Genomic DNA, 978504 nt, shown 5'->3' with positions numbered 1-978504 from the left:
ATCCCACGGACCGAGGAGCCTGGCAGGCTACCGTCCGTGGAGTCACAAAGAGTTGGACACGACTGAGTGACAGAAGAGTACAGAAATCATGTCACGTGATGAATCTTCATAAACGGAACAGAACCATGTAACCAACTTCCAGGTCAAGAATAAGAGTACGGCCAGCATCCCACGAACCTTCTCTTGTGCCCTTCCTGCTTACAAACCCTCCAAAGGTTAACCATCAACCTGATTTCTAACCCCACAGATGAAATCCATGTGTTTCTGAGCCTTGTGTAAATGGAATCACACAGTGTATTCTCTTGTGTTCATCTGCTTTCACCTAACGCTGTGGGAGATTCATCTGTGTTGTGGCGAATAGGAGTAATTCTTTCTCAACAGCTTTTATCCTAAAATCTATTGCTTGATATATTCACCTGAATACTGTATAGATGAGCCACCAAGAAGGAAGACGACCTTCTGTGCAAACTGGTTCTCAGAATTGAAACAAGTCATTCGAGGACTTTGTTAGAATTGTGGACAGAGTTCTCCTGCTAAAATATTTTTTCCAAACATTTTCTCATTTACTGTCTTATTTTATCTTCTCATATACTATATCAGGTAGTTAAGAGATACGTTATTTTTGCCAGTTAGATTCAGAAATGGAGAGTACATGCAGTTATACAGTGGCATGCTACCACTGAGCAGCTGTAACAAAATGGTTATAAAATAAGAGATTTTACTTATGTCTTGATTTCCAGTCTAATGTTCTTTCTACCAGAACACGTATCCTGTTGCTCCCTTCTAGGTCAAGGCTCTAGTTAAAGGTAAAATAAACCAGCCTCGATGTTTTACTGTGACTACGTCATATTGCTGTGCCTTTCATGTTTGCCTCCTCAGCATCCATTTTTCTTCCTTGTTTGGGAGTCCAACCCTCCCCCTTTCTCAGTCCACAAGATTGAGGTGGGCTCCACACCTAGTGGGGAAGAGTACCTGACTCCTCCCTTAGGGAGAGGAATGTGGAGTCTAGGGTCTCACCTGAAACTTTGAGGCTGCTCAAGAATGGATTACCAGGAAGGGAGCAAAACCAAGAAAAGGACATTAAGAAGTCATTTGAGCCCCTGCAACAAGCCACTCCTGAAACTCACTACGTGTGAACTGCTCACTGCATGAAGCCATGTATGTGTATGTGCAGGCATATATTTATATTTTTGCTCAAGTTGTCTTGTGTTACGTTTTTGTTCTTCAAAGACTTTTGAAGGAATTCTTTGGTGGGGGGATGGGTACTTGCAAAAGAATAAAACAATCCAACAGTTAAACTTATTCAAATAAGCACTCATGTTTCACTTCTCAAACAGTCGTAACACTCTTATCCAGTGAGTTATGCAGACATGGAGGTTCTGTCTTGAATTTATGCGAAGTTTCTTTTCTGAGTCCTTTCTAAGTGAAGCCATAGTGCTGGCATAGTCAGCATCTGTTTTTAACCTACAGAAATGCTGGCTTTGCCCTGCACCAGGGAAATGATCTGCTCCGCCCACAAGACTCACTCCTGCCATAGATGCTGAAGTAGCTCAACAGGGGAAGGCAAGGCTAGAGGTGACAAAGGCATCTCTAATAGAAGAGAAAACTGACTGGTCAAAAAAACAGACCAAATCAGTGGACTGGCGATTTAGACAATTTTGATCCAAAAGACTTGAAGAGTAATTTTCTCCTCTAGCCAGTGTGTTCTCTACACTTCCAACAGAAAGTTCTCTCTGAGAGATTCGATCCTTTATCTCTGCACTGCAACAATCTATCATAAAGTGGGAGAAAGGAGTAACTACAGTGGAGCAGCCTGAGAAACACTACCTCAGCCAGGTGATCAGTCAAGGTCAACAGCAAACAGCCAAAAACCATGTTGATACTATGTATCCTTGATATGTAATGAAAGTGTCATTTTACCTCTGAAGGCGTTATGGTCTTCTGCCCATAACCCATATGCCCTGTCTAACCATGAGAAGAAGATCACACACATCCCAGGAGAGGGGCAACCTACAATACACTGACCCATACTCTTCAAAACTGTCAAGATCACCAAAAACAAAGAGTATAACTCATGGGGATGTGACACTAAATGCAGTGTAGACTCTGGAGGAGTTCCTGGAACAGAGAAAGGACCTTAGATTAAAACTAAAGAAGTCTATGTGAAGAATAGGCTTCCGTTAATAACTGTATTTGGGTCTGTTTCATTGGTGACAGTATACCACGTGAATGTAAGACAACATGTAAGATAACAGAGGAAACTGTATCCATGTGGGAATGAAGTTTATATGGGAACTCACTGGACTATCTGCTTAATTTGTCTGTAAATCTAAAAAGGTTCTAAAAATAAAGCCTATTAAAAATAAAGTTTACCTAAAAACTCATCTCTGCATTTTTGTTGCTGCAGGAGGGTTTCCTAAAATTCGGAGATCAAAGTGGTCCCTTGAAATGATGACAGGGTGGTCCACAGGCACAGTCTGAAACACCCTTCAGCCACAGAGTTACATATTTCTTCCCCGACCATCTTCAGCCCTTCCCATTCAGTAACAGAGAAACACTCTCTGTTCAGCCCTGCAAACCCATCTCTAACCTTTGCCAGTTTCCCTTTTTACCAAAGAAAGGGAAAGCTTCAGCCTCAGAACTTTGTCTTCATTCTTTTTATTTTTTTGCCCTTACAGTTGGTGATGGCTATGTATGGAAAATTACCCTACTTTCTCATTTATGACGGAGGCATTTTTTTCCTTAGAGTAAATTTATGTAAATAAAACAGTAAGCCTTTTTCATTGTATAACGTACTTAACTCAAGCTACATATTGTCTTCCGACATCATAAGAATCGGGCAAGCAGGAGGTCAGTTACTGGAGCTGAGAACCAGTGGCCACCATAATTAGATCCACATCCTTTATCCTGGCGCTGAGGTCCTCGCCCACCTGGGGACACCTGTCCAGTGGCCTGTCACAGGATGCTCCCCCTTGTACACCCAAGGAGGTCAGATGCTGATGCCCGGACACTGAGGGCTTAGGACACACAGGAGAGGCCCAGGACTAGGTTAAAATCCAAGGTGCTAAGCTCATCCCCACTCTCTTCTCACACGTGGCTTGACTTCCCTCGGGCCCCACTGCCATCCTCTTCTCACGAGGACCAGCGGTGGCACTGATGAAGCAACCAATTCCCTCAGGCCTCTGTGAGCTGGAGACCAAGCTTGCGAAACGGAAGCCCTGCTGGGTGGGTACCAGTAGGATCTGAACCCCAGTCCCATACACCCCTCACTCACCTGACCTGAAGCCGAGAGCTTCCTGAGCACTGGGTGCAAAGCCTGTCTCCACGATCCATGTACCATCCAGGAGATGCTGGGTGAGGTGTGGAAGGTCTCTGGGCCTCCTTCTCCTTGTCTGTATGGTGAGGAGAGTAATAATACCGGAATATATGAGGATAATACCTACCTTAAGGGATTACTCTCAGGATAAATGAGTTCATGTAAGCACAGCATTTAGCACAGCACTGGTACCAAGTAAGTGCTCTATAAATAGGCACTGTTTCTGGTCATCTCTGTGGGTCCCCTCTCTGGTCCCATCTCTCTGGTCCCCTCACTGTGAAACATGAGTCGTGACAGCACTGATCTCATGGAACTGTTGTCAGGAATAAAGGAGTGGATGCACATGAGTCCTTGGTGCCATGGCCTGGCTCCTAGCAGACACACAATAATGCTCAATTATTTTTATCTGTTTACTTATTAGTGTGATTATTGTTACGGATTAGCAACCCCAAGACTTAGAAAGTCTCTCCAATCTTTTTGAAACAGCAGTTCACAGATACAAGGCAGTCAAGGTGGATTTTTAAGATAGAAAAAAAAAAACCTTTTGCTTATCTACATGCTTCGATGGAACTGAAGGATAGGTGGACCCGCAGAGTCTGAGCTGGTACTTTTCCTCCAAACAGACCAGTTTGTGTGTAAAGGAGCAGCGATTATGTCTGATGGCCAGCTGGCCTCATATAATCAGGCCTGAAAGCAAGCCGGCTGCTTCAGGGCATTCTATGAGGTAAGAAATTCTTGCCTAACAAAAGTTCTTTTTCCATAAAAAGGCAACATAAAGAAAAGGACACGTAACTTTGCAGGTTGCCCTCAAATGTCCCTGACTGTGAGAAAATTTCATATCTGGTAGCTTTGAGTCCATGAAGTACAGAAAAAAAACCGCTATTTTCCCTGTGTCTTCTAGGGCCAATGGGGAGGAGGCTCTGTCTCATCCTCTTCTCTGCAGAAGGTCTTCAGGGACACATACTCCTGTCCCAGAAGCTCCAGGGACAGTCTGGGATTGCAGTGAACTTACCACGTATGCCTAGATCAGCTGCTTCTGACTGGGCCTCAGTTTCTCCATCTGTAAAATGAAGGTATTTGGTCACATGACATAGACTGTCTAGCGCTAATAATCAATTACCATTTAATTGCAATAATGGCAAGAGTTGATCATTTGTTTCCTGGAACTCAAATTTAAAAAGAAACCAGGAGCTGGTCCTCCACTGTGATCCACAGGTGAGCTACAAAGGCTGGGGAGCCCTTGTATGGACAGTTCTATTTTTTTTGATGATTCTGTGTGTGTACCCAAGTGATGGCAGGGCTACCGTTTTCACCTGCTCAGCTTTGTTGTCTCTCTTCTAGACTAGAGCTCTATTTTTTTCCTTTGAAAACTACATCTCCCACATCCAGTGAGGCTGGATGTATGATCCCAAGAGGACTAGTAAGAGTCCCTCTAGAGGCCTGATGTGGCTGCTGGAGAGAGGGCTGTCTCTTCTCAAAAACCCAAGAACACTCAAAGCTGTCAGGAATCACCTTTACCACCAAGTGCAGAGAACCTGGCAGGACTGATGTCAACCTCATGAAAAGTGCAGAAGAGACAAGGCAGAAAAGAGGAAAGAGGGGAAAAAGGGAAGCGAGAGAAGGCAGGAAGGAGGAAGAGAGGGAGGGATAAAAAGATGGAGAAAAAGGGAGGAACTGAGAGACAGAGAAAGACCAAAAGGGAAGGGAAGGAGGAAGGGAGATGCCACCAATAACTTGAGTTCTTAACACACTATAAGCCCGGAGCTCCAGCTATGCACAGAGGGAAATTTACATCTTGGCTCTTCTGGTAAAGTGAGTCCATAGCCTCCCTTTATCTTTCTTTTGTCTTCGCAGCCATAGCTTCTTCAGATGGGGATCCATGACCCAAACAAGACTAGAAACCATCACAGTTGGAGCATTTATTCGAGATGGAATGAACCCGCTTCAGAAAGAAACAAAGTTTATTTGATGAATATAAATAAGGCGATCAGCACAAAGTACTTCTCATACACATGATAACAAATTTATGAACTGTACATACCTTGTACGTTGTACTTCTACTAGACACGAGGTTACAATGACTGGCTACTACATGCCCACTGATAGTTTCTGAGGGTTCCTTAGTTTTATTTATTAATTTTTTTTCATATTGAAGTCCATAATCACATGGTCAATATCACAACCCACATGCCACTCACTTGGAGAAATATTACAAGAAGCACTATCAAACGAGGGTCTCTGGGAATTAGATACACTGACCCCTGGCAGCATTCAAACGCCACTCAACACAAAAACATCTCAGATAGAGCTTATGTCAACACATTTGAGGTCTCGTCATGAACACTGTTTAAAAAGTAAATGGAAACCCACTTTTAAATGAAAGTTGACACGCTGTTAACGTGCATACTGGATACACAAAAATCATTAAATACAAAATCGAGACTGTACATTGAAATCAAACGGGGTATAAAGTACAAGCTTGCTTTTACACAAAGCAAGAAGACCAACTTCTCCTAAATTCAGCCTCAACTTTCTCAACTTGATTATGATCAAGGGGGAAACCTGCTAAAGTCTGTGCAAAGGAAATGTCTTCCCAACAGCACAGTTGTTTGCTGTAAACACAAACTATTTTTATATGTGAAAAGGGAATTTTTTGGTAGCCCCTCAACATCAGAGAATATTACATGATACATAGTGGAAAGATGCTATGTTAGACATAATTTAATTTTTAAGGGACTAAATGACAATTGTCCCATAAAAGGAACATCAGTAATACTTTAGGCAAACAAAAGTGGGGCAAAAATGAGCCCTCAAAACAACAGCTGGGACAGAATTGGCACATACTGGGAAATCGCTAACTATTCATGGTCAGTTGCTTTCTCTGCTTCTAGGACGCTCACTGCCTGGTGGCTTTCCTACTTCAAGTATTCAGTGGCAGAGTTCAGATCAGGATCTGGCTGTAGGAGGCAGTGAGGCTGCCTATTTAAGGACGCTCAAACTGTTCATAGCCATGAGTTGGAGAAGGCCTGGGTTTTCAGGGCGACACTATGTCAAAATGTACGAAATAACTTTTGCAAAGAACTCTGTCCGTTTCTCCAGTCAAGACCTAGATTGCTTTGATAGTTAAAGGACAAACTTATTAAACACGAATGTATTTGGATTGCTTGTGCAACATGAAAGCTTTACACAATTCGCAATACTTAGGACAAGAACAAAGCCAGAAGCGAGAAACCTGCTCAAATATACTACTCTTAATGCACCAAGGATGAACAGCGCAACCCAGACACAGTTTCATCTTCTCAGATAGATAAATAAGGTGTCTGACTTTTAAATATCTCTATGGCTCACGAGAGAGGTCCAGAGTTAATTGCACCAACATTTTAAGAAGTAATAATAACAACTAAATGCAATGCAAGACTTCAGGAACATCTGCTTAGAATCCTTTCCACAGCAGCAAAGAAAGACGACTATATTTATTAAGGCCACTCATGCTTAAATTCACTGTTTGTCCTTTAGAAATGCAGATTTTCATCTCCCACCTGCATACACGTGGAAGGGTTTCTTTCATTGACAAGGAAATGGATCAATACAAGAGTTGCACATGTTTTCCAGACTCGGTCACGAGTTTTATGAAGTTACAACAACTTTATTTCTTTTTTTTTTTAATCCCAGAGGAAGCAGGAGGAGTTTAATTCTCCTCAGGACCATGTCATTGTATGTAAAAGACCTGAAAATGTGGTCTCTCTCCCTGGCATGTGCTTTAAATAATGACTCTGTACCACAAACATGTTGTGTAGAGCTATATACAGATACACAGCTTTTGTGATTATTCCTCACTCATCAATGTTTTCATGTTTTATGCTGAAAATGTTTTGGAATCCATGTTGGATACTTATTTTCAAAAAAAAAATTGAGAAATGACCTTTCATTTACAGAAGATCTAAGCGTACACTCGCTGTTTGGACAGCGTTTGGATTTTGAGTATGAATGAGTCCCAGCTTCTTTGTGGAGACCTGCATGTACAGGAATGGCGAGAGTCTGAGGCTCGGCTGTGGCCCCATTGTGGGGGACGTGTGCCACACAGGGGAGAGGAATATGCAGGTGCCTCAGGCTCCAGCCAATCCCTAGTACAAACACAGGGTCAATAGAATTATGAATGATTAATTTAGATGTGCCATGCATTGTCAGAGACACACACCATGTTCTCATAAGGCGATTTCTTGGCAAGTATTAGTGGTTTAAAAAATTGATTTCATTTCCAACCTGGCCCAGAGGTAACGACTGGTTCCACCATCAAAATGTGGTTCTTCCAACCGCAGATTAAAGAAATAGAGGAGGGTAAAGGCTCACCATTTTTGGTGCTTTGGTTTCTCTGTCAAACACTCCATGCATCTCGGTATACAAACACTGCCAGCGCCACTCACTCACTCACAGAATTCACACTTTTTGATAATCTAATGCATTAGAGATGACCACTTAGACTGAACCAGCAGAGAGACGGGAGATGAAGCTAGTTGTCCAACAGAAGCTGAATCCACAGTTACGATCCCATGGAGTTCAGATTCATCCAGTGATGTTTAAGTAACAGAAGTAAAATGTTATCAAATAATGACATTCAGAAGAGATGAACACATTTTAAATGCCCGAATCCCGACCAAAATATGGAGGACCTGCTATTGTCTCCTCCTCCTCCACATTCTCCTCTCCAACGTGTCTGAATCCATGGGAAAGGACATGAGATGATGAAGGAAACACTGAGTCGAACAGACCGTGCTCAGTAATGAACGTGAAAGCTCCTCTTCAGTCTCCATGAGCGTTCCAGGTGGTGGTGAACAGTGATGTGAGCTGCACTGCAATAGATCATCAGAATATTGCTGCAGAGCTGCACCTGCCCTTTAGTCAGCCCTTCTGATAGCTGCAACAAGAAAGCACAGAGTTTAGCAGGGAGAGGAACTGGCAGTGAGACTGGAGTACTACGGGCAAACACTCCCCACCCCTGTGCCCAACCGCCCCCCGCTCTTTGATCAGGGCTAATGGGGATCAGGGAGGGTGGTGATGCAGAGGAAGAATAGAGTGAGGAGGTGAACAGGAAGTTAAATTATGTCCTGCAAACACATCTGAAGAAGATGCCTTTTTTAAAATAGTTCACCTAGAGATAGAGATGTCTCTCGATAAGCAAGAAGAAAGGGAACGGAAATAAGCCCAAATGTTACAGAGATTATTTCTATGTGACCAGATCATGTGTCAACATTTTTTCCTCTCCATGGTTTTCTACCATGAGTATGGTTTTTAAATTATTTTTAAACTTGACTTTTTAGATATTAGAGAATTAAAAATGGCCGAGACACCAGAAAACTTAACATTCACTTACAGATCTTCTAAGAGAAACTATTTAAAAGAACACAGAAAATCCCATTCCAAGGTATATACCTGGAAGAATGAAAAACAGGGACTTACACAGACTGCTTGCACACAAATGCTCACAGAAGCCTTACTGACAATAACCAAAAGGTAGTTGGAGAAGGCAATGGCACCCCACTCCAGTACTCTTGCCTGGAAAATTCCATGGACGGAGGAGCCTGGTAGGCTGCAGCCCAAGGGGTCACGAAGAGTCGGACACGACTGAGCAACTTCACTTTCACTTTTCACTTTCATGCATTGGAGAAGGAAATAGCAACCCACTCCAGTGTTCTTGCCTGAAGAATCTCACAGACGGTGGAGCCTGGTGGGCTGCCATCTATGGGGTCGCACAGAGTCGGACACGACTGAAGTGACTTAGCAGCAGCAGCAGCAGTATATATGCACCACAGAGTGTAACTCAACCCTCAAAACAAATGAAGTTCTGATTCATGCTACCACATGGATGAACCCTGAAGACATCACGATAAGTGAAATAAACCATTCACTAAAGGACAAATATTGTATGATTCCACTTACATGGAATATCTAGAATAGACAAATTCAAAGATACACAAAATAAATAAGAGGTTACAGGGGCTGAGGGGAGAGGGGAATGGAGAGTTATCTTTGAATGGGCACAGAATTTCAGTTTGTGGTAATAAATTCTGGAAATGGATAGTGGTGTTGATTGAATTATGCCATGGATGCATTAAATGCCACTGAACCGTACACTTAAACTGGTTACAGTGGTAATTTTTAGTGTATATCTTACCACAATAAAAGCATAACTTAAAAAAGAATATAAGCATATTGGTATCTCCTTAAACAGAGCAGAGTGAAATAAAGTTGGCTATTCTCCCCACCATCCTGTGGCTTGTGTGTATATGTTTAGCCCTAAACATAAGTGCAACAGTCAGCCGTGTGCATATTTCAAGCCCTGGGGAAGAGGTATCCGGAAGCACCTCAAGTTTTCTCACGGTCCCCGTTAAGGGTCCCAGGGTGTGGCATACAACTGCCGCCTGCGAAGAAATAGTAGAATGGGTAAGAAGAGAGGACCAGCCCACATCGAACCCTCAGGTGATGACTTTCCTCCCTACTGATGCTGGACGTTGTGTGCCTGCATGGTTATCATTCACTTATGGCCTTGGAATACTCTAGGAGTTTCTGGGCACATGGCAATAGTGCAGCTATCTGGGGAATAAGGTGGGGAGGGGAAAGATCAAACACAGACACACACACACACACAACTCACACATGTGTGAGCCAGTTTTTATATACAGCCTGAGCTGTCTGATTTGGTGGCTGATACACAGCATTTCTCAAGTCACACTGACTAATGAGCCAACCAAAGATCCCAGCGTCTGCACAGGTAGGCAGTTATTTTGAATCCTCGTTAAGCAGTGCAAATGAAATATGTGGCTTGGATGAACTCGGCTAATTCATACTCTGAGGAGTTTGGTGTAACCCTTCTGGTTAAGAAACTTGAATCAGGGCAAAAAATGACTTTTGCAGAGCCAGAGAGCTAGGGAGTTCCTAGAGCGGATCATATTACTCATTCTGGCACATAAAATCTCGGCGAACCTCGTATGAAAATTCTAAGTCAGAGCACGCTTTCTGCTTCATGAGCTGTGCATAGCTCTAATTCTTTTGTGCATTAAGCATTTCTTAATCGTCCTTTTAAAGGGCTGACCAATATATTAAAAGGCCACATGATTAAAAGGTAAAGAGAAACCCAAAGTAGTACTAAAATGTGCCGGTCATATTTTACAGATCAGGGAAATGAGTGAAAAACAATTACAGCGAATGTCCCATGTCCTTGATGTTTTTCCAAGATAAAGTAGCAAAGAACAATCATTTATTCAGTCGAGACAAAGATTTCCAGCTGGGTAACAGGTCACAAGGCAGAATACAGTGCCTCACGACTGCAACGCACTGCTTCAGGGTAAGGTTTATGCTACGGGAAAGGGAACTCTCAAAAAGTGTCGCCGCTCCTTCCATCAGACAATCCATTTGCCAGGAGGCCTAAATGGATTTGAGGAAAAAAAGAAATCTCAGATGACACTGCCAGCAGTTGCAAAGGCAAATGAACCCTCATTGAGGAGCAAAGAAGCATATACTTTAAAAAATTTTTTAAAAACGAATCCTGGCTTCTACCAAGGAGGCAATCTGGGCAGCCACCCACAGTGAGATCATCTTTGGCCTGACCTCCCTGCCCTGGATGGTCGCAGCGGCCCCAACCCCCCACACTCAAAGCCAGTGTCCTCTCCTTCAGCACCCACTCTGCATTCTCACCAGCACAGGCAACAGTGCTATTTCAACAACAACATCTACTTCATCTTGCACTCCCTGTTACTGCCTTCATTTACAATCCCATTGCTGTCAGGGTGGAGGGTGGACTCCTGGCTTGCTGGCCTCTCTCTCTGGCTCCACGCTTCAAGTTCCCCCTAAGCTGAACTGGCTTCTGCAGTCCTAAAGCTTTCTTTCCTCCTCATTGCACAGACTTGTCTTTCTGACGAGCATTCACATGAACCCTTGACCTGACTGATTCCTACTTATTCTTCAGTCTCAGTTTAGATTTCACTTCTTCCCTGGAGGTCTTTCCTGACCCTCCTGAGTGCAGGAGGGTGCACAGGAACTCACACACACTGCACTGCCCCCCTTCTGTGACATCCCTAGACTTCACTGTCCAATATGGCAGCCACTGAACACGTGTGTCTACTCAGCACTTGAAGTGGGGCTACTCCAACTTGAGATGTAGAGTAAGTGTAAAGTGTGCACCGGTGATACTTTGGATATATTGGATAAAATTAAATATATTTTTAGAGTTAATTTCATCTGTATCTTATTACTCTTTTCAATGTGGCTACTGGAAAACTCAAAACTACAGATGTGGCTTGCGATATATTTCTACTGAACAACATTGGTGGAGGCTGCAAGCTCTGTGAGAGCAGGGTCAGGCCAGTCTTGTTCACTTGGCATCCTCTATGCCATGTGCATTCAATGAACAAGTTGATTCACTCACTCTTTTCCACAGGTATTAGAGGGCACCTGGAACAAGCAGAATCCTAAAGTTCCCCCAACCCCCAAAGATTTCCTGCTGCAATCCCTGGCACTGGGACTATGAATATCTCACAACATGATTACAACTTTATAGATATAATTAAGGTTACTAATCACTTGACTTGAGAAAATGAGTGGGCCTAATTTAATCATCAGTTCAGTTCAGTCGCTCAGTCATGTCTGACTCTTTGCGACCCCATGAATTGCAGCATGCCAGGCCTCCCTGTCCATCACCAACTCCCGGAGTCTACCCAAACCCATGCCCATCGAGTCAGTGATGCCATCCAGCCATCTCGTCCTCCGTTGTCCCCTTCTCCTCCTGCCCCCAATCCTTCCCAGCATTAGGGTCTTTTCCAATGAGTCAACTCTTGGGAGCCCTTTAATAGCAGAGACTTTCCTCTTGCTGGTAGGAGAAGAAACTCAGGGAAATTTGGAACATAAGAGGGAACTGCTGTCTGAGAAGGAGGGGGCCACAGGGCAAGGACCTGGTAGTGCCCTGCCAGATCCAAGAGAAGCCAGCAGCTAATAGCAAACAAGGAAATAAGAACCTCAGTCCTACAACCACAAGGAACTAATTTTTGCCACAACCTAAATGAGCTCAGATGTGGGTACTTCCCCAGACTCTCCAGGTTAAATCTAGGCAAGTTAAACCTAGCCAAAATCTTGACTTTGGCCTTATAAATCTAAGAATAGAATTCAGTGGAGCATGAATGGTCATCTGACTTATAGAACTTTGAGATAATAAATGGGTATTGTTTTAAGCCGCTAACTTTGTGGTGATTTGTTATGCAGCATAGAAAACTAATATACCTCCTTTCTGTGCCAGACAGTGTGCTTGCTGCCAAGGATACAATAGTAAAAATAACAGACAATATTTGTGCCCTCACAGAGCCAGTATTTTCAAGAGTAAGACAAAAAACAAATAGATACATAAATAAGAGAATGATCAAATAATAAACTAGAAATTATCCATTTCTTATTATAAATAAATAAGAGAATTTTGTGCCTGAAAGGAATTTAACAGGGAGCTGTGACAGTCATGCTTAAGATTTATTGACTACATGACAATTTTATTCTAATTTTTTTAATGTGGAAAGATGTCCATATTTTTTCAATGAAAAAAGCAGATTACAGGGGACATCCCTGGTGGCCCAGTGACTAAGAATCTGCCTTCCAGTGCAGGGGACAAGCATTCAATCCCTGTTGGGGGAACTAAGATCCCACATGCTGTGAGGCAACTAAGTCCATGTGCTCCAACTACTGAGCCCATGCGCCACAACTAGAGAAGTTCACGCTCTGCAACAAAGACCCAACACAGCCAAAATAAATTAAAAAAAAATTATAATTCCATACATATAGTCCAATCTCATTTTTTCCATCACCATACCCATACTCACAAATGCGTATGCCAGAATATTGCTAATAATTATCTTCTCTGGGTGGTGCTTTAAAATTTTCTTCTTTTGATTTTTTTTGAGGGGTTATACTTTTTGGAATTTTTTTTTTTTTTCTTTTTTTTTTACTTTTTGGAATTTTTAAACCAGAGAACGTGTAATGAGTATCAGAGCAGAATAGAAAGCTATTTCTGTTATGAAAAAGTCAGTACTGAATGGGATCAGTGCTCTTGACTTGGTTTTTTCTAAGGGAATCCTGCAGTTGGTGTGCAGGGGTGGGGTGTTGAGGAGGGGGAATGCCGGTGAGCTGAGCACAGCAGTTGATTCCGCCCCAGGACAAGCGCCCCCAGGAGAGCAGGCTATAAACGTGTGGTGTCTCACAAATATTCCTTCAGACTGTTTTTCTTTGGAATAAAGACACCTGCCAGATTATGGCTTTCTTCTCCTGCCCTTTCAGTAGTGATTTGCAGAAACAGGCTGGGAGAAAGGGGTCTTTGGTAAACATGGAGGGGTTAAAGGGGAAACTGTTTAATAACAGTAGTAAAACGCAGGCTATTTTTGACATCTGGGTTAATGTCCATTACGCTCCATGTGCTTTCCAAATGTGTGCAGAGTGCCCCCAGGTACAAAAACAGACACCCATTCACAGCAGCTTTGGATGCCCCCGACATCGCACATGGTGCCCACATAAAAGCCAGTGCCTGATAGGCTAATGAACAGTCTGAAGAGAAGAACTAACTGTTCATTCTTGGGGTAGTGGGTATCCCAAAGGACAACTCCACCCAGCGACTCTATTCCCAGGAAAACCCAATAGAGTTGTTTCTGCTCAGAAAAAAAAAAGAAAAAAATCTATAACTACATCTGTGTTATTACTTAACATCTTTTAAAACGGGGGTGGAATGGGTTTCTCGTTTTCCTCATGAAGATTTATTTATTATTGTTGTGATCAAAGTGGCAACAAATTATGTTAAATCATTTAATTTTCTTGATAGGAGCAACCACCTTGAAGCCATAATTCAAAAATATGAGTGGAGAGCAACATGTAACCTTATGAGTGGCCTCCTAAGGCTCCACAGGGCAATAAAATGTAACACTTGGGAGCCCAAAGAGCTGGGGCTGGGGGTGGGCCCAGCAAGACCTTAGCTCAGAATTGATAACGCTGTTGGGATGGTAGAGCCTGCTGGGTGGGATGGGAGCCCTGAGAGTCCCCAGATTTCATCTTCGCCTTCCATTTCTGTGCTGTGGGGTGCAACTCATCCCCAAGGCTTTAAGTGAAGGGATTTGGATGAATTCAGATGTGTACGACAAAATGGCAGAGTAGACTGCTGTGCCTCCTAAGACTTTATTTTTGCCATTATTATTGTGGTCAGAATTATTCACAGCTAACGCTGTGTGCACACTGTCTGCCAGGAAGGGTGCTCTGTGCTTTTGAGAGAACTATCTCTAACAAACTGGACAGATCTATGATACTGACCTGGTTGATACTCCCTTAGCAGGAAACAGAAGCTTAAGGGAAATGTGTGTGTGTGTGTGTGCTAGTTGCTCAGTCGTATCAGACTCTTTTCGATCCCATGGACTGTAGCCCACCAGGCTCCCCTGTCCAGGGAATTCTCCAGGCAAGAATATTAGAGTGGGTAGCCATTCCCTTTTCCAGGGGACATTCTCGACCCAGGGATCAAACCTGAGTCTCCCACACTACAGGCAGATTCTTTTACTATCTGAGCTACCAAAGAAGCAATATGTACTTTGGTTAGATTCCCATCTTCTGGGGCTTGATTTGAAACCACATTACCTTGACTCCAGAGCACAGTCTCTTCACCCTAAGGCCAGGATTTCCTCAAGCTCTGTCTTTTATGCTCTACTGTCCTGGTTTTCGTGGCCTTTCTATAATGCCTGCCACCATAAACTAATATTTTTCTTCAAAAACCTTTTCTAAAAACAAATTTCCTTCTAAGGAAAGATTTGCTGTAATACCCCAGTGGAGTCACAATTTGTCTAATATATCTTATGACAATTTCATAGCTATTAAAATGAAACTACTTACCTGTGAAACACCTAAAACTATCTTCTCGTGGGTATAGAACCCCCTGCCTGCCCCAGGTGTGTCCTGGAGACCATTCCCACTGCCCTGGGTGGCCTTCGGCACAGCAGCTCCCAGCCTGCGTTGGCCAGCTTGAGTAGGTGCCACATTCGGGCCACCAACCACTCCCAGCACCGACGCTTTAGGCCCAGCTACCATGGGCCCACTTTGCTTCTCAATGGTCAGATGGCAGCAGAAGTACAAGTCAGAAATCCGCCACACATCAGCGTTAGTTACTCTACGTAATTTTTACAAAAAAAAAAAAAAACATTGGTTGAGTTTGCCTTAGTTGTAATTTTTTTTTCTTAAAATAATACCTTCCTGAACCTGAGAGACTGCCTACCAGCTAAATGCCTTTGTCATTCTACTCCACAATTTCTCGGTCTTGGCACTGTGGACATTTACCAGAGGACATTTACTATGGGCCGGGTAACTGTTGTGAGGACTGTCTGGTGCATTATGGGGTGCTTATTAGCAGCATCCTGAGCCATTGCCTATTAGAAGCCAGTAGCATCACTCCTTCTCTCAGTCTTGACAACAAAAAATGTCTCCAAATGTTGCCAAATTCCCCTGGGGTGGGGGTAGGCAAAATGACCCCCATTTGAGAACCACAGGTATAATCAATTGCTTTTATATTTAATTGCTTGACAGTATAAGATAAACATTGTAAAATTTGTAAGATAATCGCATACTATAAGATATTTTGGTAAGAAATGTATATACATACATGCATCCACCAACCCTTAAAAGATATAAATTTTGCAGAAGTAAAGATCTATTTCAAAGCTGCCATCATATTATTTCAGACACGGCTGCATAGATTTAAGTCCTGTGGAAATAGGTACAAGCTAAGTCGTAAAAGTAATGAAAATGTACTACTTATCTGACATAAAGTAGAAATGCCACAATCCTGAGATAGTAAGACACCTAAGACACTTGCTGAGCTAAGTGAAAAGGTAAAATCTAGTTTAAATTTATAGCATTCCTTCAGTGTCCCTCTAGGAGTTTGGCATTTTGCCAGGGTTCCTTGTTAAAAATTTGTTAAACGTGTTTGGCATTAATGCAAACACAAAGTGGTCATTTGTTACAAATTCTATTGGAATGCATTCATTTAAGGCAATGAAGTAGTTACTAGAAAAGAAAAAAAAAAGTTCATTAAGTACATTTTAAAAATACAATGATGTATGCAGTGTGTAGCTGTGGCGCCCTGGTGGCTGTATAAATCGCTGACAGAATAACCACACATTGTGTTTAGTTTGAAATTGGAATCTTTTAAACATTACTGATAGAACAAAAACTGGTTTTGTTTGTTGTCAAAACCCATGTTAGTCTTTCTTCTCTGAACTAGTTAAAATAACCAAAAGTTTGGCATACAATTTCTAACATTTCAAATCAGGGAAACGTATAGGTTCAAATCATGCTCTGGGAATCTTTTTGGAGTGCTGGCCTTTTTGGAGATGATCCGACAAAGACAATGCCCCCCCTCTCTGCCCCCGGAGAGGGAGGAAAATGGCCCTGTCATTTTGGGAACCCCACATCTTGGGAATACAGCACCTCTTTGTCCTCACGGTTGTCTGAGGTTATTGGGTTACCTGCAGAAGGAAAACCATCAGCGCCATCATGGAGACAATGGAATCCTATGAGCAAATATCCTAAGCCTTGTGTATAGAACTTGCACCTTCCTGTCCCACCCTGCACTGTTCACACAAAGGAGATATTGCTGAGTAAGGGTGACTCCTTATCTCCCTCATGAAACAGTTCTGAAGCTCAGCTTTTGAGGAAACAGGCTCTTTGACATTTCATGACATTTGGTCCTGCCCATAGCTTGCTATGAACCTATGTGTGGCACATGTCATCTCAGGATCCCGAGATGCTTGATAAAAGCCAATCCTAAAGGTGAATAGAAAACTCATGTACTGGGACTTCCCTGGTGGCCGAGTGGTTAAGAATCTGCCTTGCAATGCAGGAGATACAGGTGTAAACCTGGTTGGGGAACTAAGATTCCCATGCCATGGAGAAACTAAGCCCACATGCCACAACCACTGAGACCCCAGGCCAGAACTAAGACCGGAGGCAGCCAAATAAACAAAATAAAATTTAAAAAAGAAAACTCAAGTTTCACAAGGACATTCAGAAAGTATTCACTGCCATCCTCCTCTCTCTCTCTCTTTCTCTGTCATATGGGAACCACAGCCCCAAATTCCTGTGGCCCCCAAACCTCTCTCTAGGTTGGCCTCTTTCACCCTCTGAGTTTGGTGTTATCCGGGCTGCCCCTGAAGGAGATGGATCCAGGGTCTTGAAACCATCCCCAAGTTCAAGAGTAAATTCAGACAAAACCTGGCATCCTTCATGGGGCCTGAAGAAGTTGCCCTTCACAGATGCCAAACAGGACCAAGAAGCAAAAAGTCTAAGAACGGGGAAAACATACTTATCTCCAGGAGCAACCAGAGTGCATGAGATAAAAGAGACACACTGAGTATTGCAGAGCACACCTTGGTTTTAGACGTTTGGTGGGCTCTCTTTGAGAAAAAGATTGACTGATAGTTGACTGGTTCAAACTTGACAAAATGACATGGTCACAAGAACACACCATTAGTTAAGGCCTCTCCTGGGACCTGGGGAGAGATCTGTGTACTTGAGGGGCCAGAAGCTTATGCCCTGTTAGATTTGTGAAAAATCTCTTCTGCTTGCAATTAAAGTTTATTTTTGAGAATATGTTTTCACATTCAGATGAGAATAAAGGAAAACATGTTTTCAAATCCCTTCTTGACAAGGATTTAGCTTTAGGAAAATCTTAGAAAATCTCATCAGAGCAAGAGGTAGGGGCGGGAATGAGATGGCCCACCTAGAGAAAGGAACTGAAGAGGCATCTGAGGGAGTCTGAAGCATGAAGGAACAGTTTGCTATCTCAGGTCTGCAGACCAGAAGTGGCTCGGATGACAAGTGTTTACAGCAGGATCTTCACAGAGCCAATAATGGCAATTAGTCCCCTGGATTGGAAGGCGCCCTTCCCGCATCGCCAGGCTGAGGTGGAATGTCATTTACTCTTGGGGCTGGCAACTAATTAGGGGTCTCTTTTGAAGATCAAGGTTTTGCGATCCCTGTTTCTTAATAACATGGTTGGCCTGCCGGCCACCTGGGTCCAGGCGAGACCTCCCTCTCCCCCTCCCCACACAGCAGGCACTGCCTGAGGCCAGGAGCAAGTGTGGGCAGGAAAACACAGATCCTGCCACCGGGTGAGCGACTTAACCTCTTCACCGCCAAGGTTCTGCAACCCAGGGCTCCATTCAGCAGCCTGGAGACAGAGACAATTGGTCTCATTTCTCAGGAAGGGCTGAAGGCCTCAGTGTGTTATGCAAACGCTACTTAGCAAGGTTTCATATACGAAGAGGGGCAGGGGGACTCCACTTGTCCCGAGAAGTGGTGAGTCAAGCAGTTCTTAGCATCTGCTGCAGCTTGGGCCACTTCCAGATGGAATTTTAGAAGTAACCAGCGACTTCTGGCAGCAGCAGAGCAGGGAGGACACTGGAACGCACCTTCTGGAGTCCTAATCTGATAGGTCATCAGACCTGAAAGCAGGGTGCCTGCGCCCGCTGACCTCTACCAGGGCCCCCATGGTTGTGCTGGATGAGGAGGCGCAGCCTGCTATGCTCTTTAAGACACGGTGGAGGAGAGAGAAGCCAGAACAGCAGGAAGAGCAAGCTGCAAAGAATTAAACTTGTAACAAGTTGGGCAAAGCACAAACATCGGGAGAGGCTGATCCTTTGGCTGTTGACAGGCTCTGGCCCGGGTTGGTCATGGTCACTAAGCCCATCAGCGTTCCGATGTGGCAATGGCTAATGCGGCAAGTTCAATGTGATTTTAATTTTGGAATGCTGCTTACACGCCGCCCACAGTGGCCACCGAAGACCAGCAACCCCACTGCCATAAACACAGTCGGCACTGTCAGGGATTCTGAAAATCATTTTAAAAATGGTTTCTTTTTGGCAGATAGGGGCTGAGTGGAATTTGCATTTGATTAATTGTACTTTAACTTCAACGTGCTTCAAACTTTTTTGTGTGTTCTAAGCAACACTAAAGCAGAGTTTCCAGCAACAAAAGGAACCAGGCTTCTTGGGGCAGTAGCAGACTCTTTGGTAAGTGGAGAGGGGAACATGTCAACACAAGCCAGCAACCAGCTGAGTGGAGTCAGTCAGGCCTTTTAGAGATAGTCAGGGTCTCTGAGCTTAGTAAGCCCTGATCCATGCTCCTTGCAAATCAAGGAATAGGTTAAAAAAAAAAAAAAATGTACCAAGTTTTTGGTCGGTAGAGTCGATAGTGAAGTGGATTGTTAAGTGAGACACAAAGGCAAATTTAGTTTGGATTTTATATTGTTTTTAAGCATGTTTGTGAAAAGCACGAGAATCCTTCCTTCCTTCTTTCCCTCTCTCTCTCACAATTGTGAAAGCGTCTACTAAGAACCATGCAAAGTCCTGGGACCTAGGACGGAAAAAGACATACACTAGCTCTGACTTCATGGAATGCACACTGAGTGAGCCTGTCAGACACTGTGTTCAGTACATAATTAAACTGAACATGTGATTATTAATTGAAATTGTAGTAAGTGCCAAGGAGGCAGAATGGCCGGCAACATTCACTGAGGACAGCACTTTTGCTTTACGGTGTCCAGTCCCTAACACTCTGAACAAGTTGCTACGATTAACTCATTATACTGCTTCAGAAAGAGGCACCGAGAGGTAAGGACACGCACTCAAAGTCACACAGCTAGCAGGTGGTGAGGCCGTGGGGTGAATACACACAATAGGACCTCAACTCCCAATTTACAGGAACAAATCAGAGCCTGGACCTGTTCTGCCAAGAGAGTTGGAAAGACTTTCCAAGAAAGTAAGGTCTATGTTGCTGTACATACGCCTATTGGAAGAGAAGGGCTTCCTCCAAGACAACAACTTCTTCCTGTTCTTCCTCTTCTCTACTCCCCCACTGCTCCTCCCCCTTCCCCTTCTTTTGCTCTGTGCTAGTTGAAAAGTAAATCTGTGGATTTCTATGTATTCTGAGGGTTTTGCCCAGACTCTGTCCTTTCAAATGAAGTTTTAGTCAGTGCTTTTTGTCTGTCAACATGAGCTCACCTACAGCCTCCTTCAAAAGCTTCCGCTTCGGAGTATCAAGCCATGGGCATCTTCCTTCCCCTCCAAGAGTTTGCATTACGGCCTTCCAGCTTCATGGTATTTGGGATGATTAATCACTTTTAAATATGAAAAAAATTAACATGTCTGAAGCAGGCTTCTCCACTGTCAAATGTTTTGCTTTAACATAGATTCAAAATGTCTCCCTTCCCTAGCAATTCCACAGCAATACATTTTCTGTTGGAAATTCAACGGTAGGAATCCCATGCAGAAGCCCCAAGCAATATATCTTAACATCTTAATTTCATTTAGGAGGAATGCAATGATTGATCATTTATCATTCTGAGATTGAATGAACTATCTGGAGGATTCCAATCTATTGCCTCTATGCAACTGATGGGATATTCACATGTCTTCTGGCTGCATGAGGGCTTTGGGGTCCAAGTGTCTTTGAAGAAGTGGGATGCTAAAAAGATTACCGAGGGAGAGTCTGCCTTTACCGGCAAAGTATGACTCCAAGGCTTGACGTGCTCCAAATTAGAGCCTCCCCCAGTGATAGCCAGGATGTCTGCTGTTGAGTCACTCCCACTCCTCTGTCCCCACACATGGGATCTTGCCTTTCTGCCCTTGTCCTTTCACAGGTAACCTTTAGAGGCCTGGGGAGACCCTGACATGAAATCCACTGACATTGGTGGACATGACTTCTCATCCATGAGATTTCTAGTTAACCTAACGCTGCTGTGTCAAAAAGGAATTTTTACTGCAATATAAACAAAATGGCACCTTCCTAGGACAACGAGGCCAGGCTACTGGCCCCACAGCTGCCATTTTGGTTTTTATGCAAGACTTCATTATAATCTCTTTATGTTGGTATTATTGCTTGGTCAGCAGGAGAACTGGTCAAAATGCTAGAAACAAGATTTTGGAGTGTCTAGAACTAACACAACAAAAACACAGTCCTCAAGTCCAAGGACATGTTCTATAATGATGGATTCAAACGGAATACCTACTATGTGCTTTACACAGTGTAGGCTTTAAGACATTCTCACAGAAAAAGATGCCTCCAAAAATCACAATCCATCTCTGCAAACACATGTGTGTAGTTTTCTCAGGAAACTCACTGCCCAGTGGACCATCTTACAAAGAAACAATGACTTGGAAAGCCTAGGCCAACCCCACCCCCCCGCAAACGATAGGAAGTGTGAGACAAGCAGAGGTTATTCTGGAGGGAATCTAAGGCCAGTGTTTAGTGCTAAAAAGCAGACATGCTCTCTAGTTTGAATTTACATTTCAATTCCATGTCAGAGTCAAGTCGGCCCTTGGAGGTCGGCACAGAGCATAGGCCAGTGGCTGCAGGCCTAGGTCTTGCTTGCACCCCCAGCTCCTGCTCAGGAATGTAAGAGAACTCTGCAATCAGCACTGGGACTGATGGGGGGTGGTGGTGGTGGGGGCTCCCAGCATAATTTAAAGACAGTTAACAATGGGCCCCTCAGAGCGGACCCATTCTCCCATCTGCTATGAGGCTTCCGGCTATCACAAATATTTCCCCTTAGATGCAGAGGTGCTCTGAGAGGGAATTCCTGTGCTGCTTTTGTCGCCGGTCACTTTGAAGATTAAAGAGGGGAAAATGCACTTTCATAACACATGAACTCACTGGAAGTTTTCCTATTACATCCCAAGGTCCTGGTAGGCAGGGGCTGGGTTTAACTCTTCCAAGACAGACAAGGCATGTAGGATGGAGGGCTAGGAAGTGCCTTGGGGAAGAAGTGAGCCAGAGATCAAGGAGCTGGGACAGGACAGAGTGGATACCTGAGGCATGACACCAATTGGTTCTGGGTCTCTGGGAGTCACTTCCAAAGCCCAGTATGGCAGAACTCCAAAGTCCTCCAGCAGTCCCCAGGGGACCTGACAGTACCCCAGAGACCTTGGCTTTGCTACAGAGAACTTCCTTTAAATGGAGACATGTGCAATGTCGCAAACCCCCTGCAAGAACACGGGGAATTCCTGATTGGCAGTGCCCATCTATGAATGCAGACTCGTACACAGAAGGAGGCACACAGCTGGGTCCCTGTTCGGGGCTTTTTCGGGGCAGTTTCTTCTGCCGGAAGCTCTTTCCCCATTGTCCTTTTCCTGGTTGCCTTCTGCTTATCCTGAGCTGTCAGCTTCAATGCCACATCTTCAGGGAGCCTCCCCTGTCTTGTTCCTGGTTAAATCTCCCTGCTCAGCCCTCCCTTTTCTCCCTCAACACGCTCCAGCTTCACAACAATTTGGAGTCATGATTTTGTGTATTTGATTAATGTCTGACTGTAGCCTCAGCTGCCTTCAGGAGGACAGACCGTGTATGCCTCTCTCATCGCAGTATTTCACATATACCTACCACAGAGTGGGTCCCCAATAAATATTTCAGGGGATTAAAGGGAGAAGTGAATCTACTGATGATAACAAATGTTTATTGAATGCTTACTATATGCCAGGAAAAGTTCTAAATGCTTTATGGCAGTGATCTTCAACTTGGCACTACTGACATTTTGGATCGGCTAATTCTTTGTCAAGGGGGCTGACTTGGGCTTTGTACAATGTTTAGCAGCATCTCTGTCCTGTATACACTAAATGCCAATAGCTCTCCTTCCCTTTCCAAGTCATGACAATCAAAAACGTCTCCGGGACTTCCCTGGTGGTCCTCTGGCTAAGAATCCATGCTCCCCATGCAGGGGCCTGGGTTCAATCCCTGGTCAGGGAACTAGATCTCACATACCACAGCTAAGAAATCCGCACACCGCAATTAAAGGTTCTGCATGCCGCAACTAAGACCCAGCACAGCCAAATAATTAAGTATTAAAAAAGAAAAAAAATGTCTCTAGACATCTCCACAGCCTTCTGGGAGGGTAAACCCACCCTCTACTCGCTGTTGAGATCCACACATCAACCCAGTTAGTCTCTACAATCACCCCGTGAACTGGGGACTATTAGTCTCCTCCTGTTAGCATTAAGAATACAGAGGCTCAGAGAGGTTAAGTAACTTTCCAAAGTCACAACACCAGCAGGAAGCGGAACTGAGACGTGGGAAATTAAGTTGCTCAATTTGAAGAGGTGTTAGAATGAGAAAGGACTGGCCCCAGGTCGCACAGGTAGGAGATGGCCACCTGGGGACTGGAACCTGGCCTTTCCTACCTTCACTCAGTGAGTTTCCTGGGCTGCCTTTACTGATTGTGTCAAAAAAGGACCCTATACTGAGGCTTGGCTTCTTTTTTTTTAATTATTTTTTAATTGAAGGGTAATTGCTTTGCAGAATTTTGTTGTTTTCTGTCAAACATCAACTTGAATCTGGGGCTGAGCTTCTATAAGGGAGTCCTCATAGATTGGAAGTAGCTACATATCTTCTGTTCACTGTCTGCTTCTCCTTCCTGAGTCTGTAGCCAGTGATGTCCAGACCCTCTGGGAGCAAGGCTGTCAGGAACCATCAAGGTGAGGTCAAGGGCCCCTCACCCCCGGGCATGTGGAATGTGATAGGGAAACAGGGTCACAGCTACCCAGATCTGCCGGCATCTCAGCATGGTGGGGAGCAAGCCCTAGCCGGTGGTTCAGCCAGGCTGGGTAGCCGTCCACACTCGGGCACTGTTTAGCTTTCTGCACCTGCTCAAGTGACCCCATTCCTGGACCCTCGGCCTCTCCTCTAAGGGTGGGTGGGAGAGGTGAGACTCCGCCACCAAGGGTTACCTTGAGACAGGGCCTAAGGGAAGTGCTGCACACATGAACTGTCACTTTTCCTCTCTCTAGTCTGAGTGATCTCTGATAAATCACTTAACCTCTCTGAGCCTCAGGGTTTTGTTTTTTTTCTCTCTTACCTACAAAGCAAAGATCATAATTCTAACCTCTCCAGGTAGTTGAGACAATAAAATAAAATGAGCTTACTGCTAAAGTCCCTATATCAGTGCCTGCCAGGTAATAGGTGATAATTTCCAGTAGCTCCTGTCACCTTCTCCTCTACACTAGCTCATGACAATAAAGAGACATGGGCATCAGGACCAGCTTGATCCGAGGGTGGCAAGTACCAGCCTGGGGCGTCCACGCCTAGGTTATTCATGGGCTGGATCAGCGCCTGCTCATCTCATGAAAGGACATGTGCAGAGCAAAGAGGGAACACATCAGAGCGACCCAGAAGGAAGAGTGGCAGAAGGAACCCAAAGCTTCCCCCAACTGCAAATTCCATGTCTCCGACCTGGCACCTCTGCCATCTTGGCAGTCTCTCTCCCTTTCTCTCTTCCTGTTGGCATAGCCAACCTGCTTTATAAAGCTTCAGTCGAGTTTTCTTTTTTCATGGCCCCAGCTTTTAGATAAACTTTCAAGGATATTTCTGTGGCAGGTACAAACCTGGACAGCAAGCCTCAGAAAGAAATCCTAAATTAATTATATGTCAACATTTAAGCCACAAGAAGGAGCAGTTGTCATAAATTTTGGGGAGGTTAGAATCCAATTTTAGTGGTAAATGTGAGCAAGCTCACTGACTCACTTGTGAGATGGTGCCAACAAAATGATATATTTTACATTCTTTCACAGCTTGTTTTGGCTAAACACAATGAAAAAAAAAAAGGAGGGGGGATTACAGTTTTTTTTAATTCTTCAGCAGGCTGATGTGTTCAATCATGCAAAAGAGCTATACCATCATGTGTCAGAGCAGAAGAAATCAATTCGATTTAGCCACCTTTTCTGTTGTTTTCCACCTTTGATGAGAAATGAAATGGGGCTGAAAAGTCAAAAGAAGGCCATGAGCACTACAGTCACTCTTAGCGTGGCCCGCCCCCCGACATTCCAAACAACATGTCAAGACTGCCCTAGGAACGGCCCTCCTGGTTTATCTTAAGTTCTGACCCATTGCTGGCATAATAATGTTCTCTGAAACATCAGTTCTTTGAGCACTTGTCACTGGCTAAATTTGGTGTCAGGTTGTTGCTGGCAGAAAGATGAAAAAGTCTTCTTTGATTTTCACATTAGTAATGTGGTCGGGGTACTATTATTATTTTTGCTTTCTGCTTTCTTTCTTATTCACTCCTGCAATTGGTTATTCAATTCAGGAAGCATTCATTTTTGCTGGCCATGAACTAGGACTGGGGATTCAATGGAGAGGAAGACACAGATCCTGAGCTTCAAGTCTGGCAGCTAATTTGGAGGCACAGGCAGGTAAAGAGACAACTGCAATGCAGTGTGATGTGTGAGCCAATGGGGATGGGCGGAGAGGGAGCCCGGGAGGCACCTGACACGGTATCAGGGAGTGTCAGAGAAGACTCCAGAGAGGAGATGACTTCCAGGTTGAGGCATGAGGAATAAGCAGCGGGAGTTACCAGAGGAAGAGGGCAGGCCTTTCTGACAAGCGGGACAGTGTGTGTGAGGGCCTTAAACAGAGCTGGACCAAGGCTTGCTTCCCTGGTGCTTCGGTCAGTAAAGAACCCACCTGACAATGGATTTGTGGGTTTGATCCCTGGGTCAGGAAGATCCCTCTGGAGGAGGAAAGAGCAATCCACTCCAGTATTCTTGCCTTGGAAATTCCATGGACAGAGGAGCCTGGTAGACTAGAGTCCACAGGGTCACAAAAGAGTCAGACATGACTTAGCAACTAAACAACCACCACAACCACAAGGCCTGTTCAGAGGACTGTAAGCACAGAGGATAGTCAGACACAAAATGTAGAGGGGGAGACAGTGGTTACAGGTGGAGGAAAGCCAGAGCAGGAGATGAGATGCTTCCCTGTGGGTAGTGGACCACCATGGAAGGGGAGTGATCTAACCAGATGTGTGATTTAGGTAGGTCCCTTCAGGTAACGTGGAGGCAGCTGGGAAGGCTGTGAGGAGGTACACATCCTTCCTTAAGTGAAAAACACCCCCTGAGTGGTGGTGTGGGCTGAACTGTGTCCCCTAAAAGGAGCGGTTTAAGTCCTGATTCCTGGTACCCATGAATGTGACTTTAGTTGGAAACAGGGTCTTTGTTGTTGTTGTTTAGTCACTAAGTCATATTAGACTCTTTGCAACCCCATGGACTGTAGCCCTCCTCTGTCCTTGGGATTTCCCAGGCAAGAATACTGGAGTGGGTTGCCACTTCCTTCTCCAAGGGATCTTCCTGACCAAAGGATCGAACCTGTGTCTCCTGCAGTGGCAGGTGGGTTCTTTATTACTGAGCCATTGGGGAAGCCCTAGGGTTTTTGTAGATGTAATCACATTAAGAAGAGGTTATTCTAGATAAGGGTTGGCCTTAATCCAATGACTGGTGTCCCTGGAAGAAGAAGGACATTTGGACACAGAGAGCACACATAAGAACAGCATGTGATGATGGAGGCAGAGACTGGAGTGATGTATCTGTAAGTCAAAGAGCACCAATGATTACCAGGAACCACCAGAAACTAGGAAGAGCCTTCAGAGAGTGCGAGGCCCAACCGACACCTTGATTTTGGACTTCTAGACTCCAGAACCTTGAGAGACTGAATCTCCTGTTTTAAACTACCAAGCTGTACAGCAGCACTAGCAAACTATCACAAGAGTCACAGTGGAGTCTTGCTGTTCTGCTCCCAGCAGCAGCAAAACTGCAAGCTGCTTGTGTGCCAAGACCACTGGGATCCATCTGGGAGAGGGTCCTCTGAGATCCAAGATGCATCTGCCCTTGACTCTGGCTTCCTCTGACCTGCTCAGGGGCCTGCGATGGGCCTCTCCCAAGGGTGGCCATCCATGAGAGAGTTAGCATCAAAAGTCAATATTTGTTCACAGGCCACAGTTGTGTTTGCACTACGAAAGCCCTACAGGTTTTTAAAGAGATTTCAATCCGTGTGGTCTTCAGGCCATGAAGTAACCTCGTCCTGAAGAAACCCCTGGAGATGAGCCAGGAAGGGTGAAAGTCCCAAACAGTACGCTCTGGCAGGCAGTGGCTCAGGAAGCCTGAGGGGACCGGCCCAAGGACCACGGTCTTCAGAGGGCCTTGGCAGACAATCACTGTGCTTGTGCTGCCAGCAGCCGGCACTTCCTCCTCTGAGCCTCCTGGGCCCTCCCTTTGTGCAGATCAGCTGTTCCCAGCTGGAAGCACTAATGTCATCCGCTTCCCGGGGACGCCAGCTGACACAGCTGATGGGACTGCTGGCCATCAGGAGGACACATGTCCCCATACCTCGTGCGGGAGAGATGAGTTGCCAGCCTAGTTTTGGCTGAGGGGGTGGGGGAAGGTTCAGGAAGCATCTGCAGGGCCTCCCAGTGCCAGTGGTGGGGCCTGGCGCTGGTGGGGGTAGGGTTCTTAAAAAATGCATAAGTAAGTGAATGAAGACCATGGGCTTTTTAATCCAATAGAACTTAAATTCAATCCTGGCCTGGCCTGTGGTTAGCTGTGCAACCCTGGGCTTCAACTGCCTCATCTGTGAGATGGAGATACTCAAAATTTTAAAGTATTTAGAGGATTAAGTGAGATCATAAGTGTTTAGTGGAGAAGCTGACAATGAAAAGGGCTCAATAAATATTAGCCACCGCGATTATCATTACTTTTCTTCATGAAGTCACATGCCAGTGTAACGGAAGTGTTAATATTGGCCAGTTCTAGACATGGAGTGGGGAGTGGAGGGAGGGAAGAGAGAGTAGAGAAACCCTCATAAAAATGCAGTTTGCGAACACCTTCTATTGCCTTGATCAGTACTGGCTGTCATGACAACTCTGTGACACAGGTCAAGGGTTGTCATCTCTACTTCTGATAAGAGAGTCTGAAGTTCACAGCAGTTAAGGAATTTAGGCAAATGCTTTCTACTGATAAGTGGCAGAACAAAACCCAAACCCAGCTTTATTTTCACATCAGGACACAGCACAAAGGCACTGCCTCTGGGCACTGAGGAGTAATGAATAAATGAATGAATAAATGAATGCATGAGAGATCCAGTTGCAAAACAATCTTCAGGAGTGGTTGGGGGAAATAAGAGCTGACAAAGATAAGATGGGAGCATTAGTAGACCTGCCTGGATATTACTTCCTATGTGTGTTTGGGCAAGTCAGCACCCCTTCTATGACCTCTGTCCCTAAATCTCTTGCAGTTCTCACATCTAAGGAGAGAAGTAATAAGGAGGAACCAGAAGCTACTGATTAGCTATCATTTAGTTTCCCCAGTCACAGTTTCTCCATCTGTTCAATGGAGATGATGACACCCCTACAGTCTTGCTCTGAGGCTTAGGGGGGTGTGTGTGTGCGTATGTGTGTGAATGTGAATGAAAGGGCTCTGCAAGCAGCACTGATATTAAAAAGGATGAAGCAAAATAGAATGGCAGGTTGGAAAAAAGAACAGGAAGGAAATGGCCCAAGATAAAAATGCATTAATATTAACCAACAGGTTCCTTCAGAACAACAAAGCAAAGAAACAATAATTTTAGAGAAACAAAACCCAGCCTAGGAAAAGTCTGCCAGAGGGAGCGGAAATGAAGGCACAACCAAGTGGCCCTTGGCTTACCTATCTGCAAAACACAAGATGAAAAAGATTCTTTGTAAACCAATATTTGTAAAAGCCCCACTGGGCTTTTTGCCTGCACAGACTGCCTATTATCTTGGCAAAGGATGAAAACAAGTGAATTCTTATTTAAAATGAGTATGAAGCAAATTCAGGTAAACGTTATGAGCATCATCGTGAGCTACCATTAGCTGAAAGCCTACTATGTGCTGGGCATAATGCCAAGACACCATATTTTTAGCACTTTTAGTGCTAAAAATGTTTAGTAAACATTTTAGCACTTTTATAAGTATAATATTCAATCATTCATATATCCATCTATTTTCATATGTTTATTTGTTCAACAAATATTTCTTATGTGTCCACTACAAGCAATAAATGCTGGAGAGGGTGTGGAGTAAACAGAACCTTCCTACAACATTGTGCTGTGTGTTCTGCTAAGTCGTGTCCAGCTCTTTGTGACCCCCTGAACTGTAGCCCGCCAGGCTCATATACCCACAGGATTCTGCAAGCAAGAATACTGCAGTGGGTTGCCATGCCCTTCTCCAGGGGATCTTCCCGACCCAGGGATCGAAGCTGCATCTCTTGGGTCGCAGGCAGTTTCTTTACCAACTGAGTTACTTTGGAAGTAGGGGGAATATAAATTGGTACAACCACTATGCAGAACAGTAACGAGGCTCCTTAAAAGACTAAAAAATAGGGACTTCCAGTGGCTAAGACTCTGCGCTCCCAATACACTGGGCCCGAGTTTGATCCCTGGTCAGGGAACTAGATACCACATGCCACAGCAAAAAAAAAATCCTGCATGCCTCAAAGATCTTATGTGCCACAACTAAGAACTGGTACAGCCATATAAATAGATAAATTAAAACAACAACAACAACAAAAAAAACTAATAATAGAACTACCATATGACCCACCAATCCCACTCCTGGGCATATATCCAGAAAAAAACACATAATTCAAAAAGACACATGCACCTCTGTGTTCACTGCAGCGCTGTTCACAGAAGTGAAGATGAGAAGAGATCTAAATGCCCACTGGCCGAGGAACAGGTAAGGAAGACGTGGTGCCTACATACAATGGAATATTTCTCAGCCACAAAAAAGGAATGAAACAATGCCATCTGCAGCGACACCAATGGACCTAGAGATTACACCAAGTGAAGTCAGTCAAACACAAATATCATACGATATCACTCATATATGGAATCTAATTTTTAAAAAAGATACAAACGAACGTATTTATGAAACAGACTCACAGAAATCGAAAACAAACTTATGATTGCCAAAGGGGAAACATGGAGGGGAGGGATAAATCAAGAGATTGGAATTAGCATACATACACTACTATATATAAAATAGGTATTCAACAAGGACCTGTTGTATAGCACAGAGAACGTTACTCAACATTCTATAAGAATGTATCTGTTAAAAAAAAACTGAAAAAGGATGAATATATATATATATATATATACACACACATATAACTAGAACACTTTGTTGTGCACCTGAAACTAATCCAACATTGTGAGTCAACTATACTCCAATAAAATTTTTAACAAAGAAGCAGATAACTAACAATAAAGTGACCATTATGTGCAAGACATGGTATTTATTCTGGTACAGATACATGTTGAGCAAGGTCGAGACTCTTTCTGTAAGTCAAGGTTTCTCAGTGTCAGCACTTTTGACTTTTCAGGCCAGTGTTTTTTTGGTATGATAATTTTTTGCTGGGAAAGCGGTTTGAGGGAGCACTATCCTATGAATTACGAGGTGTTTAACAACATCCCTGGCATCTACTTACACAGATGCCTTAAAACCCTAGTTTGACAATCAAAAATGTCCCTGGACCCTGCCTAGTGTCCCGGTGGAGAACCACTATCTTAAGCAAAAAGATGAGGAAAGGAAATCTGAGAGAAGCAAAGTCCAAGGCTGCTCGGCTGGTCAGAGAGTAGATGAAGCAGGAGCTAGAGCCGATCTTTGATGTTGACGTGACTTTGTTTCTATGTGTTGAGATCCCAGGGGTGGAAAATCCCAGGCCAGAGCCACCGTGATCTTGTCTTGTTTGCCATCAATACCAGTCACCCTTCAACTCTATTTTCTGATTCTTTGGGTTTTTCTCCTCCTATCAGCCAAATCACATCAGTCACAAACATTTAATTCTTGAAATGTGGAGAAAACTCTAGGTGACCCATGTTCTGACCCCGAGACATCCTCACCTACTGATATGAATGTAAGTCAATTCTCCAATGAGCCCCTGGATGGCTCTTTGGAGTCCAATTCATGTTTTCACTCCTTCAACAGTATCTCGGTGAGGGGTTGTACAGCAAGTCGGAGAGGACAGATAATTGGGATTATTATATTCACCAAATATTTTGGAATTTTTAAACTTCAAAGTTGTACTTCAGTTCCAACAGTGGTCTAACCTTTTCAAAGGTTATTCTGTAAATGTATGCAAGATAAAGAATTCCCTGGGACAATGTCTGCAAGGATCCTAAGCCTACCTTCATATCTAATTTATAATCACCCTGGGGAAAAAAAAAGCGGGTTCCTTTTACAAGGAGCTCACGTTACCCCTGGTCTGGCATTGTGCAGAGGAGTGACAACTGCAATTTATGTGAATAATCACTGCAATCGGTCGCACTTAAGGAACCAGGGACAGGCTCTTCAGAGGTAGAAACTGCTGAGTCACACAGTTGACTTTTCCTCCCCAAAATGGTGCCAAGGGCACTGGTTGCTATTGACCAGATTCAGAGGACAGGGCAGAATTAACTCAGCCATCTGCTGAGATCTAAGTTCCCTGGCTTGGAAGACCTAGATTCTGGTTCCAACTGTGCTATTAACTCGTCATGAGATCTGTAACCTGATGCGAAAACCTGACTCATTGGAAAAGACCCTGATGCTGCAAAAGATTGAAGGCTGGAGGAGAAGGGGATGACAGAAGGGGACAGAGGTTGGACGGCATCACCGATTCAATGAACATGAGTTTGAACAAGCTCTGGGAGTTGGTGTTGGACGGGGAAGCCTGGCGTGCTGCAGACCATGGGGTCACAAAGAGTTGGACACAACTGAGCAACTGAACTGAACTGAGATCTGTAACAAGATTTTTCCTTTCGCTGAATCTCAGTTTCTTCAATTCTAAAATTAGATCAATGGAGTAGATGAGAGCAAAGGGCTTATCTTGTTTGAACAGATAATGATTTTTCAGAAGTGTCCTTTTCTCCACAGTAGTTGGGGCCGATAAGCCTGGGAGTTCCCCAGGGGAAGGACCTATGAAGATGATGACATTGATGATAACATCTCAGGGCAAGCAAGCCTTGAATGGATGACTCAAGGGACAAGCGTGGGTGTGGCTATCTTGCACTTGGAGCCCAGAACTGCCTCTGCCATATCTGCCACTGTTTAGTTGCATTGGACTCTTGAGACCAGACCCCATGGACCATAGACCACCAGGCTCCTCTGTCCATGGGATTTCCCAGACAAGAATACTGGAGTGGGTTGCCATTTCCTTCTCTGGGGATCTTCCCGACCCAGGGATGGAACCTGGGTCTCCGGCTTGACAGAAGGATTCTTTACTGCTGAGCCACCAGGGAAGCCCATCTCACCTGATCCCAAACCAAGGATAATTTGCTCTGGAACATAAGGGATTTATAGGTTTGTGCGAACCAATGTGTGAATGTGGGATTGGAGAGATAGTAAAGGGTCAGAGAGTAAAAACTTAAGACTTTGCAGATCTTAGGGTCTCTGTCACAGCTGCTCAATTCTGCAGTTGTGGCATGAAGGCAGCCATAGATAATAAGTAAATGAACGGACGTGGCCAGGATCCAATAAAACAAGAGTAGGTGGAGGACTGGGTTTGGCCCTGGGCTGTAGTCGACAGTCCTGGGTGGGGCTAAAGTATCTATGTGTCCTCTCTATCTTAATCAGTCCCTGGTGTCTGGGCCTGGAGAACAGCATGGCCACTTCCTAAAATGTCTACAATAATAACAGCCCCATCTCTCCCTGGGCTCATCTTCCTGTAGTCTTTGGAGCCTAAGAACCTCACTTTCCAAGAGCCCCGTTTTCAGCTGAGGAGCAAAGGTCTCCAAGATTACTGGCATCAAAAGCCACACTGTCTCCCTGCATTAAGCTCGGGCTGCAAGAGCAGGGAAATCAGACGGAAGGGACGGATGAAAACGCAGCACCCATGCACAGGAACTTGGCTTGTCTTCCCTGGAAAATCAAATCCAAGTGTTAAGAGTTATGATGCCCAATTACTGCAGGCGGCAGCTGGAGGTGGGGGCAGGGGTGGGCTTTGCTCCCACCAGAACACCTTTCCGGCTCACACATGAGCACAATTTGGATCCTAACAGGGCTACGAAGGAATAGTTTGATCGTGAGGTCATCGCATGGGGCTCCAGAGCCCAACTGACCTTTTGAAGTCTGCTCAGGGAACCTCATTATGTTGCATTTCTGTGACGATCCCTCCTCTAATTTTTTCAAGTCCCTTTGCTCCTGCATTCCTTTGATTAGATTTTTGCCTTGATAGAGAGGCACAGCCTGAGGGGAAGGGAGTCTTGGAGGGAATCAGGAGGAAAGACCTGATTATTAAGTGAATAATCCCCCCCGGGGACCTTGGCTTGCTACTCCTCAGGCTGGGCTTGCTCGAGGGGATGTCTTTAAGGAGGAGTAATTCTCCAGGAGGCAAGACTCCCATTGCTGACCAACACTACTTGGAATGAATCGATGCAACCCTCGGGTTGCAAGCAGGAGCCCCTGCCAAAGCAAGCACAAAGTCTCCCATCTTGTAAAGCAGTCACTGGGAGCAGCTCCTTGAGAAAGGAAGCTGATCCTTCCTCATGACAAGCCACTCCTCCCTTGCCCCTTGAACATAAATGTGTTTGCTCAGCCCACTGTCTGCCCTTGGTGTGCATCTGCATCCTTGCGGCCATTTTTCATTGTAATGGCTCTCGACTTCCTGCTCGCAGAATATCAGAGCACAGAGAGGTCCCCAGAGATTCTTGGTTGCCTTTAAGAAGATGATAAAGGGTGGCCTGGTGCATAACAGCCTGCACAAATCACCGATATGCACGATCTAGTCAGGAGAGGAGGTAACTCTCCCCCTGATTTCAACCTGCTGACGGGAACTCTCAGTCAGGCTCAGGCTTCCAGCTCAGTGATAGACACTTCCCCACTCCCCGCCCCCCTCCCTGTGCCTTTCTTAGAAAGCCTGGCTTTCCCTGGACCACTGCTGCTAATGATGGGGACGCCTCCTCTCTCTTTCCAGCTTCAACATATTGGAAGAGTTTAAAGGCACAAAGCAATCCTGGGGAGCTCCTCTCACTTGTTTGAATGAGAGGCTTGTAAATTTCAGAGTCATTAATCATGGTTGTAAAAAGACTGGCAAATAAAACCCAGGGAGACTGTCCTCCAGGTTGCAGCCTCTCCATGCTGATATTCCGTACCCAAGGCTGCTTGACCCTAAGACTCCAGGACCATACGGGATCTCTGCTGGAGCCACATCATCCCCTCCATAGGTGTTCCAGATCTCTCTTGTGGTGTAAACATAGCAAGGGTCACTGAAAGTGTGATTGTGACATGGAGAAGCCCCCACAATGAATGGAAAGACCACAGGGCTAACTTCTGTCCTGCCTGGACCTGCGTCCTGGTCCCAGCTTCAACTTTAACACGGAGGGTGACCTGGGTTAAATTGCTCAAGATTTCAATGCTTTGATCACAGCGCCTCCGGCTGCAAAGGTCTCTCCCTCTGACTCAAGGGCCGACACAGTATGATAACTTTTTCTTTATCATTGCAAATAGAGCCAGCAATAGGGACTCCTATTGTGTGCTAGGCGAGCTAGCGTGTGCTCAATTGATCAGTAGGGTCCAACTCTTTTATGACCCCATAGACTGTAGCCCACCAGGCTCCTCTGTCCATGGAATTCTCCAGGCAAGAGTACTGGAATGGGTTGCCATTTCCTTCTCCAGGGAATCTTCCCGACCCAGGGATCAAACCCGCATCTCTTATGTCTCCTGCATTGGCAAGCGGATTCTTTACCACTGTGCCTGCCACCTGGGAGCCCTCATGAGCTAGTACCAGGGCACAAAACTCAGTAAGACACAAACCTGCCCTCAAACAATAAACAAACCTCTCTAATATCTCAAGTGTGTAATAATGATGACAATACTTAGCACAAACCAGGTGTCGAGTACAGTTTCCAAGGCTGTTTCTATTTACTAAGTCATCAAGTCCCCCTGAGTCCCTTTTAAGTACATACTCTTTTCATTGTAGTTTGAGGGAGGCAAACAACAAGGATCTAACAGGTCAAAACCATCGCTTGGGGTGACACGGGGATTAAATGATGAAGCTGGAATCAGACACGGCCCGACCACAGGGCCGTCTCTAGCTGCACTCTCACCTCGAGTGGAGCAACAGTGGGGTAAGGCCCCTTCCTCACTGTGCGCTGCTCTTACCTAATCAACTCACCTGTCCTTCATTCTGAATCACTTTAATGAACTCCTTGTAGGAACCTGACCCAATACTTGCTTCTAGGGCAGCAGCCAGGGAAGATGGGGTCCCTGTTCTCATGGGGCTCATAATGGAGCAGGAAAGACCCCTTCCCCACTAAAATCACCTTAAATCTTGCTTCACTGGTAAACTTCCTCTGTCCCTAGAAACCTGGGGCATGAGTTAGAAAATGTCTTCTGAGGGGACAGCAAGACAGGCTAAACTGCAAAGACCGAGTCACAGCCGGGGCAGCTCAAGGTTAGACCCGAAGTATTACCCTTTCTCCCTTAACAGGGTCATTTCCTGGGTCAGCAAAAGAGGCATCCATCAGGGGACACAGGGAGGTCTGGAAGGGGTGTCCTGGGCAGGAGTGGCCAGGGGAGGCCTCCTGGGCACAAGGGCTGTGGCCAAGAAGGGTTCTTGGTGCTTCTGTGCCCCTGGAGGTAGGTGATGGGGCAGAGGGAGCCAATCAGGACTAGAGATTCTAACCAGGGCTCCTGACTCTTCAAGTGTTCCTGTGCCTCCAAGTCCCCTCTGTGTCCTTAGAATGACATTAAAATGCATCACAGCGGGATCCACCAGCTGCTGAGTGCCCTGTACTGGGCACTGGGCTGAGCGCGTGGCATGTATGTGGGCATTTAACCCTCGCCACCATCCTGCATGGTGAGTGTTAATACTTCCATCCCCATCCCACTCTCTGAATGAGTGCTACCTCAGACAAGAGGAAGCAAGGAAACCAGAGAGCAGAAGACTGCCAAGAAAGGAGGAGACAATGGGAGGTGGGAGGACAGGGAGCCGGGCGGCGAGGGGAGCAGATAGGAGACGCGGAGGCAGTTTCCTCCATTTGGGCTGGGGTGTGAGGTCAGGGTCACAGCTGAAGTGTCTGCCCCTCGTGGAGGGAGGTGACTCGGTGAGTGTTTCAGGGCCTCTCCTGCTTACCCCGAGCCTCACATACCCACCCTCCATCCAGGAAAACTGCATTTTCTCGCTTCTACATTTGGAGGTTCCTTAAGCGATTTCCTGTGAACTAAAGGTTCCATCTCATTCTGATGCGGTAGAGACAGTAAAGCCCAGAGAGGGAAGGGTCACCCAGGGAGTGAGTGATGGCACAACGAGGCGGTTAAGAATGTGGCCTTTACAATCAGAGGTGTTGGGTCTGAACCCCAGTTCTGCAGCTTATAGGTCAGGGGTCATGGGCAAGCCATATTATCTCCTCAAGCCTAGTTACTTCTGTTGTAAAAGGACAAGCAAAACTCCCCACTGGCTGGATGGAAGGATTTGCTGAGAACATGGGCTGATGAACCTACCACAGAGACGGGCACAAAGTAATAGCTCAATAAACAATAGGAGGCATTATGTTCGGTCTCATTCAAATTCTGACTCTTATTCTTGAAGTCAGGGCAGAACCTGAATTTAGCACCAAGAGTGACACAAGGTTCTCCAGTCATTTCAGAACTAGGACTCGCCAGAACAGTGGGGTCCCCATGGCTTTGAAGAGAGAGCAGTCAAGCATCACAGTCAGTAGAAGACACCAAGGTGGAGAGGTGAAGGGTCCCCACAGCATCCAGTGACCAGAGTTTTGCATCTGAAACAGCCTGGGGCACATGTGGCCGTAACTCACCCCCTGTGCATCCAGAATGCGCTATTTCACCATGTGTGACTTCCCTGGATTATTTCAGTGGCTCAGAGCTTCATTTCCTACCGGAGTTTCCGAGTGGGGGGTGATGCACGTTCCCCTCATGCCTGACTTGTTATTTCACCAGGCCCCTCTTCTAAATGACAGGGGAAATATCCCCTGGAATATTGGAAAGCAGGAAACTACTTTTAAAAAATAAATGGGTACCTTAAGCCAGCCTTCCGGAATTCTACTACACAACTGCCTTCCAAATTCAACGATGGCCAAAAGCGTGTGTGAGCGTGTGCAGGCCTGGGGATATTATTTTTAGAAAGAAAGACTGGGAGCAGGGGGAGGAGAAGGAGGAAGTCTACATAAGCCAAGGTTGAGGGGTGGTGCTAGAGCAAATGACTAACACAGGGGACACAAGCATTTGGGGAAACTGAGTGTCTAGGGACAGGGTGAGCTGCCTGCAGCAGATGACAGTGGGAGAAAGTGAAAGTGTCAGTTGCTCTGTTGTGTCCAACTCTTCAAGACCCCATGGACCGAAGCCTGCCAGGCTTCTCTGTCCTTGGAATTCTCCAGGCAAGTATACCGGAGTGGGTAGCCATTCCCTTCTCCAGGGGATGTTCCCGACCCAGGTCCAGGTGGCGTTAATGGTACAGAACCCAGTTGCCAATGCAGGAGACATAAAAGACACAGGTTCGATCCCTGGGTCGAGAAGATCCCCTGGAGGAGGGCATGGCTACCCATTCCAGTATTTTTGCCTAGAGAATCCCATGGATAGAGGAGCCTGGTAGGCTACAGTCTATAAGGTTGCGAAGAGTCAGACACGACTGAAGTGATGGCACTGCAGACAGATTCTTTACTGTCTGAGCCACCAGGGAAGCCCCGACAGTGGAAGAGGGGGGCTCAAATAGATTTGAGGCTCAGGCACATGAAAGGGGCCATCTAGCCCTCTCTCGGCCCTGTGATCTGGTGGGACCACCTCCCCCAGCCCACAGAGACCCAATTTCTTACTATTAAACAAAATAAAACAATAGCGTTAAGTCCCAAATTCCAAAACTTTGTCCCAGTGCAGCCAGAGTGAATTTACTAAAACAGAAAGAGATTAAGCTCCTCCTTTGCTTACTCTCAGGAGAAAGACCAGTCCACCTCCTCTAGCTTCTTTCATCTCCCAGCTCCCTCTCTCTGATCTAGCGCTCTCCTTTCCTTGTCACATGGCAAATTCAAATCCACTCTTCCATCTCAGGCTAGACAGCAGCTCCTTAAGAAATCTTCCCTGAGCCCCAGGTCTAAGTCAGATGACCCTTGCCCTGGCTCCCAAGGTCCCCCCGACCCAGCCACCCTCTGCTGGCACTTTCCACATGTATCAGCCTCGTCTTCCCAGTTACACCACACGTGCATGGGGAGAGGGACCCTGTTTGGAGTCCACTACTGTGTACTAGCACTGTGCCCAAAGCATGGCATGTGCCCAATAAGTATTTGTTGATCCACTGAGCTGACCCAATACTGTGCCTGAAGTAAGGTCTTACAGAATGCAAATTAATCAGTCTCTAAGGAGCTGAAGTCATAAAATGACAAGACTGCAAAATATAAAAATTGAAACTGAAGGATTCTAGTAGCAGTGAATCCAAACTTCCCACCTCCCACGGAAATAAACACAAGGGTGTGGGCAATGGCCAGAGGGGTGGAGCCCCCTACCACCTGCCTCTGATATCAAGAGACTTCTAGCAGTCGCAGAGGCAGGTCTCGAGTTGCTCTCAGGTAGCACACTGATAGGCTTCCAGCTCCCTCTGTCCAGTGTCTCAACCCTGCCCAACAGGAAGGGACTGTGAAACCTCAAGCTTTTTGCCTTGAGATTAGAGACATCTAAACCTGTAGCTTCAGAACTTTTGCCACATGTAATTATTGGCCTGAGACATCAGTCACCTTCAGAACTTCTGCGCTGACAGAGGGCAAAAGAAAAGCGTCTAGAATATCAAAAGGTGAAGGGTCCAGATTACAGAGACGCAAGGAGGGCTTTTCCCAAGTCGCAGCCTTTAATTGACTCCAGTCTCTGCTGAGCACCTTGGCCTCCTTTGTCAGCATGCTGCGAGGCAGGCTGGGCTCCACAGACACGGGTAACTCGCTGCAGACCCGGGCAGCTAGCGACACATCTCCCTGAGAAGTCTCCCCTCGCCGCCATGCTGGGTTCCGTGAACCAGCATCTAGGAAGGACAAGACTGCTGAAGGAACAGTCTGAGAAGCTGGGATGGGTCTGGAGGGCAGAGGCAGAGGATGGTCCTGTCCTCCTTCCCAGCCCTTCAAGTGACAGACTCCAGAAAAACCACAAGAATATCAAAGGGTGAGAGGCCAGGCCCCACACTTGACAAACTTTGCACCGAAGGGAAGCTGACTGGCTGGCGTTTTTAATTCAAAGGTCAGTTGAACAAATTTCACAGTCAGCTCATTCCTTTGGGTCCTCGTTTACCAATCTGTGAAGTGGTTCTAGAAAATTAGCTGTGTCTCTGCCCCCTCGTTCCCACTTTAGAGTGCAGGCATCTTTTTAAATAAAACAAGGCCCCCTCTTAGAAAGACGGCATACGTAGTTTGCGTCAGCCTCCAGTTCAGTGCAAATGCAGCTTTTCTCTGCACTCATTCAGATATAAAGAAATCACAGTCTGCTTTGGAAGGAAATTAAAAAGACAAGCCAGAGTGATTCCTGCAGAAAGCCTTAGAAACCAAAGTCCTATTTATTCTGCATGGAGAACACAGGCAATGAGGACACATATTTCAAAATCTTTTTTTTTTTTAATGTTACATTAACATTGTACTTGCCTGCAAAGAAGTCCAAAAATGAACCGAAGGGCTTTAGAATCACAAATGAAGGTGCGGCCAGTTAGTCTATCAGAACACTGCAAACTGCCCCCCACGCTCAAATTGTGGATAAGCCCATCACCTCTGATTTATCTCTCTGCTTGGCATTTGGGAGGCAGCACAGAGGAGATGCTCTGTATGATCTGACTGTCAAATCCTTTGAGTTTATTTAGGATTAAAAACTGGTATCAAAAGGAATGTCAAGCAGAGGAATCTAAATAATTAAAATCTGTTTAGTGGCTATAGACCTCATCCCTTTCTCTTTGCATTTCTGTCCCCAGCTTTTTCTTTTTCTCTGAATTCCCCACAGACCCGTGGGACTTTGCTGGGCAAAACCCAGCTCTCCTCTGGTTGCTGGGCTGTGCTTATTAAATGTGGATGAATGTCAATGTCACCCAGCTCATTAATAATTGATTTCCAACCCTGTCTCTATTTGCAGAGCAGAAGCCACTTACAGAGTCTATTATTCCAACTCTGTGTGTGGGTCACGGGGCCAAAGAGGTTCCACTAGGGGTAACCTTTGTTGAGAGCCATCACCATGGCAACTCCACACATCTCCAGCCTCCACTCAGATGCCCACCAAGAGTCGAGTCCTGTCCTGCACTAGGGACGGGCCTGGAGTTTGCCGAGCTACATGGCTATACAAGCAACACTGCTGGCAAAATGGGATTTTTCCGTTTTAATTTTGGTCTTTGTCAAATAGCATTGCATTCTTTAACGAACACATTTGGAAACAGTCATGGAAAAGAGCATTTCAGATTTTAAAAAACAAAACCCAGTGTTTCTTTCTGTCTCCTCAGGCAAAATATAAAGACAAAGTAAATCTCCCTCTGGCTGCTTTTAGGTCATTTTAAGTCAATGAAACCTATATAATCCCGGAAAACCCGATTGTTTCTTTTCCACACGACCAAAGGCGGCGAGCTTAGACGGGAAGAATTACTGTTTTGCTTTTAACCAACCTATTAATATTTGGTCCTACCAGCCACGCTTCCTCTATCCCTCTACCCCTTCTTTGAAGATTCCCCCCCACTAAATTAATGTTTAACAATTAAATGAAGCCAACGGAGAGTTTTGAAAGATCCACACAATTACGGATTGGGTGGGCATGCAGAGCCTTTAATTTAAGTGGGAAATGTTTCCCAAATTACGGCCTGAGACCTCACAGCTAATTACATAATTTTCAGCATCTGAAAAAACATTAGCTGAGAAAACGCAAACAGAATCACACTGATAATGAGAGAGGGAAACCTGGAAGTGGGTCCACCTATTATTTTAGAAAATAAAGCTACTAGATATATCAAGGAAGAGAGCATAGCAGAAGCACCATGCTAGAACTCCACATGGTTTGAAAGATCATCTGTCCCATATTTGTCAAGTTGAGGCAGGGCTCCTGATTAAATAAGACCACACGTTTGTGAAATAGTGTGTATTTCACCCCTGCCTGCCAATTTTCTAAGGCATGTTTTTCATACTGAAGCCTCTGCTAGGTCTTGCAATGAAACAACGTATTTAATTTTATTTAGTCCAAAATTGGCCAAATTTCTCTGATTGTATAAAAAGAATACTTATTTAAGTAATGTTTATTAGAACAAATCCAAGATATTTTGAAGTACTTATTATAAAAAATAATACCAATTTACTACATCCTGGGGAGAAGATCATGGTATCCGGTCCCATCACTTCATGGCAAATAGATGAGGAAACAATGGAACAGTGAGAGACTTTGTTTTCTTGGCCTCCAAAGTCACTGCAGATGGTGACTGCAGCCATGAAATTAAAAGACGCTCCTTGGAAGAAAAGCTATGACCAACGTAGGCAGCATACTAAAAAGCAGAGACTTTACTTGGCCAGCAAAGGTCCGTCTAGTCAAAGCTATGGTTTTTATGGTAGTCATGTATGGATGTGAGAGTTGGACTCTAAAGAAAGCTGAGTGCCAAAGAATTGATGATTTTGAACTGTGGTGTTGGAGAAGACTCTTGAGAGTCCCTTGGACTGCAAGGAGATCCAACCAGTCAATCCTAAAGGAAATCAGTCCTGAATATTCACTGGAAGGACTGATGCTGAAGCTGAAATTCCAATACTTTTGGCTACCTGATGCGAAGAACTGACTCACTGGAATAGACTCTGATTCTGGAAAAGATTGAGGGCAGGAGGCGAAGGGGACAACAGAAGATGAGATGGTTGGATGGCATCACCGACTTGATGGACATGAGTTTGAACAAGCTCTGGGAGTTGGTGATAGACAGGGAAGCCTGGCATGCTGCAGTCCATGGGGTTGCAAAGAGTCAGACATGACTGAGCAACTAAACTGACTGGGAGAATTTTCTCTTTTAAGTAAACTTTTATGCCCCTGTGCAACCTGAATTTCTCTGAATACCCTTTAGGGAAAGCCAGATGAATTCTGTGCCTTATGAACAAAGACTGAGTCCCAGGAAGAGTATCTTCAAGGGGTTCTTGAAGGAAGAGAATAGTGGATCACAACATTTCCAGGCCAATGCCCTTTGGGTCCGACCTCATTGATGCCCTACCTGAGAGATGAGACTACACCACTGAGACCTAGACTGGATGGTCTTTGAGGCCATGATTGTCATGAATAAGTCAATGTGTCTTTCTACGCCATCCTCAAAAGGACATGTTTTTTAAGTGAAACGACAGAAGATACTTGGGGAATTGAGGTGACATGCACTTGGGAGACTGGGGGTCCAGTTCATCAGAAGAGGTGCCTCCTCCTCGCATAGGAGTCATTTCACACTGCGCTCTTCCACTCTGGCTAAGGACAACTGAGAGCTAGGAGATTAGGCTGGTGCTACTGCAGCCTGATCTTTGCTACAAAGTATGGATGTTGAGGTGGCTGGGGGCGGGGCTAGGGGTAAGAGGTAGCCTATCCTCACTTGGGTGAAGAAGGAAATGGCAACCCGCTTCAGGATTCTTGGCTGGAGAATACCAAGGACAGAGGAGCCTTGAGGCTACAATCCATGGGGTCACAGAGTCAGACACAACTGATTGTGCATACACACACACATCCTCACTTGGGAGAAGAAAATATGATTTAATGAAAGCTCCACCACTGACTTGTTTTCGCCTAGGATGTGCCTTTTAATCTGAGGTCTTAGATTCTCCATCTGTAAAATGAGGGGGAAGGACCCCAGTATCTTGAAGGCCCCTCCCAGCTTTACCATTCTTTATCCTACTCTCCTGGGAGTGATACTCAAAGCCACATTCACACAATAACTATACCATGAATAGCTGCTTTTAAAGTCAAATCCTCTTCTCTGAGAAAGAATTGTCTTTGTTCCTTTAAAGAGCAAGGTCAGTTCAGACCAGCACCCCACAGACCAAATGCTTATGCAAAGCTTGTGCCTTTTCTGGGAGGCACCTGGGGCAGTCTTGTAAGGGCTGGCTGTTCCCTACTTTGCAGAGACACTCAGATAACAGCTTCTCTTGTTATAGTCTGGCTCCCACTCCCTATGAAGAAAGCAAGAGGTGCAGATGTGCAGAAGCCAACAAATACATATATGTATAAAGTTTTCTTTGGAAGAAAATTTCAGAAACTCTGAAAAGTTAGGCTCCAAGTCTGGGTTCAGCTCAGGTCTGCCTCCTGATCAAAACTCTCCATTCCTGAAATGCTATCTGAGAGAAAACAACTTCGTTCAGGACATCAAGCCGTGAAGTCACCAAGTTTTGAAGAAGATCAGCCCCCCAGACTGCCATCTGTTATGCAAGCTGCATGCAATGTACAAGGTCGCTAATTTTTTTTGGCAAGAACTGCAAATTCCATGCTTTTACAAATTAAGATGACAAACAACTTACTTTTACAAACACTTTGAGCTAGCTGAAAACAGTCCGACTCCCACCTAGGTCCCAGCAAAACCACAGCTTTGATGAGAGGTCTGAGACTGTCTAGTCACACCATTGGAGCCTGCTGGGGTTTGAACCCTGCATCCAGGCCAACCAGAGTGCTGGTGGTGGGGGATCCTACAGGAGGTGTCACTGACTTTCCATTTTAAACAAAAGCTAGGAGTGACCATTCCCAGTTTTGGTTCTTATCTAGTTGCGGATCTGATCATCTCTGGTAAGGACAGTTCATGGGACAGTCTGATGACTCATCAGGAGCAACTTTCATAGTCTTTCACAGCCTTCTCCAACATAAAAATTGGTCATTTTCCAGCACCTACCATCCACAGAATTCAAAAACTGTACAGCTAAGTGTCTAGACAAAGTGGGTTGTTTAGAAAGTCAGACAAGGACTATCGTTTGATTCCAGATAATAATACAAGCAGGGATGGTTTTGCCCTGATTAACTTCATAGACTTCGAAATAGACAAGTCAATGTGCTAGACACCAAGTTTGAATCAATTCACCCCCAAACACACTTGAATGGGTAGACTTAATTGCTAAGTTGTGTCCGACTCTGAGACCCCATGGACTGTAGCTCACTGGGCTCCTTTGTTCATGGGATTCTCCAGGCAAGAATACTTGAGTGGGTTGCCATTTCCTTCTCCAGGGGATCTTCCCTACCCAGGGATTGAACCTGCGTCTCTTGCATTGCAGGTATTCTCCTGCATTGCAGGCAGATTCTCTACCACTGAGCCACCAAGGAAGCCCAATTTTCCCATACCAAGCTACCCTTTACTGAGCATCTATTATTTTCTAGGCACTATAAAAAGCAGTAACATGCATCATCTTTTAATTTCTCACATCAGTCCTGCATAGTCCATATTTTAAAACTCACTTTATAGTTGGGGAAATTGAGACCCAAAAAGCCTAAAAAATTATCCAAGAACACAGGACTTGTTATTTGAAGCCAGAATTTGAATCCAAGTCTGCAGAGCTGGGTTCTCTCCCCAATATTCTGCAGGACATGCCAGTTCTAGTTTCTTTCAGTACTGCTGCAGCATGCTCGCCAGTCCCTTTGCACTTTAATACCAAAAATCTAAGACCATGGAACACTGCACCAAAAAGAGAACGTGGGCCAAGATGGTCAATATGGCTCAGTAGAGTGCTAACGGCTGCCTGCAGAGCTGTAATCACTATGGCTCAGTGAACAGAGAGCCAGCTAGTTTTGCTGATACCAGCCATGAGAGAGGAGAGTATTGGCATCTGTACCATTTATTTTCTGACTCTGAACTGCAGGACACTACCAGGACCTAAATTAGTCCCATTTCCTCAACTGTGCTTTTGCTCTTCCTCTCATGCCTTGAGAAAGCAACAATCAGTGATACCATGACATATTTCACCAAACTTTACTTCCCCCAGGGAATTATTCTAGCAGTCAAATAGGCAAGAACAGAAAAAGAGAAAAGAAGAGGAAGATGGTACAGATCTCCTTTCATAGAAAAATGAGGAGCCCTGAGTGTCTCCCAAATCATTTCCCCTTTCGCCCCTTCTTATTGACAGCTGCTCTGGGTCACCCTTCTTATCCAAATTTTTGTCTACGTCAAGGTGACTCACAGCCTGCTTACCAGGAGACCAGATCTTGCTTGCCTGACAGCAGAAGGAATGTTGAAAGACTTCGCTGAGTCTTCTAATGAATTTCACTGTGGCCCATACTTGCCTTCCTTTTGCATCCATGCTCATGCAGAGAGGCATCTAGTCTTTCGATATAATCATACATAGTCACTCTGGGCTTCTGTCCCTTGGTGGGGGGGGGCACCCTCTTTAGAGATCCCTCCAGGGTGCTGGCTACTGGGGTGCTCTCCTGGTCCCCATAGCTGCTCAGAGCTCTGAATTGATAGTATTCCTCTGCAAGCCCAAGACGATCCCTTCTCCTGGCCTGCCTTCTTGACCTCCCATGCCCTTTGTGTTTGATCTGTCCTTCCATCTGTCCCTGAACTCCATCAGACCTCATCTCTGGTGGAAACGGAGGAGCAAGGCTGAGAAAACAACAGGGGCTGCTGGGGAGTCACTGGGGAGGACAGCAGCAGCAGAGGGCTGTCCACGCGTAAGCAGTCAAACATCTGAACTTGGAGGGGGAACTTCGGGGAGACAGGGTTTATATCAGCCAGGAATATCAAGGGCCAGAGCTTAGACTAATAGGAAGAAATAAAAAAATGGGAATGTTTCGGCTGGACATCAAGAAAAACATCCTGATGAAAAGGGAAGGCTCCCACGTGGGGGATGTTCTCATAAAGATGAGTGAGTGGCCAGGTCAGTGCTGCACTCCCCCCAGCTCAGCTCCGGCGGGTTATAAACAAGGCCACGCTGCCTCGGGCGGGATGGAGCCTGGACTCCCTCCAGCTTCCCTTCCCTGGGAGAAGACCATGAAGGTGGGGCATGTGGATCGTGGAGTGTGTGGTCTACCTCGGTTATAAGGATCAGAAGGCAGTTAAGCTAAATCAAGAAAATGGGAGTCCAGGGAAGCTTTCTGCTGGTCTTGGTGAGAATGTCCCATGTCATACTTGGGACTAAAGGAGGATCTGACAAATATCAGGAACTGGGGCAGCACAAAACCCCTCTCTTATGTGTGCTGTGCTATCTCTGTGTGCCATTTGGTCCTCTCTGTGGACCCTCTCTTCCCAGTTCCTCATGCTTTCTGCATTCACGTCATCTTAGCCTGCATGTGGTGGCTGCTCCAGCCTCTCCTGCCTGGTCAGCCTTGCAGTTGGGCCCTCACAGCTAATCATCTCGGCTTCTTATTTATTCAGAGTCCCAAGAACAAGACCTGAAAAGTTCATTTCATTGATTCCTGGAAAGGCAGCTTACAGGTCATCAACCAGGCGCCCACCCCTCCCTCCAGGTAGTGGTGGCTGGGGTGGGGATGGGAAGGGGACTCTATACATGGTTGCCTAGGTGGTAGGAGCTACAGATAGGGAACAGGGGGTGGAGGAAGATTTAGAAAGTGATGTGGGCCTCCAAAACCAAGCAGACCTGTCTGGGACTCCCTCTCCCCCATTCCAAGCACATAACTCAGTCCTCCAAGCCCCATGTTTCCATCTCCCTGTTAGAGCTCGGCCCCCTCCAGAGCTCCAAGGCCCTCCTGCTTGGGCTGGGCGACTGCTTAGCAGATGGAAGAAAGGCAACCTTCCCACTAACACATATGGTGCAGTGACTGGCTACTGGGTTTATTGGGTCTCAACAACAGCCTTTTATCAGTGACGGATGTGCCATTTGTTCCCCCTCTTCCCACAATTCTACCACATCTACACTTTGCTTCTGGCTGTGAAGAGGCCAACCTTCCCCACCTATGATGCCCCCTACCTCTCCCCTCCCCATATCAATGGAGGGGGTCGTGAGGGGCCTCCTTCTGTGAATGGTATCCTAGGGGCTGGTTTCCTCTCACTTATCAGAGTCATTTAGGATGAGTCTGAATTTCAAAATGTTTGCCAAATAGTGGCTCCTGGCTTAATACTCCTTGAATTTATTACAGAATTCAGCTTAAAGTCAAGGAACCACCTCTGAGACCCTGACTAGGGTGGAGAAGCAGGGGGACAACAATCACCACTCTTCCCCACAACACACAGATTATCACAGTCTCCCAGACACTGTGCTGTGGTTGTCACCTCATCCAATCCTCCAACAGCCCCATGAGAAAGATTCATTACTATCTCCATTAAACTGATGAAGAAATCCATCTCAGAAAGTGTAACTACTTTGTCCAAAGTCTTGTGATTAGTGCCAGACGTGAGATTTGACGTCCATTTCAGTGTTTACTAAAGGCATTCCACTTTTGTAGGTCAAGATTTTTTTTTCTAGCATAGCATGGTTTATTGTGTTATTGTAGACTTAATAAAAGGTCAAAAAACACACACATAGCCCCCACTAACATTAGGGAGGGAGGTTCATGTCTTTCTTAATGTAGATCTGGCCAACTTTTGTGCTTGTCATTGCTGCAGGACTGCTACATAGTATACAAGAGCTCCTGCTTTTCTCCACTATAGCACTGCATTTTCATTCATACTGTTATCAGTTTTAAGGCAGTAAGAGCACTCTCTCCAAAGGACTTCTCCTCTCCCATCTAATCAGTTGCCAAGTCCTGCGGCTTTTGTCTTCACACTGTCTCTAGGATGTGGTCCCTATTTCCCATCCTTACCACCACAGCTGTCATGTCTCTCTCCTAGACTCCCACCTAGCTTCTAACAAGGCTCCCTGCCTCTACTCTCAGCACCCTCCCCAGCCACACTGCAAACTCCAAAGGGCAACCGGAGGGCTCCTTGTAAGAGGCAGACCTGATGACAAGACTCCAGAGGGATGGATGGAAGGATGGAGTGGTGAGGAGCAGAGAGCCCCAGAAGGACGGGGGCCGGGTGGAGGGGAACAGGCCTAAGCGCCCAAGGAGTTGTCCGCCTCTCAGTGGGACTGCCAGAGACCATCTGCTCCCGTGGGCCACGTTATCCCCGAAGGAGCGCTCAAGTACCAGCAAATCTCTGACCTCCAGGAAAGAGTTTCTGTATGTTCACACAGAGCAAAAGCAATACAAACAACGGGGTGGAGAGAAAGCAGCCAAAGGTAGAAGCAAGCAGAAGATGGCAAGCTATGCTAAAACATGCTGTGTCAAAAGTATGGCCCACTGGGCCAGGGGCCTCCTGCCAGGGTTAGAAGCATAAACCCAGAGTTCTGGGGGTGAGGTTCAGAGTATGGTGGCATGGCTAGGAGTTTCCCCGTTCCTAGAAGAATCCAAGGGCAGGAGAGCTAGAGAAGCCCATTAGGGGACCCTGAGTCCCCTCATCCTGTTCTCGCTGCCCTCTGTAGGGTCTCTAAGTGTTTCCTGACTCAGTACACACAGGGGCCTCAGGAACCATTTCAGAAGTGAATAGGTGGCGGGAGGGCCCAGAAGGAAATGAGGACTGGTGGCCCAGAGCCAGGCAGCATCAGCAACTCTGCAGGTAAGGGGCAGCCTAGGGAAAGCTTCAGTAGGGTATGGGGGGTCCAGACACCTGACTATTATTGATGAAAACAAGAATAACAAAGACAGCGGCTACCTAGGGGGCAGGTGCTGTGCAAGGTGCTTTACTGCCGTCTCATTCTAGACACCTGGGCCTCGTGGCTGTTCCTTCATAACCTAGGTTGGCTGCCAGAGTTTGCCAGCAGCCTTTGTCCTCCCTGTGCCCTCAGTCAGGAGCACTCTCCTGCACCTCTGTCAAGTCTTTAAATCACATTCCAGTGAGACCCTCCTCGATCACCCCATTAATTCTGTTCCTCACCCCCACCCTTCCACCCCTTCTTCTAGGCTGCATTTTTCTCCAAGGCACTTACATCATCCTCTGACACACGGCCTCATTTCCTTATTTATCATATTTATTGTCTGTTTCATCCCTTCCACCAGAATCCAGGCCCCACGAGGACTGGAGTTTTAGTTTACTTTGTTCACTGCTGTATCTCTAGGGCCAAGCACAGCGCCTGCCACATAGAATTTGCTCTAACACTAGCTGAATGAACCTTACTTAACCATCACAATGCCACTAAAAAAACAAGGTGTTGAAGCTCTCTCCATTTCACAGATGAGAAAATCGAGGCTCAGTGAAGGCAGGGAACTAGCTAAGCAAAAACAGCCAGTAAGTGGAAGATGTGTGTGCGCCTAGGTCTGTCCGATACTCAAGAGCAGTCTTCTCCCCACCCCCAACTCTGTCACTTCCAATTGACACGGAAAGAGAGGAGTTTGGCCTTGGTGATTTCTGAGACTCTCTCTCCTGGGGTCTGAAAGTCAGTTTAAGTCTATAATCATTTCCTCATAGGAGGTGGGGTCACAGTGGCTTGGGGAATGAGAGTCTGAGTCCTGTTTTTCCTACTCAGCCCTGGGACCTTGGGACCGTTCTCAGCATCCAAGAGCCTCTGTTTCTCTGCTGCAGACTGGGGATGACGACAGCGCATCTCTACAGGGGAGTCAGTGAAAACCCAGGATGTACATAAAGGCTCTCACAGCGCCCTGTACAAAGTCAATGTCACGGATACCCAGGACCCCTCCCCAGTCACCCCCGCCCTCTTCTTTCTGTCCAGTTCCCCCACCTCTGAACCCCCTGGGGTGGAGAAGTGCCCCTGGCTCCAGTTATCCTGTGAAGCAGCCAGGTCCTAATGGTTCAGCCTCCGAGAGGCGGGGTAGGGCCCAGTGGGCCGAGTCTGCAGCCCGGCAAATGCTCCTGGAGCCTTGTTTTTTGTTCTGTTGCTGGGCCATTTGTTTTTATAGCTTATCGTTTCTGCAGGGGGGCTTTGAAAGGCTGCCATTGCTCCAGTGGATGTTTCCGGTTGGCCTCCATCAAGCCACATTTAATGAAAACCAGTTTAAGGTCTTCTTTCTCATAAAATGTCTCAGGGTTGCTCCGGCAGCTCCTCTTTGGAAATAATGAAGATGAGCACTCCCCACCTTGGGGCAGCAAACCCTTACCCGCAGGACGATGCTCTGTCCTCAGGAAGTCTCAAAGACTGGAGGAGAAAAAAACAACCCACTGCAGCCTCTAATGGGGGGAGGAGAGGTGAAGCCTGGGGACAGTGAAGGCTGCAGAGCAAGCTGTGGAGCTGGGTTCCTCGTCCTCCCTCAAGGAATTGTCAAACCAAAGAATTTCTGCTCAGGGAAGGGGTTGTTTCTGAGCCCCTCAATAAACACTTGCAGTCCAAGGGAGTGAAGACCTAAGATCACACAGCAGAGCTGTGTTATGTGGAACAGAGCTAAGAACAGCAGCCAGTGCTCCTGGGTCTGCATCTAGAACTTTCTGGAGTGGAGGACGCCATGAGCCAGGGCCAGGGCACCTCCTTCAGACTGTGAGGCCTGCCTGTGGTCAGGGATGCCTGATGGGGATCTGAGAGGCCTGCAACGGGGGCCAGAAGTAGCTCCAGTCCAATTTCACAGGCAGCAGGAGGCTGCCTCTGAATATGAAGCAGAAGGATTTAGGATGTATATGCCTGAATGCACGGCGGCCCAGGCACTGGTGGTCATCAGCTGATGTGAATGCTCCTGGGAGAGATGTGGTTCTCCCTAAATGTGCCGTGTGAGGAAGGACCTGCAGAGCACACCAACGCTCTTCTGGCACTTCAGCTATTTTGCGCCTTTCCGATTACCTTGGTGGTAATAAATCATTTCGGAAATACTCCACCAATTGATTGCTTTGTCAATTGTTTCAGGAGATAAAAGGGTTAAATATAGTTGATTGATTTGGGTTCTTTGCAAAAATGACAGTGGACTTTTCTCCCCTAAATGTGTCTCGACGCTGACTCCTAATTTGCCCCTTACTCTTCTGCCACACTCGCTCTCACGTGAGCCCTCTCTTCTGGGAAGGAAAAATAAGAGCAGAAAAGAAATGGCCATGCTGCAGCCTCTCCTGTGGGCCCAACAGATGTGTGTCAGCAAGGCTGCTGGTGTGCTGTGGGGGCTGAGCTGGGAGTGGAGGCGGCCACATTCTGTCTCTGCTCCCACCTCAGCATCCCAAAGCTGTGTCCTTTGACAGATCCCTCAGTCTCTCTGGAACACAGTTTTCCCATTTCTAAAAGAGGAGGGTGGTTTAGAATAGGTGTCACAAATGTACGGTGTTTGCCTGGGCAGCAGGTGGGTAACAGTCCCCTGGAGGGGGAGCGTGGAAGGGACCACAGCAAACTGGGAGCTGTTCCTGCACCAGCTCCCCAAGTGGGAGAGGGGAGAGGGAGTGGTCAGCTCTCCATTCCAGCCTGTGTTGTTTTTCAGACACGGAGATTCTTAGCGGTCAGAATGCACATTTTTGAAGAGAAACTAAGAATCTAGATTTTTATGGGGAACACCAAATTCTTAAACCTTGGCAATAAAATCAGATGTTTCAGATACCATGCACGCAGGTAAAAAAAAAAAAGAGAGAGAGAGAGAAATCCAACCGTTGATCTCTGAAGTAACCCTGGGTTTAAAACTCTATAATCCATACTTATTTATTACAGAAAAGCAGAGGGGATGTACAACCGGGAGCTGGTTTGGCTGCATGAGACAGGAGCTGGAGTCACCGCTTACTCAGAGCCCCCATCACCTCTAGTATTTAAACTCTTCGTCTATGAAACGGAATAAGGCTGCCTGTCCTTTGTTCCTGTAGCATTGCGTGAGGAGTACACAGGGTCTCCTGCGCAGGAGGACTTTGTGAAGGGTAGGGTGCTGTGCCCTGGCTATTCTCATTAAACATTCTTCCCACCACTGGGGACCCTGAGGCCTAAACCTGGAACTAAGCAGTCGTCTCCGAGGCGAGGCTGCTCTCCCAAAGCAAAATGCCTGAGACAATATGGAAACCAGATGCGGAGCAAACACTGCCTTACCTTTTTTTTTTTCTTCTCCCTCTAGTGCTTTTGTAACTTTTCAAAGTCGTTCCACATTCATGAGCTCTGATATCACAAAACTCACAGCTGCTCTGCAAGGCTGTTAGATCAGGTATTACTCCTTTCCAGATGGGGAAACTGAGGCTCAGAGAGGAGACTGGCGGGGCCAAGGTCTGAGAGGAAATAAGTGACACAAGATGGAGACCCTGTGACCTAGACTGCTTCTGGCTGGCAATCCTTTCTGGGCAGCTGGCTGCTTGTGAAAGACATACCTTTCCAAACACAGGCTTTATGGACATGGTCCTGCCCTCTGCAGGTGCTAAGGCAACTGAAGCATCTTGGTGAATTTCATTTTCAGTGGCAGGAGTGACAATGGTCAAAGTGCAGCTGCTTCCACCACTATCACTCTTGCAGCTTGCAGCCTGGAGAACTGCAGCCACCCACGGATAGCCTCTGCAGCTTTACCAACCCAATAAATCTTAGTCCATCTTTACTAAAGGCAAGATGTCCCTTCCTCCCTCCTTCCCTCTCTCTCTCTCTCTTTCGTGCATATGCACACACTATGTTGCTAGAAAACCTCTTCATGACTCCTTACTGGCCATCATGGTCTGAACCCTACTCTTTGTATTCTCTTCAACACCGCTTCTAGCCTGGCCCAGCCTGGTGCCTATGTACCTCTGGCCTCTGAGATCTTCTCTCATCTCATGTTCCCTCTCTCCCTCAGGCCTTCCTGCAGTAATACTGCTCCTTCCTTCTCTCTTCAGGGCCTTTGCACCACCTGTTCCCCCTCAGCTCGAGCATCCCTGCCTCCAGCACCCTCTCCCTGAAACCTCTATTATTGGACATATGCCTTTGTGCAGATCTCTCACAGAATCATGGTCCTTTACTTTAAAACCTTTGCCCCAGTTTGTGATTGTACATTCAGCAGTGTGATGATCTCACTTAGTTCCACCTCCTCCATTGAAATCTAAGCTGCTAGAGGGCAGTGGTCTCATATCTTTGCATTCATAATCATAACTCCAACACCAGGGATGGTATACAGCAAATATTTGTTGAATCAATTTATAAATAAATATGTGAATTAGGCTACATTCACTATCTCATGTAATGCTCTCCAAATTCTATGAAGTATCAATAGATTCTAGGAATTGTTCTCCTTGTAGTAGGTGGGGAGACAGTCTAGGAAGATTAGTGATTTGCCCAAGTCACACAGCTAGTAAGAGATACAGGTGGGATTCAGTCATAGGTCTGCCTGATATCCAAATTTTCAAACATACACTGTTTAAGAAAATAATACAGTAAACTCCATTTTAGTCAGAGTTCTTTAGAGGAACAGAACAGGACATGGGGTGTGTGTGAGAGAGGAAGAGTTAGAGAGAGAAATTGACTTTAAGGAATCAGCTCATGCAATTGTGGAGGACTGGTGAGTTTAAAGCAACTTAGGAGAGGCCAGCAGGCTAGAGATTCAGGGGAAAGTTGAAGATGGGTCCAAAGGCCATCTTGCTTAGTGTAGGTCAGTCTGTGTTCTGCTAAGGCCTTCAACTGATTCGGTGAAACCTATCCACATTATGGAGGGTACTCTGCTTTACTCAAACTCTACTAATTTAAATGTTAATCCTACCCTCCCCCCCCAAATATCCTCACAGAAACATCTAGAATAATGTTGAAAATACCTGTCCACTGTGGCTCACGCAAGTTGACATGTAAAATCACAGCCTCCATTCACCCATCATTCAGATTCAACAATGATCAAAAAGTTGCTATGTTTGCTTCAGGTAGCCTTCTTTCTCCTCCTTTCCTTTTCTTTCTCTCTTTTCTTTTTTTATCTGTTGGTGAGGTCACTATCTTTATACCCGAACCTACTTGGTAACTCAAGCCTACCCAATGACAGGACATGCCCACAGTCCCTTGTAGCTCCAAGAGGTTCCCGTAATCGACTCCCAGCAACCTGGCCTCTCAAAAGACAGAGAGGAGGCTTCCGAGGGCTCAGGGCCCAGTCTCCATCGGCTGGAAGGTGAGGTCTGATTTGTGGGACAATTTCCATGGTCTTAGTGAGAAGTTTCCTCTCTGCTCCAGCAAGTCTGCACGTAAATTGACCTTGGCAGGCGTGGGGGTGGGGGTGGGGGCAGGGAGCAAGGCTTGCACCTTCTACTCCGGAAAATCACTCTCCATTTTTCCACAGCCGTACATTATTTTCATTTTCATGTTGCGCCCGCCCGCTCCCTATCCGTTTATTGCTCTCTCCTTCCTCCTCCTCCCTCTCCTCCTCCCCCTTCCTCTCCTCCTCTGGCTTTGAGAGGTCTGGGCTTTTGCACACTAGAGAAAGGGACCCATTTAATCTGCTATATTTACAAGCTTCATAAACAAGGTACAGTGAGTAAATCATGGAAAAAATGTACTTTATGTGAAAAAGTTCATTATATGCCTTTGTTCTATTAAAACATTAAAACTGCCTGGTGTAACTTACCCTACCCTGCAAATCTGAAAAAAAAAAAAAAAAAAAAATAGAGAAAACAAAGGAATCCCTGGAAATGTCCCTTTGGTACCCGTGTCCTACAATTCCATACCAACATTCATATCATTTCTGTGGGTTTAAAAACACATGAATGGAGTATTTCTCCAGGTAGGGGATACAGGGACTCATTTTATGTTGCTTTCTAATAATCGCTTCCTTAAAAACATTTTAAAAAAAATTGTTCAAATAGATTTAGGAACTAGGGTTAAAAAACCAACAACTGCACAAATTCTTTTCTTGAGTGTTTGAATAATTTGTAATCATTCTTCTACTTTAGCATCATTTTGTTTGGCTTTTGTAACTGAATAATTTTCTATTGTTATGATTGTGGGCCTTCCAGAATCTTCTATTTTTCTTATGACGGTAACAACCAGTTATTAAAATGCACTGAGTACTGTGCTGAATGCCCTACATTAATAATTTTGTTTCATCCTCATAACAGCCCCATGAGGACATGGGGGCTATGTGGGGTTAAGTAACCGGCCCCAGGTCATAGCTAGAAAATGACAGTGCTGAGACTCAAACCTTAGAGTCAAATCTCTGCATCATTTAAAGTCTAATCTTCTACGTTACAGAAAGAGGGTTGGAGATCAAGACATACTAATGGGGATGGAATTGCCTGAAGGAGGTTGGAATATGGGGTGACTTTCAATTTCTTCTTTAAACTTTACTAAACTTTTTAGAGTTTCTCTACAATGAATCATGGAAGAGTACTTTTATATAAATGTTTTGTGGGGGAAATAATGTAATCCTGCCTAGGCTTGTAAAGGGAAGACTGAATGTCTTCCATAAAGTGTCTCGATGCATCTGAGAGGAAATAAGACAAAAGATGCCTGATTCTTGGTACACTGAGACACAATGCAGTTCTGGGACACACATGACCCAGACTGCCGGCAGCCCAGCTCCTCACCGTGATTATATGCTTGAGCTCCCTCCCCTCCCTGAGCCTCAGTTGTTTCATGTGTAAAATGGGAGTGAGAGGTTGACATGCTTTCAAGGGCCCTTCTGGCTGTAAACCTCTATGACCTCTTATTGCTCATATAAATGACAACCTAGACTGCCTCTCTGTCATCAAATATTCAAAGGCAATGCTTGGGACTTCCTTGGTGGTCCAGCGGTTAAGAATCCACCTTCCAACATGGGGGACTCAGGTTCGATCCCTGGTTGGGCAACTAAGAACCCACATGCTGGGCCCACAGACCACAACTACTGAACCTGCGCCACAACTAGAGAGAAGCCCACACGCTGCAAGGAAGACCCAAAGCAGACAAAAAATATAAATATAAAGAAATAAATATTAACAAAAACAAAGACAATGCTTTATGGAAGCTCATGATATTCTTAGGCAGAAGGGACTTTCAGGTATTTTCCATCCTTCTATTAAGATTTTCAAGAAAGAGATGCGGAGAGGGCCCCAAGGATTAACAGCCAGGCTGTAGCCGGCTGCTTGGGGACTGTGACAGGAGAGAAAAGCCTGTTCTCAGGAGATGCTAAATGGACGACATCCTGGCCCAGGGTATGAAGGGCTTCAGGCTGTTGTGTTGGGCTCTTTCTCTTCCTGTGGGGATAGCCTTGGACTCAAAACAAAGCCACTTGCATATTGCATGGCTGTGAGTTTTCCCCACTGCTTCCCAGGAAGCTGAGTTTCCATCCCTGCGCCCCATGCTGCTGGTGGCCCTCCTTTTAAATGGAGAGTGAGGACTCAGACAGGGGCATGGCTAGCCTCACTTAGAGCACCTGGGTTCTCAAGACTGGCAAACCTCTTTCTGCCCAAGCCCACAGAGAGGCTGCAGTGGCTCTGTTCGCTAAGCCTTCAGCTCACCCACCCTGGAGCGGAAGGCAGGGAGCCTTGAGTTGCCTGTGAGGTGGGGCCTGAAATCTGCCCAGAGCCCTAACTCCCAGACAGAGACTTCAGCAGTGATCGTGCAGCCCCATTTCCTACCCCCACACCTAGCCGCCTTGGAGAAATCGGCCCTGGGCGCCTTGGAAAAAAAAAAAAAAATACAGGCACAAATAATAGTAATAATCCTAATAATCTGAGAACTGCCGTCCTTGCTAACAGGACCATAAAGGGCATTTGTTTCTAATTAAACACCAAAACCCTAAACCTTTCAACTCTGCATCCACAACTACTGTAAATGTTTATGAAAAACGGGAAATTCTCGTTTAATTCAAACCATGCCAGAAATGCATTTTCATTGTCTCGACTGGTGGAGAAACCCTAACAGCCCCAGCTTGAACACATCTGAGCTTTAAATGAAGAAGGGCAACAGGCCTGCGAGCCAAGCTGAGTCCCAGGCAGGACCTGTGTGGGGAATCAGCCCTGTGCCAAAGCCAGAGTGTCTTCCAGAGAGAGAAAAATGGGTACCAGAAGGGCTACCATTTGAGGGGAGGATCACAGACACCTCAGAAACAGATTAGACTGCCCGGCAAAGCGGTTACAAACACAGGTTCTAAAATCAGGTAATTGGGGTCAACTTGCTATCATCTGGGTGATCCGAGGCAAAATTGTTAAACTTGGCGAGTCTCGAGTTCTTCAAAGATCATTATGATCATGAAGTGAGATCAAGCCCCAGACATTGACAGTGCACAAAGCTGGCATAGTCCCAGCCCTCAGGAAGCTGGTGGGCCAGGCAGACAAGTGGCTTTTGTCTGCAGCTCTGGGGAGTCTCCAGGCAGCCCTTCTGAGCCCTCATCAGTAGAGACCCCTAGAGTTGCTAAAGTCACCTCCATTCCCTGTGGACACAGGTCAGAAAGGTTTCAGCAGCGGGGAGCAGCCTTTTCAACAATTCCGTGACTGTGCCCTGGGACCTGCAGAACCTCGACTGGCTTCCCCCCGAAATCCCACTCCAAAATTCACAGCACCCAGAATTCATCAGCACACTAATGACCACACCCGACTGTGGAAATTCCTAGGACAGGAGGAAATTCTGCCTTCTAAATCAGAGGATGGGAGTCCTCCCTTAGAGACAGACATTCCATTTTGGCTGAGAAAGAGCAAGGGAGAAGCCTTAGGGATGCGCTTAACTGCATTTCCTCACTCTTCATCCAGGCTTAAAAATTGGGGGATTTCCTTTCCAAGTCTCTGGGGAGAAGTGTTAGGACCTCAAATCAGGGGCTGAATCATCCTTCCCCTCACTCTCAGCATATCTCTACTCTCACAGTGCCAGCACTGGCCTTGCAAAAGCAGGGAGGTCCAGCCCCCCCACCTGCCCAAATGGGGTCCCATCACTGCCCTCAAGGAGGAGTAGAAGGGGCATGGGCTTTTGCCTTCTGACATTCAGTTACCTGACCTCCAGGAAAGTGGCCCCAATTCCCACCTCCTCCAACTCTGCCCACATGCTCCACCCCAGCTCCAGCCCAGAGTCTAGGACTCAGCTCAACCAGTCCCTTGCACACTCGCTGGCCTACAGTGACTCAATCAGACCCAATGAGGTGAACGGAGAGTTTTACTGGACTACTGCCTTCCCTTTGCCAACACACACGAACCCGGTGGCCATCTTGCTCCCTGGTGGAGCCTGAGGAGGTAAGCAACCACCAACAGGAAAGCAGAGGCACAGGGCAAAGAGACAGTGTCCTGACCACATCATCTGAGCCCCTGGTTCCCTCCATGCCTGAGGGGAGGATCGCAATCTTCCAGTTTCACAGGCCAACACATTCTCTTATTTGCTTATGGAATTATAAACTGGTTTTTCTTTCATTCACAATGGAGAGAGTTGAAGAAGACTTAAATATGTGATGGACAAGAAGCAAACCCTATTAACAACACCCAACAAATACTTACTGAAAGTCTACTCTGTGCCTAGTACTGTGCAAGGTACACCATGTGAGGTACAATATGTGACACCAAGACCACCCCTTAAACAGAGATCTAGAGTTTACAGTCTTTTAGGAGAGATGAGATATGAGCTTGAGTGACAGAAATATAAGAAAAAAATGTGACACACGCTGCAAAGAAAGTTTAATCACTCAGTCATGTCCGACTCTTTGAGACCCCTGTGGACTGTAGCCTACCAGGCTCCTCTGTCCATGGGATTTTCCAGGTAAGAGTACTGGAGTGGGTTGCCATTTCCTTCTCCAGAGGAACTTTCCAACCCAGGGATCGAACCCAGGTCTCCCACATTGTAGATAGATGCTCAAAGGGGTGGATAAAAAATTCGTCTGACACGTAAGGAATGAGAGCCTTCCCAGCTGCCATTTCAGCATCACTTTGAAGAGAGGTAGAACTCCACAAGCAGAACTTGGAGTGGGAAGTGCCAGATGGTATCCCTGGTGGAGGGAACAGTGTGAGCAAAGCTGAGGGACACATGTTCTAGAATGGCAGATGCCACTGTCCCCACAGAAAGGCCAGTACCAGGGAGAATGAGGGGCAGATGATGAGAATCCTGTGGGGGCCTGGCCAGGGCCCGCCCCCTCTCTCAGCCCACCTCTGGTGTCTTTGTATCCCTCACGCAGCCATCCTTCTGGGTGAAGTTCTGCCATCTTGGGCAGCTGGAGGCAAAGGTTTCTTAAAACACTTCTCAGCCTGCAAAGGACTCTAGGTTGTGCTATCCTGGCCACCTCTGGAGGGACTTCTTTCTGTGTAGAGTAGTTGCCACGTGAGCTTTGCTCTCTCTAACAGTTTAAACAGTTGACTTGGTGCTCTCCAAAGGCTGCTTCTAACATAACGCCATGCAACATGGGCAGGAAGCCCACTTGGAAGAAGACTGAGAGGAGCACAGCAACCAATGCTTTGCGTGGTTTGGACCTACTAACCTCTTCTCACTCCATCCACCTCTTGGCTTTCTGCATTCTGATACAGCCCCCAGCCACGGGGCCTTTGCACAAACCATTCCCTCTGCCGAGAACCCCATCTCTTTACCTACTGACTGCAAATTACCCTGCAGATCGTGACTCAATTGCCACTTCATCACAAAAGCCCTCCTAGGCCTCCAGAACCTCCTGGCACACGAGTTACAGGCCAGGATTCCAGAGTCAGAATGCCTGGGTCTGAATTCCAGCTCTAGTCATACTGTGTACATGACCTTTCTGTGCCTCTGTTTTCTCATCTCTAATATAGGCAAAATAATGGAGAGGCTCAGTAACAGCAACAGTGTTAGCACATAAAGGCATGAAAAAACGGGAGCCAATCTCATGTGACTCCAGAGCACCACACCCTTCTGCCTCTTTGCCTCTTCACAGATGTAATTTAACGTATTCCTGGCATCCTTTGATTGACATCTGTCTTTTCCAACTGACTGACAGCCCATGACATAGGAGTAACATCTGCTTTTGCTCACTGCTATATCACTACCACTTAGTACACTGCTTGGCATATAGTACGCACTTGCTAAATATCTCAGGAGTACATCTCTGAATAAAGGAGTCCAGGTAGGAAAAAAGAGAGATTCCAAATATTCTTATCATTTGTGGAAACCCTGCTCTCAACATGTCCCTCCAAGTACCTAAAGACCAAGATCTTGAAGTTGCAAACATCTGTTGTTTAAAAACATGAAGGAAACAGTTTCCTGAAGATGCTCCAGCCACTGATTTCCCCTTTAGCAATTCATTTCCTTCTGAAAAATGGATCCAAGTCTCAGAGTAAACGGAGCCAGTCCACGAGATGCAACAGGCCGAATTCAGCAGAAGTCTGTATGATGTGCATCAAACGATTATATTTCTTCCTCTAGAAGAATCCCGATCAGTTGCCGAGAAATTTCAGTGTTTGTGACCATTGGCTCAGATTTTAAATAATAATACACGCTCTGCTCTGTAATGCTACTGTCTGAGAGTTTACATGTTTAGCACAAACTTTTAATATCATAAAATATTAAAATATCATATATATCATATGCCTCATATCATATAATCAGCCAAATTCTCCTCTGAGAGCCACACTGGATCTCCAAAGTATGGTTCAGTTCAGTTCAGTTGCTCAGTCATGTCTGACTTTTTGTAACCCCACGGACTGCAGCATGCCAGGCTTCCCTGTCTATCACCAACTCCCGGAACTTACTCAAACTCATGTCCATCGAGTCGGTGATACTATCCAACCATCTCATCCTCTGTCATCCCCTTCTCCTCCCACTTTCAATCCTTGGAAGCTGCTATAAATTTATGGGTAAATAGCTGCTTCCACACCCAACTTTTGATCCATCTTGTTCTGTGTTTCTCTAGAAAGGGTGGATCAGATAGGAATGACCAAAAGTGAGCAAGGTTTGCAGTGGGGACATTACCATTTCCTCCTACAAAACTCATCAATTTAGTTCTACAGCAAGGTCTGGAGAGATGGATGTCAAGTGTGCCCAGAAACAGAGCTCCAGAGATGGGGCCAAGCACTTCTCCTCCTGATGGACTGTGACGTGCAGCCCGCCTGGGCCCCGCTTCCCTGGGGCAGGGCTCCTTACTCTGCTTGCCCTTGTCTTGAGTGCTGAGCCAGCCCAGCAACGCTCACTTCATCCCTCTCTCTGTAGGCCTGAACCACAGAGATGATGTTTTCCCTCCTGGGTTGTTCAGCCTTCTGAAACATTTTTCCACAACTTCCTTCCTTCCAAAAAAATGGCTCTATCTCTGAGGTTCTGACTCATGCAGCATCCACGATGTGCAGTTCTGAGCTCCAACCCTCCCCTTGCAATGGCATATACCCAATGCCCACATACACCTGAGCCAGTGTCCCATCCTCTGACCTCCTACAAACTCACATGTCAGTAAAGTGGAAGTGATAATAATACTGCCCTGGGACCGAAGTCACAGCCCCTCAGATCTTACCAATCTGAACTCCCACCTCCTTGGGGGTCCTACCTCATTACTTTGGTTTTAGTCTCAATATCTACTTGTTTAGCAACTAAATTATTACAAATCACTGCTAGAAATCAGATTAGCTGTATCAGGCAACACATGTGTCTCTGGGAGACCTGGCTGATCGGGGCTCAATGAATGGGGCCCGAGCACCGAGGTGGGCTAGGTTTTCGGGGGCAAACCTAGATCCAGGCAAAGCTCTTCCCAGAGGGGCCTTGGAGGACAATGCCTTTCATCGATCCATCAATGTCCTCCTTGCCTTTGACCTCTCTCCATTGGAGATGGCGAACAAAAAGAGAACAAGAGAGATTAATTTCTTTTTAATCCTTCCCTTCGAGCAAGGGCCTGACCCCTTGGTTTGGCCTGTTTCGGCTCTGTCCAGGGAAGGCCATATTTCACGCTGAATCATCAGTTTCTAGGGGAACAAGGTACTACCTCTTGGGGGGGGGGGGTGGTACAGATGGCTGTCCTATCTCACAGGAGCCCATGGGAGCCACCCAGACATGACATCATCTATGCCCACCCTCCTGAGCAAGGTGGGGGTAATGTGCTTTATCTTGGCTGTGATGGGAAGGAGTTTTGGCCCAGAAAGAAGTGCCTCTCTCAAATCATGCAGTACTAAGAGAGATGCCCAGACCAGCCCTCCTTAGCTCCTCAGCAGCCCAGCTCCTTTTCCTGGTCCAGGCAGCATGGTGGTAACAAACTCATATGTAAATGAGAGGGCATGGCTGTGTTCCAATAAAACTTTACTTACAAAAACAGGCAGTGTTTGGCTCACAGGACATAGTTGGTTAACCCTGTCTTAGTATAAGGCCTGCCAGAGACAGAGTTCCTGCTCAAAAAGTTGTCAGACTGAAGCAGGGTTTCTCAGCCTCAGGGCTACTGACATCTGGGGCCCAGTCACTGTGGTGAGGGCTGCTCTGTGCACAGTTTAACAGCATCCCTGGCCTCGGCCAGAGATGCTGATAGCACTTCCCCCTGAGTTGTGACAATCAACAATGGCTGCAGATATTGCAAAGTATTCACTGGGGAGCAAAACTGCCAAAAGTTGAGAACCACTGGGTTGCTGAGAGCTTAGAGAGACCTTGTGATGCTGGAGTCCTTTCAACTGTTGTCCCAGCCCAGGAGAGTCCAGCCTCAGCTGGTGGATCTGCAGGCAGAGGGATGCTGGCCACTCTCACTTAGAACGAAAGGTCTACCTGGAACCAGGTGACTTAAAGGGTGCCACAGCTCCTACTTACTGAGAACCTCCTACAACCCAGGCTCTGTGCGGCGTGCTTTGTATGTATCATCACAGCAACCCTACGAAGTGGGTACTGCTGGGTCCTACGTTACAGCAGAGCTGGGTAGACCCCAGATGACACAGCCAACGAGTGCAGAGGCTGGGATTCAAACCCCCAGCCCATCTGTCCTCAGTCCCCCCAGTCTTTCCAATGCTAACATCAGCTTCCTCATCTGCCTTACTCTCCCAGACTTTTCCTAACACTGACTGGGACTGGGGCCAGTCGGTTGCATCTGAAGTCCTGCCCATCTGCTCAGCCTGCTCTCTGACTGTGTAGGACTGGAGAAAGATGAGAATTAGACTCCTCCAGGTCCACACTTAGCTGTCTGACCCTGAGCCAGTGCCCCATCCTCCTACCTCCTACAGCCTCACATGTCAGTGAAGTGGGAATGATAATAATACTGCCCTTGAAGGGCTGCTAGAAGACCAAGAAGATAATGTAGGTTAAAGGCTGGCTTGGCAAACCTTGCCGTTCTACAGACATATCAGATTCATTACTGTTCATTACTGTGGCCAACAGTGTCTTTCTAAAAAGTGGCTGCTATTTCTGGACTGGCTCCATCTCTAGCTTCCTTCTAGTCTGCATTTTTCATTTTGCGTTCTGGAATCCCTAAGTCCTTCACAGACAGTTTTTTGGGACTCTTTGAAGGGTGGCAATTAGCCAGATTCCAGGTCCCCTTGTGCCGCGTCTTTTACCCAGAGCACCTCTGCTTTTTTTGTACTCATTGAAACTCAAGCGCGATACCTTTTGTAAAACAGGCCCAGCTGATAAACAGAGCTGAATACCATGCCTCCAGGGCTGTGCTCTCTAAGTGTGGCCCTCGAACTGGCACATCAGCATCAAGCCTCCCCTGGGAGATGGTCAGATTTGAAGAAGGTCAGTCCTTCTGCATTTTCATGAGATTCCAAGAGAAGCATATGCCATGAAGTCTGAGTATCTCTGTTCTAGGGATCCTCTGATGCAGGCACATTATTGTACACTCCTGGGAGCTTCTGCATGGGCAAGGGGACACTGCTTTGACTATGTCAATCCAAACCTACAGTTGAGAGATCCTTCCTTTGACTCCACAGAAATTTCTGTAGACTGCAACAGTGTTTGTTCTAAGGGGACTGGATCTATAATATATTACTTTGTAAATTAAAGATGGCCATAAAAAGCAGAGTCTGTTTTTCTATCCATTGAATCTGCTCTGGCCTGTGACTGTTTTGACCCATGAAGTATGGTGGAAGTAATGCTGTGTCCCAGCTTCCACAAGAACCACAAGCTTCTGCAACATCACTAATTATTAAAGAATTGCAAATTAAAACTACAATGAAGTACCACCTCACACCCATCAGAATGGCCATCACTAACAAGTCTACAAATAACAAATGCTAGTGGGATTACAGAGGAAAGGGAATCCTCTTACACTGTTGGTGGAAACGTAAATTGGTGCAGTCACTTATGGAAAATGGTACGGAGTTTCCTCAAAAATTTAAAATAGAGTTGCCATATGATCTATCAATCTGAATACTGGACATATACCCAGGCAAAACTGTAATTTGAAAAGATACATGTACTTCTATGTTCATAGCAGCACTATTTACAACAGCCAAGACATAGAAACAGCCTTAATATCCATTAACAGATGAATGGAAAAAGATATGGTATATATGTGTGTGTACACACACACAAACACACCCACACACACCCACACACACACAATGGAATATTACTCAGCCATAAAAAAGAATGACATAATACCACTTGCAGCAACATGAATGGACCTAGAGATTATCATACTAACCGAAGCAAGATAGAAAGAGAAAGATGGATACCATATGATATTGCTTATATATGAATCTAACATATGATATAAATCAACATATCTAAGAAACAAAAATAGACTCACAGATACAGAGACTTGTGGTTGCCAAGAGGGAGGGGGTAGTAGGGAAGGGGAGGAATGGGAGTTTGGGATTAGTAGAGGCAAGCTATTATATATAGGATGGATAAACAACAAGGTCATACTGTATAGCACAGAGAACTAATATATTTAACACTCTGTGACAAACCACAATGGAAAAACAATATGCAAAAGAATGCATATATGTATAATTGTGTCACTTTGCTGTACAGAAGAATTCAACACAACACTGTAAATCAAGTATATTCAATAAAAGATTTTTTTTTAAAAAAAGGAAAAGAACTAGTAGCTTCTGCACTGGTCTCACAGAGACTAAACTGCCATGTCAGGAATGACTACCCAGATGCAGAGTCCACAGGGAAGGCTCCAAAAAGTACACAGAGAAGAGGACCCAGCTGAGCCTGGTCCGCAGCCGTGCCCACCAAGGCACCAGGCATGTGACTGAAGCCTTCTGAGACTCTCCAGCTCAGCCTGGCCACTAAGTGAATATCACTGAGTGTGACCTCAGTCCACAGAGCTGAACTGCCCAGTGAAGCCCTGATAGAACTCCTGATCCACAAAATTGTGAGATATAAGAAATCTATCACTTGGTCAAAAGTCTTATGAACTCAGGTTAGAAATCTGATCAAGGAGGAACCAAATGATCAGAACCCCACTGTCATGGCAGGCTATTGGCCTGTTAAAACTCTCACACCCCTTTTCTGAGTACACTGAACCTTGTCTCCCAGCAAGACCTGGGGCACCAAGTGAGGAAGGGCACTCCAGAATTTACCCCTGTCATGACTGGGGGTGCAAAGTCTTATCACTGGATCAATGGCTAGAGGCAAATAGGATTTCATCAGTTCAGTCAGGTTTAGATGATGTTGGCGTGCTTCCACCAAGCTATTGCTTTTTCTTAAAACAAACAAACAAAAAAAAAAGAAAAACTTGGCTAGAAACCAGACATTCTGGGGATTTAGAATCAGTTCTGTCACCTTGGAAAAATTTTGTGACATCCCTGGTTTTTCATTTTTCAATATGTTCACTATGGGTGTGTATAAGCTCACAGGTTTTCATATATACTCTTTAGGAGTGCATTGAAGACCCTCAGAGACTGGGTGTGTTTATGTGGGTTAGAAGCAGGTATGAGGGAGAACTCAGCAAATAGAATTCTGGGTTCTCCAGCTTCATCTCAACCAAAGGAATTTACTGGCATTAGGTGGAATATTTAATTCAAAAATGAAGTTAAAAATATTTCTGAACATCACTGGTCTTCATGATTTGTAAGAATCCTTCTAGAATCCTCATCTCTAAATTCTCAGCTCTTAATTTTGAGGAGGAGTAGGTGTGTATCTATTTCACCCTCTGTACTTTTCAGAAAAGTAAGCATTGTGGGACACTTTTTTTTTTTTTCCTGCACAGTATCTGCCCTCTTCTGCCCAAATTTCCTTTGGAAAACCCCCTCTCCTCCACTCTCACTCTAAGTAGGGTGTGACCATACATGGTCTATCACAACGCAGCATCCTCTTGGCCATGGTATATTTTTCAGCAATAAAAGGGCACAGTCCAGTAAGAGTCTGCCCTGAACTTTTCTGAATCTGTTAGAAAAGTGATTGTTCTCTTCATGGGGATTTAGGATGTCAACCTGGGGCTGACAACAGCCATCTTATCTCCTGAATGTGAAAGCCAGTCTAAGAATCCAAACAAGAGGAGACAAGAGCCAAGAGATGGAGAGAGACAGTATCTTGATGGCATCATATGAGCTTCTGGATCCAGCTATAAGTAAAGTTGATAGATCTTTGGACCTTCTAGTTACTTAAACTGAAAAAATCCTCCCTCTTCCCCTTCTTTTCAATTAACCAATTTTACACTGGGTATGTGTCACTTGAAACCAAGAGTCTCAATAACAAAGTAACTATGTATAGCTTAACTGAATCTAGGGATATCTTTTATGAGAAAAGTCCAAGTGTTTTGCACATCTTGCCTGCAGAGAAAGCAGTCTCCCAGGTTGGTGACCTGAGAATTTGTGCAACACCAGAGAACACCAAGCTCGCCCAGTCCAGTTGCCCTCACATCCTTTTTTCCCCATTTCTTTCCAGCTGCACCTTCTTTTATGGAGTTCATCTTTCCCCAGCCAAGACATTCAAAATGACATGCTATTGGATGACATTTCTGTCTATGCTAATACCTGCGTTTAAATTTTTTTGTTGTGTTTTAAAAAATGATCGTGATGTGATAGCAAATGAATGTTGGCAAATTACCAACTGACAGGCGTAAAATTTTATGAACATGCACATTCCAAAGGAATGTGGAAATAAGCCATCCATTGCAGTCCAGTTTGGCAGAAATATTACAAAAATATAAGTTTGGCATATATTGTAATTCATTTAAAGATGCTTAAAAACCCATCCATCAACCTTGCACGGAAGGTCAAAGAAACATACAAATCCCAAATAAACAGTAACTGATGTACAAGGAAAAGGCCTGAATGTCAGTCCCAGATACCAGCGAGAATGCACACATGTGAAGAAGATGGTGATGAGGTTTGTTTGGAAGGCTGAGCTTCTAAAACCTTCACCAGCATCCAAAAAGAAATAATAACCACCTTCACCAGTGTCCAGAAAAGAAATAATAACCACTTCTTAGCACTAAGTGGGGTGGACCCTTGCTTGCTGAATGGCCATCTGAATTCTGCTTCTCAAAGAGAATTTTGCTAATGGACTGATGAGTTTCCATCCTTAGAGTTGACATTTTTTTTTACTTCGAGGGCCATGTCTGTAAAAGGGGCAAAAAAGAGTCCAACAGATCGCTTATGCGTATCTGGCTTCCAGACCCTCTCCTCCTCAGTGTGAATGGCAGGGGCTGACTCCTGCAATCCCAAAAGTGCTCCTGACTGGGACCTGACCAATCAGACTATTCAAACCCCAGTCACAGTGATTGGTTCAAGGGTGGCATGTGCTCCATCTGAGTCTTTGATATAATCTTGTGAGTATCAAAGGTGAGCAGAGAGGGAGAACCACCCTTTTCTTCTGGGATCTTTAGCAAAAAAGAAACCATGGGCCATGGAGACATTGCCACCTTTCCCTAAGCCTTTTGTAGAGAAAGGAAATGAGATCAACGTGATGAGAAAAGAGAGGTAAATGCAACAGCAGTGGGAGAGAGAGAGAGAGATGGAGATAAAGACACACACAGAAAGAGAAAGAGAGAGAGAGAAAGAGACAGAGGCAGGGAGATCTGAGATCCAGCTGTGCCTGCAAACAGAACCACCCCTGCCTGGACTTCTTACGAACGTTAGCCAATAATTATTCTTTTCAGCTTCAGCCAGTTTGAGCTGGGTTTCTGCCATTTGGAACTGAACTAATTTTGACTGATACAGTTACCCACAATATTTGCAGCATGATCAAGACCATAAAAGAAATTGGACAAAGGAGGAGGATGACACGGTTCTTACTTCAAAGAAACTCACAATCTAATTGTGCTGTTTGGAAATGGTTTGCTAGGCATCCATTCTGTTCCAAGGCCTGTGTGAGGTGCTGGGTGAGCCTAAGATGAAGATGACACAGGTCTCATCCTACAGGATCTCCCTCTCCAGCTAAAAGGTAGCTTTCCTCTTGGTGTTCTGAAGGAGGGAAGATCTGTGATTATTTGGAACCAGGAAAGCACCACTCTGCACTGGAGGAGGGTTTCCCCCGTGGCTCAGTTGGTAAAGAATCTGTCTGCAATGCAGGAGCCCTGGGTTCGATCCCTGGGTTGGGGAAGATTCCCTGGAGAAAGGTGAGCAGAGTCTAGGGGAAGAAGGAGAGCAGGGGGGATGTGGACTCAGATGTTCAGTGATAGTGTTCTAGTACAGCGGCAAATTATTAAAGGAAAGATCAACACATTATTAGAGAGAGATGCTTCCTTGACATCTCCTAGCCACTTAATTCTAAGTAGCACTGTTCCTTTTTTCACATTTAATCATTTGTGAAACGGGTGTGCCTTCTAAAGTTGCTGAAGTGCTTGAGATTCTGCTTCCCCAACTGTAATAAAGAATAATAATATGCATGTTGCAGAATTCTTGGGATAGCAACACTGCTAGTTGTCTCCCCTACTTTTTGTGTATCATTCTTCTTAGTTATAGGATCTCTAACTTTCAGATAGACACATGTCTACTAGAATAATGACTGTATTTTCCAGCCTCTCCTGCAGCTACGTGTGATCATGTGTTTAAATTCTGACTGATCCAATGCAGGTAGAAGATTATATGCAATGTCTAGGACATGTACCTAGAGGGAGAAGGAGGCTATATTCCTGTTGCTTAGAATACAGCCATGATGACTGAAGCTTGAGCAGTCATTCTGCATCAGAAGGCAGAAACAGAGACCAACAAATGTATTCCTTTTAGAGTCAGATAATAAGTACTTTTGGCTTTGTGGGCAATATATTCTCTGTGGCAGCTACTCAACTCTGTTGTTGTGCAAAAGCAGACCAAGATAATATGTAAATCAATATGCAAATGAATGAGCATGGCTGTGTTCCAATAAAACTTTATGTACAAGAACAGGTAGTGGGCTGTGGGCCACAGTTTGCTAAGATGGAAGAGCAGCAAGTTAAAGGGATTGGGGTCCCTAATGACATCATGACACCCTTTACCTGGCCAGTCATGAACTGCCTTCTCCTAGACTTACGCAAGAAAAAAGACAATTGTGAAATGATTATTTTAGAGTTTCTGTCATTATAAGCCAAACCTAATTCTAACTAAATAGTTGTTTAAGAAATGAGTAAATGATACATGTAAAATAGCCCACATAACATTAAAGACAAATGAATATTGAATAAAGTAAGTATTTCATAATAATAAGCAGGTAGCTGTATTTTAAAAAAACTTTAACCTCTCTCCAAACTGAGGACCTAGTGGCCAGCAGATATCAAGTCCGCCTGGAAGAGAGGGAAAGAGTCTGGGCCACAGACAGAGTGTACGGATTAACCCTCTGCCCTCTGCATGCACCTCTTATTCTGCACGGGGTCAGGGAATCCGCTCTCCTCTGTTTTATCAGGCTGGTATTCCTTCCCAGCCTGCTGAGATGCTGCCACCAGGATGACAATAAACCACTCAGAGAAGAAAAAGTACAAGACTTTATTAAACGTCATAAAAAAGATGTGACTGCTGAGGTCCATGTAAGCTCACTCGGGTTTGAGCGCCCAGGCTTGGCCGTAAGTCACCCTTTGGCAACCGAAACCACATGAAGCATGGTGTTGAAAACTTGCTAAATCATTTGTCACTCAAAGGCTTTTAAAATAAAATACTTTCAAAAATAATCATTTGATTTCAGACTCTAAACTGCGGGCTGCACTGAGCGGGAGTAAATACTTGGTTCACAGGCACGTTCAATAGCAGCTGAAATCAGGGCGGGTCAAAAGACTTTGGCTGTCAAGCTACACTTCTCTCAAATTCCAAGCTTCTTCCTCTTTATGCGCCTCAAATGAAATTGTTACATCTGGGTGGAGGCGGAGGCAGAGATCTCTAAAACCTGGGGGAAAATTTCCTGGCTACTGAGTTTTCTGACTCTGGATTAAAGTAGACTCAACATTTATTCTATGTTATTCCTTTTCTGAACTTCCTAATGTTTGTCAAGAGCATCTGCTCTATTCTGACCGTGTGGATTCAAATCCTGGCTTCACCACTTACCAAATGTGGGGCTTCGGGCAAACATGTAATCTCTCATCTGCAAAATGGGTTACATGAAGAATTCATTCATTGATACAGCATGAAAAAAACGTTTCTGAGCACCTACTGGGCACCAGGTATTGTTCAGTGTGCAGGGAATAAAGTAGGCAGATACCATGCATGTATCATACCCGGTGCAAAATAATTACTCAAAGATTGTTGATATTATGCTTTTCATACACACACACACACACACACACACACACACACACACACACACACACACATATACACATATATAAGACCACATTATAGATGCTGGAAATCCAGAGGAAAACGAAATAAGGCATTCTTCCCATAGCACTTGCATATGAGTGGAGAAGGCACGCAAAAAATATATAAATAAATAAGATCCTTTCATACAGCTATAAATGCCATGAAAACAACTAGCTGGAGTTATATGATAAAGCATAATCAGTGATAATAAGGGTCAGGGTGGTCAGGGGAACATTGCCTGAACTCCATGGGCAGATCTGGGAGAGAGCACTCCAGGCAGTGGGATGGACCGGTGCAAAGGCCCTGAGGCGAGAAAGTCCTTCATGTGTTTGAGGAACAGACAGAAGATCTGTGAAGCAAAGGGAAGAGTGGCATAAAGTATGGTTGGAGAGGTGGGCAAGTAAGTCCCTCATTATATAGAACTTAGAAGCTCTGGTAAGTCTTTCGGATGTTATCCAAACGAAATGAGATCTCACTGGAAGGTTTTAAGGCTTTTCAGTAAAGCCCGATCCTGATGAATGTATAGACACTAGGGTGGAAGCAGGATGAGCAGCTAGGAGGCTGCTGTGGTCCAGCTGGGAGATGATGGACTGAGTGTTCAGAAATGGACAGTGAGAGGGCAAACATATTAGGTGGAGGAGGTGAGAAAGAAGGAAGAGGTAATGATGATTTCAAGGCCCTTCAGGAGAAGGACCAGATCTGGAAAGACAGTGATAAGACACTGGGAAGATGATTTCCCAGTGGGGATAGAAACAGGGGTCTGAAACCCTGCTTCGGGCTTTAGAGTCATCAACCGTGGATGGAAGATAAAGCCAGGGGATGGATGAGGTCACTCTGGTGATTAGGGGAGCAAGAGACAGAGCCTGGAAACTTTCCTTCCTGCCTTTTCCCTCACAACTGTTTTATCGCTATCTGGTGAGTTTCACTCCTGGTGATGGTTTCCCTCTTTGGACCCTTCTAATCTGTTTCCTTTTAGAAGGTGGCCGTTTTCAGTGGTTTTTCATTTCTTTCTCCGGACTAATTTTATTGCTCATAGCCTTCTCTTCAGCTGCCTTGGCAGGAAGATGCTATATATTAAAATGGTTATTATTTTATTTTATAGCTCAGGCGAATCTATATTCAGCTCATTACAAGTGTACGGGCCCCGCTAGCCAAGTACATTTCATAACAGAGAGCTCTTATTGACAGAGAAAGCTCATGTTCTCTTGGTATCTCCCAGAACGCTACCCCTGAATTGTGATGGATCACCCGTGGGCACAAGAGGCCCATAATTTGGGTCAGCACTAGGTAAACCATTGTCCTGGTTTCACTTGGCAATTCATATTAAGCTGGGAAATATGAGGTCTAAGCACAGAGTGGCAAAGAAATGAGAAGAGAATCACCCAGCAACCCACGGTTAGTAGGTGTCTCAAAATGAACATCTCCCAAACCGAGCTCCTGATCATTATTAATCCATTCCCTTCTCTAACTGTCCCTATTCCACATGGGGCTGACTCTGCTCCTCCAGCTGTGCAAGCCAAAACCTTGGAGCCTTCTTTGACTTCTCTCTTTCACACGCCACATCCAATGCTTCAGCAAATACTGCCATTTCTGCCTTCAAAACCCATCCCAAAGCCAACCACTTCCTGTCATCCCCACTGTTACCACCTTGGCTCAAATCCTCAGCATCTCTTTTTTTGATTTTTTTAAACAGCCTGCCTGCAATTGTCCACATTCTGTCTGTTCTCAAGTTGGCCAGAGAAGTCCCATGAAAATGAAGATAGATTATGACAAACACCTGCCCAAAACCTTCCAGTGACTTTCCTTCTCACTCACAGAAGTCAACATCCTTACTGTGGCTTATGAGGCCCTACAATGGTCTGGCCTTGTTTCCTCTGTGACATTGCCCAATGCTTACCATACTCATGTCGAATGTTGTGAGCACACGAGACACATTCCTACCTCAGGGCCTTTGCATGTACTTTTCCTACTACCAGAAATGTTCTTCCCCCCAGTATAAGCAAGGCTCATTCTGTCACCTCCTCCAGGTCTCAAATATGACATTCTCACTCAGCCCTTCCAAGCATCCCCGTTTAAAAGTGAAACTGTCCCATGTCTTCCATCACCTCTTCTTTTCTGACTCTGTTCTTCTTAACAATAGGAACTAGATGCACTTATCATCATCAAGTATTTCACATATTTGTCTTTCATATCATCTGTCTCCCTGACCTGAGGGCAAAGGATTTCTGCTTTGTTCATTGCTGGACCCATAGTGCTTCATCCAGTACCTGGCACAGAGCAGGTGCTCAATAAACATTTGTTGAATGACTGAGTGAATAAAAAGGCACTCCTTTAAAATTCAACTTTTTAACTGTTTTAACCTTACCACTGTGAAGGGCTTGGTCACAAGGAAGTCAGGATATGCCAAGTTGTGTTGCAGTAACAAACTGAAATTTCAGTGGTGTTTACATAGCACAATTTATACTGGGTTCATGCTCCGTGTCTACAGGCTCAGCAGGGGGTTCTACTTGTCTGCCTGTTACTTGGGATCCATCGCAGCAAAAGCTCCATGATCAGACTGGCAAGGAGAAAGCAAGGTGAACTACATATGGTGCTAAATGCTTTTGCACAGAAGTGACACATATAACCTCTATTCAGAATTCATTAGCCAGAGCAAGACAGCAGCTCAAGTCTGACTTCAGGAGGAAGGGAAGTGAAATCCCACCTTGTGACCAGAATGATGTTGATCAAAGGCCCAAATCACTAACCCAGTCCAGCAGAGCACAGTAAGATTCTCTTCATCTGTATCCTGCAGCTTCCCCAGCTCTTCTCATCCCTTGTCCCCCAAAGCGCCTCCAACATAATTCTTCTTTCCTCAAGGTGTGCCCCTCTCCAGCTCTAACTATTCCCCTGGACACACACACGTGTCATTCCCCAGATTCTGCATCAGAGAAGCCAAAGACCTGCTTTTGTAGGAATGGCCTTGGCAGGGGTGAGGGTGGGGGAGGTAACTCAGCTGGAATAGCCAGAACCTTTTCAGCAGGCTGGCTGAAGGGAAAGACTGGTAAAGCTCACAAGTTACCAAGCTTTGTCCAGTAGCCTGGGCACATGGCATCCAGCACACTTGCCAGAGCATAGTGCTGGCTGACTTCCACATCCCTGACACCGAGATCTCAAAATGATCAGGGCAAGATCAAGCCCTTCGGCATCCCTTGTGCCCTCAAAAGTACCTATGTAGATTATCTTCTAAATGCATGCAATCTGTATGTCTAACCAGACTATTAGGATGGCAGAATTATGCCATTCCCTCGCTATTCCTTTTAATAGAGATGTTACTATGTCAACAATCTTGTGATACTTAAATCTCCATCATTTCAACAACTTTTTTATTGAGTATATACTATGTGTCAGGTACACAGTGAACAAGATGAAGCTCCTCGCCCTCCAGGAGATTAAATTCTACTGAAGTGAACAGATAAAATGTTATCACGTTGGAAGATGTGATATAGTAAAAGTAGACGTGGAGCAGAGGAAGGGGGCTTCAGAATGTGTCTGGAGGTTGGTCCAGGCCATGGCGAATACAATCACTGTGGAGGCAGGTGATGTAGATTACAGGAAGCCATCGTGTCACCTGTGGCCCAGGTAAGCCAAACAGAAAGCTAGTGTCCCAGGGGTGCAGTGGGTGGGCTCTCATCACCCCCTCAGCCAAGGACCACAGCTTCTTTTTATCTTCTTCCTTTTAGATGATGAAAATGGAATGCGTTCTCCATTCTGCTCACCTTTCATTCATCTCTCACTGGGACCATTCCAGGAAGTTCGGGGTAATATGATTGAAGGAGAGGAGCTAAAAGTTGCCTCTGGACCCACTTCAAGGAAATGCCACTGAAACTCCAGAATTCATCACACTTCAGTGAGCAGGTACCCTTGTCTCCAAGGAGCCGAGCAGACAGCAACTTTTCAACCTATCTGATTAAACAAATACATGAGAGGACCACAGTTGGCAGCAACAAAGGATTAAAAATCCCTCCATGATTATCTTGGGCCAAATCTGAAGAAAGAATCTGCACTCATTCCGATAACATGTTAAAGTTCAGTGGCTGAAAAATTTGCAGAAAGAGTTGGTGTGGAAGGGGCAAGGAAGGAGCATGCGCTCATTCTGCCAATGGGGAGGGGAAAAAATTTTAACGAGGGCAAGATAAGAGCCAGACGTGTGGAAATATTTCTCTTTGAGGATATTCTTTGTACCAATTACTCTTCAAACATATCATGTTAGCGTTTTGGGCACAACTTGACAATTAAATTAGACGAATGGTTTTCAATGTTTTTGCATCTGATGTGCTTGAAACTCTTTTGGTGCTAACGTTTTCAGCCTGTCACATACATTTTTAAAACTTTGGCAAGTCATATAAACACTGATTTCAATTAAGTCAAAAATTTCACTATTCATTCACTATTCACTATTTATTTCACTATTCATCTTTTTTAATGACATGACAAGTAATTAATTGGGCTTGATTATCACTTTGTGGTGCCCAAAGTCTGAGGATAGAAGGAAACACAGTCGATACATTTCTGCTTCTAGATGATGCCTTCCAAGATGGCTTCATTCCTTTGCATTCATTGACTCTCCTCTCCTCCCAAGAATTAATGCTGCCCTAAATCACCCCCCTTTCAATGCCATGTTCTGAAATGGTTCTCATCCAGTGCTATTGGTACCAACTCCATCACAGAAATGAGGAGATTTCAGTGCTGGCCATTGGAAAGGAGCATAATAACCACTTGTTTAGCATAGGGACCTCAGCCGGAGGAGAAGCTAATCTCGGATCTTATCTCTAGGGTCATAGCTGACCACTTGCTGATGTGACAATGTAACTTGACAAGATAATGATTTCCAGGTTGGTTCCAAATGGTCTGGGATTGGAAGGTGAGTGCAGTTGGAAGGCCAGGGGGAGCTGCAGGGGCCAGATGACGCACAGATTGGAAGAGGTGGCTATTCCGCAGGATGTCTCTCCCAGGAGTTCAAAGAGTTCTGACAATATTCGATAACATGCTGCCAACAGTGATGGAACAGATGGTCTATCTTCAGATAAGCCATAAAGACTGGGATGTGATAAGGAAGTTCAAGGAAAACTCCAAACCTTGGAGCCTCACTTTTCTTCTCTGCCCTTCCCTCACTTCCTGCCTTTGCCCTGCACAAGTCTTTTTGTTTTCTTCTTACTTCCAACACGTGCTAGTCATCAGGTTGGACAATTCTGACCAACATCAATAATGAGAAGTGATGCATCTTTCCCTATACCTGGTCTCTGTGCAGAGGGTTCTTTCAGGTCATCGGTGATATTTACTTACGAAAAATCCCACAGAAGCCTTCTCTTTCCCTATTTCATCTCTCAATGGATTTTATGATGATTGGTAATCTGACGTCTTCTTCCTTGCTGAATGGCTGGAAAACTCCATGGGGACAAGGATCAGGTCTTCTTTGTGCACCATGCACTCCTCAGAGCCTCGCTGCATTAAACATCCTTTACTGTATTCCGATGTTTTGACATCTGGGGCCTTACTGACCCTAGGAAGACTGCTCATCCCTGGATTAGCTGATTTTGAGAGACAAGAAATAACTTGCCTTTGAGTGTACCTTTCATAAGTAAGTATGTAAGTAAGTAAGTAAGTACCCCCAACCACCTCCTTCATTGGGCACTCACAGAGCTCATGTGCTTACTCTGGGATAATACTGCCCTCCCCTCATTGAGCCAGGGACCAGACAACTCAGGATACCCTGTACCGGCCAGAGATCAATGAAGTTACTCAAAGTAACAAATCCTAAGCCCGTTTACGCTGCCTTTCCTTTCCTTTACTATGGAAATCACAATGAAGGTTCTTGACCACTTTTTCCCCCTTGCTCTCTCTGCCTCCTGACTGACTTTGGTGCTTTCCCCCCCGGTCCTGCATGACACATTTCCTACCTTTGGCAAATGAGGGTAATGGAACTAACTTCTCAATGGCAACTGTCTCCTTATCTGTTGGCCTCACTATCCCTGAATAATAATAAAATCTACACGGTGCTGGCATAGGCATAGAGTTGTTGTTCAGTCACTCAGTCGTGTTTGACTCTTTGCAACCTCATGGACTGCAGCACACCAGGCTTTCTGTCCTTCACTATCTCCCAGCAGTTTGCTCAAAACTCACATCCACTGAGTCAGTAATGCCATCCAACCATCTTATCCTCTATCGCGCCCTTCTCCTTCTGCCCTCAATCTTTCCCAGCATCAGGGTCTCTTCCAATGAGGTAGTCCAGTGGTTAGGCCTCTGTGCTTCCTCTTCAGGGGATGTGGGTTCGATCCCCAGTCAGGAAACTAATATTCCACGTGCCACTCAGCACAGCCAAAAACAGAAAGCTTACTTAGAAACACTGGGCACAGAGCAGCTGCTCAATAACCAGCTATGTGTGTGACTCTTCAGTTTCCCTGCCTATTGCTTCTTTGAGTTCCTTTGTTCCTTATAAGATAATGTCAACTGCAGGACACCCACCACGGGCCCAAATCCAGGTGGTACCTCTCAGCCTGGGGAGTGTTGTTCCTCCACCCTTGGCAAGGCTTGTGTGGCCCAAGAAGGCAAGCCTGATGGTGTTGCTGAAAGGGGATGGTGCTGGGACACTACAGGGGCTTTTCCTGGCCGCCTGTCACTGTGAGACATTCCAGTCAGCAATGAGAACAAAGACGGCAGCCGGGGAACCAAGCCTTGTACGGGTCTGTCCTGGCAGCACTTCAGGAATAGCCCAGAATGGAGATGGGGGGGCCAGGCAGGCTTTGTCACCCACTCATGTGCTCCCAGGCCGCTGGGTCTCCAGCCAGAGAAACACTCACCACCACGAGGGGTACTGGGATCTAAAAGTGAGACTGCTATTGCTGAAGGGGACACCAGCCCGGGAAATCTGCTTCCTTAACACCTGTCCCCAGTCATTTCCCATAAACACCTGTGTGGGCATCAGAAAGAAAGGACTGAAGTAAGTCCATACTTATATAACAACAATGACTTTTTCTTTTTTTTTTTTTTTGACCCCTGGGGGATATTTGCAATCTTCTACAAAATGATATTGCGCAGTTCCCACATGCTGGCACCATTCTGAGCACTTTGTATGTGTGACAGCCGAGACTTAGCAATAACCCTGCCAAGAGGCATCATCATCCCCATTTTCATATAGGAATGTGCAGTGTGGATAAAAGACTTGCCCAAGGTCACCAAGTTGGCAAGGGCAGCTTAAACTCTCAATATCTAGCTTCAGAGTCTTTCTACTACCCCACATGAGTTCCTTCAAACAGCCAAATTCTAAGCCTTACCTGGGGCGGTGGTGGGGGGCCTCTACAGACCTCAGTTTCCCCCTCTTTAGTTTGAAGCAGCTAACCCAGATGATGCCACTAGGGGGCTTTTTATGCTCTATTATTTTGACTCAACAAGCGACATTTCCAAGCATCACAGATCTTTCTCTGGTTGCAGAGGAAACTGAGAGGTGTTTGAAGTCCCTTCATAGCCTGTGACCTGGCACAAATAGCTTAACTTCTCTGAGACACAAGAAAGGAAAGAGACAGTCCCCAGGAAGGCTTGATCCCCAAACATCAAGCTCTTTCTGAGCATTCTCTACCTCTACCACATTCTTCCTTGCCAGTATTCCTTTGTTAAGGCAAATATTTCTGGAATGTTATGGAATTACAGGATATGCCGCATAGAGGAGCGGGACAGGGATAGGCTTTAATGTTGGACAGCCCGATTCTGATCTCTGCTATTCACTAGGACATATTTTGCTTTCTCTGTGCCTCAATTCTCTCATACGTAAAATCAGCAGTGACAGTAGTCACTGTACCAGAGAGTTATGTGAGAATTGCCTGAGACGATGCATTCTGCATGAGGCTGGGTGATAGCAAGTACTCGATAAACGCCAGTCATTAATATGATCGTTGAACTTTATGATTTAGTTTATTCTCTGCATGTCTCCTACATCTGGAATGATGATGTGAAGAGCAACAGATATGAGGGCAGTCAGGATGGTGGGGACCACAGTGGTCGTCTGGTGGTGAGCAGAAATCCAGCACTAAGAGGCCAGGTCACAGCTGGTTGGAGCCAGGCTGCTGATGGGGACACCGGGCTAGCTGGATGACCCACCAGGCTACCCTTGGGTGGTCCTCATCATTGGGAGTACTCATCTGCACAGCCAAGGTCTGTGTGCCCCTCATCCTCTGCTTGCTCCAGCCAACCACCTGGACCCTCCTGAAGCCATGTGGCCCTGCCTTGTCTGCACCCCCCACACACAGTCCAGGTACCCATGAAGCCTGCCATAGGCCAGCAGCCTAGAAAGGAATGATTCTGTCTATAGACTTCTTTGGAGGGAGACAGAACCATGAATTTCCATGGTCTTAAAAGCCTTATTTTCCACCTTTAAGCTTTTCTGAAATGAGAATAGAGTTTACATTTAATGAGTGCACTTGAAGCAGTGTTTCTCCTCCTCACCAAAGAGCTGTAAACAAATGGGAGGGGCGTGTTAGAAGTGAGAGCATACACTCACTTGTCCCTGCATTTTGTACAGAAATCAAATACAGTCCAGCTAGGTTGATAGTAGTAATCACCACCACCATCATCATATCATTATTACTGCTATTACTAGCAGCCACTCTGAATTGAGTTCTAAAAAAGTGCCCAAGACTTTGCATGTGATATTTTTAATCCCTATATACAGAGCTAAGTTCTGTTAATCTTGTTCGACCAATGAGGAAACTGTGGTTCACAGAGGTGAAGTGCTTCACCCCAAGTTGCATAGCTGTATAGCCAAAGGGCTTGGATTTGAACCTAGGTCCACTTGGCTCTCAAATTCCACCATTTCATCTACCAACTGGTAGTTACTGTTTCTCTCTCAAATCCCTGATGAAATCTTTGATAGGACCTTTCTTTGCCAAAGCCCCTTGAGGAAATGCTGCAGTAAAACAAACTTTTATCTCTGAAGTCATCTGGCCGATGCGTGAACCTAAATAAAAGGATGCAGAGAATAGACCACCCCATGAGTGATGAGCTCTCTGACACTAGATATTCTGAGAAGAGGAATACGCCCCGTGACAGGCGCACCAAGGAAGAGTCCTGTGGCCTTGGGTTTGTCATCTTCCAGTTGTGCGACCTGGGGTGAATCACTGCACCTCCCTGATCCTACATGGGCTCAGCACTCTGAATGTGTGCAGTGAGGACAAGAAATCTAATAAAGTCATTTAGGGATTCAAGGTGTTCACACTATCCCTCGTAGGAGAAATGATGGTGGCTCTACTGCTATGAGTGTGAAGGCCTGAGTTGATCACCAAGGCTGTCCCCTCAAGCTCCAAAATCTCTCCAGAGAGGGACAGCCTAGATCAACTCTCACCTAGACACAGTCAGAATGGGCCCTCTCTGTTTCTAAGGCCAGTACTGAGGTGTTAGCTGCTCCCCACTGCCACATGCCACTTGTTCATGACAGAGAACCACACACCAAAGGAGTGGTGGCTTTGGGTCCCCCTTTTGAACAGCTGGCTCACAGGAGGTCTATTTCCCTACCCTTTTCCTGGTCTGGCCAACCCAGGGTTCTTCCGGCTGACAGAGCACAGCGGACACATTACGGTTCTGTCGTCAGGCTGCTAGGGTTCAAATCTCTGCTGTCTCAATCTGACTAGCCTACCTAACTTCTTAAAAATCATGTAACCTCTCAGTTATCTGCAGAAAGTGGAATGATGGAAAGAAAACCACTCAGCAGAGCTGATATAAAGATTCTTTGGACTCTTTGATTATTCTTCTGAATTTGCCGAACAGGCTGCCTGGCTGATTCCTGGCCCCCGCGGTCTTGCCCACCAGCTGGCTACGAGTCCCCCAGGCTGCTTCGGCTCTACAGCTTCTTTTGCCCCACTAGAGGCTCAGTACAAGGCAAGGAGGAGGAGCATGGGCACCATTAGGACGTTAGCAGGCTAAATTCTACCTTCCAAAGGCCTTCTGGTTGAAAAGAGTTTGCTTCAGAGGAAAATCAGAATAGTGAGAATAGCCAAAAGCTACTGGAACTGTATGCTAAGCCCTGGGCTGCACCCAAGACATATCTGATTGCACTGATTTCTACCCATAAATGATCACATAGGTACTTTCACTGTGCCCATTTGACAGAACAAGTAGAGATGCAGAAAATATGCAATAGGACCTGCTTAATGTCACACAGCTAGTTACCAGTTAAGGTCGAATCCCCATGCAGGTCTATGGGAATCTAAAGGCCAGTATTCTTCACCTCTATAGTTCTTACTCCAAAATAAAAATATCCATGAAGTTCCTATTGCGCACCAGGAACTCCCATGGTATATTAGGATATTTAATGTCCCAAATGAGTACACTTGACGTAGTGTTTCTCCTCCTCACCAAAGAGTTGTTAATAAGTGAAAGGGGGCATTTTAGATTTGAGGGAATTCACTCTTATTCCTCAAAAATTAGTATACTCAAAACCCTTTAAGGAATACACACATACACACATACCACACACACATGAAATTCAGATGAGTAAACTGAGGACTCAGAGAGTTGTGCCCAAGGACAAAGATGCAGCAGGACCTGAACCTGGTCGGCTGGTCTCAGGCACTAGCCCCTAGGCATCTTCTGTGTCATCACCCTGTAGCTTCTCTCCACTTCCAGAGCAGAAGCAGGTGCTGGGCATGCCCTCTCCAACTCTGTGCCAAAACAAGAGGCAGAGAACCAGCCTCCAGGTAAGCCTACAACCCTGCGGACCTTTCCACTGGCGAAGAGCCCTTGGTCTCCAGGGCGTTGGCAGATGGGCCCCTCCTGGTTCTCAACCCTCCGCTCTGACTCACAGCGCCATGTTGGAAAACTGCCCCTCCAACATGGTGACAAACGCTAGTCACACAGCATTATGAGAGCCTCACAGGACAATCTTTGGGGGGGGGGTGTCCCCCTCATAGCCTTTTCTGAACTTGTTCTAAGTCCTTGGGCCACAGCTCTGGTGTCTCTGTTCAGAGGAGGGACTTGCCACACTTGGTCCTGGACAGGTTAGGTGATAACAGATCAAAAGGCAGGCCGAGGCTCCTGGCTTCCCTACAGGCTATAGTCCGCCCTGTCCCTGGAGCTGATTTCCAGGCCTCGGAGGCCTGCGAGCAGCCTGTCTCTACCCGGCCACCTTCTCTTTCACAACTGATTTAAAAAAAAAAAAAAATCTCCTCCTGCTCTTAATTGCATGCTGTGTGTTCAGATTTCCTAAAGTTCATGAACTGCTGTGAAATTTAAGACAAGTCTGCATTCCCGCTGCATTGCTACTTTTTAATTCTAAATTCCACCCACCCTTTCTAGGGAAAAAAAAAAAAAAAAGCCGAGCTGAGTCAAAGAAAATTTATGCCAGTTGAAAGGAGAAGGCCAGTCCCAAATAATTCTACTAATAAAAGGCCAGTGAGAGACAGGGTAAAAATAATAAGGTTATATCCTCATAAAGTTCCTTTATTTGTGATTCCTAAGGCGCTTAGGGAAACTTAGCTCATCAGGGCAGGATCCCAAAGGCAGCATCGGCTCCCAATGGTTGCCTCCATCACTCCGGGTGCTCCATAAACACTGGATTCTAGCAGTCTAGGGCCTTCAACATGAGTTGGGGGGAAGCGCGAACCAGAGAGATTTTATAGCAGAAGAAAGAGGCGCCAAAAAGCCTAAAGACTTCCACGTGGTCACCTGATGAGTCAGTCTGAACCCCAAACAGGGCCCAGGCACGCACTCCAGGCTTTGGAGAGGAACCCACTGGGCGGTGGCCACAGGCCATTAAGAGATACTTTGTAATAACAAAAGACCACAGCCTGGAGAGGTTCTCAGGGCCTCCACAGTTCTGTGAAAGAGGAGGGCACCCCTCCCAAGCTACTCGGGTGAAAGGAAAGGGAAGAGACTGGATATGACTTCACTGCACCAGTTAGGGATCAAAAATTCAGAGAGGAGCTTTCCTAAGGCAAGTCTTTACTAAGGCCGTACTGTGTGCACGGCACCAGTGGTGGGGAGACAAAGGCGACATGCGTGTCCTCCCCTTCGGGGAGCTCACCAGCAGCTGGTGGCAGCACTGCTGGGTCAACAGAAAGCTCTGAACAAGGAAGAATGGGGTGTGCTATGTCAGGCTCAGAGGAGATCTGCTCCCCGAGGGCCATCCTCGTCTGGGTCGCCATCACCCCTCACCTGGCCTCTGCGGCGGTCTATCAGCTGCTCTCCTGCAGCCACCATGTGACAGTCAGAGAGCGAAAAAGTTCAACGCGACTCCCCTGTGTCAGGGTCTTCCATGGCTTCTCCCAGCATGGGTACCAAAACCCAGACTCCTCGCTGCAGCCTACAGGGCTCCACAGTTCTCCCAGACCTCTTCTCCCATTATTCCCCTTCTATTTTGCTGTGCCCCCAACCCAGTCTTGGGACTTTCACACATGCTTCTCTTTGATCTGGGAAAACTCCTGCCTCAACCCTTCCCACAGTCAGCATCCTCTGATCACTCAGATTTTGGCTTACCTGTCTCCTCCTCAGAAAGGCCTTTGCTCAGCTTCTGATATAAGGTAGCCTGTGCAAGTCTCTCTCCAACATGTGCCCCTGTCTTATTTCCTTCACGGCACTTGTCCTTGTCTGAACTGCTTACTCTCCCTGATATATCTATTCTCATACATATTGCCAGTATTCCTGTATTAGTTAGCCACTGCTGTATAACAAACCACCCCGAAACTCAGTGGCTTAAAAGAGCAATGACTGATTGTTATTCATGAGTCTACAGGTCAAATGGATGATTTACTGGGTCTTGGCTGGGCTCACTTGTGTGTCTACAGGGATCAGTCAAGAGGCTCTGCTGATCTATGCAGGGTACTTTCACACGTTTGGGGGTTGACTGGCTGTGATCTGGTCTAGGATGGTCTTGTTAGAACTGGGGTCTCCTGTACACAGCCTCTTATGTATCAGTGGGCTTGTTTCAAGGTGATGAGATGAACTGTGTGTATGTTCACGGGCACGTGAAAGAGAAAGAGACAGGAGTTCACAAGGACTCAAGGTTTAGACTCCAAATTGGTAGACTGTCATTTCCACCACATTTTGGTGGCCAAAGAAAGTCTCACGACCAGATCAGATTCAAGAGGAGGTGAGAAAGGATTCTGTTTTTTATGAGAGAAGCACTTGCCACACACCATACATGTAACATACATAATTCATGATCTGTGTTTGGTGTGTTTGCCAATTTTTAAAAAATGGCCCAAACCCCTCTGTAACACTGGATTCTCAGGACAAGGTTGTGATCTGGGCTAGACAAGTTCCAACAGGCATATGCCGTATGGAGTTGTTCTATGCTGGGAGACATATTTGCCCCCTGGGATATCAAAATCCACGTAATAAAAGGTCATGTTATAATGAGGTTTTGCTGCACATGCTTGCTCTCAATTTAGACAGCAGGCCCTGCCAGGTCTTCCTCCAGCTGCTGGCTTCAGACCTCTCTTTCCAGAAGGATAAGAACTACCTGTCAAAACGCAAAGCTCTAACAATGAAATATACAGCGCATGCTGTGGGAAAGCCCTCGGTTTACTTCCACGGGCCGCAGCTGGTGTGCACGGCTGAAATGATTCATTCCTCCACCCAGCAAAACAAGTCCGTTTACAGGGTCTCCTAAACAGAACACATCCTCAACCTTTCACATGCTCTGTGTTCGGCTCGTGATTTAACCTCCTCTGAATTGAGGAGCGGCAGGCTTGGAGCTGGAAAAGGCGGCTCCTTCCTGCCTCGCTCTCTGCTCCAAGGCAATATTCTGTTACATTTCTAGGAAATCAGAATGTCTTTTAAATCCTGCTTCAAGTGTCTCCACATTCCACGCTAAGCTGCAGTGCTTAATTTAATATCTCCACAGCAGTGGTCAGAGTTTTGATCAATAGAGCCCGCAGCCTCGGGCACACAGGAGAAGAACTCCAAAGATGAAAGAATAGTTTGGGGATGACTGCACATTTGGGATGAGGCAAAAAAGACCAAAGAGCAAGCAGAGTTTCGGCGACCATTGTCAAAAGTGAATGTAAATGCCACGTGATAGCAACACCAAGGACATCTTTTCTCTTGGAAACGTGAAATTTACATGGTACCATTTGGAAAGGGAGCTTGAGGCTAAGGACTAAAGGTGATCTCTTGGCTGAAAAACCAGAGGGCAAGAAACTTATTTCAGTTACCAAAACAGCCATGGCTTTTCAATGTCAGGGAAATCGGAAAGAGAAAGACTGAGAATAGAAAGCAAGAGAAGCTGAATTCATTTCCTCTAGAAATTACTGTTGGGGATCAGGGATCCTCAGATTGTTTCTACTTCCATGAAGTGAAGTGAAGTTGCTCAGTCGTGTCCAACTCTTTGCGACCCCATAGACTGTAGCCTACCAGACTCCTCTGTCCATGGGAATTTCCAGGCAAGAATACTGGAGTGGGTTGCCATTTCCTTCTCCAGGAGATATTCTCTACCCAGGGACTGAACCCAGGTCTCCCACATTGTAGGCAGACACTTTACCATCTGAGCCACCAGGGAAGTCCTAGATAATGACAAGTGGTACACAAATCAGGGAAGGGGGTGGGGTTTATTTTTAAATAGGGTGAGGCCTCATGGAGTAGGTGACATTTGAACAAGGGTTTGAATGAGGTGAGTGAGGGAGCCCTGTGGTTTTTTTTTGGGGGGGGAGAGCATTATAGGCAGAGTGAACAGAAAGTGTAAAGCACCCAGGGGCAGTAGGCACTAGGTTGTTTAAGGAGTCTCCAGGAGGCTGGTGGTGGAGAGTGATGGGAGTGGGGTGAGGAAGACACACTCTGTTAGGATCTGTGTGATACTGATAGTAAGGATGTGTTCCTCTCACTAAGGCAGTGCTTAGTGAGTGCTTGGTGACTTCTATCCACCCTCAAAGGAATAACAAGGGTAACAACGGTACAGCCAATCTTTTCCTTTTCAAATACTTAAGCCCTGGGTCTCCTACTGCCACTTCCTTTAAAAAGGAAATTTAGTGAGGAAGAAAACAGCATGTCTAAAAATAGACCTGCAATAATATTATTTAGTCCTGCCATGGGGAGGAAAGGTGAGATGTCCAGGGTCATCCATCAAGGTGAGTTTATAGACTATAACTTCTTTAAAACAGTAATTACACTGATGGCTGATTAACCCAGGGAACTTACCCAGAGGTAGGAACTCTAGATATGTAAGAAGTCTTTAGATGTGCAGGCAAGTACGGCCAGTACAATTTCTAAGTGGGAGTCAGGTGACAGTGAAGACAATAGGGTTCCTGACCAGTGGTCCTTTCAACCCCACTTCAGGGGTAGGCTTCAGAAGGTACCTGTGAACCTCCTAAAAAGATATATAAGTCTTGTAGGTGTTTTGTGCTTTTTCCTGAGAAAAGGGTCCACAGCCTCTCAGAAATTTTCATGACCTCCTCCAAAACAGAGAATCATTGACTTCCTAAAATCTAACTGGTCTGAGCACTGTCAAGTCCTCCAATTAGACACAGGCTCTCATTCACTCATGCCATTCCTTCTGTTTAGAATCCTCTCCCCTGCTTTTCACATAGCTACCTCTTACAGAGCATTCAGGTCTCAGTAAAATGATATCTCTTACAGGAGGCAACTCCTGGTGGACAGACTAGGCTATGAACACCTGTAGTATCCTAAATGTTTCCTATCTTGTCTCAGAACTGACGGAGAGTTAGAGTTCTAGCTTCACAGAAGCTTCCCCTGCTAGAATGGAAGCCCTGCGAGGGCAGGAAGAGGGGCCTGCTCCCTTGCCACAGGACCCTGGATCTGGCAGGTATCCAACAGGTACTTCTAGATGAATGGACAGACAGGTGTACTGATCAATTACTCTTAGCAGAGAGGTATGTTCTTCTGGACACCAACCCTGCTCTACTTCCCACCAGTGGCCAGGATCCATGAAGTGGTCTATTACGACCTCACTTTCCTGTTCTCATGGATTGAGTAGTTATACCCAGAAGTTGGCTATCAATCTTTTCAGGGAGAATCTTTTTTTTTTTAATTTTTTGTCCTACCTCAAGGACTGAATTTTTGCACAGTGGATTGATTACCTCTTCGAATGAGTCAATGGACATGAGTTTGAGCAAGTTCCGGGAGATGGCAAAGGACAGGGAAGCTGGTGTGCTGCAGTCCTTGGGGTTGCAAAGAGACACGACTGAGCAACTGAACAACAAAACTACCTTCTGCCTCTGTCTCACATGACACTTCATAGACCTCTTTAGGGCTTCATGCTGAGACTTCCCCTGCCTGAAGCAGCCTTCCCCACTGCCCTAGCAATGTTGAGCCTGATCTTGAGAGTCTGTTAAAATTGACAGAATGACATAGGTTGTCTGAGTTCAAATTTAGACTGTATTACAAACCAGCTAGGCTTCCCTGGTAGCTCAGTGGTAAAGAAACCACTTGATGAGAAGGAGATGCAGGTTCTAACCCAAGGTCAGGAAGATCTCCTAGAGAAGGAAATGGCAACCCACTCCAGTATTCTTGCCTAGGAAATCCCATGGACAGAGGAGAGCCTGGCAGGCTACAGTCCGTGGGGTTGCATAGAGTCGTCCACAACTAGTGACTAAACAACAACAAAAACAACAACAAACCACCCAAGGGACCTTGGCAAGCCATCTAATGTCTCCGAGCCTCAGTTTCTTGCACCTGATCAACTCATGGTAATTAAGAGTGTGGAACATCAAAGGCAAAACCCTGAGTTTGAATGATGACTCAACATTTGCCAAATTACTTTGTGGGCTTCAGTTTTCTCATTTGGCAAAATGAGACTAAAAAAGGTTTACTGCAAAAATATCAACTGCTTAAGACAAAGACTGCACTTAGTAAGTACTAATTATTGTGCTGTGCTGGGCTTAGTCGCTCAGTTGTGTCCGACCCTTTGTGACCACATGGACGGTAGCCTGCCAGGCTCCTCTGTCCATGGGGATTTTCCAGGCAAGAATACTGGAATGGGTTGCCATGCCCTCCTCCAGGGGATCTTCCCAACCCAGGGATCGAATCCAGGTCTCCCACATTGCAGGCAGAGTCTTTACCATCTAGTGTTATTATATTATTCTCATAGTTGTTGATATGCTCTGTATGCCAGATGTAATGAGACAGCCATTCCTACAGCTAAGTCAAAGAGAGAGGACTTGGGTGGTTTACTCAACATTAGCCAGAGTCTCCAGAGTCAGAGCAAACCGTCATGTTTTTACCCCTCAAAAGATGTCCTTAGTCCCTTTGCATTAGCAAATAAGAATCTAGAAAAAATACATGTGAAGTCAGCAATCTGTCAGCTACTGGCTAGTTTCCAATGCAAAAGCGCTCATTCCATTCATTCATCCAGGAAAGAAGGCAAGGATGTGCTGGGCAATATCAGCTTCCCTAGTAACATACAAAGTACAATTCTATGTCAGGAGCTATGCTCAGATCGACAGTGGTGTCAGACACTATGGGCTAGTGGAAGCTGGGGGACCCACTCAGCACAGGTGATGGACCAGCCAAGTGTGCGATGGGAAAGTCTCAGCTCTCCTAGGTATCCAGGGGTTCTCTAAGTTGCTCCTGTCATTGTGCCCTTCAACGGGCAGCAGAGGGTCTAGAAGAGTCTTTCCAGCAAGTCCAACTACACCCCAACACAGGCATGGGGGTTAACAGTCCAAACTCTTAAGACATCCTGGGCTAAAATTTTGATTCCTATCCATATTGCCTATATGACTGAATAAGTCATTCAACCTCCCAAGTCTTAGTTTCCTTACATATAAAAGAACAGTAAGCAACATCTCAGAGTGATTGCAAGGATCAAAGGAGATAATGAAGGCCAAGTGCTTCTTTAATAGTGCTTGCCACAGAGAAATTGCTCAGAAGACAGCCATTGTTATTACTATTATTAGTAGTAGTAGTAGTAGTGTACTACTCTATTGTATTCTCAGAGACCCTACAGGTAGCCTACTGGTTATGAGCTCACTCTGGAGCCAGAAGACCTGGATTTGAAGATTGGGCCTGCTACTTCCTAGTTGTACATCACCTGGGATAAGGTACTTAATCTCTTACACACTCTGCTTCCCCATCTGCAAAATGGGATCAGGAATAGCATCCACTTCCTGGAGCTTTGATGAGTACTTAATGAATCAATGGGCATAAAGTCCTCAGAGTTATGCCTGCTTTCTATCAATGTGCACTAAACATACCTACTGTTACTGTTCATTCATGCCAGGTGTTCTGGGCTCAGTACCTGGCTCTGCCCCTGTCTTGCTGAGACTCACAGCAAAGACTCAATTCCCTTCAGTTACATGAGGTTTTAAAACCACACATTCTCTTACCATCTCACTCACTCCATATAATGCTGAGACCCCAAGGCATAGGGTGGACTTTGTAGAGGGCCCAGATTCTCTCACTTGGCTTGTCCTTTGAACGGGCTATTTACAGTTTCTCTTCACAGCAGTGCCATCCTGTTCCACTGAGTGGAAGCAGCCATGGTTTACATCTTCCTGCTAAGGCCGCCTTTTTCATGAGACCCCTAAAGTAGGGTGGGGAAGGATGTGTGTGGGAAGGATAAGTAAGACAGAGAGCAGCAGTTCCTCACTGAGTTGGGAAGATTGACAGGGGAGCCCCACCAGCAAATTGGAATCACGCATGAGCGCTCGGGCATTTCTGTCCAAAGAGGGAGGTGTCCAAATGAATGGCTTGTCTCAAGCTGAGCAGAGGCTCTGATTTTATCGCGGAGTCAATGTACAACGAGAACCAGACTTGCCTGCAAATGTCCGGGGAGTTGCAAATCCAAATACGGTCTTGTCTTTGCTGTTTCAGGAGCCTGATGTGTGTCAGTCCATTTGGTGGGGAGGAGCTCAGGCAGGAACCGGGTTCTTCCGAGCTGGCTTCTGTTGCCTCTGTGGTCCCTGAGATTTGGTTCTTTGAGTTTCTCTGTTTACCGTAAAACTCAAGTGGTACCATCTATTCGGTTCGGATTTCCTAGCTTGTTCTAAGATAAACAGCCCCCAGAATGGTCTCCATAGCTGACTGTGCTGTCACTTGGGCAGCACTTAGCAGGATAGGGTAACAGCCTCAAGACTAAATTTCTAAAAGGAGCCTTCTTCCTGTTTCTCATTTCTCCTGTGTCAGGGCTCAGGGCTTTTGCACCAATAACTGTCCTTGAGCATCAGGTAGCCATCTAAACAGCTAAGCTGGGGCTCCACTCAGCTAAGATGTTTCTTCAAGTAGCAGCTTGATAATTGTGACTTCAGGTGGCTGACAAGCCCATAATAATCCAACAAAAAGCCCAGTTATTAAGATATAAAGAAAATTCCCTACGTTCCCCCTTCCTCTCTGCAACTGCTGTGGTTCTAGGCTTTTAAAAATATGATCTTAGAAAATAAAAATATGATCTTTGTCACAGGGTACTGCTGAAAAATAATAAGCAAGATTTCTACTTGAATTCTCTTGTCAGAGAGCTCTCTGGGGGACTTTAGTCTGGAAGATAATAAAACTCGAGACTGTATCAGTATGTTTAATTGTTACTCCCAGTCATCCAGGTCAAAGGTAGGGCTACTGAGGGACGTCTGTGGATTTGAGGTTTTTTGACCCCAGTCCTTCCTTTGTGGCCATGTAAATCACCTTCTTGATTATTAAGAACACAGAGTAGCCTAGCACAGTCCGCAGGTTTCATGGAAATGAAAGACCCACAAACAAACACAGCTGGTTACAGCTTTGATGCCGATAAGCTAAGCGAGGCAGAGCAGAACCGCAGAAGGAAAATCAAAAACCAGACTGAAAACAAGAAAAAGAAAACCTTTTTCCTCTCAGCCTGAGGATGTACGAGGGAGGCTAGCAGGAGTTTTGGAAAGGGCAGTGTTTGTGAGCAGGGCTTTCAGGAAGCGAGTCTGGAAGAGAGTGGGTTGGGTGGATGGGATCATACTCCAAAAGAGAACAACCTGCTCGCGGAGGGGAAAGCAGACCCCACGAGCCCTCTTCAGATGGAAGAGGAGGATGCTGGCACTTGAATGCAAGAGGACCTGGGAGGACATGTGGAGTAGCCCTTGACTGTGGGTCTTTTTTTTTTTTTCCATTTTCAATGCTAACTCCAAACCTTCCTTGGCCAGCACAAATGTGGATTCTGGTCATGATGCTTAGAGATATGCTATTCATAGATCCTGTGTTACTCTGGGGAAAGAGTTTTTGATGGAAGTGTAACTTTACAGCACCGCATTTGGCCATCATAGCAAAAAAATGCAGTTATTACTAAAAGCATCTTACTGGGAGATTTCTCCATTCAGCATTCACAGACAGACACAGAAACACAGTCGGAGTTGGCGTCCTAGCTGGGGACCCATTTAGCCATAATCAACTTAAGGAAAAGCGCATTTAAAACAACTGTAGTTTCTAATTGTCCTTAAAAAAACAAGACTTTATATTTTTTAGCCAAATTTTTAATTCTTTTTAAATCTCTTACTGCTCTAACCTTTTCCACATTTGTGATATAACTCAAAATTCCTTAACCTTCCAGCCTTGTACCATAGAAAAAAATGATACTAACTCTTTGAAAAGAGTATTTTTATCCTTTTATGCCTTTCTTCTGCAGGCAATTTAATTTTATTTATTAAAAATTATATTATGAAATATTTCAAACATGCCAAATACAATTGAAAATTATATTTTAAGCACTTATATACCCACCATCTGGTGGAATAAATAAATGTTAACATTTTGCCATATTCTTTTCAAATCTTTTTTTTTTTTTGAGGAACAAAAAGCACAGATATAATTTAAGTCCCCCATCCTAGATTTTCTTCCCTTCCCTATTTCCAAAGTAAACACTAAACTGAAGTTGGTGAGTATTATTTCCATGCATGTTTGCTATGTATTTAATACTGTTGTGCTCTATGATTCATTCATTAACAAATGTACAAATCTTCAAGTTGAAAATTTTTAAGCAAATGTTTTCATATGCATTTATCACTATTAAACTGGCTTCTTTCATTTAAAATGATGTTTTTGTGATTTACCTATTTTAATATAGTTGGCTTGGGAGCATTTCAATGCTGTGATGTAGCCTACTGCATAAATACCCCCAATCTTCTATTGCTAAATATTTGTATTGCATCTAATTTTTTTGCTATTAGAAAGTTTCAGTGATGTTAGTTACACATGTCTTCATGTACACTGATTCAAGTATTTCCCTAGGGGTATAATTCCTATATCAAATCTTTACTGACTGTCTAACTTAAACTTGACTGGATGTTGCTGAGTTGCAGTCCACAGTGGTTACAAAAATCCATACCAGCAGAGTCAGGGCAATCCACTTTTGCTGTAAAGTACTATTTACCTTGTCTGCTGGGCTGGCGATAATATTATTCAGTGGTTTCTATGTTCCAGGCCTTGGACTAAGCTATTCAAACATATTATCCCACTAATCATCCTGTGTAATCCTAACAATGACCTTGTAAAATAGATTTTATCAATCACCTTTCACAGACAGCAATCAGAGGCCTGGACAAGTCACTGACACATGGCCAAGCTAAGAGTGAGTAGTGGGCTGGTCAGAGCAACCAGTTGTGTCTGGCTCCAGAGCCCTTAAAAAGTTAAGTATCACTGCCTTCAAAACTGCAAAAAGACCCCTTTTCATTGACTAGACCCATGATTTGAAGCCACAGTGACAAGAAAGCTACCCAAGCGACTGAAAAACTGCTGTGCATCCCTAATCTGAACCCAGTGCTCCTAACCCCTCACTCCCAATTTGAGGCTGGTGCAAATGTCAAGGTTGTTTCCTTAATGGTTTTCCCCAAAGGACCACGGAAGGCTCCGAGCTGGGTGGCATCAAGAGCAAGCATCTCAGCTCCCCGAGCCCAGCTATAACAGTGCTCACAGACCCCAACCCTTCCTTCCAGGAACAGTGCTCCAGTCAGGGCCTCCCCACCATCAATCAGGGCACCGTGGAGTGCATCAGTCACGCAAACCATTTGGAGCATTTTTCCAGGAAAAGGAACAACATCATAAAGTCTCAGCAATTGAATCAGGACAAATGGATCTTAAAGACAACTTTCAACTTAGGCCCCAGTAAGCTGACGGAATGTTAAAAAGACACATGAACCTCAGAAGTGAAAGCAGAGAGCGAGAGGGAAATCCCCTTGGCCTGATGAATCAATTCCAGAAAAACCCTTTCACCCGGTCCCCATCTATCAGCACCAGAGTCAGAAGATGGGAAATGTTGGCTCTCACTCTTAGCACCTCTGCATTAATGTTACCCACACTCTGAGTGTGGTCAAAGAAAACTGACTCTGGGACAGAGACCAGGAACTTCTGACTTGGGAGCTGTGCACATCAGAAAAGTGGCTCCTCCTTCCCAAGTGGGAACTGGGGATGCTGATCTCCTAATGAGATCGCTGTGGGGCAGGCACTGTGCTCTAAGGCTTTCGTTGTTCAGAGAAAGCTGCTGTGGGATCATGAAGGTCCCTCGGGTAGTTTCAAGTTCACCCCGGCTGCAGGTGTACTGCTCACTGGCCACACAGCCCTTCCACAGTGGTGGACAGGCCGACTGAACCCAGGGCTTGTACCACAGCCGTGGTTTGGGGTACTGCAGAGTCCTCGAGATAACCAGAGCCCCATACAGAGGAAAAACAGAGCACGAGTTAAGCATAGGCTTTGGGGTCAGCTAGATCTGAGTCTGAATTCACTTATTATTAATAGCCATGTGACTTGAGCATGCAACTTAACCTCTCTGTGACTCAGTTTCCTCAGCTTTACAGAGGGAAATAATACCACCAACTTCAACAATCTACTGGGACAATGAATAAAATGATGCATTCAGAGCCCGCGGCATAGTGTCTGGGACATGGTTAACTCTGCTGCTCTCAATTACAGTGCTTCTTTCTGAATCAGAAAAAAAGGCCTCCTCTTCAAGATACTTGATGGCCATCTGGCAGAAATAATCCTACAAATCTACAATGACTATGCAATGAATGGTGCCCCCTGGAGTTGTGCCATGGACAACTTGTCCAGCCATAAGCGCTGGCCTTGCAAATGGTATGTGCTCAGTAAATAGCAACTGCTATTTTATTAGTAAGAGGAAAAATTGCCATCACCTAAGAGATCTATGAGGAGTCTTTCAAATGGCACTGAATTCTTGACAGAAGTTGTAAATGAGTTCCCAGGACTCCAAGAAACATACAGAACTCCTGGTTGAGGGATTTGGGAGGAATGGCATGGGGAGGGCAACAGAAGGTTGTCAGACAGCGGTCCCAGCAGGAGATGGGCAAGCAGAGGATTCGGAATCCTCAGGTCAAGCCCAAGAGGCAAGCCTCATCAGTCACGGGCAAGTTGAAGGTCTGACAACCAGGAGGTCATCCGGAGCTCAGCCCACCTCCCAGGACTGCACTGAGGAGCATATGGGAGCAATGATACATGTGAGAGAAAATGCCGTGAGCTGCATGACTTGCTGAAGGATTGCTTGCCCACCTCCGGTCCGTGAAATCCTTGTCCTCCCAACAGCTTTGGGAAGTCATGCATTTTCCTAGGACCTTTTTTTTTTTTTTTTAAATCACTTTATCAGGTTTTGAGTGTGACTAATTATAAAAATTGGATACTATTTTTTTAAAAAACACAATTTCACTCAAAAAATGGGCCACAGATACAAATGGGTAATTCTTAGGATAAAATTGGCCAAAGGACAAATGAAGATAAGTTAAATGTAAGGGAGATAAAAATTAAAACAGTGACATGATTTTCCACTCATCAGCTACAAAATTCTACCCCTTAAAGTTACATGGAGATAAAACAGGAAGTCAGCGTCTTGCACCCTCTTCTTCTGGCAGTTGGATCATACCCCTAGATGCTATCTGACAGTTTGGTGTTTGTCCTTCCCATTTTTTTCCTCCTGAGTTTATACCACAGATCCCTATTTGCATGTGTGTATACAAAAAAAAATGGGGTACAAAACTCAACAGATACTGTCCAAAGCTATTAAGATTATGGGGAAATTGGCACCCTCCCATCCTTACGCACCCTATGGTGCTTTCAAACATTGTGGAGACCAATTTGGAAGTCTTATTAAAATGTAAAGAGAGATCACAATATTGTAAAGTAATAATCCCACAAGTAAAAATAAAATAAAAATGGAAAAACATAAAATCTTCTGACTGAGAAGTCATACTTTTAGGAGTTGACTCCACAGAAATAAAAGCACCAGAATACAGAGCCAAACAGAAAGGTGTGTTTGGTGTAGCCTTCTTAGTGCCGTCAAAAAAACAAAACAAAACAAAACAAAAAACTGGAAACAATCTATTACCCATCAAAAGGGTATAACTGAATAAGTATGTTTTTTCTGCGGTCTGGAACAATATGCTGCGTTAAACTTAGGAGGTAAATCTATACACAAAGATCTGAAGGAATGAACTTGACATGGTACCAAGTGAACCACAATAATCCAGAAATGCAAGCTGCAGGCCATGATTCTGTAGAAATTACATATATATGTATCACACATGCAAATAGGGATATGTGGTAAAAACTCAGAGGGAAAAATGGGAAGGACAAACACCAAACTGTCAACTGAGGTAGCCAAAAGAAGGGGGTGCAAGACACTGACTTCCTGTTTTATCTCTGTGTAATTTTAAGGGGTAGAATTGTAGCTGATTCTCACTTGTGATTTTAGCATTTTTTTTTTTTTTCAAACAAGATTTTAAAAACACATGCTCTGTTTAACTGAGCAGGTAGGAAATACTGAGAAGAGTCTTTTTGTTTTTGTTTCCCTCTCTTCTCTTTCTTAGGGTTACACTATGCAGTGTACGACCTCACAGTTCCATCTCCAGGAGATCCAGCACTGTCACAGGGAGGGGAGGTCTCTGTGCAGAAAGCCCAGTGGAGAGTTCTCAGATCTGAACCTCCAAGCAGGTTCACAGGAATCAAAACCAAGCTGGCACCCTTTGTTTTCCAGATGCAGACACGGGCCTGGAACATGCTGTTACTCGTGCAGGCCAGGAGCGATTTACAAAGAGAATGAGAACTCAAAACATAAGCATGTGTGGTTCTGATGGAAGGAGCAGCTGACTGAGGCCCAAACCAAACATCCACAACAAGGATAAACAAGTGCAAGTTTTGAGTGGGTCCTGAAGGGCTCCCCTGCCAGGTTCACTGCCTTCCTTCTCTTTGCCAGACCCTCTGTCAAGCACCTCATCTCTGTTACCCTCGTCATGCCCTCTGAGGTAGGTTGGATGATGTACTCCATTTATTAAGGAGGAAACTGAGGCTCAGACAAGTAGCCTGGTTGTATACGGTCACACAGTATATAAAGGGCTGAGGCAGATTTTCAATCCAGTTATGTCTGTTTAATACCCAGACACATAGCTTCTAAAGAAAATTTGACTTCCCTGTCTCAAAGCTTTCTTGGAAGAAACCACTGTGAAAAAGAACAGTGCCCAAAAAAATGCCAGCCAAAAGCGGGTTTTGTGAGGGACAGTTCTCCAGTCACACCAGGCTGTCTGCCAAGGAATGGTTGGTGAGGCTTCCTTGGGCTGTTTCAACATGTGAGCAAGGCAGGAAGTCAGGATTCTAAGTGCCCCGGCAAAATGGGAAGGGTGGCCAGGCCAGACACAGGCTTCCTGGAGCTTATGGGTAGCCCGCTGATGAGCCCTGCTTACTCAAAGGCTGCAGTCAGAGCCAGGAGAACAAAAGCTGTTCCTGCTGACTCAGTGGCTCGGGCCACTGTGGGCATGTCTCTAAGCCCAGGCACAAGCTTTTGCTCAATCCATTTTCCTCATCTGTTAAAAAACACCTGATCTGTAAGCTTTTGTTTTGAAAATAAACACCCTCTTGGATTCCACACTCTGAAGGCCGATCCTTTCAGCCTTTATTGATGCTCCTATCTCTCCCCTCTGCCCTCTCCTTCTGAAGAGATATTTTTCTTTTATTCTTTTGGGATTTGGCTGACAATCCATTTCTCCATGCTGGTGGAGTCATGGGAAAAGGTAGAGAAAGATCTATTTTAGGAGGGGTGCGGGGAGGGACAGAAAGAGTGGGAAGGGGGATCTGCTTCTTTATTTCGAACCCATTTCCATCTTTCTTTGCCTTGCTGGGACCTCTGCTTCTTGTCTATAATGACAAAGTGCATATGGAAAGGGCAGCTCACTCCAGTATTCCTGACTGGAGAACCCCATGGACAGAAGAGCCTGATGGGCAGTCCATGGCGTCACAAAGGGTCAGGCACGACTGAACACACACGCACACATATATATACACACACATATACATTATGCGGAGAAGAAAATGGCATCCCCCTCCAGTATTCTTGCCCGGAGAATCCCAGGGACGGAGGAGCCTCGTGGGCTGCCGTCTATGGGATCGCACAGAGTTGGATACGACTGAAGCGACTTAGCAGCAGCAGCATACATTATGTATGTTTAATAGCGAGAATGAAAAATGACTAAACCACCTTTGGTCAGATCATTGAAGAGATAGGAGCTAATTTATCAATAAGCCAAGCCAATAGATGTAGACATCTACATAGTTAAATGTGAGCAGTTCTGATGAAAGCATTTCCTTTCACCTGCTCACCAGTGGTAACTGAGATTCTACTATTAGAGAGTCATTCTTTGGGTTGATATTGTGCTTGTTAAAATGCACATCAGAATAACAGTGCCTCACATTTGCAAAGGAAGAGGTGTTTGAAGATTTCTCATCTCGCATTAACCTAGTCCAATATGTTCTATGAGCACCTGCTGTATGCTAGGTACCTGGTAACACTCTGGTATTGGAATGGCAAGTAAGAAAGGCATGACACCCTGTGCTACAAGAGGACATAGTAACAGGCTAATCACCTAGACCTGGGACCACACTCCATGCCCTTGACTCCTAATCCTGTGTGCCTTCCATTTGACTACCTGTCACACTAACGCCTGGATATAACTAAACATCATACCTTGTTCCTCACCTTGGTGCAAAGCAGTCCACTGGTTCATTTCTATATAACAGCCATCTAAGAGCAAGGCTGGGCGTGGGGAGATGGAAAGGAAGCCCACTGTGGGGGGAGGGGGAGGGCCATCCATAGGACTGCAGGGTGATTATGGTGCACAGCATATCCCACAGCTAGAAACAAGAATGAGTGTAGTATGGGAAGATCCAGAAACACACACCGCCTACCCCTCAAGGAGCCTAATGCTCCTTGGTAAGTCTTTTGATCACTGGCTAACTTCCTCTCCCACTTCAGACAGTGGTTCTTGTCAGACTTTCTCATGACTACAAACTTCTCTCATTCTCATCAGAGATCTCCCTTTCTATTTAGAGAAAGTCAAGGTCATTCAACATGAGCTTCACAGATTAGAGTTTCCTTTGCCTGGTGATATTCTCTGACTGCTCAGTGGCTATGTGACAGGTGAATTCATCCTTCTACCTCTCCTGTTTCCTCCAGGACCAAATATCTGAATCCTCTTGCTTTTGTATCTTCCTACTCAGCTTCCTCTGGCTCCCTCCTCTTGGTCTACAAATTGGTATGATTCTCTCCTGTCTAAAAAAAGTCTTTCCACCCTCCAACCTCCTCTCCCCCTCCAATGTCTGTGGCCCCCATCTCCTCATCTCGACATTCCTCAGTTCTTTTTCTTTCACCATCCCAGTTATTTTGTGTCAGATGCCGACATGAACTTTCAGTGCCAACAATAATGGTCTTACTCAGCCTTCCTTACCCACATCATTTACCTTATAATAAGAAACACTATCTTTCCTCATCTACCTGGAAGAATTGTCCCTCTTTTCTGCTTCTGTGATATCACACTCAGATTCTGTCCCAGCCTTGCTGATGGTCCTTTTTCTTTTTCTCCTGCATTGTCTTCCCTGAGTTCCACACTCATGGACCCAAATGACCACAGAAAGGAAAGGTGGCAGAGAGATGATGGAAAGTGCTCAAGGAGACAGAAGAACTCCAAAATGTTCAGAGTCACAGAAGCTGAGAAATCAGCAAGTTTTAGGAAGGAAATGGATACTGACAAAATCAAATGACTCAGAGTACCACTTCTAGCTTTTTTCTAAGACAAATCCAGGACTGAAAAAAACAATGACACCAATGAACTAGGCTTTTATGGCTTGACTTCTATAATAGAATTTTGTTAAGAAATGCCCTCCTAGTGACTTTCAGTGTCCAATTAGAAACTGGAGGACTCTAGGTCAGGTAGTGATAGACAATTTTATCTTTTCTCATGATTTTTGATTATATGATATCCTTTCTCAGACTTTAAAGAACTCCTGACATCTGGTTATCACCACCACCAATATCACCTTCATCACCATTATTACCACGAACAGCAGTATCCTCACCACCACCGCCATCGCATTTATTACTGTCATCTCTACCACAACCACTGTCATTAGCATCACCATCATCAAGTTGCATTAGATAATCTCCTAGTACATAACAGGCTTTGTGCTGAGCATTTCCTGTATATTATCACACTTAATGTTCATATCTGCTCTAAAAAGTCAGTTTATTATTTCAATGTTATAGATAATAAAATCAAACTCAGAAAGGTTCATGAACTCACCTATGATTACACAGTGAGTATGTTCTAGAAGCAGAAATCAAGTGTCGGTTTGCCTGAGAGATTTTCCTTCCCTATGGCAGGGTGCCTCTCTTGAAATGTGAAAGCACAGACTTGCCAATGACACACACTCAACAAGCTAATACAGAAGAGGAAGTTCTATATAAAATAAGCAAGACATCTCTCCATAAATTGCAAACATGTTGATTCCAGAAAAGTTAACATTCCTAGTCCTGGTCATATTAAGACAAGACTGTTTTTCGGCACACACATTTCCCAGCTTGTTAAACTGGGATGACTCTACATTTGTTCATGAGGAGTTTGGCATTTTCTGCTAAAAATCTAATGCAATGATCAGAAGATAAAAGTCTTCTCTCTTCTTATTTGCTTAGAAAGACCCAGCAGTTTAAAATGTTTTCTCTAAGAATATACACAAAAGAGTTTATTAATCCAAAATCAAGATATCTGTTTAAACGTAGACCAAAAGATTGAGGTCAAAAAGACATAGATATGACTTGCTTATCTTTAACAGGATACACTGAAACTAAATAGCAGTTTAATAGTATCATTCCAACATCTTGTCTCCTAATGGACTTCACAGGATTATTTTATGTTGAAAATTTTCCTGTCTGATACTAAAATTCTTCAAAGACTTTATCCCCATCCCTTACCCTTTTGGGAAATGGAAGCAAGGGAGACAGGAGGAGGTGAAAAAGCCCTCTTGCAAATCCTTTTCCAAAAATCTTTGGCTGAACAAAGTCTTTCCCATTTAAGAGCAGGTGACAGTAAGATCTCTCCCATAGGCAGCACATTAAGACTCTCTGCAGAAGTAAACAAATCCGTTATGATGAAAGCCGGACATTCCTCAGGGCCAGGATCTAATGAAAATGTCAGTGTTTTATGCATTTTAGAAACTGACAATTCAACAGCTTTACAGGAGCTATTTAACGTTTATCATCACTTACAAGAGCTCAAATGCAGACAAGGAGAAGGGCAACAGAAGAAACCAAGTGACTCCCTGCTTAGAAGCTGCTACGTTACCCATAACCCACGATAATTTTACAGTTTGTCAATTACCAGACCCCTCAGGCAACAGGGCATAGGTCTTGGCAAAGGCAAGTTGGAAGTCTGTACTCCAAGATATAACTATCACAGTGACAATGCTCTATACTTATATTTACACCTCACCCCTTTAAAGATCCAACTACTTGGGAGTCAGGATACTAGAGAAAGCTGTTAAACCTACTGAAGGCAATGCATTAAAGGCCTCTGAGCGTTTGCCAAATTCTGCTTTAGATATTATCCAAACCACTATGAGAAGAGAAATAGAGTATGTAACTTCCAAATCAGTAGAGGGGAAACTTAAAAAGAAATAAAGGAAGCACAGTCAATTCAAACAAAGTAGTAAAGTAAAGGAAGAAAAAAGTACCCATGGACCATGCAAAATAAGAAGACAAAGTTAAGTGCAAATAGATCACTTATAATAAATAGCTTAAATTCACCCATCAAAAGACAGAGACACTCAATTAAAAAAACCTCCAGTTTTATCTTGCTTATAAAAAATGGACCAGTAATACCCAAAGGCTGAAAATGAAATAATGGAAGAAACGAACACATACATTAACCAGAAGGATGTTGTTACAGCAATATTATCAGAGAAAATAGTATTTATAGGTAAAAGTACTAGTAGGGATAATGCTCATGTTCACTTGCTAAGTTGCATCTGTTTCTTTGCGACCCCATGGACTGCAGCACGCCAGGCTCCTCTGTCCATCAGATTTCCCAGGCAAGAATACTGGAGTGGATTGCCATTTCCTTTTCCAGGGAATCTTCCCAACCCAAGGATCGAACCCATGTCTCCTGCTTGGCAAGGGAGAAAATAATTAATAACAAGAATAACCCTCCAGGAGCTGGACATACATAAAACAAAAATGGATAGAATTACTAAGAGAAATGAGCAAATCATAATCACCACAAGTATGTGAATGTTCATCTCTAAGCAGCTGTGAAGCTAAACAGCTAAAACATTAATAGAGCTATAGAAGGCTTTAGTTATATAATTTATAAGCTGTATCTAAAAAAACCAAAGAATAGTCCCTTAAAGAGAGAATACACATGCTCTTCAAGTACACATGGAATGTTTACAAAAAATTAAACATGTGCTTGACCTTAAAAAAAAAAAAAAAAATCAACAAATCCCAAGAAGTGATATCACATGGCTGACATCTCAACTTCTCTGTTGAAGGATAATGAAACTGGGCTTCCCTGGTGGTCTAGTGGTTGAGAATCCACCTGCCAATGCAGGTCATGGGTTCGACCCCTGGTCCAGGAAGTTCCCACATGGTGAGAAGCAACTAAGCCCATGTGCTGCAACTATTGAGCCAGTGCTCTAGAGCCCATGAGCCACAATTACTGAGCCTCCCCTCTGCAACTACTGAAGCCAACATGCCTACAGACTGTTCTGCAACAAGAGGAACCACTGCAATGAGAAGCCTGAGCACCCCAACGAAGACCCAGCACAACCAAAAATAAATAAATAAATCTTAGGAAAAAAAGAATAATGAAATTGTAGAACTTAATACGTCAAGGCTATTCCACCCAATTCTTTGTCTAGAAAGCAGTTCTCATTTTCCAAGCCTTTTCTTCGTATCTTCTCCTCAGAGATGCCTTTCTGATCACTTTAGGTAGAGTAGGTACTTCCAAGCTCAGTCACTATTATTATACATTGCTCTACTGTATTTTATTCATGCATTTAACTGGTTTCTGAAATCACCTTATCTGTTTACTGGTCTACTGTCTCTCTCCACGGCCTGCAACCCCAAGTACATCGGAATGCATTGCTCCTAGAATGGAACCTTTCCATGGTAGGCACTCAATGAACATTTGCTGATGTCAGCCTGACTTGGCAGCCTGAAGTGCTCTAGCCTCTCAGGGAGGTACAGAGCGGTCCCCTAGAATAGATCCCATTACATCAGGCTATTTGTGTGATGGTTGTAGTAAGAGAGAGTGAGCCTGTCATCATATCTGCATGTGTGACAGATGCCAAACAAATGTTGCTGAATTAACTACAATTACCTCATGTACCAGAAGAAGTCTGAAACCTGCTCAAAGCCACATTTTGGTAAGGAAAGCACCTGATTCCTCACTGTGAGCATCACTCTGACCGCCTCCATGCAACCTCCGAATCACATCCTATCATGTGTGGAGGCTGCAAATGAGGACAGAGAAGACAACTTGGAAATATCTTTTTCACCAAACTCAGGGTTTCTGTAACTATTATATAGGCACCACCCTTTGTCAAATCTATTAAAATTGACTCAAATGATCATTTCTTATACTAACTGTATGTGTATCTAAATAAGAATTGCATTTTCCAAATAAAGAAATAAGGAAGGGATAAAACTTAAAATAATAGTTTGTGATTTAAAATCAGCAATGTGGCCATATTATCAGTTCAATAGTGAAAGTAGGAGGGATCACTACTAGATGACCTTGGGCAAGTCCCCTAGTAGGCCTAAGCCTCAGTTTCCCTGTCTATGAAATGGTCATAATATTAGTGGTTACTTCATGGGTTGCTATGAAGACTCATTAGATTAATCCATCAAAATACCAAATACAGTACGTGTCCCAGTGAACCTGGTAAATGCCCCTAAGAATCAGATCCTGGCACAGTCAATTTGATTACTTTGGCATCAGTTGTTTTCAAGTTTTGCTCAAGAAACTGGTGTTTGATAATCTGCCTTCTGGAGCTCTTCCAGAGAGGTAATACTGTTATAGAATGAGTCTTAAGGTTTCCTTAAATCTGATTAAATCCATTCCCTGTTGTTAGAGCTGGGCTAGAAAAATCCTTGCCAATGCTAGATGTATTTGTTGAATGGCCTTCTTACTGAAGATTTCAGGAAGATGAGGCTGCTCAAGGGGAAGCCAAGATGACAGCATTGATTAACAAAGGGGCACATTGTCTGGCACATTCTTCTCTGACCTAACTCACCTCCTGCTTCAGAAGGAACTGTTCTAGAATGGAAAGTTTCCACCATAAACATCTGCTTGCCAGATCCATCCCCACACTGCAGCCTCTGGTGAGAGCCATAAGGCATTCAGAATTTTCCCTTGGGTCAGGAGCTGCTTGAAGAAGGGTACAACCAAACTTCAGAGTTACATGCAAGTCAGGAGCAGCACACTTTTCATAGGGACTCCTTCTAAAGATAAAAAAAGTTTGCTTACCCCTCCTCTTAAGTAATTTTATTTCTCATCTTTTGATTCAGAAAAACACCTGACAATGAAAAGCTGCTGCAAATTCAGTAATGGTTTTAAGTGAAACCTCACAACTCCAAGTGACTATCCTTATTAATTCATGAATTTTTTAAAAAATCACGAAGACTTCCCTGACGTGTAACCACACCCTGTCATTTTGTATTTACCCAGGCTTTGTGCAGACAAACCAGCGAGCGGTCCTTTGGCACCCTGACTGAAACGTCAGAGCTCACGCCACAAGCTCCCATCTATGGCCAGGCTCTGCTCTCTGAAGAGAAGCTGATGCCCTGAGAGCCGGGGACCCTGGACTGTCACTCCTAAATGACAGGGTAAGGGTGAGTAGCTCAGGCTTCCGTAGAACTCAGTGAGGTAAGAGTGCAAAGGGATTCAGGAGCCAGAGTTAGTTTTGCATTTCCTCTATAATAACCAGCATCGATTATAAACATACCACGTGCCAGGCATTGTTTATCAGCAACACAGTTAAACAGGAACTCAACAACTGCTTTCGGATGAGTGGATGGATAAATAAATGAATCCATCCAGAGAGTAATTTTACTCCACACTCTTGAAGTCGAGCCTCAGCACTGCAAGGGCATTTGGATTTGCACAATCTCTTCTTTCATTTGTCAAATATTTCTGAGTGAAAGATCTGTGCAAAGTTAGCCTGTCAGGCACTAGACAAAACCAGACAGAGAACCTGCCCCCCAGGTGTGTCCTGGCTCGAACAGATGGGACGTGTAGTAAAGACTCCAGTCAAGAAAGCAATGGGTGAAGACAGTTCCTTACTCCTAGGAGTTGTTGGCCACATCCAGTAAGATTCTCTGAAGATGCTTAAAATGCCTTCTTAAAAGTAAGAATCTTTGAGGGTATGGTCAGGATCCCCCACAGGCAGCTTTCCTCTCAAACATGAAGGAACTCAGAGAGACGCAGAGAAAGAGTTGGAGGAAGGAACAAAAGGAGGAGAAACAAATACCAAGGTGCTGACCTCACACTGGGGCACAGTGATCCTGGTGCTGTTAGCAGACACTAGGAAATCTGGGTCTCTCCTAGGGGAGAGGCCCTCCCCTGGGATTCTCTCTGCAGTCAGTCTTGGGGTGTTTTCACCCATGTGGCTGCTCAGAACATTCTCTGCTATGGTTGACTCTATAGGCAGAGTTCCAGCCAATGTGGGAAGTGGTGCCAGCTCTCCAGAGTCACTCCTCCTCACCCCCCACCAAACCACCACCCTCAACACACAACCGAATAAAAAAAACAAAACAAAACTGGCCATCCTTCAACTCCCAACTTCAACTCTGTGTCCAAAAAGAATTGGGAGCCTGCTTCTCTGTTCTCTGCTCCTATAGCTCTCTCATCCTTCAGCCTGACTTTCAAAGTGTGAAAATGCACCTTTTTTTCACATCAATATTTGCTCCCGGCCTCTGGACTGTGGGCTCCCTGAGGGCAGGGGCAGGACGTTCACTGTGCATTCCCAGCCTCGTGGAGCAGAGTAGCTTTGCCTTCTGACAGGAAGGGTTTCGTGGCCAGTCAGGGAGCTTACTCACATGGCGAGGAGAGACTTGGCTCGGTTCCCTGGAGCCTTTAAACTTTACAAGGCAAAGTGAAGCTGAAAGGCCCCCAGGACTAAGCACACCTCCACTGACCACTCTCTTTGATAGCTCCTCCAGCACACCTTTCACTTTCCTAGCCCACCTTTCGCTCCTCCACTGAAGATCTCAAATCAGACACTTCCCCAAGAGTAAATAATGTCTGAAACCAGAGATGCTACTCTTAGAAAACGAGAAAGTCTGTTACCATGAAAGAGCTGTGAAGAGCGAAAACAAAATCAAGACAAAAAACCAAACCAAAAAACTACTGCCCATCCTAAAATCTTTAAGAATCCCTTTGCCTCATATTTAAGCTTGAGTTGTTTCTTTCTCCCCCATGACAAATTTATATTTAAGATATGTGTTTACCCTTTCTCGTTAAGGGGAGAATCCTGAGACACTATTTTTCCACTTTCAGTAAAAATCCTCCAAACAGTTAGTTTGTTCCCTAATCACACGGTGCATTTAATATCCCAAACATCATAACTGTCATTCCCAGATAATTTTTTACTAAGACAAAAACCTGATGAACACAGTCATTATCTTTCCTGAAATGAAGCAAAGACAGTAAGGTGCATGCATCGGCTCCACCATGTTCTGAGGTCACACAGGTGGTTTCACCCTCGGCATCTGGACTCTCCAGCCATATTCACTCGGTTCCCATGTGTGATGTGTAGCTGAGCACTGTGTTTGCCCTGCCAACTCTCAGAAAAAGAAACTGTCACCAACATGTGACATGAAAACTCAAACTAAACCACGCTGAGTATTTCCATGATGATTCAGAGTCCTCTCAGACTTTGCTCCTCTGTAAGATGGGGTCACTAATATGATCACATTCACATATTATTGAATCAATAGATTTAAGAATCAATATATTAATATATTAACCAATGGGGATAAAGGTTTAGAAATATTCTACCAAAATTTAGAAATATTGTACCAAATTGAAAAATACTTGGGACCAAGCCTATTCTTTAACGTTGGCAATTCCCTCTCTTTCTTCCCCTTCCTCTATTTCCCTGCTGACATCACACTCAGTGGGCATGTTTGAGGACCAGCAGGAAGGCCAGTGTGACGTGGCAGAGCACTGTGGACGGCAGGGGAAGAGCACCAGATGAGCTGGGCAGGTAGGCAGGGGAGGGAGCATGCGAGGCACTGAAGGCCTGAGCGAAGCATTTATATTTATTTGGAGGACAAAAGGAACTGCCTGGAGGGACTTAGGAAGTGAGTGTATGATGTACTTTACATTTTATACAGATCATGCTGCCTAACTGTCTGAAGTTAATGCTTTGTGTCCATGAATGGACAAGTGCTAGAGGTAAAACCCTGTAAATGCCCTCACCTCTTGCACTCACAGGAGTTTTAAGCCATACTTTTTAAACTTTTCTGTGCAGCAGAATCGCCAAGAAGCTCATTCAGATCCAGTGGCTGGACCCCACCTGCAGAGTTGCTACAGTTCAGTAGGTTTGGGTGGGGTCTGAAACTCGGGATTTCTAACAAGTTCCCAGGCCACATGCTGGGAAGGAGGTTACTGGTCTCGGCAGAGCACTTAGCCGGTATTTAAATCTGGTTGCTGAGTGCATCAGTCAACAAAAGGACACAAAGATGTTTTTTAAAGAATACGAATAGAAACAATCGGTGGTTTGAATTTGACTGAAAATGGCAATTATTTATTCTAGTTTTCCTCTTTCCTGTCTTAAATTGTTCCCTTCCCCATAGTATGTGATGACAACAAGAGGACTAACTCCTACACGCAGAAGTACTCCGAAAGGAAATAGATCATTGTGATTAGACAAGATGAGACACTTCAGAGATTGCATCGCCAAGTTTAATTATAAATCAAATGTCATTCAAAAGGTTTTTTTTTTTTGCCAAAGTATGTGATTTATTTGTGTAGGCAGTAATTACCCGCCTCAATCCAGAAAGGATGTGAGGTGGTGAGGCATCTGTTGGTGCTATTCCAAAACTGAAAATTAAACTAAACTTTCCTTGGATTCAGGAATAAAGCTCACCATGGCCCATTCCTGTTTAGTTCAAAGCACATAGCACTGGTGAACACACATACTATAAGAAGAGGTTGTGTAAACTCTCTCTCTTGAAGGAACTCCCAAAGTTTCCAATTTAAGTGCTTATTATGCCAAAGCAGATAGGCGACTAAAGAACGTAAATACAGACTCAGAAGGGACAGAGAGAGCAAATATTTGCAAACGATGCAACCTACAAGGGATTACTTTCCAAAATACACAAACGACTTATGGAACTCAATATCAAATAAGCAAACAACCCAATTAAAAAATGAGGGGACAATCTAAATATGCATTTCTTCAAAGAAGACATACAGATGGCCAAAACAGCATGTGAAAAGATGCTCAACATCACTAATTATTGTTGTTGTTTAGTCACTAAGTCGTGGCAGACTCTTTTGCAACCCCATGGACTGTAACCCACCAGGCTCCTCTGTCCATGGGATTTCCCAGGCAAGAAAACTGGAGTGAGTTGTCATTTCCTTCTCCCGGGGATCTTCCTGACCCAGGGATCAAACCTGCATCTCCTGAATTGACAGGCAGATTCTTTACCACTGAACAACCTGGGAAGCCCTCACTAATTATCAGAGAAATGCAAAGCAAAACTACAATGAGGTATCACCTCATACCAGTCAGAATGACCATCATCAAAAAAGCTACAAACAATAAATGCTGGAGAGGGTATGGAGAAAAGGGAACTCTCCTGCACTGTTGGTGGGAATGTAAATTGGTCCAACTATTACAGAGAACAGTATATAGATTCCTTAAAAAACTAAATATAGAACTACCATGTCATCAAGCAATCCCACCCCTGGGCATATATCAGGGGAAAACCATACATCGAACCTATCTGCACCCAGTGTTCACTGCAACACTGTTTACCAAGCCAGGGAAGCAAGCTACATGCCCAGAGACAGAGGGACGAGTAAAGAAGATGTGGTACATACACACGGAATATCACTCAAGACATAAAAAGAACAAAACAGTGCCATCTGCAGCAACATGGATAGACCCAGAGATTGTCATACTGAGTGAAGTAAGTCAAATACAAATATCATATGATATCACTTATATGCGGAAACTAAAAATATGGTACAAATGAACTTGTTTATAAAACAGAAATAGAATTACAAATGTAGGAAACAAACTTATGGTCACCAGGGTGGTAAGGTGGGGGGAGGGATAAATTGGGAGATTGGGATTGACATATACACACTACTATATATAAAACAGATAACAACTAAGGACCTACTGTATGGCACAGGGAATTCTACTCAGTACTCTGTAATGACCTATATGGTATAAATGATTCACTTTTCTGTATACTTGAAACTAACACAACACTGTAAATCAACTGTATTCCAATACAATTTTAAAAAAAGAAGCAACAGAGAGTGAATATACTTCAGACAAAGGAGAACTGGTACAGACTGCTATGTAGGAAGCACCCAGGGTCTCTAAGAGCCTACCCTGACCCTCCACACGTTGAGGCTGCAGTTTCCACGTGCACCTGTCCATTCACACAGAAATTGTTATCACAGCCCAACCAACAACAGGCAGTCCAAACTCAGGGATGGCTGGGGGGCTGGGGGTTTAAGAGGAATCTCTTTTGCCCGAGGCCTACAAGGTCACAGATTCACGTTCTGCTTAGGGAAAAAGCTGGTTAGAGATACCCCAGGATTGTACAGGGAAAGATTTAAACACAGAGGGAAGGTCCTAAATGAAATTTCATCTATTCAGTAGTTATCCAGGATCTCATGGTCTAAGAGACCAACCAAGAAGGGACAAATTCAAAACATCAAAAGCTTGAGCTTCAAATCAAGAAAGCCTGTTGAAAATCATAGGCAAATGATAAAAGCAAATGATAGTCATGAAATGAGAACCAATGAATCAACCATAATCTATCCACACAGCAAAATACAAACAACTGGAGGCCAATGGACAATTAAAATTTACATCATGTGGATGATGAACCCGGATTCTTGTTCTATGCTTCTGGGAATTCACAGAATAGTTTGGCTATAATTTAAACAGAAAAATAACAACCCCTACACTCCAGCATGAAGTACACATGAGCACCACCCCCCCAATCAATATGCAGAGCCCTGAAACCCAGCTACCCATGGCATTTGCAGTTACCCACCTCCAAAAGGGTAAAAGTAAACATTGGACCTGCTCTGGTGTTAAACTGCCACCGGATCCTCCCTGCTGTCTCCCTCCTCCTCTTCTTCTTTACAGACAGGTAAAGTTGGATCTCTTGAAGGAACTGGGGGCTCCCACTCTAGGCAAAGGTTGGACAGGTGATCAATGTACAGCATGAGATTTGACTGTGCCTCCGTGCCTCCGACAGAGCTGGATCATCTGGGGCAATGAAAATTATAAGCAACAAGAAAGTGGTATTAACAGCAAGGGTACGGAAGCCCAGGCAGCACACACCGCAATTCCCTTGGACACCCAGCAACCATTCCTTTCCTTATTCAGTCATTCCAGACACATCCATCAAGCACTGTGCTGGGCTCTGGGGAGATAGTCCTGACAAATATAAACACAAGACCTACCCTCATGGGGTGTATGGGCTATTTTGTACAGTGAGACAAGCATTTAAAGGACAATGGGTAAAAGAACCTAGAGGGTATAGTGGAGCACAGAGCAAAGGCAGCCAACCAGACTGGAGGCGGGCGATCAGGGAAGGCTTCCCAGAAGAAGTGACATTTCACGCTGACCCTAGAGGACCCGTGGTATTAGCCAAACAAGACTGGGATGCGTGAGCACGTGTCAGTTTCTGAGATAAGAAAGCTCAGATGGTCTGAGGGGCTTAATGTCCTCTGTTCACAGCCATTCTCCAGCCCATAATCTTACACCCAACAAGGGCACCACATCTGGGGTCCGCAGCTCTCATCACGAGGGGCTCTTCCAATCCCCACAATCCAGCTGTGTTTCAAACTCTTCCTGTAGAATCTCAGGAAAGGAAAGAACACAGACAATAGTGTGCTTTACAAGAAGACTGGGAAAAAGTGAAGCAATAATGTGGCGTTGAACTGCTAAAGGATAAACCAAATTGTAGCAATCTGTTTTCTGCACATCAGCATTACAGGTCAAGTGAGACGGCAAGCTCACTCAGGACAGTCAAAACCACAAGACACTGGACTGTATCTCATCATCCTCAAAGCGGGAGCCCCAAGACTTCTTCCCTTTGGCTCTCTCACCCTGCCCTTCCTGTTTCTCCAAGTTCCCAGAAAAGCACAGAGGGAGCTCTTTGCTTTGCTGCTCTTATCCTCAGTGTTTCTGATGTTTAAAAGGCAACCACAGATACAATATCTCCCACTTGCCTTATGCAGCGAAAGAAAACCAGATAGTTTAGGAAGCCAATCTTGCAAAGGAAAACAAAACAAAATAAACAAATTTAAAAAAACGAAACTGTGAAAGTCTGAGTAGCTTGACTATTGTATAAGGTTCTAGCTGCCCTTGCATTATGAAAGAGACCATTGTATAGGATGGTTTAACACACGGCTATAAGCACGTGGTCATTTTACCAAAACACATAGCCCAGAGCAGCTTTCCTTTACATGTTCATACTATCATATAATTCAAGGCCTACAGACAATATTCTTGATTGAAGACAGAAGGAAACAAAACCCCTCACTTCTGAAAAGCAAGACAGGCAGCTATTTTAGAGACAAAGAAAGGATGTCTTTTTAACCTATGACAACACAAATTTGTTTAGGTTTTCCCTGCACTAAGTAAGTAAGCAATTAGGTTTTGTCCAATAAAAATATCCCTGTGCATGTGCAAACACCAGAGGCAATCATGTAATTACCCTGCCCAATCAGATTCAATTGCTGACAGTTGAGCTCTCACTGCTCATTAACTTCAGATCACAATGAGGTCTTTACGGAAGCCCTTTCCTGTCCCTTTACAAAGGTTCCTATGATGCATGAGCAGCCCAAGTGCTACCTCATTCAAGATAATCATCCAAAATGGCCAGGGCCAAGGCCAGCCTACTCTGACTTCCCTGTGAACAAATAAAAACAGAAATCTGAAGAAACACTGGTTACACGTCCCTGCTTCATTTGGGGATCTCACTTCTAAATATAATAGTAACCTTTCACCCCCACACTTTAAGTACCATAATTATATAATTAAAACCAATTATGTCATTAAACAGAGAATTTTTCAAGATTCACAGCTATTTAATTACCTCAACCATTGACCTCAGAAGATTTCAAACTGACCTGCAACAATGAGGATTGGGGTAAATTTAGACACTGGCTTCCAAAGGCCTGCATGGACAGCTGGGTGGATTGTAGCTGCTCTAGATTCTTCTAGATTCTAGAGGTTGAACTAGATTCACTAACTAAATGCATCTAACAATGCCACCACCATTTGTTTGCACAACCTTTCCAATATCCCAAGATAATTGCTTAATTTTTCATAACCACCCTAATAGTGTTATCACTTCCATGAGGAGAAAAACGAGGCTGGAAGATTTATGATGTTATCTCAAAATTATGAAGCTAGTTAATGGCCAAGTCAGAGCAAGAACCCAAGTCTTCCACCACAGACTACAACGCCTTTTAATGGCAAGTAGCGCACACGCGTGTGTGTGTGCGTGCATGTGTGTGCGCATGCACACAAACATGTTTAACCTCCTGGGCATCCATTTCTCCTATTTTGGTCATCTTATCCCTATTTCCCTTTGAGGTAACACATCTGCCTCATTTTAACTCATGAGCATGACATGCGGCTCCATTCCAGCTCAGGGGTGTTCAGTATCCTAGGTTTCAGCCAATCAGCTCCTAGCATTCCCCTAGCCACAGCATTGGTTCAAGATTGAGCACATGACCCAACCAAAGCCAATGAGACATGCAGAGAACCTTGGGAAAGAGACTCACTCTTCCTAACTGGGCTTTCATGTGAGAGGAAGTACAATCTGGCGCCTAGGCAGCCATCTTGCTACCACCAAAGGAGTGAGAGATAATGGAGCCAAGAGATGCAGAGAGAGAAACTGGTTCTAGGAAACACCCTGAATCCCTTTGTGTTGACAGTAAGAGTGTTTAGAACATGGCGTAATTCAAGAGCACACTGGAGAACATATGAAGAGCGCTCTCACCTACAGCTTGGACAGGCTTGATTATAAGGCTGGAAGCAACTGACCATGGGTCTGAACAGCAGCCCTGCCTCCTGCTCACAATACAGTTAAATGCCTTCTATTTTTGAGTTATTTAAAAAGCATACCATTTTATGGGCAGAAGGAAGTACTTTAATCTACAAAACGATTTTATCACAAACTAAACATCCTTATAAGTTTTTGGTCCTCTGCTTTGGTCAAAGTTGTCTCCCCTTGGAGTTGAGACAGCTGTTGGAGCCGAGAAGACCTGCCTTGACCTTGCACTTTGCCCTGCTCAGTGGTACCCTTGTGCTCTCCAATTCTTGGATCCATGTGGGATGTAAGAACTGAAGACATGCACACTCATCAGAAAGGGATCATTTTCCTTCTTTTTTTATTCTTTCACCCTAGTTGAGGGAAAAAGAAAAAAGAGCAAGAATTCTTCTAACACAAGATTTTCAGCTTTGGCATTCTTCAAGATTGGGGCCAAATGATTCTTTGTTGTTGGAACTACTGTGTACTCCAGGAGGTGTGGCAGAGTCCTCTGGCCTCCATCTACTACATGTCAGCTTCATTCCCCCTGCATACTGGACACCCAGAAATGTCTCTAGGGGTTGGGACTAACATTGGTTCTGATTGAGAATCACTGCTTTAACAGATGAGCTGAAGTATTTATTGGATTTTTCTTGCAGCATCTTTGAGTATTATGATGCCTTCTTAAAGTGTGAGGAGTGAAGGAACCATCAGCCTCCTTAGAACCTGGTTAAACAAAAAGAACTAGGATCTCAATATTGCCTTCTATCAGGGTCAGGAAGCCACATAAAGCTAGCTGACCCATTAAGGACCAAACTGGGGAAAAAAATATATCTAATAGAAATAATTTTACCTGAAGACCAGAGAGAGGAAACAGATGTGGAGGAGAAGGCTAAAAGTGAAGAACAAGTATCTATACAGTGAGTTCCAAAGTGGGTCTCTGGCTTCTCGTTTCCACAGGAAAGAAAACGAAACTCAAGATTGTTGCTGGGTTTCCTGAATCCAGGTTCAGCCAAAAAGGTGGAATAGAGGTGGAACAGAAATGAGCCCTCCAGCAAAAGTTGAAAACTCACCCTACAGAGAAAAGGCCAAAAATTATACTCTCACTTATTTCGACACATGTAGGCAAAGAAACTTAAAATAGGCAAGACTGATGGATTTATAGAATCTTTTTTAAAGGAAAGGTATTTACTTTCTTCCCCGTGCCAGCAGTAACTAACAGTGGGCTGGCAGATGTCCTTCCTTCAGGATTGCTTGAATGAGAAGATAGAACCCACTGTACTAACATATGCATTGTGAAGCCTTGAAGAAAAGGTTTGGCTCGCCTTCTCAATGAGTTAATTAGTCACAGTTCCTCAGTATTCTGAGGAACTGATTTCAGAACCCCTAGCAGTTATTAGAATCCATGGAAGACCAAGTCCCTTAACAAAAATGGCATAGAATTTGCATGTAACCTATGCACATCCTCCAGTATACTTTAAATCATCTCTATACCTAATACCATGCAAATGCTCTCTAAATAGTTGCTGGAGCATGGTAGATTCAAGGTTTACTTTTTGAAACTTTCCGGACTTTTTTTCCAAATATATTTGATTTGCAGTTGGTTCATCTGCAGATGCGGATATGGAGGGCAAACTATATATCTTCACACTGGCAGCTGGCTGAGACCAGCCCAGGAATTCCACAGTAGTGGGGATTTCAATGAGGCTTTAAGGCACAAAATTCTGGACACCTCAAAGTACTGCATGTGTGTCTGTGCTCAGCCGCTAAGTCGTGTCTGACTCTTTGCGATCCCATGGATCCTAGCCCTCTAGGCTCCTCTGTGCATGGGATTCTCCAGGCAAGAATACTGGAGTGGGTTGCCATTTCTTCCTCCAGGGGATCTTCCCAACCCAAGGACTGAACCTGTGTCTCCTGCACTGGCAGGCAGATTCTTTATCACTGAGCCACCTGGGAAGCCCCTTCTCAAAGTACTGACTTTTGATCAAGTCTGCCAGAAGAACCAGGTTGATGTGTTAAAATCTAGCCTTTGCTGGGGCTTCCTTGGATGAAAATGTTTGGAGTCTAGTACTTTCTTTCACTAGAGGTTGTAATGCCTCAGCCCACAGAGAGGTGCATTAGGAGACGTCAGATGCCCAGAGCTGGGACCCTCTGCTTCCCCAGTTCCCAGGAAACCTTCCTCTCCAGGCATCACCATGATCTAGCTGCTCCTCCTTCTTGCCCCTCACTCTCCACTGTCTTCACTTCTCTTCTGCAACCAGTGAGATCTGACTGCTAGGGTGTGCTCGCATCTCAAATGGAGAAGGAGTAAGAATATAGGCATCTCTGAGGGGCCGTGGCCCTCCTCTCATCGTTCTATTAGGTTTATTATTGTTTGTTTTGGTAGAGGTAACAGAACAGACAGTAATGGAAAACTAGAAGTACTTGTCTGGAGGGTCTAGCAGAGGTCCACAGGGACTTTAATGAACCTTATAAAGAACTGTCCTTTGTAGAATTTAGTAGTTAAATCTAGAGGAGCAGGTCTTTAACTTTTGATACATATACACACAGCTGATTCACTTCATTGTACAACAGAAACTAACACAACATTGTAAAGCACCTCTAGCGCAATCAAAAAAAAAAAAAAAAGAATGAATGTCTCAGGGCACATTCTTCCTGTGGACAAGCATCCCTACCCTTCCCCTCTCCACAGCAATCATTCATCCTGGCCTACCCATGTATCGCTATATCAAAAGAGATAAAAGAGAAGAGTAGCCCACTGCCCGGTTCCAATTGGCATTATAATCACACAATGGATTCTCTGTGCTTTGACAGAGGTGCCTCCTGACTGAGTCCACACCCTGGCTCGTGAACATTTTGTTTGCACCAAAGATGTTACTCGAGGTGAGAACATGAGTCTGCTTGAGCAGGTATGTGCCACTGTTTCCTAAAAGAACAAAACCCAAGGCTCTACATACACCCAGAGCCAAATACTGCCCTCCCCAGGTTTTGCTCAGCATGAAGAAGGGACAGGCAGCCTTACTAGGGTGTCAGGTGTCACAGATCACCCTCACAATCAACGACTGAACAAAACTTCTAAGAGCAGTAACTCTTTGCTTTTGCCAGGGAGAAGAAGCCTTACTTTCACAGTGTGTGGAATCCGGGTTAAGGCAGGAATTGGCATCAGGAGATGCGCTTTGGTAGATGCAGAAATTTTACACAAAATTTGGTGTAAGCATTTTCATGCTTCATTCTGAAGAGTGGGTTTGTCTTCTCAAATAGGTAAGAAATTCAGAATAAAAAAATTAAACAGTTTTTATAAAGCTATCCCATAATTTTTTTTCAACAGATAAATACATGCCATCAAATTCATTCATCTTCAGTGTAAAGTTCAATGATTTTGAGTACATTTACTTATGGTGCAGACATCACTACAAACCAGTTTTAGAACATTTCCACCACCTCAAAGAGATTCTCTGCTTGTTTATAACAAATGTGCTTTAATTTCCGCAACAAAAGTTCTACAGTTGAAAGAAGGCTTTTTGCATAACACACAGCTGATCCATTTTTCTTCCCCTTCTCCAGATCTCTGCTTAAAATATCGTTTATTGTTTACCTTGAATTCAGAGATAACTAGGTATACTGTATTTTTATTTGTAAAATATGACAACCCTAATCCAAGGTCAAAGCAGAACTGAGCAAATAAATCCATGTCTAGAAATACATGTACTTTTCTAGAGCAATGAAGGAAAAAACAAAACAAAACATGCATTACATTTGAACCATCCAGGTTCAAAGATGGTTAGAATCTAGTTCCATCTAGGATTCAGGCTGAAAACCAAAGCTACAGAAACAACCTAAAAAACTTAGGACTCAACTGCTCTTTTATAAGCAAGTCTGACACTCCATGAGTTGCATGCTACGTTTTCACTGAAAGGTTAAAAAATCTGATGTAATTGTTAATCTTGCAACTCACAATCAGAATTAGAATTTTTATTTTTACAGGCACAAATTATAAGAAAATCATTCTTAACCTTTTTGAGGTCATAAACCCCTTTGAGAGACTCTGATAAAAGTTCTGGATCTTCTTCATAGAAAAACGCGTGGATACATATTCACATATTTTGCATAGAATTTCTGAATGGAAGGGAGGTTCATTGTTTCTATAATAATGATTACGGATCTTTTGAGGGCCCAAGGAGGCTGGAAGACCCTGGATAAGGTGACAAAAGCCATCCTGAAGTCTTATGCTTTGCTTTTCCTCCTGTTGATATGGGAAGAGAAGTCAGGGTAACAGCACAGGAGCTGGGAAAGGCAAGACGAGGCCAGGCGGTTCTCAGCCAGCAGTGGTGAGAACTGGAGCAAGTCATCTGAACCCCATGGACTTGAGGGTCATTGTCTGCAAAATGTACAGATTGATCCAACACTGTTTTCACAGCTTACGTCCCAGCTCATGTCCCAGGTAACTGAGAACAGTCATTTTAGGTCCTAGAACACTGCACGAGATTTAGTATTTAAAAGAAATATAAAAGTTTAAAACCACTGGACCAAAGTCAAGGTTTGAAGTCACCTGGTTATCTGCTCCTGACTCTACAGAGTTCAGGGGACAGTGGGGAAGATCTGGACATTCTAGGGGGAAAGGCAATGGCAGGGAGAGGAGAGAAAGACATCCCAGCCCCCACCACTCTACTGTTCTGCAACATGTCTTTCCTCCTCTGCGTTGCTCTCCCGTTCTTCATATGGAAAATTTAAACACTGCCCAGTTTTCCTTTGGTAAATACTTCTCCAAGTACATGAACTTAATCAAATTTCCTTTGGGTAACAAGGATACCCAATGATCTGTGACATTATTGTGTATGCTCAGTCACAACATTATTGTGTCGTTCAGTCATGTCCTACTCTTTGTGACCCCATAGACATAAGCCCACGAGGATCCTCTGTCCATGGAATTTTCTAAGCAAGAATAGTGGAGTGGGTTGCCATTTCCTCCTCCAGGGTATCTTCCCAACCTAGGGACTGAACCTGTGTCTCTTGCGTCTCCTGCATTGGCAGGCAGATTCTTTACCACTGTGCCACCTGGGAAGCCCAGGTTGCATTATTAGACAATTTTATACTAATTATAACAGTAGCCCAAGTAGATAAAGGATGTGTGTGCCCAGCTCTGTGCCTCAGAGATAGTATCTCTTTTATGCCTTAAAGCCTCCTCCAAGTGAAAGTGAAAGTCACTCAGTCGTGTCCAACTCTTTGCGATCCCATGGGCTGTAAAGTCCATGGAATTCTCCAGGCCAGAATACTGGAGTGGGTAGCCTTTCCCTTCTCCAGGCGATCTTCCCAACCCAGGGATCGAACCCAGGTCTCCCGCATTGCAGGAGGATTCTTTACCAGCTGAGCCACAAGGGAAGCCCAAGCCTCCTCCAAAGGAGTTCTCAATATTATCAGTTTTATTTTTTGGAAAGGAAAAAACATTAAGTGACTTACATAAAATTCACCCAGTTAGCCAATGACAAAAAGGGGTCTCAGGTTCCAGTACTTATATCCAGAACCTCTCTACACTGAAGAGATTAACTGTACAATTTATGAATCAAAACAAAATACAGGTTTCACTCATTTATCTTCTTTCAAAAACAAAGAATCTATCACTTTAAGGAAGTTTCTTATCATGTTCAATGATAAGAACCATAAAACTATTTTTGAACGTTATTTAACACCTATCAACATCTACTAAGCAGATCTACCATATGTGTATATATCATCTCAAAGGAAAATAAACGATTTAGTTTTGGGCTTTAGTTTATCCATTTTCAGTCCCTGAAACAGCACAAGAAATGCGTACATTCTGTTATTACTTGTTGTCACAAGATACTAGTGGCGTGCTGGGGAAAGCACGTTGGGAAGTAATCTACCACACTTTGTGCTAAGACTTCTCTTTTTTTTAAACAGAGCTTGTGTAAATTACAGACAAAGTTGACAAATTTCACGGCTTAGTCATGGCTAACGTGTCAGGTTTCATGGTTTGACAGAGATTAACAAGAAAATCACATTAGAGTTACAACTATTAGTAGATTCTTAGATATTTGGTAAAGAAACCCCAAGCTCTTCAAACTCCATTGCTCACTGTGCACCACCTTTGTCCTTCTCCCATGAAAGCAGACCTTCCCTGAATCTGGGGAGAGCAAATGGGATCCTCCAGAGTTCCCTAAGAGTCATCCCTTGGCGATCACAGGGGTGAGCTTGTGCCTAACGGGTCTAGGGAAAGGACTAGCATCATCGTGGAACAAAGCAAGCTTGAGCATTTAAGACCTAATCCAAAGTGTGGAGAGGAAAAAAAAAAAAACCCTAGGTTTGTACATAACACAGGCATTTCACTCTAACATCACATGCACTAAAGGGAAGAATGCATTATTATAGGTGTTGAAACGCAGATATTTTAGGTGAAAATTAAGTTTTCATATCTCAGATATTTTAGGTAAAATTTAAGAGTTCACATGTTTATGAGGAGGCAATTCAGCAGAGGTCCTGTTAAAAGCAGTGGCATGCAAGTAGAGACTTCAAAAAGCCTGCTGACTGCCTGCCGAGCCATTTGGCCTGAGGGCTCTGCATATCCTTTCTGTAAGAGCCCAGGGTTGCTTGTCAGTTTTGCATAAAAGACAGCCAATTTGTCAGCCATTTGCTTTCATTCTCTTTCTGAGTCTTCCTCACGATAGACTTCATCTACCTTCTGGTCTTCAATATCATATATCTGACTAGAGAATGGAAATTCACTGGCATCCAAGACCAGTTTCCTTACCAGGCGATCCTCCTGGGTCTTGTAGGATGTCCTTAATCAGAACCACATTACTCAGCAAGAGGAAGTCCTTGCACAGATGCTGGCAAGACACTAGGGCAAATTAGTTTCAGAACATGGAAGTTCAGATTGGGAATAAAAGCTACAGTTATCTATTGTGTTTTCTTTAGCTGAGAAAATTAAGGCAAAGTGCCTAACTCTTAGGAAACCACAATGTGGATAAGGAGCAGCCACTTAGGAAAGAAGTTCCCTTGACTGCTGAGGACAATAGTCAGTTGTGGAAACTGATGTCTTCACATTCCAGGTATTTAGACATGAAGAAGGATTTTCATTTCATCCAGATAGGTGTTTATATTTCAGTAGCACCCTAGTTGGTAAAATAAAAGTAGCTAAGGTTTTATAGGTTTGGTCCAAAAATATATTTATCATTTAATTCAGTGTGTGTGTATAATACATACATCTCTTGATATATATTACACATATTTGTGTTAAACAAAGTATATTTTAATAGTAATAATAGCTACTATTTATTGTGCTCTTATGTGACAGGCACTATACTAAGCACTTTTCATGTGTTATTCTGTGAACTAGCATGGTAGAGATTCTCTTTGTTCTTCTTTTACAGATGAAAAAGACTAAGATTAAAGGGTATTTGAGCCATAAAATTAGTCATAGAGCAATAATGTAAAACTCAGGAGTGCCTGACTCCTGAATCTGTGTGTTTAAGCACTGTGGTACACTGAGCCCTGGACATTTGCATCGGTTCCATTGAGATGAGTGCCCACTCTGACTCAAAAAAATACAAATTTCCTGAGGGTGGGGTTGAGGAACCATATTACTTTGCTAACACAGGAGTGTCAAAGACTTTGGGCAGATGGAGGGGATGGTGTGAGAGAAGGGAGAAATTGTTGCAGAAACCTAAGACCTACCTCCTTCACAATTTTGCCCAGGATTAGCCAGTCTGGGGAGGCTCGGAGAACCAAAAGGAGCAGAGGTCTTAGTGGGAACCTGTCCCTCATCCAACTTCAAACTGATAGCCTTCCCTTCTTATGAATGGGCTGGCCCTAGAGGTTTGGAGCAAGAAACATTTCCAGTGTGCCTCTACCTTAACTAACACCATGGGGTCAGCTAACAATTACAAAAGGAATGAACTTTTTCATCAAACGCCCGTCCATAAAACCATTTCCCAGGAAATGTAACACAGCATGGAGCTAGCTGACTGCAATTTTCCACCAACAATGAGCATCGTGGGGCACAGGTACTATATTTAAACGATTTTCCTCCAGCTTTTTGGCAATGCTCTCTCTCACTCTCAAGGAGACTTAGAGTTGGGCTGAGGTCTCATTCCCCTCCGGCCAGCAGGATCGGAATGTTTAATATGGCCCTGTCTCTTCAACACCCATGTGTAAAACGCCAATAAACAAGCCAGCAAAGACCTGCAGGCCTAATTGCCTTTTAACTCCACCAAGATGATAAACTCCCTGAGTAAGGAAGGAAAGACTCCCAGGGATTTAACAAGTTTATCTGCCTGCCACTTGAACATTTTCTGTCTGCCTACACTTCAGTGAATTCACCAATAAAAGGATAAAAGGCCCCGAACTTCAGACCCCTCAATGGTCAAGAAGCCACAGATTCAAAACGTATGCCCAGCAAAAATCAACCCGTTAACTGAACTTTGTTTCACGTGATTGTAAGCTTTAGCAAGGAAAGTGGGGCCACTTGCCTGTCTCCAGCACCACGAGACATTTCCCTTTTATCGACTAAAGCCAACAAATCTTAACCTACAATAAAGAAAACTGTTCTCACAAGGAAAGGGGAAAGGCCACTCATCCAGAAATCTCTAAAATTTAAAGCTGGGGACTGTACTGACAGGAGAGAAGTCCCATGGACCTTGGTGGTAGGGGAACGGAGTATGCTCATCGCCAGCTCTGCAAGGACATTTTTCATCTCTCCCTTCCTGAACTGACTTTGGAGCTTAGCATTTTAGTTGTTTTCCTACCACCCAGAAAGAAAATTGGAGAACTCAGTACGAATTGGAACTAAATTGGAAAAGGAAAGTAAAACAAAACCAAAAGATTTGAAGAGAGGTGGTGCCATTCAAGACAGAAAAGAAAGGGTGTTGTTCTGGTGCTCAGTCGCGTGCGACTCTTTGCGACCCCACACACAGAGGCACGCCAGGCTTCCCTGTGCTTCACAATCTCCTTGAGTTTGTTCAAACTCATGTCCACTGAGTCAGTGATGCCATCCAATCATCTCATCCTCTGTTGCCCTCTTCTCCTCCTGCCTTCAATCTTTCCCAGCATCAGGGTCTTTTCCAATGAGTCAGGTCATTGCATCAGGTGGCCAAAGTATTGGAGCTTGAGCTTCAGCATCAGCCCTTCTACTGAATATTCAGGGTTGATTTCCTTTAGGATTGCCTGGTTTGATCTCCTGGCTGTCCAAGGGACTCTCCAGAGTCTTCTCCAGCACCACACTTTGAAGGCAACAATTCTTTGGCGCTCAGTCGTCTTTATGATCCAACTCTTACATCTGTACGTGACTACTGGAAAAACCATGGCATAATCCCTCTAGGAGGCCACTTAACAATATTTATCAATATAAACAGGTAACTTTCCTTTCAGGAATTTAGTTTAGAATAAATTTTAAAAGAACTACATTCTCATCATTAAGAACTGGTTAAATAATGCAAAAATTCTATACTCTGCAGTTATAAAAAGGATGCTATATATATGCATATGTACACACACACACATATATATATATATCTGTTACTGTGAAGAGGTGTCTAATCTACAGTATTAAGTTCAAAACGCAAGTTATAAAAACATTTATAATGTGATTGCATTCTTTTCTGCCCCAGAGGCTAGACACAGAAAAAGAAGTAGAAAGACACATAGTTCACCAAAATGCTAGTATTTCTGGATGGTGGAATTATTTTGCAAAGACTTTTGAATTATTTGAAATTTTTAATAATGAAAATACATTGCCTTTAAAGTTGGTTAAAGCACTAAAACTAAAAAATAAAACATTCTGATAGCAGCACCACTCTTCTCCTGATCAACAGGAAGAGAATCCTATCTGAAAGAACCTTATGGAAGGATCTGCCTTTCATTTCTCAAGGAGACACAAGTAAAGAATATTCAATGATTTGGTCTTGATTTATCAGCACATATAGTTGTTTTGCCAGTGTATTTTCCAATGAGATGAGAATGAACAGTGAAAACACAAGGGAGCTCAGAGTCCCAGGGCGGGTGTATTTCCCAGGTGGCCCATGCATCTCTCTTTCCTTAAATCACAGTACAAACGCTAAAAGCTCCTCTATTAAGCTGACCTGCTCCATTTAATAAAACAAGAGCAGACCTACAGTAGGGTGCTTGCCAAATGAAAAATTTGAAACACTATTTTTCTATTAAAATCTCATCCGTGTTTTTCCTATTGGAACCTGGAAACCAGACAAATTCTGAAGGAATCTAAAGGAATTTCTTTAGAAAAGAATTTTGTTAACACCAAAAGCTTCCCAAGCACTACACAAAGCAAATGCTAGAATGTATTATGCTGAAATGTAAAAGCAGGAGTTCAAACCCACAACGATGTGTCCTTTGCACCAGGCTTTGTGTTTATCCAGGCTTATTCATTTGTACACTTATCCCTATACATTTCATCTCCCTGCTTCATAATTTCATAATCAGTTCCAGACTTCCCATTTCTTTCACATTGTAAGGCATGGAATCCTGGATTGGGGATATGCAAGACTTTGGGATATGCAAGACTTAGCAATATGGAAGAATGGAAAGTATGATAAAAATAAAATAAAAATTAAAGTTCTGTTTTATACCCACTGAGCACGCCTTAGTACCCATCTGCCTCTCAGAAACTGTTAGAACATGGACACGTGTATAAGAATTCTGTGTAAAAGATCTTTTGGTTGGGAAATCTCCTTACCGGTGGATGGAAATATGGGAAGCTAAAAGGGCTCCTACATCGATGATGGATACGTTTGCGAAAGCGCTATCATGCTGCTCTCAGAATTCAGAACCCTGTCCCTAAATTATAAAACAGTGAACAGAAATATCAGGTTAACTGAGGATACACTTCATCTCTAGAGTTCAAAGACAACTACCCTCTCAATGGGTTTTAGTTGGAGGTTGCTTGGAAAGAATGTTCTCAAATGCATTAACGAAATTTCACTGACTTTGGCATTTAAATACATAACCTGAGCTCTTCATTGCCCTGCAAAATGACTGTTCACCTTTGAAGCTCTGCAAAACGGGATTAAGTTGGCTGTTTGCCTTTTACCAGGAAGATGACTCCCCTGCACTGATCACTGAACCCTGGGGCAATCACCTGGGTGATCAACGATATCAAATTTATCTCTATAATGTGTCTCTTTTATTTATTTTTAAAATTAATTTATTTACTTTAATTGGAGGCTAATTATAATATTGTAGTGGTTTTTGCCATACATTGACATGAATCAGCCATGGGTGTACATCACATCTTTTCATGGGTTGGCTTTGGTTAGAGTTTTTCCTTTAGATGTAGTAGTACTGCTTGATATTAATGCCTTCCCTCAAATGAAAAAAAAAAAAAAAAGAAAAACCCTTTAGGATGTACATCATGTTTTAAAATCCCAAGTTTAACTTTTCAACTGTCTTGAAAGATAGGTGGTATTTTCAGATGCATAAACTCATTTTAAAATTCTGTCTTGAATTTTACCTACTAAAGCGCTGAAAGGCTGAGGCATCTAACCAGAGGCTGCTGTGCCCTTTCGAGCAACATTTACTTGCTTTTCACAATGACTCTGCACATTCCAAAGAGAGTGCGGCATAAACACATAGACCAGCTTCAGCTTTCACCCTCTATCCCCACCGTCTGCTTCCTGTGCATCCCGTAATCTAAAACATCTTCTCTTCACAGGTATATGGTCTTGGATTTGTCACAGTGAACGCGAGACTTTACAAGGCCAATAAAATGACAGCTGCACAGAGGGGATGGGGTGGCTTTTACCGGCTCTGAAACACCACTGCCTTTAACTCCCAGGGATCAGGAACTTGAAAGCACTCTGATTCACTTAGCTGAGTGTTTGTCATAAAGTTAAGGCTAATCAGATTTCCCCCAACTTGCAGCCCTATCTTAAATCCCCAAGCTTCTCCTATGCAAACTTAACTGATGGAAGATGTGATTATGCCTTCTCAGGTCATAAATTCTAGATATTTATAACATAACTGTTGTCATTTAGGTCAATTAAGATGCTTTTACTGGCTCAGAACAACTACCTATGGGGCTTGTCCAATACTCTGGCAGTGGTTTATGACCCTGAGGGTGATTTTATCTTATAGAGGATATGAAAGATGACTGCATGCGAAAATGGTCGGGAGGCTCCTGAAGCATTTTCCCTGCATTATGATTATCCACACCCATTTCCACTCTGTCTCTGGAAGATCAGACTGCTTCTTGACCCATAAAAACCATGTTTGACTCTATAATTTCCCATAGAGTTGGTTTCTTTAATCACCTTTTCTCCTCCGAAGACCTGAGACAGGAGATAACACCTAAGACACTCTGATAAAACTCCCAAGCAGTGGGCTGGCCTAACATCCAGCTGGGACATGCCAGACTTTTTCACAAGTATAACACGTACCTGAAGACAAGTGGGTTTTACTTTTCACGTGGGGCAAACTGCTCCCTCATGAAAGGCAGAACAGGGTGACAACAAATAGAGAATGGAATATATTGGGGGATTTCAAACAGACAGGTTACAGCTTCTCTTTTTCCTTTGTGAGGTATCATTTATCTACCACCATCTCCCTCCTGCTGTTTTCCCTTTCAACAAGAGCCCTAAGCACCCACTATATTCCAGGCACTCTGCTGGAGGCCGGGGGTAGGGGTAAGGATACAGAGATCCAGGAACTCCTAGTTTGGCTGGAGACACAGGCACATTAATAATTACAATACAAAGTGTTAATAGGCAGCAAGAGACTCCTGCGCTGCAAATTCTAGAAGCGCTGAGAAGTGGCATTTCTACTTTTGAAGGGGACGGAATTCAGTAGGGAGGGCTCCTTGGGTGACTCAGATGGTAAAGAATCTACCTGCAATGCAGGAGACCCAGGTTCTCTCCCTGGGTCGGGAAGATCACTTGGAGAAGGGAATGGCAACCCACCCCAATGTTCTTTTTTTTTTTTTTTTAATAAATTTATTTATTTTAGTTGGGGGCTAATTACTTTACAATATTGTAATAGTTTTTGCCATACATTGACATGAATCAGCCATGAGTTTACATGTATTCCCCTTCCTGGACCCCCCACCCACCTCCCTCCCCATCCCATCCCTCTGGGTCATCCCATTGCCCCGGCCCTGAGCCTTTGTCTCATGCATCGAACATGGAATGGTGTTCTGTTTCACATATGATAATATACATGTTTCAATGCTATTCTCTCAGAACGTCCCACCCTCACCTTCTCCCTCAGAGTCCATAAAATTGTTCTATGCATCTGTGTCTCTTATTCTGTCTCGCATATAGGGTTATCGTTACCATCTTTCAAATTCCATATATATGCATTAGTATACTGTATTGTTGTTTTTCTTTCTGGCTTACTTCACTCTGTATAATGGGCTCCAGTTTCATCCATCTCAGTAGAACCGATTCAAATGTATTTTTTTAATGGCTGAGTAATATTCCATTGTGTATATGTACCACAGCTTCCTTATCCATTCGTCTGCTGATGGACATCTAGGTTGCTTCCATGTCCTGGCTATTGTAAACAGTGCTGCGATGAACAGTGGGGTACACGCGTCTCTTTCAATTCTGGTTTCTTCGGTGTGTATGCCCAGCAGTGGGATTGCTGGATCATATGGCAGTTCTATTCCCAGTTTTTTAAGGAATCTCCACACTGTTCTCCATAGTGGCTGTACTAGTTTGCATTCCCACCAACAGTGTAAGAGGGTTCCCTTTTCTCCACACCCTCTCCAGCATTTATTGCTTGTAGACTTTTGGATAGCAGCCATTCTGACTGGTGTGAAATGATACCTCATTGTGGTTTTGATTTGCATTTCTCTAATAATGAGCGATGTTGAGCATCTTTTCATGTGTTTGTTAGCCATCTGTATGTCTTCTTTGGAGAAATGTCTGTTTAGTTCTTTGGCCCATTTTTTGATTGGGTCGTTTATTTTTCGGGAATTCAGCTGCAGAAGTTGCTTGTATATTTTTGAGATTAATTGTTTGTCTGTTGCTTCGTTTGCTATTATTTTCTCCCATTCTGAAGGCTGTCTTTTCACCTTGCTTATAGTTTCCTTTGTTGTACAAAAGCTTTTAATTTTAATTAGGTCCCATTTGTTTATTTTTGCTTTTATTTCCAATATTCTGGGAGGTGGGTCATGGAGGATCCTGCTGTGATTTATGTCGGAGAGTGTTTTGCCTATGTTTTCCTCTAGGAGTTTTATAGTTTCTGGTCTTACGTTTAGATCTTTAATCCATTTTGAGTTTATTTTTGTGTATGGTGTTAGGAAGTGTTGTAGTTTCATTCTTTTACAAGTGGTTGACCAGTTTTCCCAGCACCACTTATTAAAGAGATTGTCTTTTCTCCATTGTATATTCTTGCCTCCTTTGTCGAAGATAAGGTGTCCATAGGTGCGTGGGTTTATCTCTGGGCTTTCTATTTTGTTCCATTGATCTATATTTCTATCTTTGTGCCAGTACCATACTGTGAAGGATCCCATGGATAGAGGAGCCTGGTGGGCTATATAGTCAATGGGGTCGCAAAGAGTCGGCCACAACTGAGCATCTAACACACACACAGTCTGAGGCTTTTAGGAGATGCAAGGAGAGAGCTAGGCTGTCTCAGGGAGAAGAACACTGCCAGTAGGGAGAAGATGATCGATTAGGGAATGCAAAGCTGGGTGGTGTCTTGAAGCATCATGCACGTGACGGGCAAGGGTGAGAGCTGACTGGAAAGGAAAGCCAGGACAAGATCCTGAAGGGCTTTGTGTTCATGTGACACACACTATAACCTTCTTGTTCAAAGGAGACATGGTGTAATGGCACCCTTTACAGAAAACCACCTGGATGGAGTTGAGTAAGAACTTTTTTTTTTTTTCTATCCCAAATCTATTTTGCTTCATGCTTCATTCAATCAACAGCTGGCATTGTAGAATCCCCCAGACTAACATGACAAACATAACCATTTGGAACTCTGGTCACACCTCCCTTGTAGATAACATTTTGCTTTTGATTAGCAAACCAACAGTATTTGCATAAGCCACATAAAACCTCCAAAATTCTACCTGGTAAACATGTACCAAGCACTGACCACATATGAGGCACTGTCAGAAATGTGGTGCATGAGGTGTGACCTCAACATGAAGTTAGGTATGCACTGACACAGTGACACACCCCGGCTATTAGAATTTAAAGGTCTTTTATCATTTGATTCTTCCTTACAATTCGGACAATATTTTGGTTGGTCAAAAATCAAAATCAAAAATCCAACAAACATCTACTATGTGAAAGGAGGGCACTACTGTGGAAAATATGCTACAGCAGCAGCATCTGAAAGTGTGCAGATTGGGAAAATGCAAGCTACTAGCAATTTCCCTCAAATTAGCTGCTTAAACGTGCTACAGAGATCCAAGTTCTGAAAGTGACACTGTTGATCCAGGCAGTCACGAGTTTCTCAAAATGATCAGATTGTAGTTCAAGAGTCTTATGGAAGTTTTTGCTGCTATTAAAATTTTAAAATACTTGACTCTGTTTGTTTATAGCCTACCTTGTTCCAAAAAGGATTAAAGTAACTAAGACCAACTAGAAGAGGCTCATGTTACTGGAGAAGGGAGGAGTAGGGGCTTGAGTTACATCTCTCATGCAAAGGTCAAGCTGGTTCCAAGTGGGACTTGGGCAGTGCTGATGAAACACAAAACTTTTCTAAAACAGACTATTCCGATTGAATACACAATTCTCCAGCTGCTAGGTGACAGGCAAGAGCTACGAACCCATTTCTAGAGGAAAGTCTGGGAACCATGAGCTTCATCAGCTGCGTGGAAATCCCAGACAAAGAATTCATATTCTCTCACTGGTCTCTACAACCAAATGTGTTTTCACACACATTTGACCCCTAGGACAGTGCAAGGTGGCACAGAGCAGTGTGCAGACACTGGCTCCACTGCATGGTTTGCATTTCAACTTTCACCACTTGAGCAAGTAAGTCACCTATCCTTTCAATCCTTCAGTTTCTTCATCTGAACATGTGGCTAATAGCAGTCTTCATCTTAGAGGGTTATTTTGAAGATCACAAGAATTAATACATGTAAACAGTGCCTGGCATTTATTAAGTGCTTAATAAATGTTAGCTTTGATTATTATGTTCTAGTCCTCTGTTAAGCACAGAGAAAACAGCAGAAATAGACCACTACTTTGTCATAAAGGTTTTATCAAGCTGGAGATGCGATTGCCATAGGGGAAACCATGGTGATGAGAAAAAGGGAATTCTGGAGAAAACAGAGTTAAACTCAAGAGTCTGAGGAGTTCAGGAGAGAGGGAGACAATGACATTTTCAAAGTTTTAGAGGAGGCTTCCTAAAGGAGCATACTAGGCCAAATCCATTAGGTAGGATTTAGACAGAAAATGGGGGCATTTCATATAAAGGCAAATAATATGAAGACATGGAAAGAAGAATGAACGCTATATATTTTTAGAAGAGGAAAAAATATCTCATTATCTTGGAGCGGTGGAAAATTTATAGAAACTGCCCGGGGGACCCATTTGGGAGGAATATGAGGATTAGGCGGAGGTAATTGAACCTAATGTGGTTGGAAACAGGAGGAACTGGCAATCTGTCAACAGGGGAGGGGCGCAGAGAAAGCGTGTTTCGGGAAGGTGAGCCCAGCTGAGGCACGCAGGCTGGATGGGCTGAGGAAGCTCTGAGTCAAGGAAACCACCAAGATGCTGCTGGAGGGGGGCAGTGATGAGGTTCACACTCTGCCGAGAAGACAGTTTGGGAAGTGGTGGACGGGAGAGGCGTTCTGTGGGAAGAACTGGCTGGCCCTGGTTAGTGACATTAGATACAAGGCCAGAATGCACAGAATCTAGGACCCCACATGGCTGCTCTGCCACTCAGCAGTCCTGGGGCCCGGGGCACTGACTCCATGTAAGCTCAGTTTCTTCCTTGGCAAAATGGAAGCAAGAGTGCCTACCTTATACTGACAAAAAGGATTTAGCACACCACCACCTGGCTCACCCCAAAGAGGTCAAAAAAGGTTAATCATTTATTTGGTGTTGGTATGAGAAGGAAGAAAAAAAGTGAGGGGCAAGAAAATAGAGGTTCTATACCTGGTCCCTAAGTCACTGAGAGAGAGACAGTCCTGGCTACTCCCAGGTTCCCTCCTCAGGTGACCTCATTAACATTTAATACCAGTCATTTTTAACATCTCATAGACATATAGAGGTGTCAATATGAATGGAGACTCACCTATTGTATCCTCTTTATTATATATCTCATTCACTTCTATCTCACCACGGAAACCAAGTCTTTCCAAAAATATGACCAGAGGAAAATGGTGATAACTTTGCTTCATTTAAAAGAAATAGCTAAAGATAAAAAGAGGTAAGTACTTTGCATTTTATTTCATAAGAAGAGGGAGGAAAAAAGATGACACACTGTACCAGTGATTACCTGCCCATTTTAAGCCCTGTCAGCAACACAAAGACTTAAACTGAAGCTAAATCCAGGGTGCATTATCCCTTTAAGCCCCTCTGTTAACTTAAGGGGACTAAAAGACATGTCTGCATGTCTACTGGAGGTTCGTGGTAGGTTCAGAGAACTTTGAAAGAAGTGCCTTATTATCTCAGGTAGGTGTGTTCCAAAGAATCTAAACTGAATGTACTTTTGTTTTAGTTCCTGAAAGTGTTTCTCATCTACCTGTTTCCCAAAGTCCATCTTGTACAACGCAAATTACAGGGGCAGGTCCTGCTGACCTAGTAAGTCTGGAATGAAAAGCTAAGGAAGTGGGAACACTCGGAAACTCTTCATCAGCACTCCTTTTTGACCCTCCTAAGCGTGTGAACCTTTGCCTCACTGTTAAGCTGCAAGGTATTGGAAATAAAGCTTTGAGAAAAGCCACAGAATTGAAGGAAATCAGCAAAGTGACCTGCTGCTGATCAGTGCCGATAATCAGCTCTAGGGGTCACCGAAGTTAGGACTTCCAACTCTTCAAGAAACTAATAGGAGAGAAATGAGGGAGTGACTTCCCCATGTCTCCTAATATCCTAATACATATTTGTTGAGGATTGGCTCCTCCAGTCCACAGGCCATCCTCAACCATGGATAAGCAAGAATTGTTTTTCTTTTGTTTTCCCCAACCTTTACACTAATTGGTTAATATTATGCCATTAATGATTTTACTACCAGACCTGCTTCCTTACTAAATATAACCTAAGCCAGTGATTCTTTCATTACAGAAGGAAATAAATGCCTTCTCAAGGTCCTTAAGAAAAGGTGGCTTTGGGAAAGTAACCTTTTACAGATGCATGGCACAGACAAATTGCTCCTGCTTGCCAAGATGAAAACCTATAGAGAAATGCCTTTAGTTACCACAGAAGCTCCGCAAGTACTTTGAACTTGTTATCGGTGCCTAAGAACACAGGTTGGAGGTTCTCTCAGGCATAGAGTACTGTTTAGAATGTAAGAGCCATATAATCTTGGCCAAGCAACAGTATCTCTGAGTACCAGTTCCTAGCCTTTAAAATGGAGCCAGTATCTACCTATCACACAGGACATCATAGAAGTCAAATGGACTAATACATATGAAGCATAATCTAATATAAATTCGATTATGTCTGACATCTGAGAATCATTTTATAAATATTAGCTATTTCTACTAATGTAAAATCAAGAAAAGTACCACTTCTATTCCACTGCACAGTATTGTTATTCAGGGCTATGAGTAAATACCATTCGGTGGAGAAATCCTTCCTGAACCAGAAAGAAACATCCTGAAATTTGGCTTCAGTGTCATAATACTGTTGGGTCAACTGTTTCTCTAGAAATTTCCCTCTTCTCTGGGTCTATTTTAACAATCATCCTTAGCATAACAAATCAGATTAGCCATGTGGGTGATCCAGTATTGTCACTGTAATACTTGGAAGCTATCAATGTGTAGACAAGATTAGTGGGAAGACAAGAGACTTAGAGTCATGGAACCACGGGGCCATGGAGTTGTCTAGGGCCTTAAGAACTTTTTAGTTTAACTGCTTCATAGTACAGACACAGTTTTGCCTCAGGCCACAAGTTGAGGAAGGGACAGAAGAAGAACTAAAATCCCCAGTCTAGGACTTTTTGGCCACTGCCACTTTTAATTCAGGAGATTAGCTGTTCTTTGGCATTTCAGTACAAACTTGACTGTAAAATCATCTTGACTTGGCACCACTTTTTGATGGGGAGGAAGGGAGTGGGTCATATTTTAGCTACTGATTCAGTTCTTCCAATGGTTAATGATATAGTTAGGCTTACTTTCTATTTTATTTTGAGTTAGTTTGCAAAATGCTTTTTTCAGGAAATTGTTCATTGTATCTCGTTTTTAAAAAATATTTTGGCACAAAGCTAGTCATAACAGCTTTTTTAATAAAAACAAGTCCCTACTGTATCTGTGCTTACGTCCCTATCTTCTTCCTAATGAAGCATTTTGTAGTTTCTTTACTTTCTCTCTCTAGTCTGGCCTGGACAAAGGTTAGACTATAGAAGAGATGGCCAACAGAAATTTCTGCTACCAGAGAAGCCTTCCTTTATTTGCTTGTATGATATAGACAGACCTGGACTGTCCAACACTGCAGCAGGAGCCACTAGCTCAAGGTGATTATTGAGCACTTGAAATATGACTGAGGAACTGAATTAAAGGTTTTATTTAAGTAGTTACATGTGACGAGTGATGACCATATTGAACAGCAAGCACAGGCAAATATAAAATCTTTTGTAAGATTTAGCTTTTCCTAGGTCATTCCTTGTTATCACTGATGCTATCTTATTTATTTGTGTCTTTGACTTACCAAAAATTTTCCTTCGTTTTACTTCTTTAGGTTTACTCTGACTGTTTGTACAAAGACTAGTCATCAGCCAGGAAACAGAGCCATACAGCATTCTATTAAGGCCTGAATTCCTTCTTCCTTGGATTTAGTCTCAAAGGCTCAGTAGGAAAAGTCTGTGAAAAAGGTGACCGAAGAGAGAAGATGAAAAGCTAAAGGCCTCTCAGATGAAAGCTAAGCCAGAAAGCTGGCTGTTAAGAATATTTTCTCTCCTCCAAAAAATGAATTAGTTGAATCCAATGTGACACTGAAAGGAAAATCAAAATGCTTGAAGTGCAGGTTGTGGACGTGAACGCCCGTGTAACTGGATTCCTCCTTGGGACTGAGGATTCTGACACACAATACTTTGTAGAGAGGGTCCTGCTAGCCTTGCTGAAATCTGGACCCCATGGGCCTGTTTTATATGGGGAATTTTTAATATAAACAGGGTTGAGAACCAGGAGCTTAGCTATTCAGGGATTTCTGCCATTTGGGGCTAAGTAAGGATGGATGGAAGCAACAGGAAAAAGGCAGATGGATCACCATAAAGGGATGAAAAGAAATCTCCATCAGACCAGACGAAATCAGCCTCCAGGTTCGAAGATGAGGGTCACCCTCCATAAGATAAGAATCCATAATGCTTCCACTCCAACGTCCTACAGGCCTTGCTGCACATTGAGCCATCACACAATATACATCGTGAAGCTTGATATCAGAAGGGAAGCCAGGGTAGGGTGAAGGGGAGGCCAAAACTCCCAGAGACAATCAGAAGTCACTGAGCAATGGACTTTGGAGGCTTAGGTTTTTCTGCTCTGATGGCTGGGGTTGAGGGGAAGAGCCAAGGCTTACTCTCAAAGGGACTTTTAAAACACTAGAAATAAAGAGAAAAAACCTAACACATCCAAACTTATGGTGATTTGGAAAGAACTTCAGGTAAAGTTAGCCTACTAGAGTAATTCAAGCTGTCTTATAATAATCCTTATCTTTCACTACTTTTAGATTGTACTCTAAATGGCCAGAGAATCTAAACACTTATATTATGTAATTATACCCAGGAAGGTACAGACTCAATTATTAGCTAGCTGTTCCCTGATCACTTATCTCACTCAATAAGGAATTATAGTGCCAAGCTCACAATGGTAAACCATATAGATAAAGGCACTCCTCATGGATGGTATCATACTGAACACAGGCAGACATGTTCTCAAATAAACAACGTAACATGATGACAGGTGCTATCAAGTGCTATCAACAAAACAGGCGAATGTGCTAAGGAGGGCCTGGAGGACAGAGGATGTATTTTGGATGGTATGGTTAGGGAGGGCAAGGGAAGCCAGTGAAGAACCCACCTGCAATGCAGGAGACCTGGGTTTGATTCCTGGGTCGGGAAGATCCCCTGGAGAAGAAAATGGCAACATACTCTAGTATTCTTGCCTAGAAAATCCCATGGACAGCGGAGCCTGGGGGGCTACAGTCCATGGTGTCGCAAGAGTTGGACATGACTGAAGTGACTTCCACTTGGACTTGCACTTGCCCTGGACTGAGCGACTAAACCACCACCACCACCTCGGTGGTAACAGGCTAAGCTGAGAACTACACGGTGAGAAGTCTTGCAAAGATAGATGGGGATGGGTTCCAGGCTCAGGAGACAGGAAGCTCAAAACCTCTGAGGCAGGAAGAAGCTGGGCATGGGGCGGGCAGAAGACAGCCAGGGCTCCGAGACTGCAGTGAACTACAGGACAGTGGTAGGAGAGGAGGTGGATGAAGAACACAGGGGCCTTCGGACGGGATTTTGTGAGTGAGAGTAAGGGCTTAGGATTATAGGTTCATGAAGTATTTGAGGCCTCATTCCTAAAGTCTAGCGTCAGCTAAGACAGGTATTATACTTCTGCGTGTGTGTGTGTGTTAGTCGCTCAGTTATGTTCAACTCTTTGCGACCCCATGAACTGTAGCCCACCAGGCTCTTCTGTCCATGGAATTCTCCAGGCAAGAATACTGGAGTGGGGAGCCATTCCCTTCTCCAGGGTAGCTTCCTGACCCAGGGCTTGAACCCAGGTCTCCTGTATTGCAGGCAGATTCTTGACCATTTGAGCCACCACGGAAGCCCTTATACTTCCTTGCATGCTGTCGCTTCAGTCGTGTCTGGCTCTTTGCAACCCTATGGGCTGTAGTCTGCCAGGCTCCACTGCCCATGGGATTTTCCAGGCAAGAATACTGGAGTGGGTGGCCATGCCCTTCTCCAGGGGATCTTCCCAACACAGGGATCGAACCTGCATCTCCTGTGTATCCCATATTGGCAGGCAGGTTCTTTACCACTAGCGCCACCTGGGAAGTTGGCTCTCAAAGCATAGCAGACCCTGATCTGAGTGAGTTCTCCTCAAAGAAAAGGCAGATTACGTTGGTGCTTTCTGCTCAATGTGCTGGGCAGAAACCCAAGTTCTTTCAAGAACTCCCCATGTGTCTCTGACCATCAAAGACACTACTGTAGGGGCTTCACAGGGCTCAGGGGAGTCCCTTGTGGGTGCACAGTCAACTTGGGTAGGCCCAAACGCCTTGGCAATCATCCCTGCTTCCACCTCTGGGTTTTACACAAAGATTTTTTTTTTCCCTCTGCCACTGGAAATGTACATAAAAATAGGTGTGCCACTTGAAAATCAAACACAGTAAAGATCCAGGGCAGCTGGGCTATGATCTAGATAACACCAGAGAATCTAAGAGTGGGAAGTCATGTAATATAAAAATAAGAAAGAAAGAAAGAATCATGGCGGTAATGATTGGTTTGGAAAAAAAAAAATAGATGGAAAGAATTTGGAAGGTAACAACTTCCAGATGGTCTTGGTGGTGAAGATAGCTATATATAGAGAAAAGGGGCTAATTAGTTCCTGGGCCAAGGCCCCAGTTTCTGTTAAGTGAGTGATTGTCTCATGGTGGTTTAGCTCAATACTAAGGGACACACACCACATCGCGAGTAAATGAAGTATTTGGTGTTTTTTTTTTTTCCATGCAATGGGAATTGCCCAACCTTAATACAATTAATTAAGGCTCGATGAATGTTTAATTTAGTTCTGGTGCTTGTACCAGGGACACAATGGGTTCTTTGTTTTGGCCAAGGCTCCTAAATATTAGGGAAACGGAGACAGACTGAAAGAGAGCAAGGGTTAGTCAATAGCTTTCCCCCAAATGCTCAGATGCACAAGGTGGTTTCCAAACGTAACAGCCAATTCAGTGAAACTCAAGAGATTGACCTAGGAGGAGGCTGTGGACCTTCCAAGAGGAAAGGAAAATTATTGCCTCACGCCTCTGAGTTGGCACTGAAAGTTACAAGCTAGTCTTTCAAACACCCTCTCCAAACTCTAGCTTGGCCAACTAAATGGACCATCTTTACAATGCATGCTCAACTAAATTCTCATTGATCTCTTCCTAATTTTGAGTCAGAAACTCTCAGCAGTGACAAGAAGGCTTGAGAAAATTTAGGCGGTAGGAGGAGTGGCTGAAATGCTCTTTCCAGAATACTGTGACCAAATGGACTGCTTTTGGCTGGCCACCAACCATCACCTGACAGGCACTGGACAAATGTGGGGGTTTTTATCACTACAGAATCCACACTATTGGCTCCTGAAGGAATCCCACAAAGAAGAACAATAAAAATGCTTCCGTTTACTGTGTATCTACTGTGTGTGGTTTCTTTAAGATTATCTCATTCAACTTTCAGAACAACATTGAATGGTCAGAGCTCATATCATCCCCTGTCAAACACATGTGGAAGCTGAGGCTTTGAAGCTTTAAGTCCTTTGCTCAAGATCTCAGAGTTAGTAAATGCAGGAGTTGGGATTGCAACTGAGGATACTTGACCCTGGAGCCTGCACTAACTCTTTCTCCCCCCTGATACTGTGCTGAGTTACTCTCTAGGTGAACTCCCATTGGGTAGATGAGCTAGAGGGGTTGCCAAACAGCTGGCTCTTTCTATGCATGCCAGCAGAGAAAGGCTCACCATTTTAGCCACAGAGCAAATGTGTCCTGTGTGCCTATCTACATACTAACTTGCAGAGCTGGCAAATGGTGAGAACTTCAGGTAGATCCATAAACAATGGCTTCTCATCTGGGTCAAGTTGGACCAGAGAACTAATTGGTTGGAGAAGAGAAGCATGGATGCCCAGGGCATGAATGATTGTGAGATTCAAGCCGTTTCTTTTTCTGGATCTGGTCCTGCTCACTCTTAATCCACTGCTGGAAGGCTGTCAAGCTCTGGGAGACAGGGTGAGATGGAGGTAAAGAGGCAAGGATTATGGACTCAGATTCCCATCTCTCCATTCTCTTGTTTGGTTTCAGTGGAAGCCCAAGGGGGCCCAAAGACATCTGGCTTGACCATGGGTTAATTATCCCCTCAGCTCAGTCATGTCCAACTCTTTGCAACCCCACGGACTGCAGCATGCCAGCCTTCCCTGTCCATCACCAATTCCTGGAGCTTGCTCAAACTCATGTCCATCAAGTAGGTGATGCCATCCAACCATCTCATCCTCTGTTGTCCCCTTCTTCTGCCTTCAGTCTTTCCCAGCATCAGCATCCAATGAGTCAGTTCTTTGCATCAGGTGGTCAAAGTATTGGAGTTTCAGCTTCAGCATCAGTCCTTCCAGTGAATATTCAGGACTGATTTCCTTTAGGATTGACTGGTTGGATCTCCTTGCTGTCCACGGGACTCTCAAGAGTCTTCTCCAACACCACAGTTCAAAAGCATCAGTTCTTTGGCGCTCAGCTTTCTTTATAGTAGAACTCTCACATCCATACATGACTACTGGAAAAACCATAGCTTTGAGTAGACGGACTTTCGTTGGCAGAGTAATGTCTCTGCTTTTTAATATGCTGTCTAGGTTGGTCATAGCTTTTCTTTCAAGGAGCAAGTGTCTCTTAATTTCATGGCTGCAGTTACCATCTGCAGTGATTTTGGAGCCCCAAAATATAAAGTCTCTCACTGTTTCTATTGTTTCCCCATCTATTTGCCATGAATTGATGGGACCAGATGCCATGATCTTAGTTTTCTGAATGTTGAGTTTTAAGCCAACTTTTTCACTATCCTCTTTCACTTTCATCAAGAGGTTCTTCAGTTCTTTTGTGCTTTCTGCCATAAGCGTGGTGTCATCTGCATATCTGAGGTTATTGATATTTCTTCCGGCAATCTTGATTCCAGCTTGTGCTTCATGCAGCCCGGCATTTTGCATGATGTACCCTGCATAGAAGTTAAATAAGCACGGTGACAATACACAGCCTTGATGTACTCCTTTCCCAAATGGAACCAGTCTGTTGTTCCATGTCCAGTTCTAACTGTTGCTTCTTGACCTGCATACAGATTTCTCAGGAGGCAGGTCAGATGGTCTGGTATTCCCATCTCTTGAAGAAATTTCCACAATTTGTTGTGAATCACACAGTCAAAGGCTTTGGCATAGTCAATAAAGCAGAAGTAGATGTTTTTCTGGAACTCTCTTGCTTTTTCAGTGATCCAATGGATGTTGGCAATTTGATCTCTGGTTCCTCTGCCTTTTCTAAATCTAGCTTGAACATCTGGAAGTTCATGGTTCATGTACTGTTGAAGCCTGGCTTGGAGAATTTTGAGCATTACTTTCCTAGCGTGTGCTGCTGCTGCTAAGTTGCTTTAGTCATGTCCAACTCTGTGTGACCCCATAGACGGCAGCCCACCAGGCTCCCCCATCCCTGGGATTCTCCAGGCAAGAACACCAGAGTGGGTTGCCATTTCCTTCTCCAATGCATGAAAGTGAAAAGTGAAAGTGAAGTCACTCAGTCGTGTCCGAGATGAGTGCAACTGCATGGTAGTTTCAGCTTTCTTTGGCATGGCCTTTCTTTGGGGTAAGAATGAAAACTGACCTTTTCCAGTCCCGTGGCCACTGCTGAGTTTTCCAAATTTGCTGGCATATTGAGTGCAGCACTTTCACAGCATCATCTTTTAGGATTTGAAATAGCTCAACTGGAATTTCATCACCTCCACTAGCTTTGTTCGTGGTGATGCTTCCTAAGGCCCACTTGACTTGGCATTTCAGGATGTCTGACTCTAGGTGAGTGATCATACCTTCATGGTTATCTGGGTCATGAAGATCTTTTTTGTATAGTTCTTCTGTGTATTCTTGCCATCTCTTCTTAATATCTTCCGCTTCTGTTAGGTCCATACCATTTCTGTCCTTTATTGTGCTCATCTATGCATGAAATGTGCCCTTGGTATCTCTAATTTTCTTGAACAGCTCTCTAATCTTTCCCATTCTATTGTTTTCCTCTATTTCTTTGCATTGATCCCTGAGGAAGGCTTTCTTATCTCTCCTTGCTATTCTTTGGGACTCTGCATTCAAATGGGTATATCTTTCCTTTTCTTCTTTGTCTTTCACTTCTCTTCTTTTCTCAGGTATTTGTAAGGCCTCCTCAGACAACCATTTTGCCTTTCAGCCTTAACCAACAGGACCTTTAGCAGCCTGAGGCTATTTCAGTCCTAATCTACAATTTTAAGACTACTCAGAAGATGTAACTCATCTAAACTATTTTATTTTGTAAAGTTTAGAGCAGGGAAAAAAGGAAGTTGGTTAGCTAGCTAAGTTTCTAAGAGATTAAATGACTTATAAGAGGTCCCCAGCTTAGTTATCATCCGTCACTATTTTTTCCTGAGTATCCACTGGTTGTCCAGTTGTCCATCTGTGCATTCAATCAAGAGACTCCTTATTGCCTACTATTTGCCAGATACTGAAAAGTACAAATATGAGTAACCCTATTCTTATGTGGGCTCTTGTGGGTTTTAAGGTACGTAACTGATGACTAGTACTGTGCTTGGTCAACAGAAGCACTCAGTAAAAGTTTGCTAGATACGCATGAAACACCCAGAGAACATGACTCAGGTCAGACTAACAAGTGCTAATAGGAAGACTAATAGAAATACCCCTGGGTTTCAACACAACTTGAAGAGTGCATGGTATAGAGAAGGCACTTGAAACTACTGAATGAATGAAGGAATAAGGGGATGAACAAACAGAAGTAAGCCTAGCATAATCTGCATTGCTGGGCTTTAAGAACACGAGGCAATGGAGTCTGTGGAGGAATTCTTCATAGACCTTTCCGAGGGGATCTTGTATTGGTTCAGGAGCTAAGATCTCAGGATTCTGGAATCAGAAAGACTTACACTGGAATCCTGCTCTGTCACCTACCCACTGTATGTCCTTGATAAGTCACTACTTTGTCCGGATTCTTGCCCAGTAAGAGGGCAAAATAATAGAACTTCCCTTATTAGGGTGCTGGGAAAATTAGAACTTGGCAAAAGAAAATGATCAAAAAATATGAGCAATTCCTATGGGAATTCCTTCAGACTTAACTAAAAGTTTCTCTATTTTATCCATCCATCCATCCATCCATTTACTTACCTATTTGTACTTCCTATTCACCAGGCATTATCTTAGCATTCTAGAAGTACCAACATACTCAATCCTCATAACAACCCAACGCATTAGGTACTATAATCTTCCATTTTATAAACAACGGTAACAAGAGCAAAGAGGTTAAGTGACTTTCCAAAGGCTCACACAGTAGCTGGACAATGACCAAGGCAGGATTCTCATGCAGGCAGCTTTGCCCCGGCATCTCTGCACTTGCTTGCTGGGCTATGCTGCTTGCCAGCAGTGAAAATAGGGTCACTTCCTATCTTCTGAAAACATATGTTGTCTTTTCATCACTATTTCCATGTAGTTCAAAACTTGGGGAGACTAATTTTCACAAGACTAATACCTAATATTTTTTTAATGTAATCATTGAACTGGTCATGTCAGCTTGGCAAGGCACAGCTATAGCTCTGAACCCACTTGTTAGAGGAGTGACATGGTTCACTGATGCAAACAGCGCCAGGACGCTGGTGACTGGACGCTCACCACCCACAGCCCCTACAGCACCATCAGACTGACAGAATGGTTTCTCCACCCATGGCACAGCTGGGTCTGGAACCTCAGTTTGGTGCCAGGGAAAGCACAAGCTAACCAGACAACTCTGGTGGTGTTTCCTGCCTTGGAAGATTCAGCCACTGCTTCAGGTGTCATTCTCTGAACTCTGCCCTGTATCTCTAATTCTCCATCGTCATAATCATATTTATAACAATAATAAAAATAATATTTCTAAACATTTAGCACTATAGGCCAGAAATTTTATATATTTTATCTCAAATGTCTGGTAATAATCACAAGAGTTAGCTGTTACTGTCCACATTTTAAAACTGAAGTGGCAGAGTTTCCTGCATTTCTTTATCTATTTCTCTGTCAGCCCTGTGCCCATGGTTAACCAGTTAATCTTGCTAGGAGTGGGTGCACACCTAGCTCACTCTTTCCACTACTTCATTCTGCCCACTCTTTGTATGGTGAAAGCTCCAAGACCCAATCATGATGATTATTTTACTATCTGTGAATAAAAATTCCACAATGACAAAAACACATCTGGGATATACTAACCCTTTAAAATTATTTTGTATTTTATCAACCACCCCAAATATGTGTGTATTTGACAAACACTCAACTATACTATACTATCTATCAACCCAGTGGCCAGACTGGCACATTTGGGCATTCTGTAAAATGACTCTACATCCGTTGATCACCAAGTTTCTGAAGATGCAGGAACCATTGGCAAGCATACGTGTCTCCCTCTGCTGGGCTATGAGTTCCTTAGGGACTGCTCCTTACTCCAGTGCTTAGCATATAATAGGTGTTTAATTCAACATATGTTGACAGAGAAGATACATGCATGAACACTCAATGGCTTCTCATTCATTCAAGAAACATTTATTGAGTACCTACTATGTACCTGGCACTCATCAAAACCTGGAGCTGTAGCAGTGAAAAAAAGGAAATAGATGAACTCACACACAGTAAATTGTAAGTATTTGGATTAACATATGTAACCTAACTGGGAGGAAGATATGCATTATTCTCATTTAAAAGGAAATGAGTGACTTGCCTCTTGTGCCCAGCAAACCAGGGGCAACAAGTCAGGAGATGAGCTCTTATCAATTTGTCACTGAAATACATTATTTTTATTATGATGCATAGGCTTCCAGGTGATTAGTATCCTCAGACTGTACAATTAGATTATCAACCTCTTATTGCCAATGTGAGTAAATATAATAATCTCTAACATTCAGATACCACCTTTTCTATCTAATCTTTCATGCTACCATTATTTCATTTTAAAGATAAGAAGCGGAGGCCTAAAGCATATTTAAATTTACAAAGTTAGTAATTTTGGATACTTATTAACTATATTTTCTTTTAAATATGGATTTTGTTTTGTAAAATATATATTTGATCACTTAATCTTTTACTTCTAGGTTATCTATATAACTTATTTATTTAACAAACATAACTAGAGACCTAATAAACTCAAGGTACTATGCAAGATTCTGAGGATACTTCAAGGAATAATTCATAGTCCATTTCCTGTAGAATTTGTATATTGAACAAGTATATTCAACAGTATACAGAATAAGTTTTGATTTTTATAAAACATTTTCAAGGAGTTTTCTTCACACTTGTATCCTGGTTAGTCACCATGCATCTTTCCACTTGCATTTTGTGTTCTGCAAGATACTGGTAGATCCTGATACACTGGCCATTAGTTGGGTGGTGAAATCTCTGGAAGAACCAAGATTTATTAACCACACATGAAGAGGGCTAGTGGTCTTCAGGGTACAGGGATTGAAATGAGAATTTCCAGAGGTTCAGTGAAATGGGGAGGCTCTAAATTTGAATCCTAAAGCTTAAGCCTAGCGAGGTGAACATAGTAAGGAAGAATACAAAGGTGGAATTTCCCAAGGCAGGAAAGTGAGGAGAAATATGTTGTTGGGACCAAATTCAGCAGGGACAGAGTCCATAAATAATATATTCGGGAGAAGAAGGTGAGGCACGGTTAAGACAGGGTCAGAAGCAAAGGCCGTAGAGAATCTCAAAAGGACATCTGTGGTATAGATGATGGGCTGACTGGCAGAAATGGATAACTAAAGGCTCCCTTGAGAGTCTTCTCTGGGACTATCTATTCTAGTCTGAGTACTAGAGTACCCCTTTATATTTTCAATTAAAATCTGTACTGCTCCTTAACGCTTCTGTGAAGTATACTTGACTTTGGAGCACATGACCAAGTACTGAGTCCTTATTAAAGTTGGTAGAGGAAAAACTAGAGGTTATTCATATGGGGAATCATATAGAGATTATTATTTTAATAATAATAATAATATCATTATTATTAGCACTACTATGCCTTAATGTTTTCCTCACATCATCTCATCGAATTTAATTTTTACCCCAATGATATGCTTTAGTGTATAGTTACGGTGTTAATTACCTTGGCCTTGAACTGACACATATTACTACTTCTCACTTTCCACTGGCAAAACTTAGTTCCATGCTGTCAATAGTTAGAAAGGAAGCTGGAAAATGCATTCTCTTCCCAGAAATAATTCTGTACTTTGAAAGAGAGAGCACACACTTGATAGACAGCCAGTCACTGGCAATATCAGCCAGGTAAACAGTATCCCCATTACACAGAAGAGAGTACTGAGCCTCAGAGCAATGAACTTACCCAGCATCACACACATAGAAGTGCAAAAGCCTCTTCCTTGCCAGATACTTCTCTAGATGCTTAACGCAGATGATTTAAGTTTAAGGCAAAGATTCTTTAAGTGAAATTAGTCAGATGAAATAAAGTTAAGCAGACAGCCCCAGTGAACAGAATTAAAAGACAGCATAAGCCAATAAATAGAATAAACAACTTCTTTTATGTACTGAAAAGGAATGAACTCTAATACATGTTAAATGAAAAAGAGCAAACCAGATTGATACAATTTATCTTAAAATCATCTTTATACACACCCGTGTGTCCTCATGCATACACAGACTGTCTCTGGAAGGAAGATACATAAACGGCCAGAACAGTAATTTCTTCTGGGGAAAGGAACTGAAGACTTGGAGAGGTACTGACCTGTTAGTATAAACCCATTTATACCTTGTGAGTATTCTATTTTCATGTGTAAAATGTACTTCTGAAATTTTTAAGTTTTAAATAAAAGTACAAAAAGTGATCAGAAGATACTGTAAGTCTTTTACCTCCAGGCTGGAGAGAACTCTCTTGAGCTGACCGTCTGCCTACACTCTTGACTGCTACACAGTCTGCAAGAACACCATCCCTGACTCCCTTTGACTTGACACCGCAGTGACTCCTGGCAACCTTAGGGGACATTCCCCATGGCGCCATCGCCAACAAACAATTATTAGATGTGGTTCTGCACCCCAATTTCCTGTTTCCTGGCAACTGAATGATCCAGGTCAACTAATCACCAATCCAGCCTCCCTCAAGTGATTTTGAGAAGAAAGGATAATGAAGTTTCTACTGTGAATGTTTATGATTAAGGATTAAAAACAGGTATTGCTTTTTTCCACTCATGTTTATCAGAGCAAATCATTAGTGATTTTTATTCCAGCTATCTCACTAGGTCAAGTTTTACTTCAGCCAGAACTGATTTTCACAGCTGTGAAAGTAGGTACAAACAACTTAAAAAAACAAAAAAAAAAAAAAAGAGAGAGAGAAGAGAGAGTGAAGTATGTTAGTATGGCTGCCCTTATGGAGTTTACATTCTACAGAGTCTGGGAAGGACTAATAACATTTCTTCTTTGACCCTTCATGCAAAACCAAATTTAAATCTTAAAGGATTTTGTCCTTCTCTTGAATTAATACAAAGATGATTCAAACACGCACCTTTCCAGGCCCCTTTCCTTCCTGGCTATGGGCCTTGTCACAAAATATACCATGCCAGGGAATCAAGGATCTCCAATGGAAAGGCCCCTTGCTCTACCTACCTCCTACATGGCCTGCTAGTGGCTCCATTTGTGTTCCAAGAGCAGGGAACCTGCCACTTCAAAGGGGCCCCTTCAGATGTGGTGAGTTTGTCACACTTATCAAATACTGCAGAGCCCTCTGCATTAGGCCAGCTTAGTACAAATGAGTCTGGTTCCCTTCTCTTCTCAAGTCTGTGGTTTTTATAGGGGATCTGAAGGGATGCTTAGGAATTCAGGTCACGGAATGCCCCAGACATGAAGGCCATTTATAAGAATCTGCTCATGCCATGAGTAACAGACAAAAGTTGAAGTAATTTATTTCCTTTGAATATTACATTTTATGCATTCATGCATCCTTTCAGGATAGCCAATCCACAGACTGCCTTGGAGTCACTTGGGCTGTATGTACACCATATCCATGCTCCTACTATTTATTGGGACCAGCTTGCTTCACTTCTATCATCCTGCCTGATTCTACCTATTAAATATTATCTTGGCTGTAACATAATCCTGGCTGAGATTCACATGCAAGATGTAATCTTGACAAGCCATTTGGAATCTCTTCTAAAAAAAAAAATGTAAAAGCCAGCTTTCTTCCAGAGGAATGAATCAGTCTGATAAAAATGTCTACAGGGGAAGCCTAATCAGTTCATATGAGAACTTGTCAGTAGAACCTCTATGTGGACCGTAAGATTAACCCATCTTCATAAATTGTCATTAGAAAGAGGCATGGTCCACTCAGCTCTTCTCCTATTTCTAGTCAGAAACTCTGGTTTGCATTTCTTGAATGGAGACATTGGCAAAAGCCATGTTAAGAATGAGCATCAATAGGATAATGATATCTCACTTTTGTTCACTAACAGTGGTTCATTTTTAACCTGTTAAAGCAGGATGGTAGCTCTTCCCTTTCCCACAGCAATTTGGAGAGTTCTGAAAGGGAAAGTCTTCCTCATGCCATGATTTCTTTTTTTCTAAACGTCCTTTTTTTTTTGACCTCTTATCCAGATAATCATCCACTGATCATTTTAAAGGTATGCTAATATTTAGACAAATCCTCCAAGATCTCTCTCAGGCTGGAACAGGAAATGCTTTATGCCATTTTAATGTTTATCAACATTAGTGGTGAAATCATATCATTATGAGGGAAAACATTTTCAGATGACTTTTTGATATTGTCTAAAGCAATCTGTGTGTGAGTTCAGGACAATGCCCAATGAAGAACCATCTCAAACAGAGACTTTGCCAAATAAGCAGCAACTTTGCTCACCCACCACTCTTTAAATAGCAAGAGTTTCTACCAGAGAGTTTTTTAAAAAATGTATTCTCAACCTTTTTATCTTTTTTCCTTTCTCACAGTAATCCACACTAACAGGGGGAGATTAAGGACAAACGTGAGCCACATTGTCAGACAGTAAAGTTGACGGCACAGGATTTGGAGACTAACAGCCCTGGTTCTGTGACTTTATGGCTCAATGACTTTGGGAAAGTTATTCAACCTCCTTCAGCCTCCACTGAACCATCTGCAAAATGGCGTGATTGCATCATTGACTCACACAGTTATTACAAAGATGGAACACAGTGCCTGGGACACTCTGTGGGCCTAGCAGAGTGTACAGAGCATCTTGATGATGGGTGATTATTTGTTCCACGATGAATGAAAGGATCAATGAATGAATCTATTCCCTCCAAAACTGTAATGTTCTAAATCAGGGGTAAGTTGGCAACCTTTTCCTACAAGGGGCCAGAGAATAAATATGTTAGGTTTTGTAGGCCATATGGTCCCTGTTACAACTTCAACTCTGCTTTGTAGCAGAAAGCAGCAACAGACAATAAAAGAATGGGAGTGACTGCGCTCTAATAAAACTTTATTTGCAAAGACAGGCAAGGGACTGGATTTGGCCTGCAGGCCATAGTTGGCAGATCCATGTTCTAATGATAAACCAGACTGACTCTGAAAATAAGTGCTCAGTCTTGACTTAGAAGCCCAGTGTCAGATCAAAGCATTCAGAGGGAAACTTGGAGGTGATAAGAGGTCGGTCCCTCCCAGCTACACCCCAACCACCACCTGCACCCAGTCACACTCTCCCTCACCATTTTCAGGGCCTGTCATGGTCTCACAGTTAGTCTGGGGTCCTCCTGTCTCCTACAAACCAGCCCGTATTCAACTGTTCCTTGGGACCAGTTTTGCGGTGAGGCTCTGGCAGGCCACAGCCCTCCTGGAATACATCCTTTTTTCTTTTTTTTCTACTCACACCACTGACAACCCTCTCTTGCCCCAAATCCTCAGAGATGGAGATGAGAACCTTCTTGTCCACATCCAGGTGAAGATATGAAAATGTTATTCCTTCTCATACTCAGGGAGATGGAAGTATTGCTGAAGACAGCAAGGCATGGGCCAGAACTGCTAAAAGAATGGGCTGGGGCTTTGTTGAGGTTAAATCTCTATGTGTGGAGAGTCTATCACAAGGCCCTCATACAGAGGGAGAAGTAGAGTTCAGAGGACTTGCCCAGTGACACAGTCTGAGAATAAGGACTGGCACCAAAGCTGCCCTGATCCAGGTCTAACCAATTTGAAAGCCAAGTTATGAAAACCTATTCTCTACCCCTGGGCTCACGTGGCAGCTCTAACCCATGGGGCAATCACTGGAGTCAGGCTTTCAAATTCAGTACAACCTGCAAGCATTTTTCTTACCAACATGTTTATTTGTTTGTTTGTTTTTCTCCGTCTTCCCCACTATACTACTAAACTCAAATAGATTGGTCTGTATATCCAACATAGTCCCTGGCACAGTGTAGGTATTTATGACATATTTGTAGAATTAGTTAAGAAAGAATAATAATGAGGATAATAGATAGTAGTACTATTTATGGGCCATGCACCAGGCTGAGATTTTGACATATATTAGCTCAACGATGCCTCCAACTCCACAAGTTAGTTACTGGTATTTCCCCCATTTTATTGATGATAAAACTAAGGTTCTGAAAGGTTAACCCTCTAGCTGAAGGTCAGAAAGCTAACAAACGGCAGAAGTGATAACTGAACCCAATTCCGTTGGTCTCTTAACCCAGATTCTTCTATCCCATTCAGTTCCTAGCACACAATGATTGCCCTTGTCCCAACCCAGACAGCAAGCCTCTGGGCCTAGGGCCCTATTCCTTTAACAACAAAAAGTCATCTTTTCTCTTTCTCCTTGACCATGTTTGTTCCCAGTGTCTGGAAATTGCCTTCACCTATAAAATCAGGATAATTTTCCATTGTAAACACACATCCCAACCTTCTCCAAGGGGTTTTTGTGAGCATTGACTTCATTTGCAGTCATTAATTAAGTTGTTAAAAGTACAAGTAGTTTTTTCTCCATTTTTACTGACTTCCCAAATGGTTAATGCTGATTTCTTTCTTGGTGCAAACACAAGGAGCTCATAACTTTTCAATGGATTATGAAAGTTATTCCCCCAGGGGCTCAGCAGCCATCACTGGGCATAACTTTGACATGATGTCAGTGAATTCAGTCCTTCCCACCCTAATAGTGGTTCTTAATAATATTATTGGAATTATTATTACCTTCAATTAAAACATTGGCCATAAATGACTTACTACTTCAGAGAGATTCCCCAACGAATCTTGTTAGAGTTTGCCGTCTTTTCGCCAAAGGGCACCGTAAGAACAGGAACCAGAGTCCTTGCCCATCCACCAAGTAAATATATTAATTAATAAACACACAGCATTCAAATACTTTATGCTTTTGGCTGGTTACCAGGTTTTAAATTGACTTCCTTAAAGGTGGATAGGGCTGGCTAATCACTACCAACTTTGTTTTAAAAATGAAAAGGAAATCAGGAAAACTGAAATTTTTTTCTCCATTTTTACTCACCCAACTACAGTAGAATAGTATTAACAGTGCAGCTGCAGCTGCACAAAATGGTCCACCACTTATCTTACTGAAGACTAGGCAACACAGGGGTGGGTTTCCAAGACAATATGATGAATGGTCCCTGGCAAAAGCACTACCTGTTACATCTCCCTTGACCACACTAAGGGTTAAGAACACTGTGGAGAAATGTCTTCAAAGCCAGGCAAATGGCTCATTGGATTCAAGGTCTGTGAGCTATCTAAGTCTGCAAATGAGGCTAGAACTGGAGGTAGTTCTCCACAGAAAAATAAGAACATGTACGTTGAGTCAAAAGAGGGCTTGGACTGTGCCCAGCATTTGGACATCAAGGAAATATGTCACCTGGGGAGACTGAGGCCAAGTGCTAGGACTGGAATACTGCCTGCATCTTCAGAAGTTGTCTCAGAATAGTCCCAGACCTAATGGACAGAGAATGATCCTGGGAATGAATCTTGGGGGCCCAGCTGCAGAGCCTCAGGGGAGGGTTTTTTAGGCTGGGACAGAGGGTGAATTCATACCCAGGAGATCAGGGGACTTGGGGTGCCCACAGAAGAGAGAGAGAAGCACAAGCTGGGGCCAAGGAGGAAGAAGATCCTAGAACACAGTATCTGGTCCACAATGGACACACTCATACTTGTTAGATGAATGAACGAATGGATGGATGATTGGGAGAGACCTAATATCCTACTTGGCCTGAAAGCTCCGTCAACTGAAGCCTGCATCAGCTAAGAAAGATGATCTGTGTTCTACAACTAGGCTTATTTTGACACATATTCCAGAAAACTCTCCCCTGCTTTTAACCCAACCAAACTCAAGCCTCTCTACTTGCATGGATTTATGCTACTTTTGTTCCTGTGGAGTATGTGTGTGTTTAATCTTTGTTTCTTAAAAAAAAAAAAAATTACTTACTTAACCCCCTGGGCTGCTTATGAGTTTATCAGGGGCAGGAAGCAGATGTTTTCATGCTTGGACCCAGGCTGAGAGACACGAGGCACCGCGTTGCTGTGATGGGGAGGTAGGCCCGCGCAGGGCTGGAGCCCCAAAGAGTGCCACATCAAACCAGGAGGAAATAACTTTAGGTGCATGGCCTGGGAAATCCTACACTGCCTGATATTAAAGAATGCCACAATTCACAGGTCCTGTGGCTGCCTTTTACCTCCCCATGAGAAGAAGTCTGTGGCTGTGTTGGAGCCTTGGCTTTGATTTTTTGGTCTGCCTCTTTGGTGGCCTTCCTGCCTCCTTGACACCCCATTCTCTGTTCATCCATCTTTGTCAAGGAATGACATTCCAGGTCTTTCAGCAAAGTTCCCATTCCAGGAATAGCCTTGCAGACTGCTTCTGCCCAAGTTTCTATCTGTTCTTCACACATACTACTGCTTTTCCTGTCTTATCTTTCTAGAGATCCTACATGATCCATAGGCCTGCAAGGAGAAACCCACAAACAGCTTGATCTGCCCTAACTTGCTAGAGTTGACTGTACCAAGAGAAGATTCACGCTTCAGGCAAAGACATCTGTTAAGTCTGGCCAGTGACCTGTAGCTTGTGGCCTGGTTATGAGATTAACAAATGAGTTCCCCCCCCTAGAGATTGAGAAAGAGGGATTTCAAGAGACTGAGTCAGCCCATGGAAAGGTTGTGGGGACATGAAGCCTGTGGCGAGAGTATAATGAGGGTAGAGGAAGCTGGATGAAAGGGGACAGAAGAACAGATGAGAAAATGAAGACAAAGGTCTTGATTTTCCACTCTCCAGATCCAGTCCTGTACAGCTCGGCTACGATCCCTACCCGTCATCTCTGAGATAGTCCCCGGCAGACTTTCAACAAATCCCTAGCAGCAGATGCTCTTTCTGCCTGCACATCATTAAGAATAGTTTCTTTTTGTAGCAGAGCTTTGGTTTTTCTTTTGGGGAATCACAGTTCCCCCATTGTCAGACCCTAGGGAGGGAATATGACACAGGCCTAACTAATCAAAATATCCTATTTCTTAGCTACACAGTGATTGGTTCATGGATGGGAATGTGATAAAAGTTGGTGTGATGAGATTCCGGATGGGGATTTTTGCTCGGACAATTGGAAGAGCAAAGAGGTCCATGTTTCTCAGGTATTTATACTGTTATATAACCATCTGGGGATGACAGCAGCTGCTTTTCTATCTTATGGTAAATCTTCTGGTGGAATTCTGCTAAGGAATGAGATCTCTTTGGGGGAAAGCAAAGCCAAGAAATGGGGTAAATTTTTTTTTTTACCCCTGTATCCAGCCATACTGGAAGGTATGACATCTGGGTTTTTAAGACATAAGAGCCAACCTATTCCTTTACCTTTTTTAAGAAATAGTTGGAACTAATGCAAAAGTCCTGACTACTTACCTCTTTTGAACTCAGATAGCCTGGATAGGTCATTATACTGTGCAGCACAGACACCTTCCCTCCCCATCCTGTACCCCACTTTCCCTCCACCACTTACTTTGTGATAAACAAGATGTTAAAAGAAGAGCAGAAATTTTGATCTTGGCTATCTAAGTTCCCCTGTAAACTGCATATTCACCATCTGGTCATCTTTTCCACCCATCCTGCTACCCCACTAGGTTTCTCAGTTTGATTCAAGTAGACTTAAATGTATTCTGAGAGCAGAAGAGGGTCATGAGGGATATTTTAAGGTGAAGAACAGAAGTGTTGCCCATAACTTCCACTCAAACCCCATTAGCCATTCATTCAAGCCCTAGGACCTCCATTTTACTCTCTATGAAATGAGAATAGTAATAACACTACTTCTTTCTTCAACTGAAAATGAAAAAGAATGGAGAGTGCTTCAAAAGTAAAGAGTTGCAGTGTATAACTCTTCTACAACAAGCATGCACTTCTTCCATAATAAGGAAGACTTTTAAAAATTACTTATTAAGAAAAAAAGTCAGTGTAATATGTGAACACACAGAGTTGACCTAACACTATAGAAAAAGAGAAGGTTCAGGCCTTAGAAAAACCGCAGTGTTAGAAACAGAATACCAGACACTTCCTATGACCTTAAATGAATTACCTAACTTTTCTCAAGGTTTTTCCATATGTTCAAATTAGGACAATATCCCATATCCCATAGGATCACTGTGATCAATAACAAAGATAAACATACACAAAGTGCTTTGGCATGTGTGATATAAATAAATAATGTATGATGGGAAGCCAGGGGTATATTAATAGGTCAAAGTTACTTAGATCTATGATTAAGTACCTATGATCCACACATAGACATCAAGAAGGTAGACAAACTCCTTGAAATTTACTTTGGGTGTGTGTATTTTACAGAAGGAGCCTCCCCAATTATCATGTTCTTCATTCAAAGGATTCAGGACCTTGAACAGATTAAGCATCATCAGTGTAAACAAAGATATACAGACTGATGGATACTTTGTCCCCATATTGCCCACCATCCCTGATTCAGAGTGCAGAAACTGTAGTCTCAAGAGCAAGAACCTCCCCAATGCAAACACACCAGGTTCTCCTTCTGGGAAGAAAACTGGGACGTGAATGAGAACACCCCTTTAATGGGGACCAAACTTTCACAGTAAATGCTGGAGAAGAGAGTTGGGACTATAAAAACAAGACTAAAATTTTTGGAAATTAATACATACATATCTTATTTTTAATAAAATTTATATTACAATTTCAACAACTCAGTAGTTCCTATAAAGAACAAAGAATAGGAACTTCCCTAATGGTCCAGTGGCTAAGACTCTCCCAGTGCAGGGGGCCCAGGTTCAATCCCTGGTCAGGGACCTAGATCCCACATGCCACAACTACAAGTTCACATGACTCAACTAAAGATCCTGTGTGCTACAACTAAAGAGTCCACATGCCACATCAAGGATTGAAGACTTGGTGCAGTCAAATAATACATAAATAAATACTTTTTAAAAAAGAACAAAGAATAAAATGTGTTGATTTTTTTGACCCATTTTTTTGTTTCCTAACCCGGCTGCCTAAGTGCATGATTTGTCATCCTTTGCTTCCATTAGTACAGGTATGAATAGGGTGACATTTGCAAAAATATACTTTTACCACTCCTCCTAAGATATGTCACAGCACTTAATATCCAGTCACTCACTTTGAAGTCCCTGTTGTGTCATCAAACTTACTGACTTTTCGTTTTTCACTGATATCAAGTTATCTTCATTTGTTACTGAATTTGCATGTAATACAAACTTGTTTTTCAACATCACTTTCATCAACTTGATAAAAGCTTGCATCTTTTGAAAAATCTGCTACTTCATCTTACAAGTGATGTGTGATCTATTTTTCAATGTTATTTCTGGATGTTGGATAATCCCACAAAGATAGATGCACAAAGAGCTGACTCTTAACCTAGTGGGAGGCCCAACATGAAATGGGGAAGATGTCTAAGTGAAGCTAATTTGATAAGTGGTCAATTAATTCATGACTGTTTTAATGTTATGACAGTGCTGGCTTTCCTGCAACCTTTGAACCACCAGCCTCAGACAGTGAATTTTCGGATAAGGGGACCCCTGTTTAGTCAGTGCAAACCAGTACCAGGTTGGTACAGGGACCAGAGAGCTGTTGGGGCATCCTCTCTTGAAAGCCATGTTGTGCACAGTGGCTGGTGAGGGGTATACAATACACTTCAGACAAGTGCATATTAAGTAAGCCCTTGAGAATCAGTCCATGAACTCCAGACTAGTGGAAAATGAGGCTCACATTTGAAAACAAAGTCACAAACCCCCTTTAAATAACAGCTCAACTTTACATACAGGTTTGCCTATTCTCTAATCCTGTAACAGTGAATTTTTGCTGATTGTGCTTCTGGATAACAAGCTGTGCCTGTGTTTCTTTCTTGCTTGCATATCAGTTTGCAGAAAGTAATTGCCCTGCAATTCTTAATCCAACCCCTTCATGCATTCCTTTCTGCATTGTTCCCGTTTGTCATGTCTGAGCTGTCACCTGAGAGCTGATCTTCCTTCGCTCAAGTCCATTCAAGAAGCATCTTTATCCTTCAAGATGTCTGGTGCACAGATGGACTGTTTTGATTGAACTAGCAAAACATATACAGAGCATCTTTTCCCAAAGTACACATGGGTCACTTCCCAAAGAAGAATAAGTTTATAAAATAAAATAGTGGAATTTAGATTCATGACTGCTTTTCTTGTGGGAGGTGTTACTTTGTAAATGCAATCTAAAGAAAAATAGTATTAATATTTGGTCCTTTTTACCAAAATCTTATTATATGCCAGATACTGGGCTAGCCATTTTATGTGCACAATCTATTTTGATCCTTATAATAACCTTCCTTGAAAGTTTCTTTTTTCTCCAGTAGAATGGAAGTCCCAGAAGGGCAGGGATTTTTGTCCTTTTGTTTATTGCTGCATCCTTAGTGTCTAGGACAGCACCTGGAATAGAGTATTCAAGAAATACTCATTGAATAATGAATACATCCCTATTTGCATAGAGAGGAACTGATGCACAGAGATGTCAATTAGAACTAACTAGCCTGAGGTCACAGAAGGAATAAGCGATAAATGATAGTTCAAACAAAAATCTAATACCCAAACCTACTGTCTTAGAAGATATGCCCTCTCTCCAATCCAATACACACACACCCTACACATATACTTTCACATACACCAACACACACTGGCATTCCACCCTCCGCCCTCCACACACACACATATGAAGAGGCCACCCAGTTTATCTTCTTCCTCAGCTCACCACTGGCGAACTGCTGAAGGACAAAAACCCAATTCTCACTTGCCTAACCTGCCCTCCTTCAACAAAAGTCCTCCCTGGCCTCTTCCTCTGCAGTCTGCACTAGTATGTGGTGACCTCCCGGCCCAGTTCTCATTCCCTGTACCATAACCTCCACCCCCTGAAGACTTGTTAATTATAACCACCATACAGTCGACACCCATCCAGGAGACAGGCTGTTTGGCAGCAGCTGCGAAAGCTGAACTAAGTTATTTGGGGATTAATCCACTGCTGAATGTAGTCTTACAAGTATGGCTTTAGGGGAAAAAAAAGATAAAAGGAGCTAATACCATTCGTATAAATGTGAACTTATATACAACACAGACACAGGCACACCCACAAGTACGTTGACTAAAAGTTAAAATATGATTATAAAAGGATAAGAGGGACTTACAACTGTAATGTAAAACATTAAGAAATACGTCCTGGCTTTTCTGTGTTCTACAGGGATACAACTGTGCTCTGAGCCAAGGAGACCCGAGAGGGGCGGAAAGAGAGACAGCAAATTGAAATATCTTTAGGCAGACTTAACTATAGCTTCAGAGATTATAATTCAGATGAAGGCTAGAGCTCCATGTCAACATTCCGTACCTGCTGCTAATATAACAAAGGCCTGCAAATTGGGAGGTGAGTCTGCTTGGGAAAGGATGCTTATCTGATCTCAGCCCATCTTTCTTCACGTTTCAATCCCAGAACAGCTGCCCTCCTCCTGGTGAAAAACCAGGCAGTGGCAGCATAGGCTGAAATCCAGCTGAGGCTGCCTCGCCCTGGGTGTGTGCACCCACTAATGGGTGGCACAGATGTGGGCTGCTGGTGGGACAGTAAGGTGGTGCCCACTGGTACCCTGGTGGGAAGGGGTGACAAGACAGAGATGACGTGGCCTTCAGAGGGTGCTGGCTCAGAAGGGGCGTGGCTGCTTCCTCTCTGTGGTCAGGCAGCTTTCCTAAAGCTGGGGGTGAGATGGTGGAGAGGATCCTTCCCTCACATGCTCATTCATTCACTCATCCATTCACTCACCTTCCACTCATCCAAACATTAACAGAGCAATGCAGTACGACAATCCAGTACAAAGCCTTGGGGGGCAGATTTCGTTGAGATTCCAGCCTCCACACGCATTGGCTGTGAGACTTTTGAGGAATGACTCGACCAAGCTTCAGTGTCCTCATAGTTCAGTAGAATAAAAACAGTGCCCGTATCTCATAAGGCTGTGACCGGAGACTATGAGTTCAGTGCAGATGAAGCTCTTTAAACAGTGCCTGGGGCATAGTAAGTGCTCAAAAAACAGCAGATGTGAGGATGAGGGTAATTGTCAGGTGGGAGCTGTGAGAGACACATCCAGGCAGCTGGCTCCTGAGGCACCTTGTGTGGTTGCCAGTGAGCAGAAAAGGCTGATACATAAGCAATAAGAAAAAATGTAAAAACTGACTGCAAGAGCCCCTAGGGAACATTTGAGAGAAAACTCCAAGGAGAGAGAGACCCCTGGACATAAGTGTTTGTCTCGCAAAGCAGGCTATCACTTTGCTGCTGTCCAGGGTGAGAGATGTGGACACTGTGGGCATCAGGCGGAGGAAGTACCTTCTTAGAGGCTGGAGCTCACAAACACTCCCAGTGGGCCCCCAAGGAGAGCTGCTGCTTCTGTAGCCATGCTCCTGCACAAGACTGCCTTTGTGGGCCACCGGAGGGGAGCAGTGTGGGGGGTGGTGGTGAAAGTGCAGTGGGGGAGGGGCACACTCCACCTAGACACACGACAGCCTGTTGCTCTGCGCCGCTGCTGAACAAGGCCGGGTAAGAGCATGACTGGGGGCTTCCTTTCATCTTCCTTGTCTCATCTCACAGACCAGTTCCCTGAGAGTATCCTCAGGAGCACAAGTTCTGTGAGGTGTCCTTTTCCAAAGCAATCCAGGCCCAAGTGCACAGATACACCTGTGACATGCACCAGACTCCTCTACTTCCCTCTTGGAAGTTTGACAGTGCTTATTAGTATGTTAAAGGCTCTGCTAAGTCCTGCAACAAACAACCTGTTTAATTCAAAATTACTCAAAATGTTTTTTTTTTTTTAATATATAATGCCTATGTTCCAATCCTCTAATTTCATACATTAAAAAGTGCAGGTTCACAGTGAAGAAGGGACTTTCTCAAGGCCACACGGTCAGTCAGGGCAGAGCCAAACCTAAATTCTAGCTCTGGTGAACAGGCTCTTTGGCTGCCTCCTCATCTCCCCCCAGAGCCAGAACACCCTCGACATGTGCCGCTGCTCTGGGGGGAGCACGTGGTGACGGTGCTGACACTCCTGTCAAGCAGAAGTCATTCAAGGTGGCTGCCTTTTAACACAACACTAACAATAAACCATAAAAGGCCTCTTTGAAATGTCTGATGGGGAACAGATTCTAAATTTCAGTCCCTGGAAGGCAAATAGGTGGGTGAGGAGGCAGAGAGGCAGGCAGCGGAGAAGCACAGAATTTGACATTCCAAGTCGCAGGTCTGGGCCCAGGCCTTCCTCTGCCCAGATTGGTCGCATGTGTTAACTCTCCTCACCTCAGTGCCCTCACTGTGAAGCATCACGATTGTGTTGCTTATAATTCTGCCTGTTTATGATCCTAAAGGAAGAGCAACTCAGTAGAACACAGCTTGACTACCCATCCTGAGTCTACCACTGCCATTCCCATTGCTCACTGGATGATTTTTATGCTCCTCTGCCTCCTCACCCATACAGCCACCACAGCCCCCTGCTCAGAATCCTCTCAAAGCTCCATAGTTCTCCTAGAAGAACCTTCGCTCTGCTTTTTCCAGCTGGGTATTGTGGAAACTGGCTACCACCCACTGCTCCCACTTCACCCCTACTGCCTTCCCTATCTCACTTGGTCACCACCGCCCTCGCCTTCTCTGTGCCACCTTCTCCTCAGTCCAGGTGTCACAGGACCTCATGAGCCTTTCAGACAATTTTATCTGAGGCATATCTTCACCCTTGGGCTTTCCCACCATGTTACCTCATTTCCTTCTTTGTACTTGTAACCATCTAAAATCATCTTTATTCTTTCATTTACATGCTTTATTTCTGACTCTCCCCAAGAGAATGCAAAAATCCCTAAGAACAGAGGACTATTTACTGCTCTGTATTTACTGCTTGTTTACCTGGCAAAAATGTAGGTGCTCACTAAATTTCAATTAAATGAATGAATGAATGTTCTGCCAAGAAAGAGTCTGCTAACCCCTTCAAGACCCAGGTCAAGTATAGCTGTCGTTGAATCATCTAAGCAGAATGAAATAACCACCCTCTTTGTGTTCCCACAGCCCTTTCTGCTTGCCTCTCAGAGGACACTGAATGCTGCTCTGGCCTCCCTGCACCGAGGACACAACTACATAGAGGGCAGGGACCTGTGTGTGCCACACTGAAGTCCTAGGCCTTGGCTGAAGGCTGGCCCTCTGCAGGTCCTCCACGGTACTTAAGAGAAGTAATAAATGGCTATTCCAGAACCCAACCATTTCTATATTCACACAGAGATTTGCTTCCTCTTCAGAAAAGATCAGCCACCGGTGTTTTAAAGCTTACATGTAAGCTGTTTACATCTTCATGTCTCTGTGCATCCCCCAAGAGAAAGCCCGTCTAGAAGTTACATGGTCTAGTGCAAAGAGCATTCAGTGCGAGCCTTGTATCTGGGATTCTAGTCTCAGGCCTCACTGGGGATCTTGAGCCAGTCCTTTCAATTCCCTGGGCCCCCATCATCTTTTTATTATATGGAAGAAGTTGAAAAGCTGGAATTCGAAATACCCTCCCAGGCCTGACTTATTTTGACTTTGTGGTTCAGTGCTCTGTGCTCTCCCTCTCACAGCCCATGCACACAGTTTGGTAAAGGGGTTATGTCTGATAAGGATAGCCAAACAAGTTTTTTGCCAAGAAAATCTTATCCTCAGAGAAACAGGAGATCATCCATTGCACTCTAATTGGTGTTTTAACTCACACTCAATTTGCCATGCACAAGCCTGTACCAAATGAGAGGATTTTCATATCTGTTAAAGGGTCAGAACTTTTCACCAATTGCCAAAAAGTCAAAATCAGAGCAGCTCCCAAAGCTATTGCATTTCACTTCATGCTGCCTTGCAGATAAACCTCAGAAGCCTGCTTGGTCAGCAAACATTTTTACTAGCCTGGAAAAGCTCTTCAGTTTTCCCCAGCCATTCCTACCAGGACTGGGGCACCACGGCTAGCAGGAGCAAGGTAAGCCATTTTCCATTCCTGTGAACATTTCGGGGCCTGAAGCCTGCCTTCTTTCAGACTCTGTGGGCCTTTGCTAATTTGTATGACAGCTTCAATGTAAATAGGACACATCTGCATAGGTTAAAAAAATAGCCACTCATCGCAAAGGGCAACATACAATGTTTATTTATCATCAACAACTGGAAATCAGGTTCTGTTTCTGGTCTAGAACAGCTGATGGTTTGCGACAACCTCCAAGGCATTTTGAAGTAGTTTTAGTTGACTATTGACTTTAAAAACCATTTTACACTCATTTTATTTTCCATAATTATTTCTTAACTACCCAGGGCGGAGATGACAATGAGTACCTAACAAGTTGGATATTCATAGTGTGTGTATGGCATCAACATCTCATCAGGCATACAGACCTGATAGACATCTGCTGGAGACTACACTCTATTACTAATAACGCCTATTTGCGGGGCAGGCACTTAGAGCCAGGGAAGAGCTTCACAGGCCTTCTCCCCCTTTGTCCTCTCAACCACCCTAGGAAGAGCATATCCGCACTGTGCTTTGAGAAATGAAGAAACCGGGGCACAGAGAGTTAAGCACACTAAGACTGTACGCTGAAGAGCATCAAAATTGGTATCTGAACCCACGGCCTAAGTGTTTAATAGTCAGTAGTATCCAGCAGTAGACTCACATTTTGCTCCTAAGCTGGGCTGCCAGTCAAAGAATATATATAAGCCTATAATGAATTCTTGGTGGGTTGGTAAAGGAATTCATTCAAGAAAAGTAACTCAGGTACAGAAATAACATCTTTAGTTTTATTCAATTATCTCTCTTGAATTTTATTATACTTTATACACACACACACACTTTACATGTGTATATATGTGTCCCAAATTGCTATTTCTAGAGTAATTTTTCTTGTGAATTTCTCCATTCTCCACTTCAATTCTATCAAATTTCAGATAAGATAAAAATTTACTCCTAGTGGCAATAATATGATAACATCAGCTGCTAACATTTCTGGTTGTTTACCACAGGCAGGCAATTTGGGAAGCAATTTGAGAATTCATTTTGAAAAATTGTAAGAAATTATTACAATCTGTCAAAAGAGCACCGTGAAGTAATGGCAAAGATTATATGATATGGAAAGACGATTAAAGTAAATGAAGTGTACAAGAAGGAGTTATAGAATAGTTTACATAATACAGTCTCATTTCTTATAAAAACATGTGTGTGTATGTGTGTGTGTGTGTGTGTGTCTGCACAAGTCTAGAAGAATCTCTGGAAGAATGCAGAGGGGGTGGAACTGGATGTTAAAGAGGCAATGTTCACTCTTCTCTTGATGTAACTCTAGTTTAACTTTTTATGAGCATGTAATTTTAAATAGCAATAAGGATGACATTTAAGGGCATGCCCTGCCAGTGGAGACAGGTAGCCCAAGTCACCCCTGGTGAGCTCCATGTGGTGACTCCTACCGCCAAGGCCATATCTGCTCTCCTGGGTCATGTTCCCACCCAGCCGTGCCTGTGTCTTGGAATGCTCACTCTGCTGCAGGGTCTCAGGACTGGCTCAATCAGCTAAAGTGCACTGAACACCTTTCTGTGTGATTTCCTGCCATCCAGATCTCCCTCACCTTCCCCGCTTCCTGGCAACGTATCCCCATGGCCTCACCCTCGGCATGCAGCAAAGACAGAGTAGTTGAGAACTGTCTGCAGCTCAGACAAGGGTCCTGAACATCACCCTCTGATGAGGAAGGCTTGCTTCAACCCAGCTGGTCAAGAGGAGATCAAAAGGAAGACACAGGTCTTGGCTGCTCCAGCTAAGCAACCCTTCAAGCTCCGGTCTCCCTTCACCCCTGATCTGTCCAGCTGGGCCACCCATGCTAAGCTGGAAAACTGGTATGAAACGCTCACACACTCACATTTTCAGAAGGCGCACGGCCTGCCTATCTGCAGGACACACCTTGGGTGCTGGGTGGCAGCACCTGCCAATCAGACAGCTTTTCCGTGTGAACCTACTTCCCCGGAGCTTGGAGAATGTGGTTTCCCAATCTGACTTTCACGTTTCAGGGCTGAAGTTTCAAGGACGCATCTGGACAAAATATGCTTTCCATATAGGCCAACGATTTATTTATTTATTGCTTATGACATTGTACTTGGCAGCTAAGGAGATATAAAACAATTTGAACCACTCTGCAGAAAACGGTTGCAGAGTTGCCACTGGAGACCCCTGTGGAAGATAATAGAGGCAAACGGAATCTCACAGATCTTTCTGTAACTGACAGGCAGAGCCTCAAGAGGCAAGCGCGGCAAGTGGGCATTCCTGTTAGGAGCTCATTTCTTTTTCCAGCCTTGACTTCTGCTTTGGCACAAGCAGGAGACCAGAGGCACGTACTGGAAGCTTCATCTGACAGGACAAATGCAGCCAGTGTGAGGGACTTCGCCACCCACCCCTAGTTGCTGGACTCGACAGAATGTTTGGAAGTCTCTCTTGAACACTTGCTAGTGCAGTGGCTGATACTGACTGCTTCCTCCTGCCCCTCCCCCCACGGACACTGTGGGTGTTCCACCCACATCCAACTGCTGATCCTGGCCTGCCTCTACCTGGGGGCTCTTTTGGTCCCCAAGACTCCACCATGAGCAAGCTTATGGCCAGGGAGGTATGTGAAGACATTGATGCCCCCAGGGAGCAGCCCTCTGCCCATGACTGGTAGGAGGGAGGGTATATATACCCCAGCTCTCTTGCCCCTCAGGTGGGCCACACTGAGGCATGAGTCCAACTCTGGCTTCAGAGGCCCCCAAATGATTAAGCAGCAGTGACGCGTCACTCATAGTGATGACTTGATAACAGCTCCTCTACTGGATGCTTTCCCAGCTCTGTCCTACTCCCCCTCACTGCCCTACTGATGTTTCCTGGGATCCCATCCCAAGTAAGCTACTTGGAGTGGCTCTTTGTTGTAGCATCTGCTCCTGGGGGAACTCAAATTCAGACTCCCTCTACCCAAACCCTGCCCAGACTTTAAGGTAAAGATTAAAAATTGAAATCCCAAGAAAGTTTCTGTCGCATGGGATGATTGCGTGGCCTACAGAGTCTTCAGAAGAATTCAAATTAGTTGCTGTAAATATAGGATCCCCTGGAGGAGAGCATGGCAACCCACTCAAGTATTCTTGCCTGGAGAATCCCAATGGACAGAGGAACCTGGTGGGCTACAGTCCATGGGGTCGCAAAGAGTCGGACACAACTGAGCGACTAAGCATGGCACAAATACAGGATATTTCACAAAGAAATCTAAGTTCTTGGCTTGTCTTTAAAATATGCACAGATGTGATCATACTGGGGCTTCCCTGGTGGCTCAGACAGTAAAAAATCAGTCTACAATATGGGAGACCCAGGTTTGATCTCTGGGTCGGGAAGATCCCCCGAAGAAGGGAATGTAACCCACTCCATTATTCTTGCTAGGAGAATCCCATAGATAGAGAAGCCTCTGGGCTACAATCCATGGGGTTGCAAAGAGTCAGACATGACTGAGGGGCTAACACTTTCACATTCACGATCATATTGGGTCTGTGTTCCCTTATGGCATGTGGGGCTGAAGCTGCCATGTGATATATCCTTCTGCAGGCCTAACTATCCATCCAACCCATTATTCACCCAGTCTAGTTTCCTTGTTGACATTTTCAGTCTGGACTCTTTGCAGAGCTGGGTTAGCCAGCCTACCTGAAAGGCCACGTGTGCTCTTTCCCCTAGTCTTTCTGACTTCTTGAGGGCCTGTACTGTCACTGTACTCCTCATTCAGGCCTGGACCACACTAAGAAAAGTATGAGAGCAGAGGGGAGTATTCTGCCAAAGGATACAGTGATGTAGGTGCCCAGTCAGCAACTAACAGCTAATGAGCACAACTGTATCAAATGCCTGCTAAATCTGCACCACTTTTTCCTTTTTCATTTTAGTTCTTATAGTCACTCTATGAAGTAGATCCTGTTATTATCCTTATGTTTTACAGGAGGAAACTGAGCCTTTGGGACTTGGAAAACTTGTCCACATAGCTAATAACACTGAAGCTGGGATACAAACTCAAGTTCACTTAACTCCAACATGCAACCTGTTTTTTCTGTCCAACTCCCAGCCCCCCGCCCTTGTCCAGGATGTAGGTGTGTGCATAGCACAACTCGCTGTAAATAATAGTTCCTATTCCATCATACAGGGCTGTTCTACTGTGTCAGTCCAAGGAAGAAATCCACCTCCAAAAGGGAAGTTTCCAAAATTGCCAGCTCCAGGATGCCTTGTGATTGTTCTACATAGAGAGCTCTAACAGGCACACGGCCCTCAAAGCTTGCCAGCTTCCGACCAACGCAGTCTCCCATAGGCAGACTCATGGGGAGGCCAAATTAGACTTTGAGGGCCAATTTGTTCATTTACAGTAACATTAAGCTATCACTGCAGAACTTGGAATGTTTAGCAAGCATAGTCCTCTCGCTATAGATACACCCTTCAAGGAAGTAGTGGTTTAAAAATGGTTTAGGGGACTTCCCTGGTGGTCCAGTGGTTAAGGCTCCATGTTCCAGTATAGAGGTCTGGGTTTGATCCCTGGTCAGGGAACTAGATCCCACATACCACAATTAAGTGTTCACATGCTAAGAGTTCACAGGCCACAACTAAAGATCCTGCATGCTGAAACACAGATCAAAGATTCTACATGCTGCAACTAAGACCCAGTACAGCCAAATAATTTTTTTTTTTTTAAATAAAGGTTTAAAATGAGAATAGGAAGGGTCATGATGAACAGGAGGATGGTGTTTCCAATTTTAGGAAGCTGTGGCTGAAGCAGGCGTTTATTAGTGTGATGTCAAGGGGCCCAGTGCACTAATCCACAATGGAGACAGTAGCTTTCATGGGAAGAGTGACTGCTGGATTCTGTGACCAGTCTCCTCACTCATCTCCTCAGAGGGACACACCAGCTCCTAGGAAGCCCCATGGGTATAGCTCCCACCACTTGGATAGTGATAGGATGGGTGTCCCCAAGATTTTCCTCACTAACTGCACTGTTTTTTGCTTCCATGGTAGGGTGACCCATCTCTCGACACACTCATTCCTTCTTTGCTGTCAATACATTTAGGCAGCAAGACCCAACCTGGTTGGCCAGGAGCCATTTTGGCTCCTGGGGTAAACGTGCAAGTCTCTGCTCTGATCCATCCCATGTTGCTTTCATAAGTGTGCCATCCATTTTATTTTCAAGTTCTTAGGGTGGGAGGAAATAACCTGACCCCCCCTGCAGTACACAGGGTATTTCCTTTATGTCTCCCTGACCAGAGTGTGAATAAACAAGAGCAGGAGGCAAGAAAGCAGGGTGGCAAAAACACAGGCTTTGGAGTCATAGTAGATTGCAACTCATATCTTATCTCTTTACTGACTAGCTATTATTTTTTTTTTACTATTGTTTCTTTAATTTTTATATTGGATATATTTCATAGCCTCTCTGGATCCAAGTTGCCTCCTTTGTTAAATTCAATAAGTACTTCTAATTCAAAGATTTACTCAAAGGATCAAATAAATAATGTGTGTAAAGTGCAAAGAAATGTCTGGTGACAGGAGAAATAGCCAGTAAATAGAACAGCCATAATGAGAATAACGACAGCTGTTACTATACCATGCTTCATGAGTTCCCTACAGCTCTGAGGTACAGCTCCCACTGTAGATCTCAACAAATAACTTGCTAAATTGACTTGAATCAAGACTAAATAATGGACACATCAGGACTCAAAACTGGCTTACTGAAAAAGATGCTCATTAGCTCCTGTAACTAAAGCTTATTCAGGACTAGGCTGCCTTTGGGCATGGCTGAATACAAGGACTCCAACAATATCCCTAGGGATCTGTCCCTGCCCCCACGTCCTCTCTCCATCACTCATGTCTGCTTTCCTCTTCTTTTTTCACTACCTTCTCAGGCAGGCTGTGTCCCCCAGGACCCCAAATGTCACCATCCCAGCTTACAATTCTACAAAACAAACCCTTCTTTTTCCAAACAGTCCAAAACTCAGACTGAGACTCATTGGTCTAGCTGGGTCCTGGGCTCCCCACCGAACGGATCACTGAGGCCCAAAGAACAGCTCCATCTAAGTGATCAGGTCTGGGGGTAGAGGATTCTGACTGGCTGGCTTGCGTCAAGTGCCCATACCTGACATAGTGCTGCGCAAAGGGTAACCGCCCCAGAACTGCAGAAACAGAAAGGAATTGACCAAAGAAAATCTGGCTGCTAGTGTCAGAAAAGACAAGGAGGCAGATTAAGGGCAGATCAAAGCAGTGGATAGCAGCTGTATACCACTACTAGGCATTGAATATATTTCACACACTTGTTCATGAAAAATCTCCTTCCCCTGATGCAAAGTTACAGTAATAAGAAGACTGAGGGCCCACCATCAGCAGGTGGATCTGAGTAGCCCTGAGCTGTCAGTCTGTGACAGGGCTTAGCCACGGGTCATAGCAGCCACAGGTGTTTTACCAGGCAAACGCTACCAAGTCTCAGGCCTACAGGCTCTTCCCAGGGTCCAGTCCCAATTGGCTGGCTGCCCTGATGTGACATGTCAAAACCAAGAGTTGGGATAACTCTCAAGAAAGACATCACAGCACCTCAAGACACATGGAGTGGGCAGGTTATAGGTGCAATGACCCTTCCCCAAACCCACAGTGCAACCTGCAGCCACCACATTAAACAGCAAAGGCATTCTTCTCTGCAGAAAGCAAGAGCACAGAAAATAAAGCCAACGTTTGAAACTGTTTATTATTTCCTCTTTCAATGAGGAGTTGGGGTATTGTTTTCCTGCAAGCTTTTATTCTTGTCAGTATATTCAAAACAACCAAAAGGAGTCATTTGCTCTGAAAAGCCCAAGACGCCTTTCACAGAGGAGCTCTTGGCTGCTCCACGCGGCAGAAGGAAGATGTGCTTTCTGGCTGATCCCCTACTCCTCAGGCCTTCTGCAAAGTACAAATTACAACCCCAACTCACCTCTGTGGACCACAACTTGGGCCCATCAGCCTTGGAGGATATTTGGAATGAGACTTAGCCAAGTCAGGCCTGGCTGTCATCCTGGACTCCCTTTTCTCCCTCCAGCCCACAACCGAATTCCATCAACTCTCCTGCCCAGAGAGCTCTGGAATCCAGCCCCCTTTCTCTATCCCTAATCCCAGCCTTTCTCTACACACACCACACTGCTCCAGCTTCCCAGCGGTCTCCTTGCATCCACTCATTCTCCTTCTTCCATTCCTGACAGGTCCACCACAGGGATCCTCCTAAAGCACCCACATCTGGTCACGTCCCTGCTCAGCTCACTCTTTAAATGGTTTCCAAGTTCCCTTATAATAAAGTTCAAACTCCCTAAAATAGTAGAAAGCCTTTCTGACCTCGTCTTTACCGATATCTTCAGCCTCATCCTTTGTTATTCTGCTTCTTTGCCTTCCATACTGTAGATATATTTAGGGACTTGGGTATGTTTCCACACCAGACCTCCATAAAGACATCTGTTTCGTCTGAAACATTCTCCCCTAACCCACATTTGCCTGGTTAACTCCCATTTTTCCTTTAGGTCCCAGTTGAGGGACCCCGTCTTTTAGCGTCGGAAGCTGGGTTTGGTATCTCTTCCACATGTTCTCATGGCATCTAGTACCTCCTCCACCACAGCTTGACTACACCAGCCTACAACTGCCTGCTTCTCCATTCTTTCTTCTCTAGCCTGGAAGATGTATGGACATGGAACTTCTGTTATTCACCACGGTACCCTCAACTTCCTGAGAAAACTCTGGCACATGAGAGAAGCTTACTTCCTATTTGTTAGATGCTTGAATACGTGAATGAATACATGCAAGGAGTTTATGTTCAGACTTTCCATTGGCTGGATTTGAGGTCATACTTTTTGCGCAGACAACTGAGATCAAATCAGCACACTGGCCCTTCCTAGATAAAACGTCAGTTATGCATCACGCTTCTTTCACTTGATACTCCTTTTGGCTCCTGATATTTATGTTCAAGGTATGAAAATGTCTCCATCACAGCTTTCACCTCCAGAAGTGAATGCCTGGTGTGGGGAAGAGTGTACAATCTTTGACACAATCTAGAGCAAGTGGGACCTCTAAGGATTTGAAGAGAAATATAAGAGTGTGCACTGTGCTTTGGCGGGAAGAGCCTGGGGTGGGGAAAGCAGGAGTCTTATTTCATTGACCATACAACTTTGATTTTATTTCCTCCTAGCCCAGCATCTAATGGTGTAGTATTCCAAGGGTATTAAAACAAGGTCAGTGGGCTTCATGTGACAAAAGGCACTGTGAGATATGTGTTGAGCTAGTGATGTTGCATATAGAAACATAGTAGCCTCATATTTAACTGCAGTTGTGGTTTTGAGCAGTGTGAAATATAGTGTTCATGCACACAGGCTTGGGTGTGATGTCCCATAGACATGGGTTTGAGTCCCGGCCGTGCTCTTTATAAGCCAAGCCATTCCTGCCCATGTGCCTAACCTCTTTGAGGCTGAGTTCTCTTGTTTATAAAATGGAGATAACAAAAACACCAACTCTTGTACAGCTACTGGAAAGAGTACGGTAGGGAATGCACACAAGAGCACCTAACGCAGCCCTTGTCATGTGGTAAGCATTTAGAAAAGGTGGTCTACTCTTCTTCATGCTGTAACACTGGTTTTGATAACCTGCTTTCGATGCAAGGAAGTAAAGACAGCAGCATGCTATCCATTTCTGCCATGTCCAACACACAGATGTTGGACCAACCCCTGTTTTAGTTCTCTATTGTTGTCCTGACAAATTACCACATATTTAGCATATTAAAACATTCACTTATTATCTCTCTGCTCTGGGTCTCCCAAGACCAAAGTCAAGGTATTGGCAGAGCTCCTGTCTTTTCTGGGGCGCTGAGTCACTCAAGTCATCAGCAACATTCAGTTCCATGGACTTTCCTTTGTAGCTGTCACCTAGGAGCTTCTAGAGGCCTCCTGCATTCTCTGGTTCATGGCCCCCTTTCTCCATCTGCAAAGCCTCTCCTCATAAGCTCTCTGAACTCTCCTTCTGCCTCTGCTCTCATTCTTCTTTCTCTTCCGCTGCATCTGCCTGTCTCTTCTGCTTTCCTCTTCTACTATGAAGGGCCCATGTCGTTATACTTAGTCCACCTGCATAATCCAGGATACTCTCCCTATTTCAAAATCAGCTGATTAATAATCTTAATTCCACCTGCAAAGTCCCTTCATCCATTGCCTGAATATGTGCTTAAATAACCAGAGACAAGAGTCTTGTGGAGACACCTTTGGAATTCTACCTACTATACCCTGTTACTTTTACTTTAAAATCTGCAATAAAATCCAACCAAGCACACTCATTAGGTGTTTAGTTTTGGCTATTCTGTGGAGTTGGCTTAGCTTGGAAAACATGACAAAGTTATTTTCTAAAAGAATGGCCCACCTCCTTTCCTGAGAGACTAATGCTCTTTCCAATACAGAGTTTTTCATCCATTTATCAAGGAAACTCCCTTTATTCATCTTCTTTTCCACGTTCTTCTCAGTAAAACCCATACTATTTTAAGGAATTTAAGAGTGTAGCTCTAAGGTTTTTTTTTTTTTTTTTAATCTCTGAAGCTTAAATTCAACTTTCACAATGTTAGCCAGCAGTGTCCAAACATGGAAGACTCTTGGGTAATCCTGAATTAATTCACATAGAACAGTGTGGGTTGAGAAACTTGAGATTAAGATTGAAATGTATTTGCAAGTTGGAAACCAATCCTGTTCTCATCAGCTTGTCAGATTCATCTGATCTAGAAACTGAAAATTCTGGGACTCTCTTAGAGAAATACTCGCCTATATGCCCAAAGACGGATATACAAAATTGTTTACTGCAATCTTGTTTGTCATAACAACAAATGGCAAACAATCTAAATACTCATCAACTCTGAAGGGCTAAATAAAATGTGACAGAGGAATTCCATGAAATATTCCTATAGTTATTAGAAAAGAATAAGGCAGATCCACACGTATAAAAATGGAAGGCTTACCAAGCCATACAGTTCAGTGCAAAATGCAAATCACAGAAGAATCTGAATATATGATTCAATTTGTGTTATAAATGAAATGTGTAAATGTATATATACTTTGTAAATGCACATGATGGGCATATGTTGTATGATTAACTGGCATATGCTTCTTCAGGGGAGAAGTATGAAGCTGGGGAGCAGAGAAGGAGGGGCATCTGGGTTTCAAGCTGTTTATTTCTGTATAGCTTAAATCTTTTACAGTGAGAATTGATTGGAGAGGAATTAACTGCAGACAGAAAAAAAAATAGGTGAAATAAATCAGCTTGGACATACTATTGAGGGGCAGGAGGCATTTATTATTTTCGCAAACGGGGCTTGGAAAATAATCTTATTTTAAAAGGTTTTTTTCCAGCAATTAAACCCTGACAAAGTGGTAAAACGAATTATCTCTTTAGCATTTCGGCCCCAAATCCCATGCTTTTTAATTGCTGCAGAAAAGCCAAATGTACAACAGGCTGGATGAGAAAGGGCTATTTGTCTTTAGTTTCTGGACAGCTGTGACCTTCCATAGATTTAGTACATAGTAGGTGCTCAATTCATTCTTCAATAATTAACCAAAACAATTTGATCTGGGAAGTATGGTGGCTGCCTCTGATTAATTAAATCAAGTACATTAAATTTGCGGTGCACAGATATACAAGATTCAACCCAATCTCAAGGATGAACGGACAGAAGGGAAATGATCCCATTATGAAATACAGTCAAGGACCATCTGGAACATAGGCAACCCTGGGTATAGTACTTCAAAACAGAACAAAACAACAAAGAAACCCTTTAAAAAAAAGTAGATCCTAAAAACCAGATTCTAACTGTGTGTAGAATACACGTCTTAACAGGCTGCATGTCAGACCGGTCAGCAAAGCAGAAAGGGGTTGTGAGGAGGAGGACATTCTTGCAAGTTCTACCCTTCCATCTGTGGAAGTCAGGGATTGGAATAAATGATGGCTAAGCTCCCTCTCAGTGCCAACATCCAGCAATCTGTAAGGGACTGCTCCAGTGGGCCCAGTAGCCTCAAAGGAGCTAGCGTCAGTTCTCTCAGCTTCAAAGGAATGGAGTGTTGGGCCTGAATGTCAAATGCCAGAGTAAACCTAAGCCCGGCCCCCATCTGCTCCATAGATCACCTATCAGGGCTGAGTCAAGGTGGCCCCTTCATTTCAAAGGGGAGCTTGGGAAGGCAGGCAGGATAGGGGTGAAATGCCACCTGAAAGCCCTCAACATAAAACTTCACATAATTTTTAGTTCTTAAAAAGTCTTTTTCAGTCTTACTCTTTTTATTCTGTAAACAGCACTACCTTTCCTTTGACTTCACCAACACTAACTAAGTGACTGAGACAACAGGTACATAAAGCAAACATGAGTCCCACATGGGCCCCTGGATTCTAAGTGGGTAAATGTAGGAAATCCATTTCTAGAGAGGTACACATGTTCTTTGCTGCTGTTGGTTTGTTTCTGCCCATAACTAAGCAATGCTTTCTAGTTCCACTAACCTGTGAGCCATAAGCTTGTTTCTAAATTGTACCAGATGCTCTTCCACTAACTCAGCCTCGTGTTTTCATCAAAGTTTTATGTTTTGATGATGTACACCCTTGCTACTCAGAGTGTGTTCCACATACCAGCAGCATTAACAACGCCTAAGGGTAAGGCTGGCAGATAAAATAGAGGAAATTCAAATTTAACTGGGCATCCAGACTTTCTTACCCTCTAAGTTTGGCAACCCCACCTGGTAGTCTGTTAGAAATGCAGACTCTGAGGCTCCATCCAGACCTGCGAAATCAGAATTCGCATTTAATAAAATTCTGGGTGGTTGTAAAACCCAAGAGGCATCGGTCTACTTCGTTCCTGAGAGTTACATCTTTTACTCTTAGGTCCAGTTGGCAGATTCTGACCTCTTAACTGCACCAAACCCAGACAAAAACAGTAATCCGTTAACAAGGTTGGCATGTATGTCTCCTTCACTGGAGAGTTTTGCAGTCTATTTTATTTGCAAATAGTTTTTCATAGTCTATTCTATTTGCAAACACGGCATTTTTCAACCTGGCCATACAGGGCTCTCTACTTTTAATCACTGATCAGTCAGAGCTGGTCCTGCAGGCTGAATCCCCAGCACTTGGGAGCAGACTCCAGGCTGTGTTAATTGCTTGCTGGTTGGTGGGGAGGAGGGGCGGGGTTACCATCTCGCCTTTGATCAGGAGGGAGAAGTAATGGTTTTACTTACATCCTGCTTTGTCTCTGCACAGGCCAAGGGCCTAAGGATCCATTTCAGGCTCTCTCTTTCTTCCTAGTATTCTGTTACTGCCTACATACCGCCGCCCCGGGCTTGGGAGCTGGGGGGAAAAACCAATCCTCTTTGTGGTACACCCACATGACAGGCTTCAAAATGGAAACAATATTTAAGTTAAACCTGGAAGATCAAGTCTGCACAAATCTCGCAACACAGAGAGCTTTTGAAAACTCTGGCAGCAGGTCTGGGTTTGTGATGGGGAGAAGCGAGCTGGGACAGAGGAGTGAGACCCTGTTAAGGGACGCCAAATCCCCACATGGGAGCCACATTCCCTTTATCCCTCATAAACAATGAAGGTAATGACAATGCACCCAGATAGAACCTTGAGAGTTTCGAGGTGTCTTTAGAGACACACTCTTTTTCAGTCCACAGAATAATTTTGGTGGGGGTGAAGTGTGGAAGGTGATTATCATTAGTCTCATATGACAGAGCTGGCACAACCAAGTAAACATATTTTAAAAGTCAAATAAATCAAGACACTTTCCTCACGTGTCACACTTCCTGACTCCTAAGACAATATTCATTTCCTCTCTCACAGAGGTTCATTTCTCTGGTTGCCCTAACTGTTCAGACCTCAACAATTCCTCATGGGACTGGAAGAAACTTTAAAAAGATTAATAAAATCTTACTATTGAGTGAATTGAGCCCTCCCTGCAAATTCTGGGTGAAGTTCCAACACCCAGTCTCCCAGAATTTGACCTTATTTAAAAACAGGGTCACTGCAGAGATGATTAGTTAAGATGAGGTCACACTGGAATCTTAATCCAACATGACTGGCATCCTTATAAAGAGGAGAATTTAGACACAGACACACCCACTCCAGGAGAAAGTCATGTGAAGATGAAGACAGAGATCAGGGTGATGTATCCGTAAGTCAGGGACTACTGCAGACTTCCAGCAAACCAACAGAAACGGGGGAAAGGCAAGGAACAGATTGTGTGTCACAGCCCTCAGAAGGGACTAACCCTGCCGATTTCAACACCTTGGCTTCTAGCCTCCAGAATGGTGGGACAATCAATTTCTGTGGTTGAAGCCACCCAGCTTGTGGCACTGTGGAAGTACTCAAGACAGTCATGCTTATGACTTCTGAAGCTGGATCTTAGGTGCCTGACTGTGGGGCTCCAGCAGTTGCTGCTCAGTTGTACTACTCTGCAATTTTCGCTGAGGTGGGCAGTCTCAGATTTATGGATGCCCAATGAAGGCGCCTGCCACTGCACAAACCCTAAGTTGCAATATAGATGGAAACTCTGTTTCAAAGTAAAATCTGGCAAGAGAAATGCTGTAGGCCATCCTCTCTAAAACCTTTAGAGGTATTCAGAAATTTCCTCTGGAATCTTTCCAGGATCTCCATGTATCTATGCGACTAACATTTCCATCAGTTTTACAACATGCCCAGATACTACGTGGTTCAACAGACTTAATCCTCAAAAGAACCTCAAGAGATGGGCACTGCCTTCTCTTGTTATTTCTAAACAAAACCACTTCTCCTGAAATATTGGGACTCAAGATTAATCAATGCCTTATTAAGTTTTCATTCAGTATTATTGTTTTTCCTATTACATTATGACTATTATCTTCCTGTAGGTTCCTCAACTCTCTCCATAAGCATAGGGACTGTTTCAACAGGATATCAGCTTTTTTATGGAATAACCTGGGCACCTAACAAGCTGTTTAACATACAACATATATTAAATAACAATAGCGAGTATATATAACATATAATAAATTATATACATACATGTGTGATAGACAGGTAATTTTGTTGCATTGTTGTTCACGAGCTAAATTGTTGGACTCTTTGCAACTCCACAGACTACAACACGCCAAGTTCTCCCCTATCTCCTAGAATTTGCTCAAATTCATGTCCATTGAGTCAGTGATGCCACTTAATAGATTTATAGTCTTGGAACTCAACCCACTTGGGGACAGACTTCAGTATGTAGCTTAAGGAGTTGGGTATGAAGAACCCCTTGCTACCCACTGGCTAGTGGTAGCCACACACTACGGAAGAAAGAGCATGAGATGTGGTAGTGAATGACAGACCTGGGTTCCAGCCTGGTCTCTTCAACTTCTAACTATTGACTTTGGCAGTATGATTTAACCTCTTCAGTGTAAAACATGACAACCTAAGACCTACAAGTTAGGGTAGAAGATGAAGTAGTTTCATGTGGACAAAGGAAATGTTTGATAATGGCTGCTTTCCGTCTCTGAACAAGTTCTGCTTGTCATCATGACTTGGATTCATGGCTATGAGGCTTATGAGACTCTGCCGGGGTCAGTTAACTTACTACAACTCAATGTTTCAATGATGTTGTGTCACTTTGCTAACTTCCCTTTAGTTACTATGCGTTATCTCTCTCTGCCTCCAGCTCTGGTCTTCAGGTCACATCCAACAGCCTTCTAGGCCAGACAACTATATTGCACATGCTAATCCACCTCTATGCAGAATCAGTCGCAATTTAGATCACACAAGTTAAGTTGTTCAGTGCTAAATGGCAGAGACCTTGAGTTCTTATAATCTTACACCGAGAGATAATTAAGAATATACCTTACTTGGGTAAAAGGACTCAAGGAGATCACGGGCCTTATTTGTGTAGTTTCTGTTGAATTGCACGTAGTAGGTACTTGATAAATATTTGCTAAACCAACTGCTAAACAGGTGAGCATTAGTTAAGTCCTACATAATGTGGTCTGTGGCATTTTTTCCCAGTGTCTTCTTTCATTTCTTTTCAAATAATCTGAATAATTTGTAGGCAGGAGCACAAGAGCTTAGTTTTTAATCTCATCAACAAAGAACCTTCCAAAGAGGAGACATTCTTTTGGCCTTCGTTGTTGGCATTTCAGATGTAATTACATTTTTCACCCTAAAATTTCCCAACAGGATTAAGGGTCACACACAAAGTCTCCTTAACTCTCTGCTCAAAAGTCTGCACAAGGAGATCTGCCCACTTTTCACGGGATTTCAGAAAGATACCAGCTACTGGCAACCATAAAATGTGAAACACAAAGGACTCATAATCTCCTGGAACAGACCCTTTTTGCACAATTCCTTAGGAGTCTCTCTAAGAATACACCAGGGTCTGTAAGCATACACTTGCTTTCTGCAGACAAGGAAGATGCAATATTGCTTTTCTTGACAAGTTGTATCCAATATTTCCTTTATCTATTCTGGATCAGCCAAGATTAGAGAGTACAAACATCTAGGGGAAAAGGTAGCTTTAGCATTTTCTTTACAATTTCACTTGCTTTCTGACCTCTGAGTTTCTCCTGACTGTACATTATGGTGATACTTCTTGTAATGACTGGAAAGTTTCAAGTTTTTTTGTGCACCAAATTCCAATTGGCTATTGACTATGCTAGTTTATTGGAATTGTATATTAAAAACTTTTAAATCTGCAAGCATACATGTTTTTCTTGCTGAGATCACTTGCTTGACCCTAAGAAAGTTATGCCTAACTTATTTCAGGCAGAGCGCAAGCAAGAAGACCCCTAGGGAGAGTGATTCCATATGTTTCTTTGGCTATATGTGTGGATGACAACTAGTTTCAATGGTCAGACTGGATCTCAGTGCCCGATCTGATTCAGGAGATATTCATTAAGAAAGTTTTTAGGTCTTTATACACATAGAAGATACTTGATAGATAATTAGAGAAATATTGATGCTGCAATTTGTAAGTGGTGACCAATGAAGAAGTTTTCAGAGGAGGTGATAATGGGGAAGAAAGAAAGACAACAAGGGCTAGTATTTATTGAGTGCTTACTATGCACTAGCCCTGGGCTAGCATTTTACATCATTATCTCACTTGATCTTCCTAAGAACTCAGTAACACTATTTTGCCCATTTTCTAGATGAAGACACCAAGGCTAGAGCAAATAATGTGTCCGAGGTCACACAGCTATTTTAAAGGACAAACCTGGAATACAGAGCTCTCACTTCCATCTCATGGACTCCTACATGAAGGCTGGACATTTTATTCACGAAAAAGGAAAGAATAAGGGGATGAAGATGAGGTGAAATAGAGTATGAGGAGAAGGAAAGGGAGAAGAGATCAATAGAGGAAAGTCCTGAGGTGGAGAGGAGGAAAATGATGAAGTCCTGTTTGGCTCTCATCATGGTACTCAGAAAAACAGGCAAAAGTGGCCTTTCCCTTTAGAGGGAGGCTGGGCAGGTAGCTTGAAGGCTACAGTGGAGATGTGAAAGGGTCACCTTGGGGAACGCAATGTGAGTCAAGGCAGACAATCAGGAACCCTAGTGAGCATCTCTCAAGTAAGACACACCCAGGTTCTCATCCCAGCTCTGACATTCCTGCTCTGTGTGACTTTGGGCAAGGAGGTTTCCCACTCTGCACCTAAGTTTCCTCATCCGGAAAACAGGCTAACAGTAGTACCTACCATGTAGGGAGAGGGGAGTACTGAACAGGACAACCAGTGTGAAAGCACTTAGGATGGCGGACTGCAAAGTATGGCCCACTGAGTCACAGGGAGCTTGCCACTGGTTTCTGTATGCCTGCAAGCTAAAACTGGCGTTTACCTTTTTACACAGTTGGCTAAATATCAAAAGAAAGATATTCTATGGTATATAAAAATTATATTAAATTTAAACTTTACTGTCCATAAATATGGTTTCTATTGGAATATGACCACACTCATTCCTTGCCTTGATATCTGTCACAGCTTTTGCAATAGCAATTGAGTAGCTGCCACTGAGATACTATGCAGGGGTCTCATGGTTCTGCATTGCTGCTCAGCCCACTACAAATAGTAATGAGAACATGACAAGCTTTCTGAGTGACATGTGGAGCATCTATCTGTGTGAGTAGACATTTTCATAGATGAAATGCATAAAACACCATTATAGAACATTGTTTACAAATGAACATCTGCAATAGATTCTGATGACAGGCAACACTAATGCTGAATACCAATTAAATGAAATGTAATTTCCCTCCAAAGAATCCAATTCTTCTCATTAGTAGACATGTATTACCAAAATTACACTCATTATATTTTGAATTTCATTAATGAAAAATTTGGGGCAATTTGCCTGCTTTCTTGTTACATAAATACTTACATAATATTCTTGATTTTGCCTTTTGGCTCACAAAATCTAAAATATTTACTATCTGGCCATTACAGAAATCGTCTGCTCAGCCTGGACTGAGGAAAAGTGGCCGGTGTATGGCAAACAGCACAGGAGAAGACCTGCTGGCTCTCATGTCTGCTCACATCATAGCCCTGCACCATTTGTATCATGAAGGCAACTGGCTAAAGGCTCTACATTCTCCTTTATAGGTCTTATTCAACACTGGGTATATACACCCATCAAGTTTCAGACAAATACTGGATAAGACATAGCTGTCCAACCATAGTAAGGAAAATACAAACGTAATGGCAGGGCTAGGCTACATGTCTTCTTTTCAGGCCCATGCATTTGTCCTTTTTGGGACCGGATTCTACCAGCTAATCATTAATGATCTCAAACAATGGTGGTAGCTCCACGTGCCAGGGCAAATAGCCCATCCTGAACCCAAAGAGATGGCATATTGCAGCAAAGCTCTCTCTAAATATATCCTTCCAATATGATTTCCCCAAATATATTTAATTCTAGATGAGAATCTGGGAAGGAAAAGGTCCATGAGCAATATGCACACAAACTCACGGCAACCCTCTCTTTCTCTGAAAATGTGACAACTGGCCTGAGGACACTAGAGCACCAAAGGCTCTCAGAAGGCCTGCAGTGAAGAACCCTACTTGATTCTGCTTAATCCAGTTTTACCCAAACTTATTTAAACATGGAATGATTTTATTATATTTTTAAAAATAGTATTTCCTTAGTATCCAATTCCATCAGTACTGTGATGAATATCCTTAGGGAATTACTGTTACAGGGGAAGGAGCAACTGACCAACAGTCAATTTTCTTATTTTGCAAAAGGGGCATGCTGCTACCTGCCAGCTACCCTCATAGAGCTGATGGGAGACTAGATGAATATCAGAGACAGACGTGGTATATTTTCTCTAAACTGGTGAGGGAGCTGTGTGAGACAGAAGTTAGAAAAGTGGCAATGCCAGCCCTCAGGACTTTGGCGACGTTTCTGATGCTGAATGGACTAGCACTGTGCAGTCAGGCTGAAAGCCTCCTTCCAGCTTCCCCAGCCCTCAGGGTTTTTTGGGAAGACAGTGATCATCCTGAGGGCGATGGGGAGAGCCCATCCTTCCCTGTTCCAGCACTGCCCCACCCAAGGTGACAAGCATGGTAAAAGCAGACATGAAGCTCCTGGAAGGCTTCCACGGATGCGAGTCTTGAGCCTTAAACTTTTCACAAAGTATGGAAACAGCTTCACGGTCTGGCCTCTGAAAACACGTTAGTGCCTTCATAATTTAAAAAAATGTATAATAACATGGAGAAAACTCATCTGGAGTGTCTCAGCTTGCACTCTCACATGCAGTCCCTGCCTTATCTGACATATCAGATTTTTCCGAGTCCCAAGCCTGTTGTATAAGGAGGGACAAAGATTGCTCTTTGGTTCTTAGCACTTCCTCATTCTTCCTCTCTTGTCTCCACATTCTGTGTGAGGGAAGGACAGTGCTTTTCTGCTGACAATGGTACTGAACAACCTCTGAGGCTGAATTGAGTTTCTGATCGGCTGGTGGGAGATGCTACCAGGTGGGCAAGCCATTCCTTTCTCAGAAGAAAACAGCTGTTCTTTCATCTCCTGACTGTCACCGCCTTCACAAAGAGGAGCACAGGTTTCCCTTAACATAGTTTCATTGTGCTGCCAAGCTAAGTGCCATGGTGCCAAGAGATACAATAAAAAGTAAATAAAACCATAAAAGTAACCAATCAGAGCAGCAAAAAGCCCTCCAAGCAGAACCTAACCATAACTCAGTGTCACAGGACAATGGGGAGACTCCCTATTTAATCAGGAGGGCTTTCTGTTTTGGAGCTTTTTGGTAGAGGGATTTGTACAGAGATGCCTTTCAAATAATGCCGTCATACCAGAGATCAAGGTGCATTGAAAGAAGAATGGATGCTGGGGGCTAAGCAGGGCTGCTAATTCCACCACATGCTGACTCACGGTGGCCACAGGCATCCGGGCTCCTGGGCTGACATCTGAGTGCGGAACAAAGAAGCCTCATTCCACTGCCAAGAACCACTACGCTGGGAATGTAACTCCCACCCCCCCTCCCCAGAGGGCTGTAGTGTGCCCACCCCAGCCCGTAGAGGTTCTCCCCACTGCCTGATGCAGAGCCGGACTCAAAATGATAAACAGATCTCAACTCGTCAATGTGGAAAATCAATCCTGTGGCTATGAATAAATAACAACAACCATAACAGCCTTCGCTACCATTAAAGGCTTAAACCGGCACTTAAGAGTGGTGGTGGAGCCAGTGTTTGGACTGGGTCTCTGTGACTCTAGAACCCAGGTGCTACCAACTACTTAGCACCAGAGACTACGCAAAGTCCAATTTGCCCCCCGCCCCCATCAATCATATATGTATATGACCATATCTGATAGGCAATATGTGCTTAAAAAAGGTATTAATACTTCCCCTGAATGAGGACTTTAAGAACTTTTCCCTCCTGATTCCTCATTAAATTTTCTCTTTTCTGCAACGAATATAAAAGCAGTAAATGGGGTAAATACAGCAGTGGTTGCAAGGAGCTCAGGGTTTTCCAGAGAAAGTGATCTTTGTAGTTTTTCAGAGCCTCATCCTATGTTTTCCTCTGAAGCAGGGAGGTAAAATATATGTCAGATGGGTCTTTGGCCACATATGGATACTTGTCTTTTTATTCTCAGTCTAACAGGTTTCATGGAGGAATGATCTTTCCTCAAAAAGATGATGACAAACTCTTCTGTACCCTTCCAGGAACTCTGTTTTCAGCGCTCTGCACATACACACAGAGGCAGAGGCAATAAGGACACGCTTGGGGACAGGCCGAATCCTCAGCTGCCTGTGCCCTGGGACCACTGACACAGACGTCACAGAAGGAGCCAGACTTATTAGGACACGCAGTGGGGTCGCAAATGAGTCAGGCTGATCTCCAGCCTGTGGAAGGTGCCCCAAAGCTGAAAGAAACAGCAGGCCTCCTCTTTATGCAGATTCAGCATCTCTATGATTCTGTTACCATGGGAACAGGTCTGTGACAGGGAAGGCAAGTGTGGCCTAGTGTTCCTGAGGACAGGATCTGCATGGGAGAGACGGGGGCAGCTTAGACCAGGGCCTGGCAGGAGAGAAATTCTGGGTTACTATATGCTGTTGCTCCTGGCTTTTGCATTATATCCACTGGAAAATAAAGCTAGAGGGAATGCACACTACCATGCCAGCGTCTGTGATAGAACATGTTCATGGGGAAGTGACTGTGTGGCTACCCAGGCAACATGGAACCACTGTATCTGTTATATGAGATCAGCTGAGAGCCCAGTGGGCCAGCACTCTTCCTTCAGGGCTCATGCACCTCTGAGAAGGCATGAAGATGGAGTCAAGGCCCACTTGGGTGTGGTCAATGGCCTCTAGTCAACTGACGCCTCAAATGGGAGAAAGAAAATGGCCATTCTGGTTGGCACACCCAATGGCGACCATAAATATATATTCTTGTTTTGGATGTTACCTGGCTTTTTCATTTTATTAAGAGCTGTGGAGACGACTAGAAAGAGATGGGACCAGGGTTCCTCTCCCTGAATCACTAAGAAAGTTCTGGTCCAGCTTATTAACATTGCCCAACAATTGGGCAGCTCCCCAAAGTGCTGTCTCCACTTGGTTTACAAGTCTAGGAACAAGACCTATGGGTGATCTTCTTGAAGAGAAGGTGTGTAACATTTTGATGTCCCCAGTGTAAGACAGTTTTGGGGCAGAATTGTCACAAATGGTGATGTATGTCTCTCTAGCACCTGCTAACTTCCAGACATTGCTCAATGCCATTGGCTGTTCTCTTCGTGTCCTCACCCATGGCTGGATTTCCCAATGTCCACTCAGCTTATTATTTTGCTTTTAGTGTTCGGTTTCCATACCCCTCCCACCCACTAATATCTGTGTCTCAGATTAATTTTCACCAGATGTGAGTATCTGGACTTCTCCAAGATTTGTCACTTTCCCTTCATGATCTTAACCTTCTTTGGGCCATTTGTGTAATTTGTCTGACCTCCCTAGTGTTTCCAACACATCCCAAATCAGCGTCATCTGTGACTTTCCTCCACATGCTCTTTTCTCCCCTTTACAGATCATTAATAAAAAGGTTAAACAAGACCAGACCAGCACCACCCTCCAGAGCAAATGACAAAGGGGTGGGAGAGGCTGAAGAGCTCCCAGTGCACCAGCCCTGGCACAGGAAGGATGTAAAGTAATGTGGCAACACTCTGCTAAGACGCCTCCTGCCTCGGGTCCACGGTCATTTATCACCACCATTTGTTTATGATTTCTCAGCCAGATTTCAGGTCCTGAGAGTGTGGTCATATCCAAGCCAACATGCAGTGCTTTGCCAGGTAACCCTTACAAGCTCAAGAAAAATCCACAAGAACCTATTTACTGCACTCAATTCTGCTTAAAATCTTCTACCCCTGCCCCCAAGTCCATCACAACTTGAGAGCAGAAAAGGGTGGACTGCTCCTTTTCTCTCTTTCAATTCATCAGCTCACAATTGTTCATCAAATATTTGTTGGCTTTTCATGTTATACACTCGACTTTTCTTTGAGCTGAAAGAAATGTTCTGCTAGAGACGTGGATTAATCCAGAGTCTCCCGCAATGAGATCTTCCTTTGCTAGACCTAGATGTCATTAAGATCAAAAGTAACTAAAGAGGGTGCACTTTTTTTAGGGTAAAAATGCTCTAAGATCAGCTAGAAAATGTGTAGCTGGCTTGTATAGCTTTGGTCATAAAAACAGATTTCCCCTTTTGATTTTCCTTTCTTCTGTCTTTTCTCTTACAACCCACCCCCACACCAGTTCAGTTCAGTTCAGTTCAGTTGCTCAGTCGTGTCCGACTCTTTGCAACCCCATGAATCGCAGCACGCCAGGCCTCCCTGTCCATCACCAACTCCCGGAGTCTGTCCAAACCCATGGCCATCGAGTCGATGATGCCATCCAGCCATCGCATCCTCTGTCGTCCCCTTCTCCTCCTGCCCCCAATCCTCCCCAGCATTAGGGTCTTTTCCAATGAGTCAACTCTTCGCCTGAGGTGGCCAAAGTATTGGAGTGTCAGCTTCAGCATCAGTCCTTCCAATGAACACTCAGGACTGATCTCCTTTAGGATGGACTGGTTGGATCTTCTTGCAGTCCAAGGGACTCTCAAGAGTCACCCCCACACCAAGTTCACCCAATCCACAATATCAACCACTTTCTTCCACTGGCATATGGAGCCCACTCCTTTGGACACCGGAGAAACAATAACAGTGATCTTCTCATGAGGACTGGCCTCTCTGCGCGCCAGCCACAGCCAGGCATCTCATTTCCCTCAACTCATCTAATCCTCACCATGGCCCTGGAAGGTGTGTACAGCCTTCTCTGTATGAGGAAATGTCAGAGCAGAGAGGGAAGAACACTTGCCCCGGGTTACCTAGCCAAATAGTGCTGGAGCCAGGATGCAAACCCAGCCTGGTCTGAATCCAGAGAGCACACTGTGAGCCACACTGTCACCCAGTTTCTCATGGGTCAGTGGCTCTTCAGTGGCTTTTCTGTGTCACTGGCCCTTTGGAGTATGTGCTGAGGATCAAGATACTCTCTGTCCTTGGAGGATGCACATACCACACAACCCCACATCTGAAGTCTGTTAACCATGTCCAGGGGTTGGCAGACCCTTGGAGATTCATGAACATCAGCTTAAGGACCTAGGTATTACTCTAAATTCCTCCAAGGCAGGAACTGTACTTTCTTCACTGCCTCAACTCCAGTGCTGAGAAGAAGAAATTGTTTTTGAATGAATTACAGACTGAAAGGACTTGCAGTAGGACATTCAAGCTGTGGCTCTGAAGAATAGCCTTACAAGCTTGAATATAAGATATCTTCCAGAGGAACAGAGAAGCCAAAAAAGAAGGTAATTGGGGAAGAAGGAAAGCAGAAAAGAAAGCATCTCACTTTGCCCAGGAATTAATTCTGCCATTGAAAGTAGGCAGAGCCCTTGTCCACAGTGGCTCTGAAACACATAGTAGCTACTTCTATTTGCTTCTCATCTTAGCTCCTAAAAACTGACTACTGACAGCTTCTTCTTCCCAAATCTCATGAGATATGCCTTAACTGACAGAATTCCTCAAGAAAAACTACAAGAACCATCCTTTTCTATCTTATACAACGTCAGGAGCTTGGTTTTTCTGTAGACTACTGTGCCCAACTGTCTCCCTATTCTATGACAGATTTTTCTTTGCAGTCTTTCATATTCAATTTTCTCCTTTTCCTTGAGAGTCAGAAGAGACACACACTCCAGAAGTTGGACCCCAGCTATGCTTTAAACTTGACAGCCTGTCCATTACTACAACGAGAGGCAGAAGATTTCTCTGCTGACATACAGGCAAACAGAAAATAGGGGATCAAAAGTCTGTCTCTCCTTGGCCAGTGCGACTCACACTTGGAGAAAACAGAAGACTCCCACTCAGCCCTTATGCTCAAACAGCGGTGTGCTCAAGCTTTGACACTCAAGGCAGAAATCTGGAGGTATAACCACTTTAGTCTTTTCTCTTAATTCTTCATCAAAGTCCTGTGACTTCATATGCTAGTCTCATCTCCAATTTATCCACATGTCTGCATATCCCCCGGAGAAGGCAATGGCACCCAACTCCAGTACTCTTGCCTGGAAAATCCCATGGATGGAGGAGCCTGGTAGGCTACAGTCCATGGGGTCGCTAAGAGTCAGACATGACTGAGCAACTTCACTTTTACTTTTCCCTTTCATGCGCTGGAGAAGGAAATGGCAACCCACTCCAGTGTTCTTGCCTGGAGAATCCCAGGGACGGCGGAGCCTGGTGGGCTGCCGTCTATAGGGTCGCAAAGAGTCGGACACGACTGAAGCGACTTAGCAGCTTAGCAGCTGCATATCCCCCACTGCTCCCCTGGGTCAGCACCATTTGTGTTAGTTGCTCAGTCACATCCGACTCTTTGTGACTCCATGGAATATATCCTGCCAGGCTCCTCTGTCCATGGCATTTTCTAGGCAAGAATACTGGAGTGGGTTGCCATTCCCTTCACAAATGATGGAACAGCCCTACTTCTACTCTTCCTGCCATGATATGTCATCCTCCACACAGCAGCCTGGGTTATTCTACAATATGAAGTGAATTACGTCATGCCCCTGTTTAAGATCCTCTAATTTTTTCTTTTTTATTTTGTACTTTCCTTAGGCTTAAAACTCAAACTCCCTACCTTAGCCTAAAAGGCCCTACATGATCTGGCCCCTTCCCACTTCTTTATCTTCATCTTACTGTCTTATTTTTTACCCAGAGTCATGGTTTTAAACTCCTTCAGCCCATAAAGTTCTTTCCTACCTTTGGCCTTTGCTCAAGTAGGTTCTTCTTGTTAGTCTTAGTATCTTCCCAATTTCCATCAAAGCAATGATCAAAGTGTATGTTTTCCATTCATACATTTAAATTGTTATGGACAGTTTCCCTAAACCATATTTTAAGACCAACAATGTAGCAATCATTTCTATCTTATGCATCGCTGTTTTCTCAGCACCTAGCCAAGATTTTAACCATTTGATGAAAGAAAAAATGAAGAGGTGAAAAATGATTGAATGATTGGATAAATGAAGGAAGGAAGGAAAAGTCTTAGAAGTTGATCGCACAAGATGATGAATCTATCAGATCCTCAGTCATAAAGAGATGGGTTGAATTAAAAACACTAGTCGGTACCCTTGTCCAGCTGATATAAAAGGAAACCTCCACTTTGCAGAGAAACTAAGACTTCAGTTGAGGAGGCCGAGCATAGGACAGGCAGAAGGAGCACAGGCTTTGTGCCCAGACCTTTTCTGCTAAGAGAAGGCACAGAATATATTAACATAAACTTTCTAGGCACAATAAAATATCTCCTTCCGCATTCTTCCTGACAGGCGTCATGCCATGGAGTTCTACCAGCTTTCAAGCACTGCTTCTATGTGTGCAAACTCCCTCCCTCAAGTCTACGTACTCTGTGATTCATAAGCACACTCACCGAAACACTGTCCATGTGCTGGTGGCATAGAGATACAATGTTTCGTTTTGACAGGATTCATCTACTAGCATCAGGGTCCCATGCCAAAACTTGTTAATGCCCACATCTGTATTTTTACGAATCGGGTCCTAAACATTTGCATATGTTTTCAATCTAAAAAGACTTATTCTTTTCTAGTGGTTTAAGAAATAAGAATGATTTTGTACTCTATGTCTGCTCAATTACAATAGTTCACAGTAAAAGCTGAAACATTCAAATGTCAAGGCAGATGTGGCCCTAGATCTTGCAAAGGACTCCACTGTCTCACCTCATTGAATATTCACAAACCAAAGAGTCTCCTGGGGGTGCAAGGAAGGCACCTCCATTCAATGGAAATGAAGGCTTATTTTTTGACACAGATCACTGCCACATCAAGTGGATTTTCCCGAAGGAAAGTAATGGAGAAATTAAGCAGCTGCTTTTCCTGCATTTTTCAAAGCAAGATAGAAAATGCAGAAGGGTGCCAAGAGCACATTTTCACAATCCAATTGGGGGGTGGCACAAAGGGGCCATGGTTGAATACACATTTCGGTAATGCCCATAAGGGCAAAAAATTGCTGGAAATGTGATCCCATCGGGTTTCTGCAAGAAAACCAGAAAAATAAGGCAGGCGGAAGGTAAATTCCAGCCATAAGAAAACAGGAGTGGGGATGAGCCAACTGGGAGGGGGACTGGAGAGGAGCTAAGGCAGCATATAGGAACACACAGTGGGTCTAACCAGCCCAGATACATAATTTGGGGGGCCCGGAGCAAAATGAACTACCGCGTGCCTCATTCAGAAATTATTAACAGTTTCAAGACAGTGACAGCAGAGCGTGAAACCAAGCTCAGGGTTCTGTGGACTACACAGGTCACATGCTGATAATGCCGGGCTAGGGTGTGACGTTTATGGGGGAAACAACTAGCTCTAGGGGCTGTCAAAACTCTTTAGAAAAGCAAACTTTCCCCAGTCCACTTTGCTCTCAGAAAACACCACCCTTGAATGATCACAGTGAGACAAATCAATCATGTCTAGGCTAGTATCTAGAAGTGCCAAAAAAGGGAGGAGCTGTCAGGGTTGTTATGCTAATTCCAATTTGTTGTAATTTTTGGAGCAACTTTTCCTAAATTATGATTCATTTCAGCACTGAAACACCAGATTCAAGTCAGAGGCTTATGATGCTATTATAAGCATATTACTGATGCCTAGTAAAATAACTTCTTGTAATGTTTCTTTTATAAGGGCCATAAATCAAAATATTCAAAACAGTTAATTTTTAATGTGCCACTATTATCCATCTTTAGTTATAAATTTAATATCTCCTTAGGCCCCACAGATTGTAATGCGACTCAAAACATGCAACGGCTGTTCAGAAATAGAAAGTTCTCCCAGTATCTTATTATTTAAATCCTTAAGATATGGTTTTAAAGGCCTGAGAATATCTGAGCAAACTTGTTTAAAGGAGTCATAAAGAAAGATAAGTAGTTTTCCTCAGAAGCCTATAAAATTTATTACAACATATTAAAGCAGGATTATATATTGACTAATTTTCAGAAGGTATTTGTTTTCTGGGATACATGGTGTTTGGGAAATTTCATAAAGGAATAAGGAGGATGGGGATTTAATACCATTATCTCTGCTTTCCTTGAGCAAAGCAAGGCTGTCTATGCGCCTTGGCACCAGTTTCATCCTGAGAATGACAAGGTTTGTATGTCAGTGGATGATGGAAGGCAGGCAGGGTGTTGGGGTGTCAAAACCCTTGTGAAAGAGCAATAAGAGTCTTTATTTTCCAGGAGGAGGGTCTTTCCTGGTGGCTCAGATGGTAAAGAATCCTCCTGCAACGCAGGAGACCTGGGTTCGATCCCTGGGTTGGGAAGATGCCCTGGAGGAGGGCATGGCAACCTGCCCTTAGAATCTCCATGGACAGGAGAGTGTGGCAGGCTACGGTCCATGGGGTCGCAAAGAGTTGGACATGACTGAGTGACTAAGCACAGCACACATCCAGGAGGAGATACAAATGCAGCCCAGTCCTGACACTATAACACGATGGCAGAAGCAGGTCCACAAAAGAACCCCAAGAAGGACTTACACTTCTCTAGGCAACTCCCAAATTCACAGAACCTTCCTTTGCCTACTTGTTACATGCATGCTGTGGGCAGGTTTCATATGTTCACTCTTTAACATTATAAAATATTTACTTCTTACTTAGAGCTGTTTTAGGTCAATTTGCATCTTTATTAGCTATTCCGTATGAGTAAAGGCCATGTTTCTCTTAAACTTTTCCCTAGATAGGGAGTCTCTCAGACAAATTTTAGCATTTCTCTGGTTTCCCTACCTCCCTATATCAACAAGCTTCCCTTTGGAACCACCTTGCATCTGGAAGAGTTAATTTTGTGCTGTTTTCCTCTTTACCAAGGAAAGGGAGAAGAGAGGAGAAAAGGGGAGATGGCCTACTGTGACCTGGAAGCAGGTTCTCCTGGCAGTCAATGGATCCAGAAGTGTTACATCTGTACTATGTGGAAAGATGCTGTCAATGAAAGTCAAACCTCTGCGTGTTCCCTGAAGGACCAGAGAGAGCAGTCTGACTCACTGATGGGACCTTCGACGGGTTCAACTGAGCAGTGAAAAATGCCAGTGAAAACTGTCACCCACGGGCGAAACACACCAGTTACTGTTTTCAAATTCATCTGAAGAACCACTGTTTACGTAATATGAGCGCAAGACTTGAGGAAGGGCACACCTGTTTACTTATCCCAAAGAATCACCTTTCCAATCACAGACCTGGGACTTTTCACATTTGTCCCAGAAAAAGAACCGCATGGTAAGTACTTTTGACTATGGCACACAATCTACCACATTTCTTGTTCTGAGTATATACATATATGCTCATATACAATGTCACCAACTTCAACAGAATAGTCTGTGTCACCATAGGTAGATATATTCAGCTCCAGAGCATTTGTGACTTGGTGTTAAACAGCCTGCAGTATCCTGGAGAGGTGTGATTCCCAACAGCAAAAGTCAACAGAGTTCAATGTTCCATTTTATATTAATAACACAGAGCATTACATGCGCCACTATTCAACTATAATGCAGATAGCCAAGAAATAAACAGTGGGTTCACAATAGATAAAAATCAACCTTTAAAAGAGCAAAATCCTCTGAAAAAACACAATGCATGAAAATAATGCAAAACTCTATAGACACGCAATTGTCAAAAAGCAACAAATATAATACCACTCATGAGTCTGTTAATATTAACATTTCTGTTCTAGTTCATTTAAAGAGATACAGTTACCCATTCACCACTACTATGCCTTGCTCCTTGTGTTTTCTTCAGAACTGCCATAGAAGAGAGTACAATTCATTAAATGGGCTTCTTACACATGACAGTTTCAGCTCCATGAAGATAAACAGCTTTGTTTTCCTTATTCCTTACCAAGCATTTGACACAACCAGAAGGACACACTGGCATATCTGGTAAGAGCAAGCAGTCAGCTGAAAACCATGACTGGAGAACTGTGACAATTTCTGAGTCCACAATCATGCCTTTAAAAGTGTGGATAAATCCTAATGAGGACAGAGTTTACATCTTAAACAACATAGAAACATTTGAATGGTGCTCAACCCAGCCCCAACAAGGCAGAACAATAATGTGGTTGCAGGGAGGCGGGGTATGAAGGAGGGCGCTCTTGGGGGTGGTCACGGCACACAGAAGCAAACACAGGACATAGTCACAAACAGCAGTGAGCACAACGGAGCACGCACACAACACAACACTGGAATACAATTTTTAAAAGAAAAATGATATAAAAGATGGTTTTCTCACCCCTCAAAACAAAACTGGAACTTTGGTTTACAGGCCCGGCTATGCCCATATGCCCTCCTCGTCATCCTGCGGCCGGCCAGGGGTAAGAAGGTGCACGGAGAGGAGGGGAGCACCGGAATGAAAGAAGAGAAGGTTAGTTACACTGGGATGCACTGCAAAGGCACACTGATCTTCACTTTGTTTTTTAATCTTAAAGAGCGAGGAAAAAAAAAAAATCCATAGTAACTTAAGTTCCACATCACTGACTTGTCAAATACATAACTGAGTTTTGTATCTATGGCAACCCCCACACAAAAACATTCCACCCACCAGGCTCTGACTCCGTGTCAAGATTGGATTAGAAGATTAAAATTAGTCTACATTAGCAGATGATTATTTTTTTGGAAAGCATGCAATCTGAATTGCATATGCCTAAAGAGTAGATTAAACCTTTTAAGTAAGCAGAGAAGTAATTATAGTAACTAAATACCCTTAATTTCTCTTAAGCTTGAAGTATCAATAAAGGCTGAAGAAGAATTAAAAAAAAAAAAAACTCCACCAACTTGGGTGGAACAAACTTCTGTAGCATGCGATTATTCACATTGGTTATTTCCCAAAGGCTCACACATGCTGTGATCTTCTGGATTTGTCAGGTTCTATTTTACTCTCAGCATAAAAGAGGATGTGCCCGCCATGGAATGATTATACATTTGCATGGAATGATTATACATTTGCAATCAAATAAGTTTCAAAGCAAAGAGAGTAAACTCTCAATTCAGTAAAATACTTGTAGAAAGGAAGTTTTGTTTAACTTAAAATTGTGCTCAACTGTGGATAAATGGGAACTTATTTGGTCTGAATTCTTGTTGAAAACATTTCCAGAATGGTTCGGGCCATTTTCCTCACTTAGTGAAGAGGTGGATGGGCAGGGCAATTGAATCTATGCAGAGAGAAGTATATCCGCCATCACAAGGTTGTGTTTTGAACAAGAATTCTCACTGCTCACTGCAAGGATAGAAACAAAGTGTAGAAAACTGAGTGGTTCATATCCTGGTCTCACACGTAATTTGGGAGCTGTGTCTTTTAACAAATCCCCGACAAAACCACGTTTTCCCATGATTGGCTTCGGTGTTTTGAAAACCAGGAACAGGAAAAACAATAACTTGAAGCATTTTCTCACAGTATGTATCCATATTGCTTAAGTTGTTGTAATATCAGGTTGAATTATATGGAAATGCCCACCGTTGGCCATTTTTGGTCTAGAAAAACAGCAACTTCATACAGTTTGACCTAATCTTGCCAACAAGGCTAAGGTGATTTTATCTGCTTAAGAATTTGAATCTATGGTCTTTGAAATGAGTTTTCATATGATTTCTTTTGTGTTTTTGTGCATTTTATTTTGTATATTTAAAAATATTATTCTGACAAAGGGAATTCACCAGACTGCAGCCCAAAGAATTAACAATGTCCCACTGATTTGAGTCAATCAAGTGATTTGCACACAGTCTGAATTGGACAACTCAGTATGAATTTGCAGTGACAGTTTGGCTAGTAATATTCTGGCCCCAAATAAATTCAACTGATCATCTTACCTGGGTCTCCTCCTCACGTAAAATTTACCTGTGTCTATTTACCACTACACAGTCTAGTAATTGCTCCTGGCAATGAATCTCCCTTTTCCCTACCTAATTTGAGAGACATGGATTTTTACATTCATTCAACTTTCTCTCAGTTCCTGGAGAAAGGCAAAGTTTATGTCCTTTTTTATGTTAGTAAAGAAGGAAAGTATAGCGGGCATCCACAAATGGGTCTCAAAGGGCCCAGCAATTCCTTGCAGTTCAATGCAGAATGGTGTGGGTGTGTGTGTAAGTGTATTTCTCTGGATGGAGGGCCTAGCTTTCATTATAAGGTTCCTGACTCCCAAAGTCACTACTGCAGGAAAACTCAGAGAGATGCTATGATTTGCCAAAGTCACACACAAAAAATAGGCTGTTTTCCTCAAAATGCAGCCTACAGTCCCTGCTGACTGCTTCTGAACGGCTGTAAAATCTTTCCCTTTGCTAAGCAGTTTATTTCATTTTGCATTTAAAACCAATAGCATGTAGACATCTAGCTTGTTTCAAATCCAAAGATGTTTTGAATTTTGAAAAAGAAGAAGGAAGGAGGAAAGAAAGCCACTGCCACCAAAATCTACAACTATTTTCCTAACGGTGAAGTGTGGTCTAATGCAAATTACTTTTAGCAAATTAAATATATTAAAAAGTGGTAATTAATTATGATTGAAGCAGACAGGAATTGTAGCTCAAAAACACACACTGCCAATATCACTACTGTGCCTCGTCCACCATAGGAATAAAAAGGAGCTCCCAGACGTCGAGGGTTATTAAAAGCCAGATGTTGAGATCGACATCTTGTATGCTGGCGAATAAAGTAAAGAAATATGACAGTCCAATATAAACTTTGCTAACGTTTAACATGGCAGAAATGTGGATAAATTCCTTCAGTGCGCTCAGAATATTATGCATATCTTTCAAGTTCCTAGTTTCTGAAGTTTAAAGTATTTAAAAGAAAATAGAAAGGGAAGTGGTGGCCATTTCTGCTCTCTCTAATCTTCAAAGCTTAAACATGAATTGACCCTAATCACCAAGTGATCTGGGTCAGAGTGAGTGTCTGCTTGGGGAATAAAAAAACAAAAATGCGGGAGCTAATCAGAGACGGAGCCCCAAGTATTTCCAAACGTTCGCAGCTGTCTGACTCCTGCACCGCCTGCATCTTTGTATGCAAATATTAATTTGTCCGGCAACCTTACTGCCCAGAAATGTAAATCTGGGGACCAAAACAATAAAAACCAGATAAATGTCACTTGATCCCTAACTTCATGCCAAGTTATTTAGAAATTCTTCAACTTTTAAAATGCATCTTTCAGGCCTGGGGGAGTAAGTTTCCTTCCCTTGTTTTTCTGTTTTCAAACTGACTTTGCAGCGGGCTTTCTGGAGGCTGCCTGGTGTTTGCTCCCTTGTGTGTCCCCTGTGAGTGATTGCTATGCCAGGAGTTGCCAAAATATCTGGATGAGAAAAAAGCCTCTAGTCCATCTGTCATCCGTCTGCTTTTGTCCACAGCATCTGGGGATGGAACATCCAAGGTGGGCTGAAGCCCAAAGCAGTGAGCACAAAGCCCATTTTAAAGAGGGGGGAGGCTTAACTATCAAATAAACTCAGGATGTATCTATTGCTCCAGAGATGATATGAAGACTTGACGGAAATCCTGCAGTTCCAGATGCTGGGCTCTAATGGGGTTCTCTAAATACTGAGATAAAACAAAATCCCTCACCGGATGGGCTGCTCAAGGGGCTATGTTGATGACAACATCTAAGAGCAAAGTGACTGAGTCATCACTGACAAGGTGGGAGACTTGTTGTGGGGACATTTATTAGCCCAGCCATGGAGGTCTGGGAAGGAACTCTGTGATATGACCTGATAAACAGACCAGTGTAAATCTTTAACTGGCCTCTATTTTGTGGTATTTGGTATAGCCAGCAGGCTAGCCTCAGCCCATCACAGGGCGGGTTTTTTTTTTTTTTTTTAAACCTGCAATTTTCTTTAAGTTGATAGTTGGCTTTTATCTTGAAATCAAAGGACTAGGTTCCTAATGAGGACCTTACTGTCACACTCATCCTAAGATGAGAATGAAATTACGGAAGCATCACTTTCAAATCAGCCTACTGCCTCTGAAAGAACTCAGCCACTTGTCTCTGCCAAGAAGTTCAACATGGCCTCCTGGTGGGACAAGCAGGGTGACCGTTCTGGTTACTGACAGGGTGTGGCATGGGCAGTCACCAGACCCACCCCTACTCCTCCGAGAAGTTCATGGCTTCTCTGATACTTTCTGCAAACTTCAAGCACCAGCATTCTGCAAACTTTAGCCACTCAAGTCACAAAAGCAAGACCACAGTGTGGGGTATATGATGTGCCCTGTGCCTGGGTTTGAGCAAAGCAGCAACTCTCAGCATTTCCAAACTGCAGGCTTGACCAGAACTGGGGAAATAGAGTGTATACAAAGGAAAGCAAGGGGTGTGAACCTGGAGATAAGGGCATCAAGCCTTATCAGGGTACTAACGTGTTTTCTTTCTGGGTCAAGTCCAAACCTTTCCTCTGGAAACCTCACATTCATGTCTGTCACCTCTCTTGCCTCCTAGAATGCATAGCCCATAAGTTGATGTCTCTGTTTATGTGATGAGGTCAGGAATGGCTGCAAACTCTTAGATAATCTGATCTGTCACAGCCTGTAGTACCCATTTGCAGACAAGTTCTCCCAAAGAATAGCCAAGTCCTTACTAGATTCAGATACCCACTCTGTGCTCTGTTTATAAATGCTAATTAATTTCTGACCTGGGCTAGAAGTGAGCCAGCAGGAATTAGCACCAGCTCCAGGTTAGAGAGAATGGGACGGCTTGCAGTGTTTCTTCACTAAGAATCACTAGGGCACAGGACTGGGGAGGGTCTTTGTGCAGACAGGGGAAGGCAAGCTCAGGGACAAAAGTGAGGTAGGTCACCGAAGTACACCTGGCCAGGAGCTGTGGAGCGGGGGTCAAATTCCAGTCCATCTGACCACAAAGATTCACCCTCCTGACATGTGAACTTTGAAGCCACAGAAAGAAGCCCTCATTTTGGCCCCCGGAGTGTCCTGCTCAGCTCAGCTCTGAAGTCCTTAGGACTCTGTGTTGCCCCTTTCCAAGCTGTTGAAGGTCCTGGATGGTACAACTTAGGTGGGGTTTCTCTGGCTCTTGGAAGAAAGACAACCTCTCTCTCCTTTGGGAGAACAGCAGATGTCCCTTATACAGCTTACCAGCAGCACCCAGCCAAGTTTCAAGGTCCCTGAGGGAAAAGGCAGCGCCCCCATACCCCTCATGCTCTGTCACAGCACATGTGGGAATTTAACATGCATTTTCAAACCAGAAAGCCTATAAGGACTGGCCCCTGCTTTTCTGAATGACTTGACTCCTCTAAGAGAGAAGGCAGCCTGGATTTCAGAGTTCCTTAGGGGCTGCCAAGATTGTGTTTACTTGTTTCTCCCCAGAATGGTTCCATCCCCCTTCTCATGGCACTAGCTGCACTTTCGATTTATTCTTCTAACCTGACTTGGTGAAAGCCGAACAGTCCTGGCTAAGGGGAAACATGATGGGCGATGTCCATGTTTTAAAAGATACACGGGAGTGTTTCTCAAGAGAGAGGCAGAGACTACAAGCAAGCCTGTGCAGCCTGGTTGGTTCTCAGCAAGTCTACCACACCAGGACCTCTGAGGCAGGGGGCCATCTAAATCCTCTTTGGTAAGCCATGGAGAACATCAGAGAAGCTTGTGGGGTATCCTCCTTCACTTCTAATGCAGCATCTTTAGGCACTTTCTCATTTTTTTCCAATTATCATTATAGGGTGACATGAAGAAACTAGCTTTCTATTTCCTTGGAGCAAAAGTTAATTCTGACAAACCAACCGTTAGTGCATGGTGCCAGCTCTCTCAGCTGAAAGATACAAGATACCCAGCTACCCAGCTGAAGATAGAAATGCTGGAAGGTTGTACACTGGCCAAGAATATATTTTCGGAGCCCAAAGTCAACATCTGCTAACAGCTGAGCCATTGCCAGATAGCCATAAAAAAGGGGTGGGGTGGAGACAGGCTTTATTTTCACTCCCTCATCCATCAGTCATTAACGCTTGGCTTTGTTAAACAGAGTGAAAATTGTGCTTTTCTGACTCTGCTGTTTCCTGGCTAGTGGGCAATCAAATCCCCTAGCCCCTCGACTCTTCATGTCCTCAAGTGCCTCAAAAATAAAAAAGAATCAGAAGGCCCTGATACTTCACAGGGCTGCTGTGTGAATTAAACTGGAGAAAGTAAATTAACCTGACTTGTAGACCTTAAAAACGTATACAAATACAACTGGGCACATCACCTTTGTTGGTGGCATTTCATAGGTTGTCACTATTACAACAAATTATTTGATATTGTGCTAAGACCAAAGGCAAAAGGGTGTATGTAAAAAAGGATCAGACAGTGTGTTAAACCATCCTTAGTTATTTTAACATCTCTGGGCTGTTTAAAGCTATGGTTTACACCTGTCATTAAAATACAGATGCTGAAACAATTTTTCAAATGCTACTGTTCCACAAATACAGTAGTTTGCAGAATCTGGCTAGTGGGCAACCAAATCCCCTCGCCCCTGGACACTGTGTGTGTATGTTCCTTTAAAGAATGTTTTCAGTTCTCTCTTCTGTGGTTCCTTATCTCCTGAGTGCTGCAAGTAAGTGCCTGGGGCATGGAAGTCTGACATGACCCTTATTACATCAGTTCAAGAAAAAAAAGAAAGGCAATGGTGTTTAGCAAGAGAAAATGGATTTTCCTGCTTCCAGACCTTTGAAAGTTGGCCACCCCCTTTCAATGGGGGAGCTAAAGAGCTGCCTCTTAAACAAATGTGACCGGATTAAAGCAGCAAGTTGAAAAGGAATCAACCCTTCCACAATACCAAGATGAGTTTCATCTACAAGCTGGGGAGGGTAGACTGTGTCTGAAAACCGCTGTTGACTCAAAGGATGCTGCAACAAATCTCTTAATGAAACCCTAATACTGCACACAAGGTTTAAAACTAAGAGGAATCAGTGAAAGGGGAGAAAAACAACTTTATTCAAAATAGAGTAAGACTGAAATCTTCAATAGCCTTTAAGGAAAAATCCTTTTCTAAGAGGAGGATCCTGATGCATTAAGCAGCTCTGTCTTTTTCCCCAGACATGAAGACCCTACCTGGCAGGGTTTATCAAATTGTGCCCTTGCGTGCTTACATGTAAGGAGTTAACATCACACCCAGATTAAAGAGCTTTGGCAATAACTTGCTCATCCGCACAGCCAGCTTTCCTAAGGGCTGTGTACCCCGCCTCCCTTCCTCTCCTGTGACTGAAATGGTTGGGTGAGCACCTAACAGCTAGTAGAGGAAGGAGAAGTTAAATACCTCCCATAACAGTACAGACATTTGTCCTCATTTCTTTCCTACCTGTGGCCTCACAGAGAGCCAAGACAGGGTCATTCCAGAGCTTCTGCTCTTAAAAGCAAGCAAACAAATAAACTACCACCTTTATTTCCCAATGGTGAGAAATCACATACTCTTTCTGGCTTGTGTTTTAGTAGCTTTGGGGATTTGAGGTATTCTTTGAGGGATTAAAAAAAATGACATCTAGCTATCTTTCTACTTCATTTACTTGAAAAAAAAAAATCTTGAGTTTTAAACAGCATCTTCCAATCCACTTGCGATAACAGGAGCATTTGAAAAGGGGCAAGTAAGCACAAGAAAAAAAAATTTGTAACAATGTGTGGTGAAGGATGTTAACTAAACTCATTCTGGTAATCATTTTACAATATATCCATATACCAAACCATATGTTGTATATCTAAAATTAATACAATGGTAAAGGTCAATTATATTTTGACTTGTGAAAATTAACTGTTTACAAAAAGAAAAGAGGCTAGTGTATCATAAGATATTAGTTCAAAATGCATTCCAGGATTTCTCTGACTCTGACGTGGAGAGGACTGGCCCAAGAGTAGGAACAGTTAAAATCTTTGGACCATTCTCCCATTCAATAAACATCAGCCCAACAAGACGTTTCTTCATGGGTTTTGAATTTGAAGGTTTCATCCCTACTCGAAGCCAAAACCCAAAGCCTTCTTCCAAGAAGTGGGCCATGAAATTAGATTTGCAATGCAAAGAAGCTCTATCGTCCCTTGTTTAGTCAAGCTTCAGACATACTAACTTGGATGGGAAACTGATATTAAAGGCCTATGATATGTAACTTTTCTTATTAGGTTACCATCATGGGGAACAAATTTCTTTTTGGTTGTCCTGAAACTATACTTTAGCAAATTTTGATATATGGAAGTTAATTTTTCTTCTATGTAGGAAACATGAAAATGTATTTACACACACACGCACATATATGTATATATAATGAACATTCAAACACGCACACAGGGGAAGTTAGGGATAGAAATTTCTAGTTAAACATGATCTTGAGAAATTCTTCCATATGTGGAAAAGTCCTCAGTTCGTCTGACATATAGCTATACATACATATATACACACAGGACACTATGTATACATTTATCCCACATTCATTTAACCTCAAAACATAAAATAAATTCTTTTTTTTTTCCCTCCCTAAGCAAAAGCTAGGAATAACAACTCTATACACAGAATCCATCTTCTGGGGGCAATGGAGCAAGTTAAACCCCTCGTCTGTTTGTTAGAATTCAAAGGGCTGCACTTTGGCTAATCTGTTGGTGAAAGTGCAAGGAAAGCAGGGCATCAATCACAGAAGCCCGTCCGGCATTTCACAGAGAGGGCGAGTGGGGAATCCAGAGGCCTGGAGTCGGGTCTCTGAGAAGTAACAGGGCCCGGGGAGGGGCTGCTGTGACTGCTTCCTTCTCTGGGTGGACAGTGAGACTCTACGAAGCCCTGTTACCCAAACATAAAATCCAAGCCCTCGGGAGGTGGAAGAAGAGGAGAAAAGCAGCGGGATGGGGATGGTTACAAGACAGATCTGGGACCAAGAAACTCATGAGGCTTGGAAATGTTGTTACCTTTCTCCAGCCACATCTCAGTAAGGACCTGCTGGCCGGGATTTCCCCTCCTATGGGAATGCTCTGCAGGACACAGACTAATTTAATCTGGAACTCGGGTGTGTGCAGTTCGGACAGAGGTGGGAGGGCGAGAGAGTAAGAAGCTTGTTTTTGTGTTTGGATCTAACTCTACCTTATGGCTCTTTTGCCTGTAAGAAGAGGGTAGAGGGGACATGTTTCGAGACCAGAAATGTCAAAACCAAAGTAGCGAGTGCTGCAGACTCTCTGAAGCAGAGCATAGGTGCAGTCGGCATGGGTGGGATCACTGGGATAATTTTGTTGTATCTTGAAATATAATCTGTATACTGGCCCCATGACCACTAATTTGATAAGAAAGCCAAATCTATGTCTGGGTTCTCTAGTGAACAAGGTATTTAGCAGCTTATAGGAAAATAACACGTGTCTCAAGCATAATCAATGGGAATTTTCAGCAGAAAATGGAAGTGGACATTCAGTGCTCTGAAATATGTCCAGTGGTACAAACTCATGTTTCAGCTGAGAGCCAACACATGCTGGGACCACAGAGTAAATAGGAGTGGCAGAGAAGGGACCCAAAGCCACTATTTACATCTACAGGTAGATTCTGGAAATTGCCAAGTGGTGTCAGTAACATTTAGGATTAGGGTGATCAATTTTCTAGGAATAGATTAGGAGAGTGGACACCCTGAAGTGGAGGATGTACAACAGCTAACCCAGCTTCTGCCACAATGAGGTCACTATCTGAAAGCCCTCCAAGACCCCTGGCTGGTCCGATGGCAGCCTTGAGCCAAGGGAAGCACCCTCTACTCTGCTCTGGGGGCCTGACTGGTCCCGGGCCTTGTGTGTACACAGGCTCACGGGTGAGTGAGCAAAGGAATGTGGATCCTGGTGATCCACCGCCCAGGGTCTGCTGTAACCCAGAGCAATTTCCCTCCCTCTCAGTGCCAGGCTCTCTACTCCTTGAGAGCCTCACTCTGGTGCCTTGAGGGCAGTGGGAGAGCTGTAAGAAGCCACATTTTCACTGGCACAGTGACAGCAGGTATGGAAAAAGTAAAGGGTAGGGGGGATGGGGGAAAATGAAGTGAATATCATAAACAGAAGAACGGAAATAATGTTGATGAAAGCTGGGGCAAATGGAAAAAGAACCGATGGGATGAGATTCTAATGCAAATTTGAAAACTAAACCAAAATGATAAAGTTTACTACAACTGGACAGGAAACTGAAAATACACATTTGCATTCAGAGGAAGTTGATACTGTAATTAAACCATAGTTAATACACATGGTTGCATAAATAGATCCATACTGACATCCAAGGAGGCTTGCCCCCCCGCCCCAGGTACATCATTCAAAGATACAGACCCTTCTCTGGGGCCTCTTGATTTGTAGGTGTGTGATTCTGAATAGATATCAGCCTCTCTGAGCTCCAGTGTCCTTATCTGTGTAATGGGGATAGTCCCATCTGCCCTTCTTATTTCCCAAAGGTACTACAGGAAGAACTCATTCAACGGACATTTATTGAGTGCCTACTATGAGCCAGACAGGTATAACTATGCTTTGGAATATGTAACAGAGAGTATGAATATGACATAAAATTCAATCAAAAATTCCCATAATAAATTTAATAAGTATATGCCTCCATGCTCCTGGACTCTGTAGCCATCCTTTACAAGTAAGATTTCTATAAGCAGCATGTGAAATTTAAACTCTAATTGGGATCTGAAAGTCTTCAAGGTAGTCAAAATTCCTCGACCTTTCCAACTCCTGTGAGTGAGTGAGCATTTATATTCAAAGAAAGAGCCAGAGAGAGGAGAGACAAGTTCTGGGCTTTCAAAGTGACCACATATTCTGGGGTTCCAATACAAAAAAAATGTTTAGGTTTTTGCCAGTTAGGTCCCCACAAATTAGAATCAGAATGCCAGATGCTTTAACAACTGGAAGTGCATTTTGCACCAAAAAGAAGTAAGATCCAGGTCTTTAAAGACCCAACATCCAACCCAAGCACAGTAGTGGGAGTTCCAGAAGCCAAAAGGCAACTTGAACGAGTTTGGTGTTTTGAGTCACCTGAAGTGTGGTGCTCACTCTGATGCCATGCTTTTCTTATCCGTGGGGTTGGTCCATACCTGGGAGCCACTGGAAGGAGATTCATGAACTATAACTATAAAAGTTACACAATGCCTGGGAAAATAAGTAAAAAATCTTGGCATCCTGGATAAGCCAAGGAAAGATGCTACTTAAAAATAATAGATAGTGATGATGGCAGGTACAGAGGGCATTTGGGAAAAGTTGAGTTTCTACTTAGCTTTTCTAAAATTGGTCTTGGTAACTTTACTAAAAATAAAATCACTAATGTGTCTCCAGCAGGTACTACTTAGTCTTTGGTCTTAATTATTTCTCAGAGCTCACCAGCAGCCTGTATCATGAGAAATATTTCTTGTCAGCTTGTGTGCCCATTTCTTGGTTTGAAAGGTTTCCTAACGCATTACTGGGACTTCTCTGAATGTTGTACTTGAACATATTCAATGACTATGGTCATTCTGGGGGGTCATAGGTCATGAACTATTAACTGCTCCTTTCTTGGGTGGGAGTCTAGTTTGTTGGACTGACACACCCCACCGAATTCTCTTACATATTCTCCATATTTCCTTCTCCTTATCACATGCATTTTCAATCCCTGACGAGATGTGCATGTATGATTATTTTCACTTTCTTGGGTCCTCATTTTTATGATGGTTCCCTTAACTGTAATCGACTGAATTTTTGGTGGTATAACTCATTCTCAGATGCCATTGTCTTGAAATAAAAAAGCATCCTAAGAAGTGAACATTCTCATTTTCTGCTATGTAACCATAAGGAAAATTTGCCTCAAAAGTCTACCTTTTGATGTATAACACTGATGGGCACTGGATCAGCCATGTTTTAAGCTGGGTAGTCTTTTTCTACACCTGATACTCTGAGGACAGTATTCCTCAGAGCACAGATGCTACTTGAAGAAGAAAAACGATTCCATGATCAAGTAAGTCTGGAAAATGCTGGGTTAAATAAAACTAGAGAACTTGCTTTCTTATATGACTTTATGGATCCTTTGATCTCTTAATTGCACCAAGACTCTCCAAGATTATGTTATAATATGCAGCACTTTCCCCAAATTCTTTGCCCACTGATTGTTTGTTTCAGACCTTTCTCATGGGACTAATGTTCCAAAAGTTACTTTGGGAAAGGCTAGTCTAGACTTATAACCCTTGGATTCAGTTTCTCCCAAGGAGAAAGAAAAATCATAGTAAAAGAGAGAGGGCCAGGGAAGAAGTGGAAAAAGAATCTAACTCTGCAAGTACCTGGCAATACTTAAATTGAGTTTCCTAAGGAAAAATGAGTTTCTCTGGGAAAGTAACAAAGTGGCTGATGTTTTTTTTTCCTTCATTTTCATGTGCTCTGACCTCTTAATAAAGCTCAAGAGTTAATGTCAACACTTTGGAGCTCCTCTTCTACAGGGTATAGGTGGTCAGTGCTCATGGCCACAGGAAAGTTAGGGCTAAAAGATCCATGGGAAGGGAATCAGGAATCCCTCAAAGAGACCTTTCCCCTTTCAGTCAGTTCATTTAACAAGGGTACATCATGAACACTTAGTTCAAATCTCATCCAAATCAATCCATTATTCAGCCTCTAATGTTGCCACGTACTGATATAAAGCTGTCACTATCTCCTAAAAAGTAGCTCCACTCCATACATGTTAGTATATATGCTTACACAATTATGTGTCACTTTTGTAATCAACTGGGAAAGACTTCCCAGCCTTTCAATGACTGTCACCGACTGGGATGTAGATTTATAACGATGCACAAATTGATACATGAGTTGGTGAATATCAATCTCCATATCCCATACAGGGGGAAGCATCATTGTCCAAGAGCAGGAATACGTGGTCAGAAAGGTTAACCAGCCCAGGGAGGTCTTGCCAGCTCCATCTCTGGAGTCAATCTCCTCCTATGAGGGCTCCCAACTTGAGTCTCCTCCCCTGACTGAAAAAATACACCAAGGGAGTTATTACGGCCTTGCTGACTCCAATTTAAAGTCACAAAGCTATCTTTCACAGTGAACCCCACTGCATTCCTAAGTCATGGGCCCCCTAATCAAGTTAAAACTACCTGTTATCTGTCTTGTTCTGACATTATCCTGAACAGAAATGAATGAGACATCAGATTTTTGCTCTAAAACAGACAGCAAACTCCTTGAATATAAGGTTCTTATCCATTATTCCCTTACCCAAGCCCAGTAAAGTGGCCATCGTGGGATAGGTGCTCCAAGCCTCGGCTGAATGAGCAAAGGACCCCCAGCTCTTAAGGGCCTCCTCCTCTCAGTGGATTTTTCCTCTGAGGAAGAGGATGACGCTCTCTACCTCTAAGTTAATGGTTGCTTACAGTACTTACTGAGATGGAGAATGTGAAAGTAGAAGGTCAAGGTCATCACCACCTTCCTAATAATTGGCAACGTACAAGAGGTCCTGATCACATATGTTAGCCAGACACTTCTCGAGGAATGCTAACTCTTCTGTGGAGGGCACCACACCTGAGCAATGATCTCTGTCTTATAACAACCACTAGTGTCTGTCGACAAACAGAAGTCAACCAAACAGGCAAGTACTCTAGTTTAATGATTAAAGATCTCTAGAAAAGTAGCTGGAGGCTATCTTTTATACAAAATAAAAATAGAGCATTCACAGGCAGATAAATTTGAACTGGTGCTGTGTTTCTGGCACGACACATTAGCGTATGTGTCTCAGTGATGAAACAAGACTGTTATCTCAGTGGGTGCTGGTGTGACTCACCACCCCAGGTTGGGTCCAAATCCTTTTTTCTGTCGCTATAGTGTTCTCTGTTCCTGTTGCTCTGGGGGAAAGTCCAGGGTGGTCTCTAGTACCCATAAAACCTTACACTCATTTCCCAAGGCAGAAGGTCAAGGAGCAAAGGGCAGGGATCAAGAATGAGAATGAATTAGCAGGATGGCAGGTACACTAGGGTAGGTGAATGTGGAAAAGTGGTGATGGTTGTGAGGGATGATGACTGACTAAATAAAACCAAATCAAACCAAAACCAGACATTCAAGATAATGACATTTCAGGTTGATTTTCAACCTCACTTTCCACTTTGCTGATCTCCAAACTGAGAACCCTTTTTGAGAGTTAATGACATAAATAGGTGCCTTTCTGCACTTAGCTTCAGAAACTAAGATGTCCTGTGTGAACATCCTTTCCAGGGTTGAGGTCTCTGAAGGCAAATGTTTCCCAGAACAAGGACAGGGACAAGCTGGGGGTGAGGATCGCTCTGATTGGAGCTACCTTACTGCACAGCTCCAGGGGATATGTCTTATGTTTTGAACTATATAAACAGCGCCCTCTGGAATTGTACCACATACTAGTAAAATTCTTGGAGACTTGGAATCTTAACTTCTCCTACAGGATGCTAGCAACATGAGGTAAAAAGGAAACAGAGTTATCTGAAAAAATTTTAGGAGTTCAATAAGCACCCCTTTCTCTAATAAATAGTGAAACCCCTCTTCACACAGGTAATTCAAATAATCTCGCTCCTCACTATTTAGAAACATATAACAAAGACATTCAGATCATTCCATTCCATTACCTATGACCCCACCTCTCTTGAAATTTATTGTATAAGTTACACTACTTTTTAAAAAGGTCACAGTATGATAAAAGAGGAAACACTATTGACTATGATACCCTGCTAATCTGCATTTAATTTCATAATTTCCATAAAATTTACCTTCAAGAATTTTAATGCTAAACATGTAAACAGTTTTTGCATTTGGTGGGTGAAGGTGAATATCACTGAAAACTGCAGGAGAATTGTGTTTTTGTCAATCCATCTCTTCACTTCTTTACTTAGGTAAGTGAGAAAATAGAGTCCAAATCAAATAAACCAGATGCCCTGACTTCACTGGCTAAAATGCAAGCAAAACTGATCTCTTTTCATGTAGTTTTACCCCACTTTTAATTTGAATCACCAAGGGACTTTCTAGGACAGTGCTCAGCAAACTCACGGCTTCTCTGATTGCCAAGCTCATGGAAACAAAGTGCTTTCTCTTAAAACTCGGAAAACAACATTCCAAAGTAACCCACCATTAGATACTATGCCAGCAATAGACTACATATCTATGAAAAAGAAAGGAGAGGAGGAAAGAAAATGCATAACATAAACAAGAACAGACAAAACCTTAAAGAGGAAGGAGAAAGGAAAACATTTAGATTCCTTGAGTGATGGAAATAAATACCAAAGCTATTAGTTTCAGTTCAAAGAACGTATCACTTTATGCTGTTTATTATTTCTTGAGGATTATTTATTTTATATTAAAATATCCAAAGGGTAAAAGGGGTCTTAGAGGTAAGCAGCAATGAAACTGACCTGGTCAGGAGAGGGCCTGTGATTGGAATGCTGCGACCTCCCAGGAGCTCGGTGGTGGTGGTGATGGTGGTGGTGGTGGTAGTGGTGGTCCTCATCATAGTTGTCCGCCATCAGCTTCATTCTGTTTTGGGTCTGCACGGAACACAAACCAGGGAAGATTCCATCAGGAGATGGAAGACCAGCCAAAGAGGGTCAGGGCATAATTACAACACCTGTAGGGCTCCCATTAGTCTTTTTTTAGGAACAGAGATTTTCACTTTTAGTTCAATGGACACAATAAAGAATGCCCCATTCCATTAGCTTTGGTGACAGAGGTTCTGTCACATCACTGAATCCACTATGTTGTTGGATAGACATTCATAGACACAAGTGTACTTCCCCCACGTGATTTAAAAGGCAATAAATGCACACATGCTAAAGTGCTTTGTTTTGTGTTATCAAGCAATCACACAGATCCATAGTAAGTATGCAATAACATATTGCCAACCATCACATCCTACGCTCTAGAGCAAGCAAGAGAAGGAAGCCCGGGATGAAAAGATGGGAAAGACCTGGAGGCAGACAGAGAGCTACAGACAAACAGTCGTCCTGCAAGACGAGGCAGAGAGATCCACCAAAAGGCTGCCAAACGCAAAAATACTGAGGGAGCTGGTTTGTTGTGAGGATGACTTCTAGGGCAATGGCTCTCCATGGACATTTTAACTAATACCATTCTTTAGGGAAACGAAGGCAAAGAAAGCAAAGTTGATGGAGAAGCGTTAACCACTCTAATTTTACTCCTTGCTATGTTTGTCACATGAGGCGACTAAGTGTCAGAGTTAAACTCCAAGGGCTACAGAACTATATGGTTTTATTAAACTCCCAGGACTACAGAACTATATGGTCTCAAGAAAGAGACCAATGATCAACTGAGCTAACAAGGGTCACAGAATCCACAAAACTGCCTGAAGTCCATGGAGAAAGGCAGATAAAAATATCCAGCTCAGAAAGCCGGGAAATGCAGAGACTCCAAGTGTGAGCTTGGAGATAAGGCCATCTGGGTTCAACCACCTCTTCACTGGCTACATGGTCTTTTGAGAGTTAACTATTTCTATGCCCCAATTTCCTCAACTTTCAAATGGGAGTAATAAGAACCCCTTCCCTGGGGTTGTTGTGAGGAGAAAGTATTGTGAAGAGAGTGGATTTCAAGTCAGTCCAGGATCTGGTACATAATGGGCTTGAATAAAAGTCATGCTACTATTACTATTGTCGTTGTTGTTGTTTACTGGAAGACACTTCTCTTTAATACATGTTGTTTCCTCTGTCTGTGACAGCTGCCTCAGCCACCTTTCCCTGCCTCTAGTTTCTGTGTCAGGCTAATGCACAGCCTTTTCCTGACCCCACCCTTGAGACCAGGTGACATGCACCTCCTGCTTACCACACCTCTCTAACCATGGATTCTTCCATCCATTTGTCAGTAAACTTGAGACTGCTTCTTTCATCAGACTCTCTCCAGTGTCTAACACAGGGCCAAGTAGATACAGGTAACATTATATATGCTGCTGTAACAAGTGACTCAAAGAAAGAAGAGGCCATAATTTTGAGGGCCACTGTCATTCTAGAGGTGAGCAACCCAATTGTCTTCAGCCAGGGAAGGTCACACTAAGAATTGAGGACATCTCATGAATTGCCATAACAACCCCACTGGTGGCTCATGACAATGAGCCATCAACACTTTAAGAGAGCTGAAAGTCAGAGGCTGCCAGAGCATCCAGACAGTTGGAATTTTAGTATGTAACATAAACAATACTTGGATAACAATTCTGGACCTAGCAGTCTATTCTTGTAGTATTCTTCATGTATGATCTAATTTATCCTCAAAACTTTCCTGGGGGGAAGTGTTACTATCCTCATTTATAGCTGGAAAATAAAGGCATAGATTTTCAGTGTCTTTCTTGACATAGAACCTGGAGATATTCTGGACCTTCCAATTCTCAATCTTGAGGCCTTTCTCTTCGCCATGTTGCTAGCAAAAAAAGGCAAACAGCTGAACAGGTAGAAATAGCTTTCTCATAAATGCTTTGGTTGTGTTAAGTTTTGGAAACTGACTTAACATTCCAGTTCTGTAGGACAGAGGATGTCTCATGATTTACTCACTCCAGTTTTTTAAATGTGTACAATATTTGAAAGGCCCCAGAGTGGACCTTTTTTAAAAAATGCAAGTATATGGATAAAGACAATAAAAATAGAGGGAAAGAGCCACCCAAAAAAAAAAAAAAAAAAAAATCTCAGGCAACCTCTGGCGGCTGATAACATTTCCAGCCTTCACGTGTCCACTTAAAGTGTCAGAAGACCCAACGGACATGTTATATGTTGTGAGAAAGAGCAGCTCAGTGGAGCTGTTGCCGACCAAATGCTGAGACTCCCCTACCCAGCCTGTACTCGTGCATGAGACTGTGAAATGTTGTATTCACACCTAAAATTCCAGTATCGTCAGGAGCCTGCAGTTTTGAACTCACGATCTAATAAATCTGGAATTGTTTCTTCTAAAAGAATTCCGAAAGTCTGAAGGGAGTTGTAAGATCTGCTATGGTCAAGAAGAAAGAGACTCACCCAAGAATGAGTGATGAAGCCTAAATGAACAAATAATAACCCTTCTATTATAAACATCATAATGTCCTTATCCTTTGGGGAAGCTCCTGTGATTTTATGAGATTATTTTCTTACCAGTGACAAGCTTAAAGTTCCCTACCTTTGAACTGTATCCCATAAAAGAATGTACAAGCTAAACAAGATGCTATATGTGGTCCTAAATGTGTCTGCTAAAATGAGGTGTTGGAGACTAGGCATGTCATGGGATAAAGACTGTAAATGAATGATGTCATCTTTCCAATTTGGTGCTGAAATATAAATAAACCACGTTGTTCATGTGAATACCAGATCTGGGGGAAATGTACACACAGCAATTGCGAGCGGAAGAGGCTTCTTTTGATTAGTCTGGGCTGGAAGAGAAGAGTGTTAAATGGAGATGAAAAATGAGAGTTTAGCCTGATACTTTAGACCATTTTTATTTATCTAGCTTGTAGCATATCCCCTAAACTGTGACCGATTGCTTACAGGCTGGTTTCTAGTTTTCCCTTCCATAAAAACGTTTGACTGATCCTGCTCACTTAATTATCAAATTGGAAATGGAGCTCTTAATTTTTTTTCAACCTACACTACCTATCCGTATCTCCACCCAATTATATTGGTTTCCTAACATGCCAAGCATGGTCTATAAGGATAGGAAGCTATGAATAACACTCCCTAAAGGTGGATGGAAGAAAAATTGCAGAAAAATTTTAAGGATTGGAACAAGGATAGTACTTGCTCAAATAATTTCAAACATGTTCATCAGGTGATTCCATGTGTAATGGTTCATATCCCTGTAGCCATCAGATACACAAGGTGCCCACCACAAAGCCTTAGACAGCACATCTTCTGGACAATCAAAAGTGAAACCCCAGGAAAGCTAATACAGAGTGGGAGCAAGATAGCTTTCCATGGCACTGCTCTTGGGAAGTAATGGCCTCATTTAGTAATTCACGAAAACCTGTTTTTATTTCCTTTTCAGAGTTTACCAAACTGCTGACCTGACACGTTCAACTTTGGCTGTGTTCGTTTTGGCTTATGTTTGTTTTATTATATTATGTCATGACTGCTGAGACAAATCTAATCAGATTTCATTTTCTACTTCCTCTTTCTTCCAGACGCCACCTTATTTCTCTGGGGCAATAGGTTCCTAACAGCTCTCCTGCTGCACTCTTGCCTCTGGTCGAACAAGATCTGTAGTCAGAGAGACATCGGACCTCTGTTACTACCTGGCTTCAGATTCCCAGAGACTCCACAATGTCCCCAGGAAAGAGCCCCATCTCCTGCACAGCTTATGAAGCTCTCGTGAGGTAACTGCTGCTCACCTCCCAGCATCCCACCTTCCCCATCTCTGCCCTGGGACATGCTGTCCTCAGCCCTGTCATGCCTTTATCCTCTTCTTCTACCTCGGTTATACCCATTAGTTCTTCTAGTCCTGGCTTCGACATTATCACCTCCAGAACCACCTTCCTTAAGTCCAACGCAGAAGGTATTAAGTGCCTTTCTACTGCCTTCCCCAGAATTCTACTTCCATCACAGCATTTATCTCTATGAATGGTAAAGAACTGCATTCTTTCTTGGCTTTCTCTGCCACTAGGTTGAAATTCTCTTGAGGGAAAGTGCTAAATACGAACTACCCTTGGATTCATCACCTAGCACAGTCTGATATATAAAAAGTAAATGTATGTTGAATAAATGTGTAAGTGCATGAAGGAATGAATGGAAAGGATACTGGCTATTTGGAAAAGATAAAAAGAAAAAAATACAGAATTAGCATCTATGATGAATCAGTTGAGTATATAACTCTCATGTGATAGTTTAACTTTCCCCATCACGCCTTTGTTTTTGGTTGTTGTTGTTCTTGGACATGAGAGAGCAGGATAAATGTACAGTTCTGGAACTGTTACAAAAGTCAAGTTGTTCTTGTTTGAGAAATATTCTGTTCTTGAATAAAATGGACCTACTGAAATATTCCATGTCTTTGGGTAGTTACATCATTAAGAATAAAGAGAGTGGGGGTGTCATGAGGTTCATTTCCTTACTATACTCTAGCTTTTGGAAGAGCAGGAATCTTTAGAATACTTTCATTAGCACCAAAAGTCAACCATGGAAAACTGAAACTGTATCTATTAACTAAAATCCTTGATGAACACCATCTGTGAAAAGGTGCCATAGACTCCACTGCTCTTGACATTTCTGAAGAGTTTATCCAAGGAGCTCTTGAAACAAAATGAAAATCCTTGATTGACTAGTAATAGACTCAATAGCTTAATAGCAATATGTAGCTATAAAAGTGTAATATTAAAACTGCCTTTGAAAATATTTTAGCAAGGTGGCAATAACGAACTATGCTTTGATCAGTCATCTGGATCAACTTAAGAATAAAACCTTCATGAATATGGTTTAAATAAGAAAAAAATACATAACAAATTTGTTTCTATGGGATATGGAGATAATACCATACTAGCAATTACACTTTCTCCCCTCAGGTTTTCTTCCCTGTCAGGGAAATCCGAAATAGTCCAGAACTCTTCTATCGGCCTTCTTTCTGTGAAATCAGAGCAAGGTCAACAGTTCCTGTCTCTGAGTTAAAGATGAAGACACCAGACAATAACTGAGCAGTGGAAGGGAAGGGGTTTCCAGAACATCCACAGGCCCACCCGGCAGTGAGTCATGAGTGAGCAGGGGCTGGGCTCCAATGCTTGGGTCACTCCTGCAGGACAGAATGAAGCAGGGGGATGACGAAGCTATTAGGGGGGGAATTCAGCATTAGGGAACCTTATGGGAGTAAGTGAGAATCACTGATGGAATGCCTTCTACTGTGGACACTGCACAGAAATTCATTCAACACTCATCAAACTCCTGCAACCACAAGACTAGAACAATTACATGTCAGGCTAAGTGTCTGAGTAGAACACATTCATTGAACCCTCTGAGACAGCTATTATGAGCCATCTTTTACAGACAAGGAAACCAAGCCCATGATTGCTTAGCTAGTGAGTATAGAAACAGCACTTAAACCCAGGTTTCTGACTCCAGAGTCCTATAGTTGTTTATTAATGGTAAGGTCCCAGGCCAGATGCATGCAACAAAGCAATGATAAATATATGAGGAATTACAGGATGGACTGGAACACAGTATAAGAAGAAAAACAAGGAGAAAGGCTTGGTTTACTTGAGTGTCTGGAGGCAGGAGAAATCCACTCCAGCTAAGGGCTGGATATCAGATAAGGCTCCATGGGTCAGATGACCTCTGAGCTAAGATGTGAGAGTTGGTGTGGACACAGCTATAAGGAAGGGTGAACTGGGGAGATTCTCACCCAGAATGATAAACTCACCCTCTAATCATCATGAGAAGAAAAACAGGCCAATGAGGGGAACTGGAATTCAAAACATGGTATGTACATCAACATGACCAATTAAAAAATAAATTAAGAAATCAAATTAAATAATAAACGTACTAAAAATAAATTTCTAAAATACCATGACATCTGTGTATGTGTTGTTTTCTTCATTCCTTTACTGGATGTGAGGAGAGTCAGAAAAATATTTGTGATGGTAATTCGCTATCTTATTTCTCAGAAGAACTTATCAGCTTGGGGTTTTGGAAGGAATTTTGGAAGAGCCATAGCCATATGCTCAAACACATCAAATCATGCTATCTTTGGGGAATTGGGCTAGGCTCTGGACATCTATGTATTTATAAATATATACACAAACTACTGCTGCAGCATCAGTCCTGCCTTGAAAACTGGTCTGATCTCCTCCTACATGTTTAGCTCATCAGTCCTGCCATCCATCCGTAGCCAAACAGGACACTGATGAGACTCTTCCTCCCAGCCTTGCTGAAGCTGCTTCCCTCAGCTCTTATTTATAGACAGAAAATTAGTAGTCACCATGGACAGTTTGGCTGCTATTTTTGTACCTAGTCATTGAGTGCCCTTATTTTATTTCATTTTTAATTGTTATAGTGACTGATAAATAACCAGCATTCTAGTCCCTTAGTGTAGGCAAGAAAGAATGCCTTTCACATGAATGAAACTCCACATGACAGATGCTAGTCTATTGTTCTTATTATTGTACTTTTTTTGGTAGTTTTTCTTTTCTTTTTTTCTTCTAAAAGCAAGGGAGGGAGATTATTCTAATCAACTGCATCTTGCTGTCACTCTAGGAACCTGAGGAATTCCCCAAAGGGTCCTGGACAGATAGTATAGCTGAGACCATCATCACCTCTGTTCTGCTACCAGCCAGTGCAGACCACGGGGCCAGAGAAAGAGTTCCATGTACTTTACTAATGATACAAAGATCCTTAATAGTAGCAAAAAGAAGACTGGCACCGTGAGACAGAGCCTCCTGTGAATACCAAGAATAATAACAGGCTTTCCTAGCCCTTGCTGTGTGCCAACCACAGCACTTTGTTGTTGCCACCTCTTCTCATCAGTCCCAGCAAAGCTCTGATGTAGGCTGGGGGTGGAGAAGGGCATATTCAAAATCCTTAATGGTGGTGAGCACAGGGGATGAAGACCCTAAAAATCAAGAGGGAATCTTCACTATCATCCCTGATAGAGGCTGTGATTATCCCTCCTTTACATATAAAGAAACTGAGGCTTTTCAGTATGATAGCTCTGTTTGCCTTCTTTGCAACAATATTGTGAGTTGAGATTGTGGGATAAGTTTGAGAAAAATGCCTTTGGAATGTATGGGTAAAAAGGGAAAGTAAAAGTAAAATACATAATGGCAGTGGTAGTGTTTAGAAAGAAAGAAAGTGAGAAAGATTAAGAAACTTACCCAAGATCATACACTGATAGATGTGGGAGTATGATTCCACAGCTTCCTAAGTACCCACTCTACCCTCCTGCTCAGATTCAGAGACTGATCCCTTCAGTATAAAAAGTAAGACTGAGCTGGAAATGGGCTCTTGACTCTCTGGACAGTGACCTCAATTAGAGCTGATGAGAGAAAGAGCTCACTTTTTATTTTAAAGCTCTCTGTGAAAAGGATGAAACTCAGACACATTATAAAAATTTTGATTGAGCCCCATGTTGCTGACCAAGTCCTAATAGAAATTCAAAAGTCATTATCCACAAGCTGCACTAACTTTTAATGCTTTAACCAACAGGATGGTTTCAAACCTAGGCTTACATGTCGGCAATTGAAGACAACCAAGAAATTTCTAACATTCTGAGCACTGCTGGAGGTGGTAGGGGTCTGGGAAAAGGGGAAGGCCCTAGAAGTTTCCACCACAAAGTTACTTAGTTAAGCTCAGGTCTGTTTAATTAAGCAGTGGACAGCACAGGCTATACTTAGCTTTTAAACACTTGTAAAGTCCTCTTCACTCATTTATCTTACTTGTCACTGACAAGCTCTTCAAGGACTGTAACAGTATGCAGAGCATGAAGAGCCTGGGTAAACAATGCATATTTTATGTGGAGTCTAAACTGTTTCAACTCAGAGAGTCAATAGAGGGTCTCTGGGAAAAAAAAAAAAAAAAAAAAAAACAACCCAGACTTCTACTAACTAAGGACATATTCTGTGTATGGCTTATTAGAGTTTCTTTGGAAAGTGAGCTTGAAAATCAAATTCCAATTTTTGTAACTAAAAATAATAGAAGAGAGGCTGGGAAAAAAGCAAGGAAGGGTGAGAGGGAGGAAAGAAGGAAGGAAAAAAAAAAAAGAAAAGAGGAAAAAAAAAACCGAGAAGGCTGTTTGTAGGCATTAGAACTCAGACTCTAAAACTGTGCTGACAAGGGAGGTCAAGGTCTTCATTCAATTCATACATTCAATAAAGATTCATTATCACTGGCCTGGGTAGAATCATCTCCTCAACTAAAGAACTTTGGAAACTAACTCGTGGTATGGCCAAACAGAACTAGTCAATAGATTGGAAACTGACAGTTCAATGACTACGCTGAGGAAAACGTGAAGGTTGAGTAACCCAGCAGCACCTCAGGAGAGGACGGAGAGCCTTACACACGAAAGGCTAAGAGGAGACATGCCCACATACCTGGAGATACGCAAGATGAAGCACGGGGAGTATGTGGGGGTTTTCATAGTTATGTGTGCTTAGCCACTCTGTCGTGTCCAACTCTTTGTGACCCCATAGACCACAGCCCTTCAGACTCCTGTGTCCATGGGGATTCTCCAGGCAAGAATACCGAAATGGGTTGCCATGCCTTCCTCCAGAGGATCTTCCCAACCCAGGGATCGAACCCTGGTCTCCTACATTGCAGGTGGATTTTTTACCGACTGAGCCACTAGGGAAGTCCAAGAATACTGAAGTGGGTAGCCTATCCTTTCTCTAGGGTATCTTTCTGACCCAGGAATTGAACCAGGGTTTCCTTGATAGGTCAGTTGTTAAAAAATCCGCCTGCAATGCAGGAGACCCTGGTTCAATTCCTGGGTTGGGAAGATCCCCTGGAGAAGGGATAGGCTACCCACTCCAGTATTCTTGGGCTTCCCTTGTGGCTCAGCTGGTAAAGAATCTGTCTGCAATGTGGGAGACCTGGGTTCGATCCTTGGGTTGGGAAGCTCCCCCGGAGAAGGGAAAGGCTACCCACTCCAGTACTCTGACCTGGAGAATTCCAACTGTATAGTTCATGGGGTCACAAAGAGTCAGACACCACTAAGTGATTTTCACTTTCACTTTCACTCTGGCATTGCAGACGGATTCATTACCAGCTGAGCTATTAGGGAAGCCCTTTTAATAGTTATAGGTTTGCTATAATATGTGTTTGAATACATTAAGTGGTGCTAGTGGTAAAGAACCTGCCTGCCAGTGCAGGAGATATAAAAGATGCAGGTTTGATCCCTGGGTCAGGAAGATCCTCTGAAGGAGGGCATGGCAACCCACTTCAGTATTCTTGCCTGGAGAATCCCATGGACAGAGGAGCCTGGCGGGCTACAGTCCAGAGGGTCATGCAGAGTCGGACACAACTGAAGTGACTGAGCATGCATGCATGGTAACAATCTCATCCAACAGGGAATTCACAGAAATTACGTCAGAGAACATGGAAAACCTTATGAAGGTGGTTTTCAAAATGAGAGAAGTTGAGACACCCTCATCAGAAGGAAACAGCAAAGCAACTGAGAACAAGTTGGGTTATAGAGGGCAGAGACCAGAAATTTGGGGCAGACCAGCGAGAGAAAATGCATCCAGAAGAACTGTGAGAGGACAGAAGGGCATTATCCTACAGGGTCTTTCGAGCTCAGTGCAGAAATGGGGGCAAATGCAATCTGGGCCGAATCCCAGTGCTGAGGCTGAGTGGAAGGGCACAAACCCAAGACCTCCTCTGCACCTCACCCCTTTCAAAACAAAACAAATGACAACAAAGTGGGGAGAGAAGGGAGGGTGTGAGCAATGCAAAACATGTGGTGGGGCTGCTGGCCGGTGCTGAACACAGAGAGAACCCCAGGGAGAGGGGTGGTGAGCAGGCGAGGAGAGGTTTGGCAGGGCGGAGGGGGTCTGGCAGCTGGAGAGTGAGAAGACGACGGAGGGAGAGACAGCTAGGGCTTTGGACAGAGAACAAACCCCTCTCCCCAGCTGGTCTCACACTTGGGTAAGACAACTGGAGAAAATGTAAACATGCTCATTAGTAGTTTTCCAATCAGTTGAAAAACAAATGGGAAGGCAGAAATGGCAGTGGAGTGTCCCAAATACCAAATCTATGAAACATTCCCTCTGGAGTTTATTTTCTCATTTGCGTTGCTTGCTGTGCTGTCTCCCTTGTGTTTGGATTTCAGTATGCTTACTAGCTTTATATAGGGTACTCTGAACCAACCCTAACTAGGACCAATTTAGTTCCACGGGGAAGGAGAGTCTGAGTCGCATCTTCCTCTCTGGATACAAGATCTCCATGGAGCCTCCCAGAGACACACGAATAACACAGGCATGTCACTGGCAGGTCCCCTCACACTCTGCTCCAGGCTGATATTCCCCCAGCAAACAAGAATGAAAACTCAACTACAACCACCACCTCTTCTGTGAAACTCTATCCCCAAAAAAGAGGCAAAATGCAACTTTTGGGTTTGGGGATCTAAAGAAAGCCAGTTTCCAGAAAGGATGAAATTACATTCCAGTTTCATCTGGAAATGTCCAGGGTGTTGACTCATGTTGTTTTTTGTTGTGTTTGTCTGTTTTCTCCATCACATCAAATTAAATTCGTCCGAAGAATATATTTTGAAAATCAATTTCTCTTAGTCATCTGTTTAAGGTGGACTCCAAAAAACCTGATCTTCTATGACCCTGGAGTTGAAACAGCCTAAGTACAAACTATCTAAAAGCATTTCAGCTTGAATCTAAACAAAAGCAGATATTAAACTACATAACTAGTGTTTCTTCAAAGCACTGAATCGATGTGGGTAACCAGAAAGTTGCAATTTCAGCAGCTATCTTGAATCTCTTTCCTACAAATGAGCATTTGCCAGAATAATCCTGATTCATGTAATGTTAGTGCTAGGCCATACCTTAAATCAGTGACTCCAAGTTCACTGTTTTACAGAAGGGGAGAAGGAGGCTCCAGGAGGTTGAACATTAGTCAGTCACAAACCCAGAGAAAGCCCCAGAATTCTTGACTGCTGGGCCAAGGCCCTTCCTCTGCCCTTGGCTGCCTTCCTATTTGATTTGCATGTGTAGACAAGTTCACCATGTCCATGACCAGTAATACCACAGGCCCATCTCGTGTCTTTCATTTTGCATTCCAAGGTACTATGGTATTAATTTCCATTCTTGCAGTCTGAACAGCATCAAACACCTAATCATTTTGGTCTCAGTGCCTACAGATAGGTTAAGGAATTTTCCATCTTCTTTGAGAGTAGAACTACTTTCTAGCAGAACCACTAATTTAGCTTTCTAATTTCTTCTTTTTTATAACATCTATAAGCTATTATAGGAATCAAACATCTAGATATGAAAAATTAGTATAAAAGAGTTTATTTTAAAAATTCTCCGTTCCCCTATCCTAATATCCTTATATCTATCCTACTATTAAGGATTTTTACCAGTCTTTTAAGAAAACTTTTATGCATAATGTAAGCAAGGAAACACATACACTCCCTTTAAAAATAAAATGCCTAAGATGTCTTGGCCATATTTTCATGTCAAAATCATGTAGAAATACCTCATTTTTAATGGTTACATATTCCATTCTATGCATGTACTTCTATTTACTAGTCCTCTATTGATATGCTAAAACAGAGGGCAGAAATCTCTATATTTATTTTGTTCAAAGATTTATCCCAAGCACCTAAAGCATTGCTAGGCACATAGTGAGCACCAGCAAATATTTGTTGAATGAGTTAACATTTGGGTCATTTCTGGCTTTTCATTATTCCAACAATGCTTCAAAGAATATTTTTGCAAAGGAACACCTTTGCCTGTCCTCATGTGCTTGTTCTCAACAAGGATGGATGCTGAAACATGTAACAGAGGTTATTATAATGTACAAAGAAAAGAGATTCAGTAGAGATCCCTAGAATAAAGTATACGCATTTTAAACTTTGAAAGATATTACCAAATCTCCCTTCAAAAATTTCGGTCAACTTCCAGTCTGTACCTCTTTGCTTATATTGTGCCAACACAAAATCTCATGAAACTCTTTAATCTTCAAAAATCTAACACGTGAAAAACTGTTATCACCTTCATATTTCCCTAATTATAATTTGAGGCTGAGCATCTTTTCACTGAGGGCTTCCCAAGTGGCACATTGGTACAAGAATCTGCACTGCCAACGCAGGAGATGCAAGAGACGTGGGTTCCATCCGTGGGCTGGGAAGTTACCCTGGAGAACGAAATGGCAAACCATGTTCAGTAATTTTGCCTGGAAAATTCCAAGGATAGAGGCATCTGGTAGGCTATGGTCTATGGGGTTGCAAAGAGTCAGAAACAACTGAGCGACTGAGCGCACACACACTCACACACACCCGAAGCTCCTCTAAGAGAATAATGCCCTGAACACAGTCTGAATCCAAGGCGTCACACGTGTCCTTGCGTGTGTGTGTGTGCGCTCAGTTGTTTAATCATGTGTCTGACTCTGCGACCCCATGGACTATAACACCCCAGGCTCCTCTGTCCATAGGATTTTCCAGGCAAGAATACTGGACTAGGTTGTCATTTCTTCCTTCAGATTTTCCCAACCCAGGGATTGAACCTATGGCTCCTGTGACTCCTGCATTGGCAGGCAGATTTTTTACCACTGAGCTACTTCAGAAGCCTATATATATGTATATACACACACATACACATATACATACATACATATATGTGTAAATAAAATACATATACTCACACACATGCATACATGAGTTTGTTGTGTTGAATGATCAGCTGAAGTCCTGCCTTTATATTAAATTTCCAAAAAAATAATGTGAGTATAGCAATACCTAATCTTAGTGAACAAATAAAAATTAGAGATTGTCAACTTTATTCCAACTTTCATAAACTACAGACTGCATAATTTGTTCTGGAATCTGCGTGTGGATCAATGTCAAATTTACAGTAGTTCATAAACACATTTTTCTTTTCAGCATTTAGTGGTAATATTCTAGAGGTGAGTAAAATTTAAAAAGCTTAAGAAGAGGGAAAGTTAATTTCCATATTCTTTAGGTACTTTCATACACTACTGGCAGGATTGTAAACTGGTATAAACTTTCCTGAGGGCAACTTGGCATTATGTATTAAAATTCAAAATATGTACACTCTGGGGTCCAAAAGTCTTTTGAAAATAAAGTTGGACAGAAATACAGGAATGAAAAGGGTAAAAGGATATTCACTGGGATGTAGATCACAGGCACAATTAATGAGAGGTAACAAAATACTTGTGTATCAGATTTTTTTAAAACAAATTACTGAATATTCATTATGCATATAATAGAATATTTATTAGCAATTCAAGAGTCACGTATGTTTATATTCATCAGAAGGAAAGAGTATCACAACATATATTTGAATGGATGGTGAAGCGGGTAGTGAAACATGTTCATATATGTGTGTGTGTATATGGATATACACATACATACACGCATGTGTGAGAAAAGTCCAAAAAGATGAGCACAAAACACTGCTAGATGCTTGGATTTCAGACAGTTGACATCCTCCTTTATTTCTTTCTATTATTATTTGAATGTTTAATAAATGACAGGAAATAATAAATAAAAGAATAAGAAAGCTTTCTGTGCTACATATACACACACAAATGCTGATATATAGGCTGTTTCTCAGATTAAGGGGGAATGGTACTGAAATAATTTTTGTACAGGCGAAGAAATTCCTGAGACTGACCTTGGAGAACTTAGACTCCTGCCGGCTTCTATTTGGGAGAACTTCAAAAAACAGTCCAGGAGTTAAGGGAGCCCTGCCTGTTGGCCACAGCTCCCCTCTGTTCAACCTGATCCTCTAAAATTCTGATCACTCTTAACCAATCTCTCGCTAGTCTAGCAAACTAGCACAGCAAACTTGGAGAGACAGTGAGCAAACCTGGCCCCTGTCAAATACTTAAGAATGAATGTCCTTCACAATTGCAGTGAATGTCCCTGTCACAGCTACATAATACAGCTGGATGGAAAAGGAAGGGCTCCCAAGTCCGCATCCGACTCAGGACCAACACAATACAGCCAAGTTCAAATCCCCCCCAAGAGCCTTAGTATCCTCAGCTGGATCAAGTCAGTGTCCATCTGAGTTTCGCATCAGGGGCCAAAGATTGGAAGGATCTCTTTGCTGTGTCTTTTCAAGTTGAGAGAGTTAATAGTTCGGCTCGGAGTTTAGGAACTATCTTGTAATAACACGGCACTGCAGTAATGTATAGGCCAAAGTCATGCAAAAAATATTTGTCTCATTCCCAAACACTGAACTTGATAATTATATAGGAGCTTGGATATTAAGGACCCAGACATAAAGGAGTGGGTTAAAAAGCATAATTATGGCTCAGAAATAGCATGTGCCAGATGACATTTCAGGCCAAGTCCTACTCAATCGACAACAACAAAAAACAGCACCCAAAATCAAACGGTAGGCTGCTTCTCTCTCTCTCCCCTCCCCACTCTCCATCCATCTATCTCCCTCTCTTCTTTTCCCTCCTATTTTGGGAAATAAACTATGAAAAGAATCATGCACCATAATGATCATTTAGGAACAAACTTGAGATGAGAACTGGTAACAAAATAAGGTCCTTAGTTCTGGAATATTAAGATTAACAGCCCAAAGATCTTCTCTCAGGTCCTGAAATTTTACAGACCCAAATTTCCATGCCTCATAGGCTGTATAATTGAAGTATGCTACTATTTTACCCTTAATATAGTAAGGGTGAGGACACATTGATGAAAGACTCAAATCATTACTGACCAATGACTCTTAAGTGTGCAGACAACAAGACCATGGCCTGGGAGGTGCCCAAGGTTCATCATAAGCAGGGCAACACCTCATTGGCAAGAGTGACCCAGCAGTCTCATCTCAGAAGCCATTTTATCATTAATAAAAAATACTGGTTTCAAACTTGCTTCATGTTGACAGTTCTCATATTTTACTCTCCCTGCAGAATACACAGCAGTTCCCTACCATCCTGTGCATCAGATAGAAACAGTTCACTTGCTGGGCAGGGCCAGCCTCTCCCTTTCCTCCTGAGCAAGTGACCAGCTTCCTCCAGAGAACTCTCCCCAAGGATGCTCTGTCTCTGATCCCATGTCCACATGGATTCATCTCTACCCTGGTGCTTCCCTTGTCAGGAGCAACTCCTCCCTATAAAACCAGATCTTCTATCCTCCATCACAGCCAGGCTCAAAAGTATCCCATTAATACAGTTTCCACAACTGGAAGTATCCTGCAGAGTAAAGAAAACTAGAAGTGGAGTTAGAAGGCTTGGGTCACATGGTCAAATTTAAGTCACTTGATCGCTGTTCAACTACCAGCAAGTTATTCAACTTCCCTGATTCTGTGCAAATGGCATCATCAGGCTAGGCTGCTAGATATCATGAAAGGTGCTCTAGGCACTTGAGTTCAGTCTGTGGCTTCTGATTTCTTTTTACAGCCCTGGAATGTCTGGAACCAGGCTCAGATTCTCTCTGTGCTCAGTAAACCCTGTTGATCAACTGTCTCGCTTATCGTTGTGTGCCCTGTGCTGACAGGCTTGTGTCCACTCCCACCCTCACTCCTGCACCAGCCCCTCGTTCCACCTCCTTTGGTCACAACTGCAGCCAAAAGCCATCCCAGACCTTATCATTCAGTTAACGCTTACAGTACCCAAATTTGTAGGGTTATCTATACATATACAGAGAGCAAGTGTTTGGTGACCCAAGGATTCCCACCTTCAGGGGGTGAGGGTTGCTGATTTCCTTTAGTAGCTCAATATGTCCCAACTGCTGATCTGTCAGTCAGACCCCATCAGCTTTTGGTGTCCCTCCTCTGGGATTCTGATGTGGAGGTCACTGGGCTGGCCCTCTGGTTGGTATTTGGTGAAGGTGAGGAAGAATCTCAAAACTTCATGTCAAAGATAGCTGGGGTTAGAAACCGCTGCTCCGATTAATATAACTATTTTAAACTTTAAGACACAAATTGCTTTTGAGAATTAAGCCTGAGACAGTCAGAAACATTACAGAGAACCAGAAATTCCTTTAATTTTCTACTCTAATTTGTGATCTTCCTTATCTATCAGACTATGGGACACAGCATTAAGACTTGTGGAAGTTACAAGTTGGGAATAACTTAGAAAAGGTCCAGTACTTTTCACTGTATGTTCTCAGTATGGTACTGCTGAAGAATAATCAGGAAAGAATCCTTTCTTCCTCTTTTCCAAGTTTTCTCACTTCTCCAGGGATGCTTCTGTGAAGGCTTGGGAAGCTCACAAGCCGTAAAGATCTTGGCAGTGTTGAGTATAAAAACCAGCATGAGCATATTCTGACTTTGTCCCTGAATAAGTGTGTGGTTTTTGTTTGGTTTCTTTGATTTTACATTTCAGCAATGTAAAAGATCTGAGAAACATCTTATCATCCTGGCAAATTATTAGAAGAATACTGCTTTCAATGGAGAATGAACCCTCTGCTTTCCCAGAACTTTTCTTTGTATTCTCTGAGTTTGGAAAGGAGATGGAATGCTTATAAAAACAAACAAATAAAGGAATGAACAAAAAGCAGTAGAAGTTAGACCCAAGACTGCTTCAGAGGGTTCAAGGTAAGGAGAATCATTGCCTACAAATCAATCAACAGATTGAGCAAAGGAGGAGAAAAGATGTTGTGCTGTTTCCTTGATTCCTATCTGAATTCCCAGAGTTCCACAGAGCATTCCAAAAGTAATTTGGCTTTTGTGCACAGTGCACAGGGACTAACATTTTTCAACAGAATTTCATAAGGAGATAGGGTAATTTTGGACCCTGCTCTCAGCAGAAGCTGAAAAATGGTTGTTGCTAGGAGGACAGAACTGGGCTTTTTAATGACCGCTCATTTGAACAACTACCCTAGAGGCCAAAAATTGCCTACTCTAACCCCACTGAGAATCATGGTGGATTTGCCCAAGAAAATTCCTGCTCATAAAACTTTGCAGAACAGATCTGTTAAAACAAACCTGTAATTATGAACAGAACAAGAATCTCACTTAAATAATCTTGCAGCTATAATATCAACTGATTTAGTAACCCCTCAAACTTGGTCAAACACAATTGACAAGATTTGAGTCCCCTGAATGTGATTACTGAGCATGCTTGAGTGACCACCAAACTATGTGAGATGCTAAAAAAAAAAAAAAAAAAGGACAGTAGATTTTAATGTAAGCAATTTAAAATATTCAACAATGATTTTCAATATGAAACTGGTAGCCAAAAGGGAGAACTTTTATCAAGTGTATTTTTTTACCAAATTCCAGAAATGGAAGTCAAGTGACAGGATGTGCCTAAGGTGACCTGGTAAAGGGACGCGAAATGTCTGCTATTTAGCCAACACCTAGCTCCTTCCGCGCTGGATAAATTAAGAACCGAGGGTGAGAAGGATGCTCTGTGAACTCTTGTGGCTGTACCTGCATCCTTACAGACTATTTCCATGCTCAGTGGAGTTATTAGACTAAAGCATCACACATCACTCTAAAATTTTCCTCAGAGAGAAACTGTAGCTTTCTACTTCCTCAGTTCTCTTGGTCTGGGTCAGAACATTAATATTTATTGGACAGCATGTTTTTAAAGTGGGAAGATATTTTAAAAATCAAATATTCTGGTTTGTTTCAAAGAATATGTTCTCAGCTAAAGTTTGATGCTTTCTTCCTGTGGGGGTGAGCCACAGTTGGCCACAATTCACCAAAGTTTCCACCAGCTAACAATAAAAAATTATGTCCCATTCTAAAGAAACAAAAGAAAAATTACACTAAAGTTGTGCATTTCCTTTCCAGTCCCCAAAGACAATCTGAACAACTGGCTCAACATGCCAAATTAAGCCATGAGAATTTATCCATATCTAATAAGGATTAGTAAACGTTACAACAATGAACATGATTTTGACATAATTTATACTTCAACTTCTAAGGCGCTGGGTTCAGCATGATAGAGGAGGATATGCAGACTAGTCCTGCAGTGTCCTCCGAGAATCCCAATCACGTTTATAACAAGCAGGAGGGTTCGTCACTTGATAAAAGAAGGTTTCTTTATATATAAATAGTATCTTTAGAACCAGAACATGGTAACTGAGCTCAAAGAATTAACTACCTAGGGAAGATTCAGGCATCTTTTTCCCTTCAAGCCCAAGATAATTGTTTTGGAAGCAGAAAACTTGGTGATGGAACCCGCCATGCCTCTTGTCAGAGCTGGGTGACCACCTGCAACTTGAAAAACTCTGGAAACATTTCTAAGTTACATATTTGGAGGGAGGAAGATTAAGACTTCTGCACTTTGGGCTAGCCAGCTCTGACTGGGTCTGCTCCATTCCATTTCTCATCCATACTTGCCAAAAGCACAAAGAGGCAACTGGGACATTTGCTCATAGTATCTGCTATTAAGATAAATCAGTAACACTGTTGTCTTTGGTTCATAAAATATAATCCCCCAGAGATGGCTCTTACCCGTCCAAAATATCAGTTTTTTGTTTCTGTGCCTCACCAAGGATTGCATCACTAGAAAGCTTAGAAACACAGAGGCTCTCCCTGGAAGCCCGACCACATCTCAAGATGCCTCAGAAGACCCTGGCCCCAGCAGACCTCCCTGGAGCCTGGACAAGCAAGACCGGGGCTGGGAGGTCTGGATACGTTTTCCTGGAAGGAAGATGTCTGAACCCACACTGAACTGGGTTCTTTCAAAGCAATGTTTGCACCTTCTGCACTATTTATTTTTCTGCAAGGATAAATCACGGTCTGGCTCCCAGAAAAGCAGAAGACAGGGGCCTATTTATGAGCATTGTCACTCAAGTTCTTTTTTCTTTGGTCAAGGGAATAAGTCATGCGGAGTGGGTTTGTGTCAATGGATTGTCACTAGAGACTGTTTGGGACCATCATTCCTCAAAGCATAGTGCTACTCTGTGGGGAAGAAAAACATAGCCCTGTCTTTGCACCTCAGAACTGAGATCAACATCCTGTACATCTGTATAGCCCTCAAGGTTTTTAAAGACCGTACCCCAGAGAAAATGCTTTGTGATAAGGCTTCTCTGTGAGTTAGACAGCAAAGTACATACCCATTTCACAGGCAAGTAAGTTGACCTCCTCACCATCATACAACTAGTAATGAAGATGACTCAGGACCACACAAGTCAAATGAGCAAAATTCAGAGCCTTCCTTCTTCTCTATCATCCTTGAAACCTTGAGTTCTTAAACATTCCCTGGTGGGAAATATGGCAACTGCATGACAGTAGAAAACAAAGGGGTTCAAAGTGTTACCCTAAAGTCAGGTTCACTCACTAATTCTGAGTTGGTTTCCCCATTTGCATAGCAAGGATCATGATGGTATTACCTCCTTGAGCTTTTGTGAGGATTGTAATGAAACAACAAAAGTATAATGCTATGCCTAGAATATAATTTCAAGAAATAATAGCTTCATTAATATCTTACTGAACAATATATTTCCTCTACTCAACTGCAAGCTCCATCAAAGTAAATACTGTGACTTGCTTGGGCATCTTCAAAGTCATTGGTGTAGATCAAGTACTCAGTGTACTCTATGGATGAATGCACTGGAATAGTTTCTGACTTTCAAAACTGCAAAGAACTAAGATGTCTCTTAGTTTAATCCCTTCACCTCACAGATGGGGAAGCTGAGCCTGTGAGAGAGAAACAAAAGGAGCTGCCTGAGGTTTCTTAGTGTGTTTGGGGTCAGAGCAGGGCTGGAACTCTGAACCTCAGGTTCATTCTCAGAAGGATCACCTTCTATCACCTGCCAGGGTTTTCTGGTAAGGTGGGTTCCCTTATTTTGTTTACAGATTAAAGATTCAACATTATATTTTCTAGATAGCTGCTGGAGTCAGACATCTTAGAGAGTATTGGGCCCCCACACCCAAGAAGACTGACAAGAGAAACTCTGCTTGCCTGCCTCGTGACCCACACGCAGCTTCACACCCTAGCAGCCAAAGAGGCTTTGGCACACCCAAGGCAGCCCAAAGTAGTAGGGTTTCTGGGTGGCTTCTGAGCTGGGTTTATAATTCCAGGAGTGCTGGGCCATGAGAGAAAGAAAACAAACCAGCTTCAAGATGATCAGTTAATCAGATGTTTCTGGGGCGTAAGAACCACTCTGGACTGAGACCCTCTGAGACATCACTGTTGACCAGTGAATCATCATTGTTTTCTGAAATGGATCACCTCTCTGTCCAACCTGAACCTGTAACTTCCTTGCACAATTTCATTCTCAAACTGTTGCAAAGATCATCTCAATAAAGATTTGCTGGCTGTGGCCAATGGGCATTTCCCAATGGCCACATCAGGGTAAAGATAACGGAATAGGATTGTGGTTGTTGTGTGCTCATTTTTAAAAAATTAATCTCATCTAAACACTGGAGTTGTGGGGTTCTGGCTCCCCCACCTTGTCAACTCAGCAACTGCACTTGGGATCTGACTTGAGAAGAACAGATTCCAACTCTCCAGGCTGCTCTTCATCCCCATTGACCACTCTCTCCCCAGCAGTGCTCCACCTTCCGGCAAGTCTTTGCCCACCTATCCCTTTCTCAAGGAGGCATCTTGAGGATGCCCTATTCAAAAGCACCCCCACACCTCAAAGAACATCAGAACATCATCTTCATTTTTCTTCATAGCATTTGTTGCCATTTAACATGCTATAGATTCAATGTCTTTATTTTGTTTCTTAGTTGTGTCCTCCACTAGAATACAAGTTTCCCCCAGGGCAGGGATTTTTGCTTTGTTCCCTGGTATCCTCAGTGCCCCAAAGAGTATCTGGCATATAGCTGATGCTCAATAAAGAGTTGTTGAATGAACTGCCCATTTTTTTTCCCTCATAACTATTCCCCTAAAGTCATAAAAGTCTTCCTCGGCTTCTTGCTCTCTAAGTTTATCTATCACTTGTACTAGAATAGTGTATTAGAATATTCTTTCCCAAATCTATAACTGGCATGTTAGAGACAAATTTAAACAGTTGACATTTATGTAAAAAATTTTAAATGTCAACTGCTTTGCTGATGAGAGCTATTGTTTAATTTTTTAAAATCTTTAGAATACCCATGACTTCAGTATTTCAACTTTGGGTCATTAATCTTAAGGAAAATAACATGAAAAAAAAAAAGATTCATGTATTGAAATGTTCACCAAGTGTGGTTTTAATAGTGAAAAACTAGAAACGATTGAGAGGCTAACAAGAGAATGATAAAATTAATTACGGCAATGATGGAAATCATAGAACCAAGATATATGTGTTTGAAGGCTTTTAAGGACATGGGAAAATGCACACAACATTAAACATTTATAAGGCTAAAAAACCTCTATTACATAGTATGTCATGTCTTTGTTCAAATATGCATGTAGACAATGGAATGAAGGAAACTATAAATCTTAATGACAGTTATTTCTGAGTGGCGGGATTACGGGTGATCTTAGTTTTTTATTTACACTTTTCTAAGTTTCTACAGTGAGCATATATTATCTTTACAATAAAACATGTATTTATGTGTTTTCAACTTTGAAAAGTATCATTTACATTATAGGGATAGTTACAAAATTAAATCCTTATGATTTCTTATTAATAATATAGTGCTACATTAAAAAAAAAAAACAGAAAATATGAGGGATTCTGGAACTTTTATCTCTGCAAGTTGCAGAGAATAAAAGAAAAGAAAGTGACATTTCCCCAAAAGAATATGCAATTAAGTGAGAGTAAAGAGAAACTACTGGAAATTTTAAATTCTGAGTTTAATAATTGTCTTTCTGTAATCAGAAGAGAGCAAAGTGAAAATCCTTTTCCTATTATTACTTGATAAAGCAAAAAAAAAAAAAATTCTGAAGTCAGGAAATGGTAAACTCAGTCCATGCAACAATGCTGATCAATGACAAAATCAGTCTAATTTAAGCACAGTTATTCAAGGGGTAGTATGAAGCAAAAAGAGGGCCAGGGGAAGGACTTTTCTTTCATTTTTGAAATTCAGCATCAGGAAGACACAAGGGCAGGAAGTCGGATCTTTTTTCAATTCATGTGAGATGATAAGGTGAAGACAACCTGAAAGGACTTTTAATTATAGGATGAGAGGAGGGAAAGAAGGGAGAGACAAAAAGGGATCAGGAGAAGCCTGTTTTTATATGTTAAATGATGAAGAAGAAACCAGAAAACTGAAGAAGAAAAAGGCTTTCAAGCAGAAATCTTGAGAATGAAACACAAAGGCTCCAAGAGGCAAATGTCAACAATTCATGTGGGAAAGCAGAAAATGCAACACACTTGATCAAGCCCGCAGCCCCCTCTCCCTTGGCAGCGGATAAGCCTGATGATGCAGGATGAGATAAGTCCCTCTCCCCAGCCTGTACATGTGACCCCAGGGTCAAGGCGGGAGCTGGCTGGGGCAGCGGGAGGTGCTGGGAGTGGTGCTCAGGGTCATAGAATAAAGCCTGTATTCTATGCTCCTTTTCAGCCCCAGGTCAGGGGGTTTATGACTGAAGAGGTATCACACCAAGTTGGGGACATCTGCTGGGAAGACCATGCAAGTCTTGGAATGAGACCCCTCACAAACTGTGGCATCTTTGCCCGGTTCCTATACCATAGTTTCCTCATCTCCAAAATGGAATTTATAACACCTGGTTTTCAGAGTTGTTGTGAGAATTAAATGAGATAATATATTTAGAATTCCTAGCCTAGTTTCACGTATACAATAAGAGCTCAAAAACTGTTAGCTCCTCCTACTCTAAAATGTGAACAACAACAAAAAACTATCACAATGAAGAAAAATGGTGCACATATTACACCCACACTCGATTCCTCTTAAAGCAACATCAGCCTAAGATACCCCCAAATCTACACAGCACAACCACTGGATCCCTCCCTCCCCAGAACACAATGGCTCCCCAGTGGCTGACATCTTGGAAAATTTCCGCATATATACTCTCTGCTTTGGTGGGAGATCTGAATGTTCTTGAAGGCAGTAATGAACAGGTTAAAGTTGAGGGGATTTCAAACATGTCTAATCCAATAAGAGGCTTGGTAAAACATGCGTTATCACTTAAAGAATAAATGTTTAAAAATAGAGCACAGATGTGAAATTTGAATAAAAAAAAAGAAAAAGCACGTGAGAGATCTTCTTGGCATTTGTATACTTCTCTGTTTTGGTCACCTTCAGCTAAGCCTGTTATTCTGATGTACTCTGCCAACAGCTAGATACTACGGGGGTGCTTCAAATTACTGAAAGAAAGCTGGCAAATCACTCTAAAACTTACAAGTCAGCCCCATCTCTCCCTTTCTGTATTTCTAAAAGTGGGGGAATGAAGGGGTAAAGTTGGTCTTTTCAAGTTTTTCTTCTTAAAAGGTATATTCCAAAAGCAAAGAATATGCTTTTCTAAGACTAGATACTTGGATACTTGATACTTGGATACTTGAAAACATAAAGTATCATTGGTAGATAGGCATTTGTCACAAAAGTTAGGCTGTGAATTGCCAATCATAAAATTCACAGGAACTCCTACTTCTGCGTGATGTCATTTCCTGTTCCCTCAAGCAAGCAAAGATTTTTAAACATTGGTAATGCTTCTGCATTAAAAAAAAAAAAAGCAATGTGCTCTGTCATCTGTTTTATGAGCTAATATCTTACTGGTGGTAGAGATGATAAAAACCCAAGGCTCAAGGACAAAGTCAGTATCAACATCTCCTTCTATAGCCCAATAGTGCTCCACACAGTACCTCCATGAATGTTTAGGGAAGAGAACTAAAACAGTTTTTAAAACATGGCTTCCTTCAAATGTGAGACTGAGAAAGTGGTCCACCAGAGTCAGCCTGATGGTTTTGGAAGGTGCATTTCTAACAAAGATTAGAGAAACATATGGAATCACAGAGAAAACACCTAGCCTCCACAGTCTTTGAGTGCTAGTTTGTGATGCAACTAGCAAACCAAGTGCATTCCCTGAGTATTGAGATTGAGGCACCAGCTGCTTAGAGTTAAAAATGTCTCCAGGCTAAGAGCAGACCAGTGCCCTGACCAATCACTGGGACACTAAGAGTAAAGTGTTTTCAGTAATATCAAGAACTTAAAGTTTTACCTCTGTGAGAATGCCCTGCCCTTGGCCTGCTGAGAAGAGAATGAGTATTTCTTTCTTTTTTTTTAAAAGGGGTTCTCCAGAACAAACTGTAAAGACACTTGGCACTGAAGTCAATGATAAATAGAGATGTGGCCAGATTCTACCAGTGGGACATGAACAGCTTAACCCAAAGTGAGTCTACAGTAAAAACCAATGCATTTGCATTTCAGCAATTTGATCTAGGGCAAGTCTGTGATGCATTACAATGTTGGGATCACATCAAGCTTTCTGGCACTTGTCCAACCACAACATGAGGCTATGGGAACCCCACTGCATGGAGTTCCTTCACCGCTGTTCAATTGTGCTCACCTCCCAAACCATAAAGCGTAATTAAAAGTCATCTGCATCCCATGTAATGGAAGTGTAAATGGGAGCACAACCACACGCGGCCCCCAGCAGAGAGAGAAAGAAATGCCTGGTGAACCACTCCACTCGGGTGATTCTTGTTTTTCTTGACAGGACGCTTCTACCTGTGGCGAGATCCAATTTTGGCTGGAATCTCATCCTTAGAACCAGCTTTCCTGAACACTTTCTGCGGCAGCATCTGCCTTCTCCCACTCTTGGAGTGGCTAATCGTCTGGCTAATTCTTGGAGACAATCCTGTGATGGTCTGGCCACTAAAGAGGAGAGGTAGGCCCTACCCAAATCAGTTATACTGTGTAGACCTGCACAGGGTCCAGAATGTTAACCTGGATATAGGACTTCTCTTCTCTGCAAGCTCTGGAGGGCAATACAGAGAATCAGTGGACTAGTCTCCTGGTCTTAATACCTTCCTGCTCCCAACTGACCAGTGTGTTTTCTGGTAACCAAAAGCAACACCCAGAGCTAGTAGGAAGGGGAAAAGAAAACCAAGCACAATTTATCTCTGATCACAAAAGTATTCTAACTGGCTCTGAGAAATAAGCTGGTTCTAATTTTAACTGAACAATAGTATCTGGCCCTCATTTTAAAAAGGGCATTTTCATCAAGGATGTGCATTTCACTACTTCAGCACACAAGGGAGCATCTGGGAATAAGGCTTAGGGGGTAAGACTTAGTTTTAAGCTTTCTTCAAAAACCCTTTAGCAGCAGGAAAATCCAATGATTTCAGAATTAATTATTTTGATGTCAATCCTTTCTTCAAGGGTGGAGGAAAAGAGTTGGGGGGATTGGATACAAGACACAAAAGAAGTAAAGATTGTAAATTTTAGTATTTTTAGAACTAGCATCCTTAGAGGAAGAACAAAAATACAAAATAAAAATAAAAAACCTTAATGAATTCCTAGTTAAATCCCTCTCCTCAAATGGCAAAAATCTGGAAGGCAGATTTTTTTTTTAAGAGAGATGGAGTAAGTGTCAGAGGTGTGTACTTGCAAAGAAATGGAATTGGGAAGAATACAAAAGTCAGATAGACTTATATGTCTACTACCAAACTATGATTAATCCCTTATATCTTTCTGTAAGCAACAAGTTACAGATAGTTAATTTGTACTGTTCTCACCTACATAAAGGTGTCCAGCCTAGAATCAACTCAAATGTCAAAACCCGAAGAGTGTCATAAAGATTCTTTCGTGGTTAAACATAGCTGGAATTTCTTAACTTGTTTCATATCACCTTCTCTGGCTCTTTTGAAAGGTGTTTAAAGGGAGTTTAGGTATTCCTGGGCAAATTAATTTATAAGAAGCTCAGACATTTTCCGGAAAGAAATGGAGGGACTCCTTTCATAACGGAAAGTCATCTCTGCCATATCTAGAAACTCAGTGACATTTAATTTAAAAAAAACAAAAAACCTCCAAAACTGGAAGACATCTGAAGGGTTCAAAATAGACAGTCTTGCAAAAATTCAAGTGTGGTAAAAAGTCATCTCTGCAAAGTGTCTTGCAACATGACAAGAAAGAACACAGCACCAGTTCTGTGGTCATCTTTCAGCAAACAAGTCTCCATGTCTTTTTACCAACTCCGATAGTGGCTTCCTGGAATATTACAGGCAGAATTAAGAGGCTCAATTTTGTCTAAAGTCATGACTGATCAAGGAAGTCTCTTCTTTTAATAAGCTGCTCTAGCAATTCACTCATCCATTCATTTATACAGTCAACAAACATTCACTGTATGCCTACCAGCAAATGTTAGCAACTGTAAGGAAAAAAGAGTCATGAGGTCACATTCACAGTCCTCATGGAGTTCATTAACTAGCAGGACAGATAGTTTCTATCCAAGTAATCACCAAAACAAATGCAAAAACTGCATCTGTTCCAGTGCAATTAAATGATGTACATGTGCTAGAAGAGTGCCAAATTGGGGATTTGACCCAATCGAGAAAGTCCCATAAGGCCTCCCTGAAAAGGTGATGTTGGACTGAGACTGAATTGAACCAGTAGGTGTTAACTAGGTGAGGAAAAGAAGAAAATGTGTTCCAGGCAGAGGGAATTGCATGTATAAGGCAGATAGCATGTTGGTTTGAATTTGTCTTTATCCCACCAGCAAGGGAAGCCAGGGAAGAATTTTCAGCAGTGAGAGCTAGAGCGTGATGAGCATATTGTAGGATGTACCTTTAAAATATTCATTGGGAGGACTGATGCTGAAGCTGAAACTCCAACACTTTGGCCGCTTGATGCGAAGAACTGACTCCTTGGAAAAGACCCTGATGCTGGGAAAGATGAAGGCAGGAGGAGAAGGGGACGAGATGGTTGGATGGCATCACCAACTCAATGGACATGAGTATGCAATGCACTGGGTAGTTGGTTGCTTATGAGGAAAAGGTGAGATAATGTTTGTAAACTATGTGTACAGAAAACACTTGGTATAGACCTGGCTTGTGGAAATCATGCAATTATTCACACAAAACAATATTTATTTGGTGCCCACTATATGCTTGGCAAAGTGCAATAGTTAGGGGATTGTTGAATGAGCTACTCATGTTCAGTCACTGAGACTGCTATGGGCAGAGTCTTGCATGGGATGAGCTCAAAAGGCAGCCTGAATAGGGTAATACCTCTCATGCGCCCACCTGCCTCAAAATCCCCAGACCCATGATCTTTCCCTCCCATTGGCCTGCGTATCTCAGGTCAATTATGTGGGTGATGACAAGCGAGATCTGGGACTCACTGTCCCTGGGATGTCCTCTCTGACTGATATCTATGAGGGATGCATACACAAACCAAACAAATTTAATAAGTGTTGTGGGCCTGTTCAGTGCAGGTTGGGAACTGGGGTCTACAACTCCTAACACATCTGTTCACGACTCCCCAAGTGCTTGGGTTTTAGGGGTATGGGGACCAGGAAGGCTTTAGTGCCAACAATTGTCTGCTCTATCTCTCATGGTTCAACAGTATGTTCTCAATGAGCTGTGACTACAATGTATGTGAAAAACAACAAAGATGAAATAAAAATCAAACTATCTCTGAGGGCTGGTAGTGATAAAATCTATTAGTAGTAGCAGTAGTAGTAATGGCAGCTCACACATATTTGGAACATTTGTCTACCAGGCATGTGCAAATCACTTTATATACATTATACCTCACTAACGACCCTCTGAATCATGTATTAGCCCAATTTACAGATGAGGAAACTGAAGCTCAAGGAGGTTCAGTATTTTGCTCATGATCACTCAGCTAACAAGTGCTGGAATCAAAATTTAACCTATGCAGTGAAACTGCAGATGCCAAATGCAAAATCCACTTAAGGCTGTCTGTGTGGCACAGACGTCTGTTCAAGCATCATGGTGTGTCCACCTACGAAGCCTGAGCAGCACATCCAGCCTCTCTGGACCTTTGGCTCCTTCTCTGTAAGAGCATTAGCTCTTCCTCTTTGGTGGGAGTTGATGAGTTAATGTATATAAAGCCCTTTGACCCACACCTGGCACATGATGGGAGTTTAAAAGTACTAGCAGTCATTATGTGATCAAACATCCTAAGCCTAAGAGCTCTAGGCAGAACTAGTCTTTATGAATGGCTGGCTGGAGACCATTCTCAAATGGGTTTCTGGCGTCTACTTTAGGTATACAAAGATAAAAGGACCTCAGAATTTCTGGAATATCCATCTGCTTGCAACTCTGAATTGCCTCCTAAACATGGCGGGGTATATGTGGACTCAGACGGGCTATATGAAACCTGAGCTCTATCACTTACAAGCTCTGTATGTTGGGCGGGTTATTCTGTACTCTGAGTCTCAGCTACAGACCCCAGAAAGAGCAGGTAATCTTGACATATCACAGGGCTGCTGTGAGGACGGTGGGACAGAGTAAGTCCCCCAGGGACACTGGATTCCCTTCCTGGCACAAAGTAAACTCTCAATAAAAATGGCATGCTTTTATAAGCCAATCACTATTATTTTCAGACTCATTATCATCTGCAACAAGGATACATAAATTGACATTCTTTCTTGCTCTGTGGCCAGTAGGGTGTGGGGAAGAATTTCAAACCTAAGTCAGGGAAAGAAGCCCATCCTCCTCCTTTGCTGCTTCTTTTTCCACAACAGTCCTTCAGACCCTGCTTTTAGCCCAGGCGGGAGGCTAACTGTGCATGGCTGGGGTTTCCCAAATGTGCCCCATGATACCCAAAACCAAGCCTGTCGTGAATAATGAAGGCTTTGTACAGTTTCCCAGGAGCAGATTGAAGGGCTGCACTCAATCCTTCCTGGAATCCAGGAGTGCATTTTCATGATGCTGAGAAAGAAAAAAAAAAAAAAAGCCTTAAAAAAATTCCTTACTGGGAAGAGTATAGGGAGATTTGGGGAGGAAAGTATCTAAGAGACAAAAAGATAAATGTAATTCAAGGAGCCTGATGGTAAGCCCTCTGCCAATCTTGTTGTTATAGCAGTGCAGCCTGTTTCAGAAGAGCTGGACCTATAAGGTGGCCATCAATACTAGAACCATTGGCAAATACATAATAAATGCAATTGCATTACAAATCAAGATGTAGTGCTCTCATCTATGGTTCTAGACTCTATGGCCAATGAATACTGGAAATCATCAGAAGAGTTGAAGGTCAAGATGTGATATAGCTCTTATGCACCCCCAACCCCAATGGCGGGGGTGAGTGTCTCCTCAGCAGCTGACTGACCTGAGATCTTTGGATCATGTACGCATCGTAGCTGGACCCATGGTACTTGGCCGTAATATCTGGGCTGTAGCTAGCATCACAAGTGCATGGTATGTTCAAGGTCAGGGGCTGTTTCCTAGGTCTATAAACCTGTGGGAGAAAGCTACAATGGTTACGTGAAGGAGGGGAGGATGCAGGGTGCACAGGGAAGGAACTAGGAGAAAGCAAAGAAGGACCCCCAACTTGACTTTCCGTGGCCAAGTGGGTGGAAAAACTAGTATAGAAGGTGCACAGCCCCAAACGAAGTGGTCAGATGTAAGTGGCCCCTAACTCCTGGGATCAGCACTAGCAAGCATGCTGCTCTGTGGAATGACCCCAACACCCACCAGTGCCTGGGACCCTCCCTCTGCAGGAAAGGGCACCCAGGCATGGTGGTGCTTGTTTACTCACTCTCTTAGTAAGGCAGCCCCATGAAAATCAGACTCTGGTTCAGGGTCAAAGGATGCCTTTTCCTGCCTGGGGAGGGAAAGTGTTGGCCCAATTGTGACAGGAGGGAGCTTATCTTTTCAGGCATTCAGAGAGCTTCAGAGCCATGGGTGGCCCCAGCTAAGCTGTGATAGCCACCTCGTGAGACCACAGACCACTGAACCATTCTCTGCTGAGTGGGTTTCATAATGAAGCTGCAATCTAACTAACTATTTGTAACCATTGATTCCAAAAGCGCTCAGGTGATATATACATGGAGGAGAAACCGTGTCTGAAGATTTCAGAGATGATTTCACAATATGCTTTAGGTATAAACATTTCCATTTAAGCCACTTCCAGGAAGCCACACAAAAGACACACAGTGGCCTAGATGAGGGAAAAATAGGATAATGTGGCAAACGAATGTTCAAAAAAGTATTTGACTAAATAATGGCTACAGGGGTCTCCAAGCACAGCCTGGCTCTCTCCAAGCTTAGGGGCTGGGAGATGGTTCTTGGCCAGAAAGTTTGGGTAGAAATCATTGAAGAATCAAAGTTGGAAGTACGGAGAAAAAGAAATCAAAAGAACTAGATAATGGGAGTCATTATTGGGCCCAGAAAGTGAGCAAGACAGAAGTTAAGAAGTTCTATGGGAAAGAAGGTGCCCAGAATTTAATTAGTACTTTCTAGGATTTAGTCAGAAGTCATACAAAGTCCACTGGAAGGCAGAGAGCTGAGAGGTATTTCTGGGGAGAAGATGTGAATACAAAAGAAAGGAAAACAGCGCTGGCTGAGAACCACACAAGCCCAGGCACATGCACAAAAACAGGAAAGCAATCAAGTGTTTCAGCACTTTGGACTATTTTCCTCCTACCTGGTTTCACCTGCTTGAGCAACAGGATGGACATGGCAAAAAAAAAAGAGTAACTAAACCCAGAGAAAGCACTCCCAACCCACAAACCAGCAAAACACACCAGTCATGCAAAAGGTCCCACCTGCTGCTTTAACTGATGCACTAGTCGATCTTTTTCCCGCTTGAGGGCCATGACTTCTTCTTGTGTCTTTTTCTTTTTGGAGGCAGACAATTCCAGCAAGGCAATGTTCGCATCTTTTTCACTGATTGCTGCAAGAAGTGCTTCCTGTCTGGTAAAATAAAGATATTGTGATGATTTTTATAAGGTGAAAAATATCAGCATTTATAGTTGAAGTGAGCCATGACATGTTGTCTCAAGGGGAGGAATTATGGACAGTGATTAAAAACAACTGCTTCCTTGATTCTCAGAAGAATGGACAAAGTAGTTTGTATCAGAATCCCTGAGACCCACACACTGTGTCCTCTGAGACACACCTTTTGATGGCTTCACAGACACAGCTGTATACAAGAAATGGAGGGAGTCAGTCTGCACATTCCTAAGACATCTACCCATTTATCCATCTAGTCATTCAACTGTCTGTTGAATCCTTCCATCCATCTATCCATCCATTTGCCAGGTAAGGTTCTAGATACCCCAAGACAAGTCAATAAAGTTGGGCAGCAAATTCAATATCAAGTATTATTTTTATCATGCAAGATTTTCTTTTGAAAACGGCATGCAGAGATATTTATTAGGTTCTCCTTTCAAATTTCAATGAAATTAGTAACGCTCCCCTGCCATCCTACCAAGAGATACTTGTTTCTCAGTCTTCCTTGCCTCAGTAATTTTAACACCAACCACTAAGTAGCCCAAGTCTCTCAATTAGAACTTATCCTTGACTCCCTTTCTTCCTTGTTCACTCAGAGCCAATCCATCAACAATTTCATTAGGTTTTACACCAAAATATATCCCCTATCTCAATTAACTTACTGTTACAAACTTATCCCACCCACCAGCAACTACTTGTGTAGCTTAACCACTTGCCACCCTGGTACAGAGACCAAAGTTATCTTTAAAACAATATAAATCCAGATTTCACCATTCTGTTGAATGAAAAGTCCATCCCATCACCCACTAAACTTCAAATTCAGATCCTTTACTGATGCCTGCAACTGGTTATACCAACTGGCCCTGAGCATCTCTCTGAGGTCATCTTGTTCTTTCTTTCCCTCCTCAGTCACTAGCCTCCTGCACATTTTGTTCCTGGTCTCTTTTCCAGTCCCTGAAAATATTACACTTGTTCTCACCTCTTAAGCTTTGCCTCCGCTATTCTCTCTGCCTGGAATGCCTTTGCCACAAACAGCACCTTCCATGTTTCAGCTCAAAAAAGCCCTCTCCAGTCATTCTCCCTAGAGGTGACTTCTCAGCTTCCACCTTGTACCCAAGCCACTGGTCTATCACATTACACTGTTTTTTGTTTTCATAGAACTGTTCACTGCTTGAAACAATCTTAAGATATTTACTATTTGTTTGTTTTCCAGACTTGACACTCCATGAATTGGAACCCCATTTGCCTTGTGCACTACCAATTCTCCAGCTTCTAGAAGAGCATAAAGCAGGTATCAAAAATGTTTGTTCAATAAATAAATAAGTGCAGTTTACACTTCTTAAAAACTTTTAAGACACCACTGGAAAACTCTTCCTCTCACTTAAAAAAATTACAGTGCTTTGACTACTGATTAATTGCTGATCATTGCTCACTTAGAGAAGTATTACAGTTGCTTCCTTCCATTTTATAGTCCAATTTTCTGTCAACATCTGTCACAAATTTTAACCTATAATTTTCTGAGACTATTACTGACTAGGAAATGGCCCTCCTGATATGTTTCATTTAGTCCTCCTTTCCTCTGAGGAGGCCTTGTCTCAACCATTTGTGTCACTTCAGCAATACTCTAGATAATTTAGAAGCCCCTATAGCCCCAGGAAAGCCTCCATATTGAGTACATTTTTCCACACAAGCCCCAGGACTGAAACCTGGTCATGGTCCTGTTTTGCCTTTCTTTAATCTCCATCACCAGACCAGGCCCTCTCTAGATGTTTGGACAAGATGGTCATTATTTGGATCTTGGATTTCTTTTCCTTTTCACTACAGGGATTTGTATGGACTTTTCTGGGCCCTGCTCATGCCAGGCAGTAGGAGCTTCTGTCTGAGGCCCAATCAGACATGTGAGCAGCAGAAATGTTGGGAAATATCTCCACTTTCCAGAAGAAAACTAGTGTAGGCTAGACTACAAATAACAGCATTAATAGTCAACTTCACAGAGCCTGTCTCTTTCTGAATAACATCTTGAGACAACAGACATGTCAGCCATTCACAGCCACTGCATATTTATACATAAGGCCAAGGTGAAGAGGCTGCATGGACTTCAAATCAGGGAGAGCTCAACTGCTATCTACTCCAATTTAGTTACAACACATCCAAGGTGATTGCAATAGTTTTTGCCACTCTGCTCCAAATAGAAATTTCCAAGTGAAACTTTTTAAATGCAAACAACTGAAAAGATCATTATTTGGAAAATTGGGAGTTGATAGTACATTACGCTATATCCCAAAGATTCACCTTTTATAGCTATATGCAGCCATTTAAAATGCTGATTAAAAAAATGTAATGATATATGAGAACACGTATGTTTGTTGAGAGACTCCACGAGCCTCATATTTCTGCATATTTTACAAGCAAAGGTGCTACCTTCCGTTATCACATGTTTCCAAGGATTGTTTAGAGTGAATAGCCTTGAGAGATACACACAGTGTCCCCCTTACAATCAAAGGCTAAATATACTGCTGCCTTGTATAATAGTGTTTCCTTGCAGAGCAAAGGACAGACATCTTACTGCCCTGTCTTATAAAAGATTCAAGTTCCCTGAAGTCAGGGCTGCTCTCCTTCAATGCAACCCATTACATATACAGCTATTCATCTGGCCCTCTTGTCTTGCCTCCAAAGAACTCGGGGAATGGAAAGGGTCTTGACATAAATATACTAATGCTTGAGCAATAAAGCCAAGGCCTCTAACTCAAAAGTCTCTTGTCCTCTGCCTGCGTCCCTGAAACAGAGGCAGGCAAGCCTGTTAGCATGTCATTAAGAAAAATTTCAGACCCTTCGCACCTCCTGACATGCAAATGTATACACAATATCCCCCAAACAAAAACCATATTCATAGAAAGAAATGAGAGGGAAAACACTAAAATGCTAAGAGGCATTATCTAATGGTGGTGAAATAGATAGGCTGGTTTTTACTTTTTCTTATGCTTTTATCTTTCTATGTTATACTTCCCTCTCACAAAATATCGTAAGAATAAACACTTAAAAATTGTAAATGAAGCACTTCAGTCACAAAATAAACTGCAGGTACATGCTTCAAATATTTGGCATACCTAAAATTTGCTTCTTTTCCCATCAAGGTACATATGTTCTTCCTGTCCTTCTCATTCCTTACGCACAGGTAGGTGTACACACACATTTTCACACACATACACATCTGGTACAATCTACATCATCTCCCATTTGGACAATTACAACAATCTCCTAAATAGTCTCCCTATGTCCACTTTCATTCCTGTATTCCATGACCCTTTTAAATTCATTTTCCTCTTCTAGGTCAAAATTCAGAATGACATAACGTTAGTAATTGTATAGAAAAAGCAAAAGAGTTCCAGAAAAACACCTACTTCTGCTTTATTGACTATACCAAAACCTTTGATGATGACGATCACAGCAAACTAGAAAATTCTTCAAAAGTTGGGAATACCAGACCACCTGACCTGCCTTCTGAAAATCTATATGCAGGTCAAGAAGCAACAGTTAGAACTAGACATGGAACAATGGAGTGGTTCTAAATCGGGAAAGGAGTACATTAAGGCTATATATTGTTAACCTGCTCATTTAACTTATATGCAGAGTACATCATATGAAATGCTGGGCTAGATGAAGCACAAGCTGGAATCAAGATTGCCAGAGAAATATCAATAACCTCAGATACACAGATGACACCACCCTTATGGCAGAAAGCAAAAGAACTAAAAAACCTCTTGATGAAAGTGAAAGAAGAGAGTGAAAGAGCTGGCTTAAAACTCAGCATTCAAAAAACTAAGATCATGGCATCTAGTCCAACAGATGGGGAAACAATGGAAACAGTGACAGACTTTATTTTCTTGGGCTCCAAAATCACTACAAATGGTCACTGCAGCCATGAAATTAAAAGATGTTTGCTCCTTGGAAGAAAAGCTATGACCAACCTAGACAGCGTATTAAAAAGCTGAGACATTAGTTTGCTGACAAAGGCGTGTCTAGTCAAAGTGAGGGTTTTTTCAGTAGTCATGTATGGATGTGAGAGCTGGACCATAAAGAAAACTGAGTGCCGAAGAATTGATGCTTTTGAACTGTGGTGTTGGAGAAGACTCTTGAGAGTCCCTTGGATTGCAAGGAGATCCAACCAGTCTATCCTAAAGGAAATCAGTCCTGAATATTCATTGGAAGGACTGGTGTTGAAACTGAAGTTCCAATACTTTGGCCATCTGATGCAAAGAACTGACTTATTGGAAAAGACCCTGATGCTGGGAAAGATTGAAGGCAGGAAGAGAAGGGGATGACAGAGGATGAGATGGTTGGATGGCATCACCAACTCAATGGACATGAGTCTGAGCAAGCTCTGGGAGTTGGTGATGGACAGGGAAGCCTGGCGTGCTGCAGTCCATGGGATTGCAAAGAGTCAGACACAACTGAGTGACTAAACTGACTGAAAAGCTATCATCAACCTAAAGAATGACCCCTCTAAACTTCTTTTCTCCTACAGTTCTATAACTTGGGCTTTTCATGTATTTAACATGTATTGCTCTTCTTATAATACATCAAAAGTCCCAGCAAATTAATTTCTAATTTCCAGTTTTCTCTTGATAAAAAACACATTAATTCCCAAATCTCTACAGGTGGTGTCACTAAATAGAGCCTCAAATCTAATAATTCTTAATTAGTAAACCTCAAAATAAATTTAAAATCATTTTTATAAAAGTGTATTTAAAACTACTCATCTATACTAATATCCATACAAAATAACAATTTTGTTCTTCATAAACTTGTCCTTATTGTATTGTTTGTTTTATTTTTGTTTGCTCTTGGCTAAGAAATCTTTTTATAAGTACTAGTATTATGCAATGATAGAACTCTGAATAAAATTAATGTAACAATGATTATACATATTCAGAAACCCTCATTTAAAGACTAGCCTTAAACTTATATTTTTTCCTAAAATATCTTGATTGATATCTATATTCAGTAATTCCTGTCTACTTAAATCAAAGAGTAATTGGCAAAGGTTTTTTTTTTTTAAATTATACAAAACTAGAAAAACATGAACATTTCATACTTAGGATATTTGGAGAGATGTTCTGAATATGTTAAGGTTATATCTAGCCATTTCCTAGATATACCCTTCCAGGGATGTCAGGCAAAGCAAATTCTTAATTCTAGGCTGTCAGAGCCATTACATTTGTTTTTATAAAGCAAAAATCTTCATGAGTTTAAAATAACTTTTTATAAATCTGATACATCTTAACTAATAGATTATACCATTATCAGTTAACTCTGCATGGTTATGGAGTTTCATTAACCATAGTTTCAAAGTCAGGGTTTTTTGCTTTTTTTGTTTTTTTGAGGGTAAGGAATACTAAATAAAAGTTTTTTCAAAGAATAACTTCATCTGCTAGCCCTATATTGAATTCTAAGTTTTGATAATTCTCATAGGCCAGTGTGCTGATATATCTAACTTAAAGCACTCAATGATAAATACTTCACTGTTTTTAGGAAATACCAGATGACATAAACTAGGAAGCTTAAATGTCCCCATTTTGGGGGGCTCAACCTTTCAAAAGCTAAGAAAACTGAAGTATTTGCAGTTTTGACATATCCTTTACATGTATTTTTTTTTTTAAGGCTCAAGTATAAAGAGTATACATGTGGCTATAAATCAGAAATACAAAGAAAAACCCTCATTAATTTCCTCATCAAGTGAGCCACCTTCTAAATTCAAAGCCAGATTTACAGTGCTTCAGAAAACATCACTGTCCCATCAACAGGAAGAAAGTTTCTCTGAGCCTGAAGTCACTTTCAGCACTCAGTCCCTCCTTTTTGCTTATTCACCGACAACATGAAAAGGAACATATATACTCGTCTTTAGACAGTTAGTGGGGTTAAGTATATGCCAAAGGCTTGCAAAATTATCTTTAGAACATTGCAATGCTTCGGTATACAATTACTAAGGTGATCTGTCTATGCCCCAAAATGTAACTTAAAATATGAAAAGGAAGCCCAAATATGCTAGAAAGGAAGATAAGATAATGCAAAGAGAAATAAATCTATAAGAGTCTGCTGAATGCCAAGCTAAGAAAGTGGACCATAGACAGCATTTTATCAAAGTGCAGCCTAAACAAACGTCAAGGGGAATAATTTCTTTAACAAATATGGGCAACAATGAAGGAAAAGAGAGGGGAATTCTGTGCCCCTACATACATTTAGTCAGGGTTAACAATGGATAAAAATATGTGCAAGAACACATTTAATAACCCTAAGCTGTCATTCAGTTTGTAGGAGGTAGTCAAGATACAGCTAATAAAACACAAAAAAATGGTTTTAGCCACCCTGAAAAAAATCCTCAATGGAATAAAACAAAAGAGGACTGAAGGGCATCTCCTGCCGAGATAAATGCCTTCTTTCCAGAGTTGCCTATGGCTAGCCTTCACAAAGAAGAGTTCTACAAACCTCGGACGGTAATACATTCCTACGTCACTTATCACAGTCAATTTAAAAGGGAGCTTTATAAACATTTCTATTTCACTCCCTGTTGCTGTCATTCTTTTAATGATGACTTGAGCTCTGAAAGAGGATTGAAAATTAATTTTAGGAGTTGTAAATGAGGCAGGCCAATTAGGAACTGTTATAAATTAGATTGTGGGGAGAAGCATTAACACAGTTTTTCCCAAGGGCTCTTGTTTTAGTTAGTTGGCCCATCTTTAGGAACACATTCAATTACAAAAGCAGATGCTTAAAAAATGCATTCCATTAAGAAATGTTTGGATAATTTCAAGGGAAAACCTATATTATGTATGGTGCTTAGCCCACAGTCATGTTCTAATCATACTGTGGGGAAAAATTCCGCTCAATCAACTTTTCCCAGTTAATTATTGTTTTCTTTCCCTTATGACCCTGAATCTTCAACCATAAGTTCAGTAGGAGGTGACTTAAGACAGACGGTGACGAAAGATCCTGTTCAAAATAGCCTTTCTCTTACCCCTGGTGTGAGAGTAAGGTTTGCCACAATCAACCCTGCAGATAGATGCTCATTTGCCTAAATTTTTAAAAGCTGTATTTTCAAACAGCATAGTGAGAAAGAAAAGGCTTTTGGTAACAATTAATATCAACACTACCCACCAGTAGAATGATGTATTGTGTATACAGAAGGCCTACGCAGAAAATGAAGCAGCTTGCATGAGGTGGGCCCACAGGGTGAGATATATTTGAACAATGTGAGTTTCACCAAGGACAAAGAACAGACCAGATTTGTAAAGGCGAAGCTTTGGCAGCCCAGACTCCTTAATGTGGTTTGCTCTCCGTCGCCCACCTAAAACTGACCTCAAGAAATCGTTTACTCCAATTACAGAGAATTTTGTCTTTGAAATTTAATAGCACATGACTGGAATTTCCTAACACAGGGGCTACGAGTCTTGTGGAAGTTCTTTGCTCCACTTTGTGCACTGGTTTCTACCCCACTACTCTCTCAGGGAACAACCCAGGGAAGCAGCTGGCTCATCCTTGAGCTCCTCCTAGTGCAACTGGCCCAGCACCCCGTGCTTCAGGACACAAAGACGCCTGTGCCTCTCAGCGTCCTGCAAAGGGATATGGGTGAGTCTGAGTCCAGCTGATTTTCCCATGTGGAAAAGGCCTGAGGCCAGACAACGATCAGTGCCAGAAGAGGTATTGTCTCCATCCTAAATCAGTTTCTCCATCCCCAGACCTTTGGAGATTGATAAAAAGACAAAAAGGAATGGGAGGGACCACTGTCCAGGTTCTGGAAAAGGACATGTGAAGCATTATTGACTATTGTGTGCCTGATCCAGAGAGAGAGAGACAGAGAGAGGGAGAGAGGAAAAAGAAAAAAAAAAAGTAAATACTTCTTTTGATTACCTTAGTCTATTGTGATTTTTGAAAACTCACCAATACAAATATAGTATTACTCAAGTTCTTTAGAAGAGAAGATACTTAGTGCCTACGATTTGGAACTGAATATACCTGGGTTTGAATCTCAGCAATATCTTTGTTTTTATGCCCATGGGCAAGTTACTTTATGACTCTGAAACTTCTATTTCCTCATAATGAACTAAGGAAAGATAATAGCAACTCTCTCAGATTGTTGTAAGAGCTAAACATGATAATGCAAGTAGAGATTCTGTCCAGTGTCTGACAGGACCACACAAATGTTAGCAATCACTTATTATTACATAAGATGGACACCACAAAATGTAATGACTCAAGAGTTTTACATTAATTTCTACCAGGTTCCTCTTCATAGGAAACATATCTAAATATGCCAGTGGGTCTCTTGTTTTCAAGACAGACTCTCAGAGAAGCCTCTGAAATTGGTTTCTGTTAAGCTGCCCATTTGACTTTCATGAGTTGATAATTATTTTGCAAACAAACTTAAAGGAGAAAATAGAGCTTAAATGTGGAGAACAATATCCCCATCACAGAAGAGTTGCATCCCAGACCAGCCTGGTCTGACTGTGCAGTATCATCCTGTCTGAACTGATAGGAAAGGCCACACAAAGTTGGGCAAGACGTGATTTCTGCAGTGTGAAAAATGGAAATGTTGTTCTGAAAAGTGACCTTTTAAAAGGCAAGGTCAAGAACAAAATCTAACCAAAGTCAAACAACTTCAAAACAAAACAAAAAATCTTCCATTAAAAAACAAATAAACAACAAAAAAAAATTGGTAAATTTGGAAGACAGTGAGGGCAAGTGAAATGAAAGGACTCTATGACCCACCAGACTACCCTGTGTCAGTGTAATGTTCTATGATGCTCATTCATTCTTGTTATTTGCATTCAGTGATGAGAAGGCTCCTCTGTAGAGCATTTAACTCTGCCAAAGTGGTTTTCTATATAAAATACACCCAACCAGACTCCCTGGGTTATTGATGATTGACAATAAGAAAACTAAATACATCTGGACTTCACTGTGAGCCAATGCTTTGCCAGCATCTACTTAAACCAAACGTATTGTCCACGGATGATCAGTTACTGTCAAAAGACTTGCCTCATCACATTAACTTTTTGGTTGACTTCGAGTCTTGGCCCCTAGGATATCCAACCATTTATTTTTTCTTATTGGTAAGATGTATATATGCATGTGTATATTATGTAAGTATATTTTAATTTTCCCTCTATCTTTAAGGCTACTAAGATTTGTAAGCCCTGAACAGAGCAGCAAACTGCACTCCTATATCTTGAAATAAATATTTCCCTTCTTAATTTGAAATTTTTGTGTTAAATCAAACCTCCTTTTGTTTATGTTTACATGGAATAGAATATCCCCAGAGGCTATATTATAATGAAAAACAAAGCAGATTTTCATGTCATTGCTCTAAGAGGGATATGAGCAGAAGGGGGCACATTCCAGAATTTCGTTAATGCAACATTTGAAGAAAATTGAATTAAGGCTCTGTGTGGCAGATCTTAGTAGAGAGAAACACAAACAACTGAGTTTGTTGGAAGCAGCTTCTTTGAGAGACTTCCCATTCATGGGAAGGAAAAAGGCAGTTGTGCTCCTGCACTGGAGGAGGAAACACAGAGTGGTGTGTTCATGGTGTGCTGTGGATGACGGTACTGACCAGGCAAAAAGCAGGTTTCTAGGAGGGTCAGGAAGATGATATATGACAAAGAGGGGGTGCTAAACAGATTCCCATCAACTTGAACCTGTTCTCCCTTGCTGCGCCTGCCACAGAACTGAACAATGATTTAGGATAATCAATAGGAGTCTTCCTTTGGAAAACTGATGATTTTTAAAGCATGCTCAAGGATGAGATTGGGCACGTAAATCTCTTTGAGAAGCCTGGGTTTAAGATCTGCCATCTCGTGGCCATTGCAATAAATTCTGCCCTTTTCCACTCTTCGTACCCCCCCCCGCCCCCAAGGTAGTTGTACCTTTGAAATCTATATTCTAAAGAGGTATCACGAAGGGTGCTTATTTAAAAAAAAAAAAAGAGCTTTAGCCACAGGAGAGCTCCACATGCAGACGGAGTTAAGGCATTTCACATTCTAATCCCCTTTCTGCTTACATTTTTCATTCCTTGATGAAAGCTTACAATCAAATTATCACTTATCAAATTATCAAATAATCATTCCATGTGGGATTAAACCCGCTGAGAAGTCAATTAAGAGGTGATAGGTATACTTTAGATGCCTATTTCGAGATGTAACTTAATTGACACATAGTTACCTACAAAGGAATGAAAGTCCCAGTTCTTCTGTTCTTGTCATAGATTTGCTAAGAGATTATATAGAATAAAATAGATGGTAAATCCAACATGGCTTTGTACCTAAAAACTAAGAGGATATGTTTTTCTGGAAATAACTTAAAATTCCAAATGACAGAAATTAAAAATACACACTTTGACATTCTGAGGAAAAGAAGTGAGACCAAATTGATCACAGGTCTACGTTGGAAAGAAATTGCTAAAATGCCACCATGAAATCACACAACCTTTCAAAAGGACACTCACTAACCACTTGTTGACTATGTCAATGGGAGAGAAAGCAAATGCACAGGGCCCTTTTCTTGACATGGCTTCACCCATGTACCATAACCTATAGATGAAAAAGAGATGCAGATTCAAGAGCAGATTCAAAGACCATAAATTCATTTCTGAGCCCAAATTAAACAAGTTTGTGTGTGTGTGTGTGTGTGTACACAAATACATACACACACACACACATCTAAAATATAACATTACTAAGCAACTGATTTAAAAGACATGCAGAACAAAGAGCTGCAAAAATAAGCTAGTGAGTACAAAAAATAATGAGAAGTCGTATGTTAGTTTCCTAAAATTTCTGCATTCATGAATACAATATGTGGGACACTACTAGAGGGCTCCTTCTCAGAAGGTGAAGGAACATGAAACCAGACAGCAGATGCAGAATGAAAGAGTCTGGTAAACTACCTGAAAGCACTCCACATCTGGAAAGAATCGCGGGGGAACCAGCCCAAGACACCATGGTATAGAAAGCAGTCTCAGATTTACAGTATGGGTGGCCCTGTGGCTCATGGAGGTGAAATTTCTACTCTGGGAGGAGCGATCACTAGAGGCAGGAACATTTCTGACGTGAAATTACAGAGTCCAACCAGAAGCAACTGAGATGAATGTGTTCTTCTGGGGTGGCTGTTTACTGCCACACTAGGAAAACTAAACCAAAAAGATGATCAGAGCTCAGTTCTTCAATCCCTTCAACACAAGTGCCCATTGCATACCAGGTACAAGAGATGGAAGGACAAACAAACACACACAATCCCTGCTTCCTTGGAGCTTACCAAATAGCAGACCCTGGAGACTCTCCATACACAGTCATGAGATGAGTTGACCCTGTAATGATGTCACAAAACATAAGGAAACACCCTTCTATTTCCATTGGGAACAAATACCAGACCATCAGCAATACCATGCAGAGAAGATATCCATGAATCCAGGCATGAAAATCCACACAGCATCACTACCCATGTATACCAGATACTGGATAACTGATTCAAAAGCTCCCTCCCATCCTGTCCTTCTCCATTCTCAGAGTCCAGTGCAATCCAGCTATGATCCAGAAGTTCAAAAACAAATGAATAAATAGAAACACAAACCTTATGTTTATAGCTGTTAGGCTGAATGATATGAAGGGCTTTTTGTAGATCAGAAACAGTCAAGTATCAGCAGTTCTACGCAATTCAACCGAACAGTTTTCTTTCATAATGAAAGCAGCTTTACTGGTTTGTTTTTCGCTTGTTTATAATAGGTACCCATTTTCATTCTTTACCACTTTCTACTCTCAAAGATTTAAAAGGTTGAGGCATTTCCCTCTCCACAATACCCAGTTCTTAATGCCACCTGGACCCAAGACTAACCACCAGAGGCAATTAATCCAGTCCACGAGAGAGAGACTGCTACACAAATCAGAGGGGGTGGGGGGAGATTCAAAGCCTAGAAAGGTGACAGAGCTCAGTTCCTTTCAGACCTGGAAAACCACTTAGTGAGAAACATCCTGGTGACTAGACCCTAATCTGACACTGATTACCACTCCCAGAGTTTCTGACCTGTTGACCGATTGCTTTGAGATCAGATCATCTATCTCCCAAGACAGCCTTGAGGCTGCCAGTCCCATTGAACAGCAACGGAGCACCTTCTTTTAGATTTGAACTTCAAGGCACAGGACATAAGGCTTAAGTTCAAAGAAGAATGGGGCTGCAGAACTCTTAATGAGGTTTCCAAAGCCTCACTGATGAGAGCGTTGATTTAAAAAAAGCACCTCTGAGGATGGCCACACACTCATGGGTAGTGGCATAAGAGAGCATCTAATGTTGTCAACCAGTGTCTTAATCCCCATCTGTATCTGAAAAGAACTCACCACAGACCAAAAAAAAAAAAAAAAAAAAAACCTATGCTAAGTGCTTGACAAGAGATAAGGCTTGCAAACTCCTCTGGTGAAGAAAGCATATAAAAACTTAAGTCACAAAAGATAAATAATTGCTGATTAATGAATGACTCCATTGTTAGGATAAAAGATCATTAATAGACAAATTAATCATTAATAAGTCACTGTGTTTGCTGTATGATATACAAGGCATAAGGAAAGCACATTATTTCATTTTGTCCTCTCAAATTATCCTTCAAGGAGAAAGTTATTAATTATTATTCCTATTTTAAAGTTAAGTAAACTGAGTCTGTATGATTTAAGTAGATTGCCCAAAGTTGTCTGGGTGACTTGGTCATTTTGCTAAAATGCTTGATAGTAGGAAGGAAGGAACATCCCTTTGGTCTGGGATGATGGAGGTAAACTCACAGAGAGGGCAAGGGTGACAGCTGGGTGTGAAGAAGAGCTCCACTGGAAGGGCTCTGGAGGGAAAGAGAGACTTCCAGATGGTGATCAGCCTTTGAGGAAATGTTAAGAGGACTTGTGTGCTACATGCTGAGTCACTTCACTCGTGTCTGACTCTGTGCGACCCTATGGAATGTAGCCTGTGAGCTCCTCTGTCCATGGGATTCTCCAGGCAAGAATACTGGAGTGGGTTGCCATTCCCTTCTCCAGGGGATCTTCCCAACCCAGGGATCGAACCCATGTCTCTTACATCTCCTGCACTGGCAGGTGGGTTCTTTACCACTAGTGCCACCTGGGAAGCCATTTAAAATTATTTCTCTCTTGCTTATTTATGCTTATTTCCAGCTGTACAACTTCCAGGAATGTTAGGGTACCATCAGTGAAAAGTGTGGCCAAACTAAATAATTCCTAAGTGCCAACCCAAAGACTGGTACTGGCTCATGCTGAAGTTTTCATACACGTATGGTTGCATGCACATACTCACACATGCACATACAAGTCCCTGCACACTCATTCACATACACACATGACGATACAAACCAATATTGTGGCAGTAATATTGTCAATGCTTTGTAAGTAATGGCGGCCTTTTCTTCTAAAATTAGGTAATGTTCTTCCTACTTTCTGATGTAAAAATGCCCTTTTATCCAATGATGATGACTGTAGTTAACATGTGAAGAGTCTCATTTAATAGTTTAATTAGGTTATCAAGCTTTATATTGTTTTCAAAAATATTTTTTCATATTATTGGTTCATAACATCCAAAGTCTAGAAAGCATTCATTTGATTGCTAAATATTATTATAATGAGGGTGTGTATGAAGAATATCTGGGGCATTACTTTGCCCCCTCCACTGTTCACATAGATGGGGGCCTGTCTTGCTTTTTAAAAAATGCCTGCCATTTCCCTAAATATTGCTGAGGTTTCCAAGCAGGTCACCTTACAAATTAATAAATGTCATGTTGAACTTAAATTGTTCTTACTAAGTGACCACCCTTTGAAAAGATGGAAGTCTGTTTCAGATATGGTATCCATAGGATATGTGGATATTAATTTTTATTTCACAAATAAGCCTTGTCAAGCATAAAGTCCATGTTTTTCTGGAGGCCCTCAATTATCATAGAAGGAAAGAGAAATTGAGTTGGTTAACATTAGTCTTTAAGAAAACCATATCCACAGGTGGCCAGAGGATCCAGTGCAAACCTGCTTCTCCTCCCATTGTCCATTTTGTTGGATTTCTAATGCAATATGTATCTGTATCGAACCAATCAATTTAGGAATAATCAAGGTATCAGAAGACTTAGGAACATGGTAGTATTCCTTCAACTATCTCCTGAAGTGACTACAGATTAGGATTGTACCAGGGTGGTCCTAAGATATGAATCAGGACCTAAGGATTGAAGTCACAAGTAGGTGAGGCTGATACCAATTCAATAACAGGATGAGTTCTAGCTAAGTCACAGATGTCACACAATAGCACAGGTTTCCTCATTCTCATCTCTGAAGGTACTGGTACAGGTACCAGAGAACCATCTTAAGCAATTTCCAGAGAAAGAATTCTAACAAAGGATGAGTGATATAACTAAACCTGTTTTAGTTGATTTCTTTGGACTATAAGCAGCAGAAACTGATTCTGGCTAACTTAGCAAAGAGAGGATGCATTAGAGGGATGCTTGGATGGAACAAAGAAGAAAAAAGAGAGTTTTAGGAAGGTCAATGAGAGAATCACTCCAGGACCCTCATAGCAAGAATCCCCAAATCTTTCTTAGGATCCTTATATAGTAACTATGCTACAATCTTTAGGCTTAATAGAAGAAAAGACAGTGAATTTCAACCTTCCCGGAAAGGAAATAGATTAGCCCAACTCAGATCAATAAGCTACAACCTGGGATCCCTAGCACTGGGAACTCACCCTAAATAACTGGGTCACATAAACAGGGATAGCTATGATTCGGGAGCAATTGCTAATTGGCAATCACTCTACTGATCTTACAGCCTGAAGGGTCTATTTCAGTGGTGTGGCTGGAACTGGCTGCTACTGGCTAGCAGGAGTCAATTATGTGCATCTCTTTCCAACTCCATGGTCAGTCTCTACCTTTGCCATGGCAGGAGTATTTATACCATGGCAATTGGCAAATATTACCAATTAGGGTATTTTCCGCACTGACGTGGCTTAGCAGCACACCACTGCCCTATTTCAAGATTATGAAACCACCTTGCCAAGCTGCTAGACACACAAAAGGACATGCCATAGATTCCACAACTGGGGATATTTTCTAATATTTGCTGATGCTCATCAGCACTCTTTTTTGTGCTGAACACTACACTATTCTAAAGCACTATACTACTATGATACCACACACTATACTATTCTAACTTCTTTATGTGTATTAACTCTTTCAATCTGCACAGTAATTTCAAGAGGTAGGTGCTATCTTTTCCCCATGTGACAGATAAGGAAATAGAGACAGATTGGGATGAATCAGTTTGCCTGAATTCACATGGCTAATAAATGGTGAAGTGCAGATTTGAACCTGGGTTTGGAGAAGACAATGGCACCCCACTCCAGTACTCTTGCCTGGAAAATCCCATGGATGGAGGAGCCTGGTGGGCTGCAGTCCATGGGGTCGCTGAGTCGGACACGACTGAGCAACTTCACTTTCACTTTTCACTTTCATGCACTGGAGAAGGAAATGGCAACCCACTCCAGTGTTCTTGCCTGGAGAATCCCAGGGATGGTGGAGCCTGGTGGGCTGCCGTCTATGGGGTCGCACAGAGTCGGACACGACTGAAGCGACTTAGCAGCAGCAGTCTATAATTTGATAAGTCCTCAAAGTTAAACAGACAGTGTGTAACTAGTGTTCAAGGTTGTGATACAGAGAAACGAGACAATGCAATTACTCTGAATCTTGTGAGGACTTGGCTGAATGTCAGTAAGGATCTTCCATTAGCCACGGTGCTATCAGCGAGGGCAACCCAGGACAGCTCCCAACGAGTGCTTGGCAGTTCATTCCTTTCATTGCCCAGTATGCCCAAGGGATCAAGGCCAAATTCAAAAGCTGCTACAAATTCACAAAGAGATTCAAAGCGTACAGTGCTAGAACTCCCCAAGGGAGTGAAAACAGTACTTTAAGACTCAGCAGTCAGAGCATATAATGTGGATGTTACTGAATGGGCCCTGATGCCACAACCCCAGTAAGAAAGGGGAGAGAAGTCTGGACTTCAACCAACCTCCACCACTAGTGCTACTGGGAGGCAGGCATGGAAAACAGAAAGCAGAGGCCTAATGGAAAGAGTCACATGATTTCAGATGTGTGTCTTGGACAGGTCACTTACCATTATGCATCTTAGCTGTGGGGCCTGAACATGAAAACGCTGTTACCTACTCCCAAGGTCACTGAGGTTCAAATGAGATAGCCAACAAGAAACCATCTGATAGACTGCAAAATCTCACAAAACTGTGAGCAATATTCCTACTCACATAGCTGTGTTCCTTAAAGCCTAAACAGCAATGATGTACATCGATTCACTTCAAGCAATATCTGTCATGGACTCACTGTGAGTTAGGCATTGCTTCTATCAATTAAGCCAAACCTGTTAAGCTGGTGTAAAGTCATCAGTCCAAATGGCTGATGGGAATTTCAACTGGGATAAAGGATAAACCTAAGTCCATGAAGGGAAAATGAATATCTGAAGCAAACAAGACCTCTTTCTTTCTCTAATAATTTATTTAGAGAAGTGACCATAACCCACTGACAGGAAAGAAAATGCTGTTTCTAAAGAGTCTTTAAAAATGATCAATTATTTAAATCTACAGATGAGTCAATGAATATTTGAGTAAATGAATGGGATTCCATAGATCTGGATTCAAACCCAAGTTCTGCACCATTATCATCTGTGGGAATTTGTGTGGAAGTTAATTCTGGGTGAATCTCAGTTTCTTCATCTATAAAATGAGAATAATAATAGTGTCACAGGGTATTATATGAATAAAATAGGTAAACCATTCAGTTCATTCACTTGGTTACAAGCAGTTATTACTATTATGAATGCAAGGTGTAGCTATTATTGCAATAATTATTAGGTTAGCTTGTTCATTTACTATTAATATTAGCTACAAGATAAATACATTCAAATCACCAATTGCCAAGGGAGTAATATGAGTATTCCCAGCTGTTAGAGCCCAGAAGAGACAACTATTTAAAAAAATAAAAAAGAGGAATGTTGAGTAACAATATCTTCAGTTTTCTATATTGGTATCTAGAGATTGAATACGTTCCTAGTGTTTATCATGGTATCACAGTTCCACTTCCACTCATTTAAGCAAATGTACAGTGGAGAGTAGAAAGGGATTTTCTGATAACTGCAAAAAGAACTGCATTATAAGAGTGAGTGTAGCCAAGACATTTCCACTCTAGACTTTGGCTTCCTTTTTTCAATCACTTAGCAGGACTCTTTTGAATATCCAAACTCAGTATTTCAATGGATCTTCAGAGCCAAGAAGCTTTCTGCAAAGGATTAAAAAAAGTAGCAAAGTGTTATTAAGAACACAAATTTAATTCATTTGAAAGAAAAAAAAAAATGTAAAACTGACAGTTGCCCGTTCTTGTGTAAAGGATTAAAAAACAAAACAAAACATAGACACACACACTACAAAATTTTAACAGGGAAAACATCAGTGGGCTGCTATGGTTAAATAAAGGAAGTCCTGTGAATTTATTCGTAGTTTCTCTTTGATTTCAAATAGACACAGGTGCTGAATGTTTTTCTTTGTCCTGTTAAAGAAGTCTGAAATTCTCAGCCTTTCCATACTAAACAATTCTAGTGAGCTGTGACAATTCTTTGCTCAAATTGAATTAACTTGTAGCTTAAAAAATAATAAAGTATCTATAACCAAGAAGTTGTAATAATATAGTACAATAATTGCATTGCATTCTTAAGTGATACCTGCATTCTTTAACTTATTTTCAGTTTAAAAAAGGGAGGATGAAGGAAACAGCAATTTTCCTGATGTGAACACGAAAATCTATCTCCATTTTAAAGCTTTTAAAAAACTAATTATGAATAAAATGTTCAGAGTTCTAGCAATTGGCTATTAATCTTTTTTTTTTTTCTCAACCGTTTCCTCGAAGATCCATCTGCACTTCATTTATTTATTTCCACCTAAAGACAGCTTATAATTCTCTTATCCCAGATTTGAAATACTGGTTTGTCTGTAAATATGGAAGCCTAGAAGAAGCCCCAGTAATTGGTGCTTTTAGCCGCCCACTTAATCTTACTTAAATTACCAGCATTCACAATGAGGAATGACTGAGAGGCTCAGGTTGAGTAACCACTAGGATGGCAAATGAAGGAGATGAGATTAATAAAGATTATTGTCAGAAAAAGAAAAAAAGAGTATGGTCAGGAATCTGAATGTTATTCCAAATTACAGTCACCAACAAGTCACAAATTAAGAATTTTGCTAACTAGAAGCTAGGTGATGGCCAACTGTGGTAGTTAAGACATTATTGCTTCTGTAAACGCTAAACCCAAGTATAAAGTAGACGTGTAATCTTCAACTCCCCGAACACCCCAATTTGGCCACTAAAGATGCTGTTTTACATTTCCAAACATTTTCCCCTGTCACTACTTTTTATACTTCAGTTCTCAGGTTGTAAGTATTTGTTACTTGCAAAGCAGCCCCCTTTGAACACTGAATCATGGGAGGCATCTGTAACTAACTGCCAATGCCGCCTGCCAAACAAAAACTCCCTGCTGGTGACATGACCACCTAGTGACCTCTAAAAATGTTGTAACAATGTGAAAAATAGCTCCCTCTTGTAGGAAACAGCAATTTTTTAAATTAAACGTACATCGAACGTTCGCTTATATACAGATAAATGGTGTTCAGAGTCACCTTCTCTGTTTCCAATTTCAATCTTTTGAAACCCAGCCCAAACCTAAATAAATAAACGTTGATACTAAGAAGAAACTAAGAGCTCAAGAGCCTTGTGATTTTGCAAACAGCTTTTTTCCATTTTCGAAAATCTAAACTCTGGGCCAGACACAGAACAGGTAATGAAAAGGAACAGGCTTGGCAGTCCCTCTGTGGTTCTAAGCTGAAAAATACGTCAGGCAGAAATAAGTGGCTATAATTTGGCAGGCTTAATGTCTTTAAAAGTTTGCAGCTTGCTAGAGAAAAAAAAAATTTTTAAACAGTTATAACATTTACAAATTGAAACACAATCGCTAACCTTAAAAGCCACCTTGACATAATTTTCATTAGCTTCATACTTTTAAACAAACTTTTATCATCTTTAAGTGTTTCTGCACCAACATAATAGTAGGCACTGGTGGTTATTAAAGCCTGTGCACCACGAGGCTTTTTGATGCTAACGTGATCTTAGGTGACTGTAACAATGGTGGATATGGTTTATGCCATTTGACATCAAAATATTCAAAGTCACTCTCACTTTAAAAGGTGCAATGGAGCTTCCCACACGTGCCCAATGGGATGCAAGAAATGGGAAATTGGACTTGACAGTAAGTATTTTTGAGGTTGTGGATCACTGTTTTTCCGGTTAGCTTATTTTCCTAAAATCTCAGAATTAAAAGTCTCAGAGCACTGGAGCTATGACATGTCAAAAGGTGTTTGACTTTAATGTGTCTATTGTTCATCCTGACAACTTCTTCTGATGAATTATTTCCAAACACTGGCCCGAGCCATGAAAAATCAAACTTGCTTGAAAACAAAGTGGCATCAGCAGCTGTTTGTTTCCAAGCCATTAAAATGCCTGGAAGATCACCCAGTTTAGAAAGAAAAGGTAGTTAGTCCCTTTGCCTCTGAATTATTCTCACTTATCACCACACTTCACCCCTCCCCCTACCAAGGTCAAGAAAACCATCTGGGTTCCCTCCCTCAAAGCAAATGTACCTACTTTTAACTCTGATTTTTTAAAAATAATAAGATACAAAGAAGAAAGAAAAAATGCACGCTCAAATTCATGTTAATAAAACATGCTTCTACCTTTTCATATTTTAGATTGAAACCCACTTTGTTAATATATGGACATACCAAATTCAGTATACTTTTGGTGAAAGTGCTGTACACTGAACTAAAAATGATTCCCCTTAAAATTAAAGTGAGTCTTGGCAATCAGAAAAAAACATCAAATGATATTAATGTTATATAGCATGGTAAATTATTGCCATTTCTAACCTAGGATGGCCTCTACTTATTTTGTGACACTTTTCCCAATTTTAACAGTTCTATAGTATAGAAATTGTTCTGGAAGACTTATGGTCTACAAAAGAGCATTCTGATGCTACTGAGCATTAAGCAAATTCAAATTTTTAAAGAAATCTGACAGGTAACAGATAACCTGCCTTCCACCCTGAAGTCTCTCTATGTCAGACTTTATGAAAAGGCAGTTCATACCAGCAATATGATTTGACCAGTGTTACATTAAAATTCATGAAATTATAATTATGCATATAAAATCAGTATAAGATGCATATAATATTATATTGCGATATCTATATGAAATTACCAGTGTCCAGGTATGCTCAGTCCACAAAAATGACAATATCATTTTCAACCTAGTAATGAAATGCCTTACTTTCTCCATCTATGAAAGGAGTCAAATAATTATCTCATAGGACTGATATGGGAAGTATATATAAAGGAGTGCCTGGCACAAGGTAGGCATTCAGTAAGTGAATGTAGTAGCAGAAAGAAAAATTATAAATTTATACATATTGTGCATTTTGAACAGTCTAACATATTTACTACTTAGGTAAACACAACCTACTTATCAAATAGCTTACAATTTAATAAATATAAGTATAGATACTTTATATACAATTTTTAAAATGTAGTCAATTTTTAGTTAATATCAAACTAAGTGTTCTCAAACAGTATGATATCTTTAAAAGTCAATTGTATTCTAGGTTCAGGTAATATTTCTCTTTAGCAAAAGACAACTATATCAAATCATGATAAATATTGTATGTACATACACACAATTATTTCTTTGGGTTCTTTTCTGTATTCAAATAGCAGTAGAGACCACTTTCTCATCAAGAGAGAATTACATTTGATCACTACACAAGTGGCTGAAATATTAACTCTTTTCTAAGTTCTTGTCTATCCAATATTTCCAAGAAATTCCCTATACTGTGCAAGGTGACCCCAGTAATCTGCTATTCTCTCCAAAACAAACATGGATTGTTCTAAGTTTATGAAGAAATACGGTTCCATACTTTGTTTCATCGTGCAAAAGGAAAAAAAACACCCATAAGTATTACACTAAATTATCTACTTGTGAAAGTTTAACAGTCAGAAATCAATGTCTGAGATAGTCTAGCACTCTGAAATGAATTAAGTCAAATCATGTGAATTTGTTCCCTCAATTCTAACCTAAGCATACCATAAACCCTCCACTTACACCCAGGAAGACCCGAGAAGCCTCCTCCTAGGATCTTCTCATCTTGTGCTTTTCCTAGAAATCTGTCATTCTCAGAACCACTTCTTTGATTGGTACCACAAAAATTGAGAGGCCAACTAATGAGGAGGAAGCCTTTCTGCTGTCCTTCAGAGACCCCCATGGCCTCTATATGCACTTCAGAAATCTTTGGACTTTAGGATTCTTGCCCCCATTATATAACTTTCTGAGTTAGATCTCCTTGTCTCCTAGTATACTGCTAGTCTGCACACTGAGGGCTAGCATTCAGACAAGGTGGTCATATCTGTAGCCAAAAGAAATCCAGCTCTTTAATGTAAGAAGTTGTAGATATGAGACCTTTCCACTCTTCTTATTGTATATTAAAAGCCAAATCAACTCCCTTGCAAAAAGTTCAAGCTATATTAACATTTTCCAAGAAGGTTACAGTGGGTTTATATCAATGAAATTGTTATCCACTCAGTCGTGTCCAACTCTTTGTGACCCCATGGACTGCAGCCCACCAGGCTCCTCTGTCCATAGCATTCTCCAGACAAGAATACTGGAGTGGGTTGCCACTTCCTTCTCCAGGGGATCTTCCCCACCCAGGGATCAAACCTAGGTCTCCCACATTGCAGGCAACCTCTTTACCAACTGAGCCATCAGGGAAGCTTGTATCAATGAAGGTGGATGGATCAAGGGTATTATTCAGTAAGGTCTCTACCAACAAGTAAGGTTTAAGCATATTAAAAAGAATCCATTTTGGAAATTCAAAACTCTTAGCTTGCTAAGATGAGGGCTAACCACCAAATTCCACCAAATAAGATGGTTTTTCCTTTTTCTTTTTAGATTATACACTCTAATTCTTTATATTTTTAGTTCTTTGCAGTGTAATTTCAATTTGCAATAAAATTTTACTCCCTAATAATTAAGCCAAACCTCAAAAGAACTCTGTTTTACAACATTTCAGTCTCCTGCAGTTTACCTATCTGTGGAATTCCTTCTTTTGTGCCAATTCAACATAGCGTAAATTAAATTGTAAGCAATATCCTAAAGGAAATAAACTATCTCTGAGTTGGTGTTGTTGTGCCATGTCTTCTTGTCATTTTGCAAATTACAATCACATTATAATCTTAAGAAACAGCTTTCTAAATTTTTCACACATACAGAGAGATGAGTACTTCCACAGTTCACTTAAACCACTTGAATCTTACTCCATCTTTCCGACATTTGCAAAGCAAGAAAGCTTCACCATTGCTTCCTCCCCCTCACTGGGAGTCTGACCAGCTGGGACATTTTAAGTCTCTTTTATTAAAAAAAAAAAAAAAAGGTTAAGGTCAAAATAAGTATGATAAACATGGTAGTTTCTATTTTCAATACTCAAGGACAAAAGACTAAACAACAAAAAAATGTAACATTAAAATTGACTAAATGTATGATGAAGATTGGTTTTTCTTCCCTTGCAACATAGTCATGGAGTTTTGGAAAATAGAAGATTTTGCCTTCAGTGAATCTAATTTTCTAAATGAATCCAATAGTTAAATCCAATAGTTAATGTGCAGTTACAGCTGCACATTCCTTAAATTTATGTTTCCAATTATCTGAATGACTGACACTTTCAAGTTTTACAGTTGATTTTGAATATCAGTGCACGTAAACTCATGAAGAATATTTTTACACAAAGGAAAAAGAGTAACGAAACTATGTTTTGCTTTAACAAGTTCATCTTTGTACTTCTGAAGTTTTAGCATTTTGGTTGAAGGTTCTTAAAAAGTTAGTAAATTCCAGCACTGTGACTTTTCATAATACAAACTTTGTTATTGGGCTTAACCTTTTTACTGACAGTGTCAGCAGCCCTCCCTGACATAAACCCCCTACCAAACAGTAGTCCAGTGTCAAGGTTATCACATGAAAACAGACTGTAGGTTTTAGTCTCTCATCCTTTTCCAATGGCTGAAAAAGGCAAATTCACAGCACTGACAGACTAACACATTGACATCAGAGAGCCTGTGATATCAGAAGTAAATTAATGTGCTCCCCACTGCCTGAAGTCAAGGAGCAGACTGAATTCTTCAGAAACACATTCTGAAGCCCTTTTATCTCCCAATCACCTTCTTCCTTAAAGGTAATAGTCTACTGTCTGTAATGTAAGCAAATATCTCAGTTAGGTCGTAAAAAATTGATTAGGGGCACATTGGAGACCCCAACCCAGTGTTTTAAATAAAAGATACATGGATCAGCTCTTTGATATTTGCTGTAGATAGGAGCAAAAATGTTTACTTTCTTTACTTTTTTTTTCTTTCTTTTTAACTTTTTTACTTTTTTAAGCATAATTTAAGTTACCAAATCTAGCTGCAATTCAATACATTGCTAAAGTTTTTTTCACAAATTTCTTGGGGAAAAAAATGAACGAACAATGATGCACAATTATGACATGGGTTCACCACCAGAGGACTGGATCAGACCTGTAGATTAACTTGGCAAGAGGGTCCTGAGGACATCCCTGCTGAATGTTTGTTCATATCAAATCTGGCTCCCCACAGAATATCTCTGTTGGTCTGCATGCAGGTGATTCAGTGCATGACAATGTGCTTTGTAAAAACAGCTCTTAGATAAAATAATCCAGAAATAACACTACAATTATTTAACACATATAATTAAGTATATGGTGTCAGTTAATCAAAGAATAAAATACAGCAGATGGTAGTGGGTCCAGGGATGCCTTGATTTGTTTCTGGAACAGGAGAGCCTGAAGGGTGTGATGCAAATCTGTGGGAAAGAATAATGATAAGCCACAAACCCTCTTCCAAAAAAAGTAGGTAGGCCCCAGGTGGGTCAGAACATGCCAAATGAGAAGACAGGTGATACAGTCTTATGTATCACCATGTGCTCACTACGGGATCCAGAGCCTCTGCCAACATTAAGGCAGATGCTTTGAGGGTTAATTGAGATAATACACTGACACTGAGAATGCAAATAAAAGAGGTCCGACACGACTGAGCGACTTCACTTTCACTTTTCCCTTTCATGCACTGGAGAAGGCAATGGCAACCCACTCCATTATTCTTGCCTGGAGAATCCCAGGGACGGCGGAGCCTGGTGGGCTGCTGTCTATGGGGTCGCACAGAGTCGGACACGACTGTAGCGACTTAGCAGCAGCAGCAGCTGCTATTATTATTAGTGTTGTTCTGAATCCTGTTATTCCTACTATCATCATCATTGCTATTATTAATATAGCTCAAGTGTCAGCAAACTTTTTCCATAAAGGACCAGACAGTGAATATTTTAGGCTTTACAGGTAGGGTTGCCAGATTCAGCAAATAAAAATACAAAGAGTCCAATTAAATTTGAATTTTACATCAACAGTGAATACTTTTATTTTTAGTATAAGTATGCCCCATGCAATATTTGGGGACATGTTACACTAAATATTTATTCATTCTTTGCCCAAGTTCTGAACTTAACTTAGGCTTCTTGTATTTTATCTGGGAACCCTGTTCATAGGCCACAGGTTCTCTGTTGCAGCTTTTTGACTCTGCTCTTGTGATGTGAAAGCAGCCATGACAATACATAATATCCTGTGGTGTTATAACAAAGTTTTACTTGCAAAAGTAGATGACAGATGATGGTAGGAGTTGGCCCATGGGAAATAGACTGCTGACCCACACTGAAGCTCAAAAGTAAGCCTACACTGGGAAAAATAATTAGATTTCATAAAAAGATGGACTAATCTAAACAGTGAGAATGGGACTTTTTTTTTTATTTGTATAAATGGTATAAAGCCTTTGCCACTGTCCATGTTCAATTCCCAGGTCTTCCCATCTGCTACATCACCCAGGAAATGTTTCTTATTAACACACTGCAATGCATGGGAGAACACAGTCACTGAAAACCAATACTTGACAAACATACATGTTCACATCAGATCAACTGCAACAGATATACCAATGAGACCCTGTTCTCGCCTTGAAGGAACTTCCTCCCAGGTCATGAGAATCCATTTGCTTGAACAATAGTACAGATACTCAATATTGTAAGTCAGGTGAGTCAAGCAATTCTTGGCCAAGGTTAGTAGAAGAAATGGACTAAGAGGCCTGAAAAGGCACTGTAGTTGGTCTTAATGACAGAGGACATGCACTTAGGTAGTTCACCTAAATGGTAAGTGAGGCAGAAAAATATAATCAAACTGGGATGTTTATTCAAAGAAAAGGCTACGAAAGAAATAGTGAAGAGTGGTTTGGTATTTAAAGGCATACTGTGTGGGGGAGAGACCCCATTTATTTCATACAGGTTCCAAGGAATCTGAATTTTTTCATGTAGCTTAAGAGAGCAGAGCTACAGTTCAGTTCAGTTCAATGGAATAAATCCATGCACCTATGGACACCTTATCTTTGACAAAGGAGCCAAGAATACACAATGGAGAAAAGACAGCCTCTTCAATAAATGGTGCTGGGAAAACTGGTCAACCACTTGTAAAAGAATGAAACTAGAACACTTTCTAACACCATACACAAAATAAACTCAAAATGGGTTAAAGATATAAATGTAAGACCAGAAACTATAAAACTCCTAGAGGAAAACAGGCAAAATACTCTCCGACAAAAATCACAGCAGGATCCTCTATGACCTACCTCTCAGAGTAATGGAAATAAAAGCAAAAATAAACAAGTGGGACCTAATTAAACTGAAAAGCTTTTGCACAATGAAGGAAACTATAAGCAAGGTGAAAAGACAGCCTTCAGAATGAGAGAAAATAATAGCAAATGAAGCAACTGACAAAGAATTAATCTCAAAAATATACAAGCAACTCCTGCAGCTCAATTCCAGAAAAATAAACAATCCAATCAAAAAATGGGCCAAAGAACTAAACAGACATTTCTCCAAAGACGACATACAGATGGCTAACAAACACATGAAAAGGTGCTCAACATCACTCATTATCAGAGAAATGCAAATCAAAACCACAATGAGGTACCATCTCACATCAGTCAGAATGGCTGCTATCCAAAAGTCTACAAGCAATAAATGCTGGAGACGGTGTGGAGAAAGGGAACCCTCTTACACTGTTGGTGGGAATGCAAACTAGTACAGCCACTATGGAGAACAGTGTGGAGATTCTTCAAAAACCTGGAAATAGAACTGCCATATGACCCAGCAATCCCACTGCTGGGCATACACACTGAGGAAACCAGAATTGCAAGAGACACGTGTACCCCAATGTTCATCGCAGCACTGTTTGTAATAGCCAGGACATGGAAGCAACCTAGATGTCCATCAGCAGACGAATGGATAAGAAAGCTGTGGTACATATATACAATGGAATATTACTCAGCCATTAAAAAGAATACATTTGAATCAGTTCTAATGAGGTGGATGAAACTGGAGCCTATTATACAGAGTGAAGTAAGCCAGAAAGGAAAACACCAATACAGTATATACTAATGCATATATATGGAATTTAGAAAGATAGTAACAATAACCCTATATGCAAGACAGCAAAAGAGACACAGATGTATAGAACAGTCTTTTGGACTCTGTGGGAGAGGGCGAGGCTGGGATGATTTGGGAGAATGGCATTGAAACATGTATATTATCATATGTGAAACAGATCGCCAGTCCAGGTTCGATGCATGAGACAGGGTGCTCAGGGCTGGTGCAGTGGGATGACCCAGAGGGATGGGATGGGGAGGGAGGTGGGAGGGGGGTTCAGGATGGGGAACACAAGTACACCTGTGGCAGAGTCATGTCAGTGTATGGCAAAACCACTACAATATTGTAAAGTAATTAGACTCCAATTAAAATAAATAAATTTATTTTAAAAAATGGAATAATTCTCTACTGAACACTTAGTAAGCAGGTCAGCAAGAACCTGGCCACAGGTAGGCTATAGTCTAGATGGGAAGATAGATATAAATGCATAGTTTAATATAGCATCAGGGAAGGGACTGTTGAGGAAACGGCATTGTCAAGGACTTCAGGAATCATCAGCATTTGGCCAGAAGAAAGACGTTGGAGGCAGTCTGTAGGCAGATGGGAAATCACTGGCAAACGTCAATAGCATAGAGACAACTTGGCATGTAAAAGGAAAAACAATGAGAAGTCCGACGTAGCTAGAGAGTGGGGAGTCAGTAGGATTAACCCTCTTCCAGGAATGCTGATGAGACTGCAAAGGGTTTAAACTCCTTAGAAGGTGGGTATTAATTTTACTGAGGTGGAATGTGGCTCAACTTAAGCATTGATGGAATGCTCTCCATTCAATGAATTCTCCAAGAAGTGGAAGAATGGCTCTCTTGACAGACTGTGGAGAGAATTCTGCTCTAGGCAGGACACTGCACTCATGATGAAGATATGTGGGGTGTGTCTGGCATTAACACACCAAGATTCAGGGATAGATTTCACCTCTTACCAACTGGGTGATCCTGGGCTTCAATTCTGCTATCTTTAAGGGAGGATCATTTACTGTCCTTATAGGCTTATTGTGAAATTTTAAAATGATGGCTGTCCAGTACCAAGCACAACTGTCTGGCATATAGAAGAATTCAGAAAATATATAGGTATACACTTCCTGACTTCAGGAAGTCTATAGACTTCAATTATGGACATTTTCCAAACATCCAGAAATGGAAAGGAGAAGAATATAATAAACACTTAGAAGCCTACCACCAAGACTAAAGAGATGTGCCACATTTTCTCATCTTTTATATCTGAAATATTTTTAAATGAGTTAGATATCAAGATACTTTACCCCTAAATACATTGATCAGTATGTGTTTCTAAAAAATAAGAGCCTGTAACACTTGATAAAATAAAGATTAATACTATAGATATTCTAAGCCTTTCTCTTTTTTTTAAAAAAATGTTGGATACAGTTCTGTGAACATTATTTTAGTGCTCTCACTAATTCACATATGCACACCTATCACTTTTAATCTTTTTTTAAAGTCCCTAGAACAAGTTGTCAAATACCAACACTCTCAGAATTACCTTCACTGTTTTCCTTATCATCTTTAGTTCAGAATAAAACAGTGCAATTCTTACTTTGAAGGCTTGTAATGGTCTCCAAAAAGTGTTTACTTCTCTGAAAAACAGACAGTTTTGACTGAAATTATGTCTTTGCAACTATCATGACACATTATTAAGCACATTTGTAATTACTAGCTCTGTTTACAGCAATTTCTTTTTTCCTTTTAAGGCTATTCAAACTTCCAGGTGAACATAGACCACTTCCTCCTTATTTCCACTACTCCCTGAAAGAGAACTGACTGCTGCATCTGCTGTGACATTTGCATTGTGTTTACTTTTTAATAACTTCTTTTCATCAGGACTTGTTCATCAGGGCCTGTGTTCTTCTATCTCAAGTACCTAGCTCAGAGTCTGGCAGATGCTAAATCCACAAGTGTTGGCTGAATGACCACATGAATGAATAAGATGCCTTACAGTACTGGTCATACTATAATTTTATTTGTCAAACTTTCCTTTCCTAGACGGGGCAAAAGCAAAGTTCTGCTTAAGTCATATAAATCTGTTAAAAGAATTAACAGATCCTCCACTAAGATTTTCTGATAGTTTCCTAGGTATCCTAAGACATTTGTCAATCACTGAATGGGAATCCTCAGTTGTACGCATCCACCTATCTTCCAAGGATTAATCTGCAGACCAAATAACACCCAATAAAATCTTGAGGTCTAAGAAAAAAGATGGGGGCCTCCCTGTCCCTGCCTCTTAAACGAGGGAAGCACTTCTCCACTGTGTGTAGCTGAATGCAACTATGAACAATGAAACACAAGTCAGCCAGCCCTGTTTACGGTGGGGCTTTTTCTTCTATTTGGCAACACAAAGGGTTAGAATACAGCTGCCAAATTCTAGAGCCCTTCAACTCTGTGCCAAACTGTCAATTTCAAGAACCACCTATTAGAACAATTTCTTAGGAGACGAGTTTTCATCCAACTCAAGATAGCTTCTTAGAAGTTGTCAATGTACTGCTGGTTCTTCCGATGGTCATAAAAGTAAGTCATAATCAAGTCTCCCCACAAGTCTACATAATCTCTTTCCCCCTCCTTTTTTTTTTTTTTTTGACACTGAATGAAGTTGAAATTCCTCAGATAGAGAATTCAGACCAGGGCACATACGTGACTGTAGTATTCTCATAAATCAAATTATGCAAAATACATGCAATTACCAGCATTACCTGCTTGAATAAAGGAGACTTTTTTTTCCTCCCGAGACATAAGAACAATCTGAAATCTACTTTTCTTGGCAGATTAAGTTGCCCATCCATCTCCAGGCATTGGTACTTGTTCAAACTGGTGTAATGGTTCTGCAAAGACTGATCCTAAAGGGCCCCCAAATTCATATTTAATCTAGAGATAAATGCAGCAATCAATCTTTCCCAGGGTTTAAGAGAGCTATTGTATTCCACTAGATGATGTAGCATGTGCAACTATTGTTATGGCTTTCTGCCCTAATGACTCAAAATGAACATTTTTAGACAATCTAAACTGGCAGAGACATCTTCAACAGAGGGAATGTGCGCTGGGGGGAGGACTATTATTTGAGATTTTTTTCCCCTGAGGTTTAGGGAGTAGCTGTCACTGGAGCTAGTACGTCATGCAGACAGTGTATTAATGCAAAACACTGCAAAGCCTGCTTTAAAAGGAGGTGGCAGACTAGACGGAAAGCCTGAGGAAACCTTGCCTGCATCCATAGAGCTGCTATTCCTTGCTGCTTAGGTGAGTTTGGTTTTAGTTCATTTTGATGAATAAAACTATTAACTGACCCCACTGTCTCTGTTTTACTTTTCATTAATATTAGGGGAAAAAACAGTTTTTAGTAGAATAAGTGTGAGAGTAGATTTGGAGGTAGTCTTTGAATGAGCTGGCTCCAGGCTAGTCTCCAAATTGGGGGAGGAATCTGCTAAGGTACTGGGAACCCCACCCAGGGTATGCTAGGCCCTGCATCCTGGAACAGCAAGGGAACTGTGAGAATCGACCTCTGAGGCCTGCTGGGAGGACAGGAAGATGTGAGTACAGACCACATGCAGCAGCACTAAATCCCAGCAGATCAACAAAATCACTGCTGTCTCTCAGGGCTGGTAACAGGAAACTGTAGATTTGGAGGAGGGGCATCTGCTCCACTGGAAGGTTATAACGTGCCCCTTGGCTCCACCAGGAAAGGGAACAAAGACCCAAACAAGATAAAAGAGAAATGGATGGAGGGATGTTTAGGTGGATGCTTTTGACAGAATCAACAGTATGAGAGCTCTCCCTGTCTAGGTCTGGAAACAAGCTAAAGAGGCTGAGCAGGGTTGGCATTTCAAGTGGATGTAGAGGGAGGGCTCATCCCAGGAACAACGAGAGGGGAGGGTCACGAGTCGAGCTTGGGAGATGGGCTGAGAACCCACAAGGGAGAGTACCTGGGAGGCCAGTGCTCACCGTCTGGCCCCACCTCTCTGCTGGCACAGACTGGGAATGGTAGATGATCCTCTCGGAGACAACAGGCAGGCTGGGAATTGGTAATGTACAAAACTCTAGAACTATGACCCAGACTCACCTTCACGGAAAACCCAGTATCTGGGGAGAAAGAACTGCCAAAAAGCACACTGCATTCCTTTTTGCCTTCCCATCTCCACTTCCTGGAACAGGAGTCATCAGGGGGGTGTCACCTGCCTGATTTCCCACATCATAGCCTCCTCTTCCTATCATAGTCTTCCTGTAACCTATGTCCCCCAGGTCATATCATCCTGGGTATTAGAAGGGCTTCATTTGTTCCCTCATTCTTTCAAGCAGCACTTATTTATTGAGCACCTACTGTGTACCAGGCCCTGTGCTGGGAGTTGGGGGTAAAATGATGAGCACAATTTTGTAAGGGTCCTGATTCATTCATGGAGTTACTATGACTTAATGGGTAGAAGGAGGAATAACAAGTGGGGAAGTGTCAATTAGTTACACAGATAAAAGGTAAACTTCGATGGTCCCGTGGCACTATTAATTAGCACACAGTACTTAGAAAATGTAAATTGCTCAGAGGGCTTTGGTTTTTTGCCAGGACTGCCAGATTCCAAGTCATTGGCGCCTTCTTCCATTGCCAACATATCTGCCAGCTCCAAAGTGGCTGGTTCCAAGAGCTGTCAAAGACTCAGGCTTCAGCAAGGAAGCCTATTCAATTTTCACTGGCTGTCCTAACTGCAGGCTCATTGCTTTCAGGTACAAGTGCGAGGGAAGTAAAACAGAAAACTCCCTGTTTGACAGAAATCCAGCTCCACTCAAAGTCACTCCTCCTCTCTCAGCCCAGCTTTCCTTATGATGCTTGAACTCCCAGGTCTCTAATGCAGAGTTCTTCATGGATCAGACCTCCAGGGAACCTCCCTAATAAGATATGTCCAGATGCATGAGGGCTCAGCCTAAAGCAGGGATGGCAAATAGACCTGCTCTGATCTATGGGTAAAGCCCTCCAAGAGTTCAGTTCAGTTCAGTTCAGTCGCTCAGTCATGTCCAATTCTTTGTGACCCCATGGACTGCAGCACACAAGGCCTCCCTGTCATCAACAACTCCCGGAATTTACTCAAACTCATGTCCATTGAGTCAGTGATGCCATCCAACCATCTCATCCTCTGTTGTCCCCTTCTCCTCTCACCTTCAATCTTTCCCAGTATCAAGGTCTTTTCAAATGAGTCAGCTCTTCACATCAGGTGGCCAAAGTATTAGAGTTTCAGCTTCAACATCAGTCCTTCCAATGAACATTCAGGACTGATTTCCTTTAGAATGGACTGGTTGGATCTCCTTGCAGTCCAAGGGACTCTCAAGAGTCTTCTCCAACACCATAGTTCAAAAGCATCAATTCTTCGGTGCTCAGCTTTCTTTATAGTCCAACTCTCACATCCATAAATGACTACTGGAAAAACCATAGCCTTGACTAGATGGACCTTTGTTGGCAGAGTAATGTCTCTGCTTTTTAATATGCTCTCTAGGTTGGTCGTAACTTTTCTTCCAAGGAGTAAGCATCTTTTAATTTCATGGCTTCAGTGACCACCTGCAGTGATTTTGGAGTCCCCAGAAATAAAGTCTGCCACTCTTTCCACTGTTTCTCCATCTATTTGCCATGAACTGATGGGACCAGATGCCATGATCTTAGTTTTCTGAATGTTGAGCTTTAAGACAACTTTTTTCACTCTCTTCTTTTACTTTCATCAAGAGGCTCTTTAGTACTTCACTTTCTGTCATAAGGGTGGTGTCATCTGCATATCTGAGGTTATTGATATTTCTCCCAGTGATCTTGATTTCATCTTGTGCTTCATCCAGCCCAGCGTTTCTCATGATGTACTCTGCATTTAAGTTCAATAAGCACGGTGACAATATACAGCCTTGACATACTCCTTTTCCTGTTTGGGACCAGTCTGTTGTTCCGTGTCCAGTTCTAACTGTTGCTTCTTGACTTGCATACAGATTTCTCAAGAGGCAGGTCAGATGGTCTGGTATTCCCATCTCTTTCAGAATTTTCCACAGTTTATTGTGATCCACACAGTCAAAGGCTTTGGCATAGTCAATAAAGCAGAAATAGATGTTTTTCTGGAACTCTCTTGCTTTTTTGATGACCCAGCAGATGTTGGCATTTTGATCTCTGGTTCCTCTGCCTTTTCTAAATCCAGCTTGAATATCTGGAACTTCATGGTTCATGTACTAGTGAAGCCTGGTTTGGAGAATTTTGAGCATTACTTTGCTCGTATGTGAGATGAGTGCAATTGTGTGGTACTTTGAGCATTCTTTGGCATTGCCTTTCTTAGTGATTAGAATGAAAACTGACCTTTTCAAGTCCTGTGGCCACTGCTGAGTTTTCCAAATTTGCTGGCATATTGAGTGCAGCACTTTCACAGTATCATCTTTTACTAAGTTTTAAAAGGGTTTTGAGATTGAACAAGAGAGTATTCCTTTGAGTAATCAGTGACAACTGCTATAGACGTGAAAATCCAGCATCCTCTATGACACTCAAGCTATGAACACCCTCAGAATTACTTCAACAAATATTTCAGTGCCTACTATATACCAGATGTAGCAGGATGTGAAGAAGGCTGATTTGTAAATCAGGACACCAGCCCTAGAACAAAGCACTATCTGGGTATTCATAGCCAGCCTCTTTACACATTCATTCCATTCATTCCCTCAACAACTAACTGGTGATTATTAATTCTATAACAGGCACTGTGCTTGGTGCTGGGGATACAGTGGTGAACACAAAGGACTATATTTTACCTTCCTGAAATTCAAAGTCTAGAGAAGAGAATAATAATAAACAAGTACACAAATACATGACCAACCTAGACAGCATATTAAAAAGCAGAGACATTACTTTGCCAATAAAGGTCCATCTAGTCACACCTATGGTTTTTCCAGTAGTCATGTATAGATGTGAGACTTGGACTATAAAGAAAGCTGAGCACAGAAGAATTACTGCTTTTGAACTATGGTGTTGGAGAAGACTCTTGAGAGTCCCTTGAACTGCAAGGAGATCCAACCAGCCCATCCTAAAGGAAATCAGTCCTGAATGTTCATTGGAAGGACTGATGTTGAAGCTGAAACTCCAATACTTTGGCCACCTCATGCGAAGAATTGACTCATTGGAAAAGACCCTAACGCTGGGAAGGATTGAAGGCGAGAGGAGAAGGGGACGACAGAGGATGAGATGGTTGGATGGCATCACCAATGCAATGGACATGAGTTTGAGTAAATTCCGGGAGTTGGTGACGGACAGGGAGGCCTTGTGTGCTGCAGTCCATGGGGTCACAAAGAGTCGGACATGACTGAGCAACCAAACTGAATTGAACTGACACAAATACATACAATTTCAGTTAAAGAAAAGTGACAGTTAGAGAGGGGAATCTTCAGTGAGGCTCACCTCTGTGAAGGAGACACCTGAACTGATTTCCAGAGGATGAAGGATATGGGGTCACCCATGGCACATTAGAGGGAAGAGCATATTCACCAGAGAGAACAAGAAGCATAAAAGCTCTGAGACAAGAATTAGCTTTAAAGACCAAGCCAGAGGGGTTGGAGCTTAGAGATGAGAGGAAGATGATAGCCGATGGATTTGGGGAGGAATACAATGGACAAAGACAGGTTGTACATCCTAGTAAGGGGCTGGGGTTTTATTGTACTTTTATGCTTTAATTTTATTTAATTACATAAATATAGTGATATGCACGTAAAGATGCAGTGCAGGAAACAGACATGATCTAACTTGTGCAGTAGGATCAGTCCTCTGCCTGCTGTGAGGATGGACTACAGAGCTGGGGTAAAAGAAGGACCACAGCTTCCTGGTCTATAAAATGGGAGTGTTGGACTACATGGGTTGGAAAGTTTCTTTGTCTTTGAAACTCTAACATCCGTTCATGACACACCAGGCTCAGCTCGGGGGCCACAGCGAGCCTGTCTGCATTGTTCACTGCTATCCTCACTGGAGCCCACCCCAGGGCCGGGCACACAGTAAGTATACACTGAATTAATATCTGCTGTCTATATACATATGATCTATCCTCCTGCCATTTAAGAAGAGCTTACCATTACTGTTGATGAGGTGGAGTCATTCAACATTTATTCAGGGACGGGTTGGGGGCTAAGAATCAGCCCAGCCTGGGCTAGGAGATCTGGGGCACACCTGGCTAGCTCCCATTTTTCAGAATTCTCAACTGTGTCTGTCTTCTACTCTTACCTAGTGTGGTAAGCCTCACAAATGGCCATTCACTCTGGAGCGGAGAAATAAGCCGTCAGCAGCCTGGGAGCAACTCAGAAAGGCTCTGAGCTTCACCTCTATGGGCTTTCCCACCCAAGAGAGGAGTTGTCCTGTATATTAGATAAAAATGCATGCCCCAAGTTCAACATGGTGCCCCCAGTACACCATCAAAAGTCAATATTCTTCGAACTGCCGTTTATTTTCATTATTGAAAAAGGCTACTTAAGGTTATTTCCCTTCCTTTATCTTTGCTCTGCATTTTCACTCATCAGAACTGAGCCCGGCATCCTGGAATGATTAAAATCTGCCAAGGAGGAGAGAGTCTCTTAACCTGTAACTAGCTCCTGCTATAGTCATTTGCATTTCACCTCAGGGCAACTCTGTTTTTCCATTCCTCTGACCAAAACATGCTCCCTACCCACCACTCTCCCATAGCCCACCATCTGACCCTTCAGCATTTCCAACTGGCTCCATCTTCAACACAGATCCACAGTGGACACCACAGCCACCATGCTGCCACCCCTTCATCTGACTCACCGCAGTCTACTGCCTGGATCTTTGTGGTAGTCTCTCTGCTGGTGCCCCTTCTTCTGCCCTGAGCCCTGCAGCCTTTGTTCAACATAGCAGCCAGGGATCCTGCTGAAATGTTACATTGCAGCAGGTCATTCCTCTGCTCAGAAATGTCTCACAGGCCTCTCATCTTACTCAGGGTCAAGCCAAAGGCATCCCAATGGAACCAGCCTTGCCTGACTTGGCTCCTGATTACTCTTCTAAAACCATTTCCACTCTCCTTCACCCACTTACTCTATTCTGCCACACAGGCCTCTTTGCTGACTCTACCTCAGGGCCTTTGCACTTGCTATTCCCTCTGCCTGGAATGTTCTTCCTCCCAGATACACATCTGGCTGACTCCCTTATTCTCTTCAACCTTTGTTCAAACCTCACCTTCTCTGTGAGGGCTTTCCTTACTTGTTTTGTTGTTCAGTCACTCAGTCATATCTGACTCTTTGCAACCCCATGGACTGCAGCAAGCCAGGCTTCCCAGTCCTTCACTATCTCCCGGAGTTTGCTCAAATTCATGTCCACTGAGTTGGTGATGTCATCCAACCATCTCACTCTTTAACTGAAAGTCCCTAACCTCAACATTTCACATACCCCGCTTTTTTGCTTTTCATTTTTTAAGTTTATTTATTTTTAATTGAAGGATAATTGCCTTACAATATTGGGTTGGTTTCTGTCATACATGTATGTCCTTTTCTCCTTTAAGTATTTTTCTCCTTAGTGCTTACCACCATCAAAATATCATATGCTAAGTTGAAAGTTATGGAATTACCAACTTTTGGACCTATGAAATTGACAATGTGATATGGGTCAACCTAATATTTATCTTACTTGTCTTGTTGATTGTTTTTCTCCCTCTAGAACATCAGCTCCATGACCGTTGGTTTTGTTCACTGCATTTCCAGTACCTATAATAGTTCTTATAGGCAGGAAGCATGTCCCGATCAATAGTCACCTGATGAACAAAGATGGTGGCTTGGTGCTTCAGTTTCAGTTAAAAAAAAAAAAAAAAAAAAATCAAATTGCTGACAGGTGTTCCTGGGATAGGCAACTTTGGTTACAGTATCCTGGGCTTACTGAAAGTGCAGTGGGAAAAGCTTTAAGTGTATTTTTCGGTTCACTAAACACCCAGAATATACTGAAAGGGAACAGAGATTACAGAGGGAAAGGAGGCTGCCTTTGTATATATATTTATCCAATTTGAGATTCTTGTCATTTTATTCTCCTCTCCCCCAAATTTGGGCTGCTACTTCTGCGTGATGCCCAAAGGATTCTAACCAGAAGTCCCATAATCATAATCTTTTTTAAAAAAAACATCCTTTTGGCTGCTCTGCATAAGTTCAAGGCAGTAATTAGCCCTACAGCCTTTGAGACATGGCGCACCCTCACTTAACACACAGTTTTAATGTGATATGTTCAGTCTTGAACCAGGCTGGATGAAACACAGTCCTTACTTTGGGGAAAGAGGAGACAATGAGACAGAACCGCAATGTTCCCAGTAGTCCAGGAACCACCTAGAGGGCTGGGACGAACGCCCAGGAGATCTCATGCAGGGAGGCACGATGTCAACATTGGTTCTTCTCTCAAGTTAAGATGAATTCCACAGCCCAAGTTCAGAATGGAGGATGTATTTAGACACTGGGGAAATTAAATTCCCTGAGCTGTGGCCTGAAGCAGGATGACAAAGCATTCAGGGATTCCCAGACTCAAAGGTCTTTTGTCAATCTAATGACGTGGAGGTACCCTCTTTCTCAGCTCTCCTCTTGGTGGGTTTGGTTCTCCCTGCCCTGCTCCAGTGGTTTCCCGCAGACTTGGTTCACACGCGGTGACACTAGTCCTCACTCTGCAGGGTTGCTTTTACAAGGCCAGGCCTTTGGAGCCACTCATCCACCCCACACCCTCTGCCTTGAGCCTTGAGCCTGGGTGGCTGCCACCAGGTAAACAGCATGGTCTGGCCCAGTCAGGGGGAACATAATATTCTCTTCCAGTCAATTTGCTTTATTTTCCATTTAAAAAGAAAGACCTTCATCGAAATATCCATTAATATTAACTAATTACTAATATTTATTTTGATGTGGTTAAGAGAATGGCATGTTTTACAAGTTTTAGACACATAAAATACAAGCCCAGTTTGGTTCCTGCCTCATTAAATTTTAAATTGTTATAGGTCACTGCTTACACCAACACTAATTCTAACTCCCTGGTCCAACTAGAGAAAAAATTTTAATTCAGTGGGCATTTTAACAGAGTCAAAGCCTTTGGTAGAGGGGGTGTGGGGGAGTGTTTACAGTTAAAGCAGGAGCCTGGCATGCTTCAGAAGTGCCCACATGTGTCATTCTGCCTTTAGTCTCATTACCCAGCTTCCAATCTACCAAACTTCAGGGGAAAGAACTTCTTTGACTTTAATTTACTATTTTCTTCCTTCCTCCTTTCTTCTCCCTGATGAATAAAGGCCTGTGTGTGTGTGTGTGAGAGAGAGAGACAGACAGACAGACAGAAGATACCATGAACATGTGCTAGGGGATAAGAAGGAGAGAAAAGATAGTAAGAGTGCTCTCCCCAAGCTTGACCAGAAAAATCTGATCAGAAAAATCGTTTCCCTTCCCAACCTTCTGATATTCACAAGTTACTAGCTTAAACCTGCTCTTCACTGCCAATCTCTGCCAATTTCCAGATAAAATGTGATTTGTTCTGTGTGATGTTTGTTCAGGAGAAGTCGGTGTGTCAATATAATCTGCATAATCCACTTTTCTTTCAATTTTAAAGCAAAGAAGGACAATGAGCCTGTGAGCCAGAAGAGAACAAAGATTAGAAAGACAGCTTGGTGGTGGTCCCCCAGTGCAGCCTCACTGAGCTAGGATTAAGACTCCTTCCATCCTGAGACTGGGCAAGAGGGTCCCCTGGCCTGGGCCCGTGCTCTGAGGCTCTGCATATCAAAACACCCACATGCAATTTTTTTTTTTTTTCTTTTCTGTTTCTTAAAAAAGTTGTTGCCATCACTGTTGTTGTCATTGAAAGTTTAGCAACTGACCGAGTAAACTGAAATAACAAAGAAGATACATGAGCTAAACTGGGCCTACATTTGTTTTCATGCTCTAAACCCTGGAAAAGTCAAATACAGGCCTGTCATGTCCCAAAGAGAGAGGATAAACATTGCAATTGGAAAGGTTCTTGTGGAGGAGACTAAGGAATAAGAACATAAATGGTGATTTAATTCTTCAGGCACAGAATGTGACTAAGGGTAGAACAGATGTAAGTGAAACAGGGATGGAATAGAGAAGTCACTGAGAGGATATGGCGGGACTACGAGGATGCGGTTCACTAGGATTCCAGAGAGTCACGAGGGACATCAATTGCCCATTTTCAAAACCAGAGGAACCTAGGAGCAGAGGGAAAATCCCCACACACAGAAATGGCAGAAGTCTCTAATGTGCACCCCAGAAGGACACAAAAAGCAGCATAAAGGGCAAGCTGTGGCTAGCCGACATGACCCTGGATACTGGCTCCAGAGCATTCTAGAGATTATAAGCTGAAGCTGGTAACCAGAGAAGCTTGACCCAGACTTCTCTAATCCTTGGGTTCCTTATAACTGGCACAGTCCCAGAGAGTTGCTGGGAGAAGAAAAGAGAAAGCAGAGTAACAGCACAATACCTGACACACAGCAAAAACATACAAATATTAGACTTTTGCACTATGGTTAGAATTACCATCAGTATTTTTAGCATTAGTATTAATAGTAGATTTTCTGTTTAATGTGAGTCCATTTGGCACCTGGTGGGTTTTGAAGAAACACTCTGGATGACTGTAACTCCTCAGCCCGATCTTCTCTGTGACTTGCTTACAAGGCCCAAAGGTCTCCCTCCTCATCGTCCTCTCATCTCAAGGACATTTGAAAACACATCAAAACAACAACAATGCACAACATCTCCAGAAGTGACATGTCATTTCTCCCTGAGGACAAATGGCTCTGCTTGCAGAAGCACTTGGCACCCCAGGCTTCACATATGGTGTCAGTGTTCCAGGGCCAGGGACACGGGGCTTCAGTATGCCATCTGAAGACCCATGCATCACCAGATTGTGGGGCAACATCCTGCTTAAAGGCAGAACTGTGCCCAGCGTGAGCAGGAAACAGCTATGGCTTTGTTACAGTAGAAATGAAATTTCACGTGGTGAGCTATAGACAGGGCTAGAGATGGGTGTTCTTTGCCCACACCCCAGGACACACCCCCAGACCACCTCTGGGTGGAAGTCTGGCAATAAAAGCAGGCACGCAGAGGCCCTAGCAGGACAGAAGACAGGGAAGTGAGGCTTTGTTCTCATCTGAACTTATTTATGGAAGGCCTCCAGCTCCACTGGAAATGTTGCTCATTATCCAGAAAACCAAATTTGTGCAAGTTAATTTACAACTTGAAGACGTAATGTTATGGAGTAATCTAGACTTTGATTTATAGTAAATTTCCTACTGGCATGAATTTTTATACACTGGGCTTTAGCTGATCCCCCTAACCGACAAATAATGCTCAGCAATTATACACTATCAGGCAAACATGCTGTAACATACACTTTTACCCTTAATCCTGTATATAAATTTTACTTTTTATACTTGTGTGGTTCTCTTCCACATGTGAATTTGAGAATACAGTGCCCATTTAGTGTACTGTTTATCATGGTGAAATGTGACATGATTGTCTATTTCCTATATGAGGCAATTATTTTAAAAATCATGTTCATGAAGTTTCTTCATGTTTCTTAACAGAAACAAAATTTTCAAGGCATAGGAAATTTCCTTGATGATGTTCCACATCTGATTAAGTAAGATTACTAGTCTTCATTGATGGTCAATGTGACCCTTTTCCAATGAATAAATCCAAACATCCATGTGAAAAAAATATATCTTGAATTTTTCAATAAAGAGATTTGTTACACTAGAACCCACATGTGTATATGCATGTGCTTATGCATAACTAAATAAATACATGTGGGCATGAATATATGTACATCAATATATGTGCAGGTGTTCCTTAAATCCTAGGAGGGCTACTGATAATGATTAACCTTGGAGAAAACCAGGTTCTCTAGAAATATGATTCGGGTATGCAAGTCAGGAAGCAACAGTTAGAACTGGACATGGAACAACAGACTGGTTCCAAATAGGAAAACGAGTACGTCAAGGCTGTATATTGTCACCCTGCTTATTTAACTTATATGCAGAGTACATCATGAGAAACGCTGGGCTGGAAGAAACACAAGCTGGAATCAAGATTGCCGGGAGAAATATCAATAACCTCAGATATGCAGATGACACCACCCTTATGGCAGAAAGTGAAGAAGAACTAAAGAGCCTCTTGATGAAAGTGAAAGAGGAGAGTGAAAAAGTTGGCTTAAAGCTCAATGTTTAGAAAACTAAGATCATGGCATCTGGTCCCATCACTTCATGGGAAATAGATGGGGAAACAGTGGAAACAGTGGCAGACTTTGTTTTTTGGGGCTCCAAAATCACTGCTGATGGTGACTGCAGCCATGAAATTAAAAGACGCTTACTCCTTGGAAGGGAGGTTATGACCAACTTAGATAGCATATTTAAAAGCAGAGACATTACTCTGCCAACAAAGGTCCATCTAGTCAAGGCTATGGTTTTTCCAGTGGTCATGTATGGATGTGAGAGTTGGATGGTGAAGAAAGCTGAGCACCGAAGAACTGATGCTTTTGAACTATGGTGTTGGAGAAGACTCTTGAGAGTCCCTTGGACTGCAAGGAGATCCAATCAGTCCATCCTAAAGGAGCTCAGTCCTGGTTGTTCATTGGAAGGATTGATGTTGAAGCTGAAACTCCAATATTTTGGCTACCTCATGCGAAGAGTTGATTCATTGGAAAAGACCCTAATGCTGGGTAGGATTGGGGGCAGGAGGAGAAGTGGACAACAGAGCATGAGATGGGTGGATGGCATCACCGACTCGATGGACATGGGTTTGGGTAAACTCCGGGAGTTGGTGATGGACAGGAAGGCCTGGCATGCTCCGGTTCATGGGGTCGCAAAGAGTCGGACACGACTGAGCGACTGAACTGACTGAACCATGGCTCTTTTTAAGATTCTACTTTTGGCATCCCTTCCCATTCAGAATGGTGTGGTGAGAAGGAGGAAAAAAAGGATGAAGAGGCTGAGGAGGAGTAGGGCACATAATAGAAGATGCAATAATAAGACAAAGATCCATTAGCCCAGCAGAAATGATATGAGAGAAGTACAAGTGACCTATCAATGAAAGGATGTTCATACACAAAAATACTAGGAAAACAAAAAGTAAAACAACAAAACCCCTCTTTCTTGGGATATCTAATCAAGAAAATAAGGATGGCAGAAGAATTCAACTAATTACAGAATGACTGAAAGCCAAGAGAATATAACAGACAAAGAAGAGATCTGAATAAGGACAACAGATCTCTATCTGGATGAAATGGAAACTACTTTAGGAAAATAAAAATAATAAAAATTGGGAGAAGGAAGATAATACCTCAATAATCATGAAATAAATGGAATATGTTGCCCCAAAATGGCCCTGGGTTTGGGCCCCTTAACAGGGTACTTTCATACTTTCAAGAATAGATCAATTTTCTCTGTCTGCTTAAAGAATTTTGGAAATACAGATGCTTCACAATTTAATTTTCAAAACCGCCATGGCTTATATACATAAAAGAATAAACTATAGGCTAATTCCACTTACGAATATGATATAAAAACTGTAAGTCATAATACTTGTAAAGAAAACCCAGTAACACATTAAAAGAATAATATAAACAGGGCCAAGTAAGATTTATTCAGGCAAAGTAGGATGGTTTAAAATTCAGAGTTCTATAATATAAATCATCACATCAGTAAGTTAAGAGACCCAAATATGTATGTGATCACCCAAGTCAAACCTTCTTAATCAGTACACATCATTAAGTACATGATGTATACTCAATGCTTGGTACACATCACCATCATGGGCCTGATTTTTAACATAGCAAATTATCCTGCAGTATATCTGGAGCAAGTCTTAATTTTTTTTTTTTAATGCTCTTTGGGAATTCCTTTGTACACTCTTGAGAGCCACTATTTAGAAAAATGCTTAGGAGGCATTTGGTAAAAATTGAAAAATTCCTGTTATAAATTAATAGGAAACTAAAAATAAAGAGTGTACCTCTTTAATAAGGATGATCTCATCTGAATGTTGAACATAATAATGGTGAACTACTGGCAGCATTCCCAGGAAAACTAGGTACAGGACAAGGATATCCACTCTAGTCACTAGTATTTAGTACTGTTCCAGATATTCCAAGTAAGTAATAAGATGAGAAGAGGATATTAAAACACAGCTATTGTAAAAGAGAAGCCAAATCATGATTATTTATGGATAATGTGAGCATCTAATCAGAAAACGTAAGAATCAACTAAAAAACTACTCAAAATCATTCTGGAAGGTGACAGGTTAAAAAAATGCACTAAGTCCTCCTATAACTTTCACTGCTAGTTCAAAAAGACAGTGGGAAAAGTTTCCATTTATAACACCCAATAAGTATATAAAACAGAATAAGCATAAATCAATTACAAGTTCCAATTTGAAAAATATCAAAATAGAAAAAAATCCGCAACTTAGAATTAAAGCCATACAATAAATGAATACAAATAACAAAATATAAAAGAATATATGAATCATAACTACTATTTACTGTATGTGCTTCCCTGATAGCTCAGTTGGTAAAGAATCTGCCTGCAATGCAGGAGACCCTGGTTTGATCCCTGGGTTGGAAAGATCCCCTGGAGAAGGGAAAGGCTACCCACTCCAGTATTCTGGCCTGGAGAATTCCATGGACTGTATAGTCCATGGGGTCGCAAAGAGTCAGACACAACTGAGTGACTTTCACTCACTGTATGTGTAATGTGCCGGTTACTATGTGAAGATGAGTGTCTTACATGCATTATTTCATTTCCTACTCACAATACTTTACTGTTAGCTTAGACATGCTACAAATATACCCATTCTACCCCAGGTCACAAATCTAGTAGGTGGTAAACCCTGAATTCAAATCCAGCCAAATTTTCCATGTTCCTGGCCACAAGTTTGATGGCCAATATCTCCCCTCACTGGGTTTGGAGCATCTTGTTCTGTAGTTCTGTGTTATGTGTCAGTAAACGATATGCCAGCAAGAGCTCATGAGAATAAAAATCTTTCCACATCACTATTTACTAAAATTTTCTAAATGGGGAATGGCAACAAAAGGGTCTAAAGGAAATCATCAGTGAATTCTAGGACCTCTGCTTGTGGTATGTCGCCCAAATATATTTGGACACTCGGGCATAGCTGTTGTTTTGGGTTCCTGCCAAAGACCTTGTACAAGAAAGCTTGCTTTTGCTGAGCTGAGTACTCCGTGAACATGCACAATAATGCTGAGGTAGACACAACAAAGCCCAGAAAGAGATGTCCAGGGCTGTGACATTTTGCAGAGGACACCCATAGTTACCACTATGGTTCAAGTTCAGACCTGCCCCTGAGACCTCTTCTAGAGTCCTTCACGTGAGACTGAACGTAACACTTGAACTCTTGGAAGGATAAGCACTGGGAAGAAAATAAGACTCTATACATCCCTAAAACCACAGCCCTTCCTGTCAGCATAGGTACTTAGAAAAAATTCCCTGACTTCTCCAAATGGGGGAAGAACCATTTAGTTATCTATGAATTTTCAAGTTCATATAATTTAATTTTTTAAAAACCTTTTTGTCAAGCCTTGTTTCCTTGGTCCCTTTTCTTCTTTCAGAAAGTCTAAGAGGAGAAATGGTTCTTATATTAAAAAAACAAGGAAGAGGCCTACAGAGGATTAAGGACCATATTGGAAAAGCAACTTGTGAGGACCTTCCCTCATTCCATGGTGCTCCCATGTAAAACAGGAATGGTCGAGCTGTCAAAAGAAGGGATCTGAGAGGACGCCGCATTTCTGACTGATCTCTCCCCTCAGTCTCCCCTGTAGATCTAACTGGACTTTCAGGGAGGGGCACCTCATATCGGTCCCACTGTGTACTCTGAGACATTCTTGTATTTTAAGGCTTTCTCACACCTCAACTGAATTCCTTTCACTCTTACCTCTCCAGGAGGGCCATTCCACCGAGGAAGGTCTGCCTGTGTCAGACATATACCCCTGCTGCTATAAAAGACCACAGGTGATTTACCTAAGGGGTAGTTCCAGCATTTTCCTGGGTGCCTTGGGTTGTTCAGGCCCATTGCTTTTTCTGCTTATCCTCAGCTCCTCTCACCCTTACCCTTTCCCTCTTCATCCTTTTGCATTTCAGAAAAAGGCGCCATCATTTGGCCATTTAATCAGACCATCAGACTAGGTGATCCCTGACTTCTCTTTCTTACCCACCAGGTTCACTCCATTTATTCATCCCAAATCAGTATTCTTCTCTCCATTTCCATTGAGATGATGTCTACCATGTCACTTCTCACAACCCCAACAAGCTCCTTACTGACTGTACCACTTTTATCTATTTATTCAATAAATACTGAGTCCCTCCTATGTTCTAGGAACTATTCTAAGTGCTGGGAACACAGCAGCATAAATAAGCAAGCAAACAAAAAGCCATGAAGGGAAATGGACTGGGGAGTGAGAGGCACTGTCACGAGTAGGGCGCATCAGGAAAGGCCTCCTGACGGCACAGAGGCTCCTCTGCTACCACCCTCTCTTTCCAAGGTCCTCTCCTCCCTGCACAAGACAGCCTGAAGCATCCTTTTCAGATACAAATCAGACCAAGTTACCTGTCTGGAAATATCCAATGATATTTTAAATAACATTCATCACCCCTATTATTTTTTGCTTCTGTAACTAAGAGACATCCAATGAGTATTTGACTGGTACACTGCCCATTATTGCCACTGGAAATACTGAAGGTATGTATAAAACATACTTTTCACCTCCTGGACCTACAATCCAATCACTGAAACAACTGCTTATTAACCACTTTTATATATATATATATATATATATATAAATGTTTATTTATCTTCTGTGCACTAGGAGCATTTAATGGCAAAATACAAGCAAGGCTCCATTTCATTGCTAAAGTCTGTCCTCCCAGATAGTCCACAAGCTCTCTTCTAGACTTCCAGTCTTTCCCCAGATATTTTTACACTGTTTTGTACACAGAGGGTACTCAATAAACATAATAAATAGAACATTCTATATGCTAATTGGGCAGTATGCTTAAGGCCACAACAGGTAAAATGTCACATATTCATGACATTATGACAACAATATCAACCACAATAAATACTACCATTTCTTGAACAATAGATTAAATAGTTTCTTCGTGTTTTCTCATTTAATTGGCACTCCACCCCATGAGGTAGGACTATCTCCATTTTACAAAATAAGTACAATGAGGTTCACCAGATAGCAAATGGCAGAGTTATAATTTACACCTTGGACTCCAAAGTCAGAAACAGCTGGTGTGGCCAGTCACAGCAGAGACCACAAAACGCAAGTCCATGTTCCTGATACACAATGAGGCCAAGCAATACCAAACCACTGGAGTTTGGAACAGAGAAATGTTTACTGAGTGCCATGCAGGGAGATGGGTGGCTCACACCTTAAAAAATCCCAAAGTCCCCGAAAACTTTCAGCAAAGCCCTTTTGTAGGAAAGGTAAGGGAGGGGCATGGTTAGTTGTTACAAACTGCTTGGTTTTATACCTTGTGTTCTTGAGGTCAGGTCAGTGGTCAGGTAACAATGTTTCTGTAAATCTCCACCAAACAAATGTCACTCGCCATTCTGACAAGAAAGGCAAGGTACCCAGGCACAACTTTCACCCTCTGAGGTCCAGGTCCTGGCTGAAAAGGCAGATCTCAAATGGCGGCTCCCTCAGGGCCAGGCCTCTAGACCTGTCCAGATGTCATTGCTGAGGGAGGCAGGCACCCAGGGCCCAACTGTCCTCAGGCTCTTCAGGACACCCAAATGGCAGGGGCCAGGTCCTCTAGACTGTGTACTACGCACACTGCTGTAGCAGTTAGGTTACAGAGGTGGGAGTGGGGGACATGATCATATGGGACGGCCTTGATGAGGGCTCTGGAGCCCTGCAGGACACAGCCTCCAGCCTGTTCCCTGGCCCGCCGGCTCCCCTGGAGGCCAAGGGAACTGGAGGGCCCCTGGGAGTAGGACAGGATCTTCCTTTTACCTTACTCTCCACCTGAGGAACTTCACTCCGCCCCTACTAACAATCACTCACTGACCAGTGGCTGCTTGTGGGCGGGGCCCACTGTGGTGCCAACCAATGACTGAGCAGGACCACTAATGGTCCCTTGGTAACTACTGCCTGGTAAGGGGTGGGGTGGGTGTAATGGTGCACAGAGATGGTCTCCTGCTAAGGACTGCACTCTGCCACAGTCTCTATTACAACACTTTTCTACAGGTGAATCACTGAGGTGTCCCACACAGAGTGGCACACTTTTCACTCTTGCCATCAAACGATTCTCACCCAATAGAACTTAGAATGATGCAGTGAATACTCACCAAAGCATGAAAAGAAGGATTCGCATACATTTTTATAAATATCTGCACTTCACATGAGGAAGTATAATCAGCAGCAAGGAGTTTGGGTTTGGAAGGCTAATTGCCTGGGCTAAAGTGCCAACTTGGAGACTCCATGGTTGAGTAATCAGTCTGAGCCTCAATTTCCCCGTGGATAAAAAGGAACAAATATCTGTACTACCAATAAATGCTTTGCATGTGTGTGTGCTAAGTTGCTTCAGTCGTATCCATCTCTTTGTGACCCCATGGATTGTAGCCCACCAGGCTCCTCTGTCCACGGATTCTGCAGGCAAGAATACTGGAACGGGTTGCTATTTCCTTCTCCAGGGAATATTCCCAAACCAGGGATTGAGCCCAGGTCTCTTACATTACAGCAAGATTCTTTACCATCTGAGTTAACAGGGAAGCCCAATAAACATCTCAGCAATGATTAATTGCTCTTTTAAAAAAATATTTTATAAACAAATGCTGATTTTCTCATACCAACAGTCCACTTATCACAATGAATACTAACCTGACTCATTCTCTTTCCCCTAGAATGACAGCCCTAAAGAAAAACTTTTCTACTGATGAAATTTAAAAATATCATGATTATCTACAAGTTAACTTCCAAGTAATACTGATGGCACTCTCTCAATGTGGCTACCACTTAGAATTACTGAGGTTGGAGAAGGCCCATCCTTGAGAACATAGGGGAATAGTCATCTGTTTTGGGTATTGACAAAGCAACACAGTTTGCCTCTACAACCAAACACACATTCCCAAGATGGGGTTCCAACACTGAAAGCCAGAGGTGGCCATTAAAAAGATAAACAGTAACTAAGAAACTAGGGTTAGCTGTAAAATATCCAAAATGATACTGGCTCCCATGACATCTCTGCCTTTCACCCCCAGTCACTACAGATTACCACACTCTGTGTCTTTAATTTTTTTTTAATTAATTACTTGAGATTAAGATATTATGTCAAACTAGGATGATTTTGTTCTAGAGGGGAAAACTATTTGTTATAGTAGATAGTATTCATTTTGCATAGGCTTGAACAGATCACGGTCTTTTAGGAGTAATTTTTTCATAGATTATGTAAAAGAGGCAAAATCCAGTGCTTCTGGGCTCATGGGTGTTTGCTGTTTCTGTTTCAATAACTCATTTGTCTCCCCCCATCTTTGTGATTTCTCTATCTCCACAGGGGAACAGAATGAAGATTGAAAGAGAACTGTGATTTGAGATCTGCCACAGAAGTTCACCGTTTTCCATCTTTTCAGAAAAAAACAAAATGTTTCAAGAGACTTTCTGTAGAGCTTGTCAAGTTTCTTCATATTGGTCAAAAACTTATCTAACTGTGTAATAAACGCTACCTGGTGAAGTCATAGGGCCCAAACAGTCATATCAACAACAAGCCTCTGTGGGACTTCGAAATACTTCCCAGGAACTCATGAACTATGCCTGGCGGTAAAAAAGCCTTCCCTGGTCTGTTCAGTGTTTCAAGTCCCTCTTCCAACATGGTGCCTTGGAGAGTCTTTTCACTTTTTACGTTTTAACATCTACTATTCTCCTTCCCTCCCATGTTTTTCTAGGTTTTGTGGGTTCTACTCAAATACAGTAAGTCTGTACAAATCACAATCACACAGGTGAATTTTTCCTTGATTTTTTTCAAATTGTGCTTCAATCACCAACCACATGAAGCCAACTGGGAAACATCCCTTAGTCTGTTGATAATGTCAGCAGTTAGCCCTTTGCATGCAGGCTTGGAGGAGGGTGCTGCCAAAGTTAGTTTCCACAAATGCCAAGAAAGAGTTGCTCATTTAGGCTTTCATCATACTTTAGTTAGCACATCACCAAAGATTTTATGTGAGAAAGCATCACAGGGGAGGGAACTATAATACAATGCTATGAGGGTTTCAGAAAGGGTAAAGGTTTCTTTCAGCTTCGGGAAAGACTTTCTGGAAGAGGTGTCATTTAAGCAAGGCCTTCTATACATAAATTAAACAGACAAACATTTGACCCAAACAGAATGAATAGAAGATGCATCTGGAAGTGAGATTTTTTTAAGATACACATAGAGAATTTTAAACTAAGCCCAGATCAGAAGATTTTCTTAATATTTCTGCTTAACCTTTGAGTGTTCAGATGACAGAAAAGGGTTTCAAAATTAACCAGCATCATCCTTTGTCATCTCACCAAATCTCATTGCAACTTATTCTAAAAAAGAGATGGTGTTAAACTTGTAAAGTTTCAAGGTTTCCTCTTCCACCTTTTCTCAGTTTCTTCTTTTAGCTAACCTCAATCCCTGTGCAATAATTTTGAGTCTATTTCTTCTTCCTGTTTCCATGGGCATAGGCTATTTGCCACAGTCTTTACATCCCTGTTTTTCTTCCCTTCCTGACCTCCTAATGCCCTGCATTCCTCAACTCTCTCCTACTCTGTGAATCTCTCATAGCATGAAGAGCACTCTGCCTTGTGGCAAAGAAGAGGTAGGGAGAGATGTCTCCTGAGATCTGTACAGTCTACAGCTTCTCATTAATGCTGCCCAGAAATGCCCCCGACTTTCAGCAATGACTCACTTGGAATGGGTTGTCTTGATTGGATCCATACAAAGCCAGCTCTCCACCACCTTCTGCTCACAAGAGTTTGTTTTTCTCCTGTTCCACTGAACTGAATCCAGTCTGATTGTTTCTGATCACTTCTTTAACATATCAAGGACACAAGGAATTCTAATTCTTTCCTCCAAGGTGCCAGCTACTTCTGAGTGGTTTGCTTTCCAACTCGGTGGTTAAAGGGACTTTGAAATCAACCATGTGTTTAAAATATTGAACAAAGACTTAGATCTTGAAATGTGCACTTATCCTTTCACTTACTTGCTTAATTCGTGAACTGACTACCATGTATGGATCCTGCCTGTACATCTGTTTCAGATGTGGGAATTTCTTTTAATTCCTTCATCATCTGAGTTAAACTCTCCATACTGTGTCACATGTAGCTTGCAAATATGCCAACATACAGTGGAATAATTTTCTTTTGCAAATCTGATAAAAAATGAGCCAAGTCTTGTCCTTTTGCAGAATGTGTGTGAATGGTGGTAGGGTAGAACATCGTAGAGTTCTTTAGTGAAAGCCGTACATGGCTTTACCATGAATGTTGGAAGGGATTTCAGAGCCCTCTACATGCTGAATCCAACGTCATGGAAATTATTCAAATGTCTTCTTGATGCCAAGGTCCATGCCCATGGAATTCATTCCAGAGGGACAAGAGAATCTGGTCTCCAGTGTTGCATCCATAGAGTCTGGCCTCACAATTAATTGCACATGTGTGACTGTGAGTGTAGGTGTGTGCATGAGGCTCTCCTGCTGTTGTTGCTGATTATAAACAACCATATCTATAATTTTGTCAGGTTTATTATGAGCCAGGCACTATGCCAAGTATTTTACAAAAATGTTAATTAGCTTTCCCAATAAGTCTGTTATGTTGAGGGTGTGTGTGTGCTAAGTTGCTACAGTCGTGTCTGACTCTGTGAGATGCTATGGTCTGTAGCCCACCAGGCTCCTCTGTCCATGGGATTCTCCAGACAAGAATACTGGAGTTGGTTGCCATGCCCTCCTCCAGTAAGTACTATCATTATTCCAATATTATGGATGAATAAACCGAGGCTTAGAAAGACAGACATCACCTGAACCAAAATCTGTTTACTCCCAAGTCTTGACCAATACCTGCTTTACTGTTCTGAATGTCTGCAGTGAAGCCAGAGTCCTAGGGAATGGTGCTCCAGGTTTGTGTTGTGGCTGAATTAGAGGGTGAGTTGAATGAGCCTTACCCAAGGACAATGGCAGCATTTCCCTCAAGATGGTAAATAATGAAAAATGCCTCTGTCCTGTATCCAAAACGGAAGATCTACTCAGCTCTTAGAAAGGTCACTCCCAGGAAAAAACAATGCTTTGAGTCCATGCTGTAGAATGCATATGGATGCAAGATGAACTCTGGGGCCAGACAGACCTCAGTTTTATACTAGCTCCCTTAATTATGATTTTGATCTTGAGCATCAATTCCCTCACTTGTACAATGGAGATAAGAATAGTACATGCCTATGAATACCTGGTCGGATATGATTTAGCAACTGAACAACAATTAATACCTAGTAGGGCTTTTATGTGGAGAAGAAAATGGCAACCTACTCAAGTATTCTTGCCTGGGAAATCCTATGGACAGAGGGGCCTAGTGGGCTACAGTCCATGGGGTAGCACAGAGTCAGACAAGACTTAGCGCGCAGGGTTATTATGAGAAATGTGTTGAATAAGGCCCAGTGCTTGATTGCTAAAAGACAATTTTTATTGTTGTTAGCCAAACTCAGCCACCTCCATTCAGAATAGGGCTTGACTTGGTATCTTATTTCTTATATGAATACTTCACTATTAACTTTGTATTTTACCTCATATAACATCTTTAACTAAATATTGGTTATTTCATTTTATTTTAAATGAGGAGTAGGAAGAAAAGAGCTAAGAAACATTCCTCTCTCCAGTAAATCTAAAAAGACCCAAGCCAAATCTTTATTAATCATAAGAGCTCACAGGAGAAGATTTACCAGTACACATCTGACAATAATACACCTGCAGGATCAAAAGTTTCAGCATCAAATATTCAAGAAGAGACCACAACTCAAGCCCAAAGAAGTCTCGTAGTGGTTTCTGAAACCCAGAGGCTTTCTAATTCCTAGGACCTTTTAGGACCTATGATAAATAGTCTATGAAAGAGATCTTTCCAAACCTGGGAGATTTTTGACATAGACCCAGCCCCCAGTCACAAATATTACTGACTATGAAGACAAGAGCATATTCATTCTTGCAATCCTTTCATTATATGAACCACACAAAAATAGCCCAGCATTTTCAGAGCCTCTATATTAAACTTCCTGGTAGAAGGGAGAAGAGAGGCTTCAACTAATCCCTCATAAAAGTGAAAGTGAAAATTTCTCAGTTGTGTCTGACTGTTTGTGATGCCATGGGCTGTACAGTCTATGTAATTCTCCAGGTCAGAATACTGGAGTGGGTAGCCATTCCCTTCCCCAGGGGATCTTCCAAACCCAGGGATTGAACCCAGGTCTCCCACATTGCAGGCAGATTCTTTATCAGCTATGCCACCAGGGAAGCCCAAGAATACTGGAGTGGGTAGCCTATCCCTTCTCCAGTGGATCTTCCCAACCCAGGAATCGAACCAGGGTCTCCTGCATTACAGGCGGATTCTTTACCAGCTGAGCTACTGGGAAGCCCTTAATCCCTCATAGATCTAGTTAAATCCATTACTTCACATATTGTTTCAGTCAAATTTTTCTGTAGTAAGACTCTTATCTAAAAGCCAAGGAGAATGTGTCAGTGGTTCGGTCAGTCACAATGGGAGGAAAAGTCATGTGTCTACCTTAAAAGATGGTCCAGAGTTTCCACTGACAATCTCCTAGTTCCTTAAACACTGGGCCATAGGGGCCACTCCTTAAAAAGTGTCTTGAGTCCAAGCCATGTGCTGGGAAGTGCCCATGAAATCTCTGTTTCTCCCCAGCATGATCATTAGCTACAATGGGAGGACAGGAGACAATTCAAAGTAAACAACAAAAAGAAACACAAAAGTATTTTGATCGTTTTGCCCTGTGGATTTTTGTCTTAGAGGTTATTTTTCTTAAGGATTCCTCAATTTTCATGTGGATATACCAAGTCTATCATGTAGCTAGGATGATACACAGACAGGAACAATGGCTAGGTCTCCTTGGACCCTAATATGGTGTCCCTTGGGCACCATATTAATTCCACATCTCAGTAGTTGGCCAAAGGCTTTGAACACACAGTACCTTTTTTCTGGGTCTTGGTTTCACAGATACAAACATATATAGGCTGGAACAAATGTTCAGGAGAGTTAGCTCTGTTCAGTTCTGAGGCCTAAAGTTTCCATTTTCAATTTTGTCTTTAAACAAATGTATTCAATAGAGAATAACATGCATACAGAAAACTTCACACATTGTAAATATACAGCTTCATGCATTTCACAAAGTAATCATACATATGTAACACATGTATGTTATTCAGTATCAATGAAACAAAATAATTTATGTGCAAGAAGAAAGTAAAAGTAACTACCTCAGGAAACAGAACACAATGAGCACCCGAAGTCTTCCTGTGCACCCTCTCAGTCACTCCCTAACCGGGGTAACCACTGTCATGAGTCCTAAAACCACAGATTGGTTTTGCTTACTTGGACTTAATGGGATCACATGTTCTTTTCTCCTTTGGCCTGGCTTCTTTCACTCAACAGGCTGGTAAGATTTATCTTTGTTGTGGAGGTTACAATAGTCCATTGTCATCGCTATAGAGTATTAGCCCTAGCCTCGGGTTTAATATTTGTGATTACTACTAAATGTCCCAAATTTTGAGCTATCAACGATCCACCATGACTGGGCTGCAAACAGAAGCAGAAAAGCAGAAGAATCCACACGAACTGTCTAAGTGAGCCTTTGTTTTCGGCATCTCGGGGCCATGGTGCTATGTTCTAAGTCCTCAGGAGCCTTAAGCTCAGAGAAGCTGAAAACAAACTGTCAACAGCACCAAAGCTATTTGAGCAGTATGTTTTGTACTTTCAACTATTCTGTGATATATATACGTATTAGACCTGAGGTCCCTTAGGAGTTTTTAAGCACAAAAGACAACACTGATGCATAGAGAAATTATAGAGACAAAGAAAATACAGCTAATATACAACCTAGTTTAAAGAAAAATCATTCACTATCAATGAAACAAAATAATTTATGTGCAAGAAGAAAGTAAAAGGCATTGTACAGGGTTACCTCAGGTAAAACTGCTATCATTTTCCAAACAGTCTGAGAAGAACTCACAAAGAACACTGGAAGAGGAAGGCACAGGGCTGTAATCTGGGGATAATAAATTGGATAGAGTTTTAAAAATTTTAGCGACGTTTTTGAAAAAGGAAATAAAAACTTTCCTATTTAAGCAAACAATCAAACACAGGGGGTCATAAGCTTACTGGTGATGCAAAGAGGCAAGAGAAGTTCCAGAGCCATCATCCCTTGACAAGGCCAAGAGACCTTTTGGCATCAATATGATTTGATTTGGCAGCCAACCTTGACACTGTTGGGACTCGTCAAACTGAAGGGAGGCTGTATTGCTGGCCAGATTTAAGGCAATGACTTAGCCTCACAAACCTGGACTATTGCAAAATACTCTTGACTGGGTTTCTAGTCTCCTACTGTGACTCCTTCCCTCCATTCTCTGAACTGAAGCCTGAAGGATCTTCTCCAAATACAAACTTAGTCATGATATGCCCCCATTTAAAAACCTTCCGTGATCATCTACTGCCTAGCAGATACAGTCCAAATTCTCCACTGTGGCTTCCAGGACTCTTGGGATTAACCTCTGTTTATAGTGTCTTACCCATTTCTCATCATATTCCAGCCATATGGAACTTCTTATAATTTCATCCACCTAGAATGCTTTCCCCACAGCCTCAGCTGGCCTAATTCTGCTTCTCTTACAGGTTTCAGGGAACTGCTGTTTTCTCTGAAAATGTTTCCTTGATGGCCCTTCAATGTCCCTGAAGCCTCCCACAACACACTAATCACAGATTGCTGTCTGGTTCCGTGCTGCAGCTGTGCTGGCCAGTGCCTCACCCCCTCAGCACTCACAACCACAGAATCTGCGTGAGTCCTACTGTGGAAGTCTGTAACTCACCTGAGGGCTTCTTAGCCTGCCCTGTACATACAGACCTGGAACACCAAAAGTCCATACTCCTGGGAACATTCCTCAGCTACTGGTGGAACAAAGATGGAGGCTGCATACCTCAGCTTTCTCCCCCTTCCGGATAAGTTGTTGGTAGTGTTGCTCAGTCACTAAGTCATATCTGACTCTTTGCAAGGCCATGGGCTGTAGCCTGCCAGGCTCCTCTGTTCATGGGATTCTTCAGGCAAGAATAATAGAGTGGGTTGCCACACCCTCCTCCAGTGGATCTTCCCAATACAGGGATTGCTCCTGCATCTCTTGTATTGGCAGGCCGGATTCTTTACCACTGAGGCACCAGGGAAGGCCCCTGATAAGTTGCTTGTTCTCAAAGCCTTGCCTGAAGGTCTGTTTCTGGGGAAATCCAACCTGAGACATTGGCCCATCTCCCAGCCAGACTATGACCTCAGTGAGGCTAAGCACTGAGGTCTCTCATTTGTCAGTGGGCATCCGCAGTGCCTGCCACATTCCTGGCACAGAGTAGATAAATGTTTTTTTGACTAAATGGAGTGCAACACTCAATGAACACTTATTTCATTGTTGGTTTCCTATTTAAAGGCAAGACTGAGACTAGCAAAGAGCATAGACTCTGGAGTCAAAAGACTTGGTTCAATCAAAAAAATGAAATCCTCCATTTGTGATAGGTGTGACTTTGGACATGGGGGCTTGGTAGGTGTAAGGAGTAAGACTTGTGAGCTCTGCTCCTCTTCTGCCCAACGGGAGTCTTCACAGGACTCAGAGCTTTGTAAAACTGTGGAGAGTTACACAAATGAAAAATGTCCTCATTTTAGGTGTTTATGTAATTCTTGGGGACAAAATAGCAGGAAAGAGATTTTTCCTTAGATACCACAAACACTTGTGGTAGACAGAGGAAGTTGATGAAAATAGGGGCTGGGTAAACAGTTAATTCCATTTGGAGCTAACATCCCTGTTTTAATTAAGATAATTTATTTTTTTTTATTTTTTATTTTTTTTAATAAATTTATTTATTTTAGTTGGGGGCTAATTACTTTACAATATTGTAATAGTTTTTGCCATACATTGACATGAATCAGCCATGGGTTTACATGTGTTCCCCTTCCTGGACCCCCCACCCACCTCCCTCCCCATCCCATCCCTCTGGGTCATCCCATTGCCCCGGCCCTGAGCCCTTGTCTCATGCATCGAACATGGAATGGTGTTCTGTTTCACATATGATAATATACTTTAAATAATCCAAATAATTAAGATAATTTAAATTCCCAAAAAACTAAGATGGAAATAACAAAGTAAAATAGGCTTTCAAAGTCTACAGATAATTGCTAAATATAAGTAAACATAAAAAGATATGCCTATATTCATCTCTCTCAGACTGGTAATGAACCATATTAAATATGAACACTCGCAGTGTGGCTTTTGCTTTTTCTCTTTTAACAGCTTCAAAATTCCTAAACACAAAGTGAGAAATGTCTGAGATTTTTTTTCAGATTAAGCTAAAATCAAGCATTACTATTTTTTAAGACATGGCAAATTCTGTATAGCCTGCCAGACCACAATTTTGAATGTAAGACTTAATAAAAGAATAAGAGTCAACAATTAGAATGTGACCTAAAACAGTGAAATTCTTAGTTGGGGTCAATACTGAACATTAACATGAAATTAGCTGAACATCTTTTGACATGTCCTATATTTAAGGACCAGCTTTAAAAAAAAAAAAATTTCAAAATAAGAGAAACGTAAACTCATTTTCCTTCCCTTCCTGTAACTGTTTTGTTTTCTGGAGAGTGGAAAAGGCAGGACTGGTTCACAGGAAAGAAAATTCTGATTCTTCATCATATTGATTAGCACTTCGTAAAAGTGAGAAGTATGTGAAAATCGTTCCCCCAGAGTTCTCAAAGTTAGTGCTTCCAGGGCTGGGCTTTCTCTCCAGACCCTCACCCACGACTGTGTATCTTATGTATCCATGCACATGGAGGACATAAAATACATGTCAAACAAAATAAAGCAAGTTATTAAGTACAACAAAACCCTAAATCTTGGTGGAAGTCAACAGATAAACAGACTATAACAGTAGAATAGTCTAAATACACAATGCATAATTCATGGCTAACCCAAGGCTGGGCTGGGCAATATTTCACCGACTCTCCTTGCAGTCTTTGAGGTTAAGACTGGGCAAATTGCACTGCCTTTGCTAACTCAGCAAAATTCTGGAAAAGCAAAAAAGAAAACCTCATCTCTTCCAATAAGGGGAGCAGGCAAGAAGGCAGAGGGTGGAGAGGGTATTGTTTAGCTCTTGAAGCTGGACATTAAAAAGTTGCTGTGTACTAGGATATCCACTCTCTTCTTAATAGATAATTTTATTGTGGACAAATGTTTGTCTTCTTTACGCTATTGTGTTGCTAAAATGAAGAGCGCTGACCAACCTCCTTCCCTACACAGAATCATCTGCCCCTGTGCTCAGTTCACAGTAGGCATCCAATAAAAATTTGTTGAAGAAACTTTTGATTTCCATTTGTTGTCCACTGTATGCAGCAGTGAAATACACCCAAGAATATACAATGCCCAATAACAACAGTAATGGAAGCCTGAATAAAACTCAACATCCTCAAGCAAACTAGGATCTCAGACCATTTCTCACATTTATCATTTCCTAAAATATAGGATGAGCTAACAAATGAGTGTGTATGATTCTTCCCAAAGCTGACAAGGCAGAACCATGCCCTTGGCAGCTCTCCAATGGCCACAAATGAAACTATGTACTGCTAAGGACCACCATGTCTCCCAGAGGCTAGAAAGCTGAATGGGTTGTGGGATACCATGTAGAGTGCAGGGTCATTTTTGGAAACTAAGAAATAAGAGAGGAAAGGCAAATGCCAAGTCATAACCAACAAAAGTTCATGTCTGATTGGTACTTGGGCAAAGCATGCTTGGCGGTGCTACGAGTCTGAGCCTTGGGCAGTAAATGGATCTGTCCACATAATTTTAAGCTAACAGATTCAACCAATCTTTAACATCTTCCTTTGAGTACATTTCAGTTGATCGCTTGCTAATTAAAAACTCAGGTGAATATTCCAGTTATAGAAGTGGCTATGTTTTAGGTCTATAGGACTGTTTTTCCCTAAGGGTGAGCAGAAAAATTACTAGCCCTGCTATGTTTTTGTTTTTCCTCAGTGCCAGGGGGAAAGTTTCCTTCACTGTTTAAAGGGGTAGTAGGAGACCCTCCCCCAAAATGTGTTTTGATTGTTATACAAGTCGTTAGTTTGACACACAGAGTATATAAATATGATAATAAAACAATACTGTTAATAAAAAATTAAAAACAATTAGAAAAGTCTAGATAAAGCAGAAATAATTTACAGTGAATCTGATGAAAGGGCTAACACTATTCTTCCTATGAATAATCATGTAATTTAGGGCCTCTGTCTGCACTTAGCCAAATTACTGAACTCTAACTATATCATTAATGAATAAGGAGAAAGGTAGACTAACAGAAACCTGGGTGCAAGCTCAGAATTTGTAGATGGTGGTGAGTGGTTGTAGAAGATGGTGGTGAGTGGAAATGTTTTAATATGTGATATGTCCAAGTAAAAACCCATGGAGAAATGCCTAGTAGTGCCAGGAATTGTGCCAGATCTCTGCAACACAGGCAAACAAATTAGAATTTCTCTCTGGACCTTAAAAATACATATTGAAAGCAAAACCATGCACCTTTCACAATATGAGGGAGAAAAGCAGTACTCTCAAAAAATGTGTCTTCTCTAAGTTGCAATTAACATTACAGTACCAACTTTTAATAGGGGTGGTTGCAGGAGACAACTCTATGAAAACCACATCTGCATGTGCGGGAAAGAGCTGTTGAGGGCATTATCCATCCTGTGGTTCAATATTCCTACAGAAAATCACACACAAGAAACTCTTTTTAATATCTGGTGCCAGGAAAATATCTATCTTCAGGAACTTGTCCATTTCTTCCTTTCTAATAACAAAAATGGTACAATTTATCTTGTTTCCCTTTTTGCCCCAGCTGCCAGGGAGTTCAGGGCCAAATTTGATGAAAAATCATAGTAATTATAATGGACTTCATGGTTAGCACAGTTACTTCCTCCAGGTTTTCAAGGTTTTGATTTTCAATTTTTATTTTTTTATGAATCATGGTGTGCGTGTGTGTGTACGCAGACATGCATGATGGATTATGTTTACTGCAAAAAAAAAGATCTAGGAAGATGTAAAGATATGCTTTTTCTTGATACAGACAGTTTTCATACACATGTATATGAGTATAAATATCTTGTCTTTCTCTTTGAGTACAGCCACTTCTATACATGTTAAGTGTTAGTCAGTGTTATACAGGCAAGTTTTATTCCATTTATGGATTATTTCTTTGGCAAAGTAATATATTCTTATTTACAGCTGATGCCTTTCAGAAAATTAACACCATAATTCTGCAAAACTTTGTTAAACTCACAGTTATCATTAAGCCCTTAAAGTTGGCTCTGATGGTTTGGCTGAACTCACAGAATCACCGTAGAGGATTCATTTATGTTACATTTACCAAATGTTTGAAATGGACCATCATGTCATTTTCACTTTGCTTCAATGTTTTCTTTTTTCTTAAGTAATACATATGAAATTAATGGTTGATTTGTTTCAAATGGTCTATTTTCCTGCCCTGAGCCTGTTCTATTAGCCAGCTTACATTTAAACATATTTTAGTCATATAGGTTTTCCACTGACTAACAAGCAAAATATAGCTTTCCAAAAATCCCAAGAAAAGTACATTAACTTTCTTTCAAACTGTTGTTTAAAAAAGTGTTCCACATTGAATTGTTGTTTAAAAAAGTGTTCCACATTGAATTCCCAAGCTTGGGACAGACCGGAAAGATCCCATGAGTTTTTAAACCATATTCATTTCCCTGAGTGTGGGGGCTCTGCCTCCTGGATGGTACAATGCATTCAGTTCTCCTGTCAGTTAGAATTTAGGAAGTCATTTCTCTTTAATGGTTGCCAGACCTCCTGGATAAGCTGGGGCACTTTGCTTTGCCCTGGATCTCCACTGAGAATGGAACCTTCCTACTTACTTTCCCTTTCACCACTGTAAGAATACTGGGATCCCGCTGGCATAAAACTGTTTTGACCCCTGAATCATAAAGCTAAACCTTAACAGTGGGATTGTTTGCAATTAAGTAACTGATCCTTTTCCTATTTAACTTGAGTCAGTTCATTTGATACTAACACCAGGCTTCTGTAAGCCCACCTCTCCATCCCCCACCTCTCACTCCCTTGACAGGTCTCCAAGAATATCTGGGTGACTTTGTTCTTCAACTCTGCACATAACAAGAAACCAAAAGGCCATTGAAGGACTGGAGATCAGCACAGGGCCTGGAATCAGACAGACCCACCTGGTCCACAGTGAGAATATATCAATACATGGATTCTGACCTTTTGAAACTGTCTTTCAGTCTAGCCAGGAGTTACATACTAAACAAACAAATGAAAAATACATAGTTACAAATTTTGATCAGTGCTCTAAACAGAATGATAGAACTCTCTGGCAAGTCTGGATGATTAGTGGGTGACAAATGGCTTTACAGAGGGAAATCAAGGAAATCCTCTTATGCAGGAAGCAGTTAGGCTATGACCTGAAGCTACAGTGGAGGAAGCAGACACAGAGCATGTGGAAGGGCATTCCAGGAAGGGAAATGGCATGTGCAAAGGCCCTAACCAGGCAAAATCTTGCTGTTTTGAGAAAGAAAGTGGACCACTGTGTCTTTGGTGGACTGTGTAAGAAGGGAGAACTTCCAAAACAATCTTGGTGAATATCAGTGAAAATTTAATATGCTAAAAACAAAACAAACAAAAACTTCACATGCTCTACAGTTTAAACTAGATCAGGTTTCAGCAGACTACAGCTGGTGAGCCCATTGCCTATTCCTGTAATCAAAGTTTCACTGGCACACAGCCACATTCATTTGTTTACGTATTTCTATGGCTGCTTTCACACTACAACAGCAGAATTGAGTAGCTGCAACAGACCTGAAAGTCTAAAATATTTACTATCTGGCCCTTTAAGAAAAGGTTGCCAATCTTGAAACAGAGTAACCCTCAATCAATGTTTAAATGAAATAACAACAGCAAAGTAAACCCACACTCTATGATTCCACTATATGATATTCTGGAAAAGGAAAAAACTATGGAGACAGTGAAAAGATCAGTGGTTGCCAGGAGTTAGGGAGATGCAAGAATGAACAGGGTGAGCACAGATGATTTGAGGACAGTGAAACTACTCTGTATGATACATTAATGGTGGATACATGTCATTAAACATTTGTCAAAACCCAAAGTGCGTACAACACCAAGAATGAACCTTATTGTAAACTATGGACTCTGGGTGATTAGGATGTGTCAATGTAAGCTCATCAACTATAACAAATGTGCCACTCTGGTGGAAGATGTTGATAATGGAAGAGGCTATGTGTGCATGAGGGCAGGGGGTATGTGGATATTTTCTGTAATTTTCACTCAATTTTGCTGTAAACCTAAAGCTGCTCTAAAATATAAAGTCTATTTTTTAAAATAATATGATCTTCAGAAACAGTACTTAATTACTATAAAAAAAGTGGCAGGGGGAGGGGATGTAATTTTCTCTGTAATTCAGGCCCCAACCTACCTTTTTCTTGGATTCCATGTAAAATAAAGCAATTCAAATAAAATCTTCTCTGAATTTCAAGATGTGAATAAATTAGTTATTTTTAGTTAAAAAAAGGTAAACCATCTTCCACATTCATGGGAATCAGTAATGGGATTTAACTTGAAAATTTTTGAGAGGTGGGTTAAACTGAAAATCCTGAAAAACCTAGAATGGAGAAATCCTGTGAAATTAAAATTGACAGACTTAAAATACTGAAAGATTTTTCAGAAATTATTTCTAATAATATTGTGTGTACACTGGGCATATGAAATAAGAAACTTCTGCTTCCAGCATCACAGCTGACTAGATGCTATGAAGGGCCCTTTCAAAACATAATTTTTATCGCATTGTTGGGCTCATGGGAAGTAAGGAAAACCTCTAAAGGACTTAAATAAACAAACAAAACTTGAAAACTCAGCTGAAACCAGAATAGTGTGCTGAAAGCCCACATAAGTAGAAGGGGTTGCTCTGAGAGCAAATAGCAAGGTCATTTGTACAATTGAGAGACTAATCCAGTGGCAAGTTGGAGGAGCTTAACCTGAAAACCCTGATTAAACCAGTATTATTAAAAGAACTAAGTGATCCTAGATTGGTAGCAGCCTCTGCTTACAGGAGAGGTAAAAATAAATCTTCTCTGGAGAAAAGAATCTCTATTTTAGTCACTCATGGTTCTCACTAATATGTGCCATTTACAAACTGACAAAAATTACCACGCATATAAGGAAATTAATTACCAGTGAGTAAAACACAGTGGAATTAACTGAAAATAAGTGCAGATTTGAATATACACATATAATGGCTTCAGATATTACAATTATGAACAGACTATAAAATAGCTGGTTACAAAATGCTTAAATAAATAAATAAAAGAACTAAATTAAAAAGGAGCATGCAAAAAAGAGACTCAGAAGATTTAAAAAATCCAAATTAAACTTTGGACTTTAGAGCACACAAAAAATAGTTAATCTAAAAAACCCAATGAATGGGTTTAGGGACAGATTAGAGAGTAGTGAAGAGAGAGTGGGTGAATTGGAAAGTATAAATAGAGAAATTATCCAGAATGAAGCTCAGAGAGACTAGAAGAGGGAAAATGAGTGTGGGATGTTAAACAATATGGAGAACAGAAAGAGGAAGTCTACCACACATTGTACATGTAACTGGAGTCCTATAAAGAGACACACAGAGTGTAGGTAATATTTGAAGAGAGAATGGCTGAGAACTGTAGCGAACTGGTAAAAGATATGAATTCATATATAAGAGAAGCAGAATAAATGAAATTCATATCTGTACATCATAGAAAGACTGAAGACAATCACAGAGAGAAGCTAGTCACTTGCAATTACCCAGATACATCTCCATAGCAACAGCAGAAGCCTGAAGTTAGTGGAATAATATATTGCTGAGAGAAAAAAAATTTCTATCTGAAATTAGTTTATTCAAGAATGCTGCTGCTGCTGCTGCTGCTAAGTTGCTTCAGTCATGTCCGACTCTGTGCGACCCCATAGACGGCAGCCCACCAAGAGGGTGAAATAAAAACATTTTCAGAGAAACAAAAATTGAAGAGTTTATCACCAACAGAGCTACACTAAAAGAACTTTATCAACAAGGAAAGTTTAAGATATAAGAAGAAATGATGAACAAAGAACATTATTTAAAAAATTATTTTATATAAAGGTTTGCTTATAATTGTCTACGTTTAAAAAATAACATCTAATCTATCAAAAAAAAAAAGCATAATTAAAGTACTGAAAAAGAACCTGTAACTAGGAGGGTGATGAACACAGTTAATATGTTTTATCTTCTTTATTTTGCTTAGAAGAGAGAATTCAATGGTCACACTGGCAGGGATAGAAGCCATGCTCAACTCAGTCACACAGTCTTCTCAACAAGGCTTATTCAACTACCACCAAACCAACTATCAAATCTGCCCACAGCAAAGGCTAATACTGAGCCCTAGGTAGACTAACAAGCCATCTAGGGAAACAATGATGACATTAGACTTCTCTGACTTTGAACAGGTCAGTGCTTTCACTTAAACAGGACAGAATTTTCTGTTTATAGTTTTAACTTCTCTTCATCACTTCTTCCAGGATCACAATTCTCAGACATATAAAATGTCTCATCTATCACAAGATATCCTGCAAAACATCACCTCCAACCATGGGACACACTTCACCATTAATGAGCCCAAAATCTAGAAATGCTGATTTAGTTCCAGATGGGGTACAACCACAAAAAGAGGTTACTGTCCTATAGGAATAAAGCATATGTCTTAAATCACAGGTGAATATATACTGCTATCTCCCCCATAGTCAGGATATACAGATCAGGAAACTGAGAAGAGGTGATGGGACTGGCCTCTCTCATTAAAACACCTAATAACTCACTAGAAGAAGATTGCTTCCATTAGAGAACATTATCATGGTGTGATTGTCTCCTGGCCATTTGAGCTTCTCATTCCATTGAACCACAGGAAGATGGCCACTATTTCTGCCATGCAATGGGTAAAAGGAAGGAGATATATAGAAGCCAGGGATTCACGGGGATGCCCTTAAATGAAAGTGTAAACTGGCAACCCAATAAAGTCCAGGTCATCAAGAACTTAGATGTTGCAGGAAAGAAGATATGGATCACCCTACCAAGTCATAAACCCTATCCAGCTGAAGGTAAGGGGATCATACAAGAGGCAAAGGAAGAAGGAAACCATAGTTACCACCCAGGCTTCATGGCCAGTTTTAGAGATGAGGACTGTAGCAGTTATGTTTGTCTCACTAAATCATTTCTTTTCTCCCTTTTACCCTCTGCTACCTTACAAGACTAGTGGTGACTCAAGTTTTAGATAGGAATATGACCTAATAGACTTTGTCCTCACAATGACACAGGAGCTGAGGTGACTGCACACATTTCCTGTGTTGGGGATGCTAACTTTCCATGTGAAGGAAGTTTGAGAGTAGAGGCCAGGAGGTGAATGGAATGAGCCATGCCAGATATTTTCCATTTGTTCCTCTGGATCCATCTCCTCTCTTCTCTCCTTGCTTTCTTCCCCACAGGTTGACATATTCAGGTCACATTAGTGTGTTCTCTGCCCTCAGGCTTCTAGTAGAATTAAGTTAACTGGATGTAGTGAGGAGAATGAGGTGGCATGGTTATCTCTGGTGCCCTCCCTGTGAGTTCGTTTCAGCATGGCTGCTTTCCTTGAGAAGGCTACTACCTCTCTCAAAGAAGCTCCCTATGACTCTCTCTTTTGCCAGGTTCTGGGAATCTCTCCTTCCCTTGTCTCTTTGGGCCTAGAAATGGTGACATTTCTGTTGCTATAGTCTTGGGTTCCTGCACAAACCCTTATGGCTCTGCTACATCATATCATACCTTTGGAATTAATTATTTTGTAAATAAATGATTCTTGAATTATCTTAATTTGAAATATCTGTTTCTATTGAGGTCCTGACTGACCCACTCACTGTGATTCCATGCTATGTAACACAATGTCTATGAACCAACCTCTATATAGAGAGATCTTCTGAAAACATCCATAAACCCAGAGACCTGGGTAATTTATCATGGAAACAAAACTGGGTAGTCATTTGGCAGTACCTGACAAGCTCAGGAAAGGTTGCTCTAAGAATACTTTCTGGGTAACCAGGAAAAAGATGGTCCAGGATGGACATGGAAAGTCAGGAACTCTCCACTTTCAGCCACTATAGGGTAGTTGCTATGGAAAGCCAGGAGAGGGCTGAAAGTTTGCTAAAACCCAGGTTAGATTACTAAATTAAGAGAAATATTAACACAGCTTAGTAGTAACTTGTCTCAGGACCAACTTGCTCAGAAAAATTTGGATAGGTTGTCATTTATAATAAAATGGGCAACTGAGCAGATACTCAGAGGGAAACTGAATATGTCTCAAAGATGGAATTTCTCAAACTCTGAGTCTACATGGGTATTCCCTGGCATCAGGACAGGGTATTTTACGGCAGGGTTCAGGGCAAAATGAAGATGTGGGCCTGTTGCTAAGAAATTATTAAGAATTCCAAGATGATGACAGCAGAACTTTAATGAAGCACAAGGCTTTAATGGAACTTTAAAGAGCACAAGGCTCTTTCAAAAGCAGAGACCTGTGTGACTGCACAAATCACATGGCTGTGAAGCCAGCCCAATTTGGAGAGTGTGTTACCACACAGATCGCTGCACCCCACTCCCGGAGCTTCTGATTCAGTAAGCCTGGGATGAAGCCCAAGAATTTGCATTCCTAACAAATTCCTGGGTGCTGCTAATCCTGCTGGCCCAGGGACCACACTCTGAGAACCACTACCCTAGAGAACATAGAAGTGGGGGAAAAAAATATCAGGAGGAAATGAAAACATAACCAATATATTTAGAGCCTTAGCTAACCTTATGAAAAGATTTTGCATTGGATATCATAGTATATATATTGAAAAATTATAAAAAAATTCAATTTTCTCATTTACAAATCAGTAGATACAAATTTACTAAGCTCTGTTTTCAACAAATGCTTATTAAATGTTTACTGTGTGCCAGGGTTGGGGCTTCCCTGGTGGCTCAGTGGTAAAGAATCCACCTGCCAATGCAGAAGACATGGGTTTGATCCCTGGTCTGGGAAGATTCCCTGGACAAGGAAATGGCAACCCACTCCAGTATTCTTGCCTGGGAAATTCCATGGACAGAGAAGCCTGGCAGGCTATAGTCCATGGGGTCACAAAAGAGTAGGACAGGGCTTAGTGACTAAACAACATGTGCCAGGGTACTGTGCTTGCTCTTGCATTATCTATGAATAGGTCATAAATAATCAAGGATATTATTTAGAATAGTGATCTCAAGTATCATGGAGAAGGATGACAGATAGCAAAACAAAATAGGGAGAAATTGTGTCATTTTTTTTAGTAAGCATATGTCTATTGTATGCTTATCAAGAAAATATAGTTTAACAAAACCATCTTGATTTTGATCAGCTGATACATGATATAGAAAATGCATCATGACTGAGTGATTTCTAAAAGGTCTCTACTTTTTAGAGGTGTCACAATGCCTTATTTCAAATAAGTATGAAATAATAGGTTTTCATGGGTGACCTACAAAAAGCTTGTGCTTGTGCTTAGTCACTTAGTCATGTCCAACTGTTTGCGACCCTTTGGACTGTAGCCCATGAGGGTCCTCTGTCCATGGGATTTCCCAGGCAAGAATATTGGGGTGGGTTGCCTTTTCTCCTCCAGGGAATCTTTCTGACCTGGGAATCAAACCCAAGTCTCTTACATCTCCTGCATTGCAGGTGGATTCTTTACCTGTTGAGCCATAAGTAAAAAGTTTATTAAAAATTAAAAACATCCATCCTATGCTGAACTACCCAGTGCATAAAAACACAGGCAAAACCTTCAGAAGTTTTCAAATATTCTACTTGGAATAACAAAATTATTAGTTGAGAAATTTGGTAACTCCAGGATTACTTGTTTATGAAGGATTAACAAAAAGTCAGACATCTTTAACAAAGATTAAACCAAGTCTCACAAAGCCACTGACAATTTATTTTCACAAATACCTTCTGCCTCACAGCCTATAAGACCCCATTCCAGCTTCAGTGTTCTGGTTTCTCCTTCTGGATATACAGTGTGGCTGGCTGTTGACTATTCATCATTATGATTTCAAAGGATGAAAGGTTTGCTCATGTGGAATGTAGGTATTCTTGACCTCTGAACTCCATTGTTCTGAAGCCAGAGAAAAATATGAGAACTCTGGCAATACTAAACAAATCTGATAAGGTCATGTCTGGCTTCAAAGAAAGATCAGCAACTGACTGAACAATAGTCTGCAATTTCTAATATATTCTTTTCTTTAGGCATCGAGTGTTGATAATTAACTGCCTACTATTGTAAGCTAAATTTATTGCCTTTCTATGGTACTTTTGGTACAATTAAATAATTTCTATTGTAAAATATTTTAATCACCTGAGAAAATAGTGATTTTTTTCTCCAGAATTTTTCTATCCCCCATTTATACCTAAGAAGATGAAAATATATGTACATTACAAGTTTACTGTGAATAATGTTACTGAAGAATGCTAGACTTCTAAAATAATATAATAAATAAGGGGAACCCTAGTTTCCAATGAAAATCTTCAAAAGTATTTTCAATGGATGAATATTTACTATGAGAATATTGTTGTTTTTGTTTTTAACAAGGGCATCACTTTTTTTCAAGCAAAGATCAAAAATATTTTGTATCTGGTCCCCTGTTGATTTATATCAGTTTAACTGCCAATATTTTTTAATTCACAATGAAACTGCACAGAGCTCAATTTATAAATATTTATCTATAAAGTTAACAACTGTGAACTGTAGTGGTGTGTCAAACTATAAACACAGTCATGGAATATTGGTTCATTTTGAGAACAGATGTTAGGCCATCTCCATGATGGGGTTGATTGCAGGAGACACAGTAATGATTTAATTTCATTCTTTCCAGCAACTTTTAAAACGCACAGGTAAATAAATCTCAGGAGACCACAACCTGCACTTGAGTCCCCATTCTCCATTTCTGCTACAGCTGCCAACATCACTAAATGATAGGATCATTTAGAACTTCTTCAGTGCTCAGACCATCCTTGACACAGGTCTCATCACAGCACTCTGGAAGTCACTAACAATTGACTGGAAGAAGTACAAGCTCAAACTATTTTCTCTGTGTTTAAGTCTTGCATCCTGCAGTGGTTCTGAAATATTTTCATGTGAAGCCCATTTTCAAATATTAGAAAGTGTTGTGGCACTCTCAAAGAGATTAAAAGTGAAAACAATTACAAATAAATTTCAACAATAATAATCGAATGTGTCATTGCCTCACAGTGTCTAGCAAAGCGGCCACCATTGTTCAGTTACTCACTTTGTATCCAGGTTACCCTTTAAGGGTAATTATTTACAGCTTTGATTTAATGGGTATTGTACTCATTGAGCATGCTGTGTTCCTAATTTAGGCCCTGCTGGTACTCTACTCAGGAGAACAGACTCTACTATCAAAACAATGGGGTAAGATGTTGTCATTTTGCCTTGAGAAGGAACACTCTGGACAATAAATGGTCATCCAATCCCAGAGACAGAGAGAATGATTTGGAGTCTGCTAGGCTTGCTAGGTGAACACAACTGCTAGGTGGACACCAGCACCTGTTTTATTTGCCTTATCTCCTTCAATCCTCTCAGTGTTCCCTAAGAAAACTGAGGCTCAGAAGGGATAGCTTCTTGCCCCATAACCCACTGTGAAGAAGTGACAGAGACACAACTCCAACAAGACACAGGACTGACTTCAAAGCCAGAGTACTCAGCCTCCCTCCATTCTGCACCCTGCCCCACCACCCCACCCCCCACCCCACCACCGATGACTAACAGAATCCGGTCCCCTTCCACAGTAGGACTGGCCCTTAAAAGCCAACAGTAACAACTGGCAAAATGTAGACACCATTACTCTCTCCGCTGCTTCAGTCAGAGTCTGTTATTTATTTATGTTTTTTGAAGACACGCAATCCACTTCATGCCTGGACCAGGTGTCTGAAAGCATCAGTCTTTCTGCTTCATTCAAGAAGTCTTCCACTTGAAATGTGATAATTTATTAGAGATGAAGTAGGTGAGAGAGCTTTACAAATGTTAGAAGCCACGGGCAACACAATGTGAATTAGTATCAGGATTACTTATAATTAGCCCCCTTACTTTTACAAAGGAGTAATATTTTTACTCCTTATTTTGAAAAAAAGAGAGATTTGACTAACCTTAATTAAGCACCAACATGTCAATGCTCATGTGACATACATGAGCCCCTTTAATCTTCCAAAAAAGCACCAGGTACATATTTTTAATATCTTCTGGCTAATTTTACTACCATGTCATCTCCTACATGTTTTATGTGTTTAATTTGTTTATTACCTGTGTTGTGCTCAGCCTCACTAGAATTTCCATTCTACAGGGTGTTCTGATTTCAGTCTGTTTCATCTACTGCTATATCCCTAATAGTGTATCAGTTCAGTTCAGTCGCTCAGTCGTGTCCGACTTTTTGCAACCCCATGAACCACAGCACGCCAGGCCTCCCTGTCCATCACCAACTCCCGGAGTTTACCCAAACCCATGTCCATTGAGTCGGTGATGCCATCCAACCATCTCATCCTCTGTCTTCCCCTTCTCCTCCTGCCCCCAATCCTTCCCAGCATTAGGGTCTTTTCCAATGAGTCAACTCTTCGCATGAGGTGGCCAAAGTATTGGAGTTTCAGCTTCAACATCAGTCCTTCCAATGAACACCCAGGACTGATCTCCTTTAGGATGGACTGGTTGGAGCTCCTTGCTGTCCAAGGGACTCTCAAGAGTCTTCTCAAACACCACAGTTCAAAAGCATCAATTCTTCACTGTTCAGCTTTCTTCACCGTCCAACTCTCACATCCATACATGACCACTGGAAAAACCATAGCCTTGACTAGATGGACCTTTGTTGGCAAAGTAATGTCCCTTGCTTTTTAATATGCTAATAGTGTATGGCACATGGTAAATACCCAATAAATATTGATTGAATAACTAAATGGACACTCAGTGGGACTCAATAACTTGCCTGAGGTCACAGAGTTGGGAACTAAGTCCTCTGTCATGTGTACCCAGTTCGACATGAACACCCCAGCTCTGGGCTCATGGCTATTTGAATGATGGAAGAGCCCCACTAGGAGGCAGAGAGCTGTGGCAGTATAAGGAAGATATCACTTGGCAGTGAATTTCACAGGAATAATGGCACCCTTTGACCATGGCTATCCTGGAAATATTGCTTCTTCACAACAACAACAAAAAGGATTAACCAAGAGACAGCAGCTATATCCTCAGATTTGTTGTTGTTCAGTTGCCCAGTCATGTCCAACTCTTTGCGACCCCATGGACTGCAGCATGCCAGGCCTCCCTCAGATTTAGGAAAACCTCTCTTCATATTTAGGAAACCATAAAACGAATGGTCCTGGTGGGATTGCATTGCAGTAGACTGTCCACAATCACTCTCCACCACTTCCCTCCTGGTCTTCAGCCCTCACCTCATTCAGATGGATACGATTCGACTCAGCAAATGCTGACTCAGGGCCATGCTGTGTCACCCACACGTGGTAACTGGGGAAGATGCAGCCCAGCACCTAAGTAACTGGCAGTCTACTACGAGGAGGAGGGCAGTGACACATCTAGATTCAATAGGAAGGATCACAGAAGTGATGAAACAACATACAGCAGGAGTACAGAGGGAGGAAAGCTTGCTTACCTGAAAGCTGCACCAGGAAAGATCTCAGAGATAAGGCGGCTCAAGAAGAGGGTCGCTACCCGAAAGAAGACAAAATCCCAAAGTCACCACAAAGCTGAAGTAAGGTAATTACGGATTCCTGGAGTTCAAAGCAAAACTGAGAGGCAGTAGCATTTAAGCCTAGTAGTTTTCATCTGGCATAACTAAGGGGTGTCTCTGCCCACCAGGGACTTTTGACAGTGTCTACTGACTGTTTGACATCTGTCACAACTAGGGGGTGCTACTGACATCTAGTGGGTAGAGGCCAGGAATGCTACTAAGCATTCCACAATGCACAACACAGTTGTGTCCCCCACCCCCTACCCCCGCCAACAAAGAATTATTCAGGCCAAAATGCCAATAGCAGCAAAGTTGAGGAAGCCTGGCTTATAGTAAAGAGCCGAAGCTCTGAAGGCAAACAGACATAGCTTGGAGTTGCAGCTGTGCTCCCCGTGCTTGTGCTCAGTCGCTTAGTCGTGTCATACTCTTTGCGACCCCCTGGACTGTAGCTCGCCAGGCTTCTCTGCCCGTGGAATTTTCCAGGCAAGAATACCGGAGCTGGTTTACCATTTCCTTCTGCAGGCAATCTTCCTGACACAGGGATTGAACCCGTATCTCTTGTGTCTCCTGCACTGGCAGGGTGGGAAGCCCAATAGCTCTTCCGCTAAGTATCCCAAATGATTACTTAGTAGTCTAGTGGAAGATGAAATATCCTCACTGAGCTTCAGTGTGTTATTTGTTAAATGGAAAATGCCAGTAGCATCTACCTCACAATGGCCACTCCTTCATTCAGTAGATATGACTAAAGGGTCTCCCAGGCACTATGCTAGATCCCAGGATACTAGAGTGGATAAAATGAATGTAATCCTCATCCTCATGAAACTAATCATGAAAATCAAGCACGGAAGTGAGTAGTAATAATGAAGAGGACAGCAAGGAGATCAAACCAGTGAATCCTAAGGGAAATCAACCCTGAATATTCATTGGAAGGACTGATGCTGAAGCTAAAGCTCCGATACTTTGGCCACCTGATGTAGAGTCGACTCACTGGAAGAGACCCTGATGCTAGAAAAGATTGAAGGCAGGAGGAGAAGCGGACAACATGGGATGAGATGGTTGGATGGTATCACTGATTCAATGGACATGAACTTGGGCAAACTCTGGGAGATGGTGAGAGACAGGCGTGCTGCAGTCCATGGAAATGCAGAGTCAGACACAACTTAGCAACTGTACAACAACAAGAGATACTACTGGAGAGATGTGTTAAGGGTGAAAGAAGTTCCAAGAAGGAAACTCTATTCTAGACAAGAGGATCAAAGAAGGCTTCTTGGGGAAAATAGCATTGAATTGGATATGTACAGGTTGGTAAGTGGTTACTCAAGCAAAGAAGAGCAGATTAAATGAGATAACAAATGTGAAACCCTTACTGTAGTACCTAGAGCAATGTAAGCATTCCATATGGGAACTATCCTTAATGTGCTAAAGAGGCCCACTATGTATACAGTAGATTCTGTTTTTCAATAGAGATCATGTTAATATGGTGGAGACTGCTAACTGTTCACAAAACTGTTTTCTCCTTCTTGGATACTTGGCTTCCTGGTTAGACATTCTATGAGATCTTACAGTTAGATATGGCCATGGACCAAGTTCTTTTCAATAAGATGTGAGAAGAAGTGCATTAATTTATGGGTGTGGGATTTAGACCAAAAGACAATATTTCTCAATGACATTTTTGTTCCTTTCTGACTGCTATTAAATAGGGATGTGGCCCAACCCAACTTCAGCCATGCTCGGGCTGGGTAGGCAGTTTTTCCCATAAGAGTTCAGACAGTAAATATGTTCAGCTTTGTGGGTCATATGATCTCTGTTGATTACTCAACTCTTCTGTTAAAGCACAAAAGTAGCTACAATATATAACAAGTGAGCATGGCTGAATTCCAATCAAACTTTCTTTATAGAAAGAACATAGATGGCTGAATTTGGCATGAAAGCCACAGTATGCTGACCCCTGTGCTAAAGGATATTGGAGCAACAAGATAGAAGCAACCTGGGTTCAAGACATAAAGCACAAAAGAGAACTGCCTTACCAACCTGGACCCCCTCACCTTGGAACTGTTATGAGAGAGAGAAAGAAATATATTTATTCTTTGAGCCTTACAGCTTAGATTTGCCTTAACTAGTACATGGGTTTCTTAGGACTCTGAGTTTATCTAGACTGTCCTGCTACTGCTGCTAAGTCGCTTCAGTCATGTCCGACTCTGCGCGACCCCATAGACGGCAGCCCACCAGGCTCCGCCGTCCCTGGGATTCTCCAGGCAAGAATACTGGAGTGGGTTGCCATTTCCTTCTCCAGTGCATGAAAGGGAAAAGTGAAAGTGAAGTCGCTCAGTCGTGTCCGACTCTTAGCGACCCCATGGACTGCAGCCTGCCAGGCTTCTCCATCCGTGGGATTTCCCAGGCAAGAGTACTGGAGTGGGGTGCCATTGCCTTCTCCGCTAGACTGTCCTAGGAACCTAGTAATAGTAGGGTCTTCTGGTGAAATGACCCCTGTACGTGAGGCATTTGGAAGTAAGACTGTTATCAGGCTGGAGGGAATCCATGCTGTAGCAGTAAGGGGTCCAGAGTTAAACTCTCAGCACTAATTCCCCATCCAGCTGATGGAAGCAAACTGGAGATATCACCATCATTTAAAAATGGAAGGCTTACAGAAAACCTACCCAATAATCTAATTCAGGTTGCTGAATGCCTGTCAGTGTTCTCCTGGAAAACCTTCTCTAGGTAAACAGCTGGTCTCCTCAATAATGGTAGAGAGCACACAAAGGAGGCAATGAAAGAGCAAATGAACCCTGGGTGCTGCCAGAGGCGGGCCATGCTGGCTGGAAGATGGCTTCAGGAATTTTATGTAAGATGAAGAGGGGGTTCTTATAAACATCTGAACCAACAAGCTCATTGGTGGTATGTATTATTTCTACTTGCTCTACAGATGTTTTTGTTGCCGAAGTTTGAGGTGAATGTGTCCTAGGAAGATCTGTTTCCAAAAAGAGTTTCAAATAAAATTATGACAATCCTTTTTACATTCATAATCCATTTATATCTGCAGCTATATTTTAGACTACTTGACCTTCATTAGAAATTAACTATGCTATGCTATGCTAAGTCGCTTCAGTCGTGTCCGACTCTGTGCGACCCCATAGACGGCAGCTCACCAGGCTCTGCCGTCCCTAGGATTCTCCAGGCAAGAATACTGGAGTGGGTTGCCATTTCTTTCTCCAGTGCATGAAAGGGAAAGGTGAAAGTGAAGTCGCTCAGTCGTGTCCGACTCTTAGCGACCCCATGGACTGTAGCTTACCAGGCTCCTCCGTCCATGGGATTTTCCAGGCAAGAGTACTGGAGTGGGGTGCCATTGCCTTCTCCGAGAAATTAACTATAGCCAATTCTAAATAATCCCCAGACCGTGACAAAATAGAGATAAATCGGCCTAAGGCATGGGGAGAACTGGGTGGGGTAGCACTGCCACGATGTCTGAGCTGAAAGGGATTTACCAAGTACCAGCTTAGTCTGATTATCCCATTTCACGAAATGGGACATGACAAAACTGAGGCCCAAAGAGGTTAACCTTTCAAGGTCTCAAAACTAAGTTAAAAACATAATGTATGGTTTGGGGTGGGAAAACTATGAATTTTGCTATTTGCTTGTTTGAAATTAGGGAGGAAAATGCATTCTACCGTTCATTTTTTCCTTTTGTTTTCTATTTTGGAAAGATCCAGAGGTAAATGTGGATACCTGACTTTTTTTAATAAGTTTTTATGACCAAATCACAAATGCTTATGAAACACGGAGCTAATAAAATCTGCAGAATTTTGACTGATTTCTTACCTTCATTCAGTTTTTGAAAGAAAGAATGGTTTAAGTAAGATATTTACATGTGTTCCTGTCAAATAATGACAGCTGTGTCTCTCAATGCAGTCTCTCTTTTTTTTTTCCTACTAAATTCTGTGGCCTTTGGAAATAAGATATGGGAAGGAGATACTGACTGCTAGTTATGTCTGAATTGAGATGCTACAGAATCTTCACAAGCACAATTCACTGTTCTGTTTTCAATTTCCCCATATCTTTGCATAGGTTCTTCTTTATCTTCCAAACCATCTCATGCCACACCCTAAACACAGAGAAAGAAATATTCCAACACAGCTCCCTGTGGCTGCCACTCATTATGGAGCTGCAAGTCTTGGAAGCAGTTATTCCCTGTCTTCCTCAGAATGGCACTGACGCTCAAGGAGTCAGGAAGACCCTGGCCCCCAGATACAATGAGCTGTCACTTCTTTGCAAAGACATGTTACTGATTTTCACTTAAGCCATGTATTTTACAATACTTCTAGCAAATATATATATATATATGTGTGTGTGTGTGTGTGTATGTGTATCCATATATATATATATATATATATATATATATATATATATATTTGTTAAATTTGACAGCCTGGTATTTGGAGAGATATGATTAGGATTACAATCTAATATCTGGGAGCTGACACCATGACCATTTGTCTATCTACACAACAAAATATAAAGTCCTACATGTTGCTTGGCATTTATGCCTCAAATCACAGAGGTTTTTTGGTAAGGCAGAATCTGAAACAATGTGCTGGCCACATTTTTGACCACCCAACCTGCAAGGGAAATGCACATACACACCTTTTCTACACATTTTCAGACACATCAACTATTTTACAATCAAGGACATTTCAGGATGAGGAGAACCTGAGCTAACTCTTGAGCTTAGTGTCAAAGGGACTAGAAAGGTTTCCACAGAAAGACCAAAGATGTTTTTCACAGTGAATAACCCACAATGACAAGGAGAAGGATAAATCCTTCTCCTCGCAAAATATGTAACTCATGGGTATGTCTGCAATTCAAGAGGCAACTACTGTACTTTCAAAAACCTATCTTGATGGTCTTTCATTCATGCCTATTTTCATATTCTGACAACTTCGGACAAGTGTAAATATTTTGCTCCTTTTTTCTCTTTTTTCCCTTCTCTTTTCTTCTTTCTCATTACACACAGTTTATGTGCTAAAAGAAAACTCAGAAGATAAAGGTAAGCAAAAAGAAAATAACAATCTGTTATCTCACCCACTAAAAAATAATTTTCAGACACTGGTAAGTATTGCTCCAAATTTTTCTGTGTCTTTCTCTCGTGCACTCTGTTTTTCCCTCCCCTTTCCTTTACATAAACAACATACAGACATACTCATCCTGAAATGAATGCATGCTACGCATATTAACTTGACTTTTCACTCACTGATAAGTGTAGAGTAACTTTTAATAAAGATAAAGGCCTATCTGTATTATCCCTTTCAATGGTTATTTATATTGTATCCACTGAATGTGTATAAACATGTATGTGTACAAACACATCATTATTTACTTAATCAGCCTCCACTGTTGGACAAATGGGATGCTTACTTTCTCAGTCTATTATAAAGGATTCTTTAAGAGGACGTGGACATCCAGGTACCTAGATCCTTACATATCTGCCCAGTTGACAGTCTAAGAGCATTGTTACACCAAAAATATAAATATGTTAAGGCTTCAGAAGCTGACAATTCCCGCGTTAGTATGGGTATTGTTCAGAGCTGTTCAATAGAACTCTGTTACATGGAAACGTTCCATAGCTGCGCTGATACAGTAGCCACTAACCCACATGTGGCTACTGAGCATTTGAAATGTGAAGATGGCGAAGTGAGGAAGTGACTTTTAATTTTCTTTAATTTTAATTAAAAAAACCATATGTAGCTATCAACTACCATACAACGTAAGAGATGCTAGATCATTACCATAGTATTAACTGTTTAGAGTGAATTTAGCATATCAACCATGTCTCTTCTTAGTGAATAACATCCATAATTGTGACATTAAAGAACACTGTTGGACTATAAAGAAAGCTGTGGAAGAAACTGAAGTTGCTCAGTTGGGTACGACTCTCTGGGATCCCATTGACTGTAGCCTACCAGGTTTCTCCGTCAATAGCATTTTCCAGGCAAAAGTACTAGCATGGGCTGCCTTTTCCTTCTCCAGGGGATCTTCCCAACCTGGGGATCAAACCCAGGTCTCCCGCATTGCAGGCAGATGTATTACCCTCTGAGCTACCAGGGAAGCCACCATTAAGAAAGCCGAGCGCCAAAGAATTGATGCTTCTGAACTGTGGTGTTGGAGAAGACTCTTGAGAGTCCCTTGGACTACAAGGAGATCTAACCAGTCCATCCTAAGGGAAATCAGTCCCGAAAGGACCGATGCTGAAGTTGAAACTCCAATACTTTGGCCACCTGATGCGAAGGACTGACTCATTTGAAAAGATCCTGACGCTGGGAAAGATTGAAGGCAGGAGAAGTGGGTGACAGAGGATAAGATGGTTGGATGGTATCACCCACTTGATGGACATGAGTTTGAGCAACCTCCAGAAGTTGGTGATGGACAAGGAAGCCTGGCGTGCTGCAGTCCATGGGGTCGCAAAGAGTTGGGACACGACTGAGCGACGAAACTGACTGAAAGAACACAGTCTTTCCTATCAGAGAGCTTTTATGTATAATCCCTTGAGTGATCTTTACATCTTCTAAGAAAGAAGGGTAATCATTATTTTTTCCCCCACTTCATGTATCAAGAAAACTGGCCTTTAGAGAGGTAAAAATGATTCACTCACTGAGTTAGAAGAGGAAAATGTGACCAGAATCCATGTCTTCTACTCTTCTTCCATTGTTCTTTGCTCACAGAATTGGTTTACATCACTGAACTTCACACAGATGTAGTACCGCCAAAGCCGCAAGATTGATTTTGTGCCTCCCAGCCTTTGCCTATGATGTTCCCATTGCCCAGGACCCTAGTCTAGTTTCTTCTCCTTTGCCCACCGGCCTTCTCTTTATTGTCCAGAAATCATCTTAGATATCACCCTACTTCCTACAGGAACGCTTCCCAGCAGGCATCTCCAAGGGCTGGGTTATGTACACCCTTCATAAGCTCCTACAACATTCTGTCCTCACTGCAGGCAAAATAGTCTTCCTTGGACATCATAGTTATTTGTTTCCTTATCTGAAACCAGAAGCTTTGCAAAGGCAGGAACCACATCATGGTTTTACAGCTCAAGGCCATCAGTAACTAGCAAAGTGCCTCCTTATATGCAGTGGGTTTCAATAAAAATGTCCTGAATCAATAAGTAATGTAACGTAAAGCAAATAAAATCAAATTACAAACAGTTTAACTATTCATACATATGTGATCGAACCTTTTCTAAAAAGCCTGGTAAGAGCAAACACAAAATCCTTGTGTTAGGAGGGGTGAAAATTCATACAGATAGGAAGTTATGTTTCATGATTGAATTGTTGGTGTAAGTAGCATGTATGTGTGCACATATATGTGTGTATGTGTCTTTCATACTGAATCGACCAATGAGAATAGTATGTCATGAATCAAATACCACAGTTAAATTAATTTTAAAACAAGAAGTCCACTAAAAAAAAAATAAATACTGGGCACTCTGTTACACATCTTCATCTTCAGTTTAGTTCAGTTGCTCAGTCATGTCCAACTCTTTGAGACCCCATGGACTGCAGCATGCCGGGCTTCCCTGTCCATCACCAACTCCTGGAATTTACTTAAACTCATGCCCATTGAGTCGGTGATATCATCCAACCAACTCATCATCTGTCATTCCCTTCTCCTCCCATCTTCAACCTTTCCTAGCATCAGGGTCTTTTCAAATGAGTCAGTTCTTCACATCAGGTGACCAAAGTATTGGAGTTTCAGCTTCAGCATCAGTCCTTCCAATGAATATTCAGGACTGATTTCCTTTAGGGTGGACTGGTTAGATCTCCTTGCAGTCCAACGGACTCTCAAGAGTCTTCTCCATCAACACAGTTCAAAAGCATCAATTCTTCGGCACTCAGCTTTCTTTGTGGTCCATCTCTCACATCCACACATGACTACTGGAAAAACCACAGCTTTGACAAGATGGTCCTTTGTTGGTAAAGTAATGTCTCTGCTTTTTAATATGTTGGCTATGTTGGTCATACCTTTTCTTCCAAGGAGCAAGCATCTTTTAATTTTCTGGCTGCAGTCACCATCTGTAGTGATTTTGGAGCCCTCAAAAATAAAGTCTGCCACTGCTTCCACTGTTGCCCCACCTATTTGCCATGAAGTGATGGGACCAGATGCCATGATCTTAGTTTTCTGAATGTTGAGCTTTAAGTCAACTTTTTCACTCTCCTCTTTCACTTTCATCAAGAGGCTCTTTAGTTCTTCTTTGCTTTCTGCCATAAGGGTGGTGTCATATGCATATCTGAGGTTATTGATGTTTCTCCTGGCAAGCTTGATTCCAGCTCATGCTTCATCCAGTCCAGCATTTCTCACAATGTACTCTCTGTATATAAGTTAAATAAGCAGGGTGACAATATACAGCCTTGACCTACAGCCTTTCATGATTTGGAACCAGTCTGTTGTTCCATGTCCAGTTCTAACTGTTGCTTTTTGACCTGTGTACAGATCTCTCAAGGGGCAGGTCAGCTGGTCTAGGTATTCCCATCTCTTGAAGAATTTTCCAGTTTGTTGTGATCCACATAGTCAAAGGCTTTGGCATACTCAATAAAGCAGAAGTATATGTTTTTCTGGAAATCTTTTGCTTTTTCGATGATCCAACGGATGTTAGCAATTTGATCTCTTGTTCCTCTGCCTTTTCTAAAACCATCTTGAATGTCTGGAAGTTCACAGTTCACGTACTGCTAAAGCCTGGCTTGGAGAATTTTAAGCATTACTTTACTAGCGTGTGAGATGAGTGCAATTGTGTGGTAGTTTGAGCATTCCTTGGCATTGCCTTTCTTTGGGATTGGAATGAAAACTGACCTTTTCTAGTCCTGTGGCCACTGCTGAGTTTTCCAAATTTACTGGCATATTGAGTGCAGCACTTTCACAGCATCATCTTTTAAGATTTGAAATAGCTCAACTGGAATTTCATCACCACCGCTAGCTTGTGTGTAGTGATGTTTCCTAAGGCCCACTTGACTTCGCACTCCAGGATGTCTGACTCTAGGTGAGTGATCATACCATTGGGATTATCTGGGTCATGAAGATCTTTTTTGTACAGTTCTTCTGTGTATTCTTGCCACCTCTTCTTAATGTCTCCTGCTTCTGTGAGGTCCATACCATTTCTGTCCATTATCGAGCCCATCTTTGCATGAATGTTCCCTTGGTATCTCTAATTTTCTTGAAGAGATCTCTAGTCTTTCCCAGTCTATTGTTTTCCTCTATTTCTTTGCACTGATCACTGAGGAAGGCTTTCTTATCTCTTCTTGCTATTCTTTGGAACTCTGCATTCAAATGGATATATCTTTCCTTTTCTCCTTTGCCTTTTGCTTGTCTTCTTTTCACAGCTATTTGTAAGGCCTCAGGCAATCATTTTGCCTTTCTGCATTTCTTTTTCTTGGGGATGGTCTTGATCCCTGCCTCCTGTACAATGTCATGAACCTCTGTCCATAGTTATTCAGGCACTCTATCAGATCTAATCACTTGAATCTATTTCTCACTGCCACTGTATAAGGGATTTGATTTTTTAGGTCATACCTGAATGGTCTAGTGGTTTTTCCTACTTTCTTCAATTTAAGTCTGAACTTGGCAATAAGGAGTTCATGATCTGAGCCACAGTCAGCTCCTGATCTTGTTTTTGCTGACTGTATAGAGCTTCTCCATCTTTGGCTGCAAAAATGCAATCAATCTGATTTCAGTGTAGACCATCTGGTGATGTCCATGTGTAGAGTCTTCTCTTGTGTCGTTGGAAGAGGGTGTTTGCTATGACCAGCACGTTCCCTTGGCAAAACTCTATTAGCCTCTGCCCTGCTTCATTCTGTACTCCAAGGCAAAATTGCCTGTTACTCCAGGTGTTTCTTGACTTCCTACTTTTGCATTCGAGTCCCCTATAATGAAAAGGACATCGTTTTGGGGTGTTCTACAAGGTCTTGTGGGTCTTCATAGAACCGTTCAACTTCAGCTTCTCCAGCATTACTGGTCAGGGCATAGACTTGGATTACTGTGATACTGAATGGCTTGTCTTAGAAACAGAGATCATTCTGTCATTTTTGAGATTGCATCCAAGTAATGCATTTTGGGCTGTTTTGTTGACTATGATGGCTACTCCATTTCTTCTAAGGGATTCTTGCCCACAGTAGTAGATATAATGGTCATCTGAGTTAAATTCACCTATTCCAGTCCATCTTAGTTCACTGATTCCCTAAATGTTGACGTTTACTCCTGGTGCCATCTCCTGTGACCACTTCTAATTTGCCTTGATTCATGGACCTAACATTCCAGGTTTCTATGCAATATTGCTCTTAACAGCATCAGACTTTACTTCCATCACCTGTCATATTCACAGCTGGGTGTTGTTTTTGCTTTGGGTCCGTCACTTCAGTCTTTCTGGAGTTAGTTCCCCTCTGATCTCCAGTAGCATATTGGGTGCCTACAGACCTGGGGAGTTCATCATTCAGCAGACTATCTTTTTTGCCTTTTCATACTGTTACACATCTTACACTTTCTCATTTAAAGTCCCACAACAGTCCAAAGAGGTAAGAACTTTCTTTATCCCCATTTTACAGACCAAGAAACTGAAGCACAGATAAAACAAGTACCCAGCCAAGGTTCTATGGCAAGAGAGTGTCAGGATTTGTATCAAGACAGTGTAACTCTAGAGTCGCAATCTTCTAAACTACTATGCATGCGGCAACTTTCTCAAGCTATTCAGTCACCCATGCTGTTTCAAATCTTACTAGCCACAAGTGGCTATATAAATTGAAATTAAGTAAAACTTAAAATTCACTTGCACAGCTGTACTAGCCACATTTCAAGAGCTCAAAAGGATACAGTGCTAGTGGTCACCATTCTGGAGACCATCAGAAAGTAACAAAATACCTTGTCAAATGCAATAGGCCACAATAAAAAATTCCCAAATCAACGAGTAATGTAATGTTGATCAATGAAACCAAATTAAAAAGTTTGACTATCCACATGTATGTGATAGGCAATTTTCTAAAAAGCCTTTGCAGAACTTGTCATCACAGAAAATTCTATCTGACAGCCCTCGCTTAGACAGCTGCAGAACCAGAAACATAGCTCAGGGTGACTCTTCCCCTGCTTCTGTCTTCTTTCCACTACTCCACAGAGCTTCCCAAACACAGACTCCTGATTTTGATGCTGCTTACAGAATCTCAACAGCTCAGGAAGGTTCTTCGATATTTGCCCTGCACTGAACTGAAAGAACACGGGGGAACCTGGGACTGTCTGACAAGGTGGCCAGCTTTTGATACTAGCCTTGTGCTCTGCACTGACCATTTTCCCTAACAAATGAGAAAGTAAAACTTACGGAACACAGAAATGTTCAGCATGTGTAAATAGTTACATAAGAGAAAATAAAAACTTGCTGTAACACCTTCAAAGAGCTGGCCTTATTATAAACACCAAATTTTTATCATTCCTTCAAAATTATTTCTCCTATTAAATGCAAGCTCCTCCATCAAAGCCATATTTGCTCGTTTAGTCAACTGCTCTCCTAGCCTTGGGCAACACACACTTTTCCATTTCTTCTCATGTAACCCTCTTGGCTACTGTGAATGCTACAAAACCCACTTCAAAGCATGTGAGTGAGAGGCGGGAACAGGATCTACAAGGCCAAGAAGAAAAGAATGTAGGGATGGGATAAGGTATGAATTTTGTAGAGGAAGATGAAAGCATTTATGGACATCTCTGCAAATGCAGCAGCATGAGAAAACTGCAGATGAAAAAGAATGAAGAACAAAAATAAAAGTGTATCTTTGCTATCACAATCAAATGCCCTTTCCAGTAACCAGATTATTCAAGTGTCCTAAAATTCAGGAAAATGTACGTTAGGAAAATGCACGTTAGGAAAATGCTACTGGTTGTTAGACATGCATAATCAAGCAAGATCACGTCATGTCCATTTTTTTTCTTTTTCATTTTTTTGACAAGCCTTCAAGGTACACAAAGCTAATAATAATGTGTTCATCTTGCAGGTGAGAAACCAAGATAACTCAAGCTTGCAAATTATTGGAGATTTAGGATCAAACTAAGATTTCATGCTGCCAAGTCTGAAAGAGTTTTTACTGTACTATACTGCACTTTTCTTTATTTTTACCTTCTGAAGCATGAATCAGATCCTCTACTCTTCCCTTTCAGTTTAATCCTACAGTGGCCAGGGTTATGTAAAGAAGGCCTTTGAAATCCATACTTAGGACATGAAATAACTAAGAAAACAGAAAAACTGGCTGATGTGGTCAATCTTGCTAAAAAGTAGTTATATAGCATCTGACAAGTCGTAAGATATATGTGGGCTGGTAAATGTGGGCTACTTATTTACAAGCCTACATGAAAGCTGGATGAATATATGGTTTTACTCACCTTTCTCCATGTCCCACATGAGAGCATTTTTTCTGGCCCTCTCCTCTCCTTCAAACACACTAACATACAGTATATCCTGAAGCTCAGTGGACCCCATGCAATGACAGCAAGTCACCTAAAATAGGCATGATGATTGCCAAGAACTGGGCCCTTCTCTTTTCCCACTTGTCCAGTTAAATACTTCTCATCCCTTAGGTCTATGTTTGGAGGTGCTACTCTATCCAGAAGGTTCCTTCAACTCCTCAGCACTCCTGATCTTTCCAAAGCAGTTGCCCATCTCATCTCACTGAGAAGACCTACTCTCTTCTAATCCCCTTTTCACTGTGCCTTTGCCACTAGACTACGAGCTCCTGGCAGGCAGATTCTACAAACACTGGAACTGGGTCTAACACAGTACTGGTCATAGCAGTGTTTGTTGAACAATTATTTGTTGAAGTCAGGTTTCTTCGTTCATGTCATGGATACACGAACAAACAAATGATCTAACACAAGTGGTTCCAGCTCCAACCAGGGTTTGAATACAGTGGAGATGTCCACTTAGATATCTACTCAGACACCTGATCTCTTAGTGGGGTGTGGTAAGAAAAACTGTGGCTTCCATAATATTTGTGCACTGATGTTACACCATGAATATTACTTGGCAAAAGGACTTTGTAGATGTAATTAAGGACACTGATGAGCTGACCATAAAATAGGCAGCTTATACTGGATTATCATAGTGGACCCAATGTTGGCCTCTGGGCTCTTAAAAACAAACAGGAAGTCAGAGAAATGTGGCAAAGTGGAAATCATTGAGATTTGAAACATCAGCACATAACTGGCCACTACTGGCTTGAAGATGGAGGAGGGGGGGTTGGCGTGTGAAAAGCATGAAGAAGTTAATTCTACCAAAACCCAGTGAGCTTGGGGGAGGAGCCTGAGTTCTTGATAAGCACTGCAGCCCTAACTGATAACCTGAATTTCAACCTAGTGAGACCCTGATTGGGAAAGTCCAGCTCTGCTGTGCCAGAATTCTAAACAATAGAAACTGTGAGATAAAAAACGTGTGATGTTTTCAGTGCTGCTCCATTTGTGGTGATTTGTTATGGCAACAATAGGAAACTGATACAGGAGCTTTCTCCAGAAGCAACAGACCTCCAGGCAGAGTCTGACTCAACAGGGGAGTGAAAGTGAAAGTGAAGTCCCTCAGCCATGTCTGATTCTTTGCGGACCCCATGGACTGTAACCTACCAGGCTCCTCTGTCCATGGGATTTTCCAGGCAAGAATACTGGAGTGGGTTGCCATTTCCTTCTCCAGAGGATCTTCCTGACCCAAGGATCGAACCCGGGTCTCCCGCATTGTAGGCAGACAATTTACCTTTTGAGCCACCAGGGAAGTCCATAGGCTTTAAACAGATGGGGAGATCGTCATCAAAAACTGGTAAAGGATTGAGGAAGTGAGCCCACAGAGAGAAGAAAGCCAGTACAAAACATACTACCTAGCAGCTCATCACTGTGGGGAGGGGGGGGGGGTCCTGTTGGGAACCTCTGGGAATCGGAGACAAAGAGCCTTGGTCATCCTCTCTGAGGGCTCTAATACTCCCGCTCTCACCTACTTGCAGGGGTGTTACCTCTCCAGCAAGTCCAGCCTTTCTCTATCTCCTTCTTCCTTGCAGTCTCTCCTCAAGGAGAAGAAAGCAGTCTGATACATGGATTCCTCAGAAAGCATCGGAGACCAAAATATGACCCTTTGGGGTTACTGTGCTCCTTGAGTATGACTTACAGAGAATGGGCATCATTTAACCTTCTCAATAGCAAACCTCAAAGGGAGGGATTTTAGGACTGTACCAATGGCAGAGGCTTTTCTAGTCTCCCTACTACATCTCCCTACAACCTCGCCTCCCTCCTCCTCCCTACTGTATCAGCTGTCAAGGCTTGCCAACTGTGAGCATTTACCAGCGGCACTTTGTGAATAAAGGCATGAGCCCGACCACAGCCATGCTCTGAGTGGCCTTTCCCCGCACCACCGTGTACATCTTTAACCACTCTGACTTCTCAAATGAAAGCCACATATAAATACAAAGCATTATACTTATACACTAGTAATGATGGCAATAAATCCAAAGAACAAGAGTGAAACCTAGTGCTTGGGGACATTCTGAGGATGTGGGAGATACACAGAGGAACTGGTTTCTCAGCAGAAGCATAACTGTACCCCTGTCAGATGCAATCTCATTCCCAGATAACCCCCATTGTTTCAAGACAATTAAAATCCTACACTTCCTGAAATGAAAGGCTGTGATTGCAAGGAACTTTCTAGGGAAAGAAGAAACCGGGTTGGTCAATGGACTGGTTCAAAATTGGGAAAGGAGTACATCAAGGCTATGTATTGTCACCCTGCTCATTCAACTTATATGCAGAGTACATTATGCAAAATGCCAGGCTGGATGAAGCTCAAACTGGAATCAAGATTGCCAGGAGAAATATCAATAACCTCAGAAGTGCAAATGACACCACCCTTATGGCAGAAAGCAAAGAGGAACTAAAGAGCCTCTTCACGAAGGTGAAAGAGGAGAGTGAAAGAGTTCGCTAAAAACTCAACATTCAAAAAACAAAGATCATGGCATCTGGTCCCATCACTTCATGGCAAATAGATGGGGAAACAATAACAGACTTTATTTCCTTGGGTTCCAAAATCACTGCTGATAGTGACTGCAGCCATGAAATTGAAAGACCCTTGCTCCCTGGAAGAAAAGCTATGACCAATCTAGACAGCATATTAAAAAGCAGAGACATTGCTTTGCCAACAAAGGTCCGTCTAGTCAAGGCTATGGTTTTTCCAGTAGTCATGTATAGATGTGAGAATTGCACCATGAAGAAAGCTCAGGGCCAAAGAATTGATGCTTTTGAACTGTGGTGTTGGAGAAGACTCTTGCAAGTTCCTTGGATAGCCAGGAGATCAAACCAGTTAATCCTATAGGAAATCAACCCTAAATATTCATTGGAAGGACTGATGCTGAAGCTGTAATACTTTGGCCACCTCATGCCAAGAGCAGACTCATTGGAAAAGATCCTGATGCTGGGAAAGATTGAGGGCAGGAGGAGAAGGGCATGACAGAGGATGAGATGGTTGGATGGCATGACCAATTCAATGGACATGAGTTTAAGCAAACTCCAGGAGATAGTGAAGAACAGGGAAGCCTGGTGTGCTGCAGCCCATGGGGTTGCAAAGAGTCAGACATGACTGAGTGACCGAACAACAACAACAAATAGAACATATTGTACCCCAAGCAAGCTGAATAGGCCTGGGGGTAATGCCTGAAGGCTGTCATGGGCCAGCAGAGGTGGCCAGGTGGAAATTCCTTATACAAACCATGAAAGGAATCTGAAACATTTTCTGGTGGCTAGTATGTGTGGCAGTACAGAGGAAGTACTAGATGAGAGACCCACCTCTCCAACTTGGCAGGATTCCTCAGAATACTTATATTGGAGCTAAAGTCACATGCATCACTTAGCACCAAAGGCTTCAACTCCCACTTCTCAAGGATACTATTTCTAGGATATGAGCGGCTTCTACCCATGCCTATAATATGTGTGTGGTTTTCTATTTTCCAGACCCTGGACATCATTTATGCACTACTCAAACCATCTTCTGCTATTAATATGATATTATCCCTATTTCACAGATGAGGAAAGTGAGGCTTTCAGAGGTTAGGTGAGTTGCCTAACTGAAGTCACAAAGAGTTCAGATAAGGAACCAGATCTGACTTGCTACCCTGGTCATTGCTTCAAACATCTCCCAGCTTTTGGTACTTCACACTCAGATGGGTGTCAAGAGCTCAGCCTCTCTGACAGTGCATGTGAACATCTCTCTGCTCCTCCGAGTCCCAGTCTATGCCACAGCATTCTCAAATGGGCCCTTCTGGGAGCCATCCAAAGAGTAGGCAGTCCTCAGCTTAGCAAGTCCAACCAAATACTTTTCATTCAAGAAAGCACTTCAGTTTGTAGATAAATGAGACCTATTGTGTCATAAGAATAACCCTGAATCTACTCTCATGCATTTAGACAAAAGTCAACCATTCCCAAACCTCAGTTGAGGCGTGATGTGCAGTGGTTAAGTCCTTGGGCTCAAAAGAACTTCTGAGTCCACCTACTTGACTCCATCAATTACTAGCCAAGAGGCTGGGGAAGCAAAGCAATAAAATTCTGAAGCTCAGTTTCCCCATCCGTCAAGTAGACCATTATACAATATCTGCTCATGGGTCTCTTGTAAGGATCAAATGAAATCATTCCCATAGAGAGCTTTGCACTATGCCTGGAACATAACAAGTCCTCAATAAACATTAGTCTCATCATCGTCACTATCATCTTATTATTTTCCAGTTTGTTATTAGTGGCAAACTTCCAGCTGATGAGGATACAGCAGCAACAGTCTCAAGAGCTGCCTTCCAGTTTCCTCTCTGGATAAAGCCCCAGACTTGGCCTCTCCTTGTTGACCTTTTGAGTCAGCCATTTGATTGCTTGTCACCGCCTCATTCATGGGGCATCACACTTCTGGGGGATCATAAGTAAGATTTAAGATCTGCATGATGGGACTGTCGAGTGGAATTCCTCTTTCTTTTTGGCAAAACTGCCAAGGCCTTCAAGAGCTGCCCTGGAAAGAGACCATACTTTGAATGTTTCAAATCATTACACTGACATTCATGAAACATACTCCATGTGCCAAGCTCCACACTCAGAGCTGGAGCCTTACAACTGAATCAGTGTGGCCCCTGCTCAGGAGGAGAGCATGGGGAAGTGACTTTCAAGTTACCAGCATAGAGCAGGACCTTGAGAGAGCAAATCCTAAAGATCAGAATGATAAAACAGTTCTACCACTTTTTATGTCTAGATGAGTGCTGTCAATTTAAAAGCTTCTTTCTGGATCCAACATCAAACTTCAATGTCATGAACACTGATAAAATTTCTACACAACACATATGACAACAGTACAATAATCTTTCTTCTTCCAAAGAAAATGACAGGAGACAGAAACTGATCTTTGGCTCAGATGGATCCAGATTTAAACTCTGGTTGGCTACTTGTTACTCATGTGACTTAGCAGGTGACCTAACCACCCAGGCCTTGTTCTTTTCATCTTCAAGATGAAATATCAAGACCATCAATTTCAGAGGGCTGCTGCATACATTAAGTGTGACAAGGCAGCTAAAGCACTTAGCACAGCACCTGGTGTTCAGAAATTATTAGATATGCCTCTTATGATTACAATGCTTCAAAATTCCCTATGTAGATTTTTTTTTTTTTTGGCAAAAATTCAGCAAAGAAACTTCTAACAGATTTAGAAAAGGAATAGTAGGTTTATATTTTCTAATAGAAAGCTTTCAATGCATACAGCTTATCTCGGCAGTTCCACAGTGTCCCTGCTTCAGCTGGAGCGCACAGGAAGGGAACAGTTTTCACAAAGACAAGCGTATACTTCAAGGCTGGCACTGGTGCCAGATCATGTGGGTCACCCCATGGAAATTCAGTTTTCTGCATTAGTTTTTAATGGTCCTCCTCTGCTGGGCATTTGGGGCTATGGTTTGAAGTAAATGCACTCAAATAAACATCCTTTGGTGCCAGAACTGCCATGGGCACATACTTTTCTTTCGATGGTCCTGGGAAGTGGTTTGTTAAACTATTGTTCTCGATTAAAAACTCATGTGTTTGTTCAGTCCAATATGGGTCGCTGCTTTGAGTGAAAGATCCCCTTGACATGGCAAAACCTCTACTTGTGACAAGCCAGTGCCAAGTATGTCTTAACCAGATGCAGACCCGGGTTTGATTAGCAGCCACTGAATTCCTTGTAAAATCAGATAATGATGGTTTTTCCTCTCTCTGCTGAGCAAATATCCTTGGCTTTTAATCAAGTCTATATATGAAAACCTCTATATAAATAACTCCACACAGTACAATGGTTTTAAACCTATGGTTCATCTCAACTTTCCTGACCTCTGACTGTTTAATCTGAGAAGGACCTGTGCAGTACCAACTAAAAATAAAGAGACTACAATATTTATTTTGGCAGATACCATATAGATATAATAGAGGGACATGTGGTGAGTGGAAATTCCCTACCACACACACACAGAAGAGAAAGGACAGGCTCTGGAGCCCATTTTTGTTTTCCCACTTGCGGGAAAGCATCTATTGGATAATGATGATATTAGGACTGCAAAGACACGTGCCGCTCTGGAACACGGCACAGAATCTGTGGCTGTGCACAGAAACTTCCTTCTCTGCCCTCTGAGATGTTAAAGGGTCCAAATGTAAACCTGGGAAACATGAGCCTTTTCAGAGGGGCTGGAGCCTGAGCTTGGGCTTCCTCTCCTTTCTTGTGGGCACAGTTTGGGCATCTGCAGTTAATTATTTGCAGGTGCATTTCTGCTGCATGCAACAGAATGCGTTCCCAATTAGGGTCTTGCAGGTGTAATTAGCAATTTCCACCTCACTTTGAGGGGGCAAGTGGACAATTGTGCCTACAACGTGGTAACAGTTTCTGCCAAGGAGAATGCTCCATTGCAGACTGCTATCTGGGTATACAGCTCCATGAGATAGAATGCTGGGCATTCAGGAATAAGCATCAGGTGTGCTACTGGGGTTTAGAAATGGAACCCCACATGGAGGGTGGGGCTAGGGGTTCTCTGATTCCTCACATCCATAAATTAGTATGGAGCTAGAACAGAACCAAGGAACAAGGGCAACAGCGGGGTTCTGAGGTGTAAGGGAGCAAAAGCGCTTGGCTGATGACACTGAGCAGTTCAAGAAAAACTAGCTCTAAGAGAGCTTTTTCTTGTCCTTTGTAGGACAAAAAAAGCAAAGCAGTGAGAATAATAAATCTCTGTTAACTTTGCAATGAACTTTACAGTTAAACTGTTTCCACATAAATCTCATGTGAGCTCACATAAAGTTACAATATTCAAAATTTTAATAACACTTACTGAGTGCTTATTGTGTTGGATATTATCCCAAGAGTGTATTTGTGTGTGTGTGTGTGTGTGTGTACTCAGATAATTCTCTTAACAGACCACTTTAAAGAATTACTATACCCATTTTAAAGGAGATAGATTGAGGCAAAGAGAGAAGTAACATGCCCCAAATGACCAGATCTCAAAGCTAGGCAGGCTAGCTCCAGGACACAAGCTAGCTTGCCACTAAAGATGGGAAAATTTTCAAACGAGATAATAGAATCAGGTAGTCAAAGATGTGCTCTGCAGGACCCAAGACCATTTATTTGTTCACTCATTTGGTCATCCGTTTATTCACCCATTCAACAACTCAAAGAACACTTGTGAGTATGTACTGCCTTTTAATCACTCTGCTAGACTCCTACTTAAAGTAGAAGGAGAGAGTCTTCCTGGCACTAGTGTCAGACACATGTTTTATAAGTTTTCCTGGCTGTTTTTTTTTAATGTGGAGAGAAAAAAGGGAGAGAGAGTAAAAAAGAAGAAAGGAAATAGAAAGTAAGCAAAGGAGAGAGGTAGGAAGGCAGTGAGAGGCAGGAGGGCGAGAGCCAGAGAGAGAGAAGAAAATGGGAAAAAGGAGTCCTTGGACATTAGTTTCTCTTCTGAAAATGAATTCCTTATAAGGGAAGAGGAGAAGTCACACCAACCAAGCTGTAGGATTATACTGAGGAATGTTGAAGAGACCCTGTCGTACCTCCAGATGCTTCTTTCTTACTTTAATGGCAAGAGCAGGTTTCAAAGTTAGTTCTCACACTGAAATCTAAACCAAAATGGACTCGGCTCCCTGTGTAGCCCTCGGTGACCAACAAAGGGGCTAATTCTGACTACCTGCCTTCTGGACGGTCTATCCAATGCATATCAATGACCTTGAAGAATCTCTGACGTGATGTGGCTCAGTGCTGATAAGGCACATTCCACTGATGGATTCCCTTACTCACTACCCAACTGTATGCTGTCATTTCTACTGAAACATGTTTCTTTTTGCCACTTTATTTTTTTAATTGAAGAATATTTGCTTTACAGAATTTTGTGGTTTTCTATCATACATCAAGAATCAGCCATAGGTGCACCCATGTCCCCTCCCTCCCGAACTTTCCTTCCATGAAGCATGTTTTAACAGCACAATTAACCTATTCCTGTGAGAGGTGTCTCAGACCGAAACAGAAGATTAGGGGGTTCAGAATGGGGAACACATGTAAACCCATGGCTGATTCATGTCAATGTATGGCAAAAACCACTACAATATTGTAAAGTAACTAGCCCCCAATTAAAATAAATAAATTTATTTAAAAAAAAAAAAAAAAAGAGTGGACAAAACTTGTGAGAGCCCCAGGACTAAAAGAAATCAACCATTGTTTCTCAATGAGCCTGATGGTCATGATAGCCAGAGTGGACCTGGTGTGCATGCTAACTTTTTCTCAGGGGCCATTATCCAAACCTCATGAGAAACCTAAGAATCTACGAACCTAATAACACCTAATACATATTGAGAGCTTCCATATGCCCCACACTGTGCAAAGCTCTTTAAGGAGAATATCTGATGATGGAGAATATCTCACAGTAATCCTTTGAAGTAGATACCGTAGACTGGGCCTTAGAGAAGCCCAGCATCTTGTCCGAGATCACACAGCTGGCAAGTGGCAGGAGACAAAATCTGTGCACTTGGATGCTTTCACACTTTGCTGCCAGTGTGCACATGGAGATGATTTGAAAATGACATTTCCTTTGATGTTTCTCAGGATCTCACTTAAAACTTCAAACATAGTTTCTTTTTCTGAGAGGACATTTCCACTGTAAAAGTCTACTTTGCTTTATTGGTTTCATCAAATAGCTGGGCATTTATTCTGCTGGCTTACCATAAAGTCATGCAAGAATACATTTTAGCTGCCCTTTCTAAAATCCCCTGAGATCTGAACTTGGCATAGTGCAGTCACTCAGGAGATGTTGAACTTGGCATAGAGATAGTCATCCAAAAATAATTTCCTTTTAAGATCCTCACTTATTCCACAAAGAATCTAAGGTCAACTAACACGTGGGTCTGTTCCTGAAATATATGCTGTTACAACATGATCTTCAAGTCACTCCATTAGAGCCAAGATGTGTTATATCCCTTGAGTTAAATTATTCTGCCTTAAAATGAATTGCACAGCAGTGAAAAAAGGGGCTAAGTGCCCCTCTTAGGGAGCCAGTTTAATTGTTTTTCTCATCCTCACCACTGGCTCTTATCACCATACGGGCTTTTCTTGACTTGCAGGAATTGTTAATGGCCATCATGCTGCCCAGAAATCTCCATGGCGAGCCCTTCCCTCCCTTGTCTCACTCACCAATCAGATGTGGCGTTGCCAGTACCATCTTGGCTAAACTGATGAGGTCAGGTACTGTGCAATTCCATTCATTTCCATCTTAAAAGATGTGAAGGAGTCACTTGGCGTCTTTGTGCTGAGTTAGCAGACCAAAACTGGGTCCATTTTAATGAGACATTTTATGCCCATTGTAATCGAGCTGGCCTCATGAGAAAGCTGGTCATGGGCAGTCACCCATCTGAGTGATCTGAAGTGACCCCAAAGAGTTCATCATGACCCAGGGCCTTAAATTCCCATCATTCAAACTGGACCACACGTGATGCTCTTTGAAAATACCAATATCCTCCCAGAGGAAGCACAGGCTGCCTTCATAGTAGGCAGCTCTGGTTTTGTTGGCCTAGTATCCCCACACTTTGGCATGTGACCTCCTTATCATGCCCTGATGTCCTCAGGAATGGGTCCTGCTCCTCCCTGCCTCTGGCTGGGCATTTTACCTGGCTGGGAATTTTATATCCACAGTGTGTGCCTCTCCTTCTCCTCACTCCTACAATGAATAATTGGTTCAGAGGTGTGTCAGAATCCAACTAGTGCCCAGTAAGAGGCAAAGAGGATTTAGGGATGTTGTTACCCACTGCATGGAGAGAACCTATCTCTGCTAGGAGAGAAGAAGGCCTCTCTATGGAGAGAAGAGGTTTGAGAGACAGCAGGAGGGACAGAGCCCTGATGGCTATTTGAGCATTTCCTTCATCCTGCTGGCTTCTCTCAGTTACAAGGACCAACTAATTACCTTCATAGCTCATGCTATTTTGCAATGAATTTCTGTCAACTGCAGTGTACTAACTAGTAGATTGTTTCATAAATGCTCTGGAATTGATTTTATTCAAAGTTTAAAAAGATCCAAGTGAAACAGACAAGTAACAGGGCAAATGTTGACAAGAGGGGAGCATATGGCAGGTCTAAATGAGGACTCCCACAGGCAAGCTTAACAATTCAGGTCCCAAGGATCAGCAATAAGCCCAGAGGCAAATAGCAGGAAGGATGGTCTCAGAGTGGAACAGAAAGGGCAGAGTAGTACATAAAATAAAAAAATAAACTCTTTTGGTACAGTTACTTTGAAAAATTGTTTTGTAGTATTTACTAAAACTGAAAACACACATACCTATGACCAAATAGTTCTACTCCCAATACTAACATGCAGGCAGGCACACACAAAAAAAACATACTGCAAATACCAGCACTATTTATAATGGCCTCAAACTGGAAGCAGCATCAAATGCCCATCAAAAAAAGAATGGATGAATGAACTAGGAGGTAGTGATCTAAGAAAATACTATACAACCAGAAAAATGAATTAACAAATACACTGGCTACATATAATATGGATGAATCTCATAAACATAATGTAGAGTCCAAGAAACAGACACAAAGCAGTACATATGGCACAATTCCATTGAGATAAAGTTCAATTGGCAAAACTAATCCATGGTGTTAGCAGTCTGATTAAGGATTAGCCTTGGGAGTGTAGCGCTTGGGAAGGTGTAATGGGCTGCTGCTGCTGGTCTTGCTCTACTTCACGACCTGGATGCGAGTTTTGCAGGTAAACTGAGTTTGTGTAAGACCCCTTAAGCTGTACACTTAGGATTTGTGTTCTTTCTGTATGTATGTTAGTGTTAAACATTGTAACCCACCCCCCTTTTTCACACCGTTGCAGCTAATGGATTTGCTGTGGAAACAATTCTTCTATTTGGGGTTTTGAGCAATGTATATGGTTACTACCCTGGGCCTTCTCAGATCTACTTGTCTTGCTTTCTTCTTTCTGCCTTTCCTCACTTCCAAAAGGCTCGTGTTGAATGCTACACACATACAAGGCTCAGAGCTGTCCCTCATTCTGCAGGAACACTTACCAATTGACTTTGCCGGTGCTCATCCACTTACCTCCCATAAAAGAAGAGCTTTGACAGAACTGGAGAAGGGAGCTGCTGATCTGGTCTACTGGAATTAAGAAGCTTTTCCAGACCCATATTTGAGTGGTCTAAATTCAAAAGACAAAGCAATAGTGGTGGCATACACTATTTAATAAACTTCTTTTACCTTCTTCCCAGCATGCAGCTAGGCTGCATCTTCCAGACCCCACTGCAATTAGGGAGCCATGTGACTGACTTCTAGTTAGTGAAGTGTGAGTGAAAATAATGTGCACCCTTTTCAGGAAAACCCTTAAGCCCCTATTTGTATTTGCTAGGGCTGCCATAACACAGACTGGGTGGCTTAGACAACAGAAATTTATTTTCTCACAGTCCTGAAGGCTAGAAGTTCCAGACCAAGATGTTGACAGGTTTGGTGTCTTCTAAGGCCTCTCTCCTTGGCACATCCTTACTGTGTCTTCACGTGGTCTTTTCACTATGCACATACATCTCTAATGTCTGTGTCCAAATTTCCTCTTCTTTTTTTTTTTTTTTCCTTACATAACCTTTTTAATTTGGACAAAGCTGGTAAGGGGTGATAGGGGATTCAGAATTCAAATAAAGATCCTTCGCACAGCAGGGGCATTATTATTCTGGCCTCCCCTAGCTGCAATGAGCAGTCCTTTCCACTCAGCATGTAGGACAATGGACATACTGACCACAACCATCATTTCTGAAGATGTCGGTTTCACCAAATTAAGTCTGAGCAGTGTGCGCTGCAGCAAGTAAGTAAGTGGCATTATACAGGTTTTGGAAGGAAGGAGGAGTGGATGGTGTTAAAGGGTGTTAAACAGGATGCTTCAAGTTTTCTTTTCTTACAAAGGCAACAATCATACTGAATTAGGTCCTACTCTATACGTTTCACCTCTCTAAAGGCCCTACCTTCAAAGACAGCCACATTCTGAGGTATGGAAGTACCTTGTATGAATTTTTGGTGGAGGGGGGGCATGATTCTGACTATACCACTATTCACGATTCTCCAGGCTCTTTCTCCATCCACCAGCTAGCCATCAACATCCAAATGATGTTCAAGGCCATAGATTGAAGATGGTCAAGCCTCCCTGGTTCTGGGTCCCAGAACAATTCCGTGGGAGCTTAGATCCAACCCCAATAATGTTGGCTTCCCTGGTGGCTCAGATGGAGAAGGATCTGCCTGCAATACAGGAGACCCAGGTTCAATCTCTGGGTAGAGAAGATCCCCTGGAGAAGACAATCGAACCCACTCCAGTACTCTTGCCTAGAGAATTTCATGGACAGAGTCTACAGTCCATGGGGTCACAAAGAGTCGGACACGACTGTGTGACTAACACTTTCATTTTCACTTAGACCCTGTTTACTTAGATTCTGCTTGAATTTACATGAGGAAAAAATAAACTCTATGAGCAAGAAACAAACTCCTGTATGTTTGAGCATTTATACTCAAACATGGGGGTCTATGTGTGAAAGCATTAGTTGGCTCAAAGTAAGATGAAGAGCAAAGCATTTTTTGACATTTTGCCAAAAATCAGCCTGGGTGGAATGATCATTTATGTTGAGAATTCTGGGGCCTCTCAAAATACTTTATCATTTCTAATACTATCACATGGTTTACATCAGTGTCTCTCAAAGAGTTGTAAAAGTATGGAATCTTGGATCTCAACCCACACCTGCTAATCAAAATCCCAGTGTATTTGGGAACACTGCATTTTTAATAAGCCTATATGTCACTCAAATGCAAACTAAAATTTCAGAAGCATTGGCTTACCCAGTGGGTTTATTTCTAATTTTAAAAATGAACACTGAGTGGGTATAGCAAAGCTGTTATTAACCAAATGTGATTAGCTACTGAGATAAGTTTTTAGAATTGCTCCATGGAATTATCAAACATGTTCATTTTTATTTCCTCTCTGTTCCAGGTAAAACAAATAATTCTTTGTTCTAGTTAATCACCACTATTTTATGATGACTTACCACTAGATTGAGGTCTCAGCTACAACTCCCATTTGTCTAATATTATGATTTTTCTCAGTAACTTTCACTGAAATTACATTTACAGTTGACAAAGATTTTTACCGAGTTTTTTTGTCCTCATTCCAGGCTATGAGCAGAGTTGCTTAGTTCTTAATATCACAATTTTAGGTCCATGCTGAGTCAGAGAAGAAATGAGTCACCTTGAAAACCACTTCTCCATTTTATATATGTGAGTCTTGAGTTGGCATTTCTCAAAGTGTGACAATGGTTCCTTAGGATTTTAATAGTTGATAACAAATAAAATGGTTCCATGGTCAAAGTTATTGGGAAATATAATGAAAAATTTACCACATTTATCTAATAACTATATTCTGAACCTCTAGGAGTTTTATATATTTTATAATTTATACAACATTTTCCCAGACTTAACTTGCCACAAAGTGTCTTTGTATATGTATGTTAACAATTTATACTATCACTGTTCTTCAGAACACAAATATTTATCTTACAAATCCATAGTAATTATTATTTAAGGTAATATGATGGGGTTTTTTTTGTTTGTTTGTTGCCAACAAAGGTCTGTATAGTCAAAGCTATGGTTTTTCCACTAGCCATGTACATATGTGAGATTTGGACCATAAAGAAGGTTGATCACTGAAGAACTGATGCTTTCAAATTGTGGTATTGGAGAAGTCTCTCTCTTTTTTTTCTTTTTTATATTTTATAATTTTTTAAAATTAATTTATTTTTTATTGAAGGATAATTGCTTTACAGAATTTTGCTGTTTTCTGTCAAGTTCAGTTCAGTCGCTCAGTCGTGTCCGACTCTTTGTGACCCCATTGACTGAAGCATGCCAGGCCTCCCTGTCCATCACCAATTCCCAGAGTCTAGCCAAACTCATGTCCATCAAGTCGGTGATGCCATCTAACCATCTCATCCTCTGTTGTCCCCTTCTCCTCCTGCTTTCAATCTTTCCCAACATCAGGGTCTTTTCCAATGAGTCAACTCTTCTCATGAGGTGGCCAAAGTATTGGAGTTTCAGCTTCAATATCAGTCCTTCCAATGAACACCCAGGATTGATCTCCTTTAGGATGGATTGATTGGATCTTGTTGCAGTCCAAGGGGACTCTCGGGAGTCTTTTCCAACACCACAGTTCAAAAGCATCAATTCTGCGGCGCTCAGCTTTCTTCATCGTCCAACTCTCACATCCATACATGACCACTGGAAAAACCATAGCCTTGACTAGATGGACTTTTGTTGGCAAAGTAATGTCTCTGCTTTTAAATATGCTATCTAGGTTGGCCATAAGCTTCCTTCCAAGGAGTAAGCGTCTTTTAATTCCATGGCTGCAATCACCATCAGCAGGGATTTTGGAGCCCCCCAAAATAAAGTCTGACACTATTTCCACTGTTTCCCCATCTACTTCCAATGAGGTGATGGGACCAGATGCCATGATCTTAGTTTTCTGAACGTTGAGCTATTTAAGCCAACTTTTTCAGTCTCCTCTTCCACTTTCATCAAGAAGCTCTTTAGTTTTTCTTCACTTTCTCCCATAAGGGTGCTGTCATCTGCATATCTGAGGTTATTGATATTTCTCCCGGCAATCTTGATTCCAGCTTGTGTTTCTTCCAGCCCAGCATTTCTTATGATGTACTCTGCATATAAGTTAAATAAGCAGGGTGACAATATACAGCCTTGACGGACTCCTTTTCCTATTTGGAACCAGTCTGTTGTTCCATGTCCAGTTCTAACTGTTGCTTCCTGACCTGCATACAGGTTTCTCAAGAGACAGGTCAGGTGGTCTGGTACTCCCATCTCTTTCAGAATTTTCCACAGTTTATTGTGATCCACACAGTCAAAGGCTTTGGCATAGTCTATAAAGCAGAAATAGATGTTTTTCTGGAACTCTCTTGTTTTTTCGATGATCCAGTGGATATTGGCAATTTGATCTCTGGTTCCTCTGCCTTTTCTAAATCCAGCTTGAACGTCTGGAAGTTCACGGTTCACGTATTGCTGAAGCCTGGCTTGGAGAATTTTGAGCATTACTTTACCAGCATGTGAGATGAGTGCAATTGTGCAGTAGTTTGAGCATTCTTTGGCATTGCCTTTCTTTGGGATTGGAACAAAAACTGACCTTTTCCAGTCCTGTGGCCACTGCTGAGTTTTCCAGATTTGCTGGCATATAGAGTGCAGCACTTCCACAGCATCATCTTTCAGGATTTGAAATAGCTCAACTGGAATTCCATCACCTCCACTAGCTTTGTTCTTAGTGATGGTTTCTAAGGCCCACTTGACTTTGCATTCCAGGATGTCTGGCTCTAGGTGAGTGATCACACTATCGTGATTATCTGGGTCGTGAAGATCTTTTTTGTACAGTTCTTCTGTGTATTCTTGCCACCTCTTCTTAATATCTTCTGCTTCTGTTAGGTCCATACCATTTCTGTCCTTTATCGAGCCTATCATTGCATGAAATGTTCCTTTGGTATCTCTATTTTTCCTGAAGAGATCTCTAGTCTTTCCCATTCTGTTGTTTTCCTCTATTTCTTTGCACTGATCGCTGAGGAAGGCTTTCTTATTTCTCCTTGCTATTCTTTGGAACTCTGCAGTCAGATAGGAATATCTTTCCTTTCCTCCTTTGCTTTTCGCTTCTATTCTCTTCCCAGCTATCTGTAAGGCCTCCTCAGACAGCCATTTTGCTTTTTTGCATTTCTTTTCCCTGGAGATGATCTTGATCCCTGTCTCCTATACAATGTCACGAACCTCTGTCCATAGTTCATCAGGCACTCTGTCTATCAGATCTAGTCCCTTAAATCTATTTGTCACTTCTACTGTATACTCATAAGGGATTTGATCTAGGTCATACCTGAATGGACTAGAGGTTTTCCCTACTTTCTTCAATTTAAGTCTGAATTTGGCAATACGCAGTTCATGATCTGAGCCACAGTCTGCTCCCAGTCTTGTTTTTGCTGACTCTATAGAACTTTTCCATCTTTGGCTGCAAAGAATGTAATCAGTCTGATTTCGGTGTTGACCATCTGGTGATGTCCACGTGTAGAGTCTTCTCTTGTGTTGTTGGAAGAGGGTGTTTGCCATCACCATTGCGTTCTCTTGGCAAAACTCTAGTAGCCTTTGCCCTGCTTCATTCTGTACTCCAAGGCCAAATTTGCCTGTTACGTCAGGTGTTTCTTGACTTCCTACTTTTGCATTCCAGTCCCCTATAATGAAAAGGACATCTTTTTTGGGTGTTAGTTCTAGAAGGTCTTGTAGGTCTTCATAGAACCGTTCAACTTCAGCTTCTTCGGCGTTACTGGTCAGGGCATAGACTTGGATTACCATGATATTGAATGGTTTGCCTTGGAAATAAACAGAGATCATTCTATCGTTTTTGAGATTGCATCCAAGTACTGCCTTTCAGACTCTTTTGTTGACCATGATGGCAACTCCATTTCTTCTAAGGGATTCTTGCCCACAGTAGTAGATATAATGGTCATCTGAATTAAATTCACCCATTCCAGTCCATCTTAGTTCACTGATTCCTAGAATGTCGACGTTCACTCTTGCCATCTCCTGTGTGACCACTTCCAATTTGCCTTGATTCATGGACCTAACACTCCAGGTTCCTATGCAATAATGCTCTTTACAGCATCAGACTTTGCTTCTATCACCAGTCCCATCCCAGCTGGGTATCGTTTTTGCTTTGGCTCCGTCTCTTCATTCTTTTTGGAGTTATTTCTCCACTAATCTCCAGTAGCATATTGGGCACTTACTGACCTGGGGAGTTCATTTTTTAGTGTCCTATCTTTTTGCCTTTTCATACTGTTCATGGGGTTTTCAAGGCAAGAATACTGAAGTGGTTTGCCATGCCCTTCTCCAGTGGACCACATTCTCTCAGACCTCTCCACCATGACCCATCCGTCTTGGGTGGCCCCACATGGCATGGCTTAGTTTCACTGAGATAGACAAGGCTGTGGTCTGTGTGATCAGATTAGCTAGTTTTCTGTAATTTTAGTTTCAGTGTTAGAATATGGTATTTATCTTTCTCTTTCTGACTCACTTCACTCTGTATAATAGGTTCTAGGTTCATCCACCTCATCAGAACTGACTCAAATGTGTTCTTTTTATGGCTGAATAATATTCCATTATATATATGCACCACAATTTCTTTATCCATTCATCTGTTGATGGACATCTAGGATGCTTCGGTGTCCTAGCTATTGTAAATAGTGCTGCAATGAACAATGGGATACATGTGCCTCTTTCAATTTTTGGTTTCCTCAGGATATATGCCTAGGAGTCGGATTGCTGGGTCATAAGGTGGTTTTATTCCTAGTTATTCCTAAGGAACCTCCATACTGTCTTCCATAATGGCTGTATCAATTTACATTCCCACCAACAGTGCAAGAGTGTTCCCTTTTCCCCACACCCTTTCCAACCTTTATTGTTTGTAGACGTTCTGATGAGGGCCATTCTGACCAGTGTGAGGTGATATCTTGTTGTAGTTTTGATTTGCATTTCTCTAATAATGTGCGATGTTGAGCAACTTTTCATGTGTTTGTTAGCCATCTGTATGTCTTCTTTGGAGAAATGTCTGTTTAGGTCTTTTCCCCACTTTTTGATTGGGTTGTTTGTTTTTCTGGTATTGAGTTGTATGAACTGCTTGTATATTTTGGAAATTAATTCTTTGTCAGTCATTTCATTTGCTATATTTTCTCCCATTCTGAGTGTTGTCTTTTCACCTTGCTTATAGTTTCTTTTGCTGTGCAAAAGCTTTTAAGTTTAATCAGGTCCCACTTGTTTACTTTTGTTTTTATTTCCGTTACTCTAGGAGGTGGGTCATAGAGAATTTTGCTTCAATTTACGTCATCGAGTATTCTGCCTGTTTTTCTCTAAGAGTTTTATAGTTTCTGGTCTTACATTTAGGTATTTAATCCATTTTGAGTTTATCTTTTGTGTACAGTGTTCGGAAGTGTTCTAATTTCATTCTTTTATGTGCATCTGTCCAGTTTTCCCAACACCATTTATTGAAGAGGCTATCTTTTCCCCATTGTATATTCTTGCCTCCTTTGTCAAAAATAAGGTACCCATAGGTGCATGGGTGTATTTCTGGGTTTTCTATCTTGTTCCGTTGGTGTATATTTCTGTTTTTGTGCCAGTACCATACTGTCTTGATGACTGTAGCTTTGCAGTATAATCTGAAGTGAGGAAGGTTGATTCCTCCAGCTCCATTCTTCTTCTCAAGACTGCTTTGGCTATTTGGGGTCTTTTGTGTTTCCATATGAATTGTGAAGTTTTTTGTTCTAGTTCTGTGAAAAATGCCATTGGTCATCTGACAGGGATCACATTGAATCTGTAGATTGCATTTGGTAGTATAGTCATTTTCACAATATTGATTCTTCCTACCCAGGAACATGGAATATCTCTCCATCTGTTTATGTCATCTTTGATTTCTTTCGTTAGTGTCTTATAATTTTCTGTGTACAGTTCTTTTGTCTCCTAGGTAAGTTTATTCCTAGATATTTCTTTTTGTTGCCATGTGAATGGGATTGATTCCTTAATTGCTCTTTCTGATTTTTCATTGTTAGTATGTAGAAATGCAAGTGATTTCTGTATCCTGAATTTTGTATTCTGAAACTTTGCTAAATTCATTGATTAGCTCTAGTAATTTTCTGATACAATCTTTAGGGTTTTCTATGTACAGTATCATGTCATCTGCAAACAGTGAGGGCTTTACTTCTTCTTTTCTAATGTGGATTCCTTGTATTTCTTTTTCTTCTCTGATTGCTGTAGCTAAGACTTCCAGAACCATGTTGAAAAATAGTGGAAAAAATGGACACCCTTGTCTTGCTCCAGATCTTAGGGGGAATGCTTTCAGTTTTTCACCATTGAGAATAATGTTTGATGTAGGCTTATCATACATGACCTTTACTATGTTGTGGCAGGTTCCTTCTATGCCCATTTTTTGAAGAGTTTTAATCATAAATGGGTTGCTGAGTTTTGTCAAAGGCTTTTTCTGCATCTATTGATATGATCATATGGTTTTTATCTTTCAATTTGTTAATATGGTGTATCACACTGATTGATTTCCATATATTGAAGAATACTTGCATCCCTGGAGTAAACCCAACTTGATTGTAGTGTATGAGCTTTTTGATGTGTTGCTGAATTCTGTTTTCTAAAATTTTGTTGAGGATTTTTGCATCTATGTTCATCAGTGATATTGGCCTTTAGTTTTTCTTTTTTTGTGTTGTCTTTGTCTGGTTTTGGTATCAGGGTGATGGTGGCCTCATAGAATGAGTTTGGAAATGTTCCCTCCTCTGCAATTTTTTGAAAGAGTTTTAGAAGGATAGACATTAGCTCTTCTCTAAATGTTTGATAGAATTCTCCTGTGAAGCCATCTGGTCCTGGGCTTTTGTTTTTGGAAGATTTTCGATCACAGCTTCAATTTCAGTGCTTGTAATTGTGTTGTTCATAATTTCTATTTCTTCCTGGTTCAGTCTTAGAAGATTGAACTTTTCTAAGAATCTGTACATTTCTTTCAGGTTATCTATTTTATTGCCATATAGTTGTTCATAATAGTCTCTTATAATCCTTTGTATTTCTGCATTGTCTGTTGTAACCTCTCCTTTTTCATTTCTAATTTTGTTGATTTTATTCTTCTCTCTTTTTTTTCTTGATGAGTCTGGCTAAGGGTTTGTCAATTTTGTTTATTGTCTCAAAGAACCAGCTTTTAGTTTTATTAAATCTTTACTACTGTTTCTTTCATTTCTTTTTCATTTATTTCTGCTCGGATCTTTAGGATTTCTTTCCTTCTACTAATTTTGTTTGTTTCTTCTTTTTCTTTTTCCAGTTGCTTTAGGTGTAAAGTTGTGTTGTCTATTTGATGTTTTTCTTGTTTCTTGAGGTAGGATTGTATTGCTATAAACTTCCCTCTTAGAACTGCTTTTGCTGCACCCCATAGGTTTTGAGTTGTCATGTTTTCATTGTCATTTGTTTCTATAAATTTTTTTATTTCCCTTTTGATTTCTTCAGTAACCTGTTGGGTATTTAGAAATGTGTTGTTGATCTCCATGTGTTTCTGTTTCTTACAGTTTTTTTTCTTGTAATTGATATCTAGTCTCATAGTATTGTGCTCAGAGAAAACGCATGAAACAATTTCAATTTTCTTAAATTTACTGAGGTTTGATTTGTGACCCACGATGTGGTCTATCCTGGAGAATGCTCCATGTGCACTTGAGAAGAAGGTGTATTCTTCTGCCTTTGGATGGAATGTCCTGAAGATATCAATGAGATCCATCTCATCTAATGTATCATTTAAGACTTGTGTTTCCTTATTAATTTTCTGTTTTGATGATCTGTCCATTGGTGTGAGTGGGGTGTTAAAGTTTCCTACTATTATTGTGTTACTGTCAATTTGTCCTTTTATGTCTGTTAGTGCTTGTCTTATGTACTGAGGTGTTCCTATGTTGGGTGCATAGATATTTACAATTGTTATGTCTTCCTCTTGACTGATCCCTTGATCGTTATGTAGTGTCCTTCCTTATCTCTTGTAATATTCTTTATTTTAAGGTCTATTTTGTCTGATATGAGGATTGCTACTCCAGCCTTCTTCTGCTTCCTATTTGCATGGAATATATTTTTCCATCCTCTCACTTTCAGTCTATGTGTGTCTTGAGGTCTGAAGTGGGTTTCTTGTAGACAGCATATATAAGGGTCTTGTTTTTGTATCCATTCAGTCAGTCTGTGTCTTTTGGTCGGAGCATTTAATCCATTTACATTTAAAGCAGTTATTGATATATGTTTCTATTGCCGTTTTCTAATTGTTTGGGGTTGATTTTGTAAATCTTTTTTCTTCTCCTGTATTTCTTGACTATGTAAGTCTGTTTAACATTTGTTGTAAAGCTAGTTTGGTGGTACTGAATTCTTTTAACTTTTGCTTGTCTGAAAAGCTTTTTATTTCTCCATCAGTTTTAAACGAGATCCTTGATGGGTACAGTAATCTTGGTTGTCAATTTTTCCCTTTCAGTACTTTAAATATATCCTGCTATTCCCTTCTGGCCTGCAGAGTTTCTGCTGAAAGATCATCTGTTAAGTATATGGGGTTTCCCTGGTATATTACTTGTTGCTTTTTCCTTGCTGCTTTTAATATTCTTTCTTTGTGTTTACTCTTTGTTAGTTTGATTAGTATGTATCTTGGCGTGTTTCTCCTCGGGTTTATCCTGTATGGGACTCTTTGTGCCTCTTAGACTTGATTGGCTATTTCCTTTTCCATGTTTGGGAAATTTTCAACTATAATCTCTTCAAAAATTTTCTCATACCCTTTCTTTTTCTCTTCTTCTTCTGGGACTCCTATAATTCAAATGTTGGTGCATTTGATATGGTCCCAGAAGTCTCTGAGACTATCCTCAGCTCTTTTTATTCTTTTTACTTTATTCTGCTCTTCAGAAGTTATTTCTACCATTTTATCTTGCAGCTCACTGATTTGTTTTTCTGCTTCAGATACTCTGCTATTGATTCCTTCTAGAGTATTTTTAATTTTAGTAACTGTGTTGCTTGTCTCTATAGGCTTATTCTTTAATTCTTCCAGGTCTTTGTTAATTGATTCTTGGATTTTCTCCATTTTGTTTTCAAGGTTTTTTTTTTTTTTTTTTTTTTTTTAATCATTTTTACTATCATTAATCTGAATTCTTTTTCAGGTAATTTTCCTATTTGCTCTTCATTTATTTGGACTTTTGTGTTTCTAGTTTGTTCTTTCGTTTGTACAGTATTTCTCTGTCTTTTCATTTTTTACTTAAAGTTATTGTGTTTGAGATCTCCTTTTTCCAGGCTTCAAGAAAAGTTGAATTGTTTCCTTGAATAAGGTTGAATTCTTTCTTTCTTTTGGTTTCTGCCCTCCTAAGGTTGGTCCAGGAGAAGGCAATGGCACCCCACTCCAGTACTCTTGCCCGGTAAATCCCATGGGTGGAGGAGCCTGGTAGCCTGCAGTCCATGGGGTCGCTAAGAGTCAGACACGACTGAGTGACTTTGCTTTCAGTTTTCACTTTCATGCATCGGAGAAGGAAATGGCAACCCACTCCAGTGTTCTTGCCTGGAGAATCCCAGGGACGGGGGAGCCTGGTGGGCTGCCGTCTATGGGGTCGCACGGAGTCGGACACGACTGACACGACTTAGCAGCAGCAGCAGCAAGGTTGGTCCAGTGGTTTGTGTGAGCTTTGTATGAGGTGAGATTAGTGCTGAGTGTTTGTTTGTTTGTTTGTTTCTCCTCTGATAGGGAAGGCTGAGTGAGGTGGTATTCCTGTCTGCTGATGACTGGGTTTGTATTTTTGTTTTGGTTGCTGTTTGGATGAGGTGTCCCACACAGGGTGCTACTGGCAGTTGGGTGATGCCGGGTCTTGTATTCAAGTGGTTTCCTTTGTGTGGGTTCTCACTACTTGATACTCCCTAGGGTTAGTTTTCTGGTAGTTTGGAGTCAGTGCTCCCACTCCAAAGGCTTCGGGTTTGATCTCTGGTCAGGAAGAAAGATTCCACAAGCGGTATGTTATGGCATCATGTTGTTTTTTCACTAATATAGTTACTTCTGAATTTTTTATGTTAGGACTGTTATGTATATACAATGGTTCTCTTAGCCCTATGATAATTTAGGACATCTCTTAAAAGATATTTTAAAGAGAAGAGAGCTCTCTTCTGGAAAACTAATACTGTACCTGTGGTGACACTACAAATTCCTAAAGTTAATGTAAATAATGTAAACTGAAAAACTGCTCCATGCGCTGGTGTTAGCAGCAGTACTGTGTCTGGTGTTTTTGCCAGAAGAGCCCTCAGTAACCACCTGATATGGATGGCAAACACTGAGCATATATGCCTTTGTTTTGTCCTCTTGTGCCACAGCAGACACCAATAATCAATTCAGCAACTACTCTAATGCACTTAGCCAGTATGGGCCTCAAAATGTTTATGAACACGGTGCTCCAGGAAAGACCTACAAAACAATCAGAATCAGAGCTCTGGTTGAACTCTACTACTGAGTAGTTATAATTTCAAGAGTTCACCAGAGTCTAGAATCAGAATGTATTACTTTGAAGCCTAAATATTCAACTTTGGCAAATCAAATAACTTCCCTAAGCCTCAATCCTATTACCTGGAAAAAGGAAATTTAATAGCATATATATTACAGCTGTTGTGAGATTATGTATATTATAGATGTTGTGAGGTTAAGTGAGATAACCCATGTAATGCACAAAGCCTAACATTTATCATTGTTTAATACTTTCATTTATTGTTTGATCTACTAGGTAGCCCCTCCCCATTATACAAAAGGCTGAAACTGAAGTCCAGAGAGTGCCTTAAACCGTTTCAAGTTAACAATTCTAAGATTCCTGATTTCCATTTTGGTTTCCTCTCTCTCCTATATTCATTCTGTAAAAAGGCTTTATTAAACTTATTTATCTATTAGCAATGAAAGTATTCTCTAACTTTATCTCTAACTACTTAGACAGTTCTAAAAAGATTTAAAATAGCTTTCAAACAGAAGGGCTGGTAACGCATATTCTGGACTGGGAAGGGTTCCAACTATTCTGCCCGATTTTCCTTGGCGCCAATGGCTATCATGGAAGAGCTGGTTGTAGTAAGAGGTTACAGGGCAAAGCACAGCCTGTTTCATTTTAACAACAGCCTCACTTTAGTTGTTACTGACAATGCCCTTCTTTACATTAGCTGTGACCCCAGATGACTGTCTTAACAAAAGGAAGTAACACGTCTAATTGTTCTGGATTCCCCTGCAACAACTCCCTCTTGGGTAAGGGGCATTCCTGGCCTTATTCCAGTACGTTTATTCATCTCCTCAGCATGTAAAAAAAAACAAAAAGAAGAAAAGAAATTATAAATAGTCACATGGTGATAATTAACTCTTTCTTGCTTCTACAAATGCTCTATCTGATTATTCATAAATGCAATGCACATGTGGGTGAAGACATTAACTGAATAATCACTACACAAATGTAAACAGTCAATTTGTCATGGAAAAATCTTGGGCATAATGCAAATCAAGATGTTGTTTTAACGTCTATTCTCATGTAATGAGCAGAAACCCTATCTGAAAACATGATCCTACCTCTCTCATAGCACGTGAATCCCTATGAGTTCTATATCTCCTCATCTCCCACATTGACAAAGCCTGAGTTTAAGCCTGTAAGAAATGTCAAGAATCAATGGGAACTGTATGAATCATGGACCAAGAATAAGAACCTTCACCAGCAGGAAGTTCCAGAATCCATGATAAATGCAGAGCTCTTCATGAAAGAATGTCATTCAAGACATTCACAAACCTGTTCCACTCAGAGGCAATGGTGGAAGCCATATAACATTGCCTGTGTTCAGTATATCCATTGCTGTAGACAAATCGATTAAAACCACCTGGAAAGTTGTCAGCCATTTTAAACACTCAGATCACAGTTGTGCTACCAACTGTGACTGTTTAGAGAAATCACTTAAGCACTAAGAGGCATAAAAGAATAAATTCTGAACTTAACTATTAAAGAACATGGGGGAAATTACATAATGGTAGGTAACATTTAACCCTTTAAACAATGTCCTGAGACTCTCATTGCTGGCCAAAAGGGAGTAGTCCTCTACAGCCTCATCTCTCTCTCTGATTACAAGTAAACACTGTATAAAAGCAACTTCCTGAGGACCCCGAATGTGAGGTGTCTGTAGCAGCCCACACGAACAGAACTCTCAGAGAAATCCCACCTTTCTAATCAGAAAACTGGGGAGGAGAGCCCTGTGAGGTGGAGAGTGTAGAGGGAATCCGGGAGAGTAAAGAGCTGAATAAGATTATCTTATAATTCTGTGTTGTTGTTCAGTCACCCAGTCATGTCCAACTGTTTGCAACCCCATGGACTGCAGCACACCAGGCCTCCCTGTCCCTCACCATCTCCCGAAGTTTGCCCAAGTTCATGTCCATTGCATTGGTGATGCCATCCAGCCATCTCATCCTCTGTGTATGAACCTGCAAAACTACTTGGCTCATCCTTAAGCTGTGCATGAATGGAATAGACCTAAAGGCTTTGAAAACTGAATCAACACTGGAACCACCACTCACAGATGAAGAAACAGAACTTGCAATGAATTTAACTACATTGCATGCTAAGCCAAACATTCTATATTCTCCAAAGGATTTTACCAGGACCCAGAGTCTGCACAATATTCAAAATGTTCAGAAAACTTGCCATACAAAAACCTGGAATACATGGCAAATTTCCAAAGAAAAAGATAATCAACAGATGCCAACCCCAACATGACACAGATTATCAGACAAAACCTTTAAAGCAAACATTCTAACTATGCTGCATGAGATGAAGATTGTGTGTGTCTTGTGTGTGTGTATGTGTTTGTGTATGTGTGTGTGATAGTCGCTCAGTTGCATCTGATTCTTTGTGACCCCATGGCTCCTCTGTCCCTGGAATTCTCCAGGCAAGAATACTGCAGTGAGTAGTCATTCCTTTTGCCAGGGGAACTTCCCAACTGAGGTATCAAACCCGGGTTTCCTGCATTGCAGGCATATTTAAAAAAAAAAACAAAAAACATTTGAGCCACCAGGGAATTAATACCCTTTAAGTGAATGGAAAAAAAGAAATTCTCATCAGAGATATAAGCTATACAAATAAAATATCTGAAATTAAAAATCACCATATGACTCAATGCCAGAATGAAAAGGACCATGGAAAGGGACATGAAACTTGAAGATAAATCAACAGAAAACATCTGATCCAAAATAAGAGAAGAAAAACCTCAATAAAATATAAACAAAGTATATAATTTGTTTATAATAAAATATAAACAAACCTGTGGAACAATATAAAAATGTGTAACATTTGTGGCATTGGAATACCACCAAAGAGAAAAAGAGACTCGTGTTTAAAAAAAAAAAAATTGTGAAAAAAATGACTGAAACTTCTGAGATTTAGTAAAAGACATATTCACAATGACAGGAAGTAGGACAAACTTTAAACAGTATAAACTCAAAGAAAACTACCCACAGCTATATCAAAATCAAACTGCTAAAAGCCAAAGATAAAAAAAAAAGTCTAGAGAAAAATGACATGCTACACAGAGGGGAATAATAAATGACATGACTATGTATCTCTCACCAGAAATCATGGAGGCCAGATGATAGCAAAAAAAAAAGTTCTTAATAGCCTTGACAGAAAAAAAAAACAAAAATGTCAATCCAGAATTCTGTTGCCAGCAAAATAATCTTCACGAATAAAGAGAAAATTCTCTGACAAAGATACATTCAGAGAATTTATTAACAGCAGATCTGCTCTAAAAAAGTGACCATAGAAATGCTGTTCAGAATTAAGGGAGATTAAACGAGAAGAAAATCCAGAAATTCAGAAAAGAAGGAAGCTCTAAAGCAATGGGAAATGACTGGAAAATATGATAGACTATATTTCCTCCTCTTCGGACCTTTAAGCTATACATGAATTAAATGTTCTTTTAAACGTAAAAATTATAATGTTTCTGGTGGGGTTTTCAATGTATGTTTGCAACATGCTTGCAACAAATACAACATATAATTGAAAAGTGAAGACAATGACGGTTGTGAGGTTTTTTTCTTTTACTTGACGTGTTAAAACATTAATTCTAAGTACACCATACAAGATTAAATATATAGAGAGACAGAAATCTCTAGAACAACCATTCAAAAATTCAATGTATATAGTAAAAAAGCCAACAGATAAAATCAAATGGAATATAAAACATAAGTCAAATAATCTGAAAGTCCTTAAGAAGAAATAGATAAAAATTAGATAAGGCAAACAGGAAAAACATGATAAAATGAGAAACCTAAATTAAATCATACCAATCATTATAATAAATAGTCTAAATATAGCAATTGAAAGACAGAAGCTATTATATTGGATTGAAAAAGCAAGACCTTCTATGTGCTAAGAAACTCACTTTAAATAAAAATATACATACATTAAAAATAATAAGCAAAAAGGATATAGCATACAAAAAGTAAAGAAAAGAAAACTGAAGCAGCTATATTAATACTGATAAAGTCAATTTCCAGGCAAAGAATATTACCAAGAATAAAAAAGTTTTTTTAGTAATAAAAAGGACATTATAAAATGATAGGTGGTTATAACAGCATTAAAAATTTGCATACTTAATAACAGAGCTTCAACATGCACAAAGCAAAAACTGATAGAACTGAAAGGAGAACTAATCACTGATTATCTTACAAGGACTTCAATACCACTTTCAAACTAATCAATAGAATAAGTACAGAAAATCAAGAGAAGTATAGAAGAATGGAACAGCACTAGCAACCAATTTGGCCTGTCATTTATAGAACACTCCACTCAACAAGAGAATACATATTCTTTTCAAGTGCAAATGAAGCATTCAACAAAATGAAATATACTTGTGCCATAGAATGAACCTTAAGAAGTTTAAAAGAAGAGAGATAATAAAAATAATTTCTTCTGAACACAACGGAGTAAAATCGGATATCTGTAACAGAAAGGTATCTGAGAACATCACCAAATATTTGGAAATTAAATAACACACTGTTATATAACCCATGGGTTCAAGAGGAAGTCACAAGGGCAATTAGAAAATATTTTTAATTTAGTGAAAATAAAAAAAAGAATAAAACTATATAAGAAGCAGATGATGGAGCCATTAGAGAAAACTTGCAGTTAGAAAACAAGGTCAAATTGATGAAACTGAAACCAGAAAAAATACAAAAAGAAAACAATGAAACATAAACTTTGTTCCTTAGAAGATCACTAAAGAAGATAAAGGCTTGCCTGGTGGCTCAATGATAAGGAATTCACTTGCCAATGCAGGAGATGCAGATTTGATCCCTGGATCATGAAGATCCCCTAGAGAAGGAAATGGCAACTCATTCCAATATTCTCACCTGGGAAATCCCAAGGATGGAGGAGCCTGGCAAGTTACAGTCCCTAGAGTCACAAAAGAGTTAGACATGACTTAGAGACTAAACAACAACAAAGAAGATAAACCTTTAGGCATACTGACCAAAAAAAAAAAAAAAAAAGAAGATAGAAATCACCTATATCAAGAAAGAAAAGAGACCACCATTAGAACCTGTAAAACGGTAATAAGGAAACACTAATTATAATTTTATGACCAGAAATCTGACAATATTGATACAAATGGACCAATTCCTTAAAAGAAACAAACTACCAATGCTCACTCAAAAAGAAATAACCTATGTGATCTACATATGCTGCCAGTCACAAGGTAGCTTAAAATAATAACAAAAAGTACAAATCCACAAATCTAAGCAGTAAAATGCACACCAATCACAAGGAACATGAAGAAAACTAAAGAAAGGCACATCATAATCAAACTACTTAAAATCAATAAAAGTAAAAAAATTTTAAAATCAGCCAGAAGAAAACAAAGACACATTCAAGAGAAACAAAAATGATAGCAGTTTTCTTGTGAGAAAGAACAAAGTTGGAAAACAGTGGAACAACATCTTTAAAGAGTTAATGGGGGAAAAATTCAGTTAACTCAGAATTCTATGTCCAGAAAAAAAATCTTCAAAAACAAAGATGAAATAAAGAATTCTCTAGATAAACAAAAAGCTTAAAGAACTCAGCAGCAGGAGACTCGCTCTACAAAAAAATAAAGAAAAAAGTAAAATCTTCAAGGACACGGAATATAATATCAGATGGATATCTCAATCTACAAAAAGGAATAAAGGCCACCAGAAATATTAACAATATGCTGCTAAGTCGCTTCAGTCATGTCCGACTCTGTGCGACCCCATAGACGGCAGCCCACCAGGCTCCTCTGTCCCTGGGATTCTCCAGGCAAGAGTACTGAAGTGGGTTGCCATTTCCTTCTCCAGTTAACAATATGAATAAATATAAAAAAAATATTTTTCTTATTTAAATTTCTCTTAAAGATAATCTATCCCTGGAACCAAGCATGGTATAATAAAAAATGTATTCTGGGGTTTATAACGAAAATGGAAGCAAAATGTATTACAGCGAAAGTAAAAATCAGGAGGAAAAAATGGAAATATAATGTTGTGATGTTGTAAAATTAATATACTATACATGAAAAGGAATAATAACATTTGAAAGTAGATGTAAGCTAAATCTATAATAAATTCTAAAGAAACCCCCAAAATAACAAAAGAAAGAGCTACAGTGAATATACTGACAAAGATGACAGAAATGAATCAATTATAATCCTCCATCAAGGCAGCAAAAAGAGACTAAAGAAAATATGAAACAAAAGGCAAGATGATACATTCCCCCCTTTCACTTTTTTTTTTTCCCTTGGCCGCACTGTGTGGCATTTGGAATCTTAGTTCTGTGACCAGGGATTGAACCTGTGCCAAGATTATTGGCATACTAGTCAGCAACAAAAAGGAATGACTTACTGATTCATGTAATATCAGTAAGTGAAAATAAGCAAGTCAGAAAGAGTACATACTGTATGATACTATTTACACAAAATTCTAGAAATAGCAAACTAATCTACAGCAACATAAAGCAGATAGGTGCTTGCCTGAGGAGTGGGGTGGAGAGACTGTGAAGAGGAAGGAAGCATGAATTACAAAGAGGCATGAGGAAATCTGGATAAGTAATGGGTATGTCCATTATCTTCACTGTTTTACCGGCATCCATATGCCAAAAGTTATACAGTTTTACACATTAAATAGTTGCAATTTACTGTAAGTCAATCATACCCAAATAGAGCTGTTATATTTCAACTAATAAATTCTTAAATTAAACAAAAAAATACTCCCTGGCAACCACCAAGACGATACTGTAGCTGCCTTTTACTGAGCATTTATTATGTTAAAGGTGTTTCGCTGAATGTTTTTCATGTGTTATATCACCTTTTGAGAAACCTAAGGCAGGGCTATTAAAGGGGATCTGAAATACAGAAGAGCTATATAATTTGTCTAAAATCACATAATTAGAAAAGGGTAGAGCTGGGATTTCTTCCAGAATCAATCACCTTGGTGACAAGACCATGAAAAAACTGAGACTCAGAGAAGGCCACACAAGAGCTAGGGATTCATCCTGTATCTGTCTTGCTTCAGGGCCCAAGCTCTTCATTATATTGCATTCCTTATTGGAAACATCATATCAGAGACATAATGGTCACCCTAAACTGACCACACTTGTGCCAATTAATTGCGTATTTCCTGGCTTCCACAACATAGATGGGACACACACCCATCCTCCCTTGATGTTCACATTACCATAACTGCTCCATGAATAAATAAGGTGAATTAACTTAAGGTTTCTAGCAAAATTTCTTCATGTTAAAAAGTAAGACACTCAAAAGGAAATTAAGAAATTCATCAAAAGCCACACAACAAATGATTAGTGGTGAAAATGGAAGTGAAACTCAGCTTGACTAACTCCTGGATGACTTTTGACTCTGAAAGAGATGCTCAAAATCTGCCTGCCAGAACATTACACCCTCTAAGACAATCACAAGTGGCTCAGAGGTGTTGAATGGCTGCAGATGAGCTGAGACAAGTTTACAAAAGAATGTGGGTGTCCTATTCCAGAGACACACAATGAATGGTCAGCTTCCTTGTCTCTGAAGACAATGCATTCCAAGCTCCCAACCCTCTTGAAGAGTGGAGGGGTTCTGCTATTCAGCTGTCTTGCACCCCTGCTATCTCAAGGTTAACTAATTGTTTTCCTTTATAATTCACTAGAGACTGATAACTATTATTTCCCTGTCTAACACATACTTACAAGTGCTCTGGTTAAATATAGGTTGCTAGGAATCAGGATGGACATTTTTTCAGCTCAACTTTACAAAGGTTTTTTGGACTCAGAATTCAGAACCATCACAACTACCTCAAAGAAATTAACAGGTAGACTAAATAAAACAAAGAAAAAGGTCTTTTCTTCCCCCCAGATTAATATCTGGGAAAGGACAAGTAGGATTGCAGGGTTTGCTCTTCTCCTATTTCCTGGCTAATAGAGAAACTCCAAGGAATCAAAAGTGTGTTGAGGTACTTTAAACGATGAGTTCTACCCAAGAAGGAAAACAAGTAAGAAAGACAAGGAGTGAGAGAATATAGGAGAGAGATCAGAGGCCATAGATAAAGATATCTGACATATTTATAAAGGCTCCAAACCCACACAAGACAGCTGGTTGTTCTCTAATATCCACTCTCTCTTTGTATAGTTATGAAATTTTAGCTGATGTGTTCCTCTTGGCTAAGGACTACATTTTTCAGTTGCCCTACAACTGGAAGTGGCCATATGGCTAAGTTTCACCTAAAGGGATAAGTACGGTTGTGATGTACACAGGATCTGTATTGTGACCTTAAAGGAAAGGAATATGTTCTTCCCTAGTCTCTCTCTCCTCTTCTGGTACTAAGCACACAGCCTGGACAGTGGGGGCTGGAACAGCCATCCTGAACCATGAGATGGAAACTGTCATGTTCTAAGGATGGCAGAACAGTGAGATGGAGTCTGGGTCTCCTTCACTGTCAAACCACCAAGACAGTCCTAGGAGAGCTACAAAGACTTTGACATGGGAAGAAATAAACTTTCATCAAACGTAAATCACTGGATTTGGAGATTTCTTTGTTATAGAAGTCTAATCTGTATCCTAACTAATATATCAGATTATATGAGATTGATAATCAGCATAATGGTATTAAGTCGTACTTATCGAAAGAAGGATCTTATTTCATTGCAACAGACTCTTCTGGAACAACCTCCTCAAACTGCCAGACAGCATAAATTCAGGAAGAGATCAAAGACGTGATTTATTGTCATAGACTTAAAATCTAGAAAATGTAATCGAGTTGTTGACCCAGCTCCATTTTTCCCTTGCAGCTTCTTTCTAAAGGCGTGGAGTATTACACTTTAAATGTGGAATGTTTAGGAAGAGGACTTTCTGATGCTGAAAAGCACAAGTTCTTCCATTTCCTTAATCCCACTGCAAAAATGTGTGGCCCCAATGCCTCATATCAGACCTGTTGGCTCCTTTTTCTGCAAAGACTCTAGTTGTTATCTTAAAATCACACTGGATCATATTAGTTCTCTCCTCCCAATTTCCTTTTCTTAAAGCCTGAAGCCTCATCATATCACAATGAAGTATTGTAAAAATACAGTGTAACAAATATTTTCCTCTGGGCTTGGTAAATTGGAATGGGGCAAGAACCATGCATTTACACCCAATTTACTTCAGACCATATTACCTGTAGAATAACTTGTGAGTTCTTAGATAAAAGCAAATAATGGAAACCATGCCAAAGTAAATGAACATTTTTCAATTCCTTTCAACTATTAAATAGTAATATATTCCCTCAGAAATATCAAAACGCACAGTAGCATAGTCTACTTTCAAGCAAAATGTCATACATATTCTCTACCACTACTTCAGAAGGACTGAACATATGCATTCTGCATATGCCTCCTACCAGCCTTTCCAATCCCAAGTATATAAGCAACAGAAATGTGTGCAAATGTTCACCAAAATAAAATTAGTAGAATGCCACAGCAGTGTTATTCATAATAATCCCCAAGTTAAAAAAGCCCAAATGACCAGGAAGAATAAGAAGAATAAAAACAAATGAGGTATTCTTGAGCAAGTGAATACTCAACTAGAATGAGAATGAATTGACTACACGAGCACACAACCATATAGGTAAATCTCACAAATAAAATGTTGTGTAAAGATCCAGGAAGAAAAGAATGCATACTTTATGATTCTATCAACCCACAGTTCAAGCCAGGTAAAATTAATCTATTGTGTTAGAAGACAGAATAGTCACCTTTGGGATAAATAATGACTAGGAGGGGTATGGATGACCTCTAGGGTACACAGGATACTCTGATTTATTTGTCTGGGTGCTGGTTACCTGGGTGTATTCACTTTGTAAACATTTAACAATCTGAGCACTTATATGCAGGTATGCTATATGTCAATTTTTTAAAAAAATTAAAGAATATATGAATCTAAAATATTAGATATGTTCTAATACCAAAAGTAAAGCAACGTGAGAAAAGATTGTTGCCACCATCTATCTGAAACATTGAATCTAAAGAATACTATGGGGATATTCTTAAAAATGGATATGTTACATCAAAGGACAAATACAAACATTATAGAGAATAGGCAAAAAAGGACAAGCAAGAAGCATTACCTTTTAGGAAAATCTGCTAACAGCCTTTGGGTCAAATGATAACAATAGAAAACTTCAACACCAATTGTTTTACTTCCAAGCAGCAATTTTCACTTTTACACATCACCATTTGACTTACTTAGAATCTACTTTTGCAATGGAGAACAAAAGAAGACCACATCTTAATTTTTGTAATCTGGATTATCCATTGAAAACCAGAATCTGCTGGGTTTATAATGACCAGCATGCTGGTTTTAAGAGGTTCTCTATGTATAGAAGGATAGAGGTAACTCAGTCTATAAGAGCCTGACTTATTTTTTTAATGCAGCAGCCATCTGCATTAAAGGTTATGCAAGCAACTGATGAAGTTCAGGCTGCCTCTTGGGTGCCAAACACAAATAAATTTGGAAGAGAAATGTCAACTAACATCAACTATCATTGTGGATAGAAAGGACTGAGCAAAGCTCTCAAGGAGAAGGACAGCTTTTGCATTGGAGATGACTTCTTGTAAGGATTTAAGTTCTCTCTCTCAGGTCATGACTGCATGACATGTTTTGTCAAGAGAAGGGATTTCAGAGAGAAGGCAGTCTTCCATCTACAAGACAGTCAAAGCTCATGCATGATGACATCCTCGCCTGCCAGGCCATGAGCAAACTCAGGAGAAAGCTTGTGCAGACTGAGAAGCAAGTGGCACAGCAACTCAGCAAGTGTCAGACCTACAAATTCAGACATCTAGCTGTTCTTGGTAGAGGTAACAGGTCTTTTAGGAGTGACCTAAAAACCAGAAGCCATAAGGAAACAACTGGCCAATAACCAACACACAGGGAAAATATTTTCAATGTTTCAACAAAAGGTATACACCTTTACTGTACAAATAGATTTATCAACTACCACATCAAACAAAAAGGGCAAAGTGAAGGAAGAGGCAATTCACAAAGGAAGAAGGATAAATGAACATCAAGCCTACAAAGCCTTTTCTCCACTGTAAATGCTAAAGTAAACAAATAAAATGAGGAATTTTCCCCTCCTTTTTTGTTGGGAGGAACAGAAGGGCTTCCAAACCAAAAAGACAAAAAAAAAAAAAAAAAAAAAAGTCTAAAGCCACTGTTGGCAAAAGTGTTTAGAAATAAAGTACCTCATATGAATGCAATTATATGCAAGGGTTCAAAAATGTGTGATCTCTACTAGCAAGACCTGAGACAAGCTCAACATTCATTTACAGGGAGTAGTTAAATAAATCACAATGTTGCTGATAAAGTAGATTTACAATGAGGTAAATCTGTACTCATCCACAAGTGCTGAGATTAATGAGATGTTTTTAGGGAACCAAGTAGACTATATAATAACAAGTAACCATTTCATTTGAAAGAGTACATGTATATACATTGTGTGTATATATATATATATATATATATATATATACATACAGATATATATAATAGAGAAGTGAGAGAATCCAAAGAAAGAGGAGGAGGAGGCTGGGTGAAGAAAGAAAGAAGAAAGGATGGAAGGAGAAGGAGAAAGGAAGAATCAGTTATTAATGTTGATTATCTGCATGGTGGTAATTTGGGTGACCACTTCTTACATTTTATGAATTATTCAATGTTATTACAATGAAAATGCTTTTATTTACCAGTAAAAAGGAAATTTTCACTTAAAAATAACGAAACTAATAGAAAACATTTCAGGCACAATTAGGGTTCACATGTATCACACCATACTTAGGAAGATCCTATACGTTAAACTGGAGAAGGCAATGGCACCCCACTCCAGTACTCTTGCCTGGAAAATCCCATGGATGGAGGAGCCTGGTAGGCTACAGTCCATGGGGTCGCTAAGAGTCGGACACGACTGAGCGACTTCACTTTCACTTTTCCCTTTCATGCACTGGAGAAGGAAATGGCAACCCACTCCAGTGTTCTTGCCTGGAGAATCCTAGGGATGGCGGAGCCTGGTGGGCTGCCGTCTATAGGGTCGCACAGAGTCGGACACGACTGAAGCGACTTAGCAGCAGCAGCAGCATACGTTAAACATATCAAGCCATCTTGTCTCCTACTCTTTCTGTCTTTTCCCCCAAGGCTGATCTGTTTCCATATCCTATTAATCTCCCTTTCACCAAACATTCAATAAGCATTTGACGAAGCTTGAGTTTTCTGTCTCCCTCCTTCCCCTCTCCCAATTTTCCTTCTCCCCTAGGTTCTGCCTCCATCAACCATCACTCGGATCATTGCTGCAGCCTCCTAACTTGCACCAATGTTTCTGACTTCTGCTCCTATTCTTCCTTCATAACACAGAGCTGTCCTTCTATTATGCTTTCAAAAGCATTCCATATTTCCCTCTGGCCCCAAATTTGTGGCATTCAAATCTATTAGCGCAAATCTGCACATCCAACCTCATCTCTCCTATATTCAACCCTCTCCATTTTGAATCCCAAGTAATTGCTTGTCCAGGGATGCCTCGTCATTCTCTACCCTCACCACGTATATTTCTGTCTCATTGGTCCATTAAAAAGTAAACGTACCTGCCCTTTCCTGCTTATTTTTCAAGATTCAGGTCAAATTGAATCCTCTCTGAGGCTCCTGCTTATCCTTCAGCAAAACAAAAACTATCCCTTTTTTTTCAATCAATATTTCATCATTCTAAGTGCCCTGATCTTCTCCACTACAATGTGGAGCTTATATTGTGTTGCTTTTATGAGCGGAGACAATTTTCTGTGTATTTCTTATTCCCTTATCTCCTCAAATTCCTAACACAGGCACTTAGAACATTTTAAAAAATGCTATGAACACCTGCTATCTGCCAGGCTCTGTGCTAGGTAAAGTCCATATTAAGCTGTTCTCACAACATGATCTGTGTGGTAGGTACAGTCACTTCCATTTTGTGTGGTCAAGACTGAGGCAAAGAGGTTAAATAACTTGCCAGAGACCAGGCAGTGATGGCAGATCTGAGGTGGCAGCCCTGGACTTCTGTGTGCCTCCAGGTCCATGCCTTGCTCCCTCTCCTGACCAGTATTCCTACACAAATGCATAAGGAGCTGGACTGGTCAGAACATGCAGAAAGTGATGACTCCTAAAACCCAGTTTCCCAACTGAGAAAGTAATCAGTGTATTCTTAGGTTATCAAAATTTCAGTTTGCTTTAGGTTTACTCAAGTAGCATCCACCCTCTGAGAATATATCCTCCCTGCACATTTGCTTCTGTCCCAAAGACCACTTTGCCTAGAATTCAACTCCCTGCCTTCTCTCAAATTCTGATGTAATAGCTGGTATCCATGTCAGGAAGATGGCTTGTTTAGTCTATCATCAATCTCTATATCTATCTCAGTGATGCTTATTACCTCTCTTCTTCATTTTGTGCATTCTGATAGTTTCAAATTAAGTCTTTCTGAGCATCAGTGGCTTAAAACAACAGAAATTTATTCTCTCACAGTTCAGGAGGTCAGAAGTCTGGAACCAACAGTCAACAGGGTTGTTTCATATGAAGACTCAGAGAATTGTTCCACTTTTCTCTCTCAGTTTCTGGTGATGGCTTGCAGTCTTTGATAATTTTAGCCTTGAAGATAAATCCTAGTCTTTCAGATAAATTATTTCAATCTCTGCCTCCATTTTTTCACATGACCTTCCTTTTTTGTTGTGTGTCTTTTCCATTTCTATCTCTTACAAGGACACCAGTCTTCAGATTCAGGGTACACTCTAGCCCAGAGTGGTCTCATCTTGAAATCTTTATCTCAATTATACCCACAAAGATTCCAAATAAAGTCACATTCTGAGGTTCTGGTGAATATGTCTTTTGGGGCCACTATTCAACCCATATGGGCTTCCCTTGTGACTCAGCTGGTAAAGAATCCACCTGCAATGTGGGAGACCTAGGTTCAATCCCTAGTTGGGAAAATCCCCTGGAGAAGGGAAAGGCCACCCACTCCAGTATTCTGGCCTGGAGAATTCCATGGACTGTATAGTCCATGGGGTTGCAAAGAGTTGGACACAACTGAGCAACTTTCACTTTCATTCAACCCATATAGCCAACATTGATTGAAAGTTTAGTATGTGTCAGGCATTATTCTAAACAATGTGTATTAATTCATTTCATCCTCACAATAACTACAAGATATAACCATGCCCCCTATTTATTGATAAGAAAGATAGACATAGAAGACCTGTTAATTTTCACAAGAGCCTTTTTCACAAAGTGGTAAAAGACAAAGCTAGTATTTCAATCTGGAGAAGGCAATGGCACCCCACTCGAGTACTCTTGCCTGGAAAATCCCATGGATGGAGGAGCCTGGTGGGCTGCAATCCATGGGGTTGCAAGGAGTCAGACACGACTGAGCAACTTCACTTTCACTTCTCACTTTCATGCATTGGAGAAAAAAACGGCAACCCACTCCAGTGTTCTTGCCTGGAGAATCCCAGGGACGGCAGAGCCTGGTGGGCTGCCGTCTATGGGGTTGCAGAGAATCGGACACGACTGAAGCAACTTAGCAGCAGTATTCCAATCCAGGTGATCTGACTCATGAGTTCATATTATTCATACAAGGGCCAACTGCAACAGAAGCATTTGCCAGAATCAAAGTGTGCTAATGAACAGCCAGGACCACTCCTAGAGAGTCACATTGTTAATCTAAGAGCCCCAAACTAGACAATGTTGGAGAATACATTATGTATGTGCCATTGCAACTTATGCTCAACCATGGCAAACATCACTAACTGATCACAGAATTCTTTTTGAGTCTGAAGCTAGTGGCAAGTGTTCCAAACACTGATTACTTAACATAATCAGTTGAAGGTGACACTCAGGATGAAACCTTTTCGCCATCCTGGTTCTAAGGATTTTCTATTTTACAAAAAATAAGTAAATTAGTAAATAAGAAAAATGGAGAGAACAGAAAGATGAGGTTTGGCTTCTCCTGTCTCCTGCTGAAAGATGAACCCCTATTCTATCTTCCAACCTGCCTCCTCCTAGGATTTGTAACTACCTTCCAACTCTGACAGAGCAAAACTGGATCATATCAAACAGCAAGGAGAGGCAGACCAAAGCCCAGGCTCAAAATCCAGATACCATCAGACTTTGAAATCCAGAGACTGCACAGGCTGCCAGCACATTCTTGGAAAAGTTCTGGTCTTATGAAGAAACTTTGCTTCAACTGCTAAGAAAAAATACTAGATAACGATTTCTTTTTTCAAAGTCAGTGATGGGAGCTGGTGGTGGGGTGGGAATTCACAGGGTGACAGGAGAGTAGGTAGGCCTGAACCACAACCTCCTCAGAACCTGGCTTCATTCTCAGTGCTCCCTGCGATCAAGCTGATCTTCACACAAATTTCTCTGCAGGTAATGGCATCTGTTGGAACTCTTTACAATCAACTCTTTTCTAGCCCTCTTTATTTAAGCATACACACATAACTATAAAGAGTGCACTGGAAAAAGACACACAACATATTCCAAGGAAATAAAATTTTCTTGGCTGTTAAAAATTAGACTCCATAACTTTGGTTTAGATATTTGTTCCTCACCTCTATTATGTTATTATATGTTTAACATATTATATGTTAAAAACGTATTAAAAATAGGTTTTATTAGCTTTTGCTTTTCCTATCTCCTTTTAAATGTTCTAGACAAACCTTCTGCTCTCAATGAAGTGGACCAAAGTAAAACAGCATTTAAAAAAAATAAATGAGTCCACTGGATCACATAGGTGTCAAATCAATGTTGGTCATGGGAATCTGTCCTAATAAAGAGAGGACATGACAGCAGAAAGAGTCCAGGATCTCATCAGGCCTTTTGCAAAGAACATAGTACCTTTACTGGCAATCAGCTTAAGGCTTAACCTACTCATTTATTACTAAGGCAATGTTCAGTTTTCACTTAAAAAAAAAAACTAAGGTAGCAGAATGTAGTGTGTGAAAGTTGCTCAGTCGTGTCCAACTCTTTGTGACCCCATAGACTATACAGTCCATGGAATTCTCTAGGCCAGAAACTGCAGTGGGTAGCCTTTCCATTCTCCAGGGGCTCTTCCCAACCCAGGGATTAAACTCAGGTCTCGCGCATTGCAGGTGGACTCTTTACCAGCTGAGCCACAAGGGAAACCCAAGAACACTGGGGTGGGTAGCCTGTCCCTTCTCCAGCAGATCTTCCTGACCCAGGAATCAAACTGGGGTCTCCTGCATTGCAGGCGGATTCTTTACCAACTGAGCTATTGGGGAAGCCTGTAGCAGAATGTATTTCATAGTAATTAAACCATAAGGAAGTCACTTTTAAAGAATTTTAAAGAATTTTCTATTATATTCATGTCAAAGATACAGATTGTCATGCAGCCACTCAGTAACAGAACAGGGGCCAGAAAAAGTTCTCCTAACTCCACCTCTGTGCTTCACCATCTCTGTGCAGCCACCCAAACTCATTACCTGCACAGAAACATAAACATTCCCAAAAGAACCCATAGCAAAATTAATGAAAGTACAAGTAGATGGATGATTCTGAATCCTCCAATTTTTATGACTGAAGTCTCTCCATGAAGATAGGAACTCAGTCTGCATTAGGTTGTATTGAACCTCCAATATTTAATGCTTTACTGAATTAGTAACAAATTGATGACATCAGAGATTTATTTAAAAACTACTCAATGAAAATGTGTCATGCAATTTTTTCTCAAGATTTTTTTTCCCCATTATTAACTGGCAAATTCATTAACCCTTGACAGGATTTCTCAAACTCGGCACTATTGACATTGTTCAGTTGCCAAGTCGTCTCTGACTCTCTGCGACCCCAGGGAATGCAGCATGCCAGGTTCCCTGTCCCTCACCATCTCTTGGGGTTTGTCCAAGCTCATGTCCATTGCATCAGTGATACCATTCAACCATCTCATCCTCTGTCACCCTCTTCTCCTATTGACATCGGGCTAGATAATTCTTTGTTGTGGAAGGTATCCTGGCCATTGTAGAATGTTTAAGAGCACCCCCGGCCTCTGCCTTCTAGAAACCAGTACCATGCCATCCTGCACCACTGCTTCTCAACTGTGATTACCAAACTTAATGTCTCCAGTTAATGTTAAGTATTTCTGGGAGCCCAGCAGCCCATGGTTGAGAATGACTGATCTATGACGACACCATGCCCCCATGCCATTCATGGGGCACAAAACGATAAATCAACTAGTTGAACATTAAAAGATACACACAGAAAGAATTCAAGCAACAAAACTGAATAAATACACTCTTAATCTTCTTGTATCAAACATCATCAACCTTAAAGACATTATACTGAGTGAAATAAGCCCATCACAACAAGCCAAATGCTGTATGATTCCACTGACATGAGGTATATAGTCAAATTCATAGAGACAGAAAGTAGCATGGTGGTGGCCAGGAAGTGCAGGGAGGAGGAAATGATGAGTTATTGTTTAATGGTTACCAAGTTTCAGCTTGAGAAGGTGAAAAGGTTCTGAAGACAGATGGTGGTTATAGTTGCATAGCAATGTGAACATATTTAATCCCACTGATATGTACACTTAAAAATGGTTAAATTTTACATCGTGTATGTTTTACTACAATTTTTCAAAATCATTAAATTTTTTTTATGTTATCACAAGGCTTAAGCTAAAGTACCTAGATACACTTTAACACTCTCATACCAAAAAAAATAAATAAAAATAACTGTTTTTTTTGGATATTGTTTTTGTTCTGTTTTGAAAATAAACTTCACAGTTAAGGAATCCAAAGAAGATCTCTCTCTTAATTCACAGGCAAGCTTTTATGGTCAGAAGCCACAGCAGCAAGCCCAACTCTAGTGCCGGCTGCAGAACAACACACATGCTGCAGAACAGCGCACACGCGTACACCAGGGACGCAGGCCCTCAGGGAGGCCCCCTGATTTAAGAGCCTTCTCTGTGTGAAACACAGCAAGTCCAGATCCCCTAAGGACCCAGCCTGTGGGCCACGTCAGCGCAGAGCCCTTCCAATTGCCAGGATGCTCTTGACAAAAGACGGTCTGGCACCGAGCGGCAAGGCCATTATTTTCATTTAAACCATACATGTCATGTCCTGTTTGTGAGAAACACGTTAAACAACTCAGAAACACATTCACAATGGGCTCCAAAGTGGGATTCACATTCCTATGGGCTGGCGTACTGTAAACTGCAGGGGGAGGCTGGTGGGGTAGTGGGATAACTCACTCACCCTTGCTTCAATGGATGGTCCCACCCCGAAGCTCAGCTGACAATGGGGTCCTTCTCTTCACTGTTTGATGTGAGTCTTATAGTTTTCTTCAAGTGCTCAAAGCATAGTAATCTATATTATCTATGGGAGCTTCCCTTACTCTCTTTTACTTATTGACTTGAATTTACTTTTAATTAGAGGATAATTGCTTTATAATGTTGTGTTGGCTCCTGTTGTACAACTACGTGAATCAGCCATAAGTATACATATGTCCCCTCCCTCTTGAACCTCCCTCCCACACCCCATCACCGATTTTTATTTCCATTAAAAAAAATAAGAATTCAGCCAAGGAAATATATGAGTGGAAGATAGCTGCCCATTTCCACCTAGACTGCAACAACAGACGATTTCTCTACCATGACTGAAAGGCATCTTGGAGACATAAACGACCCCCATAAATCTAAAATCTCTTGTCCTTAGCAGAAGCATCTTGGATGGAAATGTACTCACCTATAAGACAATAGATGAGAATTCTTCACTCAATGATAAAAGAAAAAAACAAATAATCACGGAAAAATATAATATAGTCAAATGCAATTTCAATTTACCCTGCTACTCACTTACTCACCAAACATAAACCTCTAAGAAAAGTATATTCTAATATATTAAAATTAGAACCCAAATCTAGGATTCCAGCCAAGTCAAATAATAAACAGTATGATAACTATGTCTGCTCTTGTGCCCTGACATGTCTTTCTAGGGGAAAGATTTATCATTTAAACTGTATGTATCACATCCTGTGGAAGTTTTTGAAAATTGAACCATTTCCTCCACATGTTTAAAGGCAGATTAACTACAAAGAAAAACCAATCAAACAGAATCAAAATCCTATAGAATCCATGAAGAGTATTTTAAACTACATAGTTCATGAAAACAAAGGTAGAGCTAGTAGAATTCCTAAAAGTTAAAATAATAGCTGCCAGAATTCATTGAAGATGGGCAGGCAAATGTAGAACGCCTCATTGGCTCTCCCCTGAGACTGATACCTTTCTTGCTGAAGTATACAAAAATTCTTCAGGAACTGAAGTTTTACTTTGGCTTTATATAAAAAGATGTCTTTGGACTCTTAAATGCAACTAGTGAATAAAAATATACTTGGCCCTCACCCCCAGGTGGCAGCATCCCATTCTTTCCTCTCTGGCATATCTGTCAGAGAAGAGATGGACACTGCATCTCTGAGAAAGATGAAGATCATGGTCTTCTTGGCACTACTAAAAAAGAATTTGATCTCTGCCTTCATTATAAATACAAGGCAATGTCTGTCACAGGAAGAACTGATTCTCCTGAAAGCAGTAACTGGCATCAAAAATCACGTGGGTTGGTGGTTGGTTAAGGCATCCCATTTTTGTGTCCTTAGACGTCAGCCTGGCAGTAGGCGTGGTTGACTCTACCAACACTCCTGTGACACTGAGTAATGGTTCTCTTGTTTGAGTATTCCCCCCTGCCCAACCACAACCTAAAGAATGACTTAAAAGAGATAAAGACCAAAGAACTTACTCTGAGGCTCAGAAAGAACTTTGTGGCTCATCTAATACAGAACTCCATTCTTCATTAGCTCATTCACTCAATCAGCACTGTTCTAAGCATTGGAGACTAAGATAGTCTAGGCTCTTCCAGAATTTACCTTCTAAAATGGGGATTGTGGACCCATGGACAATGAATGTGTGTGCTCACACACACACACACACACACAGTACACATATGGATATAGTGGTGGTGTTATGAAGAAAAATATCTATACCCTAGAGAAATGAAAATGTATATCCACATAAAAACTTATAGACAAATATTCACAGCAGTATTATTCATAACAACCAAAAAGTAGAAATGACTCAAATGATTATTAACCGGTTAATGGATAAAATGTGGTATATCTACTCAGTGGAATATTATTTACCAATAAAAAGAAATAAAGTAGTAATACCTATTACAACATGGATGAGACTTAAAAGCACTATGCTATGAAAGAAGCCAAACATAAAAGGCCATATACAGATTTCATTTTTGGAATACCCAGAAAAGGCAAATTCACAGAGACAGAAAGCAGATTAGTGGCTGCCAGTGGTAGGGGAAAAGAAGTAATAAAGAGTAACTGGCCAATGAGTATGAGGATGTCATGGAGTGGTAAAAATATTCTGGAATTAGGTAGTGGCGATGACGGTACAACACCTTATATATACAAAAAAAAAATCACTGAATTGTAAACTTTTATTAATTAGAAAGGTGAATTTTATATTCTGTGAATTTTATTTAAATTTTAAAAATATTTTGTTATGTGAATTTTATTTAAACTCTAAAAATACTTTAAAAATAAGATTAGAGCAAAGTTAAGAAGAGAAAGCGTAACAAGAAAGGAGCCATTTTAGCTAATGTGATCAGGAAAGCCTTCTCAGATAAGCTGACACAGAAACAGAAATCTGAGTACAATGAGGTTACAAACCAAAAGGATCCCTGGGACTTTGCTCCCTATTATTCCTTTCTCATTCTCTATCGCTCATCGTATTTTTATTGTGGAAAAAAATATATAACACAAAAATTGTCATTTTAGCCATTTCTATTTACAACATTGTGTAACCATCACCATCATCTATTTCCAAAACTTTTTCATTGCCCAGACAGAAAACTGCTACTCCTTTTTGTCAGGCCATCAATACAGAAAACAAAACAAAATTCAGAAACAATTTACAAAAGAAAAGGTAAGCATGGAGAGTAATTTTATCACTGTTTTGCTTCTCTTCTATCCAATAAAGGGTTACTGATAATAATGGTAATATTTGTGTCATAAGGGATACATAACCTCTGTGTTGAAGATAAAGTGGTGGGGGAGGGGTGGAGAGAAAGATGTCTGGTAAGATTAACCTTTTGGTAGGAAAAGCCCCTCCCTCATCACAAAACATTTGATTTATAAATATTTATTGACTTACAGAGAATGTAGACTCTTGTCTCTGAAATGCCCAGGAACCTCCCCACAACCATGTACTCCACAAAATGGATAGTCATTCAATCAAATCCAGGTAGAAAAAAATCCCAATTTCTGCTCCCCAAATAGTATATAACTTCAAAAAATTTAACAGAACTATTTTTTCCATATTTGGCATCAAATATTAATAATTGACAGAAAGAGGAGTACTTTTTTCCACTTTAACTTATATGTATGTATGTATATACACATGATAACTAAACCTCTACTTCAAGAACGAAACCTACACTCCTTAAAGACAAAGAAATGTAAAGAAGGCTAAAATTTTACCAGGTTGAACTAATAAGAGTTGGCTCCTATTAAACAGCATGTTCAACTTTATGTTCTCATAATGTCATTCTTACTCTGAGCTATAACCCGGTTTATGCATTACATGAATTTAGTACATGTAAGAAGTAATTTAAATTTATAATGCTGGCAACAGAAATGGATTTATACACTCTAAAATATAAGCTCTTTTTCGACATACTTAAACATACTTAAAACACTACTGATAGTAAGCAGCCACGAGGCAAACGTGTGATCTAAACAACTCTTTGAGCAAAAAAGCATTGCAAGGAGGCTCCAGTGCATATCATAAAAGCATATCAATACCCATGATGGAACTGAACACAGCTATCTTGGCTCTGATGGAAAGCACCCCAGCTCCAGCAGTAGGTGTATCCTATCTTAAAGCACTCTTAATTCACAAAATGAGAAGGAACTTCTTGATTTAAAGTACAAGTATCCATATTATGCAGCAAGACAAAATACTCTGCAACACAACTAGGCTGAAAATAACGGAAATGCAATTCCTGGATCTTCTCCCTTAAGCACACAGGGAAGACTCAGTACCACTCTGTACTTCAGAGGCCAGGGATGAGATCCTCTTTTCTTGGCAGGCAAGACCAACACTCTCAATTAGTCCACTTGCTGATGCCCATAACTGCCAGCCTTGCACCGCCCTTCCATTCCCACGGCCCAGCTCCAGCTGCCCTGCAACCACAGTCCTGCATCTCTGGTTCACAAAGAACTGGCCTGCCCTCCTGGCAGCCCAGGACACCTTCGGTGCCTTACCATGCTGCGCCCCACGACTCTATTAGCAGCTGGGCATGGTCGCACAGCTCTCCCAGCAAGCCCTCAAACACTGACCACTCTCCAAAAACCCCGGGCCCCTCACACACCTTCTCTTCCGACTGTCCCTACTTCAGATGGAGAGACCTGCAGCTCTTTGGGGGTACACTTCCTGGGCTGCTGGGGGAAGCTGAAGGACTTCTCAGCTCACTGTGCTCAGCTCCATGAAGTCACTTTGCCAACAAAATCATTTCTTTTTATTTTTTTATTTTTTCCCCCTCTTCTTCTTCCCTTCCACCCCATCCCCATCTCCCACCCTCTTAGAGTAACTCTAAACTGTTTTAGAACACCTTCGTTCCTGCAGAGCTTCAAACAGCAGCAGCAAAGTCTAGAAGTGTAGGGGCTGCTAAAGCTGTCTTCGCTGTTGTCCGTGCCACTGGGGCAGGGGTGTAGAATGACCTTAAGTCTCCAGGCTCCCTACCATGCCCGACCAGCCGGGCTGCTCCTAATGAATAACAAATGGACCTTCCTGACACATTCACTCAGGACAAGCTGCCATTACAAGCCGTTTTGTTTTTTTAGCGTTGTGGTAATGTATCATCTTGCTTGGCTGGATGTCATCTCTGAGAAGGTCACCAAAGGTATGTGCACCTTTCTCCTAGACTCCCTGCCAACCCGCTCACACCCCATTAACACCACTCCTTTAAAGCAAGCCATGGCAAATGTGGACAAACTACACAACACTTCTGTTTGGACCTATGGAACCAAAATACCTAGGTCCCCCGCTCATAGGTCCCACTTATGAGCTATAAAACACTCCCCATTTTGTAAGAGAAGTTCCTCAAAAGAAGGTAGATAGATCTTTAGCATGGATAGAAGACAAGTCACAGGAGTCACAAGGGACAGCATTGAGCTTTCAAAATTTGGGGTGTATGTGTATGTGTGCAGAAATGAATGCCCTGTATCCTGAGCTAAAAATCAGATCTCAATTCAGAGTAGAAAAGGATTGTTTCCAAGGCTCCTACTATTCATCTTCATTTCACAGATATTTAAAGCATGGATTATGTTGCTATGGACAATTAGCCTTTTATCCAATTTTACTTGAGAGTTTAACTCTCCCACCCGAAGGTTTTAATTATACCCTCAGCCCCATACTTAGGCCTCGGTTCCTGCAGCTGGAAATCTGCCCCAGTGATGTTATAACCTTGTTAATGTAACAAAAGAGGAGTTTACTTAAAACTGGACTGACTATGGACTTAAGCCAAATTTACTTGAAAGAGGAAAGAGTCTGTCAAAAATCCTATAGTAAACACGGCAAAGCAGTTCTTTCATAGCCTTCCCTTAATTCATAGCGACAAGCAATTTACATGTAAGTGGATTCATATGCTCTACCAAGAGGCCGCCTCTCCAAGCTGGGGCCCTGTGAGCTCTCCCCATCACCCAACCCACCTCCCCTTTTTCTTTTCTTTCCTCCCTTTTAGTTTTTTTTCCCCCCTCTTTCTTGGTATGTGAGGTAAGCTTTTTTCCTTAGTGAAACAGCATAAATCCACAATGTTTTAATCGCTCCCAAAGCATAATTAGGGCCCTCTAAACATTTACTAAGCCAGTCACTCTGAATAAAGGCAACCTAAATTTTCAAAATCCACTCTTAGATGTGACTGTTGTCCTGTCAAATACACACTTTATATTCTGCTGAAGCCCGCTTATGAAGAGTGGAAAAAGTCCCCTGCTAACAAGGCAAGAGTTGCGAGCCTTAAGTGGAAGCTGTTGATCAAATACAAGAGCCCACGTTTTCCTCTGTTGCCAAAATCCTGCAGGGCTTCTTGCCTTCTACTGTTAATTAGATTACCTTTTTTAGTCCACACACTAACAAAAAACATACATTAGACTAAACAAGATATGACAACAAGGAAGGCTTGAAGGGGGAGCCTTCTGAGAAAACATTAAAGAAAAACATCACTCTTAATATCACTGTACAAAAGGAAAAAAAAGAGACTGCAGGTAATTTCAGCCTACAAGGGGGGAAATCCTCAACATTTTAGAAGCAAAGACCAAAAAATTAACTCCCCACAAGTAGGACAGCAGGCAGGGGTTTGCTTTAGTTACATTATTTTCAACTATGCTCTTTGACAAAATCCATCCGCAGCAAACAACTGGCCAGCACTCAAGTTTCTTTCATGCACATTGAAAGTTTAATTAGTTCTAACTAGATCAAAAGTTGTTTTTCCCCTTTTGGCATGTATCTGTATCATTTCTGTGCTATTTGGAAGCTGCCAGACATCAAAGGCAGATCCATCATTCTTGGGGAACCTCCGTTCCTTGGAGGCAATTCCAGTCTACCTCTCCTTCCATGCTACCGGATCTCATGGTAGCCAGGGGCCACTCTGGCAGGGCTGGTTCCACCTCAAGACACACACACAGCTCCTTCTCACTCCTCCAGAACAGCACCCAGCACAAAATAGCCTAACTGTTCCTAAGAATGCCCTGAGAAAACCCCAGACAAACCATTACCATATGGACACGGCAAATCCCCCCACAATGGAGAACTGGTGGAAAATATTCTAAGACTGAGAAAGTCCAGAATTTGGCATCATTAAGGCCTTTAACAGCTCACAATATGGGGACCTTTTCAGTTGCACCAAAGTTAGTCTAATTTGTTCATCCTTTTTCTTTTTTCACAGTCCTTTTTGCTATTTATTCCAGTCTTTGGCTCTAGGCTTCAAATGTGATTAGCAGGTTACTTAGGTAAGGAAATCGTAAAGCCACTCCAGTATTCTTGCCTGGGAAATCCCATGGACAGAGGAGCTTGGTGGGCTAAGTCCACGGGGGTCACAAAAGAGCTAGACATGACTTAGCGATTTAACAACAGGCAAACCTACCAAGAGTCTTCTACTTTATATAAGAGCTTAAAGGTTACAAATGCCCAGGTTGAAGGCAAGGGTGAGCATCCCAGCCCTCTTCCATATCAGTATGTACCTTAGGCAAGTCTACTTAGCTTTGTTGAGCCTCAGTTTCCTTCTCTGAAACCTGGGAAGAGTGTCCCTTCATCAAGTTTTTACAGGGGGTAAGAAACGTAAAGCACTGAGCCCTGTGTTTTACAGGCCAAACATGCCGAAAGGGTACGCTTAGTTAGCGTTAGATGCTAATCAAAGTAACCACTTCTCTAGAGTATATAGTCATAGTGTGGCTTGATCTTGTCTTTAAATCATAAAGGTAAAATTAGTTTAAGATTCTTTTACTGATCATTTCCTATGTGCCAAGAATGAAACTAGGAGCTACTTATGTAGACTACATCTTCCTCTGTTAGAGTGGCAAGGTCTACAGCTACATTCTAGCTACATCTTCACCAGCTCAGAGTCCCTGGCATCTGGGAGAAGTTATGTAACTCACTTCAGGCCAGTAATATAGGCATATCCCCTTGGAAGGGGATATATGTTCCCATAGGTGACAGTGTTTAGCACATATTCTTCCTTCTGATGAAATACAGATGTGATGACTGAATCTGCAGCAACAATTTTGTAACATGAAGAGAAAAGCTAGCCATGACAGAGGATGAAATAGAACAGCAATAGTAAAACACTGCACACTTTCTGGCTACCTGCAGACTTACTGTTATGTTAAAAAAATATTATTCAACTTGAGTGTTTTCTGTTAGGGCAGGTAAGTATATCCCTAGCTGATACCTACCCTGATTTCTCTTTGGCCTAGAAGATGTGGCTACAGAGAAAAAAGGGTTTCTGGATACCCTGTGTATCTGCCTGGACCTATTTAAGGGAGGATTATTTAAGGGAGATGGCAACTTGAGATGTAGAATGTCTGCTGCCCAAACTCATCACACTTCCCTTTCCAGCGGCCCCACCCCATGCTGCAGGATCACACAACACAACTACTAAATTGTGGTATTATCACTGTCTGCAATATTTTGGCTTCCCTCGGGTTCCAAAATATTATGTTTAAAAATCTCCATACGTGCCCTTGGTTGTGTTCCAAAAAGAAAAGACATTACTGGTGAGCATGTGCCTTCCTAAGAAGCACTGATGAGAGTACATCTTGAAGTGAGCACATTAATGGGTGTCCTTTAAACCCTCCACTTCACATTTTCCCATTAGAGCCTCCTTAATTTAGCACCCCAGGATTCTACTTAAATACCTTCTTAGTCAGGATTAGGGGAGCAAAAGGAGACCACAGGGCCCTGACCCTGACAGTTCAAATTGTCAGCGCCAGGAGACTGACACACTTTTCTCCCCACTAATCCCGCACTGTGTGGCATGGTCTCAATTTCAGAGAAACCCAAATGCTTATACACTTAGCCAATCCCCAAGTGATTCAGATAAACTCAGTACTGAATAAGTGAGGCATTTATGTATCTTGAATATCTCTACTTGCTCGATGCCAGGGCCTCAATATTTTGATAAAGTGATGACAGGAAGAACACAGAGAACAAAAAGTAAAAGCAAAGAAAATACTATAAGTACATGGAAAAACTATGAGCTGCTAGAATTTATTTTGTATATTACAGAGGGAATACATGTCTACAAGGCCATTTTCAAAATGCAGATTTTAGAGGCCAGATTGGTTTTCCTTCCTCTTTTGCGGAAACTGAAGCAGATTTGGGCTCAGGATATCCAAGGGCAATTTCTAAAAGCCACTTTGAATTGTCTTCCTCTTGAATCTGCCAAAAAATTACACTGAAAAGGACTTTAAAAATCCTTTTTGTCTGTAGCAACACTGTCAAATAGAAATACAAGCCAAATTTTCAAGTAGCCACTTTAAAAATAAGTAAAAAGAAACAACTGAAATTATTATAAATCTTTTTATTTAGCCAAATTTATTCAAAATATTATTTCAGTATAAATATAAAACTAATACTGAAATAATTTATATTCTTTTTTTCATAATAAGTTTTTGAAATCAGGAGTGCATTTACATTCATACCACACCTCAATTTGGACAAGCACGTTTCAAATGCTCAGTAGTCACAGAAGGCCATGGCTAATGCACTGAAAGTACTGATCTATATACTTCTTCCATACACACATACATACATGCATACAGACATACATACACATATACATACACATAAATGTGCATGCAAACACACACACACACACACACACACACACACAGAATCAATGGCACAAATGCTATCATAATAGCAGAATAACATGTAGCAGCTTTTGATTCCTGGCTATTCCACACATTTAGTGAAGGGGGTGGGATATAAATCAGCACAAGGTAGATTATAGCCTAATCCAGATGAGATGGCTGATATTTAACTATTTTTTGACCTAAAATATGGCAATTTCAAGTAGTTCAGCCCAGTATTTTTAACTCAAAATTTTCATGGAAGGGGCATGGTGATATCCAGCACTTAGACCCATGGTAGCCTCCACAGCAGGCCAGTCACTGTCATGAGTCGTTTCTGACTGCAAAAGTACGAATCACTATATTTCAGGTCCAAGTACAGCAATTAACTAACTGCTTAAATGTTTAGCTCTTGTTTTATAGGCTGATAAACAGCTCCTACAAGTCTGGATGAAAGATGGTATTTGATCAAAAAGCAAGGCACTAGCCAATGATAGGTGTTCCTGACTCCCTGCCATGTGCCGCTCAAGACCAATGGCTGCAGATGCCTAGAAGCACATCACTTAGTGGCCTGAGAAGTTCCTCAAATTCAGTCTTTGTAAAATCATTTCCACAACCACCATTACCACTACTATCATCATGTTGTCACCATCATTATCTTCAACATTATACCATCACCACAACCATGACTACCATGATCCTCTTGTAGTCATCATCATCATCACTACTATCATCATTGTCCATCATCACTACCAACACCCCTATCACTGGCATCACTATAACTCCTATTTAATAAGTCCTTACTTAGTTCCTATTACCCACATTCCTAAGATACTTTCACTCTTTCATCCACTGGACTCCTATCAATCTTTACGACTTAGTTTAAATATCACTCCTCAAAGTCCTCCCTACCTCACAGCCTAAATGAATTGCTCTCTCACCTTTGTGGAATCACTGAAAAAGTACATGTCTAAGTTATAATGCCATGACCTAATTGTGCAATCTTCTCTGTCTGCTTTCAGCTCCTAGAACTGGCTCAGGGAGATCTCATAACACTGTGCAGAGCCCTACACTTTTAATAGCTTTATTGTGATATAATTCACATATTGCAGAATTAACCCATTTAAAGTGTACAAGTAAATGAGCTGTGGTATATTCAGTTGTGAACCCATCACTACAATCAAATTTAGAAAACAGTTAAACCTTGTACATAGCCAAACTAAACTATAAGTGCTCCCTTTACCCACAGTGACTGTACATGCACTATTCCTACCATATTCAATTTTTTTAAATAAAAATTTTTATACTAACTGGAGAATAAGAAGCACTGTCCCATGTAAAAGAAAAAACTGAGAGAAAATAGTAGCAGTAAAATTATGACTATGCAAAATGTATGCAAAGGAAAAGAGATTAGAAAAAAAATCAAAACATCAAGTCTTTTTCTCAGGTAAACACTTTCCTCCTGATGCTAGTCAATATTCTCACAATATGCACATTTAATTTCTGTTTTTTAAAAGAAGTCTTATTTGAAATAAGTGATTCTTGATTTTTCATATGAAAAGAGATGTAACATCCATGCTATTAGTCACTTGAAAACATCACACAAGAGAAAGCATTTTTATAATTACAAAGCCCTACAAAAATATTATTTACTGCTTTTAACAATAACACAATGAATCTATATCATTCAATCTATTATACTGTTAAAATATGTAGCACTCACAGAATTTCAGATCTAGTACAGATAATTTGCTGTATTCATTTGATTCTTCCATGATGATAACAGACGACCTCTTCTCTCCTGCCTTACTGACCCTGTGAACATTTTAACATATTATAGATGAATTTACTAGTTTCTTAATCTTTAAATGAAGTAGCCTGTATACTTCTGGGTCTTATCAGGAAGTGTATGTGTGTGGTCTATACACAAATACACATGTAGAGTTAAACTCTGTATCTCCAACAGGCAGGCTTTGCCCCTGCAGGTGTGGCAAGCAAGAGATTATACAACCCACATCTAAGATGCAGGAACATCTGCTGCATTCCTGTAACTGGTTTCTTGGCTGGATTTAAGAACCTTTTGAGCCTATAGTTGATCACTTCTGCTCTGGGTGCCACTGAGGCCCAAGGAAATGATGCTAAGACAGTTCATGAGACAGGGGCATAATTCACTCAGTTGGAAAAAAAAGCAATCCAGCTCTCCTTTTCTCCCAGCTGATTTTAGAGAGCCCTTGCCTTGTGGACTTTGGCATCAGAGGCTAAGGCTCTCCTGGTCCTCCACTGGCTGCTACTCAATAGAAACACCATCCTATTGTGATCATTATTATGTCTTTAGTTAATGAAGCTTAAAAAAGAAAGCATGTTTTCAGAGATGCTAAAGGGCAGAGGCCCGTCTTGATTGAAGTCAGCCTTGGCAGGATCAAATCGTTTCTTCCTAAGGTTTTATATTCTTTTGGTAGTTCTTTTTTTGTATTATTTCAAAAATTAAAATAATAAAACATTCGGCTATGCAACGGAAAGCTGTTGAAGTTTGCTGGCACGGATTTTCCTGTATACGCTGTTAGTTGCATTGAAAAGCAAACTCCAAGCTGGAGTTTTAAATCTTTTCCACACTCAATATCTCCTTGAAAAATTCCAGACCAGTTCTGGGAACCCCTTTCATTGTGTATCTTATTTTTTAAAAAATCCTTTCTTATTATAAACATATAAATTATTTCTGATACCATCATGCAAGAAAGGTAATGCTGAAAATTTCATATCCAGTTACAGCTGGCCAATGTGAATGTAAACAGTGTTACTATACATTGTGTAGATAGCATCTCCAATGGCAGCTTGCGAAAAATGACTTGGGTTAGTAGCCAACTTTGAATGACCACATGTCACGAAGAATGTGAGAATGCAAGGAAAAGGGCACTCTAACCTGCTTGGAGGGGAAACTATTTGTTTTAAGGTAAAGATAAGGTTAGGAGGCAAGGGTGCTGTGGTAGAAGGTTAGCTATTATTGCATACTTATGGTAATGACATTTTTGATCTCCTCTCCCCATGGAGGTGGACATTTTACAGCAGAATTTTCCAAAGCTGTTTGGGTTCTTAGCAGGACCCCATCTATTTAATTGTTGGCCATTTAAATACTGTATTTGACTTTAAGTCCCATATGAAATACTCCTCCTATCTCCCTTCAACCTGGCTCACATCTCTCACCCATTAGGTCTCATATCAGCCCTTTATTCCTCCTGGAAGCTTCCTTAAGCCCCCATGCTTCCTTCCAATCTGGATTCAATGTCCTAATACCACCCCCCCCCAGGGCCTTCCTTATCAGAGTTCTTACTCCATCTTCCTCATTAGCGCATGAGCTTCACTAGGTTGGAACCATGTTAACAGGGCTGGACTCAATGCCCTATCCATAGAAGGTGCCCAGTGACTAATTGTGGAATACACAGAAAAAGAATCCACAGACTATCTAACAGAGATGGGTTAGACTATTAAGTGTCCTCTAAACCTGTTAGAAGAAGACAAAGAAGAACTGGGGACTTTGGAGGTAAGAAGATTCTGTAGCATGGGGGGTAATGAGAACAGGACAAGACAGAAGAACAGTCTTAAATACTCAAGAATCATTAAGAAGGACTAAATGCTTATGTGCCCCAAAAAGCAAAATGCAAAATAATAAAAAATCAAGGGGGTGACATGACAAATAAACTTATTATAGTGCAACAAAAGACAAACATTTAAGGGACAGTTCTCTGATGAGAGAACATTGATAAATAGATTTATTATGAGTTGCTAAATATAGATCTGTGCTAAGTGTTTTATATGTATTAGCTCATTTAATCATCAGAGAAACTCCACAGGCAAGGTAATGTAATTTATACATTTGTCAGTGTCACAGTACAAGAAGAGTAAATGGCAAGGCAGAGATATAAACCCAAGTCATCTTTCGGTTCAAAGCCCAGGCTCTTGACCCTTGTGCTAATGTATTCCTCATCAACCCTGACGCTGGGCAGAGGTTAAAGGACCTCTTTCCAGAAACGCTGTTGCAATTTAGGGAGCATCATCAGGTGAGAGGACAGGCTAGGTGATATGAAACACTAAGTTTTCATGATGACACACTTAACTGTCATCATGTAGTCTTGCCTGGCTCAAGGCCAACTGTCAACCAAAATGTGATGGATATAAAGTCTGTTTTGGTGTAAGACCCTAACCTTCACATTTCCTTATCCTTTTGGGACACCTTCTCTGTCCATCTTCTATTGCAAGTGGGGCAAGACTGTTGCCCAAGTTCCTGGCCCACCTGTTATGCATTCCTGAATCATTCTCCTCTAGAGCAACCAGATTGGAATACCAAGCCCAAGACAAACAACTGGCTCAAATCAAAGATGTACCATGGTAACCTAGTTGAGGGAGAAAAGGGCAAAGAAGATGTTCAGAGATAGAAATCATTCTGCTCCTCCCTAAAATTACCCAGGCTGGATGTACAAGATCCATCCTAATAATTAAAACATCGAGACTGGAGTTAAGCTCTGGGGAAATGGGGACTATGTCTGAGCCATGAATAGATCAGCATCTAATGTATGGGAGAAGCCTACCTCTTGCTCAGTGAATTATGATTGAATTAATTAAAAAACAAACGCCCTAGAGCAGGGGTCTGCAACCTCTGGGATCTAATGTCTGATGATTTGAAGTGGAACTGATATAATAATAATTAAGTGTACAATAAATGTAATGTACTTGAATCATTCTGAAACTATCTCCTCAACTCCTGTCCATGGGAAAATTATCTTCCACGAAACTGGTGACAAGTGCCAAAAAGGTTTGGGATGGCTGCTCTGGAATAACTGAAGGAAAAAAAATTCCCAAGGAAATGGGGGCTTCTGGGAACAAGCAGAGATCATCATCAACAAAAATAGTGCAAGAAGCAAAATAGTTATGTTCAGGCCTCAGTAGAGATTTGGGAGTTTAATCTTATTATAAAGAGAGCTTAATCTCAGCTACATTCTCTGTAGAAAAGTTACCATTAATCAATAGCCAAGAACCCTTAGGCATAAAGATGTGACTCACCATTAGTCTATGGTCACCCTTCAACAAAAGTTGTTGTCTGTTTTCTTGCTTCAAAATCTTGAAGAGTTACCATTCAGTCAAGAAATTTAAAAGACACAAGACCAAGAAAGGCCTGTCCTTCCAGTCATGTGTAGAAATGTCAATAACCACCAAGAGGTAACAAAAACTCTACCATAATGTAATCATGTCAGTTCTGACAACATTGAGACATAAGCATAAGCCAGGGTGAATAGAGCCAGAAATCAACTGAAGAATGTGTCAGGTGGTATAAATTTTTTGAACTTCCCTATATAATACCACTAAATGGTCCATTTTGCAGTTTTATAGCAACATTTTAAAAAATCAGAATCTAAACCTCTCACATTTGGATTCCAGTGAGTTTCAACCTTATGGGGGAAAGCCTTCATTAGAATTCTCCTCCACCTTAAAGTGTTTGTAATTTGCTGTCACAAATGTTTATCTAAAAAAAAGAATGTTTATATTGAAATATTTATGAATGAAATGATATAATGTCTGGGATTTTCTTCAAAATAACTGAGGGATAGGAGTGGGGAAATGTGGGATAGGAAGGAAACAGTACTGCCAATGAGTTGAGTAATGGCTGAAGTTAGGTGAAGGGTATGTGGAGTTTCATTTTACTTTTGTATGCAATTGACATCTTAAAAACAAAAATAAGGTCTAACAGAAATTTACCCTAGCCCATTGGGCCATCAATTAGACAAGAGATGATTCTCACAGGAATACACCTCTCTGTTCCATGGAAGCACCCCGTCCTTTAAAGAAAGACAAAACCCAGCTTTCATCAACACTAACTTCTAGTCATATCTCATTTGGGTGTTTCTCCTCAGATGCCAGCATGGGTTTTACATTAAAAGGCAGGCTATTCAAGGTACTTTTTAAAAATATATTATTTAGTAGGGAATTTTCAAATGAACAAAATTCTTTAAAACTCTCTAAATACAGGCATTTGATAAAGTCATCATTCCAAATGACAAGCTTATATAACTTTGATACATTCTTCATTGAAAGGCCTTCTCCATGGAAAGCTTTAGTAAAAGGTGAAAGATTTATTCAGCCTGAAAAGAAACTAGAGCATAAAGGCCTTCTAAAGAAATCAAAGTCTTCACAGGAAAGTTTTGGAGCTACTGAAAGTGAAAAGTGACAGTGAAAGTCGCTCAGTTGTGTCCAACTCTTTGTGACCCCATAGACCATACAGCCCATGGGACTCTTCCAGGCCAGAACACTGGAGTGGGTAACCTTTCCCTTCTCCAGGGGATCTTCCCAACCCAGTGGTCGAACCCAGGTCTCCCACATTTCAGGCGGATTCTTTACCAGCTGAGCCACAAGGGAAGCCCTATTGAGAGCACAGTTGTTCCAGAAACATAAGATGCAGGCAATGCCCACACATGCAAGCAGATTACAGAAAATTCATCTTGAAATCAGTTCCTAGAACTAAAGAGTATATGTCCCCAAAGAAAATGGTCCTGAATTATAGCCAATGTCTAAGCTACCCCACTAAAGACAAAGATGTATGCTGCTGCTGCTGCTAAGTCGCTTCAGTCGTGTCCGACTCTGTGTGACCCCATAGACGGCAGCCCACCAGGCTCCGCCGTCCCTGGGATTCTCCACGCAAGAATACTGGAGCGGGTTGCCATTTCCTTCTCCAGTGCATGAAAGGGAAAAGTGAAAGTGAAGTTGCTCAGTCGTGTCCGACTCTTAGCGATCCCATGGACTGTAGCCTACCAGGCTCCTCCATCCATGGGATTTTCCAGGCAAGAGTACTGGAGTGGGGTGCCATTGCCTTCTCCAAAAGGTGTATGACACTGTTAAATAGTGGGAAAGGCTCCTTTCTAAACTTTCTGAATCTATCCGGTCTAGGACTGCCTGCTTCCAGAAGGCAGAAGGCCTACATGTTGGCCATGGGCCAGTTTAAAACTTCGCTAATACCACTAACACACTGGCTCAAGGCTCACAGTATTCCAGGAAGGCAGTAGGCTGCAGGTCCAAGGTGAGAAACTATAGATATATACAGGCTAGGAGTAGACTAGCACTTCTCATTCAAGGGCTATTTTGCCTTCAAAGGGGACTTCCGGAAATATCTGGGGATATTTTTGATTGTTCCAAATGGAGGTGGGGGATTGTTCCCACCATCTGCTAGGTAAAGGCCACAGATGCTATTAAACATAAGACAGCTCCCACAACAAAGAATTAACCAGCCCAGCATCAGAAGGGTTGCCATTAAGAAACTCTGGACTAGAGCAATAGTTGCCACAACAATTCCCTCACAGTCCCCCTGCATGAAGGCATGAAAGTGTTCAGGGAAACAGGACACAGAGCTGACAGGAAGAAGGGGAAGAGAGGGATGCCCATCTCTACCACTCCAATAGTCGATCTAAACCTAGTCCAATAAACTCAATTCCCTACAGGTCTCTTGAAAACTTCCATTTCTCTCCATCTCCACTGCCACCATCCTAGGATAATCTCTTCCCACCTCAAAAAATTCAGCAGCTTTCTAGTAGTATGCCCACATCCAAATCTATGCTCCACACAAAAGCCTCTGTGTGCTGTGCTGGTCAAGCAAGGTGGCAAGACTACAGGGCAATTCTGAGAGGCTCAAATCCTACCGGACTATGTGACCCTGGGCTGGTTAACTTCTTTGTGCCTCTGTTTCCTCAAAAGTGAAGATCATTTTTTGCACAGTTCTTCTGTGTTTTCTTGCTACCTCTTCTTAATATCGTCTGCTTCTGTTAGGTCCATACCATTTCTGTCCTTTATAGAGCCCATCTTTGCATGAAATGTTCTCTTGGTATCTCTAATTTTCTTGAAGAGATCTCTAGTCTTTCCCATTCTGTTGTTTTCCTCTATTTCTTTGCACTGATGTCTAAGGAAAGCTTTCTTATCTCTCCTTGCTATTCTTTGGAACTCTGCCAGACATCCTGGAATGTGAAGTCAAGTGGGCCTTAGAAAGCATCACTACGAACAAAGCTAGTGGAGGTGATGGAATTCCAGTTGAGCTATTTCAAATCCTGAAAGATGATGCTGTGAAAGTGCTGCACTTGATATGCCAGCAAACTTGAGAAACTCAGCAGTGGCCACAGGACTGGAAAAGGTCAGTTTTCGTTCCAATCCCAAAGAAAGGCAATGCAAAAGAATGCTCAAACTACGGCACAATTGCACTCATCTCACACGCTAGTAAAGTAATGCTGAAAATTCTCCAAGCCACGTTTCAGCAATACATGAACCATGAACTTCCAGATGTTCAAGCTGCTTTTAGAAAAGGCAGAGGAACCAGAGATCAAATTGCCAACATCCGCTGGATCATCAAAAAAGCAAGAGAGTTCCAGAAAAACATCTATTTCTGCTTTCTTGACTATGCCAAAGCCTTTGACTGTGTGGATCACAATGAACTGTGGAAAATTCTGAAAGAGATGGGAATACCAGACCATCTGACTTGTCTCTTGAGAAACCGGTATGCAGGTCAGGAAGCAACAGTTAGAACTGGACATGGAACAACAGACTGGTTCCAAATAGGAAAAGGAGTACATCAAGGCTGTATATTGTCACCCTGCTTATTTAACTTATATGCAGAGTACATCATAAGAAACGCTGGGCTGAAAGAAACACAAGCTGGAATCAAGATTGCCGGGAGAAATATCAATAACCTCAGATATGCAGATGACACCACCCTTATGGCAGAAAGTGAAGAAGAACTAAAGAACCTCTTGATGAAAGTGAAAGAGGAGAGTGAAAAAGTTGGCTTAAAGCTCAACGTTCAGAAAACTAAGATCATGGCATCTGGTCCCATCACTTCATGGGAAATAGATGGGGAAACAGTGGAAACAGTGTCAGACTTTATTTGGGGGGGCTCCAAAATCACTGCTGATGGTGATTGCAGCCATGAAATCAAAAAACACTTACTCTTGGAAGGAAGGTTATGACCAACCTAGATAGCATATTTAAAAGCAGAGACATTACTTTGCCAACAAAAGTCCATCTAGTCAAGGCTATGGTTTTTCCAGTGGTCATGCATTGATGTGAGAGTTGGACGGTGAAGAAAGCTGAGCACCGAAGAATTGATGCTTTTGAACTGTGCTGTTGGAGAAGACTCTTGAGAGTCCCTTGGACTGCAAGGAGATCTAATCAATCCATCCTAAAGGAGATCAGTCCTGGGTGTTCACTGGAAGGACTGATGTTGAAGCTGAAACTCCAATACTTGGCCACCTCATGTGAAGAGTTGACTCATTGGAAAAGACCCTGATGCTGGGATGGATTGGGGGCAGGAGAAGAAGGGGACGACAGAGGATGAGATGGTTGGATGGCACCACTGACTTGTTGGACATGGGTTTGGGTAAACTCCAGGAGTTGGTGATGGACAGGGAGGCCTGGTGTGCTGCAATTCATGGGATCGCAAAGAGTCGGACATGACTGAGCAACTGAACTGAACTTCATCAAAAGTAGTATGAGAATGACAACAGCATTTATCTTAGAGGAAGCTGTGATGATACTAAGTTTATATTTACAAAGGTCTTTAAAAGTTTCTGGCACATGGTAAATACACTGCAATTGCTTTTTATTATTTTCAAATCATAATCTGATCATGTCACTTCACCTGCAGTGGGTTCTTTTCTTAGGATAAGTATCAATAATCTGACCATGGCCCCCATGGGTAGTCTGGCTTCTGCCATCCCCCTAGCCTCAGTCAATCCTGCTTTCCCCCTCGGTCTCTGTGCTTCCACCACACAGGCCTCCTGTGAATGAAGTGAAAGCATGTTGCTCCCTTCTAACATAGGGCCTTTGCACAGGCAATCTCCTCCTCTTAGAATGTGCTCTCTGACCTGACTCCACTCACTTATCCTGCCTCTTCAATTTAGTGAACTCTCACTCACTCAACACTTCATGGTTTATCCTAAGGGACCCCTTCTACTACCTTTAGGATGCTCTCTTCTCTCCAAAGATCTTTCCTTTTTTGCATACTCATCCCAGCTGCAATTCTACATTCAATTTTCTAATCCCATAACTGGACATGAGATTGTTCATTCATTGTCTCAGTAAACAACTGTGACTTCCTGGATCACTTGTTTCATGAATGAGCTAAGTCAATGTCTGAACAGCGACTGAGTCAATGAGTAGGTATGCTGAGCTTGCACCCCAGTCTGAAGGGCTGCATTAGAGCAGTTGCTGATAAAAGATGCAATGCCTTCAACTTTATGGGAATCCCAAGTGCCCTGAGCCTGGCTGTAAAGATGCTACCTAGGGCCTGGAGGCAGCTGACTTATGCTGTAGCCCAGGACTTCTAGAACGCTCTCTTTCCTTCCACCTCAAGAAACTCTTCCTTGTTCAGTCAAACCAACTTCCCCAAGCCTAAGGAATATAGAAAGGGCATTTATTTCTTGTATATGGCAGGAGCAGGGGGCTGTTTTCACTAGTCCTAAGACTGAGGCTGACTCTGGGAACATCAGCTTCGCATCTTTCTGGGATCATCACAGCAGCAGTCATTCGTATTCTACTACTACTACTACTAAGTCACTTCAGTCGTGGCCGACTCTGTGTGACCCCATAGACGGCAGCCCACCAGGCTCCGCCGTCCCTGGGATTCTCCAGGCAAGAATACTGGAGTGGGTTGCCATTTCCTTCTCCAGTGCATGAAAGGGAAAAGTAAAAGTGAAGTCGCTCAGTCATGTCCGACTCTTAGCGACCCCATGGACTGTAGCCTACCAGGCTCCTCCGTCCATGGGATTTTCCAGGCAAGAGTACTGGAGTGGGGTGCCATTGCCTTCTCCGACTACTAGCCTAAGCTTATATAATTTAATGAGCCTATTTTAGGAAAAAGAATGTAAGATTACAAATCAAAGTTAGATAAAAATGTGAATATTTATTTAGAACAAGAAAAGAAATCACAACAAATTGTTGGAACCTTGATAACCAAGCCCACTTTTGGAAATGTATCAATGGTGTGTGTCTAGAAATGGTTCCTGGGAGAAACCTGGATCCTTTATCTCCACCCAGATTCCTCTATTACTCACAGCAACTTTCAGAATTCACAGATCCAATGACGTGAGGAGCCCTGCCACTTAAGCCCTGTTAGTTTCATGGTGAATCAGCCTCTGCCAGAGATACTTGTTAAAAATGGAGACCCACCACCAAAAAAAAAAAAAAAAAAAAAATGAAGATGGCCAGACCTCAAAATTACTGAATCTGAACTTGTACATGTTCTCAGAAATGTGCATGGACTCAGAAATTCCCACATTCACAGATGTAACTCTGAGAACCATCATCCTAAATCACAATAAATCATCTGATGTCAAGAACTATGTCTTATTCACCCATGTTGCTTTCTTTTTTCCCAGCTCACAGCAAGCTCTCGATAAATATATTAAATTGTAGGGTTAATTGTTGATGTGTTTTACCATCCTAAATGATCCTTGGACACAGATGTAAAGAACAGACTTTTGGACTCTGTGGGAGAAGGTAAGGGTGGGATGATTTGAGAGAATAGCATTGAAACATGTATATTATCATATGTGAAATAGATCGCCAGTCCAGGTTCAATGCATGAGACAGGGTGCTCAGGGCCGGTGCACTGGGATGACTCTGAGGGATGGGATGGGGAGGGAGGTGGGAGGGAGGTTCAGGATGGGGAACACATTCGTATTCAAGGGTCATTAAAAACCAACTATTTTTATAAAACCACAGAATGACAGTTTTGTTTTAATGTTTTGACTGTAGCATCAAGCATTCTGCTTCTTTTTCCAAAATTACTTACTGCTGCTGCTGCTGCTAAGTTGCTTCAGTCGTGTCTGACTCTGTGCGACCCCATACACAGTAGCCCACCAGGCTCCCCCGTCCCTGGGATTCTCCAGGCAAGAATACTGGAGTGGGTTGCCATTTCCTTCTCCAGTGCATGAAAGGGAAAAGTGAAAGTGAAGTCGCTCAGTCGTGTCCGACTCTAGCGACCCCATGGACTGCAGCCTACCAGGCTCCTCCATCCATGGGATTTTCCAGGCAAGAGTACTGGAATGGGGTGCCATTGTCTTCTCAAATTACTTACTATGGGAAATGAAAACATTTTTAAATGATGTTTTCTCAAATCATTGTAACAAATCTCACACCTGTGACTACAGCACCATGATCTTCCCCACTGCACTGGTCTAGATTTGGCCAAAAACAGAATTCACCACAGACAGGTCCAATGAGGAGACTTCAATGAAAGGACTTCAGAGGAGAGGTGGTCAAGGTTAATGAAACAAATGTGCCGAGGCACCCCGGAAATGGCAACGAGGGGGCTGCTATTACTGCACCTTAGGCTGAAGGGGCAATAGGAAATATGAGTTAATCCCAGTGCCAATGGGAATTATGGATGGGGCACTGCTAAGAGGAGCTACAGTCATGGGGAGAAGTCCCTACTGCCAGAGACGTGGCCCCAGTGCCAGAAGGGAACAGGGAGGGAATTCTCTACTCTTTTTCTCTTCCCACCCGCTCATCAGGCTTCCCAGGTGGGACTAGTGGTAAACAACCCATGTGCCAATGCCGGAGACGTAAGAGACATGGGTTTCATCCCTGGGTTAGGAAGATTCCCTGGAGGAGGGCATGGCGACCCTTTCCAGCATAAGATTCTGACATGAACGAAGCAACTTGTCATGCATGCGCCCTCCCATCTCCTGCAGTGCCTCCTTCAGGCCATGGACCCACCAGAAGTCAGCCAGCAAAGGAACCCCTGCAATGCATCCTACAGGGACAGCGTTCCAGGGCACAGTCTCCCCTCCCAAAGAATGGCAGGTGTAGGGCAGAGCAGAGAATAACCACTGGACCTACCATACTGCCTTAGAATAAAGCCTTAGAAATGCATTGAAGGGAATGTTTTTTAAGAAAACCTTCACAGATACAGCCAAGAAGAGAAAGAAGCACCAAGCTCAAGGCTCATAAACTGAATACCTAAACACCATTTTCAAAACAGAACAGAAAGACAATTTAACTTTTATCATAATTGCATGCTGGCACAAGCTGCAGTGTACTCTGCAAATCTCTTCAAGGAAGCGAAGGCTTGGGTGTGAGTAATAACAGATTCTCAAAGAAGCTGGCCAAAGCCTCCTGCAGGTTCAAATTAAGATCCCAGGGATATTGGCTTAACCCAAAGATCAAGTCAAACACTGCATTTCAATTTTCACAATCTGTTGGTTCCCAAATTCCGTGACTGGAAAACAAAAGAGTTTGGGTATTCTTGACTGGCGACTCGGCTTCAGGCTCTAGCTCTCAATTGCTTTGCTCCTGAGAAACTGAGCAGCCTCCCCTCAAGATCTCATTCTCCAGGCAAGATTGCCAGAGCCAGCCCCTTCTCTACCCTCAAACACGCATGTGTGTGTCACTCACACACACACACACACACACACACACACACACTCTCTCTCTCTCTTTCCCAGATCTGCCTCCTGCTCAATAGTTAAAATTAGAATCTAGCAAGGGAATCATTACGTTGACAAAATACAGAAAATATTTTGACACCTCTTACTTTGTAGGGCACCAGAATAGGGGTAGGGAAAGGAGAGGAAAGAGAGGAGAGAGGAACACAAGGGAAAGGAAAGAAGAGAGAAAGAAGAAGTAAGAGGAGATTGGGTTGAAGAGAAAGCGAGAGTGGAAAAGGTGGGAACAGGAGGAAGAGACCACTAGCAAGAGGCAGAGTATAATTTTCATCAGCATTCATTTCTTCCTTCCACAAATTTTCATTAAGTGCTTCCCAGGGACCAAGAGCAGCCAAAACCTTCCTCACCTCCACTCTCTGCTTCATCCTGGAGGTCTTCAGTGACTTGGAGCCTTTGTTATGATGCCCTCTGTCACTGACGCTGCAGATATTGATGTTTCCCTTCTACCTCCTCAGGGCTGAGGCATCGCCCAATAATGTCTACAGTTTATTTTACTTTTGCAAAGAAGATGATACAGGGAGATAGAAAACCTTCAAGCTGGGATTTCCCCCAAGTCCTGCCCTCTCTCTTCTGGCAAAGAGCTGGCATCTGGACCACAGTCTTTGTCCCATTGATGCCCCAGCTCTGGAATACATTCTCCCACTTTGGCAGTGGCCTTATTTTACTTCTATCCTTTTTGCTCTAAATAATCATTGCAAGAAGTGGTTCCTAGGAAAAGACCTAACTACCTAATGGGTTGTGATGAAAGAAGGAACAAGTGGAAAAGGGCGGACAAGGGGAAAGACAGAGTAAAAGGGGCATCAGCTTAGAGGCCTGGCTGGAGGACTGGCCAATCCCATACCCTTCGTTTGTAGTTGGACAAAGTGAGGATCAGAGAGATCCAGAAGTTACAGAATGATGGAAAACTGGAGCTGGAGAGGACTGCATGGTCCACTGAACAGTAGGCATTGAGGGATTAGGTCTTTCGTATCTTAGCCAGGATTTATGACTTACAGGGAGCACAGTCTCTTGGGAATTTAGAACTGAGACTTGTGCCAATTCCACTGGGGTCTATTAGTCCCAAGAGAGCAAGCCAGAATCAAGAGTTGCACAAAACACAAGAAGAACCCAGACCATCAAGCCCTCCGGGCCAAAACCATGATGTTGAATGGGGAAAACACATTTCTCCTTTGAAAATCAGTTCAGTTCATTTCAGTCGCTCAGTCGTGTCTGACTCTTTGCGACCCCATAAATCGCAGCACGCCAGGCCTCCCTGTCCATCACCAACTCCCGGAGCCTACCCAAACCCATGCCCATCGAGTCGGTGATGCCATCCAACCATCTCATCCTCTGTCGTCCCCTTCTCCTCCTGCCCCCAATCCTTCCCAGCATCAGGGTCTTTTCCAATGAGTCAACTCTTTGCATGAGGTGGCCAAAGTATTGGAGTTTCAGCTTCAACATCAGTCCTTCCAATAAACACCCAAGATTGATCTCCTTTAGGATGGACTGGTTGGATCTTCTTGCAGTCCAAGGGACTCTCAAGAGTCTTCTCCAACACCACAGTTCAAAAGCATCAGTTCTTCGGCGCTCAGCTTTCTTCACCATCCAACTCTAACATCCATACACGACCACTGGAAAAACCATAGCCTTGACTAGACGGACTTCTGTTGGCAAAGTAATGTCTCTGCTTTTAAACATGCTATCTAGGTTGATCATAACTTTCCTTCCAAGGAGTAAGCATCTTTTAATTTCATGGCTGCAGTCACCACTGTTTCCCCATCTATTTCCCATGAAATGATGGGACCAGATGCCATGATCTTAGTTTTCTGAACGTTGAGCTTTAAGCCAACTTTTTCACTCTCCTCTTTCACTTTCATCAAGAGGTTCTTTAGTTCTTCTTCACTTTCTGCCATAAGGGTGGTGTCATCTGCATATCTGAGGTTATTGATATTTCTCCCGGCAATCTTGATTCCAGCTTGTGTTTCTTCTAGCCCAGTGTTTCTCATGACGTACTCTGCATATAAGTTAAATAAGCAGGGTGACAATATACAGCCTTGATGTACTCCTTTTCCTATTTGGAACCAGTCTGTTGTTCCATGTCCAGTTCTAACTGTTGCTTCCTGACCTGCATACCGGTTTCTCAAGAGGCAAGTCAGATGGTCTGGTATTCCCATCTCTTTCAGAATTTTCCACAGTTTATTGTGATCCACATAGTCAAAGGCTTTGGCATAGTCAAGAAAGCAGAAATAGATGTTTTTCTGGAACTCTCTTGCTTTTTTGATGATCCAGCGGATGTTGGCAATTTGATCTCTGGTTCCTCTGCCTTTTCTAAAAGCAGCTTGAACATCTGGAAGTTCATGGTTCATGTATTGCTGAAACGTGGCTTGGAGAATTTTCAGCATTACTTTACTAGCGTGTGAGATGAGTGCAATTGTGCGGTAGTTCGAGCATTCTTTGGCAGTCAAGCTAAATCAGAGATGAGAACCTATTAAGTTTTCTCTCTTCTCTCATTTAAAAAACACCAATTTAAAAAAGGGAGGCAAGTAACGAGTTGCTCAGCCCTGGCACTCCTGGCATTTGGAGCTGGATCATTCTTTGCTGTTCAGTTCAGTCACTCAGTCGTGTCCGACTCTTTGCGACCCCATGGACTGCAGCATGCCAGGCTTCCCTGTCCATCACCAACCGAGAGCTTACTCAAACTCACGTCCATTAAGTCAGTAATGACATCCAGCCATCTCATCCCCTGTCATTCCCTTCTCCTCCTGCCTTCAATCTTTCCCAGCACCAGGGTCTTTTCCAATGCGTCAGTTCTTTACATCAGGGGGCCAAAGTATTGGAGTTTCAGCTTCAGCATCAGTCCTTCCAATCAACACTCAGGACTGATTTCCTTTAGGACTGACTGCTTTGATCTCTTTGCAGTCCAAGGGACTCTCAAGAGTCTTCTCCAACACCACAGTTCAAAATCATCAATTCTTTGGGAGCTCAGCTTTCTTTATAGTCCAACTCTCAAATCCATACATGAATACTAGAAAAAACTTAGCTTTTTGGTGGAGAGTTCTGACAAAATGCCGTCCCCTGGAGAAGGGAATGGCAAACCACTTCAGCATTCTTGTGTTGAGAACCCCATGAACGGTATGAAAAGGCAAAAATATATGACACTAAAAGATGAACTACCCAGGTGTGTAGGTGCCCAATATGCTACTGGAGATCACTGGAGAATTAACTCCAGAAAGAATGAAGAGACAGAGCTAAAGCAAAAACAATGCCCAGTTGTGGATGTGACTGGTGATGGAAATAAAGTCCGATGCTGTAAAGAGCAGTATTGCATAGGAGCCTGAAATGTTAGGTCCATGAGTCAAGGTAAATTAGAAGTGGTCGAAAAGGAGATGGCAAGAATGAACACTGACATTTTAGGAATCAGAGAACTAAAATGGACAGGAACGGGTAACTTTAACTCAGATGACCATTATATCTACTACTGTGTGCAAGAATCCCTTAGAAGAAATGGAGTAGCCCTCACAGTCAACAAGAGTCTGAAATGCAGTACTTGGATGCAATCTTAAAAACGACAGAATGATCTCTGTTTATTTACAAGGCAAACCATTCAATAACACAGTAATCCAAGTCTATGCTCCAAACTCTAATGCTGAAGAAGCTGAAGTTGAACGGTTCTATGAAGACCTACAAGACCTTCTAGAACTAATACCCAAAAAAGATGTCCTTTTCATTACAGGGGACTGGAATGCACAAGTAGGAAGTCAAGAGATACTTGGAATAACAGGCAAATTTGGCCTTGGAGTACAGAATGAAGCATGGCAAAGACTAATAGAGTTTTGCCAAGAGAACACACTGGTCATAGCATACACCCTTTTCCAACAACACAAGAGAAGACTCTACACATGGACATCACCAGATGGTCAATACCAAAATCAGATTGATTATATTCTTTGCAGCCAAAGATGGAGAAGCTCTATACAATCAGCAAAAACAAGACCGGGAGCTGACTGTGGCTCAGATCATGAGCTCCTTATTGCCAAATTCAGACTTAAATTGAAGAAAGCAGGGAAAACCACTAGACCATTCAGGTATGACCTAAATCAAATCACTTACAATTATACAGTGGAAGTGACAAATAGATTCAAGGGATTAGATCTGATAGAGTGCCTGAAGAACCATGGACAGAGGTTCATGACATTGTACAGGAGGCAGGGATCAAGACCATCCCCAAGAAAAAGAAACGCAAAAAGGCAAAATGGTTGTCTGAGGAGGCCTTACAAATAGCTGAGAAAAGAAGAGAAGCCAAAGGCAAGGAAAAAAAGGAAAGATACACTCATTTGAATGCAGAGTTTCAAAGAATAGCAAGGAAAAATAAGAAAGCCTTCCTCAATAATCAATGCAAAGAAATAGAGGAAAACAAGACAATGGGAAAGGGACTAAAGATCTCTTCAATAAAATCAGAGATACCAAGGGAACATTTCATGCAAATATGGGCATAATAAAGGGCACAAGTGGTATGGACCTAACAGAAGCAGAAAATGTTAAGAAGAGGTGGCAAGAATACACAGAAGAACTATACAAAAAAGATCTTCATGACCCAGATAATCACAATGGTGTGACTACTCACCTAGAGCCAGACATCCTGGAATACGAAGTCAAGTGGGCCTTAGGAAGCATCACTACACACAAAGGTAGTGGAGGTGATGGAATTCCAGTTGAGCTATTTCAAATCTTAAAAGATGATGCTGTGAAAGTGCTGCACTCAATACACCAGCAAATTTGGAAAACTCAGCAGTGGCCACAGGACCGGAAAAGGTCAGTTTTCATTCCAACCCCAAAGAAAGGCAATGCCAAAGCATGTTCAAACTATTGCACAATTGCACTCATCTCACATGCTAGCAAAGTAATATGCAAAATTCTCCAAGCCAGGCTTCAATAATACATGAACCATGAACTTCCAGATATTCAAGCTGGATTTAGAAAAGGGAGAGGAACCAGAGATCAAATTGCCAACATCTGCTGGATCATCGAAAAAGCAAGAGAATTCCTGAAAAAAACATCTACTTCTTTGCTGTTAGGCTATCCTGTGCATTGTAGGATGCTTAGTGGCGTCTGGTCTCTACACACTACCTGCCAGTAGCATCTCCCCTTGAGCTATGACAACAATATTATCTCCAGACCTCACCAAATGTTCCTGAGGGGGCAAAATTACTGCCAGGGTGAGAACTACTGCTTGAGAGAATCAGGAGCTATCAACCTGGTCATGTGAGTCCAGAGCCTCGTTTACGGTTGGAGGGTCAGGCTGGCCTTGGCTCACTCAGTTACACTTGGCAGATTCAGGATGTGAACTTAAGTCCTGAGAGCCCTGCTCACTGCCCCAGAGAATTATCATTTCACGACCTGATCTGTGACCCTGCTTGTAGTGCCGGCCCCTTGGCTTCTCTTTCTGGGATGCAGCTGCCCCACCCCTTGCCTCCTGGGGCCTAAGCTGCCAGTATCCCCCATATCCTTAGATCAAGCACTTAACAAAATTCCTCCAAAAGGAAGCTGCTCTTGGATTGAAAGAAGGACCACAATTGCCCCCTATGACTTGCCACACTTTAGGAGGTTGGAAGGCCTGTATGATTCTCCTTCCCTTTGTTAATGGTTGATCTTCCCAAGCCCCCGTGGAGCTACTGCTGCACAGATGGAGATAACATGAAGTGTGGTGCTTGGAATACTTTCAACTCTACAAATTCATGAGCATTTAGATTATTTAACTGCTGATTATGATTATTTAAGCTGAAAGATTATACCACTCTAGCTCTGAAAATGTTTGTATTTCCACTAAAAACCAAGGGACCCATTTGACTGACATTTTTCACTATTAAAACTATACATCTAGTGCATGTTTTTGGCCAGAAGACAGCATCTCCCCTATTTTGTTTTATGATAAGGAAGCTGAGTTCAAAGGCCTCCTCCAACTAGCTCTCTTCCTGCCCCCTGCCTCCCACCATCAACCTGGCTTGCTCTCCTGCTTTCCTAATGCAAGTGGGAAGAAGAACCTATGTGCCTGCTGCAATCCACTGTTTAATCAAAACTGGATCCCAGCATCACCAAAGAAAATTCTTATGATGACATCCTGTTCTTCACTAGGAGAAAGTGTGATACAAACTGTCAGTGGTTAAGATCATAGCCTGTAGTGTCAAACAGACTTGTGTTTCAGTTCCAGGTGTCTGAGCCTCAGTTTCTACATTTACACACTGGGGGGTCATAAGACTCCCCATCTCAAATGAGGTAGCAGTCATATGCAGGTGAAGTAAATAGCCCCTGCCTAACATGTAATAAGCACTGAAGAACTGTTCACTGGTAGTATTAATCTCATTACCCAAAGTCTGCATGAACTGAATAGTATATATGCCTGAGCTAGTTTAATCCTCTGAAAGCATTTTAATCAAAGATAGTACATTCCTTAGGGCAAGGAGAGTGAAGGGGTCTTGATTCTACCCGACACGCAATTTAACTACTGATTCTTTCTCTGGGATGATTTGTGAAACACATCTCTGCTTGGCTCATGCATTTCATATCTAAAGAGTTTTATGAAAAATAAATGTCCTATTGAGAGGACAGTGTCCTAGACCAAGCAGTCATTTTGGCTTTTGGCAAAAGTTTCTGCATGTCAAATAGAGTTCCTTAAGAGAAGAAACAAGATTCCAGCATCTCCTAAATATTCTTCATGTTCCAGATCACTCATTTAGCAGAATGACTGGTAGAATTACACACTGAAAGGAACTGTGGAGATCACCCTTCCACCCCTCCCTGGGGATGGGGATTCTCTCTATAGCACCCCTTACCCACAGGATTTGCTGACATACCTCAGAAACCACTTCAAAAGAGCATAGAGTTCTGACTGCTACAAAGCATTGTAGGAAGGCCTTCGTCTTCTTAAAGAATAACTGTGCTCAGGCACAATCATCTCAGGCAGCATAAATCAAGTCCATTTCTTTCCTCTCATGTCACCCCTTTAATAGTTGGAGGGAGAATGTGTCTCTTGGTCTTCTCTAGACTAACACCCCTCACTCATCAGCTATTCTGACCATGAACAGATTTTTCAGGTACCTCCATCTGTTCACTCACCACATGACTCTCCCATAGTTTACCAATGTTGGTAACCAGAAATGAACTCAAATACTCACTGGACACACATACACACAAGTAAATATCTGAGAGGAATGCTATCACTAAAAGTGTAGCTGCAAAGTTATTTTTAAATATTCAGTGAGATAAAATATCAGTTGATTTTTTTCCCCCCATACTTTGCTCATTTCAGCAAAGACGGCTAGTTGCCCCTCATACCTCTCCACCTCTTTCCTTCCTTGGTAGTAGACTCCCTGAGACTTAGCCGGACATACAGTCACCCAGCTGAAGTCCACATTTTCCTGCTTTCTTGTATCTAAATGTGACCGTCTGACTTAAACACTGATCAGTGTGCCCCTTCCCCACTCTGGTTCTTGCACCTACTTAGAATGGAGAGATCTTTGTCCTTTGTGTCCACTTAGAACAGTGATTAGGTGAGTGCCTCAGATTTAGAGCAGTCTTTGCAAGCAATGGATACTCAACAACTATTTATCAAATAAATTGTTAAATGACTCAGATGTCAATGGATGGTATGGGCAGCTTAAATGACAGGGAGGTTCCCTTCTCCTGTCTGATGGTAGGAATGTGGATGGAATGGTTGGAACTGAGACAAAAACCTTGCATCATGAGGTACAAAGAAAAACATATGCAGAATCTCATGTGCAGAGAATAACAAAGCATCAGGGCAGAAGGAATGCCAATCCCTGGTTACTACGCTGCTTGCATGAACCTCTGGAATGTGAGGTTTTCTGTTCCTTGCATCAAGCTAATTAGACCATTCCATTATTCTAAAGTTATTTTCATTGTAGTTCAGCTTTATTTACCGACTTTATGCATATCAAGTCTTTTCTCTTTCACTAAAGGCCCTAAACCACCAACTCCAGGGTTACAAGAGAGAAACAGAAATCTTGAGTGATAAATAACTGCTCATCATGTGACTGTCTGCAGCTCAAACCACAATCATTGCTGAATGAGCAGTTCTTCTCCCTGCCACCTGTCCTCAATTACTACAGGTAACTTAGGAAGCTGAGAAAAGCTTCACTAGTATTTTAGCTGACTCAATTTACTTTTAGAACTGAGCAGGAGACAAATAAGAACAGAGAGATTGGGATATTCTAGGACACATTAACATCAAGTGGAAGTCACTCAGTCGTCTTGGACTCTTTGTGACCCCATGGACTGGAGCCTACCAGGCTCCTCTGTCCATGGAATTTCCCAGGCAAGAATCCTGGAGTGGGTTGCCATTCCCTTCTCCAGGGGATCTTCCTGACCCAGGAATCAAACCTAGGTTTCCTGCATTGCAGGCAGATTCTTTACATCTGAGCCACCAGGGAACCCCAGGACATATTACCATAGTATTTAATATATATTTTAAATTGAACATGCCAAAGTTTTTCTAAATAACCATGGCTTACAGAGAGAATTGCACTGTAGCCCCCTCTCACCCCACACACAAAAAACTGTTCAAAGTGTGAGGCCAACTCAAATTTGAAGATGAGCTCAGGGTATGCTAATTACAGTGTTTACCTAACATATGAATATGTCACACACCATGATACATATATGGCCTTTTGTGGCTTATAAATCAGTTTCTTATAAATGCATTATTTCATTCAATCCCCATAACTTCTCTTGCAACTGAGTTTATCAATTTTAAGTAACAGTTGCCTTCAAAACTCCTCTCCCAGGCTCCATTAATCTTGTCCAAATTGCCAGGCACTTAGGATTCCTTCCTAAAGAAATGTGATTTGTCTTTTCTCATGTTGGCATGAAGGAAAGAATAAATTGATTTTATCATTTTCTGCACCCTGCCTCTCCTTTGAAGGGTACTTACCTAATGAGTGGCTCTCTCAAAAGGGATCCTAGATCAAAGAGGCCAACAGGATAATGCCTTGGAATAAGCCTCTGTCTTACCTCACTGTAAACTTCCTAAAATAACCCAGTGTATACAAAGGCTTCTGAGGCTATCTGAAGAAGATTCGAGAATGCAACAATACCCAGTAAATTAAGATGGATCTCACAATGTCATCAGACGAGTTAAAGTATAGATGTCCCTTTAAAATCTTTACATAAGAATGAGAAATCACCACAGAAAGTCTAAACTACACCCTTCACATTATGTAACTTTTAACCAGCTCTCAAACCTCTTATTCATTCAGTATTTAATACTAAATGGAACAGATCAGTTAGCCTGCCTGTCTGCCTATTAAATTACTATGCTAGTTTAAATTGTCTGAGCAAATGCACACAGATAGATTTTAAGCACAGTATCTCATGGCCTTCAATTCCTTTTAGCTACAGATATCAAATTCACCTGCCACAAATTAAATAATCGAGCTTTGGTTACTGGAATGTAAGCTCATTAACTGGCATTAATAAAACCAAACATATAGAATGATGTTCTTAATATTATTTTAATAAAATCTCTTTTAAATAGAAGCAAATGTAACAAAGACAAACCATTATGAAATGTTTTAGTAAGAGGTTTTAGATATTTTTTAAGTAAAATAATAATCTTATACACAAGGGAAGGAGAATATTACGTTCTTCTATGAAAATGTATGGTTGGGAACCATTAGTTCCTTCTAGTGTAGAAATAATGACTGGCAGTTAGAATACTAACCAATGAAGATTAAACTGGAAAAAATATTTACTTGGGGGGAAGAATCCTACTCAAGAGAGAGTCAAAGACTCTCCATTAGGCTCAGATTGGAAGGTTTCTCAGACTATAGGGAGTGACATGGCATTTCCCTCTTTACCCCCAAATAATCAGGAGGGTCCTTATCAATGGAAAGAGCTTTCTAAGTGGGATTCTAAACTTCTTTGATTCCACAAGAAGCTACTTTATTCATCTAACTATTCATTTATTTGCTTATTTATTTGTCCATTCATTTCGATCACTCATTTCACTAAAATGAAAACTTGATAAGGACACACATTTTTGCTTGTCCACCTATAGCAGTGGACATTCATTCCTCAAACAGAATTTATAAGATATGGAAGTACAATTTAATTTTCTTTTAAAAAATGAGCATTTGTAAATGTATACAGCAAAATGCCACCACTGTCTATCTCTGTATGGTAGGACCATAAGTGATTTTCTTTTTGAATTTTGAATGCCTACCATATGACAAGTTCTAGATAGCCAATATTAAAAGGGAATTTCACTGTAAACAAATTAATCAATTCATTTAAAGAGAAGTCTTTAAATCAAGCAATATTTTTCTCACTCTAAATTCAGCCTAAATTTAAACTAAGAGGACAACTTCCTCCCTGGCCAAGAGATATGGCAGGGAAAAATGAAGGCCAGTGTTGCACACGTCCCATAATGATACAACACAAAAGAAAACTCTGGTTAAAAATTAAACAGTTGGGTTAGGAGTGTAGCTTATCAAAAGGCAGTGTGAGGGAGCCTTGTAATGATGGACAGTGCTGCATCTTGACCATGGTGGTGGTTATACAAATGTATACGTGTGATAAAATTGTATGTAACTAAATACATCCACACACATGAGTACATGTAAAATTGGAGAAATCTGAATAAAGTTGGTAAGCTATATCAATATCAATTTTCTGGCATAATACTGTGCTGTAATTATGCCAGATGTTACCACTGAGGGAAACAAGAGAAGCGTACAAGAGAATTCTCTGTACTATTTCTTATAACTACATATTAATCTACAATTATTTGAAAATAAGCTAACAAATTGAAACAGCAGGATGCTTATCAACACATTCTTTATATTAGCAAAATATTGGCACCAAGATAAGCCTCCAATAAAGGGAGAAATCTGTATGATAGTATGTTGGATAATTAAAAATAGTACAATTCAATGTATGCTACACAGAGCAATGTTTCCCATTGAGCAAACAAAAGAAGAATTTACAAAATATGAAAGCACAATTTAATTTTGTTAAAAAAAATAAAGAGCATGTTTAAAGGTAGACATCAAAATGCTATTAGTATCTATCTCTGCATGGTAGGATCATATGCAATTTTGTTTCTTTTTAATTTTCCTTTTTCTTTTTTTCTCCTTTTAGAATGCACAGTATTACCTGAACAGATATAAAATAAAAAAAAATTTATGAAAAATAAAAGGCTGCCTGTCCTGTGGACAAGGTTCAGCTGAAATCTATGTAGCCTGAAACAAAAACCAAGACAAGCGGTAATGTTAATTACATGGAAAGCTGTTTCAGTTCCATGTAAGGATGAAGGAGCTGCCTCCAAGAGCCGTGGAACATGAACCGCCACCTTATGAGCCCATGGCTTCCAAGGCAAGTGGTCTTCTCCAAGGCCTGGTGAATTCCTCATTATGTGGACAGCAGTCTGGCTTATATAGGCTGGAAGGCTGCACCCAGCTGTTCTCCAATACTATAACTCTGTGTCATTTAATTTTGCAACAAATTTAACTGACACCATCTCTCATTTCAAAATCCCCTTTTATGTTTCAAAGTGCTTTTACATATGCTAGTTTATATTAATTTCAGTTCAGTATTTTATTTTGTTTTTATTTTTTTAATAAATGTATTTATTTTAGTTGGGAGATAATTACTTTACAATATTGTAATAGTTTTTGCCATACATTGACATGAATCAGCCATGGGTCTACATGTGTTCCCCTTTCTGGACCCCTCACCCACCTCCCTCCCCATCCCATCCCTCTGGGCCATCCCATTGCCCCGGCCCTGAGCCCTTGTCTCATGCATCGAACATGGAATGGTGTTCTGTTTCACATATGATAATATACATGTTTCAATGCTATTCTCCCAGAACGTCCCACCCTCACCTTCTCCCTCAGAGTCTATAAAATTGTTCTATGCATCTGTGTCTCTTATTCTGTCTCGCATATTGGGTTATCGTTACCATCTTTCAAATTCCATATATATATGCATTAGTATACTGTATTGGTGTTTTTCTTTCTGGCTTACTTCACTCTGTATAATGGGCTCCAGTTTCATCCATCTCAGTAGAACCGATTCAAATGTATTTTTTTTAATGGCTGAGTAATATTCCATTGTGTATATGTACCACAGCTTCCTTATCCATTCATCTGCTGATGGACATCTAGGTTGCTTCCATGTCCTGGCTATTGTAAACAGTGCTGCGATGAACATTGGGGTACACGCGTCTCTTTCAATTCTGGTTTCTTCGGTGTGTATGCCCAGCAGTGGGATTGCTGGGTCATATGGCAGTTCTATTCCCAGTTTTTTAAGGAATCTCCACACTGTTCTCCATAGTGGCTGTACTAGTTTGCATTCCCACCAACAGTGTAAGAGGGTTCCCTTTTCTCCACACCCTCTCCAGCATTTATTGCTTGTAGACTTTTGGATAGCAGCCATTCTGACTGGTGTGAAATGGTACCTCATTGTGGTTTTGATTTGCATTTCTCTAATAATGAGTGATGTTGAGCATCTTTTCATGTGTTTGTTAGCCATCTGTATGTCTTCTTTGGAGAAATGTCTGTTTAGTTCTTTGGCCCATTTTTTGATTGGGTCGTTTATTTTTCTGGAATTCAGCTGCAGGAGTTGCTTGTATATTTTTGAGATTAATTGTTTGTCTGTTGCTTCGCTTGCTATTATTTTCTCCCATTCTGAAGGCTGTCTTTTCACCTTGCTTATAGTTTCCTTTGTTGTGAAAAAGCTTTTAATTTTAATTAGGTCCCATTTGTTTATTTTTGCTTTTATTTCCAATATTCTGGGAGGTGGGTCATGGAGGATCCTGCTGTGATTTATGTCGGAGAGTGTTTTGCCTATGTTTTCCTCTAGGAGTTTTATAGTTTCTGGTCTTACATTTAGATCTTTAATCCATTTTGAGTTTATTTTTGTGTATGGTGTTAGGAAGTGTTGTAGTTTCATTCTTTTACAAGTGGTTGACCAGTTTTCCCAGCACCACTTGTTAAAGAGATTGTCAGTTCAGTATTTAAAAAAAAAACCTGTTACTGTAACAATTCTATGGAGTAGGTAGGGCAGGTAATATCAACCTCCACGTCACCAAAGAAAAAAACCGAGGCAACCAGAGAGTGATCTCCTTTAAGGTTATGGATGAATTATGAGACCACATATCGTTTCTCTTGATTCATGGCCCTAACCGTCTTCCTAACACCATTCGGCTTTTCCCATGTACCAGGATTGGGAACCTGGGTAGACTTGCTTAAAGTTGCTTGCACATTTGCCTGTCAGTTGAATGAAAAACAACAATGCTTGGCACACAGTGATAGTAAACGCAATGACACATCCAGCTGACTGTTCGTACTAACTAACATTGACTCAGTTAATGTCCAATAACCAACATGACAACACAACTCAATCAAGATTCACCAAACTGTTTGGTTGACTAGAACATCTGAAGAGGCTGGTAAATCTAACTGGGGTTCTCAGTCAATTTAACCGCCTTGCACCTGTGTCCCCATAGTCCTGGGAAGAACCCTGTTAGTGGGGCTTCTGGGCCAGTTAAAGAGTGAATGAGGTTCATATTGGGCTTAATGAAGCAGAGCTTTGTTACTTTTACCAAAGGAATTAACAGAGGAATTTTCTATTTATTTTGCAGTGGCAGCAGATTAAGCACTTCGGCAATAATGTGGCAATTCACCAAAAGAGGTCTTAGTTAGGTGCTATCTGAAATCATGAAATTAAGTGGGAAAACATACACATGGAAAAGGTTTATATGTTTTAGAAAAATAAACCCAAATTTTAGACAAATGATACTCTTCACAAAGTATACTAAACAAATGACATATTTTCATTGGCTGATAGCGCCATTTACACACATATTTCATTTTCCATGTGCCAAGCCCTCCTCTGAGCACTTCTCTTCACAACCACCCCACGAAAGTCATTACAGGAGGAAACCATAGGGTCAGCAATGTTAAGGTCATTTTCCCCCAAGTCACACAACCACCAAGTGGACACAACAGGATTTCAATCCAGCTCTGACAACTTCCAAACCAGCATGCTTCACCATTACTTGTTCTCTCAAAACGCTGGAAGTATATGCTCTTTTTATAAACAGGAAATAATGAAAGTTTCCTTATAATGGCATAATAAATCACTCCAGGAGGTGTAGAGTTAACTTGGGAACAGCTGCAGAACAATGAGAGAAATTAGCCTGAATCTGACACATAGCAACACACAAGGAGGCAGAAGCTGGGTAAGTGAAAGAGAACGAATAAAGGCTGATGGAATCAATGTACTGGTATTATTAATAAATTCCTGATCATATCGATAACGTCACAAATGCTTGAAGTACGTTTCTTCCTAAGTACATAAAATCCAGTCTCCAGCATTCAATCTATTCATTCCACCAATGAGCAATTACTGAGCACCAACCATATGCAGGCACTGTTCTAGGCAGTATGATTTCTGCAGTGATTCAAACAGACAAAAGTTCTGGACTTGGTGGAGTTGACATAACTGCATGAGAAAATGAGGTAGTAGAAAGGAAGTCTGAACAGATTTTGGTTTTAATCCTGGCCAGATGTCCTTAAGCAAATTACTTGAAATCTCGCTGAGTCTCAGTTCCCTCACCTCTAAACTGAGGATAATAATATCTGTTTTTATTATATCATCTTTTATTAGGAAAAATGGGAGTTTATATGTGGAAAAAAACTACTTATTCTTTGGTCTAGGAGAAACTGAGGTAGTTGACAAGGAATAAAAGTTTTGTCCTCATTATTAAATCCTTCAAAATGTTTCATTCCATATTTTCCATGATCTAAGCTTTCTGGGTTTAATACTAACCATGTGTAAGACTTGCAGGGTCAGGGTAAGGTTATTCTTCCATACCTAGCCACCAATTTCAAAGTCTATGTTACAGGCTTAAGATGCTATAATTCTGTACATTTCCCCTTAGTGTGGAAGGAGGCTGGATTTAAATCATACTTTGGTGATTATTTCATTTTAAGACTTACAGAGAGAGATGCTGCTTCTTGCCTAATTTTTCAGAACTAGATTCATAGCAATTGATTATCCCTAAAATCTTTGAGTAATTATCTTTACTATGTTCTTCCATGGTGATATTATTTCACTGTGAGAACAATATAAAAGCTAGGTGGAGGTGGGTGTGTCACAGGCCCACAGGAACAACCATCGCCCGACAAGCAGTCACACCGTATTGATTAAATCAAAGAAAGACATTTGTTCCAGTCTTCTCCCCTAGCCAACCCCCACCCCCATCCAGTCCTCACCTACCCAACGAGACAGGGGGGCAGGGGCATTTCCAAGCCTGTTTATATCAGCCCAGCAAATCAGATTCCTGCTTTCTAAACAAAGAGGTGCCAACCTTGAGACTATGAAAGCCAACACAAGCCAGGCATTGTACACAAGTGAAAAGAATATAATTAGCAAAGTTACAGTCACAATTAGGAAATACCTCCTCAGAAAAGTTTCCATTTAACCCTGAGCAGGACTTCAATTACCATTGTGCTTAACAAGGCCTCTGTCTCTTGGCCAGCTCAAACCTTTTCGACAGATCTAAGAATATTAGTGCCGTCCACAAAACACAGAGTCACAAAACCTTATGTTGGATTTTTTTTCTTTTTTGAATAACAGATGTGAAAAATGTGCACACTGGGACATGGAAACAGTAATTCAAGAAAATAAGAAGCATAGTCACAGAAACAACTAGTCAAGTGCTAGCTAAATCATTTTTTATCCAACCTCTTTCTTCCTCTTCTTTAGCAGTCTCTTTCTCATCCCTACAGAGAAGCTAGAAAAGAGACTGAGAAAGCAAAACTGGGTACTCACTTCATCTCCAGGATCTCCTCCAGCTGTTTCCTCCTCTCTATCCGGAGGTTGGCCAAGTGCGCTTCTTTTTCAGCCAGGGACTGCTGTGTGGAGGCAAGGCGAGCCTTGGTGGCATCCAGTTCCTGTCTGGTCTTCTCCAGTGCATTCATCAGTTCTTCTATCTGAAAAGCGCATGGGACGCAGTGTGTTATTTCTCCTCCATTCAAGCACAAGGCGTACCTTGCGTTCTGACAACAGACCCAAAGGAATTAAAGCCATTCTTGAGCTGGGCATTGTATCCCGGCATCCATTCTTTCTTTGTCACTACTTAAACATTTCAAACACAAGAAATGTCCAAATTTCTCCAAGGTCCTCATTCAATTGGATTATCCAATAACTTTTATGGAAACTACTTAATGTATTTATTAAAACTGGAAGGTGAGTGGCTTGACCCAATTTCAACCTATGTTTGGCAAAAATCTCAGATACTGCCTCACAGTTGGCTGAAGGCAACACTCAAATGCACTTTGCCCGGTACAATATACTTTTGTGTGTAGGCCCCAGAGCATTCTGACAGGAAGCTACTCTACGTGTTTCAAATTCATTCATGTTTTAGCCTATCAAAGCCTTGTTTGGCAAAAGTGATTTGATGGCCAAGGGGCCTCAGGGGCCCGCCTCTCACCTCACCTCCCTGTTTCACATTCAGGAAGCAAGGTTTGGCCAAAGGTAAACAGAATCCCAGCCACAAAAGGTTCAAGTTTGGTTTGTCCCTGAAGTTTGAGAGGGTTCTAAACTGAAATAAATGACATGTAACTTTTATAGGGTGCTAATACACCATAGAAATAAGCCAGACTATCAAATAGCCAGGGTTTTCAGCCAGGTCCCAAAAAATTGGACCAGGGAGCCCCAAGGCAAGGCCTTATCCTTCCCAAACCATTGGAGACTTTTAAAAGCCAACACACAACAAAGAGGGCTGGTGTTTAATGGTTCTTTTCCAGAGCCTTCCGTGGAACAAGCTGGTGAAATGCCATCCCTTGCACAGATGCAGGCTGCATCCACCCTGAGGACTTAAAACCATGGTTTCAGGAAGTTTCTAGACTCCAGAGTTGATGTTTGGGTTTCTAAGTCACCCCTTCCAGCTGAACTTGGCAGAATGGGATCATCTATCACTAAAGTCAACAGAACACCCTTCAAAACGTGTCAATGACATGTTAAGTTCCAATTCGTAAAGACTTTCTACACAATTTCTGCAATTTCACATGGAATTTATTCAGAATAAGCATGATAGTTCACATCCAAGGTAAATTATAGGCTTTTAAAATTCAGAAAACCCTCCATTATGCCCTGATAAAAAGAGGAAACTTGATGACCAGGTAATATAAATAAAAGCCAAAACCAAAAACAGTTTTAAAAGCAAGGAATATAGAGCATAACCTATGAAAGTCACAGAACTACACAGGGATAAACAGCATTATTCTTTAACACAAAAAATTTAATGTGAAAAATTTAAATATTAAAAAGCAATCAAACTTTTTAGTTTCTCATATAAGTTCATAGAATATCATAAATATAACTAGAAGCCCTTCTATAAAACAATACTTGATGAGGCTGAAGCAGAAGTGTTTTGTCTGTTTTATCCTATTTTTTATACATTCAATAGCAGTGTTGCTTTTTAAAAGATCAATATTTTGGTCATTCCAAGCATCAACTCAGATACAGTCTGCCTGATCCTCTACTTGGGATGGTCTGTGTCCTCATGACTCCCTTTCCTTTTGTAACTTTTTTTAAATTCCAAATATACTATTGATGTCAGAGAAGAGGGAGGGTCTCCAGGATTCTTATCTGCTGAATCTCTTATTAATTGAGCTGACCTGCTTGCTATCCACAGACACAGAATGCTACTTTGTGGGTTTCCAAGTTGTTAGTTCACCTGCCACATGACTGCTTATGGCAGACACTAACTAGTTTTATATTAAATCAGCTTTAACAATTACACCTTAGATCACTGTCTTTCCAAGCAGAAGCATTTAAGAACTAGCAATCAACCACAACCTTCCCTTTTCCTGGCCATAATGACTTCAGAAGCATGTTTCAGATGATGTCTCCTTCAGCCTGAGTCCCTGAGTGATCACAATAAAGCTAAAGGCCAAACCATACTACATAAGCAAGGCAGCATCTTCACTGTGTTACAACATGGGGTGAGAGGCTGTTACCTCCAGGGTGACTTAGACTGTCTTGACTGATGAACTGTCACACTCCTTATCAAGTGTCTATAACACCTGCCTCCATCTCCCTACCACCAGGTCCCTCTCATTAAGAGGACGTACTTTTTATTCTTGCTCTTCCACGGAAACTCAACACTTGCAGGCCACGGATACCCTCCTTCTTGCCATACGTCTTTTCTTAATATGTAGTTTGCACAGCTGAATGGTTCTCCAACTTCTTCTCCTCATTGGAAGTAACATTTTAGCTGGCTATGTCTATGAAACTTGTGCCTTAAAAATGATCAGATTTGAATCATGTCTCCATAACTCACTATATGACTGACACAAGTTTCTTTATCTCTTTCGGCTTTGGGTTCTTTACCTGGAAACAGGAAATTATGTTGTTTATTCCTATTAGATGTTTGTGGGTATTACATGAGATGACATAGCCTCTATATCACGGATTTTTCTTCTAATTAATATCAATAAAATAACACTTTCTCTTAAAATAAGGTATAGGCATATGGATTCCAAAAGACAGGAAAATTTTAAATGTTTTTTGTTAATAAAAGAATAATTACATTCTTTTTAGCTAAGATTACCCAAAATACCACCACATGGAGATAAACACTCTGAACATTTTGTTTTAATTTCTCCATCTCTCTCTTACTCTTTTACATATTACATGTAATTGAGATGCTATGTATAATTTTGTAAACTGTTTAAAAAAATATATATATATATATCATTAGAAAGCCCTCCTTCTTATTAGATAGCCTCTCTGAAACACAGGGTAATGGGTGAGTGGGACTGTATCCATTCCCCATTCACCTATAAGCCAACCTTTCCCTTGGGTTCTCAGAAGCTCTCCTTAGATTGAGAACTTACTTCTTCTGTTTCTTTTGCAAACTCTTCACCTTCCTGCATCCATAACTGGAACTTTCGCTTCATGACTCTGTCCCAGAGACATTTTCCTCATCCATGTGGCTTCTCAGAGGAGTACTGAGGTTTGTCTCCGTAGCTCTCACCACTATTCTGATACTTTTCCAAACTTTGTCTCCTTTTATTCACTTAACATCTTTCACATACACTGAACCACTTGGTGATTACTTCCATTTAGATGTCACAGTATCACTTGGAATTCAGGATGACCCATGCACACCTATCTAAACCAAATCCCTATCATCTACCCCAGCTCTCCACACCTGCCATTCCCTAACACATTGATGACAGTTTAGTCCAGTGTCCTGAGCTTTTCTCAGTGACTCATGTTTAAGAACCACATTTGTGTCTTCTCTTTCTTTCCCCTTTGTTTTCTCTTCATTATCAAGTCTATTTTGGAAACACTTGCTGAGACCATCATCTTTTTCTATCACTACTTTTTATGCTTCCAGCTTGAATCCCTTCCCCTCCCACATTTCTGACAAGACTAAAAATAAGTGTGTGTGTGTGCACATGTGTGTTCCCAGCCTTTGTTCCTACCCCAACCCTAAATAAGGACTTGGTTTTGCCTGATCAGCTTCTTCGCCATCAGAGTTCTCTCTCAGCCAGGACAGTGCCTGAATTTTAGGAAACAGGTAGTAGAGTGAACCAGCAAAACTGAGGGCAAAGGCACAGTACTTTGAAGGGCAGGCTATGACAATCTATATGATAAAAAGCAGGAGATAGGAGTGAGAGAGGAAAGAGGAGTGATGAGCCTGCAGACTGGGTACACAGAAGTTCTGTTTTGTTTTAAGGGCAGAATAAGATGACTGAGAAGGAAGGGGAAAAAGTTGCTAGGTGTTATTCCTGGGGTCCCTTCAACGTTTTCCAAAGACACAGATTGAAGGTTAGACTTTCCTTTTGATTTTTTTCAGCTGTTTTGACTTTGTGTCTTTGGATGTGACTTTGAACTGGGTGAGCCAAGATGTCTCGTGGGATTTATTCTTACAACTTACCTCCTTACTTCCAGGAAAATATGCCTAAACCATCAATATTTCATCAAAAGTATCACTGGTCTGGTTCCAACATCTCAGGGGGCTCCTGATTAGCCACTGTTGCGGTCTTCGAACTCTGTTCCCTAGACCACCATGAGTTCCAAAAAGGCATCTGGGGGCTGATAAACAGATCAGTGGAGTGGGAGGAGGGGTGTGAATCAGCAGAGAGCTCCATCTACCATCTCACACTCAAAGGGAGTTGTTCTACTTTGTCTTCTATACAGCATTTCGCTTAAATTTAATTTGAATTTTTTCAGTTTTAAATATTTTTAAATATTTTTGAATATTTTATATAAAATATATAAAAATAAATATTTAATATATGTAAACATATAGGTATGTATTTATATATAATGAATATATTAAAATATTTTACATATGGAGAATGGTTAAAATCATAGATTAAGAAACCAGACTGCACTAATAACACTTGCTTTACCATCTATTACAGAGCCTTGGGAAAGTGTCTGAGTTTCTTCATCTGTAACAATAGTATGTCTCCCTAGAGTTACTTCAGGTATTAAATGAAGCAATGAAAGTAAAGCTCTTAGCATGGGGACTGGCAAATATGAAAACACATAGAACAAGCTTAACAGAAGAGATAGCACAGCATAGTGGTTACAAACAGAAATGAGGAGCTAGCCTACCACTTACTATCTCTGTCCTTCTGAGTCAGTTATAAACACTTTCTGAACCCAGCTTCCTTGCGATGTGGGAACTTAGCTGAGAGGAGCTTGGTGAAGATTCAATGGGTTAATATGTACGATGCACTAAGAACAATGCCCAAGTACTTGGTGCCATAGAAGCATCAGTTCTCACTAATACAGGGCCAGTTTAAGTATTCAAGCCATTTTATGTTTGTTTATTACTGAATTCAAGATTATATGCTTGCTGTCACCTGTCTTCAGCAACAACAACAACAACACACACACACACACACACACACACACACACACACGCACACACACACCCCTGGACTACGCTATAGTTCTGTGCTGTGCTAAGTTGCTTCCATTGTGGCCGATTCTTTGCGAACCGATGGACCATAGCCTGCCAGGCTCCCCTGTCCAGGGGATTCTCCAGGCAAGAATACTGGAGTGGCTTGTTGTGCCCTCCTCCAGGGGATCTTCCCGACCCAGGGATTGAGCCCACATCTCTTAAGTCTCCTGCATTGGCAGGCAGGCTCTTTACCACTGGTGCCACCTGGGAGGCCTGGACTACCCTTTAGTGACCCCTCCAATTACTGAAATTGCCTCCCCTTTAAGGCTCTCCCACAGAGTGCTGGCCTCCTTCATAGGTTCAGTGATATAAATCTGGAGCTCTGAAAACAGGCAGACCTGGATCAAGTTTGGGTTCCATCAATACGGCCTCTGTGACCTTAGGACAACCTAAACCCAACACTTCCTAAACTCTGCTGCACATTTGAAAGCTTTAGAAATATTGTTAAAATCCTGATGCCATAGTCACACTCCTACCAATTAAATTAAAACATCTGAGGGTAGGAGTCTGGCATTAGTACTTTATTAAAAAAGCAGGTGATTCTGAAGTGATACCAAAGTGCAACCTATACTGGGAAGCCTGGACATTACTGACCTTTCTCTCAGACTGCAGGTCCTCCTCTATAAAATAGGGGGAGGAAACAGAAGTCACCACACAGGGTTGGCACAAGCATAAAGGGAGATGATACACCTCAAGCATCCAGTCCTCTCTGTTAGACATCTTGCAAGTGTCCGGGGCGTGACAGTTACCACTTTCCCAAGGCTGGGTTGTTGGTCATATTACTTTCACCCAAGTGCCTTCGATTGTTACCTTCTGCACCCAACTTTCTACCACCTCATCAAACACCATTTCACGTTTCTGCACAACCCTTTCATGTGTTTGCTTAGTTGCTACAACTGGATTGTAATCCTCAGAGGGCAAGGACCACGTCTCCGTTCTCTCTGGAAGGCCCTTCAGCCCCTGACATGGAACCAGTGTCCACACTCAATAAATACCTGAGGAATGAGAGGAAAGGGAGTGCAAAGATGTGATTCTGAAACACCCTCCTCTGACCCACTTAGTGCAATGATGGATGAAGTGTAAGTCCGAACTTGATACTTTCCTACCCCATAAATCAATGGTCCCCTTGCCATCCTCACCAAACGCCCTTCAAATTCTTGCTCTCTGTTTGCCTCAAGCACCTTCTCTTTGCTATGGAGACAAGAGGGCTCAGATACTCGGCCCCTGAATGGAGGGAACTCTATGCTCACGGCCACCTGGAAACCATCAAGAGCACCCAGGAACCCAAGAGTTTCAAGATGGCCTGATAAAAAAGCTACCCCAGGCCTTGAGCTGGGGTAGAAGCAAGTAGCTTTTAATCCCGCTCTGCATTCCACTCACTCTGCCTGGGATCTGGGAGACATGCAGTCCTTCTACCACTGCACCACCTTGTCTCACTGGGTATCTCCTGTGTGCAAGGCACTCTGCTAGACACAACACGCTCATCCTCAGAAGCTGTCTGGTTTGGCGGGCAACCCTGAATCAAACAACTATTTAATTACAATAGTGATAAAAAAAAAAAACTAATATAGAAAAGTACTGAGTGATGAGCAAGAGTTAAAAGCCAATCTTGTCCTAGGCCTCATGGCTGGTCTCCAGAAGCACGTAGGTGAGAGTGGCCTGCTGGAAAGGAGGGAGAAAATACAAGCTGGGAAGCCCAGGCCACAGGGCCCCATGGTCCTGTTCACTGGGGAACCGCTACTGGAAGAATCACAATGATTATGAGCCAATAAATGCTTTTGAAAAATCCAGCAGGAGAGCAACCTGTGTGTCTCAATTCAACACAGCATTTGCTTATTTTGGAAGCACATCTATTGGTAATTCACCAGACAATAATATTTCTTGGGTGTGGGGGGGTGGAGTTTAGAGTGGCTGCTTTATTCCTAAAAGGCCATCTTTGATGAAAAAAAGAGAATTCACAGCAACCTCAGAAATCTTCTATAAACATTTAACATGTTTCAGTTAAAAAAATTTCCTAAAAGGTCCCCACATAGGGCAAGATTGGAATTCTGATGCTCTATCTAGAAAGCTAAGATTACATTTCAAAATATACATTGCTTTGGTGTTACATATCTAGAATAATTAAAGGTTTCTTCAAATTAGATGACTTCTTGGTCTCACCAATTAAACAAAACAAAAATCCCTAAGTGTTTGTGTGTCAGTTCTGATTTTATCAGTCATTCTAGGTGGCAGATTACAAAAAGTCTCTTATAAAATGGTTAAGTTACCAGGACTATTCAGCTGTATTTGAATAATTCATAACTCTGTACACTTTAAGAATAATGAAGCTATCGAATGAATGTCTAGAGTCTAATGCTTAAAAATCCAGTTCTGGAGAAATGGTTGGAATTTTAAAGTGAATATTAGAGCTTTAAAACAATAAAATAAGAAACCTGTTTAAGACCTTAAATCATTAACATGTGTTGACTTAAACTTACACATACATTTGTGTTGTTTAACTAAATATTTGAAAACCAGCTTCTCTCTCAGTTATCTGCCAAGAGCCCAACTGCCCATTCTGTGTGTCTCTTCCTGACACGTGGCAACATTCAGTGCTTTTCAAGAGGCTCACTTGGCAGGAACTGATCTTCAAATATTTTGATAAAACAATTTTTCCCTTAAATTATATGTCAGCATTGATTTAGTGTCTATCTTGTGTTAATGATTTGGAATTTTTAAACAGCTTTTAAAACCATGTGTTAAAATTACACAGGCTCTTCTGCCTTCCCCCCTCACCATCCATCCTAGTTTTCTGTCCTCACTGCATCCTGAGTGCAAGAGGATGGTCGTTTTCAGTTTGCACCAGAACACAGAGCCAATGAAATGCCCATATCCCAAGTTACAGCAAACCTGGAATGTGAATTGGTCCTGGGGGAATAGGTGGGACTTGGCCCAGCTCTGCCCTGGGTACAGAGAAGGTCACGCTAAGATGAGGAGGTAAAGATAAACGCTGAAACCCTCTCTCTTTAACAGCAACAACTTCTGAGGCACTGATGCTGTGGGCTGAAGGATCTGTTAGAACAAGGACTACTAATCTTATTTTTCCAATTACTCTTATCTTACGTTTCTATCTCTACCTCCCTCTCACCTCCCCACTGCTGCCTTAGAGTGACACCTTTTGGAAAAGGTTGAAACTGAAAATACCCAGACTGTTTTCTGCTTGGACCTGGCTACCCTCAAGATTGCATTTGGGACTTGCTTTCTCCTTGCTGAAGTTTAAACTTCTCTCTGCCTAAATGTGTAACCTCTGATCCTTCAGCTGCAAACAAATACCCCATCAAGCGAGGCTGTTTGGGCTTCAGCTCTTTGATTTTGACAGCCCTCTAAACTCCTCCTTCCTCCCTCCTTTCTCAAAGCTTATTAACAAAATCTCACTCCATAATAAAGGATGGATGGAGAATAAATGTGTAAAATACATCCATTCTGACTGAACAGATTCTGAGTCAGAGTACGGATGAGTAACAGTTTCTCTGGAAGGCCCTTGAGCACTCCTAATTCCAGGCTGAACTTGGTTCAGGGGAACCTCCCTTAGAAAAAGGCTGTGGATCTACTTCTGTGTATGTCTGGTGGAGCTACTTTTCGAGCAGCTGGGAGACATTTTTACTTTATGTGTGCACAGTTCTGCAGCATAGGAAAGAGCCAGTCTTTTCCCTAAGAGTCTCAGGTTCTCGAGGAGCAGTATGTGCATGCTAAGTCACTTCAGTCATCTCCGAATCTTTGTGACTCCATGGACTGTAGCCCACCAGGCTCCTCTGTCCATGGAATTTTCCAGGCAAGAGTACTGGAGTGGGTTGCCATACCCTCCTCCAGGGGATCTTCCCAACCCAGGGATCGAACCCACATCACTTATGCTCCCTGCTGTGCCAGGTGACTTGTTTACGACTAGTGTCACCTGAGAAGCAATACAAAGAGCAGCTGAGTGTGTGGACTCTGAAGCTGAGGGCTTAGATCCCAGTCAGGATCCAGGTATGTACTGACCCTGGAAAAAGTACTTGAGCTCCATGTACATCAGTTTCTTTATCTGTAAACTGTGGGTGACAGTTGCACCTCCCAGAGTCCTTGTGAAGAATACCTGACTAACAATAATTACACACTTGCCACACAGAAAGCACATTATCACCAATAGTGATGTTAGTTTTAACACCAGCTCTTATTTTTCAGCCTATTAGAGCATGAGGAAGCAAGACAAAGGGTTGAATTTCCATGTTCTTGCATTTTCAGAAAGACAACATGTTTCATCTTCAATGGAACAGTGAAATTTTTTACTCTGAAATCTGTATCAAGCCAAATTAATTACCTACAAAATATACTAAACTCCAATCACAATTATGAAGGAATTCATGAAGATATCAGAGCAGCATGGCCCCATAAAACTTCCTGTGATGATGGCAAGGCCCTAATTTGCACTTTCCAATACACATACCATTAATTACATGTGGCTATGAAAGTGAAAGTTGCTCAGGCCTGTCCAACTCTTTGCGACCCCATGGACTATACAGTCCATGGAATTCTCCAGGCCAGAATACTGGAGTGGGTAGCCTTTCCCTTCTCCAGGGAATCTTTCCAACCCAGAGATCAAACCCAGGTCTCCCGCATTGTAGGCAGACTCTTTACTGCCTGAACCACCAGTGAAGCCCATATGTGGCTATAGAGCACTGGAAATATGACTGGTACAACTGAAGAACTGATTTTTTTTGTTTGTTTTTTAGTCTTAACTAATAAAAAAATTTAAATTTAAATATCCATATGTCTACTGTATTGGAAAGAGCAAGAGCATTCAGATTTTACAACTTATTGTCAAATGGTGACATGTAGGAATTATTTCAATTTTTGTGGAAAGATTTTTTTTTGGAGCATATGAGAAAAACGTTTATTTGGTCACACCACACTGCATGTGGAATTTTAGTTTTCAAACCAGGGATTGAGCCCAAATTCTCTGCATTGGAAGTGCAGTGTCTTAACTACTAGATTGCCAGGGAAGTTCCCCCCAAAACTCTTAAATTCCTTTAAATTCTGCACAGCTCAAGAATTAGCATTTGACCCAGTGACTTCACTCTAGGAATTTATTCTAAGGATATAATAAATGTGTTCATCATATTGTTGTTTATAAAACTCAGAATAAAAATTATGCATATATGAATATACATGCATATGTTCATATATATATAGAAACATATATAAACACAAGTACTTATACAATATACATACCCTCACCTTCCAAAGAAATTAAATAAATTATGATGTGTCTGTGTGTATGTATAGGTGTTACAAAGAAATCAGATAATACATTGCAAGCATCAGTTGTTGAGACATTGGTCATAGATTAAACACTAAGTAGAAACATTTAACAGAAAAGAAAGATGTTAATGAAACCTGAGAAAAGTAGCTTAGCAAATGATAAACACAATACCATCCCAACTATATGTGGGTTTCTAGATGAATATTCATAGGAAAAAAGACTAGAAGGAAGGGCATCAAAATATTCATGACGTGATTGTTCCTGAGGTTAGATTTCAGGTAATCTATAATATTCTTCTTTGTACTTTTTGATACAACTATGAATCATTAATGTAAAAACAGTGTAAGTTTTAAAAATAGCAACCATATCTATCAAACAGAAACAGTCACAGACACAGAGAATAGACTTGTGGTTGCTAAGGGGGAGACGAAGCGGGAAAGCAAAGTACTGGGAGTTTGGGATTAGCAGATGCAAACAATTATATATAGGATGGATAAACAACAAGGTCCTTCTGTATAGCACAGAAAACTATATTCAGTATCTTGTGATAAATCATAATGGAAAATAATATAAAAAAGGATATATATATATATACACACACACATACATATATGTATAACTGAATTACTGCTATACATTAGAAATTAGCATAACATTGTAAATCAACTATACTTCTTCAATAAAATTTTTTTAATTTAAATTGCATCAGAAGAAGGTCTTGGTAGAAAGTACTTCTGCTCACGTGGAAAAATTAGTTGCTGGGAGACCATCACCTCCAAAGGATAGTAATAAAGCAGGGAGGGGCCCTCTGGTGGCACTTATGGTGGCAACTACTGTCAGCCAAAAGGACCTTAAGACAGGCCACATCTCCTAGCATGGTTTCTTTGCCCTTGACAGTCACTTAGATTTATGCTGATTATAATCCAGGTTCACCAGGGAGTGCCTGAGTGTTCGTGACTCCACAGCTGTCATCAGCCATTCCTGGCACCTCTACCCTGCCCCACAATGTGCCTGAATGTTGCTCATTTCAACTTGCTCCCTCATAAAGTTCCTGTGGGTTTTGAAGCCTAGTTTGGTGGCTTGCTTGTTCAGCATTTTCTACTTTTATTATTGTTATTATTGTTTTGATTCTGAAGCACTCAAAATGAGTTGGCAGGCCCTACAAAATCGGAAGCATTTGTCCATGTCCCTTGACCACTTCTGTATTAGCAAGGTCTACCCATTTCCATTCAACAAATCAGGGCAATATTTTCAAATAGACTTCTTTCCTATGATGTGAGGATCCACTGAGGCAATTCCAAGGAGGGAAAATGAAAAAAGGAGGCATCTTTTATTCTGAGTCCTCCTACTGGCGTAGCTCTGCAGGAGATACCTGTTGATGATGGCAGATTTCAATCAGGCCAAATCAGGCCTGATCCCAAGACCTTTCCTGGTCCCCTCAGAATCCCGGCATCACAGTTCTATCTACCTTGAGCAATAGGTAGTGTCCTCCCTGTATGCCACCTTAGGCTATAAATACACAGAGTCAAATGCATCCTTGAATGGGTCCACTGGGGCAGCTTCACAAACACACAGTGATGGCCAATAGAGAATTGTGGGTGGGATGCAGACAGGAAGAAAAGAAAAGATGCTACAATGTAGAGAGGTAATCATTACCTCTGATTAAAATAATGAGGTATCCTAAACCCCATTTGATCCTCACTGTTTCCCAAAAAGCATATTACTGAACTGATGGAAAACTCCAACTCAAAAAGAGTAAGGGACTTACCCAAGAATTGCAGATGACTTACTCTTTACCCGGATTTGAGTCTGATTGTTGAATACAAATGTAATGGGATAATTGTTGGAGGGAACTACATATACTGAGAGATCTGAGAGGACACTCTGGGCTGTGAGCTCCTCAACAGCAAGGGAAGACCATGGCTCATTCTCCTCAGTATGCCCAGGCCTAAACATAACATCTAACATAAAACCAGAAGCTGCAAATTATGGATAAACACAAATTAGTGAATAAACCTTGGATCCCTCTTAATTCACTGGAGTAGAATATTCACTGTGTGCTTTGATTCCAACACTTTTTCAAATTATTTAAGATATTTTTGTATTATGTTTCTATGATGATATAACATATGACCACACACTTGGCAGCTCACAGCTCTGTAGGTTGGAAGTCCAAGCAGGAGTCATAGTGTTACAAGGTTCTCCAACCAGAGTCTCACAAGGTTCAAATCAAGATGCTGTCATGGTGACTTCTCATTTGGAGCCCAGGATCATCTTTTAAGCTCATGTGGCTAGAGTAGAATTCAGTTCCTTGCAGATGTATATAGATCTGAGGTCCCCATACCCTTAAAACTCCTAGCTTCTATAGACAACTTGATTACTTGCCACATGGCCCCCTCAAAACTTTAAAGCCACAGTCCTGGTGCTTATGAGAATCTGTCCCATAATCACATGAATGACATCACATCCTACCCACAGTCCTAGGGATTATACAGGGTATGTTCTTCAGAGAGAGGAAACTTTGAGATCATCTCACAATTCTGCCAACAATAGCTTTCTTTACATTATTGGTCCTAAAAGAAAATGGACATGAAAACAAAATACTTTCCACAATTTAGTTTCCCTTTTTTAAAGATACAAAACTGCATCTCAAAATGTGCACACCAAATATAGTGGAATTCCATTAACCTGATAAAAAGCACTTAACTGAAAAATGTATAGCCACAGCAAAAGACTGACTGCTAAGATCAGAAGCAAGGCAAGAATATCTGCTTTCCCTCCTCTTATTCAGCATAATATGTGAAATTCCAGATGCTGCAATAAGGCAAGAAATGAATAAAAAACACAAAAGTTCCATAGGAAGTATTAAAACCACCCCTATTTACAGATGACATAACTGTTTATATAGAAATCTACAAAAAACACCTAGAACTAATAAATGTGTTTAGCAAGGTTGCAAGACACAAGATCGACACATGAAGTCAACTGCATTTCTATAAACTAACAATGAACATGTGGAAACCAAAATCAAAACCTGAAGGCCATTTACAATCACTCCAAAAAAATGAAATATTCAGGTATAAACTTAAAACATGGATGTGATCTGGACATTGAAACTTCTCAAATTCTGATAAAAGTAATCAAAGATTTAAATACATGGAGAGCCATGGATGAAAAGACTGAAGATAGTAAACATGTCAGTATTTCTCAGATTGATCTATAGGTTTAAGGTAATTTCTATGTAAATCTCAGTAAGTTTTTTATAGATATAGACAAAGTTATTATAAAATTTATATGGAAAAGGACAAGTCCATTAATAGCTAAAACAATTCTGACAAGGAGAATAAAATGGAAGGAATCACTCTACCCAATATTAGGGCCCACAGTATCGTTACAATAACCAAGAGAATGTGATGTTGGCAGAGAGATAGCCACACAGATCAGTAGAACAGAACAGAGAACACAGAAATAGATATACTGTGACAATATTATATCTAAAAGATAACTGTTCAAGTGACGGTTGACAAAAGAGCAAAAACAATTCAATGGATTATAGATAGCCTTTTCAACAAACGGTGCTGAGCAGTTGGACATCCATAGATTGAAAGAAGAAAAGAACATTGACCTACATGCTATATCTTGTACAAAAACAAGTGAATCATGATCTTAAATATAATACATAAAACAAACTATAAGTCTTATAGAAAAACAATTGGAAAAAAAATGTCTTCTGAATCTAAGGCTAAGCAATGAGTTCTAAGAATTGACACCAAAATCATACGTCATAAAGGTAAAGCTTAGTAAACCAGACCTCATCAAAACTGAAAAAAAAATTTGTTCTGTGAAAGAACTTGTTCAGTGGATAACAAGATAAGCTGTCGATTGGGAGAAAATATTTGCAAGCCACATATCTGACAAACAACCAGTATGAGACTATATAAAGAACTCTCAAAAATCGACAAGTAAAATTCCTAAAACAATCAGAAAATAGACATAAAGCATGAGCTAACATTGTGGTGAAGAGGACATACACACAGCAAATAAGCACATGGAAAAACGTTCCATATCTTTAGCCATTGGTGAACCACAAACTAAAACCACAATGAAACATCACTATACACCTATCTCAATGACTATAATAATAAGTAGTGGCAATACGAAATGCTGGTGAGGATACAGAAAAACTGGATCCCTCACACAATGCTGACTCAGAATATAAAACAACTCTGGAAAACAACTTGGCAGTTTCTTGACTCAGTAACTGTACTCTTTCTATCTTTTATCTCATAGAAATGAAAACTTAGGTTCACACAAAAACCTGTATATGAATGTCCATAATAGCTTTATTCACAATAGCACCAAACTAGAAACAATCTGAATGTCCTTCAACTGGTGAATTGTTAAATAAATTGAGGGTCACCCACTCTGCAATGAAGAGGAACGAAGTACTGATATATCCAACAACTTGGAGGAACCACCAGTGAATAAAATTGAAAAATGCTAGTCCCTAAAGGTCATATCCTATATGCTTTAATTTATATAATGTTCTTAAAAGGAGAAAATTATAGAAATGGAGAACAGATTATTGGTTGCCAGGGGTAAGAAGTAGAAATGGGGGAGGAATCGAGTACAGTTATGAAGGGCAACGTGAAGGGTCCTATGGTTGCTGGGACTGTTCTGTACCTGGGCCGTATCACTGTCAAGATCCTGACTGTGATACTATCCTACAGTTTTGCAAGATGTTACCACCGGGGGAAACTGGCGAAGGATACACAAGATCTCTCTCTCTATTATTTCTTAAAATTGAAGATGAAGCTGCAATCGTCTAAAAATAAAAGGTTTAAGTCCTTAAAAAAATAATAAAGAACATGCCATGTCTGATAGGCATTCACCTCCATAGGAAATAGTCAGCCAGGGCAAATGCTGGGGGAGAAGGGAGATGCTCACATAAGGTCTATGAGGCCACTTCCATCTTCTTAAGGAAGACTCCTCTCCAAAATGTTTCAGCTAGGAGGATTTCAGCAGAGAATTTTCATGCTATAAATGACTTCCATTCCCAAGGACAACTACAAATTTAGGTAAAACCATCAGCATTTAGATCAATGGCTTGACACCTACTCACTAAGTACATAAAATCACCTTCCTTGAGTCAAGCAATAGAAATGTCATAGTCATAATCCCCATTTTATAAAACAATCACATATACATACAATAAAACATTTTTAAGTGCCATGTTTAACTATAGCTACCAGTGCAACACAAGCTAACCCATAAAGGTCACTGGCAGATACTGGTTTCCTTACAATTATAATCCAGGTAAGGAAAAAAATTTTTCAAAATCATAGTAAAGTTTCATTATCCTCAAACTAAATACATCCTCCAGATAGCTGGCTTGGTTAGCTCCTCAGTGGGAGGAAAGCAAAAACCAGACATGAAGTGCCAGAATGAAATCTTCTGCTTCAATTTCTCCTTTATTTAAAACTTTTTATGGAGGCTTTATGTTGACCCTGTGGCTTCAGGAGAAGGAAATCCTCCCAAATGCGTCCCCAGGGCACAGCATCCCCACAGCAATTTGGCTCACTCCTCTCAGAGAGATTACTGCTACACGGAGAAAAACAATTCTTAATTGGTTAACTTTGGGGATATTGCTTCATAAAAAGAAGACTCAGAACAAAGACGCCCACCCAGTCAGTTCTCCAGACATACAGAGTGACTGACGATGAGTATGAGACATGACATAAGCAAGGCTGACAGACTGAACCTCACTGCACTTTCAAGCTGAATAGAGAGTCTATCTGCTTTCCTTCCATCTCCAAACGGAATAATACCCACCCGATCACAACAACAGATCCACTCAACGCTGTCTCTGTTCCCATCTCAGCAGTCATCAGTGAGCGGTTCAACATCCTCCTCGCACTCCAGGGAATGAGACTTGACTTTCTGGCCATCCAGCTGAACTAAGGAGAATGGGGTTATGACACTGAGCTCCCTGGACCGTTTACTCTGCTTCTCACCTGGCTCTGCACCATGGGCCATCCCTGACCCGCTGCTACAGACCGTGTATTGGTCCCTAAGAGAGTCAAGCGGAGAGTTGGTGGATGACAAGGGTCAAATCCAGTCCACTCCTATAAAAACAACCAAAGTACAAATCCTGCCGAGCATAACTTTCAGACTTAAAAACAGTTTTAACTTTTGTTTTTCCTGATTACCCTGATGTGTGGCAGCATTCACTGTGGTCTGAGCAGAGATAAAACTGCTCAAATCTTAAAATATGACACTCTGTTCTTCAAAACCCCACAATTGTGATGAAAAGTTGTGTTAGATGGTACAATTTATACTCACATATTAAACATCAGACTTAACCAAATACTTGTATCATGCTTTGGAGGCAGATGTCTATGTACCCACAAAGGATATTTTCTACAACTGATGTCTTTGATCTCAGTTTTTAAAATAAGTGATTTTCTTTCCTAGTAGTTCTTCTCAGGTTAAAAAATATCACCCATTTTCAGTACCAATATTCGATTATAGTCTAGTCCTATATAAAGTGATTAAACACAAGCCTGAATCAAACACAGCCCTGTTATTAAACAGTCTCAAGACAAATGTTACTGAGAAGAACATTGGATTCCTCTCGGGAAGGCCCAATATTCACTCAAGGATCTGACTGCTTCAGCTGCAATTCTCTTCTCTTCTACAACTTCTCAAATATACAAACTACTTCGTTAAAAAATATTTCCCCTTTTTTTTCTTCAAGAATTAATACTGGTATAACTCGCTGTAAGAAAATCATGGTATCTGAACTTCGAGAGGAGGAACACTTTAAATAACTGGGTATTTAAAATAACTAGCAAGCATACATACATGGAAATGAATACCCCATTTTGATGGGTCACATTCAGTAACCTTAGAGGCGCCTCTATCTGGGCAATAGTTCCTTTTGGACGAAAAACAATTAGGCTGTGTAATGTTGTGCTGAATCCCTTCAGATAAACGTGCGCACACAGCCGGGCCACTCTCATGCTGGCTCTGAGGCCAGGGCTGTCAGGCCCACTTCTCTGGTTAATGTCAGTAGCACTATGTATAAAAGGTGACTCCAGTGTGTACAAATGTTGATCTTTAGAGAAGTCATGCCTAGACTCACACACACATCCACTCTTTCGTCCAATGGGTCAACGACAGGAACAGAGGGCGACCCCACAGGGGTCTTGCCAAGAGCAGAGTCTCACTTGTCAGGTTATGCTGCCCCCAGAGATTTCCCTGCCTGAGATTAATCCATAATCCTGTTTTGTGTTTAAAAAATTCAGGTTCTAAAAGCCTGACCTGTGAGACAGTTTCTGAGGCGACAGGGAAATGTTCTAATACATGATAACAAATTAAGTGCCTATGTGAGTAAGCACCAAAAAGAAAGAAACTGTGTGGACTGGATGGCACAAAATGTTTGTCCTTGTCCCAAATCATTTTTTTAAGGTTCCAAAATAAATACTAAAAACATATTTTAATGGTGAGTCTACCTGTAGGTTTAAGAAAAAACAAAGTTGAAGCCATCTACATACTACACAAGTTGAAGCTAACAACTTGCTGCACAAGTTAAGCAAAATAAAGATGCCCTGTGATTGAAAACACAGCCGAGGTTCTCAAGAAACATAATATTTGCTGATGTGACTTCCAATGTAAATCTCATCTGAATACCAAACAGTAAGAAAAGTCTCATCTCAGCTCTAAACAATCCCACTTTTATTACACGGGAAATGTTTCTTCCTTCACCAACCTCATTCCACCACTTTTGCTACAAAGTTAATGTCCAGAAAGCTTCCTTTTACAACTCTAGCAGACCTGACCCAAGAAAAGCAGGAACTCCCAATGTTGTAGAAACCATCACTAACATGTTCTCAACTGGATAGTTCTAAAAACTCTCACTCATTCTACAGTGAAGACTGAGAACGTATGAGGCGACACAGTTCTCAACAAGAAAGCCACGTGAACTTCTTGGCACTCATGACTATCAAGGTGTGGACAGAGACAGCTGGCCTGCTGGCAATCCTCTGTTTTGATTCAGTGAGAGACAAAAGCATGACAGCTAAAATCATACAAATTCCAGTTTCAATTTGTGACTCAGTCTGTATTTACAGTCATTCCCATTCAGATGTTACCTACAATGTTTGGCAACATGGATGAACTCTTCCAAGGCAAAGGTGAGCATGTGAAGAACATTTTCTACCCAGATGAAACCCTTATAATGTAACATAAGCAGCTCCAGTTTCCAAACATGAAAACAAAGAGACAAGCTTACTGCTCCCAGTTTGGAGTTGCACGTGTGTGCATGTGTGTGCGCGCGCACACATACAGCATCCTTCCTGCCCACTCCCACCAGAACGTCTGCAGAAAAACCAGTGGCTGAAGTGGCTGTTATGTCACCTGTATGGGTGGGAAGAAACAAACAAGGGGGCTTTGCTTGCTGGCTTTATTAATGAGCTAATAGCTTTTCTATGAGAAAAGCGGTTCAGAAATATGAGGGAGGCGGGTGGAGAAAAAGTACAGGACTCACAGTCAAGAAAGATCCAGATTCAAATTCTGGCTACTTGCTCTTGTCTTTGACTCGACCTCTGATTTTTCAACTGGATATGTGATTATATGCCCTACCACATAGGGGGTTGTGGAGATTATGTGAGGTTGCAAGGTAAATGACCAGCACAGCATCAAACATGTAGTGAGTGCTCAAGACACTGCCATGACCTGCATTATCATTATTGCTTAAATGTTCAACTGGCAAAAATGGACCTGTGCCTCTGATATCACTTTCAATATAATGGGAGAGACCATCAGTATAAAACAGGAGGAAACACAAATGCTGAGACTAGGTAGATGACTGCTCAAATTCCTTCTCTGTCACTTACCAGCTGTGTGACCTTAAGTAAGCCACTTACACTCTCTGGGCTTCTGTATTTGTAGATTGGAGATAATAAAACACTTCATACAGGGTCGTAGTGAGGCCTAGAGATTAAAATGTCCATGAAACACTCAACTCTGTGCCTTGTCCTTAGTAAGCACTTGATAAGTATCATTTACTAAAATCGATACTAAGCAGAAAAGAATCTCATCTCTGCCATGAGAAGAGACACAAGTGGAATGTTAGATGCACACACACAAGGAGGAGATGATACATTCAGAAAAGCAAGACAAGGGGAGAGGAAGCTCCTTAGAAGTGACAGCATTTAAACAAAGTCTTAAAACTGGGTCACAAACCCACACACTGGCAGGGTGAAGCAGTTATTATCAAGCAGCAATGCTGGTCAAGCAGGGGAAATGCTCCCTAGCAGCCACTAATTCTACCAAACAAAAATGCAGGTTCCATGAAGCAAGATGCTCTTATCAAAAGAAGAAAACTATCTGATGTCTGCTTATTGCATGACGTCTGCTCATTGCATACGTGCTGTGTGCCAAGTCGCTTTGGTCGCGTCTGACTCTTTTGCAACTCTATGGACTGTAGCCTGCCAGGCTCCTCTGTCTATGGGATTTTCCAGGCAAGAATACTAGAGTGAGTTTCTGTGTCCTCTTCCAGGGGATCTTCCTGACCCAGAGATCAAACCCAGTTCTCCTGCATTGGCAGACAGGTTCTTTACTACTAGCGCCACCTGGGAAGCTATTTTCTCATTATATCTGATGTTTTCAAATGATGCCTCAATTGAACAAAAAAAGAGAAAAAAACCCGAGTACACAAAATACATTTGTGGGTCACATATGGAATACTGGCTACCAGTTTTGACCTCTTATTTTTAAAGAAGGGGTAGAATTTTATCAAGCAGTGGTGGTGGGGAGAACATTCTAGCAAGGAAACAGTCAGGGGAAGGCAGGGGAGACAGGAAAGGCCAGGGAGTGTTTGGAGAGCAGAATACTGCTTTGGGTTTAGAAGGGAGAGGATGAGGGACAGAAGAGTCGGGGAACAGCAGGCAGCTGGAGAAAACTTTCAGGGAGAGACATGGGCTGGAATGACAGGGTAGGTCTGGACACGCTGGCATGGAGAAGGAAGCACTTTGAAATGCCAGAAGAACAGCAAGTCTACCAGGTTACTCTTCTCCCCTCTTTGGGCCTCATTTTCCCCTTTTTGTAAAGTGAGTTCCTGAATTAGATGAGCTCTTAGCCCCCTTCTAGGCCTTTCTGCACCACTCAGGAGCACTGCTGCCATTTCCCTTCCAAGGGACACCTCATCCTGTGCTCTAGGCTGTGGGGGATGTCAGTCTAGCTCACCGGCAGGAAGAAAAACAGTCAAGGTCTGTCCCACGGACTACCTTTACTAGCCATAGACGACAAGTTGACCTGAGCAATGCAGAGGGCACCAGGGACCTTAAGCATAGACTTTGTCCCTAGATGAAGTGCCATTCAAATAATAGCACAACCAACTTCACTAAATACCTGGTTTGGGGCCAGACTCCAGTCAATTTACTAAACAGAATTAACTCATTGAATAAGTCAGGCCCTAGTATTATTTCCATGTTACAGAGCAGGCACAGAACAGTTAAACAGGCCCACAGTCAAAGAGCTAGACATTGTAGGGCCAGCACCCAGACCAGGTAGTTAGTCTGACGCAGAACCCTCAAGCCCAGTCACTCCACAAAACTGCCTCCCTTCTAGAGTCTTTAAAATCTGTATTTTGGTTCTGTGTGCGTTTAACAATTGTGCCAAAATTATGTGGTCGGGTAACCCAGCTGGAAATGTTTCCTGGCTATAAGTGCATCGAGAAAGGCTAAGGCCTAGGGTCTCCTTCCTTGCTCTAGACGGTGGCCCAGGTTTGAGTCCTAGGGAGTTTTATACTACTCTCGACGTAAAGAGGTAAAAGGAGTTTGCTACCAAAAACTTGGATTCTTGGTACAAGAAGTCAAACTGTCAGAATGAATTTGGATGAGTGGAGAGCTGCTGGATTAAGAGACTTTGATTCTACTTCAAGCAGATAAAGGGATGGTAGATTTCATAGATGACAGGGGCCTATGTCCCACCACAAGTAGCTTCCCAGAATGAGGAGACCAAGAGCCCAGGATCAAATAATAAGGGAAAGGGTTCAGAAGGCATGGGAAGGAGTGTGTTAGCAGCTACATTTGGCATGGGCCCTGAGCATCTCAGGGGCAGCCACTTGGATCAAAGGCCAGAGGCTTTGCCTTAAGAACGATCATAAATAAACCCTGGGACAATTATGTAGATGGAAAAATATATTGAGAAGACTTCATATGTTTGAGGAATTTCAATCATCTGGTTATGGAAAGCTTTCTCTTATGTACATATACACTACGTATCCTGATAGTTTTCCTTTAAATACTACTATTTTTAAATTGAATCAATGGCTAGTCTATCAGACACTATAAAACTGTTTTATTAAAACGTTAATGTATATATTTGTTCTGCCTCCATTTGAAATGAAAGATAAACCAAATATTCTAAGGATTTTCCTAAGCTCTACATTAATACCCAATAACTAGTTAACACTAAGTATTAATGCTAATTAATAACTATATGGCATTTACCCTGGGCCAGGCACTGATCTAAGCTGCAAGTGTGTGAGTAATTGCTTATAATTCCATTTATTTCTTAGGACACTTATATTCCCATTTTAGAGATGGGAAAATTGAGGCACCCAGAGGTTAAGTAACACGCCCTTAGTAGCACAGCTGGTAAGTATAAGAACTGGGATCTGAACCCTGGATGTCGGGCTCCAGAGTCTGTGATGACCTCTACAGTACTTTGGTGGGTTGAAGGTAGAACATTTAGTATGTTTTAAGGAAAGGAAAGTCGCTCAGTCGTGTCCGACTCTTTGCGACCCCATGGACTGTAGCCTGCCAGGCTCCTCCGTCCATGGGATTCTCCAGGCAAGAATACTGGAGTGGTTTGCCATTTCCTTCTCCAGGGGATCTTCCCGACCCAGGGATCGAACCCAGGTCTCCCGCATTGGAGGCAGACGCTTTAACCTCTGAGCCACCAGGGAAGTCCAGTATGTTTTAAGCTCTCTATAAATTAATTCATTAATTCAATAAATTACATCTGGCACTATGCCAGGAATGAAGGATTCAGTCCCTGCATTCATGGTATTGATGGTTCAGCAAGGAACTTCCTTTGAATTTCCTCCCTTCCCCTCCCTCACTTTTTTAACTCTCTCTACCCCAAAGAAGTTACCATGTGAACAGACTTTATTTTATAACTTCATTCAAAAACTCACATGTACATACCCTGGTGATTAGGTGAATCCAATACACAGCTTACTGGGTCTAAGGAAAGCTAAATTTGCAAATTTAGAAAAGCAAATCACAAATATTGACCTTACATCCCAAAGACAGCAGGACAGAGTTCAATTAGAAATAAAACCAAACTGCCGAGACATGTGGCATGAAAATCTAGAAGGCTTGAGAGAGAACATCTGCCACTATTAAGAGATTTCTTTTGCGTTCATAGTTCGTGAGCTGTGTGGTTCATAAACATCCTGGGGTTGAAGGCATGTCTAAATGTAATATTCTTATAAGGGAAAGAGCACTGACTTCATCACAAGGCAGGCCCTGCTGATGGCAGACTAAGACTGGAATGTGCTGATAATTATCTTTAAGGCCAGTCAACAACTATATGTCTCCTATAATATCACCTTTAAAATCAAGCCAAGACATTCCAATCTGAATCAAGGTTTATTTATGAAAGGATTTAACACTTTTAGATCCCATATTTCTTGGAGGACCACCAATTTCCAAACCCAAATATCCAATTTCTTCAATTTCGCAGAGTATGAATGAGATTTCAGGTTCCCATATGGTGGAGGGAAAAATTTAAGGCACTAAAATTCCTTTTCTTCAACGAGGTGAATTTCTTTGCTAACGCCTCCACAAAATAAAACACCACCAGGGACTGAAGGTAGAAAATACCATGTCATAATGCTACATTCATGTAGATGTGACCAAATTTTCAGGTAATTCTAGATGAATGGTCTCCCTTGTTCCCCTGAAACTTGTCAAAGGAGCAATTTGATTGTGGGTGCTCTTTATAGACCACAGACAGGAGGAAGAATGGGCCTTCTACCAGCAAGAACACAGGATTTAAAGGGATATTCAGATATTCAAAGAAATCGACAGAGTCCAAATGGACTCCTGTATGTTGGAATGATGTGGAAGATTACATAAGGTCCTTCACTGGTGGTGTCAGGGACGGATCAGATATCCTTTTTGGAGAACTGGTGTGAACTGGTTTAAACTAGACCAGGTCTGGCATAGTGTGCGGTGGATAGTGAAAAGTTATAGTGTCTACTGGAGAGAAGAGAGAGAAGCAGTCCCAGAGGAGTTATCCTAGAGCCCTGTACTGCAGGCCTGCAAAGCTATTTGATAACTGCCCATGCTAGTAAGAAAGATAACGATGACCATCAGGGCAGCCAGCAGATAGAAAAATATTCTTTTTTTCTAATAGGAAACACAGTATTATTCATGTGATGATATGAACTAATTTTAGTCATGTGATGACTGAAAAGAAATGAAAGATATTTAAGCTGAAGCATGATCAAATGTCTTCTCTTTATTATTGCATAAGCATTATTACTTATTAATTTATAATTGTCATATTATAATTTCATATTAACAAATATCTATCAATGGCTATTAATATGTATGCATGGATGCGATACTCCCCTTCCAATAGGTCTTCAGTTGTTTCCAAGTTTTCAAATTATATACATAACTGTAGAGGAATGATCTCTGAACATTTTCCTTCACTCAAGATCCAATTATTACCTAAGGTAAGTTCCTGGAAAGGCACTTGTTGGGTCAAAGGACATGTATATTTTTAAGGTTCAGAATAAACACCAGAAAATCTGCCTCCTGAAAGATTATACAAATCCAGAATGAGGAACAAATCTTTTTTCTGTTTGTTTCCCTGTATTTTCTGATGTTTTCTGTAACTTATACTTTGCTTAAAAATTACTTGTGTGACTGCTATATTTAAAATGGATAACCAACAAGGACCTACTCTATAGCACAGGGAACTCTGCTCAATGTTATGTGGCAGCCTGGATGTGAGGGGAGTTTGGGGGGAGAATGGATACATGCATATGTATGTATGTATGGTTGAGTTCCTTTCTGTGCACCTGAAACTATCACAACATTGCTAATTGGCCATATTCCAATATAAAATAAAAAGTTAAAAAGTTGTTAGTGTAAAAGGGAAATAAGTGTATGGAAAGTAAAGAGAAAGGAAAATGGACAATTGGAAGGTGACTTTTTCCAACAGAGAAGTCTGATCTATGGGACATGTCTTGCCTAGAAAAGAGATGAGGACACACAACTCTCTCACTTGATGCTTCTCACCCAACTCACTCCACTTGCTCATGCCCATTGTGCTACCTTCCCACACACAGTCATCTACTGGACAGAATACAGTGATCAGAAGCTTGACTGTTCAGTCCTTTTAATGGTCCTGGTCATCAATCTATTAATAAAAGGCCATCCTGGGCTTTCAAAAGCAAAACAATAGCTCTCTCCTTTTTCTGGAAATATCTCCCCTTCAAGGAAGATATCCGGAAGAATCATCTTTACGTTGAGTCAAGACTTTACAATTCCCTTCCTTTATTGTGAAAGCAGTAGAACACTCTTGCCTTTTCCTGTTTGCACAAAAAGATATTTGTCTGCTTTTTAAAAGAAGACACAGGATATTGAGTTGGGTCAGTGGGAGGGAATGGAGCAAGGAGAATGGAGATTCATCTTGAACAAAGTCTCCAAAATATGTTTCAAAAAATATATTCAGTTAATGTTTTGTCATGAAGTTTGTTAACTGTACTATAAAAGATGTAGCATGAGAAGAAATCTTGAGATACATGAAGAAATTAGTCAACAATTCACCTTTATCTGGACTAGCGTCTACCAGTCAGAGAGTTAGGCTTCTGAAACCCCTCCGTTCTTATTCTCACTCCCAGTAATATTGATCCTCACTAATCTGAAGTAGAAGGGAGGCACAGACTGGGTCTTTTAGCCTTCAACATTAAATTATCCTAAACACTCTCTTCATTGGGAAAGAACAATATAGCATATCAGAAAACTCAGAAACCACAAATCTGTTTCCCTCACAGGTAACTTTGAAAATACTACCAGTTCTTTTCTTTAGAGTAGAACCCATCCTTACCAAAATGGCATGGACCTAACAGAAGCAGAAGATATTAAGAAGAGGTGGCAAGAACACACAGAAGAATTGTACAAAAAAGATCTTCATGACCGAGATAATCAAGATGGTGTGATCACTCACCTAGAGCCAGACATCCTGGAATGTGAAGTCAAGTGGGCCTTAGAAAGCATCACTACGAACAAAGCTTAGTGGAGGTGATGGAATTTCAGTTGAGCTGTTTCAAATCCTGAAAGATGATGCTGTGAAAGTGCTGCACTCGATATGCCAGCAAATCTGGAAAACTCAGCAGTGGCCACAGGACTGGAAAAGGTCAGTTTTCATTCCAATCCCAAAGAAATGCAATGCCAAAGAATGCTCAAACTACTGCACAATTGCACTTATCTCACACATTAGTAAAGTAATGCTCAAAACTCTCCAAGCCAGGCTTCAATAACACATGAACCGTGAACTTTCAGATGTTCAAGCTGGTTTTAGAAAAGGCAGAGGAACCAGAGATCAAATTGCCAATATCCGCTGGATCATCGAAAAAGCAAGAGAGTTCCAGAAAAACATCTCTTTCTGCTTTATTTACTATGCCAAAGCCTTTGACTGTATGGATCACAATAAACTATGGAAAATTCTTAAAGAAATGGGAATACCAGACCATCTGACCTGTCTCTTGAGAAACCTGTATGCAGGTCAGGAAGCAACAGTTAGAACTGGACATGGAACAACAGACTGGTTCCAAATAGGAAAAGGAGTACGTCAAGGCTGTATATTGTCACCCTGCTTATTTAACTTATATGCAGAGTACATCATGAGAAACGCTGGGCTAGAAGAAACACAAGCTGGAATCAAGATTGCCGGGAGAAATATCAATAACCTCAGATATGCAGATGACACCACCCTTATGGCAGAAAGTGAAGAAGAACTAAAGAGCCTCTTGATGAAAGTGAAAGAGGAGAGTGAAAACGCTGGCTTAAAGCTCAACGTTCAGAAAACTAAGATCATGGCATCTGGTCCCATCACTTCATGGAAAATAGATGGGGAAACAGTGGAAACAGTGTCAGACTTTGTTTTTTTGGGCTCCAAAATCACTGCAGATGGTGACTACAGTCATGAAATTAAAAGACGCTTACTCTTTGGAAGGAAGGTTATGACCAACCTAGATAGCATATTTAAAAGCAGAGACATTACTTTGCCAACAAAGGTCCGTCTAGTCAAGGCTATGGTTTTTCCAGTGGTCATGTATGGATGTGAGAGTTGGAAGGTGAAGAAAGCTGAGCGCCTCAGAATTGATGCTTTTGAACTGTGGTGTTGGAGAAGACTTTTGAGAGTCCCTTGGACTGCAAGGAGATCCAACCAGTCCATCCTAAAGGAGATCAGTCCTGGGTGTTCATTGGAAGGTCTGATGTTGAAGCTGAAACTCCAATACTTTGGCTACCTCATGCGAAGAGTTGACTCACTGGAAAAGACCCTAATGCTGGGAAGGATTGGGGGCAGGAGGAGAAGGGAACAACAGAGGCTGAGATGGTTGGATGGCATCACCGACTCGATGGACATGGGTTGTGTAAACTCCGGGAGCTGGTGATGGACAGGGAGGCCTGGAGTGCTGCGATTCATGGGGTTGCAAAGAGTCGGACACGACTGAGCGACTGGACTGAACTGAACTTACAAGTTACGTCTTTCCTGTTTTCTGATTGGCTGAGGGTCTGGAAACAAGATAACCACCCTCATTCGACATATGCGCATGCAGGAAGATAGCAGGATCTAATGAAGTTATTGCAGAGAGCTGACTACTACATCGTTTGCCCTGTCAGAGGCTTGGTATCCACTTCCTTATTCACTGCTATATTGCAGATAGTGAGAGTGTTAGATAAGTAAGTTCCTAAAAAGTTTGAAGTCGTAGATTATTTCAAAAATTATTTCACTATTACTTGATATGAAAGTATTTCATATGAACGGCATGCATATGAACAAACACAACCAAACAGAGACAGCCATATATATAGAGAACCAACAGGTAGTTGTCAGAGGGGAAGGGGTTTAGGGGGTGAATGAAATAGGTAAGGGAAATTAAGAGGTAGAAACTATCAGTTACAAAATAAATGAGTCATAGGGATGAAATGAACAGTGTGGGCAACATAGTCAATAACACTGTAATATTTTTGTATGGTGACTAATGTGGTCAAAAGATACAAACCTCCAGTTATAGGATAATAAGCATTAGCAATGTAATGTACAACATGGTAAAAATAATTAACACTGCTGCATTTATATATGAAAGTTGTTAAAGTAAATCCTAAGAGTTCTAGTCACAAGGAAAAAATATTTTTCTTTCTCTTTTATTTTTTTATCTATTAATATACAAGATGATGGCTGTTCAATAAATGTATAGTGGTAATAATTTCCTGATGTCTCTCAGTCAAATCATTATGCTGTACACTTTAAACTTACACTGTGCTATATGTCACTTATATCTCAATAAAAATGGAAAAAAGAATCTTTGACTAGTTCTAAAACTACAACATTTTTAGACTGCAGAGCAAAAAAAATACCATTAATATTCTTCCTAGTAGTTAATGCCTTCTAAATAGGACACAGACACCCACAGTATTTGTATAAGATCATCCCAACTCACACATAGCTGTGGACCCAGAGTATGAACTCCACCTTGAGGTCAAGAAGTGTTAAAACCTCCAACCACTGAAAACCCATTCAACTCACTGTGGCGACAGCACGGTGAGTATTTTGATCCCAGTGGCCTACAAGAATGAGGGTACATCACAAAGCACCCAATTTATTCCCATAAAATGCTTGGCATGCCAGTTGACTTTGGGCTCATCTTACACAAAAATTCAGGATTTTGGAAAGATTTACTCTAGGCTTTCTAAATATTTATTGCCTTGCTGACAGATTTTTAGACTGGTACTTGTAACAGGTGATTTTTCACACCACTAGGAATCCAGAATGTGATTCCAGAACACTGGGCCAATATTGTCTCTATGACTTCAGCTGATGTCAAATCAAACAGATTCTGGAATCTGTGTAAGCAAAGAAGTAAAAATATTTCTTAAATTAATAACCATATGTGAGATGTCATATATATGAATATAAATATTAATAATTATATATGATATATATAGCTATGTAATAATTGGTAGATACAAATAATACCTTTGAAGACTAAGTTGGATGATTAATTCTCATCTAGACCTAAAGTCTATAAATAAAGACACTCTCTGCTCATCCAGGGCTATACTGCTTAAGGAAATGTCAGCTGTTCTAACAGACAAACCCTGAGATCTCAATGGTTTAGTATAAGTTTATTTCTACCTCAAATAAATTTTCACAATCAACAGCAGGAATTCGGGTGGGGGAGTGATGTTCACTGTGAACTGTTGTTTGGGTTCTTTCTGTTTGGGCCATGCTTTAGTCTGGGTCCCAGAGTTCCAGTGGATATTCTGTATCTGGTCAGCAGACAAGGACAGAGGGTAGAGTAAATTATACCTTGGCAATAAATTAAAGAAATTTATATATCAACTCTGAAAATGGCAAAAATCACTTCCATTGACCAAAACTTAGTCATATGGCCATTCCTAACTACTACAGAATCTGGGAAATACATCTATTCATGTACCCAGGAGGAAGAGAAATCAAGTTTTGTTGAATGTATAGCATGGATGGGGTTTACTGCATAAAGAAAGACAGATTTTGGAGGGGTCTATGAACATTTATTTTGTGACACACACTGTTGTGTCAAAGATATTTCCTTTTAACAAATGGTTGGTACCAACTGGAGAATAAATTGATAAAAATTTATCAATTTTAGAAAGAAATCTGGTAATATCTATTAAAACTGTAGATATGTGAAATTTATGACTCAGTGAGGTAAGTTAGAATATGCTGGTCACAATATTTTGCAACCTCTCTTACCCCTTGAATCTGGGATGGCCTTGTGACTTGCTCTGACTAGAAAGATGTGATGGAAGAGATGTGGTATACATTCCAGATTCTAGCCTTAATAGGCCTTGCAGCTTCTCCCTGGACTGACGCTCAAGAATGCTGCACTATAAGGAAGTTGATCTACTCTACTGAGGATAAGGAGCCACATGGTAGAAATCTGAGGTGCCCTAGACTACAGACAGTCCTAACAGCCAGATATGTACGTGAGGCCAGCTGGATTATTCAGCCATTCTAGCCATTGTGTGATTGCACCCAGATGAGAAAAACTAGCAGAAGAACCACCATGTTTACTCACAGAATTGTGTAAATCATTATTTTAAGTCAGCAAATTTGGGATGTTTTGTGACACAGTAATAGATAACTAACACAAATGAGAATTGCACTTCTGAGTATATACTCGGATAAACTTTCACACTTTTGCCAAAAAAAAAAAAAAAAAAAAAGCTCAAGAATGCCCAGTCTATAAGAGAAAAATTATGGAAAAAACTAATATGCCAACTGTTACAGAAGATGGATATTTAACATGATTTAGATGTCAAGCAGAACACTATACAACAGTGAAAAGAAAACAGCTACAGGTATCAAGTTGAACAAGCTTCAAAAATTTACTATTAAGAAAACAAAGTGAATTACCCAGTGTTACACATTTATTCAATCATCAAATATTTATTGAACACTATGTAGATGTCAGGGATAAAACAGTTATGAAGACAGACCCCCCGAAAAAAACACCCTGTCTTCAATGCACTTGCATTTCAGTGAAGGGAGACAGACAATAAAATAGAAAATAAGTTAAATAACCCAGATAATGAAAATTACTAAAGAATAATGGAAAGGAGAAGGGAAAGGAAAGCAGCATTGTAGGAATTTGCAGTTTTAGATGAAGTAAGCTAGGAGCCCCCTGAGGCAGTCATTCAAATAAAGATTCAGAACAGCAGGGAACTAATCATGGACAATCAGGGAACAACATTCTAGGCAAAGGGAATTTCAAGTGTAAAGACCATGAGGTGGAAGGACCACTGGTATTCTCGAGGACTACGTATGAGTTAAATGAGTAATTGGCCTAAGAAGTGAAAGTATGAAACCATTTATGCTGCATTTATGAATGTATAAAATAATAGTACATATTATTTATGAATTAATAAGTATCTAGTAAAATTATAAAACATTCTATATTGGTAGGAATACATGCATGTCAAATATGTATGGAAAAGCCTGGGAAAATACACATTACTTTCAGGATAGGATTCCCTCTAGGAAAAACAATGGTAAAAGGAACCAAGATGGCGTATACTAGCTTATCTTTTCAAAATCTCAAGTAAATATGCAAACTTTATTTTTGTATTTAATTATTAGGTAAGTAAAATTTATTTAGTATGGGTGTTGGGGGAACAGGTTTCAGTTACAATATTCTTCGTATTTTCTAGTATATTTGAAATATTTCATAATTGGTTTTAAAAGGAAATGAAGCAATAAGTATTTAATAAATAATTAGTAATTGTTAAATGAGGGGACATGGTTGGACACACACACACACACACACACACACACACACAGAAGAGTGCTTGCTAACTGTCTAAAAACTCACCAGCATCTGGGTGAGGGCCTCTCTGGGAAGGACACAATCTCTACCTGCAGGTAATAGCCACCACGCTTCACATACAATATTACATAGGACTTAATCCATATATAGTTAGGGCAATTTTATGTTGATGATGGCAAACGCCAGCATGGTTCTACTTTAGCCCCAAGTGCCTCTCTATCCACTTCTACCATAACTTCAAGGTAACATTTATATGTAAAATTACATCAAAATAAAAGAGCAAGTGCTTCTTTAAAACTAGGCAGTAAGAGAAAAGGCTGATAATAGCACTGACATTTTTTAAAGTACTCAGCCCCTTTTTCTACATTCTAAGAATTTTGTTCCAAGTTTCCAGGTATATTAGTCTTCCAGGTTATTTCGTCTTTCTCATAGTTCTATGAGGCAGGCTGAAGAGCAGAGATGCAGAGGTGACTGAGGAGCCTAAGGTCACACAGGTGGGAAATGATGAAGCCAGGCTTCAAACCTAGCAGCCTGTCTCATGACAGAGGCTGAACTTTAACCACGAAGCCCTGCTGGGAATAGAAACCTCTAAGTACACCCTAAAACCGCTTTCCAAATTCACAGCTTGTATACTGAAGTTAAAATCAACCGTGAATATGTTTGTGTGACTGGTAATAATTCATACGCTGTGTGGTTCATATTTGCTTCAACTGATGGGATTATAGGCTTCAATGGAATCAATGTTGCCCACCAACATGAATTTGAAATCTTGCTGATTCTTTTAAATAAAAATAAAAAAAAATTGCATCCAAAATAGTTATGACCCTTTCAACTCTTAAAACACTATCATTCTTAATATGCTATTTGGAGAAGTTTGAGGTGGGGTCCAATTTAGCTCTGAGAAATGCCTCCTGATTCTCCCTGAAAACCATTCAATTCCCTAAAAGTCATATTCTACATGTATTAGTTCTACCGAGTTCCATAGTCAAACTTCAGGTATTGCTTCTGAATTGGGAAGTTTCAACATAGCAGGCCAAAATACTCTGTCACCAAAAATCGAATGGTCAAAACTTAACACAGTTTAAAAAAAAAGAGAGAGACGCTGAGACAAAATGCATACAATGCAGAAGCATTTAAGATCAACAAAACCAAACCTGAAAAATATAAATAGTTCTGTTTACCTTTAGCCACAAAAATGAAAGAGAACTAGCATATCACTTTTATATTGGTTTTTGTTTAGTAATATGAGAATAAATATATACGCATCCCATACATGGAGATCATTTCTTACAACTGGAAACTGGAAAAACACGTTGGTTGGAAATTTTGTGCAATAGTGAACATCAAAAAGTATTTGGTAGGACACCTAAAAAATGAATTCACTGTTGGTTAATCACGTCTTTCAGATAATCTGTACCGTTAATATAATTATTTTCCCTCATTTAAGCTAAGTTCTGTTTAAGAAGATCAGACACACATCTCTTCCAATCCTCTAACGATTGTACAGGATCAGTCCAGAGGTACTGTCTCACCCTACACATCAGGTCATACAACGAACATTATTCAGAAGACTCCCCAGATATACCTCCTGCAGTCATTTAGTCTTCACACCTGAGTAGGATTTTCTGTCAATTGTCCCAGAATGTTTCTGATCCACACAGTTGAAATCAGTGAACTTACAGTACATTAAAGTTTTAATTTATTTCTATTACTGGAGGTAAAGTAAATCCAATGCTCCTAGAGTGATGTTTCTAACAAAACCAACTCAAACTTTACTTCTCTAAAATAGAGCCAACAGGGAAAAAAACACTACAAACATAGTAATTATGGTGAGATAATCAAAGGCCTGCACGCTGAAAAAAAAAATTGTCCTAAAAATGTCACTTGTGGGTTTTGAGGCTTCAGAGCCTTGAAAGGGACCTATTTTAAACAGAAGTCCAGAGGAAGCAGCAGACTTTGGATCTTTCTCTTTCTGCCCTCCCATTTCTCTCACTCTTGGGAGGGAGAGAAGGGACAAGTTAAAAAACTTAATCAGCTCTTACATACACACACACACACCACTCCCCCCACCCCCACCCCCACCCCCACTCCACCCCATCCCATTCTTTCTCTGTCTTCATTTCTACAGTGGTTTCAAAACATCCCCATTTTAATTAGCCTTTCCCCCCACTCAGATTTCCCTGGCTTATAATTATAGTCACAGGGAGCTTCCTACAGGACTATCTTCAAGACCTTTCAGACCCCACACAGGGAAATTCCCAGCTGAAACTGAGTCTGTCTCCTGCTCTTTAAAGAAACCAGCAGTGTGAACTAACTAAAAGTTGACTGAATTTGAATAGACATTTTTCCAAAGAAAATATACAATAAGCACAAAAAGATGCTCAACATTACTAGCCATTAGGGAAACACAAATCAATACAGTACTGGCATGCCACTTCCCACTGACTGGGAAGACTATTGCCAAACGTGATGGCCAGACTGTTCAGAAATTGGAGCCTTTGTGCATTCCTGGTGGGGATGTACAATGGTGCAGCTACTGTGAAAAAGTGTGTCAGTTCCTTTAAAAATTGATTGCAGAATTATAACAGGATTCAGAGATTTCACTTCTAGGTTGATGACAAAAAGAACTGAAAGTACAGATTCAAGCAGTGTTCATGGCAGCATTATTCACAGCAGTAAAGTAGAAGTCACTCAGTTGTGTTCAACTCTTTGCGACTCCATGGACTGTAGCCCACTGGACTCCTCTGTTCATGGAATTTTCCAGATGAAAATACTGGAGTGGGTTGCCATTGCCTTCTCAGAGGATCTTCCTGATAAGAGGGATCAAACCCAGGTCTCCTGCACTGAAGGCAGATACTTTACCATCAGAGCTATCAGGGAAGCCCAATCCATAGGCAAAAGATAAAAACAACTAAAATGTCCACTGACTACTAAATGGATAAAAAAAAATTTGCTACATAAATGAAATGGGATATTACTCTTCCTTAAAAAGGAAGGAAATTCTGACACATATCACAACTGAAGACATATGCTAAGTGAAATAAGCCAAGTACAAAAAAAAAAAAAGGCAAATACGGTATGATTCCACACATATGAGGTCTTCCAGTAGTCCAAATCATAGAGTCAGAAAAACAGAATGGTTGCTGCCAAGGGCTAGGGGCTGGGGGGAAATGAGGCATTATTGTTCAATGGGCACAGTTTCAGTTGAGGATAAGGAAAACTTCTAGAGATGAACAGTGGTGATGGCTGCACAGCAATGTGAATGCACTTAATGTCACAAAACTATACACCTAAAGACAGTTAAAATTGTAAATGTTATGCTATCTACATTTTGCCATAAGGAAAGATTTGACTTAGAAGATATAATTATGAACACAGAATGTTTTCAGTCAACCATCTTTTTCTTCAGTCAGTTCAGTTCAGTCGTGTCCAACTCTTTGCGACCCCATGGACTGCAGCACACCAGGCCTTCCTGTCCATCACCAAGTCCCAGAGTTTACTCAAACTCATGTCCATTGAGTCAGTGATGCCATCCAACCATCTCATCCTCTGTTGTCCCCTTCTCCTCCTGCCTTCAATATTTCCCAGCATCAGGGTCTTTTCAAATGAGTCAGCTCTTTGCATCGCATGGCCAAAGTATTGGAGTTTCAGCTTCAGCATCAGCATCAGTCCTTCCAATGAACACCCAAGACTGATCTCCTTTAGGATGGACTGGTTGGATCTCCTCGCAGTCCAAGGGACTCTCAAGAGTCTTCTCTAACAACATAATTCAAAAGCATCAATTCTCCGGCGCTCAGCTTTCTTTATAGTCCAATGCTCACATCCATACATGACTACTGGAAAAACCATAGCCTTGACTAGACGGACTTTTGTTGGCAAAGTAATGTCTCTGCTTTTTAATATGCAGTCTAGGTTGGTCATAACTTTCCTTCCAAGGAGTAAACATCATTTAATTTCCTTGCTGCAGTCACCATCAGCAGTGATTTTGGAGCCCAAAAAAGTAAAGTCTGCCACTCTTTCCACTGTTTCCCCATCTATTTCCCATGAAGTGATGGGACCAGATGCCATGATCTTAGTTTTCTGAATGTTGAGCTTTAAGCCAACTTTTTCACGCTCCTCTTTCACTTTCATCAAGAGGCTCTTTAGTTCTTCTTCACTTTCTGCCATAAGGGTGGTGTCAACTGCATATCTGAGGTTATCGATATTTCTCCCGGCAAACTTGATTCCAGCTTATGCTTCATCCAGTCCAGCATTTCTCATGATGTACTCTGCATATAAGTTAAATAAGCAGGGTGACAATATACAGCATTGATGTACTCCTTTCCTGATTTGGAACCAGTCTGTTGTTTCATGTCTAGTTCTAACTGTTGCTTCTTGACTGGCAAACAGATTTCTCAAGAGGCAGTTCAGGTGGTCTGGTGTTCCCATCTCTTTCAGAATTTTCCACAGTTTACTGTGATCCACACAGTCAAAGGCTTTGGCATAGTCAAGAAAGCAGAAATAGATGTTTCTCTGGAACTCTCTTGCTTTTTTGATGATCCAGAGGACGTTGGTAATTTGATGTCTGTTTCCTCTGCCTTTTCTAAAACCAGCTTGAACATCTGAAAGTTCACAGTTCACGTACTGCTGAAGCCTGGCTTGGAGAATTTTGAGCATTACTTCACTAGTGTGTGAGATGAGTGCAATAGTTTGAGCATTCTTTGGCATTGCCTTTCTTAGGGACTGGAATGAAAACTGACCTTTTCCAGTCCTGTGGCCACTGCTGAGTTTTCCAAATTTGCTGGCATATTGAGTGCAGCACTTTCACAGCATCATTTTTTTCTTAATAAATCAATAATCTGCCATTTTACAGCTCCTCATGTGTGGGTGTGCTCCGTTGCTGAGTTATGTCTGACTCTTTGCAACCCCATGGCTTGTAGCCTGCCAGGCTCCTCTGTCTATGGGATTTCTCAGGCAAGAATACTGGAGTGAGTTGCTATTTCCTTTTCCAGGGGATCTTCTCAACCCAGTGATCAAACCCATTTCTTCTGCTCTCCTGCACTGCTGGAGGATTCTTCACAGCTTGAGGAATTGGAAGCCCTTGCAGCTCCTTGCTAGTCTACAAATATGATGATTGTGGCTTGTAGAGATTCTCCTTTAGTGACCTTCAGGTTGGAATCTAGGTTGTGGTGGACTGAACTACTGTCATTCAAGACTTTTGACTTTCTACAGCTTCAAGAAGGAGGCCCTAGCTTAAGGCAAATGGACTTTTCAATTATGCACAGGACCTGACAGACATTACCAACCAATCACATTACCAATCAATCACAGTACTTCTTTGTGCTAAGGCCACTGGGACTTTATAATCTTTCCCAACATGGAGTTCAGGCAGTCACCAATGAATCAGAGCTGTCTCTTTAAATGAAGTCTAATTGCCAAAGTTTCTATTTTTACCCAAACTAAAATCTTACAGATTAAAAATCAGTTACAGTGGATTGAGCTGAGTACATCAGATTACAGACATAGGGGGCTTACCCCAGTCTCTGTGCTTTCCCCCAACACTGATATTTTATTTATTTAATTTTGGCTGTGTTGGATCTTAGTTTAGGTATACAGGCTTGGTTGCCCCACAGCATGTGGGATCTTAGTTCCCTGAGCAGGTATCAAACCCACATTCTGTGCACTGGAAGGCAGATTCTTAACCACTGGACCACCAGGGAAGTCTCCTGTCCATGCCTTTTAACGGTCACATATTCTGGTCAGGGTAGAAGAAAATTACCTCAGGTAACAAAACTCAAATGACCAAAGAGACAGAGATTCTTCTAGCACAATAATAAAAAGGATATATACTAGCATAGTTATATAGTTAACTCTGTCATTATGAAAGATGTTATTGTCTTCTAGAACAGGAGTTGGCAAACTTTTTCTACTAAGGGCCAGATAGTGTATATTCTAGATTTTGTTGGCCATATCACCTCTGTTGCAACTAAACTCTGCCCTATGAAAGCAACTATAGACTATACATAAATGAAAGGAAATGGCTAGGTTCCAATCAAACTATTTATAAAAACAGGTGGCAGGTGGGACTTGGTCTGTGGGCCACAGTTTGATGGCCAGTGTTCTAGTTATTTCTTCTTCAGTCCAGATTTCACAGACAGTTGCTTTCTCTTTTCTCCTTTATTTACCTTCAGACTTTAAATCCATTTCTATCCCCATCTGAGCACTCCCCACCCCCTCTCCCATACAGCTGAATGAAGAGCAAGCAGCGCAAAAGGCTTGTCATCAAGCTAGAGGTGAGAAGGCCCAAAAGAGAGAATCCAAGAGTCCTGAAATCTGGTGGGGTGGGGGTGGGGCAGCAGTATGTGTAGAGTTAAGAACTCAAAGTTAAGAACAAAGGCCTTCTACCAGTGGGAGGCTGAGGGGTGGATGAGTAGCATAGAAGAGCCATTCCCCTTAGTGTGCTTAGTTGCTCAATCATGTTTGTCTCTTTGCAACCCCATGGAATGTAGCCTGCCAGGCTCCTCTGTCCATGGGATTCTCCAGACAAGAATCCACAAAGGCTAGATGCATTGGAATATGGTATGCTCTAGATTCTGTGTGTGAGTCTGACATGACAGGATTCTGTGTGTGAGTCTGTCATGACAAGGGGCCAGTTTGGTTATAATGATAGCAGAGAAAGTTATACACTTGGAGTACTCTAAAGTATGTTCAAAGCTAAGATAAGGTTATTTAATCCACTTCCAACAAATTCTATCCCCAAAGTATTAGATGCACAGGCTAAGTATAGAACAGGTTAGAGCCAGGGTAGTTCAGACCTGGGCCAGCCACTGTAACTCACTGACCTCGGAAAGTCACTTAAGATCTGTGTCCTGTATTTAGAGTGGGGATCCAAATGCTGGCTCCATACAAGATAAGCAAGGATACACATTCAAGGTAATCTGCATTCAGACTAATAAAAGGTAACATCTAATAAAGGGAAGAATAACCCTTCATCTTAAAAAGTTTTGATGATCTGCTTTCAAAACAAGGTGGGACTGAAAGAGATAAAGGTACTTGGTGGGAGAGATAGGAATTCAGAGGAGATAGGAAGAAAAACTGTAATTTTAAGAATGGAATTATGGAAAAAGCAGACCTATGCCAGTTTGCAGGAACTCCAGATAGCTTCTTGTTGAAGTTGACACATAAGCTAGAGATGTGAGAATAAACAGGAGTTAGCTGGGGAAGGCAGGTTTGCGTATGAACATTTTGAACATGAAGAACCACAGGGACCAAGGTCTAGTGGAGAGAAACAGCAAAGTGTGTGTTGGGAGTGGATCTATCTGTTCAGTGTTATTAGCCAGAGGTAGGTTCTGGTGCAAAATGAGGCTGAGGTTAGGCCAGGGCTAGCCAATGGAAGTCCTTAAATATTCCAATACAGAGCACAATTTACTCTGCATGATGGCAGAGATGTTGAAGGTTATTAGGTAGGGCAGCGATGAGGAAATGAGAATGAATCAGAAAAGAATCAGGGTGGAGTCAGGAAGCTGTTGCACAGTACAAGCAAAAGAAGATCAGAACAAAGGTCGGGGGTGGGAGAGCCTAGCAGGCTATAGTCCATGGGGTCGCAAAGAGTCAGACACGACTGAGCGACCAAGCACAGCACAAAGGGATGGAGGAGAGTGTATAGATTGAAGAAACATCTAAAATCAGCACAACCTGGTGAGCAGTTACAATGAGGGTAGGGTAACATGAGGGACGGAAAGGAACTAAGGGTGACTCTCAGATTTCTGGTCAGTCTGTATCCCTGTAAGGCCAGACCACGCCACACACTAACATGATCTTTCCAACTACTGACAGAATCATTCCCCTAGGAAACAGGCAATCTGGAAAAAAGTTCCCAAGAAGGAAAGATATAAAGACAAAATCAAGTTTGGAAATATTCTGGTAACAAGTATTGGAAATCATAATTACACATGTATAAATAAAAGGCCAGAAGAGATGAAAAGCTATACGATGCTACTATTAAAGACTGGTTCACTGTACACAGTAGTGTTCCTACCATGTTTCACTGTTTTGCCTGCAAAATACACAAAGCTATAAAATGTATATCACATGTGTGTCTGCATGTTTTACAACCACACCATACCTCAGATGAACACTTTCTGTCCTGTAGTATTTCATTAGACAGAGCATTTTTAAACAATTGGAAGAAATTTTAGTAAGTCTATATTTCAAAGTACCCACCCAGAAAAAAGATTTGAGTGGGTGGGCACCCATTTACTGTTTAGGTTTATAAATTACTCTTAGTCTTATAATCTTTAAAATATTTTCAGGTTGTCTGAAATAGTATATATATTTCATTAAACAGATGTCAAATTATTATGGAAAATGACATGAAATTTCTGGACATTTAAAGCACCACAAGTCTTCAGTAACTAAATTCAAAAAGGCATGTAGGGTAGAAAAAATGACAATGAGCAGTGCAAGGTCCAGAGGCTCAGCAAAATCTGTTCTCTAAGGGTAATTCAAGGACTATAAGCTGTGACTATATTCAAACCAAGCACCAGGGTTCTGGCTTCTATGTTTCAACTGCTGTCCTAGTGGAATATTTTATGAAAACTATAAGGGCAAAAGGCCTACAAACTGAGAGGTCACACAAGGATTTTATGTAATTTGACAGGAGTTGAAATAAGTTACTCTCAGAAACAGAGACTTCTGATCTTCCAGTTTCACAGAGAAACATGCCTGTGTTCCATTGACCATGGAAGTGCTGAACGCAGGTAAGGTTCAGGTTTTAATCCTGGTTCTATCACTAGCTGATCACACAGCCCCAGGTAAAGCATCCTCCTTCACTCCCTGACTTTCCATCCCATTTCTACAACTGAAAACAGAGAGGTTGAACAAGATACCCAGGGGCCCTTCTAGCCAGATCCTCCAGTGAGGTGCCTGTGGTACACCCTCCCACATAGCACTAAACTTCTCCTCCACAGAACTCAACAAGCTTATCATTAACTTTTGGTTTAATGCTGCTCTTCATGGGGATCTTGTATCTTGTTGACTTCTTTATACCCAATGCACTACCTAGAACTCAGAGTTCAATCAATCTTTTCTGAAAACTTCCCAACTGCCTCTTTTTTTGTTTTTTTTTTTGTAGTTAGTTACTAGCAAAGTCAGAATAAAATCCAAATCCTTTGATACATCCTCTGGGAATGCAGAACAATTCAATTTCCCAGTTGGTTTCTCTTCCACCAAGCCCTGAAGGGCCATGTTCCTAAACTGTTTTCCCCGAGATCTCTGGTTCTTCTAAAGGAAACAAAAATCCCATTTAGATTTGTTTTGGATTTTATGTTAATAGCTATATAGAGGATGAACTTGGTTTTTAAAATGGCATATAATAGGCAAGTGAAAAGGTAAGCATAACTAGGTAACTTCTCACAACTAAGCCTTATGTCACCCAATTCCTTTCTCTTCTTAAAAGTCCATAGAGAATAAACCACCCCAGGAAGTTCCCCATTGCTTGGTTCCTACAGGGAAGGGTCAGCCTCGGGTTTCCTCCCCATTTCCTTGTCGTGTGTCCTTCTTTCTCAGCCAACAGAGGGAGGCGTCCGCTCTCCACTTTCTCTCATTACTTCTGACCCAGAAGCACTGATTGGTGGTTTCCCTCCCCTGAGCCTCAGGCTGGGGAAATGGCTGTGGACCTTTCAAAGGAGCAGCACCAGCCTAGTGTAAACAGACATCTCCCCTACAACTCCCCACTGGGGGCTTCCTGCTCCATGCAGTCTCCAAGGCAAGTTTTCTTCATTCATCAGAAGGGATGCTCCTGGACAGCAGCTCTGAGCCAGCCACGCCTCTTCCCAGGTGCCTCCTCGTCCTCCTCATTTCCCCCCGAATCTTCCCCTTGCTACTAACCTGGTTAAGCTCAAGTTTGCATTTTTTTTTTCCTGGTAATTTTTAGTTTTCCCTGCATGGCCAGTTTTATTTCATTAAGTCATCCAATGTGGAAGTTTTTAGAGCTTGCTTTCAAACAGAGAAACCAAAAAAAAAAAAAAAAGGACAAAGCTAGTATATAGTATGTAGGGAGACACAACTGGGTAAGAAAAGGTATGAAGGAAAGAAAGTAAGGTGATTACCATAGACGTCAAGAGAGTGGTTATTTAGGGGAGAAGGAAATAACCTTTGGTTTGAGCAGGATTCTGGAACCTCTGGAAAACTAAAAAGTCCAAGATTCTTTCGTGAATGGTGAATTCAAAGGTTTCTACCTTATGAATTCATTAGCTGTACAAATGTTTTTAACTGTTTCATGCATTTGTATTATACTTAACAAGAATTATTTTTTAAAGCTCTCATTGTCTTTGACTTTACAACTTAGCTAAGGAATAATGACCAACCAGATTTCTATAAACAGAAAAATGTACAAATCTTTTCCCATGTTTCTGCAAGTTCTCATCACTGCAATAAATATTTCACATCGAACTTCCATTTGCTTGTCCCCATTCATGAATCTGAACAGATCAGTTTAAAGACAGAGAGTGTGTCAAAGGAAAGCTAGACCTAAGAAAACTTTGGATGATGGACAACTTTAAGAAAAAATGGTCTGAGTAGTCACTAAAACCTAATAACCCTTTCCTTTTATGTCTGTTAAAGTATTTTTAATAATTACTATGTATAGAGAAGAACTTTAAAGCAGATGAAGGCACTAAAGATGCTATTATTATGATATCTATTGTTATTGTGTGCCTGAGACTAAGTATTTAATGTACTTTATCGAATTTAATCTTTACAACAATTCTAAAAGATAGATATTATGTATCTTAATCATTTTACAGTGTGTGGTTTGCTATTCCTCTAACAAGCTGGGCTCATTCTCACCCTTGGAGACCTCTGCACATGTTTCCTCCACTTCCAATGCTCTGTCCGCAACTCTGCATGGCTAGCTCCTGCTCCTCCTCCAGGTCTCAGCTTAAACGTCACACATTCCTCACTCCACAATTAGCCTTCTTCCCCTTGCAGGTGCCCCTTCAAACATGTTCCTAACCCACTTAGCACTCAGAAAAGCGATCCAACTTTTCATTTCTTGCTCACAATCATGGTGAAATCTTCCTAAAGTAACAGAACATCCTGATGACTGAGCCGTCCTGGAATTCTTTTCAATAAATACTCAGCTGGAATGAGACAATCTATCTTGTGATATGCATTCCTTTCAACAAGAAGCCCTGAAAAAGCAAGCAATTAATACACGAGGCTGACCAGCAAAAAAAAAAAAAAAAAAAAAATGCTCTTGTTAATAACTATGAGAAGTAAAGAAAACAGCAGTGTCTGATCATAAACACCAACCTTCAGGCTTGAAAAAAGAGAAGGCCTGCCCTCTGAGCAAAGACAAAGCCAAAGAAAAGAGTCTGAATTTCTCAACTGAACAGCTGCACATGGGTTTTGTTAGGTTAAGTTTTAATTGCAAAGTTTAAGCACAATAAAGATGGCAAACAAAAGCCTTCAGATGTGAGAAGAAAGAATAATCATAGCTGCATGAGCTTAGTCTGATGCGGGAGGATACAGAGCCTTTCTAAAATTTATTTTATAGCTGAAATTTATGTCCAGCTTGGTTTTGTGGCTGCCTCTGCAGCCTGTATGTGCAGGGCATTATAAATACTCTTCAGGAGTGCTGCCTCCCTCCCACGCTCGAAAGCATCAATCAAGTTAACCAAGTAGACGTCAAACTCTTTTTGGAGGGTGCTCTGTGGCCCAAACCAACTGCAGGCAAACCTCTTGGCCACAGGAGCCATGCCATTTCCTCCTCAGTCTCCTGGCTCCTGTGGCCTCCAGCCTGGAGATGGTGTCCAGCCTCTCAATTTACGGGAACCCCCTTCCCCACCTAATGCGCGTGGGTACACGAGGCCATATTTAGCTCAGCCTACCCAGAGTTCACTTCACCAGGCCAGGTGAAGCCAAATCCCAAGTGAGCACAAGAAAGAAAGGGTTTTCTGTCTCAAGTATCTATCTGTGTGAAGTCAGTGGCTTTTTAAAGGCTACCACTCTGGTGCCTATGTGTCAAATTCTTTGGGGATTTAATTTAGAGGTGAAAAATATAGTCATCTAACGCCAGCAAGCAAAATTAATGAAGCTATGATGTTTCAAGGCAAAAAAATAAAACAATCTGGGAATGGATACACATACGTGTGTGTATATACCTTTACACGTGCATATATACCATATGTGCATGTGTGCTTGAACAATGAGGGTATGGCTTGCTGCCAAACATTAAGAAAAGTTTTAAAAATTTACGATGCTGGGAAAAAGTATACGAAGACATAAATCTTAGATTTTTCTCCTAATCAATGCGAAACTACCAGAACAGACATACGTGTCTTTAAAACAGCACAACCCAAGGAACTGAGGGTTTAATAGAAAACCTAAAACTAATACTGACTTCCACCAATCATATCAGAAAATGATGCATTATTTGGTCAATGCTAACTACAAAAATGATGATGATGGCAAAAGTAACTGTGTTTGTCATTCCTAGGCACATCCTGGGCACAAAGAGCAATGGTAATGTCTTTACATCAAGATGCCATTGATTCACACAAACCTGTGAGGTAGCTAGTCTTCTTATCCCCATTTTAAAGATGAACACATTGAGGCACAGCAAGGTTAAGAAACCTCAGCATCACACAGCTGTAAAGTGTCAGAGAGGGAACAGATTACAGGTCTGTGTATCTCTAGATTAAAAATGAAAAGGGACAACCAATGATATGCAGCCTCCCCTAAGAAGTGGGAAAGGAAGAAAACCCAGATTTAGATAAAGAAAGAAAATTGGGAATAAATCAGGGAATTTTCTAGATAATTTAGGTCTCCAGGGAGTCAATGTCATCCACAACGTTGACATAATTTTGGCAACATAAAACTTTTGTGTGGTTGTAAATGACTTTGAATCTTTCATAGTATAGAAGGAGTCATTTGAAAAGTTGGAAACCCAATCACTGTATTATTTATATGAGGCCTAAAAACCAGTTTGCTTCATTTCAAAATAAAATAATGTGGTCTGAAAGAAACAAGACAAGGTTACAAAATATGCCCTAATGTTCCCATTTCCATGCATAGCATCTCTATTCTAAGTAGTTGCCTTAGAGGCTGTTAGTCCAGAGAGGCAGGCTTTTCTCCAAGACATTTTGGGAAACCTGCCTTTGGAACCAACTCCACAGTCTGGCACATTTTTGTGACAAAGTATCATATCAGCAGCACAACTTTACAGTCACATGTCTTTTGGAACCAAATCTGGGAAATAAGGCTATTGATCAAAACAGGAAACTTTGGTTTTGGAATATAATGAGCTGTGATTACAGAAGAGTAAAGTCGCATGTGTGGCTCTTAATGTGGCCAGAAGAGCTCTAGAAAGCTTTTGAGTAACAACTGCCATGCTGAGAAATGTACAGAAGTTCCACCGGGTGATGGCTGAGCAGGGAAACATTCGTTCAGAAATGAGAGCGCCAAAAACTCAGCTGCTTAAGATGATGGTAGTGATGTAGTTACCAGGCTGGCACAGGCTCAGCACTCCCTGAGAACAATGCCCTGAACACAGCAGGTGCCCACTGCTCGGTTGTGAATGACTCAATGACTGTAACCATCTGTCAATTAAACAAAGTGCAAACTCTTTGCTAATGAGAAAATTCTTTGCTCATACAACAGTTAATGGGTCAAAACCTAAATAACTCACAAAAGTACGGCTTCACTGGAGCTCTAAAATATGAAGAAAAAACCAGCTCAAAGGATCTGCTGCTCATTTTGCCACCTTTCTGCAGATGTCTCCAGCCTGTGTTTCCCAACACAGGGTGCCAGCCACACAGGCAGTCCCTCTGAGGACACAGTGGGAATTAGGTTTCCTCTGGTCCCCTCCTTAAGCAGCTCCTTCCTGCTCCTGACAGCCACTCCAAGCAGCTTGCAATGAAGATGATGCCCCCTGCAGCTTATATGAGATAGGACAAATAACCACGACAGATTTCCAAAAACACACGTGTTCAAATGCCAATAAGGATACTTCTTGCAGGAAAATCCTACTGCAACAAACTTCAGGAAAAAATCTAAGTGGTGCATCCTCTATTTATGGTGAGCCGATATGATTATCCAGCTTTTCATTCACCACGTGTCTATTAATAATTAATACATTATTATTATCTTACTACTTATTGGCACTGAAACAACCCAGTTGAATAAGAGACAGGCCCTCACTAAAGAAGACTGAGCATCGAAGATTTGATGCTTTCAAACTGTGGTACTGGAGAAGACTCTTGAGAGCTCCTTGGACAGCGAGGAGATCAAACCAGTCAATCCTAAAGGAAATCAACCCTGAATATTCATTGGAAGGACTGATGCTGAAGCAGAAGCTCCGATACTTTGGACACCTGATGCGAAGAGCTGACTCACTGGAAACGATCCTGATGTTGGGAAGGACTGAGGGCAGGAGAAGAAGGGGGTGACAGAGGACGAGATGGTTGGATGGCCTCACTGACTCAATCAACATGAGTTTGAGCAAGCTCCAGGAGGTGGTGAAGAACAGGAAAGCCTGGTGTGCTGCTGTTCAAGGGGTCACAAAGAGTTGGACACAACTGAGCAACTGAACAACAACAACCTCACTTTCAAGGAGCTCACTACTACATTTCACTCATAACACACACACCCTGTCCTCCCTCAAGCCCCTACATTTGCTCTTGACCAGCATCAGCACTCTTCTCCTTCCTCCTGGACATGACGCCCCAGTCCTTCCCAGTCTGAGCCAGGCAGCCACTCACGATCCACTGAAATGCCATGGAACCTTTTTTCCCCATTCTGCTTACTTAGAATAATTCACTTATTCAGGTAGCCAAAAATACTTACTGAATGTCAACACTGTTCTGGAAACATAAGAAAACCCTACATGCTAGTGAGGGAGATGGACAATCTCATGTGATCATGGGAAAGACAGCTAGGAAACAAGTTTACAAGTCACTGTACATTATCAGTTTTAGGCTGTGATACGCACGAGGAAGAAAGCTAAAATAAGGTTCAGATATAAAGGATGATAAGAACAATGAATTAGAAAGAGCACGCAGAGAAAGTCTCTCTGAGGAGATAACATTTTAGCAGTGACCTGCAAGCAGTAAAGGAGTAAGTCACACTCATATTTGAAGAATGAACATTCTAGTCAAGGGAATAGTAGGTTTTAAGACCTGAAGGTGGAGCAGGCTTGAGACTGGTATGCCAGAGCAATCAGTGAGGGAGAGAGCATGAGGAGAGGGTCCTCAAAGAAAGCCATGGTCAACTGTACAGGGCACCACAGATTCTGGTAAGGTCTCCAGGGAGCCCTCTCAAGTGTAAGTGCTGAACAACAACATGACATTATCAACATCCCCATCAGCGTCATCATGGCACCAGCAGACACTCTGCACTGTTTTCTAAATGACCACAGCACTAGGAGGAGGGTCCTGTCACCACCTGAGATCCAGAAACTTAACCTGCCGGACATCACACAGCTGGCAATTGGCAACACTGGGAGTCAACCGAGGAGTCCATCATCTAACCAGTGTGGAAAAAACACACCACACCTTAAAGAAAGCAACTGCCACTCTGTATGACAAAGAGATAAAAGGGTCCAACCATTCAGAGGTAAAGGCAACTAGACTGGGCAGACTGTAGCAGATAATGGAAGAGTCTCTCCAGCGATGTCACTGACTCTTAGAGGATGCTTGTGGAGAATGACTGTTTATGCCACTAAAGACAAGAGAAGCAAAAAGTAATTAGTGATTTTGGACGTAACTAAATTAGCAAAATAAATATCATAAGTAGACATCTTGATGATTTTATCAATACCCCTATAAGTTTATATATTCAAACTTGAAAAGGTTTTTTTTCTTTAATTTCTCTTTGAGAAATAAATACTAAGTGGCTTTGTAATCAGGGTGGCTTCTATTGGAAGCACTCACCAGTAATAGGGTGAGAGCATTTGCAGGAAATCCCAGCAAAGCTGCAGGAGCTGCCCTAGGTGAACAAATTTAGACTGATTTTGTTTACAATGTTCACCTTCTAACTTGCACTGCTGCCTACTCTAAACTAGAAAAAAATCGCTTTGGGCTGTATTCCACCATCTTCTAGTACATCTTACATTATGATTATGTTGGCATAGTTATATTTGACCATTACAGAAGGTGAGGAAGAAGCAAGAACTTGGTTTCAGAAATCCAAGAGGTTAGTACAGAGCCTGATACAAATGGCTGTGGAATGAATAAATATATGAATGAAACTTTCATTTTTCCACACTGGTTAGATGATGGACTCCTCGGTTGACTCCCAGTGTTGCCAATTGCCAGCTGTGTGATGTCTGGCAGGTTAAGTTTCTGGATCTCTCAAACTTTCATTTCATTTCATTTCATTCAAAATACAGAGATATGACCTTATTTTTATATGGTTAAAAAAACAAGTTTTAAGAACTATAAACATCACAGAATTGGTTAAAACTGAAAGTGGGTTCTCCCCCCACTTGTAATATATCTTCCAGACATCAGAGCACCGAAAGATGAAATTTTAACTATTACCCTGGTCTCAAACATTGGACTGTGGTGATTCCTGTGAAGTGAAACTTTAGCCAGGTGAATGAAGTCACAGTCTCATACGGCCTTAATTTCCCATTTAGGTTATGGGGGTAAATAATCTTGTAAGATGAGTAAAAGGGTAAAGCCATCATTAAGCCAGGTTAAGAGAGGTGCCGTTCATTCAGAAATTATAGCCCCATTTATGATCAGACTCAGGCATCCAGGAGACATACATTCAAGGTTATATTGTTTAACTGTTAACATTTTCAAATTTGTGGTTTTCTAATTTCTCATAAGGATCCTTTCACAGCCAAAAATGTACAACCAAAATAAAAACAAGCCTGCTAGTAATGACACAGGGACGCTCTGTGCTTCACTTTCAACCCGTATAATTGATTTTGACAGCATAACAGGAACCCGAAGCACTGTATTCCACACTGCCAATGACCTGCTTTAGCAGGAAGAGGGCAAAACTGTATGCAAGTGAGAATTAACAATGGATACTTTAAGAATCCAATTTTATATTTTAAGACTGGAATGATTTTCACATCTTCCTCCAAAATATTCTTCATCAGATTTGGATTGGGGGCATAATATGATGTGAGTTTATAATCAGAAATCAACACAGATCCCAGAGTCAAGAAGTGACAGAAGGAAATATTACTATGCCTATCATAAACATTTTTCAAGTTTACCTCACATCAACTTTTCTTAATGAGCTGCAACTTTTTAAAAGGATATCAGAAGCAGAACTTTCTTGGCCACTCATTCTAACACAACCATTTTTAATCAAGTGGCAGGTGTAAAGCCATTTTAAGATGCCAAGGTGAATTCTTGTTCAGCAAAGATAATGCTTAATAAAGCATTATTATAGAGTTTGCTCCATCTCAAACTGTAATTAAAGATCTGACTACAAACTTCAGCCATCTAGGCAACTATAAATTGCCTAGATGGGCATTCGCCCAAGTTTTATAAAATACTAACTCTTTGCAATGTTAGTAGATATCCCAAGGTGGGGGTGGGGGGGAGATTTCTTTTGCCAAACAATTTGGAGAAATTTTGGATTAAAGAACAAGAAACAGTTTTCTTGATCACAGAACTTCTGAGTGTCTTTAATATGCTAATATGCACAGTGATTCTCCAAGTGAAGGAGTATGCATTGTTCCCAAAGATGACAAATGGAATCCTTTTTTCTAATAGTATCTCCTAGAACTTCACTTTCATAACTGTATGTGGGAAATGTGAACCTAGACACTTTCAACCAGGTTTTTGTCAAATCAGTCTCTTTCTATTTTTCCACCTTCTATTTTCCCACAACTATGACCCACATAGTCGGGGTGGCGGGCAAAAGCTCCTATTGACATAGTGGCTTATTAAAATAATAGTCTACTTTACAAACAATTACATTTAAAAGCCACATAACTCCTGCCCTTGAGAAATAAGTCTGTAACCCAAGTAGGTCAATTCTGAGGAGTTCCTGCATTATGTATCTTATGTCCAGACTGTCACAGTTCTAATCTTTATCTTACACCGAAAAAAGTAACAATTGGTGGTTGTATTATTATAACCGACTACTCTAAAGAAAGAAAACAATGTTTTAGTGCACACTACAAAAGTCTTTTCAAAATGGCAGACCTTGCACTTTAGATGGAAAACAGAATGAGTTCTTAGAATAAATTATATTTAAAGCCATATATTATACTACAGGGTCGGTACAGAAGGAGACCAGTTTCCCCCATTTTCCTGAATTCCCAACTGACATCCCTACTACTGACATGAATGCTGTGTTGGAGCAGCAGCATCCCAGTGGACCATGAACTGTCTTCTCCGTTGGCACTTTAAATTCAGTGCATGTATGCATCCTTCAGCTAGTTCCAGGACTCCAAGATTTCAGAGCTGAAAGGGCCCTCACCGCCAATATAATAAGCTTCTTGGTTTGTAGACAAAAAAGCAGGCTCAGAGAGAACAGAAACTACCTGCTCAAAATCACACAGCTAATTAGAGATTGAACCTAGAATAGAATTCAGATCCTCAACTACCTTGGTCCTTTCAGCTCTCACCCACTCAGACACTGAAAGCTGCACTACTGAACTATGATTCATAAGTCCTTCTACAGCTTCTGCCCTGGCCCACTAAGGCTCCAGCTGCAGAAACACTCTTTGTTACCTCTTTCACATCTTCCATCCTAGGACAAGCAACAGCCCAGGAACACACTCTTTAGTTTATTTTCAGAAGCTGCTGCAAATCAGAAGCCCAAGAAAGACACCTTTAGTCAGAGGAAAAGATCTTGAGATACTCAAGGGTAAAGAATTCTTCCAAATTGGTTGTTAAATGCCCAGCAGGTAGCACAGTGCCTGGCACACAAAAGTCCTCAAAAAACATCAAGGGGACTGCTTGCTGAGCTGAGGCAACATGTAGGCAGAGTTTTACATGCTATTAAGAAGCATTTAAGTCTATATTGTCACCCTGCTTATTTAACTTATACACAGAGTACATCATGAGAAATGCTGAACAGGATGAAGCACAAGCTGGAATCAAGATTGCCGAGAGAAATATCAACAACCTCAGATATGTAGATGACACCACACTTATGGCAGAAAACAAAGAAGAACTAAAGAGCCTCTTGATGAAAGAGAAAGAAGAGAGTGAAAAAGTTGGCTTAAAACTCAACATTCAGAAAAAAAGATCATGGCATCTGGTTCCATCACTTCATAGGAAATAGATGGGGAAACAGTAGAAACAGTGACAGACTTTATTTTGGGGGGCTCCAAAACCACTGAAGATGGTGACTGAAGCCATGAAATTAAAAGATGCTTGCTTCTTGGAAGAAGAGTTATGACCAACCTAGACAACATATTAAAAAGCAGACACATTACTTTGCCAACAAATGTCCATCTAGTCAAAGCTATGGTTTTTCCAGTAGTCATGTAAGGATGTGAGAGTTGGACTATAAAGACAGTTGAGCGCCGAAGAAGTGATGCTTCTGAACTGTGGTGTTGGAGAAGACTCTTGAGAGTCCCTTGGACTGCAAGGACATCCAACCAGTCCATCCTAAAGGAAATCAGTCCTGCATGTTCATTGGAAGGACTGATGTTGAAGCTGAAACTCCACTACTTTGGCCACGTGATGCAAAGAACTGACTCATTTGAAAAGACCCTGATGCTGGGAAAGATTGAAGGCAGGAGAAGGGGAAGACAGAGGATGAGATGGTTGGATGGCATCACCGACTCGATGGACATGAGTTTGAGTAAGCTACGGGAGTTGGTGATGGACAGGGGAGCCTGGCATGCTGTAGTCCGTGGGTCACAAAGAATCGGACACAACTGAGTGACTGAACTGAACTGAAGTCCACGCCATTAATTAAAAGAAGATAAGCCAATAACCTATAAATCCAGGTGAAGCCTCCTTACCCAAGTTTATGTCATCTAACTTTTCTGTTTTTGGAATAGTCTGACCACTATTTTCACTGTGGCTATAGTTACCGTAGTTGAGACGTGAGGGAAAAAATGCCAGCTCTTTCTCTTGTTTAAAATCACCCAGTCTCAATCTTCTCATTTGTAAAAATTGTTTCAAAGATACTTGTAACATGAAGCATGTAAATTATCATATGTGAAACGAATCGCCAGTCCAGGTTTGAAGTGTGATACAGGGTGCTCGGGGCTGGTGCACCGGGATGACCCAGAGGGATGGGAGGGGGAGGGAGGGAGGAGGGGGGTTCTGGAAGGGGAACACATGGACACCCATGGTGGACTCATGTCAATGTATAGCAAAACCAATACAATATTGTAAAGTTAAAAAATAGATAAATAAACTAATAAAAAAAAAGATACTTGTAACATGATTTGTTCGTTGGGAAGAGTAAACAAGTCAATGTGTACACAGAGCAATTTGGTCAACTAGGATCGGTTTTTTAACAGCTGCATGTACTGAAAAAATTATGAAGCTGGGTACACAAAACATTTCTGAGATCAGATGTGTGCATCTGCTGTGGGTGTCAAAGGGGACAGTGCAACATCCATACTGGATGTCTGCTGTAGATGCAGTGGTGCACTGCCCCAATTCCTCTCCAAGACCAAGGCACTCACTTGCCAGCTGCCAGGGATGTGCCTGCCCTGAGAACCTCCTTACCATCCCCAGGGTTGGGGTGCATCATTGATTGTTGGTGAGGGGTTACAATGGCCCAGCCCCCTCATCTCAACTGGGCTCAACTCCATCCAAAAGGTCACCCCAATTCCAGAGCAACTAATAGGAACTGCTGAGGCCTTTGCTGCAGTTACAGTTCAGTTTCTTCCTGTGCCTAGTCAGGCTTCCCTTCCTGAGAGCACTCCCAACCAACCTCATGCATATTAATCTCAGACTCTACATTTCCCAAAGAACTCAACCAAAGACTTTATTCTTGATCTAGTTCATTGCTCAATAAAAAGTAGCAGTTCTCATTGTTATTGCCTCTCTAAGCAATTCACACTTGTTTTCCATGACAAGAGACTGCATGCCTTTCTTTAAGGGTGACCAGACTCTACAAAGGGCTTCCCTGGTGGTTCAGACAATAATTTGGCTGTAATGCAGGAGACCCTGGTTAGATTCCTGGGTAGGGAAGATCTGGAGAAAGGAATGGCAACCCACTCCAGGAATCTTGCCTAAAGAATTCCAAGGACAGAGGAGAGGAGCCATGGGGTCACAGAGTGGAACACGGCTGAGCAACTAACACTTTAACTTTTCACTTTCAGCCTCTGTAAAAGAGAAAAAGTGACAAAGATAGAAAAACTTAAACCAATTTTTATTTATCATCTAAAGAGTCCTAAGCTTCACAGATGGTTCTCATAGCAATTTCCCACTTTGCCACTTCTTTATTTACTCTAATTTTAAAAACATAAGAGAGAACAGGAGATGATACAATATCTTTTTTACAAAATACACATAAAGCTTAGTTTATTGTGAGGGATAATTTTATGTCATCTTAGACTGTATATTTAAAATCCAACACTGAGAAATCACCAGCCTGATCTTTGGACTTTTGGGTTAATGGTTCAAATCCTATTGAAGGCAGATCTATCTTCTTGAACCAGAGGGCTATACAAACAGCACTGGACAAGAATGTAGAAGGCCTGGGATCTGGTCTCCCTTTGGCTATTAACTCCTGGGATCTTGGGTAGGTAATTTGCCTTTGCTGGGACTCTTACTTCCCTCATTAGCAAAACAAGGGGCTTGTATGGTCCTTTCTAGTTAGAAAAACTCATGATTGCTTAACCTTGTAGGGTTTTGTTTTTGTTTTTGTTTTTAAACAAGCAACATAAATAAGTAAGATGTAGAGGGAAAGCGTAATAGCAGAGAAGAAATTAAAAGTGTCATAAATCTAAATTACCAACTTCCCAAAACGGGTATTACAGGAGAGACTACCAAGTGAGTAGGAACAAGATTTTAGAGTTGTACTTTCTTTTTGCAAGATTTCCATCTAAATCACTGCCCATGCCATTGACTGTCATTTCCATAATCTGGAGTGTTAGAACATACAGCTTAGCAATGCTATGGACAAGCCACAAGTCAAAGCTAATATTTTTTTTAAATTAGCCATGCCCAGGTCTCCACGCTGGCCACCAATGTGCTGAAATACCAGCATCTATTAGAAAGAGGTTATTGATGTCAGGGTGACACGCACTGTGATTTGCAGGTGCCCCCATGACTAACCTCTGGTAGCCATATCTTAGGGTAAACCTGCCATAATTACCCTGACCAGGAAGAGCCAGTTTAACTGGACTGGCTCTCTTGACGCATGTTGAACACAACTGCCCCCTAGGGACTACCAAACCCCAGCATCCCATATATGTGAGTTATTATGTAAATTCTACTTTTGAAAAAAATAATAAGAGTGTGCTCTCAGAACTTTTTTCTCCTTTCAGTTCCCATGCCTTCAAAGCGTAGGTCCTTTAGTAATGCCTTCATTGTGTTCTACTTTGAAAATTATACTGCACGTGCAAAGGATTCAAACAGAGGAGAAAAAAAACATACAGATGATCCCAAGTACACACGTTAAAGGTCTCATTTCTCAGGGGCTTTTAAAGAGCATGGTTTCTGGTTCACAAACTTTCACCTGGGAAAGGAGGACCATCCCATGAAAGTACTTGGAGACGCATACTGGGCTCTAGCTGAGGTGCACTGTTATTATTGGCTAAACTGATCATCTGCAGTAATTTTAACAAACATATAAAAATGATGTCTCCAGTTTACAGCCCAAACCGCACCTCAAAATAAACCCAGAGGTCACAGTTAAAGTTAAACACAGGCCTTTTCTGGTGGTCCAGTGACTAAGACTCTGGAAGTCTTAGTTTGATCCTTGCAGGAAGGATGCAGGAAGCCCAGGTTTGATCCTTGGTCAAGGAACTTGATCCTACAGGGCGCAATTAAAGATTCCTGCATGCCACAATGAAAATCGAAGATCCTGTATGCCGCAACCAAGACTCGGCACAGCCAAACACATAAATAAACAAACACACATTAAAAAAGCAGACTCTACAAAGCAAAGCCTCCTCTCTCCCTAGAGCGAAATATACTCTTCCCTTGAGCACATCTATCTCTATTTCTAATTCTCACTGGAGATTACACTAGGATGCATGTTGCCTTTCCCTTATCAATTTGTATTTCAGGGACCAAGGACACAAAAATGAGATAGTATTTTAAAAAGAACTCTAATCATCCTAAGCAACCTCCATCAAAGTGAGTAAGATTAACATATTTTAGGAAGATTCCTTTTCCCAGCCCCCATAACCCCTCAAGCCCAGTTATCCAGAGCATTCAAGACTCTACTTCCATAATAACAGTGATTTCATGTGACAGATACATTATATTTCATTCAGCAGGATCTTCTGTCTCTGACAAACATCCACTTTGCTGAGGACTGCTGGAGAGGCACTAATGGATTGAAACCTGAAAACTCTGCAGCAAAGAACAGTGAACCCCACTTTATCTCCAAGGGGTAATTTAGTAGGTAAGATTAGGCAACACTTGATTAAGGGTAAACCTCTCTTTTCCATAGAAATATACTCTGTTTTTACAGAGGGGCTATATGAAGTAGAGGCTTAGGTCACAAATCCTCAGAAAAAAGCAGAAGACTTTTCTCAGAAGAAATATGCGAGTTACTGCACATTTGGAAAAACAAGTAATACTTTATTGGGAGAAAAGAAGAAAAACTCCACATACAACAGTTTTATTTACATGATTTCACTTGGCTTCTTGGAACAGTGTAAGAAATGGTGAGCTCCCAAATACATTGCACAGGATGCCTTGTCACCCCTGACAGTCTATGAGTTACTACAAAGAGGAACAACTTCAACTCAAGGCTACTAGAAAGTGATTGTCAAATAAGATTTTCTGAGAATGCCTACAGGGACCTGCTACAACAAAAGTCATTTTTTGGCTCGTGGGGGATTATAGTGTGAAGGAAAAACAAATGTCAAAATAAATCCCCAAGAAAAGAAAGCACTTCTGTACTAACCCTGAGTCCCCTGGCCAATGTTCTATGTCCTCCGCAGACTTGCAAATACTCAAGTATTTTTCATCATCTGAAACCCTGAACAGAGTCTGGAAATGTTGGATGAAGCTCAGTCCACATTTCAACAACACGATGGAATTCATCCACAACTTAATGGAACTTCCTCATCTCTACCCATCAAGGTAGAAAATTACAAGACAAAAGAAATAAAGCAATTTGTAGTATTAAAAAAAATCATATTACGTTCTAATGAAAATTTGAACAAATGTGGGTTTTTCTTTTAAACCTATCTTAGGATGACTTTTTTCATCTTTCCATATGTTGAACAAGACGGCTGAAATGGAGCCTTCCTAAATCACTCTACACCATGCCTATGGAACAGCCATGAAAAACTAGGAACTAAATAATCGTATTTTGACAATGATGAATCTCTTAACTCTGCTGGTCAGGTTTCTTCTAATGTCAGTACTTAGAAGTGTACCATAACACGTGAACATAGATCACAGTCAGAGTAACAATTTTAAGCTTAGGGAATTGAACTTCACTCAGTGATTTAGAGAGATGAACGTACAGATATGTGGCTTAAAAACTGCTCCTTATAACACACATGTCCCTCGGCGGGGGGGGGGTGGGGGACTTAGTGAAGCTTGGGAACTTCATAATGAACTATATGTTTTGCTAAAAGTTACGCATTTTTGAGGTTTATGTTGTTTGCTACACTCCTCTGTGAGCTGATTCCAATTCTAATTGGAGAAGCAAAGTAAAGGAAGTCTCATTGGAAAAAAGACATGGCTGCACAGAATTGCACAGACTGAAAAATAAAATTGTCTTTCTAGGTTTTTAAATTTATTTTTTAGAATTTTACTAAAAGGACAAGAATAAATGGGAACATTCATTTGCTTTTTAAACTGATCACACTTGGGTTTAACCACTGGCAGAGAAGAAACTTTACAGTTCCCTGGGAACCTATAATTTGGAAACGGAAGCATACAAGAACAGACTTTAGTTTTCAGGCAATAAATTGAAGAGAACTCTGCAGACATACAACAGAAAAGAAACATAAAATATTGGCGTGTGTATTTCTTAGAATGTTAGTTCATTAACTCAATAAGCTGCATAGGGGAAAATGAAGCCAAAATCTACAAAGATGTCCACTGGGATTTCAAATTGGCATATTTACTCAGCAAGAAATAGCTAGAAGTTGTGGGCGGAGGGGTGGGTGGGAAATGCATCCCATTCTGGTAATGACAATTTAGTGGGAATCTCCGGCAAAACACCTTGTTGAAAAACGTCCATGTGGGCTCTAGTGGGACACACAGAAGCCCAAAGCCCCAAGGCCAGACATAAATATTATGCTCCATAATCTGTGTCCTGGGGAACAGTTCTAGAGAATTATACAAGAAAATCACGATCTTTCACATCTTACTTTCACAGACAATTCAACATAAACTTGAAAAATGTTTTAATTTTCCTCCTTATTCCCCAAAATGTTTTTTTAATGCTTTATTGGAAACTTTCATTTACTGGTGTGTTCTCTATATCTGTATTACTCATCAGCATAAAATAGTTGCAAAGGATTTGTTGCGTGATACTCCCATTGGTCACTGTCTTCTATATTTAAAAGCTCATTATCACTCTCTCTGGGAGAAAGCTCTAATAACTGAACCTCACATAGACCAGGTACTCTGCTAGGCTCTTTCATAAACCTCATCTTATTTAACCCACCCATGGAGCCACAGAGTGTAATCTCCATTTACAGATGAAAAAAGTGAGAGCCAGAGAGATTCTGCCTTATTCAAGGTCCTGAGCTAAAAATAGTAAGGGCCACTATTTTAACACTGGACAGTTAAACTCCATGGTTCTTTATCTTTCCCTTCCTGTTCCTGCTCTCTTCGCCAATTCTCAAAAAAAAAAAAAAAAAAATTCTTTTTTTAGAACTTAAATTAAGAATACTCTCTACTCCTCTACATTGTGGGCATCTCCTCTGAGGAACAATAATTCAAGCTACTCAAGGTATTGTCCAATAACAACAGCAAGAAAAAAAAAAAACCCACAAATACACTAAACTGCCATCTCTCTTCAATGGGTCAGGCTACGCTAGTTAGCGTACATTCTTAATCTCTACTTATACCACATGAAACCAGTGGGATCAGAGCATGAGGCTGTGCAATAGAGGCTGCAAACCAACACTCAATTCACCAGCACATGTGTTTCTCTAGACCCAGAGAGTGCTTTAAAAAATTGAACCGATTTTCTAAAATCCATGGATTTCACATAAGATTTTACATTTTTATGGCAATCAGAAGGTTCCTTAACCCTAACCCACCCTAATGGCAATATCTATTTAGCCAAAGCTTCGTGGTCCCAACTCCTTTCAATGAGGCATGAGTTCTGGAGTTCCCTACAGTCCCCGCCACTCTCAATTACATCCACAGACTAAAGTTACTGCAGCTGCAATTTTTCATTATATTTATGTTATTGTTTTTCTTATAATAGAGAAATATTTTTCCAAATCCTATTTCTTTTTAACCGATTGAACGCCTGGTCTCAATTCTTCACCCATCCTTATATCTACTCCTTTACAATGTTCTCTTCTTGAACAGAGGGTAGTTCACCAAACCTTGACTGCTAGCTTACCCATGTGCCTTGAAGTGGGGTGAAAAATCAGTGTTAGTTTAAGATTAGGCTTTATGAGACATAGCACGTTTCGGCTTTCTGTCTTGTGTCTCTGCTACTGTCATAGAAAGTTTTCCTTGGGTTACTGATGCCCCTTCAGCCTGAGCATCATAACAAACCCATGTGGAACGGAGCTGTCCAGACACCCACAGACCTGAGTGAGCAACAGACATACCCACCCTAGTTCACTCTGGAGCAGCTGAGCTACTTTGTCTACCTAAAAATTTGTGAGAATAACTATTGATGCTTTAAAGTCACTGAGCTTGGGGGTGATTTGCTACACAGCATTATTGTGGCATTTGCTAACCGATACATCTCTACCAAAAAAAAAAAAGCTGAAAGAACCAGACATCATAAATTTTCTCACATGCAAACCTGTTTCTAATTTACATTAATAGTCTAGACCCTGAAGGCACCTGAGCCTGCAATTCCTGCCATAAAACGATAAACTTAGGAACTAAAGAAGGGTGAGTCTGTGAAGTCTTTCTTACTATGACTGCATTTTTGGTTTGACTGAAATGGTCCAGTTTTTGCTTCTCTCCTAGTTTGGATAATAAATAACACAGTCACTTTATCTACATTCAAATTTGTCTCCGATTTTCGTATTAACTGGATGAATCTCTTTGATCTCTCTTTGGAGTCTGATCCAACAGCTATTACTGTTGCAGGCAGTACTTTTACCTAAGATTTTTCTGGATATAATACCTATTTGGTTGGTCAAAATCATGAAGTCAGGGTGTTGAAACATTACAAAATGCTGGTGTAGAATAAATCAAGTTTAGTAGGTGCCAAACTTATATCTACCAACCAATCAACCAACCAGCCATCGAAACCAGATCCCAACTGATTGAAACTTAAAGGGATTAGCAGGCTAACTTATAAACGGGAAGTACCTAAAACAACAGTAAAACTAAAAAATCAAGTGCCTCCAGAAAGAAAAGTTCTGTCTTCAGAAGGCAGTAATTACTGCATCTGAGTACATCTGCTTCACAATCCAGGAAAGTGGGAGTTTCACTCTCTATTAACCTTAACCAGAGACATTTTCATCAAAATTAATCGTGATTACTTTTTATTGCATTTCAAATGCTATCCTTTATTTGGGGTGGTCAGGAATGCAACTAAGCAATTCCAGACCATGCTATCTTTTATGAATATGCCTATGAGGTAGTTATCAAGGCCCCTTATGAAAATATTGCTATACAAAAGTTCATGGGCCAAAACAAGACATTAATTTCCATAACTAGACATGTCCTTAGAAAAGAAAAAAATTACTATATATAGAAAAAAACAGAAACTTTGATGCTCAGCACATATCATAGCAGAACTGCACAAATACCCACACATATAATACATATTCTAAAAAAATGCTTCTTTCATCTTTTCCTATTTCATAACCTCTTACAGAAAAATCTGAATGAACTGTCTGACCAACCCAATATAAAAACAGTCAATCACTAACACTTACTTTGAGCACAGCTTGTGTCAAGCACAGTTCTAAATTCTTTACACGCATTGACTCTTTAGTCCTCACAGTAACTTTAGAGTAGGTGCAATGATCATACACATTTTACAGATGAAGAAACTGAGGCTTAGGGAAATAACCTGCTAAGAACATTCAGCTGGTATATTTGGAAGCTTGAAACTTAGGCATTCTAGCTCCAGAGTCAGCTAAGGAAGACAATAACAACACTTAATCTCTGTGTCACCGTGACCAACTGGTTTGTTATGTTTTGTGCGATGCAGCCTCTGTACACTCTCTGATAGCTCTCCTGCTCGGTGAGCCTGCCCCACTGCTCCATCCCTTCATGTCAAACTTAGCTCCAATCCCCCCTGTTCCATGAAGTCTCTCTGTCACTCCACAGTTTTCTTGCCTTCCTCTCTTAATTAGAACTCTCACTACTTGAAGACAGTCAGATCTGGATTTGTGTCCCAACTTTGCCACTTACTAGCTGAATAATTTGGGGCCTCCTCCTCCTCCTCCTCATAAATCAAATGGGATAACAGTTAACCTACCCCATACTATGGTTATAATGGATCTCTGTGATTTTATCTGCCCAGCATCCCTTCTAAGCAGAGCCCTCTTTCGTGTGAGGGATTACCTGTCCTCAATCTCAGACCATGTGACTTGGGTGAGGTTAACCCTTTTTCTCTAGACTCCAAGTAACCATACAACTTGATTATGGCCTAGCCAATTTATTCATTCTATCCACCTTGGGATTTCTGCTAGAACTACTCAGAAAGAACCTTTCTCCTCCCCTTGGGGTGACTGCACTTGTAGAATGTAGGCTGAACGCTGGAAGCCATAGTTGGCATCACTATGCAACAGCCTTCCTGAGAGTCAAGGCAACCAAGAGTAGAGCACGCCTGTGAGTAGAATGAAGACAGAGTCCTGATGCTATTGCCTGAATACCTTCATGTTCTAAGATCTGGGGTCTGTTCCTGGAATTTTCAGTTTACTGAGCCAACAGAGTCCCTTTCTTCTTCTTAGTTCAACTTGTTGTGTTCCTATGACTTGGAAATAAGAGTTCCAACAAACCCAGCTGACAGAACCAATGACAGCACAATACACAGTATACTGAAAAGTTAACAAATGAGATCCACTGCTGCTATTGTTTCTCTCCATTTATTTCTTGAAGGCAGGAAGACTTGAAGTCAGTTCCACGTCTACCACTTACTAGGATGCTACTTCATACCTTTCCTGAGACTCTAGTACTACCATATATAAAATCACCAACATTTTTATAAGGCATGAATAAGAATACATGTCTGACAAGGCAATACAGTTCTGCAAATTTTAGTTATTATCTCAATTTGTAGATTCTAATATAATATCTCATATGATTCATGGGAGAACTAATGCCCAAAACCCTGAGACTGATTTCTCAAAAACACTGAGGAAGGCATGGATTGAAATAAACTACTAGTCCAATCCTAAGATGATCCCAGGAGTGAACAAAGGACTTGATGCTACTATCATGATACCCAAATCAGGCATCAATGTAAAGGGGATTGATTGACATCATCAGGGCACCTCCAGAACACAGAGAAAAAGGAAACTAATATTGACTATGTAACTACCTTGTGACATATTCTATGCAAGACATTTCCTTATATTTCCTACTGTGGAATAATTACTTATTTCTCTTTTGGTCAATTAAAAAAGAGAATTATGAGTACATACTGCAATTATCTAACTTCTTCTATCTCCAAGGAGGAAACCTAATATATAACTAGAGAAAGACACTAATTAATAAGCAGAATTTAACATGAACTCGGGCCAACTCGAACTTGAACTGCTCTGTTTAAAGGCACACTGGAATAAATAAAGGAACTTCAAAGTAAATGCCCTGTTTTAGCTTGAATGTTTTATTGAGCACATGGGGAGAGCTCTTTCGCCAAAAATAGGGATGGTTAATGAGGAAAAATTGGTGTTGCCAGTCAGCCATTTGGTTTCTGAGATAGGGCCATCCATTCAGAGATAACTATATTCCACAGAAAAGACAGAATAATGATCAGAACCTTGGAGTTTTGAACAAAACAAAACCAGTTCTGTAAAATGTCTGAAATCAGTTTGATGCATCCTCTTCCAAATACCTTCTGTGATAACACCCATACATTTCACTCCTGACACCAAAACAAGTTCAATGTAATTCTAAAAGGAAGACATTTCTGTTTCAAGCTTCTTGCCAACTCTATAATCGCAGCCCTTACCTTTTAAGGTGAGGCACAGGAACCAAGAGACTGTGTGCAGATTGAGCAAGTTCCACCATAGCCTGTCTTTCTTGGGCACTATTTTGAAAATTATGCTCTGTACTAAGAAAGACCTATTGGATTCCCTGGGAGTACACGGTTAGTGCAGGACTTAGAGCAAAGGTATGTCCACCATTTCCATGCATGCTTTCCCAAAGCAAGGAGTATATTTTGGAGGGAGTTGATCTCCAATTATTTAAGGGCTAAGAGCAGAAGGCTGGACTCACCTGCAAATGTTGAGAGTTGTCAGCCATACTATCCTCTCGCCTGCGGACTTCTTCCAGTAACTGGGCATTCTTCTTTTTTTCCAACTGTTGATTGTGCTTCAGGTTGGCCACCTTCTTGTTCTGATCCTTCATATGCCTGAGAAAAGTCAGCACAGCTTGGTTAAATTCAACCATTGGAAGACAATGTATTATCGTAATAGAAGTACCGAGTATAGAGTTCAGGAAAATTTAGGACTTCAAAACATTCCATTCATTCAACCACAAATATGTGGAGCACCCACTTAACACCAGGTGCCAGAATGGCAGTGAGACTGCTGTGGTGAATGGGACAGGTATAGTCTTCACCCTCCTCGTGGAGCTAGGAGTCCAGTGGGAGGAGACAGACGAGTATCAAGAACACACAACTTGGGTTTCCATATGTTGAAGGAAATAAATAGCATGCTGTGAGAGATGATGACGTGATTATATGTGGACAAGCGATAGGGTGGGGAAATGACTACAGTCACTGTGGTCAGGGAAACCTCCTAAGGAAACAAGACTATGGGTGAGAGGATCCAACCCAGGAGACAGTAGTGGAGGAGCCCCTTAGGAAGAGAGAACAGCAGGTGTTATTCCCAAGGCAGGAAAGAACCCAGTTACTTCTATCAACTGGAAGGCTACAGTGAAGCTAGTCCAGGCAAGGTGGGGGGACAGGGAGTAGGAAGGTACAGAGTTGGGGAAGAAGTGAGATGGGAAATGGAACTGCAAAGGTAGGTGGGACTCAGGCCACACAGAGGGCCCTGTGGTCTGTGATGGGGGCATTTACTTTCTTCTAAGTGGTTGCTGTTCTAATTACTATTATTCTTTTGGATCATGTTCCTATTTTGAAATCATAATCTATTACTTTGATTTTAAAATAATAATTACAAGGCTCCAATCAAATACACTGTCATCACTTAGCTCAAGCAGAGTAACACTTTGGCTAATCACCATGTTAAAGAAAGCCTGAGTGGTTGGAATAAAAGTTCTTAATGTATCTATAGGATTTCAAAGTGAAAAATCATAAAGCGATCAAGTGAATACAAGACTAAGGATAGAAGACAGTTTTCTTAAAAAAAAAAAAAAAAGGTGTATATATTGGAGGGAGTTACAGACTTCATGTGGACTATTTCACCAGCAGCGTTTAGGAAAACATTCCACAGATTTAGGCAACCATGTCGACAGCAGCTCCCATAAATCTAATCCAACACATGAGGGGACAGGAGGGCAGAGTGCTCAGGAGCAGTGATTCCAAAAGAGGAGAGCCCTGGAGCAGAGTAACCTGGGGGTCCCCAGTAATCCTTCTGTGACCTCTCCCCAGCACTGCTGAGTCAGCCACTGTTACTGAGCTCTGACTCCCAACAGAAGGGTATTGAGAACCACTGCTCTTGCAACCTTATGGATAAGATGAGAATTAGATGATAAACAGCAAACATGTCCAGATGAAACAATAACCAGGTGGTAGCCTCGCTCAACAAGAAACCCTTATTTCTAGTCCTTATAAACTTAACATACTCTCCTACACCCTCCAATGCCAAGAAAATGAAGTTCAAGAGAACTGTTTATTAAGCTGAAAAATCTATTAGAAATCTTGCTAATAAAAATATTCTGAACACTTTGGCTCTTCACAAATATTTACCGAACCAACTGAAGCAGTGATTTAAATACTCCTGTTGGCACATATTAAGGGGATAAAAGGTGAGGTGGAATAACTATCCTCTTACTCATTATTTGGACTGGATAATCACTGTCTGATATTTCTCATTTTCAGTGACTATAGTATTACATAACTATGAAGCTATGAACTAAGTGTACACACTAATCTACTTTTAGAAGACTGTCTCTTGGTTACTACGTAGGTGCTAAGAATGACCTCTTGCTTCCTAATTGAACAAGAATATAGAGGTTCCAAAGTTCACACTAAGCCAGGGGAAGCACATTTTCTTGTTGGGTAGGGAGTAAGATCAGTAACAGAATGCAATGGAGAGGTCCGTAACACTAGTGAGACTGTTCAATTAGAGAACATCTTTATAACCAAATACTTTTTTTTATTACTTTAAAATCCACACTTATATAGAACTAATTGCTAAATATTTCCTCTGCAAGTACCAGGGATAAATACAATAGATTATTATTACAAACATCATTTGCACTGTTAAAAAACTCCTACATAGTTCTTGAAGCAGTTTGAACATATTAGACATTATCTCCTGGGATGCTGCAGTGGTTTTTTTCAATCCAAAAAGAAAAAAAAATTTCAAAATCCACACATCCCTGAAAGCTTTCCTAAATTAATAACGAGTAGCTAGGAAAACAGAGAAACTAAAGTTTGGACTCTGTGATGGAGGCCAATCATCAAATTCTCTAACCATTCCTTCAAATACTGACTTACTTAGGACTCCAGTGATTAGAAAGGCTGGGTTTTGAATGGCACTGCTTAGGATTTGGGCTTAACAGATCAGTGCCGAGTAAGGTTCTGTACACGTGAACATCAAGAGATACCTATACAGTATGCAAACTCCTTGGCAGGAGTTTCAAGTGGTTTTCAAATGTATTTCTACGGGTAGAAGTCTTTCTTCAACTGAAAGTTTCCTTGAAAGTTAAAAGTAGAAGGAAAAATTGCCCTGCCAGAGGTAGGACAGAGATAAGGAGTGGGGTGGGGTGGGGTGGGAACAGGTGATCAGCACCTCACCTACTAGACAGTCTCTCTTTCAGGTGCCCCTCAGGGAAACCGTAAGTCTGTGAAGCACAGGTCAGAAACAGCAATTTACAGGGTAGGAGGGGAGAGAGGGAGGCAGGTAGTTAAGTCATGAAATTTAAAAATTTGAGATCCCTTGAAGAAGAGTAAATGTACCCACAGAAGCTCACTGGAACAAATTATCATAGTGATCTTTACTACCAATAAATTTGACATTTCCAAGAATAGAGATTTGTAAGCGATTTATCGGTCCTTTTACCACCTGCAAGAGTAAATTCACACTGCATAAATCATGCTAAACTCAGTACAGATCTCAACTGTCTCTATATTTAAGAAGGTAGAGTCCCTGGGGGTGCAGATGACAAAGTCCTCGGGCAATACTGCCTCAGAGGACAGTGTCAATGACACCCACTTCCCAAACTCCCACCCACTAGGCACCTGGCATGCCAAGGCCCTGCCAGAAACTGACCTACTCTATGTTCTAGAAAAAAAATGTGTTTTTTTGGAGTGAAATTTTTCTGCAAGGAAACATCATTAAAATATACTCAAGACACAATGTTTCTTCAAAAAAGCAGTTATTGGATCCAGTGGTGAATAGAGGTTAGTTAGAGAGTACAGTGATAGGTCAGATTTCCATGTTTACCTTAAATTGACCAGTTTCATAAAGCAAGTCACGTCAATTTTCAAAATTAAAAAGTCAGCACTTTTAAAATTCCCACAGGTATCAAGATCAACAATGGCTACCATATTAAGAATGAATGTCTGACATTTCTCCAAAGATAGCATATAGATGGCCAATAGGCATAAGGAAGATGTTCAATATAGCTAATTACTAGAAAAATGCAACTCAAAACTATACCTCATACCAGTCAGAGTAGTCATCATTAAAATGTCTACAAACAACAAAGGCTGGAGAGTGTGTGGTGAAAAGGGAATCCTCTTACTCTGATAGTGGGAATGAAAATTGGTACAGTTACTATGGAAAACATTATGAAGGTTCCTCAGAAAACTAAAATCAGAGTTGCCATATGATCCTCCAATCTCACTCCTGGGCATATATCTGGAGAAAACTATAATTTGAAAAGACACATGCACCCTAAAGTTCACTGCACATTTACAATAGCCAAGACACGGAGGCAACCTAAAATCTAAAAGTCTATTCATACACACACACACCACACACACCACACAGGTACACAAACACATACACAACAGAATACTACTCAGCCATAAACAAGAATAGAATAAGGTCATCTGCATCAACATGGGTGAACCTAGAGATTATCATACTAAGTAAATTCAGTCAGACAGAGAAAGACATTTGTTATACCCTATGATATCACTTAAATATGGAATCTAAAGTATGACACAAATGAACTTATTATGAAGCAGAAACAGACTCGCAGACATAAAGAACAGACTTATGGTTGCCACAGGGAAGGTGGGGAGGGGTGGACTGGGAGTTTGGGATTAGCAGATGCAAACTATTATACAGAGAACTGATAAACAACAAGGTCCGTTTACATAGCACAGGGAACTATATTCAATATTCTGTGATAAACCATAATGGAGAAAAAAACAAAAAAGGAATATATATATATATATATATATATATATATATATACACAAACAGACACATATATATGTGTCTGTGTGTATAACTGAATAACCTTGCTATACAGCAGAAATTAATATAACATTGTGAACTAACTCTATCTCAAATAAAATTTTTTAAAAGGAATGAAAGTCAGAGAGGACAGAATCCTGCTATTCTCACTAAAATAGTCCATCAAATTAAAATTATTCTCTAACTTGCCATTGAGAGAGCATAATACTTTCAAAAATACGCATTTGATTGAATGAATGCTTGCACTGATGTCTTTGTCACTTCTCTATGTTAATATATATCTAATTGATACGATAATAATGTTTGAATTTAGAAACCATGTGAAATACTTTCAAAAACCTTACACCTTCTCTGACACTCAAAGTAAATACTACTTTTACCAAGTTTGAGATCTCTTTCATTTATTTAAACTTTTAGGATTTTCAGTTCTCCTACCTTTAATACCATATTTTTTCCCACTTATCAGACTGTCAGGGCTTAGTATCTCTCTTCTTTTTCTTTCTTCCTAAAAGAAAGGAAACTGTTCTCTATTATGACGTAGCCCAGAATATAGGGAAGGAGATGCATATGTTTCTCTAAGAGCATGTGTATTTTTGCATATAAACTAAAAGCAAGCTTCCTTCTTTCAAAATCCCTGCAGAAACAATATGTCATCTTTTAATCCACCTGCTCTCAAAATCTTTAAATTGATAACATCCATTGTTGGAGAGGATTCAGGAATCCAGCTCCCTCATATGTCACAAGTGTCATCAAAAAAAGCATTTTTGGAAATCAATATGTAAGTATCTACCAAAGTGTACATACCTTCTGCCCCAGAAAACCCATTTCTAGGCAAGTAGCCTACAAAAATGCTTGCATGTGTGCACAGATATATGTGTACCACAATTTTCGTAGCTTTGTAAACATGAAAATTTGATAAATGCCTAACTGTCCATCAGATGCTTTTGAACTGTGGTGATGGAGAAGACTCTTTAGAGTCCCTTGGACTGCAAGGAGATCCAACCAGTCAATCCGAAAAGAAATCAATCCTGAATATTCATTGGAAGGACTGATGTTGAAGCTGAAACTCTGATACTCTGGCCACCTGATGTGAAGAACTGATTCATTGGAAAAGACCCTGATGCTGGGAAAGATTGAAGGCAGGAGGGGAAGGGGACGACAGAGGATGAGATGGTTGGATGGCATCACCGACTCGATGGACATAAGTCTGAGTAAGCTCCGGGAGCTGGTAACGGACAGGGAGGCCTGGCATGCTGCAGTCCATGGTGTTGCGAAGAGTTGGACACAACTGAGTGACTGAACTGAACTGTCCATCAGAAGGAAACTAGCTGAAGAAATCAAGTACATTCACACTATAGAATCCTAAGCTAGCTAAAGACATTCAGGCAAAACTAAAGTGTGGGCGTGGAAAAAATTTTCAAGATGTATTGTTAACCAAAAAAGGAAAGCAGGTTGCAGAATAATACATATAAGTCTGATTCTACTTATGTTAAAATATAATAGCCTATTGGGATGTATACATGCACTCATATGGAAATGGCCTGTATATATACTCCTGGAAACTTCACTCCAGTCTGTAAACAACATTTATCACTGAAGAAGGTATTGAGATTGAAGAAGCAGGAGCTTTCACATCCTACTGTATTTCTGTGTATGTGTTTAAGTGAGGTATAAATACAGACAAGGGAAGGCACAGATACTAAGTGCACGAGTCAGTGATTTTCGAGCAGTCAAAATACAGAAACTTGCCATCCCCTAGCCTCATGTTCCTTCCTTCCCTCTGCAACAAAGTAATCTCTACTCTTAACTTCTACCTACATGTATTTGTTTTGTCTATTGCTGAACTTCAAAGAATCATATGGTATATGCTCTTTTGTGTCTGACTTCTCTGACTCATTGTAGGATTTTTGATATTACTCAAAATGTTGTAAGTTCCATTTTATTGCTGAATACTATTCCATTACTATGAATATATCACAGTTTATTTAGCTATTCCCTTATTAAGTAGATATTTGGGTTGTTTCTGATTTTTCTTTTTTTTTTTAAGAATAAGATTGCAATGAACATTACTGTACCAGTTCCCCGCCCCCCCATAGACATATGTTTTCCTTTCTCTTGGATAAGTAACTAGACGCAGGTTTAACTTGAAGTGTAAAATGGTACAATCACAATGGAAGATAATTTCTGAGTTATATGAATCTTCCAGGAGCAGCTGCAGTGCAAGGACTAGTATCATAAACTCTGGAGCCAGACTGCCTGGGTTTCCATTGGAAGTCTAGTAGCTGATAGCTGTGTGGCCATAGGCAAATTTCTTAACCTCTCTGTACTTCACACATGAAATGGGAATAATTGTGTGTGACTCAGAGTTATTGTGAAGAGTTGATGAATTTGCATAGGCAAAATGCTTAGACAGACTACAGGATGTTCCCTCTCTCTCACACTTAGTTTACAATACGAATGTAATGGTGTCCTGTGTAATGTTGTGAACACATATTTGGTGTCGTGCTCCCCACATCAGAATAGCAGGTATTCCAAATACCTCAGACAATGGACTTTGGAATGCATTATTACACCCCTTTTGTCATACATTTAGCTTCTACTTGTGATTTCCTTAATAATAAGATAAGTTACATTCCTGGAATCTTATCCTAATAGAAGTGTTGCAGGAAGGTCACAACAAGCCTGGTGAGTGAGCTGGGATCCTGAAGCGACTGCACAAGTAGATGGGCCACACACACACACACAATGGAAGGTGACAATGAGTACTGCATGCTGAATTTCCCATAATAAAAGTTTTTACTTTTAACCACTGAGATGATCCCATTATTTAAAAAGCTTGTAAATACCATTCAGTACTTCAGCATAGCTATAAATTTTAGAAAGCTTTCATAAATATTCTAAAGATATTTTTAGAGCATGCACAAATGTGCTGAATATCATGAGCATGATACTCCTTCCTTAAAGAGAAAGTATCTGGCCAGCTCTGGCTACTTGAATCTCAGTCTCCTTCCAACAGAAGAGAACAAGTAGGATCAAGGTCTTAGGACTTAGTTCCAGAATGAGCTAGATCTCTTGAACTCTGCATTTTGCAGCCTCCACTCAAGAGCAGCCTACCAGTTGGGCCAGGAGCATTGATGACTGCCTAGGTCCTTGCCAAAATCCTTCAGCAGGATGCCCACTATCTCCCCATGCTCCCTTCTTGGCTTCCCTCCTCAGTAGATTCCCCCTACCCTCCTTACCTATAGTCCTTTGTCCCTTCATTCCCTGGAGGTGAATATCCTCCCATCTCCCACCTCTCCTGTGGTGTCTTGGGCTGCCTGAGGATCCAGAAACAAGGCCACCTCATTTAAAGCACATGATGCCAACATAACTTAGACTGACATCATTTATCATGTACTATGACAGTCAGATATATCATGAACCTGATAATATTGCTAAAGAAAGAAGGGTTAAAGGGAAGGGGGTGTTCAGATTTGAAAACTTGAGAAGTGGAGCTTCCCAGAGACAACGAGAGCCCTAACTTTTCACCTTAGAGTATCGGATCCCATCAGCAAAATTCTCCTTGGAGGAGAAGATTCTATATGTCTATTCCTCATTCAGTCTGAAGAAACAGGTGAATCACTTGAGACAAAGCAGGTCAAGAAACAAGATAGTAAGACGCCCAAGACCAATGACTTAGCTTCCAGATTGGCTGTATTCTCATCACAGAGGTGACACTTACAAAGTGTGTGACTCTGGGAAAGTTATCTCATGGGAGGTGGGAGGCATTAAATGATTTCATAAGCCTAATGTTCCTACAACAGTCTCTTGAACATAGTGGATAAATTATAAATGCTAGCCTGAACCCTCTGACCCAAATAACCCTTTTCTAAAGTGTGTATCTATTCCCCTTACCTTGTTTGCCAAGAAGAGCCAAGAAAACCTAGAGAAGAGGTTACAGAGCAGAAGATGGTCACAATTAGCAAGAAAAGGCAGAGAAGGTGATGGCACCCCACTCCAATACTCTTGCCTGGAAAATCCCATGGACAAAGGAGCCTGGTAGGCTGCAGTCCATGGGGTCGCTATGAGTCAGACATGACTGAGTGACTTCACTTTCAGTTTTCACTTTCATGCACTGGAGAAGGAAATGGCAACCCACTCCAGTGTTCTTGCCTGGAGAATCCCAGGGACGGGGGAGCCTGGTGGGCTGCCGTCTATGGGGTCGCACAGAGTTGGACATGACTGAAGTGACTTAGCAGCAGCAGCAGCAGCAAGAAAAGGGTTTGTTTTTCTATAGATATGTCACATAGGGGAGGTTTCAAAGGGATGACTTCTTTCAACTGTTCTCCTCTATTCTAGCCCTGTGGAATTTCCTCACCCAAAGTATCAAAGGAGCACTACCTTAAGTATGAATGGAACCCAATGACTGACAGCCTAAGCTCAAGACGACAGATGATGGGGGCCTGTTAGAGAAGACCCCGGGGATAGAGAGCAGAGAAAGGCAACCCTCTCTGATACATCCTGGCCCTCCTCTAGATGTACTTGGTAGGACTGTCATCAGAGGAAACTCAAACAGAAAAGGCAAGGCCTTTTTTTTACCTGCTTCAGAAGTCAATGTTTAATCCATGGGCATCTATTAATAAGGCACTCTTCCATCAAGTAGACTATACAATACTGTTGTAAGGGTCACATGATTACCTAAAGAAGCTTGGCTCTTTCTATTGGCTCTGACTACTAAATAAATTTCTTATCACTTGGTCTCCCAGGTAGGTATGGTGACCCAGAGGGCATGGGCTGGTCATGCAGGTCTGAGAATGAGTATTTTTCTACAAAGAACAATTCAATCTCATATAATGAATATCAGTTTATTGTCAATGAAATTAAACTCAGATAAAGTAAAAAGAAATAAAATAAACCTGGACCAATGACTGTAACAGGGCATTACCTGGTAAAAACACAGTAACAACCTAGATTTCTCATTCCTATAGTCATTCTTGACATTAAACTGAAAGTCTAAAAGGTTGAGTCCAAAAGAAATGAGCCTTGCTTCGCTTTCTTAATTTATATCCAATAAATACTTTTTGAAAAATCTACACAGTTCATAGCAGGCTGATGGCTTGTTCTCATTTATGCTGCTTAGAAAAGCTTTCTAAAGACTAAAAATAGGGATCAGCAAACTTTTTTCCATAAAAGGCTATATATAGTCAATAACTTATGCTTTGGGGGCTGTGCAACCTTTGTAAACAGTATTCAACTGTGTCTCAATTTTCTCATTGTAGCATGAAATCCGTCACAGATAACATGTACCCAAATGGGTGTGACTGTACATGAATAAAACTTTATTTATAAGAACAGGTGGCAGGGCTGAATTTGGCCCATGACCCACAGTTGGCTGAAGCCAGGTAATGACAATCACAGCAGCAAATGCTCACATCCCATGATGTGCTCTAGGCACTTTATATACACTAGCTTACTTAAACCTCACAACCCTATTAATCGAAGGTCCTTTGATTATTCTTACAGCTGAAAGTTACACAGTAACTGAGCAGGAGAGGCAGAATTCTGAATCATTCTGTCCCAGAGGCTACCCCCAGCCCCTTAATATCTGTGCCATGCCAACCAACTGTGGAGACTGTCGCAGAACTCCTTCACACCACTGTCTCACTTTCTCTTCTCTCAAGCAGCCCCAAAAAGCTCTAGGGAGGAGAAACAGACATGCTCAAGATACAATCTCTGTTCCATAGTTCAGCTACTTTAAGGCACACCACTCCAAACTTCACAGGATGCTGAGCAGCAACTTGGTTGACTGTTAGAGAACTAGATACATATGAGGTAATTACCCAAGAATATTAGCTTTCAGCCAGGGGAGCTCTGGAATGGAAGGTGGGAGCTTAACAGCTTTAGACTTCATGGGGGCAGTGATAGTTACTGAAATAAAGACACAGCTAGAAAGCTGAACACAAAACCAACAAGGACACCATGTAATTTCCCGTTAATTTCCGGTCTCTGCACCCGTTAACCTCAATGTGACCATTTTTGAACAAATGATTAGCTTTTATGGATGAGTCTACCTCCACAAGTAGAAATGTTTAGTGTATTTCATATCCTGGGACTTCACTGCCTCATAATGAGCTTGGCTCTTCCTCCCATACAAACATTTAAATCGAGACTAAGAGTTGGGAGATGATAAAATAAGCGAAGATGAAAGTAGAAGCTCAACAAAAATGGAAAGTAAGAGAAACACAAAGGACCAAGGACAACTGCAGATAACAGATAACAGACCACAGGACAGAACTTCTGGGACCATGCGTGCAAAACCAAGAAAGGACCCAGACCTAAGATTAAAACTCCTGCCTTGTTCCCTCCAATTTTCTCCTTGCACATCATTTACTTCTTTTCAAATTAAAAAAAAAAAAAAAAAACGGAACCTGAACACTTTAGAAACCAAACGTTTGTATAATTGCCACAATTCCACAGAGCACTGTTTTTTTATAAAAGCCTCCAACTCCACTATTAGACATAGGAACATTAGGGCCAATTTGGTAGGGTGTCAGTTGTATTTACAGTTTGGGGTAATATAAAAACATATGGAAACTGTGAAAATTGACCCCCAGGGGGCTAATGTCTGAGGAAACCAACATTCCACAGTCTGGCCAGAGGTTGGGGGCGATTTGCCCAGACAACATACAGCCAAAGCAACCTATGTGCACAGGGGCACTTCGTGTATGCAAGACCTATTTTTATTGCATTCAACCTGCAATTGGCCTGTAGAAGCCCAGACATAAAATAGAGTGAAGGCATAAGAAGATAAAAATCTTTTATGCTGATTTTCCAAACTAGAGTACAGGAATAATGTGTTAGAGTTTATATTACTTCCTATCAGAAATCAATGTTAAAATATTGCTAAATAATAACACTGCCCTCTGTTTCCAGATGTCATAGTATGTGTCAGGCACTGTAAAAATTCAATTTCAGTTAAAACAACATCCTTTTATAAAGAAAATGAGGCTTAGAGAGGTTAAGTACTGACTCAACATAATATAGTCAATAAGCAGAGGATCCATAATTCGAGCCACCATTTCTATGATGCCTAAGCTCATGGTCTCATCTAGTATGCTATATTAAGTAACTTATACTCTCTTTAAGATCTGGATCATCTGAGGCACGGCTTATCAGAACTTCCCAAAGATAGTTTAGACTAACACCAAATCAGTTTTCCCCTGCTGCCTAACAAATTACCACAAATTTAGCAGCCTAAAACAAACACTTATTTATTATCTCACAGCTTCTGTGAGTCAGAAGTCCAGGCACAGCTTGGCTGGTCCCTGTGCTCCTGATTTTACCAGGCTGAAATGAAGATGTTAGCCAGACTGCATTTCTCATTTGTAGACTTAAATGGAGAAGACCGTACTTTCAGGCTCATTCAGGTTATTGGAAAAATTCCTTTCTTTGCAGCTGTAGGAATGATGTTCCCAGCTCTTCACTGGCTGCTGGCTGGAGCTGGAGCCTGTCCGCAGGTCCAAGAGGCAGCTCGTAGTTACTTGCCACGTGGCACTCCGCACAGGCAATTCACATGGCTGTGTGGTTCTCTGAGGTTAGCAGGAGAATCTCTCTCTCCAATCTGCTAAGGAAGAGTCTTACAACAGGAGTGATATCCCATCATTTCTGCCATATAACATACCTTATTCAAAGAAGCGGCACCCATTACTTTTGCCATATTCTATTAGCTACATATAGGTCACAGGTCCTGCCCACACTCAAGTGGAAGGGGTTATTCAAGAGTGTGAAAACCAGGGGACAGAGATCATGGGGACCATATCAGAATTCTCTCACCACATGTGCTACCCAGCAGAATTTTTTACAGTTATGGAACTGTTCCATTCTGTCCAAAACAGTAGCCACTTGTCATGTGTGGCTGCTGAATAGCTAAAGTGCAGCTACTACAACTATAAAATTGACTTTTCAAGATTATTTAATCTTAGTTAATTTAAATGTAAATAGTCACATGTGGCTAGTAGCTACCATATTGGACAGCAGATATTTGGACATTAACCAATGTCCAAATTGTATGCTATTTTTTTTTCTAACTTTTTAAACCTTTATTTTGTTTGTGCTAATCTTTTGAATGGTTTCCCAATCTTTTTACTGCCATTTTCAGATATTTCTTGGGGACTACTTACTTCAGTATCTACCTAACAGACTTATTTTTTCCATTTCCCAAACTTCTTCCAAAACATTTTCACCAATGTAACGTAAGGCATTTGGAAGACCTAACTTATGGCCAATGAGGGGTTATGGAAATTTATGCATCCTTATACCTTCGCAAGTATTTATCCCCATGACAACCCACTGCAAAAATAAATGCATGTTCTTTCCACTCTTTTTCTCATAACTCAAACCTCTTGTAACTCTTAGTCTAATGTCAATGAGTAAAACAGAATCAGTGTTGAGTGGTGGACAAAGTGAAAATCAATGAAGGATATCCAAATGGCAGAATTACCATCAAAGATGGTGAAAGCCACTTCCCTCCAATTGTATGAGAAGACAGAACAAATCACTTCCCACACAACTGCCTCAACACAATTAACCACTTCCAAAATCCATCACTGTAATGCCACCTATTTCAATTTCACTTAGTGATTTTTTCTTCACTCTGTGATTTACAGAGAGTGTTGTGGCAGCACTAACACTCTCTTGTGGCAGACGTTAATAACTGTTAACAAAACAAAAACAGAAAACAAGAAAAGAAAAGCTAGGCTTCAATAAGCCTTGATGACCGAAATAAATATGAACTCGCTTCTTATGCTGCAGGACTTTTCAGAGCCTTTACTATTATAAAAAGTGCACAGTGAATACAAGGGATCAGATCTGATAGACAGAGGGCCTGAAGAACTATGGACAAGGTTTGTACAGGAGGCAGTGATCAAAACAATACTCAAGAAAAAGAAATGCAAAAAGGCAAAATGGTTGTCTGAGGAGGCCTTACAAATAGCTGAGAAAAGAAGAGAAGTGAAAGGCAAAGGAGAAAAGGAAAGATATACCCATCTAAAAGCACAGTACCAAAGAATAGCAAGGAGATATAAGAAAGCCTTCTTCAGTGATCAATGCAAAGAAATAGAGGAAAACAACAGAATGGGAAAGACAAGATCTCTTCAAGAAAATTTTCCAAATTTGCTAGCATGTTGAGTGGAGCACTTTCACAGCATCATCTTTTAGGATTTGAAATAGCTGAGTTGGAATTCCATCACCTCAACTAGCCTAGAAAGCATATTAAAAAGCAGAGCCATTACTTTGCTGACAGAGGTCCATATAGTCAAAGCTATGGTTTTTCTAGTAGTTATGTATGGATGTGAGAGCCGGAATGTAAAGAAAGCTGAGTGCCGAAGAATTGATGCTTTTGAACTGTGGTATTGGAGAAGACTCTTGAGAGTCCCCTGGACTGCAAGGAGCTCAAACCAGTCCATCCTAAAGGAAATCAGTCCTAAATATTCATTGGAAGGACTGATGCTGAAGCTGAAGCTCCAATACTTTGGCCACCAGATGCGAAGAACTGACTCCTTGGGAAAGACCCTGATGCTGGGAAAGATTGAAGGCGGGAGGAGAAGGGGACAACAGAGGATGAGATGGTTGGATGGCATTACCAACTAGATGGACATGTGTTTGAGCAAGCCCCAGGAGTGGTCATGGATAGGGGTGCCTGGCATGCTGCAGTCCATGGAGTTGCAAAGAGTTGGACACGACTGTATGACTGAACTGAACTGTGAATCTCCAAAAAGAGACATAGTGAGATGTTCATTAGACTTATTTGATGCAAATCCTTTTCCCCCAATATCTTACTGCTGAATTATTGCTCTGAGGTACACAATCTGAGAAATAATAATGTTAATCAGAATTTCCCAAACTTCAGTCATTAGTGTATCATCTCACTGACTTTTGCTACAGCATAAACTTACTACGTAATATTTCTCTTTAAATGTTTTTCATTTACATATCTTTTAGCCTTAGATTCATTCTAAGCAAGTATTAGTATAATCATTTGTTTGACCTGCAAGCTATGGATGTTCAGTGAGAAGAGGCATAGCTAATAAAATACATAAATTTTCTTCTGTACTATAAGCATCCTAATTTTTAAACATGCAATTAAAAAAACAAAGATATCAGTTGGAAATGATTGATACAGTATTAAAGAACAAGAGGAACAGGAACCATGTCTCTGTCTTCCCCGTATGGCAGGTGAGATTACTGAGATTATTACTCAGAGCAGTTCAGTGACTTTCACACACTCACTCACGTCTAAGACCTTCAGTGTCACTGGGGATTGCCAGGTGAGTTTTGAGATAAAAGCAGTTAGGTCTGGTTGTCACTAAGCTGGTCCCCAGGTTTCCTCAGTTAGAGCTTCATGAAATGTCTCCATGTTGAGTACTAAGGTAAGGCACCCTCCACTGTACTTCAGCATCTTCATATTCCCCGGGAGGTGTAGATGGTTGACATTCACTTTCCCCTTAAGAAATTGTAACCGCGACCAACCTGGAGATTCTGCTTGAAAGCAGAAAAATGCCTTTCCTTTGCTTTTCAACAGCAGTACCAACAGGCCATCCAGGCTGAAACAGGAGGGCCCTGGCTTAGCTCCAGTAGCTTCAACTAATGACAAATTCAAAGTGACAATGGGACAGAATGACTTGGCACCTGACTGCATGGGTTCAAAATGCAGATGAACCATTTCTTCACTGAAGGACCTACAACAGGTGAATTACTTTTCTTGTTTCCTTATTCACAGGATAGTATATGAATAGTAAAACTACACTCAAAGGAAAATTAAGAGTGAGATAAGGCATGGAGAATGCCTGGCATACAATAAGGATCTATAAACACCTTATAGTCATTTTAATGATAAGGAAAAGAATAATGACAGTAAAAGTGGCTTAGGTTCTCCATACATCTAGGCTGGCATACTATAGGAACATACACCTTTGATCAGTGACACCTGTTAAAGGATACTGAGTGCTGGACAAAGCTCCTGGAAAGAAGGCCCACATACCCTCAACACCATGTCCAGGGACTTCACGTCATGAAGATGGAACCTATCTGAAGTCCTGGGTTATCTCAGTTTTACCGTTAAATGTTCAGACCTCAGGAGGCAGTGTGACAGGGTTATTGAAGGCTTCTGGAGGTGGCATTTGGATCATACATCTGCCTCTGCCCTATTGATTGGTTGCCTCAAGTCTGGGGTCTAAGTTGCTTTAAAAGTGATAAAGATATAAAGATGTGGCATTTCTTGACTCCCTGAGTTTATGGAGCAGGACTTAGCCCTGTTATATAAGTTAGGACCACTCCCAGCCACTTCATAGTATATATTTGGACAGATTTCATTCCATCTATCCTTCCAGTGAATCAATGCACTCCTGTTCTCTCAATTGCCACTGTGAAAAGGACTTCTACTTGATTGTGATTACTCAAACTGAAACAATCGGAGAATGCTGAGAGCCAGCCTAGACTTCTGTCTGCTACAGGAAGTTTCCTGAAACACAGTGACCTCTTAGGCCTCCTCCAGAGCCTACCTGCAGATTCCTGACCACAGGATCATCAACCTTCCCTCTAATGCTTCCTCTTCCCTGACCCCGTCTATTTCTTTTAGAGATCCAATCCTCCATACTAGAGTTGTCATAGGATCTTTAATAGGAGAGATGCAGGAAGATCCTGAGCATCTAGTTTTTCATCTTTTTCCTAGTTCTAGTTTCCATTTGGACAGCAATGCTTCTGGAGCTCCAAGAGGCAGAGTGGCCCGACTTTTAGGAATATTTTTCCACCCAAAGTGAAAGTGAAAGTCACTCAGTCATGCTCAACTCTTTGAGACCCCATGGACTATAGAGAACATGGAATTCTCATGCCAGAATACTGCAGTGGGTAGCCTTTCCCTTCTCCAGCGGATCTTCCCAACCCAGGGATCAAACCCCAGTCTCCCACGTTGTAGGCAGATTCTTTACCAGCTGTGCCACAAGGGAAGCCCAAAAATACTGGAATGGGTAGCCTATCTCATCTCCAGGCGATCTTCCAGACCCAGGAATCGAACTAGGGTCTCCCGCATTGCAGGCAGATTCTTTACCAATGAGCTATCAGGGAAGCCCATCTAAAACCCATAGAGCAGCCACCAACACTCAGCATGTGTGCTATAGAAGGAAGTTTCTTAGCATTTCTCTGGACTAAACAATGCACATGTTTAACCCTCAAAACCACTTTGTGATGCAGATATTGTTATCCCTATTACAGACAATGAAATTGAGGATGAGCCATTAACCAACATGCTTAGAGGACTCTTCCATTTGAAAGAGCTGAGTTCTATCCCAATCTGTTATATTCCAAAACTCATGTTATTTTCCTAAACTATCATTGTTATTCTTGGATTTACTTTGCTTGCTAATTTCTTATTAGAGCTAACCAGGATAAACCTTCCACTACAAACAAACAAAAGCACCACTACCCAGATATAAGACTGTTTTCCCAAAGCCATGTCACCACCACTCCCCATCAGCAGTTCCAAACATCTTCTCTTCTCACCATAGAAAAACACAGCAAATGCTGCATTTCTTACATCGGAAGATACACACACACATATGTTGTTCTTCAGGCACTAAGTTGTGTCAATGTTTTGTGACCCCATGGACTGCAACACTCCAGGCTTTGCTGCCTTCACTATTTCCTGGAGTCTGCTTAAATTCACGTCCATTGACTCAGTGCCATCTCATCCTCTGTTGCCCCCTTCTTCTTCTGCCCTTTGCCCCAGAGGAGCCTGGCAGGCTATATAGTCCATAGGGTAGCGAAGAGTTGGACATGACAGAAGCGACTAAGCCTGCATGCACACAGGCTACTTACATTTAGTTCACATAAACATATACACCAATATATCTACATACTTATTTAGTTATTTCATACACACACACACACACACACACACACACACACACACTTATGAAGTATCTGTGAAGGAATCTCTTCTTTAGGCAAAGACTCTATCTATTTTGAAAAAAGACACTGTTGTGCTGTGCTTAGTGGCTCAGTCGTGTCCGACTCTTTGCGACCTCATGGACTGTAGTCTGCCAGGCTCCACTTTCCATGGGGATTCTCCAGGCAAGAATAGTGGAGTGGGTTGCCATGCTCTCCTCCAGGGGATCAAACCCAGGTCTCCCACACTGCAGGTGGATTCTTTACCATCTGAGCCACCAGGGAAGCCCAAGAATACTGAAGTGGGTAGCCTATCCCTTCTCCAGGGGATCTTCCCAACCCAGGAATTGAACCAGGGTCTCCTGCATTGCAGGCATTTCTACAAGAGACTAAAAACTTTTGAAATTATGAAGAAAGATGGAAAGACGAGAGGAAACCTTCCTCATGTGGCATCCAAGGAAACCATTTACCCAGTGAATGGCTAAAGGTTTGGGGAATAATTGAAGTTTAATAATGTTTTATAAAGCACTTATGGGATAGTGATGAATGACTATTAAATATAGCTATAGTGTAAAATATATATATATATATATAGCTATAGTGTAATTTGGGATTCCCTGGTAGCTCAGCTGGTAAAGAATCCACCTGCAATGTAGGAGACCTAGGTTCGATCCTTGGGCTGGGAAGATGCCCTGGAGAAGGGAACAGCTACCCACTCCAGTATTCTGGCCTGGAGAATTCCATGGATTGCATAGTCCCTGGGATTGCAAAGAGTTGGACATGACTGAGCCACTTTCACATAGGGTAATTTAGACAGAAGAACTAAAGTTCTTCTATATAAACTGTATAAACTGATTTTTCTACACCAATAGGTAACGTTAGATTATTTTTTTTACTGCTATGAGAAAAAATACCTTCAATATTAATTAGATGAATATAAAAACATTTGAGATTCAAGGTAAAGTAGGAAAAATAAAGTCATTTGCCAAAAGTAGGTGTTTTGCTCTGCTAAGTGGTCTTAATCTCACTTTTCACCGTATGCAGTGATTCTTAGTACTAAGTCCATTTGTTGAACTTATAAAATCACCTTATAAAATCAGAATTCTTCTTCATCCAAAGAGGAGATCAGAAGTAAAAAAGATTTTCCTCTTTCCCAATTGAAGAAACCAGAAATCCTATAAATTCAGCATATCCAAAGTTCACCCCATGAGGAAAGCAATGTGCTATTAGAAAATAATGCATTAAATTTGTGCTAAAATTTTGTACCATGGTGAATTCAAGTCCTATGTTGCTTGCATTTTTAATTAATTGAGTTTATTTCCATTTGAACTTTCTTTTCATTTTTAAACACTACATTTTAATTTGAATCTTCTGTTTCTGTCCTGAATATAGAGATGAAATAACTAGGAACTACATTTCCTGGCTGTTGGCAATTACTTTCCATACTGTTGTTTGATAGAAATTGATTAAAGTCCTGGCAACACCTAAACACAAGCTGGTTAAAAAAAAAAAAAGTCACAAGTTTCTCACTGTTAGGAATGGAGTATTTTATGATACGGATTTACAAATATCTATGAACTGGAAGCATTTCCTGGGTAATTAATCAAGGGGAACTTTTATGTAGAAACACATCTCCATTGAGTTATTTACAAAAGATCCCACAAGCTGCAAAGACTAATTATAAATCTCAGACCTGGGCAGTTTGCTGAAATGCTTTTCTTCAGGTCATTAAAAATACCAATGACAACATACAAACTCAGAAAGAAGAATAAACTAACTACAGGAAGTTATAATTACAGAAAGGAATTATTCAAAGTATGCGACCTTTGCACAAAAATGATGTCCATTTATTTGATACAGCAGACTCTTCTCTATTTTTCCCCTTTGATAGGCCTGTTGTAATTTCCACAAACATTAATGAGAGATATGTGCTAATAATGAATAGCTTCTAACTCCAGCCATCTGTGCATTCCTGGTAGGAATAAAACTCGATGTCATCACTACCCTATTGGATTTCTCGGTAATGCTCTTTGCTGATAAGAACTTTGAAAAAATACCAATGAGTTTTTTTATTTTTCTTACTCATACAAAGCATGCCCATTCCCCTTGCTACATAAAGGAGTCCATTCTACTCTGAGTCCAGGCAGCCACTGAGAGGTGGGGTGAGATAAATCCCTGCTTATCAAGATAACTGTTTCCCCACTCCGTATAAATGGAGACAAAGTATACCCAGACTCTCATGATTAAAATGGTCAAATTCTTAGCAGGTTAACTCATTACTTTTCATCCTTCTCATGCCAGCCCTAAAAGCTACACAGCTGTCTTAACAGTCACTTCCAAACAACTCTCTTGCGTTACAGCTATGCTAAAACTAAGGTAATTCATTTTTCCTTTATGAATTACTGGCTGTCAAGAATTTGACAAAGGTCCCAGGCTTTAATGGAGACCTTTGAAAAGAGAGACCCTGTGCTGGAGTACCCAAGGAGGGATGCTGGGGAACCAGGGAAGCGGGAAGATTGGAAAGCCATTGGTCAGGAACTGGAAAAAAATAATACATATATATGATGGAAGACAGCCTTATATGGTGGAAGAGAGGCTTATGTGACTATCTCCAATCACAGCCAAGTTTCCTCAGTGACAGCTGGGAACATACAGCACCCCAGGGCCATGCAGTTATAACTTCACTTCCCTGAGCAGCCAGCCAGCCTATCCTCAGCAAGCCAAACCTTTTCAAGGGTCCCTTCATACATCCTTCGTGAAGTCGGGAGGAGGGTGTGCTAAGCCCTGCTTCTGAGGATCCAAGTGTTTGATGGATCAGGTGGATCACTTCTTCCTCTCAAGCTGCATAGAAGGCTGTAATACTTGGGATCCTCTCTTAGATCTTAACATTAGGTCTAGTTTTATATGACATGTGATGACAGAACTGCTAAGAATATTTATTAGCTTGGCTAACAACTAAAGAAAAAATGGTAATCACAGCTCTCTAGAGAGGCTTTTTAAATTTCGTTTTATGGCACTATAAAATGAGGCCATACCCTGAGCATTTAAATGGGCAAATTATTTGCTTGGAAGGGGCTCAAAATTTGAAGTTTGGTCATATCAATAGACAAAAGCTAAGTGAATATTCAAGATAAAGTCCATTTCAAATGTAGCTAAGCCATCACCAAAAGAGAGTAAGCATCTATTTGATATAAGTGATCACATGTGTGTTTATAGGACTATATATGTCTCGGGTCTAGATTACACTTTGAATAAGTTCTTAATATTTGATAAACTGTCTCTAATCCTATTTCATGGAAACCTTGAAAAAGCAGTGCCAAGGTAAAACTGTCAGCTGGTAATCCGTAAGCAACATATTATAATAGTATAAATTCACTTACTTTCCCCGAGAGCATAATTTTTAAAGCTATTAATTTATTACTTAAATTGTCATTTTATTATTTAAAATATCACTTAATTATTTCAAAATGTCAGCTATTGTGTACTGGACAATCTTTTTAATAAAATGACAAAGTGAAAGTCACAAAGTCATGTCCAACTCTTTGCAACCCCATGGACTATAGAGTCCACGGAATCCTCCAGGCCAGAATACTGGAGTGGGTAGCCTTTCCCTTCTCCGGGGGGGTCTTCCCAACCCAGGGATCGAACCCAGGTCTCCCACATTGCAGGCAGATTCTTTACCAGCTGAGCCATAAGGGAAGCCCAATCTTTTTAATAGAACATAGTAAATATAAGTGTAAAATTACCAGTACACAAAAGAATATAAGAAAACCTATATATAATAAGGGTCTAGTATTCAGTATATATAAATAACTCTTTCAGATCAACAATAAAAAGACAAATACAATTGAAAATGGGCTAAGGATCTGAATAGACATTTCTCCAAAGAAGATACACAAATAGACAATAAGTTCATGAAAAGACATTCAGTATCTCCAATCACTAGGGAAATGCAAATCAAACACATAATGAGATACCACTTCATAATTCCAGGGTGCCTATGACCAAAACGGCAGACAATAACATATGTTGGTGAGAATGTGAAGAAATACGAACAATTATATGTTGGTGGTGGCAATGTAAAATTAGCACAACCTCTGTGAAAAACAATTTGACAGTTCCTCAAGAAGTTAAGCACAGAGTTACTATATGACACAGCAATTCCACTCCTAGGTATATACTCAAAAGAAATGAAAACATATATTCAAACAACCTGTACATCAATGTTCATAGCAGCATTTTCATGATAGCTAAAATCTACAAACAGTCCAAAAGTTGATCAGGTGATGACGAGATAAACAAAACTGGTATATACCTACAATGGAATGTTATTAAGCAATAAAAAGGAATGAAGTACTGAAACAAACAACATGAATGAATTCCAAACACATTATGCTAAGTAAAAGAAGCCAGTTACAAAATATCACGTATTATATGACCCCATGTATACAAAATGTTTCAAATATGCAAATCCATAGAGACAGAGAGTAGATTAGGAGCTATGGGAAGGGAAGAAATAACTGAGGAAATGAGTGTGCCTGCTAATGAATACGGGTTTCTTTCTGAGGTGACAAAAATTTAGTTCTGGAATAAGACAGTGGTGATGATTGTGAAACGAGAATGTAACATCAACCACTGAATTTATACACTTTAAAAGAGAAAATTTTATGGTGCATGAATTATATCTTAATTTGAAAACTATACCTGCTAGTATTTAAAAAATTAAATAGTACAAAAGAATTTATAAAAAGAAAATTTATACCCTCTCCACCTCCCCCCAATAACCACTTCAGGTATCAGGGGATTTTGCCAATGTTCCCAGACATTTTTTCTGCATAATGCACAAATAGACATGTATCCTGCTTTGAAAATACAACAGAGAATTTTATGTATTTTACAACATGTCTTCGACATCTTTCCATGGAATGAATGTATACACTGGAGTGTGGATAAAGGGGCTGGAGGGAGATGGTGGAGCTCAAAGAGGGAATGCCAAGCAACAACCTGCAACCCCATCCACTAGAGGAGCAAGAATCCATCAGTTTCTCAAATTTTCAAATGTCCACGCAACAACACTGCATGGATGTCCCACACAGAATCTCAACAGATTAACAACTAAATTCCCAACTGTCCCCTCTCCCAAGTCCAAAATTACCCTACTTCTTCTGCAGTTTCTCCTCCAAAGTCATCCAAGCCTGGGAGTCAAGGAGGAATAAGCCCTCCATCTCCCAACACTTCACGTGAAATGGATCACCATGATCAGCCATTTTCATTTAATTTAAAGTGGCTATCAAAACAGTTACCTCCTCTCTATTCTTATTGCTGCTATCTTAGCTCATGCCTTTGATTTCTTTATCCAGACACTGAAATAGCTCCTGTCCTTCTCCACTGCCAATCTAACTGTTCTCCCACCATCCTTCCATCCATTTATCTATTTATTCATCCAACAAATATTTATGGAGCAATAACCATGTGCCAGGAAAAGAAGACACAAAGATGAAAAGGAAATTATCTTTATCATTAGACAGTTCAAAGTTTAGTAGAACAGAGAAGCATGTACTGGAAAACAACAAAGTGCTTTTTACAACATTGAGTAAGTGCTGTCAGAACACAAGGTGGAACTACTGATTTTTAAGAGGAATCAGAGGGTAACATGTGAATTGGGACCTCAAACATGAGCAGGAGTTTTGCACGAAATGAGGAGGAAAGCAGCATTTAAGCAATGGGAAGAGTATGCACAAATACAGAAAGATGGGAAAGGTCTAGAAAGCGTGGGGAATACGAAAAAATTCAGTAATGCAAGCAGGTAGAAAATGAGGAGCTGGAGGGGCTCTGTGTGTATGCTGGGCTTTAAGATAAGACTTGAAAGCAACCCAGGGCTAGAGTGTAGAGGACTTCATAAGCCAAGCATGCAGTCTGCTATTCGGTCCAATATGTGAGGAGGCAACAAGCACTTCTAGGCAGAGGGTACTGTCTCACTGATTTTATCCGGGGTAGAGGGTAGGGACAGACTGTGACTTCGTGGAGGCTATTGCAAACAACCCATGAGGACAACAGTACCTAGAATGGAGAGAAGAAATGAGAGAATGAAATGTGGTGGTTTAGACACATGACAAATGAGCCAGGGAGGTTTTTATCTTAAAATAGGCAGACTTTATACCAGTTCCAAGACTAAATGCCAAGTAGATGCGAGGATGGGTGGAGTACAATTGTGGTTGTATTGGAAACACAAGGTAGGCATCCTTCTAAAACACAATCCTGTTCCCCACTGCCTTCACAATGAAAACATTTTAACAGTTTTTATTATGTTACATAAGGGAGCATCCATGTATGGTTGTATCCACATGTCCTTTGTTCTTGAGATAATCTGGGCTCAAATCCAGAGTGACCTTGAGAAGTTTACAAATGACCTCACTAAGCCACAGTTTTACTCATCGGCCTATGGTAGATTGTTGCTCTCCTTCTTACAGCATTGCTGTGGAATGAAAAAAATATTTCACATCACTGTTTTGTACAGAACCTGGCCCATGGAACATGCTGAATGAATGGCAGCAGAGTTTTCAAAGAAAGGCACTTAGAATTATCTTTCCCCCAAATTATGTTAAAAATACAGGGTCTTTTAAAGGTCTAATGTGCTTTTAATGGTCTTTTAGTTGTTGATGATATGATGAAAGGACAATCTGCCAATAACACTTAAAATTTAGAAAAGAAAGCTATGTTATTCACTCTACCCAAACTTCTTCATTTCAGAGGACTGGACAAAAGTAAAAAGTCTGTGAGGGATGAGCAGGTAAACCAAATAAACTGACAAACAACAGAGAAGAAATACTCCTCTCCCCAGCAGCTATAAGAACTGAGAAGCCAACACAGATCCTTTTTACCAGGTATACAGATGAAGTCATTAAAGCTTCAAAGTTAAAGGCTTGAAAGTTAAAAAAAAAAAAAATTCTGCACTCTGTAGGAGGAAGGTCTTGCATTTTGATGGCATGATATCTACCCTGACCTAACACAATGATGAGGGAGAAATGATTCCATAGAATGATTACTGCCTGGACAAGGGAACTAGTTCACGAGTTTGAATTCTCAGTCTTTGTTATGTGCTGCCAACCCTCCCACTTGTCTGAGACAAGATCAAGGGAAACGCAGATATTGTGCTGCAGAGAGGACCATCTCTCTATCAGAGAGCTCTTTTGTTTTCCAAAAGGAACATCATCATATATCACAAAAAAGGACTTCATTTCTTTGCAGCTTTTATGCTGCTGGGATTCTCTGATCTTACTGTGTGGGGCCATGAAACACTGTCCCAAGAATGATTCCTGGAAGAGGCAGAAAACCCCTCCTGGAAATACATCTTTTCTCTTGGCTGCTTCCCCAGAATTCCCCACCAGGAACTGTCTTAAGCAGGCAGGAGGATGGATGGTCTGAGGTCTTCTCCATTTCTGCCGTCCATGTTTCTTGAAACCAGTCCAGAGCTGATGACAGTCTCCAACCTACAAAGCTGCTGTTGCCTCTATGGCGGTGCACTCACCAGGCCGCCTCAAACTCACTTCAAAAAGAGGAATTCCACATTCTTGCTCAAGAGAGAGTGAAGACTCAGACCAGCAGCTCAAAAAAGGCTGCTGGAACTGCCAACACAAACAACTTCTCAACTTCCATTATAAGAGGTTTTCATCAATGCTTGGAATCCTTTGTATTATAGAAATAGCTTTCCATCCTAAAAGAAGCACATTAAAGAGCGGTCCCTATGGTACCAGGAGTTCTTGGGCCAAACCAATTTATCCTAACACAAAAAGTCTTATTGCAAAATAGGACACAGTGATTGATTCTGGGTTCTGGAATCAAAACAGCTGAGTTCAAATCCTGGCTCCACTAATTGCTGTATGATAGAAGGCAAGTTACTTAACTTCTCTGAGCCTTGCTGTCCTCAGTTCACAAATGAGACTAATAACTTCACAAATGGCATTTACTGTTGGAGTTTCCATAAAGAAAATGTTAGATAAACCTTGGAGAATGTATAGCACCATGCCTAGCACCAGATAAGTAGTCAACTAAGTCTTTCTTTATTTCTGCTGCTATAACAGCAACAAGTACAACCACAGACGGCTTGAGCAAAGTATCTATCACCACACCTTTACTTCCTTCCTATATGATAGTAGCTAGGTTTCATCTGCTTGTTTTTCCTGTCTTGTTGGCTCTGTTAAACTATATAGGCTGCTGATTTTTGTGTTTTATCTGCTTGCTTGTTTTATTAATTAACCTTGCATCTCTTAAACCTGTTACCTCCTCCTAACCTCTATGGCCACCACCTTGTTTCTATGCTATGGTTTCTTCTAGCTTGGGCTACTGCCTACCCTTCCAGAACAGAGTTGTTACAGAATTAATCATTCTAGAAGATACACCTGATTATGCTCTTCCCAGGCTCATAAAGTTAAAAGTCTTTAGCTAAGCATTCAAGGTTTTCCCTGTCCAGGGAAACCCTTATTGTTCACTTCCTCCTCTACTCCAGAGCCTAAGTTATAGAAACCCATTCTCTCTACTGAGCATGCATTGTACCTTCCCGCCTCTTCTGTCTTTGCTCATGGTCCTCACCTAGTTCTTTATCTGATAAAATCTTTTCCATTTTTCTGGTCCAGTACAAATACTATCATGTTCATAGAAATTTTCCCTACTCATTATTCTTCTGAATGCCCATGACATTGATATAGAATTTGCCATACTCTTCCATGGGTAATGCCTCAACTCTCCAGTTTCAGATTTTTCATTCCAACATGCCTACTGGACAGGCCTACCGAGCTATCAAAAAACATCTAAAACACAGCCTAGACAAAAATTTTCTGTTCTTCTCCTGACATAGTTTCCACACTTGTTCCTACATCCTGCAACCATCTCAGTCATGTAGGTAAGTCTCACTGAACCAAGGGAAAGCTGAGAAATTAAGCTTCCTAAGAAGGAAAAAAAAAAAAAATGATATTCTGCCTGGATCTCACCGAGCAGGAGGGCAGGGTATGGGAAATCCATCTGAGGTCCAAGTGACTCTCCACACAGGGTTGCTTTCTTGTCCTGTATAGCAAGGGCTAGCTAATCTCCCACTACCCTGTTGACTTGGTTCCCCCTCTATGTGAGCCTCAATGACTCACATTCCTTTCTGCATTCCTTTTCCATAGCTTCTGGTTAATCATAATTTCTACCCCCTCATAACTTCAGATCTTTACAACTCACATTATTAATTCATTCTATAAATATTTATTAAGTGTCCACTATTTTACAGGCATTGGATGAATTAAGACAGCTCCCTTCCAGATGGAAGTTCCACTCTAGACTAAAAGACAAACGTTGAACAAGAATTAAGACTGTGCCTCATGTTCTACTGGGAAGTTACAAGAATTTGTAGGAGACAAAGCTAACCTGGACTGGGCTAGCTCCAGTTAAAGGCAAACAGAGGAAGTGATATTTAAACTTCACTTGACCTAGAAAGAAATAAAGTTATATCCATACTTCATACCTTAGAGTAAGATAAATTCCAGATGGTCTGAAGACTAAATATAGAAAATCAAACCATAAAAATACCAAAGAATTCACAGGACAATTGTTCGTATACTCTTGTGTGGAAGAGTTTTTTAACTAGGACACAAAATTCAAAAGACATTAAATAAAAGGCTGAATACATTAGACTACCTCAAAATGTTCTTAACATTTCTGTATAACAACAACAACAACAAAAAGACAAAGTAGCTGGGGGATCATTTAAAATTCAAATTACACACAAACGAGTCATTTTTTTAATATACAAAGAGCTTCTGCAAATAAATAAGAAAAAGGCCAACAAACAAATGTGACAAATTATTAAAACACTTAAAGATGAACAACTTCACAGGTAATAAGATAAAAGCAAATAAAAAATACACTTAAATGCCATGGTTCACCTTCCATATTGACAGAGATCAAAAAGCTTACAAACCACATGGCATAGACAGAGTTAATGTGAGGGGGGTTAAAAAAACAATCTTACATACTGCTCATAGGACTAAATGGTTTAGTCTCTGTAGAAGGCAACCATCAAAATGTAGCAAAACTAGAAATGCATTGTCCTTACAATTTCACATCTATAAATTTATCCTATATATACATATCCTATATATACATTTATAGGAAATTAAGTCTAGTCAGTTATTAATTACAGAAGTCTGCATGAAAGGGAAAGACTTGAAACAATCTATAAGTCCTTTAGGAGGAGACAGGTACAATGGAACTGTATATAGAGGTAAAAAGGAACAGAAAGCTTTTATATATGAATATGAGAAGACCTGTAAAGCTATTTTGTTTAAAATAAAGGAAATTTATGTGCAGAACAGTGCATATTATATTATGGCACATGCATAAATATACTACAAATCCTATCTATTTGCTTCCATCTCTCTAGATGCTACTTTCAGGAACTGTTTTAGTTATACCACAGTACCTGGAACAAAGAAGGCATACAATTACTACTTGATGAAAGTGCAAAAGTTAATAAATAAAGAAAATAAATGGATGAAGGAGTACACTTGGGTACTTGGCCTGTCCTCTGAACTAAGTATCTGTACGTTTATGCATGGATATAAAAAGGTTGTGGCCGAAGCCTGGCTATCTAGTTTCCTAGTTTAAGAAAAACCTAATGTACAACAACCTTCTGTAAGACAAACATGCATTGAGTCAATTAACTTATAAGTATGTGTGTGTACATATATATATATATATGTACATATATATATATATGTACACACACATATAGATAGATACATTACTTTTCAATAAGCATGACATTTTCTAGTTCGTGTGTTCATATCTCTCAGGAATAAAGCATTCAGTATTCAGAAGAATGATGCTGTTTTTAACCTTTCCCTCAAAATCTCTCAGTGGCTTATGGGAGAAAAAAGTCTACAGTCTTTATCCCAGCAACTCAGTTATTTCCACCTAGGTAAGCAAAGGAAGCTGCCTCGACAGGATCATCTTCTACTTCTCTCTTGCACGAACTCCTTGTTACTCTCAGCAGGAAAATCTTCAACATATCCATAACCATGACAACCACAACCATCACCACTTAATGAACATCTACTCTGTGCCAGACTGTGCTCCACACTGAACATGTATCTTGACCATAAGCTCATGAGAGGAGCTGTAATACAACTGTCTCCATTTTACAGACATGGGGATAAGCTTAAAGACATGAGGACTTGTGTCTGGCATTCCACAGAAATGCCGATGTTGTTTCTTAGGTTAGAGTTTATTTAATTTTCTACATGTAATATTCTGACAACAAATATCAGTTTGAATAACCTGGATTATGAGTGAAATGTTAACATAAAGTAATAGCAGGTCTGGGATAGCTAACACATGTAAAATCAAAGAGTAGTGCTTTTTTATCTGCTCAAGAATCCCTAAAAAGCCCCTACTTTGCATGTTTAACTAGCAGAAGAGGACCCACACTCACCAAAGTGATAGGACACCTATGTGCCAATTGCCCAGTGAGTGTTTCTCACCAAGGCCCACTCATCACAGGTTATCAGAAGATTCTCCAGCTACTCATTATTATACCAACTCATTCTCTCCACAGTAATTATCTGTGAACAACATATCATGCTGTCCTTGGAACCATCAAACTGACATATGATTAAATAGCAGAGGACTCTGAAGTTAAATTTAAAACCACTCTCTTACACTTCAACTCACACATCACATCGAGATTTGTCCAGCCATGGGAATATTCCAGTTGACCAATACCAAAAACCAGAGAGAGACTACTCCCTTACTTCACTTTTCCATCTGAGAAAGGTGGTGATTACATTCTCAAAACTTTCTAAATAGATTTTTCTAGGACATGAAATAAAATTTTGGAAAGCAATTCTCTGTTTGAAGTTCTGCCCTTACCCCACATAAAAATGTCTCAAGAGTTACTTATATTCACTTTACATCTTCACAGTTATGTGTGGGGTCTTACAAGAAATAGCACAGTTCTTCAACACGCTGTGAGAATCACACATTTTCAGCTTTCCTTGAAAAAAATTATTGTAAAGCATAAGTTATTGTATACTCAGCTGTACATGCCAATAATGACAACACTTATATTAACAATGTTACCAGTTAGAAAAAAATGGAAGAAAAAAATCAATGGGCAAACTGGAGTTAAAACCTAAGTCTCACTGTTCCTCGGCTGAAAAGGAGCAAAAAGAGATTCTTCAATGGGAAATTTGTTTCCATTTTCCCATTTTTCCCACCTACTCTATAGTTTCTCAAGTTCTTCTACAAAAAATGGTTCTACATAACCCACTTTTTGCAGGAGCTGTGATTTAGGAAAAAGAACCTTTTTCCATCTCCATTAAATAGTTGTATCCCTAGAAAAACCAGCCAATTTCTGCCTTACTATTCTATTCTACCTCTCATGTTTATTTAATATTATATAAACAAAGAGTGGCTCTAGTGGTAAAGGACCCGACTGCCAATGCAAGAGACATAAGAGACACAGGTTTGATCACTGGGTCTAGAAGATTCCCTGGAGAAGGAAATAGCAACCCTACTCCAGTATTCTTGCCTGGAGAATCCCATGGACAGAGGAGCCTGGTGGGCTACACAGTCCATGGGGTTGCAAAGAGCTGGAAATGACTGAAGCGACAGCATGATGACAATTCTATTATACTTTTAATATTATAAATGATTTTTAACTATATAGTATTCATTAAATTTCAAATACTGAAATCATCAGGATTACCTTCAAAGAAAATTTCCAAAGCCTTTGTTAGATATATCAACGACAAAGTAGTTTCTTCAGAGGAACACACTCAGTACCCACTCATTTTTAAACAGATTCCCCCAAAATGTAGGCTTCACATAAATGTGACATTATACAGTGTGAAAAGTCCAAGTACCTTTACCCAATATGGAAGAAAGCTCCAGTCACTAGATGGATAGGTTTCTCTACAGCTCAGGCTGGTATTGTGGGTAATGAAGTGACAGAATTCACATTTCATAAGAAAAGCCATATAAAGGAAACAAGATATTATTTTTCTAGAAAGTGATTTATAATAATACTGAGAAACCATTTTTCTAAAATTCCTTCCCCTTCTCAACATTTACAGAAAAGGCTAACAGATCTTGAGAGATTTACTATTTGCTGATATTCATCCATATGGTAGCACCAACCAAAAGCCAGAAGCAGGGGGAGGAAAAGGGAAAAGAAAAGATTTTGAAAAAATATAAATGAATCGTTACCTCTACCAACTTGACATCTCTTATTCAGGGGCCAGGACTTAATAGGCCTACCCAGGACTCTCTCTCGATTTTCCTGCTGTCATTGTTTTAACAGATTTGCAAGTTGAGAATGGTTTTACTCATTTCAAGGAACCTCGGAAACACACTGCACTGTAAAATATTCACACTACAATGCAAATTGCATTCCTTCCATCCTATTCACTATTCTGGAAGGTACAGATGGAGTGCCACAGCAAGAACTTAAGCAGAAATTAAACAGTAAAAATAATACAGAGTTTAAAGCCCTAGTTCTACAAATTGGAGCTGGCTCAGCAAAACATTAGCCACGGCAAGTCCCACCAAGGCCAGTTCGGAAAGGAGCAAGAACCAATCCCTGGCCACATCTCAAAGGTTCAAAACCATTTCTAAATATAGATTCCACTTTATGTTTGCAGAAGCTGTAAATCAGAGAAAACAACTTTTTTCAATCCTCAATAAAATATTTGCACCCAAAGCAAAATCTACTGATTTCTGGCTCTCTACCAGTTCTGCTTGGGCATAAAATTTTCTGACACTTCACCAGAAATGTCAGCAATGGTATAAGGCAGCTTTAAAGAGGGAAATGATTTTCTGACCTGTGGATAACCTCCTCAACACCAACAGGAAAAGGAATTTTTAAAAACACCTGAAACCTAGTTTTTCCAGTTATTAGTATAAATGGCACAAACTATTTTTCTTAGTGGCCAAATCCTTCCTTATAGGAAGTACTGGTCTTTGAATTCAGTGAGGGGAGGGAGTCATGCTATATCCTTGACACCCAGCACAGACTCTTGCATGGAGAAGGATTTTTAATGAATACTCTAGAAAGAGTGGGGGTTGGGGAGGAAAAGAAGAAGGGGGAGAAAAGGAAGATGGGGGGAGGGAAGAGGGAACAAAGGAAGGAGGGATGAAGGGAAGGAGAGAATGAGGTAAGTTCAGAAAGAGATCTTTTCCCTCCCCTTTTACTTGTGTCTGTATTTTTCTTGAAATTTCAAGCATCCTACTTGATAGAAAACCAGTACCACTCATCTTTTCTTAGAGCTTCCTCTCTGAAGCTAGACATTATATCCAGGGCAGTCAACTCAACCTCCAGAAAAAAGCTGACCAGCAAGTCTCTGTAAGGACCAAGTAAAGGGTAGAAGACGTGAGACAAAGCTAATGGAAGTTCCTTTCTTCAACAGACATGCAGTAAACAACACTCAGGAGTATGAACTGCCACCTCCAGTGTGTGGCACAGCACCACATGCAGCTGGAGACTCCTGCAGTGCCAGAGGAGGCCGCTGTCTACTGAGAGACGCAGCGTAATGTTTCACTACCCTACTTCAAGCTAGGATACGACACGGGTCAAGGAAAAGGTTCCATAAAGCTCTGAGGAGATCAAGACAGGAAGAAACTGTCGCTGCCTGAGGCACTCGGGGAGGAGATGAGAGTTCAGGTGGCCCTGCCAGGGCAGGATTTGTGCACAAGGAACCAGCTCGGGATAGGGAATGTGGGGAGGATAGAGAGGGAGGGCATGAATCTCAGGATGAAGGAAAAGGACGGCTGCATAACAGACAGGACAGTAGTTCCCCAAAATGCCTCATGGGATACAACCTATGAACACGGTATTTGGGAAATCATGGATTAAACACAGTTGCACAAGTTTATTTCCTACCGGCCTCTCACAGTCTTTACTATGCAACTGGAGAAGTGGCAAAAAAAAAAAAAAAAAAATTTAAGTAAATCTGAAAGGATTAGTTTTTGGAGAGGAACCCCAATACCATTGCTTACTAACTATATTAACTTGAGCAAAACATTTACATTTTAAGAACTTCAGTTTCCTTTTCTCTAATATGGAATAAATGACAGTTGTTATGAGAAGTAAATACTACTCAAAAATGACTAAATCAGTGCTGGCATTTAGTTCAGTTCAGTTCAGTCGCTCAGTCGTGTCCGACTCTTTGCGACTCCATGAATTGCAGCACGCCAGGCCTCTCTGTCCATCACTAACTCCCGGAGTCTACCCAAACCCATGTCCATCGAGTCAGCGATGCCATCCAACCATCTCATCCTCCGTCATCCCCTTCTCCTCTTGCCCCCAATCCTACCCAGCATTAGGGTCTTTTCCAATGAGTCAACTCTTCTCATGAGGTGGCCAAAGTACTGGAGTTTCAGCTTTAACATCAGTCCTTCCAATGGCATTTAGTTAGTATTCAGTTATTACTGCTGCTGCTATTTCTGTTATTCCTATTACTAATATCAAGGTGCACTGTGAATATAAAAATGAAGAATGTAATACATAGCATTTCTTAAACAGTTTGGTCAGTTTTTTATCAGGTATTCTTTGAAATGCCAGGCCAGCATGTAGTCCCCTGCCTAGCACACAGGAGGTACTTATTCTATCTTTGTGGAGGTAACGGGTCCAAGAACTGACCCTAGCAAAGAGCAAACTGCCGGATGCTCTGGGCAAGGTGTTTTTCACTATTACTTTGGGCAACAGGCCTCTGAGGTCCAAGAGTAGCGAACTTCATCTTTTGCAAGAAGAAGGAAGAATTGAGAGTATCGTTTTCAACTCTGGGGAAACATTACAACGAGTTTATTTTGGTATAAGTGTTTGAAGAGATTGTAACAATGATCTCACGCCTGCTGCCAGGCGCCAGCCATCAGCTCGAGCCTGCTTGCCAGGGAGATGCACAAGGCCCCTCACCAACAGCCCCTCCATCAGACATGTGCAGTGAGAATCCCAGAAAACCCACTCCAAAAACAGCTATTTCCTCTCCAAGAGGGGATACAGAGTCACGAACAATAAAGCAGCTGACCCAGAATCCACAGCAAACTGGAGATTGAGAAAGGCCAAGAGAGGCCTGCACTTTCTGGTTTGACTTCATTGATTCTCTGGGAGGATTTTGGACTGAATCCCTAAGGATACTTTTCCTTTTTTTGGTGAACTGCTGCATACATTTACCTAGATAATCTCGTCTCTCATAAGTCACAGGCTAATCTCACAAACAGTTCCTAGAAATGAGCACAAGTCACATAAACCCACCCCTGAGTACAATGCAGGATCTTGCTAAACCTCTCTAGCTTCCCACTGGTTTGTGGGTAAAGAGGTTCTTGAAAGAAGTGGAGTTTTCTGGAGCAAGACCCTAAATAGATTTAGAACACGACATTTGCATTTTACCAAGCCCAATACTTAACATCTGTCCACCTGAATTTAAGCACGAGAATCTACACAGAGTTTGAAAAAGAAATGAGACCACTTTTAAAAAATAGATGGAAGGGAGAATTTCTCATAGAGCCCATAGCAAGACCCAAGAGTTAGTGACATTTTCAAACTGTGGATTGGGAGATAAAGACCTACAGGGTAGACTACATACTTTTACAGTAAGAAAGATCAGATATTTATAAATATATATGATAAATGTATACACATATATATGTATATGTACAAACACAAATATGTGGTATCCCAACCGTGTACTATATAAAGAAAGCACAAAGGCCAGAGATCCTGTATTCAAATGTTACATTTCATTTTGTTTTAACTGATAAACCTGGAAGGGGTTGTGCAAAAAGCAAAGTTAACTCTGGAAACTTGTCAAAGCTCAGAAAATTTCAAGGACTCCACAGACTTGTTTCCAGAAAAGCGGGGCTGCCCAATTCTTCCTACACTAAAAATATAACTACAGATTGTTCACAGTGATTGTTTATTTTCTCCACCGTGTTCACTGAGGCAGGAGGTTAAATGATATTGAAATGATCAGAATCTTGTGTGGACCACTGTAGTTCTCCCACTTAGAGTTGGCCTGCACATTTTATCAAACCCGATCAGCACACCCTTGTCCAGAGAACCCCTAATACCCACAAACTCTCCAAGCCCTAAGCCTGCATCCCATTTTCTGAGAGTCTGAGTTCACATCCATTCGCTACACAAAAGGAAAAGAAAACTAAATACTGCACAATACAGTTCCTGCACATAAAAGACACAGTAGAATACCTATGGACAGCATCTGAAGGCTAGGAATCTGAGGTGTGAGAATGAAAGGGGTCCCTGGTCTCAAGGGTTTAAATATCAACAGGTGCAGATTAGGGGTAGCTAAAGGAAGGCAAAAGGAAAGAAAACAAAAAAGACAGGCAAGAAGGTGAGGGTGGGACATTCTGGGACAATAGCATTGAAACATGTATATTATCATATGTGAAACAGAACACCATTCCATGTTCGATGCATGAGACAGGGGCTCAGGGCCGGGGCAATGGGATGACCCGGAGGGATGGGATGGGGAGGGAGGTGGGTGGGGGGTCCAGGAAGGGGAACACATGTAAACCCATGGCTGATTCATGTCAATGTGTGGCAAAAACTATTACAATATTGTAAAGTAATTAGCCCCCAACTAAAATAAATAAATTTATAAAAAAAAAAAAAAAAAAGACAGGCAAGGAGAAAAGCTTAAATGTTCTTAAATGAGCGAATCCAAAACTTGGAGGAAGGGTTTGGATGCCATGGAGCCAAGGCCCTCCTTCCCTACTCTCATTACGATGCTTGTTTTTGCACATAGGGGCACCAACAAGTGAATTAACAGTCATTAGGTTTTCACTGAGAGCAGTTCTGTAGGGCCATGCCTTTAATCCCTGCTTAGATATTTGTTTTGGGAACTACTGAGAACAGGCTTCCTTCACTGTGATGAAGTTCAAGGTAGTTCCTGTGGAACACCCAGTGTGGTATGTGGGAATGGCAGACCAGTGGTTTCAGTTTCAAGGACTATGAGCCTCACCACTGGGTTTGGAGCAGGCAGTGGGTGGTGGGTGGGGAGAACTGGTGTGTGGGTAGGAGGCCTAGTTTTGAAATTATTCACTGCTGGCTTAGGTGATGAGCAGTGGACAGAATACAGAGGTGCATATCCCAAATATTGGAAAGAAAATAACACAGTTTGTCTTTTCAGAGGCAAGCTTTATGATTCTTAATTCGAATCTTTTTTTTAAAGTCCAGGTAGCCCAGATCATACAATGAGTATCTTATAGCATACTCATTGATTGAATGATAAAGAAATCACTGGATATTATTATGTATCATTGGAAGGAAAAGTTTTGCTGGACTTAAAGAAGAACCAATTATTGACTTGAGCCCTTTATGTTACAGAAATCAAACTCGGGATGTATTTTCAAACAAAATGTCCATTTTGCTTCTTAATACTGGGGTGCACACAGTCAACAATGAATCTAGTTTTACATTTGGCTCCATATGCTATGCCCTAGGTAATTAAAGTATATCTTATGGCTAATAAAAATGAAGTTAAAAACTTTATAACCAAAACAATGACAAGAAACAACATGTGTGTACAATATGTTACTAACACACTGATAATTTTCAAAAGTGACTTTAAAAAAAAGTATTATAAATCTTTCAAAACACAGTGATTTATTAAGCGAAAAGTCTGAATGGTTTGCACTATTAAATTTAGCTTTTAAGTTGCTGTGTCATGAGAAAATCTTTTGTTCTCTTAGGTTAAATTTAGCATCCTGCATTTGATTTTTCCACTGCTCCATGGTTTATCATCATGTAGCTAATTTTCTGAGCTGCTCAAGAGAAATGCACTTGGGAACTTTCACAATGATTTCTTTCACTGATTTTATAATCCAGGAAGAGAAAGTATCAAACAATCCAATAGTGACCCATTTTCATCATCTTCTTTGCCTTTTCCCACCTATACAGTCTTCTCATAAAGTAAACCTTCCCTAAGCATGGGATGAAATGAAAAAAAGAAAAAAAAAAGTGGCTGCCAGAGGAAAACCATTTCAGAAATGTGTTTGTTAAACAAGTGCAAGCAATAAATTGAGTTTAGGAGAGAAATGCGGTTAGAAGAAAAACTGAAAGTACTGACCTGAGAGTCAAGCTGATTGGAGCAAGGGTGAAAGCGGCAATTTGGAGGATAAGCAGAAAGGAAAAGGGATAGCAAAAGAGAATAAAAGGAAGGAAACGCATTAGTTTTAAACATACAGCCAACAGAAGTTATATTAGCAGGTTTCATAACCAAATGAAGGACAACAAAGCAACTTTTATCTGATATTACCACCCAAAAGCCTGGCACACATTGTAAGCAATTATATTAATTATTACATGTAAGAAACCAGTCTGTCATTCACATAATCTCAAGCACTGATGTGAACCAGAGGTGTATTCCAGCAACCCAATGGCACAATTTGCCCTTTTCTGGAGGAATATTTATAGAGGAAGTTCCTATTTGTGTGTGTATAAAATTTTATTATTTAATAAGCTGAAATGGAAATTACTATGGTATTAGAAAAGTGGTAAGTACTTACGTCAGAAAGATTTTACTAGAACCAGTAAGTTGAAAGACTATATCCTATGAGATATTTTTCTCTCATTGTTAAAAACTAAATGGACCTGAGCAATCTGGCTTTCTGTTTAAAGATTTACATTTCAGATGCTCACAGGGCACTGCACCTCACAAGATCAAAGACTATGAGGACATCTTCAGGTGAGGTGCCACCTGCCTATCAGCCTCCTAAGACAAGACAGATTACCTTCCAAAGCTGAGAGCAATTTTTTCAGTTGTGAAAATGAGGATCAGATTTCATCACTGCAAATATCCAGACAGTGGATAACTAATTTATAGTAGAATATATAACATGGCCTTCTAATCCGTCAAAACAATAAAGTCTCTTATGCAAAGCAAGAATTAAAAGAAAAACAAAATAACATCCTCTTCTGACTAGCACAGAAGTCATAGAAGGCATTCATTTTCTTAACCTATAAAATACCCTTCGCAAAAAAATCAAGTAGGTTAACAAATACTTGATTAGCTATCTGCTCAGTGGGATCCCATTATGCATACTATGAAGAAGTAGTTTGAAGCATTTCATACAGAAAGAAAAAGCAAAACAATCTTCAGGAGAAAGCTTAAACAAAAACATTTCAGAAGAAAAGAGCATTGACTATAATGATAAAAATCAAATGGAACATTCTAGATTAAACTCTTGGTGAAAGCATTGATCTAATGCTTTGTGTCTGAAACTCCACTGCAGAGTGTTTCATGACAACACATGTACAACCGATCAAATATAGGAGTTAAGTCAGGCCATGGTCTTTCTAGGCACTCTACTGAGGTTGGCCCCAGCTGCTGTTTCAAATCTTTCAGAGGTATATCAAAATGAGGTCCACGGTCAAGCGTTAGGGAATGGAATCCTAAACTAAAACAACTAGCAAACATTTAAGATTTAGTTGCTTTTTTCAAGGGACCCTAGTTTTCCTTGCTGCCTCAAAGGCATCTGTGATATCCATGACCTTCCCCAAAAGGCTGCTAGGCTAGGGCTGGTATAAAGCCATCTGCCACTTTTTCTTAAAGAAATTCCTTCAAATGCATTTACAAACATTAATGGGAATTACTTACAAAGAAGAGTTTATATCAAAACAAATAGAACTGGTATCAAGTTTCTTCCATGTACCATGAGACTTCTATATCATATTATCATAATTAAAAAAAAAAAGCTTAAGTTCACATTTTGTGAAAAGAGTTCTGAAAGGCAGCAAAGAAATTATGTCAGCATGTTATTGAGCAAATTTAGAGGGAAAAATAACAGTCTGTTTCTCAACCTTAGATAAGGTACTTTTAGGCATCTAACATAATTTCTCATTGTCCAAATGTCTGGTAGCATTAGTCCTGATTCAGATAATTAAATGCTATCTTGTTTTCTATTCTGATGTTATGTTTTAGGAGTAAAAATCTCCTATGAGACTCACTCTCCTCTTCACAGTGGGGAGGGATGTGATCGAGGGCTCAATGAGGGCATTCCTTGCCCTCTAGACAAATACTGACAAAGCCCCTAACATATTTAAGATAATTACATCAAAGGTCGCCTGACTGATTCCTTCCCATGGTGAGATGCCAGAAATCCAGTGGCAGCAAGCTTTGTTTGACAGACTCTGCCTCTCTCTTTCCCCGAAGGCACTAAAGGATTAATTTAAAGACTAAATAAAACTCTTAGAAACCTTGATGGGCAATGACACAGGAAGACTATATATTTCATTGCCTCTAATGAATTAGCTACTTGATTGTGCACATACAAGACACCTATCATTGGTGATCACATAAAGATTTTGGCCTGATTTGGACCAACTCTCAGGGACTACTCAAAGTCCCCCACCTACACTGTGTCACTGCCCACAGAGCAGCCTGCAGTCCAAGGCAGAAGCTCCTACTGGGCCATCAGCATCAAGCCGAAGAGTTTATGCACAGAACTCAACATGGGGACCACGCTGGAGCAATATGCACTTTGAAAAGCAGAATTTTTAATGGCTGTGAAAAACATCATTCACATGGAATTTCAGAGGTAAATGCATCCATGTAAGTACCAGGCATGTGCTAATTAGAATGTTTTATCATGGAGAAAGTAAAAAAAAAGAAACTAGAATATTAACGGAAAAGAAAGCAAACATAAATTTCCCTCGGAGAAAGAAGTAGGCCAGTGTCAGTGTCATTTGAGTTATTCTTAACCCCATACCTTTCGTTGCACATGACTGAAGTTCTGGAATATTTTAGAACACAAGCTGCTTTTTAAAAAAGGTCTATTTGCTCTGGTAGGTCACATTACAGACCAGAGACCGCAGATTTATTTCAAGTTCAATTTCTTGGTTTTCAAAATCACAAACTTAATTGCAAACACTCCTCCATGACTCCAAAATGGAGATATATGTCACATTGCTAAGTAATCTTTAGTTCCCAACATTATGAGGTATGAATTTTGTAGTTTAAGCCAGCAAATAGAGATACTGCCCAATTTGAAAAGGACTGTCTGACAACTTGAGGAAGATGCCTTGGTCAGAATACACATGTAACCAAGCAGATAATGCGTCAGAAAGGCAGGCCAACGCTGAGCTCTCCTTTTCCCAAGAAACTTCCCCTCTTGATCTCCACTCCTCCCCCCTCCCCCCCCCATCTCCTTCTGGGTCTGGGCTCAGACATTTCCCAGACTCTGCTCTGCTTCTGGACGCGAGACACAGGCAGGCAGAGAACTGGGACAGAGTCAAGTCCCACCACACGTTTTATGAATTACAGTGCCTGGGAGGCATCAGCTTTAAGGAGAGGCAAAGGCAGAGATAAAGAAAATGTGCAGAAAGTACATAAAGATAAATGCCTGTAAAATCACTGTTGTTTTAATGCATTCCATATTGAGGAAATAAAAATGTGAATATTCTTGATGATTTAACAGCAATAACGTCCAGCTAAGTAAGACCTGTTTGTCCAACTAGACAATTATGTTATTTTATGCAAATATTTATACTAGCTGATCCTGATTTTCAATTACAGTTCTGAAGGGCTGGTTTAGTGCAGAAAAATAACTTCAAAATGTGGGGCACATCACTTTCTCTCTTGAAAGCTAGTAAAGATGAAGCAGATCTCCCATGGGCCAACAGCCATGCCTCTCAGCCAGCTATGTGACTGTTGAGTGCTACTGGACTAGCTTCTTCCTTCTGGCCCATTCTTGGATGGAACTTTCTCAGTCACTCATCTGTCAGACCTGGGTTCAAATCCTGACTTTGATTGTTATAAACTCCACAACCTTGAGGAAGTCACTTAATCCATAAAATGCTTTCTCATCTATAAAGTAATGACAATGAGACTTCCTGTGTTGTGGGTAGGATTAAATGTTATACAGTATTTGAAGGTCAAGTGCCTAGCACAGTAACTTGTTCACTGTAAACATAAAAATATATATCATCTATTATGATTATAATTACTATTAGTAGTATTATCTAGGGCATCTTCTCTATGGCTCACTTCTCAGAGAAGTGGACTAGGAGTCAGGAAACCTACGTTACACTTTTCTCTTTTTCTGACCACAAGACCAATCTTTCATTCAATCTTTCAGAGTCTCAATTTTCTCAGCAATAAGAAAGACATGATCATAACTTTCCTATGATTTCAAACTATCTTTTTGAGAAAAAAATTTGGTCCTAAAACATAGTTTCAAAATAGAAATGTAGATACATCTAAATTAATAGTATTTTTAATAATCAGTAAGCTGGCAGAATACTTATGCACTTTGAAATTCAAATGAAGCCCTTAAGGATTTTAATTTGTACTCTTACCAGAAAAGAAGTCTTGATGTAGTTTCTAAAATGGGTCATACTGAACAAAAATCAGATTACCATCAAACTAATGCTAAGATTTTTAAATGAAATATGTTTTGGAGTTTGGGTATATTACACATTAAATTTTAAAATGTTGAGATTCTACTAAAAATTAACCCATTCATTTAATCCAGAGCTAGATAATATTGAGAACCTGTTTTAGCATTCAGGTGTTCATAATGATATAACCGCCTCACTTTACACCAGGACTTGATACCTGCAAAATGTGATACATTTTAATAGGTTGTTAAAGATTTACTTGTAAGAAGATTCAAAGTCATACAGATGGCATGAAACAGGAGCAAAACCTGAACGCAGGTCTTTCTGTCACTAAAGATCACGATCTACATACAAGGTCATAGAGAGCTATTCTGCATATGTCTTGAGGTCCTTTAGGGCCTCATGCGTGTCTTGATCAGAGCTGGCAAACATTCACTGATTTATTCAAAATCTGCTGATCTCTTCCAATATGGACTGAATCTAGGAAAGACAAATTCTGCCTTACTGCTGAACCAATGAGCAATCCTCAGAAGTAATGGAGTTACATAAGATTATTCAGAAATTCTTTCCATACATGAAATATAGGAAAAAGCATTGATAGAAAGCTTAATTTTAGAATCTATACTATACATAAATTCAATAGATTTATCTGAAAATCTAATTACTCTGGAACCCTGATATAATTAATCCTTTTTGTTTTTAGACAGAATTTGCTATCAACTCAGCCTGCCTTAGACCTTATTTAAACATATTTATTTACCGAATGGCATAAGGTCCTCTTAAAAGATAAGTTCCAAGATGAATTTGCTGTGGTGTGCTAAAAGATATCCAAAGGATATGAGCTCCTTTCCATTTCCCCTGTCTTGAAAGAACTCCCAACTATATTCTTCCATATTCTATGCTTAAAACAAACCTAAATGACAAACACTTGTTTTTGATAAGAAAAAATTGAGGTTTCAGGTAGTCACAGCTTCAGTCTCTTACACACTTTGCTGGCCTAAAGGCTAGATTATGGATATCACTCAAGAAAGTTGATCATTATTTTTGCAAACATTGAAGAAGTATATAAGCCCTCAAAAGATAACCCAACCAACTTCTGAGTATCTCACAGAAACACAACATCATCCCTACAGGCCATGTTCCTCATAAGTAACCTGTTTCTTCCTTGAAATATGAATGTACGTTCCAAATTTATCACACCCTGAGATGGGCAACTAAGCAACTAATGTTCACTCGCTGTTGACAATTTACAACATGACTGCAAAGTTTACCTTTCAAGTTCTGCAATTTTCTTGTCCTTGTCATTCTTTTCATTCTCCACCTCCTTGAGGATCTCCAGCAACCGGTCAACTTCTGCTTGGGCCTTGCCACACTCATCACGGTAGTAAGATGCCTCTTTGTCAAGCTGTTTTATTCGGTCTGCAAATTCTGGGTTCATCCTGGAGTCATCTTCAATATTATGAGCCTTCAACATTATATTTTTAAAGAATGTAGTTAAGATAACAATTGAGAACAATAAACAGTACAGTCACCAATGGCCCAGAAATTAACTTTGGCGGGAAAAAAAAAAAACTATCAAGAATTATGGGTATACTGTCAGTTAAAAGGCAAAATAGAAAAATCACAAATTTCAGCTATTTTTTAAAAATCTTGATTGTTTAAGGTGGGTTTCTTTTACTGTTGTTATTTTGTTTCATTAAATGATGCTACTTTTTGCTTTTTTTTTCCCTTACAAGAAATGGGGGCTCGGTGGAGGTAGAGACAGTACTATGCTTATTTCTGGTGTTTTGGCAAGGAACTAAGACAGTTCAACTCCTCACAGTCAAGCAAGTGATTCATACCAACAGCTTCCTTTTCCAATACAGAGAAATTGAGATAAAGCAATATTAAGTTATTTCTCCAAGAATCATCAAGGGCATGTGTAAAGCCAGGTAACATATAAGAGACTGGATGACTGATCATTGAACATTTCATTCCACTGAGAAACTTCAGCAGAAGATGTAGAATGAAAGAAAGGCTTGAAAATGCAGAAGGCCTTTCCAGCTAACAGTCATACCCATACATTCTTGCTCTTTTGATTAAATTAACCTGAACCGGGAGGAGGATGAGCTAGTTTATGAACAAGCACACAGACAAGAATCCGCAAACACATGCATGAGGGGGGTAATGGTGGAGGGCAGCTTTACACACAAGAACAGACACAGGCAACAACACAGTAACAATACTGCAGAATAATTTGCAGCCAAAGTATTTGTGGTTTTGTGTGTGTGTGACAGTGTGTTATGGCTTTTTTCTTTTTTTCCCAAAATAAACTTTTGGCTGAAATATTCCCAGACAGATGAAAATAACACTGCACTGCAATGTTTTGCCTACCCCTTGTTTCCCATTATTCCTAATTGACTTCTTCAAAGAGCAGGCAGGGAAAAAACAAGTAGTTTAACAACAGTGCACACTCAACACAGAAAGTTCAGAGAGGTCATATTTGTATATGTCTCCAAAATCCACGTGTGAAATAATAAAATGTTAATAATTTATTAGGACTTAAATTGTCCTGCTGTCTTCCAGGTAAAACAGATGTCCACTGGATTTTTATTTTTTTTTAATTTCAGGGAAAAAACAAGGCAAGCAAGCTACAACTACTGTGAGGTCAAATGAATCATGCATGGTTAGAAAAATTAAGACCAATAGTACTGTTAGAAGGTTGACAGTCTTTGCAATGATTTAGTAGAAAAAAATTCAAAAATTAGTATAAAGAAAAATAAGTTTCTTATTTATGACAAAATAATTATTTTAAGGATATTTTTGCGTGTAACATATTAGTTAAGCATGAGGATAGATGGGGAATAATTTGCTTTCATGTTCTTTAGTCTAAGATTTTCTTAGACTTACTTATCTTAGATTTACTTATTCACAAACTCAACTATGCAAAAGAACTTGGAAAAAATATATAAATTCAACACAGTATCAGGCAGCTTTTTATCCACATTTCTCAGAAAACATTAATTTTTAATTATTTAGTATGTACACCGAGTTTCATTATAATAGAATACAATAGAACTAGTGAGTTTTTTCATTATAATTAAAATAATTTGAAAGAGAATCCTGAGCTAACATGCCTTTAGGAGTTTATTCATCTAATAATTTTATTTTCAATTAAGATGAATATCAAAATCTGTTAATCTCTTATCAAAAATGTAGAGTAGATACTCATTTTTAAAACAAAATACTTCATATAACTACTTCTATTTGTGATACTACTAATCAACTCATTACTCTTGTAACAGAAAAGTGTTTAAAATACACAGTTTTTAGATTATAAGAGAGAGAAAACAACCATTTCATGTTAATTCTCTTCTTTAAACTCTGATACCATTACTCTATGGCAGCTAAAAACCTTTCCATGGCAGTTTTCTCACACTACTCAACAAGTGATATTCAAAAAAGAATGAACTAAGTAATGACCAGCTACAAACACTCAAAATAAATGAATAAATGTTTTAATAGCTTATTTCTGATGAGTGAAAATTCCTTTCACAACTCAAATTTGAAGATTCACAAAAAACTAGCAGTTAGTTGCTGTGGTTTATTTTGGTTGTTTTAATTCCTAAGATAATTATTATCATGATTTTTAATAGAGGGGTACAGGATTTCTAGCTGTAAGACCTAGATTCTAAATCTGGCTTGTGTTGTATGACTATGGACAAATGAATAAGCCTCTCTAAGGACAGTGAAAACTAGAAAATGACAAACATGGGGAAGTTATTATATTCATTTGAAGTTTTACTGTGATTATTATTTCATAATATGTATCCCATTAGTGGGGCTTGCTATACAGTTAAGTTGATGTTTGTTTAATTTTTCATAGACAAGGTACTACATGCACCTTAGAGAAGCCTCCCTACTAAGTTTTCAGAAAAAGCAGTGTGCTCGTGATAGGTATGTAAGCACATTCCTTAATTTAGCTGCTTGAAGAGAAGATGATGAACCCAAGCAAGTTTTCAGCATGGGGTGAAATTAGACAGATTGCTACTCTTTAAATCTAGCAAGTGAATGTGGTTAAGGGACTTGAGGAACGTTTCAAAGTAAAGAAGACCTAGGAAAAAACAATCCAGAATCTACACTTGTTGATGTCGTGTGATGCCACATCTAGGTCATGTTATTAAAATAAAGACCACAGCCAAGTTTACAGCTGGTCTGCTGTCAGGAATTTGTAGGTGCTAATGATTCTTTCTTTTAAAAGGAACAGACAACCTGAAGAACACTTTTGAATTAAATATGTCTATTTATCTCCTTATCAATATCTAGTGATTTCTGGGCAAAAGAGGTTATGTCAAAGCACATTTGACATGGGTGCCAGAATTCTTGACAAGGTTATTAAATAAAGCTGTAGATAGATGTGATTTTAAAAAATATTTAAGTCAATAGAAAACTGTAAGAAAGAGTCATATAGAGATAGAAGAGTGACAGCTGATTTGGGGTATTCACTAGGGTCCTTGTGAAGACCCGAGAGAAGACAGTTTCACATGACTAGAGACTGGCAAGTCCTGATCCAACCTAAGCAGTGGAGGCAGAAGTCTTCCATAGAATTTAACCAGCTGTACTCAGAACGAATCACAGCTTTGCAGAGGATGGGCTGAAACTGTTAACTAGTATAGCATGAGTGTCTTATACTGTGATATATATATATATATACACGGGGAGGGGGAATTAAAGAAAAACATGAGAAAATTGTGTTTATAAAGTCAATGCTTGTCCAAAATTATAAGGCCAGAGCCTCCTCTTAAAAAAGAGAGAAGGGAGCACTTTCTTTGCATTTAGGCAGTACTGCCTGCCTTTTCAAATTAAAACATGAGTTTTTAAATCTGGACAGGCAGCTTCTGATGGAGGTCAAAAGTAGACAAGATATTTGGGCCTAATGTACTTTAGGCACTGCAAAAACATAATACATTTGAATAAATCATTACCTGGACAAATTCCTACCATGGCATTCTGACCCATTCAAGGTTTCGACTGAAGATACATAGTAAGTACTTCTCCTTATGAATCTGTTGGTTTTAAATTAGTTCCCCCAAAAGATCAGGAAGCAATTGTCAATTCCTTTCATCTAAGACACAGCTTCATTCACTAGTCAGGAATCTAGCTCTTGAAAAATGCCGATTGCTGTGGATTTTCTTTTAATGGTTTCAGAACATATTATCATAAATATAATTAAGCACATTATCACTTTCAAAGACATATAACGGTCATTAAAACCAAAGGAATACTGGTGAGCATTTTTTTTTCCTAATTAGAGATTTACCTTTTCCAATTAAACAGGTCAGTTTAAAAAGCAAATCCAGGTATCTGGTTCTGCTTCAAAATATCTCTGGTAACTTTTAGAGCAACTTTCAAGCATCTTATAGAAACAGAAAATTGAGAAAAGAACATTTCAAAAATGTCTGTATTACAAATTAGGTAAGTAAAATTTGAGGGTCCCCCAATTATGTTTCTTCCATTTCCACATGTAAGGAAATTTCTCACAAATGGGAACAATCAAAACAAAGTTTGGAGCCTCACAGATGTGGGCAAGCTTGGTATTTTGATATGAACTGGTTTTGAAAGTTTGCATCAAGCACAAAAGAGAAATTTGGTCATGACTTAGGAGAAGGAATATATAACAATACCTAGTGGTTATTTTAATGAAAGAATTTAGAACTATTTCAGTAAATAAGGCAAAATTTCAGATTAATACTATATCTAAATCAAAATTAAAAGCAAACATGCCTAAAATGATACCAGGATTGATAGTACCAATGTGACAAAACACAAGTTTATTAACCTACTCTTGTGAAAGTTAGCCATTGATTATTTTCAATAAAATGTTAGTTCATCATTCCAAGTGCCTAGAAAGGAAAATATTAACTATAGTCCAGAAGCCTGCTGTGAAACTAGGCAGGGGATATTCAATGATAATGTTAAATAACTTCTCTCTTTGAGATGGGCCTTAACAATTTTAATAAAAAATCATTTTTCTCAAACAAATGATTAGTCATAACTATAAAGTATAAGCAGAACACTAACTAATGTATCTGAGGACTCTTCTTTCATGCTGCTTATTGTTTTAGCAATAATTTGTTAAATTTATGCACTGTAAAAACATGATTCTCTATTACAGATCTTTGGGGGTTTAGTGTCTACTAACAACACTTTCATATTTTAACAGAAGAACAACGTATATAAACTACTCTAAATGTCGTATTTTATTTCAGTCTTCTAAAGGAAGTTCCAATCATCACGTAATTTTGAGTTATGAACAACATATTACTTTTTAGAACAGAGTTTTTAGGGTGATTATAGAACTCTAAGGTATTATAAATTTTAAATTTTATTTTAAATCTAGTTAATTAATACCAAATATGATAGCTGAGTCTAAAAAATACATCTGGAAACTAATAATGATATATCTTTGAGTCTTACATTACTTAGTGCTAAAGGAAACTATTCTTGCACAATTCCACCTAACTATATCTAGAATATTCAAATTTTGCACATTATAAAAGCTATTCCAAAAAGAAAATTATCATAGATGAAACAAACTAGATATTTATAATAAACATAAATAAAAGTTCAAAATAATTTTAAGTTACCCTTGTACAAAATGAAAAGAACCAATTTATGTTTAATAATTTTTAAAACCTTCCACACAAATATATAATTATTAATATAATATCTTTTAACTAAGGAATTTCCTAAAATTAACATAGAAAAATGAGTAATTATCTGGATGGTCTGATATAAAACTCTAATTTCAAATCTTAAGTTTTATTTTGAATATAATTTGAGTTCTCTAGGTACTGAAAACCTAGATTAAGTGTGAGGCATCTGTGTTTGTGTGTATATGTGTGTTAGTACATGCTACATGTATGCTCCAAATTCTCTCTTAAATAGCTGTAACTTTCCATTGTGTCAGAGAAGCTAGTGTATGTGTGAATCAAATAATTTTAAGCTACTGGCTTTAAAAATATCATAAAAAGAAGCCACTATATCTACACAAGGACTGTGAAAGCATTTATAATTTAGGCTATCATGTCCCTGAGATTACGTAGCATTACAATGACATAAAAATCACAAAGAACTCACTGAATATAAACAAAAAAATTTTTCCCTTGGATTGGAAAAATGGTCTTTTTCTTGTGAACCCTTATGTAAAATATGAGCCCTGGTAAAGATGAACTGGCAGAAGAGATGGGGTTTCAAAGGATATGACGATGCAGGGGGTACTCATATGTGTAGGAACATTAGCGGGGTCTCAAATGCATCTTGGCTACTAGCAAGGTTGCCCCAGTACCTCCAAATCAGACATCTGCCCTGCAGCAATGTGGGTATCAAATGAAGCACTAAATTTAGGACTCAGAAGGTGTAAAGATTTATTAAAAATTTATAAGAGGCTTCTGGATATGACCCCTGAGCACAATAACCATTAGGGCTACAGCAAAGAAGGTATTGCAGACTGATGAAAAAAATGATATTACTTGTCTCAAATTAAGAACTAAAGGAAGCAAAGAACTCAGCTGCAGAGAAACGGCACAGTGTTTATAATGACAAGACAAAACCATTCAGAAGTAGAGACTGGTAGTTAAGCTGCAGAAAGGTTATTATTATAAGAAGTAATGCGGATATATAGGCAAAGTTTTAGACTCCTAGGAAATGGCATTAGACTATCACTTAACAAAATGGAGTGACAAAAGTCAAAAGTTTCTAAAAGTAGAAAGTTTATTTCTACTCTAAGAAAAAGATGCTACCAGGAAGACTTCAAAGCTTAATTCTTATTTTTCCTGCTTTAGTTTACACTGGTGGACATAGGACTGACTATAAAATAATCTTGTTTAACAAAAACAAGTTATAGTTCACCAAATTTTGTAGGGTGGCCATGTTTAAAATAAATAAGAATAAATTTCTTAGGTACCAATAACTGGTTAGAAAACAAAAGGAGAAACACACAATTCATAACAGTAATTTAAAAATTATATATGTAGATATAATTGCTAGAAATTAGAAATGCTTTAGGCCATCCTTAAAAAGAAATATCACAGGCCTGTAGCAGGAAAATGAAAAAAATTAACTATAAAAGATAAATGAAATAGATAAAAGCTGTATCAAGTTCATAAATTGGAAGAAAAAATATCAGAACAATATCATTCTAAAATTATTTTGGAGGTTGAACATAAATCAAGTCAAAATCAACAATTGTGCTATTAAATTAGCAAGGTGATCCTAAAAGTTTACTTGGAATGATGGAAAATTAAAAGTTAAGAGCATAAAAAAAAAAGAGTGAATGAAAAGCAGAAAGAAGTAGGATATAATTTGTTTCACTAGATGTTTAAAAATATTATAAAGCCACGATAAATAAACTTCTGATCCCACAAGCAATAAAACCTCACCACTCAACATGAGGCAAAAAATCTAAAGATAGATGTAGTTAAATGGATATAAAAAGTAACATTTAAAAAACCTAATATAGGTGAATATTAATGAAATTCAAGGATGACTTCTAAGCATGAAGGCAATGAGGAAATCCTAAAGGGAAATAGAGGTCAAGAGCATAAAAATAGTTCTCTATAGAAAAAAATTAAAGTAAATAAAATCTTGCCATAAATCTGAGAAAGCCTCCATATAAAGCACAAAGTAACTCATACAATCCAATGAGCAAAACAAAAAACTCAAAAACAAGTGCTTAAATCACTTAAAATTATTTACAGAAGAAAACTACAAACAGCTAATAAATGAATTAAAAACTTCAACCATGCTAGTAATTAATGAAAGGAAAGTTAAAGTGAGAAAAATATTCCACCTATGCATGTGTCAAAGTTGTGTAAAATGATAGTTTTTTTGTGTGTGTTGGTCTAGATGTGACAGAATGCCTTTGTTCAGAGCTGGAAGAACCATGTGACATATCAGGAACTATTGGGAGCTTCTAAAAGTCCTTGGCCCCTCATTTTATCCCACTAAAAAAATAGAAATGTGGGGAAATTAATATGGAAAGATGCTCTTTGGACTATTACTTATACTGGAAAAAAAAAAAATAGAAGAAAGAAATGATTAACATTTGGAGAATGAGCACATAGAGTAGAATATCACACAACCATTAAAATGGTGTTTTGGAAGAACAGTAATATGAGAAAATTTTGATGATATGTAACAAATACAGGATATAGAAGTCAATAAAAGCTTTGACAATTTGGTGAAAATAAAGAGTATTAGACAAGAAAAGAGAAAAGAAAGAATGGAGCTAAGGAGAAAAGGAAGGAAAAAGGCAAAAGGGGGAAGAAGGAAGGAAAAGGGAGGGAAAGGAGAGAGAGGAAAGAAAGAAGGAAAAAGGTAGAAAAGGAGAGAGGAGATGAAAGAATACTGACAGTCAATCAAAAGACGTCTGAGTGGGGAACAACCTAGATGTTCCAGGTTATTATTTCTGCGCAGTAACATGTCTTGTTACTTTTATTTTCTCCTAAATCCATCCATATTTTGGCAAACTCTTCACTGTAGCCCTAACCTTATTTTTGTAGCTGGAAAAAAGACAATTTTAAAAAAATTCTATAAAGGATAGAAGACTCATCATGTTTCATACTTATCAGTCTAAAAAACAAACTGAACCCTGAGAGTATCTGCAGACAAGACGAGCTAAAATAATGAACTATACACTATGGAAAACAGTATAAAGCCTTCTCAAAAACCTAAAAACAGTTGTCATATGATCCAGCAATCCCTCTCCTGGCCATATATTCAGACAAAACTATAACTCAGAAAGATACACACAGCCCTGTGTTCACAGCAGCACTATTCACAACAGCCAAACATGGAAACAACCTAAATGTCCATCAACAGACGAACAGGTGAAGAAGATATGGTACAAACATACAACGGAATACTAATCAGACATAAAAAGAATGAAATAACGCCATTTTCAGCAACATGGATGGATCTAGAGATTATCACACGAAGTGAAGTAAATCAGAAAGAGAAGGACAAATACCATGTGATATCACTTACATGTGGAATATAAAATATGAATTTATCTACAAACCAGAAAGGGGGAAAGAGGGAAGGAGGGATGGATTGTGAGTTTGGAATGAGCAGATGCAAACTATTACATATAGAATGAATAGACAAGATCCTCCTGTCTAGCACAGGGAACTATACTCAATATCCTGTGATAAACCGTAATGGAAAAGACAATGGAAAAGAATATATATGTATAACTGAATCATGTTACTATAGAGCAGAAATTAACACAGCATTGTAAATCCCCTGTACTTCAGTAAAATATATTTTTAAAAGAATAATAACGTATATTAATTGGCTTTATTAATAATTGGCTATATTCCCAGTGTGTCCAAACAATGGGTTAGCTTAGTTAACTCAGGGAGAAAAAATTAGTCCATGACTTTTGACTTGGTCACCTAAAGGACTGAAAAGTTTGTCTTTGCATCCTGAAGACCCATCACTGGGTTAGAGTAAAGGCAAAATCCAGTAAGTACCATGTCATCGGTATTTCTGGAAATGGTCAACAGGTTAACAGAACTGTTTCTTTGGCCCTACATATCCTGACATGGATGGTGAATTCCTATCAGAGTTTTGGTAAATCAGAGCTGCTGCAGCAACAAAGCCCTCCCCACTTGCCCTCCATATACCCCAAAACCTGATATACTTTGTTTTTTTCCTGTCCCTAACTAGTAAGTGTGATACAAGTTCAGTGTGATTACTTTACATCTCTTTAAAATGATCCAAAGAAAACACATACTTTCTTCAGGATTAATGTTCAAGCATGAAGATATCCCAGTTTTAATTTGTCTTCACATCTCCACTCACTTGAGCCTGCTTATTAACACTTCCATTCAAATATTAAGAGAAAGGAAATTTGGATTATTTTTGTTCCTCTGCTAAAAATCATATGTGGGTACAGAGGTTTAATAAAGATGCTCCAATGAGGCTTGAGGAATTCTGTTTCCTAAAGCAAAATTTGTTTTCAAGGATGAAGTGTGGAGGCTAAATCTGAATAAATACACCCAAGTATCTTGTGTGTCATGCTATATACAACTAGGAACAGTAACTTAACAAAAAGTTCTTGGGTGAATTGTTTACTTTATCCCTGCTATTCCTTTTTCCCATAATGGGAATTTATAAACAAGAGGTAATTAGAGTGCAAGATAGCACAGATCATATCTGCCAAATGACAAACCCCATTCACTTTTATGTATTATTTCTCCCATTAGGTCTACTTTTATGTATTATTTCTCCCATTAGGTCACCTGAGTTGACAAAATCTCCTTCCTTTTTAATAAGTTAAAGAAACAAACTGCTTCATATACACACCTGTCATTAGGATAAAAAACAAACAAACAAAAAATGACCAGTGGCATCTGGGCTATTTTACACATATTTTCACTAGTTACCTGTTTTTTGTTTTTGTACCATTAAGCTATAATCAAAATTGTTGCTGTTATTAGGAGAGTATACTTTAGATTGCTTTCAAATGACATGTTTTTAACTCTTGCAAAACCCATAATAATGTTAGGCATTTAGCAATCTTAAAGGGCATAGCCCTACTTTAAAATTTAAATCTATTTTAACTTCTATCACTTGACTATAACATACATTGAGTTGTTTGCTATTTTACAGACGTTGTTCCTTTTGGCACAGATAACTCTGTTTGAAGAATGTGGGAAAGAATTTCATGAGCCTAGATCTGCAGCTGACCTAAGTTTTTCTATCACCTTAGAGTTAAGACAGAGGTAATACCAGAGCTGGCAATATTTCCTTGAGTTCTTAATTTTTAAATTTCACAGACAAAAGAAATGGCAATGGCCTCTGTAGAGGTCATTTCTTTTGACAGAAAGGAAATGGGAAGAGATTCATAAATATTTTCAAAACTTCCCCAATATGGCACACTGTGACATGTGATCAATGGATCCTCATGCTTTTATATGTTACAGCGGGAACTTTCAGAAATGACTTACTGGGTTGTACATCTGATTGAACAACTGCTCAGCTTGCTACATTGCAAAGTTGGGGAGGCATTGAAGCACAGACAGGGAAAGAAGGAAAGATCCAGAAAAACAGCATTAGCTCAACAAATTCAGTGCATTTGCACAGACAAACTGGTGGTTAAAAAAGAAGAAATTTCAGTTTCTAAACATTCCATAGTGAAAGTGAGAAGCTCTAGGGAAATAGAAATGTTGACTTTGGCTCCTTTAAAAGAATAGCTGGAATAAGAAATTTAAGGTTTGTGTTACTTTCCCTTTCTCAAGTTAAATAACCCATGAAATAAAGAAAGCTGTCCACTTTTGATGATACATGAAGTGCTGGCCTCTAGCAATGAATCAGAAGAAGTGCTCTTGGCCAAGCCTGAAATTTATTACCTGAACTTCAAAGATGGTAATAATAAAAGATTAATTAAATCTTATCACTGAATTTATAGCTCTTCTTTTATATTAACACAAGCTTGAATTTTCTATTTAGTCTAACTTTAGAAAAATATAGATTAGCAAACAGCAGGTTAGCAATAGCAAAATATCAGTAAGCAAGACATTACAGGATTAACAGTAAATGGGAAAAGAAAAAAATTAAGTCAGAAGATTAAAGGGGACCAAAATACAGCATTACCCATTGTCTATTACCAGTTCCTACTAGTAGTTCATAATAAAAAGGTACAATTTTCAGTGTCTATCCTATTATGTTCCAAGTCCTTTAGAATCTGTAATGCTCGTCTATTTTGTGGAGAAGATATAAATGTTTGTGGATTTAAATGTACTAAATAGTATTTTAAATAGCATCCTCAAATTATAGATCTTAAATACCTGCATCATTAATTTGGGACTCAATGCCAAGGGGTAGAAGGTGAAACACTGTAGGATCCTTTTATACGCTTTAAGCCAAGACATCCCTTTGAAGAGCAAGAATTTATTTTTCTTCAACTTTGATGAAGTAAATGTTAATTTTACTGTGGTTTTAAAAAATACCTTCCTCAAAGACGATATTTTTTGGAAAATTACTTAAATAACATAAATCATAGCATTCTGAATTGCTATTGCTTCTCAAATGATTTCTAATCATGTAAGATAAATTTATGTCTACATATTGAACACTAAATACTCACTAATATCAGTAAAGATTTCCTTACAAGTGAAACTCCAACAACAAAGTTGGAGTTCATCGACAAAAGTGGAAAGATGGGGAAGGAACAAATATATCCTGATAACCTTGCTGCCTGACAATGAGAGATAGTTATCTACAGACACAGGGTGGTTCTAAGCGTCACAGTGCTCACAGGCCTTACTTTGGCAGCTGCCTTGAGTTTGAAATCTGGCTGACCAGGTGTGTGGAGCTGTTTTTAAGAGGTGGGATGGAATGTGTAAGAAGTTCCTCTTCTGCCTTTAGTAACCATTTTCAACACAAACTATTTGGAAATGTCTTAAATTGACATAGTGCAGTAAAGAGTTAAAAGCAACTATGTGTATGAATGTCCTCCACAAACTTTTCTGTTGAAAACTCATCTTACCAATTTCTAGCATTGTTTATAAGACAAAAGCAGATTTAAATCACAATTTGGATTCCACTGTCACTAGCAGACAAGGTTTCTGTTCAGCTAAACACATCACCAATGTTGTATAGATTTTATGGCAAAAATACCTGAGCACTCACAAATCTTGAGCAAAACTCCACTGGGAACTCATGGTTTATTTATGACATAATAAAACTATTATGTTTTCAGCTTTCATTTAGTAACCCTTTATATTTTATTCACAAGTCACATACCCTTTTATTTAAAAAGAGGCCCAAACACTCCTTAAGCTTTTATAGCTGCTTATTTTTCCATGAGTAAATGATGTGTTTATATGTATATTAACAAATTTTTGGCTTATATTTTCAAATATTTCATGTAGATTTCAATTCTTTTTAAGGTGATGGGTACTTGAGGTTTTTACAGAATTATTTATTAGCAGAAATTAGAGGCTACTAGAAAAAGTATTTTAAACTTTTGAATTTAGTTGATGTAGAGGGCCAAAAATAACAAAATAATTACTACAGGTTAGGTATAAAAATATTTATATTATAATTACCTTATTTAATTTCACTGTACTATGCATGTAGGAGATAATATAAGACATGCATATACTTAGAAATAAATTATCTTTTCATAAATTAAACACATCCTTTATAGCAAGATAATCATATTTGTTACTTTAACCCTGGTGATGTGGCAGAATGCTAAAATGTTGTCAGGAATAATACTAAAATATTTATCAGATTTGATCTACGCATTTCAGTATATGGTGTCTATCTGAAAGTCTAAGGAAATCACATGCTTTCACTGACTTTGTAGCTTAACTATAATTATGTTGAAAGACACTAAATTGAATTGTACAGATGTTCATCTATTACACTAGCTAAGTCATATTCATGGAAACTATGAACATCAATATATGAACCTCTTACTTTTTAGAGGATTTCCAGTTCCATAGATGCCTTACACTAAAAGGGAGGGGGTCAAGTATGTATCTGAAGACATAATATATGGGATGCCCTCAACTCCATAACGGCTCCTCAGAGTTGATGAAGGGCAGTTTTCATGCCCAGGTGTAGTGGGAGTCCTTCTTCATGACCTAGCATACTTCAAGTGAGGTGAGATGACTCAGGGAGCCAACAAAATTCTCTCAGAGTTATCTTGGAGTCCACTTTATGAGAACAAAAATGTTCATTATATAAAAAGTACCATTCATAGGTTCATTTCTTGATATGCATATGTATGTATCACATATTGCAGAACACATTCATATATGTGTCAAGAATATATATCATACACCCAATGTATAAACAGCCAAATCAATCACCATTTAAACACCCTCAAAGGGGCAATTTAAACTCTATTGCTCGAGATTTCTGCTTAAATAGACTTCACTTTTAAAAAGTGAGATGATGAGAGGATTAGGAAATAGACTTTGTAATAAAAAGATTTTCTGGCTATTTTGTTGTAAAGAGATTTGATCCATATATTTATCTTTTTCTATATTACTAAGAGGACTTGATTACTGTGGAATTTCATGACAGTTTCCTACAATTCTATGATGAAGTGAACACAGAATAATCACATTTCAGTTATACATTGCATCATGCATACAAAATAACATATTAAATTTTAAAATATCCAGAATAATTTCTCCACAGATATATGATGCTTTCACATCCTTATTATATATCATATATTTTCATAACTTTAGTAAACGAATCCCCATTTCAGTGTGCTATGAATTATACATAGTCACATTTTATTATATGGTTTGTTTGTTTAGATTCTTATCATCTCTTCTGAATAAGTTTATAAGTTGTCAAAGGGAAACAAAATGCTTAAACTCATAATGTTATGAGTTTTATGTGAACAATGAATGCAGACATACCAAACAACACAAGGAAAAAGTCAAAGGAACGATGCATGACTGGAAATGTACTCCACAAAAATGTCCAGTTCAGAGAAAACATGTTAATGCTGCAATGCAAAGACCCTGTTTTCTTTACTGAAGCCTTCAACATATAAACTTGCTTAAACATTAAGGCCATTTCTGGTCAAGTATAAATAGTCAATCCATAGAGCTTCCAAGGATTTGACTATTTTCACAAACTTCTAGAAATTTAATACTGTTGGGTAAACTTCTGCAAAGTCCCCTCTCCCCCAAAATTGACCTGCTTCTGAAAAGTAGTAAAAGTTTATCAACGTATATAACAGGGCTCCTGGATTCTTTGACTTATTGAAAACATTTACTGTAAAACATTTATCTTTCTTTATGGTTGAGATTTGCCCAGAGAGTAATGGCTGATCTTTATAATATTTTTCACTTCTACTACTATTTTCATCTATTTCTCAAGCTTTTTTTTTTTTGCCCCAGACAGGAAACCTAAGATAACTTTTCATGTTCAGAGACAGATCTGATGCAGACTTCTTAGGAATAAAGATTGCTTAATTAATTCTTTTATCAGCAGATGACAAAAGATAAGGGGTTTCTATTTTTTGAAAAATGTCTCTTCCTTTCCTATTTTATCAATTCATTATAAAATGAGCATGTTTTCTTCTTAGATATCACTTACCTTTTTTAACTGTGCTTCCAATTTGCTACATTCTTCTTTCTTTTGTTCAATGGCTATTTCTAGAGACTTTAATTTGGAGTCCCTTTTCAGCCCTGCTGAGGCTAATGAAGATGCATGTTCCTTGAGGTCAATTAAACTAGACTGAAAGGAAAAGAATACAAGTAAAACAGTGTAATTTCTACTAGCAATATTTTCAATTTTAATACACTGATTCCATACATAGAAATAAAGTGCACATTAGACAGAGAGGGTAAATAAGTCTTACTTAGGTAACAATAGTTGACTCTGGCCAGGAAATTATGGTTGGCCAGTTTACAGAAGCGAGCAGGATCTAACTGCTATAGAATCAAATGTGACCAAATGGTGTGGTCAGTAAATGCATGTTTCATGTCTCAAAGTTATGCTAATGATCTAAGTCCCAAGGTAGTCTTTACACATCATGGCAAAACAGGCACCCTGAACCTTCCGTTTACATTTACTGCTGTCAGGTGGTGCAGCATCTAAGAAAAATATGAAAGAAAATACCAACTTTAATGCTTTTCTCCCCCAAAAGGATAAATCATGTATAAAAGAAGAATCCTAGTAAGTCTTTATCAAATTCCATTTCTTTAGCAGAAAAATGACCAATGTTATTGCAAACATCTCCCATAGAATCAAAGGTAAATTTATTTAAAAATTCAGACCAAACTTTATGTCCTAGTCCTTTGTAAATTCAGATTCAGAAATATAATGAACCCCCCCAACTCAGACATGGGGTTACCCAAGTTGTTCCACAAACCAAGAGTTTCCCTGTATAGTACAAATACCAAAAGGTAAAGAAATAACACTTGCATATATCACAGTACACAACTTTGCTACCTAGGAGGGCAATGTCTACCAGCAAACATGAAATGGTTAGCAACATCTAACTATGTGACTAAAGTGTTCAGGTTCCACCCAAAACCGGACATGATGCATTTCTTTTATATCCATTTGCAACGCCTAGGAAGATCCTAAGCACCCAGCAGTTTCTTAGTAAATGATGTGGTCTAATACTTTACTGCATCATGAGCACTGGAATAACTACACTGATGATGATACCACCACAATCACCCAGCAAGCAATCCAGGTTCTAACAACTCTGTTAACTATAATTATGTTGAAAGACACTAAATTGAATTGTACAGATGTTCATCTATTAAACTGCTAACTGCTAAGTTGCTTCAGTCGTGTCCGACTCTGTGCGACCCCATAGACGGCAGCCCATCAGGCTCCGCCGTCCCTGGGATTCTCCAGGCAAGAATACTGGAGTGGATTGCCATTTCCTTCTCCAGTGCATGAAAGGGAAAAGTGAAAGTGAAGTCGCTCAGTCGTGTCCAACTCTTAGCGACCCCATGGACTGTAGCCTACCAGGCTCCTCCGTCCATGGGATTTTCCAGGCAAGAGTACTGGAGTGGGGTGCCATTGCCTTCTCCGTCTATTAAACTAGCTAAGTCATATTCATGGAAACTATGAACATCAATATATGAACCTCTTACTTTTTAGACAATTAGCCACAGGTTAGCCACTCTCATTTTTCAGGTCAGGAAACTGAAGCTCACATAAGGCCTTGTCTTCAGCAAGGTTCTCAAGCCATTAAGGGGAGATATACATCTGAAAACCAGGTTTCCAACTCCAATTTCAACGGTGTTTATCATGTAACTTCCACAGAAATAATAAAGGACCTTATAATCCTGGTGGTTCAGATGATAAAGAATCTGCCTGCAATGTGGAAGACCTGGGTTCAATCCCTGGATTGGGAAGATCCGCTGGAGGAGGGCATGGTAACCCATTCCAGTATTCTTGCCTGGAGAATCCCTTGGACAGAGGAACCTGGTAGGCTACAGTCAATGGGGTTACAAAGAGTCAGACACGACTGAGCGACTAAGCACAGCATAATCCACATAATTTGTCATGGTGAAAACTATGATCACCCCAACTAAATAATAAGCTCCATGCTAATAAAAATTGTTTGCCTTTATAAATTTTAAATGGCCAGGTGTAATATTAATAGCTCTCTGTGTCAACTTAGCTAGGCCATAGTCTCCAGTTACTCAATCAAACACTAATCTAAGTGTTATTGTAGAGATATTTTGAAGATGTGACTCATGTCTACAATTGAGTTCACTTTAAGTAAAGGATATTATTCTTCATAATCTGGGTGAGCCTGATTCTATCAGCTGAAAGGTCTTAGAAGCAGAACTAGGTTTCCTTCAGGCAGAAGAAATTCCTCCTGTGGACTGGAGCATTAGCTCCTGTCTGAGAGTTTCTAGCCCATCCTGCCTGACGGCCTTCTGTGTGAATTTTGGACTTCCAGCCCACATAACTATGTAAGTCAATTCCTTGCAATAAATTTCTTAATATGATTAAACTTCTTAATGCAGCTCTGTTTTTCTGATGGAAGCTTGACTGACATACTGAGCCCAGTGGCAGGCACATTATTATATAGGAACAATAAATATGTACAGAAATGCCTGTCTGAAATTCATACAATGTAACCAGTGTTTACAAAATTATTTTCATTTAAAGTTTACACTCCACCAAGTCATCAAAATCTCTTTTCAATTAGAAGCACATATAAATATACATATTGCTTTTAGGGTACAAACACAGGAATAACATTTGCAATCCTTGAAGAAAGCTGTAAATGAGACAGAAGCTTCGGTGCCTTTTCTTTCATACTAACTATAGGAACTACAGATTCTGCAGCTTTTACATTCTTTATATATCAAAGAATGATAATCTTATCAAAGAACTACCCTCTTCTCTAAAAACTAGTGAACTTAAATTTTAGAGAACATAAATTTTGCTTCTAAGCTTCCACTACATTCCTATTACTGATCAATTTTTTCCTTCTTGTACTGCTAATTTAGACAGTACTATAATCTGTTTCAGGTCAGTTCAGTCACTCAGTCATGTCCAACTCTTTGCGACTCCATGGACTGCAGCATGCCAGGCTTCCCTGTCCATCACCAACTCCAGGAGTCCACCCAAACCCATGTCCATTGAGTCGGTGATGCCATCTAACCATCTCATCCTCTGTCATCCCCTTCTCCTCCTGCCTTCAATCTTTCCCAACATCAAGGTCTTTTCAAATGAGTCAGTTCTTCGCATCAGATGGCTGAAGTATTGAAGTTTCAGCTTTAGCATCAGTCTTTCCAATGAATATACAGGACTGATTTCCTTTAGGATGGACTGCTTGGATCTCCTTGAAGTCCAAGGGACTCTCAAGAGTTTTCTCCAACACCACAGTTCAAAAGCACCAATTCTTCAGTGCTCAGCTTTCTTTATAGTCCAACTCTCACATCCATACATGACTACTGGAAAAACCATATCTTTGACTAGACGGACCTTTGTTGGCAAAGTAATGTGTCTGCTTTTTAATATGCTGTCTGGGTTGGTCATAGTTTTTCTTCCAAGGAACAAGCATCTTTTAATTTCATGGCTGCTGCCACCATCTACAGTGATTTCGGAGCCCCCAAAAATAAAGTCTGTCATTGTTTCTGCATCTATTTGCCATGAAGTGATGGGATCAGGTGCCAAGATCTTAGTTTTCTGAATGCTGAGTTTTAAGCCAACTTTTCCACTCTCCTCTTTCACTTTCATCAAGAGGCTCTTTAGTTCTTCTTTGCTTTCTGCCATAAGGGTGGTGTCATCCTCACATCTGAGGTTATTGATATTTCTTCCAGCAATCTTGATTTCAGCTTGTGCTTCATCCAGTCAGGCATTTCACATGATATACTGTGTATATAAGTTAAATAAGCTGGTGACAAGATACAGCCTTGATGTACTCCTTTTCCGATTTAGAACCAGTCTATTGTTCCATGCCCCATTCTGTTACCTCTTGACCTGCATACAGATTTCTCAGGAGGCAGGTCAGGTGGTCTGGTATTCCCATCTCTTTCAGAATTTTCCACAGTTTGTTGTGATCTACATGGTCAAAGGCTTTGGCATAGTCAATAAAGCAGGGTAGATGTTTTTCTGCAACTCTCTTGCTTTTTCGATGATCCAGTGGATGTTGGCAATTTGATCTCTGGTTCCTCTGCCTTTTCTAAATCCAGCTTGAACATCTGGAAGTTCACAGTTCACATACTGTTGAAGTCTAGCTTGGAGAATTTTCAGCACTACTTTGCTAGCATGTGAGACGAGTTCAATTGTGCAGTAGTTTGAGCATTCTTTGGTGTTGCTTTTCTTTGTGATTGGAATGAAAACTGACCTTTTCTGTTCCTGTGGCCACTGCTGAGTTTTCCAAATTTGCTGGCATATTGAGTGCAGCACTTTCACAGCATCATATTTTAGGATTTGAACTAGCTCAACTAGAATTCCATCACCTCCACTAGCTTTGTTCATGGTAATATTTCCTAAGGCCCACTTGATTTCGCATCAGGTTTAAAATTACCAAAATCCAAGGGCTGAAGTGACACTCTGGAGCTGGGAAATTGGCAACTATGCTGAGATAGAATCCAAGAGGGCAAAAGAACAAATGTGTCATAAAGGAGATAAACATGCTCTTCAGACAAAATGAAGTGTCCAAATGTGGACAACAGCATGTATCTCAGGGTTTTGGAGACTGAAGAAAAGAATGTGCACATTGCTGCTTCTCACACTTCAACAAAGTACTGCTAAGTAAACTGACAGGGTTATAGGTATCCTTCAGTACATGGATACTTTTCATAACCACCACACAAGAAATTTCTTTAAAGCAGGTTGTTTCACATTATAAATGCAGATGAAATTTATATTCTGTATCCTTGTTTGCACTAGCATTAAAATACTGTTTCAGACTGAGCAGCCACAACCTATACCTATGGGTCCAGCATGGTACCACATCTCCTAACCTGGGGGTATCGGCTGATTCATTTGAGAAGTGTAAATGAATGCATAGCACCCAACACAAGGATTAGTTCCTAACAGGCCCTCAATAAAGTGGAGTTATTGTTATTATTATCAGTGCTTTTGTTGTTCTTGTTATCTCAAACAAGAGATCGTGAAATCCTCCAAGCCATATGAATATGGCAAGACAGCAAAAAAACTTTCAGGGAATTACATTATATGTGGTTATTACGGTACAGAAGATAAGCCCAGAGCATCACTGGATGAAGGGAGTTACAGTAAATACTGTTCTGTAAATTCAGAGAGATTTATAAAGCAAAGTTAACTAGATACTCCAAGTCTTCACACAGTCCCACAAACTAAGTCTCTAGTCTGTCTCAGCTACATGGATATGGGTTGATGAGGACTACTCATGTGGTTCACTTGTTTTTCCAGACTCACCTCTTTTTCAGTCAGTTCAGCTTGTAAAGCATTGACCTTCTCTTTCAGGTCTTTGTTCTCTTTTCGGAATGATTCTATCTCTTCTAGTCTTTCCCGATCATCTCTTTCCCTTTGTTCTTTCAAACGCTCAATTATTCTTTCCTGTGAGGCAATTGCCAAATTAAAGGAAAAAAAAGTGAGAATCTATCAGTGTGAGTGCCAAGGCATGCTATAGAAAGAAGTAACACACATAAGAAGTGCTCCTATGTGTATTGGACTCAACATACACAAGGTATTCAAAATTGGGTTTGTGAAGAGAGGTTGTGCATAACAGTATTTGGGAAAGACAATCAACCACAGCTTTCAGCTTGTTAATCAAAGTTAGTACCACAGGGTTGCCATGGACCTCAATGCTCAAGTTCATGGTGGTACCAGGAATTTCCAAGAGCAATTCCAGAAGAATGAGGTTCAGGCACCAAAACCCAAAGCCTTGTATGAGGAAGGGGAAGACACAGAACCAAACTCTTGGATCAATCCTCTTTGCTTGGCTTTCCCATCTGATGTCAAATGACCTTCCTTGATTTCTGAAGACTCTTTTTGTGAGAAAGAGGATCAGAGAGGGGCAGGACCTAGACCCTCAAGGACATAAGGCTGAACTCACAGTGAGAACTTGAGACAAAATAAGGATTAAGTTCATTATGTCAGTGATTTTCCAATGTATCTGACAGTGTTTATCTTCTTCCATGCTTTTTTCAACGATTTCTTGGCCACCAGTAGAGACTCAAAAGCATTGCTCAAGTTTCTCAGAGCTATCTGAGGTACTGTCTCCTGGGCTACAGTTCTCATTTTGCCACAAATAATACTTAACTCACAACTCTCAAAAGGGAAAAAAAAAAAGAAAAGAAAACACTGTTAGAATTTGAGCAAAGTTCAAACAGAATTTTTCTTTACTAAGAGGTCACTACTGCTAGGCACTATGATACCTTCTCACCTAGTCCTCATCACACCTGTACGATCTGAACCAGGACTACTGGTAACAGAGTAATGGGGAGGAAAGCCAGGCTTAGAGAGGCCAGTTGACTCATCCAAGGTGACCCAGCTCAGAAACATAAGGCCCACCCTGACACCCAGGGCTGTCTGAGTCTTAGCCATGTCCAAGAGAACACACCGCCACAAACACAAGCCATTTAAGGAGATCTGAGTACCTGACTGCCCTTGAGTTTTATGTCTAAAAAAAACATTACTCTGGTAGATATGTTTTTCAAAAGGATGAAATCTTTCTGATAGCAAAATAAGAACCCAACCACCCCCCTTTTTTTAAGGAAAATTCTGCTCAGGTAAAATTTGAGTTAGATTTCTGAAACTTGTGTCAAATTACCCAACACCTACTTGGATTTTCTTCTAGATGATCATGTTAAAAAATTTTGGTGCAAAAAATGATTCTTAAGAATATTGTCTTTCATATTCTGAAATTCTCTGGTGGTCCAGTGGTGAAGGATCTGCCTGCCAATGCAGGGGACATGGGTTTGATCCCTGATCCAGGAAGCTCCCATGTGCTGTGAGGCAACTAAGCCCATGTGCCACAACTACTGAAGCCCACTCACCCTAGAACCCATGCTCTGCAACAAGAGAAGCCACCACAGTGAGAAGCATGTGCATCGCAACTAAAGTAGTCTCCACTCGCTGCAACTAGAGAAAGCCCATGTGCAGCAATGAAGACACAGCACAGCCAAAAACTAATATTAAATTAAAAAAAAAGAATATTGTTATTTATATTCTTATAAGTATACAGTACAAGACAAAGCCTGATACATAAGACAACTATAATTATAAAATACACAGTTTTTAACAATACAGTGTTTAACGTAGAGGGAAGTTAGTTTGAACACTTAGCCTATGATTTAAGATCCCCCAGGGAAGTACTTAGGCTTCCCTGGTGGCTGAGATGGTGAAGAATCTGCCTACAATGCGGGAGACCTGGGTTCGATCCCTGGATTGGGAAGATCCCCTGGAGGAGGGAATGATAACCCACTCCAGTATTCTTGCCTAGAGAATCCCCATGGACAGAGGGGCCTGGTGGGCTATAGTCCATAGTGTCACAAAGAGTTGGACGTGACTGAGCAGCTAAGCACAGCATGGAACAGGGAAGCAACTGTTCTAACCCAACGACAACAATTTATATGTCTAATGCTTTCAAGGGGGGAAAATACCACTGCTGTTTTTAATTATTTAAAAACACCTTAAAATGAAATATACTATTACAACAGTGGGGGTAGAAATGGCATAAATGAGTCTATTAATTGTCTGTATTTGTTTCTTCTTGATTTCATTACTATCCTATTTTACTCATCTGTGCTATGGGGGAGTGGATGACTATGTGATCAACGGAAGGAGGAAATGGCCTCAGCGCACAGTAAATCTCTCAAGGACTTTTAACAATTTCAGCAATTGAGACCATACTGCCTTTGGCCTGCACTTACTGCCAAAGCCTCACAACTGGTCACCCAGTGGGCAGACCCTCTCCATCCTGTCACTTCCACCCCATAGTGTTGGAGTGACATTTTTAAAGCCCCAAACTGACCATGTGGTGGTGGCTTAGTCACTAAGTCCTGTCCAACTCATGTAACCCCAAGGACTGTGGCCTGCCAGGCTCCTCTGTCCATGGGATTTCCCAAGCAAGAATCCTGGAGTGAGTTGCCATTTCCTCCTCTAGGGGATCTTCCCAACCCAGGGATCAAACCTGGGTCTTCTTTACTGACTGAGTCACCAGGGAAGCCCTGACCAAACTGGCCACGTCAGTTTATTATTTAGAAACCTTCCCAGGAATCACTCTGGCCAGAAGATATGGCATTTATTTCCACTAGACACGCTTATTGCATGTCCACTCTCTCAGCCTAGCTTTCCAAAGGGCAACACTCAAATCTTACGATTCTCAGGCCTGGGCAAATTGCCTGGCATACAACAGGCAATTAAAAAGGCTGAGGGAAGGAACAAGAATTCAAATCAGGGGTCATCCTGTCTTTAAAGGAAGGGAAATAAAATTAAGTATGCATGCTTACATCCAGAAGGTGTCAGAGTCACTTGGAAATGAGGTTGATCTGCTCTAAGCACTTGTACTATTGACGGGGCATTGATGACAAACCAAATCAGCAAGCAGTTTAATGTTTTTAAGCATTATTGATGATTCAATACTGCAAAATATTTCTCCGTCAATCACAAAACTAATTTAACCATCAGCCGCGCAGGGCCAGATGTCAAAAACATGTGTTAAAAGGCCCTAATATGCCATGATCTACTTGATTAACAGCTAACTTGCAGAAATTCCAACAATGTGTTCTTGTTTTAGTCTTATTTGCATTGGCAAGTGTTCCTTGTGCACCCATCTGGCTGTGCACAGGTCTAATCTACTTGCTCTTTATCACTGGATGGGAACTGCATGGCAGTGGCCTCCAGCTGCTATCTGGCTGTCTCACTGCTTATCTGCCATGTGGCTTTACAAATACTGGGGGCTCCGTGAACTTCTGTGTGTCAGTCCTGGAGCTAAGTCATATTCAGTCTTAACTCACTAAGGGGCGTTATTTTTTTTTTTTTTAACACTCTCTGCATATCTGAATAAGTTCTGGAAAATTAAAAGAAATAATACATTCCCTGGGATGAATTAATAATAATCCAAGTGAAAAGGTGACTAGTGCCTAATGGGTTCTATTCATTAGCCAAAAGACAGCAAATAATTAAATATTCTATGATTTTCAATTAATCTTTTTCTTTTTTTGCACCATATCTTGTTGCAGAGGATCTGTCAATTTATATGTGGATAAAAATGCAACTTGTGAGGGAAAGGTCACTGAAAGAGATTGTACTGTCAAACACAAAGACCAGAACATTTGAATTTTAGTCCCATTCCATCACCCATGAGCTGAGTAGCCTTGGGATAACCCAGGGAAGGCAATTAAGTCCCAACCAAGGGCCAGCTTAGGGTACAAGGGGCTTCCCAGAGTGCTGCATTGAGAAGTTAACTGGTGCCATGGTTGATTAATGACATCTACCCAGGGCCCAGAATAGACACTGGACCAGAACAGAACAGTGCTGCACAGGTCCCGGATTTTCATTTCTGGGCATGTCATTTCACCTCACTAAACCCACTTCCCATCTTTAAAATGAAAGAGCATGGATCTACTGTTTCTCAAAGTATGGTCTTCCAAATATTTGCATCAGAATCATTGGGCATCCTTGTTAAAAATCAAAGATTCCTGGGCCCCACAGCAGAGCACAGAATCAGAATCACTAGGATAAGAAGTTTTCTTGATTAGTGGTCCCCAACATTTTTGGCAGGGACCAGTTTCATGGAAGACAATTTTTTCACGGAATGAGGCGGGGGTGGGGGTGATGGTTTCAGGATGATTCAAGTTCATTACATTTACTGTGCACTTTATTTCTATTATTATTATATCAGCTCCACCTCAGATCATCAGGCATTAGATCCCAGAGGTTGGGGACCCCTGCTCTAGATGACAAGATTATTTTGGATACATATAGAAGTTTGATAACTACTGGAATATAAACACTTAAAAGTAAATCTACTATTCTTTATCCCATGACAGGGAAACTTGCCAGTTTCTATCAAATTGTTTTGTCTGTTTTTCAAATACACTATATTCTGATTTTTGGCACCTTTTGAAAATTCCCTCTGTGTTTGCTTTTATTCTTCATCAGGTGAAAGGCTAAAAGTTAGATGCATATAGGGTTTGGAAACCAATAGCTCACTGACCAAAACCACCCCACAGAGCTATTTTGTTCAACTTGAGCATCATATTTTAGTATCTGAACTTGAACATTTTGAGGTAAGTCAATGACGCTCCAGCTTGTTATAGTCACCAGCAGTCCCAACTGCTTAATACTAAACCCACTTCCCTCATTTTTGCTCCCTGCCTGACCCTACATGGCATCTAAGTTCTCAACTCCTCATGTACAGTCAAGTACAGATTTCACATGCTTGAGACTGTGGATCAGCAAACTGAATAATTATTGTCAATGTAACTCCAAAAGATAGTGGAATTGAGAGGTCAGCTAGTTTAAATGTTCGTTTTGAAGATAAGGTACTGAGATGCCCTGAGAGGAGAACAGATTCGCCCCATGTGATGCAACTATCAAGTAGTAGAAACAGTTTGAGGGAGCCAGACTCGCACAGACCCCAGACTTCCTTCCTTGGTCTCCCTTAAATCTCAGAGGAAGTGCATAAGTAAAAGGAGTAGTTCCAGATTCAAGAATTGTTTTGGGACTTAAACTAGAATAAATTAAATCTCAGGAGGGGGAAAAAGGATAAAATCCTGCCAAGAATACATGATATGGAAAAGTATATGGTATAAGTTTATTTCTGTATATTTGGAGAAAGAAATCAAGGGTACAAATGGACGGACATCATGTCACTGAAAGACTGCAGAAGGGATACATAATCATTAATAGTTTTTGAAACAACATTCTCCCATTCAAATTTTATAAACAAAATTACTACTAGAAAGTTTTGATACTAAATTCTTGAAAATTGTAAAAAGAATATTTTTCCCTGAAAAATCATCTTATTCTTATTTTTCCAAATAAAAACCTCATCTTTCATAATTTAAAGTTGTAATCTTACAATTTTAATAGGAACATTAAGACTATTTAGCCATTGAAACCTGGTTGCTTGTTCACCTTCTATCTTTTTAGCATAGAGCAGTGATTCTTAGACTAGAGTGTACACCACAGTCACCTAGAGAGTGTGATGGAGTGCAGACTTCTAGGCGCTACTTGAGGCTCTGATTCAGGAGGTGTACATGGGGCCTAATAATTATACTTTCGACAGACATCTCCTGGTGATTCTGGTGTAGACGTCACATAAAACTTCTTTAAGATTCACTGACTTCTGAATCAGTGGGCTATTTAATCTAATTCCCTCATACCACAAATGGAAAATCTGAGGCCCTGGGAGTGAGTTATTTGTCAAGGTCACCCAGTTAGTGGCAGAGCTGAGACTGGCTCCTAGGCCACCATCCACTAGACCTCATTACCTCAAGGTTTATGATTACAGGGAAAATAGTAGGAAACAATGCTGTTATTATAGTGTGAAATCCAAAACAAAACAAAAAAAAGACCCCATTAGCTCTTGCATTTGTGGGAAATCCTACAAAGTGCGACAGAATAAGAAATGATGAGAAAGACACAGAAAAACAGCATAATGGGGTTTACTTACATACTTTAAAACTCAAGATTTCTTTTGTTTGCTTCAGAGTTTGAAAATAATTACGCTACCAACTAAAATAAATAAATTTATAAAAAAAAAAGAAAATAATTATGTCAATAACATGGACCTACTTAAAGACTGCACTGATTCATGATACATCCAACCAAAAATAAGCTATCTTTCTTCAGAATTCTTGCAAACTTTACCTCATCTGCCCTTGGGTACTGATTCTTTGACACTTAGAAAGTGATGGGAAATTCAACTCCAAGGCCTTCTGGTGCCCAGCCCAGCACACTACACACCTCCTGTGGGTAGGAGTACAAAAGTGCCCAGAGAATGAATGAACTAACTTGGGTAGAATGAAATGAACTAGAAATCGTTTAAGGAATCAGTAAACATCAGAATGACCTATTAGCCTAATAGATTTTCTTCATTCTTTTGGTCAAAGTAATCCTTTTAAACATCAGTCAGAATTAAGACTTCCAAATGGCTTCCTACCCCCTTCAGAGTGTAAATCAAAGTTTTTCATCCTTTCTCACAAGGTCCTTCAAGGAATACTCCCTCTCTACCTACCACTCCCCCTCTGCACTTGATTCCCTCCAGTACATTCTCCCTCCAGAAGTGCTCATGGCTCATCCCTCACTTTCCTCAGGTCTTTCCTTATATGCACCCTTCTTAGTAAGACCTGACCTGGTCATTCCACCCCAGAATTCCCTGAACCCTCTCCTTGCTTTCTTCTATAGAAAGTATTACCCTCTGAAGTCTCACGTGTTTTACTTATTTATTTTCTATGTCTCTTCAGTTCCATTAGAATCTAACCTCCATGAGAGCCAGGATTTTCACCTACTTCTTTTCTCTGCTGGATCCCTGGTGCCCACAAAAGTGCCTGTCATATGGTGGTGGCTCATGAACACCCACAAATAGTGCACTAGACATGGGGGAAGGTGAGCCAGCACACACAAGTAACATACATATACAGGTATGCTGCTTGGGCTTGGAGTCTAGCAGAGAAAACCAATTAATCACATTAAAACAGAAAAATGAACAACTAAGATTGTGACAAGAGCTCTGGGAAATTCATGGTGTTCATGAAAACATAATAGAGGATTTTACCTAGGAGGCTTCCCCAAGGAAATGATTGATAATAATAATAACAGTTAAAACTTAATATACACCTATTATCCTAAACACTTTCCATATATTAATGTATTTTCTCCTCAACATAATCCACTAAAGTAGGTACTATTATTATCCTCTTTTACAAATGAAGAAACTGAGAAAGTGAGAGGTTAAGTAACTTATCCAAAGTATTAACTGTCAGACCTAAGATTTGAAACCTACGAGTCTGACTCCAATATCCACAATCTTGATGCTGTGCAATACAGCTTCTCAGCTCTCAGAAGAAGAGGAATTAAATCTACAGGGAGTAAAGAACACTCTGGGCTCAGCAATAGCATGTGCGAAGGGTCTGAGGCAGGAGGAAACAATGGTGCACTTAAGAATCTAGAAGGCCAGCATGGCTAGAGCACAAAGTATGAGGGAAAAGAGATGGGGATAAGGCTGGAAAAGGAGGAAGGAAAGATGAATGGAAATAAGGAAGGGACAGAAGGAGGGAGGAAGGTAAAGGAGGCAGGCAGAGAAGTGGCTAGTCAGGTGAGAGCCAGAGAACACGACAGGATGGACCCTAAGGGCAAGGTTAAAGATTTCAGTTTCCATCATCCTAAAAACAATGGCAAGGTAGTGGAGTTTTTTAAGCGGGGCCAAGGGTGAAGTGATCAAGTATGTATTTCAAAAAGATGGTAATGGCTTCAGCATGCTGAGTCTACTGCTGAAGACTGCACGGATAGGGAAGGACCGGCTGGTAATAGGGTTGGTGTGAGTACATGGAGAAAAACAAACACATTGAAATGCATTTGGACCATTTCCTCCCAACGACATTTCCGTTAACCACACCACAGCTAATGTTTAGTCCAAGCTCACCTTCTCTGACAAAGCCTCCTCGAGCGTCGCCAGTGCAGTGTCTGTGTTACTGGAATCAGTCTGCAAGGACTTCACTCTGTCTTTCAGATTGGTCAGTTGCTTGTCTTTATCCCTAAGCTGTTCTTGTAAGTTTTCAATCTGAAAGTAAAAATCATCATATTTAATGCACAGTTTATTACATATCCAGTACAGTGGATCTATGGGGGAAAAAACAAAAAAAGACCCAAGATTATGGAACTTGTAGGTGTTGGGAGGTTACACTTTTATTTAGAATCAAGGCCATTTTGACAATACTGTCTTTCTTCCATGTAATTCAACTTTGTGTTTAAACAGCAATAGAAATGAGCAGAATATCTCCCTCCATGCAAATGCAAGCCCTTGAGACAACATAAGCACTATTATTTCTATTTCTATCCCTTTCATTAGCCCTTTAAGTCTTTGAGTCCATAAACCTAATCTTGGTGCAGTGAATCAGAGAAACATATATGCAGAATTCATTCAATGAACAGACACATACTGGGTGAGCACTGAGCACCATATCAGTATATGGCAGAACCTATGTAGTCATTCACTCACTCCTTTATTCAGCATTAGACTTTGTGTGATATGCCAAATGCTGTCAAGTGGCTGTTTCAAAGTAACCACATGAAAAGCCAAGTAGGTTATCACCAGTAGACTGTTAATGGGAAGAACTTGTGATATAAATCAAATGTAACAAGTACTAAACACTCCATTTGGCAAGTAAGTCATGTGCTGGCAACCAACCAGCCACTTTTATCCACTATCTGCAGCCTGAAATAAACACACCAAATAGCCGATTATAACGCCTGCCCAGGAGCAACAGCAAGGACTTTCTCTTGGGCATTGCATACATTATCATTCATGTTTTTATTCTCTGCTTTCAAACCATGTATTTCTTATCTAAGGATTAAAAAAAAGTCCCACTGTACAAACAATTTATTCATATTAAGGGTTTTAAAATGACAAGGAAAAAAAGCAGTACAACTCTAAGATAAGTTCATTCAAAATATTTGTATTCTGCATGCAGGCTTTCTCAGGAAATCATTCCAAATGCGTTTCACAATGTGCAACTCAAACAAATTTTGGGATTACTTGATTCATGTAGCATGAATCTGGAATGGCAACACAAATATGACCAGAGTAGAAGCAACAATGAGGAGGAGGCAGAGTGACAGCAAAGGTGGCAGCAAAAGCTCCGAATGCAAAGATAATGACTCCACTGACCCTCAGTCTGAGGACAGGGGATGTGAGTAATTTTTCAAATGGCTAAAACGGATGTGGGCCAGTAGAGATGGACTTTTCCTCCTTCCATTCTTCCCACTTTTCTTTGCTCCCTCCTTTTTTATTCATGCCCTTTCTCCTCATTTTCTTTTTCCCCTTTTTGTCAATGTACTTCTTTTTTTAAGATATGTTTTTGTGCCTTGAGACAGACATCCTGGTTTAGATGAAATAACTAACCTTTTACTTCATCAAAGTGCACTGTGTTCCTATTCAGCTACCACTGTGAGAATTCACTGTCCCTCCATGGAAAACACAGGAACTCAAAAGGTATAATCATCTGCCATCAAAACAAAGGCTCTTTCCATTCCAGACAAGTGTTCATGTGATTACAGGACATCATAAGCAAATACACGAGTGAGCAAAAACATGGGTGGTTACATGTCAGAATGACAGTTGCTCTATAGAAGTCAGCAGCTGAGAGGACTAACTCTTGCGAGAGACTGTGTGTTATTATTTCTGAGTACACTCACACCCACATCTGTGTCCACATATGTGTGCAAATCCATGGCAGCTCCAAGCAAACCAATTAAGTTCTCCAGCCTAGAAGACAGTGCCCTGGATAAAGGAAGAGACTTTCTCTCAGGGCATCAGCCTTGGGAGATTTCAAAGGACTTCAGGTGTTGGACATAGAGGCTAAAGAAGACTGCTGTGAGCCTGTGTGAGACTCTCTGGGGCCTTCTCAATTACTGGGGATATTAAGGATATGGAGGGTCAGTGGTGTGAGGAGTATGCAGGTAGGAGATAAGAGCTGGAGAAATGTGGGCTGGTGAGACCTGGAGACACAGCAGTGACACAGCTACTGATCTCACATCTAAGAACTCAGCAGAAGAGCCAATTATTTCACAGACAAGACTGAAAAACAGATCTGGAACTGGAGACATTTACAGAACAAGGGATACACCACTTTAAAAATGTTGCACAAAGATCGCCAAGAATGATTCTTAATAAAGACAAAGTACAGACTAGGGTGGGGAATATAGCCTATTGTGTAAGTAAGAAATAAAACTACAAACAGATACATACATGCAACTATAAAGTACCATTTTTTTTCTGGAAAAAAAAATGACAAGAAATTTTAACTGTGTTTAACTTTGGGGAAAGGGTCTAGGGTGCAAAAAGATGGAAGTGAGCTTTTGTTTCTCATTTTCTTACATTTCTGTAGTGTTTTGCTTGAACTTTCTAACCATGTAAATTTTATTCATTTTTAATGCCGATCAACATTATCTGGATGGAGATATTATGGGTCATTTTCAGTTTATATTTGTATATAAAAATTTAAACCATTATGCTAGTATTTAAAATCATATTTGCATGCTGATGATAACTGGAAAAGGAGTGAAGAGGGAAAAAAGTAGAATGTAAAATCATGATGTTTGTATGTAAAAAGAAAAATATTTGGTATAGAAATATATATATATGTAATTCTTTAAAATATTATTTGGTATATTTGATTTTACAATTCTTCTTTATACTTTCCTACATCTGTCAGCTTGCTTTTCTTGAATATAACAGAATAAAAGATATTTAAAACCAACTACAAAATATTAGAATGGTTCTTTGAATATGTTTTAAACGATAAGTTTGTACTTTTTATTACAAAAGGACTCATTGTAGGAGGAAATTTTTGTTTTTATTGTTCAGTCACTAAGTCATGTCCAACTCTTTCCTTCTTTGTTATTCCAAGAAAGGAGGACTCAATTCTTAAAATTAGGAAACTGGGGATAAATGTAAAATTCTGTATCTTTCAAAAAATTATTTTGCAGCTTTCTAATGTTCATAAATCATTTACAACAAACATTTACCAAAAAAAAGGCGTAAATTTTTCTTCAAAATGTGAGATCATAGGTTCAAATAGCAGGCAGTGGAAAATAAGCAAATTGAAAACCAGGATTAGGATGGGGAGGTCTGAGGATGGAAAGTGAGGATTTTGCGAGAAACTGCACATGCTGCAAAAAATGGAATCCACCTAAGCAACATAGTCAACTTATTGGTCACTGTGACTTAATAAAATAAGAGATGGACCTGAGCACAGGGCTGTCCTTGCCTTCGAATTAAGCCACCTTTTCATCAGAGCTGGACAACTCAGAAGGAGACAGCCTTGCTGCAGTGGTGCCTGTGCCTCCCAGAGCAGACCACTGGAGAGGAGATACGGGTCAGGGAGAGCTCAGGCCCAGGGGTCACTGGGCAGCCCTCAACCTAATAGCTTCAAGCTGACTACTGAAGCCTCGGGTCTGCCAATTTCAAGGAGGGTCAATGCCCAGAGGGAGTTTTTTGGTGAGTTTTCACACAAATGTGGTCCCCAGTGGGAGTTGTCACTGACTGAACAGCAGCATCCTTCTTGACTCCACATTTTCTCCCCCTCCCATTTGGTCTCCAAATTTCAGCGCATCCACCTTCCTACAATGCAGATCTCACTGAATGACTTTTTTTCTTAGAACTCTTCAACTAGTCCCTCACTGCCTCCAGATAAAGCCCAAACTGCCTGACATCATAGAAGAGGCCCCTCATGGGATGGCTCACTGGTTTTCCACCATCCCACAGCCTTGCCTAATCTCTCCCACGACCTCCCAGCGCCAGGCTTCCTCATAGCCTCTCCATCTTTGCCTTCATTTCTTCTTCTAGGGAGATTCTTCTCATCCTATTTTTTTTTAACCAAGTTCTACTCAAACATTTAGATATCAACATATTAATTAACTCCTCCAGGAAGCCTTCTTTTCATAACACCCACCCTGGCCCAGGCTAAGTCCCCTACTATTCACACACTTTTCAAATTGCCTCTTTAATTGTCTCTTTACAAAGTGACTGTGAGTTCCATCAAGAATTCTGTCATACTCACTCTGTATTTCTGGACACAGCACCCAACTGTGTTGGCAATACCGTGTATTTACTTACTGAATAAATAAAAGAAGGAAGGAAGGAACCCTAAAGAGAATGTCTTGTGTGAAAGGAAAAGACCAGACCAGGTGATAGCTGAGTCCCTTCAGCTCTTAGATCCTACAAAGAAGAAATTAAAAGCATGAAGAAGCTCTATATATAGTCAGTTCAGTTCAGTTCAGTCGCTCAGTCGTGTCCGACTCTTTGCGACCTCACGAATCGCAGCACGCCAGGCCTCTCTGTCCATCACCAACTCCCGGAGTCTACCCAAACCCATGTCTATCGAGTCGGTTATGCCATCCAACCATCTCATCATCTGTCGTCCCCTTCTCCTCCCGCCCCCAATCCTACCCAGCATTAGGGTCTTTTCCAATGAGTCAACCCTTTGCATGAGGTGGCCAAAGTATTGGAGTTTCAGCTTCAACATCAGCCCTTCCAGTGAACACCCAGGATTGATCTCTTTTAGGATGGATTGATTGGATCTCCTTGCAGTCCAAGGGACTCTCAAGAGTCTTCTCCAACACCACAGTTCAAAAGCATCAATTCTTCGGCGCTCAGCTTTCTTCACCGTCCAACTCTCACATCCATACATGACCACTGAGTCAGAGTACCTTAAATATGCTGAAGAATCTTTATGCTTTCAAATATTACAAAAAGGTGGGTTTTTTTTGGCTGTTTTCTTTATACAGTTGTGAAATTAGTTACTAAAAAGCATTTTCTTTTCTCCATATCACATATCACTATAATTTCTGTTATCCACATCTAAGGTATCAGTCAAACCTTTTAGCTGAATCAATAAGAACATCTCAGGCTGGTTTAAGCATAAACAAATCACCAGGAATACTGGAGAACCAGGGTTGGAGAAAATAATCCAGAACAGAGCCCACAGTTTTGATGCAACTGGCCTGGTGCAGACCCTGTTGCCCCAGCTGCATAATACCAGAAACTGAGACTTACAGCACAAATCCAGCTTCACCAGTGAAGCCATCAGGTCCATCATTTCATCTAGGTGATCAATTTGTTGGCATACAATTGTTTATAGCATTTACTTATAAACCCTTATAATCCTTTTTGCTTCTATAGAATTGGTAGGAATATCTCCACTTTCTCATCTTAGTAATTAAATTTTTCTTTTTTTTTTTCTTAATCCATCTAGTTAAAGGTTTGTCAATTTTGTTGAGCTTTTCAAAGAGTCAAATTTTGATTTCATTGATTTTCTCTATCATTTTTCTAGTCTTTCATTTATCGCTGTTCTATTCTTTGTTTTCTTCCTTATGTTAGCCTGAATTTAGTTTTCCTTTTTTAGTTTCTTAAGCTGTAAAGTTAAGTTGTTGATTTGAGATTTTTTTTTTAATGCAAGCATTTATAGCTATAGTTTTACCTTTAGTATTGCTTTCACTGCATCCCATAAGTTTTGGTATGTTGTGTTTTTATTTTCATTCACTCAAATTATTTTCTAATTTCCCTTCTGATTTCTGAATGATCCATTGGCTGCTTGAGTGTATTGTTTAATTTCCACATATTTGTGACTTTTTAAGTTTTCCTTCTATTACTTATATCTAACTTCTCCTGTAGTAGAAAAAAAATAACTTTGCATGATATCATCTATCTTTTTAAATCTACTGAGACTTAATTTACAGCCCAACAAAAGTTCTATCCTGAAAAATGTCCTTCATGCACCTGAAAACAATGTATGTGCTATTGTTGAGTATTCTGAACATGACTTGTTAGATCTCATTGGTTTATTGTGTTAAGTCCTCTATTTCCCCATTTATATTCTCTCTAGTTGTTCTCTTATTGAGAGTGGAATATTGAAGTCTCCAACTATTATTGCAAAACTGCCTTATATATAATGATGGTCTGTCATTAGGCGCATAAATATTTATAACTGTCATATCTTCTTGTTGTATTGAAACTTTTATTAATTTATAATGCCTTTCTCTGTTTCTATTTGAATTTAAAGTTTATTTTCACTGATATTAGTATTAACTACCGTGGCTCTCTCTCAGTTACTATTTGGATGAAACATATTTTTCCACCCCAATTGTGTTTTTGGATCTAAAGTAAAGCTTCTGTAGACAGCATATATTTGGATCATGCTTTTTTTCTTTTTCTCCCTTAATCTATTCTGTCAATCTCTATCTTTCCATTTAAAAGTTTAGTCTATTTGCAATTGAAGTAATTACTGAAAAGGAAGGACATATTCTGTCATTTTGCTATTTGTTTCCTGTATACCTTATATACTTTAAAACATTTTTGTTCCTCATTTCCTGCATGATTGTCTTCTTTCGTGCTTAGTTGCTTCTTGCAGTGAAATAGTCACACTCTTTTATTTTCTTTTGAGTATATTCTATAAAAATTTTCTTTGTAGTTACCTTGGGAATTACAATTACCATCCAAAGTTACAACACTTCATTTGAATTTATACCAGCCTAACTTCAATAACATACAAAAGGAGAGCTCTTTTACACTTTTGTCCCCAACCCTTACAGTTGTCAACGTCACAAAATTATCTTTATGCATTGTATGCCTAAAAACATAAACAGTTCTTGTAAATGCAATGGTCTCTTAAATTATGTAGAAAACAAAACATTGGAATATGTGAAATTTTAATGTGGTATTTCTGATGCAATTATTTTTACAAGGCCAAAAATTTAAATTAAAATAAATGTTCATTCTATAAAAAAGTGAGTTAGGTACTGGGTGCAACAGCATTATTCCAAGAACCTATATTCTAAACCTGTCTCTACTTCTGAGCAACATCACTCTCAGCATTAGGGTCTGGATGAAGACTAAGGGAATCTGTTTATAAAGTTGTCGTTCAGACAGAGCTACAGAAGTCTGTCCTCAGTCTAAAAGCTGCACTGAAATTTCTAACCTATATAGCACTGTGTTTCCAAGGAAAACCATTCAATATCACAGTAATCCAAGTCTATGCCTCAAACATGGATGCCAAAGAATCTGAAGTTGACCAGTGCTATGAACACCTATAAGATCTAAAATTAACACCTAAAAAGATATTCATTGCATTATAGGGGACTGGAATGCAAAAGCAGGAAGTCAAGAGATAGCAGGAATAAAAGGCAAGTTTGGTCTTGGAGCACAAAATGAATCAGGGCAAAGGCTAAAGAGTTTTGTTAAGAGAATGTTCTGATCAAAGCAAACACACTTTTCTAAAAACCCAAGAGACGACTCTACACATGGACATCACCAAATGATCAGTGTTAAAATCAGGTTGATTATGTCTGATTATATGAAAGAGGAGAGTAAAAAAGTTGGCTTAAAAGTGAACAATCAGAAAACTAATATTATGGCATCCAGTTCCATCACTTCATGGCAAATAGGTGGGGAAACAATGGAAACAATGTTATTTTGGGGGGCTCCAAAATCACTGCAGAAGGTGACTACAGCCATGAAATTAAAAGACGCTTGCTTCTTGGAAGAAAAGTTATTACCAACCTAGACAACATATTAAAAAGCAGAGACATTACATTGCCAACAAAGGTCCGTCTAGTCAAAGCTATGGTTTTTCCAGTAGTCACGTACGGATGTGAGAATTGGACTATAAAGAAAACTGAGCGCCGAAGAATTGATGCTTTTGAACTGTGGTGTTCGAGAAGACTCTTGAGAGTCCCTTAGACTGCAAGAAGATCCAACCAGTCAATCCTAAAGGAAATCAGTTCTGAATATTCATTGAAAGGACTGATGCTGAAGCTGAAACTCCATTACTTTGGCCACCTGATGCAAAGAACTGAATCATTGGAAAAAACCATGATGCTGGAAAGATTGAAGGTGGGAGGAGAATGGGATTACAGAAGATGAGATGGTTGGATGGCATCATCGACGTGATGGACGTGAGTTTGAGCAAGCTCCAGGATTTAGTGATAAACAGGGTAGCCTGGCATGTTGCAGTCCATGGGGTCACAAAGAGTTGGACGGGACTGAGTGACTGAACTGAACTGATTATGTCCTTTGCAGCCAAAGATGGAGAAGCTCTATACAGTCAGTAAAAACAAGACCAGGAGTTGACTGTGGCTCAAGTCATGAGCTCCACATTGCAAAATTCAGGCTTAAATTGAAAAACGTAGGGAAAACCACTAGGCCTTTCAGGTATAACCTAAATTAAATACCTTATAATTATACAGTGGAGTGATGAATAGACTCAAGGGATTAGATCTGGTAGAGTGCCTGAAGAGCTATGGATGGAGGTTTCTAACATTTTACAGGAGGCAGTGACCAAAATCATCCCAAAGAAATGCAAGAAGGCAAAGTGGTTGTCTAACAAGGCTTTAAAATTTTCTGAGGAAAGAAGAGAAGTGAAAGGCAAAGGAGAAAAGGAAAGATATACCCATCTGAATGCAGAGTTCCAAAGAATAGCAAGGAGATAAGAAAGCCTTCTTAAGTGAACAATGCAAAGATATACAGGAAAACAACAGAATGGGAAAGACTAGAGATCTCTTCAAGAAAACTGGCAGTATCAAGGGAACATTTCATGCAAGGATGCACATGATCAAGGACAGAAACAGTAAAGACCTAACAGAAGCAGAAGAGATTAAGAACAGATGGTTAAGAATACACAGAAGAATTGTACAAAAAAGTTCTTAATGACCCAGATAACTGCGATGGTGTGATCAGTCATCTAGAGACAGACATCCTGGAGTGTGAAGTCAAGTGGGCCTTAGGAAGCATCACTAGGAACAAAGTTAGTGGAGGTGATGGAATTCTAGCTGAACTATTTAAAATACTAAAAGATGATGCTGTTAAAGTGCTGCACTCAAGATGACAGGAAATTTGGAAAACTCAGTAGTGGCCACAGGACTGGAAAAGGTCAGTTTTCATTCCAAAGCAAAGCCAAAGAATCTTCAAACTACAGTAAAATTGTACTCATTTCACATGCTAGTAAGGTTATGCTTAAAATCCTTCAAGCGAGGATTCCAGATATACAAGCTGGGTTTCGAAAAGGCAGAAGAACCAGAGATCAAACTGCCATCATTTGTTGGATTATGGAGAAAGCAAGGTAATTTCAGAAAAAAAATATTTATGTCTGCTTCACTGACTATGCTAAAGCCTTTGACTGTGTGGATCACAACAAATGGTGGAAAATTCTTAAAGAGATGGGAATACCAGACCACCTTACCCCTCTCCTGGGAAACCTGTATGCAGGTCAAGAAGCAACAGTTAGAACCAGAAAGTGGAACAACGGACTGGTTCAAAATTAGGAAAGGAATACGACAAGGGCTCTATACTGTCAGCCTGCTTATTTTAGCTTACATGCAGAGTACATCATAAGAAATGCCAGGCTAGATGAATCACAAGCTAGAATCAAGATTGACGGGAGAGATATTAACAACTTCAGATATGAAGACAACACCATTCTAAAGGCAGAAAGTGAAGAGAAACTGAGAATCTCTTAAGAGTGAAAGAGGAGAGTGATAAAGAAAGTCAATATTTAAAACTTAGTTTAAAAAACTAAGATCATGGCATCCAATGCCATCACTTCATGGCATAGAGGGGAAAAAGTAGAAGCAGTAACATATTTTATTTTGTTGGGCTCCAAAATCACTGAACCCATGAAATTAAAAGATGCTTGCTCCTTGGAAGAAAAGCTATGACCAACCTAGACAGCATGTTAAAAAGCAGAGACATCACTTTGGCAACAAAGGTCCATATAGTCAAAGTTATGGGTTCTCTAGTAATCATGTACAGATGTGAGACTTGGACCATAAAGAACACTGAATGCCAAAGAATTGATGCTTTCAAACTGTGGTGCTGGAGAAGACTCTTGAGAGTCCTGTGGATAGTGAGGAGATCAAATCAGTCCATCCTAAAGGAAAGTAAGCCTGAATATTCATTGTAACGACTGAAGCTTCAATGCTTTGGTCACTTGATGCAAAGAGCTGACTCACTGGAAAAGACCTGATGCTGAGAAAGATTGAGGGCAGGAGAAGGGGGCAGCAAAGGATGGGATGGTTAGATAGCATCATCAACTCAATGGACATGAATCTGAGCAAACTCCAGGAGATAGTGAAGGACAAGGGAGCCTGGCGTGCCGCAGTCCACGGGGTCTCAAAGAGTCAGACATGGCTTAGTAACTGAACAACAACAAGCAATGTCATGATGATGATAATAATAAAAAATATATATATTGATGATGATACTGCTGCTGCTGCTGCTGCTGCTAAGTTGCTTCAGTCATGTCTGACTCTGTGCGACCCCATAGACGGCAGCCCACCAGGCTCCGCCGTCCCTGGGATTCTCCAGGCAAGAACACTGGAGCGGGTTGCCATTTCCTTCTCCAATGCATGAAAGTGAAAAGTGAAAGTGAAGTCACTCAGTTGTGTCTGACTCTTCGCAACCCCATGGACTGCAGCCTACCAGGCTCCTCCATCCATGAGATTTTCCAGGCAACAGTACTGGAGTGGGTTGCCATTGCCTTCTCCGATAATGATACTGGCCAGGCACTATTCTAAATGCCTAAATGCTTTTTTTTTTTTTTTTTGACATTTAATAATAAGATCATTGAGGTTTCCATGAAGTTATAAAAAATAGTATCAAGAGATCCATTACATTCTTTGTCCAGCTTTCTCTGAGGGTAACATCTACCATAATAACTATAGTACAATATTACAACCAGGAAATTGACATTGATATAATCTACTGAACTTATTCAGATGTCACCAGTTTTATGTGTGCTCACTCGTGTGTGTGTGTGTTTAGTTCTATGCAATTGTATCATGACCACTACCAAAGTCAAGTTACAGAAAAATTCTAATACCACAAAGATTGCATGTTTATAATTGCAATCACTAATCTCTTGCATTTGTCCTTATCCCTCGCACCTGGCAATCACAAATCTATTCTCCATTTCCATAATTTTGTCATTTCACAAACATTACCTAAGCATAGTCATCAAGTATATAACCTTTGACATTGGCTTTTTCCACTCAGTATGATTCTCTCAGGATCCAGCCTAGTTGTTATGTTTAGCAATAATTTATTCCTTTTATTGAGAAGTAGTATTCCATGGTAAGGATATACCAGTTTGTTTAACCATTCATCTACGGAAGGACATTGGGTTGTTCCCAGTTTTTAGCTATTACAAATAGGCAACTACGAACACTCATGTACTAGTCTTTTCTATGAACATAAGGTTTCATTTCACTGGGATAAATGCTGCCTGGGTACAACTGCTGGGTCACATGAGAATTGTAATTTAGCTGTATAAGAAACAGACAACCTGTTTTCCAGAGTAGCTGCACCATTTCACAGTCCCACCAGCAACTGTATGAATGATCTGGTTTCTCTACATTTCCTCCAACTTTTGCTGTTGATATTACTTTTTATTTTATTAACTCTGATAAAGATAGAGCAACTACTTGCTGCAGTTTTATTTTGCATTGCCTAATAGTTAATGATTTTAAACACCTTTTCATCTGTTTATTTGCTACCTGTAGTCTTCAGTAAAAGTCTGTTTAGGTCTTTTGCCCTTTTTTTTAATTGGATTGGTTTTGGTCCTACTGTTGACTTCTCAGAGTTCTTCATATATTCTAGATGAAAATCTCTTATCAGATATATGGCCTACAATTATTTTCTCTCACTCTGTAGCTTGTCTTTTCATCCTCTTAACAAGACCTTTCACATAACAAAGTTTATTTTATCATATTTTCTTTTTATATAGTTCATGCCTTTAATGTCAATTCTATGAACTTATGAACTTATCTACCCTGCCCTAGATTCTTACAATTTTATCCTATAGCTTTTCTCATAAATTTATAGTTTTATGTTTTACATTTAAGTCTGTGGTCTACTTTGAGTAAATTTTGCATAAGCTGTGAGATTTAGGTTGATGTTTATTTTTATTGTCTATGGATGTACAACTGATTCCACAAAGTTTAAAAAAAAAAAAGGTTGTCCTTCTTCCATTGCAATGTTTTCGCACCTCTACACAATATCAGTTAGGCATATCTGTGAGGGTATATTTCTGGGTTCTCCATTCTGTTTCATCAATTTATTGTCTCTGTGTCTCCAATAATACAACACTGTCATAATTACTATACCTATATTGTAAGAGTTAACACAATTAGGGTAGTATTTCCTACCTTATTCCTTTTTGAAAAGAATGTTTGACTTACTCTAGCACTTGTGCTTCTCCATAAAATTTTTATAAGCTTGTCTATGTCAATAAAAACACTTGATGGTAACTTCATAGGAATTTCATTAAACCTAAAGCTCAGTTTTGGGAGAATTGACACCTTTATTATTTTGAGTCTTCCAAACCATGAGTCAGTGTCTATTTCATTTGTTTAAACCTTCTTTGATTTTTTTCATTAACATTTTGTTTATTTCAGCATGCAGAACCTGTACATGTTTTGGTAGGTTCATATTTAAGTATTTCATTTTCTTTGGAGTTATTAAAAAGGTACTGTGTTTTTAATTTTGGCTTCCACATTATTCATAGTTAGCATATGGAAATGTAATAAATTTTTGTTTGTTCAGTAAAGTCTCAGGATACAAGACAACACACCTGTGAGATAGTGGCCTTCAGTTTTGTTTGGGGGGGGGTTATTTGCTTTTTTCTTTTCTTTAATTACTTTTTCAGTTTGGGGTATCAAAGTAATACTGGCCTCCTAAATTAGCTGGAAAATACTCCCTTTTCAGCAAGAGATTAAGCAAAATTAGTGTTAATTCTTTAACTATTCAGTAAAAAATCTCCAGTGAAATAGTATTTCCATACTATTGTGAGTATGGAAACTTCTTTTTCAAGAGCTTTTAAATTACAAATTCAACTTATTTAAGATTATTCATATTATTCATTTCATCTTGGTTGAGTTTGGTAGTTTGCAGTTTTGAGGAATTGGGCCATTTTCTCTAAGCAATCCAATTTTTGAGTATGAAGTTATACTAATCCTCTCAACTTTTTAATGACTTCAGAATCCATAGTGATATCTCTTGTTTCATTTCTGATCTTGTTGATTTGTACCTTTCTCTTTTATCTTTATCAATTTTATTCATTTTTTCCCAAAGAAAGAGCTTTTAATTTTATTGATTTTCTCTTCAGCTTCTATTTTCAATTTTATTTATTTCTGCTCTATATTTATTATTTCCTTACTTATAGTTGTTTGGGTTTATTTTGTTCTTCTTTTTCTGGCTTACAGGGGTAGGAACTTTGAATATTCATTTGCTACCTTTCTTGTTTTCTAGTTTAAATATTAGTGGTATAAATTTCCCTCGCAGCGCTGCTTTAGCTGTATTCCACAAATTCCTATAAGCTCTATTTTTATTTTCATTCAGTTTTATGTATATTTTTTCTCTGAGACTTCACTTTTGGAGCATTGATTGCTATCTATTTAGCATCTATGAACTATGAATTATTTGTAGATTCTATTACTGAATTCTAGTTTTATTCCAACATTGTCATAGAGCATACTTTATGAATTAAATTCTTTTAAACACGTTGAGGTTTGTTTTACAACTCTGAGTATGGTCTATCTTGGTGAAGGTTACATGCATACTCGAAAAGAATGAATAGTCTGCAGTTGTAGAGTGTACTATATATGTCAAATAGCTCTTGTTAGCTGATAGAGTTGTTCAGCTCTTCCACATCTTTTCTAAATTTATGTATTTAGTTCCATCAATTGTTGACAGTGAGGTGATGAATTCCTCAACTATTATTGTGAATTTGTCTATTTCTTCTTTCAGTTCTATCTGATTTTATTTCATTGGGTTTGAAACTCTTTTATTTGTTGTATACACATTTAGATTTGTTGTCAATTTGGTGGATTACTTCTTTTATTATTACATGTCAGCTATTGTCCCTAGTGATTTTCTTAGCTCTTAAACCTACTTTTTCTGATATTAAAATAGCTGTTCTTACTTTAAAAAAATTAACCTTAACATGATATTTTCTTCCATTCTTTTACTTTCAATATACCCATTTCATTGTGTTTGAAGTGAATTTCTTATAGACGGTATACAGTTGTGTCATATTTTTTTGTTGTTGTTGCTTAATCCAATTTGGCAATCTCTGTATTTTGATTGGTATACTTTGGCTATTTATGTAGTTATTGAACCTTAGGACTTACTTCTGCTGTCTTAATGTTTGTTTTCTGTTCATTGCCTCAGTGTCTCATTCCTCTGTTTCCCTTTCCTAGCTTTCCTGAAGAGTTACTTGAAATATTTTAGGATTTCATTTTCAGTTATTTATATTATATTTGAGCATACAGTTTTGCATATTTTCTTAGAAAATGCCATATGTGGTACAAATTATATATTCAGTATGTCTGTATAAATGTTTTACCACTTCAAGTGGAGTGCTGAAATTGCTTTCCCCATTTTTAATATACAGTTGCCTCATTATTTCCTCTATATACACTGAGCACCACAACAGATATTGTTACGATTTTTGCTTCAAACAAATAAGATTCTAAAAACTTAAAGGAGATGATAGTCTATTATATTCAGTCCTACTTTTTTCCATTCCACTGTTCTTCCCTCTTTTCTGAAGTTCTAGGCCTTCTTCTATTATCATTTCCTTTCTTTTTAGAGAGCTTCCTTTATTCTTTCTTTAATGATATATGTGCTAGTCTGTTGGTGGGAAAGTAAGCTGGAAAACAGTAAGAAGGTTCCTCAGAAAACTAAAATTAAAATTACTATACGATTCACAATCCCTCTTCTGGTGGACAAAACTACAATTCAAAAAAATACATGCACCCCTACGTTCATAGTAGCAATATTCCCAATAGCCGAGACATGGAAACAACCGAAATGCCCACTGACAGACAAATGGATAAAGAAGATGTGGTATATATACACAGAAATCACTTGAATTTCTATATACTAACAATGAAAAATCAGAAAGAGAAATTAAGGAATCAATCCGATTCACCATGGCAAGAAAAAGAATTAAATATCTAGGAATAAACTTACCTAAGGAGACAAAAGAACTGTACACAGAAAATTATAGGACACTAAAGAAAGAAATTAAAGATGAGATAAACAGAGAGATATGCCATGTTCCTGGGTAGGAAGAATCAATATTGTGAAAATGACTATACTACCAAATGCAATCTACAGATTCAATCTGATCTCTATCAAATTATCAATGGCATTTTTCACAGAACTAGAACAAAAAATTTCACAATTCACATGGAAAACAAAAGAGCCCAAATAGCCAAAGCAGTCTTGAGAAAGAAGAATGGAGCTGGAGGAATGAAGCTTCCTGACTTCAGGTTATACTACAAAGCTACAGTCATCAAGACAGTATGGTATTGGCACAAAAACAGAAATATAGACCAATGGAACAAGATAGAAAGCCCAGAAATAAACCCATGCACCTATGGGCATCTCATTTTTTACAAAGCAGGCAAGAATATACAATGGGGCAAAGACAGCCTCTGCCATAAATTGTTCTGGGAAAACTGGACAGCTACATGTAATAGAATGAAATTAGAACACTTCCAAACACTATACACAAAGATAAACTCGAAATGGATTACAGACCTAAATGTAAGACCAGAAACTATAAAACTCTTAGAGGAAAACACAGACAGAACACTCAACATAAATCAAAGCAAGATCCTCTATGACCCATCTCCTAGAGTAACGGAAATAAAAACAAAAGGAAACAAGCGGGACCTGATTAAACTTAAAAGCTTTTGCACAGCAAAGGAAAGTATAAGCAAGGTGAAAAGACAACTCTCAGAATGGGAGAAAATAATAGCAAATGAAACAACCGACAAAGGATTAATTTCCAAAATATACAAGCAGCTCATACAACTCAATACCAGAAAAACAAACAACCCAATCAAAAAGTGGAAAAAAGACCTAAACAGATATTTCTCCAAAGAAGAGATACAGATGGCTAACAAACACATGAAAAGATGCTCAACACTGCTCACTATTAGAGAAATGCAAATCAAAACTACAACGAGATATCACCTCACACCAGTCTGAATGGCCCTCATCAAAAAGTCCACAAACAATAAATGCTGGAAAGGGTGTGGAAAAAAGGGAACACTCTTGCACTGTTGGTGGGAATGTAAATTGATACAGCCACTATAGAAGATGGTATGGAGATTCCTTAAAAAACTAGGAATAAAACCACCATATGACCCAGCAATCCCACTCCTAGGCATATACCCTGAGGAAACCAAAATTGAAAGAGACACATGTATCCCCCTGTTCATTGCAGCACTATCTACAACAGCTAGAACATGGAAGCAACCTAGATGTCCATCAACAGATGAATGGATAAAGAAGTTGTGGTACATTTACACAATGGAATATTACTCAGCCATAAAAGGGAACACATTTGAGTCAGTTCTAATGAGGTGGATGAACCTAGAATCTATTATACAAAGTGAAGTGAGTCAGAAAGACAAAAATAAATACCATATTCTTACACATATATAGGAATCCAGAAAAATGGTACTGAAGAATTTATTTACAGGGCAACAATGGAGAAACAGACATAGAGAATAGACTGATGGACATGGGGAGAGGAGAGGAGAGGGTGAGATGTATGGAAAAGAGTAACACGGAAACTTACATTACCATATGTAAAATAGATAGCCAGTGGAAATTTGCTGTATATCTCAGGAAAGTCAAACAGGAGCCCTGTATCAATCTAGAGGGGTGGGATGGGGAGGGAGATGGGAGGAAGGTTCAAAAGGGAGGGGACATATGTATACCTATGGCTGATTCATCCTAAAGATCAGCCCTGGGTGTTCATTGGAAGAACTGATGTTAAAGCTGAAACTCCAATACTTTGGCCACCTCATGCAAAGAACTGATTCAATGGAGAAGACCCTGATGCTGGGAAGGATTGAGGGCAGGAGGAGAAGGGGATGAGAGAGGATGAGATGGCTGGATGGCATCACCGACTTGATGGACATGGGTTTGGGTAAACTCCGGGAGTTGGTGATGGACAGGGAGGCCTGGTGTGCTGTGATTCATGGGGTTGCAAAGTGTCGGACACGGCTGAGCAACTGAACTGAACTGACGGCTGATTCATGTTTAGGTTTGACAGAAAACAACAAAATTCTATAAAGTAATTATCCTTCAATAAGAAATAAATTAATTAAAAAAAATATATATATATATATATAAACCCTCATAAGAAATCAAATGCCAGAATTCCCCCCAGAAATATCAACAAGTTATTTTCAATGACAAAAGCAATTTTTAATATGATCAGGTAGATTTTATCCTAAAATGCTAGAATATTTTAATAATAGGAAAATATTTGAAATAACAAATCATATGGCCATATAAGACAAAACCTTATCTCAATAGATGATAAAAATCTAACACCTACACCTGATTAAAACAACAACTAAATTTTAAGTAAATCTCTTAGTAAATATTAAACCAATAGCCAACATCATATCTCTAATAAGGTTTCATAAAAATAATGGGGCTTCTCAGGTGACTCAGTGGTAAAGAAACTGCCTGCCAATGCAAGAGACACAGGTTCAGTCCCTGGGTTGGGAAGATCCCCTGGAGAAGGAAATGGCAACCAACTCCAGTGTTCTTGCCTGGAATATTTCATGGACAGAGGAACCTGGCAGGCTAGTCCATGGGGTAGCAAAAGAGTCAGGTGCAACTTAGTGACTAAACATCATAAAAATAATAATGCTAATGGTAGGACAGTCACAGTTAAACTATAAGGAAGAAGAGAAACCGTGTAGTAATTCCTCAACCTCCCAACATCACTCATTGTTCTCCTTCTTAGATATAACCTCCATTAACTGTTTCTTACATATCCTTCCAGAAATTTCCCATGCACATGAAAGCATATGACCAAGACTTCCCTGCCAGTCCAGTGGTTAAGACTCCGAGCTTTCGATGCAGGAGAAGAGAGTTTGGCCCCTGGTTGGGGAACTGAGATCCCACATGCTGCACAGGATAGCCAAAAAAAAATTTTTTTAAGTATATGCCTACTGCCTTTTGAAAAACAAAAAAGTATTAATAGAATCATACTATTTAAAAAAATGTGTATATACATATACAATGGACTACTACTCAGCCATAAAAAAAAACAACGAAATACTGTCATTAGCAGTAACACAGATGCAACTAGAAATTGCATACTAGGTGAATTAAGTCAGAAAGAGAATGACAAATACCATATGGTATCACTTAAATGTGGAATGTAAAATACAGCACAAATGAACCTATCTATGAAACAGAAACAGACTCACAGACATAGAGAACAGGCTGGTGGTTGCCAAGCCGGGGGTTGGGAGGGGGGTTCAGGAGAGGAATGGAGTGAGGAATGGAGGTTGGGGTTAGCAGATGCACAGTATTATTACATCGAATAGATAAACAGCAAGGTCCTACTGTATAAAACAGAACTACATTCAATATTCTATGATAAATCATGAAGGAAAAATACTTATAAAAAAGAATGTATATAACTGAATCACTTTGCTGTACAGCAGTAATTAACACAACATTGTAAATCAACTATGCTTCAATTAAAAAAAGAATATGTGCTAGTGACAAATAATCTTGGTTTCCTTTACATGAAAATGTCTTTATTTCCGTACTCATTCCTGAAGGATAGCTTCATCAGATAGAGAATTTGTGGCTGAATTATTTCCTTTTTGCACTGGAAAAATGTGCCAAGTCTTCCTGGATTCCATGGTTTGAGATGAGAAATCTACCATCATTTTAACTGGCATTTGTTTTCCTATAAATATTGAGTGATTTCTCTCTGGTTGCTTTAAGATTTTTTTTCCTTTGTCTTTAGTTTTTAGAGGTTTGATTATGATGTGTCTTGGTACATATTACTTTGGGTTTATACTATTTTGGATTCACTCATCTTTCTGAATCTGTAGGTTTATATCTTCTACCAAATTTGGGAAATTTCAGCTACCACTTCTTCAAATACCTTTTTAGGTCTGTATTCTTTCTTCTCTCTTACCTGTACTCCAGCAATATGTTAAGATATTTGCTTTACACCAGAGTTCCCTTAGCTGTGTTCATTTATTTTCCAGTCTATAGTCTCTACATTATTCAGACTAAGTTCAATTGATCTGCCCTCAATTTCACTTCTATCTTCTGGTGTTTCTACTCTACTAATGGATCCTTACAGTGAGTTTTTCAAAAAGTAGACAACCTCCCTGGGAGGATTCAGTACTTGTTCAATCAGTTTTAATGGTAACTTTTAAAATTTCTATCACATAATTTCAATATTTGATTCAGCCTGATGTTGGCATTACTTCTCTTCTCTTATGATGCGATTCTTTTTTCCTGGTTCTTGGTATAATGAGAAATTTTTGATTGTATCCTGGATATTTTGAATATATCTTAAAACATTTGTTTTATTTAGTTTTCCTATTTGTATCTTCAATTTTAGCAGGCAGTCACCTTAAGTCAGCTTAGCATGTGGGATCTGGCTGGTCTTCCTGACTTGCCAACTTCACTGCCAGGGGCAGAGCAGCTTGATGCTAGAGATTTGGAGCTGGGCATGGGTTAGCCTGCCCGAGTTCTTCTGATAGAGCTGCTATGGCCCATGTGGGCCCACCACTGCTCGCAGGAGTGAGATGGAGGATGGACTGGCCCATCAGAGCTCTGCAAGCAATGTGTTGTGGGCAGACTGGACCATTGCTAAGTCCCAGCTGAGCTTCCTCTTTCCCAAAGGGAAAGCAGACCTTCCCTTCTTCTCTTCCTCCCACTCTCATTCCTCTGTCTCTCCCACTGTGTCTCTGTCTCTCTTTTCCTTCTCCCCTTTCTTCTCTCATCTATTTCTGTTGGCAGTTCAGAATTGCAGGGCTCTCCAGCCCCATTCAGGGATATATAAGCAATAACAAGAAAACCCAGGGAACTCACTGAGGTAGACTGCAATTCCTGAGGCCCATAGCCAGTCCTCCTCCTTCTTTTCTACCTTTCAGAGTCCTTCTATGATTGTCTGTTGAATCATTTCCAGACAATCTAAATTAAGTTGTATTTAGAGAGAATAAGCAGGGATAAGTGAGCTTATGCCATCTTATCCCAGAACTGGAAGCCACCTAATACTCTAAAAAAAAATGGATGGTTTCACTTGCTCTTCAAAGTCCCATCGCTGACTTAAAACGAAAAGAATCAAAGCAACTTGTTTAAAGTGATCCAAACAGCTAGTGGTGAAAGGAAGATTCACACTCAGATTTTCTGACTCCAGAGGCCCCTGCCCTGCTTCAGATTCCCCAGAGGTATGCAAGAGCATTTTAGAACAGGAACTCTCAGCCCCTTTTCTATACCAGCACAACCAGGAACCTATTTCCACCAGATAGTAGAGGGGAAGGAACCAGAGTTTAACTGGAGAGTTGAGTAGTTTCCAAATCTGGCATGGAGTTACATGGCAAATAAGGTCAAAGAAACTCCCTGTATTGGTAAATATTCCCTCAGCAAAAATGCCTAACATAAGGTGAAAAAAAGGACTAGCATGATACCACTAATACCTACGTTTCCTATAACAGGGCTGGCACATGGTATGTATTCAGTAAATATTCCTTGACTATAACCAAAATGAACCAGTCCTTTTAAATACAAGATAAGCCTTGGCTCAAATTACCTCCCACATCAGTGTTTCTGAGAACAAATAACCACATCATGACACCCTGTGGAATATCTGAGACACTGCACTCAGCAAGTTCTACCAGAATCGAAATTCAAATGGACAGGGGGAAAGCAGAAGAGAAAATAGTTCTGCAAAGCACATAATCAGAATTGAAAAGTCTAGAATGTTCTTTTATCATCAGCAGTCTGACCCAATGGATAAGCTCTCTAAAATACAAGTGTCTGCTTCCCATGCTTGGTGCTTATCTGAATTCCAGAGCATTTATATGATTTCCTTTCTCTTAAAACTAATTTTAAAATGTGATCCAAACTAACCAAGACAGCATGTTCCCAAATCGTATGGAATTTTGTACAATTTTCCTTTAGACATAAAATAAATAGGCAGCAAATTTAAAACATCCCCAAATTGTTCTAAGATGAAGCATCCTGAAAATGTCCAATGAGAAAATGACAGGCAAGATCTAAAAGAGCTCCTGATGCAAAAAGATCTAAAAGAGCTCATGATGCAAAAATATTAATAAACGATTGTTGTAAGCTACATCTTCATGGTTTGCTAACCACGGCTAAACTTATTTGAGAGGATGGCAGCGTCATTAAGTGGTCTGAAGCCTCCTAAATAGGAAAGTTTCTTAATATCATGCAAATTCATTTCTGCTGAATGTCATGATGGAAGATTTTACTTTTGTTTTCCACATAAAAAGCTGAAAATTCATCTAATTTAGAATGTAAAATATTGCATTTTTTGGTATTTGATACTCCCCAAAAGAAAAAGATATATAAGGGAATCAATATATGCAATAAAAGTACATTTGCACACACACTGAACAGGAAATAATTTTAAAATTTATATGACACTGTTTTTATCTGTAAGTCATAGCTAAACACATTATATAAATTTTGTACCAAGTTCCAGTAATGCATATATCTTTAATTTCCATGGAATTCTTTATTTATTTTAATAGTATCGGATGTCAGAAAAAAATAATTTGCTAATTGGAACACAAAAAACACACAAGGAAAAGAGAAATTAAAAATGAAATAATGAGCAAATAGAAAAAAACAATTTGTAAAATCTTTAAAATCTCAGAATCTCTGATTCTGAGAAAGATACAACTGACCTGCAAATTTTTATTTATGTATTTTCTTTTAATATTGGCACATTCATTTTTCACTCTATTCTAAACTTGAAATTTAGTTAGCAAGATATCACCTGTCTTTCATGCCTATTTTGTTGCTACTTAATTCCAGGCTGCAATTCAATTGCAACTAACTTTAAATTTTAAGTGTATCATCTAATCTTTGACGATATGAATAATGTATATTTGAGTAATTAAAAATTGTCATTAAGTTCACTGAAAAAAATCATTAAACTCTTTAGGATAAAAGTCTTTTCTTGTCTACACACTGTCAATAAACAAAGTGCTAATCTTGTCACTTTTTTGGCCACTGTCTCAGGAATGCTTCTTAAGTACTCAAAGGATTAAAGTAAATCTCACCTGCAGACAGGCTTTACAATTCAGCCTAAAACCTGGTTCTCAAAGGAAAATTACTTTCATTATCTTAAGTTAAAACCAAAGATTCTGTCCTCTGGAATTTACAGGAAAATAGCAGCATCAAAGAAAACAATTCGCTTCAAGAGAGTTTGTTCTTCAAGACACTGTCTAAAAGAATTATTTAAGACAGAATTTGTTTGGGGAAATATTTTCTCAAGGTCATTCTAAGACAGCCATAAAACTGTGTCATTTAAATTACTTCAAGTTGATGTCTTTTTTTTTTTTTCCCCCCACAATTTTAACTGTCTTCCTGGGAGTTTAAGAGGCTTTTTATTTTTAAAATATTATTTTATTTATAGTGCTTGTTTTGAACTCTAAATTTGGCTTAGAGTCTTTTGCTTTTTTAAGAGATTATTTAATTTTATGAGCTAAACATTTGAAACTCGTAGAGGAAATAAAAATAAAATTTATTTCTTTCGAGTTAAAAAATTAAGTAATAGAAGAAACTGAATTTCAGATTAAAACATGTATGCATTCAGGAGGGAAACGACAATACTCCAGTACTCAAGAAACTGTTTTCCCACCTAAAGCATTCTATCTGTGCTCTTTAATTTAATTTAAGAAGGACTTAGGAGGATAAAATACTCACATTGCAGAAAATTTCCTCCTATAAAGAGATAGCATTTCAAAAAGTTCCCCCACCATGTTGTTGTAAGAGCCACTGGGGGAGGGCAGGCGGGGAGCAAAGAGGGACTAGGACATGGCTCGTTTTTGGACTTTTGCATCTACTTCCTAACAACAAATTCTTTTTCTGCAAAACAAATACAAACCCAAAGGAAGGACAGGGAGATGAACTACAAGACTGAAAAATAGAAACATTATGTCAAAGCACCCTACATCATTATTTGCAGACAATTTATTTTGTTATTGGTTAGTATCCTTCATGCTAAATGTTCTGTCCCCTACAGCAAATGTTCCATTTCAAAATCACAGTAACATGTGCTGGAAATAGAAACCACCAGAGAAATACCTCTTGTGGCTATAGAATGTATTTGTGCTAGATTAGAAAAATTCACATTACTGAAGTTCAGTACGTATGAATTTCACTATCAATATAATTTGCAAAATAACCCAACAGTATATCAGAATTCTTTCTCAGTTAGGATAAAAACTTTGTGAAATAGAGATTAAAGTGTATTTCACCATCATCAGGTTATCTTTAAAAAAAAAAAAAAGTACCATTATATACAAGTATTAAAGGCAAGATTTGCAGAATTACTTTTTATTTTCATCTTAGAAACAATAAGTATAAAAAGTAACAGTTCATCAAATAAATACATGAGCAGAATGACCTATTAAAAGATCATTCTATAAATTAGTGGACTTTTTTCCCATTAATTTTTACATTTGACTCTTGAAACAATGTACTTTATCTATTTTTGGCAAGACTTGCCCCAGCCTAAACCTTCCAGAGTCCAGTCCTAGGTGACTCTGGCAGGACCTCAAAGATAGAACCTACCTGTGTCCCAGTTTCCCTCCACTTCAGATGGATTTCTTTAGGGACAGATAAACTTACATGTCATTCTGACTAAAGTCACAGTGCTGTATCTGAGCTTCACAAATGTTATATAGTAATTCTGAGCATTTTTGAAATTTATCTCAAATATCCTGGAAAGTAAGCATGAAAGAATCTCTGGAAATGAGTTTTCATGAGGTTAAGGCCAAATCCCTCCTCACGAATCTTTTGTGACACAGTGAGTTATGTTCATTTGAACCAAGGGGTGGGTGGGCCCACAAGAATGTAATTCAGCAACCCCTGAGACACTAGGATCCAAATGATTTCAACAACTAAACACTGTCAGGGGTCCCAAAGGGATAATCTATTCCCATCACTCACTGTGATGTGATGAATCGCACATCTGCAAAAAAGTATAATCAATTATTAAAATATAAAAACTATCCAAAACAAGTGTGACTTCCAGCTTGACCACATACAACAGTCATCTAGGTATCTGATAAAGCAGATCCTGGGGACCAAGGACCAGAGGTGCTGACTCATTAGGTCCAGGGAGAGGTTTGATAATTAGTATATTTAACAAGTGCTACAGGTGTGTTTGATCTAACAGTCCATGGACCATAGTTTCAGAACCACTGAAAAGGAAACCTTGTTTTTATCAAAGTGAATCCAGGAAGAATAGTGACTACCCATTTCTCCCTCAATCATCATCAAGAAATCATCTTCAAGAAAAATGGACATTGTTCTCCCTTGTCTCTCATAATAGCCATTATTTTTCAGAGGTCTGAGAATTCAAAAAGCATCTCCAAAATATAGATCCAGGCAGAGACTGGGGGAGAGGGTTCCTTTTCCCTTGCACCTTCCTTCTCATGAACAGAATATACATCAGTGGTTTCTCCATATGATAGGAGCATCTTCTATGAGACAGCAAGGTCCCATGATGATCCAATCTCCCTGAAAGACTGTACATCTGAAGTCACCAAACCTTACCCACACCCCGTCTTTACTTAGTACCCATCGGAGGGTGAAGATATAACTAAGAAGATGAAGATGTAACAAGCACCCACAAAAACAACGGGACTTGGTAAACTCTAGCAGAAAGAACTTCAGTGTAAGTGAAACAGATTCTGTATATTCTTGGCCCCTCAAGTTCCTGGTAAAAGAACATGGGGTGATCTTAAATGTATTTGGAGAAAAGAAACTCCAAAAGATATGAATAGCAAACCTGCAGGCCTGTGAGTTAAGCCCTGGGGTTGGATACATGAGCTGAAATGGTTAAGCAGGCCACTTATTTTTTCCCTTCAAAGTTTAACATCATCTTTTTCAGCAGTAACCGTCTGCATGGGAGAGGTCTGATTACAGCACATGTAGAATTTACAAAATAAAATAATGACTCAGGACCCAGATTTACCTGGCTAATGGAAAGGGGTGTGTCTTCTGCAAAGTGTCAAAAATTCAATTTCATCTGCTAGTCTGACACTAAAGAAAATGTCAACCACTTCTTTTCCCAATTAGATTCAGAGTTCCTTAAACTTGCCTAGGAGGCTACTCTTGTTCTGAAATTGGATATTTAAAGACACAGTCTGTTTTTGTTTATACACTTTTGTTTCCTATTAAGATCTAGAATGTGTTTTGTTCATTGTCCAAGGCAGCTTCCCCACATAATTTCTGAATCTCATGGACTGATGTTTCTAGACGGCCATCAACAACTGCTATCCTTTATTAACAAACTCCTCTGGTCCCCTAATACCACTGGATGCTGTCCTTAATCAGAGGAAACAATAGGGTTTAGTGATTCAAGTCTAGATTTATTCAAAGGTGCAACACTACAGATCACTGCAAAATTCTCCACAAAAGTATAGTAAAATGCATGGTGCTGCTGCCATTTTCCAAAGGAAAATGGATCAGAGCTTATAAACCAGATAGTTTACCAATAATTAGCTAATGTGTAGTGTGAACCAACTGTGAAACCAAATATAGCAATTAAAGCACATGGCACATTCAAATAAATCCTTAGAATAAAATTAAGGAGAAGGGAAATGGGAAATATTTGAAGCATTCTACTCTGGGATAGGTACATGGAGTTATGGGTAGGTCTGTTCTAAGGTGACTTTAACATACTTACAAGTGCTTTTTTAAAAGAAAAAGATAGCTGCAACTTCAAAAAAAAAAAATAAATTTGCCCTCATACTTAAATTTCCACAAGCTCTCTCCCCTAAAGCTTCCTCTTTTCCATGATTCAGTAATTGCTGGCAAGAGGGGCCACTTGCACCTCAAAATAAGGGGCAAGTGGCTAATTATTTCTGTACAGGCCCATCTGCAAACTCAATCAGTTGCAGATGTAGAATTGTGCCCACAAAAAAGCAGCAGCTTCTACACTGTAGAGGGCTAGATGCAGTGGAGAAGCAACGCAATAACCCAGCAGTAGAAATGGGGCATATCTCTATTCAGTCCTCCAGATGTGCCACCCTGGTGATTTTCTTTAAAACAAATAAGAACCACCAAAAAAACAGAACTATATTCAAGTGAGCAAGTCAAATCTGCTCATGATCTGCTTATCTTGATCTAAATATTAAGCCTCAAGTTCCTTCAGTGTTTGGCCTAACTCTGAAAAAGTGAAAGTGTTAGTTACTCAGTCCTATCCAACTTTTTGCTACCCCATGGACTGTAGCCCACCAGGCTCCTCTGTCCATAGGATTCTCCAGGCAAGAATACTCAAATGGGTTGCCTTTTCCTTCTCCAGGAGACCTTTTCGACCCAAGGACTGAATCTGTGTCTTCTTCATTAGCAGGAAGATTCTTTACCATCTGAGCCACCAGGGAAGCCCTTGGCCTAACTCTACCTCAGTCTTTTTTTTTAGTTTAAGAAGGAAGGGAGCAAGAAGGAAACCACATGTCCACAGGGAGGTCTCCCATGCCAGGTGCTATACTTGTCAACTGAATCCTCACGATGACCTGATGGTTTGGTGACAATAATCCCTATTTTACAGATGAGGAAACCATTATGTATCTACTAGATGGAAAAGAAATACCTGAACTCAAGTTTATCAGATTCTAGACACTGTATTTTTTTTAACCATCATCACCTAGCCACCACTTCAATTTTTAATATATAGTGATACAGCATGTTCAAGAACAACTCTTCTATAAGCGTTGATTGCACATTGGTCTGACTACACACTATTTACACTCTTCTTTGCACCACCTCCCACGATAAAGTCTCAGCAAAGATCAGCCAGTCATAAGATAATGCACAGTATCTTATTTACTGATATGTCTGAGTTTACATATATATACATGTATGTATATATTTAATTTATTCTGTATTGAGCTAATATTTGTTTGCCAGGTACTTCCACAGACCTGGTAAAGAAGCAAGACAAGCTTCCTGCCCCCATAGAGCTTATGCACATTAGGGGACAAAATTAATAAACAAATCAACAAACACTCCTAAAGCCCAGTAACTTCAGAGATTGATAAGCACAAAGTCCTATGCAGGGAAAAAATAAATCACAACAGGGAATAGAGAACAATGGGGGTTAGAACAAACTTATGTCAGACAGGTGCTTAGGAAGACTTCTTGGAGAAGGTGACATCTGAGCAGAGATGTGAAGCTGTGAAGTAGCAGCTGGGGAGAACAACAATGCAGGCTGCGAGGTGAAAAGGGGACAGGGAGTTCAGGAACAGCAAGAAGGCCTCACAAACACAGGCCAACAGAAAGCATCATATCACTGGGTAACAAAGCTTTTACTCTCCAAAGAGATGAAATCTCTGTAAAAGCTGAGGCAGTCATCCACTCTTTTGTTATTTATTCAAAATAATAGAAAGATTGAAAGATTCAATCTTTCATCTAACAGATTACTGTTGAGTGTCTACTACATGATGGTTGTCTACAGAGATGATTTACGGAGATATGTAAACCACTATGGGACTCCTAGCCTAGGAGTCAATTCACCAACAACGTATCAGAGGAGATATGAGAGAGAGAGAGAAGAGAAGCAAAAAACCTCATGCTTAGAGACACAAACAGGACCTTCTCCCAAATCCACACAGTGCCAAGGTGGACTCAGTATGAGACTGAGCACCCTTCTGACATCAAGCTGGTTAAGCAGAGTTCAGTCTCCAACACTCTGGGTGAGATGCAGGAACATGTTTGTGAGAGAAACTGGGATTCTATTTCTAAGGGCACTACAATGTTCCAGTTAAGGTTGAAAGGGGAAAAAAGAACTTCCAACAGTAAGACATTCTGTGATACAGAAAACTGGAGAGGCTTCCTACATGCAGGAGTTGTATCACACATGACATCATACGCAGGCCTGTGAGAAGCTGGAATCCTCCCAATTCACTGAGCAACATAAAGCAATTTATTTGGACATTCTAAGCTTCAGGGTTCTGACTTCCCGAACTGAAATGATAATATTTTCCCAAGCACTGGACACCCATTGAGGCATTGGGACATAGCAGTGAACAAACAGCTATCTTCAAAGAACTTCATGTCTACGGTGAGAAGACCCAGAAATAAACAGGGAACTACAAGTCACTATGATGTTGTGACTAAGCATAGAGTTATTGTGGCACCTAGCAAAGAGTACCTGCCTCATTCTGTGGGGTCAATGAAGATATCTTGTTGTTGTCGTTTAGTCGCTAAGCTGTGTCTGACTCTTTTGTGATTCCGTGGACTGTAGCCCACCAGGCTCCTCTGTTCATGGGATTCTCCAGGCAAGGAGGAGAGTGAAATGCATTCATGCCTAGGACACCCCACCACCACCACACACCCTCTCAAACTGGCCCTGCCTAACTCCTGGCCTCTTCCTGCTTCAGGGGAGCTTCCAGACCCAAAGACCAAACCCATGTCTTTTGCATTGGCAGGCAGATTCTTTACCACTGAGCCCCCATGTGACAATTAAGCTGATACTCAAGGGACAAGTAAAAATTAGCAAGCAGGGAAATGAGGTGACATGAAAGGAGAATGTTCCAGTCTGAGGGAGGAAAGCATACAAGGAGCAGAGGCAAGAGAGAGCAATGGTCTGTTCTGGGACCTGGAACTAGTTCTAAATGGCTAAAGAAAAGTGAAAAGAAGAGTGGTGGGACAGATGAGGCCAAAATTTTAAAGGCTGTTGTGAGAATTTTAAGGACCTTTATCCCAAGGGCAGTGACATATTTAAAGTTTGGAGCATGGGGATGGCAAGACTCGACTTGCGTTTGATAAAGATACTGCTGGCTGCTGTGGATCAATGTGTATCACAGCTGACTGCTGTAAATGCAAGCAGGAGGGTCAAGTAGCCCTCACAGTCATTCGGGCAAGATCCCTGTGAAGGGGTGTCCACTGTTATAGTGACGGGACAACTTCAGCAGGTGAATGGGCAAATGACTGCAGTTCATCCATGCAATGGAGAAGGCAGTGGCAGCCCACTCCAGTACTCTTGCCTGGAGAATCCCATGGACGGAGGAGCCTGGTAGGCTGCAATCCATGGCGTCGCTAGGAGTCAGACACGACTGAGCGACTTCCCTTTCACTTTTCTCTTTCATGCATTGGAGAAGGAAATGGCAACCCACTCCAGTGTTCTTGCCTGGAGAATCCCAAGGACAGGGGAGCCTGGTGGGCTGCCATCTATGGGGTCACACAGAGTCAAACACGACTGAAGCGACTTAGCAGCAGCAGTAGCAGCATCCATGCAATGGAACACTACTGATTTTCAACAGACTAATAACCACCAAAGCATAGATGAACCTCAAAGGCATTATGATACATCATCATAACCCCAAGTCCATATTTTGTATTATGGTTCACTCTTGGTGTTACATATTCTACAGGTTTGGACAAATGACAAGTATCTACCATTATAGTATTATATAAAGTATTCTCACTGTCCTAAAAATTCTCTGTGGTCCATATAGTCATCCCTCTCCCCACCTCCAATCCTTGACAACCACTGTCTTTTTACTCTCTGAAGTTCTGCTGTATGCATTTTTTAAAATGCATAGTTATACATCTAAGAAGGTATATTTTACTAAAATCATATACTATATTTTTTAAGTCAATAGAACTCTAAAAAGTGCTTATAGGCCTAAAAGTTGTACCACTGAAACCCAAGGGAGAGGGATAGCCCACAGTATCCAGGAGCTGTTTTCTCAGCCTGAAACAACCCAGAGTGTAGGATCTGCAGAGGACTAAGGGAGAAGTTGACTGCTGGATTGTTGAGACTCCCTCATCTCACCTTCACTTGCAAAAAGAGGTGGAGAAGTGTTGGGGTCAAGGGTGAAATGCATTCATGCCTAGGACACCCCACCACCACCACACACTCTCTTATTAGACTGTCCATGCCCAACTCCTGGCCTCCTCTCAACCCTTCCTCTTTAGTATAGTCACACTGAATCCTCAAACTGTTAAGCTCCGATAGTCCTACCATCTCTGGCTTTTGGCAATTACCTGATCTTTCTTCCCCCTTCCCCTCGTCTCCCTGAGACCTTCCTGCCCCAGAAACTGGAGCATCCTCCCTCCTGACCCCCACCCCCAACACCAACTCCTGCTCTTTCATGCTCTCAGCACCTGTACTTCTTTATGACACTCTCTGCAACTACATCAGGTGAGTAACTCCATATTCATAATTGTAACTTAACTTGTATTTACTGACTACCATTTTCCACTGAAAGTACATGGGGCAGACATTCCATCCTTCTGATTTCATCTCATCTCGGGGCTGTATTCCCAGCCCCCAGCACATAGGAGGCCCTCAATACATATGTGCTGAATGAATTTCAGTAAGCTGTTCATTAGATATACAAGGTCTGCTGAAGATACTCTGGAACATCTTCTTGACTCCTCTAAATTAGTAATTAGGGAAAACAAATGAGAAACGAATGAGTAGGGAAAACCACCAGACCATTCAGGTATGACCTAAATCAAATCCCTTACAATTGATTATACAATGGAAGTGACAAATAGATTCAAGAGATTAGATCTGATACACAGAGTGTCTGAAGAACTATGGACAGACGTTTGTGACACTGTACAGGAGGGGGTGATCAAGACCATCCCCAAGAAAAAGAAATGTAAAAAGGCAAAATGGTTGTCTGAGGAGGCTCATAAATAGCTGGGAAAAGAAAAGAAGTGAAAGGCAAAGGAGAAAAGGGAAGATACACCCATTTGAATGCAGAGTTCCAAAGAAGAGCAAGGAGAGATAAGAAAGCTTTCCTCAGTGATGAGTGCAAAGAAATAGAGGAAAACAATAGAATGGGAAAGACTAGAGAGCTCTTCAAGAACATTAGAGATACAAAGGGAACATTTCATGCAAAGATGGGCTCGATTAAGGACAGAAATGTTATGGATCTAACAGAAGCAGAAGATGTCAAAAAGAGGTGGCAAGAATGCACAGAAGAACTATTAAAAAAAGATCTTCATGACCCAGATAACCACGATGGTGTGATCACTCACCTAGAGCCAGACATCCTGGAATGTGAAGTTAAGTGGGCCTTAGGAAGCATCACCAGGAACAAAACTAGTGGAGGTGATGGAATTCCAGCTGAGCTATTTCAATTCCTAAAAGGTGATGCTGTGAGAGTGCTGCACTCAATATGTCAGCAAATTTGGAAAACTCAGCAGTGGCCACAGGAACAGAAAAGGTCAGTTTTCATTCCAATCTCAAAGAAAGGCAGTGCCAAAGAATGCTCAAACTACTGCACAATTGCACTCATCTCACACACTGGTAAAGTAATGCTCAAAATTCTCCAAGCCAGGCTTCAACAAAACATGGACGGTGAACTTCCAGATGTTCAAGCTGGATTTAGAAAAGGCAGAGGAACCAGAGATCAAATTGCCAACATCCGTTGGATGATCGAAAAATCAAGAGACTTCCAGAGAAACATCTACTTCCGCCTTATTAACTACGCCAAAGCCTTTGACTGTGTGGATCACCACAAACTGTGGAAAATTCTTCAAGAGATCAGAACATCAGACCACCCGAGCTGCTTCCTGAGAAATCTGTATGCAGGTTGAGAAGCAATAGTTAGAACCGGACATGGAACAACAGACTGATTCCAAGTAGGGAAAGGAGTACGTCAAGGCTGTATATTGTCACCCTGCTTATTTACCTTACATGCAGAGTACACCATGCGAAATGCTGTGCTGGAGGAAGCACAAGCTGGAATCAAGATTGCCAGGAGAAATATCAATAATCTCAGATATGTAGATGACACTACCCTCATGGCAGAAAGCGAAGAACTAAAGAGACTCTTGATGAAAGTGAAAGAGGAGAGTGAAAAAGTTGGCTTAAAACTCAACATATAGAAAACAAAGATCATGGCATCCGGTCCTATCACTTCATGGCAAATAGATGAGGAAACAATGGAAACAGTGAGAGACTTTATTTTTTTTGGCTCCAAATTCACTGCAGATGGTGACTGCAGCCATGAAATTTAAAAACGCTTGCTCCTTGGAAGAAAAGTTATGACCAACCTAGACAGCATATTAAAAAGCAGAGACATTACTTTGCCAACAAAGGTCTATCTAGTCAAAGTTATAGCTTTTCCAGTAGTCATGTATGGATGTAAGAGTTCGACCACCAAAGAAAGCTGAGCACCGAAGAATTGTTGCTTTTGAACTGTGGTGTTGGAGAAGACTCTTGAGAGTCCCCTGGACTGCAAGGAGATCCAACCTGTCCATCCTAAAGGAAATCAGTCCTGAACATTCATTGGAAGGACTGATGCTGAAGCTGAAACTCCAACACTTTGGCCACCTGATGCGAAGGGCTGACTCACTGGAAAAGATCCCGATGCTGGGAAAGATTGAAGGTGGGAGGAGAAGGGGACGACAGAGGATGAGATGGTTGGATGGTATCACCGACTTGATGGACATGAATTTGAGTAAGCTCCAGGAATTGGTGATGGACAGGGAAGCCTGGCGTGTTGTAGTCCATGGGGTTGCAAAGAGTCAGACAAGACTGAGTGACTGAACTGAGCTAAATGAGAAACAGCGCTTTTACAGAGAGAAGGAATCTCCTTCCCCACTCATTTCCCTGAGGCATGCAGCTGAAATATTCAAGATAAGACACATACAGGCGGGACCTATTTACAGTTCAAAATGAAGCACTAGTGCTGCAGGTTAAATAGGAGCCCTGCTCTGTTTCAGAATGAATGCAACCCCTGATTCAAAGATTCAATACAAGACCCAAAAATAATTTTCCAAGGCCCTCTTTGAACTCAGATAAGTGCTAGAATGAAAACATTTATCAACAGGTTAAGGTGGTTTCAACATTTCCATTTTAAACCCCTGTTTTCAAGGGACCTAAATGATAAGCCAGCTGTAAAATTTAATTCTAACCTGAAACTTGCCAAATAATGATAAACTGTCTTCAAAGATATTTTTAAAGAAAAAGAAGAGAAAAAGTCCAACCTTTGACCACTAGGAAGTTATTGATAAACTGCCGAAAAGGAAACACGAAAAAGCAGTTTTCAATGTTTCTTTAAATCATCCTTGTAAGAAAGAAAATACCTTTGTTTTCAACATTAATCTTCAAAACTGGTGATCAGAGATGAGACCATTACATGAATACGGGAAATGTTTTCATAGGAAAGTTGAGTCAGAAAACAAAGGGTCCATGTTCGATGCATGAGACAAATGCTCAGGGCTGGGGCAATGGGATGACCCAGAGGGATGGGGAGGGAGGTGGGAGGGGGGTTCAGGATGGGGAACACATGTAAACCCATGGCTGATTCATGTCAATGTATGGCAAAAACTACTACAATATTGTAATTAGCCCCCAACTAAAATAAATAAATTTATTAAAAAAAAAAAAAAGAAAAAAGAAAACAAAGGGTGTTGATTCCATCACCACAGTACAAGAGGCAGCCATTTTTTTTAAAAAGCCCAAAAATTTATTCCAATCACATTTTTTGTCAGTAGGAAGATATAGGAAATAGAAACTCCTCATGTTCTATACATACAATAAACTGAGCATAAACTATGCTCTCTTAGTCCCATATGGCCTTGGAGGAAAAAAATCAGACCTTAAGAAATGTGAGCAACTCACACACTGTCCATTTTGCTTAAAATAAAATATAAATAATGTCATAAATCCCAACAATGTGCCCTTTACCCAGACTTTAAAATCCCAGCACATCTCCAACCAAGTTCTGAGGCAGCACCATCACGGATGTCCTATGGATAGTTTAACAATCATTCCAGACTCGTTTGCTCTGTGCATAGCTTCCAGGATGAAAATGAATAGTCACTCGAAATGATGTGACCCACGTGGATTCTGCTCTGGATTCTGTTCTCAATTCACTTTAGGCTTTAAATTAGAGACATTCAATAGACAGCCAGTATTATGGGAAAAGGCACTGAAGTGCAGGGTCTGTGACTCTGGCCCACAGGCCAGTTTCCAGCCCACCACCTGTTTTTGTAAACAGGACTTACTGAAACACAGCCATGTCCATTTGTGTTCATAATGTCTATACCTGGTAGAGTCCTTTGTTTCAAATGGCAGAGCTGCATAGTTGCAGTAGAGACTTCTAAAGAAAATCAGTCCTGAATATTCATTGGAAAGACTGATGCTGAAGCTGAAACCAATACTTCGGCCACCTGATGCAAAGAATTGACTCACTTGAAAAGACCCTAATGCTGGGAAAGATTGAAGGCAGGAGAAGGGGATGACAGAGGATGAGATGGTTGGATGGCATCACTAACTTGATGGACATGAGTTTGAGTAAACTCTGGGAGTTGGTGATGGACAGGGAGGCCTGGCATGCTGCAGTCCATGGGGTTGCAAAGAGTTGGACTGGACGGAGCAACTGAACTGAACTGAAGTCCTTTAAGAAAATATTTGATAAGCCCCAGGGCAGGGGCTGTGAGGGGATTAGATGTCTCTGTGACCTTCTGCAGGTTAGTTAATCTCTTTGAGTCTTGGGTGCATCCACTGAAAAATGAGATAATAAGAATACCAACTATCCCATAGGATACAATGACTTCCCTGGTGGCTCAGATGGTAAAATGTCTGCCTACAATGTGGGAGACCCGGGTTCAATCCCTGGGTCGGGAGATCTCCTGGAGAAGGAAATGGCAACTCACTCCAGTATTCTTGCCTGGAAAATCCCATGGACAGAGGAGCCTGTAGGCTACACTCTCCATGGGGTTGCAAAGACTTGGACACAACTGAGTGACTTCACTTTCACTTTCATAGGATACATATGGCAGCTATGGGAGTTAAGACAATTGTAGAAACTAAGGGGAATGGGATTTTTAAGAGCTGACACCTGATTTCATTTGGAGATTACAAAATTGCCTTTACTTTGGGAAATATGAAATATTACGTAGTTCTTTTTATGTAGAAAAGATGAGGAGCTAAAGGTATGGTCTATGGGGAGACTGAGGAGCACAGAGACCAAACTTCACTATAGTCAGGTAGACTAGGACTAAGGTATGAAGAAAGATAGTCACGTGGGCCAGGGAAAGAAGTAGGCAAGACAGGTCTGAGCAACCTGGCAAGGTACTGAAATGAGCAGGCAAAGGTGACTAGTGAGAAACTCCATGTGATAAAGAAGCACAAGATTTTTTAATCAGGGAAGCGTGAAGCTCTGTTTACTCAAGTCTACCCTATGGGACCAACTCTCCCATCTCAAGGCTCCCTGATAGCTCAGTTGGTAAAGAATCTGCCTGCAATGCAGGAGACCCCGGTTCAACTCCTGGGTCAGGAAGATCCACTGGAGAAGGGATAGGCTACCCACTCCAGTATTCTTGGGCTTCCCTTGTGGCTTAGCTGGTCAAGAATCCACCTGCAATGTGGGAGACCTGGGTTCAATCCCTGGGTTGGGAAGATCCCCTGGAGAAGGGAAAGGCTACCCACTCCAGTATTCTTGCCTGGAGTATTCCATGGGCTGTATGGGGTTGCAAAGAGTAGGACATGACTGAGCGACTTTCACTTTCCTTTCCTTTCTTCCACCTCAAAGTTTCAGGAAAGGCTGTTAAGCCCCCACATGCCTTATGTGAGTGTAAGTGGTAAGAGTGCAAATTAAGGGATGGGGTGGGGGGGCTATGTTCCATGACTGAGTAAACAAAACAACCAGACCCCAAGGAGGGAGATATATGCAAGCTCAACAATGCAAAAGGGGTAGAAATTCACATTTGAAGGGCTCCTTGAGAACCAGAAGCCTCTGGGGTACGGTGAGGACTCCTGGGAAGGGATGGGTTTCTTACTGGATGTGGGATATGACAAGAATGCTGTATCTACTCATCTCAAAGGACAGGATGACCTCAGCTGGTACCCAAGTTATACACATCAGGATCCTCCCATAAGGGCTGACACAAAAGATCATTTGCCTGACCTTTCATATGTTCTTGCCATAATAATTATTGGTGCTGTTTACTGGGAGTCAGCAAACTTGACTCCCATTGCTTTTCTATCTCACAATCTCAATCAAACCATTTAACTACATCTGGAGCTTAGCTTCCTCATCTATAAAAATAGCCATCCTGATGACCCCACAGGATGGTGGAGGGGACTGAATGGAACATGCACCCTATGAAAATTGTAAAGCTCTACCCCAATGTAACATGGCAGCATTAACAAGTAGTTGTGGTTTTTGGTAAAATGTTAACCAGTTTAACCTCTTAAAACGGAAACTTCGAAGATCTAGAAGTTTCCATTTTCTTTCCACTTAATTCTAGGTAATAAAACTGGTAACCTCCTCAAACTTGTAGTAGGTGATATGAAGAGACAGACAATCCAGTTGCAGCTCATAGTACCCTCTTCCCATAGTCTGAGATCATTTATTCAAAAGTGTGACTTCAAACCATCTGTGAACTCTTCCTTCAAGTCCTACTATATTAAACTTTGCAACAGCTATCAGTTGTATTAAGTCATATTATTAATTCATATTATTTTATGAAAACAGTTGAGAATAATATAAATTCATCCTTTAAATAAAATATATGTACTTTTCTATCAAAAAACAATCATGATCTGGCATGGCCAAACGTTGGTTTTCAGAGGTTCACAGACCCTTATGGCAGTGGGATGTAATTTCACACCCCAACACAGAGGCTACCAAAGACAATGCTAGTGTTGAGTTGCAGTACTCGTTAACTCAGGTGAGACACGGGCCCTCTGTGTATAAACTATCAAAGCCCCACTACACATAAACTGAAAATACTGAACATGGCAACCTGGGTCCCTTTAATCAACATCTGCTCAACAGTTTACCTCTTTGCACCAGCCAGCAGAGGGAATGTGATATGTCTTCCCTGTTACAAAGCCATAAATAGGCCAAATGAACAACCTGAGCTTGTGCATTCTAGATGAGACGGCAGGGTTCCCTGATGGGGAGGGCAGACTTAAGCAAAAAAGACCAGCATCATTTGCCGTCAAGTTTCAGAAATTTTCTCTCCCAGAAGTATAGCAAATGAACCAAGTTATTCTCCTCCATTCCAAGGAGTGATATCACTTTTTTCAGACAATAAAATTCATGGAAAGTGAAATGGTTTGATTATCTTTAACACCAGTAAATTTTATTGCAATCCATGGTCAAATACATTTATGTCTGGTTTTGATATTCAACATTACCTTCTATTATTCAGAGGAAATTTTACTGAAAAGACATTAGTCATCAAGTCTGCCCCAAAGAGCTCCAGCAGTACTTTTCCTACTAGAATGTCCTGTATAACAGGTGAGATGAACAGACTACAGAGGTAATGTATGCTGGCTTCCAAATCTGCCACTCTCTGGAGGCCTGCTAGCCCCATCACTAGCACAACCCAGCTGCAGAGACTCTGCCTGTTTTTGTTGAATTCATTCTATCTCTACCTCTTGGCCCACCCTGCTCTTTCTACCTGCATTTGTCCCTCAATGTTGAGGGTTGCCCTCTTCTGGTTGGTAGTATCTGCCCACATTTCAACAACAACAAGAAGAAGGGTTGATCAAGATCTTGAGGGGCCTGAATAGAGTGGGCATAGGGAAAACTCATTAAAGGAATATAGGAATATCATAATTTTGCAAACTAAAAAAAAACATGAGAATATACTCACAGGGCTTTGGAACACACTTACAGAAGGAAGGGGACATAAACTTGAGCATAATTACATTCTCAGTAAATTCATCACTGGGTTTCCCAGGTGGTGCAGTGATAGAGAATCTGCCTGCTAATACAGAAGACACAGGTTTGATCCCTGGTCAGGAAGAACTCCTGGAGGAGGAAATGGCTACCCACCGTAGGAGGCCAGCATTCTGGCCTGGGAAATCACATGGACAGAGGAGCCTGGCAGGCTACAGTCCATAGGGTCACAAAAAAGTCATATACAACTGAGCAACTGAGCACACATGAATGCACACAAATTCATCTCTGTTAAGTAACAACTAATTCTTATTGATCAATGTCCAGAAAACCCTCAGGTCACCCTGCCTTGCCAGATAATATCTTACTACTTGTCATACGATAATCATTCCTTCACCTGGAGACAAACACTTTGGAAGAGGTAAGAGCTCTTTAGAGGACACAATGTTCACCTGTTCCATTCCTAAGAGAGAGTTTATGCTGGTTTCCACAAGAGGAGGGAAGGAAGACATGAAACATCACTGGTACTTTATAGCCTTCTCGGAGTCATAAGGATGTTGGCATGTTTGCTAAAATCTTCTGTATTTCTCTTGAAAAACCTATTTTTCAATGGCACCAAATAAGAAAGGAAGAGTTACAATTCAGTGGCTCCACTGTCAACTGTCTCAGATATAAGAGAAAAATACAAACGAACAACACTGACCAGGTCTCCTGGCATTGTCGAGACATAGAAGAAACTCACACAAAAGGGAATCAACCTTCAAGAGGTGAGTAATCAGAAAAAAAAAAAAAAAGAGGTGAGTTATCACTGTTGGTTAAAACTGATCATTACTTAATATCATCCAAGTAAAAAATAGAAAGGACCATGTAAAAAATACTCTCCGGTGCTGGTCTCATGGAGCTCTCAGTCCTGTACTCATGGCCTTAGAATTAATCAATAAAGAGTTTGGCAAGAATAAGGGTATCTACCCTGTAGTTTGATTAGAAACATTCAGTAAATAAGGATTCATTAGGAGCCAGGCACTCTGCCGAACACTTTTCAGTCATTCTCTCTTGAATCCTTACAACTTCTCTATGAAGTGGGTACTGCAATCATATTTATCACAAAGATTAGGGAAACTGAGGCTGAGTGCAGCTAAAGAACTAGCATAAGCAACAGAGTCAAAATAGCAGATGTTAAAATTTAACCCCAGGTGTTTTCTGCTTACCATTTTTCCAATGAAATCTTTTTCTCACCTGTTCCTCCTTCCTCCAGCACAAACACATATCATAAACAATGGCTATAAAATCTTAACTTTTACAACTGTTCAAATTTTTATATTTTAATTGTGGTGAAACATACACAACATGAAATTTACCATCTTAACCACTGCACTCATCTCACCTGCTAGCAAAGTAATGCTCAAAATTCTCCAAGCTAGACTTCAACAGTACGTGAAGCAAGAACACCCAGATGTTCATGCTCGACTTAGAAAAGGCAGAGGAACCAGAGATCAAATTGCCAACATCCGTTGGATAACCAAAAAAGCAAGAGAATTCCAGAAAAATAATCAACTTCTGCTTCATTGAATACGCTAAAACCTTTGACTGTGTAGATCACAACAAACCGGAAAATTCTTAAAGAGTTGGGAATACCAGATCACCTTACTTGCCTCCTGTAAAACCTGTATGCAGGTCAAGAAGCAACAGTTAGAACTGGACATGAAACAAGGGACTGGCTCCAAATTGGGAAAGGAGTACATCAAGGCTGTATATGGTCACTCTGCTTATTTAACTTATATGCAGAGTATATCATGTGAAATGCTGGGCTGGATGAAGTAGAAGCTGGAATCAAGATTGCCAGGAGAAATATCATTAACCTCAGATATGCAGATGACACCACCCTTATGGCAGAAAATGAAGAGGAACTAAGGAGTCTCTTGATGAAGGTGAAAGGGAACAGTGAAAAAGCTGGCTTAAAACTCAACATTCAAAAAACTAAGATCATGGTATCCGGTCCCATCACTTCACGGCAAATAGATGGGGAAACAACTGAAACAATGACAGACTTTATCTTCTTGGGCTCCAAAATCACTGCAGATGGTGACTGCAGCCATGAATTTAAAAGACGCTTGCTCCTTGGAAGAAAAGCTATGACCAACCTAGACAGCATATTAAAAAGCTGAGACATTACTTTGCCAACAAATGTCCATCTAGTAAAGCTATGGTTTTTCCAGTAGTCATGTACGGATGTGAGAGTTGGGCCATAAAGAAGGTTGAATGCCAAAGAAGTGATGCTTTTGAGCTGTGTTGCTGGAGAAGACTCGAGAGTCCCCTGGACTGCAAGGAGATCAAACCAGTCAATCCTAAAGGAAATCAGTCCTGAATATTCTTTGGAAGGACTGATGCTGAAGCTGAAGCTCCAATACTTTGGCCACCTGATGCAAAGAGCCAACTCATTAGAAAAAATCGTGACGCTGGGAAAGACTGAAGGCAGGAGGAGAAGGGGACGACAGAGGACAAGATGGTTATGGCATCACCGACTCAAAGGACAAGAGTTTGAGCAAACTCCAGGAGATGGTGAAGGACAGGGAAGTCTGGCATGCTGCAGTACATGGAGTCACAAAGAGTCGGTCATGATTAAACAAGTGAACAACAAACCATCGTTAAGTATACATTCCAATGGCATTAAGTATATTTGCTTTGCTGTGTGATCATCACCACTATCCACCCACAGAACTCTTATCATCTTGCAAAACTAAAACTCTGTACCTATTAAATAACTCTCATCTTAACACTTTTGACTTTTTCTTTTAATTTGTCATTATCACACCTCACAGTGCCTAAGCACTTCTTGGCCTTGCTTCAGAACTGCTGCATTCTTCTCAATTGCCAAGACTTCTACTGCCTGTTGGCTGCTGACTTAGCTGGCTGATTCTTCAGTCTCTCTAAGATGTGCCTAAAATACAACACTCAAGTAACTTCCCAGAACACTATGTTCCTCCATTAAATTGGAATAAGCTCAGTACGTATCTGTCATGAGGGTGTCATCAGGACTAAATGACATACTCATCAATATAACCCACAAATACTTATTCAGCTTATAAATACTTATTCCTATTACCTGGCAAAGGTTGATCTGTGCACTTGGGCTACATCAGTAAACAAAACACAGCAATCCCTGCTACTGTGGAGCTTAGATCCAGCAAAGAAAGGCAGATAAAAAGATAATAAACATAATTAGTAAGTAATGATAGAGTGCACTGAAAGGTGAAAGATTATGGGGAAAAAAAGAACAAATAGATTAAGGTAAGAAGGATGAGATGGCTGGATGGCACCACCGATGTAATGGACACAAACTTGGGCAAACTTTGGGAGATGGTGAGGGACAGGGAGGCCTTGTGTGCTGCAGTCCATGGGGTTGCAAAGAGTCAGACACAATTGGGCAACTAAACAACAACAAGAAGGAATAAAGACTGTTGGGCGGGGGCAAGCAAGATGCATTATTTGCATAAAGTGGTCAGGAAGGGTTTCATTGAAAAGATGACAGCAGAGCAAAGACTTGGAGGTGGTAAGGAAGTTACCCTTTTAACATGTAAAGTACCTAACACGTGACAAGAGGAACTGCTCAGTAAATATTTGCTGCTATTGTGAAATAAAATAATAATTACAATGATGATAATAATCATAAATATCTTCTTGATCTTGCTCCTAGGGGATCTGATAAAGCCACAGAAGTGAACAATAAAGTTACAATTTATTGTTTTCTTTGCATTATGTTCACAATAAATTGTTCTCTAAATAATTTATTTCTGGTTATCAGGGATACTCATAGTGATGTAATCAATATGATTTTCAGACAAACTCTTATGAAAGAAATCATCAACTCAGATGACAAATTTCTTATCCTGGACTTTATGATCCTTTAGTTAATATTTCCAATACCCAAGCATATGCTAAAGTAGGGGCTATCTGGAAACCAATCCTGAGCCCATACCTCACCTTCACGTTTAGAGACATACCCCAACAAGGCAGGTGAACAGACCTGTGACTAGTGTCCATAATAGTTGTGACCCATGGGCTTATTTCAAGGACTGTCTCTTGGGAAAGTTGTGAAGCTGAAAACATTTTTCTTTAGATTCATGACATTGCTAATGCTGACTCAACCACCTTCCAAGTACCTGGTATCTAGTATCTGCCCCACCTACTTGGCCATCACCACTAATTACCTCTCTGGACAGGCAAAGACCCTCAGCCCTTTGACCTAGCGTGATGGTAAATTTTATATGTCAATTTGGCTGGGCCACAATGCCCAGATATTTGCTCAAACATGATTCTGAATATTGCTATAAGGGTGTTTTTGGATGAGATCTACATTTAAATCAACGGTCTTTGGCTAAAGCAGATCTCTCTCCATAAAGTGTGTTGGCCCTCGTTCAATCAACTAAAGGCCTGAACTGAACAAATGACTGATCTCCCCCAAACAAAAGTGAAATCTCCATTAGACTGCCTTCAAACTCCATCTTCAAAATCACTTCTTCTGTTCAATAGGATACTACCTTGAACTCAAACAACGACTTACTCTGAGTCTCCAGCCTGCCACCTCCTCTTGCCACCTTCATCAGATTTTGGACTCGTAAGCCTCCACAATCACATGAGGTAACTCCTTAAAATAAATCTCTTTCTCTCTCTCTCTCTGTATATGTGTGTGTGTGTGTGCGTGTGTGTATGCATGTATGTGTATGTATGTGTATATACATATAGATAGATAGATATTTTTACTCATTCAATTGGATCTCTTTCTCTGGAGAATCCTAAGTAATACAATTGGTCTTTACAACAACAGACACTTTGGTCTGGGGCCTTCCTACTCTCTTCTGGCCAAAGGCCAGTAAAGGGATCATGGAAAGGCAGAAAGTTACAAAACTTCTTGGGTCAAAGAGGTAAGTGACTTTGGACAATTTCCTTTAGCTCTCTAGGCCTCAGAGTCCCCATCTGAAAAATGAGATGTCTTCTGGCTTAGAGATTCTCATTTTAACTCCTATATTTGCTCAAATGTCCTCTCCAAAAAACTTAGAGCTGGATTTATTCTCTGTATTTAAGTCTTTTATCCCAACTCATACCCTACTACATGCTGCATCACCATTCTCTCACTTTAGTTTTCTAGATAAAAACAGTGCTTCAATTGAAAAAAAAATTGTTTATATCATATTTATTTAGGTTATCTGATTTCTAGTCTTTCACTGTCTTCGAGTTATTTTGCAACTTGGTAAATTGCAGGTAACTTGTAGCAAAGAAAATAATTTTTGTCTATCATCAGACAAATTTCAAACTGTCCACTAGAGGTTATATTGACTTCTCTTTCCACTGGGGGGAAAAACCAGTTTTGCCTCCATTTGCACATTCATTTTAGTATTTCTGATCTATAAATATTTCTTGCCTCGAGATTTTCTATCCAGTTCTAATACCTGCGTTATCCCTTCATTGATTAAAGAGTTAAGTAAAATCCTTAATGCATATTCACTTTATATCTATATCAGAGTCATGGCATCACCAATTATTGAAAATTAACTCAGAATAGGCCCTGTCTCCTCTACTAAAAGGAAAATCTTAAGTATATTTAGGATGTTTGCTAAATGAATGAACTAAAGAATAAGTGAACTAACAAATGAACATACTGTTCCCCCATGAGCACATAGGGATACTATATGCATAGATAGTGGTTAAGAGTAAAAATCAGACTGTCATTTCATAACCTATTGCTACTACATACCATCTGCATTACCTACAGTAGTTCTCTATATCTCATGTTACCCATCACAAAATGGAGAGAGAGAGGGAAAAAAAAACCCCTCAGGTGTTACCAATAGGATTAGAAGGAATAATCCATGAAAAAGGCTTAACACTATGCATGGCAGCCTTGTAAGTATTCAATAAATTGTACCTATTATCATCATTTTAAAACAGGTTGACCATTTGGACAACTGTATACATTCTAGCAGTCCCCAGAGTGCCCCATACCCGACAGGTGCTTCATAAAGGCAAATGACAGTGGTGGACCACAACAGTACCAAAACCTCCTGGCCTGCCAAGCTTAATAAAGTGTGTTATCCATTCTTCCAGACCACTGCTGGAGATGTTACAGCCTGACCTTCTATTGATCCCAACATCGTCCCAATGGACCTTGTTCCATTGTAATTTATTACAACAGCCAAATTGAATCCACATGACAGTGCTCAGAGCCAATTCTCATTGAGGTTCTCCCTATCCCCTGCCCCTACCCCCACTGCCCCAAAAGATTTGTGGAGACACTGAATTAGATGATTTACTCAATTCCAGATATTACAGCTATTGAATTCCTTTCTTTAATCTTGCACGTCCACCTAGAAAACGATAAAGATGGCCTGGCATGATTTGTTCTGTACTCTCGTAAATTTATTATTAATGTGAAGTCAGTAACCTTCTCTTGTCTGCTCAATTCTTCCCAGCCATGGTCTTTATCTTGAGGAATTCAAGTTGCTTGTTGCTACTGACATCTCCCATATTCCTCAAGCCTTTATTCTCAGTTAGAAAGAGGCGAGTCCAGAAAGATAGCTCTCTGGCTGCAGGCATTATTGCACATAAATAACAACAGGACTAAGCAGATTCTACATGCAAGGTTGCCAAAAGATGTCTAAGCAAATTAGCACCTCCCATGTACTGTAAGGCAATTTCAATAGCTAAAATTGATATTCTTGATTTTTCCTTCAATTCAACATAGGGATGGTGCCTCAGGCCCTTTCTCTGTCACAGCTCACTTCGTTGTAAGCATTTTGGACACTATTTCTACTTTTTCCTTCTCTCCATGGTCTAACCTAATCTGTGCTGACACTCCAATTGGGAGACTTATCTAACTGAACTAGTTTGTCAACTATCATAACACTTAGCACAGTCTCTGCAAGTTTTCATATCCTTGATGGTAGAGACTCCACAAAAGGAGGGAAGGGACTTTAAGGGATAGATTATTCAAAGGAAAAAAAAAAACAACAAAACATTTAGCTTAAAATTCTAAGTGAAGCTCTTGTGGCACTGATGTTAAAAAATATATAAACCACACAGAAATGTACAAAAATTGTTTGAACAGTAAATGAAAATGAAATACCAAACTAGAGTCATACCAAAGTCTAAACTAAAGACACAACTTTAAAAATTGTTTCCAAGATTTCAGATTTGAACTTGACAAATAACATATATATTTCCTTATGACAATTGTCATGTTTACAAAAGACTTAAAGTTATCATCAACAGAGCAAATATGTAAATCACCTTGGATACATAAGTTCTGTATCTGTGACATTCAATCAACTGCTATAAATATACCAAAAAGAAGCTTTAAATTAAGACAGAGGAAAATGAACTGATAAGCACATGGGTATAAACATGCATTACTGTGACCAACTTAAATTAGCATATAAATGTTTAATGTTATTTATAGAGGTATTTTTATATTATGAACTGTAAGTGAATTTTATTTCTAAAGGCATAGTACTAATTTATTTAAACATAACTAGAAAACATAGAAGTACCTTATTTTACCTCTGTCTTTAAGAAATAAAAATATTCATTTATTTTTAAAAATTGAACTAGGTTTTTAAAAAGGTTTTTTAATTTTTTTCTAGTTATTGTTAAATAAATTAGTACTATGCCTTTAGAAATAAAAGATAAACAGGATAAATAATACACAATAAAAGGACTCATTCTAATTTAGGCTTCAAAGCAAACTACACAGCTCTACACACTTCAGGATCTGGTATAAGCTTTCTGTGGGGATCTGGTGCTCACCACACCAAATTCGCATGTCTAAAAGACTTAGTCAAAATTTAGAAAGATGGTAACAATGACCCTATATTCGAGACAGCAAAAGAGACACAGATATAAAGAACAGACTTCTGGACTCCGTGGGAGAAGGCGAGGGTGGGATGATTTGAGAGAATAGCATTGAAACATGTATATTACCATATGTGAAATAGATGACCAGTCCAAGTTTGATGCATGAAACAGGGCACTCAAAGCCGGTGCACTGGGACAACCCTGAGGGATGGGATGGGGAGGGAGGTGGGAGGGGGGTTCAGGATGGGGGATACATACACCCATGGCTGATTCATATCAATGTATGGCAAAAACCACTGCAATTTTGTAAAGTAATTAGCCTCCAATTGAAATAAAAAAAAAAAAAAACTTAGTTAATACGTGTAGGACACATTTGTGTGTGCTAAGTCAGTCCTGTCCAAAACATCCATAAGACATTTGGTCTATGCCAAAACATCCTTGATATTAGGTCATATTTGGTCCAGCCCAAATATCCATAAAGACATTTGGTCCACGCCAAAAGGTCCTTGAAATCTGGTCCTACCCAAAATGTCCACAAGTGTATTTCATCCATGCCAAATGGTTTTGGACAAGACCACATATCAGGAAGCTTTTGGCATGTATTAAATGTCTAATGGACATTTTGGACAGACCAAATGTCTGCTAACCTGCCAATTATCATCTGTATTACACGCCTCAGGGGTGAAAGTACAACTATGATACCTGCTGGACATTCTCCAAACCAGTGCTTACGATGAATGCGAGAAAACTGAGGAACACAAACTCACTGCAACAACATGGATGGACTTGCAGGGTATTATGCTAAGTGAAATAAGTCAGAGAAAGACAAACACTGTATGATATCACATATGTGGAATTTAAAAAATAAAACTAGTGAATATAACAAAAAATAAACAGACTCACAGATATAAAGAACAAACTAGTGGTTCCCATGGACTAGGGGAGGGAGAGGGGATTAAGAGTTACAAACTATTATACATAAAATAAATTAAAAGGATATATTGCACAACATAGGAAATATAGCCATTTTTAAATAATAACTATAAATGGAGTATAATCTTTAAAAATTGTGAATCACTGTATCCTATACCTATAACCTATATAATATGGTACATCAACTATAATTTATTTTAAAAAGTAAATATGATAGAAGGTCCTTTATTCTCAACCTGAACACAAAGAAAGTGCTGGCTTGTTTTCCTTCTAAAAATAAGTTAAGGTCATTATTTCAACACAATACATCACATCAGACACACACACACACACACACACACACACACACACATTATTTCAACACAATACATCACATCAGACACACACACACACACACATTATTTCAACACAATACATCACATCAGACACACACACACACACACACACACACACACACACACACACACACACACACACACACACACACACACACACACACACACACACACACACACACACACACACACACACACACACACACACACACACACACACACACACACACACACACACACACACCACTGCCCTTCAGGGAACTTCCACTAGTTAGTTCATCACTAGAATGGTTTCTTCTATCTGATCTACAATGTAACTTTGCTATTTAACATCGAGGTTCTTAATTCTAGTCTTAACTCTAACTTAAGCTCACCTCCAATAATGCATTTGATTTCTGGCTCTCAGAAACTTCATCTCCTCAGCATGCTGAATTAGACCAGGCTGCTTCTCCAGCCTTCTTCTGTGCTAACAATCTATACTGTCACAACTCTGGCTTCAGGACAACCTCAGGGATAAAAAACTCATGCGGTTATGATACAGACATTTCATAAATAATAGGAATTATCTTAAAAAGTTTTATCTTTAGAATGAACAATCGATAAAGGCTTTATAGCATGGATGAATTTCAAATGTGTTATGCCATGTGAAAGAAGCCAGATGCAAAAAGCCATATGCTGTATAATTTCATTTCTATGACATTTTGGAAAAGGCAAAACTATCAGCATGGGGAACAAATGGTTGCCAGGGACTGAGGGCAGAAGAGAAGGGTTGACTGGAGAAGGCAGCACAAGGGAAGTTTTGAGGTAACGGAAGTGTCCTGTATCATGACTGTGAAGGTAGCAATACAGCTCCATGCTTTCATCAAAACCCACAGATCTGTGACACAAAGAGTGAATTTTACTGTGTATAAATTTAAAGATCAATTTTAAATAATCCTTACAAAGTAAGTCAATTTTCTTTCCAAGCTCTTTGAAAGAGAGTTGATGGAGCTAACACTTAAGTTCTGATTTTTATTATAAAATAACTACCTGTGGACCAGCAGTAATGGGCACCTTGTTCATTCAACAAATATTGAATAATTCTTTGAACACCTACTATGCTGAGAAGAATTGAGACAAAGTCAGCTTATCCTCATTCTAAAGAAAGGGAATATGAGGCAGAGAAACTGTAACTTGCCTAAGTTTAAAACGCCCTTAAGTGAGTGAAAAGTCACTCAGTCCAACTCTTTGCGACCCCATGCTCTATACAGTTCGTGGAATTCTCCAGGCCAGAATACTGGAGTGGGTAGCTGTTCCCTTCTCCAGGGGATCTTCCCAACCCAGGGATCGAACCCACGTCTCCCTCATTGTAGGTGGATTCTTTACCAACTGAGCCACCAGGGAAGCCCACTCAGTTCAGTTCAGTTCAGTCACTAAGTCATGTCCGACTCTTTGTAATCCCATGGACTGCAGCACGCCAGGCCTCCCTGTCCATCACCAACTCCCGGAATTTACTCAAACTCATGCCTATTGAGTTGGTGATGCCATCCAACCATCTCATCCTCTGTCTTCCTCTTCTCCTCCCGCCTTCAACCTTTTCCAGCATCAGGGTCTTTTCAAATGAGTCAGTTTTTCACTTCAAGTGGCCGAAGTATTGGAGTTTCAGCTTCAACATCAGTCCTTCCAATGAATATTCAGGACTGATTTCCTTCAGGATGGACTGGTTGGATCTCCTTGCAGTCCAAGGGACTCTCAAGAGTCTTCTCCAACACCACAGTTCAAAAGCATCAATTTTTGGTGCTCAGCTTTCTTTATAGTCCAACTCTCACATCCATACATGACTACTGGAAAAACCATAGCCTTGACTAGACTGACCTTTGTTGGCAAAGTAATGTCTCTGCTTTTTAATATGCTGTCTAGGTTGGTCATAACTTTTCTTCCAAGGGAAGCCCATTAAGATGAGATTAAAAGCCAAGCTTGACACAGTCTATGCTCTTAACAAATTAATTACACTGATGCATCCATGCATGTATGTATTTGTTGTTGTTCTGTTGATAACTTTTATATGACTCTTTGCAATCCCATGGATTGTAGCACGCCAGATTATGTTTATGTATGCATGCATACTAAGTCACTTTAGCTGTGGCTGACTCTTTCCAACCCTATGGATTGTTGCTCTCCAGGCTCTTCTGTCCATGGGATTCTCCAGGCAACAATACTGGAGCGGATTGCCATGCCCTCTTCTAGGGGATCTTCCTGACCCAGGGATCAAACCCGTGTCTCTTGCAGCTCCTGCATTGCAGGCAGCTTCTTTACCGCTAAGCCACCAGGGAAGCCCACATGTATGTATATATATATGTGGGTGGGTGTGTGTGTGTCTGTGTGTACACAAACTTTTATAAACAAAAACAGGATCATACTATGGTGGTGAGGGTGTGAGAAAACAGGCATTTTCATTTTTCGTACATAAAAATTGAACACAGTTTATTTCTCTTAGCAAAATAAGGTGAAGATCTTTTTATGTCAATAAATATATTCTTCTATAATGTAATTTCTATTGAATTTATGTAGAAATATATCATCATTTATTTACTCCTCTATATTATTTTCACTCTTCAGGCAAAAAAAAAAATTAATTAAAGAACCATGCTATGAACAAGGCTGTGACTAATTGCCTATATCCTTAATTTTTTCTTAGAATGAATTCCCAGTTGAAGAATCAGTAGATGAACCAGCTTCAGTCTACTACCTTCACATTTATCTTTCCATAGCTATTTGACATTTTATCTATCTCTTTTTAAAGACCCTTCTCCTGCAAGCTCTGTGTTGGTAACACAGAAAGGCAGCAAAGAATCTTAGCCTCTATCTTACCTTCCCATGTGGCCACACTTGTCTATACCTCCAGCTGTTCACAAGTTCACAAATATTCACAATTGAAGAAAGCCTCAGTGTATGTAGCCTTTTATATATATTTATTTATATACTATTTTACAAGTCAATCTGTCATGTGCAACCTAAAGAATTTAACTTTATATTCCAATATTAAAGAAAGAAATATTCCCACCCCAAGTCAATCAGCGCTATTCATTCGAGCACATCCTATTTGTTTAGCTTTGCTTCATTCAGACTTCACTCACAAAAAATAGACATAGAATCCAACAGAAACCTTGCAAGACCTCATCCTTGGAAGCAAGTGACTTATCTTCTATTGCACCAACAGCAATGTCTAAGATGAACAGTAAATACAATCCCCAAAAGAAGTATACTTTGTTCAACTCCATCAAATATTTGGAGCACATTTTTTAAAATCTCAAACTAGCCATGAAGCTAGTTAAATGTTAGAAATGTCTTTCGGCTCTAATAACTTGTGATCTACACCAGAGCTCAGCAAACTACAGTCCATGGGCAAAATCTGATCCACTGCTCATTCTGTAAATAAAGTTTTATTGGAACAAAGCCATTCCTATTTGTTTACTCACCTTGAATCTCAACAGAACTTTGGAGAAATTTGTTTATTCATTCTATTACATTTCAACTTTCCAACTAACACTTATTAAGCACCTACAAGGTGTCAAGCACTGTGCTTGGTACTAGGGATAAAAAGATGAGCAAGACCCAGTTGCTTCCTTTGATGAGCTCAGGATTTGATAGGGAAATAGATATAGACATATGACATCATTTTTCAAGAAATTTTAATTATGTAACCTGAAATAATACTGAGAAGTATAATAATGGTTTGTTTCTATTCATACATCTTGAATCATGCAAATCCCCCTCAAATTATAAAAATTCATAAAAGCCTCCATGGTTTCTAAGCTGAAGTCAAAGGCAACGCAAACTGCTTTCATTAAAGTAACAAGCCCTACCACTTCTGTGAGCCAACACTCCTTGTAAATATCCTGTGAACTCCACTGCTCTCTACTTGCCTTCTGATTTCTGTGAGAGGTTTATTGCTACTGAAGAATTCTATTAACATGCCCTTGTATCAGTTTTCTATCACTGTGCAACAAAATGCCACAGTGGCTTAAAATGATTTCCATCTATCAGCTCACAACTTTGTAGGTCAGATTTTCAGCAGAGTGTGGCTGGGATTTCTATTCAGGGTATCCTGAGAATGAACTCAAGGTGTCGGCTAGAATGAGTATTTGTGTGGAGGTCGTAGAGAAAAATAAACAAAAAAACAAACACTTCTGATCGTACCCTTGTTATTGGCAAAATCCCGTTTCTTGTGGTGTTAGGACTGACTTACTGCTTCCTGGCAGGCTGTCACTGAAAGCCATTTTCACCTCCAGGGGCTGTCACACTTCATGCCATGTGGTCCTCTCCATCTTCAAATCAAGTGGAAAACTGCTCACACCGTGAGTCCCCCTCCTATTTTGAATCCATTACTGCCCTGACTCTGACCTCAGCATTCAGGTTGAAAGGGCTCAAATGATTAGGTTAAACCTACCCAGATAATCTCCCTTTCTTAAAGTGATCTGCGCCATATAACATAATCTGTGTTAAATATATCATATTCACATCCTGGGCATTATTCAGGGAATACATACCAGAGATGTGCGAAGTCTTAGGGGCCATCTTAGAATTCTATCTACCATAGCACTTTTGCTAAAATTATAAATTGCTTTATAAACTAATTATATTACCCAAGAGTTGATTACATGTTGGTGCTATTGCTCATTCTCAAAACCCAGCTCTCTTAAAAGGATGTGTGATAAAATGTCATGATGAAGACCTCAAACTGCCATATATTCAATGCCATTAATTTAGAATTCAACTTCTGGAAAAACAGTCTGTTTAAAGCAGTCATATCTTTCAGTATGCAAAAGGTATAGTATAATTAAGTTAGGATAAAGGGGAAGAAATGGCAATGAGACTACAGTATCAGGACAACATTAAGGGGTCCCTTAGCCACAATAATAGGACTTCCCTGGTAGCTCAGACGGTCTGCCTACAATGTGGGAGACCCGGGTTTGATCCCTGGGTCAGGAAGATCCTCTGGAGAAGGAAATGGCAACCCACTCCAGTACTCTTGCCTGGAAAATCCCATGGATGGAGGAGCCTGGTAGGCTACAGTCTATGGGGTCGCAAAGAGTCGGACATGACTGAGTGACTAAACTTTCTTCACCTACAATAACTGTGGAGTTATGTGTCCCAAGAACACATCACTTGCAATTTACATTTATTCTTAGGGGAAAATTTGGACACATATTATAAATGGTTTATTACAGACGTCTCTGTACAATAAATATAACATCATAAATGCTAATATAGATATGTGTAAACTCTTCACAGCAGGGTAGAATCCATTGCCAAACACAGGATGAGTAACCAACACACACAGAAAATTTTCCTTCCCACATAAATAAGGGTGATTTAAATGAAATGGCTTGGGGAGTACATGGGAAGAAAAATGGAACCATCCCCAGACTGAAATATGTAAAAGCTCAACCACCTCTAATTTCTTATCACAGAACAACAACAGCTGGCAGTTGTGATTGACAGATGTGTCAAGATGCCTTTACCCATTCAGGATAGCAGCCACAGTCAGGGCACTCTGGGCATTTTTATTTTAAATCTTCAAGAGGTTTTACAGGTAATTACAAACAAACTTCTTAAAAATCCATCATGCTGAAATTGAGTACAGAATATAAGGTCTTAACACAGAAGCAAATATTTATTTAAAAGAGAATTTGCCTCCCCTGGCTCAGGATCAGCTCTCTCAATGAATAAGCATCAGTTCTCAGCATGATCTGGCCCTGAACTGCATTTTGAAATAACACAGATAATCACTATTGCCACTAGCAAGTCATAAGGGATTGGAAGAGAACATTTATACTATAGAAGTCAAAATGACTCTCAAAGCTTAATGATAAAATATTGATTTCTAGAAAATCAAACAGTAGAAAAATTTCCCTGAAATTTGTTTCCTAAATGGGATGGGGAGTGTAGTCCATCTATATTAAATTACTTCTAATTCCGCCAAATGCATTGTGCTGCCTTTTCCAGGCAAGCCTTTGCAAATACTATTCTCGCTCCTTTCACTGGACAACACTTTCTATACTCCCTCGGATCCCAGTTTAGTTATCAACTTTTCCAGAAGTCCTCCTTTCCCATCCTACTGCCCATAAAGGTGAGGTGTCCCTCCTACAGGCACTAGGTACCTGGCTGGCATAGCACACATCATATTCTACCTTGCCATTGCCTATTCAGTGTTGTTGTTTTTTTTTTTTCCCATGAGTGTCAACTCCCAAAGGGCAGAAACTGTACCTTCTTCAATAACCCCTGTATTCCTCAATGCCTGCAGAGCATTCAGACCATTACAGATGCTGAACATATATCGTTGGATAACTGAATGGTAGGAAGGAAAGGCAAACTGGCCAGAACAGGGCAATGATGCTCCAGGCCTCAGATACCATAGGGGAATGGAGAAAAGGAAAAGGAAAAATATAATCAGAGCCCAGGCTCTGTCACTAATTAGTTCTCTGACCCTAAACAAGTCTCTTAATCTCAGAACTCATGTACTGAGTAGGGAAAAAGAAAAGGTTGGACTAGCAGGGTTCATCAAGTCTCTTCCATGTTTATGTTCTCTCATATCTTTCTGTCTTCAGGACTGTCCATGCTTCATCAGCATACACATTTTAACATGTCTTTGAAAGACAAATAATATTCAGTTGGGTTCAACAGAGGGAAAGGGGTAGAAAGATGCAGCTGAGTACAGTGCCCATAGATGCTGACTGAATGCATAAATAAATGAGTAGGCTTCCCTGAATATCTTTAATTCTCCACCAGAAGGTGAATTTTTTAGCTTCGGTTCTTTTGATAATAAAATGTAACTTCATCAACGTCATCTCTAAGAGAAGGACAACTTCAAATCCCTTAGAAGAAAAGCAATATACACAATGGAGACAGATGGTGAATTCACTGCTTCCCCAAGAAACTAAGGCTAACCAAGGAAGCCACCATCTCCAATCAAGAGATACAAAGTTATCTTTGAAATACCATTTCATTGGGATAAAATGATCAATAGTATCAGCTGGTTAAAATCAAGCTGTTTCTTCCCTAGACCATTGCTCACTGGACAAAGCCAGATAAGAACAGCAACCATGCATACTTGTTTGTTCTGTAGAATTTGCCCTGAAACCGTTGACATCAACCTGATGTCATAATAAAGACACAATGTATTAAATGATGCCAGAGTGAAATGCCTTTCAGTCAGCTAAGTTCAGTCCCTCAGTCATGTCAGACTCTTTGCAACCCCATGGAATGTAGCACACCAGGCTTCCCTGTCCATCACCAAATCCCAGAGTTTGCTCAGACTCATGTACATCAAGTCGTTGATGCCATCCAACTATCTCATTCTCTGTTGTCCCCTTCTCCTTCTGCCTTCAATCTTTCCCAGCATAAGCGTCTTTTCAAATGAGTCAGTTCTTCACATCAGGTTGCCAGAGTATTGGAGTTTCAGCTTCAACATCAGTCCTTCCAATGAACACTCAGGACTGATCTCCTTTAGGATGGACTGGTTGGATCTCCTTGCAGTCCAAGGGACTCTCAAGAGTCTTCTCCAACACCACAGTTCAAAAGTATCAGTTCTTTGGGCTCAGCTTTCTTTATAGTCCAACTTTCACATCCATACATGACTACTGAAAAAAACCATAGCTTTGACTATACCCACCTTTGTTGGCAAAGTAATATCTCCGCTTTTTAATATGCTATCTAGGTTGGTCATAGCTTTCCTTCCAAGGAGCAAGTGTGTTTTGAATTCATGACTGCAGTCACCATCTGCAGTGATTTTGGAGGCCAAGAAGATAAAGTCTGCCACTCTTTCCATTGTTTCCCCATCTTTTTGTCATGAAGTGATGGGACCAGATGCTATCATCTTAGTTTTTTGCATGTTGAGTTTTAAGCCAGTTTTTTCACTCTCCTCTTTTACTTTCATCAAGAGGTTCCTTAGTTCCTCTTCACTTTCTGCTGCATATCTGAGGTTATTGATATTTCTTCCGGCAATCTTGATTCCAGCTTGTGCCTCATCCAGCCTGGCATTTCACATGATGTACTCTGCATATAAGTTAAATAAGCAAGCTGACAATATACAGCCTTGACATACTCCTTTCCCAATTTGGACCAGTCTGTTGTCTATGTCTGGTTCTAACCGTTGCTTCTTGACCTGGATACAGATTTCTCAGGAGGCAAGTCAGGTGGTCTGGACTTCCCATCTCTTGAAGAATTTTCCACAGTTTTTTGTGATCCACACATAGACTTTGCTGTAGTCAATAAAGCAGGTGGTTTTCTGGAATTCTCTTGCTTTTTCTATGATCCAATGGATGTTGCCAATTTGATCTCTGGTTCCTCTGCCTTTTCTAAATCTAGCTAGAGCATCTGGAAATTCTTGGTTCACATACTGTTGAAGCTGGCTTGGAGAATTTTGAGCATTACTTTGCTAGCATGTGAGATTGATTAGTACAATTGTGTAGTAGTTTGAACATTCTGTGGCATTGCCTTTCTTTGGGATTGGAATGAAAACTGACCTTTCCCAGTCCTGTGGCCACTGCTGAGTGTTCCAAATTTGCTGGCATATTGAGTGAAGCACTTTCACAGCAACATCTTTTAGGATTTGAAATAGCTCAGCTGGAATTCCATCACCTCCACTAGCTTTGTTCACAGTGATGCTTCCTAAGGCCCATTTGACTTCACACTCCAGGATGTCTGCCTCTAGGTGAGTGATCACAGCATTGTGGTCATTATCTTGGTCATTAAGATTTTTTTTTTGTATAGTTCTTCTGTGTATTCTTGGCACCTCTTTTTAATATCTTCTGCTTCTGTTAGGTCTATACCATCTCTGTCCTTTATTGTGCCCATCTTTGCATGAGATATTCCCTTGGTATCTCTAATTTTCTTTAAGAGATCTCTAGTCTTTCCCATTTTATTGTTTTCCTCTATTTCTTTGCATTGATCACTTAGGAAGGCTTTTTCTCCTTGCTCTGCTTTGGAACTCTGCATTCAGATGGATATTCTTTCCTTCTCTCCTTTGTGTTTCGCTTTTCTTCTTTTCTCAGCTATATGTAAGGCTTCCTCAGACAACCATTTTGCCTTTTTGCATTTCTTTTTCTTGGGGATGGTACAGTGTCACGAATCTCCATCCATAGTTCTTCAGGCACTCGGTCTATCAGATCTAATTGCTTGAATCTATTTGTCACTTCTACTGTATAATTGTAAGAGATTTGATTTAGATTATACCTGAATGGTCTAGTGGTTTTCCCTACTTTCTTAAATTTATGTCTGAATTTGGCAATAAGGATTTCATGATCTGAGCTACAGTCAGCTTCTGGTCTTGTTTTTGCTGACTGTATAGATTTTCTCCATCTTTGGCTGCAAAGAATATAATCAATTTGATTTTGGTATTGACCATCTGGTGATGTCCATGTCTAAAGTCATCTCTTGTGTTGTTGGAAGAAGGTGTTTGCTATGACCAGTGTGTTCTCTTGGCAAAAACTCTGTTAGCCTTTTCCATGCTTCATTTTGTACTCCAAGGCAAAATTGCCTGTTTCTCCAGATATCTCTTGACTTCCTACTTTTGCATTCCAGTCCCCTATGATGAAAAGGACATCTTTTTTTTGGTGTTAGTTCTAGAAGGTCTTGTAGGTCATCATAGAACCATTCAACTTCAGCTTCTTCGGCATTAATGGTTGGGGCATAGACTTGGATTACTGTAATATTGAATGGTTTGCCTTGGAATCAAACAGAGATCATTTTGTCATTTTTGAGATGTTTCAAAATGTTTTTTTCCAAAATTTCACTTTTCAAAATGCTTTTGCTTAGACTGAATAACATACTGCTACCCTCCAAACACAGAACATACATTGAGAATTTATTATATGATATAGTGTGTGTGTGTGTGTGTTAGTCACTCAGTCATGTCTGACTCTTTCGACCCCATGGACTATAGCCCACCAGGCTCCTCTATTCATGGAGTTCTCCAAGCAGGAATACTGGGTTGCCATGCCCTTCTCCAGGGGATCTTCCCAACCCAGGAATCGAACCTAGGTCTCCCTCATTGCAGGCAAATTCTTTACCATTTGAGCTACCTGGGAAGCCCATATAATACAGCAAGTTAGCTTTTTCTTATATTTTTTACCAAAGAAGGCAGTTTCAAAAGAAAACTGGCAAATCACAAATGCTAACCTAGACAATACTTTTTTAGCTGCAGATATTGAAGCAACATAGGTTAACTGACATTCAGTCAATAATGAACAAATGAAGTGCATTTTTTGTCAGAAAAATATAGTCTTAATGATCTTTTTTTCCAAATGACTGAAATGTTGGCATTTAGCTACAGAAATTTAAACTGGGTGATACCTGATAGGTGACCCACATCTATTCTATCTAAATCAGATGTTTTATTTCTATCATATATTCAGCATACTAAAATTAACCAGCATCCCTCTCCAAAGTAGTTGATTTGATCAGAACAGTCAGATCAGTTTTAACAATTCTAGTAATTTTAATACTACAAGAGTGCTATAAATGTACTCTTTTTAACATATGTGATTATGTGAAACATATCATGTGATTTACATATTATGTGATTAACATGTGAAATCACATCTCTTATAAAAGAGAAAGTAATATTAACAGTTCAATCACATACACACCCACCCAAGATGTTCACCTCTGTAAACTTCCTATAATCATGCCAGAGAAAAGCTAAAAATGTTACAGATAAATGACCATGATACTAAGTAAAACTCACTTTAAGGATTACTATCTCAAGGCAAGGAGCATAGCAATCCAAGATGAGAAGCGTGGTCCAAACACAGGAAGCAAGGGCCCCAATAGGCCAGGAAAGGTCTGGATAGTAATCTGCTCTAGCAGGGCCAAGGGGAAGGGTGTCTCTTGTGATCTGTAGGATGTTTAGCAGCACCCCTGGCCTCTCCCCTCCAGACGCTTGCCACTATCCTCCAGCTGTGGAAACGAGAATTCCAGATGTTGCCAACTGTTCCTCTGGAGGGCTGGGGCTTGTAAAGTACAGCCCAGTTGAGAACCACCACCTTAGACTCACAGCCACCTTGGTTGTGGCCCCAAACCCCAAGTGTCAGCCAAGTTCCTGGCTTCAGATATAGAGCAAACTTGCCTACACTGAGGTCTGACCTTAGGTGACCAGCTTACTGCAAAGTGGAACAGCTTTCCAGATTGCTCCCCTTGGGACTAAGTGAGGAGTCTACTGAGCCATGAGTTCATCTACGACTAGTCCAGGAAAGCTGCTTAGATGTCTCAAAACGTCTTTCAAGGTCTTAGTCCTTTAAAACCCAACAACCAAAACAAAGTGAAAATACTATGAGAGCAAAAATGCTGCACTCCTTTGAAAAGGAAGCTGTAAAACAATCCAAAAGCTTCATGGTACATGAAGAATTTCATGGAGGAAAAGATAAATGTAAACTGAAGGTCACTACTACCTTTTTTCTAAAAACAGATTAATACACATTATAAAAAATCCAGTTCTAATGTCATATTATTTAATTTGTTTTCCTATTTTTCATCACGTTATTTAGTAGCTACATCTCTGCCAATTTGGTATTAAAAACAGGATCCTTGTGCAAATTGCTCAAATTATATTTTAGCTAATCCCTAAAAGTTAATGAGGGGGCTTCCATGGTGGCTCAGTGGAAAGCATCTGCCTGCCAATGCAAGAAATGTAGGTTTGATCCGTGGGTTGGGACGATCCCCTGGAGAAGGAAATGGCAACCCACTCTAGTATTCTTGCCTGGGAAATTCATGGATAGAGGAGCCTGGCGGGTTATAGTCCATGGAGTCACAAAAGAGCTGGACACAACTGAGTGACTAAACAAAAACTACAAAACTTAATGATTCCGCTTGTCTCAGGAGGGAGGCAGAATCATAAATAGAAAAATGCCAGAATAGTGTGGTAATTAAAAATAGCTCTATCACCTCCTTGCCATGTGACTATGGGCAAGTCACACACTAAACCAGTGTCCCATTTTAAAAATGGGGATTTTAACTGTATCTACATGGCAGTACTTTTTTTTTTTGTAAGGACTCAACCTAAGGATGCAAAGCCCTGAGTACAGTGTCTTTTATATAGTAAGGATTCAGTCAATAGTGGATTATTCTTCTGTTATAAAAATTATCATCTTCATGATAATTGGAAATTACCATTGATAGTCAGCAATTTCACCATATCATTCTCATTAAATGCCATGCCTCTAATAAACCAGGAAGTTAGAAGTCAGAAATGGAAGAAGAAGCATTCTCTTTGTGGAACAAAACAGTATTTTCTGTAAATAAGATATTTTCTCTTTACTAAAAGGGAAAATTAGGGAAGAGTGACTAAGCTCCCTCACTCAGAGTCTTCATCCATCTTTACTTTCCCAGAGTAATGGAACAGATGCAGGTAAACCAGCAATTATTTCCTTACTTGTGCTTTTCTATTCACGGGACAGTTCTATCTTGCAGCCTACACAGAATACACTGTTCTGGGAACAAGTGGGTTTGACATTTCACTGGGGCAAATGACTCTTTGTATAGCTAACAATATTCTTGGGCCAGGAGTGACTCTCAAAGCGATTTCTCCCAAATTCTCATTCATTCAGAATTTACTGACATAATATATTCATCATATGCATATTGACTGAGGACCATCACTTGAAAAGAATTTTGCAAGGAGCTGGAGGTATCCTGATCATGACAGCTGGGGCACTCAAGGAGCTTAGCCCTGGGAAGGAAGACAACATTCACTAAAGCGGTGCAGGGGTGCATAACTTCAAAGTGAGTAAAAAAAAAAAAATGGTTCTCTTGGGGGTGTAAAAGCTCTCCCAGTCATCAAAGACCTCCCAAACTAAGTGACACAAAAATTGAATGGAAAGCTCGGGAGTAAAGCTGCTGCTGCTGCTAAGTTGCATCAGTCGTGTCTGACTCTGTGCAACCCCATAGATGACAGCCCACCAGGCTCCCCTGTCCCTGGGATTCTCCTGTCAAGAATACTGGAGTGGGTTGCCATTTCCTTCTCCAATGCATCTGGAAGTGAAAAGAGAAAATGAAGTCACTCAGTCATGTCCGACTCTTTGCAACCCCATGGACTATAGCCTACCGGGCTCCTCTGTCCATGGGATTTTCCAGGCAAGAGCACTGGGAGTGGGTTACCATTGCCTTCTCCACAGAGTAAAGCTAAGAACCACATTTCCCAGATTCCTTTTAGGTAAGGTCTGGTTAGATCCTGCTAATGAAAGGCATTTGTGTGAACTTCGGAACGCTGGCGCAGGATTTTCAATCTCGACCAACAGCATGATGTGAGGGCAAAGAGGTGAAGGTGTGAGGGTGGCCAGTGGCAGAGAAGACACTTAACCAGAAACTCTGCGTTACATGGTCAAGGCACTGTCTGCGTTCTCTTGGTCTCCTAGAGTTGTCCAGATTCTTGATCATCCCTAATCTGGTCCTACCAGCAGTTTACTGGGGCTCTGGATATTCTTGTAGTAAATATCGTTTTGCTTAAGGTAGCCTGAACTAGCTTTTGCTCTTTGCATCCATCAAGTGCTTTGTTTCTACTAACAGACCACATTATACAAGTCTACCTCCCCAACCAGCCTGACAGTTTCTTGAGGACTGGAGAATGTCTTTTTTCTCTTTAAACCTCCAGGACTTAGAGTAGTGACTGACTGACATGTAGGGAACACTGCTGCTAAGTCACTTCAGTCGTGTCCGACTCTGTGCGACCCCATAGATGGCAGCCCACCAGGCTCCGCCGTCCCTGGGATTCTCCAGGCAAGAATACTGGAGTGGGTTGCCATTTCCTTCTCCAGTGCATGAAAAGGAAAAGTGAAAGTGAAGTTGCTCAGTCGTGTCCGACTCGTAGTGACCCCGTGGACTGTAGCCTACCAGGCTCCTCCATCCATGGGATTTTCTAGGCAAGAGTACTGGAGTGGGGTGCCATTGCCTTCTCCGTAGGGAACACTAGTTAATGCAAAATGAATATGATTTTTCACATGTTTAAAAAACTAAGAGATTTGCCAATAAATCTCTTTAACACTGAATGTTTAACACTCAAAAAGAGCTCAAATGAGTCAAAAAGTCTTCCATACCTTACATCAATTTTACACTCACATGGAAATCTCTATGCTTCATAGTCATCTTCTCAAGTTTAACTTTTTAATATACATTTCATGAAGCAACTCATTACACTAATAACCATACTCCTGTAGCTTTCTTTCCTCTGTTGTCATACAGAATTTTCATCATCATATTTCCAAATGGGTAGAATAAAGTTGCTAAAGTCGGCAGGTCCACACTCACCACTCCCAGGAGCGAACTATACACCTCTCTCTCCCTGCCCTTTCCAACCCACAGGGCAATCCGTGAAGCTCAGTAGGCAGCTAGTGAATTTAGTGTCCAGAGAGATCACCACCTGTTTCTCTACCCCTAATAAATAGAGTACCTCTGCTCTATAAATTCACGTTGCTTGTGAGACTAAGACCTAGAATGAAAATGGAGATAGAGTTTTTGTCCAATTTAATGGCTTAAAAAAAAAACACTTTTCTTGGGTAGTAAATTTATGCTGCAAGAATCTAGGAGCTACACAGCAGTCTGAACTTGATCTGGTTCAAATAATGCTACCATGTCCTAAAATCCTAGTCATTATACACTTTCCAAATGTACAATGTCATCAAGGTTTTATGACATTTCCTACAAAAAGGTAGCACTTCATCAGTGGAGGCTTGAATTCAGGTATGGGGACAGAATGCTACGGCTGCTGCATGAAAATCGTGCTGCTCCTCTGACTTCAGTATCATAGCTGTATGGGGATTATTCACCAAACCATTTCCGTACATGCACCTTTTTGACCTGTACTAAAAGAATTCTATTTCTTGGAACCATTGAGTAAAGCCAAAAACATGTATGGTAGGACCAAATCTATTATCGATGACTTTTCCTACTAAAGTTTGATCAGAGATATTATGCTACTTGGGATTCTGTTTATTCAATTTCACTTCCTTCCTCAAGTAACAAAAGGCTTAGAGCATCATGTCTGTGTCTGCTGCCCAGACATGTGACCTGTGCACATGGCTTATGGAGTACACAAGACTTCTGAGACCCAGGGCTTTGAAGGCAAAGCTGACAGATATGAGGTGCAAGCCTAGCTTCACCAGGTTAAACATGGCTATGAAAGGAGCATACCCAGTTCTACTGGCATCAAAACACAGTGCTGGTTGCCAGAGAGTCTATGAGAAAGAAATATTAAGTAACACTGAAACCTCTGACATTGACACGAGTTTATTCTTCTTCCATGCCAACACACCCTAATCCAAAGCTTATGCTGTTCCAATCTGGGCCTGCCCTAAAACAGCCAATTATGCTGAATGTGGTCAAAACTCTAAGAAGTCTTCAGTCCCAAAGACAATGTTTCATTAGTTCATCAGCTCCTGTATTATTTCCACATTTTGAAGTGGTTTTTGAATTGTGTGCATAGCTTCTTTAGATATTATTTCTCTTTTACACTGCAGATATAATAGTACTCCTTCCCCATCACTATGTTGAAAACCTTAAGTTAAACAACCTCTTCAAATATACATGAAATATTTCCAAATCCATCATCAGTACAGTTTAAATAAGTGGGATTGCTATCCTATTGTCTAAAGGAGCCATAATACATAACTGGCTTTGTTCTAGAACCTCCAAACTGATTCCCAACTTTTAAATCTGGTGGAGGGGGCAGGAGGAGGCAGTTTAAAACTTTGCAAAATATTCATGTCAGCAAAAGAAGCTGTTTGTCACTTCTGCATTGAAAGTGCCTTCCCAAAATCTTAATTGAGTAAAGTGCTGCCATTTATTCCTCAACAATGAGGGAGCTTTGAATGGATAAAAAACAAGGTCCTACTATATAGCACAGGGAACTATATCCAGTCTCCTAGGACAAACCATAATGGAAAGGAATATTTTTAAAAAGTATGTAGAAAGCCTAGAGATAAACCCACAGACATATGGTCACCTAACCTATGACAAAGGAGGAAAGAATATACAATGGAGAAAAAAGCCTTGGGAAAACTGGAGAGCTACATATAAGAGAATGAAATTAGAATACTCCTTAACACCATACGTTAAAAAAAAAAAAAAACTTGAAATGGATTATAGACCTGAATGTAAAGCCACACACTATAAAACTTTTAGAGGAAAACATAGGCAGAACACTGTTTGACATAAACCTCAGCAGGATTTTTTTTGACCCACCTTTGAGAGTGATGAAAATAAAAACAAAAATTAATAAACGGGACTTAATTAAATTTAAAAGATTTTGGACAGCAAAGGAAACCATAAATAAGATGAAAAGACAATCCTCAGAATGGAAGAAAATATTTAGAAATGAAGCAACTGACAAAGGATTAATCTCTAAAATATACAAACAGTTCATGAAGCTTAATATTAAAAAAAAAAGACAACTCACTGAAAAAAATGGATGGAAGACCTAAATAGACATTTCTCCAAAGAAGACACACAGATGGCCAAGAGGCACATAAAAAGATGCTCAACAACATAATTATGAGAAATGGAAATCAAAACTAAAATGGGGTATCACTTCACACTATCAGATTAGCCATAATTTAAAAAATCTACAAATAATAAATGCTGGAGAAGGTATGGAGAAAAGGGAACCCTCTTGCCCTGTTGGTGGGAATGTAAATTTATACAGCTACTATGGAAAACAGTATGGAGATTTCTTAGAAAATTAAAAATAGAGCTAACATATGATTCAGCAATCTCACTTTGGGACATATATTTGGAGAAGATCATACTTTGAAAAGATACATGCACCCCAATGTTCATCGCAGCACTATTTATAATAGCCAGGACATGGAAGCAACCTGAATGAATGTCCATCAACAGAGGAATGGATAAAGTAGATGTGGTACACATATACAATGGAGTATTACTCAGCCCAAACAGGAACAAAATTGCATCATTTATAGAGGTGAGGATGGACCTGGAGACTGTAATACAGAATGAAGTTAGTCAGAGAAACAAATAACATATTTTAACGCATATATGTGGAATCTAAAAAAAAGTACAGATGATCTTAGTTGAAAACCAGTAACAAAGACACAGATGTAGAGAACATACATATGGATACGGGAGGGCGGGGGGCTGGGATGAACTAAATGGTGGAGGTTGATATATACAGACTACTACGTATAAAATAGATAACTAATGAGAATATCCTGTGAGGATGGAAACCACTGAGAATGGAGATGTGGCTTCATAGGCATGCAACTTGCGTACGTACACAGGGCCCCCATACTCAGAAGGGCCCCATACTTAGTTTAATGCTTCACTGTGACCATCCTGAAATTCTCAATAAAGTCTGAATAAAGGGTCTTCTATTTTCATCTTGCACTTGGCCCCACAAATTAGGTAGCTTGTTGTGACTGGAGAGGTTTGGTCAGAGTGTGATACGAACAGTTTTCTGTTTTAAAATAATTACTCTAGTTTGTATGTTAAGAACACCCAGTAGGAAAAGTAAGGGTTGAAGCAGGAAAAACAGCTAGGGTGCTGTCGATACAAGTAAGGTGAGAGGTGATGGTAGCAAATGTCACCAGGAGAAGGGCCAGTTAGATCCCATTTGTCTGCAGCTGCCTGGTGATATGCCTGTCTATGGTGGTGCCTGGCCAGCCAGCTCCTGCTTCTCCACACCGGTTTCTGCTCAGATTCCACGCTGCTGCCTATTAATCTGAGAGCCCTGTGTGTTTCCCAACAGCTTCTTTCTCTTAAAAGAGCGGGTATTAGTTTCTCTTCTTGTCTACCCTTTTCTCTGAGGAAGGCAGGGCACCCCTTGATCCCACCAAAACCGTACACAGTAGCAAACAGGAATTCTTCAAAAGAAAAATCTGGGTGTTGTCCCCACATCTGGATCCCCTACTGTGGAGAAAATGAAAGAAAGAAGAGCCCTAGCAAGGTCCAGCATCTTCTGTGTTAAGTCACTGTATTACAACTTATTACACACTGTCTCACTGACTCCAATTAAGTAATGGGTGTAAATATGACTTCACACCCACTAAGATCTGTATGAGTCTGACAGGATAAGAGCTACTAAAGTTTATGTAAATACAAAATGCACCTAAAATACCTTTAAGACACATTGACTGCTCAATTCTCAGTAAAGAAAAGGAAAAATTAACAATAAATTTTAGATTTATATCTAAATTTGTCCAATTATCTCTATGTTTAAGCTAGTAAATGAAAAAAAAAATTACTATTTTGTTTCCAGGTGATCAAATAAGTAAATTCATCAAGCTGTGCGAAAACTGACATGATACAATCACTAGTAAGTTAAATATCAGTAAGTTTAAAGTTTACACTCCCTGATCTAAAATTCTTGAACAGTAATTTCTTCTTTCCCACACACTCAAAAGTTTCTCTGAAATGACAAAACATGGATGATACCAATTCTCAATCTGAAGTGCTTGCGTCAGGCGCTCACCTTCTTCTGAAGAACGTTGATCTTCCTCTCCTTCACTTCTAACATATCCTTCATGTCCCGAATCTCCCCAGCCAGTGTCCCTTTCTCTTCTGTGAGGTCCTGCAGCTGTTTCGTCTTTTTATTGAGAAAAGATTCTTTCTCTTCTAGCCGTAATCTCAGTGCATCTACCTGAAATCAGGAAAAAGAAGAAAGGTTGCAGTTGTACAGAGAGGCCATCAGTAACTACCAGTCTTGCCCTGGGAGATGGGTGGGGCAGCAGTACACCTTCTGAGCAGCGTGATCAAACACTGCTCATGGGCAACTCCAGGCTATGTGTTTTAAAGCCTACATCTGCCTTAAAATCCTGCTGCATATGTACCTGATCAGTGATATATATTTTTTTAATTATAAGGTTTATATGAAATAAGACGTTATGAAGTCATCTCATGTTGCGAAGCCAAAAGTTGGGAAACAAAGCACATGAATTCTCTGTATCTTTGAGAGCCCAGGGAGGGTACAACACTGTTCATGCCATGTAGCATCCTCCAGGAAGACAGAGAACACAATGGGCCATGCCACGGACACCTGGGAGAACAAGACTGGCAACAGAGGAACACTCCTAAATTAGAAAAAGACGTGTGGCCAAGACGAAGTAAATGCTGTTAGAAGAAGAAAATGCTGTGGATGACACTCATTCTCCAGCTTCATGAAAGACTGCTTTACAAACACTAAAGAAAACATTTAGATTTCTACAATTTCTGCTTTTCAAATGTTGGTAATAGAATGGGGAAACATAAGCTTTTTTTTTTTTAATGTTAACATTCCAAAGATCATGTGCAAAAAATGTTTACATGGGTGACGCGGGACACTGGGATGACAGATGACTCTAATCCTTGCCTTCCACAGTGGGAATTGGATAGAAAGAAGCAACATCAACACTAGGAAGCAATTAAGCATGTCACTGAGAGATATCAAAATAACCAGGCATAAAGAGTTTAAAGAGGTGATCTTGAGGAAGAAGAATGGGACAGGGGTAAGTTGGGGACTGCTGCATCTCATAGCATATTTTGTTGAACATTTGCTCATTATACTATTTGCAAGTAAAGTTTATATGAACACAGAAAAAAACAAAAACTTTTTTTAAAAAAGGAGCAGGAATACTGTAATAAGCCAAAATAAATACATATATAAATATTATAAGGACAAAGAGTCAAAGGTGATTTGGAACAAAGGAAAGAAGACATTTAGGTTTTAGGTTCTGCTTCTATCTGGGCTTCCCTGGTGGCTCAGATAGTAAAGAATCTAGCAGGAGATCTAGATTCAATCCCTGGGTCAGGAAGATTCCCTGGAGAAGGGAATCCCTTCTCCAGGGAATCCTCTGGAAACCCACTCCAGTGTTCTTGCCTGGAGAATCCCATGGACAGAGCAGCCTGGCAGGCTATGGTCCATAGGGTCACAAAGACTCAGACACCACTGAATGACCAGCACTACTTCTACCTGTGAGGATGAGGACAAATAACTCTCACTTGCCCATACCAAGTCTTCAGCCTCAGTTTCTTCATTTATAAAACAAAGAGGTAAGGACTATCTCTAAGTGCCTGGCATTTTGTGATTTTAAAGACAGCAACCAGTCCTAGGTAGAACACATCAGGGCACGAAAATACTAGAAATAAAAAAGTTATCAGGAAAGAATCTCCTTTTCTTACCCCTGTTGAAGAAAGGAGGGCTGAAGTAGTGTTTTTAAATGTCAAAGGTGATGGGGAAGTAGGTAAGCAGAGAGGTTTTCTAGTTTCTGTCCCAGACAGCAAGATGAAGCTGGGAGATCCCAGCAAGGGCAGAGGTGATGACAAGTGCTGGAAGCCCCGTTGGCTGAATGACCCTGACTGCATTATGAGAAAGGATGGACACTCTGTGGTTTCAGAAGGTGAGAATTGCTGAGTCTGAAAACATCTGATAGCTCTGCCTCTTCTCGCATAATGGCTATCGAGATCTAGGGACAGAGGTGAAGGAAATTCATATCCTGGTGACCTCCCCTTTCCTAAATGAAAAACTCATTCCAGTTGCACTAAAGCTTAAACATTCCAGATTCTCAAGGGGTCTATGTAAAAAGTTATCTTCATCTACCAACTTGGAATAGCATCAGTACTTCTCTTTGAGTTTTCCTCTTATCTGGTGAAAAAATGTGATTTTTAGTTTATACATAAAAGGGTAGCATTTAGTGGGTTCCTTTGAAATTGGCAGAACATGTTGATCACTGCAGGTTACAGCAGTGGTTAGAAAGGGCTACACATTCAATTTTAGGGATCTGCACATAGGCTGACTAGGACTCTGTGCAAATTGGAGAAGAAACTGTGGTCTCATTAGCCCCACGTTCTACCTATCAAAGACGGAGGTCTTTATCTGGACAAGGGAAACACCCAATCCAAATCCATGATATAAATAAATTACAACATGGAAGGTAGTGAGTGATGCTAGAGAAAGTTTCAGAAGAGACTCTCTAATTGATCAATAGTAAGCTTAACATTTGCAGTGCTTTCTGGCTATGTGTGATCTTTCAATGTCTTGCTCCATCTTACTAAGTCCATAAGAGATTAAAACAGCAACCTGAGCTTTTGTAAGGACTATTAAGTAAGACTATTTCTCCAGGAACAAAACGGAGAGCAAAGTTGCTCATGATCAACACACTACTCGCAGCACCCAAACTCTACATGGCAGGAGGGAGTCTGTGCCAGCCAAGGTCTTCTGTTTGTGAGTTTATTTTCCATGAGCCTGACAACATGTACTTAGCTCCAAAGGAATTTGAATTGTGGCCTTCAATCACCTTCATTCTATCTGTACAGCTTTGCACAGCCTCCTAGGATCAAGAAATAAAGCTTAAGGTTTTTTTTTTTTTTTTTAAGACAAAATGTTGACCTGAACTACATCCAATTCTCAGCCAACATTAGCCCAGTTTGCAGTAAGCAAGCATGACATCATTTTTAAAGTCAAATTTTAACTTCCAGATGGTGCAAAACCACAAGCAGGCACACAGACCTTCTGATGCACAGAAGTTTAAACACAGGAATGAGGCCAGAAAGAAGATAGTCTATTAAAAATTAGAATATGTAGTTCCAAACTGAGTATCAGTGAGTAGGATTAAAATTCTCTTCTCTAATATTTGAACTTCGCTCAATAGTATACTTCATTTTTAAGAAGAATCAGAAAAGCCTTCAAGTTTAGATTATATTCCAACATCAGGTAGAGACATAAAAGTTAAAATGTTTGGGAATATGAAATACCTTTCTCTACCTCTTCACTCAACACCAAATAATTTTAAAGGCCCTTGACTCTCTCTCTTAAACTTTGGCAGTTGACTCAATAATAAAACTTGGCAAAGCAAAGAGCACCATCATTTCCCAGAAAAACAAAAGAAAATTAGAACTGCATGATATTGTCAGTGCACAAAGACCCATAGGTTGAATTTCCAGTTTTTACATATTATTTAACCGCATGGGAACTAGTCACCTAATGTTACAACTAAGACAATCTTTTCATTTTCGGAGAACTACTCATTTCCTTCTGATCCAATGTGTGTATATTTGTGTCTGTATGTGGGTGCATGTGTGTGTATGTTTAAAAGCATGTAACATATGAAAATTTGACCTTTTACCTGGCAGTATAAAGCATGAAGCATTTGTTATCACTTCAGTTCCAGGTAATAACTTGAAAGAAAATGACCATGGCAATGAAATTGGCAAAAATTGCCAAAATAAGAGTTAAACATTATTAATCTTCATGTCAGCACCCAGGAATTATAACCAGTTCCAATGGTGAGGTATGTTTCTAGAAGTTCTGTACATAAGCGTCCTGACCTTTCTGCCATATTTTACACAGGCCTTCAGAAACAGTTTCAATGTTGTGACAAAACACTAAGTGCTACTTGATATGCCATAAATAATTTTTAAAAATCAAACGGTTCATTTCCATCTTAAAATGACTACAGCAACACTTGAGAGAAAGAAAAAAAAAGAAACACTTGAGAGAGAAAAAGGGGCCACTTGAAAATTTTCGCAGATTAAATACTACTTACTTGACAACACGTCAGGCATTGAATAAACATGCTATCACAAAGAGCAACTTTAGAAGAAAATGAAACTGAACATACACAAAAGCCCCCAATACAGTTTTATTTCACATTTAAAGTGTCGTTTGTTTGTTTTTCCTAATAGTAGACTTGGGTTAACGGTATATTTGAACTTGATTCAACTTGCAATCATTCAAATGGGGAGACAGATTCAAAGTTGGAAGCGTGCATAATGTATGGAAGTATGCTTCCAAAGACAAAAACACTGAAAATAACCTAAAATCTAGAAGTCACTGTGGTAGTAACCACTAGTTCTCACTCAAATCCAATTTGCCTTTCCTTCCTGAACACTGGAGCAATCTCTCTTTCCAGCTCCCTTGTGGGAAAATGGGGAAAATTACATGAAATGTAAGCAGAAGCGTCATACATCACTTCCTATCTACACCTCCCTGACACCCCTCCCCTTCCCTGAGACTCTGAAGGATACATTTCCCACATGGTGGAGCTACAAGATGGCAGACCCTCCATATATCCGGATCCTCAAGAAGCAGGATCACCTCAAACTTCCTGCCCCCCCCAACAGTATGATGTGTTAAACTACTCAATTACTGTAATTTCCCCTGGTTTTATTAAAAAGTGGGTACCTTAAAACTAGAAAGGTTTGTTTGTCTTAGAGATGACCATAAATCTACATGAAACTGGGTCACTGTTCTTCCCTCTACTCCTTCAGTGTGTAAGACCTCTAAATCTACTTTCCTCTATCCTTTCATTCCAATTCCAAAGAAGTGTGGTGGGGGTTGGGGGTGGGGGAGATGGTTGACAGAGAGCCAAGGATAGAGCTGAAAGGAAGAAGTAGCAGAATCCTAGGGAGTAAACACAGAAGTTAAAGATCAAGACCTTGGGGAGAAGAGAAAAAGAGATCAAAGAGGAAGAGTCTCCTTTAGCGCACTGGTTTGAACTTATATTCGTATCAACAAGTGGCTCAAGTGGACAACTCTGTTTTGCAAAGTCTCCCCACTGCAAATACATGTGTTCAAGAAACTCATGGCAATGGCCATGGACTTACTCACCAGCCTTCCAAATGTCAAGAATAAATCAAAGATGTCATAAGCAAAATGAGGACAATAAGAGTACCACCTTCATCAAATTATGTTAAAGATTAAATTAAATAACACATGTAATGTACTTAGCACAGTGCCTGGCACCTAGAAACACTCAATAAATTTTTGCTATTGTTATTATATTTTATTATTCTGCTTTCCACAGCCTGTAACCCAGTGATTTATATACTGTAGGAATGCAATAAAGGTTGCTAATCAACAGCCCTCAGGAAAAGTGGAGAACCAGCAAGTAAGGTTTTGTGCTCTAACATGTACCAGAGTGTTATACTGTCTGTCACTTACTTTAAAATATTTCAGCATACATGGTATGATATGTGTGTGTGTGTGGAGGGGGTGTCTGGGTCGATGGGTGTATTTCCCAACTGCGAATAAATTCTCCAGGGGTAGTTAATTAGCTATGAAAGATTTCAGTTAAAAGCTGACATGCCAGAGTCAACTATCAAAAGTGGCTCAATATTCTTTATATTTGATGAGTATCTGAAATTTGGTCAATTAACATAATTGATGTGAGGACTGACTTTTCCTTGATGAAATGGGTGGTGTTCAAGTTGTGTGGATTGGCTGGAAATGTTGCACAGATACTTCCACCCTTCCAGAAAAAAGACTGAAAGTGGTGTGTCCAATGAAAATACAACGCAAGCTACATATGTAATTTTTAATTTTTTAGCAGCCAAGTTTAAAAAGAAGAAACATGTAAAAGTAATTTTAAGAATATATTTAATGTAATCCACTATATAAAAAATATTACTTTTTAACATATAATCAACATTAAAAAATAATATATTTTACATTTTGGTATTGTCTTCAATATTCAGCATCTACTTTTCACTTTCAGCACATTTCAATTAGAACTAGTCACGTTTCAGGTGCTCAATAGCCCCCATATGGCTCATGGTTACAATAGTGGACTATGTAGGTCTATGATTCTAATAAACTCAAAAGTCTCAGTCCTTAGACTTTTATCTCCCCTATGGAGAAACACTTCAGGGAGGATTCTGGACCAACAGCAAACATGGGTGACTGAGCCATGCCACAGAAAATAGTGTCCCACTGGCCTCACATGAACCTTTTATGATCTCAAAAGGACAGAGAGCTGGAACTTCAAGGAGCACTCAGAAAGGCTGTATGACTGATATATTACCTGGAGACAAGGTCACAGGTAGGAGTCTTCTCTTTTTTAATCGTCAGAGGTTACTGATCTCTACCAAAGAGAACTACCTAACTGATTGGTGATTTAGTTAGCATGATCTTTCTGTAGTCTCGCTGAAAAGAAACACTCAGAATAATCATTGCTTTTTAAAAGCTCTTTCATACAAATCTCTAATTATAGCAAAAGTTGCCTTTCAAAAAAAAAAATGACCTTCAGGAACTGCACCATCAAAAAGTAGCTATACAGTGGCTTCCCTGGTGGCTGAGTAGAATCCATCTGCCAATGCAAGAGACATGGGTTCAATCCCTGGTCTGGGAAGATACCACATGCTGCGGAGCAACTAAGTCTGTGGATCACAACTACTAAACCTGAGCTCTAGAGCCTGGAAGCCTTAACAACTGAACACATGTGCCAAACTACTGAACCCATGTGCCAAACTACTGAACCCACATGCCTAGAGCCCATGCTTCACAACAACAGAAGCCACCGTAATGAGAAATCCACACACTACAACTAGATTGTATCCCCTGCTCACTGCAACTGGAGAAAAGCCCTTGCAGCAATGAAGACCCAGCACAGCTAAAAAAAAAAAAAGAAGGAAAAAAAAAAAGCTGAGATGAGGGTGTGTCTATCTCTTAACCTATACTTAGATCATGTCTTTCTACTCTTTGCCTTCATCTATTTTGATTTCAGATTTCTCTTCTCTGTAAGTACTCTTTTTATTTTCAGTAACTAAAATTATGTATTCATTCATTCAACAAATACAAAGAATTGATTTTGTGGCAGGCATTGTCCTAGTCCTTTTAACAAGACTGGTAGGTCATGACTTGTTCAACCATGTATTTGTGAAGTTGGAGGTGAGGTAGAGCAAAAAAGTATTATATAATTAAATATTATATAAATATCATTAGAAAACATGATTTTAGCATAAGAGGAAAGTAATACAAATACAAAAATCAAACAACTTATATAAAAGCCTTGTAAAAAACTCGATGACAAAAGGCTAATTTGTGGATATCTGTGCTTATTGGTGAAAATGTACATTGCGTGTTTGTGCATACACAAAATAAATTTATGATTCAGCAAATGTCTATCAGCTATTATAACTTAGACTTGGACTGATACTTTGATATTCATTAAAATGGTTTATTTAACTGATGGCTATGCCTTATTATCCCATCTTTTAACACTAAGTAGTCTTTATTGATCTTTAAATAAATTGTTCTTTAAATATGTTCCTCTGCTTTAAAGTTAATTTTGGATTTTAATAAATTTTAAGTCTTTAAGAAAAAGCACTGAAATACTAAAACCAGCCTTATAATACTAAAAAGCATGCACACATGGCATGTTTTCTTTCTTAAAATACTCAGTTCAGTTGCTCAGTCATGTCCGACTCTTTGTGACCCCATGGACTGCAACACGCCAGGCCTCCTTGTCCATCACCAACTCCCGGAGTTTACCCAAACTCAGGTCCATTGAGTCGGTGATGCCATCCAACCATCTCACCCTGTCATCCCCTTCTCTTCCTGCCTTCAATCTTTCCCAGCATCAGGGTCTTTTCAAATGAGTCAGCTCTTCACATCAGGTGGCCAAAGTATTGGAGTTCCAGCTTCAACATTAGTCCAATATTCCAATGAATATTCAGGACTGATTTCCTTTAGGATGGACTGGTTGGATCTCCTTGCAGTCCAAGGGACTCTCAAGAGTTGTCTCCAACACCACAGCTCAAAAGCATCAATTCTTCAGAGCTCAGTTTTCCTTATAGTCCAACTCTCACATCCATACATGACTACTGGAAAAATCATAGCCTTGACTAGATGGACCTTTGTTGGCAAAATAATGTCTCTGGTTTTTAATATGCTGTCTAGGTTGGTCACAACTTTCCTTCCAAGGAGTAAGTGTCTTTTAATTCCATGGCTACAGTCACCATCTGCAGTGATTTTGGAGCCCCCCAAAAATAAAGTCAGCCACTAGTTCCACTGTTTCCCCATCTATTTGCCTTGAAGTAATGGGACCAGACGCCATGATCTTAGTTCTCTGAATGTTGAGTTTTAAGCCAGCTTTTTCACTCTCCTCTGTCACTTTCATCAAGTGGCTCTTTAGTTCTTCTTCACTTTCTGCTATAAGGGTGGTGTCATCTGCATATCTGAGGTTACTGATATTTCTCCCGGCAATATTGACTCCAGCTTGTGCTTTATCCAGCCCAGCATTTCTCATGATGTACTCTGCATATAAGTTAAGTTAGCAGGGTGACAATATACAGCCTTGGCGTACTCCTTTTCCTATTTGGAACCAGTCTGTTGTTCCATGTCCAGCTCTAACTGTTACTTCCTGATCTGCATACAGATTTCTCAAGAGGCAGGTCAGATGGTCTGGTATTCCCATCTCTTGAAGAATTTTCTACAGTTTATTGTGATCCACACAGTCAAAGGCTTTGGCATAGTCAATATAGCAGAAATAGATGTTTTTCTGGAACTCTCTTGCTTTTTCGATGATCCAATGGATGTTGGCAATTTGATCTCTGGTTTCTCTGTCTTTTCTAAAACCAGCTTGAACATCTGGAAGTTCACAGTTCACATATTGCTGAAACCTGGCTTGGAGAAATTTGAGCATTAGTTTACTAGCGTATGCGATGAGTGCAATTGTGCGGTACTTTGATCATTCTTTAGCATTGCCCTTCTTTGGGATTGGAATGAAAACTGACCTTTTCCATTCCTGTGGCCACTGCTGAGTTTTCCAAATTTTTGTTTTCTGTCAAACCTCAACATGAATCAGCCACAGGTATACATGTATCTCCTCCCTTTTCCAAATGTTCTTAAAATATTATTTTCACAATTAATGTTGGAGAGGGTGTGGAGAAAAGGGAATGCTCTTGAACTGTTGGTGGGAGTCTAAATTGATACAGCCACTATCGAAGACGGTATGGAGATTCCTTCAAAAAGCTAGAAATAAAACCAACATATGACTCAGCAATCCCACTCCCAGGCATATACCCTGAGGAAACCAAAACTGAAAAAGACGCATGTGTCCTATTGTTCATTGCAGCACTATTTACAATAGCTAGAACATGAAAGCAACCTAGATGTCCATCAACAGATGAATGGATAAAGAAGTTGCGGTACATATACACAATGGAATATTACTCAGCCATAAAAAGGAATGCATTTGAGTCAGTTCTAATGAGGTGGACGAACCTAGAACCTATTATACAGAGTGAAGTTTAAGTCAGAAAGATAAAGATAAATATATTCTAATGCGTATATACGGAATCTAGAAAAATAGTACTGCAGAATTTATTTACAGGACAGCAATGGAGAAACAGACATAGAGAATAGACTAATGGACATGGGGAGAGGGGAGGAGAGGGTGAGATATATGGGAAGAGTAACACAGAAACTTACATTACCATACATAAAATAGATAGCCAACAGGAATTGGCTGTATGGCTCAGGAAACTCAAACAGGGGCTCTGTATCAACCTAGAGGGGTGGGATGGGGACGGAGACGGGAGGGAGGTTCAGAAGGGAGGGGATATATGTATACCTATGGTTGATTCATGTTGAGGTTTGACAGAAAACAAGAAAATTCTGTAAAGCAATTATCCTTCAATTAAAAAAAAATTAAAAAAATAATATTTTCTAGTTTTGTCCATTAAAAAGGCTTTAAAGAACAGTAACCATCTCAGTAACAATGATTGTCCACCCCAAATATTGTCTCTTAAAACCATTTCTAAACAAATCAAATCAGTTTCATTGTAGAAATGATTGACATTAGGTCTGTAGTAAGAAATGTACACAGTAAGCATAGAATTGAATCAGAACGCAAAGCATCTACGAAAAACAGAGTCTTTTTGTTGGCCAACGATGGGACAATTTGATGCTGTTCTACAAGCAGACAGTGGGGGTTGGGGACAGGAATGAAGGCAAAGGACAGGCAGTCAACCAGAGGAGAGACAGTGGCTGCTACAACTAAGATGGAGGTGGTCGACAGGGAGATTGTGGCTGTGTTTGAGACATATTTTGCAAACAAATTGGGAGGCAGCTGGGAGAACTGAGGTTTCTATTTATATGGGTAGATGGATGGAAGGACTCAAAGGTTTCCTGGGTTACTGACTAGAATAGACAGTGGAATTACTGCCTATATGGGAAAGACTGGGGAGAATCAGACTTGAGGTAAGCAATCAAGAGTTCAGTATTAGGTTTATGTAGTTTGAGATGCTGGGAAATATTGTAAAGGTAAATGGCTGTATGAATTGGAAGCTCCTGAGACAACAGAACCTGGACTACTGTCTAACCTACTTGTGGATGAGCAGTCCTAAATTATAACATTATATTATACTGTAATGTAGTGTAAAGAATTATAACATTCTTTCAGAAGACTAATTAGGACATCTTCAGCATATTTACAGATTTACTACCACAGAAATGCATTTACACCCACTGAGATCAAGTCATCAAGAACTTGCAGGGAGAGTGTATCTATAACAATTCAAAACTGAGAAAGTCCCTTTCCTAAAAGGGTTTCTTTAATTTTATTACAAGGTATCTCCCCCATCATGGGCTTCCCCTGTGGCTCAGGTGGTAAAGAATCCACCTGCAATGCGGGAGACCTGTATTCAATCCCTGGGTTGGGAAGATCCCCTGGAGAAGGGAAAGGCTACCCACTCCAGTATTCTGGCCTGGAGAATTCCATGGACTGTATAGTCCATGGGGTCACAAAAAGTCGAACATGACTGAGCAACTTTCACTTTTACACTTTCTTTCTCCCATCATAGTCACCAGTAACAACAGATTTGGTCTTATCAATTACATCCTTAAGCTTTTCAAGGTCACCAGTTAATGTCAATCATTACATGTCAATCATGTATTTACTCTCCTATTGAACACTAGACTGATGCTGACTAGGGAAAAAAGGACTAGATAATCCCATTTCTGTGTGTTGGCTTTCATCTACCAATCCAAAACTTAAACATTGGACCTGGTGGGGGTTGGGAAATCTATGTTACATTTTAAAATATTTAAATAGTACAAAGACAAACAATGATGGCTGTATTATAGATTGCTTCATAATTTACAATATACCTTTCTCCTAAATTAGAAGTCTGTTCTCATATAATTTCAATTCAAAAAATAAAATTCAGATATATTTAGTATTGCATAACCACATGCTGTGCTTATAAAAGTTAAGTTACAATCACCAGCTTGTTAATAACACAGTTGAGATTTTCAGGTTGTAAAGATTCATTTTGTCTTACCCACCGATCAAAAAATCATACCCAACTCCCATATGCCACCTACCTGAAGAAAACAATGCTGGGTCAAGAGTGTTTCATATCACCTACATGGAAGAATTCATATCTTATGTGGGTTAATAATCCAGCCAACTTTATAAAGCCTGTTTTCATACTCAAGCTTTTGGCTACTTCTTATACTTCTTATACTAAAATTAGGTGGTTTTAAGTGACTAGTCCAAAGTTCAGAATTTAATGTTTAGTTCAGTTCCAGTGAATTTCTGAAAACACATGGGAATTGTAACTCATGTGTTAATACTTAAAGTTTTTGTTAATAAAACTTCCAACACTAACCTTACCTCATTGAACTTACCTCACTGGTTTTTATGCTCACTATAAAACTATAGCTGTCATAATATTTTTGAATTACTACAAAAGGAAGCAAGCTATTCCAAAGTCAATGTTATTTTGCAACACGATGATAGTTATAAATTCAAAATACTTAAAACCAATTGGCAAAGCTATCAATCTTAGTACCTCCTAACATTTAAAAGGCCCATCTTCAAAACATTTACTATTACCAAAAAAATACATTTAAGAAAACACCAAGTATCATTCATATTGTACTATTCCTTCGAGGAAGCACACTAAATTTAAACATGAAAACTCATCTTAATATAAAAAGTTTAAATACTGGTCCTACTGAGATATGCCATGAACTTTTTAACCTATCATTGAAGCCCAAAGAACGTACATCATTGATAATTTAGTAGGAAGACTAAGCAATAATTTTGTGATTTCAAGGTCAGTTATGTCCAATAAATCCAAGTAAGTAACCTCCATCCGTATACACATGACACATTTGTAAATAACTACTAAATTAGAAACTATAGTACATTTATTTAAAAGAGAATTAAAACTATATTTTAAAGTCAGGGCCCATACTGCTGAAGGATGGGGACCTATGTTCAAGGATCCATGAGTTTGCTACAAAACTTATTTTGTCTTTTCTCTGTGATGATTATCTCAAAAGTTAAAGTGAACTTATTCTGGATCATGCAAATAATTCCTGATAATCAAGGATTGTTAAAAGATCTAAATATTTGCCTTTGTATTTGCACTTCAGGTTCTTTGGAAATGAAATGGAAAAAGCACAGAAGAAATATATCTTATTTCTCGGATATATTCCCTCCAAATCTTGGCCATAGGACATCATGGTGAACATGAAAGCAAGGGGTTTCTCAGCACTACAGAAATAGCAACCAGTGAGGAAACTAGGTTAATAGACAGCACACCACTGTGCAGACTTCTGAGCCAGCATCTGAGCTATAGTAGCTGGCACCATATTCATATCAAATATAAATTTACATACAGCAAACATAATCCTTTTTCACATAAAGTTAATATCATTCATTTAAATTTTACAGGCTTTGACGTATTTTCATTTAGTGTGTAATTCTGATTTGGTTTCATAGTTCTGTAAGAGCTATAAGCATGCCTAGTCTTATCTTTGCACCTAATTAAGTAACGTAAGTAATAATTATTACATAAAACAATACTGGGTGCTATAATGTTCTTTTTATTTTTTTCTTTAAAAGGAATTTCTTCCCAAGTGAGACATACTGCTCTAAAGTAAACAGTATTTGTTCATTGAAACTCTCCTGAGTGTTGTGCAAAAATTAATTGGGGGAGTGGAGTTAGCTCTATGATCAAGTCAATTTGGGAAATGCAGCTCATTCCCCTGATTTATGGTAGACATTATCATACTAAAGGTTCTAAAATCCCACAGCCAAGATCTTACTTAAGTCACCTTTGCCCACATCTATTTAAAAACAGAACTCATGTTTTTCTAAGAACAATATCCTTCAGAAAATTTTATGAAAGATTATTCTCCAGTATCTTTTAGCAATCAAAATTTCAAGGCATGCCATGGATATGAAATGGGGACACACCAAACGATTAGATTCAGAAGGCCTTGGCTTGGAGTCAACTAGATACATTTGAGATGTCCTCTGTGGACAGCAGTGTATTTGGTGATACAACAGGGTGTCTCATGCATTCCTCAGGGCCACCTATGATGTAGGTATTATTTGCAAGTAACAATACTGAAGCTTGGAGGGCTTTCAGGGCAAATGTAGTTAGACTGTGTTAAAGCCCCATATTCTGGTTCAAGATCCACTCCAGCTTCCATCCCAAGTTCACATCTGGCTCTGACAACACCTGAGGGTGCAACCTTTAAGAAAGTCAGGTACTTTTTAGGGACTCATCTACCTGCTTTATAAACCAACAACACTTAGCTCAATGACCTCTAAGGTCATCACCTATTCCAAACTTCCATGATGTCAGGAGGTCAGGGATCCAGACACTAAAACATATTTTAAAGCTTCAATAATTAAAACAGATTGGTATTGATGAAGAAAGAAAAAGAGGCAATCCAAAATAGATTCACATACTTAGAGAAAATTAATACACGATAAGAGTGGCACTATATTCAGTAGAAAAAACTAAATTTCTCAGTGAATAATGGCTAAAAACTGACAAATCATTCAGAAAAATAATAGTAAAGGTAACCTATTGTATAGCTCGTGGTGTTAGTCTCTGTCGTGTCCAACTCTCTGTGACCCCATGGACTGTAGCCCTCCAGGCTCCTCCGTCCATGGGATTTTCCAGGCAAGAATACTAGAGTGGGTTGCCATTTCCTTCTGCAGAGGATCTTCCTAACCCAGGGATCAAATCCAGGTCTCCCACACTGAGGGCAGACTCTTTATCATCTGAGCTTCCAGGGAAGCCCACTAAAGGTAAATCCCTACCTAATGTATCATGACAAAAACAAATTTCTAATAAAGAGTTCTAGAAGAAAATATTAGGGCCCTTCTTTTTTTATTTTTGAAGTTTGGAAGTTCTTTCTAGGCAAGAGAAAAAGCTTATATGCCATAAAGGAAAAGAGATGAATAAGACTAAATACAGATTAAAATGTTTTCATGAAAACAGACAAAGGAAAATTGCAGAAAATTTTTCTGGAAGCCAAAAGTAAAATGCTATGTGTGTCCCAGTACACACACTGTGTTTTCAATTGGGAGTAAGAAAAAGATCATTTGCTTGTATGTGCACAAAATTTTTCTGCAAAGATGCATAAGCAAGTAAGCAAACAAGAGTTGTTAAACACCTACTACATGCTCAGTCACATTAGTGATAAAGACAAGAATTTAACACATTAGTAAACTCCACCTGTAAGCTAAGGCAAATAAATTACTGGAAGGCAGGAAAGTGTAATTAATAGCTACAAGTAGGGGCCCTGGAGCTAGATTTCTAAGTTCAAATCTTAACCTTCCACTTACTCACCAGGACCTAGAGAAAGACACAATCTCTCAAAACTTCAGTTTCTTCATCCATAAAATGAGGATAGTAGTATTGTAGTAGCAGTGCCACAAGGACTAATCAAAACATGACTTGCAAGGGGCTTTATTATCTGCACTAAGAAATAAAATAGAAATAATCAATGAACAGTGGCTACTGTTTAACACCAAATAGTAACATCAATTACCACCATGATAAAAAAAAAATACATTGCATCATCTATGTATGACTGGTAAATTCAGTCATTAGAGTACTAAGACCCTGATGCTGGGAAGGACCGGGGGCAGGAGGAGAAGGGGACGACAGAGGATGAGATGGCTGGATGCCATCACCGACTCGATGGACATGAGTTTGGGTAAACTCCGGGAGCTGGTGATGGACAGGGAGGCCTGGCGTGCTGTGATTCATGGGGTCGCAAAGAATCAGACACGACTGAGTGACTGAACTGAACTGAGAGTACTATGCTATGTTCTAGAAGCTAACATGGAAAGCTAATTTTACTAACAATGATGACAGCAACATTAGCTAACAACCATGAGACAGTTTTATGTGTCCATCTGCTTTTTGAGACAAGAGAGCTACTGCTCTCCATTTCAGACAGTCTGGAGCCACACAGATTACAGGCAGCAAAGCCAAGGATGGAGTACATGTGTACCAAACTCCACAGGGTCTGCTCTGAATCAAGCTCATAAGGAAGAAAGCCGGAAATATTCAAATAGCATGAATGACAATCACAGAAGTGAAGAGGAATATGGCATGAAACAACAACAGTGCAGAAAACTGCTAAAATCATGGTATGTATCTTATCTTTTCTGATAAATTGGTCTTGGTAGGTATGTTTATAGGTGAAAACATAGATACTCTGAGGGGTCTCCAGGCTAACATGGTAGTATTGTGATTTATATTTTTATTATATTTTATGTATTATATATAATATATACATATATATCTGTTTATACGTTATGTTAAATTCTATATAATATATAATACAATATAAATGTTTTATATAAATAATCTTTTCCCTGATGCTGAGAAAGATTGAAGGCACATGAATAGGGTGACAGAGGATGAGATGGTTGGATGGCATCACCGATTCAATGGACATAAACTTGGGCAAATTCTGGGAGATGGTGAGCGACAGGGAAGCCTGGCATGCTGCAGTCCATGGGGTTGCAAAGAGTCAGACACTACTTGCCAACTGAAAAACAAATAAATAATCATATACAATATAAAATTAAATTTTATGCTGCTGTTATTTAGTCACCAAGTTGTGTCCGAGTCTTTGCTACCCATGGAAGGTAGCCTGCCAGGCTCCTCTGCCATGCAGTTTTATAGGCAAGAATATTAGAGTGGGTTGTCATTCCCTCCTCCAGGGGATTTTCCCAACCCAGGAATCCAACCAGTGTCTCTTGCATTGGCAGACAGATTCTTTACCACTGAGCCACCTGGGAAGCCCCATGCCTTATATATCACTACATATATATGTAACGTATAACATATGACAGCAAAAAATAGCTCTTATCTCTATCCATGTCTAAAATACCCTGACAAAATGCCATCAATGAGAAAATCCTGAAATATGTGAGAAAATCCTGCAAAATGTGACATATAGGTATACACCACTCCACCTACATATTCTTATGCTATGATGTTTCAGCATGAGTCAAATATTTCCTGCAGAAACAGTTTTCATAGATTCGCTTTTCAAAATGGTGAAAACACTTCTCCTATTCTAAGATATTCAGATAGGTCTTTAACACACAAAAATAGCTGTAGAAAAGGAAGGTTTCACTACTGAAATACCACTTTAACACACCCACCCAAGGGTGTGTGTGCTGAATTTAGGGACACACTCACTTTTAAGCCAATTTGAGGCTTCATATCATTTACTTTTAGGCAGAACATAAATGATTGTGAAATGGGTGGTAACACCAAACTCTGTGCAAATTTACCTTGGCCAGAGCGAGCAATTGTTTCTCTGTTGGGACTTGTTATAGACTCTTCCAACTTGGAAGCATTTTGTTACTAAAGAACTTGGAGCTGGAAATAAACTGAGTTCCAGGAGTGAAGAAGACGATCATTATAAAAACCAATTAAGCGAGAAGCAAGATCATTATGAAAACCTATTAAGCCAGAAGCAAAAGCCACCATGATGTTTTAAAAATTAAAGTCATGCTACACGCATTCTTTGGTCATTTTTTTTTTCTAAAGTGAAATGAATAACCATCTCTTTCTGGGTTTGCCATCATTGCTCCTGAAAATATCTACCATGATCACAGCACTATTATGGTGGGGAATGTTTTGGTATGGAAATTTTCGTGTGTGTGTGTGTGTGTATCAATTTACCACGTGCACAATAAGTCAATATTCTACTGCATTATTCTTCCAGCAGTGCTTTCTTTGTTTAGAGTCCTACAATTTTATAAGAGAAATCACTAGCGCATTGCTCAGAGTAACAATTGATGACTGGGAGTTCCCACTGTTTTCACATCCTTAAAATGAGGAAATTGAACTCACTGATCCAGTTCCAACTCTGACAGTCTGAGATTTTATGATTCCATTTTGTCAGTTCATATTCTACAACACTGGAACCCATCAAACCACCCACAAACTAAGAGACTATTATTTTTGAGTAGCCTGATATCCTATAAGCAAATCTAGTCACTAGGCATTTACCCATTTAAACAGTATTTTCAGCATAATGTAAGGAGGAGGGGAAAGACAGCACTCTTCGTCACTTTTAGTCTTGCAAATAAAAGGGTCTTGGATAGAAAATAACTAAAAATCACAGCCCTACCTTTCACAATTACCAGTTACACAGAGAGGGGAGAAATGTGCTGACAGTATCCTATCTAGCTGAAACACAAGAAATGTCCAGAAATAAGAGCAGTAATCTAAAAGGAAGTACTGTCTGAGCCAGAGGAGGAAAAATATGTCTAGCAACTACAACCTCCTGATGATGGAGAAATCAAATGCACCATGTGAGCTTGCCACGCCACTGCATTTCAAATACAAGTAAGTTTACACAAAAGCCAAGATGAGCAAGGATGTTGCCAGGACATATTGCCAGATTCACTTATATCCACGTAGAAAGCAGAATTTGTGTCTTTTACACGCTGTCACCATTAATCAGAACGGTCCCAATTTCTTCTCTAGATTTAGAAGCGGAGCACTGTTGTGTCTGATGCTCACTAAGTCATACCTAATGCTTTGTGAGCCTGCCAGGCTCCTCTGAAATCTTTCATGGGATTTCCCAGGTAAGAATATTGGAGTGCGGTTTCTCCAGTAGTCATGTATGGATGGGAGAGTTGGAACATAAAGTAGACTTAGCGCTGAAGAATTGATGCTTTCAAAGTGGTGCTGGAGAAGACTCTTGAGAGTCCCTTGGACAGCAAGGAGATCAAACCACTCAATCTTAAAGTAAATTAAGCCTGAATATTCATTGGAAGGACTGATGCTGAAGCTGGAGTGCCAATATTTTGGCCACCTGATGCGAAGAGCTGACTCATTGGAAAATACCCTGATGCTAGGAAAAATTTAGGGCAGGAGGAGAAGGGAGTCACAGAGGATGAGATAGTTGAATGGCATCACCGACTCAAGGAACATGAGTTTGAGCAAACTCAGGGAGACAGTGAAGGACAGGGAAGCCTGGTGTGCTCTAGTCCACGGGGTTGCAAAGAGTCGGACGTGCCTTAGCAACTGAAAAACAACAACAATACTGGAGTCGGTTGCCATTTCCTCCTCCAAGGACTCTTCCTGACCCAGGGATCAAACCTGCGTCTCTTGCATTGGTATGTGGATTCTTTACCACGGAGCCACCAGAGAAGCCTCAGAAGTGGAATACAAGAGAGCGGTTCTTCCCTGTTGAGTTTCTTCTCACCAGGCACTTTTAATCTTGTGGGGATGCACATAAAGGACCAGAAACATGCACAACACCTCCATCCTATCCCCAAAGCATTTCCCATGTGTAATACATGTTTTGCTGGACAAAATAATATGTTTGTGCCCTGGGTCCATCAAATTAGAGTTCTGTAAGAAGCTAAGGAATTCATTCAATGAGACTGCCTGTTCATGCCTCTCAAAGTTCTGCTCTGTTTATCATCTCAGAGATCCTCTTTGCTTCACATGCCCACTCCAGTTGACCTGAAGTAGCTTCATGGAGACTTTGTTAAGAAGGATCCAGAACTGGTGAGAAGACTGGCAGGATAAAGAGGTGATGCCTGCAAGGCACAAGAATTGTATGCCAATATTGGATTTCTGTATCTTGAACACTCAAACCTGAATCTTCACGCTTATGGGCATAGCTGGCTTCCTGTCTCTGAATTAGGCTTTTCTTAACTATCCTCCAATTTTGAAAAACCTTCTTAGTATCCACAGTAGGTTGATTGGTGCCTCCCAAAATGTTATATCCATGTTCTAGAACCTATGAATGTGACCTTATTTGGAAAAAGGGTCTTTCCAGGTATAGCTATGGATCTTAAGATGACATTATCCTGAACCATCTGGATGGACCTTAAATCCAATGATAAAGGTCCTAATAAAATTCACACATATCAGAAGACACAGAAGAGGAGAAGGCCATGTGAAAATAAAGGCAGAAACTGGAGTTTCTGCAAGCCAAGTCAAGGAATGCCTGGAGCACTAAAAGCTAGACAAGACAGGAGAGGATTCTCCCTCATCCGGAGGGGGTGCAGCCTTGTCAGCATCTTAATTTTGGCTAAGTGGCCTCCAGAACTGTCAGACAATAAATTTCTATGGTTTTAAGCCACTGATTTTGTGGTAATTTATTACTATGCATAATCCTAGCATTCCCAAAAGCATTTCCAGAGAAAACCAATTCTACAAGTACTCGTGCTGGGGAAATAAAGGCCTGGGAGTAGGGTGGGAGAAATGTTCCCAAGTAAAATTAATTTAGGAAATACTCTTCCTAGAATTTGCTAAATGCTCTGTGAAGCCCACTTTAACTTTGGTTAATAAGCATTTCCCAAGCTTATTTAACTCCAACACTCTCTCTTTTTTTTTTTATAACATCCTATTAATATCCTAGGGAACATACTGTGGAAAATACTGCACTAGAATATGTTCTTTTTCAAATGCAAGTTTAATATTATATTCTATATTCGGCAAACTCTCCAAACGTATTTATAGCTAAGCTCATAGTCTGAGTGTTTTCCTCTTTCCTACCCAGAACCCAACACCTTCAGTGGAATGTATGTGTCTGAACAAATGCCCTCTGGACCACTGAGCAAGTACCGACTAAGCACCTAACTCCAGGGCACAGTGGGAGGTCTTAGAAAAGTAACACTTAGAAGATTGCCTTAGAAGCTTACATGGCCACACATAATGCATTATGATTTGAATCTACACTTGATAAAATAGCCACATACTAGAAGTAGGTTAGAGTAGTCCTCACTGGAAGCAGATTTTTTTTTTTAATTTTGATTGCTAACAATCTTAAGTAGTGTTTAAATAAAGGACCAAAATAGCCTACAAAATTTACATTTTTCAAATGCCAAGTTTTGTCTTGACAAATTTTGTTAAGAATCGCCAAGAACTTGAAAAGAAGACATTTTCTAAAATATCTTTACTCAGAAGATCAGGGCTAAAATGTACTTTCATGCCGTTCCTTTCTATATATTCACCATCATCACAAGTTACTTTTATTAACACTATTAAATTACAATATATTTATGCTTGAGTCACGGTAAAGTAAGAGCTGTAAAAATAACATCTTGGTTATTTCATGATTGCACATGCTATAAAAAGTATAAGGAAGATGGAATTATAAGGAATGGAACCTAAAAACTCGTTCTCTTACCTCTGATGATTGTCCTCAACACAAATATTTTGGGGTAAATCAAATTATGGAGGGAAAATATCCTCCTCTATTTTTCTCTTCTTGGTACAGTTCTGAATGCAAAGTTATTTTCCAGGCAAAGATGAATGAAACTTTGCTCTTTCTAATCTTGGTAAAGACTATGAATAAAAATATATTCATTTCATTGGATAGGATGATGCCTGCTCTGAAAAGCAGCCACACTCTGCTGTGATCAGAGATGAGTGGGCAGAACCTGCACTCTTCGAGCTGTGGACATGAAGGCCTCTGGCCTGCACCTTCACAAAATCCTTTTCACGCCTCAGGAAAACAAACACAAGAGCAAGTTTTTATCACCAATGAAGATAAGAGCATTAACACATTGGACAATAAGAATATAGTAATTTCACAAAAGAAAGCAACTGTTTCCATTCAAAGAGTTCACATTATTCATATACATGTATTCCCAGCAGATTTTGATGGGCTCACACCAGTCCCTCTCTAAGTCAACAACACTGTAGTAATAACAAACCTACTGCTAACTATTAAATACCTGAAGTACTATTCACCAGCCTAAGGGTATGATGATGAAGAAGAAAGCATCATTCCTCCTGTTTTCAGAGAAAAGTGAGCCTCAGGAAAGTGAAGGACTTGAGCCATGACCCCACATCCACTAGAAGTCAGAACTGAGCCTTATCTGCCTATCAGAGTAGCCTGCACACAGGGACCTGGAGAACTTAGGTGACAAACAGAATTCAACAACTCTGCTTTCCTGACTCCCACATCAGGGCCTGAAGAAGCCATTATAGTTTCAGTGTCCTAATAATGCAGGGGAGGAAGTCATTCATTAGAGGCAAAAAAAAAAAAAAAATTTACTAAGTTGGAAATGTTCCACTCAGCAAGAGGAAACTGGGTTGCTCTGAGCCTCAAAAGAGAGAATCAAGATGTTTGTGCTTAGACTTTCCGAGCTGAGGGAAATACGTTATGTATGACATGGCCAAAAAACATCACAGCTTCCCCTCATCCTTTGCAACCCGTGTTGGTGTTGGGAGCACAAGAAATGCATTTTGATTGGGCTTCCTTTAGGAATTAAACTTGAAATCCAGGAAAAGGGGGCAGGCACTTTCAATAGCAATTGTTGCCAGATCCTTGTCACCTGGATGTCCTTACATTCATAGTTTATTCAAATGTTCACTAGCTAACCTTTCCCTCTTTAATTTCACTTACAAAGCTGACCAGAGTCACAAATTAAATGCCAAGGAGGTCAGGCAAATGACACCAAAGAGCAACTTTGGCTGGATGGGGACTTGGCAAACTGGGGAAACACATCTCATCCCAAGGGGCAGCCAGTGTCTCAGCCCTCAAGCAAGGCTGCTAAGAGGGAGGGAGCCACAGCAGTGCTATGTAGGTTCACCTTTCTTAAGAGAAACCACAACCTACGTTATTACGTGACATATCATGATTTTCTTTCATTTTGAGCACCTTTTAAAAATTTCTTTAAGATAAAATATATCAAATAAACAAAGAACACTGAGTCCATTAAACTAAATCTGTGGACTGGGTTCACAGGTGGGCTTCCAGCTTGTAAAAATTCTGCTAAACATTGTGGAGTTAAAAAATGAGGAGGATGTTAAGACCATCTTATTTAAAAGGACACCAGAGACAGCTTATTAACAATTCTACATTTTCCTAAGAAAAGATTTACTTTAAATTTATAATAAGACAAAGAATAATATACACTGTCTTTTTTATTGATATGTTGATATTCTGAACTTCTGAAAGGTTGGGGAAAAGGATGGAAATTAAGTTAAATTTCTTCCAAGTAACCCATCAATACTGATAAGTAGTTGGCTCTTATTTTTTGGACTCTAAGTGAAACCTTGTCAAAAATATACGTATTATACACCAAGTTGGTACATTAACAAAAATGTTTTCAAAATTTTATTTAACAACTTTTTTGTCAGTGTTGACCAAGTTCCAGGTTCTATATTAAGTTCAGAGGAAACAAACAGTGGTGTATGAGACACTCCTATCTTTTTTCACTGGAATAACATAGCAAAAAAGTGAGACAATTAAATAGGCAAGCCCGGTCAAGTGTGGCTCAGATCATGGACTCCTTATTGCCAAATTCAGACTTAAACTGAAGAAAGTAGGGAAAACCGCTAGCCCATTCAGGTATGACCTAAATCAAATCTCTTATGATTATACAATGGAAGTGACAAATAGATTCAAGGGATTAGATCTGATGACAGAGCCTGGAGAACCATGGAGAGCAGTTCGTAACATTGTTCAGGAGGCGGTGATCAAAACCCTCCCAAAGAAAAATAAATGCAAGAAGGCAAAATGGCTGTCTGAGGAGGCTTTATAAACAACTGAGAAAAGAGAAGCAAAAGGCAAAGGAGAAAGATAAAGATATACCCAACTGAATACAGAGTTCCAAAGAAGAGCACAGAGAGATAAGAAAGCCTTCTTAAGTGAACACTGCAAAGAAATAGAGAAAACAATAGAATGGGAAAGATTGAGATATCTTCAAGAAAATCAGAGATACCAAGGTAATATTTCATACAAAGATAGGCATAATGAAGGACAGAAACAGTAAAGACCTAACAGAAGTGGAAGAGATTAAGAAGAGGGGGCAATAGCACACAGAAGAATTGTACAAAAAAGGTCTTAATGGCCTGGATAACCACGATGGTATGGTCACTCACATAGAGTCAGACAGCCTGAAGTGTGAAGTCAGGTGGGCCTTAGGAAGCACTACTATGAACAAAGCTACCGCAGGTGATAGAATTCCAGCTGAGCTATTTCAAAGATGATGCTGGACTCAATATGCCAGCAAATATGGAAAACTCAGTAGCAGTCACAGGACTGGAAAAGGTCAGTTTTCATTTTAATCCCAAAGAATGGCAATGCCAAAGAATGTTCAAACTACTGTACCACTGTGCACATTTCACATGCTAGCAAGGTAATGCTCAAAATCCTTCAAGCTAGACTTCAACGGTATCTGAACTGAGAACTTCCAGATGTGGAAAATCCTTAAAGAGAATACCAGACCACCTTACCTGTCTCCTGAGAAACCTGTATGCAGGTAAAGCAGCAACAGTTAGAAATGGACATGGAACAACAGACTGGTTCCAAATTGGGAAAGGAGTATATCAAGTCTATATATTGTCACCCTGCTTATTTAACTTCTATGCAGAGTACATCATGTGAAATGCCAGGCTGGATGAATCACAAGCTGGAATCAAAACTTCTGAGAGAAATGTCAACAATCTCATATATGCAGATGATACTACCCTAATGGTTGAAAGTACAGAGGAACTAAAAAGCCTCTTGTTGAAGGTGAAAGAGAGTGAAAAAGCTGTCTTACAACTCAACATTCAAAAAATGAAGATCATGGCATCCGGTCCCATTACTTCATGGCAAATAGGTGGGCCAATTAGTAGAAACAGAGATACACTTTATTTTCTTGGGCTCCAAAATCACTGTGGACGGTGACTGCAGCCATGAAATTAAAAGACACTTGCTTCTTGGAAGAAAAGCTATGAGAAACCTAGATATCATATTAAAAAGCAGAGAAATCACTTTGGCAACAAAGGTCCAAATAATTAAAGTTATGGGTTTTTCCAGCAGTCATGTACAGATATGAGAGCTGAACCATACTGAGTGCCGAAGAATTGATGCTTTTGAACTGTGGTGCTGGAGAAGACTCTTCAGAGTCCCTTGGACAGCAAGGAGATCAAAGTAGTCAATTCTAAAGGAAATTCAGCCTGAATATGCTGAACCTAAAGCTCCAATAATTTGGCCACCTGATGTGAAGAGCCAGCTCATTGGAAAAGCCCCTGATGCTGGGAAAGATTGAGGGCAGGAGGAGAAGTGGGCAGCGGAGGATCAGATGGTTAGATAGCATCACTGACTCAATGAACATAAGTTTGAGTAAACTCTGGAAGATAGTGAGGGCAGGGAAGCCTGGCATGCTGTAGTTCATGATGTTTCAAAGAGTGGGATATGACTTACTGACTGAACAACAACAATAATTTGCAGACTGAGTGTACTCCATAGATGATAAAACAGAGAAAATGGTACTAATAATAAAATGGGGGAAAAGTCAGGTAAGCATATCAAATATTATTCTCAAAAATCAATTTTGGATTTAGAGTAGCAATCTCCCTTCCTATCTAGAACACAAAGCAGGGAAGCCCAATGAAAGATATACTACAAACAATCAAACTGAGAAGAGAGAGAGCTTCCCCGAAAAACACCAATTACATATGGGAAATAAGATGAAGATTGAATCAAGACTGGACAATGAAGAAAGACCATTTAAATAAATTAATCTTTGGAGAACCAAAGAAGTGAGGGCAAAAATGGCTGACAGATTCAACTACATTTATAGCCAAAAACTCGATGAAAACTCACAAAACCAAAATTTAAAGGGCAAATAAAAAAATGGAGTAAATAAATATTCGTATCAAGACAGAGTTAATATCATTAATGTATAATTATACTAAGTGAGAATCCACCACGTAAGAGTCATAGAGAAAATACACCCAATAAATACTTTTAATCCTATTTAATAATTAAAGTCAAAACAAAGCATAATAATGCTATGCTGGACATTTCAACATTAAGAGACATTCTTACTGAAATAGTACATATAACCAGTTAAAATTTTTAGAAACGACTGCAGTGACCAAAAGTAGCAGCATGCCTGGGTAAATCAGGGCACACAATGCCAATAACAGTAAAAAATCAGGAGGCTTATAAACACAGAGACACACTTTTAATAACACTATGTTAAATTTAAAAACTCAAAACCCTCAATTTTAGATATATTATAAAAGCAAATACATGATACATGATGTGAAGAGCATACCACAGATCAGACAGGAACAGGGAAACAATTTTTTAAACTATCATAATGTAAAAATTGTGAACAATTTAAACAACAACAATATCATTAGAATATACTAATAATACATTAAAACTGAGGGGAAGAAGGATTTTTGGAAAGTACCCTGTAGGCAATATTGAAACAGGTAAGAATTTTTCAAAAATTTCCCCAGAATGATGTGGCTTATTTGATTCCACAAATCTACATGGATAAAAGAGACTTATCCAGAATGAAAAGCTATGGAAAAAGCCTTTGAACTCATTAATCTCATATCTAAAAGGTCACCTCTGGAGTCCAGGACACACATCTGCTCTTATTAGGGGCCCCACCTGTTCACATGGAATTTCTGTGCCTCTTTTGATTGATAAACGGATCAATACCCAGCAGTTGCTTTCACAAAGGTGGGGATGCCCACTGCCTGACAATGACTCAAGGACTCCAATTCTCTCTCCAATTAGGGCACATGGCCCAAGAACATTACAGACTCAAGAGGGTGACCCTTCACACCCTTTAAAAGGAGAAAAATTGGCCAAGTGATGGTAGGCACATGCCCTTCTCACACAAAGGACTTCTGTAATGTCTGGCAAAGAAATGATGGTACTCCATTCAAAAAATACACTTAAAGGGAAAATCTGTCTTATATGCATGAATTGCAACCCCGAGCTCATGCTGAAAGAACATGCCCCTGGTGTGTCCATGAAGCTCTGTTCTATGAACTCAAGTCCTAGTGTCTGAAAGAGATTCATTCTCTATCAACCAAGACCTGTAGGTGATTTTTGACAAAAATACGACAAGAAACTAGCTTGCCCTCCTTTCTCTCTCTCCCTTTCCTCTTTCTTCCTCCCTCTTCATCTCCCTTTTTCTCTCTCATCAACTCTAAGAGTGTATCTTCTTCTAATTTTGATGCTGATTATGTCCAAAACACCAAAGAACAAAAATCTATCAAATAGGGGTATATTAAAAAAAAAAACCAAAACAACAGTTGATTTAGAAAGAGAATGGAATGTGTTCCAGAGTGGACCACTCCCAGCAACACCCACACAAGAAGACATTCAGTAAGTCAGCCATGCCCATCATTAAACTAAGTTAGGGAGAAAATGAAGATGATGGTCTGAAATTCATTCATAGGATTTCAAGACAAAGCTGGTTTTACCTAACTTTACAACAGCTAGTTTCCACTGAACCATGTCACAGCTCCACAAGAAAGGCCAAATGGCTCATTATGTGAAAAGTTCCAACGACTGTTTTTTAATGTTTAGCAGCGGTTTGCTTGGCTCGGCCACTGCAACAAATATTGCTGAACTGTTTAACTTACGAGAGACATTTAAAAGCTAAAAAGCCCAAATTCTAAATATGTAATTCATAAAACAGCATATTTTCTTTAATTCATTTTCTCAAAGTTTACAATATCTGTACTAATTCTCTGTAACTAGATATGTTCTGGATACATTCTCAGAGAATCTGTGCAGAATAAAAATTTGAAACATCTTAAAACTAACTAAAAACATCTTTCTAGGATGCTGCAAGGCAAATGCTTTTTAGATGTTTTGCATTTTTATGCTAAACAGTGCAGCTGTGATTGATAAAAAGCAATCAAGCTAATTTAAGTCAATCAACTCCAGGAGGTTCTCACCACTTGGATAAAAATGCTCTCTCACTCCTTAGAAAATAAATAAAGATTTAACAGAGTGAATGTATTTTCTTGACTGCTTTCTTGCCATTCCAAAAGCAGCATATAACCAAGAAATCATGTTAAGCAATTTTTGTCACTAGTTTAAGTATAATGCAAACTTTTAAGTCATGTTTAATTAACTAATCCCAAGCAATAGCATATTAGCAAAGAGTAATAAGCCTTGAATGAGAGAATAACACACACACACACACATATACATATTTATGAAAGGTACAAAATTGTTGTTAGAGAGGCTATCAATTCCACTTTAGTCTCTAAGGAAAATATCATGTTAAACAATTTAGTTCTGGATGGTTGTTATCATTAAAAGATGATCCTGGAGTTTGAAAATCACAATCCGAAATATGTAAGTTCAGGGACAAGCTGGAAAGTAGAGTTCATTCATTTAGTTAACTTCATACATTATGAGAAAAACAGCAGGGATGGTTACAAAGCACTTTACTATGATAAAGATGATACATGTTCAAGATATGGGGTGTTCAGGGGAGGAGAGAAACTAAATTTCCCATTTCCACTAGCAGGTCAACATGTTACTCCTCTGCAAAATTCTAATATTCCTGCAAACATGACCTAACAAATAAACCTGAGCAGTATCCTGTAAAGGACCATCATCAGAGTTATTAGATACAAGGTCGGGAAAAACAGACCAAAACCATTCGTTCTTCTAGGGAGGTGGTCTCCAAAGAGGCAATATGAAAAGTCAAGAAGAGCTTCTCTGGTTCTCGTGTATAAAACCCTGGACAGCAACCCCAAGCATGTCTCGCTGTCTCCTACATGAGGGTGTTAATATTCTTTCTGAGAGTTAAAACGATTTGACAGGGCCCAGCATACAAGTTCCAATTCACAGGAGACATCAGCTGCTGTACACTAGTGTCTTGTGAGAAGACAAGCCTTCCTTCCTAAGGTCTTGAATATAGGAAGAAGGGGTGCATTTAGTAAAAGGTGTTAATAAACAAAAGAATGAAGTTGAAAATGTTACTATGAAAAGCTTCTATGAAAGCAGTCATGTGGATAATGTGGAAAAGATGAACTCGGTGATTTTCATAGTGTTTCATACCATCAGTCCCCTCCAGGCATAAGAAAGCTTCATCCCTGGTGCTGAGCAAGCAGGTGAAAAGATGCCTTCATGTACAAGCTCTCTGGGACCTAACACCCACAAACTGAAATACTACATGTTTTGCAGTGGTGTGGTGTATGTGTCTGAGCTGGGTCTTAGTTGCGGCATGCGGGCTCTAGTTTCATGACCAGGGGTTGAACCCAGGCCCCCTGCACTGGGAACACAGTCTTAACAACTGGACCACCATGTGTGCATATGTATATGTATGTATTAGAAATATTAGAGTTTCTGTAACTTCCTGAAGGGACACTGTTTTCTTACATTATCAAGGACATAACTGTATTAACCGCTTTTTTTTTTAATTTTCTGTATTATGATGCTTTGACCTGTGTGGCCTTGCTGACCCCGCAGAGACTTTTCCTCTCAGGGCTGACCAATTCCTAGAAACAGTAAAGGGCTCACCTGTGTGATTTTCATATGCAAACCAATCAATTCAGAGTCCACTCCCCTCCCCCATTATCAGGATCTCATATTCAGGGCCACTATTTCCTAGTCCTAATCACCCAAAGGCCAGGTACCAAACAACTGGGGACAGCCCTCATGCTCCAGAGCCTGTTGAAGTTATTCAAACTAGCCAACCCTAAACCTGCTTACCCTGCCTCAACCATTCCTTCCCATGGAAACCACAATAAAGGTTCTTGCCCATGTTTTCCCCTCACTCCCTCTACTTCCTGACTGATTCTAATTTAGTTTCCTTTTGTGTGCCCCCTCACCGCCCCTGGCATGGGATGGCATGTCCCCTCCTCTTGGGAATGGTGAGTACAAACTATCTTTTCAATAGCAGTCTTCTTCTGATCTGTTGACCTCACCAGAGCCAAATAAAATAAAATCTACATTTTAAAATAAGAAGAAAGCCATGGTCCATGCTGTTTTACCTTTACCTAAGCAAGTGTGGCCCAGCAGTCTGACTTTGAGAACATTTATGATCAGGGAACTGTTTTGTGCCATGGCATGGCAAGTTGTAAGAGCAGTTGTATCTCTAGCAGTGAACCTGGGAGGGACAAACTTGGCCTGCCAGTACCGTGGAGTCAAGGCACTCATGTCTTGAGTGCAGAATAGCAAGCCTTTATATCTTCCTGCAGGAGAAGGGGATCACTTTGCAGCCTCCAGGAATGGCAGGCATCCACAGAAGAACAGTCGCACATTCATTGGGACACCACCACATACTCGCAGTTGTGTGTTCCAGAAATGTTTTTTTCAACATTCATAGAGTCAGACTCTCCACATCTTTCCATTTGCCCTCCCTTTTCCAGCCACCCAATACCATGAGGAATCCCTTGAACATACTCCTGACTCTCTTGTCTCCATATCTTTGCTCACACTGCTTCCTCAGCCTGAGATGCTATTCCCTCTCCTGACCGTTTTGCCCACCAGAATTCTATCATTGCTCAAGTTCTAGTTCGCCTCCATAGTGGAGCATTCCCAACAGCCCCTAACCCTAACCCGGAGGAATTACTCTTTTCTCCCCCTATACCCCTTTTATGTTTCCTTGTTTGCATTTTCTTGGGGACCCTGTTTCTATTACCAATTACATCTATTAATAGTTAAGACTTCATTGGGTGATCTGTATATGGTATATATGTGTACCACATTTAGGTACTATGCTAAATTGTGTTACTTACAACCTATCAGTAAATGCTTATGCTAATTCTTTAGAGCAGGTATTCCCAACATCCCTGTCTTACAGTTGAGAAAACTAAGGTTCTGAAAAGCTAGGCAAATTGCCCAAGATTCCAATATTAGTCAAGTGATAGATGCTGGATTGGATCCTGGTTCCCTCAGACACAAAGCATGAGCTCTTAATAGGTGATGCTGCCCCTACCAGAGCTAGGTACTGCCCAGGAGGGTAAGAATGCCTCAGGTATTTGCAAATGCCCACACTATGCTCAGCTCAGTGCTCACTCACAGAGGATAGTGAGTGCTTAGTGTCTGAGAAGCTGAATGAATAATTCTAGTTATGTTTGAAAATCATAGATTATAATTATTCATCCATTGTGCTTTGTCACTTATTTGGTAGTGAGCCATTGTCTGGATTCTCCATGTCAATATGAATTTGATATAATCCTCAGAAGGGAACCATTTGGACTTCATTCCACATAAGTAGCTGCTAAGACAAAGATAACTGGGCTAACGGATATCTTTGTCCTCAGTGAATATTCCCTCCCTAGTTGAAAGACTTTGGGCGAGCCTTGGTTTCTGTACCTGTGAAAGTGAAAGTCGCTCAGTCGTGTCTGACTCTGCAACCCTATGACTATACAGTCCATGGAATTCTCCAGGCCAGAATATTGGAGTAGGTAGCTGTTCCCTTCTCCAGGGGATCTTCCCAACCCAGGGATTGAACAATTGAACCAGGTCTCCCACATTGCAGGCAGATTATTTACTGTCTGAGCCACCAGGGAAGCCCAATAAATGTTGCTTAGTCACTAAGTCACATCCGACTCTTTTGCAACCCCATGGACTGTAGGCTGCCCACAAGGCTCCTCTGTCCATGGAACTTCCCAGGCAAGAATACAGTAGAGGGTTGCCATTTCTTTCTCCATGGGATCTTCCTGACCCAGGGATCAAACCCATGTCTCCTGCATTGGCAAAAGGATTCTTTACCACTGAGCCACCTGGGAAGCCCTTCTGCACTGTAAGTCAGTACAGTACAAGAACCCCTTCACAGAGGTGCTATGAAAATAACATGATGTATGTGGCATGAAGATTGCCATATATAAAGTGCTCAGTAAGCTATTTTTTAAAGAGGAGGAGGAAGAGAAATGATAAGTGAAGATCATTAACTCTACAGGAAAAAAAAAAACAAACAAACACTAAACGAGTGCCTACTCCACAATGGGCTCATCCTAGTCTACTCTGTCACTTTCCAATCTAATGAGTTATCCGAATGTTCAACCTAAGTTGGTAGAAGGAGAGGTCATGATGGCAATGAGAACAAGCTTCTTTAAGAACAGGGGTTCAGTGATGAGCAGATTGTACACATTGGGGAGGAAAAGGCAAGACTACTCTGAGCAGAGGAAAAGCAACAGAGAAGCTCTCCCAGGGACAAAGAATCGGCCAGCCTGGCCAAAGGGTGACTGAAGCTGTCATTTTAATCCCTCTATCCTGACTACTCATGGGACATGGGATGGTACATAGATGGAAAATACAATTAAGGCTTTGGTGTTGGAAGGGCTACAGTTAGACCCTCATCTCTACCACTTCAGAGCAGAGCATGGTGCCCAGAGCAAGTTACTCACCTCTCTAGGTATCAGCTTCCTTGTCTGTAAAATGGGATGACTTTATAAGGACCTATACTTATGGGAGCACATGTTTAGGCATAGAATAAATGCTCAGTCAATGGTTAGTGTTTGTTACTAATAAGAGCAGGGTCTATAAAATGGAGATACTTCTCCTTCAAGGAGTACTGTAAGGGTTCAAGATAATGATACACGAAGTTCCCAGCCCAATACCTTAAACATCATAGTGAGCAGTAAAGGTAAAGCACTATTGTTAGTAGTGGAAGTAATAAGATTGATCTAACATACACAAGGCTTAGTAATTGGATCAGGGGTTTCCAAGAAGAGCAAAAAAAGAGAAAAATATGTATTAAGAATAATTACAAAGAGCAGAAGCAGTATATTACATGCCAAGCACTAAGCTAGGTCCTTCCATAACAAATGTGTTCCTTTACAGCACCATATATAGACATTAATAGTATACTTTCCAGTTTCCCTTTGAGGGAGCTCCTTTTGTTGTTTAGTCACTCATTCGTGTCTGAGTCTTTTGTGACCTCATGGACTGTAGTCACAGTCAAGAATACTGGAGTGAGTTGCCACTTCCTTCTCTAGGGGATCTTCCTAACCAGGGGACTGAACTTGCATCTCTTGCATTGGCAGGTGGGTTCTTTACCACTAAACCACCAGGAAAGCCTGAGGAAGCGCATACCAATACTTTTAAACAGGGATTGGCAATTTTTTTTTCCTTTGGTAGAGAGTCAGGTAGTAAATATAAAAATAAAGAGCTGTATAGTCCCTTTCACAACCAACCAGTTCTGTCAATGTAGTGGGAAAGCAGCCACAGACAATATGTAAACGAATGGGCATGGCTGTGTTCCAATAAAAATTGATTTACCAAAGCAGACGTATACAAGATTTGGCCTGTAGGTTATAACTTGTTGATCTGGGCTTCAGTTCAGTTCAGTCGCTCAGTCATGTCTGACTCTTTGCGACCCCATGAATCGCAGCATGCCAGGCCTCCCTGTCTATCACCGACTCCCGGAGTTTACCCAAACTCATGTCCATCGAGTCGGTGATGCCATCCAGCCATCTCATCCTCTGTCATCCCCTTCTCCTCCTGCCCCCAATCCTTCCCAGCATCAGGGTCTTTTTCAATGAATCAACTCTTTGCATGAGGTGGCCAAAGTATTGGAGTTTCAGCTTCAACATCAGCCCTTCCAATGAACACCCAGGACTGATCTCCTTTAGGATGTACTGGTTGGATCTCCTTGAAGTCCAAGGGACTCTCCAGAGTCTTCTCCAACAGCACAGTTCAAAAGCATCAATTCTTCGGCGCTCAGCTTTCTTCACAGTCCAACTCTCACATCCATACATGACTACTAGAGCTTAAGTCACTGCAATTTTGATGTTGTTACTGCAGCATAACCTAGACTATACTATCTGCTACTACACTTGACAAAGGGAATTTTGTTAGATAACTGCAGAGAAGTAACAGTACTTTTCTGTTTCTCTTTGATAAAGAAAGAAAGTGAAGTTGCTCAGTCGTGTCTGACTCTTTGCGACCCCGTGGACTACATAGCCTACCAGGCTCCTCTATCCATGGGATTCTCCAGGCAAGAATACTGAAGTGGGTTGCCATTTCCTTCTCCAGGGGATCTTCCCGACCCAGGGATTGAACCTCGGTCTCCCGCATTGTGGGCAGACGCTTTAACCTCTGAGCCACCAGGGAAGCCACGTTTCTCTTTGAGAATATTTGTTAAAATGGAACCGTGTAAAACTGACTTGGGTTTGGATTATTATTTTATCTGGTTGCATAATATCAGTGTGATCTCAATGCCTTGGAAAGAAGTACACATTGGCCTTTTGGACATAAACACTATTCCATCCCTTTCTCACCTGGTTTACTCCAACTCATCTTTCAGTTCTTAGATCAAGCAGCACTTCCTCCAGGAACTCCAGCCTAGTTTCACCGCTCTTTCGAGCAGAGCATTTAACTTTCTTTTCTCATTATAACTGTATTACTGAGAATATCTTTCTCTTGGACTGGACAGTGAGCTCCAGGAATGCTGAAGCTATGTATGATTTTATTCACTATGGGATCCTCAATACCTAATTTAATGTCTGGTACATAACTGGCATTCAATAAGGATTTGTTATCTGTAAAGCAATTAAGACAAATCATTAGTAGTCACCTTTTCCTGGTGACTCACAGAGTTTCAATGACCCATCCAAGGTAACAAATTATTCAACGGAACTCTAAACCAACCTAGATTCAGCTGATACTCAAGTCTTGATCTTAAGCGGAACACTCTGCTGCCTCCTAGAGATGTCTACAGATGACATTTGTGGAAAATAAACCTACCAAAGAAAAGATCACCTTAGTCAAAAGATATGGAAGTATGGAAGAAGTTGCGTGGCTACCCTCAAAATAAGAAAGCTCAAAATTTTTCTTTGATTTACTAAGAAGTTCCAAGTGATGTCTAACACATGTCTTCTGCTTCACTGCATACTGTTGCAAAATAATTTTCAAACTGGTTGCCAGCATTTAAAAAAAACAAAAGTCTGGATTTCCTGCTTCTCTTAAAATCAGCAGGTCTGGCAACACTGGACTTCTAGTTCCTGAGGGCAAGAATCAGCTTTAGATTGGGTCTGTGCTCCCTAATTACAATTGCTTCCCTGAGTTAGAAAACCTGTCTGGATCCTGGCAAGTTGATAAAGGAATCCCCTGGGTTATATGCAGACTCAGTGGAGGGGAAGAGGACTAAAAGCTGAGTAGAAAGGAGATTGTCTCCTTGCCTTTTGAAGGGATATTGAAAGTAAAGAAGGAAGGAATTGAGAGGGAGGGAGGCAGAGATGGAAAAAAGGAAAGAAATTATATTCTTGAAATTAGAAGCCAAAATAGAAACATTGAGGAAGAGCGAGGTTTTCATCTTGGTTGCAGTTTTGTAATAAAGGATGGGAGTGGAAAGAGAGAGCAGTTCCTAGAGTACATGGTAGTGATAAAGGGAATATGTACAGCAATTCCTGTTGGAATGATCTCATTTAGTATCATGTGATGCAAGGGGTTCTGAACACCTGAGGAGAGTTATCTGTGTGCAAAAATTTCATCCAAACTCTTCACATCTGGAGTTTAAGAGCAAAGAATTCTGTAAAAAGATGTACACGATTTTGCTTGCCAGGGACTCTAGCAACCTTAGGAGCTAACCTGAGATCTTCAGAACCTTTAGGTCTATTTTAGAGTCAAGGTTAGCCAGGGAATTTAGCAATCATGATACTTTATAGTCTCCTTTGGCTAACCCAATACAATGTCTTTCTCTAAAGCAAAGGTGTATTACTTCAAAGATATCCACAGCTTCCATAAACCTATCTACAGAGAGCACACAAATTATGAGTGCCCTTATGACAGGTTTTTATGTGAATTTTCAAAAACACACTCTGACTTTCAAAAATCAAACAGCCAGGCATTCGGTAGAGTTAAATATTTTTTCTTCTCAAGAAATAGTTATTACTTCTTTAGGCTGAACTTTGAAGATACTGTTTATCCTTTGCATGTTTAATTAAAACTCTTCAATTCAATTCAGAAATTCTCATTAAACTTGCCTTTTTAGAAGATTATTTTAGCAAAGCTACTATTTTCTTTTACTAGGTGTTAATATAAACAGGTTAGTTTACTTTGAGTTTTTCTCGAGGATGCTACAAAATTTGAGGCTCCCCCTACCCCACAGTACTAATTCCTCCCCGAAGCAAGAGGAAAAGGAGGAAAATTGCTGCCACATGTGCCTGACTTGTAATCCACATGGGCTCCATGGACTCCGCCTGCAGCTCAGCCTAGCCCCAGGGCTGAGATGTACTGTACAGACACCAAATGACCACAGACTTCACCAACACTACTTTGGTTTTGCTCAAATGGGTGAAAGGTTGCATGGAAGCACAGCCCCACTCTTAAAAACAATTCAGTAAAAGCAGAAACTTTGAAAATAATCTAACTGTCCATCTACAGGAGAAAGATTTACTAAAGTGTGCTAAGTGGAATAATGGGCAACCATTGACAGTGAGGCAGGTGTGTGTATACTGACATAAAAGGACCTCAAAGAAACAGCAAGTGAAAAAAGGAAGTTATTGCTTTTACTTTATGTTTTTTTTGGTTAAGTTATAGCTTTTAATATTCTATATAATCTAACTTATGTTTGGAAAATCCCCACAATAATATATGCATATATTGATAAGTATATAACTACTTAGAAAACATGGAATGGTACAGCCCCCAAAATGATAAGGGTGGTTATGCCTGGGGAGAGTACACAACCTCGCTGTGTTCAGAAAGACTGAAGAAAAATTTATGCTATGTGATAAATTTTTTTAATTCCACTTTTGAAAATGACAATGCAAATAAACTTTGGCATTATTCATAGTTTAAAAATAAATTAAAATCCAATTGTATGTAATAAGAAATATGGGCCCTCCAACAAGAAAGAAACTTAGTTATGTTATTTTGGCTCAGTCAGGTTACATGAGTAGAAAACTTTGGATCTATCCAGGGAGAGAGGGCTCATGGTGGGGGCAGAGCAGGGACAAAAGGAGGACAAGAAAACTGTAAGTAATAGCACTGCCAGGTCTTGGAGAGAATGGAGGCTCCCTTTCTGATATCCCAGGAGACCAGGTGGCTCAGAGGCAATGCCAGAGCACCCACTGGACTTAGAATTCAATCTCTCTTTTTACCACTGCTTCTGCTACTGATACCACTGCCCTCCTTTCTCTCCACCTCATGGCTTCTGCTTTTTCTTGGGTTTGGCCGCCACATGGCTTTTGCTAAGTACCTTTTCTTTAGCCCTCTCCCAACTTCTCTGTCACTCTATGGGCTCTGTCTTTATACCTCGAGTTCAAACCCTTCAAGACAGCACCAAAGCATATTTAATGAACTCATCTATCATTCCATATATTTCTATTCCATTTTTTAAAATAATTTTATTTATGGCTGTGCTGGGTCTGTTGCTTTGCACAGGCTTTCTCTAGTTGTGGTGAGTGGGGGCAATTCTTCATTGCAGTGCGTGGGCTTCTTACTGCAGCAGCTTCTCCTGTCATGGAACATAGGGTCTATGCACGTAGGCTTCAGTAGTTACTGCACAGGTGCTCAACAGTTGTGGCTCACAGGCTCTAGAGCAGGGGCTCAGTAGTTGATGTGCATGGGCTTAGTTGCTCTGCGGCATGTGGTATCTTCCCAGACCAGGAATCGAGCTCAGGTCCCCTGCACTGGAAAGTGCATTCTTTTTTTTTTTTTTTTAATAAATTTATTTATTTTAGTTGGAGGCTAATTACTTTACAATATTGTAATAGTTTTTGCCATACATTGACATGAATCAGCCATGGGTTTACATGTGTTCCCCTTCCTGGACCCCCCACCCACCTCCCTCCCCATCCCATCCCTCTGGGTCATCCCATTGCCCCGGCCCTGAGCATTTGTCTCATGCATCGAACATGGAATGGTGTTCTGTTTCACATATGATAATATACATGTTTCAATGCTATTCTCCCTGAACGTCCCACCCTCACCTTCTCCCTCAGAGTCCATAAGATTGTTCTATGCATCTGTGTCTCTTATTCTGTCTCACATATAGGGTTATCATTACCATCTTTCAAATTCCATATATATGCATTAGTATACTGTATTGGTGTTTTTCTTTCTGGCTTACTTCACTCTGTATAATGGGCTCCAGTTTCATCCATCTCAGTAGAACCGATTCAAATGTATTTTTTTAATGGCTGAGTAATATTCCATTGTGTATATGTACCACAGCTTCCTTATCCATTCGTCTGCTGATGGACATCTAGGTTGCAAGTGCATTCTTATCCACTGTGTCACCAAGAAGTCTTCCTATCCCATATAATCCTCGGGAAGGATAGCTCTCTGGAATTCAAGGAGTTACCTGACTAGTCTGTCCAACCTAAACCCTCAGAATTTGTCCTTGATTCCTCTAATTCCTCACATCCCCCACTCCATATCCAATTTCTCCACACATCCTGGCAACTATCCCTCCAAAATGGATGGCAAAAACATCCTCTTCTCTCCACCTCCACATCTTCTCTAGGTCCAGCCTACCATCACTCCTCACCAGGATATCTGCAATGACCTCTCAGCCTCCTCTCTGGCCCCATACAGGCCATTTCCCACATAGCAGGCACAGGGGTCTGTTAGGAATGCAAGTCAGGTCACCTGCCATCTTGCTTAAATCCCTCTAGTAGCTTCCCACTGCACTGTGGACACAATCTTATTTCCTCACTGTTGGCCAACAAGGCCCTCCTTGGCCTGTCCTCTGCCCATTTCTCCAAGTTCACCTTTAATGTGTACATAAAAGCTCACTCATTCCTGAAGGCCTAGGCACTCATTTCTCCCCCCACCTGGAATCATTATCTGATCTGTTGTATTTGCCATTAAATGGTCCTCTTCATATTTGATTTCTCCATACTTTGCTCCGGAAAAAAAAAAAAAAAAAACACCACTATGTAAGCTCCCTGATAGCAGGGGATTTTTGCCTATTTTTCTCACTGCCCCATCCCTTGTGCTTAGGGTAATATCGGGTTCTTTGATGATATCAATGAATATTTGTTAAATAAATGAATGAACAAATGAACAAATTTACAGTTGACACAGCACTGGCAAGACACACACCTAAAACTCTAAGCTAGGTTTGTTTCTGAGCCGAAAAATAATGAACTCAACTGCTATGCTATATAGTCCCACTGACCCATCCCACCAACTCACCCATCTCTCTCCGCTTCTCTCCCTCTGCCCCCACAAACACATGCCAAATGACACCCTAGCCACAGTTAATTACTCACTGTTCCTTCAACAGGCCACACTTTCACCCTCTGTATTATATCTTATTATTCAAATACCCTTTCCCCCCACCCACACCTTTTCCATCATAGCAAACACTTTTCATCCTCAGAGACCATGTGAACGTCCTCTTTAATGTCCATCTGGACTCTGTCCCCAACAGGCACAGTAATTCCCAAGGATTCACAGTTCTTTGTTTCTGCCTGTATTACTGAATGTATTCCATTATGCTGTTTTCGGTTCTGTGTCTCTACAAGGGGAGATTCTAATGTCATCTAACTTACTCTGAAGTTTCTTTGTTAGTAACTATTACAGAAAATTGTTATAAGCCATTCTAACTGTGGTTACTTTGCCCATATAAAAGTTCTATAAAATAAGAAAGTCCATCAGAATCAGGTAGCATGAGCTTCACAGGATTGATATAAGGATTATTTGGCATCACAAATGGGCTTGGTACCTGAAAAATGTTCAATAAAGATGATATGCTACTATAGTTTTAGTGGTATATAAGACCTCCTTGACAAATTGACAAAATGTGTCAATTTGCATTGATGCTATTAGTAACCATAATTCTACCAATTTTTACAACTGTAAGCATCTAAAGAAAGAAATAAACAAACTGTAGTTGCTCAGTCCTGTCCAACTCTTTGTGACACTATGAACTGTAGACCAGCTCCTCTGTCCATGGGGATTCTCCAGGCAAGAATACTGGAGTGGTTGCCATGCCCTTCTCCAGAAGATCTTTCCGATCCCAGGTTTCCTGCATTGCAGGCAGATTCTTTATTCATAATCATCTAAGGGAAAAGCACTTTAATTTTGTTAATCATTAGCATAAAGCAGTAGTTTACCAATAAATACAAGAACAGTGTCTGTAGATCTTCCTAACTTGAAATACAAATTCCAGCTTATAGATAGTACAATGCCTAGGATAAGGCTTTGTGAGGTAATTTATTTCTAAATGACTGGCATTATAGCAAAGTATTATAAAAATGAAAATAAACGCAAAGCTGAATCCACTTTCCTACAATGGTCAGTCAATGCAAAATACTGGGCTCTGAAAAATTTCTAAAACTTATAAATATTCTTTGAGATAAACTGCAGTAGTGAAGGAGAGGGACATGAGCAAAACTAGACATTTCAAAAGGAGATAAAATGTAAGACAAGCTAGCTCCATCCTCAGCAAACATACAGTCAAATTAGGGAACAATTCTAGAAACTCAATGTTGAATACTGTGCCAAGAGACAACAGAAAAAGTGACCAAGGCCACATAATCCAGAGACTATGGGCACAAAGAGATGTCGGCCAGTACCCAAAGATATGTGGAGAATGAAGACGAGAAACATGTCGAAAAAGAGAGAACTGAAAATGAGCTTGCCAGAAACTTACCTGTACAAGTCCTGTTAATTGGACAAAAGAACTATTTTCAAATCTCCCATGTCCTAATTTTCTCTCAAATTTTCCACAAATTAATGAGCATCCCTTTCTTATGTTTGCAAATTCACTCTATAGTACCTTAAGGTATCTTGATCTTAGCGCTATTGTATTTCATCCAACATGTGGTATTACTTTAAAATTCACTTTCTACAAAAAGACTCAGAGAAGGCCATGGCACCCCACTCCAGTACTCTTGCCTGGAAAATTCCATGGACGGAGGAGCCTGGTAGGCTGCCGTTCATGGGGTTGGTAAGAGTTGGACACAACTGAGCGACTTCACTTGCACTTTTCACTTTCTTGCACTGGAGAAGGAAACGGCAACCCACTCCAGTGTTCTTGCCTGGAGAATCCCAGGGATGGCGGAGCCTAGTGGGCTGCCGTCTATGGGGTCGCACAGAGTCAGACACGACTGAAGCGACTTAGCAGCAGCAACAGAAAAAGACTAGAGAAACTGGCTTGCTTCTTCTAGACTGGACTTTGGATAAACTCAATTTATAAAACACACACTGGCACACTCCAGCAAGTCTCTACTGACAGTGCTGCTCCTTTCGTACTATCCAAGATTTTTAACAAATCAGCATGGAGAAACAATAAAACTAACAAGGTTCTACTACCTGTATCTCATCTTTTATATACTTTCTCTTTCTAAAACATGTAAGATAAATATTTAGAATTCCCTGAGCCAGACTTATGTTTTACCGATCAGAAAACAGCCAGATTATAAGATTAATACAATAATTCAAAAAGGCAAAAATAAAGTCTTCTAAATTTCTAGAATGAGAGTAAAATAGAAATTAGATCCTCTGATGACTGATAGCCACCAATGTGGGTAAAAGAAATGATGTCAAGCAAAAATCATGTGGCCATGGTCTGTGCCTGGCAGCCCAAGCCATTTCTAAGGAAGTTATCAAGAACTGACCCTGTCTAAAATGAGTGAGTCATCAGCAGGCCCCTGACACCAGCCAGCTGCAAAGTCTCACAGTGACTGGCCAGATTGAAAAAAGATTTCCAAAAGCTTCAACATAAAAAGCCCAACCAATTTAGCTTACCTATCAGATTTCCCAATGCTTTCTTCTAGGTCTTTTACAGCCAAAATACCATCTCATAAAAACAAAGGCCTAGAAAAATTACAAAAAGTTAAAACAAGACTTTCTCCCTCTGAAGCGTATACTTCAGTTGATTCGATAAAAGCTCTGAAATCATCTTCAGGGTCACCAATCAAATTTAGAATAATTTAGCTGCAACAGCATCTGTAAATACGAGAACATAAAGTCCCAAAATAAGTAGGTGGGAGACATCTTGTGGCATCTTCGTGTCACTGGGAATGAAATTCAAGCCACTGACTCATTTATTTTTATTTTGTTTTCAATGTTTTCTTATGTAAATATCAAACATGCAAAAGTACAGAGAATAGTATAATGAATCTCCATGTACTCATTTCCCACTTCAACAAGTATCCATTCCTGGGTACTCTTGTTTTGTCCTTGACCTCACCTCCTTCCCTTCCCAGGCCCTTGATTATTTTAAACCAAACCCCAGGTATTACATCATTTCATTTGTAAATATTTTAATACGTGTCCTTAAAAGATAAGCAGTCTATGTTTTTTTAAAAAAATGTTATCAAACGTAAGACAAGTTTACCAGTGACTCCTTACTATCATCAGTTCAAGCTTCAAATTTCCCTAGTTGGCTCATAATTTTACCATTTTGTTTATCTGAATCAGGATCTAAATAAGGTTCATACATCATAATTGGTTCACCGGTCTCAAGTTTTTTAATCAATGATTTCCCTCTCTGTCTATGTCTCTTTTCCTTGAAAACTCATTGTTGTTTCTAAAAACTAAAAAACAAAAAACTGCACAGAGTCATCTATCCTATTCTTCAAGTTTCCCATGGTGGGGAGCTTGCTCACTGAGTTGTTTGCTAAGTTCCTCTCTGTCCTCTGCATTTCCAGTAAGTTTCAGGTTGGATTTTTCTAGCAAAACTGCTTCACTGGCCACAGAGCATACTTCCATCAGGAAGCATGCAGTATTTGATGTGGCATCCATTAATGATAAATCCCCAGATCCATGAAATCATTAGAGGTTGCAAAATGGTGAGAGTCTAGCATTCTTTCTTCATTTATTAGCTGGAATATTTCTACAAAGAGAATCTTCTCTGCCACAACTCTTTGCTACCCTGAGGTAGCATTTATATAAGTAAGTTATAATGAGGGCTCATTTCTTTCCATTTATTTGCCAGCTTCAAAAAAAATGTGTTGGCTCCCTAGAAACTACAAAAAAAAAAAGCTTTTTTTAAATAGTACTCATCCTGAACTCAGGGACTGAATGAAGCATATTTCATGAACTATTAATGCTCATATTCCTTGTTCAGTGGGCACTTTTTTAAAAAAAAAATTTGCCCCTAACTCCTTTTGATGTGTCCTATCAATGAAAAGAAGAGAAGCAAAAGGCAAAGGAGAAGGGGAAAGATATACCCATTTGAATGCAGAGTATCAAAGAATAGTAAGGAGAGATAAGAAAGTATTCCTCAGTGATCAATGCAAAGAAACAGTGGAAAACAATAGAATGGGAAAGACTAGAGATCTCTTAAAGAAAATCAGAGACACCAAGGGAACTTTTCCTGCAAAAATGGGCTCAATAAAGGACAGAATGCTATGGATTTAATAGAAGCAGAAGATATTAAGAAGAGGTGACAAGAATACACAGAAGAACTATACAAAAAAGATCTTCACGACCCAGATAATCACGATGGTGTGATCACACACCTAGAGCCAGACATCTTGGAGTTCAAAGTCAAGTGGGCCTTAGGAAGCATCACCACGAAGAAAGCTAGTAGAGCTGATGGAATTCCAGTTGAGCTATTTCAAAACCTGAAAGATGACGCTGTGAAAGTGCTGTACTCAATATGCCAACAAATTTGGAAAACTCAGCAGTGGCCACAGGACTGGAAAAAGTCAGTTTTCATTCCAATCCCAAAGAAAGGCAATGCCAAAGAATGCTCAAACTACTGCACAATTGCACTCATCTCACACGCTAGTAAAGTAATGCTCAAAATTCTCCAAGCCAGGCTTCAGCAATACGTGAACCGTGAACTTCCAGATGTTCAAGCTGGTTTTAGAAAAGGCAGAGGAACCAGAGATCAAATTGCTAACATCCATTGGATCATCAAAAAAGCAAGAGAGTTCCAAAAAAACATCTACTTCTGATTTATTGATTATGCCAAAGCCTTTCACTGTATGGATCACAACAAACTGTGGAAAATCCTTCAAGAGATGGGAATACCAGACCACCTGACCTGCCTCCTGAGAAATCTGTATGCAAGTCAGAAAGCAACAGTTAGAAATGGACATGAAACAACAGACTGGTTCCAAATCGGGAGAGGAGTACGTCAAGGCTGTATTTTGTCACCCTGCTTATTTAACTTATATGCAGGGTACATCATGAGAAGTGCTGGACTGGATGAAGCACAAGCCGGAATCAAGATTGCTGAGAGAAATATCAAGAACCTTAGATATGCAGTGACACCACCCTTATGGCAGAAAGCGAAGAAAAACTAAAGAGCCTCTTGATGAAAGTGACAGAGGAGAGTAAAAAAGTTGGCTTAAAACTCAACATTCAGAAAACTAAGATCATGGCATCTGGTTCCATTACTTCATGGCAAATGGGGAAACAATGGAAACAGTGACAGACTTTATTTTCTTGGGCTCCAAAATCGCTGCAGATGGTGACTGCAGCCATGAAATTAAAAGACACTTGCTCCTTGGAAGAAAAGTTATGACCAACCTAGACAGCTTATTAAAAAACAGAGACATTACTTTGCCAACAAAGGTCCATCTGGTCAAAGCTACGGTTTTTCCAGTAGTCATGTATGGGTGTGAGAGTTGGACTATAAAGAAAGCTGAGCACCAAAGAATTGATGCTTTTGAGCTGTGGTGTTGGAGAAAACTCTTGAGAGTCCCTTGGACTGCAAGGGGATCCAACCAGTCCATCCTAAAGGAAATCAGCCCTGAATATTCTTTGGAAGGACTGATGCTGAACCTGGAACTCCAATGCTTTGGCCACCTGATGCGAAGGGCTGACTCATTTGAAAAGACCCTAATGCTGGCAAAGATTGAAGGCGGGAAGAGAAGGGGACAACAGAGGATGAGATGGTTGGATGGCATTACCTACTTAAGGGACATGAGTTTGAATAAATTCTGGGAGTTGGTGATGGACAGGGAGGCCTGGCATGCTTCAGTCCATGGGGTCGCAAAGAGTCGGACATGACTGAGTGAATGAACTGAACTGATAAATCTTTGAGAGCTTCCCTACTTTCCTTACTCTTCCCTGGCAGCTCAGTAGTTAAGAATCTGCCTGCAATGCAGGAGACCCTGGGTCAGGATGATTCCCTGGAGAAGGGAATGGCAACCCACTCCAGCATTCTTGCCTGGAAAATCCCATGGACCAAGGAGCCTGGTGGGCTAGGGTCCATGGGGTCACAAAGAGTCATACATGACTGAGTGACTAACTTTTGCTTGTTTTACTACTTTCTGAAATGACAAGATTTCACCATTTCTTGTCCCAGGCACAGACTTATCCATTTCCACAGCAAATATGATGCTTGGAAAGGCTATCACTGCCAGGGATAGATCCTTATTTCTAGGACTTTGCAGGGACACAGTTAGGATATAACAGATACAGATAAGTTACATAGATATTGATATGTTGACATAGATTTTTTAAAACACACATCACAGGACTACAGTATTTTTACTTAACTTGATCAATCTCACATCTGTATCTTCTTCCTCCCAAGTTCTGAAAATCCAAGCTCTTAATGACGCCAACAGAAACACTTATTTGTTTTACCCCATTCTTTGCACACACTTGTCTTAGAATAAATAATTTTCTATAATAAATAATATCCACTACAACCAATAATATAATCACTGAAAAAAGTTTAAGATTCTATGTAGTTTTTTTGTCTGGGACTATACAGTATTTCACTAGAGATGTTACTCAACGTACTGTATTTTATAGGCACCTGGAATAGATCCTCACTGTTTGGGGATAACACCACTAACATTAGTAGATAGATTCATTTGTTTCATTTTCCTTTAACTTTTCAGAAATTGCCTTTTGGGATTTAATTTTGCTTTTTAATTACGTAAAATACACAGTTTCAAAGTAAAACCTACAAAACAAACTATATTCAAAGAAGTCTAAGTTCTCTCCATGTTCACTCACTCTATTAACAAAACCTCTCAAATTTGTTCTTCAATATTATGGTTTGCCCACCATTGTCTTTAAAATCTAAACAAATATATATATATATTCATACATATATTTATACATACATGTGCATTTCTTCAATCTCTTAGGTAAACAGCAGTTTTATACACTTTCCACCAATCTTTTTTTTTCCCCACCTCATCATATATCTTACAGGTCACTCCATATCAACATATAAAGATATTCTTCATCTTTTACACAGCTACATAGTAATCCATTTGTGGATCACAGTGATTTACTCAGTAAGTCCCATTCTGACAGACACGTTGGTTGTTTCCAGTCTTTTACTATTACAGATGATATTGTAATGAAAAATCTTGGCTGTTTTGTATTTTTGTCAGTGTATCTTTGGAATCTACTCCTAGAATTGGGATTTCTGAGTCAAAGGCAAACTTGTGTAAATTGCTAGATGTTGGCAAATTCCTCTCTGAAAGGGGATGTGCCATTTTGCATTCCTAACAGCAATGGTATTGTAGGGCTAGTTTTTCCCCACCAATAAGTAGCATATATTTCAAATCTTAGAAGTTTTGCTAATCTAACAAATGAGCAATAATTTTTCAATGTAGTTTTAATATGCATTTCTCTTATGTATCAGGTTGAGCATCATAAATTAAGGACTACTCACATTTATTTTTCTGTGTATAACCTATAATATTATGATCATTATTCTATCTATATATTGTTACCCTTTGGTTTTATAGGTCATTGGTCCCGAGGGTTGTTTTTAAAAACTTTATTAGAGATAAAAACCTTCTTTTTGCAGCATAACTAGCAAGTATATTGCCCAAGTTGTTACTTGCCTTTTACTCTATGATAATTTTTGCCAGGCACAAATTCTTTATTTCATGTCATCAAGCTTATCAATCTTACATATTTTTGCTACTATCAGATCTTGATTCATAGTTAGGAATATTTTCCCCATAACAAAGTTACAGAAGAGTTAATTCATGTTTTCTCATAATACTAATATTAAAGCATCACCTAAAAAGGAATATTTCCATTGCTACCATGATGCAATGTCTCATCTAATCCTCCCACTACACTTCCAGTGATGCCAAAGATCAATAATATATTCAACAAATATTTTTGCCATTCCTACATTGTGCCAGGCATACTCTCAGAGCTCAGATACTTCAGAGAGTAGTCAAAAGATCCCTTTCTTCAAGAAATTTCTGTTGTGATGATGTTTTCCTTCTTTATAAATATTAGGTTAACAAAGGGTTAAAATAAATACTTCAGTGCATGCAGCACAGTAATGAAAACCCCAGCTAGGCCACAATGTCTCTGAGGAATAAGATTGTATTTTTGTGTACTATACAACCTACATTATAAACTTTGTCCAAGAAAGTGACACTTGAAAATTTAAAGATCTATAAATGAAAAAGGCTCTGAGCATAGAGACAAGTTCTCCTTCTGGTTAGTTACTTCCATGGTTTTACTCAGAGGCCCTGTTACATGCCCAAAGTCTTTATGGATTGCTCTGATAAGCAACCAACAGTTCACTGGACTGAATTTTCCATGAGTCAACCCTAGTGGATATTCAAGGACAAAAAGAAATACAAAAAAAAAAACTTCTCAATAATCATATTATGAATGGTAATGCCAACAACATTTATCTCTTGTTCATTTTTGTATTCCTGGCATTTAGCACTACACCTAACCCACAGAAGGCATTTAATTTAGTAGGCTTATTTAATCTACAGGAGATCCAACAAAGAAGGTTGCCAAAATGATGCTATTTATCTAGCTTCCATATCTTAGTGTTCTGTTTCTTCTAACACATACACACAACCCACACACATACACACAGCAAAAAACAGATATGACTAAATTTTTCCAAATTAAATCTTTAAACTCACGTACATCTTTCCATAAATGTATTTATCAACTTTGGATGGGAGTGACGTTGAGGAGTTGACAAACCCTAATGTCTAGATCTCTGGCAGTCCCAAGCAATTCTCCTAGTCATGCATTTCCCTTTCTCCTCAACTGCTCTCACAAGAGTTGCCAAAGGCGGTCACAGCTATGGAGAACCAACCCTCTGACACTCAGGTTTGCTGGCACTAGCTAAGCAGTCACACTCAGTAAATGAGGAGCTGGGTCTTCTTTTTCCCTTCACATTTCACAAGATCTTAATAACAGAATTTACTATCTGTCCAGTTTCAAATTAACAACTGCCAAGTAATATTTTAGAGGCTGAATATTATTCTATTAATAAGGATTTGATAAATCACTTACACTGAAAATTTTAAATAATACAAAAAATAAATGCAAGAAAACACATTTCACACACTTCAAGAAAGAAATGCTGGCCATAAAAACAAATTTCTAGAGTTAAAACGATCCTCCACTACACAACTTATTACCTCAAGTTGTATTCTCCCCTTTTTAAAAAAATAAAAGAAGAAGGGTGAAATATATGTCTGTATAGAATAAATATCTGTATTTAATTTAACAAGAATAAAGTTCACATGAGAATGGGTAAAAGATTCTTGCAGAAGCCCTGCAATTTAACTTCACTCTTTACATTTTGGTTTGATATGTAAATACACACATAAAGAAGCCCAACCACAGCAAATGTTATCCTTTTTCCAGAGGAATGGAGGCAAGTGTTACAAATGTGGGTCCAGTGTCAGGGAGAACTTAATCACAATGTACACTGGTTATTTCCAAATGGTGATCCCAAAAGGAAAAAAAAATAAATGGAAGTACTTAATAAATTCTGTTTTCCATAAAATTCATACCAAAAAAAAAGAAAGAAAGAAAGTGAGCTTGGAGGTCAGTGAGAGTTTGGTTGGATTTTCCTCCTCCTAAATTCTGTCATCTCCTTTTCTAAAGTGGCAATTTTCAGCTTCCCACAGACATGACATAAATACATTCTTTTTTTCCTGCAAACCATTCACCAGTAGGTAACACTTACCATGGACATGTACTCTCTCACAGATGATTAACTAATTGTGTATTGTCACGTTAAGTTGCAGCTTAATATAGTATAGACATCTTTTGTAAAACAGAAATAAAAAGCACTACTGATCTATTGTTTTTCTTTCAAAGAATATAAAGGGCTCTGACCCCGTATCTCTATACCCCCTCAAAAAAAATGGATACAGATTATGAAAGGATGTAATACAGAAATTAAAATGAATCAGTTATCTTAATTACATGTTGAGCCACACTGTTCAAATAAATCCAAAATGAGCTCAGATAGAAGGGCCAAATTCCTTTGTTTCACTAGAAAAATACATTGTTCAAAGTAAGTTGACAATGGGCTAAGGATTGGAAAGTTTTTGATTAAAAAGGGATTTTTGTTGGAACATTTATAATGAGATTTGAGCTGCAGTAACAATATAAAATTGAAAGCAGAATTACATATAAAATGGTACTGTAAAATATCATTATTTTAGTACAATGGAAAATAAGGTGTTTGTGGTTTTACTCTATAAATTCTGTATTGTCTGCTCATATGTATTCCTTCTTGGCCGTCCTCTAAATAGCCATTCTGATGTCCAAGTTCTTCTGCATCAGCATTTATTTGTGGTGGGGGGAACCCACACAATCAACATCTCCGAGGCTCTGCTTTTTCCCTCCATTTTATTGGCTTTTCAAGACTAATTCTTGTCCACGCATCACACTGGTGTTCAGTTACACAGCAGACGATGAATTTTCCTAATCCATTTAGTGTGCTGACAGGGTCATGTTCACAATTTATAGAATTTCCTTTTAGACATCTACCTATTTCACAGTTGATTAAGATTCAAACTGAACGCCTGTGTTTATGAAGCCAAAAGCAATTTTATACTAACAAGGTGTTAAATATGGCATTTTCTGAAAGCCTGAACAATGACAACAAAAGCATTGGGCTCTGGACCTATGTAATAAAATAATGTTTGTAGCTATCTGCACCATTCTTTAACAGGCCCCCCAAAAAAAGTCACAGAACTGCAGCCAACAACCAGGACACATTTTAATTCCTCCACCACAAGTCTTTCGTATTTCACCTTAAGAAAGCAAGAGTATGAGGCTGACTTGCAAAGTTTACCTGGGTATCTAAAATCTGCAGAACAGCTAAAAATCTCAAGTGAAACCTAGCTCCTTTAAACAATGTCTTCACTAGCTAGATAGCAGGACATTTTCAGCATTCTGGGGCCCCCAAAGGCTGACCCTGGCTCATTTTTGTGTGACCCCAAAGTTTTCACATCATTAATAAAGAGAGAATCAAAACAAAGCCCACAGACATTAGGGGAGGGGAATGTGTGTAGTTTGGCACTGCCATCATACATACCTTCAAAATGAAAAGGGGAAAAAAAATAAAATGCACGTAGCAGAGGTGGTGACCCCTATAATGACTGTGGTTCCCAAGATTTTTTTCCTACTGGTAATAAACTATTTTGCAGACCTCCCAATTGTGGCCACCATGATAGTTATAGCTTTGCAGGTTTATGTCTTTTTCTTGAAGTTAAGAGTGTTATCAATAAAAATTTCAAATGATGCCTTTCCTGGTCAAATAAAAACATTTTAAAGTATGAAGCCAATGACGGGATTAGAATGAAAAATACAAGTGACACCAGGATTTTATTTTGTATATTTTTCACCAACCTCCTTCATTTATTAACTTTAAAGACATTCCTCCCAAGTCTTAAAAGTGATACAATGCACCTTGATTTGGCACTGGGGTGTTTTGACAGTCTTAAAAGTTGGTTCCGTCATTTGCTACTAACTTTTTGAAAAAAAAATTCACTTTTAAATGCTGTGATTATGAAGGACATTAAACAAAAGTCTATCTCAAAAAGAACAATTCTAATATTATCCTTTGAAGGCTGGACTAAAGTGATTAAAAAGGACTTTACTGCTTGCCAGTCAACAGGCGCAAGAGGTAAAAAGGAAAACTGAAATATTTTTTTTAAAGTAAAGGAGCACTCCTTGTAAATCCCATCTTACCTATTGTGGAAAATACAATTTTCAGTCATTTAAAAAACTCCTTTGGTCAACATGTGTGAGTTTAGAAGGAGTAGTTCCTCAAGTATATGAACAGTTTGCAAAGCCCTATGTGAATGCATCTTGTCCCACAGCCCCTGGACACCATAAAGCATTTCCAACTCCTTGTCAGGGTGACTTTTATACCCAAGAGTCCTGGCCTCACCTTGAAGTGTGGTGGAGGATCCATTTCAATCAGAAACAAACCCAGAAACAAGGACCCATAAAATGTGCCTTTTCTCCATAAAACAACATTTTCATAGTCAAAAGCTTGGTTTTATGATTCATCATGAAAACTGACAGCTTCACTAGTTGTGTTATCACACTGAATCATCCATGACTCAGAGGAACAAAAAATGCTGCCATGGGCTTAAAAAGCACCTCCTCCTCCACCAGTACCTTGCACAACCTCCCTGAAGAAATTATCATCACCATTTCTCTTAAGAACGCATTTAATTTTTATACTATAAATGTACAGTATGTGTATCATAGACCATTTAAAGATCACCTGAGACTCTAACAAAAATAAAACACAGTAAGATACTGTTGTCCATTCCTTTTTTTTCCCCTACAAAGGGTGAATGCATGTATAAATATGTACATATATATACAATCCTAAACATTTTTAAAGAAATAAAAATTAGATAATATACAATAAATTCTTCTTAATATATTGGAATTCTAGACTTCATAAAAATGGTATCCTCCCTAAAGTTTGGACAATATCACTCATTAATATGCCCACAGAGCTACTGCTATAGCCACAATGTTACTGCAAGAATTTACAATCTCAGAGTTATTCATTCTTATCCCTATTCATAGACAGTACAGGGTTGTATCTAGTGAGCATTCTTGAATCCCTAGTGAACCTCCCTGTTAAATACAGAATTATAAAATCTGGCATAACCTTTGCCATGAATATTAAATGACATAATATACATCACTTCCTTAACACAAAAAAAGCCCTTGGTCCACTGGGACTCTTGAAAAGTGCTAGATTTCTAGTTAAGAGTGTTAGAACTTGAGAACCCAAGTCTGTCACTCACTGTTCTGTGACCTTGAGCAAGATACATATTCTCTCTGAACCTCTATTTCCTAGTCTTAAAAAAGGGGGACAACAATACCAAATTTTCAAGTTGTAAGTCTAGTTTAAAATAACATATTGCGTGGAAAATAGCCACAGTTTTTGGAAGTCGACAGAGCAGTCATGTCTTATACTTAGTAGACATTCGAGCAATGTAATCAAATTACTAAATCCAAGACCAGTATTCCTCTGAGATTATGGATCCCACATTGTCCAACACCTTGTGCATCATAGATGCTTAATAAAATATTATCAAATAATATGCTGCTTGTTCAGACAAGTTGAGGGAGGGTCTATCTAAAGTATAGCTGACCGAAGCATTTCTAAGTAGATGCAGTAACTCCTGAAATAATCTGTAAGTCTCCTTTTCTCAAGGAGAACCAGAGGGTCAGTTTAAATCAAAACAGAAAATTTTAACATTAACAGTGTAATCACCATAGGAATACTGGAGTGGGTAGCCATTCCCTTCACCAGGGGATCTTCCCAACCCAGGGATCAAAGTAACGTCTCCTGCATTGGTAGGCGAATTCCTTACCACTGAACCAGGAGGGAACCCTTAGCAATATTAGCCTTAAATTACAAGAGATAGAAATGGCTATTTTCATATAGCTTGCGTACTTCAGTCGTCAAAGGAGCTAAACATTTAATTCTAGCTTCTTTGTTTCCTTTTGTCTGCTTTTAAAGAAGCAAAGAGAGATGAAGTTCAATTAAGATTTTGTGTGGGATTATTACCAACCAGTGATAATGGATTCGTGAGTGTTCAAGGTATTCTGATCAGCTCTCTATCATATATCCATATATTCACTATAATGTTGACTCAATAAAGGCAGGAACCAAATGTGGTACATAGTAGTCATTCAAAATATATATGTTGAATGAAAAATTCATGAAATCCATAGGGCAGAGATCTTTAACATGAAACTCTTGGAAATGCTTCAGGGTATATGTAAACTACCTGAAAGTATATATGTTACGGCATGTGAATATAAGTATGGATGTGCTGAGGTTAATTTTCTGAGGAGTGAATCAACAGACTGCATGACATTTTCTTATATTGATGATATTTAAAAACCAAAATCAAAAATGTTATGGATCTTTGCCAAGGAGCTGCCACTAACCTAACCTGCATGTGTTGCCTCTCACCTTCTCAACACTAAACCCATACATTTTTTAATTAACAGGTTGTCAAGTGTTTTCTTTTAGACCAGCAGAAGGTTTCTCTAACCACTTGGAACAGAAGTGAGTATAACAGCAACCATCATATACCACTATCATATAACATATCTTCTAGAGAACATACAGAAGAGGCATCGTGCTCGGCAGTTTGGGAAGCATGCTGGGCTGGGCCAAGTGTACTTGCAAGAAAACAAAGACATCTTTTAATTTGAAGCCAGAACAAAATAGATGGCATTTTCATAGTATCTTCATTTCTCTGCATCATTCTAAGACATAAAAAAGTGACTCAATTGAAATATAAAAGTCTGAACTCAATAAAAGCAGACACCAAAAATTCAAAGGAGACCCACAAAGGTAGAACACACAGAATGGATGGTAAGAGGAAAAGTCAGGTGGAGTATTCCCCCAATATCCTGATATACAATAGTGATAAAAATCACAGCAATGATGATAGTCAATACAACTGATAGTTAAAACCCTTTAGAAGAATCTAAACATTTCTCACATGGACACATCAAGCTGGCACAACGCTGCTGTTTTACAGTCAAGATGTGGAGGCTCAGAAATTTAAGTCTTGTTTACGTCACAGTGATTAAATGGGGAGAGATTAAGGCATGTACACACATCTCCCACTTCTAAATGCTGCTTTTTCATATCAGATTTTACTTCAGATGATAAAATAATAGCTAGGCCTTTCTTCTTTCTAATTTCTGGATATGTTGGCAATTATTCATTGAAATTCATAAAAGTCAAGGCACTAAAGTCAATTTATTATTATCTCTATGCACATGAAATTAATGTGTTGGTTGATAAGGGTAAATTAGTACATGGAAAACATCAAGGGAAGTAGCAAAATAAGATACTTGGCGTTAGGGTTCTTTGAAGCTATTTTAAAAAGTAAAATGCTATGTTAAGAGCTATGTGGTGTCTGTGTGTGTGTGTGTGTGTGTAATTATTATTCCATTGATTTACCTCACACATGTCAAGGAGCATCTGGGCATCTGTACAAGTTAAAACAAATCTATCCAGGAGCCAAGCCACATAGCCACAAACCCAGACAACTTGCTTCTCCCCTTGTCCCACCCTTCAACCTACCACCTCCCAAATGCAAATTGCATGGTGGTAAAAGCCTTCCTTATGGAGATGAACTGTTGAGTCAGTGACATCTGTCACTTTCACCATATTCTAAAAGAGAAGCCAAAGATAGCTAATGGCAAAGGTTTTCCAGAGATGCCAGAAGGCCTTTCCCATTTCTAGAGAAAGTCATCTTTTGTTTTGGCAAGAGCATTCAGTAAAGACTCAGGAATCTACCTGGAAGGAGCTATCACTTATAACCTCTTCCAAGGATGAAAACCATACCTTTCACAGGAATGTAAACTCAGTTCTTTCCTTGTAGGGCACAAGGAAACATCTTACCTACTGAATACTCACCCACTAACCCACATTAGGTAGGGAGACTCTTATTTTCTTCTGTTTGGCGAAGAAGCAGGAAAATCACTTTAATGTACTTTACCGGGCTGCCAAAAATCCTTTGCCTATGATCCAACAATTAGAGCTAATTTCAACCTAAATTGCTTCCTCTAAGAGATGGATATCATTAGATAACTCTTTCCATTTCCATTTACGAAGATTTTAAAAGAAGAAAAAAGGCAAAAGAAAATTCCTTGTATGTTTCCAGCTGATAAAATCATTAATCTCACACTCCCAACTTCAAAGCAGAAAACCAGAAAATCATCTCACTTTCTCTACACATGGAAAATAATTTTTTCTACTTCAAAGTGCTGTCTCTTTATCGGGTCATTTTAATTATTGAATGTGGGATGAAAGCTATCTATATAATGTCACCACTGTCTTTTTCATGAAATATATATAGGTCTACTTAGGACTACATTAATTCAAGAGGTGGCAAAATCCAAGGGGACAGAATAAGAAAAGGGAAAGAGGCTGGGGAATAGAGCACTCATCAACACAAGGCAGTGAAAGGAAGATGGTAAGCTTTTCTAAGCTGACTTTTCTCATTCTTTCCTTCTGGAGGGGAACTATCAAGAAGCCTGGGCCATATCTCAACAGACTGCCTTGCATCTTAAGTTTCCTTCTACCCAATACACAGCAACACAATTACAGTAACTTTACTAGTAGTGATAATATTACTGTCAATGTAAGACAACTATGATACAATCTGTTGCTATGTGAACAACCACTTCAAAGAAAAGCTTATGCCTATAGAAAGGAGGTTAGCAAATCTGGCCCTGTTCAGAGTAAGACTGTTAGACAGAAGACAAGCCAGGCATGCAAATTCCCAATCAATCCTCTCACCAAGAAATCACATGCCGTAAATGGCAAACTTTTTCTGTAAAGGACCAGAGAGTAAATATTTTCAGTACAAAAGCAACCAAAGACAGCACATAGATGAAAGAGTATGGTTGTGTTCTAATAAAACTTTACAAAATCAGGCAGAGGGCAGGATTTGTTTCAATAAGCCAATAGACAAGTGCTACACGGAAATGTTCTATAGCTGTGCTGTCCCATACACTAGTCTCTAATTACATATGACTATTAAACACATGAAAAGTGGCTAGTGTGACTGAGACGCTACAGTCTAAATTTAACTACACTTTAATTAATCTAGATTTGAATAGACCCATGTGCCTGGTGGCTATAGTATTAGACAGCATAGTTCTATAGTATTAGATAGCATAGTTCTATAGTATATACTATACTATATAGTAATAATATATACTAATATAGTATAGTATTAGACAGCACAGTTCTAGGTTCACTGCTATTCACTGCTGTTTCCTCAAATATTATACAAGTCAACCTTCAATTAAGGCATGGTTCACATTTATGCCTTAAAAATTTGAATATCCAAGCTTCTACATTCACAGTGGAACTATACACAACTAGAAGTGGTATTTCTTAAATATAAAATATCTACATCATTGAGGCCAAAATGACAGTTTTGGCTTGAAGCTACCAATTAACTGCCTACTGACCAATGAAGTGCATAAACCGATCAGCTCCATGCCAAGACCTATCCAACCTGGAACCTGTTTCCTTTCTCCTCTGTACATTTTCCTGCACCTTGACTGAGGGCACAGATCTACTCTATGGCCCCAGTAACTCCTACAGAAGATCCAAATTTCCCCCAAAGACCCCAAAATGTATACATGCAAAGACATGGCTTCAAGAGCACAAGAAATGACACGCAACTCAAGAAGATCGCCTCTTATCCATGTAAAACAGGGCCTCAACACAAAAATGAGGAAGAGTCACTGTACTCTTTGTTACTGACTCCATGTAATAATTTATATTCTAGTAACTGTTTTATTTACATAATAACTACTTTGTGTTTTGCATTTCTTAGCAGACCCAAAGATATAATTCAAGGAGAAGAAGCAAGAAAGTAGGATAGCAACAAGTATTTAGTTTTTTTTTTTTTCTAAGTATGAATAAGAAATAAAGAATCACATTTCATTTAAGAGACTGTATGAAAAGTTGAAACAATATCAACTTTCTTCAAAGGGTAAAATAATCTTGAAATCTGAGGACACTCTTTAGGAAGTAAGAAACGTAAGGGTGCCAGGAGTGAAGCCTACACAGATATACAGCACAGGAAGGTAGATGACATTCTGATGCTTTTATGATTTTGGATAAAATGAAACCATTTCAGGTACAATCATTATCTGTGGTTCCAACATCCAAAAATAAAACACCGAAAAATGAAAAAAAAAAAAAGAAAAGCAAACTGTGAAGCAAACTCCTTTGGTAGCATGACCTAACACAAATCAATAGGAGGTTTCTTATATATACGTTAATTATTCTACTTAAGTGTAAAAAGAAATTTTCTCTGCACAAATATTCATATATTTGTTTATGGGATATTGCTGCAACCCCACTGGGAGTATTAGACAATCTGTGATACATGCAACAGATCTTACCTTTCCAAAATCCCCAAGATATCTGATATCCAAGATGTATCTGGCCCCAAGGATTTGGATAAGACAGTCTTCTAATGAAAGCTGTTTGGGTAGGATATTTGCTGTCAATTCAATGTCTACTATCCTGAAACAGTACTTTACCTCAGTCTGAAGAATGGCAGCTCTCTGTTCTTTGGCAGTAAGTGACTCTTTAAGCACTTCAATGTGTTGCTTGCAATCTGAATTCTGATTGCTAAGAGTTTCAAGCTTTGTTTGTAAGGCAAGAAGTTCTGACTCTTTCTTTGAAAGCTCCTGCTTCAGCTGATCAATCTGTAAAACAATGAAATTACAAAAAATTATAAGCTACAGCTCCTATTCTTTACATTTGAAGACTATTGAATTCTCTTAAATTTTCAAGAGCTAGTGATCATTAATCCAACGTGGCAGACCATGAGCTTAAAAATACGGCTTTGGGAGTCACTTAGTCTTAGGGGTCCAGGGAGGCTCTTCAAAGGCGACTGACAATAGAAAACAAGATGCTTTCTATCTTCCACACCACTGAGAACCAAGGTTCACAATGGAATGAAGGCTTCCTGGGCAAAACCACAACTCATCCAAGAAAAAATAAGGTCTATTGACCATGGTCCTCAGAAGGGTCAACAGGGAACTAACAAAGGTAATTACCCAAGACAGAACCTAGACCTTCATTCAACAGCATCATTCAACAGAAGAGAATCCTCATCCCCAAAAAGCAAGCATTGAGGGATCTTTTTTCTTATGTTACATATTAAAAAGATACAAAAGAACATCAAAAATACATAAAATAGAAAAATAATACAAGAAACATCCATTATTCAATTCACTAAAAGGATCACTAGAGTCAGACATGACTGAGTGATTTCACTTTCACTTTTCACTTTCATGCATTGGAGAAGGGAATGGCAACCCACTCCAGTGTTCTTGCCTGGAGAATCCCTGGGACGGGGGAGCCTGGTGGGCTGCCGTCTATGGGGTCGCACAGAGTCGGACACAACTGAAGCGACTTAGCAGCAGCAGCAGCAGCAGCAACCCGTTTCTATTTCCTTTCCCTCTCTAGAAACAATCACCACCCTAAATTGTGTTCATCCTTTTCTTATTTGTCTTTCAAGCTTACTTTATTTTTTTGCACCTGTAGATTTTACACTATTTAATTTTGCATGGTTATTAACTTTTTTGCACTGTTTTTTTCTTTTTTAGCTTTTTGCTTTTTTCTACTCAATCTAATATCTTCAAATATTAAATCAAGTTACTGTTTGTGCATTGTGTTCATTTTCATTTTCATTAAAGTACAAGCTTGCTCCTTGGAAGAAAAGCTATGACCAACATAGATAGCATACTAAAAAGCAGAGACATTACTTTACCAACAGAAATCCACCTAGTCAAATCTATGGTTTTTCCAGTAGTCATGTATGGGTGTGAGAGTTGGACTATAAAGAAAGCTGAGCACCAAAGAATTGATGCTTTTGAATTGTGGTGTTGGAGAAGACTCTTGAGAGTCCCTTGGACTGCAAGGACATCCAACCAGTCCATCCTAAAGGAAATCAGCCCTGAATATGCATTGGAAGGACTGATGCTGAAGCTGAAACTCCAATACTCTGGCCACCTCATGCGAAGAACTGACTCATTTGAAAAGACCCTGATGCTGGGAAAGATTGAGGGCAGGAAGAGAAGGGGACAACAGAGGATGAGATGGTTGGATGGCATCACCAGCATAATGGCCATGAGTTTGAGTAGGCTCTGGGAGTTGGTTATGGACAGGGAAGTCTGGCATGCTGCAGTCCATGGGCTCGCAAAGAGTTGGACACGACTGAGCGACTGAACTTAACTGAACAGTATTCCATTGTAAGACTTCATCAAAATGTGTTTGCCTGTTAAATGTGCTGTTAACAGACATTTGGGCTTACTTCCAGGTTTTTTTGCTATTATGAAAAATGCTATTCTGAACATTCTTATACCTACTACCTGGTACACATTGTAAAAAATAATTTAGGAGTTAAATAGCTGGAACACAGAGTATGCACATCTTCATATTCACTAGACAACATTCAAGTGTGTTCTAAAGGACTTATATTAATTTCTATGATCACAGTTCAGTTCAGTTCAGTTCTATGATCACAAGCAGTGTGCAAATGTGCCAATCCCTCCATATCTTTGCCAATATCATATGTCATTGGAGTTTTACATTTTCGCCAGTCTGGTAGGAGTTATGGTAGAAGACCTCCAAAAATGACTGCCACCAGTTTCTTCCTACTTATACACATATGCCATTCCTCACAACTACAGGAGGAGTCTATTTACCCTCCTCTTTAGCATGGACTGGACTGTGACTTGCTTCAGCTAGCAAAATGCAGAACAAGTGTCAGTATGCCTGTTCTAGCCTCTAGGAGAACTAGCAGCTTTAGCTTCCTCTCACTGGAAGCTAACCACCAAGACAGAAGTCCAACCACCCTGTGACCACTTGGCTGTGAAGAAATCTATGCCAGCCACACTATCAACCCATGCAAAAAGACAGAGAGGGATTTTTCTGATATTCCTGGTGGAATTTGTGGCTTCTGTCTTGTTCCTGGTCTTAAAGGGAAGAATTTCAATGTTTCATCATTAAGCTCGATGTTTGCTTTAGCTTTTTATAGGCATTCAAGTTTTAGAAAGTTCCCTTTTATTACAACTCTGCCAAGAGGTTTTTTTTTTAATCATTAAGGAATGCATAATATTATCAAGCGTTTTTTCTGCACCTCGTGATTTATCACATTTTCACCTTTAATATATAATAAATTATATTAATGGATTTTTAAAATATTACTCTCTCCATGCATTACTGTGAAAAATTCCACTTCATCATGATGCATTATTATTTTTATATATTACTGGATTTACCTTGCTAATAGTTTGTCAGCATTTCTACATTTATGGGCAAGACTGATTTGCAATTTTCCTATTTTGTGCTATCTTTATGAAGTTTTAGCATCAATTTAGCCTTCCAAATAAAGTAGGGAGTGTTCATTCTTTTAGTGTGTTCTGAAATGATTTGTGTAAAACTGCAATTTTTTTTTTTCACTAAAGTTCATTAAAAATCACCCAAAAAACCATCCAGAGCTAGTATTTTCTTTTTCCAAAGACCATTCCTTACTTCATCCATCTTTAATGATTATAGGAATATCCATGTTTCTAATTATGTGAACCAAGTTTGCAAAGTTGTTTTCATTAAAAAACTTTCATTTCATCTAAATTTTCACCCTGTTGGCATGAAGTTTTCATAAAACTCATTTATATTTGATATTATGGAATCTATGACTATCTTTTTTCATTTCTAATATTTTTATTCTTAATTATTTTCTTGATGAATCTCAGCAGAAGCATGTCCCATTAAATAACCCCTTCAAAGAGCCAATTTTGGTTCTGTTGATCACCCAACGTTTTTATTTTCTATTAGTTTCGGCTCTAATTTTTAAATTATTTTCTTCTTAATACTTTCCTTGGGTTTATTCTATTTTATTTTCCTAAGCTTAAGTTGGGATATTATCTCACTAATTTTCATACTTGTTTCTTTCCATGTATGAGCCTTGAGAGCATATATTTTCCTGTCAGTATCATTTTAGCTCACTCTTTCTAGTTTGATATACCTTGACATTATTGTACAGCCTTAAATATTTTCCAATCTTCATTATTATTCTTTGACCAGTGAATAACTTAAAAGTATGTTTCTTAATCACCAAATACATAAGTGTTTCCTAGTTATCTCTCTTTTTTTTATGTCTTACTTCTCTATGTGAATAGAGAACATGGTCTGTTCTACAGTATTCATTTGAAATTTGGTGTATCTTGCTTTATGCACAGTATGTAGTCAGTAATCATAAATTCATTCTGTATACTATGTGCTTAAAAAGATTATGGATCCAGCAATTGTTGGGTACAATATTCCATATATGTGCATGACATTTGATTACACTTGTATTTTTAGAACATTTCCATCATCTTAATAAGAAACTGTCTAAGTAGAAAAGTCACTCTTCATTCCTCATCCTCTACACCTAGCCCTAGGCAATCAATAATCCACATTATCTCTATGGATTAGCCTTTTCTGGGAATCTCATATAAATGCACTCTTCAATATATGTACTTTGTCACTGGCTTCTGTAACATAGCACAACATTTCAAGTTTCATCCATGTTGTAGCATGTATAAGTACTTCATTGCTCTTTATATTTCACTGTATGAATATACATGATTGCTTCTATCCATTCAGCAGTTGATGCACACCTAAGTTGTTTACACATTTTGACTATTAATGCTGCTAAGACCATTCATGTGCAAGTATGTGGAGACATATGTGTTCATTTCTCTTGGATATAAACACAGGTGTGAAAATGCTAGGTCACATGGTAACTATGTTTAGCTTTCTGAAGAATTCCTACCTGTTTTCCAAACTGACTAGACCATTTTATATTTCCATTAGAAACATATGAGGGTTCTAATTTCTTTAAAACCTCACCAGCACTTGTTATCATCTGTCTTTTCACTCATCACCATTCCAGTGAGTATATAAAGTGGTTCTCTCCTTATGGTTTTGCTTTCTCTAATGACTAAGATGCTATCAAATATCTTTTTGCATACTTATTAGACAATCATATATCTCCTTTGGACAAATGTTCTGTTAAGACTTTTTCTTTGCCTCTGAGATTTTATGTCTTTATTTTGATGCAAATAGATTTCATTTTATTTATCCTATTTTGGGCATTTTAAGACTTCTGAATTTGTAGACTGAGACCTATGAAAATTCTCAGCTTTTATGTCTTTTATCTCTTCAAATATGGCTTCTGAATAATAACTGTCCCTATTCCATCTCTCTTTCCTCAAGAATTTGGGTTAGATTTGTGCTAGATCTTCTTATTCTATCTTCTATGCATCTTTAATGTTTTCTATCTTTTTATCTTTTACTTAATTTCTTCTGCCCTATTTTCTAGTCTATTAAGTTTCTCTTCTGCTATGACCACTCTGCAATTAAATATGTTTCTCAAATTTTTAAATTTCCATTTTTATATTTTTCCATTTCTAGGTCATTTTATTTGCTTCTTTTTAAATTTCCTTGATATTTTTATAGCCTCTTGTCCTTTAACCATATTTTCAACTCTTTGTTTTATTTAACATGTTAAACATACTTATTTCATAGTGTTTGTCTTAAAATTTCAGTTTCTGAAGTCTTTCCCTTCTAGTTCTGCTGTTAATTCTTTCTACTAGCTTTTGCTTATGGTGGCTTACTTTCTTGAAGGATTTGTAAATTTTTTTAATTTTTACTCACATGTTTTGGAACTTTCTCTAGAGAAAAATACTGAGGGGTCTTAGTTGAACATGTAGTCCTTCAGAGCATTTATCTCAGCCAATACCTGGGCACTACCAACCACGGGCTCCTTTAAACTACATTCTATACTGAAAGTTCTTGGATCACCTCACACTGCACATCTGCGTAAGAGCCAGCTGTGGTTATAGATTCTCAGTGCTAGTTTTTTTCACCTTTCTCTTGGCTCAAAGATTTAAAATAGATGAATAAATGATTTTCCCTGGAGCCCCTTAGTCTAGGTGGAAGGAGAATAGACTGGGTAGTTTATTTTTACTTTACTCCTGCATTAAGAGTCTAGCTGTCTGGGGTCCCAGCTTTATGTGGTAGTGGGATTCCTACTTGGCTCCTCATTTTGAGCAGGCTCAAGCTTCTGTCACTTTCCTTCAGTGTCACTGTGACTGTGAAAACTGAAGTTCAAGTTCATCTGTCTACCAAAGCCAGCAAGAAGACAAAATCAGGAATTTCCCTGGTGGTCCAGTGGTTGAGACTCCATGCTCCCAATGCAGAGGGCCTGGGTTCGATTTCTGGCCAGTGAACTAGATCCTGGATGCCACAACTAAAGATCCAGCATGTCACAATAAAGATCCCATACCCTGCTACTTAATCTTGGCCCTTCAGATTCTTTCTAACTTAAAAGTTCATAAGTACATTTTAAATTGTACATTTTTAAACTATATTTGATCCATCATTTTTGTCCCAGTAATTAAAACTAGCTAAATAAGAACCAAGCTACTGATAATAACTACTGAGCATAAACAGAGTGAGATACTTAAAAAGTGAGACTTCCACGTTCAGAAATTTTCAGGGTTCAGCAATTTACTATAAAAGCTGATGTAGAATCCCACTTGCAGGATGAACCCAGACTAGATAGGGGGACATAGAGGTTTCATCATACTTTCCACATCTACAGGTTTGGTAACGGCTGCTCGGAAGGCAGTCTTGAGAAGAATTCTGACTATGCTGAAAAGTTCACTAAAAAGAACTGTGGGAAATTATCAATGTGCTTTGAGTATGTGTGTCCAGGTGGCAGCACTACTCAGTTCTGTGCAATCCATGAAATAAATTATTTCTTTGTAATTTAACAAATCACGAGTCTATGATTTTAGCTAGAACAAAATAAGTTCTCTCCCCATAACCCTCTCTTATTCTCACACACAAAAACAGAATATAAATAAAATGAGGGAAAATCAGGATTAGGATTAGAGAAAATTATAAAATGAATTAAATCTGTTGTAATCAGCAATTACTCAAGGAACAGTTGACATTACAGTATATAGTTGATTCAACATATGAAACTGATTCATCTGAAAATAAAACTCGAAAAACTTTCAACTCTACATGTCAAAACAATGATGATATCTATAGTAAAGAAAAAAAAGCTGATTTGTGCTAACGTCTACAAATATCAGAGTAGAAACCTCATATGGGAGTGGGGTATTGAGAGAGGAATGTGAAAGAAACTAACATCAATGGAATGGTATTTAATAGGAAGGAAGACATGGCAAGTTCTATATATAGCTACTTCATTCCATAAAAATAGATTGATAATGATAAAACTATCTCAGGCTATAAATATTAAATAGGCAGTTGCTTTAAATAACTTGCAGACTATCACTGCTGTGAGGTAAATTTTAAATATTTTATGCAGACAATAACAGGAAAAAAAGTTTTTCTAAGGGGAATATAGTTGTGGGGTAAAAAAAATCATTTTCTTCCATAAAAACATGCCTTTGGCTTCTTTTATAGCCATAAAGTCAATAAAAATGGAAAGTGATGCAATCGAACATACATGAGAACTGAGGCTGGGGAAGGTCTGTCTCCATGATGGGAAGAAGAAAAACCAATCGAAATTACATCACATGCTTTATATGAAGTCCATGTGGACATCAGGCACACTTCATCTCGTCTGAAAGTTCTTCCACCACTTACATCTGTGACACAACTAACACCAATAAAACCTACTTTGCCAAGGAAAACAGCTTCTTTTTCACTGCAGATATGGCCCTTACGTCTAGGAAGTGATGTGCTTATTATCATGCAGTTTGGGTTATGAGGTTTGTAATCCGTCAAAGGTTAATAAGAAAATGTGTTACTAATTGAGAATAAAGAGAGAGATCTAAGACAGCAGAGTGGCATCTTTGGCAAACTCTGCAGAGGGAGTGGCTAACAGAGAAGTACTGGGGTCAGTAGATGAAAAACGTGTGAGACTAGCAACAAAGCCTTGTATACAACAGGGGATGCCATCATTCTTTCCCTAGTAGGAAAACAATTATTTATATGGTACATTCCATTCTTAAAGCCTTAACAGGGCTGCTGAAGGTAACTCATGCTTTTCATAGCCTCTTACATTCTGCCCTCACAGTCTGATTCCTCTAAACCTTGTGAGTATGGGTAGAAATTGGACTTTCCAACAGGGGAGAGTTGCACAGCTTGGGAGGTCTCCCAGAGTCTCAGTTCTCAGGGACAACATGCATGTGCCAGAGGGCTTGAAATATGCACGTCTTTTCATCCTGACTGACTATGTCTAGTATCCCAGGCTTTGCACAAGTTGTGATTCTAAACCCTGCCTTTACATTTTTGCAATTCACCTTCTATTTCAAAAATGTTATGTCATGGCTCTTTATGATATCATATTTATAAAAGCAATTTAGGTCTTTACTGCTACTTCATTTAATCACAAAGCTTGCAAGAGGCCCTACCAGTCCTAGTCATCTGCTCAGCAACAAAATGGAAGCACATGCTATTTCATGGGACTACTTAAAATACTTCCTTTCCCTCCAACCTACTGTCTTTAGTCATTTTAATAATTAATCCAAGCAGGACTCACTTTGCATACCACAACATTGTTTCTATATCAAATTCTCAGCTAATGTGGAAGCTCCAATACTTTGGCCACCTGAAGCAAAGAGCTGACACATTGGAAAAGACCCTGATGCTGGGAAAGATTGAAGGTAAAAGGAGAAGGGGATGGCAGAGGATGAGATAGTTAGATAGCATCACCGACTCGATGGACATGAATTTGAGCAAACTCCAGGAGATACTGAAGGACAGGGGAGCCTGGCATGATGTAGTCCATGAGGTCGCAAAGAGTCAGACACCACTTAGTGACTGAACATCAACAATGTCAATTTTTCATCAAAACATTTAAAATTATTTCAACACACTTTTATCTCTGAAAATGAGTCTGTATATATCACTATTAGCTGCCTTTATTATATATTTCTGGAGAAGGAAATGGCAACCCACTCCAGTATTCTTGCCTGGAGAATCCCATGGACAGAGGAGCCTGGCGGGCCACAGTCCATAGGGTCGCAAGAGTCGGACATGACTTAGCGACTAAACAACGATAGTGATTATCTATTTGGAGCAAATAGTTACACAGAGAAATAGAGATTGATTGAGATTAAGCCCTGCTAATGACAAGGAATCAAATGCTGAGTTAACTGTATCACCAATGGGTCATGAAAGTACTTTTCAGCTAAAATTTCAAAAATATAAGCAAATGAGAACATAGATACTCTAGGAGCTATTTTTTAATGATTAGGTTGACTTTAAAACTTTTTAAATCCTTTTTTTTAATTAAAAAAAAGTAAGCTTCCAAGTAATTAAGACAGAATACATTTAGACCTCTATTAAAGTAATAGACCTCTATTAAAGTAATAGTAATAGTGCTTGAGCACTGCCAAGCCTGGCACCTTCGTAGACCCTGAAGATGCCTCTCCAGAAGACCTAGTAAAAGAAAGGGCACTCTTAAAAGCTTTCTATATATACATTACAAGCTGCAGGCAGAAGTAACAATATATAGCTGCAATTTTCAGATTTAGTTTCAAAGAGTTCTAGTCCCCTCCTTGTGCAGCATTTCATAAGAATTTCTGAAATGTTCCTCTTCCATGACTCTGAGTCTTTGTGAACTATTAAAACAACAGTTTCTGAAGTCAACTGTTCCTGCATTAAACTTACCATTTTCTGCTAGATGGGATCCCAAGTCACCTTATGATTTCCATTTCTACCACTGCTTCAGTAAACCAAATGAGTTAAACAATTACATTTCCATTTCCCAAGTACATTTCAGAACCTCTAGATTTTTTCAATTTAAATCTAATATTTCTTTTTTGAAAAAGTCTGTAATTTCATATAGACTTGAGTTCTTCCTACTTCCTTAACTGTATAGAATTGGGGATAGAATGGTATTTTCACATATCCATCTAGGTGTGCTCAGACATAGATTTGAGATGGCAATCTTCCCCAGACCTATCACTGTAGTTTTACCAATCTGATTATTTTGACCAAAACAAAAAACAAAACACTAACTTTAACCTTGCACAACTTGCATTATTCCAGCCAGAAATGAACTCTCCTCCCATCAAGTCTTCAGGGTGGTGTTTTGAGTACATATCTTACTTTCCCAACTAAGTGGTAAGTATTGGGAAATGGCAAGTATTTTGAACATGCACAACTTTTAGTGCCCCTTTGGGAACCACAAAGCTCAAAATCCACCATTGAAAGCTTTATCCATATAATCCTGCATATAAACAAAAGAATTCAAGACACTCCAGTGGTGACACTGAACAGTTTCCTTGTCAATATGTGTAAACAACTATTGCACAAATTAACTCCTCAGATATCTGTGATGTTCACAAGCAACATATTCATACAAACTTTGTAGAAAAGTTATCCAAATAGGCTACAATGGACCATGAAGTACACTAGCAATTCAATTTTCAGTTCAGTTCAGTCACTCAGTCGTGTCGCAACTATTTGTGATCCCACGGACAGTACCACGCCAGGTTTCCCTGTCCATCACCAACTCCCGGAGCTTGCTCAAACACATGTCCATCAAGTTGGTATTACCATCCAACCATCTCATCCTCTGTTGTCCCCTTCTCCTCCTGTCTTCGATCTTTCCCAGAATCAAGGTCTTTTCCAATGAGTCAGTTCTTTGCATCAGGTGGCCAAAGTATTTGAGCTTCAGCATCAATCCTTCCAATGAGTATTTGGGGGTGATTTCCTTTGGGAAAGTGAAAGTCACTCAGTCGTGTCCGACTCTTTGTGACCCCATGGACTATACTGTCCATGGAATCCTCCAGGCCAGAATACTAGAGTGGGTATCCATTCCCTTCTCCAGAGGATCTTCCCAAGCCAGGGGTTGAGTCCAGGTCTCCCAGGTCTCCCGCATTCCATGCAGATTCTTTACCAGCTGAGCCACCAGGGAAGCCCAATCCTTTAGGATTGACTGGTTTGATCTCCTTGCTGTCCAAGGGACTATCAAGAGTCTTCTTCAGCACCACAGTTCGAAAGCATCAATTCTTCAGTGCTCAGCCTTCTTTATGCTCCAACTCTCAGATCTGTACATGACTACTGGAAACACCATAGCTTTGACTACAAGGACTTTTGTCAGCAAGGTGATGTTTCTGCTTTTTAATACACTGTCTAGGTTTGTCATAGCTTTCCTACCAAGAAGCAAGCATCTTATAATTTCACCAGCTCCAGTGATTTTGGAGCCTGAAAAGAAAAAAAATCTGTCACTGCTTTCACTCCCCCCCCCATCTATTTGCCATGAAGTGATGGGGCCAGATGCCATAATCTTAGTTTTATGAATGTTAAGCTTTAAGCCAGCTTTTTCACTCTCCTCTTTCACCCTCATCAAGAGGCTCCTTAGTTCCTCTTTGCACTTACTAAAATTATTAATATATTTGATTATATTTCTTCAATAATAATGGATATAGTCATCACCTACTTTTTCGAGCCAGGTGCTTTAACTGCAATATTTCGTTTAACATTTGGAGTCACTGTCTAAGTTTTGCAGTGTTGTCCCCACTTCATAGATGAGGTAAGTGTGGCTGAGTGACTTAAGTCACTACTCAAGGCAATGCAGCTATCAAGGGCAGGTTAGAAATCTGCCAGAGTCTGTTTCAGTCTTCAGCCTGCACTCTTTTCACCTAACTCCTTTTCTCTCCTCGAACATCCTTCTGACTTGACCACTCTGGGAACCCTTGAAAGTAACTAACCATTAAAAGTTAAAACTAGCTCAAGGATTGATGGTGCCTCAGAAGACTGTGGGCTAATAAAGGCCATCACTTGCTTCCTGAAGATCATATACATGTTTTATTCACCAAGACACAATCTATATTGAGGGACAGAGTTTACAAATTTCAAGGCATTTTCAGTTGTACAAGTGGCTTGAACTATCTTCCACTGATATATGACAGGACAGGGTAGGGAGGAAAAGTTTGAGCCAAAACAATCATTTCCCCCAACCTTCATGGATTCACTCAGATCTGTACATCTGGTCTTCATTCCTCGAGTGATCTGGCCATTGTCTGCAGGCCACCCTACTACTGTGCTTGTGGCAAGTCAGCTCAACTCTCTAAGAGGAAAGGACTGCAAAAAAGAAAACAGAAGGGAGGACTTAGCAAGGAAACCTGCTCTGCATTTTGTGGCCATCACTAAAGGCAAGGGGTTACATTCAAATACACTGGACATTCTCCTTCTCGTATCTCTACTCTTTGATGCAAATCTTTAGTCAAAATCTCAACATTAACTTACAGATGGAAGTTGACAGAAGTATAGCATGGTTTTTGTTTTTCCTAGAGAAACACACGTACACACACATACACAGTAAAGTAGACACTACATATTATTTCTCTCCTGTAATTTTGCAAATTCTCTGCAAAGATTATCCATGTATTTCACAACTGATAATAATCATAACCATTATTTAAGCAGTTTTCCTCTCAAATTCCCACTGCTTTCTCACAGAAGCACGCATCACTCAACTCTGCTGCATTTTATAAGGCAACAAACAGCAAAACCTAGAATAAGAACAGGGGTACTTAAGAGTAAGTGGTAGAAAAAAAGAAAACTAATTTTAATTGGTGTGGTTACTGTTTTCAAAAAGAAAATGGCTTAAATAGAGGAATAAATAGAAGTATTTCAAAGTCTCAAAAGGCCAACTGGGCTGCTCATAAATTGAATAATTCTGCGTATATAAAAAGAATAGATTTTCAGGTGATTTGTCCATTTGCAACTCAGTTTCATTTTGAAAAATACAAGCCAAATGCTTTAAAACTAGCAATACTGATAAAAAGTAATGGAAATGATTGCTATAATAATATTTCATAAATATTTCACAGCAATAGGTAACAATAATAACACTCAACAACGTATCACATGACTGAATGCTTTCTAGAGATCAGTCAAGGGAGTATTTTAAATGCATAATCTCATGGAATTGTCAAAGCGACCCAGTGATGAAGGTATTTTTCTTTTTCTTACCAGTATTTCATGGATGAAGAAACTGAGGCTCACAGAGGTTGAATATTTTCAGCAAATGATAGCATTGGGACTCAAAATCAGTTCTGTCAAATACTATATTAAAACCCAAATACCTTCATACCATTGAATCAGTTAAATTGGCTTCCAAGATTAACACCTTTTAAGGCCATCACCTTCCAGGGATGGGCCAGAAATTTGGCAAAGATAGAAACTTTTAAAAATAGCAAACTTATGAAATCTCAGGAAATTTGGAGAGCGAAGACTATTAAAAATAAATGTTAATTCCCAAGACAGAGGGACACTGAAAGAACTCATTAGAAAATCCTGAACCCCTTAGTAAGTAGAAATTCTACCAAAAGTTTTAACTGATTTTTCTGGAATCTATGCTTCTGAACTAAAAATCTTCCTCATTCTTCTTTATTGTCCATATATTTCATATATCACATAAAGCAGATTATGTGGGTATTTGGGGAAAGTATGTATATAAACCATAACTTTCCAGTCACATTAAGAATATAAAAGTTTATAACTTTGGACCATACCTTGGTTTTCATGAACTTGGAGTGACTTTTGTAAACCTCTATTTGTTTTATCTCTTCTTCACGGTCCTCAGTGTTCAACACACCATTGGCTTTTAACATCTGGATCTCATCCTCAAGATCCCTTATGTTTCGCTCCAATGAAGCGATTTTTGTGTCCTGTTGGTAAAAAAAAAAGAGAGAGAGGGAAAGAAAATTGCTTTTTCAATATTATCAAAACAATTTCAGAAAGCAATTTATTCAATAGTAATACATTAACTATGGTGTAGACACAGCCCTGAATTCAGAACAATTTACTTTTTTCACCTCTGAAGATCACTTGTGAGATTATTTTTTAAGCTCCCAATAAACAGCTTATGTCAATACAAGACAGAGAGTTACCTAGATGTGTTTGTTGCATATCTAGGAGTCAAATTACTAAAGAAATAGTGATAAAAGTGATCTAAAGTGTTAAAAACAAAAATGACTTTTAAGAAGACAAATTTATAATTTCAGAGATAGTTAGTTTACCAGTGAATATTTTTGAGTCTACTTGTACACACAAAAACGGTTTGTTCATGTGTGTATTTTGTGGCTAGTTTTATAAGGCATGCTTGGAATCTGACTGTGAAAGAGAAGGAAATTAAAATCTACTAATGGGGGAAAGGATTCTCATCTAAAATACAGACACAAGTGAAATCAAATAACTGAATCATGACCTAGTATGACTGACACACTAAATATTGAAAATTTATAGCAACTGGAAATAATATATCACATCATATATCACAACATACTTGGCAAGCAGACAGCTTCCTGTGTGACAAAAAAAAAAAATCACTATCTTGAAGGGCATTTCTAACCTATTGATTTACAGAGTCAAAAATAAAAACTAGAAATATTACACTCAAATGTGGGGTTAATTGAGGACAAACCATAATTTTTTTTAAAGAAGGAAATGACAGATTCTACACACAAGGTACAGCGTAATAAGAAATGATGCATTAGAAATAGAGGAGAGGAGAGACGAGATGCATTATAGAGGGAAAAACAGTTCCTCAACCTCAGGTATTAAACTCAAATCAGTGCTTGGAATGAAACACACTGGAAGTTTGACGTCATCTTTTCTCACTGTCACCATCTCCCTGCCACTTTATTGTGTAGATTCAAGGAGGTTATATTACATTTGCAATTGGAAGTTAATGAAAAATGAGCCACTAACTCATTTTTTTTTACCAATTCATTTTTTTAGAATCTAAGACACTAAAGAGTTCTAAAAGTAAAGACAATGAATGGGCTATTCTATTTATAACAATTCAGAAAAAACGTTAACAATTATGTCTGGCCTGATTTTGTAGCTACTTTCTATTTTACTTTCCTATAGTATATACCCAATGGCATGTTTCATTATCATGAACACTGCCATCACTGTTAAAAGTAGAAAAATGAGAACCAGAAGCAGCAGGTTACTGAGCTCCACTGTGTTCCCATACCTGGGTGCTCCAAGTGCTGAAGACACTTATTAATTCTTTTAAAAAAAAAATGCAAGATGATGAAAGAAAATGATTTTGAAATTTGTAACATTATTATGGAATATTACATTCCATTCTGTAGTATTTCATTTTCTTTTTAAACTAGTATTTATTGTATCTTTTCAGTTATAAAAGTAATATACTTGAAATTCACAAAAAATGGAGAAAATCCCCTATATTTCTATCATCCAATGATAACTATCATGTTTTTATTTATAGCCTGCAAGTCTTTTTCAATGTTAGATGCATATCTGGTAATCTTGTATACTGCCAATTTGAGTGAGGAGAATGTTAGAGACTAAATGTCTAGGTGCCTTCAAAATTTATATGTTGAAGCTCTAATCCCTAATGTGGATTATATTTGGAGAGGAGGCCTTTGGGAGGTAATCAGGATTAGATGGAGTCATAGAGTATGGAACCCTCATGATGGGATTAGCGCCCTCATAAGAAGAGATACTAGAGAGCTTGTTTCCTCTCTCTGCCATGGGAGAACAGAGCAAGAGGGTGACTGTCTGAAAGCCAGGATTCTCACAGGAATCCAACCATGCTGGCACCCCGATCTCAGACTTCCAGCCTCCAGAACTCCAAGAAAATAAATTTCTGTTTTTTAAGCCACCCAGCCTGTGGTATTTTCTTATAGCAGGCCAAGCTGATAAATGTAGGGAGTCCTTCTTAGTGATTCATTTGAATTCTAAGCTATGCTAACTCTGTAAATAAAAAGAGCAGCAATAATGAAAAGGCTATGGAAAAAGAACTTTTACAAGTTCATAAGAGCCTTTATAAATAAATGAGAGTCACTTTAAATCAACATTTTTTCTGACTATAAAATTAATATTCTCATTACAGAAAACTTGAAAAGTCACATAGATAATTATGATGTCCACCCCAATCTCATCACCCAATATACCCACTATTAACTATTTTATTTACCTCCCGTGAAAGCCTTAAGACTATATTGTTTATTTAAAACATAAAGATATCTATTAGAACATTAATCATTAATCTATTAAAACATTAATGTAGATTTCTGCTCCTTATTGAGATACAAATTTTTCAGTATTTACAAATATCTAAGTACAATTTTTACAAGAATTTACCTGTAAGTTAAGTATGAAAGAAATAGTCAACATTCCTGCTTTCTGATATAAAATCTCCTTTGATTTCAGATTCAAGTCTAAACTGACATATTTATATGTATACATATGTGTATACATATATACATATGTATTTATACATAAGTATACACATACATACGTATATAAATATGCGTGTGTACTGAAATATACTTTGTAGTCCCATATTTTACATTTTAATTTCTTGGTAGCATTTGTTAAAATTTCATCTCAGTCATGTAGGCAAGAGGAAAAGAAACCCTCAGCTTCCCTCTCAGTCAACTTCTAAGGGTTTAGTCAGCAGTGACCACAACTGCTAACTTCAAAACGGGTTAAAGGGAGCTTTTCACTGGACTTTTAAAAATTATACATTGCTAAAGAAAAATCAGAGTGAAGTTACGTAGAAACATAGAAAATCCTCTTGACAGCTGAGTCAAAATTTCACCAAATTAGTAAAACACATTTTTAAAATGATATTTTAACTTTTATTAATTTTCTTAAATTATGCAGCCTTTTTTCTCCCAAACTTTTTTCTCTTAGTCACAGATGTCCAAGAATATCAAAAGAAAAAAATGAAAGAAAAAAGATGAAAGAGAAATGGATATTGTGGAAGTCACTTTAATAAAGATCTATTTTTCTGTCCTTATTGATATTTCTGTTCTTACAGTAAGAAGTCTATTTCAAGAACTCATAACCAAAATCACAAGCATGGGGAAAAGGAGATGGAAGAATATCAGCAAGATCTAGGGAAGAGAAAAGATGCAAAATACAAACATATTAGATGGTGCATTGATTCTGCCCAAGAAGATACTCAAAATGCTGAGCCAGAGAAAGACATGAGAAAATATAAGCATGAAAAATTAAGGCAAAGAAAATGACTGCCATGGTCACAGCTGCTCCACTGCTTCAGTTGCAGGAATTCAAAGAGAACATTTTTTTTTCTTTTTCAAAAATCTCTAAAACTAAGATAAATGACTAAAAACATGTATTTAAGGAAAACTATGGAAGAAAACTATCTCACATGTCCTGCTATGGCTCAATGTGGTATATAGACGTTGCCTTTCAAAACAGAGGGCTTCCCTGATAGCTCAGTTGGTAAAGAATCCGCCTACAACGCAGGAGACCCCAGTTCAATTCCTGGGTCGGGAAGATCTGCTGGAGAAGGGATAGGCTACCCACTCCAATATTCTTGGGCTTTCCTTGTGGCTCAGCTGGTAAAGAATCTGCCTGCAATGTGGGAGACCTGGGTTCTATCCCTGGTTGGGAAGATCCCCTGGAGAAGGGAAAGGCAACCCACTCCAGTATTCTGGCCTGGAGAAATTCATGGACTGTATGGTCCATGGAGTTGCAAAGAGTCGGACATAACTGAGCAACTTTCACTTTCAAAACAGATACAAAATGCACATGCTCAGTAACTCAAGCACCGGTGTACAACAGAGAGAAAAAAACTTAAGTGAAGACATATGCTGTGGCATCCTCAAAGTGGAATTGTAGAAGGTAGAGCAATATTTTACTCTCAATCACCAAAGAATCTTCATCAGAATATCTTTACATATTATCTATAACTGATATTTTAAAATAATTTATGTAGTGATTTTCAAATACTCATCTAGATTGTGTTTCACAAAGAAGCAAGCTCTCAAAGCAGATAATTTTAGGCCTTCCTTAGAGGTGGAGAAAGTGAAATAGAAACAGCTTTTCCTGAAGTTCACAGAAACCAAATGCTCTGTGAAAAGGGGCCTGCAGAGTCAAGTAAGTTTGAGAAATGATTTTTGGGGATTCCCAATGCATATTAGCATTAATCATTCTGTAAGGTCCTACAGCAAAGCATTCTATTTACTTTGATTTTTCCAGTGTTATTACTCTAGAAGTCAATTCTTGGGGGAAAAAAATAGAACTTTAATGATCACGTTAAGCTCAGGGTTATATACTGAAGCAAAGAGTCAAAACAATGATTTGGATTCTTCAAAAGAAAACTTGCCATGATTACCCCCAATTTAAAATAATTGCAGGCTTAAATATTCACATCACCTTGTCAGATTCTGTCACTCAAGTCATTTACTGAGAGCCTGCTCTGAGCCCTGAGCAGTGAGAGAACAGGCAGACTCCCATGCTCCCTGAACTTGCCACTCCGTGTCTCAGGTGACATTTTTCAAATAGTCTTGGGATAGGAAAAGCATGAAATTGTTTTGCTTTTGTAATATATTTTTGTTAAAGATTGCAGGAATGTGGGGGGGAGATATTTCTGTGGGGGGCTAAAAACAACTGAAATGTGTTTGCTTCATTCCCCATGAGTTAGAAAAAAATGTCTGAATTGAATAGCTCTTTAAGTCATTTCTTTCCACATACTCATAAAATACTTGTAATAACTTTATTTTATACATACAGATCATAACTCCTACTGAAAGATTCATTCCCAAGACTATTTTATATCCATCATCCAAAAGATGCAAAATAGTTATCTGAGGACCAACTCTTTGGGACCCCATGGACTGTAGCCCGCCAGGCTCCTCTATTCACGGAATCCTCCAGGCCAGAATACTGGAGTGGGTAGCCTTTCCCTTCTCCAGGGGATCTTCCCAACCCAGGGATCGAACCCAGGTCTCCCACACTGCAGACGGATTCTTTACCAGCTGAGCCACAAGGGAAGCCCAAGAATACTGGAGTGGGTAGCCTATCCCTTCTCCAGTGAGTCTTCCTGACCCAGGGATCAAACCTGGGTCTCCTGCATTGCAGGCAGATTCTTTACTGTCTGAGCCACCAGGGACGCCCTTCTGATGGGCAAACAATAAGTCACTGGAAGTGAACCCCTAGCAATCACCTAGGGGAGGGACCAACGAGTGCAGGGACTATAACAGTGAGGATAAATGTCAGCTGGAAAGACTAAAATAAATTTATTTCATCTCTGCTTTATTTTATATATATATATATATGTATATATATATACATAAAATCTTTGGAAATATATAATCTTTGGATTTTTCTAGGACATGTCTGCTGTAGTTGATAGTAAATTTAGATACAAGAAGTTCTCTCATTCATTCAACAAATGCATACTGAGCATCTACTGGGTACCAGTCACATTACCAGATGTGTGAGATACCAGGTAGATATGAACAAGATACATGGGCACCCTTCCTTCTCTACCATGGAGCACAGTCTATATCCTTGTTACACAGTGTAGTCTACAGACAATAGCACTGACAACACCTGGGAGCTTTTTAGAAATGCAGAATCTCAGGCCACAGCTCACAACTACTGAATCTGAATCTGCACTTCCATAAGGTCTTCGTGTGACTTGGGTATTTTAAATGACTTTAGGTGTCCAGCACATACAAAGGACAAGACTAATCAATGCAAAAGAGACAAGGAAAACTTTACTGGCCAAGTACATTTAGAAAAACATGAAGCTATTCTCAAAAGATATCCAATTTGGCCTAAGTGTACAGCAACTCTAGGAGTAAACTTTCTGGAGCAAATTTGCCAGTAAGGATGCCTTTATTATCCTTTTTGTGTTTGTCAAACGTTATGTTCCTCTTAAACACCAAGAAACAGATTTCAATTCCTATCTAGGAACTGTGAACACTGAAATGGTGAGTGGGTGGAACATCAAAAAAGCAGTATCATTTAGTCACAAAGAGTAACAATTATGTTATTGCTGAGTGTCACAATGTGCTTTCCTTTCAAATACAGGAAGAATTACTAGTTTCATTTTAATATCTGGCCAAGAAAGAAAATACAAGGTTTTTTATTTTTTAAAGAGCATGGAACTCTCTGTGATCACATAACAGTCTACAGACATTAATCAACAAAAATAGGGCTGAATGGTTTAAAGAGAAGATGTGATCTAATGTTCACGAAACATCCTTACACAATTATATTACACTTTATTTAGAATAAAATTCTAGACTATTATTACTGGATACCACAAAGGCTCTTGAAGGCTTAACTTTTAAAAATCATCTAGTTGTAGCTGCAAACATAACTGAGCAGTCCTCAGTTCAGTTATCTGAGTAATGCCCTGCTTTTTGAAGGATTTATTGTGTGGGATTCACCGCGGTTATGTGAGCCCAAGTTAAGTACTCCAGAAAGAAGTCAACTTGGCCCTAAGGCATGTTAGGAGAAAAAACAAAATTTCAAAAACTCTTCTTCCTGAGCCTTATCAAACTATACAAAGATGATGACCTAGATTAGAAGATGACAAGGGACATGCTGTTTTTTTCATGTTGTTTTCTTGTTTGTCTGTTTATCCAGATGGCATCTAATTCTTTAGAACAAAATGTACAAGCACAGAACCAGGTTGGGCTAGTTCAAAGTAAAAGCAGCTAGGGTGCTTTGATGCTTCTTTTCATGGTCTAACTGGCCTACTTCTGACTCATTCTTCATGAAATCCACCCCCTAAGAATGCATCATTCTGCTGTACTATCTCTGGGCACATTACTAATGACCCTCAGGGAGAAGATGCATCTCTAGTGGTTCTTGCTGGACACACTGTGACCTCTGGGGTTTTTGTCTCCATGTATTAATTTGTTGTGGAGGTTAACAGACTTGTGTCTAACAAACAGAGCTAAAATAAAACAATCCAACTAACCCTTAGAGAGTTACAAACCTGAATGCAAATCCTGCTTCAGGTTTTCATGCCTTTGGGCAAAACACCGAGCTCCCCTGAAATAAGCCCATGCTTAAGAGCAGGTTATGAAAATTACAAGTGGTCTGTAATGCATGCAAAGTATCTATCATGAAACTCCCTCAGGGGAATAAAGGGTTGCTGTTATAGGCCAACAACAGTATAGTAAGTCCCTATCCACTTCCAGTTCTGTGAGATACACATACAGAAGACAGTAGCATCTATTTTCAGTCCACCTTAATGACTATATTCCTAACCTTGCTAATCCTATAATCTAAGGTTGTGATGAGAATAAAACAAGTGACAAGATGCACTCCTTCCAGAATAATACCTACCACACAGTAGGTCCTCTCTCAAGATTCCCTTCCTTCCTCTTTCTAGCTGTAGTGTGTATCTGTTTCTTTTTAACTATCTGCTCAACTTCTTCCCCTTTTGGGAACTACATCACCCCAACTCCCTGTGGTTTTAGTGGGGTTTTCCAGTCTGACCCTTGGTGACAAGCACCACCTTTGGACACTGAATGATCCAGGGGTGAACTCATTAAGCCATCAAGGCCAAGCAGAGTTCTTTGAGGGAACTGACACAAAATCAAGGACCTCTCCTTTTCTGAGATTATGGATGATAAGAAAAATATGGGTCTGTGGCTGGTTGATGTCTTCTTTGATACCATGTAGTAAGAATCTGCCTAAATAATGGGGCCCTTATAACATCATCTGAACAGCAAGATACAGCTACATCTGAATCATACACTCTTCAGAATATTAAAATACAATAGCAGAGTTTCAGTCACTTGTAACTAGAAAGCATAATATACGAGAAATAGTGTGAAAGATAACACCAAAATATAGTTAGATATAGCCCTGCATAAGAACACAGAGAAGTCAGAAATTAAATTTTAATTAATATAAGCTAAAGGAATAAGAGAAAAAGTATGGACTATGTAGGGATTCCCAGTTGGCATAGTGGTAAAGAATCCGCCTGCCAATGCAGGCGACACGGGTTCAATCCCTGGGTCGGGAAGATCCCCTAGAGTAGGAAATGGCAGCCCACTACAATATTCTTGCCAGGAAAATTCCACGGACAGCAGAGTCTGGTGGGCTACAGTCCACGGGGTTGCAAAGAGTTGGACATGACTGAGCATGCACGCATGGAATATGTATCAAGAAGGAGTAAGACAGGACTGATTAAAAAGTATAGATCACTTTTAGTTGCATTGGAGTAGGAAATGAAAAAAAGATGGAGATGAATGATAAGCAGTCTTCAGAATCAAGCTAAGAGTGTATACTTGAATTTGGGAATTATTTATAAGTTGGTAAAAAGAATGCAATAAGATGGCCTTGGAGAAGTTAATAATAAAAACCTCACTTTTCATTCCAATCCCAAAGAAAGGTAATGCCAAAGAATGTTCAAACTAACACACAATTGCACTCATCTCACATGCTAGCAAAGCAATGCTCAAAATTCTTCAAGTGAGGCTAGAGAAGGCAGAGGAACCAGAGATCAAACTGTGAACGTCCACTGGATCATAGAAAAAGCAAGAGTTCCAGAAAAACATCTACTACTGCTTTATTCTCTTATGCCAAAGCCTTTGACTGTGTGGATCACAACAAACTGTGGAAAATTCTTCAAGAGATGGGAATACCAGATGACCTTACCTGTCTCCTGAGAAATCTGTATGCAGATCAAGAACCAACAGTTAGAACTGGACATGAAACAAAAGACTGGTTCAAAATTGGGAAGCAGTGCATCAAGGTTGTTTACTGTCATCCTGCCTATTAAACTTATATGCAGAGAACATCTGTGAAATGCCGGGCTGGATGAAGCACAAGCTGGAATCAAGATTGCGGGGAGAATTATCAATAACCTTAGACATACAGATGACACCACCCTTATGGCAGAAAGCGAAGAGCAACTAAAGAGCCTCTTGATGAAGGTCAAAGAGAGTGAAAAAGCTCACTTAAAACTCAACGTTCAAAAAACTAAGATCATGGCATCCAGTCCCATCATTTTATAGCAAATAGACAGAGAAACAATGGAAACGGTGAGAGACTTTATTGTCCTGGACTCCAAAATCACTGCAGATGGCGACTGCAGCCATGAAATTAAGATGCTTGCTCCTTCAAAGAAAAGCTCTGACAAACCTAGACAGCGTACTAAAAAGCAAAGACATTACTTTGCTGATAATGGTGTGTATAGTCAAAGCTACGGTTTTTACAGGAGTCATGTATGGATGTGAGAGTTGGACTATAAAGAAAGCTGAGCGTTGAAGAATTGAAGCTTTTCAACTGTGGTGCTGGAGAAGACTCTGAGAGTCCCGTGGACTCTCAAGGAGAGAGAGATGAGATCAAGAGATCTCATCAAGATATCAAGAGATCTCCCTGCAAGGAGATCCAACCAGTCCATCCAAAAGGAAATCAGTCCTGAATATTCATTGGAAGGACTGATACTGAAGCTGAAGCTTCAATACTTTGGCCACCTGATGTGAAGAACTGACTCACTGGAAAAGACCCTGATGCTGGGCAAGATTGAAGGCAGGAGGAGAAGGAGATGACAGAAGACAAGATGGTTGGATGGCATTACCAACTCGATGGACGTGAGTTTGAGCAAGGTCTGAGCGATAGTGAAGGACAGGGAAGCCTGGCATACTGCAGTCCATGAGGTTGCAAAGAGTCAAACACAACTGAGTGACTGAACAACAACAAAAGCTAAAATGGAAGTTGAGACAGTAGAGATGATGGGTCATTTGCCTAGCAGTGAAAGAACTCTCAGATATAGTTGAGAACAAGTATAGAAAAACCATCAGCAGAACTGCCAAAGGAAAGACTGGTAAAAAAAAAAAAAAAAGTTATGGAAATCATGGAAAAAGTTGCAGAAAATTAGCAAGTGAAGTTTCAAGAAAGAAAGGAGGTCAAACAAAGATTTGAAGACACTAAAGACTAAGAAAAAAATTAGAGTATTACTGGTGACATAAGGGCAGTTTCAATGGAGTTGTGTTATAACTAGAAACTGAATCTCAGTGTTTTAAGTTGGGGTGATTGTGGAAACATTCAACAGCAATATTGCACAGGTCAAGAACCAACCAGAACAGCTGCCACCTGGAGCACTGCAACCAGGTCTCGGAGTCCCTACGGAAGCAGGGGATAACTCTTTGCTGAATTTGGGGGTAAGAGCTAGAGTGGGAGGGGTACTCTGAGGGTTTGGGATAACTACAGAAGTATTTCAGTATTTTACAATCATTATAGCTATACCTATGCCTCTCAACTGAGTATCAGCACTACATACAAAGCCGCTTTAATTAATATTGAAAGTTTCTTACATTTCCAATGCATGGAAGGGAGCAACGGTTAATTCAAAACCATATTCATATGTCTGTCCCACAAACTAATACAGAGCCTCTCCAGTACCAACCTGTGGACTGGGTGCATCAGAAACTTTTTTTTTATTGTTGTTTGTGCCTGTGTTTAACAATGACTTGGCCTCCAAGGACATTCCCTTTAAGGATGGGATGACACAAAAATCAGTATTTATTTATAAGTTTCTCAGGTTGGGGGAAAAAAATCAAAAGATTTTCTTTTTATCTATGTTTTCTTTCCCATTTATGTTAAAATATAAATATATTTGGATTATCTGAATATTCAGAAAGGAATAGCACAGGACAGAAGCAAACAAAGTTTCTCCATTCTGGTATTTAAAAATGAAGTTAATGTTAATAACAACATCAGCTCATGTGTATTATTAACTAAGGCAAGCACTGTGCTAGAAAAGGAGAAGGCAATGGCACCCCACTCCAGCACTCTTGCCTGCAAAATCCCATGGATGGAGGAGCCTGGTGGGCTACAGTCCATGGGGTCGCTAAGAGTTGGACATGATTGAGCAACTTCACTTTCACTTTTCCCTTTCATGCACTGGAGAAGGAAATGGCAACCCACTCCAGTATTCTTGCCTGGAGAATCCCAGGGACAGCGGAGCCTGGTGGGCTGCCATCTATGGGGTCGCACAGAGTCGAACACGACTGAAGCGACTTAGCAGCAGCAGCAGTGCTAGAAAATCTCATTTAGTCTTGCCTATAACCCTATGAAGTAAGTATTTATTTTACCCATTTTATAGGTCACGATACCTACAAAATCTTGCCTAAGATTTTCTCTTTTGTTGAAATAACTTTCTGGGCTCAAGAGGGTGCCACATCAACAAACCAAAATCCATTAACTTTCATGTCCCTGTAAATGTTCTACTGGACCGGAAACATAGTATATCCAGTCAGCCAATCCCCAAACACTAAGCCAACTGTATACTTATTTCCTTATGTATTTTTACTTCAAACAAGGTGGACTATGAGGTCCTAGCAAATCAGATACTTTCTGTTTTTCTCTTTCTTGTTCTTTATTCCTTATCCTAGGAAAGTTTCCTACCTTCCGTCCTATTTTGCAGTTCTCCAAATGGAGACCGTGTGCTTCATGATAAGACTTCATGAAGCATTTCTTTGCATCACCTGAATTTTCATTTCTAATCATTTTTTAAAAACATCTTTCATAAACTAGAATGGTTCCTTCCATAAAACTTCCTTGACTAGGAGTGAGGAGGCCACACTGGGACCTTGCTGTCCCTGGGATAATCTCAGGAAAGACTGGATTGAGAGACAGTCAACCAGTTAGAAGCAAGTCTATTTTGGTTCTTTCTTTCACATAGTACTCTTAGCCTTTAAAGATCACAGAGCAAGGTCAAAAGGAAATAATGCCGATGCTGGAAAGAGAAGAAAAGGAGGAAGAAGTTTAAGAAACTGCTTCCAGATGACAGGGGTAGCCCGTCGGTGTCTGCAGCCTGCCCTCCCAAGAATGGATCCATGTCACCTTTCACAAATATCTGAATACAAACAGAGCTGATTTCCCAGAAATTCAGTGAAATACTACTTTGCAAAACTGTGAATGCATTTCAGAGAGTAATAAAAAGATGGACACCTGACATCTCTGTTCTCTTCCAACTCTCTTTGGGAAAAGATCAGGTGAAGAAGTTCTCCTTCTGGCTTTCTAGAACCTGAACTTGCTCTTTCATTTCTTTTAACACTTCCCCGAAGTCCCCAATAGTCCTGGTTTGAGACCTCATTCTAAGGATCTCCAAAACATAGCACAAATCCTTCTACATTCAAAACGCTTATCTCATGGAAAAAGCAACAGTCGGCAGAGGAATTCAGGCCACCCCAAGTCACCAGCATGGCCTGAAGGATGTGGAAACTGGACCATGCCTTAGGGATGAGGCATGAGATGGCCGGTACACTATCATTACTGAAACTTGAAGGGGAGGTTCACTTGAGGCCTGTGGTTGACTTCTCAACTCTGCTGGAGGGGGGCACACGCCAATAAGGAAATTGCAGTCCCTAAATAAACAATAAACTGGGAACCTGAGCACCAACAAGGGAGAAGGCAGGGTCTGCTCGCCTGGGCAGAGCTGGCCACGAGGGAGCAAACAAAACAAAGATTTGAACTCTGCAAGAACGCCTTGTCAGTGCAGACTCCCCAGGCAAGCCCTCTGAGAGTCCAAATTGCCAGTCACCAATCCTTCAGATTTGGTAGAAGTTTTAAAGCAGGACACTTTGTTCAATCCTTTCATTTGCCAAATGGGAAGAGTGAGAGCCAGAGGGGACAAGTGACTTGCCAAGGGCCCATCAAAGTCCTGGATCATTTATTATACCACAGGCCTACTGGGAGTGACTGTTTTTTCTCCACTGATTTCTCATTTCAAAGATAATTTTAAAGTCTTTCCACACGCAAACTGTGTGTGTATGAAGAGCTAAGACTTTGCCTGAAATAAGGTTGTTAAATTCTTTCTATCCAGTGGTCCTTGCTCAAAGGCACCTCCTCTTTTTCACAGGTAAAATTCCATTTCCAGACTGAAAAGGACTAGATGGACAAGCAGAGAATTCCTTGAGTATCTAATGTATGCCAGGATTTTCCCATGCCTTAATCCATTTTAATCCCCATCACAACTCTACGAAGCCTGGTATCATGGTTCCATTTCACAGAAGGGAAAGCTGGACTTCAGAGAAACAGCAAGTGGCAGAACCAGATTCTCAATTTCCATAAATAATATAACCTTCTCCACTTTGGAGTCTTCAGCAAAAGAAATCAGAATAAACTGTTTAAGATTTTTGATAGATGATTTTTCTTTCAACAACTTATTGCTGTTTTTCCTAAATAATAATTCCTGATCATCCCTATATGATGAATGAACATTATTGAAAACATAAGAATACAGGGGGCAAAAGATGAAAAAATCCTATATAATCTCCCCTTCTAGAATTAATGTCAAGAATGTCTAGAATTAATGGTACATTATTTTCCCCAAACTTTTATTTCACACTAATAAATATAACCTCTTTATTAAAACTAACTACCATAAACCTCAGAAATGTATCTCCTAGTTGGTTATTCTATAGCTCATGTAATACTTTAATCTTTGAGTAATCAAAGTTATTGATCCTTTCTTTTGTAATATCTTCACTTTTTAGCAATAGCTTTATTGATATACAATATATATACCACAAAATTCACTCTTTTAAAGTGTACAATTCAGTACTTTATGTAACCGTCACCACCATCTAATTCCAGAATACTTTCATTACCCCAAACTGTTGTACCTATTAGTAGTCACAACTGTTTCTCCTCTCCTCCTAGTTTCCAATCTACTTTCTATCTCTTGATAGAAACCACTAACCTACTTTCTATCTCTATAGATTTGCCTATATTGGACAGTTCATATATATATATGGAATCATATAAGATGTGTCCTTTCGCAGCAGGCTTCTTTCATTTAGCATAATGTTTTCAGGTTCATCGATGTTTTAGCATGTATCAGTCTTTCATTTCTTTTTCATTGCTGAATAACAGTTCACTACAGATATGCCACATTTTGTTTATTCATACAATATAAGGAACATTTGGCTTGTTTCAGATTTTTGACTATTACCAATAATTGTAATATTAACACATAGGGATAGGTTTTTGTATGTACACGTGTTCAGTTTGGTTGGGTATGTATGATAACTATGTTTAACATTTTGAAGAACTGCCAAATAGATTTCTAAAAGGGACAGAACCATTTTACATTCCTATCATCAACATATGAGGGTCTGGCTTTTCCACATCTTCTCAACATTTTTTGTCTTTTTATCTTAGCCATCCTGGGGGTGGGGGATAAGTTGTATCTAACTGTGATTTAGATTTCCATTTCCCTTATGACAAATCACACTGGACATTGGCCATTTGTACGTTTTCATTGGGGAAATGATTATCCAAATCCTTTACCCAATTTTTAATACCATTTTTTGTTTTTACTGTTCACTGTTTCATTTTTCAATGAGTTTTTTAACTAAGGTACACTATTCATAGGAAAGTAGCCAAATTGTAGGTTTTCAGAATGAATTATGATAAAGTGAACACACCTGGTTAAACACAAATCATATCATGAAATAGAATATTACTTCTATTCCAAAAGCTTTGTTCAAGCCCTTGCCCAACCTCCACACCCTCCTTCTCCCTCCAGATTAACCACTATGCAGACATCTAACACCATTGATTACTTTTGCCTATTTTGGGAACACAAATAAACAGAATCAAATTGTGTGTGTTCTTTTGTGTCTGGCTTCTTTCCACACTGTTTTGAGGGTATTCAATGATGTTGTTACATGAAGCAATAGCTTGGTCCTTCTCTTGCCAAATATCATTTCATTGTATGAATATTTCACTATTTATTCATCCACTGCAGTGTTGATAGCTATTTCATTTGTTTCAAATTTTTTGTTATTCCACATGTAATTGTTTTGTACGATCTATTAAAATTAGGTCTTGTTCACCATTGAGAGATTTGTTCTTAGATATTTTGGGTTTTTTAATACCATCCTAAATTATATTGTTTCTTAAATTTCATTTCATAATTGTTACTGGTATGTAGATGATTCATGTTTACATGGTGACCAGCTGTTCAAGTTCATTTATTAATCTAGTAGTCTATATATGGATTCACATTTTTTACACACAAACTTATGGTGCCTGTGAATAAAAGGGTTTTATTTCTTCCTTTACAATTCTTATACCCAGGATATCCAGAATATTGTTGAGGAGACGTGATTATAATGAGCATTCTTGTCTTGTTCCTTATATCATAAGGAACACTTTAAATATTTTACCATTAAATATGATACTTGCTCAAGTTTTTCTTATAGCTATCTCTTATCAGATTAGAAAATCTTCTCCAAGTTTTATAAAAGCTTTTTCTTTAGCATGAATGAATGTTACATTTATCAAATGCTTTCTCCACATTCACTGAAATTATATTAATTTTTCTCCTTTATCCTGCTAATGTAAATAACATTGCTGCTGCTGCTAACTTGCTTCAGTCGTGTCCAACTCTGTGCAACCCCACAGATGGCAGCCCACCAGGCTCCCCCATCCCTGGGATTCTCCAGGCAAGAGTACTGGAGTGGGGTGCCATTGCCGTCTCCGAAATAGCATTGATTGATATCCAAATATTAGTCCAACCTTGCCTTCCTGGAGTAAGTACAACTTGGTCATTTCCACAGGGTTTAGTTCACTAGGATAGTTTGCACTGGTGTTTATGCGAGAGACTGCCTATAATTTTCCTTTCTTGCTTTGTTGGGTATTGACATCAAGATTATGCTGGCCTCATAAAATGGGAAGTGTTCACTTGTTTTCTATTTTCTGATATAGTTTCTGTATGACTGATAGTTTTTTCTTCAAATATCTAGTAAAAATTCATTGAAGAAGCCATCTACAACTACAGGGTTTTTTGTTTGTTTTTTTTTAGATATTTTTTGATGGTAAGATTTCAAACCATAGAAACATTTTTGTTTTTAATATATAGCCCTACTCAGATATTCTATTTCTCATGCAGTCTTAATAAGTTGTACTTTTAAAAGAATTGACCTAAAATTTCAACTTTATTTTCAAAATGTTAACTACATTCTCTCATATTTCTAAGTCAGTAAGATTGATAGTGATACCACCTTTTAATTTTCTTTTTTTTTTTAAATAAATTTATTTATTTTAGTTGGGGGCTAATTACTTTACAATATTGTAGTGGTTTTTACCATACATTGACATGAATCAGCCATGGGTTTACATGTGTTCCCCACCTTTTAATTCTCATATTGTTTATTTGTCTCTTTTTCTCAGTGATTCTGACCAGGACACCTGTTAATCTCCTCAAAGAATCCATGTTTAGCTTTTAAGTTCCTCTCTTGTATGTGTTTAAAAGACACTTGGTCCTTGGAAGAAAAGTTATGACCAACCTAGACAGCTTATTAAAAAGTAGAGACATTACTTTGCCAACAAAGGTCCATCTAGTCAAGGCTATGATTTTTCCAGTAGTCATGTATGGATGTGAGAGTTGGACTATAAAGAAAGCTGAGCATCGAACAATTGATGCTTTTGAACTGTGGTGTTGGAGAAGACTCTGGAGAGTCCCTTGGACAGAAAGGAGATTCAACCAGTCCATCCTAAAGGAGATCAGTCCTGAATATTCATTGGAAGGGTTGATGCTGAAGCTGAAACTCCAATACTTTGGCTACCTGATGTGAAGAACTGACTCATTTGAAAAGACCCTGATGCTGGGAAAGACTGAAGGCAGGAGAAGAAGGGGACGACAGAGGATGAGATGGTTGGATGGCATCACCGACTCAAGGGACATGAGTTTGAGTAAGCTCTGGGAGTTGGTGATAGACAGGAAGGCCTGGCAGGTTGTAGTCCATGGGGTCGCAAAGAGTTGGACACGACTGAGCGACTGAACTGAACTTGTATGTGTTTGGTTTCTATTTCATTAATTTCAGCTTTTTTCTCTATTATTTTTTTCTCCCACTTTCTTATGGTTTCATTTGATCTTCCATTGCTTTTTAAAGTCTTCTCTCAACCAAACTGGATGATTTGTTCTTCTCCAGATATGTCTCATAATTTCTAATCTCCTTTGCTGATATGGTTTCTACTGTTTATAAAGAATCCCTCTACCCTCTATCAAAATCATGCCATTTTTTTTTTTCAAGGCTCTTCTCAAATGCAATCTTCTCCAAAAAACATCCCTGTCCCTTTCTTATTTAATATCCTCTGAGCTTTTGCAGCCCATTTTGCTGTTCTTAGGTCACTATTTAGATCCTGGCTTATTTAAGAGCCCTATTCCTTCCATTAGCCCCTTAAAGACTTGATCACTCACTTTTTCTGAAAGGCGCACCATGGTGCTGTGCACAAAAAAGCTGCTTGATAAGCAGTGGTATTTGTAATTCAACTTCATGAGTTATATTCACACAAAATAAACCTGTTTATAGCGGGAATTATAAATTAGCAACTTGAACATTTAGAGTCAAACACATATAAGAAGAGTTTGAGCAAAAAAAGTAACTTTTTTTTTTTAATCTTCCCTGCTTCTAAATGACAACCATATATCATCCAGAGCTAACATTTAACTTGACATTTTGCTTTTTCTGGCTATCACTTAAAACCTACATTTTTTCCCCTTATTTAAGGAAATAGTCAAATGGGACAAGGCTTTTTTTTTTTTAAGCTGAAAGATGAGAAGATGAAGAAATTTCTCAAGAAAAAATAAGCTAAAGGATAATTTCTTATATTGTAAGTGGATAGTACACATCAAAAACACAGGACTTTATAAGTTTAAATGAGTTATGCTCCAGGTTGCTATAAAGGCTTCGGGGCAAGGCTTAAAACCCAGGAAAGAAAAAAAAAACACAGAGGATATGTTGGCTATAGGGTACATATTTTGGAGGCCCATTTGCAGGGTTGATAACATATACATGTAAAAAGGATGAGTCTTACTTTACAGCACAAAGTACAATATTGCAGCTTACTAAAAATATCAAATAGACCTCTCGAGCTCTCATGAGCTGCCTTAACCTATTCTAAGATGCAAAACTCAGTGCATAATTTCCAAACCACGGAAAGAAAAACCAGCTGAACTTAGGAATCGTCTTCAGTAAAAGCAGACTGTAAGAGTAGGGAGTCTAAGAACTTCAGAGAAGAAACCTGTGTTCATATCTCAGCTGCCAACCTACCTGCTGTAGGACCTTGGGCAGGCTGCTCATTTTCTCTAAAACGTGGCTTTTTCATCTGTGAAATTTGGCTACTCATGCCTACTCATGGGTTATTACATGTCAGATGCCTCACACCTAGTTCTCCATGTGTGGTTAGTGGTTGAGCTATAGATGTCACTGGTGATACAGGTAGTAATTTTTTTTTTCCTTGCTGTTAATTCTTCTTAGTAGCCACAAAAAGAGCCATGGCCTATTTTTAAGGCCTAAGATCCATCATAATGCCTTGACTAGAAAAACGAATTGACACAAATTTGCAATGAACACATAATCTTGGGAGAAAAAATAATTCTGACTGCCATGTTTTGACTCATATAAAATAACAGTTCAAAAGATGGGTAACATAAACCTAGGTAGGCCCTTGAGCCAAAGAAAACATTTCAGCCACTTCATGGTATTTCTGACTAGATCCCAGGACTCAAATTACATTCACAGTGGGAAGCGAGATGCATTCAATGGCCAAGGTTTGAAATCGAAATCTTTCCCTTCCTAATTATGTGAGGCTGGGAAAAGTTACCAGGTAGTTCTTGCCTTCCCACGCTCTAGTGTATCCCTTCCATGCCTGGTGAAACTGAACTGCCTGAATTTGATCAAACACCAAGCTATTTCTTAACAGAAAATTAGCTCAACTACAGATCAGTCAACCCCATGCAGAAGAACAGCAGACATCTGCCTGAACACAAAGACAAGGCTTGGTTTGTGGATTTAAAATCAAAAGATCAACCTCACCATTAGAGGTAGCACTTGAACACAAAGTTATATTCTTTCACCACTAGCACATCTATGAGGCAGCAACTTGGTCAAGCTCAGTCTTGAACTGCTTACACATGATGTTACACAAGAACAACTTGTGATACAAAAAGTGCCACAGCTGATTATGTGACAAGAAACCTAAATAACCACAATCCTCACTTCAGTTGCCACAGAAATATTGTCATATAGTCACATTACTCCCCTAGCTTCTTAATCCACTTTAGCTAACAAGTTCACCAGATCAAGTATATTATCTGCAACTCTTACTAAAACCCATATGTCACTCATATATCCCATCTGATAAACTGTGCTGAATTTAGCACTAACAAAGTTTTTCTTGATGAATGTCATTTAATTTATTAAGCTAATGGAATTTAGAGAAATTCAAGTTTTTTCTTACAGCCTGAGTTGTTAAATTTGGAGTGAAATTTTATGCTCCATCTCAGTAATTGTTATTTTTCTAGGGTTGGTTGTTTTTCCTTTTTTTTTTTTTTTGCATTCTTTAAAAACACCACCTTCTCCCTATCCCTTCCATCTGTGATTGTTGGAGATGCTGCAGCCACTTTGCTCAGACACGCAGACAGGGGCTGTCTGCATACAAATTTACATGAAGAAAGCTAAAATGAGAGATTGAATGAGAGAAAATGGAATCTGTTAACATCTTTGAGCCCCAGGAGCAAGCTATTCCTGAACAATATCTTGTTTTTCCCAGTTACGTGAGTCAATACATTTTCTTTAGGCTTTTGCCATTTTAAATTAGGTTTTCATTCACTTAGAAGTTTTAACTAACAAAGAAAAAAAAATGGAGATTATCTGACAAGTACTGTCGCTACCATAATTCATTTTCGTTTTAAAAAAAACACTAGATACAGCTTTATGAATGAATCCAAGAAAGTGAAACTTTTGAACATCATGTTTATGACATGTCAAATTTATAATAGAAATAGGTTAAAACACATTCTTTTCAAGGAATTAAAAGAAAAGAGGGGGAAAAACCCATTTAACTACGTTTTTAATTGACAGTTCTCCATAAGAGCAGGAAAGGGAAGCTTAGTAAAGAATCTTTAGTCACAAAAGCAAGAAAAGAAGGAGCACTGCAACATCTACAGGAAAACTAATTTTTCTGAAAGACACAATGTTCTAAGTGCAAACCTCGAACATACCTGCCAGACCAAATCAGGATCAAAATTAAAACTTGGAGCTTCCTGCAAGAAGATAAGTCACAAATAACTTCATTTACTTTGCTTCCTTTCATATTTATTCAGGTGACTTTAGCCCCCCTGACTGAACTGGCTGACAGTAGTTGTTATGGCTACAAGAGAAATGCCCCCACTTCGGTGTATGAAGATGGCCCTCCCCGACCGAGATGTATTTTCAAAACTCTAAAAGCCCAGAGAGATACATAGACATCTACTAGAACTACCAGACTGTGGCTCTAAAAGAGCTCTAATTGGGGCAAGATTTCACAGATTTTCATAACAACTTTCTGAGTTGATGCAAGGTATATTTTTGGAGAAGATGAGGACTCATAATTTCACCCCCAGTTTCTTTAAGAAGTAAGAGAAAAGTAGGGGTAGCTCCTAAACCCTTAATTCATGTTACCTCCCCAAAACTAAATGTCCAACTGACTCCAGGAAAGCTCCTTTTAACTTCAGATTTTGCCAAGGTAGTATATGACACCTTTATCCAAAGGTGTTTAAATTAAAATACAACTATGTCTCAAGTTACACCTATTCGTTTTAAGGGTTAGTTCTATTTGGTACTCAACTCTAATACTTATAAAATATGGGTTTCCAATATTCCCTCCCATTTCACAGAAACATAATATACAAAATCAGAAGAGATGACAGCCTTCATCACAACCTTACGCACATGACTGAGGAGATGACCTTCTACCAGCTGCCCCCATAACTCAATTTATGCACACTGGGTATAGATGCTAATGGGACCCAGGCTTCTCCACTGACAAAACAGAAGGCAGTGCTTTGTAAATTAACAAGCATCCAAAGACAACAGAAAAACTCCAGGCTCAGTTCCCTGACAGTATATTGATTATCAATTGTCCTAAAAATGTGTTCTTCTACCAATCGGCATCACTGGCATCCATTTAAATAAAAACAAAACTCCAGACTCAATTTACTGATAACATATGGAGTGAATTTGCCCTAAAAATTGTATTTTATAATTTAAAACATATTTTATATGGCCTTCTTATGTAGATAGCCCAAAGAAGTGTTTTTAATTAACTATTAAATAGTAATAACTATTACTATTTTTTGTTTTCTAATAAAACATATGATGCTAAAATGAGTAAGCTATAAGCAAACAGACTTTATACTTAAAATCACAAAATAGCACTAATAGTCTTTGTACAGAGACCTTTAACAGGAAAATGACCACTACTCTGGGAGAGATGCCACTCCTGGTTTCTCCAAAGAGTTTTGAAACATCATCTTTCTTTTTTTTAAAAAAAAAAAAAGAATGTTTTGGAAATAGTTTTATATACATCCTCTTCTATTACTAATTGTGTTGGAACTGGGGCAGTAGGTATGGAAATAGGTAGAAAGGGGACTGAATGACTCTTTACAGAAAACTGAAATAAAATCTTTTGTCTTTTTCCTTTTCTATTCTTTTTTGTTTTTTTTTAAGCCTTAGCCAAGTTTCAAGTTTGGTTCCAATGTGAAGTGAGGAAGAAATCTGTTACAAGATTCTACACTCCCCTACAAGTGTAGAATAGTAAAGTTTATTTACCAAATACGTCAATATTGTGCAAATCCAAAAACAATTGATAAGCCAAGATTAGCAATTGTTTTTTACCCTTACTGGCATTTGATCCCTTTGATAACATTTTTCAAATCAATTTGCTGCAAATGTATTTATAAGTACCATGAATCATGTAACCTCATTTAGGGGACATAAAGTCTTAAAGTAAATGTTCTACGTTATTTCCAAAAAAAATCCACTTGGATGAAGACATTGTCATTGACTAGGAAAAAAAAACAAAAAACAAAACTCAAGTTAGACTTGTAACACCAGGAACTCAGTAGCTTGTATTAGTTTCCTTCCCCCCAGACTTGGGAATTTTTTGGCAGACAATTCAAAATAATGTGCTAAAAGACAGAAAAATCATTACCCTATCAGCAAGCTTTAGAATTCTTTTGTAGAAAGATGGTGACCAGCAAACTCTCCAATGTTATACTTAGGCATGAAATATCCAAATTGCAAACATCATCATTATGAATTTTTTTCCTCATGAAACTAAAATCAATATTTATTTATTCTTACAAGAAATACTCTACTATTTTCTTCCTTTTGGCAAAAACTGAAAGTAAAAGACTTCAAATCTCTATAAACTGACAAAGCAACTGGGTTTCACAGATAGGTTTCTTAATGGCTCAATCATCATTATATACAACATTATTCTTTAAATGCCCTAAATCCATCCAGGAGGATCTTCGCTTCTTTTAAATATCTCTATGCTCCCCCAGTTAAATAGAATACTTTGTATTTAATGAATACTTTGTATTTAATAAATTATTATTAATTTCAGACTTAGGAGAAAATACTGAATGAAGTCATAAGAAAGTTATTATTCTTTGAAAAGTAAATTTTGCTGATAGCATAATTTTAATTATTTAACACCTCCATTGCACAAAAAACAACTTATCTTTGCCAAATCTTAGCTTCTCAAAGTGTCTTTTCATTGTCATGTGAATGGAGAGAAGAAAAAAGAATTATTCTAGCTTTAGAAATTTACTTTTAAAGCACATACAAAACTCCCTTAGGGTTGACAGCACTGGCTATGCTCTGGAAATGAAGCCAGCTCCTTTCTGCCAAAGGATACTTGAGCCCTTTACTCTTTTGCCCAGAAAAAGCACCCTCATTAAAGGGCCAATAAATTAAATATATCCAAGAAGGCAAAAAAAATCCAGAGGAAAAGCACCCATCAGGGTGCCTAAGGAAAAACACAACGGTACATTTCATGTGTTTGTGTTAGTCACCATCAAGTTTAGAACAAACTCCAGGGAAACAGCTGTTTTTGAAAAATGTGTATAGCTCCTACCTTCATTTCAATGACAGTCTGGAGAGCCTTCGTCTTGGCTGGCTCCGGCTGAAGTTGGCTTCTTCGGTGTAATTCCTGGGGAGGAACACGATAGAAATAAGCCTGACGGTTCATCCTTCCGTTACACCATGACTTTTGCACAGGTACCACTCAGCCCACCGGTTCCAGGCTCGCAGTGTACAGACATAAACAAGCCACAGGTGCCTCTTCCCCCACCCTCGTTAGCATCCCTGCTGCCTGGAGCATGCGATCCGGTGAAAAGCTCCTGGCACATGCGCTATTTCTGAAACTTCCATCAATAATTAATGTCAACTGTGACAAAGCCAGCAAGTAATCATAATCCAAATACTGTTCAACACTGGGGCTGTTGCCCAGACATCAAATCATAATTTACTAAATTATATTACTCTGTACTCCCAATACAAACACAGCAAGGAAACAGAGGAAAGAAAATGACTAACGTTGCAAATCTGCTGCACGCATGGTATTTTGCTACTGAAGTAGGTTTGAAATGAGCAATTTAAAACATTTTCAGTACAACTGTGTCACTTTTTGCAGTGAATTGGTCTGATGAAACCCTGTGAATCTCTTGCTTCCTAATTTACAGTTTCAGTCCTTGCTCAAAACCACATCTGTGTATGATATGTTTGTGCATTCATGATGCCAAGAAATTAAAACTGGCATTAATATCAACAGTGTTAGAGGGGAGAAAAAATGGTTAAAGCCAGATATAGACTCAAGAAATTCTTTACAGATAAAAAGCAAAAAAACGTAATTACAATTTTAAGCTTCAAGGCTTACTTTTTGTATGTCTCCAAAAAAAAGTCTATCAAGACTGAAAGATAGCCTTGGCAGAAGAGAAGAGATAAAGTTGTTCAGTTCATACTTTATTTTTCTTATCAACAGTTTCATGAAAGTAGCCAATGACAGGAATAAACAAAAATGCTTACACATGTCAAAATTGCTGGTACAATTTACAGTTACTCACCTATGGAATAACTTCATTAAGACTTATTTGAATTATAAGTAACCTATGGATAATGCTAGAAGATTTATTTGCTTCCAGAAAAGTCATTTAACGTCAACATGGAGTAGTGCTAGATCTTTCATTCCCTGGGTTGGGAAGATCCCTTGGAGAAGGGAACAGCTAACCACTTCAGTATTCTGGCCTGGAGAATTCTATGGGCTATCCATGGGGTCACAAAGAGTCAGACATGACTGAGTGACTTTACACTCCACTGGATCACAAACATTTTTAAAAAGGAAAAGAAAAACCTTGAGTGTTAAAGAAGAGGACCAATATAATTTCTGGCTTTATCCAAGTAAAGACATTAAAAATAACCCTACCTCCACCATTACTAACATCTATTAACATCACCATTTCATTAAGAAAGAACATTTCATCAAGAAAGAAATTTTTCAGAACAGAGTCACAGAGAAAAAGATAGTCCTTCCCTGGATTCCAGGGTTAAAAAAACAGGCAACCTTTCACCCATATCCTATTACCTTGTTCTTATTTTCCAGCAGCCCAAGAAGACCATGGTCATGGACCATGGTGCATACATCTAGGGACCAGTACTGGGCAATTACTGCTACACCTCTAGACTACAGCATATTTTCTCCTCAAAGGGATCACTGGCACAAATCAGCAAAGCTATGCAAAACTTGTATTTGAGAAGAATTAGAATTGATGCTTGGGCATTATTCAAAATGGTCTCAACATCAGCTAGGACATTTTTCCCCCTAAAATATTTCTGTAAGGAATGAGTCCAAATATTACTGAACCCAGTTTCAGTATATTATCAGATACATCACATAAGGAATTCAGCCTTTAAAAAAGAAAAAGTCGACTTGGCCCTCAACATTACTTCCAAGATTGTTGGAGTTCACCGGATCATTAAAATCTTACAGATGAGAAAACAGAAAGTAAGTAACTTGTCAGAACTGTTCCATAGTAAGTCATAGGAGAAACACATTTCATAGGTATGTCAACAACTCTGATAATATGTGTTATCAAAAGTATCTTAATGAAAAAAGCTGAGAATGAAATTCATAATTTCATACCATAGTCAGTAAAATTTCAGAATAAAAATCATAAGATAATTTGAGGAGAGAGATTAAGTTTGTATAAAACAAACAAAAATAATTGTGAAGCAACTAAGCAACACAACAAAAATAAAAACTGTTAGGGTAAAAACATGTGCCATTAAAATTTCTGCCAAGCATGAAAACATTTTTAAGGGCAAACATGCAATAACAAAGCTAAACTTGCAGCAATAGTTTTGCAAAAATGAAAACAGAGTTCTCTTTGCTGTGACTATACAAGCCCTATTATAAACCAGTTCAAAAACCAGCCTCAAATCTCTCTGTCGCTCCTTAAAAAAATAAATAAAATTCCCAATTACCCAAGAATTGTAATTTTCCTATTTTAAACATATTTCAATCAACTCAGACTTCACAGTTTCTGAGGATCACCTTAATTCTTAAGGTGTCAGGTTAGTGAAGATTATGAGCCACATGAAGACTTTATGTGAAAGTCACTCAGCTGGGTCCAGCTCTTTGCGACCCCATGGACTATACAGTCCATGGAATTCTCTAGGTCAGAATACTGGAGTGGGAAACTTTTCCCTTCTTCAGGGGATCTTTCCAAACCAGGGATTGAACCCAGGTCTCCTGCATTGCAGACAGATTCTTTACCAGCTGAGCCACAGGGAAAACTTTATGGATTGCCTAAAAGTTCCATCTCAGCCACTTTACTCATCTCTTACATTTGGGATCCTTAAAAAGCACACTCTGATTATAGCAGAAAGGATCGGTTGCCCAATAAAGATCTGCGTTCCTCTTCATTAGCGTGGAGCTCTTGTTAGGAAATACCACCACCACCACCCTTGTTTCAGGTGAGACCATGTGACTTGCTTCCGGCCAAGGGAATATGGGTAAAAATGAGGAACTCGAGGCCGTAAAAATCTCTTACCCTGTCCTCATTTCTCCTTCTTTTTCTTCCTGCTGCTAAAAGAACACAAGACCCAAGAAGATGGCAGAACCCCAAGATAAAGGGAACCTGGGTTCCTGATATGCCATGTGAAAAGTCTATTGAACACCCACATTGGATGGTGATGCACATGAAAAATGAATTTGTATTAAGTTAGTTTCAATGTTTTCAGCCTTTATATGTAAAGATCCCAGCTCTCTATGCTTTAACTACTGCAAAGTGATTTTAACATGTGAGTGCTTAGTCTCAATGTTTTCAGCCTTTATATGTAGAAATCCCAGCTCTCTATGCTTTAACTACTGCAAAGTGATTTTAACATGTGAGTGCTGGCCAAATTTTTCTAAACTTAAAGTAAGATGAGTTGGTTGCTGATGCTCCAACTATCCTTAATCATCTGAAAGATGTACCCATTAGGCAATGATCTTAAATAAAACTAAAGAAGTTCCCCAGAAGCATCTGGGTGCAGGGATGAGGGAAGATAAGATTTTACTTACTCTCTAAGTTTTTAAATGACAATATTGAAACATCAAGTTCAGTGGTTCCTATGCTTTTCTGGGTCACTGATTTCTATAAGAATCAGTTGGAAGCTATGGATTATCCCCAGAAATGGATACAGAAGCATACACCAACAAAATACCATATCATTTCAGCTGGTTCACATGGTCTAGTCCAGCTCCCAAGAAGTTCACCTTTGAGCCATACTACAGGCTAAAAACCATTTAATGAGACAAAAGAGCACTTCATGGGGATGGGCAGTCAGGACCCTGTCCAGTCCTAGCCTGAGACCTTGGTCATGTTCCCCTTTCTGATGAGTAAAAGAAGCTTTATGAGTGAGTTTCTACTGGCCTTCCAGATCTGAGAACATTCAGATTTTCAATAGCAGCTGATTCTGAAAAGCTGATCTCTGATGGATAGTTCTAATCACACCCATTCTCATTTCAAAAACAATAAAAAGAAGAAAATTGGCTATTTCACTGTGACACTGATACTGAGGTTATTTTTCTATAATTTAATAACTAGGATGGCCTTAGCTGGTAAAAAAATGCCAGCTCCTCCAGGTGATCAACATGGAAATGTAACAAGAACCCAGAATTTTGAGCATGAAACCTCAAGTGGTTCATCAGGATGACATTTCTTGGCAGTTAATGAGAATCTAAAGTCTAGTGAGTTAATCTGGATGGACACTAGCATCCAAGATGAGCCTCACAGGATAACGTTTGCACATACCATATACTTTCTTTGGCAGACAAAAAAAAAATTCAAAACTTAACTCCCTATCCAAAAGTAATTTACTATTTATATCTCGCCTTTCCACCTTACCATTCTGGTAATCTACTGCCGTGTAAAAAATCACCCCAAATTAAGTGGTGTCCAATCACCACCATTTTATTATGCTCATGAATTCTGGGTCAGAAACTCATAACAGGCAGAACAAGGAAGGCTGATTTTTAAAGCATGGTATTAGAGTGCTGGAACAGCTGGGGCTGGTGGATCCACTTCCAAGATGGCTTCTTCACCCGTATGTCTTCTTGGCTAGAAAATGACTTGAAGGCCAGATTTACCTGAAATTCTAAATCTGAGCAACTATATATGGCCTCTCCATGTGACTTGGACTTCCTCACAGCATGGCAGCCCCAGGGTCCTCCAACATCTTATACTGAAGTGCAAAGATTTCAAGAAGTAAGCCAGAGACTGCATGGCCTTTTATTATCTACCCCTAGAAGTCCAATGAAAGCATTTACAAGAATTCTCAAATTTCAAGGAAGAGTGCAGAAGATTCTGAAGCTGTATCTTTTAATTTCCACTTTTATGGAATAAAACCAGTTGGAGAAACCAACAGAAAAGAAACTCAATAATCTCAACATCAACTCAGATCAGTCTTAAGATACAGCAGATTCATGTATACAAAAAACAATTTGATATAAGGGATATAGACAATATAGCAGTAAACCAAGCAGAAAAACATCCCAGCCCCTTTGTGTTTTTTCACTTCAAATTCCAACAGAAGAGAAGCATAACAGTTTAACAAGGTGACCAAAACAGTTTGTCATAAATGTTATAAAAATAAGTCATGAAGGTGGAAAAGGACCTTTGAGAAGTGAGGGACTCATAGCCATTTTAGATTGGGTGATTAGGGAAAGTTTCAGGAAAAAGTGACATGCAAACAAAAATCTAAAGGAAATGAGGGAACCAGTTATGCAGATATTCCAGGCAGAGGTAATAAAGAACAAATGCTTGCGTACCTGCCTACAACTACATAAAGGATGGGTAAAGTGGTAGGTAAGAGTGCAGGGGATGATGGGAAGATAGGTATCTATTTAGAGTCCACTGTATGGATACTAGTTTCACTCTGAGGAAAATGGGGAGCCACTGGAAGGTTCTGAGAAAAGACAAACCATGATATGGATATGATGCACATTCTTAAAGGATTCCTCCAGCTGCTGAACTGAAGTATGGTTTTGGATTGAGGAGGGAGGTAAGAGAAAAATCATAGGGCCTAGTAGAAGAAACTGGAAAAAGCCCAGCAACAGACAAAAGAATCTTGGACTACAATGCCAGAGAGAAGGTTATGGCAAGGAATTGAGTTTGGATATGCTTTGAAAGTGAGGCTCACTTGATTTCATGATAGACTGCCTGGGACTAGAGAATGAGAAAAGTAAAGTATGGCTTCAAGGCATTTAGCCTGAACAATAAGAAGAATGGAGGTGGAATACCAAGACAGAGAAGACTAGAGAGAAGTGGGAGTTACAGGAATCAAACGTTGGGTTTTGCATGTGTTAAGTCTGTGATGCTATTAAACATTCAAGTGGAGATGCTAAGTAGGCGGTTGAATAGATAAGCTGGATTTGAAGGGACAAGTAAAAGCTACAATTACAAATTTGATATCAGTGAATACATAGCACTTAATGCAACGAGCCTAGATAAAATCAACTAGGGACTAAGCATAGAGAGGAGAGGAGAAATCATAGGACTGAACCCAGGGGCAATCCAACATTAAGGGGTCTGAGAAGTGAGGAGGAACCAGCAAAGAAGACTAAGGCAAAAATACCAAGAGAGGTAGGAGGAGAATGAGGAGAGTAGTATCCTAGAAATCAAGTGGAGAAGATAAACACAGGATGTAGGAATGACCACCTTATTAACTGCTGCTGAGCAGTTAATAGAATGAGGTCAGAGGAACGGCCATAGGACTCAGCAACACACAGGACATTAATAACCTTGACTAGAGCAGCTTTCATGGATAGTGTGAGTAAAAGTTGACTGAAATGTGCTGTGGGGGAATGGAAGAAAAAAAAAGACCTTTAGGCTATAAGATTTGCTCAGGCTACTATATTGCACAATGATTTACTGATCATTTGTTTCATCAAAACTCTGTTTTAGATTTGTACATCCATGTTCACAGAAGCATTATCAGAAGAGCCAAAAGGTGGAAGCAACTGAAATGTCTTTCAACAGATGGATGAATAATCAAATGTGGTGTATATATATTGTATTACTCAGCTTTAAAAGGATATAAGACAATTCATCCACCTATTACAACTTGAATGAAATTTGAGGATATTATGCTTAGTGAAATAAAGCAGTCCCAAAAAACAAATACTGTATGATCTCCTTTATATGAGCCATCAACAACAGTCAAACTCACAGAAACGAAAAGTAGACTGATCATTGCCAGGGACTGAGGGCAGGGGAAATGCAGAGTTGTTTAACGGGTATAGAGTTTCGATTTTGCAGAAAAGTTCTGGAGATCGGTTGCATAACTATGTGTATATACTTAATACTACTGAACTGTACAGTTAAGAATGGTTAAAGTGGCAAATTTTATGCTGCAGGTACTTCTATTTATAGAAAATTTTTAAGCCAGAAATACAACAGAAACTAAGTCCCTCAACCTTCACCATTTCCACTCTTCTAGAGAGAAGCCATCATCTAAAGTTGGTGTCTATCCTTCTCATGTATGTTCTATGCGTTTACTACATATGAATGTCCTCATAAATAGTGAAAGCTAACAACAGAATACATTGTTTTCTCATTTACATAAATGACAGGTGTCCGCACTGTACAAAGCTTTGCATTTTAGTTTTCAATCTCAATAATATTTATGACTTCAGAATTTGAATGAGTAAATATGTTTTCTATTGTTTTTCTACTATAAACAATTTTGCAGTAAATTTTCTAGTGCATGAAAAAGACCTCTTTTTTTGCTATCTTTATACTCTTAAATGCACAATAATTATGTTCTTTCTGAAACATTCTGTTTCTTCTGCTTAGAATAATCCTCTACCCTTTTCATCTCTTTATCAGTAGGAATCGGCAGACTACAGCCCACCAGCCCACCATCTATCTTGGTAAATAAAGTTTTACTGAAATACTATTATATCCATTCACTTACATACTGTCTATGGTTGCTTTCATGTGGTTTCATTTCACGGCAGAGTTGAGCAGTTATAACAGAGACAAAATGGCCACACAAAGCAAGAAATATTTAAAATCCTATCTGGCCTTTTATAGAAAGTTTGTCAACCCCTAGTCTAGAATATCTTCAAAAAGAGGGAGGAGACATATATATACACTGTTGTATGACAGAAACCAACAAAACATTGTAAAGCAATCATTCTCCAATTTTAAATAAATTAAGAATAATCAACCTAGCAATCTCAGAAAAAAAGAAACACCAAATCTTTGTGTGGTAGTTTAAAACATGTTCACAAAGTTTCTATATTTCCTTTCTAAGATGAAGCTTAAATATCTTAACCTGTAGTGCCTGAAGGCTGGACTTAATAACTCAGTTCTAACAAAAAGAATACAGTAGGAGTAACAAGTATGACTTCTGAGGCTTCATCATAAAAGACATCATGGCATTCTTCTTGCTTACATTTTTGGGTCACTCACTCTGGGAGAAGCCAGCTACCATGCCATAAGGACATTTTAAGCTGAAACCTATACAGACGCCCATACAACATGAAACTGAGGCCTCCTGCCAACAGTCAGATGAATAAATCATCATAGAAGTGGACTGTCCAAACTTAGTGAAGCCTTCAGATGCCTGCAGCCTTACAGAGCAGCTTGACTGCAACTTCATGAGGTACTCTGGAGACAGAAACAAGTTAAGTGACTCCAATAATTCTTATTGCAAAATTAAGGCTTAAATCAAAGAAAGTAGGGAAAAGGGCCATTTGTGACCCAAATCAAATCCCTATGATTAGATAGTGAGGTGACAACTAGATTCAAAGGCTTAGATCTAGTAGAGAGAGTGACTGAAGAATTATGGATGGAGGTTCATAACACTGTACAGGAGGTGATGATCAAAACCATCCTTCAAAAAAAGAAATGCAAGAAGGCGAAGTGGTTGTCTGAGGGGGCCTCACAAATAGCTGAGAGAAGAAAAGCTAAAAGCAAAGGAGAAAGGAAAAGATATACAAAACTGACTGCAGAGTTCCAGAGAACAGCAAGGAGAGATAAGGAAACCTTAAGTGAACAATGCAAAGAAACAGAGGAAAATGACAGAATGGGAAAGACTAGATATCTCATCAAGAAAATTGGAGATATCAAGGGAACATTTCATGTAAAGATGGGCACAATAAAATACATAAAGGGCAAGGACTTAACCAAAGCAGGAAAGATTTCTAAGAAGAGGTGGCAAGAATACACAGAAGAACTATACAAAAAAGGTTGTAATGACCTGGATAACCATGATGCTGTGGTCACTCACCTAGAGCCAGATATCCTGGAATGTGAAGTCAAGTGGGCCTAAGGAGGCATTACCATGAAAAAGCTAGTGGAGGTGATGGAATTCCAGTTGAGCTATTGCAAATCCTAAAAGATGATGCTGTTAAAGTGTTCCACTCAATATGCCAGCAAATTTGGAAAACTCAGCAGTGGCCACAGGACTGGAAAAGGTCAGTTTTCATTCTAATACTAAATAAAAGCATGGCCAAAGAATGTTACGCTCATTTCACATGTTACCAAGGTATTGCTCAAAATCTTTCAAGTTAGGCTTCAACAATACGTGAACCAAGAACTTTCAAATGTACAAGCTGGATTTAGAAAAGGCAGAGGAACCAGAGATCAAATTGCCAACATCCATTGGATCATTGAAAAAGCAAGGGAATTCCAGACAAACATCTACTTCTGCTTCATTGACTATGCTAAAGACTTTGACTATGTGGATCACAACAAATTGTGGAAAATTCTTAGAGAAATGGGAATACCAGATCACCCTACCTGTCTCCTAATAAACCTGTAGGCAGGTCAAGAAGCAAAAGTTAGAACCAGACATGGAACAACAGACAAGTTCAAAACTGGGAAAGGAGTAGATAAGGCTATATATTGTCACCCTGCTTATTTAACTTATATGCAGAGTACATCATGTGAAATGTTGCGCTGGATGAATCACAAGCTGGAATCAAGATTGCCAGGAGAAATATCAACCTCAGATATGCAGATGGTTCCATAGAGTGGAGAAAGTGTAGAGGAACTAAAAAGCCTCTTGATGAGGGTGAAAAAGGAGAGTGAAAAAGCTGGCTTAAAATTCAACATTCAAAAACCTAAGATCATGACATCCGGTCCCATCCAGTCCCAGTCCCATCACATCCAGTCCCATGGCAAATAGGTGGGGAAAAAGTGAAACAGGGACTGACTTTATTTTCTTGGCCTCCAAAATAACCACAGATGGTGACTGCAGTCACAAAATTAAAAGACACTTGCTCCTTGAAAGGAAAGCTATGATGAACCTAGACAACATAATAAAAAGCAGAGACATCACTTTGTTGACAAAGGTCCATATAGTCAAAACTATGGTTTTTCTAGTAGTATTATATAGATGTGAGAGTTGGACCATAAAGAAGGCTGAGGGCCAAAGAACTGATGCTTTTGAGCTGTGAAGCTGGAGAAGACTCTTAAGAGTCACTTGGACAGCAAGGTGATAAAACCAGTCAATCCTAAAGGAAATCAGTGTTAGTTGCTCAGTTGTATCCGACTCTTTGTGACACCATGGACTATAGCCCACCAGGCTCCTCTGTCCATGGAATTCTCCTTCTAAGAATACTGGAGTGTGTAGCCATTCCCTTTTCCAGAGGATCTTCCTGACCCAGGGATTGAACTCGAGTCTCCCGCATTACAGGCAGATTCTTTACCATCTGAGCCACCCCCAGAGAAGGGAATGGCTACCCATTCCAGTGTGAATATATTATGTTACATGGCAAAAGGTGCTTTCCAGATATAATTAAGATTACAGATATTAAGATAGGAAGATTATCCCAGATAATCTGGGTGAACACAACCTAATCACATGAGCACATTCAAAGCTCAGAACTTACTCCAACTGGAGGCAGAATTCAACAATACATTAAAAGGATCATGCACTAAGATAAAGTGTGACCTAGTCCAGGGAAGCAAGGATGGATTAATATCCAAAAATTAATCAATGTGATATACCACATTAACAAACTGAAGACTAAAAATTGTGTGATCATCTCAACAAACGCAGAAAAAACGTATGGCAAAATTCAACATCTATTTATAGTAACAATTCTCAAGAAAGTTGGTATTACAGAAACATATTCCAACATAATAAAATCTGTATATGACAAACCCACAGCAAACATCATACTCAGAGAAAGATGAAAGCATTCTCTTTAGGTGAGGAACAAGACAAAGATGCCCACTCTCATCACTTTTATTCAACGTAGCATCAGAAGTCTTACTTAGGCAAGAAACATAATACTGAAAATCCTAGCCACAGAAAGCACTCAAGGAAAAGAAATAAAGGGAATTCAAATTACAAAGAAACAAGTAAAACACTGTAGATGACATGATACTATACATAGAAAATCTTAAATCCAAAACACTGTAAGAATAAATGAATTCAATAAAATTGAAGATTACAAAATATATAGAAATCTGTTGCATTTCTATACATTAACTATCAGAAAGAGAATTAATGAAACAATCTCATTTACAATTGCAACAAAAATAATTAAATTATTAAGAATAATCTAAAAAAAGAGGGAGACAACTTAGAAAACTCTAAGACTATGATGAAAGAAGCTGATGATGACACAAGCAGATGGAAAGAGACACCATGCTCATGGACTGGTCAAATTAATACTGTTAAAATGACCATACTACCAAACACAATCTGCAGATTCAATGCAATCCCTGTCAAAATACTAATGGCATTTTTTCACAGAACTGCAATGAATATTCCTAAGAGTTATATGAAAGCATAAAAGTCTCTAAATACCAAAGCAATCGACAGGAAGAAGAACAAAGTATCATGTTCCCTGATTGCAAACTATACCGCAAAGCTATGGTAATCAAAATAGCATTATACTGGCACAAGAACAGTAATGTAAATCAATGGAATGCAATAGAAAGTACAGAAATAAATCCATGTTTATATGATCAATTAATTTATGACACAGGAAACAAGAATATACAATGGGGAAAAGGCAGCCTTGTAAATAATGTGGGAAATACTGGACAACCACATGCAAAAAAATCAAATTGGACTACTTTCTCATATCATATACAAAAACAAACTCAAATGGATTGGAGACTTAAATGTAAGACCTGAAACCATAAAACTGCAAGAAGAATATACAGGCAGTACACTCTTTGATATTCATCTTATCTATAAATATACATATTATATATATTTTTTGCTTTGTCTTCTCAGACAAGGAAAACAAGGGCAAAAATAACCAAATGTGACTATGTTAAACTAAAAAGCTTTCGCACAGCAAGGACATTGTCAAGAGAACAAAAAGGCCACCTACTGATGGGAGAAGATATTTTCACATGATATATCTGTTAAGATATTAATATCCAAAATATACAAAGAACTTATACAATTCAACATCCAAAATACAACTCAATTTAAAAATGGGCAGAAGACTTGAACAGACACTTTTTCAAAGATGACATGCAGATGGCCTACAGACACATGAAAAGATACTCACTAATCACCAGAGAAATGCAAATTAAAACCACAAGGAGCTATCATCTCACTCCTGTCAGGATGGCTATCAACAAAAAGAAAACATGTAACAAATGTTAGTGAAAATGTGAAGAGGAGGAAATTCTTGTGCACTGCTAGTAGAATTGGAAACTGGGGCAATCACTAGGGAAACAGTATAAAGATCCATCTGAAAATTAAAAATAGAACTGCCATATGATTGAGCAATTTCACTTGTGGATATTTACTCCCCCCCAAAAAAAAAGCAGACACTAATTCAAAGTGATATATGCACCTTAATGTTCATTGCAACATTATTTACAACAGCCAGGATATGAAAGTAACTAGTGTCCAGCAATAGATGAATGGATAAAGAAAATATGGAATATACATACAATGGAATGTTAGCCAAAAAAAAAAAAGTGAAATCTTGCCATTTTCGACAATACAGATAGACCTGAAAGGTATTGTGCTTAACTGAAATAAGTGAGACAGAGATGAACTCATTTGATCTCACTTATATGTGGAATCTAAAAAACAAAACCAAGACACTCAAAGATACAGAGAATAAAGGGTGGTTGCCATACGGGAGGTGGGTAGGGGTGGAAGCAAAACAGTTAAAGGGAATTAAAAGATATAATAGCCTCCGATAAACCATAATGGAAAAGATTACCTAAAACAGAATGCATTTATGTGTATAACTGACTGACTTTGCTGTACTGCACAACACTGTAAATCAATTATACTTCAATTAAAAATAAGAATATGTTATTTTAATACATTTTTTAAAAGTCTAAACATCCATTTATAAAATAAACCAGAGGGATATAGTATACAGCAAAAAGAATATGATCAATAATATAGCAATAACTTGGTATGGGGACAGACGGTTACTAGACTTTTTGCAGTGATCATTTCATAGTGTATACAAATGTCAAATTACTGTGTAGTACACCTGAAGCTGAACATCATATTGTACTATTTTTTTTTAAAGAAAGAAAATCAAGCCTGAGCCTTCAGGGAGCTCTTGGAAGTCAACTGTGCCCCAGAATCTGCCCCACTTGATGGCGGGGGGCTGGGTTTCTATAACTGCTCGAGTTAATCACTGTATGGCAGCTGCCTGGACACTTCTGGAAGGGAGGAAGTTCAGCAAGTCTAGTCACATGAAGGCACACCTCTAGCAAAGATCACAGGTGTGAGTTGTGGCAGCACCACCCACAGCTACTGGAAGATGGGCACCCTGGCTGAGTAAATGAGATTCCAGGGAGTCTAGGTCAGGCAAAATTACCATGTGCTATATATAGTTCATGATTCAGAGGTTGTACACAGAACTCCAGCTTTGGTGTGAACCAACATGGAGAGAGTAGGATGTGACCCCCATTTATTTTAGTCTAGATAACTGGTAACTGGCTTTAAAACTCTTTTAGCAGTATAAGCTTGTTTTGTTCCCAAACAAATTTTACATTACACAGATGATAAAATTAATTGAGCATCTACTATGTTTCAGTGTGACAGATCTTAGAGATAGGGAGGAAGTAAAACAGATTGGTCCCTGTCATCTTGAGGCTTAATATCTGGTATGATAGGCAGAAGAAATATGAAAAGAAACAAATTAAAAACTGCAAGTATATACAGAGGTAAGAACTACACAAACAATAGCAATAAATTGATACTGAGATCGATAAAATGGAGGAGGAGACTCTATGATCCAGATATTTGCTGAATATGTGGTCAGACTTCTAGTTCTTTACCTCTGAATTGTAGTTATCAGTTAAGGTAATTTATTTTTCCCTGTTATCATCCCCCTTAATTTTAATCTAGTGATCAGGGAAGGCCTCCCAGAGTGGGGAACATTCAAGCCAAGATCTGGAGGATGAGCAGGAGCCAGCCATGCAAACACCTGTTGGGAGAGAGGCTAAGATAGAGAACAAAGAAGTAAAAAAAAAAGTGGGATCTATTCTGATTGATGGAGTGGGAGGAGAGGAAAGGCCTGGAGCCCCTTCACTCCATTGTGGGGATCCCTGAAGTACCTTCTAGGAACTCCAGGGCTCCTCAAAACACCATTTAAGAGCCATAATTTTGGGTATCATGCTTCTGGTCACAGATTCTCAAATTGGATTGAGGAAAATCACTGGCTTTCTGTCCAGCTACCCTCAGGGACCACCCAACCATCATTCCACATTCCTGGACCTTGATACACTTTTCTTCATGTCCTTTTCTTTCTCAAGTACTTGGAGAAGGCGTGGGAGAGGGAGGGCCTGGCTGCTTCACAGCTCCAACCAGACGGCCGATTTTAGAGATGCCAGCAGGGGATGGCATATGAATCAACAGCGTGTTCCCGGCACACCCCCACGGTCCAGATGGCTGCACATCACAGGAGCAGAGGGCGGCTCCTACGCAGAAGACTTCCCTGGCTGGAGACACATGCCACACTTTAGACCACGAGGGAACACGCTGTGGTAGTGGTGGTAACATTTTCACAAAAAAGGACACAGTCTTTCTTCTGCTGCAGGTTTTCATTTCAAACACCCATCCACAGTAAAACCTCGCAGTGTGAGACACCGGGGCTCGCAGAGCTGGACGGCGGCGCAGGAGCCTCGCAGTGTGAGACACCAGGGCTCGCAGAGCTGGACGGCGGCGCAGGAGGTTCGCAGCATGAGACACCGGGGCTCGCAGAGCTGGACGGTGGCGCGGGAGCCTCGCAGCGTGAGACACCGGGGCTCGCAGAGCTGGACGGCGGTGCAGGAGCCAGTGGGCACCGCATCTCACACACTGTTCAAGTCTCTTCAGTCCCTGACGCAGGTCACCGCGCTGACGTTTGAAAGATTTTACATCTGGGTGGTTACGATTCCATGAAGCAACACAGAGAGTTGGCAATTTTTCTGTTTATATACCTCAACTCAAAATCTGCTCCCTCTTACTCTTCTCCATTCGATCTGGCTCTTCATTACATAAAATTTAATAACACCCATGCTGGCCATTCACTGAGGTCTTGCCATGTCCCAAGCGTTGGACAAAGTACTTGACATAAAATATCTCCTCTAATCCTCAACCCAAACTTAGGAGACAAGAACTAATCTTATCCCCACTTATCAGGAGGAAACTCAAGCCTCAGAGAATGATGAGCAACCCAAGACCAGACCACTGAGTAACAAATCTGAGATTTTTTTTACCAACAGCTGGAGAAGGCAATGGCAGCCCACTCCAATCCTCTTGCCTGGAAAATCCCATGGACAGAGGAGCCTGGTGGGCTGCAGTCCATGGGCTGGCGAAGAGTTGGACGCGACTGAGCGACTTCACTTTCACTTTTCACTTAAATGTATTGGAGAGGGAAATGGCAACCCACTCCAGTGTTCTTGCCTGGAGAATCTCAGGGACGGGGGAGCCCGGTAGGCTGCCGTCTATGGGGTCGCACAGAGTTGGACACGACTGGGGTGACTTAGCAGCAGCAGCATCCTTCAAAAGTTCAGCCAACTCTTGACATGCAGCCTCCTAAGAACAAATCTAGCTCCTTTTCTTAAGAAGGCACCCCGAGTACGGGAAAGCAGCCACATCTCTCTCTTACAGAATTTTCTTCTCTGCCTGAAGTATCTCCAGGCCTGTCAGCCATTCATGGTAGAACACAAGAGCCAAAATAAGAACCATCCTGATGACTCTTCTCTAGAAAAGCTCCATGTTCTATCTCATTCCTAAAACATGGTGCCAAGAACTGGCCATTCCACACGCAACCTGACAATGGTAGAGTCCATCCATCCTTACACATTTTCCAAAGGGGCCAAAAATTAGTCAGGCATTTCAGCCACTCTGAGCCACTTTATCAAGCAAAGATGTTCCTGAATCAGAAATGCTGTGACCATAACTGTGTGGGACAGGGTAGAAGTCTCTCATGAATAAGCACAGAGACAATCTCCCCAGAGAAGTGCCCTGTCCACAAGTGATCTTTGGCTTCCCCTGTGGGACTTGCAAACATTTGGCTTTCAGGCATCACAGATGGAGCCTTTCAAACCACCATCCACGCACTTGATCAGAATTTTAGGGTTTCAGATGCTGAACAAAACCTGTCGGTACTGTTTACAAGTCAACTCAAAATCTGCTCAGAATCCTCACCATCTAGTCTTTCTCTGCAGCAGATTCTGTGCAATTTTGGAATGTTTCATTGCATTTGCCTTTATTATTATATTACACTAGTAGGAAACTGAAGAAAAGGATTGACATTAATAACAACAAGCACAAACCAAAAACCTGAGACAGGAGGCACTAGTACACACCTCAAAATGGCTCATCTCCAGTGTGAATCTGACACTTTAGCCAGGAAATTCTCTTTCAAGTATGAAGCCAGGTAACAATCAGAGATGCCTAATGATTGTATCTAAAAAAGAAAATTGAGATTTTAGAATTTTTTTGTACCTCTAAGAACAGTAGTCTCTTCCTCCTATAAGTGTAATAACTGACTTTTTGACATCTGATTTGCAAACTATTTCTGGCATTACCACCAACCAGCTGTAAAACCTCAGGTAGGGAGCTAGACTACTCTGTGTCTCATGGCCTCATCTGTCAATGGGGTAAGAGCTGCACTCATCCCATTTGTTATAAGGGTGAAATAAGTTAACAGGTATAAGTCCAGTATGCAATGGCCCCTAGAAGAGTACCTGGAACATAGTTCAATATATTGGCTATTTAACATGTATTTAATAGTGTGACCAACTTCTCATGACCATCTGGAATTCAGAGAGCATTAAGATAAGCCAATGCAGGAAGAACAGGGAGCTGGAAAAGGAGCATGGACCCTGGGAGGGGACAGAGATGGTCACAAGAAGATGATGTCCCCAAGATGACAGATGGTCCCTTTGGAAAAGCATAATGGGCTAGAGGCAGCCTAACCAGAAGGTCAGTGATGGGTCACGTGTGTTCATTCATTCACAGGCAGAGCTGGTCAATGGGAGGCCCTGGCAGAGGCCTTGTTGAGCGGGCGAGGGGAAACTGAGAGGTAAGTTGTAGTCCTCAGGAGGTCCAGGGGAAAAAACCTAGGCTCCAGTTGAAGAGCAAGAGCAGTGAGATCCCAAGCCGAGGACTAGACCAGGAGGAACTACACATAAAACTGAGGGCACACTCTGAGCAGTTACCAAACCCCCAGCATACAGCACACCCTCTAGTACACAGCCAACACAAGAGCACCTAACATCTGTCACCAAGAGTCTCTCTCACACAACACTCACCACAACTCCCCAAAGTCCTGTGATTATCCTCATTTTACAGATGAGGGGACTAAGGCCCAGACAGAGAAAACGACTAGCTTAAGTGCTCAGATAAGAGAGAGATGGATGGATGAATGGATGGATGGATGGATGGATGGACGGAAGGAAGGATAAATAAAATAAAATGGCAACATGGCCTCAAACCTAAGGCAGAAGTCATTTCCTAGAAAGAAGCTACATATCATCCTCTCATTTCCTGCCCAACCATAACCACTTCAACATCTCCTGTGAATACAGTTGCATTCACCAACACAGTCCCCAGGTTGTCCCGTCTATTATATACCCTTCAACCATTACAATCTCTCAAAGGTGCAGTTCAAATCCTATGTACTGCAAGAAGCTACACACACACACACACACAAATTCTTCCTTTTCATCCTGTACTTTGTTTTTATTTCCATTAGAATGTGAACAACAATAGCAAACATTTTAGTTTTCATGTACAAAGTACTGTGCTAAACTGTACATGTATCCTTCAATCATCACAATTCCTTCTATTTCACAGGCAAGGAAACTGAGGAGCTGAGTGGCCTATCATAATAATTGAGATTCAATTCCTTGCCTGTGCTCTTAGCCATGATTCAGTTCAGTTCAGTTGCTCAGTGTGTCTGATTCTTTATGACCCCATGGACTGTAGCATGCCATGATTACCAATATTCTTTCTGCACGTGTATGTGTATATCCTCCATGGGGCCCTAGAAAAGTGGACCAGACAGTAGCTCCCAAAGCCTAACATAACTCCACAGTACCTGCCTACTGTTGATACTCATCACTGTTTACTAAGTCTAGTTGACTGGCTTAAATTCCATCCATGTTTAAAATGAGGTTACTATTTGAAACAGGACCTGGTATATCGTAAGCATGAAATGATAAATAAAAAAATACATAAACTCCAAGAAAGATGTTGCACTAATCTCATATTCTATCCATTTATTTCTTGGTTCTATCCATTTATTCAATGCTTTAGGAGATTGAAGACAATGTTTAACTCTTATACTAAAGCTCTAAGGGGCATATTATTGTTCCCATTCAACAATGAGAAAATGAAGGATCAGAGAATCATGACTTTACTCAAGTCATGGGGTGGGTGAGCAGTTGAGACAATTTGAACCCAGACTTCCCAGAATGCAGAGATCATGCTTTTCTGATACACAGGTCTCAGGCTTGAGGCCATGGAGAAATGCGAATCAATTCAAGGTGGACTTGATACTATGTGAGCTGAATCAGGTGAATTTCCGTCAATGAAAGGGCCCATGGAGCCTTAACTTGGGATGGAGCTGGGCCTGAAGGTGACCCACTGGCCTCAGTAACAGCTAGGTAGAGAGTTGGAGAGCTTTGGAGACTGGGATACAGGGAGATGATAAATCTAGACTCCAAGAAATATGATTGTTTGACCCTAGGTATCAGACAGTTTCCCTAAGATCTCCCCACGAAGCAATATAGCCAAGGCACAGTATCCATCTCCCAAAAGAAGGGCCCCAAAGGCAGAGGCATCCTTTGAACTGCCTCTGCTTATAAAACTACCCCAATTTTGATAAAATCTCTGTGTATATTTGTTCTATTAATTTACAAAACTGGTATATGATGAACTAGCAGCCTTTATTAATGATGTTGGGAGAGAAAATTAACTAATGTACAGAAATATTGACAATAAATTAAGAGTTGTTTTCAGAATAGTGCATAGTTTAGTATTAATAAAAATTATATTTTGGAAAAAATGACATAAAGAATAGATACCAAAATGTTACCAGAGACCAGTTACAGGTAAGAAGATCATGAGCAATTTTCATGTTACTTTCTTGTGAATCTACACTTTTTAAATTGACTAAAGGAAATGTGCATTCATCTTTTAAGAATTTACACACACTTGTTTTTTCTTTAAACTGCAATGCATGAGTTTATTTCAATTGTAGTAAGAATCCAATGTGGCACTGTTATTAACATTACCCCCATTTTGTAGCTCAGGAAACAGAGACTCAGAAAGGTTCAGTCACTTGCCCAAAGTCTCAGAACGTTGTGAAGGTGCAGTCAGAATCCAGAGTCCAAATTCTCAGAGGGACAGTATAAGCAAAGTCACAGCAATAAAACTGCCAGGTCAAGGTCAATTCCACACCTATGGTCTTATTTGATCTTCATTATCATCTTGTGAATTAAGCAGGCCAATAAACTGAGACCTGGGGAGCTTAATTTATTTGGGAAGACTATCTAACAAGGTAGCCATCAAGTCTGGTCAAATTCTTCACTGCGTAGTATCTCTATCTCCTACCAGGTCTGTAAGGTCCCCAAAGGCAAGTGAAGTACCTATCTTGGTCACTGTTGTATTCGAGCACAGCAGGACCCAGCAAACAGTTGCTGTTGTTCTTCAGTCACTAAGTCATGTCCAACTCTTTGGGATCCCATGGACTGTAGCTCACCAGGCTCCTCTGTCCTCCACTATCTCCTGGAGTGTGCTCATATTCATGTCTATTGAATCAGTGATGCTTTCTAACCATCTCATCCTCTGCCGCTCCCTTCTCCTTTTGCGTTCCATCTTTCCCAGCATCAAGGTCTTTTCAAACAAGTTGGCTCTTGGTATCAGGGGGCTAAAGTACTACTGAGCCACCAAGGAAGTCCCCAATGAACAGCAGGTATTCGATAAAGATTTGTTTGAAGAGTGAAGGAATAAACTTCAGAAAATAGCACGTAGTAGGTTACATGTTGCTCATCCTCCAACCCCTTGCCCAAAAGCATGTCATCCAAGTAAGCTGCAAATGTTACCTTATGTGGAAAAAAAGATACTTGCAGATGTAATTAAGTTAAGGATTTTGAGATGAGATCGTTCTGGATTACCCAGCTGGGCCTTAAATCGGATGAAAAGTGTCTTAATAAGAGAAAGACAGAGGGAGATTTGAGACAGACGAGAGAGGAAGACACAGACACACGGAAGAGGTGATACAGAGACGCAAGCAGAGACTGGAGGAAGTTCAGCCACAAGCCAGGGAATGCCTGGAACCATGAGAAGCTGGAAGAAGCAAGAAATAAATTCTCCCCCAAGGTCTCCAGAGGGAGTATGGCCCTGCTGACCCCTTGATTTCAGATTTTTGCCCTCTAGAACCATGAGAAAGTACATTTATATTGTTTTAAGTCACCAGGTAATTTGTTACAGCAGCCCAAGGAAACAAATATACAGCACCACTAACAGCCATGCAGGTGTATACTACACTTTCCAGTTGACAGCACTTTCTAAGACATTACGGTATTGAACTTCACAAAAGCCCCAAGGGAACGCAAAGTTGTTTGGTCCATTTTTCAGATCAGCACATGAACTAATCTGGCACAGGGGGTAAGTGAAGGGTGCAGTGGAGGTAAAGGGGTGGCCAACTGTCATGAGCTGCTCAAGTTTAGTTTGTGGGGGTGTCAGCAATCACCAGATTAGAAACACTCCCAGTGAAAATGAAACAGGCAACAGCTCAGGGAGTTCAAGGAAGGTGGGGGTCATTGGGAGCTATTTCAATAAAACTGAGGAATGGGGGCCTGCAGAGAAGGGAGGCCATGAGCGTGGAGACGAGAGGGACAATGTGAGGGATGAGCAGAAAAATAACAACAGCTGCTGTTTACTGAATCCCTACTCGGGCCAGATCCCATGCCAACTGCTGACAGGCATCACCGTATTTCTAATCCTCACAGGGTAACTGGCATTATTTCCATTTTAAAACTCAGATCTGGCTATTGAGGAGTTCGCCTCAAGTACCCAGCTTGGAGCAAAGGAGACAGGCTTTGAACTGACACCTAACTCAAACGTCCATATGTCCCACTACAGCTGGTGATCAGTGGAGGAGGACATACATCAAAAAAAAAAAAAAATGCTGATCATAAGAGCCACCACCAAAAGTGGTGAGTGGCTTTTAGAGGGCTTGGGAGGGTAATTTTCACATAATGCTGGGGGAAAAGTGAAATTTACTGCAATCTTAGTATCAGAGATAACAGCTATCAATAGTCTGGTATAAACTTGCTTTCCAGACCTTTTTTCCATGAATGTGTGTAAGTGTGATATATTTGGGGTGAAGTGGGGGTAGTGTATGAGTGTGTGTGTGTTCTCTTCAATTAAAACAGGACAACACTATACATTGCGGGAAATACTACAAAAGGTAAATTTCATGTATATTAAGAATACAGCCCACTCTCAGTGGAGTCCAGACAACCACATACAGTCAGGCTGTTCCCGTCTAAATTCACTGCTGAGTAATAAGACAGATGACTTCCTTCCTTCCTTCCTTTTTTAACATATCAAAGACTAAAACTTCTTGAGATGAGTTATTGAGAAGATATAATGGAAGTTGAATAAACTGCTCTGAAACAATCAAGCTGTCCACAAAGACACAACTGGAGCCTAGCTTCTAAAAACTGCAATGGTATTATTTTCTTGTTGGTCATTCCCTTGAAATAATAATTGAACTAGCAAGTCCATTCCTCATAAACACTTTCATCATCTTTTGCTTGATGAGGCCTAGCTACTGAGCCACAGATAAAAGTTTCTTCAAGATAGTAAATCATAAGCCATATGTTAGAAATTACCCTTACTCCCCTATAAATGGGACTATACCCCCCACCCTTTGTCCTTTCCAAAACAGTGGAAGGGGTTTTTGGCAGCCAGACTCACATCAGAATCCCTGGGAATAACATTGCTAATCCCCAACACGACACTTCGAAGACTTCAGAGCCATATTTCACAAAAGTATTTTCACAGTGTCTGTAGAGATCACGTTTATAAAAATTGATTCAAAACAATGGAAAAAGATAACTGGAAACTGAGCACCAGTCACCTCAGGTGTGAGAAAAACTCTTGGTATTGGCTGTGCTTGAAACAGACACTGTTATGAGAGATAACACGTCATGATGAAAATCCCAGCTCTGTAGACCAATTGCCTGGATTCTGGCTCCACTAACCTCTAGCTCTGTGACCTTGACCAAGCAAGTTAACCTCTCTGTCTCTCAGCTTCAGTGTCTATAAAATGGGAATGGTACTGGTACTTGTTTCACATGGTTATTAGAATTAAATGCTATAATACAAAAGCTTCTAAACTTTTTGATAGCAATTTTCTGAAATACACTCTAGAATAGGCCTCCAACTATAGAAACCATCTCGAATGATGAGTTGAGTCAAGGTTTCTAGAGGGCATGCAAGTCGGTGAATATACCTTCACTTCTGCTCCTGTTCCACTGGTCAAAACTGAGTCACACAGCCAGACATAAGCAGATCTGGGAAATGCAGTCCAGCTGTGTGCCCATGAAGAACTGGTGAATGGGCTACTGATGGCAACAGCAGTCAATAACAACATAGATTTAAACAGAAATGAAAAGTTTCTTGAAATAATTCCTCTACTTACTCGATCTGAGGAATTCTAATTTGATTCCACCCCATTTTGTTCTGATCTTTTTTATTCAAATCATGTTGGTCATGACCCAATTAGATGATTTTCAAAATCCACTAATATTTTCCAATTCATCATTTGCTCAGCAAGTATTAACTATTATTGAGGCTCGTGGTGACAGCAAGTGAACAAAAGGACAAACTAGATACTTTTAAAATTTTCAGAAAATTCTTGGCATTTGGGTTCACAAGACTTTACAACAAAGACATGCTTGGGTCCTGACTTCCGGTATGAGGAATCTGAAACATACATCTAGAAACACTGATCAATTTCTAGAGCTCAGGCTACCTAAAGAACTAATTACAATCAGACATTGTAGAAAATAATAGAAATAAACACATTTGCATGTATGTGTGCATAAAAATGAAAAATGACAACTAAGAAGAGTTAAGAGAAGACATAAAAAGGGGGCTGTGACAAGAAAATGGGAGATCTGTCCTCTCTGAACACACAACAGAAGGCACAGAGCCCAGAAGAAGCAAAGGATTTGCACTTCCTCTCACCAGGAGAGGCTGTATAAGGGTTTGAAAAGGATGTGCTTGCTCAGATGTGCATTTCAGATAGATATCTTAGAATATATTGAAGTTAACCTGACCTGAAGCAGGGAGACCATGAGGAGGCTGCTGCAACAGTAAGTCAGAGAAGACAGTGAACCTGAGCTAAGGCAGAGATGGTAGGTAGAGGAAGAAGGGCCCTGAGTTGGAGGATACAGAGAGGTTCAAAGCGGTAGGTTTCACTGACCTACTATAGGAGATAAGAAAAACTCCCCAAGGAAGATGCACAGATTTCTAACTTGGACAACTGAGCAGATGAAAGTGCCACTTGTTTAAGATGAGGAACACAGAGAAACAGAATTTGATGAATTCAGTTTTGTACAAGCTATGTTTGAAACACCTGGCAATAGGTCAAAAGGTGCCCAACTGGCATTAGAAACATGGGCGAGAGGTGAGGTAAGAGTGCTGTGAAGACCCAGATGTAGGGACTTTCAGCAAATGAATGATGGCTAAAGTCAGGGGGTAACCCTGGGACTGGATCTAGGCTGAAAGGACACTGCAGGCCAAACCTCAACCCCCAGTGCCATCAGTCCCCTGTACGACAGAAGGTGGCAGATGGGAGAGGAAATGGGGATGACCTTAGGTGCTCACTAGAGAGAATGAGCAATAGCATACAACCCAAGTGACCTTGGACTATGGCACGGTTTCATTATTCATTCAACAGATGTTTATCAAGCATGTACTATATGACAGGAACAGTGCCAGGGACTGAAGAAACCATGATAACAAGAGAGACATAGTATCCACCCATGGCCTGGTGGGCAAGAAAGCTAAAGAAGCAAATTTTAAAAATTAAATAGACAATGCTAAGAAGGAAATAGGGTGCAGAGAGAGTATTAGAAAAGAGGTAGGATCTCTTTGAATTACAAGATCAAAGAAGCCTTCTCTTAATAAGTGGCATTAAAACAAAGACCTCAAGAATGAGAAAGAACCCAACAGAGGAAAGGGAAGTGGAGAGGATGAGGCTTTAGACAAAGGCAAAGAAAAGATAGTGAATGTTTAAAAAACTGACAAATCAGTATTCAGGCGCTTAGAAAGCAAGGGACATCATAAATAAAGACTAGATCACAGGAAGGAGTTTAGACTTCACTGTAAATGTCATAGAGAGCTATGGAAGGCTTTTAAGCAAGAGAATAACATGATATGTGGAAAATTCTGAAAGAGATGGGCATACCAGACCACCTGACCTGCCTCTTGAGAAACCTGTATGCATGTCAGGAAGCAATAGTTAGAACTGGACATGGAACAACAGACTGGTTCCAAATAGGAAAAGGAGTGCGTCAAGGTTGTATATTGTCACCCTACTTATTTAACTTATAGGCAGAGTACATCATGAGAAATGCTGGGCTGGAGGAAGCATAAGCTGGAATCGAGATTGCCAGGAGAAATATCAATAACCTCAGATATGCAGATGACATCACCCTTATGGCAGAAAGTGAAGAAGAACTAAAGAGCCTCTTGATGAAAGTGAAAGAGGAGAGTGAAAATGTTGGCTTAAAGTTCAACATTCAGAAAACTAAGATCATGGCATCTGGTCCCATCACCTCATGGCAGATAGATGGGGAAACAGTGGAAACAGTGGCTGACTTTATTTTTTTGGGCTCCAAAAATCACTGCAGATGGTGACTGCAGCCATGAAATTAAAAGATGCTTACTCCTTGGAAGGAAGGTTATGACCAACCTAGATAGCATATTTAAAAGCAGAGACATTACTTTGCCAACAAAGGTCTGTCTAGTCAAGGCTATGGTTTTTCCAGTGGTCATGTATGGATGTGAGAGTTGGACTATAAAGAAAGCTGAGCACCAAAGAATTGATGCTTTTGAACTGTAGTGTTGGAGAAGACTCTGGAGAGTCCCTTGGACTGCAAGGAGATCCAACCAGTACATCCTAAAGGAGATCAGTCCTGGGTGTTCATTGGAAGGACTGATGTTGAAGCTGAAACTCCAATACTTTGGCCACCTGATGCGAAGAGCTGGCTCATTTGAAAAGACCCTGATGCTGGGAAAGATTGAGGGCAGGAGGAGAAGGGGGCGACAGAGGATGAGATGTTTGGATGGCATCTTCGACTCGATGGACATGGGTTTGGGTGGACTCCGGGAGTTGGTGATGGACAGGGAGGCCTGGCGTGCTGCGGTTCATGGGGTCGCAAAGAGTCAGACACGACTGAGCGACTGAACCGAACTGAACTGAACATGATATTACATGCACTTTTAAGAGTCTCATTCTTGCTGCCATGTAGAAAAGGAATGAAGGAGGAACTGTGAACTTAGGGATACCGGATAAGGAGTGAACGATGATAGTGGCCTATACCGGGGGTTAGATGGGGACACGGAGAGGAGTCAAATGGCTGTGAAATGTAAGTGGAGGTATAGTCATCAGGACTTGGTTATAAATAGGATGCAGTGGGTTAGAGGAACAATCAAGGATAATTTCTAAATTTCCAACTTATTGGGTATCTATTTATCAAGGTAGCTGCAAGGAAAAGAACAATAGCCCTGTACATCACTCAGCACCAAGGCCAGCATATTAGGTGAGCAACTGTGAATAAGGATCTTCCTCATCCTTGTTACTCTTTCTCCATGACATTCCAATTGCAAGTAGGTTTAAGGACTGCTCCATCCTCATTTTCTACTTTCCTCTATTACACAGAATTCTGGACTGTTCTCTTCTTTCCCACACATTTTGCCTACTCAAATTCTCATCAGGAAAAAAAAAACAACTGAAAAAGAGTTAGTATCTTTTTGCTAACAAAAATATCCTCCCCACCCCCCAGCTCTCACTTTTCTCCAAGCTCTAACAAGTAACTCACATTAGTCAGTTCCTCCCACCAGGGCCACCCTCACTCAGCCAGGAATCAAAAACCATTCTTATTCTCCTGTCTAAAACTCCAAGAGGCTCTTGGCCAAAGATGTGAGTCCAGAAATTCCTGCAAGCAAAATTCATACCCCAGAGCTTAGCCCTTATTTCCAATAATTTACGTCACATTGACACCATTTGTCTTTTAATAGAGTTGATTTTCTGCTGCTTAGGCCAGGGTGACTTGAGGAAAATAACCTTCAGATATAAAAAAAAGAAGAAAAAAGGACTGCAAAGACCTCAAGCATCACATACAAGAGGAAAGGAATCAAAGGAGTGCTGGAACCAGCTTGCTCCAGTTTGGGAGAGCTGATGGTGCACCTATTCCCAATTCTGAGTTCAAAGACATTGTGTCACAAGCTTGAAATCAGCCATAGTGAGCATAATTACACCACAGAAATCTGCAAAGGCAACAAATCAGGGGTTCCCCTCCCTTCTAAGAGCCTGTTGTTAAACCGTTACCAGAACACCACTGGAAGCAGCTTTTATTTTTAAGGTGCCATTTAATGGGGATTTACTGTGTACCACGGGCTGTGCTAAATGCCTTACCATGCAATCTCACTGTGCTCAGCAACCCTCAGATACACCACCGAATCTGACAGAGCTCCTGTCACTCTTGCTGCCTTATTCCTCTTCACCTAAACTCTCCTCGGTCCTTCTGTCTAGTGTTCCCTTCTCTCCTCACCCTATCTTCACTAGCATCTCACTAACACCCAGTTCAGCTCTCCTTACAAAAGCTTGACTGGATGCCTCAAGAATCAAATTCAGCAAACCATCTAGCATGTATCAGGTGAACAGAATTACCACTCCCTCTGTGTCCTTTCTGTTCCCAGTATAGACTTCTCTCACAGAAGTTTATTATTTGTAGGCTTATCATTATTTATTATATGAACTATATGACAATGCTCATTCTTTTATTTTACTTAAAAAACATGGGATGGAGTCATTTTGATGTCAGTCTTCTCAAGAGAACTGTATATTAACCAAAACTTTATTTCAGGAGTGCAAGAAATCAGCATGACCCAAACCCATTTTCCTTAATTTTCTTCTCCTTTTTAAGGAACTAGGATTAGAATTAGTTAGTGAAAAAAAGAACAATGCAATTCTAAGCATCTCTTAAAACACAAACCTAGCTAAGTATCCCTTCCCAACACTCCATAATCTATCTATCTATACAGACACAACTCTGCCACCAGGGGAGGAATGATCAAAGCCATTCGCCTCAATGGGTACAACAGGCTACACCCTAAGTAGAAACCCAGATTCTTAAGTGACTTCTATTAAAACACACACACACACACACTAAGGCAGTAGGTAACCATCAGGTACATACATTTTGCTATCAGCAAAGAATAAAGAGTTAAGAATATACTCTTATGCACAAAAAATTAGTTCTTATGGAACAACTTCTTTACAACACTAGAAGCATAAAGTCTTAATTTGTTTCTAGAGAATTCCTCTTTGCTTCTGGAAGGCAGTTCTCTGGACCACTTTCAGAAAGGGTGCTTTATTAACATGCTTGGCTACACAAGAAGAAAATGTTGCCATTAACTTAGAATCAAATTGCAAAAACATAACTTCTTCCAATGCCTGGATCAAAACTGCCATCAGAACATTGGTTTGGCCATCTTTGCATTCCACCACTAGGCAGAATACCACAAGACACTTGAGTGGAGCAGGAGGGTTTAGCCTGCTGGCAATATCTGAAGTCTGCAATCACTTTCCCTAATAACCACTTGTAACCAAGAATGTCCTCAGGTGAAAACTCCGTTTTCCATTTTGAAAGCCTCAAGTTACCTTATCCATGAACTGCAGTGCATTTTAGGGGGATATAAAAATGTCACATGTTGAGGATGAAAATTGGTTTCTCTTAATTATCCAAAACATATTATACACCCTTATAAATAGCTATAACAGTAAATTGACAAAATCTGATTATAATGATTCTGTATCTCTATAAAGCCTCCCCAAATGTCCTAGTTGAGGAACTCATATACGATTGTACTGCAAACTAGAATAAAGGACAGTTGGCAACCATAATAGAGAATTCTGAGCATCTCTAAACTCAAGCATTTAAAAGGCAGCCAAGCCTGTGCTACTAATTGCTTTGGAAAAATCAAATGCATTCCACAACCACTGACATTGAAATCACACATGTCTTAAGTCCAAAGATTCTGGGGCCTTCCAGCTAAGACAGACCTTGGGCAAAATACAAGTCTGTACTGCACCTGGGCTCACATTTCCTGAAACAGTTTCTTTGTGCAGCTGAAACCTAAACCTCTTTGAGAAAACATTTCTGCCCATTACCAAGTTATCAGAGCCTATCAAGAATGGAATCACCAGCATCTCCCTGACTTGATTAAACTATCATTATGTTCCTAAGAGAAGGACAGTGGCCTGACAGCCTCTGACCTTAAGTAACTGTAAGAGCTGTTTGTGGAAGATGGAGGGGGCCAGATTTTTCTGATCACTTTTGTAGTTTTTGACCTCTGGCTTAAAAGGGGTACAATTAAATCCTACTCATCCTAATTAGGACAAAAGGAAGGATTATTTCTTACTTGAGAATAGACCAATTATCAAGTTATGGTATACTCTTTAATTATATATAATTTTACAACCATTTATTTAAAATCTACATAAAGTCTTTTCTTAAATGATTTAATAAAATACCAACTGAAAATGATCCAGATTTATTGAAAAGGCACATTCCCCTATCCATATTGTGTTTATGACAGATCAGGGATTGAGCATCCCCTGATTCATTCCAATTACTTTGTGACTACTCTCCCCACCACTAACCCCACAAAAAAAAAAAAAAATCATATTAAAAACAGAAAACACAAAGGATAAACTGAAACCTTGGGAACAGGAATTACAATATTTAAAATGAACTTGGAAGTGCTAAGTAAATGCCATCTCATAATGAGCTTATAGATTAACCCAAAGAACAACCGTGTATAGAGGACCTGATGGGAGTTATTTTTTATTGTCTTGGGGAAACTCTCACGACAGCCTTGAGTGGATTAGTTGGGCTGCTCTAAGTTGCCTAAGGGCAGGAGTTATTTGCCTGGCTCACACCAGTGTACCCCATCTCCCAACATGGGGCCTGGCACAGAACAGGCATTCAAAACATATTTGTTGCCTGGATGCATGATTTAATTTTTACTTTTGCTCTGCTAACTCTATTTAAGGTCTCAATTTCAATAAGAGACACACCAACATTTGTAATTCATTCCCCTGAAGTTTTTAATGGGACATACACATTAAATTAGATGCACACTTGGAAAACAGTGAAAAATCTTCCAATTATATCAATACAACATAACATTGCCCCCAACAGAGTTACTTACACTTAGCAAAAGTTTCTTTGAAGAACAGTGTGTGTGCGTGTGTCTCATGAAGCCAAGAAGTTGGATTCAGGTTGTCTTTGAATTGTTTCTTCAAAAGTATTTTCACATAAACTCTTTTAACATTTCATAAAAAAAATAACTGCTTGTTTTAACGTAACTGTTTGTCTCATATAGAATCCTCATGTCTTAAAACAACATAAAATAGACCCAATCCCCCTTATTATCTGCCATCGAGACATCAACATCTTTTTTTTTAATAATTTTCAATTTTTTAATTTTACAATATTGTATTTGTTTTGCCATACATTGACATGAATCCACCATGGGAGTACACATGTGTTTGCCTTCCAGAACCCCTTCCACCTCCCTCCCCATCCCATCCCTCCGGGTTATCCCGGTGCACCAGCCCCGAGCACCCTGCATCATGCATTGAACCTGGACTGGAGAAATTAGCAGGGAAATATAGTAACCAGGTCATATTCTCTCAGATTTTATTTTTCTGTCCACAGATAACTAAATACTCAATTAGAGCAAGTAGGAGCCTGTGTTCCATAATTGTGTATGACAATATTTACAATTACTGTGGAAATTTCCCCTATTAAGACCATCTCCAAATTCTCATCCCTATGGTCCAGGGTGCTCTCTTAGAAAAGGGCAGTATCTTTTCACAACATGAGTCACTGGAGAACACTGCATTCTGAGCAAGATCCCAATTACTCCAGTATCTGATTAATGTCTGCCCAAACTCTGGCCCAGTAACAAGACCCTCTGTAACTCAACCAACCACCTAACAACCCACATCATTAGGGCCCATTATCTTTTTACAATGTTGATTCTTGGTATCCAAGGGCTGTGGTTCAGACAGACTATTTAAAGGCATTAAAATAACAACAGTCTTGCCAGCTGTGGGCATGGCCACCAAAACTACCATCAGGTCACAAGGCCAGATGCAAGAGATGCCAAGAACCAGACTAAGGCAGAGGGAACACTCAGTCAAGGAAACAAATCCATTTGTGTTCCCAAAGGAGAGCGCAGGACAGCAAACACAACAGGAATGGAAAACCAACAGCAGGGGATGGTAATACCTCAAGTTATTTGCCTAATTCTGTTTAGCTGTCCCTTGAATTGATCTCCTTTCTTATCAAATTTTAACATGGGTCAAGGTTTGAAACGTTCAAATATTGAACAAATTTCATCTCCTTTTTCCTGCCACAAGACTCAACTCAACCAAAAAAAAAAAAAAAAAACACTCACATATGTGACATTTTAGAGCAAATGCCATTCATTGGTCTTGTTTTCAAGTTAACCTGTGACTAAAAGCTCGTTATGAAAACAGGCATCATTATTTAGCCCTCTCTCTCTGTCAGGCACTGCTAAGGATTTTGTCTGTATTATTTAATCTTGTACCAATTATTTCTGTTTTATAAATGGGGAAAGAGATAAAGGAATGTTAAATAATTTTCCCAAAGTCACAAAGCCAGAAAAAGGTAGAGACAGGGTTTGAACCCAGGTATTCCTGACACCAGCATTCGAGTTCTAACCCATACAACTACACTGCCTCAGAAGTTTTTGGGCCTTACAATTTATACCAACATTCTCAACCAAAGTAGTTCCCAGTTTTTCCAAGGATAAAGACACATTTCCAAAGACACAACATTTCAAAATTTAATATATAAAGAGGACCTTAGCATAGAATCTGACACATACTAAGGACCCAAGACACGTTAGGTGTGTTATCATCATTAGCATTATTACTAAGGACCTCGGGATAGTGATTGTACTTTTAGGATACATTGATGATGGTGATAATGAGTGAAATGATTTCATATCTATTTTAACAGTATCTAAAACTAGTACTACTATGCATTATTGTATACATCATTTGATCCCCAAAATATATGACATAATTTTTTAAGTACAAAAAAATACTCATAGCTCATGTATAGGCCGACCTTGTAACACACACACGCACACAACCAGATCCAGAACTCTTCTTGAGGTCCCAACTTTTCATTCAACAGCATTATAGAATCCGCTAGCAGTCTTCTTCCCCCTTTCATGAACAGTGTATCAATAGCACTGTACACTTTCAAAGGCACCACAAATGGATTTTCATGTCATACAGATCTTCACTTAATTTCACCACATTTAACATATCCAAGTTCTTGCCTACCCTGATATTTAAATAGATGTAACACAGGTAAGTCAGCCTATGCTTTTATTATTATAATTTCTCCCACACACCAATAATAATCTAGCCAAGTACCCAGAAGAAATGGATGGAGAGAAGCAAAATAAATGGTGATTTCAAAGAGGGAGGTAAAGCATACAGAATAAGAGAAATAGCAGACAGGGGAATTATCAGTTGCCATTCTGTTATTAAAAAATTTCTCAAGATGTTTGGTGCAGGAATCTCTAAAGCAATAAAATGTCTATTTCATAGGGATTCAAGACTGGGCTTATTTTCAACAACATTATCCCCTGATTATAAAATTAATATGTATTATTTTTGAAAATAGGAAAAATACAGAATAGTTTAAGACAAAAATGTAATCACCATGCCCCTTGTTGTTGTTCAATCACTCAGTCAAGTCTGACTCTTTGCAACCCCATGGACTGCAGCATGCCAAGCTTATTAAATTAAAAGACACATGCTCCGACCCCCACATAATAACTATTAACATTTTTCTGTACTTACACTCAACCTCTTGTCTATGCATTTTATAACTTTTCAAAGTATTTACAAATCTGTTTATATCTCTGTAGTTATTTATAAAATAAAAATAATGTGATATATTAACCTTATATTCTGCCTTTTTCATTTAACATTATGTCCTGTGGTTGGTGGTGGTGGTGTTCAGTTGCTCAGTTGTGTCTGACTCTTTGCGACCCTATGGGCTGCAGCACTCCAAGCTTCCCTGTCCATCACTAAATCCCAGAGTTTGCTCAAACTCATGTCCATTGGGTTGATGATGCCATCCAAACATCTCACCCTCTGTCGTCCCCTTCTCCTCATGCCCTCAATCTTTCTCAGCCTCAGTGTCTTTTCCACTGAGTCAGCTTTTCACATCAGGTGGTCAAAATATTATTCAGCATCAGTCCTTCCAATGAATAATCAGGGTTGATTTCTTATAGGATTGACTGGTTGGATCTCCTTGCAGTCCAAGGGACTCTCAAGAGTCTTCTCCAACACCACAGTTTTCAAGCATCAATTCTTCAGTGTTCAGCCTTCTTTATGGTTCAACTCTCACATCCGTACACGACTACTAGAAAAACCACAACTTTGACTATATAGAACTTTGTCAGCAAAGTGATGTCTCTGCTTTTTAATATGCTATCTAGGTTTGTCATAGTTTTTCTTTCAAGAAGCTAGTGTCTTTTAATTTCATGGCTGCAGTCAAGAAAAATAAAGTCTGTCACTGTTTCCATTGTTTCCCCATCTATTTGACATGAAGTGATGAGATTGGAGGCCATGATCTTAGTTTTTTGAATGTTGAGTTTCAAGCCATCTTTTTCATTCTCTTCTTTCACCCTCATCAAGAGGCTCTTCAGTTCCTCTTCACTTTCTGCCATAAGGGTGGTGTCACCTGCATATCTGAGGTTACTGACATTTCTCCTGGCAATCTTGATTCCAGCTTGTGATTCATCCCATCTGGCATTTCACATGATGTACTCTGCATATAAGTTAAATAAACAGGGTGACCATATACAGCCTTGACGTACTCCTTTCCCAATTTTGATCCATGTCCAGTTCTAACTGTTGCTTGCATACAGGCTTCTCAGGAGTCAGGTAAGGTGGTCTGGTATTACCATCTCTAACTATTTTTCAAAAATATTGTATGTAATGTCATTAGAATATTTCATCTCATAGGCTTAAAGTATCTTAAAGATCACACAATTATCTTTTATTTAGAAATTTGAACATAGTTTTGGGAGAAGGTCGATTTTCTCAGGAAAAAAATAAGTTTTTATAAATGATTTTTATGGTATTTGATCTTTCCTGTAGCTCAGACAATAAAGAATCTGCTTGCAATGCAGGAGACCTGCGTTCGATCCCTGGGTTGGGAAGATCTACTGGAGAAGGAATGGCAATTCATTCCAGTATTCTTGCCTGGAGAATCCCACAGACAGAGAAGCCTGGCGGCTACAGTCTATAAGGTCATAAAGCGTAAGACATGACTGAGCAACTAACACTATTTTATGATATTTAGATACTTGGTAAATGCAAACAAAGGACACATCCCAATCTAGGCACCATGGGATCAAGAACATGTCTGTCTTGTCTACACCATGATATCTTTAGGGGCAGGAAGAATCCATGGCACAATATATAATTATTTAAATGGAGGAAAAAGAATGGGTGGCTAGGCATTAGAGTTTGGAAGATATACTTAGAGACTTGTACACTTGTGGATTCTAGGATCAGTTCCCTCAAGGACTATGAGTCTCCTCTGGATAAAATGGAGATAAAGAAGAGGCTAGCACACATAATAATGTTTTATTGTTTCATAGATGGCATTTTTACTGAGTGTAAACTGCTTCCATTTTGCAGCATGCAAACTAACTGGCAACATAGGAAAGTCAATTGTGGTAATTTGATCCCCCAAATGCATAAGGGTTTATCAGATCCAGACAATGTGGGAATAAGCTGACACATCTTCAAGTAGATTTTCCAATTTCTTCTGAGACATCAGTTTGGGCAGGGTAGAATTTCCATGATTCAGCCTATCAAATCATAAAGATATCAGAGAGACTACCACAAATAGATCACTAATTGATGCCAGAAATACCGTTTGTTCTTTCTGACTGAAAAGATGATGATTCCAAAATTCAAGAACAGATTCCGAACAAATATTTTAAAATAAAATTTTGCCCACAGTTAGTTCTAGAAAGTTCCACTTGAGTCAACCAGTCAGGAATTCAAGACACCTGCTTGTTTTACCTATACATAAATTCTAGTTTTAAAGTAGTGCTTTACTATATGCTATCATTTTTGCAATGTAATGGCAAACAGTACAAATATATTATAAACCCTCAATGTTCAGAGTAGCTAACAAGAAAGAGCAAGAGCTGAGGAAAGCAGAAATTTGTGCTGTTCTTTACACTTAGAATCTTTCTTGTCCTTAGGGTGTGGCCAGAAGCCGGTAACTTTTCAAAAGCTAACTCAATAGCCAAGAACATACTGGTGCCTCATTAGAAACAGGTAAACGGCAGCTACTAAACTCTCCAGCAGGAAAGAAAGCACACAGTGTAAGAAAGTACAGCCCAGGTAGTGACATGGGGTAGGGGACTGCTCTATATTTAAGAGACACATTCATGAGATAAAGCAATGAACCTGGACACAGAATAGCACACTGGGGCCCCTCTGCAAAAAACCTAAGTTACAACAACGTCAACTGACACTGCCAGCGGAACCAGGTGCTAGAACAGGAAGACCAGAAAATTGTGGAATGGCCACAGACACCATCCCCTTCATGTACTCGAGCTCAGAATATGGGGTGCATGGTGATGCAGTAGGGCCCCAGAGTCCACTTAGCCAGTTTCTGCAGAGCAGCCAGGGCGTCAAATTTCAATACTCTTCTGCCTGCCAATGCAGGTTTTGAGACGTGGGTTCAATCCCTAGGTTGGGAAGATCCCTGGAGAAGGAAATGGCAACCCATTCCAGTATTCTTGCTGGGAAAATCCCAAGGACAGAGGAGGGTGGTGGGCTACAGGTCCATGGGGTTGCAAAGAGTCAGACATGACTGAGCAACTGAACAACTGCCCTGCTTAAACTCTTCAAAGCTCCCCAATGACCCAATGGATTAAGTCCAAGCATTTGAGACTTTCTGCCATCCTGCCCAACCTCCTTTCACACCACTTCTCCCTGTCTCTCACTAGAGGTCAACTGATTTCAACTTCAGGAGAACATCCTACTCTTCCCTGTCTCAAATCTTCATCCCTGTTCTGCCTCCCACCTATGCACTCTTCTCCTCTCTACCTGACCTGCTTCCAGTCTCTAACCAGGTCTCTAAATGCCCTGCTTGACCTCCCAGACTAAGCTGTGGTCTCCTAGCATCAGTGTATGTCTCCTTGATTTCACTCCTCATTCAGGAAATTTCCTTTGAGGTGCCTTTAGATTCTAAGTTCCATGAGGGTATAGAACACTTCTGTTAATTCACCATTCTAATTCCTAGAGAGCATGGAGCACATAATCAGTGCTCAGTATTTATGTAAAAGTGGACAGAGAGAATGTTGTTCCTCTTTCAAAGGGATTCAGAAGAAAGACCAGGGTCTTTCTTGTTGAAGCTTTAGCCCCAAAGTCCTCTCAAGAGTAGACACGAAACAAGGGTCTCCCTAGGGGCCCAGCCCAACTGGGCTGCTCACTCTTACCACAGTGAACAGTTTCAATAAGCCCTAGTACTGTCCTCATTTTTAACCTATAGATGAGCACCAGTTCTAAGCTCCAGAGAATTCTCAAACGAGTTGACCATGAAAAATATACTTGAAATTTCCACAGAGTCATGGCATTAAGTTCATTCAGACAAAAAAGCGCTGCTCTGTGGAACTGAGGGGCAGCATATTTCCCTTACTTCATTCTTGACAGCACAGTACAGTATAAAAATATATACTTTAGACACAAACAAATCCCAAACATAAACTTTAAGAGTACTTTTACGATCAACAGACATTTTCCTAATATCAATGGGACATAAGTAAACACATACTCTAGCAAATTAAATTGCAAGTAAAGTTCCTGATCTTATTTCTTTCTCCTAATTAACTGACAATAGGCTTCTTTTGTGCAAAAGTGAACTACCTGGAGGCTGATAAATCAGACACTTAAGAAGAGAACTTGGCAAGGGATTCTAGTTAGTTGCCATGGAGATGTGCATTTCTGACATTTCCTTTAATAAAAGTTATTATCCACGGGAAAAATAATTTTTTGATACTATCAAATTGAAAAGAAGGAAACAAGCCCCAAATGGCACATTTTAATATTTATGACTGACTAAAAATCTGCTTTTAAGTCTGAAGAATGCATATATAATAGAGTTAACCTGTTTCTGCATAATTTAATTATTGGCCTGATTGCATACTCTTGAGGGAATCCATATAGGTGTGTTTTGTATTAAATATTGTATTTTATGCTCTAAAATGAATAATGCATCCACACTGTAGGTGTGGGCTTTTACTTTGTGCTTTAGTTACGCCATCAGGCTTTCCTTCAGAAATTCCACAAATGAAGATGCAAAATTGAATTCAGATAAGTAAACAGTCAAGGCCAGAAGTCTCCATTAAGTGAAGAAATCTTGGATAAACCTCTGTGTCTTTTCAGTAACTGCTATTTTGTTTATGTCTCATCTTTCAGATTTGCATGTTATAAAAGCTGTAACATCAACACGAAAATTATTTGACTGACTGAAGTCATTCTTGATATTGAATTAACATTTAATAGAGTACATCCTATACTCATATTTGAACATCTATAATACAACAAGAACTGACACATACTGATGCTTTGATCTTCATAGAAGTCCTACAAATTATATGTTCCTAGCTATTTTATAGAAGTTGAAAGTAAGAAATCAAAAGCTTGGCCAATGTGTTCTTCACAGGGATGATACTGCCAACAAGTGACAAAAATTGGTTCTTGAGTAATGAGAAAATCTTCAATGTTATAATGTTTGGGGGCCATCCAAAGGCCAATCTTACCCCCATAAAATTTTATTCCCTGGTATTTCATTTCTCTCATTATGGAGAATTTCAATTCAATTCAATTTTTCTTCCTAGGTGGGCAATAGTGGAAAAAAAAAAAAAACAAGTTTGAGAAACTCTTACCTAACCCTAGTAAGTGATGGACCCATTCCTTTATTAAGTGATATTTCAGGAATGTCTATAGGCTAGGCACTGTGCAGGGGCAAAATATACAGACATGGACCCTGGGGTTCCTAAAGCTTACAGCCCTAAAGGAGGATACAAATGTAAACCAACTAACTACACAAGTAAATATATCATTCCAGCCCACAAAGAGTGCTCTGATAGAAAAATATGCAAACATGACTGAAAGGTCAGAAACTGTCTCTTTCCAAAAGTGACTTTAGGCTGAAACCCGAAGGCCAAGAAAGCTCAACTAAGGCAAAGAACTGTGAACAACAATGCTGGGCCTAGAGAATGAGCCAGAAAGACTGTGATGCTTTGAAAACAAGGGGATAGGAGAATTTGTGCCCCCTGATTTGAGAAACACTTTAATAGCTTAGTTTCAATTAGCCCAAAGAGCATGAGCACCAGGTTGAAATCACAGCTTTATGACTAATAATCTTGGGTGGTTTATTTCATCTTATTGTACTTCCACTTTGGCAATCGAAAAATAAAGATACCATTGTCCACAGATGGCTGTTAATGAGGCTTTACATGGAATTTATGGAAAGCACCTGGCACATGGTAAGAGCATAAAAACTGGTTGTGTACTATGATTGTTTATAATTATTATTATCAGAGTAAAACAACAAACAACAGTAGACTCCTGTGAGTGACACAAAGAACAAAACAAAATCTAACCTTGATTTGGAGGTACTAGTAATTGCCTATCTATATTTATCCACTACAACTGCTTAAACCATAATTATAAAGCTTTCTGCAGACAAGATCAGCTGCAGTCACACACAGGGACTTTCTAAGCATAGTCATTTTCATAGTCTGGCATGATCCCCAGGTTTTGCTACATCTTGCTATTCTGCATTTCCCATCATGTTTTCTAACATAATAATCTCATAAAAAGCTCTATGAAAAACAGGTTGCATGGGCAAATATAACACAATGTTGGTCAACTGCATTTTGAGTTATAAGCCATCAACTGGATGACTGAAGTGGAAATGTATTGAAAGGTTATGGAGCAGCTCACAGGATCACTGGGAGGGATTGAGAACCAGGCTCAGATGCTTTGGATCACAATCCAAAGCACCACCATGGCATCTGGCATGGCTGTCCCAACCATCACCACACTGACAGCTGCATGCTGCCATTGCCTCCAGTGTAACTGCCCATCGAGCCTGGGTGCTTCAGATTTTACCAATGCCACAAAAAGGGTTACTAGCTTCTGTTCAAATTCCAGAACAAATGCATGTGACTGGTTGAGTAAATCACATACATTGCTTGAGGGATGGTTTCAAGGGGACTTGGAAAGCAAGCATTTGCTATTTTCCTCTTCTTTGGAGAAGTTAATTCTGATTCTTATCAAGACTCATAAGGCAGAGAACTCCCTCCACCAAATACAGAAACACTGTTTTCTATAAATAAAGTGGAAAAGAATGTCTACTTTATCAGTGTGCTCTAAATGCTTTGAGAAGGTACTCTTATGAATAAAAATAACTGACCATGTACTCTTAATAAATGTACATTCATTTATAAATTAAGGATAACAGTTTAATACTACATTTGTTGCAGCAACCTGTTGGAAGTCACACATATAAACAAATATCTGAGACATCCACTGAGGTAAGGAACTTCAGAAGTCTGTAATTTAATTTGATAGTTTGGCATCTGTTACTAAGATTCTCTTTTTTTCTCTGTTTTTCGTCAAGCTAATATTAGATACTGACTAAGCATTAGCAAGTAAGTGTCAGTAACACAGAAGTCACCCACTTCTTCAAAACTAGAAAGTGAATTTAAACAGTGTTATTCTGCTTGCTTTGGTTATAGAAGTCAAAGGATGTCATTTCAGAGCCCAACAAGTTATCAGCTCATTGAAAGACAATTATTTACTCTTGCTTTTTGAATACCTACTATGCAGCACACCCTGGAGAAGAGTAAGTGCTTTACATGGAGTTCTGGTTCAGCTGCTTTTACAACCTCTTACAGAAGAGAAAACCAAAGACCACACATACAGGTACTGACTTGCTCAAAGTCATATTCAATTCCAGGGCGTGCTATCTACCTCCATGGAAATATCCTATCATTTTTGCACAAAACCTAAGAAGCAATTCAAAATTCTTGAAACACTCTACATGATAGTACAATGAGAAGCTCTGGAATCTTCTGAGTAAAAAGTAAAAATTGAGGACACAAGAAGTTATGATGAATCATGGAAGAAGCTCATATAATTCACTCACTGGTGCAAGGAGATACACCCTTTTACTACCATTTACTGTCAAGAACATATTTAAATGTTTTTGCAGTTAAAGAAAATGTTACTAACAACCCATCATGGGACTCAAAATGCTAAAAATTATTGAGGGTGGTGAGACCAAATGAAAATTCTCTGTGCTGAGAATGGCAGATAATATAAAAGTTATCCTAGTTTATTGGAAGGGCATAGCTGCTTATGGTCATAAATTATAACCTCTGTTTTCACATTTGTGAGAAATGTCCACAATGAAGAGTTGGCTCATTGGAAAAGACCCTAATGCTGGGTAGGATTGGGGGCAGGAGGAGAAGGGGACGACAGAGGATGAGATGATTGGATGGCATCACTGACTCGATGGACATGGGTTTGGGTAGACTTCGGGAGTTGGTGATGGACAGAGAGGCCTGGCGTACTGCAATTCATGGGGTCGCAAAGAGTCGTACATGACTGAGCAACTGAACTGAACTGAACTGAACTGAACGGAATAGTTTGAACCCAAGGTCCTGAGTTCTCTTAGCTCCTACCATATTACTTTCCTCTCAGTTTCTTAAACAAATAATTTCTCTTTCCCTGACTTTCTGCTTATGATGTCATTCTGCATGCAACACCAGGGGTACAAACACACCACCATCACCACCTCCTGCTCCTTCCACCTGACTCTACTGGCTAACTGCAATTCCTCCCTCATTCTCACCTGCAACATCACTTACTTGGGAAGCCCTTACCAGACCATTTAAAGTAAGTTTAAGTACCCTTGCATAACCTTCCCCATAGGCTCTGTTCTTCCCCTTTCTGAACCATCAACACGCTTTTAACCACTTATTCAGTTTTGGACTCTCCATAGAATGGAAGGTCAGGAACCAAGTTGATTACCAGAAGCAAACTCTCTAATAATAAATGCTCAACAAATGTTCAGTTCAGTCGCTCAGTCGTGTCCGACTCTTTGTGACCCCATGAATTGCAGCACACCAGGCTTCCCTGGCCATCACCAACTCCTGGAGTTTATTTAAACTCATGTCCATTGAGTCGGTGATGCCATTCAACCATCTCATCCTCTGTCACCCCTTCTCCTCCTGCCTTCAATCTTTCCTAGCATCAGGATCTTTTCCAATGAGTCAGTTCTTCACATCAGATGGCCAAAATATTAGAGTTTCCACTTCAGTCCTGCCAATGAATATTCAGGACTTATTTCCTTTAGGATGGACCAGTTGAATCTCCTTGCAGTCCAAGGGACTCTCAAGAGTCTTCTCCAACACCACAGTTCAAAAGCATCAATTTTTGGTGCTCAGCTTTCTTTATAGTCCAACTCTCACATCCATACATGACTACTGGAAAAAACCATAGCCTTGACTAGACGGACCTTTATTGGCAGAGTAATGTCTCTGCTTTTTAATATGCTGTCTAGGTTGGTCATAGCTTTTCTTCCAAGGAGCAAGCGTCTTTTAATTTCATGGCTGCAGTTACCAACTGCAGTGATTTGGGAGCCCAAAAAACATAAAGTTTCTCACTATTTCCATTGTTCCCCATCTATTTGCCATGAAGTTATGGGACCAGATGCCATGATCTTAGTTTTCTAAATGCTGAGTTTTAAACCAACTTTTTCACTCTCCTCTTTCACTTTCATCAAGAGGCGCTTTCTGCCATAAGGGTGGTGCCATCTGTGTATCTGAGGTTATTGATATTTCTCCCGGCAATCTTGATTCCAGCTTGTGCTTCAACCTGCCCAGCATTTCTCATGATGTACTCTGCATATAAGTTAAATAATCAGGATGACAATATACAGCCTTAACGTACTCCTTTCCCGATTTGGAACCAGTCTGTTGTTCCATGTCTAGTTCTAACTGTTGCTAGATGAATGAACAAATGAATGAATGAATAGCTGCTATAGCTACAGGCAAAGTATATCACAGTCATAATGTTTCTATGGCTTAAAATACCATACAAAAGCCCCTGGTTGTGACATGGCAAAAGAAAAAAAAAAAGGAGACCTATAGGCAGACTCATTCAAGTCTGACCAAGCTTCAGGTTATGCCCAAACCTTTCTTCCATCTTGCGAACAACCAGTTCCCAGAACAAGTTGGCTTTGGTTGAAGCCATTATACTTTTCCTCTCCCTCATCTTCCCAATAAACAGCCATTTTCCAGCTGGGTGCCTTTGCCATGTCAGGAATGAAGACACACACTGAACCACTACAGACCAAGCTCAGAATTTAACCGGTTGCCCCACACCACCAGATGTAAGGCAGCCGTCCATGTCTGTCGACAAATGGAGCTCTGTGGAATCTGAACTGTCCTCACCTCTTCACATTTCATTTTTCAAAGGAATCTTTGTATCTAAAATGAATAGTTTGGAAACCAGAAATAGAGAATCAAAGTAGGTCAGTATGAATGATCCCATTCGAGGAGATTCCTTTCCTGGGAGGGCAAGGCTTGTCAGCGTTGTGGTGGCACCCCTGTTAACCACTGTCCCCATTTCACATCACACCGACTGAATTACGATGGAAAAAACATTTTCCCAGAAGCCAAGATGGCACACAAATTGAAGGCAACGTATGCTAGGAAATGGCAACCATGTTTGTCAAACAGAGAGGGGACAAATTAATAGAGGAACAACAAACTCTGGGCTACCAAAGAAAAATAGCTGAAAAATGACAACCAATAGTTGCCTTGGCAGGATAACCACACTATTTCTGTTGACACTTTAGCCCTGTAATTTATGTAAGTCTACCCTTTTTTTTTTTTTCAATCCACTGCTTCTTGGCACCTGCACTTTAGCTACTGAAGTTCTCTCTGGCATCACTCTGTAGCAAGTAATCATGTCCCAGCACTGGTGGTCAACCAGAGGGTGGATTCTTTATCAGAGGGTCCTTACTCCTTGACAGACCATTTCTATGTTAAAATTTATTTGCAGTGTTCCCTCTCCACCAAATACATTTTAAAAACCATTCTACAAAACATCACCTTTGAAAGTTGAAAGCTGCCAAAATGCACATTAATTCACCCATATCTTTCTGCATTATATTTTTAAATAACTTAACAACAATATGAAAGAGATATGAGTAGCAACACAAAATATGAAGAATGAAAAGTGATATACAGATTTAAACTTTCTGTATATCAGAAAGTCTATGTCAATTAGATTTACTAAGTAATATAGGCATACACACACAAAAAGTTGTGTATATTTTTAGATTCAGATCAGCAAAAATGCCCAGGTTTAGCACAGCCAAGGCTGACCAGAGTGTGAAAAAAGAAGCCCTCTCAAACCCTATTGGTGTATAAATAAGCACAATTCATTTATGAGGTAATGTGGTGAAATCTTAATAGACTGGCCTACCACTCCTACTGCTAGAAATTACCCAATGAATTTATTTACACAAGCACCTTGGTGTTTATGTAAAAGGGTGTCTAAGGCAGCACTATTTATGATCCAAAAAAGTCCAAATCCAGAATAAGAGGGAAACAAAATGGATTTTTTTAAAAAGAATCAGAAATTCTTAGAGCTACTGCTTGGGTGAGGTGCAAGGGGCCCTTCACAGTGATAGGAACAGGACTGGTAGGTAAGAGAAACAGTAGGAGAGGAGTGCCTTTGTTTATTACTATAAGGAAGTATTGCCACAGTCTATTCATCCTTCATGGTGTTTCAGAAATTTAACTACAGGAATTTTGAGCTACTTTGAAATTACTGTTGTAGCTGCAAGACAAAGACACTATGTAAAGACTGGACTAAGTATATCCAGGCTTTCTTAAAAATACACACATACACACAAAGAGGATTTCTTTAAAAATACACACACACACCACAGAGGTATAATTTACTTACAATATTATGTAAGTTTCAGGTATACAGTGATTCATAATTTTTAAAGGTTATACTCCATTTAAAATTATTATAAAATATTGGCTACTTTCCCTGTGCTGGACAATATACCCCTGTACACACACGAACAGTGAGGTGCATGGATCTTTTCCAGTTAGTGTTTTCCTTTTCTTCAGAAATAGAACCGGGACTGGAATTGCTGGATTATATGATACTTTTATTTTTAGCTTTTTGAGGACTCTCCATACTGTTTTCCATAGTGGCTGCAATGATTTACAATCCCACCAACAGGGTACGAGGGTTCTCTTTTCTCCACATTCTCACCAACATTTGCTACTTGTGGCCTTTTGATGAGAGCCATTCTAACAGGTGTGAGGTGATATCTCATTGACACACATGGGTTTTAATATGCACGTATACCCAAGGTTACCAACACGTTCTTAATCCACCCACACACACGAAGTCTACATCCAATGCAGAAAGCCTTAACCCCATGGGAGACCCAGAGATACTAATAAAAATGAGAGATACTTTGTGTTCCCCTGAGTCAGGCACATGTTAAGAGCTTTCCATGGCCACCAACTGAATGGAAGGCTGCCCACCAGAGAAGTGCCTCACTCACTCAGAATACATTTCCTATCATCACCTCATTTCTTGGCCTCTGTTGGGAGGTAATCTGCGCTCCCTCCTTTCACTTTTCCATATCTGTCCCTTGTTTATCCTGTTAATCTCCCCTCAGGCAACCCCTTTCTGATGAATATCTGGCTTTCATCGCCTGCCTATGTAGGTTCGTCAGTAAAATCTCCCTTTTAAGATTTGGTTTTCTCTTTCTGCATGCCCTCTCTTTTTTCCCACTTGTTAACTGCTCCAAGAGGAAGCCTCAACTGTCAGCATACTTAGGAGGGGAAAAAGGTGTTATCTGACATCCAGAAGCTGGTCAGACACTCACAGCAAAGCTGTGTTAATCCCCTGTTGGACATAAATGACCTCACAGAACACTGACTTCAGACAAGGTTATTCTGAGACCATGATAAAGTGAGACCAAACAAGACGATGTCATAATTTTGTCTAAGTACAGACAGTAATAGTAGTAAGGACCCTGTGCTACCAACATAATACCAAACACCTATTCTCATGGTTAAAATGAGTGACCACCACTTATTTACCAATGACAATTCTATCTTCGAACTAGTCTGTCCTTCCTACAGATAAGATTTCTTGAGATACTCAGTCATACCCACTTTCTCACAGCCTCCAATCTAGAGCAAAGCCCCCTTCCCTGAATCACTCAACCCAAGCCCAAATCCTATAATATTTTTTTTTCTAACATCCTCTTACTAAGACTCCCCATTTCCTTATAGTGCATGTTCTCTCTCACTACAAGTAATAAATTCAAAAATTTCAACAAGTGTGTCCTTGGTGGTCACTGGCTGGCTGATTGATGCTAATGTGAAAGGAAACAAAGCCTATGCTCTGAAGGAAAATAGGATGTCGTCTTATCAATACTTTCAGCCCATCAACAGGGCTGGGGCCAGGATTTCAGCTCCTCAGATCCAGCATTCTGCCACCCCAACCACTAGCATTTATGAAAAACCAGAACTATGCCTCATGCAATTGTATCATTTTTCTATTGATTAAAATAGTACTGAGATGCTATTATTCTGCTCCAAGATACATATTATCTACCTACAAAGGATTTTGTGACCTGCATTTTACTTATGATTTTTTCCTTTGATCACCTGTCAAGTTAGAGAAAATGCCTCCAGTCCATGTGTAAGAAGACAGTTTCAGTTTTGTTTTAAATTAATCCTCTGAAGTTTCCTTAGGTCAGGAATCCTGTTTGGCGTACCATCATCTTACCCAGCACCAAGCACCATGTTTAGAACATAGTAGAGGCTCAAAATATTTGCTAACATTTTGTAGTTACAAAAGTTAAATTTAAAGAACATGGAAAATGGTTATTAAACAAGGACAAGAAAGAGGGACTTCTCCTGTGGTCCAGTGGTTAATACTCCACTCCCAGAGCAGGGGACGTGAGTTCAATCCTTGGCTGGGGAACTAAGGTCCCACATGCCATGCGGTGCAGCCAAAAAAATTTCTTTTAAAGCCAGATGCATTTCTACAGGGACTTTCACCAGTGAAAAGATGAAAGCTTACAGAGACGAGAAGACAGCTGAAGGCACTATGGGTATGTGATAAGGGTCTCCACCCCACTCCCAAGCTACCTTCCCAGCTGGTGGTCAGGAAGAAGAGCATACAAACAACTCCATCTAGAAGTCCTAGGCCCAGAGGCTCTCTTATCCATCTCCATTCCTAACAGCTTTTGGGTAACCCCCACATCCTTATGGAGGACTCATCCAAGTCCTCTGATCTCTTTTGACTTCCTTCATCTCCAATTATCTTTTTGTTTGCCCTGTTGCAACATGTTTGCAATTCCCCTCAAAACTTTGTCAACCCCAAAAAACTAACTCCATCAAACCTTTACGCTAACATCCTACGTTTTAACTTCACCTTCCATCCTCATCTTCCTTGCTCAACTACTTCCATCTCATCCTGATCTCCAACCCATGGATCCCAACACATCACCAGCCCCCTGGGCATTTCCTCACCTGCCCTGCTTAGATTCCAAGCGGCTCATCACACCTACTCCTTTGCAAGGACCCTCGCTTCCTTTGCTCCTCTCATCCCACAGCATTCTTAAGTTTACATACCTATACAGTGTGTTCTGCTACAACATGTGTTTTCATAAAACCAATTAGTTCAGATGTGACTGGTAAACGGGTGAATTCAATAGAATGTAGAAGTTGGGTTGGTTCATAAGCAATTTTTCTAAGGCAATGGAGAGTAAGAATACAGGAGTAGATTTACAACCTCCCACAGGAAAGACAAGAAATGGGTATCAGCTTGACTAAAGCCTTTCCAACTGTATTTTTTAAAAATTAAAAAAAAATAAAAAACCTCGTACATGTCCTCCTCCCTGCCCAGAGTCATACCCCAGGCTTACCTGGCTCTCAGGTTGTAGCAAGTTGTATTTCTTCCTATGCCCTCCTTAACACAAGTCTTACCAACTCAGTTCTATTTCTATGTGCACTCACCCCCAATTCCCAGAGCTGGGGCCAGGATTTCAGCTCCTTTCACCTCTCCATCTCTCTTTTTTGTGCTTTTTTATTTCCTGAGACACCAACAATACAAAGAGTTGTTTATAAAGAGGTGGCTCAATTGGAATATTCATACCATGTTGGCAGCAGTGTAAATTGGAATGATCATCCTGGAAAACTATTTGACAATATCTCCTAAACCACCTTATAACCCAATAGTCCTACCCAAGAAGAATGAATGAAGATGTCCACCAAAAGACATATATAAGAATATTCATAGCAGTTTTACTTATAATAAAAAAAATAGATGTAATACACAGCACAAGGAATACAGCCAATATTTTATAATAACTTAATGGAATATAATCTATAAAAACATCAAATTACAATGTTGTACACCTGAAACTAATATAACATTGTAAATCAACTATACTTAAATAAGAAATAAAATAAAAAACCTAAATGTCAACAACAGCAGATGGGATAAACAAGTATCAGTCCAGTCCAGTCGCTCAGTCGTGTCCGACTCTGCGACCCTGTGGACCACAGCACGCCAGGCCTCCCTGTCCATCACCAACTCCCAGAGTTTATTCCAACTCACGCCCACTGAGTCAGTGATGCCATCCAACCATCTCAGCCTCTGTCATCCTCTCCTCTTCCTGCCTTCAATCTTTCCCAGCATCAGGGTCTTTTCAAATGAGTCAGTTCTTTGCCTCAGGTGGCCAAAGTATTGGAGCTTCAGCTTCAGCATCGGTCCTTCCAATGAATATTCAGGACTGATTTCCTTTAAGACAGACGGGTTGGATCTCCTTGTAGTCCACGGGACTCTCAAGAGTCTTCTCCAACACCACAGTTCAAAAGCATCATTTCTTCGGTGCTCAGCTTTCTTTATAGTCCAACTCTCACATCCATACATGACTACTGGAAAAACCATAGCTTTGGCTAGATGGACCTTTGTTGGCAAAGTAATGTCTCTGCTTTTTAATATGCTGTCTAGTTTATATATTCACATGATTTATTACACAATAATAAAACAAACTACTAATAGGTATGGACACAAGGAATAATTTCATAGACATGATGAAGAGAGAAGACGCCAAACACAGAATATATAAGTCAATATATATATTACTACAAGGACTGACAGGACTGTGGTCAACTTGAGGGGATGTAATCAGGAGGCACATAAGGGTCTGTGGTAAAAAGGGAATATCCTATGTCTTGATCTGAGTGGTGACTACATGACTGCAAACATTTTTTTTCTTTTTTTACTTATAAAATACACATAGCATAAAATTGACCATCTTAACCATTTTAAGTCTACAGTTCAGTGGCATTAAGCACATTCACAGTAGTGCAACAGTCATCACCATCAATCTCCTAAACATTTTTCATTTTTCCCAAATTGAAATTACATTTTTCTTAAATAACAACTCCCCATAACCCTACATTCCAGCCCATGGCAACTGCCATTCTACTCTGTCTCTGAGACGTGGACTACTCTAGGTACCTCATATAGGCAGAAGCATATGGTATTTGCTCTTCTGAGACTGCCTTATTTCACTGAGCACAGTAGTCATGTATGGATGTGAGAGCTGCACCATAACAGAAGACTGAGTGCCAAAGAATTGATGCTTTTGAACTGTGGTGTTGGAGAAGACTCTTGAGAGTCCCTTGGACTGCAAGGAGATCAAACTAGTCCATCCTAAAGAAAATCAATTCTGAATATTCATTGGAGGGACTGATGGTGAGGTTGAAGTTCCAATACTTTGACCACCTGATGTGAAAAGCTGACTCACTGGAAAAGACCCTGATTCTGGGAAAGATTGAAGGCAGGGGGAGAAGGAGACAACAGAGAACAAGATGGTTGGATGGCATCACCGACTCAATCGACACGAGTTTGCGCAAGCTCCAGGAGATGGTGAAAGACAGGGAAACATGGCATGCTGCAACCCATGGGGTTGCAAAGAGTCGGACATGACTGAATGACTATAAAACAACAAACAACTTCACAGTCCACCCACAATGTAGATTGTGTTAGACTTTCCTTATATTTTAAGGTTGAATAATATTCCATTATATGGATATACCATGTTAGCTTATTCATCTATCTGTCTATAGACACTTGCATTTCTTGTATCTTTTGGCTATCATGACTAACGTCTCCTGAAAGAGCCTCTGGCTGGACTTAAATGCCTGCTTGGGCTGTCCATGTTTTCCTGGTGGGGGGAGGGGAGAAGGACGCCAATTATTGCTTATGTTAGTGCTTTGGTTACAAATGTGTGCAGATATTTAACACTCCTAATTTTATTTAGTTACATAGATTTCTATTTAGTTAAATAGAGATTTAACTAGTCCTATTTTTCCCATAAGTTCCCAATACTTTTAATGCATGATTTTACAGAATGCCATTTTCAAGACTTCATGTATTTTGTTATAATACTTAAAATATATGTTAACATTTATTTAGAATATATTTACCAAGTGCCTATCATGTTCCAGGCAATGTTTCTGTTAACTGAGACTACAACAGTAAACAAAACAGACCCAAAAGAGTCCCCCACCTTTCTAGAGCCCAGGTATATAAAAATATCTATGTAAAAATAGGTATTTTTAATGGGACAACTGGTAGAGATATTCATGTGTTTATTTATAACAGTTCTCTCACTGCACTGTCAACTCCATGAGGGCAAGGTCTGTCCTCTATCGAGACCCAAGCACAGTGCTGTATCCTTTAAAAACTTGGAAGACACTTTCAGCCAAGCTTCAATTCTACAAATAAAAAAGATGGTTTGAGACATGACAGTAGCCTCCAAAATCACACTGTTAGTGAGTATCAAGCTGAATGCAATTGGGGCCTCCAGGTTCCCTTCTAGGACTTTTCAAGTACAAAGCAAACTGTAAGAACTAAGGACACCTGTGTACAACTGCTGTTTAGTAGCTTAGTTGTGTTTGACTCTTTGCAACCCCATGGACTGTAGCACGCCAGGCTCCTCTGTCCATGAGATTCTCCATGCAAGAACACTGGAGTGGATTGCCATTTCCTCCTCGAGGGGATCGTCCCAACCCAGGGATCAAACCAGCATCTCCTGCATTGCAGGTGAATTCTTTATCACTGCACCACTTGAGAAGTACAATACTTCAGTACAAAGTCTGAAGAGTTTACCTCTTTGCTCAGAGATTTATCTAAGAAAAACTAAAAAACAGTAACTAGCTAAAACAGGGGGCGGCGGACGAGAGGGGCCAGGCTGGGCCGGGGGCCGGGGACGGCGGCCTACAGGTCCTAGGGCGGGCCGGGGGCTGGGGGCAGCGGCCGACAGGGGCTAGGCCTGGCCGGGGGCCGGGGGCGGCGGCCGACAGCAGCAGCCAACAGGGGCGAGGCCGGGCCAGGGGCCAGGGGCGGCGGCCTACAGGGAAAACTAGCTAATCTGATCACACGGACCACAGCCTTGTCTATCTCAATGAAACTAAGCCATGCCGTGTGGGGCCACCCAAGACGGATGGGTCATGGTGGAGAGGTCTGACAGATTGTGGTCCACTGGAGAAGGGCATGGCAAACCACTTCAGTATTCTTGCCTTGAGAACCCCATGAACAGTATGAAAAGGCAAAAAGATAGGACACTGAAAGATGAACTCGCCAGGTCAGTAGGTGCCCAATATACTAATGGAGATCAGTGGAGAAATAACTCCAGAAAGAATGACGGGATGGAACCAAAGCAAAAATGATACCCAACGGTGGATGTGACTGGTGATAGACGCAAAGTCCAATGCTGTAAAGAGCAATATTGCATAGGAACCTGGAATGTTAGGTCCATGAATCAAGGCAAATTGGAAGTGGTCAAACAGGAGATGGCAAGAGTGAATGTTGACATTCTAGGAATCAGCGAACTAAGATGGACTGGAATGGGTGAATTCAACTCAGATGACCATTGTATCTACTAGAGTGGGCAAGAATCCCTTAGAAGAAATGGAGTAGCCATCACGGTCAACGAGAGAGTCTGAAATGCAGTAAGTAGTTGGATGCAATCTCAAAAACAACAGAATGATCTCTGTTCATTTCCAAGGCAAACCATTCAATATCACGGTAATCCAAGTCTATGCCCCAACCAGTAATGCCGAAGAAGCTGAAGTTGAACGATTCTATGAAGACCTACAAGACCTTTTAGAACTAACACCCAAAAAAGATGTCCTTTTCATTATAGGGGACTGGAATGCAAAAGTAGGAAGTCAAGAAACACCTGGCGTAACAGGCAAGTTTGGCCTTGGAGTACAGAATGAAGCAGGGCAGAGGCTAATAGAGTTTTGCCATGAGAACGCACTGGTAATACCAAACACCCTATTCCAACAACACAAGAGAAGACTCTACACGTGGACATCACCAGATGGTCAACACTGAAATCAGATTGATTATATTCTTTGCAGCCAAAGATGGAGAAGCTCTATACAGTCAGCAAAAGCAAGACCGGGAGCAGACTGTGGCTCGGATCATGAACTGCTTATTGCCAAATTCAGACTTAAATTGAAGAAAGTAGGGAAAACCACTAGACCATTCAGGTATAACCTAGATCAAATCCCTTATGATTATACCATGGAAGTGACAAATAGATTTAAGGGTCTAGACCTGATAGACAGAGTGCCTGATGAACTATGGACAGAGGTTCATGACATTGTACAGGAGACAGGGATCAACAAAATCCCCATGGAAAAGAAATGCAAAAAAGCAAAATGGCTGTCTGAGGAGGCCTTACAGATAGCTTGGAAGAGAAGAGAAGCGAAAAGCAAAGGAGAAAAGGAAAGATATTCCCATCTGAATACAGAGTTCCAAAGAATAGCAAGGAGAGATAAGAAAGCCTTCCTCGGCGATCAGTGCAAAGAAATAGAGGAAAACAACAGAATGGGAAAGACTAGAGATCTCTTCAAAAAAATTAGAGATACCAAAGGAACATTTCATGCAAAGATGGGCTCGATAAAGGACAGAAATGGTATGGACCTAACAGAAGCAGAAGATATTAAGAAGAGGTGGCAAGAATACACAGAAGAACTGTACAAAAAAGATCTTCACGACCCAGATAATCACGATGGTGTGATCACTCACCTAGAGCCCGACATCCTGGAATGTGAAGTCAAGTGGGCCTTAGAAAGCATCACTATGAACAAAGCTAGTGGAGGTGATGGAATTCCAGTTGAGCTATTTCAAATCCTCAAAGGTGATGCTGTGAAAGTGCTGCACTCGATATGCCAGCAAATTTGGAAAACTCAGCAGTGGCCACAGGACTGGAAAAGGTCAGTCTTCGTTCCAATCCCAAAGAAAGGCAATGCCAAAGAATGCTCAAACTACCGCACAATTGCACTCATCTCACATGCTAGTAAAGTAATGCTCAAAATTCTCCAAGCCAGGCTTCGGCAATACGTGAACCGTGAACTTCCAGATGTTCAAGCTGGTTTTAGAAAAGGCAGAGGAACCAGAGATCAAATTGCCAATATCCGCTGGATCATCGAAAAAGCAAGAGAGTTCCAGAAAAACATCTCTTTCTGCTTTATTGACTATGCCAAAGCCTTTGACTGTGTGGATCACAATAAACTGTGGAAAATTCTTCAAGAGATGGGAATACCAGACCATCTGACCTGTCTCTTGAGAAACCTGTATGCAGGTCAGGAAGCAACAGTTAGAACTGGACATGGAACAACAGACTGGTTCCAAATAGGAAAAGGAGTACGTCAAGGCTGTATATTGTCACCCTACTTATTTAACTTATATGCAGAATACATCATGAGAAACGTTGGGCTGGAAGAAACACAAGCTGGAATCAAGATTGCCGGGAGAAATATCAATAACCTCAGATATGCGGATGACACCACCCTTATGGCAGAAAGTGAAGAAAAACTAAAGAGCCTCTTGATGAAGGTGAAAGAGGAGAGTGAAAAAGTTGGCTTAAAGCTCAACGTTCAGAAAACTAAGATCATGGCATCTGGTCCCATCACTCCATGGGAAATAGATGGGGAAACATTGGAACAGTGTCAGACTTTATTTTTGGGGGCTCCAAAATCACTGCTGATGGTGATTGCAGCCATGAAATTAAAAGACACTTCCTTGGAAGGAAGGTTATGGCCAACCTAGATAGCATATTTAAAAGCAGAGACATTACTTTGCCAACAAAAGTCCATCTAGTCAAGGCTATGGTTTTTCCAGTGGTCATGTATGGATGTGAGAGTTGGACAGTGAAGAAAGCTGAGCGCCGAAGAATTGATGCTTTTGAACTGTGGTGTTAGAGAAGACTCTTGAGGGTACCTTGGACTGCAAGGAGATCCAATCAATCCATCCTAAAAGAGATCAATCCTGGGTGTTCATTGGAAGGTCTGATGTTGAAGCTGAAACTCCAATACTTTGGGCACCTCATGCGAAGGGTTGACTCATTGGAAAAGACCCTAATGCTGGGTAGGATTGGGGGCGGGAGGAGAAGGGGACGACAGAGGATGAGATGGTTGGATGGCATCACCGACTCGATGGACATGGGTTTGGGTAGATTCCGGGAGTTGGTGATGGACAGAGAGGCCTGGCGTGCTGCAATTCATGGGGTCGCAAAGAGTCAGACACGACTGAGCGACTGAACTGAACTGAGCTAAAACAATCAAAGAAGATGTGACAGTCCTTGCCAATTTTTCCAGAAGGTTTCTAGTCATTTATAATGCTTGCTAATAACTTAAATGGAATGCATAACATTGATTGAGACATCTCCAATGATAAACAGAAAATGAGAATAAGCTCTACTGCTTTGAAATAGTGTTTATCACACTACTAACCCTTGTATTTGTAAAATAACTTGAGGGACTTCCCAGGGGGCGCCAGTGGTAAAGAACATGCCTGCAGTGCAGGAGACTTAAGAGACACAGGTTTGATCCCTGGGTCAGGAAGATCCTCTGGAGAAGGGCATGGCAACCTACTCCAGTATTCTTTCCTGGAGAATTCCATAGATAGAGGAACCTGGCATGTTACAGTCCATGGGGTCGCAGAGTCTCACATGACTGAAGATATAGTGAATACATGAATACTATTTAAAAGCATGATAAAGACCATTTCAAACCCAGTAGTGTTGAATAAGGCAAGTTAGCATCTATATATCATTATAGTAGGGTGCTTTTAAATTTTTTCAAATTATTATAGAGTAGTAGGATATTTCCTTGGGATCCTTGAATTCAAAGTCATTAGGCAAGAAAAAAAAAGAACTTCATAAATTATGCATGCCAGAATTATGTATCTCAGAAAATATTATCTTCTTCACAGAACTAACTATACTTAATATTTGTGTTTTTTAACCATTTTATTGTTAAAGTAGGAATAGAAAGGTAAACTAAAGTTTGTGTCATAAATTTAAAGTAATACTAAACGGCATTCAAATGTTCTTTGTCATTTCTCTCAGCACTTCCAAGATATGTACTACCTCTCATATGGATTATTATAACAGCTTTTAGGCATATTTCAACCAAGTGAAAATAATAAAATTAAGGTAATAACAACATGTGTCATGTGTTAAGGAAAGCACCATGCCACGTGTTTTGTTCATCGTCTCTTAATCCTCACAGTAACTATAAGAAGTAGAAACTATTATTACCCTCATTTTATAGATGTAGAAAGTGAGACTTAACCATACTCAAATCACTTCGAATTCAAAACAGGAAAGTGCAATCCCAGGGTTCATGTCTTTAACATTGTACTATATACATATTTACTGCTTCTACTCTAAATTCAAATTTAGCTCTCTAAAGCACGGTGCTTCAATACCTTGCATGACTCCTTGTATATGAAGAAAAAATTATTTCACTCAGCATTCAAAGCCCTTCCTGTCCTGACCTCAAATCTATCTTCAAAATGTGTCTCTCATACTTCAATCACTGAACTGAGCATTTTTTTTCCCCTAATATGTAACAGATTTCCCAAACCCTTCACCTGTGTGCATATTCCTCTTAGGAATGCCCCACCAATTCATCTCTTCCTGTCAAAAACCAACCCATTACCCAAGACCTATCTATAAGCTGCCACCTTGTGGCATTCCTTCAACGAACTAGGCACATGGTGTATATATATATATATATATATATATATATATATATATCAAGTCTGATCAGAATATTCAAACACAAGGCAGCCAGTCAGAACTCCATGAGAGTCCAAGACATAACTATACACAATACATTACAAAGTAAAATGGTTGAGCTTGAGGCAATTATGCATGGGTTACAGTTATGACACATTTATCTGCATTAACATATTCCTCTATGTGAATCACAGAAAAATAGGTCAGGTCTGACAGGTTGCATTTTAGCAGTCAATCACCACCATCAGCTGTTATCTTCAAAAATATAGAATGCTTAAATAAGAAAGGAAAATCATTCTAAAAAAATTATCTCTTCAGTTGCCAAATCAAGCAGGGTCTCTCTCAGGGAGGTTTCTCTTAACAATCTAGAATTTCCCTCTTTTTATCTTTCAGAAAGCACCCACCTATACTCCAACGGCCTCCATTCCAGAGGAGCTATGTGCATGTATCAGCTCTGTTGATCCCTGGGACTTTGTCCACGTGCACAATTCCACTGGCACAAGCAGAGATAACATAACACTCAACAAGCAACCCAAAGAAAAAAGTGAAAGTGAAATGGCCAGGGCCATGATACGGCCCTACCATCCTTTATCACATCACAAAGAGAACCCTACCCACCACCAGTAAGTGCTTGCAACCATCCTTTACACTTGGGAACTTGAAAGCATGTGGAAAGGTATGTGCAAAATCAGAATGGAGAGGAGGCCTTTAGGGATAAAACATAAAGTTGGAGTTCATCAATGAAATTGGAAAGACTGGAAGGAACAAATATACCCTGATAACCTTGCTGCCTGACAATGAGAGATGGTCATCTGAAGACACACCGTGGTGGTAAGTGCTGCTTCTCTGAAACGCAGTGCTCACAGGCCTTACTTTGGCAGCTGCCTTGAATTTGAAACCTGGCTGACCAGGTGTGTGACCTCAGGAAACTTACTTCTCCTTGACCTTCAATTCCCTCATCTATAAAACAAAAATAGTACCTCTCTCAGTGATCTGGAAATTGAGACAACACTTACTCAGTGCATGCCACAGAGTAAATGCCAACAAGTTATGGATGCTGCCATTATCATTTGATATTTATTATCTGAAGGTATTAAAGACTTATCTATCTAAAACTGTGCTGCCAATACATTTGGTGACTATGGAAATGCTCTGTAGTTGGTTGTACTGTCCACTGCAGTAGTCACTGGCCTCATGTAGCTCTTGAGTACCAGAAATATGGCTAATCCAATGGAGAAACTGAATTTTTAATTTTTCTTAACTTTTATTAATTTAAATGCAAACAGTCTTATGTGGATACTGTATACTATATTCAATAGCATGCATTTAGAATGCATGCTAATTAAAATACTACTTTCATTTGAAGGGAGAATAATCTAGCCTAATGCCAGTACTCTTGCCTGGAAAATCCCATGGATGGAGGAGCCTGGTAGGCTACAGTCCATGGGGTCGCTAAGAGTCGGACACAACTGAGCGACTTCACTTTCACTTTTCCCTTTCGTGCACTGGAGAAGGAAATGGCAACCCACTCCAGTATTCTTGCCTGGAGAATCCCAGGGATGGCGGAGCCTGGTGGGCTGCAGTCTATGGGGTCGCACAGAGTCGGACACAACTGAAGCGATTTAGCAGCAGCAGCAGCAGTAGCAATGCCTCTAAAATCCCATCTGGTAGGCCACTACCAATCAGTCATCAAGTTTTCAATAGTGCATAGCAAAAAAAAAACAAAAAAAGTTAAGTTTTTTAAATTTTTCAAAAGCTAAAGTCATTCCATTTAAAGGACTATGGCTGGCTCAGCGGTGAAGAACCCACCTGCAATGCAGGAGACGTGGGTTCAATCCTTGGGTTAGGAAGATCCCCTGGAGATGGAAATGGCAACCCACTGCAATATTCTTGCCTGGAGAATCCCAATCCATGGGATCACAAAAGAGTCGGACATGACTGGGTAGCTAAAGAACAACAACAGTTCCTCCTTCTGAGACTGGATGCTCACTTTACATTATTAAGAAATCGTAACTCGTCTCTATATGTCACGTATTATTCAGGGGATACAGTTAAAGTAAATAAAACATTTTTCTGCTTCATGAAGCTTACATTCTACTGGAAGAAGACAGACAATAAACACACACACAGAAGTCTACAAGGAAAAATAAAGCATGAAACGATAATAGAGACTACAACAGGGGGAGGGAAAGGATCAAGGAAGCACTTTCTCATACTATAGCACTTGAGTAAATACCCAAAGGAGGTGAAGGAGTTAGCCATGCACTGAAGAAAAAGTATTCCACACAAAAGACACAGTTAATACAAAGACCCAGAAGCAAAAACAAATGTGATGTATCCAAGAGAGAGTTTAGTATAGTTAAAGAGAGTAAGTAACAGAAAATAAGGTTAGGGTATTTACCAGAACCAGATTACATAGCACACGGCTGGACACTATAAGGACTTTTTTTGTTTTTAGAAAATTTTTACCTTGCAATACTTTTGGATTTGTAGAATAATTAAAGCTAGTTCAGAGAGCAGATCGCTCAGTTTTCCCAAATAGCAAACACCTCACCTAACTATGGACCGTCAAAAGCAGAAAACAGCATTAGTACAATAGAATTAATTAAACTCCAGATTTTATTCATATTTCACCACTTCTCCCACTACTGTCTTTTTCTATCCCAGGATCCAATCCAGGACACCACACTGCATTTAGACATGTCTCCTTAGTCCTTTCTGCCCTGTGACAGCTTCTCGGTCCTTCCTTGTTTGTCATGCCCTTGCAGTGTAAAGAATACTGATCAGGTATTTTGTAGATTATCCCTCAACATGGGTTTCTCTGATGTCTTCCTTGTGTTTAGTCTAGAGTTATGGGTTTGGGGGAAAATACCACAGAGATGAAGTGCCCTTGTCATCACATTCTATCAGGTGATGATATGATATCCACATGATTTATTACTGGTGAAGGACTCTTGGCCTTTATTCTAAATGAGATGGGAGCCACAAGAGATTTTTGAGCAAAGGAGGGACATAGCCTCATTTTTAAAAAGATCATTCTTGAGCTGTGTTGAGAACAGTTTGTAAGAGGCAAGAAACATGGAAAGCAATCAGGAGGTTATGAATGATTTGGGTGAGAGATGATCATGCTGGTTTAGGCTAGGACTGTGGCAGCTGAGGTGGTTAAAAAAAAAAAAAGAAAAGAAAGGTTGAATTCTAGATTATAACAAAAGGAGAGCCACCAAATTTGCGCATGTGGATGTAAGATGTAAGAGAGAGGCCAAGGTAATGGAAAGATTTCTGTCCTGAACATCAGGTGGGAAACACTGAAAGAAGACCAAGGGGATGGGAGGAATTAAGAATCTAGGTTGCACTTATTGCATTTACAATGCCTATGAGATATATAAACAGAGAGGTGGAGTAGCAATTCAACAGATGATTCTAGAATTCAAAGGTGATGCTGAGGTCAAAGATATAAATTTGAGAATCATCAATAAACAGATGGTATCTAAAGTCATAAACTGAATGAGCTCACCCAGGGACTGAGTGTTGAGAAAAGAGAAGAAGTCTGACATTGAAAACTAGTTGATGATAGCTAGGGTTTTATTTTTCAATTTCCTAAGCTGGAAAAATTAAAAGCTGGCAACCCCTATGGCCATCTTCAAAGGTTTGGTGGTATATATATAAATAATAGTACATGTACTTATAGTACAAAGTCCTGAGAGAGAACCCTAGGTAACATCTCCAGCCCCCTCTACTATCTTCAGTAGTTTTTCAAAGATTTTCTTGGAAGGCAGCATTTTTCTTGGACTAGAAGTTTATACTTTGGAGAGGAGAGAAGGAGGTATGATTTTAAGGCATGATTCTAATATTTTTTCCCCCTATCTTCTTAAGCACTGGTTTTCAAGCTTTAGTGTGAATCAGAATATTAAACTAGAGGACTTGTTAAACATGGATTGCTAAGCCCAGCCTCAGAGTTTCTCATTCAGTAGGTCTGGGGTGGGCCAGAAACTTTGAATTCCTAACAAGTTCTTAACTGATACCAATGCTGCTTATCTGAAGACCACATTTTGACAACTAGTGCTCTCAAGAATGTCCTTATGTCAAAGGCATAGCTGAGAAAATTTGTGTGGACACTAATCTCTTTTATTTACTTCCAGCAGGGCAATGATTGATGGTCAACAGTGCCTGCAAATTTTACCATATGATTTGCAAATCCAGCCCTAGATATTTACTGTGTGAATCATTTTCCAACCATCCAGAACTTCCAGGAATTCATGGACACCAAACCACACACTTCTGAAAGCCTTCCCTAAAAGGAAAGCTTAAGAGAAGCCCAGAGGATATGAAGCAAAGACACTCAAAAATAAATTCAACAATTACTTCATAGCAACACTGTCAAACTTTGACATAACCAAAGGCCATATGAAATCAGCTACAGCAAAACCTAAGTAATTCAGAAAAAAGACAGCCCAGCCAAACTGTGGGAAAAAAATTTCTAATAAATCTTACTACTCCTTTTAAAAACTATACCACAATTGAGGACTAATAAGAAAAAGAAAGTTCAGTTAAAATTGTTCTACACTATTAAATACTACATTATTTTATATTTTCATTATATATTTCATTATTTTCATTATTAAATACTACATTATTTTCATTATGTTCTACATTATTAAATAATTGTTCTAAATTATTCAATATAAAGTACTCTACAATATTAAATAAAAATTCAGAATTATGTCATCTATTCAGCCAACTTTGCATTCATAATTTAATGAAGTAAATATTTAGTGAAAGCACATTCTGGACAAGGCACTGTTGTAATAAACTATACCATCCACTTATCCCCTGACACAGCAATGTCGATGGCATGAGCTGCTCAGTGTTGTAGCAGAAATATATATATCATACTAAACAGAGGTAAAACAGACCATTTCACAGGGGAAATCAGTCCTGAGAAGGACCTGTGAGAATGGTAGGGCACCCCAGGTGGAAATATAGAAGACACCAAAGTTTCAGAAACAGAAAACAGCTCAGGGAATTTTGGGGGAAGGCTGTAAAAAGTGCCAAAAGTGGATGATGCTCTTGGGAATATAGCAAAGGGTGAGGCTATCAAAGTGGGAAGGAGATCCCCAAAGGCAACCTATAAGAATGTAGCCTTCACAGCACTTCTAACAAGAAGTAAATGGATAAAGCTTTACTCTATACAGGAAACAGAGCATCCCTGTCACAATGTAGAATTTAGGCATAAAAAGAGTAATACCACATGTCAAGTATGAAAACTTTCCTGAGGTTCACACAATATGGTAGAAAAGATAATGACAGAAATCAAATGTTTGATTGTAAATATTCTTACTTGTTCCTTATAACCAGGTACTAGGCAGGAGTGGGGGAATTACTCCTAGTTGAGGCTCTAAGTGCTGCCTTAACAAAGGATTCTAATACAGCAACCCCTATTGATAATCTGCCAGAAACCAGCAAACTTCTTAATATTCTCTAATGAGAGACCCTGGACTGCAAGGAGATCAACTCAGTCAAATCCTAAAGGAAATCAACCCTGAATATTCATTGGAAGGACTATTGCTGAAGCTCCAATACTTGGACACCTGACGCAAGGAGCTGACTCACTGGAAAAGACTCTGATGTTGGGAAAAATCAAAGGCATAATGAGAAGGAGTGACAGCGGATGAGATGGTTAGATAGCATCACCGACTCAATCGACATGAATCTGAGCAAACTCCAGGAGACAGTGGAGGACAGAAGAGACCAGCGTGCCACAGTCCATGAGGTTGCAAAGAGTTGGACATGACTTAGGGACTGAACAACAACAATCAGGAGGAATGCAATGAAAACTTAAACAGAAGCTAAAGAAACTGCAGTTCAAGTTCAGGCAAACCCAAGTGTCAAGTTCTATGGTATGTGCCTTTGTTCCCACTTGAGTTGGCTTGCACATGGTATCTCTTTAGAGGTAAGATCCATGGATTCTGTTATAGCAGGACAAAGGAGCCGGTTGTGGTGGAAAACATCAAGCCTGCTTACAGAGGCCAACATACAAAACAATTGGACCTGTTTGAAAGTATTTATTTAAAAATTTTATTCCAGTAAGAAATGAGCATCAAGGGCCAAGAGAAAAAGAAAGTACATTCTAATGTGGTTCTCAAGGGGCCATCTTCACAGCTACCACATGGCCCAGGCAACTACTGCTCTTACTCACTTTGGGACTACAACAGTTTCCTAGTATCCAGTGTGCTGGGGACAGTCAGAGTAAAGATTGTCCTGGTAAGTATTAAAGCACTTCCTCTCGCTCTCAGAAATATCCCAGTTTGGAGGATGTATGGTCACTCTTCTTCTCATTTATTCTCACCTAACTTCAATCCCTCTCCACATCACAGGCAAAATGATACTTGCTACACTACTACAACGCTTGATTCCTTCCCAGCCAAACCTTTCTTTTGCTTCCATTGTGTTGGCATCCAAGGCCCGCCCTGCTAGGCTCATTCCTGCACCTTCCCTTCTATCCCCTCAGAAGGCTTTCGTTCCTCAGGGATGCTGGAGACTTCTGCCTTGGGCTCTCACACATGCTGTTCCTGCTATCATGAATGCTCTTCCCTATCAACTCCCTTCCCCTGTAATTCCCAGTCAGCATGTGGAGCTCAACTCTAAAAGCACTTCCTTAGGAAAGCCCTCCTTGACTACTTCTTCAGACTATGCATTTGCCCATCTACTTAAAATGCTTCATGTGCAACTAAATACTTGTGTGTGTGGTTGTTTAATGTCTGTCTCCACAGTACACAGCTCTCTCAGGGCAGGAACTGTGATGGGGTTTGCTCACCATTGAATCCCCAGTGGCTAGAAGAGTGTCCTCCTCATAGTAGGTGCTCAATATTACTGAATAAATGAATTCACTTATCTGACCACATGTGGAAAATAAAGTCCTCATTTGTAAACAGACTTCATTTCTTTCAAGGGCTTAGTGCTGAATAATTTCCCACTGATGTGCTTACACATCACCACAAACTTAATGGCTTAAAACAACACAAATCTTCTATCTTATAGTTCTACAGACAAGAAGTCCCAAATGGATCTCGCAGATTATAAGAAAGGTGTCAGCAGGATCACTGAAGGTTCTAGGGGAGACTCCGCGTCTTTGCCTTTTCAAGCCTTTAGAGGCTGCCTGCATTCGTTGGCTCCTGGGCACATTTCATCTCCAAAGCCAGTAATCACGTTACTCTAATATCCTCCTCTATCATCACATCTCCTTCTTTGAGCCTAACTCTCTTGCCTCTCTTTCACTTACAAGGATCTTTGTGATCACCTTAGGCTTACCTAGATAATCCAGGATAATCACCCTATCTCAATCCTTAATTGGGAGACATCTGCAAGACCCTTTTGCCACGTAAAAGCAGCACTCTCACAGGTATCAGAGGATTATGCTATCCACATCTTTGTTGCGGGGGGGCATTATTTTGCCTACAAATGGTTTTAAATGTACTTCTTTCCCTATAAGAATACTAACAACAGCATCAACAGAAATGAGGATCTATTACAGTTCTGTATCTTAGAGAATTACTGTGAAAACTCACCTATAGACAAGGCAAAGAGTAACAGCATGAAAATAAACACTTCCAATCTTTTGTTGGAATAACTTCTCATGTACCGAACATCTCAGATGATGTGCTGTATTCAAAGCAACTGTCCTAATAGCCAGGTGTGATTTAAAGTAAAATGGCACACACAATTGAAGAGGATGCCTTCCTGTGAGCGGGTTTACACACACACACACACACACACACACACACACAAACTCAATTGGGTACTGGAGGGCAGAGAATTTAATTCAGTTAAACATCGTAAGTTTTATACCAACACACCAAAAATGTAATTCCACGAGATAGACTATAACTGACATCAAAGGTCTTGACACACAGCTCTTAATTTTTAGACTTGGAATTTCTAGGATATTTTGGTGGTTTAGTGCATTAAGACAGACTGGTTTCTGTTGGGATACAGGTAGCATGACAAGAAGCAGCAGCAGCAGCATTTTTCCCCATTGTCTTGAAACAACTGATTCTTCCTGATCTTCTTTAGAGTTCACAGTGAAACAACCACTTTCACAAAGTCTTTTCTGTCCAAAACCCTTCAGTGTATGCCACCTCTCTCCCTTCTCTGGGAACCAAGCATATTCAAGGCCACACGCTGCGTTCTTGTAAGATCTGGTCTCTTTCCTTAAACCTATCGTGTACTGAGTTATATCCAGAAGAGTTCCTTCCATCCAGGCATCTGCTTATCCATGTAAGAAAAGCAAGCTGGATTTCATCCAAAAGTTAAATTCCCTGACTCTTAGTACTTAATCTGGCTTTCTCCCACCTCTTTTAATTTATTTTTACCTTATGCATTCAAGAAATATCACTGAGTACCTACTCAATACCAAACTGATTATTGAGTTGTAGTAGTGAACAAGACAGGCATGGCTGCTCTCTACATGGAGCTTACATTCTATAGGAGAGATGTAATTAAATAATTATATTAGCAATTCTAGTAGTGATACTTGTTATGGAGGAAAGATAGTAGAAGTCACAAAATGGCTACACCTGGGCAAAAACTGAACAAGAAATTCAGATAGTTGCCAACTTAAAAAATAATAATACTAATAAGGGAATTTCACAGTCAAACAAGGATTTTCTGCTACTCTTAAAAACTGGCTAGAACTGAGGATCAGCTGTCCTTTTCTGATATGGCACAGGGTTTCTTTTGGTTTTCTGTAGTCCTCAGCACTCCCTTATGCCTCCCTGGCACTGCGCCCAAGTTCTATCATCATTTGTCATATCTATGCTGCTATTCCTTTCTACTGATCTGAGCTACTAGCCATACATGATTATCTAAGTTTAACTTTTAATTAATTAAAATGTAAATGGCAACTAATCATTTAGGTCCACAGTTACACTAGCCACATTAAGTGCTCAGTAGCCACATGTTGCTAGTAACTACCATCATAAACTAGGCTGATATAGAACAGTTCCATCATCACAGAAGGTTCTGCTATCAACAGTCCCTTTCATTCTTTACATCACATACTTACCTCCTACAGACATACCAGTTTGCAAGTCCTGCTATAAGATGACACGAAACTGCTTGAAAAGGAGAATCAAAGTGAATCTGGGAATTCAAGGAAGACTCCCCTGTGGAATTAACCAAAGCTGGGATCTGCAAGACAACTGGTGCTGCCAACTAATGTGCCAACATTAGCTGATTAAAGATATCTGGGGAAAAAATAATCTAGGTAGGAAGAACAAAGCATAAAAGAATATAAACTGGGAATTTATCCTTATGGAAATCTTTCCTGATGATCTTAGTTCACTAATATCTCCTTACTAAAAAAAATCTTTGGTTAATTAGCACATATTGCAGTAGTAGAGGGCTACTACAGGTAAAGTCAGAGCTTCAGATAACACTGTCACACTTTTTTCGAAGTATCACTTAAGAAGCCATCTCCCTTTGAAGGGCACATACCCAGAAAATCAACTTTTCTTCCTCTCTGTTTCAGGATGATAATTTCCAATCCTGAGACTATCAAGGCCCTAAGTGTGAAGGCCATCTGCTGAGCAGACTGTTTCCATGGGAACAACAAATGCTCTTGCATGGATTCCACTGTAATACTTTTTCTTTCTAAAGGACAACGACTTCTCTATGGAGGAAGGAATCCTCATTTTTTTTTTTTTTTTTTAGAACCTGCGTCCTCTGTTAAAATGGTGTGCTTTGGGAGTTGTTTCAGATACCATGTGCTAAATGCCAAGTTTTTGCTAACAGCTTCTCAAGTCCTAGGGCCTTTTTTTTTTTTTTTTGAAGCATTTTTTACACTCCTGATGGTAAGAATATGGAAGCAGGTCTGATCTTCCCATAGAGGGAGACCTTATTTTCTGGTTCCATGCAACCAACCTCTACTGAGTAACAACTTTTCCAAAGTTTCATTAGTTTTGTATAAGAATAGAGAGAAATATTGTAAATGACTTAAGTACTGCCCTAAAAAGCTCACAGGCCAGAGATACAACCAGACTTGTAAACAAGCATAATCCTTCCAATCAGTGCAAAAACAGACATATGTCACAGGTGCTAAATGAACAACCAACACATGCTGGTAAAAACATCAAGGCAAGTCAACATGTAAATTCTACAGGAGAACCAACTCTCACGTAGCTCTTCCACTGACCTCTCACACGACATCCAGGTGCAGTTTTTGAGGCAAAAACCAACTCAGCTTGTTACTTCCCAGCCTAAGCCATTCTGCCCACTCCCACATCCTTGAGACCAACAAGAGTTAAGGTTGTATTCCCATCAATAGACTCTCAAACCCACAGAATAAGTGTGTGTATCTAATGCTAAATTTTATATTTCATTGATCTGGTATTTTTCCAGCGTCAGTGGAAATCTTCCTCACGCCACTAGATGATGGCATCACCCTTCCTGGACTCCCCATGTGTTTATTGCAAGAAGAAACAAAAATCCTCCATACTCAAGCCCTTCCAGTTGGCCTGTCTAATACTTGCTTGTACTTTCATCTTTGCTGTGAAGCAAACTTGTTAAAAAAATTTATTTTTCAGGTGCCACCATGGATAAATCGGTCCTTTGATCAGGGAGAAAGCATACGTGAGACTGGGAACGGACACGTTTTCCTCTGTCTGGGAAGGTTTGGGGGATGTCAGTCACTGTAAAAATCTTTTCTTGGGAATGCCGTCCACATCTGCGAACTGTCCCTGTAAGGTCTATGTAGAAACCCATTTCAGAGCACAGCTTTGCTCCATGATAAGCAATCTTCCCTGAAAAACGCCAGCCTTGGCCTCCTCAGCTGAACTATAAAGTCACGTTGCTTTCTTTCTTTCTATGACAGGACAGAAGGAAGTGATTCCCACACCTGAATTCCCTAAGAAATGGAAAATGTCTCACAGAAGAGTGTTTTGATAGCTTTTCTTTCTTTCAAAGTCACGATGTACATGTGAGTTTCAAGGTTTCCTTATTCAACACACAAAAGAAATTTGAGACGGGATAATGATGATGTGAATAATACATCATTTATATGATTTCTGCCTTTGCATTCTCCCCCTTTCTTTGCACTCTATCAAAAGCAAGCATATTTCTAAATTATAAGGTAGACTAAACAAATGCATAGTTTCTGAAGAAGATATTACCCTGCTTGCAGCACTAGTTAGGTATGTAATGTTGTCCAACTCCTCAACCTCTCTTACACCTAGATCAGAGGGGCCCTTCTCCTGGGCCACACACTGTAAGGGGTCCTACACAGAACGACCCTCAAAATGCAACTTTTTTCATTTAAATCTCATAAGGAAGTTTTGTTTATTTATTTTTTAATTTGGTGACTGCCTGAACCACCAAGAGGGACTTGTTAGCAAAACTTGGCCTCCAGGCCAGAGGATGCTGAGTTGAGAGCATATAGCAGGATGAACCAGTCTCTGCCACTGGGAACCAAGAACAAAATGGATGTCTGGATATACTGAATCCCCCAGATAACTCTGTTCCCTCCCTTCCTCTTGCTGGGAGGATGTGGTCTGAGAGGCACTTAGAACCCCTGGAAATCCTGAATCAGACAAGTGGGGCTTGGAGATAGAGAACCAGCCCGCCCCACCTCCTACCATGTCCAGCCCCAGCTGAGCCATGCCACCATACAGGCTCACAGGCCACAGGGCTGGCCTTGGAGAGACGGAGGCTCCTGCAGTCTCCAGCCACTGTGCTGAAACCCCCAGGAGAAAAGGCAGGCACAGCTTAACTACACCTTTAGCATATTTGGATATTTGGTCTGTGTGGCTCCATTAGCATTTGCCCTGGCTCCATTAATGGTAGGTAGGGCAGCCTGCCTCTGGTTCCCTGTCTAAAAATAAGAGAATTCAATTAAACTGCTCTACAGTTTAGACCTGCTCTAAAAAGTCATTATATTTTTCACTTAAGTACTTCAAGGTAAAGCAAGGTAAAAATTGCAATTCAAGGTGTCAGAAATAAATAAGATTTATTTTTCCAGAGTTATTCCAAGAAGAAATCTTTGAATGAATTGCAGCTTCTGGCTTGCCCTTGCCTAACTCTCATGCTCTATAAAAAGAATGTCATTAAGTAAAACTACGGTTTGAAATGCTTTGGGATACACACACACAAAAGTACCACAAATACCACACTGTAAAATTCTCCATGTGGTATAAGAATCACAGTTTCTCTCTCATTAATGATCAATTGCCAATTAACTTCTAACCACCTTTTTGCACCAAAGACCTTTCTTTTCTAAAATACACACGAGGAAAAAACATGGAGAGATTATTTCAAGACTCAGCATTCAAATAATATTTTTAAGAGAACAAATAAATGAAAGTTACGTCAAAAATAACCAAAGACTACAAACACTGAGTCATGTTTACTATTTTTATTTAGGAAAACTGATGCAAAAATACTTAGAGATGTCAGTTGTGAAATATTAATCTGAATTTTAATTTTTCTGATTTTTTACACTAATTACAAAGACAGATGTGCTTACTATGCATGCTGCTTAGCCCATAAGCACAGTATAAGAAACAGCTTTCCCCTTCTGATCAGAGCCATAAATAATGTTTCTATATTATGTCTTATTCCCATATATCATGGAACTGGTTGAAATGTATCTCTGGCTACTGTAAATCATAAATACAGTTAAGTGGAACCTCCTCCTTGAATATAGAAAACAAGTACATGGCAATGAAATCTAGAGTAATACACGATTTGAGTGTGAGTTCCTTCATAGTCCATTTTAATTGATTCATACAGACAGGAAAGAGGGGGAACATTAAACCTTTTACAAACCTTCCCAAGCTCTCCTAATTAGGCCAGTCCTGCATAAAGAGCTTCATAGTTTTAGAAAATCTGAGAGCAATGAAATAAAAATGAGATAAATTAGAGGAAAACACATATTCCAACACCTGTTCTCAAATTCTGTGCTTCTAACAAAGGGAAAGTTATAGGTAATAGACACAGTTCTGTGACCAGGTTCCTCACTGGGCCACAGAATGGTATTTCTGAAATTTTGGTCTATATTTTACCTTTATGAAGGAAATCTGTGAAACAAGCCAAAATCATCAAAGAGCCCAGAAAAAGCTATGCTTGACATGGGAGTTTATTTAACAGAACATTAACTGAGACATGTAAAGGAACCAATCTCTGTCAGGACTTAAGGTATTAGTTAAAAAAAAAGTAAATTTCTAATCTTTATTTAATATGTTCTCAGAATCTTTGTGTCTGGTAGGTTAGTGAGTAAATGTGAAGGCAAAAGCCAAAATATCTAATGTAAGTAAACTTGTTTTAGATTCTAAGTCAATTATAAGACACATCTTAATTTATATCTGCAAAGAAAAATTTGTAGTAACACCATCAACTGGGAGACGCGTTCCAAACTCAGAGATATTAAATGTGTAAAAAAAAAAAAAAATCAATACATAGAAAAGACTTCCAATCATTAAACTTACAAAAACTAGAATGAACATTTGTCTATAATGATCACTTGGCAATAATTTGTAAAATATATGAAAACATGAATGACTCTATAAACAACTGTGATAGGAAAGTGGAATGAAGAAAATTTTTATACATGTGTTCATAGAGACAAATAGTCCCCCTTCATCAAGCCTCTCCCCTACAACTCTGGTTCAGCTTTCTCTCCCACCTCAGAGTTCCTACAATACTGGCAGTAAAAAGCACACTAGTTTTATATGCATACACATATCCACTTATATATACCCTCACCCACATGCCAGAGCAGGGGTCAACAAACTGTGGCACACAAGGTAAACCAGGCTGCCAGTTTTGTAAACAAAGTTTTGTGTTTTTTTAAACTAATTTATTTATTTTAATTGGAGGCTAATTACTTTACAATATTGTAGTGGTTTTTGCCACATTAACATGAATCAGCCATGGGTGTACATGTGTCCCCCATCCTGAACCCCCCTCCCAATTCCCTCCCCTTCAGTCATGCTCATTTGATTATACACTGTCTATGGCTGGCTCCGACCACACTACAATGGCAGCACTGAGCAATTCCAAGAAACTGAATGACCTGCAAAGCCTGAAACGTGTTATCATCAGACCCTTTAAATAAGAAAAAGTTTGCTGTGCCCTGTGCTAGAGCACAAGACCCTAGAGGGCAGGCAGGGGCCATATTATGAACTGGTCTTCCTCTCCCAGCATAGATTCTGGCACCAAGTAAAAGGCAGTTGATGAATGCTTAATGGTAGATTTTAGAAATCTAAGAGTAGCATGCCTTTAAATCAAGCAGAAAGATCTTCTGAAGACTAATCTCCATTTCTAGAGAAGCTCTTTTCCCTGCTTTTTATCCTTCCTTATTTATACAAGTTAAGATTCAGTATATAAGTCAGTCCCACACTAGTCGTGCTCTCTGTGCTACTCTAGATAAGAAGATACCAAATAGAATCCAACATAGCACAGACCCTTAAAGGGCTAAAAGGCTACCTAGGCTCATTTCAAAGTAAGCACACTGTAGACAGCACACAGAACCTCAAGTTGATGGCAAAGGGATAGCCCACTGAGTTATCTGAAGCGGATGTGGGTGCTTACTGGGTGCAAAGGCCCTACGGTAGGAAGAAGAATGTGCAGACATGGCTCCTTACCTTGAGCTGCATACAATACAGGAACAAGGGTATCGTTGTGACTAGACCTAACAAAAGGCAAATGGAAGAAAAATGCTGTCCTTCAGGGCCCTCAATAGGGAAGAACTGATAGGACTTGTGATTGAAGAAAAAAACGAGAGAAGAAATAAGTGAAAGTCTTTCAGGTAGATTTTTAAAGAGAATATGAATTTCAGTAAGAACATCTTCCACAGTGAGAAAGAAATGGAAGCACAAAGACAGGGACACAACGTGTACAATATTATGTATTCTCCAAATATTTATTGGGTGCCTATTCTGTGCCAGGTGATCTGTCTAGGAGAAAGGCAAGTTCTTTTTAGAGGCCAAAAACTGTCTTTAAAGTGGACTTCATATTATCATCACTCTAGTGTTAACAGAGCATTGTATAGGTGAGGAAAATAGTGGGAAACAAGGCTTAACAGGTAGACTGGGGACCTAACTGTGTCATAGGAGGCTGGGCCAAAGAGGTTGGAGTCTTTTCTAAATAATATAATATTTTAAAACATATAATTATAATGTATGTATTTAATACATTATAATACAAGCTCTACTCACATTTTAGGGTGCTAGAGATCACTCTTCACACTAATCTTTAAAACCAATTCTATTCATAGCAGAGTACATAATAAAATGTGAGTTCAACTCAACTAAGAAATGTACCACTACTCATTCTCAAGTGTTTCAACTTGATCATTTGGTCTGTTTCAAGATAAACAAAAGGGACCCAGTATATGTTAGTATAGCAGCCAGCACTGCTGGCTATGGAACAGAGGTTATTTCCAAATGACTCTACATTAACACTCCACATAATTTGCCATCCCTGTATTCAGGTGTGTGTGTGTCTCAACACAACAGATGACACTACTGACAACTAACGTCGAATACTTCCTTGCTGTAGAGGGTTGCGCTGTGCACTATAGAGTGCAATCCCTGTCCTCTACACACTAAATGCCAGCAACACACACACATACACCCCACACTCTGATAAACAAAACTGCATCCAGTCATTGCCAAATATCCTCTGGGAGGCAGAATTACCTCCGATTAATCATCACTGCTCTAAATTTAATAATCCCATTTTCTATTAATAGTAAAAAAATAACATATACTGAGATTCACAAACTGCCACTCACTATTTCAACCATGTTTATACATTAATTCACTTAATTCTCACAATATTCTACTTAAAAGATGAAGAAATAATCAGAGAAAATAAGTGTTCTCTCTAAGGCCACACTGCTAGTAAGTGGTTAAACCATTTATTGAACTTGGATTCACTGATGTCAGACCCTTAGCTCCAGATGGCTGCACCATTTTGCCTTTCTGTAAGTGCATAAAACTGACAGCAGTAGACTACATACAGTCTCTGTCTTTCCTGACCAGTGCCATGCAGGAGAGAGAGCACACATTTAAGCTTGTGTCTGCAAAGCAGAAGTTCTTGATCTTCTGGAGAAGATTAGTAGTAAAATTCAACTACTGAACAACTGGTAGGACCCAGGCATGGATCAATTCCATGACAGAAGTCATGAACACCCATACACGTATGACCATTTGATGCCGACAAGCTGAATATGTGCTCTACAAAATTTTGTTTTCCCCAAGCAAGCACTGTCTCAGTTGGAAGCACGCATTCATAGAGACCCTGAAAGGTGCAGGGAACCAAAAACAAGCATAAGTAATTGAAAAAGTAAGATGAGATCCTTGCTTTTTAAGAAATTTGAAGTCTCATGAAAGAGGCAAAGCATCCAGCTACAAAATGGCTTCAAGAAAACTTTCAGCACATCAAACAGTAATAACTAATTTCAACTAAAAGTGAGGAGGACCCAAGTTGATCATATCATAAATTAGTATTAGAGCATATTTTTCATAGAAACAGTATTTTGAAAGTAAGTAATGAATCAGGTTACTAAAATGCTGTGGACTAACAGTACTTAAGAAGTTTATTAATAGATGTTTAAATGACCTATAATTCACCTATCAGTTTATTTATAATGAATACAGTTTTCTATTATTTTTGAAAGCTGTTTGTGCTCTTTAATAAGATAAATGTTTCCCTTAAGCCCCAGTTTAATGTTAATTTGTTAAGTAAATCCTATGCAAAGGCAAACTTTTGCCAAGCCCATACAAATTAATGCAAATTTTAAATCAATTAATTAAGCTTCTACTTGAGAAATAACTGACAACTATTAAACCCAACTAGGAATAAAGGGGAGAGAGAAGAGGAGTTCTCAGCCAGCCTTCCCTGCACAATGGAATCACCAGGGCCTACTTTCTAGTGAATCAGATTTAATTAATCAGATCTGGGGGTGGAACTTGCATGCATTTTTAAGTTTCTGGGATAGTTCTCATGAGCCCCAGGAGTGAGAACAACTGAGTTAAAGGAATGACATTACAAAGGGGGAATCAGAAAACACTGGGTACAGCCCATGCATGCTGTAGGTTCTTGCACCCCAAAGTCTATCAGCTCTTCTACGAGCTCCTACTTCATGACCTTGAGCATCTTACTTCCACTCTGATCGTTGACTTCTTCATCTGTAAACTGAATATGTTCAGGGGAATAAACAAGAAAACCCATTTAAAGAGCTTAGAGCACGTGTGCATGCTCAGTCACTAAGTTGTGTCTGACTCTTTGCAACCCCATGGACTGTAGCTCACTAGGCTCCTCTGTCCATGGGATTTCCCAGGCAAGAATGCTGGATTGGGTTGCCATTTCCTCCTCCAGGGCGTCTTCCCAACCCAGGGATCGAACTCACATCTTCTGCATTGGCAGGAGGGTTCTTAACCACTGAGTCATGCTGCTGCTGCAGCTAAGTCGCTTCACTAGTGTCCGACTCTGTGCGACCCTATAAACGGCAGCCCACCAGGCTCCGCTGTCCCTGGGATTCTCCAGGCAAGAATACTGGAGTGGGTTGCCGTTTCCTTCTCCAGTGCATGAAAGGGAAAAGTGAAAGTGAAGTCACTCAGTCGTCCAACTCTTAGCGACCCCATGGACTGTAGCCTAACAGGCTCCTCCATCCATGGGATTTACCAGGCAAGAGTACTGAAGTGGGGTGCCATTGCCTTCTCCAACTGAGTCATGAGGGAAGCCCAAAAAGCTTAGAACACTCCTCAAAGTGCTCAATATATTTAGTAGTTATCACATGCTTTTCAGAAGTGAATTGAGTCTTGGTCTTAATAATAAAAATGAATCTATGTGCCTCTGTCTAATAATGTATTAATTCCTATCAATTAATTTCTTTAAAAAGAGAAATTCACAGAATTCAATTATATGCTGTATGGATTTCCCGTTTATAATTAACATGCAAGTTAAATATCAAATTTTGTGTTTGCCCCTTGGGTGTGTGGTAACCAACAGATGTATTACTCTTTGTCACTTGAACCTCTGAAGTCTCTGATCTACATTTGACAGTGCTCCCATCCTTTCCAACAATTACACAAACATTTGCACCATGCCAACTGCTAAGACAAAGATTTTTTCTCATCTACATTCTTCCTTGCAGTAATTAATCGTGCAAACACAATAAAGTAAGTTCCAGGTGGGGTTAAATTCTTTACAGTATTAGTTATAACACCCTAAAATAATTTATAATGGAAATTCTGAGATGTTCTTCACTATGGAGCGTGTTGGTCCTAGGCACTATGACAGAACATGTGTTCACGAGTGCATACAACTGTATGTATGCAATATGCATACACAGAAAAGGGTTCTGTTCACTTACCTTAAATTTATTCAGAACAGTTTTATGTTATTTATTTTCATGAGTTTTAGACAAGATCTTTTTTAGCACATTACAGAGGCCTGGAGGGGCTTTCTGCATAAAAGACAAAGCCAAGCACTGTTAATGCAAAGTATAGTAACCCAGTGTTTTGAGAAACATGGCCAAACATATTTGAATATGAAGCCATCAGGCAAAGAAATCTTGGTATCTAGAGCTGAGAAAAAAAATGACAGCTGAGTTCTCATTATCAGGAAATTTCTTCCTACGTTGTGGCCACTTAGTCCAGCATACTTTGATCATACACACGATCCACAAAACATTTAGGAAGTGAATATTTCACATCATTCCTGTGGTGGTAAAATGTAAGGCATGAGAGACCAGATCTGCCGCCTTTGCTGGGCCACTTAACTATGTAGACACTTCACCTTTCTAACCTTCAATCTGTTCATCAGAAAATGCCATAGAAATGGTATCTATCTCGTTCAGGTTGCTGTGAAGATCAAATGAGCTAATATGTGTAAAATGCTTGGCAGAGTCCCTAGAACAATACACTCAATACATATTAACAATGATTATTATTATCTGCTTTATCTGATATTTCAAATATAAACCACACTCACAAAATCTGCATCAAATTTCTCAAAAAGGCTAACCAAATCAGAGTACATCGCACAAACTATGCTAAAAATCTAAGCTCCAAAAATAAACTAAAAACTAAGGCCCATGCCATGCTGAATACTATGAAGGAAAAAGCTAAGAGAAAATGCAAACCGTGAAGCAGAAGGTAGCAGCAGATCTGAGAGTCATGCTAAGAAAATCACAACTGATACAACTTACCTTAAGGAAGTATGAGAATTTTAACGTCCTTGGGGTGCTATTTGGGGTTCAGAAAGAATCTTTCACTAGAATAATATCTCAGAGGCCTTACCAAGATTTCACCTTCAAAAGATAGTATGAAAGAGCAAGATAAGACTCCACTCAGAAAGTGGCTTCTCACTACCCCTTGCAAATATACACATATTTCAGGTAATTCAGGAAGCTGTACAGGAAGCCGCCTCATTATATTTTTAAAAGTTCCCTTTCCATCATTAAAAAGGCACACATTTCTAATAGGTAAACATCCTTCAGTTGAACAAACTTGAAGCATGACTATTCCTAAGTAAAGTTGCCTTTATTTTCCAAAACTCCTGGGCACACTTAAACCAATGTGTGAAATTCCATGAACTCCAGGCAGTGGGGTGGCAAGCATGGGGGGCGGGGCTGGGGGGGGGTGGGCAACAGCTAAACTGCTTGAGCTAACAACAGTGAGATCCAGTGAAAGACAGACTGACAAACCCACAGACCAGCAAAATCTTAATGCCTAATATAGCAATTTATTTTTAATAAATAGCCAATCACAAATTTACTAGATCATGAAGGTGACTTTAAGAGACCACTTAATATAGTCTGCCTGGAAAGGGAAACCGTCTGAAGGTGCACTGCCATCTAAATGTGTAATATTTCAGTGATCCCGAACAAAATTACAAATATGTAATGGGTGAAGACACTTCTTACCCTTCAGAGAAACTAAAGAACATTCTCAACTGCCTCCAGATATCCTGACAGCCTGATAGTTCACCATTTCAAGTAGATTAAAAGAACCCAAATGTCCAATTGAATTTTATCTGGCTAAAGTCCAACTCAAAACATGAAAAAAATAACACATACTGGTATTGTTCAGACAGTATTGTTTTGGGGTGTTTTTTTTGTTTTTTTTTTAAGTTAGCTCTAGTGAGAAAAATTCATATACTATTTCAACTTACGCTGATATTTATTCTTACAGTTCACGCAACTGCTTTATTCTAAATGGCTTGTAAAATGTTACAAGAATGGCCTTAAAATCAATTTAATAACTGATCTTTCCTTTCCAAGAGCATGGTAAAAGCAATGTCCAAAAAGAAACCGTCAAAAATAAAAAGGAAATCTCATTCAAGGCTGCCATCTAGTGGGAAAAGCAGGTGGCTGTAACACTGCTAAGCAACATTTGGATGGCATGCTTAAAATCCCAGAACGCTGAAGCTCAGAAAAAAACTTAGTTCAGTGTTTTCCAAAATATGTTCCTTGCTAACAGGATTCTGTCATCAAATACATTTAAGACATACTGGGTGAAATACTGGAAAACACACCTTTACTGCAGAGTATTTCACAGCCTAGAATACACTCACTCGCACCGGGAATCTTCAGAGAGAGATGTGGCATTTCTCACAGGCATTTGATCAAGAACACTCTTTACTTGTGGATGCCTTTGAACTCCACATTGAGCATTCAGTTTCACAAAATCATGTTCATGAAATGCTAATCCAGTCCATCTGAGTCACCAAAGAAGCTTGCCTCCGAGACATTTTACACATGAGATCTCCAACAATATATGTAACTTGTCCTGGTTCCCAGCACTTCCTATAGCCTGTCAAGCCCCAGACCAGGTCTGTCTTTGAAACCTGAGGGGTAAGTGGAAAGTGATCTGAGGGTGGCAGACTATAGGACACTCTCCCTTACCCCTCTTCTCTGACATTCAGTTCACTTGCTCAGTCGTGTCCGACTCTTTACAACCCCATGGACTGCAGCACACCAGGCCTCCCTGTCCATCACCAATTCCTGGAGCTTGCTCAAACTCATGCCCATCCAGTCGGTGATGCCATCCAACCATCTCATCCTCTGTCGTCCCCTTCTCCTCCCGTCTTCAATCTTTCCCAACAGCAGAGTCTTTTCCAACGAGTCAGTACTTCAAATCAGGTGGCCAAAGTATTGGAGCTTCAGCTTTAGCATTAGTCCTTCCAGTGAATATTCAGGACTGATTTCCTTTAGGATGGACTGGTTGGATCTCCTTGCAGTACAAGGGACTCTCAAGAGTCTTCTCCAACACCACAGTTTAAAAGCATCAATTCTCTGACATTAAAATTCTATTACGGAAGGCTTGGAGACTTCATTTAAAGTGCATATTAGGCTGGAAGGATATTCTAGTGCACCTAAATTCTGATTATAAAACTTAAAGGAGTATTCCTCTTTAAAGTTCTGATAGTTATTTTTAAATCTGGCTACAGATTGATCTTAACGTTACATATCAACGTGAGTGGGTTCATCTCTATAAATTTTATTATTTTTAAAGTTAGATCTTTGCAGGAACAAATTTGAGTGTGTAAAATTTATTTCTGATGTCTCCCGCACATGTCCCATTTGAGCATATGCCTGAAGGACAACGACAATACCTAGTAGTGATTATACAGGTCAAATATCAAAGAATTACAGGCTAAAATAATAAGATCAAAGGAAGACAGGCTTACATACCTTCCCTATCCCAACTACAGCAAACACTATGTAGAATAGTAACAATAGAATTACAAAAGCAACTTCACACTACTGCTACAAATGAAAATCTACTACATACTTTCATTTGGAAATAAATTTTTAATTTCAACAGCAAAAAAAAAAAAAAACACTGTAGATGTTGTGTTTATTTGTATCCCAACGAATCTACGGAGGACTCACCGTGCACCTCGCTTGTTCGGGTGATGCGGGGTAAGGGGCCCGGATCCACAGCTTACATGGACAGCCTGTGCCACTGTCACGTCTCCTAACACATGACTCAGTGTTTGTCTCTGCTGTACCTTACTAGCTGCTTACTCTAAGGAATTACTTGTTCACAAACTTGGGTTCCACAGCCCACTCTCTTCTCTCAAGATTGAAAAATGAAATAATAACAATATAATGGAAATTTTAAAAAAAGTAATAAAGTAACTTGCTTGGTATGTTTAAAATCATTTTCATAATTATATAGTATTTCATCACTGCTAGTTTCATATTTAGAGATGTTTAAGTTTTATCTTACTGAAAACAGTTCTATCTAAAAACAAAACAAAATTTTTCTTATTTTTAAAAAAGGAGAGAAATTGCTCTCAATACCTTTGGGCACAAATCATTTTCTGTACTAAGAGTCATCTCAAAGGGTAGACTCCAGAAGTAGTATTACAGAATTCAAAGCTTAAGACTCATTTATACTGACAAGCTGTTTTCCTAATTTACACCCAACATGAGACTTCTCATCACTTTCTTATGAACAGGAAGCTTGAGAGTGCTCTGTAGGTGCAGATCCCCTCTCAGTGTAGTCCAGGACCAACATGCACAGCAACTGGGAAGCTCTGCAGATAATCATCTCTTTGCAGACACACTCAGATCTGAACATAAAGAATATTCTCCCATACACGACATGCAAATTCTAAAGACTCCCAAAACTCAAAAACTGTATGTTTTCAAAAAGTACTTGAGCTTCCATTAAAAAAAAAAAACTCTTAAGACCCCAACCTCAAGATGCTCAAGAAACATTTAACACCTACATATAGGATTGGTGTTTCCAAGGGCAAAGTGGAAATCAGATTAAACTACTGTTAGGTCGGACTAGTAGTTGAAAAACTTGGACTGGTACCTAAGTTTGAAACTGGCAGTGCTTTGCACCAGAGAACTGCTTGCAATTTCTCTTGGAAGGCTATCCACTTTTATTCTGCTCATAGATTATAGTAACATGATGGGATGTTGTAAAGAGATTCTAAGAGGCATGACTGATCTGAAATACTTTCCTGGCCCCTCACATATTACCCCACACACTACACTCAGCCCAAGAGCTAACTTTCAGCAGTTCAGTTCAGTTCAGTTGCTCAGTCGTGTCTGACTCTTTGCGACCCCATGGACTGCAGCATGACAGGCCTCCCTGTCCATCGCCAACTCCCGGAGTTTACTCAAATTCATGTCCATCACGTCGGTGATGCCATCCAACCATCTCATCCTCTGTCGTCCCCTTCTCCTGCCACCTTCCATCTTTCCTAGCATCAGGGTCTTTTCAAATGAGTTAGTTTTTCGCATCAGATGGCCAAAGTATTGGAGTTTCAGCTTCAACATCAGTCCTTCCAATGAATACTCAGGACTGATTTCCTTTAAGATGGACTGGGTGGATCTCCTTGCAGTCCAAGGGACTCTCAAGAGTCTTCTCCAACACCACAGTTCAAAAGCATCAATTCTTCAGCACTCAGCTTTCTTTACAGTCCAACTCTCACATCCATACATGACTACTGGAAAAACCATAGCTTTGACTAGACGGACCTTTGTTGGCAAAGTCATGTCTTTGCTTTTTAATAAGCTGTCTAGGTTGGGCATAGCTTTTCTTCCAAGGAGCAAGTGTCTTTTAATTTCATGGCCGCAATCACCATCTGCAGAGATTTGGGAGCCCAAAAAAATAAAGTCTGACACTGTTTCCATTGTTTCCCCATCTGTTTACCATGAAGTGATGGGACCAGATGCCATGATCTTAGTTTTCTGAACGTTGAGTTTTAAGCCAACTTTTTCACTCTCCTCTTTCACTTTCATCAAGAGGCTCTTTAGTTCTTTACTCTCTACCATAAGGATGGTGTCATCTGCATATCTGAGGTTACTGATATTTCTCCCGGAAATCTTGATTCCAGCTTGTGCTTCATCCAGTCCAGCACTTCTCATGATGTACTCTGCATATAAGTTAAATAAGCAGGGTGACAATATACAGCCTTGATGTACTCCTTTCCCAATTTGGAACCAATCTGTTGTCAAAGGCGTTGGCATAGTCAATAAAGCAGAAGTAGATGTTTTTCTGGAATTTTCTTGCTTTTTTGATGATCCAACAGATGTTGGCAATTTGATCTCTGGTTCCTCTGCCTTTTCTAAATCCAGCTTGAACATCTTGAATTTCACAGTTCACGTACTGTTGAAGCCTAGCTTGGAGAATTTTGAGCATTACTTTGCTAGTGTGTGAGATGAGTGCAGTTGTGTGGTAGTTTGAGCATTCTTTGGCATTGCTTTTCTTTGGGATTGGAATGAACTTTCCTCAGGAGACCCTAAACCACAAAACATTTTTTCCCCCACTTTTAAAACTCTTTTGCTTTCTGTTTCATTTTCTGACAGGACTCACAAGTATTTCCAAAGACTTGGCTATGAGTTAGAATGCATGGAACATTAAGGATAGCTAATTCATCAAGAGGAAAACCTAGATCTGATTAATTTTTCTTCCCTCATCTTGCTTAGAAAAGGATTCCCAACATACCACTGGTTAGCTGATGCTGCCACACAAGTGAGAATTCATTCATTCCTTTAAGTATTTATTGTACTTATTTTGTATCATGTTCCATACCAGGCTCTGAGAATACAAAATGAATGCTAAATTAATAACTCCAGCTTCACCCATGTATCAGTTGTGTGACCTTGGCCAAGTAAGCTAATTTCTCTGGGCCCCCGTTTCCTCAACTGAAAATGTGGGATGATAGTGGTATATGCCTCACAATAGTAAATAATTGAACATACTTCCCAAATTAAGTGAGATAATGAACATGGTTTTCAACACCCATTAAATACTTGAAAAGTTCAGTCACTAATGTGAAAAAATAGAACCATAAATAAAATAGTTGATTCTGCTTAAAAACTATCCAAGCAATTGTTGAGAAAATGTGCAAAATATAACATTATAAGTGATGTACAAAACTATGTTATATCTAACTGAATTTCAATGTAGCCAAAAATTCCTAATTCCAATCCTTAGTGGAGAGTAAAGGTACAGGTGACTTAACTTTGTTAGAACCAGTTGGAAATAACTTGGTCATCACTAGTTTAACATCAGTCTTTTGAGATTCTCTTTCTTCCCCATCTTCTCATCTACCCCTAACTTCCTGACACTGGGAAAGCAGCCTCTGAGGCATACTTACATCTATAGGTCATGTCAGAGTAGCAGGTGCCACCTGACCTCAGCCATCAACTACTGATGACTGTAGCCCTGACCATTTACTCCAACAAGGCCCACATACTGTGATTCCTCCTTCTCCCTACCCAGGTCTCCCCAGTCTTCATTCTCAGCATCTGCCACAGCTTCCCATGAGGGTTCAGGTCCACTCAGCTGCTTTTCCCTTACCACACTGGAGCTTGGGTCCCATGTGGCTGGCCTTAGCCACTGCACTTCATTCAAGAGGTCATTTAAATGTGCATCATCCAGTCTCCCTCAGACTGCCCTGGGAAGCGAGCTCAGTTCCCTCACTGTTCTAGACTTGTCCTGAATTGTCCTGGAAGTGTTCTGGATCTGAGGAGGCCATAGCTAATTCTCTCTTCCCTCACATGAAATAGGGCAGGGTGCAGGGGTTCTCTTCCCAGGCACTCACTTGCTTTCCAACTTCAAACATATCTCCTTTGAAAACAATGAGCCAATATGCTTAAGTACTTACTGACCTTAAGAAGGGCTTAATTAAGCAGTTTCCGTATCTGTAAAATAGGTATAATAATATTCATTTCACGGGACACCTAAAACTTCTGAAATGCACAAACACATGAAAAGATGCTCAACATCACGCATAATCAGAGAAATGCAAATCAAAACCACAATGAGGTACCATTTCACGCCCGTCAGAATGGCTGCTATCCAAAAGACTACAAGCCATAAATGCTGGAGAGGGTGTGGAGAAAAGGGAACCCTCTTACACTGTTGGTGGGAATGCAAACTAGTACAGCCACTATGGAGAACAGTGTGGAGATTCCTCAAAAAACAGGAAATAGAGCTGCCATATGACCCAGCAATCCCACTGCTGGGCATACACACTGAGGAAACCAGACTTGAAAGAGACACATATACCCCAATGTTCATCACAGCACTGTTTATAATAGCCAGGACATGGAAGCAGCCTAGATGCCCATCAGCAGATGAGTGGATAAGGAAGCTGTGGTACATATACACAATGGAATATTACTCAGCCATTAAAAAGAATACATTCAAATCAGTTCTAATGAGGTGGATGAAACTGGAGCCTATTATACAGAGTGAAGTAAGCCAGAAAGAAAAACACCAATACAGTATACTAACACATATATATGGTATTTAGTCAATCGGTAAAGATAACCCTGTATGCGAGACATCGAAAGGGACACAGATAAATAGAACAGTATTATGGACTCTATGGGAGAGGGCAAGGGCGGGATGATATGGGAGAATGGCATGGAAGCATGTAAATTATCATATGTGAAATGAATCGCCAGTCCAGGTTCAATGCATGATACAGGGTGCTTGGGGCTGGTGCATCAGGATGACCCAGAAGGATGAGATGGGGAGGGAGGTGGAAGGGGGGTTCTGGAAGGGAAAAACATGTACACCCCTGGTGGATTCATGTCAATGTATGGCAAAACAAATACAATATTGTAAAGTTAAAAAATAGAAAACGAACTAATTAAAAAAGGAAAAAAAAAAATCTTCTGAAATGCAACAAGGGCTACCCATTTCCAACCCCTTCTGAGTTTTACTTTCTAGATGACCTTCTGGTCATTATATTCATATGTATAAGTTGTGCTTGTTCTAACTATAAAATCCAACCTCCCTAATCTAACACCCAAAAATTCATTTGCAAACATATGCCCCAAGTTCCTGCCCACATAAACCAGCAAAACCTTGAGATTCTTTTGGTCTATAATATATATTAATGCATCACGGTTTAAATTCTTTATCAAGCATGGCAAGCTTAATAACCATAAGCTTAGGTGACTTATATTGCACTGAATAGCCTCACCCCTACCACTCCAATCCCAAGGATCCATGTCCCATCCTGAGTAACCCTTGAAACTCACATTTACATTTTCACTTAAGTTTTAAAAATTGAAATACTTGAAGAAATTAGCTAAGAGCTCATTTTCCAGGACATTGGGTTCAAGGTTACTAGTACATTGTTGCCTTAAAAGTTAAAACAAAATCAAGGACTTGGCACATTTTACTTTTCAGCCAGCCATTGCCTTTTGAGTATGAATTTTACCCTTTGATCAACTCTAGTCATGAAAAGTGAAAGTCGCTCAGTCATGTCCCACTTTTTGTGACCCCTTGGACTATACAGCCCATGGAATTCTCTAGGCCAGAATACTGGAGTGGGTAGCCTTTCCCTTCTCCAGGGGATCGTCCAAAACCAGGGATCGAACCCAGGTCTCCCGCATTGCAGGCAGATTCTTTGCCAGCTGAGCCACAAGGGAAGCCCAAGAATACTGGGGTATGTAGCCTATCTCTTCTCCAGCAGATCTTCCTGACCCAGGAATCACACTGGGGTCTCCTGCATTGCAGGCAGATTCTTTACCAACTGAGCTACCTTATCAGCTTATCTTACCTTCTTCATATCTTATTTTTAAAGATTTAAAATCTGATTGCAGCACAGAAAGAAGTTTAGCTTCTTTCCCTACAGAAATGGAAAATGGACCGCCAGAGATTTAAAAGCAATTTCCAACAAGTCAGTAATTACAGAGGTCCACCTTGGCATCCAAATTCCCATCAGATTTTTTGTTTTTAGAGATATCATATCAAGGTAATTACTTCAGCTCACAATGAAGATGATTAGACATTCTGAGAGAATTCAGTTCCACAGATTAATCCCCTCCTCCCCCCCAAAAAATTGTATCACATAAAATTAGTTTTCGCCCTTCCTCTCTCCTGTGTAAATAGCTGATATTATGAAAAACAGGACAGAGTCACAGATTTCCTTATAACAAGCATTATAACAGATGTCTGAGGATGCAATATGTATTGGAGGGATAACTTTGGTTTTAGAGTAACTTTGGGGCTTCCTCAGTGGCTCAATGGTAAAGAATCCACCTTCCAATGCAGGAGACATGGGTTACATCCCTGGTACGGGAAGATCTCCTGAAGAAGGAAATGGCAACCCACTCCAGTATTCTTGCCTGGGAAATTCCATGGACAGAGGAGCCTGAAGGGCTACAGTCCTTGGAGTCACAGAAGAGTCAGACACAACTTAGCAACTAAACAACAAACAAGAGTAATTTTTGATACAATATTCTAGATGCTGCTAAGGATATTAGTTATAATTTTCCATTTATGACATGATATGACACCATACTGACCACCTTTATGACAACAACCAAGCAGAACTCCATAACCCTAAGGAGGTACCAAAAAGGGGGGCCCCAAACCTTTATTTGGTCCATGTGGTCATTCTCAGCAAGTCAGACCTGACTGGGCGAAACATGAAAACTGACCCAAGTTGGGCTCTCTCCCAGGTTCCAGCTGGATCTATAAAAGGTAAATGTGAGAGCTTTGGGTTTGCTGATTTGATCACATGGACCAAGACAGCACAAGTGAGGCCTGTGCTCAAACGAGCTGGAATATCCTGACAGTCCTCAGGCTCCTACCTCCAGCCCTTCCACAGGGGCAGCGACATCCAGCACTTGAATTCCACATGCTGCCCTTTTAGTACAGGCTCCTTTTCTAATTGTGCTAGCTATGATTTCTTGCAACCAGAGTCTTAACTTCCACATACACTGCCTGCTCAGATTCTCTTTGCACCTTCTTAGGCACCCCTTTCTGTCTTCTCTAGAGAGAAAGCAAATTTGTTCCACCAGTCCGTTTGGTCTGCAACCAGGGAAAGTAAGCTCTATGAGAAAGTTACGGGAGACCCTCAGGAAACCACTCCTCTCCCATAAGTCCTGGGACTCTCTGCCACTGCCAAACACTTTCTTATGGGAAACAGATGAGAATAACAGACTTTCCATAAAAGTTTAGTGAAAAGCTTACCAAATAAGGTAAAAAAAGATTGAATGAGATGTCACAAAGGGCCCTTAATTTCAGCACCAATTAAAAAAACAGGAGAACATCGCCCCCATGCCAGATCCCCAGAATGGCAACCCACAGTGACTCCCAGAGACTTGGCTGCAAGCTTAGACAGCCCCTCTGTCATGCGCCCTGTAGTTCTGTGAAGCAGGCCAGCTCTGGGGCCAAGCACTGCTCACACAGTTGAGGCATCCTTCTAACAGGCAAATTGAAACTAGCAGGCCCATAATTTGGCTCTGGCAGTCAGACTCCAGAGCCTGTTTCCTAACTACACTCTACCTCTTCTCCCTCTGATCTCGTCACATCCCCCCGTTTCCTGTCCAGTCCATCCCATACCCCATTCCAGATCAAGCTTTCATAGGGACAGCTTTACTACTATCAATTTCGTGTTCAAATCCAGCAGCAGCATCCTTTCCCAGGCCAGTTGCAGAATGCCAGTTTTATTACGTCCCACTCTTTCATAAAACCCTATGGTGGTTTCCTAAAGCTCTTAACTGTTCACCCATTGTCTACCATGTCTCACAAAATCTCTCTTCAGGCCTATTCAGCCTGATGAAAGCCTCTCTCCTTCTTAATCACTCTGTTAGAGGTATTCTAAACCTGTATTGTCCAGTATGGTAGCCACCAGCCAGGAGTGACCAATTAATTCAGTGCCTTGGTTGCACTAGTTACATTTCAAGTGCTTAAGGTCACATGAGGCTATGGCTGCCATATGGCACAGCACAGCTCTAGACTTTGATTCTGACTATGACCCAGCTCTCTGCTGCCTCCAACCATTATAAAGCCAATCCTTTTGCCTCCAATACATCTTGCACCTTTCTTCCCAATGCTCTCCTTGAATTCTTTTTAATCCTTCAAGCCTCAGCTTACACACCACTGATCCAGAGCAGCCTTCTTTTTCCCCATGACTAGGTTAAGTAACCCTGTTAAACATTCCCAACCATATCTGATAACTGAAATGACTTAACTACATACAATCTGTCTTTTTCCCCTAAAGATTGGCACTGTCTATCCTATGAACAGTTTTATCTACAGTGCCTGGTAGGCAGTCAATGCAGACTTCCACATAATAACTTCATTCACACGTACAACACTTTGCAAGAAGGGTAAACTTTACCCATCTTCCATTGTGGACTTCCTCTGATCCTCCCTGCCTCTCCTATTCTCTAGCCAAACTGCACACGCCACTGTCTTCTGGATCAGACCTGTATGTTCCTGCCCTTGAGATTTTGCTTGACTGTGCCCTGTCTTGCACCCAGTATCATGTCTGGCACACATTTTGCACTCAGCAAACATGAGGTGGCAGGGAACCACTGGATCTCAGACAGAGCCATCAACAAGAGATGATCTGTGGAGCTTGGATGACTACCAGGATAGAAATGCCAAAAGAGAATTATCTTAATAACAGCAAACTAAAGAAGCTTCTGGGAAATGTGAGGAAGTTCAATATATTTTTTGGCAAATGACCCTTTCTAAAAAATGATAGTGTGAAGGTCAAACACTGAGTGACATATTGCATCATGGTAGCTGTCAATTTTTTCAGAAACATTTTGCCTAAGTGAAAATTGATATTTATATTTCATTCTTTTGAAAACTAGCACAGGGGACTTCCCTGGAGGTCCAGTGATTAAGTCTTTGCCTTCCAATGCAGAGAGTGCAGGTTCAATCCCTGGTTGGGGAGCTAAGATCCCATATCCCTCACAGTTAAAAAACTAAAACATAAAACAGAAGCAATATTGCAACAGATTCAACAAAGACTTAAAAAATGCTAAGGAGTTATTTAAAAAAATTAACACATAGTTACACTTGTCACTTACATTTTGTTAAACATAAGATTTGAAAACTCATTCTATACTATTAATTCCATTTGCCAGATGAAGGTCCAATCTAAACTTACTAACTTTATTCTCATTTATACAAACTTTGGCCCCAATATGAATATCTTCATGTAAGTAGGACCTCCTTCAAGAGAGTACAATCTTAATTCTTTATAATAAGTTAACATTCCAAAGATTGCCACTTCTTTTTTGTCTCACATTTGTGCTATAGAAGTTGTAACCTTAGATGTCTTTACCACCACAAACTAATCCCCTAAAATAGAATTATCTTCTTACTACCTAATGGGAACTGACTAGAGGAGACAGAATCAGAAATACAATGGACAATATGAGCCCATTTCCATTCACTTTATTATCTTTCAGGTAAAAGTGTCTTCAACCTTCTGTTCTCAGGTCTATGTAATTTACAAGACAGTGACAAGTACAAAGTGATTTTTATTTTTAGTCTACTATTTCAGTCAGCTTTTTATTTTCTAGTTGATTCATAAATACAAGAGGTTTCTAATACACCTATCTGTGCTAGCCTGCTATATACTCCTAGAAAGTAAAAACTTGAAAAATTTTGAAAGGCCAGAATAACAGGGGTTTTCATTTGTAATGCACCAACTAAAACAGCTTCTAAATTGCTATATTAAACCTAACTGGTATAAGTGGCTAACTTTCTCATTTAATGCAAAGCAACTTTTGTTGTTCAGTCACTAAGTTATGTACAACTCTTTGCAACCCCATGGACTGCAGCACACCAGGCTTCCCTGTCCTTCACTGTCTCCCAGAGTTTGCTCTAATCCATGTCCACTGAGTTGGTGATGCCATCTGACCATCTCAGCCTCTGTCACCCCCTTTTCTCCTGCCCTCAATCTTTCCCAGCATCAGGGTCTAATTACAAGAAAGCTTAATTACTTTTAAATTTTAAACAAATATTAAAAGATCAAAACAGATAGGCTGGAATTTTGATAAAATTTATTCTCACAATCTAACAAAACAGGCTGAGGGAAATATATTGCTTTAAAAGTTACAGTTTTCACCTGCCTTCTCCCAGACCTTTCAACACTATACTCAGCTGACTTCCACAAGGTATTAAGGAATATGAATTGTAACCTGCTTTGGGGGTTCTCCAAATTTGGTTATTTAATGAGATATCATTCCTATTTTCTAGTTAAACCCAGCTTGGTTGAGGATAAACATATATTAGTAAACAAGAGGTTAAATTACTAATGATTTTTAGAATTTCCTTATCCATCATTAAAAAGAAAATGAAGGAAATTTCACAAAATTATATATGAAATGTTATAATTTTACAAATACAAGTTTATAATGTTTACCATTATAAACATGAATATCCAAACAGCTTGAATAAAATTCTGTTACACATCCAAATATAAGAAAGCATATCTGAAAAGAATTGAGAATTCTTGACTAGAAAGAAGTTAACATTCTGAGACCTGAGATCCTCTTGGTCCTGATCTCAAATCTTCACAAGCTTTAGTTTCACCAGTGTCAAGATCCACAAGGAGATATCCAAACACACCATCATCAAAATTATCTAGAAGTCCTATCTTAGATGATCCAAGTTAACCTTATTAAGACACATTTAATTAACTCTTGGTAAGTCTGTTCAAACCCTAGTTACTCTATACGATTTTAAAAAGCTTGGCAACTTAATTACCAGTCTAAACAGAATTACCATGAGCAATAAGCACAAGAGACACCACCACTATCAACAAGAATAGGTTATTTTTAGCATGCAAAGTACAAGGAGAAAAAAAATACCAAAAGTGGACATTAAAGGGGGTCATCTGAGACCACTTAGGAGAGAGGCAGATACCCTATATTCCCAAGACCACCCAAAGGTACCCACCCCTTCACAGGAAAAGAATCATAATAGATACTGCTCATCTCAACCCTTAGCTACGAAAAAAAAAAAAAAGGCTCCTGTATGTTCAAGACACAATGTGTGTAAGAAAGCCAGGAAGTATTCAAATAGCTGTAATTTATAAAGATTTCCCTCAAAGTGGTTAATCATTTTTAAAGTGTTGACATGTAAAGGGTGAGGCTCTGGTCACTTGGGGAATCGTCTTATAAGAAAACCTTTCTCCCACAACATCGTTTAATGAAGCACTGCATATGGATACTCAACCTCGGAAGCTGTTCCAAGGACAGCATTCCAAAGTCAGCTATAACAACAAACAGCAGATGTCCTGAAGAGGCACAGTTATCTCCTCCGCACACCCAAGCTGTTTAATGGGGGAGTGGGGGATAGACAAAAAACTGTGTGATCAGATAGGCAAGCTACCAATTGCCGGAAAACAAATTTCCAAGGAAGGTACAAGAATATCTAAAATGAAATTTTAAAAATAGACAAATCATTCTCATTTTTACAAAAAAAAGAACCAAATAAATTCCCCTTGTACAACTGCCAGGCTCACAGGGAGATCTTCCAATATGAGATGATCAAACCTGAATAATTTCCTCAAGGGAACAGACACTTCCAAGTAGCAAATTTACATTTTAGAGTAAGCACATTTATTCTTTTTTTCTCCAAGACAACAATGTGAATGATAGTTAAACATTAAAGTCTAGTTTCTAAACTCCTGTAATGAAAGAAAAACAGCCCCAGTTCAGGGCAGGGTTGTGTGAGGGTATGATCTTCCAGCCCCTAGCACCAAATTACTGAGACGCATCAACTTAGTGCAAAACAGGACTTAGACATCTGGCTGAAATATAACTATTGCAGCCAAATCTGAGATACAATAAATGTGCTTCCCACCAGGTAGCCAGGCTATTTATTTATGTATTTATTTACAACTTCTTCACCTGCTTCTAGAAGACCCCAGTGAAGTGCTTTAAAAAAAAAAGTCCCTTTAAAGAAGACCCCTGATTAGCTACCTGATTAGCTGCCTAAAAGACCAGCCCTGCATAGCCCTGCATTTTCTTCACACATTTTCTTTATATCCTGAAAAAGTTTAATGCAAAAAACCACACCCTCACCCCAACCACCCAGACTACATCACAAGTCCAAGGAGGGTGAAGCAATCCAGCGGTTTCCACCTAATCTTTATCTCATCCTTATCAACGCATGCAGGAAGAGGGTGACCAGCTCTTTCCAATTTTCCCACACTATTCCAGTTACTCCTCTTACTCCCAGACAACTGGGACAGTTAATCATCCTACAGAGGAACTGTGATATTCACACATCCCCGTGGCAGGGTCCAGAGATGTGGGTATATACAACCCTTTATCATTTTTTTTTAAACTCAGGGAAAAATAACTGAATGGGAGTCTGTTGGTCAGACTTGTATTCAAATTCCATTTTCTCCACAGCAGTGTGAACTCTACCACTCTAAGTCTCAGTGTATATAAGATAATGACAAAACCTTCCTCAGGGAATTATATAAGAATTAAACGAGATTATGGACTCAAACTTTTATATTATATAAGCTGTCTAATATTTCATCTATTACTTCTATCAGTTATTATAATATTTTAGTTTTAACACATCATTTGCAAATTTCATTACAACTATTAAGAATAAATTTTGCAACTATTAAGAATAAATTGTTTCCCCTATACCTCACAATTTATGCTCACAGTTAAGAATTCAGTCCACTAACATGACATCACCACCAAAAAATACAGGTGAGATCCTTCTTTGCAATTCAGTCAAAATGACCAACTTGGGCACATCCAGACCCATGAAAAATAACCCCAGAAGTGTACCACTTGAACAAAAGTTTTCTGTTCCACGCGATTCCCTGTCAGTAACTTCATTCTCTTTCTTACTCTACCCATCTAGAGGAGCCCTCTTTTATCTGCACCACAAATACTGTTACATCTGAAAAGGTCGAGCTGAAAGAGACACTTTCCCCTCCTCGTGGCTGTTAAAACACAACACCATGTAAAACTGCAGACTATCTCTAGAAAGAAATGGAAGTAAAAGTGGAATAAATACAGCAACATGTGTAAAATGTGTCAACTCAAGGCATGACACTGAACAAACCAAAAATGCTCACGTGACCAATACTAAGTCACAGAATAGCCCTGAGTCTAGGAGGCACAGTCTTGAGGAAGAACGTATACTAGCTGTGGTCTCATTATAAAAAGAATATCACCATCTCTCCAGCTGAACCACCCGCAACCCACCTTTCTTCAGGGTGTCAGATGACCATCAACCAATCTGAGCTGATAAGATTCTTCGGTATAATCTGACTTGTCTGCTGGGCTTAGGTGGGCAGACTTCTATTTATCCTTCACTCGAAAAGGATGGCAACATACACACAGACATCAGCAATAGCTTCAAGATGAAAGAAATATTCAAGGACCCCTTTTATGAAGGATTCTTTTTTCAAATTCATGAAATGGGAAAATTAAACACATTATACTTTTCCTGTGACTCAGCCACATTATGACTTCTGGATGATAATTCGTACTGCTTTTCATACCATGGTAGGAGTTGACAAACAAAAGTAAGATTACAAGGTTGCCACCAGTCCATATGGCTCCTTTGTGCAAATTAGAAAAGAAGGCACCTTCCTCAAGACATTTTACTTTCATTTGCTGGAAAACTGTTGCAATATAACGATATTGTTGGAACAAGGGACTGTGTTACCATCTTCTGACAAACTGTCATAATATTTATGCAAATCTATGATGTCCATGATATACACAGCACATGAGTTGTGCAATGCCCAGTCTACACAACTGTACATTGGTTCTGGACAATGTCCCTTCATCTTCATAGCTATAATAAACTAGCTACTTTGTCCTGACAAGTCAAAAATTGTCTTGACAAGTCATTCTTATATTGTTTGTGTGAGTGTATGATTGCACATGTGTATGTATGTGCCTGTATTATGTTATTTTTAATGCATTTTGCAAAAAAAAAAAAAAGATTTACCTATGTCAGATTAGATTACTGGCTCAAAGTGATGAAAACAGCTATTCTTATATATTGATATAAGGATAAGATATGTTTTTGTACCAAGGCAATGTCATGGTAGAAGAAACAGGAAAGGGGGAAAATTACACGTCTCCAGCAATCAGTTTATTCCCAAGGCAAAAATGTGCATTCTTATCTTGTATAACCAAAAATTTTACTAATGGTCATAAAAATAATTCCTCCATTTCAAAACACACTTGCAATAGCAACAGGAATCAAGTTTACCATGTAAGATTCTTCTTCCATTAAATAGTTTACCATTTAGCTGCCATCAGCTTTACCTTTCCCACCTTTAGACTCTGGCCTCTAAATGAGACCATTAAGAGTTCATGAGGCCCAAGATAATGGGTTTTCCAGAAATGGGATCCTGGTTTCCCAAGCAATGAGAAGGCCAGACCATAAGCCACAGCTTAAAGAAAGTAGATAACTCAAAAATAAAAATCGGTAAACAAGCAGATTTTTTACGGCCTACTCTACTTGCAGAGCACTTAGACATACTGCTTTTCTTCGCCTCTTATATCATCACTACAAGTAACAGTGAGTGCAGCAGCAGCAGGGCCAAGTAAAACAGCTTTATAAAGAGAGGGACGGAAACCAATCCAATTAAGATCCTAATAAGGGCCAGCTGCATCTTTTTGCTGCTTCAGCTGGATTCCCCCATTTTATTCTCAGAGTACAGAAGGTTTTCTTAGTTCCATTTTACAGAGAAGGAAGCTGAGTCTCAGAGAGGTTGAACAACTTGCCTGAGGTCACACAGCTATGAATGATAAGCCATCACTGGCTCTAAAGCTCTTCCCTTTCTGCTACACAATGCTGCCCTGGGCAATGCTTTAGGTCAGCACTTCTCAGACCTTCCTGTGTCCACAGGTCTCCTGCACAACTTGTTACTTGCAGATTCCGACTTCAGAGCCCTGAGGGGAGCCGGAGATGCTGCATTTCTAACAAGCTCTCAGAAGATGCCCATGACCTGACCGTTGTTGGACCACACATCGAGTAGTAAGGTTTGACCAATGGTTCTCATCTGGGGACAATTTTGGCCCCTACCCCTCCAAAGGACATCTGGCAATGTCTAGAAACATCTGTCACAACTGGGGATGGTGGTACTTCTAGATCTTGCAGGTGGAGGTCAGGAATATTGCTAAACATCCTGTAACACACAGGACAGCCCTCCACCCCAACAATAAAGTATCTAGCTCAGAATGTCACTGGGATGCAGTTAAGAAATCCTGCTTTAGAGACCCCAAGTTCATTTAAACTTCCAAAGCTGTTGTCATTCGCAAACTTACACTGGGGTCAAAGGTAGCTCTAGTATTTCAAAAAACTTCCTGAAAGCCCAATAGAGAAGCAGCCAATGTCTAAAAAATGATGAAGTTTAATTTCCTCACAAAAATTCTGTCATTATACTGAAGAAAATCAAATCAGCAGATTACAAAGGGTTTCACACACTGCTCAAAGTTTCTGTAAAGTCCTTGTTTCTTTGCACTAGAGGTCACAATTGAAAAGGCAAAGGATAAGATTATTTTTAGATGCGAATTTTATAATTTCCTGTTCTGGCGGCACAAACATTTACTCTGTTGACAAGGATCACATGAAACCATCTTTTATTATGAAACCTTAGCTATTGCTACCTACCATCAATATCGTGCTGGGATTCTGCAGCACTTTGCACCCAGCATCCACCCAGTTCCCAAAACTCAATGAAGAAACCAATCATTCACCTGAATCTTTAATGTTCATAGTACCAAAACACTAGATCAATTTTAATTTTTTTTTAACTGAAATAACTATACCTTGTTAAGAGAATCTCCAAATGTCATTTGTTTGACTATAGCATATACTTCAGGAAGACTGTACATCTGAACACAATTTGGAGGTAAGTTAAGGTTCAGTTAAATTCTTATAGTTTTTTTAGGGGGTGGGGGGAGAATGGGCATCTAACGTAGAATACTTGTGCTAACATATCAAGCTCCCAGGCTATCCACATTTGTCTGTCTTTCCTACTTATCTATCAATAGACTTCCCACCCCAGGGACCTAGCCTGAAGGTCTCACTCTAACACAGCCACCATGAGAGGGTCTTGGTCATTTCAGTGCTCACCTCATAATGTAGTTTAGAGTTGAAGACTCTCAGTAAAATGAATGACTAAATCAATGCATGAATGAATGAATGAACTCGCTATGCTTGAATACTCCGCTTTCTGGGCTCTTCCTCCTTCCTAAATAATCCATTCTAAGTTCTTGTTTTCACTGCTTCCCTTCCTCCTCCTTGGTCCTGAATACAGATATGCTGGGTTCTATCTTTGGACCCTCCTCCCTTTATGAGGGCTCTTCCCTTCCTCTTGATACAAAGGGCTCCCAAATCTACATCTCTAGCCCAGTCTTCTGCCTTGAGATGCAAACATACTTTCAAAAGTCAAATTCATCTGCCCCTCCCAAAACCCTGCCTTCCTCACAACTATTACCCAAGCTGCAAACTCCAGCTTCTCACTGATATGGCCACCCTCTTCATCTTCACATTCTTAGCTGCCTCAAGACATTCTTTTCTATTCCCAGTCTGTCCCCACTGTCATCACTTCAACTCCACTTCATGAATGGCGTCCTAAATTTTCAAAGCCAGCTCCTAATTGCTGAATGCAGGACTAAGGGGACCAGCATGGGGGTCAGCTATAGAAACAGTATGGGTTACAACTTCCCCATAAGAAGCCTTCATGACCCTGAATGCTACACTAACCCCATCCCCTGGTTCTCCCACAGACACAAAGAGGGCAGTATCACCTAATGGTTAGGAACACAGGCCCTGAGGCCACCCTGACTGTGACTCCCTGTAAGGCTCTGGACAGGGTAATCCACTTCCCTGTGACTCCATCTCTTCATCTGTAACAAGGAGAGATTAATAGGCTCTATTCCATTAGGTTGTTGTGAGGATTAAGTGAGTTTCTACATCTAAAGAGCTCGGAATAGTGCATGGCACTTACCATAGGTGATTACTAAATGTCAGCCACACTGATGACAATGACCACAATCCACTTAATAAGTCAGTATCACAAAGCAGAGCTCAGACTGGTGTACTCAGCACTAATAGGGCACAGCAACATCATGAGTATCAAGATCCAGGGCATTGAGATGTACACCATTTATGTAGTATTATTGCCAGAAACACATAAGACCTTAGTCCAATCAGGAGAAGACATCAGAAGGGTTGGAATTGAAGGAAACTCAGCAAAATAACTGGTCAATACTCTTCAAGGGTACCAAGATCACGAAAAACAAAGAATAATCAAGGGACTATTTCATATTGCAGGAGACCAAGGAGAAATAACTATGGGATCTACAAAAGGACATTGGTAGAAAAATGGGGTTCTTAGGTTGTTTCATAACATTGTACCAACCTAGGCAGAAACAATTTCATGGTTCTAATACTTTTACTAAAGTTATATAAGATATTAACATTGGGGGAGGCTGGGTAAGGAATGGATGAAAACTGCACTATTTTTGAAAATTTTCTATCACTCTAACAGTAGTTCCAAATAAAAGTTGGTTCTCCACAAAAGAACACCAATGCAGCCTTACTCCAAAATCAATCCATAAATATTTATAGAGTTCTTATCATGTACCAAAGACAGAACTATTAATAGGTCCCATGGATGCAGAGTGAAGTTGAGAGGGTTCTTCCCTTGGATATTCACAGTAAACTGACACTTTATAATTTCTATGGAAATACATGCACAGGCAGGGACCCTAATTCAGTGTAGAGTGAGAGGGAGTAAAAATGAGGACTTCTGGAGATGGTAACACCCAGGCTGAATAATGTAGGACAAATACAGGTTGGTCAGGTGAAGATGGAGGAGTAAGGGTGCCCCCAGTGTTCCTCAGACAGTAGGGGAGCCACACTCACATAGGCACAGAGCCCAGAGGCTGGCTGTAGAGCAGAGTTTGAGGTGACTGGAAGATTGAGGAGAAAGAGGAGGAGATAAGACTGGAAAAGCAAGGCCTTGTGAGCCTAGCTCAGGAGCCTGTACTTTGTCCTCCCAGCAACAAAGAGTTCTTAAAGGACAGATAATCATTTTTCAAAGATGATCCTAACATCAGTGTGAAGAATGATAAGAGGCACAGAGCTGGGAAACTAGTTAAGAAGACCAGGCCAAAGGTAAAAGCAATGAAAATGAAAACAAAACACAGGCAGATCCAAGAGTTTGTAGAGAGATTAAACAGGATTTAGTGACACCTTGGATATAGGAGGTATGGTAGGCAGAAAACTGGCTCCCCTCCCCCCGAAGAAGGCCAAGCCCTAATCTCCAAAACCTGCACATATTTTCTCTTACATGGCAAGAGAGACTTTGCAGATGGAATTAAAAATCTTGAGATGAGAAGATGATCCTAGATTATCTGGATGGGTCTAATGCAATCACAATGGTCCTTATAAGAGGAGGATCACAGTCAGAGGGAAGGAAACATGACAACAGAAGCAGAAGTCACAGAGAGAGAGACCTGAAGATGCAGGGAGACACCTGAAGATGGAGGATGGGGCCATGAGCCAAGGGTTGCAGTTTGCCTCTAGGAGCTGCAAAAGGCAAAAAAAGAGATTGTACCATAGTGCCTCCAGAAGGAGCACAGGCCTTCTAGCATCTTGATTTTAACCCAGTGAAAATGATTTCAGATTTCTGACCCTCATAACTGCATGAGAATTTATGCTGTACCACTAAGTCTGTGCTGCTGCTGCTGCTAAGTCACTTCAGTCGTGTCCAACTCTGTGTGACCCCACAGATGATGGCAGCCCCGTAGACTGCACCCCACCAGGCTCCTCCGTCCATGGGATTTTCCAGACAAGAGTACTGGAGTGGGGTGCCATTGCCTTCTCTGATTAAGTCTGTAGTAACTTATTATAGCAGCAATAGGAAACTAATATAGGAGTGATGGAGAAAGAAACTGATGATGGCTCCAGTATCTGGCTGGCTTGGGAGCCACACCATGATGGCAGTCAGTGAGACAGGCACACAGGAGGAAAAACAGTTTGGAGGAAGACAAGAACAATTTCCAGCAAAGCTTAAGATGTCTCTTCAATGCACAAAATATTCATCTGCAAGTTATATATATGGCACTGGTACTTAGGAGACAGGTCCAGACTGGGGATCGAGTTTCTCATAAAGCTGGTACTCAGTATATGTTTAGTTAGGCCTACTGAATTTATCTTCTTTTAATAAAAAAAGTTAGCTGCAGGAGTATTACCATCACTATGATAAAAGTTTGTGAAATACACTACGGGGAATAATTACTTCTACAGGCAAGAGTGGGATTGTGGAAAGAATTCTATTCAAATTCTGACTCTAACATGGCAACTATATTTCCATGAGAAAGTCACAACTTGTCTTGCCTCAGTTTCCTCATCTGTAAAACAGAGATTAATCCTAACCAGGATTAAATGTACAATGAGTAGTGGGCACGTAGCTTGAGTACCACGTACATACAATTCATTAAAAATATTTTGATGCATCAAAAGAATTTTTGTCATCCCAAAAGATGTAACAATTTCTGTTTCATGCTTTCTCTCCCCGGGCATTTTCTGTTTACCTCAAACACTTGGTCACCTACCACGTTACATTCAAGATGTGTAAGACATGATCTCTGCTTACAAGGAGTGCATAGTCCTGGCAGGAGGCAGATGTGTTATCAATAATGATAAACCAACAGTCAGCACCTACTGTGTGCCAACTGCTTGTAATATTAAAAATGAGTAAGATGTGATTCCTGGTCTCCGGGAATGCACAGTCTTGAGAGGAGAGATATATATAAAGAATGGTTAACTGTTAAAAAAAAAAATCACATTTACTAAGCACCTACTGTGTGCCAGTCACTACATGGTAATTCATGTATCCTATGCATTATATTTAAGTTAATTTATTCAAGGTCTTCAAAGCAGGTATTTACAATTATAAACCACTCTGTAACATTCTAAAACAATTGCAAAGTGAAACCAGGATAGTGGAGCAAAGTGAAAGTCAAAGTCGCTCAGTCATGTCCAACTCTTTGTGACCCCTTGGAATTCTCCAGGCCAGAATACTGGAGTGGGTAGCCTTTCCCTTCTCCAGGGGATCTTCCCAACCCAGGGATCAAACCCAGGTCTCCCACGTTGTAGGCAGATTCTCTACCAGCTGAGCCACAACAAGTCACACTCAAACCTGCCCAGCTCAGTACAAATGCCTGTGCCCAAACAAGTGACCTATAAAATGCCACCAGGCAAGGTTTGATTCTTAAGAAAGAAAGAAATCAATGTTTTCAAAAGGGAGCATGGATTTGCTTTACAAGGAAACCAACTGATGCAAAGGTAACTCTTATCCCCTCCTCACTTTTCCTCAAGGAAACATAAATGGCATTTGTCGAACCAAGCCCTGCGGAAAGTGCTTTACATAGGTCACTTCACTGGAGACCAAAGAATAAACTCACAGGTAGATGAAAAGGTTTTGCAGGAGGTGGAGAAAACTGATTACAATTATATTAAAACTGCCAGAGGTCTCCTGTAAGTTTCACTAGCATTCTTAGGTCTCTTGCAAAAGCCCAGAACTGCTACTAGACAACAAAGTAGCAGACAACAAAGACAATTAACCCCATAAAATAACACAGATGAAAACACAAAGGGAAGAAAAGAAGTGAGGTCAAAATAAAAGAGAAAGAAATCAACATATGAAGAGACAGGATAAGATTTTGAATGAAGTCATAATAGAAACCAGATGAAAAACCTAAACGGAAATGCAAAGTTTCAAAGAAAACAAATCAGAGAGAAGGAGAGGAACTGGGTGGGAAGAAACGACTAGAAGTTACTTTGACTTTATGCAGAGCAGTAGATAATACAATGATTCTCATTTCTGAGGTCAGGTCTCATGTGAGATCTTAGGCAAGTTACTTAGCTGCCCAGCACCCACACCTCACAGGTTTGCACTGAGGAGTAACTTAGCAAAGCACTGAGCTCTGGGCTGGCACCTAGAGAGGAGAGCCTTCCATTTAACAGCAGTGGTGATACCCATGATGATTAATGCTATTAACACCCTGCCAGGACCTCCCATGATGAGATTCCTTGAACCTTCCTCTTTCCACATGATAACCCTCAGACAGTCAGTGCCACACAGATTTCTTGGAAGGCTGCTGTGATTTCAGGAAATGTGGTCATTTTGGACCATTCTCCTTCAGTTCTCTGTGCAAGAAGTAGCACATTTGTGTTTGTAAGGCAACAAAGAAACCAGCATACAGAGATAGCTACAGCCTAGAAAAGAGGAAAAAGAGAATACATTTTCCAAAAAGCTTTCCTGTTCTCTGGAGAACCCTGTGTCATCACAGGTCACAGCCCCCACTCAGCACAAGCATCCTCAAGTCTCCACTAGACTCCCATGATCACTCGGTCTGTAACAGCTGCTCAAAAAGCATCCTGAGGATACCTAATGAGGTTAGCACCTGGCAGATTTTTAAGTCACCAGTGTAAAATTGGCAAGGATCCAGTCACTATGCAATATTCTTATAAAATAGTCAAAGCTTGAGTGCTTAAAATCATCTAATCCTTGACTTGCATCATGAAAGTACTGCAAAGAAACAATTGGCAGTAACACCACTGGGTATCATGAAGGTAAGGCAGAAGACCCACCCTAAGTGGGTATTATTTCTACTGGTTAAGGCACAATCAAGTTTTGCCTCTTCCTTGCTCTATGGACCCTGCCAGAATGACAAAGCTCTCCACCACCCTTTAAAAGAAAATCACCTTGCAATGCATTGCTATTTGGCCAAGCACAGAAAAAAACAAAGCCTTAAAGAAGATCATTGGTGTAAATCAGGGTTAATTTTCAGCACATTTACAATGTGCACAGTATGATTCCATTTTTTGATTAACAAATAATATATGCAAAGATAGCTACTAAAAATCTCCAGAAGAGTATATGCATTAATTTTTAATACAACTGTCTATCACTTAAAATTTTTCCACAATTATATTACGATATCTTAATAAAAGTGTACATACTGGTAAGGGAGCTCGATTCCAGGTTCGAGTGATTGAATTGAAAGAGGTTTTCTTTATAGCAACCATTTAGAGAAATATGTTTAAGTCATGCCAAGAAATATAAAAAGAAAGTGGCACTAATAAAGCCCAAAGAAGTTAAAGGTGGAGAGGCAGCTAATCTCTGTCAATCGGTTTCTGAATTTGAGCAGGAAATGGCTCAAAGTATTCTTGCCTGGGAAATTCTATGGACAAAGGAACCATTGGGTCTCAAAGAGTCAACACGACTTAGCGACTGAACAACAACAGGTTTCTGAATGGGGGGTGCATCAGGCGTTGATCAGCATTTCCTTTGTATACGACCACTGGTCCCAGCATGCAGCATTTGAACAGCACAGAAACTCGGTCACACATCTGTGGGACTGTCCATGAGAAGAGAACTTCCCACCATTAATAAGTTTTTAAAAAATATGCACTAACTAATTCATGCTGGCAGGTCAAATCCTCTCAAACTTCATTAAGTGATCAGACTGAGTTCAAACATATATGCAGAATAAAGAGAAAAATTCAAACCTAGAGAAAACTGGGGAAAGCAGGAAGGTTAGTGAACAAAATTCTACAGTCTGAGCAAAGTTTGAGAGTCAGGAAGAGGGGAAAACTAGAGGACTTGGTTAAGTGGGTCAAAAAATAAAGATTTCAGTTGCATAAAAAGCCAAATTTGAGTTCAGATTTTTAGTGTGATATGCATAAATACTGCTATTTTAAAATTTCGCCTTTACTTGAGATTTACTGGGACTCTGCCTGAGGCAAGATATTTTAACAGTAATAATAAAATGCTAAATAGTACTTACAGCAAAGCATGTGTGGCCATGATGTTTTAAAGAGGAGAAAGAAAAGGTAATTCTGAACATCTGTATTACATTTCCACATGATAAAACCACCACACTCCAAAATTGTTCTGAAGTTTGGTGGAGCTAGGGTGGGGGTAGGGGTGGACAGTGGTTCAAGCAGAGAAATGTTTATTTAAAAAACAGAAAGGGAGACTCATAGGCCATTTGGGGGAAAGCAAAGACGACAACATTTCTTGTAAAATAAAACTGCCAATTAATAGTGAGAGTTCAGTAGTCAAAAAGTGAGGTCATGTATCTTCTCAGATACATCTTTATTGCCTTCTGAGAATCAAATGTCTCTAATTTTCACAAATTCCCAACCTTCCCACGTGGCACCTCATACCAAAACACCATCCCCAACTCCTTCCTTAAGATTTCTCTGCTACCTTTTCTCAGACGGAAGGAAAGAGAGAGGGGGAAATCAGAAAGCTGCACTCTTTTTCTCCACACAAATACACCTCTGGTTTTTTTCAGACTTAAACTCCCACCTTCCCTCAGCACGTATGTTTCCTAGTTCTATCCCCTGAGGTCAGTCTTTGGGTCAAGAAATATTTTGATCTGGGTTGCCCTTCCTCAGTAAAACAGAATTTCAAACAGGTGGGGCTGAGAATTACTGTATTTGCCATGTCCACAGGCTAACTACCAGAAGGAGGTGTCAATCACTCTACATCAGAGTTCACAACCCAAGTGACTTTGGTCCCCAGAGGATATTTTGCAATGTGTGGGGCTGTTTTTAATTGTCACAACTGGGGAAAGGGGAGAGGTACTACTTGCATGTAGTGGATAGAGGCCCAGAATACTGTTAAAGATCCTAAAATTGCACAGGACTGTCCCTCCACAAAACATTATCCTCCTCCAAGTCAACAGCGCTAAAACTGTGAAACCCTGGCCTATACCAATGAAGCAAAATTCCATTAACAGGCAGAGTCCTCTCTCAACACTAAAAATGTTCAAACAACTGGCAATTCAATTCACACAACCAAACATCACCAAAAGAGACCTGATTGCCCTGGGGGCTGAAGGAAGAACCAACAACAGTACGGGGATTTCTCAGTTGTCATTCTGACCAGGTCCTAGGCTTCACCTAAATACAAATACTTCCTATAGGAAAACTGAGCAATTATGGTGCAAGTGTGCTCAGTCTTCTCTTTGTGACCCCATGAACCATAGTCCACTAGGCTCCTCTACCCATGGAATTTCCCAGGCAACAACACTGGACTGGGTTGCCACTTCCTCCTCCAGGGGATCCTCCCAACCCAGGGATTGAACTCACGTCTCCTGCAGTGGCAGGTAGGTTCTTTACCACTTTGGCCATCTGGGAAGCCCAAGCAATTCTACAGCACATCAAAAATTACTGTAAGTAAATACTTTTTAACACAACCTGTATACACATGGGCACTTTCTTTTTCATGCTAGTTCCTTCAAAGCAGCAACAGATTTTTAACCACTAATTGCATAAGCCTGTTTAACTTATATGGGCTACAAGAAGCACAAGCTGGAATCAAGATTGCTGGGAGAGATATTAATAACCTCAGATATGCAGATGACACCACCCTTATGGAAGAAAGTGAAGAACTAAAAAGCCTCTCGATGAAAGTGAGAGAGGAGAGCGAAAAAGTTTTCTTAAAGCTCAACATTCAGAAGACTACGATCATGGCATCTGGTCCCATCACTTCATGGGAAATAGATGGGGAAACAGTGGAAACAGTGTCAGACTTTATTTTTCTGGGCTCCAAAATCACTGCAGATGGTGACTGCAGCCATGAAATTAAAAGATGCTTACTCCTTGGAAGGAAAAGTTATGACCAACCCAGAAAGCATATTAAAAAGCAGAGACCTTACCTTGCCAACAAAGGTCTGTCTAGTCAAAGCTATGGTTTTTCCAGTAGTCATGTATGGATGTGAGAGTTGAACTGTGAAGAAAGCTGAGAGCAGAAGAATGATGCTTTTGTACTGTGCTGTTGGAGAAGACTCTTGAGAGTCCCTTGGACTGCAAGGAGCTCCAACCAGTCCATCCTAAAGGAGATCAGTCTTGGGTGTTCATTGGAAGGACTGATGTTGAAGCTGAAACTCCAATACTTTGGCCACCTCATGCGAAGAGTTAACTCACTGGAAAAGACCCTGATGCTGGAAAGGATTGGGGGCAGGAGGAGAAGGGGATGACAGAGGATGAGATGGCTGGATGGCATCACCGACTCGATGGACATGAGTTTGGGTAGACTCCGGGAGTTGGTGATGGACAGGGAGGCCTGGCGTGCTGCGGTTCATGGGGTCACAAGAGTCAGACACGACTGAGCTGAACTGAAAAAAATAGCAATAAACACACTGTTTTTAAAAACATAATTATGAGATGGACAAACTGGAAGCCTGTGCTTTAGTTAGGTCAGAAATTCCTAATTCTAATGGAGTTTCAATGGCAATCTCCATTTCTCTGGTACTTTCTAGGTTAGTGAATACTTCACACAGAGTCCCTTTTTAATCCACACAAGTTACCTTACCAACACCCACCATTACTAAAAGAGCTGCAGATTTTTGTGATAACTGGCAATATGCAATGTACTATAATTCTGGAGATCAAAATCACCAATTCAATAATTATAAAAGAAAAATGTACAGAAATGAAAAAAATCTTGTCTTCCTATTTTAAAAAACTCAAAAGTTATACATAAAAGTAGTAAGATTTTTACTCTTTATATACTCTACATATATACTCTACATATAATTATACTCTACATATAATTAACGCACATATTTTTTAACCAAATATCTTGATTCAAAATCTGTTTACCTATTATAGAAATTAGGAATCTCCACTTTTTTCTGAAGCTGAAGCTCCAACATTGTGGCCACCTGATGTGAAGAGCCGACTCACTGGAAAATACTCACGCTGTGAAAGATTGAGGGCAAGAGGAGAAGGGAGCAATAGAGGATGAGATGGCTGAATGGAATCACTGACTCAATGGACATAAGTTTGAGCAAACTCAGGGAGACCCTGAAGGACACGGAAGCCTGGAGTGCTGCAGTTCATGGGGTCGAAAGAGTCGGACAAGACTTTAGCGACTGAACAACAATAACCACAACACTTTTTCTTAAAGGCCAACTAGCTAATATTTCAGGCTTTGAGGGTCACAGGCAAAATAGAGGATATTACATAGGTACTTACATAACCATTTCAAATGTAGCCATTTAAACAGGTAAAACCACTCTTAGCTCCCAGGCCATAAAAAGCAGGTAGTGGGCCACATCTGTGCCACACACTATAATTTGCAACTCTTAATCTAAGTAAATAGTCATTCTTTATCACTATAAGGTCTCACTCATCTTTCTTTTTTCTTTTTCTACAAACAGTTCATATATAATTATATTTTTACTTTAGTAAGGAGGGGTTATTTCATTCTTTACAATTGCTATAAGCCACTCAGAGGAATCAACCAGCAACCAACCTCACTGCCTTCTTTAACATTCTATCCAAAGCATTTAAGGCATCCTTCAACCTGTACACCAAACAGGAAACACAAATAAAGCTATCCCTTTCAACAAGACAGGTGGAGAGGAAAGTAGTTTTAATTCACCAAATCTATCCAATTAGAAGAGCAATGAAATGGGGCACTTATTAGGAGGTTGTAAAAACCATTTTAATGTCTCATAATTGACAAAGAAAGAAACCCACAATACCTAATAAAAACTAGATAAAAAGTAAAGTCAGTTTGAAGAGGGAAAGTGTTTCTTTTAGGCAATGAGGTAATGATACAGCAAAAAAGTTGAAAAAGAAGGCTAACTTTGAACAGATGAAATGGGAAGGTCTAATTCTAAGCACCTCCCATTTTCTCTTATTCTTTGGCATAAAAATCCACCTCTTCCCTGGGAATTCATGGAGCACCTAAATGTGCAGTACCATGCTTATCTTAAGTAAGTACTTTCATTTTCATGAGCCACAAATGGACTGAAGAGGCCTAGCCCTAGTGGTACCTCTTACATGACACTGTCTAACCTTCTGCTTATTGACCTCATGGATTTACAATCCCCAATTCAACAGGACCTGATAAGACGTAGCTAAGGGGAAAAAGAAAAAAAGGGAGAGCGAGCATTTTCTATTTTTTTCCTTTTTTGCCTTTACAGAGAAAATATCCCTGAGCAAGATGAGGATTCTAGTCTCTAGTCTGTTCAGAGATTTCAGGGTAGAATCCCTGGCAATATCCAGGAGTGATTAGGGACAGATGCCTGGAACCAGAAGGCCCAGTTTTTAATTTTAGGCCCATCACTACTTGCTCTGAGAACCTGGAAGAGACACACCACCCATCTGGACCTTGGCCTTCTCATCTGAGAGGCAGGAAACCACCACCTACCCCAGAGTATTGTTGGGAGGCACAAATGGCACTCCTTGAAAAGTGATTAGCTTATGAGTGTTCAGTGAATGTTACCTGTCATCACTTCTTAATCTCTCTGAGCCTCAGTTTCCTCAGAGGGTTACCAGGTACATAAGAGGAAATCATTAAAATGGAATGTGTTCTACAAACTATGAAGCCTCGTCCACATATAAGGTATTAGCTAATATTCCCATCCAAGATACACAGGACTTTGTTACAGCTGAGCAACTTCCTATTGCTGCAATTTGAGATACACACTCAAATATCTGCAGTACCGCTGCTTCGAGTACTTTCTCACCAGTGAGGTTTTATTTGTGGTACACTGTTTCGCCAAATGATGACAACGAACCATTAGGTCAGCTGCGACTAAAATACGTTTCAGAAAGCAGTCACACACAAGGTAGAGAAGGAGGACAGGGCAATGAGGACAGTAATCAGCATCTCTCCCAGCAAAATGTCCTGACTTCTCCCCGCTACCTCACCACATGCTCTCTACCCTGCCACTTTCTCTTCTCAGCAGGTTGCAATATGCCTTGTGCCTAATGACTCCTTGGGGCTCCACAAGTCTCTGTTACTGTAAAAAGCAACCAATTACACTCGTTAAAATCAATACGGGGTAAAGCCTCGACCATTTCAAATTAGCATGCAGCGTTCAAATTTAAAGAATGTATTAGAATTTAAAGACAAAGTAAATGCTGCTAAACAGACATGAGTACATTCTCTATGTCATCAGAAATGTGAAGGTAAAAGTTATGAAACCCTGCTTTTGGATGTGCTGTTAGCAAGATCCAGAAAAAGTGCTTTTCTGCAAAGATTCTTCATTGGTATCTATTCTGATTTAACCGCCTGGAGAAAATAGAACTCAGTGAGAACAAAGGACATCTGTATCAAGTAGGCATCAGCCAATGAAAAGTCCACGTAATCTCAAAAGATACCATATTCAAAATTAAGTGCTTTTTTGAGAAAAGAAGCATGAAGAAGTATGCAGTTCCTAGGGTCTTCTCTTAAGTAATAATAATAGTAAGTGACAATGCAGCCTTTAGAACAATCATACAAACTGGTGGTCACAGATATACCTCAGTGGATAAGGTACCTCATACCTCAGTGGTCACGGATAATGAAGTGTGTGTGAAAGCAACTACGATAAAATGTGACCAGGAGTGAAAAGTACCTTGTGCATCTTGGGCAGAACTTCATGATCATTTCCTCAGCCACATTCTCGTCCTTGGTTAGAGAGCTCCACCAGGATGCCATCAAACTCTTGTACATCCCGAGTCTCTTCTCAGCCCCAGCTCCTCCTCCTGACAATTCTCTCCTGCTGTCTGTCCCACCATCTGCCTACACCAAGGCCCACAGTGGTTGTGTGCTCCTCACACTCCTACTACTCAGTTCCTGCGTTTCAAAGTCCTGCCTGCAGATGGGGATGACCTTGACCTTCAACTTCTTGGCCACCACCTGGATCCAGATTCTTGGTCATCTGAATGACAGTATCCTTCTAACTTATCTCCATCTCTTTATTCTCTCCCTATCTAATCCACTATCAATTAGCACTTAATCTTTTTTGATCATGCCATTTTCCAGGGACAATGTTTCCAAGGCTGCCCAGAGCCTACAAGGTAAAGACCAACTTCCTGTGTCACATGCTCAGAGCCCTCAGTGACATGACCTCAAACCTCCTGTTCAGTTTTATTTCCTTTCCTTCTTGACAGAGGGAGTTTCAGCTGCTCCAAACTCACTGTACCCCAAGCCCACCACAGTTCCCTCCTTTAATGCTTGGCTCAGCTATCTCTTCTCCAACCATCCTTCTCCACCACACAGGTGTGGTGAAATTCTTCCTGCCTTTGAAGACCAGCTCTGCCATGGATGAAGCCAGATGTCAGCTCTCCTACCTCTACGCTGCACAGCATTTAAGTGCCATTCAAGATCCTCTTGACGCACTAGCCCAAGAAGCAGTAGTGTATTGTGGTGACAGATGTAGATTCCGGAACTAAATTTCCCAGGTTCTAATCTTGGCTCCAACACTTACCTATGACAAGGTACAATTACTTACCTCTTTGTGCCTCAGTTTCCTTATCTGTATAATGGGGATTACGAGTTTTTCCTTAGTACAGCCCCTGGCACAGAATAAACCTCAATAAAGTGTGAGCAGTTTCTTACTGCCCATCTGAATCCCTGACATACTTGCCATGGATGCTCCCACAGCATCCTGCATATGGATGTTCAAAATGTGCCCAATGATATGCAACACATTTTGAAAAAACTAAAACTTCCAGTTAAGACTACCCTCAAAACTACTGCTCTATTCCAAACACAGAGCAACAATAGAGAAAACAAAAGAATATGACACTTGTACAATCATTATAAACTTTGCCAGTACTGACAAAATAAACCACAGAGAAACTCTCACGGAATTAAACTATTTTTTACTCTTCCAAATATTTACTGAGCATCTTGCAGGCAATATTTGAGGCCTGGAAATACTGGTGGAATGTGTTGGTTAAGTTAAAAAGTACTTTATTAAAATAGCTATTGTTAGGTTCTGTATACACATATATATATAAAACTCTTGCACAAAAAAATGTAAAATATTATGTTTATGTGGTCACTTGTGCTTGGGAATACTTTCTGTGATAAGTTTTCTTGGTAGAAATAGAATGTATAATCTGTAGAGTCAGAATTAGAAATGCCTGCAACAGCAAAATCGTGGCTCAGCCAGCCCAACTGGAGACAAGTGTGTATTAAAGAGAAGGAGGCCATATGGTGTTGAGAGAGGGGGGACTAGGGTGGAGATTAGAAGTTTCGGCAATGATTACATAGGGGAGGTTTGAGCTGTCAGTAAAAGGTTTATGAGCTCCAGAACTTCCAGGTCAGACTTTGCCTTGGTGGATTCCTGCTGGCCTAGGGACAACTTGGATAAATAAACGAGGAGACCAAGAATTCACGTTGCCTTGCCCTCTTCCTCCCTGCACCCCTCCCCCAAGAGCACGGAGGGAAGCCCAGGTCCAGTGTCCTGAGGGCTTTACTTGTCCTGGGTTAGTAGCAACTATGGTCCCCAACGACTTCAGTGTTCCACCTTGCTTTCAAAGACAGGCAAGCTGCCCAAGGGTTTTAGTATAGGAAATCAACAAGCATGGCAGCAGAACATATATCCTTTCCCTTCAAACATCTTATAGTACAATTAAAGTAAAGATTCTTAGCTCTCTCTTTAGGATCAGCCAAGAAAACATTAAGGAGCATGGATATAGGAGGATCCTAGCACATAAACCCACTTTTTCTTTAACGAGATCAGTAGTATTTTGGGTATTTGATTACTAAAATCTTCATATGGAACAGTATGTTCTCTGTGCAAAAAGCTAGAGAACAAGGTAAACTATTACTACATCAAACAATGTCTTATCAAATCAACCTGTATCCAAAAGCATCAGACGACACTAGTGAGTAATGCTTGTATTTGAGCCAATACTTCAGCTCACATTAGCCTGTCGGTTGTGGTTCTTGGGCAATAGTTCTGGTCTTCCAAATAAGTTGAGATCATAATCTTTTTGTTGTTGTTTCCTGCCAGGCAAAGAAGTGGTTTCACCCTCAGCCTTTTCCAGACCACCGAAAGACGAGACACTAAAGCAACCTGACTGTGCCCATGTGCGACTCCTGCCAACTCTAAATCTCCCGAAACAATAGGCTAAACAAGGCCAATATTCTAGGAGATGAGGTTTATATGAGGTCCAACACCTCTGCCTGAGAATGAATCATAAAACCACTAACACTCCATTCCCCAGCATTACACCATTCAGCCCCAACTGGGTTGAATCGTGCAAAATGAAAAGGGAATCAGGAACACACTGAACTTAAAACCTCAAGTACTTTTTAAATCCTGTTTCAGATTCATTTAAATTAACAGAGGTCAGGCGACTTCTTTTTTCAAGTTGGGTCATTCTTACTGGTTTAATACCAAAGGCAGTCAGCCACATTTTTCCACTAAGAAAATGTAAAATAAAATACCCTGACAGGGGAACAAACATTCTAAAACTCAGTAGAGAACGTGGAAACAGCTTACAATAAACTCTGCCTTCTAGAATAACTGATGGAGGAAATTACCCAGTTTTTTGGCAGTGGGAAACTATGTGTATATTATTACATATTTTGTAGGTCACAAATTAAAAGCACAATTTGTATTTTCTAGCGCAGTGTTTTTCCAAACTGTTTTACAAAGAACAATAGTGCAACAAGAGAAAGCAAATCAAATCAGTTTGAGAGGCTCTACCTTTCCCAGTCCTCTTCTTGGAAATCATTGCTGTACATTTGCATATTAGAGAGAAAGAATCCTATAGTAAGCTCTTTGAAATTCAACATTTTCCCAAGTTCATTTAGTCCTGCAGCCCTTTTCCTCTCAAAACACCTATCAATATTCCACAAAATGGCTGTACTGTAGAGTGTACTTTTGAAAAGATTCTTCTAGAATAGGAATATAAGAAATGGTGTAAGAGCTGAGACTCTGGAGGCAGCCTAACTCAAATATCAACTTGTTAGCTGTGGGAACTTGGGCTAGATTTTTTTATGTCACTTGTTCTTCAGTTTCCCCAGGCAGAGCAGAAAATGGCCAGACCTCCTAGACATGGGCCTTGATATCTAACTGGAACAGTTTCCTGAGAGCCTTACATGGCTGGTTCCTTTTTGTCACTGAAGTTCACAATGTCACCTCCTCCAACAAGCCCTCCCTGACTATCCAATATGAAGTTGACCCCCCTCATTTCCCTAGTACTTCACCCTCTTCTTCTCCTCCTGATACTTCTCTGTTTAACTATTAAACTTCTGTTTCAACCCAATAGAATATTATCACCATGAAGTCAAGTTTTATCAGTTAACATTACTCTATCCCCAAACAGATCCTCAATAAGTAGTCACAAAATGGATGGGTGGGTGGATGAATAGATAAATGAACAAATAAGGTGGTTGTGAGAATTAACTGTGAATCAAAGTCGAGCATTCTTCACAGTGCCCAACACATATGCATCTATCCAGATGTTGCTATAAAAACATGTGATGAACCATGAGTGGTTAATGGATTCATAATTATAATTCTTGCACTATTTAACTTACCTCTTCCTGCTGTATAGTAGGTAAACATCTCATGGCATTTATTCTAGAGGTGTGTTGGTAAATAGGCTCTCAGGGATGGCGCCAAAGGGGCAGTAGACCCTGAGAGTAGCATTTGCTGACTTCCATGGTCTCAATACTACCACCAAAACCAATTTCAAACTACCAAAATTACTGGAAGTATACTAAATGCCTCTCAGAAGCCAGTAATCTCTTTCTCTTGGGAAAAGTCCTTTCAGGTCTCGAAATCTTATTCAATTCCAAGTTTAAAATGAGAATTTTTGTTTTAACAGACACCTTTTTCACATTCTCCATTCTTGATAAGCCAAGATAAGGGTTATCACTGACTTTGGTCTGATGCTCAAGGAAACCAAATGGACGTATTGCCTGCATTTTCTGTACCACTCTGTGAGCTCTTGGACTAAAGTTCAAGGTTCGAAGCATGATATATATTCATGCCAGATTACAAGGACCAACTAATTTCATAAAACATAAATCAAACAGTGTTAAGATTCATTTAAATAAATATATCCTAAAAGAATCAAGCCATCATCAAGGGACTATTAAATACTACCAATGAGCAGAATCTGTCAAGAGAAGACTGACTACCTGACCCCAAGATCCCAACATGGTCAGTGCTGCAGACAGGGATTTCTCTGGTATCACATCCTTGCTGTACAGGAAACACGACCCCTTGGCAGCCAAAATAAAGCAGCAGCTTTTTTAAACTATAGAAATCTACCAATATTTTCAAGGTCATCAGAAAAGACCCTGATCTGGAAAAACCTGAAGGCAGGAGAAGGGGACAACAGAGGACGAGATGGTTGGATGGCATTACCAACTCAATGGACACGAGATTGGACAAGCCCTGGGAGATGGTGAAGAACAGGGAGCCTGGCATGCTGCAGCCCATGGGGTCTCAAAGAGTCAGACACGACTGAGCAACTATACAACAACAACAATCTACCAACCACAGTTTTGAGATAACACAACCAAAATTTCAAAATCCACAGACATTCTACATGAAATAACATGGCAGTAATCACTACTTCTCCTCTGTAAATTAAATGGCAAGTCTATAGTGCAAGCCAAGAAGAGATTCTTTACACAGCAATAGAAGCTAATACAGTGGAGCAGAAACTAATTCACCCAAAATTCAGCAACTTAAAACCATACATTTATTATCTCACAGCTTATATGGAACAGGAATTTGAGTACAGCTCAGCTGAGTCTCTCAGAAAGCTGAAATCAAGTTGTCAGCCTAGAAACTGTTATCTCATTGAAAGAATCAACTGGAGAAGATCCACTTCCAAGCTTACTACGTGATGGTTGGCAGTTTTCAGTTCTTTGTGGCTGTTCAAGTGAGGGTCTCAATTCCTTACTGGGTGTCAGCTGGAGACTACCTGAAGGTTCCTTACCACATGAGCCTCTGCCACATGGCAACCTGCTTCAAAGCATGCCACGTGAGATGGCAACAGACTGTACAAACAACATGAAAGTAACAGTCTTACTAGTAATCTATTAATCTAGTAATTACTAGTAATCTAATCATGGAAGTAATATTGGCATCCCACTACCTTTTTCATTCTATTGTTCAGGAACAACTCAATAGGTTCAGCCTAAACTCAAAGGGAGGAGATTACATAAAGATATGAATTCCAATCGGTATGGATATAGGGACCATCTTAGAAGTCTTCCCACCACATTCACACTCTTGGAATATGAATGGGAAGACCAGGCCCAACAAAACATATCTTTAAGTATCTAACGTGAAGCCAAGCAATCTGACTTTCCAAACATGTAGCTAAGGTCTCCTGAGAACAAAACCAAGGAGAGTAAGCATAGAGGATATTAAATCCAAAGACACAAAAGTCTACTCAAATGTTGTAAGCAAATACAACCTAATATCAGAGAAAACCACTGGGAGCAGCTGCATTACCAAGCCCCAACATGAAAGCCATGCTTTCTGAGCAATCAAACAAATGACTCACTTGAAGGACTGCCCATCCAAAAAGGTACATAATGCCAAGAAATCTAGTTTGGTCTGAAAACAAATGTCTTTTTGAATTTTTATTTATGGCTGCAGAATATTTTGAAAATATACTTAATGCCATTTCACTGCTTCCTGTTTTCTGTGAGATCTGTGTCTGTCACAGCATTTTATTTTGCCTACATGGTACTTTTGAGATTCACATCCACAACAGTAGCAAGGAACTGCTATAAAAATTTCAAACCTTGGAGGTCACCCACATTCTTTCTAAGATCTATCCAACTGCATATTCTCAGATATCTGAGCATCCCAATATTCAATGGTAGTGGCAAGCCAGCGAGGCTGCCTCTGAGAAACTTCAAATGATTTAATTCACCAAGTGCAAAATGCACACGCAAAAAACCAGGAACACTCTACTCTGTCCTAGATGAATGTAAATGTAGGCAAAGATTATCTAAACATTCAAAATTGGTCTGCACATTTTTCCATTGTTTCCAGAAATATCCTTAGGCTTTACTTTCTAACAATCGCACACCAAATTTAGCTATGAAGCATTTAAGTTCATTGTTTTGCTAATCACCTATTCATTTTGCTCCTTTAAAAAGAGGATATTTAATAAGTATCTAAAACTTAAACAGTACTGTATTTAAAAGACCCTGAAACAATGGCCATCTGTAGGAAAGCAACTGTAAACGACCTTAGAGTTGATGTGTGCTGCACACACTTGGATCCTGACTACATGTTGAATAATAATGGAACACATGTGTGGTGGGCAGAGGGGGGAAAAAAAAAAGACTAATGCCAAATTCCAGTTTAAAGGTGATAAGCAGACAGGAAGGTTATAAAACAGATGACAAAGGGAATTTTGTCAAGGCTATAGATAATGTCCAACCTGTGATAATAACTTGGTAACAAATTTAACATACTTTAACTTGTAAAATATGACTTTAGAGAAATAAAATGAATATCCTTACCTCTCTAAGATGTATGTTTTCCTTCTCCTTCTGGTCTAAAATCACTTCCAAGTGGCTAACTTGAGACTCAGCCTCTGCCATCCGACGTGTCCGTTCATTGTCATCCTCAAGACTTTTGGATGGCAAACCTTTACTCTGCAACATCTCAAGAAGCTTTTTAATTGACTCGTCTCGGGCATTGAGGGTCTGTTTCTGCGTTTCAATTCTCAGCTCCATTTCCTCCAAGGTCTTCCTCAACAGGAACAGCTCCTTAGCCTGTCTGTCATGCTCAGCTTGGAGCCGCCGGAAGTTCTCCTCTGTCAGTTCAATGGTGAAGTGCTCTGCTCCTCGGTTGCCACTCTCTTGCTGCAGGAGGTGGTTGAGGTCTCTCTGGGTTCGCAGCTCATCTTGAAGGGCCTGGATTGTCAACTGAAGGTGCTATGATGAGAAAGATGGAGCAAGAGAGGAGAAAGAAGGGGGAAAAAAGTCATTGAATATGTCAAATGCTATTTGCTGCTGTCACACTATGAAGATGGAATGTTAATCATGAGGTCCAGAGGGGCCAGCTGTTAGGTTCTCCAAGGTGACTTCAGAAGCAAGGGACAGCACATGGAGAAGGGGAGTTAATTCAATGATGCTTTCTGAATGTCTTAAGAGAAAGGTACACATACACAGAAACAGTGTATTAGTGTCAGTTACAAGGTAAATTACACATCTACAGGGTTTTAATTTAGGAGTGGAAAGGGTTAGAGGGAAGCTTTCACAGACACACCTTCTTTACACCCACAATGCTCCAGACTCAGTATTCCTTGTTTCCTAAGGTTTCTTTATTCTACTATCCGTTACTTTCTGTGGTAAGTGTATGTCCATTTAAAAACAAAAATGATAGCATCCACTACAAGTAGACATAAACAAGGATTTTATTTTTACAAATAAAGCTGTGAACAGGTTTAGTAAACAGGATTACTGCATCTGCAAGCAAAAGGGAACAAATACAGACAGACAGACACACTCAAACACACAAGGAGGTGAGGCTGTGCAGAGCAAAACAGACGAGCGGCAAAGAGTGGACAAACCTTGGTTCTTCTGGCATCCAGTAACTGAACAGCATGGGAAATGAAAGAAAAATGAAGCAAACATCAACACAAAGAAAAGTCCAGGGCAAGCAAAGGATATTTAACAGAAAGAACTTAATCAACATAAAGTACCTTCACAGAGAAGAAAAAAAGAAAAGCAGTTTCTTATTATAGCAAAGACCCATAAGCTACATAGTATTTATAGCACTGATGCTTGATAAACATGATTTTTAAAAAGAAAAAAATGAGGTTTATTCCACCTCTAATTTTCCTAAATCTCACTGACCCAGGAACCCAGTATCTTGGTTGTTACTACCAGGGAGGAAAGCACAACACTCCAAAGGTACCCACGTATCATCCCATGTCACCACTTTAACCAAAATCAGAGTGGAAGTGCCAGAGAAACAAAACTGCATGAAGACAGGTGGTGAATTCGGCAACACTTTCCCAAGAGGGACAAGCCCAGACTGATTAGACGAGGCAGCCATAAGCTGAAGGCATTTTTGTCCTAGGAAGTAACCCAGGGACTTCCAAAACACAGTCACTCATCCATTCACCAAACACATTCTCCTGATACAGACCAGACACAACACCAAGCATGGGAATCAATATGAACACAAGGCATAGGTCCTGCCTAAAGGGAATTCACGGTATTATAAGGCATGGATAATAAAATAACATGACTAAGTTACATAAATACTGGCGGAGTCCACATTGGGAAATCCTTCTGAATTCCCATAGCTGATATCCAGAGGGGTTGAGATTTTTCTGAGTGGGGCCTGTACCCAGAAATTAGCACCAACTGATGCGTTTATCAAACTCTTTATTGGTATCCAGGTCAACTTTTCACTTACAAACATCCAGTGAGAGATTCCTGCCTACTCTCTCATTTGTGTGTCACAACATCTCCCAGGGTAGCAAATGCCGAGTAAGCAACTGGTATGTATTTAATGACAGTGATTATAAATTTTTAAAAATGTAACTCACCCCTGTAAAGTAAAATTACATTTCAGTGCTTTTTAGTACATTTACAAAGTTGTACAACCATACACAAATAAATTTTAGAACATTTTCATCATCCCCAAAAGAAATCCTATACCCTTTAGAAGTCACTCCCCATCTTCCTCCCTATCCTCAGGCCCTAGCAACCACCAATACTTTCTGTCTCTATGGATGTGCCTATTCTGGGCATTCCACACCAATGGGACCATCCTGTTTACAGGGTTCATCCATGTTGTAGCATGCATCATGCTACATTTGATAGATGAACATTATTCCAATATAGGGACATACTACATGGTATTTATCCATTCAACAGTTGATTTAGACACAAATATTCATAGCACCATTATTCATAGTAGCCAAAAAGTGGAAACAACCTATATATCAGTCAATTGATGAATGAGTATATAAAATGTGGTATATGCATAGAATGGAGTATTACTTAGTCATATAAAGTATGAAGTACTGGTGGATACAGAACATGGATGAATCTTAAAAACAATATGCCACATGAAAGAAGCCAGTTATAAAATACCACATGTTAACATGATTACACTGACAGGAAATATCTATAATAAGCAAATCCATTGACAGAAAACAAATTGGTGATTGTCAGGGAGATTGTGGGGGAGATGAAGGATGTCTATTAAAGTAGCATGTCTTCTTGTGGGGTGATGAAAATCAGCCCCTAAAAGATGTTTGTTTTTGAGGGGTGTTTCTTTTAGGGGTGATCAAAATGTTCTGGAATTTGCCGTTTAGTTGAACAACTTTGTGAATATACTAAAACCAATGAACTTTACATGTTAGATGGATGAACTGCATGGTACATAAATTATATCTCAATAAAGCTGTCACAAAAAACGTGAAGTGGGACTACAAGGTAATGTGACCTTCCTCCACCAGCCTGCCATCCCTAAACCACACCAAAACAAAGTACACAGGAGTATCAACAGTGTTCAGCCTATTCATGTGGCTGTTGCCAAGCCTCTTGAGAGTATGCAACTGTCTTCAAGCCGTTTAAACATTTCTGACAATGGCAAATCTTTGTCCTCTTAAAGTGGCTTAGATTTCTGCAATGATCAAAAAGCAGCTGTGACAACAGACATCCAGGCTTCTCTCTGCAGTCACTCTGCTAGGAGTCCAAAAGAATGCATCATATTACCCTGACACCTGGCCTTAACCCAGTTCTTTTCAATCTTTTCTCCCCACACTTAATTACATACTTTGAACTCTATCCTGGATAGTAAAGGCTAACCCCTTTACTGACTTATTGGAAAAGATTGAAGGTGGGAGGAGAAGGGGACAACACAGGATGAGATGGATGGATGGCATCACCAACTCAATGGACATGAGTTTGAGCAAGCTTTGGGAGCTGGTGATGGACAGGGAAGCCTGGTGTGCTGCAGTCCATGGGGTCGCAAAGAGTCGGACACGACTGAGCACCTGAATGAAAAAGCTAACCCCAAATCCAGTACGCAGAAGGAAAAAAGCTTAAAATCATTGGTCTGGCCATTAAACATGGGTAAATAGAATGGGAACCAAAGAGATGAGCTTGTGCACTTGATTTCAAGTCTCAGACAATAAAGTAGGTCATAAGGACTTCTGCTTCTGGTGTTATGGCAGGCTTATTTTCTGATACAATCTCCTAGTACTCAGCAGTCAGATAAAGGCAAACTATATCTTTCAAAGCATTGCTGTGCTCACAAAAAGGCCAGGGAAATTGCCAAGAAGAAGAGAAATTTACAGGGAGATAAAGTGAATTCTTCAAGGGCAGGTTCTGGGCCAAATTTGTATCATACCCCCAACTCCAGTACATAATAGGTACCCAATAAATAGTGAGTAAAATATGGACAGAAGATGAGAAGACCAAAAAGGAAGTTGTTCACCCAACAGTCAGCACAGGAGAACAATGTGAGGGAGAATAGTTTCCATTTTTCTTTGGTTTGCTGTAGTTAGGCTGGGAATGGGGCGGGCGGGGGCAGGAAGGGGAGGTAGTGGTGGTGGGAGAAGTAGGAAGAATATTCTTGACCTCAGATTACTCTGTCCTGTTCTCTCTCCCAAAATTCAAAATTCCTCACGTCCACCAGCTCACTTGTCTGACAATACTGCTCCAAAGCTGCCAGAACTATGTCCACTTCACAAGAGAATAAATTGAGCTGGCTTAAGGGATTTTACTGCAATCACATCATTAGCAAACATGGGCCAGAGTCTAAAATTGAGGTTTCCTCCAGCCAATTCTAAAGTCTCCTCTACTCTAAAAATACTATAGAACTTCATTTTACACAATTCTTACAGGCTTCCACAGTCACTTAATTTTGATAAAAGGAGAACAATGAAAAATAAGAAACTAAACCATACTTGAGTTTACATGGAAAAGGGGAGAAAACATACTTTGCTTTAGCCAATGTTTAGGAGAGTGACTTTCAATAGCTACTGGAGTCAGAATCTAATCCAGATTTCAGAATGTCTAAAACACAAAAAAGGTAAATAGAATGAAAGCATAATTATATATGTATGATGTGTATGGAACACACAATTATTTAAGTAGGGCCTAGCCAGATGTTTAGAATCTACTGTGTCTTATCCCCAAACATGGAAAATATGAGTTCCTGGCAGATTTGAAAAAATTTGTGACCTTAAGCTCTTTTCCACACTATGGGGAAAAAGCAAAAAATGATAAAGTTTTGGACTATAAAGCAGTTTAGAGTTTCACTGCTATGAAAATCGTCTCTGAGCTTTATAAAAATATGAATTGGCTTATATCCAAAAGTCTTGAATTTTTTTTTTTTTAATAAATCCTTACTCCTTCTCAAGAAAGGGCTTAACATAACTCTTTCAAAGAAAACAGAATCTCTTTACAGACAACTTGGCCTGCCCTACTTCTCCTGTGATTTTATTTTCCTATTTATCATTTTCCAGTTTGTCTCTAATCATATAATAAGGACAGGTTCTCTGATCCCTTTTTCCATAATCCTGTGTGCGGGATGTGCAGTCCTCCTTGTGGCTGCAATCCTTCCACAGGCTGTGTCACATGTGTGAAAAGACAAACGGCAGGCATTGGCTAAAAACATGTGGCCCCAGTGCACTGTGGAAGAGGTGGTCTATTGATAAGAGTATAAAAAATTAATATTTAGACAAATGATCTAGGCGTTCTCCTAGGCACATAGCTAATAGAGAATATTGATAGGTGACTTTTTTTTAAGCACCAAAGTACCAGTATCCTGGGATTCTCACACAGATGCACTGTCAGTGATAACTGCAGAACCCACTCTGGTTGATAATATGTGACATTTTGCCAAGATTGATAATACTAGGAACTGTATACATGGGAAAGCCCTCTTGGCAGTTGCTTTTATAAGCAAGGAGTTCTGGTTTTCATTACACACCAATACTATAAGGTGGCACAATACTGTAATACTGTACTGAGCTGAAAGTTAAGGATTTAAGTTCTAATTCCAGCTTTCCTACTTATCAATTACATGATTGGAGAAAATCACCAGACTTGCCTGGGCTTCCAAGAGCAGTGATGATGAGCTGGGTTTGAATCCTGCAGCTACCCATGACAGCCTATGTTACTTTGGACAAGTTACTTAAGCACTGTGAGCAAATGATTTATCCATAAACAAGAAATAATCATCATAACTAACTGACAGAGTTCACACAAAGACAACATGAGATGTTCATCAAGTGAACAAGTTCCCACAAAGCATGAAGCACAGGGCCTGGCACATAATGAGGGCTCAAGAAACGTTCATTGTTTTCATTGCTGTGGGGACTGTGGTGGTGGCTAGAGGCCCAGAATTAAAATGTCTCTCCTTCCTCCTCTCATTTGGACAGGGAAAAGAAATGAATAAACATAAAATTTTGACCATTGAATACATGTAACAGTGAGAAACAAAATGCTAACTACTATGACATTTTTTAAATAAGGGAAAACAGCAAACAGTTTTTTAAGACCAACTCAAAGATGGATCAAATTGATGTCCCATCAACTTGTCTATAAATAATTCTGCAAAGGGGTTCTAGGAAATAACTGTTTCTATTTTGAAGGTCAGGGTTCTTTCCCTGTTACCCAGTAATATATAAGCAACTAAAGGAAAGTGGCATCCCCTGACACTGACACTGTTCAACTTGTTATAGGTGGAAAAATAATATATATATATATATATACACATATATATATAAACATATATACATACACATATATAAATATATATAAACATATATATACACATACATATACATATCTATAAAACATACATATCTTTTAATGTGTTTAGAGAAGTAATCCCAAACATGCAATCATAAAAATGATGGTTAACATTGGAACGTTTCCAATTATTCATAGTCACTGCCACAAGCAGTTAGAGAATAGTTCTTTCATTTTAATTGCTTAGCAAATCTTTACTGTAAATGGCATTTTAAAATCTTTACCGCAATTTCCTTCCCTGTCACCTCCCTTTCACCTCTCAACATGTTCGTTTAACAAAACAGTTTACCATCTAAGTATTTTTATTACAATTAAGAGAACTTAGATTAATATCAATGTAAAAAGTTGGGTGGCAGGCTTTGAACTACTGATTTTTCCCTACTCTAACCAACATGTTTGCTCAAACTCTAGCCCTTGGTATTCAAGTTTTCAGGAGGAGTTCAGTTCTGTTCACTCAGTCATGTCCGACTCTTTGCAACCCCATGGACTGTAGCACACCAGGCTTCCCTTTCCATCAAACACTCCTGGAGCTTACTCAAGCTCATATCCATAAAGTCAGTGATGCCATCCAACCATCTCATCCTCTGTCATCCCCTTCTCCTCCCGCCTTTCATCTTTCCCAGCATCAGGGTCTTTTCAGATGAGTCAGTTGTTCACATCAGGTGGCCAACGTATTAGAGATCTCTAGTCTTTCCCATGGCACCTCACTCCAGTACTCTTGCCTGGAAAATCCCATGGACGGAGGAGCCTGGCAGGCTGCAGTCCATGGGGTCGCTAGGAGTCGGAGAAGACTGAGCGACTTCACTTTCCCTTTTCACTTTCATGCATTGGAGAAGGAAATGGCAACCCACTCCAGTGTTCTTGCCTGGAGAATCCCAGGGACGGCAGAGCCTGATGGGCTGCCGTCTACGGGGTCACGCAGAGTTGGACACAACTGAAGCAACTTAGCAGCAGCAGTCTTTCCCATTCAATTGTTTTCCTCTATTTCTTTGCATTGATCACTGAGGAAGGTTTTCTTATCTCTCCTTGGTATTCTTTGGAGAATAGCATGAGGAGAGATTCTTCCTAAGTACTCTCCTGGCTCCTGCTTCTCGAGTCACTGCCTATGATGAGGCAGGGGGAACTGACCTCCATGCTGCTCAGAATGTGACCACTGGACCAGCAGCAACAGCATCTCCTGAAACCATGTAAGAAAGGTGGAATCTCAGGTCTCACTCAGATCTGCCGAATCAGAATCTGCATTTTAATAAGTCTATCAGGTAATTTGTAGGTGCGTAAAGCCCTGAGAAGCACTTTTCTGGACTTAAAAAAAAAGTTTTAGCACTATTAAAAATAATTATATGGCAATTGAAAGGTGGGGAAGGAAAACATCATGAAAATAGTACTGTAATACACTGTTAAGGAACACACTGAAAAGTCAGTTTGTGTGATTAATAAAATCTGAGTAAACTATGACTCGTGTCCCTTAATACTAGATGAAATAGGCAAACAGGGTCATTCATTCATTTATTCAGCCGTAATTGAACTATGTGCTGACAAGCATATACACTAACCTTCCTTTCCAAGTCAAAAAAAAGAAATCCTGGTGCTTCCCTGGTGGTCCAGTGGCTAAGATTCTGCACTCCCAATGCAGGGGGCCTGGATTCAATCCCTCATCAGGGAACTAGATCTCGCATGCCACAACTAAAACCCAATTGAGCCAAACAAATAAATTTTGTAAATTAAAAAAAAAGAAATCCTCCCAGGTTAAATATAAATAAATAAACATATTTTTATTATATATATATTCTATTGAATATATACAATATATTATGACTTAAATATAAGTAATATATATTTTAAAACAAAATAGATGACTATATTATAAATATTACACATTATATAATATAATATACAGTGTATATATAATATACACTGTTTATTTTTAAGTGATACATAATATCTGAATTTTAATTCTGTACTGTTATGTCTGTTATTGCTATTTAAAAGAATCTGGGGCTTCCCTGGTGGCTCAGTTATAAAGAATCTGCCTGCCAATGCAGGAGACACAGGCTCGATCCCTGGTGCCAGAAGATCCCACATGCCTTGGAGCAACTAAGGCCACACGCCACAACTACTGAGCCTATGTGTCGGACTACTGAGACCTGAGTGCCCTAGAACAAGTGCTGCCATTAGGAGAAGCTACTGCAATGAGAAGCCCGTGCGCTGCAACTGTAGGGTAGCCCCAGTTGCCAAACTAGAGAAAAGCCTATACAGCAATAAAGACCCAGCAGAGCCATAAATAAATAAGACAAACTGAGGCAACCTTTAAAGTCTCATCCGAACTGCCAAGTACTAGACTTTACATCCAACTATTTTATTCACTTAAACTTTTAACTAGCATATCCATATGCATGTCTGTGCTGTTTGTGGAATTTTAAGTGACTGGGAAAACCATGAGAAGTCTGAGATGAACCTTCTTTTTCAAACTATATCTTGAACAGTATACACAGAAAATGTGAATATACTGGGTCATAAGTAGCCTAATCACTAAACTCTCCAAGTTTTTTCATTTTCTCAATGAACTAGAATCAAAGACCTATATCTCCATTTGTTTCTCTGGTGTAAAAGTAATATTACTACTGTACCCACACAATGCTGTTGCTGCTGCTGCTAAGTCGCTTCAGTCGTGTCCGACTCTGTGTGACCCCATAGACGACAGCCCACCAGGCTCCCCCGTCCCTGGGATTCTCCAGGCAAGGACACTGGAGTGGGTTGCCACGTCCTTCTCCAATGCAGGAAAGTGAAAAGTAAAAGTGAAGCCGCTCAGTCGTGTCCAACCCTTAGCGACCCCATGGACTGCAGCCCACCAGGCTCCTCCATCCATGGGATTTTCCAGGCAAGAGTACTGGAGTGGGGTGCCATTGCCTTCTCCGCCACACAATGCATATGATCTTTAATGCTATATATACATACATATTTTTTATATTACATATTACATGTATATACATAGAGAGAATGTACCATATCACATACATAAAAACATAGCCAATATACCATAGGAACGTAAAATGAATAGATGAGAAGAAAGTAGAAAAAATACATCAAAATGATAACTGCTGGGGGAAAAGGAAATAAAGAATGACTACTGAAGAGTATTGGACTTTGGGGAGAGGTAATGAAAATGTTTTAAATGAATATAGTAAAAAACAATCAAATTGAATATATTTAAAGGGTAAATTTTATGATACATGAGATATCTCAAAGCTGTTAAAAATGATGGGAGGTGGGAGCATTATGGATGTCTTCTGCAAATATTTTTTCCAAGAATAATTTTTGAATGCCTACTGCTAAAGCCTGCATGTTTAGATCCCCCTAAAATTTTTATGTTGGAACCTAATCTCTAATGTTTCCTGACGGCAGGAGGAGAAGGGGACGACAGAGGATGAGATGGTTGGATGGCATCACTGACTCGATGGACATGGGTTTGGGTAGACTCCGGGAGTTGGTGATGCACAGGGAGGCCTGGCGTGCTGCAATTCATGAGGTCACAAAGAGTCGGACACGACTGAGCGACTGAACTGAACTGAACTGAATCTCTAATGTGATGGTACTTAGAGGTGGGAAGTTGAGGACCTGATAAGATCCTCAGAGTAGAAACCTCAAAAATGGGAATGATGTCCTTATAAAAAAGATCCCAGAGAGCTTCTTCGCCCCTTCTACCACGTGAGGACACAATGAGAAAACAGCTACCCATGAACTAGAGAGCAGGCCTTCACCTTGGTCCTGGACTTCTTAGATTCTAGAACTATAAGAAATAAGTGTTTGCTGTTTATAAGCCACCCAAGGTATGGTATTTTTGTTTTAGCAACATGAATGGACTAAAACACTTGTCATGTGCTCATCACTGCTAGGTTTAATTCCAAGCAACAGAAACTGATTTGGCTTTACCTTAAGCTAAAGAAAGGAATGTATGAGAAAGATATCAGGCTATCTCCCTGAATCAAAACAGCAATTGTGAAAACAAAACCAAAGGGAAAAGCAGGCAGGACATAGCAGGAATCTCTGCAAGAAGATGTGACTTGGTTCAACAACTCTGCTCCAAACTGTAAATACTCACTCAACAGAAGACAAAATGATCCTGGCATGGGTCAGGGGTCCACCAAGAATCAATCAGTTGTGGCAGGTGACCCTGCCCATCAGGAGCTACTCAAAAGAAAAGCCTTGTTTAAAGGTGGGCAGAGAGCCCAAGAAGAATCTACTACAATTGCTGTTATAAGTAAAGATTTTAAAAAGAAGCAAAATATGAATAACATAAGAGTGCTAAACAGCAATATGTACAAGACTTTGATGATCTTCATGGTACAAACATAACCATGCCAATTCAAGCTTTTGACATGCAATGACAGACATGAATTAAGAGACCAGCAAACTTAGAGAAGTATAGACTTCCAGAAGGAAATAAAGTAAAAAATTAATTTGACAGTCCAAGTCCTAGATACTTGATTGAGAACAGCACTCCCAGTTAAGAACCCTATCTTTGATGTCTAACAGTTTTGGGTCCCTCTCTAGCTTTGGAACTCACTAGCTGTGGGGTCAATCTGACCACTCGTTAGCTACAGGGTCCCACATCCTTTGGTGGGCTGTGTGACACTAACAGGTTACTTCTGTTCTCTAGATTTTACTTTCCAGCTCTTTTAAAAGCTAAGAGGGATATCCCTGATGATCCAGTGGCTAAGCCCCTAAGCTCCCAGTGCAGGGGGCCCAGGTTCAATTCCTGTTTGGGGAATTAGATCCCACATGCTGCAGCTAAGATCCAGCATAGTCAAATAAATAAGTACTTAAAAAAAAAAAGTGGTAATAATACAAACATCTCACAAAACCATGATGAAGCACACAGATAATGCATATCAGATACTTAGCAAGTCCCACTCCAGTCCGCAGGAGCCATCATTTTTAAAAGCTGCTATTATTATTAATATACAAACTCAAAATGCAATGCAAAGGAGCAATAGTAAAGTGGCAGGGTTGCGGTGAGAGTGTGAAACTATGTTTGCCACATACAAATAAAAACCTTTAACCCAGAAGACATTTCTGGCTTGGCCACTTCAAATGCTAATCTTTCAATATCAAATAAAATACTCTGAAAGAATAGCCATAGATTTTTCTACAAGCTGGTGTAACATTTTTAAAAGACAACAAATATCTAACAACAGAATACAGAATGTTGGTGATAAAAGGGATTAGCACAATAATCATTTTTGCTCCATTTTATAGGAGGATAAACTGAGGCCCCAAAAGCCGGACCACTCCTCACCCAAAGTCATAGCAGAGACGTCAGCACTACTAGCTATAAAGCTCGGGTATGAAACTCACAGCAGAAAGTTTTGTCCTGCTCTGTACCTTCCAGTCCCCTAACACCGGTTTTATTTGGTCACCTAACTACAGAAGGATCCTGTTACCACATAATTAGTGTCAGGACATGTGCAACAGCTGCCACAAGCCAGATTTCCACACTGGAGTCAAACGTCTTTGGCCCAGGCACATCCCTCCCACCACATACCACTGATGGTGTAGCTGCCGTAACCACACTCCATTCCCCAATGGCTCCAGGACTTTAGGAATTGGAACAGATGATTAAGTCCAACCATGACAAAGTAACTCATCTCTCTGAAAGGACTTCTTAAAGAATATCTTTTAGAGAATTTTAAAAGGTTTAGCATTCTTCCACCTGAGAGCTTTGAGAAGGGTTTACAGGAATTTCCCCCCCAAAAATGTGAGATACATGTCAAGAATAAAGGGGTCACTTAGAAACCTGGAAAATACAATGGTAAGTCACAGGAGATCCACGTTATCATGGGAAAGCCAAAGGAAAAAAAGAGAGAGAAGGAATAGTTCTCTTACAGATACCATCACTGAAAGAATATGCTACATGGCTGAGAAATAAGAGCCCTCAATAGCAATCATGAATAATATCAATTTGAGGTTATTTTATCTGGATAATTTTATACATATTATTAATAATGAAAGTTTTCCTTAGCAGAGACTTAGAAACCCATGTAAGCATTCATAAGCATATGGATACATTTCATATGTTTTAAGAGTCTTTCTCAAATCTTTAAACCAGTGAAAGTGAATAGAACTTTCTCCAAAAGGATAGTAAAAATTATTTTTAAACAAGGACTTGCAAAGTACTTTTTTCATCCTTGGATATTTATTTTGTTTTATAATTCATTTGAGACCTTTAAAGTCAGGAAGGGAGAAAAAATGGCTTTCAAATTTGAGTCTGGAACAGAGCTAACCCATCAAGTCCAACAGGGATATAAAGAAAGTGCCTAACAGTGCAGACACTGCCGGTGCCCGGAACAAAAGCATTATTGAATGGAAGAAGAATTTAAACTAAAGCGAGTCCTAATGTAAAACCTTAGTAACTCCAAGTCCTACTGCCATTTTTTCCTAATAAGATAAACTATTAGTTCTGGGTTACATAAATTTCAACATACCAGAGTCCTTAGCAAGTTACAGGGAGGCCCATGGCTCTCCTGAATCCATACATTTGTACATTATTTAAGATGCACGATTGTCCTTCTCACCATTATGAGTCCTCAGCTGTCGAGTAGGAAAAGGTTGGTGTACAAAACCAGTGAAGATGGGGGCCTAAAAAAATGAGTGGAAATTTTTTGCTGTGTCTTTAAAGGTTTTATTTCTTTACTTTAAAAATCCAAAGGGAAATAAGAGTGGAAAAAATTGTAGGCTTTATGGTTTTAGAAAGGAGGAAAAAATAAACAGAGGATGACTTTACAGTTTACAGTGTCTGCGAAGAGCCTCCTCATTTATTCCTTTAAATAAGCTTTTAAGTCATCTTTTAAATGGCAAAGAAAATTCTGTTATTAGAGGAGTTACTGAAATCCAGTGTGGATTTCAGTTAAGTGCCTGAATCTTGGACTCAAACAAGAACTGGATCTACCACTGTTTATGTCTATACTGTTTAATCTCTGGCAAATAGTTTGCCCTCAGTTTCTTCCACTGTAAAATAAGGATGATACACTTGCAGTTGTGAATAGATTTAATATTTATGTTTATATGTAAATTTGTATTTACACATTTATTTATGTATATGGATACACATATAGCTAAGTACAGTTCATGAATTCAATACACACCCTCTCTTCATGTTGCAATTAGTACTACTAGTGAAAACCACCATTTCGCTAGAAAATATCTTTAAAGGTTATTTAGCAATTCACTCAATAAATTCTAGGCAGGATAATATTAACTTGCTTCCTCAGAAAGAAGTCTATTTCTTTTTGAAAGAAGCCTTTTTTGTATTAAGAATGTTAACACACTCTTCCATCAAATTCACTATCTGTTCCTCCTTCATTTGAGTCCAGTTGGAGAGTTTGAGAGTACAAGCTGGTCATTAATTTCTGCCACAACCACTTTCGGGCAACATTCACTCAACTCACTTTTACCTAGCATTTGTTCAGTGCGGTAAGCTCTATGCTAAGGCACTAAGGATACAAGGACAGATAAACAATGAGATGTTGTCCCTGGCCTTGAGAAGCTCCTAGTCAAAAGAAAGTGACAAATGTGGAGACCAATAATCAAGACAGAAAGGGATAAGGGAACATAAGGGAGTGTGTGCAAATTGCTGAGGCAACACAGTGAAGGGAGGTGTCAACGGGGTCTGAGCACAAAAAACTCCACAGAAGATGTGAACTTTGAGTGGGGCCTAAGAACAAAGGAGAATTTCCCAGAGGCAAAAAGGGAAAGTACTCCAGGCAGCGTAAAGGATATGAGAAAAGTCTAGAAATGTGGAAACACCATGGCGTATTGGTGTTTCCAGCAGCAAATACAGCAGCAAAAGTGGCAGGAGGTAGTTACAAAAGTGGCAATGATTATCATAAAGGACTCGAATGTCATAAAAAGGGATGTGAATTTCAAAAACAACGGTATAAATCAAGTGTTCAATACTGCTTGTAACAAACTGTGGACTTATGAGTGCATTCTCAGAGGTCTGTGAGTTTCATAAAAATTTGAAATTTCTTTAATTTTAATGATAATAAAAATAAAATTTTCTGAAATTAAGATATAACTTTGCTTTGTACTGACAATTTATATTTTATTCATTAAAAAAAAAATACCTATTGAACATCTACCATGTGCCAGGCACAATACGAGGCATTGGAGATGTAACAATGAGCAAAAGAGACAAAGTACCTGGGTTCACAGAACTTAGAGACTCCAAAAGGGGAGACAATCAGTAAACAAAGTACAGTACATCAGGAAACAGTGCTTCAGAGATAAACAAAACATGAAAATGGTAAGAGGGTATTAATTCATGCAGGATAGACAGGTAGTCCTACTTTCTCACCAATGTGACATTTGAACAAAGATATTTGAAAGATATCTTCAGAAAATAAGATTTCATGTCCCCACAGTTATCACAAACATTCTTAAGGGTCTACAAGAATGCTTCCTCTTTTTACCTTAAAAGAGGTTCATATACCAAAGTTTGGGGGAAACATAGGGATGCGTATTTTAGAAGTAGAAGACAGCTATAAAGGAAGGAAGATTAGAGACAGAGAAACCAGTAAGGAGGTACTGGAATAATCCAAGCGAAAAGGATAGTGAGGGACTAGCAGATAACCTATACAATTTCTAGGAATATGGCAGGACAGGTAACTATAACCATCAGAAAATGCTAGAGAAAATACAAAATGAAAAGATAATACAAAAATACCATTTTACATGCATAGATGAACATGCGTGTAAGTAAGAGAAATCCTCGGAAGCCAAAAACAAAAAGGAAAACAGTGAAAGGAGCTAAGGGTTCATCTGTCAAGGGCTCAAGGCAGGAGCAGGGGAGTTTAGCTTGGGTTAACAGCCTTGGAAGTGTGCCAGGAGAACAGGCTCTGGACAAGTTAAAGCTGAGACCCCCTCCATAAAACTGGATCCATGAAACAGTAGACAGTACCACAGAAAAATGATAGCCTGAACTCTGGACTCCGTTAAAAGTAGTTTCTCCAAGGGTCTACCTTCATGTGATTAGGGGGTTCATTTTACAAAGCCTCAAGGTCCGGGAACACCCAAATAGAGAAATAAAATTAAACACAAAAATGATCCTAAGGTGATACTGCAAAAATAATTGCTATGAAGGTATGGTCTCTCAACCCAGATCATGCAGAACCTCAAAGATCAAATGATATTCAAAGAAAGAATGACTAAAAAAATTCTAAAGCTAATTAAAAATTGAGGGAACCAAAATGTATCCAAGCAAGATAAGTAAAATTAAACTCACACCCAAGCATAGCAAAGCAAAACTACAGAACATCAAACATAAAGAGAACCAGAGAGCTATTGATACAAAAGAACAATGCAAGATGAAAATAAACTTCAAGGAAGTAACACTATCATTTCAAAAACAAAAGATAGAAACTGCTAAGACAAAACTTTCAACCTTAGAATTTTACTCCCAGGTAACCTGCCATTCAAGAATGAAGAAAAAATAAGGGTATCTTGAGACAATAACAATTTACCACTAACATAATCCACCTGAAATACCAGTGTGTTATACTAGCTCATAAGAGCCAAATTTTTAGGACTCTTGAGAGTCAATTGACAATATGTTGATTACATGAAATCAGCCATGGTGGGAGTATTTACACCTTGGAAAACAGCAAACAGTAAAAATCAGGGCTTTCTGCCCCCAAGGAGCCAGCTGTTAAACATTAACCTGCACACCACTAATGTCAAGGAACTTCCAGAATATGTACTTCAAGAAAAAAGAAAAATCTAGAAGGAAGAATTGATACAAATGAAGGGCATGTGATCAAATAAATATGGTAAAATTTGTAATTCTAAGCTTTGATAATATAAAACAATAATAATGATAACTAATTTGGAAGGAATCAGGAGTTTATCAACTGGATGATGAACTTATGCTATGGTAACAATTCCAAAACTATGGCTTAAGACAACAGATGTTTATTTCTGATTCATGCTACATATCCTTCAAGGGCAGGAGGACTGGGCCTATTGTAGCCCCCCAAGGACCTCATCTTCAACATTCTTTAAAAATTGCTATAGGTTATGTAGTAAATTACACACTAGCTCTTGAAGCTTTCTATTTCTCATACTTCACTGACCAAAGCAAGTCATATGGCCATGCCTAATTTCAAAGGGAACAGAAAAAAACAAAACTACAATATGCCCAGGGGGATCTATGAAGAAAAACCATGTAAGACTGGAAGCAAATGACTGGTGTTAAAATGTTCCAAATTCTCCATGGATTTTTTTTGAGAAAACTAAAATGAATAGGTTAATTTTAGACTTTAATTAAAGTGTACATGTTAAAAATCAAATGTAATAGTTAAAAGAACAGAGAGTAGAATTATAACTTCCAAATTTGTAGAAAAGGAGGATAAAGAAAATGTAAACAATCAAAAAAAGAGGAAACAGACTTATAAACCCAAATATATCAGTAATTACAACAAAGGTAAATAGAACAAACTTACAACCTAAAAGGATAAAAATCATCTTTTAGCATTTTTTAATGCTGTTATATCTGTTTACAAGAAATATACCTAAAATTTAGGTCAGTGAATTCCAAGCCAAGGCTTCAAGACACCTTGCCACTTGCACTTTCATCCTCTTGAGACTTCTGCTTCCAGTCAAAAAGGAGTTACAAAGGCACAATAATCTTCTTGCCTAAAACAACTAATAAACTAGACAACACATAAAACAGTGGTTTCAAGAACAGGGATCCCTAAGAGATGGGACTCAAATGAGGTGAACACTGCCCCAGCCTATCCCCTGAAGGCAAGACCCAGACTATAGCACAAAGAGGAGAATCCTAGGCAAAGACCTACAGTCTCCCTATTTAGGGAGGTATTTGGAAAGATCAAGGCAACTAGAGTTCACAGAGCAGTGAGGTGCAGAGGGTCCCCTTCAGTATTCAGGTATTAACCATCACATGGGTATAAAGAAACTGCCTGAGGCCAGGGAAAGAACCACTCAAAAGTGTAGAGGAAACCATACTTGGAGCTCAGATTTTTACCCTCTTCATATGAAGAAGCCAAGATACCCTCTTTGAGACTATAAGACCATGAAAAGATGACCCAGCCAAAAGCCAGCACCAACCACCAGACATGTGACAGAAGCCACCTCAAACCAAACAGCCCTGTCAAATCACCAGATGACTGCAGCCTCATGAATGACCCTAGAAAAGATCAAAAAAACTACCAAGCTGAGCCAAGCCAAGTTAGGCCAAAACAAATGATCCTCAGAACTATAAGCAAATAAAAGCATTATTTTAAGTCCCCAAGTTTGGGGCTGACTTATTACAGTGCAATAGCTAAGTGATATAAAAGCAACCTAAAAGAATGTTGTTTATACAGAAAATGAGCCGTAAATGCCCCATCCTTGACACCTGTCAGCATAACCAATACCTAACGGCAGCCACAGAAGAACTGTACAAAAAAGATCTTCATGACCCAGATAGTCACGATGGTGTGATCACTCACCTAGAGCCAGACATCCTGGAATGTGAAGTCAAGTGGGCCCTAGGAAGCATCACTACAAACAAAGCTAATGCAGCTGATGGAATTCCAGTTGAGCTATTTCAAATCCCAAAAGGTGATGCTGTGAAAGTGCTGCACTCAATATGCCAGCAAATTTGGAAAACTCAGCAGTGGCCACAGGACTGGAAAAGATCAGTTTTCATTCCAATCCCAAAGAAAGGGAATGCCAAAGAATGCTCAAACTACTACACAACTGCACTCATCTCACACGCTAGTAAAGTAATGCTCAAAATTCTCCAAGCCAGGCTTCAGCAATATGTGAACCATGAACTTCCAGATGTTCAAGCTGGTTTTAGAAAAGGCAGAGGAACCAGAGATCAAATTGCCAACATTCGCTGGATCATCGAGAAAGCAAGAGAGTTCCAGAAAAAACATCTGCTTTATTGACTATGCCAAAGCCTTTGACTGTATGGATCACAATTAACTGTGGAAAATTCTTCAAGAGATGGAATACCAGATCACCTGACCTGCCTCCTGAGAAATCTGTATGCAGGTCAGGAAGCAACAGTTAGAACTGGACATGGAACAAAAGACTGGTTCCAAATAGGAAAAGGAGTACGTCAAGGCTTTATATTGTCACCGTGCTTATTTAACTTATATGCAGAGTGCATCATAAGAAATGCTGGGCTAGATGCTGGGCTGGAATCAAGATTGCCGGGAGAAATATCAATATCCTCGGACATGCAGATGACACCACCCTTATGGCAGAAAGTGAAGAAGAACCAAAGAGCCTCTTGATGAAAGTGAAAGAGAGTGAAAAAGTTGGGTTAAAGCTCAACATTCAGAAAACTAACATCATGGCATCTGGTCCCATCACTTCATGGCAAATAGATGGGGAAACAGTGGCTGACTTCATTTTTCTGGGCTCCAACATCACTGCAGATGGTGATTGCAGCAATGAAATTAATACACTTACTCCTTGGAAGGAAAGTTATGACCAACCTAGACAGCATATTAAAAAGCAGAGACATTACTTTGCCAACAAAGGTCTGTCTAGTCAAGGCTATGGTTTTTCCAGTAGTCATGTATGGATGTGAGAGTTGGACTGTAAAGAAAACTGAGCGCCAAAGAATGGATGCTTTTGAACTGTGGTGTTGGAGAAGACTCTTGAGAGTCCCTTGGACTGCAAGGAGATCCAACCAGTCCATCCTAAAGGAGATCAGTCCTGGGTGTTCATTGGAAGGATGATGTTGAAGCTGAAAATTCCAATACTTTGGCCATTTGATGCAAAGAGGTGACTAATTTGAAAGGACCCTGATGCTGGGAAAGATTGAGGGCAGGAGGAGAAGGGGACGACAGAGGATGAGATGGTTGGATGGCATCACCGACTCGATGGACATGAGTCTGGGTAAAGTCCAAGAGTTGGTGATGGACAGGGAGTCCTGGCGTGCTGTAGTCCATGGGGTCGCAAAGAGTCAGACACGACTGAGTGACTGAAGTGAAGGGCAGCCAGCCCCAACTATAGCACGAGTCATCTCCCTCTTGCAGGAAATTAAAACCATTCTGGAAACACATTTTAATTCAGAGAATCTGGAAATATCACAGTTCAAATGCCACATCTACTGCAAAACATTCTCAAGAGTCTGCTGATGGAAATACCCACTTCTTCTTCTTGTTTCCATGGAACATTGAAGAAGGCCCTGCTCTTATACCTATGTCAGGGTATTGTCTGGGCCTCCTATCCTCAGCAGCAGTGGGCCACAGGCACAGCTGAACAGTCCACCTCTAACTTGTGGTGAGTCACTTAGCACAGTTACTGTCCCTCAACAATAACTACACTGGATGCAGCATGCTGGCCTATTTTAATCCTTGAGAAAAAGGTCAGAACAGAGATTAAAGGATGACTAAGGAGGCAGCTCTGTGGTAGTGATGACAGAGGGAGCTGGCTTCCCGTTTATCAAGACCCATCCCCTCCCATGACTCACCCTACCCTGGTGGGGAGAAATACGGAGTGCAGTCGTTAGAACCAATAGTCCACAATACAGTTCAAAACTCGAATGAGCCTTTGTGCATGCCCCAAAGTCAGGCTGCTTCAAAATGAGCATCTGTCTGCTGCTCTTGGTCACAGAGGAAGATGACAAGCCCAGTCTGAAAAGCCCAGATGAACCATCAACACAACATGTTACTGAGCCTGTTGTAAAGTTAAAAATTAAAATCACCCTCAGCCCCTGGCTACCTCTGAGACTTCCCTTCTCACCACTCTCAGCTTCCTCACTAGGCTGCAGCGACCCTAGCCTCTTGCTGTTCCTCAAGCACAAGCACACTCCTGCCACAGGGCTGCTGCCTCTACTCCTCCCTCCGACTGGAATGCTCTTCCACCAAATGGTTGAATGGGTCCCCTCTAACTTTATTTAACTCTCCACTCAAGCATCATTTCCTCAAGGAGGTCATCGTGAACTACTCCATCTAAATTAGGTCCCTCACATACACTCTGGCATTCTCTATTCCCCCACCCTTTTTTCTTCTTCATACCACATTGCATCACCAGACATTTCCACCATCTACCTATCTTTAATTAGTGTGTCTATCTTCTAACTAGAAGTGAGCCCCATGAATGCAGGGATTTGACTGCTTGTTAAAAACTGAACACTCAGTGCAGAAAATAGTGCCATGAACCCAGTGGACAGCCAATAAATATTAGTTCCACGAATTAATTTCCTAACTATACAGTGTGTCCTATACAGCACAAATGTGTCCTCAATATGTTTTGAGTGGCTCATGAAAATTGGATTACAAGCTCTATAAAGATGGGTGCTATACTTGTCTTGCTCATTTATATAAAAGTAGTAACACTTAAAAAGTGCTTACTCTGCATTGAGCCTCATGTTAAACTCTTTATATGCATTTTTATCACATCTTCTTCAAAACAACTTTATGAAGTGGATTACCATCCCCTTTTTACAGATGAGGAAAGTCAGGCTCAGACAGAGGAAGCCACAGCCAAAATGTGAGTCTGACTCCGAAGCCCAAGTTCTTAAACCTAGTATTATGCTGCCAGGTTGGAAATAGAATGATCAAATGACTGGAATTTGACTTGCTCCAGTCACAACCTCCTCCAAGTAACTCTATCCATCCACAGCCAAGCTCCATGTCAACTGGCCCTGCTCCTGCCTCCTCCCCAGTCCAGTGGCTAAACGGATCAAGGAAAAGGCCTCTTCTAATAGTCCACGGTCTGACTGGGCCATGATATGTCTCTCAGAAAACTGAAATTGGAAACTGAGTGCCTGAGGAAGTCAACAGAGGAAGCAAAATTGCAAAGAATTCCTCAAGAGGATATGGGGCCTTGGCAAACCTAAGTTCCAGGGAAGCCCAAATTGTGAGGATGCAAAATGAACATGGAGAAGGCTGTGGAAGGTAGACAGTAATGAGAGGAGAAGAGAGCAGGAAAGCCATAGAAATGACCAAAGGAACAGCCGGCTTGGATACAAACAGTGCTTCAGTTTCAGCTCTAGTGAGCCTCTCTTGAAGTACCTTAACAGTCCCAACCTACCTAATCAACCATAGTGCAATAAATTAGACTAAAATAAAGTACTTTGCCAACAAAGGTCCCTCTAGCCAAAGCTATGGTTTTTCTAGTAGTCATGTATGGATGTGCAAGTTGGACTATAAAGAAAGCTGAGCACCAAAGAACTGATGCTTTTGAACTGTGGTGTTGGAGAAGACTCTTGAGAGTCCCTTGGACTGCAAGGAGATCCAACCAGTCCATCCTAAAGGAGATCAGTCCTGGGTGTTCATTGGAAGGACTGATGTTCAAGCTGAAACTCCAATACTTTGGCCACCTCATGCGAAGAGTTGACTCATTGGAAAACACCCTAATGCTGGGAAGGATTGGGGGCAGGAGGAGAAGGGGACAACAGAGGATGAGATGGTTGGATGGCATCACTGACTCGATGGACATGGGTTTGGGTAAACTCCGGCAGTTGGTGATGGACAGGGAGGCCTGGTGTGCTGCGATTCATGGGGTCGCAAAGAGCTGGACACGACTGAGCAACTGAACTGAACCATATTTGTAACTCCAATCTATGATAGGAGCAAAGTAAGATAAATATTACTCTTTTATTTATTGATTTTTAACTAAACAATGTTATAAAAACTCCAGCAGGGGCCTAGTCTTGGCCAGTGCCCCATTTTTGTGAGTTTTACCTCTTGGAGCCCTATCAGTCTTTCACAGTAAAGAAAGGAGAAAAATCCTTTGGTTCTTCCTGCAAGGAGGGTGGGGAAAGTACTCATTTTGTATTCTCATAGCACTCTTTTCTTTTTAACTATGTCTGCCCTCAAAGTAAATTATTTTGCCAGAATCTAATGGAGGGAAGGGAAATACCCAACTCCAGCTTGCACTAGTCTTCCTGTCTCTTCTAAGAAAGAAAAACAAAATGAAACAGAGAAGCCTTAGTGAAGGTCACAGCCCAGAGGCACAGGCTCACTAGCAGATACCTAATCATAGGACTATTAAGGAACAGCATTAGACAAATTTCTAGTTTGCCAAGTACTTTTGCATGTATTTTCTCATTTAATACCAACCTGTGAGACAGACAAAGAAAAGAATACAGGCCCATTTTGCAAATAGATGGGGAAACAATGGAAACAGTGACAGACTTTATTTTGGGGGGCTCCAAAATCACTGCAGATGGTGACTGAAGCCATGAAATTAAAAGATGCTTGCTCCTTGGAAGAAGAGTTATGACAAACCTAGGAAGCTTATTAAAAAGCAGAGACATTACTCTGCCAACAAAGGTCCGTCTAGTCAAGGCTATGGTTTTTCCAACGGTCATGTATGGATGTGAGAGTTGGACTATGAAGAAAGCTGAGCGCCGAAGAATTGATGCTTTGAACTGTGGTGTGGAAGAAGACTCTTGAGAGTCCCTTGGACTGCAAGGACATTCAACCAGTCCATCCTAAAGGAAATCAGTCCTGAATATCCATTGGAAGGACTGATGCTGAAGCTGAAACTCCAATACTTTGGTCACCTGATGCAAAGAACTGACTTCTTGGCAAAGACCCTGATGCTGGGGAAGATTGAAGATAGGGGAGAAGGGGATGACAGAGGATGAGATGGTTGGATGGCATCAACGACTTGATAGACATGAGTTTGAGTAAGCTCTGGAAGTTGGTGATGGACAGGGAAGCCTGGCATGCTGCAGTCCATGGGGTCGCAAAGAGTCAGAGACGACTGAGAAACTGAACTAAACTGAACTACTTTAGGATGGACACTAATAAGTTCTTTTCATGAATAATCTCAATTGATGCTCACTGCATTCCTCATGAGAGAGATACTACCCTTTGGTCCATTTTCCAGTGAGAGACTCGGGATCATAAAGACCCAAGATCACACATCAAGAGAGGGTAAAAAGCCAGCCCTTTCCCAGGTGTGCTTCATTCTAATCATGGCAGATAGCAAAGGCTCCCTCCCTAATTAGGCTTCTCTGAACCCTCTCACCAAAGAGAGTTCAACATGGCCTCCATTCTGTTCTTATCAGGCCTGCAAAACTGTGTCTTAGCAAGAACCTGTTAAGTCAGTTTAAAGAGAATACCCCACCCTAGATATCTAATGATGTTCCCTATCCTTCTCCTTTGCTGTCTAAGTCCTTGGCCTGCCTTAAGCAAGAATTCTCCTACCCAGGACATCTCCCCTTAGTAATTTTCCACCTCACTCTGCTCACTGGCTATAACCTCCAGCTGTCTCTGCTGTATTCCAAGTTGAGCCTATTCTCTCTCCTCTAGGGTAATGCCCCTATGGCAGCAGTCTTGAATAAAGTCTTCCTTTCATTTTAACAAGTGTCAGAATAATTGTCTTGTGAACTCAGGAATGATACTTCAACAAAACAACAATTCTCAGGAGCTTCTGGAACCAAGCTGCTACCATTTAGAAGACTCCACAGCTTTGTGGGGCTGCACCCCACAGGTCTACAAAGCCTGTACTTGCACAGCTTCAAAACCAAAGTAAAAGCTCGGAGTCAGCAACAGAGATACCAGTGGTTTCCTGGATGGGGGCGCTTACCGTGCGAAGCAAGGCCCTGGAGTGAAAACCCACTGCGCACGGCAGATGCTGCGCAGAACATGGCAGCAGTCTTCACGCCCGAGGAAAGGGGAGGTTACTAGTTATAAGGGGGAAGTGACGTCAGGTTGGCTCACTGGTTGACGGGGAAACCAGCAGACGAGCATGCCCCTCACAGGCCCCTTTGATCAGCTATCCTGATGCAGGTGTTTTGATTTAAAGGTTAGAACAATCACCAGCTGGGGCAGGGCAAGCATGCAGAAAGGTCAGTCATGTGAAGAGGGTGTAGGTGAAGCAGGGAATGTACAGAGAGCAAGAAAATAGCCACCTGCGTGGCCTGACCATACAGACTTGTACATACTAGGATGTTCAAGCACTATTAAAAATCAGTATTTGATCTGATAGGAGGAAAAAGTAGAAGAGCACCAAGCACCTAAATGTGGGAAGTGAAGGCTGGTAGGCCCATGTGGAATCAGTCGCACTTCAGTACCTGCACCACTGCTTCCCCCAGTCCACCCAATGATTTGTGGGCATGCGACTTTGAGACACCTCACTTTCTCACTCTCCTCATCACCAACATTTGCCTTCTGGACCGCAAAAGCTAAGAGAACAGAGATGAAAAAACCTCACATCTAGATCTGCAGGTCCAAAGCACTCCACTCACAGACCAAAAAGGGTTGTACCCCAAAGCCCAGATTATATAAGGTCCAATTCATTCTGAAGGTTCACTGTGGAGACCACTCCCATGTGCCTCCCTCCTGAACTTGCAGGGTTCAGAAAGCAGAGCGGGGAAGATGGGAATCTAACAACTGCTTCACAAGAACCCTTCTCAAAAAGGCTTTGAGGACAGATTCCAGGAGAGAGACTTCCTATATTACACATACACACAAGATTTCACACATACACATGCATGCACATACATATAGTAATAATAGTACTGTTAGTCGTTCAGTCATGTCTCTTTGTGACCCCATGGACTGTAGCCTGCCAGGATCCTCTGTCCATGGAACTCTCCAGGCAAGAATTCTGAAGTGGGTTGCCGTTCCCTTCTCCAGGGGATCTTCCTGACCCAGGGATTGAACCTAGGTCTCCCTCATTGCAGGCAGATTCTTTACCAACTGAGGCACACATACACATGCACACACGTAAATGCACAGAGTTGCTTTTGCTCTGAGAGAAAAGGTGCTTAGGGAGACATTGGGAAGTATTGTCAAAGCATACAAACTCATCTTACCCCTGAGTCATCACCATAATGATAATAACCAAAACAAAAATAATAGCAGCCTCTAGTTATTGAACTCCTACTGGTGCCAACAGTATACTAGTGACTTAAATCATTGTGTTTACTCCTAACAGCCCTATGCGTTGGTTAGATTTCTCAATGAGGAAATAAAGCCTTAGAGAGGTGAAGTAACATGTCCAACAGCACTCAGCAGAGTCAAGATTTCTACCCAGATCTGTCTAATTCCAAGGCCAGTGTTCTTTTCACCTCATCCATAAATTCATATCAGGAATCATTCTATCAAACATGTGAGCGTGACACAATACTCATTGTCTCAAAGTCAAAAGTCTTTCCTGAGCCAAGAGTTTCACATAGTAACACACAATAGCCACAGAGTAGGTGTTCACTAAATACTTGCTCAGTGAATCTGTTTAGGTTCTTAAACCATATTTTCAGTTTATTGAGGACTACATCTTCTGTTGCAGGACTCTTATCACCAGATTTTTCTACTTCCGTTGGTAACAACAATTGAAACTGTTATACCCCTTTGGTATAGACTGAATGTTTGTGTCTCCCCCAAAATTCATATGTTGAAATCAAAATGATTAGGACACGAGGGCGGAGCACTCATGAATTGGATTAGTACCCTTATAAAGGAGACCCCAGAGAGCTCTCTTGCTCTGTCTCTGCCATGTAAGGATGCAATAAGAAAATGGGCATCTACAACCCGGAAGAGGGCCCTCACTAGAACTTGTCCATACTGGCAATTTGCTCTCAGACTTCCAGGCTCCAGAACGGTGAGAAATAAATTTCTGATGTTTATAAGCCACCAAGTTATGGTATTGTGTTACAGTAGCCTGAACTAAGACACTCTTTGATCCCATAATTGAACTGCTAGGAATCATATCCAAGAAGATAATTATAAAGTCTCTTTTATTTTGAGAGACAGGAGATAAAGAGAAAAAAAGAAAAAAGGAAGAAGAGAAAAAATCTTTTTTTTTTTTAATTCCCAATGAGGACACTGTGAAGCTTCCCAGGTGATGCCAGTGGTAAAGAACCTGCCTGCCAATGCAGGAGAAAACCACAGGCTCAATCCATGGGTGGGGAAGATCCCCTGGAGGAGGGCGTGGCAACTCACTCCAATATTCTTGCCTGGAGAATTCCATGGACAGAGGAGCCTGGCGGGCTACAGTTAATAAGGCTGCAAAGAGTCAGACACGACTGACGTGACTTAGCATGCACACGCACATGGACACTGCATTTTCCACTTACTTGAGCTCAACAGTAAGAATATCGTATTTTTTAAACAAGAGATGAATCCTTTGAAGGAAGTCATATGTTCTTTTCTCATTGAAAAGGTAAAATTTTCAGTTCATGCTGCCAGAGTGTTTTCTAGTATCCAACACATGGCCACACTTGGTTTACACATAGTAGCCCCTCACAGATAGGATAAAATCAGTTGACTGGAGCCATGAGCTAACTGTCAGAGACGGTCCATTAAATTCTTACGCTCTCTCTCCTCTACAGTTGGTAAGAATGTAAACTGAAACACCCTCTCAAAGGGCAGAGTGGCCATCTGGATCCAGAGACTCAAACGTGTGCCTTCCCTTTGATCTCCCAAGTCCATTCCTAGGAATGCGGCCCAAGGAAATCATCTAAAAAGCAGGCAGTGATTTAGGTTGCAGAACATTCTTTGAGTTTTCTCATGTTGACGAAGTCTAGCAAACAACTGCAATGTGGAATACAGGAGAGATGGTTAAATAAGTTGTGGTTGATTTGGTCATTTGGTGGATGATGAAGCGGAGAATAATAAAAATCCCATCTCTCACATATATTTTATGGTATGGGTAAATGCTTACTATAAAACATTGTGACTCAAAACTCTATTGCTGTTAAATCAATTTTTCTAAAAAATAAAAATTAGATAAGTTGTTTTATCTTTACATATATGCATATCAAAGACTCTAAGGACATACTCCAAAATGCTAATTAATGAACAAAATGCTGTCTTTGGGTACTGGAATTATTCTTTTATTTTCTTATTTATACTGCATATTTTCCAAATGAACATGTATTTTTCCATCAGAAGAAGAAAAGATAATTTTTTCAATGAATGAATTTCAAAATCTATGTTCACCTTAAGGGAAATTGATTTGTGACATCTATACTAGTCAAATCATCCCAGAGAAGTGACAATTCATTAAAGCACAACAAAACATACACTTCCAAAGAACAAGATAAAACACATTCCAAATTATAACTCCAGTCATTCCCAGGAAGCTTTTCCTTACATTTAGCCTACTCCCTTTGACTGTAACTTAGAACCATGAAAAAGCTGGCTTAAAACTCAGCATTCAAAAAACTAACATCATGGCATCCAGTCACATCACTTCACGGCAAATAGATGAGGAAAAAGTGGAAGCAGTGACAGATTTTATTTTCTTACACTCCAAAATCACTGTGCACAGTGACTGCAGCCATGAAATTAAAAGATGCTTGCTCCTTAGAAGTAAAACTATGACAAACTTAGAAACACTGTATTAAAAAGCAGAGACATCACTTTGCCAACAAAGGTCTATATAGTCAAAGCTGTGGTTCTTCCAGGAGTCATGTACAGATGTGAGAGTTTGACCATAAAGAAGGCTGAGCACCAAAGGATTGATGCTTTTGAACTGTGGTACTGGAGAAGCCTCTTGAGAGTCCCTTCGACAACCAGGAGATCAAACCAGTCAATCCTAAAGGAAATCAACCCTGAATAGCACTGGAAGGACTGATGCTGAATGAAGCTGAAGCTCCAATACTTTAACCATACAAAGAACTGATACAAAGAACTGACGCATTAGAAAAGACCCTGATGCTGGGAAAGATTGAAGGCAAAAAGAGAAGAGGGTGACAGAGGATGAGATATAGTTAGATAGCATCACCAACTCAATGGACATGAATTTGAGAACTCCAGGAGATAGTGAAGGACAGGGAAGCCTCGAGTGCTGCAGTTCATGGGGTCGCAAAGAGTCGGACAGGACTTGGTGACTAAAGAGCAACAACCTGTTTGTAATCTGATCATTAGTCTCTGAATCCCTAGGTGTCACAAAGTGCCTGATACAGAGAAATAAATGTTTATTTAAACTCAAGAGCAACCATCCAGGGAACTCTGGAAGCCATGGTTTCATTATTCCCTCAAATATTCTTATCCCCCTTCTTCTAGCAACAATCCCCCTTTGCTTTGGCTAACCCGTGCTCCCGCCTCTTAACTCAGGTGAGGCTGTCATTCACAGCCACCTGACCAGACACAAGGACAGTTCAAGAAGTGGGGTTAGGAACCAAGTAGGGGCAAAGTCGCTTCAGTCGTGTCCGACTCTGTGCGACCCCATAGACGGCAGCCCACCGGGCTCCGCTGTCCCTGGGATTCTCCAGGCAAGAATACTGGAGTGGGTTGCCATTTCCTTCTCCAGTGCATGAAAGGGAAAAGTGAAAGTGAAGTCGCTCAGTCGTGTCCGACTCAGCGACCCCATGGACTGTAGCCTACCAGGCTCATCCCTCCATGGGATTTTTCAGGCAAGAGTACTGGAGTGGGGTACCATTGCCTTCTCCAAAGTAGGGGCAAAGTCCTTCCTAAAATCCACATGGGGATACTGGGGGACAGAAGCACTTTCTCCCACTGCACCACAGAGGCCAAATGCTTAGAGCATTTGGAGGCCACCTTCTCCATATGAAAAGTCACATTAGAAAGCCATGTCTGCAGGAGGACAAAAGGATACTGACAAGAAGAGGGAAGGACAGCTGTGAGATAAACAGAGATAAGACAAGGGCTGCAGAAAGATGCCCAGGTCAAGAGGAGCAGAAACCAATGAAAGAGTAATCTAGAAGCCTGGAAACCCCATTTCCAGCCTTGATGACCTCATTCCTACAAGTTAGCCTCAGTTCTGTCCTTTCCAGAAATCATGAGACAATAAATTCCCATTTTCCTTAAGCTGATTTGCTTTCAGTATCTATATGTAAAACCAAAACTGTCCTGACTTCTTTGCTATAAACATGAAATATTACATTAGAATCCTTAAGAAATATTACATAGAAAAAAAAATACTGCTTTGTTTCTGAGAGATAAAAACCATGCCTGATAAACTTACTTACTTAAAATAGCTGAAAACACTTGAAAAGTCGCCAAGCTGATAGATATTGATGATAAAGTTGACAATAAAAATCTCTCATGAAAAATTTGAATATGAGGCAAAGCTTATAGGATTTGGATATAAAAAATATATATTTATTGAAAGGTTAATACTAGCATATTAAGTTAAAATGTGATTTCTAAAAGATAGATTCTCTATTCAGTTAGTAAGACTATTTAAGATGCTCACAATTAAAGAACCAACTGAAAACTCATTTCATCTCAAGGTCCCACCTTCTCTAAAGTTAGCACATAAAGGGCCCATATGGGACACATACATGTCAGGCACAATTTTTCCATGATTTCCCCTAAAATAGATCATGATTTTTGCTGTAATTAATGAATAAAAAAACTGAGGGGATATTCTGATAGGCAGCAGTCCCAGTGTGCACTGTATATAGATTGGAACATTTTGCCTAAGTATTATAAATGACCCATAAGCCATAAGGTGAAATGCAAAACCATGGGCAAAACACCTTAAGCTAATGGAGCCTTGTAAATCAGAAGGCAGCGCCTGGAGGGAAGTACACTGAGAACTAAAAACACATATTAAAAATCCAAACCGATCAGGCAACAGACCAAAAATGCCATCTAAATAATAATTAGAAGTTGAGTTCACGTAAGTCAGGGCTTACTTGAAAACTATATCTGAGGATAGAAAAACAATTTTGCCAGTGAGTCATCCTTCATCCGTCCATCCTTCCATTCATTCAATCCATTCATTCATTCATTCATTCCAGTCATCCTTCCATTCATTCACTCGCTGAATGAACCAGCACACAAAGTTTGCAGCTGTACACCAAGCACAGGATACCTGTGGATAAACACAGTGGGTGGGCCTCAACCCTCATGGAGCTTACCGTTTTAAAGTAGTTAAAATGCACTGAGTATTTTTAAAAAATGAAACAAGATTAAGCAATTTAAAACAGTTCACTGAAGCTCGGCTCTGAAGGGGAAGAGATGCTAGTTAGATGAGGAAGAGTGAGGGGAGAGAACTCAGACAAAAGAACACCAAGTACAAAACCCTGAGGAGAGGAGTAGGTGTATTAAAGGTACTTAGAGGAATCTAGGAAAGAGAGACAGCACAGTGCTATGGGTAAGAGCATGGACTCTGGAGTCAATGGACCTGGGTCTGAGTTCTAGCTCTGCCCAACATTTGTTAACCAGGTGACCCTGAGCAAGTTTACTTATCCTCTCTGTGCTTCCTATTTAAAATAGGAATAATAATTTCTGTACATTGGAGTTTTTAGAATAGTATCTGGCACATGGAAAAGTATTAAATAGTATGGTTGGAAAGTAGAGAAAAAGTGACAGCAGTGTGAGACTGGGACCAAACCACACAGGGCCTTGATGAGAAGAAATATAAGCAGACGGAGTCTTTTTAAAAGATCCCACTGGCAGTTATCGGGGTGTGGTAATGAATGGAGATGCACCAGTCGGCAAATAAGAAAGTTTCTATGGTATGTGGCTGAAAAAGAAGAACAGATCAATAGGGGTAGTGTGAAGACCTTGGAAAATGTTTATATGACATTATTACTCTACATGTTTAAGATTTCAATTTTATCACCAATAAAAAAGAGAAAGCCAGATACTAACCCATCTATCTTTATTACTCTAACTCCTACTAGAAAAACACATGAACTGTTTTATATCCTCAGAATTTTAATAGGGGCATGGGAGGTATGGTCAAGTGACAATTTGAGGAAAATAAATTTGCATAGACAGATACTTAAGGCAAAGTCTCAACACTAGGACCAGTTGAGCCTGGCTTTAATAGAGAGTGCATAAGCCAAAGGGGACTTAAGAAGTACTTCAAGCTCCCAGATACATGCATTTTCTTCCACGTGTTTTCCTCCTGGAAAACAGGCTCTTTCTTTAAAGGAATGACTGCCAAAAGGCATGCCCCACATCTGCAAGCAGGAAGGCACATGTCCACTGTGCCAAACCACAGTTCCCATACTCTGGCTACCAGGTAAACCCCAGCCTGTCAGCACAGAAGTAGGAGCTCAGGTTGTAGAGTTAAGGAGCTCAGATTCCAGGTTTGGGTTCTAGCTCTACCACAGACTGGTTACGTGTCTCTAAGTAAGCTACCTAACCTCTCTCTAATCTTCTGGATCCTCATCTGCAAAATGGAGAAAGCAATTTCACTTGTCCATAAGGGTTGTTATGAGGATGATTTGATATACTATTTACAAAGTATTTCTCATATGGAATAAGCGCTTGATAAATGGCAGTTAAAATTATTATCTCTGTGTGATTCCTGCAATGCCATCAAAACTGGGGATTAGAAGAGGTAGGGAAAGAAAACACTGCTAGTAAATTGGTTTCCTGTTTAGAAAAATTGGCCTATCAACTAAAATGGTGAAGATATACCTACCACTCGCTCCGGTACTTCCACTCTTAAGTTTACACCCAACTGAACCATATTCTATATCCACCAAAAGACAGGAACAATAAAGTTCATAGGAGTATCATTAGGGGGAACATTGACTGAAACTGCCCACCCTGGCCAGGCAAGATAGTAGCCACTTGCATGAGTTATCTTAGAGCAGGAGGTCCTGTCAAGGAATGCAGAACTAACAAGCTACCACCAACTGGAAGAATTTGGGAAAGGCAAAAGGAAAGAGAAGACACCAGTTCATGTGTCCTACCAACCTCCCAGAATCCATCTCCCTGGAATGCATCTTGGCTGAGCAACGTGCACACCACCAGGAAGGACCCTGAGTCAGAATGATTGGCTACAGACAACCGGGAAGCTAACCCCGAGACTGTGAGTCACAGGGCAGAGTAGTTTTCCCAGGTTCGCTTACACTGCTGCTCTCTGCCCAGGTGCCCATTTGCAATGAAATCTCTTGCTTTCTCAGCACGTGAGTCTCCTTGGACAATTTATTTCCGAGTGTTAGACAGAGTATGCTCTTGGGACCTGGACTAGGACCCCTTCCTGCAACATATCATTCATAATAGCCAAAAACTGGAAATAACCCAAATGTCCATCAACAGTAGAATGGGAAAATAAATAATGAAATGACGGTATTTTATATGACATGGCCCCTAAAATTTAAAAAAAAAAAAAGGTTCTTCTCAACAAAAGGGATGAACTTCTGTGGGATTCTGGGGGAGAGAAGGACTTTTCTCCTTGTGGCAGCCAAGTTGCAAGGATGAGTCTGGACTTTCTGGAGGCCACTTTCTCCAGCTGGGCAAAGGAAGCAGTGTCAGCACAGGGGACAAGACACCGCTGACAGAAGAAGCAAAGAGAGCTGAGTGCTGGAGAGAGAAAAGGCAAGGGCTTGAGAATAGTGCCTCAGGCCAACAGGAGCAGAGGCCAGAAAAGGCAGAAAAGGCTCTGGAAGCCTTGAGTCCCTAGTTCTACCTCTGGTGCCCTGATTTCTGCAACTGAGCCTCAATTCTGTCCTTCCTAGCTATGGCGAGACAAGATAGACCAGATCTTGCGCTCAATTCTAATAACAAAAGTAAATAATATGCGAGAATTTCTCTTACAGATTTCACAGTTTAATTAGGAAAACAGACATTCCAACAGATAGCTACACAGCACTATAGGAATGTGAATCTTAATCAGACTAGAGAAGGAAAGGGAAGGGTCAGGGAAGGCCAGCTGTGAGTTGAGACCAATAGAATAATTTGGATTCATTAGGAAAAATGGAAGATAAAGATGGTCAAGACAACATGGGTGAGGGGCAGTTCAAACAAAGGGAGGAAGGTAAGAAAAAGAATTAGTGGAAGGGCAATAAGCACTCTGGAGTGACGTGTGGTTGGCAGGAGAACCCAGGAAGCTGTCATAAAGGAGCTGAGAGCCACTTAAAGGATTCTGGACTTTGTCATCTAGACAGAAAAGCCTTTGAAAAGCTTTAATCATGGGAACAATGGGGTCCAATTTCCCTTTTAGAAATAACAACATGTTTTCTAAGTCCACTGTCTGCCAGCAGGAATCTCTCTCTTACTCCCTCCCTCTCTCACCAGGCTCCTCCCACTGTAGCCCAACACCCTGATTCTCTAAAACTCCCACCAGCACAGACATGTTCATTTCTTGCATTTGTCACCCTGTAATGTGAATAATAGGGACAGCATCAGCTAATGACAGAAGCAGCAGATCAGCTGTCCTGAGAGCCGAGTTCTAGTCCTGCCCCCCCACTATCAGGCCTTGTAACCCAGGGCGAGCCGCTCATGCCTTCTGCCCTATCTCCTCCACAGGCAAAATAGGAACTAGGAGATCAGTTCTAGATATCTCAGAGGACTGCTGTGAGAAGTATTTTACAGTGGGTCAAAAATCACATCACCAGTATCATTGAACCTGCCACAGGGCTTTAGAAATAGTGGTATCCTTAGGCAAAATAGCATCAAACAGCATACTTTATTTGTTCTCTTATTAATTAAAAGTATATAAATTCTATCATGTGGCAAACATATATAAATAGGGCATCCAAATTTTATTTAAAATCAATTACTAAGAATTTCTCATATCTGCCCATATCTGATATTATATTTGAGGTAATTTATTTTTATTTCATTTTTTTTTCTCTAATATGGACAGTAGTAACTAGCACTAAGAAGATATAGCTTGTTGGATACCTAATATGTAGCTCAAAATGGAAGAACAAAAACCATGTTAAAACACAATTGAAGACGCAAGACTTAGAGAAAAGAACACAGATACTCCAACAGTGTTCTCTACAGGTAATAAGACACTGGTACCTCAGCAGGGTATCAAAATCCCTGAGGAAGAATCACATGTTTCCTGAAATTAGGTAGCAATATTGCCTCTAAGATGGAGATGCATGAATCTAGTGAGAGAATCACTGAAGTTTGGGGATTTTTTTCATCTAACTAATTTACAGAGCATATATTTTGTGCATTATTAATTTGCCTTGGGACAAGTTTTCTTTTAACGGCATATATAATAGTCTGACAACTGCCCACAAGGTGGCACCAAACTCAAGCCCAGAAGACAACCAAGGGAATTTTTTTTTTTAATCTTAAAGCAGACGTTCCAAATACTCAAGAGGCTTCCTTAAATACTTATACTCAGTAATTATATACTTAAATACTTATACTTCCTTAAATACAAATACTCAGACAGCTTCCTTTATAGCTTATCCCCAACAATGAGCCAGATTTATAGATATTAGCTTCTTCTCTCTATATGATACAAAAGTCTAAACCTATTGCCGCCTACAAGAAAACTTAAAGTAGATAGACCTCCTCTCAAGATAGATCTGTTCTACTTCTGTGCAGAGTTTTCAACAGAAAAAAAAACCCAAAGTATGTAATTCCTAAAAATAAATGCCCCATTTCTAGGGGGGAAAAATTCTGAAACTAACTTAACACACTGAATGGTACCCAGAAGTTGAACATTCTTTCCTTTGTTTTAAACTTTATTTAATTGAGATTAGATGAGTGGATGTAAATCTTTAAAGACCTGAATGTTATTTAAAAACTGAAACAGAATTGCAATTAATACTTAATGTATCATGGTTATTTTTAAAGAGTGAGATCTATTCTTGGAGACCTTCTCCTTTCTATCCCCCTCCACTCTATTCCATCTTACAAAGGCTGTTCTAAGGTGAACTGGTCCACACCAGGATAGAGCTCTCGGAAACTCAAATGAAAGTCATTCTGGGAACAGACACAATGCACCACTGTTGGGATGTTAGGGGATGTTTCTGCCAATTAAAAACAGCGCACTGGGCCTGAGCCCCTGGGAGCCAAGCCTTCCATTTCGAAAAAGCAGAGGTTGTACAGAGCTTTAGATTATCCTCAAAGAGCCAGTTTCCTGTTAGCATGAAAAGAGGAAGCTCCCTGTTAGGAACAGAGCACTCACCACACAGAAGGGGGACCATCTGTGAAGGGTTGTGTCAAGAGTTCATCAACCTTTTACCAAAAAAAAACCAAATAAAGCTAAAAGAACAAGGTAGATAAAACTCATTCTGAGACCACCAAGCTACCTTTCATCAAGCAGCATCCCACTGGGCATGCCCAAGAAGCTTCTCGAAGCCTGTTAGCAATCATGAGTCATTTGTTCAGCCTCCAGAACATTGCTCTACCAAAAAAACATCCTTAACTGCAAGTCCTTGGTTTCTATATATTTGTGATTCCTGAAAATACAAGGTAAACTTCATGTCCACCTATTTATGTTTCCTAAGCAAGGCATCACACACCCCTAGACGACATGCAAGTAGTTTGAGGTCTCAAGGACAAGGCATTCTGGGAGGTTTGTGAAGGTGCTCTCTGTAGCTGTCATGATCCAGCGTGATCTACCGAAGCAGACACTCCCACAAGCTGGCTGGAGAGGCAGGGTGGCAAAGGGAGGCAGGGGTCTGACTGCATTAACAATGATCATAGAACCTGCTCATTTGACACTCTGCATTCTGCAAACCTGCAGTGCTGACCCTCCCACACTGCCTCTTTCTCCACTTGAGGAATACACTACTCTAGCGTCTCAGAACACAACTGTCTTCCAAGCAATCTCAGCGTGGGGCAATCTGGCTGACGTTTTACCTCAACATCCTAGATCATTTTTAAAATGCTGCAACAAGCCCTTTCTTTCCCTGATTTTTAAACCAACACTGTTACTTACTGGCATCACAGAATGGAGAAAAAATTCATACAATAAAGTAATAACAAAGTGCATAACACTTCTCTTAATTCACCAAGCAATGCAAAAACCTGTAAGAATTTAACAAGGATATAGCATGATGCAGTGATGCAGCTTTGATTAAAAGAGGTAGAAAATTCCCATTCATTAGACATTTTCCATGTGGCAGCTACTGTGGTAAGCATGTGTAAGTTTTCTTTTAAAATCATATTTCATAAATGCAAACTTCAGAAGGACCCATGACAAACCCGAGTGTGCCCTTCTGTAGCATTCAAAACACACATTTACTGCCATGATGACACAGAGGTTAAGCGGCCCTCATCCCTGCTCTCAAAGAACTCACAGCCCGGAGGAGAACCAGTATGAGGCTTCTGTAAAGTATGTACCAGGTACTGCCAAGGAGAGGGTGATTACTCATCCATGCATTCTAGACCCTTCCTTTATTAGAACAATGCTTAATTGATGAAAGAGGAATAAAGTAGAATATACAACTGAATAGACTGGAATAGGAAAAAAATCAGTAAGAATCTGAGAAAAGATTTTCCATGGGATGAAGAAATATTCTCTCACATGAGGATCCTCTCTTAGGTCACAAAGGAAAAATAAGTTCTCTAAGAAAGGGGGTGTTTACTTCAATGAAGTTCAAGCCCCTCAGCTGTCTTTGCCTGATCTTCCCATTCCCTTTGCCTCTGCTCCCATTCAGGTCCTAGGCTGACCACATCCCTACCTTTACAAGCACTACCTACCAGGCCATACCAAGCTTTCTTCCCTTCATACCACATGCTCTTTCTCCCTCCAACAGACTTATTCTGATTTGTTTTTAAGGAACCACCTCCTTTATGCAGCCTGCTGAGCTATACACACACATACCCCTCCACACACACACAGGCTTTGTTAGTTAGAAGTTCCAAGGAATCACCTCCTTTATGCAGTCTGCTGAGCTACACACACACACACCCCACAGGCTTTATTGGTTACAAATTCTAAGGCCAACATTTCCCCACTAGGCTGTAAAGTCCTTGAAGGAAGAGGCTTTGTCCTGTTAGTTATTGTGTCTCCAATGCCTGTAACATGATAAGTATTTAATAGATAATTATCAAATTATAGAATTTTCATTTTTAGATAACTTGACTTTCTCCTCCAAAAGACTAAAGACTCATAGAAAACCAAAAGTGTCTGGCTTCCAGAAAGTATACCAGAAATTTTCAGTAAATAAGTAAACAGTAAACCTCAGGCCACAAGACAGAGTTGTCTAAATTACTGTTCCTTATTGTAAGGCTCAACCACTTCAGTCATCTCTGACTCTTTGTGACCCTATGGACCATAGCCCGCCAGGCTCTTGTAAGCATGGGATTTCCCAGGTAAGAATACTTGAGTGAGTTGCCATTTCCTTCTCCAGGGGATCTTCCTGACCCAGGGATCAAACCCACATCTCCTATATCTCCTGCATTGCAGGCGGATTCTTTGCTGCTGAAACAGCCCTCCTTATTATTGTAAAGTAGTTTTTTAATAACAAATTCTCTTCTTTTATAAGTTTTGTCCTTGTTAGCTTTGCACATTCTGTTGTTTACATTCAAATGCAAGAGTGAAGACTCCAATGACAACGAAGAAAGGATTACTTATTTCAATAATCTTATCTGTTGAAATTTAACATTCTTTTCCCCTAAAGAATACAATGCATGATCCCCAGCTCCTAACTCAGCTATGCCTGTGATACAAGGACCTGTCAGAGTAAATAGACAGAGAGAGGCAAATGGATATTTCAAATACCACATAAAACAAAATATCCTTTTACATTTGCAAAATAAATATCATTTCATTGCTCATATCTCCTGGATAAAGTGGCAAGGGGAAAAAAAGGAGGAAAACAAACATAAGGAGAAGACCCAGGGTCTTGCAGAATGTTTAATAATCTGGGTTAAGCTGGCCACTTGAGTCTTTGAACACAATCAGGCCTCCAACGTTTGGGCCAACAGCCCTTCCCTCCGCCTCCTCTTCTTCTCCACCCGCCCTGATTAGCACACTGAGGGAGCCAGACGGCAACACGCCTTCGTATGGTCTGTTGAGCACAAAGCTCACAATTACTGTAACCAAATGCCCTAATGCCTGCTTCCAATAAATGCCTGCACCATCGCTCAAAAGGAAGAGCCAGGAGCTTCTCCAGCTCCACTCCTCCACCTCTGCCCCTGAACACCAAAACCTTAAGAAGTGGTAGGGAAAAAACATCATCCTTCAATAAAAGATGAACCTTTACATCAATATACAATGTGTTTATTATGAAAATAATTTAAATTATTTCCTTAGTTGATTTTTTTCTGTTATCAAGCCACTCCTTCACATCACTAACCCCAAGTAAATAAGAAATTGGGATTGGAGCATTTTCACTAAGGGAACATCAGTTGATTCCATGGTGCCCTTGTGATAGTGAATCTTTCATTCAACAGTGCTGAGTGCCTACTATGTGTCAAAGGTTATTACGCTTTACATTCTACTAATCTGTTAGATGTTTCAAGGACAGAGACATGTACTCCCAGTTCTAAGCACTGTGACTGTCACAGACATGAAGAGATGTACAACACACCTTCAATGAATGGGTCAACAAAATCTTCATGGGATGTGTTGATGAAAAGCACACATACCAGCCAAAGTGCACGTGCATTCTCCTCAAGGCCACTATCGGCACCAAGCCACACAGCAAGGCTCCAGCTTAATCTTCTCTAAAATCAATGAAGCCTGAATATAGGTGTGCCTTTTGTGTGTTTTATTCAATTATTCATCAGTAGCTTTTACTGAATATCTATTTATGGCAACCCACTCCAGTATTTTTGCCCAAGAAGTCCCATGGACAGAGGAGCCTGGTGTGCTACAGTCCATGAGGTAGCAAATGAGTTGGACATAACTATTAAACCACCACCACCACCACCTGGAGACACAACGCTGAGAAAGAGAGGTATAGCCCACCCCTTGCTGAGCTCACAGTCTAGCTAGAAGAGCAAGCATCTAGCTAAACATTGCCCAGAAAAAGCAGTAGAGGCTATGAAAGTAAAACACAGGTGCTCTAATTCAACTGAGACAGGAAAATGGAAATAACCGGTTTGTGCAAACAATCATTTGCGTGCTGAAAGAGAAAATGGTACTGGGGGACTGAAGAGGTGAGGAAGAGTTATCTAGTTCAAAAACAACATGGCATTTATACAAAAAGGAAGACTACAGGCTTGGGGAGAGAAAGAGAACATGAAGAGAACTGTCTAGAAAGTAGCAGAGAGCTCAGCTGGAAAGTTCTGCAAAGAACTTTTATGTGAGAGTGTGTGAGAGCAGTAAAGGGGTATCAGAGCACTAAGACTTCTGCTGGCTTAGAGAACCTATTCCCCACACACACGCCCACACTTGGGGATACTATGAGAGAGTAGGGCAAACAGCGTAAGTCACTGAGTATGGAGGCTCTGAGTGGCTTCTGGGAAACTGGGAGCCATGAATCACCTGCCACTCTGCCTGTAGCTTGCGCCAGGCCAAGGGGAGAAAGAAAGTGACCTCATATGGCTTTCAAAGCCTAGCTCTCTTTATTATTTGGAGATTTACCCCTCATCCCACAGGAAGGCCAAAATCACCCAAAAGGATATTACCCCAGAAGAAGAATCACTGGGCCACACGATATAAATATTTTTGAGGTTTCTGAAACATTTTCTCCATTTCATTTTGGCTTCTTACCTTACTAAAAATATCTATGGAATAGAATTTAGTGTAACATTTTACATAAAAAAGATCCACTATGCCTATAAAAGAGCTGCCCTTTTTGAATTTGCTAACAATATTTTTAGAGACTACAATGTGATCTCCATGGCTGTGTCAGTATTTTTTAAACTTCTACTTGCTAACTAGAACATTGTAAAAACTGATACTGGCCAACATTAACATTTCTCATCCTTTCATAGGATCATGACAATAAAAAAAAAATAATGACTTTTCACTAATATTGATTAAAAAGTATTTTGGTCACCTAAGCCAGTGTTGAAATATAAGGTTTTGATTCTTAAAGTACATGCTATCCTCCCCTAAAAAAAGAATAATAATGGTAGCTTAGTAATGTTTGTTATTGAACTTAAATTATTTTTGCCCTATATTTATTTCATAGAAATAATATTCCTTATTTTGAAGTAAATCATTCATCAACAATTACAATTATTCAAGTGCTAGATATTCTGTGAATTACTTGCACCAAAGAGGAAACAAAGTTCAGAAACTACCCTCAAGAAAGTGACCATCTAGTAAAGAGAAGCAGGCATGCAAGCAATTGTATTTAATGTGTTAGTCTATGTAAAGAAGTGTGTACAAAGAACAAACAGAACATTAAGAAAGGAACATCTAAGTGCATCTGGGAAATTCAGAAAGGGCTTATAGAGGAAGTAACTCTTAAGCTAAAACTTCAAGGACTTAAAGAGAGATGGACAGGCGGATTGAAGGAAGGTTTTTCTAGGCAGAGGACATTACAAGGAGGTCGGTGAGGACAGAACACAGAGGGTACACTAGGAGACTGGGAAGGCTGTGCATAAGCTCGCCTGTCATGCTGGGGAGTTTGCTTTCTCTCAGGCTGGCACAGAATCCATAAAGATTTCTGAAAATCGAAGGGACATGATCCTATTTAGGTTTCCTATATATATGAAATGGGGGTAGACCGGATTAAGATTATAAAAACAGTGAGTAGTTAAAAAATAATAGTCCGGATGAGAGGTTATATATCCTGAAATAAGACAATGCTGGTGGGAATCAACAGAGAGGTATACTACAAATGGTATTAAGGAAATAGAAGCTAAGGGACCTGAAAATTGACTGGATATTGAGAGCAAGAGAAGATAGAATGTAAAAACGTGATTTCCAGGTCTCTGGCAAGTAAATTTAGAGTTGTGCCATCCTATGACGTCAGGAACAGAGAGGCAGCAGACAGGAAAAGGAAGATAAGTTTTGGCTGAACACTGTAATGATCAGGCTAGATTAAAATTAACTATAGTAACTGACAACCCCCAAATATCAGTGATTGAAATAATAAGGACAAAATTCTCATTTATGCTACATGTCTATTGTGCTTCAACAGACCTCCCTCTGGGGCATAGACTGACAGATACCCTGCCGTCTGGAACACTGCTTGATGCAAGAGCAGGAAAAAAGTGTGCTAAAGATTCATACCCTGACAATTAAATACTTTTGCCCAGAAATGGGACACATCACTTCCAGTCACAATCTATTAGCTAGAAGTAGACATATGGCTGTGCCTAATTTCAAGAGGGAAGAGAAGTTGCAAACGTCCTGATGTAGCCCAAAATAGTCCAGTAATAGAGGAGCACTAGATATCTCTGGTCATCAGTCATGTCCATCAGGGACATGTTAGGTCTGAAGCACCAGGAAGACAACTTAAGTATGCTGTCTAGAAGGCCATCCTATATGCAGGCTAGAGCTCAGGGTGGGAGCTACAAAAATAAATGTGAATCTAGTTCTCAGGGCATCTATGTGAAAATGAATTTCCAAGGTTAACTGGTTCACCCACAGTTACAGAGCAGCATGAATATGGTGGCACCAGGTCTCCAGGAGTCTGACTTTAAACTCAATATTCTTTCAGAAGATGCCTCTAGTGGAATGTCTTATTTGGATAGACTCTGTTCAAGCAGCAATTATCTGTTCAAGAAAGATGGCAGTATCTCAATTTTATCAGCAGATCCAAAAAATCATGCATGTTTGCCCATTCTCTCAGAAAGCCAAGGTAAATTCTGGTGGCACTCACTCACACTTGCACAATGCCTTCATTTTTTTTTTTTTTAACATAAAGATGTATTCTGTGTGTCTGGTTTTTGCAGTGTCAGAGTTACTTTTCTAAACTTGTGTGTCATGCGTGCTAAGTTGCTTCAGTTGTGCCCAACTCTTCGTAACCCTATGGACCATAGCCCACCAGGCTTCTCTGACCATGGGATTCTCCAGCATGAATACTGGAGTGGGTTGCCATGCCCTCCTTGAGGGGCTCTTCCAGACCCAGGGATCAAATCTGTGTCTCTTACATCTCCTGCACTGGCAGGCAGGTTCTTTACCACTAGCACCACCTGGGAAGCTGTATGTGTCACGGTCTTCTATTTTAAATCAGAACTAAAAGTTATACTAGATATTTATAGTAGAAATTTATACTAGAGAAGAAGTCTGCAAACTTTTTTCGCTAACCAAATGGGCATGGCTGTATTCCAATAAAATCTGACTTATAAAAACAGCCAGCTAGCCATATTTGGCCCACAAGCTACAGTTTGCAAACCTCTTCACTAAAGGACAAACTTAATTAATAACAATACTACATACAAGTATATTATGAAGAAATAAGTAATTAGGGACTTCCTTGGTGGTCCAGTGGTTAGGACTTTGCACTTCCACTGCAGGGGTCACAGGTTCAATCACCGGTCAGGGAACTAGGATCTCACGTGCCTCATGGCATGGCCAAAAAAAAAAATCATTAATTTGGAAATTAGTATTGTGCAAGATGGAAATCTGGAGACTAAAAGAACAAACAAACTCTCTTAAATCACATTTTTAAAGCTGGAACCATGGATTTTTGTGCAGCACTTGTAAAGCCCTCCACAGTCCAGTCTCAAAGTTCTATACTTAAAAACTGAGCCTGTTTTTAAGCTGCTACCTCTCACCTCCAAACCCGTCTTTCCATACCATTTCTGCGATGCTAGGGCTGGAGCTCTGCGAACTATGCTTCCACTTTGCTAGCTGCTGTCTCTTGGGTTATGCCCACAGAGTGCACTAGATGGGACCTACATGCTCGAAGAGGAGGTGTGGGCTGTTCCTTCCTGTCTATTATCTATTGGCTTCCTGTTTCTGTGGCTGGCCTAGCCCTGCTTCTTCACTCCAGAAGCTTCTCTTCCTTTCTGTGGTAGCTGCTGATTGAATCCAGTTAGCAGTCTTTCTGGAACCATTGTGTTCCTCAAGGACCATCGTTCTATCCTGTCTCCTCCTCAGGTCCCAGACCTCTGCCTCTCACCTGAGCTCAGAGACTCCATAACACCAACGAGGCAGTACCATCTCTCAGAGGTCTGGGTACCAGGCCCTCAGCTTCCTTCTTCTGAGCTCAGAGGCCTCAGCACCAGCCATTATCTTGAAGATGGGAGTTTGGTCCCACAGGGCCCCTCCACCAAGCTTCGAAATTTTAATGATCCCAAGCCCAGGAGTGGCAAATGCCTCCTGTGGTTGATACTTCCACAATGCCTCAGTGTCTTCTTCTTGCCTTTTCAGTTCTTCAATATCTGATTGATATTTTTTTGTATTAAATTCTCTCTGTTAAAATATTTAGTGTAGTTTCTGTCTCCTGACTCAACCCTGATACAAACACAGACCAGCAATTTCAAAATAACTCTAATCTTCAATTTTGTTTCTTAAGCACTATGAAGTAGACACACAATTCTGAACTTTCCTTAAAATCCCATCTGCTGCTCTCAAATACTACAGCTGCTCCCATTCCTGACTCCTCGAGAGTCTCCTCTCCCCCTGAAATTCCTTCCACCCTTAGCTTCTCCTCTGGTCTCTTTTGTCTTCCTCCCCAATTCCTTTCCTCGTAATTGCCCATCACAAAATCCCAAGAACCAGTCTGCCAAAAAGAACGAGTCTCAGAAAGTGACAGAACTGAGGCACTTGGGATCCTTTCCTCATGTCAGAGGTACAAACCGAAATGTCCACCATGGGAAAGAGGGACAAAGGATTCTCGGTGGCCACACATAAGAACTCCAGGACTCCAATCTCATCATTGTGTATGTGCAGTTTTGAAACTACATTCAGCATCAAAGTCAGGGACATTTGGAAGCTGTGGGGTCAATGGAATTGCAAAGTATATACCTTTCAAGATTTTTTATGAGAAAGCTCTGAATTTTTTAATGCTGGCTCTTTACCATTCTGTGCAGATTAAATGAAACTTGCCTAATCCTGCCTGCATGCCCTGTTTGCTACCACTGCACTATGCTAGCCCCAAATGCATTAGGCATATTCTATTTCTGTCAAACATTTGATGATTAAAACTATTTTTAATAGTTACATACAGAGCTCTGAATTATGACAGCAAACCAAAAATAGGATTCTTTTCCCTGTTACTTTCGGATTTATCACCAAAATGAAAGAAAGCAAGCAACAAAGAGGTGGTAACAGAAGATACTACTTAACTTAAACCCTCAGAAAATCTGGGATTCAACTTAAAAAAATTAACAGAAGAAAGCAGCTCTCTAAAACAACACTTTCAAAGTTTATTTTAGAAGGTGGTAGTGCTACATTATTTTTTAAGTAATATTTACAGAACAGTTTGTTCTAGAGTTCTACATGACACAAATAGAGTAGGCCTGCTATACACATGCCAAAACGGTGACAGTGAAATTAGGGCCTGATCCGGTGGTAAATTACCGTCTGCTCATCTCAACAACACCTAAGGCTCTGAAATGGAGAAGGCATCATTTGAATAACCCGTCCACTTGGGTATACATAAGGGCACACACCCACTTACCTCTCAAACCCCCCATGTACAATTACCCAGTCTGCAAGAGAAAGACACGCTGGCTCTATAATTATCAGACGTGAACTAAAAAATCATGCCCTTTTAAAAGCTTAGCTACATTTCCAAGCCACACTTTACCAACCTAAGAGCAAACTCCAAAGCAGTATGATGCCTGCTGCCTGGAAAGCCTAATAGCACAGACCAGTGTGAAATCCACCTGCTGGGGGACCAAGCAACGTCAGTAATGCTGAGAGTGGCTGGGGGGCGGGGGAGGGCAGGGGGTAAGAAGGAGTTAATTTCTTATTCTTTATTCCAACATGTCCCTGTGAGTTATACCTACAGAAGGAAAACATTACAATTTCCCGCAGCCAACTTGTTTTTTCTACCTCCATAAGTGTTTACTGTCAACTACCATAACGACAAGCCCACATAAAATCCATAACCTTACTCTCCAAGAGCCAGAGAAGAGCTCTAAGATGCCTCAACAGAGTTCACATGGTTGGCAAAAAGGCCATGCCCTAAAGACTCCTTGGAGATCTCCTGTTTCTTCAGTCCACTGACTTTTTTGACACAAAATTCTAAATAGCCTGTTTGATTTTAAAAGTTTATTGATCAAACTCAGGAAATTTCTACATGGAGACAAATCAAAGGCACTTGGGGACAAAAAAGGGATATACACACACATATATATATAGTGAAATGCCAGGGCACATGGTGAAGGTACTCAATATTGAAGACAAAGGGAGATGTGTCAAAGAAATGAAAAGGAGTGCATGAGCCCATCACTCAAAGTGGGCCTTAAAAAGACAGTGTTACTGGTTGAAAGGCCAGAAGAGACTGGAGCCAAGTAAAAGAGAATGCAGAAACAGGCAACATGCTCAGATCAACAGGAAAAGAACCAATATGAAATAGCCTAGAGGGGCAAAATAACATGATTCTCACAGCTGTTAGAGTAGCACCTGAGGTTTGTTTTGGGCTTAGGCATGTAGGCTCCAAGTCTAGTGCTTCACCTGCTTTATTTTATTCAACCCTTTCAACTGCCCTGTGAGCTGGATATTATGTCCATTTTATAGATAAAGTTATAGGCTTGGAGAGTTAAAGCCAAGGTTACTTGGTGAGGAAAGAGAATACCCAGAATCAAATTCCAGGTCTGCCTGATTCCAAAGCCTGTCCTGGGGAGGAAAAGGAGAGAGGAAGAGAGAAAAGAAAAATGATGACACTATTTAGTATGCAAGGTACCCACCATGCTCCTGACTCTGCATCTATCACTGCTCTCTGAGGGACCATGTCACTCTAGCACAGCACCTGGCCCAGGTCTATACTCTCTGCCTCTAATTAATGAGTACATGTGTCTTTCCATAGTGCAATTCTATAATGTAGGTACTGTTTTTCTCATTGTACAGCTGAGGAAAACACTATTCTTTAAAGCATTTGGTCTAAAAGGGTAGGGAAAAAACATCCCCAGAGAAAGATAAAACCAGGAGTTATTCTGACAGGCCAAACGACTGCCCTTGTCAAAACAACTGATGGAATATTGGGAAGGAAAATAAAGCAGAACTAGACGACTGAAGTGACTTAGCAGCAGCAGCAGAGGATGTAAAATAACAGACATTTTGTATTATTTTTCTTTCCTTTAATATTTGAGATAACATAACTTGCAGTAAGATAAGCAAAGGAAACAGCTCTCTTTGCCACAAAATTTCATTTATGGACCAAATTCCTAAAAAGTTTACCCATGACAACGATGCAATGCATCATCACTTGAAAGAAAAGAAAGAGAGATTCAGAGACAGAGAGAGACAGAAAGAAAATAAAACTAACAATCCAGAAAATTAGGCAGCTCATTATGCGTTCTCTTCCAAACTTTGCAGAATCACACTTAAAGTGACAGATGTGAAGAGGAAAGAGGTTCACACTCAGAAAGGCAGGAGAACTATTTTGGGGACGTTTGTTAGAAGAGGTGGCAAAGTGCCTGAGAACTAGTACACAGCCAGAGCTTTGGCATATTAATTAATTAATTCATTCATTCATTCAATCATGTACCCATGCATGCAACAAACATTGACCACATCCTGACTATCAGCCTGACTCACCAACAACAGCTGAAGATACTGTGGGGAGTCAGACATAGTCCCTGCCTTTAAAAAGCTCACAATCTGCTGGAAAATTTCAGGCAAGTAACAAGTTAATTGATTCTACCCTTAGTAGAGTATATCCGAGGAATTATAGGGACTCAGCCTAGGGGAGCAACAGTCGAGGAAGGTTGCTCAAACATGACATGTGATTCCTGAAGGGAGGGGTAACCAAGGACAGAAGTGGAGGGTTGGAGAGGTTGTCAGGGATAGGACTTCGCAGGCCACAGTGAGATCTTTCCATTTTATCCCAAAGAAAATGAAAAGCCATTCAATGTTCATTATTAGGGGAATTAAGTGTCCAGATTGGCGTCAAAAAATAAAAATCTTGAGAAAATTATAGATAACAGACTGGAAAGAAGTTTAGATTGAAGAAAAGGACGTAAGTCAAGAGACTACTACAGTTGTTCAGGCTGGAAATATCGAAACCTAAACCAAGGTTGAGATTGGGGAAAATGAAAAGGAGGGAACTGAGTCAAGAGACACTTGGGGGAAATAATCACTAGGAATTGGGGACCAATTTGGACAGGGGTTATGAAGAGTCATGGGTGACCTCAAAGTGTGTGATTTGGTTGTGGTGAGCCTGGGATATTGGAAACATTCCCTAAGAAAGGAACACAGGATAAAACTGGGGGGAAGATGACAAGTTCTGACTTGGACATATTGAGTTTAAAGTGTCTTTGTCTGGTGAGGGCTTCTAGTCATCTGTGGCTTCTATATTATACTCACTGAGTTATCTATTGCTACATAACAATATCATACACATTTAGTAGCTTCAAGAAATATATTTGTCTCACAGTTTCTGTGGGTCAGGGGTCCAAGTGTATTTAAGTTGGTTCCTCTGCAAGGCTGCAATCAATGTGTCAGCCAGGGCTGGGTTCTTCTCTGAAGCTCAACCGGGGAAGACTCATTTCCTAGCTTATATGACTGTTGGGAGCATTCAGTTCATTGTTGATTGATATCCACTCTAGGCTCCTTGTCACAAAGCCCTGTCCATAGGCATGGAAAATATGACAACTTTCTTCTTTAAATCTAGCAAGAATGAGTATCTCCTTGAAACACAAGCACCACAAACTTATGTAACATAATCACATGCATATCATCACCGTTGCTGTATTTTATTGGCTAGAATAAAGTACAGGTCCTCCTCCTTTCCCCTTCATTTAAGGGCAGAGGATCACATGAGGGCATGAATCTAGGAGGTAAGGGTCATGGAGGCTACCTTAGAGTCTGTCCACCATGGTCATTTTCATTTGGTCTCCACAAGCTGGAAACCCTTGGGCCTTCTTTCTTATCTCCTACAGCCTCAAGGCCTAAGGAAATAGATACTGAGTGATATACAAATAGAGATTCACAACACATCCATCCCTCTCAATTCAATCTCTTCTATGAAATCTGTCCAAGGAGGCTCTCCCCTCTGCCCCCCTGCCCCATTCCATTGTCATCTGATAGCATTTAAAATGTAAACTAATAGTTTCCAAAATTTGAGGGCCAAAAATTGCATACTCTACAAAGAAATAATAATAGGTACCATTTATTAAATTTATTTATATTTTATTAATGTTTATTTATAAATAGGCACTTTATTTATTATCACGATTTATCACTCCCTATGTTGTTGCTGTGCAGTCCCCCAGTCATGTCTGACTCTTTCCGACCTCATGGACTGTAGCACGCCAGACCTCTCTGTTCCTCATCATCTCTCAAAGTTTGCCCAAGTTCATGTCCATTGCATCAGTGATGCCATCCAGCCATCTCATCCTCTTACGCTCTCTTCTCCTTCTGCCCTCCATCTTTCCTAGCATCATGGAGTTTTCCAATGAGTCAGCTGTTCGCATCACTCACTATACTGGAAACCATATAGGCAACATCTCATTTAATCCTCAAAATGATATGTTAAGTGAAGTGCAAATAGTATTTCTATTTTACAGATGGGAAAATGGAGACACAGAAAGGATAAGACACTTAACCAAAGTCATATAGCTAATTAAGTGGTCTCTCTGTTAGTCGCTTAGTCCATGCAACCCCATGGACTGTAGCCTGCCAAGTTCCTCTGTTCATGGAATTCTCCAGGCAAGAATACTAGAGTGGGTTGTCATTTCCTTCTCCAGGAGATCTTCCTGACCCAGGCATCAAACCTGGGTCTCCCACATTGTAGGCAGATTCTTTACCATCTGAGCCACCAGGGAAGCCCAATTAAGTGGTGAGTACTGGGTATTCTGACTCCAGACACAATACTCAAAACCAGATCAGGCACTTAAACATAACCATGTGCACTTTTAGGATCCTCTGAATGATAAAATAAAAAATAACCCAAAGCTACTTAGAGTTCAGTAAATATATTTATAGTTTTTTTCCAAAAGCAGAATCTATAAATATTTGCAAAACATAGTACATACATGTGCAAAAGGTCATTCCCTCAACAATGAGGATTAGCAACCATTTGCAGAGCCTCATAGCCCTCCCCACAGAGCTCCTCAGCTGGGCACCAGGAGCTCCTAGTGTATTCTTTTGCTACTAGCATTAGAGTCTGAATCAGTGGTTCTCAACCAGCAGTGGTTTTGCCCTCCTGCAGACGAGTGGCAATGTCTGAAGACAAATTTGACTGTCATGACTAGGGAGGGTGTGCTATTGGCATCTAGTTTATAAAACTAGATGTTTAGGGATGCTGTTAAACTTCTTGTAAAGCACTGGGCAGCCCCTATAACAAGAAGTTATCCAACTTGAGAAACCCTATTGTATTTCAATACAAAATTCCTTCGTGTTATATGTATCTGTCCTATAACTACAAGATGAACCTATGCCACCAGAGCAGCAACTATCTGAGTTCCTCATCACCCTACGTTTCCCACTTTACACCTGAATTGCAAACATGATGAGTGTACAAGAGACAGGAATTGAAATTTATTTCCAAGATAGAGTAGGCTTTATTTCTACAAGAGTGATTTATTCAATGCTTAACACACTTCCTCCAAAGCAAAAGCTTCTATTCTGAATTTACTAAAGGCTAATTTACTTCTGAAATTAACACAGCTTTACCCAGAGCAGCCTCTGGCACCTGTATATCTGAATTAGCAAACAACCACCTGGTTTAGAAAAGTCAGATAAAGGAAACAATATTCAAGATAGAGACCAATAGACAAATAGATCCAGAAGCATCATCAAATGTCAAGAACTAGAATGTGTTTATTTTCTCAAGCAATTATTCACCCCTTAAACATATGAAAGGCAAAGACATGCAAGTGAACCAGCTTCCAAAAATGATTCTTCTTATTTTTTAATCACAAATCATTGTGAAGGAAGAGAACAACGCTCTAAAGCATGTCAGATATATTCACTAGATGATGAAAAGAATCGCTCTTTTTGTTAACACAAGTAAGAACTGTGTGTCTACCAAGTAGAAAATACATTATAATTTTAAGGAGAAGAAGCCATTATTCTATTTTCAACATAAAGAAATAAATCTAAACCTGTACTCCAGAACATAAGTCAAATGACTATTTCAATAAATTTTCTACTAAGTAGGAAACCATCATGCTGTGTATTTCCACATGTCTGTGAGCCAATCTCGGGGTACAGTTGAGATTCTCTTTCGCTCTCAGATAAACAAAAAACAAGTCCATTGAACCCCAAAATAAGTTAAAACCTTTGGGACCACACTCACACGGCTGAGAAGACTCCAAAATTGTTCCATCTGCTCCAGCACTATACTCACCACAGGGGAGCTGATGAATCAGACTGGACAGGGCCACACGGGTCTCTCTCTGAAATTCCTCAGGAGCATCCTGATTGCACCCAATTAGTGAGGCCATAGACAGAAGCCCAGTGACTCAGACAGCCTTGAAATCCAGCACAATCAGCAGGGCTGGAAAACCAAGGCCATTAGCTCCTGCTGTTTCCCACCTCTTAAAGAATCAAACCCAAGCTGGTTGTGAAAGAAAATGGCCACTCTGTACAATCAATGACAGATTATTTTTAATGGGGGCAGGAGAGATTCAAAGCAGAGCGAGACTTCAAAGTCACTAATCATCATGTTTGGAATTCTCTGAAGGTTATTCTTTGAAACAACAGATCTAACTTCTTGAATATATTGTTCCTAGGCACATGCCTGAGCACATGCCAAACAGCATCAGAAAACAGTAATGAATGTATGTACCAAGTCCTGCGATAAAGTGGCCTGGGTGAAGTCCATCTGAGCATTAGCCTCACTGACAGGGGTCAGTGAACTCATGTGAGTGGATTCAGTCCTTGGCTAAGATCTGGTTTGGAGTCTAAGTAGGCATTAGTTGGCATATGCCTACACCCTGTCATTCATTCACCTACATTGGCTGAGCATTTACTCACACATGAGGCCTTTTTTCTGCCTTTTCCTTCCTTTCCTGTATCTTCTCACTCAGATTCTATACTTTCTCCACTTGATTTAGTGGCCTGAATAAGTTCTACCTCCTCAAAGAAGCCAGCCCTGACCAACTCTAGCCAACATGATCTCACACTATTCTCTGAATATGGAATATCAGGGCAGCAGTTTGTGGAGCTCTTATGATGTTCCAGGTACCATGCTTGACTCTTTATATATAACTGACTTCATTTAATTTTCCTATGCTGGGTATATATCACTTCCCTCACTTTACTGATGAGAAAACTGAGGCTAACAGAGAAAAATGACTTGCCTCAGATGACACAGCTAGTAAACAGTGGAGCCGATGTCTGCGTTGGGCACTAAATCAGGGCTCAGCAAGTTCTTCTGTGAATGATCAGATAGTGAATATTTTAGCTTTGCAGGCCAAATATTCTTTGTTGTAACCTCTTAACTCTTTCTGTCATTGTAGTGTGACGGCAGCCACAGGCTACACACTTAAAAATGAGAAGGAAAAAAATATTCTTAGCTCACCAGCAATATGAAATCAGCTAGTCCACGAGCCTGCATGAAACCTTCCCTTGTGTAAAGTCAACGGGCTACAAGCACCTTGGCAACACCCTCCCCACTCCAGTGCACATAGCCTCAGACACACAGTAATAGCAAACTGCACTAGGAGCTTGTTAGAAAACAGACTCTGTCCCTATTTCCCGAAGACCTCACAAAAGCCTTCCCACCACGCAGGGGCCATCACTATTCCCATTTGAGCTGATGTGCTTCAAGAAGTAAAGGAACTTCACAAGGCTGCCCAGCTGATTAGGTGTGTGAGCTGGGATTTGAACTCAGATAGTATGACCGCAGAGCTGCATTTTCCACCTTCACAGCCTGTATTTGTCCAGGTTCACTGAAGCTGGAACCCACACCTCTTCAGTGTGACCATCTTGAATCGAGTCCTAGTCTCCTGGCTCCTCTGCTACCCATGTATATCCACAAGAAACATGGGGTCCCTGCAGCCCTGGCTTTCCAAGGCAGGTCTCACAGGGAACACCACTTCTCACCACTCTGAACAGGCAGAAAACATTCCTAAGGATAACTGAAGATCAATGGTCACTTAAGAACACTTGATTTCATATTCCATTGTCAAACTTTAATGAGCCATTACATTCAGTGGAATGACCGATCTAAGGGAGCAAATATATCATGTCCCACAATGTCATTTTTTAATTACAAATAAATAAATATTGCAAGCACCAGGGAAATCACTTTCCAGAGTCCATTTCATTTACAGTCCCCACCCCATGTGTGCCTGGGTCTACTCTCAGGCACCAACCTGCCATATTAAACCATGGTCTATATAAAGTTTCCTCCTCCATAAGACTTCTTCTGCCCTAATTCTGCAAATAATGGATAAAGACAAGTCCTGATGCTGGCTGAGGACAGAAAAGCGAGAAACAGATCCTGATGACAAAAGAATAAAACTTTGCTGGGCTGATCTGTCATCCAGTGGAGCAAGCATGGGTTTTAGAGCCAGAAAAGTAGTTTACTGTTGGAGTAAACTTGAACCTCAAGTTCCTCATCTCAAACATGAGGGAAAAAAACAGCTATGGGACCGGTTCTTGATAAATGAAACAGTATTTCTACTAAAACTGGTCCAAACACCAGCCCACGACTGGTCCAAACACCAGCCAGACCTTCTTCTCTTATGTGAGGTTTTTATTATAAAACACAAAAAACAGAATAATTTTCATAGTGGTTGTTGTATTACTTTTCATACACATTCTTTTAAACTTCCAAATTAGCATAAGGTAAAAGAGGCACTGTGACACATTTAAATGGGAATTATCTAAAGTGGTGGTTTTCCCAGGTTTTTTCTTTTTTAGGTCCACAGCCAAGTGTATGAAATAGTTAACAGATTTAAAGCATATTTCAATCTAGCTTACATAATACAGCAAACACCTAGTGTTACTTAGGGCCAGACATACCTTGGTTTCCAAAAGGTAACTATATCCCTTAAATGTGTTGTAGATGTCCAGTCAGGATGGTAACTTAGGCCATGGGAACTAAAGTCTTGGTTCACATCTCAACTCCTGACACTTAGTAACTCTGGATGTGGACAAACCTCTAGCCTCTTCAAGCTCTGTTACCCTCATCTATAACATGGAATGATGGTACCTGCCCCGTGAGTTTGTTATAAGGGTGAAGTGAGATAAATCATGTAAATGCATATTAAATCCATATTAAATTGTAAAGCATATAATATACCACCTGACTCCTTATAAGGATTCAGTACCTTAGGTAATGATTATTAGTGTTTTATTAACCTTGGCTTATGATCATTGAGGAATTCTAAAGAATATGCAGCTCTGAAAGAAGAAATGAAAGAAATGTTGAGCAATAACATTCTCGGAAGGTGGATAGTCTAAGGTGACACCTTGACAAAAGGCTAACTCATTTGGTAGAATTTATTTCAACATGTGTACACATGTGTGTGCATCTGCAAAGATGTGCATGTGTGCCAATTTCTAGAATATTTGCTTAAAACTCCACCACATTATCATCATGCCTTGTGAATCTAACCAGACTGGGGAGTCTATCACAGAACAACTGTCAAGTTAAAATTGGATCCTCACTATCCAAATGAAGGCAGTTTTTCAATTTCCTTTTCCTTTCTCCACTTCTCATCAACCTCCCACAAATGAACACTCTAACTCAAGCCAAGAATATACAGCTCAGAAATGAGATTGGGGGAAAAAAATTAAAATGAAACAAGAAAAGCCTAGAAAAATAAGGATATTAGAGAAAGTAATCAGAGAGCAACCCCACTTGATTATTCACACAAATAACACTATGCGCTGCCCTGCACCAGATCCTCTCTGAGCTGCTCTGTTGTCGCTAATCTTCATAACCAACATGCAGTGTACATACTCATTCCCATTGAACAGATCAGGATATCAAGGCTTTTACAGATGAAGTGACCTGCCCGAGGCCATCTAGGTCAAAAGTGGTGAGTCAGGATTTGAACCCTACCCTCTCTTCCAAAGAGCCCTTGCCACTTCTCCAAGCTCTATGAGAGGTCCTGAGTCCTCTATAATAAAGAAACTAAGCTTGGCTTTGCCTTCTAGGAGCATATAGTCTAATGAGGAGAACAGAGGCAAGTAATGATGATACAACATAAAGCTAGGTCTCCAGGGCTGAAAACAATATGTCATGGGAGCTACTAGGAGAAAGGGATTCAGTCCAGAAATGAAGAGGCAATAGCATACTTGACTTAGACCAGTAAGAAAAGTGAAGTCACTCAGTCATGTCCGACTCTTTGCGACCCCATGGACTGTAGCCTACGAGGCTCCTTCATCCATGGAATTTTCCTGGCAAGAGTACTGGAGTGGGTTGCAGGAGAGAAAATTTCAAAAGTGAAAGTGCTCAAGGTCTCCAACAGAGATCAACAGAACTCAAAACGTAAGACTCAAAAGTCTATGTTTCAAGAGGAACTTAACTAAAAGAAATAAGAAATTGAAAGCAACAAAAACACTAAGTTTGATTTGGAGCTGGGGCCACTGGACCATGGGAGACTCACAAGGACATCAAGAAGTGGACCAGTACCATCAGTGAGAGCAGATGGTCCAGCAAGCCAACCAGAGCAGTAGAGATAGTGCCTACTGCTAAAGGGAGAGAGGTCATCCCCACTGGGATGGTCTTCTGTATTCTTCCCTAAGGAATGCATCATAAATCATACACAGAAGAGGGATTCAGGGTACAACCCAGGAAACACTAAGATCAGAAATAACAGCAGAGCTTCCTCATTATCTTCAATATTGCTCCCACAATGCTGGCTCCAAGTCACGGCTCACATTTGAGAATTAAAAGTTCTCAAAAAAAACCCAAAATCTGTTTTAATTACATACACCACTTCTACAAAAAGCAAAGTGCTATACTTCAATTGATATAGACAGAACTTTAAAGCCCAGCCAATCCTCTGGAGATTCAACAGAGTTCAAATAAGACAAAATATCTCCTGTCAAACAGATGGAAGGACACTGGTTGACCAAAACCAGGGTAAACACATGAAGAAAGATGTATGGACCAAGTTACCAGGGAATCAAGGAGGGATTTTAAGTGTTTGGAGACCATCTGGTTCAACCTCCTGCTTTAGAGATTAGGAAAATAAAGAACCAAACCAGAAAAATAGCCCCAGCCTCTGATAGCACATTGGGAGGGCAGAGAGAGGAAAGAAGAGAGGGAGTGAGGGAGGGAGATAGAGAGAGAGAAAGAGAAACCAGGGCTTGTCACAATTTTCATTCCAAGATATTGCTTTTCCCAAGATCCAGAACCCAGGTCCTCAGGTCAAGCAGCCCTCTTCCCCTAAGGGCAGGTGCAAACCCCTTTTGGGGAATGAAAGACACCAGGGATAAACAAGCCACAACCTGTTTCTGCAACACTCTGAATTACTGGTTTTGGTGATGGTTCCACTCTCAGAGCCTGCTCCTGTTTTGTGAGTGTCTCCAGAGTGCCCCAAATTATTTTTTTTCTCCTATGAAAATGCAGGAACAATGACATGTAAGTCTATTCAGCAGGGACAATTAGCTATTTGCATCTGCAAGGAGGTTAACAGTGAGCTCTTCCTGACAGATGTCATCCTCCTCCCTTGAGAACATCTGTCCTATTGGAGTAGAGTAACCCTGCTCTGGAAGCACTGTCCAACAGCTGGGAGGAAGCTCTTCCTTATTTACAGTGCAGCCTTTCTTGGGGTTTTGAGCCTCAGTTTTCTAGTGTCTTGAAAACCTGCCCAGAAATTGGCCGACACATCTAACATAGGATGTAGTTTTTTCATAGTCTGGTCTCCTTTGGAAGACATAAACAGGAGAGTTGCAATCTGTCTTTAGGACAGTCACATATAGAAATAAAGAGTGGTTATGCTACATGGCAGTATAATGAACATCATTTCTTCATGATACTTTTATGATACAGAGGAAAACAAAGAATTGAATCTGTGGATGGCAATATATTAAAGAGTAGAGTAACAGCAGAGCGTAATAGAAAGGACTATAATGAGAAGTATATTAAAAGTGTAATCAAACTTTAGGATCAACTCCTGATGAATAAAAATGGCCATAATTTTACAATGAAAACAGATTTGCTGAATTTCAAATTGAACAAATCATCCACAGTATGAAAAATAAACATACAATATTTCAACCTTACAAGTTAAGCCTTTGTTTTGAAACTGATTAATCAAGTACTCAGGACCATCAACTGGCATCAAATATCACAGGGTACAGGAGGCAAAGAAGGCTTCTCATTCATAACAGCTTAAAACTCAAGTTGGTACAAGCAAAATGATCACAACTGAATTAATGAAAATGAGAACTGATACAGTGTGAGGCAGAAGTCATCAGGCAATGACACTGCAACATCATGTGTTCCTTCCTGTCAGGTTTAGTCCCAGAGTGTCAGTATTGTTTGTATTGAAAAAAGGTGAAACTACACAATGACTTTGCTTCACTTTAAACAGAAAAGCATTTCTCTATCAATGCAATTTTTAAAATAAAATTTGGCAAAATGACAAATTAGTCTTCTAACCTTTAGTCCAGTACTTCTCAAAGTCCAAGAACGACTTGCATAGGAATCAACTGGGACACAGTTTAAAATGCAGATTTCTTGGTCTCCTCTAAGACCCACTGAGGGAGGACTTCTGAGGTGGGGCCAAGGAATACGCATTTTTATAAACACTGTGTGCAACTCTAAAGCTCACCCAGGTTTGACAACTGGGGCTTCCAAACTGGCCCTGTCCCAGGCCTCTTCCCTGCCTGTGTCAGGGTGTTCTTTCTGTAACAGAAACTTCATCACATCATTCTCCTATTTAAAAAAAAGAAAGAAAGAAAAAACCTTCACTGTTCCTTCTTTGCCTGCAGAACTAAACCCAAACTCCTTAGTGTGGTTTATAAAAATTATCCTACCTTCAATGTCTAGCCCCTGCCGTACCGGAAACACTTTCACAATATACAGTTAAACTAAAAAGTAGACTCCAAAGCAATATGAACATTTGATACATGCTACAACATGGATGAAACTTGAAAACAGCGTAAGTGAACAAGCAAAACACAAAAGGACAAATACGATATGATTCCACTTATATGAAATATCAGAACATGCAAATGTAGAGGGGCAGGAAGTAGATCGGATGTTACTAGAAGCTTGAAGAAAGGGAGTGAGTATTTGCTGCTTAATAGTTACAGAGTTTCTATTTAGGGTAATAAAAAAGTATGGGAAATAGTAGTAATGGTTGCCTGACACTGTGGCTATAATTACTGCCATTGAGTTATACACTTAAAGGTGGTTAAAATGGCAAATTCTATGTAATGGATATTTACCACAATTTTTAAAAATTAATAATGTCATATACCAAAAACCATTGAGTTGTACTCATTAAATGAGTGAATTACATTGTATGTAAATTATATCTCAATAAAGCTATCAAAATGTACATAAAATATCAGTGTGGGAGAAAGACAAGGGAGGATATACTCTCCAGATGACAAGATGCAGAAGGTTCTATTCTCTGAGTTTCTCTATAATTTCCCAAAATTTCATAATGACCTTGTGTGTGTTGTCTTTGCATTCAGAAGAAAAAGAATAAGTGTCGTTTTAACCCTAAAAGTTTAAACAAGATAAACATTAAATATCAGCCATGATCTTCTCAGGGGTCAGGGCACTTGGCAGCGGGGTGTCAGCGAAGACCCCAGGCATCTAGTGCTGCCTGTATTCTTCTTCACTGAGTGAGCCCCAGCCACTTCCATGGGACTGTGATACTAGATGTCTTGGTGGCCAAAAGAGTTCAATAATGCAGCCAGGGACTCTGGAGGAAAACTGCCAGGATTTCACCACTCACTAAGCCCCTCTCAGAGTCTCTGTTTCCTCATCTGAGCAACGGGAATAATAATGGCATGTACTTCATTGTTATCAAGAGAGTAAATTAATTAATTTACATGAAGTACATAAAACAATGCCTGACATTCAGTACTCTGACATAAGAGTTTAGTCAATTACCGGCTGCCATTTTTTTTTAATTGCTGCTGTTCCTCTGCTACACTCGTGTAACTATTTCCTAACCATTCTTACTATGAGCAGAGCAGAGACTGGCAAACTATGGCCCAAGGGCCAAATCTGACCCGTCACCCATTTTTGTATGGCCTGTAATTATTATAGTTTTCACATTTTTTTAATGTTTGGAAAATAATCAAGAAAAATTATTTCATGACATATAAAAAATATTTTAAAATTCAAATTTCAGTGTCCATAAATAAACCTGTATTGGAACACTGACACTCCTATACCTTTACATATTACCTATGTTTGCTTTCATGTAGTTGTATGAACTATCTGAACTGCAAAGCCTAAAATACCTGAGCTCTTTACAGAAAATGTCTTCTGACTCCCAGATATGGAACCCAAGAAAGTCCCCTGTTCCTCCTTTCTCTCAGCTTGACAAGTCTGTATTAGCATGGTCAGTCAGCACTGAGTCTGAGCACCCCTCTCTTTGCACTGGGTTCCTTGACCATTCTCTCTTTGGTAGTAACTAGGCTTTGGTATCAGTTTCCATTTGTTTAGAGGAAACAGATCATTCCTTTTCATCACTCTTTGCTCTCTTTTGTCTTTCTATTTTGTGTTGTACTATCTAAAAAGTGTTTATCATAAAAAGAATCACAAGGTATAGAACACAGGCAATTTATGGACCAATCATAAGACAGGCCTTGATAAGCCTGCTGCTTGAGCCACACTCACAGACTGGTGATTCTGTGGTTCTCATCAGACCAGTATCCATTCGGGCAAGTTTTTCTGTGAGTCACCAATAAAACCAGATAAAGTTCTCCTTCCATCTCTAATTTTTCTCCTGAGAAGCCTGGTTTTAATTTAGAAAAAGCATTCTCTCTGGTTTTCCTGCTAGGCGGGCACAGATTGTCAGGTCTGTGTTTTTGTTGTTGGTTTGGTTTTTGTTTTGCTTTGTTTTGTTTGCAGGGTGGAGTTTGTTTTTAATTGAGACATAATTGACATATAACATTATGTTAGTTTCAGGCATACAATATAATGATTCAATATTTGTATACATTGCAAAATGATCACTACAAAAGTCTAGTTAATATCTATCATCACCCATGAATCATTTTTTCTTACAATGAGAACTCTTAAGATCTACTCTCCTAAAATATTCAAGTACACAATACTATAATTAACAACAGTCACCATGCTGTACATTACATTCCAGAACTTAACTTATCTTATAATTGGAAGTTGGCAGCTTTTGACCCCCTTCACCATCTCAACCAACCCTGCCTCTCACTCTGTCAACCACTTTTGAAAGGAGCCAACTATCAGGTTGAGGGTCTAAGATGTTAAGTACACAAGCGTCACTTTCAATAACTGTTGCCAGCTCTCATGAGGTCATCTAAGCCATCTCCTCCGCCAGGGAAAACTCCTGATTCTTATGTATCTACTCTCATTAAAACCCTAATTCTTGCATCTATCTCACCTAATTTCACTAAAGACACCTTTAATGGACAACCTAGAGAATATCTGACTTAAGTAAAATTGGTTTTTGAGAGGCACCTTAGGGCTTCCCTGGGGACTCAGACAGTAAAGAATCTGCCTGCAATGCAGGAGACGTGGATTCGATCCCTGGGTCAGAAAGATCCCTTGGAGAAGGGAATGACTGACTACCCACTCCAGCATTCTTGCTTGGAGAATTCCATGGACAGAGGAGCCTGGCGGGCTACAGTCCACGGGGTCACAAAGAGTCGGACATGACTGAGTGATTAACAACACTCACTTTCACTTTAGGGGGAAAAAGGGAGGAATAAGATTTCTCAGGCTCGATAAGCACCGCCTTTTATTGATAAGCAGAGGCCACCAAACAAAATTCTGATTCAAAAATCGCTTCACTAAAAGATCCTTTGGCCAAAGCTAGTGAACAATTTCTAGTGAACAATGCGCTAGTGAACAATGTGTCTATGGGGTCGCACAGAGTCGGACACGACTGAAGCGACTTAGCAGTAGCAGCAGCAGTGAACAATTTAATAATCTTTGTTGTTGTTCAGTCGCTCAGACTCTTTGTGACCCCATGGACTGTAGCCAAAGGCTCCTCTGTCCATGGAATTTCCAAAGCAAGAATACTGACAATTCAGGAGATCTTCCTGACAGGGATCGAACCCACCTCTCCTGTGTCTTCACACTGGCAGTCAGATTACCACTGAGCCACAGGGGAAGCCCTTAACAATCTTGAGCAACCAAAAATTAGACTCATTTCCCTAGTAAATCCTCCTCCTCCATGTCCTCCAGTTGCCTCCATATGTTTAGTACCCACTCATCCCCCAGCCTTCTCATCTTTCTTATTTTGCACGTCTGTCAACTTCTCTTCTCCTCATTCAGAGCCTTCACCTTTTCTCAATGACTCTCCTAGGACTCTGAGATGCCAGCTGTGTCTAAAGATCCATCCTGCCCATGAGCCTGGTATTCAAGCAACTGCAGAATTTAAACCTTGAACCTAAATAACTATAATTAAGGGTTTTCCTAAATCCAGACAAGACCAGCAACCATTCATAGAATAATTTAGAATTCTTTTGTGTGCATATGACTCAGGGTTACTAGACTTTTATCAACCTGTACACATGTTTTCTGGAATTTAAATCCTGAATAGCAAAGGCTAATTGGACTGTCCGAGAAAAGGCCCTACACTATCTCTCTTTCCACAATAAACCTGAGAGTAAGAAAATGAAAGGCCTGAAAATGTAAAATCTTCTAAAAGCCATAACCAAAACTTTTCCAGTAAAATTAGATTGGACCATAATTCAGTCATGTCAAGAAAAGATGAAAAGAAACTACAAGAGAGTTATAGAATAGAATGAAAAATAATTTCCCACAATATTCAGGAGTTAAAGAACATTAACAATGGCTTTTTCACCTTGGCCAAAGGTACTCCCACTAGCCCTTAAGACCATGTGGTCCACTCCCTTGGGTTTACACTAGCTATTCTTCTGTGAATATATGTGCTGAGGGATTTCATTTAAAATACTAGATTCTATCTTGCTACACAAATACATGGCAAAATATTGCAATGTACTCAGCCCTATTACCAACACATCAAGGCTCCCTTTTTACAACATCTTTCTAAACAGCCTTTTCATGATCTTGAGATTTGTCAATTGGAAGAAATATGAGAGAAAAACTGCCCTTTAACCTTGCTGGAAGAGACATTAGGAGGTACTGTCAACAACAAATCCAGCAGTGAAACTCCAAGGAGTCAATGCCTAGGTTCATGCTTCACAACTAGGGAAGCAGAATTCCAAAGAACTACTCAAATAGGGGGACCTCAAATTGAAAATTGTCAGAGATCCTCTAAAAGGAGCCAATTTTCAGAAAGATGCCCAAGGGTTTTAGAACAAGCTGATGACCTCAGATAGGGAAGAGTTTCTACTCAAGGCATTGCCCCAATTCCTGTTTTGTTTATCACCTGCCTCCTTATAATCATTCTCATTTTCTATAGATTCCTGAATGTTTCCACCCAAAACAGCACCTTTTCTCTTCTTTTCCTCTTCACGATAATTGTTAGGTCAGAAAACAGTCATTCTTAGATTAATCCAAACAGCAGACACTACCTCAATCTTATTGATTCCTGGATGCCCCCCCTAACACTGGATACCCATGATGCAGTCCTTTAGTCAATTCCATGCTCATCAAATGAGACTATAGGGAATTACAGTCAATGGCATTTCCACTTTCATCTATGTGGCCAAATGACCTTAAATCAATCTGTGACTTTGCTAATGACCCTCTCTCCCAGAAAAAAGAACTAATTATTACAATCTGTTGATTAGATAGTAGGTAATTTCACATTTGAATTCAACAAATTTCCTAGAATAATGGCTCAAATGTCACCTGAAGGGGACTTTCATAGATTCAAATATGAAACCCAATTATGTGATGCTTTGGATCTGATCTCATGTTGTGAAAAACTCATCTTGTTCTATATATCCAAGAGCACCTTCTGGATACTACTCCTTTTGCACCCAAGATACCTGATGCTATTAACACTTGCCTCAAACTAATACCTCATATACTTCAGGAATAATAGTCCAAGACCTGTCCAGGCACAGAGACTCTACTTCTATAATTCACTGAGGCTGGGCATGAGCTCCAAAATGAGGTCACTGTTGATTATTCAGGGTGAAATGACTGACTCACTGTTTATGCAAATAATCAGAGCAATGTTCCCAATGATGGGAATCTTACAAACAGAAATACCTACAAGAAATTAATGACTAACTCTGGCAGAAGTTATTAATACTACCATTTCTGACCTAGATGAATATGGATTAGTCTCAATTCACTGGCACAAACAGTGAGAGACAATTGCATTGCTCCACATTTCTTGTTGGCTGATCACATGGTGTCTGTGCAATTGCTAATGCTGCTTGCTATACTTGGATCAACGAAAAGAAAAGGTAGGAGAGGCTAAACACTACCTTCAAGAAACAAGTTACTTGGCTATCCAAGGTTGATCCTGATGGCCTATAAAATTTTTAGCCAGAGTTGAGCAACTGGAGTATATGGTTCTGAAGCAACTTAAATGGCACTATTAATTATTCTCATTTTTGTCAAATGGTCAAATGACTGCAATATGAATACAGCAACAAAAAGGCCAAGAAGATACTGCAACACTACAGTTGACTAAGGAGAGGCTGGATAATCTCTGACAAGTGACAGTCTGGATCTTTAATCTGTCCTGAAATGGTCAATCACTCAAAAACAAAAGAATAATGAAAAAAGAGGACTGTGAGAATGAATATACAAATGAACATGGTCATGACAAACAGAACTTTGACCCCAAAATCTGCTGCAGCCTGCAACAGTCAGGATTCGGTCAATGACTGCTGGCTTCCCTATTTTTAAGTTGTGCTTCCAACTCAGGACCAATGCGAGGAAGCCAAAATATTCTCCCCTGAATCAATCACATAAGATGCCTTGCTTCTAGTTAGCCTGCTTGCCCATGCCAACAACCCACAATTAAATCATATATACCTGAAGGCTTCCCTTTTTCACCAGAGAGCTTTCCCACTGTACCAACTGCCTCTAAGACCTTCTGTCAAATGTAAGTGATGGTGGTTGCCTTCCTTGCTATAGCAAGCTCTGAATAAACAGCCTCTGTTTCCTGTCCTTTGGGTCATCTTCATTTATTTCTACACTACATATAATCACATGCACACACACACACACACACAGCATGGCCATGAGCAACACTTTAGAAACCTCAGTAGCCATAGAAGGAGGGTCACTTTTTACTGAGGTAGCACATTCTCACCTCTCTATTCTACCCGCCAAGGGCTCAGGTATAACTGCTACCACCTATCCAATATCCCCTTCCCAGATAGGCAAACTTGCCTGACATCAATGCACCCAGACTCTGCTCAGAGATAGAGTTTCCTAACCCTATGCTATGGCATAGCCACAGATGGGTTACCATTCTGTTAATAAGTCATTTATTCCCTCACAACCATCTCATCCCAGCATCTCCAGCCATGAGCAACTTCCAGCTGCTCACTCTAGAGTAACACAGAACATTATCATTTTTTGTGTTTGCCATTGTTTGAGGAAACTGGGCAAGTACTAAGGAGTTTCCATGCCACTAAGTCCTTTGGTCTCACATGAAGCATGCCATCCTTTGCAATGTAGGAATCTGTGTGGATTATGGGGATTTGGCAAAATGCCCAAAATGAGGGGCTCCAAAATCACTGCAGATGATGACTGCAGTCACAAAATTAAAAGATGCTTGCTCCTTGGATGAAAAGCTATGACAAACCTAGACAGCCTATTAAAAAACAGAGACATCACTTTACTGACAAAGGCCCATAGAGTCAAAGATATGGTTTTTCCAGTATGTGAGAGTTGAACCATAAAGAAGGCTGAGCACCAAAGAATTGATGCTATTGAACTGTGGTGCTGAAGAAAACTCTTGCAAATCCCTTGGACTGCAAGGAATCAAACCAGTCAATCCTAAAGGAAATCAACCCTGAATATTTATTGGAAGAACTGATGCTAAAGCTGAAGCTTCAATACTTGACAACTGATGCAGAGTCAACTCACTAGGAAAGACCCTGATGCTGGGAAAGATTGAGGCATGAGAAGAGGGCGGTATAGGATGAGATGGTTGGACAGCATCTCTGACTCAGTGGACATGAGTTTGAGCAAACTCTGGGAGATAGTGAAAGACAGAGAAGACTGGCGTGCTGCAGTCCATGGGATTGCAAAGAGTTGGACACAACTTAGTGACTGAACAACAACAACAGAGATTTGGCAAGATGCCCAAAATGAAAGGAGCATGAATGTGATTCTTTTGATGGGTAAGAGAGTTACTAGCCAAGGAAATGAGCTGAAGACTTCTCTGGCTAGGAGGTATTCCATGCTTTCAAATTCTAAGGACTATACAAGTTACAAGTTTCAGCACGACTCCAGACAGGTGCTGCTGCTGCTAAGTCACTTCAGTCGTGTCCGACTCTGTGTGACCCCATAGACGGCAGCCCACCAGGCTCCCCCGTCCCTGAGATTCTCCAGGCAAGAACACTGGAGTGGGTTGCCATTTCCTTCTCCAAAGCACAAAAGTGAAAAGTGAAAGTGAAGTCGCTCAGTCGTGTCTGACTCTTAGTGACCCCAAGGACTGCAGCCTACCAGGCTCCCGCGCAGCCTACCAGGCTCCTCCGTCCATGGGATTTTCCAGGCAAGGGTACTGGAGTGGGTTGCCATTGCCTTCTCCCCAAACAGGTGAGACCCATGATATTCCCACATTCCCACTGATGGCAGGACATTCAAATTATACTGATCGACATTAGTTATATTAAATAATATTGCTAAGGTTAATTATATCCTAACTATACATCTATCACTTAATAAGCTTTTACTGTATTTCAGGCACTATTATCAAGTTCTTAACATATGTTTTCTCATTTAATCATCACATCAACTTGATGATACCGGTTCTACTAATGAACCCATTGCACAGATGAGGAAACTGAAGCTAACAACTTTGGAGCAAAACCACACAGCAGAACAGGAGACAGAATCCAGCTATAATCTGTTAAACATCATACCCTAAGCTACCAACTTATAATTTACAAGGTTACATATAACCTATATTTGGCTGACCACATGTTAGCAACCAAGGCATGACAGGTTGACATAAAGAAAAATCAATGTGAAAAAGGAGAGAAAATTCACATCATTATTCAGCAACTGAAAATTAAATTCTAATTTATATTAAGTCAGCTATTAATACTATGTCAATTCTACTTAATACTTGTGTTGCACTTTGACAATATGAAATATAATTCCTTTTAGTGTTCCAATTTACTGTAGTTTTAAAATTGACTTTGCAAGTGCCTTCCAAATTATTTCATATGATAACTGCAAAAGCAACTTCATTTACTGCAAGTCTATTTTATGCACCAGGCCAGCATTTCATCCACATTTTTCAGCCTAATATTAAAATGGACATTTAACTAATACATTTTATTCATAATGATCCCATAAAATTACATGGAAGTCACACTGAAATATTAACACCTAAAAAACTATATATAAGACTAATAATTGTGTATTATTTTAAAAGAAGTAGATTCAATAACTTGCTATTTTAATAGAGTCATTTTCTATCAACTAAAAAGAGGAGGAAATTTTAAAGTCATTTAGTCTATTCAACCTTAGCATTTGTTACTTCCAAAATTTGAGTATAAGATATGAATAACTGGGGACATCACCATAGCATGAAAGCATATTTAAGACTCAACAGATTAACCACAAAGTTTTCACCTTCCCCCCTCACTCTCCCCTCCCAACTTCGTGCTTCACACAGACAGTAGCATACTGGTCTAAAGCAAGAGTCAGCAAAGTTTTCCTGTAAAGAGCCAGATAGTAAATATTTGCTCCTTGTCAACCAGATAGTCTGTTGCAACTATTCAACTTGGTCATTGTAGCATGAAGCAGCCAGAGAATATGCCTAAACTAATGTATCTACTGTATAAACTTTATTTTTAATTAATTTTTGTTAAATTCCATTTGCTTTTATTTTATAAATTTAATAGATATTTGTATTTAAGGCAGTTTTCTGAAATACTATTCTTTGGATCTTTTCCAATCATTTAAAAATGAAAAATCCATTTTGCTAATGGGCTGTATGAAAATAGGAGGTGGTACTGATTTGGCCCCTGGGTCCTAGTTTCCTGACTTTTGGTCTAAAGCAGAGTTGCCCAGTTTCAGTTTTTTGAAGTAATCACACACTCAGTCAAGTTCACGTCTCATGTCCCCACTTCAGTGCAAAGGTCATTCAGCATTTGTTTTCAAACAAACAAAGCTAAAATTTCAGTGCTTACTGCATGCCAGGCCATGTATAAAGTGCTTTGAGTGGATCATTTCATTAATTCCTCTCCTTAAAGGTAGGTTCCATCATCACCTCTATTTTATAGGTGAGAAAACTGACAGAAATTTTCCCAAGGTTATAAAACTGATAAGAGCTAAGCAGTCTAATTCCACAATCCCTGCTATTCATACTCCACTACTAAACGCCTTCCTAAAACGATTTCTGGGGACTTCCCTGGCGATCCAGTGGTTAAGACTTTGCCTTCTGGTGCACAGGGTGAGGGCTCAATTCCTCCTGGCCAAACAACTGAAACATAAAATGGAAGCAACATTGTAATAAATTCAGTAGAGATTTTAAAAATTGGTCCACATCAAAACTAACAATCTTTATTTTAAAAAAGGCTTCTGTGAAGCAGGAGGGGAAAAAAGACAGTAAACCAGGAAGTTTTGAATCAAGAGTAAAAAATAAGAGACATCAGCAGAGCAAAGGTCACAACCACCAACATAATAAGGAAAGTTCCTATTTCTACATGTCTTTTGAAAATGACTAGTCTCAGTTATCTCTTTTATTTAACAGTGAACTCTGTCAGTTTCAATGTAATAATAGTTATCATTAAGTGTGAAGACCTGGAGTCTCCCAAACTCTAGTGAAAGTGAAAGTCGCTCAGTAGTGTCCGACTCTTTGTGACCTCGTGGATTATACAGTCCATGGAATTCTCTAGGCCAGAATACTGGAGTGGGTAGCCTTTCCCTTCTCCAGGGGATCTTCCCAACCCAGGGATAGAACCCACGTCTCTTGCATTGCAGGCAGATTCTTTACCAGCTGAGCCACAAGGGAAGCCCTCCCAAACTCTAACTGTGCATTTATTTAATACTAAGAATGTCACCTTCATATTTTACCTTTTTCAGATTAGATGAAACCAGTCATCCCTGGGTATTCTTCCTTGGTACCTGCATTAAGGGAGGAGACCCAGGACATTCCCAAAGTTACCAGGATATATCTGCCCACAACAAAGAAGATGTATGAAACGTCTCCCCAAAATATTTCCCTCTGAGAAAGAGACTCCAAACTCTCTTCCTGTAAAGAGGAGGCCATGACCCTGGAGGCAGGGCTAGGTGTGGAAAGAGGGCAAGAAAATGAGAATGGTGGCAAGAAGAAGTAAGCTCTGGGGCCAAAGGAACGCCCAAAACACTGAATCTGAAGGAGTGGGAAGAGAAGCAAGAACTGGATCTAAGATCAAGGGTACTTGGCCAGGGTCAGGCAAACAGGGTAGGGTCCAGGAGACCCAGCAGGAGAAAGAACTTGGCAACATATGTGTACTGAACATAATTTTGTGCCACAAACTTAAGCCTTAGGGACATAGCTATAAATAAGACAGATAGGCTTATTCCTGTCCTCTGGGTTTACAGGTTATTGATGAAAGGCAGTCCACTGATGACAATAATGGTTTATTGTTGCTGTTTAGTTGCTAAGTCATGTCCAACTCTTCTGCAAGCCCATGGACTATGGCCCACCAGGTTCCTCTGTCCATGGGATTTCCCAGGCAATACTGGAACGGGTTGTCATTTCCTCCTCCAGGAGATCTTCCTGACCCAGGGATCAAACCCAGGCCTCCTGCATTGCAGGCAGATTCTATACTGTCTGAGCCACCAGGGAATGGTAGAGGAACATAAAATGAGGAAATACTGAATTCAGTTGGAATATCAGTTTGGAGAGAACCATTAAGGAAGCTGTGTTAAGAAGCTTTTAAAAATGGTTGCCAATGACTCCCAACTCCTAATACGTTATGCATGTCCTGTGTAATTCCCTCCCCTAGAGTACAGGCTGCACTTATCAACTTTCTTCTAATGAATAAAGTATAGCAAAAGAGACAGGATGTCATATCTGAGATTATGTTATTAAAGACTGTAACTGCTCCCTTGTTTGTATCCTCTCTCTTTCTTGATGTCTCCTACATATTCACTCTGAGGGAAGCCAGCTGCCATGTGTGAGCTGCCCAATGGAGAGGCCCAAGTGGCAAGGAACCAAGGACAACCTCCTACAATAGCCCACACAGAACTGAGACCCTCAGTCCAACAGCCTTGCAAGGAGCTGAAAATCCTGCCAACAACCTCATGGGTGAGCTTGGAAGCAGATCCTCCCCTAGTCAAGCATTCAGATGAGATCACAGCCCCAGGTTGCACACTGATTGTAACCTGTTGGAGACTCTTGCTTAAAGCCACTGAGCTTGAGGTAAATTTATTAGGAAAACAAATAACAAAAGGAAAGCAAAGCAAAGGAAAACAGATAACAAACCAGGTTGCTCAGAAAATTTTCACATCACTCTTTCTCTCAAACGTCTCTTGTTCCCCACAAAAAATACAGTTTATAGTGTTTTCACTGCCAAAGTCCAGAAGTTCTGATATAGTAACAGTGGTATTACAAAGGAAACCATCCCTCCCAATGGGTAAAGCTGAGCCAATTTTAACTGTTTGTTAAAGAATCTCATTCGATCTCAGGAAAGAAATGATTTGAAAGAAGAAAGTCCTTTCTTCACCAGTGGGCTGGGTATAACAGTAGGGCAGAATAGAGGGACTGTAGTAGAATCAGAATGGCTGAAAAATGTAGTAAATAAAGAAGTCACAATAAACAGGAGGCCGTTTCTAAAATATCATTCAGGAGGCAACAGATCAACTGGTTTCCCCTAGATTTAATTTTTCAAGGGTACTTCAATGCTCCCACAGCACCCTGTATTTCTCCCATCAAATCCCTTAATATGCTAAACTGTAAATGATTTGTTTACTATCTAGGCCAGTTGAGGCAGGTCAGTCTCAGGCACCACTGTATCCTCAGTGTCAAATCCAGTGCCTGCTACCCAGTAAGAATTCAATATATTTTTGCTAAATGAGTAAAACATGACTCCACATCTATGACAGGTCATATGCATAGAAAAAGACCAAAAAGGAAAGCACTAAAACATAAACAATAATGACCACTAAATGGAAGAGAATTTTTTTTAATTTTTTAAAATTTTTCTAAATTTTCTTTGATAAATTTGTCTGCATTTTCCAAAATGTCTGTAAAGTGGAAACACCAGAAACCATCATAAAACAAACCTGTTGGCCCAAGGCAATTTATATTTGCAACTTTATAATCTTGAGATTGCCGCCCTAACTTCCAAATTCAAAGACTTATTTATAATAGATTATCATCTCATTTGTCAATTTTTCAGCCTGACAACTGAATTCTTAAGTAGCATGTAGAAACTTTCAAATACAAATGAAGAGATCAACACCTGCAGAGCCATATTATGAACACGGTTGCCATTGATTTTCACCTTTAAATAGATTTAATCATTTCACACCTTAGGCCTCAAAAAAGGTATCAAATGGGAGAACATATTGTATTAAAAATAGCCACATGAGAATATTTGGACTGCACAGTACACTGGTTCCAATGAGTCTTTAAAAGGCAGCAGAGTATCCAGCCTATAAAATAAGATTACCCTCAAATGCAATCAATTAAGTAGAAAGTGATTTTGCACGCGTGTGTATGAAAACTACACATTTTTATTCCAGATCACTGGAGTAAATCACAAAAGCAGCAGAGAACAGTAACTCCCACATAAGCTCAATACCTTCTATTTTGGAAACAAAGGCAGCCACGTGAAATTACTCTCCAGATACACTTAACATTTAAACAGAAAATATTTTCTTCAAATAATTTCAAATTTCAAAAAGAGCTCAAAATCATCCACATGCCCCCTGTATTGTACTTCACTGAACAGGCCAGTTGAGTGGGGCTCAGAGACAGGCTACCATTCTTTCCTAGTCAAGACTATATCCACAGTGTGCCAGTAACAGGTACGGGACATCTCCACTGCAATAGGGCACTCTGATTCTGCCAGACATACCTCCATTAAGGAAGCCTTGGATTAACAGATACAAACTGCTATGTATGAAAAAGATAAGCAACAAGGATATACTACATAGCACAGGCATAATCATTATCTTGTAATAACCTATAATAAAGCATAATCTGCAAAAATATTAAATCATTATGATATACACACTGAAACTAACATAATATTTTAAATCAAATATTCTTCAGTTAAACTGATGACATACGCTACAACTTTTTTTTTTGGTACTCACTATGTCACACTTAAAGAACATCCCAATTCACACAGCCCACATTTCAAAGTAGGTATCTGTACTGGACACTGCACGATTCCTGTACTTCTCCTACCTGATTACTCAGTAGAGACCTTTCTGTGCTACTGATTACTTATCAAAACAGCTTATCTCTCATGAATTTAAACAAAAGTCCAACCACACAGAGATGAAAAAGCAAAATAACCTAGCGTGGTTTCTATTCGCTCATGAAATAATATATATGAAGCACCTTCTTTGTGCCATGTATTCAGCCAAGAGCTTTAGACGGCTCATCTCATTTAATGCTCACAACAATCCTATGAGAAGGTACAACATAATCCTTGTTTTATAAATGAGAAAACTGAGACACAGAAAATCATTCTGTCTCAGGTACACGTCTACCAAGTGGTGGTGGTGCTTCAACTTCAACCCCAAGGAAGCTGACTCTAGAACACACAATTACCCACCACACTTACTCAACAAGAAGGGTCAAAGAAGGATGGGAGATAAATAATTAAGAAACCTTAGTTTGATTTGAGTGTGCATATCAGAAGACATTTGGGGAAGTATTTGAAAAGACTAGGACAGAAGTCTAGGCTTGAAGTAAAGAGATAAATTCACCCACCAAGGTTAGGAAGGGAAGAGAGCAGGAAACATATTCAAGGGAAAAAAAAAATAATGATGAACAGAAAATTTCTGTGTTAACAAATGATGATCATGATGATGATGAGAAGCAACATTTTTGAAGCCTTATCTCCGAGCCAGGCTTTCTGTTGAAATCAGGGTTCCTCAACACCAGCACTGTTAACATTGGAACCAAATAACGGCTATGGGGCGGGGGGAGCATGTCCTACACATCACAGGATGTTTAGCAGCATCTCTGGCCTCTACTCACTAGAGATCAATAACAGTCCTCCACCCCCGCAAGACAGGTCAATCAAAAATGTCTTAAGACATTGCCAAATGCCCCCTTGGAAGGCAAAACTGTTCCCCCAAGTTGATGAGCCCCTGTACTAAATGCTACATATTCATTATCTCATTTATTCTTCATAGCAGCACTATAGGAAACAATATTATTGCCCTCATTTTACAGAGGAGAAAACTGAAGGCTTGGTTGGGCAGCTGACTAGAGATCCCACTGCAAATAAATGAAAGAGCTCAGACTGGAATCCCAGGTTGGTCTGATTCTAAAGCATATTTGTACTGCTGGTCAATACAAACGCCCCTCCCATCTCTGATGCATGCAGTTTTGCACGTCCTCCCACACCCTCATTTATATTCCTCAAGGAATATAAATAAAACGACAGCTTCAGGGCTCATTGCTGAGAAGTTCTCCTCCTACCACAACCGCATTTAAGGGTTCCCTTTCAACTTGTGCTCTTTTAACTCTGTCTGTATCCATCTTTTCATGGTTAATCACCTCTCAGGAAATAGAATATGAATGAACAAATAAAAGTTTAAAGCATGAATACATGCTTATGGAAAATGTGTCCTTGAAACATTCTTAATACAAACACCTAACCAACTGCAATTAAAAGACATAAAATTGTTTATATAGGGAAATTAAACTACCAGCATATCACCTTTGATATAAAGTGAGATATGCCTAAAAATGTAAACTTCAAAAATGGAGCTAAAGTTCAAATTGCTCTGAGTTATAAATTTGTTCTTGAAATACTAAACACATGGGAAACAGAAGCTAATTTTTTTGTCTTATTTTTGTATGTGAAAATTACCTATAATCTGCCTGTTAAACAATTCAGAAATTATTTTACATGATAATTGACTACCAAACTAGGCCAATTTACACCTGCAATCCCTCTGAAACCACCTAGAAACTGGGACAACAGCAGAAGAAAAAAACCACTTCCATGTGTGTCAATTTCCTTCTGTTTCTTAACCATCAGTCCCCAAGGCTAAAAAAGAGAGAAAATCAGAAAACATTAACTAAACACAAGCAATTAATAAGGAAACACTTTTCAAGTACTGAAAGTTTTGCATGATTTTGTTTGACTATGCCAAGGAAAATCCCACAATGCTCACACTTAAAATAGGCCATTATTTCAACATGTTCACAGGCAATGTTTTTCTTTCAACGAAAAAAAAAAAAAAAACACGGAAATTTCTTCTCACCACCTCATTGTCAATATTCTTAAAGAACTGGATGATTTGCTTAATGCCCTTACCCCATCTCAATGAAGAAAAGGAGATCTGTATTCACACTACTTTTTTTTTTAATGTGTCAGCCAGTTACAGAAAATAAATTCAATAGCAGATTCTCCTTAGTGTCTCAAAGCTGAAAAGCAGAGAGGAGTGGGAGGGGGAAAGAAAAGGAGGGTAGGGGAGGAGAGGAAAAAAAGGAAAAAAAAATAAGAAAAAGAAAGAGAGGGACAAAAAAACTATCCAACTGATCTCTTCAGATGATTTACATGAGGTTCTAATCTCACCACAGCTCTGTCCCCTCATCGGAATACATCTCTCTCCCCACTCAAATGCCCAAAATTCCATCACTGTGCACTCTGGAAACCAAGGTCTTCAACAGCAAAAAACTGCTATTCCCTCAGCCTCTTCTAGAGTGATAACATTCTTTCCTGATTTGATATATTCATCTTCCTAGGCTCCTTAGCAAATACTTCATACCTTCTCTTTCTTCAAAGTTCCAGCAACTCCTTCCTCCATCCTTACTTTCAGTGATGGTCTTCCTACTCATTTCAACCAGAAAACTGAAGCTGCAGAAGAGAGCTTTCTTGACCTGCTGCCACCTCAATTACCCATGAACTTGCAACATCTCTCCTATAATGCTGGGCACCCTGTTCACAGGCCTATCTATGGCAGCCCCTCCTCTTGTGCACCAAATCTCCTCGCCTCTCTCCTATTTGAGGACACCACTCCAGCAGTGCTTTCTGTACCAAGCCATATCCATCAGGAAACAAATGAGTTGTCATATCTTTCATCTCAGAAACACCCTCTCTCAATCCCTACTTCCTCCTCTACCTGCTGTCCCAATTTCTCTCCATTCTCCTTTTCAGCAGAATTTCTTTAAAAAGTTGTGTAAGACAATGGACCCCAATTATAATCAAGTTTTTCCCCCATCATTTCTCCAAAAGAGTTCTTAACTCTTTTTTTTCTTGAGGTCATCAGTGATCTTGATAAAAACAGTGGTCAATTTTCAGTTTTCATATTACCTGATCTACTTAAAGCATTGGAAACAACTGATAATCCCTTGTCTATGAATACTTTTCTTCACTTCATTTCACTGTGGACAGTGACTACAGTCATGAAATTAAAAGACACTTGCTCCTTGGAAAGAAAGTTATGACAAACCTAGACAGTGTACTTTGCCAACAAAGGCCCGTGTAGTTAAAGCTATGGTTTTTCCAGTAGTCATGCACGGATGTGAGAGCAGGACCAAAAAGAAGGCTGAGTGCTAAAGAATGGATACTTTCAAATTGTGGTGCTGGAGAAGCTTCTTGAGAGTCCCTTGGACTGCAAAAAAAATCAAACTAAAGTCAATCTAAGGGAAATCAACCCTGAATATTCATTGGAAAGACTGATGTTGAAGCTGAAGCTCCAATACTTTGGCCACCTGATGAGAAGAGCCAACTCACTGGAAAAGACCTTAACAGTGGGAAAGACTGAGGGCAGGAGAAGTGGGCAACAGAGGATGAGATGGTTAGATAGCATCACCGACTCAATGGACATAAATCTGAGCAAACTCCAGGAGAGAGCAAAGGACAGGGAAGCCTGGCATGCTGCAGTCCATGGGGTCACAAAGAGTCGGACATGGCTTAGCGACTGAACAACAGCAACCTATTTCTAACATCTAGAACACTGCCTGGCACATAGTGATACTCCACAAAATATACTGAATAAATAGAACTGTGACAGCAAGCAAGGCAACAAATCACATCTGAGAACTAGAAACTTAATCTCTGTCATGTCCCTGGTTTCTTATTATTATGAAATGTATAACACAAAATTTACCATTGTAAGTGTACAGTTCAAAGACACTAAGTACATGCACATTATTGTATAACCATCACCACCATCCATCCCCAGAACATTTTTCATCTTCCCAAACTGAAACTTCATACTCATTAAAAAATAATTCCTCATTCCTCCCTCCCCCTAGCCCATGGCAACCAGCATTGTACTCTCTATTTCCATGATTTTGACTACTCTAGATATCTCCTATAAGTGGAATTATACAGTATTAGTTGTTATGTGTGGAGAAGGCAATGGCACCCCACTCCAGTACTCTTGCCTGGAAAATCCCATGGATGGAGGAGCCCAGTAGGCTGCAGTCCATGGGGTTGCGAAGAGTCAGACACGACTGAGCGACTTCACTTTCACTTTTCACTTTCATGCATTGGAGAAGGAAATGGCAACCTATTCCAGTGTTCTTGCCTGGAGAATCCCAGGGACGGCGGAGCCTGGTGGGCTGCCATCTATGGGGTCACACAGAGTCGGAAACGACTGAAGTGACTTAGCAGCAGCAGTTGTTATGTGACTGACTTATTTCACTTAGCATGCCTTCAAGGTTCATATATGTTATATATAGCAAGTGTCACAATCGCCTTCCTTTTTAAGGGTGAATAATATTCCATTGTATGTATACACTACTTTTGTTTTAATCCATTCATCCATCAATAGACATTTGGGCTGCTTACACATTTTGGCTATTACAATAATGCTGCCATGAACATAAGTGTACAAATACTTGAGTCTCTGCTTTTAATTCTTCAGAGTATATATCCACAAGTAGAATAGCTGGATACATATAGTAATTCCATTTTTAATTTTTGGAGGGAACATCACTGTTTTCCACAGCAGCTGTATCATTTTATATTCCTTCCAGCAATGCACAAGGGTTCCAATTTCTCCATTTACTTACAAACACGTATTATTTTCTGGGTTTTTTTAAACAATGGCCATCCAAATGGGTCTGAGGTGATAGTTCACTGTGATTTTTATTTCCATTTCACTAATGAATACTGATGTTTAGCATCTTTTCATATGCTTATTGGCCATCTGTACATCGTCTTTAGAGAAAAGTCTATTCAAGTTACTTGCCCATTTTCTAATCAGGTTACTTGAGCTTTTTGTTGTTAAGTTGTAGGACTTCTCAGTGTGTTCTAAATATTACATCTTATCAAATATATGATTTGTAAATATTTTCCCCCATTCTCTGGTTGCCTTTTCACTCTGTTGATAGCATCCTGTAATGCATAAAAGTTTTTAATTTTGATGTAATCCAAGTTAGCTATTTTTCTCTTTGTTGCCTATGTTTTTGGTGTCCTGTCCAAGAAAGCATTGCCAAGTCCAACATCATCATCGCCTATGTTTTATCTGTTTTTCAGTTTTAGCTCTGTCTTTGATCCATTTTGAGTTCATTTTTATACAGAATAAGGTAACAGTTCAATTTCATTCTTTTGCATGTGGATATACAGTTTCCCCAGCACCATTTGTTGCAAAGACTGTCCTCACCCTGAATGAATAGTCTTAGCACTTTGCAGAAAATTATTTGACTATATGTGAGGGTTTATTTCTGGGCTGTCACTTTATCTTTGAGCAATCCTTCTGACCTCTCCAACCTCAATTCCCCAAAAGGTAAAATGAATCCCTCACACCTATAGGAACGGTGGTGGTGGTGGTTTAGTTGCTAAGTCATGTCTGACTCTTGCAACCTCATGGACTGCAGCCCTCCAGGCTCCTCTGTCCATGTGATTTCTCAGGCAAGAATACTGGAGTGGGTTGCTATTTCCTTCTCCAGGGAATCTCCCCAACCTAGGACCGAAATCCAGTCCCCTGCATTGCAGGTGGATTTTTTACCGACTAAGCCACCAGATACATAGTATACATGTCACATCCCTGCAATCAAAGCCCAAGACAGACATCACTAACCAAGCAAAGCACTCATTCCTGTAAGTCCAGTTATAAGAATCCTTCTTCAAAAGGAAGTTTAGACAACCCTTAACAGGCAGTCGAAGCTGGCACACAAGTTGAAACATGAGACCATCCTGGCTAGAGATTATCTAAGGTCCGTATTAACCACGTAGTTACCCATGACTACAAAACAAAGCCAAAATCCTTCTACCACAATACCCTAAAAGTCCATCTAGCACTAGCAAAGAATAATTTTCCCAACCATCACATGTACCTAAATGCACCATATTTGATCATGTGGAAAAAAATCAACATAATGTGTACCTTATAAAGGCTTTATATATCACATGCCAAATATTTTCCGTAATATTGAAATCTCTACATGAAAATCTCCACATGGTTATTTCATCTATATCTGGACACCTCTTCTATTGATGGGATACTCACTACTTTTGGAAATATCCCATTCTTTTTTTTTTTTTTTTTGAAGCATTGCCTGCCAGGAAAATCTATAAACACACATGTTCTTTTAAAATGCTTTGCTTTTTTCATCTTGCTTATTATATTAATTTGGGTCCCTTCAAAAAGACTCTCTAAAGGCACCAAGACTGGGTAAACCTACCTAGAATGAGACCACTGTAAAAAGACTTTATTTGCAGCTAAATGTCCTGGGCTACAGACTGGATGGGGTAAAACTTGGCTCCTGGGGCATCTGACATAAACTTGGACCTTTCCAGAAGGCAAACTATCTTAAATTAATGATAGACATATGAGCTTCATAGTCATCTCAGTTTTGGACAAAGTAAAGAAAGAATGGAAAGGGCTGTTTTTATGAAAAAAGAGAAGACTTCACATTGCCTCTTGAGAGAAAACAGCTCTATAAAAATTAAAGATCTAGTGGAAATGATTACTAAAACACTTGAACAAAAGTTTGAATCTACACCTTGAAACCCCAGATCACTTGTTAGGAGGGTGACTAAAGATGGAAAGTTAAGAATCACTCAAAACTCAGTAACAGCAAAAAATAAGATGTCAACTTCAGAATATTCTAGATTAAATTAAATAGCAACAGCAGCTGAGTCACAGTTAAATACCTCAACTGCCAGATTTCTTTGACCCCTGTTCTTGATATGATGCTTAGAGAGATTGGCTCTGATTATACTTTTCTCTTAGTTTATTTTGACAGAAAGAACTGGATCATGGAATTATCCCCAGAACTGCCCAATCCTGACAAACATGCAAATATTCAGGAAAGCACTTAAAAATATAGGCTCCATCTTGGAATACTCTAAATCAGAATTTCTACATTTGGATTTTGTTATCTGGGCTTTTTGTTGTTGGTGGTTGTAAGTTCCTCTAAGGTGATTCTGATAATAAGTGCAACTTGGGAACTGTTAGTCAAGATCCCACACCTCTACTGGTTTTCCATTCTGGAGAGACAGCATTAATGATTGGCTCTGCCAATGGATAAAGCACCAGGATGATTGGGAGATATCTGCTGTTACCAAAGATGATGAATTGCTAGACCACATAGAAACTTGGAGTAGTGCATAAAATAAGATGCTAATTATACAGCAAACACCAAATATAGCACTATATGTAACTTAAGATTTTGGCTAGGTAAAATAATAGGTACAACTGAAGCCCTCTGATCTAACATGAATAGCATATAAAGATGATCACAACTGAGCCTGAAGCCTTTCGTTGATAGCAAGGAGTTGCCTAGAACCATCTGTAAGAGGGATTCAGGTAGTTTTCAAGTGTTCTCTTGTCACAGAAATCCCTTAGATAAAGAGAAGATCTGCCATAGACATTCTCCCCTCACTGTGGCATTTATACTTCAATTCAAAAGCAGCAGAAACCTAACTGGTTTCTACCGGTCACAACCAGTAGAGCTTTTCCTTCACAAAATAAGAAGTCTGGAAGTAGGTGGTCACTGGCATTAATTGTGCCGCTTAATGATGCCATCTAGGACCCATATTCTTTCACTCTTTCTTTACTCTTATCTTTATACTTTGCATCACTGTAGCAAAATAGCCACATCAGCTCCAGACATCATATCAACAGTCAAAGCAAAAGGAGAGGAGCTTCCCTGCTGGCTCAGTGGGAGTATCTGACTGCCAATGCAGGAGACATGGCTTCGATCCCTGATCCTATCCTAGAGGATCCCACATACCATGGAGCACCTAAGCCCATGCAACTACTGAGGCTGTGTTCTAGACCCTGGGATCCACAACTACTGAGCTCATGTGCTTGTGCTCTGCAACAACAGAAGCCACCACAATGAGAAGCCTGCGCACCACAACTAGAGAGTAATCCCCATTTACCACAACTAGAGAAAAGCCTGCGCAGCAACTAAAACCCAGCTGCTGCTGCTGCTGCTGCTGCTAAGTCGCTTCAGTCGTGTCCGACTCTATGCGACCCCACAGACGGCAGCCCACCAGGCTCCTTCGTCTCTGGGATTCTCCAGGCAAGAATATTGGAGTGGGTTGCCATTTCCTTCTCCAGTGCATGAAAGGGAAAAGTGAAAGTGAAGTCGCTCAGTTGTGTCTGACTCTTCGCAACCCCATGGGCTGCAGCCTACCAGGCTCCTCCGTCCATGGGGTTTCCCAGGCAAGAGTACTGGAGTGGGGTGCCATTGCCTTCTCTGCACAGTCAAATAAATACAATAAAAAATTTTTTTAATTTAAAAAAAAGGCAAAAGGAGATCTCTGTTACATAATTCAACAGTTTGGTCTTTGTTTACTTTTGTCTAAGCCTTAAGCATTCCCATCATATTATGGGAGTTCTTGGTTTCTCTTTAACCTGTGCAAATGCAAAGTGATTTTTTAAAACCCTCTAAAATGAACATGCCAATAAAATGGTCAGTGGCCCATACTAAAGATCACCTCTCTGCTGTTCCCCCCTTGCTTATTTGACTATTCAGTCTCTGCCATTTTGCATCTGTGAAACTGGGATTAGGTCAGGCAGATGCAAGATAATATTCTTTCACCATGACAACACCACTGCCTCTACTAATGCATCCAAGCCTTCAAATATGATGAGGAGATTTTATAACCTCTCTAGTTGGGCTCTTCTCATCACCTGAACAGAAAAGAAGCTAATCAAATTCTATTTCAAAGAAGAATATCATTGCCCTTCTGTCACCTCTGTCTTTTCCAAGAGTGTCCTCACAAGAAGTGTATGACCCAGCCATCAATGCTAAACAGACATGATTGGATAAGGGGATAGAACAAGTTCTACACTCCCATCTCAGACTCTCATTTTCAACAAAGGGTCTCAGCCTGTGACTAGGATGATTTGGTGTGTAGCAAGAGCTAGAATTAACAGGTAAATATCTTCTTATGCATTTGTAGATAGATATGATTCTTACAGATGATTCTTGTTTTCATCTACCATTCTATTTCCATCCATGATCATGCCTTGCTTTTAAGTAAGACTTTTTCAATATCATATTTACAGGTCCAAATTCCAAATTACCAATTTAAAAATAAATATTTATGAAGCACCTATTGTAGGCTAAGGACTATGCTCAGCACTGTACATACCATGGTTCCAAGAGATTCCACAGAGCCTACCCTCACAGAGTTTAAAGTCTAGACTTCCCAGTCTATTTCAAAGGCCACTTCCTCTAGAAGGCCTTCCAGGATTCCATTTCTTATTCTACATGCTCACAGTACTCTCTACTCACACTTTACTTTCAGTCCATATCATTTTCTACTTTGTATGAAAGTACATTCATAGAAAAAGTACTTTTTTTCTCTCTTGTGCATTCACAAGAAGCTTAAACACACATTCATTCTGAACCCCAACAGCACCTCCCCCAACATCTTGCTTATAGGTGGCACACCCCCTCCAAAAACAATGAATTGAATAAAACACACAAGGGAGAATAAATGTATCAACCTTAAAATCAGCACTAACTATACTTCATAACCTAAAGAAAAATTAGATAGGAGGAGAATTTGTGAAAATGATGGGGTAGTATCTATGAAACACTCATAGACTAAGGGACAAAGAGTACAAAAAAATTATAATAAACATTTCAAAGAATTCTTCATGTAAATATGAACAAGGAATATCTCACTTCTAGCCTGACTACATTCTAAACAGGGGAAAGCAAAAAATATAAGCCAGCTAAGCAAGAGCTGTTAGGTGGAAAATACTGATCACAGAGGGCATCTTTTACATGGGAGGATGGAAATATATCAAGGAGTTCAATTAATAAATGAAAGAGAAACTGTGCCAGTCAGCCAGACCTTGAGGTAAGAATCATACTTCACAGAGAAAAAGGGCAAAATAGAGAGAAAAAGCAGGTCTCACCATGGAGTCACCTGTATTCTTTTAACCAGAAGAGTAAGGAGAAGAGAAGGAACTTGACCAAGCAGGGCTCATGACCTCCAGAGCTATATGCAAAATATTCAGTCACCCAATGGCAGTATCTCAGTGCACAGGATGAAAATGAGAAAAGTCACCTCCAAATGAAATGAAACCATCCCACCTATAATGACAGGTGAAGTTTACACATGGTCTTGTTAGTGCCACCTCAGGTGTTGTGCCACAGAAATAGTGATGCCCTAGGAAGACAAGACATTAGGTCAAGCCTGTGCTCTCAAGGATCTGGCCTTTTGCTTGTACAGCTGACTTTGACTGGAATCAGTGGAGGTAACATGTCATTGTCTGGCCCCATTACCACATTGTCTACTTTGATTCTGCTCCTTAGAAGGAAAACCCAGAAACAGAAGTTCAAGCTGAGAACCCACAGATTTCATTCTCCAGGTAAAGAAAGGTTCATAGTATTTGAGAAATCTGCAGGAATCTGCCTTGCCTTGACCTATGAGGGCTAGACCCATCCAGATGGAGGTTAAGAATAGGAAGTTAACAACAACTAACAATGGCTCTATAAATCCATCTTCACAAAGGTTGCTAAATTTTAAGGGTTAAATCTACAGCTGACTCTGAAAGGAAGCCTAAAATAAGGTTGAAATTTTAAGAGTGAAAAATCACCTCAGTTAATAATTCCTTTTTCCATTCTAAACCAGTGACAGTCAATAAAATAAATGACCTTGTCGAACTCGGGCATGGAAGGATGTGCTCTTACAATGAAAAAAATAACCCTTTTCTCAAACCTCTCTCAACAGGATAAAATGCCCTGACTAGTAACTATCTCTTTAATTAGCTTTTCCATCAGTTTTTTCATCAAGAGTATTTCACTCTCCACAAAAGATTTATCACTCAACTTCTTGGAAATCCTCCCACTGAGTTTCAGGAAAAAATTACAACCAACTCAACACTGGGCTTCTAATAATGTTTTTATTCCTACACCAAAAATAGAAATTTATGAATTTCTTCTCATAGCTTGCTTTTCAAATTAACTAAATCTAAGTCATTTTCCCCTGTCCCATCTCCATCTAAGAGATTAAGTAGTGAGAATGTTAAAAGCTACATTATTAGTGAAAAGCAACAAAGGACAGCATATGGTAGTGACCGGTTGCCTGGTACACTGGGTTTAGAATGGTTTTAAACCCAAAACTAGGTTTAGTAGGAAAGTTTCATGACTGATTAGTGATTTCTGCCACTGGAACCAAAATGGAGATTATCAATATGATATGTCATTGGGGAAAGCTATGTACATACTACTTAGAAGTAAGAGGAAAGAAGTGAGAAACATTTTCAGTAGTAGCAAGAAGATTCTTAAGCTATTTTTAAGATTCAGCTAGTTCACATGCAATTAATCAAGAGTTCACTGGTCTGGCCTCATGAAGAAATGGAATTATCATGCCACAAGATGTAATCTAATGCTTTGGGCCTACATAACATCCATGATTAGCAGGAAGTACTACAGGAACCAGACATCAAACTGCTAACATCCACTGGATCATAGAGAATGCAAGACAATTCCAGAAAAAATACCTACTTTGGCTTCATTGACTATGCTAAAGCCTTTGACTGTGTGGATCACAACAAACTGGAAAATTCTTAAAGAGATGGGAATACCAGAGGACCTTACCTGCCTCCTGAGAAATCAGTACGCAGGTCAAGAAGCAACAGTTAGAACCAGAGATGGAGTAACGGACTGGTTCAAAATTGGGAAAGGAGTACAAGACTATATATTGTCATCCTGCTTATTTCACTTAAATGCAGAGTGTGTGCATGCTAAGTCACTTCAGCTGTGTCCAACTCTTTGTGACCTCATGGACCGTAGTCCACCAGGCTCCTTTGTCCATGAGACTCTCCAGGCAAGAATACTGGAGTGGGTTGCCATGCCCTCCTCCAGAGGATCTTCCCAATTCAGGGATCAAACCCACGTCACTAACATCTCATGCATCAGCAGGTAGGTTCTAGTGCCCAGTGAGTCAAATCACTGGAAAAGACCCTGAAGATGGGAAAGATTGAAGGCAAAAGGAGAAGAAGGTGGCAGAAGATGAGATGGTTAGATAACATCACCGACTCAATGGACACGAATCTGAGCAACTCTGGGAAATAGTGAAGGACAAGGAAGCCTGGCGTGCTGCAGTCCACTGGGTCACAAGAGTCAGATATGACTTAGAGACTGAACAACAACAACTACTACTTATAAAGACCCCTGCCAGGTTGGAGAAGACTACTACTTAAGGATGGACTCTGTCTAATAGAGCTTTGGGCAAAGTGCCATGGAGAAAAATCACTGACTTAGAGCACTTGCTTCAACTTCTAAATGTGACTCATACTATGTAAGACTGATCCCATCAATTACATGGGAACACTGGCTGTTGCACTCATCTCAAAGGATGTTGTGGGGATTAAAATGAGAACCTAAGTGAAGCACTGAGACCTCAACATACCGTGAACACTTTTCAGTCTCATACCTAGGAGACATTACAAAAGTAAATGCTCAATTAGGCTCCCAAATACCAACACTGAAATTTATCCTCCATTGAAAAGTTGCCATAAGACTGAGTTCCCCTTTACTCTGGAATGAGGCCCCAGTGATACTCCATCTAAACTGCCTGCTCACAGATTTCAGTGGGCATCACTGACAACATCCTCCTTCACCAGTGAGAGGACAAAAATAAAATAATGTCTGTGACAAAGTTTCGTCTAGAACTTTCAGTTCAGTTCAGTTCAGTCGCTCAGTCATGTCCAACTCTTTGTGACCCCCTAAATCGCAGCACGCCAGGCCTCCCTGTCCATCACTAACTCCCGGAGTCTACCCAAACCCACGTCCATCAAGTCGGTGATTCCATCTAGCCATCTCATCCTCTGTCATCCCCTTCTCCTCCTGCCCCCAATCCTTCCCAGCATTAGGGTCTTTTCCACTGAGTCAACTTTTCTCATGAGGTGGCCAAAGTATTGGAGTTTCAGCTTCAGCATCGGTCCTTCCAATGAATATTCAGGACTGATCTCCTTTAGGATGGACTGGTTGGATCTCCTTGCAGTCCAAGGGACTCTCAAGAGTCTTCTCTAACACCACAGTTCAAAAGCATCAATTCTTCATTGCTCAGCTTTCTTTATAGCCCAACTATCACATCCATACATGACTACTGGAAAAACCATAGCCTTGACTAGATGGACCTTTGTTGACAAAGTAATATCTCTGCTTTTTAATATGCTGTCTAGGTTGATCATAACTTTCCTTCCAAGGAGTAAGCATCTTTTAATTTCATGGCTGTAATCACCACGTGCAGTGACTTTGGAGCACAAACAAATAAAGTCTGACACTGTTTCCACTGTTTCCCCATCTATTTGCCATGAAGTGATGGGACCAGATGCCATGATCTTAGTTTTATGAATGTTGAGCTTTAACCCAACTTTTTCACTCTCCTCTTTCACTTTCATCAGGAGGCTCTTTAGTTCTTCTTCACTTTCTGCCATAAGGGTGGCGTCATCTCCATATTTGAGGTTATTGATATTTCTCCCAGCAATCTCGATTCCAGCTTGTGTTTCTTCAAGCCCAGCATTTCTCATGATGTACTCTGCATATAAGTTAAATAAGCAGGGTGACAATATACAGCCTTGACGTACTCCTTTTCCTATTTGGAACCAGTCTGTTGTTCCATGTCCAGTTCTAACTGTTGCTTCCTGACCTGCATACATGTTTCTCAAGAGACAGGTCAGATGGCCTGGTATTCCCATCTCTTTCAGAATTTTCCACAGTTTATTGTGATCCACACAGTCAAAGGCTTTGGCATAGTCAATAAAGCAGAAATAGATGCTTTTCTGTAACTCTCTTGCTTTTTTGATGATCCAGTGGATGTTGGCAATTTGATCTCTGGTTCCTCTGCCTTTTCTAAAACCAGCTTGAACATCTGGAAGTTCATGGTTCACGTATTGCTAAAGCCTGGCTTGGAGAATTTTGAGCATTACTTTACTAGCGTGTGAGATGAGTGCAATTGTGCAGTAGTTTGAGCATTCTTTGGCATTGCCTTTCTTGGAATGAAAACTGACCTTTTCCAGTCCTGCAGCCACTGCTGAGTTTTCCAGATTTGCTGGCATATCGAGTGCAGCACTTTCACAGCATCACCTTTCAGGATTTGAAATAGCTCAACTGGAATTGCATCACCTCCACTAGCTTTGTTCGTAGTGATGCTTTCTAAGGCCCACTGGACTTCACATTCCAGGATGTCTGGCTCTAGGTGAGTGATCATACCATCGTGATTATCTGGGTCGTGAAGATCTTTTTTGTACAGTTCTTCTTGTGTTCTTGCCACCTCTTCTTAATATCTTCTGCTTCTGTTAGGTCCATACCATTTCTGTCCTTTATCAAGCCCATCTTTGCATGAAATGTTCCCTTCGTATCTCTAATTTTCTTGAAGAGATCTCTTGTCTTTCCCATTCTGTTGTTTTCCTCTATTTCTTTGCATTGATTGCTGAGGAAGGCTTTTCTATTTGCTATTCTTTGGAACTCTGCATTCAGATGGGAATATCTTTCCTTTTCTCCTTTGCTTTTCGCTTCTCTTCTTTTCCCAGCTATTTGTAAGGCCTCCTCAGACAGCCATTTTGCTTTTTCGCATTTCTTTTCCATGGGGATGGTCTTGATCCCTGTCTCCTGTACAATGACACAAACCTCTGTCCATAGTTCATCAGGCACTCTGTCTATCAGATCTAGTCCCTTAAATCTATTTGTCACTTCCATTGTATAATCATAAGGGATTTGATTTAGGTCATACCTGAATGGTCTAGTGGTTTTCCCTACTTTCTTCAATTTAAGTCTGAATTTGGCAATAAGGAGTTCATGATCTGAGCCACAGTCCGCTCCCGGTCTTGTTTTTGCTGACTGTATAGAGCTTCTCCATCTTTGGCTGCAAAGAATATAATCAATCTGATTTCAGTGTTGACCATCTGGTGATGTCCATGTGCAGAGTCTTCTCTTGTGTTGTTGGAAGAGGGTGTTTGCTATGACCGGTGTGTTAAGTTTATCAATCATTGACTACAAGAAGACCTTTACATTAACTAGAGGTATTTCCATCATTTTCATTTTAATAATAACAAAACTGATAAAGAGAAAGATTAAAGGAATAGAAAGTGGAGGACAGGGAAAGGCTGCATTCTTGATTGTAAATATCATGCCATGTCTTCTGTTTAATGAGAGTGTTATCAACTCAAGTCAGTAGGTAAATTGTGACAGCTGAATAATGACACTGTATTTTCTGTTATAACTTAGAAATGAATCAAAGAAAATGAGCTACTATTGTAAAGGTAGAAATTAAGTTTTCATATAAGGGAGCCAGTATTGATAAAGCAACCAGGCACAGGAATGGGTTACTAAGGAGACTGTGGAGAACATTTCTCCAGGAGGAAGAAGAATGTACCTGTAACCAGATACTTTTTTTATTTGTCAAATTAAAACAGGCCTCTAAGCTCTCAGAAAAAAAATGTTAAAAAATAACCTTCTCTATACCCTGGGCATCATAATATTCAAATCATATCTGATGGTAGATTAATTATTCCATTTCATGGCTGTTATTCAGTTTTAAGTTAAAACAAACACTTGCCACGAACCTACCACAGACAAAGCATATATAGCAGATGGCATGCTGTGCAAAGTATTCAAACAAAGATATTAGAATCCTGTAGTGAAAATAATAGCAAAGATGCTATCTGCTAGATAAAGGTGATGTGGACTTCAAAAAGACAAACTATTTTAAAGAAATGTTTTTCAAATATCAAAATTATCAAGCTACAAGTGGATTCATCCAAGCAAAGGTGTGTATGTGTGTACATAGAAATGTCCAACAACATTTAACACCATCACAATGGTTTTATCTACTTTACAATGTTTCCTGGACCCTAGATGAGGAAAAATCCCACCTGTATCTTTGTTTCTCTATCCTGAACCAAGTTAACTTCATGGAATGATTATTTCACCATGATATTGACGGCTAATAAAAGCATCCTCTATCTATCCTGTTGGAGCTTATTATAGGTCAGTTTAAAAAGGAAGTCGTAGGCATCTTGCATAGTGACTCAAAAATTACTGCTCCTCTAGAGAGATGAAGATGATTCACATTCATCTCTCTTAGTGAGATGCACTTTGCCCAAAGATAATTGTACTCATTAACTTCTATCTACCCTCCTTCCTTGACCATTATACTAGAATTAACCATGACATAAAGTCCTCTTTCACAACAAACTCTCAGAATAGAATAGGGAAGAATTAACTAGCTTTCTGTGGGGGGAGAGGGGGTGATGTGGGAGGGAAAGTCCCTGAACATGCATTTTTAAAGTGTCATTTGAACACAAGACTTTTATATGAATTTCAGTAGAAAATGGCTTCCGATAAAGACCACGATGATTATGATCAAAGGATGCAATGAACAAGGGTTTCATGTTTCTAGCCTTCTTCTGCATTCTCCTCACTGGCCACTCACTCTGGCAGGCAAAGTCAAACAAGCTGCCATGGGCTAGGAAGTCCCACCTAACATGGCAACTACTAAGCTCCATAACCTGAAACTGCCCTACCTTCAGCTCTTTCTTGTCCAAAATTCCCTTTCAGTTCCTTTCACTCAGCACTTCCTCCCACAGGTCTTCACTGCCATTATTCCGTCTTCCTGGAATGTCCTACGCTTACACCCTTCCCCAATCATCCTTCACATTATAGCTAAAATCTATCACACCAGACTACTAGTTTTTAGAACCAAGAATTAAGTCTTTTTCACCCCTGTTTCCCAAATAGTTAAGACCATTTCCAGCACATAGTGGAAGCTTTATAGATTTGTGGAATAAATGAATGAATGAACTGTCAAATAACTAGAAAGTTCTCTAACTAAGGGCTTCCCTGATAGATCAGGGAGAAGGGAGAAGGGATAGGTTACCCATTCCAGTATTCTTGGGCTTCCCTTGTGGCTCAGCTGGTAAAGAATCCGCCTACAATGCAGGAGACTTGGGTTTGATCCCTGGGTTGGAAAGATCCCCTGGAGAAGGGAAAGGCCACCCACCCCAGTATTCTGGCCTGGAGAGTTCCATGGACTGTATTAGTCCATGGGGTCGCAAAGAGTCAGACACCACTGAGCGAGTTTCACTTTCACTTTATCTAAGAACCTGTCTCCTTTAATTATTTCCCCAAATCAAATAGGGGCCGGCTGATTGAATCCAGAATCAGCAAACCATCACCTACCACTATTATAAAACTCAGTGAAGACCACAAAAGCAACACAGCACAAAGTTCAGTGAGCCATCAACCAGAGTTTTTTTTTTTGGGTGATGAATTAAAATTTATTGTGGTAATGCTTGCTCCACTATTCGAATATACTAAAAGTCACTAAGTGTACCCTTCAAATGGGTGAATTATATGGTAAATGAATTACACCTCATTAAAGTTGTTATTTTAAAATTTTCAGACTCTAAGCTATAATACTAAAGTACTTTATTTTAAACCTAAAGTTTCTTAAGTTGTCTTTGGATTCAGTCTTAAATTGTCAAAAGAAGAACTCGGGTTGTTTTGTGGCTTAAGAAATTATCCAATTGGAGACTGCTGTATTTTGAATGAGACATTCAAGAAGAATCAGAATCTCTCCTTTCACATAAACGGACAGTTCTCCAAAAAGGGCCTCCAATTGGGTACTAAACTATGACATCTATAAGGAATTAGAGAAAAGCAAAGCAAAGTAAGATTTAACTTTCTGTTTATAATTCTGATAAAAACCTGAGGATTTAAAACTTTGTGGTTAAAGAGGAATTCATGCTCACTGTTGGTGGGAGGAGTAATTTGCACAACTATTTGGAAGGCAATTTGGCAACAGCTATTAAAATTTTACATACTCATATTATTTTACCTAGACATTCTCTCTTAGTAGTTCATTCTTCAGAAACACTTGCTTAACTGGAAAATTGTAATACTGAAAAACTAGAAACAAACCAGATGTCCAAGGGTAAGAGACTGGCCAAACAGTCTGTCCACTCAATAGAATATTTGACAGCTGCTAAAAAGAATGAGGTGGTTTGACATGTACTCACATGGAAAGGAGTTCAAGAGGTATTGTTAAGCAGAAAAAGTAAGTTAGAATATAATATTTATTTATAATTTAATACACACATAGGAAAAATATGAAGGAAAATAAATTTAATGAGCGTTATCTTAGAGTGATGGGATTTCCATCTTCTGTGTTAAGTATTTCTTTCAAATTTGAATTTTTTACAATTCAAATTTGAACTGCATTTTTCTCAATCAGAGAAAGGAAAAAGATATTTTAAATTTCCCTTTTCTTTGCTTGGCACACTGAAGAACAGCGGGGTGGGGGAGTGAAGGGAAAGGGAGAGACCAACTTTGAGGGAGGCAGAAATGCAACTGTCTCCAGTAACTAGGGAAAGTGGCAACCTCTACCTTTCATTGTAAAAAGTCACCCCCTGCCCCTTTAAAAAAAAAAACCTCCCACAGCCCTCCCTTTCTCTACTCTCAAACTTAACCACTTTCTACTTACAACTACCAAATGGCAATCAATCAATTCTCATATCTTCACCCTCTTGTTGGAGCACAAGCTCCCAGAAGACAAAGGACTCAATTCAATCTATCTCTAGGTCCTCCACAACATAAAGGACAATGAATGTACACGGCGTTCTAGAGAGCTTCACGAAGCATATCAGAACTTTTAAAAAACAGTTTATATTTTTAAAGTCTTTTTAGTGGTTTTTGTTTTAAAATTCAGAGAGTACAAAAAGATAAAAATGTCTTCCTCTCACCCTGGATTCTCATCTGGCGATGACTGTAACCAATGTTGTGTCTCTTATTTCAGGGACAGTCTACGAATATACATGAATTCCTATAGCCCCTTTTCTTTAAACAAATCTTAGCATAAGTTCTGTTCTATAGCTTGCTTTTTTCATTTACATAATTAGGCAAATGTTTCATATTAGTACATATAGATCTAATTAATAAAACCATATTAATCTTGTTAAAGGCTTCCCAATGTTGCACTATACAGCTGCAGTACTATAATTTAGCCAGTCTCTCCCTGACATATTTAGTTTGTATATTATTTAGGATAAGGTCTAGCTGTACTCCAGGTAATAGTATCTTACACAAGATAAAATTGTCTTCCTTTACTACAAAAAGATGTGAAAGTATGTACTTTAGGGCTGCCCTGGTACTCGGCAATGTCAGACACCTATGTCTCTGCCCTCTTATTCTGCCAGACATGGGCTCATTCAAAGTTCCCCTCATGGTCGAAGATGGTGGCTCCAACTCCAACTACAATGGCCATATTGCAGTCAACAAGAAGGAGAAAAAGAAGAAAAAAAAAAGGAGAAAAGTATGTCCTCCTTTTAAGTAAAATTCCTAGAAGCTGTGCATGCTACTTATAACTTTGTGACATGATCCTGCTTTGTTACAAAGAAGGCTAAAAAAATGTAGTCTTTACCCAGGCAGCCATGTGCCCACCATAAATTAAGAATTCTTTTACTTTAGGATACAAGACAAAACAGAGAGTTGGACATAATATATTCTCTACCACAGGTTTCTTCTAATCTTTTGTAAGGCAAACAAAGAAGCAAAGAACATCCTTATTCATCTGCCTTCATACACCTACATGACAGTATCCTTGGACAAAGGAACTTGAGAAACTTCAGAGATCCTATTCCAATTCTCTCATTTTACAGCAAGGATAGCGACAGAAAGAAAGGAAATGGCAATCCACTCCAGTATTCTTGCCTGGAGAATCCCAGGGACGGGGGAGCCTGGTGGGCTGCCGTCTATGGGGTCGCACAGAGTCGGGCACGACTGAAGTGACTTAGCAGCAGCTTGATCACATTCACATAACTACCTCCCAGCAAAACAGGTCTGCCAGTTAAAATATATGACACATGATAAAATTTGAATTTCAGGTAAACAAATTATTTTTCAGTAAAATTGTATTACATGTAGTATTCGGAACATACTTATACTCAGCTGGTAAAGAATACGCCTGCAATGTGGGAGACCTGGGTTCGATCCCTGGGTTGAGAAGATCCCCTGGAGAAGGGAAAGGCTACCCACTCCAGTATTCTGGCCTAGAGAATTCCATGGACTGTATGGTCAGTCCATCGGGTCTCAAAGAGTCAGACATGACTAGGTGACTTTCACTATACTGAAAAATTAAGCACCAAAGAATTGATGCTTTCAAATTGTGGTTCTAGAGAAGACTTTTGAGAGTCTCTTGGACTGCAAGGAGACCAAACCAGTCAATCCTAAAAGAAATCATCCCTGAATATTCACTAGAAGGGCTGATGCTGAAGCTGAAGCTCTGATACTTTGGCTACCTGATACAAAGAGTTGACTCACTGGAAAAAGACCCTGATGCTAGGAAAGACTGAAGGCAAAAGGAGAAGGGGGCAACAGAGGATGAGATGGTTAGATAGCATCACCGACTCAGTGGACATGAATTTGAGTCACCTTCAGCAGATAGTGGAGGACAGAAGAGCCTGGTGTGCTGCAGTTCATGGAATCGAAAAGAGTTGAACCAACTTAGTGACTGAACAACACCAACAGCCTGTATTTTTATTTGCTAATCCCAGCAACTCTACAGTATAGCTAGGTGTAGAATTTAAATCTCTTGACTTTCTCTCCCACAGTTTTTTCTATGTACAATATGGCCCTATCAAGTGAACACTCAGTTAGTATGTGAGATAGACTCAACATAACACATCAATAATCCACAAAGAAAATATCTCTCACCGAAGATTAGTTTTATATAGGCTCAAGACATGCTATTCATGCCACATGCTTAAATTAACTGAATTTTCCTAAGTCATAGATACTTGAGTAACAAACTAACCATTTCATAGAGGTTACAGTAAATGTTTCAGTCCAAAAGCTACTAGAGCCCCTGTGCTCCTATTCAAAACAAAATTAGCCTTAAATCAACACAGACTTTCAGAGACTGAAAGTAGGCAAATCTTACCAGAGTCCTGGTTTATTAAACATGCAGAGAAGGACACAAGGATGGGCACAGTCTTCAGTCATATCACAGTAGTGATAATGTCTGGAGATGAGGATCCAAGATGGAAATCTCAATTATGCCAGTAAATATAATTTTATTACATTTCATTATATTCATGGCTTAAAAAATTAAAACCTAACAAATCAAGACCTTTTCATACCCTCTCTTCCTGACTACAAACCAACACCTCTGCAGAATTTTTCATATCATAAAATTTTACAGGTACACAACACACTTTATAACAAAGAAATGAAGAATGATAGCTCTAAGAACACTTTTAATGCTAGGCGATGTACATAATTTTCTTAACAGAAAACTACCTGAAAACTTATTTGACCAAAATTTAGCACACTAGGGATGGGGGGAGGGAAGCAAAGAGGGTGAGACCCTGATTGTTATCCAGTCTCTAGATTCAACCAACTCCTAAGAAACATGAAGAACAGAGCAACACTTCAAACTCTGCAGGGATGCAATCAACAAAAACCAGTCTGCAGGAAACTGGACAGGACAAACAACCTGGGCTCTTTAACAAATGAAAAAAAAAAAGTAAATAAGACTTTAAGGCATCAACCAATCACAATATGTGGTCCTTATTTAAATCTTGATATAAATAAATTACTATTTTAAAAAACTATGACACTTAAGAATGCTTAGCCGCTCAGTCAAGTCCAACTCTCTGAGACTCCACAGACTGTAGCCCACCAGGCTCCTCTGCCCATTGGATTCTCCAGGAAACAATAATGGAGTGGGTTGCCATTCCCTTCTCCAGTGGATCTTCCCAACCCAGGGACTGAACCCGGATCTCCTGCACTGCAGGTGGCTTCTTTACCACCTGAGCCCCCTGGGAAGCCCTATGGGCACCAATGAGACAATTGGAAATTTTAACACTATTTGGTGATATTAAAAAAATATTGGTAATTTTACAGTGCATGTGATATATTTAAAACTTTTAAATTTTATTTTAAAACTTTTTAATCCTTATCTTTTAGAGATAGAGACTAGAATATTTATGGATGAACTGCCAGGATGTCTGGGCTCTGCCCTAAAATAATTGAGGAGGATGTGGGTGGGGTATGGATGGGGCAGGTGTGGCCACAGGCTGATGAATTGGGAGAAGGTAATGAGTACACAGGGAATCACTACACCATTTTCTGTTTATATTTCTGCATGTTTGAAATTCTACATTTTCTTTAAAAAAAATTCTAGCACATGCCAAAAAATTAGTATATGCCAACAACCTAAAATAAAACCTGAGTAGTATAGTTGTGAATATCTGAAATATGATAATATTCCATCAGAAAAAAATAATTCAAACAAGCCCATTATTTCAGATCCAACTGTGACTAATGTATTAATTCAGATAAAACCCTTTGTCTTCAGTATTTTTCAGAAGGAAAGGTTTGACTTACTTGTCATGAATTAAATTGAGGAAAATTACTACTCAAGTTATTTCAAATACATTTAATTTTCCTACAGGCCAGCAATATCAGGACCTCTCTCCTAAAAAAAAACAATTACTATTTTCTACCAACAATGTGTAAACAGAACCCTAATAAATGATTTTGCTAACACCTGTTTTCACTATGGTCATTATTCCTTGGTCCCGTTTTTAGTCTGATATATAATAGGAACATCAGTCAAACATCAAAAGAGAAGGATAATTTAGTCCGATTTTAACAGAAACTAAGAAATCTATGCTCCAAACATTTTTTAAGTTGCTACTGAGAAACCTCAACAGCCATACTGAAGTAATTTTTATCAGCCTTATTAGGCCAAAATCTTGGGGGAAAAAAACTGCCCTTCTCCTGCATCCTCTTTTAGTTTGTTTTCTCCCTCTAGCAATGCTAAGAGGGAAGCAGGCAAGTCCCAAGGTTGTATAATCTAAACAACACCTGGAGAGACAGCTTGTGAACTCTTCTAGCTCTGAATGAACCTATCACAAAAGTCCAGTAATTTTAAATTAGGCCAGTACCAACCTGGAAGTGTTAAAACACATAGTGCCTTTTAGCAAACAAAGCATAGTTCAGCCTAGACATTTTGCGAGTAGATAGCTCAGGAGTTACCCCTACTTTACAAATGAAGAAACTAAGACTGAATTCACAGATTTTGTAAAATAAAAGGAGTCAAGGACTAATTCACTTGAATTTAAACCCTTTAACAACTAGTCCCAATATTCACCCATTACCCCCACATGGAAACATATGGTCATAGGTACAAATCTTTTTCAATATAAATTACTATTTCTGTAACCTGATCATGGCTTCCAGTCCAATCACTTCATGGCAAACAGAAGGGGGAAAAGTGGAAACAGTGACAGATTTTATCTTATTGGGCTCCAAAATCACTGTAAACAGTGACTGAAGCCATGAAATTAAAAGACGTTTGTTTCTTGGAAGGGAAGCTATGACAAACTTAGACAGTATATTAAAAAGCAGAGTCATCACTTTGCCAACAAAGATCCATATAGCCAAAGCTATGGTTTTTCCAGTAGTCATGTACAAATGTGAGAGTTGGACCATAAAGAAGGCTGAGGGCTGAAGAACTGACGCTTTCGAATTATGCTAGAGAAGACTCTTCAGTGTCCCTTGGACTGCAAGGAGATCAAACCAGTCAATCCTAAAGAAAATCAACCCTGAATATTCATTGGAAGGACTGGTGCTGAAACTGAAACTCCAATACTTCGGCCACCTGATGTGAAGAGCCAATTCACTGGAAAAGACTAATGCTGCAAAAGATGGAAGGCAAAAGGAGAAGAGGGCAGCAGAGGATAAGATGGTTAGATAGCATCACTGACTCAATGGGCATGAATCTGAGCAAACTTCAGGAGATAGTGAAGGACAGAGAAGCCTGGCATGCTGCAGTCCATGGAGTCACAGAGTCAGACACAACTTAGCAACTGAACAACAACAACCTGATCAATATTTATTTCTATCATCAACATCCTTCCATTCATCAAGGCCCACCTGATTATGCAAAGGGCAGAATATTCAAGGCAGAAATATACCGTAATTTATTTAGTCAATCCTATAAACTGGGTATTTAGGTTCTTTCTAATGTTTGCCATAATAAAAATGCTAGAATGAATGCCCAGATATACACACCTAAGTGAGTCTGCTTCATTTTTTCTCCAGGATAAATTCTTAGAAGTAGAATAGCTGGTGGGCAGAGGGTATACACATGGAAAAATATGGATTATAACAACAAAGCACCCTCCAGGAGATCTGGGGCAATTTAGACTCCCAGTAATAACCATTAGGGTCCATTTCACCACTCTGCCCACTACTGTACATTAGTTTTCCTTTTAAACTTTGGCAATATAATAGCTGAAAATAATCTCCTTATTTTAATCTGCACATATTTATTAGAAGTAAGGTTAAATATCTGGGTTTCTCAATGGCTCAGTGGTAAAGAATGCAACGCAGGAGACTCAGGTTTGAGCCCTGGGTTGGGAAGATCCCCTGGAGGAGGAAATGCCAACTCACTCCAATATTCTTGCCTGGATAAAATGCCATTAACAGAGGAGCTTGGCAGGCTACACTCCAAAGTGCTGCAGAGTCAGACATGACTGAACAACTGAACACACATACAGACACAAGGTTAAATATCTACCCCTGAATTCCTTTTTCCTGTCCTGGGAATTGCCTGTCTTTGTTTTCCACTAATTTTTCTACTTCACTGTTACTCTTGTTACTATTGATTTACAGAAGTTCTCCACCTCAGCACTACTGACATTTGGGGCTGGATACATCTTTGCAATAGGGGACTGCCTTGAGCCTTGTAGGATGTTGGCAGCATCTCTGGCCTGTACCCACCAAATGCCAGCAGCACTCCCTTTGGTTTTTCTGAAAACCAAAAATGTCTCCAGGGATTGCCACATGTCCTCTAGAGAACAAAACTGCCCCCTTGCTGAGAACCACTGTGCTTAGTGGATTAACTCTATTCCAATTACATGCTGCTACCTCTGGATATTGCTCCCCACCTCCCCATCCAATAGGAATGTCCCTTCAATATTTTTTATGGATGGTCAACTTGAATGCTAATTTTCTAGGCAGCCTTCTCAGCACTAAAAAGCTGTAATTGTCCTAAAACTCAGGTAAGTAAAACGAAGTCTAAATATCTTTAAGTTCCAACCATTAGTTTTACTTATACCTTCCAGAACTGTACTGTTCAACACAGGATCCACTTCAGTTCAGTTCAGTCACTCAGTCGTGTCCGACTCTTTGCGACCCCATGAATTGCAGCATGCCAGGCCTCTCTGTCCATCACCAACTCCTGGAGTCTACCCAAACCCATGTCCATCGAGTCGGTGATGCCATCCAACTATCTCACCCTCTGTCGTCCCCTTCTCCTCCCGCCCCCAATCCTACCCAGCATTAGGGTCTTTTCCAATGAGTCAACCCTTCGCATGAGGTGGCCAAAGTATTGGAGTTTCAGCTTCAACATCAGACCTTCCAATGAACACCCAGGATTGATCTCTTTTAGGATGGATTGATTGGATCTCCTTGCAGTCCAAGGGACTCTCAAGAGTCTTCTCCAACACCACAGTTCAAAAGCATCAATTCTTTGGCACTCAGCTTTCTTCACCGTCCAATTCTCACATCCATACATGACCACTGGAAAAAACATAGCCTTGACTAGACGGACTTTTGTTGGCAAAGTAATGTCTCTGCTTTTAAATATGCTATCTAGGTTGGCCATAACCTTCCTTCCAAAGAGTAAGCTACTAGTCACATATAAATTTCAATTACATACAGTTAAATAAAATTAAAAATTCAGTTCCTCAGTTACACTAGCTATACTTCAAGTGCTCAGTAGCCACATATGGCAGGTGGCTACCATACTGGACAACACAGATACAGAACAGTCTCATCATCTCAGAGTGTCACTTGGACAGAGCTTCTCTGGAACCTTGCCACTCACATGGACCAGCAGCATTGGCACTGCCTAACAGCTTGTTAGAAATATAGAATCTCACATCCCACCCCAGATCTACTAAATCAGGATCTTCATTTTAACAAGATCTCCAGGTAATTTATGTGCACTCTGAAGACTGAGACGGATTGTACTGGGAGACTCAAACATCAAAGGCCAGTGATCAAATGGGCACTCATTCCCCAAGTCTGCATACTTCTCCAGACTAAATGCCATCAGCTTTTCATCATGTGATCTAATTTCCATAACTTCACTGATGCAACTCTTCACTTCCCTCTATCACGTTCCCATTTCTAAAGAACAGAAGGGGAAGCCATGCTTCAGGAAAGAGGTCTGAAATTGAGCCCATCACCTTCTTTGAACTCAACATCAGCTTCCCTGGTAGCTCAGATGGTAAAGAATCTGCCTTCAATGTGGGAGACACAGGTTTGATCTCTGGGTTGGGAAGATCCCCTGGAGAAGGGAATGGCTATCCACTCCAGGATTCTTGCCTGGAGAATTCCATGGACAGAGCAGCCTGGCAAGCTACAATTCATGGGGTCACAAAGAGTTGGATGTGACTAACACTTTCACTTTTCACTTTCCTTTTAATATAGCCTCAATGTGTATTGGTTTTGTCATTGAGTAATTTCCCATCAGCCAGGTTACACCCAAGGCACATAATAAAATTGTGGTCAACAGGTTCCTTGGGTCTTCTTCATGGAACTACAGTGAAGTCACAAGTACCACAGACTTTTCTGGGTGATTGTTTGAACAAATGTTCTGAAATGTACAATTATCTATATTAAATTTAACCTTGTTGGCTTCTGCCATTTGGTTTTATCTACCAAGCTCTTAATGCATCCTAATTCTTTCATCCTACTTTGTCTGAAAACTTGATGAATATGCCTATGTCTTCTTCCAAACACTTGAAAATCTTAAACAGGAGAAAATTCAGAACAGTGACCAAAAGTCCCACAGTGTCTTCTTCCTCCTGTCTATATAAATCTACTCAGACTCTTGAGTATGGTTCTGACCCAGCTATTAATTAACCTAACTGTACTGATACTTGAAATCACTTTCTAATTCTAAAATGTATTGTTTCAGAAACCATTAGAATTTTTCTAGCAAAAAAAAGAAAATTGAAAGATGAGATTTATATTGTCTTCAAGATTGAAGACCCTCTAATTTTTCCTATGTCTTGTCTCACTATCAATACTTTATGACAAAAGCACGACACACTCTCATTTATATCCAACACCAAAATTAGGTCAACCAAAATGACTGCCTTTTCATTGAAATAAATACATTCATTTACGTTGAAACAAAGTCTTTTATGGATCAACACTTAACCTGTGCCTGTGATGGGATCAATTTCCTAATGCACAAAGGTGGTCCACTCACAGAATATCTCATTAATTACATCCAATGACTCAATTATTCAAGTCTTAAAACATTCTCTTCCTTTTTTTTGTTTTTTTTTTACAAACATACTTGACATAAATGAATGAATGATGGACCTGGTTAAGAAAAATATTAGACATATATCAACACCTATGAGATGGCCTCTTATTTTGCAAATAAGTTAAAATTATTTTTATACTTCCACTAAATCAATTCTGGAGATTTTAATTTTTACAGTCCCTCTTATCCCTTTGTCATCTTGTTTTACCTTCTCAATCTCATCCTGAGAAAGTTCCTTTTTGTGTTGCTTCTATCATGCATATTAATTGAACATATGCACCAAAAAATACATATATTGAATGACTCTTACAAAGGAGGCAACCTGAGTGATTCAAAGAAATGCAAGATAAGATCTCCTCCTTGAGGGGTTAATAATCCAGTGGAAAAGAGAAGACTTATACACAATTAATTATGCTAGAAAGCAATATACAGAGCATCCTATATAAGAACTACAATCAACAAGTTATAAAATACTCAAACTAGATTTCTGGCTGGGATCATTTGAAAAGAAGGAAAAACTTCTCAGAAGGAACACCATTTGTACTGGTTTGAAAGATGGATTAGATTTCAACATGTGGGTGGGGAGAAGATCTGGAATTAATCCTAGCCAACCAAGCAAAGGAGAACAGCAAAAGAGGTACAAATACAAGTGGATCCACTTTAGCCAAAGTAACAGATGCATGGTGGCAAATCATATAGAAAAGGCCAGAGCACAAGGGGTGGGCATAAGTGATGATGAGAAAAAAAAATGGATGGATCCAGATTAGGGCACTGGCTGTCAGCAACATCAATATCAACACAGTATCTAAGCCTGTCTATTATCATGTTTAACTGAAGGGAAGTATCAGTGATTGTTTCTTCATGATATATGATACAGTGATTCCCACATGATTAAACAGTCTTGTTTTAAAATTCTGGATGGTATTTAACAATACAATAATATGCATATTCTCTAGTATTGGATATTGAGGTTAGCGCCTATGCTTTATTATTTAAAATAGAACATTACAATGAATATCGTTTTACTCTGTGCACATATAATTCTTAGATGAGGAAACAAGGTCATACTATATACCACAGAGAACTATACTCCATATCCTAGAATAAAACATAATGGAAAAGAATATAAAAAAGTATGTATGTATGTGTATAAGTGAGTCACTTTGCTGTATAGCAGAAATTAGCACAACACTGTAAATCAACTACCATAAAATTTTTTTTAATTCTTAAAAGAGAAACTACTGGTCAGAGGATAAGAATATTTTTAAGACTCTTAATATACATTTACCAATTTCATATCAGAAAACAGGTATCCATTTAAACCTTCAACAGTAGTATATAGGTTTGTTCATTAATAGTATATGAGACTGTATCCATCTCACCAAAAGAATGTAGGTTTCTGGACACTGTATCCCTCCCCCCAGTTGTGTGACGAGCCAGACAAGAAAGGGTCTACTGCCCCAAGGAGATACAAAAAAAGAGCTAAGATAGAGATGGTCTCACCACCTGGGTGAATGTGACTCCTGCAGCCCAGGACCTCACATACAAGGTGGTCATGGTTGTGACCTGTGGAGCCTCATAAGGCCCCAGGCTGAGAAGAGCCCTGTGCTTGGTTTAATGTCTGTTGTCCAATGATTTTTGAACAAAGGCCTTGCATTTTCATTTTGTAATGAGCCCGAGAAATTATGCGGCTAATCTGGCTCACACCCCATAGCTAGGAGAGTATAACCACATAAGGCATATTCAAAACTTCCCCAACCAGCACAATGCCATTGGGTTTATAGGAAAGGAGGAGGAGAAAAATCTAACCAAACCCACATTAAAAGCCTTTTTAAAGAACCTGTATTTTTCAAAAAAGCCATTATCAAATTACCTCTTAATTTCATTTGTTACACAGATCAAGGGAATAATGAAGTTAAATCGAAATCACAGAGATTCAGAGGAGTCATGAAATGAAAAAAGTAAACAAATTTTTAAATCCTAGAGAGACAATAATTCAGAAAAACACTACGTTCAAAGTCAATGAGAATTTGGCTTTTTCTATAACTATATCATCTTCCCAGTGGGTTCCTGAGCTGAATAAATGTGATTTCTGCTTGGAAATTTTCCTGGAGGCCATCTGGAAAATTAAGACAGACAGGATAAATGTCTTTTTATTATTCTGAGCCACATAAAACAATTGGTCTCAGGAGTCGATAAAAACTATTCCAGAGGAACTCAAACCACTAATCTTGCTATTCTCAACAACTTTCTCCAAACCCCAAATTTAATAGACTATTAGTATTCTTAGTGTGAACACTGTCCTTTTTCCAAGTCTTATTTAAAGCTTAGAAGATCAAAAAGTATTAGAATTCTGCAGATGGATTCAAAGGAGGGAGGCTCCAGACTTCAACAGGCCAGAAACATTATCAGATTTAAATCCAATCTACATCCTTCTCCTATCCTAATTCCCATTCTGACATTCCTGAGAGCATGTTCTTAAATCTGGTCTCAGATTTTGCTTCTGAACTACACAGGGTCCTTCTTAGGAATGCTGATTTCTGGGTCCCACACTGGACCTCTGAACCAACATATCTGGAGACAGGACTTAGATATCTATTCTTTTGATCAACAGTGGCTGAGTCTATGCACAAACCAGAGCTTCTCACACTTCATTGTGCATTACACATCACCTGGGGATCTTGTTAAAATGCAGGTTCTGATTCATTAGGTCTGGGTATGTGTTTAAGAGACTGCATTTCTACAAGCCAAGAGCAGTAGCTCCTTCTCTGGCTGCACATGGGCAAGTTTTTTAAATCTCGGTGTCCAGGCCATATACCAATTGAATTACAATTCCTGTGACCAGGTCCAAGCATCACCCTGGAATACGACTGTGTGTAGATATCCCCTAAGCCTCATTTTTCATCTCTATAACATGAGAATGGTACCCACAGACACCACTTATCACTAATCATTTTCCAAACTCTCTACACTCCCATCTTGGAGCCCTTTACCTTGGAACCTCTGCACACAGAGGTTCTCCACACACTACTCCTCAAATACCAGCTACCCCCTTACCGTTGGCCTTGTTAAGTCCTAGTCTCTGTCTTTACACTGTAGCTCACAGGGAAGACCTTCTGACCAGGCCCCAGTGCAAAATGAAATAAAGTTCCTACATTTATACTGTTCATAGCATCCTGAACATCCTTCAGAACATCACACAGTTTATAACTAAGCAATTTTATGCAGGTAAGAGAATAATGTCTGCCTCACCTCACTTACTAGCCTTGGTAGGCCACAGATTCCCTCAGAGGGCAGACCTCGACTCACCACAATCCCAGTCGCTCCCCAGCGCTTCATAATAACAACTGCTAATATGTTTGGCTACCTTAATCTATGCTGGGCTCTGCTATCAGCATTTTATAGGGCTTCATTAATTTAACCCTCACGAAATCCTCTGAAGTAGGTGTGACTACTATCCCTATTTTATGGATGAGAAACTGAAGCACAGACTCTAAGTTGCTTGCCCAAGGACTCACAGAAGATCATTCGAGAATCAATCAGAATTTGAACCCAAGCAATCTGGGTTAAGAAGCGGAAGTAGGCACAATGAGAGACTACAAAGGTTCCCTGGGGACTCACCCTGTTTCCCAAACATACACGTTGCTTTGTAAGGGTCACAATGCCAGGCTGCTGCTGCTGCTAAGTCACTTCAGTCGTGCCAGGGTAGCAACATTAATTCAATTTGCAAGGTAGACACCTTAGCTTATGCTCATTCTTTCAAAACAAATGTCTTCAACAGTCCCTGTTTTAACATGGATAGTCCATGACTACAGGAGTAGTAGATACTTATCAATTATCAGATAGAATACAGAGTAATAAGCAAACAGAAATTGTGGTAAGTGCAGGGAAGGAAGCAAGTAAGGTGGCGAGGCAGGAGCCTGTAGGCACCCTCAGAGAGCGTCAGAGCGAAGCCTCTTTGGCTGAAACTAAAAAGACCCGAAGCCAACTATTCAACCAGGAGGCGTGGGGCGAGGTGCGGGGACGCAACACTGGCAGTGGCAGCGCACGCAATGCCCCAAAGCCGGAACAGTAAAGGATGGTGTGGCTGTTCCTGAGGGAAGCCCACAAAGAGTACGAAGATAAAATCTGGGAGTCCAACAGGGCCCAAAACACACCTCCAGATTCAGAAACTTCGTCATCCATGTTTTCACCCAGTCAGTTACCAAAATACTTACTAGTGTGTTCACAGTGCCTCCTCAGGATTCTTGGTCTACGCTTCTGAGGAGAGCAGGAGCGGTGAGATGCCGGGCTCTGAGGCGAAACCCCACCCCCTTGAGCTCATTGGTCCAGAGGTTGGCACGTGACCCCAGAGCATACTCTGGTTTCCTGCCCAGCACCTTGTAGAAAACTCGGCTGTGGAAAGCGAGGTGATCATTAGATGAAGATTCTCTCAGGAATTTAACCAGAAATATCCTATTATTGCCTGGGAAATACCATGGACAGAGGAGGCTGGAGGGCTACAGTCCACGGTGTCGCAAAAGAGTCAGAGACGACTTAGTCACTGAACATGAAAAGAATAAACCAGTTGAATATAGGGAGAAAAGTGGACAGCGGGAGAAGTAATTGTGGCTGTTAATAACAGAACTCTTGAGTAAAGACTGAAAACTCCTACTCGCCAGTCTCTAGTGTCACCAAGCCCCAGCTATACCTTGGTTCTTATTATCAGATTTCTGGAAGATTTCAGCCATCTTAATACCATTTGAATGCTTTAATTAAATGCTTATTCTGTGCTCAGCATTAAGGGCTTTTTCCATTGTTACCTCACATAGCCTTCCCAGCAAGTGCTGAAATCATTATCCCAATTTTTACAGTTGAAGAATATCCAAGAAGCTGAGTTACATTCCCCACATCATAAAACTGTAATGGGCATACCTGAGACTCCAAAGGTCTGTGCAATAAGCTATTTTGATGAATCAATTCTCATTTTCATAAAACAGAGCCTCATTACTGGAGTTGGCCTGAGTGAGACTCTGTTCCTTATGGTGGACTGAGTATACTTTCCAGCGTATCCACGCAGGTAATTATAGAGTGATGGCTTTCTAAAAAAAACTATGCAAAGCTGTATCCAAAATGTCAAATGTCAGGACATATAGAGAGCAAACTGATTTTAATTTAGGTCCATGTGATAGAGAATATAAATTAAGTAAATGAGCTTTGGTGATAGATTTAAAGACAGGTAATAAAGCATACATTCATCAAATATATCACATAATGTGATACATAAATATCAAGCCATATGAATAAATTAACAAAGTTTAATAGCTCTTCTCATGGAACTTCACTTCTATAGTAAAAACGACTAACATTTACTGAACATACTGTATGCCAGGCATCATGCTAAGTGCTCTGTGTATATTATCTCATTAAACCTCATTGTGGGGAAAATAGTAAAATAACTCCAGTTCACAGATGTGACAATGGAAACTCAGAGACAAAGTATCTGGTTTTGTTTTTACAGGCAAGTTTTAAATGCAGTTATATCTAAATCCAGAAGCCTGTATTTAATTATTTCAAGTATCTCAATTATAGCAAAAATAATATAGCATGTCATAATGGGTTATTTGAAGGTATATACTCCACCATGAAGCCATCTTGGAAGAGTTTATGGACTCTTCTATCCACCTCTGTCCTCTCCTTGCCTGAGACAGATTAGAAATATAATATGAATACAAATAAATTAGCTGGTGTATTTCTAATACAAGACCTTGGTCAGCCATAATTCCTGCTGAATCCAGGCTGCTGGGTGAATTTTGAAGCGTAATGAATTATCACAGAAAAAAATCAGCATCCTGATAATAAAACATCTTAGTTACAAAATTCGAACTGCCATCAGTCCCCAAACAGCTAAATTCTTCAGCTTCCTATTAACAGATTGATTTGTAACAACTATGTGCTACTCAGAGGAAAGGGAAAAAACTGAGCATCTCCGAAAATCTCTCATAAAAATTATCTGTAAATAATGAAAACAATGTTGAGATATTAACGCCTCCTCCGTGAGCACATCAAAATGCTCCCTCAGCCACCTTCCATCTGTTTGCCGCCTCTTCCAACGTGAGCACAGCCTCACTCTGCTTTCAGCTTATTTGATGCCTAAAAAGATTAAGCCAAAAATTGTTTCAGCACTCTGGAAAGTATCAGCCTCACATTTCAGACACATTTGGACATCCTAATTTAAAATTTGGTGGAAAAATAGCATACTTGTGGGCTGTTCCTTGCCATATTTTAAGTGAATCTCTCACAAAATTCATTTCTCTATCAAAATCATAGGCATGAACTTCTAAATGGAAGTAATAAGAGGAATAGCAACAATAATAGCAGCTAACACTATTAGGAAATTCATAGTTCTAAAGAGCATAACACTGTTGTAAGCACTTTACATAGTCATTCATTTAAGGCTTCTCAGGTGGTGCATTGGTCAAGAATCTGCCTGCCAATGCAGGAGACGCAAGAGACGCAGGTTCCATCTCTGGGTCGGGAATATCCCATGGAGTAGGAAACTGAAACCCATTCCAATATTCTCTCCTGGAGAGTTCCCTGGACATAGGAGCCTGGTGGACTACAGTCCATGGGGTCACAACAAGTCAGACACAATTAAGCACAAATGTGACTATTACTAGCTCCATTTTACAAAAGACAAAACTGAGGCCCAGAGAGAGGCATTCAGTGATTTTATCCAGTTCAAAGGACACAGTAGCAGAGCCAAGACTGAAACAAGGGCTCTGGACTCCAGATTCTGTGATCTTACCCACTGCACCGAACTGCCTAGAAGGTTTTAGTCACTACTTAACTTTAATCCTTTCTTTTCCAATACCTGTTGTCATTGTCTTATAACAGCAGCAAAAAAAAAAAAGAAAGCTGGAGGGTAAGTGTACCTGATTGAGCAGTGGTCTCAAATGAGATAAGTCTAAGTCCTAAGCAGCTGAGATAGCTGGGGAGATAGTGGGGAGAGCATTAGACTGAAGATATGTCTAAGACCAAAACCCCTGAATCTGTGAATGGACCTTATTTGGAAAAAGAGTCTTTTCAAATATAATTAAAGATTTCAAGATGAAGTCTCCCTTGATTTAGGGGAGACTCAAGTACTATGACAAGTATCCTCTTAAGAGAAAGGCAGAGGGAGATTTGAGACCCAGAGACACACAGAGATGACATGAAGACAAGCAGAGATTGAATTGATGTGTCTACAAATCAAGGAATACCAAGGGTTGCTGGCAGTCACCAGAAGCTAGGAGAAAGACATGGAATGTATTTTCCCTCAGAGCCTCCAGAAGGAACCAACCCTTCAGACACCTTGGCTTCGGATCTCTGGATTCCACAGCAGGAAGAGAATAAATGTCTGCTGTTTCAAGCCACCAAGTTGGTGGTTATTTATTATGGTATCCCCAGAAAGCTAATGCAGTGAGTTATGGACCCAAAAACCTTGAACAGAAAACAGATCCTCACTTTACAGGTCAGGAAACTGAGGTTCAGAGTAAGGAATTCATTGTTGTTGTTCACTCACTAAGTTATGTCCAATTCTTTGCTATCGCATGGACTGCAGCACATCAGACTTCCCTGTCATTTGCTATCTCACAGAGTTTGCTCAGATTCATGTCCACTGAGTTGATGATGCTATCTAACCATCTCATCCTCCGCTGCCCTCTTCTGCTTTTGCCTTCAATCTTTCCCAGCATCAGGATCTTTTCTAATGAGTCAGCTCTTCCCATCAGATGGCCAAAGTATTGGAGCTTCAGCTTCAGCATCAGTCCTTCCAATGGATATTCAGGACTGATATCCTTTAGAGTTGATTGGATTGATATTTTCGCAGTCCAAGTGTCTTCTCCAGCCCACAGTTCAAAAATATCAATTCTTCGGCACTCAGCCTTCTTTATGGTCCAACTCTCACATCCATACGTGACTACTGGAAAAACCATAGCTTGGCCTATACAGATCTTTGTAGGCAAAGTAATGTCTCTGCTTTTTAATATGCTGTCTAGGTTGGCCATAGCTTTTCTTATAAGGAGTAAGTGTCTTTTAATTTCATAGCTGCAGTCACCATCCACAGTGACTTTGGAGCCCAAGAAAATAAAATCTGTCATTCCTTCCATTTTTCCCTTCTATTTGCCATGAAGTGATGAGAGCAGATGCCATGATCTTCGTTTTTTGAATGTTGAATTTCAAGCCAGCTTTTTTACTCTCCTCTTTCACCCTCATCAAGAGGTTCTGTAATTACTCTTCACTTTCTGCCACTAGAGTTGTATTCATTAGCATGCTGTCAATCACACAACAGGTTTGTGGTAGAGCCAAGACAGGCTCTGGGCTGCACTCTGGTCTCCCAATTTCTGGGCCAGTGTCTTCTTTAGCATTTCTTACCCACTTCTTTGAGAGACAGAATCATTTGTGCATTTTAGAACCTGACCACCTACATCTGTGTCCTTGTTCCACCATTTGCTGGTTGTGAGTCTCCATTTTCACATCTGTAAATATGGGAATAGGAATGACAACTACCTCACAGGGCTATTTTGGAGAACAAATGAGTGTGTGTGTGTATGTGTGTATGTGTGTGTATGCCTGATACATACATAGTTGTTGTCTAGTTGTTAATTCGTGCCTGACTCTGTGTCCCCATGGACTGCAGCACAGCTCTCAATAAATGTTAGCTATTGCTGGTATTTTATTCCAATATCTATTAAGTTATTGATAGAGGACAAGTTATAAAATCAGGATTATGGCAGTACCTAGAAAAAAGTGATAGACACATTAGCGGGGTTTTTCTTCATGTGTGGATATCTGTGACAAACATATTTCTTATGAAGGGGATTGGACATCAAGAGGTCACATCCATTACCCTCAACTTGCACCTCTCTGACAGTCTTCACTGTTCCTACCCCTAAAAAGGAGTGCCTAATATGGTTGTCCAGTGACCAGGACATCAACTGGAATATGTTATGCTCATGGATAGAGTCACAGTAGAGCAAAAGGAACACAGCCCTGCCCCACATCCTCTCTCCCACTTCTGCAGCCCCAATAGGGCAAGCTGGCCCCAAGTCTCCCATCTGCTCCTCTACCATTCCTGACCACTTCTGAAAACACCACTTTCTCAGACATCTGCCATCCACACAGCTCTCTAGCCACGGGGACCAGGAAGGCAGGCAGTGCCTTTCCCTGCCTTGCAGGACAGGGCCCTGTCCACCTTCCTTTACTCTTTCAGTTCTGGGTATTCATGTGGTAAGCACACCAAAGTCTTCTCTTCTTGCTTAACCTAATGTCCCTGAAAGCATGGTGGCTACTTGGGTGCAGCATGCAGGAAGTGTGACCATTTTGGGTCTGGTGGAGAGGGAACAGCAAGCTCGCACACCTAATCAAAAAATCCCTGCATGGAGAGATACTGAGTCCATCCTCAGGGATTATTAAAGCCATATTCTGTTTTCCCTTTGACTGCTAGTCTTTAGATAATCAGATCCCCTCACCAGACCCTGGAGAGAGGCAGAAAGAGCAGTAGCATTCAGATACCAAAATCATACCCAAACTCCTAACAAAGTCATATTACTTTCTGATGGAAAATGTGTATAATAAGCTATGTTTTTTCAAAGAATAATGTTCATTATAAAGTGTCCTCCAATGTACTGAACTTCCTATTAGTCATCTGAATGATACTGTAGATTTGAAAAATGCAAAGAAAATGAAACACTTGGGGAAATTAAAGTAATTTATCTCCTAAACCAAATAACCATCAATCTGTTGTAATGGTTTTCCTACTCCAATTATAACACCAGATCTGCATACATACATACACGCACACACACATGCATACACAGCACATGCCTTGTCACATATCCCAATATAAAATCCAAGCCAGCTGCTGGAATTACACTAAATACCATTGGAATTAAGTGTCCTTAGGAAATGTAGTGCTGGGATGCTGATTTCATCACAATTCTATCAGCCTGTACTTTTTTGAGGAACTTCAAGAACTACGAGCAGCTGTAGAAATCCAAGTCATCAGAAAAGCAAACAAAGGCAGCTCCTCTCCTGCAAAGCAAATTCCCTAAAAGGATCTCAGCATCTGCCTTCTTAGCATAAAGGGGCAGCACCTTAATCTACAGTGAATTTTTAATAATTCACTCTTCCCATTTATTCCATTCATTTGGGAAACATGATCCCTTTTACTCCAGGCTGGACACCAGACTTCCACCTCACTCGTAATCATGTCAACTGTCTTTGACATGATTTTAAGAATTAATCGGTGCCTGATATGCCTTGCCTAGTTCTCTTACCCTAAATATCCAAAACCAGATCTTTACCCAGTTCTGATCCTGTGTAGGTAGTTTTAAAACTCCTGGAGTCCAAGAAAGTGATTAGGATGATGCCAATACCCTCTCCCACTGGTGGAGTCAGAATTTTCACCAAAGGCCAAAAAGTGCTCCTATTTGACTAACATCTTGAAAGTGAATATGTTCTTCATTTCATCTTCAAACAAACGATATACATCTGTCAGCCAAGGGGAAGACTAGAGCAACATGGAGAGAGACATGTCCCACCTAAGACAACCACAACCCAATAACAAGCTCTGGGTTCAGAGCTATAGGGTCTGCTCGGTGACCAAGAACATTCAGAAATTCAGATTTTTCATGAAGTCTCCCAATTTTTTGATGTTGGCAAGTAATTTCCAAGGTCACACAACCAACTTGTAGCACAGTGAGAATTATATCCAGACCTGCTAGCCTCATGAAACCTAAGAGGCCTCAGCCATATGTGTGTGTGTGTGTGAATATGTGTGTGTGTGTGTGTGCATGATAAGTCACTTCATGTCCAACTCTTTGCCCTATGAACTGTAGCCCATCAGGCTCCATTGTCCATGGGATTTTCCAGGCAAGAATACAGGAGTGGGTAGCCATTCCCTTTTCCAAGGGATCTTCCTGACCCAGGGATCGAACCCTTATCTCCTGCACTGGCAGGTGGGTTCTTTACCACTAGTACCACTTGAGAAGCCTACATACATGTGTGTGTGTATGTATGTGTGCATATACACATATATACATAAAACTGTGTTATTTTATTCAACAGTTACTTACTAAACAATTGCCATGTTCAGGGATGTCACTTTAATAAGCGGATGGATGACGGATGGATAGCCAGATATTTATTTAAAAGCCAAGTGAAAAAGCAAAACATAATTCCCAAATTTACAAAATACCTTTAAAAAATTGAGAGATAACACTCAATCCACAACTATCATTTTTTCCTAAAATAATTTTATTTGCAATTGGTATTGAATAGGAAACAGGTTGCATAGCCTTAAAGCTAAAAGTAAGGCAACAAAAATTCTATTTAAACCAGAGCCTCTTCCACTAAAAAGCCATGGCTAAGGAAGCACTGTAGTTTTGTGATACACAGGTAAAACCTCTTCTTGGATTATTTAAGAACAATTCTGCACTTTCGGGAGCACGGAGTATATTTCTGTAGCGTTTCGATCAGAACAGTAATTAATATAGCTGGGAAATGCCATAAACAACAAAAGTAAAATTAGCCTTTACTTGTAAAATTTCTCCTAGGAAATTCTGGTGGCTCCTGTCTCCACCAAGGAGAGTAATGGGCTTGCTGGGTCACCCCACAGCAAACAAATCACCCCATCACCAGCACCTGAATAAAGCTACCAACACATCAAACGGGGCCTCCAGAACATCTATCTTTCCCTGCTTCAATCACTCCTGCCTCATCCTAATCCCATCTCCCATCAAATCTCACTGTGGAGTCATAAACAGCACTTCTTTTTTTCCTTTTGCCGCAAGTGCACTCTTAACTTCCCTGAAAAACTGTGAGTAGCCTTAGAGTTATGACATGTTTCAACTAACATAAGCCTTTGAGACTTTTTTGTTTTTGAAATGAAGGTCCAGGGAAAGGAGGTAATCTGGCCAACATCAAATCCAGTTTGACATCAAAATCAACTCTAAATTAATCCCTAGTCTGGAGCTTTCTCTTTTTGTTATCCTATTCTCCTTAGGATAAAAGTTACTTCTTTTACTCCATACCTCCTAATGTCTCTTTATCTGGATCTTTCCTGACCACCTCCTTTCTGGGTTTCAGGAAGAGAAACACCACCTGCCCAAGGGTGATCTCATCTTCTCCCTCCTCTTTCAGACTTTGTTCCACCAATAACCCCTCTTTCTAGTGACCTATTCCCTAAAGTAGAAAATATGGCCAACTGTGTGTCACATTGGTGGGGGGAGATTCCCAAATTCTGCATCTCCTCCAATTACCACTCTTCAAAACCAAGTTCCTTGCAAGAAAAGTATAAAAATCAACATTATCACTAGCAACCCACTACAGTTTAATATCCATTCTCACCACCTCCGTGATGTTAAAATAAAAAAAACGCCAATTCCCCTAAGCCCACATCCCCATTCAGTATCATCACTTGGATGAGTGAGACTTTGCAACAAAACATGATCAAAACACAAACTCCTGATCTCCCAGCATCCTGATCCAGTTTTGCCTTCAGTCTTCCCAAGTGTATCAAGTTCAAACCTTGACTCCTTTCATTTCCTCCACTAGAATGGAATCTCCATGGAGGCAGGAGTTTTTTACCATTACTATACTCTGAACACCTAGCCAGCACATGGTGGAAATTCCATATCTGTTGCCTTGATCCATTTCAGTCATTCAGTCATCATTTTGTTTGAACCCTTAGGAGACAGTGGTGGTATCTCCAGTGGAAAGTACATAAACACATTTCAAGATCAGTGGAGAGATAACAGTTAGAGAACTTGATATAAGAGGCCATTCCTTTGGTGCAAACTACTAAAGTGTCATTATAAGAGTTTCAGCTGGACAGAGATTATGCAGCAGATGGATTCAGTAAACAGAGATGAACAAAACAGGCCAAAGTTTACAAAAATCAATCAGTCAAACACCTCCTCTGAGTCCTCGGGAGTCTAGTTTGGTTGGATTAATGTGGAAAGCTTTCTAGACCTGGAAGCCATGTGATCTTTGGACATCTTGAGAGTTTGCCTTTCCTGAGATTTTAGACAATAGCATTTATAGGGGAGTCATCCTCATCTTTTTTTCTGCATTACTCCCTATAGTGATACAAAAATTTATAGTTTCCATCTCATGCTACAGAAAATATTTCAATGCAGCCTACCAGAAAAATGTAATATAAGTCTCCTTTTTTTTTTAACCAATAGAGAAGTCTGGTTATGGTCCAAAATTCTTGAGAGTAGCCATCCACAAAACAATGTGAACTGGCTTAGATTCAGTTAAGAGGGTCAATACCTCAGTCAAGAAAACTCTCCCAGCCATCCCTAAGAAGCTCATCTGAATCAGTTTAAGAGTAGGATATTCTAATTCCACTGAATCTATAAATGAGGAAGAATAACAGACAATAAGGAAAAATATTCCCATGATCCTGATATGGCATCTCCTTGGCAAATAACAATACTCACACATCCAATGATGACATTTTAGAGATGGCATCTCCCTCCCTCTCTCTCTCTCCCTACTCCTCCCTTTCTTCTCTCTCTCTCTCTCTTTCTATCTCTATTTCTGTGTGTGTGTGTTTCTGTCTCTCTCTCTGTCTCTCTCATATACATATACACACAGTAATAACTGAAAAGGCATGTCAAATAATTGAATGGAGGAAAACTGGGCTGTGCTCAACTCAAAAGACACAGAGCTTCTGCTTGGCCTGTAAGCATATTTCCCTTTGGGCCATAAGCATATTGACAGAGGTCTTCAACTCATCCTTCTGTTGTACCTTGGCAGTGTTCACAGTGCTAGGAGCACATAGGAAAAATCATGGAAGCAAAATACTGTGCCTCCATGTAATAATAAGCACTATACTTACTTCTCTTGAATCAGAAAAAATTTTAAAGGTGATCTCCATGGTCCAGTTTCTCTTTCTCCTCTTTAAACATAAGTGCAATAACTGGACAACTACGTTTGCCCTACCTTCATCCCAATGCTCTATGAAATCTCTGACCATCTAGTTTCTCTTGCCCATTCTCTCCAGTGAAGGCCTATACTCCCCACCATACGCTCCTGCTCCCACCTTCCACCACTTTAAATATTAGTCCATTGTCAAGGACTGACTCCAAAGCCGCCTTCCCTATATGAAGTCTTCTTTCTCTGGGCTGCTAAAGCATTTTAATTGTATCTTTTAATGGCAGGCACAATATTCATCTCTTTTCTATGGGTCTTTTTAAATAGATTTTTATGAGTATAGTATTTTCCCTCTAGACTAGAGTCTCATGGCAGGAGCTAGGAACTACTCAATTTTATAACCACTAAACTTCTACACAAAGAGCACTGAATATTTATGACTCTATCAATCAAGATGCAGAGGGCTATTAGTAAACCTCAACTCAAATGGGCTTAAACAAATTGCAGGAAGTCCAGAGGTGGGATAGTCTTCAGGTATAGCTCTGGTTTCATTTCTCTGCCATTTTCTCAGCTCTCTAACTCCAATCAGCTCAGTTTAGTTCAGTCACTCAGTCATGTCTGACTCTTTGCAACCCAATGGACTGCAGCACCTCAGGCCTCCGTGTCCATCACCAACTCCCGGAGTTTACTCAAACTCATGTCCATTGTGGAGAAGGCAATGGCACCCCACTCCAGTACTCTTGCCTGGAAAATCCCATGGACAGAGGAGCCTGGTGGGCTGCTGTCTACGGGGTCGCACAGAGTCGGACACGACTGAAGTGACTTAGCAGCAGCAGCATGTCCATTGAGTCGGTGATGCCATCCAACCATCTCATCCTTTGTCGTCCCCTTCTCCTCCTGCCTTCAATCTTTCCCAGCATCAGGGTCTTTTCAAATGAGTCAGTTCTTCGCATCAGGTGGCCAAAGTATTGGAGTTCCAGCTTCAGCATCAGTCCTTTCAGTGAATATTCAGGACTGATTTCCTTTAGGATGGACTGGTTGGATGTCCTTGCAGTCCAAGCGACTCTCAAGAGTCTTCTCCAACACCACAGTTCAAAAGCATCAATTCTTTGGCACTCAGCTTTCTTTATAGTCCAACTCTCACATCCATACATGATTACTGGAAATCCCATAGCTTTGACTAGACAGACCTCTGTTGGCAAAGTAATCTCTTCGCTTTTTAATATGCTCTCTAGGTTGGTCATAACTATGCTTCCAAGGAGCAAGCGTCTTTTAATTTCATGGCTGCAGTCACCATCTGCAGTGATTTTGGAGCCCCAAAAAATAAAGTGTCACTGTTTCCACTATTTCCCCATCTATTTGCTATGAAGTGATGGGACCAGATGCCACGATCTTAGTTTTCTGAACATTGAGTTTTAAGCCAACTTTTTCACTCTCCTCTTTCACTTTCGTCAAGAAGCTCTTTAGTTCTTCGCTTTCTGCCGTAAGGGCGGTGTCATCTGCATATCTGAGGTTATTGATATTCCTCCCGGCAAACTTGATTCCAGCTTGTGCTTCCTCCAGCCCAGCATTTCTCATGATGTACTCTGCATATAAATTAAATAAGCAGGGTGACAATATACAGCCTTGAGGTACTCCTTTCCTGATTTGGAACCAGTCTGTTGTTCCACGTCCAGTTCTAATTGTTGCTTCCTGACCTGCATAGAGATTTTTCAAGAGGCAGGTCAGGTGGTCTGGTATTTCCAGCTCTTGAAGAATTTTCTACAGTTTGTAGTGATCCACACAGTCAAAAGTTTTGGCATAGTCAAGAAAACAGAAATAGATGTTTTTCTGGAACTCTCTTGCTTTTTCAATAATCCAATGGATGTTGGCAATTTGATCTCTGGTTCCTCTGCCTTTTCTAAATCCAGCTTAAACATCTGGAAATTCACAGTTCACATACTGTTGAAGTCTGGTTTGGAGAATTTTGAGCATTACTTTACTAGCATGTGAGATGAGTGCAACTGTGCAGTAGTTTGAGCATTCTTTGGCATTCTAACTCCCATACATGTTGCCTTTGTCCGCAAATTGGTTTCCCTCATGGTTATCATCATCATCTATTATTTAAATGTTTACTCGTGCTGGCATGGTGCTAAATATTTTTACATGAACTCCCTTATTTAATCCAATTAAATTTAAATCCTATTAAATTTATCCTTATAGTAGTAAATTTGTATGTAAAGCAGGTACCATAATTACACCTACATTACAGGTAAGGAAATAGGTTCAGCCAGATAAAATAAATTTCCCAAAAGTCCCACAGCTGGAAGTGGAAACCAGGAAATTAATCTCCAAACCTGGTGCTCTCAGCCACTGTCAAAGACAACCCAACAAGAACCAAGAAGGCAGTCCCCACTAATGCCACGTTACCAGTCTGCTCTCAGAAACTCTGAACAATCAACATGTCAGATGTAAAGGGTATAAGTGTGGCTGTCAGAATTATAATACAAGCTTCACATATGAATGCACATCCTACAACAAGGGTAGGAAATACCTAATAGGTGTTAAGAAGGCATTCAAGACTAGCAATAAGTTGAGACTTTCTCACAGAAGTTAATCAGAAATCCTAGATGAGATTTGGAAAGGCAATGACTTTTTCAACATGGGCTTCTCAGTTGTTTAAGGCAAAATCCTTGCCTGTCCTAAGATCACCTTGGGTACACAGGGCTGGCCACTTGATACTTCAGCTGACCCTGGCTTTGGTGACTGACTTTGGAATTCGTCTGTCTGAGCTCAACCTCAGCTCTGCCACTCACAAACTGTAACCTTGGACAAGTAACCTCTCCTCTGAGCCTTGCCTTGCTTGCATATGAAATAAGGATAATACTAATAGTACCTAATTCATAAGGTCATCATGGGGATTAACGAGATACCATATGTGAATCCTGTGGCAAAGGGTTTGAAATATCATTATTCCATTTAGAATACATGTAGGAAGTACTTTATGAGCCACACTGATCATTTTTATTCTTATCAAGGGAACATATTGTAGGCAGGTGGGTGTGCTAAATGGGACAGTGATTCATAGACCTCACATGCTTGCCTGAGAAAGGCAGGAGCCCATATCTTCCCCAACCCTACCTCCCCAGCCCTTCCAGAAGCCCTACTCTGACTGAGTATTGAGAGGATGCTGTGCCCACTCTCCTGGACTCGAGCTAGGCTTCGACAGAAGAGAGAGAATGCTCATATCAAGGACTCTTCTCAGAAAGGTTAAAAAAAAATGAACAAGAAATTTCCTTCCTTAGTTCAAACTTCATGCTCAAGTTCCAAGGTAGAGTCAACTATCCATCAAAAACAAAGTATATCACTGCTATGTTCCTTACTCACATTCTACATAGAAAAAAAAGCAGTGAGACTCACCTAAGTTTCATAAGATGGTGAAGAGACTGAAAGGGCATCTCACACTACTTTAGAGTCTTCTTCAGCTCTAAGAACGTGACTGGGAACACAGTGTTACCCAGTTAAACGTTACTCTCTAACTTACCAAAATCTTTTGTTTCATGGTCTATCACAAATGACTATGGCATGATTTAGTTTGCCATCTTAGAGTTATTTGCAATTACAAAGAAATGAAATAGAATTCTCTGAGGTGAACTGGGAATTTTGGCACCCCAAGACAAACATAATGACCTAAAAGTCCTCAATAAAATATTTAACGTATACTTTATTATGACTTCCAACACCATGCAAACTCTTTCAGGGTAACTTATTCCTCTGCATGCATGCATGCTTAGTCACTTCAGTTGCATCTGACCCTTTATGACCCTATAGACCGTAGCTCACCAGGCTCCTCTGTCCATGGGATTCTCTAGGCAAGAATACTGGAGTGGGTTACCATGCCCTCCTCCAGAGGATCTTCCCGATCCAGGAATTAAACCTGCGTCTCCTGCATTGCAGGCAGATCTGTTACAGCTAAGCCACCAGGGAAGCTCCAACTTACTCCTGAGGGTAGACTAAAACCTCCTCTAGTAGATTGTACTTGAATATGGTTAGTAAATATAGTACAATCTATCTACAGATTTCCACCCTAACCAACATACACACTCTCTAACCATCACCAAAATTCTGGCACAGGTACCCACTTCTTAGCACAAATTGAACAGCAGTGAGCCAAAGACAAGTCTCATATTGCCAATAGCTCATTCGTTTCATTAACTGCTGGGAACTACTTACTCCTAATACATGTACAGTACTTAACATTAAATCACAACATATAGACAGAGCTTTACCTAAATATCCCTAATTACATGCCGTTGGGGTTCAGAGCATGGATAAGGAGGAGAAATGTGCACAATTCAGATTTTACACATTTTTCTAAGGAAAATTACAAAGTTTAATGAAAGCTTCTCAGCAAGTACATAGTCCCTAAAGCTAAAAATTACAGACAGAACTTTGAGAAGGCAAATTTTATTTATTAGATACATTTCTAAATTTGAACAGCTTCTAAATTTAGTCATCAGCTGCACTACACTATTCAACTTTCAGTCTCATGTATTTACGTTTTTCTACTGGTTTCAGAATTCATTGGGAACTTTTCTATTGCTACATATGGATATTTCAGAAAGCTCTTTCAAGGGACAAATCAGTGAATTGTGATTTTTTTTCAAACTTCTTAGATAATATGTACTCAGGAGTCAAAATTTTTTACAACTCAAGCTAACTGTTACACTTTAGAAGATGTAAGATTATAACACAACTAGTTCTAAAACTCTACAGACACTATCACCAAAATTTCAACCAATTTGGAGACCCGAGTGTCCAACAAGACTAAGGAAGTTAATGAACAGTGGAGAATTTTTTTTAAAGTTCCAGACAGAGGACTTTCCTGGTGGTCCAGAGGCTAAGACTCCATACTCCCAATGCAGGGTGCCTGGGTTCAATACATTTCACATGCCACCACTAAGAGACGGCATGTTGCAACTAAAAATCCTGCATGCTGCAGCTAAGACTCAGCAAAACCAAATAAAGAAATACACAAATAAAAATAAAGTTCCATACAGGATGTAATCTGACATTATATAAAGGAGTTGTATGTGTTCACTAAGATAGCATGAGCATGGTCTCAGTCAATACTACTTCTGGAATTTCTGCAGTGAGCACAATCAGAACTGGGGATTGACAAGATGGATGTGCCACTCAAGAGATTCCAGATGGCCATTGAAATAGCTAGTTACAGACGGAGGTAACAGTAGTTAACTTTCTTTGAATGGTCTTGGTCTTCCTCATAAATGAAATAAGGCAAGCTCCCAATTATACACTGCACAAACATATTTCCCAGGAATAGCTGTCCTTTCCTCCTTACCACTTGACCCACAGGCTCCTCGATAGAGAATCTACCCATCATGGCCTTTCTCAAAGAGACTCTCCACAGTTCTTCTGGGGGGTGGGGCAAGGGAAGGAGAGTACAGATCCCATGACTCCTTTGGCCACAGCTGATGGATCGAGAACAGACTCTGGATTCAAATAAGGCCAATAAGATTCTTGTTTCTCTGAACTTGAAATAGAGACTAAGCAGTGTTTATTGAGCACCTAAATGGAGAAGACATGGATGCTTTCCTTTATTGGTCACTGTTTCACAAGCAACATATAAAACCAGGTATCAAGAGAGAAGAGAGAGAAATCAGAGAGCAAGAGACTGACTTTGTCCTTATTCCTGCTCATTTTCCAACTAACTCAATTTCAGCCCACCAAGACTCTTGGCTATCCTGCTTAGTCTTTGTGAGCTTCCCCAGCCCTGTAGTTCTGCTCTTGTGGACCCTGTGAATTTGCCAAAGTTAAAACCACCTTAAAGGATCTGTTAGGCCTTTAATGAGCATCCTGAGAGATAATCTGTCTCATTTCTCTGCCACCTGTGGTTTTAATTTTCTAGCCAGTCCTGGAATTGCTTCCTCTCATCCTTCTGGATGGGTTTCCAAGGTAGAAGTGTTCCTTTGACATTCTCCTCTGCTCATTCACTTGACAAGAATGCATTTGCTCCTTCCTGCTTGCCCTCTATGCTTTGTTGCTCCCAGCAACGTGCTCCCTTCCTCATTCTTCCTTTCCATCTTTTCTGCACACCTCCTTGACAATATCCTTAAGATACTGTCAGCCAGCACACTACTACTCACACTCCATATTACATCTTCCATGTCAGCACCAAATTCCCTTGTTTTCAAGCAAATCTGTTGTTGTTTTCCCTTTCGAGACGATGGAAAGAAACCAGTTTTGGATCTAGGCATCTCTCCTGAATGGTGGTGAGACCTCAGGCAGACCACTTAATCTCTCTGTGGCTTGTTTCTCATTTATAAAATGGGGATGTCACATGTCTTGCAGGGCTGTTGAACTCACACACATGGAAAGCAACTAGTAAGTTCCTCGTACATAACAGGAGCTCAAAAATGCTTATTTCCCCTACATTTAAGATCAATGTGAGATAGAAACTGTAGTACCATAAAAACTCAGTTTAAAAAATAAATTTCATTCCCTTTAAAGGGTTGTCCATTTCCTTATGAGATAGATCTCTATTTACCAAATGTCTACTTGTAAAAGAAAAATTTCAAGATATATTTGAAGATTCAAGGTTTTGTTCAGGTCAGGGTTTTGTTTTTTAAGACATCATTCACAATTCTTTCCCACACAATGACGAATCAAGTTTTAACTTTTATATCATTATTTTTACATAAATAAATACATTCTGATCACTTCACAAAGTGAATGAACTGAGTATAGGAAAAGTATCAAGAAAAATGAAGATATACCAACCACCAATCAACTCAGGGTTTCTCAACCTTGCATCCTTTGACACTGTTGGACAGAGAATGGGGGAGAGGGCAGTCTAGTGCACTGTAGGATGTTAACTGGCATCCCTGGCCTCCATCCACTAGATGCCAGTAGTACACCCCACCCAGCTGCAACAACCAAATGTCTTCAGACATTGTCAAATGTCCCCTCAGGGGCAAGATTGCTCCCAGTTCAGAACCACTAAGTTAATTTGATCAATGTATAGTGCCAGGTCAGACAATTCAAGCCCAGTTATGAGTTTATGAGACAAGAAGTATAGTCAAAAACCAAGTATGCAGTTTTTCCAGTAGTCAGGTAAGGATGTGAAAGATGGGCCATAAAGAAGGCTGAGTGGTGAAAAATTGATGCTTTCCAATTGTGGTGCTGGAGAAGACTCTTGAGAGTCCCTTCAGCTGCAAAAAAATCAAACCAGTCAATCCTAAAGGAAATCAACCCTGAAAATTCACTGGAAGGGCCAATGTTGAAGTTGAAGCTCCAATACTTTGGCCACCTGATGAGAAGAGACGCCAATGGAAAAGACTCTGATGCTTGGAAAGATTACAGGCAAAAGGAGAAGACGGCAGCAGAGGATGAAATAGTTAGATAGCATCATCATCTCAATGGACATGAATCTGAGCAAACTCCGGGAGATAGTGAAAGACAGAGGAGCCTGGTGTGCCACAGTCCATGGGGCTCCAAAGAGTCGGACATGACTTAGCAAGTAAACAACAACAAAGTAGCTTTCTCAGTCAATACTTCTTCGCTCCAGAATATTCCTACTGAAAAAACAAAATGGCTGCTCATCACTTCCAAGATAACAATCAAACGCTAGCTTCACAGAAAAATAGAGAAAACACTGCACGTGCCAGAATTCTGTGTGTCAGTCTGCTCTAGTTCTTGGCTGCTTGCCCACATTCTGCCTAAAACCTACTTCTCAAACTTTTGGAAATGCTTTCCACAGCTTTCAGAACCTGACCTTTAGAGCAGCTTTATCTATGTGTGTGTGTGAAATAGATTTATAATTTTCTCTACTCCTGCAAAGCCAAACCACTTATTGAGTCCAAATGCCAACTGGGGATGGTGGGAATTTGCACACAGATGTCAGTGGACTCCAAAACAAGAACGCAAGAGCTCCACCTGCAACTAATTATAGAAACCAAAATTGCACTCTGGCCAGAAGAGGCCAGGTTCACAACCCATCTGCTTTGGCTGATAAAATCACTCTGGTACTTTTTCTCCTGTCAACATAGACTTGCTTCTTAAAATGCTGTGAGGATGTTTTCTATAGGGAATTCTATTAGGCACATTTAGTGAATGTTTTGGGGGTGGCCACTCCCTTCCAGAGCTTGGTTTCCATAAATGCCTTTGGCACAAGTGAGACTAAAACAATCTATTCGTTAAAATATTCCAAAATGTTTTCTTTGGTTGATAGTGTGCTGTTGCTATCCCATCGCCAAAATAAAGTGATCCAGAAAGAAAACAGAAGATGGAAGTCATTTAATTTTCCCAAGGTCTAGCATACAAGAATGTTTATTTCCCTCCCATTAGCCAAGTTTTTCATAAGAAAACCTGGGAGTAAAAATCTGTAAAGCTACTAATGCAGTGCATATGGCTGATCCTAGAGCTGACTGCAAGAGATTACTGAGGCAAAAAATCAGCTGACATCTGTAACAAAGCTGTATAGTTCACTTCAAATCATTCTCCTACATTCCAGCAAACAAAGAAATCAAGTGTTGGATCTGTGCCATCTCATCTATCTTCAGGACCAAAGGAAGCTTTCACCTACCCACGAAACACATTTACGATTGTGGCTTCAATCTAAGTAGGTCATTGCCTAAGTCTGAACCAAAGTTTTTCCACCTTTCTGGAAAGGTAGACAAAAGCTACAATTCTCTGTAGAGCTGAGAAAGATGATTTCAAGACAAGGAAGATGAAATATTTTTTTCTTCTAAGATTCAGCATTCCAAGGTACGCTGTGGTGCTAAAAACTAGTTCATATTGCCTAGTTCTAAATCCATGTGGCTATATAAAGTGGGCAAAACACATACAGATGCTCACTTCAAATCAGAGTTAAAGCGAAAAAACTTACACACAGATATGATATCTGACTGACTTCTTCATTTCTCAGAGCTCTTGAAACAACTTGCTGCAGCTGCTTTTCAGTCGCTAAGTTGTGTCCGACTCTTTGCGACCCCATCAACTCTAGCCTGCCAGGCTCCTCTGTCCATGGGATTTCCCAGGCAAGAATACTGGATGGGCTGCCATTTCCTCCTCCAGGGTATCTTCCTGACCCAGGGACTGAACCCAAGTCTCCTGCTTGGCAGGCAGATTCTTTACCAGTGAGCCACCTGGGAAGCCCTCTTGGTACGACTCACAAGCCCTTAAAACATTTGGAGAAAGAGAGTAAGGACAGTGCAATTGGACACCTGTTTTTGTCCTAGAGCATCCTTTTGCCCTTCATCTCAATTCCTTTACAGAATTGCTCCTCTTCCAATGCATGCAGTTCTAACAGATCATCAGTCACAGTAACCCCTTCTCACATACCTGTCCCTTTCCACCACACACATTCACTAGGTCCTGAAGGAAGAATATAAAAAGGCAGGACTAAAGTCCTTCCATAAATTTTCTAAATGATAAGTGAAGATATACGGATCTCTTATCTCTTCGATTGTGACCCACCTCATGAAGGAAAAACTAAGGCTCACATGTCGAGGCAGATACTAAGAACCAGTAACAAAGCAAAGTCCTGCTACAGTTTGAGGCCCTCCATCCAGTCAATCACAATCTCCATACCTGAGTCCTTCTGCAATTTCTCTGCGCATGCGTACTCAGTTGCTTCAGTAGTGTCCGACTCTTTGCAACCCTAGGGTCTGTGGCCCACCAGGTTTCTCTGTCCATGGGATTCTCCAGACAAGAATACTGGAGTGGGTTGCCATTTTCTTCTCCAGCAATTCACTGCAAGAACTAATAAATTTCCATTTTTTGCTTATACAGGCTTGGAGTAGCATTCGTGTCACTACTTGGAGTATTGCTCAATACCACTGGTAAATAGGTTTTTTTCATTTTAATGTGTAAGGTCCTTTAGGGTCTCATTTCACCTATTGAAATGCACCTATTTTTATGGGTATCATAAGTAGTGTTAGTCGCTCAGTCACGCCCAACTCTTCGCAACCCCATGGACTGCAGCCCACCAGACTCCTCTGTGCATGAGATTTTCCAGGCAAGGATACTGGAGTGGGTCACCATTTCCTTCTCCAGGGGATCTTCACAATCCAGGGATCGAACCCAGGTTTCGTGCACTGCAGGTAGATTCTTTACCAACTGAGCTACAAGGGAAGCCCAATGGGTATCATGACTGGTGATAATTAAAATGTGTGTGTGTGCTAAGTCATGTCTGACTCTACGATCCCATCAACTGTAGCCCTCCAGGCTCCTCTGGCCACAAAATTTTCCCAGTGGAAGCCCCCAAAATTAGAATAATAGTTATCAATTCCGATTTTCTATGTTTTATCAGTTAGAAAGGTACTGAGCTACAAGTAATAGGATACCCAACCAGCAGTGACTTAAACAACTAGGGATTATTTTCTCACATGACTAGAAGTCTGGAGGCAGGCCACTGCTGCTGCTGGTGCAACTGCTGAGAGATGGCAGGACATATGTCTCCGTGCTTTTCTCATCCTTCCTTCCATGGTTACTAACAGGCAACATATTGACACTCAAGACAGAAAGGAGGAGGAAGGAGCATTGCTGGTGACATTTACTCATTTATCGGGAAAATACAAGTTTTTCCAGAACCTTCCAGATTTCCACTTGAGTTACATTGGCCAGTTACTTGAGGAAGAAGAGAAGAAGTCTGAAGGTGAGCCATTTATCAGACGTCATTAGGATATTTGAAGGACTAGCCACTGAAGGAACCTTTGACCACAACAGATGGCTCATCCACTTTACAATCTCAAACTTTAATGTCCTGATTCTAGAGCTGCTCTTGAAGTAGCCTTTCCCAAACTGTGACCTTTATACCCTCAGTTTTAGCATTATTTATCATTTCCGACAGACATATATATATATTGGACAAAACACACACATATGCGCATACACACACACACATATATATATTCACTCCCTTTCTGCTTTACAGGGACTATATTTCCCTGACCCCCTGACTTTGGGTTTGGCCACATAACATGAATTAGGCAACAGAATTTTAGTGGACATGATGCAAATAGAGGCTTTAAAATGTGTCTACGTGATTTGGCTGGACACTTGCCATCTGTGATCCACCATGAGAAGATAAAAGACCTGAATAGCTGCTTGTTCCAAAGAGAATGTGGAAACACACAGAACATACCTGAACCCCACTTTCAGCCTAGAACCTGGTGCTCAGAGTTTGGACCTGCCCAACTAAGTTACAGTCAATCTGTAGATATATAAGAGAGAGGTAAATGCTTATCTCTTTAAGGTACTAAGTTTGGGGATGGCTTGTTAGACATGGCTTATTACTGTAGCACTAGCTGCCTAATACAGTTTTAAGGTAAGTTTCATGGTCAAGTAAGTTTGGGAAATTGCTAGGTTAAGCAAGTTTAATAAATATTTTTAACTGCATGAGTCAGAGCATTTCACATGCTGATATGTTGTATTAATTAGTCTGCCAGGGCTGCCAAAACAAAGTACCAGAAACTAGGTGGTTCAAACAACAGAAATATATTGCCTCACAATTCTGGAGGCTGGAAGTTCAAGATTAAGGTGTCAGCAGGTCTCTTCCTCCTGAGGACTGTGAAGGAAGGACCTGTTGCAGGCCTATCTCTTTGGCTGATAGATGCCATCTTCACCATGTCTCTCCCTGCGGTCTCCTCTCTCTGCATGTCTATGTCTGTGTCCAAATTTCCCCTTTCAGTAAGGACACCAGTCATACTGGACTAGACCCATCCTCGTGACCTCATTTCAACTTGATTATCCCTGTAAAGACCTTATAAAGTCACATTCTGAGGCATTGGGGATTAAGACTCCAACATATCTTTTCTCAGGGTGGGACACAATCCAATCCAAAACGTACAGCGTTATGAATTTCTAGGAGAGGAGTATCTCCTATGTTGTGTCTTAAGCTTATTTGGCCAGAAAATTCCCTTTGGCAAGTGTCATCTCCCTTGACACACTTTGGAAACTGGGCTTTGGGGGATCCATGGATTTCAGAATAATAGAAGGAAGACATAGGGATAAGACAGGTCTGAGGAGTGAACATATTTAAGTCCCACCCACAAACCTGATGGGGCCCTAATCCCCAGGAATAAGCCCTTGATCTCACAAACACTCAGTACTCAAGGTGACTGCAGCTGCATTTAACTGTCAGTGGCCACCCCTTCACAATGCAGCTGCTTCACCACCTTCCTAGCAGGAGATAGAGTGAATTCCATCACCCACTTCCAACTGGTACAATTCTTTGTATCTGGACACTCACAGTGAAATGAATATTTAGAACAGAGTTGAATGACCTCTGTTGAGATGGCCCTGCAGTTATATAAATAAAAGAAAAAATAATAAGAAAAGAAATATGGAAATGTGATCCATCTCGACCTTTTCGAGTTACAGGCTCAAAATGAGAATCAATAAATCATATGTGAAACTAGCTCAAAATCTCATCAGAAACCCATACTAATATTGATTGAGAGTAGATCACTTTCTATTGTGTTAAGCCAGAAATAGAAATTATCACATAACCACCACTTAAAAGCCATAACATTCCCCAGACAGGTTTACTTACACTTCTTAGGTTACCTTTCCCAATGACCTTGTCCCACTTCAGCACACATGAGATGAGTAAATATTAGATCTAGTACAATCTCTCAGGGTCTGATGCTCTTTATATTCATGCAGATCCTTGACTAGCCATGCACAAATTAGGAAAATATCTAAAAATCACTTTATGAATACCTAGTTTGGAAAACTAATCCATTAAAAATACAAAGTTAATAATAGCATAAAAAATTCAGGTATATAAAAAGCCAATAACTTATATGCACAAAACTGCAAGATGTAAGTCCTTATGAACTTTCTGAAAATGTATTCTCTACCACGTTTTCTCTCTCTCATCTCCATCAAACAGGTAAATAGAATGGAGTTGTAAAGAAAAGGCAACTATATAATCTTACAGAAAAAAAATGGGTCACTTAACTTCCCCATACGTAGCTGCATTCTCAATATCCACTCTAACCCCACAGGCCATTAAAAATCAAAAAGGGGCTATCTCAAGTGGCAGCCTAACATCCATTCTAAATCTTTTCTCCTCATTTCTCCCCAAATCACTCTATAGGTGTGACATTGAGAGCATGAGACTCCACCTCACTCTTCCTCCATTCAAGAAAATACATCATGAAGCAAAAAGCACAAGTGATAGCATAAGGATAACTTTGCATCCATGCACTTTAGTTTCGACAAACAAACCAAAGATTCCAAATATCAGTACTGCAACTCTTAGTATCTCAAATGTATTTCTATACATGCAGATCTGTGCCTGAGACATAGGGCCTTGGAGAGAATCAAGAAAGTATGAATGGAAAGGGAGTCTGGGGTGAAACATCCATCCAGAAACCTGAGTGTCTATACTTCACTCATAAGATATTTGGTCACAGCCACCTGTCCGTTGGCTCTAAGATCTGTACTTTCCTCAATACAGAGAGTGTGTTCAACATCCTCCCTTAGATCTGGAGTTGGGTTCGGCTTCCTACAACAGAACCACAAAGACCTCAGAACACACTATGAAGGAGTTGGTGAATCGGAGCCTTCTGTAATAACTGCATGAGGTAAAAGGTCTATGCTGGTGATCATTAAATTCACAGAACTATAAATTTAATATACAAGAACATTCAAGGTTCCTCACCTCCACCTATAATGGACCTATTTCCTATTTCTATGCACATAGCACAATTCAAATCATTTTCAATCACCTGAATTTAGGTTAGTAAAATGCTACTTATCCAAACACCCTGTGATAGAACTACATTTGTAGATGCAGTCTCTGATTGTTGTGGATAAAGAACACTTGATTGTGGTTTCTTATCTCTTTTACATTCTTTTCTTCCATATAGAAAAAAGTTCTGTGATTTTTTTCCTCTAAAGGGAAAATATAATAAATTATGGTAAATAGTGAGTGGTAGAAAACCTAAACAGTCAATTGTGGAAAAAAAGAAATAAATTTCTAATTAACAATAAAATCCTAATTAAACGAAACTACATTCTGAATCATTCTATCAAAACTATTCATTTTTTTCATCTAATATATAAGTATGATCTTTCTATTACAGTAGGATTCTATTCACAGCTCAGTGATCCTAGAGGGAGGTAGTAAGAATAAATTAAGATCTTAGATGTTGGAGTAAAAGAGGCTAAAGCCTTAAGTCACTCAGTCCAGCTCAGTCACTTAGCAGCTGTGTGAACTTGGGAAGCTGCTTATTCTCTCTACATTTATTTTTAATCTGTAAAATGAAAAAAAGTCTAGCACCTACTTCAAATGACTAATGCAAACATTAAACATGATAATGTAGACAAAGCTCTAAGCACAAAGCCTAGTACATAGTGAGCTCCCAAAAGAAGTCTACTGGCTGCAGTAGCAGCAATAATAGAAACAGAAGCAATGGCAGAAGTCTGGAGTGTTCTCCAAAGTTAACAACACTGGTAAACATTTTTAGTGTCCCCTCATATCTGACTCTTCTCTCCTTCCTGGAAAAGAGGACTACACCTCACAGTCCCTCGTATTTATGTCACTTCTAGCCCAAGGAACTGCAGAGCCAGTGTGCCAACTCCAGGCACTCTCTTCCTCTGCAGTAGCAATTATTGAAACCATGTGCCAAGATGCAGAAAACCTGGATCCTGAGTCACTGCCTGGAGGAGAGCTGCCCTGAAGAGTCACTTGACCTGCTTCATACTTCAGGTAAATAAGAAATACATCTCTGATGTGTTAAGTCACTGAGATTTGAGGTCTACTGAACACTGCAGCAGGATCTACCCTATTCTGACCGACAGGCATTCACATCCCCCAAAGGGATCCTGATACACTTCCAAGGGGGTGGGGGGGAGACGTTCAATTTTTTTTTTTTAATAACTTGCTTTTTGTCAATCTTTATATCCCTTATTTTGTAACACTACCTCATATTGCAAGTAATTTTCAAAATCTCCATGCTTATCCCCCCTTTTATATTTTTAATCTAAAAAAAGAAAGCAAGAGGAAGGGGACACATGTATACCTATGGCTGATTCATGTGATATATGGCAGAAACCAACACAATATTGTAAAACAATTATTCTCCAATTAAAAATAAATAAGTTTTTAAAAAGCAAATAATTATAGTTTGCTAACAGGTTAATCCAGAATCACTTTTGATGGTGATTGCAGCCATGAAATTAAAAGACGCTTACTCCTTGGAAGGAAGGTTATGGCCAACCTAGATAGCATATTTAAAAGCAGAGACATTACTTTGCCAACAAAAGTCCGTCTAGTCAAGGCTATGGTTTTTCCAGTGGTCATGTATGGATGTGAGAGTTGGACGGTGAAGAAAGCTGAGTGCCGAAGAATTGATGCTTTTGAACTGTGGTGTTGGAGAAGACTCTTGAGAGTCCCTTGGACTGCAAGGAGATCCAATCAATCCATCCTAAAAGAGATCAATCCTGGGTGTTCATTGGAAGGTCTGATGTTGAAGCTGAAACTCCAATACTTTGGCCACCTCATGCGAAGGGTTGACTCATTGGAAAAGACCCTAATGCTGGGTAGGATTGGGGGCAGGAGGAGAAGGGGATGACAGAGGATGAGATGGTTGGATGGCATCACCAACTCGATGGACATGGGTTTGGGTAGACTCCAGGAGTTGGTGATGGACAGAGAGGCCTGGCATGCTGCAATTCATGGGGTCGCAAAGAGTCGGACACGACTGAGCGACTGAGCTGAACAGGTTAATACCGGGGCTTTCACTGGGTCATATGTTGCATAGTCATATGTCACCCACAGAAACCATGGTAACATGTAATCATATTAGGTCCCAGAACAAGCAAAAAGTAATGGGAACACCCTCAAATATTCACCTGCTTCTGGCTTAAGGCAAAATGGAACAGTTAAGTGGAATTGTGGCTATTACGTGCTTTAAACTGAACCATGCCTTACAAAATAGACAAGGGGGTTAAAATATTTTTAAGAAAAATAAAAAGGCTTTGTGTGTCATTAAAATTTACTTTAATAAATAACTTTATTTTGTCTCTTCCATGCTAATTCTTCGTGAATGTTATAGAAGACACATAATATATTAGTACACTAGCATATCATGTAATTAATAAATATACATACATGTATAAGTAGGTAATCTGTGTTCAAAAAAATTAATGATAAAATCATAAGAAAAAAGTAATTTTGGGGATGACAGTTTATAAAATGGATTCCATACCTTTTGTCACTTCTTGCATCATTCTTAAACTGCTTTAACCATTTTCCAAAGCAACTAAAAAAGGAAGAAAATCAGTACAGAACTGGGGAAATGCACATAGTAGTAATAGAACTTTATATACCAGCAAAGTCATAAAAAAGAAAAAGCGAAAATGATAGTGAAGGGCACTGATTTGATTTAGGAATGAAGAACAAAGCTTTCTGTTCCAACTAAAAATCACATTTCCACATCTGAAAACCAGCAGAGGCTGGTCAGATAATCAAAGGGATAAGATGACTGCTTTCCACACATAGAAGGAGAATGAAGAGCAGATTCTCAAACAGATCAGAAATGTTTCTATGAACACTTGGACTCCAACGGCGTAGCAGGCAAGGAAACGTATAGGAGGTCAGCAGATGATCCCCAGAAAGGCAGAGAGCTTCATCAGGCCAGCATCAAGACCAAGTATCAGAGAATCACTAGTTTAGCCAAGTTAGAATTATCTTCAGCTTCTACAGAAAGTTAAATGACATTGGAGAATTTTTTCCAGCTAAATGGCACAACTCTCTACTCCCCATCTCTTAGCATTTATCTCACTGGTAGTAAGAGGTGAGGCTGGGACTTAATCCCAGGCATGTATTACACCCAAACCTCTGTGAACAGCAGCATATACATGAGCTTCACAGTGTAGGTAGGTTTCCCAAGTGGTGCTAGTGGTAAAGAACCTGCCAGCCAATGCAGGAGATGTAAGAGACAGTGGTTCAATTTCTGGGTTGGGAAGATCCCCTGGAGGAGGGCATAGCAACCCACTCCAGCATTCTTGCCTGGAGAATCCCATGGACAGAGGAGCCTGGCTGTTCATTGGGTTGCACAGAATCGAACACAACTGAAGCAACTTAGCACACACAGTGTAGGTAGGATTTGAAAATGGAAACTAACTGGGACTGAATAGACAGAGGCAGGGAGAGGGGATGCTGAGAAGGCCACTAATGGAAGGTGACAGAAAGGAGTGGAAGTGAGTAATCTTGAGTATGTGCAGGAATTCCCAAGTGGTAGTGTAGGGAGAAACAAACTCTGGAAAATTCTTCAAGAGATAGGAATACCAGACCACCTGACCTGCCTCTTGAGAAACCTGTATGCAGGTCAGGAAGCAACAGTTAGAACTAGATATGAACAACAGACTGGTTCCCAATCGGGAAAGGAGTACATCAAGGCTGTATATTGTCACCCTGCTTATTTAACTTATATGCAAAGCACATCATGAGAAATGCTGAACTGGATGAAGCACAAGCTGGAATCAAGATTGCCAGGGGAAATATCAATAATCTCAGATATGCAGATGCTACTACTACTGCTGCTAAGTCACTTCAGTCGTGTCAAACTCTGTGTGACCCCATAGACGGCAGCCCACCGGGCTCCACAGTCCCTGGGATTCTCCAGGCAAGAATACTGGAGTGGGTTGCCATTTCCTTCTCCAGTGCATGAAAGGGAAAAGTGAAAGTGAAGTCGCTCAGTCGTGTCCAACTGTTAGCGACCCCATGGACTGTAGCCTACCAGGCTCCTCCATCCATGGGATTCTCCAGGCAAGAGTACTGGAGTGGGGTGCCATTGCCTTCTCCAGATATGCAGATGACACTACCCTTAAGGCAGAAAGCAAAGAAGAACTAAAGAGCCTCTTGATGAAAGTGAAAGAGGAGAGTGAAAAAGTTGGCTTAAAGCTCAACATTCAGAAAACTAAGATCATGGCATCTGGTCCCATCACTTCATGGCAAATAGATGGGGAAACAATGACAGACTTTCCTTTCTTGGGCTCCAAAATCACTGCAAATGGTGACTGCAGCCATGAAATTAAAAGATGCTTGCTCCTTAGAAGAAAAGCTATGACCATCTTAGACATCATATTAAAAAGCAGAGACATTCTTTTGCCAACAAAGGTCTGTCTAGTTAAAGCTATGGTTTTTCCAGTAGTCATGTATGGATGTGAGAGTTGGACTATAAAGAAAGCTGAGCGCCAAAGAATTGATGCTTTTGAACTGTGGTGTTGGAGAAGACTCTTGAGAGTCCCTTGGACTGCAAGAAGATCCAACCAGTCCATCCTAAAGGAGATCAGTCCTGGGTGTTCATTGGAGGGACTGGTGCTGAAGCTGAAACTCCAATACTCTGGCCACCTGATGCGAAGAGCCGACTCATTGGAAAAGACCCTGGTGCTGGGAAAGATTGAAAGCAGGAGAAAAAGTGGATGACAGAGGAAGAGATGGTTGGATGGCATCACCTACTCAATGGACATGAGTTTGAGTAAACTCCAGGAGTTTGCAATGGACAGGGAGGCCTGGCGTGCTACAGTTCATGGGGTCGCAAAGAGTCAGACACGACTGAGCGACTGAACTGAACTGAAGTGAGTGTAGGGAGCACAGATGTAGAAGAAGGTGGTATGAGATAAGATTACAAAGGCAGGCTTAGGCATTCCAGGAGAAGTTGCTATGGGTTTAGTCAGAGGTACGCTTCATTCTGGAGGCAACAAGTAATTATTGACGGCTTTAAAGCAGGAGAATGGCGTAAGTACAAGTAGACACTGGGAAAACTAATCTTGCTATGACATGGATGATGGACCAAAAAAGAGTAAGAATGTGCCCTGCACATAGTTAGGTGCTTAATTAATACTGAATGGATAAAGGTAGAAAGACTAGGTTAAAATTTATCATGTTTCTATAACATAATATCAAATACATCCTATCTAATTCCATTTAATATTTTTCAGTTTGCTATTTAGTGAGCCAACTTCCATCATTCTAGAAGGAAATAATGTTGCTGGTGCATCAAAAAAAAAAAAAAAATCAATTCACCAGTCAGATGTAGCCCTCTAAATGTTGTTGTTAAAGTGTGTACTCTTACCAAAAAAAAATCTTCTATTCAGGGGGAAGCACATCTGAGCTGCTTTGGGGACTACTGAAAAAGAAAACAAAATTAACCAAGTATAAAAGTTATTAGCCAGTGAGGTGTGGTTCCCCCTCTTCTGCAACAATGTGAAAGGGTTATTGGCAAATAAGCAGATCACAAGCTGTAACTTTATCTTTCCTATGCCGTCTTGTAGTCTTCATGTCAAACATGTACTAAGCCATAGGTTTCTTGATGCCAAACTTTCTCCTGTACAGGCCGTGGTACCATCTGCAAAGCATCAACTACTCAGTGAGAAACCAAGGCTGAAAACATTGACATGAGTCATAACCTACCTGATTTTCTTCATGGGAAACCCTCATCTGCTCCTTGAGGACAGACATCCGAGCTGCCTCTTCTTTCCTCAAGACTCTCTCCTTCTTGAGCTCAGGACTCCAGAAGGTCTTGATACTGTTCATGGAAGATCCCAACTTGCTATCCTTGATGTCGAGCTCTTTTCGTAGGAGGTCATTCTCTCTCTGAAGTTCCTTGAGCTGGGCTTGAAGGTCTAACATGGTGCTATCTCTTACCTGCCTCAACATGGAAGGGACCTGGTGGTGATGATGGTGGGATGAGCTGGTCAGACCACCATGTTGATCCGTGTATGAAAGGACATCTGTGTGGGAAAGTCCAGCAGAGGCAATATTGGGACTACTCCCCATAGCTGTGACTCTGCCTCCATATACAGCTCGATTTGTGGCCCTTCCCAGAGTCATAGTGCCCTTTGGGTAAGTTGTTGAAGCCACCCCCTCATGATCACTCAGATACATGGGTCCAGATGTAGCATAGGCTGCATTAAGGGACTGGATATTCTCCATGGACAGAGTCTTGCCTGATCCTCCACCTCCCCCACTACTTGTTCTTCGGTGGCCCAGACGAGGAGACCGTGGTAAACGAGGTGATCTGGAAGGGCTACTTTCCAGATTGGTGATTGTTCTTGCACTTCCATACATTTTTATTTTCTTATGAGGTGCTACAGAAGAGAAGGAATGCTATATTAAGTTGGAGATTAAGCCAATGTTTCCACCGTTGGCCAGAATTTTCACTGCATTCTTTTCATAGTCTGTACTGGAAAATGCATCCAAACAGAGATCTGAAAAATGAGAAAAAAAAAATCAAAAATAAATTTATTTAGAACTCTGATCATTAACAGCATTGTATTTCAAAAATATGTGTGTATGTGTGTGTGTACATATAGATGATAGATTTATGATGAGAATGATAGATGATAAAGAGTCACACCCATGCTTATTTAAAAATAGCAATGACCTCAAACTTTACTAACTACATTTAAGCATTTTGTAAATTTCCCCCATCATGCACCCAAGCAAGGTCAAAAGTTCTTAGAGTGAAAAAGAAGCTCATTTTTCCTTAGGAAAATGAAATTCTGCATTTTGGTCTGTGCTAAGTGATAGTTGGGACCTCCAGAAAAATCACCATAGAATTCTGTATCATAGAGATCTTAACTATAAAATACTCCATCTGAGGCACATGACCCTCATATACAAGTGGCGTGACAGTGACTCTGATACCTTGTTTTCAAGAATGTCAACTAATAGTCAAACAGGTTGTCATCTCCCTTCCTGTACCCATTGCAGACATCACTAATCCATCACAATCTTCCTTCCCACTAAATTCAGGACTCTTATCAACACAATATTCTAAACAGTTTACCAACCAACTGATACTGACACATGAGTTGGAACCTATTGGCCATCTTGAAGTTAGAAGAAAAGAGGTGGCTCAAACCAACAAGTCTCCTATACATACTGCCAAATTCTCTTCTGGAGAGATCCCCTGGAGAAGGGAATGGTTACCCACACCAGTATTTTTGCCTGGAGAATTCCTTGTATGAAGGAGCCTGGTGGGCTACAGTCCATGGGGTCACAAAGAGTCCTACTTGACTGAGCAACTAACACTTCACTTCACTTCACTTCATAGTTATGCAGATTTATGGGCATGGGGCAGATTTATGTAGCCAGGGCTACAAGATTGTGATTATCCTCCAGTGTTAAGATCCAAATGGCTTTAATGGGTGCATCTTGGCTTCCTGTTCTTCCTCTTAGGGTGTGTTTAGTGTACTTTCTTTTTCTTCAGCTTTTAGACACAGAGACCACAGATTTTTGAAAAGAAGCCAACTGAGGTTCAAATATCCACTCTAACACTGACAAGCTGAGTGACCGTGGCAAACTATCTGCTACGTGCTTGCTTTCTCTGATCCATAAAATGTGGGTAAAATTACCTAAATCAGTACTGTAAGAAATATGTAAGATAATGTTTTTAAAACACCCAGTTTGATACCTAGCACAGAATAGTCAATAAACAGTTTTTGTTGGTAGTATCAGTGAGATAAGTACATTAATAGCATTATAGAAGTCATCTTTTATTTTACCTGCATATCATTCATTCTCCCTCCACTCCCCACCACCCCACCCCCCCACTTTCTGGTAATACTCTCCATTTTTCTCAGAGAAATCATTTCCAAATCTCTACCCACTATTCTTTAGGTTTAGGTAAGGCTGACTCTCTTTACTCTATCCTGGAGGATGCCAGTGGTAAGAACATGACCCAGACCTGGCTGATCATCACATTCCATCCCCCAGACATGATAGGTGGTTTAGGGATGGGCATGTGACCCACAGTGGTTCAAAATCAGTCCATATCATGACTTTTGCTGGAATGACTGGGAAAGATAAACTCTTTTCCAGCTAGAATTATTTGCTTTCAAGATAGAGTTTCTGAGTACTACCATGGGGAAAGTGCTTTCCTGAGAGTGAAGCTAATGCGAAGGAAAGCAGAGTCAGTCTTTGAACAGTGTGAAATCAAACCAGGTGACATCATCTGATACTCTGCACCCAGCAGTTACTGAAGCTACATCTATCCCTAGGCCGTTATAGCTACACACACCAGGCAGACTACGTTAATGGTCCCAACTCTATACCCTTCCTCTATCTGAGTCCTTGGCTGTGCCCTCCCAATCTGACTCTGGGTTCAGTCATGTGACTTGCTTTGGTCAAAAAGGTGATAGTAAATGTGAAGCCTGCAATAGCACTTACATGTTTACCCTCTTTGTCATTTTCTTCTGCCATAGAAATTAGAACATGCCCACTGTAGCCTGCTGAAAGATGAGAAACACAGTCAAGATGTCCTGTAAGTGAGTGAGTGATTTTGCTCAGTCGTGTCCAACTCTTTGCGATCCCCTGGACTGTAGCCTACCAGGCTCCTCCGTCCATGGGATTTTCCAGGCAAGAATACTGGAGTGGGTTGCCATTTCCTTCTCCAGGAAACCTTCCCAACCCAGGGATTGAACCCAGACCTCCCGTGTTGTAGGCAGATGCTTTACTGTCTGAGCCATCAGGGAAGTTCTTTTCCTAGCCAATAGCCAACCAACCCCAAGATACTTGAGCAAGCCCAGCCAAGATCAGCAGAGCTGCCTAGCCACCCAGTGGCTGACCACAGGAGCATGAGCGAGTCCAGCTGAGATCCAGAGGGCCCCATACACTCATAGACAATATAAAAATGTCTTAGTATGTCACTGATGTTTTGTGGCTGGTTGTTTTGGAGCATTACTAAGGCAACAGATAGTGATACATTCACCAATAAATTTCCTTTTTTGCTACAGTCAATTCTAATCAGAGTATCTGTCATTTATGCTCAAGAGAGTCTTCACATATAGCATAAAGAAATACTTTGCATACAGGCTTCTTCTTTCCCTAAAAAGTCCCTCCAAAGAATTATACACCTGTTTCTAACTAGTGAACTTAATTTCAAATCTCTATGTTGCTCAAAGCTTAACTTTGTTTTCCTTGAAAACATACAAAAATCATTTTGTATCTAAACCTTTTGCATGAATAATCTGTTGTTTAAAAAAAAAAAAGTGAGTCAACAGGCCCAACAATAGGAATTCAGTTACATAGATGATGAGAGAGAGACAGACAGAAGTTAGAATAATGTGATCATTACATGAATGTTTAATGAGATAGAAAGATGCTCATGACATACTAGTAGTGGGGGGTAAGTAGACTAAAAAAAAAATTTTATGGTTGATTCACATTTTAAAACATATATGCATACACACTAACTTGAAGAGAAGACTGGAACAATACACATTAAAATGTTAACAGTGATTGGGTTCAAGTGGTTTTCATTTTCTTCCTTTTGTTTATTTGCATGTTATAAATTTTCTACAATACATTTTCCATTGTCTTTTTTAGTCTCTATTTATTTCAACTCTGATCTTTGTTGTTTTCCTCTTCCTAGTAACTTGGAGGTTAGTTTGTGCTTTTTCCAGTTCCTTGCGGTATAAAGTTAGGCTATCTATTTGAGATCTTTCTTTTCTCTTAACGTAAGTATTCATCACTATCAACTTAAGAAAATAATATGTTTCCTTCTATAGTTTCAATAGTTAAATTAATTGTTATTTTTGCTATGCTTAGAACTTAGGCCCTAGCTAAGCCACCACTTACAGATATTATCCTCCAAGAAGAAGTAATGAAATCTAACTTGTCCTTCTCTATCTTCTCTTGAGTCTAGAGGCTGACATTTCTGAGGTCTCTAGCTAGGTTTGAAGTTCCAATCCAAATTCAGTAAAATTTACACCCACGCAGATTTAATCTTCAGTAACATTACCAGCCCAGCTGGCCAAGGCTTTGGAGAATTGTAACCACCAACAAACAAAAAACGGATTTCCTCCTTTTAGAAACACACACAACACACACATATCACATGCACAGATATATTAACTTGTTTGAAATAATGTTTCTTTGTTTAAATATTTGAATACTCTTTTTCTACATTTAGTATCAGCAGTTTAGTGTCATAGAATGGATTGAGAAGTTTTCCATTTTTCATATAGCCTCAAACAGTTAGCATAATATGAAACTTCTCTATTCCTGAAATGTTTGGTAGAACACACTCATAAAATTAAATGTGCTTAGTTGTTATCTTTTCACTTTTTACTATGCTCATTGATCTCTTCAGATTTGTTACCTATTTTGTGTCAATGTTCATTAAAATATTTCTTCAGGAACAGTTTGTTGTATTGAGATTTTTTTCAGTCTTCCTAATATTGTTCTGTATAATTCTTTCTTCAAAATTTTAAAATCTTTTCAAATTATGTCTCCATCGCATTCCTAATGTTGCTTATATTTTTCTGTTTCTCTTGATGGCAATATGACAAATGTTTGTCTATGTTCTACTGATACATTTTACTATAGTTTGTCTCCCATTTCATCAATATCTCTTTATCCTTAATAGTAATTTCTATTTCCTATGTGTTTATTTTTGTTATATTTGCCATTTTTCAGTAAATGTTCATTTATCTTCAGTCATGTTTTCTGACAAATGCATATAAGATTATACATACCGGCTAGATGTTTTATGCATAAAATCCTTCTGTAAACAGCTTGCTATTTTTCTTTTGAAAATTTTTCTATTCTAGGAAATATTCAGGATACATTTAAATGTCAAAGTAGATAGATGTTTTGGGCTAAAACTTTGTAGTCTTAATTTTATGGCATTGGGATCACAGAATATAACATATATATCTCTTAACCTTTGAAACTTGCCAAGACTTTCTAAATGGCCCCATAAATGATTAGTTTCCTTAATTTTTAAAACAGCTAATAAAAGTTTATAGAAAAAATTTAAATTCATATATGTATACAGAAGAAAAGGAAAACACTCTCAATTTTGTCCTTCAGAGACAACCTCTATGATGTTGTTTCCAATGCCTATTGTGTGTATTTATACAATTTCAGATAAAATTCGTATTGTATTCAGATGCTGCAGAAGTGACACTGTTCCAGCTCTGGGCCTAGCCTTGAAGAGGCCTAGCAGCTTCTGATTTTGCTCTCTTCAAAAGCAGAGTTGTAAGGTTCAAGCTATCCTATTGGAAAAAGAAACAACACAGAAAGGCCCTGGAAGATGAGATACCACGTGGAGAGAGAGATCATGAGAAGGAGAGAGAGATCATGAGAAGGAGAGCACAAGAATCCCAGCCAAATGCCAGACTGCTAAGACAGCCACCTTGGGCCTTCCAGCCCAGACCAGCTGCTGTCTGAAATCAGGGCGTGAGTGACAGCCAGCACTGTGTGTAACATGAAGGACCACTCAATCAATCCACGTAGTGACAGGAAATAATTCATTATTGTTTAAAGCCTTCTGAGCTTGAAGGGTTTGGGTTGTTTTTACATATCAAAAGAACTGAAATAGTCACTTAGTGTTTCATTGAATGGCTATCCAATCATTTCCTCAACTAACCACCTATTATGAGACACGTTGGGACACGTTGTTGTTGTTCAGTCACCAAGTCATGCCCGACTCTGCAGCCCCATGGACTGCAGTATGCCAAACTCCCCTGTCTTCCACTACCTCCCAAAATTTGCTCAAATTCATGCCCATTGAGTATGTGATCTAATCATCTATCTAATCATCTAATCTATCTAATAATCTATCTAAACTATCTAATCATCTCATTCTCTGCCGTCCTCTTCCCTTTTACCTTCCATCTTTCCCAGCATTAGGGTCTTTTCCAATGAATTGGCTCAATGGGACACTTAGGTAACTTCTTTTAAAAATTTTAAATATCTCAGTCAGTATTCTGATAGAGAAAGCTTTGCCTACCTCTCTTATTACTCCCCTAGGATAAAGTTCTAGAAGTAAAATTACAAGATTGAAATTTAAAGGCTCTTGATACTCACATCAAAATTCCCTTCAGAAATGTTAACACAATTTACACTCAGATCCTCTCTCCCTTGGACGTTTTTCCTCCACAGCCTCTAGTCTTTATTCTCAACACAGCACAGAAGCCATCTTCTCTTGAGGCTGCTAAAAGTCTCTGAATTACCCAACTCAGCATCACCACATATTCAGTAAATGCACCTTAAGAAGTATTTATTAAGCACCATTAATGTGCTACACTAGCTCTGCTTTAGGCCAGTGCTCTTCAACAGCACTTGCCTGTTCAGATAAACAAGGCTTAATGGGGTTTTGATTGTACACCAAGGTGTCTCAGACACTTTAGGACACCAAGCTGTATTGTGACTATTTCAAAACTGAGGGACTTCCCTGCCAGTCAAGTGGTTACAGCTCCCTGCTTCCACTGCAGAGAGTACACATCTGACCCCTTGTCAGAGAACTAAGATCCCACATCCCACACAGTACAGGCAAAATAATTTTTAAATAAATAAACAAAATTGAGAATGTAAGGTATAAATAAATTACAAATTTATGTGACAAGAGAATCCCTTTTCCCTTCCGAATACCTGAATTCACTGAATATTCCACTTTATTCATGCAATAATTATATTTTAAGCATCAGCTTAATTCCCACTCTCGAAAGCTGGGAATACAGCAGTGATTGAAACAGTTCTATGAAAACCTACAAGACCTTCTAGAACTAACACCCAAAAAAGATGTCCTTTTCATTATAGGCAACTGGAATGGAAAAGTAGAAAGTCAAGAGATACCTGGAGTAACAGGTAAGTCTGGCCTTGGAGTGAATGAAGCAGGGCAAAGGCTAATAGAGTTTTGCCAAGAGAATGCACTGGTCATAGCAAACACCCTCTTCCAACAATACAAGAGACAACTCTACACATGGACATCACCAGATGGTCAATACCGAAATCAGATTGACTATATTCTTTGCAGCCAAAGATGGAGAAGCTCTCTACAGTCAGCAAAAAAACAAGACTGGGAGCTAACTATGGCTCAGATCATGAGCTCCTTATTGCCAAATTCAGACTTAAATTGAAGAAAGTAGGGAAAACTACTAGACCATTCAGGTATGACCTAAATCAAATCCCTTATGATTATACAGTGGAAGTGACAAATAGATTCAAGGGGTTAGATCTGATAGAGTGTCTGAAGAACTATGGACGGAGGTTTGTGACATTGTACAGGAGGCAGTGATCAAGACCATCCCCAAGAAAAAGAAATGTAAAAAGGCAAAATGGTTGTCTGAAGTGGCCTTACAAATAGCTGCAAAAGAAGAGAAGCAAAAGGCAAAGGAGAAAAGGAAAGATATGCCTATCTGAAACCAGAATTTCGAAGAATAGCAAAGAGAGCAAGAAAGCCTTCTTCAGTGATGAGTGCAAAGAAATAGAGGAAAACAATTGAATGGGAAAAACTAGAGATCTCTTCAAGAAAATCAGAGATACAAAGGGAACATTTCATGCAAAGATGGACACAATAAAGGGCAAAAATTGTATGGACCTAACAGAAGCAGACGATATTAAGAAGAGGTGGCGAGAATACACAGAAGAACTATACAAAAAAGATCTTTATGACCCAGATAATCACGATGGTGTGATCACTCACCTAGAGCCAGACATGCTGGAATGCAAAGTCAAGTGGGCCTTAGGAACATCACTACAAACAAAACCAGCAGAGGTGATGGAATTCTAGTTGAACTATTTCAAATCCTAAAAGATGATGCTATGAAAGTGCTGTACTCAATATGCCAGCCAATTTGGAAAACTCAGCAGTGGCCACAGGACTGGAAAAGGTCAGTTTTCATTCCAATCCCAAAGAAAGGCAATGCCAAAGAATGCTCAAACTACCACACAGTTGCACTCATCTCACAAGGTAAAGTAATGCTCAAAATTCTCCAAGCTAGACTTCAACAGTACATGAACTGAGAACTTCCAGATGTTCAAGCTGGATTTAGAAAAGGCAGAGGAATCAGAGATTAAATTGCCAACATCCACTGGATCATCGAACAAGCAAGAGAGTTCCAGAAAAACATCTACTTCTGCTTTATTGACTATGCCAAAGCCTTTGACTGTGTGGATCACAACAAACTGTGGAAAATTCTGAAAGAGATGGGAATACCAGACCACCTGTCCTGCCTCTTGAGAAACCTGTATCCATGTCAAGAAGCAACAGTTAGAACCAGACATTGAATAATGGACTGGTTCCAAATAGGGAAAGGAGTACATCAAGGCTGTATATTTTCATCATGCTTATTTAACTTATATGCAGAATACATCATGAGAAACGCTGGGCTGGAAGGAGCACAAGCTGGAATCAAGATTGCCGGGAGAAATATCAATAACTTCAGATACTCAGATGACACCACCCTTTTGGCAGAAAACGAAGAGGAACTATAGAGCCTCTTGATGAGAGTGAAAAAGAAGAGTGAAAAACCTGACTTAAAATTCAACATTCAAAAAATGAAGATCGTGGCATCTGGTCTCATCACTTCATGGCAAATAGACGGGGAAACAATGGAAACAGTGACAGACTTTATTGTCTTGGGCTCTAAAATCTTTGCAGATGGTGACTGCAGCCATGAAATTAAAAGATGCTTGCTCCTTGGAAGGAAAGTTATGACCAACCTAGACAACATATTAAAAAGCAGAGACATTACTTTGCCAACAAAGTTCCGTCTAGTCAAGGCTATGGTTTTCCAGTGGTCATGTATGGATGTGAGAGTTGGACTATAAAGAAAACTGAGCAACCAGAGAATTGATGCTTGTGAACTGTGATGTTGGAGAACTCTTGAGGTCCCTTGGACTGCAAGGAGATCCAACCAGTCCATCCTAAAGGAGATCAGTCCTGGGTGTTCATTGGAAGGACTGATGCTAAAATTGAAACTCCAGTACTTTGGTCAGTTGATGTGAAGAACTGACTCATTGGAAAAGACCCTGATGCTGGGAAAGATTGAAGGCAGGAGGAGAAGGAGACTACAGAAGACAAGATGGTTGGGTGGCATCACTGACCTAATGGATATGAGTTTGAGCAAGCTCCAGGAGTTAGTGATGGACAGAGAAGCCTGGCGTGGAGCAGTCCATGGGGTCACAAAGAGTCGGACACAACTGAGCGACTGAACTGAACTGACAAGGTAAAGCAAAGGCAAATTCCCATGGCTGTCAAGTTCTCCTAAGTCTTGTGATTCCTTCCTGTTCTGAGTCATTTCCAAATCCCTCAGCCCAGATGTGTTTAAGTCTCCTGATGTATTTTTAGGTACTTGTTTTGACACTCGGGGTTTTTTTTGGTTGTCGTCTCCTAATTCTCATCTATCCTTTTTTTTTCAGTTCTATAAAGTGAATCTCTGAGAAACAGCAAGATCAACTTTACTCAGTAATCAATAATGCAAGGACTCCTATTACCATTTACTGACTTCAAGAAAACCATTTCTATGCTTTTCCAACCACCTATAAATACATTACAGAAAATGAGGTAGCAGTTAAGATCTTAGTGTTTTAAATACTATTATGAAGCCAAGATAGGCCCAATCACTGAGCTTTCTTGTTAACTCTCAAAAATACCTTCTTTCCAAACACTAATATAGGCACAGATGTAGAGAACAAATGTATGGCATCAAGGAGGAGAAGCGGGGGGGAAATTCAGAGATTGGGATTGACATATATACACTATTGACACTATGCATAAAATAGATAATGAATGAGAACCTACTGTATAGCTCAGGGAACTCTACTCCATGCTCTGTGGTGACCTAAATGGTAAGGAAATCCAAAAAGGAAGAGATATATGTATATGTACAGCTAATTCACTTTCTTCTACAGTAGAAACAAACACAACATTGTAAAGCAACTATACTCCAATAAAAACTAATTTTTAAAAAAATACATGCTTTTTTATATATTTGTGAAATACAATCTTAAGGATAAATTAGATCAAACTGGGCACAGAAACAGACAAATATTGCTGAATGTAATAAGAAGAAATTAATTGCACACCTTTTGCTTTAAAAGCACCTCATAAATAAAATCTGAAGTCCAAAGGTAGGTTCCATTTAAGCTTCAAACACTAAAATAAAAAACTGTACAGGTTTTATGAACCTATATGAGTTCTTTCTCCAATTACATATGGATTCATAAATAAAATAAACACTCATCTACTCACTCTCAAAAGGTTTAAGGACTCTTGAACTGTAAGCTCAGTGGAAAAAGATGGAAAGAGCCTTGATTCCAGTCTAACCCAAGTATCTCAGACTATCATGGTCTAGAATGGTCTATTTTAAGAAAAAGTCACTTCCTGCTATCTGCTCTAAATTAGGTTAAGTTTATTTCCACAGATCTCAGCCTCAACCCATCACCTGAGCCCTGCTGACAGACCATGTGAGCTGAGATCATCAGTATCTCCCAAGATTTGTCCCAACTTAAAGTATCCTTTTTCTTTTTCTTATTGGCAACCCTAACTTTTAAAATACTTTGTGTCACAGACTACGGCTAATTCTAAAACCTTTCTAGAGGAAGTGGCTGCCCAGGAGCCAGATGCCACCTGCACACGTGTGGTATGTGACTAGTACAGTGTTCTTTAGTTCTTTAGAATTCTGATCTAGTTGCCGACATAAACAGAAATGGTCATTTCACATTAAAACCAGACTCTGGCTTCTCCTGAAAAATGTGAAAATCTGACAATGTCAGGCCTGCTTCCCTACATGGCAACAACTGGTCGGAACCAACCAGCAGCTGCCCCTTCAAGAATGGACATGAATCTTCCAGTTGGCCACAGTTCCCCTCCATTCCCTATTATCTTCTAACAGTCTGATTCCCTCTTTTCATGCTTGCTCCTACAGGCATTTAAATTTTACCACTTCTACTCACTTAAAAGATCTTAAATAAAAATTTGCTCTCCTTTATCACCTACTTCAAGTCCATCACCAAATCCTATCAATTCTACCTCTAAAATATCTCTCAATCTCTTTATTTCTTATTTCCACTTCTATTATCACCACCCTGTTGCACCAAGTGACTGCCTAAGCTCTCCCATGCCCTCCTAAAGCATCTCCCCTTTCCTAAAACTCCTGCATTCTATTTCTCACACATGAGCCAAACTATTTTAAGCAACAATTCTGATCACAAAATATCTTCCCTTACTCACTTAAACCCCTTCAAAGCTTCCCAGTGCTTTTTAGACAAAGATCAAAATCCTTCCCATGGTCTGAGGCCACACAGGATCTTGTTCCAGCATCCTCTCTTGCCACTTTCTTCACTGACTCTGCCTGGGTCTTCTTTCTGTTGCTCAGATGCATCAAGTCCCTTCCAGTCTCAGAACCTTCATACATGTTGTCCTCTTTGCAGGGCTAATTCCTCTCCATCGTTTTGATCACAGCATACAACAGGATACCCATCCACAAGGTCTATCCCATCCAAATCAGGTCTCTCAGCTATCTTGTCTCAAAGTATAATGCTTTTTCTTATGATATGAAAGACATTTTTTTTTAAATAAGAGAAGCTGACTTCATCTTCCCTGCAATGGTTGTCTGAGTGTCTCTCTTGCTTCAACTAAATAGGGTGACCAAGTAGCCTGGATCTTTTAGGTAAGGTATAAGAAAGCCTTTTGTAACCCAACCAAGGCTGCACTTCCTCAGATCCTTGGTTTACAAAATAAGAAGCCATTAAGAAGAGGATATGTACAAAAGATTCTGGAGCCTTCAGGGAAGAAAGTCACTGACATCCAAGTCATGATGCCCGGGATCCAGGATATGTGAGATCTCTGTGAGGAAACAAAAATGGTTGCAAATAAGACTAGAGTTTTCAGAAATAAAGTAATTACTTCAAGATAACAGAGAGTCCACGTAGGTGACTGGGACTCAAGTGACCCAGGAACCATGGAGAAGTTTGTGTGGACAAGCAAGTGGGTGAGACAGAAAGCTCCTTGAGGTCCTGCCACGCCAAGCAGAGCCTGTGCAGAGGGGCACAACACTGTGCATGAGGTGGGGCTGTGAGTCAGGAGGAGGGCCACGTCTCCTAGCAGGGCTCCCGACAGCAGACAGTGAGACGAGGATTGGGAGGCAGGTGGTTCATTTAGGAGGTAATCCCAGGGAGTACTGAAGGGAGAGTTTGGTACTAACACAAAGAAGTGAAGGAAGCCAATACAGGGTGCACTTTCAAGGAAGTTTCTGCTACAGACAACTGGGTTCAATTCTGCTGAAAGAGCTCCAAGAGACAGTGTAGAACCTGCCTCTTAGGTACACCTCTTTAAAGGCAGCTCCCCTGGCACTCCCAGTCTGTGCTACATGGAGACCAAGAAAAAGCTCTCATGTTCCAATACAGGCTGTGAGTGCTGAGGAGATGTGGGTGGGGCACCAACAGCATCTGCTGCACCATGCACGGCCCACCCGTGGCTGAGCTTGGCGCTGGAAGACAGGATCAGCCTTCCCCCTTGTGGGACCATACAGTGGTTATCATAGAGGGACCCACAGCATGTTCCATCTGAGAAAGGCCAGTCTCACCAGCAACACCTTGTGGCACAAAGGTGCAATCATGTGGCGTAACGGTGGGACAAAACATCTCTGGGCTTGGATTTATACCCGGTTCCCCCTCACTTCCGGAGAAGGCAATGGCACCCCACTCCAGTACTCTTGCCTGGAAAATCCCATGAACGGAGGAGCCTGGCGGGCTGCAGTCCATGGGGTCACTGAGTCGGACACGACTGAGCGACTCCACTTTCACTTTTCACTTTCATGCCCTGGAGAAGGAAATGGCAACCCACTCCAGTACTCTTGCCTGGAGAATCCCAGGGACGGGGGAGCCTGGTGGGCTGCCGTCTATAGGGTCGCACAGAGTCAGACACGACTGACGCGACTTAGCAGCAGCAGCAACCCCCTCACTTCAGGAGAGTGTAATCCTGGGGTAGGGGTCAAGCAGGGAGATGAGAAAAAAATGGAGAGAGATGGGAGGAACCCTAGTGGAAAGACCTAGAACTTCCAGCTAAGCTGGCAAGTGGGTTCTAGCAGTTTTTGTTTCCTTTGGACAAATGAAAATTGAAGTAAGTTTTCTGAGTAATCCATATATGACCTAAAGCACTTCCCACATTCTAATTCCATATTAATTTGTGTGATTCTTTGGAGTCTCTCGACCTTCCTACTTTAAACCCCTATGCTGAACTCCAGGGCTTAACATTTGTTTTAACATTTGTGGGACCCAGGGCAAGAGTACAAACAGAAATCCAAGTACCATACGTCTATATATTTTGCAGTTATAAACTGAGATAAAAAAATAGCAAATAAAGTTAATTTTATCTTCTTACCATGACAAATATAAACACACAAAAGATGAGGTTTAAATTTTGAACTTAGAATTCCTGGACTCTTCAGACCTCTGGCCAAAACACAGTGGCAAGAGGCAGGCGTTCCCCCAGCCAACAGCCTTCTTGCCCCACTTCAGGCTCAGCCACACCCCCGGGGCCTCACATATGTGAACTCCACAGACTGTACACTAACCTAGCTCTGTCTATACCAGGGGCCAGCAAACTTTTCCTTAAAAAGACCAGATAGTAAATATTTTAGGCTTTATGGGCCGTTTGCTCTCTGTCACAACTATTCACTCTGCCATTTCAGCACAAAAGCAGTCACAGACAATTTGTGATCAAATGAGTGTAGGTGTGTTTCAATAAAACTTTATTTATAAAAACATGTGTTAGGTACACTTAACCCACAGGAAGTAGTTTCCTGGCACATGGTTCATACTTTCACAAATAGGTACCCCTCAGCTGTGGTTTTTTCAGTACTCATGTACAGATGCAAGAGTTAGACTATAAAGAAGGCTGAGTACTGAAGAATTGATGCTTTCAAACTGGTGCTAGAGAAGACTCTTGAGAGTCCCTTGGACAGGAAGGAGATCAAACCAGTCAATCCTCAAGAAAATCAACCCTGAATATTCATTGGAAGGACTGATGCTGAAGCTGAAGCTCCAATACTTTGGCCACATGATGTGAAGAACTGACTCATAGAAAAGACCTTGAAGCTGGGAAAGACTAAAGGCAGCAGGAGAAGGGGACGACAGAGGATGAGATGGTTGGATGGTATCACCGACTTGATGGACGTGAGTTTGAGCAAGCTCCAGGAGATAGTGAAGGACAGAGAAGCCTCACATGCTGCTGCCACGGGATCACAAAGAGTCAGACATGACTTAGGGACTGAATAACAACAACAGCAACTCTAGGCCTAACAGTGTATGCAACGGTAGTGGTTTGTCCTCAGAAGGACAGACTTTGGCAAAGAAATCCAAGCGGACCTTGGAAGACCACTCAGGGTCACTTAAGCAGTGGAGGTGCCAGGCCTGTATGTACCTAGGGTTGACTCTAGAATGCCAGGCAGAGGTTCCAGGTGGGAACCTCCGTGTGGCCCTGCAGACCCCTCCCCCATGGGGAACGTGCAGGCAGATGAGGGCCACAGTGGGCCTTCTAAAGCCTCAGGCCCTATGCAGGTGCTCTTCCTGCCCAGAGCTAAGGGTACACAGAAGACATATAAAACAGTTTTTGAATATTTGGAAGACTATATATTATGAACTTTCATCATATGATTGAAATCACTTCCATGGCATTTAATGCAGTAATTTTGTAATTGTAGCCAGAGAGGTGAGACATAGTGTTTTAAAAAAGGAAAGAGAGGACCTCAAAATTAGACCAGTGGGGAATCCTATCTCTAATTTCTTAATGTGCAGCTTTAAGTAAATTACTTTAGTCTGCCAATCTTTATTTTTCTTATCTGTAAAATGAGTATAATAACAGTATTGTCCATAGTGATTTGGGAAAAATTAAGATGACAGAAGAAAAGTAATTAGTACAATGTCTAGCTCAGAGCTAATACTCAATAAAAGCTAACTTTGATCAGCCCAAGGCTACCAGAACAGGGCACAGTGGTTTTGAACCTGAAAGTTGTCTTAGAATTATCTCAGCCCACTACGCTTGCCTGGTTAGACATTCCAGAGTCAAACTTGGCTCTCTATTCAAAAATGCTTAAGACATCAAACATTTTTTAAAACTGGAAATAAAAACAGACATGTTCCCATTATGTTAAGGCTACAACACCATATATATATACATATATGTATATATATATATATGTATATATATATACACACACACATACACACATATATATAGGTATTGAAAGTCCTAATAATAAGCCTTTTCATACTGTTCATGGGGTTACCGACAAAGGTCCATCTAATCAAAGCTATGGTTTTTCCAGTAGCCATGTATGGATGTAAGAGTTGGACTATAAAGAAAGCTGAGCACCTAAGAACTGATGCTTTTGACCTGTGATGCTGGAGAAGACTCTTGAGAGCCCCTTGGACTGCAAGGAGATCAAACCAGTCAATCCTAAAGGAGATCAGTCCTAAAAACTGACTCCTTGGAAAAGACTCTGATGCTGGGAAAGATTGAAGGCGGGAGGAGAAGGCGACGACAGAGGAGGAGATGGTTGAATAGCATCACCAACTCAATGGACATGAGTCTGAGCAAGCTCCGGGAGTTGATGATGGACAAGGAAGCCTGGCATGCTGCAGTCCACGGGGTCACAAAAAGTTGGACACAACTGAGTGAATGAACTGAATAAGCCATTTCCTCTTTACCACAATGACATGAATTGGGGGGAAAAAAAGCCTAGCTTGATGTAGCAGAGATTTTCAAAAATACTTTCTCATCATTTCCAAGAAGCTGTCTGCAACTCAGACACTCTCATCCACATATCACGACTCTCTCCTTTAGTTCCCCCAAACTCATTTTATAATTGCTATTTCCCATGTGCAGATTTAGCATGATTACATGTTCAGCTGCCTTGGCTATATTTTACGATAAGGTGCTTAAGTGAAAGGCTGACTACATTCTATACTACAAAGTAAGGACTCTGTATACCAAGTATTAATTAATCATACTTTCCATGGACCATTTTTCTTTTAATTTCAAACACTATCAATTTCTTCTAAGGGATTACATTTAAAATCTGGAGCACCTAAAAACTTTTGTTACAGGAACAGACCACTAGGTACTATGCAGCTAGATCCACAAGTTTAAAATATAGCAAAATCCCAAGCAACAACCAGTAAAAGTAAAATAATTTGAGATGTTAAATCAAATTTTAAGAAAATAATTATGGTTAATATAATATGCTGATTATAACAACATTATTCACTGCTTCATAAAGTTTCATAAATGTAACAAATTAAGCTGGTTGCACTGAGAGATAAATAAGGTTTTTAGATTCATTTTTAAAACATCTGGGCATTTCCTTTAATCTGCAAATGTAAAATGTCAATTGGCAAAGCTCTAGCTATAGTGTACTTATCAAAAAAAATTTTTTTCAGGAATTATTGGGTCTTACACTAAAAAAAATCCTCAATCTGTCAACTAACAGATGTTTCAGAGAAAATGACAGAAAGGTAGAAGAATAACAACTCTACCTCTTTGCCCCTAAACATCCAATCACACAAAAATTTTCTACATTTAAAATCAACATGTAAGGATTATGTCTAAATAGCCTTTTACTAGAAAAGAATATACACACAATCATATACACAAGGAACATTTTTAGCAAAGATTATAAACTATTCCAAAAAAAAAATCCACAATCAATAGCAAAGGATGGGAAACAGCTTAAATGGGCAGATGAGACAAGTATTCATCTATGTATTCTGGAAAAAAGATACAGAAAAAATGTTATATCCTCTGAGGTCTCTGAAAAATATGATTGATCATCATAGAGGAGTTATAGGAGGCTTCAGCAAGGCCTAAGTTCAGAGTGTTTAATAGTATTCAGTAACCACTCTAAAAAGTGAAATTGTAATGAAAAAGTGTCAGTAACTGCATTAAGTCATCAAGTTAAAACTCTTAGTGCATAGACAAGGGTAGACTTATCTAACAAAATATATTAAAAGGGAAATTACAGAGCATAGTTTAAATCTATTCAACAGATACTTCAAGAACAAATCTGTAATACGATTTCTGATCTTCAAGAAACTCAAATTCCTCCATTTCAAAAGGGAAACATAGCCTCTTTATTCAGGTTTACATAAGAAACTTCAGTTACTGTGAAATGCTGCCAGGTGCTGTGAGCATTGGAAATAGATGAGAGAACCTTTCAGGTAGTGACAGGGTGTGGTCTCATATGGAGAAAATCCTATAAAAGAAAGACAGAATAGTACCAGAGAGAGAAAATCCAGTTTTTAACCTGAGCAAAAAATAAGAAGGAGGGGGCAGATCCATAGTTGTATATGCTAAAGAATTTACAAATCTCCTGAGAACTTAAGGTTGTTTTTATTTCAATAATCTAAAAATAAATAATGGAAGGATATTCTTGATCATCACAGCAGCCATGCCCATTGCATTTGAGCAACAAGCTATACCCTAAGGAATCACCATGGGTCAAAGTGAAAAAAAGAAGATGGACTTGTAAATCTAAATGATGTGTCCTTACCCAATGAAAGGTAAGAGATGTCAAGTCCCTCAGCATGAAGCAAAGTTTCGCACGAGTTGGATATTGTGAATATGGTGGGAGAATTGAGTCCTCACGCAGCACACAGCAGGGTAGACCAGATGACTGCGAAGGAGCCCGCCCAGAGTAGTTGGCATCATATTCCAGTTATAAGCAGCAGTTTAGTTAATGTGGTTAAATTAACATCGTTAATTTGAATTAGTAACATAAAGTGTACTTAATTTCTAAATTGATTTAAGTTTTATAAAGATGTAGGAGCTTAGAAAAAAAACCTTACCAGTTTTATGCTTATACCATTAAAGGTGTCCTTACAATAACAATAACTTAAGTGAACCCTGGAGTTCTACAAGAAATGACTTTCTTTAAAAGGGATCTCATCTAACTTTGAGAGACCTTGGTTAAGTGATTAAATATACACCAGGCTTGAGTCCTGAAACTCATACTTATCATCTGTTTAACCTTGAGTTAGTTAACAAACCTCTCTGAGCCCTAGTAAGTACCTCAGTAAGTAACAATGGCCTCAGGAGTAATAAGAGCTACTTCACAAAAAGAAAGTGAGTGATGACTAAATCAGAGAAAGTGTAAGTGCTCAGCACAGTGCCTGAGACTTGATAAATATCAGTACAACAACCCTCATCATCGTCAATATTAACTACAGACACATTGTATTGATTTCTTAAAGGATGATCATCATGTTGTCAATAATTAGTCCTTTGTTCTCTATTCATTTCACAAATGACTATAAACAGCATTCAGATTTTGAGTCTCAATGTTCCCTTCAATCTCTATGATCACTTCTTGAAAACACAGTAACAACTGCTTCAATTATTAGGAAAAATAATACTAGCTACATAGGTGGTTCTACATGGATCCTGGGAAGAGAACTAGACCATTATGTACAGTATGTTTCTTCCTTATGAGTGAAAGAAGAAAAACAATATTAAACATGTTGCAAGGGATCTAAAAAGATTAGATGGTTTAAACACTACTAAGCAAATTGCACATGAGATAAAATTTTAGCCAGTGCAGCAAAATGCCTCATTTGTTCAAAGTAGTCACTGTCCCTCTCTAGTCAGTTCATCTCTAGAGTCTCTCCCTCCCTTTGGAGGAGAATCTTTCCTACCCCACTGACACAAGGCCTGGCGATGTGACTGGTTCTGTAGAATGTAATGTGAGCTGACATGACACATGCCACATCCAAAAAGAAGCTCTAAGAGCCATCTTGTGAGTAAACCATTGTTTTTTTCTTCTCTACCATGAGAACACACTTGATCTTAGCCAAAAGGCTGAGAAGCTGGACTGTGAAGAAAGCTGAGCGCCAAAGAATTGATGCTTTTGAACTGTGGTGTTGGAGAAGACTCTTGGACTGAAAGAAGATCCAACCAGTCTATCCTAAAGGAAATCAATCCTGAGTATTCATTGGAAGGACTGATGCTGAAGCTGAAACTCCAATACTTTGGCCACCTGATGCAATGAACTGACTCCCTGGAAAAGACCCTGATGCTGGGAAAGATTGAAGGCAGGAGGAGAAGGGGACGACAGAGGATGAGATGGTTGGGTGGCATCACCAACTCGATGGACATGAATTTGAGCAAGCTCCAGGAGTTGGTGGTGGACAGGGAAGCCTGGCGTGCTGCAGTTGATGAGGTCGCAAAGAGTCAGACATGACTGAGCAAATGAACTGAACCACGAGAACAGCTCCTCTAAGGAAGGGACCACTCCTTCAGCTTGAGCCCCAGAATAAAGACAATGTGGGGTAGAACCATGCAGTACCCAAGAGACAGAAGTAAGCCACTGTGATGTGGAGTTGTTATCTCAGTACAACTTGACAATATCTGACTAATACACCCAGCTCCCACAAATGCAATACTAAAACAAAATATTTAATATTTAGGTTAAAATACAGAATAGCATTTCCTCACTGATTGATCTCTCATTTCTTTTCTCCTTTTGCCACAGTACCAAGGGACAAATGTCTCATGTTAGATCTCTAGATAAATGCAAAGCATTTGTAAATGATGTTTTTATCAGACAGATACACAGAACCAACCATTTTAACTGCCTCTAAATGTATTCTCTTTATCATTCTTGGGCCTTGATTTCTTCCCTAACAAATAGGTGCTCCTCATGCTTGGACATCAAGATGAAGATAATTATTAGAAAGGCTCAAAGGAGGATAAATCCTGCTGAGGTAATGTAGTTGCATCAATGGGCATGGGAGGAAACTCATGACTCCAGTGGTCAGCACATGTGTGAGTGCCTGCCCCAAAGCAGAGCCGCATGAAGAGTCCAGTCATGCTTGGCCCAGGAATGCCTCCCCACTGGATGTCAGGAGAAAGAGGACCCATTCATCTGCTACCTGTGATTCCAATTACAATGGATCTGTGAGTTCGAAATTGCTCCATATGATGCCACTGTCTTCCCTGCAGCATTTTGCAAAACAAATGATTCAACTCTGATAGGTGCTTGAAGGCAATAACCACATTTCATTCATCTTCAAATCTCAGTACTATTACACTTATAACAGCACTCAGTGTAGAGCAGTTAAAAGCACGGGCTTTGAGTCAAGAGGCCATGATTCAAATTCTAGCTTCTCTACTTACTTGGGTAAAGATCTTGTAACAAATGCTCTCAAGTGCCCCACTAACGTCCCTCTGACTTGAACATTTTAGAGTGCCCCAAAGGACTTCACACAGCCAATATCAGCATCTCTGCTGAGGGACTCTTTTGAACCCTGGAAAACTATTCTACTTTTGCAAGGGGTGGGATGTAAGCGCCAGGGAATTAACCACTCTTAAAAATAATTGACAGGGGCTTCCCTAGTGGCTCAGTGGTAAAGAATCTGCCTGCCAATGCAGGAGACATGGGCTCAATCCCTAGTCCAGGAAGATCCCACATGCTGCAGAGCAACTAAGTCCGTGTGCGGTAACCATTAAGCCTGTACTCTAGAGCCTGGGAGCCGCAACTACTGAAGCCTGAGTGCCCTAGAGCCTGTGCTCTGCAACAAGAGAAGCCACTGCAATGAGAAGCCTGCACATCGCATCTAGAGAGTAGCCCCCACTTGTCGAATCTAGAGAAAGAACTGCACAGGAATGAAGAACCAGCATAGCCAAAAATAAATAAATAAAATTATTTTTTTTAAAAACTGACAAATATCTATACACTAACGTTCATAGATACATTACTCATAATAGCAAAAATGTAGAAACAAACCAAATGTCCATCGGCAGATAAACAGATGAACAAAATGTGGTATATAAATACAATGGACTATCATTTATCCTTAAAAAGGAAGGAAACTTCAATACATGCCACAGCATGGATGACTCTTGAAAATATTATGCTAAGAGATGTAAGCCAGACACAAAAAGACAAATATTGTATGATTCCACTTATAGAAGGTAACTAGAATAATCAAATTCATACAGGCAGACAGTAGAATAGTGGATGCTAAGGGCTGGGGGCAGGAGGCAATGGGGAGTCATTGTTTAATGGGCACAGAGTTTCAGTTTGCAATGATAAAAAAATTCTGGAGATAGAGAGTGGTTATAATTACACAACACTGTGAATGTACTTAATATGACAGAACTGGACCCTTAAAGATGGTTTAAATGATAAACATTACGTGTATTTTACCACAATAAAAAATAAAAATAATAAAAATAAATTATCTAAAAGGAAAGAAAAAACAACTGACAGAAGTTGGTGGTTATACACCGCTGTTTCCTCAACCCTCACATGAGATTATACAGAGGCAAGTGTTTAACACTATTCTTCAGAGTTTCCTTGTAAAATTAAGCTCCAGTCATCTCTGTAGTAACTTACCGAATAACGTCCCAGCTATCGGCTGCCTTCTCCTCCCGATCTTATATCCATGTTCACCTACTGGTATTCCCTGTGTGTCCCAAACAATTACTTGAACTAGAATACCAAGATAAGTATTCTAAAAAGCTTCTCTCTTTCTGGGAGAAGCTAAACTAAGACACACAGTCAAGTTTCTTAACTTCTCTAAGTGCTAATTTCCTCATTTTGAGAAATAATACTTGGATTATGGAGGTACTACCAAGATTAAAAGAGATAATTCTTGATTAGCATAATGTCTGACACACAGAAGGTACTCAAGATGGGTTTTTGAACTTTTGGCCCAATAGTTATCTGCCATTTTGATAAACTGTCTCTCTCAGTTTCAGGAAGAGACTAGAAATCCAAGAGTTATTCTTTCCCATCTTCTATCTGATTAACACCTCCCATGATTTCACATTCATCATTTAACCACAAGAAGCATGAAAAGGAAATAGAATTTTGCACCCAACACAATTCTTTGCTTAGAAGTGGGCAGAGCCCACAAGGGAGATTAAACAAGCTCCCAAATATCAATTAGCTCTTCCAAGGCAGACAGATCACCGTCATACCCTCCTGACTTGGGGGATCAGAGGGTTGTTTAATTGTACACAAACCTTAATTCTTACCCATCTTTCTCTTTGGCTACAAATATACCATCTTGGCATCACTAAGGCATATGATGAGGACTAAAATGTATTTAGTCTTTTTCTGTTCCACAGTGTACCAAAGGTAACCATGGAATCATGAAAATCCATTGAGGTATATCCTTTGCTAGGTCCATTTTATTTTCTTTGGTTTATCTTTACTGGTTTGCCAAAATACTGTGAATTTTGTTAATCACTATGACCAACAATGCCACTAAGCAAACCAAAGGAATACACTACCAACTCTGGTGGACTTTTCTACATAAGACTGGTGACTTCAATTTCTATCTACTACTTTTGCAGAAAATACCTTTCTTAATATATATGTATATTTTTAAAGCTGAACAAACAAAAGTTGACAACAGTTATGTTAAAAAGGGAAGCTCTGTTCTCCAAAACCGATAAGTGACAGAATCCCAAGTTACATCTTGATCTTTATCATTGTCCACAAAGCTTTTTTCAAAAATTCGCTATGTCCATAGCCTGTATCTTCTTTCTTATCCCTCACAACTATATAGAGTGGGTCACCTTAAGTCCACAGCATCTGACTGAGTACACACCATCTATATTGGGCATTTTTAATGGTGTCTATCTTTGCCTCAATTACATTATGTTTATGAGGCTCATATGTCTCACCTTATTACTGTCTATTTTTCCATTTCCACTTACTTTCATAAAATAATGAGAAGATTAAAGAAACACTCAAATGATTACAAAAACTCTGCTATACAAACATGGTGATGTTGTTGAAATATTGGGTTGACCAAGGGTTTTTACCTGAACAAAACTTTTGGTCAACTCTATAAAACTATTTTTTAGCAGATAAGGCCATGATACAGCAGCTCAAATGTTGATTTATAAGCTGAAGCACAGAACTCAAGATTAATATATGAAAGGCAGTTTATTATGCTACCATCTAGAGTACAAAAATCATACAGAAGTAAAGTCATAGGCTGCTGAGATATATGGCACAATGAAAACAATTTCAGCACGTAACTCTCAGTCTTGTACATTTCACAGAATAATTAAACCATTTTCACTCATGAGCTTTCTCACACCACTTTCAAAAGCCATACACTATGAATTACTTCAATTATTTCCTTCAATTGGTCTAACAAAGTCTGTTTAATTGCACCCATTAACTGCAAACATTTTAAAACAAGATCTATACTCTGTGCTCTACTCAAAACTCACTGAAAAGAACCCTGGTCCCACATAACATCCACAGAGATGCTCAAAAACAACAAGCAGTATGGAATCCCGCTATGGATCTTTTATCAGGAGCATCTTCACATGGAAAATGGTCTTTTAAAGTCACTAAGGCTGCAGAAAGTGTGTTTGGTCAATGAAATCAGAATGGACACTGCTAGGATTCCCAAGACCATACTCATAACCTTTCCTTTGTTTTCCAGGTCATCCTGCTAATACCCAGTGTCAAATTCCATACTTCCACCAATACCAGAAGCAGGTAGTTATTGCCATGAAAGCAGAATGAAAGAAGAATAAAGAGAATTCAGCATCTCTGATTGTGTCAGTCCCCTACTGAAACCCTTTGATGGTTAAGCTTGAACTTTATCTCCTTTAGTAGATCACAGAGTCTTCATGCCTGTTACTCTTCCTGCCTCTCTCACCAGCCGCCACCCCAAGCCAAGCTAATTTCCAGCTCCACATGTCTACTTTAATATCCCCAAGCCCCCAAACTTCCATTCTCTTGTTCCTCTTTGGATCTGGACTCTTCCCTCTGTTATTGTACCATCAAAATCCAAGTCCACACCAGCTAATTCCACTTACTGTTCTATCTCACCTTAGGTGTTAACCTTCTTCTAGATGCCTCCCTCCATCATTCATCCATGAATCTCCTCAGTTCTCCTGGAGGAAGACAGCCTGGGTATTCCCCCATAAGAGCTCCCACTCCAGTAGCCTGCTTACTTGCTTAGTGCCCCACTAAAGGCTATAATCCCTGAGCCCCTCAAAACCACCTGCTCTGTACAGCTGCATCCCCTGTGCCAGCAGAGAGCTGGCATGAAGCAAGCACACACATATAGAGTGAATATATAATATAATGGCTTAACTCTTTGTTAATAAAGTCCATCATGAAAGCATTCTGGCCATTTTTGTTTTCCAGGATAAAATCATTAATAAAATCACAGTTAGTTGATCCTTTGCATAAAAATCTGCTGTAAAAAAAAAAATCATTTTAGACCTGGAGAAGGGCCAGATGATTTTGATATATATCAAGAAACAGAAAAATAAGTAGAAAGCTACTGGTAAAGCCAGGAATAGAATTTAGGTCTCTTGACTCACAGGTCAGGGCTCACATCTCTATATCCAAAAGAATCTGCTCTGAAGTTATTCTAAGTAACTATTCACATTGCTGATTTTAAGGATGTCCTGTCAACGTATTCAAAGTCTGTATATGAAGATAGTTCTTTCTCAGGCTTAACAAGAAAGGAAAGAATTTTCCTTACGCACCCCTACTAACTGCTCCATGCTTGCGAGCCTGATGAATAGCAGTTACTGAAACTCAGAGGCTTTTGTATTTATCCAGCATCTAACAGGGTCTATTTCAATGAGCTTCTAAGAAGGCCAAGCTTTCACCCCATTTGCTACCCAACCTCCAGCATCCCCCCATGGAGAAGTTTCAGACACAAGATGGCTAAAGAACCAAAATGGGGTGGGGAAGAATGTAGAGGGAATTTGGGAATTTTACCCAAAAGGAAAAAAAACAATCACCAGGAGGAAAGAAAACACATCTAAAGCCCTCTCCCTGAGAGCTAAACATGGAAAAGGATCAACAACACTGCTACACTAGGATCCTGCCCTTTGAACCACAGCCTTGCTTCTCCAGGGATGGCAGTTAGCTTGGAGCCAGCTGGCAGGAAGGCAGAATGGCTAAGCTTAAACCATGAACAAGAAAGCAATCATGGTAGGAGTTTGGCATCTACACCAGTTTGACCAAGAATATAACTAGAGATCAGACCAATCTCACATCTTACGGAACCACTCAGCCTTCCACCTTCAGAGTGTTATTCTCCACCCTCAGAGGAGCCCCCAGACTCCAAATCACCCTGGGTCCCTACTTTCAATCACTCTGGGCCCACAGAGGATGTACTTCCTATCCTTCACACTCACCTTGTTTTAGAGAAATCTGCTACATAGAACTAGTAACTACCGAGCACAAGTTGGTATAATTCTTACATAAAACCCTGCCCTTCCTTACTATAATTAGCCATACTGTTTTAAGGGAAAGTCTCTCACAGTTTGCAGAAGGATCTGAGTGTATTCTTAAAGAACACGCTGCTCAATTCCCATTCAAGCTCTTGTCTTCTGAGCCACTAAGAAGTTGCCTTGAATTAATAGTGTGTTCTTAATACACTTACAGGGGAAGGCACTTTGCTGCCTGTGATTCATTCATAGTCTGAAATCACAGAATGACAACTACCTTTAGGGGTGGAAAGCTGTAAGGCAGGAAGAAAGATGGAATGTTATTAGACTCCCATGCATATAAATAGATGTGTGTGCACACACTGCACATATACAGGAGAAGTAAGAGAGCAAAATATAGAATTTGAAGAAAACACAGCAAAGTAAAACTGCTGGTATAAGACATCTATAAACATCACCACTGGCCTTCCACCTATAGGTGTACTTAGTCCAGAGAAAGCTGGGATAACGCATCTATGAACATTGCCACTGACCTTCCATTTATAGGTGTACCTACCCCAGAGAGAGCTACTGGTATAAGGTACCTATCGATGTTGCCACTGGCCTTCCATCTATAGGTGTACCTACCCTAGAGAGAGCTTCTGGTATAAGGCATCTATGAATGTTGCCACTGGACTTCCATCGACAGGTGTACCTACCCCAGATATATCCAGCAACCCAACCCATCCTCCCTATCTGCTGGAGCTGCAATCCCACTATTAACTTCCAGGAAAAAGTCATCACTTAGTTCCTTCCTGAAAGTGCTGGCTGCCTTTCTTTTCTTCTCTTTCTCTCCCCTTTCATTTTGTTGAGTGCCCACTAGGTGCCAACAACTAGAGATTTCCTGGAACTTCAAACACATCTGAAAAATGAAAGTGGAGAAGGGATGTGCAAGATGTTAAAAGCAGAACTTGAGGCACAGTCCTGGGAAACAGGGCTAGTCAAGTGCTAAGGAAATCCAGCTAGAGCAGAAGTTGAACTGGCCCAAGAGAGGGGTGACCAATTACATCAGCAATTAAGTCAGTGAGAGAGTGGCCTCAAATTTCCCCAGCTGAGACAGAGTGAGTAGCAATTCATGCAGAGAACTTGGCCCTAGCCATAAAAAAGAGACAATCTGGCTCTTGCTGGTGCCTTTTGCATTGACATTGGTGGGGCTCAGTGGTTGCTTCTGTTGTTATCGTATGAAAACACACTCTCCTACTACACCCAGTGATAATTCAACAGCCTGAGAATCAGGCAGATGTGGGTTCAAGTTCTGGCTTTCCCACAACATGAACTTTAAGCAAGTTCCTCTGATCATTTATTTAATCAACAAATACTTATTTAGCGACTACAATGTGTCAAAGATTCTTCTAAGCACTGAGGGTTAAAGTGCAAATAAGCACTTTGCCTTCTAAGCAAAAGGCAAAAACTCTTGCCTTCATAGGTTATCAAATTCTTGGAGTCTCAGTTTCTTCACCTATAAAATGGCGATAATATACCTATCATTATAGGTACTATGAGATGAGGAATATAAAGCACCTACCACATAGTAAAAGCTCCTAACTGGTATCCTTCATAGAACAGAGAAAACTTATTCACAACCCCCAACTACAGTGTAAGCTCCAAGTGAGGAACTATCTATGGTTCATCCATATACCTTCAGTACCTATCACATAGTAGATGCTCAATAAATATTTCACAAATCAATGAATGAGCCCTCAATCCACAGTAGCCATTATTATGGTAACTGAAAATAATCATTCTTCCCCGAGCCACTGAGGTTCTATTACCTTAAAAAGCAATAGGGCATTAAATTAAACACTTTTTTAAAAAAGTAAGGTGTGCTACACAATATTTACTTGGACTTTTTTTTTAACATGACAGCAAACATAGTTAAGTATTCCAATTCATGGGGCTTCCCCAGTGGCTCAGGGGTAAAGAATTTACCTACAATGCAGCAGACACAGGTTCGATACCTGGGTTGGGAACATCCCCTGGAGAAGGAAATGGCAACCCACTGCAGTATTCTTGTCTGGGAAATCCCATGGACAGAAAAGCCTGGCGGGCTACAGTCCATGGGGTCACAAAAGAGTCAGACACAACTTAGCGACTAAACAACAACATTCCAAATCATAAAACCTATGAGTACAGAGACCTACACAGACAGTAAATGTACATGCTGCCTTCTATTTTTCTAAGCACAAAGTAAGGACAAGCTGGGCAGGCCTCAGGTTGATCCAGAAGACACTTCAAAAGCAAGTTAAATAAAGTTTAGCAGATAAACTAAAGATGCTAAAGATTGCTAAAAGATGATCTATCAATAAAGATAAGTTTTTTAAAATGCTGCATAAACAATCACAAAATCTCAGTAGCTTAAAACAACAAAGGTTTATTTCACTATAACGTATAGTCACATTATACGTCCAACGCCAACTGACTAGAAGATTTGTTCATTTAGTGACTTAGGGACTGTGGCACATGTAGGCTCCATCTCAACAGGTGTTTCCATGACCATCACAGCAGAAGAGAGTATTGGACGGTCTCACACTGGAAATTAAGTGTTCTAGAAATAGAGGTAACACAAGTCACTTTCAACATATACCTGGAGAAAAAGGAGCCCTGGTGAACATTAACAACCTCTACCCTCAGTTCAGTTCAGTTTAGTCACTCAGTCGTGTCTGACTCTGTGACCCCATGAACCGCAGCATGCCAGACCTCCCTGTCCATCACCAATCTCTACCCAGGATGATACTAAAACACAGCAAGCTGTGGAATAACAAAGTGATTTGTTAAAGAGGATGCTCCAATAAAACATCTGGACAGCTCTAAGATTCACATAATCCTGGACCTGGGAAAACATGTAGGGAGCATTTCAGAGCAGTAGCCTCAACATAAAGACATCCCAGGCTACGTAAACCCAGGCCCTGAATTTTCAGAGCAGCTCTGCTTTTTTCTATATTAAACTGAAGGTCCAGACAACTTTTTATTCAGGAAACAAAAGTTTCTACAGCTGAAAAACATTTGAAAACCACTAATGTAAACCAAATCCTTTATTTTATAGATTAAAAAAAGTAGAGAAACAGGGGGAAGGAGGCCCAGGAAGTTAAATTGACCCTACCCCACCTCTAAGAAAGCACCAAAATGTTTAGCAGATGTGGAAAAAAGTCCACTGACAGAATTCGTTGTGCTGTTGCACCACTCTCTGGCCTTACCCTTCATCTCTGCTACCTTTAACTGGTGCAGTAGAGCCAGACCCAGATCAAAATCATGTCATTCAAGGTCATCAAGGGTTCAATAAATGGTACAGACAAGTAGAAGTCCCCATCTATTGCACTAAATAATGATTCACATCCCATTAACAGTTCTCTATGTTACTCATTACTTCCTGGCAAATGCGAAACCATTAGTAGAAGTTAAAACTAACCTTCAGAAGACTTTAGTTTTGTTCTCAGAAGATAACAGGTTAATAGCCGACTATGATTTGTGTTCAGTCAGTTCCAGTCTCTTCTCACATTCCCAACTCACCTTTGTGTTGAGCTTTTCCTCCAATTTCATTCACACTAAAGCACTGGGTGACATCACTTAAGCCTCCTTGGTCCTCCAAACTCCAGTCTCTGTCTTTGTCAAGTCATCTTATACAGTGGCCCCTCAAGTATCTGCAGGAGATTGGCCCTAGAATGCCCGTGGATACCAAAATCCGAGGATGTTCAAGTCCCTTACAGTCAACCCCCCAGACTCAGAATCTCCACATATTGAGGGCCAACTGTATTCTTTCACCCAGTAATAAAACTCAAACTTTTCAGCCTGGAATCCAGTTTCCTTCCTCAATTTTACTCCAAACTACCTTTCCAACAGTCTCTCTATTATGGTACTTATCTGCCCAGCCAAAGGCAGTATGATGGCCCTAAAATTCAAAATGACTCAAAAATGAATCCTAGATCTTGTGCAAATGCCTTAATCTGATTTTCATATTCTCACCCTTGAAACAGGTGTGATAACATCTATTTGCAGAGGCTCTTGAGAAGTTATATGTATCAGTGAAGATTATGTTTGATTACAAGTAACAAATAGTGGCTTACAACTAAGGAGGTTATTTGTTTTAAGTAATAAGAAGTATTGATTTAACAGGGGAAGGCAGTCTAGGCTTGTACTATGGCTCAACAATGTCATCAAAACCAACAGCCTTCCAGGTTCCAGCTTTGTCATGTTTAATATATGCTACTCGTCTCCTGAGGAACCTGCACACAAGTCAAGAAGCAGCAGTTAGAACCAAAACTGAAAAAAACTGACTGGTTCAAAATTGGGAAAAGAGTATGACATGGCTGTATACTGTCACCTGCTTATTTAACTTCTACACAGAGTACATCACTCGAAACATCAGCTGGATGAATCATGAGCTGGAATCAAGATTGCTGGGAAAAATATCAACAATATCAGCTCTGCAGATGATACCACTCTAATGGCAGAAAGTGAAGAGGAACTAAGAATCTCTTGATGAGGGTGAAAGAGAGTGAAAAAGCTGGTTTAAAACTCAACATTCAAAAAACTAAGATCGTGGCATCTGGTCCCATCACTTCATGGCAAGTAGAAGGGGAAAAAGTGGAAACAGTGACAGATTTTTATCCTCCCGGGCTCCAAAATCACTGCAAATAGCAACTGGAGCCATGAAATTAAAAGATGCTTTCTCCGTGGAAAGAAAGCTTTGACAAACCTAGACAGCATATTAAAAACCAGAGACATCACTTTGCCGACAAAGGTCTGTACAGTCAAACCTATGGTTTTTCCAGTAGTCATGTAGAAATGTGAGAGTTGGACCATAAAGAAGGTTGAGCACCGAAGAATTGATGCTTTCAAATTGTGGTGCAAAAGAAGCCTCTTGAGAGTCCCTTGGACAGCAAGGAGATCAAACCAGTCAATCCTCAAGGAACTAAATCCTGAATATTCATTGGAAGGACTGATGCTGAAGCTGAAGCTGCAATACTTTGGTCACTTGGTATGAAGAGATGACTCATTGGAAAAGACCTGATCCTGGGAAAGGCTGAAAGTAAAAGGAGAAGGGGGTGGCAAAGGATGAGATGATTAGACAGCATCACTGACTCAATGGATATGAATTTGAGCAAAGTGCGGGAGATAATGGAGGAAAGAGGAGCCAGGTGTGCTGCAGTCCATGGAATTGCAAAGAGTCAGACATGACTTAGCAAGTGAACAACAACAACAACTTATCTTTGTTAAGGAAGTTGGCTGCTGCTCCTCAAGGCACTGCACCCATTTTCCCCACAGCAAGAGGCAAAAAGGGGTCAAAGCATCATTATTAAGACAGGTTTCATGGCCATTCACATAAGAGAGTTTGGGAGTGTGAGACAGGCATATTCCCATCTCAAACAAAACTGGAGTTCCTTTAATGAGAAAGGAAAGAATGAATACTAGATAGGCAATCAGAAAGTAGGTCTACCCCAATATTGAATGATGTATTTACCAATATATCCCAATATTAAATGATATATTTCACATAAAGTGCTAAGCAGAGTGCAGAGTACCTAGCATATAGTTAACTGCTCAATAAAAGCTAGGCTATAATTACTGCTATTATTATTATTATTGTTATTATTATCACCCCTCTAGCCAAATGGAATAACTCATTATATCCAGATGTGCACCTTACACTTCCATTATATCCCCTGTTCTATCTCTAACATTATCACTGCTTCAAGGAAGCAGGAAAATGGCATTTCATCTACAAAGTGTTTCCTGACACCTACTCCTAATAAGTTCTATGGAAACAGGACTCATATCAGACAGAAACTCCTGAGCTCCTCACTCCATTGAGCACAGTCCCTCAAACACAGTAGGTGCCTGGATCATTTAAGTAATTCATCTATATACTCATGTATATACTCATACCTGCTTTTCCAGTCAATCCTCTAGAATCAAACATGGTATATTCCTGAAATGCAAAATACTATGTTTATATGTCATAAAAATATGAGTGGGAGAGAGGAGATGAAGACTGCATTCCCCAAGAATGAGAAGAAAAAATTACAAAATTCTAAAAAAAAAATTATTCTTTTTACACATTGTAGGAGTTCAGATTATAGTTCATTAAATATTCCCTCCCCAACTAGGGGCAGAGTCTACTTTTAACCATGGATTTGGGGCTTCACCATCTAACTTGGTATATCCAAAAATATCATTAATGGAAATCACATTAGCTTGTACAGTTTGACTTGGCTCTTGAATACACTGATCTGCCATGAGAAGAGCACACTCCACATAGCTGCTATCCCTTCAGCCTGGGCCCCAGAACACAGGTGGAACAGCCCAGGATCCAAGCTACAACCTACAGCAGAGCCATCACAGGAGCCCAACTTAGATCAGTCAAAAATAACCGTCAACGGACAGACTCATGGGGGTGAGAATAAATGCCTGTTGCTCTAAGTCCAGGAGTTTTGTTACACAGCAAAAGGTGACTAATTTTTCTTTTACCATTTGATATAATTTCACATTTCTTACATAATCATTCATTTTTCTCCTTTTTTCTCATAAAAATGAAGTGATTGAAGCATCTCTGTCTTTGGTACACCTAATGATTTCTATCTTTGGATCAACTATTTTAAATTTATGAGACCTACATTATCATTAATATCAATGCTTCTGTTTTCCTTTTGTTCTACTATCTTTCTAAAACAAGGAAAATCACAATAAAGTATCAAGAAATAACATAAACACTGTGAAACTCAACTGTTGGCTGGCAGGTAGATCTCCCATATGACAGCCAATGTGTTAAGCTATTAGCTGATAAAAAGGGGTTATTAAAGGAAGTCCTAGTAAAACAAATAAAAATGTTAATTGTACAAAGTCAACACTACCAAAATCAAAGACTATCTGATGAAGTGAATTTGTGGACTTCAATACCATTCATCTAAACTCACTTTTCAGGAGACCTGTTTTGGCAAACCATGACCACTGAGTTTCATCAATGGGAAGAAGACACTGAAAGGCTACAGTCTGTGGCTTTTGTTACACAAAAAAGCAAGAGAGCCATACTGTTATAACAGGATAATTTTAAATATAACTATGTTTAATCACTAATGAAAAAGAATCTCTTCGTAAGTGGAAAAGAAAACAAAATTCTTACCCTTTAGAGAAGAAAAAATAAAGCCAGTTGAATGAAAAGAGTATGTATTCAACTAAGACTTATTCACAACTCCAGCTGGAACCTCAAGGTATCAAGGAAGATGGAAGAGTATGCATGTTATTTTGTTTTAGTTTCTTTGAAGTTATCATTAAGTTTGGAACCAAATTTCCTTTGGGCCAGAGTTGACATACTGGAAATATATAACACACAAAGTTACCTAATTTGCTTGATGGTGGAGGAAAGAGCCTTCAAAGTGACGAGGCAAACAGCACAGTGCAAAGACCATTAATATCACAGTGGACTCTTAACAGAATAAGCCCTAGGTAAGCTGGAAGAGTACACACTGCAGACTGAACCCATGCAGACTGCACAACCAGAATTTGAATTCAAAGCCATGCCCAAGGTCATGGGCTCTGGATCAGAGAAACATGGGCTCAAGTTCTCACTCTCACACTAAACTGTAGCAATATACTTAATTTATTTTTGTTTCCTCATCTATAATTTGGGGATAATAGTAGTCCTATCTACCTTATAAGGGCTTCCTTGGTGGCTCAGACGGTAAAGAATCTGCCCACAATGCAGGAAGATCCCCTGCAGGAGGAAATGGCAACCCACTCCAGTATTCTCACCTGGAGAATCCCATGGACAGAGAAGCCTGGCAGACTACAGTCCATGGGGTCACAAAGAGTCGGACACAGTTGAGTGACTAACACACACACACACATACACACACCCCTCATAGGGGCTCTGCAGGATTTAATAAAGAAAATATACGTAAAGTACCCCTAAAGTGTTTGCATATGCAATAATAATGATGATGATAATTGACAAACCTGGCTCCTACATGAGGACTATTCTAATCAGTGTACTCTAGCCCACAATCCGTTCATGATATGCTCAATGCAGAGCTTTATATTCACATTCAGGTATGTCTTCTGTAAGGTGACAGCTCTCCGGATCAATCGGTAACTTTTTCACTGAATTAAGGGAGAAGAGTATTGAAAAATTAGCCGTTCACTAATAGAGAGTTGAGAAGGATCTGGTCTTCTATCCACAATCCATCCACCCTCGAAAATCTTGCTGGTGAAAGCCATGCTTCCATCAGGATCCACACACCACCCTCCCAAACTGTGATGGCTTTAATTAAAGCAGAGACGCAAACCAACAAGATGGCTCATTTTAGAAGCAAATTCACCTTAAAGGCAAACTCGTCTACCCTTCAGAAAGCATCTGGCTTGACCCCACTGCCACCTCCAAACTGACATCCAAACTGGAAGTGAAGAAGGCAGGTTTCACTTCCAGAAGTTGAGTTACACCGTCAAAAACTAAAAGAATCCTTTCTATTCATGGTAGTTCAAATAAAGCATGTTTGCCTGCTTCAAAAATATCTTTATAAATCCCCCCAATAGAGCAAAGAGCTAAGTACTGTATACTGAGAAACAAGGTGACTTTACAAGGACAAGATTGACCATAGGAGACAAAGTGCCACACCCTTTTCCAGATAGCTCGAGTATATGGTATCTCTTATAAAGCAGCATGCAATTCAAGAGAAATCGGTTGAAAATTCTAATCCCCAACACACTCTCCCATTTCATCCTTTATACAGATTCATTTCATTTTCATTTCTAAGCCAATGGCCTGAGCATCCCCAACTACTACAACTAAAACGGGGGTGACAAATACAAGTGAAGCATTCTTGCTTCTGAGCCCATTTTTGAAGAGTTTTCTTCCCGCTTGTCTGCCTCTCACAGCTGGAACCTCACACCTGGTGTAAACCAATGGTTAAGTAAAACCACTGATTTAAAAAGCCAACCAGGAAACTAACCAAGACAAGTGGGAACTGCCCTCCTCTCTCAAGCATTGATTGGCTCTTGCGGTTCCAGCGGTCCCCGTTCTGCCCCCATAAGTGGCAGGTGTGGCTGTCAATCACAGAGGGAGTTGACAATTCACCGCTCCGGGAGTAAATTGCCTTTCATCCAGCAAAGGCAGGTAGCCTCCTAAAATCGATCTGCTCGTAACAGAGGGCACCCTCCCTCTGAGGCAAGGAGAAAAGAGACCCTTAAGTACAAAATTAAAAAGGCAAGGCCGATCCGAGTTTACGAGCGCTGTTTTATTATCCCGCACCAAAGCAGCCCTTAATCTTCACTGTCCTAAGATGATCTTTCAAAGGCTCGGACAATAATTTAAAAATAAAATGAATAGGTACAACCCTATAAGTATTCCTTTTCTTGTATAATTCGGAGATGGGAAGGGGGAGAGAAAGCAGGTCGTTCAGTTTAATTTCACATCGTATTCGTTTTCATGGACCACCACCCCCTACTCCTCGCCAATAAATCCGGCTTCATTTTCTCTGACACGAATTTTTTTTTTTTTTAAACCCGTCGGAGCCCACCGAAGAAGCCAGGTACCCCACCCCCTGGGCTGGGGCTCCACCTTCCTCTACTTTGTTCTGCCTGGGGGTTTCCCGAGACCCTTGCCCCTGCGAACACCCTCACCCTTCAAGGCAAAAGGGGGGAAAGCCAGGCGAAAGAGGGGGAGCAGAAAAGAAAAAAGGGAGAGCAATCAGGGTGGCTGCCGAGGAGGGACTGCGGGAGGTGGCCCGGGCCGCCGGGGCGAGCGAGCAGCGCCCGCACGCCGGAGGAAGCCGTGCACTTGTTCCAATCCGGAGGTTTCTACATCAAGACAAATCCGCCCTTAGGCCGCCCCATCCTTTCCCCCGCCCCAGCAAGCCCAAGTAGAGGCGAGTGGTTCATCCCTCGGCTACCCCGATAACGCATTGCAGCTCCCCACGAGTGAGGGGGACCCGGCACGAGGGATGCCCCGGAACGGCCCCTCCGAGGGAGCCGGGCACCCAGCGGCCAAGGCCCCGACGTCTCACCTTTCTGATGCTCGCCCCGGGGCCGTCCCACATGGATTTTTACAACCTCACGTCTCCTTGGCCCCGGGCGGCCGGGAGGAGCCGGAGCCGGCGCCAGAGCCGGAGCCCGAGCGTGCAGGAGCGGGAGGAGGCGAAGAAGGAGCGGGGCGGGGAGAGAGGGAGCGAGCGAGCGAAGGAGGAAGGGCGCCGCTCGCAGGGCCGAGGCCGGGCGCCGGGCCGGGCGGGGCCGACGGCCGAGGGGGCGGCACCCGCCGCAGTCCCGAGACGCGCGCTCGCGCGGGCGCAGCCAGACCTGCGCTCCGCCGCGCCCCCAGCCCAGCCGCTCCGCGCGCTCGCTCGCTCGCTCGCTCTCCGCGGCCCTGACTCACATTCCCAGCATTCCCGAGGAACCGCTAGGGGGGCCGGGGCTGGGACGGGGCACCTCCGCGGGAGGCAGCAGAGAGCGCCCGGCCCTGGCGGGGTGCGGGCGCTGGGGGTTTTCAAGCGCCTCTTCCCCGGAGGCCACCGTCTCTGAGCTTCTCGTCTCCATCTCATGTCCCCGATGCTCCTTGCCGGGTACCCCCCTCCAAAAGCTGCCAGGCACTCCGGGGAAATAGGTGGCTCCAGCGACACCAACAGGGATGACACTTGGTGGAGGGGATGCAACTATCTTTCAAGTTAAGCTTTACAGTGAGAGTCGAGGTTTCCTTACCCTGGCGCCCTCCCATTAGCTTAATTTTCTTTGGGAGGCTGAAGGGATTTCACAAGGCGTTTACTTGTTCCTTCAAGGGAAGAAGACAATGGAAGATGAATGGAGCGAGGAAAAAAATACCATCATCATCATCATCATTATCATAGCTGCCATCATTCACTGAGTGCCTCGTCTGCTCCCAGCAAAGTGTGTGCATTATCCTATTTAACGTAGGACGATGGTGTCAGTTCATTCGCATTCATATATACACAAGTAAATACACCTCAGTATAATGTGCATGAGGAGTTGAACAGGGTTTGCATTGGAAAAAGCTCCCACCCAACAAGTCTGGAGCCTCAACTGCTACCATTGTCTATTCAGGGAGTCCAAAGGTCATGGAAATCTCCAGATTTGGGCTCTTTCACTGAGTAGTCAATTTGCAGGACTAAAGCAGTGATTTCCTTCCTATTGCAGTGAGTCTTCTGGATGCTCAGACAAATGAAGCAAATCCAGACATAGGATGTCTGGGTGAGCAGAGGTATGGAATCATCCAAGACCAGGGATGACTTCTTTTTTCTTCCTCTCAGAATTCAAATATTAAATGTAGGACTTTGCCTGTGAAAGAGGAGCATGCCTTCCTGTCTCAGCCCAAGTGCTCTAGTCCTTAAGCCTTTCTTTGTGTGTGTACGTGCATGCGCTCCAGTCTTACCCAACTCTTTTCGACCCCAGGGACTGTAGCCCTCAAGGCTCCTCCCTCCATGGGATTTCTCGGGCAAGCATACTGGAGTGGGTTGCCATTTCCTTCTGCAAGGGATCTTCCCGACCCCAGAACCAAACCCACATCTCGTCTCCTGCATTAACAGGTAGATTTTTTTTTTTAATCACTGTGCCATCTGGAAAGCCCAAACTTTCCTTTTACAACTGGTATTGAAGATTTTTCACAGACTCATGGCCCCTGAGGTCTCTTTGCCCACATCCTCTTCTGTCAGTCACCAAAAAAATCAGCACTCATTCTATTGACCTGCATGCTCTGTGGACAAAAGCAAGCTACACCTGTTGTGTTTAGTTTCCCATGTACATTCATGATACCCTCAAGTGAAAAGGTTTGCTGTATAGATGAATATATAAAGCCTTTTCAGGAGTCCTTTGAGTAGTCCTGTAATCCCATGTCTTTCAAAATGGGACCAACATTTTATAGAGTACCTTTTATGTGCAGCACTTACATCTTCTCAACTACTCTCACAAAGACTCTGTGAAATGTTGCTATCTTTTAGAAAAGTTGGATAATATGTCCAGCTAAGAGTGTATTTAAATTTATGCCTAAGGTTCACTACTCTTGGGCACCCTCTCTTTTTTCCTTTGATCCTTGGATTCTAAACAGGAATCCTTGGACTTCATGGGGAGAGTTTGTTTCCCAGAGAGATCTATGGTTCTCAGCAGATTTCTTTCACATTGGGTACTTGAAAAAGTAATGAATAATTGCTCTAAGGAGAAACCAACTTTATATAGAACAAGGACTGGAAGCTTTATGGATCTTTAAAGTCACCTTTATCCTTTTGAGACTTTGCTTTTTTACCTGAAAAATTTTAAAAAGCTGAACCAAAGGGTCTTAAGATCCCTTCTAGAAACAACATTCTCTAACTTTATGTTTAAATATGTATATAAACACATCCAGTGTTCAAAATGCTTACAAGTAGCCCTTGAGGGCTAAGGACAGAAAAGTGTAAAACATGTTATGTTTTATAAAACCTGTACATAACAGGTTTGAGGTGCCACAAGCTCCAGGTTCTTTGTTGTTTTTTTTCTGTTTTGCTTTGCTTTGTTGTTTTTTTACATTTTTCTCCATCATGGTGAACCCTTCCAGCAAGTCAGAGGAAGCATACTTTGTGCAGGTACTTTTTCTCACATATTCATTCATTCATTCCCTCCACAAATAGTTACTAAGTATCTAGTCTGTACTAGTTCCTGCAGATTCAGAAACCCTGCCTTCAAGGATTGTACAGTGTAGTTAGGGAGACAGATAAGAAAACAGGCCATTACAATATCACTAAAAGGGACAAAGCTCTGAGAATTGTAGGAGCATAAAGGAAAGAAAAGTGAAAAGGCTGGCTTAAAACTCAACATTCAGAAAACTAAGATCGTGACATCCAGTCTCATCACTTCATGGCAAATAGAAAGGGGAAAAGTAGAAGCAGTAACAGATTTTCTTTCCTTGGGCTCCAAAATCACTGCAGATGGTGACTGCAGCCATGAAATTACAAGATACTTCCTTCTTGGAAGAAAAGCTATGGGAAACCGAGACAGCATATTAAAAAGCAGAGACATCACTTTGCCAACAAAGGTCTACGTAGTCAAAGATATGGTTTTTCCAGTAGTCATGTATGGATGTGAGGGTTGGACCATAAAAAAGGCTGAGTGCTGAAGAATTGATGCTTTCAAACTGTGGTGCTGAAAAAGACTCCTGAGAGTCCCTTGGACTGCATGGAGATCAAATTAGCCAATCCTAAAGGAAATCGAGCCTGAACATTCATTGGAAGGACTGATGCTAAAGCTGAAGCTCCAGTGCTTTGGCCTCCTGATGCAAAGAGCTGACTCATTGGAAAGACCCTGATGCTGGGAAAGATTGAAGATAAAAGGAGAAGACGGAAGCAGAAGATAAGATGGTTCAATAGCATCACCGACTCAATGGACATGAACTTGAGCAAACTCTGGGAGATAGTGGAGGACAGGGAAGCCTGGCATGCTGCAGTCCATGGAGTCTCAAAGAGTTGGACACGACTTAGCAATTGAACAACAAACGAAAGACGATTTCCTTTGGAAATGTCATCAAATTTGCTTTCCATATCCAACTTTCCTGCCCTATCCTGTGCTCGGTCTGGAGCAGCAGTCTGCATGCTCTGTGAACCCAACCAGAGGCCTCTGGGTGAGTTGTCACAGACTGTCTCCATAGTATTTGAAACTGTGGCATGAGAATAAGTCAGCCAGTTGGTACTGAATGGTGAGCTGGCAGACCATGGTGGTCCAACTCAGAACCATGGCACCTAAAACCATGATGCCAAGGAAAGCTGGTCTGTGGAAAGGAGAATAGAGAACCATACAGACAGAAACCAAGATGCCTAAAAGGCCTGAAAGATTTAGATTGCTAGCTGTTTACTTGATATGCCCAGTATAGGTATCTAATTAGCATCCCAAACTTGATTTGTCCTAAACAGGACTCTGGATTTTTTTTACTACATACTGAGCCTCTTCTCTTTCAAAGTTGCTCATTAGATTAACCACACCACTATTTCACTAGTTGCTCAGGTCCAAACTGAGGAGCAGCTCTGATTTCTCCTTTTACTGACTTCATAGCCACCCCACCAGCCAGTTCTGTTAGCTCTACAGAGGGCCATATCAGAGCCTGAAGCAAAAGGGAAACTGTTTATAAGTAACCCAGAACAGTCATTCACCATGGGAAGAATCTAGTTAGCTGAGAAACAAAATGCCTAAACAACTCACAATTATCTGCCTTTCTTAGGCATGAGGTAATGTGTACATATCTCTTTACAAGATAGATTTTAGTTCAAGAGAAATATCACTGGACTGCCACAAAAGAAAAAAGGCCCACTTACCTGATCAACTAGCACCTCTATCACTACAACTGAATGGATCAGAAATAATCACCTGATTCTTAGGAAGCCCATCTATTGGCTCAGCTAAGCCAATCTAAGCCAGTTCTCTCTGCCAAAAATGTTTTAAGAATTTTATAGCCCTAAGCATCATACAAACATATCAAAACCCAACACCATTAAAAAATAATATATCCTTTTCCCTGTAGAAATTTTTTAAGTTTTCTTTAACTTTGCTTTTAAAATAATTTGACTAATCCATTTTATATACTTGTGGCTTTGTCCGTAATTATCAAGCATTCTCAAGAATTACTGTGAGATGAAAAGAAAGATCTAACTTATAGTTGTTTTCAAATGAAATGAAACATGTATAAATACGTAAAGCCATAAATCTGTATTCTGTAGATATTTATAATTAAACATTAATTCCCCATTTACAGTTTTCTGTATACCTGTAATCTCTAGGCATGCAAGTCTTTGAGGAGTTTGTAAAAAAAAAAATGTTGATTAAATTCCAAATTATATCTATTTATTTAGTTCCTTAGTTTCCAGTAACTTCACATTTCCATGATTCTGGCTACTCATGAAGTCTGGCCACCTTTGCTGTCCTTGGGCTCCATGAGAGGCCCCTGTGTCCTTCCAATAGTTATATACCTTCTTTTTTCTGTCTCAGGTAGCCTGAGCGAGTTTCTCTTCCTTGCAGCCCCAAGTTCTCCCGGAATTGGAAAGCCAGCTCCCTAGTGCTTAGACAAAGCTCTTCAATCCAGTTCATTAGAATCCAATTAATCTGGTCCAATGACCAGATTCCCCCTCAAAAAACAAACCTTGGAGAAACCTCATAAGTAGACATTATTACAGGCATTGGGGATTCCTCATTCTGCTTCTGAAAAGATGTGGCAGATGGCCATGCTGAGGCCTGAGCCTGGGCTGTGTCTGTTTCTGTATGGTATTTTCCATCCCTTAGGCCTCCTCTTCCTTCAGTATCCCCTGACTTGACTATTTAAAGATAGTTCATTAGCACATTTTAAATTGTGCTAAAAGCTCTAAAATTAAAAGGACTTTTCAACCATGCCCATCTTTCAAGAACGATTTCAAGGTGGAAAGTCCCCCAGTAATGCTTCCCTGGTGGCTCAGACGGTGAAGGATCCCTGGGTTGGGAAGATCCCCTGGAGGAGGGCATGGCAACCCACTCCAGTATTCTTGCCTGGAGAAAACCATGGACAGAGGAGCCTGGTGGGCTACAGTCCATGGAGTGGCAAAGAGTCAGACACAACCGAGCAATTAAGCACAGCACAACACAATGTCTCTTGGAATCAAAATGGTCTCCTTTACCCAACTTAACCAAGGATCTCAAAACTCTACCAAATACTTGCTTTAGGGTACATATTTGAAAACTCACTGAGATAAATGTCTGAATAATCATGCTGAATGCTCTATACCTATAAGCCATTATTCAGTAATAGGAGAATTGTTCATGTGAATTTAAAGAGTGGAATCACAGTTGTATGGCAAAAATAGATGTTATGGCCCATTAATCAGCCTGCCTCAGGACAGGGGCCAGTGCTAAAGGTAAAACAGGGCCTGGACCCAGGAAACAGGAGAGGGTGCTTGTTTCCCTTCCAAGGGTTGGGTATATATCCTATCACCTACAAAAGTGGCTCAGATTACTGAATGTTCTACCACCAAGCAACTCTTCAAAGCTTCATAACTTACATTGCCAAAAATTCATCCCTTTCTTGAGACAGACTTTGGATCCTGTTCTGAGAAACAGGATTCTTTTCCAAACAAAAGCCTAAACTACACAATTAAATGAAAGGGAATGACTTTGCTTGGAGGAGAAAAGCGAAAGAAAACAAGTCATTTTAAATGATAAAAATATGTAGTCAGTTGGCAACAGCTTTAGAATGACTGCTCCTTGTTCTAATGAGATACACTATCAACTGAACATGTAAGTTACTTGTTTAGGACCTTTTTTACTTAACCTTTTAAAGGAAAAAAAAATTTTTTTTTAACTTACAAAAGAGGAGCTGGTTATAAAATAAAAGGTCAACATTCCAGAAGAAGTGAAAATCTACCCTCAAAGACAACTTTTAACAGCCTAATATATATTCTCTTGGATTTTTTGAATGTATATTTTTAACAAAAATTGGGTCCAATTATGGTTTTTTACTTTCGGTATCACTTATATCCTTCTAGCTTTAGACCTCACTTTTCTAGCTTCAGATATTTTCACATCATCTCCCCTCCTGGCCACAGTGGTTGCTGCTGCTGCTGCTGCTGCTGCTAAGTCACTTCAGTCATGTCCGACTCTGTGCGACTCCATAGACGGCAGCCCACCAGGCTCTGCCGTCCATGGGATTTTCCAGGCAAGAGTACTGGAGTGGATTGCCATTGCCTTCTCCGACAGTGGTTGCTACAAGGGCTAAACATGCGGCCACAGTCAGACCAACCAGAATCCTCTCCTTGGGTTTTTTCAACAGGACCTCTGTGTTTTGTTTTGTTTTAACTTTTTATTTGGTATTGGGGTATAGCCGATTAATAACGTTGTGATAGTTTCAAGTGAACGGTGAAGGGACTCAGCCATCCATATACATGTATCTATTCTCCCCCAAACCTCTCTCCTATCCAGGCTGCCGCATAACACTGAGGAGCTCTGTTCTTTTCTAGACAAGGAGGTATAACGATATAATAACAGAGTTGGCAGCATCCATGACTCCACTGCCATGGAAAAGTTTCTCCATGGCTGTCTACTACTTGCAACCAAGAGAATCCTCATATACATATTCTTCAGCAATTTTATTTTCTTCAGCTAAAATTACATCATGGACAGTTTCTATGTCAGGGCAAATCTGCCTCTTCCCTTTCAATAGCTGAATAATTGTCAATTCTGTGGATGAATGTTTATGACTTTTTTCCAGCACCAAGAACATAAGAAGGTTTTACAAGTGATAAACGCAGAAAAATATATTCAGACAGAAGAGCTGTAGCCACATCTTAAGTAATGATGATTGTTATGCAAATGAGGGACCAGCACTAATAAAGTTTAAGTAGCACTTATTTCCCAACCACCCATGCAGGACTCATTATCCTTGCTTTAGTGAGACTACTTTGTGGCATTTAATACCACCTCTGCTAGATGACTAAGGACTATGCCTTCTGCATCCCAGTTTCTCTACCAATCTAGTAGTAAATTTGAACTTATCCATTCATTCCAAGGATCTTTAAACCTCTGTTAGAGGAACATTTTGAGGGAAGTTGAGAGGAGGTATACATTTGCAGTAAGTATTGAGGCCTGGAACCATAAGTATAACTACTGTCTAATTTGAAGGTCTAAAGATCTGATACCCAGTGTTTCAACTGTGCAGTTTCCAAGACATGGAGCAACTGTAATAGTTAGACTTGGGCTTTGTGGTCCACAGTGATAGAATCTAGTCCCAGTCCCTCCCTTTATTATACCGTGTATTCTTGGAAAATTTGTTTAACCCCTCTCAGTCTGTTTTCTCATGAGAAAAAAAAGGAAGATGGGTGATTAATAGTACTTGCCTCACAAGTAACTTGAAAAAATTAAGTAATAAATTGAATAGGAATTCCTATGACTGTGCTGGGCCCATAGTAAATGCTCAATAAATAGACATTAGTATATCATCTTCATGATATACAGTAAATTCAGTTGTCTGGGCTGTATGCTGTTTCCACTTTGCAAGTTTCTCAACCGCCAGTGTGACTTTAAAAAACTGTTCTTTTTAAAGTTTTAGAACATGCTTGAAAAGCTGGGTGCTAGCCAGGATACAGTTGGAAGCAAAACAGTCCTAAAAATACGAAAAAGATGCATGACTTTTTAAATGTTGACTTTCTCTTTAAAAGCAAAATTATACTGTGAGTAAAGATCAAAATTCATTCTTTCTGTGACCTCGTTCAAAAATGAAGTTTACTGGAGCATGATGCATGTCAGATGTTGTTTAGAGTGGCATATGCCCTTCTCATGACATATGAACATACGCTGCACGTCTGGAGTTTTTTCTAGCAGGTGTTTCAGGCTGAAAAAGGAAGACAGGCCCACATTTAACTACAACGCTCACAGTACTCAGGCCTTTCCTGGATTATGTTCTACAAAGTACAAACAAGTACAAAAAGGATAATTTTCTAGAGCCGTAAAGCAAATAGTTTGTGAAATAGAATTCAAAGGCCTTTCCTGTAACAGTTTTGAGGTCTCAGAAATTCAGACTAATATTCATAGAAAATCCGCAGTAGAAAATACTGCAACCTGATTTGGGATCTGATTTAACACATTCCAAGAAATGGGCTCCTTCTTGCCATTTCTACTGCTTATCACCCTCCTTTGCCACCACTCAGCTTAGTATTTTTATCTAGCTTTAAGCCTCAACTCAGATAGCATTTCCTCCACAAGCTCTCCCCTGAGCCCTCAGTTAGGTACCTGTGGTATCAAATCGCATTGCCCCCTGCACTCCTCTATGGCTCTTACCATGACTTTAATGGAATAACTGATGATTCATGATCTCAGTGCTTTTCACTTGACTATATGCTTCAGTTTCATCAGGAGTAAGTGTTGACCCCAGTGTCAGGTCCACTATCATGATTCAATAGATACCTGTTGAAAATTTGAGAAGAAAAAATACTTTATCCTATGAATTTCAAGTCAAAGAATGGAAATTCAAAGAGTAGCTGATTTTCTAAGTTAACTCTCCTTATGACGATTAGAAGAATGCCTTTATTGCAAGTAACCCAAAAAACTACACAAAACTATAGCATTTGGTGTCATATCATCCATATTCTATGAAATTAATTGGCTATCAGGTTCAAGTGAAAGAAAGTGATAATTATAACAATTAGCACTAACTGAATGTGTAACTGGCTAGGTCCAAAAAAGAATTAAAAGAGACTAAGAAAAGAGAGGGGTTTCAAAGCCATAGCTTACCTCCCTGCAAAGGAACACTTGAAAATAAGGGTTCTAGACAAAAGCCAAAGTGCTTAGCAGGTCACTGATGCTGCTGCTCACCTTGTCAGCAGCACCTGCTACGTTAGATGTTAACACAACATTGAATAGAAAAAAAATTTTCTGAGGCAGCTTCTCCTACCCAGAGCCAAGTAGCATCTGATTAGCTCCTCTCTGTGAGAGAAGGCACATTTATACCACAGGGCTGTCCATTCCATTATTGAAAGGATATAGGTCATTTTTTCCTATATGAAGACCAAAGTATGTCTAACTCTACCCATCGAAACCAGAATGAATGGATGTGTGAATAAATTAATGTTCATTAATTCTGAAACCCAAATGAGGCTTACTGCTCTATTCTAAAATATAGTAAGCCTCTAGCTTTCTTCATTCTGTCTGTGAATTATGAGCAAGAATTTGGAAGTGTATGTGTGAGTATGTGTATTGTGTGTGCAGGTACATTTGTTTAACATAATTGTGGTTTGCCACATCAACATAAATTCTAGTGGGTTTATAAGATTCTGAAGGCTTACTCCACTGTAATTATTTTTATAACCTTTGTAAATTCTCAAAGTCATTAAAAATCAAAATGCTTAAACAAATTAAATTTAATTGTGGATTAGACCCATAGATCTGCCTCTTCTTTAATAGAAGACAAAGGATGGAAAAGAATCAAATGTTTTGTCTGTTTTGCCAAAGCCCAGAACCTTTCTTCTTTGGGCAAGAAAGAAGTACCATAAGGAGTAATTCTTTAATTGCTTCTAATTATAGTAAATGCCCAATATATCCTGGGTCTCTGGGAGCATGACTAACACTTGCCTCACCTTGCAATGACTGCAGATGAAGTGTGGGTGAGGGCGTGAATGGTGGGTATCACCTCCAGACTGCCTCCTCCTCTAACCTTACAGTTGAAATCAGGTGCCCACTAACATCAGTGAGCCTGGAGGCTCTTCCCAACAAGTGTTTCAGAATATTAGGGAAGCTCAGATATTGAGTCATTCTTGGAAGATATTTTGGGGAAAAGTGGGTTAGTCATTAGGGAACTATGGCTTTGGAGACTAAGAAACCCCCAAATTCCACCCAAGTTCGAGCTCTAACTAAATCAGGTGACACTGGCCAGCTTATTCAGCCACTCAGTAGAATGAGGATAACATCTCATATGGTTGATCTGAGGATTCCATGAGCCAACTGATTGAAAGCTCTTAGTGCCATGCCTGGCATAAAGTAAATACTCAGATATGTTAGCTACACAGACACCCAGGACAACCTCCACACCTTGATTTAATCATCAACCATGGGGCACCTACATGTTCAAGAAGCCTCCCCACACCAGATAAATCTAATGTGTAGCCAGGGCAGAGAACACCTGGAAAAGTTTTGAACCAAACACTGACCAAGACTGGGACGGGAACATCTGGGAAGGGGACATATATGATGAGCAAGATAATTACATGCTTTGAAAGAAGGAAGAATGGGTCAGATGGTAAAGAATCTGCCTTCAATGAAGGAGACCCAGGTTTGATCCCTGGGTAGGGAAGATCTCCTGGAGAAGGGAATGGCAATCCACTCCAGTATTCTTGCCTGGAAAATTCCATCGACAGAGGAACCTGGAGTGCTACAGTTCGTGGAGTTCCCAAAGAGTCAGACACAACTGAGTGACTAACACACACAAGGAATTCAGGATTTGCAGAGGGTTTAAAGGCATTCAGTAGGGAGTTATTGAGATGGAAAAGAAGAGGGCTATTAAAGTCTTGGTCATAGACTGAGCTGGGTGATGGCAGCTTGCTTTCTGTTTCAGATATTGGTGACGGAGTCTGCCCACTGCCTCAGAAGTCCTGTCTGAGCTCTGTGCAGATGAGCATCTGATCCAGAAGTGATGGAGCCTCTTCCACTGGGTAAGGTTCTGAGAGACCAGAGGGCAGAGAAGATGGTTTGAGGTCCAGACAACAAGGGACAACACTAACAACAATAATGGTAATAGCAACCATTTTCAATATACATACTTGCACCAAGCACTTAACAGGCTTATAAACAACAACCAATTCAGTTCAGTTGCTCAGTCGTGTCCAACTCTTTGTGACCCCATGGACTGCAGCATGCCAGGCTTCCCTGACCATCACCAACTCCCAGAGCTGATTCAAACTCATGTCGATCGAGTCAGTGATGCCATGCAACCCTCTCATTCTCTGTCGTCCCCTTCTCCTCCTGCCCTCAATCTTTCCCAGCATCAGGGTCTTTTCCAATGAGTCAGTTCTTCGCATCAGGTGGCCAAAGTATTGGAGCTTCAGCTTCAGCATCAGTCCTTCCAATGAATATTCAGGACTGATTTCCTTTAGGATGGACTGGTTGGATCTGCTTGCAGTCCAAGGGACTCTCAAGAGTCTTCTCCAATAACACAGTTCAAAAGCATCAATTCTTCGGCACTCAGCTTTTTTTATAGTCCAACTCTCACATCCATACATTACTACTGGAAAAACCATAGCTTTGACTAGATGGACCTTTGTTGGCAAAGTAATGTCTCTGCTTTTTAATATGCTGTCTAGGTTGGTCATAACTTTTCTTCCAAGGAGCAAGCATCTTTTAATTTCATGGCTGCAGTCACCATCTGCAGTGATTTTTGAGCCCCAAAACATAAAGTCTCTCACTGTTTCCATTGTTTCCCCATCTATTTGCCATGAAGTGATGGAACTAGATGCCATGATCTTTGTTTTCTAAATGTTGAGTTTTAAGCTAACTTTTTCACTCTCCTCTTTCACTTTCATCAGGAAGCTCTTGAGTTCTTCGCTTTCTGCATTAAGGGTAGTTTCATCTGAATATCTGAGGTTATTGATATTTCTCCCAGCAATCTTGATTCCAGCTTGTGCTTCCTCCAGCCCAGCATTTCTCATGATGTACTCTGCATATAAGTTAAATAAGCAGGGTGAAAATATACAGCTTTGATGTACTCCTTTCCCAAACTGGAACCAGTCTGTTGTTCCATGTCTGGTTCTAACTGTTGTTTGCTTCTTGACCTGCATACAGATTTCTCAGGAGGCAGATAAGATGGTCTGGTATTCCCATCTCTCTCAGAATTTTCCACAGTTTATTGTGATCCACACAGTCAAAGGCTTTGGCATAGTCAATAAAGCAGAAGTAGACGTTTTTCTGGAACTCTCTTGCTTTTTTGATGATCCAATGGATGTTGGCAATTTAATCTCTGGTTCCTCTGCCTTTTCTAAATCCAGCTTGAACATCTGGAAGTTCACAGTTCATGTACTGTTGAAGCCTGGCTTGGAGAATTTTGAGCATTACTTTGCTAGCGTGTGAGATGAGTGCAATTGTGTGGTAGTTTGAACATTCTATGTCATTGCCTTTTTTGGGGATTGGAATGAAAACTGATCTTTTCCAGTCATGTGGCCACTGCTGAGTTTTCCAAATTGGCTGACATATTGAGAATGGCACTTTCACAGCATCATCTTTTAGGATTTGAATTAGCTCGACTGGAATTCTATCACCTCCACTAGCTTTGTTCGTAGTGATGCTTCCTAAGACCCACTGGACTTCACATTCCAGAATGTCTGGCTCTAGGTGAGTGATCACACCATTGTGCTTATTTGGGTCATGAAGATCTTTTTTTGTATAGTTCTTCTGTGTATTCTTGCCATCTCTTTTTAATATCTTCTGCTTCTGTTAGGCCCATACCATTTCTGTCCTTTATTGTGCCATCTTTGCATGAAATGTTCCCTTGGTATCTCCAATTTTCTTGAAGAGATCTTTAGTTTTTCCCAATCAACTGTTTTCCTCTATTTCTTTGTATTGGTCACTGAGGAATGCTTTCTTATCTCTCCTTGCTATTCTTTGGAATTCTGGATTCAGATGGGTGTATCTTTCCTTTTCTCCTTTGCCTTTCACATCTTTTCTCTTCTCAGCTATTTGTAAGGTCTTCTTGGACAACCATTTTGCCTTTTGCATTTCTTTTTCTTGGGGATGGTCTTGATCACTGCCTCCTGTACAATGTCACGAACCTCCACCCATAGTTCTTCAGGCACTCTGTCAGATCTAATCCCTTGAATCTTTTGTCACTTCCACTGTATACTCATAAGGGATTTGATCTAGGTCATACCTGAATGGTCTAGTGGTTTTCCCTACTTTCTTCAATTTAAGTCTGAATTTGGCAATAAGGAGCTCATGATCTGAGCCACAGTCAGCTGCTGGTCTTGTTTTTGCTGACTGTACAGAGCTTCTCCATCTTTGGCTGCAAACAATATAATCAATCTGATTTTGGTACTGACCATTTGGTGATGTTCATGTGTAGAGTCATCTCTTGTGTTGTTGGAAGAGGGTGTTTGCTATGACCAGCACATTCTCTTGGCAAAACTCTGTTAGCCTTTGACCTGCTTCATTTTTTACTCCAAGGCCAAATTTGCCTGTTACTCCAGGTGTCTCTTGACTTCCTACTTTTGCATTCCAGTCCCCTATAATGAAAAGGACATCTTTCTTTGGTGTTAGTTCTAGAAGGTCTTGTAGGTCATCATAGAACCGCTCAACTTCAGCTTCTTCAGCATTACTGGTCGGGGTGTAGACTTGGATTACTGTGATGTTGAATGGTTCGCCTTGGAAACAAAGAGATCGTTCTGCCGTTTTTGAGATTGCATCCAAGTACTGCATTTTGGACTCTTTTGTTGACTATGATGACTACTCCAGCAAGACGGTAGGAAGAGGAAAATCACATTTAGAGTCAAAGCCCATACCCATCAGAGATGCTTGGAGGGCTCAAACAAGTGCACAAAACCTTGTGCACACCAGGACCTAGAGACCCCACAG

General features: G+C 40.5%; 2 protein-coding genes, 2 long non-coding RNA genes and 1 pseudogene across 14 annotated transcripts; 3 read left to right on the top strand and 2 right to left on the bottom strand.

Moving 5' to 3' along the window:
• Nucleotides 1-6961: 6961 nt before the first annotated feature.
• ERC2 (ELKS/RAB6-interacting/CAST family member 2) lies at nt 6962-964765 on the bottom strand. 11 transcript variants are annotated; one of them, XM_081524873.1, is made up of 19 exons: nt 964470-964765; nt 928893-929689; nt 797552-797968; nt 685996-686070; nt 662829-662984; nt 649800-649967; nt 593307-593474; nt 527944-528081; nt 519765-519905; nt 514473-514613; nt 510350-510385; nt 499628-499821; nt 457704-457839; nt 395989-396149; nt 368406-368497; nt 327224-327320; nt 232520-232667; nt 231082-231210; nt 230325-230684 (listed from the first exon to the last, which is right to left on the bottom strand). In XM_081524873.1, exons 2-19 carry the CDS (start codon nt 929547-929549, stop codon nt 230646-230648), a joined length of 3093 nt encoding a protein of 1030 aa, XP_081380999.1. In that variant the 5' UTR covers nt 929550-929689; nt 964470-964765; the 3' UTR covers nt 230325-230645. The 11 variants fall into 11 exon arrangements, 9 of the variants coding, with proteins under 9 accessions (XP_081381004.1, XP_081381000.1, XP_081381002.1 ...); XR_014064001.1 differs by lacking the exons at nt 230325-230684; nt 231082-231210; nt 327224-327320; ... (1 more) ...; nt 928893-929689; nt 964470-964765 and adding exons at nt 6962-8231; nt 108878-109095; nt 201767-201898; nt 821378-821469; XM_081524878.1 differs by lacking the exons at nt 230325-230684; nt 231082-231210; nt 327224-327320; ... (1 more) ...; nt 928893-929689; nt 964470-964765 and adding exons at nt 6962-8231; nt 186732-186797; nt 201767-201898; nt 821378-821469.
• On the bottom strand, nt 163507-164468 carry LOC145520830 (uncharacterized; annotated as a pseudogene).
• LOC145519907 (uncharacterized) lies at nt 177893-188081 on the top strand. Its single transcript, XR_014064016.1, has 5 exons — nt 177893-178558; nt 178970-179231; nt 185319-185723; nt 186243-186382; nt 186765-188081. It is a non-coding gene; the product is annotated as an uncharacterized LOC145519907 (long non-coding RNA).
• LOC145519901 (uncharacterized) lies at nt 768884-776100 on the top strand. Its single transcript, XR_014064007.1, has 2 exons — nt 768884-768957; nt 775117-776100. It is a non-coding gene; the product is annotated as an uncharacterized LOC145519901 (long non-coding RNA).
• LOC145519898 (uncharacterized) lies at nt 864482-935801 on the top strand. The gene is made up of 8 exons (XM_081524954.1): nt 864482-865890; nt 868999-869080; nt 887403-887518; nt 919253-919302; nt 919960-920117; nt 922929-923055; nt 924023-924182; nt 934356-935801. The coding sequence occupies exons 3-6, from the start codon at nt 887405-887407 to the stop codon at nt 922952-922954; spliced, it is 348 nt and encodes a 115-aa protein (XP_081381080.1). The 5' UTR covers nt 864482-865890; nt 868999-869080; nt 887403-887404; the 3' UTR covers nt 922955-923055; nt 924023-924182; nt 934356-935801.
• Nucleotides 964766-978504: the final 13739 nt, after the last annotated feature.

The sequence above is a fragment of the Giraffa tippelskirchi genome, chromosome 9 (assembly GCF_054371585.1).
Source record: "Giraffa tippelskirchi isolate mGirTip1 chromosome 9, T2T-mGirTip1v1.2.pri, whole genome shotgun sequence".
NCBI lineage: Eukaryota > Metazoa > Chordata > Mammalia > Artiodactyla > Giraffidae > Giraffa > Giraffa tippelskirchi.
This window is presented reverse-complemented; position numbering and strand designations above follow the sequence as displayed.

Bases quoted from the DNA above. Each gene is read 5' to 3' on its own strand.
- ERC2 (XM_081524873.1), bottom strand. From the start codon at position 929,549: ATGTATGGAAGTGCAAGAACAATCACCAATCTGGAAAGTAGCCCTTCC. The intron at 514,614-519,764 runs GTGAGTCTGGAA...TTTTCCTTTCAG, and splicing joins CTGAACTGACTGAAAAAGAG to TCTAGTTTAATTGACCTCAA. The intron at 368,498-395,988 runs GTGAGTACCCAG...AAATGTTCACAG, and splicing joins GAGGAGATCCTGGAGATGAA to GGTCAGTAAGGCAGGAGAGA.
- LOC145519898 (XM_081524954.1), top strand. From the start codon at position 887,405: ATGGGCTCATTCAAAGTTCCCCTCATGGTCGAAGATGGTGGCTCCAAC. The intron at 887,519-919,252 runs GTATGTCCTCCT...TTGCTTATACAG, and splicing joins AGAAAAAAAAAAGGAGAAAA to GCTTGGAGTAGCATTCGTGT. The intron at 919,303-919,959 runs GTAAATAGGTTT...GGTTACTAACAG, and splicing joins AGTATTGCTCAATACCACTG to GCAACATATTGACACTCAAG.